This window comes from Ictidomys tridecemlineatus, chromosome 3 (assembly GCF_052094955.1).
Source record: "Ictidomys tridecemlineatus isolate mIctTri1 chromosome 3, mIctTri1.hap1, whole genome shotgun sequence".
Classification (NCBI taxonomy): Eukaryota; Metazoa; Chordata; class Mammalia; order Rodentia; family Sciuridae; genus Ictidomys; species Ictidomys tridecemlineatus.
In genome coordinates, this window is record NC_135479.1 from 85,874,815 (window position 1) to 87,028,247 (window position 1,153,433).

At 45.1% G+C, this 1,153,433-nt stretch overlaps 4 protein-coding genes, 3 long non-coding RNA genes and 1 pseudogene across 19 annotated transcripts; 4 read left to right on the forward strand and 4 right to left on the reverse strand.

Annotated features, from left to right (window-relative positions):
• Positions 1-5,295: 5,295 nt before the first annotated feature.
• Rbp1 (retinol binding protein 1) lies at positions 5,296-28,918 on the reverse strand. The gene is given in 5 exon segments (XM_005328021.5): positions 5,296-5,536; positions 7,421-7,522; positions 27,962-28,140; positions 28,577-28,678; positions 28,681-28,918. Coding segments are annotated over 5 exon segments (594 nt in total). The 5' UTR covers positions 28,838-28,918; the 3' UTR covers positions 5,296-5,482.
• On the reverse strand, positions 28,649-168,624 carry Nmnat3 (nicotinamide nucleotide adenylyltransferase 3). 12 transcript variants are annotated; one of them, XM_040269887.2, is made up of 5 exons: positions 168,309-168,616; positions 116,993-117,146; positions 68,289-68,472; positions 63,720-63,799; positions 28,649-28,946 (listed from the first exon to the last, which is right to left on the reverse strand). In XM_040269887.2, exons 2-5 carry the CDS (start codon positions 117,099-117,101, stop codon positions 28,891-28,893), a joined length of 429 nt encoding a protein of 142 aa, XP_040125821.1. In that variant the 5' UTR covers positions 117,102-117,146; positions 168,309-168,616; the 3' UTR covers positions 28,649-28,890. The 12 variants fall into 12 exon arrangements, with proteins under 12 accessions (XP_040125821.1, XP_077899540.1, XP_040125820.1 ...); XM_078043414.1 differs by lacking the exon at positions 28,649-28,946 and adding an exon at positions 36,720-36,903 and having other exon boundaries at positions 168,309-168,615; XM_040269886.2 differs by lacking the exon at positions 28,649-28,946 and adding an exon at positions 50,245-55,447 and having other exon boundaries at positions 168,309-168,617.
• On the forward strand, positions 88,306-93,808 carry LOC144376269 (uncharacterized). Its single transcript, XR_013436539.1, has 2 exons — positions 88,306-91,609; positions 92,016-93,808. It is a non-coding gene; the product is annotated as an uncharacterized LOC144376269 (long non-coding RNA).
• Positions 168,625-186,278: 17,654 nt separating the features above from the next.
• LOC144375850 (uncharacterized) lies at positions 186,279-257,786 on the forward strand. 2 transcript variants are annotated; one of them, XR_013435701.1, is made up of 3 exons: positions 186,284-186,394; positions 250,266-250,377; positions 257,694-257,786. It is a non-coding gene; the product is annotated as an uncharacterized LOC144375850 (long non-coding RNA). The 2 variants fall into 2 exon arrangements; XR_013435700.1 differs by lacking the exons at positions 250,266-250,377; positions 257,694-257,786 and adding an exon at positions 190,524-191,605 and having other exon boundaries at positions 186,279-186,394.
• A 139,117-nt stretch (positions 257,787-396,903) lies between these two features.
• Clstn2 (calsyntenin 2) lies at positions 396,904-970,711 on the forward strand. Its single transcript, XM_021728308.3, has 17 exons — positions 396,904-397,147; positions 620,867-620,989; positions 837,977-838,172; positions 838,857-839,065; positions 850,753-850,902; positions 871,826-872,011; positions 881,977-882,225; positions 888,667-888,788; positions 928,978-929,140; positions 942,083-942,249; positions 950,447-950,595; positions 952,588-952,805; positions 956,269-956,439; positions 956,937-957,082; positions 957,215-957,338; positions 958,071-958,255; positions 960,075-970,711. Exons 1-17 carry the CDS (start codon positions 397,033-397,035, stop codon positions 960,279-960,281), a joined length of 2,880 nt encoding a protein of 959 aa, XP_021583983.2. The 5' UTR covers positions 396,904-397,032; the 3' UTR covers positions 960,282-970,711.
• A 51,662-nt stretch (positions 970,712-1,022,373) lies between these two features.
• On the reverse strand, positions 1,022,374-1,090,143 carry LOC120884317 (uncharacterized). The gene is made up of 3 exons (XR_005726714.2): positions 1,090,015-1,090,143; positions 1,023,326-1,023,485; positions 1,022,374-1,023,087 (listed from the first exon to the last, which is right to left on the reverse strand). It is a non-coding gene; the product is annotated as an uncharacterized LOC120884317 (long non-coding RNA).
• Positions 1,051,840-1,074,788, forward strand: Trim42 (tripartite motif containing 42). The gene is made up of 5 exons (XM_005328024.3): positions 1,051,840-1,052,192; positions 1,055,731-1,056,428; positions 1,061,314-1,062,134; positions 1,064,955-1,065,179; positions 1,074,577-1,074,788. Exons 1-5 carry the CDS (start codon positions 1,051,840-1,051,842, stop codon positions 1,074,661-1,074,663), a joined length of 2,184 nt encoding a protein of 727 aa, XP_005328081.1. The 3' UTR covers positions 1,074,664-1,074,788.
• A 60,482-nt stretch (positions 1,090,144-1,150,625) lies between the features above and the next one.
• LOC101961351 (chromobox protein homolog 3 pseudogene) lies at positions 1,150,626-1,151,123 on the reverse strand (annotated as a pseudogene).
• Between the last annotated feature and the right edge of the window lie 2,310 nt (positions 1,151,124-1,153,433).

Sequence of the window (1,153,433 nt, forward strand, 5' to 3'; positions counted from 1 at the left end):
TGGCAGCCCCCTCTCTTCACCCTCATTCACATAGGGTATGAAAAGTCAGTGAGGGGCTCAGCTTAGCAAAGAATGAGGGAGGTGAGATGGTAAGACATCCCAGGCAAGATGTGGCTTTCAGAGTTCTTATTTGCAAACAGAATCCCCTGCCATTTAGGTAGAAAAGGAATTTGTTACAGAATCCCAGGGCTTCTTCAAATCTCTACAGAGTTGAGCTACAATCAGTCTATACAGCAGTACTACTCAGAGTCCACTGCCAGTGTAGACAGAGCCCGTGACACTCGACACCAGGACCTAGAAGTTCTGCCATGATGCCATTCCAAAGCCAGTTCTCCTGCTGCCACCATTTCCAGAGGATCATCAGATCCATACAGTGCACCTTCTGGACCCGGTTATCTCCCCAAATCTCTCTATGGAGCTCGTCAAAATGAGAGCACCGTGTTCGTGTTCTCACACCTGGAGCATGGTTGCAAGCTGGGAAGTGTGTTGTTCCTTCTATGAATACCTCAGAGAGGTGGAATTCCTAATGAAGGAAATTCCCCAAACACGAGGCAATTGTTTCCAAGACTGTGGGCAGCCACAACTGTGACTAGCCTTCACTAGAGGCATCTAAGACATAAGACAGAGTGAAGCCAGGGTGATTGTCAAGGGGAGATGGTGATAAGTGACAGGGGAGGGGTGATTGAAGAGGGATTTGTTAATGAGTACAGAATTATAGTTAGGAGGAATAAGTGCCAGTGTTCTATATAGCACAGTAGAGCAAATTTAATTAATAAGAACTTACTGTATATGTCAAAATATATAGAGGAGAGGATTTTGAATGTCCAGCATAAAGAAATGATAAAATTTCCAGGTGTTGGATATGCTAATTATCCCAATTGATCATGGTACATTATATTCCTATATTGAAATATTACACTGTTCCCCATAAATATGTATAATTATCATGTACAGATTTTAAAACATTGGAAGTCAAGTATTAGGAGTCCAACCAGGGCCTCCAAAGGGGCGTGCAGTGTTGGGGGTGGAAAACTCTCTGATCCAGGAATCATGTTCTCGAAGAGCTTTTCAACTTTTGATATTTCTCCAAAGGAAATTACATGTGGAGGTTGCAAAAGGACAGCGATGGTACTGGGTGAAGTTCATTCTCCATCTTTAAACTTGTGTGCCATGATTGGCTCAGCCTGCCTCAGGTACACCATGATTTCATACACTTTACAAACACTATAATTATCTTGGAACTAGCACTACTTCACCATATAATATTGTATTTCTGTGTGCCATTGAATTTGGTGTGGGGATGGAGAATGACATCATTGGTATGTGTCTGTCTTAGAGAAAATGGATTCAATTTTTACAAAGGGACAGCCATCCTATCCCGTCTTAAGTCTCTATGAGAAGAAAGTTATTCCTGTGATATGGATGAGTGGCAGGCTCTCTCCACCTTCTGTTGACCCAGGCCCGCAGGTCACCAACTCAGAGGTGATGGAGAAGTCCCTGGAAATGCAGGGTTATGAAAGCCCAAGATCTGCAGGTGGGGTTGCATGGGGTGGGGGATTGGTTCTGCCAATATTGTCATAGATAAGGGACATTTAGGAGAGTTGAGCAGAGTTTAATTGCAGTATTGAGTTGTTTAATTTGCACCTGTGAGGAGCGGTAGTGGTGTCCTAGTTAATTGAGACAGAGATTATAAATTAAGCCTTCCAGAAAGGTCCTGGGGGTCCACCTGGTCAGACGTCTCTTGTAGGAAGGTTTGAAGGCTGCCCAGAGGATGATGGTTTAGCGGTCTTGGGGGCTTAGAGCCTGAAATCTGCCCTCTCACTGTCCCTGCAGTTACAGGTCACCCTGTCTGTGCAGCAGAAATGCTAACAATGTGTATGTTGGGGGAGGGCGGGCAAAGAATCTGTACTTGGGTTTGTATCCCCAGATTTCTGTTCCTTCCTGGCTAGTTCTGAGCTTTGGTTCCTTCTTTTTTTTTTCTTTACCTTTTGGACAAAAAGTCATATTGATTCCAAAGAGTGCCTTCTGGATCCTTTTTGGTTGTTCAACTCACATATAAATGGGCTTGTTAAATGGTAGGTTCTATTCAAATCTCCTAGCAAGGAATATCTCTCTCTCTCCATCACCTACCTCCCTACATCTGCTCCAAGTTGGCCATAGGTAATCAGATTCATTTAATGCACACCCAAATGAGGAATTGTTAGCCTTGACTGACAGATGAATAAACTGAGGTGCAGCGAGGTGGCTCAACTTCTTCAACCTCTCAGGGCTAGGAGCTGGTGCCACTCACTCAACTGCTTCTCCTTTCCTGTGTTCAGGGGTGTCTGCCACTGCCCTGGGGTTGGCCTCAGCACCTCCCCATGTGAGTTATTGCACACGACAGTGCTGGTTTTTGAAAGTTAGAAGTTATGTGATGTAAATAGATCATAGTCTCACTTAGAGCATCTATTGAAATATTGGAAACCCCAGATCACAGGGCATGGTGGCACACACCTGTTATCCCAGGGATGCTGAGACAGGAGGATTTTCAAAGCCAGCTTCTGCATTTTTTTTTTTTTGGTACCAGGGATTGAACTCAGTGAGTGGCACTCCACCACTGAGCCACATTCCCAGCCCTATTTTGTATTTTATTTAGAGACAGGTTCTCACTGAGTTGCTTAGAGCCTTACTGTTGTTGAGGCTGTTTTTGTACTGGAGATCCTCCTGCCTGAGCCTCCTGTGCCACTGGATTACAGGTGTGTGCCACCAAGCCCTGCTCAGCCTCAGCCTCTTAGGGAGACCCTAAGCAACTTAGCAAGACCTTGGGCTAAGAATGTGACTGAGTGGTTAAGGGCCCCTGGGTTCAATCCTGAGTACAAAACAAAGTAAAACAACAAAAACAAAAACAAAACAACAACAACAAAAAAACAACAAACATCAATTCTGTGGTAGACCCAGGGAATTTTGAGATGTGGTGACAGGGGCACCAGGTGAACTACATCCCTTGTCAGTCCTGTTGAGTGTCACAACACTTCAGACATCCAGTGGACGGTTCTATTTGCAGTGCCCAGTTATCAGGCACTGTTAGAATCCAAAATACTTAATACACCCAACCCAGTGACCATGCCATCAAAGTGTGAGTCAAGTCGGGGGCTTGCAGCTGAGCTCTAAAAATGGAGCTGACATCAGAGACTTTGGCCTGGAGGTGAGAGGGGCTGGAGGGCTATAGAGAAGGCTGATTTTGGAGAAGGCCTTCCCAGGGTATTGGAGACAGCGCTGCAAAAATGAAAAGCAGCGTTCAAGCCAAAAGCCTGTCACAGAGGTTACAGGATCACACACGACGAGAGCCGATCCTCCCACTTTACGTCTATTTCTTTGGGAAGATTATTCTCATATGAGCTGAACTTTGAGTTAAATGTGATTGTCCTGTGCTAAGCTCCCACCTGGTATCCCTCCTTCTCTCTCTCATTCCTACTGAGAGAATGGCTGCCAGATGAATTCAGCTCAAAGGCCGATCAGGTCACTCTCCTGCTCAAAAACTTCCAGTGGCTCCCCACTGCTCCCCAAAATGTGTCCTTCTTTCCAAGCTATTTAATTAGAATGAGGCTGAGTCTCCCCATGGGACCAGTGGCTCTGAAGGTGGGACCCCAGCTCCTTCATGACATGCATGCACTCAGGCTACCAGGGCCAAACCTTGGAATCTTCCATCAGAACTTAACTGTTGGGCAAGGCATTTATGTGTTTGGAGTGGAGGTCTGATGGGGGTCTCAATACCTGGGACAGGACGGGATGGAAATTTGATTGCCCAACAGATATGGCACTCCGTCAGTGCCTGGCACATTATATGCCTTCATTAAATGTTGGTGTGATGAATGAATGGTTGGTACAAGAATCTCTGCAACATCAGGGGCAGAGACCAAGGCTACGGAGGTGTAGGGATCTCCAGGGTCTTAGGCAATTCTACGTTTTTTCATTTCCTTGGTCTAGGCTGGGGAAAATAACTTCTATGATAAATGTAGTCCCTGAGGCAGGGTTTCTCGGCCTTGTCTCTATGGACATTGTGGGCTGGATACTTCCATATTGTGGGGGAGTGTCTCTCCTGGGCACGGCAGGATGGTCAGCAACATCCCTGGCCTCTAAAAATAGATGCCATGGCACCTCCCCATCCCATGTCATGAAATCAAAGGTCTCCAGACACCACTATTCCCCAGAGTGGGGGGCAGGGCTGAATTACCCCCCTGGGTGAGAATCAGGTAGCTGTCCTCAATGCCAGCTACATATTAGAACCACTTAGGAACTCTTAAAAAAATAAAGATGCTGGAATTTTGAGATATGCATCTATAATTGGATTCTGGAAGTGACCTGAACAGGGCATTTTGAAAGCTCCTCAGGTGGTTCTAACCTGTAGCCAGGTCTGAGAGCCTGGTCTGGTGCTTGGCTGTCTGCAGGTTTTATATGCATCACAGGTTTCACAACTACCTGTGCAGCAGGTGAGGCAGGTTATTATTGTGGTTTTCTGGCTGGAGAAGTGAGATGCAGAGCGGCGTGGTGGTGTCCCATGAGTGGCAAACTTGGGATTTGAACTCAGCTCACGTGGCATAGGGCACAGCTGACCAGATTCTCAGGTGGATTCTCTTTTCACTTTGCTTTCCCTATCCGTGGTCTTCCTCCTCCTCCCTCCTTCAGTTCCCTGAATTGTCTTATGCAAAGCTCCAGCTAGTGATCATTTACACTTCAGTGAGAACACAAGGCTGCTCTCTGTCTTCTAGGGGGATTTGCAAGATCGGCCTCCTCTAAAACACTGGAAAGAAAAGCTTTATATCAGCCTATCAGTGGGCTGGGGAGGGTGAAATATGTGTTCACGACTCCTCTGAAATCAATTCCAATAGGTAGTTGCTTTTGATTAAGGTTTAATCTCATTCTAGATTTGGGGCTGACAATTCTGTCTAGTTCCATTTCATTCACAATGTTGTGGGCAGTGCAGTTGTGACATCATTCTGTCAGTAAGACCTCCTTGACTAGGTCCCCTGTTCCCAAGGTGGAGGGCATCCTCTGCTTCTGTGATCCTCACAATACCAGCTCTGGCTGGACATGGAATGTGGTGAGTACTTAGCTCACAGATGCTGGGATGTCAGGCCACGCATGCCCAGAGTCTAGCCTGTGTCCTGGGGATAACACACAGCATGCAATCCGACTGAATCTGCAGATGCATGTCTGAATGTCTCCCTTCTGCCTGGGGGAGGCATCAGGAACAGCTGACCTCAGAAACCCTGGAGGAAAGTGAGCAGTGGAATATGAAACTTCTACAAAACGATATCTCAGACAGAGATCACTTTATTGAAATGGCTTTGTTTGAAGAAAAGGAGAAAAGACAAAGTGAAGAGACAGACTCCGCTAACAGGTGCCTGGGAGTGGCTGGACACTTCTGTCCCACGCCGCACAGAGGCGGATCTGCCTCAGGTCCATGCTGCTCATTCCTTGAGACCAAAGTCGTCCGCTGGCCTCAGTGCACTTTCTTGAATACTTGCTTGCAGACCACGCCCTGCACTCTCATCTCCTGCAGCAGAAGCAGATGCTGTGGTTCACCAGAGTCATGTCAGAGCATCTAGGGGCAGGAGCTTTGAAAACACCCAGTGGCTGTTACTGTTCCCCATGACTTGATTTCATGAAATCCTTAGAAAGTCAACTGAACAGGGTCAGCAGAGATCAGTCTCTCCGACTCCTGTAGACAGAGGTGGCTGGGGGAATAGATGTGGATCAGAGTGGCCAATAGGCCCCGTTGATGCTTCCCCACCCTGCTATCCTGGAGAGCCAAAAAGCTTTGGAAGCTGTAGGCCTGAGCCCAGGACAGAGTCTGGGCCTGGGATTGGAAGGAACTGGGCACAGATATATGGCTCAGTAGGTTGCTGCAGAACGGGGCTGCAGTATGGTACCAGGATGCCAAACTTGAGCCCTAAGCTGGAGTTACCTGTGGAGGTTGGAAATGCCTGGATCTCACACTAGCCCAGTACACCAGTGTCTCAGTGAGTGGAGTTCTGGAATCACTCTTACTAAAAGCCTTCCGGGCGGTTCTAAAATGCAGCCATACCCTTCCCACAGGACCAGCCCCAGCCTCTGCTCAGCCTGTGTTGAGTGAGGCCAGGTGCAACCACAGTCCTATCGCCATGTCTTCCAAGTTTTTATGAAGGAGACTGGAAATCTGTGAATATTTGTAGGGCATCTCCTAATTTTTAAATGGCTGGCTGAAGAAGTCTGGAGCTCTTTGAGGGCTAGATGAAGCAGGCCTGTGGCCCCTAGTTTGCAACCTCTGGCATAGAGCCATGGCACTGTTGAGCTCAGAGGACAACGAAGGTCACTTCATCTACTCTTTTCTCTGCAGCCGAGGAAACAAAGGCCCAGGAGGAGACTGGCTCAAGGTGGGGTCTGGACTCTCTGCATTAGGCTGGCCACCTCCAAATGTAACCCCCTGTGCCTTTCCCCAGTGCTCACATTTCTCAAAGCTCTTGAAGACCAGAGATCTTTGCAGAACTCCTGTGTGTTCTTAGGCAAGAGAGGCTGAGGGAAGGAAGGAGCTACTCAAGGACACCTGGCGAGTGGCCTGGGATCAGAACCCAGGTCACCTGGACCACTCTCTGGGGTAGAGAAGTTACAAGAGGTCTTGGCTTGGGGATATGTGCCTTATGAACTCTCCAGGAGCCAAGGTCTCTGCTGTGGTTCTGTATATGCTTTTCCCAGAGGGTAGATAGAATGCAAGTGGCTTTGACCTGATGTCCCAGGGTAGAGGATAGGGTGGCTACAGTTTTTCCTGAGCTGGGAAAAGCTTTTCCTTCCCCTGTCATAGGCTTAGGTCATATCTTAGAGAAGCCTGGAGAATTTTCCTTGGCTACCAGTCACAAATATCCTCATCACCAGAATAGGAACCATATACCTATTTTTATTTAATTATTTTTGGTACTAAGGATTAAATCTAGGGGTCTTAACCACTGAGCCACAGCTCCAGCACTTTTTATTTTTTATTTGGAGACAGGCTCTTTCTAAGTTGCTTAGAAAGGGCCTCACTAATTTGCTGAGACTAGCCTTGATCTTGTGATCCTCCTTCCTCAGCCTCCCAAATCACTGGGATTACAGGTGTGTGCTATCCTGCCCGGCTCATATTCCTACTCTGAGATACTAGAAAGAGAGGGAAAGTGGGCTCATTGTTGATGATTAAAAGATGCATCTCCTCTTCTGCTTCCTCTGATGGGTGACTGGGTCACTACACCTTGAGAACTCACGGCCTGGTCTTTAAAATCACTTGAACCTTCTTTCCAGGGCCTTGGAATAGAAGCTTCAGAGCAGAACCAAGGCCCAGCCACGGTGGGTGCCTCTTTCCAAGATCCATCCAGACCTCCAGAGTGACAAAGGACCTCTGGGGCACACCTTTCTCCACCTAGGGACTTACCAGGTGCAGCTCATCACCCTCGATCCACTGGGTCCAGCCGCGTCCCTCCTTCTCGCCCTTCTGCACGCATTCGAGTTTGTCACCGTCCCAGTTCACCGTGGTCTGCCAAGCAAGAAGCAGAGTTGTCAGCTGTGAGCGTGCAGCCCCTGGGGAGTAGGGGAGGGGACAGCCCCCAACCTTGATAATGCAGGATGTGCTCAGGCCCATTTTCCTACAGAAAATTTGCAGCCCCATAGTCCCTGTCTACCACATGCTTTTATTAAAGTGTGCAAATCAGTTTTAAAATTTATGAAAACCTTCACAAATTTCATTTAAAAAGAATAATTAGGAGGGAAAATGTTGTTGGGTTGGGCTGTGATTGCAAGGATTGAGAATGGGGTTGAGGAGAGGGGCCTGAGCACAGACTGGTGAGGATTGTTTTCCTGCATCTTGCTGGCAGGGGGTGGACGTCTCAGAGAGTACCTTCCTGTCCCTTTATCATTTAATCCATCCACCCATGGTTTCAATCATTGCTAGGTTCTGGGACATCCAAAAAGACCTCACTTCTGCCCTCAAAGAGTCTTCATCTCCCAGGAGAATGATCTTAGGTCTAAATAGCCAGCTATAGGTACAGGTGGCAGCCAGTAGCCACCTGACTGCTCCACCAGGCCCTCTCTTGTGCTGGGTCTAACTCCTCCTGATTGTCCACCTGGAGTGTGGATTGGCATCTCGTTTTGACAGACACAGGGCTGACGACACCTCTCAGAGCCCACATCCTCCTTTGAGCCCTCTCTCCTCCCCTGAGTGCTGTGTGCCCTGCCGGGGGACAGAGCAGGCTGCAGGGAAGTCAAGTCTTAGCAAGCCCACCCAGGAACATGGGGTCAAAACAGTGTGGGAATTCAGAGGCGAGGCAGTCCTAGGTCCTGAGCATGGCTGTGAGCACCCGGCTTCCACTGGCCCCCATGTCCCAAGGCTAGGTACGTGAAGGTGCAGCGGGCATGCGTCCATCATGTTTGTGGCTTCTCACCCCCTTTTGAATAGCCTCCCCAATGGGGCAGCTCCTCATTGTGAGCCCTGCATTCCCAGTGCCATGAGGAGAACTCTATTCCTGCTCACCCTGTGGCTCTGAGCAAGTCCACTCCTGTTCTGGGCCCTGCATTCCCATCTGCCATGTGAGGTCAGTAACTCGCAAGCCCTGGCTGTTGAGAGCGAAAGTTCTAAGATTCTTGCCTGCCTACCTTACTCAGCTAAGGGTCAGGGAAGTTAGCAATGGCCTGATACAGATTTGGGAGAGAGAGGGAAATCTGGGAACTGAGTGGAGTGGGTGGGGGTACCTCCCTCCTGGAGGACCACCGCCCCTCCTCTCCTCACTGCCCACCCATGCCCACCAGCCTCCCTTCTGGACTTGCTGATCACTACCGCCCTCTGCTGTTGGGGTGAGGCCTGGGCTGAGATACACAGGAAGTAGGCAGGGGGAGCAAGGTGTGTTCCCCGGCTTTACATAGGCTTAAGAGTGACCTCTGCTCTTGGAACCTGTTCCCAGAGGGAGACAGGGCACAGAGAGAGCCGGGAGTAGCCAGGAGAGGTGGCTTCTCTCCCTGGTCCAGAGACTCACTCAGAGCCCATGTCTAGCCCCAGTGCAGCAAGGTCCCACCTCCAGGACAGAACAGTGTGGTCAATGTCCCATGAGACTGTCACAGCTAAAGGCTTAGGCCACAGACATGGCAAGAAGCCCACTCTCTGGGTGTCTTCTGTGCCAGGCCTGCGATGGGAAATGGAGACCCCAAATCAGTCCTCAACCTCAAGGAGTTCCTAAGAACATGGGATCCCCAGGCACGGATCTCCCAACCGTGTTTATTCAGAAATCCACTTGGCATATGAAAGCCCCTGACTCCCCCAGAGGAGCAAGAGGACTCACTTGTCCTCAGGATGATACACAATTTTCTTCCTCTTCCAGAAAGGCCTATGAGCAAATCCATACAGAAAAGATGCCCAAAGAAGAAAATGGTAATAAAATAAATACCTGTCATCTTGCTTCTTCAGAGATAATTGCTCTAACATTTTGGTGTATTTCCATCAAGTCTCTCTCTTTTTTTTTCCTCTATCAAAACACACACACACACACGTTTCTGTTTTTACAGAATTAGGTATGCATCATGTAGGGGTTTGTAGCCTCATTTCTTTGCTCAGTAGAGGCAATTTCCCATTTCAATGAATATTCTCCTTAAGCATTATTTTAATTGTTATGTAACATTCAGGAGATGACTACCTAATTTGCAAGGCCTAACATGAAGTGAAAATGAGGAACTCTTGCTCAAAAATGATTAAGATATTTAAAACAGCAACAGCAGAGCATTAAACTACGTGAGGCAGTCCCCGAAGGACTGCCCTGGAGACGGGCGCAGAAAGCTGTCCTCCCTGGCAGTAATTTATTGTCCATTCATACCATTATTTAACCGATTACAAATTCCTGGACATTTGGGTAATTTATAATTCTGTGCTACTGTAAATAAGATTTCCTTGCATACATAGTTTTGAACACATTGCTTTCTCAGAATATATGTCCGGAGGAGAAACTGTTGCATGGAAGAGTGTGCACACCTTTAAAGCTTTTGCTAAATATCCCCAACCTGATCCAGCAGGCTCACACCTGTTTACCCTCCAACACCAGTGTCACTGAACCCCCATGCAAGAGAGGCTCATTTCGGGTACAGCCAGCTTTTGCTCCTGGGCTACTGTCTCACCCTTTCGGGATCACTTGGCATCTTTTAACGGGGGCCATTTGGCTGTAAACAATAACAACACCTTAGCCCCAGCCAGTAACAGGCAGCAGAATATCAGGTGTCAGGAGAGATCAAGACGTGCAGGGAGCAGAAGCCTATTTGGGTGCTCAAAGCGCTTTTGAGAACACTACTCATCAGACCTCTTGGAGAGAAGGATCCCTATCACCTGACTCCATGTCAGTTGCCAAGGAAGCCCTTCCCCGGCCACAAGCCCCTCTTGACTGTGATCCTGGGTGAGCTGGACCCAGCACTGACTGTTTTTGTCTGTGTTGGATGTAAGGGGTGGCCGAGCTCAAGAGGTTATGTGACTTTATCCCAGTCACTCAGCAGAAGGAAAGAATTTGGCCTTGCGTGACTCAATGCACCCTTGTTTCCCAGCCCAGGACAAGACACCTGACAGAGAAGGGGGTTGAGGGGAGGGGCCGCTGAGGCCTGAGCTTTTCCCTTAAACATTCCAGAAAGTGTCTAGAAGGTGCTTAGCAGATACGTGCTAAAGCTTTTGAGGACTGCAGGAAAACAAATAAACAAACAAAAAAACTGTGAGCATGGTACTGAGATTCTGAGCAGGCCCTGGAGGGACACCTTTTGGATACTTTTGGTTCCGTCTAGGGACCTGGAAGCTCAGGGTCCTGGTCCCTGCACCCTCATTCCATAGTCCCTCAACCTATATAAGGTCGAGCCAGCTAAGAACATGTACCTTGGCATCTGCCAGAGCTGGATCTTGTTTGTGGCCATGTGGGATGACTCTAGGCAACTGGACTAACCTCTCTGAGCCTCAGGTCCTCGATGCAAGAAGGTTCAGAGGCCTACTGTGGTAGATGGTTCATGGGTGGCCCCTGCGAATCATATGATAGTCACATCCTGCACAGGGCTTGATGGCTGACTCACTCTGGCCACTGGGACATCAGCAGGCACGATGCCAACAGTGCTTTCATGAGCTTATGTGGTCCAGGAGCCTGTCCTCTTGGCATCCTGCCCTCCTGGAGCCCAGCTGCCATGCTTTGAGGTGATTAAGGCTCTTCTTCAGAGAAAGGCCATGTGCCAAAGTCCTGGAGGATGGAAGAATGTCCACTTGGAGGACAGCTGAGGTGCTCAGCTGAACACAGCCATGTGGAGCCAAGGAACTGACCAATTACCATGGAGCATTGCGAGACTCTATGGCAGTTTTCTCAAGCTATTAAGTTTTGGGGAAGTTTTTCACATTGTATCAGATAAATAAAATATGTACTTTATAAGTTTATTCTGAGGATTTGAGAAAATATACATAAGATGCCTAGGGCTGGCATACAGGAGGACTGAATGCAGGTGATCATGAACCTGTGCTTAGACAAGGACAGGGTTCACATGTCCAACATAAACAGTAACTAGAAAAAAAAGTTGTTGTTGTTGTTTTTTTTTTTTTTTAAAGAGTTGGATGTTGGTGAAGCAGTCAGTGATGGACATTGTGGATAAAGTTTTTTGATGCTCCTTTTCCTTCTGGGAGACCCAGATCCAAGAGGAGACCCTGTAGAGCCTGCCCGCTGAGCCAGCCCCGGGAGCCCACGGTGCCTGCTTCCCCTAAGTTCTAACTAGTTTTTTTTACATGGATACTCTACTTGGAACCTCCCACTGACATCTGGGATGACCCAGCAAGGTGGTTTCGTTCTCCTACTTTATTACCTGTGCTCACTTAAGAGTGGGAATGAATTTTTCTTTTAAGCTTTGTATCCTGTGGGAATAAACCAAGCGTTTCTCCGAGGATCAGATGGAGCCTAACTGGGCTGGTGTGTGACACTCAGTGGTAGAGTGCATGCTTAGCAGACTCCAGACCCTGGCTCCATCCCCAGCACAAAAAGGAAAAAAACCAACAAACAAAAAGCGAGTAAGCAAGCAGAGGGACCCTAAGAACAGAAAAGAGAAGCAGAAAATCAAGGAGGAAGAAAACCCTCAAAAACAACTGAAAGGGAAACATCTGGAAGGGGCCTGGTGAGGCAGGTGATTCACTTTCTTGTCAAACAAAATGTAAGTTCTTATAACAAGCTTCTCCAAGACCCAAGAGCTTCTTCGTGACCTTCCTCTGAGCTCGGCCGCAAGCCACGTTTGCCAGACCAGGAGCAGTCGGCCACCTGGGACCAGGTTTCAGACTTACCTGAACGCCTGATCTGAAAGGGGCTTTAAGAGGTCACTCCTGTTGGGTGCAGAGCAGGCTGAACTGTGTTGTCTGCAGGGCAGGCTGAACAGATGTTGGCTGCAAGATAGCCCACACACTCAAACCCCCCCCATCTGGTCCTTTATCACCTGTTTGTGTCAAGTCCCGCTCAAGGCTGAGCACTCAACCCCCCTTGGGCCAACAAGGCAGCTTGCAGACCCAGAGGCCCCATTAGATTTGGGCTATAAAAACTCCCTCCTGCCAGGCCCCCCTTTCTCTTGCTCTCTCTCTCTTGCTCTCTTTCTCTTGCTCTCTCTCTCTTGCTCTTTATCTTTCTTGCGTGTGCTCTCTGTCTCTTGCTCTCTCTCTCTTGCTCTTTATCTTTCTTGCGTGTGCTCTCTGTCTCTTGCTCTTGCTCTCTCTCTCTTGCTCTCTTTCTCTTGCTCTCTCTCTCTTGCTCTTTATCTTTCTTGCGTGTGCTCTCTGTCTCTTGCTCTTGCTCTCTCCCTGTTCATCTCTTCTCTTTTCTCTTTCCTTCCTTCTTTTCTCTTTGTTGCACTGCTGCAATAAAGATCTTTTGGTCACTCCGAGTGTTGTGGTCACTTTCCTTTCAACTCCATCCAGGTTCCTACATGGACCCCATCACTCGGGGTCCAGTGGGGGAATTTCAGGCAGGAATTTCATAGGTGGGGCAGATGCCTGTGGGTGTGGGAGGGACAGGGACTCTACTGCCTCCACCTCACCCCCAACCTGGGCTCTGGGACCCCACCTTAGAGATAAAGCCAGACCCATCCAAAGACATGGAGGGGGATGGCCACTGTCAACTTGGCTCCTCAGCAGAAATTCCCACGCAGAGACCACCGGAAAGAGCAGGTGGAGTGGGGCCCAGGATAGCTGCTTGTAAGCCAAGCCGGCCTCACTTTTCTATCAAGAACTCATAATGACCTCTATTTCTTGGACTGTGTCAGCAGCTTTCCGAGAGAGACGTGTGTGCCAACTGATGAATGAAGACAGCTTTGCACCACTATGATGGGGGGCTGTCATTTCAAAAGCCATTATCCAGCTCCCCAGCCACTTATAAACCCCAGCTGGCACGGCTGTACAGGGCCCAGTGACCCAGAACGGCTGAGTGACCCCATCCCGGGGATGGCTCCAGGCTCACAGGCCCAGTTCAGATGACTAGTACCGGTGGTGACAGACAATTCTCACTAAATGGAACCATCTCTTGGCAGTGACCTGGCATGACCTACAAATGGTGGGACTCAAACTTTGCTGTCAGGACACTTGTGACATTTATCAAAGCTCCACCATGCTCTTAAACACTCTCAAAGGGCAGATGATGGCGGATCACACTTGTCCACCAGCCCTATCCGGCCCTCTGCTCATGGATGTGTCACTGGAGGGTGGGACGGAGTCTTAGTGTCTCTGTGATTCCAGAGCGCATGGCGACTCTGTTAGCCAAGGCCAAAGACAGGATTGACCTAGCTCTGACTCCAAAGCCCATGTGCTCATGTGCTCGTTCTCTCTCTCTCTCTCTCTCTCTCTCTCTCTCTCTCTCTCTCTCATTTATTTATTTATTTATTTATTGGTACTGAGGATTGAACCCAGGGGTGCTTAGCCATTGAATTACATCCCCAGCCTTTTTAATTTTTATTTTGAGACAGGGGTCCTGCTAAGTTGCTGAGACTGACTTTGAACTTGCCATCCTCCTGCCTCGGCCTCCTGAGCTGCTGGGATTACAGGCATGAGCCACTGTACCCAGCAAAGGCCATATCTTTAGATTTGGGAGTAAAATTAAAAAACCAAACAGCAAGTGGACACTTCTTGTACATCCTGTGATGGCTAGAGACGCCAGTTGGCCCTTCCTCCTGGAATCTGACTTCAACATGTGGTTCTCCCTTTAGGACACGTATGTTCCTGGGAAAATGATGAGTGCAACATTTGGTGCTTTGTTAAATAAGCCGTAGGATGGGAAGGGCAGGGTGGGTGACAGGGAATGGGCCAATTGCCAGGGACTGTGCTGAGAGTTTTCCACAATCTTAAAGTGTCAGGGCTGAGAAACGACCAGCTCACCACCCAGGGAGCTGGGCTGTTACTGAACCCAGTTCTTTGCAGCCAAGTCCACAAGTTTCCTGTGAGACCAGGCCGGCAAGTGGACAGCGGGTGGCTCCTGTCCTCCTGGTCCATTCCTGGGGGCCAGCAATGACCTAAAATCAGCCCAGAGCCAGGGTACTATAAAAGCAGATTAAAACTAAATTAATAAGGCCTTAAAATGCAAATGAGTAATTAGAGACATAAAAGCTGTCAGAAGCAGCTACCAGGAACCAGGGTAGGCACCCAAGGCCTTTGTGGGCCTGGAAGAATGCGATTCCACCGTGAAGAACTTAGCAGCAAATGATAACATGATTCTTAGGAAAAATAAAATGGAAAAAAAAAAAAGTCCAGACTAATAATCTTGACGTGTTATTTTTTCCCTCAAACATTCCAGAGAGTGTCTAGAATCAACCTAATCTGTCAGAGTGCTCTGGGCCCCACAGAGGCCCAGTTTCTGGATGGGGAGGTGGGAAGCAGGACCGGAGAAGGTCACAGGCCTGTGGCACCTAGCCCTGCCTGGGGGGTCAGGGGAGGCTTCCTGATGGAAGCGAGAGCATCCCTGTCACCCCGGTCACCATAATGACATGTCTGGGGACGATGTGCCAGGCTGGGTATCAAGTATGGATCACATCAAGCTGATTCCTCAGGACTTCCTGGAGTAGGCATACCCTCCCCAGTTTACAGCTCTGCAGACCGAGGACCTCGCCATGAAGTAGGAAGATGAGCTTTGACTCTGAGGACACATCTGTGCCCTCAGCTACTGGGCTCTGCCGTTCCCTGATCTAAGCTGCCCCTTGGATAAGCAGTGGATTTTGCAGGATGGTCCCATACAAGGCAATGGCATCCAGCAGTCATGGGGTCTATACCTGCTGCACAGCAGCCTCAGGACTGAGGAGGGCGTGAGGCAAAGGGCTCAGACTATTGGAGCAGGGGACACCAGAAGGAGCTCCGGCAGGAGTGCCAGGTAGCCAGAGGGGCCAGAAGTTCAGGGCAGAGGCCCATCAGGCAAGGCTTCCTGGAGAAGGTGTGGCTAGAAGACCTGATGCCAGAAAAAGCCACAGAATTAGGTTTAGGAAGAAGAATAAGAAAGCAAAGGGACAAGAGGACCCCTCACAAAGGTACCAATATGGACAAAAGCAGGGAGCTGGCTGGACTGTCTCTTGGCATCACATTCTCCATGAAGCCAGACCCTGAACTTGCTGGGGAGATGGCTCAGAGCCTCCCTTCTTCCTCATTTCATGCCTGTGGCTCCAGCTGACCAAACCTGGGATCATGGAAAAATGCAGCTGCTTGCTTCTCTGGCCCTGGCCACCCAGGAACCAGGAATCAGCTGTTGTCAGTCCCCCAGCATGGGGTGGTGTGTGGGGGTGGGGTGGGGCTGGGGAATAGAAATAAGCGAGCGCCATGTTCTGCTAGAGAATGCTCCCAGGAGCTTGGGAGGCCTCAGCTTCTTTCATACAAGTTTCTGGTCTATTTTTTAAAATTTGATATTTCAAAGTGAAAAGAAATAAGTGTTGCTCAGAAGATAAAAAGATGCAATCTCAGTAACCAAGAAGAATGAGAAGGTCAGGATCTCTCAACAGAGGGCTCCTTGGGGTTTGGGGTCCTTCTGCTCACTGCAGGATACCAGCCACCAGAATTCATGGCAGAGAAAGAGCACAGTGCCATTTGTTGAGTAAATGGTGGGCAAAAAGAATTAGGGGCACGCCTCACTCCTCAGGCAACACACTTCTCCTGCTTTATGACAAAATATCCGAGGCACTGTGCTGAATTCTCTTCCCTAAACTGGCTTATAGAAATGGGTGGGCCAGGGAGTGATGTGGCAATTACTCCACTTCTTGGGGTCCCCTTTCCTTCACCTGCAAAATGGGGCTAGATCTGCCACTGAGCACAGCCATCAGAGGATATGGCAGAGGCTGCAGGGACCTGTGTCTGTGCAGGACACACACAGTATGGGCCGTGCCCCCCTCTGCTTGGCCGTGCCCCCCTCTGCTTGGCCTTGCCCAGCCTGTTCTCTGTGGCCATGGAGTGGCACACGTCCTTTTCCTGCTCTCTGTTCTCATGAGCCTCCTAGCTCTTCCCTTGGTGGCAGGATACCCTTCCCACATGTAACCACCCCCAGAATTTGTCTCCTGAGGATGGGTGGTACTGTACATTTTCCCACGTTATTCTCCATTTAATCCTTACCATGAAGCATGTATCCCTGCTTTATGATTATTTCCATTTTGACTAGTAGGGAGAGACCCAGAGAAGTGGCGGTGGTATTATTTGTCTCTAGAATATTTCCTACAGGCTCCTGTATTGAGGGATCAGTCCCCAGCTGGTGCATATTGAGAGATGGTAGAAACTTTAGAGTGGAGCCTATTGGAGGAGGTGGGTTACTGGGGGTATATTTTGTCCCTGGACTCTTCCTCCCTCCCTTCATGGCTACCACCAGGTAGCAGCTCTGCTCCGCCATGCACTCTCCGCCATGATGCTTTGTCTTGCCAAAGGCCCAAAGCAATGGGACCAAGTGACCAAGGACTGAAACTTTTGAAATCATGAACCAAAATAAATCTTTTCTCTTTTAAGTTGATTTTCTCAGGTATTTTTGTCACAGTGATGGAAAACTGACTAACAGAATTAGGCTGCAGACAAACACATGGGTACAGGAGGGCCTGGAACAGTTGCCTTCCTTGAATCTGGGTTCTCAGTCAGCAATGTGGCCTCCATTATGGGAAGAAGAGGATACAATTCAGACCTCACTCCCCTGTGTTTGACGATTCCATCCCAAAACATCGGTAGTGCATCAGGGGACGCTGCATTTGAGATATCAAAAATCTCAGAGAAAGTAATCCAGAGCACTGACCCTGTGCCATCTCTCCTTACAGACAATCTGAGGCCAGACTGCCTAGATTCCCATATTCTAGTTCCATCAGCTACCTGACCTGTCTGTCCTGCATCTCATTCTCTTCATATATAATATAGGAAGAATTTGGGCACCTTCACCATTGGAATTGTTGTGGGGATTAAAAGAATTAATGTACAGAAAATGCTTGGAATTCCTGGTGCAGGAGAAACACTCCACAAACATTAGCTATCATTAAGTGGGATTAAAGTGGATCTTGCAGGGAGACAGTCAATGACTACCCTTTATATTGTTCTGCTATTTTCACTTAACACTCATTTTAGCAAACACATTGGAAGCCCTGAAGATGCAAAAGTGTGAGCCCCTCCTGTCTGGAACCTCAGATGCATTAACCAGCTGCCCAGTGAACTTGAGCCAAAAGGTGGCAGAAGGCAGCGGTGGAAAGGAAATCGGGGTCAACGGAGGAGCCATCTGGGCTGGGTCTCTACCGATGGGCAATCATCCTCCCAGGGAAGTGAACAGAGATGCAAAGAGGCTGGCAGATGAAGGCATCTGCCAGTGGTGGGCTGGGACCAAGGATTTCAAAGTAGGAAGCCGGCTGGAGAGCCCACGGGCTCTGGCCTCCTACTGGGGAGCCTCTGGAGGTGTGGAGCAGGGAGCAGCGTGATCCGATTCCCTTTTTATTATGAGAAGGATGGGCTGAAGTGTTGATGGTGGACGGGAGATGGATGCGAAGATGCTGCAGTAATTAAGTGAAATAATCCACCGAAAGCGCTGAGCTTGGCACATGGTATGCACAAGAGATGTTAATTGTTATTATTATTGTTATTATTATTACAGGCAAGAGATCTTCCAAGCAGTGGGATGGGAAAGGAGGACAGAGATGTTCAGAAGCACAATCCATGGAACTTGTTGACTAATTGCCCATAAACACTTTCTTTTATCTTCACAGTGATGCATACATGGCTGTGGAGTGGTCTACAGAATTAAAAAGCCACAGTGTTTCTAACCACCCATGATGTTTTGGCATTTAGGAACACCAGCAGGAGAGAGTCTGTTCTACAAATCACAAAAAGCCAGGAGTCAGAAGTAGCTGAAGTCAAAACCTGAGGTAACGGCTACCCAGTGGCTTGGGAGGCTGAGGCAGGAGGATCACAAGTTCAAAGCCAGACACGGCAACTTAGTGAGGCCCTAAGCAACTCAGACCCTGTCTCTAGATTAAAAAATAAATTAATAAAAAAAAAGAGCTGGAAATGTGGCTCAGTGGTTATGCCACATTCCTGGTACCTAAAAAGAGTAAGTAAGTAAATAAATAAATAAAAGGGAGGGCATCTGGAGGATGACATAGACATACATACACACAGTCCTGGGACAGCATGGCCACACAGTAGGCCTGCAGGGTGGTTGGGCTTATGTGAGTTGTTGAGGATTACCATCACAGAGAGACACACAGATACCTTTGTCCAAAGAGATAAATGGGGTTTTTTGTTGTTTTTTCTTCTGAATGATTTTCCTGGAATATAATCCCGTAAGTGGGATCTCTGAGTCAAACAGTAAAATGATTTTCTGACTCACTGCACATTGCCAGACAGGTTTTTTTCCCCCCTCCTTTCTTTCTGAATGCAGGGCCAGTTTCACTCTAAGGCTGGTGAAGATGGGTTTTGGATACCCTGGGTTCCCTGGATTCTTACCTTCATGTCCATCTTGTTTGTTTCCTGGAGTAACCCCAGGTTGTCCTTGGACCCTCAGATCAGGAAAGAAAGAAGAAGGGGGATGGGAGGAGGAGGGGGGAAGTAAGGGAAGAGGATAAGGTAGGAAGGAAGGAAGGGAGGGAGGAAAGGAAGGAGGGAGGGAAGGAGGAGAGGAGGGATTAGTACTATCCCTATGTTGGTGGGAGCTGTTGCTCTAAGGCGCTCTAAGGCATTTGCATATTAAAGGAAATATCTAGAAAGTCTTTGGAGTATTTCACCAATATAAATATGCTCCAGTTGTGGAATTTCAGATTGCATGAGGGATACCTGGGGCTCCTGTTTGGAGGACAAGGGGCAGGTTGGTCTCTCTCTCTCTCTCTCTCTCTCTCTCTCTCTCTCTTATAAATTGAGCACAGTCCTTTCTCTCAGAGGAGTTTTCAATCAATTCCAAGTAAAAAATACCAATAAATCCTGAGCCTCAGTTCTGAGCCTGCAGCAGGATCCAGGCTACAGGCAGGGCTGCATTCCAGAGGGTGACCGCCATGGGGTCCATGGTCTGTCAGACAGGGGCACACACTCCCTCAAGCCCCCTTCTCTTCCAGCAGCCCTGGCAGAGGTTCAATGGCAAACATCTTCCAGATGCCTTCAGAGGCTTCTGGCCCCGCCCACCTCTTCTGGTTCTAGCCCTGTGGAGCCAGGGCCTGGGTTGACCACCAGGGCCCAGAAACCAGGAGGCTGGGCTGGTCAGAGGCCGAGCACTTGAGGCTCAGGCTGGAAAGTGCTTTAGCCACTGTCAGAACCACCTGTCTGGGACTCTAGGGGGCGCATGGCTGAAGGTTGAGGCCACTCCAACATTTACAGGACTTATACAAGACTGTTTCCCCGAGTCCTTATGCCTGCCTCCCTTGCTGGGCCAGGGAGGGGAGGAGGCTCTGTCCCAAGGGCAGAGGGCAGGCTCAGGCACCAGGGGCACTCCTCTCCCACCCCGCAGGGTCTTACACATGATGAATCAGAAACTGAACAGCCCAACCCTGTCTGACCTTCAGCAGCCAGCCACAGAACCGTGCTCCAAGCCCCCGAGCTCTCACTGCGCACCAGGCACCATGGGACAGCGTGGCATGTGTCTGGCACACTGACCTTTAGAGGTCAGCACCCTGCATGCTCCACTAGGACCATGCCACACCCATTACGACGTGGGTCTGGGTTCCCTAGAAGACAGGAGGGGCTCTGTCATTACCTTGACCATGGAGTATGGCAGACCAGCTGCTCTGTGACTACTAAGGTTAGGATAAGTGTTCCCCAAAGGCCCACGTGCCTTGGTCCCCAGACTGAGGTGCTAATGGAAAGTGGTGGAATTTTTAATAGGTGGGACCTACTTAAAAGTCTTCTCATCATATGAGGACATGCCCTTCAAGGGCACATTGGGACCCTAGCTCCTCCTCTTTCATTTCTGCTATGAAGTGAACAAACTTTCTCTTCCATGGGATCCTCATCACAGGCCCAGAAGCAACAGGACCAACAGACCATGGGCAGAAATCTACAACACTGTGAGCCAAAATAAACCTTTCCTCTTTTTAAGTTGATTATCTTAGGTATTTTTTTACAGCAATGGAAAGTTGACTGACACAGTGATTTCAGAGGCTAGATAGCTCATAAAGATGTTATATAATTCTTCCTTGTTTTTTTTTTTTTTTTAGATTTTCATTATAGGAACCTAGCTGCCATGTTGTGAGGAAGCCCAAGCAGCCAGTGGATAGTAAGCATGAATGAGCCATCTGGAAAGAGAATCCTCCAGCTTCTAGCTGACTGGGAATGCAGCAGGCACAAGCCATCCCCTCTGAGCCCTGCTCAAACTTGTGAACAAAGTAAATAACTTGTTTTAAGGCATTAAAATAATCTCAGGATGATTTGTTACACATCAATAAAAAACTGAAATAATTCATTACCACATCTAATCCTCATGACAATCCTTTAAATGGGTTCTACCATTGACTCCGCTTTACCAACGTGGACAGAGGGATCAGGGATAAAGTCCTTTCTCCAAGGAAACACAGCTAAACAGTGGGACCAGAATTCAAATCAAGGTCCAACTCAAAGCCAAAGCTCCTGACCGCTCTGTCACACCCTATCTACTCAGTTGCACAAACTCCACTTGGAACCTCCGGTGCAGCCTTCATAGGCTGCTGCAAGACTGATATTCACAGGTAGCCCTGCCACCTCCAAGGAGAGGGCTGCAGGGCTGCTCCTCTCCACTCCTCTTCATCCCTCAGAACCGGGCACCTTTAACCCCAGCACAAGATCAAGATAAGAACATCATAGGAATCTGGCATGGGCCCGCTGCTTCGCTGCTTCCTCCTTTTCCTTTCCTATAGATATCAAAAGCATGGTCTTCTAACCAACATTGGCAACAGCGGGGAGCCTGTCAGAAAGATAAGTGCTTAGGCCCAACCCAGAGCAGCCGGATTAGAAACTCTGGGATAGGGCATGGTCCAGCGAGAGAGAACTACTGTTTTAACTACTTATGAGGTTCCCTCAGATGCAAGTGATGGGAAACTAGCCCAAAGAGCTTACAGGGAATGAAATGGAAGGTACTGACTTAAGTGCATGGGAAGCCTAGAGTGGCATTAGGGTCAGGAACTCCTGTACCTCTCCAGTGTTACTTCCTTCTGTCTGTCTGTCTGTCTCTCCTGACCTCATCTTATTCTCTTCCTTCTGTTGGATTTCTCCATGCGGTCATGGAAGGCAGCAGAGAGGGGGCTTCGGAGAGTTTCAAGCTTACCTCATACCACTTTATCAATGTCCAAGGAAACAGAATTCATCTCTTTCCCGGGATCCCTAAATTAAGGAAAGGGTCCAGCTTGAGTCAAAGACACAATCATGTGACAGGCCATGGAATCCCGTGGCCACCTATCAGAAGGTGCTCGTCCCAAGAGAGGCAGTGCACTGTGATTTTCAGGCCCACCAGGACCTACATGGTGAGCAGGGGTTACTACCACCCAGAAAAGGAGGTGCTTCTCTTTGCAGGGGGCAGGGAAGCAATGTAGATCAGAAAATCAAGCCACTGTAGCTCTCTCATGAAGATCTGGCTATCCTATGTGAACAAGGCTTGGGATAGCAGAAGAGGCCCCACATCGGGGTGACTACGCAAGTCCTTTTCTCCTGTACTGTCTTCACGGTCCTCAGAATTTGCCTTCTGAGACAGGCAGGATAGCAATCATGGTGCCCATATTGCAGATGGGCAAACAGAGGCAGTCTGTCTAACTGGCCAAGGTTACCCTGGCTCCTAGGTAACAGAGGGGATTCAAAACCAGCTGTGCTGACTCCACCAGCACAGCTCCTCCTCGTCCCAGGCCCATGGTAGAGAGTTTTACAAAACACACGCATCAGAATCCTCCCCCTGCAGCAGCTGGCAGAGGAGCATGGAGCAAGAAGGCCCTGCCCCTCTCTGCGCCTTGATTTTCATCTGTGAAGTGGGTATGACGAATACTTGCAGAACAGCATTAGCTGTGGAGACCAAAGGAGAAAACGTACTAACAGCCCTTGTTGTAGGCCTGGGAAAGACTCGTGCGTGTTATTTTCCTTTCTTCCTGTCTAATAAGACTCCAAACCTAACAAACCAGCGTGATTTTTTGAAAGCTGCTTTGTGAATTTTACTTGGTTGCTTTAATTCTTCTTCTTCTTTTTTTTTTTTAATAATCCTCAAAAACATGCTGCTGACACCCGGTTTCAAAAGGTCGGAGAACTTTAAGCTAAGACATGAAAGAGGTCCTGTGTTTCCGTCCTGGAAGGGCCCCAGCCTGTTGCTCAGGCCTGATCAGGGCAGGGTCGGCTCTCAGAGGCTTCAAAATCCAAAGGAATTCTCAGCTCTGTAGCCTGGGAGTTGATTTTGCCATTAGCATTGTGTTTGTTAACGTAAGAACCAGAAGATCCCTTTAATGGGTCAAGAGCAGGATCAGAGGCTGGCAAGAGTTTAAACCAAAGTGGGAACAACAGCTCGGTGGATTTCACGTATTATCATGTATAATTAGATGGCAGGAGGCTGGGCAGAGGGATATAAGGTAGTCAGGGAGGGAGGGAAGGAAACACAAAGGGTAAAAGGGATTTTGAAAATCCTAATGCTAATATGGAAAGATGCCTAAGAAATATTTTGGGTAAAAAAAACAAATATGTGCAGAAAAGTGGATTGATCCTTCCTTCCTCCCTTCTTCCTCTCCCTCCCTCCCTCCCTCCCTCCCTCCTTTCTTCCTTCCATCCTTCTGGCTTTAGAGGAAGATATTGACCAGTATTGACTAGTTGACCAATCAATAGATAGCTTATGCATTTGAGGAGTTTCTGGATAGATCCACTAGGAACTATAACAGTGACGACTCCCAGGGCCTGGACTCTCTGGTGCTATTTGAATTTTTTTTCCCTTTTATAATAAAAACAAAGGAGGCCCCAGTCAGCAAGGGCTGGAAATGGAGGGCAGGCCTTGGGGAGGGGTCATCCTGAGTTCAAAGCTGGATGGGAAGGCGAGGCCTCAGCCAGAGGGAGGTTCCAGGCCCCAGTGAACAAAGCCGCTCCTCCAGGGAGACGCTGACCTGGTGTCCACCACCAGATGACAAATGGCCCTTCTGCCACCACCACACGGAGCCAGGCTCACGGCTATGATTCCTGGCGGAGGCTCAGTCTCTTCCCACAGAAGCCACTCACTCTGGAGGGAGTTGGGGACAAAGAGTGGAATGGCTTCAGAGGGACTGCCTCACCCAGGAGTGGGCTGAAGACCACCTTCCTACCCCAGCGCCCCCCCTCTCACCTTGCCAAACCCCTATAGGCTGTGTGTGACAAACGCTACCCGTGTCCTCCTGGGTCTGTGGACATTTTAATGAGAAGGACACCAGAGACAGGGAAGAGGCCCTGCCTGCTGGGCCCATGTCCACAGAAACCATGGCCCTGCTGCCCCGTGGAGGCCTGCAGGTTCTGAATAGCCAGACTGGGGAGGAAGCTGAGCCCTCAGGCTACACAGATCTGAAACCCTGGTCCTCCTGCTGGGGAGAGACTGCAGGGACATTTCAGGTGTGTCTGGGCACAGACTGCAATGTGCATTGGGTCAGACCAGTGGCCCAGGGTCCTCTACACCAAATGTTACAGTTTTTCCACTTTTCACAGAGGCTCAGGTGCAGAGAGACACAGAAAGATGCTTTCGTACTCTACAGCAGGGGTTTCGAGCATTAGCAGCCTCAAAACCTGACTCCTGGGGTTTCTAAGGCAGTGGCCAGGGGCCGGCCTTTCCATTACCAAGAGGCTGACTGTGCAGCTACTGCCTCTCCTTCCACTTTGGCCCAGCTCTAAGGGAACACACTGAGCCAGCAGTGACAAATGCCCCCTTGATCCTTCATTTCAGGTAACAAGGTGGGTAACCTGGAGAATGTCTATCAAAAAGGAGCAACTGTGACAGCGTCCTGGGGATCCACAACCTGCAGGGACAGACAGACAGATGCCTGGTGTTTTCTTCCTTTCTTTACTTTCTCTTTTTCTTTTCTTTCTTTCTTTTTTTTTTGTAAGAACAGCTAGAAATATGGATTTTTCTATGAAATCTTATAATCTCTGGCCATCTTTGGCAACTGGCTTTAAGGTTTTTTCCAACATTGTGCAGGCCCAGAACTACCCATCAGCAGGCTGGACTCCACCGCTGGCTGCTGCTCTGGAATATAGATAAGGTTCCCATGGAAAAGCCCTGATCCAGCCAGAGGGCCTCTGGTGCTCTGCAGAGGAATGTCAGCCTGGCCTGGTCTCACTCCACCAGGACCCCCCTCCTGCCTGTCAGGGTCACATCCAAGGCCCCTGTGGTCCTCAAGGATCTGCCCTCCCCATCATGCTCAGCCATCTCAAGTCTTTGCGGAATCCACCTCTCTCCTCTCCAAAACCCCCGGCACCCAGGCCCTCTGGGCTTGAGTGTGCATGGGTTTGCTCTGAAATGCTCTTCTCATGTCCTCCAATCTGCCCTGTTTCTTCCTTGTCCATCAAGGTCCTGCTCAGCTGTCACCTTCTTGGAACCTTCTCTGACACTGCTCCCCCACCCCTGGCCCTGTTGGTTCCATCACTGGGCTATTACTGCCCAGTGACGCCTCTGTCTTCTAGACTGGCCTGGACATCCAGGAAGTCTTGCTGCCTCTGTGTCCCTGAATCTGAGCTGGTGCAGGGCCTGGTGCAGGACAGGTCTGACATAACGTTTACCGGGGCACTGTTCTCTTGGCCTGGGTCTTCCTCTCATCCCGTCTGCCTGGCTACTTCCTGTCCATCCTTCAAGACTTGGCTCAGACTGGGAACTATCCCAGACCTCCCAGACTGCAGTGTTTCTCTGCCCCTGATCACCCTACGGTATGAGGGTACGAGTGGCTGCCTCAGTCTGTCCCCTCCCTTCTTCCCCCCAGGGCTCCATGAGGACAGGAATCATCTCACTGACACAGGGGCTGTGAATGAATGAAGAACGAGACTTCTGGAAGGTGCTGAGAACATACCCCTGGCTGCTGCTCTGGGTGCTGGGTTCTGAGTGCAGCACGGGGGCAGAACGCGGGGAAAGTAATTTTGACAATCACCTAACCCAGGACAGCTAGGGGCAGTCAGAGTCCACGGCCAAACTGGCCTCTGGGAAACCAGCTGTTCAAATACACAAGTCCAAGGCCCCACAGCTGCCCTAACTCCTCATCCTCCACCACCCCCAGTGTGCTCTTCATGGTGGTGCCAAGGTGCACAGCATCCAGCAGGCTGCCCAGAGAGAGGGGCTTCTCTGCACTGCTGGGGTCCAAGCAGAGGCCAAGCAGAGCAGAGGGCCAGGGCCACCCCACCTCCCAGGAGTTAATGGCGAGGTGAGAGAAGGCTGTCTACTTGGGAGTTTGCCCAGCTGCCAGGCCCACCTACCACACTGGATTGAGAAAAGCTGGCTACTCTCCCTTCCTGTGTGTCCCAAACCCTCCCTTCCTCCTCTGTAAGTGCAGAAGTGACCTCCTACAGATATTTGGGACCCTTTCCTCTGGATGACCACACTCCCTCGATGCTCATCATACATGTCCCTTTGTCACTGCTGAGCACATGTGTCAGGATTGTGGGTCTGTGTGCTCCTGGGCATCAGGATTGGCACATCTGCTGTCCTGCTCCTGGTGTGGTGACCACCTCGGGAGGGAAGCAGTGGCTAACTCAGATCCTTCCTCTGCCATTTAGGACCCTCCCCAAGGTGATAAAGCGGGATTGCAAAGGGTCCTGTGAGGAGGAAGTGAATGAATGCAAACTCTGAACAGTGTCTGGCACACAGCATGGGATGACCAATATTCACTAGGTGATCCATAAATGCTTCGTGTGTTCATGGATGATGGAGAGACTGAAGAGTGAAGATAACCAGCCGAGTACAGAAGGTGCATGCGGCATGGTAAGGACCCCAGAAAAGAGATGGAGATGTGTCCTGCTAGTTCCCCAAGAGTGAGGTGGGGACAATCACTGTCCTCATGGAGCACAGGTCCCTGCAGTAGATAGGATGCTGTCTGGGCAGTGACTAGAAATTGAGACCCTCTCTGAGCTCTCCTTCCTCGTTGGGAGCCTCTCTGGTGGACAAGAGGCCTTGAGACCTGAATCATAACATGACATTTCTTACAATAGCCTCTTCTTCCTGCAGTGGCCCCTTCAAGGATACTCCTTGCTCGCTACTCCCTCTTCCTACCATTCCAAACAGCAGACTGGGCACCAGTCCTGAGTGCCTGCTGAGGAGAAAGCATGGTGGGGTGACTTGTCCAGGCTGGGGCTCTTTAATACCAGACGTGGGCACCCCATCAATAGTGGTCCTACCAACTCAGCCGTTTTGTTCCTGCAAAGCCCATCAGCAGAGGGGCCTGGCAGAACACAGGCGTGTGGGCCACCCATCCGCAGGGTTCAGGTCCCCTGCTCTTAGTCTCCTCTTCTCTCTGAGCCTCAGTCATGGCATGAATATGAATTACTAAACCCTCCTTCTCAGGGCTGTGGTGTAAAATGGCAGGCCATATGCAAAACACAAAGCAGACCTAGCAGCAAGACCCTCAGCAAATGGTGGGAGGGGTGTGTGAGGGCCCCTGGATAGCACAAGTCAGTTCCTACCCACACAATGGAAACGCAAGTCAGTTCCCTACCCAGACAACGGAAGCAAGCCCGAGACTGGGAATACCCTGACCTCCCAGAAACCCCAGAAACAGAGAATGTTGTTGGAGGCCTGGGGATGACCTTCCGGAACTGCTGTGGCAGCACTAATTGGGGTCTCCTGGTCACAGCTTCCTATCCTTGGGAAGGAGAGGAGCAAGGCCTTCCCCATCCCCCACTGCCGCTTCCTCTGGCCTGGGCTGCAGGGGCACTGACCTGCCCAAAGGTTCAAAGGAAGCTCAGTAGGCAGAAAATGATAGGGTGGGTCAGGGGATGACCAAGGGCCAAGTCCCAGCTGGTATGACCCAGCCATCCCAAGGATGGGCAGATCTGGAGGCTTCCAGAGAGATCAAGGTGCCTGTTCCCTAGGGGACCTCACATGGGGGTGTACTGGAAGTTGGCGCTTCAGGGTGGTGTCCTGTATTGCTTCTTTCTTTCCCTTTTTTTTCCTCTAGCAGCCCCTAGTCTGCTAGGGGGCACAGGATGGACTTGGAACCCCAGGTCGCTGGTCCCTAGCCAGGGTCTCCTGGACCCTTCCTCTCTCCAGAGACTGTTCTTCACCTGTAAGAGGGGGAACTCCTGCTGCCCTCAGGGCTGTGGGGGAGCCTTGGTGAAGTCATGCGCCTAACATATCTGGCAAAGCGCCTGGACAGGGCAAATTCAGCAACCAAAGCCTGCATAACTAAACTGGCAGGTTTGGATGTGGTAGGGTGCTTGCTCACTGGGTGCTGCCTGCCCTGCGGGCTGGGAATGGGAAGATCCGCAGTCTTTCATAACACAAGGGCCTTTGCTCCTCTCTAAGATCAACTAGACTAGCCGGGGGGCCTTTGGTCAGATCTCCTGAGCAGGAGACACCCGGGACTCACGAATCCTCACCATGCACTTGCGGTCATCTATGCCCGTCAGGTCCTCCTCAAACTCCTTCCCAACCTCGAAGTCCATGATGTAGTTCCTAAAAGTGCTCAGTGTGCGGATGATCATGTGGTCGCCTTCCTGCACGATCTCTTTGTCTGGCTTCAGCAAGTTGGCGATTTTGCGCAAGGCCACATTGACATCTGAAAGGGGTGCGGAGACAGGGGAAGGGAGTTGGCAGGAAAACTCCAAAGAGAACCTTTCCCGGGGGAGGGAGCGCGACCCAGGAGCGGTTCCAGGAATGCAGTTGGGATTCCCCGCTGGCTTTGCGCTTTTTTCTCTTTTCCACTTGGCAACAAAGTTTTCTGCTCTCACACTAACCTTTAAAAAACAAAAACGAGCAAACCAAGGCCAGCTCTACTAATTAAATTATCCGCGTCCAGAGCCAACAAGCAGACGCTTGCCACCAATTAACCCTTGTAACCCCGGAGCCTCCGATTCGCATCCCGCCTGCCGCCCTCGCAAGCGCTGGTCGCGGTCGCCCTTCCTGGCGCCGGGGTGCACCGGGCGGCGGCTGCCCAGGCGGAGCAGGCGGGTGACGGCTTGCGGGACCCTGGGGACCGCCGGGGCAGCGCTTACCGAGCGCGCGCAGGTACTCCTCGAAATTCTCGTTGGCCAGCATCTTCCAGTACCCGTTGAAGTCGACTGGCATTTCGGGGAGTGGCGGGAGCGTCGGCCACGGAGCGGGCGGGAGCGGCTCTGGGCTGTGCCGGGGCAGCGGCAGCGGACGCGATCTGGGTGGTGGGCGGCCCGGAAATGCGCGCTCTCGGGGGGACAGGGTCTCCGCGGGGCGGCGACAGCTGGATTCCTAGCGCGCACAAAGCCCGCAGGAGGATCCATTGTAGCCGTCGCTCCTCCCCCTTGGCGGGGGCGGGGCGGGGCAGGTTGGAGGGTCAGATTTGTCCCTCGCCGCGGGCCACCTTCGTCTCAGACTTTCCATTCGCTTCCCCTGTATAGGAAGAGGAGGTGATGGGACTTGAGAGGTCCCTTTATTGGTCCCAACTTTTCGGTTCCTGAGGGATTCCTTTGAACGCCATGAACTTGTCACCCTCAGCGGCCACTTGAGGCCTGGGAATCAGACTCCTCAGGTTTGCTGGAGGGATTAGGGAAAGAGGCCACTTAACAGGCCTTTGTCTAAGGTTCCGCTCTGCCCCCCCCCCCCAATCCCCAGTGGGCTCGGCAGTAAGACTGGGGAGAAGGCTGGGGAACGCTCTCCAATCCTGCTGGAAAAATAAAAATCAAGTTTTATATTATTTGAAGTCCTTGGGGCTGATTCTGATGCACAATCAAGTTAGAGACCCACTACTTCATGCAAATGTAAGCAATTACCAATATACTGTTAATTTTGTCCTCTCTTTCACTTAATAGCTGCCAAGTACTCCCTTGAGTTCTGCACTTTGCTTTTTTCCCCCGCTTAATGTATTCGGGTTCCTATTCATCGCAGTGCATAAAGCATCCCCATGGTGGTGCAGGGTATTCTGTTGTTTACCCTGCCTGGCCCTCTTGACGGGCATTGATGTGGCTTCACTCTTAGAAGCAGTGTTACAATGGCGATCTTGGATCACGTCTTATTTGCCACCTGTGTGGGTATGTCATAGTGCTTTTAAAAGGGCTCTCTCTGCCACCAAGGAGATGACATAATCACATTGGTTGACTTTTTGACCCTCCATTAAAGACTGAATATCTCTTTTAAATTGCTTTTAGCACAAATGACAGCCTGGGTGACAGCAAGTACATTCTCTTCCTCTCTAGCAGCACCAGCACGTCCTCCCTACCCCCAAGCTCTTGTTAGTCTGGCTGCTCCAGGCAGAATCAGGAAAAGACACCCCTTCCTCAGGGTAGAGGCAGCTTCCTCCTGGGGAGTGGTGTGGATTCAGTCTCTCAGGCCTCGCTTGCTCTACACCAGGGTTTCTCAACCTCAGCACCATTGACCTTTTGGGACAGATAGCTCTTTGTTGGGTAGTGGGAACTGTTCTAATGTTACAGGGCTGGGGCCTTTTGGGAAACTGAGGCAGCATGTAGAAACCCCATACTTAACCCCCGATTCTTGTGATAGAGTCAGATTTCAGACACATCCCTCAGCCTCAAAGTAACAGGCATGAGTTTATTGAAGGGACAGGAAAAGGGAAAGGGGACACTCCCAAGGGAGAGTGGGTCCTGTCACTCAGAGAGAAGGACAATGTGCCTCTCCTGCGCTCCACTTTTATTGGGAATCCCAGAGAAGTTTCCAGAGTCCTGCCCAACCAGGGCAGAGAGCCTCGTGACATCAGATTTTTAAGTCCCCACTGCCATGACAATTCGGAGTCACTTTGACCCGTGCTGACAGGTTCTAATTGGATTTCTTAACCATACATTCTTAGAGATTTTTTTTGTTTAGGAGGAATTACCCTTATCTCTAGGAGTTTCAGGATCTGGTCTGTAGACAGAGTCACCAAAGTCTCCCCCTTCAGGGGAGCTTGGGTTCCTCTTATGGACATTATTTGGGGCCTGCACTTCTCCTGCAGATAACAGGTAGTGTGCTGAGGAATGTGACAGATCCTGTCCACTTAAGTCAGGCAAGGCTGCAGGTAATTTGCTTCTTGGGAAAGAGTCAGCACAGTGGGCCCATTTTATGGAATTATTCCCTAAGCTTGTGTCCCCACCACTCACATCTGTCTGTCCCCTATCACTATGTCTTGTGGGATGTTTAATAACATCCTTGGCCTTTAGTCACAAGATCCCAGTGGCACCCCACAAAGATGCCTTCAGATTGCAAATTTGAGGGTAGGGGAGGAAAATTGCCCTAGCCGAAGAATAGCATGGCTGTCCCTGCATTGGGCCCCTGTTGCCTTCCTCTCCTTTGAGGTCACCTCTTGGGGTTCTCAGAGGTTCACACAGACATTGGCTCTCCGGCTAGCCCAGAGCTCATCTTGACTGGGTGGCCGACGAAATCTGTCCCAGCCCTGCCCAACGTCAAGGTGGGAGAAGATGTCTCTGTGGTTCAGTTAGGGGAATGGGTGGGGCTGCTCCTGAATTGTCTAGGGCATTGAAACAGGGCCACCCACAGCCCTGGGCTTCCTTATCATCGTGACTCACTGGGATGGAGGATCAGCCAAAGGTTTAAACAGTGAACAAGCCCTTCCTTGGCCACCTACAACTAGTCTAAAGTCCTCTCCCCTGTTCTCTGGCACCATCCAGCCCAACCAACTGAGTTTCTCACCCTCCCCAACCTTCTCCCTTTGTCTTGTGTCTCCTGAGATGGTTTATGCCAAAACCCAGCACGGTGCCTGGTACACAAGGGTCGGAGTCAGTTCTGCCATGTCTGGAGAGGATCCTTTCGGTTGAGCAGAGGCCTGCTGCTCCTCCCACCTCCCTAGGCCTCCCTTGTCCATCCCAAAGAACCAAGATCTGGCCACTCCTCCTTCTTCTGACCACTTTGGACATCTGCTCACCTGACCTCTCTCTTCTGAGCCGGGCAGCACAACACTTAATGTGGTTGGTTTCCTTGGTCCCTCCTGTCTTTTTGTCTAGTCCCCTAAAGGTCAGTATCCTCGTCCTCTTCTGGGTCTCCTCCCACAGCCCCTGCTGGCTGTGAGTTTCTCGAAGCTGGGGGAAGGTGTCATGAGTAGGCTTCAGAGCCGGATGGCCTGGTTTGACTTTGCCTATGTCACTGTCTTGTGGAGCAGTCTTGAATAGATGACGTGGCCTCTTTGTGCCTCAGTCTCCGCCTCTGTAAGATGGACACACTTGAGTACCCACCTCTCAGTGTGATGAACTGCAAAGGAGAGGTGGGGCCCAGAGGCTGCTTCAGCTCTACTGCTGCTTGAGCCAGAGGAGCTTTGGAAGTGAAAGGCCAGGGTGCAGCAGGTCCACGCCCCGCTGCTGGGGCCTTAAGATCAGTCCAGTGGGTTGAAGTGGAATGTGCTTTGCGGAGGCATCTGGTACGATCAGGATCATCTTTTCTCTGCCAACTCCATCATGCTCAATTTAATTCGTGAATCAGGGCATATTTTGGAGTTTCTTTCTGCTGGAGCTGACATCACATGGGTTGTGTAAACCAGAAGAAGAGTAACTGAGTGGACAGAAATGAGACAAGGGGTCTGAGTGGGCTGGCGATCTTAGGGCTCAAATCTGTGAGGCTCTAACTGGACATTGAGGGCAGCCAGGATCAGAGAGGGAAGGTGGAGGAGATAGCGCAGGGGAAGGAGGGGACAGTTGGACAAGACGGAGGGCAGACTCGTTAATGATTGGAGGGGAAGGTAAACGTGCTAGGACACCTCTAAGTGAGCTTGCTTCATTCACTAGCCTTAAAGAAGGGTGGCGAAGATCCAGGGCCAATTCTTGGAGGCCCCAAGAGCTGCCAAGGCCACAGAACAGCCAGGCCAGTGACATTGTGTGTTCAGTGCAGCAGAATGGCACAGGGGCGATCCTGGGTTGGGGTGAGGAGGGAGAAGGGAAAAGGGAGGAGAGGAGAAATCTAAAGGGTCCCAGGTGGGCTCCTGGCTGGAGAGGGCTCAGGGGAGCTCCAGGCCCCCACTCCGAGGATAGGGAGGAAATGTGCCTTTTCATTCTTTACTGATCTGTCGACTCTGCAGGACTCCTCAGAGCACAGGGGACAGATTCACAAAATAATGGCTTGCTTCTTGCCTTGTGAGGTTGGTCCTCTGCCCATATGGTTGACAGGCCAAGTAGTGGCTGCAAGGTGCCCGGTTTGGGAGGCTGCTTGGCTTCCCAAGAGCCGTGAGATTGGAGCAGAGATCCTTGGGACAGGCCCTGAGGCTCCTCTCAGGATGCTGGCTTGAAAGGTCCCAGCCTCATCCCACCCTTTCTACCAGACCTCCTACACCGGGACCCTCACTTGGTGCCTGGTGCTCCTGCCTCATGCTGAGGAAGAAGGCTGTCCTCATCTGCGGGTGCTGGCTCTGGCCCCTCATCCCGGCCTCGCTTCTCAATGGCTTAGCTTCTTTGAGAGGCTTGTGGAATCTCCTCCTGTATTCAAACACGTCTCTGCAATCTCATTCCAGGGAATGACCCCGCTCCCATCTCCCAGCTGTCACCATGCCACCTGTAAGGTTAATGTCTGAAAAGATGTGTGTGGCCCAACAGAGCTGTTTTCCTGTGTCCACTGTGTTGGGGAGCCAGAGGGCTGGCCAAGAGGCCACTGGAGCTGAGGGACACTGAGGCCCACTGAGGAGGCTCTTCTGTCACAGGTTCATGAATGTTCAAACATGCAAATACACACCAGGTCTGCAGGTCTCAGAATCTTAAACACGCTCTGGGGGGTGGCTTGGGGATTGATTTCTGTGTGGAAAATGGTTCTGCAGGGTGACGGCTGTCTTCCATCTGATCCTTCAGCCAACCACACAATGGCTCCTGTGGATCATGACTCACACTGCAATGCAAGGGAAGGGCTTCTTCCTCTCCCTCTTTGTCTCTCCCTTCCTTCTCTTTTTCCTTTTTTCTTCTTCTTCCTTACCTCTTTCCCTTCCTCCTCATCTCCCCCAAATCCTCTGTCTTTCTTGGAAAAAAATGAAGCCTATATAAACACAAAGAAAACACTATATTAGACTACCACAGATCCACTTCCAGCTTCAACGACCATCAGCCATAGCCAACCTAGTTTCACTAACATCCCACCTACCACACCCTAATCTTTAAAAACTACTTTGGAGCAAATACCAGACACCATGCCTTTGCAAGATGTATTTTTAAAAGATAAGGACTTATGTTTTTAAGTTTTTTTTTTTTTTAAAAAAGGTGAATTATTATCCTACAGTTCTGGAGGTTTGAAGTCTGAGTGAGATGGCCCCATGGACTAAAATGAAGGTGTTGGCAGAACCGCATCCCCCCTGGAGGCCCTAGGAGAGAGCTCCTCTCTTGCAGTTCCTGTTTCTGGATGTCATTCATAGTTCCTGGCTCACAGCCACATCAGTCTGACCATTGCTTCCTTCTTCACACCTCTTTCCCTGACTCTCTTGTTGGTTTTATAATTACATGGTGTGATTACATTGTGCCACACAGATAATCCGGGATAATCCTCCATCTACAGATCTCTAATTTAATCACATCCGCAAAGTCCCTTTTGCTATGAAAGGTAGAACTGTGTTAGCTTTCTGTCACTATAAGAAAATGCCTCAGATAATTAACTTATAAAGAGGAAAGGATTATTTTGGCTCTAGTATTGGAGGTGCCAGTCCAAGATAAGGCAGATGAACAGGTAGAGCCATCGCTCTCACCTCTGGTGGGCGTGCCAGATGGGTATGGCAGGGAGCACAAGGTGGAGCCAACTGCTCTCCTAGGCATCAGCACAGGGAACAGGGAAAGGTCTGGGGGTCTCACTCTCTCCTTCAAGGGCACATCCCTGTGACCTAAGGGCCCCCCATAGCCCATCTCCTAAAGGTTTCCCCACTTCCCCTAACCACTACCCTGAGGACCAAGCTTTTAACCTATGGTCCTTGGTGGGACACTTATTCAAATCATAGCAGTAATAAATTTATAGGTCTTCAGACAGCACATGAACATCTTTGGGAGGACCATTATTTTGCCTACCACATCAAAGAACAAGGCAAAGCTGGGCACAGTGGTGCACGACTGTAATCCCAGAGGCTCCGAGCCCGAGGCAGGAGGATCGAAAGTTCAAAGCCAGCATCAGCAATTTAGTGAGGCTCTCAGCAACTTAGCAAGACCCAGTCTCAAAAATTTAAAAAGGGCTCGGAATATAGCTCAGTGGTTAAATACCCTTGGGTTCAGTTCTTGGTACCAAAAATCAAACACACACACACAAAACCAATAAAAATCTCTTTCCATTAACAAACATATGTAGCTCAAAGTATAAGCCAGACTTTGATGTGATCCCCAAATTTTCTCTCCCTGAATTTACCACTGTTTGGGCTGAAAGCCTAAAGAAACCCATTTTACTATGTTGTACTCTTCCTGCATTATCCAGAAAACTGGGCTTTTGTTGTGTTTGATATTCTGGTTCTTATTCCTCCTGCATCACGGAGAGAGTGGGTGGTGTTGTGGACTGAGAATTCACACTTGACCCCTGTTTAGTGATCTGCTTCTGGCTGTCTGGCGTGGTTGGTATTCTAAGGTAGTTCTGCAGCACTTTTGTGGGTGCCTCTGAGATGACCTTGTTGAGAACAGGTAATTGCATAGTAGCAGGTGGATAATACATTCTCTTTGTCTGACTGCTTCTGAGAGGTACTCATTTTTTTTTGGAAATATAACCACAGTATCATTATTGGGAAACATATATTAATTCCCTAATAACAAATAGGGGAATTGAGCAAGGGGCTCAATTATCTCATTTGAATTCAAACACACTGGTGATGTTTCTTTCATACGTCACCAGTGGCTGCCATATCTCTTTTGTGTTATGGTTTTTCTTTCCATTATAAGATGTAATTATCATTATCTACCCACACCTCTCCTTTTTTAGATAAATGATAAGATACCATATCTTTTTATAAATTTAATAAAACATCCTGGAGACTATTCCTCAGCAATACACAGGGAGCTTGTCCCTTCCCTTTTAGAGCTTTGCGGTACACCCTGAGTGCCCAGGCCACAGGAAATTGAACCAGCACCCAACTGATGGACACACAGGTTGCTCCCAGTCTCTTGTTGTAACAAAATGTGATGGGATGGAAGGGAGAATCTTTATACTTTTGCTAGTGTATCTTTGGGATAGATTCCTTGAAGTGGGATTTCTGTGTCAAAGTGTAAAAACTGATGCACTTTGGCTGAATAATTTATTGCTGCATTTCTCACCACAGGATTTTATCACTTCACGGACCGACAACCAACAACATGTGAAAATATGTGTTTTTTACCAGTCATGCCATCAGATTATGTGCTCAAACTCTTGGACTTCTGCTAGGTGAAAAAGGTGATCTCGCAGTGTTTTGCATTTGCATTTGAGAATATGTAAGTTGAGAATGAGTAAGTAATGTGGAGAATGAGCAGTCTCAGTGAGTCACTTCCTGCTTCCCTCTGTGTATGCAGATGACCATCATAATGGGGTAGAACTGCAGAGCACAAGCCTAACTTCTGAGCTTATTTAGTCAATTCACTCACAGTCTTTATTCCTGGATGCTGTGTCATGTGAATGTCTGCTAACTGTAACTTGCCACCAGAAGTGCTGTAGCAGGCTCAGGGGTCCAAGGAGGCCAAGATCTCCCTGGATCTGACACGTGGGGAGGTGGCCCTGTGGGCAGCCATATCCATCTACCATGTTGGTAGGCTCCCTGTGAATCACGCCTGATTTGGGGGAGGAGAGTCATTTTTCCCAGGCCATCCTACAATCTCAGCCACAGGCTGGTGTGCTGGACTCTCCTGGGTTGCCGCGGATGGCTGGGGCACCGTGGAAAGGGTGATAGAGCAGGTGGGAGTCAGCAGGATCCTGTCCACAGTGAGGACAGCATGGTTCAGTGGGCAGACCCTGGCCACTTGATGAGTCAACTGCTGATGGTCACGGCAGCTTTGTGAAGGACAGATGACCTTCCCCTTTACCCCAGCCCACCTCCTCGGTCTAACATCCTTCTGCAGAGATACCTGAGTCTGGACCTTCCAATCCTGTGGCCCCATAAACATCTATCATGTTTAAAGGGAATGAAGAATGAATGGATACTGTAGCATCTGACAGTTTTTGTGGAGCAGGTGTTGATTGAGGGTGGGTGTGATGGGTGGGGGTGGCAGCCACCCACCTGAGTTCCAACACTGTGCCAGGTCATGGCTCATGTCCTGATGGCCTCCTCTGGGGTGAAGATCTCATGGAGCAGTGGGACCAGGAGGATTTTGAACAGTTATGGATGCCTAACAGGATGGTCACCAGAGCATGGGTGCAGCTGACAGCATCTCTCACGGTAGCAGAGCCGGCAGGAAATCAGGAGCAGTCCGCCTCTGAGTTTCAGTCTTATTTCAGCCTGTAAATGGCCATTTCATCCAGTGAGAGATAAGGTAGATGAAAGACTGCAGAGTGTCATGATTCCTAGCCTCACCGTGTCATGGCATTGATGTGGGAATGGTTTTTTTGGTCAGAAGCAATTACTGAAGGAATATTTAAGCATGGTGTCAAGGAAAATTAGGTTATTCTAGAGTCAGTGAAAGGTGAGAAAAGGGTCAATATAATTTATCTGCATTCTGGTGGCCAGCCAGCCTCTATCCCTTGAGACAGGCTGGTAAAAGAACTGAAATGGGAGGTGGGGCAGGCAATCTGAGAAGCTGGGCAACCAGGGGCAGCCATTGCCAAGCTCGTTTTAGATAAAAGGTAGGTATAGGCGGACTGTTGGTCCACATGGCTGATGGTTTTGTGCAGAGGTTGTGTGTGGAGGGACCAGTGTTTTCCAACATTTTGGAAGGATGGTACTGAGGATTGAACTCAGGGATACTTGGCCACTGAGCCACAACCCCAGCCCTATTTTGTATTTTATTTAGAGACAGGGTCTCAAAGAGTTGCTTAGCACCTCACCGTTGCTGAGGCTGGCTTTGAACTTGTGATCCTCCTGCCTCAACCTCCCCAGTCACTGAGATTACAGGCGTGCGCCAATGCACGCTATCAGTAGCATTTTGGTTTTTGACTACTTATTTTAAGCAGTCTTAAGTACTTGGTGTACTTGACCTTAGAGGGTTTGAAACACCAGAATATTTACACATTTTGGGATATTACTTTAATGATGCTCTTAGAATGTGTTTTTGGCCAGTCATAAATTTGTAAGAGATATGAATCATCTATATTCATAGCTTTCCCTGCCTCGTCCCTTTTAAGTAAGATCATCGTTTTGTATTTTTTTTTTTGTCCTACACCTTCTTGTTAATCTGATTAAGGGTGCAAGGTGACCCTGTAAGGCTGACGTGGTGGACACCCAAAGAGCAGGCAGCTTTCCTTGGAAGGAGAATAATAGGAAGGGCTGAAAGGGGACTGAAGACCTATCTTGGAAAGAGTTAAGGACATTGCAAAGTAATTCCTCTGACCACGGATGGGTTTTTGCTGATTAGAGAACCTGGGTAAGATAAGACCCTATTGCGTTTTCGTTTGCAGAAGAGAATGAAGTTTGGAGAGGTTTAACGACTTTGTTCCATGTCACCTGGGTGGAGCATTAGAGCTGGGCACTGAGTCTGCGCCTGGCTCTGTCTGATCTCAGAGCCCAAGGTCTTAACCGCCTATTGTCTCAGGAATGAGGCAAAGGTCCATGGGGATCCTGGCCTGCGGATCTGATAAATAAGCCTGGAGAAGGGAATCCCAGGGAGAAAATAAGTCTCCCAAGTCGTCATCAATATGGAAGAAGAACTTGACTCCCCATGGGACGTGAAAGCACAGAGCATATATTCTAAGGAGAAAAAAATCCATAAACAGTTAAAGATTAATGTACCTTAGCAAGGCTCCAGCCAGGTTTAACAAGAACAAATCCTGCCAGGGCAATGTTTTTACGTTCTTGGGGCAGAATTAGACAACCAAGAGATGAAAGGGAAACAGCTGGTCAGACATACAATGATTTCCAGGAAGCACGCAGGGGTCCTCCGAGGCCTTCACAGATCAGGGCTCACACTGACCTATGACTGGGGCCCGGCCTTGGAGTGGCGAACCAGGGTCACCTGTCTGGGCTCAGCCTGCAAGCCTCGGTCTCTGACCTGTCTCCATAGAAGCAGCAGAGGGCGAACACATCCTTTAGACGGGTCACAGAGACCATCTGGATGTTCAGAGAGCTAAGAAACAGGCCAGAAGTGCATTGACTCTAGTGCAGAGCACACATCCCAAACTGCATTGCAATTATGTTTAATAAGACCCTGTCACCTGTGACCTTCCTTCCCATTCTACATGCCCACTGTCCCTGCAGTGCAGTGAGCAGAGCTGGGTTTTGGACTCACACTGGTTTTGAAGCCTAGGCCCACTGTTCCTTGTGATTGTGCATAAGTCACTTAATGTCTCTGAGCCACCCCCAGTGGGGCAGTTTTGAAGCCCCTGGCACACCTATCCTCAATAGACTCTCGTTTCCTGGTCTTCCTTGTCACTGGGGCCCTCAGCCAGATCCCTCAACATGTTTTCCAGACCTACCTCAACTTCCCATCTTTGTCTTCTGAACCATGGTCCTTTTGCTCCTCTGGCCAAAACACTCTCTCTCTCTCCACCTTCTCCTCCACACATCAAGGTCCCCCTGTTCCAATTTCACCACTATTTTTTTCTCTGAATTCTGACAGCCCTGGGCTTTCACAATCATGGGACTTGCATTCTTAGGAGGCCATACATCTTTCTCGAGTGTGCATGTTCATATTTACTCCAGTCCTCTTATAAGGCTGTCAATAGCAGTGACTTTCTTAAATTCCTTCTCTGTTCCTCCTGGTCAAGAGCTGGACACATAGCAACATGAGTTCAATGGACATTCATTGAGGGAAGTGGGGGAAGATTCAAAGCTGCAGGTTTATGGGTACTCTCAGTAAACCCTTACTGAGCACTTTCCAGGTCCCTGGAACTTGGTAAGATGCTAAGGACACTGCTGTGAGTGAGACACCATCCTAAGGAAGTTGAAGTCCAGTGGGGGACAGAAATGTGACAAGTAGAAGGTTGTACATGTGCAGGTCAAGATGATGTCTGAGCACAGGAACAAAGCATTGAAGAATGATTAGGCCTTCGCCTGAGTGTGGAGTAAGTTCTAAGACAGACGAGTTCATGCAAAATCACAGGGTGTGGGAAAGCTGACATCTTTGGGAAATAGCCAAACATGGCTCAGAGTGGCCAACGGAGGGACAGTGGGAGGCAGGAGGGATGGAGTGTCCTGACACCCTGGGAGAGGATGCTGAAGAATTGGGGAGACAAATGTGGCCAGGCCCTGGAGAGCCTTACAAATGGTAACAAGCTACTTGGACTCTCTCTGCAGAAAATAGGAGAGACACTAGAAAGTTTCAGGCACAGAAATTTCTCTCAGAGAAAGATGGCGGACCCTCCAACCTTCATCTCCCATAGAAACATCACTTTGAACGGTAGTTATCCACATACTGAACTATCTTCATGAGAGCTAAGGAAACCAAGCGAGAAAACACTATTCAGCATAGTAATAAGACACAATGAAGTAAGCAAGAAGCAAGGAGTTGATAATGTTGCCCCTCCTCAACCCCTAAGCAAGGTAGTGTGGAGAGAGACACCTTGTACTGGGGTAAGGAGAGGGAATTAAGTCCAGGTCTTAGGCTGGAATTTCAGCACCAGGCAGAACCCCATAGCCCTGGCCTGAGGCCAATGCACATTGATTGAAACTCTGGACCTGCATTAGCAGGTAGCCAAGGTGTTTTCTGCACCACTACTCCTCCAATCCTCAGCCGCACAACATAATACAAGATTCCATCTTCTGGGGGTAGGACAGAGAAGAAGCACAGGACTTTGTCTTGGATCTCAGGACTGTGCTGGTGAAGCCTAACACTTGGCAGATCTCAAGGGCTCCTATCTCCTGGCCAGTGCCTATGGACAGACCTCTGGACCTACTTGGGCTCCAGGCAACCTGTGACCTCACTCGCATGGATTTCTACTCCAGCTAGAATCATCTGTGGCTAACTGCAGCAATATGTGTCCCATGCATAGCACAGCAGGAGGAAGCCATAGTAGCATGGGTCTTGGTCCTGTCCATATGCTGTTCTGGCCTTTGTAGGTTGTGGGCTCTGGGCATGATCCAGCAATGTGGCCTTGGTAGCCATGGGACTACTTATGCCATCACCCCAGACATCCATGTAGCATGACACAGACAGTAATTTTCCACATTGCAGAAGAGAGAGGTTGCATTAAGTCATTATATAGAAGCCTGGGGGTAGGCCCTCCACAGTGAGGTCTCAAGTCAGACAACATTCCACAGCACCTGACCACAGGTTGATGATTATGGATGAGGGATTTGGGCCCATTCTGGCCCCAAGTGGAGGTTTGCAGGGCTGGATAACCCTTTTAAGGGAGTCCCATAGTTCATTCTGAACAACATACCAATTTGGGACAAACTTGGGCTTGGGTTACCCTTTAGTGCTGAAATAGTGACAAAACATCAGCCATAGACTTGTGGCAAACCTGGACTTAGGGTTCCACCTAGTGCTAAAATTTCTAAAGTGACCAAAGACTCAGAGAAAATAAGCAGTATGCTTAGAATCTCTGCACAAGAAAGTTGAAATATGTAACTAGTTCAATGCACAGGTGACCTGGTACTCCAATACATATCAAGAACTTTCAGGGAACAAGGACCTCACTTGATAGACAAAACAAGGTACCAGAAACTGACAATATGGCATCTGATATGTATGGACTCAAATAATTCAAAATGTCTATTATAATGAAATTCGAAAGAGCTTCAAGAAAACACAAACAATTCAGTAGTCTATCGCAGAAACTTAACAGATTGAAGTAACTTTTTTTTCCAGCTGAAAAGCATACTAATTGAAATTTAAAACATGATAGCAGTTATTAATAGCAGAAGTGATCCAACAAAAGAAAGCCAGGCTTACTTGAAAATACACATATGAGAACAAAGAAAAAAGAATGAGGATGAGTGAAAAAAGGTCACAGGAATTTGGGGACAACATTAAAAGCACATATTTTGGTTATAGGGTGTAAGAGGGACGTGAGAATGATAAAGGGGTAGAAAGTTTATTTTAAGAGGTTGTAACAGGAAACTTCCCAAACCCAGAGAAAGATATAAATACCTGTGTGTTGAAAGGTCAAAAGTCATTAGTCAGATTCAACTCAACCAAGTGTATGTACCCAAGATTATAATTGAGCTCTCAAAGGTTAAAGGCAAAGAAGTTTCTCAAAGCAGCAAGAAACTAACTAACTAAATAAATAACACATGAAAGGGTGTCCTAATTCACCTGACAGCAGACTTCCTAGCAGAAACCTTACAGGCCAAGAGGGAGTGGGATGAAGTTTTCACAGTGCTGAAGAAATAAAACTGCTAACCAAGAATATTATATCTAGCAATGCTATTCTTTAGAAATAAAGGAGATATCAAGACATTCCCAGACAAAAGTTGAGAGAATTTATCACCAGCTGACCTGTCTTCCAAGAAATGCTGAAAGCAGTACTTCAAACTGAAAGATATGCTAATAAGCAAGAAGAAAAAATTGGAAGGTAGAAAATCCACCGGTGAAAGTAATTATGCAGATGGCAAAAGTGGTGTGGAAACCATTAATATCTGTGTATGAAAGACTAAATAAACCAAAATAATTAAAAATAATAACTACATGAATATATGAAGAGATAGACAGGCCATATAGGGAGACGTCAAATGGGACAAAAAAAAAATTCCAAATGTGAGGAAGGATGAAGTGCACAGTATAGTCTTTCATTAGTGTTTGTTGCTCTCTTTTTGTTTTTGTTCCTTTCTCTATATTTACAATAGAGTGTCAAGTTGCTGTTACTTAAATGTAGCTTGTTTGCTGTGCCCTCCCCTGACTCAGGCAATGGCAAGGCCCTATTGAGGTGGATGGCGCAAGGCGTCCATCCTCTGGAGGAGCGCAGTATGTTTCTGGGAATGGACTGGTTTGTTTTTGTATTCCTTTAATAAGTCTAGTTGTGACTTCTCATATAACCATTAAGTATGAAGGAAAAAACATGACTTTCCCAATTAATGCAACTACTTCTAAAGAATGGATCTGCTTGCTCTAAATGCAATGATTCAGCTGTGGAGTGTAAATTGTTAATGTCTAATGAAAAACTCCCTGTATTCCTGTCAAGGAAGTTTTAGAAAAATTAAATTAAAATCTAGAGAAGAAAAATTAATGTTAAGAAGACAGATTAGTGCTTAGTACTGGGCAACTTGTTCTTGTTCCTGTGCACAATGGTTTGTGCTCTTACTCTTGTTTGATTAAAATTAATAACAAGTTAACCACTTGTCGTAACCATGGCACCGGATCCAGTCAGTAAGTCAAGAAAGAATAGTCAAGATATTGGCCAATAGTTTGAGACATTTCTAACTATTATTAAAAGTTAACTAAGCAGAAACAGCTCAAAGCAAAATTCGAACTGAAAGTACAAATGCTTGCTTATGCATAAGCCAAGACACATTCTTCTATTCTAATTGTAGCTACGTAATATTTTGTTTCTTTGAATAATGATTCCTGTTTTGTAACCACAAAGTACTGTGAGCCTGCCAAAATGAAAAGTATATATGATCAACTTCACAAGTAAAGATTGGGATCAGCACCTTCACTTTGGTGTGTGTGTTGATTCTCTACCCCCCTTTCGCCGACTCCTCACCATCCGTTCGTCTCCTGAGACCCCCTGTTGGAGCTAGACTCCGACACTTGTTATAATCAAAGAGTTTTTTGTAAGGTTAATGGTAACCATAAAGAAAAAAATTCTAGTATATATATCAAAAATAATAATCAAGGGATCGAAACACGACACTAGAGAAAAATCACATAAGCACAAGGAAGACAGGGAGAAATAAAAGAAGGTGAATACAAGTAGAAAAAACAAACTGGCATAAGAACTTACTTACCAATGATTTCCTTAAATGTAAATGGATTAAATTCTCCAATTTAAAGTTGCAAGAGTGACCAAATGGATAAAAAACAAGTCCCAGCTATGGGCTGCCTTTAAGACACTCACTTCACCTCTAACAACACATGTAGACTGAAAGTGAAGGAAGGAATAAGATATTCCATGCAAATGGAATCCAAAAAAAGCAGTAGTAGCCATACCTACATCAAATGAAATAGGCTTTAAATCAAAAACAATAAAAACAGATTAGGAAGGTTGTTATATAATAATAAAGGGGTCAATACAGCAAGAGGAAATTATAATTGTACACATTGTGCACCCAATACTGGAGCACCCAAATATATTAAGCAAATATGAAAAGACCTAAAAGGAGGGAGATTAGGGGCTTTAATACCCCACCTTTAGCAATGGATCTTCCAGTCAGAAGCTAACTCAGAAACAATAGAGATAAACCATAGCTTAGGTCAAATCGATGTCCACAGAACATTCCATCCAACAGCTTCAGAATGTAACTTCTCAAAAGCACATGAAACATTGTCTAGGAGAGATCATATGGGGAGCTTCAAAACAAGTTTCAATAGATTTTTTTTTAAATTGAAATAATAATGAGCATGTTTTCTGACCACAAGGTAATAAAATAGAAATCAATAGGAAGAAGAACTTTGGAAATGATACAAATACTTGGAAATAAAACAACTTACTCATGAACAACCAATGTAACAAGGAAGGAATCAAGGAGGCAATTTAAAAGTTTCTTGAAATAAATGAAGGTGGAGGCACAAGATGCCCAAACCTGTGGGATACAGCAAAAACGGTACTGAGAGGGGGAGTTTGTACCTATGAAGGCAGACATCAAAACACCAACAGTGCGTGACCCCCAAAGGAACTAGAAACAATCACAAATCAAGCCAAAATTAGCAGGAGGAAAGAAATCATAAAGATTAGAGCAGAAATAAATAGACACTAAAACATACAAAAAGATCAACAAAACCAAGGGCTGATTTTTTTTTGGAAAGATAAACAAAATTGACTTAGCTAGACTAAGAAAAATAGAGAGAAGGCTCAAGTAAACGAAATTAGAGACAAAAAAAGAAGGCAAATTACAACTGGCCTACAGAGACTCATGAGAGATTTTCATAAATAACCATATGTCAGAAAATTTGACAACTTAAAAGAAATGGACAAATTCCTAGATATGAACACCTCGCCAAGACTGAATCATGAAGGAATGTAAAACCCAAACAGACAAAATAATAAGTAATGAGATGGAATTGGTAATATCACCCTTCAAAGAAAAGCCCCAGCACCAGATGGAATGGTTTGGATGTGACGTGTCCCCCCAAAGCTTGAGAAGGTTAGAGGAGAAATGATTGAGAGCTTTAACTCCATCAGTGAATTGATCCCCTGATGGTGACTGAAGGCAGGTGGGGCGTGGCTGGAGGAGGTGGGTCACTGGGGCCGTGTCTTTGGGGTATATATTTTGAATCTGGTGAGTGGAGTCTCTCTCTGCTTCTGATCATCATGTGAACCACTTCCCTCCACCACACTCTCCTGCCATGATGTTCAGCCTCACATCCAGCGGGGAGGAATGGAGCCGGCCGTCTATGGACTGAGACCTCTGAAACGGTGAGCCCCCAACTAAACTTTTCCTCCTGTAACATTGTTCTTGACAGGTCTTTTAGTCACATCAGTGAAAAAGCTGACGAAAACAACTTGTCTATTAATTCTACTGAACACTTAAAGAAGAACGAATATCCATTCTTTTTTATTTATTTCAAATAATTGAAGAGGAGGGAATTCTTCCAAACTCATTCTACAAGACCACCATTACCCTGACACCAAAAGTAGACCAGGGTACAATAACAGCAGAAAAGCTATAGCCAATAACACTGATAGATGAAAAAATCCTGAACAACATACTACTCACCAACCAAATCCAACGGCACATTAAGAATCTCATTCACTATGGTCAAGTGGGGTTCATCCCAGGGATGAAGGAAGGTTCAACATGTGGAAATCAATACCCGTGATCCACCACGGCAGCAGAATGAAGGGTAAAACCAGAATGATCATCTCAATAGATGCATAAGACAATTTGGTAAAATTCAACATTCCCCCTTGATGGAACTTTGAAAAAACCACATAGAAGGGATGTCCCTCAACACAACGGAGGCCACATAACAGGTACACAGCTAGCCACACAGTGACTGGGGGAACATCTGGAACAAGGTAAGGCTGATGACTTTCAACACCTTTACTCAATATAGTAATTTGGAAACGAAGGGCATTCAAATTGGAAAGGAGGAAGTGGAATTGTTACTGTTTGCAGATAACATGATCTTATGAATAGAAAACCCCCAAAGACTCCACAGAAAAAAACTACTAGAACTAACAATGAATTCAGTGAAATTTCAGAATACAAAATCAATTCAGAAAAATCAGCAGCACTTCCTATATGGCAAGAGCTAATTTTATGGAAAAGAATGAAGATAGTAACCCAATTTGTAACAGCCCCCCCCAAATGCCTAGGAATAAATTTAATGAAGGAGGATAAAGATCGCTACAATGAAAACTATAAAACTTTCATGAAGGAAATTGAAGAGGCCACAAAAAAGGTGAAAGACATCCTGTGTTTGTGAATCAAAAAATCAATATTGTTAAAATGTCCATATCACCCCAAAGGATGTACAGATTAGTGCAATCCTTATCAAAATGCCAGTGACATTCTTCACAGAACTAGAAAAAGACGAGTTTGTGTGGAACCGCAAAACTCTGAATAGCCAAGCATCTTCAGCAAGAAGAAAAAGCAGGAGGCATTACATTACCCGACCTCAATAATCCCTGCAAAGCTGTGGTAATCGAGACAGCATGGTATTGGCATAAAATAGACACAGAGAGCAGTGGAAGAGAATAGCGAGCCTAGAAGTAAACCCAGGAACCTATATCCAACTGATTTTCAACAAAGATGCTAAGAACACACACATTGGGGAAAGGACATCCTCTTCAAAAAATGGTGCCGGGAAAGTTGGAGATACACATACAGAAGAAGAAACCAGACCACACCTCTCACCATTTGCAGAAGTAAACTCAAAATGAATTGAAGATTTTTAAACTATGAAACTGTTAGAATAAAACATAGGGGAAACACTTTAGGATGTGGAATGGACAAAGAATTTTCCTTTTTTTGGATGAGACCTCAAAGCCCAGGAAACAAAGACCTACAAAGCTTCTGCACAGCAAAGAAAACTATCTACAGAGTAAAGAAGCTACAGCTATGGAACAGAAGAAAATATTTGCAAACTATAACACTGACTGGGAGTTAATATCTAGAATAGGTAAGGAACTTGAACAACTCAAAGGCAAAATAACAAATAATCTAATTAAAAATGAGCACTAGACATTAAATAAACAGACATTCCCCAAAGAAGACATACAAATAGCCAAGAGACAAATGAAAACATGCTCAACATGACAAATCAGGGAAACACAAATCAAAACCTCAGCAGGATAGCACCTCACTCCAGTTAGTATGAATCAAAAAGAGAAGATCACAAGTGGCGGAGGGGATGTGGAGAAGGGGAGCCCTTACTCACCGTGAGTGGGAATGTAAATCAGGACAGCCATTAGAAAAATCAGTGTGGAATTTCCTCCCAAAGCTACAAATAGAACTACCATACGACCCAGCAGTCTCAATCCTGGACACACAAACAAACACACACACACATACGAAATGAAGTCAGTATGTTGAAGAGACATCTGCGCTCCCACGTTTATGACAGTAACAATAACAATAGCCAAGAAATGGGAATGACCTAAATGTCCATCAATAGATGAATGGGTAAAGAAACACGGAACATGGAAGACCATTCAGCCATGATATGGATGAAATCCTCTAATTTGTGGCAGTGTGGATGGAAGCGGAGATCATTATGTTAAGTGGAATAAGCCAGACACAGAAAGACAAGTACTGTATGATCTCACTCATATGGAATCTAGAAACGTCGTCGGTGTCACAGAAGTTGAGAGTAGGGTGGTGGTTACCGGAGGCTGGGAGAGTAGGTGGCAGGGATGGATGGGAAAGGGCAATCGAGGGGTACAAAGTTATGGTGAGATAAATCAGTACTACACAGTGCTGCAAAGTAGGTGACTATGGAGAATGATAATGTGTACTGTGTCATAAGATTAATGATATTTGCAGAAAGATAAAAGAAGGTTGGATGTTTTCCCCATAAAGAAATTATGTGTGGACATAGATAAGTTTACCTCAATTTGAACATTAAACATTGCATGATGTATAAGTGTGTCGAAATATCACACGGTGCACCATAAATGTGGGCAATTTCTTTGTGCCTATTAAAAACATTAAAAATTTTAAAATTTGAAAAGTTTTCAGGACAGAAGGGGAGAGAAATGCAGTCGTGGTGGCAAAGTGATGTGAGGGGGCTTTTGTGCCAGCCCCCCAGCCCAGGGGGATGCAGCACTCTGAGGGTGTGGTGGTGGGAAGTAGAGTGCTCTGCAGGCCAGATGTCATAAGGACTGTTTAATGTTGGCACAGGGTCTTCTTCTGTGCCACCATGCTCCTGTGCTACAGGGATGGGAGCAGGATGTGCAAACCCTCTGCCCGTCTGTCCATCCACAATCCACCATCTATCCATCCAACTTCCTGTATCTACACCTCCAAAGATCTCATCCCACCACCTACCTGCTCACCCATCTGCCCACTCACTCATCTCTACAGCACTTCCCACCCACCCAGTTGTCCTTCTGTCCATCCTTCCAACCATCCAGATATCTTCATTTTCAGATAGAGTTTTTCACTTCAAAGTATAACTAGGAACCATAAGCCATGTAGAAAAATGCTTGAGGCTGTGGTAGATCACAGTCGGGGTACCTCACTGGCTATGTGGGGTAGCATATGACCTTTGTTGAATTCACTCCTGCTCTCCCGGATGCAGGGCTCTCTCTTGAGCAGTCTGAGGATTGGGGCGGTGGCCTTACTGTCTCTATTAGCAGGGGCCCAGTGGATGTCTGTTAGTCATTGCTGTCACGGCAGAGGGCACCATGAGCCTGGCCACGTTTGTGGGAGCTGAGAGGATTTTCTGAGATCATTTCCATGGCTGGCCCAGGGTTACTACAGGTGTGAATGGGCTTGGCTGGCTATTCCAGGAAGACAGTATTTCTCTTCTGGATCACTGTCCCCATGGTCCCCGCTGTCCGACTGGTGTCCGACTTTCCAGGAGGTTCTCTTTCACTGCCTCACAGGGGGTGATTTAGGTTCCCCCTTCCCTTCCTCCTTCTCCACACCCTCCTGCTTTCTCCGCCCACCTCAACCTCCTTCCTAGGTTGCAAGCAACAGAAACTGATTATAGAGAACTTAAGAAATGAGAAAGTTTGTGGGAAGGATGATCAAGAGCTCACATAAGGGAAGGAAAACAGGGAAGACAAGTAAGGCTTTGAATGGGGGCGGGGTGATGGCTATCAGGACTGACCGACCCATTTTCAGTCTGTCCTGTTCCAGATTTAAATTCTAGGAGTGAGTGACCTCTGGAGGGAAGAAGAAGTCCATAAAAGGAGCTCAGGCTGCTGTAGGGGTGGGGAAGAGGATGCCAGGTCTCAGCCAGGCCACCCAGTGCCCAGCCACTGGGGCGCTTGGTCCAGACCCTGTGAAGCACCGAGCTGTTCTGATATAGCTCCTGTCCTCAGAGGGTGCACAGTCAGGCCAGCACTCAGCCGTGGAAGTAGGGCAGCCAGGGTGATGGGACGTGGTGGAGGGATACATGGACAGCTGGAGCAGTGAACAGAGGCTCTGTTACAGCTCAGGTCAGGGGGAGGTGGGTAGCCATTAGCAAAGAAAGGTCTTGGGACAAGGTGACATCTTGAGATGACAGGGAACTCCACACATCCAGCATCCATTTGTACAAATTTGCCATCCTTCTGCCAAGAAGCCTGTTGAGTTTGGGTCAAATTAGTGTTCCCAGGGATTTTGTGAATACTAAGACAAGCCCTGGGGCTGCCTGGGAGGATGGGGACGCCAGGCCAGTTCCACGCTGCTTGTCCTACATTCCACACAGAGGAAGGCCCTGGCTTCCCTGCAGAATTGGGCTGCCGGTCATGCCCGACAGGTCAACTGAGGCCCTTTGTTCTGCCCACCCCTGTAGAAGCCAGGCTCCTAGGCCCTCATTCCCTCAAACACATGTGAGGCAATGTCTGGGCAGATAGGGAGCTCCCTCCGCCACCTGCCAATCCGTCTGGCCCAGGAGCAGCTGTGGAGAGGAGAGGTGGCAGCAGGTGCCATCCTCGCCCCCTTACCCAAGGCCTCTCTTTCTTCCTCCAATGCACCTCGGCCTCCAGCATGTCCTCCTAGTCCACCCCCTCTAACAGCAGGAGGGCAGGGCACGTACACAGACCTCTAAGTTCTCTTGGTTTTGTGGCACTTACCCAGTGGGGGATGTGCCCACCCCTCCCTTCCTGGCTGCCTGTCCCTCCTCCTTATAGAAGCTTCACTGCCACAGGAACATGTGATCCTGCCCTGCCAGCCATGCCACGTGGACCAGGGTGGACAAGTCCATGCAGGGCCAGCAAGTGTCTTTGGGAACCTGGAATGGTGACAGAGAAGAGGGTGAAGGTGGAAGGTCACCTGGGCACAGGTGTTGAGGCTGCAGGAGGACATGCAGCAGCTGAGGAACACAGAGGCCAGCGGGGGGGGGGGGGGGAAAGGAGGGGGAGGGGCGGGGCCGAGAAGAAAGGACAAAGTCAGCTTTTTCCATTATTATGAACAAAATACAGAACAAGAACAACAAAGAGGAGGAAAAGTTTATTTTGGGTCCCTTTTTCAGGGCTTCAGTCCATGGCCGGCTGACGCCATTGCTCTTGGCCTGGGGTTAGGCAGAACATCATGGTGGAAGAAAAAGGAAGTAGCAAATCAGCTCAGGTCATGGCAATCAGGAAGTGAGGTAGGGGTGCTCCACTCTCCAGGGACAAAATATAAACCCCCAAGATATGCTCCAGTGTCCACCTCCTCCAGCCACACCTATATGTCACAGCTAGAGCCCAGTGAATCCCTATCAGTGGATTAAAAGGCACTGATGAGATCACACCTCTCATAATCTGATCATTTCACCTCTGAGCATTCTTGCATTGTTTCACACATGAGCTTTTGGGGGACACCTCACGTCTGAACCGTAAAAGAGAGATGGGGGAAGCTGGGGTGGGGACTTCTTTCTTTCCAATCTGACCCGAAGCCTGGACATCTACCGTGTCCTCTTGTTGTCCTTCATTGCTGCCATGATTACTAAACCTCCCCTCCGAACCCCCACCTTATTTCCTCTAAAAGAACTCTTCTTCATCAAAGAGACAAAAATACCCCCTTCTCTCAGGCACCCAGCAAACAGCAGGAACATTTGTCCGCAGATTGCTGGGCTTATTCGTGGCAAATGAGTTCCTGAAATTTTTCATCCTAGTTTATCTATTGCAATAAAGAGATGGATTTTGCTTTGACTTGTATCAGAGATAATGAAGACGGTTCACTGCAAAGGGAAAGGCAGCAAGCATTTCAGCAGCTCTGAGATTGTTTAAAAAAAATCCAATGTACTTAAAAAAAAAATCTACCATCTACATTTTGGTAACAACTATTAGAATAAAAAGTGCACTTACTGTTTGACCCAGCCATACCACCCCTAGGAATCTGTCCCACAAAAACACCGCTCGTAAAGGTTTATGCATAAGGGTGTTTATATTGCAGCATTGTTTGTAGCAGCAAAAAAAAAAATTAGAAAAGAATCTTGTAGATAAGAAGTCAAACTGCTCCTTTGAGTATTATGTCCCTCCTCTTATTAAGTATAAAGAGGGATTTTGTGCACAAATATGCTTCAAAAGCAGTGCTTTGCCAAGTTAAAGTTTTGTTTTGTTGTTTTGTTTTTTTAAATCACAGGCTTCTTCAAGCTATTGAGATGCTTGTTCAGATGCTATTTTATGAAATATTGGGTGCCCACTCTGAGCCAGGAGCTGTGCTTGGACATCAGTAGTTCTATTAGTGATGAGGAACAAGTGTCACAAAGGAGCAGGGGGAGCTGGGAGTACAGTGACTGCTTGGGGACCACTGCAGAGGTGTTGGGACTTCACTCAGAAGGCGAGCAGAGGAAGCTCAGAGGATTTTTAAGATTCACCTTTATTGAAGTATAACTTTATTGAAGTATAACACCACAAATGTCCCCATTTTATGTTAAAATGACTTTTGGTGATTATGAACTTTACGTATTGTGCGACCATCACCCCCATCTAGTTTCAGAACACTTCTATGAGTCCGGAAGCTCTCCCTGCTTCCCTGCCATCAGTCCTCTCCCCTCCCCTTAGACGGCCATTGCTTTCCACCTCTATGGTTCCGCTCCTGTAATTGGAACCATAGGTCCTACGTTCAGCTTGTCCACTTAGTGTGTTTCTGAGTGTCAACCGTGTTGTGGGGTCCCTAGTCCTTTTTAAAATGACTGAACAGTATCTGCTGCAGTTTGGATCTTGCATTTTCCCCAAAGGCACGTGTGCTGAGGAGTTTGTCCCCAGCCTGTGGCCCTGGGGACAGGTGATGGAGCCCCAGGTAGGAGGGGCCTAGTGGAAGGAAGGTGTCACAGAGGTGTGAGGGGGGGAGGGGGACCCAAGCCCTTCCTCCACCTGGCTCTGTCTTTGCTACCGTGAAGTGAGCAGCTTCCTCCACCTGCACTCCCCACCATAACGTTCTGCCTTGCCACAGCCCCAAAGCAAGGGGGCCAGGGGTGGGAACAGTGAGACTGTGAACCAAAGTCAGGCTCTGTCCTTGTAAGCTGGTTATCTCAGGTGTTTGCTATGGCAGTGGAGAGCTACCAGCGTTCCATCGAATGGATACAGCACACACACCTCCACTCACCTAACGCACATCGGAGTTCTTGCTGTATTGGGCTGTGATGCTGCTGCAGATTTGCACATGGTATGAGCAGACAGATGTTTTCAACTCTTTGGGGTAGATTCTGAGGAGGGAAATTGCTGGGCCAGTTTTAACCTTCCTAATAGGTACGAAGTCGTGGCTCATTCTGGTTCTGGTTTACATTCAAACCCTCGTGGTTAGTATGCTGAGCCTCTCTCCTGTGCTTGTTTGCCATTCATATATCATTCCTGGTGAAGAAGTGTCTGGTGTGGGGCTTCCGCCTTTGGTGACTTGCTGAGAGGACTCACAGACCCCAGAGGCAGTTATATGCATGCATGGTCATGGTTACCATGGAGAAGGGATGCACACCCAGCAGGTGGAGGCTCCAGGAGGAGTCCAGGGCAGGCTTCCACAGTCCTTGCTCCTGGGGTGGAGTCCCACAGAGCAGGTCTGGCTCTGGCTGTGAAATGCGGCCATGGTGCACAGCCCTGCCCAGGAAAGCCTGCTCAAGACGCAGAGTCTCCTGTCCCTTCATGGGCTGGTGGTGTATATAGGCACCACCTTCAGCCACACGACCAGCCTTGGTTACTGGAATTCCAAACTCCTAGAAGGCATTCACCACAAACGGCATTGTCTGTCCAGTGGTCCAGACAGGTGGTCAGCAGGCTTCAGTGCCCCAGGAAGACGAAGCCGCCTTGCCTGGTAAAGACTAGGCAGCTTTCCAAAAGCCAAGCTCTCAGATGCCAGACGAGCACCCGCCCGACCAGCAGACCCTTCCCAAAAAGCAATGTCAGGATGCTGGGCTCACCTGCATGTGTCTAGCCAATGCTTCTGAGAACTTTTTAATTTGTTCTTTTTAGATATACATGGCAGTAGAGTGCATTTGGCATATCATACATACATGGAGAATGACTTCCCGTTCTTGTGGGTGTACGTGATGTGGAGTTAAACTGGTCATGTATTCACATGAACACAGGAAAGTTATGTCCAATTTATTCCACTGTCTTTCCCATTCCTATGCCCCTCCCTGCCTTTCGTCCTCCTTTGTCTAATCCAATAAACTTCTATTCTTCCCTTCCCACCCCCTTATAGAGTGTTAGCATCCACATGTCAGAGAGATCATTCAGGCTTTGTATTTTTTGGAAATGGCTTATTTTGCTTGGCATAATAATCTCCAGTTCCATCCATTTACCATCAAATGCCATAATTTCAATCTTCTATATGGCTGAGTCATATTCCATTTATATACCACATTTTCTTTACCCATTTATTTGTTGAAGGGCCCCTAGATTTGTTCCAATAGCTTAGTTATTGTGAATTGGGTTGCTATAAATATTGATGTGGTCACGTCACTAAAGTATGCTGATTTTAAGTCCTTTGGGATATGCCAAGGAGTGGGATAACTATGTCAAATGGTGGTTCCATTCCAAGTTTTCTAAGGAATCTCTAGAACTGTTTTCCACAGTGGTTGCATAAATTTGCAGTCCCACCAGCAGTGTATGAATGTACCTTTCCCCACATCCTTGACAATACTTATTGTTATTTGTATTCTTGATAACTGCCATTCTGACTGGAGTGAGATGGAATCTCAGTGCAGTTTTTATGTGCATTTATCTAATTGCTAGTGATGTTGAACATTTTTTCATATATTTGTTGACTGATCGTGTTTCTTCTCTGTGAAGTTTCTGTTCAGTTCCTTTGCCCATTTATTAATTGGGTTTTAAGTTTTTTGAGTTCTTTATAGATCCTGGAGATTAATGCTTCATCTGAGGTGTAGGTGACATGATTTTCTCCCATTCTGTAGGCTCTCTCTTCATGTTCTTGTTTCCTTTGCTGTGAAGAAGCTTTTTAGTTTGATACCATCCCATTTATTGATTCTTGATTTTACTTCTTGCACTTTAGGAGTCTTGTTGAGGAAGTAAGTTCCTTAGCTGATGTGATGGAGATTTGGACCTCCTTTTTCTATTAGTAGGTGCAGACCTCATTTTAAATTGGATCATTCATCTTATTTTTGTTGTTGTTAGAGCTCTTTACATATTCAGGAGACAAATTACTAAACATGCATTTTGCAAATGTTCCCTCCTAGTCTGTCTTTTCCTTGTCTGAATGGTGCCTTCCAGAAGGAGTTTGAGTCGTGAGGTGATGTGACCAGATTTGCACACAGATCTTATGTGGAGAATGGATTGCAGGGCCAGAAGTGGGTTGGGGACTTCCATTAGGTCACTGCAGCAGCAGTAAGAGAAGATGGTGGTTGGGCTGGGAGGCCTTGTAGTAAGGGGCTATGGAAGGCAGTATTCACGGGCTGTTCAAGCACACCACGGACTTCCAACAGGCGCAAGGAAAGCCGCGCTCCTCAAATCTGTCCGTGGAACGCATCATCGGTGTCGTTTTTAATAGTGAAATTCCCATTCATTTGTGGGACTTTATGATAATGGAAAAACGGGAGACCAGATGAAATTGAGGGTCCCTTCTAGTCTATAGTGCCATGGACAATCCTTTTACTTTAACAGTACTAAACTGTTCTGAGGCTCATGTCTAGGTGAATTATTGTAGATTATGTATTAGTCACTTGTGTGTGTAGCTGTAATACCCAGTTTGGGTCTAAGAAAATAACTTCATGACTGAATTGAATTGCAGGGTGCCCTCTGCAAAAAAAAAAAAAAAAAAAAAAAAAGAAGAGCAGAAACATCGCTCCTATAGGAAGCAGGAAGATCAGGATAAGAAAATTCATATTCATGTATTAACCCAATTACCAAACGTACCTTGCAAATCCGGAGCACAATCAGTTTAAAATGGGATTTCACATCATCCTGTCCCAAGTGACACAGACAGGATTATAAATGAAAAATTCTTTCTCCAGGCAAGGATACGGCGCTCCTCTCATTTGGGCAGCAAATGCTATCACAGGAGAACCTTTATTTAAGACTGGAAATTCTATTTACCCAGGAGCCAAAACCTCTGTTTTTCTGTTCTTGCAAAATAAACAAAACAGTCTGGCAAACTAAATGCAAACAGAACCCGAGGGAATGGGAAGGAATGTGAAATCAGGTGTGCAGGTCAGAGTCAACGCAGTGCGCCAGGGCCACAGCCGCGATACATATTTTCCTTTCTATTAAAAAAAATAGAGAATACATGAATCAATAAGGCAAAGCAAGGTAAGAGAAATTAAGATGCATATATACATGTGTGCATGAATACATAGATATTTTAATAAAGGTTCGTTGTGTTTTTTACTTTAGAAAGAGACAATGGAAAGGCTCAGAAATTCATGCCTTACCTGGTGGAAGCCATATTATACAGATGTGGACCAGGGAGATGAGGACTTGTCTAGAAAGCCTGCTGGGTCTGGTACCTTGAGACTAGGGAGAGACTGGAAAGGGAGATGGTAGCAGGCAAGGTACCTGCTCTCAGGTGCACGATGGAATAACTGATGCTTTCTTGAGGAAGTGATGATGAAGCCTGCTCATCGTGGTACTTATGTTGCCTTCTCCTGCCTCGGGGCCTTTGTATAGGCTGTTCTTCCCGAAAGCCAGTCACCTCCATCACACCCAAGTCTTGGGAACACATCCTCCATGTCTCAAGTCCATTGTCACTTCCCTGCTGTCTACACCGTCATCGGGCAAATCCATTTCGTGGAGCCTGAACTGTGTATACTTTCAAAGGTCCTTTTCCAGAATAGTAGGTCTATAGTGGGACCCAAGAGTGTTTCTAACCAACACCTAGGGGGGTACAAACACTGGTCTAGACTACACTTTGAGTAGCAAATTTCTAGGCACTTAGGATATTAGGATATATCAACAAACAAAACAAAGACCCCCCCTGCCCGTGGGGAGTTGTCTATCTTGCTAGAAATGTGTGTAAAGACGCCTGGACAGGGTAAAAAAGAAATAAAGTCAGAAGTACTCAGAGTCTTAGAAAATGAGAGGTAGGAGAGAATTTAGAGGATATCCAATCAAACTCCCATTTTAAAGGTAGAGAAACAGACTTCCAGTGGAGAAGGGAGTTAGGCAGGTCACACTATTATGGCATCTTTTGGACAAGACTGTCTGATTCCTCTTCCCCTGAGTTCTGAGATCCTCGGGGACCTTCTCAAGAGCAGAGTCCAGTAGGGGAGGGAAGTCTGGGGGGGGGGGTCTTAAATGAGTGTCCTACCCTCATTTAGTTTAAAATTTAGTTTAAATTTTACCGATATTGATTTTCTGATATTGATTTCAGGATACAACACGAATATTGGGGTATCTTAGAGGAAGCATTAGCTTTTCCTGCCTGCCCTTTGTTTTCCTGCACCATTAAATCTGAAACAAAGCTGAGCCAGAGGAGAGCTATGCAGAAGCAAATTCCGAGTGCAGTCAGTGGTCAGCAGGTGTGGAGTAAAACCCCAAACCAATCAGGCCCCCCCAAAGCCCTTGCCAGACCTGGAGTGCAATGTCAGATCTGAACACACCAGAGGCCCCTGCTCCCTTTTGAGGCCACCTCAACAGAGGCACCGATCCAGTGCTTTGGATGAGAAAACTGTTTGCATGACCTTGAAAAGCGATCATTTCCTGTGCTCCCTGGACCCAGGACACAAACTTTCAAATTCATGTCATTCCAGTAGGAACAGTAGCAAATTTCTTGGAGTGACTAAAAAGAAGAGCAACAGCCGGCACACCAGGCATTAATAATATAACAAAGGGAGGAAAAAAATAAAGAGAAACTTTTCATTAGCACTTTTTGATGTCAGTTTATTATTTATCCCTTTGCCAATATTCCAACAGGTAAGCAGTCATAAAACATTCAAAAACATCTAAAACAGGCATCTGTTTTACCTCTGTTCCTTTTTAGAAACAGGGAAACCAGAAGCCCTGGCATTTGGAGAATAGCAGTGTTAAAAATACTTGCTGTATCAAAAATAATACTTGAGGATCGCGCCTTAGAAAGAGTTTACTTGAAATTTGAGGAAAGGCCCGCAGGCAGGTAGACAATGGTTTGTAAGGCAAGATGCAGTGGAAATCAGCAAATTTCCAAATGTCTGACTCCTCCGTTTAGTATTATTCTGTTTGAAACCAGGACATTGACAAGGCCCACTGTTCAGTAATTAGCATCCTGTCAAATCCCGCCAATCAAGACCAGCATGATGCACCTGGTCCTAGTTAAAAAATGCACGTGGGCAATTCTGCTCGGACCCTGGGGCGCACAGAATGGTATTCAGTGTGCGGAGAGCTAATTACCATGCAGGAGCTGAGAGGGTCTGCCTGATCCTCAGGACCTGCCCCATCATTTTAACTTCCTTGATAAGCGTCTGTCCTTGCTGTGGGGGCAGGTTATCTTGTCCTGGAGCAGGAGAATCAAGACTTCAGGGTAACATCACTGTAGAAATAAAACAAATGAAAAATGCCGACCCAAAGCAAAACCCAAAAGCAAACCAAAAACTGCACCGCCTTCTCCCCAGAGGCGCTGGGCGGAGGAGGGGTGGCTGAGTCCCTCCTAGCTCGTCTTTCCTTGGCCCTTCTGGGTGCCTGTGGCTTGCCAGGAACTGTCCTTGGTGTAGAGACCCTGGTCCCTGATGTAGGCGATGACAGGGTCAGGCAGCAGGTACTTGACGCTCTGCCCTTGGCTCAAGGCCCTCCTGACGTAGGTGGCGCTGATCTCGTTCTGCACGGGCTCCCTGGCCAGGTGAATGTTGTGCTGGTACCTCCGCAGGATGGGCGAGTCCAGGATGTACCCCTTGGGGTCGTGGCCCACCCGGCTCACGCACACCAAGCCAAACTTCTCCACTATTTCCTGGATGTGTGCGTCTTCCCAGAGGTTGGGGGTCTGGAAGGTCCTCAAGATGTCTGCCCCGCAGAGGAGTTTCAGCTGGGGCGCAGCTGTGAAAACAAGGGCGGGTCTCAGAGAGGCACCCAAGGCCGCCTCCTGGAAAGATAAGGAGATATTCTGCCGGGGACTGGCGCCCAGTGCTTTTCTTGGAAGGTATTGACAACTCAATGTTTCTGTGTTCCGCTTAAGAAAAAGCAGGCAGTGGCATCTGAAACTATTTCAGGGCATGTGGTTATAAGTGATGATTTCATCAATACAGCTTTTGTTAAATTTTGGCAAAATGCTAAATAATACAAACAGGATCCCCCCCACCCCCCAGTGCTATAATGAGTTTGTCTGTGATTGCAGGATCAGAGGCAGTCATGCTGTCCCCAGAATCCCCCTTTCTGAATCAGGGTAAGGGTTTTAAAGCTCTTGGACAAGTCACTGCCATATTTGGGATCCATGCCTGCCCTCCTGGTGTATTTATTAGGCACTAGGACTGGTACTTCTACGGAAAACATCATCATGAAGGTGAGGTATAGAGGCCCTTTGAATAACCAAAGAATCTTTAAGACCTTAGTTGGGGCCTTGTCATTTCCAGTATGACAAGTCTCAGAACTCAGGGTGGGTAAGTTCTGGGGACTTGTTCTATCATGCTGATTATGATGAGAAAATAACGCTTAACATTAATTAGGTGGTCAGTACCACATTGTTACTCAACACTATGTTATGATACCATGTGATCCTTGGAACAATTTTACGAGGTAGGCATTTTGTGCCCATTTTGCAGAAGAAGAGCCTAAGGCTCTGAGAGGCAAGTGAGGTCTTCAGCTAGTCCCAGAAGTCAGGAGTCAGGCAGCCTGCCTCCAGGTGGGGCATCTGTAACTGCAAGGCTCTGCCGCCGCCTGCTGGTGGGAATCTGTATGTGCATCCTAATTGGAGCACAGGGAACCAGCAGGGTTTTCCCACCCCCATTCATATTGTTGAAAAGGAAAAGCAAGGTCCATGCTAAAGCTTGTTGCAAGATCTCTGGTCCTTCCAGAAACCGGTCTCAGCTTCAGTATATGGAGAAGTCTGGGCTCCTGGAGGGCTGGTATCTTTATCACCATGTTGCCTTAGGAAGGAGGGGCTACGCTAGGAGTAAAGGGTGGGTTGGGGCTCCTCTGTAGTGGAACATTTGAAGGAATTTGGACATGTACCAGAGAGGAGGGTTTGCAAAGGAGTACTGGGCTGGCCATGGGTGGGGTGTGAGGGACAAATGGTGTCATGCAGAGGTCTGAGTCTGGCCTCAGTTGGGCACAGGCTGGTATGGTACCAAGACCTTCTCTGAGCCTCGGTTTCCCCAACCCTGAGACAACAGGCACAGGACTTGTTCAAAGAGCCAGATGTAGTTATAGAAACACACTTTCCATCCCCCCCCCAGTGGCATGCCATTGGTACAGTGAATGACATTCAAACCTTCCATCCTTCACGTGAGTGTGAATTCTTGGTGGCTTCACACCAACACTCTAGCGAAGACACCTTCGACCCCGATTCCAGCCCTGCCATTCAGAGGCTCATGTGATCTCTTAAAATGAGGCTGTGAGTAGTACTTACTTAGAGGATTATTTGAGAATTGAATAGGTCTATAAGTATAATGCACTTAGAAGAGGGGTTGGCACGGAGTAAGTGCTATTATGTGCTAACTGCCCATAATTAATCAATTAACTTATCCATGTACCTATTTATCTACCTGTCTACTCACCAAAATATCCATTCAGCACTTATGAATTATCTCCTAAATGCCTGGCCTTTTTAAACTAATAAAGTTGCATTTAAAATTCATTTAGTAACTCACACTTTTCACTAGTCTGGGTTGGTCTCATTGCTCACATTGTACATATGGACTTTCACTGTTCTACAGCTAATTTCTTATTATCCAACCACTGATCAGTGTTTGGTTTTTCAAGAGTTGTGTGGGTTCTGTGGCCTTCCTGTGGGTGGGTGCTAAATGATGTCCATTAAATTCCAGGGTCTCCTAGGGCTTGGGGCACATGCCCTCTGTTTCCACAGGTCAGAGAACAGAGAAGACACCCCCTTCTTCTCCCAGTGGTTTATGTGGGGGAAGTTTCCTCCTATTCGCTCTGTATTAGGTCCTGTTTGGTTTATTAACCATGATAGGAAGGGGAACTATTCACTCTGACCCTTGTCTAGAGGGGACAAGTACCCACACGTCCCCAGATCCCCATTAAGGCAGGTCTGTGAGGCCGGTGGTGCCTGTTATTCCGGGTGACATCATGCAGTGGATCAGTTCCTATGGTGACATAGGCCTCAGACCCCAATTCTGAGCTGTCTTGCCTTCAGGTCTCGCAATGGCATCCACGTATCCCTTTCACATCCCCTTACATCAGTGCTATAACATTTTTAGACTGGGTGACTCTGTCCAAGTCCAAAGTACACAATTCCAATGAGCAGTGTAAAGGCTTTCAATGTGGTTTGTCCTAACGGTGACCCAGTGACATGAACTGGGCATCTGTGGGCATTTTGGGGGAAGTGTGTTCTGCCTTTGAGTAGCTACAGGCTTGGCAAAGCAGAGGAAACCAAGATTTATAGGGGCACCCTGGGTTTGGATGTTAGATTCGCTGGCACTCTGGAAAAGCCACCTAGCCAGTCTCTCCAGCTGTGAAATGGAAACATGAGAACCATGACCACAGCTATGATGGAAATGAGAGATGGAGGAATGCAGCGTGAACATCCCACCTGGCACAGCCACTAATGATGATGTCCGTCACAGAACCCCACAGACACTGAGAAGCATGGGACCACTGGGTCCTAAACAGAGATGGTGCCAGGTCTAGGCATCTGAGGGGTGATACCCATGTTAACCATTCAGTGAAAAGTGTGTGCAGATTGAGCACCTGCTGATTAATGGAAAGGGACCCTCTGAGCATCACTGAGCGGGGCTCTGCCCCGGGAGCCAAGGGCAGGGACCACCTTCACAAAAGATAGACAGCCATACTCTAAAGGACGGGGGCCACTCCCAAGGGTCTCACCCAAGGAGCTCCTGGACACAGCAACCCACAAGACTCTGGGTGAGTCCAAGGAGGACAGCAAATCACAGAAGTGATGGGCAAAGCCAGGCTGAACTCATCACGGAATTTGCAATCCCAGGGTGTAACAACACACAGCAGAAGACAGCGCACAAGATGGTCCCTTAGAAATGTGTCACTCGTAACATACATGCCATGTCAGGGAAAGCCAAACAGAGGCTGAGAAAACTGCACCTTCTGGTTTTCAATCACTAACTTTCTCTTCTGATTACAAACATGAAATATGTGTTCCTCAGGGAACATATGGAAAATTTGTAAGTATGTAAAACAGAAAATAACAACAGCAACAATAAAAATCATTCTGCTTTCAACACAAACCACCAACATATTTGTGTATTTCCTTAAGTTCTTCTGTTGAGTTAGACGTGTAAGCAAATGTGAAAGCATATTCATTTTTTTATAGACTTGAGGTAATATCTATGGTATTGTATTCTGATTTTCCCTGCTTTCTTCCTAACGGTTTCTCCATATCATTGAAACCTTTTATGCAGATTCTTCATCCTATGTATACAGTATAATTTACTTACACATTCCTTTATATTTCAACAAGGAGGTTGCTTTTATTTTCTGCCATTGTAAAAACTGCTGTGCAAACATCTTTCTGTATACATCTTTGTCCCAATTTCTAATAGTCCCCTTAGCTGGATTCCTCAAAGGAGAAATTGTCAAGCAAAGGGCATAAAGAGTTTTTTTTTTTTTTAAGGAACTAATATATTTTGGTAAATTGAAAAGTCCACTTTTCACTCCATGAAAAGTTTCTTTTTGCACAGAATAGAACAAGACAAGCAGAATATAGGGTCTTAAAAGAGAGAAAGAGTTCAAATAGTACAGGGCCAGGTAGAGCCAGGTGGATCTGGGGAGAACATGGGGTGCGCTTTGGCAGAGGGAGAGCGCTCACATGAATGACAGCAGCTAGGGTGGTTTCACAGGGAAGGTGGCCTCAGGACTGAGCCTGCAGGACAGGGAGGGTTTCCACTGGGGATCCAAAAAGGGAAGGGGAAGAGGAACAGTCAGGGAAAGAGAGGAGACAGACTCTGGAAGTCTCTGCAGAGCAGGTGTGAGAGGGCTGGGTCTCCACGCCACCCTGACTGCTCTGCATGCTCTGCAGGCTGTGGCGTTCCGTGGGCACAGAGTGCCCCACACCGATGCCAATTCCTGCCTTGTGCCCTAGCCTGCCCTTCTGTCCTGAAATACCTCTGACCTCCAGAGCCTATGTGGCCTGTGGGTGGGACTCAGTCGTCACCTTCCTGACTCAAGCTTGGACTTTCTCCTTTACACCTGTCTCCAGCTCAGGGCAGGGGCTGGCACTGGCTGTCCCTGTTCTCAGTCTGAGCCCAGAGTCTGGCCCAGGTAAGTGCCGGGGAGCATATGTAGGAGGCACCAGAACTCCTTCTTAGATTCTTACTCTGGTGCAAAGTCCCCCAAACTGGCTGTAAAGTAAACCCCAAGTGCTTATTAAACATCCAGATTCCTGGGCCCCATTCCTACGCAGAAGGCCTGGGAATCAGTGTTTTTGAGCAGCCCTTAGGTGATTCTGCTGGGTGGGATCCATTGACCAGCATTCCTCTGTCAGGGCCTGGTGGCATTTCCAAGTCCTTTTAGACGTGTGTTCCCTTCCTGCTCGGGAGCATTGGGTCTGAGAAACACAAAAAGGCATTGGAAAAGAGTTCCAGGGTTAAAAAGTAGGGATGGCTCAGGGCATTTTCCCTTTCTTGATGAGTCACAATGCACATGGACGTAGTTAAGGTTCTGGAAAGTTCTGCATGGCTAAAACATCTGAGGTGCACCTCTCCTTGGCAGTGTGGAAGTGTGTCCCACCAACCCAAGTTGTAGACCCCATAATAGAAGACTGAGCAGATGGACAGGTGGAATCTCAGCCCAGTGGGGCCAGTGTCCCCTTGCACGTCACATCCTGTTCCCACCCCTGACCCCCACCACCATGTGGGGACCCTGCTTGCTTTCATAAGAAGGTCATGCCTGTGTCCATGGATACCAGGGCTGTGCGTCCCCTGATGTCACAGGCAGCAAGCCTCCATCAACCACCAGGAGGTGACAAGAGGTGAAACGTGGGGTCAGGGTTAGGGGATCATCCAAATTGACTATAAATTCCCTTAAAAATAGGTTTGAGTAACTGTGAGAAAGTGGTACTCTCTCTGTCCACATTTTAAATGACACAGTTTGAATTCAAAAAGGCTAAATAAGGCTTTTAAAAGAATCCCAGCGACACTCACCAGTGTATCCCTGTAATCCATGTCACAAGCACAGGTCACGGGGTAGGTAAACTCCTTTGGGCAGTAAATCCCAAATTAGCACAATAATTTATGGAGGAGAGGGGTGGCAGGTAGTTGAATCTGAGCTTTTGACCTTGACAGATTCACCCAACCAGGTGGGCAGCACATTCCTTGTCTGAGCTCAGAGGACTGGCCTCAAGTCCTCCGCAGCTGTGACACTATCAATGCTCACAGGGATCGCTGGCATCCCCCCTCCTGTGGAGAGAGAGTGAGCACCCACCTGTGGGTGCTGAGGGCTCCTGGCCAGGGTCCGAGCCTTCCATCGGGGGTGGAGATCTGAGCAGCTGGCTGTGATGGTGCCTGCAGCATAAACACAGGGGCTCAGGTATGTGGCCCTCCCGTCCCCAGAGCCACCCAGGGGTCTCAGAATTTAAGTCCCTGACCTGTTCCTATCCACCTTTATCTGTTCATCCTATAATATTTGTTGAGGGCACCCTGTGTGCCTGGCACTGTGCCAGGTGCTGGGACAGGAAGCAGATGCCATCTGGGTTGTCCCAGAGAGTCCCCTCCAAGACACCTCACTACTTTCTGTGCCATGTGGGTTCTTTCAACATTTCCTTCAATATTTCCCACTTTAAAAATACAGAGGTCAGTGCTGAGTGAAAGTGAAGGACCCCACCATTAGGGACAGAGCTGAGCACGTGGCTTCAAGTGGTAATGCCTGTGTCGTGGGCTTCTGTGAAAGTGAGGAGCTTACTCACACCAAACCCCGGCACATCCTAGCCCCCAGCTCGCTCTCTAGAGAGACCCTGCTCTTCGTATAAACCAGTGCTTTAAAATGCAGCAGGGTGATGACTGAGAGCCAGGGCTTGGAGTCAGATGGCGTGAGGGGAGTCACAGCTCCCCTGAGGCTGTGTGACCCTGGGAGAAGGATTCTGAGTCTTTGTGAATGGTTCTGCAAAGAGGAGGTGATGACAGTGCCCACCTGGAGATGAAGAGTTAATGGATGCACTGAGCATTCTGGAGAGGATTAGACTTGCACCCACTGGGCATGCTCAGCGTTTTAAACCATCTGTCTTCCTTAAGCCAGGCGGTACCTGCACCTTCTTCTCTTATGGAACACAGGAAATCACCGTACACACTTTCCTGCACGGACCCAATCTTCCCTCTTCTTATTTTTATGCCTTTGCTAGAGCCGCCTGTGGGAGGGGGCGGAGCCTGGTGGAAATGCACATGCTCTGCAGCCAGACCTTGTGGGTTCAAGTTCAAGTGCAAGCCAAGTGCTCCGAGAACCTGGACGAGTCACTGACACTTTCTGAGCCTCATTGACCTCATCTGTTAATTGATCGTGAAAGTTCACTCGGCCTCATCGGCAGCACATAAGACCACAGAGAAAGTGCTCTACCTTGCAAAGGCTGGGGAAGCGGCCCCTGCTGATTGGGACCAGGAGGAGGCGTGGCGGAACAGGAAAGCTTAGCTCATGCAGGACCTGCTCAGTAGAGTTCACCTGTTGTTACGGTAACACTCCTCAGTCTGTCATCCCACCAGACTGTGAATAAGGACCTCATTTCATTCACCTTCATATTCTTATTTCCTTAGAAAGTGCCCACTTGCAGACTCCTGAACTCAGGAGCCAGGGAAGGAGTGGGTACGTGGAGACATCTCACCCTGGCCCAAGGCCCTTCGACTGCTTCAGAGACTCGGCTGAGTCTCCCCAGGGCCTGGCTAGGCCGCTTCCATGGCTGTTTGGCCGCGTGGCTTGGAAAGCTTCCTCTCTGAAGGTGTGTCTCGGCTTGGTTTGCGCCCACTCTTCAGACTGAAGTAGGTTTGAGTCCCCCCTCCGCTTTCTGACTGTAGGACTTTGAGAATGTTGCTGGGCCTTCCAGAGCCTCCATCCCCCCATCTGTAAAATGGGGCTGAACCCAACCTCTCAGAGTTGCAGAGCTCTTAGAGCCATGTGCATGAGGGAGCCTGGCATCAGGCGGGGCCTTAAGGTAGTGACTGGCATCTCGTTTTACTTGTCTCTAAGCTCCTAGTTCAGGTTGTCTCTACTTTGAATCTTGGCTCTCTGGATCTTGTTGTTCAAATGATGACCTTCAGTACCAAGTGTGCTTTCCTTGTGGACTTCCTCTCTGTCTCTTGGGCCAGGGGGCCACTGCTGCTGCTGCTTGTCCTTGTGTGGCCAGCACTGGGCCTGTGACTTGACGCTGGCAGCATGCTCCCTGTGTCCCCAGCAGCCCCCTGATCTCCAAGGAAGCCCCTTCAGAGGGTGAGAATGGCAAGAGCAAAGACAGCTACCCCATGCTCCCAGCCGGCAGGTCACTGTCCTTAGAGATGGCCACGGCATGGCTTCCGAGTGGGGCCGACTGGAGCACCACCTCCTGCTGATTTGTGTGACTGTGACTAACTTAGCCTCTCAGTTTTCTCATCTGTGAAATGAGGACAACTTAAGATCATGCTTGGAATGGAAGGATAGCGGGTGATGAGCCACAGGAGCTGGCACCGTGAGACTCTCCTGCCCACAGCTCCCAGAGAAGGAAAGCTGCCAATGTCCTGAGGACACAAAAGTGGCCGCGATTTTAAAAATAAATAAATAAATAAATAAACAATCTGGGAAAAAGAAAAATAATCTTCAATAAGCTCCATGGGGAATTGATACCACTGTGAGATTCATCCTGATGTCATTTGCTACTGTGTCACTGTGGTATGGATCCATCGTGGACTCTACCAGAAGGGGACTCAATGGAGCAATGATGGGACCAGTTCCTGCCGTGCTGCCCACACCACCTGACTTGACCATTTTAACCAGATTTTCAACCTTTAAAAGATCTCCCATCATCTCTCCGTGAAAACTGTCATCTACATCATGATTCTCAACCACGGCAGCGCATAAATCATCCGGGACTCTGACCCACACTTAGAGTCCACCCCGGCAAACCCAAACCTCTGGGATGATGGTGAGCATTTTAAAAAAAAGTTTTCCAAGTGATCCCTGCAGCCAGGGTTTTTGACCACTGCCTTGAGTGGACCTCAGTTTAAATCAGAAGTGAGTTACATGCTCAGTGACCGAGTCTGGGGGACTCAACACTAGCCACACATTAGCATCACCAGGGAACTCTTCAAAAATTTCAGTACCCCGCCCCCAACCAGTGATATCACAGCCACCTAAATTTTTCCACGCTCCCCAGGTGGTTCCAATGTATAGCCAGCGGTGGAATACAGAATATAGTAAAAAAAAAAAAAAATAGAAAGAAAGAAAGAAAAAAAAAATATAAAGAGTATGTGCAGTAAAATTGTGGCTCACACTTGCATTTTGCAGCAGAAGCATGAGTGACATTAAATTACTCTTGGTCACTGCCTGTGTATCCATGAATGACAGACGGGCTCTGAGGAGAAGTCATGTCAGCCTCATGTTGAGGATGCAGAGAGGGGAGCTGGCATTATCCAGCGCCTCTCATAAACCAGGTTTTTGCTGCATCATCACAGAATCCTGTGTGGTAGATGATGTCACCCATTTTATTAGGTGAGGAATGGAGGCTCAGGGAGGAGGCCATGCCACTTACACCGAGTCATTCCACTGGTCAGTTTGGCTTCAAAGCCTGTGCCCTCCACAACCTGCCTCTCCCGGTGGCAGGGAAGGCAGATCCCTGCAGACTAAGTGATTTGTTGTGTCATCTATTGTCTTGCTTCTGTTCCCCTCTGTTAGCCTAGACAAATGAGACCGTGACTCATTCTAAAAGGATGATCCAGGTGCAAATTTATTCCTTGTGCAGTTTTCAATATATGAGCCTTTGCTTATCCCAAGGGGTGGTTAAAAAAAAAAGAGGATGAACACATCTTGACAAGTATTTCCTATTTGCTCTCCTTTCGGTTCAGCAGCAGCTTCTGAAGTGGCGCTGTAACTGGTGACTTGCTCCTAGCTGTTCTTCCCCAGCAGAAGGTGAAGTCATTGGAACCAGGACATGCAGTCTCCATGTTTACCTTTACTCAAAACTCGAACAGTTTCCTTCCAAGTGCCTCGGCAAATAAGTAAACAACCGAGGCTGAACACATTATGGACAGGGCTGCCAATGAGTTGACTTGGTCCATGTTCCTCCCATTCTGTGAAAATCCTGGTGCTTCCAAATAGAAGACCCCGCCTGCAGCCTGCAGTCCCTGACATGGAGCTGGCGGTGGTGACTGATGGTGACAGCCAGGGCAGACGAAACTGCCTGCTTCTCCCCTAAACACTCTGGTCCTGGGCTTGGAAGAGCTGTGTTACTTATGTTGAACACTAACAGCAATTTCAAAAGACAGACAGGAAAAAAATCTTGAGGAACTATTTCTAGATTCACGGTCTTTCTTTTTTTCTATTCTACATAAAAGTCTAGATTTAGAGAACCTAAGATTTGTGCAAGCAAAAAAGCTTATTGTATAGATTCAATTTCCAAGCCAGTGAATGACAAAAATAATCATAATGAAAGTTATTAGACTGTTCAAGGTCATGAGAGTTATTTATATTGAAAAAAAATCCTCATTAGGTTTTATTGTCCTCAGTTCACAGGTAAGAAATAGGTCTCAGAGAGGTTAAGTCACTTGATCAGAGTCACGTAGCAACTGAGTGATGGCCCAGGGCCTGATGCTACAGCTCTCCGACAGAAGATTGGGGGGTCTCTCCACAAGTACAAGTGTGCCTCCTGATGGACAGTGGCTTGGGGACCTCTCTGAAAAGGTGACTGTCGGTCTCTCTCACTGGAGATACTTCTCAGACCTTGGCTGAAGAGGTCTGAATGAAGCCCCATTCTGCTCCCCTTCCCTCCCTTCCCCCACGGACCCTGCAGGCCATGGCACAAGACGTGACCACCTTTACCTCAGCACCTTCACCGTCTCCATCCACTGTGGCTGCTCGCTCTCCCAGGGGTCCACCCGGATCCAGTCTGATGTCTGCAGGGCCAGCCGGGCCATGGCCACTCGGTGTTGAGAAGCCACCAAGTCCTTCTTCCCGTAGTCATCATTGACAGGTGAGATGATGCCCTGGGTCACCTGGTACATTCCTAGGCAGGAGAGAATCATGATGCTGCATGTCCAGACAGATGCTCGCCACCCTGTGGTGTGAGTCCAGGCAGGTGTTAAGACCTCTGCCTGCCCTGAGTGGGCACGACCCTGGCATGCTCTCCTTCATGGGCCAACGGCAAGGGCAAGGGTATCACCTCTGTGATCTGGCACCTCCTTGACAGTCTTCTACACCCCCCTGCAGTACTTTTATCGAGAGGAAGGCTGCAAGGGCGGAGCCTACAGAGCAACGGGCCCACAGAACCAGATACCAGAATATGCTGGAAGACTGGTGCAGGGGCCACGCCTGTAATCCCAGAGACTTGTGGGGCTGAGACTGGAGGATCGCAAGTTTGAGGCCAGCCTCGGCAAGTGACTGAGGACCTGTCTCAAAATAAAATTCAAAAGTGTTAAAAAGTTGGGGAAGGGGGCTGGGGATGTAGTTCAGAGGTCAAGTGCCCCTGGGTTCAATCCCCAGTGCAAGAAATAAAAATGTTTGAGGAACATCATGATGTCCCCTGTGGGGGACAATGGGTAAGTGTAGTTTCTTAGTCCAAATCGGGCACTGAGGCTGAAAGGTATAAGATGGGATGCAGCATGGAGCAAGGTTAGGGGATAGTTGGGTGGGCTGACTTCGGAGGATCCTGCCGTCAGTGGAAGGAGAGGCCTGTCTTGGAATAGCCATGGGCTGTGCTCATCTGCCACAGAAACTCCCCATAGATCTTGTGAACCTGCATGGGATCTGTGTGATGGGAGATAACTTTGATGTATTAAGCCCTTGACACTTGGCCTTTCTTCCGAAGCTGAGTCTACTTGATCTGGACAGTGTTACCTTTAGAGACATTCTCTATTTCTAGCTCAAGAGTCTCTGACATGTAAGAATACTGGATTTTATCATTTTATCCTCCCCCCGCAACTGTTGAAATAATGGTGCAATTTTTCTCCTTTGGTCAGTTAATATAGTGGATTGCACTGATTAATTTTCTAGTCTTAAAACTAACATTTGCATTTCTAGATAAACTGACATGGATGGCTTCACTTTGCTAGTTACTTTTGGGAAGGAAGACGGCTCTATAATTCTTTTTCTTACGGTCTGTTATGGTTTGGATGTGAGGTGTCCCCTCCTCTACCCCCCGCAACGCTCCTGAGTTAATGCAGAAGTGTTTGGAGGTAAAACGGGTGGACTCTGAGAGCTATAACCTAATCAACCCATCCGAGTTTGGGTTAACTGTCTGGTAAACGTAGGCAGGTGGGATGTGGCCGGAGGACGGTGGGTCAGTGGGGTGTGCCCTGGAAGTACGGACCTTCCTTGGGACCCCTTCCCCTTTCTCTCTCTTGGCTTCCTGGCTGCCATGTCCTGAGCAGCTTCCCTCTGGTAGGCCTCCTGCCATGGTGTGCTGCCTCATCTTGGTCTTAGAGCAATGGACTCAGACAATCATGAAATGAACCTCTGAAATAAAAATCAAAATAAAACTTTTCCTCCTCTAAATTCTTGTCAAGTATTTTGGTCACAGTGACACAAGGCTCACTAACAGAGAAACTGGTATTGGGGATAGGGGAGTCCTTGGGAAGGAAGATGGGTCTATAATTCTGTTACAATCCCTGACCATGTGGTTCAGAGGCATTTGGAACTGATTTTGGGGAAGAGTTTGGGAAAGTTTGGGGATGCAGAATAGATAAATCTTAGATTGCTGTGAGCAGAGCTTAATGGGAAATTCTGGTGGGAGCCCAGAAGACCAGAATTCTTATAGGAATGTGGACTATGCTCATGAGGGTTCAGAGGAAAATGAGGAATCTAGAGGGAACTGGACTAGAGGCTCTTCATGTGACACTCTGGCAAAGAACTTTTCTACATTTCCTATGTCCTGAGACTTTGCCTGATGCTGAATTTTAAAGCAGTGGGATAATTAATCTGGCGGAGGAAATTCCAAGGCAGCATAGCATTCAGTCAGTGGCATGAATTTTGATAGAAGCTTTTAGCCAAATTTACAGTGAGAATCAGGAGCGGAAAGCAGAGCTGAATAAAAACTTGCAGTTTGACCAAAAAAAGTGCATTTAAAATCGGGGGCAAGAAAGGTGTGACTGTTGAAGAGATGTTAGCCATGAAAGACATGCTAAGTACTTCACATAGAGGAAAAGAAGGCTTGAAGGCATCTCAGGAATTTGCAAGACCACACCCATCACAGGCTTAAGGATGTAGAAGGAAAAATTCCTTTGAGAAGAGATCCTGGTGATGCCCTGCTTGCATAAGGGGTTCTAGGAAATTTTTGACACTGTGCTCAGCCACCCAGGTACTGAGAGGGTGCTGCAGATGGCTAAGATGACAGGGGTCACCATGAGCTGGTGGCAGACCTTGGCATCATCCACGTGCTGCTGGTTCTGAGGGAATGAAGGAAGCTGAAGTTAAGCCACCATGGAGGATTCCACCAGGATTTTGAGGAAAGATCTGGGAGTGCCAGGCAAGGTGGAGCAGGGTCAGCATTTGTGCAGGTGGCCCTGAGAGGGTGATAAGTGGCCCTGTGAAGGTGGGGACGAAGCTGGAAGGAGACCCTAGAAATTAAAAGATGCCAGTAACATGGACTATCTGCTGAGAAAATCTGCTGGCTGCGGAGAGAACCAGACTAAGGGAGAGACCATGAGCACAGCAACTGGCAAGGCCAGAGCCTTCCCTAAGCTTCCAAAGCCCTTTGGAGAGAACATCTTCCCCCAGGTACCCAAGAGGCTATAGGTGGTGTTAAGGGACCTGTTTGCCTGCAGGTTTTCAGTCTGGTTTGGTCCTACCCCTTCTTTCTAAGCCCCTATTCTTCCCTTTTGGAATGATAATATTTACTCTGTGCCACTGTGTATTGGATATATGTAATTGCTTTTGATCTTTACAGAGGCTCACTGCCAAGAGTCTGCCTTGAGTCTCAGAAGACATTTTGAACTTGGATTTGGGGAGATTTTGCTAAGACTACGGGGTCTCCTGAAAAATCAACTAACTGCATTTTTCATTATGTGGTGGACATGAGCTTTTGGGGGCCAGGGGTGGAATGTTATGGTTTGGATACGAGGGGTCCTCCAAAATATCCTGGGTTAATATTACAGGAATGTTCAGAGGTGACATGGTTGGATTGTGAGAGCTGTAAACGAATCCGTCCATACTTGTCTGAAGGGCTGACCTTGCGGTGACTACAGGCTGGTGGGGCCAGGGCTGGAGGTGGTTGGTCAGTGTGGGGCTTGCACTGGCAAGGTGCACATTCCCTGTAGTCCCTTCCCTTTCTCTCTTTGTGATTCCCAGCTGCCATGTCCTGAGGCAGCTTCTCTCTGCACACTTTTCCTCCATGATATGCCGCCTCACCTTGGACCCAGAGCAATAAACTCGGCTGACCATAAACTAAACTCTGACACTGTGAACCACCTTAAAACTCTTCCTCCTCTGAGTTGTTCTTGTCAGATTATTTTGGTGACACCGAGTGACCCAAAGCTGGCTAACCCAATGTCCTGATGAGGTTTTGGTATCAAGGTGAAGTAAGACTCCTACAAAGGGTTGAGGAATTTTCTCTTTATACCCCAACAGGGCTCTTGTGGAGGACTGAAGTAACATTATTTTTTTTCTTTGCTGTTTGGTGGAGCTCACCAGTGAGGTCTGATGAGGCTTGAATTTAATTTGTGGGAACATCATTGACAATTGATTCGATTTCTTTAATGGTTAGAAGATGATTCAGATTTTCGTTTCTTCATTATAATTTTTGGCAACTAGGATTTTTCTAGAATTTCTGTCCACTACATCTAACATTTGAAATTTATTGGCGTAAGTTTCTTCATGCTGTTCTCTTATCTGTTCAATGTCTGGGCCATCTGTACGGATGGCTTTTTTTCATTCCGAAGGCTGCTTGCATCCCTTTCTTTTTCTTTGCACAGTATTACTGGAGGTTTGTTATTTTATTAGTCTTTTGAAAGAACCAACTGTTGGCATATTGATTTTTCTCTCCCGAATGCTTCTTTTCTGTGTTCCACCAAATTCTGTTCTTATTTTTATTAATTCTATCCTTCCACTCTCGTGTTGTTACTTTGCTGTTCTTTTTCTAACTTCTTGTGATATGTGCTCAGCTAATTAATGTGCAGTTTGTTCTATTTCCTAAAATACACAGTTCAGGCTTTAAGAATTTCCCTCTGAGCACATTTCTACTTGCATCTCAGAAGCTTTGATAGAGAGTGTTTTCATGACCGTTTGGTTCAAAATACTTTCTAGTTTTTACTATGATGTCTGATTTGATCTATGAGTTATTTGGAGATATCATTTTTTCATTACCAAACATATTGTGACATGTGGGTTATAGTTTTGGTATTGATTTCCAATTTAGTTTCACTCATAATCAGAGAACATACTCTAAATTGATTCAATCATTTGCGATGTGTTGACTCTTGCTTTATGTCCTAGTATTTGGTCAGTTTTGGCAAATGCTTCATGGGTGCTTGGAAAGATTTGTATTCTGTGATTATCTGGTATAATGATTTGACCTTTCAATTAAGATTACTCATTGTTTTGTTTATATCTATATTCTTACTGATTTTTTTGGTCCACCTGACCTGCTGTATTAATCCTGTTAGAAAATCTTTCACTTTCGATTTTTTCTATTTTTCCCTTTAGTTCTTTCAACTGTTGTTTGATATATATTATATCTATAATTCATATGTCTTATATCTGTATCTTTATGTGAATTGAGCTTCTTTATCTCTGATAAAATTATGGTTTTCTAAAATTCACTTATTTTTGTGATAATATAGCTTAACAGCTTTCTTTTGGTGAGTATATTTATGGTGTATTTTTTCCACCTTTCAATTTCAATGTCTATACTTCTGTTTAAGCAAGACTTTGTAAATAGCCCATGAAAACATTTTAATGGCAACTTTGACAATTTTTGACTTTTAACTGAAACATAGGTTTATTTATGTTTAATGTGAATGCTAATATTTGAGTTCAAAGGTACCATCTTATTTTATGTTTTTGTCACCATATTCTAGTTACTTTTCCTATGTTTGATTTTATTATTTCAATTTTTTTCTCTGAGGTTGTTTAGAAATTACATAATCTTACCACCAAAGTAAATAAAAACCTTTGTGTTATTAAGGAAAAAAAGCAAAGATAGCCTTTTCCTTAACAGCAAAAGACTAACTCCATTTACCACCCTCTTGTTACATGTATAATTTTTGCTGAGTCTTTATTCTATTAGATCTTGCTACTTTCTATTCTCTTTTATGCAACCAATGCTTATTTAATTTTTTTCATGTATTTACTATTTTCTCGACATTTTACTTCTTCCTGTATGAAAGACATTCCACCTGGGAATCTGGCAGAATTAATCTGTCTGGCAGAAATATACACTGTAGAATTTCCTTGAGCTAGTGTGGCTTTAGTCTTGACAGATATTTTCACTGGGTATAAAATAGTGAGTTTTGGGGCTGGGGATGTGGCTCAAGTGGTAGTGCGCTTGCCTGGCATGTGCGGGGTGCTGGGTTCGATCCTCAGCACAACATAAAAGATAAAATAAAGATGTTGTGAACACTGAAAACTAAAACATAAATATTAAAAAATTTTCTCACTTTCTCTCTCTGTCTTTCAAAAAAAAATAGTGGGTTGCAATAATTTTTTTTCTTCAGTGTTCTCAAGTTACTGTTCCATCATCTTTTATTGTTGATATTGAGAAGTCCTCTATAAGTCTACCATTTATGTGCAGGTAGTCTGTATTTGTTTTCATCTTTAAACATTGTCTACATATGAATTTCTTTTTATTTATCCTGATTTGGGATCTCTGGGTTTCTTAAATCTGTGGGTTACAGTTTTTTGTTAGATCTGAAAAATTTTTAGTTATTATCTATTTTAGCTTTTTTGCCACCATGACCAAAAGCCCTCACAAGAACAATTTTAGAGGAGGAAGAGTTTATTTGATGCTCATGGTTTTAGAGGTCTCAGTCCACAGACAGCTGGCTCCATTACTCTGGGACCAAGGTAAGCACAGCATCGTGGTAGAAGAGTGTGGTGGAAGAAAGGAACTTAGGATAGGACAAGCAGGAATCAGAGAAACTAAGGTCTCCTCACCACGGGCAAAATATACACCCCAAAGTCATGCCCCACTGACCCACCTCCTCCAGCCACACCCAACCTGCCTACAGTTACCACTCAGTTAATCCCTACCAGTGGACTACTGCACTGATCATGATTAAGTTAATGATTTCACAACCCAATCATTTCACCTTTGAATGTTGAGGTATTATCTAATAAAATACTCACGCTTTGGGAGACACATCTTGTCTAAACCATGGATCATCTCTTTCTTCCCTTTTCTTCCGGCCCTTTCACTGTATACATGGAGACTTCATGTCTCTTGCCCTCTCTTCTGTAATCATAAAATTTCTTTCTCTATGCTTCATTCTAAATAGTTTTCATTTCGTCTGTCTTCCAATTCATTCATTCTATGTTTTACTCTACTAATGTGATTCAAAGTCATTCATTGAACTTTTGAGTTTTCCAACCTATGAACATGTTATACCTCTCTCCATTTGTCTAGGTCTTCTTTGGTTTCTTTCATTGGCATCTTTTAATGTTTAGGACGGAAATTCTATGTATGCTTTGTTCAATTTATACCTAAGCGTTTTATTTTTTTAGATCAATTTTAAGTGGCATTGTTTTTAATTTTGGTTTTCACATGTTTTCTATTGGTATGTAAATATACATATATAAATATCAATATATATGTATATATATGTATATACACAGATACATATATTGATATTTGTGTATTGATCTTTATCTTGCAAGTGTAATCACTTTCCTACAATTTTCAGGGTTTTTTTGATAGATTCTTGAGATTTTTTACATAGACAATTCTGTCATAAGCAAATAAGATTTTTTTTCTTTTCCAATGTGCATACATTTTCATTTGGTTCCACTTATTAAAAAAAAAACAAAAACTCCTTTGCCATATTTTCTTTGAACCATGGATTTTTTATAAGTATGTTAATTTCCATGTGTTTTAATATTTTCCTGTTGTCTTTCTTTTGTCAATTCCAGTAAGATTCCATGGTGGTCAGAAACCATATTTTATATGACTTCAATTCTTTTAAGCTTGTTGAGATCAGTTCATATTTAGAATATGGCCTGTCTTGGTGAATGTGACATTGAGTGGTGAGTTCCATGAACGTCACTTTCAAGCCTGTGGTTAACTGTGTGGTCAGCCCCTCTGCATCCTGGCTGGTTTTCTATTTGTCATCATTGCTGCGAGTGGGATGTCCAAGTCCCCACCTATGACTGTGAATTGACTGTATGGCCTTGGAGCTCTGTTTTGCTTCATGTATTTTGAGACCCTGTTTTTTGGTATTTCTGTTTTAGAATGATTATGTCTTCTTAGGGGGCCTTCATTGAACTTTTGATCTTGTTTATTTTAGTCATTTCTAGAAGTTTGACTGGTTCTTCAACAAAATCTGTCAAGTCACTTTTTAGGTTTTTTCTTTAAATATAGGCATAACTGTTTCAAGATTTATATTGAATAATATTAGTTCCAGAGTCTGTACAGTTATTTTTTCTGTCTTTTATTTCTGTTAGTTCTTATTCCTATTGTTTTACTTTCTGTGCTTAGTTATCCTTGAATACTTGCTGGTCAATGCCTGCCACATCCTGATGGTCCCAGGTCCTCCTCTGAAAAGGCTTCATACTTGCTTTTGCAGGAACCTGGAATTTCTAGAAGCTTACAGATCTCGACTTGAACTTCTTGGGGTAATTCAGGCTGAAGGTCGCAAATCTGAGCAAGGGCTCATGTGCGGCCCTTCTTCAGAAGGATGTTTTCTCCTCTCTTTTTTTCTTTGATTGTTTAAACAATGGTACTAAGGTACCAAGGCTTCTCTCAAGTCCTCTAGGATTGGGGAAGGGGGTGAGTTAAGATCCTGTTCACCTTGGCCCAGAGTGTGTGGTTCCTTCAGGTTGAGCTTAATGTTGGGGAAGTCACCTACATGCTCCCTGCCTTTGGGTTCTGCCCTTCCTGACTTGAACAACCCTTGATTCAAAACGTAGGTGTGTATTTCAGGGCATTAGTGGCTCTGGTGCTTCAATAGCCCACTCACCTCTCTGATTACGAGTGATCTCCCATCTTTTCAGCTTTAACAATGAAGAATGAAAGATAGTCTACCCATCACTTCTTGTTTCAGAAGGAGAGTTGAAATCCAAAGAGTGTAGCTTTCCCCCCAGAGCTTGATGATCTCTGATACATTTTGCATTCCTGGCCATCCTGGCTGCCCGGGGCCCTCCTTCCTGCAAGTTGAAGTATCCACCACATCAAGGGGTGGCAGACCCCAGCGGAGAACAGGGAGGCAATGTTCACCTTTTGATTTCCAGAACTGGCTCCTAAAACTCATTTTAGAGGTAACACTGGCAAACGTTAGAGCTTTTATTTGCAAGAGAAATAAATAAGGCTTGTTGAGAGAGAAAAGGTGCAAGTTCCTTTAAAAAATCAGGAACCAGAGTCCAGGGACTTAGAGCACAAAGTTTCACCAAAATCCTGAGAGTATTAAGAAGAGGAGAATATGCTCACAGAAATGAAAAGCTCTTTCTGGGCTGAGGGTGGGGTGAGGTGAACTTGGCAGCAGGGTGGAGAAGAGTCTGGAAGAAAGGTTTGTGGTTCAGAGGGCTCACATTGGAGTCAGGCCTACTCCCTAGCCGCTGTCAGAGGTGGGGTTGGGCAGACATAGTTAAGAGGCCCAGTGAAGTATGCACACTGGGGAGCATGTGGGAGCATAGTTTGCTTCCTTCCTGGAGTTCTGAGAGGAGACCACCTTACATTGCTCTGGGACAATTCAGAGCAGCACCCGCAGCATAGAAATGGAGCTGTGGCAGGATGGGCAGAGGGTGCTGCAGAAAACAACCCATCCCCCACCTTCAGCAGGGCAACACAAGGATCCTGGAAAATTCCCAAGGCCCCTTGGGGAGTAGTGAAGGGGGTTAAGAATTAACAGTGGACATGGCTCCTAGGGAGAGGGGAGAGGGTACGGGGGGGGGGGGTGCAGCCCAAAGCCAGGGACCACAGCATTGGCAGTACCAGGCAGAGCCCAGGCACCAACCTAGACGACAGGGGGGTGGTGCTGTGGCCAGGAGAAGCCGAGGAGGCTTCAACAGCTGAGGCAGAGAGGACAAAGGCTAATGCCCGAGATTGAGGGCAGAGCCCTCAGCTGGGGGCAGTAGGGCCAGATGGCCCTTTTGGATGCCAGGAGGCTAACCCTTTCCAGGATGCTAAACTGCCCTGGAGGGGTAGGCAGGGACGATGAACTTGATTAATGACTGACCTGAAAGAGGCTCAGCCCAAAATAGAAGCCTTTTTGTGTGTGTGTGGAAACAGTGTCTTAAGAGAATGTCCAGTGTTAAGAACTCAGCTACATTCCTGCCTACCTGGGTCATCCAAGGGACATACAGACTACTTCTTTCTCTTTTCCCCTTTAAAAGGAACAGGGGCTGGGAGGACGAACTCCTGTTGGGCTGTGACTTTCTGGCGCCCTTTCTATACATTTGACCTTCACATTGATCTCTGTTTTACAGAAGGAAACAGGGTGGGGGGCTGGGCCCAGCCAGGCAGCTCTGCTGGGCATCCTGGATACCCAGGTGTCACCTGTGATGGTTCAGCTCATTCTGATGGCACAGGTCATGCACCGAGAAATCAATGCTTTTTTACAGCACCCAGGAGGGGAGAGTCAATAAAAATAACAACTTGAGCTAAAAATCCTTCTTATCCTCCAAATGGTCATGAGCACAGGCCTTTTCCCTTCAGATGCTCTTGGTCAGAATCGCAGTGTTGCCTTTCCTGTGACCCACCCTCGCTCCTTCTTTACCTGCAGGTACTTGTCCAGGGACCCTCTGCTGCCCGAGCCCACCTCCTCACAGCACTTGTATGATAGTGATCTGTCCCTCCTCTTTCCTAAAGACTGAGAGCTCCTTAAGGCCTCCGCCTTTTTCTTCCTGTCTGGGTAACATGCACCCTGATTAGTAAGGAGCCAAGCCACCCTTACCACGAGGTTACCCAAGCAGCGCCATGTTAAATGGCCAGATATCTGCTTTCTCAGCCAAAGCAAACTGTGATACCTGAGAATAGGCACAGCTGAGGGGAGGGAGAAGTACCATCTTTAAAACAAGAGGGTCACATTTGTCCCCCTACAATACCAGATCAGAGCTGTCTGCCTGGGGAACAGCTCATCTAGGAGAAGACATGGACATGGGTACACCTGGGGGTCGTGGGCCTAAGGCATGATCACATGGCCGTGAGGACCACCAGCCTTCACAGACACACCCAGAGCTTCTGGTTTGCCATCATGGCCCCGATGGGCAGGATGGGGAGACGGCTGCCGCAGCTGGGATGTAAATTCAGTGCTTCTCCTGAAGGTTCGTGCACTGGAAGCCTGGTTCCCAAGGTGCCATGTTAGGAGGTGGGGCTGTGAGAGGTATTTACGTCATCATCGGGGGCACCACTCCTGGAAGGGCCCAGTGCTGGCCTCATGGACTGAGTTAGTTCCAGCTGGCCTCTCCCAGCTCTGGCTTCCTGTCTTGCTATCTGATCTCTTGCCAGCATGAGGCCCTGGTCAGAGGCTGAACAAAGGGGGCTGTCTGATCTTGGGCTCCCAGCCACCCAAACTGTGAGATAACTACTGTCTTTTCTTTCTAACTACCCTGCTTCAGGCATTTTGGTATCACAACTTAAAATGGACTCAGACAACAGCCTGGGAAGAGACAGATTTCAGAAAGGTGCCCACCACAAGAGACAGAACTGAGCAACTACCAGGAGGAAAGGATCACGGGGGACACAGGGAAATGCAGGGAGCAGAAGAGACGTTTAATAATATTCCAATAATATTGTCAGAAATACTGCAGAGATGATATCCTGCGCATGAAACAGGAATGGGGTGTTTTATGAAGGAACAATCAGAAAACAGGAAGAAGCTCTTAGAGATGAAAAGACATGCACTCCATAATATCACCAAGTGCCTGCAGCATGTCAGGTGCAAGGCTGGACCCCAGGGTAACAGGTATAAGGGGATCACGTGCCAGAAAGAAGAGAGCATGGCTCCATCCAGGAGGTAGACAAATTTAATAGGAATTCCTGAAAGAGACCAGAAACAGAGGAAATCATCAAAGAAAAAAAGAAAAATATTTTTCCAGGGTAGGACACACATTTTCAGAATTGACAGTCCTCTGAATGCTCAGCACTTTGAATAAAATAAGGTCCACACAGTGGTAAGCCATTATAAAACTTCAGACCACCAAGTTTAAAGAGAAGATTCTACAAGTTTCTAGAAAGAAAACCAGAGGTCAAACGCACAGAATTGGAAAGCAGGGAAGCACTGAAATTCTCAACAGCAAGTCTAGGATCTAGAAGACGGTGGAGTCAAATGTTAATTTCCATCCTTGTATTCTATATTTGGCCAAACTACCAATTGATTAGAATAGGCATGGCAGACGTTTCTTCTACTAAGAAGACAGTAAGTAGTTTAGGATTGGTGAGCCACATACAGTCTTTCTTGCATATTCTTTTTTTTAATATTTATTTATTTTTTGTTGTAGTTGAACACAATACCTTTATTTTATTAATTTGTATATGGTGCTGAGGATCGAACCCAGGGCCTCGTACATGCTACTCGAGCATTCTACGGCTGAGCCACAAACCTAACCCCCTTGCATATTCTTAAACAACAACAACAACAACAACCAAACACTTTTAAAATGTAAAAAACCCTGTTAGCTCACAAAATGAATGACAATTGGCCATGGGCTATATTTGGCCTATAGGCTGTAGTTTACTGCTCTTGAGATCATGGGATAGAATTGTTTTCATATATGCAAAATCTTAGAAAGTTTACCTCTCATATAACTTTTGTCAGAAAGATGCTGGAGAATGCACTCCAGTAAAATGAGATGGTAAATCAAAAAAGTGGAAGGAAGGTCTGAAATCCAAGAAACAAAAGAGTTGTAAATCAGAAGTCAGGTCAAGGGGACCCTAAGGAATCAATGAAAAGAGGTCCCAGGTGACAGTGATATAGTGGGCGTAGAAAGCTGGCTGACGAGAGATCGGAGGGATAGGAGCAGAAACAACATGGGATGGACATTTCATCTGAGTCCCCTGTACAAAGAAGGGCTTTCGAGACCTTCTAGAAAATGTGCGACTCAATTAAGTGACAGGTGTAAGGACACAAGGGAACAAGTAAGGAAGCAATTATTAGTTCTAAAGTTACATAAGAGACAGGGAAACTCGGCAGTCTGTGCGATTTAGTTAACTCCATTTACGCTGACAAAAATGTAAGCGATAAACATTAGCAGAACCCAACATTGTGAGCTGATCAATTTGAGATGTGAAGTGTGAGCCCGACGGCAGAGATGTGACAGAGCTGGAGTCTCATTTTTCATGATTAGAAGCCAATGGATAATATCTAACTCTGAAAAGTCAGGAAGCAACAGTATGAGCTTGTTATTTAGAAATAGGGAGCTGAAGACCAGAGAAATAGCCAAAAGAGTCAAAAGTGATTGCTCTGTGAACCAGGAATCAGGGGTGGGGGACACAGAACCAACAAGAGTCCTGCACTCTAAGTCCTATACTAACTTAAATGTTAACAATGAATAAAATGAGTTCAGAAATCAATGTAAATGGTAAGGATCCAAATTTAATAAAACACATCTAGCAGGTTAATACTGTTTATATTTTGGTTAATTTTCTTTGCCTTATGTATATTATTCTCCACATAATGTAAATCTACCTACATATCTTCCTTTTAAAATTTGTTCTTTTTAATTACATATGACAGTAGAGTGTATTTTGGCATATCATACATATGTGGAGTATAACTTCCTGTTCTTGTGGTTGTACATGTTGTGGAGTTACACTGGTTGTGTATTCATATATGAACATAAGAGAGTTATGTCCGATTCATTATACTGTCTTTCCTATTCCCATTCCCCCCCCTACATCCTCCCACCACACCCCTCATCCAATCTAGTGAACTTCCACTCCTCTCACCACTCCTCCCACCACTCCCACCTGTTGTGAGTCAGCATCTGCATATCAGAGAGAACATTGGGCCTTTGGTTTTTTGGGATTGGCTTATTTCACTTAGCATGATAGCCTCTAGTTCCATCTATTTGCCAGCAAATGCCATAATTTCATTATTCTTTATGACTGAGTAATATTCCCTTGTGTATATTAGTCACATTCTCTTTATCCATTCATCTGTTGAAGGGCGCCTAGGTTGGTTCCATAGCTTAGCCTACTGTGAATTGAACTGCTATAAACATTGATGTGGCCGCATCACTGTAGTATGCTGATTTTAAATCCTTTGGGTATAAACCGAGGAGTGGGATAACTGGGTCAAATGGTGGTTCCATTCCAAGTTTTCTGAGAGATATCCATATTGCTTTCTTGAGTGGTTGCACCAATTTGCAGTCCTACTAGTAATGTATGAGTCTAACTTTCCCCCTACATCCTTGCTAACACTTATTGTTACTTGTATTCTTGATAATTGCCATTTTGACTGGAGTGAGATGAAATCTCAGTGTAGTTTTACTTTGCATTTCTCTAGTTGTTGAACATTTTTCATATATTTGTTGACCATTCATATTTCTTCTTCTGTAAAGTGTCTGTTCAGTTCCTTTGACCATTTATTGATTGGATTATTTATTTTTTGTTGTTAAGTTTTTTGAGTTCTTTATATATCCTGGAGATTAAAGCTGTATCTGAGGTGCAGGTGGCAATGATTTTCTCCCATTCTGTAAAGAACATAAAGAAGCTTTTCAGTTTGATATATCCCTTTTACTGATCCTTGATTCTACTTTTTGCCTTAGGAGTCTTGTTGAGGAAGTTTGTTCCTAAGCTAACACAATGGAGATTTGGACCTACTTTTTCTTCTAGTAGGTGCAAGGTTTCTGTTCTAATGCTCAGGTCCTTGATCCACTTAAGGTTGAGTTTTGTGCAGGGTGAGAGACAGGGGTCTAATTTAATTTTGTTACACATGGATTTTCAGTTTTCCCAGCACCATGTTGAAGAGACTGTTTTTTCTCCAATGTATATTTTTGGTGCCTTTGTCTAGTAAAAGATAACTGTATTTATGTGAGTTTGTCTCTGTGCGTTCTATTCTATACCACTGGTCTTCATGTCTGTTTTGGTGCCAATACCAAGCCATTTGTTACTATAGCTCTATTGTGATGCCTCCTGCTTCACTTTTCTTGCTGAGGATTGCTTTGGCTATTCTGGATCTCACATTTTTCCAAATGAATTTTATGACTGCTTTCTTTATTTCTATGAAGAACATCATTGGAACCTTAATAGGAATTGCATCAAATCTGTATAGCAGTTTTATTAATAATATATTTATATTAATTCTGTCTATCCAAGAACATGGGAGATCTTTCCATCCTCTAAAGTCTTTTAAAATTTCTTTCTTTGGTGTTCTGTAGTTTTTATTATAGAGGTCTTTCACCTCTTTTGTTAGATTGATTCCCAAATATTTTAGTTTCTTGGAGGCTATTGTGAATGGAATAGTTTTCCTAACTTCTATTTCAGTTGATTCATCACTGATGTATAAGAATGCAATTGATATATGGGTATTGATTTTATATCCTGCTATTGCTGAATTCATTTATGAGTTCTAGAAGTTTTTTGGTAGAATTTTTTTGGATCATCTAAATACAGAATCATGTCAGCAAATATGGATAGTTCGAAATCTTCTTTTCCTATTTGTATCTCTTTAATTTCTTTCATATGTCTAATTGTTCTGGGCTAGTGTTTCCAGGACTATGTTGAAAGAAATGGTGAAAGAGGGCATCCTTGTCTTGTTCCCGTTTTTAGAGGGAATACTTTCAATTTTTCTCCTTTTAGAATGATGCTGGTCTTGGGTTTAGCATAGGTAGCTTTTACAATGTTGATGTATGTTCCTACTATCCCTAGTTTTTCGTTTTGAACATGAATGAATCTGTATTTTGTCAAATGCTCTTTCTGTATCTATTGAGATAATCATATGATTCTTATCTTTAAGTCTATTGGTGTTTTGAATTATGTTTATTGATTTCTGTATGTTGAACTAACCCTGTATCTCTGGGATGAACCCCACTTGATTGTGGTGCACTATCTTTTTAATGTTATAAATCATCTTTAAGAGATTATATCATCAGCATTTTTCTTGGCCACTGGACCTTTTGAAAATATCATTTTAAATGATTACATAATAATGGAATGAATATATATATATATATATATATATATATATATTACTAGGATCAATATATACTGACCATCCTTAGATCTTAGTTGCAAGTTTTGGGTTGTTTTCAAAGACAAATTAATAGAAATGTTCAAATGGCTTGAAGATCTGGGAGAAGACTTGGCTACATTTTGTTAAAATGCTTTTCAGAAATTCTGAACAAGGGTAGAGACAGCTATCCGAAGGTGTGAGAGACCCGACCTCACTGCACACTGACCAGTACTGGGATCTACTCATTTCAAAAATCTTTGCTAATCTCTGAGAATGTATTTTTGTGTGTGTTTTAAAATTCACTTTTAAATTTGCTTAGGTGATTTTTTTAGCACTCATACTCACATTTCTTCTTTGGTAAAGTGTCTCCTCGCTTGCATTCCTTATCTATCTACCAGCACGTAGGAACTCTCCTTGACAAGAAGGTTCACAGCCTGACTGTTGGTCCCTCTGGCAACTGACTCACAGGCCTTCCCCGGCTCCAGTCTGGCATTGATTCTCTGTGTCTCCTCTTAACATTTTCGTCTCCTTATCTTGTTACTGAGTTTCATAGAATTTCTTGGAATAGCATTCTCTTTCTGTTTCATTGCTAGAAGTCGCCTCCCTATCTGTCTCCTCCGACCACTCATCTGGCATGTCACCGTCCCCAGGCTGCTCCTCCTGCACCTCTGCCTGTGCCATCCACTTTCCCTCAGTCTCACGGAGAACCAGAAACACAGACATTCTCTTTTCCTCCTTAAGTGGAAAGCCACCTGCTCTGAATCTGCAGACTGGCACCTCCTTTGGAACGGATGTCCCTTTTCATATGACCTGTGACTCTGGTTGTCCTCTTCTGGAAAGTTCTGTCTGCCCACCACTGGCTGCTGGGTAGGTCCCTGTTTCATAAAGGTAACCTCTGGGTCGATTATCTTTAGTATTTTGCTGAGTGAAATACATGAGGCAGGAAATCAATTGCCTTTTACCTCCAACTACTTAAATGTCTGTCTCACTTTCTCTTATTATATACATTTTCTCCCCATCTCCCCTGATTCTGTTTTTCTCTAATCATATGTTCATTTAATGTGTTTGTACTTCATGCTCCATGGTGCTAACTGGAGTCGGCGTCACACAGTGATGCTGTGTGATGACACAGCAGGAAGTTTCTGAACACCTACTTAGTCTTCCAGAACTATTTTCTCCAGTTAAATAAATAAGGGAAAATGTCCACCCATTGGTGTTTTCACTGGAAACCTGATCAATAAGTGGCTATTCCTACTTGGTCACACTTGGTTGAGTGTCTCAGGAGAAGGCGGAGCTGCTGCCCCCTGGTACCCTTCAGGTATCTGGCCAAGGTGAGACTCAGGGACATGTTCCTGGCCATTACTCTTGAGAATGGAATTTTTTTCCCACTATATTTCATCATACCTATTTGTTTCGGTACATAATACTACCACTGTTACATAGAAAACTGAGTACTTTGCTTGGTTTATCCTGCATCTAAGCTCCCTTACTCAACTTATTAATTCTAATAGTTTTCCCTTGGAGGGGGAGAGAGGAACATCACCTGCCAACAATGGAAACCAAGTCTCCTTTCTATAATTTGATGGATACCATTGGAAATCAGGGCAGTGAGCAGGCATTCTTTTCTATTTCTTTGCGACTGTGAGAATGCCTCTGGAGTGTTATGCCATTGTGCATCAGTCTAGGGAAAGATCCTTGCAGTTCTAATTTACTAGGAGTGCAAAAAAAAAAAAAATCCCTGAATAGGTATTGGATTTTATTGAATGACTTTTAAGTATGTATTGAGATGATGATTTAGGTTTCATAAAAATATATTGTCTTAGTAATGTGATATATTAATAGATATCTTTGTGGCAAATTGTCCTTGAATACCTGGGATAAATGCTACCTGGTCTTGTAGAATTATTCTTTTATTAGCAATTTGATAACCTACTACTTTATATGGGTATTTTGCATCCAAGATTATACTGTTAAACACTAGCTGTAATGCCACAATATCCTTATCCAATTTTCTTAGTGCTAGAAAATGGCTACGGTAGGTTGAATTATGGGTCCCAATTCCTCATTCTGCCATTATAGCATTACACAAAGCAGAGCATACTCCCCCAGCCCTTGACTTTGGGCGTGGTTAGAAGACCTGCGGGACCAGTGGGTATTAGCAGATGGGATATGAAGAGATGCAAAGCTTGCTTGGTGGGGCTTACAATCCTGAGCCTGTGTCGTCCCCATGAGAAGAACACGCAAGTGGTCACTGCCCTTCCTATTTCCCTGGACCCAGAGTGGGTGGGTAAGCCCCCTGTCCCAGCCACCCACAGACCTGTGATCAAGAAATAAACTGTTTCTTCTAGCATATCACTGATATGTTGAGGTTTGGTGCAGTTGAAGCTGACTGAGAAAATGCTTTAGCTGGAAACAACAAAAGTGCGTGTGGATAATATTGTTAAGACCCACACAATTACAATCAGGTAACTAACGTGAACAGCTCATGGCACGTAGCTGGTGACTCAGTCATTGTACTCCCTCCACTCCCTGACCTGGCAGGCTCAGCAGAAGAGAGGACTATGGTAGACTTGTTCTGCAAACATGGCCCCAGCATTATCTCACAGCCAAGGACTCTTGGAAAACCTGGCCACTCTTCCATGTGACTACTATACTCAGTGTCAGAAGTGGTAGGTGTGGATTCTGAGGCACTTCCAACTTAGGGTCTTGGGGTACTGTGTCTCAGAAGTCAAGTGCATGCTGGGAAATCCCAAAGTAGCCTACACAGAGAGACCCCAGAGTACAGATTAGAGTCTCCATACCCAACGTGACTTGCCAGACTTCAGTAAAGAAGTCTACAGAAGACCATTGCCTCCAGCCACCTGGTCACTCCCAGCCTTAGAGTTGTCTCAGCTGAGTCTTCAGACATCATGGAGCAGAGGTAATCTACCCCTACTGTGCTCTGTCCAGATTCCTGATCTGCTGAGTCTATGAGACTATCAAAATGTCAAGTTATACCACCATACGCTGTTTGTTATGCAGTCACAATAACTGAAACAGTAACAAAGATTCCAACATGTTGTGTGATTTTCCCATGGTTATGCTGTTACAGGGCAAGGATCCATCACAGAGCTGAGGCAGCAGCAGCCCACCTTTCAGTTCTTGCAATTACCCCAGAAAGATTTCAGACATGGTGCTCAGAGTAGTGGGCATGAATTATAGGGACAGGAAAAGGGGACACTCTCAAGGGACAGAATTGGTCTTTTAGAGAGGAGAAGGATGGCTCACTCCTCCTGTCCTCCAGTTTTATTGTGTTTCCAGAGCTTCACCCAGGGGTACCTCTTGACTTTTAACTGACAACAGGATGGCATTGGACTTTCAAGTCCCCACTGTGTGTGGTAAAGGTCCAGGGCAACTCTAGGTCCTGTTGGCCCGTGCTGACTGGTTTAACTGGAACTTGTTCTGACAGACCTTACAGGTAGGAAGAATTATCCTTATCTCCCTGAGTTCTGGAAGCTGGTCTGTGAAACGGTCACAAAATTCTGCCCCTTCAGGGTAACTTGTGTCCTTCTTATCATCATTTCAGGCCTGCGTTTCTCCCTCAGAGAGCAGGTTGTCTGTTTGCTGGAGAATGTAACAGATTCTGTTGACTTAAGCCAGGCAGGGTTGCAGGTAAATTCCTTTTAAAAAGAAAGCATGTGGGGCTCAGCAGAGTGAGCCTGGTTTATAGGATCATCTCTTTAACCTCATTTTCCTATCACTGATGTCTACCTGTGACTTACCAAAATGACCAGAAAATGGTGGGATGAGGATTGGAATCCAAGGCTGTCTGTGCTTTTGCTATTATCCTGATGGACCCAGACCAGGCCACTCTGGGGCATGATGGAGGAACTTCCCTCTCTGGAAATGGCCTGAGAAATGACACCACCTCCCCCAGCAAGACTGGTTTCAATAAATCGTTATTGCTGTTTAAAAATGCTAGCAGCCTCACAAACCATGAAGCCAAGACTTAATGGCATTCCAAACTGTAAAAACTTCATTATTTCCACGGAGAATGCCTTGGCGCGTTTATCAGTATTTTATTAAGAATTACCATGCATATTTAAAACAAAACTACACGTGTCAAAACCATTGAGAAAAGCATTAGGTAATGCTCAGACGTGGCTTCCCAGGAGCGCAGACAAGCCCTCATTCTCCCCGTCCCTGTGTAGACGTAGATCTGGGGCTTCTGCTGGGAGAAGCTCATTGTCCCTGTGGGTACAGTCACAGTCGGCCCCTACCCACTTATTGTATACCCTTTTGTCCATTTTCTTCCTCTTTTTTTTTTTTTTTGGTTGTGCTGGTTGAAAAGCACCTTGGGAAACAAGGCCTTGAAAGGCAAACTCTAAGACAGCTCAGGAGCAACTGTTGCAAGAGCTGCTGGGAATCAAGTAAACAAGGAAAGGCAAGCCTGGGTAATGGAGCAGGTGAAGAAAAAAAAAAAATTAAAAAAGCAAAAGCCCAGGATCTCAAATCTCAACCAAACAGATACAGCATGCTTTAAAAAAGAGATTATTGTGATTTAAATCGACTTTCAAGCTAAGCCTGGAAAAACATGGGGGTCTGGCCAGAAGCAGTTGAGCTTTGATGCCTTTTCTTTATTTTTACATCACATTCCAAGTATATTTAACAGTTTTGCCTTTTTTTTTTTTTCTCTTTAACCACAGAGCTCCTGGCCTGCTCAGTCCAAGTGAACTCCAGACAACCCATTTACTGTTCAGCTCTCCGCCCTGCTGGCCAGCAGTGCCCATCAATTTCGAAGGCCACTGCGTGTCTCCATCACAGAAGCCTGTGGTAGAGAGAAAAGCAGATCCAGGTGTCCTGCTGTCTTGAAGTAGAGGCCCCAGGCCCTCTGGAAGCACAGCTGGCCGCTGGAAGCCGGATGGTCTGTCTTCCCTGCCCAGTGCCCACGGTGCACTGCCCGCCATTTTCCTTCCTTCTGTCTGTGCAGTGAAAGATCCTTTCAATCAGCAAACTCTTCCTGCACTTTACGAAGCCCCCCGGCCCCCCTCTGGCCTCCAGAATTTACAGTGCCCAAGCTTGTCAGTGTGAGGTTTTTTTCTTCCTTTCATTTCCAAATGTCCTACTTTCTATGTGCGCAACTTCGTAAAAACTTAGCCAAGTAAACAACAAAGCATCAATATTGCAAAGAGTTTAAATTTCCCTCTGGGACTGGACAGAAAGGACTTTTGTTCTCTCTCTCTCCTGCTCTGTTCTCCATAATCATCTCTGGTCCCAGGCATTTGGCACTTGGGCTGGCAGTGCCTGTGTCTGGGTAGTGACAAAGCCCCTGGTCAGGTGGCTGCCTGCTTGGGGTCCTTCTGCTTTTCAGACATTAGAACCATTTTTTTTTCTTTTTTATGCCTCCAACTCCCAGCATTTAACTCCTGGCTGTGCACTGAACAAATGTATCCTTTCAGAGTGGGTGAGTTTTAAGAGGAACTCACCAGAACTCTATTTTTTCTTTATAAATTTATTCATTTATTCTAATTAGGTACATATGATAGCAGAATGCTTTTTGGTTCATTGTAGCCAATTGCAGCATGACTTTTCATTCCTCTGTACAAGATGTAGTGGCACACCATATGTACAGTACCAAGGTAATAATGTCCATCACATTCCACCATCTTTCCTGCCCCATGACTCCTTCACACCCCTCCCTTCCCTTTGCCCAATCAAAGTTTCTCCATTTTCCCCATGCCCCCCACCCATTATGGATCAGCATCCACTTATCAGAGAGCACATTTGGCCTTTGGTTTTTTGAGATTGGCTTACTTCACTTAGCATGATATTCTCCAACTCCATCCCTTTACCTGCAAATGCCATAATTTTATTCTCTTTTAATGCTGAGTAATATTTCATTATGCAAATACACCTCAGTTTCTTTATCCATTTACTTATTGAAGGGCATCTAGGTTGGTCCCACAGTTTAGCTATTGTGAATTGAGCTCCTATAAACATTGATGTGGCTGCACCACTATAGTATGCTGTTTTTAAGTCCTTTGGGTATAGACCAAGGTGTGGGATGGCTGGGTCAAATGGTGGTTCCATTCCAAGTTTTTTAAGGATCTCCATACTGCTTTCCAGATTGGTTGCACCAATTTGCAGTCCCACTAGCAGTGTATGAATGTGCCTTTCCCCCCACATCCTCATCAACACTTATTGTTGTTTGTATTCTTTATAACTGCCATTCTGACTGGCTTGAGATGAAATCTTGGAGTAGTTTTGATTTGCATTTCTCTAATTACTAGAGACTTTGAACATTTTTTCACATATTTGTTGACTGACTGTATCTCTCTTCTGAGAAGTGTCTGTTCAGCTCCTTAGCCCATTTATTGATTGGGCTGTTTGTTCTTTTGGTGTTAAGATTTATAAAGAACCCACCAGAACTCTAGATGCCGGTGTTGCTGGGATCCTCAGAAACGTATGACCTTTTCTTTGGGGACCTTAGACCTGGCGGGAACTTTCCACAGGATGAAAGGCAGGAGGGATGGAGTGGTGGGCATAACTGTAAACAGGCACTTCTGACTGGGTACAAGCCATGGGAGGTCTCATGGGGGAGCAGCTCAGGATGACGCCTTGGGCAACCTGTGTGTGGGGGATCTGTGAAAAGTGGCCTCGTTCCCTGGGCAATCTGTCACTTCAATTTCTCAAGAAGGGGGCTTGGGAGACTGGTAGGAACTTGAGAAATTTCAGTTCCTTTGCCTGTACAATGAGAATAAGTAATGCTACATATTTCAGAGGGCTGGTATGAGAATCAATGACTTAGGGTAGGGGACAGAGAGAAGTTCAGGTGTGGCCACGGTTGGAGAGCACACTGGAAATACCCCTGAGTCTGGGTCTACCTCCTCTACATGTACTCTAAACACAATTTCTCTTCCTTCTTTGTAAGGCAAGAGGAGATGTTCACTGATTCCATAGACAGCATTCCAACCAGGTAGTCCATCAGCACTGTAGGTTCAGAAATAAACATGGAGGGAGTCCTGCTCTCCTGGAGATGGGGGTCTTTAGCCACCCATGTTGGGCAGGGGCACAAAAGGGAAGCTTTGGGAGTCCAGAAAAGCTCTGAGCAGGTTTTTGGGAGGATGGTACATCTGAACAGCCGCCCTCACTGCAGAGGGCAAATGGTAACATAACACAGGTGAGGCCTCCTTCACCAAATCAATTCTTCCCACTGTAGTGTATTGAAAGGAGATTAAAAAAAGAATCTGCAGAACACGGAAGCTCAATGACTCCTTGATTCTGCACTAATATCCTTGCCCGTTTCTTGATACGTTTTCAATTTACCTTTGTGGCAATTTACACTGAAGGAAACTGTCCAGGATCAGTACCAGAGGATTCAATGAAATAGGTCATGGAGTTAAATGCTGTGGCAAAACACAGGGCTTAATTTTATAGATAAAATTTAAACTGCTTAGCTCCTTTTTTTTTTCATTATTCGTGTTAAGACTGATATTACACAGTGGCAGAGGGATGCTTCTAGAAACCAGGAAGTCATCTTCCTGATTCCATAAGCAACTGTGGGGATGGGGGTGGGCATGCGCTCTGGCCTTGCAGCTAATAGATATGGCCTTAGGGCCAAGACCTGAGTGGTCCACCTTCCACTCCCTCTCACCTGGCTGCTTGTGGACAGGACTCTTGCCTCTGCTGGTAGACAGAGCAGAGGACAACACTCCAACACGGGTTCTGTTGGAACTTCTCGAAGCCAGGTCAGCACTGAAGTCATTGCTAATAACACACATTCCTGGCAGCACAAGCTGCTCCCTAACATCGAGGCGTGGGAACTTGATCCCAGGTGATCTCTACACATTAGTGGAGAACCGCAGACTGATGGGAGCTGAAAAGACCACTTCCTTCCAGTCATCCGAGGTTAGTTCATTAACCCAGCTCCAGGCTCCAAAGTAAACAAGGACCACTTCTCTATAATAACCAAATTACCAATTTTATGAGTATGGAATAAAAGGATATGGGTTTCTTAGGTTGTAAATGTTTTATAGAGTTAATGCAATTTCATTTTTGAGGCTGGTTTCTAATAATACCCCTAATTTACATGTCTAATGTATTCCTTGGTCAATTCTGCTTATGGAAATTTAAGATGATCTTTTCCATGTGTAATGTAAGACATAATTTAAGCTAACCTAAAGCCGGCCGTTCTTACCAAGCACGTAAAAATTAGTCCCAACAGGGGATGCTTTTTTCAAAGTTTTATTTATTTATTTCTTCATTTCATGTGCTGTTTAGTGTTCCTCTAACTGTTCTGCATTATGGTCAACAGGGACCCTTCACCTCCTCCACAGAAAGAGGACCAAAGATGCTTGGGAAACACCAGAGTACACACAATGAGACAGATTTTTGCTGCAGACTATAGAGGCTCTGAGAGTCCAGAGCACATGGATGTATACAGCAGCTTTCCAAGAAGAGGAAAGAAATCCTAGGGTTTAACTAGCTCATTTGGCTTTCATGGATCATTCTTTGGAATAAGTGTTCAGAAAGCCATGCTTTGGGAAATATTTGGTGAACTCCATCTGCAGATTACATCATGGAATGAGAGTGCTTTCAATTGGTTGCACTATCCATGAGACTCTGGGAAATTATAACTGTGGGTGTGATAGGATCATTTGGGGGAATCTTCCTCAAATAGAAATCTCCACCCCTGTCATCCAGGTTTATATATAAATAGCAACCAGCATCTACCTGGTCATCTCCAACACTGCTACCATCAACTTCTGGTCATCATGCCTGGCCACCAGCCAGATCCTCATAACCACCATCCTGCCATAATGAACAAGACCAGTGGACACCATCACTGTGACCTTTGCCTCATTACCACCACCAGTGTCCCCATTGCCATTCCAATAACTCCAACACCATCACCACCACACTGACCCCAAGCCCGCTGCATCGTTACCACCATCACCGACGCTCCTACTGGTGCCGTCATCCTTCCCATGGCCAGATAAGGAGAGGAGGGGATATAGAAAATACAGTGTCATTATTCTAGGTTGTATGCAAAGTCTGGATGGTAAATACAATTGCAAGTATTTCCCCGAGTTACTATGGCATCCCAATAACCATTGAGTGGAACTAGGTGTGGTACTAGCAGAATCCTGAGGTCTGAAGTCTAGAGTCTAACAAGACCTTCAGTTCAAAGCAGGGATCTCCATCTCACGGGTTCAACCTGCCACACAGAGCTGCATACCAGCTAATCTCATAGGAGGACTCAGCCCCACTCTGCCTTCAGATATGTGGATGGTGTCCTTGAGCTTGCCCTTGTCCTTGTCCTAGCCACAGGGCAATCATAAACTTTAAAAGCAGCACAAAGTGAAGCTTGTGTCCCCTTTGAGCAGGTACCTTAGGGAGAGTCACAACAGACCAGCTCTGAACTTTCTCAACTATGTGCTCTTGTTGAGTGTGTGAGTCATCTTTTTGTTACTGTGACAAAGTACCTGAGGAAATCAACTTAAAGGAGGAAAGATTTATTTTAGTTCATGGTTTCTGATGCTTCAGTCCATAGATACTTGAATCACTTGGCCTGAATGCTTTGGGCCTTTGGAAAGATAGAACATCTTGGCCATGTAGCAGGGAAGAGAAATGAGGTGGTGGGGTGGAGAGAGATGGGGGTGGGGAAGGAGAGAGAAAAGATGGGGCTGGGAGCTAAATGTATCCTTTCAGGATATTACCCACAGTGTTATGTCTTGGATCCAAGTGTCTCTCAAAAGCTCATGTGTGAGACAATGCAAGAAGTTTCAGAGGAGAAATGATTGGGTTGTAAGAGTCTTAATTCAATCAGTGACTTAATCCCCTAACAGGGATTAATTGAGTGATAATTGAAGTGGTGGGGTGTGGCTGGAGGAGATAGGAATTGGGGGGGTGGCTTTGGGGTATATTTTGTATTGCAGAATGAATACATCTCTCTGCTTCCTGATCATCATGTGAGCTGTCTCCCTCTGCCACACTCTTCTGCCATGATATTCTGCCTCACCTTGAGCCCCAAGGAATGGAGCCAGCCTTCTATGGACTGAGACCCCTGAAACTGTGGGCCCTCAAATAAACTTTTCCTCCTCTATAGTTGTGCTGGTCGGGTCCTTTAGTCACAGCAGTGAGAAAGCTGATTAAAACCCCCAGTGACCTGCATCCATCCACTAGGTCTCACTTGCAGTCTCTGCTTGTAGTCCCACTAATCCATTCAGTTATGAGCCCATCAATGGTGGATCCACTGAGGAGATCAGAGCCTCATAATCTAATCACTCCCCAAACCCCTGCCTCTCTACAATGCTACAATAGAAACCAAGCTCTACACACGAGCCTCTGGGGGTGCGTTAGTCAACTTTTAATCACTGTGACCAAAATAGCCCATAAAACACTAAGAGGAAGAGTCTACTTTGGCTCTGAGTTTCAGAGGTCTCATCCATGATTGGCCAATATCACTGCTATGGGCTAGAGGTGGGGCAGAACATCCTGGCAGAGGGCAGGTCTCAGGAAGCCAATCACCTCGCGGCAGCCAGGAAGCAGAGAGAGGAGGAGCCTGGGTGGGGTGGGGTGGGGGGACGTAATCAGAGGCCCATTTCCTCCAGCAGGGCCTCACCTGCCTACAGTTACCATGCAGAACAGCAGACCTTCCAAAGTATTAATTCACTGATTAGGTGACAGCGTTCACGATCTAACCATTTGACCTTGGAACTTTCCTGCATTGTCTATCACATGAGCTTATTGAGGGACACCTCACATTCAAACCGTAAAACTGAGTGATTCCATATCCAAACCATAATAATTAAGTTTTCTGAAAGTTACATTTTATGTATACATTGATATATATATATCAATGTATACATAAAATGTGTATATATATATATATATACACACACACACACACACACACACACACACACACACATGTGTCTGTATGTATAATAAAGATGCTAATGAGTGTTATATGAGTGTTAACCAAGTCTCAGGAACTGTGCTAATGGTTTCACATATACCATATTGCTTTTTTTTTTTTTTTTTGGTACCCAGGATTGAATCCAGGAACCACTTAGCCATATCCCCAGTCCCCTTTTTTTAAAAAAATATTTTATCTTGAGAGAGAGAGTGTTGCTAAGATGCTTAGGGACTTGCTAAATTGCTGAGGCTGGCTTTGAACTTGGAATCCTCCTGCCTCAGCCTCCTGAACTGCTGGGATACAGGCGTGTGCCACCAGATTACATATACCATCTTCTTACTTCTTACAACTCTTGTGTGGAAGAACTGTATGGTCACCTCCACTTTTCTGATGAACAAATAGAGACATTCAATAAATAGCCCAGGGATCTAAAGCTGATTAGTTGTACAACTAGGATCTAAACCCAGGTAATCTGTTTCTAGGACTGTGATTTTATTCCAAATGCCATTGTGAGCTCACCGTCTGTGTCCTGTCTATGCACATATGCAGTGAGTAAATGTCAGCGGCACACACACCAGCCTGCATGGGCTGATTTTGGAGATGTTCAGGCTATAGTTGATTATGTGTGACTTGTTTCATGGGCTGATTTTTGAGTGTAGCACCAGAGGTCATGCCAGTCCACTGAATTCTATGGGGAGAAAAAGATGAAAGGCCAGGAGCGCAGAGTGGTACCTGGTGTCCTGGTGGAGTGACACCAGTCTATGAGCTAAGTTCTCCGTCATCCATGCCAGTAGGATGCAGTGGGTGGGCTGCGGTGTCAGGGGTGCTTCTTGTTATTCTATAGCATATCACATGCATCAAAGTCTTGAGTAAAATTCCTTGGGCTCTAATAGCTGGAAAGTTTTCCAAGCACCTGCACAGACAGCAAGAGTCAGTCACTCCAGACAGACCAGCGGTGACTCTGATGAGAGGGCAGAGGTGCCACCCTGTGATCCTCAATCCCTCATCCTCCTCTTGATCATTCATTCCTAAGTCATCTTGATAATAGACGTGATCGATTGCTTTGCAAATCCGAGTATTGTTAACTTTTTTTGGGGAGGGGAGTGCTCGGAATTGAACCCAGGGCCTTATGCATGTGAGGCAAGCACTTTACCAACTGGGCTATATCCCCCAGCATGAAAACATATGTATACTCTTCACAAATACAGACAGAAACTGAAAGAGAAAGAGAGAGAGAAAGAGACACTTCCTCAAATGGCACTAAGTCACTGCCGCAGTCTAAGGGTCCACAGTGGGTCCCGTTGTCAGGGATGCTCAGACTCTGCTGTCAGGGAGGTTGCTGGGCTGACCTTAAAGATGCCCTTCAGCTCTAAATTCCCACCGCCACCATCTCCCTCATCTTCTCACTCTTCTTTATCAGTGCCCGGGATGTGGAGGCTCTGTGCTATGAGGATAGGGTTGACATCCTTACAGTCTTAAAAGGCAGCTGCCAGGATTCCCCTAAAGTCTCTTCATTGGCCCCGTGTCTGCGGTCACTTCCAGGCAGGAGACACTGGACAGTAGCTCTGTGTCTCTGGCTTTGAGGTTGTTGCTTGTTTATGAATCTGGTGCTCATTTTAACTAGACCAAGTACCTCTTAGATTAAGATTTTTCATCTCTGAAATGGGGAAATAATACCAACCCCATGGATGTGTTCTAGAGAGTAAATAACATAATAAAAATATTTTGTGAAATCTAAGAAGCTATTCACATGTCACATCATTACTATCATTTTGTTTTCACATGACTAAAATTTTTGACTATAACAATTAACTGAACTATGTAGATGATGATTTCAACATAATTGGCTTCCTCTGTACTTCCTCCTATTTATTTAAACTTTTGATTTTATAGTAGTTTTAGACTTAGAAAAGTATGAGGTAGCACCAAGAACTCCCATATTACTTTTGCTCAGTCTTTGTCAATGTTAGCATCTTACACAATCATCTATACCAGGAAATCAGCATTAACACCATCCGCTGATCTAGGAGCTTCCTCCATATTGTCCCCACTGTCCCATGGTGCCATTTTTCTGGTATCCTCCGTCTCTGCCAGTCGGGGCAGCACCTAGGTCTTTCAGGATCTGGACACTGGGAAAGTCCTGGGTGGTGATTTGGAGACCACCCCTCAGCCTGGTTCCTTGAGGGTATCTCATGACTGATGAAGCTCACTCATCTTAGGTGAGATACTTCACAAGGACTGCTGGTCCCTTCCCAGTGCGCCACGGCAGAGGGCACAGGATGCTGATCTGTCTTGATTCTGGGGACGTTAACTTGGATGCTTGGGCGAGAGGGTGTCTGCCAGACTTCTCCACAGTGGTTACTGTGCTCCCCTGTGTGTCTATAATCAATAAGTACCTCGTTGGAAAACACCACGAGGAGATGTAAATAGCCCACTTCCCTTCCTACTTCTGCATCTAATTTTAGCATCCACCAATGACTCTGGTTTGCAAGGATCCTTACTGTGATGTTTGTGAAATGTGTGGTTTTCTATTTCCAACATTTCTTCTATAGTTTTAATTAGAATTCGAACACAAGGAAGAACTGCCTTTTCTCCTGCCTTTACTTATTCATTTATTTTTATCAATATGGACCGAGGTGTATTTTATTCTGTTCCACAGAGTTAATCCAATATTCTTATTTGTTAAGTGATCTCAGATTTGTCCAGTGGAAGTGCCTTTAAGTTGCCTTCTCTCTGTCCCCTGTTATGTATTCAGAATCCCCTTGCTTTCTGGAACCAGGGGATGTTCAGGGTTATCCTGTAATGTCTCAGTCCAGCTGCTAGGTCAATCATTTTTTCCAGGGACTCTGGTTTTTGCTATTGAAGAATGGCATTTAGAAGCCAAGGGGGTTGGTTATACCCATTGCCTCTGGATGTCGTGGTTTCTAGACCTTCTTAGAAGAGAGAGCTTAGAAATTATATACTGAAGTGGCACCCCCTTTCTCCACGGAAAAGCCCGCTTCACCATGGCTGATTTTAGGACTGTCAGCAAAAGAGTCTCTGCAAAAGAGTCCATTGTAGATAAACGTCGGATTTTCATGTTGCCGTTGTACTTGGCCACTGGCCGAGAAGATACCAGCACTCCAGGTGCTGGACACCCCCTTACTAGTTTTTCACAAAAGTATCCAGTATAGTACTTTGAAGAAATGTGCAAACAAGGCCTCTGGCCTTGAGCTGGGGCTTCATAGAGATGTCTACATTTTTAAGATAAGTTACAAATGAGCTCCATGGTAACAACTGGCAGGGGGAGGAAAGAAAGGGGAGAAGAAGCTCTCCCCTTCTCAGGTGTTGTCCTTGAAGAGTTAACTTGCCCAGAACAGTGAAAGAAAAAGCTTCTTTATGTGAACTTCTGCAGACTGTGAACTTCTGAGCCCCTCTCCTTACATGGTGGGTATAAAACTCTGAAACTCCCTGAACTCAGGGTTCAGGGAATTGATTGATTATAGCAAAGGCTATGCCCTCTGAACCTGGCTGCAGCCAAATAAAACTGTTTCCTGCTGTCTTCGGTGCCTTGCCTCAACTGTCCCTACAACAATACCTGTGTGTATAATTTTATATCCACGATACCTGCATCCATGCCTACCTACTTATCCATGCTAGCAATATGCCCACACATCTGTTTTTTTCTAGAATGATCCATCTACACATACATTAAAAACTATGTGTTCGTGCTAAAACCTCCAACTCCAATTCAACACCAAAGATTTCATTCTAGTTTTCTGTCTTTGAAATGTGTAATCACTTTCTGCGACAATAAGAAACTGGGCTCTATCATCCACAATACTTACTTGCTTGATCCTAGTATTTACCTAAGGTAGTTCCAAAAATATTCACCTACACCCCTGTGGAAAACCAATGCTAGCTGAAGAACTGCATTGATGTGTCCATTTCTGAGGTTCTGAGCCCTGCAGGACCTGTCTTCATGTGCTCTTGTTCCTGGGGTCAGCTCCTCCCTTCCTACTGCCTTTAGTGTGCTGATGCATTCCTTCACAATACAGCCAGCTTCTCTTACAACTGCTTGAGTTATATTTGGGTTCCTATTGAATCTCAGCAGGCTTTAATTATACGTTTAGTTTTTCCTGGCTTGGGGGTTCTCTGTTCTAAGAGTCAGTACTGTAGAAAGAGGCACACCGGGGAAGAGTCCCTCGGCTCACCCCGTCTTCTGCTCCTTTCCCATCCCCCATTCTTTACACTTCCCATATACCACTTCCAGCCGCCAATCTCATTAGTTTATAGAATCTATCCTTAAATGATTTTGTCCTTTTAAATTTATTTTCCCTATAATTATCAGTAACTCATAAATTTCCCCAAGGTCTGACTCTGTCTTGACAACCTCATCTTTAGGAATATTTATACAGACACATCTATTCAATTCGTTTTAATTAACGCCCTTTGTGCTGCTGGGAATTCGACTTCACAGAATGTCTGATCCGACTGGATCTTTTTGAATGCTCTTTGCGCGAGGTTTCTTTATGGTCTGCTTAGCGGAGGAGCCAAGCGCTGGTCCCCGACTCTGATCGTCGCTTCCCATTTGCAAGACAGAGATGGTTACCAGCCCTGGCATCTCAACCCTGGAGCTGTCTCCTTGGGGACCTGAGAGTTTGGCCTGACTGGCTGGTGCAGCAGCAGCAGCAGCCGAAGGCGACAGAGAGCACAGTCTGTCCAGGAGATGAGCAGCCTGTGGCAGATGACAGCCCTGGCTCTGAGCTCTCTGGGACCTAGGCTTTGCCAAACACTTGCAGAACATGTCACCTGTCCGGACCTCAGGTGTCCTTATTCCTGTAAAACGGGAACATCAACACTTATCTCACAGGGCTGTTTGGAGGACACAGCATGGAAGAGACCCCGTGGAGGGGGGTGTCCCTCCTCACTTCATCCTTACTCTAAGGCAGTCATGTGCCAATTTGTTAATGTTTTGGGTAACTGTGGCTTGATGGGCAGTTGTGAAAAGTAATACAGAACATCCCATGATCGCTTTACCTAGTTACTCTCACTGGGAACTTCTTGCAACATTGTACTTCTGTACATTGAGATTGATAAAATCCACTGATCCACTGATCTTATTAGATGTCATATAGTTTGTTTGTTTGGGTTTCAGGGATTAAACTCAGAGGCATTCGACCACTGAGCCACACCCCCAATCCTATTTTGTATTTTATTTAGAGACAGGGTCTCACTGAGTTGCTTAGTGCCTCACTGTTGCTGAGGCTGGCCTTGAACTTGAGATCCTCCTGCCTCAGCCTCCCAAGCTGCTGGGATTACAGGGGTGCACCACCACACCTGGCTAGATGTCACAGTTTTATATGCACTAACCTGAGTGTGTGTAATAGTTTTATGAAATTTATCACATCTCTGGTCTTCATGCACCCACTGGTCAACACTCCACCCCCACAGAAAATTGAGCTGCTCTTTTCTGTCTATTTCTCTTCCCTCCCATCTCCCAAGACCCATCCCTAACCCCAACGACCACAAGTCTGTTCTTGAATTATATAATTTTATTGTTTCAAGAATGTATGCTAAGTGGAATCATATCACATATCACCTTTTAGGATGGGCATTTTTGATTCAGCATGGTTCCCTAGAGATTCATCCACGTTGCTGCATGAATAGCTCATTTCCTTTTATTGCAGAGGAATAGTCTAGAGTATGGATATATTCATCCCTTGAAGGACATTTGGGTGGTTTCTGGGTTTTTGCTATTATGAAAGAAACTGTAACAAATATTAAAAACAAACTGTAAAAAAACATACTGGTTTTTGTGTGAATCTAAGTTTTCATTTCTCTAGGATGAGTAACTGGGATGCGATTGCCGGATCATGGTGGTTGCAGGTCTAGTCTTAGAAGAAGCTGCCCAACTTCTTCCCAGAGTAGTTGAGCCTTTTTACATTCTTACTGTCACTTACCAGTGATCCAGTTTCTGAGCATCTTTTCCAGCATTTGGTATTGTTGCAATGTTTTTATTTTAGCTACTTTGGTAGGTGTGTAGTAATGTATTACTGTGGCTTTTAAGCTTTTAATAGTGTTAAATATCTTTCATGTGCTTATTTATTATCCATATATCCTCTTCCATGAAATGTCATGTCTTATGCCCATTTCCTTGTTGGACTGATTGTGTTTTTATTATTGAGTTTTGGGAAAGTTCTTTATGTATTCTAGATTCTAATCTCTTCTTGGATGTGTGGTCAGCAACAATCCTTTTTAAAAATTTTATTAAATTTTTATTTGTTTTAATTAGTTGAACATGACAGTAGGATGCATTTATGCACTTTGATATATCATACATAGACGGGACATAATTTCTCATTTTTCCGAGTGTACATGTTGCAGAATCACATTGGTCATGTAGTCCCATATATGCATACAGTAATAATGTCTGTTTCATTCCTATCCCCACAGTCCCTCCCCTCTCTCCCCATCACTTCCCTCTACCTAATCTAATGTAACGCTATTCTTCCCTAGTGCCCCCACCCCCGGTTACTGTGAATTAGCATCTGCATATTAGAGAAAGCATCCGACCTTTGGTTTTGTGGGATTGGCTTATTTCGCTTACATGATATTATCCAATTCCAACCATTTACTAGCAAATGCCATAATTTCATTCTTCTTTAAAGCTGAGTTGTATTCCATTGAGTATATATACCACATTTTCTTTATCCATTCGTCTATTGAGGGACACCTAGGTTGGTTCCATGGTCTAGCTATTGTGAATTGAGCTGCTCTAAACATTGATGTGGCTGCATCACTGTAGTATGCTGATTTTAAGTCCTTTGGGTATAAACCAAGGAGTGGGATAGCTGGGTCAAATGGGGTTCCATTCCCAATTTTCTGAGGAATCTCCATACTGCTTTCCATATTGGTTGTACCAATTTGCAGTCCCACCAGCAATGTAGGAGTGTGCCTTTTCACCACATCCTCACCAACTGTTTTTAAGGAATAATGCCAGTGAAGCCCAAAGGGAGGGGCCTTGTGAGGTATCTGAGGACCTCGCTGTGAAGCACACACACCTGTCCAGTGCTGTTCCAACCCCACCCTGGTGCAGCCGGGTCTGGAGCTAGAATACCATGGCAACTGCCCCCCCCCACAGACCCTTTCAAAGTCTGCCTCAGTGAAGCCACATCTCAAGGCAGAAATGCAAAGACAGAAAAAAAGACAGTTTGTTATAAGGTCCAAAAAGCACCTCTGTTTGAAAGAATTTGGAATGTAACACTGTAACCTCAAATCCTTGAAGCTTCCCATGATAGGCAAAAACTTATCTCGGTTCAAAACAATTGCTGGAGTAATTCAGCATTCTTAAGCCTATCTTCTCCAGAAAAATCTTTTAAATTAGAAATGGGAAAATGAATATTTTTTTTTCAGGTCAAGCTGGAGCACTGTCCATGAATATATATTAAAATCACTCTATTTGATTAATAAGCGTCTGTGTGAGCCCAAGATTAAAGCAACATGCTGAGCTTATATAATATTTACTCACGCTCTCCTGGTATCTCCTGAAGCCCAGCAGACCCAGAACTGGGGCTGTGGCTGCCTTAAATGGAATTATTATAGCTTAATTTCCCCCCTTATCTCAGATTGTACTGCACCACCTTATCATGATGCATTTAATTCTCTCCATATGCACTGTGTAATAGAGAATTAAAATTAAAATCACAAGGGGAGCGGAAGTGCTGTGTATCATGCCGGACACCCATCAGACATTTTTATTTAACACAGAAAATTGCTGGTGTGAATGTTATTACAATAAATATGCTTTAATTTAAAATGCAAGTCACTGAGAGGAAAAAAAAAACTGGGAGCCATAAAATATGTTTCCCCTCCTCAAGGTTGTCCAAAGGGGAGGAAAAAAAAAGGGCAAGTCTCTGGACTGGGTTGTTATCTTTACGATGCAATTTAATCTGGGATGCCACAAGCATGTGGAGCAGGATTGTTAGGAAATAACATCATAAAGTATCAAGGAAGGGATAAAAGAAAACAGGAGAAACTGTTTTGTGGTTTTTCTATCTTCCATGCATAGATATGAGAATATTCTGTTAACCTGTCTGGTCATGGCTTTAAATCAGCCCTGGGTTTGGGCTTACTTAGGACACAAGAGAAGAGACCTAGCACACACTGGATCTATCGCATGGGCTGGACACTTTATGTACATCATCTCTTTTAAGCCTTAAAATAAACAACCCTGTAAGGTTAGAAGAGGTTATTCCTGTGCTGGAGGGGCAGAGTCAACCACTCAAGGTCATGCAGCTGGTAAGTTGGTTTGGCATCAAGGTCGACTGCAATGCCAGTGGGTTCTTTCTGTGACACCGTGGTCATAGGGAGGGGAGCCGTGTCCCCTCTGAAGTTCACCACCGTTCTGCATTATTTTCTTTTGATATGCAAGGGAGAACAGAAATAGGACCCAGGAGCAACTAAGTCAGAGCTGAGCGCGGCTGGGCAGCAAGCCAGGTCTGGGTGAGGTCTGGGTGAGGTAGGCTGTGTGTCATAGCCATGGCCTCCTAGGTCAGGACAGAGATCTGACCGACTGCAGATGTGTGCCCAGGTCTGCTCCACAAGACTGGAGAATCGGGGCTTTTTCCTTCTGGAGGGATCTGTTGCATCCATCATTGAAAAGCTTGGAGAATAAATTCTGGAGAGCTTAGTTTGGAACTCTGAATTTGACCCAGAGCAAAATCCAGGAAAAGAATCTGAAACTGACTGTCTCTAAGCACTTAGGAAAAGTGATGACTGCTCAGAGCAAGAATGGGTCACTTCCTTCCTTGGTAGTTTCCAGATGAGCAGGGCAGTAACAGCCGTGGCTGCAAAGCCTCATCCAGGCATTTGCCAAGGTCTCCCAAGATGACCTTGGCAAAGGGGTGGGAATGCACACAAGGTCACATTGCAGGCAGGTAGAGTTGTCCACTGCTGCATGACTATCCCTCCAAAGGTGACTCTCCCCTCTGGTGGAGAGTGCCGGAACACTCAGGATCAGCAGGTGCAAGCACTGGGTCAGGGTCGAGGCTATCTAGATCCAGGTTGCTGTGAGATCCCAGCAGCTGCTTTTCCAGAGGCTGAGGATCCCGTGCCAAGGCTCCTCCCATGGTCTAGGTTCTACCTAGTGGCACCTGATGGCTCACTTGGTTAAAGACTTTCAGTATGTGCCTTTCACCTGAAGTCCCCTCTCCTTGTCTGACATTGCAGACTCCAAGGTCAAGTTCTGGCCCCTTTTCTACTTCCTGTTGTTCCCCCTGAACTCTTGGCTGTCCCCAGCTCTGTGGTGGACTTGCACTTTCAGGAGGACTCACAAAGCCTGCTGTGCAGCAGGGGACAGTGTCTTTTGGACTAGACCTGAGTTCAGGTCCCAGAGCCCCCAGGTTAGCTGCTAAGTGACAATTCCCTATGCCTCCACGGCCCTGCGTGCCAAGGTGGGGATGGTACTCCTGACAGCCGAGCTGCGCTTGTACACAGACTCCTTCACTCCCTCCAGCCCACGTCACGCTCTCCTGTGTGCATCGCCGTTGTCCCTGGGCCTCAGGTATTCCTTCCTGGTCCAACGTGCCACCTGGTTCCATTTGAATCCAACCCTCTTGGGGAATAGAGGTGCCTCCTCTTTGTAAGATGCACCTGTACTCAGGCCTGCACACAGGGCAGGGTCCTCATCTCTGCTCCTTGGTTTTCAGAAGGCTCTGCCCTCCTCCGCCCTGGCTGTCACCTACACCTGGGCTCTTCCACAAGGAAGGCCCCCTCCCTGCATCTTCTCCTTCTTTACGAGGGCATCATCTACCAACCTTAAAAATATGGCCACTTTGGCTTTGAAATCTGGCACGTGATGTTCCTCTTCACCCCTCACCTGGCCACTGCCTGGGGTGATTTCCAAGCCCACATGGACCACCCACCAAAGGCCTCCGTTCCTGCCTTCTGGCCTCTCACAGTTCCTCCACTGTATCTTGAAGTTCCTTCCTGCATTGGACCTTGCAAGTCCTACGACTGCCCCAGAGTCTCGAATCTATCCCCAGGTCCTGAACACACTCTGTCTCCTCCCAGTCACATATTCTGCAACTTTGGATAAAACCATGTATCCACCCCCCTGAGGGCTCCCGCCCATGCATGACCCTCCCAGCCCATCTGCTCCCTCCTGCGCTTTATTTCTGGTCCACCTGAGATCCCAAGGTGAGTCCTTTTAAGGATCCTCAAAGCAGTCCCTAAAGCCACATCCCTCCTCACCTCCACCACTCTCAGGTAGCACACTGCCCCCCCGAGGTTGGACGCAGATTTCCTGTTTCTCTGAGGCTTCCGGGGAGAAGCCAAGAGCTGCTGGGAAAAGCCACCCTGGGGCTTGCAGCTCTGATCTCAGATGGACCAGCCACATGGACTGGTAGTGCCTGTACATAGGGCCACCCACAATATAACCAATATCTTCCCCCCTCAAGTCCCTGAGCTTCCCAGCAGCCCTCACAGTCAGCTGAGAATGGTGACGCTCACCTTGGAGGACCAGAGAAGCCTCCTCTCCCTGCTGCCAAATACCCCTTCCTAACACCCACCACTGTCCTGCCCACCTCCCCTCCAGGAGCAAGGGGCAGGAGCCCAGGCCGGTCCATCCACCCGAGCTGGGGCTCCCATCCTCTCACCATGGAGGCTGCGGACCTAGCAAGTGCAACCTGAATCTGCCGGGGAAGGTGCATGTTCTGTGGTCCACACACTGTGAATTTTTAAAAAATCTTTTAATGAGCCCATATTTAATATTTTAGGATTTTTTCTTTTGACTTTTTCTTTTGATAAAACTTCAGGAGAAGTTGCAAGAATAGTAAGAACAATTTTCTTATGGATATTTCACTGGGATTCTCTGAATGGAAATATTTTACCATGATGGCTTTATCCTTCTCCCTCTCTCTGCTCCCCTAACTCCACACACTTTTCTGACCCAGCTGAGGATGTTGCAGGTGCGATGTTCCTTTATTCCTAAATACTTAAGTATGTTTCCTTTGAACAAAAATCTTTCTTTGACATGACTTTAATAAAATAATCAAAATCAGGAGATTAACACCGACACAACACTATTATCTGACCTAACAGATCTAATTTATATTTTTGTCAATTCTCCCAATATTCCCCATTATGGCAATCAATCAATCAACTAATCAACGCATGGGCTGCACTTAGCTGTCACACCTCGTAGCTCTTCTTTCCTCTGGAATAGCTATTTTGTGTATCACGGCAGTGACATTTGTATAGGCCAATCATCCTGTAGAATGTCCCTGTCTTTAGAAACAAAGTATGACCCCTCTGGGAATGGCAGAGACGGGACAGCGAGCCCTTCCCAGTGGGTCACATCAGGGCGTGTGTGTTGTCCCTCTGTCCCAGGCTGTCGTGTTAGCTTTGACCATTTGGTTAGGATGGTGTGGGCCACGTTTCTCCAATGTGAAGTCAGTAAATCATGACTCCCCTTGGAATCAGTACGTCTAATTCTAGGAGTTATTTCGCAGCCATGTACATAGCTTGTCATCCCACGTCACCTAGCTTTAGGACCCACTAGTGATTCTGGTGTAAGTCAGATGGTTTTCAAGTGGTGATTTTCCAGCCCTCATCCCTTTAGCGCTGGAGTTCTACCTGGGGAGCGCTCTCCTTCTCCCCATTTGTTTGCTCACTTGATTGTTAAAATCGGCTACACTCTTACTGAAACTTAGTTCAGTGAGTCCTGCGTATCTACTTCATTATTTTCACGCTCAAACGGTCCCGGCTGTGGCTGGGGGAGACCTGCAGCTGGCCTCTGTGTCCTCTGACAGGTGACCATGCTTCAAGGGCTTCCCCAGTTTCTAGGACCACGAGATACTCCAAGTCTGTCTTCTACGCTCTCTCCCCACATCCAGCATCAACTAGTTTCCTAAGGAGCCCTTTTATGTGATAGTATTTTGAAATCCAAATTAGGATGCCAATTTATATAACTGCTACTGGGGTATAATTATCTCTCAGGAGACCAGGCTAAGATATAGATGTATGTGTGTCTGTATACACACCCAGCCCATTATCTATCTATTTATCTCTCTCTCTATCCTCTATCTAGTCTGTCTTAACCATCCACCCATCCACCCAGCCAGCTGCCTTTTCTATCCGACCTCTCCATGACTTCACACTGATACTACAGTTCCAGTCCCACACAGCAGGGCATGTCTCTTTCCTCTGTCCACATTTGTATTTCCCTTCTCCAACAACGAGAAACCCAATTTCCAAGATCCACAAGATATTTATTTACTGCTCAATTCTAGGATACACAGAAAATGATTTCAGAATGGCTAACCTCTCTGTCTGGGAAAAGAAACCTACTTCTTACATTGAAATATGTAATAAGTTTAATAATGTTTACCATAGAATATTTTGCTTTCCACGTTTGGCCATTGCAAGTGATGCGGCCATCAACAACCTTCCAAACATGGAAATCCGTGTTTCCAGTTTCTCTTGGGAGGTCAGGGGTGCCTTTTCCTGGCCTTGAAGAGGGCACGCCTGCTCCCCCTGTTCTCTTTGCTGTTGATGATGAACCATCTCTCTTTGTTCTTGCACACTGGACCTCACTTTATCCAGGTCCTGGTCACTCCCTAAAGGACTGTCTCCCAGTTCCTAAGTGGACAGTAAGCCTGGGGTCACTACCATTGCTGCAACGAGCCCCCTCCCAGACTCTACCAGCAACCCAGGCTGCTGAACCCCAGAGTCCTGCTTTTCCATCTGCCCCTAATTTGAACTCTATCCTCTAGCACCTGATGCTGGGGCTCTCTGACTTTTCTGTCTTCTATGACAGAAACTGTTCTCTGAGGTTCTCCTCTGGCTTCTCTGCAAGTTCTTCCTCCTTCCCAGGCAGCTTGCAAACATCTCTCTCCGTCCTGTCTTCCAAATCTGGCTCTTCTCCTGGACTCGGGGGGGGGGGGGGAGGCAACTCTCTCCCTCAGATTCACTCCATTACCAGATGAATCTTACCTTCTAATTACCTTCCCCTGGCAACATCTCTCTTCATTCCTGTAATCCCTGCCATGTTAAAAATATTGTTCAACTGCCTCCTAACTGGCTTCCCTTCATCTCCTGCCCAGTGTTGTGCTTGCCTGTGCAACAGAAAGAGCAAGATGTGAATGATCTCTGTATGGATAAAAACCAAGTCCTTACAAGTGCCTACAGGGCTCTCACGGTGTGCTTCTTTTCCTCTTCCGCTGCATCTATTGCAGCATTCCTCTTTGCTCCATGTTTTCTAATCATCACGACCCATGCATTCCTTGGTGGCCCTGCTATCCTCTGCCACAGGGCCTTTGCACATGCAATTTTTTGTGCCAAGACTGTTCCCTCCCTGCATCCCCTGACCCTGGCCAACTGCATCCTCTGACCCCGGCCAACCTCATGTTTAACTTAAGAAGTGCCTCATTCTCTAGCTCAGTCCTTAATGTTCTCAGAAATGCCTTCCCTAGACTCAGCCTACATCAAATTCTGATTTACTCTGTTCACCTGGATAGCATTAGGAATGTGCCCTTCGTGGTGCATGAAACCTTAATAATTTTTACCTCTGTGGGATTTGATTAGTGCCTGTTTTCCAGGAACGCTGGGCCACCTTCTGCTCCCATGTGTCCTTGCATCCAGCAAAGCACCCAGCACATCTCCATGCTTAAGAAGAGATCTGATGAATGACCCGAGGCAGGGTCGCCTGATGGTTATGGCATAGACAATGGGGGACCCTGGTCCTATCACTTGATCTCTCTGAGCCTTGGCCTCAACTTCCTCATCTGTAAAACTGAGTAACAGTATCTGCCTCATATGCTTATTGTAAAGTTTAAAACCAGTTCATGAAACACACTTAGAATATTCACTGGTGAGTGGAAAGGGTGGTGTAAACGTACGTTAAATACGTGAAATGAATAGGTGCTAACCAATTGTTGAAGGAGTATTAATTAAACTGACAAAATTTGATTTTAGAAAAGGAATACAAGTGGACTGTTGTTGAAATATAGGCCAATGGCCAGGTTATATTGATCGGGTATAACAAACCATCTAAAAAACATAAAACAGGGTTTAAATTAAATTCTGCTTCCATTAGAAAGTTCGTGAATGCATGTTGGAAAACAACCACTTACATCTGGGAATACATCCAACGCCCTGAGAGAGGTGCGGGCTGGACTTTCTCAGTGCATTCTGTGAACACTTTGGGTATGTCTGAAGCTCTGGGCGGGTCGTACATTGGGCTGAATCGTTTCTGACAAGGATCAGTCAAACAAGAATAAAAACCCCAAACGAACTTTTAAAAGCCACTGATGCCCATGACCCGGATTCCTCTGAGCCTCTGAGAATCTCCTGTGAGGGCCCAGGGAACCGCCAACCAGGGCAAGGATGCATCTAAGATGAGAGGCCCATACTTCAAAGTTCAGAAAACACAGGTGCCACTCCTTTGTACCAGCTTGTGTCTTTTTCTGGAACATTCTTCCAAGTGAAGGAGCATGACAAACAGCTGGTGCCACATTTTCCTCATCCAGCTCGTTACGACTTTGGTCATGGACAATCATCAAGGAGAGTCAACAGATGCGCGTGTCTTTTTCTCCGAGGTGTGCCTTCCTGCGACGAGGGGGTGCGTGGTCACAGGGCTGGAGACAGCAGAATGTTCTGAGGTGGCAGGGGGAGGGCTTCTAGCCGTTTTCAAGGGTTGGTTTCAAGACAGAAGGAGACAGGAAGGAAGGGCGTCTGCAGCTCCAAGGGCTGCTTGCAGCAAAGGGTTCAGAGCAAAAAGGGACTGAGATGTCAGTCAAGGAGGAAGAGGTCATTGAGTTCTCCTTAAAGGCACAAAGCCGATCGCCTGAGCTTGGTTTAATTTGATGCATATGCATGTGATGTAGAATTAAAACTGGGAGTTGTTGCAGTGAACACTCCAACAGAAGGGAGGATCGTTTTCTTCATGAATAAAAGGATGTCAGAGGCGCCAGGTTTTCCTTCTGTCTTCCAGATGAGCTGGGTCCATGCAGGGTAAAGGCTCTGGGCCAGAATTGGCCCTGCAGAGGCCACTGGTCAGCCAGGCCTCCTCTGCTGGCTATGGGAGGCTGTGGATGCCACGGGGGCCCTGAGCAGCCAGGGTGGACCCTGACCGTGCAGAGAAAGGGAGTTCACAGCACACCCCTCATGTGGCCAGAAAGTCCCTTGTCCCCAGCCCCATCTCCACCTGCTGGACGCCCTCCTGCCCATCTCCAGATTTTCCCCATTCTGCTTCCTCTCCCCAGAGTGACCTCGAAACTGTTCCCTTAACTAAGTCTTCTACCTTCTTCAAGCACTGTGTCACCTCCTCCAAAGAGCCTTCCCCAGCTGCCACGTGAGAGACAGATGTCCCTCCTTTGTGCCCAGCACCACGTCATTGCTTCCACCGTCTCTGTGCCCTGTGCTGTGCGCTGCGGGGCGAGGGCTGTGGTTGATCCACTCTTTTCCAGCCTCGGTGCCTGGCCTGGGGAGGATGCAGTAGGTAGGTACCTGTGGGTCGTGGGCAAGGCAGCACCCAATGGGCAGCATTCAAAGGGACTCCGTTCTGGACTTGAGAAATGACCAAGTGTTTCTGATAGAAAGGGGCACTCAAAATACAGGCAAGGGGGCGGCGGGGGTCGTACCTGACCAAGGTCTGTCCGTTAATAGCCTAAGGGACAGACATCAGGTATCAAGGATCCATATGATGAATTTTCTATGCATTCTGTAGTCCCATGACCTTTCGTGATCAAGAGGACTCTCCGAAACCTCCCTGGTCACAATGAGGCTGTTCATGTCGCTAAGGGGAGAACCAGCAGGCTCAACCTGGGGGATCTAAAGTCTCCAGGACAGAGCAGATGGAGCCGTCTGTGGAGCAAGGGGTACCGGCCAGCCCCTGAGGAACCTCACAAGGACAGCACCATGGAGCATGGAGCCAGGGGACACTGGGATAAGCCAAGCCAGGCAGGAAAAGCCATGAGTGGCCAGGAGTCGAGATGTTCATAAACGGTGAACACAGATATGTGGAGTCTTATACACCATCAGACAGGGGTTTACAACAGGCTCTTACATTCCATAGACCCAGTAGAAGCCACGTATGTCCCCAGCTGAAGGTAGCTTCAATAGCATCCTGGGCACTACTGTAAGATACACAGGGATGCTGCACCACGGGGCATACTGTGCCCCCGAGAAATAAAGTCACATTTTATTTTAACACAACAGCAATACCATTATTGACCTTAAAAAGTAATAATTCTTTTTTTAAACAATAGTTTTAAACAATAGTTCTTGAACAGCACATAAGATCCAAGTGGGCTTAAATTTACCTATATTTCCTAGGATATTATTTCAAAGTTGATTTGTTTGGATGGGATTCAAATAAGGTCCATGTGAAATGTTATGGGTTGGGTATGAGCTGTCCCCACAGAGCTCCTGCATTCATGCACGAATGTTCTGAGGGGAGGTGACTGGATTGCCACAGCTAGGACCTAATCAGTCCCTGACTGGGTGGTAACTGAGGCAGGGGGATGGACCTGGAGCCCTGAATAAACCAAGAGCCCCAGATAAACTTTCCCTCCTTTAAGTTGTTCTTGTCAGGTATTTTGGTCACAGTGATAAAAAGCTCACTAATACATGCAATGTTTCATTTATGTGTCTCTTAGGTCTCTGTTTACAGTTTCCAGTTCCTCCTTTTTTTTCTTGCTGTTTGTTAAAAGAATGGAGTCATTTGTTCTAAAGAGTTACATTTTATATATAACTAGAGCAACCTTGTAGAGTCATTGTATCTCTTTTTTTTTGAAGTTTGCTATTTTCATTGATGCATAATTGATATATACAACAAACTGCACAAATGGTAAATTTTGATGTACGTGTACACCCCGAAACCAACACAGAGATCCAGATAGCCAACTTATCCAACATCCCCGAGGTTCCCACTCACCCTCCCTATGCTGGCTCCCCTTCACCCCAACTCTGAATCTGTTTGCTATCCCTGTACATTAGTTTGCGTTTTCTTGAATTTCATATTCAAGAAACCTATCATGTATACTGTCTTTGGTCTGACTTCTCTCACGTGGCATGATTATCTTGAGATTCAGCTCTGAGATGGGTTGATTCCTTTTCATGACTGAGTACTATTCTGTTGTACAGATAAACCACAGTCTGCTTCTCTATTCACACGCTAGTGTTTCTAGTTGGGAGCTGTCATAGTTAAAGCTGTTCTGAACATTCACGCACAAGGTTTTGCATGAACATATTCTCTCATTTCTCTTGGTTAAATATCTTGGGGTGGAATGGCTGAATCACTAAGTAGATGTATATTTAACTTGTAAGATGCTGCAAAAGCTGTTTTCCACAGCCCGGCGCCAATTACAGTGCCAAGGGTAGTGTGAGGGTGGCAGCTCTCACATCCTTACCGTGCCCAGGCTTTAGGGAGCAGGGGCATGGCATCGTGGTCTTAATCTTTCATTCCCTCATGCTGTTGAAAACCTGTCCTGTGCTGATTGCCCTCCATATCTATTCTTTGGTAAAGAGTCTATAAGAACATTCACTATTTTGTTTGTTTTGTTATATTTCATTTTTAAATTGAGAGGTCCTTTTATATTCTGGATACCAGTCCCTTATCAAATCTCAGCTTTTCATCTTGTTAACTCTCTTAAATTTGATGAAGTCCAATTTACCATTTTTTTTCCTTTATGGATCACAAGACTTTCTCCTAGAAATTTTATAATTTTAGGTTTTACATTAAGGTTTATGATCCATTTAGAGTTATGTGTAGTGTAAGCTCTGAATTGATTTTTTTTTCACATGTGGAAATTCAGTTGGTCTATACCATTGAAAAGATGGTCCTTTTTCTACTGTGTTGCCCTTACACCTGAGTGAAAAATCAGCTGTCTACATTAGTGGGAGTCGCACTGGTACTTTATATTCTGGTCCCTTTATCTATTTAACTATCTTTATGCCCATGTGGCTTTAAAATTAGTCTTGAAATCAAATAATGTGAATTCTTCAACACTGTCCTTTTCAAAGTCATTTTAAATATCCTGGGTTCTTTCCATTTCTATGTCAATATTAGAATCAGTTGATCTACTTCTACTAAAAAGCCTATTCACATTGGCCGGATTATATTATTATATGGTGTGCGTATACAAACACGTAACAACAAATCCCATCATTTATGTACAACTATAATGCACTGATAAAAAACGTGGAAAAAATGTCTATTGAGATTAAGTTGAATCTATAGGTAATTCTGGAGAGAAATGAAATCTTATCATTGTCGAGTTTTCCAATCCACGGACAAAGTATCTCTCTCCATTTGAATTGGAACGTCTTTAATTTGTTTCACACTGTCATGCCATTTTTATGGTACAATCTTGCATACCTCTGTCAGGCTCATCGAAATATTTCTTTTTTATATTATTGCAAGTGGCATTATTTTTATTTCAAACTATAATTCTTTGTTATTAGCATACAGAAGTACCAATGATTTTTATATAATAAGTGTGTGTCCTTCTCATACTTACTAACTTCTAGTGGCCTTTTGGTAGATTTCTTAAGATTTTCTCTATAGATAATTATGTCAACTGTAAGTAGTTTCATTTTTCCATTCCAGTATGGATGTCTTTTATTTCTTTTTCTTCCCTTATTGTTTTGGCTAGGTCCACCAATCCGTGTTGAACAGAATAGTAAGAATGCACATTTTTATCTTGTTCCTGATATTAGGACATCGAGTATTAGTCTTTTGCTTGTAGTAAGATGTTAGTTGTAGATTTGGGGGATGGTGAAGGAAGGTTGTTTTCTATTGCTATTTTGCTGTGAGTTTTTTTTTTTTAAGTTATGGATTGATGTTGCCAGTTGACAACTGTCTTTCCGGTATATTTTATATATATATAATCTAGTAGATAATCATATGGCTTTTCTTTTTTAGCTTGTTAATATATTGAATTACATTGACTAACTTCTGAGCATTAAACTAACCTTGCACCTTTGAGATAATCCTAGTTGGTGATGAAATATTATCTTTTATATGCATTGCATTGTTGGATTAGTTTTAAAGTATTTTATTTAGGATTTTTGAATTTAAGTTCACAAGTTTATAATTATAAAATGAACTTCTTATTTCTGGTAATATTTTTTTTTCCTGAAATTTACTTTCCCTGGTATTACTATAGCCACTCCGGCTTTCTTTTAATTAGAGTTAGCACAGGGGAGGTTTCTATTCTTTTCCTTTTAACCTATCTCTGCTTTTATATTTAAAGTACTCTCCTTCTCCCCATCCCCTCCTTCCTTCTTTTATGTGGAACTGGGGACTGAACCCATAAAGTGTGATTCTTATACACACTCGCTCCTTACCTGCAGTCTCAGTTTCCACAGTTTCAGCTGCTCAAGGTCAACTGTGAGTCCGACAATATTAAATGGAAAATTCCAGAAATAAATAATTCATAATTCTTAAATAACATTTATTATAGTAGAGTTGTGGTTTTCCCACTTTGTTATTTATCTCTTACTATGCCTAATTTATAAATTAAACTCCGTCACAGCCGTGTGTATATGGAGGAAAGCAGAGTACATACAGCTGGCTGCTATCTGCAGTTCCAGGTGTCCACCGGCCGTCTGGGAGCATAGCCCTGTGGGTAAGGGTGGACTGCTGTTTATAGCTGAGCCTTGCTTATTTTATCCAATCTGACAATCTGCCACTTAATAAAAGTCATTAGACTATTTATATTTAATGTAACTATTGATACAGTCAGATTTAAGTCTCTCATTTGCTTTCTATTTGCTCCATCTGTGTCTTTTGACCCTTCTTCTTTGAGTGAACTGAGTATATTCTGATTCAAATATTTCCTTTGCATGTTTATTAACTCTGCTTGCTTTGCTATTTTAGGGTTTAACATGTACATCTTGAACTTATCAGCCTACCTTTAAGTGATATTATATCACTTTATGTATATAGTACATTTCCATTCTACGCCCCCCAGCCTGTTCACTCTGATTGATATATATTCTACATCTATATATGTTATAAACCCCATGGCATATTATAATTTTTGCTTAAATTGTCAATTATGTTTTTAAGGAAATTTAAATAAGAAAAAAATCTTACATGATACCATATGATAACCCATGTGTTGTGTCCTGCATTCCCTTTATAGGTCAATATTTCCATTTGGTATTATTTTCCTTCTTGCCTGAAGATTTTTTTTTCTTTTGTAGTGCAAGTTTTCTGGTGGTGAGTTCTTCCATCTTTTGTAAATGTAAAAATATCTTTTTCTGTTTTTGAAAGACATTTTTGCTGGATATAGAATGGATATAGAATTTTAGATGGTTAGTTTTTCTTTCAGTTCTGTAATGATGTAATTTCCCTAAATTCTTTTTTTGGTAAATTGAGTAGCAAGAAATCTGCTGTCATCCTTATGTTTGTCCTCTTGTGAATACTTTTAAGATTCTGTCCTATTCCTGGTTTTGAGAAATTTGATTATCACATGCTTTGCTAAAATTATCTTCTTTACATTTCCTGTCCTTGGGGTTTGATGAGCTACTTGGATCTGTGGGATGTTTTGTCAAATCTGGAAACATTTTCCATCATTATTTCTTCAAATATCTTTTCCCATTCTCTCTTTTTTCCTTTTGGGTTTCCAATGACAAATGTATAAAGCTGCTTGAAGTTACCTCATGTATCCGTGATATACTTTCTTTCTGTATTAAAATTCTTTTTCTCTCTGTATTCCCCTTTGGGTAGCTCCTTTTGTTATACTTTCAGGTTCACGTATCTGTTCTTCTACAGTGTCTAATCTGTCATTGCTCCTATCTAGTGTATTTTTCTTCTCACAAATTATATTCTTCACCTATAGAAGTTTGATTTGGGTCCTTTTTATGCAGTCCGTGTCTCAACTTAACTTGTGAACATATGGCACATAAGTGTTTTGATCTCTTTGCTGATTGTAACATCTGAGACCTCCCTTGTCAGTGCTGGTTTGGTTTCCATTGATTGATTTTTCTCCTCATTATGTGTGGATACAAATTTAAACTTTTTGTCACAGAATACCAAATTGTCCTTCAAAAATGTCTCCTTATTTATTCTATCACTAGCAGTGCCTGAGTGTGGCTGTTTTCCCCCAGTCCTGCTAGCACCAAATCCTGTCAGTCTTTGATATGATCCAGTCCCATAGGCTAAAACTATTGACAGACACAACCAATGTCCACAGGCACCAACTATCAGCCCAGTGACGGACAGTGGCAATTCTACGGTGGCCAGGCAGCCAGGGTAGCTGCCCTCATGGTGCCTTGAGGTATTGACCATAGTTTTATTTGCGTTTTCATTGATTACTAGTGACTTAGCGCATCTGTTCTCAAGCTTATTGGTATAAGCATTCTTCTTCGGGACACTGCCTACTAATGTCCACTGACCAGTTTCCACTGTATTGTTTGGATTTTTAAAAACTCCCTTCTTTGAGCTATTTATTTACTAAGAGTAGAGATCCACTTTCACTTTTTCAATAATAAAAAAATGTTTTTTGGTAAACAAAGCTATTTTCTTTACAATATATACTTGTACATGATTTCTTTCAAGAAATGATTTCATGTTACTCAAATACTCTTTCATATATTAAAGGTAAATAGGAATTGATTCTGGTATAAAAACAATGCCCTTAAAGGCAAAAGTTTTTGAACAAAGCAATCATACAAAACATTTATATACATAAACCTACATAAATCCATAATATGTAAATATTTTCATATCTATCTGATATCAATGTAAAAACGACATAATCTTTAGAAATAATCAAGCAGACTCTAAATGCCCTTTTAACTCCCTTAACAATGAAATGGAAAGTCAAGGAGAGGAAACGTTCCCAGATTATATATTTCCAGCTGATTAAATATTTCTTTCAATGTCATGCCATCTGTATTGAAAATACCCTACAGACAAGATTGTTAATTTGCGATAGTCTAAGATCTATTCTTCAAAAGGAGAAAATGTCACAGTCTTCATTAGGGAAGCTTCTGCCTTCCCACTGAAGAGTGGTAGGAGCTTTCAGAGGCGCACGCCGCCTATTCACCGGGCTGTGGAGGGGCGTGTTGGGAGCGCTGGGAAGAAGCCCCTGATAGAGGCACGGGTCCCATAAAGGGCCTGGTGTCTTTTTAGCATCAAGGACAATGTGAGGCGGGCGGGCAGGAGAGCGACCCCATCCAGGGACAAGACGTGCACACGTGTCACAGGCTAAGGGATGCCAGCCCTCTGTGTGTGACGGAGGGAATGCACGCCACAGTTATGTGATGAGTGAATCCGCTGAGCATTTCCACTGAGGGGGTGACGACAGCGACCCGCAAAGCCCCCCAAGGCTTCACCCACCCACCAGTTCTGTGGGACTCAGGGCCCCCTCACCAACCTGTTTGGTGCAGATGGTCTCTGGCCACCTCGAATAAACGCAGGTGCATGTAGGTGATGGGGTTGAAGGAGCCGCAGGCCAGGAGCACCACGGGGATTCGGCTCTTCATTTTTTCAGGCGTGTCTGCGCCCAATGCAGTGGCCACCCTGCTTTCCTGGAGACAAAAACTCACATCAGGAAGTTGGCACCAAGACAAAAGTCCAGGCCAGTGTTTCTAACCCGGCCTGCGCAGCCATCAGATCAGTAGCATTTAGGGACAGCTCACATGGGCCAGGAACCTAGGCCAAGTGTTATGTCAAGGTGCACATCTTCTGCCCAGTCCTTTCCAGAACTCCGAGTGGTGACTTACATGACCTTAGAAGCTGCTGGGCCAGAACTGGAACCCAGGCAGCCTGACTTGAGAGCCCACACTCTGCCCTTCACCCCATATGCCCTTCCTGGGTGCTGTGGGTCACCTTGAGGACAAGAGGAAGTCTACAAGGCTCCCAAATGTCAACTCTGATAGTCCAAAAGGAACTCAGCAGGCCCCGTAGTAGACAGACACTTTAGAGAAACTTTATTTTGAAATAATTTCAAACATAACGAAATTTGCCCCCAAGTTCCCCGGTGTTAACATTTTACCACACTTGCTTGATCATTCATTCTTACACACACACACACACACACTCACACTTACACACACACACTCACACACACACCCCTAATCTGTAAATATCTATAGTAACTTTTTCCTGAAATTTTTGAGGGTCATTTGTAAAAATAATACCCCTTTACCTTCAAGTTCTTCAGCATATGTTTTCTAAGGAGGAAGAAATTTTCTTACATAACTGCAGACCAATGACTGAAATCAGGAAATGCTCAAGGCAGCAGGACTACTGTCTAATCGACAGACCTTCTGATTTCACCTACTGTCTTTCATCTGGACGTGAGCACTACAGAGCCAGCTCTCACTCTGTTCTCCTACTCTTAGCACCAGGGTGAGGTTAGAGGAAGGAAGGAAGCCGCCTGGCCCAGGGCCCTGCCTCTCGGGCACCCTGTGAGCTGCAGGGGGAGTGAAGAGCTCCCTGGGAAGTAGGCCTTGGCCTGACTCCTGCTCCGCTACTCAGTGCCTGGGAGACCTGGGCAGAGCACAGCCCTCTCTGAAACTCAGTTTCTTCATCTGTAATATGGAGTCAGGGTTTGGATGTGAGGTGTCGCCCAAAAACTCACGTGTGAGGTAATGCCAGAAGGTTAGGGGAGGAAATGATTGGGTTGTAAGAGTCTTAACCTGTCAGTGAATTAATCCCCTGATACAGATTAACTGGATGGTAACTGAAGTGGTGGGGTGTGGCTGAGGGAGGTGGAATTGGGACGTGGCTTTGGGTCTATATTTGTATCTGGGAGGTGGAGTCTCTCTCTGCTTCCTGATCACTGTGATGTGAGCTGCTTCCCTCTGCCACCTCTCTTACCACGGCGTTCAGCTTCATCTGAAGCCCTGAGGAATGGAGCCGGCCGTCTATGGACTGAGACCACTGAAACCGTGAGCCCTCAAATAAACTCTTCCTCCTCTACAGTGGTGCTGGTCGGGTCCGTTAGTCACAGCTGTGAGAAAGCTGGCACAGCTGGGGATAGTATCACTCTGCCCCTGACAAGGGACAGGGAAGGCAAGGGAGAAGCCAGTGCACCTGTGGTGGGCAGCTCAGGGTGGTTCCTGATGTTCCCCACCTCCTGGTGTTCACTCGTAGCCCCTTCCCCTCCATCCTGGGTGGGTCTGGTGACTTCCTTCTAATGAACAGAGAGTGGCAAATGCATAGGGACGTCCTGCCTGAGGGAGGGTCACAAAGTCCTGGCTTCCCTCGGGCTCACCTCTCTAGCTCACTCTGAAGGACCCGGCTGCCAGGTGCCAGATGCCCCATGAAGGGGTCCACGGGGCTAGAAACCCAGGGAGATCTCTGGTGGCCAAAGCCAGGAGGAATCAGAATGACCAGCTGCTCTGTGTGGAGGTGGATCTTTGATGGTCAAGTTTTCAGGTGAGACTGCTGCCCTGTGGACACCTGATTCCAGGTCGGTAAGACCCTGAGCCAGAAGACTGGAGACCCACAGGGACTTGAGCGAAGCAGCAGCCAAAAATAAATAAATAAGCGAGTGGCAGGAAGACCAGCAGAGTAGCCGGGGAGCGGGGAGAACCGGGGAGGGAGGCGGTGAGGGGGAGGGGGGGGACGCCGTGGACTGAAATGGAGTAAATCAAATTCTATGCATGCATGAATATGTCAAAATGAACCCAGCGATTATGTATAATTATACTAGTCCAATAAAAAAGCTGAGATAATAAATCAAAATAAACAAATAAGCGTGCTGTTCCAAGCTGCCTATTTTGGGGTGATCTGTCATGCAGCCACAGAGGACGTGGCGGCCAGCAGATGGGAAGCATCCGCGCCTCTCTTATCCCTCCAGTCACAGGGACTTCGGCTATAAGCGTGCAGTTTTGGGGGAACCTGGAGAATTCTCCGTTGCTGGGAACTGGGATCCTCTTGACCTAAGGAATTGTTTTTTATTTTGAATTTACTAGTGAATTATGGTCAACGGTGGGGCTCATTTTGACATATTCATAAGTGACCCAAACATAATTGATTCCATTTTAATCTCTAGCACTTTCTCTCTCCATGCCCTGGTCCCCTTCCTCTACTCCACTGGTCATCCTTCTATTTATTTATTATTTTTCGGTGCAATTATGATTAATATAAAATTGGAATGCACTGTGATACATTCACACATGCACCCAGCAGAACTTGGTCAGCTTCACTCCCTGTTCTTTCCTTGCCCGTGCCCCTGGGTCCCCTGCTTCTACTCTCCTCATCTCTCTTCTGTTTTTGCAAGATCCTCTTTTATAATTAAAGGGAGAGGTTTTAATCTGGGTGCGTGGTGGACTTTCCCAGGCTTGTATCCACTGCTGCTTGCTTGCTGTTAACAGACCAGCAACAAAGGACTACCTGTCGTGGTTTCTTTGTGAGCCACCTGCTTTAAGCTGCCTTGAATGCTCTTTTATTTTTCTTCCAACCAGAACACCCCCAGCACACCCCCATCTCTTGACTCAACGCAGAAGATCACATTATTTACGACTTCAATCACTAGTACTGACTGCCTGCTAGGTGCTAGTATCAGAGATGCATTTGGCTTGAAGAACCCAAAGCCTAACCTCAGTGGCTTGAGCAAAGAGAGGTCCATTTGTTTCTCATGTGATAATAAGTCTAGAAGTAGACAGCTGATGGTATTGGATCATGGGCTCAATAATGACCTGCAGTTAGTTCTCTTGCTTCTTCCTCCTGGTCACAAGATCACTCCTTTAGCTACAGCCACCGTGAGTTCAATCAAGGCAAGCCACAGATCAAGGTGTTTCAGCCAGCTTTTCTGCTGATGTGACCAAAATACTTGACAAGAACAACTTTAGAGGAGCAAAAGTTTATTTGGGGGCTCACAGTTTCAGAGGTCTCAGTCCATAGATGGATGACTCCATAGCTTGGGGCCTAAGGTGAGGCAGAACATTATGGCGGAAAAGCAGCTCAGGACATGGCACCAGGAACCAGAGAGAGTGTTCCTCTCACCATGGACAAAACAGAAACCCAAAGGGCATGTCCGCAATGACCCAACTCCTCTGGTCACACCCTCCCTGCTTACAGCTACCACTTAGTTCACTCTATGAGGAGATTAATACACTGATTAAGACTCTTGTGACCTAATCATTTCACCTCTAAACTTTCTTGCATTGGCTCACACATGAGCTTTTGGGGGAACACCTGATATCAAGACCATAACAAGGGAGTTGTACTAGACCACTGTCCCTCTTAATCTGAACATAAGTGCTTTTGAGAACCACCTGTAGATTCTTCTTATTGGCTAGAACTAGGTCACATGGCCTCTCTAGCCCCAAGCGGGGGCTGGACAGGCATGTGTTTAGCCTCACAGCCTCTCCAGCAGCAAGCAGCAAGAAAGGGAAGCTGGGAATTGGGTTAACTGGTCTATAGCGGCCACCATAGAACTCAGGATGTGACTGTGCTCAGAGCACAGAGGCTGCTGGGACAGCTTGGGTCAGCTCGTCTCTGACTTCCCTTTAGTGAATCACATGCCACAATCTAGAAGGCACCTGCCCACGTGCTTCCTATCTACCTGAGAGGAAGTCCCGTGGGGTCAGGAGGCTCTTTGTCTCTGGATCTCAGCTCTGAGCACAGAGCATGGCCAGAGTAGGGCTCAGTGGAGTCAGAAACAGCACTGACCTGGCTGCACAGGGGACCCAGGTCCTGGAACCTTCAATCACTAGGTATTGACCCTGAGTACTTCCCCGTGTACAGAAAGGTTGTCGTGGATATATTTGGAGCTACAGTGTGAAGCTGAACATCTCTGAGCCAGGAGTAGTGCTGCCTCCCTACGCTCCCTCTGAGGTTGAGGAACACCCGCTCCTGCGTGCAAGGACAGGGGTCTACAAGCTGCCACTGGCTCCTTCCTGCGAGGTGGAGTGGTTTAATGCTATATTATTTGCAAGGTGCGCTGAGTTATTCACAAGGACAGCCTCGTGGAGACGAGTACTTAAGGAGATGGCTGTTTCTCCCAACTACTTTGAAGCCTCTCAAAATTCTATTTCATTTTGACAAAATATAAAATTTGGAGCCATTAAAACATGGAACTGCAGCATCTCGGGTAGCCTGGGGTTTTCATTCATTTTCCAAAGTTTCCAGAAATTGCAACTTAGAACATTTATTTAAATGGCAGCATCAATGGCAACGGGTGTGTTATTGAGAAGATCGGATGAGCCTCTCTCTTTGCTTGTTTTCCCTGCCGGGCCACACTGGGCCAACACTGCTTTTAACAGTGACTGTGCCCCGTCCAAGCCACGTCTTGGGCTGGAGGACGAGGCTCAGGGATAAGACTAGGGCACCTGAAGCATGTGCATCCTCCAACTTAGCGCCCTCCCCTCGAGCCCCAGAGAAAGGCCCTGATGGGTTGGGATGGACTCCCTCGGGGTCCAGCAGGGACAAACCAGGCTCTGATGTGAGAGCAGATCACCAGGCACAGGTGGCAAAAGAGCCTCACCTGCCTTGCCATCTCCTACTGTCTCGGGAGAAGAGTAAGTGGGGCAGACGTTTTGCTCTTGGGAAAAGGCTGCTCGTCAACAGTATTTAATGGAGGCCCGCAGAGTGGGTAATAAATGTTGCTGAGGACTTAACAAGTGGAGGAGGTGGCATGCAGCCTTCTCAGACTTTGTCATTAAACTGGAGCCAAGGCAGATTCCACCTCTGGCCTCCCACCTTTCAGCCGGCTCCACAGCATTTCATCCGGCTGCTCAAAGACAACCTGCTGCTTCGGCAAATGACACCACTTCAAAGGATGTCATTTGCTTCTGCAAATGTCTCTGTGACCTCCTGAAATGCCCTCCCCACCCCTGGTGATCCACATCCAAGGTTTTCTCCTTGGAATATTTACCCCATGTCTTCTCCCCGACGATGATGTAGCCAGAACACATTTGGCCATTTTCTTTTCTCATCAACCACAGAAACTGTATTCATTTTTTTCTCTGTGGCTGGCTCTTCCCCAAGGACAAGGCAGATCCTAGAGGGTGGTTCCTTATGCCCTTGGTCCCCTCAAGCCCTAGCAGTAGCACACCTGGGTGCTCAGGAGGTGTGTGGGAATCGAGTGTCCCCGCCAGATGGCTGTTTTCTCTTCAGTCACAGCCTGTGTCTTCCAGAGATATAGACTTTCTGACTCCTTAGGGACACTTAAGACCCCTCCAGTTTCAGGACTGCACCCGCTCAGATGGAGTTAAGGAGACCCTGCTCTGCTGTGCCTCTTCAAGGATGCTCTCTGCAGGGACCGGTGCCCCCTGCACACTGGGCCCGGCTCACTGCCCGCCCTGGGGAACGGAAGGCTGCCACTTTGCCAGCAGAGCCCAGACGGTGCCCTCCCAGAACCCCCTTCCCAGACACCATCCAGGGTCTGCACCACGGCCAGGCCTCTGGACAGGCCCATGGGACAATCACTCATTAAGTGTTCTGGGCATGGGGTACAACGGGAGGCGGAGCAGATGTGGCTCCTGATCTCAAGGAGCTTCCAGTCATCTGCAGGAGTGACAACCCATCACACACCAATCATGGTGGGCGGTGGGCAGGGGGTTCAGAGCTTAACACCTCGCTGCAAGAGGTCCACATCCTTGTCCTTGGAACCTGTGAATGTTATGCTACCTGGTATGATGGATTTTGCAGGTGTGACTAAAGGAAGGGTCTCGGATGGGGACGGTACCTGAATTCTCTGGTTTTATCACCAGGGTCTCTATAGGCGGGTGGCAGGAGGGTGAGATGGATGGAGGAACATGTGTGGATGGAGCGGGGTCACAGGAAGGAAGGCTCTGGGAAGGGCCACCCGGAAAGCAGTGCAGGTGGCCTCTAGGTGTGGCACAGCAAGGAAACGGTGTGTCCCCGGGGCCTCCAGAAGGGGTGTAGGCCCACCCACCTTCGCAGCACATTTCTGGCCTCCATGTGCTGTTCTCAGCCACCAAGCGCATGAGGACCTGTGGCTGCAGCATAGGAGATCCCCACGATGCCCTCTAGGGTGGGGTCTCAGGTGACCTTGGAGCGGGGCAGGGAGGGAGATAGAGCCAAGCTGGTGATGAGAACAGTGCTGCATGAGACTGGCCGGGAAAGGTGAGCAACCAAGGCCACGTGGCATCCTCAGGACAGCTGCAGCTGTCCAGGTCCCCTCCGCCCTGAGAAGATCAGGTGGGACCCAGCTTCCCCAGGGTGGCCTCTCTGCTGTTCCCATCTCCCCTGGCTTGCCAGGTAACGTGGCTGGCCAGAGCTCCACACGCACTGAATTCCAGCTCACCTGCACTCCCTGGCCCTTTTGTCACATGCCGTCACAGACACAGAGAAGGAGGCAGGCCGGGAAAGTGAGCTGCAGACGGTAATGTGCTAATGCTCCTGGCTTGGGAGGCAGTCAATTCACCTTTCCCTGCGGTGAGCGCCTGGCACCTGACCCAGGAAGGTGGCTGCAAACGCCCCTGTTTATTATGGACATAAAGCAGATGGCTTGGGGCAGAATGGAAATGGATTCTGCAAGCATCTTTCATTACCCAGACCTTTGGACCAGACTCCTCACCTTAAAGAAAACAAGAGACACGGTGTGTATTTGTGGGGTTGACGGCCACATTTTTCGGGACCCAGGGTGATCGTTTCCACCCGGGTGAGCATACCAGCTCCTCTGGGGCCATCAACCTTCACGAGAACCCCCGCACCGTTTCTTTTCAGCTGGGTTAGATTGGCCCCTGGTTGCTATGGGCACACCCGCGCTGCTGCTGAGAACAAAAGCCAAGCGAGCTATCTTTGTCGGTGTGCAGGTCCTTGCCCGCCAGCCCTGGGAGGAAACAAACATGCCAATTATGCACTTGTCCTAATTACGAGGCTCCCAGGGAAGCAGGCGGCTGGCTCTTCAGTTCTGAGAACTTTCGAAAGACTTGAAGGAGCACAAGGAACGGAAGGAGGTCCCGGGCCATCCCGCACTCGTGAGTCTGGGAATAATTTTGGTCGTGGCAATAAGTGGAGCTGAGCAACTGCCACTGGGCTTGCCGAGTGAGGAGCTTGGAACTCTCTAGAAAGTTGACACGCATCGAGCGTTGAAACTTCTTTTAACAAGCCTGGGAAGGATGGGGGTTTGGGTTGCAAGAGCCCTAATCAACTTCCCCCGGGGCCCTGTGAGCCACGTGGAAGATGGAGACAATGACCTTGACCCCTTTCACACAGGACTTGATCCACAGGGGCTTTTCCAGAAATTTCCCCTCCTTTCTCTTTCCTTTCATTGTGTTTAGAACAGAATTCACCATTCCTAACTTGCTTCTAGATGCTTGTGGTCTTGTCTGAAAAAGACCCCAATCATTACTTTTTCTAGGCACCTATCATCAAAACCTGGCAGCCCCTGGGCACATACTCTGGCTGACGGGCAGATCGCTCACACCACATTGCCCTGGAAGATGGCACCTGTCCCACTCGGTGGCAGCCCGGTCCAGCTCCAGCCACATCAACCATCAGCTCCAAACGTCAACTGTCCTGGCACAAATCAATATGGAGAAACCGAGGGACGGGGCAGGCTAAAGCCAGTCTGATAGAAATCACGTCTTCTGTGATAAGGAATCAATAGGCCCCCAATCACAGCTGACCGGCCACTGGGAACAAGGCAGGCAGAGGACAGGGTGGGAGGTGAGGGCGCCTGGGGACAATGGTAGGAAGGAAGGTGGCAGATAATTAAGAACACAACCTGCCCACTGCTGTGCCGGTGCCTCGGAGGTAGAGGGACAAATAAAACCGGCTCCTGATCACAGGAAGGTTATGATCTCACAGGAAGGACAACCCCTGGGCCCCCAGGCATGGCAGCCGGCTGGTACCTCCCAATATCCATTCTTCTTCCGCTTTAGTCACAGCATCCGTCTTACCTGGGCCTATTGCTACATCTCCCTGCCGCCTTGGCAGAGGGGTGAGACCATGAGACTTAGGGTCTGGCCAGTGATGTTTAAGCAGAAATCTTAGGTGTTCCTTCCCAGAACTCTCTTTGCAATAAAAACCATGCCTTTATCCTCATCTCTTCTCTACTCCTGCTGCCTGGAATGTGACAGCTAGACTATGACAGCTATATTGTTTGCCAAGAACAAGAACAAACTCAAGTGTGATAGAGAATAAAGTAAGAAATGCAGGAGCCTAAAAACCCTGAAGCTGCCGTACCAGCACTGGACCTCAGCTCCAGGTAGCTTTCACCTGGGGGAGAAATAATCCTCTAAGCCATTATTGTTTTCTATTTTCTCCAATACATGTAGCTCAACCTAATTCTAATAGTTATGTTTACTGAATGTTTGCTGAAACAGTTTCTAAAGAAACAAAAAAGTCTGTAAACTTTTGGAAGTTCTATTGCCTCAGTTAGATCTACTTCATACGCAGCAACTTAAATGCAGATTGTTTGAACGGGGAAAATACACTTAAGGGGAAAAAAATCTACCATAACTTAATTTTTTATATGAATTTTTCATGGGAAAAAAAAATCCTTACTCAGGAACCTGGAAAGCTGGAATGTGTAGCAGTGAATCTGCTTTTTCTGTAGATCACAAAACCCAGACGCTGTCCCATCTACATTCCCCCAAACACATCCATTATGGTGTGCCGAAGCACCCTGCTTCCAGTGGGCATTTGCCATATGGCTTGGCCGTTAAATGGTTTTCTGATACTTGACAAAAATGAAGCACAATCATTTTGCAAGGAACTTGTGTTCCTAGATGGGTCTTTTCCAAATAACAGCTGTGCTTCAAAATTGAGTTACTCAATTTGCAATTTGTGGACACAATACTCAGACATTTACAAGTGAGCAAAACCTCAAGTCACTTGGGCCATTTCCAAGCTTCAGAGTTTATGAAGTTTTTAGCAATGTTATGAATGTGCAGCTGTCGACAAACTCAAGCCAGCATCTCTGAACAACCAGACCCTGCGGGGACGTCCTACTTATCAGCAGGTCATGTGGTGTTGATGGCAAACCTATAGGAAAGAACACGAGAGAGAGAGAGAGAGAGAGAGAGAGAGAGAGAGAGAGAGACAGAGAGAGAGAGAGAGAGAGAGAGAGACAGAGAGACAGAGAGAGAGAGAGAGAGAGAGAGAGAGAGAGAGAGAGAGAGAGACTCAACCCATAGCCTACAGATGAAATCCCTATGGCTTCTCTCCACTCCTCACCTCACCTGTGTAGATGACACACACATCTGCAGCTCTGGTCTCCATCTTGCTTATGAGCACCTACAGGTCCAGAGACATCTACTTGATACCACTTGATAACAATGTAGATGGAATGGAATCAAAGCCAACAAATATTTTCTAATTGAGTGGCCTTGATTGACTGTATCAGTCAGGAGATGCTGGGTGAGCTGCAGTAACAAACAACCCCCAAATCTACAATAAAATTTTATTTCATGTTAGTATATACACTGTTTCATGATGACTAGAAGCTCTGCATTATGTCATCTCTGTCTTTCAACCTAGCACTCAAGATAATAGATCATTCACTACCTGGAAACGGCCACCATAGCAAGAAGAAGGTTCTGGGAGGCCCTTCACCAGCAGTTTTACACTTGGTTCCAAATTGGACATGGCGTTTCCATAGACTCCATCCCACTACAGCAAGCTAGAATGTACATTTCTACTCTGCTGAAGGTACAGAATCAGCAACATTTGGTGAATACCATGTGTTTACCATAGTCAGTGCATCCACCACCCTACATCTCAGCAACCCTTGAGGGAAATGGAGATAATCATACTCACCTCCAAGGATTGCCGTGTGGGTTACTGGGATCTACTCAAGAAGACCAACAAGGTGCTCTAGAAATATCAGTTTCCTCCTTTCCCCCCTTGTTCAATACATAACTTGCTATTTTCCAAATCTACTCTGGCTGTTGATATCCCCTTGTCTGAAAAACACTCCACCATTTTTCTAGTTGTTCAAGGTCAACATCTGCCAGTTGGCCATGACGTCTCCTCATCCTTCATCAACCCCTGCCCCTAGTATAGTGACCTTCAAGGACGACCAACATTCCTAGACCCACACCGCTGTAGGCGTTCAGTATCTTATTGGATTAATTACATTTTTTAAAAATTTCATATAAGACAAATTCTGGTTATTTTGGTCCTTCTCCCAGCAAAGGCAAAACAGTGAAGGAGCACAGACAGTTCTGAGAAGGCCATCTCTTAGAGATCTCAGGGTGGACAAGGCAGGACAGTGTCCCAATCCAGCCTGGACAGGGTCACTGGAGCCCATGCCAGTGTACAATGCTGTTCCCTGTTCTTTTCTTTTATTTTTTTTAAAGAGAGAGAGGAGAGAGAGAGAGAGAGAGAGAGAGAGAGAGAGAGAGAGAGAGAGAGAGAGAGAGAGAGAATTTTTAATATTTATTTTTCAGTTTTTGGTGGACACAACATCTTTATTTTATTTTTATGTGGTGCTGAGGATGGAACCCAGCGCCCCGCGCATGCCAGGTGAGCGTGTTACCGCTTGAGCCACATCCCCAGCCCCCAATCTGTTTTTAACATGCTAAGCATATTAACCAGTCCTGACGCCAGGCTTGATCACTCAAACTAATGTGGCGCATCGACTACTTCCCAGGCACCAAGCACAGTCCTGGCCCTTCTCCAGCCCTGTGATAAAGGCTGGGCTAACTTGTTCTCCACTAGGATTTGTCTGTCAGGCGACAGCCTTCATCTGGCCTCCTCTGCCCCTCCTCCTTGTTTCCCTCCACTGCCCACCTGGGTGCCATCTCCTCACCGAGTGGCGGTCACCTGGTGTTCTCTGTGTGGCTTTTAATTGTTCCTGCTTCCTGAGCCTCTGCTTGGGCCATTTCTGGAAGCCCCTCTTGCAGAACTTGCCCTGGTGGTCCTCCCAGAAGTCAGGGCTTCCCCTCTGACCTCTGAGAGGGGACCCGCTGTCTATTGGGGATTACTGAGACCCCACCCTTGCCTTGCCTTAATGCTGACTCCCCAAGAGCAAGATGCCAGGGGTCTAAGGCAGAAGGGAGGGACACTTGCCTCCTTTCTTCTTTGGGGGACAAGGTTAAGGTGAAAATTAGATCAAAATGGGAGCCGGGGATCCGCGGCCACAGCATGGCAGGGTCTAGGCCAGCACAGGAGGACGCCACCGAGGGAGAAAGAGCCCCAAATCAAAGCAGCAGAGCCCAGGCGTATGGCCTCACCCCCCACTTCTGGCTTTCAACATGGGCATGTCCTCGTTCCCCAGTTTGCTTTACCTGGAGTATTTCTGTCCCCCAGTTGGGGTGTCAGCTCCTCTCTGAATTTAAATTTTGTTCTCACCCCATAAATCAGGTCTCTGCTTTGGGTGGGCTGCCCCCTAGGACATCTTGACCCCCAATTCCCACCTTAGAAGCACCCTGGGATTCTCAGGCCTCCCCTGGCCGCTGCCCACGCCTAGCTCAGGGTCTGTGCCAGGGGCCCTGCTCCAGTCCAGCACTGGGTGAAAGGCCACATCTCATATGGGGAAAGCAGTCCTACGTCCACTACGACCCTCAGGGTTTCCCTGGGTGGCCCCACAATGCTGAAACAACTGTTGGTGACAGCAGGGCATGGCACTGTGGCACAAGACAGGCAGCCATCTGGGCTCCACCCCCCCCCAGCCTGTTAGTTCTCTCTCTGCAAAATCTTTGCTTTCCTCTCCCACCCTCCACAGTCCTTGGTCTGGGGCCCATTATTTCTCCACTGGGCCTGAATCTACTCTTGTCTCCTGTCTCTGCTCTCACCTCCCCTGATCCATCCCCTGCCCAGCTGCCCAAGGGGCCGTTCAATGTGTGCATCTGATTCTCTACTCAGTCCCCCTCCCAACCTTCTGCGTTCTGTACTGTGTGGCATCTCCTTAGCGTGACATCCGCAGTCACAATCTGCTTGTGACTTATTTTTCCAACCTCATGGTTCACCTTCCGACTCCTTCCTCGTGTCTGCTCCATCACATTGCTCTCCACCCAAACTGAGTGCTGGGCTCACTCCCACACTGTGATGTCAGCTAATGCACGTCTTGAAGTGCCCACCTCCTCCAGGAAGCCCTCCTCTGGTTGCCACACCTCCTTGGACCTTTCTCTCATATCTCATTACAGGGCACCTTGTCCACTGTCTGTCTCTTCTACTGAACAGTAAGCTTCTTGAGGGCAAAGGATGTGTTTTATACTCTGCATTCCCTGCTAATAGCCCTGGGTCTTGCTCAGAGTAGCTGTAAGACCGTGTGGAACAATCAAATGGTATGGATGAGTTTGAGACCAGGACAACGTCGAGGGGCAGTTCTCCATGGATCACTCCGTGTCTAAGCAGCAAGGCATTGACTATCTTTTCAAGAATATTTGTATAGTGAAGAGCAGCCTCGGAAAGTAGATAATGTCATCTTCTGTTGCAAAGGCAGGCGTAGCTACTCTCTGGTATAATGAGGTTAAGGTCTCTTTGGAGCAAATTATAGGGATGTTGTAGCCCTTTCTAAAATATTTGGGTTCCCTAAGCGTGGGGTTTATTTCCTGTAACAAAATGCACTGCATGTGAAGGTATGATTTCACTTCTTCACTTGACCCTTTGTTCTACAGCCTAGGAATGTGGCACGAGAAAACCTCAAATCTAACTATGGCTATGAGTAATGCAGTCCCTAGTCTCTGACTCAGGATCCTCATGTTTCCTTCCAGCATCTGTGAAAGTGGCATGGAAACTTGCTACCTTGCAAGTAGGATAAAGTCTCAGACCCTTAAAGTTCTTGCCAGACAGGAAAGTAAATTCTGAACCGATTCTGGTGGCGCAGGAAATACCACGGGGTGGGGGGCGGGGGTAGATCATTGAGAAGGATGTTGGAAAGATATTAGAGGCCGTGAGACCCTGACTACACTTTTTCCATGTATGTATATTCTTTTATTTTTGTCATAAAGACACTCAGGCACAAATGACCGTCCACACAACTGCAGCCGGATGTCCTTACATGGAAGCGTGGTTGCGGAACCCCCTTTCCTAGTGCAGCTAGCATGTGGGGGATGGAGGTGGAGGGCAGGGCAGGCTGCCTGGAGCTCTCTAGTGGAAAGGGTCAGTGAACTTCAGTGCAGGTGGTGGGCTCCAGTCAATAGAGTGGAGTCAGACAGGAGGGCCAGGGGCCCGGGGTCTGCTCAGGGGCCTGCCGGTACCTGAGTGGGTGGAAACAGGCTGATGATCTTGAAACATCTTGAACTCAGAAGATGAACCAGGCTGTTTTCTGGTTTTAAGGAAGAAAGATTCTGACAAAGGAGAAAGAAAAGTTTCCCAGGAAGGCCGTGTGACAGCTGTCCTTCCTATACACTATCAGTTTTGTCCCTATGTTCTCAAATCCCCTTAACACTTAATTTTTGGACCAGCCCTAAATCAGAATCTCAGAGTTCTAACTAAGTAGATGCCTTTGTTTTCTCTTGCTTGTTCATCCACTCGCACAAGAAAACCAGCTGCTGTTGCTACCAAGTTCCCCAAGGCCACAGGAGGGGGACCCCAGGGGATCTTCAAACACTGGAGAGAGGCAAACTTGGCCAGGCTCCCCTCAAAGGCAGGACAGACCAGAGAGGCTCAGAGAATCACAGCAGGGGGATGCAGACAATGGCCCGATGCTCAAAGGCAGGCTGAGAATTTCCCTGGGTACGACAGCCAAGTTCAGAGCCGTTCTCTCCAGTCACGCGTAATATAATTTCCTCTACAAATTATAAGCCGGGCAGCCCATCTTTCCCTTCTTCACTGGGCTAGGAGCAGACGGCCGTGGTGATGAGCAGATCTCTGCACATGTGGGCAGTGATCTGTGAAGTCAGAGCAGAGCTGATCCAGGTTTGGGGCTGTGAGTAATTCACATTTTAACAGAATCCCTCCGACATATAGCTAATGGTGTGCACCATCTCTATGGCGTTGGCTGGAAGTGAGGCCAGAATGGTGGGTAGTTCACAGGAATGACTGTAGCCTCTCTCTGGGTCTTGAACAGACAAACTTAATTTTGTTTCTTCCCTCAGTTATTGCTTGAAATTGGACTGGCGGGGCTGGCAGGACATGCCATGTCCATGTCCCCACCAACGCTAATGCAGAGGCTGCCGTTTCTCATGAACAGGAGACGTGTGCACATAAACAGTGACAGACGTGGGACATGGCTTCCATCCTTGGACTGAGGCTGCCTGTGCCTGAGCTTGGGGGAGGACCTCTGAGATGGAAAGAGTCGCAGGCTCTGTGGCTCCGAGCAAGTCCTCCAGGCCTCCACAGAGTGAGGATAACCCACAGCTGGGTGTTGTGAGGGTGAATTAAAGACACCGAGGACTCCACCCTTGCACCTCTCTGGAAGCGGGAGGGTACTTTCTGTTTTTGTGCCATTGAGGAGCAGGACCCATATGGGCTAACCCTGCGTCAAGACTCCTGTCCCTGCAAGAGCAAGACCAATGGAATCGCCACCGTCTGAGGGTGTCCAGCTGATTTCTGTCTTAGATGGGATGGGTTAAGAAGGCTGACGCGTGTCCCAGCAGCTACACACAACACCCCAGCGGATCCCGCACCAGGATCCCTCCCACAGAGCTCCTGACTCTGCTTATGGTATGCGGATTTGGAAACCAGCCAAGAGAGGTCACTGTGTATCGTGGCGCTACGTCTTGACGGATGGCTCTTCTGCGACACAGGGCAATCCATGCGTGTGCGGGCCACAGGCACAGGTTCTGTAGTTGGAGCAGAGAGGCTATGCAGAGGTTCAGGCAAGAGGGGGCTGACCCTGGGGTAACAGGCCAGCCCTGGGGCTTCAAGGTCAAGGATGGAGCCAGAATCCATCCCCCAGTCAGGCCAAAGGGATGGAAGGGCACCCCTTGGCCACAGAATGAGGTAAGTCCAGAGGAGACGGGTGGTGACATCTCACCTGGGTATGCTGGTCTCACAAAATCAGCGCAATAACAGTCTTAGTACAAAATAAGATGCAGGCTAAGGTGAAGTGATCTAAGGTGACTGATCTCCACGAGCAGATGTCACAGGGGGATGTGTGATGGCCAAGGAGAGCTCACGGGTCCTTCCTGTGGCTCAGGGACCCCCCCTTGGCTCCTGGCTAGCAGACCCCCCATGCTGACCTCTCAGGGACAGGGGCACAGATCCAGCAGGAAGTGCAGCACCACGCCCCCCATGGTGGCCCATCCCTTTGTGGTAACTGGTCATGGGTGACCTCATTGTGCTCAGTGAGTGACAAGAGGAGGGACCCGGAGGCCACTGGGGTAGATTCCCCAGCTGATGAGGAGCAGTGAGAGAATGGCCCTTTTCTGTGCTTCTCTGACCCTTCCTGCCTGCCCAGGACACTGTGGTGTAGGAATCTGACACTTGGGGCTGCCGCAGCCTTCCTGTGCCATGAGGGAAGGCCCACAGAACCACGGTAGCCTTGTACTATCTGTCCCTAACTCTCTTTACTGCTGAGACTACAACAGGTCAGGTGCTCAGTGACTTGGGGCCCGAGGCATCCAGAGAGACACGTCTAGGGTGGCCCCACCTCCTGCCTTCTAACAGAGGGCTCTGCTGTGGGCAGAAAGTGGTCCAGCATATGGACACGGGCACTCTCTGCCAGAAAACACACCTGATTAAAGAATAGGCAAAAGTCTCGGTAGCCACTGCTCTAAAGAAGACCGACAAGCCCTGGAGCCTGTGAAAAGATGCTCAGGTCAGGACTAAGGGAGGCAGATCAGATCCACAGCGAGAGACCTCCATCCCCCAGGAGGACGACCCCAGGAGAGACGAGAGAGCAGGTGTGGCGGAGATGTGGAGAACGGGAACCCTGGGCCTTGTTGGGAGGGACAAAAAAACGATGTGCTGCTGTAGAAGATGGCACTGAGGTTCCTCGAAAGATTAAAAGTAACATTTCCACGTGATCCACCAATCCCAGCTCTTAGTGCACACTCCACACAGTGGAATGCAGCCACAGAAACAGCTTTCTCTAGAGCCAAGTTCACAGCAGCGTTAGAATAAGAAACCAAAATGTGGACGAAACCCAACCTTCCATCGAAGGGTGGATGAATAAACAAAATGACTGGAACAATAAAAGGACATTGTGTGCATATAATGGAATATGATGCAGCCTGAAAAAGGAGGGAATTCTGACATATGCTACAAACGGATGGACCCTGAGGCCATGATGCTAAGTGAGATAAGGCAGTCACAAAGGGACATGTAACTGACTTCAGTTACGTGGGGGACCTTGAAGAGTCAGATTCATAGAGAACAGAAAGCTGAAGGCAGGCACTGGGCCCTGGGAGGAGGGAGGTGGCAGTTACTGTTCAATGCTTATGGATTTAAGTTTGCACAACAAAGTCAGTGTGCTACTGAACTGTGCTTAAAAATGGTTAAGATGGTGACCTCTATGTTATGTGTACTTTATGATTAAACATTTAAACCTAGCGCTCTCCTGTGGGAAGCCTTCTGACACCAGGCTCTTTTTCTCTGTGGTATCATGCACAGGCAATCACGTCTCAAAAGGATCCTGGGAGGGCAGAAATCCTTGGCTCAAGTCTTTGTTTTCTGTCCCATTAGGATTAGAGGCTGCTCCCGACGTCACTCCTACTCAGGGCATTTCCATTAAGTGAACCAAGAAATCCCCCTTTCATCACGGAGCCAATTTGAGCTGGTGTAACATTTCAACCCAGGTCAACCCAACCGATGGTATGCTTGGTCTGAAATACAAGCACACTGAAAATAAGGGAGGGACCCTAGAGACTGCTGGAGAACAAAGCAAAGAAATTCACAGATAAAAAAGGATGTTAATAAGACCGGCATCTGACCTCTTATTTGCAAAATTAGGTGTAAAAGACAATGAGAAAATGACTGCCTACTTCTGAAAGAAAATAAGCATTAAATTCTCTCTGGCTAGAGCACCAATTAGGTATAGGAACAGAAAAAATCCACTTTGCAGATCTGAAAGTTTGCCTCTCGGGCTCTCCTGGGTGTGTGGTGCTGGGGGCTGCACCCAGGATCCCATGCGTGCTAGGCAATGCTATACTGTGGAGCTCCACCCCAGCCCCTCAGACATTCTTTCTTGAGAAGTTCTTTGAGGATGTGTTCCAGCAGAACGAAGAAGGAAAACCAAAAGGTACAATATAAGGCCTCCATCCAAACCAAGAGATGGGCAGCTAGCATGAAAGTCGGAGGGGCGGGAAGGCAACCACCCAGGCAGAACACAACAATGTGGGCTCTAAGAAAACAGAACACTGGAGAGGCTCGGAGCACTGGGGACATGCGAACAGAATGCACCTCCCTTCTCAACAATAAGGACAATAACAACAATGGCGGCTAATCCAAGCAAAATAATGATGATGATGATGATGATAATAATAATAATAATAATAATAATAATAATAATAATAATAATAATAAAAACCCCCTGAGATAATAATAATAATAATAATAATAATAATAATAATAATAATAATAATAAAACCCCCCTGAGAGTGGCAGGGGCCAAAATGCATGTGAATTAAAATGAGACATAATTTTAAACCTGTGATGGAATGTAAGAAAGTTCATGTGACCCAGATACTGGGGTATTCCTTTATGTGATCCATGGCTATGTGGCCCAGGAGGGAGCATGCACAAGCCATAAGCCACACTTCCCATTCATGGTGCTTGATATTTGGAGCCAATCTTGCAAAAAGACATTCATTGTGAATAAGGAAGACAAAGGCACAGGCTCTATAAGGATAGCTACGGAGCAGAAGTGGGTGGAAGGAGAATGTTGGGAAGACGGGAAAAAACACCAATATGTTCCTCTTAACTCCAGGAGGGTCTAGATACTGATTAAAGTTGATGAACAAGAAATAGAATTGATTGTGAATAACAAATATGAGGAAATAATGTCTTAAAAGAGGACTTCATTTCTCCAATTGCTAGAGATGTCAAACACATTTTCATGTTTGTTGATTGACTGTATTTCTTCTTCTGTGAAGTGTCTGTTCAGTTCCTTAGCCCATTTATTGATAGGGTTATTTAGGGTTTTTTTGGCGGGGGGGGGGGTATTAAGTTTCTTGAGTTTTTTATATATCCTAGAGATTAATGCTTTATTGGAGGTGTGTGGGGTAAAGAATTTCTCCCAATCTGTAGGCTCTCTCCTCACGTATTAATTGTTGCCTTTGCTGAGAAACTTTTTAATTTGAATCTATCCCATTTATTAATTTTTGATTTTACTTCTTTTGCTTTAGGAGTCTTGTTAAGGAAGTCAGATCCTAGGCCGATGTGATGAAGGTTTGGATGGAGTTGGAGAATACCGTGTTAAGCAAAATAAGCCAATCCTACAAAACCAAAGGCCAAATGTTTTCTCCAATATGCGGATGCTAATTCACAATAAGGTGTGAGGGGGGGCACTAGGGAAGATTAGTGTCGCTTTAGTTTAGGTAGAGGGAAGTGAGGGGAGAGATAGGGAAGGGATATGGGGATAGAAAAGTTAGTAGAATGAAACAGACATTATTACTGTAGGGATATATGTGACTGCATGACCCATGTGATTCTGCAACACATACACTCAGAAAAATGAGGAATCATATCCCATCTGTGTATGATATTTTCAAAGTGCATAAATACATTCTACTGTCATGTATATAACTAATTAAAACAAATTAAAAAAAGAGAGAGGACTTCAAATCTGTTTTTTTTCATAAAATGAAATGAGAAGGCAGGCAGTTCAGGGCTGTAGCAGCAGCAGCTACGATCTCATCAGTAGCCTGGGATCCCTCTAGATTTTTTTTTTTTTTCCTAGCATTCTTAGAACATGCCTCCCATTTACCTTCAAGATTGCCTCACTGTCACAAGATAACCGTCACGGCTAGAGCCATCACATCTGTGTTCCAGGAGGGAAGAGGAAGAGTGGAGGAGGGCAGAAGAAGCCAACTGCTGAGTCAGCTCTCTCTGCAGTCTTCCTGCAGCCCCACCCAACAACCTCTGCTCACACCTCACCAGCCAGAATGCAGTGGGGCAAGGAAAACCATCTCAAGAAAAACTGAGAAGTGTAGTTCTTAGAGGATACATTGATTTTTTAAAAAAATAAATTGGGTTTGGCCAGATGTGGGGGCACATGCCTGTAATCCCAATTATTAAGGGAGGAAGGAGCTCAGTGGCATCCCTGGGTTCAGTTCTCAGCACCAAAAAAAAAAAAAAAAAAAAATGGAAGGAAGAGGAAAGGAAGGGTGCAGAGAGTACAAGAAGTGAGCCAAATCTTCGCTTTTCACAATGAGACTCAGTGGCATAAAATTTAGAGCTGTGCATTTAACCCTTCAAATAATTAAAACGTCCAAGTCCTGCCTTTGGGATGTAGGCAGGGGAAGGGTGGGTGGGGGCAGAGCTGTAATTTTTCATGAAAAGCCCTTCTGTGTTAATTGGTTTAAAAAAAAAAACATGTGTACATATTGCTTTGATTAAAAAGTCAGCAATAGTCTATTGTGTTGGGAAGCCAAGTGTCACTGCATTTCTGTACCCTTGGCAACCTGCTTCTGGGGAGACATTTGGGTGTATATTTTCAGTTCTGGTCACTGGCTTAGAAAAGTGACATAAATTGGCCATATTTGGGCTTGCTTTATTCACTTCTTGCAGTTGATTTGTTTTGCTTTAAATTCGAGCCCTTCTCAATCCAGGTGCCTTAGGGGAAGGCAGACTGGGGACCACACATCGCCCTGCCCAGGTGCAGCAGGCGCACCTGGGTGCTGCTCTGTATGTGATGAGGCCGGGGACACCTCCCTCCCTGGGCTCGCTGGGCCCTGGTGGCTGGCGGGTCCTCTGTTCAGGGAAGCGTGCTCTCCCCTGCCTCTCTGCACTCTGGATCGCTGTCCTCATGTCTCTATAATATATTAACAGGCAGAGACCAAAGGGAGTTCTGCTGAAATTGGCAGAAGTTTGGGCCATTTTGGACTAAATCCTAGAAGCCCATGATAATGCTGAGCACTGCAGTTTAATTTATGAGCGTGCAGGTCTGCTGTAAAATTGGGGGATGGAAGTAGAAGGCATTAGCATTTGCAAGAAAAGGGCAAGGCCAAGTCCAAGGCCCTTCTGAGGGAGGACTGGAGAGTTGGAGGGAGCAGCTGTCCTCTTCCCATTGAACCTGCGCACACTGACCCATCCTTGTATTCCAACATGGCTGACTGCCTGAGAGGCACACGCTTCCTGGGCCTTTTGCCCTTAATGTCGCCCACCACCCATCACTGTTTTTTTAACAAGAGCCGAACTCCTGTTCGCCCATCTGGGCAGACTTCAGAAGGAATGTCATGGTTTGGGCGTTGTTTTGATCTACACAGGGGGGAAGGTGGGATGAACCACTTCTCAACCTCCTTCGAGGTAGGACATGCAAACTACCCTACTGCCACACATTTCTAAATTAAAAAGAGGAGATGGGCACATTTCACCTGAACTTGCTGTAGCTCTGTGTGCAAGTTCATGCCATGTAGTTTCTGGGTTAAAGAGCTTGCCAACCGGAGACTTTCTGTCTGACCTTGGCTCTGCCACTTCACCAAATTGAAGCCAATTTGCAATGCACAGAGCAAAATAATTTGGACTTCCTTGTAAATGAAAATACATTCTTCCAAAGAGTTCAAGGGAAATATCATGGGTGCCCCCAAAGCAAGTTAAAATGCTGGGGAAAATAGGTTAAAAAAATCCTATCATAGTAGATTTAATAATGTCCCCCAAAGATACCAGGTTCCAACCCCCAGAAAATGTAATTATTATTTTATGTGGAGAAAAGGTCTTACAGATGAGAACAAGGTAGGGGTCTTGAGATGAGGGTGCTGCCTGTAATCACATGCATCCTTAAAAGGGGGAGATAGAGCAAGACAGGATACACACACAGAAAGCCACGAGCAGAGGGATATGCTGGCCTTGAGGACTGTGGTGGATGTGGCCACAAGCCAAGGAGTGCCAGCAGCCACCAGAGGCTGGGCCAGGCCAGGAACAGATTTCCCCTAGAACTTGGTTTCCAGATACTGAGTTCAAACTGTGAAAAAAATGAATTTTTGTTGTTTTAAACTGCCAAGTGTGTGACAGTTTTTTTAAAGCGGCCATAGGAAACTGATGTACCCATAGGGGTAAATGAGGAAGGGTTTCAGTTTATACAAAAGCTGTCCCTAACACTCCACGGTTCCTGGATGGTATTGGGTAGAATTCAATGTCCTGCCTCCAGTAGGCATAAAAGAGGGTGGTTGTCACATATGTGGGAGCCAGACCACTGCCCACTCCCAGCCCTGGGAAAGGTGCCTTCCCAGGGCAGAGGCTGAGGGCCTGGAAAACAAAACCAGTGTAATTCCTAAAGCCAACATCTGAACAGGTAAAGCATGAAAGGGGGCAGAGGAGGCGAGAGATTTGAGAAATTTTCTGTAAATTAACCATAGCGCTGCTATGTCTGTGTAGGGGTGTGTGTATGTGTGTGTGTGTGTGTGTGTGTGTGCGCGCGCGCACACAGCACATCTTCAAATAAATGCAGTGTAATTATTAATAAACACAGCCAGATGTCTGCAAGCATATGTTAGCAGGTGATTCTCTGCAGGTTTATCTGGAATAATGAAAAATTAGGAACCTGAAAGTCTACTAAAATAATAATGGCTAAATTCATGTAGTACTAGGCAACTGTTTAAAAGAGTGACATTATTTCTACATGTACTGATGTGGGAAGCTATTACTGAGTAAATACAGGGTGAAGAAATACAAATTGCATTGAGTATTATATTACTTAAGCCAAGCAATCTATATTACTGTTACACATGGTGTATATTTTCCTATATACTTATGAATTTGTTGGAGGTGTGCACATTTGACAGCAAGCTTTCAACTTCTAGGGGAAGGAGGAGGGTTCTGGGGATGGCAGCAGGAGTGGCCAGACTTGGGCTTTATTAGTACTATTTTATGCTGACCTGATTTTTCCCCTAAGCTCATATAGGAGTTCCTCCTTATCCACAGTTCTGCTTTTTGGTTTCAATTTCCCACAGTCAATCTTATCTGAAAATATTAAATGGAAAATTCCAGAAATAAACAATCTATAAGTTTTAAATCTCAAGCTCTTCTGAGTAGTGTGATGGAATCTTGTGCTATTCCACTCTATCTTAACCAGGACATGACTCATCCCTTTGTCCAGCACAGTATCCGTGCTGTACATGCTACCTGCCCATTCATCACTGAGCAGCCATCTATCTCAGTTATCTGGTTGACTGTAGTAGTATTACAATGCTTGTGCTCAGGTAACCCTTATTTAACTTAATAATGACTCCAGAGTGCAAAAGTAACGATGCTGGCAATTTGGGTATGCAAACGAGAATCTCTAAAGTGCCTCCTTCAAATGAAAAGGGGAAAGTTCTCAACTCAATAAGAAAATAAAATCCTACACTGAGGTCACCAAGATCTATAGTAAGAATGAATCTTCTCCATGAAGTCATGAAGAAGGGAAAATGAAATTTGTGCTAGTTTTGCTGTTGCCCCTCAAACTGCAGAAGCTAGGACCACAGAGTGTGACCGAGTGCTTGGTTAGGTGGGAAAGGCATTCAGTGACAGGGTTTGGCACTCTCTGAGGTTTCAGGCATCCATCCACTGGGGAGTCTCAGAACGCATCACCATCAGGGGAACCTCTGGTGCTATTTTTAGTCTTGAGAAAAAAAAGGCAGAAAGGCAATAAAACATGTTCTGAGAGCCTTGCCCAGCAGTGTCAGGAGAACAGTGGCACTCCTCGGGGACTGTGCGGCCAACAGTCTTGACCCTGCTGTGGCATCTTGAGGTCTCCTGCAGCCCCGCTAGTGCCCAGCGGCAGGAGGCAGAAAGCCTGGCATTTACACGGAGTTCTCTGGCACTGCTGCCACCATGTTCTCATTTAAAGGTATAAAAAAGACACAGTCAGTGGCCAAAGTCTCCAGCAGGTCTATCCTTGGTCTCTTCCAAGGCAGGGGGACAAAGTCACAGTTCACTCCCAGCAGTGTCACACAGAAGCCAAGGAGCTTCACACTGTGGCTCCTGAAATGTCCCACAATTCTACATGGCACTGTTTCTAAAGGTGGTGTCACCCCCCCATCCCAAGGGTGACGGTTTTCTCACTAGTGAGCACACAGTTCCTGCAGGGCTCAGCATTGTGAGTTGCTGGCCTGGAAAGGAAGCATTACTTCTTTGAAAAGGACTCTCCTATCCCCCTCCTAAGGGCACAGCGGAAGTCTCTGGTGCTCCCCCACAGGCACAGGAAGCCTGCCTGCCTGCCTGCCTGCCCAGGGGAAGGCCGGTGTGGATCACTACCCAAGCAGGCTGCCCGACAGCTCGCCCAGAGGGAGTGGGTACAGCCAGGGAAATACACAGGGACCACAGCAGCAGCTCAGGGGCTCTGACAAGACGCATGGGTGTGTCTCAAGACCCCTACGCAGAGATCCAATTTCTAGACAAGAAACTATCAGCCTAACTCTCTTTTGGATACATACAGGCAGGGGCAGGGGTCACTTCTATCTCAAACACACGCTATAGGAGCAAAGTGCTTTGAGAGAGACAAGTCCCTCTAAAAACTGCTTCCATGATGCTTCTTAGTGAAATTACTGCTTTCTGCTGAAAGGAACCAATCCCCTTTCTTCCCCATAACACAAAGTGTTTACTCTTCAAGGCGTGTTCCTTCAAGATTTGCTGCAAATCTGAAAAAGTCATGACACTGGACGATTGCTTTCTGCTAATTTCAGGAAGGCCTCTCCTCTTCTGTATTCAGAAGAAATTACCACAAGAACACACATTCTTGGGAGGAAGATTCTTTTTTTTAAGTAGCAGGAATGCTCTTTCTAGAAGGCTTATGCTTAATTGAAATATTTAACCTGTTTATTTGGTGCTTTCGCATAATATAACATCAGATCCAAAAATCCCACTTTACAGTTAAGAAAACTGAGGACCAGGGAGGTGACATTGCTTAACCGAGGTAACGAAGTAAGTTAACGAAGCTGGGATTGGAGCCCCGGGCTCCGACCCCTTGCCAGGGCTGGGATTTCTACCACACTGTGACGTTTAGGCTTAATCTAAAGTTCACATGGCATGCACCATTGCACGTAGCCCTGTACCAGGGCCAGTTGACACTAAGGGACAGCATGGCAGATGCATATGATCCTTTCTATGAAGAGAATAAATTCAGGGAATTCTAAGGCTAAAAAGGACCTGGAGGGATTCTGTACTTCATCTCCCCTCCTTGAGGCAGAAGCCAGACATCTCTCTGAGGGAGAAGGATCTATCTTATTTCTGAAACCTTTCAGGGACAATTTCACAGCTTCGCTTACAAAAGGGACTATCTGATTTCCCTTCAACAGGAGGATCCAAGAAACAACCAGAGAAAACTGACATGTAGTTTTTCAAATAAAAATAAGTAAATATAAGCCTCCTCACTGTGATACCTCCAAAGTGGTCATGTGAAGTAAGTTTCTGGTTTCATCCAAGATGAACCTTTCAAACTATAAAAGAAAAACATTCTTGGAAACGGAAAAGAGCTTGGAGTCCTCCCCGGAACCTCAGCTGTGGGTTGGCAGAAGGGGTAAGAACGTGAGCCACTCGGGCCTGGTCATATGAAAACCTGGACAGCAAGTCTGGCAGACAGACACCTGCCGAGCCAAAAGCACCTGGGCACGAAAACGAAGGGGCAGGAGACTGGGCAAGGGCGCCTGCCTGATGGTTTTCACTCTAAGTTTCGTAGGAAGCCCCCATTTTTTTTTTTACAGAGTGGTTCTGCATTAGGCCTCAGTTCCAGAAAGTGCATTTCCAAGTAATCTGAAGGGAAAAATAAGATAAAAACAAAATAGATTAAAAACTCCTCCAGTGATTCCACATATATTCATGCTCAATAATTCCAAAGCCAGAGGTTATCCTGAGAGGAGGAAGTCGGCCTAACATGCATGATATTAAGGGAGCGGAAGCTAATAATGTGTGGCCGTTTATCTGCAGACGATGCGGCTGACCCACCGCCAGTGGCTTTGAACAGCTTTTCCATCAGAAGTGCTGAGATTCCAGGCTCCTGAGAACCAGGGATGCAGCTCCAAGGCAGCTGTGGGATTAAGGTGGCCCACATTTGGGGTGCAGCCTAGGCTGCCTGTGATGGAGAGCAGAGTAAACCCCCAGGGTAGCCAAGCTCTGGGCAAGGACTTCAAATAGCTCTTTCTGCTGGTGCAAAGCAAGGCTTCTCTGGATGCCTCGGGCCTTCTCCCTCAGGTAGAGGGAGACTACACCCCTCTGTCCTCACCAAACAGAACACCTAGACCCTCTCCTTGCTGTGTGCAACCCTCACTTGCTATCCAGTTCAAGTCTGAAAGGGTCTCACCAAGAGCCCTGAAAGATCAGGCTGGGGTTGATTCTGGAAGGAAGGCTCCTGCCCTGGGGTCCACCCCATGCCAGCCAGTGCCCAAGCCCAGAATGGGGGTCCCAGGAGACTTAGCATATCCTAGAGGAGCCATGCCAGTCAAAAGCCAGAATCCATGAGGTGTGAGCCTCAAGGCACCCATACCCTGAGGGGGTCGTGGACCTAAAAAGCTCTGGTGGACCATCTGAGAAAAGCTGGAGAGTGAGTCTCTGAGCTGGATTATATGTCAGTATTACCCATTTAAGGGGACCATTGCTATTTGTTTTATACCCATTATTTCAATTCGATGCTGTGACTCTACCCCTGCAGAAACAAAAACTTGGGCACAGAGAAGTGAACCCGTGTGCTCAAGGTTGCACATCAAGGAGTCACCGGACCCCGTGAGGAGGGTCCTTGGCTGCTGCTGCCTCCCAGGATCAGGGTGTGAACTGGAAGCCTGTAAGTGGCAACAGCACTTCTCAGTTATGCCTGGACCTCAGAGGCCCTAGTGGGGGACTTGACTGTTCCAACTCCCGGGTTCCCGACTGCACAACGTTTAGGTAGAATAGCAAAACTCTCCAATGCAAATTAAATCCACTTTAATTTTGAAAGCAAAAATGAAGAGAGCCTTGCAAGTCTGTCTCCCTAGGAGACAGCACCAAGAGCCAATAAGCCACCATCCCTCCCCTCCCCGGAGAGCGGCTACGAGTCACCAGAGAACCGAAAGCAGGTGGCTTTTATGGTAACTCTAGAAGTTCAAAGTCAAATCCACTAAAGAAACATGGGAGCTTGATACACTTAACCAGAGACTTGCATTTACTTAAAAGAGGATTTTAAAAAGACTTAAAAGCACAAAATGAGTTTCATGAAAAGTCTCTTACTCCCACCTTATTGAAACAATGGGGTGCAAATGTTACGGGACAGAAATGGGCGGGGGTGTCAAGGAATCACTGCTTTGTAAATGATCTTACTGGTATTATTTTGACATTTTCTGTTCCTTCTATGTTTTATAAAAATCTTGTTTGGATTAAATGACTCCCAAGGGGTCATACTGCAAATAAAATAGAACTAGGATGTGTGTTTTTTGTTTTTAAATTTCAAGTGTAAAAAAAAAAAAAAATCTCACGTGACTCAATGTATCACGAAATAATAAAAATGGTGGTTTGTCAAAAACCTCATATTTCTAAAAAACCAGTTAAATTAAAAATAATACAAGTCAAACGTTGTTAAATGCTTAAGTGAGGGGAAGCCATTATTTTCCAATAGATCTTGTGTCTTGCGGGTCTTTCGTGACCATTTTCCTGAGTCAGAGTCTTGACAGCGAGCAGACAACCTGTGTTCTGGGACCCTCCCATGTCCACAGCCTCCCTTTGGCGTGGCCTCTCCTCAGCTCACTTCTGAAGGCCAATCTCTGGCCTCTCTGCCTGGGCACACACAGGGCACTCCTCAGTTGCTACCTCCTGACACCCAAGCTGCCACCATGCGCTGTCTCTGTGACATGGCCCCACACCCATGTTATCAACCTTGATGAGGGAACCTTGTAGGGAACATCCCTGAAGTCAACTCTTCCTCCTGCATCTGAGACCAACCCACCCCTTCTTAATGTTCCTGGTCTTCCGCCTGGCACACAGAAGGTGCTTGATAAATACTTGCTCAGTAAAGGGGACAAGTACCTTGGACCCCTTTTCCTTGGACATATGTGGCCTGGACCGCTGGCCTCCTTCCTTGCTGGAGCTCTCCTCTCCCCCTGGATGACCCACCCCCTCAGTGCCTCTGCACTGTCTCCTCCAGGTCCCTGGGAGTGACCAGTACCACCACCCAGCAAGTTGCTTGGGAGGTTGCTTTTCCTTCCAGCCCCTCCTGCTGCTCCATTTACCCATCACCAAGTCCTCTGCATTCCCTCCTAGACCTCTCTCCACCTCCCTCCGTCACTCCCTCTAACACCTGGGCCAGGCCCTGCCCTGCACCTCACACTGGGGCTGCTGTGTGCCGCTCCACTTTCTCTGTGCAGCTCTTCAGCTGGCTCAAGGTGAGCCTCTGCTGGTCTCTAAGCCTCAGGGGTTGGTCCCTCCACACCCCCCACTCTGCAGTGACTGTCCCCAAGGGCAGCACAGGCTCACCCTCACCAGGGCTGGAATGTGGACTGCAGGGCCACAGAGAAGTAAACGGTGAAGTGGAGAGTCGTGAAGGCCCTGTACGTGAACTTTGGTTCCAACTTAATATCTCAGGGAGGCAGAGCAGGACGTGGAGCTCTCACGAAGCCCATCCCTGAGGGAGGGCCCCCCACTTCAGCTTCGTCTAGAGAGGAAGTCACGTGAAGAAACACGAGAAGCAGCGCAAGGGCAGAATCACCTCGCTTTCTGTCCCCTGCCCGCCTCTCCACAAATCTGTGACAGTCTAGTTCTCCACCCATGCCTGGCAGGAGGACCAGGGAGGGGACAGCTCCCACCTCGAATCCTTCCAGAACATTCCATTCAGTTTTCAAAAACTGCTCTTTCACCCTCACAGTTCACCCATTTCTGCAATATTTAATCAAGTTATGCTACTCTGTTAACAAACAGAGCTGGCATTGACGCACAAGAAGCCCAATGATGGCTGCCACGTGTGGTCCACGAGGGGCAGGGGCAGGCGGGTGGGGCAGGGCACTCAGCTCCTTGCCTCCAGCCTCTGTGCCTAGCAAGGGCTGGGCTTAGGCAAAGTTCGTGGAATGGACACATGCCTCCCGCAGCCCAGCCCTGGCCCCACCTGAAGTCCCGGAGCCGAGCTGCCCCATGCCCTCCACATGCTACCTGTGCTCCTGACACACACCGTCAGCCACACATTTCAGCCCGGACCAACTGACAGCACCTTGGCGCAACTGCTGGTCCCGCCTCGTCACTCCACAGATCCACACGCTAGAGACAATCTCCGTGGCCTGGGCAGGGGCATGTGGTCCTGGTGCTGCCCTGTCTCCTCTCATATCCCTGGGTCTCCAGGAGCTGGTAGGTCACACAGCAGAGTCTTGGGTTGGGACAGCTCTGAGACCAGGATTTCTCTGGAATAGTGCCACTCGCTGCCGAGGTGGGTGACAGCCTTCACACAGGAGTCACTCTTGAGTCCCTCTTGCTTCCCCAGGACTAGGAGCATGACAGGGACCCCAATGAAGAGCTAAGCATTTGGCAACTAACCTGCAGGTGAAAACCAAGTCAATTCCAACCAGGGACTGACTGAAACCTGCCCTGATCCATGACCCAGGAACTGGCTCTGCCAGTATAACAAAGGTGGTGAAGGAGAGCCCACTGTCGCTCTGGGTGCCCCCTCACAGGCAGAGCCTGAGCTCCGTGGGCCGTCCGGGGGAGCCGGCTCCATGCAGGGCCACAGAGCAGGGGTGTAGGTGGGATAGGCCTGCTTCCTGGGCTCACAACTGAAAAATGAATAAGACTGACCTCCCTCTCCTGCCCTTCAGTGCTTCTAATAATACCACAAGAATAAGATACAATGCAGCAAAAACACTGTTGTCCTGATGATACTATAGTTGCAAAGAGAATATAAGACAGGCAAAACCACGAGGTTTCTTGGGCCGACCCTGCTTTTGACTTGAAAACTGCAGGCCTAGCTCGCCATCCATCCTTAGTTTAGATACAGACGGTCCTATATCTCAGCAGGCAGTGTAGAGCCTTATAGGATTTATTGTATCAATGACGATGTCATAACTGTGCTTTTTCAAAGCCAAACTTTAAAGTCCCTTCAAGTCCTTGGCTTCCATTAATGATCCCTCCACTCCACAGACATTAAATAGCATCTCCTGGGAGCTAGGCAGTGGGTCAGGAACCAGAGAGACCAGAGGGTAAGCCACATACATTCCTGCCATGCTGGTGGGGACAGGAGGGCACCCTGATGGTCACAACCCAGGGTGGTCAGCTGGTATGAACAGAATCAGGAGGAGAAGGGGTGCACTGAGGAGGTTGAAGGAGGGGCTCTCAGGAGGAAGTAACAAGGGTTCTGAGTTTTGAAAAGTGAATAGGAATCAAACAGGAGATAGGCTGGAAAAAGAACACCATTTGCTGGGAATGTGAGAGGCCGTCGGGGCACACTAGAGTTGCAGGAAGGGTGAGGGGCATGGGCCAGGTTGGCTAGATCCCTGTGCTCTAGGTGGACAAGGTGGAACTGGACCCTGATGGAGGGGGCTGGTGAGCCCCTGCATGGCTGACGCAGGGGAACAATCAATTCACAAGTGATTACCTGAGGGTCCCTGAACAGCTGAGCCGCTCTTGGGACGACTGCCTTTATTCACTGCTCCTGAGGCAACTGCAACTTAAAAGCCTCATTAGCAGGCAGCTCTCCCACCAACAGCTCCGCTGCCTTCCCTTCCGTAATGCCCTCTCTTTGAGGCCACAGCTACTTTGAATTGCAATCTAATTTCAAGAAGTGATAAACATATGCTCATGTTTCCATTTACAAGTTTTTGATTATCAGCCTGGCATTGTAGCTGCAAATTACCCATTTTCTATTATAATTATTTTTACTTCTCTAGATGAAGGTGGAGAAGAAGCACTTTTAAATTACTAAAGTGCCTGAGCCACAGAAGGAGGGAAGAAGCCAGGATCACCGCATCTTTAGCCTCTGGCAATAAAATAGCAAGAGTTTGCAAACGGCGATGCGAGTTTGGGCTGTGCTCACCATGATCCGTTTACCTAAAACCTGGCCCAGGTGACAGCAAGACAGGGAATAACTCAGATGCGGGCACAATTGCTGCTTCTAAGGGCTCTCTAAAAGAAGTTCCTTGAAAACTGCTTTAGGTGACAGGCAGGTACCCGGCACTTCTAGGCACCAGCTCTTGCCTTTTCTATTTCTAGGAGAAACTCTGAAAGGTGTGATTGACATCCCTCAGATGCACTGCAGTGCCAGGTCACACTGGGATCAGAGTTCAGCCACGCTCACTGCCATCGAGGAAGACAGGGCAGGACCAGGGCTGGTGGGCGCTGCCTGGGGATCATGGAGGGGAAGACAGACCTCCTTAATAGATGGGAGACAATGAATTCAGGTCACTGATTGAAGGGAAACGGATCCTACCAAGCAGAGTGGCAGACATATTGGCAGCTTAATGTCCCATTTAATTGGCATGTAACGTCAAGTGACAGAGTAGCATGCAAATGAGGACGTGACTGTGGCTTTGAAGGTGCTACTGGCAGCTTTTGTTCTGAAAGTGCCGTTTGGACAAACTGAACAGTGTTATTTCCGGAATGATTGGTTAGTCAAGAAATTGGGCCATTGTGCTGACCTCCAGGTCCCTGACATCTTCCATGTATGACTGTGCGTGGTCCTGGGGACGTGGAAGACATAGTCCCTGCATTTAAGGAACTCATTTTAGTGGCGGGGGGTGGGGGGCGAGTAAGATATGGAAAAAGCAAGTTGCTACTTAAATGTTCAAAACACCATCTGTGGAAAAACAAAAAAAACTGTAAAACTGTAGTTGCAGGAATTCCAAGTATTATCTTTTTCACATTCTGAATCCTCATGGGTGGCAATGATACACCAAAATCATAATAAATTGATAATAAAAGTAACCATTACAATAGATAAATTGTAAGTGTACTGGGTACTTTTTAGGCCTACTGACTCCTATTTTGGCAGTACGTGTGCCTACACCTACGCAGTCTTGGTGTTATCTTTAATTTGTGCACACGCCGTGCAGAGTTAGGACCATCTTATTTCTGAGAAGACTGAAGGTGGAGGCCAGGTCCAAGGGCACAGAGATAGGAAACACAGGGCAGGTAGGGGCTCCTGTGGGTCAGGGGCAATGCGCTGCCGTCTCACTTTCCACCTGAAGAGTCAGAGACAACAGGAGCCCGAGGGATCCAGACTGTTCCCAACTGAGCCCCAAGCTCTTTGGTATTCAAGATGGACTCCTTCGGGTTTTGGAAGGAGACAACAGACGTCATCAGCATATTAACCACCCTTTAGACATCGGCCATAGGCTCTGCCCTTGAGAGTACATGGTTCTTCTCGTGCATCTCGAGATCCTCACAGTAAGGAAGGGGACAGCAAGTTAGCTCTGACGGCACAGGGACCCCAGGGCATTCCACCTCCAATGGCAGGACAAGGGGCCTCCCAGGGGCCAGCCGAGGTGAGACCCAGGTGGGGGAGTGTGCAGTGGCCATGTTGGGAGTAGTGTCACAAGGTGTCCCACAGGATCATGTGCTGTAAGGGGTGTTGCTGGAGTCTGCCAGCTAGGGGTGTGAAGGATGGTGTGGGTGTCACATGAGGAGGCAGGTGTGCTGCAAGGGCAGACGATGCAGAGGCCATACTGTGTGTAAATCATGCCATGCAGTGTATACTAGGGTGTGCGCTGTGAGTGTCGTGAGGTGAGTGGACAGGTGGTGGGGCTGTGCTGAAGGCAGGGAAGACCCTGGGGTCCAGAGTGGTGCCTGTGGTCAATGGTATGGGATCCCCTCGAGAACCCCCAACCAGGCCTGAGAAGGCTCTTCTTGCTCACTGAACCTGCCCAACCCTGGGGACAGTAAGCTCACACCCCAGTGATCCCAGCCTCAGCATCCCCTGGGTTCAGGATGGCCAGTGAGGCATCAGGGTGGCATGTTTTGGGGTCTTGTGGTTGGAGGGACTTGGGAGGTGCCCCTCTCTGTGGCAGAGCCCTGAGGGCGCTGGCAGCTCACATCTAACACAGTCTCCCCAGGGCTCACTGCCCAAGTGAGCAGCCAGGAGCCAGCACAGGGGAGGGAAGGGAATGCCCTTGGCACCCCACCCCCCCTACGGGCCTAGCGCTGGGGCACCCAGACTCCCCGTCTTCTCTCCGGGCACAGCGCCCCTAAATAAGCACCCTTCCCTCCACTCTTGGCTCATCCCTCCCATCCCATGTTGGGGAGGAGCCATCCCAGCAAGACCCACTGGGCAGCTCCTTCTAGAACTCAGGCAGCAGGAGAAGTACTCATTTTGAACATTGGTATCAACACCCCCACCTGTATTATTGAAGATCTCCAGCATACAGCAAAAGGGAAAGAACTTGAACGTGAACACCTGGATGTCCATCCCCTAAATCTACAATTAATATTTTATGAGGTTTATTTGATCGGACATCTACCCTTCTATTCAATCACCAATCTAGATTTTCTTGACGCCTTTCAAAGACCAAGACAGCAGAGCACTCAGCCCTGCCCACCTCAGCAGGTGCATGCTGACCAGAGGTCAGCTTCGCTTTCTGTAAGGATTTGCTTAGCTTTCTTCCTGCCCCCCCCGACCCCGCCTCTGAACCCACAGTGCACTGTGCCACTCTCGAGCCCACCATTCAATGAAATTTCTTTTTGTAACTTTTTATTTTATTTATTTATTTTTTAGGTGGTGCTGAGGATCGAACCCAGGGCCTTGGCACGTGTGAGGCGAGTGCTCTACCGCTGAGCCACAACCCCAGCCCCATTCGATGAATTTTGACAAATGCAGGTGTCCATGTCACTCCAACCCCATCGACATCTGGAACATCGCCTTCACTGCTGAGCCCATCCCCCTTCCTGAAGCAACCACTATTTTAAGTCTTTCCATTACAGGCTGGTCCTGCCTGTTTTAGGTATAAATGGAATCACACATCACCATCGCCTGCATCAGGCTTCAGCCAGCATGGTCCGTATTGTTTCAGCATTCATCCATATTGATGCGTGAATCAACAGTGGCTTCTTTTCTGGGGGGTTTTCCATTATTTGGCGACACCACAGTTTATTCTCCTACTGACCAGTGACTTTATTTTGTAAGTACAGGTTGTCCTAATCAGGGTTATTGTGTAACACAAATTGCTCTTGCTTGCATTTAGACCTGTTTGTCTTATTGGCAGATTAGGTGTGCTCGGAGCTAGCACTACTCTCCTTAGTTCACGAGAGTGTATAAGAAACCAAAATAAGTGTATTTCATCACCTTTGCAATAGAAAAAGGATCAAGAAACACAATTTCAAGTGAGGCCTGGTGGCACACACCAGCTACTCAGGAGGCCGAAGCAGGAGGACTGCAAATTCAAAACCAGTCTCAGCAGCTTAGCAAGACCCTGACTCAAAATAAAAATTTTAGAAAGAGCTGGGAATGCAGCTCAGTGTTATGGTGTTTGCTTAGAATGTGTGAGGCCCTGGGTTCCATCCCCAGGACTTCAACAAAATCAAGACAATAAAAGCATAGTCCCAGAGTGGAGACTCCCCAAGTGTGATGGTTCCAGGTGAGAACTTAAAAAGTGTCAACAGGTAATACATTTGTGTTTATACTTATGTCCCATTCCTGGCCTGTTAAAATAGTTTTCCTACATGAATATGTGATTTGCTTTTCCAATAAATCTATTTACATGATAAACCCTTGATTAAAAAAAAATATATTAAACAAATAAATAGAGGGTTACAGCCAAGGGAGAATCATGAGGCGGCCTTGGGCAGATTCCTGGGGGGCGGGAACATTACCTGGAGCAGTGGTGTCAGTCCTGGCTGGGCATTAGCATGACCTGGGGAGCTCTGGCTCTCCTCTGCTGGGTCCCACACCCAGAGCCTTTCATGGATTTGGTCAAGATGCGTCCAGACATCAGTAGCTTTGGAAAGCTCCCTAGGTGATTCTAATGTGCAGTCTGGGGTGAAAAACCTGTTTTAGAAAGTAGCAGTTTTCAAAGACAAGCAGTATCAGCAACCCCAAGGCACTTGGTAGAAATGGAAATTCCTAGGTCCCGCTCCAGACCTCCTGGATGGGAAATCAGGATGGGGGGCCAGCAATAAGGCATAATAAGCCTTTGGGTGGTTCTGATGCTCTGCACATGGACTCGGTGTTTTAGGGGGTTAGTGAAACAAGCCCCCACCCCTACTTCTCCCTAGCTCCCAGGAAGTCTCTACCATAAGTGCCCTTTCACCCAAGGTCACTGCCACCCAGGGAAACCCCTCTCCTCCCTGGGGCACAGAGGGTCCGTGGGAGTGTCAGCTGGTGAGAAGCTGCTGGCCAATTACCAAAGGGATGACATCCTGGGGCCCACTGTGTCTTAACCTCAATTAATCCACATGCCAGTTAATCAGCCCTCAGAAAATCGAGTGTTGACTATAATCTTATTTTCGCCATGATTTTTGATTATCAGTGACCTCCTTCCACTCCATTACCCTTGTTAATTGAGAATTGACTATGCAGTTAAAATGAATGTTTCCTGCACTAACAGAGCTGTACCAGCTTCATCTTAAAGTCCCTTTCAGCTCAAAAAGTCTGATGCATCTGCAGATATATTGATCTGATTCAATTCATTTCCCCAAGAATTTATGAAATTACCACTAAGAGGTCATTGGTTATTCGTTTGTACTTCCAAAGGCTCACAGGAAAGGAATGGTTTTGCTTGGAGGATAATAACACTGTATTTAGAGAGTATCTTAATCCTGTATTTGGCAAAACCTGGCTTCTTGATTAGCAGTGATGTCTCTATTAAAAGATGCTCAGCACAGGCCGTGGGATTTGGCGACGTCCTTGGCAATACTGTTACCCTAGAGTTAGAGGAGACAAGGGAGAACAATTGCCCCAGGCTCTTCTTCACCAGCTGGCTATTTTGATAAGGGAGAGTACAAAGGAAGAGGGGGCTAACAGGAGATCGGGGAACCTGATTATCTGCTCCGATGCTATGTTTGAAAAATGAACTTTTCATGTAAAACCGTAGTGATTACAGAATTGGCCAAAAATAAAATATATAAATAAATAAGCCATGCTGGGGGATCTGCAGTGACAAATGTAATACCTATTAAGTAGTACACACCACGAGGAGATGTGTATCAAAATAACACGGTCCTTTTCCTGTATCGCAATAAAGCAAAGGAATTTTGCCCTTGGGGAGGGAAACTCACCCCCCATTTGTGGAAGGACAGTCACATGCGAAGAAAGCTTTCCATGACCAGGCAACAGAGGACATGGGGCAGCTGCTCCTTATTTACTGGATTCAGGGCTGGCCCTAGGTGGCTGGCAGATCCCCTGTGCACCCACGAGACCCGGAATCAGGTCTGCATCAGGTCTGGCCTTCTGATGTCCTTCCCAGCCTCCGTCCTCCTGGGCCTCTCCACTCTGTTCAAGTGACTTCTTAGGGGTTTTCTCCTGGAACCTAAGGCTGTGTCACAGGCATTCTGAGGCTCGGTGAATGCCTTAGAAAATAACAACTTCTTACTGTGAAAACTTATAATCATAGGGAAACAGACAACAGAAGGAACGTCCACCTAGAGGTCCCCAAAGGGTCATTCATGGGTTGCCATGTTTACTTCACCTCTTTTTGCCCAAAGTAAATACTTCAAAACTAAAGGAAGGTTCCTAAAACAAGTATGCTCTCTTACTTATCCACCATGTCATGATCACACCTGAAAAAATAAACAATTAACAAAAATTTCCCAGTATCCCTAACACCAGTCCAAATGTCAGCTTGAAAAGTAAAATGCAGAAATGGTTACGGTGACTGAGAGCAAATGACAGGTGTGAATGTCCCTTCAAAGTCCCTGAGAAGCAAGGGTGCCCCACCTGTTTCACCAAGGCTCCATCATCCCAGAGGTATAGGAGGACTGGAGGGTGTTCCTTGGTGGGGCCCTCCACCTAGGGACTTGGGGGGACCCACTACCATAGGCCACAGCACCCCCAAGTCCCCTGAGTCAGCAGTAAAGGAGGCCATCTCTCTCTTCCTCTCCTGGTGACCATCTTTGTCCAGGAGCTAGATCTGGAGCCAGATAAACCTAGTTTGTGGTCCTGCTCTGCCCTTGATGAGCTCTACGACCTTGAGCAACATATCTGACCTTGTGAAGCCTGTCTGCTCCTTTCAACACAGTGGGAAAAGACCTGCCATCAAGGGCAGTCCTGAAGATGGTCACAGAGCCCGAGCAGAGACTGGCCCAGGGTAAGCTCACTACAGTCCTACTCACACTGGGGGTGAGGGGTGAGTCATCCTTAAGGCCCGAGGGAGAGGGTCAAGCAAAAGCCAGTCAAGAGCCCACATCCTACAGGTTCCTAAGGCTACAATGAAGCATCACAGGTCAGCCCTGAGCTAGCTCTGGCCTCCTGTCCTACAAGATGGTGCTGTGGAGTGGGGAGTGCTGGGGACGTGGAGGAGGAAGACCTCATAGACTCTGGGAGTGGGGCATTCCCACAGGGGCCACCTGACACCCTGCTGGGCATCTGGCATATCCTGCTGACCTCCTACTATCCGAACTTCATCAGAGGCACCTACTTTGGTTTTTCAAAGACAATGGCCATCGACTACCCTCCCTCTACTCTATATTAATGACCCTACCTCCACTGTCCACCCCTGACATTACTGTTATGGAGCATCTTGGCTTTGCTGGTATCAGACATCATCTCCCTGACTCTAAATGCCGGTCTCCTGAGGCAGGTATGACCACTGCCCCTTAGAGGCATGGGGTTTTCCTGTGGCTCTTTTAACAAACCACCCCAAGCCTAGTGGTTTAAAACAACACACATCTCTTATTTTACTGTCCTGCCAAGTCACAAGTTCCAAAGGGACTGAAGGAGGACGTGGGCAGGGCTGCCCTCCTGTCTGCAGGTCTGGGGCAGAAGGCCTTTCTCGCCTTTTCCAGCTTCTCTGCCACTTGGCTTGTGGCCCCTGCCGTCCTCAGCCAGCCGAGGCCAGGGCCGTCTCTCTCATGCTGCTCCTCCTACTGGCCCTCCTGCCTCCCTCTTGAACTTAGAAGGACCCTTGTGATGAGAAGGGCCAGTCCAGGGGACCCAGCATCCTCTCCCTGTCCTCAGCTCAGCTCATGAGCAACCTCAACTTCATCTGCCACCATAAGTCTCCCATGCCACGTAACCTACCGTAGTCACGGGTCCCAGGAATTAGGATGTGGGCATTTTTGAAGGGCTACGATTCCACCTACCTTGGCAGGTAAGGAAGCAGAAGCTCAGAAAGGCAATCGAACTCATGGAGGCCACACAACCATTAGGTGGTACCAGGTCTGCTCCTGCTACCCTCTGTGTGGCCTCGGGCCAGTCACTTTACTCCTCTGGCCTCAGACTCCTCACCTATGAAATGCAAAGATGGTCTAAGAGCTAAGATCTCCTCCAGCAGCCAGTTCCCGACTAGGCTTCTGGGCCTCCCCCTAACTCTATGGATCAGAAGGCCCTGGCCCTCCTAAGCCCTCAGCTGGCCTGTCTCCCCTGCAGGCTCAAATACCAAAAAGGGGGAAATGCAGACTCGAGGGCACAGCTCAGACATCCTTCTCTCCCAGCTGGAATTTTCGGAGGCTTTTGTGCTAGGCACCATGGAGACATGGATTTTAGGGCCCTTTGATGACATCCCCCAAACCCCTGCAAGCACACCACACCCATCTAAATAAAGTCAAATGTCTTCCCCCAATCCCCAGCTTAGAGGGAAGGAAGGATCAAGGTTTCTTTGTACAACAAGGAAAAAAAAAAAAAAAAAACAAAGCAAGAAAATCAGACAGCAACCAGGGACATGAAGGCTGGTTTGTTGAGAGTTTTCAAAAAAAAAAGCCCCCTTCTCTTTCCTTGATGCACCTTTTATTTATTTATTTTTTTTAAGAAAGCACTTTTGTTACACCAATTTTCGAACATACACAAAAGCAGAGAGATAGGCGCAGTGAGCCTGTTCCTAACTCCCAGGCCTACCCTCTGGTTCAGGTACCGCATCACAGTCTGAAATTCAGATCTGGAGACCCGTGCTTGGCCACTGCGCTGGCCAGCCTCCCTTTGTTCTGCAAACTGCTCAGCCACTACTCCTCAGGATTCTGGCATAATCAAGATGCGCAGAGCACTTCAACTTCCTGGAAAAACTGATTGGTCCAGGGGTGGACACATTATCTCTATAGGACTAACGAGTCCCTGTTCAATCTGCACACTGGGCAAAAGAATGGAGCTGTGAACACCATAGAAGCCTGGAACTGCCATCGCAGCTGCCTTGGGGAATAAAGCCATCACAGTGGTAAGAAGAACTGGAAGACAGTAAAGGCCAGATTCCTCAGAGCACCTGGATCCAGCTGGGCCTGATACCCAAACACTTTTCTATAACAATAGGCGCATTCATAGCGTTTTCTTAACCCAGTTTGGGTGAAGTTTTTATTTCTTACAACAGAAAGAATCCTGAACATATGCCATCCAAGGATGCCTTTCTTTAAAGCGACAAGAACAGTCTTGCTTGTAGAGCTTAGAGTTTGGTCACTTTACTTTAACAGAATCAACCTATATTCCTTAAGGAATACAGTTCCTAATAGAAATGACCAAAGATACTTCCTCAGGAAGGGAACATTCCATGATGTTGGCTTTTTATCAGGACAGCAATTCACTAGTGATTTCACGGCCCACTGGTCAACCCCATCCACATTGTCCACCACAACAAAGCCTGCTGGTGGTAGTGTGGGGCAGGACAGGCTGCCAGGCAGCAGACCTGGGCTGGCCAGCAAGGCTGCAAACACTGGGCTCGGGGGTGGGCCTCCACCCAGTGCATGAAGGCCAGCGAGTCTCAGCAAGACCTTGGAGCAATAACTGCCACCAAGGGACACCGTGATGGATGACACTGGAGGAGGTAAAGGCCTCTCAGTCACCTGTACCTAGGCACCTCCCTGCTCCTCCTCCTCCACTGTCTCCACCTCTGCTATACAGGGTGGACACAGAGCTCTGTGCCGCACAGTGTGGAAATGCGCTGCAGTGGCCATGTCACTGACCTCTGGGAGCCCATGTGGACAGAGGAGACTGGGAAGAGCCATGCTGGGATGAGATGCAGGGTGCTGGGAAGAGCGTGCCCGTGACTGGCGTGGCCTCCCTGGTTACTCACTGACAGGAAAGAGGACATGCACAGGGTACTCGCTGCAGCACTGTCCATAGCGCCCACCCAGAAAACAGACTAAAAAGCCACAGTGACCACAGGATAGAACACGGCGTGTTCAGAGAGGGACAGAGAGCCCTCTGCGAAGGCAGTCCCTGCAGACGGATGACATGTGAAAACTGGAAGGTGCAGAAGGGTGGGTGTAGAAGACGGCGTTTTATATAAAAAGAGTGAAATCTAAAGAGACACGCAGACCATGAAGGAAGGACAACAAGACTCCAGGGAGCCTCTAGGGGGTGGGGTGGGGGCAGGGATGGAAGTTCTGGGAGGGACACTTTTGTTGTATATTTTTATTTTTTCTTAACTTTTATATCTTATAAATATATTTGCTAGTAGAAAGATTAGACGTTAAGCATAAACCCCTATGGACTTAAGGCAGCTCTCTGAGGCACGTTAGGGGCTGTGGCAAGATGCCTTTCCAACACTGTCACAGCTCTTCCTGTCACTCCCCTCCTGTCCACAAGCTCTTTTCACAGTGAGACAGTGACACGTCTCCTGTCCCTGTGAGGCTAGGCAGGCCACAGGAAAAGGTGGTGGAAGGGACACATGGCAGAGCACAGGCGGTGGCCCAGCTCCCGCAGGGTCCTCTTGGGATGTGTGTCCTCAGAGTCCCTCTGCCAGCCGTGAGGAGACCAGGCCATGTGACCAGACACTCCAGCCACCCTTCCAGCTGAGGCCCCAGCTGCAGCCGCAGAGCGGGGAAGCCTGGGAGGTGGCTCCAGTCCCAGCCACCCTCTAACTGCTCTTGGAGAGACACAGACGGTGCTGCCTGACTGCACCCTGCCACAACCAGAATCGTGACAGATGACGGCGAGGTGGTTGTCTGTTGTGAGACTTCTCGGTTTTGAGGGGTAGGCCTTCGTCTGTGTGCTTGACTGACCCTGGGTTTCCTAAGATGGCAGCTTCCTGACAAGCTGACGACGGTTCACCTGGGACTCAGAAACGACCTGACAGGGCAAGTGCTCACTGGCCCCGAGAAAGAAGGAACAGTCTAGAACACAGGAAGCATGCTGACTGTGGATGCATATGGGAGCCACAAGAAGAGTCACACACTGGCAGCCGGACACAGAGGCCGGGCTCCTGAGGGGAGGCGTGGTGCAGATGAGGATGCTGGAGGCGTCTACGTAGCAGCGATGGATAGTTCAAAGCCAGTATGTGGATGGAAACATCCAGGTGGGGTGCATGGAAAGAGGAGGCCAAGGGAAGCCTGTCCCCCCTGCAAATGCCAGCTGAGGAAGGGCAGCAGGAGAGGGGTCAGAGAAGGGACCACAAGGGAGGAGAGGAAAACCTAGGACAGGGGTTCCCCAGGTGGGCCTGGTCAGAGGCAGCAAATGCCACACAGACATCGGGGACAGAGAAGTCTTGCAAGATCTGGTGCTGTGGAGGTCACTGGGGACCCATAGCAGAGCAGTCACCCTGACGTGTAGAAAAATATCAAAATCTCAATGCATTCCCACGGATACAAGTGACTTCCACCAAACTTTTTAAGAGAGAAAAATAGCACATAATCTGGGGCTACCTGCTTCATCTTCTGGGCAATAAGAAACTGGGGGGGGGGGAAATGCAACGATAAAAAAAAGAAAGAGGTACAAACTCTGAACTAAATGACTATCACCTGCATGACACAGAGGTGGCTGGAAAGTCACAAGGTGATCAAAACAGCTGCCTCTTGAATTCCTTTTTTTGGGGGGGGGTGGTATGAAAGTGGCTTTTGTTATCCATTCCCAGCAAAGTCAGGGACAAACATGAAGGTTCAAGAGCAGGGAGAGTCCACAGGCTTCGGCTAGTGAGCCAGCCCTGACCCCTGGGGGCCATGGGGAGCTCTCTCTGAGGACAGGCAATGGCCCTGGTGGTGATTTCTGCCGTGTGCACAGGACACTGCATGGAATAGAAGGTCGGTCCTCTCAGTTTTCCTGGGATGCATCTCAGACCACGATTTAAAAGGGAAATCATGTCTCTGAAACATTAGAATCCTCCTGGACAAATCCTAAAATGCCCATAACTCAAAGCACATGAACTCCAGCCACTGACCCTATTGTACTTGCTACGTGAACACTTTTAAATCATCTCTTGGAGTGAAGCCTTTGTTCGTGGTGATGAGTGTACCAAGAGACTTCATAATAATCAACATATGGCGAGTGTTCAGGGAAGCTGCATGATGGCCTGAATTCCTGCTGCTATTCCTCCTTCATGCTTAGAAAAAAAAAAAAAAAAAAAAAAAAGCATACAATATGGATCAGGACCCACAAGCACAGGGTGAATTCAGTGGAAACATCAGCATGACCGTAACTCGTGCCTCAACTGTGATATTTTGATGGAGATATTTTGATGAAGAGCTTACTAAATCTTTAATTGGAGATGGAGTGTTCAGTATCAAGGCAATGACTACAAAACATTTATCACAGTGCCTAAAGCCATAACTACAGAAATTCTCTGCCATTCTCTGGCATTAGTGTCTGTGTAGTAAATCCAGTCCTAATATTAAAACAGGGCATGGGAGATATAATCACGGGTTGATGCAAATGAGGTCAAATGTTTTCTCCCGATGAAGTTTTCTTTTAAAATCGTCTCAATTTACTAAAGAAATAACAGGAGCTTTTATTAAATTATTAAATACCAGAGCTATGACGGAAGGGAAAACATTGCCAAGGTACAGATAAATCTCATTAAACACCCAGGCTCTCTCTTCAAGTGTTGGGTCTCCCAGCGGACAGCTACAGAGCACTAGTTTTGGCTACTTAAGTCCAAGATTGGGGTCTATTCTGATTCACTGGGGAAAAAGGATGGTAATATTTTTCTTAAAGTGGTCCCATAATTTTTTGGGGGGAAGGTTGGTATTATTTAAGGCAGTCTTCAACGTGGAGTTACCGGGTCTGTTCTTTAGCATGGAGTTATGAATGGGGTTGTCTTCTGTTTCGGCCTCTGGCAGTGCTCGTTGTTTACAGCAGATGCTTCCAGGGCTGTACCCTCTGCCTCAGGCCTCACTGTCTTGGAACCCGGTCAGCTTGGCTTCCAACTACCAGCATCTGCTTCTATTTGCCCTGGTGCTCTACCTGGAGACCAGAACCTAACAGAAGAACCCACCAACTAATTCCCCCTAAGGAACAATGCTCAACCCGGTGACTGACAGGATCAGGGTTGGAAAACCCAGCTCCGGGCCCTCTGAAAGGATAACTCTGGGAATTACCAGCAGGATGACACTCCAGTTCCCACACTGGAGTGTAATCTACTTGATGTAATCTACATAAAGTCTACTTGATGGCACGCTTGCTTGGCCAGCTCCTTACTTGTTGGTGCTTCCTGGAATCCACTCCAAATAAACCACTCAGACTCAAATCTTTGTCTCCAACAAAGACGTGTCCTGGCTCCCCCATGTTTGGCCAATGGAGCCACTTAGGACACTCTGTTGGCCAGACATTAGGCTTTGCCCAGCATTAGGCAGCAAAAGGTGTGTGCATATAGGGATGACTGGCAGAAACAACTGGAGTTGCCCCTGGTAACTGCTGATCTAGGATGTGTGTGTGGGCGGGGGGGGGGTGAGAACACAGGTGCTGAAATTTCATCAATGAGGTCCCTAAAGTGCAAACCAAATCCCCACCTCTTCCCGTGCCACTTCTGCCTTTCAGAAGGAGACAAGAAGGGCCAGTACCCTTCATCAACCAATAAAACCCTGAGGGTTGAGTCTACCGGACCAGGAACACAACTGTAGGAGTTTGGCCAGGGGATCCAGAATATAGCCCTGGACCACAGACAGGGAGGCAGGGAGCCCAGTCTACTTTAAAAGTTGCTGACAGATTTAATTCAGGGTGATGCTAGTAAGTGGTGACCTCAAAACTGAAAACAGCAGAAAGATCATTATTTATTTAACTTGGTTCATTTTAAGATTTTTTTTTTTAAAGAGAGAGAGAGAATTTTTTTTTAATATTCATTTTTTAGTTCTTGGCAGACACAACATCTTTGTTTGTATGTGGTGCTGAGGATCGAACCGGGCCACACGCATGCCAGGGGAGTGCGCTACCGCTTGAGCCACATCCCCAGCCCTCATTTTAAGATTTTTAAAAATATATCATAGGAATAATAAAGCCAAAAAACTTGACATAGTGAAAAAAAATGGTATCTATAATTCTACTGTTCGTCTACAAGTCTTGTCCCTTTGGAGGGCTCCCTGCAGACCATCTGCCTGGATGGATCCTTCCTGGCACTCTGTTCACTGTGCATGTGCTGCCAAGGTTTCCCGTGCTACCAACCTTCATGTTTCTAAGGGGCTGCATAATATTCCATTGACCTGGTGTTCTATAACTTCACGATCCTGCCGTTCTGTGCATTCAGACCACGTCTAAGTTTTCACCATTATCAGTAACGATGGAGACAGTATCTTTGTACCGTGCCTTTTCCACTTTTCAGATTATTTTCTTAAAGCAGAGTTGCAGAAGAAGCCAAGAGGTAGTGTGGCATTTCTGTGACACTGACAACAGGCAGCCCCTCTGCTTCTGTCATCTTCAATCCTTTGATTACTGACAAAATATCAAGCAGCTAACCGACACTAGCATCCTTTTCCTCACAAAGAAAGCAGTCAGAAAGATGGGGATCCGCATCCTAAAAGTTTCCCGGAAGGTGGCCAGACTTGAGGGCGGGGTGGATCCAAAGCAGAGCAGGCGTTGATACTAAGGATAGGGTTTGTTCAGTAAACACCTGTTTCTGATCTTTAAAATGAACATTCCAAAGTCAGTAATCATTTCCAGTTAAACTCCTCTGTACTCATTCATGTAACAGGCAGTTTTGTCCTAATGATCACCTGCTCACAGAGAAATTTCCAGCCTTCTGAGGCTTTGCTTCCCGTGATGTGGCGAATTCCCTTACCCACGCCGACACGGGCTCCCTCCCACCTGCCACTCACGGAGCCCCAATCCAGGCTAGCTCCATCACTTGTTTCCTCCTCATTCCCCTCTCCCCACCCGCCCCTGAGCTGCCTTGAGTGTGGTTAGGGGCCATTAGTCTGAACCTGCTGGTCAGCTGGCCTCCCCTCTCCCTCAGACACTGTGCCCAGACGGCAAGGACCAGAGTCTGGGCACCAAGCCCTGCAGTTCTGCTTCTAATATGCGAATTCTCTTCTGCAAGGCAGTTCCAGGCCCCTGCCTGGGCTCTCCCCTGCTTTCACACTCCATTTTTATAAGAGGAAGCAAGGGAGGGTGGGGGGCGCTGATGGAGGCGGAAGGCAGGAAGAAGGCTGGTCTAATTTAACACCATCTGAGGAGCTCTAAAAAGTTCCAGGTTGACTGATGGACACATTTACTCCTCAAAACCCTTTTCATAAATATCCACCACTTAACACGAGCTTTCAAGAGGCATAAATACCATCACTGGGTGTCAGCCTTTATGGAAGGGAGATTTCCAGAGCTCCCTCTTCTTTGCTCTGTGGCTAGAAGCCACATGATGACAATCCTATTAAAGCCGTGCCCTGGGAATACAGCCTTTACCCGCCGGTCTACACTGCAGCCGTGAACCCGCCCCATCAGGAGGGACACGGAGGCCTCCCCCATGTCGGAACGGCTCTGCTGGTCTCCTTCCTTTGCTCTGGGGAAGATGACAGCTAATCTCGCCTAATAAGGTCTACATCTAAGACCGATGGGGATGGAAGGTATATTTTATCAACAGCTCTGGCCAAACAAATAAAATAACTAAAAATATTCAGGATATACTAGGGAGAGAGAATGCTTCCGAGGGGTGTTTGGCTCCTGCCTTATTTAAGACAAGTCTTTTGGTGTTATTGTCTCCTGTTCTTAGTGGAACTGGTCGGGCCTGAGGGCAGGCATGGTGTCCCTCTGGAATCCCCTGGTTCCTCACCAGAGACTGTGCTAGGATGCCAGAGCTCTGCGCGGGGGGGGGGGGGCACTCAGCCATTGTGCCATAGCTGCATGCACATGGGTGGGTGGGCCCAACCTTCTGGACATCTGAGGTGGGCTATGCCCTTCTCTCCTCTCAGATGGGAGCCCGCAAGCCACTGGGTGAGCAAATCTATGCTGGGCCCTCAGGCTGTTGTGCTCAGAGGTATCAAAGGAAGAAGAAAGCAAATAGGCTTTCCAGTGAATTCTGTGGCTTGGGAGGGAGAGGGCTCTGGCATGAACCTTGAAAAATAGAGCTGGGAATGGGCAGGATGCCCATCTACTGCTGCCACCCAGGATGAGATGGGTGACAATGACAACTAGAGCGCCCAGCTGGATTCACCCGTGGAGGGACGCTGACCACCACAGAATATGTGACCCAGAGCAGTAGGATCCTTCTTCCGTTTGGCAGATAGAGCACAGTTGTTTTAAAAATACACCTTCTCATATATTTGTTGATTGATTGTATATCCTCTTCTGAGAAGTGTCTGTTAAGGTCCTTGGTCCATTTACTGATTAGATTATTATTATTATTTTTTTTAGTGCTTAGCTTTTTGAGCTCTTTATATACCCTAGAGATTAGTGCCCTATCTGATGTGTGAGGGGTAAAGATTTGCTCCCAAGATGTAGGCTCTCTATTCTATTCTTTTTCTGAGAAGAAACTTTTTAGTTTGAATCCATCCCATTTATTGATTCTTGGTTTTAATTCTTGTGCCAAAGAAGTCTTATTAAGAATGTTAGGGCCTAAATCAATCAAAAATACGGGGGGGAAAAAATGTTCATCATCGCTCACAATTAGAGAAATGCAAATCAAACTACTCTAATATTTCATCTCACTCCAGTCAGAATGGCAGCTATTATGAAGGCAAACAACAATAAGTGTTGGCGAGGATGTGGAGGAAAAGGTACACTCATATACTGCTGGTGGACTGCAGATGGTGCAGCCAACATGGAAAGCAGTATAGAGATTTCTAGGAAAATTGGGAATGGAATCACCATTTGACCCAGCTATCCCTTAATCAAAGGACTTAAAAATAGCACACTACAGGGACACAGCCACATCAATGTTTATAGCAGCACAACTCACAATAGCTAAATTGTGGAACCAACCTAGATGCCCTTCAATAGATGAATGGATTAAAAAAATGTGGCATATATACATAATGGAATTTTACTCAGCAATAAAAGAGAATAACATCACGGCATTTGCAGGTAAATGGATGGAGTTAGAGAAGATAATGCTAAGTGAAGTTAGCAAATCCCAAAAAACCAAATGCTGAATATTTTCTCTGATAATAAGGAGGCTGAATCATAGTGGGGTAGAAAGAAGGAGGATGGGAGGAATAGAAGAACTCTAGATAGGGCAGAGGACTCTAGAAAGGGAGGAGACAGGGGGTTAGAAATGATGGTGGAATGCGATGGACATTATTATCTGAAGTACAGGTATGAAGACATGAATTGGTGTGAATATACTTTGTAAACAACCAGAGATACGAAAAATTGTGCTCTATGTGTGTAATAAGAATTATAATGCATTCCACTGTCATATATAAATAAAAAATAATTACAAGGAAAAAATACACATTCTCAGTAGGATTACCCACAGCACAAAACACTGTTTACCAGAATTTTAGAAAATACACACAACAGTCTTTAAAGGCATGTGAATAAATGAATATGACTTTCCAATGGACACCTATGGGCTTGCTGAACCCATGTCCACACTGGCTGTCCCTGACCCACTTCCACACATAGTCGTGGCACCAGAGGCCCCTCCTTCACCGCAGCTGACCCGGTTTATGATGGGTCGCTGTGGATATTTATGTACTTAATTCTGTTTTCATTAAATCCATCTCATGATGTGTGTGGGCTTCACGAGGGTCAGGACTGTGTCCTCTTAACTGCTTATTCAAATCCCCAGGACACTGCCTGAAACATTTGTAGAAAAGAAGGAAGAAAGGAAGGAGGAGAGATCTGATGATGGGCCAGGCACAACACCAGGTGCAGGACCCCTGGATAGCTGTGGAAGTGCTCCCAGCTCTGCAGAGGAGGATTCGGGCAACTGGAGAGGGGCATGCAGCAGAGGTGCCCACAGTTACCTGGGAAGGCAGAGGAGCCGCCCTAGGAAGGCTTTCCTGCCACAGGCTGCAGCTGCCCAGGGACTATGGGTGGAGGGGCAGCTCTGGCCAGAGGCAGAGGCAGTGGGGAGCAGGAAGACGTCAGGCCTCCCCTGGGCAAGGGGTCAGGGAAGAGAGAGCACCCCTGTGAAGCCAGAGCAGACAGCTCAGGCTTGCAGAAGATGCTATCATCCTCATGCAAAGCACTCTTCATTCACAAACCCATCAGCTCCAGAGCTGATTTCCAGATTCACACTAGCAACTGTTGCCTTGCTCTTCTAGGGTTGGGGATGTAGCTCATTGGTGGAGCACTTGCATGAGGCCCTGGGTTCCATCCTCAGCATGCATGCACCCACCGACACACACACACAAAGAATCCTTTGCTATTTTAATTTCTAAACTGGCACATGGGTTATGTGCACGTGACAGAGGCAATAACGAGGGAATTGTGAGTCCAATGTGGTTTGTTCAACACCATCGTGTGGAACTGCAAGGCTAAAAGAGTGGGCAGGAGCTGCTGTCCTGAGGCCTGCCCTGTAAAATGGGATCTGTCCATCGTTACCAGGGAACTATGATAAACAATCACAGACAGACACTGGTCAGAACAAGCCACTTTATTTTAGAGCTTCGACAGCTCAAAGTGGTTTAACATAGATGCCTGGAAGATTTATCTAGATGATAAAATACCTGAACTTGAAAGGCACATAAATTATAATTTTCCAGGAATTTTTTTTTCCTTTTAAGATCTCACAGTCAAGTGCTTTAAGTAATGAATGAAACACACAAGAATTCACTGCATTTCATACAAACTGTCTGGTTATTGTTTCCAAAGTACCTTTGCTACCATATGATTCTGAGTCCCAAATTAGTGCCACACACCTATGTCTGTGGTTCCTCATTATACTGGTGATCATGAGGGAAATAATAAATATAATAAAAAATAACACCAGCTATTATAGACTCAGGGCTTGCCATACTGCCTGTGGGCACTGAGGTCAGAGCTTCATGTAGTTAACTTGCATAATGCTGAGTTAGGTTCAAAGAACCCCATTTTACAGATGCAAAAGCTTAGGTTTGGTGAGCTTCTGTGATGCATGGGAGGTGACAGCAGTAACATCATCTGACCACAAAGCTTCATGTTCATCACGAAGCTGCCACATGCATGAACATGCTTGGTCCTCAGCAAAACAACAACAACAACAACAACAAACAATAGTTATCTTTCTCGGGCTACAGGTTCCATTTTAAAAAACACATGTGTATATAGCAAAAAAGTTTGTCTCTGGGCTTATTTTCTTTTATTCATTCTTTTGTTCATGCAATTTTGGACATGATACTCTGCCAGGTACGGGGGGTTAAAAAATTGGTTTCCACAGAGATCCAGACAACCCCAGACAATTCCCATACCCATTTGGTTGGTGGAGCTCAGCACAGAGCAAAGGAAGGTAGCCCCCTGAAGGGGACCTGTATAGGGCCATGTGTTAAAGGCAACATTAAAAAAGACCATTTAGACTCTCTTCCAATCCTAGTTCTCCCCGCAACCACCACCACCTTGTGCTATTTTTCTGGCCTGAGTCTTCATAGGCTGGACCACTGAGGTTTGACAAAAGCTTCCCCCAGGCCCTTTATCATGCAGAACATCCCTCTCACATGGAGGCCTGTGCTTCTGGGGAAACCACCACTACACAAGATAATCCAACTACCCCTCTAATCACCCTGCCCAGTCCCCTAAGTCCCTGCCCTGCCCCCAACCCTCCTGCTGCTTAGTTCCACCCAGGATGTTAACCCAGAACAAGGCATAACAATAGCTGCAGCAGAGTAGTATCCTCCACAAGTCAGGCAGGCTCAGTGTATTTTAGGTATCCACACAATCTCCAGGATAATGCACTAAGGTAGGTGCTGTTATTAACTCCTATTTTAGTTCATACAGGGGAAGGAGAGGTCGAGAGTTAATGTTTCTTCAGAGACAATGATATGCCAAGCATCTGTTTAGCTCTCACTGTCCTCACACTTCAGGAGATAAGTGATAGCCCAGGGTCAGGGACAGAGTTGCCAGGTCTGTGACCACCAAGACTTGAGCTTCCCTTCTCTCTTTAACAGGGAGCTGTGGTCTTTGAGAGAAAACAGAGGGCTGCACCAGGGCTGCCATCTCTTCCTCTCCCTCCAACACCCTTTTGTTAACATCTGTCCTGTGGTTTTGATCACTCCCCACGAATGGTGCCAGGTTCCTCCCTGGACTGTGTTCCCCCCTCCATGGGCCTCCCAGTCGGTTTCCATGGAGCAAATCCTACCTCTATACCAACAGACCCATAGGAGACCCTGGGATTATTCAAGCCCATAAAACACACCAAGTGACTAACAGGTGAATCCTGAAGCCCAAAGGGGTCTCCCAAATTCATGGGGGTCTCAAAGTCTGAGGGTCCTCAGCAAGGGACCAGCAGAGTTGCTTTTCCTGGGGAGTCTTCTGACCAGGTGTAGATGGTGACACCAAGAGCTAAGAGTCACCAGTGATAGTCACGAAGCAACTGACACCTGATGGTAAAGTGTGAGCCCCAAGTCCCGGGACTCATGCAACTGGCAGTGCCCCAGGTGGGTCAGAGGGTCAGACCCCTAGCTCTGGGTATGATCAGGCTGGAACTGTCACTTTGTGGACAGTGCCTCTGTCTGATTTCTCAGAATCCTCAGAGCAAGGGAAGGTGGACACCAGTTATATGTTTGAAGAATGAATGGCTAAACCAGACCTCATCTTAGAGAGCAGGCTGCCTAAGAGATTCTACTGGAACCTCTCACTTGACAGAGGAGACCTTGAGTTGCAGTCCTAGAGAGCAACCAGAGTCCCTGCAGCACACCTCCACTTTGCTCTCCTGACTGCTCCCCTAGAAGGGCACCTTCATGTATACCCAGGGCTTTCATCTGCAGTAAGTAGGGACAGTCCCATTTACACAGGAAGAAGTCAAGGTTAAGGAGCATGCTTCCCCCACCCCCAGCTCTCTGCAGGCCAGTCCCTCTGACTCCCTTCCTCAAACAAGTCACACTCTCTCCCAACAAGACATGCCTGCTCCCTTGTTTTCCACCCTGGAACTCTGATTCCCATGAAAGTTTGGCTTCCAGCAGCCTCTGCAGTTGGGGCCCTGATAAACATTCTCCAGCACCCTGGAATTCTCCTTCCTGGCTCTTTTACACCTGTGTGTGTGTGTGTGTGTGTGTGTGTGTGTGTGTGTGTTATCTATTCGTGTAGGTCGCTCCCCTGCACGGCCCTTCACGCGGCCTGCACCACATTTGCCAGCCCATCACTGTGACCCCAGTACTTGGTCCAGTGGCAGGTGAGCACTGAGCAGCACACGAGGAAGATGAGTGGATATTATTTTACATAGTTGCGTGCACGCGTGCAGAAGGTGGTCTGCCAGCCGAGGTGGGAGTCAAACGGGTAACGGAGGGGGGTGGAGGCGCAGGTGGACGCAGCAGCGAGAACCGGCAGCTTGGGAAGCAGGGACGGAACTGTGCTGGGCTACAGGAATCCACAGCTCCGCCGCCACCTGGCGCCCAAGTCTCCGCCGCCAACGGGAGTCACGTGGGCCCAGGTGTCTCGCCGGGATCCAGGTCCTTGAGGGCGCCCACATTGGCATAGGCAGGCGGGCGGGGCCAGGGCCCCTGGCTCTTCTTACCTGCGAGTCGCGAGGCTCCGCAGTGGCACCCGCAGCGACAGGGACTGGGGATCTGTCGGGCTGAACTTGGGCCCGCGCTGGAGGACAGGTCGGTAGGGATCGCTCCTGGTGTCCCAACGCAGGGCCGCCTCGGGGCCCGTACTGTCCCGGGGCTGGGACCAACTGTCCTGGGCTAGCCCTCCCCGCCCCCACGCTGGGGGGGCGGGGTCTACGCGCACTTGACCTTGCGCTCCCTGAGCTCCCCGCTGTGGGCGGAGTGTGTACGCAGCTGCTGGGCCGCAGGCTCCCTCCCGGAGGGTGGCTCCTAGGGGACAAGGGCCCACCCGCCCCGCCCCTTACCCAAGCCACGCCCACTACCCCCACCCTCCCTCGTGCTCCTGCCCAGAATCCCAACCTGAGTTTTGCTTTTTATTTTCCTATATTTTGTATTCCATTTCTTTCTCATTTTCACTTTACTTTCTTTTTTTTTTTTAGGGCTGAATTACAAAGTATATCAAAGTATGCATGAGCACTTTTTACAAAATAAAATGATTGCCTGTAATGTGCTCCTAATGGAAGCAACAGGCCTCTCGCCCTTGCTTCTCACCCACAACCCTTTGTATCATTTCCTTCGTCGTTTAGTTCTTCTGGTGGTCACCCCTTGTCGCTAAAAAAAATAAGCTTACATAGCGATTTCTTGATTTATCTATTGACTTTCTGCCATGTTAGATGAGAATTTACTCTCTTACTGCGCCCCTGCTTCCTTCTCCTGACAAATTTACACCTCTCTTCCCCAGCCCTGCCCTCTGAGGGCTGAAACCTCAAACCAGGAGTGCATGAAGGTTTTCTGGGGCCTGAGCTTACACAATTGTGGGGGATGGAGAAGGGCAGTTTTAGGGAAAAAAAAAAAATACAGAGCTAGGACCAGCAAGGGAAAATTTATTTAGAATGAAAAAAAGAATTGACCTCAAAAGCCTGGGGCCTGGGAGATTCAGGTCCTAAGCCTCTCAGATCTCCTTAGGTAATATGGGTCTCTAATTTGCTTCCCTAATGCAGTCTGGCCTCTCTGCTCCCCACCCTCAAACCCTCCAAAACTCCTGGCACTCACAAGGGACTTGCTGCGAGGGTCTGGAAGGTCAAGACTCACCAGTTTCTGCCAATCGGATTCCTAAAGGAGTGAATTGGACTGTTCAAAAAAAAACAAAACATCAAGGATGATGTCAAGGTTTATATTCCTAACTACAATGCCAGGCCCTCACCTGAAGATGGGAAATACTTCTGGAAGCTCACTGTAGGTCCTGACTCTCTTGTCACCAGATCCTCAGAGTGTTCTCATGAGGTTAGTTGGGCAGGAACAGTGATCCCCCAGCACAGGGAGCACCAATCTATCACCCAGTAAGTACCCAGAGGAAGATGCTTCCCACTCAGGCTGAAGATGCAGTGCCCATGCCTTGTGGGTCCCTCTCTCCCACCTGATGAATTGGGGCAAGTCGCTTTACCTTTCCAATCCTCAGTTTCATTCACTGTTATTGAATCCTCCCCCGCAACTAGCTTTGGGGGAGAATTAAGTAGCTTAACATCTAAGTATACAAGCATAATAATCTTTGGTTCTTCTTTATTAAGTCAGTTTATATGTCCCAGCATGGCAGGAGCGCCATGAGAGCTTGGGCATTTCTAAGCATCTCTATATAGCCTGTGGCATGATGGATTGGTAGGAGCTCTCAGATTAAAATCAGAGGCCAGGTCATTATGAGTCAGGACCCTAGGCCAGGGAGGGAAAGACTGGGCAATGAGTCTCCATGAATCAAAGCTTTCTTTCCTGGGCTAGTGAAGACCAAAGCTTGCTCTAGAAGGGAGCCTGGCTTCCTGGGCAAGAGATAGTGACCACTTATTATAGGAGATAGGAACCTCATCTAACAGCCAAACTTTACCTAACCAGGGTGGGAGAGAGGCGGTGACTGAGAAATCTATTCTGGAGACACCTGGCTCCTAACTTTCAGAAGGGAAGATACCTACATGTGAGCAATGTTCTTTGCTTACAATCACAGGCAGCAACTGGATCCTAGGTATGATGGGTTTGGAATTTTTGGTCCTCTCCCTTATTAGTAAGTTTAATTTCTCCTGAATCCTATTTGCCTTTATACTTAAGGAAAGTGCCTAGGTGATGGCTCTGAGGAAGGAGAAGGACTTTATATAGAAGATGGGTGAGATCGAGTCCCCCAGAAGCAGATCTCAAGACAAGTAGTCACGTGCAAGTAATTTATTTGAGAGGTGCAGAAATCCCAAGAGGAGAATTGAAGTGTAACGCAGGACATGAAAGGAAGTCCAAAGAAAAAGGCATGGAAAAACCACCATAGTAATAGGTAGGCGCCTAATCCCATGGGAATGTTCTAGAAAGCAGTATAAAGAACACACCTTAACTTATCCCATCCAAGAAAAGTCTAAAGGAAGCAGGTCTCTAAGGGGGAAAACTGGAACTTACAGATTTGCTCATGATTTTGAATATTTATAATAGCTTATTTCTAGGCATAAAAAGGAGTTCAAGCTATAATATAACATTATCCTGAAGTCTCCTTGTGTCACTTAATGTCTCAGTGAGAGAACACTGGGCAGCAATCAGTGTGCAACTGGGAGTCACAGGTTTAAGCTGTGTTCTGAGAACCTTCTGGAAAATAGGCTCTTCTTGGGTGTGCGGTAATGTACTGTACTCTGGATATACCTCTGCCTTTAGATGCACCCATTCTAACCTTGACTTCTGAGCTCTCCCTCAGAAAGAGCAGGGTTTGCCTGGTTGGAAATAAAAAGTGAAAAAGGAAACTGGTGGGCTTTTAAAATGATCACTGGGCAAACTTCTCAATCACTGGGAGTACTTTGGAAGGTGGTGAACAGGCAATGCTCAAACCGAGTCTTTCTCCTACAGCAGGCCTCCACTACCATTGGACCAAAGTGACTTTTTCCAACATGAATTGGTTTGCAATACTTCCCCACTCAAAAGCCTCCAGTGGCTTCCACCATAATAAGCTTAAAAATCTCAAGTTGGCCCCATGGCTGGCTGGGCCCTCGTGTGTTTTGCCTTGACAAGTTCTCCCAGCATCACCTAGTCCTTACCTCTGTTCTAGATTTTACTGTCCTCCCTTGGATTCTGTTTTAGCCAGTTTTTCATTGCTGTGTTCAAAATACCTGACAAGAACAACTTAGAACAGGAAAGGTTTATTTTGACCCACAGTTTTAGGGGTTGAGTTCATGGTTGGCCAAGTCCCTTGCTCTGGGCCCCAGATGAGGCAGAACTTCATGATGGATGGCCCTGGAGGAGAAGCTGCTCCATTCCTGGTGGGCAAAGAGAGATGGAGGGAGAGGCAGCAGGGAAAATGCACCCTGCCAGGCATGTTCCCTGTGACCTACCTCTACCACCCACTTCTGAAACCCCACCTGCCAAAAACCATTTAAGCTAGGATGGACCAATTAGGGTTCACCTCTTATAATCCCATCATTTTACCTCTGGAAATTTCCTGCATTAATAGGCGCTCTGGAGGACACCTCATCTCCAAGCCATAACAGATGCCCTGGGCATTCTTGTACCCCAGAATTGTGTAGCTGTTGTCCCTCACTGACAGGACACATCCCCTCAGTCTCAAGGCAGCTTGCCCAGTTCATCAGCCTTCTGAAACTCCACCTGCCAAAAACCAAAGACGCACTCCCACACACCACCCCTTTTAGAGTACTTCTTATTTGTTATTGGAGTATATTTTTATTTATTGTCTGTCTCCCTCACTTAAGCGTAAGGTCCAAAGGAGCTGAGTCTTTCTAATATATTTTATTTCTGGATGTATCTCCACATCCAGATGAGTGCCGGGCTGCTGGTGGGTATTCAAAAAATATTTGTCGAATGAATGAAAAAAAAAAAAACAAGTGAAAGAACTGAATTGAGTGAATAAAAAAAAAAACAGTGAATACATAGATTAAAAGCATTCTAGGATGCAAGCTTTCAAGTAAGCTAGGCTGGATTCCTCACTCCGGAAAGAATTGTTAGAACACAGAAAAAGGCCAAAGGGAGTTTGTTTGGCTGGGCTGCATTATCTAAACCGATTCATAATTACAGGTTGAGTATTTGACTGAGAAATTTTGCTATTTTATATTTGACCCCGTGTCTGTGTTAAATATTTAAGTAAAGGTTAGCTTGAAAGGCTACACGCTTTTTTAAAAGTAGTAAAAAGAAAAAAGGTTCCCCTTGTCATTTTAATAATTCAGAATGGTGTTCCGTGGCTTCTGTTGGCATTCCAGAGCCCAAGATGGTAACTGGCTACCTGAAAAGGGAAGGCCTTGATCAAATATTTAAGATCTCACTTATTTTCATTGTCTGCATATTTTGTATTCCTGCTTCTCTCTCACTTTTTTAAAAAAATTTTATTTTACCCATTTTGCAGTCACACAATTCATACACACTAAAGTTAATAGAAATGTTTCATGGATTATTAAATGCAGCTAAGCAATGAGCTTTTGCTAGAACATAAGGCCAAACTGGGGCCACTTTGCTGTTCTAAGAAAATATTTTTTTTTCCTTGAATGTGTGGACTGAGTTTACAGAGGTCTCGTCCCTTTATGCTAAAGTTTTGCTGCAAAAGAGGCATTCAGATGGAAAATAAATGCCCTCTAAAAACATCTTTTACAATGGAGTAATTAAGAGGTCTTAGATCCAAGAACAGTTGAAATCATAGCAGTTTAAGTGGATCCTGGAAATGATGGCCAGAAGACTCTTTGCTAATGAAAACATTGCATTCTGGCGCTCAGTGGATTCTGATTGGCATCTACCTAGGCTTAATTGTCTAAGGAATGCCCTAGCAGCTGCACCCCAGTGCTTCCGTTGTCTTTCCTAATGGAGCTTTTACATCCCACTCTTGCCTCTAAAACCTGAATGCAGATCTTGATGTTCATTAGAGCCTATTTGGTACAAAAGGGCTTTCTGTAAGTGATCAGAATTTTAAAATTGTTCAGAACGGTCACACTTAAAGAATAAGCCATCATTTTTGTGATGAAGAGATTGTTACCCAAAGAGGTTAGAGGATTTTCTCAGGGTCTCACACAGCAAGCCAGTGATGGGGATGGACTATTAGGGTTTTATTCATCTGTTTGATACCATCAACAAACACAGTCTCTGCTCACCCCATAGAAGAGGCTTTATTAGTAGGATTGGACCCCAGAATGCACAGGAAGATTAGAGTTCAGGGCTTAGAAGGAGGCAGGAAGAAGGCAGCCGTGAAAAGCTAGAAAGCAAGAACCTGAGGAAGGAGCTCTTAGTAGAAATGGTCCAGTTGGGATGTCACTGCAGGGTACCAATCAGATCTTAGACATTCTTATGGTCATTAAGTCATGAATGACAGTCCTGGGAGAGGCCCTCTGATTGACCACGTTAGTTAGTACATACTCCCTTGGCTGTTCTGAGGAAGGTGCTGCCGACTTCTTTGAATTTCCTCACCTACTAAGACTCTCATAGTGGAAGAGAGGCCATCCCGAAAACAATGCTATTAAGAGGGAGACAGGGATGCAGAGAAGCCAGAGGATATTAAAATCCCCACAGGTGGATTCCTGGACAGTTCCAGGTAGCCATGAGAAGCAAATAGGAGCCTACATGGGATAACTAGGAAGGTTTTGCTTTACAAACACAGGAGATCCCTGTCCCTCTCCTTCTTTCTTTTGATCTAGACTGTGGATATAAGACCACGCAGCCATCTTGAGTCTATGAGGTAGCAAGCCTGATGTCCAGATCCATCTGCTAAGGATGAGTGGGTAAATAAAAGGAGCGCGATATGTTAAGTACATCACGGAGCTGCTGTACCAACTGCCTCTCCCCAGACTTCTTATGAGAAGAAAATTAAAATTTGATCTGACCACGTCGTCGTAGAGTATCAGAACACACAGTCTTGCACAATCCAATAATGCAAATTGGTTCTAGAGTGCTGTTCTTGCAATTCTCTATGCAGCACGGTTCCTGTTCTACTTACAAAGCCATGGTTTCTGTCTACAAGGACTCATCGACAAACTGGGGCTTTATTATACAGGGCTCTCCCGAGGAGCAACCAGTAAGATAATATACTGAGATCATAAGAAGGGGAATCTCTTATGGGGATCGGATCCCATGATTGTGGAAGGAGGGAAGTTTCACAGTGGTTCTGTCTTCTGCTAGCTGGAGAAACAGGAATGCAGGTGGTGTAATTTAGTCTGAGTCTGAAGGCCTGATGCCACAGTCTGGCTGGGCACAATTCAGGAGCCACTTGTCAAAAGAAACTAACTTTATTTTTAGAACTACACAAGCCAAACAAAACAGCTCCTCAGGAAAAAACCCTCAGAGCCCAACTGCCACCACCGGCTTCCCACAAGCCTCTCAACCTCCCCCAGTCCTCCTGCTCTTGAGGCCAATTGGCTGGGTCGTGTGGGCGGAGCCAAAGAAGTTCCCCAATGAGCAACTCCATGGTCTGAAAAGGCAGGGAAACAGCCCAATGAGCATCACCGCAGAGGAGCCAATCAGCTAGATGTTTCTGGGGCCGCTATGAGCTAATCATCAGCTGGCAGTCTGAAAGGGCAGGGAAGCAGCTCAATGAGCATCTCCAATGAGCGTCACCACAGAGGAGCCAATCAGCTAGATGTTGCTGGGGCAGCTGTGAGCCAATCATCAGCCGGCAGCTGGAAGTTTGCTGGCAGCTGGAAGTTTGCTGGCAGCTGGAAGTTTGCTGGGGCCCCTTTGGCTGTGGCTCTCAACAGCCTGAGATCAGGGCAGGGGTGAGATGGGAGCAGAGGGTTTGCTCGTGTGAGTTCTAGGGGCAGAGGCAGGAGAATGGGAAACCCTTTCATTGAGGTCAAAGATAGATGTCTCAGCTCAAGGAGGGAGGGAGAGTTTGCTTTCCCCTGCCATTTTGTTCTGTTCTAGCCCCTAACAGCTTGGATGATGCCTACTCAGATTGGCAGATCTTCTTCACTCTGTCTACTGATTCAAATGCTAATCTCTTCTGGAAACATCCTCATCTCACCCAGAAAAAAAAAAATTGTTTTACCAGCTATCTGGTCATCCTTCAGCCCTTTCATCATGAAGGTTAGAATGATATTCCTGACCAACGACAGAGCAAGAAGCTGATTGATGGAGAATTCTTAGCAGCCAAGGACAAACTGCAATGGCCAAGACACAGTTCAAAGGCCAGCTCTTGCTCAGGCCCTCACCCCTTCCTGCTGCCTCTTGGCCCTCTCCTCTTCCCTGTGCCTCCTTTTATCCTAGCAGTAATCCTTGCCAGATGCAGGGACTTCTCTAACAACCCATCGTGCACCTCCTCTTATCCATACTTCTCAAACAAGCACCCCATCCCCACCTTCTCTCCTCCCGGGAATCCTGAACCTAGAGCCTCTAGCTTCTCTGTCTTCACCTCTACTCTGAAGCTTGCTCATGTCTGGGAGCAAATCTTCATTTTATGGGGCCTGCATTGGACTGCCTTGGATGCTGGTGGCCACCTCCTTCAGAGAAACTTCTCCCTGGGCTCCTCCTGGTCTTCTCCTTCTGTCCTGGAGTGCACATTCTGTCTGTCCAGGACTGTGTGCCAAGACATTAGACCATACCCCAGCCAGTGGGAGGGACAGCCCTAGAAATGGAGCAGAGGGATGAAGACCCTAGAAGCTGTGGCATCCACCTGTTTTCAGAGCAGTGCCTGGTGGAACCAGGGAGGTGCTCTGTGGTGTAGGCAGATCCCTGGACTTTCTTTGATCTTCAGAAAAGGAGCAGGCAAGGGACAGGACCTGAACCAAAGAGTCCCTGGCGTGGGAGGAGCCTGCTCCTTCTTTCCTCCCTTGTACATCTGCAGGCCTCCCGGGCCCACATGACTCTCCAGGAAGCAGGTTCTGAGATGGATTTTGAGGCACAGAAAGTTCATAGGGAATAACATCTGGGAAGGGCAGAAGGGAAGCGCCCTGGGGCAGGGGAGCCCGCCGACCCGGACTGCTAAGAGCTGGCCAGGCCCCTTACCTCTACTTTATTTAATCATTGGCTGCCTCAGAAGACCATGACCTTGACTGTAAACAGAGGCAGATCCTAAGAAGATAGCAGCTGCAGATCGTCAGGAAACCATGTTCCTCCAGCACCACGAGTAACTCCTTCCTGAAAGCAGATCTAAGCAGTGAATCTCTGCGTGGACCGTGAGGCATGGGGGCACTCAGGTGTCCCCAGAGGATGAGCAGCTCTGTGCCACAGTTTCTGGCAGAGCGAGACAGGTTAGAGCTCTCTGTGTATCGAGGTCTTTCCCCCATATCCCAGATCCTAAAATTATAGCTAAAGGGAAGACTTCCCTGCTGAACACTTGCATGCCATGACAAGGGATGTGAGTGGTGGCCAGATCTCCTTCCTCCACCTGCTGGCTCTTCCCTGCCCTACTTGCCCACACCTCCTCTGCTTGCCGCTCAGGCTGCGGAGCACCAGCAATGCCGTGCTGAGTCCTCACTGGCAGAGTGTGGGGAAGAAGGAAGGAGTTACGCATGGAAAGAGCAAACTGGATGGAAACGTCATCAACAGAGCTGTCAGCTGAGTCACCAAGGGATGAGATGACCATCTCCATCCCCCCAGGGATTCTTTGCAAAAGCACTTGACCACTTCATATGGTGGCAGAGGCAGTGTCTGCTTCCTCTCCCGCCTGCTTCCCAGTGATGACAGCTACTCATTTCAGTCTGAGCCTGCAGCTGGAGGGTTAAGTCACCGTTTGCCCTGGAAGGCAGAGTTGTTAAAGGCACAGAGAGCACAGATTGTCTATAAAGGCCGTGTGGCTCTCTGACTCTCAGACCGCAAGGTGGTGATTGACTGCACTACCCCCAGTCTCCCTTCCGATCCATCTTTATTGCTTCATGCTGTGCCCAGATGGCATGTGAGCTTCCTGCCTCCAGTTGTGAACGCAGCTGGTGGGAGCTCTGTGCCCCTGGAAGGGAGGAGAGCGGGCCAAACGCTCCCTTCCACATGGTCCCATCATGTCTCAGAGCCACGCGCTAATTGGCCTGCAGATCCAGAGCCCGTGATGGGGACGGATTCTGACAGCCTGTCCCGTCAGGAGAGCATGCTGTGGAAGTACACCCCGGAGGAGGAGATAATTGTCCCAAGATCATTTTCAGAAAGGACAAGTGGAATCTCACACTAATGCTTTGGTGAAATGCCCTCCAGGATGGGGAACTAGGAAAGGCCCAGTAATGGCTTCTACATTTGCAGCTTTACATATATCAAGTCAGTCGGTGTAGATCAAGTCTCCCAGTGGTAACAAACAACCCCACACCCCAGCAGCTTAGGAAAAGAAAGGTCTAGTGCTTTCCCAGGTCACCTGTCCATCCTTCAACCCACATTTACACATGGATCTTCTTGGGGACGGTTTTAATCCAGGGTTTCTGCGGCTGTGACCAAAAGACCCGACGAGAACAATTTTAAAGGAGGAAAAGATTATTTGGGACTCAGAGGTCTCAGTTTCAGAGGTCTCAGTCCACAGATGACAGACTCCATTGTTCTGGGCAGAACATCGTGGGGGAAGGGACAAAATACATACCCTGAAGGCACTGTCCCCAAGGACCCACCTCCTCCAGCTGCACCCCACCTGCCTAAGGTTACCACTCAGTCAAGCCCTATCATGGGATTAATGCACCTTTTAGATGAAGGCTCTCATAGCCCGATCATGTCACCTCTCAACCTTCTCAAATTGTCTCACACAGGAGCATTTGGGGAACACCTGATACTAAACCCTACAGGGACCTTGCCTGTGGCAGAGAGAAGGGAGGGACAGGGAGAAGTGTGAGCTGGCTCCTTGTGTCATGTCCTCCCAAGTTGTTATTAAGTGAAACCCAGTCACATTCCACTTCTAGGTTCCACGGGCCGAGGATGTCTAGTGAGGTCACCTTTCTTGGAAAGTCGACCCCCAGGAAAGGCTAGCCTCCTGGGTTTCATTGTACTGAACCTCTCACATGTACAGTGGGGGAGCCAGGCAAGGAAGTTCAGGCAACCTGGTAAGCTTTCAGGCACGTGCCCACTCTGCACCTGCAGGACGAGCACAAGCTGGGCTGCTGCACAAGTAGCATGATTTAGTGGCTGAGGGCCTAAGGTCTAGTTTGATTTCTACATCTGCCTGTGTGACCTTGAGCAAATTGCCTAACCTCTCTGAACCTCTAAATAGGCATATAAATATCTCCCTATTAAGGATGTTGTGGAGATTCAACCAGATATCAGGCAGGTGCATATTACATGGGAGAAATTTTATCATGATAAAGCAGTTCATGCTGGCTAGGGACAATTTGAAAGATTTAAGGAAATAGAAAGAAAGAAATAATACCAAACTTTTCCTGGCCACCCAAAGACAGCCAGTGTTAAAATGTTGGCATATTTCCTTCCAAAGATGAAAGCGTGCTATTTTTAAAACAGTAGCTGTTTCTGCATCTGGGCAGAAGGACAAGGTGCCTTAATAGGCCTATTAGCTGTCCCACCCTTTGCTAGGCTGGATGGTAAGCATTGTTAAAAAAAAAAAAAGTTTTCTCAATTCTTTGCATGCTAATCAAACAAGTTTTTAAAGTTCTCTGTCAAAAGCAATGAGAAAGGGGGTTCCAGTGTTGGGGTTCCAGAAATTGGAAAAGAGACAGGCTGTGAGCCCAGTTGGGAAGTCTAAGGGATCTTGAGACAGAGATACTCAGGTGCTCAGGTGCGTAGGATGCACAGCGGCTGAAGAGTAGGCGACACAGCAAGACTAGTGGCATGCAAGGGACCGAAGGGTCTGAGAATGCTCTTGCGCATGCGCACGCGGAGAACAGGACACCCAGAGTGCCAGGGGTACCTGCCTCCTCAGTAAGAGGCGCCAGGCAGTGCCTGGGGCTTGGCAGGTCTTATCACTCCAAAGGCTGAAGCTGGATCTTCCGTTGGCAGCTTTTTCTGCCAATCCTGCAGCCCCCCACCCTTTTAATTTCAAACCTTGAGGCTCAAGTATTTCCCAAATAGCCTGATGTTGCTGGTGCCCTGCGGGGTGCGGGCGAGGGAGGCTTGTCCTGAGAGGGATGAAGTGGCTTAGGGAGAGGAGCCGGCGAGATGGAAAGGTGCTGAGATCTCTCAAGGGGATTAATAACCCCGCTAAGAGGGTTTGCAGAAAAATGGTGAGAAGCAGCTTCTAGAAAAAAAAAAAAAAATGAAATCCTTTTTCTCAGGGTGTCCTTGAAATCTCAAGGAGGAGGCTTTGGATTCCTTCCTTTTGGTGAGCTTTTTGGACTTGAGTTCTTATGTTTGGATATTCAAGAATTCTGTAAAATGATATGCATTAACTCTTAAAATATCATCATGAAAGATAATGATATTCTAGAGCTAATACATCCTAATTTGCAGAATATAAATAAATATATTTGTGTATGTATACATATACATTTAACGTTGTTGAAATCACACTGTCTACCTATTGTATATCCTGCTTTTATTCTCCTACAGCATTAAAAACGCTCCATAAACATCATTTGGGTTTTTTTTCCCCTCTTAATAGGCATGGCCGTCACCCTCCCGGGACATCCTCCTGCCGCCCACCTGCTTTGTTTCCTGAATTTCTGAGCCGGGGCTGAGCCGGGGGAGGGGCCGCCGACAAGGTCCTTGGGGGGCTCAATTATGGAAAACACGGACAGAGTCACGAGTGAGTGATCGTCGCCTCCCTCCTGCCTGTTACAGGGGACCATCAGGAAGATGCTTCCCGAGTGCAGGCCCAATTTTGTTATTTGCCGGGGTGGTTAATGAAAAGATGAAATTGGGGCCTGTGAGTGCAACATGTAGGCAGCACCATAATTAGCCCTTTGGAAGGTGAAGGATCCACTTTAAAATAAAAGAAAATAGCTTTACTCCCACAATGAAATGGCTGCAATTTTCCAGCTAATGCAGAACCTGCAGAATTTCTGTAATTATGTCCCCTAGGCCTTTTATCCACTGTAATTTCTTCCTTTCTTTCTCTGTCTTTTCCCCCTCTTTCTCTCTTTTTTACCCCTAAGTAAATTTCCTTCAGTAAAAGAAGGCTAAATAATATTATTTGCAAACAGAAAGACAAAGCTCTTATACACATGGTAAATGCATTTTGTTTTGAAAAATAAAAAAATAAAAGGCAAAATAATTAAGTTCTTAACCTGCTCAGCTGTTCTGTTAAAGTTCAGCCATACGTGTATCTGTGATACTTGGCAGTTTGTCTCTCTTTTTTTTTTTTTTTTTCTCCTTGTGGTAAAAGGAAAAGATGGCTCACTGTGAGGTGATTGACAGGTGCTACGGCATATCACAGGCCGGTTGTGGCAACAAGGTGGGTGGGGCCAGACAGTCTGGGCCATGCCCCAGACGGAATCTGATCTCTCTGTGCCCCATTCTCATCTGTCAAGTTCATAAAAATCCCCACTTTGCAGGCTGCTCCCAAGTGCAAGTACAGTGCTTGAAACATGGTCAGGGCTCAACAGTAGCTTTTATCCTGGGGCCATTGTTGGCCTGAGTTTCAAGAACTTTTTGACTTCTAGGAACTTCTGTTTCTAGAAATCTAGAAGATGGTCAGAGGGAGAATCTTTTGATAGTCTCAAAGCAGCACTTTGAGGAGTTTTGCAGAACAGTCTTCCAAGACCCATGCTATCATCCCTGTTTTATACCCGAGGAAGCAGAGATACAGAAACTTGCCCAGGTTGTGCATCTTTTAAGTCAAGCCAAGACTTAAATTCCACTGTGTCCAATTCTATTTCTCTGCTCATCTCTCTGTGCCTTTGCTCAAATCCTGTTATGTCTTGACGATGTACTGCTTTTTTTTTAATTTGTGAAATGGGCATGTAGTTTGTCAAAGTGGTCAAATGCCTACTGTTGGTTATCAGATCTGAACTTAAGCTCCAAAACTTCCTTTGCTTAGTTATGTGACTTTAGGCAAGAAATTTAACATCTCTGAGATAAATTTAAAAAAAAAAATAAAACAACCCACCTATCTCGTAGATGCATGTACTTAAAAGAGGTAGCATTTGTAAAGGCAGTGAGAATAGAGCCTCACATCTTGTGAGTGTCCAGTAAGAGAAGAGCTTTTCTGATGTCATCCACTATGCTTCTGTGACGAGGATTCATTGAGGTCACAGACACAAAGGGCTTTGTAAGTTGGGAAGCCTCAGATCCATATTGTCCCATATCACAGATTCTGTATCACTGGTCTCCATGCCCTCCTCACAGGGCCCCGTAAGCAGGGGTGACAGAATCACCCACGCGATGCTGATGCTCTCCACTCTGAACTGTTCCAGAATCAAGAGGACAGTTATCAGGTGCAAGTGTTTGCAGGAGGCTTTAGCAGCCTGCGTGAAGGCTTAAGCCACAGTCCCCCTTCCTGATTAGTTTTCCTACAGATTCTAGGCAAACAGAGTCCCTGTTCCCTCAGCACATAGAAGCCCTGGAGACCCGTCAGGGCGGCAGGAGGGGGAGCGGCTGATCTGTGATTAGAAATTCACTGCAGATCACCAGCCGGCAAATCGTGCCCTTCGGGAAGACTAAAAATTGACTGCAGTGTCAATTTACTGCCCCAGCTTGGGAAACCGTGCCCCTGATCTGGGGATAGAGAAGTCACTGTCTTTGTCAGATCTGAGGTGGGGGCGGGGCGGTGGTGGCAGGTCAGACCTTGTAGGATTGGAAGAAAGGCCTGTGGCAGTCCTTGGGAGATGGTACCCCCCTTCCCTTCCTCCCTCCTCCCTTTCTTCCTACAAATAATTCTTGAGTCCCAGTTGAGTCAGGTCCCAGTCCAGGCTACGAGCTTGAGGATCAATCTGAGCTGGCTCTTGTCTCAAGAGGTAAAAAGAAGTAAAGGACATGACAGGTGAGTGGGTGAGGGTGTCCAGGAAAGTGTTCTAGAGGAAATGACATCCACTAGAGGTTTTAGGAGTACTGGCCAGACAGGGGTGGGACTTAGAAGAGCTCCACAGGGGCCCAGAGACATATGCAGGGTACCGACCATTCAGCAGGGGTGGAGTGTGGAGCGGAAACATGCTAGAAGCCAGGCTTGTCATGTCAGCCACTGATGTCACATGTCCGATGGCCTCAAATTCTGGTCCTGCCATTTGCAGCTGAATAACTGTCTGCAGGTGTCCATGCAGAGAGTTTCTCAACCTGTCAGTGACATTACTCACACCTACCTCTTAGAGGTGACTCTCTAAGCCAGTGTCTGGCTCATGCCAACACCCATTCTTCTCCCCAGGTGTGATGATTGGAGAGATGTGGCACGGGAGACCATGCCAGCAACTGGCCAGAAATATATTTCCTCTTCTAGAACTATCTATTGCCAAACCCGTGAAAGTTCATACTGTTGCTGGAATCAGAACCCAGCAGTCTCCCAAGTTCTTTCTGCTGGGTATGGAGGTGCAGGGGACTCCTCTGTGTGTGTGCAGCCCGGGTGCAGCCAGCTCAGCAGTCAGTGTCATTTGGGGAGGCTCTGAGTGGAGGCCTTGGCCTTAGGGAGGATGCAGATATCTATACACTGATTGAATGCCGATGCACTTGGTTTTTATTTATATACTCTTGTCAGAGCAACACTCTTGGAAGGGGGAAACAGGGTGCACCCCAGCATCTGGCAGAACTGCACAGAGCTCAGTGGAGGTGAGTTGAATGAATGCATGAGCCATCTGCTCCTTCCCATTTTCTCTTTCTTTCAAGTAATGCCTTCCCTACCCCACACTGTAGGAACCCTCAAACCATGGGGCCTGGGGAGATTATCCTAGAAATAGCTCAGCCTGTTGCCCTCTAAATGTCCTGTTTCTACCCAGATAGTTGGTAGACTTGGCCAGATGTGCTAAGTGTGCTTCCTCTTTGAAGCAGGGGTGCTTTTCACATGTCAGAGGTTATTCTGTCGTGCCACAGAGGCCTGAGACAGACAGGCAATGGGTCAGAGGCTTCTTGGTGCCCTCACAGGTCACATCATGGGACAGCTATGGCTCCTAATATTCTGAAAGCCATCTTTACTTTCTGCTTCCAGCCAATTCATCCTCCTCCTCCAGGAAGCCTGCCCAGGACTCTTCTGCCGCCCTCCCTTTCTGCAGTGTGGGTTTCCAGACACTTACGTTGGTCCGTGTAATCTGGGAGGGAGTTGGCTCCTTGGCAGACAGCACGGGGATTCGGACCTCTCTGTTCTTGCCCAAAGGCCAAGTTCACGTGTTATTTTTACCCTCTCCATCAACCTCTTGTAAATTACTCCCAAGTCCGATTCTCAAAAGCATTGAACAAATGGCTTGGCTTTTGCTGATGCTTTCATAAGGAGATGGAGCAGGGACAGCATGTATTTTATATTAACCTTTTCTAGATATTCCCTTTAAAAAAATCCTTTTGGCAGCTGCTGTCCCCTCCCCTGAAGTCTCTGCTCTTTAACCTTCCCCTGCATGCTCTTCTCTCCCACTCCAGGGTCACCATGTCACACTATTCCAGGGACTGCATTCACTTCATAGCCCCAGCATCTGGTGTCCCCTGTCCACTGTGAGGCTACAGGAAGGTGGTGGCCCTGCTGTACTTTCTTCAAAAACCCAACACTAGCACACTGTCTCCAGGTGACCAAAGCTATACCAGGACATGCTGGCTGCCCCAACCCTGGGCCTAATGTCTTCCCACCTCAAGATGTTCCCAGCCGGGACCATGTACCACAGGCCAATACGAACCCTACCTCGCTGCACAGGAGCAGGACATCTGGAGGCCAAGCTCAGTGTCTGTGTTTCATAAACAAAAAGCAAACTGAGGCTCTGAGAGGTAAGTCACACTGCCAAGTTCACCCAGCTGCCCAGAGGCACCGCCTGCAATCCCTGTCCACAGGCCCGTGCTCTCCACCTGCCCACGAGGCTTGTCTTTCTATCTGGATCATGGAGTTAAAGATCGTGTTCTGTGCTCTTATTTTACTATTCGTTTGAGATTTTTCATAATGCCACACACTTAGTAGGGACTGAATAAAGAAATCCAGAAAGATCAAAACCTTTCAGACCATGAATGATATAACAGCATGGGCTCTATTTCTATTCCATGCAAGGCCGGAGCCTGGGGACTTAGGACACAGACCAGAGCACTGCATAATCTGTGTCCCCAGCCCAACTTCTCAACTGTTGTGACCAAGAGCACGGTGCATAGCCTCTCTGTACCTCAGTTTCCAAATCTGTAATTGGGAGGTAGTTACCTTATACAGTAGTTGTGATTAAATAGTAGATACAGACACTTAGAAGAGAGTCTGTATTTTAGTAAGTGTTGTATGTCAGTTATAGCTAAAAATATTGGGCATTCATTCTTCAGCTGGACGACTCTGACAGAGGTCAACAAAGGGAAAACAGCATCTGGGTTCTGTTCATTCAGAGGCTCAAGACCTGGACAAAATGATTTTAAGGGCATTTTTAACAACTTTGCTGATTAGTGAAAAAAAAAAAAGAAAAAAATTGATCGGCAGGCCAAATCCTTCCCATCTTGGCCCAGGTGTAGATTCAATTATAATGGCTTTGGCTGCCCCAGGAAGCACAGGCCATTCTCAGCCCTTGGGTGCATGCTAATTTGCATGCCTGCATTCAAGTAAAAAAAAAAAAAAATGGAACTAGTCAAAGCAATGTGTGATGGAAGAGAAAGGTATTCTCTTTGTCCTCTCCTGCCCCCTAACTGAGAAGCAGATTGCCTTCAAGGAATAAATGAATTCAGTCATCCATTACTATAGGGCACTCACTAAATAAAAATCCAGATCCCACGACCCAAAGCAGAGCAAATCCCATTGGCAAACTTGAGCTGCGCCAATAAGGAGGCCTGGACATTCAACTGTGCCAGAATTTTTGAAGTGAACGGATACAAAATGATACATTAGCTATGGAATTAAATACCCAGCTTCTACAAATGACTAGAAGAAATATTTCTCCTATGATCTCGTTCTCTCCATTCCCCCATTGCAGTTAATTCATATCTGGGAAGAAGCCCAAACAACCAGCCTTTCCGGGCTGGAGGATCCTTTCCCTCTGGGTGGGCTTCTCCACCCAGACCCATGCCACATTCTCTGTTTCTGGTATAAAAATAGCAAAAGTAATTATGATAGCTAAGAACAATGTGGGAATAAGTTCTAAGCTTAAAAAACATCTGTGATGTTCACCAGGCATAGTGGCACAAGGAGGCTTGGGAGGAGGCTGAGACAGGAGGGTCACGAGTTCAAAGGCAGCCTCAGCAATTTAGCGAGGCCCTAAGCAACTCAGTGAGACCTTGTCTCCAAATAAAATATATAAAAAAAGGGCTGAGGACATGATTCAGTTAAAGTGTCCCTGGATTCAATCCCTGGTACAAAAACAAAAAAGAAGGAAAGAAAAAAAATCTGTGATGATCATGCCACACTAGCCCTGCTCAGCCTCTAAGTGTGGGCTGATCCTCTCCAGGAAAGAACCCTACAGGACCATGCACCCAGTTCATTACAAGATTATGCACCATTTGTGCATTTACAGAGCTGCCCAAACCCAGAAATCCAAACCAAGAAAGCGTGGTGGAAACTCTTCAGGGTGTGTGTGAGGATTTTCCTTTCACTAAAGAGAAGCCAAGATATATGCATTTGCTAATACTCCTTACCAAGTCAACAGAGCTCGGCCCGATTTCCAACTGGGTAGCTCCACGGCCTTAATGGGCTGTAAGGGCGTCATTTTTGTTAATTTTGTAACCGACAATTTCTTCTCTGGCTTAAGCGGCCTGCAGACTGTGATTTGTTAGTTCTCATTAGAAGGGAAAAGGTGTAGTCCCGCACTCCACGGCTTTCATAAATCACATTTTCAGGTGGTTTTAGCATGCTAGAACATTTCTGAGCACAGGGCCTGACATGAATAATCCCGAGGCCGTGGATCTGTGCCGGGCAGCCTGCACTCGAAGCACTTCTACGATCCCATCTGTGATTCACCGAACATTCGTGCTGAGGCACAGACAAAGGTGAATTAGTTCCAGACAAAAATGCATCAATGCTCTATTGAATAGTCAATTATTAAACACATAATGGAATCCGTGGTTAGCAAGGCATGCTGAAGAGGTGCCATGTTTGCACAATTTCTAACAGGAAAGGAAGGCTGGCCCTGTACGTTTTGAAAAATGAAACAATTCAGTGGTATTGAAGGTAAACTTGGAAACAAATCTTTCCTTTCCTGGGGGGTGGGAAATTTCTTTACTCACATGTTCTTCCCTTAAATAGGCCTCAGGTGGTCCACTCCTGAAGCTCAAGGGCCAGCAATTGTGGAGAGAATGTAATGGGGTGAACTGTCCAGAGCGGTAGAATATCCAGTTGTTTTATGTTGGGGTTTGTTTTTGGCCTTTCTTCAACTTACATGTGAATACCGGGGTGCACGTGTCCTGAATGTGCATGGTGTGGCTTGTCTTCTAGCCCTGTGTCCTTGGCCTCAGTGTCTCCGATGGATGCCAAGCCCTGACTTCAAGGCACTGTTCTGTTCAGTGTAGGTGTGTATCTGCATCACCTCAGAGTGTCCTGGGGTGGAAGAAGCTCTTGGGTGGCTTGAATCCAAAGAGCCCCTCCCCGCCCTCATATCCCTAGCTGGGTGATTAGGATGATGCTTCCTTTAACCCTATCAGAAATCAGGCATGAGTTGTTCTGGGTTTTTCTGCTTGGGCATGTGTCTTGGGGTGAACCATCTTCCTTTTGTGATAAAATGAGTGGGTTAAATGAAAAAAAAAATAGGATGATTAAAAAAAAATCTTTGATTGCTCCGAAAAGCATTGAAATCAGATAACAAATTTGTGAGGCCCCCTGTGATTTGTGGCATAGTCTTAATTCACCTGGGGTGAAATAAATAAAGCTGGGATTTTTTTTTCTCTTATCATTACCTTTGCCTGAGCATGTTGATGCTTCTCCAGCCTCAGCAACTTCCTGGGTAGATGCCACCACTGTTCTGTCACCTTCACTCATTAGAAATTGAACCCAGTTTAAAGTTTCAATCTGAAACTCCATTCAGACCTCCTTGCCAACCTTCTTCCAGAGAAGTTCTATTGTTCTGGGCCCAAGTTTGAGGCAGAACATCGTGATGGCAGGACATGGTGGAGGAGTGCAGCTCTACTCAGGTGGCCAGGAAGCAGAGAGAGGGAAAGGGAAAGGGATCAAAGAGAAGATGAACCTTTCCAGGTCAGAAGCTCAGTGATCAACCTCCTTCAGCAACACCCTGTCTGTCTGTAGTCACACCCCATCTGCCTGCCTTTATCACCCAGTTAGATCACCTAGAACAGACTGATTAGGTTACAGTTCTCACAATGTAATCTTCTACCTCTGGACATTGCTGTGCTAACACAAGGAGACAGCTCATACCCAAACCCTAACCCACACCAATGGTACACATGGACTTTGGGGGCAGTATTCAACTTCCCCGTAGCTGAGGACTTATCCATAAAGAGGCTGTTCAGGCTTTCCTTCATTCCATTCCCCTAGTGCTCATTCCCAATCCCCTTTCAGGAGGAGAGAAGTTCTCTCTGGCGCCAGCTGTCGGCTGCATGTGGTAGTGAAGGTGGTGGTTTCTCTACCATATCCTCACGTTGTTTGTGTGAGCTGTTACAGCCAGCCTCCAAGCTTCAGAAAATCCTAAGAGAGATCCAGGCTGCAGCCTCTGTCTAGAATTTGCCCCAAACTTCAGGGAACACATGTAAAGCTTTTTCTAACAGATATGCTAACCTGATTGAATGCCGATGCACTTGGTTTTTATTTATATACTCTTGTTAGAGCAACACTCTTGGAAGGGGGAAACAGGGTGCAAGTGGCACCAACAGTAGAGGCACTGATGTGAGCCAAGGGTACTGAGCCACTTACAGGGAGATGAGGACTGCCCTCCCCTCTTACAACCTCCTTCAGCCTCCAGAAGCCTCATGGCCTTGGCAAGGGACTGGGATGCTTTTTTTCCATGGACGTGCCTTCTCCTTAGAACATTCTCCTCTCCCTTGATCAGGTAGAGAGAGAGGGTGGCCCAGGGCTGGAGGTACCAGGCCTGGTTCTGCTGTTTCCCCCTAAGTCTTAGGTGGAAAGTCTGGATGTTGAACTCAAATTGCTTTGGGTTTGCTTTCGAATATAGGATACAGGGTGACTCCATTTCCCTAGTCTTAGCTGAAAATTCTAGAACCACTGGAGAATTCTACATCAACACTTTTTTTTTAAAAAAACTAATATATAGGTTGATGTTTTTCCAACTTTGTTGGATCCTCACAAGCTCACATGATTCATAAAGGAAGAGCTTTTGAAATCTCTGATGTTTAAGGGACTTCTGCTTTTCAAAGTTGTGGACTTTAGTTGGAACCAAGGTTCCATGATATTTCCACCTTAGTTGGGAAGGTTGGTCAAAGGTAGCTGTACTTTCTGCACCTTTCTGCATCTGCCTGTGTGTCAGACACTGAGGGACAGTGACGGTGCAGCTCTAAGGAGGTTCCCAGAGGAGGATCCACGTGAGAGGGAGATCTCACACCTCAGGGCCAGGGGGGCAGGATCTCCAGTCAGGGAGGACGTGACTGATATTGCTTGCTGGTCCAAGAAATGGGGTGGGCAGAAAAGGATCTTTGTGAGGCTGAGTTTCAGAATGGGTCTGAGAGATGGCACTGAGGGGCCTGCCACATAGGGGACACCAGGAGACAGAGAAGGCACCATGGTGCACTATAGTAGAGAGATTGTCCACAGAATATGAGATATTCCACAATGTTTAGCCAAGCCCTGTCCAGGAGGGTCCTTCTGGTCTCAGCTGAATCTCCAGGCATGAACAGAAGGGCCTTTGCATCCAATTCATTCTTTCTCATGATACACGCTCTGGACTCTACGGGGGAGCTATTCTTAGCCCAAGCTTCGTAGCAAAGGCCAGACTGTATCTTTGTCACAAATCAGTCTCCAAATCCCAGTAACTTAGTACAACAAGAGTTCTTTTCTCCTTAGACAAAGTCTGGTATGGGTCAGCCTGAGCTGGCTTCCACCTGGTGGCTCAAGGTCCCAGACTTCCTCCATCTGGGTAATTCCATCGTCTTCCCACAAGTCCTCCAAGAGCTGCAGGGCAGACGGGAGCACTGGAGCAGATCTATTCCTGGGTCAACCTTGGATGTCATGAGCTCCAATTTCCTTAATGAACACTACATTTCTTCATAGAGACTTCCGGACGTTTGTCATGTCCAAGGGATATTCCATGTCCAAGGGACATTTCCATGTCCCCAGGAGATGACTGTAATGTACTTGCCCAATAATGTTACAATGAGTTAGGACTGAACTTGTCTGAACTGCACGAGGTGGTAAGGACACTGTGCATTTATAGAGCCCTTTTATTTTCCAAGAGCTTTCCAATTTATCATGCCATTTCACTCTTCCAACATTTTTCTGGGTCTTGTAGTCTGCTGCTCCTCTATACTGTTCAGCTGAAGGAGCCAAGCCACACCTCTACCTGCACAGGTGTAGCCAGCTCATTCAATGGCACCATGAAATGAGGGCGATGGAAGATGGATGGGACTCTCAGGTCCCTTTGGGATCTCCCTCTCATTCTCTCCCACTGCCTGTCTAGGCCTTGTGTCTCTTTCCCACCCGTCTGGAACCCCTTCCTCCTTGCTCACTCCCACTCAGGTCTTACGGAGACCAAGAACCCAATTTTAACGATAGGGAACTAGCACAGGTGAATTGCATCAAATACCAGATGGCTGGACCTAAGCAAAGTACATGGGTTCCAGTGGGGGTCGGGGGAGCTGAATGTACCTGTTCTTGAAATTTCAAAAAGATAACTTCGAAGGGTTCTTGAAAATGTGTTAGAACTGTCAGAAGAAAGAGAATTGACAGTTTCAATTGTTAAATACAACAGCTCTGTTTGGTACGAAACAACGTTAAAGTTGCATTTTTTTTTAAACAAAAGAAGAAAAATAGAAAATTTGAGTTAAACAGGGTGATTTGCACACATGCATTTTCCTTATTCTCTCCTGAGATTCCATTAAAATGGTAGAGATAAACATGGTATACATCTGCAGAGACAAAGAAGACAGTGGGTAAGAGAGAGCTGAACAATGGGGAGGAAGAAACGCAGGCGGTGGAGATGGCAGAGAGGCTCTGTCTGCAGCAGGGCCACCCATCTGCAGCAGGGCCACCAGTGAGCACCTGGGTGGTCCACAGCCAGAGGGGGTGGTTCAGGGACGGGAAGCCCAGGTACCTCCCAGGCAAGGATTGAGACAGCAGGTAAGATGCAAGTCTGCATAGGGAGCAGGAAGGCTCCAGACCTCCTTTTCTCTGGTCCTAGGAGGTGACTCTGAAGTAATTCCTCCAGGATGCTGTGACCTCAGGACACCCAGCACAGGGAGCTCTGGGGGATGCTGGTGAAAGAAGGATCAAGTCAAAGTCCACTGGTTGACTGGGAAGAGCCCAGCCCCTCTCCCTCCCGCCACTCCCACAAGAATGTGGGGGCCCAGCTTAACGTCATAACGAATTTTCCTGAATGATAACTAGAACACAGAAATAGGATAAAAAGAAAAAGGAAAAGGAAAAGAAAGAAGGAAGGACAGATGGAAGGAGAAAGAGAAAAGGAAGAAGGAAGGAAAATTATGGACTCCATCTATAGGTCTAAAGCTAACTAACGGGAGCGGCAGAGATAGAGAACAGACAAGATTGGTGGGAAATTATTGAAGAGATAATATAAATACATTTTCCAGAGCTGAAGAACTTAAGCTGCAGGTAGATAGAGAGGGCCTGCCGGGTGCTCAGCCCGGGGGATGAAAAACAACCCACACAGGCCAAGGATCCAGAGACCGTGCAAAGATCCGAAAGTGGGTAGAGGATATATCATATACAATGAATGGGAAGAATTGGCAGCAGACTTCTTCACAGCAACCCAGGAGGCTGGCGGGTAGAGCAATTCTTCAAAAATCCTTAAAGGAAAAAAATTTCCATTCTAGAATTCTCTGTATGGCCCAACCTTCAAGAAGAATAAAACGGTGACCTCTCAGGCACCCCTTAGGTAGGTACAAAACAGAGACATGGGATCTTGAGAGAGGGAACCGGGATTTGCAAGCTGGTGACAAAAAGTGACCTGAGATGACAGCTGTGCAGCTAGAAAATGACCTTCCAGACAGGGAGCAGAAGGTGGAGGGATCCAGGAGAGATGTTGCCAATAAAAAAAAAAAAAAAAAAAAAGAGGAGAGAGAAACTTAAAGATTTTTTCTTACACCTTTGACTCTAATAAGAACCGTTTTCCAACTGTGTCTGGGTTGAGCATGAATTAATGACTGATGCTGAGGAAAAGCCAGGGAACAGAAAAGGGAAGGCAATTTCAACCTCAGGAAAAATCAAAAACGTATTCAAGAAAATAAATGTAATTACAAGGTACTGTTTGTCTCAGCTTTGAGCAATGTTTTCACGGTCCTAGAAATGTAAACACTACAATGGTTCACCCAAAAATTGTGATGTGATGGAGACGAAAGGTCATATGTATGTGTGTGTGTGTGTGTGTGTGTGTGTGTGTGTGTGTATGTGTGTGTGTATTGGGTCACAGGAGTGAGAGAAGGCTCAGTTACCATCTTTCATGGTAGAAATTGCTAGATACTGTTTAACACACTTACACTTGAAGCACTAGCTGCCTTTTAAGCATCTTATTTAGAAAGACGGACATAAAAATCAGGAAAACATGGGCTGGGGCTGGGGCTCAGGGGCAGAGAACTTGCCTAGCATGTGTGAGGCACTGGGTTCAATTCTCAGCCCCTTGTATCAATAAATAAAATAAAGGTCCATTGACAACTAAATATATATATATATATATATATTAAAAATAAAGTCAGGAAAACATGCACCAGAGTTGGATTTATTTTTGCTCTGGGTTGGGGTGTGCATGAGAGTGGTCAAACAGGCTGGGTTGGAGGTTTTGGTGCAGAGGCTTCCACAATTTTGGGAATCCCCTAAGAAGAAGAATTTCCAAGTTAGGGAACAAACTTTGGTGCAGTTCATTCCAAGGAGGGGCTCTGCAGCTTGAACATAGATTGCTTCCTGGTGCAGCCCCCACCAAGGTCAGGAGACACTGTTCATCACTGTAAACCTTAGGGTGTTATTTATTGCTTCATGCTATGGACTAACACACCATGTGTATCATTTCATGTGCATTTAAGAACAAGAAAGAGCACACCGCTGACATGGGACTCAATGCCACTTCAACTGAACCCCTTCTAACCAGCCTTACGTAGCGCTATTGGGCAAAGGGATCTGCTGTGGCTCCTTGTCCCCCTCTTTGCATTGCTCAGCACATGCGGTCCTTTGTCTCCATTTGACAAGAGCTGAAGTGAATTTCTCAGAGTGCTTTGTGCTTGCCTGAGAGCCTTAATGCTAATAAGTTAAAAAAATATTGGTCTCCTTCGCTCTCCCTGTCCCATCCCCAAGGGTCAGTCATTTAGGGCCCCTTGAACACAGAGACAATTCACCTTGGTCCTAGCAACCATATCAGCTGATGGATGAGCAGTGGAAGACCTAATTTTCAGGAGAAAGCTTCTTTCTCTCTCTGTCTCTCTCTGTCTCTTTCTTTCCTTCCTCTTCCTTTCTTGTGACATTTGGGATTGAACACGAGTGCTTTACCACTGAGCTACATCCAAGCTCTTTTCTAATTTATTTATTTATTTATTTTATTTTGAGACAGGACCTCATTAAGTGGCTGAAGCTGGCCTCAAACTTGACATCCTCCTGCCTCAGATTCCTAGGTCACTGGGATTACAGGCGTGTGCCACCGAGTGTCAGGCTTTGGTTAGTACTTTAGATGCTCTATTTCAGGAGGCAGAGCTCAGACCAGAACTCAGGGTAGTGGGAAGAAAGGGGATTAAGATTGCTGCAAATTTTGGTAGGGCAGAGTCTCTCTTAAATAACTATAGCCGTCTCTCTTCTTGATCCCTTAAAATCACATAAAATAGAGACCATCGTTCTATCAAAGTGGTACAGCTGCATTGGATCATTCAGAATGCTCCAACCATATTCTGCAGACGTGTGGTGAAGGCCAGCTGGGCACCAGACAGAGCTCTGTGCTGGAGGGAGCCCACAAGAGGGCACTTGGCCCTGCCCTTAAAGAGTCCCTGGCCCAGGGTGCAGGCTAGCTTGGTCCAGATCAGCTCTGAAGCTGCTCCCACCTTCCAAAGCTAACTGGACTTTTTCGTGTGCCAAGCTCTGCTTCCAGAGCTGGGGATGTGGGTGTAGAAGAGACACAGTCCCTGCCTTCTGGCAGAGCACTGTCTTGCCGAGGTCCATGGAAGACAGAAGCGCAAGTTGTCCTTGCTTCTGAGAACACTCCGCCCACCTGTGAACAGGAAGCATACCTGTTTCAGTCTAGAGCTGGCCGGGATGACATTCAGGGCAGGTGAAGAAGAAAGTGATTTTAACTAGGGCACTTCTTGTAGATTGGGGTTTTGTCCTTTTTCTTTACCTGAAATGTATTAAATTTATGAGCAAATGAATAAAAAGCAAGGGCACAGATATTCGGTTATTAAAAACATATCATTGTTGAGTAAACAAACTTGAACTTGAAGTCACCACAGGTTTTTTAAAATTCCTAACATAAATGAAAGTTCATCTGTCTCATAGGAAAAGGGTTAAAATCCAAGTGGGCAAATAACACCATTTAATAACAGGCTATGAATCTGAGTAGGCAACTCCCCCAAAGAAGATATAAAGATGGCCAATGGATGCATGGGAAGAGGCTTAACATAATTATCAAAAAGGCAAACAAAGACCAAAACCACATGAGATCCCACTTGATACCCACTAGCATGGCTATACTAAAAAAAAGACAGATAATAAGTACTGGCAAAGATGTGGAGAGATTGGAACTTTCGCTCATTGCTGGTGGGAATGTAAAATGGCTCAGCTACCTTGGCAAATAGTCTATCAGTTACTGAAAACATTAAATATTGAGTTATGTAAAAACTGGAAATTCTTCTAAGTATATGCCTAAGAGAAGCAAAAACATATAGCTACACAAGAACTTATGTTTTAATGTTTACAGCTACATTATTCATGAAAGGTAAGAAGTGGAAGCAACCCACATGTTCATCAATGGGCCAATGGACAAACAAAAATGTGGTATATCCATGCCATGGAATATTATTTGGCCATAAAGAGAATGAAAGATGGATGACCCTTAAGCATGAAGAAATCTTGAAAGAAGCCAGTCACAAAAGATGAACCACAGTGTGGTTGCTATTTGTGTGAAATGTCCAGGAGGCAAATTTATAGAGATAGGTAGTAGATGAGTGGTTTCCTAGGGGAATGATTGGTGATGGGCACAGCGCTTCTTCCTGGGATGACACAATTGTTAGAAAATTGATTGTGGTTTTGGTTGTGCAGCTCTGATTATGCCAAAAACCACTGAATTTCATACTGTAAATGGGTGAATCGAGTGGCGTGTGCAGTTTGTTTCAGCTCTCCTAAAAAAAAAAAAAAAAAAATCCGAGCAGGGAATCAGCTAGTCTTTCCCACACACATTGGGAGTTCTTTCAGGGCAAATCTGGCATCTTCTGCTTCTTTGGTTTCCCATGAAAGTAAGCACAGTGCCAGGCCTCAAGAAGCCTGCCTGTTGATTGACTGGATAATTGAAAAATATCTCTTAAAATGGAAAGAGGCCACGATTCCCCCACCTGTCATTATCAACAGATGTGTGTGTGGGTGGGGGGACTGGGTTGGGGTGTTTGCTCCTCTCCAGTCCTTCTCACCCTGATAGGTGGGTGAGGCAGCAGCAGAGGCAGGAATGGATGGACCTCCATCTTTATTCCAGGTCAGCTGACTCCTGGCCCTCAGCTTGGGCTCTGGGACTCAGCTGCCTATCCATAAAAGAGGGGACAGGTGGTTAAGTCTCCGAGACAGCTTGCTTCCCTGGAGAAAAAAAAGGGATTCTGTCTGGGATCTGGTACACAAGCTTTGCCCCAAGATCTCAAGGTTCTAACTTCCCTCCTGTCCTGGGGAGTCCTTCTTCTGAGCCTCCCGTCTTTCCCCAGCAGAACTCTTGTGAGGGGGAGCACAGCCAGCTCCAGGCCTCCCCCCTAGGTGTGCAGATGGCCACTTTACTGGAGTCCAGGATGAGTCAGGGTGCCTGCTTTCCCTGTTACTTTTTAATCCCAACTTGACGTTTCACTTTCCCCCTGGGCCCGAGGAAGAAAAGGCAGAGCAGTGTGACTACAGTCGACAGAAGAAGATCAGCAGAAGGAGAAATAAGAGGAGGAGGAGGAGGAGGCAGAGGAAGAGGAATAGGAAAGAGCCCCAGGGACGGGGGCTGCAGCCCAGTAGGGCAGGCGTTCTGGCCACTCTGATGAGGGCTTTGAGGAAGGACAGGGGCCGTGACAGCCATAGGGTTGTGGACATCAGTTAGGTGGCCTCGGAGCCCATTTGGGTGGGTGGCATGACAGAAGCGACTTTGGAATCCTGACTGGCAGCAGGTCCCCATCTTTCTAGAATGGCACTCCTGCCCCCACCTGCGGTAGCCTCTGTGGGCAGACTCACTGGTCTCCACGGGGGTCTTATCTCCAGTGGTAACTCAGTATGGCAATGTCCCCATGAAATCATTATTATCCCACTTTACAGATGGCCCCGGAGATGGGCACTTCCTAACACTCTGCAGCGTCAGATGCATCTACCTATGAGGGCCCAGCCCTTTCCACCCATGATGCTCCTCTTCATGGACAAGAGTCTGGGCTTTTCCTCTCTTCACATCCCAGCTCACACTAGGCCACTACTTACAGATAAAGGCATTCAGCCAATATTTGCTGACATTTGAAGTTCGATCTGGGCTTGATTCTGCAGAGAGAAGGCTCCAAAAAATAATCACCTGGAGTATGTCCCTGAAGGTCTCCTTCACTGCTCCCCACAGAGCAGTGGGCACGGTAGGATGAACTTGCCTTTCATTTGGCTAATCTCACTTCACACTCCCAGGGGGAAAGAGGCTTTTAGAGCTTTAACATCAAACCAATACCATATTTCCAGATGATTCTCTTGAGCCAGTCTCTCCACTGCCATAGGCCTCCATCCCTGGGAGAATGGCCATTTGGCTGGGGTAGGATGGATTTCATGCCTGCTGACTCTCCGTGGCTACACCCTCTGGTAGCCATCATGGAGTCTCTGTCAAGATGCTTGTTAAAGACTATTTTTAAAAAAGTCCCATTTAGCATCGAAGAGATGCCAAATATGCAGTCTATAAAGAAAGACGGCAAATGATCACTTCCTCTTCCAATTTTGTCCGAGACCCGAAGCTGGAAGACTTACTGCAGAGTCTATTCTTGGACATTCACGACAGAAGTTTCTGTTTCTATTATTTTTTAAAAACGTCAATCAAAATGTAATGCAATCAGCTTTCTCGGGGAGTCTCTGGATAGTGTGTGAGCCAATGAGGCCAGAACACTGCCAACAGAATTGTCATGGTGGAGGAAAAGGCAGAATATTAAAGAATAAATGCATCCAAATAGATGAAACCAATACCTTCCCAAACACCATCTTCCAACAGTGTTTATGGGGCAGCTATGGTGTACTAATGGAGCCCCACAGGAAGTACGTTATGAGGGCCCTGGATAGTAACAGAAAACACTTCTGAAGCGTGAACACTGGGCCAGATGCTGTTTTAAGTGCTCTGCATATTTATATCATTTAATCCTTATAGCCACTCTAGTAGGTCAGTACTATTATTATGATCTCCATTTTACAACAGAGTAACTGTGTCTCAGAGAGTTTCAGTGACTTGCCTGTAGTCACAGAGTAGAACAGGAATTCAAAACTCAGGCATTTAGGCCCAAAGTGTGGCCTCTTAACCCCTCCCTTGACTGCCTTCTCAAATGCATGCTCAAGAAGGTCATGCGGGCAGGGTCCGGGGAAGCTGCCTGGAGGTGGTGGAAGAAGCTGGATTTGGCATTTGGAAGGGGGCCTCCTGCACCTCCTCTGGCTATTTCCCCATGTATGACTGAAAGGCGCCATGTATTTCTCATACTATTTTGGAGAACATACCAGGTTTCCCAGTACTTTTGCCTTGTGCTATGGATTGAATGTGTCTCCACATTTCCATATGTTGGAAATTTAATCCTCAATGCAACAGCATTGGGTGGTGAGGCCTAATAAGAAGAGATAGGTCTTGGGGGCTCTGCTCTCATGGATGGATTAGTTATAACCCAGGAGGGGTCCTGTAATAGAAGTGAAGTCAGCCTCCTTTGGTTCTCCTGGTCTCAGCCTTTCTCATTCTTCTAATATGGAATGGTGCAGCATGAAGTCCTCACTAGAAACTAGTCCTCTCAGATTTCCCAACCTCCAGACTTGTGAGCTCCCCAAAAGCTTCTGTCATGTGTATCATCCAGTCTTGGGTATTTTGTTATAGCAGCAGGGAGCGCACTAAGACTTCTTGTCTCACATCCACACTAGCTCCATGTAAGCAGGATCTGTGTCTTCATTATCTTTGTGCTTCTGACTCCCCCCCACTCCACACACACACCCCACACCCCACACACACACCCCACACCCCATGGACTGGCTCAGAATAAGAGCTCAGGAAACTTGGTCTGGATGGCACTGTTGACCTAAGGTAGAAAGAAGTGATGAGGAAATCTCAGGTTGGGCAGCCATATGAACAAAACGATGGCAGTAGGAGGGACTGGGGATCTGCAGAGGTCCTGGAGGGCTCATGGAGAGGCTAGGTCAGAGGGTCAAGAAGGTAGAGGCCTTGAATGCAAAGGAGGAACACAATCCACCAAAGTGGATTGTGACAAAGAGAGTTTAGGTCTGACCAGTTCAGGAAATCTTAGTGAACTTTGGGATCATGGGGAGCACTGGAAGATCACGGACCCCAACAAATGCAGACAAGAGCATTGGGAGGGTTTCTGATGTCTGCAAGGGGGCAGCTTAAATGGATTGCAGACGGTGGGTGGGGGGAGGTTCAGAGGAGGACTCAGAATCAGCTGATGGAGCTTCATCATACTGTGAGACAGGTGGCAAGCCCAGTGAGTGGTGTTGGGGACACACTCTCTCCCTCAGCCCTCTCTCCCTTTCCCTGGTGTTGCCACAGAAGGATTCCAGGGGCTCTGTTCAGCGTCACCAGTTGACTGCGTCCTGTTGGACACCATCAGCTCTACACAGCGTTTTTCATCACAGTTATCTTTCCCGCCTCAAGGGGTGAGTCTACAAGCCTCCATCTTTCCCCCAAGGCTGCAATTTCAGGCATTATTTTCCTCTCATGCAAGGAACTCGACTCTTTTATCCTACCCCATAATATAGGATTGGGAAAAAAAATAAGAATTGCTCCCTCTCAGCGAAATTGATGCAAATGCCAACTCTGATTTGAAAACAGCCCTGTCATTGGGAAGCCGAGTTTCTCCCTTATAAGCTATTCTTGAGTTCCCAAGAGAAGCAGAATAATCATTTATAAGAATAATAAAATCATTTTCTCAGTTTGACAGTACCTGCTTTCCAGCATAGATGGCTACGAAGCAGGTGCTGTTTCTTAGGACTGTGTTTTTCTAAAGAAATAATCTCTTTTAAGCACCGCCAAAAAATAAAAAAATAAAAATAAATAAAAAGTGCTGGTCATTTAGCACTAGAAGCTCCCCAGAATACCCTTAGCTAGTAACTCAAAGGTAGAAGTGAGGAAGTGATAGCTCCTGGTTGATTTTACACCCCTTATCTTTTCACCTTTGCACACTTAAGATTTTTTCCCCTAACCTAAATGTTCTCTTCTCTTCCTCAAATTCATTTTCATCTTCTGGCCTCTGATGGTTAATTTTGCATCAACTTGACTGGGCTAAAGGATGCCCAGATAGCATTATTTCTGGGTGTGTCTGTGTGGGCTTTTCCAAAAAAGATCAGCATTTCAATCAATAGGTTTAACAGGGAAGATTCTTCCTCTCCAGTGTAGGTATGCAAGATCCAATCTGTTGAAGGCTGGACCTGAACAAAAGGGCAAGGGGAAAGGCAAATTCTAATTCTTCTTGATCTGGGATATATGTCATCTCTTGTCTTTGGGTATCGGAGCTCTGAGTACTCAAACTTTTGTGCTGGGACTTACATCAGGTTCCCTCCCTGGTTCTCAGGCCTGTAGACTTGAGTTGAATTACATCACCTATTCTCCTGGTTCTCCAGTTTGCAGATGACAGATTGGAGGACTCCTTGTCCTTGTGTGACCCAATGTCCACAATTTATAAATACCACCCCATCTCCTATAGTTTCAGTTTCTCTGGAGAACCTTGACTAATGCACAGGCCTAGAACAACTGACATCTGTTTGCTGTGGATGTCCACAGATTTCTCCTCGTCTGCTGGAGACCTTATGAATTATAGTCTGAACCATTTGAATTATCTCTAGCAGATTCTTTGATGCTGCCCTTGGATTCTGTTAGTTTTCTCTTATCAAAGAGGAGGCCATTGGATGAGGGGTTAGTAGCCAACCAGACCTGGCTCTACTATTTACTGTTTTATATTCATTTCTCTGAGCCTCAGCTTCTGTATCTGTAAATGGGAATTATAATGATAACTTCCTCGGTTGCTGTATAAGAAAATAATTTGTATAAAGTTGTCATATGAGTAAGCTCTCAATTCATGGTATCTGTCATTATTATCTTATTCCTCCTCCTTCTGCTCCTCCTCCACATATCATCATCCCGTATATCTCTAAAGAAATAAAAGGTCTGAAGCACACATCAAATGTTCAATACAGGGTTAACTCATTCACCAGGCTCAGTAAGCACAGAACCTAAGGCCCATGATAATTTCAGGGACCCATAAAAATCATTATAATTGCTTTTAGGTTTAAAACTGAATCTAGCCTGTGAGTGGTGTTGGGGACACTCTCTCTCCCTCAGCCCCCCCTCCCTTCATAATAACATTCATAATTATAACAATGTAGTGATGAAATACAATTTTTATTTTATTTATGGAGAAGTTGGCCCACAAAGGCAAAAATTTCTACAGCTGGTCCATGAAAGTTATAAGGGGGATCTGGCTCAACAGGCCTTGGTTAGGGTCCACCTTTGGGGCTGCTATCAAGAGGACAATGTACTTCCAGAGGAGGAGGGTGTTGAAGCCTCAGGGCCCAGTGCAGGACTGGGTACCTGGCAGGAGCCGAGGAAATGTGAGTTATTCTTCAGAGACAGAAAAAAACCTCCTGTCTTCCCTAGCAATCCAAGATATGCCATGTGACTGAAAGGTTCTCAGAATTTTTATAGATTCCAGAAATGTTAGCATCAGTGATCTGGAGGAATAAAATCCAACAGAAGAGAAGAATCACTGTTTGGCAAATAGACTTTAGGCTTGAACAGCTTAGGAAATTTAAAACATCATTTCCTTGGGCAAGAGTGAATATTTGTACTAAGGTTAGAACCAGAATTCTCCAGAGGCTTTCATAAAGGGCTGCTTTAGAAACCGTGAGGGAGGCAGCCTACCTCCGAGTCTTCTCTGGCAGTTAGAGTCCACCAGCAGAGGCTACCACCCAACCCTCCCACTTGAACCTCCTTTTACTTTCCATGGGGAGGTCAGGGAGGGAGTTGAGGGAGAGAGAATGCAGGCCTGTATCCATCCACTGAGCCCTGGGATGCAGGCCCCAGAGGCCAGGGAGTCCTGCTACTCTCATAGATCCAAGAAGGATTTAGCAGTGGGCTCACTCATTAAGAGGCTTGATTTTGGGTGTCTTGGGAGAAATTTACCCACACTCATCAGGTACTTCGCATGGAGACTCTTAACCTTCCACACGTCCTTTGGTGGATCCTGTTAGCATTTCTGTCTACATCTGAGGAAGCTGAGGCAGAGTTCAGTGAAGTAACTTGCTCAAGGTCAAGTCTGTTAAGTGATGGAGCCAGGAGTAGCAGCCAGGCACTTTGTTCCAGAGATACCGCTAGCTCTCTGGTTCTCTTGCTGTATGCTCTCTTCTTCTGTTCTTTCCTTCTCCTTTGTGAGGACCGTGGGTGCCACCGTGGAGCTCCTCACAACCCTTGGTTTGTACCCAGCCCTCAACATCTGTCCACACAGGGCCACTCCTGTTTACCATTTATTTATTCATTTCTTCCCCCATCTCTGATCCCTACACTCATTCCTCCATCCTTCACCGTCTCCTATGCTTACAAGTTTTATAGAAAAGTTTAAATACTGTGAAAGTTGTCAAAATGGAGCTCCTGTGTCAAACCTGAGCAAATAAATAAAAAGGGTTTGGAGGAGATCACATGTGGGTGTATCGCTGATAACAAAAAGCATCACAAGAGACTTGACCAGAACCGCCGCCTTGTACAGAGACCAGTTTTAACCTCACACAAAAAAATTCTTCAGCAAGGACATCTGCCTAGTATGCCTGTCCAACCTTGGACTGAGACTACTCTTATTATCGATCTTTGTGGTGAAGGAAAATTGTTTCAAAACAACTTATGTAACCCTCCTCATTTTACCTTTAAAAACCCTTGTCTCCCTTCGCCTCCCTGAACACATCCATAATCTAGTATTGTGCACGCCTACTCCCAGAAGCAATGTTCATTCCTGATGAAATTCATTATCTTTCTCTATTTGTTATTTGGATTGACAATAGCCATGTCACCTTAGAACATCTCTGGAAAGGTTTTTTTTTTTTTTTTTTTTTTTTTGTGTGTGTGTGTGTGTGTGTGTGTGTGTGCACAAGCTTAGGTTCTAATTTATATAAAAGGTGTTGACCTATAAAATTCATTCTGGTTCTGACTTTTTCCATAATTTACTTAATTATCCTTCCAGTGACCTCCAAATTTAACTTCCTGTGATTAGAATTAATAACATTGTTGATAAACATCCTCCTATTGGTTCCCTTACAAAAACTATGCACAATCTCCTGGGATGCATAAATGCAAGTAGAATTGACAGATTATAGACATAAATAACCATTATTTTCCCAAGTCCTGCTATGTTGCTTTCCAAGACAGTTGTGCCAACTCAAACTTCCAGAAAGAGGCCACAGTGCTTTGAACTCTTCACATCCTCTCCTTGACAGCAAATCACTCACTTTTCCAATTTCTGCTTCTCTAATGGGTGTAAGCCACCACCTTATTCACGATGTAATTTGCATATATGGATTACTAGGTAGTAAGAAAATTAACTTATTATTCACTCAGCTTTCTACTTTCTGACTTGCTTATTCATATCCTTGTTTGTTTAAAAGAAATTGGGTTTCTCATCTTTCCTCAATGATTCAGAGTTTCTGATCCAGTCTAGAATAAAAATTAATTCATTATTGGCATTAGATACTGCAATATCTTCTTTCAGCCTGAAATTGATCTGTTAACTTTGTCTGCGGTGCTTCTTGTTAAACCCCATGACTATTATGTTGTGATGTTCATGATTTTTGAGGATTTTTTTTTTGTCTTATGGCTTTTGCATTTGAGGATTTGATTATAGGCATTCAAGTTTACTTTCTTCTATGAGTTTTATACTTTTACTTTCTGTGCTTAGGTTTTTATTCCATTTGGAATATTTCAGCGTAAAATAACCACCCAGCTTTCTTTTCCTTATAGCCAACAAATTCCTAACTCTGCTGACTAAACAACACTGTCTCATCTCTCTGTGGAAACGCCTTGATCTTCTTGTGTTCTTCTATATAAAGGGTACCATTGGTCAATTGGGTACCATTGGGCTACTTGGTAATATTGGTCTTCTTTGTTCCTATTCCAGTATCATTCTGTTATCACTCTTATGGCTTTATAGTAGCTTTTACTGTCCTAGAGTACATCTCTCGGCTCTTCCATTTTTATTGACTTAGCTATCTATGATTCTGTATTTTTCCTAGAATATTTTGCAATGGGTTTGTCAAGTTCTTACAAGAACAACTGCCATTTTGTTCGAATTGCATTGATTTTTTTTTATATTCAAATGGGGGATTTAACTTGTTTACAATATTAAAATGTCACTGAACATGGTGTACCTTTCATAGTACTCATGTTTTTATGTATAGATTAAAACGAATCATCATATAGATTTTGTTAGATTTGTAGAAACTTTACCTTTTTGGAAGTTTTGTTCTAGCTAATATCTTATTTTTGAAATTTATGTTCCATAATTGATGACTGTCTGTATGGCAGAATGCTATTAAATTTTGTGTGATTATCTGACATTTAGCATCCTGGCGAAATTCTCTTAAAGTTGTAATAGATGGCTGTAAATATTTTTTTTGTTTCTTCTGTGTGTATCTTGAAATCTATTTTATTTTAAAATTTATTCTTTTGCCTCTTTTTTTCCCCCCTTGGTCTTATGGCATAGTTGGGGATCTGAAGTGCCTGGTTAAATGGTGCTACAGACAGCAGAACTACTTTCTTTGTCCCAAAAGAGTAAGTCTCAAGGGAATCAACTCTTCATGCCTCTGTTGGAGTCCACAGCTAAAAGGTTATAGGACCACAATTTGCCTTTTCTTCCCTTAAGATTTATTCGCACTATGCTTGTGAAAAGTTTGCCATTTTTACTGGGAGAATGGAAATCATTTCATTCTTGATTTAAAAATATTGGCCTTCTTTACATCTAAGCAACACAGCACATTTACCAAGAAGACAAAAGGACACATTCCTTTCTGTTGAAACGGCCAGTGTGTCCAATCTTTCTGCTTGGCTTCTATTTGCTCCAGATTCTCCCTGTAAATTTGACTAAAGGCACCCAATAACACTCATGCCACTATCTGCGTGTTTTGCTGCCTTGAAATTTTCTCTACCAAATAAGTTAGCCCACCACATCTCATGGTTTGTGGGAAGCTGAGTTTATCAAAAGTCTCAGGGAATGAATAAAAGCACATCCAAATTCTTTGCCACACAGTAATAAGGATGGCCCCTAGTCTAAATGCTAACAGTCCTTATTTCTACCTGAAGTCTCATAAGCATAGCTTTTACTGTCTGTATTCCCACAGATTTCTGGTTTTATAAGTCTGCACAAGAATTGCCCATTAAGTTCCACTTACAGGATTGTAGGGTTCTTCTAGCCCAGTCCTCTGAATTTTCCCCAACTCCTTTTGCAAACCAACTGTAAATACTCTTCCTCATCGTCAGGCATATGGTAATGGCAAACATCACCCCACTTCTTGGAACCAATTTACTGTGCTAGTCAGCTTTCTATTGCTGTAAGAAAGGTGAGATAATCAAATTACAAAGAGAAAATGCTAATTTTGGCTCACAGTTTTGGAGGTTGTACTGTATGATATATTGTTGGTCTTATTGCTTTGGGTCTGAATATGTGGTGGGGCAAAACCTCATGGTTGGGAACAAAAAGAGAGAGGAAGAGACTGGGGTGCCACAGTCTTCATTTGAGAGCACAACTCAGTGGCTGGAAGACTTCCCAGTAGGACCCACATCTTAATGTTTCCACCAGTTCCCAGGAGCACCAAGCTGAGGACCATGCTTTGAACATATGGGTCTTGGTGGGGGGGAGTATTCCAGGTTCAAATTATAGCAGTAAGGAAAGTTTTCATTAATTCTCCCTCTTTCATTAGAACTCACACACTGGTTATACATGTAGTAATGCAGCTTCAACACAGTGGGTGGACATTCAACCAGAGGAATGAGTGAGGCACCCTGGATCCATGGAGGAGGGAATACAGGTGGCTGTGACCAGGGAGAGGAGCAGAGTGGCCTTGTAGAGTCAAGTTTTGGAACTGAGTCAAGTATGACATTGAAGGGTGAGTGGGAGGTTTGGAGCACACTTGGGTATATGGAGTTATGAGATTCCATCAAGGGCTTAGGTTTTTTCAAGTCTGGCAGAATCAGGTGTGAGTCAACTCCTCACTTATAAGCTGTAGACCATCAAGAAAGCAACTTAGGCCGGGTGCAGTGGTTCACGCCTATAATCCCAGCGGTTCGGGAGGCTGAGGCAGGAGGACCACAACAAAGCCAGCCTCAGCAAAGATGAAGTGTTAAACAATTCAGTGAGACCCTGTCTCTAAACAAAATACAAAATAGGGCTGGGGATGTAGCTCAGTGATTGAGTCCTCCTAGATTCAATCCCTGGTACAAAAAAAAAAAAAAATGAAAGCAGTTTAGCCTTGCTGAGGCTAAATAAATAAAGCAGAGTAGATAATTCTAACCATCTGAGTTTTTAAGTGAGATCAGAGGTGATATAAGTAATGCATTCAGTATATTCCCCTCCCCACCAACTCACACACACACACACACCACAGATGCATACCTGTGCACATACACATAGACATGCAGGCAGGCAATGGGAATAACTAGAGTTCAGATGGATCATCTGGTGAATAGATGATGGGACAACCATCTATGTACAAATCAGCAAGGTCCTAGTTGTGTTTTGGAGAACACACAGGCAGGGAGACGTGGCCTTAGCCACTGCCCTGGTGTGTTTAAAGAACAGACTGAGTCCATGCTGCCTCTTAACCCCCAGTGTGAGGCTCCAAGAGCAGACAGTGTGGTGGCAGGACCTGGTCTTGTCCTTCTGGTTATGCCTCCTAATGGCTCTCCCTGGAGAAGTCAGGAGTGGTTCTCAGGTGTACAGGGATTGTGACAATGTCCAACAACAAGGAGTCGTCCCTTGGCAGAGAATTCCCTTCTGAGTGAAGACCAGCATTTCTGTGCCTTGCCCAGGGAGTTACAGAGAGAGAGCCACACACTCTTGGTGTCTATCCTTAGGAAGGATTGCTCTCAGGTGGAGTTGGTGATCTCTAGATCTCCATTCTGAAACTCATCAGGATGCTGGTTAAAGACCCCGGGGTGGCCTTAGTTTTTGGCTCAAACCTGCTTCAGAGGAACCAGACCACATGGCACATACGATTATGTGTGGATTCAGGCTCTGATCACAATGGTCTGAGTTTAAAGTCCAGTGGTATCACGTAGGAGCTGGGTGAGCCTGGCCAAATCATTTAATTTCTCTGAAACTTGATTCCTTACTTGTATGTACCATACCTGTGTTATAGAATTGTCAAGGGAATCAAACGGAATCCTTTGCACATTTTTCTGGCACACGGAAAATGCTTAATAAGTGATACATACCTGGGTGGAAATGCTTGGTACAAAAGGTGGCACTTGAAAGAGGAACAGATGTTTGCTAGGCGGCTCTGCTGGGGGGCTTTTGGGTGGGAGGGAGCAGATGAACAAAGGCCCTGAGGCGTGAAATAGCCTGACATTTCAGGTCGCTTTAAGTGGTTTTGTTTGGCTGGGAACATAATGTAGGGGAGAGGAGAGACGCGTTGTTGGTGGCATGCACAGAGACAGTTAATTATAGACAGGCTTAGGTGGCTCTCTAATTGCTTTGTGTGCATCTCTGGCTATTTCCCTAACATCGGAACCTCCTCTTTGGTACTCTGCTTGATGGTCAGCCCAGGCCAGGCATCCATGAGAAGTGTCGCCCCTTCAGATCAGCGTAGTGAGCCAAGGCGGATAGGAAACTTCAGAGGTTTGGGGCTAGGAGACCTGAATCCTTGATCCTGAGACCCTCCAGCCAGCCCCCCCCCCCCCCCCCCGCCCTTCCCGACCAAAGCCCTCAGCTGCCTCTCTGCAGGATGCAGGCAGGTTGCAGTTTGGGACACCAGTGACCTTGCTACTTCTCCAGCCACTGGCTGCCAACGGGTCCTAAAGCCAATGAGACTTGTTTCCATTTTATTACAGCCGCATTTCACTCCTAGTAACAGTTCTGTGTCAGGTACAGCTAGATAAAGTAGAGTGCTGTGTGTGTCATTGGACAGGAATTTATTATAAGAATTAGAGTTTTCACAATGGTGGAAAGAGTCGGGAGGGGGAGGTCTGTGTTATGGGATGAATGATATCCTCCAAAATTCGTACCTTGATGTTTTATTCTCCAGTGCCTCAAAATAGGACTGTGTTTGCCGACAGCATCTTTAAAGAGGAAGATAAGCTTGAATGAAGTCACTGGCATAGGCCCGTCCCTAGAAAGCCCATAGGTTGAAGGTGTGCTCCCCCATGCAACAATGCCCAGGGGTGGGGCCTCTGGAAGTGATCGGATCATGAGGGCTCTGGCCTCATGGACAGATTAATCCATGGCTGGACTCATAGCTTCATAGGTGATTGGGGAGGTGGTAGGGTCTCATGGGGGGAAGTAGGTCACTGGGGTGTTCCCTGAAAGGTTTGATTTTGTCTTCTACCCCTTCTTCTCTCTGCTTCCCAGACACATGAAATGAGTAACTTGGCTCTACCATATGCTCCTCCCCATGATATTCTACTTCACCATGGGCCCGTGGCTATGAAGCCAAGTGACCCTGGACTGAAACCTCTGAAACCATGATCCGAAATAATCTTTCCTCCTTTTAAATTGATTTTCTCAGGTATTTTGTCACAGTAACAGAAACTGACTCATGCAGGTCCTGATCCAATATGACTGGTACCTTCATGAGAACAGTGTATTAGGACACAGACATGCACAGAGGAAGATCAAGCAAATCCAAAGTAGAGAAAGACAGTCATCTACAAGCCATAGTGTGAGGCCTGGGAAAATCTCAGGATTTTCTAGCCTCCAGAACTAGAAAATAAATTTCTGTTGTTTGAGTTACCCAATCCGTGGTATCTTATTATGGGAACTCTAACAGGCTAATGGGATCTGGAAAGGGAAGATGGCAAACCAGAAAGAGTCACTATCCATCCCTCTAAAGCCCTGTCATGGATGGACAAGATGGAGTTTGCAGAGAAAATTCTGAGAAGTCAGGTATGTCCAGCTGTAGAAAGGTGAAGGTAGAATTAATGGAAACGCACAGGGAAACCTGTGGCATACCTGTAGCTGCTACCTCCGTGGTATCCAAGCATCTGGTGGTGGGTCTGAGCCACTGTCGGTGATTAGGGATAGAAATTAGAACAAAGAGCCAGGCACACAGTAAGGGAGGACAGGCTGGGACTCATTGAGTACTTCTGCATCTTTCTCCATCTCTGACCTCAGACACCTTCAGGGAGAAATGGTTTCTGCCTTACCTCCACTTCCCACAACTCAAGCAAGTTCCACTTTCCACCAAGTGGAACTTGAAACCGTAGACAGAAGGGCGTTCTGGGAAACAAAGGTTAGAACTGGACCAAACAGCTATGAGAATGGTGCAGCTCACGAATGCTTTGAGATGGCTGGGGGGAAGAAAAAGGAAATCTAAGATATAACAAAATATAGGCCTATCAAAAACTATAAACCTCATCGTTTACACATGAATGGTTCTTAGAAGCCTTTTGAAAGGAAACCCATTTAATTTTGATCTTTTCCCAAATTTCTTTGGCCCCCCGAAGTCTCTTTCTCCTGGGGACGGTGATATCCATAGACTCAGAATGGATGTGGGAACCGCTACCAGGTGGAGCCTGCCAAGCAGGTGCCCACCTTCCTGCTCAACCTTCCTCTGGACCATGCCCCACCACCTAGACAGTAGTCCTCCCTCAGAGGACTGACTCTTCTGCATGAGAGTCCTCCTCTGTGTCCTCCTGCCAGCTCCTGTCCTGCTCCTGGGTCTGCATAGCACCAACCTGGAACATCCAGCTCTCCTCCTAGTCACCCCCTGTGGGCTGAATGGGACAGGGCTAAGGGGCATGAACCTCAGCACTGAGGTTGTGTGTGGGGATCCTCTGTGGAATCTTGCCTGCCTTTTCTGGCTGGCTGCCTTTCAGCAAGAGTCTGTTCCCCCAAAATGTCCCTTGGGTGACAGATTCACTTTTTAAGCCATTAAGGGTTGCCTTCTCTTTATCCCCACAATAGTGTCTCACTCACCCTCTTACACAGCACGATGCTCCTGTTATGGTTTGGATGTGAGGTGTCCCCCAAAATCTCACCTGTGAGACAATGCAAGAAGGTTCAGAGGACAAATGACCGGACTGTGAGAGTCTTCAGCTAATCAGTGAATCAATCCCTGATGGGACTAACCGAGTGGTAACTGGAGGCAGCTGGGGTGTGGCTAGAGGAAGTGGTTCATTGTGGGGCGTAACTATGGGGTATATATTTTGTATCTGGCAGTTGGAGATCTTTCTCCACTTCCTGATCATCATGTGAGCTGCTTCCCTCTGCCCCACTCTCTTCTGCCATGATGTTCAGCCTCACCTCAAGCCCCAAGGAATGGAGCCAGCCTTCTATGGACTAAGCCCTCTGGAACTATGAGCCCTCAAATGAACTTTTCCTCCACTACAATTGTTCTGGTTGGGATTTTGAGACATAGCAGTGAAAAAGCTGACTCAAAACAGCTCCCTTGAGCCAGACAGTGTGGAGCAGAGTTGATAGAGAGTCTCCTGGGTCCAGGAAGGGCCCCTGGGAAGGAAGCACAAACAAGCCTCCCACTGGACACGTGGGTCCAAAGTGCATGCCAGACGAAGCCTGTGGTTTTAGAAAGCAGGACAGGGATTATTATTTGGATAACACTTTAAACATCAGCCAGATGTTTCTAAATCTATTGCCTCAGGGTCCAGGCTATTGTGATGTTTGCACTCTGCCCTACCAGGTCCTGTGGATCTGAACAAATACGTTCTGGAGATGTATTTGAACAAATATACTGGAGATGCCAGAAATCCTGGCTGTCAGCCCAGACAGAGACCGAGCGGAGGTGGGCTCTGCACGTGTATCCAGGCTCCTGTTTTTTCTTTGTCAGTTCAAACATTCATCGAGGACTTTAAAGCTAAGTTTCCCCTAAATCCAACCAAGCCTTGGAATTGGAAAAATTAAAAAAAAAAAAAAAAGAAAAGACAGACATATTTCTGACAAGATTACAGCCTTTGGTTGGCTTGACAGGGCTTTAAATAGCTGTTATTGGGAAAGCGCTGAAGAGTCTAAAAAGAGTGCATTCCGGTTCTCGCCTCCTGCACCCCCCCACCCCCAGAGGTCAGTGGGCAGAAGAGCTATAATTATACTTCAAGTGGTTTTAATGACACAGGAGGGAATTCTGAAGACTGAGGCTGGAACAAAAGCAGGCGCCTATCTTCAGCTGGGCATGGTTCACAAATCTCCTAGCCTTTCTCCAGATAAAAACAGTCTTGAGAATTCCTGAGAGATGAGGTTCCCTGGAAGGGGGCCTGGAGATGGAAATAGATGAACTTATTTTAAACAGCTTGTATCCCTGGCCTTAAAGACCCACTTCTCCGCCCTTCAGCTCTGTGTAAACCAGGGCTTTGAAGACTGAAGTATTTGGGGGTGAGTTTTTCTATATTTATTGGAAGAAATTCTCCTGTGAATGAACATTCCTAATCTCTCTCCCGAGGAAGCAATGTCCTTAGAAAGTGCTGTGTTTGTGTGTGTGTGTGTGTGTGTGTGTGTGTGTGTGTGTGTGTGTTATTTGGGGAAGTGGCTAAGAGGTCACCTTAGCTAAAAACTGGCTTTCCCCAGCTTCCTGATATGGGAATGGCTAAAATGCTCTGGCCACTTGGGACTCCAGGGAAGCGCAGGTGGCAGAGAAGGAGAGCATCCAGAGGACTGGCTTTCTAGACTCTAAGGCCTCCCCCAGCTGCCGGTTCTGTCTAGAGCTGACTCAGGCCAAGTAGCTGCATTTCCCCCCAAGGACCAGCAGAGGGCGCATGGAATAGAAACCAATCCCCTCCAAGGGCCTCAGATGGGAGCCTCAACAATTCCCATTTGTTTCTCTGTTTTTGACACCAAAGGGACAGCCAAGGGCCCCTCCTTGAAGTTGTAGGTGGATTTATGCTCCTCAAACCACCAGAGACACTCAGAGTCCCCTTTGGGCACTGGGCTTCCCACAGAGGATGACAGTCTTAATGAAGGGTGTCCTGCTGCCTGGATCCTGAGTCCCACCCAAACCCCACGCATCGAAAGCCTTGGGAGAGTGGGAGCAGCTGCCCCCATAGCAGAGAACCCCAGTGCACTGTCACAACCTGACACCTGGGAAGCAATGTGGCCTCTCAAGGAGGAGGCTACTGGAATAGAAATATTTTCCCAGGACTAATTAGAACAGAGCCAGGTAGGAGAGACCTGGGCCCTGTCATCCTGGGAAGGATGACAACTTAGATAACTGGGTGGACTTTCTGGCTGGCAAGAGGGGGCTTAGCATGAGGAAGAGGCAGTGAAAACTTATAAGAGAGAGCTTTATTTTATTGTCACCCATTTCTTTTTTATTTGAGTTCTATTCCTTACCATAAAGTGTCTCAAGGACGCAGCTCCATGAGTCCCGACTGGGTAGACACCCATGTGGCATCACCTGGATCAGGATACTGGGCATTTCTGGCACCCCAGAAGTTTCCTTTATGCCAGTTCCTGGCTAGTGCCTACTGCCTCCGGATGATCACTGTTCTGACTCTTGTCCCCATGGGTCTGTTTTGCCTGTTGTTAAATTCATATCGTATGCTCACGTTTGTGTCTGTGCCAACTGTCCACTTTGTGTTGGACATTGATGAGTCATTCTTGATGCCAGATGGTATGTCATTGCACGGATATACGACAATTTGTTCATTTGTTCCTCTAGTAAGAATACTTCACTTTTTTATCGGTTTTGGGCTATTTACAAGTAAAGCTGCTAGGAGCATACATTCTTGTACAACTCTCTGTGAGGACAGATGTAGTCGCTTCTGTTGTGTATGTGTTGGGAAATGAAATCGCTGGTTGTAGGGCAGGTTTATGTTTAGCTCTAGTAGATAGATGCCACCTCACAGCTTTGTGGAGTGTTGAACCGACTCACATGGCTGCCAGCAGCGAGGGGAGCTACACTGGAGGGCTTTTCAGCCAGGATTGCCACTGCCTCACGTCTGGTTTGATTCCACGCTGCTTTGCTGGTTCTTCCTGCAGATGCCACTACCCCTGCCCTGGCCATGACTAGGTTTATGAACGCATGATTATCTTAGTAGGACTTTTGAGTGTAATCTGAGTTCAAGGCCAGGGTCAGTCCATGATCAAGGGATCAGTCTGTGGTCAAAGAAAGAGGGAGACCACCTTCCAAGTCGGATGGTGGTGCCTGGCGGCAGGCGCTCTTCACTTGCTACAATGCTAGTGTCTGTGATAATGGTGGAGGGATAACCTACTGAGCCTTAGCCTGGGTCACTGTCTCCTCCAACCTCACAATCACCTGTTATGGTAAATAACATTATTCCTGTTTGCAAATCAATGAAACCAAGTCCCAGGGAGGTTAGCCGGCCCACCCTAGGTGGAAGGGCTTGGATGCATGCCCTCCTCTAACTACCAAACCCACCGGTTTCTTTCCTTTTTTTTTTTTTTAACATTTACTTATCCTTTGAAAATATACACTGGTTACAATTTCAGAAGTATACAAATATAAAGAAGAGCATGCTGTCCTTCCAGCCCCTGATCCATTCTTTTCTTCTCCCCAGAGCCAACTACCATTACCAGCTTCCTGTGTGTGCTTCTGGAGAATGTCTGCTTCTACAAACACAGACACCCAGAACAGTTTCCCTGCTCGAGTAGGGTCCCACACCTTCCTTTCTTCATTTAACAAAACATGTCGGGTTGCTTTTCGCATTGGAATACACAATGACCTCGTTTTCAACAGCTGTACCAATTTATTTAAGCATTCCTATTTTGGTGGACATTTAGATCATTTCCAATTATTTGTCATCATGAACCATGCTGCCACAAATATCTGCACATATGCTACTTTACTCATGTCAACATATCTGCAGGGTGAGCTTCTAGAAGGGGGGATTGCTGAGCATACTTATTACGTTCCATAAATATTGCCAACCTCACCCTCCACATAGCAAAACCTGCAGGCCAACCTCCAAAAGTCCAGGAGACATCTGATCCCAGAGAACTTAAATCCTCATCTCCACCCCATTGGTGGACGGGCAGGATTGGCTCACTCTGTTTGCTGGATGGGATTGAAGGATCCTCTCCTCCCTACAGCAGGGCAGGTAGCTCCTGTGGAGGCTGCTGCTTCTCACCCACGTGGCTTTGCCCTTGAGGGTTGACTCCCAGGTGAGACGGGAAGAGCTGAAGACAGAAACAGCTTTCCCACCTTTGTCCATTGCATTTCACCTGTGCCAGTTTGAGGCTGGGGCTTCTGAGTGAGTGTGAGATGGCTATTTAATTATGAAATGATGACCATTTAGGAAAGACAAGTTCAAGAGGCTCTCAGAAGAGTGCCAAGTCCCTGGAGTGGGATTTCAGGCACTGTCTCTGGGGGCGAAGATCAGGGATAGGAGGGAAATGGGGCTTCTCTGCCACTGGAGCCTCACCTGTCACCTGCAGGTGTTTTCCTAGACTCTGGGTTTTGTTCCCTCCTTTTCTCTAAGCCTCTGAACAGGGCTGGCAGCAGGTGGGAGACACGCCTCCTCTTCCAGGACAAAAGGCTTCTGCCAACTGCCGTTTTCATTTACATTTTGTTGACTTATTAAAGTGAGATCCAAATGTTTCATTGCTCTCAATTGCATTTATTAATGGAGGCTAAAAGCTTCCAAGAGTGAAGCTTATTGGAACATATGGTCCACCTTCCACCTCTGAGAGCCTGGGGCCTAGGAACACAAGGAGGCAGGAGGCTGGGATTTTAGTAACCATTTTTTTTCCTGTTCTCCCCACCCCAAATAATCAAATAAAGATCTTACCTTCTTAGATTATGAGGGGAGACTAGCCGGTTTAAATATCGGGTGAGAAAAAAAAATCTAGGAGATGTATTCCAATAATATGAATAATGTCTGTGGCCATAGACACCAGAGGTGCAAATTCGCCTCATTCTCCAACTTTTTCTCCAACTTTGCCTTATTTCCAAATAGTTTTAACACTTGATCAGAGAAGGCTTATGGACACCCAGCTTTATTAAAGACCTCATCAGTACCCCCCTGGCTCACAGAGGAGGACACTGAGTCTCAGAGAGAGGAGCAAAATGGCAGGGGACCATGAGCAGCAGAAGAGCTCAAACTGGGGAGGTAAAGAGAGAGGGACCCTTATGGATGGGGGTCACCAGGAACCCTTCTGGGGAGGATGTGGGTTTGAACCTTGATTTGAAGAATGGATAGAATTTGGTCACCTGAAGAAATGAGGCAGGGACATCTGATGAACAAATGTCCCGAGAGAGGGCATATGTTTAATAGACGGTGAGCATGGGATTGTGAAGGAAAAGGGGGGGTGGGACCTGAAGTGGCACATGGAGGCTGGGACCTCAGGAGGTGGCGCTTAGATGTTTTGTACATTACCTTTGAGTGACCCTTGGGGCTTAGTGCTTGGAAGAGTGTTGGAACAGAAGTGGTGTTTCAGAGGGATGGTCTAGTCCTACCCGCGACCTACATGGGCAGTGGGAATGGGGTTCCCCTGGGTGGAATGGGCTGGTGAAATAAAATGGTGGAAAAAACAACCCACAGAAAGTAGTTTCAAAGAGGGGGCCAGCTGATCAGATGGATCAAGCCTCTAGACCAAGATGGAGCTTGCACCTGCTTTATTTATATCAGGAGACATCAAAGAGATTCTATAGAATGTTCTTCTCCAAAAAAGGTTCAAGTTGGGCTGTTCAGTTCCTAATGGGTTACACCCATCTCCAGAGCTAAACTCTGAGGAACCTTCTTAGCAGAGAGGAGGGAAAGGTCATATGCATTGGGCAATCTATTGCAGTTGGAGAGTCACGGGAAGGTCCCAGTGCCAGGCAGGCCACCTCTCCCTGACTATATGCTAGGAGAAGATCCTCATGTATTTCTCGGATGGCTTCCTGCAGTCTGGTAGCTCCGTGGGGTGTGGCTGTCACGTTGGCCTGCCCAGCATTCACCTGGTACTCCTTGTGTTGTTGATGGGCATTGGGACAAGGGCTGAAGATCCATGGAATAAGGCACCATGTCCTGATGGTGAGGGGCTCCTGGTCTCATGGGGGAGCTTTGGTCCATGGTGGGAACTGAGATCATCAGGGTGCAGAAGAAGGTCCCAGGTATGGAACGATGTAGGGTTCAGTCAGAATATTGTGGGAGGTGGGAGGAAAAACATGGGAGGAAAAGATGTTGTTAAGGAAGCCAGGACCCAGGGGGATGGTGGGATTTTGATGACCAAGTGGGGAGGAGCCAGCATTCATTGAATGCTCCCTGAGAGTCCCGTGAGCGGAGCTTCTCCATCTCTGCATTGTTAGCAGTTTGGGCTGGGTCATTCTCTTTTGTGGGGACAGAACCGTGCATCATAGGATGCTTAGAGCATTGTTAGGACCCTCTCTATTAGATGACAATAGCAGCACTCTTTTGTCATTAAATTAGATAACCAAAAATGTTTACAGAACACTGCCAAATGTCCCCAGGAGAGCCACTGCTCCCATTGAGAATCATTGCCCTAAGAAGCAAGAGTCCTAGAGTCCTCACTGAGTCCCAGGAAAATGGAGTCACTTCTCCTGGGTCCCTCAGCTGAAAATGATTGCAACCAGGTTTTAAACCCAAGCAGGGTGGGAGGACCTTCACCAGGGCGAGGCTGGATGAGTGGGGGAGGGAGTTTGAATTCCCAGCTAGGAGGGGGAAAAAATGACTGCTGAGTTGGGCGCTCTTGGGAGCCCATCCCCATCCGTGCTCTTAAAAGGGACTGGATGGCAAGGTGGCCCAGCCCAGCACAGTAGAATATTCAAAAACCAAAGAGGAAAATGTTTATTTTTTTTCCATAGAGCGAGGTTCCCAGGCTCAGGGGATCTGTTAGTGATACGTTGCACTATTTTAGAAGTGATTACCCAGCCTGCTCTGGATTAAAATGCATTTTGTAGTTTAAAAAATTCTCAAATCTAGAGATGATGTTTGCTTCTCTCCAAAGTCTAATTCAGGCCTCACCGTGCTACTATAAAAAAAAAATCTATTGATCTGTCAGTTTGTCTCACATTGGAATAAAATAAATTTATAAACTCCAACACCTGGTGGATCTGTTAAAGAACACATTTCTTCTCAGGGTGTCTTCCCTGCTTCGTTTAGCTGATCTCATGCGGCTTCTTAGTATTCAGTGATTTATTTAACCAATGTGATGTTGGGAATTTTAAAGCATTGAGTTTGGAGCTGGGCCATATAGATAAGAGAGAGCTTCTGCCCTCAAAGAGCTCGCAGTCCATGGTCAGTCAAAGGCAAGCTTGTGCATATCATGGAATGCTTCCAAGATCTTTGAAGTAGGGCAGGACTTAGGTCCATAAAGGGGTGCAAGGCATTCCAGGGAGTGGGCACAGCCTAAGCAAAAAGCCTAGAATCACAGCAGCTTGAAGTTTTAAAGAATTGCCTGCCCTTGAGCGTGACTGCAAAGAAGAACCCAGGTGAAGGCACAGCATGGAATTCAGGCCAGTTGTATCCCACGGGTCCTTCTTTCCATTCTGGCCTTTGTATCTGTTTTGTGGACACTCATGCCACCCTCCAGCATCTTACGTGTTTCAGGGGTCAATCCCCCTTCACAAGACTTCCTTCCTGTTCCCCCCCTCCATGGCTCTCGGGGGGCATGCCATCATTTTGGTAATAATTGAGCTTTTGTTAATAGGAGGCAGGAGCTCTGCTGATGCTTTGAGGTGTTTTGAGGGCAGGAGTGCTGTCTTATCATCCTGGATTCCTGCAGACCTCTAGGAAAGAGCTGGTCCTCCACAACCTTCCATTGTTCATTTCCCTTTGAATTTCAGAACGTGGACTTCAAGGCCTGGTGTCATTCATTCTGGACGAATTTGACTGCTCTTTCACCTCCTGCTCTGCTTGGCTTCATTTTCCATTCTTTCCTGCCCACTTCTTTTGTGAGTCCTTCTTGGTATCTCATTAGACCTTCTCTGCCTCTGTGCACCAGGGTGTCCCTGAGGTTATGATCTTGGATCTCTGATTTCCTCACTGTCTGCATGCTGCGTGGCTGAATTCCTACCCCATGGTTTTCTTTACCACCTACTTGCTGACAACCTTCAATCCAGCTGGAAGCTCTGCCTGTACCCGGACCTTTCTTTACCCAAACTGCCTCTGCCCCTGGGGACTCCACACAGAAGTCATCATCCTCACCACCCCAAACCCAAGCCTACTCTTCCTGCTCTGTATGCTGCAACCTGGTGAATGGCACCAACGTCGGCCATGGAGAACTTTAGACAACGTTCTAGAATTCCTTCTCCCTCCCTGGTCCCATCAGACATAAAGCCCAGTAGAGTCTCCCATCAAATTACTGATGGGAGTAATCTGATCCTTCCCTCCTCCATCTCTCTCCACTGTTACTCAGAAGACTTGCCCTTCACCGCCCTTCCTGTTTTAAAGGGAGTCCCACTATCTTTCTAAAGTTCAAGGCTGCCGCAGTCCGGCTGCAGCAGAATGGGGGGGGGGTGCCGAATAACTTGTGTACGTTGATACAGCAGGAGTAGGAGCCGTTTATTGTAGGACAAAAGAGCTATTTATACATTTTGCACAGCTTATCTTAATTAGCATAAACTAGATACATCAGTCAACTAATAAGGAATCTTCACACTTAATAGCTCACTTTTGTTACTTCTCAAACCACTCCCTCTGACATTTTGCCAGGCACCATCCAGACTTGTTTACAAACTCTAACATTTCTCTGGCAAAATACCACGTGTTATTTTGACTTGTCTACAGATCTTAACACAAGGCTGATCCTGCCATTCTTGTATTAAATTATTAAGGATTTAAGGATTGTTGAGAGCCACAGCCGAAGGGGCCCCAGCAAACTTCCAGCTGCCAGCACCCTTTCAGACTGCCAGCTGATGATTGGCTCACAGCGGCCCCAGCAACATCTAGCTGATTGGCTCCTCTGTGGTGATGCTCATTGGGGGACTTCTTTGGCTCCGCCCACACGACCCAGCCAATCGGCCTCAAGAGCAGGAGGATTGTGGGAGGTGGTGAGGCTTGTGTTTGTGGGAGAGGCTTGTGGGAAGCCAGTGGTGGCAGTTGGGCTCTGAGGGTTTTTCCTGAGGAGCTGTTTGGTTTGGCCTGTGTGGTTCTAAAAATAAAGTTCGTTTCTTTTGACAAGTGGCTCCTGAATTGTGCCCAGCCAGACTGCTGCAAAGGATAGTATTTAAAATCCTCAAGTGACATCTCAAGATACTTCCTCACTCCCACAAGTTAATGGATGGTAGAGACTCCAAAATAAAGGGGATCCGTAGTGTTTAGTGAATGAATGAAATGATTTTGATTCTTGTGGATGTGCTTTTGGCTTGGAGTTGGATGGTATAACTTCCCAGCCCGTGTCAGCGCAGGGCCTCTTGTTCAGATTAGCACTTCTGATGTGAGACCTCTCTCTGTGTTCTGACATTTCATTTTCTGTCCCAGAGAAGGTGAATTCCCTGTCTGACCATTAGGTCATTACCTAATGCTCTGCCTTATCACTCAAGGTATGTCCGGAATGAATTTTCTTCAAAGGGAAACTAGTCTTCTTTTATTAACAGGCTTTGTTCACACCATAAAAAGAGGACTTCGAGCTTGGTTTCTGGAGTATTTGTTAGAGAATCAGATGCCTAAGAGGTTTTTATTTGGTAGGAATAAATCTGTCTAACCTGGCGCTGCTTGCCGCACTATTTATTATTTTACTTGCAATACAATATCTTATGTGCTAATGCCTTGGTGATACAAAAGTGCTTTCTCATGAAGTATTTCATTTTTATTTTTTGATCTTGGGGAGGTTGGGATGGCAGGTGTGGCTATCTGAGACGAAGGACAGGATTTCAGTGAACTCCCAGCCCAGTGCTCGTTGACAACAGTCACAATGTCTTCTTTTGGAAAATGACCCTCTCCATAATACTGTAGTTTCCAAAGTAGTATCATGATTTTTTTTCCAGTCTATTTTATTTAAAGGAAAATGTGTCCCTTTATGTCTTTGATTTCTATATTAATCCAACACTGGTAAGATAACTGAATAGAACAGTAGCTAAGATTCTTTCTGTTCTAGCATTTTCTAAGGACTAACCAGAGAAAGAACTGCTGTGGACATTAGCATTCTAGCACCTTGGACAGTGCCCACTCTGCTCTCCCCCGCACCTTGATACTCCTCAGGTCTCTTGTCTTCAAATTCATAGCTGAGTTTCGATCAGGTAAGGTGGAAAAGTCCTAGAGATCTGTACAACAATGTGTTTATAGTTAACAATACTGTACCAAACAGTTAAAATTTTTGTTAAGAGGATAGAGTTCCTGGGACATTTTTGTTCTAGAATAAAAAAAATTCTTATCTGAGCACTTAAGGGTATTCTTGCTGTGTTTGGGGATCAAAAGTCCATTGCAGCCCAAAGATCCAGGACAGACAGCTGTGCTATCTGTATGGCCTTACACTTTAGGTGACAAAGCTGGTTCTCTTGGAGAGCTTCCAAAGCAAGGGTCAGGTTACACTGATGGTGGACATCTCTGGTCACGTGGACCTGAGTTCTCAGAGCTGTGAAACACAGACATCATCCTGCAACGATGAGAAAACCAGTGCTTGCTGTGATGGGGAAGGACTGCTTCTGATCACCGGGCCCTCACTCTCTTCGGCTTTGCATGCTGGATTCTACCCTGTACAGCTCTGGAAATCCTTCCCAGCCCCTCTGGGAAATCCTTCCTCCTTCAATTCAGAGTGAACTGCTCATGCTGATGGGATCCCACCCTGCTTTGTATGCATTTTGATGATGTCTCTGAGATAGAGGTAGTGGAGTGTAAGTCGAAACACCCGCTCTGCAGCTGGGCTGTGGAGTTTGAATCCTGACTCTGCCACTCACCAGCTAGGTGACCTCAGGACTGCGAGTTATCCCCACTTCTTTATCTATGGTGTGAGGATGTTGCTGTTGACGACACCCACCATGTGAAGCAGTTGTACTAGACTGCACAGTGTAAATGTCCTGTGACCAACATGACCGCTAGCGTAGCTTGGCCACGGTTAGAATTGCTTACCTTATCTTCACTGAGCATATAATCAGCTTTAGTATTTGTTGAGTTCCCAACTCTACATAATAGATACTCAATAGTTATGTGTTTATTGATTTTCATTGAATTAAAATTAATCAAGACATACAGGAAAAACCATATTGAATGAATCAACCAATCAATGAAGATTCTGTTACGTGCCCACCAAGACACTAGCCTGTGTGAAGATTTATAGGCCTTTGTAGAGTATAAATCATAGCACTCTCCATAATATAATATTGGTGTTTACTCTAATTATAATTAATAAATTCCTTTAAGTACCAAACTCAATAATCTAGCACAGAGCAGGATACTTAACAGACATTTTAACAAACATCTAGTGACTCAAATTTTTCTCCTGCATTTAAACAACAAGGATCAGTCTTCAAAAAACTTCAATTACCGAAATGTTATTAGGAATCTGTTCACTGGGGACAGGTAGTGACAGCTGAGCACACACTGTGTCATTTAAGAGCAGCCTGGAATATAGCCTTTAAAACCAGGTGCCTCCCTTTGAATTCATTTTAACTTCTTATTCAGAGACAATTATAGATTCCCAGGAAGTTGGGAAGGCAGTGGTCCTCTGTTCCCTTTACCCAGTTCTTCTCAATGACTGCATCTTATATAACCGTGGTACAGCATAAAACCAAAGAATTGACCTCATCTGTACAATGTGGGTATACAGTTCTTCCTCTTTATGTTCTAGCATATGTTCTAACCCTGCCTCTCTGTGAGAAAGTAGGGAAGGGGCTTTGGTGGAGACAGACCACAGGCCACCCTGAGCAAGCACTGGCCCAAGAGCCACTGGCAGGGATCCGCATCCACATGCGACCCCTAGAAGAGATGTAGCAAGGAACTTGCAAATCCTCTAGGCTCGCCACCAGCAGAGAAGCAGAAATACAGACATGGGAGAGGTCGGGAGCTTCCGACCTTGAGATTTATGTGCAGGATTTCCCAAACACGACTGGATTTGCTTTTCCACTTAATCAGAGATTACCGCTACCCCAGGAAATAACTCTTTGATGGATCCCCGATCCTAGGCTGGGCTCCGGGGCCTCCCACAGGGGCTCATAAATACAGTATTCCAAGGGTCCAATCCACATTTATGAGAAGGAACAGAGGGAGCACCAAGTGCGGCCGAGACACCCACCATGTAGCCTGTTTATGAAGCTGCAAATAACCCGCTTTACCGAGGTGTCGGCGATGGTATTTTACAGGGGTTTAGAACACCTCATAAAGGCCTTTTATTCAGCATGCTTAATTTTAAATAGGTCCTTAAATTGTAGGGCATCTAAATGCCAGTGTTCTTTGAATATTTATATGCTTTCTTCAAGGAGAAAAACAGCAGAAATGGCTAAGACAGAGGGAAGCAGACCCCAGCTACTTCAAAGGGAAAGGAATAGTGGGGGTCGTGGAAGGAGGGATCTCTCTTATTAGCAAGGCTAGGAGGAGCGATGGCCATTAAGGGCTCTCTGGCAGCTGTGTGCTGAGATGGCAGCAGACAGACCTCATGCTGCAAAGAACATGGGCAGGCTTCCCCACAGAATAGGCAGCAGACCTGGTCACTACGAAAGGGCTAGTGGGCAGCCGGGGCCTTGTGCGTGCCAGAGTTCTTCCGGAACTTAATTTGATCCTTGCTGCAATCAAATTAGAGAGAGGCTTTAATTACCATTCCAGAGAGAGCTGAAGTCAGGCTGGAGGTTAGGCACCGGACTCTTAAGACACGGGGGCTGGCATACAGGAAACCCAGAATCTAATTTGTTCACCCTTGTGGATTCACCCCACCCCCACAAGCTTCTTCACTGCAAAAGGAGGATGAGGAGAGAAGAAACACCCATGTCATGGGCAGATGAGATTATCCACATAAACACGACTCGCTGCCAGGTCTCTAGTATCAGCTCCATGTTAACCTTCACTGTTATTTTATTTATTTGGACTAATAAACAGAGAATTTACTGTGTGTTCTAGACACTCTTCCAGGCACTTAACAGATCTCAACTCGTTAATTAAGAAAAGCCCCAGGAAGTGGGATCATAATTGTCTTACAGATGAAGGGTGGAGGTACAGAGAGGTTGGCCAAGTCACCCAGGGATGCATAGCTACACCATGACAGGTTTGGGGCTCAACCGCAGGCCGTCTGGCTCCAGAGCTTCCGACGGGAACACTTTTTGGGCTTCCTCTGCTGCTGGGTGGTCTCTGGGATCTGTGTGGGTACTGACGGTCTACACGGTCCGCTGGGTCTAGTCCTGGGATCGCACAGGTGGGCCTGCTTCAGTGTCATAGTGGGGGAGTTATTTAGTGGGGGGGTCATAGCAGACCACTGGGCCCCACCCTGCAGTAGGATCCAGAGGACCTGGGTGAGATCTAAGAATGTGCATTTCTAATGGTCCCCAGGCGATGCTGGCCCTGCCTGGCTGGGAGCACACTTTGAATAGGACAGGTTTAGAGTGAGACCAGGCTCCACCTCTCCCACACCCAGCAGGACTGGCAGTAACAGCCTCCCTCAACTCTGCCCATCACGACATCACCAGGCTTCAGTGAAGTTGGGGTTTGCCTCCTTCTTGATGTTGGCTCTGATCCCCCAATTTCTCCTGCTCTTCTTTTCTTGACCCTCCAGGGATCCTATGGTTGCTGACACCCTATCCAGCTCAAAGTCACTTCATGGGCACATGAGCAGTGCCGACACCCAGGCCCTGTGTTCAGAATACACCCATGCTTGGGGGTTTAAGGTGTTGTGGTTGTTGTCTTGAAACTCATAATCACTGATCTTTGAATTTGTGTTTTGCAAGTTACGTTTGATAGGATGATGGCGCATGAGCTCAGGCTGAGCCTCAGCCCCCACATGGTGCCACCTCCTGCTGCCTCTCTTGGGTACGTTCTCAGCTGCCTGCTCTCCCTTACCCTAGTGTCCTGGGCCTCGTCTGGTCTCCCCACTTCTCACTCTTGTCCTGTACTGCTCAGGGGGATGCAGCAGGTTAGAGGAGGCCCAGGTCTGTGCCTGGGAAGATACAGGGATTGGGTAGTATCCGTGGCATCTCAGTGTGCAGCAGGGTGGAAGCCGCTCTCCCTGGGGGCCTGCAGGGAGACTTCATGCTTAATGTGGAAACTTGCAAGGGCCTCTCCTTCACCTTTCATCCAGGTGCCAGGCGTGTCCATGTGTGGAGACACAGTCCCCTGGGAGTGGCCTGCCTCTGTGAGTTGAGGCTACAAGTCTTGGGAAGAAGGTATGGTTGGTTTCCTAGCCAATGGCCAGGGCTGTGCATTTTCCTGTTGCTCTGAGATCTGCAAGTGACGTAGCTGCCCTGATGTGGCCCTCAACTGTGCCGTCCTGCCCTGTAGCTGTGGCTCTTGTGTCTTCTCCTACATTGCTCAGTGCTCATGTGGACACCCCTAGCAGGACATCCTCACACTGGATGCTGCCTCGGTGGTGTTTGTGACTGTGGTTAAGTTGTGCTCAGCCTGAAGGGTGCATATGACATTCTGATCTTCAAAGGAGGCAGAATACATGGTCAGCTGTGTGCCCAGAAGCCACCATCGGCCAGCCTCGGCCATAGGTGCTGTGTCAAATGAGGTTAGCGCGAATTTGGTTCAGGAAAACTGTCCAAGAGAAAATTGGTGATCTTTTGAGTATAAGTTCTGGAAACTTGAAAAGCACGTCAGGCATTGTGTGATGAGAGAAAGGGGCATCACTGGAAAGAAGGTAAGTTTAGCTTCCTGCCACCCTTTGCATTTACCAAGGCTTGGGCTGTCTTTGCCACCCATTACGAAGCTCATTTAAAGACTCTGGACTAGACACCTATACATGTGTCAAAACTCCTAACAAGTGTCAGGGATATGAGTCCTTTCTTGTTTTGTGCAGCACCCAGGCCAGTGGGAAGAATAGTATCTCAGGTATAGCATCTCAGGAGCTCTGCTAGGATTCTGCCTGGAGGATGGGTGGGGAGGGGGGGAGGGGGGAGGAGAGAGAGAGAGAGAGAGAGAGAGAGAGAGAGAGAGAGAGAGAGAGAGAGAGAAGGACTGACTCTCTTGGCAGGATGTACTATACAGGGGTCAGGACAGATCTCAGAGGAGAGAGGACAAGCAAATTGAATTCTGAGAGAGAAAGGTACAGCATTGAGACATCTAATCTCTATAAGCACTGAGTGGGAACAGAGACCACATTTCAAAATCTCAGCTCTGCTATTTATTAGCTGTGCATCAAAGGACAAATTAACTTTTCTAAACCTTGGTTTCTTCAACTGTAAAATGGGTACACTAAGCCTGATTTTGCAGCAATTTCATAACTGTTTTCGCTGTATGGTACCTAATGGGATGTCTCTGAGGGGTGGGGTGGAACAGCAAAGGCATTCCAGGTGGGGGGAGTGGCAGGTGCACAGGTGAACTGCTGGGAAGTGGCTGGGACTTGGTGAACCAGCTGCAGATGAGCAGCAGAGCAGAGTTGGAAGATGACTGAGCTCAAAGGGCGGGTGCTTTTGAAGTACCCTGTGGGACAGGGGTATCTTGGAGGGTGTGAAACAAAGGCATAGCAGAGCCGCATAAAGCACTGCTCCCAAGTGAGCTGACCCTGTCTCCCGATAGCCACAGTCGTGGAGGGAGGGTGCAGGGAGGGGAAGCTTTGCGTCTTTCCTCTCTGCTGCCACTGACCATGGGTGCCCCATTCATGGGGTGGCACATGGCTGTCCATCAGCACATCTCTGGAAGTTGCAAACAGCATCATTGACACATATGTCAGCAAGACCCTCTAAGGGAGCCATTCTGCTAGAAGTGAGCCAAGAACTGGCTCAGAGAGAGAAGTCAGGCCCGGTTCGCTCATTACGCCAACTTCAAAACAAACAGAGGATATGGGCTCAGCAAACGGCGTGGGGAAATATCAGCACCATAAACGGGAAGGCACAGAAGCCATATGTTGGCTGCTCTCCACCCACACAGCCCTCCAGACGAGCGCCCCCCCCCACCCGGGGCATCTGGGGATGATTGACAGGGAAGCGATCATCCAGATCAGACATGAACAGATGCTTCGAATCGACTCTGATGGCTGTGCGGGTGACCTCCACCTGCTGTCCATGCACCATGGGTGGTGGTGCCCGTGGCATCTTCTAGGCCAGGGGGGCAGCTACCCATCTCAGGGGAATTCGTGGTCCCCTCTCCTGGGAATCCTAGGATCTTGCAAGGGACAGCTCTGGGTTCAGAAGTGCTGCCCCTCGCTGGTGGGGTAGAAATTACGATCGCTTGTTCCTTCAGCAAATGTGTCCTAAGCACTCATCTGGCCTAGGCTACGTGTTCAGCCCAGGAAATGAGGACACATAAGACAGGTCCTCCAGGAATTCCCAATCTAGCGGGGAATTCCTTGGGGCGGGGGGCGGGTTGTCACAGCACTACATACAGCTGTCCATACCTAGGGCAGCCAGGAGGGGACATCTAAGCCAGCTTGAGAAAAAAAAACTTCCTGGAGGGTTTCCACATCTATGTGAAGCAGGAGAGAAGGTCATGCACTGTGAGCCAGGGGCATGTGTGATTGACAGGAGAGTATGAGAGGCCACTGGCCAGGGATTGACAAATGGTGGCTGCGGGGATCATGGTGGCCATGGAAGGGTGCTATGTGTAAAAGAAAGCAAAGGATGAGTAGCTAAGAGCAATGGAGTTGTCAGTGTTTTCCAACAGGTGCCCTGGTACCTACTACTACCTCTCCATAAGGAAGCTCCACCTGGCGCCCTGCTGCATCCCACAGTCCAAGAGCAGGTATAGTCAGTTCAATGCCACCTTGGTTGACTAAGGTGGCCTCTCAGCTCTGTTTCCTGACGTGTCTGTGTGTATTCCGACCCCGTCCCTTTGCTCAGGTGCCCCTGCTTCTCTTTCTCCTGGCGAGGTGGGAGTCAGTGGGGGAAAGGTGTAACTGCCAGGACCCATGTTGGGGGCTACGACCACAAACGTGATTAGCTATGGCTGCAGAGGCCACTGGAAGTCACGTGGCAGGAGAGAAACATCCTGAGTTCTCTCTTCCTTGTGCCTCCTGGTCAGCTGAGCCAGAAGCGGGCTGATCTGAGGACTTGGCAATGCAGCATGAGGTGTCAGCCCCTTCGTCCTGCAGAGCAGGGGATGAGCAAGCCATAGATCCATAGGAATGCAGGCCCAAGGCCAGCAGGGGGTGCTTCATGACACCACCCTCCCATCCCCAAGGCTGCTCACGCATGACAGGCCCTTCTAAGGCAGACTCATGTGGACCGATGGATACCCTGGTTCTCGTGCTCTGGGCTTTGTGTGCCATCTTTGGGGACCATGGAGTCCTGGAGTACAGCCTGAGCAGTCTGGTGGTGACTGAGGACACGGAGGATGACCTGGGGATCTTGCAAGGGACAGGTAAAGGGGGTAGGGCATTCAATGAGGACCTGCACATAGGCTCCAGGTCTCACCTCTGCCTCTGAGCTGCCTGCACCTCTCCCCGCTTTTCTGCCCCGTCAGCATTTTCTTACCTCTTCACAGTAATCATCATTGACAGCTATTGACTGGCAGTGACGGGGCAGAGAGCTGAAGGTGAGGACGTGAAGGGTTTCTTTATGCAGCAAAGACAGTGGTCAGTTCTTGTCCAGATCTCAAGCCTAACACTCCCTTACTGCCAACTTTCTCCCTTCAAAAGGGGACCCTTTGGAGCTCCAGGTAAAGATCACCTCCAGAAAGTCTTCCTTGATTGCTGCATCCCACAGTCCAATAGCAGGTATGGTCAGTTCAATGCCAAGACTAGCAGATCCTGAAGCAGAGCCTCTCCAAATAAGCAGGCGGTAGCATCAGCTGGAGGCCTTATGAAGCACAGATCCGGGGATCCCAATCCAGTATTTCTGACTCTGTGAGTCCAGGTGAGCCTGGAGGATTTGCGTTTCTAACATGTGTCCACTTCTGATCTGAAGTGACAGTCACAGCTTAGTGGGCCTAGGTCTATTTCTTCAGTGGCCCAATGAGATATTTTGGCAGAGAAGGGATTCTCTTTACCAAGAGCCTTTCTTAGTGCTTTGATAAAAGCAAGTGCTTAATAACTCATTGGTCCTACATGAACCGAAAACTTTTTGATTTTTTGTTGTTTTTTACTTATGAGCAAAGGGAACGGAATAGAGAGGATTTAAAGTTACTGGATTGAATTTTATAATGATCTCAAATGTTGAAATTTAACTATAGAATAGCTCTTTCTCCTTTAGGTAAATGAATCAGGATGTAAAATATTCTGAGCAATCCCTGCCATACATTAAATGCAACAGAAAGTGTTATTACTTTTATGGAGGCACTATAATTCTGCCGAACCCCTTGGCTTGCACAATCTCTGTTCCAAGACACAAGAGGAGAGAGAGCAAAGAGCACTAGAGGCTTTATGTTACCCAAGATTTTCTCTTTTGGGAGGGGGAATAAAATACACCTAGATTCAGCAGTTATCTTCTAAAGGGTTGATTATAGAGAGTTTTATTTTTTTCTTTATACTTCTACATGCTTTCCTAAGTTTCTTTTTTTTAACAATAATATTATTTAATTATGGAGTGTGGAAATTTTTTCTTTTTCTTTTTTTCACTTTCCTAGTTTTCTACTACAAACATGGATCATCACCATGATTAGCAGAAAGATGTTATTTACAAAACCCTGGGCATCTCCAACACAAGGTACATCAGACATCCACTGGGTACCCTCAATGGTTAAGAGTGCTGAGAAAGCTCTTCACCAGCCATGTGGGTGAGCTCCATCTGGGATAAGGAGTGGTTAATCACTCACTCATTCATTCTTTCACTTGGTTATTCACTTATTCACTTAAATATTAGTTGGGTCCTTAGCACCTGTTAGTCCTGTTCTTGGATTCAAAGGTTAAGAAGGCAGCATAGCAAACAGTTCAAGGCACGATGCTGGCATCTCCAAGACCTGGGGTCCAGCCCTATTTCTGCCACCTTCTGGCTGCTGCCTGGACAATTGACTTGCCTTCCGTGAGGGTCAGTGCCCTCATTTGTAAACGGGGATCATCACGCTTCCTTTATTACAGGGTCTTCATGAGGGTGCAAAGGAAAGCCCATGCCCAATACCTTGCCAGTACCTGCCAATTGGAGGCTGTTGTTCCTACAGTCATTGTTCCGAAATCTCGTTCCTATCACAGTGCTGAAGCATCAGCAGCAGACTCAGGACACCTATGTGGATGACTTTCTCACTCTGGTATACTAGGTATGATTCAAGATGGAGACCATGTGGTCTAGACGATAGAGCACTGACTCAGGGTGCCTTGGAAGTACCTAGAGTCTCACTTTGCCCTAATGGGACTTCTGTGTCACATTACTGGGCATGTAGAGTGACACAATGTGACCAACTGCCTCAGCTAATGGCTTTGCTTTGTGCTATGCATCAAAGCTGCTAAGTCAATTTGGCTGCTTTTGGAGTAAATTCCCCAGCCCCAACATCTTAGTCCACGTGATGCTGCTATAACAGGAGAGCACAGATGGAGTAATGAACAGAAATTTGTAATGAACTGAAATTGAGTTCTCATGATTCCGGAGGCTGGCAAATCCCAACATCTATCCAAGGCTTTCTTGCTGCACCATAACATGGTGGAGGGGAAAAGAAATGATGAGAGAGGAAATAAAAGGGGCCAAACTCATCCTTCCATAAGGAACCTGTTCCCATGGGAACATTAACATTCAAGATAGCTGAGCCCTCATGACTCAATCATTTCCCAACACCATTCCACTGGAGATTAAGCTTCCAACATGTGCTTCCTGGGGTACATGCTCAAACCACAGCAGTGGATGTCCACTGCACTTTGGAAAATCTTTCAGGAATGAGGTCTAAAGGAGTTGTTCTAACTTAGATCACATGGGACATCTCACACCTGCCATGGCAGCCATAAAGCTCCACGTGCTATATTAAGTGCATTGAGATGAAACAAGGCCTCCTAGGAGATGAGAGCTTCCACCTGCAACTGAGTGCTTCCATCCAGGGAGCACGATGCAGCCCTAGCACGAATGAAAACATCCTTCAACATTAATAATGTGATTAGAATCAATTAGACAATGATGGCAGGTGGAATGAAAAGTGGGGGCCCTGGGAACATGGGAGTCAATGGATCCTAGGAGGTTTGCTTGCTTCATGTTGGATGAGTTATTTTAGAGACAAAGCCACCATTTTTTCCCCCAAGGGAGATACCTGGTGTGTTTATTAATAGTTGTTGGTATTCTTCCCAAAGAGGAACCACCAGGGATAGGTGAAAACCCAACGTCTCTGCCAGCAAAGTGGGAGACCCAGTCTGTGGTCCCAGCTTCGGGATTGATCCACTGTGGGGTCTTGGAGAAGCCATTTAACCTTTCAATACTCAACATCTTCATATGTAAACTCAGAGTGATAATGTCATTCTCTCACAGAGATGCTGGGAACCTAATATTAGAGTGTATAGAGAAGTTGTTTAAGAGTGAGGGAGTGCTGTATGAAAGGCACTTTAATAATAAACATAAACATTTAGTAAAGATTCACTGATGGGCTATTTTTGCTGGAGAGTCTGGTCTGGGCCCTTTTTTCTTCCAGAAATAAAAATTTTCAGAGAGGTAGAACTTGGGTGGGTTTTTGTGGTTCATCGTTTTATTAAAAAGGCTCTTTTAAAAAATATACTACTTTTTTCAGATGGTCCCTATCGCTTTATTTATTTAGCCTTTAAGAGGCTGCCCTTTGCTATATATATTTTCTTTTTCATGATGGGAAGTTTCAAAGACATACAAAAGCAGAGAAAAAAAAACTATGACACACCTCCATTCACACTTCACCCAGCTTCAACAATTATCAGTATTTTCTATCCACTTTCTTCCCACCCCACTCCAGTTATTTGAGAATGAATTCTAGCTACTCTATCATTTCATCCCCCAAACCCTTCAGGTTATACCTCTTGTAAGAGAAGCTATCTTTAAAAAGCCATAGCTACAATATCATCATATAAAAATTAGCAATAGACCATAATTTTATGAAATAATCAATCTGCACTCAAAATAGTTCCTTAATTTTATCAAATCACCAGTCTGCATCCAAACTTCCCTGAATGTTTTATATATGTGCTTTTCACAGTTTGTTTGAATTAGGATATAATTAAGCTTCTTGTATTTTGATGGATTGATGTGTCATTCTTTGTTACCTATATATATATATATTTATCAGGAATTGAACCCAAGGGCACTTAACCCCTGAGCCACATCCTTAGCCCTTTTTATTTTTTTATTCTGGGTCAGGGTCTCACTAAGCTGTTTAGTTGTATTTAAACCTATAGGTTCTTCCTTCACGATTCTTTTGCTCCATCATATATTTTTGCTGGAGAGTCTGGTCTGGGCCATTTGTCCTGAAGAGGCCCTCATGCTTTGGATTTGCTAATTCGTGTGGTGTTGTTTTATAAGTTGCCTGTATTTCTTGCTTGTGTGTTTTTCTTAGCAAAACCACTTCTTTTGACGTGGGCGGGGGCCGGGGTACTGTGCAGGCACATCAGGGGGCATGTCGAGTTTGGTTGTCTCGTGCTGGCAGACGCTGATGCTCATTTTCTAGATTCATTAATTGATTGGGGCTGGCACGACGCTGAGACACCAGTACTGTGGTGCCGCCTCTGTTTATTCGCTAGAATACATCTATAAATAGATGGTTCTCTTCATCAACCCTGCCGTTACCCTAAGGGAGGGTTCCTTTTGGAAAAGGAGGATAAATGTTTGATTAGCTCCCCTCTTTTCACCAGTTTTGAAGATCATTCGTTGGTTAGTTTGTGCTTTACAATGGTGACTAGTTTATTTTTTGATTTTTTTTTATAAACTCGTGGACTTACACATATTCGTTATCTTTTAATCGATCTCATTCATTGTTGAAGCTCAAATCCCCTGCTTGGCCAGTGAGTTCGACTTTGAGTGTGCTTGTCGGACCTTTTGACATGGCCCTAGGAATCTTTGACATTTTCTTTGCTTTTCAAGTATGACAAAGTGTTCCAGAATTATCTTGTACGATTGATTCTTGTCTTCCAACATTTTTCTTAAAGGATTCCCGGTTTCATTATGTGGGAAAATAGGTATGGACATTGACTAACCCCTAGTTTTAGGCATTTTTAGTGGCCAGAGATAGGGAAAAAAATATATATATATATATGCATAAAGATTTAAGGTTATATACATTGTGAGCAAGTACGACTGCTACCAGTTTGGACTTAGGGCTATAGAACTGTACTTAACCTCATTGATCTTGCACTTATGTACCTTTTCTCGCTTACTGAAAACATCTTTCTTTCTGTCACCACATAATTATTCATGTGCTTTATTGCATGACATATATGCCCCAGTCTAAGAACAACAATAGAACCATCACACGAGCCCTATGATTTAAACATTAAACATGAGTTCAAGAATTTTTTGCAGCTCTTTTTGTCCTTAGGGCATATTCCACTAGGGATAAATGTAGAGTTAAATTACTGTATTTGAAAATTGCTTGGAATAATTCTGCCCTGTGTGATTATTCTACCCACTGAATACAGAGTTAGGTTCACCTACTTCCTTTAGCTTTTGATTCCTACAAATTACTTATGTAAAAATTTAATTTCATTTTATACTTATGTAAAAATATTTTCAGGGTTCCAAAATTAAATCAGCAAGGCAAGGTATATATAAAGAAGTCTAGCACTTATCTACTTTAATATAAGCAAATACGTTTTATGCATTTATAAGTCCTCCTTTTGTAGTTAGTTGGTGGCATATTACACATTTTTTTTTCTACCTGGCCTTTTGCACTTAATATATCCTGGAGATTCTTCTGTCATAGCATCCAGGCTTATTAATCTTCCTTTTTAAGTGCTGGTATTGTTTCTTGTAAATACTGCTATCCTGCTGAGTCTTTGTGTCTTGAAGAGAGGCTCTCCCAGCTTACAAAGGATGGTGTGTTAACGAAGAGTTAACAGGTTCTGAGTAATGGCTCAAAGAGCTCCACATAAGGAATGGGTCTGGTCTGACAGGTACCCTAACTGCTGATTTTTATTGTTCAATAAAAAATTAGTTGAATCAAACTGCTTCGGGATATTTCAGACATCTTGAAATTGATCAGAACAGGCATCACTTTGTTGGCATGAGAAACACCCAAGGCATTTGGTCCTTTTTGGCAAAGACAGAAGTGTCTGAAAATCATTACTTTGTGTTTTGGAGTTTCTCCTGGGAAAGTTGTAATTTCTGGAGGATCATGCAAGTTTAAGGATAAAGCATCATTTGGCAACATCCATTCTAGGGCTTTTTCTTCCATAGCAGGATTTTCGTTATCAATTGACTGATTCACCCACTCATGTGTTCACTAAACTTATAAAATAAACATTTCTCGAGAATCTACTATGTTCGGATGCCATGCTGGAAATTGGAACTGAGGGAATTTTCCTTCGTCCTCTGAGCCCATTATCACCTTTTCTCATCTTTTCAGAACCATTCTACACAACATGATCATTTTCAGCCCCCAAATGCCAAATTCTCCTTCCAAAGAGGCGTCTCAAACCCCAGGCAGGTGGTAAGAATGGGCCAGGGTTTTCACACACCTGTTAAGATGTAAGGAGAACACTGGGTGCTTCCATTCATGTGTCCTTAATTCACCCAGCTGAAAGCATTTGCTTATTTTTGGTAGTTAAATCTGGCACAGACTTGGGTCAGATACATCCAAGTAAATACTTAGATGTTTTGAAGAATGAAAGATTTTATGGATTAATAATGCAGTTGTGTGTGGCATGAAAATAATTGGTCCCTTTTCTGAATATAAACTCTTCTCTGGTTTCTCAGTGCTGGCAGGCTCTTTGGTATTTTCAGTATTTGGGACACAGTTTGCATTCTTTTCTGCAGAACCAACTCTTGTTTTCAATAAAGTTTGAATGGGTTAAGCAGAGTACCGCTGTGTAATGCTGTAGTTTTCTGCTTAAAACAATTTTCTTTTAAAGGCTTTTACAAATTGCTGTACACACACCTTCAGGCTGCGTCATTAAGCTACCTCTTGAGGTTACTGTGCACAAAGAAGATAATATAAGGAGTGAACCTCTGAAGGCGTGGACCAGCAGGAGGCACAGCACACTTAGGAGGGGTGAAAGGAAGGAGCCCTCAAAAGTGTCATACATATGCATGCATCTGCACGTACATTGACACACTCACATGCACACATTCTGATGCACACAGGCACACTCTGATCCATGCATGCACATGCACCACCCTCACATGCACATGCATATGCAGATGTACTAAGCCTACATGCATACTCGTGTACAATCTACCTACTCACATCTACACCCACACACGTTCACACAAACTGGGCCAGTGTTCATATACGCTTGTTCAGATGTAAGGAGAATATACAAACATTCGTGCTTATCTAAATACTCGGTGTTATGGTTTGGATATGAGGTATCTCCCTCTGTTAATGCAGAAATGTTCAGAGGTGATCTAACATTGGATTGACCCATAATAATTTGAAAGAACTGGCTGGGTGGTAGCTGTAGGCAGGTGTGGTGTGGCTGGAGGAAGCAGGGTGTGCCTTTGGGGTTTATATTTTGTACTGGGTCTTACTCTTCTCTCCTGGCATCCATAAGCAGAGCAGCTTTCCTTTTTTATCTGGAGGAAAAGCAGAACCATAATGTTCTGCTTCATCTCAGGCTCAGAGCAGTGGTGCGGGCAGATCACAGACTGAACCTCTGAAACCATGAGCTCAAAATCAACTCTTTCTCCTCAGTTGTTCTTGTCAGGATTTTGGTCACAGCAATGAAAAGCAGACTAACACACCCACGTAACTGCAAACATCTTCACTCTCATTATTCACCCCCTCACATCGACACCCTCACACTTATGCACGCTTATGCATAAACATGTATAAAAGACACACTCAGAAACAAATCTACACACACACAGGTTCAAGTTGACAAGTGCACTTTTGCCTTTCTTTGTTATTCAGAGGTTTGAAGTGATCGTTTATGATGGAAGCTCTTCTATTCCACCATTGCTACCCTCCTTGCTGTGTATAAAAACCAGATCAGACATGGAAAGCTGAATAGTCACCTATGGCTATTAATCTTGTCCTGGGTGTCCTAATAGGCAGCAGGTCTATTATGGTTCAAACCCAAGGGACTGTTTTTTTTTTTTTTTGCAGTAAATGTTATCCCCAGAACCAAAATCTAAACCTCGAGGAGTAAAGTTTTGCAATCTCTACTCCCTGGCTGGAGAAGGTAAAGCAGAAGGAAGCCCTGGGACTCTCCCAAGGCCTTCCAGGGAGGTCAAAGGTTGTTGAGCACAGCCCAAAAGGAAGGTGCCTTGAAACCATGACCACTAGTTTCAAGCTGAAGTGACTTGTTTGCTTGACACTCCCAGGCAAGGATGCTTGTTTTTAGTTTCTAAACATTCTCTACCATTAATGAATCCCTTAATCAAACTCCTTAATTGTGTCTTTCATTATCCAAAAATGACCCCTGGAATAAAGCTCCTTACATTGTTCAGAGGTAGTAGCTGTACATTTTGCATCTCATTTATCAAGACTTTCGTGAAGCAGTAATTGTGTTCATGTTTCATGAGCCAAGCATGTCCTGAAACTGCTGGCGATGTAATTGTTCTGAGTACTATTCCATTGCTGCCAGTCTGAGTGACAGCAAATGAAGCTGATTGTACAAGTGAGATTCTGCTTTCAGAGAGGAAATTAACAGTTTGCCTAATGCAGGTCCCTTCCCTGGAAAGACCAGATTTACATTTATGTTTTCCTCTGGACAACAAGGGCCTAAATTTAGACCCTCACATCCTGACATGTCCTGTGCAAGTTCACATCATGGAGGGCCTTGAGTTGTGGCCAAATCCAACCTGCCCCAGTCTGGGAAAAATCCCTTACCCTGAGCCTCTTTTTAACCTTTCCTTCCTAGGGGCTTTGGAGGAGCTGGGGATATGCAGTTGCTTTTTATCCAGGACACTTTCATGACTTTTGGTTTTCAGGTCTGCATTCGAGAAGTCTGGATATTACAACCCCATTCTACCAAGTTAAAAATCTGAACAAACAGAAAAATCAACACTTCTTCTCAGATATGTAAAGACATAAGCTTACAGGATCAAATGTTGACACCAAAATGGGAAAGACCCATAAGTAAATACGGGATCACAACTCCCCAGAGAAGAAAGCCAAGAGCAGCGACCTTCAAGGGAACCAGTCCAATGTAAGGAGACCTGAGACTTAACTGATGGGTTGCTGGAGGCTCAATGTGGACAAATCCAAGAGGACCCAGTTATGGGGGTGGGGAGGCTCTGACACTTCTGTGAGTTTCATCTTCTGGATCTCACAGTGAGTACTGGAGGAAAATCCCATCAGGTTTCTGGCAGAGAAAAAGAAAAGGAACCATTTTGAATAGAGCCACATTCTGTTCTTCTTAACAACAACAATACAACAAATTCCACAGGGATTTTTTCAAGAGACCCAAATTTCCTGGGATCCTACTGGAGTCAAACTGACATGGTAAATGGGAAACACCCTACTCCAGCCTCCTCTAGCCTTCCCTTCCCCAACTGTAGGCCCTCTAGCCTTCCATTTGGGAGAAGGTCAGTGTGCCAGTCCAGCCCCCTAGAGCCATCCTGTCCCACCAAAGGGAAGCTAAAGAGCATGTGAGGTCTATCCAAAAGACACAGATCTAGCCATAAAGCTACACAATGCTTCTTCTATCTAAAAACCTCACTAGCACATCACTAAAAGATTATTATTTTTCACCTGGTATATCAGGTGTAGCTTGTTGAGAGCCACAGCTGAAGGGGCCCCAGCAAACTTCCAGCTGCCAGCAAACTTCCAGCTGCCAGCTGATGATTGGCTCACAGCTGCCCCAGCAAACTTCTAGCTGCCAACTGATTGGCTCCTCATTGGTGATGCTCATTGGGCTGTTTCCCCGCCTTTTCAGACCACAGAGCTGCTCATTGGGGGACTTTTTTTTGGCTCTGCCCACACAACCCAGCCAATTGGCCTCAAGAGCAGGAGGAGTGGGGGAGGTGGAGAGGCTTGTGGGAAGCCGGTGGTGGCAATTGGGCTCTGAGGGTTTTTTCCTGAAGAGCTGTGTGGTGTGGTGTGTGTGTTCTAAAAATAAAGTTCGTTTCTTTTGACAAGTGGCTCCTGAATTGTGCCCAGCCAGACTGCGGCAATAGCTGTCAAGAAAAACATACATGACATACTAAAAGGAACAAGAACAATACAGTTTGAAGAGAGATGGTAAGCACTAAAACCAGACTGATATACGGCATGGATGTTGGAATTATCAGAAATTTAAAACAACTATGATTAATATGCTAAGGGTTTTCATGGATAGACAGTGTGCAAGAGAAGATGGGCATTTAAACAGAGAGATGGAGATTCTAAGGAAATATAAGAAGACTTGCTGAAGATCAAAAAGTGCTGTAGTGGAAATAATAAATTTCTGTGATGGTCTTATTAGTAGAATAAGACTGTACACAGCGGAGGAAGCAATCTCTGAGCCTGAAGCTATCTCAGAAGAAACTTCCAACACTAAAAAAGGACTGGGAGAGAGGGGAGAAATATAAGAGAATATTCAAGTATTTTGGGACAATTATCAATAGTATCCTATATGTAATGAGAATGTTAGAAGGGGAAGAAAAAGTAGAAATGTTGATACAGAAATGACATAATTTCCTCCAGTTAACATCAGACACCAAACCGTGGATCCTGGAAGCTCAAAAGCACACCAGAAAAATCCAGAAAAACTATGCCTAGGTATGTCATTTCCAAACTACAGAAAAATCAAAGATAAACCAAAAATCCCCAAGGAATTCAGAGCTGGGTGGAAACAACTTACCGATGAGCAAAGACAAGAATTACATCTGACTATGACTTATCCTCAGAAATCGTGTGAGCTGAATAATAGAAACAGAATAAAAGGGCAGTAGCTAGTCGCAGGTGGAGGGAGTGGGAAATGTGGAGATGTTTGTTGGACAAAGCTGTAGGTTGTAAGATGGATCGGCTGAAGGACTATAATCAAATATTGTGTTGTGCACTGGAAAATTGCAAAAGGGTTCTATCAGAGGTGCTCTTAAGCACAAAATATCAGGTTGCTTTCTCTCCAGAGTTCTTCCATGACTTTGGGGGTGCTCTTAGACACAAAAAAGAATAACTATGAGAGACGTGAATTTTCTTGATCATGGCTATCATTTTACCACCTTATATAAAGTTCATTTTGTACAGTTCAAATATGTACAATCAAAAAAGGCATCATGCAATTAAGAAGAGAGTGAGGTACTTTGTGTTAAAAGAGAGCAAGCCCACCAACCTAGAATCTTGAACCTGTGAAGGTATCCTTCAAAAGTTAAAAAGAAATTAAGATTTTCTCAGAGAAGCAAACATTGAAGTGATTTCCTTACATATATTTGGTCTGTTTGGAGTTCCTCTTTCTTTGTGATTCAGCTTTGGAAGGCTGTATGTTTCTAGGCTTTCACTCATTTCTTCTCCATTATCCAATTTGTTGATATATAATTGTTCAGATTAGTATTTGAGATCTTGTTTATTTCTGTGGCATAAGCTGCCATATCGTCGCTTTCATTCTGATTTTGTTTATTTGAAGCTTCTTTTGCTTTGTCTAGATAGGTCTAGATAAAGGTTTGTTAGTTTTATATATTGTTGTAAAAAACCCTCCAAGTTTTAGTTACATTGATTTTTCTATTGTTTTTCTCTTTTCTATTTGTTTATTTCTATTGTAATCTTTGATATTTCCTTCCTTCTGCTAATTTTAAGTTTAGTGTTTTATTTTTCTAGTTCTTGAAGTTTAAGTTTCTTTGAGATCTTTTATCTATTTTAATGTAGGTATTTATCACTATAAATTCCTTCTTAGTTCTGCTTTTGCCCCATCCCAAATATTTCAGTATATTGTGTTTTTATTTGCCTTTATATATTTTATGACTTATTTTTAAATTTCTTCTTTGATACATGAGTTATTTAGTAGTGTGTTATTTAATTTACACATAGTTGTGAATTTTCTGATTTTCTTTGTTATTGATTTCTAGTTTTATTCTATTGTGATTAGAAAAAATATTCAATATAATTTCATTCTTAAATTAGTTAAGACTTGTTTTGTTATATAATATGTGACCTACCCTGGAGAAAGTATCACGTACAATTGATAAAAATGTGCTGCTTTTGGATGGACTGTTCTGAATATGTCTATTAGATTTATTTGATCTGTAATGTTGCTCAAGTCTGCTGTTTCCTTATTGATTTTCAGACTGGATCTTCTGCCTGTTATTAAAACTGGGATAATGCTTTCTATATTTTCTTTTAGTTCCATAAATATTTGTTTTATATATCTTGGTGCTTTGATGTTGAGTGCATACATATTTATAATTGTTATATCTTCCTGATGAATTGATCCTTTTATCATTCTATAATGGCATGTAATATTTTTTAATCTCTTCATTATTATATGTGTGGCCTTACAAATAATGTTTCCTATAGAAAGCATTTGGTTGGCCCTTATTTTTTTTCCCATTCAATCACTTGGCATCTTTTCATTGAGGAGTTTAATAATTTAATTATTGACAGAATAGAACTTTCTATTGTCATTTTGTTAATTGTTTTCTGCCTTGTAGTTCTTTTGTTGCTCTTTTCTGTTATTTTCCTTTGTGTCTTATTGTTTTTTGGTAAGGAACGTGTTTTGATTCCTTTTTATTCTTCTATGTATAGGTATTTTTTTGTGGCTAACCTGAGGCTTATTATATTACACTTCTAATGGAATATTTTAAACTGACAGCAACTTTACTCCAATCATATACCAAAATCTTACATTTAATGTTCCTTATGACACAACTAATATCTTTTTCTATTGTGTCTTCATTGACTAATTTTGTAGTTGTTATTCTTAGTACTTTTGTCTTTTAGCTTTTATATTAAAATCAATAGTGATTTTCATATCATTAGTATTACTGTATTGTTTTTATCTATATATTTATAATTACCAGTGAGTTTTATAATTTAATATGCTTTCTTGACCTATTTAGTTCAACTTGAAGAACTTCCTTTAACATTTCATGAAAGGCAGGTCTTGTGGCAGTGAACACCCTCAACTTTGTTTGTCTTGAAAGGTCTTTATTTGTTTATAAAAGACAGTATTTCTTTGTTTATAAAAGATAGCTTTATTGAGGATAGTATTCTTAGGTGTCAGATTTTTCTTGAAGAACTCTGACTATACTATTCAACTGTTTTCTGCTCTGGAAAGTTCCTTCTGTGGAATCTACTGATAGTCTTGTGGATGGTCTTTGTGTGTGATGAATTGCTTTTCTCTTGTTCCCTTTAAAATTCTACCTTTGAGAATTCTGGAAAACATTTAAAGAATTGATACTAATCCTAATCAAACTAATTCAAAAAAATGAAAGATTAGGGAACAGTTCCAAATTTATTTTATAAGGACAGAATTACACATATACCAAAGCCATACCACACATATACCAAAGCCATACTACAAGAAAAGAAAACTACAGGCTAATATCCTTGATGAATATTGGTGCAGTCTTCTCCTTCTCCTTCTTTATGCCTGGGATTGTGCATGCTGAGCAGGTGCTATACTACTAGGTACATTCTTAGCCCTGGGAAAAACCTTCTTGACATCGATCTAGGCAATGCTTTCTTGGATATAACAGCACAGGTAACAAAAGCAAAAATGGACAAGCGGAACTATATTGATTTTAAAAGCTTCTACATAACAATAATCAATAGAGTAAAAAGGCCACCTACAGAATGGAAGAAAATATTTGCAAACCTTATATCTGATAAGCAGTCAGCCATCCCAAATATATAAGAACATCCTGCAACTTAATTCAAAACAACAACCTGGTTTAAAAATGGTTAAAGAACCTGAATAGACATTTCTCCAATGAAAGCATACAAATGACCAACGGGTAATTAAAAAGGTATTAAATATCATTAACCATCAGGGGAATTCAATTAAAAATGATAAGGGATCACCTCAAACCTGTTTGAAGAGCTATTATTATTATTATTATTATTTTTTAAAGGCAACAAGTGTGGGTGAAGATATAGAGAAATTGAAATACTTGTACACCCCAGGTAGAAATTTAAGATGGTATAGCCACTATGGAAAACAGAATGGAAGTTCCTCAAAAAATTAAAAACATAATTAACTATTATTTGTTCCAGCAAACACACTTCTTAATATATACCCTTGGAAATCAGGGCCTTAAAGATATCCATGTTCAGTTGATGTTATTCACAATAGCCAAGATATGGAAACAATGATCAAATATCCACCAAAGCAAGTGTGCATTGCAGGTAAATGGGTAAAGAAAATGTACTTACAGATATTCAATAGAATATTATTCAGCTTTATAAATCCTTCCACATAAAACCACATGCGTGAACTTTGAAGGACATTATGGTAAGTGGAACAAATTGGTCCAGAAGGAAAAATACTACACGATCACACATGTATGTGGTACTAAAATACCTCATGAAGACAGAATGAAATGGAAGTTACCAGGAGTTGGGGAAAGGAAGAAATGAGGAATTATTGTTCAATAAGTATACGGTTTCTACTATAAAATGTGTAAAATATAGAGGTCTGCTATACAGCATGGGGTTAATAGTTAACAATAATGAATTGTACATTTGAAAATTTAGGAGAGTGGATCTCAAGGAAAATGATCTTACCACTCAGACACAAATATACACACACATGCCCAAACACAAAGGAGGCAGAGGGGAAATTGTGAAAGGAATGTGTTTATTACTTTGATCATGGTGATGGTTTCAAGAGTGCATGCACTATGGTCAAGGCCATCGATTTATATACACTAAATATGTGAAGTTTTCATTAGAAAAGAAAAGAATTTAAAAACATACTCTTAGTCCAAAAAATGATTGAGGGAATTTCTTTCCAGAATATGTGTCTTGTAAGAAATGTCAGAAGAAAAGTTCTTTAGAGAGAAGCAAAGTTATGTAAGTCTGAAACTTGGATCTATATAAAGAAAGGAAGAACACTGGAGAAGAAATAAGTGGAGGCAAAATAAAAACTTCCATCTTTCTTATTCTTTTAACTGATTCATGTAAAACAGTTTATTCAAAATAATAGCGTCAGTGTATTTGGTTAAGTATAAGTGAAAGAATGTCATTAATGATACAAGAAATGGAAGATAGAAATTAGGATGATTTTGTTAATGTAAGTTACTCCCATGAAGCAGTATGGTTTTATTTGAGGGTAGACTTAGATCAGTTGTAAATGAATATTGCAAATTTCAGGAAAACAACTGAAGAAGAAGGAGAAGAAGAAGGAGAAGAAACACAAATGAAGTACTAAGAAAGGAGAGGAAATTGAATCATATAAATAGTTGATTAAAATTCCCAAAGGCAGAAAAAGTGTGAATAAAGAACAAGGGCAGGGGGCTCGGGTTGCGGCTCAGTGGTAGAGTGCATGCCTTGCACAACATGAGGCACTGGGTTCAAACCTCAGCACCACATAAAAATGAAATCAAGATATTGTGTCCAACTACAACTAAAAAAATAAATATAAAAAACGAACAAGGGCAACAAATATAGGCCTTATTAATCCAATTATCTCAGTAATCACTTTGAATGACAGTGGGCTAATTGCCTCAATTGAAAGAGATTGTTTGAGTGGATTAAAAACAATCCCCAACTAAATTTTTTCTATAAGAAATCCACTGGAAATATAAAAGCACATATAGATTATAAGCAAATGAATATGAAAAGACATACCATGGCATAGCTAACTAAAAGAAAGCAGGTATGGCATATAAAATTTAGACAGAAAAGACTTCAGAGAAAGGTTTGTTATCAGAGATAAAAAGGGTCCTACATGATGGTAAAGGGGTTGGTTCTCCAAGGAGATAACCACAATCCCTTACATGGGGGCTCCTAGCAGCACAGTGCCGAAGTGAGGCATAAGCTGATAGAACTGCAAAGAGGTATGAATGAACCCACTACTAGAGTTGAAAACTTGGACCCTTCTCTATCAAGTTTGTGCCTTTGCAGGAAGAAAATCAGCAAGGGCCCAGTTGAACTCAACAGCACCATCAACCAACGGGATATAATGGACATCTGTAGATTAATTCATTCAACAACAGAATCCACATTCTTTCCATTCCTCATGCTAGACCACGCTCAGGGCAATAAAGCATATGTTAAATTTTGGAAGAATAGAAATCATACAATATTTCCTTTCAGCCACCATGGAATTAAGCTGGAATCAAGAGCAATACCTAGAAAATATAAAATTACTTGTAGCTTAAAACAACACGCTTCTAGATAACATTAAGGTCAAAGAAAAATCATAATAGAAAATTAAAAATAAGTTGTATTAATTGAGAATAAAAATACAACTTATCCAAATTTGTGGGATGCAGTGGAAGCAATATTGAAGGGGGACTTAAGATATTGAAGACATAAATTAGAAAAGAAGAGAGATCAATAACCCAAGTTTTCATGTTAAGAAACTAGAGGGAAAAAAGAGAAAATCAAATCCAAAATATGTGGAAGAAAAATCATAAAAATGAGAGCAGAAACCAATGAAATTGAGAACAGAAAATCAAGAGGAAACCAACAAAACTGAAAGTCTATTCTAGGGAAAGATCAAAAAAAATTGATAGGGCTCTATAGAGACTAAGAAAAACAGAAAACAAAATTACTAATACCAGAAATGAAAGAGGGAACTACAAATCCCAGGGATAGTAAAAGAATAGCAAAGGGGTGCTATGTATAATTCCATGCCCAGAAATTCTTAGACAAAATGCACCAATTCTTCAAAGACACTATTTGCCAAAATTTACCCAATGAGATACAATCTGAATCTGTTAAAGAAATAGAATTAATAACTAATAACCTTCCCAAAGAGAAAGAACTCTGTCCAGACAATTTTGGTGAATTCTACCAATGTTTAAGAAAGAAAGTATAATAATTCTCTATGAGTTCTTTCAGAAGTTGGAAGCTCAGGGGAAATGTTTTCTAGCTCATTCTAGGAGACCAGCAATGTGCAAATAGTAAAGACATTACAAGAAAAGAAAAACAGAGACTAATAACCCTCACCATCACAGGTGCCAAAATCCCCAACAAAATATTGGCAAACCGAATCCGAAGATGTGTAAGAAGGATTAAATACTATAGCCACGTGGGATTTATCCTGGGTATTCAAGGATCACTCAAAATTTGAAAATTAATAAACATAATGCTAAAGAACGGGCTAAAGAAAAACATACAATTTTATCAGTAGAGTTTTTTTTTTTTTACAAAATTCAATATTCATTCATGATTAGTGAAGTAGGTACTAAAGGGTAACTTCTCTACAAGAAGCCTATAGCTAACATCACGCCCAATGGTGAGAAACTCTAGGCTTTCACACTGAGATCAGGAATAAGACAAGGAGGTCCCTTCACCATTGAACAGAGCCTGGCACTCAGGGTACCTCATCCTATAATAGGACAGTCACAGTGAACTCTCAAGTGTCCCGGTCACCGTTCTTCATATTCCTTGTCAAGATAGTACCCATGACAGAGCAGCATCTTGAGAAGAAAGAAGACTTTGGGGTCTCACTGACCCTGGCTCCCACACTACTACTTCACTTCCCTGAGCTCCAGACTCATTCCTGCAGACACGAGGATAATAAAGCCCCCTCCTGTTTGTCTGGTGGAAGATGAGGATGAGGCCTGACTTTGGTGCACCTGGCTGGTTCCTCCACACCTGTACATCATTTCTTTGCTCTCAGACTGGGCTTACCTGCGAAGCTGAACCTCACCAAGGTGTGGGTGTAGGGATTTTCACTCAACGGTACCCTGGAAACACAGGAAGTTAAAAAACACTCGTGCCTGAGTCTTTGCTACAGAGGTTCTGATGTAACTGGTTGTCTGTGGCCCAAGATCTGGATTTTTAAACTCTTGTTCGGTGTTTTTACTTTGAAGTCCATCCAAACAGCATTGGTTTACCAAAGTATGACAACTTTCCCCCGATGTGCTTTTCTCCAAGTTCTGAGTGAGGACCCTGGGAGCCTTAGCCCATGGGGATGTGTAAGGGCACTTCTGTGCTCTGATGAAGACCAGGAGACAAAGAAGAGGAGGTCATCCCTTCACACGCCCACCCCAGTCCCAAAGGCAGTCGCCTCTGCTGTTCCAGAAGGCCGGCCTTGGCTGAGGCATCTGAGCTGGTCTGATGCCCGACTCCCTACCCACGCTCACATTCCTCAGCTGTCACGGATTTATCTTCCTGGCAGCCTCAGCAGCCAGTTTTTCACAGGGTGCTGTTCCTGATGGGAGGCGCACACACCTCCATCCACCAGGGTACCTGTAGCCTTGTCACGTCTCCTCTTCTCAGCTGCCCAGCATCGGCCCTCCCTGGATAGAGGGGCACTACACCCCCTGTTTCTTCATTCCAGGCTTAACCATGATGTCTGCCTTTGGGTTGTGGAAGACCCAGCTAATTTAGGTCAAGTATCTGAAAGCTATGAAGTGACATGAGGCAGGATTTAATAAAATGACCTGGATGGAGACTGGCATGTGTGACAGGAGGTATCTTGGGTGGATGGGTGGGTGGGGTCTAGGGCAGCTTAAAATTAAAACAAGTCATTGGGCTGTGGCTGCAGCTCCACGGTAGCGCGCTTGCGTAGCACAAGTGAGACACTGGGTTCCATCCTCAGCATCACATGAAAAATAAATAAAACAAGTCATTGTCAGAAATCTGGGACAATTTTTGGCACTTCGAATTGGGTTGGTCACAGATGTTTAAACAAATCCTAGGTCTGAGCCTGAAATACAGGGACAGAGCATCTCAAAGTGCTGGTTCCTTCCCGACTTCCCAGCATGATCTCGGATCTGCCCACAGCAACCTATGCTGGGATCGGGATGTGGAGGGGGAGAAGGACATCCTGAGGGCTAGACACGTTACCTCACTTTACAATGAAAATTCTTCCCCCATTCTGAATCAGATTCTAAGTTTGGGTTTGTGTCAATCTTGGACATTTCAAACAGGTCATCCCAAATGGCTTTGGAATCCATGAGTGCAACATCCACAGTCCTACATGAGTGACAGAGTGTGCGACAGGTTCATCCTGATGTGTTCAGGGCCTGACCATAGCAGATACCTAAGTCAACATTTGGAGGAATCGTGGAGGGTACCCGAGACATGCCAGGACAGAGGTGCAATGGCAAGGTCTCTCGCTCAAGCAACTGATACTGGTTAGCAGGGCACTGGGCTGAAAATCAGCAAAACCCAACAAAGTCCATGCCTCCAGGCAGCTCCTAGCCCCGAGAGGGAGAAGGCAGAAGGCAAATTGTCCCAGACATCATCATATGGATACATTTTTCAAGGTGGGATGGAGAAAGGATATTAGGGAAGATCCTGGAATGAAGGATGAAGTGGGAATGACTTAGGCCAAAAGAGGAATTGGAATTTTCTTTGTCGAGGGGACAGTTTCTGTGAGGGTTGTGAGATGTCGAGACTGGATGGGTCCTGCAGGTTCCTTGTGTCCAGGCACAGACAGCGGAGGAGGAAGTTGGCGAGACAGGACTGGATGGCCTCAAAGGCCTCAGGTTGGGATCTGACCTGGAAGAGAGGTGTCATGGACAGCCAGCTCTGTCATCAGGACTTCTTGTGCAGGCTGCAGTGCTTGCTGTCACCCAGAGCCCTTCACTCATCTTGTACCCGAGGCTCGAGAGTCGGCTTGTGAGAAGCTCCCTCTCCCCATTGACTTAATCAATGTGAGGCTGCAAAATGAAATGAGTCGAAGCTGGTTAATTCCTCTTTCCCTCCATCTAGCGGACTGCCAGAAGAACCGCACACTCACGGTGAGTGGGGGGTGGATGGTGGACACCCTCCTGGACAGGGCTGAGAGCAATTCTCGAGGAAAGGGGCAGCAGGTACCCATTGCAGCCAGGGTTGGGTGCATCTTCCCGCCTCTCGCAGCACCTTCAGCCCCATCTTGAGGACCCTGGGAGCTGGTGAACGGGTGTGCATTTCATACTTCTTATCCCTGTCTCTCCAGGAGGGAGGAGCCTGTTCTCTTTGGCACCACAGTCAGGAGAGTACTGGCCAGGGAGGTATCACCCCTCAGGAGGGCTCCTTCTTTGATCCTGAGAAAGCCTCAGTATTCCTCAGGATCTGAGGTTCTCCAAGTGGGGTCTGGGGTTTCTAGCACATGACACACACTGGGGAGGCCCAACACCTCTGCCTGGCATGGGGAGCAGGAGCCATTTAATTTTGCAACCTCACATTTCTTAAGCCGATGGCTCTCTTCTTAACCTCCTGAGTTAAGACCTCGGTGGCCGGATGTACTTACTGTGCCTGTGCTGTCTCTGCCCAGTGATGGCAGTTTTCATTTTTGTGTGCCATGTTTTGATCAATTCGTTGTGCTTTTTTGGAGAAGTGCCATCCCGGGCTCTGTTGGAATGAATTCCATGGTTGATTATTGGTACCCGCCATGGCGGAGGGAGGGAAGAGGTTCATGTCTAATGGCTGTATCCTTGAATGGACAGTTTTGAAGGTCTCTTTCAGCTAAGGCATCAGTAAAACTCTACCTAAAACTTTCCCAGACTCATTCTTCTTCCCTTTCTTTCTCTCAGGAAGATTTATTTTTTAATTCCTATTCAATTCCATTGGCAGCTACAAAATATAGCTAGTTCCATTTTTGTTTTCATATATTACTGGACTTCAACGATATTATGCAAAGTCGTTACTTACCACATCCTCAGGTAGATAATAAACTCCTCCAGGGTAAGTCCTCTGCACCGTACATTCTCTAGAGGGCTTCCTACGCAGATGGCTGCCTGTTGAGGAGGATGTGGAGAGGCCTTGATTTGATTTAATTTTATCTGCCCATACAGGATTCGTTGTAAGTTCTTGGCACCCTCTTGGTTCTGGCCTGCAGACTTGATTTATAATTTAGACAATTATCATGGATGCTCTTGGTGCTCTGCCAAGATCTCCCCCATTTACCTACATAGGGGTCTTTGCAGCGGCAGCTCATTGGAGATATTTTTTTTGTGACATGGTCTCTCTTGATTCTTGAGATGACCCAGGAAGTTCAACACTTCTGAATCTTCTAGCTTGAACCTCCTAGGCAGCTCCTGTACACAAAGCTAGCTCCCCAATTTTTTATCAGACCTGAGGCTACCATAGTTATTTCTTTAAATAGGGTCACTGTTGTGCATTTACTGAGCATATTAGTGCTAAACATGGGGGAAAGAACTTCAAGTCAGGACTGTTGAGGGAAATGCAGGGTGTACAGTCATGGTGAGATCTGATCTGAGGTGTGGATAATCAGCAAAGCTCTGCTACGGGTTCCCTGGGAAGTGGTGGGGCAGGCTCTTGGGGCTGATTTCTGGGGGTGTAGATCCTTTTTTTGTCTCTCAAGGAATGTCCTAAGCTGGTTTTGTCTGCAGCCACACCCTCCTCGTCTACCCCTCTCTCTGCTGAGAAAGCCCCTGATTCAAAGAAATGGGACTGCCCAGTCCCCTCCATCAGAGGTGGATGGCCTACAGGAAGGGCCACCCGTGTCACTGTCTTGGAGCCTGTTGGGTCCACATGGCCCCACACTTTGACGTTTGCATTGCTGACAGTCCTCACATTCCCTGTGTGTCCCCCTGCTGTGGGCCCAGGAAAGAAGAATGCTACGGGAATGTGGGCAGACATATGACCCCCGCTCCCCTGCCTGAGGCCTGCAACAGCTGTGCCCCAATTAAGCATCCTGGTTCAGAGGAGGCCACTGACCCTGGGTTCTTCACCCAATAAGTCCAGTTCTTCAGGAATGCTGGGGATTTCACACAAGGCCCCATGGAGCTTTGGAGCTTTAGAGGCACACCCTGGCAGCATGGGGCGGGCACTGGGTGGCCACACACTCTGAGCCTCCAAGCCTGGGAGGGCAAATGACAGCTTCCCCTTCAGGTAAACTGTAGTAGGCTGGGAGTGAACTCTGTCATTCCATAGCCAGTCACCTTCTAGAGGGCTGTCATGATGAGGCCCTCTTAGTACTTACTTCTTTATACTCCGTGTCCAGAGGAACTTCCTCTCTAACCTGAGATGCCCTACAGTAAAGCTTACCAAACTATGACCCAATGGACCAAATGTGGCCCGCGACCCATCTTTGTATATAAAGTTTTATTGGAACACAACCAGGTCTGTTTCCTTGCATGCTGTCTGTGATGGCTTCAGGCTACGGCAGCAGAGCTGAGTGCTTGTAACATTTACTTTCTGGCCTTTAAAGCCTGAAATATTTCGTATCTGACTCTCTATAAAAAAAAAAGTTTGCTGAACATGGAAACCAACTTAGCACCAGATCCTATGTTGATACTTGAATAGGGAAGGGATTGATTTAGGGAGAGACTTAACCAAGAGCTTTCTCTCCTACCAGAAGCCCCTTCTGGGAAAATAGGAGCATATGGCAGAGGAAAAAAACCTTAGGCTGAATGTTCCTCCCAGAGAATTTCTGGTGGGCCCTGGTTGTTTAAGATGTACCCACATAAATAGGTTAGAAGCCAAAGATGTTTGAGAAAACCCATTCCTTCACCTCTTCTTGAAGATTCACAAAGAGGGCTTTGCGAAGTCCCTTGGGTAACAGACTTATTCACTTTGTTTAACAAAGTCTTTCTAAGGGAAATTGATTTCAGAAATTTCTTTCTTTTTTTTTTTTTAACGTATGCACCTCAAACATAACCCACAGAATCTAGAAACGGATTTGGGAAACTATAGTCTAAAAGGGAAAGTAAATTTCATGAAATGTAGGAATCATTTGTTCATTCCAGAGCACTCTCACTTAGTTCTGGAAGGGGCTGGCGAGACCCCTGGAGCAGCCTTCCTTGAACAAGGCAGCATCTGTGAGGGTTGCTCAGTCTGGGGTTCCAAGAGTTCTCTCTGTTTTCTCTTCAGTGGCTCCTGGCCAGTGAGTTGGGGAGAAAAACCAAACATTGGCGTTCTGGAGGATTAGGTTGGCTGGATGAGAGAAACCTGTACCAGAGGTCATTTGGGTCCCCCTGTTCCCGCTTCCCATGTACTCTCTTCTCAGCACCAGCCATGCATATAAAGCATGCCTCTACAGAATGCCCTTGGCATCTAGGCAAGGAGAAGTGCAGGCCTCATGAGGACAGAGAGACCCACTGGAGAGAATCCCAGAGACCAGCTGGAGCTGCGAGCCTACCCAGGCCTCTTGCCAATCTCTCTCTTATCTCACTCGCTGGCGTGAGTGGCTGGGAAATAGGGGGGACAAGGAGATGCCTCTCTCCCCGGTACCTCTGGTGGGAGTTGGGGTTGGACATTGCTCTTGTGGGCCAGGGCTCATTCACACAGAGAGATTGAGGGAAAGGCACCCCCTCTAGCGAGAGAGTTCATGAAGGCACAGGGGGTCTCTCAAGGAGCTTGGGAGGGACGAAGGGAGCCCCCACAATCTGGTGTCCTGGCGTTCCAACCCTGCTATGTGAGTTTCATCCTGGAGGCTTTTTCACATTCCTAGTCAGCAAAGGAAAAGCAAGACAGACCAGGCAGAAGTGGGCCAGTCATGAGAACATATGGAAACATGAGAACACGGGCCGGAAAAGGAATTCCGGGACAGTCCATCACTATGGGCTCAGACCTGGACACAGTGGAGATTAGAAAGAAGAGATGCATTTATGAGATGGAAAACGAGCCATTCTGGGAAGCCAAGTTAAACCCACTGAGAAAATGAGCAGAATGACTAACAAGTAATTAAAAAAAAATGAACAAAGCAGCCTGGAGAATCTTTTTTATCTGAATCAGAATAGCAAGGCTTTTCAAAGGGGAGATAATTGAAGGATGGCAGGGCTGGGGACGCTGGCCTATCCCAAACTGCTGGTGGGGATGAACACTGCTGCCACATTTCTATAGTTGCTACCCTTTGACCAGATGGTTTCATTTCTGGAAATCTGTCTAAGGGAATGATCCGACGCGGGGAAGAAAAAGCTTCATGAACAAAGAGGTTCAGGTCATGCGATTTACAGCATCAAAGTATCAGAAGGCTTCTCCATGCTCAATGACAGGGGAAGGGTGAATTAGATGAATACCTGCATCCAGTGGAGGATCTTATAGACTTTAAAAATCATGCTGGTAAAGATTTTCATACAGTTTTTGATACAGAATTAAAAGAAAAAGGAAAGTACACAAACATCTGGTTCACTTATATCTGTATACCATGTATCTATATGTCACCATGATAGATAACAAAATGTTTACAAAATACTTTTATGGACTGGGGATATAGCTTGTGGTAGGGCATTTGCTTAACATGCACAAGGCCCTGGGTTCAATCCCAGCACTGCAAAAATGGGGAAAAACATATTTGTAAATGGTTGGATTGTGAATAGTTTGTTTTTGCTTTTATGTATTTTTCAGATTTTTTGCTGTGATCATACATTATGTTTATCACCAGAATTGTTGAGCAGATTCAAGTGTTCAGAGAGGGGAAAGGATACAGCCCTGAATAATCCGATGCTTCCTGGAAGAGGTGAGAATCGAGAAAGGCCCCATTTAAAGTGACCAGTGCTGCCACATGAGGTGCACCTGGTGGGTGTGACTCTTCCCACTTGACAGCCAGGGAGCCAGAGTCCTGGGGTAAATATGTCACTCGAGCTTGTGCTGCCAGCTTTCGTAGTCAGGAGGAGAACCCAGCTCCCGATTCTGGGCACGTGGACTTTTCATTAGGCTCAGCTGCCTGGTGACCAGAGGAGCCCGTGGGCATCTGCTCATTATCTCTCAGCCCTCGTCCTCTGATTGCTTATCTGGAGTGACTGCAAAAGCGAGCCTGGGATGCCTGCCCCTGGCCAGGCTGGCTTGCTCCCTCTCCCACCGTGTCCCGGCAGACATTGCTCCAAATCACTGGGGCAGCTGCTCCGAGCTGGCATCTCTGCAGAGCCTGCGATTCTCAGGATCACGGAGACTAAATCCCCGGCAGTACGGGGGGACAGAGACACAGTATCTGCTCCACACAGCAGTGCCTCATGCAGGGGAGGATCTGCAGGCACAACTGCTATTTTTTTTTTTTTTTTGGAGCAAACACCTGATCAGATGTGCATTCTGGGTTATTTGAAGGTGTCCCAGAGAAAAACAGCAGCTAGGGCTGTGGCCAGGAAGCAAAATGTATCATCAAACAACCCACAGAAAAAGAGTGGGTCCCTTGAGGTGAAGCATAGGAACCGTGGTGTCAGACATACTTGGGGTTGAGTCCTGCCTCAGCCACCTCCAGCTGGGGTGTCCTTGCCGAGTCAACAAATCCTTCCGAGGCTTAATTTTCCTTACCTGTCAAATGGGCATGATGATACTGACTCCTCAGAGGGAGAATAAGCAGCATGAAAAATGATGTTCCATAAAGATTTGCTCCAACTCAAAAAGTGGTGACTTAATATTTCGACAAGTATCTACAATTTTACCATCAGATATAATTGGACAATATTTTATTTAATTTAAAATATATTCCCACTGAACGGTTCACCATGGGACGTGGAGGAGTAGTTTGGGACAACTGGAGCTATTTAAGAGTCTTCATGAAGCTCACGGTGGTGGCTCTTAGAAGGAGAGTGTTGCTAAGCAGAGGACAGGGCAAATGGGAAGATCAAGTGTTCCATGACCCTGAGCTTTTTCATCATCAAGAGAAAAGTGAAGAGATCAGGGTTGGGCCGTGCTCCAGGGCTGCACCCATTCCTATCCCCTGTCTCTGCTGCCTCTTTCCCCAGTTGTAGAGGCCCCTTGGCCTCCTTGACTCCTGTTCTTCTTCCAGATCTGCTCAGAACTTCTCTTCCTGCTCCACCCCTGCTTCTCCATACAGAAGTCACACGTCAATCAATACTCCCTTTCTCCCCTCTGCCTGCTCACCTGTCCCTCTGTCTCAGAGGCTGTGTAGCATAACAGCAAAAGCAGTGGCAGCCACAGAATCACACAGTTTCTGTCACATCAGTTCTGGGGCCAAGGGAAAGTGACACACAGCTCTGAGCATCAGTTTCCTCATATGAACCTGTGAATTGTACTGACCACCGTTACCAGCCCTGAGCACTTACTGTGTGCCAGGCATTCTGCAAAGAGCTATAAAGACATGATTTCCCTGCATTTCTATGTACGTGAGGTAGGCACTGGTGGGCTGGTAAATGGTAAATGTTTAACAACTGGCTCTCTCTCTCTCTCAAAAAAAAAAGCCAGCCAATGAGTAGTTTGCCAGTTCTGTGGTGTACATGTTTCCACCCACCATGGTTAATCCCAACTTTCTAACTTGACATCAGTGACCAAAGTGGGAGAGAGACGTGCACAGCAACTCCCACAGAAGCCAGCATCTAGCATACCTCTGGAACAAGGGAGGAAGATGCCATTGCTCTTAGTCTATGGGTGAGAAAACTGAGCCTCAGAGGCCTAAGTGACCTGACTGTCACCCAGAAGTGAGGGCAGAGCAGCACTCTCTCAGGCTAAGGACGTCTGCTTCACTCCACCATGGGACTCTTAGGAGGATCTTTATAACCAGGGTGCTCTTGACGTGGCCTGGTGCCTCGCAAATAGTGGAGGATCCCAATGGCGGCTGCTATTGAAATCATTGTCAATGATAATGTTACCAGGCTTGGAAACTTCAGTGGAGACTCTTGGACTGTTCCTTCCATCTCTGTACCTTCCTATAAGTGATTCAGATCTTTACTTATTTGCCTGATGAGGAGAGTATTGGAAAAAGTGTCTCCTCTATTAAATAATGACCTCTGTAGCAGCCAGAGGACAGTTTGTTATTTCACACTACTTTTACACAAAGTTTTAGAAACACATTCAGGAGGGTCCCATGTCCATTCGAAATGGAATGGTCAGTCATCCTGGGCTGGTCCTGTGGAGTGGAGAGGGAAGGGCAGAGCTCATGCTTCCTTGGTGGTTAGAAACAGAAGTTTCCAGGGAGTCTGTGTTTTTGCTCTTGGACACTGATAGAGAATGTTTCCCTCAATCCAAGAACAAGTCCGTGAAAGTGCCCCATACATGCTTGAAGTCCCAAATGCTTCGAAGTTAAGAATGCAGAGGACAATGAGAAGGAGAGGGTGGTGGATGTGGACTGAAGGTTCCGTTGGGAATCACTAGGGGAAAGGCTGAGGGAACCATGGTGTTCATGTATGGAGGGATGGGTGGAAGGATGTAGCTTCCTTCAGAGCCCTGGACCAGAAGTGGGGTTCATGATTTCCCCATGACAGGACCAGCACTTTTTCTCACATTTTCTCTGGGAGTAGCTTCTTCAGGGACATCAGTCTCAGCAATGGCGAAGACTTGGGAAGTCCAAGCAATGGTGGAAACAAAAAAGCGAACACCCCAATACTAACATTATGGATCATGTGCTTTTATCCTCCCAGACACACTATGACATAGTAGCTAATTTGTATCTCTGCTTCATGGTCCAGCAGACTAAGGCTTAGGAGGTTCAGCAACATGTTCAAGGCCAGGCTTTCTGCTAAGGGTTCACAAGTCTAATATCACATTGGATTCATCCATGTTGGTGGTGCTATTGGTTTTCCTTTTGACTTAAATGGACTCACAGAAGTTAAGTTGAACTACTCAGAGTCACAGAGCAAACCATGGAGGAGTGAATGGCCACTTCAGTGTCCTTAACTGCAGGTTGGCACTCATAATATTTACCCCATAAGCCTGCCTGGACAACCTGAGATTATTACCTGCCTGAGACCTGGCCTCTAGCCCGACTTCTGGAAGTATGCTGCCCAGCATTCCACCTGTGGCTTTGGGGAGAAAGGTAATTTCGTTTCTCAATATTAAAACTCCAAAAGCCATCGCATTGCTTACAGATAATACACAAATTCCTTCTCTCTCCTTCTCAGAGCATGTCACATGGGCAAGAAACTGTCATTTCTTGGTTGGTAGCATCATTCCAGCCTGGAGAGAGGAAAGTCAAACATTTCTCTGGCCTCTGGACTCTTTCACTTAACCCACCATGGATTATCCTAAACCTACAGTAGTCAAATTTCTGCACTGCCAGCCTGTGTTCCTAATGGCTGGTACCCAGGACTCTGGGGAGCTGGAAAAGTGAAGGCTTCTTTTAAGGAAAAGGGTGGACCCTCTTTTTATTGCTACCAACTTTATTTAGACCTTCATTAGCTCTTGTCCAGGGATGGCTACACCATTTGTAGCATTCAGGGAAAAACAAAAATGGTGGTGGTGGTGGTGGAGGAACTGGTTCCATAAGTAAAGAATTTCAAGAGTGGCAACAGAGATTTAAATCAAAGCGTGGGCCCTCCTAAGTGTGGGGCCCTGTGTCAGTATAGTCATATGATCATGAAACCACCCACTCTCATCTAGATTATGGCCATCGCCTCCTTGTTGGTTTCCCTGCCCTTCCTCTCAGGTGCCTCTCCAAGCCATTTTCCATGCTGCATCCACAGTGACTTTCCTTGATGGTTGTTCTATCTAAATCATGTCCTGAATCACCCCTAAGGGAGTGAAGGCCCATATGTACCTAGCAGGTGCTCTGGAATGTTTCCCTCCTGACCTAGGCTTCTCAACCTCCACACCATTGACACTTGGGCCAGGTCATTCTTTGCTGTGGGAGCAAGACACAGCATCTGTATTTGGCAGCATTCTTTGACCTCTACCTGCTAAAGCCAGTCGCAGCCTCAGCTCCTCACTTCCTCTGCAGCATGATACTAAACAATGTCTCCAGACATTGCCAAACGTCCCCTGGATGCAATACAGTAATACCCAGCTAAGAGCCACTGCTTTAGGTCCAGAGACACTGAGCAGGGGCAGAGCTCGTGCAATGCATGGGCAGTGCTGAGGAGGAAGCCACACACCACCTATCCCTCCAAGTCAGACTCTGGTTGGGTTTGGCTCAGTGGGGGCTGTGGGAGTGAGGTTCCTGACATTTCTTTCTAACTCTTTCATGAAACCTCAACATCCTCAGATAAAACCTCAATTCTGACTCAGGAACCTGTTTTACAAAACCAGTTTCAACTTTCAGCTCTTATCATTCTTGCAATATCTCAAAGGATTTTAGAGACTGCCCAGGCCAGGCCCATTGCCTATATTACAGATGAGGAAACTTAAGTCCCAAGAGGTGCCATGATCTGTTTAGTGCAGTGGACATCACTTGCTTTTGCTGGCCTAGTTTCCAGACCTCTCACATAAGGTAACATGGCTGTTATTTTCTCTGAGAGACCGCTCTAAACTTTCAAGTCATGTGGGTGGGCTTGAGCTTCTTGCTTTGTGGGTTATCACATGACCCTAAACTGGCCAATCAGAGTGGGACCTGGGATTTGTGCTGAAATTCTTAGGAACAGGGTCTCTCTTTTTTTCTGGAGTTGCTGAGTTGTTCAGAAGGAAGTCTGGAGATTTGGGGCCATTGTGCAGGAAGCCCAGTGAAAACAAGGGTTGTGTGGAGCCAGGCAGAACTGAGGGATGGAGCACTGGGGTCCTGCGGGCCTGGGTGAGCTCTGAGTCTGCCCAGGTCTGTATGTAGACCAGCTGTTGGCCATTTGCAGCTTTGTGAAACCATAAAGTCCTTCTTCTCTCAATCAACTTGGGGCTTATTTATAGTAAGGTGCTGCTCAAAAACGATTGTGCGGGAGCTTCAACATGGCCAGTCATATGCATGATGGCTCCAGGAATCGGCCTTTGCTCCTGGTGAGGATCACAAGAGATAGTGCCTAGTGGCATAGACTTACCATGCCACTGGGCGATTTCTTTACCACTCATTAATGCATTCGTAGGGAACACCCACCCAGAGACACAGCAAGGAACAGGCCTCATAAATCTTTTAAACTGACATGAAAGAAAGGCTTTGATTTTTCCAAATCCAGGGTAGAAAGGGTAGCTTCTCTGTTTCAAAAATGTTTATCTTTTAAGCATCTTCAGGCCTTGAGTTTATCAAGTGAGTCTTACTTTCGCCATTAAAACAAGCTGTTGAAAGCAGCCAGAATGGAGATGTGTTTCTCTTTCATTTTGCTACCCAACGACGCTTACTTAATGAGGTTCCTCCTTGGTAAGGCCAGATTCCTCCGGCCAGTGCTTTGGCCTTTGCATAATCTCATCTGGTTTTGGAGTGGCTTCCATCAGATGGGAGAGACAGGAAAATAAGTAGAAAATTATTCTACAGGGCTGTGTGTGGCGGGGGACTATGTGAAACCAGTGGTAGTGTGCCCAGGCCAATGTGGGGATCAAGAAAGACTTCCTGGATTGCACCCAATCTTCTCTTGATGGGCGTTCATATTTTCCAGTCTTCTGCTACTAAAAACAATGCCGCCACAAATAATTCGGGCATGCCTTATTTTGTTCAGTGTGTGTTCACGTGTGGGGTAGATTCCTAGAGGGGAAATTGCTGTTGGCATTTCCAGTTTTGTCGCTCACGGCTGATGGGCTTTCCATTACAGGTGTGCCAGCTCCTGCTCATCTGGAGCGCAGGTGTGCCCGCCTTCCTGCTCCCATCAGCAAAATGAGAGATGGAACTTTTTGATGTTTGCCAGTCCACTAGGCAAAAAAATGTCATTAGAATGTTCACTTTTTATTTAAAAAAAAAAAATATATATATATATATGGTATGCCAACTGCTATTTTAAGTGTTCCAGAACTATTTCTCTCCTTTTGGGGGCAAAGATCACTTGTTTTCGTCTTTTTTTTTCTGGGGGCTCATTAGATATTAGGATTAGCCCCCTGTCTGAACTGCAAATATTTTTATCACCTTATACTCTGTCTTTATTTATTTTTTAAATTTTATTAGAGCTTTATGGTTCTACATAATAGTTGGGTTCTTCTCAACAACTTATACATACATGGGAGTTGGTCTCTGTCCATGATCCCCCACCCCCAATTTTCTCTCCTTGTTCCCTCTTCTCCTCCCTCCCTCTCTTCTACTTGACTTCCTATTACATGTTTATTAATTTATATTTGATGGTCCTTTATATTATCCTATATATTCTTCCCCCTTTCCTTTATTTTATTCTAGCTTCTGAATAGGAGAAAAAAAATTCGACCTTTGAGTTTCTGAGTTTGGCTTAGTTCACTTAGCAAAACAGTCTTCATTTCCATCCATTTACCAGCAAATACCATAATTTCATTCTTTTTTATGGCTGAGTAAAACTCTATTGTGTTTATATACTACAATTCCTTAATCCACTCATCTATTGATAGCCATCAGAGTTGATTCCATAATTTAGCTATTGTGAATTATACTGTTGCAAACATTGAGGTGGCTGTATCACTATAATATGCCAATTTTAAATATTTTGGGAAAATACTGAAGAATGGAATAGTTGGGTCACATGGTGGTTCCATCTCTAGTTATTTGAGGAGTTTCTCTATTACTGTTTCCAGAATAGTTGTACTAGTCCACAGTGCCACCAACAATGTCCAGGTGTACCTTTTCCCCCCAAATCTTGCCAGCATTTATTGTTGTTTGTATTCTTGATCATTGCCATTCTGAATGCAGTGAGATGAAATCTTAGTTTAGTTTTGATTTGCATTGCCCTGGTTGCTAGAGATGTTGAACTTTTTTTTTTGTACTGGGAATTAAATCCCAGGCACTTAACCATTGAGCCATATCTCCAGCCCTTTTAAAGATTTTATTTAGAGACTGCTGAGTTGCTTAGATGTTTAGTTGTTTAGTTGTATAGGGCCTTGCTAAGTTGCTGAGGCTGGCTTTGAACTTGTGATCCTCCTGCCTCAGCCTCCTGAACACTTGGATTATAGGCATGCACGATCATGCCCGGCTGTTGAACATTTTTTCATATATTTGTTTATCATTTGTGTTTCTTCTTTTCCCCACCTGTCTTTATTCTTGATGAGCTCCTGGTGTCTTGTTGCCAACAGTACCCAGCAGGAGGTGGGCCATCCATGGTACCCAGCAGAGGTGGAGGGAGCCCTAACGTTTGGAGGTTGAAATTGAACGAAGAAATCGAGCAGGTAAATCCTTAGTAGGTTCCAAGAATTCCCCTGGAGAAAGCTGCCACATAACACTGCAGAGGCAGGCAGCCCTGGGGTTGTGCCTTGGTGGGGGCTGGGAAAGGAAAGCTGTGTTTATTCAGCCTCTTACAGAAAACTCCCCTTTCCAACACCCCTGGAGCCAAGTGAAACCGATATCCTTGAAATAGGCTGAGGCAAGCAGAGGTCATAGCCCCAAGCCCTGGGCCAGAAATAGCAGGACACAGTCTTCAGACAAATCTGGTGGGGGACAGTGTGCAGGCAAAACGGACTAGAGGCAGCTGGAGGTGCAGGTGGGTGGCAGGTGACTCATATGTTACCACTGCCAGCCCACATTTGTCACTGTTCACCATGAGCCAGGCCCTGGGGACACGAAGATCCTGCCTTCGAGGAATTCACAGACCAGATGAGTGAACAGATGATGTCAGAACTGTGTGACAGGAACTGTGGCAGAGACAGCAGGAGGAGGCCCGGAGCCCCAAAGAGCGTGGCACAGTCTGTCTGGAGAAGTCTAAGAAGACTTCCTGGGTGAAATGGCATCTGAGCATTTCACCCAGGAAGTCTTCTTAGACAGACAGGCAGTAGTTAGGAGTCAAAAAAGAGTGCACCAGGGACAACCAACAGGTGGAGGGGGGATGGAGGGTGAAGTCCTAGAGGGAGAGAAAAAAATTGTCCTTCACCCAGTGTAGCCAGAGGGCAGGTAGTGGGAGGGAGTTGATGGAAGAGGTAAGATGCACCACCCAGGGGATCTGGAGCAGATCTCGAAGGAGAGTGTGAGGGCAGAGATGGGGAAAAGGACTGAGAAATGTTGCACAAATAGCATCCAAAGAATTAGGTAGAATATGCTTGATTGTGGGGAGACAGGGATTTTGGAGTGAGAGACGAGTCTGTGACCTCTATTAAGTAATGACAAGTGGGGTAGAAGAAGCAGTAGATTTGGGGAAAAACTGGTGAATTCAATTTCACCACGTTGAGCCTGTGGGGTATCCCCACAGTAGCAGTTCGATCTCTGATTCTGAAGCTCTGTGGATCCTGGGGGTGAGGATGAGTCACTGGCAGGTTGGGGACTGAACGTACGGAGTCAATGGTGTTCACAGGGGTGGAGAATAGGAGCTGAGAAGTATACAGGACAAGGGGACCATGGGACTGGACACGGATTTTGGGTATTAAGAACTGGCCAAACATTATCAACCAGACGGAAGGAACAGGGAAGGAACCAGGGCAGGAGTGGTCAGCAGTGACCCCAGCTACAGGGAAGAGTCGTGGGGCCTGGGTTCAGCATAAATCTGCTCAGCTGGCCCTTGGAGCTCAGAGGGTCCACGTCAGGGAGAGAAGACCTGGTCACAGCCTGGGACGTGATCAGGGGACAAGAGCTGGCTTCTGGAATGTGCAAAGGTAGGTGGATGGCCAATTCAGAGCTCAGTCCCTGCCTGACCTGGTGGGAAGATGGAAGTGGCAGTGGGAGGTCCTACTTTCCCTCCTCCCATCGTCCTTTTCTCCTGCATCACAGACAGGACATCCTGGTTCTCCAGCTACTTCATTTATTCGTTAGGCAATGCTTGGAGAGAGCTCAGAAAAGTGACTTGCATGTTGTAAGAGCTCAGTAAATGGTAATTTTCCTTCATTTTTAATTTGTCATTTTGACTTGTGGTTGGCTGGCAGACCACCCTCTGGTGACCCCGATGGATGAGTCCTTTACTTCTATAATCCCTTCCTCTTGGGTGAGACAGAAGCTGTGACTTGCTTCTCACCTGGAGAATGTGGAAATGGGATGCCCTTGTAGGATTGCATAGCCAAGGTGTTGGGCTACACTCCTGCAGTCACGTGATACCTTACAAGGCTCTTCAAATGGGGGAGGGGGCAGCTCTACTGCTGGTTGTGAGGGTGCAAGTTTCCCTGAGGAACAGAGGCCCTCAGCCCTGCAAACAACAGGACCTGAATTCTGCACAATGGCATGAGCTCACTGGGGGACCCCAGTGCCAGAAAATAAGATAACCTGCTTGACAACTTTACTGCAGCCTGAGCACAGGGTTCAGCTCACCTGAGCCCAGATTACTGACTCACAAAACCTGAGATAATTGACATGCGTTTTAAGCTGCTCGAGTTGCAGTTACTCACTCAAGTTGTATAATTTGTTAAAATAGTAATAGAAAATGAGTGCATTGATATTCACTTAATTAATAAATGCATAATAAGTGAGCTTTACTGGTACAGTGTGAGGCACTGTGGGGTCACTAGATGCATGAGATACAGTCGTTATGTTCAAGGGCTTCCAGTGAGTTCCTAAAACAGTGAGTTCCCAAAGCATGAGTTGGTTTATGGGCAGCGAGGTCAGGAGGTCAGGAGGGACTTCCAGGAAGAGAGACAGCATGTGGCAAGATTCACAGGCTTAAAAGGGTTGGGGCATCCTGGTGGGTGAGAACTTCAATAGAGGACTGCGCGAGGTACCTAGCGTAGATGGGAATGGACCTCTGTCCCCCAAGGCCATGACAGCCACACAGGAGAGGCTGCAGAACTCTGAGCTGAGGAGAACTGCAGACAATAGATGTGCTGAGGGCAGGTGGACTGGTCTTCACCGCTGTGAGGGCCAATGTGACACGGATGCTCTTTTCCTGAGATGTCAGCTATCATCTCAGCTGTATCCGTGGAACCTTCTGGGCTGGAGGTGGTGCTTCTCAGCTTCAGGCTAAAATACTAACTATGGGTGTCCTCAGACCACCCTGCGGATAGGTTCTTCCTCCCAGAGCTGCGGTTGCAGCCCAGAATTCTGGGGTTTCTGATCCTTCTCAGTTGCTAGAGAAAATGCTCCTGCTGCAGAGGGGAGGGAGGCACCATTCAAAGAATCCTTCTAGAGGAGGTGGCACCAGGGCATCTCCCCACCAGCAGACACCAGCAGTACCTTCTTCTGTGAGTTCTGCCTTCTCCAGTCCACCAAACGGAAATTCAGGAACAAGGCAAGTTTTCCCAGATAGAACCACAGTGGAACTTGGGAATCCAGCTTTTCTTCTCCATCCAAAGCCTCTTGCTGCGAGGAAACACTGACTTCCAGGGTTTGAAGTCTTGCATACTTGATTTCCCCTGCAAGGAACATTCTACCTCTTCTCAGAACAGAGCTGGGGGGGGGGCAGCCAGCGTTTCCTGGTGAGCTCTTTACGGGAAGGAAGCGCTCTCTCCCAGGATCAGTGTCTTCCTCCCACCTCTCCTCCAAGGCAGCTGTGCAAGGTGGAGTCTGGTGGATCAGCTGACCCCGGGGTTGCGATCCCCAGGACCTGGGCTAATGGCCTCGGTGTTGCCAGCCCCCGAGAGTGACAGGATGTTGTCATTTTTGTTTGGAGGTCTCAGCACCAGGAGACTGGTTTCCCCTCCCATCTCAGCATGAGTCTTGGGAATCACACGCTCAGTGGCAGCTGTGTTGCTGTAGATGTGACAATAAATATCCAGAAAATTGAGTGCTTTCTGGTCTTCAATTTAAGAAGTCATTTGCTGGATGATGCTAACTAAGAACAGTCATTAAACTTGAGAAAGCGCTCCGTCTGCCTCATTCCTTAATTAAATGGAAGAAAGAAACAAAAACCAGGCTTTGTGATGCCCCAGGCTCTGCGTGGAAATGCCCTGGAGGGAGGAGGCTCAGGTGGAGGAGTCTGGCTGCAGCTGAGTGCCTGCGGGTGTGGGCTTGAGGATTCCTAGACCCGAATCCTGTCTCTTGGCCAGAATCCAAAGGCAGGGGGCAGGATGGCAATGGGAAAGTCGGGAAAGGCCCGAGAAATTGACTGTCACAGATTGAATTGTGACCCCTACATTCACCCATTGAAGGCCCTAACCTCCAGTACAGCTGTATTTGGACACAGGACCTTTTAAAGAGGTAATTACACTTAAAGGAGGCCATTATAACTGGTGTTCTTATAAGAAGGGAAAGGTTCACCAGGGATGCATACACACAGAAAAAAGACCGTGGAAGGACACAGGGAGAAGACAGCCATCTACAATCTGGAGAGACCTCAGGAGGAATCCAATCTTCAGACTCCTTAATCTCATGGCTTCCAGAAATGTGAAAAGTGCATTTCTGCTATTTAAGTGGCCCTGTCTGTTGTACAGCCTTTCCTCAGTGTCTGAGTGTGATTGGCTCTGGGACCCTCCTCCCCCATACCAAAACCCACGGATGTACAAGTCCCTTATGTAAAAGGCTGCAGTCTTTGCACGTAACCTACACACATTCTCGGGGATTCTTTCGATCATCCCTAGATTTCTTAAAATACTTAATACAGTGTAAGTGCTATGGCATGGTTGTTATGCAATATTGTTTAGGGAAAAATGACAAGAAAAAAATCTGTCCACATTCAATACAGACACGGCTTTCTTTTCAATTATTTTTAATGACATTTGACTGAATTCTTGGATGTGGAACCTGTGGATATGGAAGGTCTACTGTTCTTGGTTATGGCAGCCTGAGTGGTGACCATCCCCAGAGGTCAGAGAGGGCAGCGGGGCAGACAGGAGGGCAGCACTGAGAGGATCTGGCAGGTCCTAAAGGCTAAGACCAGTGAGGCTGCCCTCCCTTCACCATTTACCCAGAGGAGGATGGTGACAACTTAGGTCCCAGGGACCTATTTCAATGTCCTAATTATGTTTACTTATTTCTAATGCAGGTAGACTTAAGTTGATGAGGGTTGACTTCCCTCCCCTGCAGTAAGTCCTCACTAGGGTGGTCTCTACTGGGTACTTTTGCTTGGGAAGATACCCTTCCCATTCTGTAGGGAGTTAGGAAGGACCCAATGCAGGTGTCACCTGTGTAGAGAAACCTGGGGTCCCTCCCTTAAGCCAGTGTCCTTGGGCTAATGGGAGGGAAAGAAGGCTCTGGGGATCACCATTAGGCCAAAGGCTAAGAGAATGAGGGCTATGGAGCTTCCTAGACTGGCCATGAAGAGACAGGACTCAGTCCTATGGGGATACACCTAGAGGTCCCCTGCCTGTCTTCCTCAGGAGTCCTTGGAAGTGGTCGGCCACTGGAGGGTACAGGTTAGGGGTCTGCTATGGTGAGGCCCTGATCTGAACCCAAAGGTTCATGCATTGAAATTTAATACCAATTGAGAGGTACCAAGAGGGTGAAAACAGTCTGGCCATGGTGCTTAGAGGTGGGGCTTTTGGGAGGTGATTAAGATTAGATAAGGTCATCAGTGGGAAGCCTCCATGATGGAATATGGCGGCTTTTAAGGAGAAAGAGGAAGAGACCAGAGGACGTGAACTCAAGTGCTCTCTGTGTTCCACCCTGTAACACCCTGCTCCATCTTGGGGCTCTTCCAGCAAAAAGGTTGTCACCAGGTGTGGCCCTCTTCCACCTTAGATGAGAACGTGAGCCCAAATGAACTTTTTTTCTTTATAAGTTATCCAGCCTCAGATACTTCATTATAATTGAAAAGAGACTATTTCAAGGTCTTAATTATGTTTATTTATTTCTAGTGCAGGTAGACTTGAGAGTCTAAAGGAGTCCAAAGACCCTTGGGTTTCAAGAGCCTTGTGGAGCCTAGCAGTGTTTGCCCCATGGCTGGAGCATGGTCAAAGGAACTCTAACCATTACCTCAGCAGAAGCTTCTGGAGGTGACATGTCCGCTGGCAGTGGGCTGTTTGTGGCCAGTGTCTGATCTGAACTCCCCAACATTCCCAGGGCCTCTGCTTCTTCTTTCCTGACTCCCAGCTTTAAGGGAGCTGCCTAAAGACTCACCTTCTTACCTCTGCCTGCACCCAGGACAAGACCCCTCCATAGCCATGGTGGGAGAAAGGGAAGAGCATGAGACCAAATGCTCTGGGCTCATCCTGTAGTGTGGCATGGGCAAACAGCTGGCTCTCCTGGTTATATGAACCCATATATTTTTCTTGTTTTGACCAAAGTTGTTTGAGAATAGTTTCTACCAGCATCCTGACAAGTATCATGAATTGGGCATTTTCTTCATCTTGACTCCTTTTCAAAAATGAGGGTAATGCCATCCATTTCCAGATGTTGTGGGGTTAGGTCAGTAGCCAGTCCCCAGGGCAAGGAAGGAGCTCCAGGAGTGAGGTCAGGCTATGTGGCTGCATCGACAGAGCTGGGTTTCTGTTCTGCCCTTCCTGCTCAGCCTGGTCATCTCTCTGGTCTTTGAATTCAACATGGCACCCATTCTACTGGAGCCCAGTTGTTGTATCACAATGGCATCACACTGTCAGAGTGGGCAAGCAGGCAGCCAGTGCTGACCTCTGCCCTGTCTCCCTTCCCCAATCATGTCCCCTCACCACCTGGGGCCTCCCCAGCTTCCTGCACCCCAGGGAAGGACAGACACTCCTTTGCCTTATGCCTACTGCATCCCTGAAGACTTGATATTTGGATCTCTTTTTTTTCTAGTAGAGAATTGACAATTCCAGTGCATCTGAAAAGATTCAGTGTTCTCTTTCAAATTGTATTGAGTGAAAATTTGGTAGTCAATACTCCACGGGCCGAGGAACACAACACATTGCTTGTGGAGTCGTCATAAGTGAGTTTTGTGCTTGTCATAAATATACTTTTGGAAATGAAATAAAATTTTCAAAAAAAAAATTTTCAGAAACAATTGTTATGTGTTTGGTGGTGAAATGCCCTGGTGTCTGTACCTAACTTTCAAATAGTTTAGCCAAACCACTGGAGAGAGAGAGTGTGTGGCCCTATGTGATGAAATTAGGTGACAAAATCATGTTCCCAATACAGATGGGCTTTTCCAACACTATCTGTTTTATTTTCTTCAGGATTAACATTTACTAAATAACATTTCTGAATAACATTTTCTAAATATTGGGAGAAAGGGTAAAAGCCAGCTGCTGAAAAGAACACAAAGAACAGTGGGTAATATTCACTGTCAATAAACTCTCTAAGTCGGGCATACTTACGTTTTGGAACTCACATGTAATTTATTAGTTATTTCAGCTGTGTTGGTCAAGCCGTCTGGAATCTTTAATCAGGTGCTCAGGGTTCACGGTTTCAGTCCTGAGCAGCCTGCCCTGACCCAGTCCTGAGGAGCCTGCCCTGACCACTTCTCACGCCTGCTGTGTTTTGCCTCCTCGTACCCCTGATCATGACCTGACAGTTCATCCTCCCTTTTCTACCTCTTTCTTCCCCTTGCCTCTGAAGGTGGCTGCTTGGGAGAGCAGATCTGCTTCTCTAAGCTGACCACACGGTCTCTGCTGGCCTTGGATAAATCTCTCTCCTGGTGATAGAGATTCCCTTATTCCGTGGGGGCCTCTGATGCTCTGACAGAAATTGAACTAGAATTTATATAAATGAAACTAAGTTTCCCTGTGCTTATCTGTTATTGCAAAACATAAAAGCATGGGGTTTGATTTCCGCAAAGCTTAGAAAGTCTGTGTGGGATGAACTGTCTTAAAGTATAGGCCACGTGGCCTCCGTGAAATCCTTGGGGGTCCCCAGAGGCACCTCAAAGCAGTCAGCAGACAGCTTCACTGCAGCCGAAATGAGGCATGAGGGGAGGCCAAGGGGTTACCAGCCAGAGGACAGACGGCAGGCATATTAACAGATCACGGATCTGCAAAACAAACAGGGCTTTCCAACATGCACCCCTAAATCAAAGATCCCAAGTGTCGGTTCTCCCTGGTTCACAGATTGATTTGCAATCTGGCTATGTCTCACACAGGCAACTTCACATGGCCTGTTTCCAGGTGGGGAGAAGTAGGAATTTCATTACTGAAAAATCATGGAGGAGTCCCAAACGACACTGTGTGAAAGCTAGAGGGAAATGAATATCCTGCAGCACCTCCTTCTGCAGTTCCTAAGCCCAGTTAAGCCCTCTGACTTCCAAGAATCCTTCCCTCCACTCTCTACTGACCAGGAGACATTCTCAGGGCTCCTGGCTTCCACGGTCCCCTGCCACCATTCTCTGTGCCCTGCTCTGCATTGAGTGATCATTCTGTGATTTCCAGTGAACTGCTGGCTGTCCATGCCATGTCCTCACCTGGCATAATTTCAGGGGGTTCCATTCAAATAAAATATGATATTGGAAGAGAAAAGAAATGGGTTGAAGTTATAATGGTCAATGTGGCTGGTGAAGTGGGGTAGTCCTTGTCCTTGAGGAGAAACATCTTACTGCCTGCACATTGTGTACAATATCCAAATATTTTATACCACCAGTGGGGATCTCACATTGGTCGAGGGAATTACTTTATGCTATGGGGTGGATAAATGTTTCCCAAAGGCCCATTCCAGGCTTGGTCCCTGGAATAGTACTACTGGGAAGTGTTGGACATTTTAAGAGGCGGGGCCTCATGGGAGGTCTTTAGGTTGTTGGGAATGTGTCCTTAAGGGTGCTATTAGGACCCTGCCCTTTTCTTCTCTCTCTCTCTCTCTCTCTCTCTCTCTCTCTCTCTCTCTCTCTCTCTCTCTCTCCATCCCTGCCATGAAGGGAGAAGTTCTGCTCTGTCATGTGTTCCTGCCATGATGAGCTCCTTCAGGCCCAAAGCAGCGGGGTCAACCAGTCATGGACTGAAACTTCTGAAGCCATGAACCAAAAATAATCTTTTTTTTCTTTCTGTATAGATCATCTCAGGTATTTGTTCTAGTAGTAAAAAAATCTAACAAACTTCAGTATCTTTTCACCAATAAATTCAAGCTAAATTAGGTAAGGACAATCTTCAATGGGATCCCAGAAAGAGGACTATAATCTGTCAGGAGGTCAGAGCCTGGGACTACAGTGTTGCCTACTTCCTCCAGCACTGCCCTGGTTTGTGGTCCACTAGGTCCCCCTTATCAGAGCCCACCACCCTTCCAGAGGCAGATAACCTTGGATTGGGATAGCCTTATGGGATCCTCACCTGGAGTCATGCTGAAGATCATCCGTCTGCACAATTGGGCCCTGTGACATTTTGGGGGAGAAAGTATAAAAGTTGGTGGGAATGGAAACAGGTTCACCTAGTAGCTACATTTTGGAAGAATCCTTTCCCTGAGCAAGGATAGGGAGAGAATTCTTTCCCCTCCAGAGGCGTGTATATTACGGAAGTTCATTCTGATCTACTGGCACTAGTTCTAAACCCCTTTGTATCTGCCTTCAGGAGAGACTCCTGTTTTTTTTTTTTTTCCCCCCAGGGAAATGCCTGGAAAGACTCATGTCCCTGGTCCCCAGGAGTTTCTGGAAAGGCTGACTGTGACATTTCCTTTGTTAGGTGGTGTGCTAGTTTCTGTGACTGCTGTAACGAATGACCACAAACCCAGTAGCTTAGAACAGCATGAATCTATCCTGTCGCAGCCCCGAAGGCCAGGGATCTGAAATCAAGGTGGCACCAGGGTCACACTTCCTCTGGAGGCTGTCGGGGAGAATCCTTCCTTGCCCTTCCTAGCTTTGGGTGGATCTCCTTATCACTTGTCTCTGACTCCTTCTCTTCTGCATCTCCTCCTCTGTCTCCCTTACCAGGATGTATGTCCTTGCATTTAGAGATCACCCCATAACCCAGGATGAGCCCCTCAGAAGATCCTCATAACCTAATCATGTCTTTCGCCATGTAAGGTGACAATTTGATTTCTGGGGATTAAGACACAAATGTACCCTTTCTTTTGAGGACCCATCATTCTACCCACCCCATGTTGTTAGCTGCTGGAGGGGGTCTGTGTCTTACCATATTCTCCAAAAGTGAGCACAATTTTGGCAGGTAGGGATGCCCCCTTGATATGAGTGGGGTGGAGGGCCAGGTGCATGGAGGAAATGCACCCATGCAGAGGCCATGAATCTTAAGAGGCATCAGTGGGTTGGAAAAAAAGATGGCATAAATTCTGTTCCTGTCCCTGTTTCTGACAGAACAGCCTTCTCTCCTGGTTACAGGTTTTAAGACAAAACATGGAGTCTCTCAGAATCGTGCCTGAGCCAGACAGTTGTATTACATTCCATAAGTCATAAATATTTGGGAAGCAAAATCGATTCCTGCAGTAGTAGTGGAGGGATGGTAAGTGGAACGTTTGATTTTATTCTTTGGGTCCAGAATGTGCACTTTGGAACGCACTGTTTCTGCTGCTTTTCCCAGCAGGAGGACTGCTGTACTCTGAGTCAAGACAACTATCTGTGGCCACCTGAGGTGCATAGAAGACTTCCAAGGAGATGGGGCTTGATCTCCAGCTGAGGGACTTCTTGGGGTGGTAATAGGTAGGGGGCTCATGTGAGTTACTGGCCCTCTTGCCTCTTCAGTGATGAACCTTGGTGGGGATCCACCAGGATTGGACTCCATAAAACAGAAAGCTGGGGAAGTGGTGGGCTTGGTACTCTTGGATCAGATTCAGCCAATTCTGGTCCATCTGGGGAGGAACCAGAGGGTGAGGCAGGCTGGCAGGGGCTGACAGGCACAGAAATAATTCTCCTAAGGCTCACAAGCCAAAAAATAAAGTTTGACTCCTTCATTTGACCACCCTGGGTCTCTTCCATGCCCACAGTGGTGAACACAGTTGGGAGTGCTAAATTGAGTCTCCTCCTGTCCCCCATATTGAACTGCAACTCGGACTCTATCAAGGGTCTCTCCAGATTTGCCTCCGGCCTCCTGAGCCCTGCACAGGAGGCAGGACAGAAGTCCCCTGGCTGGAGTTTCCCCTCAGCCTATCTACAATCCTTTCTTCCCACAGAGGAGTTCGGAGTAGACTCTCACCATCTGCTTTTTCTACTTATTTTACTTTCCCCTTCTTTTTATCCACCAAGGGTGGGATTTCTACTTATGGTTCCTATTTAAAAGGGATTTCCCCATATGCCATGTCCTCCCCCTCCTTCCCTCCCACCATCATGGCTCACTGACTGCTGAGAAACACCATTTATGTAGAAGAAGGTGAAAAGCACAGAGTTTCATGTTTCCCAGATATTAACCCCATTTTTCTCATTTTCATCGTGATGTACGTAGAATTGCATCAAAAGTGATTTCTGTCCTTGAGGAGCTCATGTTTCCAATGGAAGGAAGGACTTGACACTTAAAAAAAAATAGAAAGAAAACAAATAAATGACAAACCTGCGTGGAAAATCAAGAAGGGCCAGTGGTTGTAAACAAGGAAGAAGGCAGAGCTCTGGACGGCCTTTTCCTCTGGGGGCAAGGGCCCTCCAGGCTGGAGTTGAGAGTTAAAAAAGATGGTCTTGGCTAAAGACTATAGCAAATATGTGCAATATGGAAACACAATAATCGAACTAGATATTGAAGTTTCATTGACATTCCATTGGCAAGAGGAATTACGTATTTATGTTCTTTGCATTAAACGCATTATTGCTGGTGCATATTTAATTATGCACTTGTTTGTCTTAGCAAAGATTCCAGTTTAGCCTGTATTTTCTCATGACTCAAAGTCTGAAGTCTCACCAGACTGACCTTAAGGGAAATATAAACAAGATCCTGACTTCCATGTACTGCAATCATTCTTGCTCGAGATGAGCGTTGGATCATCATAGCAACCTTGACTCTAGACCCCTAGCACCGCAGATTAGCTGGTCTGCAGTTAATTCAGTCAGTTACAAATTCTTCATAGGCAAGGGCTTAGCTTTTAATCTGATGCCGTATCCATCTCATGCAGTTTTGAGATGGTCCAGTGATTTTGCTTCCTTAAAGGTTGCACATAATTTGATTGATAACTCAAGAGCTCAAATGTTTTCAAAAGGGGGGGGGAAAGTCATTCCACAAATCAATTTCCTCAACTGTTCGATTTATACATATATATTTTTGTCATGAGTTCTCAATTTAACCACTGGAACTGGATCATTTTTTTAAAAAAAATCTATTCGAAGACCATAACAACTGAGAGGCCAAATATTCGTCTTAAAAGTAAATGTTAAAACAGACTTTTTATGTTTCTGACTATTTGCATTTATCTTAATAGTTTTTTCCTGACCAAAAGAGCAATGAATGCACATTGTAGAAAAAAAATCAACCATATTAAACAAACAGACAAACAATAAGTTGAAAATCCTTTAGAAATCACCATGAATAGATAACCACAATTGGCATTTTGGTATACACCCATCAGGCTTTTATTCCTGTTAATTTTAACCATGTATGTTCAAGCTTCTACATTTATTCACAAGTAGATTTATTTTAGCCTTACATTAAACAATTATCTATGTTACACAATTATCTATGCTTAAACATATATTTTATGAAAGTATCACATGTGCTTCACAATTGATTTAATTAGTTTCCTGTTGTTGGATATTTGAGTTATTCTATTATTCCAGCATTTTAAAATTTGCTAGGAAAAGGTAACAATCTCCCCAGGCCAGAGGCAAACCTGAGGAGACCTTGATAGAGTCCAAGTGGCAGTTCAATATGGGGGACAGGAGGAAACCCCAATTAGAGGTGACAATGAGATGACAACAAACATTTTTATACTTATCTGATTAATTTCTAAAAAAAAAATTCTTGAAGCAGAGTTGCTGAGTATTTGAATATTTTGAACAGTATTGATGGGTGCAAATCATAAAGGAAATCATGAGGGGCGAAGAGCATTAGCCTAGGCTGTACCCATACCCAGACTGGAATCTTTCCACATGCATTAGCCTAACTTGACATTATCCTTTGATAATGGTGTTTTGTTGACTTTAAAGAACGGATAGAAAGATTCAATAAGATCCTCTCTTTGTTTTCTGATGCTGTAACATAAGAGCACAGACTGGGTAATTTATAAAGAAAAGAAGTTAGTCAGCTCACAGTCCTGGAGGCTGGGAAATCTGAAGTCCTAGCTTCAACGTCTAGTGAGGGTTTTCATTCCACATGGTATGTGAGTAAAACATAAAAAAGAGAAAAGGCAGGTGAGCAGGTGCAAAGAAGGAAGCAGAAGGGAATTGGCTCAATTCTAAACAACTTATACTTGAGATAACAGACCCATTCCAGGGATAAGGACCTTAATCCATTCCTGAGGGCTCCACCCTCCTGACCCACTCATTTCTTGTTGGGTGCTGCCCCCAACCCTACTGCTTCTGACACATGAATTTGGGGGGACACCTTCAAACCATAGCAGATATCATGAACAAAATGTCTACTCCATTTCTGACTTAAGAAGTTAGCTGTGCTCGTACTAAGGCTACTTAACAAGTGACATGGGAGCATTTGTCCAAAAGACCCTGCGAAGGGACTTTAGACATCATGGAGGCTCATTCTCAGAGCTTCTTCTCTCTCTTGCCTCCTAACCCCTCATCCCAGAGGAGAGTTTGTTTCTCTGTCTCTAATTCTTGGAAGACTAAGACTTTCTCCTAAATTCCCCACCTCTCACGTGACAAGAAGGAACCAAGGGACACTTGGTTGTAAGATTCATAGCATCCTGCTCCCTGGAACTAAATCCCAACTTGTCCACTGGAAGCTTTGCCATCTTGGGGAGGTTAATTGAGTGTTCCATGCTGAGGTTCCCCATTTACAAAGCAGGAATGAAGAAGAACAGTCTCTAGAGGACAAGGAGAAGTTCATGTAGGTAAATCACTTAGTGCAATGCCTAGCACATACTTTGCACTCATTAAATGAGTGCTATTACCCCTCCCTAGCACCATTTCTGCCTCAGCCAGAGTAATTCTGCAAGAGTACCTATTTTTGATGGTCTCATTCCCTAAAGATTTCTCAGTGCCAGAACAGTGCCTGGCATGCAGCGGGCCCTCTGAAGGCATTTGTGGAACAAAGGAATGGTTCCCTGGACCTCTTCATCACCAAAACATGACTGTGGGTACTGTTTGTGGCCACTTGTTGTTGCTGTTGTTTTTCACTCCCGACAGAGCCGTTCTGGAGTTTGCCTCTAACTTCTTCCCCCATGGGAGAAAAGGCTACAGTTTCTTGGGCATAAATATTTAATGTGACTTTATCCGCAGAAACTCATTCCTTTAGTGCTTTTGGAGTGACTCCTGTGTCTGCACAATCTGGCAGGCACTTTCTCCATGCAACAAGTATTTATGGATCCAAATCATAAGGCACAGCGGCCCAGGCAGCTTGCTGGGTAGTATCCTGGGGAGAGCAATCTCCAGTCAGCAGACTCTTGGCTTTAGGAGAGCAGACACATACGGACACACACACAGCCCACACCCTCTGCCCTCAGCTAGGGTCCCAGTCTAGTGGGAGTTGTTTCTTGCTCAGAACCATGAGTGGTGAGAGGATTGATGAGAGAAGAGAGAAATTAGGGAAAGGGGAGGATGCTGAGCAATATCTCAGCTCCATAAACTTCACTGAGCATAAGCCACCCACCAGGCATGGGGCTGGATATCAGGGAAAAGATGGGAACAAGTGTTATGGTTTAGATGTGAGGTGTCCCCCCTCAAATCTCATGTGTGGAAGAAGTGTCTGTTTCTAAGGAATAGTGATGGAGCATGCTCATGGGTATCCCTGCAATGCCTGGCTCTTAAAGGAAGTGACCCTGGATTCCAAAATCATTTTTCTGCACCCCAAATAATTGGGATGGGTGGATTAAAACAAAAGCTGAATTGGAGCCATGTGATAATCATAAGTATGACTCCTGAAATCGAACTTGTGAATAGTTTACCTTATACCTGTGAATATTTTACCTTTATCTGCAAAAGGGATTTTGTTGATGTGATCAGGTGAAAGATCTCAATATGAGAAGATGATCCTGGATTTCATAGGGTTAAATCTCAATGTAATCACAAGGATCCTCATAAGACAGAAGTAGAGAGATCAATGTTTGAGCAAGCAAGGAGGATAGGGGCAGAGAGAACACGACTGGAAGATGACATTCTGCTGGTCTTGAAGACAGAGGAGGAGCTATGAGCTATAGGAAGCAGGGGATTCTAGAAACCAGGCAAAGCAAGGAACTGAGTACCCTCTTGGTCTCCAGAAGGAATGCAGCTCATCTAACTCCTTGATCTTAGGACTTCCATCATCCAGAACTATAAGGGAATAAATGTGCAAAGTTTAATTCACAAAGTTTGCAATGATTTGTTACAAAAGTAATAGAAAAACAGCAGAGAGGTCTTCTTGGAGGACCTTGGTATCACACTGACTGTTTCTCATATGCATCATACAAACCAATGCAGTTACATCTCATAGGTCATGAGGAGACTCCAAGGTTTTTGCACTTGAACTTTAGGAAAAGACTACCCAGGGTTCTGGATGGAAGTGGTAGGTCCAAGGGCAAGAAGCCTGGTGGTAAGGTCACCACTATACTTTGTGCATGGAGGTCCTAAGCCAAACCATAGGACTAGAGAAGACAGGATGAACACAGGAGGCATCCCAAAGTGGGATTAATAGGATTTATAAATCCATGGTTCAGAAGACATTGTTCTGTGGGGCAAAGGGGGTCCACCCACTGTGGAAGAAACAGGGAACCCATGGAGAAGACCTGGTTTGTGTTTGGCTGAAGGTGGCTTGAGTTTGTAGACCCTGAGGGACAGCCAAGTAAACAAGATGGGCAGAACACAGGAACATTCTGAAGCTCAAGGAAGAGGAGGGAGCTGGAGACTCAGGCTTGGGGGTTACAGAGTATTGGGCAATGGTCCACCATAAGGGGCAATTGGGGGTGGGGAGCAGGAGAGGTGAGGTGGAGCGCTCACCAGACTCTGGTGGCCCTGTCCTCGTGGTTAGGAATTCAAGCTTCAATCCCAGACCACTGGTGGTTAGGAACAATGCCTCTCTAGATGCTCACCAGAGGAAAGGGGAGCAAAGGCAGGAGACCAGCAAGGAGGTTGCTGCAGAAACTCAGGCCACAAGGACGCACCAGGGAGAAACCGTAGGAAATGCTACTTGGAATGGGCACAGGGATGCAGATAGACAGGAGGAGTAAATTTGAATGTTCTACAGCGCAGTAGGATGGCTGCGGTCGACAGCAGCCAATTGAATATTTCAAAGTAGCTACAAGAGAGGATTTCAAATGTTCTTAACATACTCAGAGAAATGATAAATGTCTGAGGTGACAGATGTGACAGTTACCCTGATCATTGCACTGCATATACGTATTAAAATGTCTCACTGTACTCAGTAAATGTGTATAATTGCTATGTATCAATTAGGAAGGGAGGGACGGAAGATGCACTGGTTTGGCTCCAGCCTCCAGATGGATGTTCCTCTGAAGTACCTGTTTAAACAGCCTCCGTCTGAGCACTGTGATTGACAAGTCTTACCTAAAGCTGGGCCAGCAGCCTCCACAAGCCTGGCGAGGATCATGCAGCGCCTGAGGCTTTCTGGGGCCCTAGGACCCAAGGAGCAGCCCACCTTTGACTCTTCTGTGTCTGGAGGTCTGTGTAGCTCCCTTGGGCTCCACCTCTGAAGATGGGTCAGTCACCCTGCTTTGCATCTTTTAGCTACAGGGGTCAGATGTAAGCTGAAGGGTCATTTCAGAGCCAACAGACATGCAAGGGGTAGGGTTTCTGTGACATGTCCTCTCTGGTTCATTATGAATGGTGAAGAAAAGAGGTGAGCTCAGGAGGGAAGGGGAGCCAGGGGATTTCTTCAGGAAAGGGCTGGGTCACCAGGTAGGGTAGCATGGGAGGGGCTTCTCAGTGGAGGCTGAATGAGAGAGGTCAATTGCAATCCTTAGAGTGATTGAAAGAAGCACATTTATTTTCCCCCAAAGCTACTTATTGGCTGGAAATACAGAGACTGAAAATTCTACAGGAAACACAGAGAATGCTGATGGGGGCTGGGAGGAACCAACTCTCAGTCCACTCCTAGCTCCTTCAACAACTCAGAGGCTCCTTCACTCCTCAGAGGCAGGTAGATTCTAAATGCATGTTAGAAACTGAAAGAAATCAAGGCAAGCCCTGCCACTGCTCTAAAGCATCCCGAGTGTGGTAGGGAAAAAGGAATAGAAGAGAAAAATGGCATGATGGGAGGTGCCACCAGAGGATGCTTTGAGCACGATTGTGGATGCCTAACCATCTGGGCATGGCCAGAAATAGCCTCCTTCAGGAGCTTATGGCTGTCCAAAATCTGGAAGATGCTTAAGAGTCAGACGGGCAGAGACTAGGAGAAAGAATGCCTTAGTTTTCTGGGCCTATGCAAGGCATTATCCCCGAACTCAGGGGGTTAGGCAACAGTGAACAATGACCTTCTCACAGCCTCTAGAATTCAGGAGGATCCTAGTCGGGGCCTCTCATTAGGTCGCAGTCAAGATGTGAGCTGGAGCTGCAGTTGTCTGGAAGGCTTGATTGGGGCAAGGATCTGCTTGCAGGTGGACTCAACTCGTGGCTATTGGCAGGAAGCCTCCTTTCCTTGCTTGTGGGCTTCTCCAGAGGGAGGCTCGAGAGTCCTCAGAATAGAGCAGCTGGCTCCCCTGGCCGATGATGGAAGAGGCAGAGAGGCAGAATCTGCGTGCCTTTTACGATCTGGTTTCAGAAACCACACACCCACTTCTGCAGTATCCTATTTGTTAGGAAAGTCCACCCTATTCAGTATGGGAGGGGACTGTCCAGGGCAGGAAGAGCAGGAGGTGGGGGCTCATTAGGGGTCATCTTGGAGGCTGGTTACCATGAAGATCCATCCATACCAGGGGAATAGCATAAGCAACGTCCCAGGGTTGAGACACTCACAGATTAGATGAGACACCAGCAGCGGTTTGCTTTGGGGAAAAAAGGTACGATCGATGGAGAGATAAGGCACCAGGGAAGGCCTTGGTACTTCTGAAGGAAATTGGACAGCACTTAGGTGATATGGAGGGCCGGTGGGGACCAGGGTGTGACGTGGAAGTATCATCCCGCCTGTCACACAGAGGAGTCAAGTTTGAGCCAGACGGATCAGCAAGGAGGCAACCACCGTCATCTGGTCACAGCAGCAGACATTCTCTGGAGACAACACGGAGCATGATACCCGTCACACACTTAAGAAGTGACAGGCCCTGGGAACTAATGAGTGTGGGATGGGGAGAGTTGAGGGAGGCTTCCTTCCCTTTAGTTGGACGTCTGGGTAGATGGAGGTGCCTTTAACTGAGACTGGGGTCCCAGAGAGGTTCAGGGTGGAGTGGAGGAAAGCATGGAGACGGTGAGTCTGTTTTGACCATGTGGATTCTGAAGAACCTTCTAGATTTTCCCTGCAGGAATTGTGAGGCTCAAGAGACTTCCCAATTAAAGATAAGAGCCGCCACCCCCCAAAAAGCACAAAAGTATAAAATTCTCATTTGGGGTCTAATTAAAGTGAGTCTTTTTAAAAAATATTTTTATTTTTTAGTTGCAGTTGGACACAATACCTTTATATTATTTATTTATTTTTATGTGGCGCTGAGGATCAAACCCACGGTCTCACACATGCTAGGCGAGCGAGTGATCTTGACTATAGTTTGGATCTTGCCCACTCAGAGGTGTGACCTATTCTAGGATGCAGGGAGGGATAGAGGTGGCCTTTATTGGACACCTACTATGTGTTCGGAACGGTCCTGGTTCTTCTTTTTTCACATCCATTACCTAATTTTTAAGACTCAAACAGCATTATCAAGAGCATATTAATGGCCAGACAGTCTCCTCACTATTTCATGTGTGTTAAACCATTTAATTCCTACAGTGAAACCACAAAGCAGCTACTAGAGATAAGGAAACAGAGTTCTCCCCGGGAACTAAGCAATTTCCCCGAGGCCTTGGAAGTGGGAGGCATTGCTGGTCGGGGTTTTGTGTTGTGTCCAAGGTCACACTGATATGAAGGACAGAGAGGATGTTGAGCTCTCTCCATCACATCTACTTAGATGTGATAAGTGGAGGTATGAGGAGGTAGCTTCCTGGGTGGCTCATAGTACCAAAAAAAAAAAAAATGGAGAATGAAGAAAAAAAACATGTGAACACAAAACCAGAGACACTGATAAAGCCCAGGGGCTCAGGGGTCGGGGAGTTTCCCATCCTCCTCTGAGTCTTTGCAAGCAGGAGCCTGGCACCTCTCCCTTCTTCCAGTCATTACACACCAGGGGTCAGGCAGAGGGGACCTTCTATGTACTAATGAAAGAAAGGAGAGTAGAAGGTCACCGCACTTCACACAAATTCAGTGATATGTGTAACTGCTACCTTCTCTGTGTAACAAACATTCCCAAACTCAGTGGCTTTAAACAACATTTACTCTCCCTCAGGTGCCTGTGAGCCAGTGAGTGGGGATAGGCTGATGGGCTGGGCTGGGCTGGGCTCTGCCGGATGTGGCTCTAGGCTGGGCACCACCTGGAGCAGTTTCCTGTCCCTCATCCTCCTTTCCCTCGTGGTCAGCCCAGGGCATGCTGGTCTCATGTGGTGGCGAAGCACAAGGGGTCACAACCAGCCACCCACGCACACTGTCGGTCTCTGTTTGTACCAAGGCTGGTGACACCCCATTGACCCAAGAAAGCTATGCAAGTTATGGACTGCCAGGGTCAAGACCTGGAGAAGCAATTTCACCCATCAGGAGGCCCTGGTGACACAAATGTAATACTACTATAGAGGAGTGAAGAATGGGGATGTGTACTTGTTGTGAAGGTGAGAGCACTTGGCAGGGACCCCCAGTGTGGCAGCGTATGCCTGCGATCCTAGTGATTCAGGAGACAGAGGCCAGAGGATCACAAGTTTGAGGCCAGCCTCTACAACTTAGTGAGACTATCTAATGATAAAAAAAAAATGGAAAGACTGGAAGATGGAAGATATAGCTAGGCACTGAGCACCCTGGGTTCCATGTTCCATCCCCAGTAGTGCCAAAAACTGTACCAGACAGGGGAAGGCTCCTCAGATCCGAGTTACTCACTTCCCACCTTCCCTTCATGAGTGCTTTACTCCTGAGTAGGGTTGGGGTGACAGGAGGATGGGGACACAGGGGAGCTGGCCGAGGCAGAGGAGCAAACAGGAGGTGATGGGCAGGGTGCTGTGGATGGGACTTGAGCTGGGGTTCCCAGTTGCCATGACAACGGAACAGTCTGCCTTCTTAGATGGAGAAACTGAGGCAGGCTTGATTAGGAACAGGTTTGGGGCCACCATCAGGGGCTTCCCGATGCCTCAGTGTAGGATCATCCCACAGAGTGAAATCAGGGGAGGTTGGTTGAGGGGCCAACTTTGAGAGCAGGCTGCTTCCTCCGGGCAGCTGCCCCTTTCCTTCAACAATGAGACTCATGTTTCCAGCCACAACAGCCCCAGATGGAGCACTCGGACACAAATTGAAAGGAGTTATTGGGCTTGGACCACAAATTCCTAATCTCTGCAAAGATCCCTGGGTCACATTAGGTGCCAAGAAAAGAGCCAGAAGAAGAAGAAGAAAACCAAATGGCGGGGAGACCGGGCCACTGGCACCCATAAACTGCAGTGCGTGATCTTGTGACGGCCTGAGTCCCTGGGCACAGTGACAGCGAACTTGCCAGCCCTCGGGACCCCTCCACTGCCTAACTGCACTGAAAACCATTTCTAACCACAACCCTTGGCCTGAGGACTTGGCCCAGGAAGGGAGAGAGGAAGGGTGAGCTGGGAGCAGACAGGGCCTGGCTTTGCCAGAGGACACGAGCTGTCTCAGATCTCCCGTGAAGCCAGGGAGGTATGGAGGTGTGGTGGGAGCTAGAGAGCTCATCCCCGTCAGAAAAGGGCAGTAGATATTTCTGGTGGGCTGCAGCCACATGGATATATGAGCTTGCCATTGCTGACGCTTCCAGCTTTTCAGAATACTCTGGCACTCTGCTTATTAAAGTAATTTTTAAAAGATTGCTAATAGGGGCTGGGGATGTGGCTCAGGTGGTAGCACGCTCGCCTTGCATGCGTGTGGCCCGGGTTCGATCCTCAGCACCACGTACAAACAAACATGTTGTGTCCGCCAAAAGCTAAAAAATAAATATTAAAAAAAAAATTTGAAGAACTTTAAAAAAAAAAAGATTGCTAATAGTACTAGCAAAAGAAAGCTGGTTTATGAGCCTAACTGGGCTCTTGGACCACAAATTCCTCATCTCTGCAAAGATTCCTGGATCACATTAGGTGCCAAGCCCAATAACTCCTTTCAAATTAGGTTTCCTCAAAAAACAGCTGCACAGATCCGGGGATGCTATGAGGTGGCTCTTGCTGTGATCCCTGGAGCCCCAGGAGCTTCCTTTGCTGGCCGCCTCTGATTTCAGAGATCATGCTTGATTTTGTTCATTCAACCAACACTCATTGAGCTGAGCTCAGCACTGCGGTTACAATGGTAATCAGGACAGACCTGGTCTGTGCCTTCAGAGGTGCCCGGTGTACCACAGGGCGTGCACAACAGGCACATAATCATGGGAATAAATACAGGCTTAGTCATGGACTCATTCAGAGAGTGAAGATCAGGAGGTGCAAGAGACGTGTAACAGAGGAAGTCAGATTTAACCTGGGAAAGTGCTCAAAGAAGACCTAGGAGAGCAGGGAGCCTTCTATGCCCTGGGGCAATGTGTGCAGGGCCACACAGACCTTGGAGCTTTTGAGGAACCCTGTGGAGGCTGCACAGCAGGAAGGCAGAGAGTTGGGAAGAGGTTCCGGAGAGAACTGCTTAACTATGGTCTGGGACCTCACTGTCCACATTGGGGAGTACTAGGGAGCATCTGACCTGCTCCTGTGTCAAAGCTTGCTCTGGTGCTGCCTACAGAGGAAGCAGAGTGTACGAAGGGAAACAGTGGGAACAGTCTAGAAGAGGGAGAGGGAGGATGGAGGATAGGCTGGGGGGGGTGGTGCAGGCAGTGTAGAGGAATAAAATAATAGAGAGTTATTCTTGGAAATGGAGCTAATCAGACACCTCATAAATGCACTTCCATGGAATACTACCACTGGGACAAGCCAAGAGTTACTTGCTGCTACTGGAAGCAAAGTCCCTGGTGAGGCTGGATCTGGGCAGAGGATAATCATTATCTCTTCAGTTCTCAACTGCTGAGGATCATTCCTGCTTCCTGCACTGACTCCTCTGGTCCCTGTACCCATAGCCTCAACAAACATGGCTTACTGTCTGCAGATTAACAAGATGAGGCACTTACCACCTCCTAGCCCTGGGCTGAGTCCGAGGTGGGGGGAACATAGCAGAGATTCTCCATGCAAGCCTCCTACCAGATTAGCTATAGCAGCTAGCTCATCAGGTGCTGGGTGCTCCATTCTGTCCTAAGTGCTTACCTATAGTTAACGTAGTTAACCAATTTCACGGGTTTAATTGTTATCCCTATTTTGCAGATGAGAAGACTGAGGCACACACAGGGAGGGTTAAGTCACTGTGTTAGGTTGCTTATGGAACAAATATCATTCTGGGAGATGAACCCAGTCTGTTCCTCAGTCTACATACTCAAACTCTACTCTGTGTGTGAACACGACATAGTGGTCTCTGACAGAGGGGTGTCAAGTGTACGCTTCATTCTGTGTATTGTGGAAGGCTCATGGAGCCGCTTTGCTTGCATTGTCCCCATCAGACTCAGCACTGCTGCTGGAGGACACGTCCATCTCAGTGTCTGGATGGCCTGTGGTGCTCTTTCCTGACTCCGGGTTCAAAGGAGCAGTGGTGGCTGCTGGTTCGACCAAGAGTCAGCCCTTGATTCAGGAAAGATCTGTATAAAGGGTGCCAAGAGTCCTGAGGTGGCCAGAAATGCAGGGCTGCTCCTCGAAGCGGGGTGTTGTGAACTGAGCCCTTCAGCAGCCACCCTGCAGGGCTTTGCCCGGAGGATAGAAACGCAATTGGTCCATAAATAGCCAGAGGCCAGCAGGGTGGATATGCAGAGTCTAGCAAGGAAGGTGGACAAGACAGCAGGTGACCAGGTGACACACAGGTAAACACAGAGACACCACAGCCCCACTTCCAGGCTGAGTTTCCATCTCACAATTGCCTCTGAACAGCAATGAATTTTGCTGATAAAGAGGCTTCCCAGGGAGGTTGTAAACGCCTCAGAAGGCATTTTCCTGATAAGGAGGCTATAGGGCAACTATGCTGCCCGAGAAGGTGACAGAGGCTGGCCAGTTGCTCTCAGTTTGCATTTCCAGGGAAGCTGGTGGAGGTGAATTCTGAGAAAGGGGGAAGAAACAGAGTTCCCTGCTGGCAGGCTTCCCGACAGAAGGGCCTGAGTTCTGTTATCTATGGGAGCAGAAATGGGTGAGCTGTATGGCTCAACTCCTTGGGGGACCCTAATTGCTATATTTTTTTTCTGGGCAGAAATTGATTTGACAAAGTCTGAGCATTTTGTCATTATATTTTGCTTCATCTTTCAGATTCTTAAATTTGAGCTGCGCATTCCTGCAAGCAAGTCCAGGGCAGTGATTTTTCTAAAGCATGTGTCAGGAAACTGGTCATATAGCATCACCTCTTTCCATTTTTAATCTCCCTCTCCCCCTGAAAATTTTCCAAGCTTAAATAAGTTTGGGGGCACTTGAGATGAGTCTCCAAGTCTCCAGGAGCTGGTACACAGTCCTCCATGTTGGAAATGTTTAACCATCACTTTCTAGTTAAGGGAGAGAAGCTATGGATTTTGTTTTTCAGCAAAAGTACCTTTAATGATTAAGCTATAGACATTTTTTCAGGCTCATTTCCTTTGTAATTGAGAAACTGGTGATTTGGAAGAGCCATGGAGGACCCCTACACAAAACTTACTGACCTGTTTCTGACTTCACTGGAGCATGCGGAGTTGACGTTGCCAAGGGCCAGTTTAGATTACACTGGAACAAACATGTCTGTCTACCTTTGCAGAAAGTGAGCTGATGGGGAGAGAGGCTTATGCTTTCTAGACAGTCATTATTAAGCCACTTAGAAACTGTATGCCTCCACTCTGCACAGAGTCAATTCCTTGCAAGTGCGCAGGACAAGAGCTCTGATTTCTCAAAACCGACTGCGCAACAGCATGGGGCTGGGTGTTTTCCTGCAGGTTATCTCATTTAATCCTCTTAACAACCCCCTGGGGAAGAGGGATATATTATTTATTTTAATTATGGAAAAAAATGAACTCTGGAGATTTAAAGTGACTAGGCAGGAGTGTCTTGTTGATGTTTGGAGACAGAGCTGAGTGCCCAGCCAGATTATTTCACAGTGCCTCCTATGAGATGGGAAATGAGTGTTTCCAAAGATGGGCCTCCACTGACCCTCCCTCAAGATGTGGATAGAGCACCCAGTGCTCCTGCCTCTGAACTATCATTCTGTGCATTGAAAACCCAGACATCAACTCAAATTGCTCAGTCATTTGTAACTATCTCTCAGAGAATGCACCCTAAGCTGCTCTCACTGGTAAGATAAACTTTCTTCTTCACCTTCTCCCAAATTACCCGCTTTCCATCAAAAGATCATCTTCTCTTGTGGTTTATTGACTGTTTTCTCGGTAGATAGTGGAGAATGAAGAAAATATTAAGCACCCCCCCTTCAGTTCTCTCTTCACTTATCACGTCCTAGAGATGAGTGGTGTACCTTTATATTTAGCATGCTATTATGGCTAATTATACTTCTGAATTAAAAGAGTTTGCTCAAATTAAATGGGAAATGATTAAGTTCAGCCCAGTCTGATTTTTCTAGTGAGATAGGAACCAAAAGAAAGCTAAATGTAGAAGCAGGATTTCCATAACTGGAGAGTTGCAAGAGCAGGTCTCAGGAAGGTAGGGGTGGAGGAGGGTGAAGCTGGCTTCTTTCACTAGGTAGCCCCTGGGGAGGAGCCAGCAGCTGCAAGCGCTGTCCTTGGTGCTGAAGCATCTTCCAGAGTGATTAGTGAATGGCTCAGAAACCACCTCGTGACTTAGCACCTTGGTTATGTTGGGTTCTTACTTCTCCTCTACAGTCACAGGGTTCCCCTTGGAAAAGGAAATCAGCTCAGTTTCTTATTGCACCACTCCAGTGCTCATTAGCATGTCTGAATGGGGAATTAAAGAGGTCTGGTTAATTCTGGGGTTCATGGAGCCCTTTTGGACCCATGAACTGTCTCTATACTTCCAATGTTAAGTCACAAGGTTTGGAAAGCATACCCCAGGCTAGGAGACACACCCTTTGGGACATGCTTTACTGAATTCTTTTCTCTCTCTCTCTCTCTCTCTCTCTCTCTCTCTCGTTTTTAGATGCAGAATACCTGAGTGAAAATCTTAAATGGATTCCTGAGATACATAACAGATTAAAATTTACTGAAGTAGAGTAAGTATCTGAAACTCTGGTCACATAGTCCTGTCCTGTCACACGGGATATCTCCCCAAGAGTCTATGTGGGTACCCTCAAGGATCATGGTGCAAGCTTGAAGTCACTAATTGTAGTCCAACCCTTTGCTGGCCCTTGACTTCTAGCTTGATTCCAGTTTATTAATGGAAAAGAATTTCAAGTTACCTGTTGCAACTAGCTTTCCCTGTCCCCTGTGCAGAGTCAGGAGGTGTGTTCCCCTAGCCCTGGGCTCCATGTCAGTCATTCCATTGGGTAATCATGTGTTTCCATCAGTGGACCAGAGGTCCTTGAGGGCCAGGAGCATGTGCCTGGAACATAGTAGGTACACAGCAAACACTAGAGGGTTTAGGTTTAATGGAACTTTCATACAGAAGACTTCCAACAGCTCCAGGGATGGGGAACTCATCCCAAATCGAGGTGGCCCATTCCACTTTAAGTCTACTGTGATACTAAGAGGTTCCTTCTTCATTTTAAGCCAAAAATATCCCTCTGTAGTTCCCACTTTCTAGGGCTTATATGTTTTCTATAATTGGATCTGCAAGTACTTAAGGGGAGATAGCACATCCATAGATCCTAGGGTTAATTTTATTCCTCATGGAATATCATATCTTCAGTCCTTTTACTTACCTGTTTTCTTCTGCACACAAAACAGTTTCCTGTATCCCTCTTAAGGTCTGGAGTTGGGTTATAAAATTTGTATAATCACTTCAAATTTATTCGTCTTAGCCCATTAAATTATTCTTTAGTTTCATCCTACTACTCTGGTTTGAACTGTGAGGTTTTCTCTTCTATACTTTCAGGATATTTTTCTATCTAATATTGGAGAATTTCTAAAGTAAAAAAAAACTAAGGAGGTGCCCTATAGCCTTTGGCCACTTCTTTGAGCAGAATGACTGACGGTGTGAAGCCAGTATTTCTTTTCTATGGGTCACCCTGGGCTAGCATTTAAAAGCCGGAGGGCAGAAAGCTTTGTCGGTTTTGTTCACAACTATATCCCCCAGCGCATAAGAGAGCTTTGACTAACTTAGGTTGTCAGTAAATATTTGTTGAATAACTGAAACAACTCAGACTAATACTGGCATTTATTGGGCTTAGATACAATGGAGGTACCAGACACATGTTGGAGGAGGGGCCTCTTGCTTCATTATTCAGGGCCAGATTCCCTCCCACCTGCTGTTCATGTCTGCAGACTGGGACAGCCATAATCTATTTCCAGTAAATGGTACCTAACAACACAGGAAAGTCAAATGGAGCCTGATGATAGGAGATAAAATGAGCTTCTATTGCTGATAAAAAGTACCAAGATGAGTTTATATTTGTTGAAGGTTCACTATGTGTTCAGCACTTTATGCGAATTACCACACTTAAATCTTACAACATTTCTATTATTTTAGAATGAAAATCACATAATTCTCAAGTCTACTGCCCATTTATAGGAAGGATCCCTTCAGTACCCACTCAAGTGCTGACCCTGGCCTTAGCTGAGTCATTGCTGGGTCTATGCCCAAGCAGAGCTTGGAAAAGAGTCACTGCCTTGGACAAAGAAGTTTGATGAGAGTGAGTACCATCAGAGACAGGGACCAGCTGAGAAACTGTTCTTAGTTATGGCTTTGGGGATAATGGGGTCACATGGCAAAAGATAATACATATCTACATATGTGTTTATTTGTCATAAATGTATATATTTAACAGTAAATGCAAAAAAGTATTTTTAAACTATTTCTTTTGTTTTGTTAGTACTAAGGATTGAACCCAGGGCCTTGTGCATGCTAGAAAGCACCCTATCATGAACAGCATCTCCAGCTGTTTTTATTTTATTTTGAGACAGGGTCACTGGGTGACCTCAAACTTGTGATCCTCCTGTCTCAGCCTCCCGAGTATCTGGGATCATAGGCATGTACCACCCTACCTCCATTAAAACTAGTTTTTAATAAATTACATTTTAATGCTCTGAAAGCCAGGGTTTTCTTTCTTCATTCCTTTTTTAAAAGTCAGTGATAATGAGATATAATTCAATAAAACAAAATTCACTCCTTTTAAGTGTCTAACTCAATGAATAGGGACAAAGGTTTAAGCATAACCACCAATGTGATTAACATATAGAAGAGTTCTGCCACCACCAAAGACCCAAGTGCCCCTTTTCATCCAATCCCTACTTCTTAGCACCAACCTCTGACAACCACCAATCTGACTTTATTCCTTTAATTCTGTATTCTTCTAAAATATCATACAAATGGAATCATACGACAGAGGCTGTTGTGCCTGACTTTTTTCATTAGCATAATGCTTGCCTGAGAGATCCACCCATGTTGTTGCATGTGATTCCTTCTTTTTTTTAATTTCTGTCTCTTCTATTTTCTGGAAGAGTTCATGTAACTGATGTTATTTCTTCGTAAAATGCTTTGTAAGATTCTCCAAGGAAGCCATCCAGGACAGAAAGGAATATTTAAAGATTCCAGTCATTCACTGGATATTTGGGACCTTTTACCATTGGGTGTAGGGTTGATGCTCCTTCCTTTCCTCCTCAGAATGGGTGGAGTAGCCCACATACCCCTGGGAGACTCTCCTGGCTGCTCCTGGGTGGGTTGGGGATCACAATATGCATGGGAGGAGCAGGAGCAGAGAGAAGGAGAGGGGTTCACCAATGGCTTGGGAAGAAGCTGCTGGGAAATGGCGTGCAGGACTTCCAGAGCAGAGCACAGGAACCAGGAACCCAGAAAAGCCTAGTCCTCTCCATAGCCCGTTCATTTGGGAGAAAATTACAGCATGGAAATCGCTTTGTTATTTGTTTGCTATTTCCACTCTCTTTAGAAGGAAAGACAAAGCAATCTCCAGAAAAAGAGGCTTCTCAGGAGATTTCCAGCTGTGTGTCTAGACCAAAGTGATTTTGACAGGCTGTAGATAAATTTGGAGTTGCCTGTAGAGCCTTGGTAAGGTGAAACTTCCAGATCCTGGAAGGAGTTCCTGATGCTACTGAAATTTTTCAGAATTTAACACCCTGGGATCTTCCCAATGGGAAAAGTACTGATTTTGTCATCTCTGGTCTCATATCCTAAGGAGAGAGCTCTCAGGCAAGTGTGCTGAACGTCCGGCCCCCGTGAGGGCTTCTGCCTGCTGAAGACTGAGAGGATGTGGGTTTTAAAGAGACCCTCCCACTTGAGTGGCACAACAACACATAATGCTGATGTAAACTAAGGCACCACCATCGCTGATATTCTGATGATAATGTGCTGCTGTTCCAGAAGGCTGGGACTTCTAAAAATCAACAAGGAGGGTTCTGGACAAAAGGAAAGGCAGACCATAGGGAATATGATGCAGAAGGCATTTGGGGGTGCCAGGACCCAGGGTCCTGAGAAGGTTTACCATGGAGTGACCTCATCCCCTGTCCCTCTACTCATCTGTCACCCTAGCAGTGCCCCAACAGTATCCTACCGTCAGCCTGCCACCCACCTCACCTTTCCAACTCCTCCGTTGCTTTCTGGTTTTCTTTTTGTTGTTGTTGTTGAGTTGGGGGAGAGGCTAAAACAATTTACCAACTCTTTTAACAAACACTCATGGACTCTCCCTATTTGCCAAACCCATGCTGAGCCAGGTGTTCCCTCCTGAGCTCCTCAAACATCACTAACTGGTACCTAAGGTCTGACCTCCTTGGGTTTCCCTTGCCTGGTTGGTGGGAAGCCTATTAATGATGAAAAGAAAAACACACTTCACACACAGTAGGATAGGTATTATTAAAAAACTCTCTTTGAAATGAGAAAATAATCAGTGATGGTGGCAATGTGGAGGATGTGAACTCTTGTGCATTACTGGTGTAAAATGGTGCCATTGCTGTGAAAAATGGTATAGTAGTTCCTCAAAAAAAAAAATAAAAAACAAAACAAAACATAGATTTAACATATGATTCAGCACTTTCAACTCTGGCTATATGTCCCCAAAAGTTGTATGCAAGGACTTAAACGATATTTGTCCACTCACATTGATAGCAGTATTATCCAATAGCCACAAAGCAGGAGCAATTCAGGTATACATCAATGTGTGGGTGAATAAACAAAATGTAGTTATATATACAACAAACTATTGCTCAGCCCCCCAAAGAAGGAAATTCTGATACATGCTACAACATGGACGGTCTATGCTAAGTGTGAAATAAGTCAGTCACAAAGGGGCAAAAATTGTATGATTCCACTAATCAGAGGTACCTGGTGTAGACACATTTATAGTCATAAAATATAATGGTCTGGGGGGAAGGGGAGGTGGGGAGTTTTTATTTAATGGGTGCAGAGTTTCAGTCAGTGAAGATGAAAATATCCTGAAGATGGATGATGGTAATGATTATAGAACAATGTAAGTACACTTAATGCCACTAAACTGTACACTTATTTGGTTAAAATAGTAAATTTCAAGTTAAGTATATTTTGTCACAATAAAAAAGTAATACACTCAATCATCTCTATCTACTTAACAGAATATGAGAGCAGAATGCCAAGCTACTTCCAGACACGAGGTGAGTTTTATGTCAGTTCTTGACTCTAAAGTACTGTCCATATATAAAGAACTAATGTGATTTTTCTGAAGAACAGGAAATCTTTGGTGGTTCGGAGGTCTAGGTTGTGGTTAATGGAAAAGCAAACAGACAGGTTTGTGCACTACAGGGGATTTCCTGGATTGCACAAGTAAAATGTGTAGTGGTGATCTTTTTTTTTCCCTTGCTCTGTCATTTATTGTCAGCTTCATTTTCTGCTAGGTTACCCTCATTTATGATGGTGGACACCACAAACCTCACATCTACACATCCTATTGTCCAGAGAGGTGTGGGGGGGCTCTCTTCTTTCAGCAACCAGAGGGTTTTTTTGTTTGTTTGTTTTTTCCAGGATTTTCTCTAATTGGGCCAACCTAGACTCCACTGATTGACTCAAGCCATTTGGGAACTAACATGCAGAAGGAATAAGGAGGCCAAGTTCACCCTCCTGTGGCTAGCCTCAAGTCAAATCTACATATGGAGGCTTAATTAGATGAGCCTTTTGTTCCTGGCAACCAAAAGATTCTGGAAGGACTTACACCCTTAACCATGGAGGTGGGGAGGGAAGAGGAAAAGGATGGGCATAAACAGAATTAGATTTTTATTAGGGGGAAAGAAAATTGAGGGATCGAGTTCCTTTGGATTCTTCACGTGGGTCAGATGGGCCTGGAATATCTTGTTACACCAGAAATCAAGGAAACATTTAGCCAACCAGAATGGGGTTTAAAGGACTTGGAAGAAAAATAATCTCCCACTGGCCTAACATGAAATAATTTGAGGATCAATAAGGGTAATAACTGAAGTGGATTAAAACATACCACAGTCATTCTAAAAAGGAAAGAAAGAAAAATTCTAATCAGTGACCCATGAAAGATAAGTCCAGAGACTTAAAGAAGGTTGTCCACTTTTTGCAGCTCATCTGAGTCTTTCTTGAATCTGGGCAGGTGCCTGTGTCCACCAACGGGAGAGGTTGGACTGAGGCTGTGTAACTTTTGAGGCTGAGACTCACAAGGTCTGAATATTTCACCACTCTCTCTAGCTGTCCTATCTCCTGTCCGAGGTGCCAGGAGACCGCCATGCTGTGAGGAAGCCCAATTCAGCCACGTGAGAGACAGCCACCTCCACAAACCCCCAAGCATCCCTGCCATTCCAGCTGAGGGGCCAGAAAAATGAGTGACAAAGCCATGGTGGAGGATCCAGGCCCAGCAGACACCACAGGAAGGAGAAGGGCTACTGAGCTGAGCCAGCTCAGATTGCAGAATTGTGAGGAATTAAAAAATTGTCTATTGCTTTAAGCTACTAAGTTTTGAGGTTGTTGGTTACCTAGCAATATGTTACTGAAGCCCTTGGGAACAGCCTCATGATTTAGTCATTATTTTGAAAATAAAGGGAAAGAATTTACCTTCCCTTTCATTTGGGAAAACCAAATAGGAGATAAGGGTAAATTTCTCTTATTTGATACATTCCAACAAATAAATGGAGAGAAAATGATGGAAATAAAATGTCAGAATTTTGCGACCCCTAATGAATTAATGGACTTTGGCATTAGACAGTAACTGCTAAAATCCCAACAGAGAGAAACCGGCATTTATGGTTTGTCTGTCTGAGACAGGATCTTGCCAAGTTATGCATGTTGCTCAGGCTGACCTCAAGCTGCTAATTCTCCTGCCTCCGTGGCCTGAGTAAATGGGACTACAGGTGCAAGACACCATGCCCAGCAAGATACATGTGGTTCTTGATAACAGAATATACCACCACCTCCCATGAAATTGTCTTGCCAAAAATAAGAGGAAAGAAAATCTGTATCTCATTATGCTATTTGATTTAATTAGCAATTTACAGGAAATGCAGAGAGCAGGAAAACATATTAATCTACACCAGATAGACACAATTAGAAAGATCCAGACCACAGTCAACTCTATAGCAAAATGACCCAGTTTCATTAATGATCTCAGGAGGGAAAAATGAAAGAGATGGATGAGGGAGTGGTTTTTAAAACATATCAATTATAATGTATGGAACTTGTTTGCATCCTAGTTCAAGTAAACATATGAAAATTTATGAGCTTCTTGATTCTTTAAACACAGATGAGATATTGGTAATATTAAAAAAAAAACATGTAGTCAGCCTTTTTATTGCTGGAACAAAAAGACCTGACAAGAACAATGTACATCAGGAAAGTTTTATTTTTGGTTCATGCTTTCAAAAGTTCAGTCCATGATGGGCCAACAACATTGCTAAGGGCCTGAGGTAAGATGGAGCATCATGGTGAAAAAAACATCATGGTGGCAGCTCAGGACATAGCACCAGGAGTGGGGGGATGGGGGGAGAGAAAGAGAGCATGCTCTGCTCACCAGGGATAAAATGTAAAACCCCAAAGTCATACCCCCAGTGACCTACCACGTTACCACCTGGTTAATCCATATCAGTGGATAAATACACGTGGGCTCTCATAATCTAAGAATTTCACCTGTGAAATTTCTTGCATTGTCTCACCACACGAGCTTTGCGGGGTACACTTCCTATCTAAACCACAACAAAGAATTATGGGGGTTTTTCTTAGGTGTGACAATGGAATTGTGGCTATGTTGCAAAAATATCCTAATATTTTAGAAATTAATAGTGAAGTGCTTATAGATACAGTGATAAGAAGCCTAGAGGTTTGCTTTCCAGTAATGTAGGTGGGGCAGGATTGACCATGAGCTGAAGATTGATGGGGTTGGGTGCTCATGCCTCAGTGTGTGTGTGTGTGTGGGGGGGTCATTATTCTGTCAACTTAAGCGCATGGTTTAAATTTCCTGCAATAACATATTTTTAAAATTCTGTAAACAGACACTAGTATGGCTGTATGTATAAACGTGGCTGTATAACCAATGTGATCCTGCAAATTGTACACGTGGAAAAATAAGAATTCGTTTCCCACTTGAATTAAATGTATGATATGTCAAGATCATTTTAATGTTTTGAACAACTATTAAAAATATTTTTTAAAAAAACTCCGTAAACAGCCCCACCCAGCTCTCACTGTCTTCTGAAAGACTTCTGCTCTCACAGAAGCAACCTGTCTCAAAGGTCTCACAAGCAGTCCACAGTGCTACTTTATTAATCTCTAATATGTGTTTCTGAGGTCACCAGACTGACGGTGAGAATGACAAGACAGAAAAATGTCTTTGTCTCCCCTGCCCCCACCTGTCCTGCAGGGACTTGAGCCTCTTCACATTCCTCCTGATTTCCTCTACATCTGTGTTACCTTCTCTTTTGAGGGGTGTGGACACAGGCCGCAACTGCTGTGCCTGTCCCCACTGGGCTGCCCACTGTTGCATCAGTCCCTGAGAAGAGCCCAGCTTCTGTACCCACAGACTGTCTTTCTCCATAACCACAGTGGACAGCCGTACCTCCCGCCCCAGCCAAAGCCTGGCATAGCCCTCATGTTTCTGGTACTTTTTACTCGCGGTGGGGCAGACATCCTAATAGTAGGTACCTGTTCCACCCACTGATGTGGCCTTGATTGTACACCGAATCTGCAGAGATGAGCCCAGGCCATCATGCCCAGGCTGAGTGACCAATCCCCTTGGCCACAGACAATTGGATTGAAGGAGGCCCCTTAGCTTACTCTGAGCCAAGAGTTTTCTTGGAAATGCAGGATTAAGAGAAAGAGTATGGCTAGAACTATACCAAATAACCTCAGCCCACCATCTAACCTACAGCTACAAGGGACAGGGTAGCAGATGTCTCCAGTTTCCTGAGAAATAGCACCACCCTTGTGCTGAGCAAAGCAGAAAAGAGAACTGAAGAGACAGTACTGCTATTTTTTTCCCATCCCTAGTTTAGACCTTTCTGGTCTTCAATTGCATCCTGAACTTCAGGTACTAATATCCTTCAATTCCCATTTCCTGTTAATCCAACCTCACTGAGTTCCTGTTATTTGCAACCAAAGAGTTCTAACAAATATTCTAGAACTCCTTTAATTTATATATTGCTTTACAAAAAAAGATTGGAAGTCCCTTTTGGCTAGGGTTCTGAGTGAGTTTGCTCCATAAAAAGACCAGACTCCAAATTAGATCTCAACCTTCCCATCCTGGCTGCCTGCCCTAAAACCACATGGGGCATGTTTTGGCCTGTCCTTCCCCTTGGGGGGACTGTTTCCCAGGCAGTTTCACGTCAACAGGCTCTCGCTGAGCACAGCACAATTGCACTCCTGACAAACTTGAAGGGAGTACCTTTTAGAATCAAGGTGTGGCGCTTACCAGCCATGTCTCCTAAATCCTATGGAAAATACCAATGCAGGAGCTGAGTCAGCCATTTCCTGCCCCCTCCTAGGGACCCGCATAGAGTAAGTGCTTACAACTGTGCTTAGAGACGGATTGATTGATTGATGGTTGAAAGACAGCTTCACATTTCCAATTCCACACGGCGGCAATTGTCTACTCTTATAAAACCTCCCTAGACATGATAAGAAGTTAAAGTAATTGCTTACATTGTTCAAATTACTTGGCTTAATTGCTTTTAAAAGCAAATAGAACTCCAAAAGAGAAGCATGTAAAAACTGAGTCTGTTCTCTAGCAGGATCCTCTGGTTAACAAGAAGACTGAGAGCAAACCAGAGCCCACATCCCTGACCCCAAAGTCATGGTAAAAAAAAAAAGGGAGGTGTCTGTTCTGGACCAAACTTTTGGTTGCTTAGTTTTTTGTTATGAAACTCAGTTCACAGAACACACTGGGCACATCTCTCCCCTAGACAACAATACTCAGGTTTGTGTTTTACCCATCCTGCTGTTCTGTTGTTTCTGGTCCTCATGAAAGCTCTCTGTCTTTCTCTTTAATGTTTAATCAACTGAAATAAATTAAATATCTCCACTGAGCAGGTGAAATATGGGGATTTCTTTAAAGGGGCAGGCATGCAAATCGGGAGAAGAATCTGGTAAATATATATGTGTGAGTCCAAGAATTCTCCATCTCAAGATGTGTCAGAGGAAAGATGTATTTAGGAACACATGAGAAAACTCCAATTACCTTCCTCAAATTGGACAGAGGGAGCTGAGGCGGACAGAAGACCGCCGCCTAGAAATCAGCCTTTACAGGCTTTCAACAATATAACTTCCTTGGAAGTATATTAAGGAAATAGGCGGAAGTTGTGAGAGTGCTGGGGATGGTAATGTTTTAGAGAAGCATTAGGGAGACAGGAGCAATTTGCAGGCTTTTCTGTGTTGTTTGAGTAACACCTCAGATTTTCTCTGCAAAATGATCAAAGACTAGACTCAGGTATGAAAGGCCCAACCACCCTAATCTTTAACAAAGACTCTGGGCTGGTGATAAAAGTTGCCATGGTTGGAAAATATCTGAGGGGGCCAGCCCCTGCCTGCTTCATCATCAAAGCTACTGCAGAGATGTTGAGCCGAGGAGGGAAGAGGACCATCTGATGATCATGGTCATCATTTTTCACTTAGAGAAGAGCCAGGCAAGGGGTCACCAGCCAGACTGTTGTTCACCTCAGCTAATGGGATGGCCGCAGCCAGACACAGAGGCTCCAGTGGGATGGTAACTTAGGATGGCCCTGGCAACATGCTGGTCCAGCTGGGGTGCCTGTCACTGTGGACCCTCCTGAAGACTAAAAGACATTGCCAGGGAGCTCAGGGTTTTGTGGGCTGATTCAGGTCTTTCTTCTTTCAGAATCGATGGGTGACTGACTCCCAAATAAGAACTCCTTCCTGAGAAAGACAGGGCTCCAACTTTGAATTTTGTAAGCTATAAGTTTCTGTCACTTAAATATTCAGGGTGTTCATGTGACTATTACACAAGGCTGATTGGATTGGGGGAAAAAATGAAATGATCTAAAGTGTTTGGCACAACCAACGCTTTTTGGTGTATATAGATGTTCAGTAAATGTGCTGTTAGCATTAACATTAGTGTACGTATGTAAGATTTTCTCTGGGAAGCTGACTATTAGTCAGGGAAACAGAAGGGACTCTAAATCTTTCAAATAAAGAAACTTACCACAGGGAACCTGTCATAATGGAAGATCTGAGAAGCCAAACCATGGATCAGTGGAGAATCGCAGATATTTGCAACAATGGAAAATGCTGTAGTTTTAGTGCTGGAGGAACAACAGGCGGAGAGCTCAGAAACCAGGTCATCAAACTGGATTTGGAAGCATGGTGGAAACTCTCCAGCAGGCTGTGGGACAATAAAGGAAGTGTGCCACTCCAGAGCTAGAATCACAGGAGAAAAGCAGTCATTGCTACTGTCCCTTCCTGAGACACCACTAGAGGCCATCAATGCAGGACAAGAAGATGTGCCCTGACTTCATTCTTCCCACTCTCCAGTCTCCAATTAATGTCTGCCATTGACTGAACCTCTTTGGGAGGATGCTCAAGAGGTCTTGGGAAATGTAGTTCTTCCCCCACAGAGTGGAGCAGGGATGGAGAAGGAAGAAATAGGAGAGCAAGAGCGCAAAGGGAATCATGTTTTACCAAAGCCAGGAAGCTCACTTCCTGGAATGCCCAGAAGTGATAGAGGTGGTCATTAGTTTTCCTAGACTTTTTGACCTTGGGCTTGTCCTTTGCCAAATATTCATGCTCATCTTGCTCCTTCAAGCTTGCTTCCAAAGAATTTTTTTTTTCTGTCTGAGGAGGTCACTAGTGGCAATAATATAAAGAGCTGCCTCTTAGAGAATTTTCATGTCATGGATATGAGCCAAGATGACAAGGTAGAGAAATGTTATGGTTTGGATATGAGGTGTCCCCCAGAAACTCATGTGTGAGACAATGCAAGAAGGTTTGGAGGAGAAGTGATTGGATTATAGCCTTAACCCAGTCAGTGAATCAATCCCTGATGTGATTAACTGAGTGGTAACTGGAGGCAGGTGGGTGTGGCTGGAAGAAATGGTTCACTGGGGGCGTGGTAAGGGGTATATATTTGTATCTGGAGAGTGGAGTCTCTCTCTCTCTGCTTCCTGATCATCAGGTGAGCTGCCTCCTTCTATCACACTCCTCTGCCATGATGTTCTGCCTCACCTTGAGCCCCCAAGGACTGGAGCCGGCCTTCTATGGACTAAGACCTCTGAAACTGGGAGACCCTGAATAAACTTTTCCTTCCCTAAAATTGTTCTGGTCAGATCTTTGAGTCACAGCAGTGAAGAAGCTGACAAAACAGGAAAGATGTTATAATGGTGACATTCCAATGTCATGAGCTTCAGACACAGGAAAATGTACTTATTTTAAACCCCAGATTCTGAGAATTACAAAATGTGAGCTGTTTATGTGGATGCTTTGATTTGTCATCATAATCGTGATGGTAGATGGGCTGGGTGGATGTCCCCCATTTTACAGGAAAGCACAGAGTGTCAAAGGCACTTGCTCAGTGTGGTAGAGCTATAATTGATAAAGATGGAAATAAAATCCAGTTTTCTCTAATTCTAACGCCAGTTATCTTCTCACTCAACATTGTGCCTTTCTCAATTCTGCCCAATTTAATCTATTTATCTAGACCTGCCTGGGTATCATTCTGTTTAGATAACTTTTGCTTTAGAGTATATCACCTTCCCTTCTATTTTTAATTTATGACAAAGTATATCACCGTCCCTTCTATTTTTCCTCCTCTTTGCTGCATTTTTCAACAATTTTCTTGGTACTTCTTGTATATTTTCTGGTTCAGAATAAACTTGGAATCTACTCACCAAATTCCAACATAAATCTGTTGGACTTTTGATTAGGACTACATTGAATAACAAGTATATCTTGGGAGCATGGTCATCTTTGCAATGTTGAATCTTAATATAACCACATGAAGTGTCATTCTATTTATTCAATTCTTTTGAAAATGTCCTTTGATAAAGTTTTAAGGCTTACTTCAAGTGGGTCTTGCATGGGTCGCCTTAGATTTATTCCTGGGTTTATTAGAGTTTTGGTTGCAGGCATGAATAAGGTATTTCCTCCCATGACATTTTGTAATTGGCTATTGCTGATGCAGAGAAAACTCTTGGTGGTTGTGTTCTATTGTATCCACTCTCCTTCGTAAACTCACCCATTGGTTTTAATGGCTCTCGAGTGCACTCTCCTGGGTCTTCCAGGTAGGGAGTCAGGTTGTCTGTCTTCCCTACCATATTTAAGCTGTTCTTCCTTTTGTGTTTTCATTCCTCCACAAACACTCTATAATTTATCTTATTGCTTTTATATTCTTCTTGAATTATAGTAACGTCTCTGCATTTTATTGCCTTTAGTAGATTGTCTGAGAGTAGAAATTGTCTTATTTATCTTTGCGCTATCTCTCTCTGTTCCCCCCAGACCTTGGCATATTACCTGGCATATAGTATATTCTAGATGCTCAATAAATATTTCTGCGGTAACCAGTCATGCCTGTTAGTGTAGCTGATTGTGTATATTAAATACAGACTAGATTATGTGGTAAGATAGCTTTTTTTTTTTCACTAACACATCTTAACCTGATTTCCTTGTATACCGCAGTTCTTACCAGGTCAATTAATAGGAATCACATTATTCTGAGCATGGAGGGAATCAGAGTACAGGAGGGAGCAAAGATGTCACATTCTTGGCTTTGAAATTAAAAATTCTAGCCCAGAATAAAAGCCAAATTTTGTAGTCCACTGAACTTTCACTCTTCTTCCCTCCCATCCCACCGAACAGACACACACACACACACACACACACACACACACACACGCCCTTGGACTAGACAAAGGTTCCACCATAAGGAAGGGGAGGAAATGTAGGGCTGCACCTGAGTCAGCAGGAAGAATCCCACCCCACACCTGGAGCTCTGTCTGGGTGGAGGCCATCACCGACCCCCTGGAAACCTACAATCTTGTGCACGAACACGGAGCCATGGTAGTTATCTTCTAAGATGCAGCAAAAAAAGGTTCACGCACCATTATCTGCCAGCAGGTCTCTTAGGTGCAATGACAGGTGTGACATCTCCCTCCTCCCCACCCCATTCCAATGCTCTGCTCTCCCTGGACCAGGACATTCCTAAGTCTTGACTCCTCAGGTTGTGGTGGTGGCCTAGAAAGCAAAGCTCTCCTCCCTTACCCTCACCTAGCCCTGGGGCAAAAGGGGCCTAGGAGGACCCTGCTGTGGCTCCCACACTGGTGGAGGCAGAGGTGGAACAATTACCTGTTTACAATGAATCCTTTGAAGGCAGAGATTGGCTGAGTCCATGGTGACTCTTCCTCTGCACGTGTCATCACCCCGATGGCCTGGCCAAGAGCCTGGTGCAGGAAGGATGTTCAGTAGCTATCTGTAGGTGGTTGCTCTGGAGATGGGGGAACACCTAGGACAGCAGGGTTAGAGAAGGGGTCTTCTTTTTCTTCTTTTCAGACCAGCCCTCCACCCACCACTTCCACCTATGAGGAACCAGCTCGGGAAGGAGGCTGCGGAGGGGCTGCTGCAGGGGCCTCCTGGGGAGACTGCAGCAGCAATAGTTCCAGCTCCTCACTCCAGTGAGCTCTTCAGCCCAATGGAGAAATGAACTTCAGGGAACAGGCTGGGGTTTCCATGCATGGAAGAACTTTAAATCTGGATTTGATGGCCCCGTGAGTTCCCTTGGAGTACACTGCCACATCAGACTCAGAAGCAGAGGAAATCCAGCGCAGTGTCACCTGGAGAAGTGAGTTGGACACTGTTAGGGAGCTCGTAGCTGAACAGCAGACCAGCTATGGAAACTGTAGAAAACCAGAGCGTGTCTCTAGCAGGAGGGCTCCAGGGATGCTAAGTCCAGCTTTATTCTTGTATTGCTGGGTCCCTGCTGGAGGCAGCTGTGACCTGTGTCCCCAACAGCTGTTCAGTGTCACCTCCAAGCGCTACTCTAGTCCTTTCACCCCTCCACCCCACCCCTAGGCCACAAGATAGCTATGGCCACCTGTCTTTTCTTCCCAAACCTGTGCAGCTCCGTGTTTATATCTGCAATGCTGCCTTCAGAGAGGGTTCCCCCTTTCCTGCAATGCCTGCACATGGGTTGGTAAACAGAAGACAGCTCGTAAACATTTGTTGAGTGACTGAATGTTACCCTCCCACTGCTGAGTCAAAACAAGGAGCTGGAAGATAAAACAGCCAATCTCCCCTCTCCTACTATAGCCCTTCTGCTGCGTGACTTGGGAGCTTCATTTGCAAGATTGGAGGAGTCATGGATCCTGCAAGGACCTGCATCATGCAGGAGCTTGCAGGAGCTTGGAGTTTTTCACAATATCAAAGTGCTCTTCTTTTTGAAATGTGCTTGACTGTCTCTGAGCTTGCTCTAGTTCCTAGGACTAGTTCCATAGCAAGGAACACAAATTAAGTGGCTAAACAACAGAAGTATCTTCTCTCTCAGAGAAGAAAGCCAAGAGTTTGAAATCAGGGTGTCACAGCGTTGTTGCTTTTTGAGGTCTCTGAGTCTTTTTTTGCCTCTGCCAGTCTGTGGTGGCTGCCAGTAGTCTTGGTGACCCTCAGCATGTAGACACAGATCCAATCTATACCTCTGTTGTCATATCAGGTTTTTCCTTTGGTCTCTATATGTCCTTTTCTCTATATTTTATAAAGTCACCGATCAGATTTAGGGCAACTCTAATTCAATATTATCTCATCTTAATCCTTACCTTAATTGCACCTGACAATATCTATTTCCAAAAAGGTCACATTGTGAGGTTCCAGATGGTCATAAATTTGGGGAGGAACTTGCTCAATCACTATGGGTCTGGAATCCCATTAACTGTATTTAATTCTCTGTTCCAGTCCATCTAGGCAAATACCTCTTAGTGATAACTAGGTTCTCAAACAACAGCTCCCACATCCTGCAAAAGAGCAGGAGGGGAAAGAGAGAAGTGACTATTGTCAAGAATCTGCATGTGCCCAGGTCCCATGAGGCTTTGCAGGGACTTCAGTTTATTTAAATCCATCACAACTCCATGAGATATTCCTGTCCTCATCTTCTTAAAGAGAAAAACAGGCCCAGGAGGATTAAGAGACTTTTCTGAGAAAAGGAATAAAAAAGAGATCTCATGCAAAAGCAGAGTAAGGGGATGGAGAGGGAGGGAGGAGAGCCTGGGGAAGTACTGGGAACCAAATCCACTGACTTATGCTATATCCATGTACAAACATACCACAGTGAATCCCACTCCTGTGTATCTAATTATAATGCACTAATTAAAAAGTAATAATAGGAGACCAGTAGAGTAGAGGAAGACAATCAGGGAGAGGAAGGAGAGGAGGTCCTAGGGAGTGAGATTGTACATGTGTAAATATGTTAGAATGAATCCCACTGTTGTGCATAAATATAAAAGACCAATAAAAACCATAAGAAAGGACTTTTCTGAGATTTTAAATTCCATGCTAGGGCTTAGGCCCAAGGTTTCCAACCCAGAGTTTATTCCTTATCATATCCACTATACCCCTGGGAACACGGGGCACTAGAGATACAATCGTGACAAAGGCTCTGTGGTACAGACCTTGTTTTGGTGGAGGAGATGGACAATACACAGCATGGGACTACGATAGGATGTATATGTCTCTGATGAGGTGACAGCCCCTAGGAAGAGTGGGAAGAGTGGTGACTGGCAAAGACTTCTCTGGAGAGAGAGATACTTGCCCTGAGATTCAGAGTGGAGTGAAAGTCAGCTATGGGAGCAGCCCAGGCTGGGAAAGTGGAGAGTACATAAGCCTTGAGGTGAGAGTGAGTTTAGAAAGTTAAAGACAAAACAATTCTGTGGGGCTGGGCCAAGTCAGGTGTTGGATGATGTGAGATCATAGAGGAGGTAGAGGCCAGATCAAGCCAGGCCTTGTGAGCAGGGATGGAGGATAACGGAAGCCCTGGAACGTGACCAGGTGTACAATGTGCTTTCAAGTGGACCCTTAGACTCTGCATCAGTACTGATTGTTTCCAACCACGGGGAGGCAGGAGACTGGTTGGGGGGTATGGTGAGCTGGCCGGGTGAGAAGGGGAGAAAGACGTGGGCCTGGGCTGGGATGGAGGGCTGTGGAGATGGATGGAGGGCTTGGAGTGAGGGAGTTTGGGGACCGAGTTAAGATGGAGGAAGGATGAGCTGGATTTGAAGCAAGAAGCAGGATGGGTTCTGTTTAGACTGACCAACCGGTAGAAGGAGGTTCTTCTTACTAAGAAGGGGTGTCTGGTAGATGCAAGAACTCGGTATGTGTGGGGTGTGTTCGGAGAGGGGAAGATATTCTGCCACTCTGCTTCCTTCCCCCTCCATCGCAGTTCACGTGGTAACATATTAACCACCACTAAACTCCCGGGGTGCAGGAGATCATCGTGTTGGTCATGAGCCCTTGTCAGTTACCTGAAACCCACCCAGGGCAGTCCAAGTCGGTGTTGGGTGGAGGTGAAGAAGAAGAATCCTGGAGGCTGGCACTGCTCTGGAGGGTGGTGTGAGGGAAACAGAGACACTGCTGGACAGGCACCGGGGTCTTCTGCAGACAGAAAAGCTCGAGGTGTGGAAGAGAGAGTCCAGGAGAGGGAAACTGAGATGGGGAGGGCAAACGTACACCCTGCTGGTGGCAGGAACAGGGTCTGAGCAACAGGGTCAGAAACTGGGACAGGAGGAGAGGGATGTCACTGGGCAGTGGGACAAGCAGTTAGATGATTGCTAAGAAGTAACACCAAGGCCAATAAAGAGGCAAGATGATGTTCTTTGGTATGGCACTAGCAAATGGCATGGTGCAGGTGTGGTGTTACCATGAGCCCCTCAGGGTGGCCCCTTCCCTGTCACTAAGCCCACCCTTCTGCAGAGAGGAGCTAATTAAGAGGTCCACCAAGGGGTCTGTGTCTTAAACCAGCTAGCCTGTGGTGCTTCTTCTCTTTCACTTCCTACACTCCTGAGGGATTTCAAGTTTAATAGATTCAGAAAATATTCATCTAAAAGGTGAAACTCAACTGCGCTGTACCAGGTGTCAGGCAGGAGCAGGGAAAGTGTCATCTGACACATATGAGTTCTGACATGCCCCTCCGATCACACCCCAGAGCTGCCAGGTCCCACTCCACTCGAGAACGGAGCCTGCTCGTCCCTATCCATGAGAATCTTCGGTTCATTAGAACATCTCACTCCCAGAGCCCAAGTTTTCTGTATCAAGCACTCTCGTAGACAATGTCTCCGTTTAAATGTAAATATTTAAAAATCATAATTCATTCTCTATTCCTAGAAGGATCTGAGGCAGCTTACCAATGAGTTAGGGGAGCTTAAGCAAAGATTTTAAAAGAGCTTGCAGACGGCACTTAAAAGAAAGGGAGAGGAAATCACATCAGGAAATCAGGAGAAGAGGAAATGAGTTCTAAATTTAGCTCAAAGCTCAGGCATCCCTAGGGTGGGGGGAAAGTGCACTCATTTGTTTAGTCTTGCGCACCTGAGAGAGGTGAGCTGCAGAGGTGAACATCTGGCAAAACACTGTGTCCTACTGTAGGAGGAAGTGCCTTGGTGACAGACACTAAGGCCAGGTGTGACACTGGGCAAGGCATTAAATTCTGTGAGCACAAAAACTCTCTGTGGTAAGCAGGGTGCATAGTAGGTACACTCCGGGTTCCTGGCCCATAATTCTAGGAGGAATGCGTCATGGGGACCTTGTGTAACAAAGAGACAATGTCATCTGATGCCATCTGGTCAAATCCGACTCTTCTCTGGCCTCCTGGCCAAAATCACTTGGAGGAACACATTTCTCAAAGAAAGGGACCACAGACACCTCTTGAGCTCCCTGCGAGTGGGAGCAGGAGTCCTCCTCTGCCCCAGACCGACTTCTCAGGTACTCAACGGCAGCTGGGAATCAGGTAACTTGGGCTGGTCTGCAGTTCCTAAAATTCGTGCCTTGGAGCAAAAAGCTGGCCACTGTGGCGGCTGCAGAAAACGCCTCCATTCCTTAGAAAACCCAAGCACGCTGCTGCACGACGCTGGCCAAGCTTCTGTCTGGACCATCTCGCCGCGCGCTGTGGAATCCTCCTCCTTCTGGTGCATTCAACGGGACCCGTGTCCTCAGGAGACCCCTTCCATCCTCTGCCCCAGGCCAGGGTTCTTGGAGTACAAACTAGATTGCAAAATCATTTCTGCTTGCTCACTTGTCATCCAAACTGCCCCTCCCCTGCCCTCAGCAAGACCTTGCTCCCTGCTGGGGACACCAGGAAAGGGAACAGAAACAAACTCTCAATAAGGTAACACTGATTATAATAAATAATGATGATGGTAGCAGCCAACAGGGACCGAGTGCTCAGAGTGTACCGAGCACTGTGCACGCTTGTCTCATTGAACACTTGAGGTGGCTCAATTATATCTGCATAGAGGGAAATTAAGGCTCAGAGAATGTCAGCAACTTTTCTAGGATCACACAGTGGATACCTGGGGGAAGAGGGAGTCAATTCGTGCCAAAAGTATTAACCACTTCTCTTATCAATGCAGTGGCTTCTCTTGGCTTTTCTGTTGGAATCATTCTATTTCAAAAGAGCTGGCAACTTTTGTCCTACAAAGGGATGCACTAATTATAAAAATTAGCTCTTAGTGGAAGAGGTGTTTTGAGTGAAGGAGTACCTCCTAGAGCCCCTTGGATGAGGTTATGGGTACTTAGTCTCTTGTGCCTCAATTTCCTTGTCTATAAAAGGATAGTAAGTGATTGGCATGCTTTAGCTGTTGTTGTTACTGTTATTAATAGGAGTAGTCGTAGTAAAGTAGGTCAGTTTAAGCACATTTTGTTGGCAGATGGCCAGGAAGATTGCAGAGAAGAGGTGAGCTCTTGCAGAGCTTGGAAGGGAGAAATGCTGTTCATCAGCTCATCAAGAGGGAGGAGGCCACCGCAGGTGTCGAAATGAACATGCGCACAAGCACGAGTTAACACTCAACCGTGTGTTCAAGCAGACAGACAGCACCGTCCCTGCCTGCCCTGGAAGACAGATCACCTGACAGACTGCTCCCGTGAACAGTCCATCCTCAGGCCCGTGGAATGACCATATGGAAGCAGCTCCCTTTCTCCTTCTTATGTAGGACATGCCACATTCACCCAGCGCCCAGTGACTCCAGCACAGGACTGCTGTGGAGTTACTGCGCCAGGGACCTTTCTATTTGATCTGTGGCTTTGGCCAGCCAGGCCTGAAGGCCCATGCAGCCAGTTCGGGGGTGTGGGGGGTGGGGAGCTGATTGGCAGATGAGCATGGCAGGAGGTCCAGTGTCCTCGCCCCTGGCTGTCCCCAATGCTGCAGCAGATGGCTTGTCTCCCCCAGCCCTTCAGAGACCGCCCTTCGCAATTACCACTCCACAGCTGCCATGCGCAAAGGTGAGTTTGGTGCCTCCAGCGTGCGCCTGAAAGATTATGTCACCCCCGCTGGCAGGAGAAAGCCGCCACACTTGGCGAGTTTAGCAAGATTAAATGTGTCAACAGTCAGTTTTGAATATGAAATAATGCAAATGTCTCCTTATTGCATCTGAGTTTTTTTTTTTTAAGTCAAGATTGGTCATGTTTTTTTTTTTTTTTTTTTTTCTGAAATGCTATAGACGGTGGATATGTTTAACTCGTTCGTTCAATACCATGAATGTATGCCGGGGGCGTCTGCGGTGCCAGGCAACTGTGAGACATCTGGAGTCAAACACAGTTAATCTCTTCCTCGTGGTACTTACGTTCCGCTAGGGCAAGACACACAGTAAATAATAAAGACCAAGACGACATCTACTACCTAGTATGACAGACTCTGAGAGATGTCACTGGAATAAAATAAAAAACAGCAGGGGAGAGGAAGATGGGGAGTCTGGGAGGAACACCGAGTGCTAAACAGGCCGTCAGATCTGACGGAGGCGGTGGGCTTGATGGATGTGCACGGGCGCCTCTTCACTCTGGTTGACAACCCACTCGGTAGGTAGGTAGGTCTGTGCAGGAGTGGCTGGAACTGTCCTGCTGTGCCTTGGGACAGAAGCTCTTGGGGGAAGACTGGAGAAACAAACCCCACCCCTGTCACCACCACCAAAGGTGACCAGCTGGGAAGAAGCGATGCGGAACATGGGACATTCAAAGCCAGAACCTGGTGAATCCAGGCAAATGGGGACAAGTGGTCATCGCAGCCTCACACCTGCACCTCAATAGTGAGCCATCAGGCCAACCGCTCAGAGAGGACTCTGGCTGGCCAAAGCTTCTCTTGCTTATCTTTCAACCCCACCCCCCACCCAGTGCCTCAGTTTAAATGCATTTCTCACCTGAAATTCAATCACCAGAGATTTCATCAAGTTCCAACAACTTGATTCTCTCTCTCTGCGGTGAATTTTATTGGGTCCTGGAGGGAAGGGAAATAAACACCAATTTCCAGCATGGTTTTGGAGGTCTCCAGGGAAATTGTGCTTGAAGACACCAAAGAACTGAGACACATGCCTCAAGTGAGCTTGGGAGATTCTGCAAGATGTCAACTATTAAGGCTCTTCTGGAAACACAGACAGGCAGGGCCCCATGGAATCCAGAGCTCCTCCAGCATTGATCCTGCCTTATTTAGTAGAGCGCTCCTGGTGCTGAGCACAGGCCCTCACCTATAGTAGGACACAAGTTCCTTCCTTGATGTTATCATCTTTTTTCAACTTGCGAAGAAGCAAACTTGGCAAACTCCATCACCCTTACCCGTTGGGTAAGGTTCCTTCTTCTAAGCTTCCAATTCAGTGAAGAGTCCCATCATCAGTGAGGCCAGACCTGTCTGACTCCTCCCTCCTTCTCCTGTAACCCACAACCCGGTAGACCTGCCCTCAGCCGTCTCACAAACCTGCCCTCTTGTTGTCCTCTCCATGTGCTAGTCCAAGCCCTCATCAGCTGGCCTTTGGATGACACCAAGTGTTGTCATCGGTCTCCCTATTTCCTCCCCAACCCTTTTTCAACGCCAACAGAGGAATCTTTTTAAAAAATACTCACTTGATTTCCTCCCTGTCTGCCTTGAAAAAAGACCTTCAGTGTTTTCCCATTCCTTGTTGGATAAAATCTAAGATCCTCCGCAGGGTATGCTGAGCCCCCCGGAATCCTGCCCGCACTTGCCTCTTTAGCCTGAGCCCCACCCTATTACCCCTCGCTAAATGCTGATTGCACTGTGTAACCTGATGGTTCTTCAAAGAGGTAGTCACCCATTTTACTCCTTCTAGAAGACCCTTCTCCTTTTTAATCTTATTTCAAGACCCAGCTGATGTCCCCTATAGGAGACCTGCCTGATCCCTCCAGTCAGAGCTGGGGTGCTGTCCTGGTTCTTGTCTGCTGATATTCACCAGCTTCCCTGACTTTCTGAACTTGTCCTTATATCATAGAGTTTGGAAATCTGGAAACGACATTACCCAGATTTATTTGCCAGCGCAGCATGGAGTGGTGTGTATCCTCTTCATACAGGGTCTGCTCAGAGGCAAGACAGGCAAAAAGCTCCAGTTTAAATTCTTTAAATGAGAGACCAGTGCCTGAGACTTGAAGGGCAAAGGGAACGTATAAATCATTATTTACTTCCCGGAATGATAGAGGGATGCACTGATAAATGGCACATGCCAGTGATTTTATTATTATTTTTTCACGTTCTGATTTCTTGAAAGACTGCATGTCTATTACCACAAAGTCCTTAGCTCGCTCATCAGTTTGGTAAGGAATGAACCTCTTGCAATAAATCCCTCCGTCTTGAAATGTGTAGAGTGGTTTCCATTCCCCTAACTCATATACGGATCCCTTGCTTCCCCAGATAGAATTAGTATGTATATATCCAGGACCTTGTCCAGGATCTAGCACTTAATAAGTACTAAAGAGTGTTGTTACAAAGTGAAATTGAATCATAAAAAGAAATGGAAACAGCATAGGTCGTTTTATGTCCCAAGGCTACCCAACGAGACATGAGTGTGGAACAAAACACAACAAAGACAGGAACAGGAGAGCCACGCGTTCTGGTTTATTTAGAGGTGCACATTTACTACCAATTATCTGGGATCTGGAGCCAGTTAACGTCTCTCAGTCTGTTTTCCAATCTGTAGAGTGGGGGGGGGGGGAATCGTGCTTTTCAGAGTGCTTATGAAAGTTGATAGTCAATAATCGTTGGTTTCCTTTCTCTTCCATGGAAGAGGAAACAGACGGTTTGAGATGTAAACAGCCTTAGAGATCACTCATGACCTCATCCCCTCATTTTGCAGATGAGGAAATGGAAGCCCAAAGAGGGTAAGTAACTGGTGTAAGATTGTATCGTTCTCAAAAGGTGGAGCAAGGGGTCATTCTTAAAAGACTGCAAGTGCAGTTCCTTCTAGACATGTCAATGATGATGATGACGATACGATTTCAGAAACGTAGAGATAGACCTCCCCTCATTCAAGGTCCCAAATGCAGGCAAGGCACCCCTTTCCCCTGCCAGATGTCCTGTGACGTGAATGTAGTGTGATTGAGAAATAAGCATGTGCTTGGCTACTGAGGTTTGTGGACTTTTGTCATGGCAACATGATCTGTTTCCTCATTGACACAGGTTGTGAACTGACTGGAGATCCAGGGCATTTGGCTGATGTGGGATACAACAATTCAGACTGAAATTAGGAGATGCCTGAGATTCTAACTTGCCAGAAACATCCATGCTTCAATGGAAACGGAGAAGTAGAGTGTGAGGTAGGCCTTTGGAGTTCTGGAATGTCAGGGCTGGGCTGGCTAGCACAGCCTCACTGGTCTCAAATACTATTTTTTTGCATCGGGTGTTAAACTGCACCTAGAACCAAGAACAATATCTGTGGCCCGTCTGGGTGGGGGTCCCTGTATCTGGCTCATGGGTTCCTGAAGCCACCTCCTCCTTCATGCTCTCCAACTGGCTCTGGATTGTTCGTGCATACCATCTCAGCATTCTGGTTTATTCAGGGGTGTAAATATGGGGGTTCCCCTCGAGAAGGAATAGATTTTAATCCACAGTGGACAAAGAAGCACAGAGATTCTGGCTAGACACAGTATATGCCATTTTCCTTTATGGACGTGCCAGCAACTTAGATGGAATTATTAATCACTCTGTGGCTCAGAAGGGAAATAAAATCTTTATCTAGAAAGAATTCACGATAAAAGTGATGGGGGCACCCCTGCTTGAAGGCCAGAGTAACTAGCTACACCTGGGGGCTACGGAGGGTTCACATAAATTTGAGAAGGGAAGATTTGAATGACCCCAAGAGAACAATTCAAGCCATTGAGATAAATTTCAAGGTGAGACATTGAGCTTGATGGGAAAGCAGACCTGGCAGAAGCTTCTGAAATGTGACAGAATAACGTGTGGAGTGGGGGCTGGAAGAGAAGTCGGGGAAACCAGGTAGGAACACGAGGGCCGAGTGAAGTCTAGGGTAGGCGGTGGCCACTCCTCCTGAGCACAAGTCCCAGCAAGGCAGGGGCTGGCCTTGCTCACGGCTCTATCCCAACATAGAGGACCGTTCCTAGAGCCCAGTCAGGCCTCCAGAGATAGTGGTTAAGTGAGTACTGTACACAGGATGCACCCTGATGGACTGCCTTTTCTCAGAGGGACAAAGGTAGGCAGGATGTAATTGGACAATGGATTCGTTTCTCTCTAAGTCTTTGGCTTTCTCTCTTGCTTTGGGGGACTGTTCCTGACAATTGCCGTTGAAGGCTAGAAACTTAGACATCTGAGCCAGGAACAAAGACACAGGAAAATAAAGAAAAGTACTAGGATCTGGCCAATACTACAAATCCTAGCCCTATGTTTGGTAGAGAAGGAAAGGGGCCAGTGTAAGAGGCAGGTTATGCATTTCAAAACCTAGCCTAGCAAGAGACAGAGAACTACCTACAGAGGGAGCTGGACCTCCAGATGGCCACCCCCTGCTGCAGGCGAGGAGGGGCAGAGAGCAAGACTGCAAAGAGGGGAGCAGCGAGGTTCTGGAGAAGAGCCCACAGCAGAAGCACAAATGGAAGCTTCAGTTCCCAGAATTCCTTCAGCAGAGTTAAAAAAAACCCAAAAAACCCCAAAAACAACAACAACAACGACAAAAAAAAAAAACAAAAAAACAAACAAACAACAACAAAAAAAAAAACAAGGAGGAAGAAAATGGCCCAGGTCTGAGCAGGGGGCAGAGCAGCAGCAAAGGAGGCCAAGGCTGGGAAGTGCCCAGGGATGCCCTGCCATCCCGAGAAAAGTGGGGACGTGAGAAGATCAGAACCATACACACTTGGCGCGGGCAGTGTGTATGGATCACAAGAGGGAAGGGCAGGGGACACTGATCGTGTGGGACAGCCCCAGGGTGATAGGAACATTATGCTTAAAGGGAAAGTGGGAATTCAGCTTTATAAATATAGGTCAGATGCAGAAAAGTTGGAACTTCAAGGGAAACTGTGTGGGATTGAAGCTGCACCCGGGCACGTGCCAGTCTTGTTGGGCAATTGTAGCAAGTCTGAAAGGATTTTTTTTCCCCCTATATCTTAACATTTGTTTTCTCTATCTCCTTTCCCCCAGATGTCACCAAGCGTCTGCTATGTACCGTGGCTGGCAACAGAAACTTGGGTCTGAGAACATATTGTTGCTGGGCTAAATTTGGTGGCTTTGGGGCTGGAGCTGGGATATTCTGGTAGATTCTATTGACTTTCACGCTCTTTGCAAAGCAGGGCCTTGGAATTGGAGAGACCCCATGCCCCTGTTGTCTCAGCAGCCACACCCTGGCCCACTGGGTGGACAATACAATACAGAGCAGCTGCTCCCAGGGAGACACTTGGGCTCCAGCTGGGAAGCTCTCCTGGCAAGTCTTGGGGGAACACAGATCTTAAGGGGTAGGGCTTGTGTTTCTTTGGATTTTAATTCACAAGAGGAAGGGAGCCCCAGCTTTGAACTTTGATTTCTACCTTGGAATGTAATAATGGAGAGGGTCCGCGTGGTGCTCAAGTTCAGGGTGTTTTTAAGTGACTGCTCTTGTGCCTCTTGGGGTATTTTTAAGCTATCGCATGGTGCTCCTGGAGCAGCCTCCTCTACTGAGCTATATTGGACAGCTTGGCTTGAAATCTGAGATGGGAAATACAAACAGGGTGAATTTTTGACCCAGGGCATGGAGGGGACTTAGAGTGACTTTACTGAATGACTTGTTTTGGCCATTTCAGAGACTTTTGGAGGTAACAGCTGAGGCTCCTGCCCCACAGCCCCCACAGGGAGGGTGGAGCTCCTCAGCTGGTCCCACCCCCAGAAAGGTCAGGCTTGCTCTGACACTTGCTCCTTGGCACTTAGAGGCTCAATTAGATAAGTAGACAGAACCTGGGTGGAATTCAGGCGGAACGCTAATCCCACCTGCCTCCTGTTTCCACAAAGAAGAGGCTTCTCCTTGTCAGCCATCTGCTCACTTCATTCTTTCCAAGGACAGCGGAGTGGCTAACACGCAGAAGGCCAGGTGTGTGGACTGGGAAGTGGAGTTGGAGACTGCGGTGACACTACTCACAGACAGCCAGTGAGCCTATAAGGGGCCTCTGTGAGTTCAAAAATGACATCCCATCTGGGCAGGCCCCGTGGCACCGGGGTTGGTAACTAGATGCACGTGTGCCAAAACAAATGTGCCTTTTGCTTTTGTAGGATGCTTGGGGAGTAGAGCTGGGCTAGGCTCCAGTTCTCACTCTTTCCCTTAAGGGAATGCTTCTGTGCAGGGCCCAAGCTGCACCGCCTCGCCTGCAGCCCTAGGTCCTCCCTCCCTCTCTGCACACCAGGGAAGCCCTCGGCAAGCCTGCCTTGGGGGTTCCACCTGACCTCTGTTCTCTGGGTCCAGGCTGAAAATGAAGCAAAGCACCCTGTTTTAGCCTACCTCATCCAGGGGCTCTTGTGCCTGGGGGTTATCAAGTAACTGACTGAACCAAGAGTAAAAACACCCTTGGGTCTCTGCTTAGCTAGCCACCAATGTGATGCCCTGTTTGCCAGAGCCTTAAAGGGTAAAAGGGGTTAAATGAAATAAATTCTACCCAAGTGCCTAACAATCATGATAATTGAGATTATCTGTTCCTTACATAACAACAACCTGAGGTCTTATTGCTAGTACAATCCCTTCCTTTTAAAGATAATTTTACATCATTGTTAAAGATTTTTACATTGGACCCTCTGTCCAAAATGAATGATATATAAACCCACGCTTTACTTCTTTGTTGGAGATAGGGTCTGGATATGTTGCCAGGCTGGTCTTGAACAGCTGGGCTCCAGCCATCGTCCTGCCTTGGCCTCCCACATAGTCAGGGCTACAGGTGTGTGCTCGCCTGCCCAGCTTAAGCCCACACCTGCATCCGTTAGAAGAATTTCTTTTGCCTCTCTCTAAACCCTCTTGCTGTCGCCCTGTCTGTAGCTGTGAAATCCAATCTGTATAACAGGGAACAGTCACAGACTCTTGGAGCCTTGTGAAGACAGAACTCTGAGAGGTGTGGGGGTGGGGTGTGCATGGAGCACAAGTAATTAAAGCGGAATTTAAGCCAGCACGTACTCCAGTAGTCAGGCCCAAGCCGGTTCCATGGAGGTATTTGCCTAAGGAATCATTAAGAAGGATTCTTTAAATGAGGACTTCATTAGGTGGACGATGGAAAGCACTGAGAAGGACAGAGCCCAGCCCATATCCAGAGAGGAGAAATCCACATGTCCTGGGTCATAGTTCCATATACTAGCGATAAAAGCCACATAGTAGGTTCTGATCACCAGGCTCAGGTCCAATAGGGGACTTTCAAGAACCAGTGTGCTCACCTGTATTTGTCCTTTTACAGGCAGTTACCTATGATTGAGAGCTGCCAGCCCTAGGAAGGCCACATTTTCCCTCCAGACACTCAGTGCCAAGCGCCTTGACTTCTATGCAAGTCCTCCATATTCGCCCTAAACGCAGCCTTGAAGAACTCCCTCATCTCCCCTGGGCTTTGCTGATCTGCATGCTTGGGTTTGATGCAAGAATGGCCACCAAGGATGCAGCATCTGCTTCTCTCCAAATGGAGTGCCCTTGTGCCAGGGTCAGCCCAGGACAAGGAGGTCCCCTGGGACACGGACTTTCAATGCTAATGCTGGGAAAGTTTGGGGCACACCAAGATGTGCTGGTCACCCTATGTGGTGCCCTGATTCTCTCGGATATTCTAGTGACTGCCTTCTCTGCACCTGATGGGAATCCTCCACCTCTTTGGACCTTCCCATCTTGCCCACCCGTTATGCTGCGTGATGGATCTTGGGTAGGAATAGCAGTTACGATAGATAATGAAATCAAACTCTTCCCTCCCTGTGTGTCCAGAGTCAATAAGAGAGAAAGCTTAGGGACACAGGTGCTCCCCATCATCTGCAAAGTCCTCCCTAAAGGTTAATTCTGGAAGTGGGTCTCTCCTTTCGCATCCACATTGTGCTTAGAAGTTCTGCTGTGTTTCTCTGGGTTAAAATAGCATCTCTGTTTCTTTTGGGCAGAATGGACATCTTTCTCATTTCAGGTTGATTCCATGCCAAACATGGAGACACTGGTCAGGGAGCTGGTCATTTCCTCAGTTTCTCTTGTTTTCATGGTGATTACATGGCTAGTGACCAGATCCTTAGGATATTTCAGCTAGCTATTCATTCATTCATTCATTCATTTATTTTTGTGTTTCAAATAGACTGGGCTGCTGCTATGGTACCACAGCCAGATGGAACCTTCCAGTGGTAATTATGTGACTCCAGAATGTAATTTATAGGATCTGTTGGCAGAGTCATGCGACAAGTCTGCACCCATGGGTCAGAGGTTAGGTGAAGTACTGATACCATCCACTCCAGGACAAAGGTAATCTGTTTGCAATTCCAAACTCATTAGTTCTTCATTTGTATTCAGTATGGCAAAGCCATTCATGAGAAACACATTTTTAAAACATCGTTACTATAAAATTTGCTAAGCTGGGTATAAACATTTTACCAGCAATACGTTCCAAAGAGTTGTTTTCTTTTTCTTTTTTAACGGAGACGTTACTGCCTAGCTGCCTGGCTCCTGGGTTGGGTCACTCATTAATAATGTCTCTACCTTGGACTGCAATGGGGCCGTCTCTGCCTGTCTCATGAATTAGGCTACAGTGAGGTTTTTATTCCCGTTGCTGCGGCAGTCAGCTGTGCCTCATCATTATGAAGCTTTCTTTTTTACTTTGTCTCATACCATCAAGTGTAATCAGAGGACGGGAGAGCCTATGTTCCTTGGAAGGAGATTTCAGGCACAAAAACATTTGGTTTACTGGTCTCAGAGGAGCTCTGTGTCTGTCACACCAGGGAGATTGCTCGGCACAAATGTTACTCAGACAACAGATACTCTTGAAGAAGGACCTTTCGAAGAGGAAGAACAGATTCATCTTTGGCTTTTAAACTCTTCAGTGTCCTAGAGTCTACATGGCTTTGACCCTTGACCTTTTCTCTTATAGTTTTCAAGTTAAAGCTTACAAATCAGAATTGTGTTTGCCTCTTCTGGGACACATTGGTTGCAAGTGGATGCCAGGTCCTATCACATGAGCAGTAGTGACTTATGTTCAGAGCAATTGAGGTTTTTCCAGATGAGGGGAGAATGGAGAGGGAACAACCCTTGTCCATTAGCTTCTTCTGAGTCTGAATCCTTGCTATATCTAGTGGTGTGACCTTAGGGAAGTTACTCAGCCTCTCTGCTTCACTTTTCTTCTTTTTACAATGGAGACAATGAAGCTTGCCTTGGAGACTCATTAAAGATTAAAAGGTGGACTATATAAAACTTTCAATTGTAGCTATTTACTAGTGTTATTACAATTTCAGCTGTTATTGAAGCTGCCACTTCTGAAGAGAGTCACAGAGAGTCTGCAGCAATATGTAGCAAGCAGAGGTGTTGGGCTGTGAGCAGGGGCATGAGCTATCTTCTGACTGAGTTGGTAAGAGGTCTAGGTCTCTGTTCTGGTTTATGGGGCAACCAGTGGTTCTTCCCTGATCACTCCAAATGAACTTTTCCTCACTCCATCCCTGGAGGAAGGGATGAGCCAATCATCCAGATAAGTATTAAAAGAAAAGATCACTTTGGGGAAGAACATAAGACTTTTAGAGAACATTTGGAAAGCAGTTACAGCCCCATAACAGCTAGCATTACACTTTGCCTGCAGTTTTTAGCAGGGCCTTTGGAGACCATGTTCCTTACATGCATATCCTTTGTGGGGTGGAAATGGAACAGGGTGTTCATGCTACCTCTGGGGTAGTGTGAGGGGGAGCACATACAGGGGCCTTGTGCTTGGCTATAATCACCAGTCCTCCATGGAGACTGGCTTCACCTTGGGAACCCCATGATAGATTGCAGCATGTGGCCCCAGAGCGAGGGCTTTGTTCTAGGGTGGGCTGAATCCTTTTTATAAAACGGTTTCTGTCCCCAGAACCTTAATGACCATGCCACCTCCCAGCCACCAATCCTGAGAGTTCACTCCTAGGTAAGTTGTTCAAACTTTCATGGAACCAATGTCCCTGCCTTCATGGAATAAAAAACTCATGATCTAATGGAGGAGACATGTGTGCCTCTGTCTAATTACCACAAGCATGGTAAATGCTCTGGGAGGGCGTGTTATATTAGGAAGAAATCTAACAAGGTCCTCAGGGATCAGAGAGTTCTCTTGAAAGACAAGTTTCTGAAGGAGAGGTGAAATTTTCCAAGTGAAAAGAGAGGGAAAGAGGGCAAGAGGGCTTAAAGAGAAGCAGTATATGCGAATTTCAGAAGGTAGAGAAAACCTGGCACATTGAAGTAGCTGGAAGTCATTGTCATAGTTGCAGGACAAGCGCCTGCTGTGGTCATGAGTGGGCAAGAAGCAAAGATGTACATGACCGGGAGAAAAGCGAGAGAGTGAGATCATGCATGACCTCGCAGAACACCGGAAGGACTCGCAGTTTATCCTGAAGACGACGAAGATCCACTGAATGATTTCATAAAGAGGATCCACAGGGTCAGATTTACAGAAGAGGAAGTTCATTCTGCAGTGTGGGGTGGAGATGCAGGGAAGACATGATGTCGGCCCTAATTAAGGAAGTGGCAGTGAGCATGGAGAGTGGAGGAGGAGAGCTTTAACAAGCTGAGAAAGATGAAGGAATGAAAAAACAAGGCCTCCATTCTGAGACTAAGCTGCTGAGAGGTTAACGGTAGAGAGGTCTTGCCTATTTGATATATTTTAGATACAATTCACTGGCAAAATACTCTTTTTATATATTTTCTTGGACATAGTGATTATTGTTATTTTCAAGTATTTAAAGAATGTGTCTGATAACGTCAATATTCGGCGTTGCATCTAATTATATTATTTAGAGTGACTGTTTTCCTCATGGATTTTGGTGATTTGGTCCAGTCTCCTGGTATGTCTGGTTTCATTTTTATTGAATTATGAACACTATATATGAATTATGAACACTATATGTAAGATGAAAACATCAGCTGTTTTACTTCTGCAGAGAGGAACAGAGGAATGAGTCATTGTCATCTTTTCCTCACCTCCTTCTCTTTTTGGTTTTGAACATTAAATGAGAATGAAAAAAAAAAAGTATAATATTGAGTTCAAGAACACTCTTGTTGGGTATGTCCTTGAGTCAAGTGTTGGGAACATAGGTGACAGACCTAACAAACAGAATACATATCCACAAAGACACACACAGACACAGAATGAAATATTTGCACCTGGCACGACTAAGTCTCTGTTTCCTCAACACGGAGCAGCATATTGGGGACCCCATGGCTGACAGCAGATGTTCAGATTCTAAAGATGCTAGAAGCTCCCCAGCCACGTCCTACATGCGCTCTAGCCACTTCCTGCGGCCCACGGTGTTCCTCCTCATGCTCAAACCTCTGGATCAGCCTCATGATGCTTCAGCCAGATGCAAGGTGTAAATCTCAGGGCTGGAAGGTGTGGGGGGACCCATGGGGCCTCCCCACACTCAGGATCTCTGCTAGTTGTGGCTGAGCAGCTTCATGTTGCCACAATTGGTCTCCCCATGTTGGAACCGGAAGGAGAGCAAGACTTTAGCCACATGCAGAAGCACTGCCTGAAAGAAAAGTGGCCCAGCACTGATCACAGTCACATCTTGGGATAAGAAGCTAGGTTGGGTTTAGTCTTGACTGACATAGTAAGCACCCCCTGATCTTGTGAAAGGCAAGTTTGTTCCTTGGAAACAGAGACAGGCAGTTTTCCTATCTCTCAGAGGGGGAACAGAGACACTGGCATGTCCCTTTATCTTCTCAAGGAGGGAACAGGGATATCAATATGTCCCCATCTCAGGGGCCAGTAAGCTGTCTCCTATCTCTCAGTGAGAGAACAGGGAGAGACCGGCACGTCTCCAGGCCAGCAGGTTTTAATCTCAGGCTACTTCCTATTTCTTGGGAATAAGAACAGTATTCATAAAGTGGGGGTGGGGCAAAGGAAGATGGCTGCAGTTATGCTAACACTGCCCACTCCACCTGGTGGGGTTCACACCGAAGGGCTGATGTAAACCTCAGGGCTGGAAGGTGTGTGGGGGACTCATGGGGCCTCCCCACACTCAGGATCTCAGCTAGTTGTGGCTGAGCAGCTTCATGTTGCCACAATTGGTCTCGCCATGTTGGAACCGGAAGGAGAGCAAGACTTCTTATAAACAAGCAGGAAACCACCTTGATTCAGTGGGGGATTTTTCTGGCTTGGGTTTTGTTTTATCCCTAAGGCATAGTGCTTTGGGGGTCTCAACTGAAAAGCTGGGGGTTCACCAGGGCCTGGTACACGGCAGGCCTCGCCTTCCAATTTTTGTCTCCTAACAATGACAATGACAGTCTTTACTCTCTTGGACACTGCTTTCCACTTGATTTCTCTGTACTTCGTCCAGCTTATAGCTTGGATGTTGTTGAATTGCATGATGAAATGCAATTGCCCTCAAAGGGAAATTGCATGTCATCTCTCTCTCTCTCTCTCTCTCTCTCTCTCTCTCTCTCTCTCTCTCTCTCTCCTTTTTCTCCAGTTTCTGGGGCTGCAAGTCCTGACTTCTTTGTAGCTTGAGTTGCCATATCTGTCTGTCCAAACCAGTGAGACACTGTGAGCTTTAGATCACTGCTTGTCACTTCTGGTTCTGGGAATGGACAACTGGGTCAAGGAGAGAACACCTTGTGGAATACAGGGCTCATCCCCACATGATTCCCTTTCCTGGGACCTTGGCCCCTCAAGTCTTAGACAGTTTGCTTGTTCTCTGGTGTCTTCAAACAGCCGCTTTTAGATTATTCTCCAGCTCTTACACTTTTTCTTAGCCGAGAGTTAGTCTGGTACCATTGACCAAGTGTAAGTCCAGGCTGAAGATTAATATATTTCTTAAGTGCATAAAAACTTGAAACTAGATTCAAATTCTTAGGAACTTACACAAACAAAAAGGCCAAACAGATGAATAAATTTAAGCTAATGTAACACATGTGATTGACACATTGTACCAATATGGTTCAACTTGTTAATCATGTGTTAAATTCAAAACAAAAACAGTCAAATTAAAATCATGGCTAACTTAATATGATTAATGATGCATTTAAATATGTGACTGTCTCCTAACTGCAGCTTGTTAAATGTGCTGTGTGATTCAGTGTCAGTTCTCTTTTCTTTCTAAATAACTTAAACTCTACTTCATAGCATGAGCCATGGCTTTTATTTGGCCTCCTGTCGCATCAACATTATATTTATGCATAGGATGAAAATATGCTCTTTTCTCTTTGTGTCAAGTGCTCTCAGCACTTAGAATGGTGTTCTTCGGCGCCAACTTGTGTTCACAGAGATGAACACAAAAACACAGGCCCTGAAATCTCACTGCCGTCCCCACATCCGGTGGCCATCTTGACATGTCAGGATGTGTTTAATGCTGATATTCTCGGATGATGGTTGAGAAGAAAACACAAATGAAGAAGTTCTTCCCTAAGGAGGCTTCCAAGACTCTATGAGAGAGGACCCCAGTAACTGAGATGGCTGGACGGTGGCACCTGGCAGGGTACAGTGGGTCTGCTTCAGTCCTAAATCTCCTACCTGTTTCTTCTCAACCTTGCCACTCCCACAACTGAGAAGAGCACCAGACCCAAGAATCCTTCCCTGAACTCTCCAGGATCCCCCGTGGACCTCTCCACCCACCTTCCCCTCCCCAGTCCTCAGCCTGCAATAGTGGCAGCTTCTCATTAAGGAGCAGGTGGTGACGCACCTGAGTTTCTCTCCTTGAGAGAACCTGAGGGACAGGAATCCCCAGTGAGACAGGTGCAGCCTGCACCCAGCATTCACCTTCTTCTTCAGTAGGTGTGTGGGAGAGAGTCTGCTCTGAAATGAAGTGTGCCTGCCCAGGCTCTTACACTAGTGCCCTAATCCTCGGTGCCTCGGGAAACCGGTGGTCTATGGAGGCAGGGTCTTTGAAGTCATGAAGTTAGAATGAGGACGTTGGGGTGGCTCTGAACCAATATGCCTGGTTATATGGACCTTATTGAGAAGGGGGAAACTGGACAGACCAATGGAGGGGGGAGGGAATGACAGGGACAACACAGCCATCCACACAAGCCAAGGAGAGAGGCCTGGGAAGAAACCAAACCTGCCAACATCTAGATCTTGGACTTCCAGCCTCCAGATCGGCACAAAAATAAATCTGTTGTTTCAGCCACTCAGTGTAGACGGGTACTCATGTTTAGCAGCCCTAGCAACTAAGGAGGGAGGAGGGGGAGGAAGGAGGGGAGAAGGGGACAAAGCAGAGGGAGGGGTGAGGAGAAGAGGGGCAAGGAAGAAGTCCAAGGAAAGTGCAAGAAGAGAGACACAGGCTCAGGGTCTGGCAAGCACGCAGGCGTGATCTTGGGGGTTGTGGGGTGCAGCGAGGCTGGGGAGGTGCCAGTATGGTTGCCTCCCACTCAGTGAGGTTCTGTGCCTTCAGAGAAGAAAAGGCACCGCCTGGAGGCTTTTATCCTTGGATCTGTTACACAACAGCAGCAAAGAGCCACAGACAACATTGCTTTTCCTGAGCTCCTGTGCTCCTGAGGACTGGGCTGATGATGGAGTGCAGCAGGCAGAATGAAACTGCTCCCAACCCACCCCAGAGCAGGAAGAAGCAGAGGGGTGGGAGAGGAGGAAAGCCCAACAGATGCAACCTGGGTGCCACTCAAAGTTAACACACACATGCCAACATTAAAGCAAGATTTCCACTGGAAGTCACTGTGAGATAGTAGAAAAGATATTGGATTTAAAGACACTTGAGTTTAAATCTCTTCTCTGTCACTTACTTATGTACCTCGGGTAAGACACCCAAAACTCTCGAACTCATGTTTCCCAAAAATGTAAAATGGAGACACTGACATCTGCTTCACTCCACTATTAGCAAATTGCATGAAGCGAGTATGGGGAAAGGGACTCAGCCTAGTGTCTTGCACATAGTGTCACCAGGTGGCACTTTTCCTTCAAGCAGAAATAAGCCTTTTCTTCCACGACCCAGGTGCAGGGTCCCTAATGTCCAGTGGTCACTTTCAATAAAACATCCCTGATGATGTCTTGAGTTTGAGTTTGATGGGAGTGAAGGTGGGGAGCCTGGGCTGGGGTACCCAGCTGTAGGGGTGAGCACAGGGAAGGGGATGAGGCTGAGGATCAAGGAGAAGTCTATAGAAACATGGAGGTCACTTCATCAAACCTAAAGGTGTATGCAGTAGACACCCCTCAGCAGGAGGACCCTGCAGCAATGTCACGGGGAGGGCTCACCTGGAGGCAGAGTGAGCAGAGGTGGCCCAGGTGTGTGCAGGGCAGCTGAAGGAGAGAGGCCTGGCTGAGCAGCCAAAGTGGGCTGGAGCAGAAAAGCCTGATAGGGGGGAGGACCTGAGCTGGTAGACCTGCTGTGCTCCTGGCCAGCTTCTGAGACCTGGCCACCAAGTGGAAAGTAGAAACCAAGGGAGCCAGAGGTACTCTGGGGAAAGCCTGGCACAGAGCCCGGGCTAAGTTTCTGTCTTGGTTACTGCTTCCACCAGAGAATGTCAAACACAGCTAACCCAAGGGAAAACCCAGTGTTGGCAAAAACACTAGAGATTTGGTGACTGTGGTTTTCCCTGCAGAAACAGTTAATAATATCTGTGGCGTGATGATGGACACCCATAGACATTCATTGACTTCTCTGATTGCCTCATTGCATCCGGGAGGCTGAAAGGCAAAGGCAGGAAAGCAAAGGTTGTGGGTTCCAAAGGTTTTTTTTTTTTTAATTTATTTTTTTAGGTGTAGATGGACACATCACAATGCCTTTATTTTTATGTGGTGCTGAGGATCGAACCCGGGTCCTACCCGTGCTAGGCAAGCACTCTACCCCTGAGCCACAATCCCAGCCCACGGGTTCCAAAGTTTTGAGCATCAGGCAGCCGACCAAGGGCAGGCTCTACAGCCTCCAACCTCCATGGGTGGCACAGCCTCTTGGATGAAGTGAGCATCATGGTGCTGCTCCTGTCCCTGTCTGAAGAAGACCCTGCAGCCTGTGATCAGCTGGAATTGTTTCCAATAGGGGCTTGTAGGTATGTGTGCTGGGGATGGCCAGTGGGAAGAAGAAGGAAGGAGAGATGCTTGTGATTTTCATGTGCTCCAATATCACAATGAGGGCCAGCTGCTTATTGAATATTAGATACATGTGCACTGAAGGGAGGAACAGTGAAAGTGGAGGTAAGAAAGCCAAGGGAGGGGAAAAGAGCTATTGCCAGACCAAACTGATGGGTACGTAGTGCCTACCGTGGACCATGCTTTCCCTAAATGCCTTTTCATTCTTTCATCATCCTTCTGAGGTAAGTATTTATTATCACCACCACTAGCAGCAAGATCATTACGATCACCACCATTTTAGAGATCAAGAAACAGAGGCACAGGAAAATGAAGCAATCTGCCTAAAATCTAGGGTTGCCAATAGAATACAGGGTGCTCGATTAAATCTGAATTTCAGATAGAAATGAATATTTTAGCATAAGTGGGTCTTAAATATGGCATGGGGATAATTGGAAAATTATTTGTTACTTATGTGAAATTCAAATTTAACTGGGTATCCTATATATAGTATACTCTTTATATATTACATATACAATTTTTGTTTCTAAATCTGGTAACTACACTAAAGTGACAAACTGAGCAAGGATTACAGCAAGTCTTTATACTCTTAAGCTACACTGCACATTTGAAATGTGCCCAGTGTTTTTGAGGGCTATATCTAAAAATGGCTTGACTCTTAGCCTGTTTCTTGGTCTATTTAAGCTTTCTACTTCTTTTTGAGTCAGTTTTCGTAATTAATGTTTTCTTAGAAAACTATCCATTTTGCATCTAGATTTTGAAAGTAATTGGCCTAGTCCATTGTGTTACACTTTTAAATCTTCTTAGTGTTTGTAATTTTACCATTTTAAAAATCATTCCTTACTGGCTTTTCTCCTGTCAAAGGCACACTCTTTTTATTGTCTTAAACTTTTTTGGAGGGACATTTTTTTTGTTTTTTTATTTATGACCACAGGCTTCTCTATTTCAATAATTCCTACTTTGTATTATTTATTCCCATTTCTTTTTGTTGTGTTCTGCATGTTTTTATCTTCTGGAATTGGATATTTAGTTCATCATTTAAAATCTTTCTGGTGTCTCAACCCAAATATGGCTATACATTTTCTACTGAATATCATTTGGGTGATTCTCATTGGTTTTAATATGTCATCTTCTCAATTTTTATTTTTAATTAAAACTATAGTTTTGACTTTTCTGCATTTCAGAGATTATTGAGAGTTGTCAAAATATCCATGTGAGTTTTCTATTTGTTTACTTTTTAAGGACAAAATTTTTCTTGACATTTTCTAATTTTAGTGTATGATTTCTATTTACTTTGTAAGTACTTGATATTCCCTTTGCCAGATATCTAGAAGTGTATGAAAAGAATGTGAATTTTTATCTGTTGATTGTGAAGGAACGTGTATGTGCATCAAGCTTATCAATTATTATCCAACTACCCCCTAGATTTACTTTACATTTATCTAAAGGACTTAAATATTTTTGAGAAAAGTGTATCTAGGAGTACTAGAATTGCTTTTTAAAAAATCTGTTTAATAATATTGAATATTTATTAAAAGAAAACAGTGTGTAAAACATACTTACAAATAGTCCCATACAGGACTCATTCTTAACTTAGGATATGGATTTGCCAGTTTATGGTGCATAAGGTTTTCTCTAGTGCAACTATGTAGCTGAGCTTTGTGCAAAAGAGAATTTGACTTTAGCAAATAGTTACATTTGAGAAAAATGTACTTAAACATATATATACATTTATATTTTAGTACATTCAGAGTAAGGAAAGAATAGGGTTTTCTTTCATGTAAGTTGCAAGAATTCCTGTTTTTTCTTTAGATAAAACTGTTTTAATATTGTATAGATAAGGAAAAAAAAAGTTTCAAAGACCTTTTTGTTTTGTTTTCAGTGAAATCCCTCTTCAATTATTTATTTATTCTGCTTGACAACTTTTTATTAATGTGGTTATGGATTTGATTTTCTTTTATATTTACTTCTGGTTGTGATTTTATACATTGTGAAGTTATGTTATTGGTGCATTTAGAGCTTTTTGACAGTCAGGGCATCCTTATGGATCTTATCTTTTATCATTCGAAAATATACATATTATTTTACAACAGCTTTAGGCCCAAATCCTCTTTCTATGCCATAAATATTGCTATCCATCCCCATTTTCTGTTTGTTCTCGCATCTCTCTTTTCAGACTTTGTTATTTTTAGATCTAAGCATAGGGCAGAACATTGGAATTTGTTTTTTCCCAGTCTCAGTCTTTGTTGTTTTGTCTTTAAAGTAGCTTTCTTGGGTGTAATTGATGTACAGTAAAATGCACATGTTTAAAGGCCACAAATGTACATCGGTGACAAATTACCACAGTGCTTGCTTTCACCATTGTCTAGTGGCTTTTTCATCATTATTTATAATAGGGATGTTAGATAGAGTTGCCTTTGTTGAAATAAAGGACGTGTTTGTATGTTTGTCCTTATCTTATGCTTTTTGTACTATTATATTGTTTCTGTATTTTTTCTCATGCAGTTTTGGTGCATTGAAAGGGTTTTATTTTATTACTCTTTTGGCCCCTGTTAACTTGGAAGCTTTTCTGGATGTTTCTGGGGTTTAGTGGGTCCATATATTTGGAAAAGTATATTCCAGCTCGTGCTTCTCTATCAGTACATTGACCATCCCAGTGTCCCAAGAGAGACATTTTAATGTGGTTTTCTTCAGCTCAATCCCAGTCACATACCCCACCCTGAAATGAAGGGTCTCGATACTTCCACGTCTTCACTTTGTTGGGCCCAACCCCCAGGCAACTCTTGGGGTTTGTTGACTCCCTCTGAAGTTTTGGTTTCTGGTTTTAAAAAATGTTCCTAGAATGTTCTCTTTTAGTCCCTCCTATTGCAGGTGTCAGTACCCTGACATTCCTCTATTCCAGTTTAGCCATAACTTTCACCTGGACAATCCTAACTCCTGGCCTGACCCTCAGTCATTCGGTCCCTCTAGCACCCACTCGTGTCTCCCTGTCACCTCTCCTGCCATCATTCCTGGGCCTTCATCACCACCTTGGTGACATTCTGTACCCTGACCTCTGAGGCCCCTGCCTTCCTGTCCTCCAGTGGCATTTTCTCAGACGTCACCCAAGCCGCCCACTCAAGTGCCCATCCCTCAGACTTTGTCATCCTCACCATTGCACTCTGTCGGCTACCATGATGTCACCCATGATCTTTCTCCCTGTTCCCCCACTGCTTTGCTCAGCTGCTCTCCAACCTGATGACACTGCTCTTCCTTGTCCGCCACCTCCCCATATAGGACCTACTTTCCCTCCTCATCCAGTGTGGATTCCAGGATCTGGAGTCTCTGCTGCAATTCCATTTAACTCACTTGCCTGTTCTTGCAGAGAACTGAGTAATGTCCCTGCCACCAACCCAAGCCCCCCTGGAATCTGTGAATGTGACCTAATTTGATAAGGTTATCTTTGCAGATGTCACCAATTTAAAGATCCAGAGATGTGGCCATCTGGATTAGGGTAGGCCCCAGTGTAATGACAAGTCCTTAGAACAGAAACACACACACACACACACACACACACACACACACACACGGACATACAGAGGAAAAGTCAATGTAAAGACAGAGGCAGAGACTGATGAGTCTGCAAGCCGAGGAACACACCAGAAACCAGTGGAGAGGCACGGAGTAGATTCCCTTTCAGAGCCTGGAGAAGGATCCGATGCTGCCGACACCTTGATTTCAGACCTCTGGCTTCATAACTATAAGAATAAACTTCTATTGTTTTAAATCACCCATTCTCAATGGCAATCCTAGGAAACCAATACTCTCCTGCCCATGTACTGAACCAGAAAAGGCTTAAACTACTTAAAACCAACTACTATTACTCCTTACCTCTACTCAGGTCCCAAGCATAGCTGGGGAAAATCCCTCCAAGCTCTTGGAATTCTGTGCATTCCAGAGTTTTCCCCTGCTTGGAGGCACGTGTCCCAGTCTCCATTGCTGGCTCACCCTCACCGATCAGCACTCAGGGCCCTGGGATCTGCTCTGTCTTCTCAGCCAGCACTCTGCCCCTAAGAGAGCTCACTTAGTTACAGGCTTCAAAAACAGGTACATTGGTGCTTTTCATTGTCCTTTCTCCATTTTTTAACTTGCTATTTGCAACTCCAGACTCATCTCTCTCACTTCTCCCCTTGGATGTCTAATTGACATTTCGATTTAACAGGAATAAACCGAAATCTGGATTTCCCATCTGACATATCTGCTTCTTATTGCAGTTGTTCACGTCTCAGTAAATTACCTCAAATTCATGAGAAATCCTTTCCCCTCTCAACATCTCCCATTTCAAACATGTCAGCTCGACCTCCAACATTTCTCCAGATGGAATTGCTTTCTGTATCTCAATTTCCAAAACTTCCATCCATATCACTTTCATCTTTCTCCAAGATGGTGACAATGTCCTCTTCATTGATCAGGAACTCCACCCCCTAGATCCTCCAGTATAAAATTAATCATGTCTCTATCCTGAGCTCCTTCCTACACACACACACACACACACACACATACACACACACACACATACATCCAGTCGTTTTCACTAATTTGGAGGGAAATCTAAACTCTGTACTATGGTCCCATGAGAACCTGCAAACTTGTAATGGTCAGAGTGTACTGTTAAAATAAATTTGCCCAGGGGAGGGGGATATAGCTCAGTTGGTAGAGTGGTTGTCTTGCATGCACAAAGCACAAAGCCCTGGGTTCAATTTCCAGCAGAAAGAAAGAAAGAGAGAGAGAGAGAGAGAGAGAGAGAGAGAGAGAGAGAGAGAGAGAAAGAAAGAAAGAAAATAAATTTGCCCAGTCACCAACAATGGCTCAAACCATGCAGATTTTTGTTTCTTGCTTACATAACAGCACTGAGGTTGGTAGATTGGCATCTTTGTTCTGCACATGCTCATTGAAAGATACAGGATGAGCATGTGGCTCCCATTCAAAGTATCCCTGGCAATCTTTTCCATTTCAACCTGCTGTAGGGGAAGACACTCAGGGAGGAATGCATATGGGTGTTTTGTTATGGGGAGAAATGAACGTCACTCCTGTTCACATTACGCTGGCTAGGCTGGTAAACACTTGGCTTCCAGGAGATCTGGGAAGTGCAGTCAAACTGTGTGCTCTGGAAGAAGAAGAAGAGCCTGGACTCCAGGGGGCCCATGCTGGTCTCTACCACACAGCTCTATGACAGTATCCTCCTGCACACCTGCTGTAGCTCTCTATGCCCAGCCATGGTGGTTGGTTTTCCCAATGACCTGAACACCCCAAGATCATTTCTTGTTCAGAGACCGAGTTTCTTCTGCCCAGCTGCCTCCTCCTTCCTGTCAATTCCCAACTGCCATGTCATACCTAACTCTGCGAAAGCAGCACCAACATGTCATCCCTCGCCTCATTAACACTCAAAACTTCTTCCTTATACTTGGTACCTGATTCTATGCTTTTGAAGGCCAGGGGCTCTGATGTGTCCACCACTATATCCTGGAATAATTTAGAGACATATTAAATATTTGCTTGACTTCTACTCTTTGAATATTACATCCTACCTTGAGATTTTTGTTTTGATTGTTATTTTAGTTATCCTTTTGAAACGGGAGTTTTGAGATGGAACTAGATTCTCTGCTTCACCAATTCCTTTCTGGGTTCTTGTCTTGCAAATTTGAAGAATAAAATCCGCAGACAATAGTATGGGAAGAGTGAATGGAGTAGAGTTTATTTAAGGAAAAAAGAAGAGATAGAACTCCTGTATTGCGGGAGGGGACCCAATAGCAGGAAAACCCATTCTGCTGTGCTAGCCTAGGGGCTTCTATGGTTTGGGGGGTATAAGCATTGAATGGAGTTGGCTGGAATATTCCCTGGGGAAGCCCCATGGTCTTGACAGACGAAGAAGACCTTAACTGGGGCCTATTTTCTTGATGGGCTCACTTGACTATTCTTATTCACATTCAGTAATTTTTTTTAGAAAGTATACTTGGGTTTCATACTTTAGGAGTCTGGTGGTCAAAAAAACTTTCTGCATGGGTATTTTATTAGAGTGAAACTCTCAGATCACAATTCTTTTCTCTAAAAACTAAATGCATTTTGTCCCATTGTCCTTGAGTTTCCAGAACTGCAGAAAAGAAATCTTTTATTGGTCTAATTGTATTGAAACTGGTCCTTTCTCTCTGTTTGGAAGTCTCTCCACAAATTTCGTCATCCTCAGTGTTCTGAAATTTCACCAGATATGAGGGTCTTGTCTTCTCTTTCTTCACTATTTCTTTCTGACACTCTCTGTGCCTTTTTAATTTGAAAATTGATCTTTCTTCAGCTCCAAGCTTTTCCTTCTTCTTCTTAAACTTTAGCTTCTCCTAGGTCTGTTCGTTGATCTCCAAAGCCTCTGCCTTCTATATATGACGTGTTCTGGGTCTGTACCCTGTCTCTCTTTTCATTTCTACTTGTTTTTAATTTTCTTTGTATTTTTTGCTTTTGTGTGGTGAAATAGTTCTTTCACGTGATGTTTTAGACGAATCATTCAGATCTTAGTTGAATGAATTCTATATATTTTTTTTCAATTCTGCAGCTGAATTTTTCAATTTTGATTTTTTTTAAAAAAACTTAAACTCCTGTTGTATAGATTTCTGCATTTTTATGGATCTTTATCTAGGTTTGTTGTTGTTGCTTGTTTCTGGATTCAAGTGCCCTTGTTAGGAAGGGGTCTGGCCCTGTGCTTGGTCTTCCTCCATGCTCCAGTGTCACCTGGCTTGTGGTCATTCATTTCCTCATGCCTGTCGGTGGCTCTGGCTTTCTCCAGCATGGCCAGGTCAGGCGGTCAGGATGATGGGTCTCTTGAGCGGTGGGGCATTGAAAAGCCAGAAGGAAGATCTGAAGGGCTGTGGTCTTAGGGCTGAGAACAGAGATGGAGGGGAGAGGTGGAAGCAACTTTCAGCGTGCCTCAGGGAACCAGAAGCTCAGCATATGGGGCCTGATTGGTGGTCAGATGTCACTGGATCCTAGGTCCTCCACTGGCAGAAGCATATCTCACAGAGCAGAAGCTGTCTACTGCCCTGGTCTGCCTGGGTCCCTTGTGGTCTGCAACCACAGGTGTGAGTGGTCTCCTCTTTAGGGTTCAGCACTAGGGCTACTCCCACCTCCATTCTTTTTCTTCTTTCATGTAGAATTACAGCAGCAGAGGGCATCAGAAATGTGGGCCAAGGCTGCCATCTTCTCAGAATTTCTTCCTGATGCTACTTAATATTTCAGTTGTCTGGTAACTATCACCCTCCAACTGAAGAGTGACCCCTGAATCCAGTCCCTGGGCTGACAAGACCAGTCTGCATCAAGGACCTGATAAGAACAAAGACCCTCAGGGACCACCACATTCACCTACCCCAGGGAAGTAAGGTAGGATAAGGGGGTAAAGCCAGAAATGGAAGGGGAAGATAGGCAACCTCCACTATTGACCACCTAGGGACACTGGTCAGAAAGGGCTGAGGCAGCTTCCTGTTTCGTGGGCTTTATCCTAGAAGAAACAGAGAAAAAATACTGGGGAAGGGACAGGACAACTGATTGTCCGGATAAGGTTAAATCAGAGGGACAGGAGAGGTTCTCATTCTTTAGGCCCACTCCCCAGGCCGGGGAACAGTCGGTGAGCAGCATTTTCTCTGAAGTGAATTTTCCTAGAGTCGTTACCTTGCTATCCTGCTAAAGTCCCACTTAGAAGGCACACATAGGAAATAGATTGGCTTGAGATTTGAGATCCAAATCTTGGCCATCTCTCCTCTCTTGAAACACAACTCACAGAGAGTTTTCTGGGTGCTGGACAGGATTGAGAAATGTAATGTACTTGGAGAGAAGATTTGAGTTCATCTGGGAAGAATAAATAGATTCTTCTTTCGTCTAAGACTTAGGCAGCCTCAAAAGCTTATCTGAGAAGAGAGCCAAATGCTTTTAAACTACAATGATAAAAATCAGAAGTTAAGGAACGACATTGGCAATAGAAAGTTGAAGGAGACCCAGATGATTTCTAGTCTGTCCGCAGAGGTCCTGCCGGTCTTGTGGTTCTGCAATGAGTGAACTTTGGAGTCTTCTGTCTCCTATGTGCCTGGATCTGCACTGTGAGCTGAGAATATGGAGATGTGCAAGGTGAGGGTCCTCTTCTCCAAGCCTCCCTAGTTGGGAAAGGGATGTAGGATGGGGCAAGGCAAGAAACAGAGAGAGTGAAGTAAGAATGAAATGGCATCCAGAGGGGAGAAGGAACACCCAGCCAAGCCAAGGCAGTCTGAGAGAGGGAGGTTAAGGAGTGTCTTCAGGGAGATGCTCTGAGCCTCCTGGAGAAGGGAGTTCTGCATATGGCCGCCATCTTCCCCATTGATCAGGGCCATGGGGATGAATAAGAGGAGATAGCAAAGGAAAGTAAGATCAGTGCCCTGAAGGCCCCTGTTCTAGCCCTCAGGAGAGAGCATTTTCCCTTGATAACCTAGGATAGTCCATGGCCTGAGAGAACCTCTGTTTTTATCTGCATCTAACCCATGATATCACTTATAGAGGCAAGAAAGCAACCCAGATGAAGCAAATCTGATCCTCCATTCCTAGTTCTACCCTCACCTTCTACAAAGAGGAACCTGGTTCCATCCTAAAACACCTTAGTTGGGCCAGAGGCCTACATGGGTGACCGGAAGTGGTGGGCCAGAAGACAAAGAGTATAAAAAGCCAGGTGCAACCAGCAGGCTGCAGGGCAGTAGCTGGCCAAGAATGGATGATAGAGCCAGGATTTCAGGAAGGGAAGCAGGTTGGAGCAGAGGCAGGGGTGTGTGCCAGGATGCCACATCACCTTAGAAGTCACGGCCGTGCAAATGACTGGGAGTGGGAAAAGAGGGCGGCAGGGTGGTGGGCTCTATGGCACTCCATCAAACACTCGGAAGGATGGGGAGGACCAAATCCCAGGTGTCCAGTGCTTTCCAAAGACGGATCTTTAAAAGTTCCTTAAACTTTTAAAAGCCACCCAAAAGACCCAGGATTTCCCAATAAGAATTTCCAAACCCGAGAAAATATTTCCGTACTTTGGAGCTTTTGAGAAATGACCTGGAAGAATCAGTCCATAGGTGAGAATCACTGACAGGGATCTCCTCCTCTGCCTTCTCCTCCCCCATCCACCCAATGCTTTACTGGAGTACAATCGGCATACAAAGAATGGCACATATTTAAAGATGAAACTTGGATAAGTTTTGCCATAGGTAACCATCACCTCCATCATCATGCTCTCTTGTAATCCCTCCCCATTCATCCATCTCTAGACGACCATTGCTGTTTCTGCCATCACACATTAGTTGACATTTCCTAGAGTTTCATATTAATAAAGTCATGCATTTTTTGTGTGGCCTCTCTTACTCAGCATAATTACTTTGAGGTTCTTCCACATCTTGTGTATTCATAGGATTTTGCATGTTATTGATGAGTAGTATTCCATTGTATGTGTCTCCACAGTGTTTTATCAATTTACCTGATAAGAGGGATTTGGGTCATTTCTAATTTGGGAGCAATAACAAATAAAGCTTCTCTGAACATCAAGTACAAGTGTGCCTATGCTTTCTTTTTCTCTTTGGGAAATATCTAGGAGCTGGATCATGTGGTAAGTGTAAATCTGACTTTTTAAGAAAGTTAATCAAAGCTGGGCACAACGGCTCATACCTGTAATCCCAGCATCTGGGAAGGCTGAGACAGGAGGATCAAAATTTTGAGGCTAGCTCCAGCAACTTAGTGGGGCCCTAAGCAGCTCAGTGATGCCCTGTTTCAAAATTTAAAAAAAAAATTATTTAAAAAAGGGAAGGGTACATGGCTCAATGGGTTAAGCACCCCTTGGTTTAATCCCTGGTACCAAAAAAAAAAAAAAAAAGAAAGAAAAAAGAAAAAGAAAGAAAGGAAGGAAGAAAAAGAAAAAGAGAAATGTTGTCACTATTGTCCTGTGTTCTTCCATTTGACATTCCCATCAGCAGTGTATGAGAACACTATTTCCTCATCAATTCTTGCTGTAGTGAGGATTTTTCATTTTCTCCATTTTAATAGGCATGTAATGGCATCTGATTGTATTTTTAATGTGCATTTTCCTAATGACAAATGATATTGAGTTCCTCTTCCTGTTTCTTTGTGATCTACCCATCTTCTTTGGTGAAGTGCCCATTAAAATTTTTGTCCATTTTAAAACATTGTGCTGCTTATTTTCTTCCTAAGGAATTTTAAGATTTGTTTATATATCGTAGATAAATGCTCTTTATGTAATTCGAATTTATTTTCTCCCAGCCTTTGGCTTTTTTTTTTCACTCTCTTACCAATATCAGCAGAAGCTTTTAATCTTAATATAGTCCAATTTATCAACATATTTCTTTTATGATGATACTTCTGATGTCAAAGGTAAGAAATATTTGCCTGGCCCAGGACGTAAGTCTTATTTTAAGTCATTTCTGGCATTCAAGTCCTGTCCAGAAATTAGAACTCTGATGCATTATTTAGAAAAAAATAATCTCAATTCTTTTGTTTTTATTTTCTTTGAAACCATTGCATTCCCTCTGTTTGGACAGCGGCTGGGGTGGTCACTCAGAGTTACGGCCTCTCAGAGGCTCTGGACATTCCAGGGTATCCAGGGACAGTGTTCTCTCAGGATGGTGGCAGTGGGGCCCTCATGGTCACTGGGCTTGCTTTCCTCCACTGTCCCCCTTCCCTGGTCATCAGGAAAGTAAATCTCATAGCAGGGGTGTGTCAAAGTCTGGTTTTGGCTTTTCCTGCCTTGGATTTTCCTGGTGGGCACTTCCTTCAGATTCCAGGAACACGAGGAGACCAAATGGGCTCCCCGCAATAGCTAGGCCCCCGAGAGTCCTCAGGAAGGAAAGCAGGCACCACCATCTGCAGAGAACATGCTCTGTGCACTAATCAGCTCCCAGAAACCTCTCCATGACGTGAAGACGAGCATAACTGTCCTTACTTCTCAGCGAGGGATACAGTCTTTGCGATGTGGCACAGTCTGTCCAAACTACCCTGAAATGAAGTGGCTGGGCTGGAGCTTGCACAGGTGTCATTTTAACCACAAGTCATTCAGACAGAGGGATATTTACTTAACAAGGGCATCCCTCAAAGGCATTCCTCTGGTCTCTGTAGCTGTGATTTTCCCTCTAGTCTCTGATTGGGACCATCCGGGAGCATGGAGATCACCTGTATCACCTACTTCCAGAAAATCTGGGTGAAGAACCTGGACTGTGGAGTCAGAAAACTGAATTCCAGCCTCACAACTTATCAACTGTGTGACCTTGAGCAAGCGTCTTGATGTCTCTGAGCTTCATTCTTCTTCTCAGATAGAAAATAGAAAAAAGAAAACAGATCTGGGCAGCCCTGCCGCTTACAGATATATCTGCCATAAAGCTGCCTAATATGGAAATGAGGGGCACAGACAGACACAGGGAGGAGCCAGGCCAAGCTGTAATTTGGCCACCCACCGGTTTGGAAATGGCAAAAATATCACCAATGGACAAGGACTGTGAGCCACTGATAGGAGTCCTTGCGCCGGAGAAAAGTTGAACTCAGAAGAGATTTTAAAAAGTAAATATTCCTACTCAAGGTGTTCATGTAAATAGAACTCCTAAAACCTAACAGAAACTCGAATGCTAAGAAAGATTGACAGTCGTGAGCTGAATCCACTCCAGATGAAATAAAAAGAACAGATAATGTGAAAATTACATATGTAAAGGTAGGTTTAGGATTCTCAAAGAGATAAAGAAATGGCATCACGAAGAAAAGAGAACTTTATGAAATTGGCAACAAATGAAACAGGATCCGTGGGTATTAAAAGAGAGCAAGTTGAAATGCTAGAAATGTAAACAGTCGAATATTAAAATAAAAATACAAGTGGAAGCAACTTTAGATGGGAAGTTGCTGAAGAAGGAGGGATCATTAACCGAAAGGCAGTGGACATAAATTCATTTGGAACACAGCACATGGGGAGACTTTGAAGTGGGTTAAATAGAATTTCCAGAAGGAAAGAATAAAGAAAATAATGGAGCAATTAAGTATTCATATTAAAAAGTAAAACCAGAAAACACAGATGTAAAGCTTTAGGCAACAGTTTCTTAGCTGTGACACCCAAAGCACAAGCAACAAAAGAAAAAAAAGAGATACATTTAAAAATCTTTGGGCTTTAAAGGACATCATTAAAAAATGAAAAGACATCCCATGGTGGAGGGGGGATTTTTGCTAATCATATAATTAAAAATTTGAATGTAGAATACACAAAGGGTTCCTACAACTCAATAACAGAAAGATAAATACCCCATTAAAAAATTGGCCAAGGATCTGAATAGACGTTTGTCCAAAGAAGATTTACAAATGTCCAAGAGGACATGAAAACATAGACAATGATATTAGCTACTAGGAAACTATGTTAGCCATCATCACCACACTGAAATATCCCTTCACACCCACTAGCATGGCTACAATAAGGACAGACAACGAAAAGTGTTGGTGAGAAGCCAGGGAAATTGGAGGTCTCATGCTCTGCAGGTGAGAAGTGGTTCAGCTACTTTGGAAAGAGCCCAGTAGTCCCTCCACAGACTAGATACAGAGCTCCATGTAGCCTAAAAAATCTATTTCTAGGTATATACCCAAGAAACACAGGTGCACATCCATGCACATGACCCGTACACTAATGCAAGTTTAGAGCATCTCTCAGAACAGCCCCGAATGGGGACAGTATGATTCTTTGCCAACTAACAAGTGAACAAATCATAGGTTCTGTGGCCACACAATGGAATATTATTGGGTAATAGAAAGGAATGAAGTTCTGACACATTCTATAGCTCAATGAGCCTTAAAAACATCATACTGAATGAAAGTAGGCAGTCATGAAACATCATGTACTGGGTGACTCCATTTATAAGAAGTGTCCATGTTTAAGGAAAATCCATAGAGATAGAAAGTAGGTTCAGGCTGCCTAGAGTAGGGTGCAGGGGCCAAGGAGAAATGAAGAGTGGCTGCTAATAGGTTTGGAATTTCTTTATGGGATGATGAAATATTCTAAAATTAATTGGGATCATGATTGCATACATCCATTAATATATTGAAAGCACTGATCTGTCTACTTTTGGGGTAAATTGTGTGGTATGTGAATAATATCTGTACTTTTTATTTAAGAGAATAAAAGCATAAACATCATGTAACAATTACTCTATGGCTTCCAAACCAGCTAATGAAAAAATGAAAATAATATATATTAAAAACCCCTATTAACTCAATAGAAAGCAAGAAAGGAAAAAAGAGAGAAATTAAACACAGCAATAAAGCAAGTACATTTAAAATTACCCACTAATAATTAAATCTAAATACATCAACATTCTTAAGTTTAAGATCATCTATGAAAGAGAGACAACAATAACTACTACCCCCGATATAAATAATAAAGATTAAGCTTTTTGTTCCTTAAAAGCATCCTTAGTACAAAGTCAAAGAGAACGTTTACAAATAAAGAGGTGGCCAAGCTGTAACTCTAAATACAAATCAAAAGAGAGAAAGCTTCGTGGCATTTCCCATATGAGAACATTGAATTTGATGGAGAGAGAATTATTAGAGTAAACAAGGGCCCTATGTATAGATCAAGGATTCCACCAAGAAAATATAACCATCCTGAGCATACAAGGCATGATATATTCATACAATAGAGAACATCAGAGCAATTAAAATGTATGCAATAGATCTTAAATGCATCAACATTGATAAATCTGAATAATGTATTATTGAGTGAAAAAGCAAGATGTATCTCAAAATATAAAGAATGACACTTTTATGTAACTATTATGTGAGTTCTGGAACATGGAACAATGTATATTGGATATGGATAAATACATATGCCATGATTTTATAATTTTATGACATATTTAAATAAATGCTTGGATCTCTCTTTCTGCTTCTTTGATATAGGAATTTCAGGGATCGAAGAAGGTGAGTTTTTACTCCCCATAGAATCTAAATCTGTAGTTTTCACCAATGCCTTCCGGGTGCTCACAACATCCCTGGTCTGCTGTTCTGTACATAGGATAAGAAGATAAATAAGATCTAGCCCCTGCTTTGAGGGGTCTCCCAGGCATGAGGGGTGACAGAGAGATGAAATGCAGAGAAAGCACACTTCTTCCTCCCTGTGGGCTTCCCGGAGGAGGTGCCTCCTACATTGGAGGAGGGTCTCTGCAGGCAAAGGTGGTGGGCGAGGTTGCCATGAACCGCAGCACCCAGCCTGACCAGCACAGGGCAGGGAGAACTGCACGAGGTTTGGTGTTTCTGATGTGGGCGTTGGGTTTCAGGTGCAGGTAGCAGAGGCCTGGGTGATACCTAGCCTGATGGATGGGCAGGGGCACATCACCAGGAATCACAGCACAATGCCAAAGAACTGGAGCTTGAACCTAGGAAAAGAGTGGAGGGTCCTTGGGGTTGGTAACAAGAGCATGGCCAGATCTGTGTCTTACCTACGACACACTCAGGTTTAGACCCAGGGTTGAGAAGCGATTTCAAGAGATCAGGAAGGTCTGATCTGAACCTGGGGCTGGAGAAATATGTAACATCAAGAGGGCTAAGGAGATGGCACCAGGAGATGGGGAACCTGGAGATACAGCCAGATTGGAGCTTGGGCAACTTGAGCAGGCGGGTGGTTGACAGGGTTCGGAGATGGCTAGGCAGAGGAGTGAAGAAAATCCTGGGTTCCTTTTCTGATGCTTCACAGTCCTGAAGGCCCCTGAGGAGCTGGGTTGGCCTCCTTCATTCTCATGGCTGCGGACTGTGTGCAATTTATTCGGGTTGGGGACAGAAAAGCACGGTGAGAAGTGATCTGTACGTTATTTCAGCTTGCAGCTTTTGGATATTTGCTTGTAATAATTATCTCGAATTCATGTTATCTACTTTATGACAAGGAACACGGGCACGGGGATCGCAGCGTGAAGTTAAGCATCGCTGAATTGTATTGAAATAAGAGGATTGCTAACGCGCGTCCCTGACATTTCGGCAGTATCGAATCTGATTCTGTCACATTTACAAGGTACCCTGAGCTGGGATCCAGAGGCGGTGTGTTATCGTCGCCTAACATGGTGTTCCTTAATTATCAGTGCTCACACTTCCTGCAGAGCAGATTGGAATCGCTAGAAATAGCACAAACTTGAAAATTAGCGTTTTTCTCTTAAATAATCAGGGTGCTATATTTATAGTTTTTTATGGGATTGGCATCTTAACGAAGGTAAACTAATTTCACACTCAAAGGTGAGGTCGTTTTCTCCACCCCCCCCCCCCACGTTTACTGTGTGATTATTCCCTTTTTCTGGAAGCTATTTTTTTTTTCAGTCTCTCAAAATTTCCGTAGCTTGCATAATTCTCTTCACTTTCCCCCCTCCCCAAAGGGGTGTTTCTGCACTTGGCTTGCCCTTGTGATCATTCACTATGTTGGCAAGAAGCCCCTGATCAAAGGGAAGGTTCTGCTTTCCTTTACAGTGACTCACCAGCTTGTGACATTGCAACACTTGATCACACGAATCGCACAACTTTTAAATTCTGATGAAAGCCCAAATGCCTGGTCTGGGTCACTGAATCCTAAATCCGATATCAACTACTGCCCATCAATTGGCAATTGGGTGGAAGAGGGAAAAAGAGGAGAAAGAAACTCAAACAAGGGCTAATAGATGGATAAAATTCTGCATGGTCCATGGCACAAAAAATGAGGCTTATAAAATCAGCATTCGGAGGTTCCCTCTCCATCTGGAGGTCCAGTCTTCCTCTGATTTTCCTACATCAGAGGCCCAGGATGCCTTCTGGGGAGCCCTATGCAGAAACCCAATATGGATCTCTATATAGATCCCTGCTCTAGAGCCTCCACCCCCACCACTCACACACTGTAACTGCGATCCCGCATTCGGGTCGATACTGCCCATCTTAAGAAGGCAAATTTTCAGAGCTAATTAATTCTCCATCATAAGTGCTTGGTGTATAGCATACTAGAGTTTCTCAGGGAATATGAAGAGGTGACGTGAGGAACTTTCAGAACCAGAGAGGGCAAGGTATTCTGGGGCTTGTCAGGCTCCCTGAGCTATAGACTTATCAAGCTACACCGTGCACAAGGCCAAGCCTGGAGATTGCAGCCGGGACTGTCAGCATCAGTCACAGAGACACTCACTCGTTGGACTTCCCTGGTAAGCTTTGCCATGAGTGATAGGTTCTTTTTGGCAAAGACATTGTAAACTTGAAGAAATGAGTATAAGTAATGCATCTTTGTTTTTTGGCAGTGCTGTAGCTGCACACAGAGCCTGACAGTTATGGGTGTTTGGTAACAGAAGGAAAGAGACAAGAGAAAGAAGTGGTAAAGGGAAAGAAGTGGAAGAAAGAGAGAGAGAGAGAGATTTAGAATTCTAGATTTTTAGGCTTAGGTAGGGCTGGGTGCCCATCTGAGAGGGCACTGAAATCGGTTCTCATCCAACATGGGATTTCTTTGCCTTTGAATCATGGAAACTTTCTTTTTCTGGTACCATTACCAGGTCTTCATGGTCAGATGTGGTCTCTTTGAAAGTGGTAAACATTGGAGGTGTTACTCGCTGGCCTATGATATAAAAGCTTTGCCCAGGGTATCATGACCCAGAAAGGAGCCTGCGGTGAATATTGACTGCTTTTGCCATCTGTCGTCATACCCTCTTCCCTCTAAAACTACTTCACTTCACTTTTGGAAGAGCACTCCTCTCCACTCTCAGGCTAGGTGCTGTGAGCAGCAGAAATTCTCCCTGGGACTCTGGGGGTAGACCTGTGCTCAGGCCTGGCCAGTTGTGGTATTGCACCCCCCCCAGGGACACTGTGAATGGCAGTGATGGCTGAGTGACCCAATTCCAATCTGGGACAGTAGAACACGACCTTGCCACTGGCTGGGACTCTTGAGAGAGAAGGCCAGCTCCAAACAGTCATAAGTGTTAAAAAAAAAAAAAAAAAAAAAGATGCCCAGAGACTTCTGGTACCAGGGAGTGAAGAGATTGGTGACTCTTCTGTTCAAAACAAGAACATTCAGCCCATGTTGTAAAAAACAACCATCCCCGAAGATCTGGAAATTGACCAGAAGCAACATATTGAGCAGTTTTTATTCTTGTAAAAACGGCTGAGCTTCAGGTAAGGATGGTGGGAGGGTACAGCCTTCTAGTCTGGGACTGCTCTTGTTCTCTCAGGGTGTGGTGGTGCATGAACACCAGCAGCTTACTCATAACTGTGAAAATATTTGCAAATCATGCAAAGGATTTTTTATCCAAAATATCTCAAGAACTCTTTCAATTCAATAAGACAAAAACGTGGAAAATAGCCAGAACATTTGAATAGAGATTTTTACCAAAGAATGTATGTGAATGATTAATACACACATAAAAAGGTGCTCAACATCACTGGTCACTAGGGAAAGGCAATTTTAAAGCACAATGAGATCTAATTGTACACCCACTAAAATGGCTATAATCAAAACAGCAAAGTCAGTGCTGAGGATGGTGTTGTTAAAGAGAAACCTTTTCATTGTGTTAGGGGAAAGGTAGATTGGTACACGTACTTTGTAAAACAGTTGGCATTTAAAAGAAAAAAAATTGAGCATGAACTTCTCATATGACCCCCAAATTCCATTTTTAGATATCAACCCAAGAGAAATGAAAATATATGTCTACACAAAGAAGACTTGTACACAAATTTTCATAGCAGCATTATTTATAATAGGCCAAAACAGAAACAATCTAAATGTACATCAGCTGGCGAATGGATAAGCCACATGTAGTTTATCCATCCAGTGAAAAATCATTTACCAGCAAAGATAAAGGACATTCTGATGCAAGTTATGACATGGATGAACCTTGAAAACGTATGCAAAGTGAAAGAAGCCAAACACCAAAGGTTTTTATATAATTCCATCTATAGAAAATGTTCTAACAGGAAAAATCTATTTCAACAGAAAGCGGATCAGTGACTGCCTGAAGCTGGGGGTGGGAGCAAGGATTGATTATTGACAGGCACAAGAAACTTTTGGAAGGAATAAGTTCTAAAGTTGCCTGATGGTAATGGTTGCACAACTCTATCAATTTATTAAAATCATCCTTTTGTACAGTTACAATGGGTGAATTTTATAGCATACAAATTACAAGCTAATAAAGCTGTCAAAAACATAATAGAGATGCCTGTCTTCACTAGTGGTCAGAGAGACATGTAAATTAAAGGATCCAAGAAATAAATTTGTTACCTACCAGATTTACAAAATATTAAAGAGTAAAATTATGAATCAACCCTAAATATGGATGAAAAACTAATAATGATTTTAGCTTTTTATAGATAAATATAGAAATAACTATTAAAATTAAAATATCTATATTCTCTGGCTGTGGAACCCTTCCTTGAAATGAAGACACTGCATTTAAGTATATATTTTAAAGGACTTTATTGCAGCATTGTATTGAATAGGAAAAATTTTGAAATCACCTAGAAATAAAAGGAATGTCCATTAATGTGGAATAAATAAATAGCAATGTACCCACAATATGGCTTCAGAGTTCAGTTACCTGTATTTCAAGGATGATGCAAGTTGGTACGGGGAAATTAGGTAGGTGCACAATCCTGCTGAAGCAGAAGGGTCTAGGCTGAGATTCTAGGGACAACCGGAGTTTCCAGGACACCAGCACAAACCTGGCCCACCAAGTTTTCCTGCACAATCAGCATTGGTAGTAGATTGTAATTATTGTTCTCAATGATTCGTTCCTCTTACTTGTAAGAGGATTATACTTCTCCACCCCACTCACATAAAGCTGGACCTCATGCTTTATTTTGACCAAAGAAATGGCAATGATGGTGATGTGTGTCAGCTCCAAAGAAAAGGTTTAATTTCCTTTGTAGTGTTCTGCTGCGTTTCCAATCTATTGCAATGATGATATGTCTTAGATAGGGGCTGTTCCTTCATCCCGGGCCCCAGAATGACAAAGACAGAGGAGAAGAGGCAAATCAAACCCAGAGCCTAAGTGTAACTTCAAGGAAAAAAAAATCATTCTTTGTTTTAACCATTAAATTTTTTAAAAGCAGCATCATCTCACAAAAGCTGACCAATAAAGCTGGAGAGTCATGAAGCTATAGCCTCAATTGCTGAATCCAAGATGCACTGCAGTATTTATGAACTAAAGCAGCAAATAATTGCCAAGTGCCCTGACTCTTGCTATCCATGAAGCTAGGCATGTCATGAGGATTCCTTGGACAGTCCCATACAGCAGCTTCTTTGACAGCAGCTGGGTCAAAGAAGCAACCAAAGCAAAATTCTTCTACATATCTGATTTCCAAATCTATCTCAGATACCTGTTCAGTATGAGGACTCATAGGTCCAGGGGAGGCAGGAGAGGTAGTCCTCCACACTCAAGAACACACATCTCAGCAAGGTTAGAATGCAGTTGCATGAGCTCATCTGCAATACCTGCCACTCATATCATCATTGAGGCTTTAAAAAGAGATTTGACCCTCATCACTCAAGTTGTGGTCTCCAGAAAGCATTTCACACTAGGAGAAGGTTATCAAAGACTAATGGGGCATGCCCAAAGAACACAGTTGTCAATCATAGGGGCTCTTATTGGCTAAAGTTGTGAGAAATTGAGTATTAAAATGAATGATAATTGCAAAAGGTTAAAATGTATAAAATGCATGCATGTGAATTTTAAGTATACTCAAATGATGTTAATGAAATAATGGATTAAGGCAATTGATTCCCAGGAGCACTGGGTGAAATGCTTTGGGGGAACTTCATAATGAATGGATAGGCTGCCATCACCTGCAGCACCAATCTCTCTATCACTGGAAGTAGGAAAACCAAATGTAGTATAACAGGAAGCCAAAAAAGCTGAATCTGAATTTTATCAAGCCTCTGGCTCCAACTGCTAGTTTCCAGGAAGTAATGGAGGTAGAGGAACATGTTAATTGACATCTTGAGGATGTGATTAGCTTTATTCAGAATGTGGTCAAATCCTTTGAGAAAATGAACAATTCTCTTAAAAAAAATAAAGGTAAGAGAAAAAGTCCTGTTTAAAAGGGGAAAAGAGCAAACTATTATGAATTAAAAGTGACCTAAGAGAAAGAAACATCAATCAAAACTTGAGGACCTTTTTTTAGAACCTGAATAAGTATACCAAGTAAAAAATTATTCTTTTAGAATTTTTAAAAAATGTCCCTACATTGAACAATAGGGAAAATCTGAATCTACAGTATTTTATGACATTAAATGATTGGTTATTTTCTAAGGAATGCTAGGTATTGTGATTACTTTAAACCCTTTATCTGTTAAAATGCATGGTGAAGTATTTATGGGCAAAATGCTATCTAAAGTTTGCTATAAAATACTCTAGCCTCCACCAAAAAGATAGGAAGAGAGCGAGAGGAAGAGAGAGGGAGGGGAGACAAGTATATTTGGATTTTGTTGTTATTGTTGCTGCTGCTACATGTAAGTAATTATCCCAAATTTAGTAGCTTAAAAGAACCATATATTTACTATTTTGCAGTTTTCTAAGTTGGAAATCTGACATGGGTCTCACTGGGCTAATACCAAGGCATTGGCAGGCCTGTGGCTGTGTTCTTTTCTGGGGAAGTCAGGGAGAATCCTTGCCTTATCTAGGTTTCTCAAGGTCCTAGTTCACAACCCTCTTCCTCCACCTTCATTGCCTCCCAGGGTCATTTCTTTGGTCATTCTTCCATAGTTAAAAATCAGGAAAAGTTCTCTGATTTTAAGGATTCACATGATTAGATTGGGCCCACCTGAGCAATTCAGGATAATCTACCCATATGAAAGTATTTAAATTTAAGCATATTTGCAAAATCCCCTTTGCCCTGTAATGTAACATATGCAAAGACAATTCAGAATTGGTCATCTCTATGGGAATGGTGGTGAGAGTACGGGTGGTGCAGAGATTATTCTGCTTATCACAGGAGAAATTAATGGGAAAAGATTTGTAAAATGTAAATATTGATAGTTGTTGAAGTTGGGTGATGGATACGTGTGAGTTCATTATATTTCACTCACTTCTTTTGTGTATGTATGAAAATCCCATAATAAAACCTACAAAGAATGAGTTAGGTCTATTGCAGCTGGCTGCACACAATTTATATGATGAATTATAAAATGGGAAAAGTAAACTTCAGAGAAGTATAAGTAATATAATTCTCATTTTATAAAACAAACAGTGACTTAAATTCTGTATATTTATTTGTTTGCCTGTTTATCCCTCCTTTTGATCTCATTTTTCTATGTATGATGGGGTGAACCTGGAGAAAACTAGGCAAGGCTTTAACATGTTGGTGATGTAAGATGTATGCATTGGAAGAGGGGAGAGGAAAACACAACCCAAAAAGAGTTCAACAGAAAATCACTTGAATTAAAAAGTGAACATAAAAGCCCATTTACTAAACATTTGCAAATGGAAATGTATAAATGTATATTTACATTTAGACATATCCGTTTGAACAGTGGCCCAGCTCTAGTTATCTCACGGTAGAAGGTATGCTGTGTGATTGAAATTTCTGTCCCTTCTATCTTATAGTTTGAAAATGATTTGCAATAGATACAATGGTTAAAAATAGAACCAAACCAAAAAAAACCATGAAAAATATAAAAATCACTTTAATTGCAAAGAGTGAAAAAAAATGCAAGTGAATATTCTAAATAATCCTAGCACCATGAGTGTAAATTGTGTCCCTGGTCCCTTTTCCTGTCTCACCCTCTCAGTAGAGATTCAACTAAAATATTGACACTGAAGATAATTCTGTGTGATTTAGAGGAAGGGGATAAGGTAGGATATCCCCAAGCTTTACACTTTGTTAGTAAATACAAGCAAGGAAAGATATATATTAAAAACTTTTTGAGCAAGTATTAAAATAATGCATAGAATAACTGTCAAATCAACAAAGGGAGAGAAAGGGGGAGATGAAAGAGAAATAATACACTCAAACCAGTAGGGGTGTTTTGGTTGGCTTTTCTGCTGTTGTGACCAAAAGACCTGACAAGAACAATTAGAGGACAAAAAGTTTATTGGGGTTGCTCATGGTTTCAGAGGTCTCAGTACATAGATGGCTGACACCCATGCTTGGTTGGGCCTGAGGTGAGGCAGAACAACATGGTGCAAGAGTGTGGTGGAGAAAGCAGCTCAGGGCTTGGAACCAGGAAGCACAGAGAGAGATCTCCACTGAGTAAGGACAAAATATAAACCACAAAGGCACTCGTGCCTCCAGGGACCTACCTGTTCCAATCACTCCCTACCTGCCTTCAGTTAACACTCAGCTAATCCTTATCAGAGGATTAACGCACTGAGTAGGTTAAGACTCTCGGAAACTGATCATGTCACCTCTAAACTTCCTTGCATTGTTCCACGCATGAGCTTTTAGGGGACACCTCCTATCTAAACAAGAAGAGGGTGGGAGATAAAGTTTAGGAAAGAGAAAAATATTAACATGAAAAATAATTTTTAAGATGTCAATAATCACGTGTTTTCAATTAACCTGTTAAAATACAGGGACTTAAAAATTTAGAAAATGTAAAATTCATTTATCTACTGTTTACAGGAGTCAAAAATAAATAAAATCAATGTAGAAAGGTTCAAATTAAAGGATGGAAACCACATGTTAGGAAAATATTAGCTGAGGATGGTGATTCTATTTTACAAAATAGAATTAAAGGGGCAAAACATTAAGACTCTGCATGATAAATGCTATACTTCATTGAGATGGAGTAAGTGTGACCTTGTACGACTAGTAATATGGCCCAGAAAGACAGGATTATGAGGAGAAATGGACACCCCCACCCTGGTGGCAGTTGTTAATACAGAGCTGTCCCACTGGTGTATTGAGAAGACAAAAATTAGTCCCTGTCTCTGGGACCCACGCAGAAAGACACAGATATAGGGCTAGGGTAGCTGGCAGTTATGGGGAGGGAGAGCCCATATAAGACTCAAATTTGACCTTTGCCTTGATTTCATTCTCCTCTGTTTCAGACAAAAACATCTGCCATCCTATAATCTAGGAAGGTCAGACTTTACGTCCAACTCAAAGCCAGTCCAGATTTTGAAATACCAATTGAAAACATTTGCTAACCAAATACATTTTTTTTTTGTCAAGTATATGTATGCTTTGGACCAGGGACTGGTGAGGAATGTTTTGTTCTGAAAATGGAAGATTGAAAAAAAAAAAACCCAAACAATATTAACATGAATGATGTTTTCAATGTGCTGTTAACAATCCCTGAGTGAAACCCAAATGCTAGAGCGATTCCTCAAGCTACAAACAGCTTTCTCACTTGGCGGAATGGTTTGCCACGGGGTGCCTTTGAGTAATGAGCTCCTGGGTGCATTCTCTGCCCTGCACCTGTTTCCAAGTTGCAGCCAGAGGCAGTTCTGGGGCATGGAATCCTTCCTAAGAAGGCGCTCCTAGCCAAATGGGCTTCCCTTCTTGTAATACTTTGGTAGCTGGAAACCAAACCACAGCCCAGGGGCAGGTGTGCACCAAGCTGCAACCTCCAGGTGGTGTCGGGGAGCCAGGGGGCCACTGCTGCTCCAGTTCCCACCCCTGAACTATAGAGTTTCAGGGTTATAAATCCAGTGCCTGAGCATTTGTGATAATGAAACTGGAGAGGGTTATGGTTTTAATGCCAATTGTGGTCAGCCATGCCAGGTCAAAGGGATAGGGGCTTTAGAGTCCACTGTGCGAAAAACATTCCAGGAAAAGTTGTGAGCTAGAGAGACTTTCGGCAGGATGGTTAAACTGCATAAACATCCTCGTTGTCATAAGGCTTAAAGTAAATGGATAATAAGAAAATAAAGACAAGACAAAGGACAGGAAAATCCCATAACCTTATATATAAACATAGAGTCATACCCTGAATCCATGAGTTCTGTATCTGTGGATTTAACCAAATGAGAATTAAAAATATTTTCCAAAAGAAAACGGCATGTGGACTGGATGTGTGCAGATTTTCTCTTAAAATTATTTCATGCATTTCCTAACGTTGGAATTAAACTCGTCTCCTGTTTCACTAGATGTACTTGTGCACCCATCTTTGCACGCACCTCTGACCATTGGCTTAGGATAAACCTTCTAAGTCAAGGGGACTGCACATTTGCCAGATTACCACACGTGGAGATTTACTTGATTCTATTCCCACCAAGTATAAGAATATCCAACTCCATTTCTCCCAATTCATGGCTGGACATTGGAGTGAGGGAGACCCTGGAGGGAGGGAGACCCTGCAGTGAGGGAGAGGCTGGAACACACATGAGATGGAAGGAAGGCCAGTTGCCAGGGGAGGCCACACTATGGGTTAAGAGGACAAACTCAAGTCTTGGCTTTGCCACTTGGCCAGCATTTGATCTTGGACAAGTCATTTTTATTCTCTGTGCCTTCATAGCCACATGTATGAAGTAGAATAACAATAAAACTTGTGCTTTGAGGTTATTTTAGTTAGCTTTCTCACTGCTGTGACCAAAAGACCTGACAAGAACAACTTGGAGGAGAAGTTTACTTTGGCTCACAGTTTCAGAGGTTCAGTCCATGGTCAGCCAACTCCAGAGCTCCGAGCCTGAGGTGAGGCCGAGCATCAAGGTAGAAGGGAAGGAAAAGCAACTAGACCATGGCAGCCAGGAAACAGAGGGAGCTCTGTAGACCAGGCATAAAATATAAAACCCCAGAGCATGTCCCAGTGACCTCTTTCCTCTAGCCACACCCTGTAGTCACTACCCAACTAATCCATCTCAGTGGATTAATCCACTGTTAGGTTAAAACTTTCATATGCTGATCATTTCACCTCTGAACATTCTTACGTTGTCTCATGCATGAGTTTTTGTGGACACTTCAGATCTAAACCACAATAGGGGTTGAGGTTATAATGAAGATCCAACGTGCTACTGTTTATAAAGCATTTAAAACCATATCTGGAAAAAATAACAAGAATAACAATATTTGTTAAATAAAGTAATCATAAACTAAGAATCCTAGGATCTTTGCCATATTAATTTAATCCTTGTGGCAGTCCTGTATGGTCCTCCCTTCAGAGATGTGGCCACTGCAGCTCAGGGGTCTATCAGGGAGGTTTTGTGCACCTCAAGCCCTTAAATCCCTAACTGCATCAGCACAGAATGACTTCCCAATGGCAAACCATGATGAAGGGAGGGAGATGTGGGGCTCAGTGAGGAGGCAAAGCAGCATTGAAGAAAGTCCTCGAAGACATTCAGGCCAAGGCTGGTGGGGAGAGAGAGCTGAGCCACTCTCCCTAAAGAGGGAACTGCAGATGAGTCCCAAACCCAAGGTCATATCCAAGGTTCATGGATGTGCTACAACAGGAGACTGGGTTCATGGAGGGCAGACGCCTGCGTTCTTCTCCAGCTTCTGAAGTAGCTTTTTGAGTACAAGTGAAACCCGATCCAAGTACATCTTCTCCAGGAACTTTGCCCTTACTAAGTGGGTGCTTAGTATTTGAATCAGGATTAAGAAGCCTCTTTTTCAAATGAGCAGCTTTTCCCAAAGCAGAATGACATGGCAGCCCTCATTCCTGTCTGAAGTCCCCTTCCCATCTGGGAAGCTGAGAAGTGTCACCTCCACACTGCAGGTGAGAATGACTATTCTGGGAAGTATTAGCAGGAGTGAGGAGGGAGGTGGGGCCAGGCCTGGCTCTGCACCACAGGAAGGACGAGCAGGCTCTTTTGAGGGACAGCGTCTCCACTGGGTTTCTCCCCCAGAGTTTGCACAGGTCACCCTGGCCCCTTACTTTACAGATACTCCAACCAATGCTGCAGACAGCACAGAGTGTGTGAGAAGTGGTGAATTCTTGTTTCCATTTTACTTTTTCTGTATGTGGTCTTATATTTTGTTTATATAAGAACATGAAGTGAGGACTAGCAATATGTAGTTGTTTATTGATTTTTATTCCATAATGAGGATATAATCTATTTTTTAAAATTCTGTTCTGAAGGATCTAGAAGAAAGTGGACTGGCCCCTATTCTTCACGTCACCTATTTTTTCTAACCATCCGTTTGCTAAACAGAATTGGGGCACCCCTGGCCTGTCCTCTTCTCTCCTAGGGACTCCCCCATCTGAAGCGTTCTTTTCTTGCACCCCATGTCTTCCATTCACCCACCAAAGGGCCATGGAATATGTGACTTTCGGGTTCTCTAAGCGGGAAGCCATGAACAAAGAGGAAATATGTCCTAATGCAAATGGTTTCCAAACTTCAGTATGCACCTGGGGTCCTTTAGTCGCAGGTTCCCCAAGTTCCCTCCCCGACTCTAGTTTCTAATTTAGTAGCTCGGCAGTAATCTGCATACCTTGCAAGTTCTCAGGTGGTGCTTATATGTCTGGTCTGGGAATCAAGCTTTGAAAACCATTGACCTAGAGCAGCCTACCTCCAGGTTCTCCCAGGAGCAACCGACACCTTAGTGTCGAGAAAAAGAAGGAAGTCCTAAGTATATCTAGGTGAGCACCTACTTATCCCCCAGCTATTCAGTCCATCATAAAGGTTATTCCTGATGGAGAAAAGACAGGACAAAAGGCCAAATAAAGAGGTGGAACATGCCAACAACAAGTGTTACCTTCCCATAAGTTCAGGGTATTTTCTCAGTATCCACTGCATGATACTTTGGACTTCCTACCTGCTATGTATGCATAAAATTCTATGTAGGCATTTTTCACCCTTTCTGTTCCATGTCTCATATCTCATGGTGAACTCACTGAGGACACAAGTGGAATTGATCACTCATTTATTCATCCATAAAAAGATTAACTGAACACTCACTCGAATTAGCTACTATATATCTGATATTGTGCCTCACCAACTTGCAATATAACAGAGGGGGCCTCAGGCCCTCAGGGGGCCTCTACCCTGAGGCTGGCACCACAGATGCCAAAAGCTCTGGATCTACATTATTACAATTTTGAATTAGAGGAAAAAAGACTTTAGACGTCCATTCCTCCCAATGCAGACTAGCATTTTTCTCCAGGACAACTCTTTCACTAAGAACAAGATAAAAAGCTGAACAAAATGTTTATTTACACAACAACTTGTAAAGCTGAGGCAGGAGTATCTCAAGTTCAAGACTGGCTTCAGCATCTTAGAAAGACCCTCAACAAAAACAAAGGACTGGGGAGATAGCTCAATGGTAAAGCATCCCCAGGTCCAATCCTCAGTACCCAAACCAAAAAACTTCAAACATTAAAAAACAAACAAACACAAAACACATATTTAAAAATAATTTTTTGAAGGTGTTGAAAAGCTACTAAGTTAGAAAAGGCTTCAGTGGCCAAGGTTATGGAGAAACAGGAATTCTAGAAAGGTAAGCCTGGTATCTGGCACTATTTTTCTCCTGGAAGTGTTTGCTCAGTTGAAAGACCAAATAGAGGCTAAGATGATCAGTAGAGCTTTAATAAGCCTCACAATGATGGATATAGGGACAAAAATATGAATTATGAACCCAAGATAGAGAAGAGGCCTCATAACCACTCAAGGTTTTTGCTTAGAACTCCTAAAAGTGTATACCCTGTGTATAAAGGTGTATAAAAATAGACCATCGTTCACAAAGATGTAAGCCCAGCTATGAATTATCTCACTTTCTCTTTAGGTTTAGGTAATCTGTGCCCCAGCTAAGTTTCTGGTAGAACAAAGACCAAATTATTTTTGAAGTAACATTGTTCAGGGCTTTAAATTATTTCTTCAATTATTCAAACATAATATCTGACATATGAAGAAATTAAGCTTAGAAAAAAAGACAAAACCAAAGTGAGTCATGATCCAAAAAATCATAATAGAAAATACCTATAAGGTATTCAGTTATTGTAGACCTTAAACTCATATTAGTACATTTTATAAAAATAAATAATTGTATCAGAGAACTGAAAAAAATATGTGAAAAAGTATTAAGTGGTAATTCTGGAACTGAGAATAGTGATCAAGAATTTAATAATTGATTTTAGCATTTGGTTATATCAGCCAAAAAAAAGAAAGAAAAGAAAGTTAGTGGAATAGAAGATACAGGTATGTCAGAAGAATATCACTAGAAATGAAGTGTGAAAATACACACAAACACGCACATTATTAAAAGGTCTAACAAAGTGCAAGTGGAATCCTGGGATGTGAATGGAGACATATGGAAGAGAAATTATCTCAGGTTCAAATTGAGAATTTTCAAAAGGGATGAAAAATACTAAAGTGATGGATTCGAGAAATGCTACAAACCTTAAATGAGATACACATAAAGAAAACCGCATTGAGGCACCTAAGAAACAAAAGACAAAATGGAAAATCTTCACAGCATCTGGAGAAATGGGAAAAGAAACGTTATCTTCCAGGAACAGTGCTTCTACCAATAGCTGACTTCTCCACAGACTTCTATTAAATCCAGGAGACAATGGACTAGCATCTTTAAGGTAACAAAAGAAAATAAAAGCAAATCTAGAATCCCATGTCCTGGCAAATAATCTTCAAAAATAAAGCCGAGAGGGGGAATTTTTAAGACAAATTGCAACTAAAGGAAATAATCACTATCAGAAGGGCTAAAGAGTCTACCAAAGGGAATGTTTTAAGATGGGATGAAAGTTATTCTGAACAAAAACTGGGAACTGAAGGAAGAAATGTAGACCAACAGGAATGGTAAATTTTTGGAATAACATCTGATTTCCTACTAACACTGTCACAGAGAACATCTATAAACCCTGAAAAAGTACAGCAGACAAACCCAGAGACCTGCAGGCAATAAATAGTAAACAAAAATAGGAAGATTGTGAAGTGTTGAAACCCAAAGAAACCAGAGAGAAGGGACTGGTATGGAACCCAAAGCATCACACACAGAGAAAAATAAAGAAAAATAAAATAAAGTAATAAATAACATTTGAGCTACCCAAGAGACAGAGTTTTGAGTCTAAACAAGTTGTTTGCTGAAACAAAAACCAGCATTTTTCTTCAGAGGACTGTAACAGATGGGGTACACCCATCTTAAATGTATGATTCAGTGAGTCTTCATATCATCTGATTCAAGTGTCCAGGGTACTGCTCAAAATGACTCAAGATATGAAGAAAAAAGAAATGTGACTCAGTCACAAGAGAAAAGACAAGTAACTGGTATCAGTGATGAGATGATATAGATATTAGCAGACAAAAATTGAATTAGCAGACAAAAACTAAAAAGAAGTCATTATAATTATGTTCAATGAAGTAAATGAAAATATGCTCTCAATAAATGAAGATATAGAAAAGAACTTATCAGAGAAGTAGAAACCATGAAAAGAATAAAACAGAAAATTTAGAGTTAAAAGTATATAGTATCTTATGTTAAACATTTACTGAATGGACTTAACCGCAGACTAGATATAATAGAGAGAACTGTGAACTTAAAGACAGCTTAATCAGAATTATTGAAGTTCTAAAGAACACATACAGATGTGCCTCAATTTTCTATAGTATTAAATCCAAATAAACCCATAATAAGTTGAAAATGCATTCAGTACACTTCAACATGCTGCACTTCATGAGTTAGCAACACAGTACAATAGCCAGTGTTTACCCCTGGGACTGTGTGTCTGACTGAGAGTTTCCCACTGCCCAACATTGCAAGAGAGCATCATGTCATAGACCATTAGCCTGGAAAAGATCAAAATTCAAAATTGGTGGTTATGGGCTCTACTAAGTGTGTTTTGCTTTTGCACCATTATGAAATTGAAAAATCATGAATCAAACTATCCTAAGTTGGAGACCATCTACATGTGGGTAAATATAAATGAATATTATGGCGTGGACTTATAATATGTAGAATTAAAGGAGAAGACAATGATATCACCAAAGCAGAAGGGGATAAATAAGTGTTTTAAAATCCTTTTGACTTTAGGAGTGACAGAAGTGCAAATTAATATTAGGCTAAAAGGAGTCATTAAATCATGTTAGAATCTTTGGAGCAATAATAAAAGAGAAGTGATCAAGCACAAGTCCCAAATGTCACCCTCTTGTATTTAAACAATAGCTGCAGCTGGAGAAAGGGATGGGCCAGGGTCTTATGGCCTGTTCTGAGTGGCAGGCATACTCTAGAGAAGAAAGAGAGCCAGTCCCTTTTGGACCAATTGGGTGGCATGGTGTATTATAAAACGTTTCCACTCTTAACTTTGGACCAGGCCATGTGACTTGTGTTAGCCAATAGAAAGAGGCAGAAGTGATAGTGTGCCATTTCTGAGCCTAGGCATCAAGAGAGTTGGTGCATTTGTAATCCTCTCTACCATTGATATGAGAACCTATTCAGCCCTATGACGGACACACAGAACCATCAAAGTAAACCAACTGCCCTAGCAGCAGGTCTAGGTATTTACCTAATTTACCTAAATTGGTTATTTGCAAATAACCAAATGGTCCCTGGAAAAGTGAGCAAGTCCACACAAGATGAACCCATGGCTGATCTTACTTATACAAGCAATTTAAATCTTATTTCTATAACTTTTGAAATTTGGGAATTATTGGTTGTGCAGCATTAGAACTGGAAAAAGAAGACATGACTAGCTGTAGTTTCTGCAAGAGAGACAGTCTGAACACAGTTACCGGAAGAGGGACAAATAACTGACTTCACAGGGCAAAAGCAACAAAGGCCCAATATCCTGAAGCAGGGTCTCTCTCTTCTGCCCTTGTTGCCATTTTAGATACAGAACCTGAAGGGGCAATGCTTATCACAGGAGTCACTCCCTAAGGATGGATTTCAGGAAGTGCTGAAGGAAAACAACCCAGCCTTCTTTGGCAGGCCAAAAGGGTGCATTTTATAGCCAGGCAGAGTTTTCCAGGGCTCCTAATATCACCATTTAGTCGGGGGTGAAAATGGGTAGTGGATGTGCTTTTAACAGAAGGGCAATAAATTGTTTGAGAAACGATTTGCTCTTCTTCCCACCAAGGAATCTCTCCTCTTAATGATCCTGTCAATAGTGTCTCTTACAAGAGATACACAGTAAGTGGCATTTCTCTGGAAGCTGATGGCCAGCCCTGAGAGCTAGATTTCTGGGAGCTGGCTGGGATTAACAAGACAGGCATAATCACAAATCCAGGGGGAAGTCTCCCATTTGAGCTGTGTAAATGTGTTATTTTTCCATAGCACTTTAGCCCTTTGTTTATTTCTCGATGATCTAGTATATTAGAGAAAAATGAGACAGGATTGCAGCAAAGAATACTTATGTCTAAAATAAGGATGGATTTCTTATTGTGATGGTTCTTAGGCTTGGCAAAGGGATTCTCTTAGGCATTTCTGTCCCCTGAAGCTCTGAGACATGGACTGATCTGGGCCTGGGGAAACGGGTTGGTCAGTTTGGTTTCATCTTTTCTGGAGGCAGAAAAAGAAAGATCAGAGAATCTAAGGTTCTAAAATTTCCTCTCTGACTCACACACCTGCTTTCTAGCCAAGGGCAATGTTTGACCTTCACTACTGGCTTCATTTGCCCCATGCTCTCTTCCCCTATTCTATTTGGGAGCCAGGGTAGTGCCATCAGGGAAAGAACATAGGTTTTGAGCTCAGACACCCAAATACTGAATGAGGGTAACCATGTTCTAGGCATTGTGCTGAGCACACAGGTTTGAGTGGTATCCCACCTTCATTCTAAAGTGGGAGAGAAAAACTAACAAATGAAGATAGATAAGGTGCTGTTGAGTTGGAATAAGTGGGAGAAACAAAACAGGGTCAGCCATTAAAAATTAAGGGGGGAAGAAGATTGTGCATTAGAGATAAAGTGGTCAGGGAAGGCCTTCTCCGGGAGGTAATATTTGTGTGGACACCTCTGGGGAGTGATGCAGAAACCGTGTAAAACTGGAGGAAAGGGCTAGTGCCAAGACCCCGAGGCTGGAATGCTCTGGGAATGTTTAATACACAGCAAGAAGTTCAATATGGCTGAGAGGAAGGAGCCAGATGGAGCGTGATCAGACATGAGCGCGGGGGTCCAGACATCTGGGGGCTTGTGGGACATGGAAGCATTTTGGATTCATTCTCAATGCTATGGGATTGGGAAAGCCTGGAATTGTTTTGAGCTGGGAAGTGACAAGATTTGCAAGGTTTCTAAGGGGCTACCCAGGCTGCTGTGTGATTGCTCCCAGTGGTCCACACAGGGCATGGTGGGGGAGGCCCTCCAGTCAGGAGGCTGTGGCAATCATCCAGGCAAGAGATGATGTTGGCTTGGGCCAGGGTGGTGGCAGTCAAGTGATGACTCATTTGGATACTGAGTCTGAATTCTGGCACTGTTTTTTCACAAATTGTGACCTTGGGCAAGTTGTTTAGCGTCTCTGAACTTCAATTTCTTCTTTTAAGAAAATCGAGGATGCACATGTTTCTTTGTAATCAATCGGTAAACTGTAAATTAGTGACTCTACAGCTCCCATTTTCTTTTCTGCATAGTGGTCCTCCTTGTCCTGCAAGGGAAGTCCTGCAACAAGTGTTTAAGCCTTGGGTGCAGAAGGGAGGATTATTCCCCCCCATCAGTTTGGGGTCCATGCAAGATCCCTCTGTTATCTTACTTACTTCACTTTTCTCCATTCCCTATTTCCATTTTCCCCTCCCTTTCATCTTCAACCCATCATTCCAAATTCTTCAATGTGTATCTTCTTGCAAATGGCATATTGTTGTCCTGTAAGCTTGCATTTTAAATTTATCTAAATGGTATCACATCGTATATGTCATTCTTTCTTATTTTCCTGAGCTGTGTTTTCCATATCGAGCCTGGTTACCAGGTAGGTAATTTGATCCATTGCTGCTAACTGCTAACTAGTACTACTCTACCAGTACTACCATGGTGAGCATCCAGCGTGATTTACCTAGACAGACAGCCTGCAACTTGAAACAGCTCAACATCTCCATTCTTGTGCCTCTTGGCCTGGCAGGGACATGTCTTGGGGTGTATACCTGAGAAGCAGAGCAGCAGGTCTAGGTATTTACCTAATTTGACTGAGTACCACCAGACTGCTTTGCAGAATGGCTACACCAATCCCGCAAGCAGCCAGTGGAAATTTCCATGCCCCCTCCTTCCCTCCAGCACATGGCATTATCCAGGTTTCCAGTTTTACCAGTCTAAATAAGTCCTAAGCTCTTTGTTTTTAATTAGCATTTCTTTGATTAGTGAAGAGTTTGAGCCTCTCTTCATATGCCTATTATCCCGTTGAGTTTCCTTTCTATAATTGTTAAATTATACCCTTTGAATATTTTTTTTAATTTGAGGTTGCTGTCTATTTTTTCTTTTGACTCCAAGAGTTTCTTATAGCTTCTAAGTAAATTCCTTGCTGATATTAAATGCCACGAATACATTCTTCCATTCTGTCATATGTTAACACTTTCCAAATGTCTTTCATTGAACTGAAAAATACTTAATTTTGATGGGATGGACCCAATCCATCTTCTGCCTTGTGGTTTGTGCTTTTAAGGTATTAATTGGAAGTGCTTCCCTACCTCTGTGTGGCATTACATGCTCTATCTTATTCTGATCACTTCATATGTTTACCTTATACATTTAGATCTTTCATCTGCTTGGAATACATTAATGTTAGGTTGGGGTACAGCTTTATTTTTTCTTGTGTTCCAGTTGTTCCAATAACGTTATTAAACTATATTTCCTTTTATTTGTGGTGCCATTTTATCATATAATAATGGGTCTGTCTTGGCTTTCCATTCTGTTCTATCGATCCGAATTCTTTTCATAGACTAATACGAAACTGTTTTTATTACTGTGGCTTCAGAGTATATTTTATTGTCTGATGAAGCAAGTTTGTCCTCTTTGTTCTTCTTTTTAAACGTTCAGCTATAGATTTTTGTGTCTTCCAGGGAAATAATTGAGGTCTGACTTTCACATGTCAAAAGGTAGACATGGTTTCAAGTTCATTAAACTGAGAACTTATGATCTTTCCATGTTGATGTCTCGCATTATATCACAATAATTTATACGAAAGCATAAAAACCTGTGAGTAGCTGAGACAACCTTAAAATGTAGCACATTTTTAATCACCCCAGAAATTTTTCTTTGTGGTCTCCTGTCGTTTTTCTGTTACTACTTCCATAGGTTGGGTTTGGCCTGATTTAAAACTTAATTTAAATGGAATTAGACATCTCATAATCCTTTAGATCTAGTCATTTTAAAAGTTTCTTCGCTGTTGTAAGCATTAGCCTTTCATTCCTTTTTGTTTTTGAGTAAATCCAGAATTTTTTGATGCTGTGTCCAAGGTCATTAGAAACATGATTTTTGAAGTCTTTGTGAACTTTGCTTCTTTTCTCTCTGGTTAATACCCAGGAAAAGGATGGCTGGGTCTTAGGATAGGGCTATATTTAATTTCATTGAGTACTGCTGAACCATTCTTCAAAATCACTACAGTAGTTATATTTTCCAGCAATCTCTAGAGTTCCAGTTGCTCCATCTACTCCCCAATATTTGTCTATATTTTAGGTGGGCACTATCCTTGTGGGTGTGAAAGATACCTCGATGTGGTTTTAATTTGATTTCCATAGTGACAATGGTATTGATCACCTGGACCTATGCTTAGTGGTTAGTCTTTTTGTAAGTGACTTTAGATCTTTTGTCCCTTTTTTATTGGCATACTTATGATCATTTCATGATTGACATAGGAGTGCTTAGCAGTCTCTCTTTCCTTCAACTATTGGATATGAGTCTTTCGTTCAATATAAAGAATTGACGAAGAAAATCATTAAACTCTTTTCTTAGGTAAAAATTCGATGTTTTGCTGTCAAATGTGATTATAGCTGTATGTTTCTCACCAATGCCTTATGTTAGATCCAGAAAGTTCCCTTCTGGGATAGGAAAAATAATGGCCTGCAAAAAAATAATATTCCATAGTTCCAGGACTCTGGAAATATATTAAATTACATGGCAAAGGGGAATTGTTTGCAGATTGATTTAAAGATGCTAATCACTGACCTTAAAATAACCGATTATCCTGGATTTTCTGGATGAGACCAAGTCGTCACAATGGTCCTTAAAAGTGGATGGAGGCAGAAGAAGAGTGTCCAAGATACAATGTCAGTAAAACTGATCAGTGAGGTCCAATGTCCCTGGCTGAATGTTGAAGATGGAGGAAGATGGCCTTGCACCAAGAACTGGGTGACCTTCAAAAGCTGAGAAGTACTAGGGAACGAATTCTCCTCTAGAGTTTCCAGAAAGTTCCCAGAGCCCTGCCAACACCTTGATCCTCATCCAAGGAGACCCATCCTGGACTTCTGACCTCCAGAACTGTAAGAATAAATTTATGTTGTTTTTAGCCATCAAGTTTGTGATTATTTGTATGGCAGTAATAAACGATTAATTGACCTTCAATTCCTCGTTAGTTGAGAACAGAAGTTGGGTTTTTTTTTTTTTAAGTAAGTGTTTTGTTGCTACTTTTCTTGACTGTGGGCTGTCACATTGTCTTGGTGGCTTCCGTGTCTCACAATTTTTGAATATGCCCAGAGAATTTCACCTTTCTGTGTATCTATAAAACATCAATTTAAAAAAAACAAAAACAATAAATAGATAGAAAGAAGACCAGTAGAATATAGGAGGGGGAATGGGAGAGGAAGGAGGGGAGGGAAAGAGGAAGTACTGGGGACTGAAATGGAGCAAATTATATCCCATGCATGTAAGATTTTGTCAAAATGAACCCCACTATTATGCACAACCATAATGCACTAATAAAAATGTTTTTTAAAAATGTTTTTAAAAATAAAGTGTTTTGTTGATATGTACAAAAGAACAGTAGAGATGGAGGTAAATACTTTTATTCCCCTGAAAGAGGTGTGGTCCTTTGGCTCAGACTGCTAGAGTGGGGGTGAATTCATTGAAAATACCAATGTGCTGGGTCTGGGGCCTTCTTGTATTTTTAATTGGTTTCACCACGAGTTTCAGATATCTTGAGGGCAGAATCAGGATTTCCTCTTCGATACCTTGTGGATCCAAGGCTCTGTTGTCTCTTTATACTTTATAGCTCAAATTTCTGGCCATGGGAGCATTCTATTGCTGCAGGGAGTCCATTGTGGGCTCTGTCCCCACCCTGTCTTCCTCTGCTTCAGGAGATTCTCTTTACTCTGCGGCCCTGTGATGTCCCAGAGCCGCTGCACTACACATCTACTTATGCTCAGGAGGATCTTAGGAACCCTGCTCTCTCCAGCAGACAGCCGTTCCTATGTAGGAAGGCCTAGAGAAACTCAAAGAAAACCCAGTTTACCAGCTTCCATGTAAAGGATAAAGAGCATTTATCAAGTTCCTTTAAGTTCCTCTTGGTAAATTGCTTGAAATTATATTGGCTTTATACAATAATTTGGGAAGAAATGATAGTCTTATAATATTAAGTTGTGCCATCTTTGACCTTGAATAGATCTCCCCTTATTCAGACTCACAATGTGTGCATCTTTATATATATGTGTGTGTGTGTGTGTGTGTGTGTGTGTGTGTGTGTGTGTATTTATGGTTTAAATGAGGTGTCTCCCAAAAGCTTACGTGTGAGACAATGCAAGAAGGTTTGGAGGAGAAATGATTGGGCTATAGCCTTAACCTAATCAGTGAGTCGATCCCTGATGGGATTAACTGAGTGGTAACTGGAGGCAGGTGGGGGTGTGGCTGGAGGAGGTGGGAATTGGGGCGTGGCTATGGGTTGTATATTTGTATCTGGAAAGTGGAGTCTCTCTCTGCTCTCTGATCACCATGTGAGCTGCTTCCCTCTGCCACACTCTTCCACCATGATGTTCTGCCTCACTTCAAGCCCCAAGGAATGGAGCCTGCTGTCTATGGACTACGACCTCTGAAACTGTGAGCCTCCAAATAAATTTTTCCTCCTCTAGTCAGGTCATTTAGTCACAGCCATGAAAAAAACGGACTAAAACATATATATGACTAAATCATAATATAGATGATTATGCATACACACACATATATGTATAAATTATATCATTTTGAAGATCTATTTTCTAGCTAGTTATTAGTGGTGTAAAAAAATGACACTCAATTTTGAGGTTGATTTTTAAAATCAGCAGCTTTTCCAAGCTGTCCTATTCTGCTTGGTTTTCCCAGGATTTATAGGCATATATTTATAATATTTCCAAATAGTGAGCATCTTATCTCTTTTCTCAAGTTCATTTATTCTCTCTCTCTTTTTTTTTTCTTTTCCAATTGGCCAGGACCCCTGTGTTCCTTTGATCTGCAGCATACAATCATTCCGAAACCACCTCACACTCGCCTGCCCTTGCTTCATGCCTTCCTGGCCACAGTAGAATTGAACTAGAAATGAATACCTGACCCAAGCTGGGCCTGTCGGATGCTCTCCACCAGGAGTTTAGAATTGTAATGCAGAATTGGTGGTCAGACTCTGCTAGGCAGGTGAATTGGAAGATATTATAAAGGTTGCATAGAAGCAGATATGTTTGGTCACTTGCACACGGGAGCAAGGAGAGAGAAGGAAGCCATGTAAAAGAAGGTGGTTTAAGAAAGGGTATCACAGAGAGAGGAAAGAGGGCAGAAGCAGAAGCACAGACATTCGTTCATTCCTAAGCTCATGAAAAGAAAAAAGGAAAGAAATAACAACGCGAATGGAAGATCAAAGGCCCAGGGAGAAGCATAGACCCTTGTATGCAGGGTCTTGCAGGGAGAAAAAAAGACAGGCAGACTGGAGACCAGACTCCACGGGGCTGTGTGGGACTCCCGAGATGCAGAGACAGAAAGGCTGCTTTGGCGCTAGGGGTCTGCAGGACGTGCTGGCTGAGCACCTCGGGAGGCCAACCTGCAATTTCTGCCTCAGCTTTGGTGAGATCATCTGCATCCTCCTACCAAAGCTCATTTTAAGCTCACTTGAGGGACTTTTCCACATTAGATGCTTGGGTCACTTCAGAGCTCCTCCACACTCCAGGTTCACAGGAACCAGACTGCACCTAGAAAGTTCAAAGACATCACAAACCTAACCATTCCTAATTGGAACTCTACACTGCTCCCTTCAGCACACACCTCATCCCTCCGTGAGCTCCAAGAAGTGTAGGACCAGCTTCGATTCCTCACTTTCCCTCAGCTCCTGCAAAAGCACGTCACTTGGTCAGTCATGCCTCTGACCTGCCCACATTTTTCCTTTTCTCATCTGTGTCCTGGTATAGCCACAGTTGTCTGTCTTTGGATCACTGAAGCCACTTCCTGACTGATCTTCCTGTTTTTGCTTTTGACCCCTCTCGACTATTCTTCATACAGTTGTCAGAAGGTTCTTTCAGAATTTTTGTTTCATAAAACAAAATTGTCCCTGTTTAGAAACCATTAAAAGTTTTCTATTCCCCTCTGCACAAAATCCAGTGTCCACTGCAGCCAATGAGACCCACACAACCTACACATATGCCCTCCCTTAGTCATTGGGCTCTGCCTCAATAGCTCATATTGACCTCAGGGCTCTTGCACATGCCAGGTTCTCTGTCTCAATATTTTCCATTAACGTTTTTTTTTTTTTAATTATTGGGTCTCACCTAAATGTTACTTCCTCAGGGAGAATGGAGGGACAATTTACTAGTGTGAGACCATCTAAGGTAAACATTGCTCCTCCGTCTTTTCTAGTTTGTCCTTGATGATTTCCTTCATAGTACTTATCCAGCTCATTTTACCCTATTTAACTACCTACTCCCTGTGTGTCCTTTGACCCCATTGCCTTTGTCTTTGACCTTTGACCCTGTTGCCTCTGACCTTTGTCCTTTGTCCTTTGACCCCATTGCCTCTGACCTTTGTCCTTTGTCCTTTGACCCCATTGCCTCTGACCTCCATGGAGGAGTGGCCATGTCTTGATCATACGATCTTCACGCAGTGCCTGACACAGAGACGTAGGACATAAATATTGATGGATGAATGAGGGAAAGGAGGGGAGAATGGAGGGAAGGGATGATGGAAGGAATGCTCCCTGAGACAGAAAATGGGAAAGGGAACGGGGATTGAATGGCAGTGACCAAAACAAGCCTGGCATTCCAGGAACACTGGTCCCACTTGAAACCAAGCACCTAATCCCCTACAGAAGTCAGCCTGGGAAAGGCTGGGCAGTGGAAGCAGTGGGCATAGAGAGCAGGACCGCTGGACAGAGGTCTGGAGACCTCCCTTCCTCCAGGGCCAGCTTTGGGTCTTCAGGTCTGCGCACATGCTCCGTCCATCCTTCTGGAAGGGCAGGCTGTAGAGTAGGCACCGAGGGTCTCGGGGTGCTCTCGCTCAGGGACAACTCTTAAGTGCTCCCCTTAGCTGGTCTGGGCTCAGGTCTGGTCATCTCTGAGGAATGCACTGCAGCGGGGAGACCTGAGCCATGTCCTCAGAGTCTGCTCCTGCTGGCTCCGTCCCTTGGGCTTCTCCTACTCCTCCCACTGAAGGCCGCAGAGTCTGATGTCACAGTTGATACTTTACAGAGTCAGTTTCTGGTTTCGGCCTTTTTAAAATGTAATTCAATTAGAGCAATTAGCAGCCTACATGTGAACATTTGAGTCCTTCATGAAGAAATAAAGCCCACATCTGGGTGGATATGGTCCTCTTTCTGGTATCTTGGCCACCAGGTGATTTCCCCTCATTCGAAAGCCCTTCCTCGTTTCCCAAGATAGAACCTGTGATCCTGGATGGCACAGCTCAAAGCCTGCCCCCCGGATGCCATCGGAGAACCCCTCAACTGTGAGGAGCCATCTCATCCTTGTGTGAATTCCCGGATCCCTTCCCGTCCATCTCCTGAGGCCACACACCAGCAAGGAAGGCGTATTTGGGTGGTGTGTCCACAGATGCCTCCTGTTTGGACAGACTGTCACCCCACAGACACAGGGAGAGTCTCTGGAGCTGTGGACACCAGTGTCCCATCTCTGCATGTCTTCTGTCCTCCATCAATGGAATGAGGATGGGCACCCAACCTAGCAGCCTCCATACCAACCCATTCTTTGCTTTGGGAACTTGGCTTCGGGCCTCAGAGGCATTGATTTGAAGGTGGTGTTTCAAGTTACGACTGGAGCCAGGCATTAGTGGGCAGCCACGGGACGTGTGCAGAAGAGTAAATGAGCCAAGGAGAGGGGGCGGGGTGAAAGACAGGCAGGGGGAGTGCCCTCTTGTCTCTGGTGCTGGCCCTTAGAGAACCCAGCTGCTGTCCCCACTCACAGGAGCCCCTTGAGTCATGACTGTGTTTTTCTAGGGAACATGTCCATAGCTTATATCTGTAGCTGTTGTTAGCACATTTGAATAGGTTTCTGCTGCATAAGGCCACAGAGAGTCTTCATCCAATTGCACATTTGTTGCCTAACAGTGCCCATCTCTAATCCCAGCAGCTCACAAGGCAAGGGCGGGAGGATCACAAGTTCAAAGCCAGCCTCAGCAACTTAGTGACGCTATAAGCCACCTAGTAAGAGAGACCCTGTCTCAAAATAAGAAAATAAAAAGGGCGGGGGATGTGGCTCAGTGGTTAAGTACTCTTGGGTTCAATTCCTGGTACCAAAAAAAAATTTTTAAAAATGCATATTTTGTAGTATAATGAATTATAGTTGCTATCTTTCCTCTGAGCTTTCCGCTTTTGAAAAGCAGAAATCTGATCCCACAACTTGTACCTTCACAGTGATTAATACAGTGTGATAGATTCAGTAGGGGCTCAATTACAATTTTCTCAGATAAACAGACTATTCAGGATGGAAAATATATTCAGATGACCTTATTTATACCATCTACAAAATAGACCCAAATGCAGTTATAACATTTTCCAAGAAACGATAATTAATCTTTAAAAAAAAAAGTGTTAAGCCTTCAAACAAAAGACACTTAAGGAACTTATCATTTTAATGCAAACTCACAGAAAGAACCATGTTCTGTAGGTAACTATTTTTGTCATTTCTCTGTCCAGAAACTCCGGTGGCTCCCATTGCCTGCGAGATTCCACCCAAAGTTTTGGACCTGGCCTGCGGGACCCGCCACCATGTGTCCCCCTTCCTCCCATCCCGGCTCCTCCTTCACACTCCTGTCAAATGAGACCACTGCTCATTCTGTTGGTCAGAAGTTGGATGATTTTTCTCAGACTTCTACAACCCAACCAAGCCCTTGGTTCATCTTTACCCTCAAAAATATTGACTGGTTCTTGGAGGCTGGTTGGGAATTTCATGCTGTTTTTCTGATGAATACCAATTCTACTTTCTCTTCTGAACTCCTTGAAGGAGTGACACAGGGGCAAGGGAGCGAGAGACATACAAATAACCAAGGGACAGAAGATGACTCAGGTCACAAATAAAACCAGTCCATCAACTATACACTCTCAGGAAACTCTCCTCAGGTCCTTATGATCCACCGGCATTGGACCAATTACTGAAGTTTTCCTTATTTTCCAGTATCTTTCCCGTGATTGTTGACATGGATGATAATTTTTTTCCCAATCCTTTAGGAATGGAGAGTGAACCACAGTTTCAAGTGGCCCTGCCCCACCACATTGAAGCTCATGACCCCATTCTGTAGAGAGATTCTGGGGCCCTCAATAAACAGCTTCAGGACTGTGAACACTGGAGGCCCACAAACTACAGCCTCTAGAGGCTGGCTGGAGAGTCTAGAAAGAGCTCTCTCTGCCCTGACTTCCATCTCCATTCCCCTCAGACCCCTGAGCTTAGGAATATTAGGGAGAGATTCCAGGTAGAGGCGCACAGGGTTAAATTCACAAATTGCATGTGAGTCTATTTCCTGGCAATTTTTCTGAAGCTGCCATTGTGGTCTTCCAACTCCACCTTTCCTCTCCTCCCAGGCCTGGAGAGGCAGCTGAGATTTGGCTGATTCTCCTACAAACCCTTTTAGATAGACCCCCAAATACCCCCGAGACACATTCATAATGAACTCTTTGGCACTTTTTTTTTTTTTTTAAGTAGATTCCTGCTGCTGATTCTGACTTTCAGAGTCAGGCTTGCTGAGGTGAGGGGGCCATCAGAGACAGGTGACAGTCAGGATCAGCACTGGCTTCTTCTGTATTCAGCATCTTAAAGCTGCTGGCAAAAATCCATACTGTGTGGCTTGAGCCTGCTGCCCAAGTCTCTTTGGGTCATAGAAAACTCTATAATATTCATTTTTCAGAAATCGAAGGTCTCCCTTCAGGTAACACATCAAGATTTACAGTACCTTGGACAAAATTAGGCATTGGATTAGGAATTCAATGCATGACAATCTATCTTCCTTCCGGAGGGATATTGTTGCACAAATCAGAAAATCATAGCCTGGCTGTATAATCAACAACATTTCATTCCAGAAAAGCATATTAGAGCTGGAGCGATAAGGCCTATTGAAGCTGTGGATGGCAGTTCTTGAAGTTTCTGAACAGCCGCACTTTCTAGAAGCCCTTGTGGCTTTACCAAGCACATTTGGGGATTTCAAGTCAGCTCTGTTCATTATAAAGGGTTGATACAGCCAGGGTCCTGGGGTTCATTTCATCGAGGGTCAGTTGTCCTCATTTTCAATTTCTAAAGATGCTCCATGGAATCTATTACATGTCAACAAGCGAACAAACAAAAATAAATCTGCTAACTTTACATCCAATTCTTGTTGTGCTCTTATTTTTTCAAATCCTCCCTAGGCAAGGGGCAGGGAGGAGGAGAAAGAAAGGAGGATATACCAGGGAGCAATATTGGCCAAATTATATTGTGATATTGTATGCATGGGTGACTATGTAACAACAAATCCCACTGTGAGGTATAACTAGAATGCACCAATTAAAAAATAAGAAAAAAAATTAAAAAATAATTGGAATCATGAAAACAAAAATGTAAATCAAGATAAAAAGAATTCTTCATGACAAGCAACACCTCGATACATGACATGTTTTCCATAACTGCTATTTATGGCACACCTACTGTTTGTCGAATACACTATACTTTACCTATTTTGACTAAGTTGCAACAACCCTGTAGGACCAGTATTAGTGCTCCTATCTCTGGGTTGAAAATGGGGGTTGGGAGAGATCCAGAAGGCTGTTCAAGATGGGGGGCACGGGGGCACAGCACAGGGTGGGGGCGTTTGGCTTTCTTCCACTTTCCATTCTCACTTTAACCTACTGCAGCTTGGTCTCCTCTTGCAAGGAGCTGCAGCATCAAAGGCACCATGGATCTTTATTGCTAAGCCCAGTGGAAAGTTTTCAGTCCTTACCTTAGCTGACCTCTGCAGCATTTACCATTGTCCCCTTGCCTTAGCCTGCACTGGCCCGTGCCTTTGGATTTCTTCCTCCATTTCCTCTGGATGCTCCTTCTGTCTCCTGTGGAGCTTTTCTCATCTCTTGTCATTTCTTAATGAGAATCTGTGCCAGGTCCTTTCCTTGTCTGACAGAGGTGCCCACCCCTGGATGATCTCAGGCACTCCTGTGACTGTGGTAGCCTTCTGCAGCTTCCCAACACCAGCCCTCTATCTCCAGCTCAGCCTTTTCTTCTCAGTCTTAGACTTGAAGCTCCCACCACCCAGGGGACCTCAATGCCCGGGATGCTCTGCAGGCATGTTAAGTTCACAGTGCCCTAAAGAGAACTTAGGACACAGCAGTCCTAAGGGACAAGGACTAGTCCTGTCATGCCTTCCACCACTGAGGGCCTCAGTCAGTGGGTCTCTGTGCAGCTGTATGGCTCAAGATGACCAACCTCCATCTACCTCTCTGGAAACTTCTAGAATGCACGTGTGCCTCTTCTCTGATCCTCCCCCCTTCTTGCTCTCCTGAGAACCTGATTCCCCACCAAGGACATGACTCCCTCAACAATCTTCACAGGTGGACAGCCTACTTTCAAGTAGACGTCCTCCTTGATGCTTCCCAACATTTTCTAACGATTCTAGACATGCTCCTTGCTGGACAGGCCTCCTTCCGAGTCTGTTTGACTTGTACATCATTCATTGGCTTATCCACCCCCCCCAGCTCTGCTGCCATTATATACTGTCCTCTTCCTTGCTCTTCTTCGGCTATGAGTCATCAAATATTTTAGTACCTAGCTCACAGTTTTCCTCTCCTGCACTCCTCTTGCCATCAATTTTGGTGACTTGGGCATTCACAGGGATGAGTCAGCCACCTTCCTGACCTTGCACTTCCCTAACTGTCTCACCTCCAGTGGCACCAGTTGTCCTTCCCAGTGGGCACCCCTGAGACCTTGTCATGAGTAACCACCGAACCCCGTGGCCTTGACTTTCAGCACTGCCAACTCTGACCCCTGCCAGCTTTCCAGCTTTGTTCCCTGGAGCGCCCTGACTCGGCCACTTCATGGGCTCACAAGGGGCCTGCCACATTTTCACCACAACTGCCTTCATTTCAAATGTCTGATGCATTACCATATTTTCTCTTTTGCATACAATCTTTCTTTTCTTTCCTTTAGTTGTACTTTTCTGGAAAAAAAAATATATATCTATATCTAATCCTGTCGATTGAAGCCAGATCCCCACCCATACTACACCTGCATCGAAGAGGATGATCACGACAGGAGACAAACATCAGGTCTCCTTTGAAATTTACCATCCCAGGTCTCCAGTATCCAGATCCCAAGATTCGGACAACAATTTCAGATTTCTCTGTTTTTCTCCAACTTCCAGCATCTTCTGACTCTCGGTTTTGGAATCTTGCTTCTTATTTCGTGGAGAACGTAGAAGCCATAAAAAGAAACCTGCCTCGGTTTCCCACCAGCATGTCCACCAACCTCTCGGCTTTTGTGTCCAAAGGCTCTGCGCCTTGTCACCATGGATGCGTTGACTCCTGAACCTCTCCAAGGCCGACCTTTCCAGCTGTGTCCTGGCTTCCTTAAGAGCTCTTTGCCCACAGTGTCCCCTCTCCTGTAACCTCAGCATCCTCTCCTGTGTTGCCTGGTTCTCATCTACCTAAAACATTCTATGCACTAATTATTCTCCCATCTGTAAGACAGACTCTTCCTTGACCCCCAAGGCCTCTCTAACTGGCCTATGTCATTATTCCTCTTTATAGAAATATGAAGAATAGAAACTCCTTGCCTCCACTTTCCTCACTCTCCATTTTCTGAGGCTGCCCTCAAAAGCTTTTTTTTTTTATCTCCACCACTTTTCTGATTCTGGTCTTGTTGAGATCAATAACCTTCACATTGCCAAATCCAATAACCTATTCTCAGGGCTTGTCTTAATCTCCCAGCAGCATTTCACTGTGAATCATTCCCTCTGTCCTGAAACCCTTTCTTCCCTTGACCTCCAGGACAGCGGGTGCACTTCTCTCCTGCAATCTGGATTTTGGTTCCTATTTGATTTGTATGTCTAATTCGCATCTCAGACTTAATAGTCCTTGTTGATTTCTACCAAACCCTGCGTCTGAATCCTGGCTTAGCCCCTTGTTCGTAGTGAGATATTGGGAAAAAATACCTATGTCTGTGCCTTGGTATGTTATTTATAAATGGAACATAATAATGTTACCTAGTTTATAGGATTGACAGAGGTAATAGCAGCAAAAGCATTGATCTTAAAGCCTGGTATATAGTAAGTGCTCAGTAAATGACACTTCTTCCTGTGTCCCTGCTCTATATCAGTGCCTCCTGGTGTAGTGTTCTCCATGCAGTGAATGGCATCCCCCAACCCCCCAAATCAGAACCTGATTCCTCCTTCCTTTGCACAACTTTCCACATATAGCCAAGAGCTCTCAAGTCAATCTTTTAAATATTTCTCAAGACTTTAAATATTTCTCAAGTCTGTTTAGTTCCCATACCTGCACCCCTGCTGAAGTCCACCTCTCGCCCACCTGTGGCTTCCTCCTGGTTCTCCATTCCTGTCCCCTCCCTGCAGCCAGTGATCAGTGCATTCCCTGGCCATATCACCCCACCCCCTGCAATTTCTCTTTCTGGGTCTCAGGAAAAAAAAAATCTAAATTCCTTAGCATTGCTATGTGCTACTCCTACTTAAACCTGAGCTGCCAGTCCCCAGATTTCCATTTTGAAGTGGCTGGGGCGGATTCCCCTGCTCTACGTGTGCTGGCTCCTCTTGCCACTGCTCACAACTTCTTTTGTGCTCCTGGTGAAGGCCCATTAAAATGATCTCTTTCCCACTGGGGCCCAGAGATTCTAGAGGGAAAGACCCAAGGCCCCAAATTCCTGGGAGAATACATTTTTAATTCCTTGTCCTCCTTAGAATACTCTCCAATTCCTTAATAGTTGTGCATGTAATTGAATGCAACAGACGTGTACTTACAAGTGTTCCTGGACATTAGGTTTTTTGACATTTGAAACAAAGCCGTGGGATTATATGGTATCTAAGATTCCTGCACATTCCAAAACGCCAGAACTTCCTGGTGTGGGGCTCTATGGGACCCGACAGTGACCTACCAGACTGATGAGTTATGGGGATCCTCTGAGACCATCCCTACCCAGTCAAAATAGTAGACAGTGGACTAACTGTATATGTTTCCATCCATTTGTTTAGGAACCATGCAGACACCGTATAAAAGGAAAGTTACTAAACTGTTTTCTTTGGGGAATGACTTTTCTACACCAGCTTTTTAGAACAATGGAGATGGCAAGATAGAACAATTAAATAGTGCTGGTCCCCAAGGCAATCTGCTCCAGCTTATGATCCCATTCCTGCCCCACCATGGCAAGCATCCGCTACAGTGACCCACCTCTCCCAGCCATGACCCACCTGTCCACAGTTACCACTCAGTTCATTCAAATGAGGATGGGCTGATGGGGTTACAACTCTCATACCAAATCGGAATATTCAAGCATTAGCACAGGATCTTTGGGGAGACATCTCATTTCCACATCACAGCCGTGGCCTATCAATTGCAGTGTGCCCACTCCTGAGTCTTTGTGCTGAACCAGTGACCTAAAGATGAGCAAGATGAGCAAGGTGCAGCTCTGGCCTAAGTGATCTCATTAGCTAGAGGAAGTGTTTTACTCAGCTTTTTCGCTGCTGTGACCAAAAGGACAAGGCCAGAACAACTGTAGAGGAGGAAAGGTTTATTTGGGGGCTCACAGTGTCAGAGGTTTAAGTCCATGGACAGCCCGACTCCATTCCTTGGGGTTCAAGGTGAGAGGCAGGACATTATGGTGGAAGAGTTAATTCCTGATCCCTTACCGCTCCAGTTACCAGTTAATTCCTATCAGGGAATTAATTCACTGATTGGTTTAAGACTCTCACACCCAAGCATTTCTCCTCTGAACCTTCTTGCGTTGTCTCACACGGGAACTTCTGAAGACACCTCACATCCAAACCACAATGGGAAGAAAGCAAGGACAGCAAGTGTGGCACATGATGTAACAAAGGGAAAAAGCCCAGGGGTGGGTGTGCAGAAGACAGACAGATAGTTTTTAAGATGAACTCTAAATAATGAGAATTAATTAGTCTGTGGGAAAAAAAGATAAAAGATGTGTTATGGTTTAGATCTTTCCCTCCAAAATTATGTGTTAAGAACATGATCCCCAAACCAGCAAGATTCAGAGGTAAAACTTGTAGAACTGATTTGATCATGAGGACGGTAACCTTATCAATGGGTAGATACATTTGATAGTTTAAAATTTTGAATAATCTATTAATTGCTAAATGTAGATAGGTGGGACCTAGCTGGAGAAAGTAGGCAACTGGGGTCATATCATTGGGGACTATATCTTGTCCCTGGCTTCTCTCCTCTGCAAGACCTTCATTCATGGTATTTATGCCTTGGAGTCAGTCCGCCATGGACTAAATCCTCTAAAAGCATGAGCCAAAATAAATCTTTCCTCCTCTAAGTTGATCATCAGGTATTTCGATCACAATGACAGATGTCTGACTAACACAAGGTTTTCAGGCATTAAGATCAGAGGGGGGAAAAAGGAAAAGCACATGTAAAAGTTCCAAGGCGTGAGAAAGGATGACAACAGAGACATTCCATTCATATGCATTTCTCTGAGGAATGGCAATAGAGTGTCGTGGGGGAGGTGATGAGAGACAAGTCAGGCCCATACCAGGAAGGCTTTTCCCAAATCAAGAAATTACCTGGTACATAAGAGCTTTCCTAGTTTGGAAACTCTAAGACACGCCAATGCTTGACAAATCTGTGGGGTCCAGGTAACCCCCAACAGAATGGATACTGCAGGATAACAAGAATACTGGAGAATTCTAAAAACCATCTCTACTTGTTCTGAAATACCCTGGTAACTAAGTGCTCTTGTTCCTTTTTCTTTTCAATTTTCTGAAAAAAAAAAAACATGTAGACACTCTGTGAGACCAGAGTTATTAAACCACCATGCTGAAGAGATTTTCTTGAATCCTGAAGGCAACAGGGAGGCATTGGAGTTTATTAAGCAAGGAAGTAACCTGGAATATGTAGCCTTTTAGGAAGGTCAAGTCGCAGGAACAGGGAGGAGGAGAATGCATTTAAGAGCAGGGATGGGAGTAAAGAAATTATCATGGCACCATATCATCTGCAAGGAGTGGACAAGCTATGATATCGTCACACTGCTGCAGACAGCCACAGCTGGGACCCAGATGGGATGGCAGAGGTGAGACATGCACGGGAGTCCTGAGAGCAGCCAGACTTCAGCCCTCCAGTCCTGCTGGGAGCTCTGCCCAGCCAGCCTCTTCAACTTCCTTCACCCTTCTTCCTGATACCCCCACTCTGGACCTTTAAACCAGACCAGCTCAACTTGCCCCAGATCCAAACTGCGCACCCTCCTTTCCTAACCCGCCTTCCTCCTGCTTGATCTCTTGCAGACATTGGCACGACATCCACTTAGCCTCCCATGGGAGAAGCCAGGCCTGGATTTGTTGCTCCACAGTTGCCCTTCTGATGCCCATCTTCTTCTTTATCAGGTTAGTTTCTACCTGCTTTTTAAAGTAAATAGTTACCCTCTCTGGGGGCCTTGTCTGGCTGCAGCCTGGATCCCAGGAACCTTCCTCTATGGTCTAGAAGCTTCTAGCTTCCCCTCTCATAGCATTCTTCTCTCTGTGCTAGAATTGTCCTTTCTTCACTCCTCTCTTCTGCTCTGGGATATCTGTTCCCACAAGGACAGAGATTCCCTTGGGTCTATTTCTGTGCACCACAGAACACAGGGACTGGCACAGACTTCATAGGCACTTAATATACATTTGTTGAAGAAATGAATGAAATGACCGGTGATGTGCACTGAAGTCTTCTCATAAGCCAGACCCTGTGTGTAAATAATCTCACCAATAATCTCACGGGCTCCTCACATCAGCTCTCTCCAGGATGTCCTGTTGTATGATCCCCCTTTGTAGATGGTGAGGCCAAGGTTTAGAAGTGTGATAGTGCCAGAATTTAATCCCAAACATATCCACTGTGAAGCTTGAGCTCTTTATCACACATGAAATCACCCAGTCAGACAATAAAGGGGGCTGGGTCCCCGGCCATTACCACAGTGGACCGTTGCCCTCTGGAGATGCAAGATGATGAGTCAAAGGGTCCTGGGGCTTTGCTTACTTGGCCACCAGTAGTCAGGGAAACCATTGCATTTCAACTCTCTCTTCTTTCCAGGCTGCATGTCTGCTGCCTGCTAGGACCAAGTTTTCTCAACTTTCCTCTGTTCTGCCTCTGAATTGGGCTTTTAAATTGCCCCAATATGGTTTGGATGTGAGGTGTCCCTCCAAAGCTTATGTGTGAGAAAATGCAGGAAGGTTTAGAGGAGAAACCATGGTGATGGAGTCTGAGTGGTAACCGAAGGCAGGTAGGGTATGGCTGGAGGAGGCGGGTCACTTGGGGCATGACTTTGGGTATGTAATTGTATCTGGCAAGTGGAGTCTCTCTGCTGGCTGATCACCTGTGAGCCACTTCCCTCCACCACACTCTCCCTCCGTGATGTTCTGCCTCACCCCCTGAGCCCCAAGGAATGGAACCGGTTGTCTATGGACCGAGACATTTGACATCGTGGGCCCCTAAATAAACTTTCCTCCTGCGAAGTTGTTCTTTTCAGGTCTTGTAGTCACAGCAGTGAAAGAGCTGACGAAAACAGCCCCTAACATGCCTCATGTCCTGGGTAAATACTGATAGTTTCACCTGCAGAAAGAAATCTGAAAGACTGAAACATCCCAAAGCCCACAACTGCCCTGAACTCAGCATTTGCCCAGCGCCTGGCTCATCCTCCTCTCTGGCTGGAGCCAGCCACCTAGCCTGACCCAGGGTGGGGGAGGGGTGGCTCTCCTCCATCCTAACTCAGGCTTGGGGCACAGCAAGGAGCTCTGCAAGTACTTACTGAATTCAATTGAGAACCATCCCATAGCCTGAGATCTGTGATTTGCTGCTCTTCCTGCTGGGGGATGTTCAGCCATTCCCAGAAGGGGGGTTTTGTGTCAGCCACCCACTGCTTCTACTGCCCAGAGTCCAGGTGGGGAAACACCCCATGAGACACAAAGATTAACCTATAAGAACAAATCATCACAATACCTTTTTTGTTCCTTTGGAAGGTATTTTCCCAGGCAGCGCTCTGTTAAGAAATAGGATTGAGTCCTGTTTATTTCTGCATCGGTGAATCAAATCTGTTTTTATAAGACGTGCGCATTCTGAAAATTTTTTTTTTTGCACGCGTGCACACAGATTCACATCTGAATGCATGGTAAATATTTTAAGGCTAAAGGGATTAAGTTCTCTTGGAGCTCAAGATTCCTTGGGGGTTTTGTGCACATGAGCCTAAGCAACTTTGCGATACTGAGCTATGATTCTCTCCTCAGTAGCTAATCAATTGTCTTCCCATTACCCCCACTGCAGACACTTGTCATTCAGTCTCCTTAATTTTAAATTTCTTCAGCTTTCCAACCCGAGGAAAGAGTCCCCACATATGTCACCTTTAGCCTCCTTTCAAGTGACCTGCATCCCATCTTTGTTAGGAAGAGGAAGAGGCCAGCTGCCACACTGCTCATTTGTGTACTAGTATTTGTTTCTAGGCTGCCAAGTGGCACCAGTCAAGCAGTGGACGTGAGGCCAGGCCAGGGCTCCACATTTGGGAGGGTGGAGAGCCTGGAGCTTGGTGAAATGCTCTCTACTGGACTTAGCCAGGCTGGCAAGGCCTAGAGAACTCTGCCAGGCCAGGCCAGGAGGTTCTGGGCAAATGGAGGAGTCTGGTGGCCTGCGGACTGAGTAACAGGATGGATTCCAAACTGCCTACCACCAAGGGTTCCTGTGCAGATAGCCAAATAAGATACATCCTCAAGCATGGCCAGCATCTGGCCAGTTTAATTCAGAGATCTCTGTCCAGGCTGCAGGAGCACAGATTGTCCATAGAATTCCCACATCCTTTTTTTTTCTTTATTTATTTCTTTTATTTCTTTTCTTTTCTTCTTCTTCTTTTTTTTTTTTTGAGTTATCAGTTTTTGCAGGATGTACCTCTGTGCCCTGTGCTATGAGAGATATTTGAGCCATGTTCCATTGGCCAGAATTACCAAATTCACTCCTTTTCAGAAAACCACTTGCATCTCCCTCAATGGTAATTCAATTTTTATTAGAAGTAAAAATTCTGCACTTCTCTCAAGCCCATTGCTCATTCATGGAAGCACATTTTCCACTTAAAAGTTTGGACAGACGTGAGATTGGGAGTTTTGTTTTCATTCCCCCTCTGGAAGAGGGCATCTCTGCTTGAGGAGGAGTAGAGGTGATCTTAGCAGGAGTCAGGTTGAGTCAGCTCAAGGTGGTTCTCCACGCCCCCCTCCATTCCTCTCCAGCCTCATCTCCTCGACCACCAGGAGAGCCCTCCACCTTCCTTCCAACCAATCCCATCTTGCTTGTGCAAATATCCCAGGTGGAAGGAAAACCGGGTTTCAGCCCAATGACAACAGCAAGTTTCTAAACCGTGTGCCACTTTGGAGATTTCCAGGTTTCTGTCGTTTCATTTCCCTAAAAGTGCATTTTGGAAAATTGATGAGATGCACATGGAGAGGTGGATACTAGGCCAGGAACTCGGTGCCACAGTATGTCTTCGACTGAAAACCAGTCTGTGGGGTGGAGACGAGGGTTGTGTTGACAAGAAGCCACACCCGATGTGCTTTGATGGCATCGCCGTGGCTGCCAGTGGAAGGCGACTGCTCTCCTTGGCATCTTAAGAGGCTACCTGTCTTGGACTCCAGTTGATCATTATTTTCCCACCATTTCTGTGTTGGTGGTTTGTTGTTGCTTCTCAAAGATCCCGTGGACAGTCCTGTCTGGGTGACAGCAACACAGAGCGCAGCTGTGAAAACAGGGGCAGGATCGGCTGCCCTTGGGAATGTCTCCCTCAGAAACTGAGAAGGCGGTGGCTAAATTGGGAACATGCCCACACTGGCTCCCTGACCCGAGGACGACAGAGTAGGCCTTGGAGAGGGTTGCTTTAGCATGGTTCGCACCCCCCATCTCCTGTGCAGCCGCCCACAGTTGTCTCAAACACCCTCAGAGATATATTTGGAAAAGAAATTTGTCCAAGCCCATCTGTCCTGTCTCGTGATCCCCCACGGTGACATCTATCCCCTGAGTTCTAGGGAAATGCTGTCTCCCAGTAAGAAACAGAGTCCCTCTGTCACCCTGTGCTGGCCCAAGAGGGGAGCACGGACTGCTGCCCAGGAGAATCAGAACCTGCTCGCTCCCTCAATAAGGCCAACCCGAGGCCCTGTGGTTGGCAGTTCAAGGAGGCACTGGTGAGGGAAGGGGCAGCTGAGCTTGGCACCCCTGATTCCTGTCTTCTGTGTTTGGCGTCCCCTTGGAAAGTACTGGCAAGTCACCGCTGCCATTGCCACAGTGGTCTCACAGAGCCATTCCCCTCCTAAATCCAAATGACTTGCAGCTCTTCACTGATTTCCCTGTGGGCAGTGCTGGCAATAGGCAGGAATACTTAACCAAGACTCCACTACAAGCTACTTGGATAGCATTAGGGAAATCAACAGGCAGGAGCTAGCGACAGCTCAGTCCGTTAACGTTAATGACCTCCTCTAGACAAAGGCCATCTCTCCCTACCACCTCTGGTCAGCATGTCCAAATCTCTCAAGCCCAGTCTTCCCCAGGGATGTCACTCCTCTTTGGTTCCACATCCTCCCTTCTAGTGCAGTGTCTGGTCAGGTGACCATTTGCTTCCAAAGCTGATGTCCTACAGCCTCCTTCTCAGGATACATGACCCAAATCCTCATTATCAAAGTCCAACAGAAGGTTCCCAGTCCCTGGTGTGTACACCAAGTAGAAGGAGTGAGGGAAGCAGATGAAGGGTAAATGAAAGCAACACTTTTTTTTTTTCTTTCTGGAAATAGTAAGAAGCAAGTAGTAGTGATAAGAAAAAGTGGTAAGATTGGGAATCTCCAGCAAATCTCTCCTCCCTTCCTTTGTGGTTGGCCAAATTATCTCATGCAATCCTCCTCCTATGAGTGCCTAGCTAAAGGATTGACGATCCTTGTTAAAAATAACTCACTTTCACAAGAGAGATGGCGTGTTTAATCGTTAATGATTCTTTAATGCCCTCCACTCTTTTGCCAACATATCTTTCCTCACACCGCCCCTCCGTGATGCAAAAACCTAGTGGGAAAGATCTTTGGGTCTTTTTGTGCAAAAAAGGCGATTGCTTAAAACACAGCACAGGCTAAAGCAACACGGTGACTAATAGTAGGTACTTGGATTCACACTGCACCAGGAGTCATGACCAGCAGGGACAGTTTTACGATTGCCCTGTGTGCCACCTGCAAACCTCGAATGGAGATAAGTTTAGAGCACAGAATAAGCAGCAACTGAACTTTTATAACTTATATTTTAGATACAATGGCATCCAATAAAATGTCTTGAGGGCCAACTGTGTGTCTGGCTTATGCTAGTCACTGATAATAAAGATGAAAAAGGCTTGGTCCCTATCCTCAAGGGGCCGAAGCTCCAGAGGTAAGCCTCTTCTGACTTCTGTCATGATCAGTTCTGCGCTTGGCCTTATTTACCATGTGTGTTTGCATTCATAGGAAATGTAACTTCCTGCCAGGCAAGGTGGTGCATTCCAGTAATCCCAGCAGCTCGGGAGGCTGAAGCAGGAGGATTGCAGGTTTGACGCCAGCCTCAGCAACTTAGTGAGGCTATAAGCAACCTAGTGAGACCCTGTCTCAGTATAAAAAATAAGGACTGAGGAGGTAGCTCAGTGATTAAGTATCCCTGAGTGGGTTCAATTCCTGTGAGGGAGGGAGGGAGGGAGGGAGAGAGGCTGGAGTTGTAGCTCGGTGGCAGAGTGCTTACCTAGCATATGTGAGGCACTGGGTTCGATCCTCAGCACCACATAAAAATAATCAAATAAAATAAAGGCATTCTGTTCATCTACAACTACAAAGAAGAAGAAGAAGAAGAAGAAGAAGAAGAAGAAGAAGAAGAAGAAGAAGGAGAAAAGAGGAGGAGGAGGAAGAAGAGGAAATAAAGAAGGAAAGGTAGGCAAATTCCTTGTGCCTATGTTAAATTTTATAAAAGCAGAGGGCTACCACAGTCCGTCCTTGTGTCTGCCTTGCTTTTCTTGCAGTTATGTGTGTGAGATTCACCCCCTGCTAGTCTGTTCACTTTCATTACTTTATTGTATTCCATTGAATGAAGACATCACAGTTGATTTAGCGCTTCTGCTGTGAATTGGCGCTTGGGGAGTTTCCAGTTTGGAAGTATTGCAAACCATGTAAACACTTTTGTGTCTTTTAAAAAAATTTTATTCGTCCTTTTTTGATATACATTACAGCAAAATGTATTTTGACATATTATACACACATGGACTATAACTGACTCTAACTAGGATCCTGTTCTTGTGCTTGAACATGATGTGGATTTTCACGGGTAGTGTATTCATGTGTGGACATAGGAAAGTCATGTCTGATGCATCTACTGTCTTTCCCATTCCCATCCCTCTCTCAACTTTTCATCATGTCAGCTTAAGAACCGCCGTCCTCAAAAAGACTCCTAAAGTGCAAGAATCAATAAATGGGATGGAATCAAACTAAAAAGCTTCTTGACAGCAAAGGAAACAATCAAGGATGTGAAGAGAGAGAGCTACAGAATGGGAGAAAATCTTTGCCACCTGCACTTCAGATAGAGCATTAACTCAGAAACCTTTGCACCAAAAATACAAATAACTCAGTAATACATGGTCAAAGGAACTGAATAGGGACTTCACTTTTGTGTCTTCTGACCCATGTGTTTAAACATGGGCTACTCTGATAAATATCTAAGAGTGGTACTGTTGGTGCACTGTTAAGTGGTATCTTAAATTTTAGTTAAGCACCAGATTGTTAAATAATTGTAGCAATTTCTTCTCCCACCAGTGGGTTAAAGTAACTTCCATTGTTTCAAATTCTCACCAATGTTTGATACAATCAGATCTTTAATTTGGGTCTTTCTTCATACTCTTCTAGTTTGCTGGGCTACTTGCTTCTCTGTGATTCCTATTACTTTAGCTTACAATATTTATTCATATTCTTTATGGTATTCTGTCTCAATTACTGCAGCTTTATAATAAATCCTGATATAAGGAAGGCAAGATTTCCAACTTTGTTCTGATGGTCATAAGTCTCATAAATTTGTAAGTATCTATGTATATTTAGGATACTAGAACCTTAGCCACTTAAATGTATTACAAATACCTTCTCCAAGAACTGGTTCTTATTTTTACTTTCTTATAGTCCTGGGAAAATGTGAATAGATTTTTAATTTAATGTAATAGCATTTATTAATCTTTTCCTTTTAGGGTTAATACTTATCCATTTTTTAAAACTCCCTTTCCACAAGATCCCAAAGGTATCATCCCATATCATTTTCTAAAGACTATAGTTTTCAGGCAGATTTTTCTTTAATGTACATAAAATTGGTGTGAGGCAGGGATCACAATTATTATTATGTAATTAGTCAAGCTTTAATTCTGTGAAGTTATCAAGAGATCTCAATTCATACATTCGATTTTGCATGTCTATCTCATCTTCCTTGGGTCCACAGATATTTTCTCTGTCCTCCCACGGGCACCCTCCTCCCACCCTCCTCCTACTTGAAGGCAAAGCCTCTCTTCCATGATGGAGACTGAAGTGTCATTTCTTTCTGGTCCCCAGCTACCCTTGCTGCCAAGTGTGACCATGTCATCAAGTCCTGCCCCAGAGAAAGTCCACGTGGAGGGTGGATTCTCCTTCTTGGAGACCCACGGAGCTCCTCCCCTCGGGGTTTTGTTTCTTCTTCTGAGTTCCAGGGATGCCCCATCTGGTCTGCTTCTCTACCTGCACCAGGGGCTGTGTCTCTTACTCAGCTCACTCCAGTTAGTTTTCTCCTTGATGGAGAGAAGTTCAGGTCTTCCGGGTCCTCTCTCAAAGACAACATTGCTCAGGCTAGGTTTCCCTTTATGGATATCGCTAGTCCTCCAGACATTATCATATAGGTATTATGTCCTCATCTATCTCCAATATATGCAATTGGCATCTTTCTTCATACTCTTCTAGTTTGCTGGGCTACTTGCTTCTCTGTGATTCCTATTACTTTAGCTTACAATATTTATTAATATCCTTTATGTTATTCTGTCTCAATTACTGCAGCTTTATAATAAATCCTGATATAAGGAAGGCAAGATTTCCAACCTTGTTCTGCAGAAGTGACTTGGCTTTCTTATTATTTAATATTTATGAGTACATTTTAGATAAACGTTAAAGCTTCACAAAAGAAACAAAGCACTCATTTTGTATTTTTTTATTGGGATTCCATTGAAGTGACACAGCATTTTTTTTGGAGATATGACAGTGTTACAATAAATAATACTTTTTATTTTTAAGGTCTTTTAAATGTTTTTTGATAATGTTTCATAATAACCTCTGTATAAGTGTTTTGTTAGAGGTGTTGCTAATTATTTCCTATTTTTGATGTTTGTATTTATAATTTTCCATCTTTAATTGTGGTTTGTATGTGTAAAGGCAAAAAATTTTTGTTTATTGTTTTTGTTTTAAATAATCTTGCCGAGGGGCTGGTTTTAGTGGCTCATGCCTGTAATCCAGTGACTCAGGAGGCTGAGGCAGGAAAATTTTAAGTTCAAAGCCTGTTTCAAAAACTTAAAAAGGCCCTAAGCAACTTAGAAAGACCATTTTTAAAAATCTTTTATTTATTTTACTATTTTTAAATACACGACAGCAGTGGAATGCATTACAATTCTTATTACATATATAAAGCACAATTTTTCATATCTCTGTATATAAAGTATGTTCACACCAATTCATGCCTTTATACATGTACTTTTTTGCATTACAATTCTTAATACACATATATACCACAATTTTCATATCTCTGTTTGTATATAAAGTATTTTGACACCCAATTCAAGTCTTCATACATGTACTTTGTATAATGATGTCCATCACATTTCACCGCCCTTGCTAATCCCCTGCCCCCTCCCTTCCCCTCTCACCCCTCTGTCCTATCTAAAATTCATCTATTCCTCCCATGCTCCCCCTTCCTACCCTACTATGAGTCAGCCTCCTTATATCAGAGAAAACATTCGGCATTTGGGGAGGGGGATTGGCTAACTTCACTTAGCATTATCTTCTCCAACACCATCTATTTACCTGCAAATGCCATGATTTTGTTCTTTTTTAATGCTAAGTAAAATTTCATTCTGTATATATGCCACATTTTTTTTTATCCATTCATCCACTGAAGGGCATCTAGGTTGGCTCCACAGTTTAGCTATTGTGAGCTGTGCTGCTATAAACATTAATGTGGCTGCGTCCCTATAGTATGTGAGACCATATTTTTATTAAAAAATAAATAAATAAAAATTTTAAAAAATGGCTGGGAATATGGCTCAGTGGTTGAGTTATCCTCAGGTTCAATACCTGGTGTAAAATAATAATAATAATAATAATAATAATAACAACAACAACAACTATTACTAAAGCTGAAGACTCATTGATTCTATCTAGCTATAGATGTTTTTTACTTTATATACATTTAGTCATACAATCTACAAGCAATAATTACTTGTTTCCCTTTCTTCCTAGTCCTCATACCTTCCTCTTTATTTCTTTTTTCTTTCTTCTATTTTTTTCCTAAATGCATGTTTACTAATCCTTCAATGCAAAAATCCTTCAATGCAAAAATCCTTCAATGAAAAACTGAACAAAAATGGTGATAGCAGCATCTTTGCCTTACTCCCAGTCACAGAAGGAAAAAGTTTCAAAATTAAATATGATATTTAACACAAGATTAATATTCTGTTATATATAATAAATAATGTAGATTTGTAAAAACACATTGAGATATATAGATATATATATGCAGATACACATGTTTTCTTTATATGAGAGTAAAGAATTTTCCATATATTCATAATTTTCTGAGACCTTAAAATCTTGAGCATAGATTGTATTTTTTTAATATTTATTTTTTAGTTTTCAGTGGACACAACATCTTTATTTTTTTTATTTTATGTGGTGCTGAGGATTGAACCCAGTGCCCCGTGCATGCCAGGCAAGCGCATTACCACTGGAGCCACATCCACAGCCCCTAGATTGTATTTTTTATTATTTCTTTAATTTGTTTTACATGAAAGTAGAATGCATTTATATACTTTGCTATATCATACATAGATGGGATATAATTTCTCATTTTTCTGAGTGTACATGTTGCAGAATCATATTGATCATGCAGTCCTATATATACATGAAGTAATAATGTCTGTTTCATTCTATTATCTTTCCTATCCCCACATCCCCTCCTCTCCCCTCCCATCACTTCCCTCTACCTAATCTAAGGTAACACTATTCTTCCCTAGTGCCCCCCACCTTATTATGAACTAGCATCCACATATTAGAGAAAACATTCAGCCTTTGGCTTTGTGAGATTGGCTTATTTCGCTTAGCATGACTGTTTGACTCTTGAAATTGAGAAGGGTTTGTTTGATGTACATAGATGCTCCATTGTTTGTGGCATAAATACTTATAATTGTTATGTCCTGCTTATATATATACTTCCCTTAAGAAGTATAAAATGTCCTTCTTTGTCTCTTCTGGTTAACTTTGGTTTGAAGTCTACTTTATCTGAGATGAGAATGGAAACCGCTGCTTGTTTACATAATCCATATGAGTGATAAGTTTTCCCCATCCTTTCACCTTCAGCCTGTGGATGTCTTTGCCCATGATATGAGTCTCTTGAAGACAGCACATTGTTGGGTCTTGTTTTCTTAATCCAATCTGCCAATATATATCTTTTGATTGATGAGCTTATGCCATTAACATTCAAGGTTATTATTAAGATATGATTTGTATTCCCTGTCATTTTGATTTATTTCTGGTTTTTGATTTGTCTTACTTTTTCATTTGGTTGAATGCCCCTTTAGTGTAGATCCTCCCTTTGCTGGTTTTCACTTTTTTTTTTCCAACTTCATCCTCATGGAATATTTTGTTGAGAATGCTCTGTAATGTAGGTTTTCTAGTTATGAATTATTTTAATTTTTGTTTACCATGGAAGGTTTTAATTTTATCTTCAAATTTGAAACTTAATTTTCCTGGATATAAAATTCTTAGTTGGCTTCCATTTTCTTTGAGCTTGAAATATATTATTCCAGGACGTCTTAGCTTTGAGGGTCTGATGAGATCTGAATGGTTCCCCCTATACGTAATTTGATTTTTTTTCTCTCACAGCCTTTAAGGTTTTGTCTTTATTTTCTGATTTAGTCATTCTATTATAATGTGTCTTGGTGTGAGTCTGCTGTAATTTTGTACATTTGGGGTCCTGTAAGCCTCTTGTATTTTATTTCCCATTTCATTCTTTAGGTTTGGGACATTTTCTACTATTATGTCATTGAAAAGATTGTACATTCCTTTGAGTTGTATCTCTGCTCCTTCATCTATTCCAATAATTCTTAAATTTGGTCTTTTCATATTAACCCATAATTCTTGGATGTTCTGTTCATGGTTTCTTACCATCTTCTCTGCATAGTCAATTCTCCTTTTAAGATTATATATTTGGTCTTTATTGTCTGAGGTTCTGTCTTCCAAGTGGTCTACTCTGTTGGTGATGATTTCTATTGAATTTATAAAATTGATTTATTGATTTCTTCATTTCAAGGATTTCAGTTTGTTTTTTTTAATCATCTCTAACTCTTTATTGAAGTGGTCTTTCATTTTCTGTATTTTTTCATTGATTTCACTCCTTATAATATCCTTTACTTCACAGATCAATTTAACTATGTACAATTTGAACTCCTCCTTGGACATTTCTTCTACTGTGTTATCAGTAGCTTCTGTTTTTGAAGCATCTGGGTTTGTTTGGGGCTCTTTATTCCCTTGTTTTTTTCATGTTGTTAGTGTGATTTCCCACCTAGAAGAATGATCTAAGGCAGCATAAATTCTTCTTGTAGACCTATAGTGTCCCTGAAGGATTCCAGCATTTTGTCTTTAATGGTGAGACCAATATCAACAGCTCTCAGTGTACACAATATGTAGCCTTAAAACTAATAGCTCCAAATAAGGCGTCTTTTGATTTCTTGGATTAAACCAACATGATGAGTTCAATCACTATTTATAGTACAAACAGAAAAATTTTTAAAACAGTTTACAATTTCAAATGGTGGTAAGAGAACAGAGGTAGTATAGTATGTGATATTCATGAGGGAAAAAGAGAGAAGCTAGAAGTAAAAATTCACAGGAAGAGTGGAAGAGGAGTTTACAGAGATTGGCTGTTGGTTGGAAAAAGTTGGAAAGAAAATAAACAAGAGAGAGGGAGAATACGAACAAAGAGAAAAAAATAAAGACATAAGAATGCAACAAAAATGTAGAACACCATTGATATATCATTGTTCTCCACACACTGATGCATAAAAAAATCCTGTTCCAAATATGGTAGAGAAATTAGTGAATTAAAAAATGAAATAAAATAATACAAATCTTGCTGGAAAGTCGAATTGTCTCTGTCAGGGTTCAACAGTTTCTCAGCCCTGTCTCTGACATCTCTTGGGATCACCAGATCCAGATCAGCCCTCAAAAATCCAGTCTCTGTCCCATGGATCTGGGCTTCAGATACCTCAGGCTCGGCCACACTGCAGTCCCAAGATCTCAATGCTGCTCCTATTGCAGAGAGACCACTAGGAAAACAATCATGCAAAGGAGCAACCCGGAGATGCAGCTGCAAGACAAGGGCCACCAGCACCACCTGGGGAAGACCCCAGGTTCCTCCAAACCCACAGACACCTCCACACTGGACCTGCAGGTCCCATCTGGAGTCCCTATACAGAGGCACTTATGGTGGTAAACCTGCTGGCACCCAAGCCCTAGGTCCTGGGTGGAGTCTCCAAATGGGAGCAGCCATGTGCAACCAAACCTGGAGTCTTCCTCTAAGCAGTCCTCTAGGCCATGGTAGCAGTGGTCTTGGTGGTGGTTGTTGGCAGCAGGTAGCGGGTCAGCAGATGCTGTGGCTGCAACTGCAGCTGTGGGGCAACGTCACCAGGCAATCTTGAGGGGTCAGCAGCAGTATCAGCTTCAGTTACATCCAAGACAATGGTGTCTTCTGTTGTAGCAACACCCAAAAAGAAGACCTCCAGATGACCGCAGGCTGGCAGTAGAAGAATCAGAGACAGCAGCAATGGTAGTAGCGGTGAAGGTGAAGAGGCAGATGATTGACAGGAGATTTCTGGTTCATTGGCAGAGTGTCAGAAGTAGAGTCAGAAGTAGCTTCCAAGGTAACTGAGGCAGCTGAGTCTGTGCCCAGAGAAGACACTTCCCGGCACAGCAGCAGCGTCTGCTTAGATTGGATTTTAAAGACATCTTTATGCACCTTCTAAATTAGCATTCCGTTTATTTCTTTAAATATGTTAATGAAGTGAATTACATTACTCTATTTTCTAAAACTAAATGAAACTTGGGTTTCTGAAACAAACGCTAATCTTTAATATCATTAGTTCAGCTTGGTAATGATTTTTGGTGGAGAGGAGTACTTTCGTGTAAGTTCATGAGTAAGTTTGTCTTGTAATTTTCTTTTTCTCTGTACTGTCCTTATCAGATTTGGTCATTGAGATCATATAAACTCAAAATGAATTTGGAGTTCTTTTTCTATTCTCTAGACATTTTCAGTGAGATTGAAATGATCGATTTCTTGAAATTTTATGAAAACATTTGGTGAAAGCCATCTGAACCTGGCATTTTCCATGAGGTAAGCCAAAATTACTGGATCAATTCTTTCATTGTGTCCAGTCAGTATTATTATATAATGTTTCATTATATCTGAATTTTGTGTATAATGTTTATACTGTGATTTTGTGTGTGAATTAGGAGAGTCTGATGAATATTCCCACCCACTTCACCTAGATTCACCAGTTGCTACACTCTTGCCACATTTCTGTTCTTCTACCTTGTTGGAATTCTCTTTCTCTTTCATTTCTCCATCTCTCTTTGCTTTTATCTCACACACACAAACACAAGCATAACTAAATCTACAAATACATTTTTTCCTGAACCATTCATTAGTTGTAGATACAATGATATTTCATCCTTAAACATTCATTCACTATGAATGGTTTTCCTCCTGCCATCTGACATTGATATAACTGCATTATCTAATACAGAGCCTCTATTTATATTTCCCCCACTGTCCTGATAGTGTCATAGATTTAAAATTTCATCCATGTATCAAGGCTCCAGGAAAATATTACCTGTTGTAATTTACATTTTTTCTTATTAGAATAATTCCCAAGCCCGCTAAAAAAATATTTTTTATAACACTGACAGTTTGAAGATGATTTTCAGACTTTTTGGAATTTATTTCATTAAGACTTTAAATTTTATCAGTATACATTATTGATAATAACCTTTTATTATCTTTTTATTGTCTACAGCATTTTTTGTTTTATATTCCTTTGATTCCTAATAGTACTTATGTGTGTTTTCTCTCTTTTTCCTCTGGATTAACATGACAGAGTTTTGCTTATTTCAAAGCACTAACTTTGGCTTTATTGATGTTTTAGATATTTCCTTCTTAGTTCAGTAATTTACCTTTCATCTTTGTCATTTCTTTTATTGTATTTACTTATAATTTCTTTTTATTGATTTCTCATAGTGAATGCTCAAATCATTAAGTGTAATTTTTTTTTCATTTTCTGATGCAAGCATCAAGACTAAATTTCCCTCTAAGCATAGGTTTTGCTCTAGGTAAATGGTTTGATATATAAAAGTTTTGTTCAGTTTCATAACTATAGTATGTTTTGTTCTTTGATTTATGAATCTTTTAGTTTTATATCTTAAAATTTCAAAACTATAAAAATTGAATAACATTTGTCCCCTATGTTTTTTTTGCTTTATAACAATCACATCATATGCAATTGCATGAAGTATATACAAGTCTTTGAACTGAATTGAGATTGTCTCTATTGCTTAAAGAAATGGGTATTATGTGTTTGAAAAGAATACATGTTCTAATTGTTGGGTGCATGGTGGTATAACTTCCTTTTATTCATCTTATTAAGTTTGCTATTCAAATCTTCTATTTGCTTATTTCTGGTCTACTTAATGTCAGTTGCTACAAGTTTATTAAAATTAGGTACTTATAAATATTAAATAATTCTACTTCTTTAGTTCTGTCAAATTTTTATGGGTTTGGGGTCTTGTTAAGAGACCAGAAGGTTAGAATTTCTTTTATTTTCCTTGTAAATATAAAATTTGATATTTATGTATTGATTTTTTTTTACCATCAAACCTATTTGGGTCTGTATTAGTATTGCTACTCTGGCCAGTACGGTGGCACATGTCTGTAATCCCAGCAGCTTAGGAAGCTGAGGAAGGAAGATTGTGAGTTTAAAGCCACCCTCAGAGAAAGGAGGCACTAAGAAACTCAGTGAGACCCTGTCTCTAAATAAAATACAAAATAGGGCTGGGGATGTGGCTCAGTGGCCAAGTGCACCTGAGTTCAATCCCCAGTACCCATCCCCCCGAAAATATATATGTATATCTATTCTAATTTTCTTTTGATTAGCTTGGCTTGGTATCTATTTATTCATCTTTTGAATTTCATCTGAGTCCTTATGTTTTGGATAGTATATTTAATTACATCTCTTAAAATCCTCATGCATATTTTTTTTGCAATCAATCTTCTGTCTTTCAAGAATAATTAAATTTACATTTTTAAAAAAATCCTGTTATTTACACCCTGTAATTATGTACTTTTTATTTATCCCAGTGTTTCTGCTTCTATTCTCATCGACTCTTTTCTGGCTGCCTTCGGATTGAATTGGTGCTAATGGTGTTTTTCGTCTTCTAATGTTACTTTCTTTTATTAAAGTTGTTTGGCAGTTATATCTTCTCTGTTGACTTTCTCAGTGGTTGCACTGCTATTTTAACATGCCTGCTTATCAAATTATAACAGATTCTAGTGACTCCTTCACCTGATTTTCATCCAAGAAGCTGGCCTGGAACCACGCTGGCTAAAGCTGCATATGGAAGGGCACTAGTGTTCTGCAAAGGGTGGCCTCTCCAGCCCCTCGTTCCAAAGCAGCCTGCAGCTTCCCACTGCATCTCCTGAGTTCTGGGGGCTGACAGCTCCCTGACTGTGCTGTCTCTTTGCAGAGGGTGAAGGCGAGCTGGCCCCACCAGCACTGTACTTCAGTGCTTCTCTGACAGACAGTGAGGCAAGCCTTTCCTTTCCGAGAATATTTGGATTTCAACCCTGGGAGAGATGAGAACCCTTCCTGGGGCACTCTGACCTCCCAAAAGATTGCCAGGTTCTGAACTGCTTTCCTCTGCCATGTTTTCCACCACGATGCTCTGTCTCACCTAAGGCCCAGAGCCATGGAGTTGGCCATCTGTGGGCTGAGACCTGTGGAACCATGAGCCCCAAATAAACTTTCCCACCTTTGCGTTGTTATTGTCAGGTATTTTGGTCACAGTGAAGCAAAAGCTCATAAACACTCGCCAATTTCATATTACTCCAGTTCTCTATTTATAATCGTTTATATTAAAATTTCCCCGTTGAAATCATTGTGGGATTACTATCTTCTGAAAACACCTGGACTAATATATTGCCTATAAAAATGTGTCATTGTTGTCCAATGTTTTAAATGAATCCATTCCCTCCAAAATGGACCTTGGTCTTGTTATTTTATATTGTAAATATTTATCTTTAAAGAGATATTTGTCAATACCTCTCTTCCTCATTTGCATTCATTTTATACTGCTGCTGTAAAAATTTATCAGAAATTTAGTGGATTAAAACAAAACAAATTTATTATTTTACAATGCTGTAAGTGAGAAATCCAAAAAGGGTTTCACTGGACCAAAACCAAGGTGTTGGAAGAGCAGCATTCATTTCTGAAATTCTAGGGGACAATTCATGTTTTTAACCCACTTTCCAGCTTCTAAGAAGTCCCCATATTCTTTGGTTAGTGGCTCTTTTTTGCCTTCTGCACAGTTAGCATGTTGGGCTAAATTTCACTCCTGGTACTGTCTTTCTGACCTCCTCTTCCATCTCTTTTTCACATGGAAGAACTCTTGTGATAACGTGGTGCCCAACCAGGTCCAGCATAATCTCCCTATTTCAAAATCAGGTGATTGGCAACCTTCATTCCACTTGAAAACTTGATTCTCCCTCGCCATGTAAAGTGGTACATTCCCAGGTCCCAAGGATTAAGAAGGGGACAACTTTGGGGGCATTATTTTGCCCACCATGTCACTCTGGCCATTCAGATTCCATCCCTTGTTCCTTTACAATTATTCTCACTGGGAATAAGAAAAGAAAGCCTCTCACTTTTTTTTTTTTGGTCATGAAAGTGACTTTATGTTATTTTCATTCTTGAAATAATTTTCATGGACCCAGAGCTCAAGTTGAAAGTGATCTTCTTTCAGCTCTTGGAGTTTGGTTTCCACTGTTACCATAGCAAAGTCATCATCAAGTCACTGTCAGTGACCTCCCTGGGTGCTTTTTAAGATCTTCTGTTTCTGTATAGGGTTCTGGGTTTTACATTGATGTATTTTAGTGGGGGCTTATCCTGTATTAAAATTTATTATTTATCCTGTATTGAAGTTATTAGAATATCTTTACTTGAGACTTGGCAACTCTCAATAATTCCAATGTAATCCCAGAATATATCTATTTTTATGTCATCTTTTTTATTTCTTTTCTTCTGGAATTCCAGTTATACTGGATCCCTCTCTACTATTTATGTCTTTTGATCTTTCTTTTATATTTTTGAATCTCATCATCTCTAGCCTGAATTTTGCAATTCCATGTTTGGGAATATGCTGCAGTACCAAATTTCTCAACTATGTGTGACCCTTGATTAATTTGTCTCTTTTTTCAATGATTATATTTTTATTTTAAAGTTTTTTCCTTCTAAAATCTATTTGGTTGTTCGTTATGGCCCCTCCTGCTGATATTTCCAAATTTCTCTTTTAATTTCTTTAGTTGCACTAAACAGAATTATTTATATTTTTGTGTCTTTAGATTCCAGTATTTGATGTTTAGTACACCTCTTTCTCTCTCTGTTGTTTCTACTGGTTCATACTCATGTACATGTATATAGTTTGAAAATTCATGCTGTTTCTCTCTGAACCTTTCTTGTGGGAGTTCTTTGAGGCCTATGTGAAGTTTCATTCCTCAATCCATACACTTTTTTTTGTTGTTGTTGTTACCTGTAAGTGCTAAAACCTTGGGACTTCAGTTGCAATTTTCTCTTGGATTTTCTTGGAATACAAAAACAGCATTGATTTATTTACAAATGCACGAAGGGGCTGGCTTGTGTTTGTGGGAACTCAAGAGAGACATGTTTTCCATCACCCAGGATAAGCTGTTCATACCTATGTGGGAGGTTTAATCTTCATTCACTCTCACTGTAAAGGTGTCTTTTAGGTGGAATGTAGACTTTATGTTATGTACCTTGTGTGCCAGGCAGAAATTATAGGTGAAATTCAAGGTCTACAGGTTGGCAAAGATCCCTCAAGACATAACCAGCCTTGGGGCGCACATGCTTCTTGTATTTCCTCATTTCACTCCATTTAGAATTTTGCAAAATCCTTGTTTTTTTATTAGGTCAGTAATGTGTTTAAAATTGCTCTATTTTGTCTATTACTCTAATCTGTTGTACTGTTGGAAATGGAAATGGAAATTCCCAGCTTGTACTTTATGTTTATCTGATGTCATGTATTTTGGTTTTCCAAAATATGGTTTTCATGATATGAGAATTTTTTTTCCTTTTTTATATTTTATTTTGAGATAAGATTGGTTAAATTGCTTAGGGCTTCACTAAGTTGCTGAGGCTGGCTTTGAACTTAGTATCCTCCAGCCTCAGCCTTCTGAGCCTCTGGGATAACAGGCAAGTGTCACCAAGTATGGTGAGAAATTCTATTGAACTGTTACATAATATTCTCTTGGATGACTATATTATAGCTGAAACTCATCTTCTGTTGAAACATATTTATATTTTTTCTATGTCCATAATTGTGAAAATGCTGCAATGAACATTCTTGTACATACGTTTTGCATGCATGTAAAATTTTTAAAAAGATGTGGGAAAAAATAAAAATATGTAAATAATAATTATGGCTAAATATCATGGTGGAATTTTGTCCCTCCAAAAATACACCTCAGGATTTGACCTTACTTGGAAATAGTCACTACAGATATATTTAGTTAGGATGAACTCATACTGATTGGTGTAGGGTGAGCTCCTAATCCATTATGGCTGTGTTCTTGTAAGAAGATGGCCCTGTGAAGGCCCAAACAAAGGGGAATGAGCCATGAAGATATAGGCAGAAGCTGGAGTTAAGCTGTCATAAGCCAAGGACCCTCCAGAGCTACCAGAAGCTTGAAGAGGCAAGGAAATCTCCTCTCAAATGTCCCAAGGAAATCTTGGGACAACCGACATCTTGATTTTGGACACTAGAACTGTGATAGAATTGATTTCTATTGTTCTCAGTCAGCTGGTGTGGTGTATCGTTATAGCATCTCTGTGAAACTAATACATTAGATCATAGAGTATGTGCATAACAAGTTTTAGTAAATTCTTTGTAAAGTCTCCTAAAGTGGTTGTACCTGATTTCCTCTGACCATGAGTGTTCCCTGTGCTCTTCATTGTCAACAATGGATGTTACTGTTAGACTTTTAAACGTTTCTGATTCAATGTGTAAAATGATAAATGTTGTCTTTAATTTCTATTTCCCTGATGACCTGTGATATTGAACATCTTTTTGTAGGCTTATTTGTCATTCAGATTTTTTATGGATTATAGTTCATAAATTTTCTGTATTTTCTTAATTGCTCACTTAATTTTTATTGAGTTTAGAAATTCCTCAGATTTCTGGGACCAATTCTTTGTTAGTTATAAGGGTTAAAAATATCAACCCTCAACTCATGACTTCACAATTCACTTTATTTTTGGTGACAGATGAGGAATACATTTTTTTTTTCTTTTCTTGGTGCTGGGGATTGAACCCAGGGCCTTGTGTGTGCAAGGAAAGCACTCTACCAACTGAGCTATATCCCTAAACCTGATAAAAACAAATTCTTAATTTCAATGTACTGGATATGTTAACACTCTGCTTCAAAATTTGTGCATTTTGTTTTGTGTTCAAGAAATTCTTTTCTATCTTTAAGTTATAAAAGTATTCTCCTAAAATGTCTTCTGAAATTCGTTATTTTGCATGTTTCAGATTAATTCTTCCTTCCATCTGGAATTCTTCCCTTACCATTAATTGAGTAGTCTGTCTTTTCCTCCATTGACTTGCAAGCACTCATTGTGTTTCTGTGATGTGTTGTTGTATTTCTCGACTCTCCATTCATCTCATTTCTCTATCTCTGGCTTCTGTGAAGCACACAGTCTTAAATACTATTGTTCATTTTCTCACTTTTGATGTTGCATGCTCAACTGAAAAATCTCTAGACTTTCATCTCTCCCAGATAAGCATTGAAAGCTATTATTTTTAAGAATCACTTTAGCTTCCTTCTGTGTTGATATGTAGTATTTTCAGTTCTCAGTGTTTTCTAATTTTTATTTTCACTTTCTTTTTGATCCATGAACCATTTATAAGCTTTCTCTCTAGTTCCAAATGTGAGCATTAAAAAACATGGTTTTTTTGCTGTAATTATATTTTAATAGAATGGTAATTATATATTGTCTACAAGATGTAAGATTCCTTGGTATTTGTTGCTACTACTTTGCAAATATCCAACTTATACTTAACAATTAAATTGTATCCTTTAATTGTCAATTGCTTCACTTAAATTTGTCCATTAGAGTAGAATTACTGATAGTCTTGTTCAGATTTTCTCTATTCTTACAAAACTTTAACAGTTTGACCTACAAATTGCAAAATGAAATACATTAATGTTTTTAATTGTGATTGTGTGTTTGAGTCTTTTGTACACTTTGTTTTATATATCTGAGATTAGGTTTTGAGTGTAAGCAAGATAAGAATTATTATATCTCCCTGGCAAATTAGGCACTTTACCTTTATGTAGTGCTCTTCACTGTATTTAGTAATACTTTCTTACTTAAATTCTATTTTATCTTGAAATATAAAAGCAACAGAACCTATCAATATGTGTGTAACATATAATACCAGATAAGTATAAATATGTACACACTCCTAAATATTATTAATTTCAAACTTTCTGTGTACTTATGTTTTAAGTGTGTCACTTGTAAACAGCATATGGCAGTTTTAACAATATACGTGGCTTTGGAATCTCTGTAGTATATAAATTTATTCCTATTCCATTTATTGATGGGGTATTTGGATTTATCATATCAGGCTTAAATCTGCCCTTCCTGTGCTTCTTTTTAAAATCCCTTTTTATTTTCGTCATTTATTGTATAGATCAAGTTTTCCTTCCTTGCTCCTTTTTTCTTCTTAATTTTTGGCAAGTTATTTGTTCTATATAGAATCTTCAACTGCTGATCTTTAAAATTTTCAACAAGAACATTAGCTCGAGCAAAGTCTACAGTTAATTCACATCTCTGTTCTCCTTTTCAACAAAGTGGTGAACCTAGAATATTTTAATTCTAATGACTCCACTCCAGTTTCCATGCTATTTTTGTGAACTATTTTGTTGTTATGTTTTTAACTACTCAATATTACTCTTTATCTTGACTGCTATTTTATCACATTGTCTAGCTCTTATGTAGATCTATAGCATATTTATTTTTCACTTTTACTTTTTCCATCTCAAGGTTTCCTTCCATGAGGTCCTGTTGGCTATAAACTAGCATCAGGTGTCTGAAAAAAAAGTCTTTATTTTGTATTCACTTTTGAATAACAGCTTGGTTGTTAAAGAACTTCTTAATTACAGACCTGTCTTAAACACTTTGAAGATATATGTAAATTGAATCAGTTTCTGTGAAGAGTTTAAAAGAGGCCCTAATCTTTGTTTGCAAAGTAGAAAGTTTCATATTTGTGTATATGAATTGTATTATATAAATCCTCAAAATCCTTAATCGCTGTTTGCGTAGCTGTTCTTTGAAAACACCCCCCCCCCACTTCCTAGGTAGCTGTAGTATTAAATCAACCTTTGAGCCAATTTTAAGGAAATATATTTAGTTTGAATTTTAGTAGTCTGATTTAAGAGTACTGATTCCCAAACTCTAAATCCAAAAAAAAAAAAAAAAAAGCTGGATATCTTTTACACTAAAGCCAGCTTCCAGTATTCAGTTACTCGTGGGCTAAAGCAGGAATGGAGTCACACTTGGCCATTTAGGCCCAGCGCTGGGTTGTTATGTCCTTCAATTCCTCCGCTGGCAAATACACGCCATTTATCAAGTGCCATCCACTCGACATGGCTTCTTGACATTCCCAGATGTTATAGAACATCATGAGAAGGTGATATAATGTACCCTGTCCCCTTTGGACGCATGATTCATGACACATAACCATGAGAACCTGAGGGAAAAAAACTTCTTAAATACTGAGAAATTGAAAGACATAAAATTTTAAAATTGCTTAGTTGAAATGGTTTCCTTGGAGCAGTCCAGCAGGTCAGCTAGTCATCTTTAAGACTGGAGGGTTCTGAAGAGCAGGCCTGGGCGGCCTCTTACTTTGAACTGGGGAGGAAAATGGATGCTTATCCCTTCATTTCCCTTTCACAGGGGCCTTCCCACTGGGGTGGGAAGGGATTTCCTGGCTCAGCTTAGTCAGCTCTGGGCATTTTAAACCTTGGTGTCTGCAAACTTATTGACCCTCACTATCTATCACTGTCAGGACTCAAGAGAAGTAGAAGCCAGTGATCTTGCTTCCATTTCCTCACATACAAATTGAAAGTGGTACCTGCCCTGCCTTCCCTTCCACGTGCTGTCTTACTTAACATGCCTCCCTCCACCAGTAAGACGTATTCAGCACCATGCTCAACCTACCTGCAAATACAAACTCTATAGACTTTTATAAGAACAATGCACATTTAAGTGGGTTTGCAGTGGAATGGGGAAAAGTCAAACAAGAGTGATGCAGAAAAAAATGCTCTGTTGAGAGAAGGTAAAGCATTCATTCATTCATTCATTCAACAAGCAACTCTCTATTAAGGACCTGTGCCAGGTGCATGAGTCTCTCTCCTATTCTACAGTTTACTTTCTATTGGGAGGACACTGGAAATCTTAGCAAGAAGAAAGGATCAGCAAGAGTGAGTCAGAGCATTGAAAGAGAGCAGGGGTATAGAAAGTGATAGGGTGGTGAAGAGGTGATGCTGAAGATGAGAGCTCACTGTCAGGTGATGAGGAGTGGGGAGTACCATCCCAGGAAGTGATTTAAGCCTAGGACAGAAAGAAGTTTGTATGTTCAAAGGCCCAAAGGCCAGTGGTCAAGGAACATGTTCAGAGAAGCAGGCAGGAGCAGGTTTTGAGTTAGACTACAAGGTCTTCAGTGTGATGGAAAGCCTTCTGAGAACTTTAAGATCAACACATTCTGGGGAGTTAGTAGAAGACTCTCCTTGGAGGTAGGACTGAGTAGGTTGGGTGGGGAGGAAAGAAGAAAGACTGTAGATAGGTGGCTTAATTTTGGGGACATCACAAGGTACCATAGCCTTATGTACTTAATTTCCTCACATTTCTGGAGAGTAGATGTTTGAGGTCGAAGCATCAGTGGCCTTGATTTTTTCTCTTTGGCTTATAGATGGCTGTTTTCTCCCTGTGCCTTTACACGGTCTTCCCTCTGTTAAATGTTGAGCGTGTTCAACTTTACTCTTCCTATGAGGACACAAGTTCTATCAGACTGAGATCCACTCTAATGGCCTCATTTTAATTTAAGTACCTCTTTAAAGACCTTATCTTCAAATGCAGCACATTGTAAAGTACTGAGAGTTAGAATTTCAACACATGAATTTTGGGGCAGGGGCACAGGAGCAGCCAATAATAGGGGCTATAGTGTGAGCAAAGGCTTATGGCTGAGTTGGCATGGTCCCTGTTGGTAAACAGTGAGGGAACCATCCTGGCTGGGCAGAAGACATATGTAACAGAGACACAGAAGTAAGGTGACCAGTGGACATGGAGGCCAGGCTGGTGAGGCTCTTGAGATCTGATTACAGAGATGTGACCATTCCTGGGGTGCCTTGGAGAAGAACTAGGAATGGATGGTTAATCTTCTGGTTACCTGAAAGCCACACATGGGAGGACTGGGTCAGGAATAGTTTAGGACATAGGCCTCGACTTCAACCCGTAGGGCTAGAAAAGAAAGAGGAAGGAACATCTCCCAGGAGGAACTGCCAATACTGATAGAATAAGAGGAGACAGGACACCACCTGGGAAACTGTTAATGAACCTGAGATAAGGATTGTCCTGCAAAACCTGTGCTGGGATGGCAGTCAGGGAGATCAGGGCAGCCCAGTGTGTCCCCAGCAGGCACTTCAGGGTGTCACCTCACGGTCAGACAGACCTCAGTTCAGCTCTCACCTCCTTCATTTGCAGGAGTGTACTTGAATCTCATTGAACAAGTCACTTAATCTCTTTAAGCCTTAATTTACTCATATGTCTAATGGGGGTAATAAATGAACTTTCTAGACTTTTAGAGGATTGAATGAGGGAATATGCATGATGCCTGGGTCATAATAGTTGCTCACTGAAGGGCAACTACATCCCACTTAGTGGATCAAAACCTTCAAAGCACAAAATGGATAGATTTAGGTGTTTATGACACAGGACACAGCCTGGTGCTTCCTGCAGCAGTACTGAAAAATAGAATTGGTGTGGCTGGTCCTGGTGTGTTTCCATATCGGACCACATTTTACTGGCATAGAAAACAGGGGCTACCGAATGAAGAATCAGGGAAAAGTCTAACTACAATTTGTGCAGCCCAGGTGAGAATCCATTGCAGCTACCAATGATTCTATTTATTGTGTCCCTACCACTCAGCAGGGAAGGATGTGGCTCTTTCCATTTCATTTAGCTCTAAAAGCAACTTTGCTTCTTTGCTCCCAGATTGTAGAGAAGGAACAGATTCAAACCAAGTAAGGAACTTTTTCAAGACATACATAATTGGAAAATACAAGAGCTGGGTTTGCATCCTTAGCCTATCTGATTCTAAAAGTGATCTTTTTCCACTAGGCCCTACTGCCTCCATTTCTTGGCCACGACAAGTCTCAACATTTGAGGTACAGATGGTACTAATTACACATGACTTATCAAAAACTACCTTCTTTTCCCAAGTCTGTGTTGCAGGAAACAAATGAGAAGAAAGATGTTCTAGTTAATCTTGATGCAATTGTAAACCATCCCCAAACCTTAATGGTGTAAACAACCACTCCATTACTCTCATGGATTGATTCTGTGGGTCACAAATTTGGAAATGGCTTGACTTTGTTCCAGAATGTCCAAGGCTTCATCTGGGAAGATCCAAACAGCTGGGAGGGAGGTGACTCCTCAGCCAGCAAAATGAGATTATCTGGAGATTCTGGGATGACTCAAATGTTGGACTTAGCTGGGGCTGTCAATCACACCTACAGGTAGCTTTTCCAGGTAGCTTATGATCTTTCCAACATAGCAGCCTTACATAGGTGTACTTTTCCATGGAATATCCAACCTTCAAATGTGAGCATCCTAGTCAACAGGGCAGAAGCTACATTGCCATAATGATCTATATGAGAAGTCACGGAGCCTCACTGCCTGAAGTCTATTGGTAGAAGCAACGTTCAGATTCAAGGTTGCTCAGATTCAAGGAGAAGAGAGATTCCATCTAGTAATGGGAGAATTGTCACTGAATGTTATTATAATAACCACCAGGGTATAAAGGTACAAGAAAAATACATGGAAGTGTTTAAGAAAAATGTCTTGCTGCAATTAATGACATGTTTGTTATTTTTCTTTCTTGCTGAGCTTAAAATACTCAGGCCCAAATAATGCTGAACATGAACTGGATTTGATTGTGAGCAAGCTTTCCTTGCTCCTTCCTTAACAGAAGGCCTCAACCTACGAAAGAGATAGCAAGTTCCTGCAGCAGCAGCCACATTTCTGTCCTAGCACCAAACTTCTGAGAGCAATGTTGAAAATTCTGTAACCTACCCAGTCATTTGGGGGTCATGATGACCCAGTGATAGCAGCAGAGATGATGAAGGGGAAGAACAAATGGATCCATTTGTTTAAAGATCAGCTTTTCAACCTTCCTTTTTAAAGTTAAGTGCTCTCAGTTGAATTAAATTTGGGTCATATGTAGAAAGTCTCAGTTTGATTTTTCTTTTTAAAAATAAGTTTCCATAAGTAGGTGTAATTTATTTATTTTCTTCATTTATCCAGCTTAAATTACTTAGGGGCTGTGTTTTGTTGCTCAATCGGGCATTAATGACCCATGTGAAAATGAAAGAGAATGGCTGTGTTTGCGTGAGGCCTGTTCATTAGATTCTATTGTCTAGAAAGGAGGAGTTATTTACTTATTAAAAACTATTGACCTAGATTAATTTCCTGGGTGTCATTATTATCTTGCAGGTGGGACCTTGGACTTGGAGCTTATAGTGACCAGTCCTAACATCATTATGATCTCTAGTTTTTTGAGCAAGACCTTTAAAGAAATGTGCCCCAAGAACAAGTCAAGAATAAACATAAGCAGTGCAGTTTCCAAAAATTTAGAGAATTCTATCACTGTGTTGGTGATAATTGTACATTTAAAGGGGCATTACTCAGAGGCTATGAAGGCTAAAAAATTTTTTAAAAATCAAATAACTTTAAGCTACCTTTTCTGATTTGAAAATACTTTTTGTTGTTTATCTGTTGCTTATCCTTTATGCCACTCCCCAAACCATCCTATATGGGAGAAAGACGGAGTCTGGCTGATGTGAATTGATGTTTTGCACAATTATGTGAAGATGGCTAAGTTCCTCAAACTTCACGGGCCAGTGGTCTGATTTTAATAAAATTGGGAAAAATAGCACCTGGTGTTGCAAGAATTAAAGGAGATATGGAATATATGACCCTTGTTGCCAAGTCTGGCATTAAGTAAATGGGAATCCTTTAACTTCTGGATTACTTGGTCTAATTTTTTGCATCTGGGTTGGGGGTGTAGCTCAGTGGTAGATGGTTGGCCTCCAATGCATGAAGCCCTGGGTTTAATCCCCAGTACTGCCAAAACAACAGCAGCAAAACACACACACAAAATCAAAACAAGCAAGCAAAACCCCCACCAATTTTCACGTATGCAATAGTGCAATAAAAACAGACAGCACAACAGTGCTCTACACAAATGATGTGGACCTGAAGCTCTTGTGTCATTCCTCAAGTGAACTAAATCAAGGTTGTGACTAGAATTTCAGAAACTTGTGAAATAAGATAAGAGGAGGACATTTTTACATTTATCAAACATTGGGCGCAACCGACTGTTTCATATACATTTTCTCCTTTTCTTCTTAATATGATGACCTTACCCATAAACGTCATACGACTTAGTCAATTGCTCCAAAACACAGTGGCTAAATGAAGTACTCATTCATTATTTCTCATGAGTCAGCTGGGCAGTTCTGATATGGACCAGAGTTGACTGATCTTGACTGGGTTTGCTTATGTGTTTTTGATGGGTTGCTGGGTCATAGGGCACTAACCAGGTTAGAATGGCCATGACTGGCCAGGACAGTTTGACTCCACGTGGTTTCTTACCCTCCTACAGGTTTGTTTTGTTTTGTTTCTTCTCATGGCAATAGCAGGAGTCCAGGAAAGAGAGGAAAACATACATGCTACTGTCCCCTGGGCCAAAGTGAATCATATTTTGCCAAGCTCTGAGCAGGAGGGCACTTCTACTGGAAATAGATGCATGAACAAATGGGGTCAGTAGGGCACTTTCACTGTTATAATAAGCATTTTTCTTCCTTAGGAATGTAGGCAAGGAGATGGAGGCTTGCAAAGTCATGCTATTGGTCAGGGGCCTGCCCCCGGTGTTTCTTTTTGCTGTCTTCTTTCCAGTGACCTCCTACTTGGAAATGTTTTCTAATCAGTTCTATCTCCCCAATCTTTCTCATGCATGAACTTGAAATTTCATGTAAAATACTTGGGATCAACCAAGTGATCTTAACAATACCAAGTATAATGACCTCATGGGACAGTGAAGGTAAATAGGTAAGGTAGGTCTTACTACTTAGAGAAAATCAAGACAGAACAGATATGTAGATGGATGTAGTTTAAATGGAAGGAAATGAGTTAACATTTATATTTATCCTCAGCATGCTGGCTTCGCTGATTTTGCCTGGGTCAGCTTGCACCTTTCTATGACACTCTTCCTGGAATTTGATACTCAAATCCAAGAAATGCCAGGTCTTGGTGTGTGGTGTTGGCCTGAGACGCTTCCTAATTTGTTGTTCCTAACAGGTGCTGATTTGTGCCTTAAAGAGGACCTGCAGTGAAGAGCACAGCCTGGTCAGAGCCCCATGCACTGTGAGGAATCAAAACTGTCCTCAAGCATCTCTTGGGTGATGGAAATGATAAGAGATTTGACTATCAAGTGCTCTGCCAGAGGGGTGCAGGAGGGATGAGTAACACAGGGCTGTTAATAGATTTTATGGCTTTGTTGAGTACCCCAAACTTTACTTGTTAATTATAAGATGTGGTTTAGTCACTGTTGCAATATGTACATTGTGTTAATTAATTTGTATAGGCTCATACCAAGAAACTTAAAGAATATGAAGGACAATAACTCTTACAAAGGGACTGTAATCACTTTACTAACTTTTCTTTCTCCCTCTTCAGGGAGAAAGGCTTTGAGGCCAGTGCCTCCAGTGTTCCCTGGAAGAGTGATACAACCTGTCTAGGTGTTCAGAAAATGTCTTGAATCAATGAATAAATAAATGATTTTGTTTGCTTCCATATTTCCCTACCTACTTTATTTCCAAAGTACTTCTTATGGACCTTGAATGGTGGCATGTATGGAAATAGGGTTGGGGTTTCTTCTGAACCATTGGTTAATGTTTATTAAGTACCTTTGGGATCCTTTAGTGTCCTATGTATGGTTGAGGATGTCCAGGTTGTGTATGGTTCCTGTGCTCAGGGATCTGACAGTTCTACCTAGCATGTGTTTTATAAGGCATGAGGTCAGGTGGTCTGCTTAGAGATCCAGAGTGACAACATAAAGTGGTAACTTCTTGCAGAGAAGTTTAAATGTGATCTGCACTGCAGACCCAAGTTTGTCTTTTCTGATTCAGCGAGTTCATCAGCTTCTGAGAACAACTGCTGCTCCTGCTTCTCCGAGATGGTACAGAGCCCGCAAGCTGCCACCCAGGTCCAAGGCGATGGACCCTGCAAGTCCAAGCAGCAGTTAAGTTTTTCGGTTCTGGTGTGCGGCTGGCGCCCTCCCCAGACCAGGCAGCGTAGAGCGTCCAGAGACCCAGCCAAGGGCAGGACCCGCAGCGACGACGCCGGGCCACTCCGCCCAGATGTCAATTCAAAAGGGATGGCAGGGCAGGGCCCCTGGACCCCTGGGCCTCTGCAGGCGACCCCCAGGCGCCAGGCAATCACTTTCTAGGGGAGCCCATCATTCCTGGCAGCAGCTGTTTGGAGAACCTGACTGGGGACGCCGAGCCAGAGGGCTCCGGGGAGTCGCCCACCAGAGTCTTTTGGGTGCTGACGGAGGCAGGAGAACGCGAGTGCCCCGCGTAGGGTCCGCGGGAGGAAAGTTGGGGGCCAAAGCCGCCAGGCTGGGAGCGCGGAACCCAGGGCCTGTGTCCGCGTCTCATGAATATGCACGAGCCACCTCCCTCCCTCCGTGACGTCACGGGCCGTCCCGGGGTGAGCGCCAGAGCCGCTCCGGGTCCGCGCCAGTGAGCGCGGCTGCTGCTGGCGAGCGAGCGGCGCGGCGGAGGGCACCGGAGGCCGAGCGCGGCGGCGGCGGCGGCGGCGGCGGCGGCGGCGGCGGCGGCGGCGCCTGAAGCGCACCCAGCGGGCACCGCGAGGCGGCCTGCGACGCGGCGGACACCGGGAGGCGAGAGCCGGCGCGGGCAGTAGGCGGCGGCGGCAGCTTGTTGGCGGCATCGGCGGCGAGGATGCTGCCTGGGAGGCTGTGCTGGGTGCCGCTCCTGCTGGCGCTGGGCGTGGGGAGCGGCAGCGGCAACGGCAGCAGCGGGGGCAGCCGGCGGCGCCGCCTCCTCGCGGCTAAAGGTGGGTGCTGGGGAAGTTTTCTCCTCTCCTAGCAGGGAGGCTGGGCAGGCTTGAGGGTGCAAACGGCGGGGACCCGGCTCACGCTGGATTTGCCCACGGTCCTTTACCGCAGCTTCTCCGGCTTCTGTGCGCCCGCAATTCCCGAAGTCAGCGCCCAATGCAGGGGACCAGGGAGGTTCCGCCCGCCCGCCCGCGGGCGCCGACCCCATCCCTGGGCGGGGTCCCGAGGCCAAGGAGCAGGCGAGGTCTGGGGAGTCCAGACAACTTTGGGGGCGGTCTGTGCCAGGGTGGGAGCGTCGCGGGCTCCTGCCCAGGGATGGCTTCAGCAGGGCGCTGGCGCTGCCGCGGGGAGAAGCAGGTGTCTGCTCCTGCCCCGGGGGGAAGATCAGCGGCGGTGTCTTTAAAGGAAGCTGAGCTGTGACTGGTCTCCGAGGTCGAGGATGGAGTGGAAACTTGGAGGCTCCAGGGAAGGCCCACCCGTGGCACTCCGCGTGGTCCCCCAGGGCGGCCCTGGCTCCCCTGGGAATGCGCGCCCTCCGGGTGGGCGGCAGAGTCCCGAAGAAGTGCGCAATGTGATGCTCCCCAGTTTCTCCGACTCTGCTAGGGCTCCCGAGGTCCGAGGCGCTGAATCTGGTACCCCTCCCTCGCTCATCCAGTTGTTCTGAAGATGTTGACCTCCCCACCTCTCCCGCCCGGAAGGAAGCTGGAGCCCGGTGAACGCCTGGAGATGTCAGGCGAGCCTGGGAGCTGACGAGCCCTGGACTTTGCTGCTTCGGAGCAGCGGGTAGGGGCGCCGGGAGGGCGGGTCTGAAACTGAAGGTCACGTGCTCGCAGGCAGTGTGGAGGCATCAGAAAAGCAGGGCCGCGTAAGGGTGGGTGCAGGTGGGCGCAGGGGAGGCTGTGGCAGACCCAGGCTAGAGCGCTCAGCTTAATGATAACTTGTTGATTCTCTGCGCTGTCGACGAGGGCGTGAGTTTGGTTTGCGGGCTGTGGCCAAATTTGCCGGTTGACAAAGAAGAGGGTACATGACCCTTTGGAATCTTGACTGGCGGTCACCTTAGGGCGGAGGGCTTTGCACCAGTTGGAAAAGAGGCTCTCTATTAGAGACAGCCAGATCTAGAGGCTGGCTTTGAACTGTAGTGTACCAGTGGCTCAGAGAAGGGAATGCGTATCAGGTGGATTTACTCTTGGCGGATGGAGAGATCCAGAGGCAGACGGTGCGTCTTGTCTGAGCTTTGGAAACTGTTTCTCCTATAACTTGAGAGTAATGAATTTGAAGATAGGAGAGTTTCTGTTTATTTGTAATCTTTAAATTTTTTTATGACATAATTTCAAAAAAAAAAGCTTATTAGCAGGCTCCCTATTTCTTTCTAACCCTCCCCCTCCGACTCTGTGCATCTTTGACAGTTTTTCTTCTGCAAAGACAAACTCATTCCGGAAAAAATGAAAGGTCTTAAACATAGGTAAAGGTGACACTGAGATGAAGGAATCAAGCTAAGAGACTGTTTCTGTGAAAACAAGAATAATAAAAGAAAGAACTTCCCAACCCTTTGCCTTGGTTCCTTAGTATAGATACTTTGTTAAGCAGGCAAATTACATTCCGAGGGGAAGATTTTTCTATTTCTTTGTACCAGAGCAAGTGACATATTTATAAGCAGATGTCTACAAACAGGGGAGGAGGTTCACAGCAAGTGAAAATCAGGGAAGAAGTCATTTGGGAAGAAAACCTGGTGTGCATAACACATTGCTGAGTTCTCATGTCAGGGTGGAAAGATGAGAGAGCGAGGAAGAGAAAAATAAGGCTATCAGTGATTCACTTTATGTGAATAATTATGTGCATTTTAACCAACATCCTTCATCTTCCCCACTTAGATCATATCCATTTCACGGTTAAAACCAGTCATTTGTCTTCCGAGTATAAAAAGTTTATAGATCCTCTGAAGTGAATCCCCCTTGTTTCCGCTTCTTTCCCCCTTACAACCACTGGGGGGCGGCAAAGAGCACCATTTGCTGCCCTTTTTTTGAGACAAATGTGTAATATTTGTTCACAGCAGAGACATTTATTATGACACTTTAGTTTGTATTTACAGGACCGACTTTCTTCATTACAATGCGCTTGCAGTTTATGTTTTCAAATCACATAATCTCTGAAGAACGTTTGAGTTTAATAAACACTATATGCTTTCGGTATGATATGCCCTGCCTCTGATTTTTTGCCATTTTTAAGCTTCATGTTGTTATTTCCATCACCAAAAAAAGAAAAGAATCAGGATGCATGTGAAGGAGATTGAACAAAAATATTCTCTTTCTTCTTCCATACAATTTTGTATCTATTGTGGGAGAAAATCGGGAGAGTGACAAGGAGCTGTCTGGCAGAGTTGATGTGCTCTCTGGACAATGTCTGGAAGTGTGTGCTCCCAGCTTCGTGCTGGTGTGGGATGCCTGTGTCTGTGGGGCGCAATATGCCTTCCTTGTTTCTTGTTGTAGGAGACCAAATAGCTAATCCCCAGGAACAGTGTGAGGTTTTCACAGAATCTCTGCACTTTCAGTGCAATTTCAGAAATCATATAGTGTCCGGGCAGTCACAACCCTTTCCCTCCACCCTTCTCTATCTTGTCTATCAAAAAAGAAAAACTCTTATTGGATTCCATGAAGAGACCAGATTACTTACCATGTGTTCTATGAAAGAAGCTGGGGAGGGATTTTGGACCCAGGGAGTCTCTGGGACAGAGAAAGACATGCATGTCTTGCCCAAGGGAAAGAAGACAGTACAATCTAGATATGCATGTGAAGGTTTGTGGTAAATCTGGCAAAATGTTGTGGGTCTCACCATCTCAAAGACCACTAGGTACACAGTCCCCTTTCAGTGCCCAGCTTCCAAGCATAGAAGTCACATGGGACAATCCTGAGTATAGATTTTCAGTGATTGGGGTGCTCACCTGTGTGCCCAGAGCCTGGACCAGGGCTCTGGAAGTTTCTGAGCAGATAGCTGAAGACCATCATTATTCCACCCCTACCTGTTTTGGAGGAGTTTTTGACCCACTAGCGAGATAAGATTTTTATATGGAAATTTTAAGCAAATGGCAAAAAGACAGAATTTGTCCAAAGTGTAATACTAACTGAGTGTTAGGAACATAGGCAAGAGACATGGGGCTGGGGAGAGAGAGCTTGCCAAAGTAGCCTTTGGTAATAGGAAAGGGAGAGCACAGAGCAGAATTCTAATAATAATAGTGCAGTTGTAATTGTAGCATTTGGAGCCCCTTTTTAGCATGTAAACAGGTGCTTTGCTAATCCCATTCATGGGCTGTCCTGAACTCTGACAGCACATGCACAGCCTGTCTTAGCCCATTTTACACATAAGAAAGCGAGTCTGAGAGAGGTCACATGACTTGCCAAGACCTTCAGCAAGAGAGTGTGGCTCTGGGGTCAGAATATAAAGGGTTGCCACACCCATGCCTTGTTTGCCAGAGGTTCTTCCCTTTGGATTTGAAAAACAAGTTTAGGGATCACCAGAAACTGAGCTGTTTGTGAGTCTGAATTACCCAGGAGACTTTCAGGGTCCAGGTTGCGGTATTAAAGGGGCTGCAGGTGAATGAGACGAGTGGGCCTCGCTTTCACCTGTGGAAACCTGGGTGCTTGCTCAGAGCAGTGGCCTCATCCTCCTTCCCACAGATTCAAAGCCTTTCTTGAATATTCCAGTCCGCACATGGTAGAACTTCCTGCAGGGGCAAAGATGGTATGGAATTGTGTGATGAATTTTCCTTAATCATCTTGAGCAAGTAGCAGGTGCCTCCTTGGGACATGACAGAGCTTTTTTCCCTGCCTGCAACAGAAATGCCAGAAAGCCTTCAGCAATATATCAGAGCATCTGTCAGAGTCATCCTGAATCACCCGTGGTTCCTGGACCAGATTGTGCTTCATCCTTGCCCTGAACCCTCTGGCCTTCTGGCTAGAAGGTCATCTTCCTCAGCTTCATTTCCATGGTTACTCAAGATGTGGCCAGACGTGGACTTGGCCATCCCTAGGAACCTTCCCCGGCTGGCCACCCAGGAAACATTAGCTGTCCCTCTGCCTGCCTGTGTTTCCTTGTCCAACTCCTGCGCTGCTGTTTTCTGAGCCCTGAGAGCTGGAGCATCATCCTGGCTCTTGCTGCGTGTCCAGGCCTGACCTTGAGACATGAGATGAGCAGTCAATGGTGTTTGGCTTAGTGAATGCACCTGTTTGTAATTCAGGGCATTATCATTTCTTATCCTAGGCATTTAAGACTTTTCTCCCCTCCTGTATGAAGTAAAATTTTGGCTTAATTGCTTGAGAAGTCTGAGTTGCAGTCCAGGCCCTATCCCTTGCCCATAGATATCTTGGGCAAGTTAGTTAACCCTTTTGAGGCTCAGTTTCCTCATCTGTAAAATAGAGGTACAGAAATCTACTTGCGAGTTTGTCAGAATAGTGCTTAGAAAGCACTTCGATTTATTTTGTGGTATACAAAAGGCATTAACTATTGGGAGGCTGAGGCAGGAGGATTGTGAGTTCACAGCCAGCTTCAGCAAAAGCGAGGTGCTAAGCAACTCAGTGAGGCCTTGTCTCTAAATAAAATACAAAATCGGGATGGGGATGTGGCTCAGTGGTTGAGTGCCCCTGAGTTCAATCCTTGGCCACCCCTCTGCCAAAAAAAGGGCACTAACTCTACAATGATTGTAATTACTGGTAGCTTAAACATGTGTCTAATGTAGGTGACTTGGTGAAATTCCCTGTTTCTAATCTCTTAGCAATTCAGCACCTCTGTTCATACTTTCTCCTGATTCAAACTCTGTTCCATTTCTCTACCTTTTGGTCTGTCTTCTTGCTCTTTCTCTCAGTGTGTGGATGTGCATGTGTGTGCAAATATCATATAAAAGTATAAATGCACGTGTACACATGTGTGCATAAAAGCCTCTTCTTCTTCTCTGATCTGTGAATACCTTTGAAGCCAGATCCCCCATTTATCACCTCAAACTTCCTGGAGCTTAATGCAGGGTCAGCACTGAGGAAGGATCAGCTGTTGTTGGCTATGTAAACAAATATACAAATGTAATTCCATGTGCAGACCAGGGTGTGAGAGGTTCTGGTCCCTTGGAGGAAGAGCTGATATTGTGTGATTTGGGGTGTAAAGAAATATTTCCTACCCAGTTAATGCTTTCCTCCCAACTCTGCTGTCCCAGAAAGTAGAGAAGCATTCTTTTTATGACCTTTATAGTGTTGCAATTATGCATGTTTATGTAGACAGGGATAATCCAAACTAGGACACCCAAATAAAAGACTGAGACAGATCATTTATTTTATCATTTGCTTTGTATCCCACCAATATTGGGCCCTGTGGAAATGGTTCCCTTGGAAAGTCAGATTTTGAGGATGGACTGTGGAGACGACTGAACTTGGGGAAGAGTGTCAAGCTGAAGACACTGGTGCTATTTTAGCACAAAGTATCACACTGCAAACTGTGGGGAAGAAACATGCAGAGGCAGGAGGGGGCAGTGGTCAGAGAGGAGTCAGGCTCATGAGCTCTGCTTGTTAGCCTTTCAGCCAATGGCTATTTTTTACTTCCTTCTATTCTCTCTGAGGGGAACAAAATATTAAAGTAAGTTCCAGATATCAAAGAGTTCACCCTCTGCCTATGGCAAACCTCACACATGACTGAACCCTTACAGAACTTAGTAGTTTATAGGAAAATGGTAGATCTTGCAGACCTCAAAAGGTCTTGTAAGAACGACATTGAAGGGGCTGGGGATATAGCTCAGTTGGTGGAGAGCATGCCTGGCATGCACAAGGCCCTGGGTTCAATCCCCAGCAACCTACAAACACACACACACACACACACACACACACACACACACACACACACACACGACATTGGCAAGGTAATGAGAGGTCCGGGGAGGCTTTGTGGAGGAAATGAAAGGAATCTTGATGGATGAGTAGGCACTGGGTGAGTAGCTGGCCATGGGGCAGGACTGGTGAATGCCAGATAGAGTGCCCATGATTGGCACACAGGTGCCAGTGAGGGAGACTCAGCCAGCATAGAATATATTCTGCATACAGACTCCAGAGCTAACGAAATGGCAAAAGTTATTGAAGGCATACCCTGTCTCGGGGAACCATTTTGAAGCACTTTCCATGTCAGTTGGTTTGGTCATCACACCAACTCTAAGGAGGCAAAGCTATTCCCCCATTCTTAAAGAAGAGGAAACTGCGGTCCCAACTCAATACCTCACAGCTCCAAGGTGGCAGAACTGCGGTGCCAAATGCGGAATACTGTTATCACATGGATCGCCCCCCTCACCAGGACTGACCTACCAGAGTGACTTGCTGTGTGCCTCGGGGAGACTCTGAGTGGATCAGAGAGGCTCGGTAGGCCCTGAGGGCATTGCCTCCCTGTCTGATAATATTTGTGTGAGTTTCATGTCAAAACTGCTGTGAGAGTCCATTTGTCGGGAAGCCTCACTGTCTGATTCACTCCTTGATTCAGAGTGAGCAGGGTCTGTCTCTTCCGGTGCAGGCATCTTGAAGTCCTCCCTGCTTCCTGTCATGCCTGGCCTCAAGCAGAGGAGGCAGCTGTCTGCACTGATGTGTTTGGAGGAGTGTCCTGTAGCAGAAGACTGCCCCAGCTGGCTGGCCTGTGTGTCCTTGGTTCTGTTATGGCTCTTCGTTTGGATCACACCTTGCCCTCTTCTGACTCTTTCTGAACCACGCAGGTCAATGGAGGATACCACACATATTTCCAAGTAGGTTAGACGGTTGGACACTGGAAGCTGAAGAGAGGATGCTGATGGGGGTGTCCAGAAAGGCAAAACAGGAAGAGGTTTTTCAGAAAGAGAAGCAGGTGTCTGATGGTGACAGTTAACTTGACTGTTCATCTTAGAGCAAGCGTTCATACATGTCAGTTGCATTTTTCACAAAGACTCATTTCACAGGTCTGTGAATGGACATCACAGGACCCACAACAGCCGAGCCAAGAATATATCAAGGGGTCAGACAGACACGATTGTAGCTGGTTGTAATCCAGGGCCAGGGCATGGGCATGACAAGCCAGGTAACTTCTTATATGAAGCTATTTGTCTCATTGCTTAGAATATTTTCTAATTCTTGGAGCAGATGTCTTATCTCTAATACACCTCCTCAGGACCTTGCTTGTCCCCAGCCCAGAGCACCCTCTGGTCCCATCCATCCTCCCCAGGGGCATCATTGGCCCCGACAAGAAATTTTTCTCCTTGTCCACTTTAAGCCCATTTTACCCACCTCAGGCTCACTCACTGCTCCTGTTGGGGTGCTCCAGGGTACGACGCCCAGCCCCCTGTATCCTAACTCTCATCACCCCTCTGAGAATCTGCTGCTTGTCTCTGTTTGGGCAAAAGGAATCCTCTAGCTTATTTATCTTTGTACATCCATCATCTCCTTTCCTTCATCATATATATCCACCTGATTCTATCAGGAAAGATCTAGAACTCTTCCTCTATGAACCCCAGTTCTGCCTGGCCTACAAGAAATTCCATTCACCATGAATTCCATCCTCACTAACCATTCAGGGATCTGAACTGGTCCCAGGATTATGGAGTTTCTCAAGCTTCCATCCTGCACAGGTTGCTCCTTGTTATGAGCATTGTTCAAACTGCATGGCTCTTTGAGGTCCTGGGATCCTATTTCCACAGGCTCTGAGGGTCTTCACTATTAGCACCTGGAGTTATAGTCTCTTGCCACAGTTCATCCTCATGGTCCCAGAGGTACTGTCACCAGTTCCTGTCCCTTCTCATAGTTTAGATGGGTCCCCCAGAGCCTCTCATTTCTTACACCTTCCCCTTTTCTCTATCATGACCTTAGTAAGGAGCTCCGTCATTCCCAGAGCAAAGGCCAGGATACAGGAGGTGTCTGCAGGGACCTTCTGTCTTTGCCCCGATGCTCAAACCCCTACTGGAGCAAGAATGCACAGGACCCTGCAGCCTTCTTAAAACTAGCCGCTGCATCCTGCTGACCACCCCCACAGAAGCTCCAGTGCTCTAAGATAGATTCCAAGCTTGCCAAGCTGGCATTAAAGATAGGTTTCACCCCCCGTCTTCCTCTCAGTGAGCATTCCAGAAATTTCCAAATGGTAAATGGCTTCATCTTTCAAGAATTTACTACGTGCCAAGCCCTGTTCTGAGTTCTCTCTAGGTGTCAACTCCTAGAACTCTGGTAGCCAAACAATAGGGTGTAAACCCTTACTGTGCCCACTTTTCAAGTGAGGAAACTGAGGCAAAGAAGGCTAAGCTACTTGTCCAGTTCGCCCAGCTAGTCAAACAGTAGAGCCAGGAATTGAATCCACAGTCTAGTTTCAGAGTCCCCTCTCTGATCTCGCCATGTGAAAGAGTTTTAAAATAACACCGATGCCTGAGCCCTGAGTGCTGTAGGGCAGGAGCCGGGATTTTGTGCCAAGCTCAATCTCTCTGATGTTCTTGAGGTTCAGGCAAGATGGAGAGATGCCCCCTGTGCTGTCCTGCTTCTCCTGATGTTGCTATTCCTGCGGGGAGAGGGACTTGTTCCTCTGTATTGCCCCCACCCCTTGTTTGTCTTCCCCTTCAGGTACTTTTTGCCTTCCTGTCTGCCCAGTGGACTAGGAGCCCCTGCAGTGGAATGTGTCCTGCTTTGGTCGCCTTTGTGCAACCAGTGCCCAGGACTGTCTGAGGTCCAGGATGGATGCTGGGTGCTAAGGAGGTGACTGTGTGTAAGGGTGCTGCCACTCACCCTGTAGGACGACTCTGCCCATGCATGTTTTTCTCCAGGTCCTGGCCAATTCCTGCCTTTGGTCACAGGGAGAAGCTACCCTTCTGGCCTTCCCCCTTTAGTGATCTGACTATCCACCCACACCCACTTGCAACATTCACTTTGTAGGGTCTAAAATGCTCAGTTCAACAGATGAATTAGGAGAATAGTAGCTGCATCAAAGTGTGTGAAGGAGGCAGGTTCTGCACGTGCCACTGGAATTGGCACCTGGAGAGGCTGCAGATGGTTCTCTGAGAATGCTCCATTGACTACAATTTTGACTTTTTCCTTTGGAATCAGTGCATTCAATTGTCATGCAAAAATTGTCAATTTTTTTAAAAAAAGCACATCATTTTTGTACTTCTGTCACTTTGTACGTTCATGATATCTATTATACTACGTGGTTAAATACATTTGCATCCTCAGTCAAATGTGACTAGGAAATCCTATGGAGTATTAAGGAAAAGCCAAGGTTCTCCCCCACCCCGCCAACCCCAGGGGCCTGGATCCACTGATTGGCTGTGAGGTTTAAGCAAATAACTCAGTCCCTCTGGATTGGGGCTTTTTTCACAAATAGGAAGGATCCCAGGGTATCTGCCTGCTTCCTTTTAGAAGTTTCCAAATGCACGATGCTGTGAACACCCTTTAAAGTTACGAAGTGCCTAACAAAATAAAGGGATTAGACTTAAGAAATTTGTTTGGAGACTTTGGGACCCCAACCCCCCAAACAAAACCTTCCATCTCTCTTTATACTGTCATGTAAATTTAGTTAATTATACTTTCTGAAGTTTGAACTGAGCACTGAGACCCTTCCCAGCTCTTTGATATACAGTCACACACTGGTGGTCATCCTGGTTATGCAACCAATGCAGCAGTTGCGGGCCCATAAATTTTCAGGAAGAACCAGTCAAAACTGTTAATATCATCAGGCTGATGTGTCGTTTTCCAATTTGCATGGATAACTGCATTGCAGCAAATTAATTAAAACAGATAAATGTTAATCCAGTGCATGTCTCCTTGTAATTAATGAAATATAACCATTACGGAGATGTTTGATTTATTATTTTAATTTATAAAATGCAGAATTCTCCCATAAAGTGAGATATAGTAATAGGCGAAGCTGACCCATATAGAGCATTAGGAAAAATAATCACATTTCTATAAATTAATCACTCTCTAAAAGGATATAGTTCATTAACACCCTGAACTGAAAGTGTTAGATGTAAATTAGATTAACCTTTTTAGTGACACTTCCATTTATATTGCGCATTCTCTTCAAACTCAAAGCACTTTACATATATTAATTCAATTAACCCTCCCCAGACCCTTGTTAAGTAAGTACATATATCAAAGTTGGAAGGGAGGAGACATGAAACCCTTCAAAAATATTGAAGTCCTGGTCTTAGGATGTATTATTTATGATTTCTTCTGCAGCAGTACACTTTATCTGGACTTATATAGCTTGAGAACATGGGTAGGTATTCACACTTTCTCTCTCAGGCTGCCAGGAAACATTTAACATTCCACTCCAGACCTGAAGCCAGAGACACTTCTGCCTGATGCTTAGACCCAATTCTGCTTTATTTAGTCAAGTGCATCCCAGCCATACTGGGCTGGGTGGGTGTAGGATATCTCTAAGCCAATGCAAGTGGCACAAAATTAGTGCTTGGGCATCCAGAGGGTCATCTTCCCCTTGGGATGGCTGCAGGGCCTGGAAGACAGACTGCAGCTCTTGAACAAGACCTCGGGATGCTAGTGGAAAAGAAAGCTTACCCTCTTCCCTGGGCTAATCCTCAGGACAGAGACTGCTGTTTCTTCTCCTCTGGGCTGGAGAGCATGGACCAGCAAGAGAAAGGACTCACTATTCATTTAGCCTAAGTCTGTTTCTCAAGGAATGTTTCCTAGCGAGGATCTGCTGTGGACTGTCACCGCATCTTCTATGGTGGCCATGCCTATTTGGAGTTCTTTCTGTCATTGCAGAGGCCTCCTGGGAATAGATATGCACATGTAACTGGAGGGAGTCTTGCATTATAAGTTCGTGAACCCTGAAGGGACAGACTGTTTCCCCAGCAGCAGAGGACATGTGTTTGGTGACCTCTTGGCCTACATTTTCACGTTTCCAACTCTTTCTTATCCTTCAAGTTCTCAAGCCCATAAGCACTCTTTTAGAGTATTTCACAGATGGGGCCCTTTTAGAATGCCCAGTGGTTCCTATAATAGCTGGTCTTGTAACTAATGGCGCCAGCCCTAACCAAGGTGATGGCTAACCCAAAGGAATGAATTGCTAATGGTGACAGGAGATTCAGTCTAGGAGAATAATTCTGGACTGCGGGGGATTCTTCTCCATGCCTCTGGAGTTAGCACATCACTTACTTTGGTCCTCTCAGTCAACCGACAAGGACAGATGAAGCTCCCAGAGTCCTAGCATCTCACTCCCTGTGCTCTCCAACACTTCTAGATCACTTGGCTGCCAACTGTTCCAGCTTCTCCCCTCTGCAGCCCTGCCTTTGACAGGTCAAGAGTCAGGGTTCGGAGCCAAGAGCTGAAAGACAAAGTTATCACTCAGGAAACACAGAGATGCTGGAGTTTGGGACAAAGTACTGCTTTTTGCAGTTCGTGGTATTTTAAGAATCTTCATTTTTTTTCTTTTTGGTATTTTTGTTTGTCCGTGGGAGTATGGGTTGTCATTTGGAGAAGAAAAGGAGGCTCAGATCATTCATAATCAGAGGAAGATGAATGTCACAACTAACTCCTAGACCCTACCTTCCCGGCTTTCTTTTCTGTGGTTGTCATTGTTGTTTTACAGACCAATTACTTTGGCTTTATTACACCAACTTCAGAAATGTCAAGACGGTTGTATTTTGCTTGATTGCCAATTTTAGAATTACATTTAAGACCCATCTAGTGATTTCTTCTTCTTTAATCGGAAGTCATCGATAAGGCATTTTTATTTTTATTGCACTCGTATCTTTTTGGACAACCCCCTGCCTCACTTCCACCCTAGTCTTCCAAAAAGTTAAATGCTCTCCTCACAAGAGGGACTCAAGTCAGGGACCAGTTGAGAATCTTTGCTAGAAGCTGTAGCTTTTCCTGGAGTTTGGCCTTCAGATATGTCCTACCACCACTCTGTCCCAAAGCCCATTAGAGGATAAGGTGAAGGATGCCAGAATCATTGCATCCACCTTCAGGACCCCTCTTGTACCCCCATTCCCTCACCATCCCCATGCCCCTTGCATGGTCTCTGCCTGCCCTTCAGCATGTCTCTCCTCCTGTTCCTCATGCCACTAATAGTGGCTTTTTGGAGATGGGGCTCTCTTGCTCCCTGGAGCCACTTCTTAAAATACTACTGATAATGATAAGAATCATCATTATTTAGCTTCACAATTGGTGTTTCCACAAACCAGTGGAAAACATGAGTAAAGCATCTTCAGATAATATTTCTACATGTATTGATCAGAGCCAGCCAATCCTGCCAGAGATGGGGGGGGGGCTTGCCATGAGCCACAGCTTCAAAATAAGTCACCTGTTCATACTTCCAACCAAATGATCTCCTGAATAGAAAAGTTGGAGCTGCCATTGATTTGGATCCGTCTACAAGACACTAGGGCCTCTGAGCTCTTCTCTCTTCATCTTATCAAGGAGGAAACATCTCTGACCTTCATGCAGACTCTGGTAATAAGACATGATAGATGATCTCACCTTGCAATGTTTGTTTTGAGAGAGGGCACTGCTCACCCGTAGTGAAGCATGCTCACAGGACAGCATTTTAGCTAGCATGGCAGACTGTCTGGGGCAGTGTGGGTGGACACGTGAAGCAGATGGGTCTCTGCTGTGGCACTCAAGTTGTGTTCAGGTAATAGCAGCGTCTGTGTCCCAGTTGTGTGGCCCCCTCCAGGAATGAGTGTGTGAGACACATCTTCTAGTATCTGAAAGCTGGCAGTGAGTGGTCACAGATCTGTAGGAAACAGGGCCTATGCTGCATGTCAGCTCCAGTGGGCCTTAGATTCTCATATGGGACAACCTGGTGCCTTTTCTGGGCAGATTCTGTGACAGCAGGAGGACATGTGCATTTCCATGTTCCCTCTCCTCTGGACTAAGGCCATTTCTGGGAACTTTGAGGCCTGCTGATCCCCAGTCCACCCACCTGAGTGTCTAGAGAGACACCTTTGAAGGGATAGAAAGGCTCTGTCATCCAAGGGGTACAGGTGCCTCCTTTGTGCAGCTGGCAGTACTCAGGTCCTGTTACAGAAGCCTCACCTGGACGTGGACATGGGGCATCCAGCCTGGTGTCTTCCCTTGTTGAACCTGGAGATGCCTGTTCTCCATCTCAACCGTGTCTGCTGAAGGAAGGGCTCCAGGGACCCTGTCCTCCCCATCAGGAGCACGGAGTGTACGTTCTCTTCAGTGTGTGGGCAGGTTCTGTCTCTTGTCTTTGGTGTCATGGCAGCGACTGTACCCCTGTGAATCTTGTCCCCCTGTTTTAGCCCCTCAGGACCTGGGGAGAGGGTGGAAGGCCAGCAAGGGCTCTGTGGGGGCCTCATTGCTCAGGGAGTACTTGGTGACATGGATTCTCCTTGCCTGCGACTGTGGTCCTATATGTCACCAGCCTGTGAAGGGTTCTTTTTCTTCCATCCCCAGCCCATAGAGAGGGTCTTCCAAACACCCACACCTGGCCACTCCCCTGAGCGGAATTCCTCTGTGTCACTTTTTGACTTTCAGAATTAACTCTGCCCGAGTTGGCTCATCTTAAAAGGTACTCAGTGCCCACCTGGGCTGGAAGGGAAGCTCTGCTGAGCACAGCCCATCCCAGAGCCTGGTGCCTGAGTGAGACCCCTCCATGTGCACCCTCCCCCTCCAGCTCACCTGCGCGGGACTCAGTTCCTGCTCATGGAACCCGCTGGTGCTCAGCGCTCTGCACGCCCTGCTCAGTCTGTGCTTCACCCTGCCTGGCTGCCTGGCCCCTCACACCTCTGGCACCTCTTCTGGGACTCCTCCTGGCTGACAGAGCCCCCCACTATGTAGCTCCCATGCAGACCTCCCCAGTGGCTCTTTCTGATTATATCATCATTGTCCACCTGCTTCCCCTTCACTTGACTATAACTTAGCATTCCTGTGTCCCCAAACACAGTCTAGCACAGAGTCGGTGAGTGGGTGGTAGAGAGAGCTCCCAGGAATCCAAATCTTTTCTGGGGATGATGTGGAGATGTGATAGAGGTTTTCCCTGATTGCTCTTTCTCCTCTGTGCCCTGGGATCCCCAGAGTCTTGAACCTCTGTGGCTGATGATTTAGAAGCGGTTTCCAGAGTGTGTATGTATCATTCTTGGATAATTAATGGAAGTTAACTTTGCCATCCGTGAAAACATGTAGTCAGGAGCTCCCCCTCTGCTCTGCAGCATCGGATACCCTCACTTCAGGACAATACTTCCATCACACCCTGGTGAGAGTCCAGTTGTAATCACCGGCCTGCTGCAGATGGGATGCTGTCCCTCATTGCTCTTCAAATCCTCCTTGTCCCCATCAGCATTCCGTTAAACCTCAGACTGTGCGAGTCTTAAGTGCAGAAAGCGTGCTCTGCTTTCTAAACAGTTTGCTAAAAATGATTTGCAATTTATGATATCAGATGCGTGTAGAGGCAAGATGAGATTTTTAATTGGGAAAGATTTGTCATCGATTCAAGTGGACAGCCACAGAGGATGAGACCTGTGGATTTCTGAGCGCACAGCTACAACAGCACCAGGATGCAGGAAGAGGGGCTGACTTCTGGCTGTGCTGAGGTTTCTGGTTTGTGTGTAGATATAGCAAATGGGACTCTTTCTGAAGTCAGAACATTTACTTCTGGATCTAAGGATGCACTGGCTTAGTTCTGAGCATTGAAGCTTTGACACTACTATGCCCAGACACCACCTTCTCAACCACCTGAAATCCAGAACTTCTGAGACTCCTCGGGAATGGTCCTGGGTATGGGCCATCGCTGCTGGGAGTTGGTAGCCCTGGGAGTTGGAGTTGATTCTGCCCCTGAAAATCCCTTTTTCCTAGGTCTAGGGTTTGTTTGTTTTTTTTTTTCTCTGAATCATGATGCTGTGACATGGGCTGGGTCAGGGCCCAGACATCTCTTTTGGTTTAGATAAAAAAAAAAAAAAAAAAAAAACTGGCTGTAGTATTTGTTGCAGTCAATTCTGCTTTTCCAGAGATAAAACATTGTTCTATTGATGGAAAATTCTCCCTTCATGTGCTCATTGATAATTTAGAAGGATTTTTGATTTTGTGTTGTATTGTTCTTCATCCCCAGGTATCTTTCTTTTTCCTCTTTGTTCACATACACTTGAGGTGCTGCTAAGAGAGAGGCTCCTTCAACAAAGAGAGTCTCAGTTACTTTGAGAAGAAAATGCATTTGAATATTTTTCTTTAATGGGGGATGGTATATCCCCTGAATACATGGCTTGGTGACCTTTGGTAGTTCTGTATTGTTTGACATGAAGTTGAGTTTATAAAAATTTCAGCCCAACGGTAAGTAACGTCGGGGCACTAAGGGATGTATGTATTTCTGAAATGAAAAGACCTGGTTGACATTCTGATTCGAGAATCAACATCATCTCTTATGCGTTACCATATTTTCAATTATAATGGACGATGAGCTGTGCATTTGGAAGTGGCTTTCCTGCAGGCTCCCGCGCAGACCCGATGTGTAATGAAGACAAGAACTTGGGTGGGAGGGGGAGTTCTCACACCCACCCTTGGGACTCGACTTACTACATGCTTCCTTCTCCCTGACTGTCTCCCTGCAACTCTGCCATCCACATTAAAGTAAATCCTTCAGGATTTTACTTTAGAAAAAAAGAATCTTTTTGCATTTTCAGGAAAATTGCATCCTGACTCCCCTTGAAATAGTGGAATCCCAGAAAGGAAAAATCATGGCAGTAAATGCCTAATATTGTATGAAATACCTCTGACAGTCAGAGGAAAGTACATCTAGCAAAAATTTGGGGGAGTAAGACTGTTGATCGGGGTATGATGCTTTTTTCATCTCTTTGGCATTTCAGGATAAATCCAGGCCTTTGCTACCTGGTTGTTTTCCATTTCCTTTTCTCATGCTCTGAGCAGAAAATGTCTTAAATGATGTTCCGTTCCCAGCATGGTTACTCTTCGTCACAGTTTAAGGTCAGGGTTACACTCGGGCAGCCCTAGGACACAGTGGATTTAGGGGGTGCTAGATTTTTCTTTCCTTTCCTTTCCTTTTTTTTACTAGGAGGTTCAGGAATATACCTCCTTGTCCAGAGGGTAGCTATGAAACCAGGTTAGAGATGGCCCCATATCCTCTCTATGGCCAGCTGAGGATGGGGAAGGCTGGCCATCTTTTCCACTCCACTAGGCAGAGCTGGAGGTGCAGAATGGGCTTGAGTTAGGTGGGACCTGCTTCTAGTGGCTTAGAAGGTGAAGCCTCCTTCTCAGAGAGGATGTGAGTTTCATCCTCTCTGGGATGCATTTTTTTCCCAGATTCAATCAAGTGCAAGTTACATGAACACAGCGGTAGCCACCGGGGTGCGTGGGGAAAACGTGTGGGCAGAGTGTGGGTGTAACAGATGCAATCAGTGCCCTGCCGGAGTCTCCTCTGCTTGGGCTGTTTTCATGCATGTCACCTGGCTCCTGTCACAAAAGCCTTTGCTGTTGGCTCTCACTGGATACTACAATCCTCTGTTTGCAAGTTGGGCAGGTCACAAGTTCCAGGGAATTAAATTCTTCTAGGAACTGTCCTTACTAATGGCTGACAGGAGTTGGCAGTCAGCATTCCAGCGACCTCTTCTCTGGGTGGCAGGACAACAGAGTTACTTCACCCACGCCTCCAGGGCTCCACATGAGGACTTGCTTCCACCCCTTCCTGGCTTCCTTGCCTCCTGAGTAGCTTCTCCTCCCCTTCTAGACTTTCCTGAGATCATTCCCAACTACCTGCACTCACATCTTTGTCTCAAGGCTGGATTTGGGGGGAACTCCAAAAAGGATCCATAAAGGAACAACCAAGAGAAGGGGTTTATGGAGAGTCCTTGCCGTGACTCCTCTGCAGTCAGTCCATCAGGATGGGAAGACTGGGACTCCTTTAGACATTGGATAAGATTTGGGGGACATCTGCAAGGCTTTGTGGGACATTTGGGGGGCAATCTGACCCCCTGAAAGGTGTCTCCTCACATGGATCTGTCAGTCCTCATTGGCAGCACACTGCCTTCCTTCACACCCATCTGAGGTTGGGAGACTTTGCTGGAAGAAATTTACTGTGGAGTGGTCTGCAGCTGTGGCAAATGGGTGGCCTGGTAGAGGTAGTGATTCTTCCCCTGGGCCCAGGGCTCTGGAGGCTTCTTGAGGGTGGGGTTGCCCCAGCTCCTTCCCTAAGCTCTGGGCTATGGCAAGCACCCACCTTCGGGCGGTGAAATGAGTTGAATTAGGCTGAATGCCTGCAGCCCACGTATTCCATGTGTCTGGGGGAACATCTGGCACCTCTGATCACAGCCAGATTTCTGAGTGTCTATTTTCAGCATTTTTCTCAGAACACCTCTAAGTGAATTTGCAAAGCAGTTACCTCTGTCATCAGCACCTCCTTATATGGAACAGCTGAGGGGACTAAATATCCCTCCCTAGATTCAGATCACATTGCCCACTCATCTCAATGACTGTGGTCATTCAGATATTTCGGGTAAGGCACTGAAAATCCAATTCATACAAATCCTGCCCTTTTTCCCAATGACCTGAAGCACGGAGTCATAGTCAGAGGAGCAGTTTGAAGCCCAACTCCAGCGGATGGGATTTAGTATTTTTAATTTTTTGACAGCCCAAATAACTTTGAGAGGTGAGTGTTATCAGCATATAGAGAATATGTAAATGGGCAATTGCAGGTACCAAGAACAACACCTGACTTACTTTAAATGTCCTCTTAATTCTGGCTGTCGAATGATGCATGGTGTGTGAATGGCACCTGGATCCTGATGATACCACTCCTGGGGGTGGGGTGGGGATCTTGGACAAATTGTACAACTCCTGCAAGACTCCAATTGTCATCTTTAAAATAGGTACAGTAAATCCTAGTTTAAGAAGATTCTGTAAAGATAAAGGATACAAATACTTGGACTAGAAGAGACTAGTGTTTTGGTTATCTATTGCTGCCTTAACAAGCTACCCCACAAGTTAGTGACATAAAACAGAAGCCCTTCATTATACTCATCGATCCTGTGGCTTAGGAATTTGAACTTGAGGAAGTGATCATAGCTCATCTCTGATCCATGATGTCTGTGGCCTTGGCTGTCTGGGGGTCGGGATCATCTGGAGGCTTCTTCAGGTGATCGGATACTTCAAGGGCTGGGCCTAGCAGGGGCTACTAGCCTGGGCAGGGCTTCCACATGTGCTTTGTCTTCCTGGCTGTATAAAGATCTCAGGATGGTCATACTTATTGTTTGGAAGCTCAGGGCTGCAGTGCACAGAGAGAAACTTCAAGGCTTCTTGTGGGCTCTACTAGGTCCCACGCTTAAATCATCTGCAGCGAGGCCCTTTGCGTCTCAAGTGTGTCTCTCCTGGCTGGTGACTTGCATTTCCTCTGTTACTCTTTGCTCTTGACCTTGGCTTCAGCTAGAGTTTTCTCTATGAAGGAAAGGTGGACCGAGGGCACTCATTTTCTGGGGAATGGGCCTCAAGTACACCTTATGATGTGGGCAGATCACACAGCGGGTACTCTAGAGGAAAGATGGGGTCACACCTAATGAGTGGAGGGAAGTGGAGTGTCAAGGGGATAAGACTTAGGGATAGTTATACAACTTCACTGACCTGTGTGCAGCCTTCCCTGCAGCTCACCCTTAGTGAGCTCTACCATGAACTAGCATGTTCTAGAGAACTAGCTCATGTCATCCTCAGGCTCTGTCAGGTGGGTCTTGTGACTTCTGCCTTTTGTTGTTGAGGAAACAGAGTCTGAGACCGCTTCAGTTAGTCCCAGGTAGTGGCACCAGAACTTGAACCCAGATCATCAAAGCCTGTGCTCTTTACCGGGGGCTCTGGTTTGCAGCACCCCCCTTGGTAACATGGTCACATATTTTATTCTCTATTGAAGTGTGGATGCACCATTACTCCAGAATACTTGCCCATGATTGTGCGTTCATCATTTCCCCAACTCCATTCTGCACAAATCGAGGGCAAGAACGCATCTCCGCCTCTTATGTTCCCCTCCTGTGTGACGTGAGACCCTGGGAAAGCAGGTTTGGGGCTTGACCATGCGGCCACCATCCTTTTCTGGCCCTAGCATAGCACTGGCTTGTGAGCCTAGCAGGTTGGGGTCCATGAGAACAGGGAAGGCCTTGCTGCCCATGTCTGATCTCCAAAGGAAATTTTTTCTAGTTTCTTGTTGAAGTGTTGATTTTGAAATTGATACGCAGAAGGTCTACCAAAGGGATGTCCCATTTTTGGAATGGACTCTTTTTTTTTCTTTTTCTTTTTCCTGTTTTCAGGTTCAAAGCAATAACCATGAAGCAAACAGAAAGATAACCCTCCAAAGAGTATTGTGAATTGCTCTGACAGGTTAAAGCTGCTGCTGCTGGGTAAGTGCAGAATTTACATGACAAAAACTCCCAGCACAAAGCTGATTGTCATTCACCAGTAATAGGATTCCCTGAAAAGCTAAAAAATCTTAATTAAAAAAATACATAATTTATTTTTGCTGGTAAGTGTCCCTTTGCCTCAGGAATGCTCAGGCTAGCATCTCTCTGTACAAACTTAGCCTTACCAAGCCATGTCCATCTCATAACCCCTTCCCACCTCCTCTTCCTGGGTTTGACAGGCTACTTGGAACTAGAAGGCTTCCGTGAGTGTTGTCTATTTGAAAGATAAGACTTTGCCCTCAAGATGATCTAAGTTTTGATAGGGAGATTAACAAGATGACAGAGTCAAAGCATTAAATGATGCTGCTGCGCAGGAGGGCAGCAGACACTGTGTGAGGCTGGAGTCTAGTTGGCAGGGGTGACGAAGGCGGGTGATGCCTGCCTGGGCATAAGGCCCTCCATGCCTTGGGACTGCCCAGCTCTCCCAGCCTCATTTCTGCCACGACAGGCACTTAGAGCTTTCGAAGGTACCAGGTGTTTTGTGGTTATTGTTCCTTCTCCAAGCAGCATCACTTCCTGCCCTTGCAGGACCTGCCTGGCATGTCCGAGATTGCCCCTGACCCTCAGCCTCCATCCCAGATCCTGGACATGCCTCAAATAGAGTTCATGCAATCCTTACTCTTTTTTGTTTTTAATTTGAAAATCCTGATTAGTCTACCAAATAGGGAAACCCTACAAAGGGGGCAGGGCTTGTGTCTTAATTCATCCCTTGCCCTGGCACCTGGTAACCATAAACTGGCTGAGTAGACAAAGGGACGGCTGAAATGATTCAGTGAGATGGCCTTGGAGCATGTGGGATGCTGAGAGCCTGTGAAATTGGAGAAGGTTCCAGAGAAGGGAAATGAGGAAGACCAAGGCCCAGCAGGTCTGCAGAGGGCATGTGTTATACTGAGCACCTATGAAGACCACCTGCTCACCAGGGCTCCCGCTGGAATGCCTGGGAGGATAGGGACCCCTTTAGAATGTTGGACCCTGTGGCCTTGAGCTGGTCGGGCTGTGATAGTGCAGCCAGCACCCCAGGCACCCAGAACCTCAGAACCACCACCTGTGTGTGTCCGTCCCTTGCTTTGTTTTCCTGCCCGGTGACTGTGTATGTGAAAGCAGCAATGGGAGCCCTTTTGTTTGCCGTTGATTCACATTGCAGATGAAGCCAGGTGCCTGGCTGCTTACTCTCCCTCAGGAGGAGAGCCTGGAGCTAACTCTCACTATTTGAAGTGTGGATGCACCATTACTCCAGAATACTTGCCCATAGTGTTGGATATTACTGGCCACCTTGACCTCTTGGCCCAGCTCCTCAGCCATGTAGTGCATTTGCTGCACCTCTGTCACTTATCCAGGAGGTGCTGAGTGACTTAGGTGTGCTTATTTTCTTCCCAGTTCTTGCTTGCTGATGTTCAAGTCTTCCCTTCCACTGCTCGGTGATAACTGTCCCCCTTTGGTCCAGGATGCATGTATATATAAAATATGGAAATCCATTGTAGAATGTGGTGGGGAGTCAATGAATAAAATAATAAACTTGATTTCTGTCCAGGGTGACATGATGAGCAGGAAAACGTGGCTGGCTATAATACAGTAGGTGGGTTGGGGGAGTGAGCACCGGGGAAGGGAGAATAATTAGGAACCTGCAGAGAATCACATCCAGCAGCCCTGTGCGCCTTCGAAGAGACTGGGACGTGTTTCCGTAGATTCAGGATTAGACAATAATGTTATGCAAAGAAAATATAATATGTCAGGAAAATAGATATGCCGGGAAGTATTATGCCATCAGATCCTGTCTCGAGAGGTCCACCATATCTCACCAATGCCAGGGTGACTGTTTTCCCTCAAATATTAGCATTTCTGAAATCAGGATGGGTCTGTTATGGGTGGTGCCCTAGATGTGATGGAATGGGGTAGATGATTACATCAGTTGTTTTCCTGCTTGCTGTCAGATCTGTTCCCACCCTTCTGATGCTCTGCTCTGTGTGGTGGGGAACTACGTCCCACTCAGAGGTCACAGAGGCCTGGCCAACTGGGGTGGATGCTGCTGTCCAGGTTCAGCTAAGCTGAGACACTGATGGAAGACCGGAGGGTGGAAGGAAGCCACAGCCCCGTTCCCTCTCTTCCTCTGCCCTGGGCCATCTCACAGTGGCTACCTCTCCTCCTCCGTTGCTCTGCCTCCTGGCACCATATCCTGCCCCTTCTGGGTCCTCTTCTGCAGGGGAGGTGCCAGGGTTCCAGTTCTGCCATGTGGCCTTCACTTCCTGGGCTGTGGTGACCCCGTTTGCTCCTTCTGTCCCTCTAGCCCTGGTGGCTTCCTCTCTTGCCATTTTTTTTGTCTTCCGGTTCTCCATTTCTTGGTTCATCAATGCTTTGTGTTGAACGTCCTCTTCCAAGTACCTAGAGAGTTCCTGGTTTTCCGATTGGGTCCTGATGGGCACAAAGAATGATCCATCACAAGAGGAAACAGAGATTGAGGGGATGTTATTTCTCTTCCTCAAATCTCTACCTTTTGCAGAATCTGGTCTAGTTAGAGTCTCCAGTGATTCCTTTGATGCTCTGAGGTAGTATCTCTTCGGCAAGTCCCTTACATCTTGGGTACTGAAGAGTTCCCGAGTCATCCCTCTGGTCCCCCCACCCGCCATTTTAATTCTGTTACTACCCCTGGCTTTCAATCGACCTCACTCTGCAGCAGGGAACTGCCTCCCAAGCTTCCAACACAGAACACCTCTGCCCTCAGTTCACATTATTTGGGTGATCCCTCAAACTTAAAATGCTCTCAATTAAGCTTGCCTTCTCTACCTCTGAGCCTTACCACCTCATTCTCCGGTGTCGCCTCTCTCCAGGGATGGAGCCTTATCCAACCTGAGATTCAGACTAGAAATAGCACAGGGAGTTATCCTGGGCTTCATTCTCCCTTGACCTCACCAATCCAGCTGGTTTCCAGACCCTGTCCTCAGTGGTACTTATAAATATTTCAAAACCCACTTTGGGGTGGGGAAGCCTCTTGTTTGATTTGTAACATTTTCCAAATTCTTTATTGTAAATGTTCCCAGGATACCAGTGTGATGTCCCTGACCATGGACTTGGGAAATGATGTGCATGACTGGTCCTCAGTGCACCCCAACACTAAACCCATCCTCTTAGTCTCTCCTGCTCTGTCTTACCCTAATTCAGACCCTGCCAATTCCCTCTTGGATGGTTGAGATATACTCTCACTTGCTTGCGCTCTCTTCCCTTTTCTAGGGAATCTTTCACCAGATCTGAGTGTGTCGGCCCCTAAAAGCTTGGGTAGTTTCCCATGGTTTTCAGGAGTACTGAAGATGGATTGCTCTTTGGGTTGATTCTGGAGAACACGGGCCATGACATTTCTCCACCTTGTGTGCCCCCCCCCCCCCGGGCTTACACTGGACTTATGCCTCTCAGGGACATGTGGAACATCTGTCCATGCAGCTGGCATTTGACACCCTTTCCTTCTGTCACTTAGTTATTAAAAGCATTTGGCCACTGCAGAAGGTTTGCTTGGTGGGCTGTGGTGGTGATCAGGAGAGAAGTTAGGGTTGACTCAACTTTACATTTGGGGACTGAGAACAGTGCTGGGGGCCTCTTGAGGTAAGGGAGCAGATTTCTTCAGTGTGTCAATCACGTAGAGATGCTGCAAAGACTCTTCTGAAATAAGTAATAGTCTATAGGGTCAAGACCTCAAGTAGATCTTGGAAAAAAATGAAGAATTTTCTTGGCTATAGGTTACAATAGAGAAAATGGAATCAAGTGCAGAGCAATTTGTTTGCAATTTCCTGGTCATTCTTTCTATTTCCTTCTAGAAATCACTCAGCAAAAAGTTGTCAAATCCCCTTCTTGGACATTGGAGGTACCAAGATAGCAGGTTGTGGTACAAACTCACAGGCTGTGAGTGACTGCAGACAACTCGTGTTTCTGTTTGTGGTTTACCCAGGGAAAGACACTTGAATTTAGTCCCAGCAGCTTAGTGTCTGGGTCTCATTTATCTTTTCATAAAATGGGACCAAAGTACCACTGACCCAATCACTCACCTTCCACCCTGGGCTGCTGTTTGTTGAAGACTTGATTAAAAGAAAAAGGAAAAGGTGATGTTTTAAGAACACAGGACAGAGTGTGATCATTTGCTTATGTTCTCATTTGTGCACCTGTGACCTGTGTGTGTGTGTGTGTGTGTGTGTGTGTGTGTGTGGTTCTCTACTCTTTCCTGGACACTCTGGCAGGCTGGAGTGGGAGTGGTGGGGGAGGCATGCTATTTTTTGCCTTCAGGGGCTTATTCTCAAAATATGAATAGCTGCAACAAAACATATGACAAAACTAGGTGACTGTGTGGCACCGATGAGTTGGTTCACTAGGTGGTTTCAAAGCAGAAAAAGGAATGTGGTTTCAGAGAGGCAGCTTGTAGAGAGAAGTTTCTCCCTTTTCCCAGATGCACGGATTAGAGCCAGGCAATCTGGCTCTTATCCTTACAAGGCCTTGCTTTTTCAAGGAACCAGAAAGATTAGAGGATTTCCTTGATTATTGTTATAGTTTTTAAAAAAATACGTTCTCATTGTAGAAAATTAAGGAAGTGCATTAAAAATGGGAACATGGTTTTAAAAATTCTGTTAAAAGATTAAAAATCAGCCATACCCACCATCACTCAGAGATAATCCTAAAGGTATTTTGGAGATTTTTTTTCTGTGCATATTTTTACATAATTTAGTTCATACCATATATGCAATTTACATCTTGGTGTTTTTCACATAACATTTCCACATAAGTATTTTTCCGGGTTATTAAAACTCTTCATAAGCCTTTCCTTTAATGGCTACATAATATTTCAATATGTGAGTGTACCATAATTTATTGGAGCAGTTCTTTTTTGTCAGATATATTAGTGATTTCCGTTTTTTTCACTATAAATAATCCTGCAGTGAAAGTTTTGTATCTCGTTTTATGCCCCTAGGATATAGTTCTAAAAGAAGTATCAAAGAATATGAACATTTTAAGTTCCTGATACATTTTGCCAAACTACTTTCCAAGAGGAATCCATGAGTTTATATGCATATTTATAACCTTTCAGAGCTTTCTCCACTACCATTTTCCCTAACAGGTATAATTAACATACAGTAAACTGCGCATATTTAAAGTGTACATTTTGATCATTTTTGATGGAGGTGTACAACCCTTGAAGCCATAATCACAGCCAAGGTAATGAGCAAATCTATCACCTTCCAAAATATCTCCATCTTCTTTCGTCATTCCGCCATATTGCCCTGCTTTCCCCCACGTTACTTCCCACTCCACGGGCAACCACTCTTCTGTTTTCTCTCACTATGGGTTAGTTTGCATTTCCAAGAATTTTATATAAATGCAATTACACAAAATGTTCCTCTTTTTGTCTGGCTTCTTTTACTCGCTGCAATTATATTTTGAGATTCATCTGTGGTTGCATGCATTCATACAGAGTTCCTTCCTTTTTCTTGACGAATAGTATTTCATTGTATGGAAGGCACCACAATTTGCTTATCCGTTCAGCTGATGGACACTTGGGTTGTTTCCAGGTTTTGCTATTCCAAATAAAGCTGCTATGACCACACGTGTGCAAGTCTTCCATAAATATCTGCCCTAATTTGTGTGAATACCTAGAAATAGAATGGATGGGTCCTGTGGTAGCTGTAGGTTTAACTAGCATTTTGTGTTACCAGTGATCCCCTTTAAGAATAAAACAGTGATGGATTATTATAACTATCATTTTAATTGGCTCATTAATGGTTCCTCATCAAAAATGAGAATGCTTTGAGGAGGATAGATACCCACCCACTTCCTGCCACTTTATACGTCAGTGAGAGTAATCAAGAGGGATACTGTGACACAGGGACTTCATCCTCTGTTCCTCACACAGGGTCTGTTGCCTTATCTCTGTCCCAGGCACCTCCAGACCCTCTCTGTTTTCCCCAGAAGAGCAGACTTGGGTCTTTCTAGTCTTGGGTCTGAGCATTCTTCTTGGATCCAACTTCCTTTTTCTTTACAATGAAATGTCCCTTTGACCTTTCTCTTGAAGGAGAAATGTTCTGGCCCTCCTCTGCGAGTCACATCACCTCCTTTTCTGTCTCTGTACCCAATTGATTTACTACTATGAAGAGTGGCATGGGTGCTGGTGGGTAGGAAAATGCGGACGGAGCTCACACATAACCCGTCTTGGAGGCCCTGCACCCTGGCACCTCCCTTATTTAGGACTGAGGCAGATGGCCAGGGATTGGTATTGTCTCTATAGTACACTTTCCTCTTTCTTCTCTGAGCCTTCTATTTGGAATCACATCACATTTTCCCTAAAGTTTCTGACATGTGTAATAAATCAGGGTAGTTTTTTTTTTCTTTGGATGCCAGTTTTGGGTCTGAAATTGCAGGCTCTCTAGAAGACCTATAAGGATGATAGCTGTAGTTTGTGCGGCTCTCAGTCTGGCTTGCAGGAGCTCTTCCTGGGCCACACCTTGCCTGGCCGCTGGACCAGGTGCTGCACAGGACCTTGCCCTTGACCCAATGCTGAACACAGTATTGCACATGGTAAGAGCTCAATAGATGACCTGGGTGGACAGGCACAGGAGTAGTGCAGGTGATCTGGATAGCATCCCCAGGGCAAGCTGGGAGTTGCTCTCCCATTCCCTACACTCACCTCACTGTAAGTCGGGGGTTCCCCATTTTTTTTTTATCTCACAGCACCCTTTGTGTCTTGGTACTCTTTTTAGAGTGCTCATAGGCTCCTCCTCAAACACCCAACCGATGATGATTAGATTTCCTAACATATTTTAATAAGTACCTATGTCCTAACAGGTTAAGCAGTGTAGATACTATAATGCCTCAGGATCAAGGTTAGACTGTCCTCCCTTCGTTCATCCCCGTGTTTACTGGGTACTGACTAAATTGGAGCCATGCAGGAAGCCCCCTCAAGGAACTTCTTGTCCAGTGGGTCAGCGGGATGTGTGATTGATCACAGTAGAAACCAACCAGGGCCATAATGGAGGTGCCTGCAACCCTCGTACGGCACATGAAGAATTCTCTGCATCTAAGAGAGAACATGGCAAGATAGGGTCAGTGTGGGGTTCTGATCCAACTGAGTCAGGGGAAGCTGTGGAGTGGAGGTGACGCCCTGACTTGGTCTAGGGAGGTGGGGGAAGAGCCTTAGTGAAGGGAGAAATCTTCCCTTGTGTCCAGGCACCCAGTATGCAGCCAGCCCACCTCCGAGGAGCTCAGGACCGGGCTGTGGAGTTGCATCAAAGATCTGCACGTGGGGAACTGTCCTACCTTCCAGAGGGAGTGAGACGATATCAGGCCCCAAAGGGCTGAGTCCTGTGTCTCCTCCCAGGAATTCAGGGCGGTGCAACCCCATCCCTATGCTGCAAGGATTTTTCTTCTCTCTTTCTTTTTTTTTTTTTTCACTTTTGTTTAAATAAGTGGAAACGGCATTTTGCCAGTGGCATACAATGCTGTTTCCAGGAGTTTTAATTTTACTTCCAGCCACGCATCTCTGGCCCGTGGCGGTTGCCTTACTTCTCTTCAGTGGGGGAATGACCTGTTTTGTCCTTCAGAACAGAGTTGACAAATACCATCTGATGGTTCTCCCAGGAACCCCCATTCATCTTGATGGCAGGCTTCAGACAACACCGCTGAGGTTGATATTTTCTACTTTGGGAGTTTTTTTTTTTTTTTCCCAGTGATTTCATTTAATGTGCTTTTTGATTTCTGTGCCACCTTCCCTTGGTCCCCAGAAAGTTTACACGGTGTCATTTGGTGGAGAAAATGCTTTTTCCGCAATCCCGTTCAAAGGCTGCTTAAAAGAATTAATCAAAGGCTCTGTCATTTGCCCACAAATGGTTGCAGGCGATGGTTCTGCAGGTGAAGGATTGGCATTGATTGATCCTTTGACAAGAGGCTGTGTCCACCCGCTTCCCTGCCTAAGTAGGCCAGGCAATCTCTCTCTCACCATCTTTGTGGTGGCCCCAGAGGGCACAGGAGGGGGAAATTGGTACTTCTGAGCAAGCCAGGGATCCTGAGCAGCTCTGCAGACAGAGCCCAGGAGGTTTGTCTCTATTCTCAGGATGCTTCCAGGTGTTCTGAGGGATTGGGACCCTTCACACCCAGGGCTTCTGAGTCATGGTCTTGGGGCGTCCACTCTGGTGAGCATGGAGGGGGAGACGAAGGGCAAATAGAAATGCCCTGTCAAGATGCAAAACAGTGTGGCTGTCTTTGTTATATGGTATCCAAATAACCGCTTGCACTTTCTCTGGGAACAGGGGGACAAACACATTCCTCTGTGAGGTCACCTGCCTCCGGGCTGGCTCAGCCCTCTAGAGAATCAGATATGGCACCAGACCCTAGCCCTGCTCCTCCTTCTTGCAGAGGGCTAGAACCCTCACAAAGCCTCCTGCTTCCTCCAGAAACTTCTGGCAGCCTTTGGGACCCCATCCCCAGTATGCTCCCCTCCCCGCCCCTTGCTAAGACACACCCCCCCTCAGGTGCCAGCCAGGAAATCCGTGCCCTTCTCCTCTACTTCTCCCCTCCAAAATCAGCTTGCTCTATCAGCCTGCTGGATGGCGATTCAGAGGTGAGTCCACCAAGGTAGTCGCGTTCCTCTGTTTGTTCCACTGACCAGTGGAACACAGGTAGGTGCTGGAAAAGCTGGGAGCAGGGCCAGGAAAAGGGACCTGCTAGTGAGAGGGATAAAATCGATGCCAGGGGCTCTTACTTACTGTGACCAAGTGGTAAAGACCTGAGCTTATCTGGGCCAGTGGCCACCCAAGTGGGTCTTACCTGTGAGTGGGAGTGGCATTGAATCTCCATGTCACCACCCTACCTGGGGTGACTGCAGTGGCTTCCTACTCTGTCTGCAGCTCCTGTTCTTTGCATAGTCCACTCTGCAGCCAGTGACGTCAGCCTCAAACTCTGATCTCCTGTGGCCATTCTCTTTTTTAAATCCCTCCGGTCATCAAGCCACATTAAGGATGTCTTCCCAGCTCCTGAACATGTCTCTGTGGTCCTTTTTGATCCAGCTCATACTCAGCTCATGGCCCCGTGGTTGGCTGTGCTTCCACACAGATGCCACCATGGCTGTCATCTCCTGCTCTAGGGGATGCCATTTCCTCCGCCTGGGAGGCTCTTGGTTCCCTCCCTGCCCCCCTCACCCAAATCATCAGTCTCTATTCAGGTTCGTATCCCTTCAGAAAGCCCTCCCTGGTGCTGCTGGTCAGGTCTGGAGCCCGTTAGCCTCTTCCTGAAGTCACTTGGCACCAAGGTGTCCCTTGAAGCACACACCATGCTGTGCTCTCATGGCCTGTTTGTCTGTCCCACTACAGCATGGGGAGAGCTGAAGTTAACTCTTGCAATCCTCAAGAAGCACCTAGAGTTTGTCGATGGACTGAATGAAGGGAGGGTGTTCAAAGTCAGGCCCGTGGCTACATCATTTTGGGGCCTTTGTGTGAAAAGTAGGCAGGACCCAAACCATCAGTTGAGGCATTGAGAAGGGTCACCAGAGGGAAGCAGGGAGTCATTACCCTATTGTGTTGCCAGGGTTCTCCTGGGAAACTGGAGTGTATATCAGAAAAGAAAAACATCTAGGGGAACAGATGTGTTTAAACACCTTGGGGACAGAGGAGCCTGCAGCTCATTAGGGATGCCAGGTAAATTGCTACCATCCCCACGTAGGGCCTGGCAGGGCGGGCCTCCCGGCTAGTGCTTCTGAACACCTGCCTCTGATCATGGCAGAAATCAGGGACAGGCAGGAAAGCCACAGGAATGATGTCTGAACGGGATGTATTCTGAGATCAGGAGAATAAGGGCCCATTTAGGGGAGACCTCCTGCCATCTTGCGTTCTTCCCTGACTGGCCAAACAGTGACCTACAAGGTAGCCTTGTCTTTTAAAATATGTACCCATTAGGACATGATTAATCCAATTGATTGTGACTCTAGCTTCCCTCCTGAGCATCAGGGTCAGGAAGAAGTTGTCAGGCAGCGGACACTGCCACCTTGCAGCGGACACTGCCACCTTCCAGCTGCCCCTTGGCAGCACCCAGGCTTATGAGAAAGGATGGCCAAGAAGTGGTCATGGTTATCGGCCACGTTTGTCCTGGAGGAACAAGTGGAGGGAATTTACATGCGGGATGCAGGCGGCTGCTGGAAGCACCCCCTATATCCCTAGGAGCCTCAGTGTGTTTGTTTCCAAGGCCAAGTTGCCTTTCTGCCTTCCCTCCTGCTCTGAGAAAAGCTGTTTTGCTCTTGTAAGTGGTTGCCAATTCATTCCTTTCCTGAAAATGAGCACTCCCAGTTTCCCAGGAGTAAAATATTCCAATTGTGTGCTGGGTGTTTTGAAGTCATAGCAAATAGCTGTTTAAAAGTGGTGAAACAGCTCCCTGTTTCTACACGTCTCCACGAATGTTTATGCATGGTGGTGTGCAGGCAGAAACTGCCCATGTGTCAGGAGGCCCGTGCAACAAGTGGCCCTGCCCGTTCTGTCTCAGGGAAGAGACCCCCCCCCCCAGGAGATGAGTCACACCTCTTAGATCTCCTACTTAGGTCTTCTGAAAGTGGAAGAGTGAGTGAAGGGTATTGGGAACGCTGAGGTATTTATAACACAAAATGTGTGGCCCTTGGCAAGTTATGTAACTTCCTCTTCTGAAAAATGGGCAGTAATTTTTAGTTGTTTGTGAAGATAAAATAAGGACATTACATTATATATCCTGTATTATATCATAAGGATGTTATATAATACCTATGTGGTGTGTGTGTGTGTGTGTGTGTGTGTGTACCAGCAAACATAGGTAAATATTTTGTACAATCAATAAGCTTAGCAATTGGTTATTTGTTCCAGAATTGGTTGAGAAACTCAAATGAGACTCTCCATTTCGATGACATATCTACCTCTTGAGCATTTAGAGTCCCTGAAAAAAATTAGCGCCACATAGAATCCATTCCAGTAAACTGGAATGAACTAGAATTTCACAGTTGTAAGGACTGGGTTCCCTTGGAACTGTGTATTAATACTAGTTAATGGAATTCTGGGGATAATTGAAGGATTATGTCCTTAAATCTGTTCTCTTCTGTGGTCTCCTTTGTAAGTCCCCTGAGTTTCAAGATATGTAATTGGTGGGGGACCTACATCCTAAACATCAGGAGCTTCATGATGCCATCTTCTGTCAGCCTCAGGAACCAATTTCTTTTTCTTAGGAGGAAACCAGAAGGTAACTTTTTCATGACTGCAATGGGCTGAATGTGTCCTCCAAAATTTATGTGTTAGAAACTTCTTAATTGTCAATGCAGCAATGTTGGGGGTGAGGCCTGTGGGAGTTCTGTATCATAACAGATTAATGCTTCTATCTAAAGGGCTGTGGGAATTGGTCCACTGACTTCTGTTCTTCTGCCATGTGAGGACACAGTGTCCATCCCATTCTTTGCTTTTCCTCCTTCTGCTATGTGAGAAAGTAGCAAGAAAGCCCTCACCGGGCACAAGATGTTACTGCCTTCATCTTGGACTTCCTAGTCTCCAGAACTGTGAGGCATAACTTTCTATTCTATATAAATTACCTGGTCTGTGGTATTCTGTTATAGTAGCATAAACAGGCTAAGCCAATGACTTTGTGTTCTGGTTAGTTTGGATCTTGAAGTATTCCAGAAATATAATATGTACAAGATATTGCTCCATAAAATAAGGGGAAAATATAAAAAGAAATTAAATATATTTTAAGAAACTCAAATAAAAGAATATTGACATTTTAATTTAAATTCATGTTGGTAAGTCCAGCAACCGCAAAAGACATAAACTCTTTTTATTTGTTCATAACTTTGAGCTATAAAAGACATCATTATTAACACCTTTTTCTCATATGGAAGCATAGCCTTCAAGTTTAAGAGCATAGAAAAGTAAAAAGAACATGCAGAGTGTTATTGACATCATGAAACGGTGTAGGATTTTCTAATATAACTCTTTTTTATTCCTCTATTTTCACATGCATTGTCTGAGGCTCTCAGCCAGCCTGTGAGTTGGGCAGAGAAAGCGTTATCCCCATTCACCAGAGCAGGATACAAGGCATAAAGGGCCAAATGACTTGCCCAAGATCACTAGCTAGTAAAGGCCAGGGCTGCTACCCAAAGCAAAGCTTCCTGCTGCCAAGTCCTGTTCTTTCTGCCATCCCAGAGACTCTTCCTCCTTCTGGCCCTCCACTGGGTCAGCTCCAATTCCTGGGAAGCCTGCATCTTCCTCCTAGTTGATCTCTCACCTCAGTCCATCTGACCTGTTCATCTTTTTTCTTTTTTTTTTTCAATGCAGTAGGCCTAGGTACCTTTCCTGTTCCTCTTCCTAGATGACTCTTCCTAGCATGTGTCCACAATCATGTCATTGCTAGTTGGAGAGTCTTTAGGGGCTTTCTGTTGCTGTCCACATAAATCATGGCCTCCTCCTTCTAACCCTCAGGGCCTCTCCACACCACCCCCATCTTTCTTCCCTGCCTCAGCCCATGGCCTATCTCAAAGCTCCAACCTCACTGCCTCTCTCCAGACCCTGCTTGGTGCCTGCGCCCATCTATGACACCTCCCACCTCCACTCTTAGAGGTGCCTGTGTGCCTCAGGGCCCTTTCAAATGAGACTTGCTCTCCAAAACCCATCATCACTTGCTCCCAACTCAGGTCTCTCTCCTCTCTTGAATTCTGGATCCCCTTGGACTCATCAATCATGGCATTGATGGACTCTCCTCTGGGACCCTCTAGACTGAGTTAGAGTCTGAAGGCAGGGGCTCTCAGATAGAGTGACGTACAGGAGAGGGCACCAGTTTTGGAGTCAGACCACCTGGGTTCAAGTGTCCCTGTTCCCCTTTTCACCCGCCAAGGGGACTTCAGCCATTCAGGAGGCCATTGCTGAAATCACCTGAGGGACTTATTAACCCAACTGTGTGCCTTCTGCTGTGAGAGGTGTTGACACGGTCTCTGCTGAGGTGTAGTCTGGGCATCAGAATTTTAAGTTCCCTAAACCATTCTAGTGAATAGCAGAGCCCGAGAGTCATTTGTTTCAATGGCCTGAGCAGTTAGGTTGAAACTGACTCCCCAAATAAAAATCTCTGTGGCTCAGGCACTTGGCACTGGATGGACTGGTGACTGGTGGGGCTGCTCTCCAGATGTTGCCAGTAAATAGTGGTCATTATGATTCTGATTTTTGTTTTATAACCTTCAGGGCACTTAACATTGTGTTCTAGACAGAGTAGGTGCTCAGAGCTTTGTTCTAAAACATGGAAGATAAGAAAATAAGTGTTTTTGTGATAGACGTGTGATCTGTCAATAACCCTGCCAAGGCTTGTGAAGATCCCCTGAGCTCATCCATGAAAGCCCTTAGCTGAAGGCCCAGGCGTCTCCTGAGTGTTCCTCTGTCCTGGGCCTCTGCACCATCTCAGCTTATCCCAAGTGGCCTGCAAACAGCTCTGTGTGGCTCTTCCTGAGCACAGCTGTACTGGGCCACAGTGGGCCCTCAGCCCCTGTGGATTCGTGCAGGATCCACCTGAGGCTGCCTTCTGCACTCCTGCTAGGAAGGAGCTGACTCGGCGCTGACGCTGTGGTTTCCAAGGGCAACTGTGACCTCTCTCAAGTCTCCAGTCGTGATGGGCCAGTGGCCAGGAGAGGATGCACACTTCAGAAATCACTCTTAAAATGGTAATGATGGAACTTAGCTTCCAGAAGGGCTGAGGAATGATGACGAGACCCATTGCACCCCTGCCCTCTGCCCCGTGTCACTGTGCTGCCTGATGTTATGTAGGCCCGAGAGTCCCTGTAAAATCTTGGGTAGGCAACACTGATTTTAATGGAGAATTTTTGCCTTGAGGAAATCAATCAAAAGAAAGATTATGGCTTAGAATTATCAGGCTTTCTTCTTTGCATTCATTTGCTCGTCTCAGAACTGAATAGCTATTAGTAGTCCTTGCTAATGCCAGAGAAAAGAAATGACCGCGGAAAGACATAGGGTCTTAGTACTGTTAAATGAAATGCTTATAGAATAAATAGTACCTCTGATTATGAGAGAGACTGAAGAGCCTGGGTGCTCTGCAGGGCTCGAGAGAAATGAGACGAGAGGCCTCATAAAATAGCAGTCAATTATTTTAAAGATGAGTTGGCATCTTTTAATTCCTCACCACATAATGAAATATCTATTTGAGCCTGAGGCTGTTGTATCATTTCTGATATATTCAACAAAATTTATCCAACAATCACTTATTGAGTGTTCCTCCATGCCAGGCCCTGGGCTCGGGACTGGAGGTCCCTGGGGAGTGGGCCACAGTGGCTGTCCTTGGGGAGGTCCAGTCTGCTGGGTAGAGATGTAGGGTAGTGGGCAGCACAGGCTTCCTGGAGGAGGTGTGGCCTGAGCCAGGCTTAGGGGTGGGGGAGGAGTTGTTAAACAGGGGAGGGGGCCTATGGAATGTACCACCCTCTAATGTAGCACTGGAGTCTCTGCCCACATGTGGCTGCAGGTACAGACCAGGTCAAGCCACAGTTATAGAGGCTGGAGAGACCAAGCCTCCATGATGCTCAGCCAGTGGAGTGCAGCCAGGAGGAAAAGAGACGCAGAAGCATTTCAGTCCTCTACCCTTAGGCAGGGGCTGCTCCTAGGAAATAATGATGTCATTATGAGCATCTCTTTGAGGATTTAAATCCTCTGTAAGTACCAGGTCTAGTGGAGGGGAAAGAGCAGGGGCGCGTGTCCATTCCTGTCACCTGTTGACAGCACTGCTCAGCTCCCTCGTTTTATTTTTTATTTATTTTTTTTCTGGTCAGTCAAATGAAGGTGATCCAAGGTATTCAGAGGCTTGTGAGGATTCTGTGAGATCATCTATGAAGGTCTTCAGCAGAAAGCCTACTGCATTGACAGCACCCGGTAAATTACAGTCAGTGACATGGACAGCACCATGATGGTTCCTGCTGTGAAGGGGCTGCTGATGGGGAAGCAATGCTAGCAAGAAGCCTGACGATGACAGGACCCCTGCTCCCCTCCCAGGCCCACAGATAGCTCTCGGTGTTCACTGAATGAATGGCCGCGTGAATGAATGAATGAATGAACGAATGAATGCCTGAATGCATAATCAGAACTGGCCCTTCATGACTTTTTGCCAGGAATTTTGTCTATACATCTGCCTGTGTTAGAAATTAATTGCTCCTTCAAATATAAAAAGGATTCCTACCGAGTTTTATGTATGAGTAATATGTTGGGTAATTGGGCTCTTGATTAGGCTGACAGGAAAGGAAACCAACACTTATCCAGTGCTCACTGTGAGCTAGGCTGTGAAGGCTTTCCTGACGGAAACTTGGGGTGAGACTGTGAAGCCAGGAGCCTTGGTCCAGACAGCTACACCTCCAGGCAGGCTCTGGAAGGGTGTTCTGCCATCAGTCCATCCCCTCGTTTCTGCTAGGTTCCCTTCATTGCAGAGGAGCCCAGTCTCTCCATGACTAGAGGGCTGTCAGGGGGATCATGTGGGGGAGAAGCAAGGCAGGCTCTCTGGTTTTCCCCAGCACTGAGTTCCAGCCACAGCCTTGTCAGTGGCTGGCTCAGGTTAGAATTTAGAAACCTGGCCAAGGACAGGAAGGCCTATCTCAGAGGATGGCTTTAAAAGGCAAGGTGTGCAGACAGAGTGGATGGGTGGGGGGGACGAGGACTTTCCCCATCACCTGGTCTGTAGTACCTGAGATTGGGTGTAGGGCATGGGGAGGCTAGGGACTTGGGGTTCTGGACCTTCTTGGAGAGGAAGAAGGGTACTTTGAGGAAGCTGGCATCACCCACTGTGGCAGGATTCTGGGAAGAAGGGGTGGGCCCATGGGCATGTCGGGTTGAAAGACATCACCCTGTGAAGTCTGGTCCTGGGACTTGGAGTAGAAGCTGCTGATTTACCCTTAACAACCCAGTCTTGTGCCTGTCCCACACTGCCACACCTGCACTTCTACTCCAGCTCCTGGTGCGTTGAATCTGAGAGAAAGCGATGTTCATATAAACCTGCTGGGGGACCTTGAAATGAAAAGGTAAGGCTGCAGGCTGTGGGGCCTCAAGATGACCCTGCCTGACCTGTGAAAAACAGTTAGGGAATGGGATCCAGGGGATGAGGAATAAAATCACTTTCCCCTGGACAGGATGTGTCCATACATCTTCAGCCATAACAACCTCTCTCTGGCCAGGCACAGTGACATACACCTGTAATCCCAGGAGCTCGGGAGGCTGAGGCAGGAGGATTGTGAGTTCAAAGCCAGCCTCAGCAACTTAGCGAGGCCCTGTGCAACTAAGTAAGACCCTGTCTCTAAATAAAATATTTTAAAAAGGCCTGGGGATGTAGCTCAGTGGTTAATTGCCCCTGGGTTCAATCCATGGTACAAAAAACAAACAGGGGCTGTGGCTGTGGCTTAGCAGTAGAGCGACTCCCCTACCACATGTGAGGCCCTAGGTTCGATCCTCAGCACTACATAAAAATAAATTAAATTAAATAAAAGTAAAAAGAAAAAAAAACCCAACAACACTTTCTGCACCCCTGTTTATATCAGAATATGGTCCAAGATATGCCATTGGTGGTTCTGCCCTGAGAGTGATATGCCAGGGCTACTGTGGACCACTTACCTCTGGTTTTCTAGAGGTCACCCTGTGACTTACCCAAAGCCCTGCCAAGGAGAGATGGGACATCTGTGGAAGGATGGCAGCCTTCTGCAGGGAGCTGCATGGATGGGATTTATGCCCTTGCTAAATGTTTTACAGTGTGTGGCGAACTGAGTAAATTGAAATTGGGCAGGGAGGTTTTTTACCAATTCATCAGTCCAAGTAAATCCCTGTTAAGAGGTAGAAATGAGCTCTTATGGGGATAATAGCCATAGGAAAACAAAGTACAATAATATTCTTCTCTATCCAAATGACATATAAAATCAATGGCTGGTTCCCTGCTAAAAAGCCTAATGCCCCGCACTAAAATTCACTGCAGGAGTTCAGGCCTGTGGGTGGGGGCATGCTGGCCACCCTGGGGCCCTGCACAGAGGTCCAGGATGCTCATTTTAGAGTGAGGAGGGTCTCCAGCTGAGTGGAGAGAGGTGTGGCCAAGATGGCAGAGCTCAGAGGAGAAGGCAAGATGGAGGGTGCCACCTACCTCACCCTGAGGGCCTCAAGAAGTCCCAGAGGAGCGGTGGGGGTCTCTTTTGCAGACAGGAAGCTGAGAGTCTGAGGAAGGAAGTCCATTCTGAGATGCCTCACAGCTGGTCAGAGATGGAGCCCGAGTGGTAACAGTGGGATGAGGATGGGGGACTGCAGGGCCTGGCTTGACCGTGCACCCTCTCAGGGAGTCACGTCATTCCCAGGCCCATTGTCTCCCTGTGTGTGGGCTGGTGTGGGTGCCCATGAAGTGAATACCCTTACTCCCAATATGAACTGCAAATATGAAGTAGGACAGAAGGTAGGGGTCATTTGACATATTCAGGACTAAGGGACTCATGGGCCAGGATTCTAAGAAAGGACCTGTGCTGTCTGACCCTTGGACAGGTGTAGAGATAGCAAAAGGCTTCAAGCTTTTAAAATCAGAGCTCCATGAAGAGAGGGACTGGGTCCTGGCCATACCTGTGTCCCAGCACGCCTGCTGGCTGGCAGAGTGGGCCTCAGAGAGTGATTTCTCCAAATGGAGGAAGGAGTGTACAACTTCCCCGTCACCTCTCTGCAGAGTGGGTGTTCAGGTGAGTTAGAATGGCCCCAGTGTTTTGCGTGGAGACCTTCTTCCCTCCTCCCTGGTGTCTGAGGAGATGACTGAATCAGGCCTCTGTCATTGCAACAGCTGCCTCAACATGACCACAGCCTCCCCTGAGCACAGATAGCATGGCGGCACCATGGTAAGAGTTTCTGACCCCTTACTTCACATAGTTCTCATGACAGTCATCAGGTTGGGACTAGCCCAGAAAGACTGAGGCTTATAGGTACCTTCATGGGGTCCATGAGAGTAATGGGAAGTTGCTGCTCCTGCCTGGGTGCAGAGAATAGGGAAACTGAGGCTCGGGGGACTTGAACAATTTGCTCATGGCTGCTCAGCCCATAGATAGTAGAGCAAGGGTTCAAATGTAAGCTGCCTAATGCCAAAGTCTCCACCTACTGGGCCCACCATGTGCCTAGCAAAGGACAGCTGGGTCAGAAGCAAGAGCAGTGGTCTCCAGTCCTGGCTCAGTATGCAGCTGGTACTGTGGCCTGGAACACATCATCTCACCTTTCCAAGCCTCTTGACCTGCATCTGTACTAGAAAGTGCTAAACATGCCAAGGTTTGATTCCCTGAATACCTGTGCACCTCTATGTGTGTGTGTGTGTGTATGTGTGTGTGTGTGTGTGTGTGTGTGTGTGTGTGAGAGAGAGAGAGAGAGAGAGAGAGAGAGAGAGAGAGAGAGAGAGAGAGAGAAACGCGCACCCATGTGCACACATCCACGTTTGCTGGCAAACTGGATACCTATAACCCTCCAAGGTAATCATACTTCCTAGAAGGCAAATGTTCAATCTGCTCCTTTAGAGACCTTCAGTAATGAAGTGCCTGCCTCTCCATCTGCCTCCTCTTCCTGCTTTAGCCAGTCGTCACCGGGGCTTGGGGTCTGGGGAGGACATCAGCCACTCTGCTTTGCAAATGGGAATCAGTAGGGGAAAAAAGACAAAAATCTCGAGTCCTGCAGGTGGCTCCTGGCAGTGCTAATGTGGGCTTTGCAGGTGAGAAGAGCACAGTGGGACTTCTGCTGTTTCCTCCAGGGTTCCTGGTCCCTAGCTGACCTCTTAAGCCCACCATATACTTTACGCCTCTGAGCCCCACAGGCAGGCAACCTGCAGATTTGGAAGGGTGAAAGAGGGGGTAAAGGAGAAGGGACAGGAACAGGGAGAAGGAAGTCCACAAAGAAGCAGCTCGTGGAGGCAGAAACATGAGCAGGGATACCGCTTGACTGCCCCACATCTACTGAGCCTCTGCCCTCTGTTCTTTTGTCCTCCCAGAATCACAGATTGCCTTGAGTAAAATGGCAACATTAGCCATACACTGTGTCAACTAGTGTGGACTTTAAACCTGTGTCTCTTTTTCTTTACCCATGAATCTCTGAGGAACCTTCTAGATTAAGTGTTTTGGCATCAGAATGACCGATTCTGTGCCAACATCATTCCAGTTCACATGCTTCGCAGCCTTTCCGAGGCCCTTCTTGCTTTGTGTTGACTTTGTGCCAGCTCTGGGTGGCCTGGAGGCTGGGGCTGGGGGTGGGGAATGCCATCCAGGCAGCCCAGGCACAGTAGGAAAGCTGCTGCCTGTGCGGAGCAGACTGCATCTGCTGCTGCATGTTGGCCGGGGCAGAGGTCAGCCCCATTATTTCTTATTGGTTCTCTGCTGAGAAAAATATAGCTACAGAATTGAGGCTATTTTCCCATGTTCTCTGCTCAGCATGTTCTTAATGTTTTCCTTGCTGGTCTGTTTCCGTGACACGTGGTGACATGGGAGGGAACTGATATTTCTCCTTTTAATAGTTGAAAGGGGCCAGCTCTGAGAAAGGACCCCCAAATAACAGCATCTGCTTCTAGGGAACCTTGTGTCAAGTACAGATACCAGAGAAATGGCTCGGGCAGGGGAGCAGGAGGAAGAAAAGGGACAATCTGTCTTAATAGAACCAGATGCAGAAGAAATCAGGGGATCCTCAACTCATCTCTTTAATAGTTCAAAAAAATGTTTGAGTCCAACCAAACCAAGCACCTGCTACTTCGAGGTGCTATGTTGGACCTTTGTCCCATCTTACTGATGACAAAATTCTTTTCTCATACTTATAAACCTGAAATGTTTCTATGGGGTGATGTCTCCATCCTCCCTGAAATCTCCCCAAAATATGCATGCATGGGGCAGAGGCAGGAGAATTGGCACGTGATGTTGGCACTTGCAGGTTTCAGTTCAGCTTAGTTGTATTGTCTTGCTGGAAAAGAACAAGAGAGTGATGGTGAAAACTTGGGAAACACAAAATGTCAGAGAAGGGTGGCCCTGGGTATCTCTGTGACTTAGCCAAGAGTAGCAACGAATATAGTCATGCTTGTGCAAATGCTGAACATGGAGCTATCTGCAGTGCATCATGACCACTCTGCTGGGAGGGTGATGGGCGGTATGCATGTGTATGTGTCTGCACGTGTGTGTGTGTGTGTGTGTGCACGCACGTGTGTCAGTGAATGAGATAAAGAGAAAAAGAAATAAATCTTTTTCTTTCAAAGCAGAAAGTCAATAGATAATACCTCTCAGGGACAACTGGGTGGAAACATAAGCATATTATTTATCAACATGGAGGAGGAGAGTATATGCAAAAAGAGTTAAAAATCAGTTGCCTCTCAGAAGTAGAAAATAGTACAGAGAAAAGATTCACAAGGACAACTGTTCTTTGTGAGGAGCCCTATTGAATGATCTGACTCTTTTAACCAGCTACATGGAAAAGACCTTTGATGAAAGGTATTCACCAATTTAATAAAAGGTGAAATTAAAAATGGACACTTATTACTTAGTGGATCCCTTTGTTATATCCTGGGGTACATGGCCCCATGCTGGAGGTAGAAAGCCTCGGGGACTCTGAGTGCCTGAACCCCTGAATTCTGAGGCTTGTGCACTGCCGGCTGCTGACCCTCCATGAAGGACCAGGGTGCCAGGCCTGTTGCAGTGACTGTGTGGTCTCCCCACCTTTGCACTTGTGCGTGCCTGCGTCGCAGAGCAGCAGAGCCCTTCAATTTGTCAGCTGTTTGTGGAGAGTGTCCAGGGTGAATGTAGGGCAATTCTCTTATTTATTTTTAACATTTCTTTGTTCACGGATCTCAAAATAACTTCCATCCATTTCTTGCCAAAGAAAAATAGATTCCTCTATGAGCTCCGGGGGCTTCTTGCTTGGTCCTGTGAGGACTTCTTTTTAATTTTCAATAATTGATATCCATTCCTTACCATGCTTTCTGCTGTTAACCACCACCACTATCATCTTCAGCGCTGCATATTTATGTTCCTAAATGAAAATGTTGGCTGCCCCCTCTCAAGCCCATTCCTTACCCCCTCGTGTTTCTTAGCTCCATAAACAGCATTTGCAGGCATCCATTTGCTCAGGCCATCTTGCAGTCATTTTTGACTCTTTTACTCTGCATCCCACCCTCCAGGAAATCCTGTGAATCCTACTTCTAAATGCATCCAGAATCCACCCACTTCTCTAGCTGTATGGTCACCACACTGGTCCAGGCTACCTTCACTTCTTACCAGGAATACTACACCAGCCTCCTCCAGCCTCCCTATTCCCACCTGGGCCCCTAAAGTCTGAAAATGCATATCTTAGAACTCTGATGGCTTCCTAGGGCCCTGGGAGCAGAATCGTTGGTCCTTGCAGTGATTGGCAACCTTCTGTGCGATGGGCCTGCGTCGGTGGCTTCCTTTGCCGCCATTCTGTTCCCACTCTTCCTTCTTCACCCTCACCAGTCTTCCTGCAGTTTTGGGCCTCTGTACTTGCAGTGTCTTGGGCCTCTGTACTTGCAGTGTCCTTCTAGATTCTTCCCCAAGGTGGCCACTCCTTCACTTCCTTTAGGTCTCTGCCTCAATGTAAGATCATTAGAAAACCCTCTAATGATGATATTATGGGAAATGAGACACCCTTTCTCTGTACACCGCTGCCTAGACCCTTCTTTTTATATTTCTTCATGGAATTTTGTATTTATCAACTATATTATACGTCTATTTTTTTTTTAAATTCTGTTCCCCTCAAGACTTTAATCTCCATGAGCGCATCTATCATTTTAATCCTCTGATGGATTTACAGTGTCACTACATAGTGGGCACAGAGTAGGCTTTTGTTAAATGTCCCCGTGAATGCACGGTGCAATTACTGTGAGCAGAGCCCTTCCAGGCAATACAGGTTACAGGGACTTTGGACCTGTGCCTGTATCAGATTTTTCACATCCATAGAGAGTTAGGTGACCACTGGGAGCGGCCACACTGTCTTCCAACAAAAGTTGTGGAGAGAGCCTATTGCCTTTTTAGTTCCCTCTTGGAACTCTGGTCTTGATGGCCGGAATAAATGGTGTGTGTTGTTGTAGGGTACGGGGCAGGCAGTTCTCTGCAGCTGGGAATTTTATGTATGGGTTTGACTGGGCAAATCAAAGCTATCTCTGCCAATGGGTCATCTGCACATATTTGGGTTTTACTGATGTGTCTCAGAGGCATCATCTCTTTTCTCTCACCTTTTTGGAAAATGTCATTCTTTCAACTGACTTTTTGAGAAGATTTAGCTATGCACATGGGAAGGAATTCAACCCCACTTCCAAATTGCCCTCTTTGTGAAAATGTGGTGATATTTAACAAATCCTTTAGAGCACCGCTGTGTTCTTAGCTCTGCTCAAGGCAGTGGAGAAGCAGGTGGAATATCAGCCCTGAGTTGAAACCTCTTCACAGGGGCAAGAGTGAACCATGAAACAGAGCACAAGTCTGCTGGGGTACCGGTGCCCTTTGAAAGTATGTGCGCTGGGTAACTTCCATCATTGCCTATACTTCAAGATGGCGTGCCAAACCTCCGTTACTTTGACTTTCTCCTTCTACAAATGGAATGCCAGACATTAATTAAATGTCAATGACTATTCCTGCCAGTTCAATTTTCTGGCTCTATCTAATTAGGATTAAATGGCGAGAGAGGTTAGGCAGACTAAATCAAAGAAACAAAGAAGAGTTCAGGCTTCCAAACTGGGTCCCTGCATTTGCTAAATCAATTTCAATTAGCTGCCTAAAGCCGTTTGGCTGCTTTGTGAAGCAAGATGTTTGCCTTTGCAGAGAGAATCTATGCTCTTCTCAGTTACCCACATTGACTTTGGGCCACCCCATGGCTCTGAGAGCCTGTATCCCCTCTGGGCTATGCTGCAAGGTTAGCGAGTGAACAGGTGTGCATCCACCTGGAGATTGGCAGGTGCACAAGGCAATTCTGTTTCCCAGGATGCTCCACCCTTCTCTGCCTTCTTCTGCTGATCAATATCTGTCCTCAGCATTCAAATGTGATTGGGTGGGGAAGCTGACATGATTTGTGTGTTCCCTTCTGTCTATTGGCAGAGCAAGGAAGAATAGACCTGGGAGATGAGCAGCTTGCTAATTCAGCCAATAATAATTTATTTGCTATTCGGAAGAAGCCAAATTCACTGTGGGCAGCTTTTCCTAACTGAACTAAGTGTTCATTAGCAAATTAAAATACGCTACAAATTGAACATCTTTAATCCCAAATCCTGGAGGCCCCCAAATCTGAAACTTTTTGAGTACTAATGTGGCACCCCAAGTAGCAAATTTGACATCATACAACTTTGTTTTATGCACAGAATTTTTCAAAATATTGTTTACGATTACCTTTATGCTATGTTTATAAAGTGAATGTGAAACATACATAAATTTCATGTTTAGGCTTGGCCCCATCCCCAAGATAACTCATTATGTGCATTCAAATATCCTGGAATGTGAAAAAATTCAAAATCTGAAACATTTCTGGTCCCAAAGAATTTGGAGAAAGGACACTCAACCTGCACTAATTTCTCTTTGTATGTTTGGTTTTGGTTGAACTTTTATATTTTCAGGTATTTTGTTATTAATTTGTTCATAGATTACTGATGTCTAAAGGAACTTAACATATGCTCAAGTTAACATATGCTTAACATATGCTCAAAATATTGGGGGAGTCTTTTGACATGGACTTTTAATATACTTTTGTTTGTGAATGGCAGCATATCATATTCATGTTAAAACATCTCAAAGTATTACAAAATGTTCACTGGTTCTTGCATGACTGTAATACCCTTGGTATTAAAATACTTCTGTGGGGCTTCATTTCTACTGACTAATAATTGTGGATGGATGCAGATGGTTTAGTCCCTTTAGCACCATGCAGAGAAGCTTCTTTATTTAGCACCTGCAACTTACAAACCTTCACAGATTAGAAAGCCCTGTGCCAGGGCAAAGGCTTGGGCACTGTGCCCCACACTGCTATTGGGGTTCAGAACTTCACTTCTTTGTGAGGAGAGGCCCATCTACAGTTTCACTGCATTGCAACCGAAAACCCTCCTGTGGAGAGTCCCCTCATGGCTGATGCCTCAGGCCAGCTTCTGTTGCGGCCTGGGAAAATAAATGGGCATACAACATGGGTATAATAGGCAAAAAATTCATTAAGGACTCAATAAAAACAGAACATAGATGTGAGTAAATAATAAGCGAGTTAAAGTTGATACTGGGCAGATTGTAGGTGTTTGTTCTCAAAATATATCTAAATATACACACAAACATGTTCACACATACCTGTATACACACATACACAAAACACATATGTCTATATACATATAAGCACACATACATATATATGCTCAGTATAACATACACCTGCACATTCTCAAGCATATACACACACATGTACAACCATGTACACACACATGCATGAACATTCAGGTATACAAACATACAGACGTATAGTCATGCATACACACATACACATGTACACAAATGCATATATGCACATACATGGCTGTTCATGAGGGCTCTCTAAAGAGACATACGCCAAAGCAATCACTGAATAGTAGAAACAAAGCAACAAATGAAAACCTCAAAGATTTCTTTTTTTCTATGCAAAGTCCACCGCTAATTTGGTAATTTTCCCCATATGTTACTGGGAGGATTTGGGGCTGGATTTGGCATGATCTATCCACAGAGGCTGATCAGTGCAACTTGCTTTTGTGCATGTTACTCACCTTTAATAAGCAGCGAGCCTTGGGGAAATCTGTTTATGAAAACAGCAAGTGAAGGAAAAAAAATGGGAAGGATGGTTTTTATCTGATTTAATATAATCTAACCACATTAAAATCTTAATTAGGAGTTTTAAGCTGTGGGTCTCATCTGCAGAAGTATGCCTGAAAGCACTCCTAAGAGAGGAGTATGCCTGTGCTTTCACTCACTGCCGTGACTGGTTCACGTATTCGTTCCAAGTCCTTGAAACCATCCCGTTTTAACCCACAGCCATGAGAATCCATGTGCCATTATATTATGAACTTCAGGGAGAGAGATTATTTCACATTTCTAAAGACTGCTTTTCATTGGATTTTATGAAATGGTATGTGTGAAGCCTGTTTTTTAATTAAATCTGTAAGTATCACATGATTTAAAGTTCTTGGTGCATCAAAATGTCACTTCTACTATGTTCTAGCAGTAAACTATGTGATAATTTAATATGTTGCTTTTAGCATATTTAAAAAGTCAACTTCCCAGATACTGTAGATGGCGTTTTGTTTTGTGTGAGGAGCTTCACACCCTGAGTGGGGCTTACCCAATCCATAGTATGTTATTAACTTTGTGTATTTGTCATAACATGAAATTAAAATCTAGCAGTCTCATTCATTCTAAAAATGAATGTAGCAATTGATTTTACTTCTTCATCATTTCGGTTTGGATTCAACCTCCTCAAATGGTCTTCCTTTATCATATTTCTTTGTTTCTTCCTTCCTTTGTTCCTTTCACTTCCATTTCCCTCCCCTCCCTCCCCCATCACTCCCCTCCCTCCCCCTCTCTCCCTTCCTTCTCCCCTCTCCCCTCCCCCCCATCTTTCCCCTCTCTCCCCCTCCCCTCCCTCCCTCTCTCCCCTCCCTCTCTCCCCTCCCTCTCTCCCCTCCCTCCCCCCTCTCTCCTCCCTCTCTCCCCTCCCTCCCCCCTCTCTCCCCTCCCTCTTCCTTTCTCCCCTCTCTGCCCCCTCTCTCCCCTCCCTCTCCTCCCTTCCTTCCTTCTTTCTTTCTGTTGATTTTGGTTCTCTCAGGGAACCAAAGGTAAAGCCTCTTGACATCAGCCCACAAACTGACCCATCTCCCCAGTCAGCCCAGTGAGGGGTTATTTTCAACAATGGCATTTGAAAGTGCTCATCACAGTGGGGTGGGGGAGAACTAGAGGGAGTGATGTAGGGGGATGTGTTGTAAAGGCAGTGGGGAGGAGCTGCTGCTAGTGTCCACTGCAGTGCCACCGCAGGGATTGGTCAACACTAATCCTCACTCAGAGCCTGGCTTCCTACTCCAGGAGCTGATTTCAGGATGGGCCATGGTCTTGGAGACTGCAGGTAGGCAGTGTTCCCCACACCAAGGAGTGCCATCAAAGGTACTGCCCCAAGAGGGAAAGAGATGCCTCTAGTTGCTCTGTCTGCTCCTGTTGTCCCTTCACCCAGTTCTTGTCTGGTTCAGTGGCCTCAGGCACTGAACTGCCCTCTGCTCACCATGCCACTGGGTCCTTCCCCTTCTTACCTGACTGGCTCTCTCAGCAGCACTGAACACTGAGCACAGGTGACGGCCCTTTCCTCCCCAGAACAGCCTTTTCCTAGCTCCTGGGGCACCAGCCCCTTCCTCTTGCTCCTCCTGCACCTGTCCTTCCTGATTGCTCTTCCTCTTTCCTGTTCCTCTCCTGGTTTTGTTGGCCTTTCCTGGGGCTCTGTCCTGGCTTTCATCCTAGCTTTCCTACATTGCCCCCTGGATACTACCTCCCAGTCCTGGAATGACATGTTTTAAGTGTCATCTATAAGATAAAAGTTTCCAAAGTCGATTCCTCATTGCAGCCGGAATTGCCAGCTCTCTGCCTGATCCTTCCGCTTGGACACCAGTTGGCTATCTCAGATTGTAACAGAACACTTGTTACCACCTTCCCTGTCCCCGATCCCCAGCAAATCTGTCCCTTTTCAAATCTGCACCACAGCTTCTCCAACCCAAAAACTTTTCTCTACCTAATGCATCCAAACCAGCACCAGGGCCATCCGCTTCAGCACCAGAATGTGTCCCAGCATGCCCAGTTCTCTCCATCCCTACTGCCCTAGTCACACACAAGTCAATGTTGCCTGTCACCTACTCCCACATCATCCACTGCGTGGCCTCCTGCTTCTGCCTTCTGTGCCCTCTCAATGGTTTGTCCTTCACAGGAAACTCTCCATGCAGCAGATTTTTAAGGCGAATAAGATCATATCATATCTTTGCTTCCCATGGTCCCCTGCCTAAAATCCAGATTTGACAGTGACCTGCAAGTGCAGAGAGGGGTAGACTGAGCCAAGCACTGAAGAGCTATCTAGGGAGTTGGCTGTTTCTAAATAAGAGCTAAGGAAAGGGTGCCTGGAAGAAAGTCACCTGCATCAGGGGTGAAAGCTCTTTGATCTGTGCTCCCTCACACAAACTCTCAGACGTCCCTCCCAGCTTTGTATCAGTCAATCATTTGAGGCATGGACCTTCTGGGCTGTTCTCTAGATTGAGTTTTCTAGCTGAGGGTCCATGGGCGTTCATATACTGAAACTCTGACATCATTCAAATGATGTGTGTGTGTGTGTGTGTGTGTGTGTGTGTGTGTGTGTGTCTGTGTGTGTGTGTGAGATTGTGTTTCTCTTCTCATGTGTGTTTGTCCTGGAAAGAGAGCCCACTATTTACATCAGTTTCTCAAAGTCATCTAGAGCTGTTTTCAAAAATACCCCATTTGAATATAGCAACTTAGGGTTAAATGAGGAAAGGAAGGTACTGGGATCCTAGAGGCTCTGAAGTTTCTTGGGGTCTGTGTGTAGGGCCTGACTGCCATGAGGCCTAGTTCTTGTCATCCACACTGTGATGGTAAGTGGTAGACTGTCCTGGGATGATGGGGCTGGTCCATATCTGTGCCATTCAATACAGCAGCTACAACATATGCACTCGAAATGTGCCTAGTGCAACCAAGGGGCCGAGTGTTTAAATTTCACTTACTTTTAATTAACTTAAATCCGAATGCCCCACGCATGGCTACTGGCTACCATATTGGATGCTGCAGATTTAAGCTTTGACGTCCAACTATAGCTGAGCAAAATTATTCCTGATGCTCTTTAGCACTCAGATCTTTCCAGCCTCCTTAGCCTCTCTCTTTTCAAGTCATCCTGACTTTGCGGATAGTCTGGATGTGTTTTCTTCTGTCGTGTTATTGAAGAAACAGTCATGTTTGCATGATTTGTCTGGGTTTCTGAGACTAGAACTAAAGTTTTATAGAGCAAGTTCCAGAGTGTATTAGAAATTCTAAACTATTACTTGCACATATTTTTGTTGTGAATAATTACTATAATTATTAATAATCACAGAGAAACCTTTTATTGCATGCCCTCTGTGGTACAAGGTACCATGCTCTGTCATCTTATTAACTTTCACCCCAGTAGCTTGCTCCTGGGCTCAGACAGGCTCAGTATGTTGGCCAATGTAAGAGGCAGAGCTGGGCTTCCCACCTCTATGTGCCTCTACTCCTGCAGCCAGTCCTCAACTCCATTTCTCTCCACCTGCCACAGAGACCATCATACTATAAGGAGGCTGCTTGTTCAATCAAAATCTGCTGCCCTCTTCTCATGGAGCACATTAGGTCAAAGGGATTTTTCAAAATGGCATCAAGCTACACAAAAGGTAATGTGTGATCCATCTGGAAGTCAAGGAGAGGGCAGAAGCACTGTTGCTAGGGAGTACTAAGTAGTACTAAGTAGTACTAAGTAGTAGTAGTATTAAGACCATATCTAGTATAGGGACTCTGGTTTTCCCTCTCCTTTAGTTCAGACTCTTCAGATCCTAAAGTAAAATTTCTCTGTTACTCTTGGTGGGGTCTCCCCAAGTCCTTTTTGGATTTGTAAATGAAATTGTGCATTCCCATTTTGCCTGATTGTGCTCAGCCATGCTAGTTGGCAGTTGAAATGCACGCATAAGGACATAAGGACATGGGTGAACACAGCTCCAGCACCAGGACCATGGAGCTGGGGTTGTTTGTACCATCCATTGCACACTTGAGGACTGGCTCTCGGGTGGGGTTCCTGGGCTGTATTTGAAATGTGGCAGAGATGTCTGAGAGACTGTCATGAAGGCTGGGTATCTGTAAGAGAAGATGCTTCTTGATCATCCCTAGCAACAGTGCTTCTGACTTCCAGATGGATCACACATTACCTTTTATCTAGCTTGATGCCATTTTTGAAAAATCCCTTGGACCTATGAAACCTAAGAGAAGCTACCTCAAGAATGAGTTCTTCTCTCTTTTGGAGAGTCTGGTCTTTCTAATAATCCCGCGAAGGCAACTGAAAGTATAACTCCTCTTTTCTTTCTCTTTAGACAGTTTGAAAAGATAATAAATAATGACTGTGCCTCGTGCTGGGACCCTGCAAACGTCAGTGTCAGGGTGCTTTGGCAGGATGTGTAAAATGGTTGTAATACATTCCTACCTTCACATTCAGGCATAGAAATTTGGCCAAAGGCACGAATATCAGGAATGGGCAAAACTTCTTGAAAATATTAATGGTGGCAGTGTCTGCCACAGGAAATCCTGGGTGGCAAATGGAACCATGGGAAATAAGCAAGTCAAAGAGCAGGGCTCAGAAGTCCCACCTTTCTCACCATCAGGATCTCTTTTTAAAAGCTGATGCCATCATTCATCACTGATTTTAAGCTTATATTTTAGAGATAAGAGAAATAGGAAGTAAAAATTAAAAGCACTTCTTCCAAATCATGTTTTGCCAATCAGCAAACAGCACAAGGACACTGCTGTTGGTGGTGGGATTTATTCACCTTGGGTGGTCCAGGGTGTCCAGGTCTCCTGCCTCTAGTGTCCTTGATCATCCCTATGAGAACTGTCAAGGTGCCAGGTGCACAAGTTCATTTGCATACTAAGGGCAACAGGTTAGCCTGCGGCTGCCTGGTGAGCTCAGGCCCTGAGCTGCAGGAACTGGAATAATTTTAATAGGTTGCTTTTGATTTTGTTCTAGAAAAATCTGTACCTCCTGTCTCCGCAGCTTCTGTTGTTACTGTACACTACAGTAAAAAGTGAGGAAGAAGAAAGAAGTTCTCATGGGGAATAAGGAAGGTCATCCTGGATTCTCAGAAAGGGCCAGATTCTGGGTTTAGCATCAGAAGCCAAGTGTTAGATATTTTCCAGCTTTTCTAGTTTTATGAGCTGAGTTTTCTTTACCTTCGTAGGCCCAATTAGATGTTCCTTTCATATTTCATGCACTAAAAACAAATAACAAAGAAACAAGAAAAAAACGATGCATTCACAAAGATAGGCAGTTTCCTGCTGGATACAACTTTCAAGTACTGTGTTGAGAGCCAGGCTCAGCATAATGAAGGGAACCCCCAAATATAGTGACCCCCTGGCCCATATCCCACAGCATTTGTGGAGCTTCAGACATGTAGCCAGTTCCCACTTAGCAAATGTTTATGGAGTTTATTATGAACTAGTTTCTCTGCTAGGTGGCAATACACAAGGATGAAGAAGAATTCACCTTTGCCCTTGAGATTGTCACTCTTCGCTGGGTGACTGAGAAGCAAACAGCATTCAGAGGCCATGTGCACACTGGGAAGGTCAACTGCCCTGATCTATGGGGTCAGGAAGACCTTCTGGAGAGGGAGGGTGTCAGTGTGGTAGGGAGGGAGGGGTGGAAGGGCATCTGAGCAGAGAAAGATGTAAGGAGACATTAGAGAACTTGATAGAACTCAAGCATCAGGGATCTAAATATTGCCCCAGAGCAAATAAAAGCCCTCTTCTGGCTGCCTGAATTTGGAAATTCTTGTATGAACAAATACTGTCAGGGGTCTGGGACTGATAAGACAGATGACTTTGCACAAATTGACTAAGTTCAAGGAGAAAAAGTGACAGATCTTACGGATGTGACGTGGACAGGAGTTCAACTCCTCCTGAGCAGGGGCAGGGAAAACTCTATCCCGGGACAGCCCCCTCTCATCTGCTCTAGAGCTTTGGGACACTCTGATTTGTGTTGTCCAGTCAATCTGCACAGCAGGCTTTGAGACAGGCTCTTCAAGAGCCAGCTCAGTTTCACAGGTACAGAGTGGTCATGTTGGATCCAGGATGGCCCCATCTTGTAGCTCCAATGTTGCAATCTCTGTCAGAGCCTCCTGCTCTGCCCACCTGTGCCTCAGGCTTGGTGTGGACCTCAAAGGGCACCTTTGCAACCATCTACAGCCCCACCTTACCCTATAGGGGCAGGGACCCCTCTTCCAGAGCCCACCACAGACCCTGACTTGCTTCCTCTTCGACTCACCTTCTCCCATGCTCTCAGTAGGCAGCTCTTCCTCCCAGTGACTTTCTGAGGCCTTCCACTCTGTCCCTTATGGCTTTCTGACTCCACTTGCAGAGAGCTACTGCCCTTATCTCTGTGTGGCCCGTCACCAGGATCTCCCACTCTCCCTCCCTCTGGGTATGACAAGGCCCTTCTCTTCATTCCTTTTGCCTGAAGTGAAGGCTGTCTTTCTTTGGCCCGACACAGGTGGCCAATTCCCCAACTTCTTAGCTCTGAAAGGGGATGTGAGCATCAGTCAACGTGATGTTTCCAACAGTTTTGCACAGACCTTACTACATCTGGGATGCTGACAGGTGACAGGCCCCTTCCCTGTCCTGCACTTGGCCAACTTCCCTACAAGGGACCACTTTGAGGCCTCTCCCACCCATCCTGCCAGTCATTGGGACTTCTGAATCCCCTCCTTTCTGAAAGACCCTTGGTAATAACAGTGTACTCCATGTGGAATAAAATGAGCGGATTTGAAAAGTGTAACGTGAATGCTTTAAAAATCTCACGTCACATACAAAATTAAAAATACCCTGGCCTTACCCCCTTTCTTTCTTGTTTTAAATTTTTATTTATTTATATTTTTATAAAATTACACGATTTCCAAGCCAGATAGCAAAACTATAAACGTGCTCATCCTGGAACTGGTAAACAGAAATAATCCCTTCTGTATTCACGTCCTGTGAATTCTTTGTTGCTGGTATTCATTGGAGGGCTCAAGTCATTTTGGTAGCCATTAGTCTGCTATTTTAACATCCACTGTTATTATAATTGGAAATCTTTTTTTATTCCCTATAACAATGTCATCCAAGTGTTCATTAAGGAGCATTGCTTGTCTTAAAAAATCGCACCTGAATGCCAATAAGCTTGGTCCAGAAGGTAGAGTCGATCGAACACCAAGAAAAAGGTCGGTCAGCTGCCATGATAAACTGCACCGGAGGGTAGATGGAAGGACCCGGTGGAAGAGCAAGAGCGATGCTGAGAAAAGGAAAAGCAGCTTTCAAAGCAAGTCTGCCAGGTAGCTTACAAATTTAGGTGCTCCGTGATTGGGCCTCTCATCGTATGTATTCCCGAATCTTGAAAAAGACCTTTTTAAAATTGTTTGACACCTTCAGAAATGCTTTCTTTACCTAAAATGCAATTGCTCTGCAAGATCTAAGAGGTCATTCAACAATCAGTTGCTTAGTGGAGAGGAAGAAGGCTCATGGCAGGGAGGCACAACGGAGAGGCCCTACCTGGGGTGTTGCTGCGAACAGGTAGATGTTGTATGACGCAGGTAGCTCAAGGAGACGCTGGACAGGATGGCCTTGGAGTTCCCACTGGGATGGCTCAACTAGCCATGCTTCCCCCAAGTGTGCCATGACTACCATTGTTGGTCCAATGACTTCAGAGGGTGCAGAGGTAAACTCATTATGTTAATTGCCATGCCTTTATTTCAGTGTTGTCTTAAAGCATTGTTAGCACATCGAACTCAAGAGATAAAGTTTCCTTTAAAAAATAAAACTATTCAAATGAACAGAATAGGTTTACTTAAAGGCACATTTAAAGGAAATCATAGTACAGGTGGCACATGGCTCTAGCAGAGATGACTGGAGTATTATGCAAATGATAGACCGTTGGAAGATGTTGGTTTTCACTGATTTAGGAAAATATAGTCCCTGTGTTGATGGAAATCCCGATGAGCACGTATTGTTCTTTTGGGACAATATATCACATAATTGGAAATAGTGTTATTTTATATGAGGCTAATTTCGGAAGCTAAAACAACCATATCTATTAAATGCTATTTTATTTGATTAATAAAAATGCTAGATTGTTTTAGGATTGAATAAATATAAAATGTTAATTGGATATAAAATGCTTATTTATGTGATCATGGGCATTGCCATAAAACTATAAGACAGTTATTACTGTTTAATATTGCTTTAATTAGAAGTGCTCTTCCAAAAGTTAGAAGACAATAAGCTTCTCCTTATAACAGCTCCTGAGGAACCAAGATGATGCTCCCATAGATCATCAGTCAAAATAGAAACAGGGCGATTTTCATTCTCCCAAAACCACGTAGGGTGAGGTGAAGTTGCAATTTCGCAGGCTGGTGTTTCAATCAGCCACTGTGGACTTGCTGAATTCAATGTAGTATGTATTGGATGTGCACCATGTGCCAGGCTCCATTAGGTCCATGGGGAAGTCAGCCAGGACTGGTTCAGGTGCAAGTGGTAGAAAAACCCTGACTCCACTGGCTGAAACAGGGTGTGTAGGTTCACACGTGAAGAGTCCAGGTGTGGGCCAGGCACAGGAGAGCACGCCCACAATCCCAGCTGCTCCGGAGGCTGAAGCAGGAGGATGGCGAGTTTAAAGCCAGCCTCAGCAACTTAGCAAGGTCCTAAGCAACTCAGTGAAACTCTATTTCTGAAGAAAATATTTTTTAAAAGGCTGGGGATGTGGCTCAGTGGTTCAGTGGTCCTGGGTTCAATCCCCAATACCAAAAAGGAAAAGAAAAAGTAAAGTCCAGGTGTGGGATTCTGCCATGGCGAGGAATCCAGGTGCTCAAGCAAATGTGATTCATCGCCTCTTCTGTCCATCTCAACTCTTCTTTCATCTTGAGATGTGGCAGCCCTTGACAACTTGCCGTCATCTACTCGATTTCAGGGCTCATAAAAAGAGGATATTATGTCAGCTTCGACATCAGTCTTAGAATTGAGTCTTCTCCACCAGGCTGTGACACCTGGGCTGGAGTGTGATCACCTGTGTGGACTGAAGGTGGAAGGAAGACAAGACACCTTCAGAGGAAAGGGAATGGATGATAAATGTGGTATTCCACAGATGCCCTGCCATAGCACGGTCAGTTGCTTGAGCAAGACTTTCAACAGGGGGACAAAGGTGCCGGGGGAGATTCGGAAGGGACGCAGAGGCATGGAGATTTGAGCAAAGATAAGGCATTTTAGAAACTTAAAATTGGAGATTGCTGGTGCACAGAATTCTAAGGAGGGGGAAGGGTAAGATTTAGTCCTGTTGGAATTTTCTGAGAACTAGGAGAATGCATCCTTGTATTTGACAGGTCTTCCTTCTTACCTCCTGAGACATGGCAGAACTGGGGATGGTGGATGAGGGACCTCAGCAGAAAGCTCAAAGACAGTATGTACAGAGGGCCAAGGTACCTGCTTTTGTGCAGCTCTCCCTGTGGTTGGAACAGGGAACTTCAGCCATTGATTCTACAAGTGCTTACTGAACACTTGTTTTGTGTCAGGCACTGTGCTGGGCTCATTAATCAAATCATACCTTGGATGCCCTTTATCTGGTGCTTTACTAAGCACCTCCCAGGCCCCACGTATCCAAGAGGAAGACCAACCCATAGGAACACGGTATCTGTCCTCAGGGGGAAAGATGCATGGTGGGGCAGGAACTTCACACAGGAGAAGGGGGGCTCCTGAAGATGCAGAAAAATTGGGGTGTAGAGGAGTAGACAGTCTGGGGAGAGGAAGGCTGTTCTCCTTTAAGCCTCCTTATCTCCTGCTCTTTGTTTCTCTCTCTATTCTTCTGCTTCCCTGGAGCAGACCAGGCTACACCTGAGAGATTTTTCAAAGGCACAGGGCACAGGACCACAAGTTCCTTATGATCCTCCTCTCCCATTGGCTCTGATGGCCTGTCTCAGGGTGCTCCTGAACTCTTTGAGGTTCTCTCCCTACATCCTTCAGGGATGGACAGTAGATTAATCACTTTATTTTCTCTCCTTTCATTCCTGCCACTCCTTCCAAGCCCACTTTCAATTTCTCTGTGAGAGAGGAGGGATGATTGGCTGGTGCTTGCGATCTTAATTGTGCCATGGTTTCTAGGGTGCATGTTATTTCCAAATTCTGGGACATAGGCCTTTTCTCTGTCTCTCTTATGCTGTCTTAAGGACACCTGGCCTGGCTTTTCCTCCTTCCCTCCTATTCCAAAAATACCTCTTGGTGTATTTAGGTCCAGCCCTCTTCTTCTTTGGTCTAGTGGTCTCTCTTTATCTTTCTGCTTCTACATGCAGAGGTTCTTGCACATGGTGATCTTGACATTTGGATTCAGGTGGCTCTAGGTTCATGAGGTGTGTACCTGTGCCCTGGCCCAGTGTGCACCATACACCTCTGATTGGGATACTGAGTGTCCCTTTTCTTCCCCTTAACCTGCTTATTCTTCTCCTGGGACCTGGAAGGTAGAGGAAGGGTGAGCAATGGCTGGTATCCAGCTAATTTGGGGGATGTGGCATCCAAACCTCACCTTAACTCCAAAGTGCCCTTTCTTGAAGGGTCTTTGCCCAAAGAGTACATGTCACCATCCCAAACCAAAACACAACAAAGAGAAACTCCTAAACTGTGTCTGCCTTTTCCTGCACGTTGGTCTGGTTAATTTATTAATGGAAATGCTCCAATCAGTGGACACAAGTATGGGCTTTCTGGACAATCATATATCCATTGAAATCCTAATTTAGTTGCAAATCAATCATGTGACTTTAAGCCAATTTGAGTCTCAGTTTCTCATCTATCAAATGGGGATAAAAATTTCGACTGCTTCGGTGGGGTTGGGAAAAATCAATGAAAGTGTGTGACCAGTGAGTGTTAATGACTGGATACTGCACAAATGAGACTTGTGACAGGTCCAGTGAATGAATGGTCCGGTCTTCAGAAGCTGCTTGCTATTGCCAGACCCACAGGACTCCTGTGGGAGGATCTTTACTGGGACATAGGTATGGTGTCCCAATGGAGCACTAACTTAGCCTAGCTCAGCCTTCGGGGATGATGGCTCTTCAGTTCTTTGTACCTGCCAGGTTAGGGGTGGAGAATCAAAGGGCACTCACACAGCTCTTCTTGTCAATCTTGTACTCCTCTACTGTGCCTGAACCAGCCTGTCTTGCATTTGGGCATTGTATCTTTCTGGACTGATGCATGTCTATCTCCAAGAAATGGTGGCCACATCTGTGACTTGGCTTAGCACCTGACAAAGACCTTTCCTTGCTTCATTCTCTTAGTCAGACTTCTGCATCAAAATCCCTCAATCTTATTACAACCTTGGTAAGTATTATACCCATTGAACAGATGAGGAAACAGAATAAATGATACCTTTCTCTAGATCTCCTAATTTCTAATCTTATGCTAAAGATCCACTGCCCTGAGCCACCACATATGGCCTTCTGTCTTCGTTATTCCCACATGGAGGTGATTTTGGGTGAGATTTTAATGCTTGTATTATTCTAAACCATCAGAAATATGGCCTGCAAGCAAAACCTTTCAGGATGCACAGTTCCCTGGAGAGATCTGCTCCTCTTTGCCTCTCCCTGGCTAGCCCCTGTCCCTACCTCTGCTCCTGTTCAGTGCTTATATGACTCTTACCCTGGGTGAATCTTTGCCTTGCATATTCCCTGTTGCTTAAATGAGCCTCTTGGATTGGAGAAGCTGATTAAGAAGTCAGCTCCATTTACTGCATGTGTGCTATGCTGCATATGCTGCCAGGCTTTGAACGTGCCATAAGGAATTATAAGCCATTTTCTTTGACACTGAGGTACTTACAAAGGAAAAATGGACACCCTCCTTTTGATTTCTTCTCTCCCTTAGAATCCTAGCATCCTTTCTAAAGGACTCAGGTCTTGGGCTCAAAATCCTTTTTTTTTTTTTTTTTTTGAACCAAAAGAAAGAGCCACGCATCGCTGGTTCTCAGCCTTTATCTGCCTGATGTTCTCTGGGTTCTGGTTCTGACCTGTGGTTCTAGCTTTGGGGAGCTCTGGGAACATTTGGAAAGTTGGATCCGCTGACCTTCAGCTCTGGGGGCTTCTTCAGCTGTCAGGCTAAGGTACTGCTTTCCACGAGCCTCCAGGGATGTGCCAGAAGAATCACATTTCTTTCCTGAGCTTTCAACACCCCGTTTTCTTTCAGGGACCCCCAAATCACCTCATCATCCATGAACGGAGCTATTTCTTTGGGAAACTGGTTCCCATTTCCAGCCTTCACACCTCATGGCAAAGCGTATTTCTCACCTGTCAAGTTAAATATGCTGTCGTCTCTCCTGACTTCCTCTTTCTTTCAAGAACCAAGCAGGCGGGGAGCCACGGCACTGTGGGGAGGCTCAGGGTCTTGTCAACCAGGGGGCCCCATGGGCGGCTGTCCCAGACTTGACATCCCTTTTCAGTCGCCGGCTCCCCTCTCTTCCCTGGCCTGGGATCCCTCCAGTTCTTCTTCTCCAAACTGTCTGCCATTCTGGGCATCCTGATGGAGCTTCTGTGTACAGAATGTGCCCACTGTTCCACACGCCTCGTTTCAAGGGACTGTGGAGGAGTTTGACATTTTAGCAGGTCTATTATGGATGTCTGCTGTGGCCAAGACAAGGAGAAGGGATTGTAGCGTTAAGTCAGCTGCACATCAATCTGCTCTCTGTGCTCAGATATGCAAGGGGGACGGAGAGCGTCCTGGCTGTGGGTCTCTGATCTGCGTGTGTGTACTAAGAAGAGCTTTTCATAGATGGAATTGTTTTGGAAATTGCCAACATCCAATTGCACTTATGTTCGAGACTTTTTTAAATAAGATCTTAGGGATACAGAATTGAACTAATCACAATTCTTTTCCTGATATAGTATTCTTATAAAATCTTAGTTATCATGATATACTCTTTTTTTAAACTCAATAAATAGCAAATTTTTGTGTACTCACAACTTCAAACTGAGAGTAGTGGATGACCAACGACTGTCTCCTTCTATGGCTCCTTCCACATTCCATCCATCACAGAGGTGACTGTGATCCTGAAGACTTCTTGTCTTCAAAAGGTTTTATCATGCATAATACTTCAACCCCCACTTATGTAGTTTGACTTGTCCTGAATGTTATAAAAAGCACTACTGGATATTGTTTTCTGGGACTTTGTTTCCAATCTGCTTTAAAATGTTACTGTGTGTACCTGTATAGTACTCTAGGGTGTGAAGTATCCATGCTCTGTTTCTCAGGCTGCTGCTGATGGGCCTTTGAATAGGGGCCCATAGGAATTTATAGGATAATGCTGAACTATTGTTCAAAACATTTGGATCATTTTACACTCCTCCTGGCAGTGTATAAAATATCTATGTTAAACTGCTTTCTTTCAAGCACCGAGTTTTGTCAGACTTCTTATTTTTCCAGTCGAATGAACGTACAATGAAATCTCATGGTCTTGGCTTTTCAGTCTCCTGATTTTCTTCAAAATAAAAGAAAAATAGGTGGAGGAGAGGGAAGGGAACAGGGGGAGGGACGAACAATAGGAAAGGGGAAGTAGTGGGGACTATGTTGGAGCAAATCATATTCTGTGCTTTCATAATTAAGTCAATATGAGTTCTAATGTTATGTATAACTAAAAAGCACTATTAAAAAGAAATAAAACTATCTTTAAAAAGATATCTTTTTCTTTCCCAAAGTCAGAAAGATATATACGTGTGTACACACGTTTCCCTCCCCCACAAGTACAGAGTTGATTTTTGTGAATGATATAAGCTGGAGATCTAATTGCAAGTTTTACACATGGAAAACCAACTTTTTCAACTCAAATCCATCTCCTGTACTGAGTATGTCATTTTTTTTCATGAGTTAAATCCTATGAGTATGAAACCTTCTCCTGGGCTTTCTATGCTGGTTTCTTGGTTGGTTTTTCCAGTCCTATCTAATAGCATTCCGTTCTAATCATTCTACATCTGCACTTAGTGTTTGAATCTTGGGTCAAGTTTCTCCACTCTATTCTTCTTCAGAAGTGGGATGACCCTGTTTTTGTCTGTTTCTCTTCAAATGTGCATTTAGAATCGATCTGTTGGGTCTGTTCAGAAAACTTATTTTAAATTCATCAGATTTTCCATCAGTTTGGAGAACGCTGAAATTTATCTAGTTATTCAGACCTCCTCTCCATGAATATGGTATACCTCTCCCTGAGTTGAAGATGTGGAGTTTATAGTCTTTGTAACGTCCTGCAATGTTAGGGCAGATCTCAAAAATAGTGCCAGTTTCCTTTCTCCTTGCTAGCTGAAGATGTTAGATTAGACAAAGCCTTCATGGACATATGACCTGACAAGAAAGTTTTCTTTCCTACTCCCTGGGAAGTCCTGAGAATGACGATGAAGTTGTGTCGTAGAGGATCTAGTGAAGTGTGTGTCCAGAACTATCCCGCAGTCGTCAGATCTGAAGTTCTGGAGGGAGATGAGGCTCCCTGGGCTGAAAAGTTACACAGACTTTGTAATCATGCACCCACCAACTTGGAGGCCCAGAGTGGGGACTCCAGCTGCCCAGCTCAGTTCCTTTTATTTACATTAGAGATATAGCACCTGCAGCATGCAGCTTCTGGACAGTTCCATGGAGCATGCAGTTCAGCCTCATGCTTACTGCAAGGCCGGAGCTCAGTCAGGAATGGCTCCCTTCCCTAAGCCTAGACCAAGCCAAGACCTTGATGACTTTCCTTCCAGCTTCAGAGGCTGATTGAATCCCTTCTTGCCAGTAGCCTCACCTGCCCTAGCCTGGACAAGAGTGGACTTAGAAGCTCATGGCCTCACTCGCTCAGCTGATTTCCTAACTTACATTCTAGTCACATGAAGAGACTACACGAGATTGAAATAGGTTTCTGGAAACCTTGAGGCCAAGTTTAAAATGAGATTACTTTCTGATAGGAAGAGCAGGAGTATCAGACCCTGCTTTCCTCTCCTGTCTGGACTTTATAATTTCTTTTTTTCCCACTTTGTTTCTAAATCCTTCAGTGATGCTATTAGGTCTGCCTATTCCCAAGGCCTCAACACCTGGGGGCAAACAATCATCTGGTGCCAGCCCTTTGGAGAGGTGCTGTCTGCAGACATCAGCCACTTGGGCAGCCTTTGTGGCAATGGCTGGAGGTGGCCTGACTCCTGGGAACCTGGAGATGAGAAACAAATCCAGCATCCTGAGCCTATCTGCTTTAGGCCCCAGGGTCGTTCCTTTACCTACATATTTTTAAAAGATGCATTGGAGCCTTGATGGTGACCCCTGCTTGTTTAGAAATAGGAAAGCTTCTCTGGGGTCTCAGATTTGCTTGGGAGGGGTGGATTAATTAAGACAGCACTCCTGATACATCCCAGTAAGCTCTGATACTATAGTTTACAACCATAGTTTCTCCAGACTGGAGGCAAACAATCTTTTTATTTAACTTCCATTAAGTATAGAAAAAAAGTGTAACCATTAGAGAAGATGTTGGCAAGCTTTATTCTCTATGCAAATTACATGTATGGAACATGTAAGTCCCAGATTTTTCCTCCTTTCCTTCTATGTTGTCACACAAATGAAAGAGATGCCTAAGGAGTGTTGGCAGTTGCTGATCATGGTGATGGGCACTTGTGTCATTATCTCCTGTAAGATTCACAGAGGGATGTTCAGTTCAATGTCTTGGGACTAGTGATGACTCCAGTACCACAACTTGTAGATGAGAGGTCTGAGTCTGGGTAATTACCATTTGGGTTCAACGAGGCAAGTATAAAGGGTTTCTCACATATAGTGGCAGAATTGTATTCAGTAGCCAGTTTATCCATCCCTTGATGCTTCAGGTTTGATAAAGAACCTTACTAGGCAGGTGCCCTTGAGGAAGATGTTTTGCTAATACTTTTTTTTAGAAGGTGGTTGTTCTGAGTTAATCAACATGTGGCATGTTAAGATGGGGGTCTGGCATACAGTATGCACTCATTAACTATTAATTATAATTGAACTAATATGTAGAAATCTTCACTGTCATTAGCTAATACGATGTTGAATAATAGGACATATATTGGAATGATTACCTGGTTTTATCCATAAATTGATCCAGAAGACAGGGATTGCCCAGATGAAGAGAGTCAGATGGGAGACTTCACAGAGTCAGGGCCCAGAGGAGTATTGTTCACCTTGCTCTCTGCAGATTGTCCCATCACAGGACATCACAGGAGTCGTTGTTGGACAATGGCAGCAAGAAGCGTCCCTAAGAGCAGAGCTATCTCCATGGATCTTGAGTTCTAGCAGGGGTATGTCTGCTGTAATTAGCAGCCTGGGTTTTACATCTTGCTTTCTTCTGGCCCACCTTATCTTTCTTTCTTCAATTTCCTATCCTGTGTCATTGCTCATTTTGCTCAGGAAAAAAGAAAACCCACCACATGAGTCTTCATTTTGAGCCAATTGAAATTAAACCCTGTCTCTCATTCTTCACAAAACTTAACTCAAAATGGATCAAGGACCTAAGCATTAGACCAGAGACTCTCTGCCTACTAGAAGAAAAAGTCAGCCCAAATCTCTATCATGTCAGTTTAGGAACATCCTAAAGCACAAGAATTAAAATCAAGAATCAATAAATGGGGTGGTATCAAACTAAAAAGCTTCTTCAAAGGAAACAATCAAGAATGTGAAGAGAGAGCCTACAGAATGGGAGAAAAATCTTTGCCACCTACACCTCAGATAGAGCACTAATCTCCAGGATATATAAAGACCTTAAAAATCCTATTACCAAAACCAACCAAACAAACAAACAAAACCAACCCAATCAACAAATGGGCTAAGGAACTGAACAGGTACTTCACAGAAAAAGAAATTGGTCAACAAAAATATGAAAAAAGTGTTTAACATCTCTAGTAATTAAAGAAGTACAAATTAAAACTAGACCAAGATTTCATCTCACTCCTGTCAGTAACAATAAATTTTGGCAAAGATGTGGGAAAATAGGTACAGTCATACATTGCTGGTGGGACTACAAATTGGTGCAACCACTCTGGAAATCATTATGGAGATTCCTCAGAAAACTTGGAATGGAACTGCCATTTGACCCAGTTATCCCACTGCTGAGCATATAACCAGAGCACTTAAAATATGGATACTATGGTAATGTGGCCACATCAATGTTTACAGCAGCTCAATTCATAATAGCTAAGCTATGGAACCAACCTAGGTGCCCTTCAATAGATGATTGGATAAAGAAAATGTGGTATATATACACAATGGAATATTACTCAGCCATAGAGAAAAATGAAATTATGGCATTTGTGGGTAAATGGATAGAACTAGAGACTGTAATGCTAAGTGAAATTAGCCAATCCCCGCAAACCAAAGGCTGAATGTCTTCTCTGATATGCAGATGCTAACACACAATAAGGAGAGAGTGGTGTGGGAAGAATAGACGTTCAATGGATTAGAGAAAGGGGAATGAACAGGGGTGGGAATGAGAAAGACAATAGAATGATCAGACATTACTTTTCTATGTTCATGTATGAATACATGACCAATGCAACTCCACATCACATACAAAATGACCTATGTAACACAACCAATGTAATTCCATATTACTCCACAAAAATGGGAAGGCATACTCCATGCATGTGTAAGATGTCAAAAGATACTCTATTGTCATCTATAACTAAAAAGAACAAATGAAAAAAGGAAGGTCAAATATGTACAGATAGATATAATAAATAATAAATATCTCTAAAATATGCAGAAAAAAGAACAGCGTTTACATATACAATAAGTGAGGAGGCTGAGGTTCAGCTCAGATCTATCTGAAGTCAAAACACAGTATAGCTCTCATCACTTGTACATGAGACCCTTTGGCCATTTCCCATATACCCCTGCTGTGCTTTTCTCTTTTTTGCCCCCATTTATTTTTCTCCCTGGCTTTAGTTTTGCTAAGCAGTAATCTTGTCTGCTGCTCTGTCAATCCCGTTTGTGACTTAATATGCCTGGTAAGTTCTTTTTTGTGGGGGGCAGTTACTGGGGATTGAACCCAGGGGTGCTTAACCACTGAGCCACATTTCTAGCTCTTTTTAATTTTATTATTATTATTTAAATTTGGAGACATTGTCTTGCTAAGTTGCTCAGGCTGCCTTTGAATTTGAGATCCTTTTACCTCAGCCTCTGGAGTTGTTGGGATTACAGGCGTTCGCCACTGTGCCCGGCTAATTACGCCTGATAAGTTCTTAGTGTGATACATTGCATATATTTCAGTTACAAAATGTCTTTTAAAACTTTTATCTAGTTTCCAATTTGTTATAAAATCTCCATCTTTTCATCCATTTGTTTTTTTTATACTTTATTATTTACATGTTAATGACATTTGCTCTAAAGTTGTTCCATCTTCTGACTTCAATATCTAGATTACACGTGGGTCTCTTTCTAGGATCTTTTGTCCCTGATTATTGGTCAAATTTTCCTGCCCTTTCACATGTCCAGTAATTTTTTTACTGTATGCTGGCCATTGCATATCAAATACTGCAGATGTGCTGATATTATATTCCACCAAAAGGGGTTCTGCCTTTCCTCTATTAGGCAGTTAGAATGAGAAAATTATTAATTAGACTCAATAAGAATACATACTCATATTGTGAACACCAATCATTGCTGATGCCTTCTTTGACGTTTCCATGATCAGGTTGCCTTCATTGCAATTTCTCTTATACCAATTAATTAAACAAGCATCTTCATTAATATACATGCCTATTGTTTATCCATAGAATTAAGATGAGAGAGAGAGAACTAATCATTTTGAAGGTGACTTTCTTAATATACAAGGATGACTAATCTGACCTTGGTTAGTATTCATGACAAGTGCCATCAGGAGAGCCTTCCATGGAAAATGCACAGGTGAGGGGTGGGAGAAGTCAGTGAAATCCACCCCTGGCATCTGGCATCTGTATCCAACAGGAAAACCTCATACAGAAATCCACTACCACCAGTCATTTGCAGGGGAATTAGGGAAGATAAATCTTCAGGAATATTTGGGAAATCATTCTTCAGGGAAACTTCCTGAGGCTGGAGCTTGTCCTGCTATTCACGGATTTCTACTGAGTCAATAACATAATGGGGTTTTTCATCACTAAGAGGAAAGACATGGAAACACTTCCTGAATTGGAAAAAGAGGAATATTGGTAGTCAAGAAGATCTGGTATCCTCTATTAGGCAGTTAGAGTGAGAAAATTATTAATTAGACTCAATAATGGAAGGCCATTAATGGAGGTAGAATCCAGTGTGAGAGGCTTCTTGTGATAATGTTTCTTGTTACCTTTGGCCATTTTACAATAAAATCCACTGCATTTTTTTTCTGAGCCTCTGTGATATTTATTGGGTGCTGGGCAAGATATAAAAATTCCAATCAAACTCTTCTCTACCCTATAGTTGGCACTGTTGTGACATTCTTTACACATTGACCGTGCAGTCTGCCTTTTTTATTGGTCAATTGGTACCAAAGTTTATGATTCATAAACAGGTGCTTTTACAAATGGTCTGGATCCCCAAAGGCCATTGCAAATGCTGGGGAGAATGGGGATCAGTGGACACTGCTGGATGTCATCATAACCAGGGAATAAAGGGAGCTTCACCTCAGCCCCAGGAATTTGTTGGTGAAGGAGCTGAGCCCTGTGGATTTAGGCTTGTGGATGGAGGAAGCTCATGGCAGGGTATCTCTGGGAGGACAGAGTTCCCTGATTTCTTGGCTATCAGGTGGTCCCCAACAAGAATAGCAGGCACGATCTCAGTCCTAAACCACATACCTGGACTGACTTATGTACTCCTCCATCCAAATTTAGGATTATTGGTTTCCCTGTGTTAAGGCCCTCCCAATTTTCTGTGGATCTATGATGATCTTGGCCTCTGTACATCTGTGGAGTGGATCTAGCCTATGAATACATTTCTTCAGACTGTTCCAAATAGTCCCACCAGTCCTTTGGTCTTCTCCCACTCTCTGCCCAGTGGGACCTGCACACAACACCCCATCTGCCTTTCTTGGTGTCTGTCTTTGGTCCCAGTAAGCCTTTCACTCAGTGGCCTAGTGCTGCCCTAAGCCAAGCATGTGGGAATAAGTAAAATAAAATTCCTGCTATCGAGTAGCTAATTCTACCCAAGGAGACAAATATTTCTCCATTTTCAGCACAATGGCCTGCATTTAATCAAGCACTAAATGCTTCTGCACGGACAGGTGTTGGAGAATGTTAGATGAGAGATGCTAATGTTGTTTGAAGTAGAAGAAGAAGATTTTGACCTGGGACCTTCTGTCCACTTCTGGACTTTAGCTAGTGTTATCATCAACTGGCAAGGTGGGCAGCAACCACCCACATGTAAATATGAGGTGATCCAGAGAGTTGTAGAAAGGCACCAACCCACATGCAGCAGAATGGTGACAGCCATAGATCTCTCAGGTTGACAGTTCAGTCTGAACACCATTGTGTATTTGATCTATCTCAGCTCATTCATACTGCTGTAATATTAGCAGAATCACACTTCAGAAGCCAGAGATGGTGCGTTGATATTCGGCGTGACATACACATGCTCATTGAAACACAGCTCCCAATTCAGGCTCTGTAGTTTCCAGTGAAGTTTGCATAGATCCCTGGGTGTTAACAAGAATGTGATATCTATGAACAGATGAAGAAGCTGACCTATGGCTTTAAACCAAATTAGACATTTGTGTGTGTGAGAGAGATAACTTTGTTTTATTCTTTTGGGAAAAAAAATTAAATCGCAAGAAAAACACTTTGGCCTGCAGATTTCATAATAATTTTTCTCCCACAAATCTAAAATAATCTTGTGAAAAATTCAAAGCCTAGATTTTGAAACACCCACCAGTATGTGAATCCTCTAGCAGGGAAGCCTTTCCTTAGTCCCTATGCAAATGCCCATGGAAGGCACTGGTCTCCACAGCCTCTTGGAGATCCCTGAGAACCCCTGAAGGCCCCTTGGATTCCACTCTGGAAGCCTGTATGGTGCTCCACTGCACATTCCCCAAGTCACTTCTCCCCTAAATAAGTCCCACAGTAGGCTGGTGTTTTATAACCAAGTATGTCCCCACTACCTCCTACCAGCTGTTGTGATACTTAATGCCTCATTTACTTTCCGTGCCTCAGTTTCCCCATTCACCAATCGAGGCCATTCCTCACCAACTCTCACCAGTTGGTAACTCTGGTAAGAGCTGAGAGGAATGAGTATGTGAAAGTCATGTATTTTGTTTTTCAAACTAGTGTCTGGCATATTATTGGGAGTTCATAAATAATAGCTCTATCCACAGGGATTACCGTGAAATGAGTACAGCATTCATCCCAGCTGTAGAAATTAAGGAGTTGCCAAAAAAAAAAAAGGAAAAAAACCTCAGCAATTAAGATAAATTATATATAATATGGTATTTTAGAAAATCAAGATTAATGCAAAAATTTATGGTGAAACAAATATCCAAATTCTTTTCCATCTTTTTTATTGGTGTGTTATACATAGGAGCAGGATTCATTGTTACATATTCGAATGTTATGGTTTGGACGTGAGGTGTCCCTCAAAAGCTCACGTGTGAGACAATGCAAGAAGGTTCAGAGGAGGGATGTTTGGGTTCCGAAAGTCTTAACCCACTCAGTGAATTAATCCCCTGATGGGGATTAAAGGAGTGGTAACTGGATTGGCAGGGTGTGGCTGGAGGAGGTGGGAATTGGGGTGTGTCTTTGGGAAAGTGGAGTCTCTCTCTGCTCTCTGATCACTATGTGACCTGCTTCCCTCTGCGACGTTTTCCCACCATGATGTTCTCTCTCACCTCAAGTCCGGAGTAATGGAGCGGGCCTTCTATGGATTCAGACCTCTGAAACCGTGAAGCCCCCAAATCAACGTTTCTTCTGTAAAATTGTTCTGGTCAGATCTTTTTAGTCATAGCAGCGAAAAAGCTGACTAAAACATTGTACATACACACAATAGGACAATATAGGACAATTTGCTCACTATCATTCCTCACTATTTAAAATATTAAAATTTTATTTCAACACAAAATCTGGGTTACTGATTTTCTTTTTGCTTCAGGCTCCAATGTGGCACTGGCAGGAATGAGGAACCTTACAGCCATGATGATTGTTGCTACTTTATTCCTATTTGTCCCTCCTAGAAGACCCTCTTCCTCTCTCACCCATAAGCAATAGCACTCAGACATCCATGGGTGTGTCTAGGAGCAGACAAGTTCAATACCGCCTTAAGCCCAGGTGGAGGCTGATTGGCTGGTGTGGAGTCGGGGACAGGGGAGCAGGAGAGCCAGGTGTGGGGGGCAGCTGGTGTAGTACACAGCCTGAGAGGTACCAGCAGGCGTGGGGGTTGCCAGCCAGCCCTGCAATCTGATCTTGGGGGTGGGACAGCCTGCTCCCTTCCCCCAACCCTTACCTGTTTCATTTTGAGTTTATGATAATCCAGTTGTGGGAATGCAGTGGAGTCCCATGGGATAGGAATTTTACTCGTTCACCTACTGTTATTTTGAAGAGGAAAGAAAGAACAGCTAAAATACTGCTGGGGATCCCAGCTCCTGTTCTACCACAAACGAGTGGACCCCAGTGTCAGCAAGAGAAGGGCTGGGTCTGGCCCTCCTATCACTGGGTCCAGGTTCCTATAGACTTACCATGGTACACAGGGAATGCTGAGTGTGTCCTCCTGTTCGATGCTTATATGCAACTGGTGAGTCTTTGGGACCCAATGATTCCCTGAGCAAGGCACCCACTTCCTTTAACTTTGGAAAGAAGAACTAGTGACCTCATCCAGTGGTGGAAGAGAGATGGGGGTTGGCTCTGTATGTACCTTCTGGAAAATACAAGGGATTTCCTGGAGATAGTGTGCCCATCTGTGATTGTTACAGTGTGTTCTTATGTAGAGCTTAGACTTTGGGTAAGATGCCTGTTTGCTAGTTTCAGTCTCGTTCATCCATCACTCACTTAAGTGCCAATAGTTACTGAAGAAAGGGCAGATATTGTGCTAGGTGCAGGGATGTCAAGCTGGTGAGTTCCCATCCCAGCTTTGGAAGTTCATGTTCCACATAGTAATGGCCAATTCCAGCACTGGGTGAGTAGTAGCAATGGGGGCGTGGTTCCATGGGGTGATGGCTTCTCTTCTTTCCCACATCTTTGAGTTTCTCCCTTGAGTGCCTCATGCTTTTTGGATGGAATAGAAGTGAGCTGTCTGGAGTTATAGCCTAGGTCTCTCCAGGGACGGGCACAGCCTGGTGTATGAAGCAGGTTCAAGAAGGTGGGAGCCACACTGCTTGTGGAAGGCCAAGGAGGCCAGGCAGGAAGCAGGTGACCCCTCTTGTGATGGAGGAGGGACCCTCAGGGCCCAGTGTCCTCCATTTGGCCAGCTCTTCAAAGCACCTGCTGCCAGGATCAAAGCCAGGACTGTGCCTTCATCAGGGCTTCCAGAGTTTCAGAGTTAACAGAATTTTCCTAATGATATGAACAATCAGAGGATTACAATTTGGCTGCAGGAGGCCATCAGAGAGTAGGTAGTGTTGTTTGCCCAGCACATGCTTTCAGTTATGGTGACGAGGGAGCTGGTGGTGCATGTGCCCGGCTTTGGCTTGATCGTTTGAGGCCACAGTCTCTATTTTGCTAAAACATTAGAGGAAAATGGACAATACAACCAGTCACCCCAGAAATTGATCCAAATGGCATTTGTTTTGCAGATTTCCCCAAATATTTAGCTGTTTGACTCACATAGACTTTTTTAACGTAATCTTTTTTTTTGGCATCGTACAGACATAAGCCTTGTTGACTTCATTTTTGCTTCAATGTAAATGTTTTCCTTTGCTAATATTGAACTAATGTGCAGTGTGACAGATAGCGGAATAAATAAGAAGTGTGAGGTGGACCTCTGTTCAAAATGTTTTGCTGTGACATTGACGAAAGTTTCGTCTCCTCTCCATGTTTGTAAGAGGGATATTTCCTGTCCATTGTACTTATCTAGCCAAGTTATTTTCTGTTCTCTCCTGAAGTCCCATTTTCTAATTATGAGTGTTGATTTTTAAAACTGACCTTGGTAAGTCATTGCTTGCTTTGTATAGATTTTTTTATTTATTGTTTTTTATTGTGCATGTAATTCATATGCATAATGCAAAGAAAACAGATAGATCAGATAGGCAGAAACAGAAAAGAATTTTAAATCACCAATAATCCCATTGCCTAGAAATAATGAATGTGAACATTTTGTTTGCTGTTTATCTGCTGATACATTTATTTTCCATTCATTCAGCAAATATTTATTGAATTTCTATTTTGTGCTCAGTACATGAAATCATCCTATACATACTCTCTGCTGCCTGCCTATTTCTCCCAGTGTACATCTTTCCACATCAATAAATGTGTGTTTACATTATCTTTTAAAATGTTTTTCAAGAGTCAAGTCTTACTGACAGACCTTGCTGTTAGTTTTAGGATTCTGTCGTACGTTTTTGTTGTTACAAACACTGCTGCAACAGAAATCCTTGTAAATATGTATTTGCTTGCTTATTTGACTAGTTTGGAAAGATTTGTTTATGTTTTTATTTCAAAGCTACCACAGAAGATATAGGATGCACTTATATCCTGTCTGTAGAAATGCATCATTACTTGTGAGTGGCTAGTGATGAAATTACTGTCTCAGGCATGGGTTTTGTGGGTACTGTGTTCCTACCCAGAAGTGCTTCTTGAGGTTTCAGGTTGGTTGTCCCTTCTGTTTCAATGTAATTGTGACTTTAGGAGAGAGTCTTTCCCGACCCTCCCTCTGACTAGGTTTGTATTATTGCTGCCATCCCAACCCCTCCAACAATGCCTCCTTTGGTCCTATGAAGGTCCCTGAGCACGGGGGACCTGTCTTTTGGTCTCACTACTGTCTTTCCAACCAATTAACATCATGCTGAGATATTGCCCATAACTATTTGTCGAATGAGTAAAAGTAACTGTCTAGGGTTGGAAACCTATGCTTTTCTTTGATTTTAACTTCTATTTGGTGGGGAGATTTCTGTGCCCTGCTGCTAATTAGGGAGGCCTTGGCTTACTCTTTGTTTTGGTATGGATACTGTTTATGTTTTAAGCAAGATGAGAACATATTGATTGACATTACTAAAAACTCCAGAGGTGGTACCAGTTGCAGGCACGGCTAGAGCTGTATGCTCAGTAAAGTTCCAGAAATCCATCTCTGCATTTGTATAACTGGCTCTCCTCTAGGCCAACCTCAGTGCCTGGCAGGCAGGCCTCAGTGCTGAGGGGGTGGCCTGCCTTTGTACCAGCCTGACATCTTGCTCTTCCCTGACAATTCCATCGGACATTCCAGAGAGGATGCAGAAGGGCCAGAGGAGGGCCATGGGCCCTTCCTTCCTGCTGTGCCTAATAAGGTGGAGCCCCCTGGGCACTGGGTTCCACGGGCACCCAATGAAAGAAGAGAAAGAGACCATTGATTGCTTCCCATGTTCACTGCACTCTGGGATTGTAGTGAGGGCTTCAGCTGGCCAGGCCTCTGTCGATGTTCCCTGTAAAAATTTTTGAGAAGTCACATTGCCTTTACTGTTGTGAACAGCCAATGGAATAATACATGTGGAAGACTTTGGCAATCATAAGACAAATAGGAAAAAGAAAGCTCTTTATCTCTACTCCATGGGACTGGATGAGTGGCCTGTGTGTTCTGGTAGTTCCAGTGGGCTCCAGCTAGTGGGGTGGTGTCTGAGGCTGGCAGAAGCCCAGTTCCCACCTGCACAGGGCATTTCACCATGGTGTGATATGGTCAGGGTGGGTGTTAGCTGACATTGGCAGCCAGGCTGCTTCCACAGTCCCTTCTGGACAGACCCAGGGACCTGCCCTGAGGGCTGTGGGCTCAAGCCACCATGCTGTTAACCTGGCAGCTTGTTAGGGAGCAATATCCCCAGGAGTCCACAATCTGCCTATTGGCCTTTTGTCTGCGTGATGACAAGCGTGATGATGTTAGGGTTGATTTTGTAATTGATCCTGTGCTGATGTTTGCTGGGCTTAAGGAGGAGTGTCAGCAGGGCTGAGGAGCTACTGGCAGTGGGCAAGGAGAGATAGCTGTCCTCTGCTCCCAGGACATGCAGTCTTTACCTGCACACCGCCAACTCCTCCAGCCTCATGCTCTCTGTGCTGTGTCACTCTGCTCAGTCACTCTGGATCTGAGGAGCTCTTTCTCTGTAAAGCTACCCCAGTTGAGCCTTTTCAAATGAGATAACACACAGATGGTACCTGACCCAGGGCTTAGTATATTGTGTGTTTATGTACTGGGCATCTGTCCCTGGTCTTTGTCCCTACAGGGCTGTTTGGATCTTGTGCCTGAAGGCAACTCTGGTTGTTCCTAAGTGCTTTGACCACTGGGCCCTTTTCCTAGTACTGTCACCTTGCATCAGAGATGTGCTGAGTTCATGCGGGGGACAGTGGTGTGAAGTGTCTGGAGAGTGGCATTGAAGTGCTGAGACCAGGGTCTTGGTGACAGGCAGTGGGTATGGAGTGAGAGTGGGGCTGGGGAGAAGGAACCCAGCTCTTGGTTACAGAATGTTCCTAGAGATGAGTGGAAGGCTGTGCATAGAACCCTCTAGAGGGAAGGCTTAGGGACAGACCTGATTGGAGAACACCTGGAGGCATATAGGGAACTCTGAAGAGGGCAAAGGTGATGGTGGCAGGAGACTGACAAGCTGGGAACTTCCAGGGTGAGGAGCAGGGGACGATGGGGGCAGAGCCCTGGCCTGGGTGCTCCTTGCATCCGTTTTCTTTCCACCATGCAGTACCGTGCCCGTCCAGAGGGGGCGCTCAAAAAGCATTTGGCAAAGAATTGCCAAGTGAAGGGAGGAAAGCAGGAAGAAGAGGAAGAGCAATCAGGTCCCGAAGTCTATGTGGGAATGGGGGGAGGGGGAGGAAGAAGGAGAAATGAATAAACTGCATCTCCATTATCAGTAAGGACGCTCTCCCTGCAAGTAGCAGAAGACAAGAAAAGCATGTATTTACTTCCCAGGATGAGCTATCTGGAGCTTGGGGAGAGCTCTTAGTATTTCTTCTTCCCTTTGACTCATCACATTACTTGCTGTCCCCTATCATCTCAGGGTTGCAACAGCTCCAGAAAACACATCTGTGCTGCGGTGCAGTGGGGGAAGGGGAAGCTGGAAGGAGGGGGAGGAACTGTGACATCTGTCCATATTTTCCAGAAAGCAGCAGCTTCCCAGACTCCCCAGTAGGCTTCTGTTTCCAAACCACTGGAGAAAAGACAAAGCCTCGACTCATGACCACTCCCAGTTTGCAAGGAAGGAGAATCGCTGGCTCCTGTAGCCTCTGTAGAAGGGCTGTCCTGCAAGAAGGGTTGGAAATGGGTGTGGCTTGAGCTGATGCCTAGGTGACAGAAAGGGAGGACAGGAGGCAGGGAGGGCTTTGGAGGGGAATTGAGTCCCAAATGCCAACGTGCATCTGAATAGAAACAGCACTGGTGTTGGAATTGCAGCCTGGAGGGGAGGTTGGACCTAGAGACATGGGGTGGCTATTGCAACCATGGGGTGACAGCAGCCATGGGGAAAGAGTGCTGTTTTAGTCCAGGCTGCAGGAGGAGGAGAGGGGAACTGTCAGCCCAGTAGAGGTCCCCAAGGGGAGGGCCCATCAATGGATGAGTGAGCCAAGGAGCAACCCGAGGAGGAATCTCCTCAGGAGAGCCTCACCCACTGGGAAGGGTGTGATGGGGTCCTGGATCCAGCAGGAAAACCAGGTCCCCCAAGCACATGTTTATCATGTCCCTCTGTAGCCAGGGGTCAACCCAGGTGTGCTTTAAAGTGAGTCTTGCTGGTATCAATGAATCTAGATGGGTAAGGGGAAGTCTAGAAGGACCTGCAGCTCTGGAGACCAGGCTAGGGACAGAAGCCCAGGCTGCAGTGCGTGAGGGGGAAGCTGAAAGCAGCAGCTGGGCCTGAGAGAGGCCATGCTGCCTCTCCAGCTCTTTGTTGTGGCTCCCAGGGATCTTCAGGTTGTCTCTGAGGGTGTGGGAATTGAAAGCAGTGCACGGAGACGTGGAGACATGTGGGTGATGTTGGAAACAAGCCTGTTGAGTGCCAAATATTGAAATATCCCCTCGCTGAGGTTTTGCAACCCAAAGATATAAACTGCATATACGATCACAGCACGGTACATTATAGACAAGCCCATGCTCAGGTCTCAAGTTTTAATTTAAGAAAATTTAATTGCAAAACACTAAAAATAATCAGAAACATAAATAGCAGAGCAGGCCTGTCAAAAATCACCAAAGTCATAACAGGAAGGAGTTGAAGATTCTGTAGAAAATGTAACAGTTGAACAAATAAGCTGACTCTTCCAGACGTCACCAGCCTGAGCTAGAGGTGGGGGCAGGTTTCACACATGGCTTGAATGCCCAAATTGCTGCAGCCTGAGTCTTCTTCCAGATGAGTGATTGGCACTCAGCTCTGGACCACAACATCTTCCCCAGTACTTCTGCAGCTCCTCAGAGGTGCCGACCCCTCCTTATATCACCTGTTCCAATCACCTGGTGCCAGTTCTTTTTTGTACTCCTCCTGCTTGATCCAGCTGCCATTGTGATCCTGGGTGCTCCTGGTTCCATGCCACAGCTGAGACCTCCAGTCTACTGATGCCCCATCTATCCCTCACTGTCCAGTAGGGCTGAAACTGGCCAGCACTGCCTGCAGTGAGGTGGTGCTGAGAGTTACTGAACTTTGCCCAGGCCACACTTGAGGAGATACTTGCACAGGTAGGAAGCAGATGGCCATTTAGGGATCCAGGGGCTATGGAGTAATGTTGAGAGCCTGGATGGGGAGGATGTGATTTTAAATAGGGTGGTCTCATGAGAGCATGACCTCCAATAAAGACCTGAAGGAGCTTATGGACAGAGTCAGGTGGACAAGCATCTAATGCATGAAACAGCAATGCCAAGCCTGCAGCTTGTGTGTCTGAGGAACCCTGAGAAGACCAGCATGGCTAGGGCAGAGTAAGGGATGGGGAGAGGAGGAGGAGGGGTGAGCCAGGTGTTATGGTTTAACTGTGAGGGTCTCCCAAAAGCTATTGGTGAGATAATGCAAAAGCTCTCAGAGGTGAAATAATCCCATTATGAGAGGTGTGAACTAATCAACAGATTAATCTACTGATGTGCTTAAGCAGGCAGACTCTATGGGCAAGTGGGGTGTGACTAGAAGAGATAGTTCACTGAGGCCTTTGGGGTTTCCATTTTGTTCCTGGTGAACAGAACTTTCTGAGTTCTGATTACCATGTCCTGAGCTACTTTCCTCCACCATGCCCTCTGTCCCTATGTCCTGCCTCACCTTGGGCCCAGAGCAACGAAGTTGGCTGTCTAAAGACTGAGACCTCTGAAACCGTGAGCCCCAAATAAACTTTTCCTCCTCCACATTGTTTTGTCAGGTCTTTTGGTCACAGTGGCACAAAAGTCGACTAACACACCAGGCATCAGGGGATGAGGTGGGGGTGAATTGTGCAAGGACTTTGGATTTTACTCTGTATGTGTGGTTGGTGGTGGTGAGTGGTTGTCATCATGGGATTCTGAGTAGAGGAGTGATTTCACGTGACTTAGAGGGGAAGTGCGCCTGTTGCCAGCTAGGCAGGAGTTGTGAGGGGTCTGCTGTCGTGCTAGTAGGTTAGCCTGACACAGGTGCTGGTGGAGACCCGGGATTCCTGGTCAGACACCAGAACTTTATTACTCATGGCACAGAGGTCAACTTGAACCCCTTATTCACATCATTCCTCTTTCTCCAGAAGTCCCATGGGGCCAATTTTAGAGCATCTGAGGAACTCCCAGCTTAGGAAGTCCTCAACTTCATAAAGGGTTTTTTTAGCAAATCTGTCAAAACTTCAGCTTGGAGTGAGACCACATCTTTATTATCCTGTTAGGGAAGCAGCCTCCTCTGTGGCAAGGAAGGACACCTTGCCTCTGTGTCTTTCAGGGCTCTTTATATATAAACTTCCTCAAAAAGGTGGCCCAACTGTCACAAGACGTGTAGAAATGCCATGGAGACCTGCACCAGCGTGGCCGTGACTGTAAGCTGGGAGGAGGTGGAAAGTAGGGAGATGGACCAGGAGGCTGTGCGGTCACCCTGGAAAGATGGTGGTATTGGACAAGGATCATAGTGTGGGCCATGAGAGAATTAAACCCAACTTCCAGGTGCATGCAAAGGTGAAGTCAACAGGGTTCTTTTTCTAGATCTCATGAGGGGTGTGAGGGAAGACAGGGGCAAGGAGACACTCAGGTTTGTGTCTGAGCAATGGAAGGATGGGATTTCCATCAGCCCAGCTGGGGAACAGGACAGGAGGACCAGGGTTGGTAAGAAGATAGTAGTTATGGTCATGATGTTTGATTTACCTGTCAATCAGTGACTCAGAAGCAAGACTGTGGAAATTGGGCCAGAGGCCCTTTGATCAGATCAGTCCACCTGAAGCAGCTGCAGGCACTATTGTGGTCATGACCATTTTTGTCAGGGAGGGTCCACAGAAGCACTCTGTCAGCTGTTGCTGTATATTCTCACCACTGGTCCTCTCAGACTTTCTCTTTGAGCTCCCCAGTGCAGACCTGCTCAGCAACCTTGCCCAGCGTCTCTGCCTGATATGGCCCTCTGGGCACAGAGTTAAGGACACATCACAGCCCATGAGGGTCCCCTGCACATAGGGGTAGCCAGATCACTCATCTGCAGGTTTAAAGACAGAGAACTGAAGCAGGTGTAGAAGCAGAGAGGGCTCCTGACCAAGAGGGATTGTGTGGAGACTTGGAGGAGATGAGGCTTGGACTTTCCAAGGTGTTAGAATCTGTAGACTACTGGAGTGAAGGAGGTTGGCAAGAAATGAGTAGGGGCTGGGCCTGGCCTTGATATCCCTCAACACACAGGCCAGCAGACCAGTGATCTCCATACTATAACCCAAGACCCACTGATTGGTTATACACTCTGTTTAATGGGATACAACCCACATTATTTTAAAAATGGGACTGTATGGATTGAGATAGGATAGGATAAGATAGGATAGGTTGGGGGGCAGGAGAGACTAGAGTATCTGGGAGCACTGAGTATAGCAAGGGCACTCTTGTGGAAGCTGTCTTTTAGTTAAGTGCCTGTGTTATGTCTTGGCCCTGTGTCATTGTGGCTATCTGTGGATCCTGCTGCATGTTTGGAATCCCCTAATAGTATGATCTCAGCTGATGGCATACATGCTGATTGGACACCTCAGCCCTTCATCTGGGCAAGTAGCCTCCAGACAGGACAGCCTCCCATGTACACCCTTGGCCGATGCAGAGGTCATTGTTTCTCTGTGCTGTGGAACGGGAAGCTTGGGCGGTGCTAGTGAGCCACTGAGGATTTGCAGGTAAGGGTTGGATAGACATGGCTGTGGAGAGAGGATGGTCTGGGAAAGGTGGGGCCCAGGTACCTGTTACTGACCTTCTGGGAGAACTGACCATGTGGCTCTAACATCTGTCCTCTCGGCAGAGTTCTTCAAGTGGCCTGACCTGGGCCAACTTCCCCTCCACCTCCCAGGGGCACATGTAGAGCTGAGCATGCAGCAGAGCCCAGACGTGCTGGAGGCAGTGTGCAGGGTGGGCTCTTTTGGGTGGAGTGAGTTCTTCCCAGCATGCCAAGGGAGGTGGCGATTTAGAGGTAAAACCTAGGAAAGAGATGTGGGGTGTGGTGCTCATCCTTAGAGCCTCCCGCACAAGCGAGGGCAGGCACAGGTGTGATTCAGGCTTTCCCTTCTCCCTGCAGGTGATGTAGATGAGTGTTCCAAAGGGGGACATTTTGCCAGGGCCTGGGAGCTGCTTTATTGCCTCCTGCTGGGATATTTATGAGCACATGGCTTATGGCAGAGTCTGTTTTTCCTAAATAACTCTGCCAGAGGAAGGAGATATCATCATGGTGCCTGGGTAGACCAGATTAAGTACAGTCTATTTTTGCTGGTTTTGTCTTTTAAAGAAGGAGGCAGTAGAGTGGGGTGCTCTTTAAGGCTGAAAAGTGCATCTAAAATTATAAAGTCTAACTAGAGAGCACCCCTTTTCCTCCATATATATTTTTTTTTTAATGAAAACAGGCCTTCCTTCTGCCACCCCATCATGGCGGTCAGACAACTGGCTGTGGCTCCTGCATGTGAGTCTGGAAGATGCTTTTCCACTGGCATGATGCTTCCGGGCACAGTGATGCATCGCCAGGTGAAAACCCACTTACCGTTGTAACATGACATTCTGTAGATGAGTCCTCAGGTCTGAGGGGAAACATTTTGCCAATACTCTGGGAACATAATTTTTCTAGCTGTCCTTGCTGATGGGAGTCCCTCCTGTGTGTAGGGGACTGGCTGTAATAAGTAACCCGTACAGAAGTTGTCTGGGCATGAGCCTGCAGTCTGCACTCTGGGTAGAACACTGGCTGAAGGCTCAGAGACTTGGGGTGCATTGGTGGCTCTCTGGGGAGGAGATGGGGAAAAGGCAGAGGGCAGTCTGTGGGTTGGCTCAGGGTCCAGGCTGAGCTCCCAGTTATTGTGCATGAAGTCTTGAGGGACCATTGATGTGAGGTGTTCTTCATCAGCTGAGGAAGACCCTTGGTGTGTAAATAGTAGCGCTTTCCATCTGGGAGGGTCTTAGAACCTTGTTTCTTTCATCTTCTTTGTGCTTTTCCTCAAATCATGCCAGATAAGGAGACAACCTAAGTAGAAACTATGAGCTAGCTCGGAAATGTAACTTCAGGACAGGCCCCTGCTACCTACCTTATCTGCTTCCAGCTGGATTTCTGCTTTAGGCCCTGCAGGACCCCCAGCCCCAGCTACAATACATACTCTGGGTTAGATGTACAAGGCAGGGCCTGCCACTCAGTAGGGACTAGATTCTGATCAGTGATAACTGTGGATGCTCTTCAACTGACAACAGAGTTATGTCCTAGTAACCCATTGTAAATTAAAGCATCTTAAGTTAAAAATGAATTTCAACTACCGAGTATCACTGCACACTGCAGAGTATTGGTTGTGCACCCTCGATTGCTACCTGGGAGCTGTGGCTTGCTGCTCTGCCCTGCCTGGAAATGGAGTATTGATAACCTAGGAAAAGATCCAACTTTAAGGTTTGAAGCATGGTTTCTACTGAATGTGTATGATTTTTGTACCATCATAAAGTCAAAAAATCATCAATTGAAACCCAGTGGAAATTGAGGATGGGGTTGGGTAGCAGGAACCTGTCCCAAAGTTATGTTTCAATAGCTAGCACACAATTTCACAAGACAGGATTCCTTAAAAGTGCATCTCAATCACAGTTTCAAATTCCTTCCCTCCATCCCCTGTGCGCAAGTGTGTGCTTCCAGGCACACACACACACACACACACACACACACACACACACACACACACCCTATTGATTCTGTTTCTCTGAAAAACCCAGACTAATACAGATGGCATAATCAGGTCTTTTAAAGAGGTGTTTGTCAGATATATTCCCAGGCAAAGCAATTTGAACCCCATCCTGATTTTGGCAGGAACCACTGAAGAATTTAAAGCAGAGGAGGTACATGATGGGATTTATGTTTTAGACAGATTCTGGGAAAGGTCAAATGATGTGTGTGGGGAGACTGAGAGCAGGGGATTGGTGTATTTATCCAAGTGGGAATTGATGGATTTGTGGCAGCTGTGGGGATGGAGGGGGTTCCACGTGGGGAAATATGTAGGTAGAAGAGCCTCAGGGAACCAGGACCCAATGTGTGAAGGATGCAGGAGGGAGTCAGTTCCTGGATCAGGTTGCCTGATGGTGTGAAAGCCAGGGAAAGCAGGTCAGAGAGGGCGGTGAGTTTTCTGCAGGGCATGTCATGTCTTGAAGGAGCTGCCCAGGAGCACAGATTTGGAAGACGGGAACAATTGATGTGTGTGTGGAGGGGATCATTGAAACCCTGTGGAGTGTGCAGAACTCGTCTGTGTTTTCACAGAGCACATCTCCCGTGGGACAGCCATCGGGAGTGCCTTCCCAGCATGCACTCCTGCTGAGGTCTGTCACCCAAGAACCCACAGACAGAGTAGACTGGTAATGCCGAGAAGGGAACATTCAGCACCTGTCACCAGAACTCAGCAGAAGTGTTAAATACCATCTGGTGCCAGCCAAGAAAAACAAATAAAGACTGTGAAAAGACCCAGTACTAAAGGGGAGAGGCTTTTTGCTTATGCAAGAGGGGGTTTTTCCATAGGTGCTGGAGGAACGTGACACACCCAGGTGCACGTGCGCACGTTCTTAGGTAAAAGGGACATACACCCGCACACGTGCACCATGTATCTCATTTTAGCTTCAAAATCCCTCTCTTTCCACCCCCCCCGCAACAAATGCCTTATCACCAGTGACAGATGAGGAGAGTAAGGAAACTGCCTGCAGCAGGCTTAGTGTGCTGCTCAGGGTGGGCAGCAGCTCGGTCCCTGTGCCTACCCTTTGGGTGTAGGGTGCATATCATCCTGGGAAGGCAGACCCCAAACCAGACAGGCTCTGGGCTTTCTGCCCTGGCCAGCAGCAGCTTCTCCTCCTCCTCCAGACTGACCAGGCTGAAGACAGGATTCTGACACCGGCTTATAAATGCATCTGTCTGGGTACATTATCTAAATTGTTATGGATCACCCTGGGTAATGGCAAAAGTAAAAACCGCTGTTAGCTCAGTGAATAAATCCTTGGTGTTGATCAATCATTGCATGGTGTAGACTCTTTTAATAGGCACAATTTACACGAAGCCTTGGCAGACTGTTCCGTCTACTAATTGCAGTTGGAAAACGGATGCTGATCTCTGCTGTGCCGTAAAAATGTAAACTATAAATGACTTAAACGCTAGCACGCTCCCTTCTCCACCCGGTGCTCATTCCACCTAGTATTTAGATACAAATCGGAGAAAAAACTACTCCCCTGCGAGACAATAACTTTGATGATGTGAAGCTTGATGCTTCTCCCATCTGATGCCCTAAATGCTTTCCAGAGCCGTGGCTTCCCAGGTCTCCATCCACAGGAGAGGCATCGTGGTGAGCTACCTAGAGGAGCCCCAGACTCCTGAGCGCCATGATGCGATCGCACTGTCTTTAAGTACCCTGAGTTACTGCCCCGGTGCGCACTCCTACTCTTCCAGGCAAACAGGATCTGGAGCTTCTAGGGAGGCCAGATCCAGCATGGAGCCCTGAGAGAAGTGGATTCCAATAGCATGTGTGCACCTGTAGGGAGAAGTGGATTCCAATAGCATGTGTGCACCTGTAGCAGGCACTTGGATAAGGCCAGGTCAACACAGGTGCAGCCCTGCCCACCCAGGCTTGCTTCACCCTATACCCAGCTCTCAGACACCAGCGAGTCCCGTCCTGTAGGAAGCTTGTCCTGTCAAGTGGAGGGCTCTGGGATGTACCGGACATTATAATACCATTCGGGTGGGTTGTATAAGAATGTGTCTCTGTAGGCTGGGGTTTGTTTTCAATTAATGCTCTTGGGACCATTAAAGAAGCACATGTGCCTGTTTCGCAATGATATGAGGGAAGTCCTCTCAGCTCCAACATTCTTACTCCTCACATGCCATTGTCCCTGAAATTCCACCCATAAGAAGTACATTTATTTGAGGTTTAATGCAAAAGGACCCCTGTTAAATTCCAGATGAGAGGGATGCCCCACAAGTCTTTCTCCATTGTTAATAGCTTTGTTCAGATTAGGGTGTGGAGTCCTGGGATATTGAAAGTGAGATGATGGTACCCAGCACACTTTGGGAATACAAAGCCCAGAGTGGACATGTAACCTGCCCAGCCAGGCAGCCCGTGGACAGCTCTTCTGGCAAGATGCCACCTAGAAAGGTACGAGAGGAACGTGACACACTCAAGCAATTTTGATGGGAGAAAAAAGAATATTGGAAACTTTGGGTCCAGCCTGGGGGGACAGGTCACTGGCAGTGGTGGGATGTCCTAGGGAACTCTGACCGAGATGAGAGAAGCACAGAGGTTCTGGAACCCCAAGATTCTCTACCAGTGGCCCCTCACTCTCCCAGGGGACTCCAGATGAAGCCTGGCAGCTTGCTGGGGTAAGGGGGAGAAGCATAGGCCACAGAAGGCTTGAGACATCCTGTGGCCAGATAAGAGTCCCTGAGAGAACTGTTTCTCCTATATAAACAATATGCTGTCCCTGTCTCCTCGACCTGTGGCCCATGGCTTGCCTGCTGTCTGAGAGCTCCTGTGCCATGCAAATACAAGGGACGGGGAAGAGGCGGCTTCTGTGGACTGGTCCACTTTTGTGAGCAGGTGGCTTGCTTTCCCTGGGCCGATGGAATATTCTGTTTGGGGACTAGTAGCAAAAAGGGCTCCAAGTTATTTTTATGTGAGATTTTTTAAAAGTAAGTCTAGTGATTAGTCATGGCCAAATTGAGGAGCATCATTTAAAATTGTGATTGATTTTCTTGGCTATTTTACATATTTTATAACGCCCCCAAATGTTTACGAAGTTCATTTCGTCCTGTACTCTGGCCTGTTGGATGGTCTCAGAGCTGAACTCTGCAGCATCTGTTCCCGGAGGACTGTCGGTTGGACAGACAGAAAGAGAAAGCCTTGAAATAGGTTCATGAGGAGGTACCAGAAAGGGTCTCTAGAAAAGAATGGTGAGCCCTGTGCTAGCTGACCAGAAGGGGCAAAAGGACATCTCCTGCAGAGAGATGAATAGAGAGTTCCAGATGGATAGCACTGGGGGTAAATATAAGCATCCTGGGGCGGAAACAGAGACTAGGAGACATGGAGCAGGGGCAGGTGAGTCTGCACTGTGAGCTGGGCAGGGCTGTTGGGTAAGGGTTCTCGCGGGCCACTCTGGAGGTGATGGCAGTATCGGGGTCCATTAAGCAGGGGGTGGCTTCAGTCAGAAGGACTCATAGCACCACTGTGTGGAAAGTGGGGTGGAAGTGTGGGTGGGTACAGCAATGCTGGTGAGACCTGTAGAATCTTAGGAAGGGTCATCCTCAGTGTGATGCCGGGCTGGCCCTATGAGGCTAGGTCATGGACCTCTCCAGGCAGGCCCAGAACTGGCCTTTCTGAACAGACGCATGGGATGGAGCCCCTTCCTTGGGCAGAGCTCTCAATAGCCCTCTCTGACCTCTGCACGTAGGAAAGATGCTGGGCAGGTGAGGAAAGTGAGGTCATATGAGGAAGAAGAGGTTCAGCTGTCCCTAGAGCCCACTCCTCCCCACTGGGAGACATGTTCCAGAGGATCCTCCTCCTGGGCCCCTGGTCCTTCCACCTTGACTCCTGATCATACTACTCCCTCGAGTTCAGTGGGTCAGATTCTTGGGGGTCTCACTCCATGGGGAAGGGGAGCCAGGCCCAGGACATGGAGAGGAGAGGTTGTCCTGCAGGTGGGGTCCCCTCAGGATGGGGTCCACTAGGAAGGTGGCTGCTGCTATAGCCAGGTGAGTTAGGGGGGGTGGGCATAATGAGGGGAGGGACAAGCCAACTTCACCAGTGCAACCTCATGACCACTGCCAGGTGCACCATGGCGGAGGAGCCTGGGGTCTCGTTGTGGGGGTCTTTTGCTTCTGTCTCAATCATGGTCCAAACAGGGAACCTGAATGTGGGGAGTAGACAGAGAATGCAATGATTCAGAATGAGAAAAACTGCCATGCAAAGCCACCGAGAGCAAGTGGGGACCCCTCCAACCCAGGAAGCATGTTTTTGTTTTTGTTTTTTGTTTTTTGTTTTTTGTTTTTTGGAGAGAGAGAGAGAGAGAGAGAGAGAGAGAGAGAGAGAGAGAGAGAGAGAGAGAGAGAGAGAGAATTTTTTAAAAAATATTTATTTTTTAGTTTTCGGCGGACACAACATCTTTGTTGGTATGTGGTGCTGAGGATCGAACCCGGGCCGCATGCATGCCAGGCGAGCGCGCTACCCCTTGAGCCACATCCCCAGCCCTGGAAGCATGTTTTTTCTTGGGTCTTAACAGATAGATGTTGGGTCCTGGATAGCCATGGCTCTTTCTCAGCCTGTTTCCCCATTTGTAAAAAAAAAAAAAAAAAAAAAAAAACCAGAAAGCAGACCCAGTGATCCTGCAGGGGTGAAGCCACCCTGAGTCCCTGACTTGCACTCTCACTCCCTCAGCAGGGCCCAGGCAGAGGAGGCCCCTGGGGCAGCTCTTGCTGCTAAAGCTGAGTCTGCTGCCCCAGGAGGAGCTCCCCCTGGCTCCAGGTGCCTCTGTGGCAGCTCAAAGCTCCCTGAAGACTCCTTGTTTACCAGGAGCGTCTCCCTCAATGCCCTGTGTCTCTTCCCACCTTCCCTGCCCTGCTCATCTGGGGCACTGCTGCCTCTCAGGAAAAGGAAGGCTCTCAGCCTGGACTCACTAAACCTCAGCCCCTGTAGGTCTTGGTGTCACCTTCCTCACTCTCTACAGCCCAAGGGGACCTCCAGGGAGCCAGCAGGAGGTTCAATGTTGAGGCCAGACTGCCTATCTTTGCCCCCGGTTCTGCTAACTCCAGAACATAATGTCTCAGGCTGTATTCTGCTGCTATGACGGAATACCACGAGCAAGGTAATTTATAAAGAGTAGATGTTTGCTTAATTCAGGGTTGCAGAGGTTGGAAAGTCCCAGAGCATAAGACCAGCATCGGGTGGAGGCCTTGGCTGTGTCATAACATGGCAGAGGGCACCACCTGGCTAGGCAGAGCAGGCGTAGCTGCTCAGGTCTCTCTTCCTCTTCTTATAAAGTCACAAGTCCCATTCAGGGCCTTACCCTAAAGGCCTCTCTAATCCAAGTCACCTCCCAAAGGCCCTGCTCACAAATACCATCAGCACATGAATCTGGAAATTACAATTTCATCCCAAGAAATCTGAGGGACACGTGTCCACTTTAGCACCTAGCCAACCTGGGCTCCAGCCTCATCTACAAAGTGAGGATAAGTAATGATCTGCTTCAGAGAATGGTGAGGCTTCAGGGAGGGAGGATGCCTGGGAAGGCTCACCACCCCGGAGGTACCAGCCACATCCTGGTTGTTACTACCAAGATGGTAATGGCATGAAGCACGGTGGTAGGAGTGCACCGCAGTGGGCGGTCCCACGGCACAGGGACATTTTTATCTGTGTGTGTTCCTTTCACACATGTGCAGCCTGGGCAGTGGGCTGCCCGTCTTTAGGAGCCCTGGACTGACCCACAGGAAAGACCCCTCTGGATGTCCTTTTCCTTGTGAAGTGAGGTTGTTCTTTCCCTGGGTGACATTGAAGGTGTTCAATGGGTTTGGCACAGCCCTCAGCCCCTGAGGGGAGGATCCTCACTAACAGCCTTCCTGTGGCTCTGAATTTGGCTGGGCAGAGCTCTCTACAACCGCTCCTTGTCAGAACAGGGCAGTCCATCTTGAGTCTCACTGTGGTCCTGCTGGTGAAGAGACATGAACTATGATTTAGAGAGTTCTGGGCTCCAATTTCAGCTCATAGCCTCAAGACAGTCACTTGGACTCTCGGTTTTGTCATCCATATAATGAGGATGGAAATCCCAATCTGTAAGATCATCTTAGTACCCAAGACATCGGCACACAAGCACCTGGCACATATTTGGTGCTCACTAAGTACTGCCATTTTTGTTAAATGAATGTACCCAATGCCAAGAACTCCACCCTTTCAGGATCAACCTTGGGATTGTGCAATTATTTTAACTACAATAAGAATCATCAAGCTGGAAAAAGCCATAGTTGATTTTGGACATTGTTTTTTCTTGCGAGGGATGGTACCAGGGATTTAACTCAGAGTCACTCGACCATGAGCCACATCCCCAGCCCTTTTTTGTATTTTATTTAGAGACAGGGTCTCACTGAGTTGCTTAGGGCCTTGCCATTGCTGAAGCTGGCTTTGAACTCTTGATCCTCCTGCCTCAAACTCCCCAGCTGCTAAGATTACAGGCATGTGCCACCTTTCCCGCCCTGGGCATATTTTCATTTTCCAAATGGTAAGGCCCTGGGGGAGCTGGTAATTTGTTTAAGTTCTCTCCGGTCAGGAAACTTGCTGATTCTTTAGTTGATTTTCTTTAGCTTTCAATATTTTGGTTTGTAAAGAGGAACTTTGAAAGTGACTTTTTGTCTCTCAAGTACGTTGGTTTCTGTTTAGAGCTTGGGTACATTAGAAATTTGCTCGGCAAGACTTTATTCCTGGCTATGCTGACCCACACCAAAGGTGTGTACATCTAGCAGAAGGCCTTAAAAACACTCACAAATGTGGTGGAAGTATAGGCTAGTGTCTCACTGACATTGTTCAGGAGCACGAGTCTGGAGAAACTGGGTTTGAATCCTGGAGCTGCTCTTTATTGAGCTCTGAGACCTTCAGCAAGTTATATACCCTGTCTGAGCCTCAGCCTTCCCATCTGTAGAAATGAAACAACAGAACAAACTAAAAAAAAAAATACTGGCCCAAACTTATAAGGCATTTGCAGTAATTAATGTTGCAATTGGTTGTTTCTGACATCCCAGGGGTTATTCTTGATGGATAGATGGTGTGGAAGGTTTGCATCAGGAATAATGCAGGAGGAAGAGAAGAGAGAGGTGGAGCATCTGATGAGAGATACAAGGAGGATTCATAAGATGTTTCGGGTGTGACAGATACTGAGGTCCCCTCCAAAATCTGCAGTCATATCTGTCTTGCTGGCTGTCCTCTCTGAGGCTAGATTTGCTTTATGGGCATAAAGACAGAACTCAGTCTTGCTTCAAGATGGGAGGGAATGGGGACTGAGACACTGATGGGGGCCAGGTAAGGAAAGGATGCTTGGCCCTGGGCTGGTTGCTGTGGAAACCAGGAAGCTTGGTGTGTGTCGAGGATCCGTGGTTGCTGTGCCTAATAGTGAAATTGGTCCCTTGTGTCCTTCCCTCTAGGAGGCCCAGTGACTGCTGGATGCTAGAGATAGGGCTGAGAGGAGCATTGGTGAGTCCTTCTGCTCACTGGGATCTCCCCTCACCCCTCCCTCCCTCCCGTGGGGCAGGAGTCCATGAAGTTCCTGACCCCACTCTCAGGGTATTGATGAGTTCTGTTTGATGAATTCGGGCCTCAGCACTCCAGTATTCTTGACATGAGGATCTATTGCTATGGAAAACATAGGAGTTGGGGACTATTAAAGTGTTTTCTGAAGTCAGGCCGTGGGCTGTAGATTTATAGGGAAGGGTTTTGTGAGGGGGGAAAGTGCCCAGAGCATAAAAGCCGACCATACCCAATATCCTTCCCAGACAGAAATGATATTTCAGTAGGTAAAATAAATAGTATATGGAAGTGCTTGCAAATACATCACCCCACTCCGTCTGTGCTGTGTGGGGTGTGTATGGGCTGAATGTGTCCCAAGGCTCGGGAAGTGGAAAAATCTAAATGGACAAGAACATTTGCCTTCATAGAAGGGCCATCTTTTCTCTGCTCCCTTGCTGTCACCGAATGCCGTGGGCTTGAGGAATGGAGCTGTTCCTGTTCCTTGTTGGATGGTCACAGGCAGGGACAGGAAAGGAGGTGGTGGACACTATTCTTTAGAAGTCCTCCCCCGCAGGGCCCTGATACCCCACTGCGAGGGGACCCCACAGGGCTGGTGGGCTGGGGTGACGCTTTCTGTAGGCAAGGTCCCCCTTCTCCACTAGCTCACTCTTTCAAGGTCACGAGTGTCAGATCCAAGAGCTAACTTCTAGATTTATAGACCAAGGTGTCCAGAGAGGATGCTGTAACTTGTCTCAGGGCTGGCCACCTTCCTCCCACCTTCCGGGGCAGCCCAGGCTTCTGAGCCCAAGGTGTAAGAGAGACTCAGAAGCTGTGTCACACAGCCACTGTGGGCTGATCACCTCTCCCTGGGGAATTACAGCCTGTAGAATCCCAGCCGAGATTCAAGGCCAGCTGCAAGACTTCCCTTCAAGCTGCCTAGCTCAGTGACTTTGCAAGGCAGTAGCAGCCAGGGACAAGAAAAGGCTTAACCTTGAGACTCTGTCCTGGGTTCAGTAGCGTCTTCTCCCAGTTCCCCAGCGCAGAACCCCAGCAGGTAGCCTAGTGTGGAAAGGGGGTCTTTATGGATGTAACTAGTTGGGATGAGGTCATACTGGATGAAGAGGCCCGAAGTCTAATGACTGGTGTCTCTTTAAAAGGAGAAAGTGCATGCCTGTAATCCCAGCAGCTCGGGAGGCTGAAGAAGAAGGATTGTGAGTTCAAAGCCAGCCTCAGCAACTTTGAGAGGCCCTAAGCAATTCAGTGAGACCCTGTCTCAAAATATGTTTTTAAAAAGGGCTGGGGAAAAAGAAAAAGGAAATAAATAAAATAAAATAAAAAGGGCTGGGGATGTGGCTCAGTGGATAAGGTCCACCCCTGGGTTCAATCCCCGGCACAAAAAAAAAGTCACAGGGATAAGACTATGTGAAGGTAGAGGCATCTCCAAGCCAAGAAAACCAGGAGCCCCAGGAAAAGGCATGGCAAGATGCTCCCCTAGCACCTTCAGAGGGAGCGTGGCTCCACCACATCCTGATTGCAGACCCCTGTCCCCCAGAACTGTTGGAGAATAAATTCCTGTTGTTGCAAAACACTCATTTGTGATGGTTTTTACTGTAGCCCGGGCATATTAGAGCAGACTGCTTGGTTGGGTTTGCCGGCCCCAATCCATATGGGGGCACCTTCCCAAGAACCTGGTGTCCAGTCTGGAGCCTGCACATGGGTGAACACTGTGGCTGTTCAAGCCTCCAGAGCCAAGGGTTCTCCATGGGAAAGGAGTTGCTGCAGCTCATGTTTTTGCTAACAAGACCTGGGCTGTGGGAATTTTGCCTCCGCAGAGATAATTATCCCAGAAGGGAGGAGAAGGAGGGGACATGGCAGATAGCAGCTCACCCGGTGGTCAGGGTAGGAGTCATGGCATGTCACCCGACTAGAATCACAGGTTTGCCACTGACTGGCTGGTTAATCCTCCAGCCAGTTGCTTTCACTCTCTGAGCTGAAATGTGAAATTGTTGCATCACCCTTCACAGTGTGTGTAGGAAGTGAGGATTGTGCTTGGGTCGGCACAGGCGTGGGCGGTAAAAGCTACTATGATCCAAGAGGCCTTCCCAAAGTCTCAGAGTCTACTCTCAACCATGATGATCATCCCCAGGACTCCTTGGTTTCCTGGCACAGGATGGGGACAGCAAGTGGAAGTGTGCACTGGCCTGTCCACTCCCAGCAGGTATGAGAAGAGGAACATTGGGACCTGTGGGCAGCCCCTGCAGGCCTGGTGACCCCTCTTCTCAGGTGCTGGAGCCTCCTCTGCACAAGGACAGCTGTCTTTAGCTTCATGTAGACTCCCAAACCCCAAGGTACCTCCCTGAGGAGGCCATGAGCATTGACCCCAGGGCTGTGGGTGGAGGTGCAGGGCTCCGAGAGGGGAAGGCGGGCTCCTGTGTTGAGATGTAGCCCTGCACAGGTACAGTGTGCCGTGTCCTCCCAAGATCATCTCCATGTTCCAAAGACAAAGACAGAAAGAGAAATCTGGGGTAGAGATTTGTGTGAGGGAAGTCAAGAACAGGAGTGCCAGCCTCAGCAGAGAGGCCGGGCAGATGCCCGCGGAGTATGAATGGGGGGACGGAGGGTCCTCCACATCCCCTTGGCCAGGATGTCCTGCATGTCCTCCATGAGTGTATCTCCCAGGTTTTCTCATCCCAGAGCAGCCACCACTGGGAGATGCAGGCGAGAGTGATATTCTGTTAACATGGAAGTCAGAGGACAAGATCAGGGAGAGCCAGGCTGATGGGTAACCCCTGGACTTTGACTGCAAACTGACCCTCAGTCCTGTGTTCCTGCTGGCAGTGCAGGGGTGCTCAGCCACTGGGTAGCTCAGCAGGAGACCTGGGGTGCGTGCCTGATAGGGAAGGGTGGGACCTGGGTTGCCTCTTTGAGGGGGGCTGGTGGCTTGTGGGGCGTTGGCTAAGGGGAAGAGTTTAAGGATGTTCCAAATGGGGGCTGCTGTCTGGGCAGCTGTAATGAACTCCCAATCGGTGAGTAGTGACACTTGAGGACACATCGGAGCCTTTGTCCTATAATCGCACCATGGGTCGGGTGGGGTCACTTCTGGTCCATACTGATGTTTTGTCTTAAAATCACCTACTTCCTCGTTTCTCTGCCTGCCCCCCAAATTGTCATAGGATCCAGGTTCTGAGAATCCAATACATTTTTCAAAATCTCTCTCAGGGTCTCTGGAGTGAAAATAAGGGCTGTCTGGAATAAATGGATGATTTTTGAAAAGAAATTCTATTCTTTTTGATATTTTCTCTTACTTTTTTATATTTTAAGAGGAGCAAAAAAAAAATGATGAGTTTTGTGACTAAAAGTCTGGGATACATATGGTATGTATGTGATCTTAAGTTAACATTTAAATTTAGATCGCTAAAGGATATGGGGTATGGGGGGGGGATCAGAGCAACCCATAGGGACGTCTGGCCCGAGTCTGCAAGGTCTGGGTCCTACAGGTGAATTTTCAGGGTTTGAAATTTTGAGCTCATTTTTTTTTTATGCACAATGAAGCCTTTACAACAATCTCTCCAAAACTCTTTGGCTGAATGGATAACGATTTTGGTGAGGGGATCTGGGCTTGGGGAAACCTATATATAAAAAGTGCACAGAAGCACAGCACACAGAGATGAGTGATGCTAAAATTGCTGCTGTCTAAAATGTTACAAATTTTCTGTTGTTTTTCCCCCCCAGGTTTGCGAGTTTGAGGGTATTGTTATCTCCTGTGTTGGCATCATGATTTCCCCTCAGATCCCTCTAGGATTACTTTGAATTTCTACTCTCCATGTGCTGATCCCGCTGCGTCCAGGGGTTAGCCAAACACAGAGATCTCCAAAGACCCCAGTCAGAGACATCGTGGAATTTCAGAGTTGCCAGAACGAAGCAGATGTCCTCAGAGGCTGAGTTCAAAAGAGCCAAAGCTATTTCCGAGAGGTCACGGTTTCAGCTGGTCCTCTTAGCATTTCACCTTGGCCCCACATTTTCTGTCTTTTGTTCAGTGATAAAGCTCAGTCAGTGCCGGCTGCTGCATTTTCCAGCAGGGACAGCAGGCTGGGGGATGGCCACAGGAGCTCAGAGAAGGAACTTCCTGTCCTGTCTGGAGGGCTTGCTGAGGGCTAGGTACCGTGCACTTCATGTGTCCCACCATCCTTGGCAGCCCTCGTATGAGATGTGTGACATTTTACCCACTATGACAGGGACATGAAGAGTCCCCAATAGTATCCCTCTAGTGTGAGGTAGAATCCACTCCCCAGGATGGCTAGGCCCAAAGCTCCTACTCTTTCTTTTTTCATTGACTCTTCCCAAGCTGGATCAATGATGAGCTAGCTGCATCTCAGGAGGTGAAGAAGTGGGCAGAGACATATGGATTATGGGGGTGGCTCACCCCAGTGGCCCTCATTTTTCCTGTTTTTTAAATAAGTTCAGGGACCTACTCTAAGCTACCCAATAAATAGTAGAAGAAAGACCCAGAGAAAATTGGGGTGTGGAGGACTTGTGGTCCCCTGGGTCTTTACATAGAGGAATCAGCCCCAGAGTACACAGAGCCACTCAGGTACGTGACCCTCAGAACTTTACTACAGCTCTCTGCCGTTCCATGCCAAGAAAAATGGTTCCCTCACTTGGTTGGGGATAATGGAACTGAAATCAAAATTCCTTAACATCCTTTTGGAAATGTTAATTAAAAAATGCCTTCCCTGCCCCACAACATTTTAACTAAGTGACCAAAATGGCAGATCCTTTGTATCTTCCGCCTTGAATTCCCTTTGGTGGGACACATTATTAAAGTCAAGAGAAATGGCGTACTGGCTCTGAGGCATAAATTAGGCTGAGGGACAGAGGAGCCCCAGACAAATGGGTCCTTTGTTTCTTGGCCCTTTTCATGGGGGCCCTGCAGATGGGAGATGCCCCTGACTCCACACTCCCTCTTCTTGCATCTGTGGCCCAAGGAACGTCTTGACCATGCTAGGCCCTAAGAATCCATGCACAGTGCTGTTTTTCAGGGATCTTAAATAAACAGAGCTGAAAGACTGGCAGCAGCATTCTTAGAAGCCAGTGTGGGATGGGCTCTGTTTCTGTTGGTCATATTATCACCAAAGGGCACTCATGTGGAGCACGTGAAGGGAAGAGCCTTGGCTATCCCAGTCATTGTGACCACTTGAAAGTCTTTCAGGGAAGTGACCCTCACTACCTGCACTCTTGGTGTCCAAACATTGGAGATTAATAGGGTTGTGTAAATGTTCTGAGACAGGGCTGGTATCCTTGGGTAGCCAAATTCTTGCTGCCTTGCTGCCTAACTCTCAGAAACTAAGTAGATTCTGATAATTAAGTAGCCTATGTTTTGGGAGACACATCCACATTTTCTTCTTCCCACCTGTCTGGGTTTGAATATGGAGGAATATTTGTAGTTTTCTTATTCCAGGCATTTGTTGACATCAGGGACTGCAGGCAGGCGTTGGAAGTTGGTGTATGGAGAGAACACAGACTAAGAAGGTTTTAGTTAGAGCTAGGCTTGCTGCTATGTCTCAGTTGGATGGGGCTCTCAGAAGCTAGCTGTGCGGTGGAGTCAGGCAGCAGGAAGTTTGCACAAGTTGAGGTGATTCTGTCTCCAAGAGCTCTGCAGTATGCTTAAATTAGCCTGTCCAAAGTCAGACAGTTAGTCCAACCCAAAGACGGGATGCAGAAGAGGCTGTGTGCCCTTAGCCACTGCATGATTGACTGTGTGACCTTGGGAAAGTCCTTCCCCTTTTTTTGGACCTCAGGGCCCTTGTAGAAATGGGGAGATCATACTCCAGGATGCCAAACCACTGACCATTCCTAATGCTCTGTACCACTGGGGACACTGTGACAAGCTGTTCTGTACCCAAGTCAAACACAAGCTGAAGTGGGACCACCCAGGAAGATGCTAGCCCTGGAAATATTGCATAGACCGGCCATGAAAATTCTATCTGTGCAAAAGGAATCACTTGCTGGAGTGAGTGGGCCTATAAATTTACTCATGAGAAAAAAATAATTTATTAAAAATATATTTCACAGGTAGCCTTTTTTACAGGTCTGCCTGCTCTCTTTTGCATCCATGAAGACTAGATTCTAGGGCCATTAGCTATTTTTACCAGGTGGTCAAAAGCTGGTACAGTGATGCAGAGATGTGTGCACCCCTCCCTGCCAGCTGGGCGTCTGACATCCGGTAGGATCTGCAGCAGCTCCTAGCTGCACAGTCACTGCTAGCTGTCTGCATGACCTTGGGCAAATCCCTCAGTCTCGCTGCCCCTCCAGTTTCCACTTACAGGATGGCAATTGAGGGTAACAAAATACCCCTCTGGGTTTGTTGGTGAGAAATGAGTTGGTGTGTGAGCAAAGTGAAAAGTGCTGTAGGGACGGCAGAGGCAGCCGGGCCCTTGGGATAGAGCAAGGACATTGGAGTGAGAGAGTCCCTGTTGAATCTGGCTGCACCAGTTGTCAGGTGATGAGCCAGCGTGAGCCCCTCACCTTCCTGAGCCCCAGCTTTCTTATTTTTAAAGTTGGAATATGATACGTACCTCAGAGAGTTGTTTCAATATTAAAAAAAAAAAAAGAAATAGGACAGGCATACGGTGGATCCCACATAAACACGACAATATGTGCTGAGACAGCTTGAGGACAGTAATACTGCACAGTCCTCCTGTGCAGACTGATGGGTCATTGCATGGTGACAGGATCAAACTAACTCATCAGGAACATGCAGGAATTTGTTTCTGTGCCCCTCAAAACAACAAGTTCACAACGATAGCATGTTTATTGAACATCCATCGTGTGCCAAGAGCTGGCCTCAGAGATGAGAGCACCTTCTTCTTCTACTATGCCTTGCTTTTGATGTCAAGAATGGCTTTTTTCCATTTCAACGGTGCATTTAGCTAACTGTCTCCTCCAGAGGCCATTAGCACATTTTCAATATGTGTGCAAAACACCTGATAGTTGAACTTGGGAGCAGAGAAGTAAACACAAATACCACTATCATCCTGCACTCAATACCATTCCCATCAGTGAAACAGGCGGCCATCAGTTAAATAAATAAATCAATGGACTAGAAAAAGAAGAAAGGCAGACATTCTTCAGGATTCTCAGGCTCTCCAATGGACTGGGAAATATAGGAAATTATTTTTATGTGCTAAGTAATCTGTGTGTGTGTGTGTGTGTGTGTGTGTGTGTGTGTGTGTGTGTACGCGCACATGCATAGGTAACAATATACATTTTATTTTTTCTGGGGAGATGATCTATATTGCTCTGCACGTTCTTAAAGGAATCAGGATCAGAAGGTTGCAGTGCCTAAGCTACTGAGCCATTAGTCTTGTTTAGACAGAAGGAGGTTGGAATAATTAGCTTTACCATAACGTGTTGGTGAAGATGTCCCTTGTTTAACAGCTTGAAAGGATGCAGGCTTTCAAGACTTCACCGGTAAGCACTTTCAATTACTGTTGAGTAAATTTGCATTTTGTAAATGTTATCAAATGTATATGATTCCATATTAGAAACATTTCTAGGTTCTGACAGAAAGCATAAAACCAGTGCATAGGGGTTAACACCGACAATCCCAAGTCGACAATCCCAAGTCAACTCTGTCTTTGTTTTGGAGATAGCTTTGCAGTGCTTAGAAATTTATAAGTCATTTTTCTTGGTGATGGCCTGAGGCAACTGCATAAGCTGCAGTCATATGCAGAGTGAAGAGAGGGTGTGTGGGGCCACGGAGGGGGAGGACAGTGCTATGGAGGGGCATCCAGTGGGAATTCTTGATTCCAGAACAGGGATGTCACATCCTATAAGAGAAAGAGGGACTAAAAATCACAGAATCCACAGGAGCTGAGAATGCCAAGTTGGAATCAAAGTTTGACATGGGGTTTGTTCTCTCCCTGTGCTGTTCCTCGCAGTTGGTCCTCGCCCTGAGACAGGCATTCCACGTGGGCAGCCCACCCCCTTAAGAGCTCAAAGCAGCAGCCTTCTTCCTTCTCCTTTATCAGATCCTCTCCTTCAGCTGGATCCAGCCTCTGAAGGTGCAGAGAGTGAGGAGCAGGGAGGAATCAAGAGTTTTGGGTGTTTGCTATCCATTTATATCAATCAACCTTTTCCCTCCACCCTCTTCATTCTATAGTGTGAGATAGAGACAGGAAATCAAATAGACCCAGATTTCAGTGCAAATTTCTCATCATAAAATGAAGATCATAATGCCTACTTCACAGGGTGGCCAAAAGACATATTAATTATGTACATCTCAGGGTTCATAGTGGATCCATAATAAAATTTATCATTGAAGCATTATTATTCCATTCCGGGCAAGAAGTGGTCTACACACAGATCCTTTTTGAGTCCTGTTCTTGATGGCTCTCTTGTGCCCCTAGTGGCCAGTATAGGGATTTCTGAGAGCCTCCTTTACCTGGTTTAGGGGATGATTGACACTCTTAATTTTGTCTTCTGCTTAATTATACAATTTGAAGCTTTTCTGAAATAAACATCTTTATTTAGGAGTTTTAAATCCTGGCCAGCTGGGATACGATCCCAAGGGCTTATACATTAGGTAAGAAATACTTGCTGAATCGCTGCTTCCTTAGGAATTCCGATCCATTCCAAGGCTGGAAGAGAACTTGAGATCCCAGTGGTCCCTTATCAAGGGGATTGCTAAGTATTTGATGGCCCATGAGTTGGAATGACTTCTTCATGGTGCTTTGTGTAAGGCCTATGGGGCAATAGGATATAGGTAGCTGCAGTTGCCTATGGGATTGTCTTCCTTTCTATCCCGTCTCTAGTTCATTCTTGATATGGCGGCCAGTGTGAACTCAGAAAGCCAACAGAGCACCATAGAGTACTGGAGAGTCAACTTTGGGTCCAGGACTTGGATCCCAGTTCTATATCTGCTAGCTGCGGGAGCTTGTAGATGTTATTGAACTTCTGTCCATAACTCCATCCAAGATCATGACAGTATCCATGTCACAGGGATGTTATGCAGATTAGATGAGAAGATGCTATAAGCCTCAGACAGTACCTGCTTTGTGGGTGTGCTTGGTGATATTAGCAATTATTGCTATTTTGTTCTGCCTAAAAGACTTCATGAAGACCAGAAGCTTTACTGTAGACTTTGAGACCCTGCAAGATCTGCCCTCTGCTCACCCCATCAACCACATGCTGAGCTCCTGGCTTGTGGTCCAATCAGATTCTTTTTCTTTTTATTCCTGGAAATTATCACTCAAAGATGGCTCTTTTCCACCTGATGTGTTTTCTTCCCAGCTCACCTCTCCAGTTGCTTGGGTGACATTTGCTGTGTCGACATCTTGGAGAGGCCTGCTCTGACCACCGGCACTGCAGGCTTAGGGCCTGTTGCCATCCACACACACCATAGCCTCCTCTTTGACTTCATGGTATTTATCACCCCTCTCATGGTACATTGTGTCTTTATTTAAGAAAAAACTCTTTCTACCAGTAATCTGTGATCTCTGTGAGGACAGGGACAGTGTTCATTTCCCTGCACTTCCTGTTTCCCAGTACCTGGCCTGAGATCTCACACCACCCGGATGATGGATACTGTTTGTTGAGTGAGTGGTTGAGCACTTTTGTTCCAAAACACAAGCTATCAAATGCATTCTACTTACATACTGTCTCCATTTTAAGAATTTTTTCCATTCCTTTAACTAAAAACAATGAAATCCAACCTCCAAATCCTTAGAGTGATTTATGCTGCTTTTAATTAAGGTACGCTCTGAGACAGTGTGGCTCAAGCCCAGAAGAACCCCATGGCCTTGGCAGGTGTGTGCCCTGAAGAATCAGATGGCATTGTTCATCTACCTTTTCTAGCTGATACTTTGGTTTGAAGTAAGTGGGAAGTAATGATATCCCGGGGTACTGTCTCAGCCTGCAGATATGCAAGTAGAAAAGCCCCAAATCTGAGCACAACTTGGGACATCTGGGAGCATTTGGATTTTGTTTTAAGATTTCATCTTTCTTCCAAATTGTGCATGAAATGAATGTGATATCAATATCCAAATCAAAAGCATCCCATTATATGCTCTGGCCACCCCCCTTATTCTGACTGCATGGGTGGGATGCTAGATGTTTTATAGGACAATGAGCATCGGATAAAATGCAAGCATCTGCATTTATCAGAATGTCACCACTCTTAGCATGTTGCTATTAATTTCTGACCTACATTTTAGATTATAGTTATTTAGAAGGGTAGTATATTTAGCCTAATCCTTGAATGTTTCATACACTGTTAGATGTAAAAAGCAATAACTTTTTTTTTTTATTAAAACACATGTGATAATTATAAAGAAAGTGTAAAATACAGGAATGTATAAAGAACACAAAAATCTTGCATAATACCTACACCCTGAGATAATTGCAGTTTGCATTTTTGAAGCATATAATTTTAGTTTTTTCTCTTGCGTTATGCATATAACTGTATTTACGGACCCAATTGGAATCCTACAGTGAGTGTATGCTATATTGTAGCATCCTTTTTTGAAGACTCAATGCATCAAGAGTACTTTTTCATATTCTGAATTATTATTTTCAACTTCTAAAAAATTTTAAGCCTGGAAAGTTTTGAAAATATATGAGAGCTGGACATGGTGGTGCATGCCTGTAATCTCAGTGGCTTGGGAGGCTGAGCCAAGCCTCAGTAACTTAGTGAGGCCCTAAGCAACTTAGCAAGACTGTGTCTTTAAATAAAATATTAAAAAGGACTGGGTCTGTGGCTCAGTGGTTAAGCGCCCCTGGATTCAATCCTTGGTACCAATGGATGGATGGATGGATGGATGGATGGAATGATAGATAGGAAACAGAACGTCATAACAACTCTTTGTGTACCCATAATCTAGGTTCCACACTTTTGATTCATTTATCACTCTCTTGCCTGCCTTGGAGCTATTTGGAAGCAATTCTCAACATCATATCACTTTCATGAATATGTAAGTCTGAATTTCTAAAAAATAAGGACCTCTTATTAAATACATACCCACAATGTCATTACATCTCACCTAAAAAAAAATCCCCTACTCTCATAAACATTTAGTCACTGTTCAATTTTCACCAGTTGGCTTATAAAAGGTTTTGTTTTTATTGTTTGTTTGAATCAGGATGCAAATAAAACCCATAAATTACAATTGGCTGATATGTCTCTTAAGTGTATTTTAATGGAAAGTCTCCCTGCATGCTTTTTTCTTATGGCAGTTTATCTGCTAATTTGCAATGTCTAATTCTCCACCATCTGCAAATGCATCCCTGCAGCGTAGTCTAGCAGGCTCCTCTCTCCTCTGTATTTCCATTGCATTTATAAGTATTGCCTAGAACTCTTGCTAGGTGCTGATTAGAACTTTTAGCAAGATGACTTCATGTCTGATATCGCAGATTTCCACCCGATAGTATGTGATATCTAATGGTCTTTATATTGTGACACTGGCAGTCATCAATGATTATTGTCTGATTCATCATTTCATTGGGGGTTGCAGAATACTGATTTTCCAATTGTATCATCCCTCTGCTCTTAGTTAAACTAATTCCAGTAAAATAAACTTCTCTTCATTAACCATGTGGTTGTCAGTTTTTGAAACAAGGTTATGGTTCTTTCTTTAATCTTTCTGCCTCAAAGGTAACTAATGTGTGTTTTGTGAACTAATAGATTTTAGCATGTTTGATGTGTTTTAATCCATGTAAGTTAATACCGTCATTCAGGATCAAATTGCCTCATCTTTGTTTGGTGGAAGCTTCTTCAGGCTGGTACCTGTGTTGGCTGAGACATAATTCCATAGTTTTTGTTTTAATGACATCCTTGCTTTCAATGGCAAGATAGTCTAGGCCCATTTTGTTCATCGTCCGTCCTAGACCTAAAACTAGCTATTTCTTTTTTTCTTTGTACCAGAGAATGAACCCAGGGGTGCTTAACCACTGAGCCACATCCCCAGCCCTTTTAATTTTTTTTTTTTTGAGACAGGGTCTCACTAAGTTGCTTAGGGTCTTGCTAATTTTCTGAAGCTGGTCTTGAATTTGTAATCCTTCTGCCCTAGCCTCCTAAACTACTGGGATTACAGGCATGCACCCACCATGCCTGGTGAACTAGCTATTTTCTAAGGAGTCTTTCTTTCTTTTATTAGAAAAATTTTTTTTTCCTCTGTTTTGGTTTTTGGATATTAGAGGTGTTCATTGCTAGTGGAATATTCATTGTTTCTAGTCTTTTCCTTGGATGTAGATAGGAAAGATGGATTAGGTTAAACTATATGAAATGACATGCTATTAAAATGGTCCAATGTTGGCTATTTCACATAGTTAGACTTACTTTTAAGAGAAAGCCCATTTTGAGTTTCCAGTGATAGATCCTAATGAATTCATCTGTATTCAATTTCATCAATCCTGACGGTGTGCGCCACTTATCCCCTGACATCTGGTGGTGATTGTTCCTACTTGTTGCTTTTCTGCTCTTAAGGGCTGTTCTTCATTTGGAGCCTCATCCATCCATCCATCCATCCATCCATTCATTCATCCAGGAGTTGTTTAGGAGTTCCTCCTTGGCTTTGACCTTATTATATCTTTTTCCTGGATATTTTCTGATTTTTTTCTATTGTAAACGTGGTTGTGATGAACATAGTTGCCTACAAAGTTTGGTTTTAAGTCTTTAAATATTTCCTTTGATTATTTATTTATTTGATAAATTCCTAGAATGTGGAAATTCAGGGTGAGGGTCCCTTTTAAGGCTTCAATTCAATTTTTTTTTTCCAAAATGCTCTCCTTCCCCGCTTCCAATGCTGGTTCACTGTTAGCTTTTTTGGAGGAATTCTGTCTTTCTCACCACCAGAATGTTTCCAGAATGTTTCCCATTGGTCTGTGCTTCCTTCACCTGCACGTTAACACTTATATCATCAATGCTAAAAATTTTAAAAAGCAGGAGGAAATGTTTGAATATAAATTAGAGTTTTAATTTTATTTCGTAACCATGCCTGACATTCCTGAAGCAAATTCAGATTTAGGTCCTTTCTTAACAACACTATTGAATTCTTCCCTAGGGCAATACCCTGGTGTCTGTCCCCTGTCAGTTAGGTAATTTGTAGGACTAGAAACAATTTGAAAGCTTCCATTCCAGGTTCTGGGTGGGAAATCCTGTGTCATGTATGTAAAGTAAATATATATAGTGTGTATATATGTAGTATATACATGTATTCTACAAGGAATTTAACCTACTAAAAGTATAAACAGATGCATTAAGCAATACCAACCAGATCTCAACTTACATCTTCCTCCTCCTCCTCCTTCTTCTTCTTCTTGGTATTGGGGATTGAAACCAGGAGTTCTTAACCACTGAGCCATATCCCCAGCCCCTTTTATATTTTATTTTTGAGTCAAGGTCTCGCTGAGTTGCTTAGGGCCTCACCAAGTTGCTGAAGCTGGCTTTGAACACTCTGTCCTCCTGCCTCAGCCTCCTGAGAGCTGCTGGGATTATAGGTGTGAGCCAGCATGCCTGGCTATATCAACTTGTAAGTGTCAGAAATATTGGACAGATCAGATGCGGTGGTGCACACCTATAATCTCAGAGGCTTGGCAGGCTGAGGCAGGAGGATCCCAAGTTCAAAGCCAGCCTCAGCAATCTATCAAAGCCCTAAACAACTTAGTGAGACCTTGTCTCAAAATAAAATGTGAAAAGGGCTGGGGAAGTGGCTTAATGGCTAAGTGCCCCTGGGGTTCAATCCCTGGTATCAAAACAAAACAAAAGTTCGACGATACCAAAATTATTTTGAGTTAGATAGATCTGATCTCTCCTTCTCTTATTTTAAACTATTTTAAGAAATTGAGGCCCTACTATTAAATTTCATGTCAAACAGTAGAATTCATAATCCATCTTCTGTGGCCAGGCATTGCACAAGGTGACTCAGGCAGTTTATGATGTTGCTTGCTGAGCTGCTAAAGCTACCATGTACTGAAGGCACCGGGTCTGGTTCTCACATAGTTTGCACATTGCCATTCTCTGTGGCTGCTTCCCCACCCCCACCACCCCGCATCATCTATTTTGGTGTCTGTCTGAAGTAATGGCCCCTCCATATGGCTGAGGCAATTCTCACCCTGAAACAGACGGCACCACTCGATCCACGTGCTCTTTAGTTCCTCTTTGCAATTTATCAGAGAAACACATCGCTAAAATCTTACTCAATACTTCTAGGGTGCTAACGGGAAAAAAAAATAGGGAATATTTTCAGGAGCCATCCTATGCATTCCATAGGTTACATACAGTCAGATTGGGGCTGGGGGTGTAGCTCTGGAGTAGAGAGCTCAGCATGCGTGAATCCCTGGGTTCAGTCACCAGCACGTGTACACGTGTGTGTGTGTGTCCACGTGCACAAACACACACACACACTCTTTCTCTCTCTCTCTCTCTCTCTGTATATACTCATATATACATATATATCCATTTATATATTTGATAAAATGAAAATATAAGGTATATGTAATTAATGTTATTATTTAGGTGTGAGGCGTCCCCCAAAAGCTCATGTGTGAGATGGTGCAAGAAAGTTTGGAGGTGAAATGATTGGGTATGAAAGCCTTACCCTAATCCATGCACTAACCCCTTCTTGGGGATTAACTTGGCGGTGACTGTAGGCAGGCAGGGTATGGCTGGAGGAGGGGGATCATTGAGAGGCATGCTTGGGGGTAATATTTTTTTCTTGGTGAGTGGAGCTCTCTCTGCTTCCTGGTGCCATGTCCTGAGCCACTTTCCTTTACCACAATCTTCTGCCATGATGTTCTGCCCACCTTGGACCCCAAAGAATGGAGTAGGCTATGTATGGACTGAGACTGCTGACAGATAATGTGAGCCCCCAAATTAGCCCCCAAGTAAACATTTCCTCCCCTAATTGTTCTGGCCAGGTCTTTTGGTCACAGAAGTGAAAAAACTGACTACAAGGCTTATATATTTATTTGTATATAAATACATACACACCTATATTTATGTATAAGTAAATAAGTGTACACACACACACTCATATATATTTGGCTCTGAGGATTTAACTCTATGTTCTCTGCCACTGAGTTTATAACTCCCTCCCCAATCCGAGTGTGTATGTGTGTGTGTGTGTGTGTGTGTGTGTGTGTGTGTGTGTACCCATAACAGATCTGTATTTTAACAGAATGGTTACAAGGTGTGTTTATAGACAGAAGTGGATTTTCATGGCCTTTCCCTGCAAGGTGGAAAGAATGTCAGTGGCCAGTGTCCCTCATGGGCACCTGCTGGTGATCTTAGCAGCCCACCTCATCCTGATTCTACCAAGGGTCTAAATATTTTGTTCAGTGCTGGTAGCTTTTACCAGGGGTAAAAAGGAAGTTCAAGGAGCTAAGCAACTTGAGATTAAGGAAAACGGAACATTTCTTACTTGGTTTGAATCGGATGGCAAGAGCCAAAGAATCAAGTTGTGGCTCCGGAGGCTGTCGGCACTGCAGTGCGAGTGACGGCCCCTCTGAGGGGGAGGGAGCATTTGTCACCATCACAGGGTGAGGTATGTGGGTCTGGCTGTCAGGCGGACCCAGCAGTGAATCCGTCATGTCTGGTATGACGTGAGGACAAGGAGAGAAAATGGGGCTTTGACATCCAACTCGTGTGGCCGTCAGCAGTGATAAATGAAGGAAATAAGCGCCCTCCAAATCAGGCACCCGAGTGGAGAGGAGGCTCGGTAATAAAGACCAGCCTCTTCCCCGGGTGCCGGCGAGCCCTCCCCTACGGTGTATCCTTCCCATTCATCACAGTCCATCCCGAGAGCCGTGGAAACATGGAACTCTTCATTTTTATCGTCTCGAGACATACGAGCTATGGTCCCGACTTTAATTAACTGACTTTGAAGCACGTTTATTTAGAGTCGCTTCCTAAAGCCATGTGAGTAGTCACTGAGAGGGGCACTTGGCCACCTCTGGCCAGCTCATAGCTGAGAGCCTACCTCCTGCACCAGTGACCATTTTTGGGTCACACACACTGGTTTTTACTTTTCAGGGAACAGAGAGGTGAGCAGAAGAGGCCTCCAGAGGCCCTGTACGCTCTGTGTCCAGGCAGCTGGGGTAACAGGAGATCTCAGGCTGCCTTAGAAAAGACATTTACAGAGAGAGTCCCAGAGAAGTGCAGGTCACTTCCCTCTCACATTATGAAGGGCCCTTGGTAAGGAGGCGGGGATCTGGGCCTCAGCAGAAGTTTCGCCACAGAGAATCCATGGTTCCCAGGCCCTTTCTCCCCCTCCCAACCCTTAACATCCTGCACAAACTCCCCGTAGTCCCTCAACTCCTCTTCCTTTCAAGCTTTGCATGGGCTACTTCTTCTGCCTGAAATGCATTTTCCCTGCCCTCAGGACTTCACCCGCTCCTGGGCATCTTTGAAGCACATCTGTTTCATTTCAGAACCTCAGCATTGGGGCTGGGGATGTGGCTCAGGCAGTAGCGCACTCGCCTGGCATGCGTGCAGCCTGGGTTCGATCCTCAGCACCACATACAAACAAAGATGTTGTGTCTGCCGAGAACTGAAAAATAAATATTGAAATTCTCTCTCTCTCTCTCTCTCTCTCTCTCTCTCTTTAAAAATTTTTTTTTTTAAAAAAAGAACCTCAGCATTGCTTCTTCTCTAAACCCCCCAGGCTAGGACCTGCACAGAGGCAGGGGCCTTACCTATTTGGACCTCCACTCTGTCTGCTACATCCTCCACAATAGCTCATGGAAGTCGGTGAGGCTAACTTTGTTGGAGGTAAAGGGGGCTGATCTGCTTTCAGCTGGTAGGATCCCTCTCCCCTGTTCCTTCCACACTCCACCTTGTGTGGTTGTATATTATAATATATAAAATTCTTAGTTATATATCAGCTTTATTGAGATAGAATTCACATGCCGTACAATTTGACCACTTTTTTTTTCTTTTGAGGGTCTTGAACCAGGTCCTTGCCCATGCTAGGCAAGCAGTCTGAGCTACATCCTCAGCCCAGCTCAACCACTTAAGGAGTCTTCAGTGGTTTCTAGTACATTTGCAAGAGTTGTGCAACATTTTCATCCATGAAAGCCTATCTACAGTAGCAGTCAATCCACAAAATAGATTTCAATTTTTATTCTTGGAAAACAAAAAAAGGATCAGAATTTCATTACACATTAGTAACCTCTCTTTCTGCATTCCTTGTTCCCCATCACAAGTCTCCTTTCTACCTCTGTGTGTTTTTCTCCTTTGCATATTTCACACAAATGGAATCATATGCCAAGTGCCTTGCCTTTTTATTCAGCCTGGTGCTGTCTAGGCTCACCATGTGGTAATGCTGTAGTGTGTATCAGTCTTCATTCCTTCATTGCCAAGTAATATTCCATTGTATGGACATACCACCTGTTATTTCTCCATTTGTTAATGGATCCTAACCCTAATTCTTAAAGATATCCCTGGTGTCAACATCCTTCCACGGCTCTTCCCGGCTCACCTCTTGGGCAGAGTTATTCAATCTTCCTTCCTCTGCTCATCAAAAGAGTATGACATTATGAGAAGGCACTTGCCTTCCTTTCTGTGTCCCTGCATCGTGGGGTCCCTTATCTTCAGCTGTCCCTTTTGGGTGACTTCTGAACATCTGTTTATCATTTGTATTATCATTTATGTTGAGATATTTATAAAACAAAGGAAGAAGGTAAGAAATATTTAACAAACATTTAGGTTGCCAAAATTGTATTATATTTCCTTCAAGTCACTCCTCACTTTAACGATAACCAAAGGAATCGAAACTTTTTATAGATTTATGTCCCCTTGGATCATCAAACTTTGTCACCATCCCTCCTCTTCTCTTCCCCTTCATCTTCTGTGGGAAACACCAGCCTTCTAGTTAATTTTGTAGATCTTTACAGATACATACATGCAATAATGAGAAATATCAGTAGTATCATTTTAGATATATTTGATGCTTCCTATAATTTATGCCACAACATACATATGGCTCTGCAGTTTTCTGTTTCATTCATCTGCATGTCTCAACTATCCATGTTGATATATAAATCTAGTCCTTTTTTCTATCCGCATATAATATTCAACACATCCCTCAAAAGTATAAGGACTTACAGAAGACCAAACAGAACTAAAAGAATAAAGCTAGAGGCATCACAGTACTTGGCCTCAAAACATACTACAAAACAATAATAACCTAAACAGCATGGCATTGGCTTAAAAATGGATATACAGAGCAAACGAACAGAGCAGAACCCAGAAATAAATCTGCATGTTTACAGCCAACTAATTTTCAACAAAGACAGTAAGAACATACATTGGAGAAAGGACAGTCTCTTCAAAAAACGATCCTGGGAAAATTGGATATCCAGGTGCAGAAGAATAAACCTGCACCTTGTTTCTCACCATTTAAATATCAACTTCAAAAAATTGATCAAAGATGTAAATGTAAGGTCCCAAACTATGAAATGTCTAGAAGAAAGCAGAAGAAATTCTTCAGGACTTTTGGATAGGCAAAGATTTCTTTTTTATTTATATATATTTTTTCTTTTTATGGCCTCAAAAAAAAAAAAGCCACAAAGTCAAAAAATGGATAGATGGGACTAAAGTCAAATAAAAAAGCTTCTCTACCTGAGCTGTTTACTTACATAACATTTTCTTATATAACATTTTGTAACTCTCTTCTAATGTAAATTAATTTAAGGAAAGTGTTTGTCACCCACTGTAAGTGGGAAATGTTGACGCTTCACCTTAAATAATGAAACCAGGAAGTAGCGAAGTGTGTGGCTATGAACAATAAAACAGGAAGTATGAAGAAATGACCAGGATATTGTTCCCATGGTAACCGAGGGGAGAAGGCAGAGGAAGGAGCATGGCTAAGGACCGTGATCAAAGGGGCTGTAAATTTACCTCAGATGCCATCATTATTTATTTAAATGGAAAGCTGGGATTTCTTGCCTTAAGACTGATAAAAGAAAACTTTAAAAATGCGTGACTGTTAAGATTAAGCCCTAACCATCAGCTTGAACACCCTGAAGCAGGGAGTCTGCAGGCTGCAGGCCAGTGACCAGGGGCGACCTGTGGTCAGGCTGTGCCGTGCTGCACACAGGATGACCCTCTGAGACAATGGTCCTGCTACCAGTAACAGCAGCTAGCCCCCTACTCCTGGTGCCCCAGGAACCAGGCTCTGCTCTGTGTTGTAAATGTCCTAACTTGGTCTTCTCGGTGGCCTGTTGGGCGGCTATGTTTATTACCATTCCTGCTTTACAAATAGGGAAACAGAGGCAAAGAGAGGCTGAATGGATTGCCTAGGCTCACTGTCTCAATGGCAAAAGGTGCGACTTATGCAGTCGAGGGGGAGAGAGAAAAAAATGTCTGTGTGCCTCTGCCTTTGTCAATGCTTTATTCACTCAAATCACTCAATGCAATTTCACCCTATAGGTTCTTAATCAAGAAAATGACAATCCTTAATGCTGGGCACTGCAATAGACATCATCAATTCACAGCAAACAATTCTAGATTAATTAATTCACAGCAAACAATTCTAGATTAATTAATTCACAGCAAACAATTCTAGATTAATTGTAAGCACTGTAAGCACACTTGAGCATGGCAGGATTGTGACGACAGACATTCCCTCTGCGTGCTAAGTTCAAGTGTCAGATCAAAAGTCTCAGGCCTTAGGCTCTAAGTCCAGCAGATGCACACTCACTCAGACCATAGTGATCGGGTCAGGAACCAAGGCAGGCTTCTCCTAGGGTGGAGCTGACAGCCAGTTTAGGAGAGGGTCAAAGGGAGAAGTTGCAGGTCTCACCAGGGTCAAGACATGGCTGTAGAGTTTGAGAGCAGTGAGGAAGATGCAAGGATCAAGCAGACGATGAAAAGTGTTGGGGTGTCATCAGGCTCTCAGTGTGAGGGCATCATTGTCGGCTGGCTGAATGTCTGATCCTTTGCTCCATTATTCATACCAAATTTGGGGGCTTTTGACCCTGCTTTCAATCCTTATTAGCTGCCACCGGGTCTCCCTGGGATTAAAACATCTGGTCTGGGGGCCCCCGCCCTGATCTTTTCTCCTTTCCCCCTTATGGGAGGAGGATAGCCTGCCAGAGGCTTCACTCCGAGCTTGTCATGGTGGGGAGAAGTGACTTGTTTGTGTCTAAGGGCCACACTGGAGGGCTCCTGAGGTGTGCCTGGTGAGCCTGCAGGCTTCAAACTGGAGTTTTAAAATGGAGTTGCTTAGGCTCAGGCCCAAGGCCCTCCACACACACACACACACACATAGCTAGTGAGCAGAAGAGCCGGTGTCATGTGCCGAGCCTTCCTCTGGAGGCCTTAGGGCCAGCCAGGCAGGGATCCAGCACCCTCCGTGCTCACAGATAGAGGCTCTAGCTCTCCAGCTGCCCCAGGGAGCGCCTCAGGCCCACTGCACTCAGAGGGGAAGACCAGACCCCCTCCTGGCCAGGCCTGAGCTCTCCCACTCCTGTTCCCCAGTCCCACCTGCTTCGCTACTTCCTTTCCTCCTGCTGTGACCGGCTGTGCTGCTCTCTCTGGCCCTAGGGAGCACTGCTGGTGCCAGTCCTTGCCCCCTGGAGACTGTCCCTTGGGGAAGCCCATGTTGGAACCATCGAAGGGACCTGGAAGCTAGGAGTGAGGAGTTAATTCTGTCTGAGGTGGGGAGGCCTCTCCTCCGCCTTGACCAGCAGCCCTTCAGAGGGCCAGGCCAAGAGGTGTCAATGACCTCCCACTCCCATCCCCTTTGGGGGGCCTGACTGACTTCTTTGTCTTCCTGAAGGCTGTTGCCAAGGAAATCCAGGAATTTAACAGTAAAATCAAGAACACCATCTTTTAAGGTGAGTTTTCTAATCCCAGGTGCAGAAAATCAATGTGTGATAAACAGCTTTCACCTCCCTGCTGAAACCATTAGTTATAATCTCCAGGTTAGAAATATTATTCCCAGAATAAAGGAACAGACCGGCTGTTGATTAAATGTGTATTTGAGATACACATTTTGCCTGGACTCAGTCTTTATTTCATAAACCCCTTTGCCTAGGACCTCCCCCACAGGGAGGATCCTGCAGCGGAGGGAGGTCCAGACCAGGTATCCAAGGGATGGGGACAGAGGTGCCTGAGTTGGATCACAGTCTCTCTGGCTCAAAAGCTCTCTTTCTACCACATTGCTCCCTGACTACCACTCACGAAGTCCCAGTGACTGGACAGAACTTGATAAGGTCGTGGGACGTAGAGGAGGTGACCTCTGGCCCTGCAAAAGGTTACTCGGTTTATTTTAGCTAAAGAGCACAGAAGCTTACTATTCCCCTTTGGTCCCTCCAGGCGCCTTTAGCTTGTTTATTCTGATTTGCACCCTGTTATTGTATAGATGTGGTGTCCTCCCAAAGCTCACGCGATGCAATGCAAAGTTTGGAGAAGAAATGGTTGGGCTAAAGCCTTCACTTGATCAGTGAATTAATCCTTGATGGGATTAATTGAGTGGTGGCTCGGGCAGGTGGGGTGTGGCTGGGGGAAGTGGCTCATCGGGGGGCGTGGCTATGGGGGTATCACTTTGTATCTGGTGAGTGGAGACTCTCTCTGCTTTCCCATCACCACATGAGCTGCTTTTCTCTGCCACACTTTTCTGCCATCATGTCCTGCCTCACCTCACGCCCTGAGGAGGGGAGCCAGCTGTCTATGGACTGAGATCTCTGAAATCGTGAGCACTCAAATAAACTTTTTTCTTCTCTACAGTTGTTCTGGTTGGGTCCTTTTGTCACAGCAGCGTAAAAGCTGACTAAAACACACCGTTGAGCTCAGCCTTGACAGACTACTGCGTTAGAGCTCACTCACCTTCTTACTCTGGCTGGATTTGACCAAAGGAAGCACTGGATTAGGTTCCAGAGCCTCTGTTTCTTCACTGGTAAAATGGGCATAACTACGGTCCATTTTGCCATTTGCAGAGTTTCAAGGATTCCGTAAGTTAACCTGTAGGAATTGCTTAGGTGTCTGGCTCTAACTCTCAACCTGTCAATTATTATTTTTTCAACACCATATTAGATGGCTTTGGGTCATTCCCTGGGGCTGTTTCTTGCCTATTTGCTGTGGACAACATCTCTCCACACCTGCTGTGCGGGTTTGCAGGAATCGGCCTCCTAGAGGGAGATGGAAGAGAGTTTGAGGTCAGGGATATTTACTGGGTTAAGCCATCTTGAATTGCCATCAATACAGCAGAGGTTCAAAGTTTGGGGAAAAGTAAGGAACACCAATAAGAGGTAGGAATTATTCAGGGCTTGCAAAACAGAAGCCATTAGCAACCACAGGCTGAATGGGAGGAAGGGGCTAGGGGAGGTACCAGGGGCTAGGGGAGGTACCAGCGGCTGAACCTGGGCTTGCTGAGGGCTATAGCTTGGAAGAGGGGCTCAGGAGCTGTGTCCTCTGTAGAAGAACAGAGGCTCAGTCTCCAGGGCCCAGGAGTGAAGGACAGTGGAAATGGGTCTGGAGGGGCAAAAGGGGAATGACTAGCTTCTGTGCTCTTGGTTAAGACAGAGGAATTCTTCTGCTGCTGAGAGGGTGCCTCCTGGATATTCTTCTTGTTATTGTTGGGGTTTTGAAGGCCAAGCAGGATTGAACAGAGATGCAAAAACTCATAACAATCAGAACAAAGAAAGAGACCTAGCACTGAGGTAACCATTACAAAAACACTCACAGAGGTCAGCCTGGAGGCTGTCAGAATTCTATAGCCCCCAAAGTTCCCTGGCTGGGCTCTGAGGCCATCTGCCTCTCTTCTGCCCCCCTCTCTTCTGCCCACCCTCAGGGTCTCCCACAGGTCCAAGGGAACAGGAAACAAGGCCTTCAATACCCATTCAAAGCCCAGGCCCTGCTGATGGTGTGAACAGCTTCAAGGTCTTTGGTAGAACTGGGGTTTAAACAGCAAATTACATCAGGGAGAAGCTGTTGGGAGAAGCCATCAATCTTGTGGCATGTGCAATTTGCACAAGTTTGCAGACCTTCAGGACTTTTTCTGATGAATGAGAAACAATCAGACTTGGATGAAATATCAGGGAGTTTTATGGAGCCCATTAAAATCAAAGTCGAAACCCTTCCTGCCTTCAGTCCGTTCCTGATCCATCCTCCGCGTGGCCGCTGTGCATCTTCCTAACAGTCCTGTCACCGTGGATCACACCCCACCGTGCCCTTAGCAGGCTGCAAGGTGTCTGGATCAGGGGTTGCTCACACCCCTGTTTCTTCATGTGTTACCCCAGGTTCTTCCCTGTCCCTGGGGACCATAGAACAGGAGCCTGACTGCACCTGGGATCCCCTGGGTGGGGGGGCCTCAAATAATATTCAAGCCTAGGTCTTACCTTTTACATCAGTACTGGTGAGGACTGGACCATAGCCCAACCCCTCCAAGTGATCTGAATGTGCCCCTGGGCATGCACATCAGGGCCTTCTTAAACTGGAGCAGAATACCCTGAAGGACTCGGGAATCACCATCACTGAGTCCCAGCCCCTAAGTTGCTGTTGCAGTAGAGCTGGGCTGCAGCCTGGGAATGTGCATGTCTAACACCTTCCCAAAGGATGCTCATGCTGCTGGTCTGGGACCACAGTTCGTGAAGCCTTGCCTTGGTGGATCCAGAGACTCCAAGAGTCTAGAAGACTTGCTTGAGGTCAGAGGTCCTCAGTGGGCGGACAGTTGAAGTCTGTGGATTCTTCAGTCCTGGCTGGGCGAGGCTGCGCAGAGGGACATTTCTTTCAAGTATTTCTGGTATTAATTATTAAGGGCCAACCCATGCTTTCCACCCCCATTATAGGTTTATTCTCACAAGCCTGCCACCACCAAGGGGTGAGGTTTGAAATGCACCTGGAGTGTTGGTCTCCCCTTGGCAAACCAACTCTGTTCAGCTGGTTGGTGTGAGAAGACTCATTGCTTTCTTGAGCCCTGGAGCCCAACAAAGTTGGGTTCTAAGCGTGCTTATCAATTCACCAGCTGTGTAGCTTTGGGCATGTTATTTAACCTCTCTGAGCCTTTTTTTTTTCTTCTCTGGCAGCCCCACATTTATACCGTGAGGATTTCAAGAGGCTTAAATAGCATATTTTGGGTGTGAATAGAGCCTGTTGCTTCTCCTGCCCCTGTGCAGAGCTGAGTGAGCCTGCCAAGAGAAAGCACAGCTGACCATCATGGGCTTGAGAGGCTGAGCACAGGCCTCTGCCATGGTGGACTCCGGTGCATCCACTTGGGTTCCCTACCACCCCAGGGTGCTGGGAGGGCGGGGCCTGGATGCAAACATCCTCCCACCCAGGAGGCACCCCTCGCAGCCAGCAGCTCCTGCCATCCCCTGAGCCCTGGGTGGGAGGTAATTTCACGCCCCTGGCTCTCTGCACCCTGGTGATGGATGTGTGTAAGTGACCTTGGCCCCTCCAGCCACAGCGGGCACAGGGGATGATGTAATTGAATTTGTATACACCGTAAATTTTATTAGAGGAAAGCAATCTAGTTCCAGTTCTGGTTCTCTGGAGTTACTGGATTGTGTCTGAGGATATACTCTCCGGTCAGCTGAGTGGGGGCAGAGGTCAGGGCCACAGTTACTCTCTCACTAGCTTTCATCAAGCGTGATAAACAAAAGGGTGCAGCGAGTCCCAAGGGCACCAGATGCCTCCAGCTGGGCTGGAGAAGGGTAGTGTGCAGAGCTGTGCTCAGGGAGCAGTGAGCTGGGCTGTCTCTCTTACTGGATGCCACTGCCCATCTTCCTCACACCCTCATCTCCCTCCTCTCTCTCTCTCTTTCCATCCTCTCTTCCTTTCCATGATTCTGCCTTCATTCCTGCCCCTCTGAGCTGTGGTGCACTGGGGAAGCTGCTAGCTCACCTCCTTGGACCTCAGTTTCCTAATCTGTGAAATGGAGCTGACAGTCCATTTCAGAGTCCACGCAGGCTGGAAGGAGATGGACATCTGGAGGGCTCCCCCAGTAATGGTGACTTGGCACAGGAAAGGAGCCCTTGCCCCTATCTATAGGTACATGTCAACTAACATCCTGTCTGAGTTAGTTTCAGGCTCAACATGGGTACCACTGTCAGTCCTCAGGTGGCTGTGGACTGGCTAGGAAATCTCAGCATGCACAAACTTCTGTCTCTCATAGGACAAGGTGGTGAATAACCAGGGACCAGGGGCTGGTGTGACCAGTAGTACCGTGGAACTCATTGGAGGGAGAGGTCCTCGGAGACTCATAAGATCAGGGAGGGCTTCCTGGAGGCAGCGAGGTTGAGCTGGGTCTTCAGGTTGAGCAGAGCTAGGGAGGCTGAGCAGACCAAGGGGGCCAGGCACTTATTGTCACCAAAAGCTTGGTCCCTGTCCCCAGAGCCAATAAATGCCAATTTAATGATGAGGACATGGTTTTGAGAAAAAAAAAAAAAAAGAAATTTTATTGCTTTGCTAGCAAAGGAGAACACAGGGGACTCCCATTCCCCAGACTGTCAGGAGGGACAGGGAGCTTTTAAAGGAACGTCAAGGGTTACACTCCAGGTGTGCTCTGGTAGGGAGTCCCAGAATGCCCTGATGGCAGGTGAGGATTCACTTGTTAGGCTGGGAGATACTCTTTTCCCAGATCCTCAGCAGGCATCTCCTTCCTGTAGGTGGATTCCTTCAAGGGCAATTAACTAGGAGAAGAAAAGATAACACTGTCTCCCTAATCTTGTTAGGGCGAGGGGAGGAGAGAGAGAGAGAGAGAGAGAGAGAGAGAGAGAGAAGCATTATTTAAAAAAAAAAAAAAAAAGCCTTAAAGCAATGAGAGCTATATTCAAAAGTCAGGGACCACTGTTACATTATGGATAGCTTTCCAGGGCTCAGAACTTTATATTGGCAAAGAATCCTTATCTTAACCCTAACCCTAGGCATTCTAATCTCTCTTTAGTAGATGCTAATAGAACAGAGCACCATAAAAGAAGGTGATTTGTTCAAGGCCATGCAGCTATAAGTAAGGTGGGGAGGACTTTCAAACCCATATCTCTCTGACCTCACTAATCTAGCCCTGGCCATTGAACACACCCTCTGGTTCACCACTTCTACTAGAGGCCGTTACCTGTACACGTGAGGAGACAAAATTCATACGTGTTGAATAATCCATAGAAAGCACATGGGTTTGTCTGTAGGAAAAACCACTGCTCATAAGTTTGAGTGTGTGTGTGTGTGTGTGTGTGTGTGTGTGTGTGTGAATGTGGGAACTTATTAGAGGAGGTTGATTTATGGAACACTCTCTTGTGCAATTAAGAGTCTATTGAGGCTGGGAAGGGTGGTACACACCTGTAGTACCAGTGGTTTGGGAGGCTGAGTCAGGAGTTCAAAGCCCACCTCAGCAACTTGGTGAGGCCCTAAGCAACTCAGTAAGACTCTCTCTCCAAATGAGAGAGAGAGAGAGAGAGAGAGAGAGAGAGAGAGAGAGAGAGAGAGAGAGAGAGAAAGAGCGAGCTGGGGATGTGGCTCAGTGGTCAAGCACCCCTAGGTTTCAATCCCCAGTAACAAAAAGGAAAAAAAAGTCTATTGACTGTGACTGGCTGCTTATCAAGGGTGACCCTGTTTAGGGTGGGGAAAGGCAAGTTCAGGAGAAAAACGTAAAGCTGATGTCGCAAGAGGCATTACTTCCATGCCTTTGCCACAGAGGCAGCCCTTTCTCATGGGGGTAGCAGGGACAGGTTTACCCCAAATTTGATTTCCACCCAACTTCTCAGAAATGTTGTCTATTTCTGGAACACACCTGAGAGATGCCTGTAGGCTTATGTACTATTGTTTCTGAACCGACAGAAGAAAAAACAAAATGGACTTTGATTTGGTTGAAGGTTTTCTGTTTTATTAATGTTGGGCTTCCCCCTAGATAGGAAGGCGGCTCAGTGATGTGGAAAGCTTCCATTTCTATCTCTTTTTTCCCCCCTCAGAATTTCATTCCCTTTCATTACCTGCTACTTCCTATCTAAGACTTCCCCCGAGATGGATGGCAGTGTCCAGAAACCATTTTCCTATTCAGCTTATGTTGTTTGCTTAAACCCTAGCATTGGGGGGGGGGGTCTCCCTGGAGGAAACCTGGGATTTTCACCTGATTCTGAGCCCCTGCCACACACCAAACAAGTCGTGCTGATCTTTCCAGGTGGCAGTGCTAAGCAGGCCTTTGGAGGTAGGAGAGGACGAGACGTGTGTTTTTTTGGAGGGAGCTTGGTGGTGGAAGCGGTGCTGAGATTCCAGAGCCACATGACTGTGTCTAAATCCACTTTTGTCATTGCTGGCTGGGAGACCGCAGACGTGTGAAACAGCCTCCCTGAGCCTTGGTTTCTGTTCATGCCACAAGGAAACAGCAATGCCGGCCTGCCAGAGCTGTGGTAGGAGTTCCAGCGGGGATGGAATGAAGGCCCCCAGCCCAATACCTCGCACGGAGTAGGTGTTCTCTCGTCTTCTGTCTCCTTGAACAAGCAAGCCCCACCACGTGCTATGGTTAGCTCTGCTCTTGGAAAGGTGGCAACTGGTAGGAGGAAGCGTCTCGTTTTTTGGAGCCCAGTGAATCTGTCTCTCAGTCTGCTCAGTGTCTAAAGTCGTCTTTGGCACAATGAGGCAAAAAAGAAGAAAGAAGCAGGGCCCCAGCTCAAAGTATCGCAGCATCTAAATAGGAGCATAAGATGCCTCTGTGACCTAGTCAGGTCCCTGGCCAGCTGTGTCTACCAAGGGTGATATGCACAGGGGCATGTGTCACTGATGCAGAGAGAAGGTTCAGGAACGAACTGGAGACTGCTGAGGGCTTTGGGTTGTGTATGTGTGGGGAAGGGGACATGTTTGTTCACTAGGGAGGCCGGGCCACATGGGGGATGTCATTTCAGGGCATCAGAAGAGTATCAAACAGATGCTAGTACGAGTGGCTAGAGGAAGCCATTGTGGCTGCCTGATTTGGGAAGTCATGTGGTATTATTCTGTAATGTAGCTTCAGCATCGCTAGCACCGTGCCTGGTATATAGTAGTTGCTGACTGATGGCTTCGTGAATGGTTAGAAAACCAAAACTCAGCCCAGGCCTTGCCTCCTCCAGGAAACCTGACCTAACCCTCCTCCCAGCTCCCACCCTAGCTCAGATCACCCCCAGTCCTAGTATCTCTATGCCTCCTGGGTTGGCCTTGACTATTTCTGGTCTGACTCCATATCCTCAGCCAGAATGGGGCTCATGGCTTATGGAAATATGGGCTAAGTACCCAAGGACATGCACTGGAAGAATAGGGTGTCCATCCTGGAAGGAAACTGAAAGAGAGACAAGAGAGAGAAAGAGAGTTTGCAAACTGAGAAGGTTTGCAAAACTTAGAGGTCCTTCAGGGCTGCAGAAGGGACAAATGACATTGTAACTGTGGGCACCTGTTGCTGTGCACTACAACCGAACTAAGCTGACAGTAAGTCATATTTGGAGAAATCCAGGCTACATAGTAACAAAATATTTGAGGAAAAAAAATATGAATACTGTTTTGTAGCATAGAGCAACCCTGGGTTCCTAGGAGAGTGCCTTGGAAATGGTTTAGTGAAATGCTGTCATTTTGTAGACATTGAAAGCATGACTCCAATGCCCAAGGTCACAAGGCTTGAAAGAAGAGAGCAGGGTGGAGCTTAGGATCCTGACCCTTGAGTCCCCCTTGTTGAAGCGCCCTGCTCTGTGCTAGAGCTCCTCCTGACTTGAGGGATTACTCATGCCTTCCCCACTCCACAGCTGCAACAGCAGTTTCTCTAGGACATGCTGACCTACTCTTCTGTGTTCTAGGCACTTGACCTATATCAGCTCATGTGCATGAGCTCAGCATCATTACCAGTATTCATAGATGAAGAAACTGAGGTCCAATTCAGTGGCATGGGTCATCCAAAGCCACTAAGCTGTAACTGGTGGAGCTGAGACTTGGGCCCACCACTCCTGACCCCTGAGTTAACACCATTTGGGGGACACCCTGTTGTAAACAATCACTGGAGCCACACACCCCAGGCAACCACTGCTGGGAACATTTCCAGCAGCAACTGCTTCATATCAGACACAGCAAGCTGGAAAGAAATGGGCCCTTTTCATGGGCCTGGCCCTCCCCCACCTTTGCTGACAGTAGCGATGGCCTTTCACCTTAGATCCCTCTGGTCACTGATGCCACCAAACTGAATTTCTTAGCATGGAAATATTATATCCCAGCGACTGATTTTTTTTTTTTTGTGTGCGTAGTATTTCTGGAAAAGCTAATCGCCTCATTAGTCATATTTACATTCTGTTTTAATTGCATCCTTGAGAGCCAATGCATTACATTTTTCTCCTGTGTTGTAGTTCTCACTTTAACAACCTCTTCACAAAGCAAGAGGCAAGATCAGAGCACATGGAGGGACCTTGCCTTCTTTAAAATATGCCACCTCCCCCAAATGGGGGGGGGCTCAATCACCACTGTGGCTATACGCTAATTATCAGATACAAAATATGGATCACAACTCATTATCAGGATCTGACCTTAATTCGAAGTCATAGATTCCTGTAAACTAGGTTAACGTTACTGGAGAAGTAGAGATTTAAGTGGGAACTCGAGAACTCTGGTAACGAGCCAGAATGGATGCTCGTATTTCTGACAAATGGCAGGAAGGGCAAGAGAGAATTTTCCTAGGCTTCTGTCTGGTGAAATTCTCCACAGCTCACCCTGTGCAAGTCCTTATTAGTGGGACCTAGATGATGAAAAGTTCATTTCCTTAGCATCCTGGAATTTATCCTGGAAATTAAGATGACTGCCTCCGTTTATCAAAGTCTCAAAAACTAAACCCTATATGCCTGCTGTCTCCCGAGGAGCTCTGAACCAGGGGAAGGCAAAGACGATGAATGGATGAATCGACTAAGCCAAACACGGTCCTTGCCCTCAAGGGGCCAAACTGAGCCTATGGAAATGAGATGTGGTCCCAGATTCCAGCAGTGAGTGCTGGAATCCCATGTGGGTAGCTCGGGTGAAAGCCTCAAGGGAGGCTCTGTCTGTCGTGCCCATCCTCCACACATTGGAACTGGGCTTCCATCAGAAAGTGGAACCTCATTAGGATTTCATGAATGAGAAGGGAGGAAGCATCGCGGGTGGAGGAAATGGCGGGAGCGATGTTGAGAGGGACATACAGACATGCATCCAGTTTGGGGAATTAGGGGACAGTAATAAGGTTTGCATCTCTAGCAAGAGTCCTCATGGTGACATCTGGAGCTGGCAAAGTCCAGGAAGGAGGTGCTAACTCTGGAAAGTCTTTGCACAGCTTTATTTTCCTTGGGAGAAGTGGTCTCTCTCTCTCTCTTGTTAGCTACTCCAAAAGGCCAGTTATTCCTCTCCAAGTTTGGACCCACGGTTTTGGGGAGCAGCTTGTGCAAGCTGGGCATCGGAGAACAGAGGGAGGGATTCGGAAATATCAGTTTGGGGCTGGAGATGTGGCTCAAGCCGTAATGCGCTTGCCTGGCATGCACAGGGCGCTAGGTTCGATCCTCAGCACCACACAAACATAAAATAAAGATGTTGTGTCCACCGAAAAACTGAAAAATAAATATTAAAAAAAAGAAATAACAGTTAAGGACCCCTGTGGGGGGGCCTTGAAGGTCAGGGTTACCCATGGAGATGCTGTTTGGGAGTTGACCCACAAGGCCAGCGGGGTAGGGTGAGGGACAATGTGGAGGCAAGAGAGAGCTTGCCATCAGAGGTGCTGCGAAAGGCACAGGTAGAGGGGGGGCTGCTGGGTTTCCAAGAGAAGGAGTGAGCCAGGACCAGGGGAGGCAGCTGCCAGGAAGGAGAGAAAGAGCAGCCTGGAGAAGCTGAGGAGGATGGGGAAAATGGTCCAGCGCCTTATTAGGAAAGAGGAAGCAGGATAACAAGGAGGCAGCGGGGTGTGATGGCGAGTGTGGGCTCTGGTCCGGACTCCCTGGGTTCCAACCCCAGCTCGGTTGCTTCCTGTCTCTGCACCTCGGGACAACATACCTGGCTTTCCTGTGCCTCAGTTTTCTAGCTGTCATACTTTCTTCTGCCTCCAGGTTTGGAGGGGAGGAGAATGAAGTGAGCAAATACACACAAAGGACCTTGTAGAGTCTATATAAGTCCTTACTGGAAATCAAATAGCTTTGATTTCCAAATGGCTGATAGTCCAAGGACCTAAGTCTTTTTTTTTATGTCTGCACTGCTGTCCCCCAGGGCCTGAAAACTGTTTAGAATACAATAGTCACTCTATTAAATATATGCTCAGGTGCTGTGCAGGGAATGGGGACCCAGGCCGGCTCATGATCCAGACAGAAATGGTCAAGGGAGCTATGTGGAGAGGGTCCCAGGGGAACCATGGACCCCACCAGGCCTCTCCCCAGGCCTATGTATCAAGGCCTTGCCAAAGCTCCTCTGAGGATGACCCTTTCTAAGACACTTGGAAACAGTTGACAGACTTGCTCTTTGGCACTGTGTCACCCCCATCCCATCTCTTGCTGCCTCCCAGAATCCTCAACTTTTTTCTTTGCCAGATCTCAATGAGAGGAACTCATTTATTAAGAAAACAAAATGTCCAAAGGAATGATTTTTCAATAGCAAAAAAATTAGAGAGACAGTCATGTAGAAAGAGCTCATTCAAGATGCAAATGCTTTTTCTCAATGATGGGGTTGAGAGTAACACCCTGACACACAGGTTCTAGAGGAGCTGAGGTCACACTCTAGATCTGCCACTGACCAGCCCTGTGGCCTTTGGTGAATTCTCAACTGCTCTCAGCTTCCTCACAAGGCCTAGTTTCCTGGGCTATTAGCAGAATAGAAGAGCATGTTTATAAATAGTTCAGCAGGGTTCCTGGTGTTAAGGAAGAATCCAGTAAAGGCTTGCCATCATTCTTTCTTACATCGTTATGCCTCATTTGTACCCATCGCCTGGCCCCAAGGGAATAATATGTGTCCTCAGCAGTGAGGGTTGGTGTGGGTGTGCAGTCACCAGGAGAAGGGAGGGTGCATTGGGGGTGGGCTCAGGGAGGAAGATGGCCCGTGACCATGATCAGGGCTGTCCCACTGCCAACTGCCAGGTGTTAAAGAGCTGCTCAAGGCTTTTTTTTTTCTTTTTTCTTTTTTTTATTGTTGGTTGTTCAAAACATTACATAGTTCTTGATATATCATATTTCACACTTTGATTCAAGTGGGTTATGAACTCCCATTTTACCCCGTATACAGATTGCAGAATCACATCAGTTACACTTCCATTGATTTACATATTGACATACTCATGTCTGTTGAATTCTGCTGCCTTTCCTATCCTCTACTATCCCCCCTCCCCTCCCCTCCCCTCTTCTCTCTCTACCCCCTCTACTGTAATTCATTCCTCCCCTTTGTATTATTTTTCCCTTTCCCCTCACTTCCTCTTGTATGTAATTTTGTATAACACTGAGGGTCTCCTTCCATTTCCATGCAATTTCCCTTCTCTCTCCCTTTCCCTCCCACCTCTCATCCTTGTTTAATGTTGGTCTTCTTCTCATGCTCTTCTTAGTTACTCTGTTCTTAGTTACTCTCCTTATATCAAAGCAGACATTTGGCATTTGTTTTTTAGGGCTTGGCTAGCTTCACTTAGCATAATCTGCTCTAATACCAATACTTTTCAAGCTATTTCAGGAAATAGAAAAAGAGGGAGAACTGCTCAAGGCTTTTTACCCATGAATTCCACAAGGGCAAGGGCAGCCTTGACTTTCCTAGGCACAGGGAATGCATAGATTCCAGAAAAAGCCCTGGCCTCAGGGCAGTTCTAGCTCTGCCACTCTCTGGCTGTCCAAGCCTTCTGGGCCTGGGGCATGGGAGGGCCAAATGGGATGATAGAGGGGCACCATGGGAACCAGTGGAAGCCTGACTAGAGGAGGTGCTATGTGTCTGTCTGTCAGAGCGACCCCTAGTGTCTAGGCCCCTCACCAACAGGCTGGCTTGATGTGGGATCTGCAGGAATGGCATGTGATGACTTAGTGGATAACCGGTGTCAATCACAGTGGTGGGCGACACTGGGAAGCATCTGGGTTTGTTCCCATCGGTGCTCTTGGAGATCTGTTTCCTGACTGTTCTGTTCTTGTCACTCATTCGTCATTTCCTGGCCACCTCTTTGGGCCAGGTCCTGTGCCAAGCTGAGGGACACTGGAGAAGGAGGAATGGTCCCTGTCCTCAGACAGCTGGCAGCAGGAGAGGGGGACAAAGGGGTAGACACCATAAGCAGAGGTGGCATCAGTGCTGTGGCAGAGGGTAGCCCTGAGCAGGGGGCAGCAGGAGGACACAAAGCCCACTCAGCCTGGAGTGGGAGAAGCCAGAGTCTCTGAGGTTTATTCAGATTTCTCCTAATCTTCCAGGACTCTAGCCTTCTCGATTCCCAGGGAAATACTAATGTTGCTCATTTTCTCCAAGTGAGCCTTTCTGGATCACATTCTGTTTTGCCACCAATACGGCAGGCACTTACTTAAATGGATGCATAAGGACACATTTCCTTTATCTGGAGCATTAGTTGGTTGCTAACACAGGGGCGCCAATCCGTTCAGGCCCCACGCTCTCTAACTCTGTGTTAATGAGAAGGAAAGCTAAATCAAACAGCCCAGTGCTGCAAAATCTCAATTTGTTCTCCTGCTTTCGCTGTCCCTGGCTTTCCAGGTAGGAGACTGCTCCAGGCTGCCCTGGGGAATTCCAGGGGTGAGGACAGTGCACGAGAAGCTGGTTTGCACTGTACCCTACCATCCCTGCTCCTTTATGGGTTTTCCAGAACTGGAGATGTGATTCTTGCATGGGCCTCGCTGTTTCTTCCCACAGTGCCTTGTGTGAGCAGTTCTTTCTGCCTCGAACTCCTGATGCTCCTATGCAACTTCTTCAATACTTGGCTAAAAGGTCCATTCTTCCAAGTGCCCTGCGAGCCTGTGCTTACCTTACCCAGCATTAATGACATGTATTTAAAATGATTGTTCCCATAGGAGCCTCCCTTACAGACTGGAATTCCCGCCTTCTAGCAGTCTCCAAGCCATAGGAATTGCTACCCAATTGTTATTATTGTCATTGCTTATTGTTATTGCTAGTGGTAGTGATGAAGGCATGTGGAGAAGGAATTTCCGGTGAGGGTTCAGCATGAGCCATAGTGACATGAGTCAGGCAGGCAGAGAAAGGCCAGGGGAAGGTGAGCTTGTGCCTTGGAGCCCCAGGTCCAGTTTACACACTATAGGACCTGATGATGTCAGTCCTCCCTGGATACAGGGGCAGCCTCCTCCAAGAGGCACTTCTGTGTGGTTCCAATTGGTCAATCTCCATAAGTCTCAGTTTGCAAGAAAAAGAACTGTACTTTGAGTGTTCTACAGGCAGCTCACCTGCCCCTATGAGGGTATACACTGAGGTATTCTATGATCTCTCTAAGCTGCTCAAATACAATTATAAAGGACACACAGGCATGATGTGGGTCTTAAGTGTGAAGACAAATCAAGCCCTGCTACTTTCTCCTGTGGCCACTGAAGGATCATTTAATCTATGACTTCGTTCCACGTGAGCAGATTTCAGGAAAACAAATAATAAATATCTGTAACCACGGCTCTGAGGGCCTCTCTGGCCTTGCTGGTCACTCTGGTGGGCTGCAGCCTGCATGGCTTGGCTTTTTATCTTCCCTTGTCCCAACCCCCTGCCCCGATCTGGCCAGCCACTCTTCCTAAGCACATAAGTTAAGGAGGTTGGAAAACTTGGGTTCTTGTTCCAATTCTGCTGTGTGACCTTGACTGAATCACTTCTCTCTTTCCTTGTCTGAAACCAGGGTTTTCACATGTTTTTGTACCAGGGACCTGTAGCAATCTGGTGAAGTATATAAGCCTCTTCTCAGAATAATGTTTTTTTTTAAATTCAGTAAAATAAGAGATTGTATTATAAAAGAAATTATATTGAAATAGTTCTCAAAATATTTGAAAATCTTGTGATTCACTTGCTCACTTATTAACACATGAAGTGACAAGCCCCAGCTGTGGGTGGACTACCTATCCTAACTCTGAAGTGTGATGAATGTCGATATTTTGATATGTCTGGGGACAACCTTAAGTGCCGTGTAGATATCTCTGATTTCTATGGGTCACAAAAATCTCAAGGCCACAGTGAACGTTGCAATCTGTTGCCAACATGCAGCAATGAAGGAAATCCCACGTTCCTGTGAGGTTGAAGGTGTGTTTCCCATTCTCAGTTTTAGTACTGTCCCTGAAATCTACCCAGGAATCCTGGACTACATGTTGTCACTGGGCCTTTCCCAGCCCTGACAAATTAATGACGTCTACTTTGACAAGGAGACTGTCATCTCCCAGCTAGAAACCAGAGGCTAAAAGGAAGGAGGAGTGAGCCCTGGCCCCAGCCTGTACTCTTAGAGCACCTGCCATCCTAACGCTTACATGTGTCCCCAGGGCTCACAGTCTCACAGTCACACTGCAGAGCAGGTGAAATCACCCTTCATCTTAGGGAACAAGAAGCAGTCATGAAAAGAATGTGCAAAAAAATTCATCTCAGAGTTAAAGGTGTAAACAGTGATTTGAAATCCTGGCCAAACCCAGAGGGGTCCATCACGAAACCAGCCCTTTCGCTGCCCATCTGAAACAGGAGGGGCCAAATCTCCACCACATCCTCCTGCAATATCTTGTCACCCTTCTGTAATAGGGACCGTCCTCCACCACGAACCCTGATCTGAGGGAAGCTTCTGAACCTTTCTGAGCCTCAGTTTCTTTATCTGTTTAAGGAGCTGATAAAGACTTCTGCTAATTCAGAGGACTTCATGACACAATTATGGATGTCACCCCTGGAACAGTATGGCCAATTGGCTCCCTCTGGACACATCTAACTGTGACCTCTGGTTGTGCACCTGGAGGGCTTGTATTCAGCCTCTGCCAGGGCCCTTGCTGGTCCACTCTGGTCCTGGTATGGAAGATGCGACAGTGGCCACTGGCCAGCATTCACCCTGCTCAGTGAACAAGTCCAAACAGGCAGCAGAGCGAGTCTTGGAAGTGCTGTCTCAGTTAGACTGAGTGAGCACCTGTGTGTGCTGTTTTAATCTGGCCTCTAGCTCCTGAAACTTCTTCTAAAACACAAATCACTTTTCTTCCCAGACTGAGAAAAGGCCGCTAATGGTTGTGTCAAGCCTTAAGAAAGATCTTAGGGAGTATCTTGCAAAAGATTTTGACTCTTGTTTCCTTTTTTCTGCTTTCATTGCTAACTGCCCCTAAAAGTATATGCTGGTGCCTCCCCCTCACCCCGTTAGCTTCAAGTTCTTGTCCTCTCCAAAGTGGAGTGCCTTCCCCGACTATGGTTAAGGATCCTCTTCTAGCACTTACAGTTAAAATCAGCGCAACATCAAAACCTCGTCACTTGGAAAGAAAAAGTATATAGCTTTCTTAAGTGACTTTAGGGTACAAGTGAAAATTAAAACCATAATTACAAACTATTAAGAGAGCCAATGTTATAGACCAAGATTTATGGGATGTGAACAAAGCTGTACTAGAAGCCCATCCATAGCCTTAAATGTTTTCATTATCAATAAGAAAGAATTAAAATAAATAAAACGGTCAACATAGAAGTTAGGAAAAAAGAGAAATCTGAGGAGAATACTAAAGAAATAAGCCATAAAATAGTAAAAATTAATGTGTTAGAAAATAGAAAAGCATTAGGATTTATAAGTGAGTATAAAACTGATTCTTAAAGAAACTCATAAAAGGACCATGCTCATCTTAGAAATCATCAAGAAAATAAGAATGGAAACGTAAGGTACACAAGAAAGCGAACACTTGAACAAGGTGCGGTTTTAAGGAGGGTGAGCAGAAGGTCTTCCCTTTCTGCCTCCCATTGGGAGGCTACAGAGCTTCCGCCAGGGTGTTCTCCCTACTCCCTGATACCCCAAATCCCGTTCACAGGCACCAAACCTTTTGCTCCACAATAAGAGGCCTAAGAAGCAAATGGCTTTAATGGAAGTGTGACTGATTTCCAGGTGATGCTTCCTGGGAGAAAGATATAAAGGAAGGGGATTTGAGTTGGAGGCACCAAACCATATATATATATATATATATATATATATATATTTTTTGGCAGAAATGTTTCAGAAAAGAATCAGCACAGACTGGGGGCTGATGCTTGCCAGGTCACTCTGTGCCTTTTACAGCTTTGCTACCTTTGAGGGCTCAGAGTGGGGAATCTCTTCTAAGCCTCCTTACATAGTAAACAAAAGCAGTGTGTTGCGGGCTCACGTTATCTGTGACCACTCGGACTTCCAGATCTCCATCGAAAGCGTCAGCTTCCTTGACCTCAAACACTCCCAGATGTTTGGGAGTCAGAAAAAGACGGAAAGTTGGTACACTACATTGCTGCCCTTCCTTTTTCTGTGGCAATCACCCCAGACCTGCTGTCTCTGGCACTTCTATCATTCATGTCTCCTTGTCAAGGAGTTTGGTCATTTATCATGGGTGCATTTTAATCAGAGCAAGAGATGCTTAAAGTGGTTCTCATCAATCTTGAGGGAGGAGAGGTTTGACCTCTGACCCTCCCCCACCCCCAGTGGGTGTGACTCCCATGATGGATTAGGCAAGGTACTGTGGAGGGAGGGTCTTCCCCATTCAAAGAGGGGTACGGTGAAGTCACGCAAGCTCTCCAGCCTCCACCTCCTCTTCGCCAGGATGTGGACATTGTGACCTACTTGTCAGGGCCATTCTGGCAATGATATGCATAAAGCTCTGAATGCAAGAAGTACGTGGTCAGGGCTGAAGAGGTTTTGGTTTCTTGGATCTTGCCCATTTTCTTTTTTAATAACAGTTATTACTATAATTTTCTGAAATTATAAAGCTCTTGTTCAGTGACCCAGCTCTGTCCCTAGGGCAATTCCTAGCCTTCATCTGCTCCCCACATTTTCCTAGGCAGATAATTGCACCCTGGTATCTGCAGTTCCATGTTCATGCACTCCAGCTCCTGGGAAGGGACACCAGACTGAACACCTACTGTGTGCTGAGCATCTTCATGAACAATCTCATTTAAACCTCAAAGTCCAGGAAAGGAGACATCATGCCTCTATTTTTGAAAAGAGAAGATAGAGTTTCAGAAAGGCTAAAATATGTCCCAGACAGCTACAGTAAGCAGGTACAGTCAGGATGTCAATTTGAGTGTGTCTGATGACACATTCTGCTGCCTTCCTAAGAAGGACTGAATAATAATAACTTGCATTAAGGAACTTCTGGTCACTAGGGAGGCTCTGCCATCCAGGAAGGAGCTGTGTTGGGACAGTGCTGGGCCTCTCTGTGTGAGGCTCTGACGGCCCTACTCCATGCACCATGCTGAACTCTGTGGATGCAGCCCTGTTATTCTAGGACTCCCAAGTCCAGGGTGGTGTCCAACAGTTAAATCCAGGTGGTCCTTGGGTGATGGTTAAAGGGCAGCAAAGAGAGGTGGTCCAGAGCAGGGCCAGACTCAGGGTTCATTTAGGAAGAGGCAGACTTGGTCCTGGGCATCTACTGACATTGAGACACCAGATTAATGGCAGGAAGAGAATAGACCCTCTCTCCATGGACACATTGCATCCAGATGGAAGATGGCTCAGAAGTTTGGTGGAAAAAGCCCCAAGTTACTGCTTTTAAATTCTAAATTACCACTTTTTTTTGGCTCTAGGAATCCAGACAATTCACTTAACCACTTTGGACCTTGAAATCTTTATATATAAATAAAACCAAGGAACCCAATTGGAGTTATCAAAAGGCCCAGACGAACTGACATCTGAAGTCTGGAAGTTCCTGGCACAGTGCTCGGCCCACAGTAGACTACCTGAGACCCCACATGGGCTGTTGTCCCCCAGCCCGGGGCTTTTCCTCCTTCCTTCCATCCAGATGGACTTACGGGAGCCCTAGGTACGTGCATTTGTGAAGCACTTGGTGGTAATGTGCTCTGCTTCTCTGTCCACTTAGGAACAACACATAGGTTGAGCTGAAATCTACCTTGTGACAGTTTGATTCCTGGGCAGGCATTAGCCGCAGCATTGACTTTTAGAGAAATCCTGATGAGATTTCCAGTTCCTAATAGAGTGTGGTGCCTGAAGGTATCACTAATTCCTGATGTGAGGCTGGTTCCTCGCATCAATTTTTCTCTTCAGCAAAAAAATAAAAAAGACAACTGTCATGCGTGGAGCCTCAACCATGGACCCAGCACAGGGAATTCACAAGTGCATGTTTGTAAAGCCCCCTAGAGATTAAGAACCCGCTTCTCACATCACTCCTCCTGGTTCTGATTTCATTTTTGCTACTTCAAGCACCTGGCTTAGCCACTCTGTGCTCTTGGGTGATAATAGACTCTCTCTCTCTGATAGGGTATTTGGAGACATGTTCTCCTGCTACACTGTGCAAGCATTCACTTACATTTCACTCCCCATCCCTGTTTAAACCCACATCTTGCAGACAAGGAAACTAAGGCTTGCGAAATGTCAGTCAGAGAATCTTCTTCTTCGGAGAGAAAAATTCAAGCTTCAATCCAGCTTGAGATCCAATTTCAGATCTCAGGGTTATTCTATCCTCCCTTTTAACTCAGGCCAGCCCTTTGCCTTGTGAATACAGGGCCTTCCTGCTCAGTACACTTCACCCAACCAACCCCGACTGGAAGTATGTGACCAGTACCTACTAACTGAGCAAGCACCCATTTTAACTTGGCTGTGGAGAGCATCTTGGGTGCACCATGACATTGAGACACCAGATTAATGGCAGGAGGAGAATGGACCTCTCCCATGTGTAGACTGCCGAGATGTTGTGACTCCTTGGAAAGCAGAGCCCCTGCTAGTGGTGAGATCAGAGTGCAGTCCCAAAAGTCTCACGGGCAGAGACCAAGGTGGGTGCCAGTTGGTTGTATGAGAAGTGAACTATGAGCATCCCAGCACTGAATGACAAGCTCCATATGAGAAGGGTGGCTTTCAGCTCCTTATGCGTTATATCCTTTAATTCCTACATCTATTTTAGCAAGGTATTTCCATTGCCCATTTGCTATAAGAAAGCTGAGGTCAGAGAATTCACATCTTGTCTTACAGAACATGCTGCCAAAGGCACATTTTAAACTTGGGTTTCCTGGACCCTGGGTCTGTGCTTTCCCTCCATCCATGCTTATTCCCCCCATGAGGTGCCGAAGTCTGGTTGGGCACAATTCAGGAGCCACTTGTCAAAAGAAACTAACTTTATTTTTAGAACTACACACGCCAAACAAAACAGCTCCTCAGGATAAAACCCTCAGAGCCCAACTGCCACCACCGGCTTCCCACAAGTCTCTCACCCACACCAACCTCACCACCTCCCACAATCCTCCTACTCTTGAGGCCGATTGGCTGGGTCGCATGGGCGGAGCCAAAGAAGTCCTCCAATGAGCAGCTCCATGGTCTGAAAGGGCAGGGAAACAGCCCAATGAACATCACCACAGAGGAGCCAATCAGCTAGATGTTGTTGGGGCCGCTGTGAGCCAATCATCAGCCGGCAGCTGGAAGTTTGCTGGCAGCTGGAAGTTTGCTGGGGCCCCTTTGGCTGTGGCTCTCAACAATGAGGATAGGACTGCAGGGCTGACAGTGGACCAGAATAGGGCTCTGGCAGGGAATTAGGGGATTGGGGTCAAGTTCATGATCCCAGTAAGGTGGGAGAGCAAGGTTCTGTGGGAAGACACCTCAGCCTGACAGAGAAGGCTTATCAAAAGCAAGCTGGATGGCTGTGGGTCTTCAGGAGTGTCTTATCCAATGCACACAGAGGCCATGATGGCAAAGGCTTCCCTGGACCTGGCTATCACTCCCGCTGTCCGAGAGCCTGGCAGCTCGGTGGTGCTCACTGTCTTTATTTCCTGAAGTCTTATTGCTCCTAGTCACTTACATTTGGTTTCCACTTCAATGCTAAAGCTGTTGCCTTTACCCACATTAAGTCAGGGATCTCATGTTTTAGGAAGGGGAATGGAGAGTGGTCTTGAAATTCTGATGGAAGGTCTAGACTTTCTTTCCAGAGAAATATACTTCTTCACTAGTGTTTCATGTCAGCACTTACACAAGTGCCGTTAAGATCTCTCCCACCACCTCGGGGAATTCTGTTGACCTGGTTATAAGCCTTCTATTAAACTAATGGGTTGAACCCTGATCTATGAGCATCTTGGACAAAAATCAATGGAAACGAACAATTCTATGTACATTAACAAGCAAACACAGAAATAGATAAAACATCTCACAGTAAGCTTAACAAGCAATGTGCAGAAGCTCTAAGAAGAAAACTTCAAAATCCCATTGGAGGACAAAGAAAGCTGGGAATAAGTAGAAAGAGTATATTCTTGGATGCTAATATTTTAACATTTGACAATGTTAATGCTCCCATGATTAACCATTAAATCCTAAGCAATATCAAGCAAGACAATAATCCAAAATAATTTGATTCATTGGGTAGAAAGAATTTCAAAAATGATTCAAGAGTTCACTAGGCACAGGGCTCAGCAATCTGCAGCTTGCTCAAATCCAACCCAATAAAAATTTTTTTTTGTCAATAAAATTTTATTAGCACACAGTCACACTCATTTGGTTACATACAGTTTGTGGCTGCTTGTCTTCCACAAAGTCTTGGTTGAGTAGTTACTACTGAGACCACACAGCTCCAAAAGTCTAAAATATTTACTACATATCCCTTGAAGAAAAATTTGTAGGCCTCCGATGTAGAAAATTAAACCTGTGAGAATATCTTTGAAAACTTGAGAAAAGGAGATTGATGTGGGCAAATTTCAAAATGTTTCCTAAGTACACAATACTTAAATCAGTTTTGTATTGTCACTGGAGTAGAAGAATAGTTTATTGTAACATAAAGGTTGGTCCAAATATTGGAAGAATTCATACCTAGTATATGATAACTTCACATTTCAAATAAGCAGGTAAAGATGGATTACTCAATCAACTATGTTGATATTAAGGAAAAGGAAAAAAAATCAACACTTTCCTCATGATTTCCATAAAAGTAATTCTAGATAACTACAATTTTTAATAATAATAAATAAAATCATGAAAAGTTAGAAAGAAACAAGTGTTACAAAGAAAAGAAGGTTGATGTATTTCACTGTGAGAAGAATTGTAAAGCTTACCCAGCTAATTTTCTACACAAAAACAGACAAAGAGAGAATCATGACAAAGTATCTGCCTCATGGATGATGAAGAGATAATATGTAAAGAGTGCTGAAAAATCAATGAGAACATAATAAAACAATCAAGCAGAAAATAATCAACAGAGGGTAACAACCAGCAGTTTATCTGCACACACTAAGGAAATGAAAAATATTGGATAAATATATCAAAGTGCTTAATTGTCTTTTGATGAAAGAAATGTAAATTAAGACATCTATTATAAATCTGTATTTACCTGCCAGATTAGCAGATTGACAAAGACTTAAAAAGTGTTAAGGGTAATTAGAAGCAGATATTCTCATACCTGGTTTGAGAGAAAACTTGCGATCTTGTCAGAAGGCAATTTGAAAACATTTGTGAATGTTGTAAATTCATTCACAGTTTGACCCAGCATGGCCATGGTTAGAAGTGTATCCTACCAGCATGCTCAAACACAGAAAGCTATGTGGAAAAGAGATTAATTGCACATTGTTCTTGTTAGTAAAGTAACCAGAAACAACCTACAGACCCACGGTGGACTTCATTACGTCAGTATCACTCAAAACTGAGCAATGTACCGATTGCACTTAAAGGAAAAAGAAACTCAGAAATCCTTCCTTTTGAATGTAATTATTTTTATTGTCTAATATATGCAATTATTGACTAAGTATGAGTCTCATGAGCTTATAGTTCTGAAAAATCAATAAACAAAAAGCAAATGTATTAATTATATATAAATAAAACAAATACAAATAAATTCCAAATAGAATGTTAATTTTGTAAGATGCATGGTGTGTTCTACTGAAACTAAGGGGTGGATATTGGGTTGACACAGGGGTTATATAGACACAGATCAATTTTATTCATAAAGTCTATAGTTTTTAGTTCAGTAATGCTGGTGGAGAGAAGGGCTGTTTACAGAAATAGACTTTTAAATTATATTAATATACTCAGGCTTTGCTTGTTAGTTCAAGATTTTCAGATCCATGATTAATCAAAATCTTCAAAAGCCAGTTTTAATGAGCTATCATTGATAATTCTGTGAAGCTACCCGGTTTATTTGAAGATAAGGTTTGCATTGTGGCTTATTGAAATGTGAGTTAAATAGTATTTAATCTAATTATGCCTGGAACTGAGGGCAGAGGCATCCTTTCCCGGTTGCTGGGCTCATTGCTAATGGACCAAGGCACCTTATCCAGGCTCAGAGTGCTGGAAAGGTTGTTTGAGTTCCACTTTTCGCTTATTCTGGCCCGAGGACTCAATTTCTCTTCTCATTTTTCTCTTTTCAAATTACTTGCAAACCTCTGTCTCCACAGACTGCAGTGAGATCATGTGATCTTCATTCACCCTGACTCTGAGACACAAAGCAAGGTCGAAGTGTCAGGCGGTTCTTGGTTAAAAGACAACCATCTGGGTCACCTGAAACTTGCCTTTTACCTATGTACTGGTGACGTGTCATCGAAATGATGATGCACAACCAGCAAAGGCTTAAGTTTCCAATTGCTCTGTTTACTAGGAAATTTAAAATTACAGAGAAGGAGTAGGAAGGAGGAGGAAGAAGTCCCCCCAACTCTTTGGCCACCTGGGCTACCCAGGGTGTTGTTGAAAATGCTCCTGAACTTGAACTTGGGATAATGTAAGTGCAAATCTGGGTTCAGTAACTTACTCACCAGCTGACTGGTGAGTAGGGGCTTGCAGGACAGTGAGAGCCAGAGCTGGTGTGGTGGGCAACTGGGCCCTCAGCTCAGGATGGACCACCCCTTCTGCCAGGCCTCGTTGACCCTTCTTCCTCATTCATGATGCTTTGTAGCCACCTGCCCCTGCAAAGCCTCTTCCTGTGGCCCAGGAACATGGTGGGGTAGGGGTTGTGGCAGGTGCACAGGGGCTCTCCTTAGAGTAGGAAGACCTAAGCCCAGGATGGTTAAGTCGATTTTTGGCAGGGAGCATTTAAAATCCTCACATCAGATGTTTTCATGCACTTCCGTGCCGAGAAGTGCAAAGGGCGCTGGGTTTAACTGTGGTTATTTACAACCAAAAGAAAGTGGCTGGCAGTTCGCAGGAAGCCAAGGGTTTTATTTCTCGCTCCTGTTTTCCATTTCTCTGATTTATGGTCCTTGAGGTTGGCAGAACTGGCCTGAAAAGATCTGGACTCTGTCCACTCAGGCTCTGCCCCACAGAAAGCAGGCCTTGCTCCGGATGGCCTGAGGGCAGCCTAGAGACCCACACCTGGTCCTGCTGCCTGGGGGCCAGCCCACCAGCGTGTCCTCCTCCATTTCTGGCCCTGGGCACAGCAGCACCATAGTGCTTGGCAGAAAAACTGAGTTCAAAGCTCTGACTCGCTGCTGTTTGTTTTTTTCCTTTCTCCATCTACCACTTGACACCTGATTTTCCTTAGGTAAAAACGTTTATTTTACAGAAATTTCTCACTTCTGCTACTCCCCCTTTTCTTGATTCTTCAGTAGCACTTTCATGTCTGGGACATTTCTTCATGAAATTATCTGCCACCATGGGGGAGGTGGACAGACAGCCATTTCAGGGTGTCCCTTGACCTGGCTGTTGACCATAGCTGCCCCCCAGTCTGGGAAAGACTTTGACAATATGGTGGGAAGGGCAGTTGTCTTAGCTCATGGGAGCTACTTAGTAAATTTCTGAGCATATGAGATAAGGGATGCCCATTGCCTGAACTGTCCACAGAAGTGCATTACTGGCTTCCTGCCCAAATTGGACCCTTAAACTGAGTTTAATAGAGGTGTAATAATAACAGTAATACTCAGTAACACTTAATGCATTTGAACATACACTCAGTACCAATTTCTTTTAATGTTCATGATAACCTTATAAAGGATATACTATTATTATTTCCAAACAATAGTAGAGACACAAAAATATTATCAATTTACATCAGGTCGCACAGCTCATTGGTTGCAGAAATGGGATGCAAACGTGGTTCCAGTGGACTTGGGAGCCTGGACTTGGAAACATGATGAGATGTGGTCCTTTTTCAGATCATCCAGGTCCCCTTGGCCATGAAAGACTCTTCCTGGCCATGCAAGCATCTGGCCACTCCTCCCCACTCCAGAATACCTTCCATGGCTTCCCCTGTCCGGGCTCACTCTCTCTGAACCTCCTACCTCGAGCACTCACTTGTCCAAATTGCTTCCTGATGCTTTTGATGGACATAGGTCTTGTCCCCTCTGCCCCTTCCTGTGTTTTCTGGATCCTGAAGTAGGAGCCTGGCCTTCAACTCGTGATGTTCCAATCTTGTCTACAAAAATGGCCTCAGGAGTAATCCCCAACGATGGCTATTGGCTCCTCCCTTTTAAAATCAGCCTTACCAGGTGTTATCAATTTTATTAGCCTTTTCAAAGAACCTGCTACTGGCTTTTTGTGCTCTTTCTAAATTACATTTATTATTTCTACTAACTGCTTTAAGCTTGTTGGTTTTCTCTCTTCCACTTTCCTTGACTTGAGTTTGCTCTTTTCCCATTTAGGAAGATGGATATTTGGCTCATTGATATTTCTCCTTTTATAAGGCTATGCATTTTCCTCAAAATACTGCTTCAGCTGCATCCTGTGTCTTTTAAAAATCATCAAACTGCTGATATTTTCCTACTCGCACTATGATTTCTTGTTTGACTCCTGGTGATTCAGAGGTGTGTTTTTGAACTTTTAACACATGGGGGACTTTTCAGGTTTATTGTTGAATTATTGACTTCCCTTTATATAGCAGTACTCTCAATTCTCAGAAGAATGCCCTCTCATTTATCACTGTCACCCTGTGATAGAGACTCACTCCCATCATGGCAGGCCCTTACACTGTCCTTGCTGGATGGTGCCAGTTTCTCCATCTTGTAGTTGAAGAAATTGAGATGGAAGGCTTCTCCTGGTGTCCAGCTCTTCCTCTGCAGGAGTAGTTATTGTACAGCTGGTGAGAAGGGCAGTGGGCTTCGACCCAGCACTTCTTGGTTCCTGAGCTCATCTCTTGCCATCACCTCACTTCGTGATGCAGCCCTGGGAACATGAACAAACTGGAGTCCTAGTGTTGGTGGAGGGCAGGGAGGGGTCACATCATCATCACTCACATAGGTACCCACTTCTCCTGCCCCTCTTTACCTCTCCAGTACCTGCTGTGTGCTCATTACAAAACAAAACTGTGATAACACTTAACATGAGATTTATACTGTTAACAATTAACGTGTGCAATACAATGCTGTTAATTATAGACTCAGTGTAGTTCAGTGGATCTCTAGAACTTAATTGACTTATGTTCCTGGAACTTTATTCATGTTGATTGGGGACTTTTTATCTTCCCCTCTTTCCAACCCAACAATTCTGCCTTCTGCTTGTAAGTCTGGCTCTTTTAGATACCTCGTGTAAGTGGAATCATGCAAGAGTTGTCCTGTTTCTGGCTTATTTTTAACTCTTGGCATGATGTCTTCAAGGTCCATCCATGTTGTTTCATGTGCCAGGATTCCCTTCTCTTTTAAGATTGAAAAATATTCCACTGTAGGTATATACTTAGCTCCATTTTGAGCCTTCTCTTTCCTAGCAGTATATTGCCAATGGCTGACTCCTCCTTTGTTCTCCGCCAGGCTAACCCCACCTCTGTCCCCACTCGGATCTCTTCAAAGCCATTGAGGGCTGACATTTTTTTTTTATTTTTTAATCATAGGGCTCTTATATACTTTCTTGACCCACCCATCCACTGGGGGACATCTACTAAGTTCCACATCACCTTTGTGCACATATTCACTCATTAAAAGCCTCCTCTTACATTTATTGGATGAGTTTTAACAAACTCCAGCCTCTGATCACCCACTCTCCTTGATTCAATCACCCACAGCAAGAAGCAGTTCTCCTGTAGTTACAACATGAAAGAGAGAGAGAGAGAGAAAGTTGTAAAAATGCAAAAATAGCTCAGAGGGAAGGGTCTGCCTTGGGATGTGAGTGACATGTCATTTGAGCCATGATGGGTGTCAATGCCAGCCTCCTACACTCTAGCTGATGGAGAGTCCTATTGGCAAGTAGCACCTTGATGGTTCCTATCATAAAACAAGCCCAGGTGGGTGGCTCATCCTTAGCAAATATTAAGGAGAATAATGAAGATTCTGGTCATTCTTTGGCTAAAGCTTTTCATTATTATGTTGTCCCACAGCCTGTTTTGCTCTGCACTCCTGGAGGTAATCTCTGGGCTGTCAAATTACCCAAGGCAGCTGGAGAGGGAATTTGCTTCTGCACATGTCCTTTCAAGATCATCAATAAATAATAAAAACTTCGGGTTTTTTTTTTTTAGAACTTTCTGTTTTATAATGAGTTCATTTGAGCTTGAAATAGCATGAGGATATGTTCTATTAGGAGAAAGGGAAAGAAGTTGTGGTCTGGGTATTCTAAGTGTTAGAAAGCTAACCTGCCAGGTATCAGTTCCTCCCAAGTCTTTAAAAGGTGGTGTTGAATGCTGAATTGATTTACACTGAGTCGATAATTAACATTATAGATATTCAGGTGAATGAATGGGTTGAATGCTGGAAAGAGCTTGCAGACAGTGACCCAGCAGCTGGTCTGTTCCTAGGGAAGATGGCCTTTCATGCCCTTTGGTCTTCACACACTCTATATGAGCTGGGTGGGCAGTTTAGATGGTGATATTTACTCATAGAGTGTATGGGGGGGTGGAGTGAAGGGAATGTTTTTATTAAAATAACATTGTTACTCATGCAAACAATAAAAAAAGCTCATTCTAGATAAGAACAGTTCAATAAAAAGAAAAGAAAGAAAAAGAACCCTATTGCAATGTTGGCATTTACAGACAACCACTTTAACTTTCTTGAGTATATATTTTTTTCAGACTTTTCATAGGGAAAATATATTTGTACAGAAATGAATAATACTGTATACATTTTTGAAAATCTTATATTTTCAGGTAACTATGTATCGCAGACCTATTCCGTGTCAATAAATATTCTGCTACATTGTGTTAATGGCTGCTTTCTATTTCCTTATATGAATGTACCATAATTTATTTAACCAATATTGTATCGTTGGGTTTTTTTGTTGTTATTTTGCTGTAATAAACAGTACTAACCTCCCAAATAAGTTGATTGAAATTGCTTAAGAGAGTTCCACTAGCATGGAACCCAAAATGTCCTCACGTGATTTGAAGGTGAGGGCTCCATGTCTTCCATTTTCCATAAAAGACTCAAAATCCTGGAAGTGCACTCCCAGGCCTGGCTGTGGCTGTGCATGTCCTGAGCAAGCGTGACTTCCTGATAGTACCTAATACACTACATCAAAATCATCACCACTTTTTCTGCCTTCCCTTGGACTGGGAAGCTGCTTAAGTTCAGGATTCTTCTATTTCTTTGTCACTCCACATACAGTAGGTGCAGAATAGGAGCTCAGTAAACATTTCTCCATGCATGCATTTAATAAATATCTATGGAGTACCTGGGTGCGGGCACTTTTCCAGATGCCACTGTGAACGAGGCAGCTCTGCATCCCCACTCTCATGGAGCCTAGTTGGAGCTAGTCTTCCTGGTCAGTGGCTCCTTTCTCCTCATCAGTATTTTCTCATCCCCCAAGGCCCAGCTTCTCTCTGAAGTCTTCCCTGACCACCCTGGATCACTCTGTTCCGCTGGGAACTCCACAGCAGTAAATGTCTGAGTGATTTATTTGGTGCTTAGCCTTCACAGTGTGAATTATTTTCCATATTTTTATAGCTCTCTGTGGCCTCTCTGGCTTGACTCCGGACACCTGGCAGGGTGAGAACACCCTGAAAATGGAGACCACAGTTCTGCATTCTTGAGTTCACATCTCCAAACACTGCTTGGCACAGAGGAATGATGCTTGGCCCATGTGACCAGGCCCAGCTACACACTTAGGCTTTGTGGTTGCTGCTATCTCCATCTTTTTTTAGTCTGGAAAATGCTTGGATTACATTTTTCCCCACTCTGAATTTACAAAGACCAGTGGCTCTAAGATGAGTGAAGAACACTCAATTTTTCTCAAAAAAGTAGAAAGCACATCGAATTTCTTAGAAGCAAACTTAAGCAAAAAAAATCAAACCAAACAAACCCCATTCTGGTGGTCAGTGATGCCCAAGAGAGCCTCATCATGGGCCCAAAGCCCTTGGAGGTATCCATAGCTAGACCTGGATTCCTGGACTTAGCTCCATTCTGAGCCTTCTCCTTCCTAGCAGTATATTGCCAATGGCTGACTCCTCCTTTGTTCTCCGCCAGGCTAACCCCACCTCTGTCCCCACTAGGATCTCTTCCAAGCCATTGAGGGCTGACATTTTTTTTTATTTTTTAATCATAGGGCTCTTATATACATAGTAGGATTCTCAGTCTTTTTGTCCTACACCTGCTCAAAATTCTTTCCTTAAGGCAAGGTTTTTAAAGCGTCTAAAAGCTGTCGGTGTTTCTATTACTCCAGTTATTTCTGTTTCTGTTGGCACAGAATGTCTTTGCAAATGTAAGAGAAGTGGGATACACCCTTTTCTCAGAGGGCTCTGCCAGTGCCAGTACATTGGTGAGATTTGCCTGCAAAACCCCACCATGCCTTCCGGGGAGGGGTTTTGCCTTCCTTCCTTTCATTTGGGGGTGGTTGAAAACGCTTAGACCTAGAATACTCTTTGGTCGGTTGCCCACAAAGCTATGTGGCAGGAGAAATCAGCTGTGTGAATCTGCTGGGGTTGTTGGTGAAATTTCTCTGCCAAGGTATGAGAAGATTAATGTTGGACCACAGGGTGGAGGGAGAGAAGGGCAGATGGAAGGTGCATCAGGGATCACCATGTGCGCTAATGTCATTTGAGATCTCCATCCAGACAACTTGAGCTCAAGCCTTGAGACCCACAGAACAACCCCCTGCCCCCGACTCTTTTGTATGGTATTGGGGACTAAACTCAGGCCTTGACCATACTAGGTAAGTGCTCTATCACTGATGAGCTGGACCCTCAGCCCCTACCTCTTCCTCTTTAAAAATCCATGTTAGGAGATGCTTGTAGCAGCTCTCCTACGATCAGCTCTAATTCTTACCTTTGCACGTGTACGTGGCCTATTTCCTTGAGCTGGTAAGTATGGAAGCACTAGACTAACTTCTGCTGGTGATTGGTTGGTTAAATTGGATTTTAGAAACTGCAACTGCTCAATGCACAGTATCTGGTCACTGTGCTGCAGAGGAGGTGGCCAGGGAAGAATGGTGACCTGTGTTTTTGCAAGTCTGGAAACCAAAGTGGGAAATAACACGTGATTGGGAGCATAACAAAATTAAGGTGGCTCTTGGGAGCTTCGGAGAATGAGTCCATTGTCTCTAGCGGGAGGCCTCAATGACTGATAGGTAGAAAGCTGTGCCCCAGCCTGGAATTATGCTCACACACAAAAGAGGGCGAGAGTGACAGCGTGATGATCTATTAGAGCTGTCTGGAGGGCTAATGGTAAGCTTTCCCACTGCTAGTGGTCTATAAAAAGAGGAAAAGAAAGGGAAATGGTGCAGGGGAAAATCAATAGGATTAACAGAGTCATGGTAATAAATGCAATCATTTATTTCTGGGATAGTTTTTATTGAACTGGTTTTGAACTTGATTTTTTTTTCTTTTTAGTTTATAAATTGGAAAGAATGAGATTGTGGGGGTGGGAATCCAACTTCTGATAGACACGGCAGCCATGTTGGGTTAACAAAAGCTACAGTTCTGAAAGTCTGTGAAAAGGAAAACTGAGAAATGAGCATCTATCCATAAAGAGAAGACCTGGCAATGCTAGGGGATAGAGTGGCATTTTTAAAATTATTTTTTAAGTTGGAAAGCCCTGTGTTTGAATCCTGGTTCTACTAGTTATAAGCTCCATGACCACTGGACAATTTCTTCCTCTGTGAAACAGGATCTTCCTAGCCAGGAGGTTATGAGGTTCCAACCGCATCATACATACATGGAAATATGTAACATGGGGCCTGGTTAAAAAAAATAGCTACTCATGAAACCCTGGCTCTGATTGGCTGCTGTCACCATTATCTTGCATCACTACAGTCTCCCAGCTAAATGACTTCTCAAAGACCAAGGAAGATTTGTGCTGTGTTTGTGGCCTTGTCAACTTGTAGATTAATAATAATCATGTAGTATCAACATTTTAGGAGATTTCTTTCTACTCTAAGAAATGCAGAAAGTTATTCCAAATGATGACAAGCTCTAGAAATACCCAGGTAGATGTGAGAGGGTCACACATCATGAACACTGTGGAAAAGAATGCTAGGGTTAATGGGAAGGACAAATAAAATCCTACCTTTATTGACTGATTTTTATCTTAAATAAGTTTTAAGTCATTTTTTTAGAAGTTAGAAACAATTCTGAGAACTAATCGATTGCACTTCATGTTTTGTTTTTTAAATGGTTTAAGCTTTTAAAACTTATATGCATAAGTTATATGCTTTTTAATCTTCTATGCATAAGTTTGATTATTTGACCTGGAAAAATTAACATGTATAAACTTTGAGGAAGATGGGCTTTATACATTTTTTTCTGTAATTTAGTGATGTACGACATTTTACCAACACCTCACAGAATTTCTTGAATTTACCAGCAGCAAAATATACATTCTGATCTACTACAGCTAATGCCTAAGACAGCCCCATTGTGAACCTGAAGTTCTCTCAGGCATCCTTAGCTAGACCTGGATTCCTGCTCCTAAGACCATCCTGAGTTTTTTCCTTCCTAGCAGGTCTCTGCCAATGCTGTTTTTTTTTTCCTTACTGAGATTGAGAACAAAATATTCCATGTAGACTCAAGTTGTGTAGTTGTGAACCAGTGTGCACTCCTCAGCCCCTGAGCTTCTTGATGCCTCCTGGCAGATTGAGGATCCTGGCACCTTCCTCTTCTCCTTCCCTCCACAACCCAGTGAGAACCCTTCTTCTGGGCTCTGACAGCAGTTGGGCCACTGGCCATCACCCCAGGTAGATCACTGTACTGTGCTTATCTTTTCACTAGTCTTTGGATCTTAAAGTAAACTCCAAACTTGAAAAATCTGGGTTCTTTCCATCTCACAATCTCCAGAACCTTAGTTAGTAGGTGTGGCTGAAACATTGCATGTTCATGGAGAAGGTTGTTTAGATTCATGAAAGATGGTACTCAGGTGTCCCTCTTCCGGGCCTTCCTGGGAGCCATGGTGGGTCTCAGTCTTATGTAATCATGATTATAATTGGGTTCATGTTCATCCCAACCCAACCTTCCTTCTATGATCTCTTTCATCCAGAGGAGGCTCTCAGCCCACCACCCCTGCAGTCCCTGAGCATCTGCTCCTGCTCAATGGAGTATGTGCTCTGTCCAAGGTGCTGCCGGCTTCCTAGGCTTCTATAGCCAGAGTTCTTGCCGTGTCTGACCTCTCCCATCAGTGAGGACTCCAGGAAGCCATTTTTCAAGACAGCGCTCTTACAGGACATTGACAAAGCTAGAAGGGTGGAGACTTCAACCCCACTTTTCCCATTTATCAGCTCTGGGATACCCAATCCTCTGAGCCTCCTGTTCCTCATCTCTTTAATAGGAATAAAGATAGGTATCTTGGGTTTCCAAAAGCACAGATTTTATTCGGGGACTTTGGAAACCTGTTGGTGGTGAGTCTCTAAGGTGGCGGGGATGGAGGCTAGCCAACTTCCACAGCGTGTGCAGTAATATAGTGATGTGACAGGTACGCTGCTGCTTTGTGGAATAGGGGTCTTCCAGAGACAGGAAGGTGCTTCTGTTGATGACAGGACGGGACCAAAGGTGAAGATGTGGGAGGAAGTGATGTCTCCCTGCAAGAAAATGGGCTTTCCGTGGAGGAAGTTTTGTACGGTGATGGAAAATTTGTCAATGTGGATTTTTTTTCCCCTCCTTAGGACAAATCCCTTACAAATGTCAAGTCACTACTAAAAATGAACAATGAAGAAAAGACAGAGAATACAAAAGTATTGAAAACACTGGGAAGTTTCATTTGTTCCTTTGTGTTGAAAGATTAATTTCTCAGTGCCAAGGTTGATGCTTCTCCTCTTTTGCATGTTTGTCATTAGTATTCTGTGTGAAAAGTTAAACACCTGAAACGGATAAAGATTACCTGCCAATGCTTTCTCCATGAATCAGATTGAAAATGCAAACTGTGACGTTCAGCAGAGACATTTATTTTATTTAGTAGGGAAACAGGAGAGGAAATGGCTGGGTATCTGGGCTGCAGCCTCAGGCGCTGGTAGGTGACACTGGCATATTCCTCCCCTTTTCTCCTGTCCCCACCCCCACTCACATCCTCCACTTCCTGCTACTTCTCACCTTCCACTTCCTTTTGACAGGCTGTACCCCGATCCTGTGCCACCCCTTCTGAATTCCCCAAAGCATCTGTCTGGAGCTGGAGGTAGAGCGCCGCTCCTTCGGATTGACTGAATTTAGCCTTCATTCTACTCTGGAGACCAGAGAGCGCTTGAGGTTAAATTACCAAGTTTTGCCACTTAATAGCAGTTTGACTTTCAGCAAGTTGCTAAACCGTTCTGGATCTAGCTTACCTATTTATTACTACTTTTATATAAGATGCAGCTCTAAGTTATCTATTGGCGGATTCCTTGGAGCAACCATAACACCTTCATTGTTCTCCACCCTCCACTTGCCTGGAGTTAATGTCAAGCAGGGCATCTCTCTCCAGCTGTTTGGAGACAACAGGTCTATTAGGAGGGATTCAGTGACTCAGACACCTCAATGGAACAGCAGGAGAGGAACAGGTACAGCTCCGACTCACAGCAGGTGGATGCCCACCCATAGGCAGCACCACTGTTGAGAGCATTGCTCTGTGCCCCGGGCAGGGGAATTTTGCAGGAATGAAATCCATTCTGCTCTGCTCTGCTCTGCAATCATTTTCCCAGTTATCTGACTGCTCTCTCAGCTCCTCTCTGGTGGTGCTTCTCTGGTGACCGGCAGCTTTTGCTTTCTGTTTCTAGAGCTCTGAGGGCCACATCCGGAAGTTTGGCCTGGGGAGGGGGGATGGTGGAAATGTGCATTGCTTTTTGTACTGGGGCTTTGCCTATGGAGAAGCTGAGAGTAGGCCATCCTTCTGGTTTGCTTTGCAGGTGACAGGCAGTAGAGGCTGCCCAGTGCATCCTTGAAATGGGCCTATCTCCGTGGTGCCTCATTTCTGGGATCAGAATGAATTGGGTCCACCCTGCAGTTCATAGTCTTTATCCCCTGATTCCTGTTTACTCTGCAAACCTCTGACTGTGGTCTAATCCTCCCCGCACCCTGCTTAAGCAGAGGAGTTGCTTTTTAGTTCCTCTCATACCCCACTCATGTGACTGCCTTCAAGCCTTCTTCTACCCTGTCCCCTTTCTGGAGTTGCCTGGCTACTCTACTGTACCCCTTCAGATACTTTAGCCCAATCCATGAACTTTCTATCATCCACCATCATTTCCTACTTATTAGTCACTCTGAGGCTTGACCTGTGCCCACAGCTATGTTAGGGGCTGGGAATGAAGTAGTGATAGTCCCTGGCTGCAGCAAACTCCCAGTGTGGCTATATCTTTCATGTATTCCTCATCTTTGTCCCATAGTAAGCACAGATATCATCATCCAGGTGCATGCAGAAAATACCTGCATGGGGCTAGGGATATAGCCCAGTTAACAGAGTGCTTGCCTCACATGCACAAGATCATGGGTTCAATCCCCAGCACCACCAACAAAACAAAACAAAACAAAAACCCTGCATGTTCTAAATGGTACAGCATGGACAACAACCTCATTTCTACCCTAGAGCCTTTACACATGGACTTCCTCTGCCTATAAGTCTCCCCTTCCCCTGGCCCCCCTCAGACTAACTCCATTAGGTCTTAGCTGAAATGTTAACTTCCTATGGAAGCTTTTCAATTACTGGGCACTACATAGGGTCATTTTTATTAAGCACTGTGTCTTCTTGTGGCTTTCCGTCAGAATTTCTGACATTTTTACTGATTTGCTTATATGATAATTTGAACATTTTACGTCTCCCTGTCTCCCTCTCAGGATCATAGGCTCTGTGGTTTAGTGTTCTCTAAAGGGCGCAGTACTTCATGCCCAGTATCTGGCACAGTGCAGGTCTACTCCATATTGATTAATTTGTATCAATCAATGGATGGACATCTGGATGAATGAATGCATGGGTTAATGGATGATTGGATGACAGAGTGATTGACAGGACAAAACCTGGCCATCCCAAGCAACTTCTGGCTCTTCAGAGCCATCCAGAAGTTTACCATGGACCTTCTTTTCCTCCCAATTTCTGGCCCATTCTTTGCCCTTCCAGTCTTCCTTCACCCTGGGTCCCTTGCTCAGGGGGGCTGGCTCCTCCAGAGGCAGAGTGGAGAGCCTGTGCTGGACTCGATGAGCTGTGTTTGCAGCTCAGGCTTTCCTGTCCACAGGCTTGCAGCCCAGCCGTGCTGGGGAGTCTCCTCCAGCCCACAGAGGCTATACAGTTCCAGCCTTAGCCCAGCCTGAGCGACATCTGTGGACAGGACACAGCCAGAGACAATAAATGGAATCGAGAACATCAGAATCAAGTATCCTAAGCTCAGAAATCTTTTTCTGAGGTCTTTTCTTTCTTTTTTTTAAGTGGTTAACTTTGATCCGGTGCCTCCTTTCAGTGAGCATCAAAGGTGGACCCGATACTTACATTTTTGATGTGACCCACAAACCAGAGATCAGTTGGAGCCATTCTTCATTGCTTTTGGAAGAATCTTACCGAAGAGAAGTAATAGGTTCTCTTGATCTGGGAATGTAGACATTTCGTGATGCTGTATGTGACCCCAGAAGAACAGGAGGTCACATCCCAGTGAATCAGCACGTCAGGGCTCTCTCTGCCTTTCTTGTGGCAAATTGGATGTATGTGCTTCTCACATCTGCCCTCCTGAGAGGCACTGACACAGACTCGTAGCATCAGAACCCTGTGCTGATGATCAAAAGGCAGCAAGCTATGTACGCAGGGTCCAGAGGGGAGATGTGGCTGTATTAAGGGAATGTGAACAGTATCCTTTCTCGCCAAGGGAAGTGGACGGAGTCCTGGGCAAGGAATGGAGATATGAGGTTCCTATTCAGCAAAGCCCTTAACCACCTGTGTGAGCCCCGGCAAGTCCTTTAATATCTTTGCAGTTTCACTAAGGTGAGGAGTAAGGGCGTTTATGGGTATATGTGCATCGATAGGTATTACAGCTGCCTGACAAAAATCTAATTTCCTACAGTAGCTAAGGGTCTGCTGCAGTCTGTCAGAAGTCAAGTCGACAGACAACTGCAACAGAATGTGCTGCTGTTTTTTAGTGGTTATTTTACCCAATTCACAGGCTGATGGAGACAGTATTGGAGGTTTTTTCAGATGCACTGCATGGTGCAAGACATACTGATGGAGGATATCAACTATGGCTGAACTCCAGCAAATTCCAGAATTACGAATTCTGAGAGTTTGAGGGCATCCTAAAGGCATTTCTTGAGCAGACACTGGAATACCTTTTCCAGCCTTTGAACAAGTATTTTCTACTTCTGCTTACCCACATGTAATAACAGGGAATCGGCAGCCTCCTAAGGAATCCTGCTCACTCTCAATTGGGACTTGACCAATGTGTGTGTGTGTGTGTGTGTGTGTGTGTGCGCGCACGCGCACATGTGCATGTGTGTGAGCATGAAGGTGCGTGCATGTACATGAGTTTGTGTGTATGGTTATGCATGCGGTGTATGCACAGGGTGCCTGATTCATGAGTGCCTTGCCAGTGTGTGTGAGGGGCTGGGGGTGTCAATCTCCCATCATTTACCTCTTCCACATTTCCACAGAGAAATAGACTTTCCTGGAATGTTCAGATACTAGGTATTCTTGTAGTTTTCCTCTACTGGAACAGTAGATTGAGGGTGGATTTTGTTTGCAGTTATATGCATTATTCATCCAGGGTCTCCACGGACATTTCATTTCCTGCCTTAGGAAAGAAATCAACCAAGAGATAAGTATCATTGCTGTTGTGTTTTTGCACTTAAAGCAAGTTGGTGGGCTGCCACATTTTGTCTTCATCTGCACATTTGTTCTCTTTTCTGTCACCAACTGGAAAGCCTCGTTGACTCACGATGGCCCTCTGCTTGACCAGCCATAGCCCCGCGTACTTTTCTCATCACATACACGGAAACAAAGCTATTGGTATAAGCTGATATTTGAACACACCAGGGGCATGGTTCCAAGTGCTCTCAGTCCTGTCCTGGGGACCATCCCCACCCAGAAGCAGGGAGGAAACTTGCTTTGTCTAAATACACAACTGATTGCCTGGGGCAAGGTGCTGGATTTCATCGGGTGCAACTCAGACATCATCTTTATACATCCCGGCTGGGCACCATCTCCTCTTTGCCCCTCCTTCTGGTATGGTTCTCAGGAGCTTAGCCAAGGCTGGCTGAATCCAGGCTCAATAGAACTAAGACTGCACAGCTTGGCCTTGCAGACTCTCTGCTATGTGTAGCCTTGGAGAGTTTGCAACTGTGATCCTCTGTGTGACGCAAAGATGTGGTCACCAGATCCCATGCTTTAGCTCTTTGTGCGTTTTCTTGGTCTCTGTTGCATGGAACCAGCTAAAGTTCAGGTCTCTTGGAGTAATTCCTGGACACTCCTGCCAGAATGGTATTGCCTCATTACCATACTCAGCCACCTAAAAAATCTTGAGTCTTTTCTTTCCATCTAATTCATAAGAGCATCACAATAGAGGCTTCTGACTACCTTGTGGACATTTGGATGCATATGGCAATGACAGAGATGATAAAGGGCAATCCTCTGGTATGGCAATGCCAACAATTTAAGTGTGCTACTTCTGAAGTACAATCTTGCAAAGAATGTTGAGGCTGTGCCTGTGTTCAGTGACATTGAGCGCTGGTATTGATTAGCAATGTCTGCTGTGGGATTGGAGTCTCAGAGGGATGGCACATACCCTGTAGGCTCTGGACCTGGACTTCATCACTTTCAATCCTACATATCACACCTACCACGGACAAAGTCTCAGGAAAGTTACTTCAACTCTTTCTTGCCTCAGTATCTTCAACTATAAAATGAGGATATTGATAATCTCAATCTCATAAAGCTTTTTTTGGTAGATTGAATCGTCTAATACATGTATAGTGTTTAGAATGATGTTTGGCATAGAATATGTGCCACATAAATATTTGCTGTTATTACGATTATTAATACATACCTCTTCAATCCAATGAAAATCATTAATAAGTTCATTTTAGGTCCTTAAGCTTCCACTTTAATTTCCAAGTGCATATGAATCATCTCTTCAGGATGATTTGTACAGCTTTCCTGGTATCACTGTACACCTCTCAGACTTGTGGTTTGGAATCTATGCTTTCTGGGTGCTTCAAAACTAGGGCTTTCAGCTCATCTGCAGGCCTGGCTTTCATTGCCTGTTACATTACAGTTGTCTTGGACAGATCCTGGTGCCACGGTGAAGTAGACATTGCATATCACATACATTCTAAGAACTTCTAATCATCATCTCAGCTATTCTTTGCAACAGCCTTTTGAGATTGCCACTACGATCATTCCTGTTTTACCCACAAGAACACCAAAGTTTGGAGAGATTAAATACTTTGCTTGAGATTCCTCAGTCCAGCATATAGCAGAGCCTTAATCTGAACCCGGTCATAACCTACATGGAAAGGTGATTTGAACACTTTTTGTCCTGCAGAGAGGATTTTAAAAATGAAAGGAGGAGGGTCACAGCTGACATGCGAGACAAGACTGTGGAGCTGAAGGGGAGGTTTGGCTCAGAATCCAATGTCTTAAGACCAAGCAGACCAGAATTAGGACATGTAAGGATGGAGGTAAAAAGAAGACCCTGTTTTTGGACTAAGTTTTCCCAGTAGTCAAAGAAGGATTACTGAGATTAGGACAGAATCCAAGTAGAGCTATTAGCCAAAGATCCAGCACTTGAACTGATTAAAAGCTAACATAAGAATTATGTTCATGCTTTACCTTGAATCTGTATTTCTAAGGTCCTAGGTGCATTTAGATCAACCCCTGACTTTTTAGCTGCTTCTCGGTGTCCTGCATTGAAAGAGTCCAGTTTTTACCTTTGAGCATCTTTATCCATCCTTCTGGTCAACCAGGTATCCACCAACCCTTCATCCACCCGGCCATCCCTGAGCTAGATTCTTGTATTGTTTATAAGCAGACGAGTCAAATAGATGCCCTGTTCTGAGGAATGTACTTTCAACATAAAGTCAGAAAAATAAAATAAAATAAACACATTGGAGTATAAAAGTAAGGCTGATAGATAATTAATAATTTCTAAGGAGTCCCCAAAGTAAATACCTAACTCAGCCTGAGATGGGAGAGGAATATTGCTGAGGGCCTCTCAGAGGGCATGAGTTTTTAGTTAACCAGGTAAAGTAAGTTGTCTGTAGCTTAGCAAGGAGTTGAAGAGCAGAGTGTAGGGCAGAGGAAGCAGCCTGGGTCAAGGCAGGGAGAGATGGTAGTGACTAGAACATTCCAGATACTTCAAAATGTTGTCAGAGTGAGTTGCCAGGGCAGCAGCACCGCCGGGTAAGACCGGGTCACATCCCTGAGGGTCTCAAGAGCAGGCCAAGGAAGGAAGACTTCAGGGAGTTTGAAGCTGCTCATTTCTGCAGCCTGGACAAAGGCTGGAAGCAAGAGGGTCTCCCTCCATTGTGTCGTGACGTTGATAACACACTGGATTCTTTGTGGCAGTTGTTCTTTCTCCCTTAGAAAACTAGATGCAAACACAAACACTTGGTTAAAATAAGATTTAGCACACTTTTATCACAGAAGAGATGGTGCTGTCATAAAAGTCCCCGTCCCATAGGCAACATTTTCTATTAACAGTGGAAGATTTAACAGATGTCCATTATCTGAGAATGGGATTTGTTCTGATAATGGTCAGACAATGAGTTCCAGACACAGTTTGTAATCCAGAGGCGCCTTTATTCCTGTGCAAGGCACATAAATCAAGGCGGACTTTTATGTGGCACCTGGACACACCATAACTTGTTAGGAAAGGTATTATTATTATTATTATTTTTGCAAGTCTTGTATTTTCAATCTAGAAATCAGCTGAGCCACAATCTCCAACCCCCACCCCATTCCACATTTATGGCCACCATGTTTACACTGACATTTAAGGTCATTTGAACTGACCTTCACAGCATTGGAACTGTAGAAAAGTCAAGAAGGCTGCTCTTGGCCGCAGCTGTCAGTACCAACTTCGTCCTCTCTTATAAGTCTCCCAATCCAAAGTCCTTCTGCCCATCATCTCTGAGGGTCCTGGGACATCTTCAACTCGGGGATGACTGGACCTGCACGATGGATGTGGTGATGCTGTGCATCCTCCTAGGGCTCTCTGGTCCCTCTGGGAGGGACCTGCATGGCTTCCATTGGGATATCTGTGGCAAAACCTGCCAACAGGAATTCTGGGTAGTTGTCCTCATCTCCTAGTTTGTCAGTCTTTTTATCTATTTCCCCAAATCCTGAAGATGCAGCAGCTTAGGGGCCACTCATGGAAGACACAACTCAACTCAGGTTCACTCGGCTGATGGAGCTCTGGTCTCACATTGCCACTCTTAACCTCGTGGACTACTTGCTCAGATCCCTTGGGATTCATTCTGACTCGGGGCTTGTTTTCCTGTGTGTGACCTTGTGAACCTTCCAGAAATCAAGGTTGTTCTTCTGCTCTGTCAGAGACATTGGCCAGGGTTGAGACTTGCCCTTGGATGGTGTGGCTTCTGATGGCTCTAATTGAACACCTGAGAAGGCTCCACCTTAGGGGAGAACTTCAAGTCTGTGTCCGTGCCCTGGCTTCCCCCCAGCAGGGCACTGTCCCCAGGGCGGCCTTTCTATCTGTCCTTTGGAGGAAGCAACCTATTAGTTTAGCCAGCTCCAAGGCATTGAAGCAGTATTCTCAAGGTGTCACCTCCTGATGGTCTTCCTTTCCAACTTCTCTTTATATTGATGAATCTATTGATTAATCTATCCCATCCAGGATTAGTGAGAAAAAAAATGCATTACCATTGGATTAACAAGTGTGGGCCAAGTTCTTACTGGTGTCTAGCCTATGTCGGGTGGATCCGTGATGGAGTCATGGGTCACCTGTGCTCTCTCTGGAAGCTAAGCCCTGTTGCAGATGCAATAGGAGATATATTCTAATCCACAGAAAATAATGAAGGGCAGGGAATTCTAATGGGGGGAATGGGCCATGGCAGCCAGGAATGGCTTCCTGGAGGAAGAGAGGCTGAATGTGATCCCTGAAAGAGAGGGAAACCTTAGTCGAGTTCTTTTGAAGCAGGAGATCAAGACTCAAAGTGGGCTGTACATAATCTGCACAAGAAAGACAGGAAAGGGGTAGCATGGTCTAGGGGTGAGACAGCTCTATGGTATAAACCAGGGACCCTCAAATTCCAATTTGGGAAGAGAGAACCACCCCATCCTAGGGGTAGGAAGCAATGAATACGGTAACAGGCAGGAGAATTCTGAGAAATGAGAAGCTTCTCATAGTGTGGGGCACTCTGTGTGGCTCAGTCACCATCTGTGTCACCTTGGGTCAGGCACTGGACTCCCAGAGTCAGCCCCCATTTCTGATGTTATATATGGAAGCCTGACCCTGACCCCTGAAGCCTTCCTGTTGTGCACAAACACCGTGCACCATGCCCCGGGGACTGTCCAGTACTCGATCCACATGGGACCCCTCCCTGGGCAGAAGGTGGACAACACGGTGGGGCTGGGGAGGATGAGGCTGTGCTCAGGGCCAGGATGCCAGAGTCCAGGGCTCATGGGCCTATCCTGAGTGATAGGGGAACTGAACAGATGCTCGTGAACCTTAAAAAACTGGGGAAAATTCAGAGACAGAAAACAGTTATCTTCCTGGAAAACTGTACCTCAGCTGGTCTCATCAGGCCACTGACTTCCAAGGAACCATGCCGGGGAACAGGCCTCCACCTTGTTAACCCTCTGGCTAGGGCCCAGCTTTCGTTGGGAGAAGGGATTCCTAGAAAACATGGAAACCTGCTGGGGACAACCTGTGACAGTCGGAGAAGCCAAGAGCATTTCATTACCAAAGTACATTTCCAGTTGGAGACATTTTGAAAATGTTCATGGCGCCTGGCTGTAACTTCTCTATGGAATTGGTTTTTGAAATCAACCAAGAAATGAAAAACATTCCCTTATGTTTGGATGAAATGCCAGAGGCAAGGGCCACCCACGACTCTAGATTCTCTGTGGCTCCTCTGCAAAGTCCAAAGCCACAGAAACAAGCCCCAAAGAACAGTGTCCCATTAGGGATTCCGTAGACAGTGCGCTTCAGTTACACTGTGTTTTCAAGTTCTGCTATGAATAGGAAGAGTGGCCTCCTGGGTTCACCTTCATTACCCCGCCACACAATATTGCAATTGCATTTGCTCTATTTTCCTCCATTCGTCTTGGTAGTCTCAGTCCCACAGTCAGTGCCCATGTAGTGGGTGCTCAGTCAGTGTTTGTTGAATAAGCAAGAATGCTCTATGGAATGGAACGACCATTTGACCCAGTTATCTCACTCCTCGTTTTATACCCACAGGACTTAAAATCAGAATACTAGAGTGATGCAGTCACATCAGTGTTCATAGCAGCTCAATTCACAATAGCTAAACTGTGGAACCAACCTAGGTGTCCTTCAACAGATGAATGGATAAAGAAAATGTATATACACTCAATGGACTATTACTCAGCTTTAAAGAAGAATGAAACTATGATATTTGCCAGTAAATGGATGAAGTTGGAGACTATCATGCTAAGCGAAATACGCCAATCCCTTCCTTCCTTCCTTCCTTCCTTCCTTCCTTCCTTCCTTCCTTCCTTCCTTCCTTCCTTCCTTCCTTCCTTCCTTTCTTTCTTTCTTTCTTTCTTTCTTTCTTTTTTGTGGTGCTGGGGATTGAACCCAGGGCCTTGTGCATGCAAGGCAAACACTCTCCCAACTGAGCTATATCCCCAGCCCCAAATAAGCCAATCCCACAAAACCAAAGGTCAAATGTTTTCTCTAATATGTGGATGCTAATTCACAATGGGGGGCACTAGGGAAGAATCCTGTTACCTTAGATTAGGCAGAGGGAAGTGATAGAGGGGGAGGGGAGGTGATGTGGGGATAGGAAAGAGTAGAATGAAGCACACATTATTACTGTATGTATATAGATGACTGCGTGACCGATCTGATTCTGTAACATGAACACTCAGAAAAATGAGAAATTATATCCCATCTATGTGTGACATATCAGAGTGCATAAATGCATTCTACTGTCATGTATAACTAATTAAAACAAATAAAAGATTAACGACAACAACAACAAAAAAGGATGCCCTAACTCAAGTCTGGCTGTGGCTGGAAATCATCCAGGGGACTTGTAAAGACAGCGTGTCCTGGGCTCCCTGCCCCCCAGCCTCTGGGCTCAGCAGCACCACTGAAGTCTACCAGAGAGGTTTCCACAGGAGGCTTTAGACTCTGGATCCTTGATGAGGTCTTGGGGTTCCCAAGACCCTGGAGTATGCCACTCAAGCCTCCTGGCCCATTTGAGAAGCTCAGAGCTAGGATGCTGTCTTCCTGTTTGCTGGGCAGAGGGCTTCTCCCGTCATCTTGGGGGGGGGACCCACTTGTAGGCCTGCTACGTGGTCCTGCCAGGAACAGGGAACTTCTTTATGAGAGGGTTGTGTGGTTTGAGTCCCCACCAAAACCCACCTGGAGGCTTGGTCCCCAGTGCAGCAGTGTGGGGAGGAGGGCCTGGGGGGGGGGGTGTTAGATCATGGGAGGAGCCCTTCTCCATGGGTTAGTCTTTCTCTCCAGAATGGGTTTGCTATCCCAGAAGTTTAGCCCTTTTCTCCTTTGCATGCACCTGTTTCCCCCTCTGATTTCCACAGTGGGTTGAAACAGCACAAGGCCCTCAACAGAAGCTGAGCAGATCCCAGCACCGGGTTTTTGGAGTTCCCAACCTACAGAACCACGAGCCAAAGTAAACCACTTTTTCCTAATAAATTACCCAGTCTCCGGTATTTTGTTACAGTAATAGGTAAACAGACTTAAGGAAGACACAGATGTCTCCATTCTGCTCTGAGACCTGGGCATGTGACACCCATGCCTCCTGGCAGGAAGCTGGTACTCATTCCACATGTGCTTGGTGTTTACACATGTCCCCTCACCCCCACAGGAACCTCAGAGGGAAGAGGTGTTGTTTTTCTCCTGGGGAATCAAGGCTTAGAGAGGTTGGGGGTCTTGCCTAAGGGGCAGAGCTGGGAGGCAGAGCAGGTGCCCCACTGCACCCCCACACACACCGCCAGGCTGCATTCAGGCACTGCAGTATGCCCTGGGCTGATGAGTCTGGGAAATTGTCAGATGAAGTGACATGGCAGAGAGCCATGATCTGGGAGTCAGATGATCAGTGTGCATTTCCTGCTTTCTAGCCACATGCCTGTGGCCTCACAAAGTGAAGGAGTTACAGGATCAGGAAGGTTCCAAGTGCTTCCACCGTCAGCCACAGCCACATGGAGAAAGGATGGAGCGGCCTTCTGAGGAGCTTCTCCCGTCCTGCCTCCACAGTGTGTCTCAGTGGTCCCTGGGGGCTGTGGGGGCTGTGTGTGGGGGGTTGAGTTGCTCTTCCTGCCACTGTGGTCCTATTCTCTGAGCAGACCTGGCCAGTAGGCCAAAGACCAGGAATCAGAGGTGGTTATCTGGACTCTTCTGGAGGCTGCCAGGCCCCTGCTGTTCCCCAGTGTGTGCACGCCACCTGGGCTCCTGGGAGGAGGCCGGCTCTTCATTACTTGAGGTGTTCACGTGGGACCAGAAGTTGGCCCTTTTCTCCTCTGCATGCGCCCGTTTCCCCCTCTGATTCCCACAATGGGTGGAAACAGCACAAGGCCCTCGGCAGCTCACAGGCTCTAGACCCCTGTGGCCACCTGTCTCCCAGCCACAGCACTGTAGCTCTGGTCTTCCTGGGGTAGAGGCTGAGGTGCTTCCTACTGTGGTCACTCCCCAGACTCTTTCTTCACAGAAAGATTTAATTAGAGCTCATTAAAGAAATCTGAGTCTATTTAAAGACAAGTGATAGTTGTAGTCATAGTAAAGGCGCCAGGTTACCCAGCCTGGAGGTGTACTCCACACCCACCTTGGCCTGAAGGTGTCTTTGCCACCTTCCTCTGTCCCTGTTCAGTCCTCTCTTACCTCTTTCCTCACACGTACCCTGACCCCTTTCTTCCTCCTTCCTTCTCATTCTTAAGACAGAGTCTGGCTCCCTCTAGTCCCCTCAGGTCCTTGTATTTCCCATTCTTGAGTATTGAACCTCAATGTCGCCCAATGTCAATGACTGTGGGTTGGCAGATAGTGGGGTGGGCTTGGCCTCAGTGTCCACTGCTCTTCATAGGCCTCAAGGGGGACAGGGAGGGAGCCATAGTGGTCTCCCACTCTAACTGGCCCCTGGGCAAGTATTTCCCAGCAAGCACTGTGCACGGGGTGAGCATGCTTATTTATAACTGAATTTTTATTTCATTGTGTATTAAATAAAATGCACATGATTAGGATGTCACACCTAATATTCTCTGATTAAAGCAATTATATCTTAAGGATAAACCAATGAAGTAAGTTCATTCATAATCAAGTAAACAGTAAAAACAAGGAGAAAATTATATATATATATAGTTGAGGCATGGCAAGAACCCTTGAAGGTAGTGGGGGGGCTCACAGGCATGCTGGAACGCGGCCCCAGGGGATCTAAAATAGAAAATCTAATGCCTGAAATGATGCATTTTCTTCTGAAACCAGCTCATCTCTTCCATGTAAGAAATCAACAATCCCTCTCATTAACAGATCTTCGATTTGATTTTTTTAAATCACTAAGATTCTTATTTTAAGAGAGTGACCATCTCTCAGTCCCCAATGCCAAGGTAAAGCAGAAGCACATGCTGCCAGAGTTTGGCTGTCAGGCCTTCCCTCTGCTAACGGATCTTCTTCCCAATCCAGTGGACAGGGGAGTGGGGCATGCTTGACCTTGTCTAAGGTCACAGACTCAGGAAGGGGCAGAGCCAAGCTTCAAACCCAAGACGGTCTGAACTTCAGAGACAATGCCCTTTCGCTCATTTTCCTGGAGGAGCTGTAAGTCTCTTCAACTCTACCAAGTCTATGACTTGAATTAAGAGTATTTTAATTTCTTTCCATGCCCTTTGAAAAATAAAATTGACCTTATATTTTCCCGAGGCCAGTTGATTCTTTTAACTCTCCTGGGCATTTTAATTAACATCAATTCCATGTATTCAAGGAAATGAATTTTTATTTCAAATGGTTCGGAAGCCTCTGAAGGGAAGAAAGGAAAAAAAAAATATTAGCAAATAAAATGTTCGGCGTTCAAAACTTTTCTAATTTCAACATGCAACCTCATAAGTGCCTAAATTAAGCAGCCTGAGCGCCATGCAATATTAAAACTGTGTCCTTTAGTCTGCCACAGCGACGGCAGCAAATGCTAAGAAAATGCACACAAAAGTCCCTCCCAGGATCTGTGCCCCCAAGTTGGACTGTCGAGGAGGCTTCCTTTAATGTGGAAATTGGCAATTTTCTGAGGTCTCTTGAACATTCTGTCTTCTCCTTCGCGGCAAACTAAATTCCCAAGAGCGATGTTGTACTTCAACAGTCGCATTGTAGCTGGGGCTTCGAAGTCATTGCCAGAACCAGCCTCTCAATGCCCCTTTGAGGTCTTCAAGTGCCTTAAATAAAGACTGAGACTGATTATAAAACCTTCAGCAGACTTTTAATGAATGTAGGAGGATTTCACCTTAGGAGAGGTAGCCAGGATCCCTAACCCTACGAGAGATTTTTATGAGCTAATTTTCCCTTTGCCCTTCTGATTAATGCCTGGTCTCCCTCCCAATACCAAACCATATTAAGGTTCCCATATTAAGGGTGTCTGGGGGTTCACAGCAGTATTGGTGGAGACAATATTAATAGAATATTAGTATAAACTTGCAACATTGACTTTTGTTTGGAAAGTTCTCCAGGAATGACTACCATGTGGGGAGAATGGTCTCTGAAAAGGTCAAGTGGATGCGTACCTATTTGGATATTCCAGATTGCTCAACTTTATTCCTTGAAGCCCTCAAGCCAAACATCCAAAACTGAAAATGATTAGCTATTAAATATCTCAGGTTAACAGAGACATTTTCTATGGATGTTTAATACAAGACAACCCAGTGCTGTTAATAGAGACCTGGAGAAACCGGCTGACTATTTATCATTATTCCATTTCTTCTAATGCCAACTCATGGAGATTGAGTAGCATGCATTTCCTATCTCACGTGATAATTAGCATCGGGCCTGGGCGTGACTACTAATACGATGCCACGTCAGTTACAAATACCTCCAGTTCTCCTAAAGTGTGTGGAGAGGATGGCTGTGTCCTGATCCTAAGCATCTATCACACTGTGCTCAACTTTCTGCACACAATGGAAGAGGAAGAGTGAGTGCCGATGAACACCTGGGGGCTCAGGCCCACGTCAGTGACAAACATCCGTGTCCCTTTTGTGCTATGTGTTTTCCAGGACAGTGGCAGCCTCTCCAAACCCTGTAAATTAGCTTTCGGACTTGAGAGTAATTGAGTTTGAGCCCCCCGCCCCCCGCCCTGCTGGGAGTGGGCTCTTGTTTCTCATGGCTGCCCAGTTGTGTCAAGCTACTCTCCAAGGAGAGAGAGCAAAAGGGGGAGAAGAGGATATATAAGGACACTGGATGATGATTTAGTCAGCTTCTTGGAAGAACGAAAGTACCTTTCTCAGAGAAAAGATTTTAAGGGAAGGTAATTTGATTTTACCAAACGACGGCAGAGCCTAGTTTCAGGGTTCTCCGCTTCATCATTTCCATGCCTGCTTGCTCCACAATCTCATCCCCTCCTCCGTCCCCAGTGACCAGTGGTTTCATGCTGTCCCCAGCTCCCCAAGCAGCTCAGGACATAACTAACACTCCTTTTAGCTTCTTTCCTTTTCCTTCTCAAGCCACTGTTAGCTAATGAAAAAATCCTGTTCAGCTAGGAAGTTTCTTTGGAAGGTTGCTGATTATTCAATTGACGTCAATGGCTTGCACTCCATCACATCTCCCAGGAGAACTGGTGACGTGCCAGAGGATGCAGGATGTCACTGGAAGGGATGGAAGTCTGATGGTAGACTTTGTGAAACTGGTGGTAGGATGCTGGAGCAAGCCTTGGGCAAGAGAATGTCCCTTCTGTTCTGCACTTCAGTTGGAAAACTGGTCCCAATTCCCATGGCTGCTTCTTGGGATGGTTGGGTAGGGCTAGACTCAGGACCCTATCAACTAAGCACATTAGCTGGCCACATGCTCTGGTGTAGATGGAAATCCATTCAGGTCTCCTTTGAACATTAGCTCAAAGCTAGATGTGGCCCATAGTGGAAGCTCAGTCATTGTCCCAGGCTCTTGATTCAGAATTGGTTTCCTCCTGTTACACAAGGAGTCTGTGGTCTCTTAGATGTGAAGTGAGAGATGTGAAGTGAAAGAGGTAAGAGGAGAGGTGGAACCATAGTATGATGGGAATTCTCTTCTTACAATGGCACTAATCCTGAGGGGCCAGTTCCTGGTAAACTGGTGCTTGCTGGATGCAGTCCAACTCTTTTCTCTAATTCAATTTCTTTCTCTATTGCAAGAGTGAGAGTTCAGACCAATGGAGCCCTTAGACTTCTCCCAACTCCAATGTTGGGCACAACACTGGCGGGGCACAATTCAGGAGCCACTTGTCAAAAGAAACAAACTTTATTTTTAGAACCACACAGGCCAAACCAAACAGCTCCTCAGGAAAAACCCTCAGAGCCCAACTGCCACCACCGGCTTCCCACAAGCCTCTCCCACAAAACACAAGCCTCACCACCTCCCATAATCCTCCTGCTCTTGAGGCCGATTGGCTGGGTCATGTGGGTGGAGCCAAAGAAGTCCCCCAATGAGCTTCACCGCAGAGGAGCCAATCAGCTAGATGTTGCTGGGGCCGCTGTGAGCCAATCATCAGCTGGCAGTCTGAATGTTTGCTAGCAGCTGGAAGTTTGCTGGGGCCCCTTCGGCTGTGGCTTTCAACATCTACCCCTCTGTTTAAACAACAAGCATGTGGCTTAGGGACCGTGCCTGCCTTAGGTTTCCAATAGTACAAACACATAGGACTGTTGCTTCAGATGAGTGGATGCTTTTGAGTATCTCTAATGTGCCCAGGCCTCTACATATATTTTTTAATAGAATAACAATTATATTATTATCTTCACTTTATACATGAAGATAATGTGTCCCAGGGGATTTGGGTGACTCATCCAAGAGGACAGAGTGGAAGTGCTCAAGCCAGGGCACAGGGCTGGCTGCCTCCAAGGTCAACGTCCCCTCCTCTCTCCACCTTCCCTTTAAACTGGAGGGCTACAGTGGCCCTCTGATTCGCACTTTGCTTCTTTGCCGAAGCATCCCTGGCTTGACTTAGGAGCTGCTGTTTCTCTTGGGATCACCATCAACCAATACTCACAATAGCTCACGTTCTTCAGACCTTACTGTGTTCTCTTGAGCAGTTTATAATTAAATCGAGCAGATAAAACACAGTAGTACATCACAATTAGGTAAAACTATATAAATTATTCAGATGGATACATAGTTTTATATTAAGCCTTATTGATTCCACTCCTTGTGCTTTCAAATTTTAGAGAGAGAGAGAGAAAAAAAAAAGATGAGCTCATACACATCCCCCTCTTCCCAATTAGCCTCAGTCTGAGTGCAATCACAGGAATGGAAGGTGCTGGTGTTAACATCTACAGATGGGATCCATTGAATAATTTGTGTAGTTGTACATTTTTATTGTCACAGGTGGTTGAGGTTTTCAGGAAGTGATTTAAGATCAGGAGATAAAGAATGTAATTATTTCCCTCAAAATGCAAATGGGCAGGTTTGATTACCCTGGATGTGAGTCCTCATATTTTTGTTCTCCATCTCAAATACAATGAAACTTTATTTCCCGCTATTCCTCGCAGAGAAATGAATTTCCTAAATGCTTAGCACAATGCAGTGATATAAGGCATTGGAGGGAATATTCCTGAAAACAGCATTGGGGAGATAATATAACCTGAATAAATTTGTCTGTTCAGCATACTGGCCAATAATGGTGAGAATATAGAGCGAGGAAGCAGGAACCCAGGAGACATTTTATTTTGTATAAGTATGAGAGCTAATCAGAAGTTTCGAGACCACTATAAAGCAAACCACATTAAGTATCTCGGCTCAGGTGGAAATCTGCTTCTGCACACTGTGGATACCTACTTCTGCAAACTCCTGTCATTTTTACTACTACTCCGGGCCTTCCACAATCCAAGTTGTTATTTTCTACTCAACTTCTGTGAAGATGGTACAATCTGCAAAGTTAGAATAAGCCTTTTCCACACCATTAAATTTTAACATTTCACATTTCCAAGTATTTGGCTACTAACACAGCATTACTTTTAATGAGAAATCTCAAAGCTGATTTCTCGCCAGCTGTCACTGTTGAATTGTTTGACGTTAAATCCTTCAGCAAGACTAAGGGAGAGGGAGAAAGAGCAATAAAGTGACATTAATGACTTAATCAAAATATGTTTGTTTGGAAATGTATAGACACTGCATATTTACTATTTTGAAGGCAGTGATTTTTTTTCCTGGAGATTTTATTAATTCTTCTTGCTTTAGAGGCAATTACTAAAACTGATTGTAATTCTCCTTGAATATAGTTCACTGTTTTATAATAGACATGAAGTCCCTTGTCTTCCTCCCATCTGGCTTCCAAATATCTTATTCTGTGGGCCCTGAATTACAGATCTAGAGCCTTTGTGCTCCTAAAATATTATTATTAGTATTATTCTCTGTGAAAACAATTAAGAATTTGAGTCCCCTCCCAGGAATAGAGGGGAAAAGGAAAAATCCACTGGACTGTCTTGTCAGACAGAACAGAACAGACTCTCCAGCCAGGTCATAAATCCAGGACCCTACGGAGGCCGGACTTAAAGGTGAGATCATACATGGGTACTTGAGATGGTGAGAGTCACGTGTCGGGGCAGAGTACCTAGTGATGGATATGAGTTGGCTGTTTTTCTGCTGCAGAATTGATGCCACACTGAGAAGAAGAACACAGAACCTGTTGGCTCACATATGGCCCAGACGATCTTACTCCATTGCAACAGCTTCTTCTGGGATAAGGAATGGTGTTTGGCTTTTAAGGGCCTCTTCCAGAAGTCACACTGTATTAGTTTTCTAGGGTTGCTATAATAAATTACTATGAGCTGGGAGAGGGGGGCATGGGGGCTTCAAACAGGAATTAATTCCCTCAGGGTTCTGGAGAGCCAGAGTGTGGAATCCACATGTTGACAGGGCTGGGATTCCCTGCAGGCTGCAAGGGACAATCCTTCCTTGGGATCATATCTCCAGACTTTGCCTCCATCTGTGCACAGTCATCTCTTATCCTATGAGGACACTTGTGATCAGATTGAATGCCCACCCGGATTACCAGGGTGAGCTCCTTTCTTAAGAGGTTTCTTAAGAACCTTAAGTACATCCTCAAGGACCCTTTTTCTAAATAAGGCCATGTTCCTAGGGTCCTAGATATAAAGGTGTCTTTCCGGGAGCCACTATTCAACCGAGTGCTGCTTCTTCTCATTGACAAGCTGCCTCTACCCGCACAGGAAAGTGAGAAGATGCATTTTGAGTTGGCTGTTTTTTTTTTCTGCTGCAGAATTCCTCACCATGTAATGCTGCAGGTTCGACAAGAGCTGGCAGAGCAGATAAAATCAATTTGCCAACTCTGAAGGAAATGGCTGCCACAAGCTGAAGGGCTAAGATGAACACAGGGTTCAATGGTGGATTGAGGAGACTGGGTCAGTGTCTGTGGATCAGGCTGTGGGTCACCCTGTCAGGAGATGCTGCTGAGATTGTAGCACACTGCCCTTGTGACCTAATTTTTCTGGCAATGGAAAGTCATAGCTTCCAGAAACCCATTTAAGGGCTGGCAAGGCTGGTTTACTGGCCATCTTCTGTCTCCTTCTCCTTCCTTCTGAGTGGGCACTTGGTATGTCTCTCCTCCAGCCTATCATAGACACACTTGCTCTAAAATCCCACAGGACCATCTTTTGTAAATTGCATTTCTTTCTTCTTGTTGTTTTAGCCATCTGACTCATTATGGGAAGTCTAGTGCTCTCTTTTATCACACACACACACCCTTCTTATCCTTTGCTATGGACTCACTCCCTTCTTGACTTGAAACTGGTCTTTCCCTTCCCCTCCCCCTGCAACCCTACTATGTGGAGTGTGCCTGCTCCCAACCCCTTGGCTATCTGGAGTCTATACCCAGGTATTATAATTGCCATCTGCGTCCCTAAGCAATGCCACCCCCCTTCTACTCCATTTGTTAACACCATTGCAGTGATTAAGGCGGATACCTTTTTCTTAAGCAAAGGAAAATGATTTAAAATGTTGCTTTCAATATTCACTTTTCAACTCTAAAGATAGAAGGGAAGGCTGGAAATGATGAGATTCTCTTATGTTCCCTTCAAAACATGACCTTGTGATAGAAAAAATATAAATTCACAGTCACTGAAAAGCTTTGCTTTTCTTTTTCCTTCTTAAATGTGCTTCTGATTAGCCAGCCTCCCACACAGCATGCTAAGGATTCAGCCCTGTCTGTGAATGGAGGGTTATGCTATGTCTATGCCCAGTGCAGGAGGGCTGTGAGGCTCCTGTTCATGACAGGAGAGCATCGTCAGCCATGAGGGTTGCTATGGTGGCAAGATATGATAAAGCCTTAAGTGAGACTATCTTCTGGTCCCCAAACCCAGTGTGAGAGTACAGTCACCTGTCTACTCTCATCTTGTGCCCCTGGTGCTCCTAGAGAGGAGGCCCAGGCTGTCTTTACTGGTAGCTTTTGTGATGCCCCTTGTGGTCAGGATGTATCACTGCAGGTCCCTGTGGAAGGCTAAGGGAAAGGTGAAGTTAGACAAAGGGCCACTGGGGCTCAGGAGTCAAACCTGGCTTCACTAATGACGTCGAAGACTTTAAATACTCTGTCAATTTTCATTTGTAAACTTGAGTTGATAATATCTGCTTTGTTATTAGAATTTTTATAAGAATCAAATGAGGCCATATTCCTGGTACAGGCACTCATTCACTAAGTATGGGTTCCTGTCCACTCCTGCCTGCCCAACTCCTCCCCTGCCAAAAGACTGTGCTACTATATGCTGGCCACATACTTACCTTTGTTTGATGCTTTATCAAACAGACACCAAACAGTAGTGCTAACATTAATATTGAGCATCACTGCATGTGCTAAGCTAGTGCTCTGTGCTAGTGTCCACCATTTTTAAAAATACATATATATTAAAACTACAACTAAAAAAGTATACGTGTGTGTGTGTGTAATTAGTTGTAGTTGCACACAATACCTTTATTTTATTTATTTATTTTTATGTGGTACTGAGGACTGAACCCAGTACCTCACATGTGCTAGGTGAGCGCTCTACCATGGAGCCCCAGCCCCAGCCTCAATATCTACCTTTTTTTTTACAGTATACAAACTTTTAGCATAAAATTAAGAGTTTTATATGCATCTTATGGGAATTTGGTAAGAGCTGAGCCATTGAAAGTGGCCAACTCTTCCAGAACCATCTCATACTCAAATTTCATGTATAGCTGCATCTTTCACTTCTTTCTCCCAGCTCCCTTCTTTGCATGAGGCATAATGGTTGCATATGGTTTTGACCCTGTGTATTAGTCAGAACAGGACTATGCACTTACATTGCATACACACAAACCCCCAAATATCATGATGCAGTAAAAGTTGGAGCTTTCGCAAAGCTTGATGAGCATTGTTGGCTTTCTGGAACAGTGGTCTCCTGGTGCAGGATTCAGGAATCTGGGCTGTTCTATCATGTAGCTATGCCACCTACAACATGTAGCCAAAGAAGGGGACAGAATAATGTAAAAGACACAACTGCTTTAAACTATGGTGGCCCCAAAGTGAACTACTCAGTCCTGCTCATATTCCAGTGGCCAGAAGTAGTCATATGGCTTCAACTCAGTTGCAAGGGAGCCTGGGGCATGGAGGAGAGCATGTGGATGTTTGGTGACCATGAACTGTCTCTGCCATGTGGGTCTGCAAAGTCTTTCACATCCAGTAACCATAGGTCCCTGGTGACTTCTCTGAGAGTTTCTTAGTTCAAATTTTTGATGGAACAATTTTGGGTGGGGGTTCTCATTTCAAACTAGACCATACTTGTCATATAGAAGTTGCTGGCTTCCTATAAACAATTGTCTGCTCTCTGGCTAATCATCTGTGACTAGGACGGTTATAGCCACATGCCCTGCTGCCTCCTTGGAAGGGAGCTGAGTTAGGAAGATGTTCTCTAAGAAGATGTTGTGGATGGAGCTGACCTTCTCAAATGGAAATCAACCAATGGGCTTAGCATGATCTAAGGAACCAATTAGGACCAGCAGTCTATGATCTGGGATGAAGAAACCTATTGTCCTCAGGCATCATTTCTGTCAACCAAAATCTCATGGTCATTGCTTTGGTTCCCCATGGTGACTGACCAGGCCATTTCAGGCCTTAGAAAGCAGGGCTGGGGACAGATAAAGGAACATATTGTGTAGAGAAGCTTGCTTCTGGCTCCAAATAGAAGCTTCAAAGTCTTATTGTGTCTTGTCTAGCAAGATTTTCCTTACGCAGGAGGTAATTTTCTTGTATAGACAACAAAAATTCAACTGAAGATCTTTATGTTCCCACGATCCAGATAGTTGCTTTATTATTTCACATTCTTAACTGCATTGATATTAATGGGTGGGGAAGAGAAATCCAAGCTCCTTCCAGTTGATGATGGAAGTATTTCTGGCAGAAAATTCCAATTGGGGTATCTAGAATATCACTTGAAAAGGTAGAAGAGTCACAAAAGCACCAGTAGTTGAAAGAGCATTGAAGTCAGAAAGGTTGGGATCTAGTAGCCCAGGTTCAAAACTTATTGTGTGATACATCATTCACCCAACCCCTCTGACTCTCAGTTTCCCCATCTATCAAACAGAAATATTAATATCTATTTTTATTGTGAGAATTTTTAAAAAATATGTGAAAATCATGTAGCTCATTGCCTGCGGGAGAATAGCTACTCAATGCAGCAGCTAGCCCTGTTTTATTAGTTTCTTCAGGGCAGACCTGTCCTGGGTTGGCCATGCTTAGGTACCCAGGTGTCAGTCACAGCACGGTCTGTGGGGTTGTAGCTACAGGATGGAACACATAGCAATATCTTCTTTAGACAAGATATTGGTCTGTACCTTCAGCCAAGCCAGGGATAGTGAACCTCTGTCTTGCTATCTGCTATGATTTAGATAAGAGTACCCCAAAAATCCAGGTGGGAGAGGCAGGATTCCCAGCTCATGGCACTAACAGGAGATGGTGAAGCCCCTCAGAGGTGGGGCCTAGCGGGAGGTATTTAGCTCATTGGGGATATATTTTTGAAGGGGATAGTAGAACTCCAGCACTGCCTTCTTCCTCTCCTTCCCTTCCCAGCTATAAAATAAGTGATTTTGCTTTGCCACATGCTCTGGCCATGACTTACTGCCTCTGCCCCTCCCAAAAGATCTAAAAGCAATAGTCTGCTCAATCATAGTCCAGAAGCTCCAAAACTGTGAGCCAAAGCAAACCTTTTCTCTTCCTAAGACGGTTATGTCAGGTACTTGTGATAGCAACAGAAAGCCATGCTTCTTCACCCGGCCTTCTGTACTCTGCTGAGAACAGAATGGGTGTGGCTCAGCTACCCTCCCGTGGGTGGAGAAGTGACTGTACCCTCCACGATGTGCTTTCAGGGGAGACAGGACACTTTTATCTACCTCCCACACCTGCCATGCTACCTCCAATTCTATCCTCACAGGCTTTTGTGACTTCATTTAGAGATCATACATTTATCTTTCCATTAGCAGCACAGATAAAGGAGTTACACACCTATGTATTTTTCACTATTCTTTCAAAGACGTCATTTTAGCTGAGATCTCAGAATTCTGGCCACAATATATTAAAATGAGTTGAAACTGGCTCGTATGCTCAGCCATGTTTAGATTGTCAAAGGTAAAACACAAAGTAGATTTCTGGGAGATACACACACACACACACGTATATGTTTATGCGTGTGTGTTTGTTTGTGTGTGTGTGTGTGTGTGTGTGTGTGTGTGTGTATTTCCTTTGTTTTCCTGGCCTTACTGAAGTCCTAGGGAATCACGTCTCATGTGACAGGCATTTATAGAGCACCTACTGTGTACCCAGTCCCAGTTGGGCTTTCAAGGACTAGTTGGGGAAAGAAGATAAACACATGAAGAGAGAATTCATAGCACAAGGACCGTACACTGATGGAGAACAATATCTGCCCGTAATTGAAAAGCGATGGTATTCTGATCTCCAGAGAAGTGGGACATGATTGATGGAGAAAGCAGAAGGAACGGGGAAAGCTGATTAGAACTTTAACTTCACCTTGTTCTTATCAGGGAACAAGGAGACACCTGTTCACATTAAAAGCGGGCCAATTTCGCTTAGAAAGGAAGGAATCGCACAGCTTTAATCAAATATTGCCAAGTGGTCCGATTTCCTATCATGCGGTTAGTGAGGATATCTCCCCCTGCTGACTCGGACTGTGATAAGGGTCTTCTGGCACACTTCAAAGGATGACCTGGATTTTTCCAAAGACAGCCCTTTCCACCTGCCCTCCTCATCACCGAGCAGCAAACTCAGGCCAGGAGAAAGAGACCAACCCTCTGAAGTGTACCACCCACGCTTGGAAGATCATTGTTCTTCTTTAAGCAAGAACTAACTACCAGCAGCAGAAGTTTTAACTCTGTTCTCAGTACAAATGACAGGAAAATCTAGAACTCTCTCTTTGCTGCCACCCAAGCAATGTCAGCTGAGAGGGGCTCCTACTTTTCTCACCTCCCACCCCCAGGCTCACCAACTACCAGTAGGATGGAGTTCTCTGGGCTGACTCTACAGCTATGGTAACTATGCAAAATATAATAATTCCAACCCATGCCTGGTACCCATGATTTACCCCAGAGACTTTAACTGTTCATAATTAAAGGAAAAAAAAAATGAATACCATGTGGGATAAAAACAGACTATTGCTGAGAAAACAGGCAACAGTTCAATTCCTGGTGGCGACGTAGAAAGAATCTTATTCAAGGGTGAGGATTGGAAAAAACCCAAAACGTTCATGTCTTGCAGTGTCTCCGGGTAATAGCAATTAGGAATTACTTAAGTTCCAAGTTTGTCATCCAGGGACTAATTTTCAAACATTGATCCTTTAAAGGTGTCTCATCTTTAAATACTCTGTTTACTTTGACTTCAGCTGTGTTGCTCAAGTTGCTGGTGATGGGCAGTCACATGCCTGATCATGGCCAAGCTTAGGACAGACCCAGATTGAACTTTGAGGCTTTCACTGTGGCTCATGCCCAGGGGCAAATGCTGTGCTTGAAAGGAGGCTTCATATCCTAGCCCATCCCCAAACTCTCACCTTGAACAACAGAAGGGCCTGTCCCAACACACATCTTGTTCATTTTTGTGTAACTAGTAACTAGACCTCAGTCTCTGTTCTGCTGTTGTGGGCTGCAGACCTTCATGTAACGATGGCATATGTACCTTTCTCCCCAGCTACTCAGCTTTGTATCCTCTCCCCTCTTTGGAGTACAGAAAGCAGGTTGTCTGCCCAGTCCTACACCCTGGGCATCTATCTATATCAGGCAAATTTCTTAGTCATTTTCTGGGCAAATATCTGTTAAGCATTTAATGTGTGCCAGGCTCCTGCTAGGATGCAAGTGTGTTAGCTGGGAATGTGAGGTTGGGTGGGCTGCTCTTCCATCACCCCTGGGGCATCCTGTGCCCAAATTTCTAGAGACTGTAAGATGAAGCAGGCCTCAGAGACATGTGGCATCAAATATCCTGTGTGCAGGACAAGCTGCATAGCCTCAGGGACTTGCTTTTCCCCAGTTACTTGGCATTTGTCCCATACCCTGAGAGACACCATGGATTGGTGTGCTGCTTGGCAGCACATATGGGCCCACTTGGATCAAAAGTGAGGCTCAGTCACCTAAGAGGAGGTGGGGTCTGAGTCTACTCTCCTCGTGTGGAAGCCACCCACAGGCAATCTGTGGGGCCCACGGTAAGGGTGAGGTCTGATTTTAACTCTGAAACATGGTAACTTCCATTGGAAAGATAGATGTTGTCCCCATCTTTTCCGATCTCCCTGAATGCGGCAGGCTTTTGAGGTTGTCTTGTATCATGAGAGCAGTCTTTAAAGATCCAGTCTTTGACTTTCTGTTTCCCTTTACAAATACCTATTCCAGATCCACAAGTTCTCAGACTAACTGGTAAAGAGGGTCCATTTCTGTTCTGGAGAGAAGCTGGCCTAAGCAACACACATCCTTCTTAACATATGTTTCCCTGACAGCCAGTTGCAGGAAACCTCTGAACAGCCCACCTGTTAGATTTCTCCAAGGAGAGGACAGACTTGACGGGAAGGCCTTTCTTCCCACTGGCAAGTGAGCATAGCATTATGTCTGGGTCCTTAGCCTGGACCCTGCAGGCCAGGCACCCAACTGCTTCTGCCTTTCCAAAGGGTGGCCTCTGGGACACACAGGGCAGAGCCGGATGTGGGGTCTCTGGTCCCCCAGCATCCCATGAACTCATGCCCGTCCTGTGCTCTGGGGGTGGTTACTGTCCCCAGCACTGCATTGTCCATTTCTGCGTGAAATTCTAGACAGTGGACCTTTTTCCAGGGTAATGCAAAGGAGGTAGGAAGGTCAATGGTGTCTCCCCAAACCATCATACCAAGGAAGGACAGTGTGCAGGGCTTGGTTCATTAATCACAATTTTCACAGAAGGAAGGCCGCTTGCAAAGTAAATCTTCATAAAAGCAAGATAGCAAAATTTCCTGGTAGGTTTTCAGAATTGTTATGAAAACTATAATTAAAATATGAAAGCATGTTAATTTTATCTTATAGAATTTAGCAAAAAAAATCATAATTGCTCCTATGCTCTACTTAGGCTAACTCAAATGTTGGGTATGTTTCCCCAGCAACAGTGATCAGCAGCGAGGGGAATATTTGAGTGGGAACTCATCTTACAAGTGATCAATTAAGGACAGAACAAGTTGCATTTTTGTTTTTTTACAAATTTGGGGGACTAAAGATTCTTTTTAAGAAGACCACCAATCTATTGAATTCTTTTGCTGAATGCTGAAACTGCTGGAAAAAAAAATGCAAGTAGGTAGAAGGAGAGGTCCCTACACTCGATCTCTGCAGAGCTCACAGGGAACTTCCCCAACAGTGTAACCCTGAGTGATGGCATATGCTTGGGAGCCCCTTTGCCCTGCCCTGGCTCCCTGCTGTCTTTATCAAGGAGATTCTGTCCTCTGGGCTCTTTGACTCTCCACCCACTCTTCAGATTGCTCCCCACCTTCCCCCCAATGCAAGAAGGCGACTCTTCCCAAATCTACTCTCCTCCTGTCTTTATTTGGCCATGTTGCAGGAGCAGATGTGGTTTTCCTGTTGCTCTTAGACACTCAGAATAGCTCTCAGGAAGAGTGTTTCAGGGTGAGTCCTCAGGAGAGGGGTTTCCTGCTGTCCTATCCCCCAGATGAGTGCAGACTTACCTGGTCCTTTTAACACAGCATCTACTGAATCAGACAAAGTTGACAGTCATGTTCTGAGTACAACTGTATCTCAACTGTGGGAGCAGAAGGAAACAGCCCTGCGTGTCTCATTAGCCAGGGGTTTCCCATTCATGTGGCGCCGGTGAAGTTCACAGCAGAGCCGGGCGCAGGAGTCACGTTGTTCTCTAAGGCTGCTCCTTCATTACCGCAAGAAAAATGCATTCACCATTCTATTGGGGGATTAACGGGAATTATTTTGTCCTCTTCAGTTTTTTTTTTTTTTTAAATTCTCACAAGGCTGCAGGGACATTAGTGTCCACCTCCCAATTGGATAGCTAAGAAAAAGCTTAGAGACTTCTCGGAGGCAGCCAGTGGCCAACAGAGGTCGATCAGGGCCAAGTGCATTGTTCTTATCATTCTGTTGAAACAATGAAGGTTGACAATGGACCCCTCAAAAAAGATGGCCTGCTATGCCCCAGGCATTGTGTGTCCCTCTCCCATTCATAGATACTATAGAGATTAAGTTTTCAGACAACAGCCTCTTCTTCTGAAATTTTAATGTCTACTCTTTTAATAATTATGCAAATGTAGGTGGAACCACACTATATCATCCAGATCTGAAGCTGACACTGGCCATTGTAAACATTCCATCATAACCGGTTTGGGGAAAATGGAGTGTGTTTGGCATAACATATGCTTGCTCTTTAGATGATTGGGCCTCAGGACTTAATAGCGTGCTGTGTGCAAATATGTACGTAGAAGTCAAAGTCCCTGTCATGCTTTATCAAGCCATACGGAAAGCCCCCTTGATGGATTCCTGGCACGAGTGAAACCTGGGAAGCCCACCCTGGAGGTAGTGGGGCTGAACCCACCCTCCCTGCATGACTCCAGCCTTCCTCCTCCAGGTACTTCCTTCTCCTATCCCTCTGCAGCTCTGGGTCCCATCTCTTCTGATAAGGACCATGCATCTAATACACTCACAAGTTTCCGCTTTGAACAGTCACTATAGAAGATGAGCCCCCAAAGAATAGCCCTTCCACCAAAGGGAAAGAAAGGAATCAGCAGTTGCTGTGCTCTGCTAGGTGCCAGGCACAGGGAGAGATCCCTCTACACCCTCTTGTCCAGGGGGCAGCTCTATGGGTATCAGGGTCCCTTTTAAAGGTGGAGAACAGGTGACCCTAAGGCATCAGGTATCTTGCTCAAGCTAGACAGCTATGACATGGTGGAGTTTATTTTTGGACACACACACTGGGGTGGGCAGAACTCCAATGGTGGATTCCCAGGTGCTGTGGTTTGTGGCTTAGGGAGTTAGCGCTGGGCATTGGGGTTTTTCTTGGATCTTAGCAAGTTATCCATAGCAAGTTTGTCTCTCTTACCCAAAGATAAAAAAGATACCATCCTAACCATTGCTCCTTATCTAGTCTTTGGTTACTGAGCTGAGGATAGTACTCACTACCTGCTCTCCAGAAATCCACGTTGTTACCATGGGCCACCACATTCGGCCCTGGCAGGGCCACAAGTCTTAGCCACAGGCTGTCTTCAGTGTCTGTGAAGCTCCCTGGGAAAGTCTGAGATGTAAGCTGGAGGGAGATTTCCCTGGACCTGTGCTGTAAGCAGGAGTATCTCTCTTACCTGATTGGAGGTGTAACTGGGTAGAAGAAGATGGAGAGTCTCCTTCCCCATTGGGTCTAGCAATGGGTGGGATAAGAGGCATGCATTGTTTGAATGAATAGACTGCTTCTTGGTCTTTCCCAGGATGTTATGGGGATGAGGAAGCCCCCATAGTGTCTCTACACTGAGCTCTGCAGAGAGCTTTAGAAGAGCTTCCAGAATTCTTTGGGGACTGAAGAAGTGCCCTGACTTGGTTCAAGGTCCACTATTTCCAATAGCAGAATCTGAAGGCAGTACTGAGATGGGATCAAAGGATCGGCCCAGGGCCCAGGCCAGGAGGATCTGGGTCTGGAATGATCTAGTCAGGAGCTGGGCTCCAGTTCCAGCTTTGCAACCCACACCCATGTAGCCTACAGAAATTCTCGCTCCTCTCTGGGGCACATTTTCATCAGCAATGAAGGAAAAGAAATTTGCTAGAGGCTCTCAGTCATACTTCCCACTTGGTCCTCCCAGGTCCACCATCCTCAAAGTTATTTCTGCCATTATTTTATTAATAGTCTTTACTTTAAAGAGCTGGCCATTTCTACCCATATCAACACTTGTGTTAAAAATCTGCAAATATTGGAACCGTTCTACCTTACTATTCAGGTTTCACATTGAAATTTCTCAATTCTTTTATTTTCGAAGTTCATGACTAATTAGAAGGGTCAGGGGCTTCTTTGAACTTTTTAATCAGAATGAATTTCTTGATTTCCAAATGAATGTTCAAATGACCCAAACCTTCTTTACAGAGCTGCCTACTCCCTGATCATTAACACAGGAAATTCCAAAGATCTGGCCTGGGCCCCTTTGTGAGGGAAACGTCATATCCTATTTGAACAGCAGTATTTTGGTACAGCACCATGGGGCATCATGTTATTGAATTAAGAAATTAATTTCTACACTTCCGTAGAGAGGGTAGAACTTTGAATCGAGAGGTCAGGACTTTTCACTTTGCTGTTCCTGCGATAGCTCTTTCATTTGTTCCTTATTATTAGAGAAAAATCAAAAAGCCAACTGTGGATGTTCTCAAATAATTCCCCCGGAGGTCACAATATGTTGCTGCAAACTTTGGGATCGTTATTATCATTATCCCTATTGTAGATCAAGGAGAGCCGAGGCTTCCCAAGGTCCAAGGCCTCGCAGGCATGCAGGGAGAGAGGCCCAGGCTTTCTGACTCTCAGTCCTGACCTCTCTGCTGCATCTCAACCTCTGGGTGACTCATAGATGTCACCTGGGTGCCCTGCCTCCCGGCAGATGGCAGGACTATAGGAGGTGGAGGTGGAGTGTGGGGGCCATAACAGCTCCCAAATCAGGTGAGGATTCCAGTTGGGACCCAGGAAAGAAATGCAGGCAGCTAGATTCCAGAGCCATGTCCAGTTTCCAGATTGTGGAAACAGAACCCTCAGGGTGGGTCGTCCATATTGGGCTCCTAGAGGTGTCCTGGGCTCCTCATTCCTGCTCTCCCCTTTGTTCTCAGGGGAAGAGGATGCACCTTCAAGAATGTCCAAGCCCATCTCCTGAGCTTTTTTTGTTCTTGAGATGGCTGTTGATCCAAGGATGGGGAATGATACTCTTGTGGGCCATATGCAATTGTATGACAATGTTCATCTCCTCTGGCCAGAATCAGAGAGCACCATCTGTGTCAAAGAGCTCACGGCCGTGGGCTCCAAGTGTTTCCATCTTTGTTACCTAAATCAGAGAGGTGATCTCTCCAACAGAAGAGCCACCAAGACAAGCCACCTGGGGAGATGTCTTCAACAAAGCAACCTTGAGACATACCCTGAAGCCACGTGCTAGAGGAACAGGGTCCCTGTTCTCATCTTAGTAAAGTACCCCATTGCCACAGAGGAGGCCTCCTCGGCCCTCCTTGAGGTCATCCTTCTTATCTGGGACCCAGATCTCCTTTCTTCCTGTCCCACTTCCTGATTCAACAGCATATCACTCTCTAAGACCTTGCTTTGTATCTACCCCATGTGTTCCTGAAACCCACAGGAGGAGAAAAATGGCCTATCCCTTCATGAAATAAAAAAAAAATATATGTGTTTGGAGAGCCAGAGTGTCACCATCATCACAGACTGAGTGCCATACTGCATCTAGAGCCACTGTGCCACAACCTTTCTCTGTACCATCTCATCTAATCCTGGGAACTTCCCCGGGAGGAGCACCCACGCTATAGATGGGGAAACTGAGGCAGGCGGAGTACAAGGGACTTGTTCAAGGCCGCACAGCTAGAGGGCTGCAGACTGAGCTTCAAACCCAATGTCTGAACCCTGGCCTGTGCTCTAACCTTCTTACATTACAAAAGAATGTGGCTCCTGTGCAGGTGCCAAGAGTCACTGCGACAGCTCCGTTGAAAAACCCAGTGGAAGAAATGAAAGGAATGAACGGAAGAATGTGGATGAATCCAGTGTTTTTCTTCAAGAGAGGGTTTGCATTTATTTGTTTCCTGCTTCAGAAGAGAAAGGGTCATCTTGATGGAATTTTCTTTTCTGTTCCTTCCTTGAGCGGGTGAGGTGGGAAAGAGCATCCTTGAACCACTTATCTTCTAAGAGATCTCAGGAGCGCTGTTATTTTTGGAACTTATTTTGCTTTTGAAATCACAGATGAAGTGAGATTACAGAGAAGAGGAGCAAATATTAAAAGTGTTTTTCATACCACTCCAAATAATTACTTTTCTCCTAAATTTCCGGGAATAGCACACACATGTTTTTAAAGCTTGCAGCCACCCAGAGCCTTCTCAGCCACCCAAGTGCGCCTTCATGGGGACCTCTCGATGAGCCACTGGTGAGGGTACAGACATCACTTGCAGATGGCTAAACGCAGCACCATTATTTCCTTCCTGAAATTGTCCCACGTGAATGGACACGAAGGCTGGGATCACTCTCACCTCTGGCCTCTCCTGGTTGCAGACAGTCCAGGAGAAATGCAAAAGGAAGGACCTGCGCTGAGACTGTGCCCCTGACCTGCTAAGCACCGCCATGGTGTGAGGAAGAACAGTTGGTTGGTCTGTCTTCAGACCTCTAGGCAATCTGGCTCGTTAGCCCCAGGACACAGTAAACTTGAAGATATCTCTCTGCTCTGCAAACAGACTTTGGAGACAGACACAGGAAAACACACCATAAACATCCCTTTGCAGCTGATTTTCACTTAACCAAACTGAAGTGCAAACGCTTATTACAGAAAATGGCTCCTCATTTGTTTGTGCTAATTTCCTGGAAAGGCTCTAAGAAGTCCAAACCATTCTTCTGCCTCCAGTTGGAGCGGGTTCCTGCTGGCTAGTGGGGAACAGGGGAACAATTGTTGAATGTTCCTTTTTTTTTTTTTTCTTTGAGTCAATGGCTTAAAATTGACTGTGGTTGGAATTTTCACACCATGGAAATCAGCCCACACTGTAAATTGAGGTTTCTGCCCCCTCCCTGAGCCAGTTTACTCACATCAGTGTGACCAACTGCTGTTGACTTGAGAGCATCCAACAGCAACCCAAACTGGCCAGCCATAGAGCGCCTGCAGAAGGGGAGCAGACCCCAGCTCGCACTCTCGATAGCTCTCCGGTCTTCCCTCGAGCTTTAGTATGAGAACTGCATTCAAATAATCAGTCAGGGGCTGTCACTAGATGTTCACCAGAGCTCCCTCTTCAGGGTTGTGCCCCTCCCATCACCCTGCTGGGGCACCTCTCCCCTCCTGTCCTGGTCTGGGCACAGGCCATGCTACTTTCTTCTTGCCCTGTGTTCATACCATTCACTCTGATAGGAAATGGAGCTGTGAGGTTTCCGGGCTAAGTCACACAATCCCATGGCTCTTGTATTCAACTTTGCAAATCTTCCTAGGAAGCATCTCACTTCGTATTAACCCTCCCAGTTAAGTTGAGTGTGATCATTTCTATTCCACAGGCAAGGAAACCAAGGCAGGCCCAGGCAATGTCATCATCATGAAATGCAGAGGGTGATAGGGCTGTGAGGCTGAGCAAAACGATTCATTTTAAATCTTCAGATAAATGAAGCAAGTGTGTGTGTGTGTGTGTGTGTGTTTGTGTGTGTGTTTGTGTGTGGTGTTTTGTGGATATGAATATGTGCTACAGCGTGTGGGAAGTTTTTTTGTTTATGACAATGGGAAGCCACCAGCTCCATGAGAGAGTTGTTAGGTCAGGCTCTAGGTGCACACAGGGATGGCACGCTCTGGGGTCTGTGTGGCCTACGGTAACTCACAAATGGCCTCTGAATAGACATGCACAGTTACAACCACTCGTATGCTCCAGAGGTCTCCTCTCCAGCAAGATCTTGGGGTCCCCTCACCTGCCTCAGGAGTCCCCCCCCCCCTCAGCTTTCTGAGTGACTCACTGTCTCCAGAATATGCTCGTGCACAGCTGCAGTGCTTCATCTGTTTTGGGTCCTCACTGAGGATGCTCCCGGTACCAGTCCTCACCCAGAGCTGCCCTGATGGGCTCTGCTGTCTGTCTGTCTTGACCCTCTTCTCGAAGCATCTGGATTTATCTTGGGTCTGCCCTTTGTCTCCATCACTGACCTGTAGCCTCTAGGGCAACAGATGTGGGAGGCTAGTTCCTGAAGCTGCATCCCCTCGTCCAAACTACTCAGTACAAAGGGGTGGTCTCAGAGGGACGATGACTCTCACAGGAAGATCCAGCCGGCTGCTGTCAGCCCTGGGTATTCAAATGAGCCCTTTCCCGTGAAGGACGCTCACAGCGAACGCAGCCCTGCAGCTCCATGAACCCAAGGACATACATTCTTAGAGACAGGATATACTACCTCTGTCATATCTATTCCTGGTTCCTGACACACAGTAGATGTGTCTTCTAAATATTTATTGGAGGAAGAGAAAGAAAGAATGAATAACAAGAGCAGCGATTTGTCTCCATCCAGCTGTTTGTTTTCCCCCACCCTCTGCCCCCACCCTCCATCATAGCCTGGTCTAGGCTCTCTCATGCCTGACACTAGCCATGGTTGGGAGCCTCTTGGTGATAGCCGCCTCCATCTCCCTTCTCCTGTCCACTTCTAACTTACACCTCAATCCTCTCCATCTCCTGCAGAGGATGTCTCCCTTCATGATAACAAGGTCTTTTCTTTGCCCAACACTTCTTCACGTACGGTGTACTTTCCAACGATTTTGAGTTTTTGCTGGAAGGAAGCACGGGCTCATCTTACATCAAGGAACCTGGGGCTGCAAGAGGGTTGCAGGACTTACTAAATCACAGGCTGTAGGTGAGACGTGGGTCTGAGAGCTGCGCCTCCCTCTTCGTCTCCTAAACCTGTTTCTTCTCATTCTGCCTTTGCCTCTCGGATTAATGGGGAGCACATTTCCTTCAAGCAGACATAGATGTTCCTCTGTGTGTGTACACTCCAAGGCGTAAGATCTGAAATGCAAAGTATTGCCTGTCCTCTGCTTGGTGCACGTGTGTGCTGTACAGGGATCTTATATCTCCTGCTGTCCTTGTCCTCTCCTCTGGCTCATCAGGGCTGGAAAGAGGCCCCCCGACCCATCTTTACTGGCAGAGGCTGAGCAGACATTGCCCTGTGCAGGACAGCAGAAAAGGCCCCACTTCTGATTAGAGCTTCTCCCCAAACCAGCCTGTCCCCCTCTCACCCCTGCCCTTCCAGGTCAAAAGCCTCCTGGCTCAAAAGCTTTTGTATCTGGAATTCTTCTCAAATGAAATCCACCAGAACTAGGTCCTTGTCAGTCATCAAGATATCACACCTCAAGGATGGGTTGAAGCGTTAAGGAAGACTTGACTGAGAAATTGTCCCCATTACATTGTTGTTCCTCAAAAGAAACCTGCCAGAGGCTCCGATTGTTCAGGAAATGAAAAAATGGCTCCCCAGGATTGATGGGAAATCTTGTAGAGGTGCTGGCTGAAACCATACCCGAGCGGGCTCAGCTGTCATGTGGAGGTGACCTAGAAGCAGAAGTCTCCCTGGAAACTCACAGGAATGTAGGCCCAGTGCTTTGCTGGAAATGAGAGCCTGCATTGGGTTTCCTAGGGCAGGAGCAGGTTCTGGGTTCAGTGGGCAGAATGTTGGTGCAGTGTGGCACAGGGAAGGGGAGCTGCCTGCCCTTCCTGCCTCTCCCTGACCTGACCAACCTTGGTCCACTGGTGGGGTAGCCAGCATGGGGGAATCTAGCATCTTCCAGCCTCGTCAAATGCATCTGCCTTCCCACGTTTCCATTCATCTGCTTATCCCTGCTCTATTATTCACTTATCTTCAGATAAACTTAAAAAAAAAACACTTAGTGAAATTTATCTTAAAAGAAACTTTACATTTTGACTGCAAGTAGAAAGTGAATAAATCTCTTGCTTTAAATCTGTAAAAGTAAATATGGTATTTACTTCTCAAAAGTAGTAGTATTAAATTCTGGTGAGACGCTGTTGTCTCTAAGCCAGAAGGTATAAAGCCAGGTTATAAGACATATCTGCCTTCTCCCTCAGAAATAAGCAATGACTATGAACTGAAAGGGGGCTGTCTTTCTGCCCCCTGAGAAGGGCCAAGACCAGGGTAATACGAGTGAAGGACCTCACCAGCTCACAGTGAGAGTCTCCTTACATATTTCCCCTGGGCACCTGGCTTGCCTTACCTGGTCGGAGCCCTCTGTGAGCAGGTGCCCTTCATCACACTTCATCACCAGGTCTCTATCCTACCTACATTCATCACCAGAGCACCAGCCTCCTTGGCAAACCTTCCAACCATCTGCCCAATCAGAAGAGAGCTTGCACAGGTATGCTTGTGCTCAGGCAGCCGCAGGATGGCCCAGCACCTTCTAAGTGCTTGCACCCCTCAAGCCTAGTAGATCCCACTGCAAAGTGCAATGAGTAGTTTTACCCCACCTTCCAGGTCTAGGTTCCAGATCATTCCATTTTGTCCTGTTAGGAACCTGGATTCTATGTGTTTGGCTAGTCTTCAGGAATCTTGATTCTACACTCTTGACGGTCCCACTTCTTTCCAACTTACAGTTGTAGACTGTATGCACCATGCTGCTTCCTGGGCTGAAAATTCCAGCCCCATCCTCTCTGCTTCCCATTCCCCCAAAGCTCTGCCTAGATGTCCCCATCTCTCCGTGAGTGTTTCCCCACCCACCCCATGATGAAGAAAGACCTCTCCTCTGCCTGTTGTGGTGGCCTCTCTGCAGCCTATGACCTCTTGGGAGTTGGGGATGTGTCTTGCGTGCTCAGTGCCCCATGCAGGCAGCCAGCATCCTGGCCGAGTGGCTCAGGACTGGGGTCAGAGTCCAGGGCTGTGTGCACTCCCTGCACCATTAGACCTCTAAGCTAAGTTTCCCCTGAAACAGAGCTAACAGCATCTCCTGTCAGCAGGCAGATCCCTGCACCTGGACTCAGCCTGTGACATGCTCCCACAACCACCAGCTCCAGTGGCACGGAGCCAGGCAAGGCAGTGGGTGGGCCTGTGGGTGGGCTCAGGGAGGGGCAGAAGAGGTCAATTTTCTATAAACAATACTTACCATCATCTGTTCCTTTTCTTTCTCATGGGAATTTTAGTATCAATTGCTTGGGTCCATGTCTTTCAGTTTCTCAAAGACTTTTCCGATCCACAAACTTTTAGACTTACCTGAGCCACTTTGGACCTGGGCAGAGTAGTTGGGCTTATGATGCAAATGCAAAAACCAGGGAAGTGAAGTGACTTCCAAGTTCATAAGGGGAACACGTTGCAGTCAGCCCTGGGGCTGGAGTCTCGAAGCTGGATTCCTTGTTCCTTGCATTTGGTCCCTTTCTCTCTAAGTAATCTTGTCATCATGTGCCTTAATGCTAATTACTTCCTTCTTAGGCTATCTTACGGGCCAAATTGCGTCCCCGCAAAATATGTATTTTGAAGTCCTAACCCCCAGTATCTAAAAGCATGGCTGTGCTTTAAAGATACGACCTCTAGGGCGATAATATGGCAAAATGAGGCCATTTGGATGGGCTCTACTCCAACATCACTGGCACTTTGTAAGGAGAAGATATTAGGCATAGACACACACAGAGGGAAGCCTTTGGGGTCCCAGTGAGAAGGCGGCTTCTACAAGTAAAAGAGAGAGACCTCGGGGTGGGGGGGAAAGCAACCCTGCTGTCACTTTGACCTTAGGCTTTTAGACTCCAGAACTGTGAGAATGTAAATTTCTCTGTGGTGTGAGTTACCAGTTCATATAGGTTATATGTTGTAACTGGAAGACCAAAAAATATGTGGGATATCTGAGCAAGGGGCATGATGGGGAATTTCGCAATTCAGAGAGAACTGCAGCTTCGTGATTTGGTCTCACTGTGGGGACTCTGAGATATGTCAAAATGAAGGACATTGGCAGTGCTGAGGTTTGGGGCAGAAACTGAGTTTTCTTTCCTAATAACCATGAGTGGCAAAAAATGGGCTTGGTTCACCGGGGATCCTCAGGGACCCCCACCTGGAAGATGGAGTCAGGTAAAAGACCAAGGGGTAGCAGGGCTCGTTGAGTTCTGTTGGGGAACTTGATTGGATGGAAGGGCACGTGGTTGAATTTCAGATAACTCCTGGGTTTGAATTATAGATCCTGGGTAAGCTACTTAATCACTTCTGGACTCCGTGTTCTCATCCCTAAAATACAGGTGATGCACTCTGTACTGAGGCAGAAATGGGAATGTAGCGTCTGGAATGGAGAGTGGCTCCCTAAGTGGTGGTTGTCACCATTATTATCACTTCATTTATTAACAGTTGGTTTGATGTCGTCCTTGTACTCCCGGGACACAGAGTGGGAATGGCAGGGCTGAAGATGGGGAGGAAGCTCCAGAGACCTGAAAACCAGCAGAACAGGCTGGTGGGAGCCAAGGAGGGCATAAAGGGGAGAGAGAGAGAGACAGAGAGCAAGATTAGCTCCCCACTAGCTAAGGGCCTGAAGGGTCACAGTGCCTGCCCAAAAAGTAGGGGTGCATGTGTCACAGCTCAAAGTCATAACATCTAATGATCACACTTCTTCCACTCTCAACTGCCTGTTTCTCCAAAGGCCTTTTCCTGAACTAGAAGCAGAAAGACTGTATGACTCCATGGCCCCCCACTCAGCAGAATTCCAGAACATTCATCCCAAGGGCAATTGGTAGTTAGCAATGAGCACTTGTGTGTTCTCAGCCCTGCACTGAATACTGAGAAGTGGGAGGAATGGGAAGCCTTAGTTCCTGCCTTACTCCTGCTAGGCTGATAAACATCCAAGAAATTAAGTCAAGTAATGGTGTAAACCCCATCCCCTAGTACATGTTCAGTAAATGCAAGCCATTAATTAGAGCACAGTTAATTGCTAGAATGCATGGAAAGCAGAAAGGTACTTTAGTGTCCCCGAGGAAGCAGTGACTTGGGAGTTTCTGGACTTGGGTTGGAAATGTCAACTCCTACTTAGGTGCCCAGTAGTGGCTCCCTAATCCTTGAATGGGTGTCACAGGGCTTCTTCACAAGGCTATGAGGTGTTCCGAGTGGGAGTGCCATCTGCCTTCGGGGCTGGAGAATTCCTCCATGTAGAGGACTGTCCCATGCATTTTAGGTCACCTAAAATGCCCTGGCCACTAAACACCCTGGCAGTGAGCTTCACATATATTTCCAGTGCCCCTTAAGCATTTTGAAATCACTCGCCAGTTGAAAATCAAGACAGAGCATTCTACCAGTGGGGGTACCCAGTGGCAAACAGGTTATGGTAACTGAGTAAGTTTGAGGAGAGTTTAATAAAGGGACTAAGGAAACCCTAAGAAATAAGGCAGCATCTCAGGACTGGTAACAGTGAGCTGTTACTACCTCTGGGACAGAGATGAAAATGTGATGGGGAGAGGCTCCAGGAACCCCAACACAGATAGGGCTCTCAAGGGGACAGTGGCTTTCCACAGATGGATGCAGCCAGCATGGGTGCACCACAGGAAGAGAGTTGGGGCATATATGCCAGTCTCCCTAGGATTCCCAGAGGGTCAAACCCAATCAGAAATAAGAGACCAAGAGGCCTTCTCATGCAGGCAGATAGGTCAGCTTCCAGGCCCAGAGCCCAGGAGTGCAGAGTTGAAAGAGAAACTATAGGGGCTGAGAGAAGGCCCAACAGACACCTTGACATGGGCAGCTTGGATTCAGATGACAGCAGGCCCTCTCTCCCTAGGGAGAGCCCTTGCAGGGTGCAGAGGTGAGGAAGGCAGAAGGAGCAAGAGGAGTTTAAGAATAGGCTAAACAAGACCTCAGACACCCCCCAGAAGTAAGGGCCACAAGGGGATGAGCCCCACCTCCCTCTCCAAGTCCCCATCCTCAGGTTTTTACATGTGAAAGTATTACTTCAGGGGGCTTGTTCTGACATTGGGGAAAGAAGACACAAGGTGTGGCTCAGATACTGTTCAGAGAGGGCTCAGAGAAAGGAAGCATGTCACTTATCATTGAGATCATCCACAGCAGGGTGACATCCATCTGTGCAGACAAGGCCTGGGCATCCCTGACAAGGACAGCACCCCAATATAAAGCATGGGGAAGCTCTGGCTTTGTCTTACTCCCCCTCCTGAGAAAACCAGTCTCACTAAATCTGAATCAGTAGGCAGTAGGGAACAAGTGTCATTTGAAGTGGACACAGTAATAGCTACAGAGAGAGTAAACAAGACAGTGATGGGGAGGATCCTTAATTACAGTTTTGATCCAATCAGGGGCCAGAGAAGCCACACCATGGTTCTCTACCCTGTTGTTGGTCAGCTGGACATTTCTCACGCGGCCCTTAGAAAGCACTTAGGTTGACCATGGTCCCACCTTCCATGGGTACACAGCAGCTTTAGTGCACCTTGGGCAGGATGGATGCCTCTCCCTGTGGCATGAGCTTGTCAATGCGCGTCCTTCATGGCACGAATCTATTAGCCATGCGGGTCTGGCATTTATGAGAAGGCAAGCCTGGATAGCCCCGCTCAGCTTCAAAGCCAGCAAAATGCAGCAAATGGATGTGAGAGGAAGAGCCTTTGGTGCACCACAGAAGCTCAACGGCGAGGGGTGGTGATCACAGCTAATGGAGTCACGTTAGCTGAATCATGAGCTCCTGATTCCCAATATAACTATTTTATTAGATAATAAAGAATGTCTTTACTCCCAAGAAATAGATTCCTAGAAAATCCCCATGAAGAAACCTCTCGAGCACTCTGCTCTGTACTACATTAGCTCCCCTAATGGGCTGGAAAGGTGGTAGTAATGGCGCAGGGAAAGGGTGCACCAGTTGGGGTCACATGGGAAGAGCATCTGCTAGGGTGGAAAGGCAGTGGGCAGGCTGCCACTGGTATATACTCTGCTTGTCATTCATCTTTTTGTGTCCTTTTCAGACATTTAAAAACATAAAGCCATTTTTAGCTCATAAGATGTACAAAAACATGGCAGGGGATAGATGCGGCCATTGGGCCCAAGTTTGCTGGCCTTGTCTTGGAGCCTCGAAGAGGCAGTCTTTCAGGAGTGTCTTGGTCTGCTCGTGTGGTTATAAAGAAATACTTGAGAGTAAGAATTGTATAAATAATAGGAATGCCTTCCTCATGGTTAGGCTCAAGATCAAGGTGCTGGCAGATCTGGTGTCTGGTGATGGCTGCTTCCAAAACGGTACCTCATTGCTGCACCCTCTGAAGGAGATGAAGCCGTGTCCTCACAAGGTGGAGGAGTGGAAAGGAGGAAGGGAATCACTAGTTCCTCCAGCCCTTCATGAGGTGCTAATCCCATCTCTGAGGGCAGAAGCCCCGTGGCCTAACCTGTTCCCACAGCCCCCACCCCTTTCAGTGATAAGTTTCAAGATGGATTTTGGAAGGACACATGCATCTAATGCATATCCTCAGCCCTGCAGATGGGGTGCAGCTGAAGGAGCCCCATGGTGGAGGTCAGCCTCTCAGATTGTCCATCTTCCCAAGGGCCTTCTACATGCAAAACACTATATGTTCTAGGAGGTAGCTCAGAGGGCACAGGAAATGGGGATCCCTGTGACTGTTCACCTCACATTCTATGGTTATTTTAGTCAGCTCACACGGCCAAAACACAGCGCCATAGATGGGGTGGCTGCAATGATAGGAATTCATTTTCTCTTAGGTCTGGAGGCTGGGAGTCCAAGATGGTCAGGTTTCTGGTGAGGCCACACTTCCTGGCGGGCAACACAATTCAGTCCAGAGCATCAAGAAGGATATAAGCAGAACAGTAGGATCTACAGAGGAAAGTGTATGGGGAAGAGAAAGCTCTGCTCCCCCTTGCTTCAAAATCTGCTCTGACCTATTCTAGGCTGTATGACCTTGGATAGTTTCCTTAACTCCACTGAGTCTCAGTTGTCTTATCTAGAAAATGAGGGTCATCTTCAAGGGCAGGTAAGGGTGTGCAGCCCAGGGCCACAGTAGAAGACATTCAAAAAACAGAAGCAGATGCCACCACCGTCATCCTAAGTAATCATGTAGTGGTGGCAGAGTTAGTGGTGGTGCATTAATGACAGTAGCAGTCTTCTCAGCCTCCGACATCAGAGTTGAACTCCCAAACCAGCCACGGAGTCATGCCTGTGCCAAAGGTACCGATTATGGGCAGCACTGGAAGGCTCATTGGAGTCATCAAGTCTCAAGTCTTTATTTCCCTAATGAAGAAAATAAAACCTACAGAGAGATGGCTTTGCTCAAAGTCACACAGCGAGTGTTGGAGTTCCTCTTATTCCCAGCCTCAGACACGTCTCACCTCTCTGCTCCTGTGCTAATCACTTTTTTCACTGTGGTCCTCAGAAAAGAAGAAGGGCCCTTAGATTGGCATATATCCCAGTGTCTTCACCTGAACACCTCTTGGTCTTGACACATACCTGATGTCAAACCTTGGGAAAATTACCTAACCTCTTGAGTGTGCTAATACTTGTAACATACTTAGATTCTGGAAAACAGTACATGCTTATAATTGTTTATTAAATAAAATAGATGCTATGAAAAAATAAACTACTCAGAGAGCTACCAGGAATGGCTGGCTAGTTCTTCAAGGTGGTTGGGTGGTGGTGTGGTGCCTCTGAGGAGTGTTGCTTGAGCTGAGATCTGAATGCTGAGATGCCAGCTGGGAAAAGATGTTGGTGACAGCATCTTGGGCAGAGGGACTACACATGCAAAGACATTGGATGGGAACCCATTTGATTTATTGAAGGACAGGGACCTAGCATAGCTGCTCAGGGACTGGGGATGGGCAGGCAATGAGATGCAGAGGAAAGTAGGGCCAGATCAAGGGCAACTTCAGAAGAGTTAATTTTTTTTTTCTAGTGCCACCATTAAGCAAGCTCAGGGTTTGGGGCAGTGTGGTGGAGGGGTTGGCCTCTGAGGGGCAGTGATGAAGGCAAAGACAGCAGTTGCTTCCTTCTGCAGGGGAACAGGCATGGGATGGTGGTCACCCACACAAGAGAAAATGTAGTGCAAGGTGGAGCGAAGTAGATGAACTTGTGAACATTTTGAAGGTAGAGCTTAGGCCTCGATGATGAATGAGATGTTAGGAGAGGAATCAAGGATGACTCCCTGGCTTGGGGATTTGCTGAGTGATAACGGTGCCAAGAGCTGGGATAGGGAAGACTGGGCAAGGAGCTGGTTCAGGGGAGCTAAGCTGGAGTCCCAGTTGGAGCATGTTGAAATTCCCTTGGGACATCCAAGTGGAGGTGCCAGGCTGATACCTCTGTCTTCAAATCTAAAGCATAGAGGAAACCTCAGCTCTGGCAATGAAATGGTGGATGGATATGCAGAGGTCTAGGGTGGGGTGCACTAGGTAAAGATGTGTGAAGTTCAGCGGAGAGTGAGTGCAGATGAGAAGAGGGATGGGGACAAGGTCCTTGGGTGGCATCAAGTCTAGGGAAGAAGAACCAACAAGGAGAAGGGGCTTCGGTCATGGAACAGAGAGAACCCCAGGCAAGTGCCATGACACAGAAGCAAAGAGAAGGTAGAGTCTTAAGAAGGCCAGGGTGGCGCTCTCAGGAGTCGGTGAGCCCAGCTGGGGTGGGTGGAGGGATGGAGGAAGGAGAACAAGGTGGGACCATGGGCATTGCCAAGGCCATTGGAGATGCTGCAGAACAAACATGTGAGGAGAACAAGATGGCGGCTGGAGGGGAAGGGGAATTACAGGGTGGGAGTGTTTCAGAGCATCAGTGTTGAAGATTGCTTACATGTGACGAAGTTGACTATTCAGAAAAAAGAAGGACATTATGGGGCAGAGCCCCTAGGCATGAATGAGTAGAGGGCTCTGCCTCAGGAGCAGGGAGGGTTCTACCAGATGCCAGTGGGGTGGAGAATATGAAGGAGATTGTCAGCCATAGAGGCCTGGGAAAGAAATGTGAGTTTCTTCAGTGATTGACATGTAGCTTTGGGGTCCCTGGGGGGTGGGTGGAGATTGTGGGGTTGAGAAGGTCAAGGAACTGGGAAGAGCCCATTCCCATGCACTGGGAACCATTCACCAAAATGAAGACAGCAGAGCCAGTATGGTGGCATTCAGAGTCCCAGCTACTCGGGAGGCTGAGGCAGGGGAATGATCTGAGATAAGGAGTTTGAGACCAGCCTGAGAGACGTGGTGAGACCCCCCATCTCAAAAGCCAAACAAATAAATAACAAGGTCACAGAAAAATGAAGATGGCAGAAGGGATGCAGGCAAGAAAGGGAGCAGGTTTGGAGTCACTGATGAACGGAGGGTGGGAGGTGACTGGGGGACTGGCAGGTGGCAGCAGCAAGTGGGTCCACTTCAAGAGCTGGGGTTCCTGGGTGAGGAAGGCAGGGAACGGGTTTGGAAGTAGCCTCAGGGACCCAGGAAGACACCTTCCAATCTCCAGGTCCCCGACTATGGAAAATTAGCCTGTACCTCCAGGGGGCCTGTAAACTAGGGTAACAGTCCATCCACATGGTAGAACTGCCATGGGGAGCAGCTGAGGTATCCCTGAAATTGGGGCTGGTGAATGAGGAGGTCTCAATACACGTCAGGTTTAATCATGATGACTAATATCCTACCCTTTGGGTCAAGTGTGTCACAGAAAGAAAGATGCTGAACGTCACAGGTCTGAGGGCAGGGGATACACACACACAGGTGACTGGGCAGAAGGCAGAGGTGGAGGCAGGGCTAAGAACCAGGTGCCCTGGAAGTCAGGGGAGAGGGCTACAGGGCTCTCAGGCCCTTGTTAAGCTCCGTTTCATGGTCTCTGACCCTTATGGACAGGCTGATCCCAAGGGCTGGAGGAGTGCAGGGTGGAACGAGAATAGGACCGGCCTTGCAGGGGTGCGGGGGACATGAAATGAGTTATTTGTTAAGCAACAAGAACAGTGCTGGGGACACATGAAGGGTTATATGTGTCCTGTTATTTTTTCTTTGTAATTTATGAGCTTAATAATAATAATATGTAAATGGGCCAGGGAGGATGTTGTGAAACAAAACTGACCATACCATACTAACTTATAAATCCAAGCACCATAACCACTTTAATGAAAATATCAATTATAAAAACAAAGCCTTCAGAGTTGACCAGGCCTTAGAATTAGGAGGCAAGCCCTCACATCCTGATAGGGCTCTTTGCTTTACTGAATAATGGACTTGTTGCAGGGATTCTTAACCTCTGGCTTTGGAACTGCCTGGAAATCTAGGAAACTGCTTATGAAAACAAGCATATGTGTAATCTATGCAAATGTTTATGATAGCAAGTTTGCATAATTTATGCAGATGTCTATGAAAACATGCAGTTGTATCATTTTCTAGGGCTGAGCTTTCATCAGGTTTCCTAAGAGATCCATGTCCCTGAAATAGGTTAAGAGACATTAACTCCTCCCAGTGAAAATAATTCCGTCTGCATGAAGGAATAGTAATGCATCAAAGTAAATTTGCCATCAGAGTAACTTTTGGGCAAGAGAAGAAAGAGCCAATGAGACAGTCCCAGCCTCTGTGGGCCTAATTCTGCTCTGTGGCAGATTCCACAAGTAACAAAACAACACATTCAATATGATTGCTGCTCCCAAAGATGGTACCTGACGTCACCCTGGTAGGAAATAGGGCACCTCCAAATCAGATAGTTTCAGGTCATCCTTTTTTTTTTTTAACTTCCACATATGAAAGAGAACCTGAGAACATGTGATATATCCAACTTTCCGTGTATGGCTTTGTTTTGCCTAACATGTAGAAGAGGGATAGCAGGCATGGGAGGGATGTTGGTGGAGGGAGCAGGGTCAACGTAGGAGTATGCCTGCATGGGAAGGTCACGGTGGATCCCATTAATTTGTGCAACTGGTAAGTGTTAATAATTAAAACAAAGAAAAAACATAATTGAGGTCACAAAAAACAAATTAGGTAGTTTGAGGAGAAGTTTATAAGGGGTTATTTAGGAAAGTGTGGACAGGGTTTTGTAGACTACAAAAGAGAGCATGATACTCTGGAGCTAGTTATGGTGGGACACAGGGATGGGATTGTTACAGAACCTAAAAGTAAGGATGGGAGAGGAGTGTAGCCTTCCATTTGGTGGAGGGAATCCATCATGTTGCAGTGACCTTATGGGGAGAGATTGGGAGTGTTAATACCACAGCCTTTCTCTTTTTTTAATATTTATTTTTTAGGTGTAGATGGACACAATATTTTATTTTAATGTGGTGCCAAAGATCGAACCCAGTGAACCCAGTTCCTCACGTGGGCTAGGCCAGTGCTCTACCACTGAGCAACAATCCCAGCCCCAACAGCCTTTCTTCTCCCTTCCTGCATCCCTGAAACATTCCCCACTTGGAAGCCAGTTGGAAAGCCTAGAAGCAGAGCTCTTTGGTATGGTCCACATGGCCTCTGGGGCACAGATCTGAGTGAAGAATCTGGAGGAGCAAATGCATGATGTCCAGCTCAGAGACTGGGAAGGGGGTAAGGCTGAGCAGATCATGTGAGATTCATCTAGGGGACCACCAGAGGTCGACATGGTGTGTTGTTAAATTCATCTCAGCAGGAAAGAGTAGAGGGTGTGCCACAGTGAGGAGGTGGAGAGTGAGAACATGCCCAAAACCCTTTTACTCCTGAGCTCCTGGAAACCCAGAAGTCATCTCGGTTTCTCCCAGTGTTTAAGAGAGCTGAGCCCACTTTGGGGTGTTTAATAGGTGATTGTGACGTTGAGTTGATTCCTATCACTTCTTTATTTAACTTTATTTTGAACTTATTATAGACTCATAAGAAGCTACAGAACAGCACAGAGAAGACTGGTGTCGTCCTATGGTGTCATGAAAACAAAATCGGGCACAGTATGAAGAATGTCTGGCACCCGGGCACCCTCCTCTGAGCAATCTCCATTGTGTGCAAAACAGGTCAAAACTCTGAACAAAGTACTCTGGGGTCAGATGGACTGAGTTCAAACCCAGGTCCTTTTACTAAAATTACCCGAGATGACCTTGGATGGAGTGTGAATCATTTTGGCCTTAGATTTTCAACGAGGAATCTGCCTACTCCATGGGGAAGGGTGGAGATTCAGTGACACAGTGTATATAATGTCTAGTGCAAAGTACAGGCTCAGTAATTGATGTTTCCATTATTAGATGGCAGGTTAAAGATACAGACCACATCTTCTTTCTATCTCTGCACCATCTAGCCGGTTGCTGGTTCAGACAAGGTGCTTAGTAAATTGTTGATAAATGGATGAATGCATGAGGGATAGGATCTTCAATGAGCCTGTGTTCTTGAATCCCTAATCGGGAACCGGATCAGCTGGTTCCAGGGTGTTGGAGCTTGGAGCTGCCAGGAGCCCGTCCTCCTGGGGCTGCATTCATCACCACTGACTCCCTCATACCCACACGGAGAAGTGATTCATCGCTGAGCCCCTTATCACGTGGAAGAGGCCCGCTCTCCAGTCCCCCCGCACGTAAATACAACCAGGACCCCATTCATCAAAGGGACACAGCCTTCTCCTGGTAAACTAAGCTGCCTAATGTACAGTGAACTTGAATTCCACCTACAGCATACTGAGCATCTAGGCCATGCTCCTGGATGGATACTGAACTTGGCCCGCTGACATTCAGGAGATAAAACTTCTACAGTGTTACAACACGACTGTCTTTGACAACGGTTTCCAAACTAGGGAGAGGGTGAGGGCCAGAAAGAGGCGATAGAGCCTGAACTTTAGTCAGAGAGATCCAGTTAAGCTCTCTTCCACCTTGTCCTTGTGAACTTGGAAATGTCACACTACCTCATGAGCCTCGGCTTCCTCCTCTGCCTCATGGGCGTGGCAATCAGGAACTCTCAGAGCTGTGGTGAGAAGCATGGTGTTTTCTGGGTCCTCTGAGATCACACAGCAGTAAGGCTATTATGCATCTCCTGGGTAACTTGTACCCAACGGTATTTTAGGGGAGACTCCAAGGGAGCCTTCTCTGATGCTCAGAGTAGGTATTACATGCACATTCCAGGAGTGTCCTGCCCAAGGAATCAGAGCTTAGGGAAAGTTATGCCCTTAGGAAAAGTTACCCAGGCTACAGTGAAAGATCAGATAGGATTTTCTCATTCATTTTTTTATAAGTTATAGGTCTTTTAAATTTTTATCTGTTTTAATTCGTTATACATGACAGTAGCTTGCACTTATGCACTTGGATATATTATACACAGAGGGATATAATTGCTCATTTTTCTGAGTGCACATGTTGCAGAATCCCATTGGTTATGTAGTCACACAGATACATAGAGTAATAATGTCTGTTTCATTCTACTAACTTTTCTATCCCCAGATCCCTTCCCCACCCCTCCCATCACTTCCCTCTACCTAATCTAAGGTAGCACTATTCTTCCCTAGTCATCCCACCCCTCTCTGCCCCTTTATTGTGAATTAGTATCCACATATTAGAGAAAACATTCGGCCTTTGGTTTTGTGGGATTGGCCTATTTCGTTTAGCATGATATTTTCCAACTCCAACCATTTACTGGCAAATGCCATAATTTCACTCTTCATTAAAAGTAATAGTCCATTGAGTATATATACCACATTTTCTTTATCCATTTACCTATTGAGGGACACCTCGTTTGGTCCCATAGACTAGCTATTGTGAAGCAAGCTTCTATAAATATTGATGTGGCTGCATCACTATAGTATGCTGATTTTAAGTCCTTTGTGTATAAACCAAGGAGTGGGATAGCTGAGTCAAATGGTGGTTCCATTCCCAATTTTCTGAGGAATCTCCATACTGCTTTTCCATAGTGGTTGCACCAATTTGCAGTCCCACCAGCAATGTATGAGTGTACCTTTTCCCCCACATCCTCACCAACACTTATTGTTGCCTGTATTCTTGATGATTGCCATTCTGACTGGAGTGAGATAAAATCTTAGAGAGTAGTTTTGATTTGCATTTCTCTAATTGCTAGAGATGTTGAACACTTTTTCATATGTTTGTTGATCAATTGTATTCCTTCTTCTGTGAAGTGTCTGTTCTGTTCCTTAGCCCATTTATTGACTGGGTTATTTGTTTTTTTGGGGTGTTAAGTTTTTTGAGTTTTTTATATATCCTAGAGATTAATGCTTTATCGGAGGTGCATGTGGTAAAGATTTTCTCCCAATCTGTAGTCTCTCATTCATTTTTTAAATAAGCATTTATAGTGATAAAACAGATGCCACTAAATTGGGTAAAGATGCAAATAGAAAAAAAAATCCCTGCTCTTTAGAGACTCATGTTCTTCTTATGGCAAAGAAGATAGGAAACGAGTTTCAAGTGCAGCAATTTAGCTGAGTGCCCAGGAATATGGGGGGACCCTGATCCAGCCTGAGGAGTCCTGCAGGCTTTCTCAGGGGAAGAGGGAGCTGGCTGTGTTTTTCTATGTGTAGGTTCCCAAGTTATATTTTTCATCTTTTAAAACTTATTACTTTAGAAGTTTTGACAGTTGCAGTTTTGTGGCCCAGTTCAAAACAATGTTTGAAACATGTGTTCCACTGGCTTTGGTCATGATGGTCCTTTTACACCATAGCTCCCAGTCCCTGAGCCGTTAACTCTGCTACTCTTGAAGTGGATTGAACTGAGCTCCTTCCTCTTAGCCCTCGTCCTTACTATCACCAGAAGAGCGCATCAGGGCTGTGCTTTCTTAGTGGTTACAGAAGGAAGGTGTTCTTCCCACTGCCTTAATACATGCAGGACAGCTGAGTCCTCATATTTCCACTGGGTCACAATCACTTTGTCCCTCCAACTTGATCTTTCTGTGCCATGGCAACTCGGCGTACTGGAGGAGAATCCCGAGGGCAGCAGGACTGTCCTTCTTTGGCAGCAAATCCATTTTATACCTTCTAGTTGGGCAATTTATTAGACCCTATTCTGGCCTTTCAAGTTCTTTTTCTTTTTTTTCTTTTTTTTTTCAGGTTCCTAAGAGTGAGTTTCTTCAATGATTTTTTAGAAAAATATAATGATTATATTAGGTCATTTTTTGGTTAAGCCAGTTTTTTTTCTTTTATGTCTTTATTTGTTGCATCTGTAGAATATACTCTCTATTTTTGCGTTCTTCTGGGACCCGAGTCATGTGTATTTTGAATGTTTGTGATGTTCTGTATCGATCGTCTTCTCCTTGGTAATTGTTTTCTTTCCTTTTCTTCTTTGTTCTGGGAGCAGTTGTCAAGATTGTGGTTCACACCTGGAATAAATATCCATAGCCTCTTGGAGGCAAGAGAAAGCCTGATCACTTCTCAGATTCCTTCTTTTCTTCCTCTCCCTCTCTCCCCTCTTCCTTCCTTTATTTCTTGTGATACTGGGTGCCAGAACCTCATACATGCTAGGCAAGTGCTCTAGCACTGATTACACCCCCCCCCCAGGCCTTGTAAAATTCTATTTTGAGACAGGGTCTAAGTTGCCCAGGCTGGCCTCAAAACACATGATCCTCCTGCCTCAGCCTCCAGAGTAGCTGGGATTATATGTGTGCGCGCTGGCTCTCAGTCTCACTTCTGCTTGACCTCCACTACTTCCAGTGTGGTCTAGGATCCTGCTGCTTCTTCAAAATGGCAGTGGTGTGAGATGAAGTGGGACAGACAAGCCATGGATGAATCATGAGGGGTCTGTGCCTGTGGGTGATGGGAGCCATCCAGAGCATTCAGCGGGCATGACACAGACAGTTCATGTTTTAAGAAGCTCACTCTGGAAACCACATAGGAGATAGATATTGGATTGGAGGGAAAGAGAGGTAGGAATGCCAGCACAGAGAGGAACCTAAAACTGCCCTACAATTGACCAGTATCTTGTCTGAGCTGGCTGGCAGATGGGGAATTAATGTAGACACAAGCCGCACCATTTAAAACATCGAAGACTAAATACATCATTGCAGCTATACTTGTGTGTGATTTAAAAGCAAGTGATACAACACCCCCAAAGTAATAAGCTCCTCTCAGAGATGAATTAGGATTCAGTCTGGCAATTACATTAAGGTTTCTGATAGATAGCTCACATGGAGAACTGCAATTATGATACATATCGCTATTCTGCATGGCGGGCTCACATAACTCATCATGTTGGTTTGAAGTTTAACAAGAGAGAAAGAATGTAAAAGAGTCCTCACTTTAAGGGGAAATGCCTTCCTCTGATTTCTATGATTTTACCGATAGCACTTAAATAATTAACTCCTTTTTTCTGTGTTGGAAGGTGAATAATAAGTAGATCCAGATATACCTACCTTCCTTCTTATTTTCTCAAGCTGATAACAGGTAACTTCACTTTGAAGGCATAAATCTTCTAAAACTACTTTGTAAACCAACATCATGTCCCTAGGCAGGAAAAGAAGAGGAAATTATTTTCCTGCACTACAAACGCAGAGGAGAGAAAGGGTGGAGCAGGACAAAGCTCCTGGGCCTTGGGCTTTGGTGGGACCCATTTCTAAGTCCCTGCTGCGCTACTTTCTAGATGTGGGGAGTTACTTTGTGTGTCTGAGACTCAGTTTTCTGCCTGAAAGTTGAAAATTCTGAGGGTGTCAGGAGGATTCTGTGAAATAACACGTGAAAATGTAGCACAAAGTAGGTGATTCCAGGAAGCGAATTATTTTTAGACATGTTTTTATTTCTTAAAGTTGAAATGCATTGTCCACAGCAAGGCCCATCCAAAACAGTTTTTAAAGGAGCAACTCAACTAACATCCACGGCTAGAAAATGATCACTGGCTTATAATCATGACTGTGTCCTTCTTGAGATGGCAAAAATCTATCCCTCAGTCCATCCTGGAGACCATGTATATGTAAGATACTGTATTGAAAGTGTTCTCAATGTCTTTGGGAAGTGTCTTCATCTTGGAGGGTTTTTAAATGGAGAAGGGTGTGCTTTTAAAATGTTCGCTCCATGGAGCAGGCGTTTATCTGCTGCGTTTGGATTCACTGAGGTCTGATTCTTCACTGAGTCATGGAGAAGGTTCTGATGCAAACCCAGGCTACTTGTGTTTTATCACCAAGGGCTCTCCGGGAGACCAGGAGACAGCTGGCACTTGGTAAACGTATTACAAGGGACTGGGGTGAAGGCATGCCTGAGGTTGTGTTTTGGGAAGGCCCAGGGCCCTCCCAGAGCTTCTGAAGGCTGACTCTAGGAGGATGGCAGAGGTAGGTCAGCCAGGAACCTGCCTTCATTGCCAGGTTCAAAGACATTCACAGATGTTGCTGGAGGCCAAGCCTGTTACACAGTACTGGTAAAGCTTGGGATGCAGGAGCAAGGAGATCCACATAAGACACTCCATGCAGGACAGGACATCTGGGATGTTCTCTCTGATAATGAAAGTATACTGCCTATCCTTCTTAACAGAATAGCTGCAAACCCCCTTGCTGGCAATAGGACATGTTTAACTTTTTATTTGGATCTGGAGGTCATCACATCTTGGTTGGGGGCATCTTCTCCTCCCCACCCATGGTCTTTGGGTAACAGGTTGTAGTTATAGTCGAATGAGCAATTGACTTGAAATTAGAGTTAATCTCATCTGGCTGAGAGTCCAGATGCCATCATTTACTTGTAGGACCTCTAAGAAATAATTCTACTTCCTCTGAATCATTTTCTCATTTATCAATGTATTCTATAATGGTGACCTTCACCTGCCCCATCCCACCTCATCTAACCTTGTTTATACAGTTATATCCTGAGCTGGGCATGTCCCTTCTGGACATAGGATAAATCTTTCCATTTGTTTTGCAGAGTTCTCTGCTGCCTGAGTCTGTCCATCTCTTGTCTGGCTGGCTCTCTGCTCTCACTGGAATCAGACAAAGCAACTCCTCTATAAATCAGGGCTGCTCCCCAGCCCCCCGCCCTCCACCCAACTGGTTTCTTGGAAGAAGCGACCATGCACCAGAATCATAAGGCCAACTAAGTGGTCTGGAAAGCTAAATTATGACATTCCCTGTAAAATAATGTTTCCATAGAAACCCAGCCTGTGCCAAAGAGGAGAAAGCTTGGATTTTTAATCAGCCCCTTTGGGCTGAGGGACTTCTCATTTGGGTACCAGCTTAGAAGATAGCTTGACACTTGCTGAGCATCCTCATTACAGATTTCTCCCAACACAATCCAGAAGCCACCAGGCAATACAGGATAGAGAGCTGGGCTCGGGGAGGGAGGGACAGGTGGAGGCAGCAGCTGTCACTTAGTGCCAAAGATGAATGAGCTGTCATTTTACCAATCCATCATGGAGCATCATATTCATCAAAGCTTTCAAATGCATTCAGGGACCCCCACCCCTACACAATGGCTTGTGGAGAATTTCCCAAGTTGGCTTGCAAAAAGATGACCGGAAGGTGAGCATAAGAACATTTCAGAATGAAGAACACATTGGAATTCCACCAAAGGATGTGGTTTACTTCGCAATGGGTGCAAGAAAGGTTTAGATGGTGGTGGTTTTGGTTTTTTGTTTGTTTGTTTGTTTTTCTGTTTGTTGTGGTGCTGGGGATCAAACCCAAGGCCTTGTGCATGCAAGGCAAGCACTCTACCAATTGAGCTGAATCCCCAGCCTTTAGATGGTGTTTTTAAGAGGCTGTTCCCCACAGTAGTCCAGGATGATGTTTAATAGGATTAGATATATTGGAATATTCTGGATACCACAATCTTCTCATGGGGTTATAGAGTGCACACTTACATATCAAAAGCTCAGAGCAAAGATTGCTCTTTAATTTTGTTGCATGTAATGCTTCTCAAATGTAGTGATTCTGGAACCCTTTGGATGTCCCTAACAGCATCCCGCCCTCTGTCATGTACGGCCCACATGACACCACAAGTCACTGCTGCTCTGTTTATATTCTCACAGAAAAAAAGTAACTTGAATAGGAGGAAGTCATGAGCATCCAGGAAAAGCAGCTGAAGTAGGAGCACAGATAACAGAGCCATAGGGACAACCGGTGGCACTGGCTTCGATGCTGAAAGTAGAACCAGAGCCAATCAGCACACACAAGCGTGCACGGGACAGCTCCATCTGGCTGTTCTGATAGAGAGATTAATCTGGTGGAAATGTTGAATGATGCCGAAGTTGGAGAATATGTCTCATACAATTTTTTTCAGGGTGCCTTTGGTGGGTGAGTCTCTTCCTGTCTGGACTCCCTCCAGTTTAAGTAACTGACCTAAGCTCTAATTTCTGAAATCTTGTAACCCCCAACTGTTATATTTCTGCGACTCATCTTGAATGCAGTGGTGAATGCAGATATATGCTTAGGAGATTTAGATCTCTATCTTGGAGCATTAATATGAGTAAGTCATTATTTATCTTAGACTTAAGAAGATTTGAAGGTTTTAGATCCAGGAAGGCTGCGTGAGGTCACTTTCCTTCTTAATGAGCGGCTGTTTCAGAGCTTATTAAATAGAGCGAGGCTGATTATTGTCTCTCAGCTACAGCTTCCCTGGAATGATTTGGATGGATAACAATGTTCTGATAATTAAAAAATATAGATCATTCTTATTCATCCTGCCTCAACAGGATCTTGGATTCCTATTGAAGACAAGAGGCAGATCTGTCCCTTGTTTCTTGCTATGTTTGTAGTTGGCACTGATATGGTATTATGATAAAAAAGAATACACTTTGAAATTAGGTAAAATTAACTCTCTAATAGCTGTGCCCTAGAGGAAGTGACAACCCTTTTTAGGACATCAAGCTTTATATCTATAAAATGGGGACAATGATAGTTACCTTCGAGGTATTGTCCTATGAATTAAGCAAGATGACAGACAGTACTGGGCTGATTTTATTGTCACTGCTGTTATTGTTATTTGGTCCTTACCTATGTCCCCTGACTTCACCCCCATGGGAGCATGAATGAAAGTATGACGAAAGCCGGGCACAGTGGTACACATCTGTAATTCCAGAGGCTCGGGATGCTCAGACAGGAGAATCACAAGTTCAAAGCCAGCCTCAGCAATTTAGTGAGGCACTAAGCAGCTAAGCAACTCAGTGAGACCCTGTCTCTAAATAAAATACAAAAAAAGGGCTGGGGGGCTGGGGCTGTAGCTCAGTGGTAGAACACTTGCCTTGCACATGTGAGGCACTGGGTTCGATCCTCAGCACCACATAAAAAATAAATAAATAAAAATAAAGATTTCACTCTCCCCTCCAAAATACCAAAGAAACAAAAACCAAAAAAAAACCCAAAACAAAACAGGGCTGGGCTCAGTGATTGAGTACTCTTGAGTGCAATCTCGGGGAGACTTGAGCGGGAATCCTGACTGTATTTGTCAACCACCCGTGTGACTTCAGGACCTCAGGCTTTTTCAGTCTTGGGCTTCTTCATCTGAAACCAACAATGATGCTCAACTTTCCTGTAGAATTGTGAGAATCAAGTAGGAAAACTTGTAGACCCTTCTGAGCACAGTCCTGGCAGGGAGCAATGAATGAAAGCCATTCTTACTCTGGGTTAGGGGGAGGGGATATTGTGGATGGTTCAGGCAGAGGCAGCTGAGTTTAAGTTCAGGAAGAGTGGGTGGCAGAGAGAACGGCAGATCCCTGGAGAAGTAGCTCTTTTAGTCACAGCAGCAGAAAAGCTGACAGAAATTGGTAATGTCATGGTTTAGATGTCATGTTCCCCCCAAAGGTGTCCCCTGCTCTCGTGTGAGATAATTCGAGAAGGTTTGGAGGAGAAATGAATGGATCATAGCTTTAACCTAATCAGTGAATTAATCCCTGATGAGATTAACGAGTGGTAACTGGAGGCAGATGGGGTGTGGCTGGAGGAGATGGGCATTGGGGACGTGGTTATGGGGTATATAGAGAGTGGAGTTTCTCTCTGCTTTTTTTTTTTTTAGTTCCTTTTTTATTGGTTGTTCAAAACGTTACAAAGCTCATGACATATCATCTTTCATACATTTGATTCAAGTAGGTTATGAACTCCCATTTTTACCCCAAATACAAGTTGCAGAATCACATCGGTTACACATCCACATTTTTCCATAATGCCATATTAGTGACTGTTGTATTCTGCTACCTTTCCTATCCCCTACTATCCCCCCTCCCCTCCCCTCCCATCTTCCCTCTCTACCCCATCAGCTGTTGTTCAATTCTCTCCCTTGTTTTTTTCCCCTTTCCCCTCACCATCTTTTATATGTAATTCTGTGTAACAATGAGGGTCTCCTTCCATTTCCATACAGATTCCCTTCTCTCTCCCTTTCCCTCCCACCACCCGTCTCTGTTTAATATTAGTCTTTTCCTCATGCTCTTCCTCCCTGCTCTGTTCTTAGTTACTCTCCTAATATCAAAGAAGACATTTGGCATTTGTTTTTTAAGGATTGGCTACCTTCACTTAGCATAATCTGCTCTAATGCCATCCATTTCCCTGCAAATTCCATGATTTTGTCATTTTTTAGTGCTGCGTAATACCCCATTGTGTATAAATGCCACATTTTTTTATCCATTCATCTATTGAAGGGCTTCTAGGTTGATTCCAGAGTCTAGCTATTGTGAATTGTGCTGCTATGATCATTGATGTGGCAGTATCCCTATAATATGGTCTTTTAAGGTACTCAGGGAATAGTCCGAGAAGGGCGATAGCTGGGTCAAATGGTGGTTCCATTCCCAGCTTTCCAAGGAATCTCCATACTGCTTTACATATTGGCAGCACCAATTTGCAGTCCCACCAACAATGAACAAGTGTACCCTTTTCCCCACATCCTCGCCAGCACTTATTGTTGTTTGACTTCCTAATGGCTGCCAATCTTACTGGAGTGAGATGGTATCTTAGGGTGGTTTTGATTTGCATTTCTCTGACTGCTAGAGATGGTGAGCATTTTTTCATGTACTTATTGATTGATTGTATGTCCTCCTCTGAGAAGTGTCTGTTCATGTTCTTGGCCCATTTGTTGATTGGGTTATTTGTTGTCTTATTGTCTAATTTTTTGAGTTCTTTGTATACTCTGGATATTAGGGCTCTATCTGAAGTGTGAGGAGTAAAGATTTGTTCCCAGGATGTAGGTTACCTATTTACCTCTCTTATTGTTTCTCTTGCTGAGAAAAAACTTTTTAGTTTAAGTAAGTCCCATTTGTTGATTCTTGTTATTAACTCTTGTGCTATGGGTGTCCTATTAAGGAATTTGGAGCCCGACCCCACAGTATGTAGGTTGTAGCCAACTTTTTCTTCTATCAGGCGCAGTCTCTGATTTGATATCTAGCTCCTTGATCCATTTAGAGTTAACTTTTGTGCATGGTGAGAGAAAGGGATTCAGTTTCATTTTGTTGCATATGGATTTCCAGTTTTCCCAGCACCATTTGTTGAAGATGCTATCCTTCTCCATTGCATGCTTTTAGCCCCTTTATCAAATATAAGATAGTTGTAATTTTGTGGATTGGTCTCTGTGTCCTCTATTCCGTACCATTGGTCCACCCGCCTGTTTTGGTACCAGTACCATGTGAGCTGCTTCCCTCCACTATGCTCTTCTGCCATGATGTCCTGCCTCACCTTCAGCCCCAAGGAATGGAGCCTGCTGTCTATGGACTGAGACCTCTGAGATTGTGAGCCCTTAAATAAACCTTTCCTCCTCTACAGTTTTTTCTGGTCTGGTCTTTTAGTCACAGCAATGAAAAAGCTGACTAAAATAGTAGCTTAAGTCAGTTTATAAATGCAATAGTTAAAAACTGTGGGGTTATTTGATAGTTTGGTTAACTTTTATCATAATCACGGCCTGCTGTCTTTACATTGAAAGTAGAAGATGTACTTATTCAATGCACACAATTAACAATCAGCCACGTGCTGGGACCTGGGCTTGGGAGTAGAGATACCTTGGTCTAAGAGAGCACCATTGATGAGAAGTGCCTCTGTGATCAGGAACAAAAATAATTCCATCCTCCTCCTGTCCTGGCCTCAGCGGGGCTCAAGAGCCCAATGATATGAAATCACTTAGGCAAGGGACTGAGGACCTTTGCAAATATCAGATTATTGGAATTCCCATATTAGTGTCCATAGCACCTTGACTCTAGTTAATTGCCCATGATTTTCTTCCTGGAAGGTCCTCACCTCCACCAGGTTCTCCACTTCCATCTTTCTAACCTCTTTATGAGCACAGCTCAAGGGTCACCTCCTCCAGGAAGACTTCTTGGACCACAGACTAGATTTGGTACCTGTTCTCTGGAACCCACCATTCTTGCTCTATGCTTCCTTCCCTACAGTTTGGCTCAGTATCCTCTGACTGTGAATGTCTTCCTCTTACACCATAAGATCTTGATATCAGAAATCATACGGCCCAGGAATTGTAATGTTAGGGGTAGAAATGATGTGATTTTTTTTGTGTGTGTGTGTTACATCACATACTTGCAAACCACAAAAAAAGCAATAATAGTAACTGTTGCAACAACTATGCTAATATTTACATAATGCTTTGCAGCTTACAAAGCTCTCTCAGCCTTTCCTAAGTTATTTCTCACCGAGCCCCATGAGTCAACTGATATCAGTAGATAAGACACGGCTTCCCAACTCCTGTGTCTTCCAGAGGAAGAAGAGGAAGCAATGTCCAAATGGTTGAGTGGTGCAGGTTTGAGCAGTGTCAGGGTGGAACTCAAATCCATGTCTGTGTGATTCCGAATCCTTCTGCCATTTCTATTACAAAAGGCCTTTAGTTGGCTTATTTACTTGTTTAATAGAAAAGAAGGACACACATGAAAATATACCTCAGAGTGGCTGGTGTAAGTGAGGGGATGCTTTAGAGTCTCCTTGTTCAGAACACACCTCCCCTGAATTATTTACCCCTGCCTAATTTTCTGAGACTTGGCATCCCTCCATATGTACAAAAATTTAAAAAATTGAATGATCCATCTGGGGTGAGGCTGCAAATATTCAAAATGGCAGATAGTACATTTCTCCAGACATGTAAGTGCTTAGCGGCAGGACAAAGCACCTTGCCAAAGGAGACGGGAACAGGTCAAAACGGAAACAAACCTTGTTGTCTCCATGGTTCTGCTGTCCAGGGATCCTTTTCTGTGCCGGTTCACCAGTCTGGTTTTTACTAGGGTCAACAAGGTGGGAGCACCATCAGCCACCAGGCCAGGGCTCAAGGAGGAGCACCCTTCCTGGGTCAGAGCCCACGTGAGGTTAGGTTTGAGGTAGCAAGTCAAGGCAGGAGTGTTTAGGTCAGGGCTGAGTGAAGCCAGGTTGATAGGGGGACCTCACTCTAAACCTCAAATCAGAAGGATGAACTCACCAAGAATTAGAGGACGTGTCAACACGTTATTCTGCTGGTGAACCAGCCCTGAAAGGGCAGAACTCCCTGTGAATGGCTCTCTGGGTCATTTCCCATGCCTGTACTGCTCCCTCCTCTCACCAAGATCCTCCTCTATCCTGGTTGAGTCAGCACTTGCAGAAAAGATGGTGGAAAGTGAAAAATCGGAAGTTACAGAGGGTGTGCCTCTTTCTGGCTTTGAGTGATTTTCGTCATAATGGCCCCAAGTCCAAGTGCATTTGAACTTGTCCTCTCTCCAAAGAGAGCTCTGTGGAGTAGTGGAGAGAGCACTGCAAGATCTAGGTCTAATGACAGCTCCGTCACTTACAACTAGTGTGGGGACAGAATGAGGAAGAACTTCTCTGCACTTGCGCTTCCTTTTGGAGAAATGCGAACACACACCTCTCTGGCAGTGTGGTCAGGTGCTGGCCACATAATAGGTGCTCAGATCATGGCATGTGGCAGCTCTCTGGCCATGAAGCAGAGCAATGCATATCACAGTAGAGGGAGCTTGTGTTGTAGATGACCAGGGCCCAGCATCACGTCTCAGCTCAGTTCCTTACCACCCTTCAACTCAGACCAACTACTGAGCACCGGCAGGGATCACAGGAAGCAATGATATTATTATTATGATTTTGTACCAGGGGTTGAACCCAGGGGTACTCTTAGCCACAGAGCCATATCCCCAGCCCTTTAAAAAATTTTATTTAGAGACAGGGTCTCCCTGAGTTGTTTGGGGCCTCACTAAGTTACTGAGGCTGACTTTGAACTCACAATCCACCTGCCTCAGCCCCCTGAACTGCTGGGATTACAGGTGTGCACCACCAGGCCCAGATGCAATATATTTTTTAATCCACAAAATTGAAGTCAGAACATTTGCCCTCCCTTTCTCTTAGGGATTTTGTGAGGTCAAGAGACTTCCAGCTCCTGAGCTGATTTTCTACCTCTGCAATGAGAGAGGCTGGGCCTTTGGCCTGAGGGATGGGGAAAGAGATCATCAGAATTTCACCAGCTGGGTTGCACCTTGGACATCCTCACCATCCCTTGCCCGGCAGCTTTAAAGAAAACTTATGCCCCCCAACCAGGGTGGAGCTGTGCTTTGTCTAGGGTGCATCCTGGGTATCTGGATTTTTCCAAGTTCCCCACGTAATTTAAATGTGTAGCCAGGGTTGAAAACTATTGCTTTAGAAGAAAGCAGATCGAAAGAAATATATGTGGCAGCCCATATTTAACCAGCTCTGACTCTATCAGTGTGTATTGAGTGTCTGCTTTTAAGGCGAGTTCATTACTCGGTGTAATTGCAGCCGCTCAAATTCTCATTGGGCTGGATTGAATTAGACATGCTCTTGGCTCATGTTGAAGTCAGCAGAACCACACTCTCCTCTTGCCCAGTGACTTGTCCTGAATGATCATGGTAGGTCATGCCTGGTCTGGCCACTGGCCAGGTCCTTATTTCAGCTCTGTATCTGAAACTTAGCCCAGATGAAGGTCAATTCTTCATCTCTGGCTGGCATTTACTAGAGCCTACAGATGCTCTCCAACTTCAGGTACATCAATATTGCCCAAAGGGCTTATTAACATGCAGGATTCTGAGCATCATCCCAGTGGTTTTTGATTCAGTGTTTGAGGTAGAGCCAAGAATCTATTTCTAACAAGTTTCCAGGTGATGTTGATGTTGCTGGTCCAGGGACCACAGTTTGAGAACCTCTGGTCTAAACAGCCTACATCCTTTTTATCATTTATCTCTCATCTCCCCAAACTGCTGGTGTAGCACGACTGTTGCTGTTTCAGAGAACTCAGTGAAGTAGCTTATTATTTTGTTTTATTCTTCTCCCAATTAATTTTTTTAAGTTTTTAGGTGGCAAGATCAGAATTTTAGCGCGGGACTGCCCAGTAGCATAGCCCCTTTCTATGTGCTACTTAGCCTCTTCTGAGGTCACTATTTGGCTCCTGCCATATTCTCAGCCCTGTTCCAGGCACCACTGAGTGACAAGTGATCTCACTCAAATTCACTTCAAACCTCTTTTGTGGTCTCCATCAGGAAGGATGCTCAGAGACATAGATACACAGTAGAGTTTGCTACTAAGCAAATGTGTTCCTTCCCGACATCACCTTTTGGGTCAGTTAAGGTGGAGACGGTGGGGGCTTCGAGGTCAGGAAAGGCTTCGTATGTGGCGTGGGACTTTAAGGGCATGGCTGGAGCTCAGAAAGGGGCATTCTTGGTTCTATCTCTGCCTTGATGGCTCTCGAACAGAGCAAGGCTGAGAGGAGGTGGGGAGTCTCTACTTCTGATTAGTGGCCACTCCCTGGACATGAATTCTCATCCCTACTGGGATAGGCTCCTGGATTCTAGGCACCTACCAGCTTAGTGCCTTGATGAATTGGAGGCTGTCATCAGCATTCTTGGGACCGGGGACCAGGTTGGAGCTGCTCAGGGGAAGACACAATGAGGAGTGGCAGGCACAGCTCATTGGAGGAACTGTTTTAGAGGAAGAATTGCTGAAGCCTGTCTTAGGAGAATAATGGCAATAATAACAAGCAAGAAGACCCCTGACCTGGCCAGTGCAGGGGACAGCCACTCACAGAAGCCCCCACTGAACTCTGAGGTGACTGCCAGGTGAGGGGCACTCAGTTCCAGGAGTCAAGCCAGTCAGTCCAGCAGCGTCTGTTGCCCAGAAACCTGGCCTCAAACCCTGTACAGACCACAGCATGCCTCTGCACACAGGGCTGGGCCTGTGTGCATGCTCTTGGCTTGGTTCTCACTAACCAAAGATAAGAAGCCTGTGTCCTCTCACTGCCCAGACCCCTGTCACAAAGGATCTTTGCTAGACTCCTGGAAGGACTTCCCTAGAAGGCTCCCTTCTGTCTACCCCAGAAGAGGTCTTGTCCTGAGTAACTTCCTACTTTGTCTCCCTCAGTTAATTCAGAAATAACAATAAAAGAGAGAGGAGCCTTTCTTTCTTTCCTTCCTTCCTTCCTTCCTTCCTTCCTTCCTTCCTTCCTTCCTTCCTTCCTTCCTTCCTTCCTTCCTTCCTTCCTTCCTTCCTTCCTTCCTTCCTTCCTTCCTTCCTTCCTTCCTTTCTTTCTTTCTTTCTTTCTTTCTTTCTTTCTTTCTTTCTTTCTTTCTTTCTTGGGATTAAACTCAGGGGCACTCAGCCACTGAGCCACATCCCCAGCCCTATTTTGTACTTGATTTAGAGACAGGGTCTCACTGAGTTGCTTAGCATCTTGCTTTAGCCGCTGGGATTACAGGTGTGCGCCACGGCCGGCGCCCAGCTAGATAAGAACCTTTTTAACAGAATAAAATGAGACAAGGACCCCAGGTTCCAAAGCCCTGTTCATAAACGTTGGGGTTTGGGATACCTTACTTTATTCTTCCTGGCCTTGGCTACTTATTGGCCACATCAATAGCATCATTTATGACTTGCAAGAGGAGCTCAGTAGGCTAGTGGGGACATTCTTTAGTAAATCTTGGCATTCAGATGTGTGTTTGCAAAATCCTTTCCTCGTGTGGCTTCCTCTGTGGCGACTCAGGTCAGGACTCGTGGTTCATTGTTACTATTCATCAGGAATAATGGTGGTAGCTGCTCAGGACAAGGGATGCCCAGAAGAGGGAGCAATTAGGTGCAGAAATGCTACTTGTAGAGGGACCCTGAACCTGAGCCAAGTCTCAGAGGACCACAGGGTTGTTTGGGCTGCCCAGGCTGAAGTGGGTCTCACTGAAAAGTCTTCCCCCAAGGGGTGTGAGGGAGTAGAGCATCCTTGTCTAATGCTGAGCTGAGCAGACCTGGACCCATCTATTCCACCCCACCTGCTGCCATAGACTCTCACCAGCTGGGCACATGTCAAGAATGACCACATTTTGCATGTGGCTTTGTAATAGCTGTTCTTCTTGCTTTCAAATCCCCTTTCATGTGAAGAGAATTATCTTTCTTTGTCTGTGGGCCTGTGCTCCTGCTCAAGTAGTGACTGTCCTAATGCTGTTGGGCCCTTCTGTGATCTGGAAAGAAGCTCTAAGAAGAAGGAGGTAGAATCTTGATCCTGAGTTAGCCCATGGCGATCTAAAGGCAGAAGCTCTTTATCTCTTTGAACCTCAGTTTCCCCAGCTTTACCCCTTCACCCCGGCAGGAGTGTCGGGCTGCGATGTTGACAGGTGTGCAGAGCATCCAGCACAGGGCCTGGCACACAGAGTACAAGCTGCAACTGCAGCAGCTGTTATGATGATTATGCTCATCACTGAGAAAATATATAATCATCAAATATATGAATACAGATAGTTCCGCCAGGAAAGTCCAATTCTTTCTTGGAATTCCCTTCCCTTCTCTTTCACTTTAAGTCTTACTGAATCTTCCTGTAGGCTGAGTGAAGAGAATTTTCTAGAGCCCCTGGGATTCATGCTCACTGCATTTTACCCCATTTGTATTAGTCAGTGTACCCCAGGGAAACAACCAAACGGATATGTATATATCCTGTTAGCACGTGTGTGTGTATGTGTACGTGTGTGTATGTGTAATTTACTATGGAAATTGGCTCACATGACCATAAAAACCCACAAGTCTCACATTCTTACAATCTGCCATCTGCCAATTGGAGAACCAGGAAAGCTATTGATAGAATTCAGTCCAAGCCAAAAGGCTCAAGAACCAGAGGAGTGGATGGTTAACTTCAGTGGACCCGAAGCCCTGAGGCCTGGGTGTGTGTGTGTGTGTGTGTGTGTGTGTGTGTGTGTGTGTGTGCACATCCCAGTCTGAGTCCAAAGGCCCAAGAACCAGAAGCACCCATGTCCATGCACCTCAAAGAGAGAGAGAATAAATTTTCCCCCTTTCCTGCCTTTTTTATTCTATCCAGTTGCTCTACAGATTGCATGATGTCCGTCCCCAGCATTGAGGGTGGATCTTGCTGTCTCCATCTACTGATTCAAATCCTAATTGACTCCAGAAACACCCTCACAGACAACACCCAGCAGCCAGGGCTTCCCAGCCATCTTAGCATCACTTGGCCCAGGCAAGCCGACACATGTGAAATGAACCATCACCCCCATTCTGTCAGTTTTAAAGAAATGTTTCTGGGCCCACCTACAGGCAATCGAGAACTTTCCTAATTATTTGTGTCGGAATCAGGAGGCTCTGATAACAAATAAATTTTTGCCTGAAGTCTTTGAAAGGAGTGAGCAGAAAGTCAGACGTGTTGTGGCTCCCGCCTTCTTGGCTTGGCCAAGGCATGTGGCGGGTGCAGTGCTAATTAGCATGTTGTATGTCCTCTCCCCCACAAAGGGCCTTTGAGCTGTCTGTCAGCTTCCGCTAAGTAGGTACTAAACAGTGTTAAGGCAATGATATCGTGACTGACAACTTAATAGACGTCTCTTTAAGCTGAACGTGCTCCCCTAGTGCTCCAGCCAGATAAAATTAGCAGAAGCTGTCAAGATCCTCCTTCTCAGGCTGAGGCTGGGGGTGGGAGGCATGCCAGAGAGCTGTGCTGGCGAGCCTCCTGAATGACATGAAAAGCATCAAATGGAGTGAAGCTGAAGACCAGGGGTTGGAACTTTGTCAACAGGGATCTCCACGGTTAGGCCCATGCCAGGTAAAAATCATGAATGGTGGAGACAAATGGGACTCCTATTAGAGTGAGTGGGCCTCGCAATGAGGGTTGTTATTACAATGAGTCTCCCTAGGAAGGTTGCGTGCTTATGCTGATTATATTGGAAGGATTCAAATATCGATTTTTAGAAAATGCCAAATCAGTGATGGTCCCATTGGCCAGATCGGGCCCAAAGTGCTATCTGTTCTAGAATGTATTGAGGCTGGGGTCCTCTCTACATCCCTGTCCCCTTCCTCCATTCATTTGAAATCCAGGTCACCCTAGACCATTTTTTGGTCACTCAGCAAGGTGCCTCTGCACCTTTGTACATGACATTTCTTCTGCCTGCAACAATCTTTGGGGATCTTGATGGTGTATTGTCTTTGGAGAGTCATTCCAACTCATAGTTCCTGTGAAAGAGGTTGACTCCTGTGATGTTTCTTCAAGAAGACAATTTCCTGCCCCTGCACCCTTGCCACCCTTTGTCCACTGCCTGAGTCTCTTTTATCAGCTTGGAGTTGTTTAGTTATGAGGCTATTCACCAGACAGTGATTGCTTTTAGTTAGATAAGATAAGATCTTTACCAAACCCTCTGTAATCTGGCCTCTAGCACAGTACCCACCACACGGTGTCACCTAGGTACACTTATTCAGTGACTATAGGCCGCTCTCAGTAGGAAGCAGAGCAGGTGGAAAGAATTCAAGATGTGCTGCCAGAGAGCCCAGACTTCAAATTCTTTTCCTGGCCCTCAAGAGGACATCTTCAGTGTCTCCAAGCTTAATATCTCCCCAAGTGTGGAGATTCCTAAAGGAATAGAGTTTGCTGGAGAAATGAATCTCATGGGTCAGATACTCTGGCCAGCACACGTGGGCCCATAGTTTCTCAAGACCCCAAATGGGTTCAGCACCCCTCAATGTTTGGAGGAGGTGTACAGGCTTCCAGAGGCTACTTAGAAGAAACTTTTCTCAGCAGACATTGGCATGTGGTAGCAATGCCATTTCATTACCAAAACCCAAGCTCATACACAGACAACACCCTGTCCCAAACTGCCCCAGTCCATAGCCTGAAGATCCTGGTGGCCAATTCCAACACATCACCTGCTTCTTCTGCATTTTCTGTAGCTTAACAAGTTCTAGGCAAGACCCCAGAGTTTCTCTCAAGCAAAGGAGGGTTCAAAGAATATCATTCCTGAAGCCAGCAGAATTATCTTTCTGACATGTCTTAACCTTGTGGGACAGATGGCATTACAGAACACTCTGTCCAATGAAAACCACTGCCCATGAGTGAGATGGTCCAGCCTCCGGGATGACCCAGCCTCCGGGATGGCCTGCCATTTCAAAACCTGTTCCCATAACATGTTTTCTAAGAGTCAGTTGGACAGACCTGGACATGAGATGACAAATGCTCACAGCCCAGGCTCTGGGAACATCCTAACCCAGGATGCCCTGAGCCTAGCTGTCACCTTCTGCTGAGGTATCATTTCCTGTGGATCCTGCTGGTTTTGAAAGCTTGCTGTAAAATATGTATGAGGGGACTCAGACTCCACTACCGATCTGAAAATCAACAAAACTGGAAAGAAGTGGAATTTAAGATGTTCGGCTAAGCATATCATAACTCACAGTAGCTGGGGTGCCCTCTGGTTGCTGAACACACAATAAAGGAGGAAGGATTTGACTATCACTAAAGATGCAGCATGCAGCACGGGTGGGTTTTATTAGGAGAAGGATATTATAGCAATAGCAAAAGCTCAGCAAAAGGCTAGATAATAAAGAGCTCGGACGAAGTGAGAGGGGGTGGCAGCAGCCAGGGAAATGAACGGAAAGTGTCGGGTGGAGTGGGCAGTGCTGTGGAGATGGACAGAAGCCCTTCTCTCCTCATTGGCTACTCAAGGCCTCGCTAAAGACGGCAGGCAGGCCATTCAGAGGAAGCTTCATCAGGGGAAAGGAAACCTTGGGAGAAATTGTGTGGCACTTAAAAAAGTGGCCAAAATTACCCAGTAAACACTTCACTAGTGATGCATGCAGGAGAATGACTTCATCCAAAAGGGTAGTTGTGCTGGGAATAGAATTTTCATGTTCTGAGATGGACCAGCAAGGGAGACCTTTCTGGTCAGTTGGGATATTTGTCCAGTGTTTTAGTCAGCTTTTTTGTTGCTGTGACTAAAAGATCTGACCAGAAGAATTTTAGTTGAGGAAAAGTATATTTTACATCCCACAGTTTCAGAGGTCTTAGTCCATAGAAGGCTGGCTCCATTCATCAGGGCTGGAGGTGAAGCACAACATCATGGCAGAGTGTGTGGCAGAGGGAAGCTGCTCACATGATGATCAGAAAGAAGAGAGGCTCCACTGGCCAAATACAAATGTATACCCCAAAGTCACATCCCCCATCTGGCACCTCCTCCAGTTACCACTCAGTCACTATCAGGGGATTAATTCATTGATTGGGTTAAGGCCCTCACAATTGGGTTAAGGCCCTCACAAACCAGTTGTTTCTTCTCTGAACCTTCTTGCATTGTCTCACCTGTGAGCTTTTGGGGGATACCTCCCGTCCAAACCATAACAGTCCAGAATGTGAGACTCATCACCATCCCCCAATCCTCCCCTTCCCCCTGCGTCACCTCCTCCCATCCCTACAAACAAAGGGACACCTGGGAATGCAGCCCTGTTTACAGAGCAAGTCCACAGGCATCTGTGCGTGTGTTTGTCAACATTTACCTCGTGCCTGTCCATGCCAAGCTCTGTTTCCAGGGCTGGAGATACAGAGACAACGTGAGCACCTGGCGCCAGGAAACAAACATGCTGATTCCCAATCTGTTGAGTGATGCAGTGAGTGGAGGGATGGAGGGATCGATGGATGGATGGATGCAGGAACAGAGGTCACAGACAGATAGGTGGAAAGAGAAGTGCAGCAAGACTATGGGACCCAGGGAGTGGATTGCTCGGCCCCTGAAGTCAGGGAGAACATCTTAGGGGAAGATGCATGGACCCCGAGAGTAAGCTTTCAGAGGCGGTCTTCCTTCCTTATGCCTACCATGCACCTAGCCTCCAGGTCCACATGCAGGCTCCAACCTTGAGGGAACCCTTGTTCCTAGGAATGAATTGGTACCTGCTGGACTCTTGGGCCACCTGCCTAGAGTTTGCCTCTGGCTCACTGACTTGATCTGTTGCTGGTCATTCTGGATAATCTAATCCAGCTCTTGGCCAGAGACTCAGTCATGGTATCAGCCTCTGATGCCTGTGACTGACCCCCTACTCCCATGGACAAGACAGAATCCCCCACATGTCAAGTGAGTAACGTGTTCACTGTTCAGATTCACCCTGTGTTAGTAGCTGCCTGGTTCATTCTTGAAAGTAAATCCAGGGGAAGTTAACATAGCTCATAAAGAGATCTGCAGTAAAAACAAAGGAGTTGGAAAGGGCAGGGTTAAAGATGGAGAGGAGGGTCCACCACAGTGATCATGAGATTGTTACTCAACCACCTCTGAAGGACCCCAGGGCTGCCTGGAACCTTCTGTGGACCTTAGAGGATCCTCTTATTTGAGCTGAGTGCCAAAAGGAAAAGACATGGAGTATTGCTACCGGCCACCAAGGAGAGCTTAGAGAATGTGGGCTCGCTGGAGAGATAGTGGTAGACCTCTCCTTTCCCCACAAAGCTTTTAATCGCTAACAACTTTGAGTGGGATTTATTGAAGCCATTCTTTGGGTTCCACCTCTTCTGTGCTCCAAGTCATTACTTACTGTGGTGAGTTTGGATGTTTGAGACGGCCCTGCCTGGCATATCCCCTATCATGGCACTTTATAAATGTTCATGCTGATTAGAACTTTTATTTTTCATAATGACTCACTAATGTAATGATAATGCAAGTAATAGTCCATATCTAATGGCTTCTAGTCCAAGGGATGAGGGAATTCATTTAATGTATTTAGTGCCAAACTCCTAAAAGAAAACTATTTAAGCTGCTGTATCCACTTATGCATTTTTATGAATCTCTGGGCAATAATAGAGAATGGCTGCTCTGGAAAGTTGGGAGAAAGGGAACAGGCTTGGGTCACTTATGATAGCATTTTGATTGTCTACAATATTGTTGGTTTCCCTACACAGAGCTGCTAAGAAACTGCAGGTTCTAGTCCAACTCCAGGATGAGGAGGCTAAGGGGCTTTTGCAAAACTTGGCCTGTTCCAGAATCAGTGGCCCTGGGCCAGCAGACTCCTAGGTGGCCTACTAGCAGGTCATAGGTACAGCTGGCTGCTAGGGAAAGGGGGGTTATGGTGGGGGAGGGGACAGAGTGTTACCCTTCGAGCCAGAGAGGAGAGCCCAGGAGCATTCTAAGCAAAGTTAAAAGACTGGGATCTCCTCTGCATAGAGTCTGACTGGGCAACATGGAAACACCTACAAGACTACCCTGCACCCATCAGCCTCTTATTTTTCTGAGCTCTTTACCCCCATTGAAGCTCCAGGGCATCCTGGGCTTCTCTGAGACTGTCACTGAGATTCATCACACCTGTCCTCTCCCTGTGCCTTTCCCGCTTCCTTCCCTTGTCCCCCACAGGCATTCCTCCTGAATAAGACTTTGCACATTAAATCCCTAGGGTCTGCCCCCTAGGAAGCCCAACATGCTGCAGCATGGCACAGTTCACAGCATATAGCTGAGGTGCCCCCCCTACACCTTAGAGAACATTAGTGACAACAGAAGAAAGGAAGCAGCAAAGCTGGGTGGACAGTTGATCTAATTTACATGTACGTGCTCCTTGCATACCATTCTTGGAAATTGCTCCTTTCCTTATGGTGATGTCACTGACCTTAGATGTTCATGGTGAGAGGTCTGTGCCAGCCCCAGGCCTCTCCACGTGGCTGTCATGGGGCTGTTCCACAGGGCGTGCTTGATGAACTCTTGTGCAACACACACACATATGTGTATGTATGTATGTGAGCAATGGTTGGACAGATGAGAGAGAAGGAAGGAGTGTAGGTGGATTCCTAGGTTTTTGACCTTCCTCTGCTTCACTTTCATGCAAGATTATCATGCAAGATCCAGCTGAGGTCTGGCTCCATCTCTTCACATCCTGCAAAGATGAATTCATCATTGACCTCCCCTTCCTCTGGAGTCCCCATGAAACTTCATCTGTTACATTAACTATTAATGTATCATTACTAATAATTAATGCACTTATTAACTCAGATATTCCTAAACAACATGGAGGAAAGAATCCTGGTCTAATACCCTTGGGAGCTTCTCCAGGTGGAAGCTGCCTTTGTCTCCCTTATACCACCCAGTGGATTACCTTTTAGAGCTCTTTTTCAAATGGATAGCGCACCCGACTCTGTCTTTCCCGGGCAATCCTCTCTTCACAGAACACCTACTGCTCTCCCTCTCATTTGTAGACCTCAGCTCACCTGCCACTTTGAAAAGCCCCTCTGACACTCTCAATTAGGTCTCTTCCCCTTGACATATAGCCATATAGGATTCTGTCTTTCTCCTTCTTAGCACTTATCCTAATTATAATTATTAGTATAATTACTTAGCATAATTAGGGTGGTGATTAGTGTAATTACTAGTGCTGTACCTCTAATACCTAGCATAGCCATACACCCACACACACACCCACACACACATATACACATATGCAGGCATACACACAAGCTACTTATTAAATATATGTTGAATGACATTATTCTTTGTGGACCCCACTGTGCATGCGGATATTGGTGTTCGCATCCTGGGTCCTGCCTTGTTGGGGGTGGAAGCCATTTTGAAACGTTTTCCAGTTGGGATGAAGTTACTGCTGCCCTCAACCACCCAGCTCAGGATTGAGCAGGAAGTTCCCAAAATTCTGCCTTCCCGGTAGTTCCCTTCCCTTGTGCTGTTGGAAACCCCATTTTACCTAACCTGTGCTCTGTGGAATTGGAGATAATCGGCATACCCAAGACATAAATGCTTCATAGTCTCAGAGACACTTAAGGAACCTCCTATGTACAAGCCACACAGACAGGCTCTGAAGTCCAGGTCTGCCCCTGAATGCACTAAACTCAGCCCAGATATTACAAAAAGGAAGCCAGATTTATCTGTGACTATAGCTGTGTTGGCTGTGGAGCTTGGGTACCTGCCTGGTTTCCGTGGCATCCTGAAGAGCTGTTTAATGAGATGTTGGATCATGTGCCAGGGTATTTATGTGAACCTTATAGAGGAAGGGTTGAGGTCTCATGTTCCACTGTTGAGGGAGGGGGTCCTGGCACTTCCCCCCGATGGTTCCTCTCAGCTCTCTTCTGTAGAATGTGGAGACAGGGGCTGCTTTAGAGGACATAGGGTCCAAGAACAGGTACACTCATTGTCAAAGAGAAAATCTAAGGCTTCCAGGCAGCTAAAATTTTTAACCCTCCAAAAAAAGCATGAGCATACTTTCCCTTTGACTGTGTAGCACTCCAAGCCTGGAGTACCCTCCCTGTGTTGGGAATCTGTCCAGCAGACACGCAGAGCAGGCTGCCTGTCAGGTGCTGGGGTAGGCTCTCACCACTGTTCCCCACTGACATGGGCAGCCAGTGGTATGGAAAGGGTTGTGAGGGCTGGGTGCACAAGTTTGTATGTTGTGGGGGTGTTGGAAAAGAAAGCAAGAGACAGGCGAATCAAAGAGGCCACTCTCAAAATGGTCACCTTGCCCCTGATTCCTTCTGAGAGCATCATCTCTCCTGAGGGACTTCTAGAATTCCACTTGGACAAAAAGAGAATTTTGTCATGGAGAATGTCTCAGCTGATCCACTATCAATACCTTGGAGATCATGGGAAGGGGACAACTGGCCTTCCATGTGATGGAAGCCATGCAGGTGAGAAGACTTGTAGGAAGAGGGCTTCCAGAAAGAGCCAGCTGAGCCAGGAAAAGGCTCTCCAAGAAGAGGGTCGTGGTGGAGAGGAGCTTCTCTGACCTTCCTGACAGCCCTGATGGTTGCTATTTCATTCACTGGCTCAGCATATATTTATTGGTGCCTACCATGGGCCAGGCACTGTCAGAGCTCTAGGGAAAACAGATGAGGCAGCTGTTCTCAGGGCTTCCAATCTGTAGGGTCAAGATGGGTAATTAAAAAAGAAAGACTTTCAAAAGGTAATTTCAGGTATGATCAGTGCAATAAAAAAGAACAAAGATGTTATCAGGTGAGTTGTGGGAGTTGCAGAGAAAGACTTCAGATGGGGTCTTTAGGAAGGAGTTCCTGGAGGTCTGAACAGAGGGGGTTGATGAGGGAATGTTGGTCATGTAACTAGGGGGAAACATGTGAGAAATAGCTAGTGCACATACCCCACAGCAGGGATGAGCTTGGTGAATTTGGGGACTAAAAAGGAAATTAGCATGACTTGTCCAAGGTGGTGAGGGCTGAGTCAGGAGTGGTTCTGGGAGACCATGAGAAGAAGTTTGAACTTTAGTCTAAGTCTTTTCTCTAACCTTGAGAAAGTCCAAAGCAAATACTGCTCTGGCCTGCTTTATGACCAGACTTCTTTTTTGAGACTGTCACTCTGGAAGCTCTGTGGAAAGGGATTGCAGGAGATAAGCCTGAAGAGATGGAGGCAAATTAGGGGATTCTTGCACAGGTGAAGGTGGGAGAAGCTATTGGCTGAGATGGGATGTTGGCAGGTGGGCAGAAGAGAAGTTCCACGTTCTGTGTTGGAATCCAAAACTGGCACCTGTGTCCAAGTTGTCAGCAAGAGGTCAAGAGTGTCCTGAATGCTTCAATAGGAATGATTAAATTACATATGGCCAGGGTTTCATCTTTAAGGAAAGAGCAGATAGCTCAGACTCCAAAGCGGGTTGAGCATCCTTGCCTTCCTCTCTTCCCAAAGTCAGGGATCTAGGATATCTTGAGCATGTATAAGAAGGTCTATTTTCTTGGTGCCTTGGAAAATCTAGATGATAACATCCAATGACCACCATGAGAACATGACTTCAATCCAGTGAAGTACACACTTCCTGGATGCCCATTCTTAGTGGCTTTCACCATCAGTAATGCCCTACAGTCCCAGAACAACCTAAGTCATGAGATCCCCAAATTCCAAGACAGTCATGAGAGTTCACTACCTTGAGATCATAATATATCTCCAAAACCATCTCTAATCTATGTGCGCCCAAGATATAAGGCTAAGAAGCTAACTCTATGTCTTTAGCTATGCTTTATATCTCTGTTTTTTTTTTCTGTTTTTCTCTCATTTTCCTTAAGACAGATTTATTCCCCGTCTTCTAGGGGACAATCTTGTTGATCTAGTTGTTGTCCTACTTTCTCAGTGTAGATACTTAATTTGAGTATGTAATGTTCTTCACATCCCCACCACACTATCCACCACTTATTCTAAGAGAGCAACGGCGAATAAGTTTGTTCTTAAGTGCTACCTCTTATTGATTAGCAGAAACTGCCAGAAATATAGTGTTGGGAAAGAGTCTGAGATCATTTCCAAGCTCCGTGGGATTGATTATTCATGTCTGCCATGGGTACGATAAGAAGACAGTTCCCGTGAGGTGAGCTTGTTACAAGATGCTTTCATTACATTTTACTCTAAGTCAATCACTCTTAGACATTTCCGGGAATTTGCTTCTTTTCTGCTTCATTGCTTATGCCTGGACCAGGGTATTGCACAATATAGTTTCCCAGTAAGTATTTATGGAATGTGGAAATGTTATTCGGCAATAATTTTTAAAGTTAATTTTAAGGGGAATGAGGGCATGGCCAAGCACTCTTTGTCAGGCCTGAGAAAGTGTCTCACAGACTATGACTATGGGGAGTGAATGAGGATCCCAACCACCAGGTAGTGAAATGACTTGGCCCTGAGGCTATGCCTACCAAGATTGTTCCCAGCCAATGACTGAGGGTGGGGTTACTCAGGATCACTAAGGCAGGCTAGTTTCCAGGAGACATGAGGCTCCTCTGGCGATAAACTTTGACTTCAGGGTGTTGATTGCATGACAATCTAAGAAGCCTTCACCCAGGCCTGCCTCCCTTTCTCTTCCACTGGAGTTATGCTTCCATCAAGGTCTGACCTCCTCACCAGCCTTGTTTTCTGTTACACGGCATTTCTCTAATAAAGTGTTTGCTTGTTTGATCTCATCTTGGTGTCTGCCTGGTGGAGAACCTGGACTAATGCACCCTGCCAACATCAGAGGCAGAAGGGCTCTCTTGACCCTACGTGATGCCATCTGGGCACCAGGGAGGTCTCACCCCTGCCCTTTGTAGAGGATACAGTGTGAAGTAGATGGGGTTGTTGGAAGTGCTCGATGGAGGGAGGCATAACTCCTTAGATATCCTTTTTCTTTTAAGATGTGAGGAAAAATACATTGAGAATTAACCTTTAACCGTTTTTATAAATATTTTATAAATATTAGTGAAGCAGTCAATGGCATGGCACTCACTTAAACTCAATATAATGAGCCCTACAGGATTAATCCCATTTGCTGTTCCATGTTCATAACAATCTTTGAGATTCTCCCAGTCCTAAGCCACCTTTTATGGTTGGTACATTATTGCAGATAATCTGCATGTCTTGTTCTCCACTTCAAATGTCTGACGACAATCTAATTTCAGACTCAGGAATTCCTCCTCCTTCTGGAACCTTCTCAGTTTTAGGGAATTCTTCTCCTTTCATGTTGGACTGTTTATCATCTACCAGTTTCCCTTTTTTCTCCTCTGTCCATCTGTCCTCTTCATTGTCTTTTTCCTGGATTTCTTCTGGTCTAATTATCCCCAGAAATGTTGATGTATATTCAATCCAAAATTTTCTTGATCCATCAAAAGTTATTCCGAAATAAACATGTCCAGACCAGTAATCTTGATGAATGTGATTTATAACTGGGGGAGAAATCACTCTCTCTGAGGGGTTGCCAGGTCACTGACATAAGCAGTAAGAGCTTATTCATTCACTGATGATCCTTTGACCCACATGTGTGGAGCTGGAGCACCCACCACGTGCCAGGCCCCAGGATTGATACTTTCAGGAGCAAGGGTCTCCGTCATCAATTTTGGGAAGGATGCCTCAGGCCTTGAGAGTCTCTTCCAGCTGGCAAACACCTGTTCTATTTACCTCTGTGAGAAATTGACACCTTCAACACCTTTAAAATTGCTAAGCTCGTGATTTCTCTTTTGAGACATAGTGATTGCCCCTCAAACGCTCTAAAAATTCAGAGTCCAAATTTATTTCAGAAATTCATCACGATGCTTTTAACCTTCGATGCCTTGTACAAGGGGTGATTTATGAAGTTTGTTTCTTTTTATGGTGGTTCCTCCAACCAGGTGGCAAGAGATATACCGACGGTGGTTTCAGATGCTTATTCTCCCGACAGTATTCACCCTGGATCCCATAACGAGGAAGAGGCTCTTCTGTCTCTTCCCAGAAGCAACTGGCTCCATCAGCTGGACAGTACCTTAGCAATGCTTGTGCAAACCACTCAGTCTGCCGGTTGCCTTTCCTTCACAACCGGAACCAGAAAGAGAACTGATCTGGTCCCTGCATTGATCCACTTCCCAGAGCTAATCTGAATCTTCAGAACCATCTGAATCTCATCTTAATGATTTTAGATAGCTTTTCCTCTCTCTACTCTGCCCCACTTCCGTCCCCCTCTGTCCACCCAATTCACAGTCTTGCTCATTCTTCTTATTTGAGTGGTTTGTACCATCTTTCAAGCCACCCACCAAGCTATATATCCAACTTATTTTTGTCTCAGAACATTTGGACATTCTTAATATTATTGATAATACCCAAAGCATGTATTTCTGAGGATTATACTTATTGTTGTTGATTGAATTTGTAATTAAAACTTTAAAAATTAATGTGTATGCATATATTTATTAATTCAGTTAAATATAATAATCATAAACCCATAACTTAAAGGTAAGAGTAACAAACATTAAATATAACCATAGTGGGGCTGGGGATGTGGCTCAAGCGGTAACGCGCTCGCCTGGCATGCGCGGGGCACTGGGTTTGATCCTCAGCACCACATAAAAATAAAATAAAGATGTTGTGTCCACCGAAAACTGAAAAATAAATATTAAAAATTCTTTCTGTCTCTTAAAAATAATAACTATAGTATCAAAAATTCAGAAATAATGGGGAGTGGGGAGCATGCCATTGTTCCACATTTTTGTAACTGTCATTAACGTCTGGCTTAATGGAAGACAGCTGGCTTTCCATTTCTACTTTTGCATTCAATCTGTTCCGGCGTCACAGTCCTCTGGGAAACTCCTCCAGAGAGAATAAAAGTAAACAGAGCGAATTGTGTCTTAGTACTTTTATGAAAATAGTTTTGATCTTCTGAATCACTGAAAGGGTCTGGGGGAGCCCCCAAGGATGCCTGGCTACATTTTGAGAATGTCGTGCTAGGTTGGGGACACAGAGATAAAAAGACACAGCATCTTTACCCTCCATCTGGTAGTGGGAAGACACAAAAAGGATATTTACAGTCCAACATGGTCCTTGCTATGCTAGAGATAATCAGGGGGCTGTGGAAGAACAAGGACCCAATCCAATCCCAGGTGTGTATTGGAGGGGAAGGAGTGAGGGAGGGTCAGAGTCCCTGGCTCAGTTTGTGTCTAAGCTGAGCAGAACAGAGCAGGCAGAAGTATACTTGAGTAGGAAAACGGATCCTTCTTATCTGATACACAGTGCTGAGCTAGACCCTGGATTATGGCTGTTGTGGCTGTGTTTTAGTGGGGTGGTAGGGAAGGAAGTAGGCTCTTCTTTATTTTTCTTTCCTGCCTGTCCTCCGCCTGATGTTCCCTTCTTCCCAGGAAGGAAGGAAAGCTGGGGAGATGCATATAACAGTTGATGTAAATAAGAAGGGGAAAGTGGCCTGCCAGTGCTTTCTTTCTGAAGCATGGAGAAGCAGGCTAGCGTTTTGCAGGGAATGTAGTGTAAACCAGATAATTGCCATCCATCGTCGCGAACATCTTGGGATCTAAGGCATGAAATGGAGTTCGCAATAAAAATGTATCACACACATTTGCTACCTTCTAGAACAAAGCGGATAGCATATGTCACAAAGGTTTTATTTATTGATTTGCCAGTACAGAAGGGAAAATACAGCGATTCCACTGGGGGTAAGAGGAATGTATACCATTCCATTGTATCGTCTCACTCAATTTGAGCACAACATTTCCAAAGGCACTTTAGAGGGTGTAATGATTAATTTGTGATATCTCAGCTAACTAGCCAGTTATTTAATCAAACATTACTACAGATATTGCTACTGGAGTTGGTTATTTTTTTAATATGTGGTTAACATTTACTATCAGTTAATGTTAAGAAGATTACTTTCAGTAACATGGGAGGCCTTGTGAAATCAGGTGAAGGATTTTAATAGCCCAAACTGAGTTTTTCTAGATTTTTTTTTTCTTTTAGGAAACCTGGCTTTGAACTGTAGCTAACTCCTGTCTGAGTTTTCAGCTGCAGGTCTACCCTAGATTTCAGTTTGATAGCCCCCTCACTTGCATGATGTATAAGCCAATTCCTTGAAATCTTGCTTTCTCTTACATGTACACACACACATGCATGCATGCACACATGCACACACACACACACACACACACACACACACACACACATACATGGACATAGGCACAGTGATACAGAATGTGAGTATATCCTGTGCATGTGTTCACAACATAGCCTTAGACATAGGCATAGAGATACCCAGCTATGTTATAGCCTACGGTTCCTGTTTCTCTGGAGAATCCTGACAGTTGTCCAGATGACATCTCTCTTGCCTCCATTGTCCCCTTGTGCCTTACCAAACACTTGGCCCACAGGAAATAGAAGTGAAGGCCTGCTGCTGCCTGGTCTGTGGCTGGGGATAGAGTGACCACTGGCATGGGAGTCCCGGTTCTTCTTCAAAAGGCCATGAACATGCATGAGTTCTTTTAAGCTGTCTGACCCTCTGTTCCCTCCTCCACGAAGTGGGGCTAATGCCACTGTCTCAGGGGTGCTCGTGAGGATTGAGTGAGGTGGTGACGATAAAGCTTGGCACATAGTCAGGTCCCCAGGAGTGGCAGCTCTAGCTGGGCCACAGTCCCCTGGGCTGACGGTGGCAATTGCAGAAAGAGGTTTAGGCAATTACCTTCAGCGGCATAAATTCCAAAGTTAAGTTCAGAGCTGGTTTTAGGGGTTAAAGATGTTTAAAATGCAGTGAAGTATGAGATATTGAAGTAATAACAATCTTGAGGAATTATAGATATAACAATTTAATGCACACTTCAGACCCATAACTTTTGTTGTGTAGTTAAGACATTCTGTGTGGGAAAATGACTTGACTCCAGCGACTGAATGGGAGGACTAGACACTGGCTGATTCTCCCCCGCAATTTCTGGTCTGATGATATTTTCCTGAATGGCTCTCAGTCTTCTTTTTAGAGTTAATCTGGTTCTTTCAGTTTGGAGGGAGTGAGCCTGGGGCTCTGTGAGGTCTTTGACCTGACAATAGGTTAGTTGGTCCATGGGCATGTCTGCTGGAGGTATCCTAGGTCCCGTGTGGATCTTGATCCCAGCCTGCATATGCAGAGGTTCAGAATGACCCTTTGCCTGGGACCTGTGAGCGGCTAGTCACCATGGGGTCAGCTCTGACTTAGGATCTCATTTTATCCTCCTCCCTGCAAAACCAGTGGGATCGGCATTGCTTCCATTTTATATAACAGAGTGGGGCTCTGGGAAGGTAGAAAGACTTGACTGGGACATCCTTCTTGTCCCCAGTGTTAGGACTTTGGAAGGAAGCCCATGCCCCTTGTGCCCAACCTCGGGGTTTGTCTTAAGGGGAGCTTTGGCCAGTTGACTTTATCCTATGACTTATGTAAAAACAACTTGAAACCTCACTTTTGTCAGACCACATGGTTCCCTGGGACACTATTCCTGATCCTCATGCCTCTACCAATGGGGATACTGGCATATGGTTCGTCCCCCAGGCTGGAAAAATGGAGCTAAGGACTTTGAAAGTCCTCACACTCTCAACAGTTATTTGTGGATGGAAAGGGATACATGGAAGGGAAGAAGAAAATGGGATTGTTGGATAGATCGGTGGATGGAAATAAAGGAGAAAAGGAAGGAGGGAGGAAGGAACAGAGGGAGGGAAAGGAAAGCGTTCTGTACACAGTGAAAGAGCCTATTGAGCAGCCAAAGATTAATGATTTGGTCATCTTTTCCACAAATTTCTTTTTGGCAGAATTAGAACAATGCAAATACGCCTCATCTTCTGTGAATTTTTGTGCATTTGAGTCAAACACATGGATTTTATCTTTAAAGCACTCTGATTGATACCCACAGCAAGCTGCATACATGACCTCTAATTCAGCAATGGTGTCACTCTTTCTGTTTGGGCAATGTGAGCTCCTTACTCATTGGACTCCAAGCATTGCTGATTGCTTCAGGTATTGGAGGTACCAGGAAGACAGAGATGCACTCACCTCAGTGTCTTTCCATGTGCCTGGCGCTGTCTGTGAGCTATGGTCATTCTCACGACTGGACTGCTGTCTCCACTCAAGGAAGCATATAGTTCTGTGAGGAAGAGGGATGAGGACAGAGCTAATGGCAATGCAATGAGCCTGTGGGTGAGGGTGGAGACAGAGGTACAGAAGAGGGCACCTGGGGAGGTGGGGCTAGAGCTACACCCAAAAGGATGGACAGGCAGAGTCTGGGGTAGGTTGAAAGGAGAGGGATAGGGGCGCAGTGAGGGAGCTCAGGGCCTGGGGTCGCCTCATCTATCCCCTAGGAGAGCTGTTGAAGAATTCAGGCTAGAAAATCCAGGAACAGATTTGCCTAGACAGGGATCCCATCCCCCTTGCACTCTGAAACAGGGATTAAAACTACCTTAAAATATGAGATTGTAATTACCAGAAATCATTTTATTGCGAAAAGGGATATCCACCCAAATGAGCACAAATAAAAATAAAATTCCAATTGGTGAGACAACTGTTGAAAGGCTTCAGGAGAAAAAAAAAAAAAAGAAAGGCTTCAGGAGATAACCTCATATACCCCATGGTGGGCTGATGAGTCCACCCAGGGTGAGCAGGGGCTGGGGCTGGGGAGCTGGAGTGGAGGTCCTGCCACTATGTTTTCAGCAGCTGCCAGGGATGCAGTTCTTCTTTCTGCATGTCCACTCCCAAATCCTGCATCTTCTGACAGATTGACATTTTTCTCATTTTAAAGGCTTTCTAGCTCTTCCCTAGACTTTGAGTGATCATGGCATGAATGCTTGCTCCAGCTCTTTAAAAGCTGGTATCTCAAGATCCAAAATTCCTATCACCAAACCAACTTCTGATCTAGTCAACAAATAATTAAGCTCATCCCACCCCACCCTTCAATTTTCTCAAGGATCCAAAATCCACCCTGGCCTCAGCAGCTCTTCCAGGGGATCAGGGTAAGTTGGGCGTGGCCAGGAAAAGATCTGCTTGACCACTGGAATAATCAATCGGTTACTAAAGTGTCCTTAACTCACTAAAGCATTTTGAAATCAGTAAAGCATATTTTTTTTTCCTCAGAGCTTATTTTTACCCAAGTAGCAATATTGGAGTTCTGAGGATTTAGGAGCTAGCAGTGGCCAGAAGAATGAACTTCAGGATGAAAGCAAAAAGAGGCAAAGGGTAAACCACCAGCCATGAGGTTCTGCTGCTTGCATCCGGCATTAACACACTTTTTCAGGGTGGAAGCAAAGAGAAGAGAGGCGAGGAGCTCTCCTGAGATGTGCCTCTGTGCTCTAGTTAGAGGCTCATTGGGTGGCAAGACCTAATTTCTCCGTAAATGGAGCAGAAATATCACACCAGTGTTCCCTCTGCATGAGTGCAGAGACACGCATTTTCCAGACACTGAAATATCATGGAGAAGAAGCAAGACAGAGGCAAGAAGCAGTCCTCAAGGGGCATAGTACGACAGAGCTCAACCTCAAGAAAGGGTGTGTGACAAAAAGGAGCATTGCCTTGTGAAGAACTGACGGGGGATCAGTTCTGAAATTCCATCTAAATAGAGCAAAGCATGAACCCCCTGACCTCAGTGCATTGGAACAAAAAGGCAAAACATATTTGTTCAGGGAAGGAGGAATCAGCACAGGGGGTGACTGAGTAAGAAATAACAGCCAGCCACAAGTATCAACACCAACTGCTTCTTTATGGATAAGACACAGCTCTGCAGAATCCCGTGAAGCCAAAAACTAAGTAGCTTCTGGAAGATTCTGCACATGCCCATAAGCCCTGCTCGGGTGATGTGGGTGCTGCCTATCCATCAGCCTTGCGCTGGCCTTGCCCCCTCCAACATTGTTCTCCAGTCAAACCTAACTACCCACATTTTCCCCATAGCACATCAGCAGCTTCACCTTTGGGTCTTTGCTGGTCCACACTCCTCTGCCTGGAACCTGATGCATCCTTTGTATTTGCTTGATTCTTACTGCTCACGGCGGAGGAGCTGCTTCCTCCTGGAGGTAAACCTGCATTACCAAGGATGGAGTATGCTTCTGCTCTCTTTTTCCATAGCACTCTGCACCCCTCTTCTTACCTCCCTCTTGCCCTACTGGTTATCATGGATCCCCCTCTAGTATAACAGGACAGAATTCACTCTTGCTTCACACTCATTGAGGTATAATTTATACACTGTGAGATTCACTCTTTCTAGGAGTGCAGTTGGATCAGTTGTGATAAATGCACATGCACAGGAATAAACACACCACAGTCAAGGTATAGAATAGGTCCCTCATCCCACAAAGTTCCCTCATGACTCTTTGCAATCAAATGCTACCCTCATGGCTACTGATCTTTCCCTATATTTTTGCATTTACTACAATGTCACGTAAATGGCACCAAATCACATTCAGTCCTGTATGTCTTATTTGAATGCTTTAGAGATCCATCCATTTTTTTAAATGTGGATCAGCCATGGATCTCTTTTTATTTTGGAGTAGTATCCATTAGCTGGATCTACTGCAGTTTGCTTATGCACTCAAACTTGATGGCTATTCTAATCTCCAGTTTGACACTATTCTGAATTAAGGCCCTTTGATCATTTATATAGAAGTCTTTTGTGTAGTTTATGCTTTCATTTCTCATGGATCCATCGTAGGAATGGAATTTACCAGTCATTCTGTAAAAAACACAAAACCAAAAAACTATGAGGCTGTTTTCCAAAGTGACTGTAGTATTTTGCATTCCTACTAGCAATGCATGACAGTTCCAGTTGCTTTGTCCAAACTTGGAATTATTGACCTTGCTAGCCATTCACATGGTCATGTGGTGATATCCCTCGGTGGCTTTCCTGTGCATGTCCCTCCTGATCCCTGTTGAGTGTCTCTTCACGTTCCTGCTTGCTGCTCATATATTTGTTTTGGCAACAGATTTGTTCGATTTTTGCTCATTTTAAAAATGTAATTGTTCATTATTCAATTTAAAGAGTTATTTATATATTTTGGATGCAGGTCTTTTATGAGATATTTTACAAATATTTTCTCTCAGTTTATGGCTTTTAAGTTATTTCTATTAAACATGTTTTTCAAAGAATACCATTTCACAATTTTTAAAACATTTGACATTTTCAATTTGTCTTTCGTCATTCATTTTTTTTTTTTGGTCCCCTTTAATAAGTCTTTGCCCACCCAAAACCACTAAAGTTTTGTTTTTTGCTTTCTTTCAAAGGCTAAAAGTAAAGTCTAGCTCCTACATTTAGGGATTCTGATCCTTTTAGAGATAATTTTGTGAATGATGCACGGTAGAGTGGAAGTTGTTTTTCTTCTCTTCTTTCCCCTGCCTTTCCCCCCAGCAGCATTTAATGAAAGGGCGATCCTTCTTCCCATTGAAGTGTTATGACACCTTTGTCAGAAATGAATTGACTGCATCCATGTCTATTTATGACTAGACTTCATTATTTAATGCCAATCTCTATGTCCATCTTTCTCTCAATTTCACACTATCTTGATTGGGGTGGCTTTGAGATGCCTTAAAAATCAGGTAAAGTTCCAACTTTGTTCTTCTTTTCCAAAATTATTTTGACTATGTTAGGCCTTTTTCATTTTTTATATAAATATTAGAATTAGATTCTCTTTTTTAAAAAGTCCTTCTGGCATTTTGATAGGAGTTGTCTTGAATCTGTGGATCAATTTTTGGAAAAATTCACTTCTTAATTATATTGAATCTGCCAAATCATGAACACTGTCTATCACTCCTCTAAGACCCATTCAGTTTTTTTACATGCATTTCGTGAAAGTTGTTACAAATCTTTCATGACTTTTGATGCTACTATAATATTTTTATATATAAATTTTCAATTGTTTATTGCTAATACATTGAAATGCCATCGGTGTTTAACACATTGACTCTCTATCCTATGACCTTCCTAAATGCTCTTATTAGTTCTAATGGCATATTTATTGTATAGAATTTTTATGTTCTCTATGGATGAAGTCAATCTTTCTGTTTGATTTCCAAACTGATTTTTTTTCTTCTTGTTTTATTGCACTAGTTAGAACTTCCAGTGTGATGTAAATAGAAGTAGAGAGAGTGGGCAGCCTTGAATTCTTCCTTCTCTTAGGGGAAAAGTATTCCGTCTTTGAACATTAAGCATGCCATTTGCTGTCAGTATTTGTACAATTCTTTATCAGGTTGAAGTCACTCCCTCTGTTCCTCACATTTAATTAGAAATGGTTAGGGAATTTTGTCAAATGCCTTTTTCAAGGACTTTTTCTCCCCCATTTGACTTCAGGGCTTAGGATATTTTCTATATATTTGAGGGCTTTCATGAATATCTGTTGCATGAGTGAAGCTGGACTAAATATCTCAGAGAGTAGAAGGCCACACTTTAGCTACCCAGGAGCATGAAACAGACGAGGGGGGCATCAGAGTTTTGCAATGCCTGCTCCGAACTGAGGTCCTGCATCTGTCCATATTTATCTCATGCAATTTTCACAGGAGTTTTGAGAAAGACGTATCTCCATTTTACAAAAAAGATTGAGAGGGGGATGGGAATAGGGAAGACAGTAGCATGAATTGGACATCACTTTCCTGTGTTTGTAAATGACTACACCACCAGAGAACTCCACATCATGCACAACCCCAAGAATAAGATTTTAATTAAAATCAGTTTTACTCCTTGTATGTATAATATGTCAAGGTACACTCTGCTGTCATGGGTATCTCAAAAGAGCAAATAAAAAAATGTCATCAAAAAAGAATGAGTAATAGGATGATTTCAAAACTAAAACATGGTTGGGGAAGTCCTTTGTTTTACTCCTCAATTATAAATAAGAGAGCAATTATTAAAGTCAGAAAATGAAAAGATATACAAAGGGGGCTCCTTTCAAATAGATTGTTTACACATCAAAATGTGAATCTTTGTAAACCTTGATAAAACAAGAGTCCACCCAAGTCTGAGGGAAGTAGGAAGTTGGGAACATTTGGGAACATTTATACCCCTTCAAGTTGTTGTGATGATTAATGAATATATGTGTGTAATCTGTAATAGGCACCCAAGGAACTGTAGCAGTGAAAAGTCAAGGGAGGTATCCCATGATAGCAAGAAATCAACCCAATCCCTCTGATGAGCTTTAGAGTTGGTCCATATATTACCTCTGTCCAGAGATAGGAAGGAAGTCAGCCATAAAAGGGTAGAGAATGGGAGTCCAGCACGAGATGGGTGACAGGAGGGCCCTCTGAACAATGTCATCATCCCTGTTTTACAGTGGAGGGAACTCTGAGGGCCTGCCTAACTCACCTAAGCCAGGACTGAGACCAAGAATAGTGACCCTAGATTCCATTGCCTGCCCTGAGCCAAGTGACACAATGCAGCTGAAACCCTGGGTGAGCTCCTGGCGTATGCTTTGTACACATTTCTAATGAATAGGCCCCTTGGTTTAATTAAGGGGAAAAAAAGAGATTAATTGATTCTCACAACAGCTGCAAATTATTTACATTGCATTTGTGTTGATGGCTAATAAAAGAGTAAAGGAGTGTGGGGACATCCCAGGGTGGCTGTAATTCTTCCAGGGTTCATAATGAAGCACCAGTTTCAATGCCAAAATGCAAGAATGGATGAGCCTGCTGCCCCACGCACACCTGCAGCGGGCAGAGCTGCTCTCCATCCTGGGCTTGGTTCAAGCAATAGAAAGGGATCTCAGGAGCCAAGACCTGAGACTGGCTAGGCATATGTCCCTGCCCCACAGATTGCCTCCCAGTTAGTTTGTGATTGCTGGGAAGGGATAAGGAAGAGGAAAATGGTGGTCCCTCCAATCCTGGGACAGCTGTTCAGTGGCCTTTTGAAGGATGTTGGGTTGAGAAGGTGCAGGGGACTCTGTGCAGAGCTGTTCTAAGTTATATAAGGTCTTGCTTTGCAAGTCATTGAAAAATTCATAATGAAATACATATAGTATGTGTATTGCACATATATCATAATACACGTGGGTGTGTGTGCATGGGTGTGTCTGGGATATCATAAAATTTGAAAAGAGATTTTTGGTCTTCCCACTTAATAATTACTGACCACATGGCTGTCCTGGGAAAGTCACACCTCAAGGCGTTAATTTCTTCATGGGCTTTACAGTGATCATGCTATGTCTCAGGGTGCTCTGGGGAGTATTACTTTGAAACTGTGAAGAGGGAGTGAAAGTTGGCATTGGTATAATGATTATCCTAGGTCTCCCTCTAACCTGTTATTTTGTTTTTAAATCATTTATCTTGTGCTTCTGTGAGGCTATGTGGGGACTGAATAAAGAGAGAAGAGTCTCAGTTGAATTACCAGATGCAGGTTTTCAGATCATTCCTAAGGCAAGTGTGGAGGGTAGACTAGGTGGACCTAGAATTTTCTACTGTGAGACCACTCACAAGGCTACTGCAATGATCCAGATGGCATTTGACTCAGATGAAACATACGAAGGAGACAGAATAGACAGACATTGGATGTGGAACAGATAAGAGGCCTACATAGGCGTATCATACCAAATCCTGGCGAAAGTCTAATTTCCATTCTCTATCCATCATTAGCAACTATTGACTATAAGCATATTATACTCATTTTCTAGGGTTCCATACAAAGTACCCCAAGCTGATTATCTTAGAGTAACAGAATTTATTGTCCTGCTCTTCTTCAGGCAGGAAGTCTAAAATCAAGGTGTTGCAGGACCGCGCTCCCTGGGAAGGTGCTAGAGGAAGTTATAGTCCAGGTTCCTCTCCCAGCTCCCAGAAGGTCCCTGGCCTGTGGCAGCATAGCTCCTGTCCTCCTGGCATTCCCCCTTGTGGGTGTCTGTCTCTGCATCAAAATTTCCCCTTTTGATAATGACACCAGTCATGTTGGATCAGGCCCTAACTAGGGCACTCATTTTAGCTTGACCAGCTCTATAAAGACCTGTGTCCAAATATGGGTACTGAGGATTAGGATGCCAACCTTTCTTTCTGGAGGTAGACAAAATTCAACCTTTAATGTTAGATATTTCAGTGTATTACTTATTCATCAGATAATGCATCGTTTAGCTCATCAATTTATTGAAGAATAACTTAAGTTGCTAGATAACTTAAGCCGTTTAGATAGTCTTTAGATGGTCAGAAAATACTAAAATGTTTGTTACATCATTACATACATATTGGTACTTATACATATGTATATATTATGTATATGTGCATGTCAATAGCTCTTCAGGTTGGGTCCAGTTAGGTTGACGTCAGAAATTCCAGCATACACAGCCACAACCTGTCAGTTTGTTGATTGATAATGGATTCTGAAACATCTATTAACAGAGAGTGGAATTTGAAAATTTAAATTTTGTATCAATTCTTAATAATCTGTACACTGGGCATTGAGAAATCGAAACAATGGGATTTGATGTGTCAGAAGGTCCATAGTCTTAGAGATGAAAATGTTTGAGTCTTGGTACTGCTGTTTAGCTTAGAGGTAGCTGGGGTGAACTGTGAAAGTCCTCTGTGCATGCTTGAAGCTTCTCTGGGTATCCAGTGGTCTAACATGGTCCTCCTGGGGTTGTTGGATGGGAACCTGTAGTTGGGAAAATGTGCAATATGAATATTATTATGGGCTAATTGTTCACATGATGATCTTCTTGCTTTGTTCTGTTTTTCTCCATTTGTTCTCTAGTTAATAAGCATAAGCCATGGATCGAGACCTCTTATCACGGAGTCATAACTGAGAACAATGACACAGTCATTTTGGATCCACCACTGGTAGCCCTGGATAAAGATGCACCAGTTCCTTTTGCAGGTAAGATGATGGTTTTGTATGTTGCACTTGACTTGCTTTGGAGATGTGTTGTGAAACCTCTGAGAAGCCAGGCTAAGGCCTTATAGCTATGGTTACATTCTGTGTGTGTCCTAGATCAGCCCAAGGTGTCAATGCCGTGTGCCTCTTCTCACTTCTTGTATGAATTCTGTATCTCTTTGCGGTTCCCCCCATCATATTGCCACGAAGGCAAAAAGCTCTTTCTTCATAATGGTAAGTTGCTGAAGTAGCCCCTGAAGTCGGAGTTAAACTAGTAACGTTGTTAAGAACATTTTTATCTTACTAACCCATAGACATGGTAAAATATGTGTCATGCTGTCACCACAACTCATGGATCAAGGATAAGTTGAGAATTGTCGCTTATTACCCTGGCAAGAGAAAAAGGTAAAGAAAAAGGATGAGGAAATATTTGCTAAGGGTAGGACAAGATCAGGCCCTTGAACTTAAATATGTATGTGGCTCTTGGAGGAGGAATCAGAAGGAAAAAAAAGTTTCCCTCTTTATCTTGTGGCTAGAGAGCTTTCCAACTATTATCAAGACTACTATAGCTCCCTTCTGACCCCCTGCAAGCATGGGGTCCCAGGACGGGTACGTGCAGGGTATCACTATTTCACATGTTTCTACAGATTTGGGCAAAGACAAGGAGATGGGGGATGGGTAGAAGGGATTGGACAAAGAATTTCTGAAGATCCCTGCTTTGTGAGTAATATTGTTAACATTTTATAACTGTCAGAAGAAAGACAGGAAATTTAATGAAAGTATTCAAAATTTCCAGAAGATTGCTTTATGATGGATGGGTGCCAGGCAGAGGTTTTCACCATGATGAAGTCTATTTTTTCTGACAGTTTGTCTGCTTCACTATGAGCCACTTGGGCAAGAAAAAAGTGGGCTCTTTTGCACTTTTAAAAGATAAGTTTTGGGCAGGCCCCTTTTTCATTATGGAACATTATAAAGTAAGGAGGGGTGGGGTAGGTTCCAGTCAGCATTATGTGAAGATAAACCCAAAAGCATCCTTGAAGACAAAAGGAAGACACTCTAGACTCTCAGAGGCTCTATCTTACTTCCATGGGGGTTTAGAATCCGGGTACTTTAAAACATCTTCCAGATATCCTTCAACCAATCACCTATGCAATCTTTTCCACTAAAGAGGAGGCTTCTTCCCCAAACCTTCTGGGCCAGCCTCAGGATACTCCAACTTGTCCTTTCTTGGAGATAACTAATAGGTATTGGGATTAATCATCAATTCTTAGCAACCCTTGGAAAGGAGATTTTTAAACAAATATTATTCAAAATGTTTGGGTCATAGAAATGTCTGTGCATTTAAAAACCAGTCAAGACATTTAGAAATTGGAAGATTTAACATTAAAAAATGAGGATTCCAATTTATCTTGGTTAATTGGATCTGAAATACAGAGCTGAATTGTGGCTTCCTCCACATCACATGCCCATTGCAGCAATGCCCCTGTCTCAAAGCTCCTGTGGAGAGGCCTTTCAACCATTCAGCTCATTCAGCTTTTATCAAGTGTGTGACTCCTTGGAACATAACGGAGTAAACTAAAGGGAAGTAAACTGATGACATTAAGTCATTTCGGTGTAATGAGGCTAACACTATAAAAGATGAGGGATGTGTCTGACTATTCATTATGTCAACCCTTAATGCTCTCATCCAATTCCGAGCAGAGAAGCTGAAGTCTACAGTAGTTATAAGCTCTCTGATGTACAAACCAGAGTAGAGCAATAAAATTTTCAAGAAAATATGATATTTAAAATCTTATGTTTACAAAAGATTATTTAACTTTCTGAGTTGTAGGGCTAAAGGACAATTAAGTTCTACCTGAAAGTTCACCAAAGGATTTGTTAAATCAGAAGCCCATCAAACATGAATTTGTATTCTGACCATTGGATATGCCCACAGTTTTTCGGATTCATCTTGAAACCGAGGTTCATTCCTAAGCCAAGCCCTGAGTAGTTATTTCCAACTAAAGACAATTTCTGTACTCCAGGTATTATTTGCAGCTACCCTAAAAAAAAAAATCTAGCTTAATGCATCAAAATGTAATCTTCTGAGTTTGTAAGAATAAAAAATAAAGGTGCTTTCTAGAATGGTCAAAGCTATTTTTCTCAATGTTATTTATGATAAGCTCCAGGACAGGACACAGGCACTAGCCATCCATCCATCCATGCTGCAAGCATTTATTTTAAAACATTTATCTTAAAAAGAAAATACTGGAGATTTATTTCAGATCTCTATCATTCTCATAAAATTGAAAAATTCATATCTGTCGGCTCTATCACTCCTCCAAGTCAACAGAAGCTTTTAGTCTCCCCCCACACACTCCCCACCCTTATCAGCCACTCATGCATCGAGGGGCAGTTTTCTTCCACTTTCCCTAGGGTCTTCATTTTCAATTTAGCCCATGAGGTGAGCCATAAGCTTTGTGGAAGACAGTAGCCTCTATCATTTTTGCTCTGTCTTGTTTCTCTTATCCATTCCTCCTCTTTAAAAACTTATTTTTGGCACAAAAAAATCTTACATATATATTCTGCTGTAATCTCATTTACAATCATCTGCAATGGCTAATGATAATCGCAGATGATTGTCATTTAAATAAAAGTTGTCATTGCATTGTGCACATAGTGCAAAATGCAGGGATATCAAACAGCCTTTATATCGCCTGCTCGTGACATAATAAGCATTGAATATAGAAAATGTGAAAAATGTAGTGAAACACACACAAAAAAGCAAAGGCATTAACAGTTCAGTGTATTTCCTTTCAGTCACTTTTCTACTTTTTTAAAAATTATGATCCCATCTCATAGTACATTAAAATTTCATATTAACATTATTTAGTTAAATAACACTAATAATACCATGTACCAAATGAAATAAAACAATTAAATCAACCAGTTTAATAATATTAATACTTGCCCTATTTTTCCCACTAAAATAAAGGGAATATATCATTTTATTAAATATTCTTCTGCAGCTATTTAAAATGGCTATGTGAGTTTTAACTTAATGAGTAATTCTAAGGCTTACCATTCTCTAGCTGATGGGAAATTTGTCTGCTTTCATTTCTTTGTTATGGCAACATGTGCCCAGATCTCAGATTCTGTCATTTGGATAGATTTTTTTCATGATTGGAATGAATTGGCCAAGCGTTTTAAAGTTGCTGAAATGTGTTCAATTGCTCTCCTGAAAAGTGTGAGTCTTCGATCTTATTACACCCATATGAGTCCTTGTTCCCTGAATCACATAGGAGTCATTTTGATGGTATGATTTAGGGATGGTACGGCAGAGTAGCCTCCCTGTCATTATCTGTCAAATAATACAGGCTTTCCAACATTGTTGGATGGAATTTAAAGCCTGTCTATGACACGGGTTGCGATGATTCAAACGTGGAAATTTGACAACTTTGAGTTTCATTTTCCAGACCCTCCTCCCTGCTTATGTCACTGAGGAGACCCCTGACTCATATTGAGGCTGCTGCATAACTTGCCCAGTATCCCAGAGCAGACCAGCGTGGGCTGGAATGGGTTCCCTGTCCCCTCTGATACTGCCTTTTGATCCCTGCCCCACCTGAACAGGAAAACCTCCCTCAAATTTCAGTGGAGTCTCAATTCTCAGCCCAGAGTGTGAGCTCCATAGACTTGACCTTCTTAGAGAATCAGATACAGAAAAATCCTTGAGTAATAATGGAAATCCTGTCCACTGCATGGCAAAAAAATGATAATGAAAGCCAAGCTGGGCACACCGTGAACTTATTAATTTCTACACGTGCCCCCACTGAGGCCTGTTAGGATACTGTGGAGACTTTTAAATTTGAAGGGAATTAGATTGCCTTTCAGAGATAATAGAACTGCTCATTTGTCTACATTGGGCCGGTCTGGACTTGTCTTTTGTAAGGACAGGGCTGCAGAGAATGATCAGGCATAATTGGCTGGCTTCTCAGGCTGGGTGAGTCTCTGAAGGCTGCCCAGACAATTGCCTCAGACATGATTTGGCCTGGTTTGATTAGCTGGTTAGTGCTGGTTACAGTAGGAACGGCTCTTTCTTCCATAGTTAACTCTACTGTCTACCTGCCCTGCTCTCTTTGGGTGGGCCTGCCTGGGGGCCTTGTTCCTACCTCAGACCCTACAGATGCCTAATGGCAGAGACCCACCCAGGGCTCCAGGTAGCCATGATGTGTCATGGTGAGAGGGAAAGCCCTAGGTTTTAACTCTTTTTTAAAAATTTAATTCTGTCGTTTTATTAAGTCGACAGAAAATGTTATACATTTTTATTATGTTCAATATGGTATTTTGAAGCATAGGGGCATATACTGTGGAATGGATTAATCTAGCTAATTGGCAGATGCATTACCTCGCACAGTTATCGTTTCTGTATGTTTGCATGTAAAATCCACTCTCTTTACATTTTTCTAAGAATGCAATGCATCAGGGTTAACGATCACCTTGCTGTCTAATAGAGTTCTTGAAATGTGTTCCTCCTCACTAACTGCCATTATATATTCTCCTCCCTCGGCACCCTGGATTCTACCACTGTGCCTCTGTACTTCTATAAGATCCACCTTTTTATATTCCACATGAGTGAGGTCATGTATCATTTGTCTTTCTGTGCTGGGTATTTTCACATACCAGACCCAGATTATTTTACATTTCTGCTCTGTCTCTTACTAGCTTTGCCATCTCAGATAAGTCACCAAACTCCTCTAAGGGAGGAATTCAAAAATGGGAGGCAATCAGAGTACCTACTCCTGGGATTGATATGTGGATTAAATAAGATATTATTGCAAAGAGCCTAGAGTCCTCTCTGGCAGCCAGAAGATACACAGTGACTCGCAGTTCTGATAGTCATAGCAATGGTAATAATGAGAATCATCAGAGCAATTGTGATTCTTGTTATTATCAATAAGCCACAAGTGTTTGCTTCATTTTCATTGTAATCAGTGGCACAATTATAATCTGTGATGATGATGCTAAAGAAAGAAGAAAAGTAATTTTGGAGTGTTTCTAAGTCTTAAGATAGTCATACGCTTGTAGCATTAAGCTAAATTTCCTTGGTATTTAGTTATGTGATGGTGCAGGGACAATCAGTTAAATGATGTAGGAGAAAGTAGTTTAAAAATTGTGTGCAACTCTACAAATAAATATTAGTTAGTTGCAATGAATTTCATTACATTCTACCTGTAATCCATCCTTGCGGAGTACTCTATTACTTGTGAAATACATTTTCAGACTGTCACAAACCATGTGCCTTTTGATTATAAACACATGAAAACACACACATACACACACACACACACACACACACACACACACACACACACACACGATGCTTTCCAACTTTGAAACAGGGAGGTCAGCTATCACCAGCCTGATTTGCAAATAAGGACATTGAGACCGAGGTACATTTTGTGAACTCTGCAAGGTCACCTCCTCAGCATGGGTCAGCCCTGCCATCCATTCCAGACTCTCAGCCTCTAGTGTTGGCCTCTGTCTTCTCTGCTAGGGATCCAGTGTGGGTGACATATGTCATTGGCATAGGGGATTGACCTGGTACCCAGACGATAGGAAAGCCAGCTGAATGCTACGTCCTTCCCCTTTGAGTTCTCTTTCCATCTTTCTGATTGTGTCCAAGAGAAAGATGCAGCTTTGGAGGGCCGAGACATCGTCGGCACCTGCTGATCTCTCAAGAGCAGGCTCTATCACAGAACCTTCTATAGGCAACAACACAACTAGAGTCTGAATGACATTTTACGTTATTTATTTATTTATTTATTTATTTATTTAAGATAGAGTGAGAGAGAGGAGAGAGAGAGAATTTTTAATATTTATTTTTTAGTTCTTGGTGGACACAACATCTTTGTTGGTATGTGGTGCTGAGGATCGAACCCGGGCCGCACACATGTCAGGCGAGCGCGCTACCGCTTGAGCCACATCCCCAGCCCCATTTTACGTTATTTAGTTTACTTTTATTTAAGGCAGATATTGCTGGTTATTCCTTTCAGGCATTTCTTATTAAATAAAGTCATATGACTTTTAAAACATTTCAATTTGAAGGAAAAAAATGTGTGCAAATAAATATGTAGTAGTTTATGGCAGCAGCAAAAAACCAGGAAAGGAGTCTGTGAGTGAGTACTAAGTAGGACAGGGTGGAACAACCTATCTGAGGGTGAGCTCCATCATCCAGTGCCCTCAGGCCCACCTGCAGGGACCCAGCTCTTCAGTCTCTCCTGCACTGTGGCTCTCCCAGCTCCAGCCTGAGCAGCAGAGAAGTCACCTCTATCAGCCTTTGCATCAGAGCTAGTTGGTGTGGGGATCGTCAAGGAGGCTGGAGATCAGCTCTGCTCTCTGTGCAGTCACTTGGCCTCAACCCAGGTCAATCCTTAGCCTTCGCTGCAGACAGTCATGTTCAGACCTGCCTGAAACCCTCAGCCTGGGATGCTACCCCAGGCCCACAGAGCTGGAATCAAGAATAAGTCAGGAAAAACACGAACTAATATCTGTTCATGCAAACACGTGTGAAAATCACTGAAACAGAAAAAAAAAAAAAAGAGTAAGCCAGAATTCACCCATTCCCCTACAGTTTTCTCTTTACACCTAAATACACACCTTTAATTAATGTGGATCATGGTATATAGGGTGCCAAGTCTTTGTCTTCTCACTGTCTACAGATATTTTCTAAACTTAATAAAGCATGTTCAAAACTGCCGAAGACCAGCTTTAAATCTATGGCACAGAAATATACCATAATTTATTTAACCAGTCCACTATTTCTAGACCTTTAAGTTATTATACATAATTTTCCTTTTTTTAAAAAAAAAAAAAAAAGAATTCTTCCACGGTCAGCTTTGACTGAAAGGCCTTCCTTCGGTAAGCCTAGGAGTAGGAATTTTATTTTTGTGGTTTAGTTCATAGACAGTGACTCCAAACAGATGTGTTCTTCTTTCAGTGACAGACTGAGACTGTGCCCCCGAATGTTCTTGCTGATGAGATCCACCATGGCCAATTTCATGGCAGCTGGTGGGGTTCAGATTAGACAGAAGAGTAACGAGGGAGCGCATACAGTTGGCCACCTGTCCCCATGTCCCAAACTCTGGGCCTCCCTGCCTGTGAGCAGGTCTCCACCCTAACTAGGGGACTCTGATCCAAGGGCTTCTGCTTGTAGCAAGAGGTGACCTAGGAGCTCTCGGGGAGCAGAGCTGACATTGCTTTAGAGCTGAGGACAATTGAGGGGGCAGAGGACAGCAGCCAGTGAGTCACCCGGAAGACTGGTGAAGTTGGTGCTTGTGACCCCTGGAGAGAGGACACTGGAAGGTCATCTGCAGCCCCCAGGAGCAGCAAGGCCCTGGTGACGGCCATTCCCCTGGCCTGATTCTGTTGGCGCTGGAGGGGTCACCGGGCAGACTGGGGGAGGGAGCCCTGACCCAGCGTCACTCTGGAATGAAAAGGATCGATTGGGCACTGTGGCTTTGGTCTCTTTCTCCTGCCAGTCTGACAGCCTCCAGCCAGTGATTGACATGGGGTTAAGGGGCACTCCTGGGGACCTCCCCGCCACTCCACTCCTTCCCTTCACACTTTATATTCCTCTCTCCTCTCAGCTGAAGGCCAAGTGGCTCAGGAGGCCGATCTCTGCTCCCCTGGTGTGGTCTGGACCATTCACACAGTCCTTGGGCCCAGAAGCCTAGAGTGCTTGCCTTGCTGATAAGGGAACAAGACATGACCCCTGCATGGAGATCATGGGTGGCCCCTTTCTATGGGAGGCAGGTGATGGCTGGAGGGAGAGTGAGAAGCTCCCAGATCCAGGAATTTGGGGACTTTGTCCTTCTCGTCTCCTCTCATCTGTCACAGATCTTTCCAAATCTTTCCTCTCGTGAACTCTCATCCTCTTTCCTTCCTCCCCAGTCGTTGGCTCACAGAGACCCTGAAGCTTCCCGTCCACGCAGACTCTGCCACTGAGCTGCTTTAGATTTTGTTTTGTTCTTCATTCTCTTGAAGTTCAAGGCCATGTGTGGTTTGGCCAAGTGGCAGCTCAGCCTTGGGGAGTTTGGGAGGGCTCGTCTCACCTGGAAGACTCTGCCTGCACTTCTCCATTGTGGGCACCACCTGGGCCCCGGGGCTCTCCATGGGGCCCGGGTGAAGAGAGCTTGTTGGCAGCAGCTGCAGACCCTGTGCAGTCTGCTCACACCAAGCCCCTCCTGTTCCGAGTGGCAGAGGTGGCCTCTGAGGAAAGGAAGGCAGAGGAGGAAAGCTGAAGGAGTATTCTCCCAGGGGGACCTGGAGGAGGGACTCAGAGAAGAGCATGGTGGACCCACAAGGGCCTTGGCTCCATAGTCTCAGTGGCAGTAGGAGAAGAGGAAGAAGAGGAAGTGGGGACTGCCACAGTAATCCACCAGGGGCCCTGACCCAGGGCCCAGGACTTTCTCAGTGAGCAGTCTCCAGGTGGGTCCTGCACTAGGTAAAACTCATGTTCAAGGGATAACCAGTGGATATTTGTAGACCTTCTCCATCACTAAGGCCGGAGAGGAAGGGGCATTCAGGGAGGCAGCCACCTTAGTTTGCTTGGGATTAAGGGGTTTCATGGGATGTAAAGCTTTCAGTGCTAAAACTCAGAAGGTCGTGAGAGATGTGGAGTCCGGGTGTAGAATGCTTGGGCTCTGGCACTAGGAGATAGTTCGAGAGAAGCCCATGAATATAGGAATGTCACGTTTGCTGGAACCCCAAGTTAAGGACAATACTCTACTAAAACAAGATGAAAAGTGGACAATGAAATAAAAGATAATAGCCAGACTTCTGCCAGCCCATATGGTGGCTGGGCAAATTGGAAACAGGTGCTCCTTCTTACAGATGGACACTGTCCCACGCCAGAGCGCACAGCTTGGCAAGTGGAGAAAGAGGTGGTTTTCATTCCCCACTTGTCCCCTCAGTCCTCCATCCTCGGATCAGAGACAAACTTGCATAATGCAGCTCCGAAAATTTGCTAACGTTTATTGTTACTCCACACAAGACACTGTGTTACAAACACTGAATCATTGAATTTTTACAACAGTCCTCTAAAACAGGCATTATCATTATCTCTACTTTATAGAAGGAGAGACTGAGGTTAAACCTGATCATATAGTTTGCTGAAAACACCATTGTAATGAAGTTGTAATTCCAACCCAGATGTCTCAGTTAAGTATGGCTGTGCCATCGTCACACCAAAACTTAGGAGCATAGCAAACGGCGGCCATTAATTCTCTCTCATTAGTCCACCTACTGATGGGGCAGCTGCGCTGATGCGAGCTGGGCTCAGCTGATCATCGCTGGCTACCAGCAGCCCGTGTGTGGGCTGCAGGCTGGTTGATTTAGGGCGGCCTTGGCTTGGGTGACACTGTATTCTTCTCGTAAGCTAGTGTGATGTCCCTATCATGATTGCTGAGAAGCCAAAAAGTAAAGAAATGTGCAGGCAGTTTTGCAAGCGGCTGCTGTAACGAGTTTGTTACTGACCCCCTGTGAGAGCAATATCTCGAAAGCACTCCCAGGGTTGGTATGGTAAAGAGCATGGTGGGATGACACTGGGGTCACTGGCGCAATCGTTCTACCCAGTCTGCCTGTGGGCTACAAGAATTCACATTCCTCCTCATGCAAACAATGCTTCTCATTACCCTGGGATCCCAGGAGGTTGCAACCAATCCTGGTGTGGAGTTTGCAACCCAGAATTTTGTGATGTTCGTGAAGGTTGTATACAGTGAGTCTTGATTCAGAGACCTGTGAAAATTAAAAAAAAAAAAAGTCATCTTCCCATACAGACTGATCAGGAGAAGGAAAAATTCAACTAACCCCTTTCATTCAAAGAGGAGAAGCATGAGAAGCATACAGCAAGCACTAGCAATGTTGAGATTCTGCTGGGAAACGTTGTCAGGTCCCCCTCCTTTCGAGGATGTTTGTGCCCCCCAGGGCGAGTGGACATTATCCATTATTCTCTGATGCTCCCTGTGACCCAGTCCTCTTTTGTGGTCTTTTAATTCTGCTTCCTCACAAGCCTGGGGGATTCAAGGGGAGTTGACATCCCACTCTTGCAGCCAGGATCCTGGACTCAGTCGTTGGGGAAAATCTCAATTTTTGTCCCATGTCAGTGTCCAGGACTCTGTCTAGCCTCAGTGAAAGAGGTGGCCACACCCAGAACACTAAAATCAGGGCTCCTTAGACAAGAAATCAGGAAAAACAAGAAAACACTTTTCTTGTTGTTGTTGGGAAAACAATTCAGAAGATCCAAGCTGGAAGATCCCAGAATATCCAGGCTCCAAATCTATAATGTACCAAATCTATAATGTAAGAATGATACCCAACACATTTAGAATGTTTTCTCTTTCATTGCTCATGCTGGGCAAATTCCAAGCCACGTGACCCAGACCCCTCTCTCCCTAAGCCCAAGTTGTGGGGACTGCAAATGAGGCTTCCATGATACGTGAAAATCACAGTTATGGATGCTGGATCAGCAGAGGGAGGGAAGGCAACTGGTCCTAGAGAGAAGACCTGTCTACAGGGGAGAGAGTGTAAGTGGTCCCTGTCCCATATCCTTAGTTCCCAAGTGGTCCCCGTGTCCTGGTGATCCTGCAGACCCATGAAGTCATCCTCATTCATAATTTATGCCTCCGGATGTCCTCTCCTGAGATGACCATGCCTTTGTTCCTACAATCCAAGGAGGTCTAGTGAAAAACACCTGTTGGCATGGTTACCGGATGCAGGGGGCCTGGGTACCATCTGAGCTACTGGAAAATAAAGGTGCTGAGAGAACAGGTAAGTGGGCCCTAAAAAGAATGAACTGAGAATTTGAAAACATTTAGGAAATCCTCTTGAAACATCCTGACTGGTAATCACAGCAAAATGAAGGATGATTGAAAAATCAGCACCCACTCGCGGTAATTGGACCATGTGATGGCCAAGCTTAGACAAGTTAATACCAATTCGGATCCCTTCTCCAGAAGCAGTGGCTATGGCCTGCAGCAGTGACCATGCTGAAATTGAAGCCCACCGCAAACATTAATTAGGAGCACGAACTTATAAGGTCAGTGATTCTACTTTAATAGGAATTGGGGGCTGATGAACGCAAGTCCTAAATGTCTTAGGCTTGTTTGAGATCCCGAATCATAGGACAGGAGTCTGAGCAGGCATTTATGGGGCCCTGTGCTTGGCAGAGTGCTCAGGGTGAGATCGCTGAATACCTTGGCGTGAGTTCAGAGCTCGATTTTATTATCTTGTAGCTGCCTGTAATCACAGACGAGGCATCAAAGGCCAGCTGTCCCCCATGAACCTTGACAGTCTATATAAACTAATTACTTTTTTATGAGCTATCCTTTCAGAGGTTTGGAGAGAGGGCCTGTTAAGCCAAATTCAATATGATCCACAAACTTTAAAAATTATTATTATTTATCTAAGTTCCAGTTGAGCTCCACGGCAAATGACATCCCTTGCAATGGTTGGCTTGGGTGGCCCTGGACGTCATTAAAATACGATACTTTGCATCTTTTAATGGGAAGGTGAGTCCCGTGATGGCAGAGCTTCTTTATGCTCATTAATAATATCAAAGGCATATTTTTGAAGCGCAGAAAGAGAAGAACAAAACAACCCTGGGCATGAGCAGGGTGTGGGCAACAAGGCCAGGAACTTTGCAGTCTATGCTCCTCAGTCCAGAGCACCTCTGGCACTTTCCCTTCTAGTATGACTCTCTTGAATGTGGCGAGCCACCAGATATAAACTCACTGCAGTGTGTCCCTCCTGGGGCCATTCCTCCCTGCTCTCTGGGGCCACCAGCTGTGAGGCCTACTGTACTGACCCGCCTCCCTGTGATGAGGCTCCACACCAGGTCACTTGCAATGGGAGGACCACACCATTGGGAAGTGTCCTGCTTCTGCATCTGCCACCTGGTTGTCACTGACTGCACCATTGTGCCCAAAGGTCCACCAAAAGGCTGGCCTGCCTCTGGGTCAACCCACCTGACCTCTCCCCTCTCCCCAGCCAGGAGAAAAAGGCCTCGCCCTTCTCCTGGTCTACGCTTGCTCAAGGGCTCCACGGACAACCCCTGTCAGGACAGGTGCTCTCTCGTTTTCCTATGGAGTCCTTCCTTTCCAGAGCTGGGTGGGGGCTCCCAGGTTCTAAGAACGGGTGCTGTGTTCAAATTCAGGCTCAAGTCGCAGCAGCCAGCCGATTCTAACTTCTGTATCTCCGTCTCGTCTCTTTTTTCCATGTTTTCATTTGTGCATGATAATTCTGCACAGAGGTGGGTTTGCTGGATGTTCACATGTGCACATATATCACGATACCATTGGTCCATAGTGTTCCCCCGTAGTTCCCTTTTTCTCCCCCTCCTCCCTCCCCTGGTCCTTTTTCTCTACTTTTCTCCCTCAGATTGTCATGAGAATTCCCGCCACCCCTACCCCCCCACACACACTTTTCTTTTCCTTTTTCCTCTGTAGCTTCCATATATGAGAGAAAATAGGAACCTGGACTTTGTGAGTTTGGGATGTGGCTCGGTTGTTAAGTGCCTCTGGGTTTAATCCCCAGTACAAAACACACACACACACCACATACACACACACACACCCCACATGCACACATGCACACACACCCCACACATGACACACACACATACCCCACATGTACACACATACAACCACACACACACACACACACCACACACACACACCCCACATGCACACACATACAACCACACCCCCCACACACACACACCACATACACACACACCCCACATGCACACCCATACAACCACACACACACACCACACACACACACCACACACACACCCCACATGCACACATGCACACACACCCCACATGCACACACATACAACCACACACACACACCACACACACACACCATAGGCACACATGCACATACACCCCACATGCACACACATACAACCACACACACATACACCACACATACACACACACCACACACACCACACACACACACCCCACACACACCCCACACCTGCACACATGCACACACACCACACATACACACACACACACACACACACACACATACTTAATTTTCTTTACCCATTTATCTAACAATAGCCATGTAGGCTGATTTCATAATTTAACTATTGTGACACATACACACCACACAGACACACACACATACCACATACACACAAACACACACACACACACACACACACACACACAATTGTCTTTACCCATTCATCTACTGATAGCCATGTAGGTTGATTCCATAATTTAGCTATTGTGAACTGTGCTGCTACAAACACGGAAATACATGTATTACTATAGTATGGTTTTAATTCTTTAAAGTATCTATCTCCTAAGTATGTATCCTGCTCACCACCTGGTTTCCATTGTGTGCAAACTTCCCCCCCCACCACCCCACGTCATGTTCAGATTTATGAGTAGAATATCTGAACTGGGAATATGTGAACCTGATTGACAAAGAGGGTCCTGAGTCACACGCTACCCAGTGTGTGCAGCTGGATAGCAGAGGAGTGGCACTTCAGCCCCAGGACTTGGCCCTGCCCTGACACATGTGAAGTGGATTCTTGCCCCCAGTGCTGTCCTCGTGGCTCTTGACTACTGCGGTGCTAGCACTTGCCACTTGACACATCAAGCTACAATTGTGTGCTCCTGAGCCTCTCTTCTCCCTGGTCTGGAGCAGGAGTGTTCCTAGGACTGAACACGAAGTAAGTGTTCAGTTAGTGCTCGCTGACTGAGTGAATGAATGACTTAAGGTTAACATACTACAAGCTCAAGCTGACCTATCATTTTCTCTCACTTCCTTTGACATACTTGCTCCTGGGCTCAACCCCAGGTTCTACAGCCCTTTCAAGGCAGTGTATTTAATTGTCTATTCTTCATACCACGGTGGGTTTGTTTATCCCTATGTCCTAGCAAATCATCTAGGTTAGAAGTCCTCAGTGAGTTTGTGCTGATGTGACTTAGAAAGGCCTGAGCGGTGCATACACTACTCCTAACAGCTCAGGAGTAGGGCTGGGCAACGTGGGAGCTCTAGGAGGTCTCGTCCATGCTCCTTATGTTGCGACCTGCAGGGGCCAACGCTGATTCCTGGTGGCCCTCTGGGGTAGGTGGGAGCAATGTCACTTATGCTTAAAGTAGCCAATGAAAGAAGAGACTTTGCTAAAGGAAATCTGGAAGGGCTGTGATGTACCAAGAATGGCTGCTACATAGCCATTCTTTGGTTTTCTAAAAAATTAAATTCTTTAAGTTTAGGTAATTGTATATTTACATGCAGTTATAAGAAGTAATACAGAGAGACTTCTATCTCATTTCCTTCAGTGGTAACATCTTAAGAAGCTAGAGCCCAGGATCACAGCCAGGAAACTGACATTGATTACCTTGGCATCACCACAGGGCCTGCATGTTATCCTTCTAAGCTTCACCATCTTCCTACCTACTATCTTCTTAATCCCTGGCTCCCTCTTATTTGTTCTCCATAATTTACTCATTTCAAGTGTGTTACAGAATAGACTCACACTGTAAGCAACCTTTTAGAACTGGCTCCTTTTTTTCTCACTAACATCACTCTGGAAATTCATCGGGGCTGTTGCTTATGTGAATTTTATTCATCACACTTCTTTTTTATTGCTGAGCAGTATTCCACAGCATAGATGTACCACAGTTTGTTTAACCATCCATCTATTGAAGGACATCTGAGTGGTTTCCATTTGGAGTTTCAGTGCATAAAACTGCTATAAACATTCTGGTACAAGTTTTTGTGCAAACATAAGTCTTCATTTCTCTAGGATAAATAACAGGAGTATAATTGTTGTGATGTATGATAGTTGCATACATACATAGTGTTGTTGTTGTTGTTGTTTTTTTAAGAAACTGCTAAACTTTTTTCCATAGTGGCTGTACCCTTTTATTTTCCCATTAACAATGTATAAGTGACACAGTTTTTCTGCACCCTCACCAGCATTTGATGGTGTCACTATGTCTGTTGTAGTCATTCAGATGTGTGACGTGTTATTATGGTTTTCATTTGTCCTAGTGGCTAATGAAGTTGGATGTATTTTCCTGTGCTCGCTTGCCATGTGTCCATACTCTTCCATCAAATGTCTCCTGTCTTTTGTTCTAATTGCACTGGGTTTGGGTTTTTTGTTTGTTTTAAAAATATTCTTATCACTGGGTATCAAGAGTTCTTACGTATTCTCAATACTTGTCTTTTATCAGATTTCTGATTGTAAGTATTTCTCCCTTTCTGAAGTTTGTCTTTTCACCTCCCCAACAGCCTATTGCTCAGAGAAAACATTTTTTATTTTGATGAAGTCCAGTTCTATGGATCACACTTTTGGTGTCAAATCTATGAACTCTGCCTAGTGTTACATTCTGAAAATTCTTTCCTATCCCCCCCCAAACATTTCTATGGTTTTACGCTTCATATTTAAGTGTAGAATCCATTTTGAGTTAATTTTTTTATCAGTATCAGGTAAGACACTTAAATGGAGACTACTTTCTCTCTCCCTCTCTATTTCTCTCTTCCTCTCTTTCCTTTCTGCTTATAGATGTCAAATTGGATAAATGGATTACTTCCAAATTATTTTTCTTTTGTAAAATTTTTTTAATTATTCCAGTTCCTTTCCAATGAAATTTTAGAATAATTTTATATATAGCTCCCCCAAATCCTTCTAGTATTTTAGTAAGAACTGAGTTAAATGTGTACTATACAATTTGAGGATAATTACCATCTTTACCTTTTTGAGTCTTCCAATCCATGAACTTGGTATATCTCTCTATTTATTTAGATTTGCACTGAGTTTTTCATTAGTGTTATGTCATTTTAAACACATATTTGTGCATGTTTCTTTTAAGATTCATACCCAAGTATTTAAATTTTTCAATAGCTATAAAAATAGTATATTTGCAGTTTTGTGGTTTATGTGTTTCATTTCTAGAATGTAAAATTGTTTTTATCTTTATGTTTTCATATTTTTATCATGCATCCTTTTTGTATTCAATAGCACTAGGAGGTATTTTTTGGTACATTACTTAGGATTTTCTATAATCAAGTTATCTGCATTTAGGACAGTTTTATTTCTTCTTATCTGATCTGTTGGGGTTTGTGTCCCTTTATTGACTTACTTCACTGACTAGAACTTCCAATATGATACTGAGTAAAAGTGATGAGAAAAGGTAATTTTGCCTTGTACTTGGTCTCATGGGAAAGCATTTAGTCTTTCACTACTAGGTATGCTAACCTGTAGAGTTTTAATAGATGCTCTATTTCAAATTGAGGCACTTTTTCTCCTCTCTTGTTTTCTATTAGGTTAGTTGGTATTATTATTATTATTATTATTATTATTATAAATGGTTCTTTGATTTTATCAAATACATTTTCCCTGTATCCATCAATATGAATGTTATTGTTCTTCTTTGGTTTGTTAATATGGTGATAACGTTGGTTGATTTTCAAACATCCAAACAACCCTGCATCTCTAGAATAAATTTAATTTAGTAATAGTGTAGAATTATCTTTATACACTGCTGAATTCTATTTGCTGACATTTTATTCAGAATTTATTTACCCAAATTCATGAGTGCTGTAGTCTGTAATGTGGTATGCTGGTTATTATTGTCATTTGTATCAGCGTTGTTCCATTTTATGTATTAGGGTAATACCACTTCACCAAATGCATTGAAAATAGTCCCTTCTCTTTTATAAAAAAAAAATTGTGTGGAATTGGTGTTAACCGTTCTTTAAATATTTGGTAGAATTCTTCAGTGAAATTTTCCGCAAATCACTTTGGGAAGTTTTAAAAATATGAATACAATTTTATTAGTATCTATAGGATGCTTCAAATGATCTATTTCATACTGTGTGAATTGTAGTAGGTTGTGATTATCCAGGGATCAGTCCACTTTGTCTAAGTTGACAGATTTATTGTAGAAAATTGATTTTGGTGATCTTTTGGTATCTGTAGGCTCTGTGGTACTTTCTGCTAGTTCACTCCAAATATTATCATCTGTTTTCTCCCTTTGTTGCTAGGCTCATTAGAAATTTTTAAATTTTATTTACAAAGAAATAGCTCCTTATTTCATTGATTATCATTTTATTGATTTATCATTGAGTATCCATTATTTAAAAGTTTTTACTTCATTGATTCTTTGCTCTTATCTGTATTTTTTTTTATTGATTCTACTTGTTTGGGTTTATTGTGCTCTTCTTTAAGATAGACTTGAGGTGGGAGCTTAGATTATTTATTTTCATCATTTCCTCTTTTTCAATGCATACATTTAATGTCATAAAAATTGATCTCAGAACAACTTTATCTATCTGTCCTGCAAATTTTGATCGGTTGTGTTTTTATTTAGTTCAATGTATTGGTCATGTTCGTTTAGACTTCCTCTGTGACTCATGAAGTTGGAAGTGTATTGCAAAGTGTCTGAATGTATGGATATGTTCATGTTATCCTTCTGTTATTGATTTCTAGTTTCATTCTCTTTTGGTCATGGAGTATACTTTGTATGACTTCAATTTGTGAACTTGGTATGGGTTATCTTTGGACATGTTCTGTGGGCACTTGAAAAGATTGCATGTGTGCTGTGTCAATTAGATCCTGTTGGCAGATAATGCTGTTGAGATTTTTTTTATGTCTAGATGACTTTCTGTCTAGTTCTATGAATTGTTGAGGGAGGATGTTGAAGTCTTCAAATATTGCAAACTTGTTTATTTCCCCTTTTAACTCATCTTTTTGCTTCACATATTTTGCAACACTCTATTTAATGCAAACACATAATGACTGCTATGTCTTCTTGATGGATTGACCCTTTAATAATAATATATAGTGTCACCTTCTGTCTCCAGTGATTTTCTTTAACATAAACTTTGTTTATCTGACATTAACATAGCCATTCTCTTTTCCTTGAAATAATGTTTGCCTTATATATCTTACATATCTTTTCCATTATTTTATTTTCAATATTCGAAGTAGATTTCTCATAAATATTCTATTTGATCCTTTTTTTTTGGTCTATTCTGCTAACTTTCACCTATTACTTGTTACATTTGTAATATTAAATTGAATGTAATTGGGGATATGGTAGGAATTTGCTCTGCCATTTTACTTATTGGTGTGTGTCTCTGGGTGTGTTATTTTGTGTATCTCTGTTTTCTTTTCTCTGGCTTCCTGTCATTTGTTTGACTTGTTTTAGAACTCCATTTTGATCTAAATGTAGTGTTTTGAATTTTTATTTTTTTTATAGTCTGTTAGTAGTTATTTCAAGTACTATATATGCACAATTTACCTCACTCCACTTGTATTGCCATTTGACCAAAATTATGCATAGAAAACTTACCTCTCATTACAGTCCTTTCCCCTTTTTTTTAATTTATAATAGAATTCTTTCAAAGATCAGTTCTACACATGTTGAGAGCCGTATCCGTATAATATTTTTCCTTCCACTGTCAAATATAATTTAGAACACTCCAGAGGAGAAAGAAATCCTATTGTGTTTACCCATAGTTTTGCTTATCTTGTTCTTTCCCCTTTACTGATGTTCCAATTCCCTTCTTTGAGAGTTTCTCTCTGTTTTGAAAACTTCCTATACTCCTTCTTTCAGAGTAGGTCTGCTGGTGGCAATTTTCGAAGTTTCCCTTCATCTGAGAATATTTTGATTTTCTCTTCATTTCTGAAGGATATTTTTGCTGAGTATAGAATCGCAGGTTGCTGGGACTTTTTTTTTTTTTTTTTTTACTTTCAGCATTTGAAAAACATTCTTCCCTTCCTCCTGGCACACTTCATCTCTGATGAGAGATTCACTGTCATTCTAACTGCATTCCCCAGTAGGCGAGGTGTTATTCGGGCTGATCTAAATGTTTTTCAGTGTCTTTCATTTTCAGACACTTAATTATAATGTCCTGGTGTGGTGTGGGCTTCTTTGAAGATACCCTGGTTTCGTGTTTATGTAACTTCTTGAATCTATAGGTTTGGGTCTTTCGCCAAATAGGAGGAGCTTTTAACCATCATTTATTTGGAGTACCATTTTTCAGCTCTAATCTGTTTCCTCTCCTTCTGGATGCCAATGGCAACAATGTTGGATCTTTTGTGATAAGTCCCATAGGCTCCTGAGCTTCTGTTGTTTGTTTGTTTTGAAGTCTGTTTTCCTTCTGTTGTTCAGAGTGAGTCTTTCTGTTTTTCTCTGTTCCATGCACTGGTTCTTTTCTTCATTCTGTTGACCAACCCATTCACTGAGTTTTTATGTAGTTCATGTCACTTTTTTAGTTCTGAAATTTCTATTTGACTCTTCTTTATATTTTCTGGTTTGTAACTGGGATTTTCTGATTCTATGCTTGGGATTTCTACTTTTTCTTTAGATTCATTAGTGTTTATAATTGACTAGTCAAGCATTTTTATCATAGTTGATTTAAAAATCTTTGTTAATCCTAGTCCATTGGGGTCCCATAGATAAGGAGACTCGTAAACAGTAGATGTTTATTTCTCACCATCTGGGAGGTTGGTGAGATCAGGGCATTGGCAGATGTGTCTGATGTGGATCCACTTCCGATTCAGAGAAGGCTCCTTTCTTACTGTGTTCCCGGCAGAAAGGATACGGAGGCTCTCGGAGGTCCCTTGGACCAGGGCATCAATCTCCTTCAGGAGGCTCTTCCCTTAGGCCTGATCATCGCCCATGTCTCAACCTGCAAACGCAGTTGCACTGGGAGTAGGTTTCTCCGTACAAATGGAGCCTAGACATCCCATCTGAAGAGAGTGGATAGTTGTCTGTGATCTGTAGGGTGGCACCTAGAGATTATTTTCATTCAGTTTGAGATCTTCCTGGTTCTTGGCACAATGAGTGATTTTCTACCCAAATGAGAGTAATTTTGTATCATGCTCTGAGGCTCTGAATTGTTTTCAAAACTGTTTCAGTTGACTTTTTCTGTCATTTGCTTTGGCAAGGGAAGGGGACAGTTGCTATCTCCTTACTGCCCGCCGGAGGTAGGATTCTGGCTTCTCTACTTAGCCTTCATTGATACTGGGGGGCAAGGTGGGTGGGTGGGGTCTCTTTATTAGTTCTGAGCGGTGATCTCCATCAACTCCATAGTGGCTCAGTTATGGGCAATATTGAAAGTCCTAATTTTCCACTAAGCTTTTTCCTGACACCACTCCAGGGCAGAGGGGAGCAGAGAGCCTCGTTCTTGTCTGGTGAGGATGAACATCCGGGCTCCCCATGACACTATAGGGGGTCTTCGTTGTTGGTCTTGGAGAATGAAAGTCCTTCCTCCTTGCTTGACCTTCTCTTATACCACCCCAGCTACGTGTGGGGCACCTCACTTTGGCTTCATGAAAATGGAAGTCTAGGCCCCCTACACTGTCTTGGCCAGCACAGGTAGAGGTGAGACCACGTTTCCTTACCTTGTGGTTGAGCAGGGTGGATACTTGAAAGTTTTCTGTCCTGAGTGACTGCTAATGTCCAAGTCCTGTGGCTCGAGAGCCCAACCTTTCCTCTTCTGTGCATCAGCTGGCATTTCTAAGTTGCTGTCTCCTTCAGCTCCAGGTTCAAGATACATGAGATTAAAAGAAAAAGAAATCCCAGGGAACTCACCACTAAGCCATTCCTTAGGTCCCCAGGACCCTGGCTGGTCTAGCTTCTTGTGTCCAATTCCCAGAGTCTTCTTAAATTTGTTTTATAGATATACCCAGAGTTTTTAGTTGGTCTGAGTATAAAAAATTATTGGAGCTAATATTTTTCATCCACAAGGGTAAGCCTAAGGCTGCCAGATGGGATCGTTTTCCCAAAGAAGCCAGAAATCCAGGAATTTTTTGCTATTGTTGTTGAATTTCCAATTGTTTTTAAAAAGTCTTTAATTCAGGTTTATCTGTCAAGCTCTGAGTGTACACTCCATAAAAGAAACACCACCACTGGCTGAATTTGATCTCATCCACTGGCTTGTGACATCTGGTTGATGCTGTGGTGGCACTGTGGGTCTACACCGGGAGGTTGGCAAACATCCAGGAAGTTTGTCCTGTTGCCACACTTGTTCAGTCTTGCAGAATTGCTGGTGTGTGCTGCCTGCGAACCGTTGTGGTGAATGGGACGGTCGGGGATCTCTCACTCTGGGGTCATATGAGCAAGCCAACAAAGCACCCTCTTGTAGTGGGTGTCATGGTGGAGACGAGGTTTTGAATGGAGATCTGACTCTGTGGACAGCTCCTAACAGGTCATTTTCCCGACGGTTAGTCATAGGTGACTTTCCACCTGGAGGCAGGTGCCCTGGCTCCAACGATGGCCGAGAGGGACAGAACAGGTGCCTCTTAGCTACATCCGGTTCTGACATCCAGTCATTCTGTCTTAGCTGCTGGTCATTGTCAGAGGCAGCAGAGCTTTTACAAATCGCATGGTAGAGGGAAAAAAATCCCGGGGCATATTGCTAAAGGCCAAGGAGACCAGAGGGCTAAGACCAGATGGAGGTTTATGGCATGAATTGTCCTTGCCTCGCATCCTAGAGATGAGAGCAAAAGGCTGGGACACTTGGCTTAGGGCACACTTGCCTGATCAAACAAGGGTTGCTAAAAGGGGCTTGAAGGAATGGGAACCACTCACCATTTCTAGGGGATAAAGGAGGCTTTCATTTGAGACTTGTTGGTCATCCGAGTGAGAACAAGATAACGAGTCCTGCCTTGGAAAATGCATATGTGATTTCAAGTCCCCTGGAATCTCAGCCAACCTAGTTATACAAAGAAGGGGTACAAAATTAGAGGGGTAGCCAGCAGGGAAAGCTGTTTCTACGTTCATCTATTGTACAGTTTTGAGCTTCTGCACACAGTTTTCATGGTGAAGCCACATTTTGAAAGCCCAGGAATTGACTTTTCTGTTTATATTCATATAACACAGTGTGATCACAATGGCAACGTGGTTGATGAGTTACTTTTAAAAAAAATATTATTTCTCTTCTCCTCTTACACCAGGCCTTTACCATCTCCAAACCTTGAAATCTTCAGAGGCATTGGGCAACTTCACATTTTTTTATGAGTTTCAGCAATAAAAGCAGTTGAGTTACTCAGCTAGGAGAAAGATGATAAATACTAATTGAATTTTACTTTGCAGAATTCTGCAGCTGGAGATAAGGAAGCTTAAATACACGACAAAAACAAACAAATAGCTCCTAGTTTGTTTTCCTGCATGGGTAAATACAACCCCTCCTGGCCTGCGAGCTCTCTTTCCTTCCTCCAAATGTGCAAAGGCCACCGTCTCAGCTTGCCACTGCCAAGGAAGCTGTCCCCACTATGAAATGATTGTTCAGTGGCATTTACAGCAGATTGCAGAGAGGAGAAAGGGCTTGCGGGGTATAGACAGACTCAACCCTGGAATCAGGCTCTTTCATCTCATTAAAGTAATAGCTACTGCCAGGCTCCTGTGGGCCAGGCATTGTACTCAGGGGCTAATATGTGTAATATCTCACATACATTCATCAAGCACAAGAACTTGTAATGATGGCAGTATTTTTGTTTGTTTGTTTTAAGGTTAAGGAAATTTTATCCTCAGAAAGGTTGTGGGATGTGCTGAAATGACAGGTGAATATTGGAGCCACAATTTACATAGATTGGCATCGTTCCTTGTTCAGATCCCTAGTTGTCAACTTGGGGTGACTTCACCCCTCACAAGACCTTCCACAATGCCCAGATACATTTCTTAATTGTCTTAATGGTGGTTGCTATAGCTTCTAGTGGGTGATGACCAAGGATACTCAAAATGTCCTACAATAGACAGACTAGCTCCCCACACCAAAGAATTATCTGGCCCAAAATGTCAACTGGGTTGAGGTTGAGAAAGCCTGGTCTAAGAAGCAGGATGGCTGTATCCATATCTGGTCTGCTCCTTGCTCAGAACATATTCCTTGGCAAATTACTTCCTCTCTGGGAACCTCTGTTTTCTCATGTGTAAAACAAGGGTCTCTATTGACCAGGTGATCACTAAGGTACCTTTGGCCTTTATACCCTCTCAATCCTGGGAAATTTTAGAATTTGACTTGTGGCTCTCAAAGCATTCTTCAAAATCCCTATGAATTGGGCTGATGCTTTCAAATAAAAGTAGAGGAAACTTTTTGGAAGGCATGAGATATATGGACTCACTTTATATATTCTTCAGCAGAACAAAAAAGTCTTTACATCATATTGCATCTGGTCTTAGTAGTTGTATTGATTTTGGCTTCTTACCGTAATTAAGGTACTTACTCTGAACCAGACAATGACTGTCTCCATGGGCTGCCCCAGGGGGGTACTTCATGGTGTGTTGGAGCCTTTGGGGAAGGTAACTGAGCTGAGAGTCAGACGAAGACAGTGTGTGGCCATGACACTGGGTCGTAACCATGCAGATTCTGAAAAACACAGAGGAGACCTCATGAGCCTTACCATGGCGTCAGCCTAGCTGGCCAGTGAAAAAAACATGCCTCAAATCCCCCAAATCATTCCTTAGTAATATGCACCTCAGAGGTACACACAGCTGAACCCACGCATTTAGGAACACATTAGATCTTTCAATCACTACATCTGATTGTTTGATGAAGTTTCAACTCTGTCCTGGGTTTTACAGTTGTGGAGAAAAGACCTTCCGTGTAGACAGGATTCCTTGCTAGTGCTACTGGGAAGATCAGTGTAAGAAAAGCAGGAGTTTGCTTGATGTTATGGTCTAAGCTTGTATTAGACAATGCAGGAATGATCAGAAGTGAAATGACTAAATTACGAGAGCTGTAACTTTTATCAGTGGATAAGGTTAGCCATTTGATGGTTAAATAATTTGAATGGATTACTGGGTGGTAACTGTAAGCAGGTAAGCAAGTTGGTCACTGGGGGATTATTATATTTTGTCCCTGGCTCCTCACTCTCTGTCTATCTATCTGCCTATCTGTCTACCTACCTACCTGCCTATCTCTGCTACCTGGCTGAGATAAACTGAACAGTTCTCCTCCGCCATACCCTTCCACCCTGGTGTTCTGCCGCCTCTTGAGCTTGGAGCAGTGAACTGGGCTGACCGTGGACTGAACCTCGGAAACCTTAAGCTCAAATTCAACTTTTCTTTCTCAAAGTTGTTCATGTCAGGTATTTTGGTCACAAGGATGAAAAGCTGACCAAGACCTTTGACTTTTAGAGAAGGTAAAGGCATTTGATAAAGTAAATTGGTAGGTTAGATGCTCAACGTTGTATGAGTCATGGGGTAGAATGGTGATGTGGGTGTAGTCAGTTCTTGCCTTGAAGGATCTGGCCACCTCTTCAAGGGGAGGCATATCAGAGGTGGGTTGGGAGGGAAGTGACCTGGGGATGGCCCCACCATTGCTATGAGACAGGCCTGAGTAGCAGGACTGAGAGCTTTTAGCAGGCTGGTCACTTATGTACCTTCAGGGATGAGCAAGTGCCAGACACACAAAGACCCAGGAACATTGCTCAGCACAAGAGACCCAGGTGACTGGCTCTCCCAGTTCCACTTACGCCATACCAAGGCCTTGCCGTGCCCTGCACTGCCCCCTGCTGGGAACTCCTGAAAGCGGGAGCCCTGACCCCATCCCAGTAGCTTCCAGGCTGAGCACAAGGAATCCCCAGAAGGGATGGCCTCCAAGGCACTACCTTGGGTTTCAGGGACAAAAACTCCTTGAGGGATGAGGTTTCACAGATGACAGGGGACCTGCAAAATGAGGGAGAAAGAAGTGAGAGGGAGACTTCAGGAGCAGGGGACAAAGTCGCGGTGCTTTTTTCCTGGTGAGAATGAGCAACTTTGGGGTGTCTAAACACCTACATGAGTTTTTTCTTGCAGCATAACAAAAAAGTCACAGATTTAGTGGCTTAACATAACACTGCCTATTCTCCCACAGTTTTGGAGTATCACAAGACTGATCACAGGGTGGCTGGCTCCCGTGTTTAGGGATTCGCCAGGCTGAAGTCAGGGTGTGGCTCAGTTGCCTTCTCTTATCAGCTCGGGTCCTTTCCTAGGTCCATGGGTTGCTGTGAAGTCTAGTCCCTGACATAGTGTTCGAGGTCCCAACTTCATTGCTGCCTGTCAACCAGCAGAGGTTTCAGCTCCTAAAAGCTTTGTAAAGCTAATAGCAAAGAGTATATGCCAGCCCTTCACATCGATTATCTCATTTAACTCTTTAAACCAGGGGTCAAAAAACTTGTTCTTAAAAATCCAATAGTAGATATTTCAGGCTTTGCAGATTGAGAGGTTAGGCAAGGCTATTGTATAAGTACCTATGTAACCATTTGAAATGTAAAAACCACCCTTAGCCTGAAGGCTGTTTAAAAATATATAGCTAGCTGAATTTAGCCCCTGAGCCGCAGTTTGCTGATCCCCTGTTCTGAATATCCTATTAGGCCTAAGCTGATAGTATCCTTGCTTTAGAGATGAATAAAGTGAAACATGGGACCTTCGGATTGCTTGCTGGACTCTCAGCACCTAGCCTGGCTCTAATCTGATTCCCAGGTCTAATTCTCCAAGGCTGAATGCAGGGCTGCCCTTACCAGCTATCCAGATGTTGACTCCCTCTTTTTATTTCTAGTCCGCACAAAGACAGCAGGACCGGAAAATAGAACATCACAGTCTAACTGTTGCAGACAGTGATCCTGAGCTAGATGTTCTGTGAGCCCCGCTCTCCTCACCTTCTAAGTGGGCTGAGTATTATCCTAGACTTCTGGGTACGGTACTACTCTGCCCTGATGTGGGGTGGGCAGGATGACTGGGGCAATCCTGGGGAGAATAAAAAAGAAGATGTGGTCCATGGACAGGTTTTCTCCATCAGACTACCCCTTCAACTAATCTTTGATCATTATCCTTGTCTGGACATCAGAATGCCCTGGGGAGCTTTCTAAAAATCATATTCTTTGGAATTCCTCCATGGAGAAATTGGATCCAGTAGGTCTGGAGTGAATGTGGGAAGCAGAATTGATTTGAGATATTCTAGGCGATTCTGATCAGGGCAAACCCCAGAAGATCTTGTCTGCTGGTGAGAATCTGCTAGGGTGCCAATTAAGCTTGGAGCAGCCCAGGCCCCTTCCCAGGTAGCTATCATCTTCAGGGATGGGGGGACACACAGGAAGTCTTCTATTTCAATCTCCTCCTGCCCCGGAAGCCCCACACATGGCTTAGAGATCAGTCACAGCCTGGTAGGTACTGTGGCCAGCTAGACCACCAACAAGTACCCCAGGTAAATCTGATGTTCTCCAAAGTTTGGGATCCCACTAGCATGAACAAACTCAATGCACCTGGCCATCAGGTGGACTCCATAGAGTTTGCTTCAAGCAATCACTTAATTAGACTTTAATGACATTTAATCCAAATCAGACAGTGGGTGTTAGAAATTGAAAAGGTCTTTTAAATTTAGCAGCACCAAACCCAAACACTGCGCACAGATAGAGTTCCGATCCTTGCTGGAGAGTGTTATTTATGCCAAGATGGGAGCAGCTGGTGGCTATGTTTCTAGATTCTTCCTAGGAGGCCATTCGTCCAGGCTGCAAGGTGGATCAGCTCAGAGGAACCTGAGGAAAGCCAAGATTCCTTCCGTCCTTGACTGTGGCATGGTGCTGGAGTGGGTACACGTTTTTAAAATCACAGTCCCGTTAAAATGTGATGAGAAATATGGTACCTAGGCCCCGGGAAAATGCCTGGAAATTTTTACATAAGATCCAGGGGATTTATGGAGGCCCTGAACCATTCTAAGAACCTCAACCTTAGACTTCGGATAATGACCTCAAAATGTAGCAGGAAGCCGGGAGAGGGAGAGAGAGAGAGAGAGGCTGTGCTGAAAGGCAGAGTTAGCACGCCTGTCGGTGGTCACCCAGCCGTGCGGCATTTCCAAGTTCATTTCTAAATCTGTGAAATGGCTGAGCTAATACCATGCTCTTTATATCTACAAGATAGTTGTGGAAAAACAAAATATATCATGGATGTAAAAGCATCCAGATGTGTTAACAAGGCCATTCCGGCATTCAAGATCCTGTTATTAGGTTAAAATTTTTTTTCTGATTCTAAGGCATCTGAGCTTTCCCTGGATCTCAGTAAGAAAGACATTGTGCATATATAATCAAACATTAAAAAATACATTAAAGACCGAACATTTCTCAACAATCCAACTGAATTTAACAAACAATATGGACTACTCTGCTGACAGCTCTGCCCTCTACCTCTCCTTCTTTAGGTCTTAGATCAGGCATCATCTACTCACCTAAGCCTGTCCTTTCCTCCTCTTTTCCATCACAAGAGGTGCATCACTCAATATGTACCTCTATAGGACCCTGACAGCATGACCTTGGAACTGCTTGCTCACCGAGGTATCTCCTTTCCCAATCGTTAAGGCTTGGAAATTAGGTGTCTCCCTAAAGCTCATGTGTGAGACAATATGGGAAAGTTTAGAGGTAAAATGATTGAGTTATGAGATTTTTAATCTATTTGGTGCATTAATCCCCTGATTGGATTAACTGGGTGATAACCCTAGGCTGGTGGGTGTGGCTGGAAGAGGTGGGGATGTGCCTTTACCATTTATATTTTGTCCTTATTGAGTGGAGCATTCTCTCTCTCTCTCTCTCTCTCTCTCTCTCTCTCTCTCTCTCTCTCTCTCTCTCTCTCTCTCTCCCCTTCCTGGTGCCATATCCTGAGCTGCTTTCCTCCACCAGGCTCTACACCCATGCTCTGTACCACTCCGGGAACAGAGCAAAGGAATCAACCATCTATGAACTGAGACCTCTGAAACTATGAGTGCCCCCGCAAACAAACTTTCTCTCCTCTAATGGTTCTTGTCAGGTTTTTGGTCACAGCAGTGAAAAAGATGACAGAATCACTGATTGTGAGGGTCCTGAAGTTAGGGAGAGTGACCTCCTGACCCCCAGGTCCCCAATTCTGGCCTACAGCAAAATTGACAGTTTAAGTGAAAAGCCAAATCAGTGAACATACAGCCCTGCACTGTGGCTTGAGATGACTATAACCAAAGCCCTCCCCTCACTGGACAGACAGCCACCAGCCCACCCAGCTGGATTGCCACAGTGTCCTCCTGAGTGGCCTTTCTGATTCTGCTCCTGTCCCCAACCATTTATCCGCCACACAGGAAGCAGAGAAATCCTACTGGAATACGAGTCAGATCATGTCACTCCTCTGCTCAGGGGACAGATGGGAGGGACTCACACAGGAGCCTCTGGTGTTTAAAGACTGGTGTGGTCTTTTGTTCACTTGGGGACAACAGAGAAGGCTTCAGTGTGGGTGACAAGTCTTTGTCCCCTGGAAGATGACTGGGCCCAGGGGCTGCCTTCAAAAGAAAAGGAAAGGCAGGAGCGAGGACACCAGGGGAGGTGACAGTCTGCTTGTTCGGCACACAGGCCTCACGCGGGGCAAGCAGGGCTACAGGAACCAAAGAGTAAAAGTGCAAAACTGCGGGGGACATTTGCTACCAGCGCACATGCATCCTCAGTGGGGGCAGGAGGTATTGAGTGGCAGGACAGGAAGGAAAGCCCCGGAAACCCCGGCCTGTCTTGGTCATGAAGAGAGTCATTTTGAACACTTGATACATTTTCATGATGCAAAAGACTAACTACTTATTTTTAAAATATTTATTGGGCACCTACTGTGTGCTAAACTTTGTTCTAAAAACTTAGGAAAGTGAGCCAAAAAGTGTTCCTTGGGTGGACCCGGTGGCATATACCTGCAATCCCAGCTGCCTGGGAGGCAGAGGCAGGAGGATCGAAAGTTTGAGGCCAGATCAGGCAACTTAGCGAGACTCTGAATCAAATTTTTTTAAATAGAAAAAAAGGATGTGGTTCAATGGTAGAGAACCCCTGAGTTCAATCCCCAGTACTAGGGGGAAAAAGTATGGGAAAGACATAGAAGATAAACAACAGCTGTAGCAAGTAAATTGATGACAGTGGGTTAGATAAAAATTGAAAGGGGGATAAGACTTGGAGAACTGGAGCAGGGAGGGGGAGAAGGAGAGTTCAGAATGCAGAGATGGCATTAGGGAAAGACCCGGAGGCAATGGGGACGTGCCCTGAGCCCCCTGGGTGGAACGTTTCTGGAGAGGGGAACGACTAGGGCAGAGACCCAACTGTTCAGGGAGGAGCCGGGTGACGGAGACGTGTTGCCACAGTGCAGATGGAGTAGAGCTGTGGGCAAACTCAGAACTTTGACTCTTCCTCTGGGAGAAGTGGGAGCCACTGCAGAGGTTTGAGCTGAGGAATGACATGATTGGCTCATATTCTGATAGGACTTTCCCACTTCTTTTGTGGAGGACAATTGTAGGAGTCAGGTGCAGAATCAGGCACCAAAGCAATCCAGCTGAGAGTGCTGGTGGCTTCTGTCATCCGATAGGAAGTAGTGGGCTTGCTGAAGGAACATTCTGCAGGAAGGACTTCCTGATGTCTGAGGTGTGAAAACAACACGGGGTGGGGGGGCTGATCTGCCCCTTAGGTTTTGGACCTAATCTGGAAGGAGAGAGTTTCCAGGGCCTGGATTGGAGGAAGACACTGCTGGCAAAGTGGCTGGGAAGGCGACGGAGCATTCCTTCTAGAATGTTCCATTGGCTGAGTCTTCTGAGCTCCAAGTGGAGATGTGAAGGAACAACTGGATAGCTAATTCTGGAGTCTGGGAGAAAGGTGTGACACATGAATACATTAGGATTGTTGGGACACAGCTAGTCTTTTAAGCCAAGGAACATTAATGAATGAAGATGTCCAAGGGGAGAAGTGGGAGAAGCCAAGGAGACTAAGAAGACATGGCCAGTGTGTTAGGAGGGAACCGAGAGAGCAGGGGACTGGATCAGCAGGAAGACAGTGTAGAAGGAGCACCTGGGGGCTAGGCAGTGACTGCCAGGCCGAGTCCTCTTTATCCTGGGTGCATAGCTGGGCTACAAAAGTCAGGTGCATCCATGTGCCTGGGTCCTGAGAGTGTGACGTGGTGACTGTGATGTGTGCAGCCCCAGACCTGGCCAATAAAATCTCCAGCCCTCTTGGAGCAGCAGAGAATCCAATGGGATCCTCTGGTTGGGAGGATCTGCTTCCTAAATGGTGACCTGCAGCGGTGGTCAAATTAGTAGACTCAAACCCCTGCGATTTTGTCTCTGTGGCAGTTAGCATACTCTGACAAAGATAAGGAATCATCAAATGACCCGGACTGAGTGAGCAAGCATCATGGGATGCAGCAGCTTGGAGGTCATTGGTGACCTTGAAATAGTGGCTTCATTGAATGAAATTCTGAACAGAGTTGGTTCAATAGAAAAATGAGAGGAAAGAAGAAGGTGACCGTGAATTGGGTCCCACTCTCTGAGAAGTATGACTGCCAGGGAGAAGGGGGAATTGGACAGGCGATGGAGAGGTGTGAGTTTTGCTTGTTGGCATTTGTTGAAGACAGAGATGCGTGCCTGCTCCATGCCACGCGTTGGTGGAAACGTCAGCTCTTTTCCAGAGACGGTGGTGCAATTTGGCACGCGGCTGCCTCTGCGGCACACCTGGGATGGTTATTTGTTTCCGCCTGAATGGCAAATTATATCATTTGGAAAGGCCCCCTGGTGCCTGATTGATTTGTTAGGGAGCTTGACAGCCTTAATGGACTCTTCTGACAAGACAATGGCTTCTCCTGGCTTTGCTTGTTTTGGAGAGATTCCAGGATGGTAATGAAGGATTTTATGCACAAAGACGGAGGAAGAAAGGAAGAGGGAGGATGTGAAGATTTTAGTTAAGGTAGGACCTGGAGCATGGAGAGAAAATAAACCTCAAGGATCTGTCTTATTGACAGAGGCTAGAGAAATGTTCTTCAGGGTCTGGGTGAGACCTAGCCCTAGGATCCCCCCAAGAGGAGACATCCTCTTACATTGAATCTCCCTGGAATTCCCCTTTCCTCCTGTTCCCCACATTCCAAGCAGAAGCTCCTTTGGGATTCAGCGTGGCATGTCAGGAAGGCTGGTCCATCATTCCTGCTTCACCACTTCCTATCTCTGTCATCCTAAGTTGCTTAACTTTTCAAATCTCTAATGTCTCTCTCTGGAATATCAAATTGGAGGCATCTGAAATAGCGTTGAGGCAGGGAAGGTGGTCACAGGTGGCCGTTGTCATTTGGAAGATCAGGAAGCCGCAAGGCCTGCAGGCAGGCAGGGTGCTGTCAGGAGCTCTCTGGCCTCCTGCAGCCCCCTCCCCTTCTGAGCCCTGTCTCAGCATCTGCAAAGTGAGGGTGATGGTGACCACTGCCTCGGGCTTCAGGGAAGTGTGCATGAATGAACCCGAGTGAAATGCTCAGTGTCTACCGCATGATGACTTCTCAGCGGGATTAGAATCATCGGCATGCATGTGTGGTTTTGTGTTCATCTGCACCAGCTGGTTTACTATCAAGGACAAAACTTGGGTGGGGTAGGATCTGTAATGAAAGATGAGATTGGGGTTCTCACCTTGCCACTGCAGACACACCTGAGCATCTCTTCCTGGGGGAACAGGGATGCTGAGGGTAACGACCCATCAGAAGCCACCGTAGGTCCTTGCAATTGCCTAAGGTCTGATTCCCCCTGGTTATTGCCCAAAGTGGTACCATGAGGGTCAGACCTGCGGACATGTCCGCCATTTTGTTTGCATGGTGACACTGGGAAGAGACTGGCATTCCCACATCACAATAATTGGTAGTCTTCGAGCATTATTGACCTGCTCATGCTTCTTAGAAAACTGAAAATCCTTTTTCTTTGAAAGGTAGTAGAGAAAATCAGGAAGGAGAAGGGAGGTAGGGACACAGTAGGAGACAGAGGCATGTGAGAAAAGGGCAAGCATTTCCTGGAAGTAGTGGGCCTTGTTCCTCCCATGATAAGGTAAACCTTACTATTTGCATCTTAAAAACATCAGAGAGGTTAAGAAACTTTTCCAAGATCATACCGCATGCAAAAGGGTTTTCTAGGATCTGATGCCCAAATCCTATGGTTTTATTTCTTTATCATCATACCTGTATGTGTACCTACCTATCAATGGAGTTGAGTCCTCAATGCTGGATGGGAGACATATTCAACAGAGGCAGCGGGTCTGATGTTGTCCATGAAGCATGCACAGTGAAGACAAGAAAGCAATCTGATGTGAAGATGTGGTAAGTGTTCTGTGAGCCACTCCCGGAAGCAGGAGTTTAGAGAAAGGCAGTTTCCAGGTGCTGCATGGGACGAGAGGTGAGAACATCAAGGCTCCGTTAAACTAGGACTGGAAAGCAGATAGGGCGAGCAAAGCCACAGGGCGCAGGAAAAGGGGGAGGAGGACTGGGGGCTGGGGTGCAGTTGCTGCAGGACCTGTCTCCCTACACAGCCATAACTGTGTGCATGCTCCCAATTATAGATCTTGGCTGGTCAATGAGCCCATTATTCTAAATATCACCTCCGGCTGCTCCATGACGATCACCAGCCTGCTGTGTTCAGGCAACACGTCAGAGACTAGAGCCAGGGGTGGAAAGTCCAGATCACTGCCCTAAGGACCTTTTACTCTCTGGTCAGTGCAACCGCCAAGCCTCACAAACCTCCAGGCCACATGCCCCTCCCCTAGAGTGGAGGGAGCTCACAGGAGCAGCATCCTCACATGGGCAGAGCAGGAGCTGGCATGGTGTTCCTGGGGGCCCGGGAATCCGTCTTCCCCATCTGCAAAGAGAGCATACCAGGATGCAGAGGAGCAAGGGCTTTTATTACAGGTCTAACCTTGAATCCACTCCTATTTAAAAAATTAAAAAGAAATCATTCACTAACTTCAGAACATTTGCTTTTATTTAGTAACACATTTCTGCTCGTGGAAATAGGCTGCTGAGATTCGGAGCTGTAAACAACTCCAAATTAGTCTGTTCCTGAGAGCAGGAAGGCATATTATCTGGTAATGGAGTCAGGGGAGTTCAGAGAGCCGAGGAGAAGCCAGACACTGAGAGCCTCTGCACCTTACTAGTGCAGACCTGGTCTCAGAAGGAGGCAGAACCATGGAAAGGGGACAGTCCCCAAGATGGGGGGCTAGCCCTGCAGAGACTCAGCTTGGCCTCCCTGGGTTGGGGGCAGAGGCTGAGGGAGAGTGGCAGGGCAGGGATTTGGCAAAGTGGTCCTAGAGGACCTGATCAAGGAATTGCAGCCTGAGCCAGCAGGAATGAGCTCAGCCTGCTCACGGAGAGCCTGGCTGCCTTCATGCCCGTCTGCTCTTATCATATATGAGGGCTCCTGACGCGGGAAAGCCAAACACTGCTCTTATCTCCCAGACCTGAATGAGCTCCCCAAACCAGCTCTTGGAGGCTTCCTCTTTTAAATAATGAAGTATCTGATAAATCTGCCAGGTGCATTCAGAGCAGCTGAGGAGAGAGGCGGAGACCAGGTTTAAAACCTCCCAGCCAAGCTGCCCTGGGAGGCATTTGTACTTGCCCTGTAAGAGTCTTTGGTTAGGGAGAGTCGGAGGGGAGTTTATTGTTGTCTGTGGTTTCTCCCCACTTGGAGCAGTGAATCCTCAGGGGCTCGGGCACCTGGGTTCCTGCATTGGCAGCTATGGGATCCACAACAGTGCCCTGGCACCTGCCACATCCGGGGATTCCCACTCTCAGGAGGGTCAGATGAAGCCATTGGCATTGGTTCCCTTGTACCCATCCAGGTGTCCTGAAGCCCAGAGCCCTGAAGGGTGACTTGGTGGCCAGGGAGATACTGAGTCCCTCCTTCTCCCTCAGAAGGGACCCCACTGTTGCCTGTCCCAGTTCCAACCTCCCAGGTGCCTTTTGTACCCAAGGAACTCACAGACTGCAATGAGAAGGGCTCTGAGAGGTGGCCCATGAGGGGCTTCTCAGGAGTGTTTGTGCTTCACAGAGATAGTGCCAGGGAAAGAGCATCCCAGAGCCACCTTGGGAACCTAAATCAGGAACATCCCCTCTCTAAAATGCCAGTCCTGTAATTGGTAAGAGAAAGGTGTGGGTTCACCGTTTCCTTCTAGCACAGTGTTTTCAGTCTTTAATGCAGAACTTCAGACATCAGACAAAAACACCCTCTGACCTTTAACTTGAGCTACTTAACTTGACCTACCCCTTTTGTCTTCCGGGTGTCTTTTGGTGAGGATAAGAGTCACAATGGAATGACAACGCCTTCCCAAGGCATTAGAGAAGGGGATGTTGGGGAACATGCTTCCCAAAGTCAGAAGTTCAAAACACCTGCGAGGGTAGATGGAGATGGTGGTTTTTTTCAATAACCCTGACCAGTAGGAACAGGGTGGAGGGGAGCCCCCGTGTTTGGGGGAACCCTCCTGCACTCGTCTTAATGCACTTGTTTGAGGGGTGCATAGGGTGGATCCCTAGGAGTGGAATCACAGGGACAAATGTAGACAGTACTAACTAATTTGTGGTGCCCCAGTGCAGGGCTGGTTCCTCCAAACAGAGTGTCTGGCCAGCAGTTAAGAAAAGAACCGCTTGCCAACTCGATGAGCAATGCTGTGGCCACGTTTTATCTTGCATTATATTGGTGACCGGGGAGGGTGAACATTCCAAAATTGTGGTGGGTATTTGTAAATCCCATATTCGTGTATTCTTATAATTAAAGTGATTATTGCTTCTCTATGAACATATGAAAGTGTCTAACTTCCTCTTTTCCATGGTAACTCCATGGCCTGCTGCGTTTCTGGACAAAATGTGTTATTTCTCTTTTGTACTTTTAATTCTTGATGGTGTCACTTTGGAAATAAATTTTAAATTATATTAGTCTAATCTGTGGATGTTTTCTTTTGTGTGTTTTCTCCTTCTTTTTTAACCTTTTATTCTAAACAAAATGGAAAAGGTTCTCCACCCCAAAATCCCAACAATGTTAATACAAGTTTTTTTTCCCCACTATGCTCATTTATGAATTGACTCTTTAATCTCTTGAAATTTCTTTTAATGTCATCAGATTAGAGATGAGGTTCCAATTCAATATCCTTTTTATAAAAAAAATAGTTTACTAATGGTCTCAAAATAAGTTTTACTAACCCTCAAAATTTCATAAATTTCACTGGATTTTATTTTTCACTGATCTTTCCTTTTGTAGAAGACCAAGAGATCTTTTAATCCTACAATAAGTTTCCCTTTTATTTTAGGCAAGGGAAAATTGCTACACCTTTGTCTACCAATTCTGTTCCCAGGGAGTTGCAGATAAAGCTCAGGCTCCATCCTCAGCCCGTGCACTGTGCTCTGGGGCTGCTGTTTGTTGCTTTGACATTTTCCTGCCTTCTCTGACATCTTTTCGTTATAGTTTTTGCATGGATGACTTAGTTTTTCAGTTGGTTTTCCCTTTCTGTGCACTACCAATGCAGATTTTCATTCTGAGTCTGCATTTGGGGGTTCTGTTGCAATCTCTTTTATTTCACCATCTTTTGGGGTTCTGTCTGTTGGGTTTTCATAGGACCTGTCTTTTAACCCAGCTCTGTGACTTCAAGTGAGTCGTGAGACTTCTCTGTATTTCTCAGGGGTACTGGAGAGAATAAAATGAATCGATGCTCATGGAGTGCTATAACTGTGCCTGCCACGTGGGAAGGGGCTCAGTCAATCTATTAGTATTAATGCCCTTCTGCACCACCACTCTCTCACAGTCTGAAAAGATAGTGTATAGAAATGGAAGTTCCTAGCTTGAAATGCCCTCACCCCATGTCCCCTGACATCTGTCCACTCATAGGAACCATTTATTTGGACAAAAAGGTGTCACTACCTTCTACTTCACACCCATATTGCTTTCAGATTTGAAACCTGGGGATTCTAAGCATCTATAGAATCCCAGGAAGTGCTGTGTGCGTTGTGGTGGCCCTCAGGAGGGGGGTGGAGAATATATGGACCAGCATTCTGGATGCTCAAATCAGGTTTTGCTCAGTAGAAAAAAAAAAAAAAGACATCCCTATTTGGGTGGTGCTGAATTTGCATTTCTGGATTTGGAAGAAGACAGGGAATTTGAATGGACTCTGACCCCTGATACTTTCAGGTCAGCAGGTTCGCTTCCTTCTGGCCACTTAGCTTTGGTGGCCTTGGATGGATTTATTTTCATTTTCATTTTATGGATGAGAGAGAGCCCTCTCCTCTCAATTCTGGATTTCAGGGCTTTTGGAGATACTCTCAATGTGCCCAGGGAGCTCTGTCAGCTGCTGCTAGTCAGGGTCTTTTGGGAGCCAGATGTAGATCCCTGTTGAAGTGCAGCCCTGTCCGCACAGCTGCCTGAGCCTGCAGCTCCCCAGGCTGAGGCACAGGGCATCCTATTATTTGGTGATGGAGAAGATCCACCACCTGTAACCTCTTCTGTCCCATAGGCTGGCAGCTGGGTTCTGGCTCATTGAAAGGGAGTGAACTCAGTTCCAGAGGTGGCAGGAGAGGGATTTCCAGCGATGAAAATTGGAAGTGTCTCCTCCTCTCTATGTTCACATTACTTACTTAATGGAGTTTGGCAAGCACAGGTTCAAGGACTTTTCTATGCACATCCTGGCCGTCCAGGTGTCCATGCATTCACTTCCCTATTCATCCTTACTGAGCTCTGGCCAGGCACTGATGCTGGGGATTCACCAGCAAACAAGACAGCATCTTCCCGGTTTCTTCTGAGAAAATTTTGTCTGCATGTCTTCTTCCTCTCTCAGGATCATCACGTGCATCCCCACACCTGTGTAATGACTCTGGCAGGTGCCTCCCACTGTTCTCATTGCACAAATGAAGAAGGGAGGCACAAGGGACTTTCTGTCTGTGGTGGTAAAGACCCTCTTCTTGTCTGACTTCAAGGCCCTCAGCTCACACCCAATCTCACATCCTAGGAATGATCCGAATGTTGGTATCCTGAAGCAGAACCATGGAGTTCAACTTGAGAGAAGTGGTGAAAGCTGGAGCAAACTGCACATCTGGTTGTTGCAGAAAACATCTGGAAGTCGTCCATGCTCTCTGGCAGGTGTTTGGCGTCGTGAGCCTTCATGCTGCACACCCTGAAATAAAGAGGTGTTCCCAACTGGGGCACAGATTCCCAAACTCTGAGAGCAGTTTTCAGGTTTTTATCTTGAAATCCTCCTAGAAACCATGTGTCCTTGCCTGACTGAGGTCATGGGATTCAAGGAAACATCCAGGTTCTTCTGGTGGGCTGAGGGCAAGCCACGCTGGCCTGACCAGGTGTACCACTCCCGAGGAGGAAGGCTCCTCTCCTGGATGTTCCACCGTGGGTGGATCTTGGTGGCCCTGTCACAGTGGGTGTGAAGGAGGAGGGTCTTCACAGAAACCTACTTGCAGCTGTTGAGTTGTTGGGATTTGGGGCAGGGATGGGGTGGTGACAAGGGTCTCGATGGCCATAAAGTTGAGGATAACAACATTTGCTCAGCGTTCTTGGAAGCTTGGAGTCTTCTGTTTATAATATCATCTCTCCTTCCCCTCCAAGAGCACTCCATCAACAGAACCCAGAGAATCTGCTCATTATACTAATGTGAGCCTGGTTTTTTAAGAGGTCTTAGGGATTTGGGGTTGATGGTGGAGTGGTGGTGTCTCATCCCATGAACAGACAGAGCCAGGCACCCGTGGAAGGTCAGTGTGCTAGAACAGAAGGAGCAAGGAATTGGCTGCCAGAAGGCTTGGGACCACATCCCAGTGAGCTCCCCACCAGTGTGGCTTTGGTACATCCTTTCCTTTCCTGGCCTCCGTTTCCTCCTCAGGAGTCAAACTCTTCAGATTGGATTATTTTAAAGAAACTTCTAGCTTTATTATTGAAAATTCATTTCAGGGTGAGCTATTGGCAGAGATGAGTAATCAGTTCTCAATAATCCATGACCAAGAGACATAAGGAGAGGTCCCAGGCCACATAAGATGTGCTCAGCAACACACCACACACACACACACACACACACACACACACACACACACACCACGGTGCCTAGGCGCATGTATGTTCAATACTAAAATGGAATTGAATCACAATACACATTTAGTTACTTGAATGGAACCATATTTGGACAGTGGGACATCTTCAGTATGACCTGCCCCTCACCCTATTTACCATCTCTTCCTCAGCTCTTCAAAGTCAACTCTAATCTCCAGTCGATTCATAAAATATGGGGAAAAGGAAGGGGCGGAGAGGAAAAAGAAAGAGTTAAATCCTCATGAGTTAAAGAGGATCTCAGGGTTTTGGGTTGTTTGTCTTTTTGTTTTGTTTTAGTGTCATTTTGACTGGCACTTGGTTTTCATGCTCAGCTTTCCCGCTGACTTTGGACTCTAACTGTGCATAGATTCCCCTGCCTCGTCTGTGTCAGACATCCGATGAAGAAACTCAGGCCTAGGGATCAGGAAATCCGCCAAACACCACAGATCTAATGAGGCGCCAGAGTGAAGCAGCTTTGCCCAGTGCTGGCTGCCCTGGCTCCAAGGTGGGCTGCTGCATTCCTCAGGAACACAGTGGGCGCTGGCCTCGAGTGTCCCCTGATGGGCAGCCATTTACCCCAGGCTTTCTCATGCATTAGGTTCATCATTTCTAGCAGAGAATTACCTTCTGGATTTGGTTTGGCTCAGTCCAGTGGTAAAATGAGTTTGCAGACTTAGGGGAGCCGGTGACTGATGACAGAAAAGCAGCCATCAGTGTCCTTCCCGAGAATGGAAAATCAGTTCGGGATTAACATTTTTCATTTGCCACAGGTAATCCACAAGGCCATCAATCTGCATATAGGGAGTGATGAGTTGATGCTATTGTGCTTCTTTGAATTCAGGACTGTGTGCATGTGAGTAGAACACAATGGTGGTCAGAGCCCTCCCCAACCTCCAGCCAGGCAGCTCCTTCAACCCACTTACGCAGCACCATGAATCTCTCTGTGCTTCTTTCTGCTCTTTGGTGCTTTTAAGCTGAAATAAATAAGCAAATATATATTTTTTCTTTTGTTGTTCCAGGGATTGAACTCAGGGACACGCAACCACTGCGCCCCATCCCCAGCCCTATTTTGTATTTTATTTAGAGTCAGGGTCTCACTGAATTGCTTAGTGCCTCACTTTTGCTGAAGCTGGCTTTGAACTCGCGACCCTCCTGCCTCAGCCTTCTGAACCACTGCAATATAGGCATGTGCCACCATGCCCAGTGAAATCTACACTCTGACATGATCCACAGGGCCCAGTCTTGTCCACGTTCTGCCTGTATCTAGCTTTTTCTTTCACTTACCTCCAGAAGCCAGAACAAACTTTCTTGATTTTCTCTAGCAGGCTGTGCTCTTGTTGACCCTACACCTTGCCACATATTGTCCCTGAAGCCTGGACTACTCATCCCCTACTTAAGACCCAATGGGCCTTGTCCCTCAGGCTCTGAGACTTCTACCCAGACCCCCTTCCTGGGCTATGGGTTCCCCCACTGTCCCTTTCAAACTCTGTTGTATTGCTGACCCTCACCAAGAGCTCCTGGAGGGAACTCATCTCTTCCCCTCTCCACCGTTGCTGTGCAGCATCAAGAGTTGCCTGATGCATATTGGTGAATGGACAAAACAATTTTCAAGCAATTAAACTTCAAATAGCCTCATAGCCATCAACCCTTTTCCTTTCATTTTTAATAATAGATGTAATATATAAATATGTTATTCTTCTTAAAAAAAAAAAAAAGAAAGAGAAACATCGCAGATGAAGCTGAACACTCCTCTTAGTAGCGTTTGCAGTCTCCAGATTTCCCCTGTATTGGGTGTCGTTTCCCGTGTGTGTGCAGCTGCATGTTGTATTCCTGTGTCCACATGTCATTCAAATCTCTCTCTGCAGCTTGCTTTTTAAAAATTTACAGCATGCTGTAAACTTGGTCCTGTGTTAGCACCCATCGCTCTAATTCATTCTTTTTAGAGGCTGTCAAGATTTCAGAGTGTGGATGGAACAGTTTATTTAGTTACTCCCCTATTGTCTATCAATATTTAAGTACACTGTGATCCTGGCATCTTCAAGAGAGAAGAGACAGGAAGTCCTCTGAGCCTGGAGTTTCTCCTGTGGAGCAACCCGTGCAGAAGTCCCTGGTCCTGCTTCTATACAGGAGAAAAGACACTCACTGCCAGAGAAGGAAACTCCAATTGTGACATTCGGTTACACTTTAAACCATCATCTTCTCCATTTCAATTGCCACTCTTCTTTTTTCGTCCTATCCTCTGGAACCCCTTCTACTAATTATTCCTCCTCCACATTCAACAGGGATTGTTAAGACTCTCACTAATCATTCTTCTTACTCCTTCACCAATTCCTTTGGGATTTGGTTTCTAAACCCCGTTAACATCAGTGACCTTCACAGAGGCACCAGAGTGTGGAAGATTTTCTCTTAAAGGGCTGCTCTTAGGATGAGATGATGGAGTGTGGTACCCAGATGTGGCCTTAATTGTCCTGGGTATTTTGGGTTATCATCTCCCTCACTGTAGTCCCTGTTCTTCTAGTAACATTATCACATTATCCATCATCTGTAAAGTTTATGCCTCAAGGAAAAAGGACCAGTAGTTGTGGACCATACTAGAAACGGGTCCTGGATGTCCTGGGGAAGGAACTTTCCTATGGAGACCCAGGCTTCAGCAGGGGTTGGAGAGCAATAGGAGGATACTGAGGCCAATCAAAGGGGCCAGGGAACATCATCCCTCCACCGGACCATTTGCTTGGTATGAGCTGTGGGGGAAGCAAGTCCTAAGGAAGTTAGGGACTCAGCCCTGCCTGCCAATTCTTACCAAAGACAGCTGCACCTGGCCCCACAGGACTGAGCAGGGATGTCAAGCCACGGCTGCCCAGAATGCAGAGCAGGAGGCCAAGCTGAAGAGCAGCCACTGGCTCCAAGCCCTCTGCTCTCTGCTGTGCACAGGAGATGCCTTGTTCTGCCACTTCATGCACCTGCTGTAGCTGTGACCTGGTGATGTGGAGTGCAGGACCTCCGGATGGACCTCACTGTCTTGCATAGGAGGTCAGCGTGTCCTCGTGTATTGGCCTCAGCTAGACCGGGGCTCCAGCTCCACCCTGCCATGCATATCAATCAACACACTTTGATTGCAAGCAACAGAAACAGACCCGGGCAACTAAAGCAGAAGATTTGCTGGAAGGATGAGAGAGCAGAGGGAGCTTACCAGTGGCATAGGAGGTTGAAGACTCAGATTTCATTTCAATCCTGGAGCCAATTCATTCAAAATTCAGTGATCTGAAAAGTCCAATTGGCCTGGCAGTTTGGTTTATAGTTCTAATCTAAAATAAGAGGCGATGAGTGAGGCATCTCCATGGCAACCATGGTAGCTCTGTCTTAGATAAGGTTATCTAAGCCTCAGTTTCCTTATCTACATATATTTCTGAAGGATGAATATGTCTACCCAGAAGAGGTGTTCAGTATTCTTCAGCTTTAAGATGTCGCGGGGACCAGAGCCAGAGCTGGCATTACCTCTGAGTAGCCTCTGTATGCCACTAACCAGCTTGTCTGACTTCTTCCTAATACCTCCTCACTGCTCACAGACCTTCAGTGAAGAACCTCCTAATGATTTAAATAGTATCTTCAAGGCACACTTCCAGAGATCTAGGGAAAATTCCCACCCCAAGTGATTACTCACATGGCAGACAGCTTTGAGAACGGAGAGCCTGGTGGAAGGGTAGAAATTCAATAACTGCATAATTTAATGAAAGCCATCTTTCTTGACTGTCTAAAGGCCTATCTGTTTCTTACTCCTTGGAAAAGCACAGATACCATATATTTCTGAAGTCTTTATACAATGCAATAACATTAGACTATTTATTATGTGTACGTTCATCAGAATGTATCAAATTTTTATCAAGCAACCAAAATAACTAATGCGATTTGTGCGTTGTGATGTAAATCTAGGGCGAGGGGATGAATATTTTAGCAACTGCACTTAGTCCCCGCAATGACAGACAACTTGATCCCTGGTCAAAATAGAAGGCAAAAAGGTTTGGTCTGTTGCCTTTACTCTTTTGAGGGGCTGATAGCTTTTAGGAACAGAAATAGTCTGTGGTTTTGCAGTTTTCTTCCTCTCCTTGCCTTGTCCTTTTCTCCTGGTTCATCCTCTTTGCCTCCATCCTTTGCTTCTCTGCCTTTCTTCTCTCCTCCTCTGTCTCCCCTTCTTCTGCCTTAAATGTCAATACCAAACCGTCCCTGCACCTCAAGACCCCCCCATTACAGGGTTATTTTTTAGAATAAAGCAATTTCCTAGGTCAAAAGTAAAAAGCACCTACAATAGGGGGGGAAGGTAACTTGTTAGTTGGGAATCCTTTAAGTGTGGGCATTTATCTGTCCATTTTCTCCATGGAAGTTATCTCTCTTAAGAGTGTAGCAGAGGTTTTAGAGAAAGAAACATTGGATAGGAAGTCAGAAAGGGATGGGAATCCCTGCTTGGCTTTTGACTAGCTGTGTAACCTTGGAAAAACCCGAGGCTCCTCGTGCATTAAAGGATTTCATGCAAAGTCATTCATACAGCAAACATTTGGTAAATTGAGTCCCATGAAACAGTCATAATCAGGCACGAGTAATTTAACCTCTCTGTGCCCTGGTTTCCTTGTCTTTTAGATCAGAGGACTGGTGCCTCTTTTTGAACTGCACTGTTGTAAGGATTAAATATGCTCATTTATATAGAAAGCTTAAAAAACAGCGTATAGCATGCAGTAAGTACTGCATAAATATTACCCAATATAAAGTGTGAATTTTGTCGGGAAAATGGAAAACCCTCTTGAGTATTTCAAACAGGAAGGGATTTAATAGAGGGACTTAGAGGATCATACAGCCTAGTATGATGAAGGAACATACACCCTAGTGTTTGGGAGGTTGGGAACTATAGCCCCAGTGTGGATGGTTCTCAGGAGGAAGCTCAGATGCCTGTGCCCCCCCCCCTTCATACCATCTGCCTTCTGCTGGGAGCCTGGGTGGGTGCCTCTTGTTGCTACAGGAACAATAAGGGTGCAGCCTCTCCTTTCCTTCACGCTTCTCCTGCTGTTACTCTTATGAACTCCAGAAAAAGATGCTGGTCAGAGTCTAGGAGATCCAGTTCTCAGGCCTTGTGGCCCTGTGACTCAGGGGAAGTCACAGAAGAGAGAAGATGGTGCTGGGTTGCCCAAACCCTCAGGCAGAGCGGGGTCTAACCCAGGGCTGGTGGGAAGGTGGGATTTACAGTGCACAACCAGGCGGTAAAGTTCAAGTTCCCTGTGGACACTAGATTTGGGTGGTAATGGAAGTGAAGTGGGAAGAATATGCCCAGCAGATCCAGGGCCAGGCAGGAAAACCTGGAAACGGAATGACGATGAGGTAAAGGAGGCCCCACAGATGATGCAGCTCATGGGAGAATTTCTGATAAGCCAGGCTCTGTTATGAATGTTGCTCGTATACTACTCATTAAATCCTCACAACCCCCCCCACACACAACCCCCCCTACACACACACAACCCCCCCCACACACACACACATACACACATACAGTAAGCACTGCACTGTGCACATTTTCCAAGTGAGAAAACCCTAGCCAGAGAAGTAACTTCCCCAAGTCACACTGCTGGTAAATGATCAAGCTAGGATTTACTTAATCCCAGTGCTGGGACTCCCGGGGTGCAGTTTCTTAATTGCCACATTCTTGTGCGTGGCCAGGACGCTCAGACTGTGGCCTGCTGACTCACCCTGGGAACTGGCTTTGGCCAAGCTGTCCTGACACATGCTCCAGCCTCATCTCTGCATCCTTACAGAAGAGGTTGTTTGTTTAGAGCATGGGATCTTATTTCACTCTTCTAGAGGCAATTGATGTGCCATGGTTAGGATCTTCTCTCCTATTAGGAAGAATTGGACAAGGTAACCAAGCAATTATGCTCATGGCTGGCTGTTCCTGAACTGCTGCTCCCTGCCCTGGGAACAGACTTCTCTCATTAGATCTCTCTCATCAACCCACAGTGGTACCACCTCAGAAGTCTTCTGAGGTCCAGGAGCCTGGTTATCATTCAACAGTCCCCAGAAAAGAAAAGATTCATTAATTACTATATGTATATTGCAAAACCAGGAAAAACACATTTAACAAAGCCATCCTCCTCTTAGACTGTGATTAGGATCTTTTTTGTGCTTTTTCCAGATCTGGGAGAAGTAGGAATGGTGGTAGTCTCAAGCAGGGGGCTGTGGCCCTAGATTTGTGGCTAGATGACACCCGTCTTGTCACCTCCAGTTTCTCCCAGTCAGCTGCTTTTAGGGCGGGCAGGGCATATTTGCCTTAGAAAGCCACAGCACAGTTGTTGGGCAAGAAAATGAAACTATTAAAGAAATGTCAAGCGCAGAGGAAGCTTAGATCTGATGACACGAAACTCGAAGTTCCCTACAGCAGAAAGGAAGAAACCAAACCAAATGCCCCTCAGCCAAGAAGCTCATTAGCAACCAGTGTGGTCTGAAATGAAGGGGATGCTCCCCAAAACTTTCGATGGATGACTCCCTGTTCATGGAGTGATTGATCCATCTGCCCCAGGGGGGCAGTCTTACCAAGAAGAGGATGCTGGAGTCATTTTCCAAGAACTCACCCAGGGGCTGGCATTCAGGAAGTTAAAGCAAAACTAAATAAATGTTGATGGGAAAATGTAACAGTTGTCATTCTTAAAACACAGTGTTTTTATGTTGTTACATCCCTGTCAGCAGAAATTGCCCAATTCTTGTCAGAAATAACCATCCCAGTATCAGGAGCCAAACTCTCCTGAGTCACTGAATTTGCTGTTCTGAGTGTCATTTTTTTTTTTTCTATACTATGCAGGCAAAGATGAAGCCTCCCCTGTCCCCTTAGTTGTAAAGCTGTTAGGGGTCTTGGGTGTTGCTCCCAAAGCAACCCAGGCATTAAGAAGCCTTTGATCTCTAACTGCATCCTTCTTGAGTTGGAATGATCCATCCCTGGGCCAAATAGGAAGTAGCAGTGAGTTACGACAGCAGGGCATCAATCAAAACGGCCTCTGGGACTGTAGAACGGTGGAGGTCCTGCTCTCCCTGAAAGCAGAACCCAGCCAATGGGTGGCTGTGTGGGAATGTTGACCCCTATCACTAGATATTTGGAATTTTTTCAAAAGGAACCTGAGTTGGTATGTCAATCCTCTTGATGAGCAACAACTAATTCAGAGTTGCTAAAACACAGAGTCGATCAAGCAAGCGTGTCTTTGGGCCAGTTTCGCTCCCAGGAACTTTCTTCCCAAGAACCCTTCCAGGTGGGTAGAAGCTTTATAAAATAAAACCCTGTGAAACCTGGAACAAAGAGAGCATTTGGAACAGGACTTACTGAGCAAAATGATAACTTGGGGTTGTTTTTAATAACAGAGTGTGTGCCATCCCAGGGGAGGAAAGAATATAGAAACAACCTCAGGTATTCAGTCTCGAGAGACAGGATTAAAGGGTGCAGCCATTTGAACCGTTTCAGTGAATGACATGGGAAGAGGTGGCTCAGAGAGGGCACAGGGAAAGGCAACCCAGACAGAGAAGAACCCTGCCTGACAGCGTTGGGTTTGCACACATGGTTATAGTAGGCACCACATGGAACAGAACTGTTTTTGTTGTGATTGCTTTTTCAGTAGAGTTTAAGAATGGTAATGTTTTAATTCAGTTAATGCATCAACTCCAACCATGCCCTGGCCCACTTGGTAGCACTGCAGCGACCCTGCTACATGAACTGCAGGAATAATGGACATTTGGGTGCCCAATGCATTAGCCTGGAGAGTGGGGTGCACGGCCTTTCTAAGGAATAGGGAAGGAGGGCAGAGAGGGCCCGCATGCGCAGCGGAGGACTTTATAGAGTTTCTCATCAAAGACCTTCTGTGACCCACCTTCCCAGGAGCGCGCAGGGGACCTCTGGGCTCACACATTAGCTGTGCACGAGTGAGTTTTAATTAAAGCCCAGGGCTTTAAGAGCTCCAGATTTCCCGCAGGTAACCTTTCAAGCCACAGTGCCTTAATTCAGAGAATCCGAAGCTTCTTAAGAAAACAAGGTGGCGTTTTATCTGGGAGTGATCTTGTTTCCAGAGTTCTTTTTCTTGATGTATTTTTTAATATTTTAGGGTTTACTGCTCACCAGTCACAGTGAGCCCCACCTTGGAGTCCTGGAGGCTGGTAAACGCAGTGGTGGGGCTGCCCCCTGTGGTGCCCAGCCCTTCTGCACAGCCCAGGGAGGGGGGTGGTCAGTTCTGGCAGGGGGCTGCAGGGCTTCATGCACATCCCTTGTGGGAAGGTGCATCCTAGAGCGGGTGCACTCTGGGAAGCCCTGCTTCTTCCACGATCCCCTGTTGGTATGGGGACCTTGCTGTGTGTGCCGTGTCAGGTGGCAAGACACAGCATAGTCACTGTCATGTATACCGATTCCACATCACTCCAGTCTCAGGGGCAGTGGGCACTGTCATTGTCTCCATTTTGTGGGTGGGAGATGTGGAAGAAGAAAGGGCACAGTTTACATTTGTAGTGGCTGAAAGTGGCAGAGCCCGGCTTCCCATCCCTGTTGTCCAGCTCGGGATGCTGCGCTCCAAACGTCTGTGTCACCCTGCCTTTCATGCTTTCCCTGAAGTTTGCAAGATAAGAGCTAAATGCAAACAATCAGACGCATCTGTTCAGCAGGAACACCTCTGCGCTGTCACCTGTTGCTGGATTCCCCAGAAAACTGACCACAGCGCCCCCTGGTGGACATGCGCACCTTCCTGGTGGCATCTTCTAAAGCTCCTAAGGTTGCACTGCCTATGTCAGTCAGCATGATGAGGTATCTGGCCACGAGCCTGGAACACTGGAGCAGGCAGGGAATGTAAGAGCCCAAGGAAAACAGAATTGTGGGCATTATCAGAGCCACTAGTGGAATTTGGACTGTCTTCTTCCCACCTGAGCCCCATGGTTAATTTACAGACAGTTCCTGCTTTGGGCCTTAAATTCATCTAAATGTTCTTCAGCTTTGAAACCAGGCATCCCTGTCTGGGCAGCATTGCAAGCACCCCTCCCATGACTATTGTTATTAACTCCATAACTCATGAAGAAGATTCTGGATGCATTCAGAGGCAAACATGCCAAGAGACATTTCCATTCAATTCAATTCAAATGTCTTCAAGTGCCCTGAGCTCAGCATCCATGAACAGAATTGGCAACTCCTTCCACGATGTTTTCCATAGGATTGAAAATCCAAAAGCCAATGCCGAGTATCATCTTGTGTGGATCTGCAAGGGAGACAGGGCCGTTCCCATCCAGAGGAGAGAAGGACAGGGAAAACTGCAGACGGATCTGTGTTCCAGGAAGGCTGTATCCTCAGACCCTCCACCAGATGGGGGTTTAAATATTATTTTCTGATTAATAAAGGTGGCCACTGGGGCCAGGAAATTAGAATATAAACTTTGTTCCTAGATCTGAGGACCCCAGGAGTACACTGTGAGGCGATCGGATTGAGAGAGGGTGGAGAGTGAGGGACAGGTGGGAAGTTAGCCAGGCCAGCGCTGGACATGAGCTCATCTTACTGAGACTCACTTTAAATACACAACCAATCAAGGCTGAGATCAGGGGCCGGCTGTGCCATGTTCTTCCTGTCATGTGTACCGATGTTGGGATTTTACCAGCTACTGAAACACATTGCAAATTACTGTAAGCCATAAGTTAATAATGCTTTTGAGTGTTCCTGTACCAAAAACGTGATAAATGCTCCGAAAGAAACAGTCATGATCACTCTCCTGAAGGCCTCTGACCTTAATTCTCAGTGGTTACTCCAGATACTCCTTAGAATGTGTCAGAAGCAAAGAACTAACCTCCCACCAGAATGTGGGGAAATGCGTGAGACTATTACAATCTGGAGGATGGGAGCAGGATGGGCTGGATTTGGAAGTCACTGAGTACCTCATTCTAATTCCCAAGGACTCTGGGGCTTCTGGTGACACCCACATTCTGCATTCTGCATTATTGGATGACTGTGCTGAAGATTGGCTGCTGCCAATGATGGGATTCTTGTATCTCTGGGAACACTGGCCAGCACACTTCTGCAAGACTAGGGCATCCAGGACTGTAACCCCAGCAACTTGACATCACCAGTGCCCCAGAGTTGATCCAACATGAAAAGGCCGCCTCACATGTGCTCCTCAAACACACTGAGGCTAATGGGGGCACTAGAAGTGAGACAAATGATTATACAGAAAATAAGCCATATGCCTGCCTGACTAGTGAGTTTTCTCCTTATAAAAAAAATTTTTTTTCATATATTTGTTGATCAAGTGTATATCTTCTTCTGAGAAATGTCTGTTCAGCTCCCTAGCCCATTTATTGATTGGGTTGTATGTTTTTTTGGTGTTAAGTTTTTTGAGTTCTTTGTATATCCTGGAGATTCGTGCTCTATCTCACCTGTGAGTGGCAAAAATTTGCTCCCAAAATATAGGCTGTCTGTTTACCTCATTTATGGTTTCTTTTGCTGAGAAGAAGCTTTTTAGTTTGAGGCCATCCTATTTATTAATTCTTGATTTTATTTTTTGCACTTTAGGAGTCTTGTTAAGGTAGCCAGGGCCTAATCCAACACGATGAAGATTGGGCCTACTTTTTCTTCTATTAGGCACAGGGTCTCTGGTCTAACTCCTAGGTCCTTGATCCACTTTGAGTTGAGTTTTTTGCATGGTGAGAGAAAGGAGTTTAGTTTCATTTTGCTGCATATGGATTTTCAGTTCTCCCAGCACCATTCGTTGAAGAGGCTATCTTTTCTCCAATGTATGTTTTTGGTGCCTTTGTCTAGTATGAGATAACTGTATTTGTGTGGGTTTATCTCGTGTCTTCTCTTCTGTACCATTGGTCTACATGTCTATTTTTGTGCCAATCTAATGACATTTTTGTTACTATAGCTTTGTAGTGTAGTTTAAGGTCTGGTATTGTGATGCCTCCTGCTTCACTCTTCTTGCTAAGGATTGCTTTGGCTATTCTGGGCCTCTTATTTTTCCAACATCTCTAGTAATTAGAGCAATGCAAATCAAAACTCTTCTAAGATTTCATCTTACTCCTGTCAGAATGGCAGTTATCAAGAATATAGTCAACAATAAATGTTAGTGAGGATGTGGTGAAAAAGGCACACTCATACATTGCTGGTGGGACTACAAATCGGTACAACCAATCTGGAAAACAGTATGGAGATTCCTTAGAAAACTTGGAATGGAACTACCATTTGACCCAGCTATCCCACTCCTCGGTCTATACCCAAAGGACTTAAAATCAGCATACTATAGTAATGCAGCCACATCAATGTTCATAGCAGCTTAATTCACAATAGCTAAACTGTGGAACTAACCTAAGTGCCCTTCAATAGATGAATAGATAAACTGTGATTGAGATTTATATATATATATGAACACACACATACACACACAATGGAATATTATGCAGCATTAAAAGAGAATAAAACTATGGCATTTGTAGGTAAATGGATGGAATTGGAGAATATCATGCTAAGCGAAGTAAGCCAATCCCCAAAAAATTAAAGTCCAAATGTTCTCTCTGATAACTGGATGCTGATCCATAATGGGGAGTGAGGAGGCATGGGGGAAAATGAAGAAAATTTGATTGGGCAAAGGGGAGGGAAGGTAGGGAGGGTTCATTGGGGCAGGAAAGATGGTAGAATGAGATGAACATCATTACCCTCGGTACATGTATGATTGTATATATGATGTGAGGCTACATTGCACACAAACATAGAAATGAAAAGCTGTGCTGCAATTGTGCACAATGAATCAAAATGCATTCTGCTGTCATATATGCCTAATTAAAATAAATAAATATTTTTTAAAGTTATTATGTATTGCTCAAAAACCAATGTTTTGAAAAAACAACAAATATATAATTAGACCATTGCATATCAAAGACCAAGATTAGGAGGAAAACTCAGACAACTCACCATTAATTCTGATATGTCTATCTTCACTCCAAAGTAGACCATTCACAGTGAGTGGACAAGACAAGTCCTGGGAGGGGCTCAGTCTCCCCTGGTTATTTATCTCACTTAATACAAATGTTCCTAGACTTAGCCACGGAAATAACATTTGTGATTATGAGGTAGAGCTTTCATATTTCTTGAGTGAGCAGTGCTATATCTCCAATGCTCTGTCTCTACCCATTATTTTTATGAGAGAAAGCGTTAGTCCAATTAGTGGTTCTAGCTCAAGTTAGTGGTTCTAGTCAAATTAGTAGTTCAAAGCATTCTATTATTGAGGTACATTTTGCATCTCTATGAGGATCTAACAGGTATTAGGGATGCAACACTAAACTAGCAGGAACCAGCAAGCAGATCAGAGCAGACACTTGGTATTTGGGCACTTGGCATCAGACATGAAGCACCAGTCAAGTCCTCACAGAATTGGAGGCCCTGACTTCTGGGGACCACCTGACTTTCCCAGGCACAGTCAGGAGTCTCTCTGGAAGCTCATGGACAAGGACCCTGTAGGAGCAATCTGCTGCTGGAGCAAACCCCCACACTCAGCTAGGAATGAAGCTCAAGGGACCCAACTAGAAAAAGGATCTAGTGCAAGCAGAGTAACCCAGTACAGAGGTATCAGAGAGACAGGTCAGCACTCATTTATCCAAAACTCAAAAAGCTGGGAACAGAGATACCTGATGCCCAACTCATTTGGTAGAAAAATTATTTATCTCACTTAATACAAATGTTCCTAGGTTTAGCCACGGAAATAACATTTGTGATTACGAGGTAGGGCCTTCAACTCTGCAGGGGGTGCCACATTATATAAATAGCATGTACCAAATCGCCTTGCTTAATTCCAAAAATATCCGAATCGTGGAGCACAGCTGGCCTCAATAATTTTGGATACATAAATGTAGACCAGGAATAGAAATAATGGAAGCTAACACTTCTATGTCAGGCCTTGCACCTAAATGCCTTACTGCTACCTTTCCTAAAGTTTATTATTTTCTTTTTTAATGGGCACATAAAATCACACATATTTCTGGGCTACCATGTGATGCTTTTGATTCGTGTATAGATCATGTGATGTTTAAATCAGGGCTAACATATCAAATATTATTCATTTCTTTGTGAGAAAAAAATAACCACATTCAGAATTTTTCTTTGAAGTATCCAGCACTATCAGTCCCTATAGTCACCTTACTGTGTGATAAAACACCAGAATTTCTTTCTCCTATTAGCTAACAACTTAATACCTGTTGACCAAACTTTCCTATCTTTCCTGCCCACTACTCTCCCCAGCTTCTGGTAACCATTATTTTTCTTCTAAACTATTCTTTAATCCTTGTTATATAACTGCGAGAACTGAATGCTGTCATTTTTAACTGTTTTGTGCATATGGGGAAACTGAGACCCAGAGAAACAAAATGTGTTCAAAGCAGACACAGTAAGTGACCAAGTGGAGAAGTGAACCCTAACTCAGAAGTCTGCCTTCTTACACCACTGTCCTCGGCTGGGTTGAGATACTGTTGGCCAGAAGATGTCCTATCACTGCCACCAAACAGCCCTGTCCTCCTGGGCCACAGCGGACATCTTTCCTAGACCCAGCAACAGGGCCCCCTGTTTGTCTCACTCCACCTGCATGGAGAAAACAAAGGGAAAGTCCTCTGTGAGAGTGTGCCTACGTTACGGCACGACCCTACTAACAGCAGTTGCTGGCACCTGAACCCCAGTAGTGGCTGCTCTTCCTCAAGGCAGGGGTGGGCTTGGCCAAGTCTTGCTGACAGGGACTCCCTAAAAAGCACAGCAGCTGCTCCAGAGCCTGGGCCAGCCTCCTGCAGGGTCTGGGGCCTGTGGCGTTGCCAGTCTTTGGAAGAGTGCTGGTGCTGACTCTGTGCCCCTTGACAGATGCATTTCCGGTTTCCAGAGAGGGGTCCTAGGACCCCTTTTTGCACCTGGCTTTGTACCACGCCAACATCCACTTTCCTCCGCAGGTTTGCTCCCTCCTGACTGTTGCAGTGCTGGGGAGAAGACGCTGGGTCACACTCAGAATGAAGAAAGCTTGCACGCCCTCCTTCCTGGGCCTCCGTCTTCTGTGCTTAAACAAATGCTTTTAATTTCCTGTTTGAAAGCCATAGCAATTACTTGGTGGCTTCAAAGGCCTTCATCTTCTCCCCACCCCCCCACCCCACATCCTGCACCCTGTTCCTGTGGCTGCTCTAGTCCAAATGCTAAAGTGTTCAGTGTTGACTTTTTTCATAAAGAATCACATGTAACTAAGTGAAGGTCAAATGGAGTATTGCCGGTGAATCTTATTCTTGGTGAAGCTTCCCACCGAAGCATGTTTTATCCTCGGAAGTGTGTGTGATTCCTCATGGAAGCAGACATTCCATAGTGCATCCATGAGCCCTGTGGAATGGGGGTGTCAGAGAGGTGATTAAGTTTGTGCCTTTACTAAAATTTGTGCTTACGTGAGTTTGGGATTTGTGTATTTACTTATCCACCCCTTTCTGGAAGCCATGTAGTGGATCAGTTACCAACCTGGGCTTTGGAGTCACGTACTCTGTGGTCAATCCCCTCCTATTAGCAAGACCTTGGGCAAGTTGTTCAACCATTATTAATACTCAGTTTTCTTCACCTATAGGAGGAGTTTGGACTGGAAATTTGTTCTCAGGATCATTTTGAGAATTAAATAAGATAACATCCAATAAAAGTTTAGCACACTTACTGTAACTCTAAGACATTATTCTTTTTGAATAATTTGACCAGCATTTAGTGACTTCCTCTCGTGAATCAGGCACTGCCCTGGGCAGTGGAGACACAGGAGGGGATGTAGTGGGCAGCCTATCCTTATGTTCATGTTTATGCAGCTTCTTAGACCAAGCAGATCAGAGTCCAGAAAGTGAGACTTGTCAGGACTTCACAAGAGAATGAGGCCTCTTGATCATATTAGCTGCAAAATTCCCAATAGCCTCTTTATGATCAGTAATGATAACCATATACTTGTACTTAGAATAAACCTCGAGATCTAGCAAATGCCATGTGAACCATCCCATGCCCCAGGGCTGAGCTGTCCTAAGCAACTCTTTAGTAACTTTGATTAATCCAGCATTTCCCTTACATACGTGACCACAAATCCTTGTTTGCTAATTCCTATTAGACTCTCAAAGACCTATGCTTTGAGAATCACAAAAGAAAACACTGAGCTAGAGACTAGTGAATAGGTAAGTACAGGCTACAGTGAGAAAAGCAGGTAGTCTATACCCGGGCCAAGTAGTCCAAGGGAAGGGCAGCCCTCAAAAGGGCTTTCTCTGCTCTGGAGGGCAGGGAGGTTTGCTGGCAGGTGCCAGCCAACCCTCCTCATATCTACCCTGGGCCTACCCCAGGTTTCTCTGCCTCTGGGCAAATTCAGTAAAAACTTTCAAGGACACTCAATCCCAGTTCATCTGAGTCAGCATCCCCCCAGCTGAGGGGCACGGGATCACCCACCATCAATCAGATCACTCAGGGCCAAACCTCCTCCACCCTTCACTCACCTGCTGCTTGGTGGCAGGGTCTTGCCATCCCTGCAAAGAAGAGCTCCTCTTCTCACTCATCTGCCTTCCCAGGCAATGGTCAGAGAGACACCCTCTTCCATCCATCAGACCAGGCTGCTGCCACGTCCCTCCCCCCGAGGAGTCTTTTCTGCAGAGATATGGAAGGCAAGATTTGAATGCTAACTGCTAAATTCCCATCTTCATGTGGAGAATTCCATAAATCTCTGACTGTTGTTTGCTTTCTTTGGAGTAAACTCTTAATTGATTTCTAAAGATTGCTGTTTGCAAATTAAATTACTCTTCCCTTCTAGGTTATATAAAGAAACATCCGCCAGTCACCTCTCCTGGGCCCACGACTCCTCCTCAGGCTCCTGGACTGTGATTATATTACTGCCATTGGGCTCTTTCCATTCAACTAAAGCTACATGAATTGTTTCTCTTGCTTGTTTAATTGCCCATGTCTTATTACAGAGACAATTTATTGTTTTAGTGCAGCATAAAGTACAAATATTTCATGCAAGATGAATATGGCCACTGACATTTTTATGTCCTTCTCAAATTCACACATACAAAAATCATGCTGGAAACTTTTCAGAACATTTGTGGCCAATAACCACAAAGTGTCAGAACCTCCATAAGTTCATTGTTTAAAAAAAAAAAAAAAGGAAAGGCTCTAAATAAGATTTCCTTCCATAAAATTGCTAGGGAATTTGTTGGGTGACATTGACATATTGAGAGTGAACCGTTGATACACAAGAACCCGGATGAATATCTAGAGGTTTATACTGAGGCGACAAAACCAATCCCAAGAGGTTATGAACTGCATGTTTCCATTTAGGTAACATTTTTGAAGCTGGAGATGATAAGCAGGGCATAGAAACACATACCTGTAATCCCAGCTACTCCAGAGGCTGAAGCAGGAGGATTGCAAGTTTGAGGGTGGGCCTGGGGCAACTTAGTAAGACCCTGAATGGAAATAAAATTAAAAGGGGTGGGGATTTAGATCAGTGGTAGAGCACTTGCCTAGCATGTGCGAGGAGGCCCTGGTTCAATCCTTGATACGAGAGAGAGAGAGAGAGAGAGAGAGAGAGAGAGACTCTGTGTTGTTTCTTACAACTTCATGTGACTATACACATAATTATCACAGCATAATTCATTTAATAATAGATAAGATTAATTTAAGAAGCACAAGGATAGGGTAGATCAGAGGCTGAATCAATGGGTAGACAGGTGATAAAGGTGGATATATGGGTAAGCATTATAGAATTCTTCCAACTTTCCTCTGTATTTGAATATTTCCATAACAAAATATTGGGAAAACATCTTGGCAACGTGAGCAGAGCCTAATGGGGAACCAATATAGGACAGGACTTTGCCTGCTCAGTGTTGGAGATTGGAGCTGACCCTTCAGCCCCTGGCATGGAGCAGAAAGAGCAGGTGCCCATTCTGTACATAAGGGAGGAGGAGGAGCCTGAGATGGGAGACCAGGAGCTGGGAGTGCGAGGGCTTCTCACTGGTCCTCCCAGCAGCCAGAGAGGAAGCTGAGTTCATCACACAGACTGCTGGGTGGATTTGCCAGAGCCTATCTGCACCCATTGGGATAGCACCAGGCAGGAGCCACCAGCCCCTCTGCCAGGATTTGATGGAGAAGCCCCAGCGAGGTACATTCATCAATGTAAAATAGAGGTGCTGAGTTCCAAGTGTGTCTCCACAGTGGCCACGCAGATGCTTCACTGTCACAGTCATGAAATCCAGCAACTGTCCTCCAGCCCCTCAGCGTCTCTGTTCCAGCCTGGTCACTCAGAGGCTGGAGCTGCTGAGGGGTCTAGATGCTGCATCTCCACTCCCAGAGACACACAGAGCCAGGCTCCCTCTAGACCGTCTCTCCTCCCCCTCCTCCGCCCATCCACGTCTCTGAGCTTCAGTTCTCAACCATGTCTTTCTTTTGACCGAACAAAAACCAAATTGATGCTCCTCACATGGCCAATCAAGAGAGCAGAAGCCACTTGGGCAGGTAAGGAAGTAAGTACTCTCCTGGGTGAAGGACTGTGGGGCTGCCCTGCTCCCACCCCACCGTCTCCACGGAGTCCCTGGGCCTCCTTTAGAGCCAGTTCTGCAGTCTTCCCCCCCTCCACCAGACACTCTCTCACAGAGGCAGATGGAGCTTCTGCTCTCTGAAATGTAAAGTGTTCACAAGGAAGCTTCCTCCCTGACCCTTGGAGAGCAGACGGAGCCTTCAGTGGGCTAGCATGTCTCCCCTGTCTGCCATGATTGCCACTCAGAGAAGATCATGAAGCGGTAGCCCAATCTATTTTTGTTTTTGCTTTTGATGTACAGCTATTATAGAATTTCTAACACCATGTTGAAATTATCCTTTTTCTATTTTTTCTTCTCTAATAGCCTGTGATCAGTTTGAGGCATGTGTCTGATTTATCCCCTGACAACCAGGGTAAGGCTTGATTTATATTTAGCCAGTGAATGACTGGGATGGATGCATGGATGGATGGATGGATGGATGGACGGACGAATGGATGGATGGATGGACGGAAGGATGCATGAATGGGTGGATGGATGGATGGATAGATCGATAGATGGATGGACGGATGGATGGATGAATGGGTGGATGAATGGGTGGATAGATGGATGGATGGATGGATGGATGGATGGATGGATGGATGGATGGATGGATGGATGGATGAATGGGTGGATGAATGGATGGATGGACGGACGGATGCATAAATGGGTGGATGGATGGATGGATGGATGGATGGATGGATGGATGGATGGATGGATACTAGTGAAATATCAGACCTCAGAAGCAGGGTCAAGAGGTAGTTTGGGCATGGACTTCTGATGTATGGAACATTACATGTTGACTATAGTGACATGAGGTGAATGTACTCCTTAAAAAGATCTTACACAACCATGTAGTGTGGCTGAGTAGCCGCACAAGAGCAAAGGGATATGTTGGGTATTTTAGACCAACCTAAAATGAGCTCAGAAAATGGATCTAGTGCAGTGCCTAAAGCAAACAGTAAATACAGCCTGTGGTATTGGAATGCTTATGTGAACCCCTAACCCCCCCCCCGCCCATATTTGTACATTGAAACTAAATCCCTAGTGTGTTGGCCATGGGAGGCCGGGCCTTTAGGAGGTGGCTAGATTATGAGGCCAGAGTAGGATTAGTGTCTTATTCTACAAAGGCCCCAGAAAAACACTTGCCCCTCTGCCATGTGAGGACACAGCAAGAACCTGTCCATTATGGTGAGCTCTGGCTCTCCGCTCACCATGGACTTGCTGGCACTTTGACACGGGATATCCCAGGCTCCATGACTGAGAGAAATCAATTTTCATTGTTTATAAGGCTCTCAGCTTATCTTATTGGTGACTGCCACCCAAATGGACTAAGACCTAGACATTTTAGAGACCACCTTGAGACATCATGTACACCCTAGAGAGGATGCCAAGCTGGTGGTATCTGTCACAGGGCATCCCTCCCAAGCCATCCTGGTGAATCATGGCTTCTTGAGGGGGGGGTCTTAGAAACACTATGAAGACGAGACCCTCAGAGGTTCTCAGGAGATTTCATTGGCAAAAGAGGTCAGCCTAAAATTCTAGAAGGCAGTGATGTGTCTCAAACGTGGCTTATAAAGGGGGAAATAATTCTCCCATTTAAAAAAAAAAATAAGTCAACCACTTCTCTACCCTGAACCATTTGTAGACCCTCCCAAGCAGACCTTTCTATTACCATGACAACTGTGACCCACGTAGGAGATCATTTCTAAGAAGCGACAGAGAGCTCAGCTTCTCCGGGGACCTCTCACGCCTCACGATGTCACCCAGAATCCTTCCTGTCTAAAGAACACGTCCTCTCTCTCTCCTTCCTAGTTCCAGAGCTAGCAGTATCCTCCCCATCGTCTGTGACAGGAATTCCACAAATTTATAAATCCCAACCCTCTGAGTTAAAAATGCCTACATTTGCTCTCATCACAAAAAGGGGATTGAAAAAAGCTTGAAGATTTTTTTTTTTTTTTAAATGGAGACTGACTCATGAGAAGCAAATTATTCACCACAAAAATACCTTTCCCGGGAAAACACACAAGGGGAGATAAATTCAGGTCAAGGCAAGTTTAAAATACCCACTGACTGTGCCCTTAAACTAGTTCACCCCGTTTAGCTCCTCTCAGAAAAGTACTCTGCACTGAGGTATGCAGAAAAGATCTGGAACTGGTCCCCAGTTCAAATCTCTCCTCCACAATCTCTCTCAGCTCCACTGTCTCTTTTCAATGTTCATCTTTCCCAAGTAAAATTGGAATCCATTCTAGAAGGCTGAACTGTAAGATCATTTGGGTAGGAACTGTGACATTTTAGCTCGTTTTTGAATTTTTCAACACCTAACATAATGCCTGGTATATGATAGTCATTTGGATGGTTTTGCCCAGTGGAAGGCTGCCGATCTGTCTCAGCTATTTAGGGTAGTGGTTAGAGAGGAGACTTGACTTTCTCTGTTCAAAACCCCACATCTGCAACTTTTTAACTGTGTGGCCTTCAGCAAGTTCATTGTACCTAAGTTTCCTCATTGGAAAAAACGAGGAGATAATGGAACTGGATTATTGTCACTGGATATTATTGGATGACTGTGAAGACTGAACAAACGAATGTATTTTAAATGTTTAGAACAGTGCTTAGAGCACAGCTATACCTTAATAGGACATCAGACTCTAGTTTTCTAGACAGTGGTATCTCTTGGATAATGGAAGCCTGTAGATAAACTTCAAAGAAAAACAACTATGGGTTCCAATCCCATTCCACACCTAACTCATGTTATAAGCTTAGTCAGGTTTACTTGACCTAGGTATCAGATCTAGCCACCAAGCTACTGGAAGCATACATGACAGTGAACCTCAGGCCACTCTCACTCTTCTCCCTCCCTTCTCATAGTGCCTTTCCCTTCCCATTTAGGATTCCCCTCCTCTGCCCGGGTCTTCCCGGGGTCCTCCTGGATCCTCTGCTCTTCCTTCTTTACGCAATCCCTTGCGTGATCTCATTCCTGCATAGCTTGGATCAGAGGCTGGAGTTCCAAATCCTACCTCCCACCCAGAGCTCCCTGCTAAGTTCCAGCCCCATGTACCCACCACCTCCTCAACCTCTCCACTGGTCTGTTCTCTTCCCCAGACACACATAGTCAACATGTCCAAGGCTGAACCCATCACCTCGGCTCCAATCCAGAGCCTCGTCCTGCATCTGATAACCTCACTAAGCAGTGCCAACACCCACTCAGCGACTCAACGCATTTGGGTATCTTCTTTAAACTCCTCACCACTGACATCTCAATGCTCCCCAGACTTGATGGGTTCTCCCTCTACCGTTGTTCTTTTGAATACCGACTGCCTTACCTTAACAGGTTTAGTTCAGGACACCAGCTCTCTCCTAGGTGACTTTCACAGTTTTCCAGGTGGCCTCCCTTGTCTCTCCCTGCCTCCTCTCAGCCTCCCCCATTTTCTATAGTGAAACTTTTTAAAAGTTTCTCTAGATTTTTAAAAGAGAAATAGAGGCATAATGTTGCCAAAGTTTAAAAGGCTTCAGTGTAACCCTTTGCCCTAAGAATTGGCACAGCTCCTTCAGAGGCTGGAAATCTAATCTCACCCCAGCCTCCTCCTCACCAGATTCATGTTTGGCTCCTCACTTCATTGCTTCAACTTCTCTCCATTCTTCCTATCTCTGACCTTGACCCCTTGGTCCTTCTTGGGGGATTTGGTCACATTTACATCCTCCAAACCTTGAAGTCAAGTTGCAGAAGAGACTTGGAAGCTGCTTCTGCCCGCCCTGCCCTGATCAGTGTGGGGTGCTTCCCCCAGGCTCACATGGCGCCCCGTGGCTGTCTCCATCCCATCAGGCACTGCTCAGATTAGCTGTCTGTTTACAACTTCATTCCCCCAGGAGCTCTGAACTCCTTGAGAACAGGGACGCTTCGTCAACCACCCTATATTTTCCTACCTGCCATATAGTAGCCGTTCAGTGAAGAATGAATAAAAAGTAATTGACATTAGTTGACATTTCTTTATATGCTACTGAGCCCATCTACCAAGAATATGATATGGACGGGAAAATATCCTCCCCGTCATAAAAAGTCTGCTGCTCTTCTTTCTACATCCTGTTGGAACTTTGGCGATGTTCATTCCCAGATGCCTAGAATCCCCAGCTTTCCTATCCTTACTGACATATCCAGCATCCAGGCGGCTAAAGGATACCCATTTAGCTTAAAGAGTCCTTCCATAGCTGGTCTTCCAGAGGGGAATAATCTGTCCCCTAGAAGAGGGAGTGGCCAACGGTGACCTGAGGGCCAAATTCAGCTCTCCACCTGTTTTTATCAATAAAGTTCTGTTGGAAACAGCCATACTTCCTCAATTACATACTGTTTAAGGCTTCTGCTGCGCCACGGTGGCAGAGTTAAGCAGTCATGACAGCATTCTTATGGCTTGCAAAGGCTGAAACATTTACTCTCTGTCCCTAATGATGAAAAGTTGCAGACACCTGCTCTGGGGTTTATCCGAGAGCACAGAGGCCCCACCTGGCTCTGAGCTGAGATTCAAATATGCAAAGCATCATGCCAGGAAGGGGCATAGTCTCAAATTCAATTTCCAAGGCTAAAAGGCATTTCTAATACCTTCTCTTTGATAATGCTTCATGTTGTTCTAAGTACTTTAGGATCCATTAAGGGAAAGACCTTTAAATAGAAATGCCACCGCTCCTGGCTGAGGTCTCTCCTGCAGCACCGCAGACCACTCTCTGAGTTGCCAGGCCCTTGAGGACATCTCCCGGCCTGCGCCTCCATCTGACTCACTACTTACCAACTGTGTGAACATGATCCAGTTAGGACATTTCAGTGGTCCGGGCCTCAGTTTCCTCCCCCATAAAATGTGGTTCATGGGATTAAAGAGCCAACTACCAAGTCATCTGGAGAGAGACGGCTCACAGAAAGCTCTTATCAAATTTAACTTATTTAAAATGCTTCATAGCTGTCAGCTGGGTGGGTTTTGTTTGACTTGTGCTAGAAATTCCAAGATCTGGATTTGGGGTTCCCTCTCACAGCTAAATTCCTAAAAGCTGCTTTCCTTCATATGATTCTTCTGCACAGAATCTTGTGTGGATCTCAGTGCCTACATGAAAAGATTTAAATGGGGCTTCATCCGTTTTACCCATTCTGATGTCACTCAGCTATAAAATAGGAATGATAATATATACCTTTCAAGATGGTTGGGAAGATTAACTACAATATAATACATGCTTTTCTTATACACAGTAGTCTCAAATTCCTTTTCTCCTTCATACTTTTAGGACATGGCTTTTGGCATACACACTTGGGCACGATGAACTGATGGTGGGGGGTGCATTGCCCAAGAGAGCACAATTGCCAAAGATTGACCTCTGAGGGCCACATGGAGGGCCCTGACAGTTCCTGTACCCTCCCATTTCCATGAAGACTTTCCAAATCAGCAGCCCTCTAAGTGGAAGGGTGGTGGTGGAGAAGAGCTTCAATGCTCCTGGGTATGGAAGCAGATCATCTGTCTGGGGAGAAATTTAGATGTGTGCTTGGTGATACAATGTTAATTGATGAGCCAGGGCCTAAGTTCTGTCCAAGTTGTGCAGTTCTGGGGACCACTGTGTGTATGGGTGACTATAACCAATCTTATTTTCTATGGCTAATAGAGATTCTGGCCTTCCGTTCTCTGGCAGGGAGCCCTTGCGGGCTACCTTGTGGGCCATCAGGCTCCAAAACTATTTTGCAGGTGACACTGAGAGACCAGAATGGAAGCTTCAGAGGACATCCAGGACTCCTAAGCTCTCTCTTACAGTGCCTTCCCAAACTTGGGGTAGAAGCGTGACTTGTCTTTATCTAAGGTTTAAACTCTGCTTTGAGCTAAGCGATTTAAGAAGATGAGGGCATTTTGGTGGGAGGAAAGGAACAAAAGAATCAATTCCTTGAGAAAAGCCACAGATATGGAGAGGCAGCCACAATGAAGAGCAGGGTATGTACAAGACTGGAGGAGTTCAAAGGGGTGGTTGTGAATGGTGACCATGCCAGATGGTGTCAGGGTAAACCAAGAGTCACAGGCTCCTAGAGCTGCCTCTACCTGCAACCTCTCTGTGCTCCTGAATGAGTGCCAGCCCCATTCTGAGGCTCAGCTTCAATTCCATGACATCTGGGGTTTGCATTTGATGGTATCTAAGGGTATTTCTACGTACCTGAAGTATCTGTGTCCCTTGGGATAGGAGCCCTATAATTTTAATTTATTTCTAATCTATCAACACTTAAAATAACATCTACTTTGAACTTTTAAAAAATGTTTTAATAAAAATATTATCTTTTTTAAGCATTAATAGAGCCCTAAGAGTTGTAACTCCTAATATTTTGAACTTTAAGAATGTTACTCTGCTGTCTTCTGAAATGTGTTACTTTTTCTCTTCCCTTTTTATTTCATGTTGGACCATTTCTATTTCTGTCTTCAAGTTCATCACCTCGTCTCCTGCAGTGTCTACTCTGGTGTTAATCCCATCCACTACATTTAATCTCAATTTTCTTAGTTCAACTCTAGAAGTCATATGTATAATTGATATATGTATATTACATATATGTATACATAAAATTTCCCAAGTCTTTTCTTTATCTCCTTGTGCTTTCTTTTCTCTTTCTTCTTGAACATATGGAATATATTGATTGTGCTGTACTTGAATGTTCTTGTCTGCTCATTCTATCATCTGGGTCACTTCTGGGTCTGCTTCTATTGACAGGTTTTTTTCCTCCTCGTTATGGGTCATGTTTCCCTGCTCCTTTGCATGCCAGGTATTTTATTTTATTGGATTCTCAACATGGTGAATTTTATATTGTTGGGTTGCTACATGATTCTTGTTTTGTATCCCTTTAAATACATGGGGAATTTCTTCCCAAAATCTTTTTAATTATTCGCAATCAGTTTGAACTTTTCAGATTTGCTTGTAAATATCGTTAGGTTGGGAGCCAGATCAACTGTTTCCCAGGGATAATTGAATAATAAGGCAATTCTTCATGCATCACATATTACCAGGGTTTTCTTCTCTGGTTTGTGGGACTATTCCTAGCCCTGTGTGAGCTTCAGGGATTTTTCTACTTGCTCATTTTCATCAGTTCTTTCCTCAGCCCTGGTAGTGTTCTTATGAGCATTCTCTAATCAAAACCTGAGGGGAATCCTCTGGAGATCTCCAGAGGGTTCTCTCTCACTCAGCTCTATCTCCTTTCTCTCTGATACTCTACCCCACAAATCATAAAATTTTAACTGCCTTGACCTTTATGAATTTCAGACTCTGACTTCTTAACCCAGCATATCTGCTGAATTCTGTTTAGATGCTCTCTCTCTCTGTGCTGGTAGCCCTAAAACTGGCCAGGCAGTTAGGGAAGGAATAAGGTGCCCTCATTTGCCCTGTGCTTTCTGTTATACAATATTTGAAAACCATTGTTCAGTACATGCCCCCCAGAGTCCTGGATTTTTAAAGCAAAAAGTTCCTGTTATGTCATCATAGCATGAAGCATGAGTCCTATAGATACTGTTTTTAATGCTTGTTCCATAGATGCTGAAACTGAAGCACAGAGATAAATTATACCTGCTCATTCTATCATCTGAATGTCCCAACCTCACACAGTTAACAATTAGCCAATGATTTGAAGTCATGTTCTCAAACTTTAGGTGCTATCATCTCAAAAGCATTTCCGCGAATCTAATAAAATCTATGAGAATTGGGTATTTCCAAATTAGAAAGGAAGTCCACCCATGTTTGCATGTAAACCTATTCTGTATTCTAAGGGACAAGCCCAGTCTGCTTGTTTATGTGCTCCGAGTTAAACATGGATGTTTTTCAAAGCATCAGTGCTGCACTTGGACCCTCTCTCAGATCTGAGGACAAAAGACTTTTCTCTTGACACGTTAGGGCCACAGGGTAGATTTTTTTCTGAACCTCCAGTTGTGACAGGTACTAGTATTGAATAGAAAATAATCTGAACTTTCAATGCTATCTGGAAAATTTCTGTTTTCAGAGCACAAGCCATTTACCCAACAGTGTAAAGAGATTATGGTTCACTGTCTATGCTGAATTATGCATGGTTTTGAGCTAGGTAAAGTTCTCTATGTTCTATTTTAGGGACATTTCCTGCATACAGAAAGCAGGAAAAGAAAATTCTATACTATCCATAAGCAACTATTTTCCATATATTTTATTCTAGCATAAGGGAGTAAGCCTGAACCGCATCTGTTTTTCTTGCAACTCATTTTATAACTGGTAATCAGAGGTTTCTCTTCATTCTCATAAGTGGAATTTTTCCTTCGTGTTCCAAGACAAAATAATGGAAGCTAATTTGGCCCCAATTTTAAAGCATCTATTGAGGTATACTCATTATGACATCTTTTTAGAATTAGACTGACTAATCCTGCTTAAAACACGAGGAGTGTTTGCTGTTAGGCACTATGCCTTCTCAGAACATCATGTCAAAACCATTTTAATTTGAGTTAGGGGTGATTTTTGAAATGTCAGCTCTAAAAGGAAGATTTCAGGAATGCCTCAGAGCCTGCAGTTCAGCTACAAAGAAACTGGTGATGCGTTGAAATAATAGAACGATTAAGGCAAGGAGGGATTTGAATTCCAGAGTTCTAATTCGGCATTCATGGTATAAAATACAATGGATGTGGGTCTAAAAGAAAAGTTAGATTGTCCAACTCAATTGAAGGCATTCATTTAGGAGGGAAAATCAAACTGACACATGGAAAGAATGTTTCTGAACATTTCTCAAATGTACTCTGCACCTCATCATCTACCTAGCACAGTTTGCCACATTTGAGTTACAGGAAAGCCTCAAAATACCTCAGCATCCCTGGTATTTGCTGAGAAGATGGGACAAGGTAGGTGGTGGCATGAAAAGCAAATGAGATGGCTTCACAATTTTTAGGCAGACCAGAAGTGTAACTCATGTTTCTTTAGGGGCTCAGGATAGGCAGACACATGCACACGTGAGTACATACATGTATAGCTACATACACATATTACACATAGGAGCTCTATTTCTTGAATCTCTAATGCCATCAATTGTGATATACACCATTGTATTATGTACCCTTAGGGAAGTTAAAAGACTCCCAGCTAACCTTTGACACGCTGCCTTTTTAATATTTTGAATTTCTGTTTTATACTTGTAAAATTAAAAAAATAGATAACATTATTGCTTTATACATAGTTAGATGGTAATGTAGTATAGGCAAAATTAAATGACTGATGTGTTTCCAAATGCACTTCATAATCAGAGGTTTATCAACTCCAATGCAGACTTGTCCCAGCCCCAGTTTTGCCACACAGTATCATCCTCTGAGCCATGAAGAGTGTTGCTAATGCAGTGTTTCCCAAAAAGTGCTGCATTATTGTGTCCAGGACTTTCATTGAGTGCTAAAAACCATTCTTTGAATTTTGATATGAATGCACTGACAATGACAACTGTATCATGGCGACACAGCCTGTCTAGAGATAGTGAGATGCCACTGATTGTAAGATATAGCCTGACATCATTTTTGTAACAATTTTTTTATATTTATTTTTAACGGACGCATAAAACGGTGTGTGTGTTTGTGAGTAGCATATAAGGTGTCAGCACAGGCATATAATGTGTAATGCTAAATCAGGGTAAACATGTCTGTCTTCTCAAACACTGTTTCTCTATGGTGAAAACTTTCAAAATCCTTTCTTCTAGGTGTTGAAATGGACAGCACATTATTGGTATCTGTAGTTACCCAATGGTGTAGTCCCATACCAGGACTTCTTGCTCCTGTCTAGGCGTAGTTAATACCTACCGGTCAACCTTTCACCATGGCTCTCTCCCTCCTTCTCTTCCAAGACTCTAATTTAAAAAAAAAAAATGGTTCTCAACTTGTACAAGACAAACTCTGTTAGATGTTGAGTGAGGGAGACCATGCAGTATAGTCTTTCTGTGTCTGACTTCTTTCACTTAATATAATGACCTCCAGTTCCATCCATGTTGCTAGAATAGCATGCCATCACCCCTTTATGGCCAGGTAGTATTCCATTGTTTATTTGTACCACATTTTCTTTTGATGATGTTTCCATTTATTGGCTATAATAGTGCTACAAAAAAACAAGGGAGTAGATGATTCTTCAACATACTAACTTCATTTCCTTTGGGTATATACCCATTAATGAGATTGCAGAATTTTATGGTAGTTCTAATTTTAATTTTTTTTGAGGAACCTCCATGTTGCTTTTCATAATACCTATATCACTTTACATTGTCACCAACAATATGTAAAATTCCCTATTTTCCACATCCTTGCCAGTATTTGTTATCTTTTGTCTTTTTGAAAAAAACAAAAAACAAAAAAAAAACCAAAAATGCCATTCTAACCGAAGTGGAATGACATTTCATGGTGGTTTTGAAATGCATTTGTCTGATGATTAGCGACACTGAGCATTTCTCATATACCTGTCGGCTATTTATGTATCTTTTCTTTTGAGAAATATCTGTGTAAGTTTATTGCCGATTTTAAAATCGGATTACTTGTAGGATTTTGTTTTTCCTGTTGAGGTGTTTGAATTTTTCATGGATTGGAGATTAGCCCTTTCTCAGAGATATAGCTAGTAAATATTTTTCTCCCATCCTATAGGTTATCTCTTCACCCTATGGATTGTCTCCTTTGCTGTGCAGAAGCTTTCTAGTTTGATGTCATCACATTTGTCCATTTTTGTTGTGGATGCCTATGCTTTTAGGGTCTTACCATAGAAATTCTTGCTTGTTCCAATGTCCTGATGTGTTTTCCTCTAGCAGTTGCAGTTTCAGGTCTCATATTTAAATCTCTAATATATCTTGAGTTGCTTTTAATATATAGTGAGCGCTAGGGATTCCCTTGCATTCTTCTACATGTGCATATTCAATTTTATTAGCATCCTTTATTGAAGAGACGGTCCCTTTCCCAAGATGGTTCTTTACATCTTTGTTGAATATTGATCTGCTGCAGATGGTATCAATGATGATAAAGAATGAAAAATGTGCATTTTAGAAGAGTTAAAATGATATATGGGTTTGTGTGAATGCACATCTTTGTATCTATATACATTCATGAATATTTATAACTATCATTATGTATACACATATATATGTGCATGCATGTATAGGAAAAGATAGAGACATTTAAGGGAAAAGAAAATTTTGTCTTATAGAATCTCAGAGAGTAGGATAATAGGATAATCTTTCTATCTGCCCTAGGCTCAGGCATTCCATCTGGGTGCTTATGTCTGGCCTTGGCATTTCCTGAAGCCCTAGCCCCAGCCTTGCCCATAGAGCTCTACCTTAATTGCAACTGGATGTCTTGATCTTTTGTGGTAGTTCTTACTGAGCAAGTTATCAAAATAAAATGAGCATGAGAGATTGCATGTCATTGTGGAAAGAGAATTAGACTTGGAAACAGGGAGATTTAAACCCCCTCCAAACTACCTAGTATAAGATTTGAGCTTCTCCCCCAACCTGAGAGAACATGGGCAAGTGACATATTCCCTGAACCTCCTTTTCTCATGTGAAAATGACCATGCAATAATAATACTACGTACACAGGTGTTCTGAGAGGGTTTATGAGATGGCATTTATACAGAGGTAACTCATTATGCACATGAATTATGCTCATATTGCCCATGTGCAGCCATGCTTCCCATGAGCCAAGAGGCAGGGACTCTACTAACAGTAGATGACCCTTCACCTTGCTCTTAAGCAGCAGAATAGAGAGTTAGGGAGGGAGCAAAACTGGAACAAGCCAGCTTTAAGAGACTGAAGCAATGATGACTGACCAGGAGGTAAGGGGGACTCTGGTACTGGGGTCAAAAACAAAGCCAAAGTTTTAAGTGGCAATACACTGTCCATGAGAGAATTGTCCTCTTCTAGAATGAGATGCTACCCATCATCTAGCAGGTTAAGAGCAGATAAAATGATGTGTGTTCTCCTCCCATCAGCTTTTAATGTACTGAGATTCTAGGATACAAGAGGTTGTAATTATTGACAAAGTGACAACACATGAAAAATGAAATTAACTTTGAAATTGTGATTTGTTGTTATAGCTCTATGTCTTCTCTTCTCAATATTAGTGACAATATATAAACATTTAAAAAGAAAATGGAAAGCAGAAAGATATAAATGGGGAAGGAAAGAAAAGAAAAAAAAAGAGAAAGAATACTAAGAGTGCTATCTCACGGAGTGACTCACACCCATTGAGTCAAATTGTGCCTGCTTATGCCCACCACCTGTGGTCAGCATGACAGGTAGTTTTCACCTCTCCTGTAATTTTCATTCAATTGCTAGTGACTGCTGGGAATGCTCTGGTGACCAATATTCTATAGCTATGTTCATGTTCAATAAGCAAGTGTGTGAAAACACATGACTACTTGCCATGGATAAAGAAAAAAAGAGTTGACTCCATGTTTCACGAATCCACTGACTTCCATCTGTGATCCAGGCCACTAGTCAAGATCTGAATGTGGAGAGCCACTGTGTAAGAGCTAGCTAAGGAGGGAGCTGAGCCTGCACTGTGCTCCACTCTTGATACCCATGTCCTATACTTGTTCCTAGGCATCTTTCTCTGATTTTGCTTTCCCAGAGTCATTTAGTATAAGTGATCAGTACACCATTGATACACTAATAAGTTTTGATTGGGTACTCATCATGGACCAGAGCTGGTGCTGGAATCTGGGGATATATTGGTAAACATGGCACATGGAGCCCATAGAGTCTGGCTGTCAAGAAAGAAAACAGGCCTTCAACAAGCCCATATGTTCTTTATTATAGTCGCATCATGGGCTATGGAGGTCCTAAACAGCACAGTGTGAATACATAAAAATGAGAATAACCTGGCCTGATCCAATCCAGTGAAGGTTTCCTTGAGAAAGACTCATGGACACCAGGTTAACATTTTAAATGATCCTCAGTACTTCGCACCAGTACTTCTGTCTCACATTTCAAATGTGAGACAGAAAGCACATTTGAAAGCACCTTTAAAAAAAACTAGAAAAGGTGGCCCCTACATCTACCACGGGCTAGCTTCTGAAGGTATTTTTTAGAGAACTGTTGTGGAGGCCTGGCATGCTCCATCCAGAGCTTCCATTCTCTACATGCGGCCTCCCAGAGAAGTTGATGCTTTCTAACACAAGACAGACACACAGCTTCACCCCAGCTGATTGCACTTGGCTGGAGATGATGGCATTTTTATGGACCTCCAGGGTTTTGACACTCAGCCACTGACTTCCCGTGGGGATAGTTAACAAGCAGCAAGAACTCATGGGACTCTGAACTTGATGGGAGGACACGACTCCCATTCCCCAGGCTGCCTGTGTCTGGCACTCACAGAGGCACTGGGGCCTGACGGTGTCCTCCCTGCCAAACTGCCTGCAGAGGAAAAAGCGCTCCTTCCCCAAATGCTTCTCTCCGAGGAACACTGCAGCCCTACAGCCCTCCCTGGATGAAAGACCTGAGCTCACCCTTGCTGTCCCTCATTTGGGACTCACATACAAACCTCCATCTACCCCGCCACGTCATTGTACTCTCTATGCATTTCTCTTTATCAGCGCTCACTCTCGTCCCTCCTGCCTTACACACTGTTGAACTCTGATTCTTGCTAGGCCTCTGCAACTCCTAAGCTTTTCTGCTTCCTGAAACTCCAAATCATGTGTTTGCTAATCGTGAGTCCCATTTTCCAAACAGTATCCAGGGTCAAAGGGCTCCTCAAGTGTCATAGTGCACCTCTCCATTGTGGTAGAGGGCAGCACGTGGTTAACGGACCCCACACAGGAGGTGTGTGCAATCGATCCAGGACATAATGGGTAGAGATAAAAGGTGCTTGGGTTTTCTCCTCCCAGGCTGGGCTATTAGTTCTCACTCTCCAAGGGCTATACTTGGCCCTACATGGGTCATGAAGGGGTCTTGGTGTCTGGAGACATCAGGGTAATGTTTCTTTCCTTTTCCCATGGTTTAGCAGATGAAGGGAGGTTTAGGAGAACACAGGTAGAGGAGAGGGAGGACCATGGTATGTATACAGGCACATGCATAATTCCAAAGGAACATATGCTGTGTGGGGCCTTGTTATTCCCCATGTGGCTGCCAGGACGTAGCAAAAGCATTGCATTTGGGCCTGAGCACTGAGAGCCACCAGGAATGGTCATGCTGCCTGTGCACAGGGCTCCACCAGGAGCACTGAGGATGTGGACTCGGTCCATACGGGGAGAGGGAAGGGAGTCAGTTTTCATTGTCGTGACAGATGCCAGACAAAAACAACTTAAAGGAGGAAAGATATATCTGGGGTCCCTTTCAGAGGTCTCAATCCAAGGTCAGCTGGCTGCATTTTTTAGACCTAAGTTGAGGCAGAGCATTGTTTGAGTTAGGTCTTGGTTGCTGTAACCAAAATACTAAACAAGAACAACTTACAAGGAGGGAATTTTTATTTTGAGCTCAGGGTTTCAGAGGTTCAGTCCAAGGTCGGCCAACTCCATCACTCTGGGCCCAAGTGAGGCAGAGCATCATGGCAGAGGAAAGCTGCTCACCCTGCAGTAGCTGAGAAGCAGAGGGAGAGGGAGGGAGGAGCCCAGGAGACAATCAAATCGCCCCAAGGGCAGGCTCCCAGAGGCCTGCCTCCTCCAGCACCCACCTGCCTACAGTTACCACCCAGTTGGTCCATTCAAATTATTAATCCATCCCATGGATCAACCCACTAACTAGGTGAGAGCTGTCACGATTTAATCACTTCACCTCTGAACTCTCCTGCATTCACATAGGAGCTTCTGAGGGACATGTCCTACCCAAACTGCAACAAGCGTCATGATGGAAGAGCCTGGTGGAGGAAAGCTGCTCACTTCGTGCCTTCCAGGAAGCAGACAAGGAAGGGGAAGAAGGGACCAGGGACATGAGATAGTCCACAAAGGCATGCCCTCAAGAACCCACTCTTAATAAGGCCTCACCTCCCACAGCCTCCCCAACCTCCCAGAGGTATATTCAGGTACGAGTAGATGAATTCATTGTTGACCTCAGAGCCCTCATGGTCAAATCAGTTCCCCAAAGCCCCACCTCTGAACATTGCTGCATTGGAAAAAAAAAAAAAAAAACAAGTCTTTATCCCATGAGTCTTTGGCAAACGCTTCTTATCCAAACCAAAACGGAAGAATAGAGCCTTGCTTCTCAAAGTATGGCCCAAGGACCAGCAGCATCAGCATCATCTAGAAGTTGGTTCTACAGGCAAGAGCTGAGGTGATCAGAGATTACATTCTAGCCTCATCTCTAGGTGACCCACGAGCTTGTTAATCTTTGAGAAGCCCATGCTTACAGTTTATTTCCTTTCATTGGACAGGTAAACAAAAAAAGATCTGGAGAGAGACCATGTCAGGGCTGGACTATAGCCAGGTCTGGTTATGCAGGGTACACCTGCCCAGCCTGTGGCTCCTATCCTTTCAGGAGCTAGCTCTCTTAGAAATGCAGAGGACTAGTAGGTGAGAAGACTGCTTATGTTGACTGCTGAGGGAAGAAGTGCTTGCCTCTGAACTCAGTCATGGCCAAGAGAAGCAGAGTTGTGAGGCCAGGATTGCAGAGTAATTCCCAGGGTCTTCCCGATATTCCTGCAACTGAATGTGCCCCTCATACTACACCACCTGACTGATGTGGCTGATTGGTGGAATGATGGGTGCAGAGAGGGGCACCCTGTCAGGGGATGGCTTCTGTGGTGTGATAGTTAGCAGGAGGGAGTTAGTTTAGTGTAAAGCCAAACTCAGATCACTGGCATCAGGACATTATGCTACATGAGAACAGCCTGACCCCCTCCAAGAAGCGGCATCTCCCCCTTTATCTCCGTCATTCCATACCTAACTGCCTGATCATAATATTTCTGGGAAGGATGCTTGTGTTAGGCTGCATGCATGCATGCATACACATGTGCACACACATGTTCACAAAGCACCAGGCCTCAGGTCCTGTGTCTGGCTCATCTCTGCAGCCCCAGCCCTGAAGCTCATACCTGGCACATAATAGCTTCTTAATAAAAGTTTATTAATGCAAACTCAGGAGTAAGACAGTGGCCCGTCTACAAGACCAAGGCCTCACATATTCAAAGGAAAGGCCAGTCCCATCTGACCCCTGCTCAAACAGATTTCCTTTTATACTTGTGTTTCCATTTTCTAGGTCTGCAGTTCCAGTTTGAAGTTTATTGTAATTTGTTCTCTGTAACACTTGCTCCTACAGAATGTTAATCTTATCACGTAGATAGCTTAGTCAATTTTCAAATGTCGGGATTTGAAAACACTGTAACATGTCTTTGCTGTGGACTTCTCACACCTTTGCTGATCCTCTGCAGGAAGCCGGGGCTGTGCAGGTAGTGCCCCGGGTCTCCCTCACCCCCACCACAGAGCCGCTTCTTTAGAGCATTTTGGTTTCTCAGAAGACACTTTGAGAGACCTTGATCTTGCTGTTGTGGTATGCATATCATTTATCTCTGAACCCAAGAACCCTGCTGTGTTCGAGGACTGATGGTGGGTTTTATGCTTGTCTGTTATTCCCCAAGGCTGAGGACTTAGTAGGTATTCAAGGAATGTCTACTGCATGAAGGAGTAGATGAAAGTATTCCTATAAGAAAGTCAGGCAGACATAAGCTCCAGGGTGAAACAAGTTCAATTTCATTTTCATTCAATGCAGTGAGCATGTTCCAGGAACTGCTGCTGCACCAGCACTGTCTTAGGCATGGTGAACCCAGAAATGAAGAAAACTCAGTTCAATTCCTGAGAAGCAGCAAAGGTTGAAGGAAAGCCTGGCATTTCAATACCGAAACTGCCCAGCTATAAGTGGAACAGATGATGGATGTACAGCCTCGGAGTTTGCAAAGAAAAAGGAGTGTTTCATTCTTAACCTAGATGATGACTAAAATAGGTTTGTGGAAAGGTGACAGGGAGTTTACCAGGTTTGCAAGGAGAGGGGAGAGTCATCTAGGGAGAGAGTACTGTGTGGTCCAGGGCTTGGAGGTATAAATGCATCTCCATGTCCCAGCGACCATTAACTTCCAGAAAAGAGAATACGGAGACTGGGAAATAGAGTCAAGATGTCCCCAGTCAGGATGGGCACTTTCTTCTCTTCTCCGGGGTCTGATGGAGCTCTGCAGAGCAAGCTCTTGCTGTGATTGGAATCTCCAACTTCAGAGATTCTTGGTGGCTTTGGACAGTGGCCCCACCCTTTCTGAGCTCCTACTTTGTTCCTCTTCTCCCAATAGTGAAACAGAACCGTTTTGAGTGTATCCGCTGCTCTAATACCAATGGCTGGTGGCATCCACTTGGAACATATGTGTCACTGATTTTCTTGTTTGTTAAAATTTTTCTTATTATGCAGTACAGATATGTGTAGGTTTTTTTTTTAAAGCTTGCACTCAATAAACTGTGAATCTGTGACTGTAAATAAGACAACTTGTAAAAATGCGTTTACGTTGATACTTCGAACTAAAAATTTATTTTGCTTTTACTTTAGCTTATTTATGAGCCAGGGACAACACTGATGGAGAAGCTGTTTCCACACTAATAACACTAAAATAGATTTAGATGCATATCAGATGGAAGCTGAGTATCATTTTTAATTATGATGAAGGTGACGCTTTTGTTATTTTCCCCACGAGAGCCATGAATTTTGACTCTGCGTGAATGTTAATTGAATACATCTCCAGCCCCTTCAATCAAAGGGTATTCCTGATAAATAATTGTGGTTCCTAGTGGGCAGTTGCCATGGGGGCAGTTTTTACTGCCAGGAGGAACACGGAAACCTCTAGAGACCTTGCTGCTCCCTTGCCTGAGTGAACCAGGTGAGAAGATCAGATGCATGCAGATTTGATGCCTGACAGTGTCCCTTGCTAGCTGTGCCTGCTTTTCATCTTTCCCAGCCAGAGTTTCCTCACCTGTACAATGGGCACGATGCCATCCTCAAAGGATGAGGATTTCATGAAACAGTGTCATGAAGTGTACTGGAAAATGCCCAGCACAAAGCAAATGCTATTAATTGCTATCTGTTGGCATTTTATTGAAGACTTAATGCAAATGGAAAACCTCAACCTAATAAATTAGTCTACGAGGTGCGAGCAGAGTGATAAGAGAACATCTGGGCAGGTAGGAGGCAAATCTGGAGAAATTCTAGAAGGGAATGTCTGGCTCCTTAGCAGCTGTGGGGGGTGGTGGGAAGGGTTGCTTCTATTCCAGGTCATCCTTGCCTGCTTCTGAGTAAGGGCTATGAATTCAGATGGACTTGGGCTCTAATCCTAGAGTTATAAAAAGGTGATTAATTATTCTATTATCAGTTATTGTGAGGATTCTTAATTATGAATGAAGGCATCATTGGGATTCTGGGTGCCAAATACCTGGGGGCCATGGTAATGGACTAATACCTAAAACACAGAATGAGGGATGCATATACCCTGACAGGCTTGTGAAGTTTCCTTTTCCAATTAAGGATGGATGCCATTGAAATGTGGGTTTTCCACTCAGAAATGTGAACTAAATTTCATGAAAGGGCTTTGCCATGGGCCTTGGGGTCTCCACTTAGCTGTCAGTACAGTCCTACAAGGCTCTAATTTTTAAACCTGTTTCTCCTTGATAGTTCTCCTGAGAACCCAGCCAAATACCAGCAGCAATTAGGACCTAGTTTTCACCGGAATGACCAACTTGGCCAGTTTTCTTAGGATTTCCCCAGTTGTAGCACTGAAAATCCTGCATCATGCCAGGAAAACAGGGCAGGTGATCCTCCTGCCTGTCCCCCTATAGGTGAGAGGTGATCTTTATTATAGAGACCACAACAGCCTTTGCATTAAGCCACCTTTACTTGAAGTCTAAAAAAAAAATCTTCTAACTGCCATATTAGATAGAATTCTTTCATCTATAATACAAGCTCAAGAGCAAGGAACACCTGAATCTCTAAGGTAAAACCAATGGAGTGACTTATTTCCCTGGCTGCAATCCTAACCTGCTGACAGTTTGAGACCTGCCTGTTGGTTCCTCTAGTGGGAAAAGCAGGCAGCTGAGTGGGTGGGGCGAGAAGGGCCACCCACAGCAATGCCACCTCTAGTCATCACAACCTCCCCAGAGAAAGCCTTTGCCCTTCTGGGGCAAGAGGTGAAGGCATAGAACATCTCTAGCACCCTGGAAGCCTCCTTCTGCCCCATGGTGGTTAACAAATATCCCCCAGGAAAACTTCCTGCCTATGCCTTCCTCCTTCCTGACTTACAGCTTTTCAACATGGGGATTCCTAGGCCACACCCACAGGGGTCTGATGCAAAGAGGCTGCAAAGGACCAGGCAGCAGGATTCCTTAAATGCTCCCTTAGGAGATGCTAACATTGCCACCAGGGTGGAGGTCACTTCTCTACTCAAGCAAAATGCAAGAACCATAGGAGATTCTGGATGCTGATCAGAGCTCAGACCTGCTACCTCCTGGGCATCTTAGAGCGGGGATTAATGGGCATGTGGAAAGGAAACTTCGAAGACCCACAGGTGAGTATCAGAGGGGAGATGAGGGGCAATGTGGGAGACGTTGCTGTGTCCATTCCATGGGCAGAGCACAGCGTTGGTTTTGACATGAGACACAACAGTGGGGTAGAGGTTAGGCCCAAGTTATGGTTGAAAAGTGCAAGCACAAGCCAGCCACCCTGCTCAGAGACCTGTGAGGAAGTGTCGTCCCTGGGAAATAAGGAGCCCTCGTCTGAGTCTTGCAGACCGCAGGATCTACAGAGTGATAGCAGCCTCCAGCCCTGGATGAGAAGGTAACTGCAGGGGGGAGCCTAGGGAGCATCCTCCAATGGCCCATGGGTAGCAGGCCACAGTAGGGAGACTGGGGCTGGGATGCATTGAATGGACATGCTCACGAGAGACTCCATCTGAGAACTTGCAGAATAGGCCCCTGAGAAGATATCCACCGGCAGTCAGGAGAGGGGCAGCGGAAATCCTGCAGGTGTGAAGATGAGGCTGAAGGACTGGTTAGTTAAGAACAGGTCCACAGGAGTGAGGCCCCATGACAAGATTCACCTGTTCCTTCTGGTGCAGGACTGGCACATGAATGAAGGGTCTTGGTAGAATTCCTCCCATTGAGTCTTTCCATAATATATTTGAAAGATTATTTTATTATAAAAAATTTATCTACACACAAGAGATAGACGGAACTACAGTCTACAAATGTGAAGGTCAGGTTTCAACCTTGGGTCACCTATTAATTAACTATGTAAACCTGGACAAGTCACACTGCTTCATTGGGACCCCAATTATCCAATTTTAAAATCAGGAAGTGGATGAGATGATTTCTGGGGGACCGCTCAGCACTGACATAGGAGTGCCTAATTTTGAGCTCTGTGACTTAGTAGAGAGAGATACCACGCAGGGAAGGGGATCCCTAGGACCTGGGGCTCTTTGCTTTTAGTCACAGTCCCCTCCCTCCCACCCTGTTTCTCCAAAGTGGCTCCCCGAGATGCCAGGCAGCTTGGTCCAAGTCACATCCTACGTCCATAAGCGGTTACTCTAACAAATAAGACCTGGAGAAAGACTGTCCTGTCCCGAAAGTTATTTCCCTGTTCAAACAACATCAGCCGAGAATCTGAGCCTGGCTCAAGATAAATCCACAGGGATAGACGCTCTGGCTAGGGCAATTGCCTTGTAGCTCACATAAGAACATTTAGTCGGTTTGCACAGTGGAGAGTGGAAGAAGCCTGACAGAGCAGCAATTTGGGCCTGTGCTCTACAGAAGATTGATCTGTACCATGTTGCTTTGGGGAAATGGCCTCTTTGGAGGAAATGGCCATGGGGGGTGGGGTGTCAAGGAATATGTTTTCTGGTCTAACAAACAACCTTCCCTAAGGGACTATCTGCAAACGCTTCCATATTGGCCACCTACAGTGATCCAGGCACAGTGTAGGCACTTTTACCTAACCTAATCCTCTTACCAATCCTATAGCATTATTATCTCCATTTTGCAGATGAGAAAATCGAGATTTGGGGTGACTTACAAAGAAAGAGTGTCAATATGTACTCCAGATTATCGGATAGGAAAACTTGTTTTCTTTCCTCTATTACATGCTAAGTTTGAGCTAGCTCATTTCACTTACCATTCTTGGAAACTACTATCCCTCATGGTTCTCACCCAAGAGACCTTGGTACTATAGGAAGTGAGAGGTGTCAGAGAGGGGTTTGGAAAGGCATTAGGTGAGGTCAGTGGCCTAAGAGCTTTGCCCAGGAGGGCACCAGTTGGAGAAATCCAGCCTGGTTTGTGCCCTGTGGCTGGCACAGAGGGACAAAAAACACAAGCAGTGTGACCTTGGGGTGCAAGGCAAGAGTCTCATCCATGGAAGACATGATAAAGACCTCTTTTCTAGAGACACATGCTTAATATTTTATCCAAATGTGGGATTCATTTGTGCTATGGAGCCATAAAGCCCAGGTTTACAGACAAGACACTAGGAAGACAACCATTGTTCAGCAACCAGATGTTTGGTGCCAGCAATGTGTCTTGAGGGATCCTGTGCTCACTCAACACAAGTTCAGTGGCATTCGCTCTGTGCTGAGCATGGTACCAAGGTCAGGGAAACTGAGGAGCGAGCCAAACCCTGGGCCCACCTTACAGGAGCTGGAACACCTTCAGAGCCCTCCAAAGAATAGGCCCTCCCCTCCTGGTGGGACGGGGCTGGATGATCTGAGAGTAAGCTGGAGACCATTTCCATGTCAGACAGTCACAGCTGAGAGTCACAACTGTTTGGCTGTGCTTCCTTTGGGGATTGGAACTAATGTCTCATGAAGATTTCATAGGGGAAAAATGAGAACAATCCATTTCAATTACTTTTTAGAAGTCACATTTACATAATCATTTGATGTAATGCTCTTTGTGATGGGCTTCCCCGGGGTGTCAGAGCCACTGTCCCTGCAAGAGTCTCAGCCCTGGAGGAGCTACCAGACGTTTCTCCACAAGGGGAGAGTCGGGCTGCAGTCAGCTGCCACTGGATGGGCTCTTGGCCAGGTCTAATTAGACCAAATGGGTGTGGAAACCCACGGGTGGGGGAGAGAAAGGAAAACATTCTCTTTCACTAATCACTCTTTTTTCCAAACTTCAGAGTAAAGCAGTAAAATTAAAATCCATTGTGATAATATAGTCTTTATTACTGTGAAATGTAGTTTTAGGCAGACCTTAATTCAGAACTGGCTTTTTTTTTTGATGGAAAAGAATATTGCTTTCTGGGTGACCTTTAATAAATCCAGAATTGACAATATGGAATTGTAAAGGATTTCTTAAGCAGCTGAATTCTCAGCAAAGCCTTTACCCCACTGACTGGTTCTCTATGTGGCAGATGGGTCCAGGCTGTGACATTTGTGCCAAGCATATGTTGGCTGTGTGCATGAGGGGAATTGTGAGTGCCTGGTCCCCTCTGTGGATGCTCTGAGGCCATATCTTCCTTGGTTGACTTTCTCTAAGACTAACCTTGCAGACTTGTAGGTACTGTTTGTGCAAGGTAGGAAGGGACAATCCAGAAAGTGACTTTGTGGTTCTCCATACTAAAATTGGTCATGTCTTTAGGGGCAGAGCAATCATTGAGTTTGCCATTTGTAAAAAAAAAAAAAAATTAACGAAATAAGTATCTTCTATTAGAAAATTGCTGTGTTCTGAAAGATGTATTCAGCATCTGTTTCTGTACTTTGGTAATTTGCCTAGGTATTAAATGAATGTTTTGTGACTAAGAATCTGAAGAGCTAATTTGCTTTCCTGAAATCTTTGGCAGTAAGAGCTAAAACTGTTTCATGAAGATTGGAGACAATATCATAGTCTTGCCTGGTGATTGACACCAAGTTCCTTGATGGGTGGCAGGAGAAAAGGAAAACCTTTATGAAGGGCAGATGCTTGAGTCCTTCCATCCTTCCTTCTTCCAATGGTTACTCAGCACCTTCTTGGAGTCAAGCTCTGTGCTCTGGGCTATTAATACTACATTAGGATGTAACAGGAAAAAAAAACCAAAAAAGTGCTTTGGCCTTCACAGGGCTCTGTCAGTGAAGAAAAGAAATATGGGAACAGACAGTGGAAAAGAATGGTCTAAGTACTCTGAGGACGTTGGGCAGCAGCTCAGAAAGAAGACAGGAAGCTACAGTGAGAGGCAGGGCGGAGATCATACGGAGCCAGGAGACATGATGGAGCTCTTCAGCCTCCACCCATTTAACCAAAAATAGGAATGGTGGAGGCCATGCTGCTGTGGGTCTGTGGAGGCTAGGGAGACCAGTGAGTTCACATCTGTCCCCACTGAGTTACCTTTCTGCCAGCCACACATGTGCATTTTGGGCTAGACTATGATATTGGAAGACGGTGGATGCACATGTCCATTGATCATGGGATTGAGCTGGCCACTGTAGTCCAGGCACACCGGGCAGCAGACAATGGAAGCCCTATCAATGGCCCAGGCAGACCATTGGAGTACAAGAGATAAATTCTAGATTTCAAAGTTAGGGTTGCAAAACCAGAGTCCATTAATCCTGGTCATGGGCAGTAGGAGCAAGGTGGGGGCTGGTCAAGGTCAGCACATGCGCCCTGCCTCGTCACTCCAGCTCTGTGGCTCACAGTGGGCACCACAGGAGAGTCTCCAGCTGTTGTCAGCTCCCCTCAAGTCTGTGCACCATGCATGGGGTACCAGAGGGATGTGACGTTTCCTAATTAGAGTTGGCAGCCGTTCTATGTGTTTATGATGTTACATAATCAAATTTGTATAATTGCTCTTTATAACTCACTTGAAAAATACAAAGTGGCACAAAGCGGGCCAAGGAAGTGTAAGTGGGGGCCCTGACACATCGTGTTCCAACCTTTCCTGACGCTACAGAAGTGTGTGTTGGGAGGGAAGAGCGAGAAAGGAGCCACGGAAGAGTGGTTTCCTGATCTGCCAGTATCGGTGCTGGGACAGAACTGGGCCTTATAGAAACCTGAGTTTAATTCTTTTAATGGAAAAGACATAGAAGTTCAAGATCCAGGAGACAGAGACCCACCAAAGTGTTTGGATCTCCGTTGTTACCCATGCAGATAGAGAACGATCCAGATTCGACTGGAGTTGTTCTTCTGTTTGTTTGTTTAGTTTTAGTTTTCTAGTGCTGAGGATTGAACCCAGGGCTGCTTTACCACATCCCCAGTCCTTTTTATGTTTTCATTTTGAGACAGGAACTTGCAAAGTTGCTGAGGCTAGCCTTGAACTTGTGTTCCTCCAGCCTCAGCCTCCCAATTTGCTGGCTGAGAAGACATCTGAAAGCACAGGTAGCTTTTAGGAGCAACAGTGAGCTGCAGAAAGGCAGACAGTAGGGACTTAATCATTTTTAAACAAATGAATTTATTCATGAAACTAAGTTCCATGTTCACCAGAACAGTTAGAAAAGCCCATAAAAGATCAGTAACTTTAAAGGCAAATATGCTCCATGATAAGTAAAGCCTTATAAATAAGCATATTGTCCATAAATAGCCCCTCGTGCATAGCACACAGGGAGAAGACTCTGGGGATCACTTTAGAGATTAAAAAAGGTTTAGCAAGAGAAAAATATTTCAGTAAAAACTGGGAAACGGTGACCCGGTAGACAAGGCATGATCAACAGTAACGCAACCTGCATGTGTAATGAGGAAGTCTTGTATTTGCAGAGCAAGAATGACTCGAGAAAGTGACGGAAGGGATTTACAATAGATCATCCATGTCTTGATGGCATCCTCTTGCACCTTACAGAAAAGAAAATTAAAACCGCTGATAGTTTCGCTAGCACGGAGTGGCAGGCACTGTTAGTCCTCTGGCCTGTTTCTTTCCAGGTGTGTGTGTGTGTGTGTGTGTGTGTGTGTGTGTGTGTGTGTGTGTGTCTGCTGAGGGATCACATGCCATGTGCAAAATTATTTTTTTATGTACAATATTGAAGAATACTGATGTCATTAAAATGTCTTGAAAATGTGTTTTTAAATGGCTGCAAACTGCACTGACATATAGATATGTCATCATTTAATTAACAGTTCTGCTGCTGGGCTCTTGGTGATTTCCAAACCTTTGCTAGTGTAAACATAAATATTAAAACTGCTGCAGGGAACAAGGGAATGCAGATAGCCCTTTGACACACCAATTTCATTTGCTTTGGATATTATGTCCAGAAGAAGAACTGCTGGATTATATCATAGTTATATTTTTAATTTTTTTAAAGCACCTTAATAACATTTTCCAAAATGACTGTGCTAATTTAACATCCCCACTCATCTGTGTAAGCATTTCCTTTCTCCCACATCCTTTTCAACACTTATCTTTCATCTTTTTGTTAAAAATTCATCCTAACAACTTTGAGGTGATACTACATTGTGGCTTTAATTTGCATTTCCCTGTTGACTAGTGATGCTGAACAATTTTTTTGTGTACCTAACAACTCTTGGTAATGTCTGTCTGAATCTTTTGCTCACTTTCTAATCAGGCTACTTTTTTCTTGCTATTGAGTTGAGTTCCTTATATATTTTGGATATTAACCTCTTACCAGATGGATGGTTGGCAGAGATTTTTCTGCCATTCTTTGTCTTTTCACTTTTTTAATTGTTGCCATTGCTCTACCGAAATCTTTTAGTTTGATGTAAGCCTATCTGTCTGTCTGTTTTTGTCATCTAGGCTTTCAAGATTATATCCAGATAAGGCATTGCCCAGACCAACATCATGCAGATATTTTTCTCTATGTTTTCTCCTAGAAGTTTTATAGTTTTGGATTCAATATTTAAGTCTCTGATCCAGTTTGAGTTAATTCTTGTACATAATGTAAAATATACACTATATAAGATATACTTATTTTGTATGTTGTTTAAAATAAAAATCTAATTTCATTCTTGGAGCTGGGGCCTATCTCAGTGGTTGAACATTTGCCCAGCATGTATGAGGCCCTGGGTTGGATCCCCAGCACCACAAAAGCAAAACAGAATACCAATTTCATTGTTTTGCATCTGGATATCTAGTTTTCCCAGCATTATTTATTAAAGAGATCATCTTTTCTACATTATTTGTTCTTGGCACTTTTGTCAAAAAAAAATTGACCATAATTGTGTGGATTTATTTCTGGGTGTTTCTAGTCCTGTTCCACTGGTTGACATTTCTGGTTTTAGAATTGTTCTATGAAATCAGGGCACACTGTTCTCAAGATTTGTTCTTTTGTTCAAGATTACTTTGGCTGGCTATAAATTTATGGATTGTTGCATTCATTTTCTGTGAATGGCATTGAAATTTGATAAGAGTTTCATTGAATCTGTAGGTTGCTTTGAGTAGCGTGGACATTTTTACAATCCTTCCAATCCATGGACATGGGATATCTTTCCATTTATTTGTGTTTAATTTCTTTTGCCCATGTGGTATTAGTCAGAATACCTTTTACCTCCTTGCAACATTATTAACAATAGCCAAGAAATGGAAACAACCTAAGTGTCCACTACTAGATGGAAGGATAAAGAAAACATGATATATCCATACACACATACACTGTGGAACATGGCTCAGTCTTTAAAAATGGGGAAATCTTGTCATATCTGAAAACATGAATGAATCTGGAGGACATTATGCTAAATGAAGTAAGCCAAAAAAAATACCACATGATCTCACTTACATGTGAAATCTAATCAAGTTGAATTCACAGTAGAGAGTGGAACAGTGGTCCCCAGAGCCTGGATGATGGAATGGAGAGGAATGGGGAGTTGTTGATCAAAGGGTACAAAATATCAAATAGACAAGAGGAATAGATTTTCCTGTCTATTGCAGGTGACTATAGTAAATAATAGTGTATTGCATGTTCCAGAATAACAGTAAATTTCCAGTATCTCATAAAAACATGATAGATGAGTGGGGTGATGAATATGTTAATTAGCTTGGTTATTCATGCCACTGGTATACATAGATCAAAACCTCACAGTATACATCAAAAATGTACACAGTCATGATGTGTCAATCAAAAACAATAATAACAAATTTTTGAAATTTTAAAAATGGTACAGATGATCACTTTGGGCACATCATTGTTGCAAAATGGTCACTTTTAGGCCAAAATATAAGTCTCCATTTCATATTCTTTCCTTAAAATGAAGTTGCAGTAGACAAATAACTGGGTCAAAGGATATAAACATTTTTAACGTTCTTCACATATATTCATTTCAGTTTTTCCCACTGGACATTCCCACTGTGTTCAAATTTCCTCTTTATCTCAAAATTCTGCCAATACCATATATTCTTCTCTCTAGATAGATAGATAGATATTCAGATACACCCGCACACACATACACATATATTTTGATTTCTGTTTTGGTGACAAATCTCTCTCATTATGTTATTCTTTTATTATCGATTGAGTACTTTTCCCAATGCTTAATAATGTTTTAAATTTCCCCTTTTTACACATTCTCTCGTCTCAGCTTTCTCCGTCTCCTTTATTGTGCTAAGCTCCCTTTAGTAGTTATTTAAACAGACCTTGAGATTATGAAAAGAAGGCCCTTTGTGGAAACTTCCATCTACCAATTTGCTAATTCCAGATGGGCATTGACTTTCTCATAGACATATGTAGCTGAAATTACTTTAATACTTTGTGCTTAGGTCAAATATTTATACATGGGTTTTTTATTTGACAGCTAATCCATGGCCCAGCTTTGGGAAGGCATTATTTCCTCCATGTGTCCATAGATTATGAATGAGGTCATTTCCAATTTCATTTGTCTTTTCCTTTTTCTTCTTCTTTCCCTTTTGAGTCAAATCCTTGGAAGAGCTTTACGTGCATCACAATAAGAAGTAGAAGTTATGTTTCTGGTGGGAGCTTTGTCAATTCCCATTGGGGACTGTGATATGTATTCTGCTCAAAGCTAAAGCGAGGGTGAATTTTTACTTGTGGTTAAATTCCATTATTTCTTTCTTGTTCATCTTCCCTCACCCTTTTAATGTCTTTTGTGGAAACTTCCACCTTAATATCTTTGAACCATTTTCTATGGGGTGCAAGACCTCTGGGTTTTAAAAATGTGTTGGAAATTTCCAACTTTCTGACACTTGCCAAATGATTGCTAGAAATCATAAAGCTCTTTGATGACAAAAAGGACCGAAGAAGGGATTTATGCACATTTGTTAAACCTTTTCACAATACCTAGTCCCACTGATGCACATCATGATTTGCACAGGACATCATGACTGTTTAGGAGGAGACATATAGGTGTGTCCTTGATCTCCGCACCTTGGTATCTGTACCATGCTTTTGACTCACACATTGCGGCCAATCCATTTATTAATTTATCTTGTATTAGCCTCCATGTAGTTTTATGGCTTATCTTAGCTACCAAAATGTTTTTAGATCTTGGTCAACCAGTTAACATTGATATGGAGAGGTATTTCTAAGTCCGTGATACAGCCAGGCTAATTAGTATGCTGCTTATATAGCCTTAGAGTCACCCTCTTCTGTCTGATGAGCGTGGTGGCCTCAGTTTCTCCATTTATAAAAAGAAGGTCATAGTAAAAACTTTGCAGGGCTCTGTGTTTATGTTATATTCGTATGAATCTTTTTTTTTTATTTTTGTGGCTGGAAGTGATCCAATAGAGTATGAAAAACTGTATAATATAAAAGCAAGAGGGGCCAATTGTTGGGGAAAGGCAAATGACTGGCCCTTGAGAAGATAAAGAGGCATCTTTCCACATCACAGGACACCAGTCAGCATGGTCATGGGGCCTCCCATAGAATATTCACCTGCTCAGCACATGTGTGGGAGAAGAGATGCTTTATCTTTGGCTTGGTGAGGATAGAAGAGAGAACAGGTGTGAAAGCATTAAGGATGTCTCTCCTTACATCCTTCTTCACCTCACAAATCAGTTTAACTATGAACATTCTAAACTCCCTTCTCAGATATTTCTTCCACTGTCTGTGGATGGATTCTGTTATTGGAGTCTCTTGGTTTGCTGGGGGTGATTCATTCCCTTGCCTTTTCCTGTTTATTAATGTGTGTGCCTATCTAACACTGTGGATCTGAGGCAGTAGAATTTCTACCCTGTGGACTGATAGTGTCCCTGAAGGTTTCCTCGCAGTTTAGGGACAAACAAACAACCAAACACCAGTGCAAACCATATGCAGCATTAACCCAAATAGTTCCTGCTATGATGTCTACAGTGTTCATTGTTACAATAAACAGATGTGATGTGATCAGTTATTGCCCAAGTAAATCAAATTATTTTCATGATTCATTATGAACTCTCCCAGGTTAAAAGTGGATTTGAAGAAGCAATCTTGGTGGTGGAGATTGAAAAGGTGGTAAGATGAGTGGATGGGACCTCTCTGGGGTCCCCAGATGCTGTGGTGAGAGAAGGCAGCTTGGGGTGTGCATTAGGAAGGCGGTGTGGCTATCAGGGAAGGCAGGATCTTCGGTATGACCAGGAGAAGAGAGAGCCGGGACAGGTTGAGAGTGAAGGGTTAGGGTGAGGAAGAGCAGGACATAGGGTGCTCACAGCATGTTGGCATCTCCAGTAACAAGTATGCTGAGGAAAAGAGTAAGCCAGGAGCTGACCTCTGCAGAGAAGTGGAGAGGTCACCAGGACATTCATCCATCGATGACAACCACAGGGTAGATGGTGAGCTGTGCCATCCAGAAGGGTGAACTTGAAAGGAGCCAGGATATTGGAAGAAGGAAGGAAAACAAAGGGTTTGGAATGACCTGAGGTCCTTTCCAGAAATAAATTAATTAATAACAAATGAAACTCCACAAAGAAGACTGATATGGAAGTAGTGTCCTCAGAGGATAGCATAGCTTAGAGAAACAGAAGAAATGAAGAAAAGCATTGGTAAAGCCTTGTGGCAGAGGCGAGAGTGATAAATGCAGGAGAATAGGAGCTTGGCTCAGGGCAGGAGGTGTGTGGAACCCACCAGTGGGGATTACTATGGGTGGTAAGAGTTGACACGGGAAGTTTGGGTGGGGTTGCTCCAGGTGGGTTATGGGCAGCCAGCTGGAAGGTGGGGAGCGCCTAGTCCCTGGATCACCCTCATGGGGCTCAGAGTTGCTCCCTCAGGCACATTGTGGGGAACCACTGCCCCAAAATCAGAAGCCCAGGCCTCTATAGACTCGTCTCTTAATAATTTTCAGTTAGCCAGATTGAATCAGATAGATACACTGTGTATGGCTAACTACTACTTATAGCAGAGAATTGATGCTCAAAAAATTCTTACAGCTCTTCCCTTTTAGGCTACAGCTAAACAAAAGTCACCTTTGTCTGGTGACTTAGAACAAACGACTCAATCTAAATACCATTTTGATAAAATTGGCTGCTTTTTAAAAAAATCACATACATTCCTATTCATATGAACGGCTCATTGATAATTTCAGGAAAGAGAAATATCCCTGAAAGAAAGTTTAAATCTGAACCCTGATAGTCAAAGAACATCTGAAGCTATTGTCCTAGAAGCTTTCGCTACAGTGGCCATGCTGCTTGCTTTCTGTAATTCGAAATCATATACAGCCCTGCTCACTTCTAGTGGATTCCATATTTGCCATTTTTACTATTTGATAACACGAATTTGTGACCCTGATATTAGAACCTGCGGTCCTTTCACAATCACCCATGGACATGTGCCGAGCAGTGAGAACTTTGAGTTGTCTGATGTTCCTGTCTCCAGCTGGGATCAAGCCAGGTGATGCTTTGCCTTCTGGTCTCAGTTCTCATCATGAGAGCAAGTGTCCTTTTTATTGCCTGATGACTGCCCAATGCTTTGCACCATTCTGGTTTTTGTTGGTGATTGCACTGTTTAAAATGGGCCCCAAGCATTGTGCTGAAATGCAGTCCCATGTCCCAAAGCACAGGCAGGCTGTGACTCGCTCTCACCTTCTGGAGAAAAGCATGTTAGCTGAGCTTCATGAGGGCTTGAGTGATAGGGTGCTGTTGCCCTGAGTTCAGTGTTAACACACTGATGATATGCATTGAAACAAAGTTACCTGTAAACAGAAACACACGTGATAAATAACACAGTGATATCAAACAAGGTCCGTCATGATCAGTTGACCAGTGCTGTGAGTGGTGTCTGAACCCAGTTTTCCCCTAGGACCCTTGGTTCTATATTTGCGAGGTCAGCATTTGCATTAACTCCATAGAGTATAAGTACTACAAATAATAAAGAATTGGTTGTAGTTGGTGATGGTTTCCTTCCATTGCCATCAGAGATCATCTCAAGCCTCTTTGATAGTGACCCTGGAGCATGGGACAGAGAGAGGAGTGAGACTTGGTCAGTAGTATTTTTAGGGCCACTAAAACATGATGAAAAAAGTGTTCAGAGAGGCCCCTGCCCTCAAGGACTTCATGATCTTATATCAACACCTTCCCCTCATTCCTACAGATGGTTGGGTGTTGGCTGGCCAGTGGGCATCTTAGTCCATTACTAATATTATTATATAAAGCAGGTCACAGAGGACAGATCTCTTGCCTGAATTCACTGGGCACATGGAAGAACCGGGAAGTGGGTCCATCCCATAAACCTTCCGACAGCCAGGCCCTTGATCATTCATCATGGTTGGAGAGACTCACGCAGAAACAAAGATGGCTGCAATCTGTAGGTGCTTTCCCAGGGACTGAGGGAGAGCCCTGTCTCCTTTATAAAGGCTTCCAAAAGAGACAAAGGACAGAGACTGACTTTTCAGCAGAGGAGAAAAGGCTTAGAGACTCTGGGCACTACCCAGGCTCCCTGGGATCAGAGTTCTAAACCACAGCTGTGGGAGGTCCTCAGAGGCCACGTGAGGCCAGCTTCCAAGAAAACAAGATTTTTTATCAAAAAAACAGTCATCACTCTGGTGGCTTAGACCCATCCGGTGTGATTAAGTGTGGTTTGAATGTGCTTTCCGTTGGTGTTGACTTTTAAAAGTGATTCTCCTGCTGCCACTATGAAATAAAAACCAGTTTTATCTGGAAGAAAAATAAAACCATCAGGGCTTTGAGTTTTCTTAGGTAACGGCTAGATTTTCATCATTCTTCACACTCCCACGTAGAGCTCCTGAAGAGGGGAGTTTGTAAGTCAGCAAGAAAGTTACACATCAAAGAGATGTTAGGGCTGGAGGTTGAGAAAAAATTGTGCCAGTCTGAGTCGCCCTCCTGTGATCTAAATGTTAGATTCAGAAAGCGTCCCTGCCCTGGGAAAGCACCGATTTAGGGTTCTTGGGCCCCTTGCTAGGTAGTTGTAGCCAGAACAGGCCATCAACTCTACCTGTACTTCCCCAAGCCAGGTGTTGGGGCAAATGCCTTTAATCCCAGTGATTTAGAATATGGAGGCAGGAGGGGTACAAGTTCAGGATCAGCCCAAGCAGCATAGAAAGACCCTGTCTCAAAATAAACTCAAAAGGCTGCAGATGTAGCTCTAGGAGAGTGCTTGATTGACAGGCGTGAGGCTACATTGCCACATCCAGCCCCCTGTGGCAGACTAGACCCATGGTGGTGGTTTTGTGGGTGTTCTTTGCAATCTTTCAGTGGTGCTCCTGATGCTGGTAGTAGCTCAACACCAGAAATAGAGGGGCTGGGTCACTGGGGGTGACCGAGTCCATTTTAGTCTCTTCATATTCTCTGCTGCTCCTGCCACGGTCCTGTGATCACCCTGATGGGCGAGGGAATGCAGAGACAGGGTGCTCCCCAAGAAGAAGCACCTAAGTTCTTCATCATGTCAATGCATCAAATCAATACAGAAGAATAAATAGGCCCAACATGAAGAGGACCACATGGTCAATCCCACAGTAGCAGCAAGTTACAAAATGACAACAGGAAACTTGGATTCACATTAGGAGAGAGCGGTTGGGGTATGGAGGAATGTTTTGCCGAAGGGCCACATCATGCGTGCCTAGAGGACAGTCGCCATCCTCTGCTACTAGGGAGCAATTCACACACGCTCCATTGGTATCCTGTTTACACATCTATTCTTAAAGCTCATCATGAGTTTTAAGTAGGTCGTTACCGAAGAAAGGAAAAACGTGCCTGGGTTTCTACTGGTTTGTTTTGGTTTCATTAATTTTTGTTGATGCCAGGCATTAAAGCTCAGACAAATTAGAATGGCACTAATGGTCACAAAGTAGGATCTTGATTAGTCTCACAAGCTATCGTCCTTTACAGTACGTTTACACAGACCCAATCCACAGACCCACTGGTTTTTCTCCTTGGCTATGAGCATGCCCGATTATTTGTCTGTAGTTATTTGACAGATGTGAAGAGAGCTTTGGCATTTCACGTGCCAACTCTGATTGTTAGTTATTATCTGGAACGTGGTGCTGGAAAGAAGGCCAAGGCTGAGATCCGCTAGGCAGGGGACCCCATCCATTAGCAATGTCTGCCAGAAGGGCACCTGGAGAGGACTGGGACACCTGAGACCTGTGTTTTTCTTCCCTGGATTAGAGCTGCAAGATTTGGAAACCAGATATAGCTGGGTGGATGGAGAATGGACCATCAGTGTGAGAGCATCTTCCTGTCTCTCCCATCACATTGGTCCATCCTCTCCATCCTCCAAGAGTTAGGGTTAGGGTTTAGGTGGATGTCAATCGTGCAGCTGAAGCCTCATATATTTCCCTTGAGAAGGAGGATAAAGAGAAGCAGCTCACCATCACCACCAACTCCCCACCTTACCCGCTCTTTGCTCCTTTAGGAGCAAACACAGATAACAGAGACATGGGAGAGAGACAGGCTATGCAATACTGTTCCCTGAGGTGTCTCTGACGGAGAATGGCTCAGTCCTGGACTGACACTCTCCACCGCAGATTCCAATTCCCAGGTCCAATGCCAAAGCTCTGGGATTCAGGGCAAGATGCAAGTCCACAAGAAAGGCCCAGGCCTTCAGAGATGGAAAGGGCCACCCAGCAGAGGCCCAGCCCAGGAACATGCAGGGGAAGGAACAGGAGAGGTGTACATGCATGTGTCCCTTTTATGCATCGTCCATTTAGGGTCAAGTGCCCCACGTTGTCCGCTGGGGATGCAGGGATGACTAAAGCTGGCTTCTCCCCCTGAGGAATTTCAAGACGATCTGGAACCTGAATAATGAGAGACACGTGCACTTTATAGTGTTGTGGTGCTGTGATAGATCTGATGGGCAGGTGGGTTCAGCCTCCATGGGGCACTTTAGAGAATGGTACCTCTTCTGAGAAGTCGCCACCTGCAGGCAGATGCCTATCAAACAGACAAGTCATGGTGCAAATTAGGAAAAGGGGTTCCAGTCTCCCTGGCCAACTCAGCATCCAGCCATGGTTGGCCATTTGAGAGCTTCCAGGTGCCCTTGTGCGGTATGTAACCTGCACCGCTGCAAATGGCATCCCAGTGGCACAGGGCTGGAAGCACCTGGCCCCCGTCCTGGCTTTGATGCTGGCTAATAATGTTCAACCATCTTGATTTCTCAGACTCTCTTCCTATCTGCGCAGCATAGAAACCATAGAGTCACCTTCCTGGGTTGTTTTAAGCAGCGATCCGATGAGATAATGTGTGTAATGTTGCTCTGAGCTCAGAAGGCTCCACAGAGATGTTAAATACGGCTATTCAATAGACATTTGTCCATTGATTAATTGATCAGGGAAATCTTTAATAAATCTGCTGGAGGGTAAACATTCCATAGCGCCTCTTCTGCTACTTGCTTCTCTCTCAGCCTCTCTCTAACACACACACACACACACACACACACACACACACACACACACACCCCTCTCTTCCACCATCAGCCCTGCCAACTCACCACCTTACCCGCTCTTTGTTGACACACCCTGGTTTTCAGGGTTTTAGGCAAGAGGTGGGTTCTCCAGGGACACCCCATAGGACCCAATTGTGTCTCTGGGGCCATACTTTGCTTACTTTCTTACAGACACAATTTTTTTTTTTTTAAAGAAGACACAGAGAACAAACAGTCAAGAAGTGTTTGTCCCCAATAGCTTTATTGGAAAGCATTATGGGGCCAAATGAACCGAGCTGAACGTCATTTGCATTAATTAAATTGACCATAAACCCAGCTTAATGTTTCATTTCACCTTTCTCCCGGCACAACGGTGCCTCGGTGTTTTGGAACTAAGCTACACACCCCCTGGCAGGGGTGGCTGAGAGATCAGCGACAATCGATGTTTGTAATCAAAGAAGATTAAACTTCATATTAATTAACAGAAATCTAATGGTCAACACTGATTTGGGCCAGATTAGCTCAAGCCTGTGGTGTTCTGGCAGACCCGGAGAAAATCAAACGGTGGTCCCTTCTGGAAGAAAAGGCTTTTGTTACTGTTGAGTTAAGCTTCATGAGTACATAGACCCAGTTCTTGAACCAATGGGCAATCGCAAGTTTTGTAGGAAATTAGGACTGTGTGAAATATAGCTTCCAACCTGTACCCCTGTGGTGCTTCTGGGTCCAGGGTTTAAAGTTGAAGAGAAACTTTTTCTCTGTTTCAAATCCCAGCTGTGTGATCCCAACCAAGTTACTTAACCTCTCCGAGTCTTAGTTTTCTCGTGTGTAAAGTGGTGATCATAACTGTACATATCTAAGAGATTTGGTGAGAATTTGTTGAGGTCTGAAGTGGCGGAGACAGAAACAGGAAGGAAATACAAACCAGTTAATTGAGCTACTTATTGCTGGATTCCCTTCTTTACAAATAGGAGTGCATTAAGCCTCACGGCCAACATATGAGGGGAATGTTCTCAAGTTCCTTCTTCTGGGTGAACATGCCAAGGAAACTAGAAGGGCACATACTAGAGCTGCCCCAATTCCCTAGTGAGTGAGCTACCCAAGGGCTAACTACGTCACTGCTGGGTTCTGCTCATTGGTTGTCTTGCTCGCTCATGTGTAAGAAAGAGCTCCTGACACAGGTGAGGACAAGGACACGTGGGCCAGGGGTGTATAAGAGCCCAGGCTGGAGTGGGCTCACACCCACATGCACCTGACCCCAGAGCTGGGGGCTGCCCTACTGTGCCCTGAGCCAGTTGCTGGGAGCATCCAGGACAGGGAGGAGACTAAATGGGAGAAGGCAGCCGTCCATTTGGTAGGCCACCTTTGTGACAAAATGAGATCAGGTTCCTGGTGGTGACGTCCTTGCAATCTGGTTGGGCAGACAGAATTCACAAGCTGAGAATGAAAGGCCACATGGGATCTCCTCTCCAGCCATGTCCCTGAACAAATGATTCAGACATCAGACCACTAAAGGACCTGCACCCTCTCCTACAAGACCCCGTGAGTGTATACAGGACGACAGTGATGGCCGGGCCAGGGGATAGTGACCCACCTTGGGGGTCTGTGGATCTACAACTGGAAAGTCTGGTCCTGGTGAAAACAAGAGCCCAGGGACACTCAGTATTCCCAGATGATTTTATTACAGCCTACAGAATGGCCAGAGCTTCACTGTTTCTTCAAGGCACATAGACGACCAGCTGGTTGCTGAGAGTGGAATCCAGCACCCACAATCCCGATCAGTGTGCAGCCTGCAGGGGAGGGCTCGCTCCTCCTCCCCATTATTCCTCCCCGACAGACCCGGGAAGTTGCTGCACTTGACCTCTCATCCAAGCAGGGAGACGCTTAGCAACGCAGGATAGTCTTGCCACAAATTCCAGAGGAATCCCTCCCTAAAGGGATCACGCCAGATGACACTTCCACAGTGTCCTTTCTGGGGAGCAGAATAACCACTTTGCCCTGGCTCACCAGACAGCTGATGGCTCGGTGCATCATTGTCCCCAATCACGTCCATTTAGTGTGCCTGCGTCCCGTGATCATTTATCCCCAGGTCCCGCAGAGGTCACCTCTGCTCACCAAGGTGCCAGCTTATGTAGAGCAGGGTTATTGGGTGGGCTTTTGTTTGCCCACATCCCCTCCAGGATGATGAGTTTTTTTTTTTTCAATGAAAGTGTCTTAATCCATTCAGGCTGCTGTAACAAAATGCCTCGGCCTGGGTACTTCACAAGCAGCAGAAATGTGTCTCTCATGGTTCTAGCGTCTGAGAAGTTCAAGGTCAAGACCAGCAAATGTCTGGTGTGGGCCTGTTCCTCACGGATGGTGCCTACTCTGTCCTCATGTGGTGGAAGAGGTAAAGGAACCAACAGGTACCCCCCAGGACTCTGTTAGAAGGGCACTAATCCCTTTATGCAGGGCTTCCCCCCCATGACCTCATCATCCTCCTCAGAGGTCGCACTTTCTGATACCATCTCTTTTGGAGATTAGGTTTTAACATGAATTTTTAGGGGAACACAAATGTTCAGACCCTCGCCCAAGGTTGATGTGTTCATGAGCACCTGAAGCTACTTCCTGGGCCTGATTAATTTTAAAAAAGAAGGAAAGATTGTGAAATTCAAACTACACATCCCTGAAATAATGCGCTCAAATGTGTGTAAGCTCTCGGATGAGACAAAAGCTTGTTGACTTAAGCCAGTGAGCACAGCTTCCAGAACACAAGTACCAAGAGAGGCCAACTCCGGAATCCTCTTTCCTTCCTCTTTCTGCTGGGTTGTGATAGTAGCAATATTTAGAGCAGCCCCCAGGGCTCACCCTCCGCCTTCGGCCATTCTAGAACCAGTGGGTGGGATGCAGGAGAGAGGCTGAGCCTGGAGCAAGGGTGAGCTTCCCTATTTTTCTTGCTCACATCTAGATTCCTAAAAGGCTCTCGAGTAACATGGGGCAAGAAAACACATAGTTGTTGAAGGAGTTGAATCTGGGCCCCAAATTGATCCCAGACTGGCTAAGTGACCTCGGGGCAGTCACAGAGTGTTGCTTTTTTTGACATGAGACAGAGTGGCAATGTAATCAATGGGTGCATGGCATGAAGGATGGCAGCAATTCATACTGGTGGGGTAAATTTGGAGAGGAGAGTTTCCCTCCTCTCCAAATTTACCCCACCAGTATGGGAAAGGAGAGTGTCGGACACAGCAGCCTGTCAATAAGGCTATAATAATTGGAATGCCCACGTCCGCTCTTGTGGTCAGTTATCTGTCATTTCATTATGTCAGTTACTGAAGGAGAATATCATAAATTGTCCAGGGAAGGCTGTGGTCGGTGGTGTCCCTCTGGGTCTTGACTCACAGTTGAGGAAAGTTGTCCGCACACCATGAGTCAGTTCCCACTCCCATGTCTTCCTGGACCGACTCCCGGTCATTGCAATATGATGAGATGCAGGCAAAGAAGCACCCAAGACGAGGGAGCTTCTTCTTCATGTTTTGAGAGCAAACGTCCTGAAGGTGAATGGGCCTTTGAAATCAGACTCACCATCTTTGGATTCCTGCTGGTTAGGAGAGAGGGGAAAGAGACTCCCTCCCCTCTTCTTAAGAACATGGACCACTCACCCATGTACTCATGTGATGTTCAGTGAATTCGCATGACACTCTTACAGCTGAGGAAATCAATGCTTCATAGGTACATGTGACCCCAGGATGACTCCAACAGTCATATTTCATACCACATATGCACAGGGATATAACAAAGTGGGGAGGACACCTGGGTACAAACTGTGCCCCGTGCCCTGGGCCAGTTGCTGGGAGCATCCAGGACAGGGATTAACCACCATATCAGAGTTCGGGGGCCTGGGATAATGTCGGTGCCTGCACTGGGTGCTGGTGTCTGATTGTCCTTTCCTCAACCCCAGCGAGGGCCTCCACAGAAAACCTGCAATCCCTCAGGGACTCACCACTGTTGACTCCCAGCAGTGGGCATCTGAGCACTGGATGAGCCTTGGACAGGTGTTCAGTGATAGGATATCTTTTGGAGCTGACCATTCACATGGCTAAAATGGGCCTCCTCGACCATGTGGATATTTTGGAGTTTTGGTTCAATCACAGGAGGACACGGGACTAGGGCAGCTCAGCAGCCCCCAGAAGGTGTTGGATGGGTGAACTCACCACCAGCATCTTGACCATCCTCAAATAGCTCAGCCTCATCGGGGCTCCAGGGCAGGGCCAGGAGGAGCCCGCCTACCACATCACACCCTGGGAGATGTCTCTTGGCCCTTCCCATGTGTCCCTTGTGGGTGGGTTATAATGCACCATACACCCACTAAGGACAAGCCACATCTTTAACCCAACATAAGGAGCTTCAGAGTCACAGAGGGCTCAGGCGTGGCTCCTCCTGAGAGCCTGGGCAGAGTTCTGAGTGAGGGCAACTTAGACCCCAGACCCCTGCACCTGTGAGAGAAGCAGGAACAGCCCCCCAGAGTCCAGCTGAAGCGCCCCAGCTCTGTTCATGCAGCTCATCCTGACAGTCATTATTCGTGGGAATTGGAGCTGTTAGGACTTACAGACCTGCCAAGCGTGAGCCAGTATCTTCAGAGACTAGGAGCAGAAAAGAAAGGCAGAAGCACCTGTCATCGCCTGTGGCGAAGAGCCTGGGTGTTCAGGGAACTGGGGGGAGTTGACATCTGTTGTGTCCAGACAGGACAGACTCTTCAGGCATGGGGTGTGCCAGCTCTGGGGATGACGGCAGAGTGACCAGTCTCCAAGCGCTACAGTAAGTAGCATGTTATGCGGGAGCTGGGTGTTGACCTTCACTGGGAGATCTGAGCCCAAGAGGCACTGGTCTCCTCACATCTGAAGAGAGAAGCGAGGTTGTCAAGTGTGAGCAAGTCACAGAATCCGAAGCGTAAAGCAGAAGGCAAGGTGGGCCGAGACACGGGGGTCAGAATTTAATACGGATCCAGGGGAGAGTTCATACTGCTTCTATGTGTCCATCATGGAGGCAGAGTTGGAAGAGGCAGGCCCCTCAGCTCTGGCCTCCAGTGGCCAGCCTCAGTACCCTCTGGCCAGCCTCAGTACCCTCTGAGTCCCCTTCTTTCTCTTGAAGCAAAGACTTGGGTGCAGGTCGGGTACAGGGAGGAGATGCTAGGAAACTCACATGTGGGGTGGAGAAGGAAAGCAAAGAGCCAGTCAGTGGTGCAGGAATGAACTGCAGCTTTCTGGAACCTTCTGAGGTGTAGTCAAGGTGGCCGACCTACCTGCTCTACCCAGACTGACCCAGTTTATCTCTGTACGTCCCACTTCCTGGGACTCCCCTCACCAACTGGTACGGTTGGTCACTGGTATGTTGTGGAAGGCTCATGGTAGCACGGGGAAGTCGGGGATTTGGTGTGGCTTCTGAGGTTGGGCACTTCTGGGTGGTCATCTCCACATGCTACTCTGGCATGGGGGAAGAGAAGCAGGGAGATGCAGGCCACTGGGGTAAGAAGACAGGCACATTTTGTGTCATTGCATATGAACTCAGATGGGACCAAGAGGATATGGCAATGTCTGTGAAGGAGACCTGGATTCTTCAGGTGCTTGGTGCATGCTAAACCATTTCATTGTCCCTTGAACTCTGCAAGGTAGGGATGAGTCAAGTCGCTTCCCCAAGGTCACTGGCTTTGTTTCCCTGGGGAGCCGTGTCCAGCCTAAACCCCAGGCTCCTTGCTCTTCGCAGCTGCTGTTGATCCTCCAGCAATCTCTGCATCTGGCCCCAGACAGATTCTTTCTGAATGGATCTGCAGACAACTGCTACAAAGGGATTCTATTGAAAGCCATCCTAGAATTTAGATAGTAATAGCTCACCTTGAAAAATAACAAGGTTAAGGCTGAAGAATGTTCTATTCGATTCTGCTGTAATTAAGAGAACTTTTCTGCATTGCATGCTGCATAATTGAATTATACCACCGATTAATTTTTTTAAATAATTATTTGTGGATTTGTTCCCCCTACCGGTGCACTTTAAAGAAAAAAAATAATGTACTTTGCCACTTAATAAAGCAGATAGATGTTGAGGGGGAGACAGAGCTGGAGAGATTGTTTGTGTGGGAGTTCCATCATTGCTATTGATCGTACGGCCCTATTATTCACCTCAAAGACACTGCAATTAATAGGAATGGAAATGCAGGGATATTCGTGTTCCGTGAGGCTTTATTGAGAGAGGAAATAAACAATACATGTAGACGAGTCATAATTCTTTGTTGGCCATGACAACTGTGCTTTCAGACAATGGATTAGCCTGCATCTTAACCAGGCAGCCCAGGCCCTCCCCACCAGATCTGGAAGACATTCACCCTCCAGACCAGGAACTGGGGCCCAGGAATGTCCTACTACAAATCCAGCTTCCCACTGGCCTGTGGAGTCCTGCAGAGAGAAGGCTGTGGGCAGGGCCAGGGCCATCCCAGAGGGCCCATCCCCAAGTCCCTTCCTGACTTGCTGTTCCAGGCTGATGTCTCTAAATTGGATTAGGGTACATCACAGATCCTGAGACAATGGAAGGCTGAAGAGTGAGGTGACAGAAGGGGCAGCCCCAGCCGAGACCAGGGTGCTATTCTGCAAGGTGCGTGGTCCTCACCCACCTTGCCCCTGCCTCTTCTCTGCCCACCTTTCTGGACACCTCTGGCTCTTCTGCCTGGTGCACAAGACCCTGGGCAGATTCCTGTGGCTCCCATCACAACTCTGGCTGCTCCCTTTCCTACAGAGCCTTTTGTCTCCATTTGCCAAGCCAGCCACTGTCACCCTTCAGACTCAGCCTACTACTGCCTCTGGTTCACCCCCAGCTGCCTCCTCTCAGAGTCCAGCTTTCACAGCAGCATCTCCATCAGACTATGAGCTGTTCAAAGAACAATGTGTCTCTTCATTACCCCATTCCTTACCCCAGGGACCGGTAGGGATGGTGGCATGGGGCAGTGCCAGCAACTTTCCGGTGACTGGAGAGGAGCGATGTGAACTTATCTGTGAGCATTCATGGGGACTTATATGATGTTGCCCTGAAGATTTTTTTTTAACTGAAGCATAATTTACATGCAGTAAGATGCACTAATCCTCCAGGAACAGAGGATGGCATATATATATATATATATATATATATATATATATATATATATATATATATATGTAGTTATTAAACAGATGAAATTATAGAACATTCCCAGCACCCCAGAGAGCTTCCTCTTGCTCATTCCAACCCCTCCACCGTGCTGCCCACCTCCAGGGCACCCACAGTAGGCTATTCTTTTGATGGCCGCCACCCTAGGTCAGCCTTGCCTGCCTCTTCTAGGACTCTCTGTAATGGAATCATGCAGCTGAAATGCTGTGTCTGGCTTCTTTCCTTCCACTCCGTGGAGTTCTGCGTGTTCAGAGCATGTCCTCTGTGGGACTCCCCTGTGCCCCATTCCGATGTCTTCCGAGGAGCCCTGACAGAGAGACAAGCCCAGGGCTTAGGTGGAGCTCTCCTGATTGCAGAGGACTCAATGGTTCAGCAGCAGAGCTTGGGTGTCTGGTGGGGATGAGTTCAGCATGGGTAACCTGGCTCCTGCTGAAAACCATGGCTCATTTTCATGAGCTGATGCAGCCAAAGGCCTTGGTTTGTTGAGGAAAAGCAGCCTGGTTGCACCCCCAGGGTGGGGTATATGAGCCAGGAGATGAATAGAGGAGAAACCACCTGTTGGTGGTGGGATGGGGGGGGGGCAGCTGAGCCCTGGAATCCCCTGGCTTGCTCCACGTCAAGGCTCTGCTATGACCCATCTTCTTCATCTCTGCAATAATGCAGCTAGCTCTGTCTCTGCTCAGACCCCACAGGGAGTTACTGGGAAAGCAGGTGATTTACCTGCAGTGGTCTGAGCATATCAAGATCAGTGACCTGCCATTCATCCCTTGCATTCCTGACACCTGTCAGATGCTTAGTGCCCAGGTGTGTGCTTAGTAAAGTTACTACCAAATAAACAAAGGAAGGAAAAATGGGCTAACAGTCTTATCTGTGCTCCTTCAAAACACCCTTATCTGAGATGAAGGTTGCCTCCTGATCACAGGGTCCTGGGAGATATACACCCCGCCAGCGCCCTCTTGGTTTCTTGGTCTGTTCCAGGGGTGAGTATGACCTTGCAGGAGCACAGAAGGCCACCACCTGGGACTCATGCAGTCCCCAGATTACTCCACTCTCTGTTCTATCTGTTCCTGAGCCTGGGGCTGTACTCTGTCACCTCTGTGCCTGCAGTCCCAGCACAGGGCCCAGGCCAGACCAGGGCAGCTCCCACTGAAATATGCATTAATAAATAAAGGAAAATGTTAGGCAAGAAAAAAAGAAATCTTCAAAACAGGTTATGTGTTGAAATCCCTGAATCTTATCTGAAGATACATATGTGAAAAGAAATAGATATCACCCTTTCAATGTCCATGTTCACTGGCCCTGCCCTGGTCCATAATGAGATGCTGACTCTACCGTTTGGGGTCTTGGGTCTTTTGGGGTGGAATCCTGGTAATGAGTGAACTGGAGAAGCTGAGAAGAAAGTCTGCCTGGGTTTATTTGCATTGAAAAAAGGCATAAAATTACTGCTGGAAACGGGGAGGAGATATCTATACAGAAGGTTCAAGAAAAAGGAAGGGGAAGCAAGAGGCGGGGGGCCGGTTGGAAGAGAATTTTAAGAGAAGTGTGAGAAAAGTAATTGGGAAGCAGCTGCCATGCCTGTGAGGACCGAGGAAGATAAAGAGAATGAGCAGGATGCTCTGCTCTGCATTATGGATGATTTCCCCTTTGGGCAGATCCTGAGAGCTCACATACACGTGAATTTCTCTCAGTTGTTTGGGGTGTAGAGCTGGAGCTTCCTCCATGAAACAAGGTGGAGTCCTGGGGCAGGCTGGCTTTGCAGAGACCTCGTGTGCAATGGCCAGTGGCCGATGAGGTTTATGGGCATTGGGGACTGGGAGACCAGGGCCGTTTCCAGAGAACTAGACTATTTTGTTCTTAGGCAAGTACCCCACCGCTGAGCTACACCTGCCACTTAGAACTTTTGAGAAGTTGTGTGCAAGAGACCTATTGCAACCTGCATTGGGGTCAGTCCGAGCTGGTGATGACTTTGGTATTCTGAACGTGATCTGAGATGAGAAATAACTTTTATCTAAAGCCAATTCTGATAGAGTCTTCGCAAGGTGCTGCAATGAGGAGAACTTTGAGGTAGGTTTCAGGCTTAGTAAGAAAGAATGGTATGATTGACATATGAGCTATGTCTGTTCTGGATGCTGCAGAGAGCAGAGTGACCAGGGTTGAGTGTCTCTGAGCTTCTCTTCAGGGGTCAAGGTCTAAGTGTGGCCCATGTATGTTCACGTGTGTGGCAGACAGCCTCACAGGGGGTAGCATGATGTGTCCTTAAATCCCGAAACTGCATTCATGGGGCACTGGAATACAATATGAACAAATGCTCTTTAATTTAATGAATATTAAAGGACAGTCTTCCTGACCTCAGCGAATTCACGAACTTTGAGGAACTTTCCAAAAATGAAAAAAACAAAAACAAAAACAAACACTTCACTGTGATCCCACAGCCTTGGGGCAGGGGTGCCAGGTAGCTTCTCATCTGTGATGGGTAATGGCTCAGAGTTCTGTACTCGCTGTAAATTGCCTGCATCTCTTAATCTAGAAACATGTGGAGGGGGAAAATATGAAACCACTCCTAGTCATCTCATTATGGAAATCTGGGAGGTGTTTCCCGATTCTCTCTCATTCATAGTCTCATTGAGACCTTCATGGAAAATCAGATCTTAGATTCTAAAAGCTTGATTGTCTATTCCTCAACCCTCTGCTGAATAGAAGCAGCAACTTTGATCAGGATGGGGGCAGAGCATCCTAGAGGGAGCCCTCCGATCGTGAATAGGAATGAAACTACAAAAGAGCGAGAGGGGTGCCTGAGACCGCATGAGCCCAAAGCAGACATGAAACCAGCAGGAGCCAGCCCTGGGGGTGACACCAGCCCTGCTCAGCTATTGACCCTTCAGGCCCAGGCTGCTGGCTCAGATTAGTTGCCTGATCCAACAAGGACTGGATATGGGGGCAGAGACATATTGTGGAGCAGCCTGACCTTCGGCCATGCTAATGCCAAGGAAACAAAACTTTAGTAGTGGGATTATTGGGGACTTGAGGCACACCAGCCAGTCAAAGTGTTGAGTAGGGTAAACTGGTCCCTCCAACCACACCACACAGATGCTGCTCTGCTTAGATCATGAGCCGATTCTGAATGGGTCATCCCCACAAGACAGCCTGGCTCCATATCCTGGAGTGTCCCCTCTGGCTGGGGGACCAGAGAGTGTCTATGGTCCATAGAACCATGGCCTCCCATCCCTGCAGGCAGCCACCACATGTCACAGCAAAATTCTGGCGAGACAGACTTCTTATTCTCCAACCAGCTGGAAGTCAGCGCTTCCTACAGAATCTCCCCAGTGAACAACATTGGCAGTTCATTCAGTTTTTAAAAACACCCTATAGACAAAAAGAAATGTGTGTGTTTCTTCTGTTTGCTTCAGTGCCAGCATTCTCTCCTTTCCCACACCCATCACCTGTGTGTGATCTTCTTGCCAGATGTTGTATCCTCTGTGCACCAAGAACCTCAGCTCACAGCTTGGCATGGAAATTTGCCAAAGGTCCAGAGCAGGTAATCAGGGAAACCGAGTTTGGCAATGATGTCTGAGTTCAAAAACGACTCAGGTTTCTGTCACTGTGCTGATGTCCAGTGTGTGGATCACTTTAACCTTTCTGGGGTCTTCTGGACTTTTGCCATTTTGCCCATCCGGGCCAAGGCGAACAAGGGAACAGATTCCTTTGCATGGCAAAAGAGCCTCCAAGCTCCTATTTGCAGAGGGAGAGCAAGGTTCACTCCTCAAAATGGCTTTCTCCATTAGACCCAAGCCTCCCCGGCAGTGACATATAAGGGGCTGCACAGTGGACCCAGTGATGAGGGACAGTCCCTACACCCTGGGGATCGGAGTTCCTATTTTCTTATGGCAAGCAGAGGTTTGCCCCTTTGCCCTTTTCATTAAAATATAAGAAGAGGAAATTTTGCATAATACAGAATCTTCTAAAGATGAATACAGCAAATATGGCCTTTTGCTATCCAGCTTAAATAAATAAATAAGCAAATAAGCAAATGCCACTCAAATGAGACTTACGTACCCTTAGACCAAGTTTCCGGAGTATGTCTCTGCTGGAGTTGGGTGTTCCCTGCTTCCACACACAGGCCCCCGTCTTTCTGAAAAGCAGAGTCTTTGAGCTTTTTGAGGTCACACGCCTGTGTGTGCACATCCTGGCACACCCGTGCAGTCGCCTTGGTGCCCCAGCTGTGTGCAGAGAGTGGGCGATGTATGCTTCACGTTCAGCCCATCTGGTTCAGCTTGCAAGACAAGGCTGTGGGGTCCCTGGGACTGGTGGCATTACCACCATATGGAGGAGGAATGTGGACTTCGAGAGGGGTTAGGAGGTGGGCAGAAGGTCATTCAGTGGTGGTCAAGTCAGACTCACAGCCCGGGAGCCCCCTCCAGGCCCTCTGTGGTATCCTTGCCAGGTCTCAGGCTCTGGCTCCCACATGCCGGGAGTTGTTGAGTTCTGGGCAAAGACAGATGAGTCCTAAGGGAAATCCTTTCCTCCTTGGGCTGAAAATATCAAGTCTCAGTTGGAATTTGTTTTTTTCCAATTTATTTAATGCATTTTCTTTTCCTCTTAACTTCTCCCATTAATTGATAGTGCTCCCTGCCCAATCCGTTTCTCTGATTGCTTGTCCCTGTAAAGCTGAGGCCCCAGAACTGGGTGGGTGGCATCTTAAGTTATGACTTGTTTAGGAAATTGATATTGGCATTTTCTGCATGACTTGCCTTTCCTCAGTGAGCTACTCTGCTCTGATTCTCGTTGAAAGCGCCAACTGTAAAGAAGATACCGGCTAATTAAAAACGGGAAACTGCTAAATTTCACCTTGAGCAGCTCGCGTGTGCTTTTGGCAGGAATTGGTGCAATTATTGATCAACTAAAAATTGTCATCCGAAAGAGCAGCATTTTTTAAAAGAAAGCAACAAGATATTTATTATTGAAATAAGCCTTTTTTTTTTTTTTTTTTTTTTTTGCCAAAGATGCAGCAATGACAAATGAAAGCCAGGTATGTTTTTGTCAAAATGAAGAATTATGTGTACTTTAAAATTGAAAAGCTGCCGGATTTTTTAATGAAGGTAGAAATTGGGCTTCTAATTTATTGTTGGGCACCATGCTAGACCCCCCCCACAATAATTACTTGTCAAATTGAACTAAAATTGAAAAGATGTCAAAACATCACCCCCCCTTAGCTTAACTAGTCTTTAAGGTAAAACCGCAGATTGCAGAACTGTCCTGTGTGCAGGATATTGATGGAGTCCTAAAGAAAATGTAACTGATTCTCTTAGGAAAGTCACATTATTCACAAACAGCAGGGCCCGGGGGAGGAGGGCCCTTGAGTCAGGGCTCCCAATGTCACTGTGGATTTCCTACAGTGCCACTCTTCAGAGCCACTCCACAGGGCTGCACCCTGCCCTGGGTGCCTGTATTCTGTGGTACAAAATGCTCCAACAGCACAAATCCTTCCTCAACTTCATTGCAAGCCCCTGACTGCAAGGGGCTCCATTCAAAGGTTTTGACAACAACAATCTGCCCAGGTCAACCTCAACCTGCCCAGGCCAACTGCAATCTGCCCAGGCCAAGAGCAACATGCCCAGGTCAACCCACTCATTCTGCCACCAGAGGCAGAGGGATGGGCAGGGCTGGGACCCACACCAGAGCCAAGAGTCAGAAGGGCTTTGTCCCTCCCCAGCCCTCCCTCCTTTGTAGCTCCCTGCACTAGCCTGCCATCTGCCTCGCCCCCGAGAAAGCTAACTTGAGGCCATGCTTGCAAGTGGGTTCCTTCCAAGACACAGGATTGAGAGGCTGGGTGGGGTTTAGCACAGGAGCAGCAGAAGTCTGCATGAGGCATGTTCTCAAGTTGGTCACTACTGCAGGCGGCTGGGGCTCTGTTTCTCTGGGCCCTTCTGAGAGCTACACAACTTTCTGAGAATGTTCTCTGTGCTATCCAATTTTATGCCCACTGGTCACGCATAACTAGAGGCTCCTTGATTGAGTTTATGTTGATTGATTTTAATTCTTCAGATAGCTATATGTGCTGCTGATACATATCACACTAGACTGGTGACGCAGAAAGAGGGCCTCTTATCCACCAGCATCAGCTCCTGTTGCTTTGTGAGGTGTTATGACTTCTGAGGGAGAGTTCTGGGGGTGCAACTGAAGCAGGACCGGATGGGTCACTCCTGTGTAAAAAAGTTGTTCCATGAAGGGAGGAGGAGTCGGCTCAGCTTCCCATGAGACGTAGATGCTGGGAAATGATAGGAGCTGGAGGAGCAGCAGGGGGTTCTGGAGGAGATAGGGTGGGCCCTGGACCAGAGGGCTGAGCAGGCTCTGTAAGAGTGGAGGTGAGGGGTGGTTTTCCAAGGCATGAGTGAGCAGCAGCCAGGGCATAGGAGCAAACGCAATCCTGAAAGGTGTATTGACAGGCTGGAATGAGCAGCCAGCCTGGGTAGAAGGTGGGACAGTGGTTGGCCCAATCCACAGAGCAGATAATGAAAGGCCTCACCAATCCAGCTCAGGAGTCGGTATCAGCTATCAGAAATAGAATACAATAGTGAGCAAAGGTTTCTGATAACGCGAAATGATAAGATCTTTCTGGCTACCTGATTTGGGGAGATTTTGTCGGATTTGTTAAAGGATGCCTTAACAGCTTAAAAAATCCTAGATAATAAAATATTACTCAGCAATATAAAGCAGTAAATCGTTGATACAGAGAGACGCGGGTAGATCTCAAAATCATTTTACTGAGTGAAAGCAGACAGACCCAAAAAATTATGAGACATTCTTGTATGATTCCATTTACAGGTAATGGAAAACACAAGGTCATACCTGGAGACAGAATGCAGATTGGTGGTTGCCTGGGAATGGGAGTGGGGGGCATGGGTTGTAAAAGGGCACGAGGAAGCTTACAAGGGCAAAGGAAATGCTAGTTATCTGGACCATAGTGAGGATTTCACAGCATGTGCACTCGCACATCTGGTCAACATGGGTCCTTTGAATATGTACAGTTTCTTGTACTTCAATTATACCTTATTAAAGTTGTGTGGGGAGAGAGTTGTCCACTTAATGTAAAAGAACATTTTCATAATAATGGAACTTTAGAAAGCATAATTTAATTTCCTAAGGAAATTTCCTAATATAGTAATAATAATAGTAATATATATACACACACTCACACACACATACACACACACACACACACACACATATTTCTCTCAAGCAGCACAGTATAAATTCCATTTAATAAATTCTAAACAGAGGCTCAGAGATGTTTCCTGGCTCACTCAAGACCACACAGCCTGTGAATAATGGGCAGAGCTATAATTCAAAGTGATCCTCTAAATCCTTGTGCCACTTTGTCTGTGCCCGTCAAACTCATTTCTCTGCCTTCAAACGTGACCCAGTGCTCAGGATGAATTGATGAGCCAAATAAAATTTCAAAACCTTAGTGGCCTCAGTCTCTCCTCTTTCACCATGGGTCTGGGCTAGGAAAGGACTCTGCCCGTGGTTATCAAGGTGATTTTGGTTGGAATACTTCACTCCCCCACTGCTGTTCCCTGCTGTCAATCAACCAGGCACAGTCTTAGTTTGAAAAGCAGCCCTAAGAGACTGCTGACCCAGGAAGGTCACGAGTGGGTGTGGCAACTTACCTTCTGATGTGCAGTGGTCTTTGCATCTTTGAATGTTTAATTTGTCACATAAATAAAATATAAAAGTAAAAAAAAAATTAGTCAAGTAATATAGAAGAGGAAGAAAAAGGTGGAAGGAAAGAGGAAGAGAAGAAGAGGCATGCCTGACACTAGGGCCTCTGCTGGGTTTAGTGTGCAAAAAAAAAAAAAAAAAAATACCCCTGATGGAGATCTTTGGTTCCCCTCGTATTTTAGCAGAATTCAGACTCCCGAGCACAAGACATAATTTCTGAGGTTTGTCTATTGATTTGCGGAAATGCTGATCGATTGTTTTGATTTTCCTTCTTCTCACCCTGCCCCAGTTAGTATCCCCTGCTTCCCACCAGCACCGCTGACTAATTGCCTCTTACGATGTTATCATCTCTGCCCAGGAAGGTCCCATTAACACCTTCCAAGGGATTTATATGAAAATGACCGTGAACCAGGCCTGGACACTAATGACTTAATCTATAAGTGGGGAGCATCCAGCTGATGCTGAGTGGCCTGTGGCAGCTACCACAGCCCCCTTGGTAAGTTGGATCCTTTCTTTCCAGCTTGGATACAAACCTCCCGGTCCTGTCTTCTAGGTTACCTCTTCAGACACCCTCAGAACCTCTAGGCCTGCTCCTCCCCTGGGTCAGCTGCTGCTGCCCTGCTGCTGCCCTAAGCCCACTGTGCTGAAACTCTCTGGGTCTCCATTAGCTGCTCCTGAGTGGGTACCATAGCCATTCCCCTTTGGGTCCACAGGACCCCATAGGGACTTAAGTAGCCCTGGTACAGCTGTTGGCATCACTGTGTACCAGGGACAGTTCCAAGGGTTCCGTCTGCCTCTGATCCTTTAATCTTCAGAACTCTATGAGACAAGCATTTGCACCATTATATGAGGAAACTGAGGCACAGCACAGTTCAGTTACTTGTCCAAGGTCAACCCTTCTAGAAGTGGAGATGCTGGGATTCAAACCTAGCCAGCGTGGTTCTGAGCCAGAATGCATAGTTTTCTGACATCCATTCAGCTGCATTTTTAGAAATTAGATTCTTTTCAGTTTATCTCTTGCAGGCAGCTGGTCAAAAACTGAAGTTGAAGGGGAGCTGACCACAACCTAAGGCCACAGTGTGATTTGGTCTACAGCACAACGCTGGTGGCACTTTGGACCTGTCAGGCCTGTCCAGAGCTCCTCTTCCTTTTCAGGGTCGAGGCCGATCGCTGAAACAAACCTTTACACACTTCCTTCTATAACAGACCGTGGCTGACACACCCTGGGAAAATTAATGATTGCTGCATGAGGGAAGGAATGGATGTCTTCATGCCCCCAAAGACACACTGTAGAGGGCAGGGGCTGAGCGGTGGCTGCCTTTCTAAACTTACAGCTCAGCCAACTTGATTGTGAACTAAAACGATGACCCTGTCACTCATCTGGTAGACATGTTTCTTAAATACCAGATGAGGCTTGAACCCCAAAACATAAGATCCTATCAGGATCCTCATATATATTAAATGATGACCAATTTTCATATATTCCTGCAAAGTCGTGTTTTCAGATTGGAGACAGAGCTTGCAGCGCATGTAAAATAGTCTCAGAAGTCTCTCTGACCAGTCTGCTAGGCGCCAAACAGCTATTTTTAAGACTTTTAAGGGCTGGGGATATAGCTCAGTTGGTGGAGTGCTTGCCTTGCATGCACAAGGCCCTGGGTTCAATCCCCAACACCACACACACACACACACACACACACACACACACACACACAAAGACTTTTAAAATAGACTTTATGTAAAAGGTAGAGAAAGAATCTTGCTCATAGGCACCTGGAAAGATCTTCATTATCTCATTGAATTTTTAAAAGGATGATTCTGGAATTGCTTTGGAGCACCCAAGTTTATGAGGCCTTAGAGCCTGACTTGGAATGGGATTTTGTAGTCACTTAGGAAAGTGCTCCCATGAGTCTAATGCTGTGCTCAGCCCTGGGTTGGGTGAACTGGGATAACCGCTTGCTTGCTGGAGAGATAAGAGCCCTGCCTTCAGGGAGCTTCCCATTCATGGCGAGGCAGGAACACAGAAGAGGGAGCCTGCAAAAGTGAGAAGTGAGCCGGTGAAATTCACCATCTACAGAGGAAACGTGATCACCATGTAACCAGCAGGTGACTGAGAAGGAAGGGGTTCCTAGTCGTGATCCTCCAGAGTCCTGTTCACCTTGCACTTTGGAGTGTGGAGTGGGTAATTCTTGCACTTCCTCTGCTGACCTCAACCCCCTTTGACCTTTGCCTTTTGACCCCACCTGGTACTTCATGCCAATAGAAGCTGTCAGAAGACATCACCCTGACCTTTCATTCTTCAGTGGAAGAGTGTCCTCCTGCCTCCCAAGGTTGACCCTGCACTTTATCTGCAAGTCTCTTTCATGCCCCTCTCTACAAGAGCCAACTACCTAATATTCAAGAAAAAAAAATATTTTTCATATTCTTCTTTTATCTTCAGCTACATCCAAAGCCTCCACCACCCGCCCTGGCCAAACATCACTCATTTCTCTGCATTCATTTCCTTATCAAAGTTAAGTCAATGAATCCACATAAAGCACTAGACAAAACCTGGCCCTGCTTTGGTTCACTGTGTGTGAGCTGTTATCAATCTCCCACAGTCACCTGCGCTCCTGGCTCCCCCACACCGCTCCTCACCCCCCTCCAGTCTGCACTCCCTCCCTAACGTGCAGCTGAAATTGCTTTTGTCAAGGTCACCAGTAAACGACACAAAGCTAAATCAGATAAATGCTCCCCCATCTACTCCCCGCTGGACCTCTCACATCACTCAACCACGACGCTGACCGCCCCTTCCGTGGGAAGCCCGTTTCTTTCTCAGACTCCATGAGGTCATTGTCTTTCTGGAACTTTCTTCTCAGTCGACTTGGCTCCCTCTTCTTCTATCAGGCAGACTCATATCAAAGATTCTCTTCTTTATCATTTTTACCCTTCATCAAAAGTGTTCCTCTGCCCCATCCATTCGCCAGCATCTACACCTGCTCCACAACAGAACTCCCATGAAGGCCAGAGGCTGGTTTTCCTCTCCCTCCTTGACATCTCAACTCCACTGTCTCAAGGGCCTGGACCCAAGGTCAAGAGTGGAGCTGTGCCCTCCTCCTACTTCAAGTGTTTGTCCTCAGTTTTCCCCATCTAAAAAGATGAGCTTCAACCACTCTGACATAGATCATCTTTGATTTCTCCCCGCCTGTCCACATTACCATGCTCTTCATCTGGCTGCAACTTCCAAGTATATCTCAAACCTGTGCATCCTTCCCACCTCCACGGCCATGGGGTCTCCTGCCTGGGAGCCTCGGGAGGCTTCTCCAAAGTCTCCTGCTGCCATCTTGCCCTTCCTGTTCACCTGGCTAACCATGTCATTAATATGTTTCTCTTCTATCTGACCCACTAAAACAGAGCTCTCCATGAGCAGGAACATGACTTGCCCTGAACCTCACTGTGTCCTGAGTGACTTGAGGGGTGATGGACATGCATGGAGAGACCTCAGCCATTAAACCAGTTGACACCCCTACCCATAGCCCCAGCATTCATGTCTATACCCCAGCATTTCCAGCTGCCTATTGAAATTACTGCCTGAAGGAAAAAATTGTAGAGGATGCAGAATCAAAAGACATGGATGGAAATCTACTTTCCAAGTGACAATTAAGCAACTTCCCCCACCTCTCTCAGGTTCAGTTTTATCATTTGCCAAATGAGAGTAAGAATAACAATATCCCCCGTGGGGTTCCTGGGAGAACTATCCAGGATAACATGTGTGCCTGTGCTTTAAAAATCCAGGGGAACTTTTCAAGCGGTCGTTCATGACTGAAGAAACCACAGCTTTTGACTTGGGGAGACTGTGAAAGTGGTTTTAGTCGTTTAGAAAACAACAAAGTTGAATCTCTGGTTGGTGGTTTCCTTGGAGTCACCCGTGTCCTGGATGCCCAGGCAGTTAGAAAACTGTCCCCGTGGGCTTAGTGTAGACTTGAGATAAAAGCTATCAGAGCACAGAATCCAAATGGCACAGGGGTAAGGGAGTCCAACAAAGAGCATGGAGTTGAGCTTGACTTCTCTTCCCTCTTCCTCCTTAACAGCAGCCTTCCGGTGGATTGGTATAAGCTGTGTCTTCAGGGAGAGAAAATAATTAGGGTTTCCTGAAATTGATGGACTTTGAAGAGGTACTTGAAGGTGGCTCATTGGGTTAAGTAGGCATAATCCTGCCATAGATGGAGAGATGGCAGCTGTGAAAGAAGAGAGAGGGAATCTCCTCTGCTCTCATTTCCTTGGGCAAAGCAACTTACATGGTCATCCCTAAAATAAGGGGTCAGGAAAGTTCTCCTGTTCCAGGTGTCAAGGAGCCATTCTGGTGACTGTCACTGGAGTAGATGGGAAAACTCTGGTGCACACCCTGTGACTTTCAGTTGGAAGCTGATCTTATCACCCTACACACTGACCTTGGTGAAGGGCCACACACAACTCCAGATCCAGAACCCAGAGGTTTCCATCCCAGTTCCACCACTACCTGGGCGTGAACAAGTTACTAGACCTCCTCTCTCTACCTGGATTTCTCACTTATAAAATAATGCTAATATAGCAGGGTCCAACGAAATGCTGAGGCTCTGGAAGAGTGTCTCGGTCCTTGTAAGTGCTCAGTGGAGTGTCGTCTGTAACCCCTCCAGGGAAACCTTAAGTTCCTTAAGGAGCCTGCTCTGCCCACACCTCCAAGGTGTGAGAGCAGGGCTAGACTCAGGGAAGCATTCATTCCTGCAGGACAGGAGCTCTTTCCCATGTGAGGTCAGGAGATCCTCTCTGCAAAGGTGACATTGGAACCGAAAATTGAGCATGGGGGAGGTGCCCCCCCCCCTTAAGGTTATATTTTGATCAAGCAGAGAGAGGGAACAGGAAGTGCAAAGACAATGAGGCTTAGATGAGCTTGACTTATTCATGGAACAGGAAGAAAGGCTTTCTGGTGGTTACGGTGGGGAAAGACTCAATCCTGGGTCCGGCTTCAGCGCATGCTGTTTCTCCCCACCCCCTCCAGTACCAGAATGGCTCAAAACCTTGCTGCGCAAAGCACTGTACAGGTCCCCAGGCACTTTGACTCTAATTTCTCATGATAGTATTTATAGGTAGCTCTTGTCATTATCATTTTTAGCCAATGAGCAAACAGGAAATCCATGAGGCCGGGCGGCCAGATTCGGTCACCGCTCTCCCCACAGTGTGTTATGTGCCAAACCCCTGCCATGGGGAGCACTCGATTTCTCTCTCAGCCCTTGCTTCTTCCATCTTGTTAGCTGGGGCTGCTATAACAAAGTAGCATAGACCAAATGGTTTATAAACAACTGAATTTATTTCTCCCAGTCCTGGAGGCTGGGTATCTGAGATCAGGGTGGCAGCATGGTCCAGTTCTACGAAGGACTCAGTATTCAAGCTGCAGACAGCTGTCTTCTCGGTATATCCACCCGTGGCAGGAAGAGGGCATGAGAACTCTGGGGCATCTCCATAAGAGTTCTACCCTCATGACACTTTACCTCCAAAAGTCCACAATACCTAAATATTGTCACATTGAAGGTTAGGATTTCAACACAAATTTGGACAAGGTCACAAAGGTCATAATTTTTCCCTCTCACTAAAATTTTCTAGCCATACCTGCTTTTATACATATTATTTTGTCAATATTCTGGGGAAAATTTATACCTTGAATTTATATATTCATTTTATTATTAAGTGAGGATGACCGTATTATTGTATTTTCCTGTGCTTATTGGCTATTCATACTTCATCTGTAATTCATATATTTCTTTGCCCATTTCTTTTTGTTAAGAGAGTAAACTCTTCCTTATGGCTTTGATATCATTTTTGTATTTGGGGGTTTTAGTCTTTTATCCTTCACATTCTTTTATCCACCTATATTATGCCCCCTTCGTTTTTACAATTTATCTTTCCACCTTATTGATCATCGTTTTCCCTTCCCGGGAAGGTTTCTGCCTCTTACTTCAAAACTCTTAAAAATATTTACCCACGTTTTCATTCAATATTTATGTACTTGTGTTATTTGCATATCAATCTTTGGTCTCCCTGAAAATCACGTTCACTTAGAAAGTGATGTAAAGACGGAGATTCATTTTCTCCCTGAAGAATTCCACAAGAGCCCTGGCTCCTCTGTCAAATGGTTCTCTCTGCCCTGTCTCCCTGTGATTTACACAGCGGTCTTTGCATCTGGATTTATTTACGAATTCTCCATGTAGTCTCCTGGCTAATTTGTCTTTTCTTTCACCTACAACCTACAATTTCTTTTTAAGTGTCTTAGGATCCAAAAGGCAATTTCCTTTCCCTGTGCTTTCTGTTCTAGTTGTCTGAAGTCCTTCCAGATTTATTCCTGAGCAGGATCTTTAGAATCACTGTGACATCCTTTCAGAAAGTCCATAGAGATGGGGTACGGAGATTTAAAATGTTGATAGATGCTGGTAAATTGCCCACTAGGAAGCTGAACTAATTTATAATCTCATAATTCCCTCACGCTGCTGCTCAAATCAGACATTGTCACACTTTACCTCAATTGCCATAGCAGTAAATGACACTCCATTGTCATTTCAATTTGCATTTCTTTGATTATACCAAGGTTGAGTATGTTTTCAGATGTTTATAGCTCACCTGTTACTGGTTTTTTTGTGGATTGCCTTGTTCATTTTCTTTCCCACTTTAATCCGTACACTCATCGTTTTTCCTACCCATCAGTAAGATTTCTTCCCAATTAACGACACCAATGCTTTGCCCATAATATAGAATGCAAATATTTTAACATAGTTCCTTTTGTTTTCCTTATAGAAAATTTTGAATTTTTATGTTGTGTCTGACCCATAATAGGAGCTTCATAAATATTAATTGAATATAGAATTAATAAAATCCAAACTATCAACTTTCTTTTATGCTTTCTACCTCTGATCCTCTCTCCCATGAGGGCTTCTTTTTTTATTTATAATCATATACATCACATTCACTTTTCCATTAGTTCCTCATAACTTCTCTGTTGCATAGAGAGAAAAGGTAAAAGGTTATTTACAAATTTAGAGCCCCAAGTCCAGGAGGGACAATAGGAACAAGCAGAGGCTGGGCCAGCAGGAGCATCTAGACCCACACTGCAGGTAACCTTGGGTCCACTCTACCGGATGGATGGTTGAGCAGAGAGCTGGACACACAGATAGGCTCTGGACTTCCTGAGCTATTCCAGAGTGTGCCTGAGCTCCTTCAGCTGAAATTTGGACCCTCTGCCTGCTGCTTAGTAAGGAACTCACTGGACAATATTTAAAGTGATTAACTTCTTACAAAGTCTTCAACTAATTAAGAAACATTTGAACACAATTGCATCTTTTCATTTGCCAAGTACGTTCGGCCAGTATGGTGTTCAGTCAGCCAGTTCCGTCCTTCAAGAGCTCTCTGCATTGACTCTGAGTATTGATCTTGCAGAGGAAGCACGTGACCACTCTGGGTGTTGGAGGTCACAGAATCTCATGCCCACTGCTTGGAAACAAATGCAAAGGACTTTGGGAAAGATAGCCACCTCCAGCAACAAAATCATAGCTCATATAGATAACTATGATACTTATAATTGCATGTGTTAATAGGTCTTCCTTTTCAGGAGAGTTTTACCAACAAAATTCACTTGGTTCCCAGCATGAGTTTGTGAAATAATCAGTACATATAGTAGGGGGTAGCAAGCTTACTTTTCTGTAAAGGGTCAGATAAAAATTACTTCAGCCTTTACAGACCAAGAGGCAAAAATTGAATAACTATTTTCCTGAAAGACTAGAGTTTTTGTTTTAAATTTTACCAATCTTAGGTCACAGGTGATGTAAAAAATGAGCTTAAGGATGAATTTGCCTGCAGGTGGTAGTTTTGCTAACCCTGCTAGGTAGCATTGTGACTAGTTAGCAGATGGTAAAACTGAGGCTCATGGAGGCTGTTATTCCGTATGAATTACCATCTGTTAGCATATAGGACAACATGTAGGACTTTCGGTTTCCATTATAATGACACTACCTAATATTCATTCATCAAATATTCATTCATCAGTAACTTACTAAGCTTCTGCTGAGTCTCAGGTCTCATGCTGAGAGGTGGAATGATGCAAAGAACAATTCTTTGATTTAGAGAGACCTAGACACAATTTCTGGCCCTGCTATTTACATTCTGAATGACCTCAGTCAAGTCACAAAATTGATTTTCTTTATCTGTAAAATAGGCTAATACAGTTCATCCATCAAAATACATGTAATGCCAGGTGCACACCTGATATCCCTGCAACTCTGGAGGCTGAAACAGGAGGCTCACATGTTCAAGGTCAGCTCCAGCAACATAGCGAGAATTTCAGCAATTTAGAGAGCCTGTGTCTCAAAAAAAAATTTTTTTAAATTTTAAAAAGGGCCAGGGATGTGGCTCTGTGGTAAAGTGTCCCATTGTTAAATCAGGCTAAGTGGACCAAAAACAAACAAACAAAACATAAAATATCTCATTGGACTAATGCAAACGCTTAAGGAAATAATCTGTATAACTAATCTATATAATGTCCTTAAAAATGCCAGGAAGAGTGTTCTTTAAGTGAACAGAAACAGGAAGAAGAATGGCAATGACTGTCATTTACATTGGCTCTGAACTATCAAGGAGCTCACAGTCTAGAGACAGAGAGCATGGAGCTGCAGGACACGGTGATAAGAAATGCTGAGGATGCATAAGGGCCACACGAGAGGTGAGCAGGGAGAAGCAGCTTGGAGTTGGAGGAGAAGGGGTGGTGCAGGAGCAGGCTGTGCGGTGCAGGAAACCGGGCTGCTAAGACCTCTGGCTTGGAGCCCTCCTACCCCACACAGGGAGGCCATGGTCATGGCCAGGCTTCCTGGATGAGGAAGTTGAAGCCCGGAGATAACTTGCCCAGGGTCACACAAGGAGCCTCAATCAGCTCTCTATCTATTCACAAAACCTTCATTTAGCGTATGAAGGGCAATGCACCTCCTCAGAAAGCTCATTGTCCAGTGTAGCAGCAAATGGGGCCACGGGTGCAGAGAGGAACACACAGGAAGCAGAACATAAGGCCCAACCTAGAGAAAAGGGCAAGGGAGTTGCACATGTGGGGTGGAGGGGCACACATGGGTATATATCAGTGGTGCATGTAAGTTTTATATTTATGTCTAGGAATATATCAATGCATATCAATTATACATTAATATATTGATAAATAGGAATCTAGTTCTTGATGCAAATGTGGACAAAGATTATATATAATATAATTATACACACACACACACACGTACACATTATATAATAAATTCTGTTCAGTTTATTAAAGCACTCTTCTTAGTTGGAATGTGCACATACTCTAAGCATGTACCTGAACACCTATTCACAGAGATAATTCACATTCAATACCGCTGTGATGATGAGTTTGCATTAAGTGCAACCCTTGCTCATCAGGGAAGTGGTGAAACCTAGAGCCAGGTGCAGGGAGTATGTTTGGGGGCTCATCCTGTCCTGATCCCCTTCTTTGTCCTCTCGGGTCACTGACCTGAATTCATTGGCTTCACTCTGCATCACCAAGGATGCTGCTTGTATAAGGCTGGATTTGTAGACATCTCAGGCTCTGTGTTGCCCACTGCCCCAGGTTCACACTTAGCCTGGTTTTAAGGTTTCTGTCATGCCAGTGAGTTTCTCTGACTTGGTTTGGGTGGACGTGTGCAGTTCTAGACCTTCATGCAAGTTATGCAAAAGTGTACTCTGGTGCTCTCAGTAAAAATTCTCTTTTTCCTCTCCTGCTAATATTTTTATTGAATGTTTGGGAGAATGCCACGTGCAAAGATAGTTTTGTATGCAGCCTTGACTTTGATGGAAAGCAACAACTTCCAAATTGTAAATAATCTGAAAATGCTTCCTCTTGTTGCTCAGAAAACTACAGCTGTTGGCTTCCGCCCTGGGAGCTTGTGCCCAGAACGCAATCTTTCTCCACCCAAGCCCACACCTGTGCAGGATTTGTTATTGAATTATCTCCAGGGGTAGGGATGCCAAAAATCACAGTTTAATAAATAACACAAGGGATCTTTTTGCATAATAATGTATGGGAACCCAGGCCTGATGCAGGAGTGGGCAGAGATTAGGCCTTCAGTGACTAATTATGATTGGGAGTTTCATGGGCCTTGCTGAACCTTTGATGCTCATTAACACCCTTCAACAAAACCTCTCCTGGGGTCCACACTTCCACCTGCCTCCTGTCTTTCCTTCCTTTCTTCCTCCCCTCCTTCCTATCTTCTTCCTTCCTTCCTTCCTTCCTTCCTTCCTTCCTTCCTTCCTTCCTTCCTTCCTTCCTTCCTTCCTTCCTTCCTCTCTTCCTCCTTACCTTCCTTCCTTCCTACATTCCTGCTTTCCTGCCTTCCTTCCTTCTCCATTTACTAAATCTTCCTGGGTGCTAAGCCTTCTCTTTGGCATTAAGAGTGCAGAAATGAAAAGTACCTGGCCTTCCCTCCGAGAGTTGGCACTGGGCAACAGACAAAGGTGATACCTGAATATAACACTAGAGGATAGTGAATTGCAGAGCCAGCATAGAGGGCCAGGGGCTCCGAGGTGGCTGCCCCAAGAAGATGTCTTAGAGATGCATCTGAGGGTGAGTAGGAGCAAGGCAGGCCCAGGAAGAGCTGAGGCGTGTCCTAGAACAGCGTCTCAAGCTCCTTGATCTCAGGACCTCTTTATATACTCTTAAAAATTACCTGCGAGCTGGATGTGATGGCTCATGCCTTAGCAACTTAGTGAGGCCCTAAGCAACTTAGTGAGACCCTGTCTCAAAATAAACAAGGACTGGGGACACAGCTCAGTGACAAAATGCCCCTGGTTCAATCCCCAGTACCAAAAATAAAAAATAAAATATTATATGTATATAGACATATATATGTATATGCATACATATACACACATATATATATGTACATCTATCTATATCTATATATATATATATATATATGAGGCCCACAAAGAACTTATTTGTTATACTTTTATGTTAGGATTCTGCAGAGAAGCCAGTAGGGTGTGTGTGTGTGTGTGTGTGTGTGTGTGTGTGTGCGTCTGTGTACATATACACACAAACCTATTGGTATATACATATATCTACATACAGAGACTTATTATGAGGATTTGACTCATGCAATTATGGAGGCTCAGAATCCCACTATCTGCCATCTGCAAGCTGGAGACCCAGAAACACCAGTGGGTAATTCCTGTCTGCATCCAAAGGCCTGAGAACCAGAGTACTGATGGTATCAATCCCAGTCCAAGGATACAAGACCAACAGGCAGGAAGCCAAAGGCAAATTCTTTCCTCCCCCACATTTTCCTCCTGTTCAGGCCCTCAACAGACTAGACAGTGGCCACTCACCCTGGAGAGAGCAATCTACCTTATGAGTCTGCCCATTCTTCTCAGGCAAAAGCACCCTCCCAGCCAGACCTAGAAATAATGTTTAATCTGGGCACCCTGTAGCCCTGTCAAGTGGACACATAAAATTAGCTGCCATGAAGTTTCATCTATCAGTTCTTAACCTTATCAGAAATCAAAGCAATATATACAAAATATTTAAAATATTTATTCATTTAAAAGTTAATCATTGGGGCTGGGGATGTGGCTCAAGTGGTAGCATGCTCGCCTGGCATGCTTGCGGCCCAGGTTCAATCCTCAGCACCACATACAAACAAAGATGTTGTGTCTGCCGAAAACTAAAAAATAAATATTAAAAAAATTCTCTCTCTCTCTCTCTCTCTCTCTCTCTCTCTCTCTCTCTCTCTCTCTCTCTCCAAAAAAAAAGTTAATCATAGCCAACCCATTATATGTTAACACAAATAAAATCTTTTGTCAAAAAATTAGTATATTTTCTAAACCAAAGCAAATCTAATGAAAATTGTATTGCTTTCCATATTCTAAATCTCTTAAATGCCTAACTCAACAGGAGACAACAGAATTCTTATTTCTGATTTTCATTTGCTCTAATGCAGTATTATATCTATTATGATTTTTGTAAAATTTCACTGTACATTTTTTTAGAAATGAGTAAAAAACACAAATAACATCTTCATGTAATTATGAAAATCGTTTTGACTTCATCAGTCTTTCCCCTAAAAGGGTTGTGTGTGTATACATATACACACAAACCTATTGGTATATACATATATCTACATACAGAAACTTATGATGGGGAATTGGGGTTCCTGGATTATGCTTTGAGAATTTCTATCAGAGACAAGAAGCTCAAGGATTCGTAATTGGGTAACTTGCCCAGCTTTGAGCATCTGTTGTGTGGACAGGAAGCCCAGGTTCTCTTCCTGGAGGCCATGAGTCTGTCAAGCAGAAGGTCCCACTGTGCCCCCTGCCCAGCTACCTACTGGGCAAATGGGAAATGTACAAGAGAAACTTCAGGGCAGAAGTGGAATTTCTCCAAACCTCACAACATCTTTTTAAAGAGACTTTACTATTAGAGTGCAGAGCTTTGTGCAAGAAGTTCAGGCCTCTATTGAAAGAAAATATGATTTTTTAAAGGTAAATAGGAAAGCACTCTCTGCATGGTTTGAACTTTGTCACAGGTAATGTGGTTTCCGTGCTGTTATGTAGAACAATATTAACATTGATTGGATGAAACCCCCTCTAAGCCCGCATCTTCATATTGGGAACATGGTGATCATTTGAAGCTTGGTTAGATTTTGCTAGTTTTTGTTGTTTTATTTAAAAAAGAAAAGAAAAAGAAATCCCAGAACACTGATTCCATTATTGCAAGGCTGGGTGGGCTGTCAGAGGGGCCCCGATGTTGGGGACCACTTGTTAAATGTGCTGACATACAGGGGCCATATTTATGAGTTACGTAATTGAATAAAGATGGGTTTATAGATGGGAGAAAAAAAGAACGAGAGCGGAAATGGTGAATAACTGTGTTCATTTGCCTCCCTTGGGATCGGGCTTGTTTTCTGCTTCCTTGCTATTAATGAAAAGAAATCCAATTTGTTCTACATGGTGAGATTTGTAATTTAGATGCTTATTAATTCTGGGTTCGCGTAGGAGCTCTTTGAAAAATATGGTCTTCAAAGCATTCGCTCTCAAAGGCCAGTAAACCTTGGCTGAAAACAAGCCAAACATGTGTGGCTAAAATGTTTTCTGTGTTTAACACAAGTTTATTGAGTACCTGCCATGGGCAAACCCCTGATCTAGATGTTGGAATGGTTGGAGGCATAGAAAGATCTCCTCCCTGTGACCCACTGCGGACCTGGAGACCGAGCAGAGAGAAGACTGTGCCTCTGTCCTAGGCCAGGTGCTGGGGGTGGGGATGGGGAAGGGCGACTTGTAACAAGGACTGGAATGGGCTCAGTGTGGGGCAGGGTGGGCTTGGGCTTTATGATGAGGGCCAAAGATGGGTCAGGCCAAAGGCAAGTCAGCCCTGGAGTTGGTGCAGGTCTGCGATCTCCCAGCCATTGCTGGGTTCTCAGGCTCTGTCCAGCTGGGTCATACCCACAGGAGGAAACCGGATCCTGATCACTGATGTGCTGGATTCACTCAGCTCACATTTCTTAAGTGTTTTATTCTGTGCCCAGCACAGCTGTAGGCTTATAGAACCAGAGAAGACTGGTCCCATTCAGGGACCTGCACCTTCTCGCTCTCCTGTGTGCCCAACAGGATGTCTGTCGGTGAGGCCAGTACAGTCCCAGGAGTGCTCCCTCCCTCCAGGACAAAGTCAGCCTCCAGTTCCTGCTCTGTCGCTACCCAACTTGGGATCTTGGACAAGTCATTGGTTTCTCAGGACAGTTCTTCATCTGCTAAACAGGGCTAATGTCGAAATCATGCTTCCACGTTTATTCCAAATGCAATTCCAATAACTTTCTCCAAACATGGAGGTCTCTAGAGTTTGCACAACACTTTTACTTCCGAAATTTAGAATTTCTGGAAGAATTGAGAAATGCAATGTCTAAATCAGCTCTGGGCTGTATGAATGGAGCCCTTCCTAACTGGAGTTTGTATGGTGATCGCTTGAGTCCATTTACAGGATACTCAGCACAGGGAGGACGTTTCTCAGGGTGAACTTCCCCAGATGAAGTTCACATAGAACAAAGGAGGTGATGATGGTTTTTAGAAATGTCTGTAAAATGTGTTAGAACAAACTTAAACCTGAAGGGAACATTCAGGGGCCCACTTTGACCCTCAGCCATTGGACCTGGCTCCAATGACTCAGGGGCCCTTGGGGAGTCAGGCTCTGCCCCTAGGAGAAGTCAGCCAGCTATACCAATAATCCTGCTCTGGACTTTAACGGAGCCACTGTTTACTGGAAATGTCCTGTGGCTTTGACACTTTGAGAATCGGAGTAGAAAGATGAAGTGCATAGCAGTACCACTTATTCTCTGCGACATTAAGCGAGTCACTTCTTTCCCAGAGCCGCTTTGTCTTTGAAATGGTGATCAGAAAATCCACTTGTTAGGGTGGTTGAACAGATTAAATGAGACAATATGTATAACACTCAGACAGGGATGTGTGTGACCCAGGCGGCTGTCTCAGACATTTCACAGTAGGAGATGAAACGCTTCCTCACTGAAACCACACAGAACTTCATTCCTTTGAATTCGCTGGTAGCCGTGGCTAACCGGAGCCCAACGAGTTCCCTTCCTCATCACTGATACTCTGAAATGCTGGGGTTCGGTTCCAAGTGGAGTCTTTGCTGGTGGCACAGCTCTGAATCCCTGGGTCTTAGCTGAGCCACCATAACCAGATACAGTCTCTTAACCACAAGGATATATTCCAAGAAACGCCTCATTAGGCGATCGTGTCATCTGCAAGCATCAGGAAGCATACTTGCACAAACCCAGGTGTAGGCCCGACGGCACACCTAGGCTATGTGGAATGCATGTGTGTGTTCAGGGCGGTGTGCTCCATCTCCACAATGGGCAAAGCAGCACGAGATTAAACCAAGTGCAAGAGAAAGTCACAAGGTCCAGAGGCGCAGTAAACATATGCAGCTTGACGCTGTGGCTGGAGTAGCACAGCATGCTGTTTTACAGAATTTCTTTTATGTGAGTAGAAGAATACACTCTAAAATCCTGATTAAAAAGTACACACTACAGTAAAACAGTGCCATACAGTCCCATAGCTATTGACTGTCATTATCAGATATTATGGACTGTGTATGCACCCATTGCTCTGCCTGTCATTTTATTAGTGATTGGGTTTCATTTTGACATGACTACACATGCAGCTTTTCCCTATCTGTCCCAGGTCTTCCCCTTCTCCTCCCTTCCCCTCCAACTCTCCCTTCTTCTCTTCTTCCCCTACTCTGCTTTCTTCCTGTATTCATTTATAATTTTTTGTGTGTGGTGCTAGGGATTAAAACCCAAAGCCTTGTGCATGCAAGGCAAGCACTCCACCAACTGAGCTATGTCCCCAGCCCAATAATTTTTTTTTTAATTCATGCTTTATAGATACACATGCAGCTATGCTCTTATACGCCTGGAAGCACAGCATCATCACAAACTCATGAAGGATGCTCTGACTTTGATGGTATAATGGCTGTGATGTCACCAGGTGATGTGAATTCTTCTGCACCACCATGGCCTCAGGAGAAGACATCACGCATGCAATCCACAGCTGATGGACACAGCACTATGTGCACATGACCATACAATAAATCCCATCTCAGGACCCCACCCTTGTGATCTGAATCTACTCACCCCTGGAAATCCTAGTTTCCAGATACCATCACACCTATATACTGAGGCCTAGAATATATACTAGGGCCTCAGTATATATTCAGTCCATCATGCCCCATGGGAACTTTGAATATGGCTCCCCAGGGCTGAGGTTGGAGGGAGGGAGGGAGGGAGGGAGGAGGCGTCTTTTCTCTTTGGACCAGGGCATGAGGGTAAGGGTGTACCGTGGAAAGATAACTGGCTTTGGATCCAGGCTGACGTAAGTCCTAACCATAATCCTACCACTTTCTATGTTGTCTTAGGCAAATTGTTTGGCCTCTCTGTTTCCACTAGTAGAAAAATCTGGCGATTATTCTTCCCTTATCAAAGTAAAATAACCTAGAGCAATTGTCCAGCACTGGGCCTGTCATGGAGAGGTGAACTAGGCACACTAGTCTGCTTCTCCCTGGAAGATAAAATCAGGCTGGCTGTCTCACACACACACACACACACACACACACACACACACACCACAGTATGGTGCTCTCTCTCCTGCTTCCTCCTGGATATACTCAGTCACCGTATACACTGGGGTCAAAAAGGGCTCCATTCATACAGCCTGGAAATACTCCTTCTCAACCAGGAGCCGATTTAGAAATTCCATTTCTCAATACTTCCAGAAATCAGAGACAGGTTCCTTGAAACTCTATTACCTTAGAGGGGGTCTGTTAAAGCCCTTCAGTTGCTGTGTCTATGGTGTGGTGGGCTTGAAGGCTTTTCTGGTCCCCACCTCCACATGCAAAGATGTGTTCCCTTACCTCATCCCCAGCCAGGACATTCCCACTGTGGAGGAGAGGGAGCATGTCCAGGCTGGAGGACGAGGTCACCGGGGCCCTTAGGAGCCAGCCGGGCTCCTCATCTCCAAGCACAGGTCACATGTTCACAGGACCAGGGAAGAATGTGGGAGGCCCTGGAGAGTTCCACCCTGCCTCAGACAGGCAGGTTCCTGAAAAATATGTCAGCAGAGCAAATACTCCCAATATTTTGTTGAGCAAAAAACAGCAGGACATGGGTTTGTGTACACAATCCAATCACCAATGTGTTTCGTATTTTCAAAGCACGTGGAACAAAGCCCAGCAAGTCAGACACCAAACATGGATGGATCCGTTTCTAATTTTGTCTTTAGACTTTTCTGTCTTTCCAAGGATTTTTGCAGTGCACATATGTCACACTCATCATCAGGGTGGGAGTAGTATTTTGGAATGTCCACCTGTTTCAGAACGGACCGTGTCTACTAGGCATCCCCACCCTCATGCAGTACCCCCTGGACTCCCATGGAAGGTTCTAGACCTTTCTGCACATATGCAGATGCTGTGCTCCTTTGGGTCCTCCAGATTGCCCTTTCCACAGGTGCTCATAGCACGCGTTCTGGGGGCCTTCTTCCCTCCCCAGGACCTCTGCTGTGTTGGCGTGACCACGATGGTTCAGGACAGGTTTGGGCACATGGGGACTTGGAATCCATGATTCACACACCATGAAGAGTCACTGTGCTGGCTGCTTCCCTATTACAGACACTGTCTGCCACCTCTCTCTGTAGAAGAAGCAATGCTTCCCCACAGGGCCACAGTTCTAGGAGGACAGCTCATGGCTTAGGGAAGAGCTCAGTTTTCACAACCACCTGATTCTGGCTGCACCACTCTGGGAGTGATGTTGGCCAAGTGAACCTGGTCAAGTTCTGAGTCCTGGGTTCCACCTCTCGAAATGAATATGTAGGACTTGAAAGATAGAGAAAAATAATGTGATAAGAACAGCACCCGCCCCAAGGTAGCCTGTCACCTCCCGTCCTTCGAAGCTTGTCACACCCAGTCCACACCATGTATCTCAGGCACAAAATCCTATCCCTGTTCTGAGGCTTTGGCCTCAGCACCCACATATGATACAGCTTTTCTGGGGAATGTATGTCTCTGACACTGAAGTGGCTTCCTGCTTACATAAGTTAGTTAATTTCATCACACTAGAGATCTGGTGATCTGGGACCCATTCCTGTTTTTATCTCTTTATTCCTTATTCTCTTTTCTCCCTGTTGCTTCTGCAAGAAAAGCTCTGAGTAATTCCGAGCTCATTGCCCTTAGGCCTTTCCCTAAATCTTCTCTAAGTAGTTCCCCACTGCAAACCCTGCAGATCCAGGGCCTGCCCCTCTCCCGCCCTCCTGGGAACCCTTGGCCCCTGATTTCTGTCCCTTTTCTCAGGGACATACAATGTCCCATGTCCATGTCTCTAAGCAAACCCAAAGAGCTGATCTGATAAGGCCTATTTCTCTCGGGATTTGGCATAAGGTATATGGCATATAGTGAATGCTCAAAAATCTCAGGGAGTTTGGAGGCCCTGCTTTGCTAGTCCTGCCATGAGTCTGTGCCTCCCTTGTTGAGGACATGGCCTCTACTGAGTGTCTCTTAAATATTGTAGGACTGGATTTTTTCCAACATATTTTTAGTGGTCCACTATAGTTGTATATACTGATGGGATTTCTTATTCGTTCATGCACACAATACACAACATAACAACATAATTTGGCCAACATCACTTCCCGGTACTTCCTCTCTCCCTCCCCTGCTCCCACTCCTTGGTCTATTTCCTCTACTGATTTCCCTTTGATTTTTTAGGAGATCCACCCCCACTTTCTTTTTTTCCTTTTTCCTCTCTGGCTTTCACATAAGAGAGAAAACATACAATGCTTAACCTTCTGAGTGTGACTTATTTCACTTAACATAATCGTCTCTAGTTCCCTTCATTTTCTTGCAAATGACATAATTTTATCTTTCTTTAGGGCTGAATAAAACTCCATTGTGGTGTGTGTGTGTATATATCACATTTATCTGTTTATCACTTGATGGACACCTAGGCTGGTTCCATAGTTTGGCTGATGTGAATTGTGCTGCTGTAAACATGGATATGCATGTATCATGTAGTATGACTTTAATTCTTTAGGATAAATACCAGGTAAAGGTATACCTATATCATATACTGGTTCCATGCCTAGGCTTTTGAGGAACCTCCATGCTGATTTCCACAGTGGTTGCACTAATTTACAATCCCACCAACAGTGTGAAAGTGCTCCTTTGCCTCCACATCCTCTCCAGCATTTATTTTTACCCATATTCTTGATGACTGCCTTTCTGACTGGTGTGAGATGAAATCCCAGTGTAGGTTGGATTTGCATTTTGCTAATTGCTAAAGATATTGAGCATTCTTTCATATGTATTGGCCATTTGTATTTCTTCTTTTGAGAAGTGTCTGTTGAATTCATTTGCTCATTTATTAATTGGGCTATTTGACATTTTGGTGTAAAGTTTTTGTTTTTGTTTTTGTTTTTGTTTTGAATTCTTTATAGATTCTGGATATTAATCCTCTGTGAGAAGAGGAGCTAGCAAAGTTTTTTCCCCCATTCTGTAGATTCTCTCTTCACATTCCTAATTGTTTCTTGTGCTGTGCAGAAGCTTTTTAATTTGATGCTATCCCATTCATTAACTCTTGGCATTATTGCCTGAGCTTTAGGTGTCCTGTGAGAAAGTCATTTACTGGCCCTAAAAGCTGGAGTTGCATTTTCTTCTAGGAGTTGTATAGGTTCTGGTCTAATTCCTAGGTTTCTGATCCATTTTGAGTTGATTTTGGAGCAGGATGAGAGACAAAATAGTCTAGTTTCATTCTCTACATAAACATAACCAATTTTCTGAGCACCATTTGTTTTAAAAGGCTGTTGTTTCTCCAATGCATGCTCTTGGCACCTTTGTCAAGGATCAGATGACTGTAGATGTGTGCATTTGTCTTTGTCTTCTATTCTGTACATTAGTCTATGTGTCTGTTTTTATGCCAGTGCCATGTAGTTTTTGTTACTATAGCTCTGGAGTGTAACTTAAAGTCAGGTATTGTGATGCTTCCAGAGTTGCTTTTCTTGGTTTTGAATTGCGTTGGCTATTCTGGGTCTTCTGTTCTTCAAAATGAAGTTTAGGTCTTTTTTCTAGTTCTGTGAAGAATGTCATTGGTATTTTGATGGGGACTGCATTGAATCTCCACATTGCTTTTGGTAGTGTGGCCATTTTAACAATATTAATTCTTCCTATCCATGAACATGGGAGACCTTTCCATCTTCTGAGGTCTTCTTCATTTTTTTCTTTAACATTTAATGTTTTTTATTGTAGGGGTCTTTAAGATCCTTTCTTAGATTTACTCCTAATTTTTGTTTTGTTTTGTTTTGCTTTCTTGTGACTATTGTAAATGAGATGGTTTTCCTGATTTCTTTCTCAGCAGATGTATTTCATATAGGAAAGCTATTGGTTTTTGTATGTTGATTGGCTTCGTAGCCTAACTGGCCAATTGTTTCTTCCTTTAACCCTTCCTTAGCATTCCCTGTATTTATCTTGTTGAAGTAAACTTCTCTAAAATGATTAGACCCTAGTTTGTGAATTTTCCACTTCTTCTGTCATTCACGTGAGCTGAGGAATCTGAGATATTCCTACTTTTCCCTCTTCTGGTTTATTAAGAAAGAGCAAAGCCAGATCTACTAGAGCACCAGGACACATTTCAATGTTTTCACTTAACAATGAGAATTGTGCAGTGAAGTCTTCCCCTGCCATCTGCCAGGGCACCTCTTTAATATGACCTTGAGTAACTCATAACCTAGCTCCCTTAGGACATTGCCCAAATCCTCTCTACCTAGCTTCCTGATTTAAAAAAAAAAAAAAAAAAAAAAAACCCTGCACACAGGGCCCTCTCCCAGCCCTGCAGTCTCAACAGAAGCTATTCTCCAGTGGGAAGGATGAACCCATGACTGAACTTTGAACCTGTCAACTCCATCTCTGACCTTTTGGGAAAGTGTGCTCCCAGCGGCCAGTGACCTTGGTATTGGCTCTTGGCAACCACAGAAGGCTCCAGATCCCTCCCTTATGGGACACTGATCTATCAGTGTCAACTCAGGAGCCAGACAGAATGAGTACAGGCTTCAGGGCAGAGGGCCTCAGATCTCCAGGCCAGTTTGACTCCATGTGAGGTGCTGGGACCCAGGGTAGATGCACACTGCCAACTCAGCAAGGGTCACTCAGTCCCAAGGAAGGTAAGATATGGGTGTAGGCCAGCGGCATTGCCGGCACCAGGACACTCTCCGTAAATGATCCCAACCGCTACAAATGCTCTGCAGTGCCTTTGGGCACACCCTTTCCTCTCTCATGAATAAATGTGTGGTGTTTCTGGAGGCTTCTATGTCTCCTTTGGGACAGACTACCTAGTTAATTCTAGCAAGCACATTTCGAAGTGAATGAGTGCAATTCCAAAGCATTGTGCAAGGCATTAAAATCAGATTAGTTGGCCTTTCCCAAGAGAACTGGTGAATTTTTCAAAACCACCCCTGCTCATTTCTCAGCCAGCTGGAGTGCTGCGTGTTCCGTGTTGACAGAAACCTCTCATCACGCGATGCCAAATTATTAAACAATGTTTAACATTTCAGAAGCGCAGTCTTCACTCCGGTTTTATGCGAAACCATCTAGTATTCTCAGAAAACTGACGTTCACTGACACGTTAGAATCCCTCCCACCCTCCCCCATCCCTCTGCTGCCCTTAAGGGCAGCTGCACTGTAGATTCCAGGGCAAGTTCTCCAGTACGAGTCCTTTCCTAATGGACTGACCTGAAGCCTCTGCAGGGCAGGTGAGTTGAATCCTGATTCAGCATCTTACTAGCTCCGCCGTCTTGGAGCCTTGGTTTCATTCATCACCCATTCATTCATTTGTTTGTTGGACAAATATTTATTGAGCACCTGCTGTGTGCTTGGCTCCCTTTTATCTGGTCCCTGCTCTCAAAGAACTTACAGTCAGGAGGGAGGGTCAGACATTAAGCTATTAAGGTCAGACATTAAGTTATTAGTTCAATAACTAATAATTTGAATTACTATCTTGACGAGTGAGACAAATAGAAGCATGGACTAGGAGTCTTGGCCCACCTGGGATCTCAGAGAAGGTTTGAGAAACTGAGAATTGAGTAGGAGGAGGGACAGGAAGGCATGAATACACCTGGGACCGGCCTGAGGTGGCCAGATGCTGGGAAGACATCTGGTGCACATGCCGAGCCCAGCCCAGAAGGGGCCCCAGGTGAGGCAGGTAGATGAGACAGGCCTGGCCAGCACCCATCAGCACAGGGACGGCCCTGGACAGTAGATTCTGGGGCTTTCTGACAATAGCAGAGGGAGAGAAAGACACCAGGAGTCTGAAGAGGACAAGGTGGCAGGTGCCCCAGAGGGCTCTGGGAGAGGAGGAGTGGAGGCCACTCTTAAAATGACCTACCTCACAGTACCACGGAGGGCTGGTTCTGTTCCAAACAGGTCACTGGTGGTGACATAGCAAGCAGGTCAAGAGGGAGGGTCAAGGGATTCCAGCAGACCTGTGGGGTACACCAGGGTCCCTTGGTGACCAAGGCAGTTGGGCAAGAGCCTCAGTTGTGGCTAAAGAGCCAGGCAGCCCCAAAGGCCACCTCCAGATGCCTTAGCAGTGGCTGAGTCTTTCCTGAGCCTTCTCCTTCCCTGTGCTGTGGAGCCTCAGAGTCCTGAACATGTGTCTCCTGCCTTGGTGCTGGGCCCTGCCCTCCTTTTCTCAGGCGAGGGTTCTGCCCTCTCCCTCCTCCCTGTGCTGGACATACAAACACAGTCCCGACGCTCACAGGACAAAAGCCTGTGAGGTTGTCTGGATGGCATTTCTCACCATTGCTTTGTGTTGCCTGGTCCCTGTCTGCCCGGTCCTCTCTACCTCACCCCTCTCTATATCAGGTCTGGTCTTGAGCTTCAAGTCTTCCTTTTCTCCCTCGCCTGCTCCTGCCTCTTATTGTAATTAGGTCCCCCTTCCCTTAATGCCACTGCTGCAGAAGTTCATCTATGAACATCTGTCCCCTGGGCTCCTGACGCAATCTACCAACTTTTCTCCCTGTCTTCTGCCTGGTCCCATCTCACCTACACTCAGTGCAGTAGCCAGAGAAGTATTTAGGAACCATCACTCTGGCTGGTCATTCTAAAGCCTTCAGTGGACCTCGGCTAGGATTCTTTTCCCTAGACTTTTCTGGTTTGTTCTAATCCGATCCATCCCATTCCTCTTCCCGCCACCCCATCCCATTCAATGTGAAATAAATCTAATACAAGAAAGTGCTTAGAACCACACCTGGTACAGAGCAAGTGCTAAATAAATATTGACTGTCACTGGCCACTGTCTTACATATTAATACTTTCTAACTTTCATTCATTTCCTTATTCATGAGCTCAATGAATATTGGCTGTGCACCAAATACAAAACAGTCCTCTGTGTTAGGTGCTTTGGATTCAAGGGGATAAAAAAAAAAAAAAAAAAAAAAAAAAAGGATGTTGGCTCTGCCTTCCTGGAGATTCCAGATTGAAGTAGCAGGCTCTGCAAAGGTCCTGTGGGGCACACGCAGCATGGCTGGTCAGAGACTGGAGCCAGGCCAGTGCTGCAGAACAGAGGGAGGAGGGAATAGATCAGCAAATGTGGCCAGGAGTCAATGGAATCTTTATTTTAAAGTAGTATGAAGCTGTCCACTCCAGGCTAATATCACCAGATCTGCCCAGCCCCAAAGAGGAAATATAAAAAAAAAAACTAATAAATGCTGTTTGAATGAAGAGATGCCAGCTGGGTGTGTCAATTAATAATTAACAACCACAGCAACACTGAGATCTATGAATATGACATTTAAGGCGCTATTCTAAAGGTTTCATTTGTGATAAACCCCATAATCCTCATGACAACCCAGGGAGGTGAGTGCTAATTGAATTATCCTCATTCTCTGGAAGAGGAAAGTGAGACCCAGGGAAGCAGGACACTCGCCCACCACCCCCATGGTGAGTTCAGCCAGGATTTCCACCCTGGCACCCAGCCCCAAGTTCTGGGCTCTGGGTAGAGAGAGGGATGCACCCAGGAACAAACTTCTGCAAAGGAACCTCCAGGAAATGAGTTTCCTTGTCTCCAGAGGCATCACTAATTATGCAGATTGTTCCAGTTCCTTCTCTACATGTGTGGCGTCAGTCAGTGTTGTTCCATTCTCATTAGAGTCACCTAATTAGAGGTAATCCAATTAGCTGGGTTCTGCAGCCTCTGGCTCCTCCCGCCTGGCAGCGCTTTCCCGTGTACAGTGACTGTCTCCCCCTATGCTTGGAAGCAATGCAGATGTTAATTTTCACTGAGAGGACCAAGAGTTTCATGGATCTCCCCCAGGAAGAGCTGGGGTCTCTTCTAGGTCTCCTCCAGGTGGCTGGTGACCATTCAATCTGTGCTAGTGTTGCTATCAAGCAATTGGTTTCAGATCTCTAGGTGGACTTCACGTTACAAATCAGAATCCCCAATGCACAACACAAGCTTCTCCCTCCCTCTTGGAATGCATGGTACACAGCACAACCGACCTTCCCCGGCACCTGACCTTGACCCACGCCACCATCAGTACATTTTTTTTTCCTCTTTATTTTTTCTTTCTGGAGTCCTCCCACCACTGCCCAGGAAATAAGCAAGCTGTCTTGACAGCTGAGGTTATCACTTCCAGTTTTACAACTCTTTCCGGAAACTCTGAATCGTGAGCTCCTCTGAAGTAATTGCTCTGCATTAGAACATGCCAGAAAAGTCTAATAATGAGAGATAGGCAAGCCGGACACCTCAGGGTCCCTCCTGTCTTCTTGTTAGCATCCTGGGAGTCAGGATAAGCTGGCATGCTGCGGTCAACAGTGAAGTAAGCTCTGTAAAAACCACAATGAAAGGGGAATTAATTGGGGTCAAGGAAAAACATGGGGAGGTTTAGGGGAAGACAATTTGGTTTTAGAGGCTGGCTGAGGACAAGGGATAGAAATTTGCATTTGTTTTGAAAATTGAGAGCAAACCCTATGGAGAGCCATGATGCTGTTGACAATTGGATTATTCTTTAGCTTAGCTCCCAAGGTCTCTGCCCTAATCCTAGGCAATTCCTATTTTACATTGCTGGTGCATTTGTTAATTCTTTTTGAACATAAAGGAAACACTTTAAAGCAGCAATGGAAGGATCCTTGTGTGTGTGGGGGGGGGGAAGATTGAGGCAATTATGTGCCACACTGTAGCATTGTGGTCCTAGATGGTGGGACAGTAAAGATGGATAAATTAGGCACCACCCACAAAACCCTCAAAACTCCAACTCCAGCAGAAAAGCCAGAAAAACTATGACAGTTACAGGACCCTCTGCACCCCAGGTGCCCCATATTTCATGATGCTTAATCTTCCTGAAAAACCCTGCAAATTAAGGACTTCAGCCCCTTTTCTAGGTAAGGAAACTGAGGCTGTGGCAGGCCAGGGTGACAGGGCAAGGGTTTTCTGACTCCAAAGTCTGTTGCTCTTTCCACTCCCCGCATAGCCTCCGGGCCCTGGCAGGGATCCAAAAGGGTTCTTCCCCTCCTTCCTACCTGGGGAACGACTTCACAAAAGGTTCCACAGACGCGATGGCATTCCAGTGGAGCACTGCGTCCTATTGAATTATATGACAAATTACTGCTGAGTGAGGGGAGAGCAGAGGAGGCCCAAGAGTGCCTAGAGGAGATGGCAGCTGCGGTCAGCGCTCTGGAAGGAGCACAGACGGGTTCTAAAGTTGTAGCAAAGGGGCATCGTGATTCCAGGAGTGAGGCGACTCCGAGATTGACAGCAAAGCTTTTACAGCTTTCAAGTGCATCTGTATCCGCTCCGCAGAAGCTATTTCTAGACTCGCGAAGTGAAGTGTGTCATTGGTAAAAAGTCTAGACAACATAATGGCTTTGCGACACAAAGCACAGCGCGCCGGTCTCCAATCCACAGCCCTACTCCTGCCTGTTGCTTCCCTCGCCATCGGTTCTCAGGCCTTGGAGGAGGTGACAGCTGTCAGTTGGAGAAGGTTAGGGGCTGATCAAAGTGCAAAGGAGAGTAGGGTCCACCTTGCCCTTTTACCCACCCACTTGGCCATGGGGCCATGGGGCCAAGGGAGCAGAACAGGTGGACAGGTGGTTCAAGGAAAGGGTGTGCTTTGGGCCACTGGGATACCTGGCTGCACTGGAATACCACCTGCCCAAGGGTGCTACCTGGAGGGTGCACTTGGGCAGGTGGTTCCTTGATGTTTCCCACCTACCCCTGCGTCATGGACTCTCACAACCATCCTGTGAGGTTCCTTTTCATTTTTTTCTTCATTTTCTATTTGAGAAATTAACTAGCCAACCTCTTAGGAAAGAAGTGGGTAATGATGAAGTCTCACAAATTTTATTCAAAGCCTCATTCTCTTTAGCATCCATGGGAGACCCCAAGTTCCCTGGTGTTCAGGCCCCCTTCCCCAGTGCCCTGGAGATGCTCCTGTGATCCTGGTTTGAAGACCAAGGTCCCTGGCCTACGGAAGATGTCAGGTTACCCCTTGGAACAAACGCAGAGCCACGTTTGCATTTGGTGTTTTTCGAACCTCCTGCTCGTCCCACCCTGAGACTCCTGGATAAGAGTTGCTCATTGTCAAGGCCTCTCCCCCTGGGCCACCTCATAGGACTGCTCCCTGCCACCCCTGTGACTCTATGCAGTATCAACAGATGTGTTTTGATGAAACAGGTCAACATTAAAACATAAAATCGAACAAACAAAAAAAAGGGACTTTTGCATAAGAATGTAGAGAAAACCCAGAATCTCAAGGAACTGGGGCAGAGCCATCATGAAGCCTCCCCACTGGCCAGAGCTCCCTCTCCCCACCCATGTCCTTTGCTCCAGGCCCATTTTGGCACTGTGCCCCTAGCCCAGCCCCAGGGGCACTGGAAGCACACATCATCAGAGAGAGCTAGCCCCGAGGGAGCCCAGGGCTGAAGTAAGCCTCTGTGACCTCAGCTAGATGAGAGCGTTAGATCACTCTCCAGCCTCTGCCAAGGAAATTATCAGGATGGCCTGAAAGTTGTCCATGCTTGCTGGCAAGGGCCGGGACAAGTCGGGCGGAAGCACAGCGGTGCTGAGAAGGGCAGGAAGGGGACCAGGGTATGTCCCCCACCGGCGTTCCTGGAGTCCACCCCAGAACCGCACCCACCAGAAGCAAAAGCTGTGGATCCATCCTGCACTCGGGAAACAACAGGAAACTCTTGACACAGACTCTTCCAGAAACCCAGCTCTGCACAGCACCTGGGATCTCCCGGCCAATCACCAATCCTGCGATGAAGAAAGGCGTATGGAGAAAGGGGGTTGCTTAGAAGACATCACGTCAGGCCTAATTAATAACTCCAGGGCTCCTCCGATTGAAAGCCTCACAGGCCAATCCTTGTTAATTGGATTTGATTGTATTTGCTATTTTAATTAGTAAGCAAATTATGAAAATGTTTATTTGTTTATGTGGATGCGATTATCCTCACACTGCTGGGGCCTTTTGCCCTACCACATGTGCCCAGTGTGAGACCCTCCGTGCGTGGCCCCTCACTCAGGTTATGAAACTGATTTGCAATGAACAAAGGGAGATTCACAGATTCAAGTGTCCCCAGGAGGCACCCCTGAGTGGCTTTTTCCTTGAGTATAGGGGCTTCTCCTATCCATATCCCATCCGGTGCCTTTGCTGAGTAAAATCCCTAAGCTGTGATGGTGTCTTTTAGCAAGATCAGAGCCCACCTCTTACCCACCTCTTACAGTGCTGGAGCATGCTCATAGAGGTCCAAGGTCAGGGGTAGAGGGCTGGGAGATAGAAAACAGTGTGTCTTGCAAGATGATTTGTTATATGGGGGCATGGGCAGGGGAGGCAGGGGAGGCAGGGTGCTTGGTATCAGGAGGGGCTTCCAGAGAGGACACCTGTGTCCAGGTTCTGGTCCTGGGGAAACTAGAAATCTTTAGACTCATCTAGTAAACACTGGCTGAGTGCCAACTGTGTACAGGCTCAGTGCTAAGTGCCAAGGCTGTGGAAATAAATGAAACCCAACCACATTCTCCAAAGCCCAGCTGGGGGGACAGATCAACCTCTAATGACAATTGGGTGTGTGCAGTGACCTGAAGGAAGCTGCCACACACAAAGTCAGAGATCCTTGAGGGAGGAACCCCCAATCTCAAGTCCTGAGGGAGAACCAAGGTCATTATCAGTTCCAACAATGTCAGCTGTTTGAGCTTGAGGAAGCTTCCATTTATTTCAGAGAATGGTGGTCACCAGCTCGGCTGTGCACACTCTGTGAAGACATCACCCCTTTTGCCTGGGGCTCTTCTTCAGGCCACACCATCTTCTCAGTCTCTCTTGATGTCTTTGTCACTTGTTCTGCCTCTCAGATGCCCAGCATTTTAACCAACAGCTAATTCTATCAGGACATTAACTCCTGAAGGCCAGGGACAGTGTCTCCGATCCCTCAGATCAGTGCAGGTCACAAACAAGTGCTCAGCACACATCATCGGTGGGTGGACGTGATCGACAGGGGCTCTCCCCTTTCCTGGAGCGGTGGTGATGTGTGATCAGAAGCCGTAATTGCCTTGGAAGCGAATGATATTCTGATCTGTCACTGTGTTTGTGAAGTTAATATTTCACTTCCCATAGTTAGTGGAGGCATTGCTAAATTGTTATATCACTCAGCTTCTGAAGAGACACCTCACGGTAATAATATCATCAAACCACTCCAAGTTTTAAACTCACGGGGAATGCAAAAAAAAGCCTTCTGTGAAGGAAGGCAGGGTAGACTGTCAGGATGCTGATGGGAAAATTGTCTCACGTATGAGACGATTCCGGGAAGTCTAGAAAATAAGTCCTTGGTGTTAGACAGAGTCATAATAAAGGGAATTATTAAAGGTATTTCCATTTGAGGGTTTCTGTGAATTCCCTGATTAGTGAATCCTGTGGGAACAACGATTCTTTATAATAAAGCTGAACTTCAAAATAATCTAGCAAAGAAAACAATCCCTTGGATACCAAAGAAGTGTCAGGTAGACCAGATGGCACCATTAAAAAAAAAAAACAGGGTTTGTTTGTTTGTTTGTTTGTTTGTGCCAGGAATTGAACCCAGGAGTGCTTAACCACTGAGCCACATCCCCAGCCCTTTTTATGTTTTATTTTGAGACAGAGTCTTGCCAAGTCACTTAGGGCCTCACTAAGTTCTCGAGGCTGGCTTTTAACTCATGATCCTCCTCTCTCAGTCTCCTGAGTCACTGGGATTACAGGCATTCCCCACTGCACCCAGCTATAAACAGGATTTTTGCTTCTTGCATTCTACTTTGTTTGAAAGTGCAAGTGGCAGAAGTCCTGGGGACAACAAGTTGTGTCACGTGGTCAGAAGTCACAGCTCTCTGTGCAACTTCAGCTACAATGACCAGGGAAGGAAGTGGTGAGATTTAGTGGACAGATACTCCTGCTAGCAGCCTCCCAGCCATGTCCATCTCCCCCTAGGAGATCACTGACTCAGTTCCAGTCCATGTAGAGGAGGCGTCTTCTGGAAAAGTCTATACTACCCAGCGGCCACAGGTCCCCAATTCCAGTATCAGACCTGGCAGTGACCAGATGTGCCAAGAGTCACCAACCTCCTCAGACTTGGTGCTCCTCACATGCAAAGCAGAAAATGTCTTTGTTCAGTACTATTTAGGCTCAAATGAGAGTGTATATGAAAAATCTTGGGAACATTTATCTTCAAATACTGTAAGGGGTTGCTACTGTTTCTGAGTCAATGTATAATTGTTAGACAAAGGAGTCAAGGTTGAAATTCATATTAAAGATGCAACTGTGTCCTCCCTCACATGTAGCTGCTACCTCTATGTAGTAGCTCCTTGGAAAGACTCTCCGCACATCTTTTGGTTTTGTAACTCTTATGATAGAAGCTTCTAAGACTGCACCGCTGTTGGTTTTGACAGGATGGGATATGAATTGCTGCTACATGGAAGTTAGGAGCAGCGTGGGTGGATGAGCAGGCTGTGTGTCCTGTCTGTAGTGCCCTCCAGAGCTGTGCCACTGGTTCATGACCTTGTGTCCGGGTATACTGCAGGGCACCTCCCTGTGGGGAGTAGCTATTACTATTCCATCTTAGATGAAGACCACCAGGTAGAGAGAAATTAGGTGACCTGTACAAAGTAGCCTTCATTGTAAGGGAGGACACCACAAGGCCTGGCCCCAGAGGCCATGATCTTAACACCAGCCCTGCACCAGCTCTGGGACAGTCCCCCAGGAATGGCGTCACCCTGGTAGTCATGAAGACATGGGGTCCAGTGACCAGCCAAGGGGCCATGAACCCTGGAAAAAGCTAAGGGATGAATTTCAAGGGCTTTGAAGACAAGAGAGGGATAACAGAGACAAGACAAAAGGCTCAGGAGCTGGGTTTTCAAAGAAAAGGTAGTGGCTGGAGGCTGGGCTTAGGCAGAGGTCTGTTCTGAGAACCTTGCAAAAGCAGATCCCCTGTAGAAGAGTCTATTATCAGGATCCCCTCAGATCTCAGGTGGTGACTTGGTATTAGTGATTAATTGTGAAAACTTTGCTTCTGTGGAAAGGGAATTTTTCTCTGTTGAATAGCAGACCTTGGCATGAATGTGTCCCGCTGCTGGAGTTCCGGGGACGTACTGTAATGCAAGAAAGGACCCGGAAACCCAAAGTCTCTCTCAGAGCTCCCAGTTCCTGCTGAGGCCCTTGGGTCTATCTTTTAATAAACACATACTTAGTGCCTACTCTGTACTTGTCTTGCATTAAACGTTGAGGAGGAATCTTAGAAAGAGTAGAAGGTATGAAGTTTAAAATAATTTCAACAAAACAGCCTGTGTGAGTTCGTGGGGGACGACGTTGGTTTAATGTATTCTGCTTCCCTACAAGGAAGATGAATTGGGAAATTTCTGTATATTATTTTAAGAGCCTATATGTCAGAGCAATTAAGAGTTTGGACTTAGGAGTTAAATTATCCTTGGATTTTACACTGTTTACTAACTATATTACCTTGGGCAAGTTAATTAGTCTCTTAAGGCTGTTTCTTCATCAGTAAAATGAGGATAATAATAGTCTTAGATCAATTAGGATTCTTTCCGAGTCTAAGAGTGATTCCAACTTACCCTGAAGTAAATGACTTGCTTCACACCACAAGATGCTCAGAGGCAGGTGGGCAGACCCAGGAGCTCTGTGCCAGCACCAGGGACCCTGTTCCTCTTCCCTCTGCTCTTGTTCTCAGCGCAGGTACATGCAAAGGGAAGTGGCCCTGAGGTCACAAGGGGACCGCCAGTGACACTTGAGTCCATATGCCTCTATTCTTCTCAGCACAAGGGAGTGAGAGAATCAACTCCCCAAAGACAACACAGGTGTCCCCGCACTTAGTCCATCTGGGTCCTGGTCTCCTCCCATCCGAGTGACGGTGGCCAGGGGAATGGCTGGCACTACTTACTTCTTCAGTAACTAGGCTGCCCCCGTGGGGTTCGGGATGGGCGGGTTGTAGAACAAATTAAGAGATAATTGGGAAGTGAGAGAGGAAGCAGGTACTGGGAAGAAAGCCAGTGACAGCATCCTCTACACATGCCAAGGGAACATTTTGTCACCAACAGAGAGGTGACACCCTCCAAGTCCCCAGCATGTGCCCGAGCATGGTTGTAGATCACTCTAATAATAAGCGAAGGTACAAGCCCTTCTAGGAATTTCTATCCGTCTCTGTTTCATATAATCATCGCTCTGCTCTTTGGAAAAGTGCCCCAAGCTAGCATTCTGCTGACACTTTGGAGAAGTGGCAACTCGGTCACCTCCGAGAAAGGGCAGCTCTCAGAACTGCAAACTCTTCTCTGCTACTTTATGGCTTTTCTATTTTATCTCAAGTGCAATCCCAACAGCCTCTGAACACTGCGTTCAGTGTCCTAAACAAATGTCCTTGTCCCGCCGCGAGATGCATCCGCATGTGAAGTGTCATCGTGGAGGGTGAAGTGTGCTCAGGTCTGACTGCAGGCAGCCATGCATGGCGCCTTTCCTCGGCTCAGCTGCTCTGAGAGCTCTCTGGCAAGGATCCCTTCAGGAACCCTGCGGTATATGCCAGCATGAGCCCCAAGGACCCCCAAACTCCCTGCAGAGGAGGCCTGTGGCCAGGGCAGCTGCCCACCTGGAGGTACCACAGACTCTGGGCACTGGAGTCCTTACCAGGGTTCACCCCCATTTGCAGTTTCCAGGTAGGGAACCAGGAAACTGTGTAAGGGAGAAGGCAAGCAGGAGGCTCATGGGGTTCCCCAGCCCACACCATCCCTGGAAGTTATGGGATTACTCTCCATGAGCAGAGTTCTGGGAGATATATTTTTCCATTCCTGCTATATGAATGTCCAATACCGATGGATGGTCCAGTGCCCTCCCGGCTCACAACTTCCCTGGGAGTCCGGGCTCCCAGGTCAAGAGGGCCATGACATTGCAGACTTGTCTAGTTCAGGAGTAGCATTTGCAGCAGAGTGGCCTCTTCCTATTCCCCTTCCTGCTGCTGTCACAGAATACCTGAGACAGGAAAGTTATAAACAAGGGAAGTTGATTGGGTTCATGGTTCTGCAAGCTGGGAAGTCCAAGATCGAGGAGCCATCTCGTGAGGAATCACAGGGCAAAAGGCACCACCCACATGTGTGCAAGACAGAAGGAGCTGGGCCCCCATTTTGTAACTAACCCATGGCCTTAAGCCACTCAAGAAGTGGTACCTACCCCTATGTTCTCGTTGCCTTTTAAATGTCCCACCTCTCAGTCCACCCTGTTACCATGGTGAGTTCCAACAAGAGTTTTGGGGGGACATTCAGATCTTACTGGACCCCAAATACTGTCTAGTTTAAGGGCAGATGGAGGGACCTCTCTGTTACCTTCTGTGGCCCCATCTCTGCAGACTCCATACCTTCAGGGGAAAGGATGCCCTAGGACCATTCTTGGGGCCGAGCGTTAGTCACAGCTAAGTTCCAGAAAAGACGTTTTTCTGTGAAAGGAACAAGAGGGAGGGAGAAGAAGAGGTGTCGCCCAGCCTGGGTCACACTGCGCTGGTCCCCATCACGATGCCTCGCCCAGAATTGGAGGTGACCAGGCAGCAACATCCAGACCTGAACCCTCAGCGGGGACCAACAGTGAATGTCCTATGAGCTGTTGCAGAGTCACTGGATCAATACATGCCAAGCCCCTATCCCCCTAGCACGAATGTGATACATTTCCGTTTAAAGAGCTCGGAGTCCAGTGGAGGAGACAGGAGGGGTCACAGCCAGGTGTGATGCAAAGTGAGGTGCCAAGTGGGGACCATCTTGTGAGATTGGAGTACAGAGGAGGAGCCCCAACCCATGCCCCGGGGAAGCTGTGGGTCGGGGAAATGCGTAGCACAGATGGCGATGAACTGAGTCTTTCAAAATGAGCCCTTTGTGATTGTTTCTTGTCAAACCTTAAAAATACATTAGCAAAAAGATTTCCCCAAATGCAGCTTGTGAAGGAGACGGAGGGTGTAAAAGAGGAGGGATGGTATATCTCAGACTCACACATCCATCAGGATGCTATCACTCACGGAATCCCTGAGACCTGGTTGTGAAGCCTCCCAGGGATTTCTGAGTTCCAAAGTTCTAATGGAATCAGTGAATCAAAAAATAAATTCCCTGTTTGCAAAACAGCATCCCCGCCATGCAAAATCTTGTTTCTATCTTTTTTTTTCTATCTAAGCAGAAGCTTCTCACCCCTCTGAAAACCATGTACATTATCGGAATTAAAATCTAAGGGAGAAATAAAAAGCGCATCTCATGCTGGGTTGATTTTCTCTAATGATCTGATCCATGCTCCCTTTTTGGGTGGGAAGTTATTACAGCCATAAATATTTGTAATTCTCTTCGTTGATGTATTATATTTGTTAACAGCGCCACAGGGGTAGATGCTGCACTTGAGAAAGTAAGATCATTGAATAGTGGCTACTAAAGAGAGAAAGCCAAGAAGGGGCGGGGCTTTTCCCACAGTGGGTGGAGCTTGTTCCCCTCAGTGGGCGGGGCTTGTCTCCCCCCCCCCCCCCCCCCGCAGTGGGCTTCCTGGGTTCCAACAGGCTGTAGAGGAGGAAGTTCTGATCATTGGTCATGGAACCCGGGTTCTACTTCAGCCTCAAAGATCATATTCTTGGTACCCTCCACTTCTCTACTCAACCAGGCTCTAGACCCACAAACATGGATCCAAATCCCAGTTCTGTGATTTTGGGGTAAGTCGAATCACTTATCTGATGTTCAGTCTTTTCATTTGTTTAATGAGGGGAATTACTGTTCAATTAAAAATGAAAGTTTAATAGACTTCATAAATGTTAGCCATTATTATGATATGTATTGGTTTTACTTTATCAGTTAAAATACTTTCTGCTGCAATTAACAAAAAAAATTCTGACTCAAGTAGAAGAAACAACTTGGGCGATATATATATATTTTTTTATTTAGTAAGAAGTCTGACAGGAGGACAGCATCAGGAATCAGGATGAGTTGAATCAGCAGCTCAGTCACATCCCAAGAATCTAGGTTCCTGTGTTGATGTCTGTCCCAAGACTAATCCTTTACTTTGGTTCCTAAAATGGCTACAATACTTCCTCCCATCACAGCCTCACCCAACAATGTTCAAAGGCCATGCCCCAAAGCAGATTGCTCATGATGTAAATAGATTAAGAACTTCTCTCAAAGATGAGTAAACCTGTGAGGGGAAGTCCCATAAAATCATCTCCCACACTTCTTCAAATAAAGCTCAAAAGTGTGGACATGGGACTATACTGCCATGTCTCTTCAAACCATTGAAAAAGAACTAGGCGCACACTAGGCCTACACCAAAGTATCACTATGAACCAAAGCAGTTGATGGCAAGCTCAGTTATTAAAAAATTGTCGTTCTTAGCAATATTTATTCTTTATGTAGAAAGCTATGCACTGTAGTGTAATTTCTAAAAGAAAGAAAAGGAGGTAGCTTAATTGTTTAATAATGGAAGAATGGCTGAATAATCAATGGCACCCTCTTCAACTTCTACAGTATTAAAAATAACTTTAAGTGTCTTGTAAAATTGTTACTGTGTAATACTCGGTGGGTAATAGGATAGATGCAGATACGACACATTATTTCCACCAAGGAAAGCAACTACATGAACAAAATAAAATCATGGGTAAAGTGAAAATCTGCCCAAAGGAAAGTAGACCAAAATGTTGACAGTCATTTTTCTAGGATTGGGGAGGCCTGGTCAATTGGCTTTCCTTTCCTTTTCTGGCGATATTCCAAAATTTCTACAGTTTACATGTTTACTCCTCTTAACAGGGAGAAAACAATTTTGAAAAATAATGGTGCTTAGCCTGACCGTAGAGAATGCCTTCCTGGCATGGACCTACATGTATATTTATATCTATTCTATTCTATCCAAATCAATGGGAAGAGGCAGCCCGGACTGTGTGTGAAAGTCCCTGCATCTCATGCATTTTAAACAGAGTTATTGAAACAAGTGGGAGATGAGGGAGAAGACCTCTCTGCCCCGAGAACAGGTTATATAAACTAGAAGTGATATTGTGGAGATGGCAACCACAGAAATGCAGTGGAGGGGGCTCTTCTGAGACTACAAATGTGTTGCAAAAAAAAAAAAAAAAACTTATGATTTGGGAAACCACAGTTAATATCTGTGACAAATTAAGGAGGATTGACATGCATCCTTATCAGGAGAAGATTTATTTTGATTACAAAGAGATTAAAGAGCTTAAGATGGCTCCAAACCCAGAAGTTAGGTAAGGTGTGTCGGCGAGGGTTCCTTGGAGCTGGCAGAGGGCCAGCCTGCTGTGTACATGGAGGATGAGTTTACTCCATCACAGGTGGGCTCAAGGACACCCCTGACACCTTGCCTTGAACAAGGAGCCAAGCTTTTAAGAAGGCAAATGTATTCTTTCCCTCTTCGCAGTTCTGCCCCTCAACTGTTAGAGAAAACAATACCGGGAAGAAGGGTCAGAATCCCAGCCTCCATAACTCAGATCTAAATTTTCCTCTGCTGCCTGGTACTGGATCTGAAATACCACCATTACAGCTTTATTCTCTGGAGGCTTCCATAGTTCCTAACTTCTTAACTGTCCCCAAACAACACTTTCTTATCAGGAATAAATCTTGGGGCTGCCGTGAGCAGCTTTTCGTGAATCGGCAGTTGACTCCCAACAGGGAAGGCTCTCCTAGAGCAACTGGGGAGGTAGGGAGAGGAAGGAACCCCCAAAAGCCAAGTTCTTCTCATCCCTGGAGTGTCCTGTGCCTAAAGCTTCCAGAAATGATTGTTCCCACTAATTTGTGCAAACATCCGAGGTCGTGAACTACCTAATTCTTCCATGAGATCAAGGAATAAGGAACCTAAAATGGGTTGGGACTTTTTCATACATGATTTTATTTCATTACACCAGTTTTTCCTGATTTGCAGAAGAAAATTAGTCGTGATTCGTTCAGGGATTCAGAAGTTCACATGTTAGTACATGGTGGTTATGAGATGCAAGCAGATGGTTTATTTCTCCAGTTAAAATTCCTCCCAATGATCCAAGAACTGGAGAGATAGGATTCTCCAAAAGCAACCACCCTTTCTCCCCTCTGTCTGAATAGAACCTGCCCTGGCGTCAGTCACGGTCCTGAATGTCGTGGCATTATGCCAATGGTAGGAACCCGGGGAATACAAGCTGAGGAGCGATGTCTTTCTTTTTGCTCCAGCACTTTCAGTCAGGGCTCTTAGTGACCTGTGCAATTTGGTGACACATTTTCCCAAAGCGCCTGCTGTAAATGTACTACTTGGCTTTAGACGTCTCTTTTCAGAGTGAAAGGTCGATTTCCTGGATGTAAAATATTTTATACTTGACCTTTTATCCATCATCACTAAGATTAATGCAAACTGTTTGCCTTGAAAAACCCTAAAAATGCAGTCCAGTAAGATTTTCCATTGCACAAGGAGAAAAAAAGTGACACCTCATTAAAGCGATCATGTATGTTGCTGTGGAAAACAGGTCATATCATTAAAAGAATTCCAGAAAGCACATGGAAGAGAGAGAAGCCCGGCTTGCTCTCTCTCTCTCTCTCTCTCTCTCTCTCTCTCTCTCTCTCTCTCTCTCTCACACACACACACACACACACACACACACACACACACACACACTTTCCCAGTCACACGGGATGAACCAAAGCTAATTCTTGTGGGAGAAAAATTGAGAATCTTTACAGTTGAAGCCAAGCTTACTGGTACCCAATCGAAATCTGAGGCTCAGCCAGACACTATGGTAACAAATGCTCTTATTGTTCTTCACAACACGGTCATTATCCTGCACTCCAGAAGGACAATAACGGGAAGCATAACTCCAAACACTTACAACCTGCCCCCGTTGCCCTAGCAACTGCTGTTGATGAAGCACCTCTGTTTAGGAGAGGGACCCAGAGCCCTCTCATAGATAGACAGAATCCACGTCCTGCCAGACTCAGGTTTGGCATGTAGGTCTCCCGAGGACTGTTCACAGACCTTCCTACAGCTGTCCTCTTACTTCAGGGAAGGGAGTTACGGGAAGACTCTTGACATGCAACTTGGTGTACTCAAGAGCGTGCTGTGCAAATCCTGGCTGGGTAATCCTGGGCAAGTCACTTCCCTGCCTGGACCTCAAACTCCTCATCTATCAAGTGAGTGCAGCTTGCAAAACCTGCCTCCTGATGTTCTGTGAGCATTGGTTGAAATGAGTATCTGCCACTCAAAAAATATTTCCTTGTCCCTCATCCCTAAAATACTGTGGCATCTGGTGAGTTTGGTGTAATGGGATATTTTCCAACTAGTTTTCAGACATCTTTAGCCACTGGTACATTGGTTTAACGAAACAGAACTTAGAAACCCAACTTGTAAACTAATTAAGAGCTGAGCTGTGGGGTGGGAGACCTGATGTCTCAGGACCTTGAGCCACTTGCCTTCCATTGTCACATGCAAAGCCCCTCAGAAGCATGTGGGAATCCCAGGGAGATGCTCCAACAGTTGTTAGGGGCAATCACTTTGACTTCTTCCACCCACACTGGCCTCACTACTGGTTGAACTTGTCCAGAAAGGAGCTGGTGACCTTGACCATCCAGAAGGGAGCTGGTGACCTTGACCGTCCAGAAGGGAGCTGGTGACCATGACCAATGCCAGTCTAGGAAGTTCCTGGAAGTGGACCAGGGAGACATATTCCCTGGCATCTTGGAAAGTGAACAACTCTCTGTCTGTGCACCTGCCCCACAGTTCCAGAGAAGGGCAACACACCAAGATCAGCAGCACAGGGACGGTCTCCTGCAGCCTGCCTCACCCTCCTTGTGGGAGTGCACAGAGCTTCCCACCCCCAGAGACCTCTCCCCTGGGTGTCCTCTTCACTGTGTTATGCAATAACCCGATTGCAATCAGTCAGTGGGTATTTTCCCGTGCTTCTCGCTCCTCTTTTTCCCTAATTTTGCTTAAGCTAGAGGCCCTGCAGGAGCTCCGCGTGCTCATGATAGAACAGCGAGGGTCCCTCCTGGTAGAGTTCTTCATACCTTTGGTGGGTGGGGAGGCTTCCTCAAAGCACCAGATGTGGAGAATCCTGATGAGAAGCAGTTGGACAGACAGAAGATGACTGTGGATTCTGGAGACAAAGTCTAGATTCAATCCTGTTTCTGTCATTGAGTCCTGTTGGCCAAGTTACTTACATTCTCCTCATATGTAAAATAAATTCTTTTCTGATAGGGTCATTATGATCATTTAATGAATTAATACATGGAAACGTTTTGGAGCCACCTTGGCATGTAGTATGTGCTCAATGAACTTCTCAGTGTTTCCTAGTGAAGTGAGTTGACGAGGGATTTTCAAAAGGGTGCTAGACCAGGAGTCAGGATCTGAATTCTAGCCTTGATTCCTACATCAGTTGGATGCCTGACTTTAGTTACCTTCTTTTGGGGGGGCCTCACTTCCCCCTCATGTTATCATCAATGGGTTGAAATAGTCACCTATATAGTTTCCTCTCTCTTTTATATGTGACTTATGACTTTATGCTTGATGAGACAGAAACGGCTGATTCTGGGATCTGCCACTCAGTCTCCTGGTTGGCACCTCCTCACCATATCTGTTTTCCTGGGCTATGTACTAGATATTCACAGAGCAATCCCTTCTCTGGGTGAAAGGATCAAAACTCAGCTTATACATACACATGACAGGCACCTTAAATTAAAAAATGAATTCAGCTCAACCTCATAAAAAAAAAATCTAACGTCTTCCTCTGATTTTATAAGCACTCTGGGTCATCTTTACAGGGTTAGCCTCCACTTTCTGATTGATGGACTCTCATCTGGCTTCCTGTAGTCATGGCAGGACCCCAGCAAAACCAGCATGGGGAAATCTGTGGCGGGGTGCCACTAAAATATAAATGTCCCTTCATTTCTAATGGATGCTGACGAATGCAACTTACAACATTGTTTCTACCATAAAATATTCAATGGAAGTCATTTAATGGTACTCAAGATGAAGAGCCAAGCTGGTACTTTTGCCCCCTGTTCAGGGAAGAATGTCCTGAGAACCCACCCTGACCCCCAGATGCTAGTAGGATGTGATGGCAGCATCTTGGTTATGGATGGCTGGAGGTGGCTTTCTCAATGTCCTATTATGGTGGCTCCCCCAGGGGAATGACTTGGCAGAGAGTCAAGCCTTTGAGCAGATCTTTGGCTTCTCCTTGGAAAGAAGGGGCCAGAGGAGCTGCTGCTTCTCCTGACTTTGATATAGGGAGGACACCCCCAGTGTCCTATTTGGCCTATAGATAATCAGTAGCAGATAGCTTTGTGTCCCATGTCATGCCCCCTTTGCCCACTTGATTTTAGCACAATCCTGGTGGACAGATTAATGCATGCCCCGGGGCATCTCCACATCCACAGAAGCCTTCTCGACCCACACTCAGGTACTTCGGAGTGTGTGGGAAGGTGACGCTCCTCAGGCAACTCCTAACTGATGGATGGAGGGTGGTCAGTAACTGTCTCAGCAGCTGGCCTTTGGGAGGGACAGCTTTGAGGTGCATTGTATGTTTCTTCAAAGGAGCATTGTATGTTTCTTCACTGCACGATTGGCTCCAGTTTGTCCACATCAATGACCAGCCCAACGCCTCACCTTCCAGTGGTTCCCTGTCCTTGCTTTCCTTGAGGCTTCCCAAGGTGGTGTCCCAAGTCAGTCACCTGGCCCAGGCCCTTTTCTCAGGCTCTGCAGGGAAACCAGATGCAAGCTCGCAACACGGGGAGGATATTCGGAGGGCAAGTGAGTTTTGGACACTTGGGGCCTGACATAAAGGCCCAGTGGAGCTGGGGTGTAGCTTCAAGGTCCAGCACTTGCCCAGCATGCTCAAGGCCCCTCGTTCCATCTCCAGTACCATGAAAACAACCAACTGGCTCTAAGGTTCAGATTTCAGTCGTCCTTGTTCTCACCACATCTTCCTAGACCCTCAAGGTCAGGCAAGAGTGAAGGGTGGCATAGGCTGGGCCCTGTACAAGTCACCTCACCCTGGGGTTGAATGTTTGCTCTGCTCACCAGGTCACACCCTCACGCTACAACTACCAAAATAATTGTCTTTTTCTTAACACACTAATACTGGCCATGTTCCAGACCACATGGCTTCAGGTTGGCATTCACACAAAAAATTACCTTTTTTCCAGGCACAGAAGGGCATCTTTTTTTGTTGTTGTTTTTTAAGGTTTCTTAAAGATTTTTTAAATTGTTTTTAATTTGGTTTTCAGAGATACATGACAGTAGAGTGTATTTTGACGCATTATACATATATGGAGTGTAACTTATTCTAATTAAGATCCTATTCTTGTGGTTAGACACGATGTAAAGTTATATAACAGCTGTGGTCCTCAGTCACTTGGGCTTCTGCTTTATATCTGACTATTTATCCATAAGCCCTACCAGTATAATAAAATAATAGGTCTTTCACCCATGCCCCATGTGACCTTTTTGTTTCTGCATCTATCCTGGGCTGATACTGACTCATTCACTCACTCTTTCCCCAAAAGATAAGCCTGTGTTCTTCAGTGTTTAGTCTTCAGGTTTCCACTAATTATAGTTCACCTCCAAGCTCACTTGTGTTTCTTTCCTCCAAATCACAACAGTGCTTATAGGGATAGACTCTTTGCTTCTTTATTTGTGGGTTTATTTTTAGATCATCATCCAGTGCTTTCTAGGAACATGCTTCTCTCTGGGTCTGCAAACACGACTTTATCCAGTCCCTGTGCTGGTGGGGGGAACAAAATGAGCAGAGAGACAAAGACAGCATGGTGACAGAGGGAAGCCCTTGGGGTGTGGAGGGCTCCAGAGCGGAGGCAGGCTCCCTCCCTCCTCCATGTCAACCTCATGGCAGCAGTGACAGGTTATTACAGGCGCTGTCCTAACACAGAAGGTGGGGGGGTCAGGGGAGTAGAAGAGACAAGGAGATGAGAAACATACAAAGGATGCTGAGCTGTTCAGTGTTGCTGCAGGATAAAATCAGAGTCAGGGGAAAGAGCACCAGGAGGCTAGTGGGAAGGGTGACAGGGCCCTGTCCTAGAGGAGAAGCCCATTAAGAGTCACCAACTCAGCCCCCCAGGGAGTGGGGAGTCATGCGAGGACTTCAGTAAGGAATTTGCTCTTGATTTTATTTTGCAAATAGTAGAAATGCAATGAAGAGATTTTTTTTTTCAAGTTCTGTGTGTGTTTCTCTGTGGAAAGCAGTGGGTTTTCTTGGGTTTAGATGAGCACTTGATCTTAAGGAATGGGTGAGAAATGTTGTGGAAGAAGGCTTGGACTTCCAAACATGGAAGATGTGCAGAGTCAATGAAGGAGTTCAGAGGCAGGGATTGCCTCTGTTGACCCCCATCCCCTTCTCAGATTGGATGCTGGGTTTTCTCTTCTGCACATCTCTGGGGGGGAGGGGTTTCGATGGTCTTTTCTGGTGAGAAGATCTAGGAGAAGCTTCCCTTTGCCCGTCCGCTGGAGACAAGCACAGGTAGGAGAGAAGGTGCCACGGACATCCGTGGCTCTGGGTGGGGGGAGGTCCAACCCTGGTGTTCACCTCCGGATCTTAGAAGGACTTTGTCAAATTTTAGGGAGGCTCAGCTGAGCAGAAAGAGATTGGGTTTTGTTTTCTTAGCGACCTTTATTCAAAGCCAAGTTCATCCGAGCTTAGGCAAGTTATCAAAATTCTCTGAACCTTAAATCTTCTCAGGGGAGCTCATGATCCTTTTCTTATTGGGCTCTTATGACAATTAAAGGAGACAAGATAGCGGGAGGCACCTGGCACAGCCCACGGGGCTGGGTGTGGGATCTGTCCCCTCTGCCTGTCTCTCTCTTGGACGTCCCTATCCACCTTCCTTCTGCACATGCGCAGCTCCACGCCAAGGCTCATCGGCATGTCTCCCGCCCGCTTCTCCCTGCAGGTGAGTCCACTTCCATCAGTGGGCTTTCTGAACCAGATCATTGATTAGCCACTCCCTTTGTCAATGATTTACCATGTGGCTTTGGGCAAGTCTCATCCCCTCTCTGGGCCTCAGGATGTCTATCTCTGAAATCAATGGCTGGACCAAATCTCCTCTGGGAGTCCTTTCAGACCTAACATTGAAGGAGACCATGAACTCCTGACCCCCACCATTCAGAATATAAAGCCCAAACTTCTCAGCACGACGTTGGCACCCTGCCCAGTCTCCGCCCCATGGTCTAACTACAATGCCACCCCCACCCCACCACTCTGGATTCTCTCCCCTGCCATCCAGCCCCCGCCCTTCTCGTCCCTGTGGGACTCTCTGTGCCACCTTGGACCCCAGCCACCCTAAGCATCATCCTCATTCATCTCCAATGCCATCACAGTACTGGGCAGGGTGGAGACAGATGATATTTTTTAATTATTACTTTGGAAATTTCAACCTATAACCAAAGATGTGGTTGTGAGTTAATTAGACCAGGACAGACTTTGTTAGGGCTGAAACACAGATTCCAGGAATATAGCATCTCTGCATTTAGCCTGCTATTCAGGCTGTCAAGAGAAGATCAGGTAAAGAATAGAAAAATGTAAAACAATAAATTACCCATGGATCTTATGTCTGGATGGTTTTGTCACTTTGATCAAGGAGAGGTCACTGGGACTATGGACAGACTCACAGAAAAAGACTAGGGATAGGAGCCTCACTTCAACTTCACCTTAACTCTCCATGGGACATTAAGTATAGCTGCTTTACTTCCTCAGTTTCCTCATCTGCAAAATAAAAATGCTCCTGCTCCTGGGAGAAGGCTACATGCTGATAGAGACACTGCCCACCAAGGTGCACTGGGAGGAGCACCCAGCTGCTGTCCCAGGGGAGGAGCAGGATCATGAAGTCATTGCTTACCATCTGTTACAGAAAAGCTTCCTAGAGTGAGCAGAAACCCTCAGCCCCTTCAGCCTCTGTGAGATGGCTCATCCCATGGATGCGAGCTGGATCTAGGCAGGAAGCTCAGAAGCATTGAAATACAGCACAGCCTGGTGGCTTCATTTGTCAGTGGCCACCAGAACATTTCTATTGTGTGTCACCTGCACCCACAGCAGCATTCCCTCAAGACCTGCTCTGTGCTGGCCAGGGCTAGACTGTGCAGGCTCCAATGGAAGTACGGGTCCCCACCCTGGAGCCCTTCAGAACCACACAGGAGGCCCCGGATGAGAAGCATTGCAATACGTTCTACTGAGTACCGAGGGGCTTTCCGAATGAGGAGGGTAAATAAATGGCAGGAATAAAGGCAGCTTCACAGAGAAGGGAGCCTTTAAGAGGAGCCTTGAGGGATGGCTGGGGTGTGTGCTGAGGAGGGTGGGGGAGTCAGAAAGCCCAGGTCAGATGAGCCTCCGAGGCTGGACTGTGTCCACAGGCAGAAGTTGGAGAAAACATGTGGGAATCAACCAGCAAGCAGACTGAAGTCCGAGTGGGTAGTCTGAAATCTGATTCTGGATATCGACCTTTTATCTTTCCCAGAAGCTCAGGAGGGTGTTGTCATTGTTACCAATGATGGAGCCCTGAGCAGGTGGATGCAGGGTCTGAATCTCCAGGGCAGGTGGTCACATGCTGGAGGGTCTAAGTTGCCATGGAAGAATAGCCAAGCTGCTTCTCCAAAGCATGACCAGCTCCTGACCTTGACCACTTATTCTTTTGGCTGTTTCCCTGCTGGGGACGGAACAGCCTGGGAATCTGCACTGGCTAATCAGGGGAAGTCCTGCTGAGTCTCTTGCTCTGTGGGTAGTAAGTTGTATCCTTGTCTTGATTAAAAGCCAAGCATGGGACAGACCTTGGAGCCTGCCTCTAGCTCCCCCAGGACCTTTGGAACTGGTGACCCATTTGGTGGCAAGAAATGAAGTCAAAACCCAAGATCGTTCGTCATTGAAGGATCCTGTGCCATTAGGATGGTAGTAGTTAAAGACATGAAGCCTTTGGGTTGACTTTCAATTCTTAAAAAGAGATTGTGGGAGGCAGCAGGTGGAAAGGAGTTGCTGCAGAGACAGGAGCTGTGTGCACTTGTTCAGAAGACAAAAGGACAAAAGGAAAGCCTCCTTAAGATTTGGACTGGCTTTTCTCTGACCTAAGTCAAAGGGCTCAGTGGCACCCTGGGACCCTCGGCCCCACCAAGCCTGGATCTGCAGCACACTAAGGAACAGAAGCCTCAGTCTGGTTGCACCTGGGTTGAGACATCCACCATCTCAAAGATGGTTAAGGACAGGATAAATCAGAGTGGAAACCTCGGAGACTGCACTCCTCTCTGATTGCCGTTAGTTGTAATAAAGACAGAAGGGAGGCTACCATTACTTAAAAAGAACTTTTCAGATGGCTGCTGCTCCCACATGCTGATATTAATTCAATCATACACCTATAATTTGGGATTCATGTGCATAAAGAAGTCAAGTTCTCCACAAGGAGCAGAAAAATCGGACTAACCCAAGGCTTGAGTGTGTGTGTGTGTGTGTGTGTGTGTGTGTGTGTGTGTGTGTGTGGTGGGAGGTGTGAGAGGACAGCTCCTCAGGGAACTGGGGGCTCCGGGCCACACCAGAGTCTAAGTTAACCTAGTCTTTCACAGTGTCCTTTTGGGGCTTCAGAAGTAATTGGAGAACTAGGTTGAAGGAGCCCACTATTGCTCTTTTGAGCATCAGTGAATCTGTCAACAAACAGCTAGTTTGGGGCTTGCACACTGGTGAATGGGGTCATTGATGGCTGAGTTCATGATGACCCCTAATAGCTACCGCTGGGTGGGGTGGGGGCCAGTGAGGTGCTTTAAACATCTTATCTCATGGATTTCTTATAACAGCCACAGAGAATTGATATGTATGTCTCCCTTTTCCAGAGGTGGAAACCAGCTCACACAGCAGAGTGTGCTAGAAATAGGGTTTGCTCTGGTGGAGCTCAGAACAAGGGGGGCCATGAGGCTGGACCTCAGCTGGAGAGGAACCATGAAGGTCTTGAGAGCCATTCTGGGGGGTGGGGGGCGCAGGTTCAGGCCTCCTCCTTTCTAGTTTGTCAGGCTCTGCTTGTGCACCAGCCCCCCTCAGTGGCCCATAGAGGTCCAGCAAGCCTGTGGCATGGCAGGGCTCCTGACTGCTCAGCACCAAGATTTTGTGGCCCTGTGTGGCGCAGAGCCCCCCAGCACCCAGCTTCCATGAGCCTATCAAAGGCAGCGCAGATTCGCCAAGATTTTGTTGAAAATCAACTGCTTCCGAGTAGCCAAAGCTGAAGTCCAGTGTGAGCTCTACTGCAGGGGACTGTCTGCCAGAGGCTTTTATTGTCTACATTTCCTGGACAGTGGGCTACAGGGGCTGCTGAGGACCCCGTAGTCACCACAAACCAAACTATACAGCTTCACAAGTGGTCACTAGCATGGTGCTCATTTTATAGACAGCAGATCCATTGGCCAGCAGCACCCGGGCTGGGGCTGGCGTGGAAACACAGGCACTCTGGCTGCAAAGCCTGGGCTCTGAACCCCAAATTCTTGAAAACGCAGATTTCTAGGCTTTTCCTCCAGAGCTTCTAATTCAATGAATCTGAGGTGGAGTTCAGGGGTCTGGATTTAAGAGAACCTGTGGCAACTCTGATGCAGAGGGCCATGACTGCAGGCCTCAGGGAAGCAGAAGTGGCCTGGTTTTCCTCCCCCTTTCCTACAGTCCTCTGCGTAATGGATCCCAATCTGTATCCAGTCAGTGAGAGGTGCCCTTGCAGAAATGTCAGACACGTATTTCTGGGGATCTTATTTGTGGGGACCCTATGAGGTTGATAGCTGTGCAAAGACTGGTGCCCCTGTTGCACTGGCCTGCACACTGGTCCCAGGGGACCTTCCCTGTCTGAGAACAGGGGAACACAACCTTGGAGAAGAGAAAGGAAATGTGGACCATCCTTGCTCCAGGCCTGAAGGTGGTCTGTGTACAGATGCTGTGCCCTCCCTGTCCCCCTTGGCCTGGCCGGTTGCTACCCTAATTTAACAGGCATGGAGCTTGTTGGCTTCTTCCAAACAGACAGTGGGGCGGGCTTTATGAGCTCTTTTCTAACAAGGTAGGGGGCAGAGATGAGGGCTCTGGCCACCAGACACAGACCCACATATGCTGCTCTATTAGGAGAAAATGTGTCACACTACGCAGTGGCTCATCACAGCAAAGCTGCCATGTATCCACGGGCGTGACCGACAGCCACACCATCTGCTCTTTTGAGCTCGAGGTGGAGAGTCCAGCTTTGAACAGGGCCTCTGGAACTTTGGTACCTTGTCTGTACCAAAGCAGCTGGACAGAAAGATCATAGGATGTTTCTCCCTAGTGGATTGTTTACGCTCTCTTTTAAAAAAAAAAATTTATTGTAGTTGTAGATGGACAGAGTGCCTTTATTTTATTTGTTTAAAGATTAAACCCAGTGCCTCACACATGCCAGACGAGCCCTCTGCCCCAGCCCTGTTTATGCTTTTTTGAAATCCCAGGAGTCTAGCCCTCGTAGTGTTCTACAGAGAAGACAAAAGGCAACTAACCGGCTGTGGTGTTCTTTCTCTTTCTCTCCCTCCCTCATCACCTTTCTCCAAGGAAAAGGTATTAAGAAGAGCAGAAGAGGCCCTCTGGAATTACAGTGAGATTTGAGAAGAGTAATTACAGGGATTTAATTTGCTAATCAATTGCCCTTAGCATCTTCAAGCTGGAAGGGACAGCCCATCTCTGTGGTTTGCCAGTCTGAATATGCCTCCGCATCACCTGGGAACCTTAAAACGAAAACAATTCCTAGTCACAAACTAGATCTACTGAGTGATAGCCCTGGGGCTGGGACCTCAGGATCTTCACATCCAGCCTTGCTCTGTGCTTCCTGGGAGCCACAGGGACCTTGAAACAGAGGCTTAGACGTCTTGGTATACCTAGAGCCACATAGACCAGGCAGATATTCAAAGAGTGCAAAAGCAGTTAGTTACACATTACGTAGTTAATGGATGCTATCCTAGTGACTCGGAGTGGTTACTCCTAGGCCCACCTGGCCTTGAACTCTCACCTGGTCCAAGCAACAATGCTGCATTATGCAGAGGAAAGAGCCCAAATGTTAGAGTTGAACTTGGATGTGTAGATGCTGCTACACCATAGATGACTAAGTGGTGTATGATTTGGGAAAGGCACAAATATCCTGCAGGACCTCAGTTTTCTTTCCTGAAAATGGGGGCAGTTGGATCTGTTGTGCAGGATTTCTGTGAGGTGGAAAGAGAGGGTGTTTTTGCAGTGAGAGGCAGTGTCATGGTGGAACAGGCCTGGGCTCTTCTCCATGCCTCCCCTCTGCTGAGTATCCTTCATAATCTTATTTAAACTAGTTCTTGCCTAGCGATGTTCACCTGGAACATGCATTTTTACCTTGGCCCAGGCCAATTCATGAGGTGTGCCTGACTTTCAGAGGTTTTAAGGTATTTCTCATGTCTATTTCGCTTTCTCCTTCTTTTAGCCAGCCTTTGTGTTGCTGTGACCAACATACCTGACCAGAACAAACAATTCAGAGGAGGAAAAGTGTATTTGGGCTCACAGCTTCAGAGGTTCCGTCCATGGTTGGTGGACTCCATTGCTGTGGGCCCAGGTGAGGCAGAGGAAGACAGCTCAGGAGTTAGCATCCAGGAAGCAGAGAGAGAGGCGATGCTCATCAGGGGCAAAATATAAACTCCAAAGGCGTGCCACCAGTGGCCTGCTCCTTCCAGCCACACCTTGCCTGCCTATGGTTACCAACAAATTCATCCACATCACTGGATTAATCCACCAATTAGGTTTAGGCTCTTATAACCTAATCATTTCTGAGCATTTTTGCATTATCTCATAGATGAGCTTTTGGGGGATACCTCATATCTAAACCCTAACACCCTTGAATGTGGAACATGGTAGTAATATATGCTAGACAGAGTGAACAGCCAGAGAATGGAGAAGGTTTTAAATCTTGCTGAAGGATGTTCTCGTAGAGCCACTTGAAATAAGCCACTAAGGACAGAATAACTCTGTGTTGGGCTAAAAAAATAATATATTTATTATATATGGTATATTATGTTATATATATAATATATACCTATATGCATACAGAATGATTATAAACATGAAAAGATGACAATAAACTTTAGTAATGGTAGTTTTGCCTAGTAGACAAAATTATGGATGATTTTCGTGTCTTTTTGTTGTCTAAAAAAAAAGTTTATTTTAAAAAAATAGTTTTAAATTTACATAGAAACTTGAAATGATACTACTAGAATTCCCAAAAATCCTACTCCAAGTTTACCCTATGATTAATCATATTACTATACCACATTTGATACAATTAAATAACTAGTATTGATACATTATTCTTAGTTGTTAAACCAATGTTCCTCTTTGATTCAGAATCTCATCCAGGACACTATATTGTATGTCATCACCGTGTCTCCTGAGGTCCCCCTTCTTGGCTGTGATAGTTTCTTAGACTTTCCTTGTTTTCTATAAATTTGGCAACTTCAGAGAGGAACTGATCAGATATTTTGAAGAATGTTCCTCCAGCCAGGCACAGTGGCCTATAATCTCAGCAACTCGTGAGGTTGAGGCAGGAGGATCATAAGTTTGAAGCCACTCTGGACACCTTGGCAAGACTTTCCTTCAAAATAAAAAAATTAAAAGGGCTGGGGATGTAGCTCAGTTATTATGTGCCCCTGGGTTCCATCAATAAGGAAGGGAGGAAGGAAGGAAGGGAGGGAGGAAGGGAAGGATCTTCAACTGAGACTTGCCTCATGTTTTCCTCCTGATAAAAACTGAAACTCACGGTCTGGGGATGAAGATAGCAGAGGTCAAGTGCCATTTTCGTTAGGCCACCTCAAGCCATGGTAGACGTCCACCTTGATCACCTCGCTGAGGTAGTTCTTGTCAGTTGTCAGTTACTTTCCCCTGCCTTTTCCATAGGATACTCTATTTTTTCTTTATTGTTCCATATTATCTGAAGGAAGGAAAAAAAGCTTTTTTCATTTTGGAAAAAAAATTGACAAAGTCTCGCAAGATTTCTGTGTGTCTTTGGATGATGTTGGCATGGGCTTCACCGCAACTGCGCACACACGCTGCCCCAGAAGTCTCTGCTGGGAATCTGTCTGGACACTTGCTTTGGTTCCCACTGAGCGCCTCTGACCAGGGACCCCATGCTGCCTGGCTGGCAGGGGGTGCATCCTCCTGGGTCACTTTTGCCACCTCTGAGCAGGTCCATAAATCAGCTCCGGCTCTATCCTCACTGTAGAAATGAAGGGGACTTTCAGCCACACTCTCTCCTTACTGCTGAAGGGAAACAGGGAATAAATCTTGCTGAAGGATGTTCTTGAAGAGTTTGGAGGACAGTCTGCTTGGCACCTCCTCTACTCAAAACACCCAGCACCCAGCACAGGGCCAGGCACACTGAGTTCAATTATTAGAGGGCTAAACATGTGAATAGCCATCCTCAATGGCTTCTTGACATAGAAATAAATGAGTGACACATGGAAAGTTGATAGCTCTTACTACAGAATCAGCTTCCTGTCCACCTGCACCAAACACTGTCTTTAAATTCACTATCTATCTATAAATATAAATATATAAATGTGTGTGTGTTTTCTCCAAAAGAAGAGTTCTCCAGAGTATCTAAGAGCAGGTGGCTAATTGTTCTGCTTTAGAGAGTCTGTCACAGAAGGCAGGATCAGAGGGGGAGTTGGGGGCTGGGCACAGTCTGCAGATGCTGCTTCACTTATTCAACACCAGAAAGAGAAGAAAAGGAGTCTTCCATCATAGCTTGTCATAGCTCGGTCTTCCTGGCCCAGGTGACATTCCTCTGTGAAATGGAACAGTCTTAGCAAATGATCCAGCTCCAAGTGTTTTCGGTCCTCTGAAGGAGAGTTTCTGAACTTCAACACTGCTGACATTGTGGATTTGGGGGCTTTTTGTTGTGGGGGCATCCTGTCATTGCAGGATGGTTGATGTATCCCTGACCCCTAGCCGCTAGATGACAGTTTCATAATTCCCCCAAGCTGTGGCAATCAAATATGTCTCCAAACGCTGCCAAATTTTCCTTGGGGGACAAAATCACCCTCAGTTGAGAAGCACTGTTCTAAAGGGTTGCGTATCTTTCCAGGTCCTGTTGAGTGAATCAGACCTCCACTTCTGTCACATGCTAGTTTCTGATTCGGGACTGGACCATAGGGACACTTCCTGCCTGTGTAGGACAGACACCTTGCTAACTGTTGCCTACACAAGTGGCCACAGCACTCCTGTTCCACTTATCTACTCCTGTGTGACTAAGCATCCCTGTTATGGTTTAGATGTGAGGTGTCCCCCAAAAGCTCATGTGCAAGACAATGCAAACTTCACAGAGGTGAAATGATTGGGTTACAAGAGCCTTAACCCAGTCAGTGCATTAATCCCCTGGTAGCGATTAACTTGATGGTAACCATAGCATGTAACTGGAGATGTGCCTTTGGGGGTTTACATTTCGTCTATGATGCGGAGAGCTCTCTCACTCTCTCTGCTTCCTGGCACCCTGTCCTGAGCCACTTCCCTCCACCACCCTCTTCCACCATGATGTTCTACCTCCCCCTGGCGCCCAGAGCAATGGAGCCAGCTGTCTATGGATTGAGACCTCAGAAACTGTGAGGACCAAATAAAGTTTTCCTCCTCTAAAATGGTTCTTGTCATGTTTTTGGTCACAGCAGCAAAAAAGCTAACTAAAACAACCCCAAACTTACTGAGGCAAAGCAGCCAGTATTTCTGCATTCTGCAGATTAGAAGGACCATAACTGGGATGGCTTGTCCCTGTGTCCAATTGTCTGTCACCCTCTCTAGAAATAGCTGAGTTGGTAGAGAGCTTGCCTCACATGCACAAGGCCCTGAGTTAAATTCCCAGCACCCGAAAGAAAGAAAGAGAGAGAGAGAGAGAGAGAGAGAGAGAGAGAGAGAGAGAGAGAGAAAGAGAAAGAAAGAAAGAAAGAAAGAAAGAAAGAAAGAAAGAAAGAAAGAAAGAAAGAAAGAAAGAAAGAAAGAAAGAAAGAAAGAAAGAAAGAAAGAAAGAAATACAGCAAGGCTGGGAACTGGTACCTGGGAGGTAGAGTCACCTAGAGCTCTCGTCACTCCAGGTCTGGCCGTTGACTCTGGTGTCATCTGAGCTAAGCTGGGGCTGTGTCCAGAACATGTACTCATGGCCTCTCCCTATGATCTGGGCTTCTCCACAGCAAGGCCGCCCCCTGACCCTCTGACGCTTCCAAGGACCTCAGGGCTCCCAAGGCAGATGTCACAAGAGAGCCATATGGGAACTGCTCTGCCTTTTATGATCACGCCCATGGATTCTACTATAGTCCAAGCCCTCCCAGTGGAAAGAGGGTCAAATCTACCTGTGCAAACACATCCTGCACATGGGCCAAGATGTGTGGCCGTGACATCTGCCCCAGCTCCCTCCCTAACAGTATCTTTCCTACCCGACCCCAAGGCCCTGCTCTCTTGGGCTCTCTGCTCTGCTTCCAGGCACCACAGAGGGTGCCCCATCAAGCCTTGAGAGATTACATTGAGAATCACCCTCCAGCTCTGCTAGAACAGGATGGTGCTGGCATTTGGTTGGGTGGGTTCCCTCTGGATATCCTCAGTGGCTCTGATGACCTTTTCATTTTCACATCTAGAGATCCTAGGAATGGCTACCTCCATCTCACACTAGGAAAGCCCATGGCAACATTGGTTACCGTGAGGTTAGCACAACCAAGATTTGTGGTGCTAGTACACTCGAAAGAATGTCACCCATAAATCTGCACCTTTGAATGATTATCTCAGAGAGGCAACTTTTGTCTTCCAGGATCTATCAATGCAGTGGACCTACTGGGTAGGCTTAAAAAAAATCTTTGCCAAATAAATGTTTCTGATCTCAGTAACTGGCATTTATTTTATGGTACCCAATAGGATCTCAAGTAAAGGCTTGTGAGATTTTTCTTGAGCCTGGAAGTTCTAAGCAAAAGATAATTTGTATAAGAACTTGGACTCATCTCTCAGATGCACATGATTATTTTGCTAACTTGAAAGAATTCTGGCTGATTGGACCAAACTCAGCTGAGATGGAGTCCATGTCTTCTCTACCCATACTTTATTGTTGTTGGGTCCAGAACTTTCCTACACATGGTATCTTGGAAAAAGGGAGGAGACCAAGCATGACTGCACAAGAGCATATTAAGCTTCTGCTCGCATCATGTCCAATAATATGCCAGTAGCCCAGACAGGTCACCTTCCCAGTCCAAGGTCAAGTTGCATGCTGGGAGTCTCTACCCAGGAGCAAGGGAAGGGTCATGAATATTTCTTGAACAATATATTCTTTCTGGCTTCTAGACCTTTGCAATGCCTTCTCCTCTACCTGAAAGACCTTCTCCTCTATCTGAAAGACCTTCTCCTTGGATGTCAAACTACCCTGCACCCTAATTCCTCATCCTCTGAGATTCAAGCCAGTGGCCAAATCCTCTGATCTCTCTTCCCTGATAACTCACTTAAGCTTTTTCTCTCCTCTGGGTCACATAAGAGTCCACACAGATGGACCCTGTTACGCTGCTCAAAATGAATTGATCTGTCTGTACCTGCCTCATCCTTCCATGTATTTGGAATCCTATTTTATGCACCATTACTTCTGCAGCATGCGGCATAGAGCTCACAGGATGTGAAGAGCAGATACAAGCTGCGCTGGACCTCCCGAGTGAGGGGATCAGGTCCTCCCTACTCGGACAGCTCTGGGGCAGCACAGATAGAAGGGGGCTTTGGCACTTCCAAGTGGGCTGGCCATTTGGAATGAATCATGTGAGCTGTCTGGGCACAATGACTGTGTCCAACAAATGCCATCTGCTTTGGGGGCATCGTCGAGACTGGGACATGAGTGTGAACCACGTGGCTTAGGCTGTGCTCTGGGTGGTATCAGATCCTCATTTGCCCTTTTGGTTTGCAGCCTCACTTTTCTGCCTTATGTAAGGAGAAAACCTGCTTTGCTGACAGTTTACTCCCCAAGAGTAATTTTTGGACCCACAACAGGGAGGCACTGGGAGGGTGGAGACTCTCATGCAGGATCTGTCGCTGATATTCATGTATGGATTTTGTGGTGAGATGGGTTGGGCCAGGCGGCAAACAGATCCCGCATGTGCTCAACTGCAGGAGCTTGTCAGATGTCACTCAGCTCTGTTTGGATTTTTCCAGAGTCAGGAAGAAGGCTGGAGGGGACAGACTTGCTGGCTGCTTTCAACCCACCACTCTCCAGTTTCTTCAGAATGGGACTGGAAATGGGAATGTGTATGTCTGCCAGGCAGCACTTTAAATTTGCAGCTGCTCCTCATTTAAAGGAATCCAGAATGAATGATCATTCGGAAGGCAACCCTATTATCTGCATTTCCTGGTTCAATATGGTTCTCTTAGATATAATAGCCCATCTCAGCTCACTGAAACCACACATGGCTTCGCAGGCTGGGTTGCCATCCATAGAAGCGAGTGGAGAGGTTCAGAAGTCTCTTCCAAATCAATACACAGAATGTAAGCGATGTGGTGAGGTGGCAGAACACCAAACCCTGCTCTCTCTTCTTGGGCCATCTCTAATTTTCCCATGCCTGCAAATATTCAGATGACTCTTGTCATTTCAAAGGTGTTTATTCTGTGCCAGTAGAATTAGTTGTAAAATTCATGAGCTATCAAACCATTTTTCAAATTTAGAATTTTATATAATGACGCAAATTATTTGGGTATTTTTCATGTAGGGAAGTTACAGAAGGACTACAGGGTGCTAGAATAAGAATATATGTCCCAGCGGCTCGGGAGGTTGAGGCAGGAAGATTGCAAATTCAAAGCCAGCCTTGGCAACTTAGTGAGGCCCTAAGCAACTCAGTGAGACCCTGTCTCTGAATAAAATACAAGAAAAAAAAGGGGACTGGGGATGTGGCTCAGTGGTTGAGTATCCTTGGGTTCCATCCCTGGTACCAAAAAAAAAAAAAAAAAAAAAGAATGTAAGAGGTAGGTAAGAGTGGGTGGCACTGGTACCGCCATCTCATTTTTCGGTGACCCAAGCTCCAGTTCTTCCCACTCCAGATACCACACTCTTGTTCTGTGCCCCAACTTCCCTTGTTTCCAGTTCTGGCTGCTCAGAGCTGCCAGGAATTAGACCCTACCAGCACAAATAATTTGAACAGAGCAGATCAAATTGTGGGACTGAATTGAGAGAATGAAGAAATAAGTAAGTTTAGTAATGGAAGTCAAATACTCAGAACAGACCATTATTAATCCTTCTTTATCCAAAATTGGGGCTGAAAAGTTCCTGTGTGGAGCCCGCCTCCCTCTGTCCCCAGTGACTCTTGGACAATGGCTTTATCTCTCAACAACTCATGCTGTTCCCCTAAAACATAGGAGATAATCATGACCTTGAAGGTGACTGCGAGGATTGTGGGTAATGGACAGAGGTGTGCATCACTTTGTAGATGATCCAGACATTGGAAAAATGGCTGATATGGGGACCTTGCACCTACCAACCTTCTTCCCCTCCCTAAGCTGATAGCATGAGCTTTCCCGAACTAGCACCTAAGGCCACCGTGTTTTTCTTTTCTTCTAACAAAGAGATAGTAAACACTGGAAAAAATATCTTTTCTCATCTTTACTTTTCACAACTTCTCTCTCCTGGGAAGGATTCCACAGCTCAGCTGAAGTTTGGTTTTATTTTCTTAAAAGGGGCCCAGATTCTGTTTTCTCCCGAGAATCCTACACATTTTGAACAGAACTGTTTTTCCTGATGGTTTTCTCACAAAACACACTAACCAAAACTCTGACTGAATCAAAAACAAGAACAAAAATTTATTTCGTTCTTGAACTTTTCCTTGTTAAACAAGAAATGATTAAACAAGGTCATTCCTAGGGATGCAGAGTCTAAGAGAATTGAAGGCCCCAAGCAGGATTTTCAGGACTGCTGAACTTGAGTCTCCTGTGGTTTGGGGCAATGACTGTTTTCAAGGTGATGGTCCAAAGTGCACCATCCTCCTGGGCTCCAGTCATCCTTCTGGAAGCCTCAACCAGAGAGTGAGCAAAGGTGAGTCACCTGGTGTGGATTTGACAACTCCCCGTGATTCTGCAGATTGGGGGAGTGGCTACCCGCAACTCATCGCTGTGTTGCAGAAGTGCTTTTCCTTCTTGCTGAGCATGGCGGGAGCTCTGTGTGGATAAGGCCTCCGTGGATCGCTTTCCTTCCAGACGCAACAGAGAAGGAGCAATCGTAGCAAATGCACTCTTATGATCTCCAGGCATCCTTTCATCTTACTCTCAGGGATTGTTGTTAGTAGGTCAATTGCGTGTTCTTGTTTTCACATGAATTTTCATCAAATACTCACAGGTCTACTGAATATCTACTCAAGTACCCTATCCTGAATTGCCTCTTCAGGAGGGGAAAAAAAAAAGGATAGAGATGGAAGCTTTGAAGAATTTATATGTGAAAACTCTTTATTGTTTTTGACTAAGAAGGGAAAATAGATTTGGGAATCCAAGCGCAGAGTCCAGTCAATTAATTCTGGCAGCCTGGAGAGCAGAGTTAAGAAAGATTCTGAGGCTTGTTATTGGATCAGGAGGAAGAATGCTCTGATGAATTAACATTGGTTCTCACCTGGGTAGAAAGAAAGCCTGATGGCTCAGGTGTTGTGTCCTGGCTGTGTCTCCTGGACTTGCAACGCTGATGAGTTGCGGTCAAGTTCGAGAGCTTTGACTCTCAGTCTTCTCTCACCGCTGGAATGGCAGTGATCAAGGTGAATTGTGGCTCTACATTTTTTGATTTTCACCTTTCCAGTAGAAACCTTTCGGGGGGCAATGTCTCTTTGCAGGGTTCTTCCTGCCCAGGGGAGTCCAAGCCACCCTAAAACGTACCATCTCAGAAAATCAATCAGCAACCAAGCATAAACTCAGAAATAGATTTATAGAATGGGAAGCCCCTAATAGATCTAGTCCACTTGGGTTCCAGAATGAACTAGACAAAGGGAAAATGGCTTTGGTGATTTATTTAAGGGGGTGCATCAAAGGCAGGGATAAGGTTTCAAGGGCAGAGTCTTGCAGTCAGCAGGTTGATTGACATCTTGGCAGATCACACCCATCTCAGGTGCTGTGTAGGCCACGGCAAAGCCAAAAAGAGATTCACATTGTCCCTGGGCAGTTGACCAGAGGAAATGTCCACTGGCCATTCCCAGACACCAGATGTCTCTGTTCATGAGACTTCCATGTTCAGTGACCCACATGCAACTCATAAATGGCTCCTAACAGAAACCAAAAGTTTCAGTCTAGTTTCACTAGGTTGGATGGGCTGAACTTGATAGTTTCATTTCTCTGTGTACTGTCTCCCCCAAAAAACGTTTTTAAACTTAAAACACCCGTTTCAAGTTCAAGGGGATTTCTCCTGCTCTAATTTAGGGTCGATTAGCAAAGACTACCTTGGATTGTCTCGCATTCTCCTTTCTGTCTTGGTACCAAGGTCAGGGCCCTCTGCCCCTACACCCATATGGGTACCACTCAATTGGCCTCAGAAAGGATCTGCTGTCCATCCCAGGCAACTTGGCATGAGTTCCACTGTTTTTCTTCTCTCTGAGAAATTGTTTAGAAATTTTCTGAGGATCAAATGTCTTTCCTCTGATATATGAAGGTAGCACTCAGTAGCAGGTGAGGAGGCATAATTTCATACGAGAGCTCTATATTATGTTCCAAGTCATGCCACATATATAACACCCTAATCTACCTAAGGCCTGGTGCCATCCTGGCTGCCCTACCCCTGTGCTGGTGGAAATCCCCTCAATGGTTCCATATATTGACGACGCGTGCCCATGTGCCCACACACAGGTGCATTCTGCATAGCTCAGCCACCCTCTCCCCTACCCTCCCAGACCCTTCATTCTGGCACACATAGGGTCCCAGGGATTTTTGTCAAGTCTGGCTGTCCATCATTACTGTGATCGACTGTTTTCCTCATTTGACACCCCGGGTGTGTTTGCTCCTTGTCGTTGAGTCAGGATCCAATTACTTGTAGATTGTGCAGATGGAATGTAGTGTAGGCAAAAAGCCCATGTTCCTTTTGTAAAATGGAAATCTTTTTGCAACAGGAATAATTCACGTATTTATTCAAGAAACGGCCGTTAGTGACTTTCTCTACAGCACATAGATTCTCCAAGGAAATTCTAGCTGGCATCCCAGTGGGGGCCCAGTGTATGGCTGCAGGAGTGAGTCCTGAGGGTGTGGAATGGCCAGACCTGAAATCCGTGGATCTGCAAAGTTTTTAAAACGCTTGCTCAGACATTTGGAAGGACTCATGTTTGAATCTAATTGCAAGGTGACAGGACCCCAGAATCAATGCAACAAATATCTATTTATCTTTTGCTCTTTTCTACCTTACGGAAGTTCAGACTTCCTTCTCTAACAAGATTTGAAAATGTATGCCGTTGGAAGTGAGTATTCATGCTTTCCCATCACTGCACTCATGATTGACTTCTGGACAGAGGACAACCACCTAGCATCATGGTATCTCTCCTCAAGACCTCTCGGACTTTCCTGCCTCTCATCCTGTTGACATCTCTCATGGACTGAAGGAATCCTTTGAATGACAGTATTTGAAACTTTGTCTGAAGTCCAAGAAGAAGAGTCAGGAATTGGGTGGAGGCTGAGGGCCAAAGAACCTCTTTTTTTCTATTCAGTGCACCCTGCACTCCCAGGGGAAAGGAGCTAGCTGTGACAACAAGCCCTCCTGCCTCACCTTGGTGGCAGGCTAGGGTCTGGATGGGCAGAATGAGGGATAATAACTTTGAACAGCTGAAAGGAGAATACGACTGAAAACTAAGTCTTTCCTAAGTGATGCCAAGAACATGACTTGCCAGAAAACCACTCTAATCCCAGAAGATAATAACTTCTGGAGGATTTCCATTCATGCAAAATGAACTTGCCAATGCAGAAATGTATTATGTAGAGACGAAAGGCCAGTTATCAATTTCTACTTCCCACACAAAGCTTTGCCGTGGCCATGAGAGCCCTGCAGGCCTCTTGAGAGTCCTGAAGAGTTGGAGATTAGGTGTTTCAGATGAAGAAAATCAGGAATAAAGTGGTCAAAGTCTAACTTGGTGTTTCAACAAGTCCCGGGCCCCCAGTGCCACCCTCCCACACCACCCTTTGTATATACTCACACTCTTTCTTCTCCCAGACCTGTGGACCCCCCGCAGCTGCAGATGTTCTCAGCTCACAAACTGGAATTGGTGCTGGAGAAAGCATGCTCAGACTCCTGCGGGTGCAGAGAGGGCGGCCAGTAGCAAGGACAGGATGGAGCAATGCCATCAGGGAAGATGTTCCCAAGAAGGGGACAACCAGCTATGTCATGAAGTATCATGGAAAGTGGACAGAAGAGCTGGTCAAAATAAAATTCTCAAAATATGTGTGTTTGAGCATGCGTGTGTGTGAATGGCAGACAGCACCTTCCATAACTTTTTTTCCTAAGAGAGGCAGCAGGATGAAAAAATCAGTAAAAGAAGAAAACATGAGAATCGGAATTTTCTGAAATACAAAGGAATGCAGAGGAGAAAGAGCTTAGGTGACAGCGAAGCTGGGTGACCTTGCAAGGCAATAAAAATGCAACTCTTTCTGTTCTTTCCTACCAGCTCTTCTCTTTGTCAGAACTCTAGGTTTGGGGTTTACCTTAGCAAACAGGACCTGATCAATAGTAAATATGAAATCAAAAGTAGTCAGTCCCCTTGGAACAGGGGTAGGAAGCCATTTCTGTAAGGCCCACACTATAAATATTTTCAACTCTGTGGGCCCTAAGGTGTGTCTTGGTTCAGCCACTGCAGGGCAAACTCAGCCCTGGACAATATTAAAATGTGGCTGTGTTTAAATAAAACTTTACTACAGATGCAGGTGGTTGGCTGGATTTGGCCTGCAGGCTGGAGTCCTGACCACTGTCCTACCCTGGCCTTAAGGGGACATATAATCATGTTTTTAATTTATTTCTGAGTTATGATTTTTTTTTCTTAGTAGATTTAAAACAAAATGAACAGCGAATACAAAGGTATGAGAACGTGAAATTCCACACTGTATTTGGGAAACTAAAAGCAAGTAAAAATATTTGGGGTAAAAACCAGGTTAGATTTCCCATAGGGAGAGGGTCAAAGCCACCATCTTTTTACCTGCAGGAGTAGGTGTACCTGCATAACACACCTGGGCGGGAGAGTGAGCAAGACCCCAGGGAGGAAGCTGAGAGGATCGAGCTGATGTTTCTAAAGCTTGGTGTTCCTGCTTCAAACACAAGGATAATAACCGGACCTGTCAGGTGGTGCCATGACAGTTGAGAGGTGACTCATTTTCCAGTACTCAGGAAATGATAGCCTTCACTTACCAAATCATCCTTCCTGTTCCTTAGCAGAGGGGAAGGGAGGTGCCAGGGTTGCTACAGAGGGAAGGAGACCTACTGGTAGAGCCCAAGCTGCTGCAGTCTTGCAGGAATGACTTCACACGAGTCACGCATAGTAGTAGGCGGGAATCCATCTGAATAAAATAGAGAAATAAATGAACACTGCAGGTGCTGAGTACCCTGGACCATCTCCAAAGAGAACAGAGCGCCGTCCTTACAGAACTGTTTTGTTTTTTTTTTAACAAGGTTTGAGTTCCTTTGTCCTTGTTCTAGTCTCATGTATCCCCTGAAGTGGTTAATTATCCCTTGGTCTGTCCCTTAGTGCATTTTGTACATGTGGGTTGTGATGACCTGGTCACACAGGGATGGTTGTGACGTGGTCTGGAACCAGTAGTTCCCTTAAGGGATTAACTATGGCTGAGGGTCAGTCTGACATACCAGGCCCCATGTTCCTGAAGCTTGTCTGCTTGATTTCAAGTGACATTTTTCTTAGGGAGCTATGCTCATCTATGGGTTAGGAAAGGTTGGCCATTTTGTTCCCCATTTCCTGGATGTGTGCCTGTCTGATAAGACTCCTCGTGACTCCTGGATTTCCTTCATGCATAGGCCAACGTCTGCCCTTCATTGTCCTTTCCAGCTCCACCTGTTCATGGCTGCCTCACCTACCGTGACTCCGTAGTCACTTGTTGGAAAAGCTGAGGTTATAGGACCACAGTCCTAGGTCCTTCACACTTTGACCTAAAACAACCCCATCTTTTCCTCTATGACCAGAAGCATGGTTTTCCTGGAATTCCCTTTAAGAATCCCCTCCCCCACTACTCTAGAAGCAATTTATAAACACCAAAGATTCTGGAAACAATTACCTTGTAAACAAGGACACAGTGAGTAAACTTAGAGAAAGCTGCTTGGCTGAGCAGCCACATTTCTGTTTCCAACAATGGATGTGCTAATGAACCAGGATTCCTACCTAGTCATTAAAGCCTCAAAGATTCCCTAAGAAATATAGTGGCCCCTTTCACTGATGCCCATGTCAGCGCTGTCTGGTGCTCATACAGAGCTGCTTTATAAAATGATACCTATTATTGGATTTTTTTTTCCTAATTAGGACCAGTTGTCTCCTTTGGAACAGGAGAATTTACCTTATTACCCAAGCTCCCAGCATCTTCTGCCAGGCCCCATCTTCTCAGGATGCAGTGTCTGGCTTACTGGAGTTGCCAGTAATATCCACCCCAGTTAGCAACTCTAAAGCTTACTCAGAAGGCCATGATAAAATATTAATAAATAATGATAATATTTACTCTAGGCCATTTATGCATTTTCTTTTTCATTTCTAAATAGTCGTACCCAGAGAGTAATGTTAAAAGCTCCATGGTGCTGTCTCGGCCTGGATTTAACCAAGCAGACTGCTTTGTGACCTGAGCCGAGGGACAGCCCTAACATACGGAGGTCATATCTGACTGCAGACATGTGGCCCTACAAGAGTGGACCTAAGGAAGATCTGAAGGTTGAGCCTTCTGGAAAAGGCTCAGCCTGGGGAATTGGCCTCCTTATTCAGGCCTCACACCATTGAACACTCAGGAATGAGCTGGCTTATTTTGCAATGGCTCCTTGTGTTTGGAAAGTAAGTAGACACATAGCCTTCATCTTCAGAAGAGGGGTAGAGGAGGTCAAGCTTCCTTAAAAAAAGACCCTCCAGAAAATGGAAATGGAACTTCTCACACCTGACCGTGCCCTTTCTCCATGTGACCCTATCAGCCACATTTGTATGGCTCAGGGTGGAACTTGGAGACACCCAAGGACACTCTACCTGCATCTGGGAATAGGTCTCCTGTTTGTGTTCCCAGCTTTGTAAGATACTGGTTTTTGTTTGTTTGTTTGTTTTGTGGTCAGAACCACTCTGGGCTGGGAATATAGCTCAGTTGACAGAGTACTTGCCTTGCATGCATAAGACCCTGGCTTCAATTCCCAGCACCACAAAAAAAATAAATAAAAAGTAAAAAACACTTTATGCAGCAGCTCAGGAGACTGAGACAGGAAGATCACAAATTCAAAGCCAGCCTCAGCAATTTAGTGAGGCCCTAAGCAACTCAGTGAGACCTTGTCTCTCAATAAAATACAAAATAGGGCTGGGGATGTGGCTCAGTGGTTGAGTGCCCCTGAGTTCAATCCCCAGGACCAAAAACAAAGAAAGATACTCTATGTCCTTATTTTTTTAACTTTGTTAAAATGAATTTATTCAGATAATCAAATAAAACTAATAAATCATATATGGTAGGAAGAATAATACCCTCCCATTGCATCCTAATTCCAAAGGCCTGTGAATATGTTCAGCTTTTTAAACTGACCCTTAATATTGCACATATTTATAAGATGCAATGTGATGTTTTGATTCATGCATACATTGGGTGATGATCCACAGGGTAATTAGCATATCTATCTCCTTAAACTTTTATCACTTCTTTACTGTAAGTTGTAAGAAAGCTCTATACTCATTGTCAGTTTGTGGTACCTTTCTGCCGAACATTCCCATCCTCTTATGATAACCATGTGAACTTGATTTCTGTGTCATTCCATTTGCAATTGTACCCATCTTGAATGCTCAGGCATATAGTTGATTTTGGGTCCACCTTGACAAATTGTCTACAGCTCCAGATGGCACTGTTGGTGAGAGGGTTCCCTGCCCATCCCACTGTCCTCTCTGACTCTCCTCTGACTTCTAAGACACCTGGATGAACCTCTTCTAACCCAAGCAACCCCAGCCTGGGTGGAAGCTACAGGCACATCGGAGTTCCCACAGGGAGCCAGAGAGCCTGGAGTAGGCTTGGCCCATGGCTGGTAGAAATCAAGCACATCAAAATTACCCTTTTATTCTCTTCTGTACATGAAAGAATTGAAAAGAAATTTGGTTTTCTCGCTGCTTCTCCTTATGTTTCTATCACTGTCTCCATGGAGGCCAGGTCAATATTCACCTGTACAAGGCAGCACTTGTGCTGGTTGACAGGCCCTGTTCAGAGCATGAGCCAACTCTTCCACACCATCCCTTGCTCCATCCTGTACCACTCTCTGACAGGTGTCTGGAGAAGAAGAAACTGGGTCCCCTACCTGGGGAGATGTAGACTTGGTTGAGGCAGGAGCCACTCACTGTGTTATCAGAAGACCAGATAAGCTATTGTGTAAGCCCAGGGTCTTTTACTATCAAGTGGTGAATGGATATGAGAATTCCATTTCTTAAAATGACACTTTTTGTTTAACAAAAAAGCCTTCGGTGCCTGTTATTCATCCAGATCCAGGTGCACAGATGTGGGGACTGACCACAGTCACCACAATCTGGAACGTTCCCCTCACCTCCTACCGAGAAGAACATCTCTCTAGAAGTCTAGCTGTAGATGGAAAGTGGGTTGTGCCCCCCTGTGGAGCATGGTGGATTGGAATCTCAGGGGCCTGCATCCACTCTCTCAGGGAAGCCAGTTGGGCTGGCACAGGCCTCCACCAAGGATGCATGTGGCATCCTGAATGCTCAGGCATATATTCTCAGAGCCCAGAAGGTCCTGGCAAAAGTTCTGAAGGGCCTACAGGCAGCAGGATCTCATATAAGCACAGAGCTTCAGAGTTTCTTGAGTCCAGTCCTGGAGAAGGGGGCACGGAAGTCCCTAGACACAAAATCACTCTACCTCCCTCAGATATGAGAAGTCCAGATTGCCCTACCCCAGAGCCTGGAGAGGGGAGAAACACTTGTACCTGTGCCTCCTACAGACAGAGGGAAAACCCACCAGCACCTCGTGGAGCAGGGTGAGGCCTCAGCTAGGAGGCTGCTGTACATGAATTTCCCCTCCCCTGCTGGAGATCAGAGTTCCTGCTGCTCTGCTCAGATGTCTCCTCCAGAAAGCCTTCCCTGCCTCTGCCTGGGCTGGGTGTCCCAGAAACATGCCAACTCAGCTTGGGGGCTTTTATTTGAAACCAGGAAGGGTCCATCATCATCTATGGTGAAGCCCTGCCTACTTGAATCTCTGCACAGAGCCAAAGGGACCCAAGAAATTGTTCTAGATGGATATTATTCTTGTTTTCACTTTAACACCTGCCTTGTTGACCCAAGATAGCCCGTGATGCTGGGAGAGAAGGCGAGGGGACACTGAGCCCAAGCAGGGATGCTGCTTGCAAGGGGTGAGCTGAGCTGATCTTCAGCATCTCCTGCTTTCTCAGAGTGCCTATAGAATGAGGTTGAGGAGCAGGGATATTTGGAATCCACATTGTCTCATGCAGAGCACAAAGGACTTAGTTTGGGAGCAGCTGGACACCACCATTTGCAGCATGACCGAGGGTGCCAGGGAGCTCTGGAGACCCAGGCTTCTGCAGCTGAGCCCGTTACATCCGGTGCTGAGCTGATCAGTCTCAACAACTTAATACTTAGGAGAAAATGATGTGTTTCTGAGTTACATGGCAGAACTGCTGACTCTTTTATGGGTTCTGACAGCCTCAAGCCAATAGCCAAGGGGTAAGTGTGAAGTGCCCTGGCAAGAATGTCTCTCCCTGTTAGATCATGAGCCGAGCTGACGCGGAGGGAGGTCGCTCATGCCACGTCCTCGGGGTTAAGCTGTCTTTGATCCCCTGTCAGAGCTGACTGCTGGCGAGTGCCCACTGGGCAGGATAAGGCTCCTCACACTGTGTGACAGAGATGGCCCAGTGACAGGGCTCTGCCTGGAATTCTGTGAAGCCTGGCTTTCTGGTCTACCAGACTCTCAGGGAGACATGCCGTACCCCTCCCCCCATCTCTCCTTGGGGAAATTGTCTGGAAGCTTCCTAGCTTCAGGGAGCAGTTAGAGCTCCAAGAGGTGGCTCTAGGCTGAGGTCAGCAACCTGTCTGTGCCTCGTTCCCAGCATGTGGTTAAATAGCTGGTGACCTTGGGAGAGACTCTGAACTGTCCTTTTTTGGAAAAAAAAAATGTTTTTCAGCCAGAAAATGTTTCATGCATAAAGTGCCTCAAATACCTACCTTGCTATAATATTAGTATTTAAAGATCATTCCCTTAATGAATTTGAAAGCACTTAGAAAAACATAAGACATTATCAAAGGCAAAGTATTAGAAACTCCTTTCAGCCATGGAAATGTAATTTGCGACCATGACCCTTTCTTGGGTGATGTCTTGCATATTTGAATGTCTGCACAGAGCCGGAAGGGACCCAAGAGATTACTCTAGATTAATACAATTCTCCTTCTCATCCCTGGAAGCTCATCGCCACCACCTGGGAGCTTTTATAGAAGTCAATCCTCTACTGGCCCCCTCCACCCCATCACTTCAAATCCCCGACTCCTGTAGTTTGGTCCCGTTAGTCTGGATTGAGGTAACAGCATGGGTGGATTCATTTGCCCCAGATGGTGAGGATCTGGGGAGGACAGGGCTGATTGGTTGAGTCTTTTGTTTGATAGGTAATGATACCATGGAGGTCAGACAGAGGCAGGGAGACCAAGGTGCATGGGATAAACAGGAGTGCAGAGGCCACAGCCAAATCACCCTCCCAGGAAGGTTCAGCATCCAAATCCTTTTCTGACATCCAGACACCTCCACCAAGAGCAAAGAACCTGTCCTCCAAAAGGGTCACCTGGGAGTCTGCAATCACCCCTCCACCTACCCACAACTTTTCCACTAGGAATCATCACCAGACTCAGCAGACGGCAGTTGGTCGGCTCGAATTTGTAGAAATGTGAAGACTTTGGCTCCCCATCTAGACTTGGAGCTCCTGAGGGAGGACTTAGTCTCCTCATCATTGCATCCCCTGATAGAGGAAATCAAACCAGAAAAGAAACTTTGAGTGGTTGGGTGAGTGAATGAACGAAGAAAAACATTTGAAGTGCTTTCAGTACAAGGCTTCCATTTAAACCATGTCTGTCACATAATGAGATCATTTCTATGCGTAACTGCCCTAAATTTTAATTGAGTCAGCATACAAATAATTTTGATAGTTAGCCAAGGCTGCACTGATGCTAAACATTATGTGTACTCGCAATAAGAAAGAAAAAAGGAAAAAGGAGTGGGGCTTTGGATTCTCTGCCTGACTCTCAACCAACCATCTCTGGCGTTAATTGTTTATAATAACTTAATGACATAATTACGCCCATGTAGGTTCTCCAGAGCCAGGAAAATGCAGAAGCATCTCAAGTCTGTTGGACTAAATAAGTTTAAAGGGAGGCAGGCTCCACTTGGAATGAGGAGGGTGAGCTTGGTCACAATATATGTCCTTTGATGCGCTCACCAGACTTATCTTTAAAGAGGGTGATATATCTGTGTTTCTGAGTCATGACAGCAAAGCGGTGACATCACATTTTCACTTCCAGACCTGTCCCCTTGATCAGAGTTACTCACTAATGGCAACGTGCAGTGAAGGCCGGCTCTCTGCAGCATTGAACTCTGAATATTATTTCTCCTTGATTTCCTCAACTCCCACCCTGGGAACACATTTATAATTTAGGCACAGGTACTAAATTTAGGCACAGGTTATCCAAGTGAGAGTGCTCCCCTCCTCCTGTGACCCTGGCTTGATTCTTTCCTTCATTTCCTCATTCACTTGTTCATTGGCAGATACATCCTGGGACCTGGTGCAAGCAGGGACCTTAAGAAAGGCCTCTGGTTTCACGCATGACATTCAGGGCAGGGAGGCTCATGTGGGTGAGGAATGACACACAGAAGCAAATAAGTCAGAAAGTGACTAAATAAATGGAAAAATCTGCACCATGCTAAGCTAGTGTGATGGTCAGTACCTGGGGAAGGCAAGACCCTGGCAAATTAGCAAGACTCTATCTCAGGATAAAAATAAATAAATAAAATGGACTGCGGATAGCATGCTGCTGGGCTCAATTTCCAGTATCAAAAAATAAAATAAAAATTTAAATTAAAAAAAAAGATATGTACCAAGTTGTATTTATCCCTGGAATCAAAGTTTGGGTTAACCTCCAATGAGCGATATAATATGCTATCTTGTTAGAAAGCACAAAATTAGAAAGGGGAAAAAAAAACTACATGATCATATCAATAAAAATAGGAAAATCTTGGGGAAAAATTCAAGACCCACTCGGGGATTCTTTAACCTGTCAAAGGACATTAATCTATAGCTGACATCATACTCAATGGGGAAAGAGGAGGAACTTTCTCCATAAGGTGGAACAAAGCAAGGATAGCCCTCCCCACACCTTCCATTTGACATTTAACTGGTGTTTCCAGCCAGGGAAATAAGACTGGAAGAGGAGGAGGGGGAGGGGAAGGGGGAGGGGGGGAGGAGGAGGAGGAGGAGGAGGAGGAGGAGATAAGGAAGAGAAAATATTAAAGACATTCTTATTGAGAAGGAAGGATGAAATTGTACATTTTTTTACTAGAGATGAAAAATCTGAAAGTGAAATTAAGAAAACAATTGCATTAAAATAGTATCAAAAATAGTATAAAGATGAGGAATAAATTCAACAAAAGATGTATAAAATTTTTGCACTGAAAACTATAAAATCACTGCTTAGAAAAAATAGGAAACATCTAAGGAAATAGAGAATGCTCCTTCTTCAAGGAGTAGAAGATTTGGTGTTATTATAATAGCAGGTCTCTGCAAAATCATGTACAGATTCAGTGAAATCCTTACCAAAACCCAACAGAGTTGTTTTGGAAAAAATGACATACTGATTTTGGAAAGGCAGCAACAATTTTGAGAAGGAAGAAAAAAGTTGAGACTTCAACTCTGATTTCAAAACGTACTATGAATCTGCAGTAATCAGAACTGTGGGATACCAGTGTAAAGATAAAAATACAGATAAATTGAACAGAATTACGAGAAAAAGGATAACCCTTATCCTTGTGTTCAAGTGATTTTTCAACATAAATGCCAAGTTAAGTCAATGGGCACAGGGTAGTTCTGATAGCAAATGATGTGAGAATAATTGTATATTAATCATCATAAACTATGAATTAAGACCCTTAGCTCACAAGAGACACATAAAGCAACTCAAAGTAGATCATTAGTTAACTTAAATGGAAAAGGTAAGACTATGTAAAACTTCTAGACAGTCCTAAGAGACAGTCTTCATGATCTTGGCCTCAGCCAGGGATTCTTAGATTTAAGATCAAAAATATTCTTAGATATGACATATAAGAAATTGATAGAGCAGACATCATCCAAATTACAAACTTCTTTTGCTTCAAAAGACACCATTAAGCACATGAAAAGATAAACCGCAGACCTGCAGATATCTGCAAGCTACACATCTGATATGAATGGAGGATAAAGAATCCTTACAACTCGAGAGTAAGAGAATAAACAACCCAGTTTTTAAAAATGGGCCAAATATTTGAACAAACATTTCTCCCAAAAAGATACGCAAATGTCAAATAATCTTCTGAAAGGTCCTCAACACCAGTAGTCATTATAGAAATGCAAATTAAAACCACAGCAAGCTAATCACTTCAGGCTCCCGGGAATGGATATTATAATGGGGGTGGGGGGGCAGGGGGACAGGCAAAAGAGGGTGTTAACAAGGATGTGAGGAAGCTGTGACTTTTGTACATTACATGGTAGATTGAAGTGAGGAGAATAAAATCAATCACTGTAGAACAGTTTTCGAAAGCGTTGAACATAAACCTGCCATATGATCCAGAAATTCCATCCCTGGATATGTAAGAGGTGGGAAAATATATGTCTACATACAGACTTGCACAGGACTATTAAGAAGAGCATTTTTTTATAATAGCCTAAAAGTGAAAACAACCCAACTGATGAATGGATAAACAAAGTATCCATAGGATGGAACATTCCTTACCAATAAAAAGGAATGGATTCCTCACACACTATACACTGGAGAAATGAGGACCGATCAGAGGCAGGAATCCTGATGGGGAGCTTGGGCTTCACGCTCCCAGCTCCATGCCCTCGGCTGACCCGAACCTCCCTGGGTCTTCGCATCTGCACATGGAGAGGGCCAGTCTACGGGACCCCAGCACTATCCCTGTGCCTCGCACATGGTCACTGTGCTCCATGTGTGTTCCATCAGTGACTATCCCTCAATGTCCTTCCTGGCTGTACTTTCCCTGAGTCCTGTTCTGGACCAATCATCAATCAATCAATCATGTTTTTCAGAGTCTGTCATCTCATCCGGTGTGGCCAGTTCTAAGGAGAGCTCGCTTACTTTTGGTGTGGAGCAGGCCACCTTGAGCATCGGGCACACTCACCCAGAGTTCCTTGAGAAGGCCTTCGGTGGGGACCCGTGGAACCTGGACATCTGAGTGGCGTTGGCCTGTCTTTCTGACCTAAATGCCCAGAGTAGAGGTCTGGGGTTGGTGGGTTCTTCCCTAAGGTATCAATGGGCCCCATCTCCATCCTCTCTTGAGAACAGGAGTTTGGGAGAAACCAAGTTACCCTGGAAACTGCCTGAGGTCACCTAGAATTCTACCTTTCCTACTGACCCTCTAATGAGTACCTTAAAACTTGTACATGCGGCCTGTGCTTGTTTTGAAGGCCGGTTAAGACGCAGCTTTGAGGAACAAGGCTGTCTGTGTCCAGGGAGCCAGAAGTGGGAGATGAGGGCCAGGGGGGGAGCCAGCAGCTTCTGACAGCATCTGGGAAAAGAGATCAGGGGCGTCTGATCTCTGGAGGAGGGGTAAGGATGCAGGCAGAGGGACAGGACAGAGACAGAGGCTTTGGAAGGGCATACACGAGGTCCTCAATTCATCTTTCCTAAGGTCACTTACCTTTGAGGAAAACGTGGCTTACAACCAGAGTGGAATTTATTTATTTATTCAATGAACATTGTTTGAGGGCCCCCTATTGTCCAGGACCTATGGTGGGTATGTCCAGAACTCTGGATGAGTATGTCCAATGCCCAAGGTGGCCTGCTCCACACTATGTCACAATGATGAACAAAGGAGACAAAGGTCCTGCTGTTACAGAATTTACAATCCCGCGAGAGAGGCAGAGAGTACCGGCATGGTGCGGTGCCCAGGGAGCCCAGGGCTGAAGGAGGAGGATCACTTACTCCAAATGTGAGGACTCCCAGGAACCTCCTCCTGGAGGAATCATCAGGAAAACAAAAGGGAGGAGCCTGTGCCAGGCAGAGAAAAGACCCTGGGCAGGGACAGCTCTCGGAAGAGAAGGGATTCACCATGAACACACCCATGCAGGGATCCATGATTGCACACTGCCCCCTTCTGTAGGGTGGACACGGAGGTGGGGATGCTTGAGTTCCTGGGGCGAGGGCAGCCCCAGCTCTGAGGCAGCAGCTTTGAACTAAGCAGGGAATGGTGTGCTGGGGGAGGATACAGCCCATCTTAAAGACATTCTTCAAAGAAACCCCCTGCAGAGTCCCCAAAGCAAAGAGTTCTTAGTATCTTCAGAACTGGTGGTGACCTAGGGAGTTTCAGAAATCAATCAATCAATAAATACATGGTCTTCTTTGCAGAGCCCTCTATCTGTCATCACCTAGGGTCCCGCCCACAGCGCAGGGAGGACACTGGGGCTGGGTTGACCCCTCTTTAGTAAGATTATGTGGGGGAACCTGGAGGCCTGAGAGGGGAAGGAAGGGACTGACCCAAGGCCTTGCAGATGGCAGAGCCAGAACCAGGGACTTCATCATCTGCCCCCTAGGGCTGCTCTTCTCATGTGTTCTCTCAGCGCTCACCCAGGGCCTGCAGCTCGCCAAGTTCTGTTCAAGGCCTGGTGATTTGGAGACAGATGGGGCAGACAGAGCTGCACATTTGAAACAGAATTTTTCTTCTTGTTTATGATTCACAAACAGCTCCGAGAGCCTGGGAAATGTCTAAAGAGAAAAGAAGATGCAGTTCCACAGTCTGGGTCTAGAGGAGGGGGCCTACTTGAGGACCACACCCGGGACACCTCCTCTCTGTGATTCTTAAAGGGAAGCTGCCACTCACTGAGCCAGAAGGCTCCCTCTGGGTGCACAGCCACTGGTACTAGCTGGCCAAGGACAAGCTGACAAGCTGGGAGTGCAAGAGACAGGGTGCCCTGGCTGTGCCAACCTATCTTGGGGTCCTCTGGTGTCAGTGAGGCACATGCACAGGCTTCCCTGATTGTGCTGACCCATGGAATGTGTGGTCATTGTCCCCATCACCCATCCACTTCCAGAAGCTATTGAGTAGGACTCTCGGTGAAGGAGCCTTGCTGGGCCCACCGATTCACTTTCTGGGTTTGAGGGGAAGGCCCTACGTGTGTGTAGACGGCAGCCCCAGTCTGGAGTCTCCTGCTTTGTCTCTCCTGGAACCAATCTCCAGCCACTGCAGGAAGGAATAGGAGACAGGGTTTGTTCTGCCTCACGTGAGCATTTAAGAAAGTAGGCATCAAATATTTACAAAGAAAAGCGAGTGAGTCAAAACCAAACACTTAAACTGCATGGGTCCTGGGCAGACCCTGCCCGTCCCCTGGGGCTGACTTGGACAGTGCTGAGGACCTCAGCAGTAAGGACTTTGCATTGTCATTAGCTCACACTCACTTTTCCTCTCCCTCTCTCCTCCCCCACAGTGAGTGCCACCAGCCCTGCATCTGAGCCTCTTGTCTCTGGAATCACCTTTACCCTCTGCACTGGCTCAGACCCTGACTTCCCGGGGCAGCGGTGGGGTGGGGGGGGGCGGGGGGCGGCTGCAGAGCCCCCAACTGGGAGTGGTCAGGTCTTTCTCTTTAACTCCAACACAGCTGGTTCCTATCCCAGATTTGTCCTTGCACTTGGGATCTCTCATCAGTGTTTGGATTTTTCCCTTCCCTGCCTCAGAGTCAAGCTGGTGACAGGAAAAGATTGAAGGTGCCAATGACCTGAGTGCTGGGAGGGAGACAGGTGCTCTCACAGGTCCACCCAGAGAAGACGCAGCACTGGGTGTGACCTGGGCCAGGTCTGCTGGACAGAAGGACTAGCCAAACTCAGGCGGACTCGGAGGAGGCTTGCTGTGGCCAGCTAGCATGGGCCTAGTGGTCAAGAACTGAGCCCACCCCCTGCCCCAGATCCCACCCTTCCACCCCAGGCTGGGTGGCCCACAGCTACCCTGAGGAGTGACTTAGGCACCAGCAGAGCAGGGAACTCACCAAAAGGAGAGAAGTTCACCCACAGGAAATGTACATGCAACTTTAGAATTAGAAAACCTTAGCCATTTGACTTCCACCATCTCCTGAGTTTTGTGTTACTTGTTTATATTTTAAATTACGAAGATCCTGGGGCTCCATAGTTTTAAATACACAAGGTCCCTAAAGTTCTTGTTCTAGTCCCGGGTCTTCTGAGGTACTGGTTATGGCTGGAGACTTTTCTGAGCCTTGATTTCTTCATTTGTAACATCAGGATGGTAGAGGCTGCCTCGAGGGGCTGTTTGAGTAGTTAGTACAGGTTTGGAGTAGAGTGAGGCTCAAGAATACAGTGTCTGACTCAGGAGGAGACAGGCATGGCCTGTGCTGTGTCATTGGGGAGGAAGAGGGGTACAGACTTCCCCTCCAGACCCAAGATCTGGAAGGATATGGGGAGCTTCCTGGTGATTGCTTTTAGAAAACCAAATCAAAGAAATCCTAATTAAGGCAGATTATTACCCAAGTTGGAGGAGAGATGGGCCACACCAGTGAGAAGTAAGAGAAACAGTGGTCCCTCAGTAACCATGCACTCTGCATCTGCAAATTAACCAACAGCAGGTAGAAAATGTGAGGGAAAAGACTGTAGCTGCACTGAACACGTTTGAGCTTTTCCTTGTCATTATTCCTTCAATAATGCAGTATATTTACATAGCGTTTAGATCACAGTAGGCATTATAAGCAATCTGAAAATGATCTGAAGTATACTGGAGCATGCGTGTAGATTGAATGCAAAAACAACACCCTTTTATGATAAAGGACTTGAATATTCACCTATTTTGGTGTCTGCTGAGGGTCCAGGAACCCACTCCCCAGAACATCAAAAGATGGACCACACATTCCTACACTTGCTCAGCCCACCTTTAATGAACACCTGAAATGAGCCAGTCTTGAGCTCTGGAAGCATGGAGGAGGGATACCTAACCTGGCCTTGGATGGCAGTGGTCATGACACGGCCGTTCTAGATATTAAAGGCTATTAAAGAGTGGTATGTCTGCTGGGCTACATTGGCCCTCGGAGCCCTCCCCATCCTTTCCTCCTTGCTCTGTGCCCTGGGAAGAGGACACCATCAGCAGGCTTCCCTCCTGTGCTTGCAGTTGGTTCAGCCAATGGAGCCAGGCAGGAGCTTGGGGGAAAGGAGAGCAATGCCATCTCAACATTGCCCTGCACCCTGGACATGCCCTTGACCAAGAGCCAGATGTCCTGTTAGGTGGTTCCCTCATCACAGCCTCTGGTTTCAGGTCTCTGAAACTGCCAGTCACCTACCCGGGCCTTAGGGTGATGGCTGTCCTGCCTATCCCCTGTGCTTTCTCTCCACTGAAGCCTCTCCCTCACTTGTCCTGTGACCTCCTGGGCCAGGGAGGCTGTACCAGGTAGAGACAGAAGGAGGTATAGACCCATCTGGACTTGGGCCTGCCAGGCCTTCACACAGGGGCTGGTGAAGGGTTAGGTTGAAGAAGCAAGAAAGGCCCAAGATGGTGCTGAGCCCTCTTCTTGCAGAACTTTCATAGCCTGCTGTTATTCACCTGATGTGGAAACTTCAGAATTATTTTTATAGCTCATCATTCATGTTTTGGGGGTAGGCTTTAACATGGAAGTAGTTAGAAAGACAAGCAAGTGCCTGGTTGGCCGGCCCCCTCTCAGCACCTCATGGAGGTATCTTAGCTCATTATTTCCTCTCCTCTTCTGGGATAATGTGGGGTCTTGAGGGGAGGGCTTGCTGGCCCTTCTTAGTCATAGTGTCCACTTCCTGTAGATGTAATAGCTGACTGGAGCCTGGTTGCACTGTTGCCCGGCAACACCTGCCACCACATGTGTCAATGAAGAGGAAGAATTAGCAAAGCCATGGGTTGAATCCTAGGCTCTTCTTATTACTTAATTGCCATGCATCATAAGTCCACACTGAGAAAGTGGGAAGGAGTCTGTCAGAATGGGGTCCTCATAGGAAACTTCGGAGTTATTTTTATAGTATCATTCATGGTTTTGGGTAAGAGCTTCCTGCCTTAACATTGCAAATTAAACCAAGGGTCAGCATAAGCCACCGTGCTGATTTGGCACATTCTGCACATGGACAGATCCCCTCTTCGACAGAGCACTTTCTCTTTTCTTGGCCCAGAAATGAAATCTGATCAGTTGACACTTCTGGCTCCAATTGCCTATTATGCTTTTTTAAAAATAATAATAATAAAAAAATAAAATAGCTTAAAAAATGTTAATTGACATTCAACACCTAAAACTCAGGAGATTTTACTTAAAAGTTTGGAAAACAACCACAGAAATCTGAAGATCTGCCAATATGGCCCCTCATTTCCTGCTTGGCCACATCAGTTGAACCTAATTGATGCCCCATGCACTTTGGCCCTGTTTCCATAGATGGTACTTATGACCCCGGCATGGTAGCTTTGTGGCAGAGCAGACAATAGACCTGCAAGTTATTTCTGGGGATCACTTCAAGTTACAGATGTGTGATTACTGGGTATCAAGATGTGAAAGTATGTCTTTGTTCCCTCCCATGGGGTTATGAAGTTAGGACTTCCCTCAGCATCCCCACTTCAGGGCAGGTTGACCTCCACAGAAACGTGCTCTGTTTATGATGGTTACAGGGAGAGGATGCTGAGCGGACTGTCTGACGGGGCTCCAGGGGTCCAGAGCAGCCCTTATCAGCAGCTGTGGGTTTGAATGCGCAGCTGGGGCCGTCCACACTGCTCTCCATTGAGACCTGGTATTAGAACTCGTGGGAGCGCCCTGGGTGATTCTCCTGTGCAGCCAAGGTAGAGAGAGAGAGAGAGAATTTTTTAATAGAGAGAGAGAGAGAGAGAGAGAGAGAATTTTTTAAAATTTATTTTTTAGTTCTCAGCGGACACAACATCTTTGTTGGTATGTGGTGCTGAGGATCGAACCCGGGCCGCACACATGCCAGGCGAGCGCGCTACCGCTTGAGCCACATCCCCAGTCCCAGGAGGCTGGTCTTCTTAAGGTCAGTGATCCTTAGATGGAAGTGCAATCCAGGATCAAAAGCTCGTGCTCTGCCTGCCCCACAGGAATGAGGCCTAGTGTTCAGCCTGTGTCCTTCACCCAGCACGGTGTCCTGAGTGTGGCAGGGGTGTGCGTGCGTGCACAGGGGACAGAGGGAACTGTCAAGCTGACGGATGCCGACCTGGCAGTTCTGGAACGTAGCTGCTGCGTCAGGTCTGAAGGAGGAGGAGGGAGGGCCTGGACCCAATGCCACGGGACTGAGAGAACGTTATTGAGTCAGCAGGCCTCACCCAGGTGGCCTGGGTTTGAGCACAGTGAGAAGTTCACAGCGGCACAGAAGCAGCCATTCAGGCCTGCAGAAGAACCAACACTCATTTCAAGGTTGAGTTGGCTTCTGGGAGCTGAGCAGCTTTTCCCAGTGCTCAGCTCCCTGCAGGGGTCATGCCTGCCTGACCCAGGAGCATGCTGGATTTCCACCATCAGAATCCCAGTGCACACCCTGACCCCGGCCAAACCACACCCTCTACACCCACTTCCGGCCACTTGGTTGGGGCAGCACAGTGACTCCAGGTAACACCCATCTGAAGGCTTGTGATGTCCACAAAGTTTGTGTCTCATAAAAATTGGAACACCTGCTAAGTAGAGACGACCCTCTTTTTGTCTTTCTGGCAAACACTTTCTGCAGGAATTTTCTCACTCTCTAGAGGTGACATATTTCACTGGCAATGCTCCTGGTTTCTAAAGGAACAAGAAATCCAGGAGAGGCACCTCTGGGAGTCCCCACAGGCACCTCCTCGGGAGGCAGGAACCTGAGAAACCTTGGGGAGGGCAGGGGTGCAGGGCCACACATAGGTCGGTCTTGAAGATAAGGGGCCATTATTAGTCTGGAACACAGGGTTCTGCAAGGGTTCTGCAGGAAAGCTACAGAGGACTAAGAAGAAGACTTGCCCAGCAGGAGCATAGAAAGTCGAGAGATGGACAGGGCTTGGGAGACACGGAACCACCATATGCTAAGGTCTGGCCATGTGCCAGACATTTTATACATAAGCCACTTTCCAAGGCCACACCCATCTTTGACATACCTGGGACCCCTGCACTAGGACCATCTACCCACAACCCTCAGGCTGTTCCTGACCGGGGTGCTATAAACTATAGAGCATGTAATGTTGTGCAATTCTCAGAGTGTCTCATGAACTTATAGAGACATCCCATAAGCTCTGGGGTTCCATTGGGTCCCCCCAAATTCATACATTGAACTCTTAAACCCAAGGACCCCAGAATGTGACCTTATTTATTTTGCCATTGGGTTGTTTCAGATGTGTCCATAAAAACACCAGAGAGATTTGGACACAGACATGCACACAGGGAAGAACAGGAGAAGAAGAGTACAGAGATCGGGGTGAGGCTCGAAATCTACCAGAAGCTGGGAGAGGGATCCAGAGCAGGTTCTTCCCCACAGCCTTAGAAGGAACCCACCCTGCCAATCCCTCCATCTTAGCTTCTAGCTTCCAGAACTACAAGATAATATATTTCTGATATTTAACCTACCTGGCTTGTGATATTTTGTCACAGTAGCCTAGTAAAATAATGCACACCTCATTCCTATCTTTCATCAGGTTGCCAAATGATTACCCTGGAGCCTTCCTAAAATCAGTCCCCAAGCCCTGCCCCGATCCAGTTGGCCACCTATGCTGGGGCCCCTTGAGTCCTGGTCTAGGCTCAGATCAGAATCTTAGCACCATACCTCATGCAGCCCTTGCTAAAGAAACCTGAGAGGGAAATGAAACCCTGACAGTCAGGGGATAGATTGCTATTCGGGAGATTATAGGGGCATGGATTCACTAGCTCCAGTGTTTCCTAGCAAACTATTTATGGTAAACATATTAAAAAAAATAGGTCACCAGGGAGCCTCCCATTAAACAGTGGTACTGCCAGTAAATGACCCTGCTATCTGGCATTGACCCTAATCCTAGGACACACCTGCAGTGTCCACCTGTCCTCCCCGGACAGAGCTGTTGTTATATGCTGATGCTTCATGCTGGGCGTGGATGGACAGACCAAGCCAATAACTCCTGCGTAACAACAGGACTTGTAACTGGGGAGTCTGAGGACCACTTGTAAGGACCTGTGATGAATGGGAAGAAGGCTGGATCCCAAACTGACAGGTCCCAGGGCTGGAGGGAGAAACAGGAGCACTGTGGACATTGCTCTGCCTGGAATCCTCCCTTGGACACTCTCGCCTTGCCCTGGCTGCCAAGCTCCTCCGTTTCTAGGATGAAATCCACGCTCTTTAGACCATCTCCTCGGGGCATCTCTGGCGTGACCTCTTCCTCCCTATTGACCTTGCCTCTTCTCTGTAAAGTCATTCTGCTCTGTGACTTGCTGGCTGCTTATAGGTCTTCCTAGCACAGTGTGCTGTCCTCTCGCTTCCCAGACTTCATCTGTGTTATTTCTCAGGAGCACATCCCCCCAACACTGGGAGTCTCCTCCTTACACGGGCCCTCTCTGCATTCTACCTGAGATGGGATAGGTGTCCCTTGTCCACTCCCAAAGTGCATGGCATGTCCTGCTTTCACAGTGTGGCACCAGGAAGGTCATTTCCTTCTTAGACTCTGCCTCTTCTACTTGATCCTCTCCCTGGCAGGGACCGTCTCTTATACTTTGCTTCCATCCCCAGAGCCTAGCACTGAATATTTCTGAATGAGTGAATTAGTGGATAAAAGGAGGTGAACAGCCTTCAGCCATTTGCATCACAGTGTGAATTATTTATTCCTTTTAAAAAATATATAAGAACAAATTTGGAGGCAGAAAGAGTGAAGAACTAGGTGGAGAAGGGCAGGGAGACCCTTGAGAATGCATTTTGCTGACTTAATTATTTAATGTCATTAACTGTGATGCATTAAAAATCCCCCTGTATTCTTGAGATTCTGATCTTGAGGCAAGCGAGGGGGAGGTGAATCTGAAGGGCACGCTCAGAACACAGGTGGCTCCGTCCCTGTGCCAGTGAGATGGCATGTGGCCATCTTTCCTAAGTGGACCCTAATGTGAAGCTCTACAAGATGATTGTTTCAAGAACAGGTGATCTTGGGGACACTGGTTCTCTGGGAAACTTACAATACAGGTTAGCATATTAAAGACTGAAAAGCCTTGCAATTAACCTCTTTTAAACTTAGCATTTTCCAAAGGTCTGTAGCCATTAAAGGAACAATAACTGTGCATATATCCATGAAGAATCAGCAACACTCATTGCTGGCAAGGTCGTGGGGAGAAAGGTATACTTGTACCTTTTTGGTAGGACTGCAAATTGGTACAACCACTCTGGAAATCAGTATGGGGATTCCTCAGAAGATGAGGAATGTAGTCACCATATGACCTGGCTATCCCATGTCTTGGCATTTATCCACAAAACTAAGATCAGCATACTATAGTGATCCATGTATACCAATGTGTATAGCAGCACAATTCACAATAGTCAAGTGATGGAAACAGGCTGGGTGCCTGTGCACAGATGAGTGAACAAAGAAAATGTTTCTCTCTCTCTCTCTCTCTCTCTCTCTCTCTCTATATATATATATATATATATATATATATATATATATATATATAATTATACACACACACTCACAATCACGCAATGGAGCTTCATTTGGCCATAAAGAAAAATGAAATTATTTGCATTTACTTGCAAAGGGATAGAACTGGAAAAACATCATACTACGTGAAAAATGCCAGAATCAGAAAGTCAAGGGTCAAATATTTTCTCTTATATGTGGATGTTAGAACAAAATAAAAAATTAAAAAAGGTGAGGATCTTGTGAAGATAGAATAAAGAATAGTAAAGTAGAGGAAGAGGATCAGGGGAGGGAGGAGGAATGGAAAGGGGAGGAATTATGGAATGAAATGAACCAAATTATGCTATGTGCAGGTCTGACTATATCACAATGAATTGTGCTTTTCTATATGACTATAATGTACCAATTTTAAAAAGGCAATCAATCAATAAATTAAAGACTGTAGAGGAAGGGGCTGGGGGAGGAAGGAGGGCAGGGAAAGTGGAAGTACTGGAGATTGAAATGGAGCAAAATGATGTTATACGCATTTACGGTTCTGTCCAAATGAACCCCACAATTATGCGTCACTGTAATGCATTAATAGAACATAAAAAGCATCAGCAACACATACACTGGCAAACATGGTTCAGGTCCCATTTCAGCATTAGCAATCGGAGAGCTAATCACACTGTGACTGTGAGGACTGTTCCTTCCTCTTGGGGGAAGGTTTGCTCAGCACTTAGGGAAAAATGACCTCTTCCCTCTGCTGCTCCTTAAGTGACCACCAGACACAAAAAAACATGCCCAATGTTAACAACTCCATTTCTAAATGGAAAAATGATCAGATTTCTGCTTCACTGAACCCCACAAAAGGTCCATTCTGAGTGCTTCTGTGTGACGAGCTGTCCGCCAGGTTGAGCAGGAGAAGGAGCACATCTCTCTCTGCCGTCCCTTGGTTCAGGGCTGCCCATCCAGATGGAGGGGGTGGCTCTTACAGCCAAGAGCTCTCTAAGTGCAAAGGGTGCAGGCGATCAGCACTGCTGGCTCAGGAGCGAGGAGGCTCTATTTTAGGGCCAAGTAACAACCACGCTGACCTACATAAGGTCACATGTGAGCGCTGAGAGTTGGAAACTTGGGAAGGTGGAAATGTCTGTGGAGAGCAAGATGGAGTCAATCTTCCAGTCACAGGAGGGAAGGGGGTCAGAGTGAACCGGCTGGGGACACCCTGAGAGCACTGGAGTGCTAATGTGGGCCGTTGACCCTTTCTGGAGGCCCCCTGAGAGATTGGACACCACACGGCCCTCAGTCTTTCCCAGTTCTGGCCACACAGGCTCCCAACACTTCTCTCCAACTTCTCTGCAGATTCCTGCTGCAGGCCTCTCCCCTGGGTCTGGAAAGGGCTCTCCCCTTCTAACTCTTCTTGTCCCAGCCTCTTTGCTACCCCCCAACCCCTGCTCCTTTGCAGAAAGTTCCTGCTACATGACAGCCCCCTCCATCTACTGGACACCTCAGAATGTGCCCCAAACCCTTCCATCCACTTTCCTGTCACAGACCCTTATGTTCTGTCCCTTTCTCACTGTTTAGTTCGGTGGCCTTAAATCCTGAAGCAGAAGCCAGATAGATCAACCCGTGTGCTCCATGCCATAAGCCCTCCCAGCCCACTTCCTCTTCCTCTTCTTACTCCTCTCTTCTTCCACTTCCTTTTCCTCCTCTTCTCGATCAGTCCAAATACTTCTATATTTACACCCCAACTCAAGTTCCATGTCCTGTCTGATGTGACTTTGCAAAGTAATCCCAGATAGGTCTGACCAATAAACATTGAGAGGGATATAGACTTCCTCTCTATTAGTGTTAGGGTTTGGATATGAGGTGTCCCCAGAAAGCTCACATATGAGACAGTGCAGGAATGTTCAGAGGTGAAATGAGAGATGTATCCTAATCAGTGGATTAATCCAATTTTTTGGATTAATCCATTTTAATGGGTTAATACTTTGAATGCATTGATGGGTGTTAACTGTGGGCAGGTAGGACATGGCTGGAGGCAGTGGGCCCCATTATCACTGGCTCCTTGCATTCAAGATTTCTCTGCTTCCTGGCTATCATGAACTGAGTGGCTTTCCTTCCGCCATGATGTTCTAGGGACCCAGAGCTATGGAGTCAGCTGACCAATAACTAAACCTCTGAAACTATGAGCCAAAATAAATTTTTGCTCTAAGTTATTCTTGTCAGTTCTTTTGATCACAGTGATGAAAAGTTCACTAACATAGTTAGCTAATATTTTTGAGCTTTTGAATTTTTCTGCCCTAATGATCCTTTCTATAGTTTGGTTATTTGCTATTTTATTAATTTCTATTTTGGGATTGCTCTTTGAAAACATTAAAAAAAATTACTAAACCTTTGCTGAAGATGAAAAGTTAAAAAGGAAGAATATGATCTAATTCTTGTATTATCTGTAACAGGAATGAAAAAAGAGAAAAATCAAATGCTAAATGATGCATTTTAAATGAATTATGGAAATACATTTGAAAATTTAAATGACATAAGCAAATTTCATTTTAATCAAACTATGTCAATTTTTCAAAATGTATCAAATTGATACAAGAAGAAGTAGAAAACTTAAATAATCCTATACTCTTAAATATATGAAATGAGCAATTTTTCATAGGTAGATAGATATCTTCTTTCTGGACTTGGAAGATTCCTGATAGTGCTCAGCTTCATCTTGCATCAAAAAAAAAAAAAGTATGTGTATCTCCATACTGCCTGGTTGTCGTTGGTCTTCTGATCCTCATCAGCACCCTGGTGAGGATGGGCCAAGGAAAGCACAGACAATCTTCCCCAGTTACCACCTCTGACCCCTCCAGCCCAGCTGCCATTTTTCGGGAATCCCAGACTCACACATTCCTCAGCCTTTCCTTTCGTCCTCCCATCCGGGATCCACTGTGGCAGCTCTGAACCTTCCTGCCTGGACTCTGTGATGGACTGTGTCTTCAGGCTCTGTTCCTTGTTACCCACCAAACATAGCTAAGGTGCTGAAGAAAACCAGGTGGTCTCACTGAAGTGGGCGCCATGTTTTTTGTCTGGTCACTTAAAGGAGCTAGAATGGGGTGGGGCACACACTGGAGGAGAGAGTTCAAAAGGAAAACACAAATGTCCTGCTCCCTGACCCTTGGAGGTCTCTACCCTTGGAGGACTTCTGCCTGGGGTCCCCTGATCATGGGAGGACAGCCATGACGGGTTGTGCACCAGTGGGGACCAGCTGGTCTGGAGAGGCTGTGACAGTCTGTTCTCATGGACACTCACGTGCCTTGTGGCCTAATGACCTGTCTTCTATTCTATTTTGTTTTATGGCCTGATTACCCTACTTTTATAGTTTGTAGATTATATTCTTTTAGTATTCGCTTTGTTCTTTTGTGCCTTATATTTTAATTGTTCTCCGCTGACTTGGAGCTTAATGACCGACTCCCTTTTATCTCTTTTTTTACTTTGTATCCATGGTTTATATTTTATCTAGTTCTTTCATCACGTTCAACTTTTATTTTGAGCTTTATTTTTACCGTGTTCGTTTTTATTCTAGCCTCGTTCTTCGCCTTTTCTGCTGTTTTAAGTGATTTTTGTCTTGATTCATCTTTTTTTGTTGTTGTTGATAGCACGCTGCTGCTTTTAGTGTCTTTGACGCTTTTTAATTACAAAACAGAAAGTCAGGCAGAGTCTTGAGGGACCCTGTGCTGCGGTCTGGCCAGCATCTTGGAAACATCCTGCGTGGAAGGCAGAGCAAGCCATGCACGCTTACGCCAGGCAGCCATCGTGCTGGAAGGATACAGACACATACCAAAGGGACCAAGTGTGCTATGGGAGGCCAGGCCCCATAAGACACAGAGAACCCCCATCCACAGTGTGATCTCCTCTGTCTCCGTCCAGCCTCCTCTCTGCCCTTGAACTTCATGATCTCTCTTTAAAGGGTCAGGGCTGCTCTCCCAAGGTCTTGCCTAAACACAAGCTCATCGGTGTGCATCCTGATCCAGAACCCACCACCGTCCAGCTGGCTTGGTCCCTGTCAGCCAGGTCCCTGAGAGCCTGACTGGGCTGGTCAGCTCTGCTCATGTTTCAAGTTCAACCCTCACTCCCCCCACCTTCCATTCCCTGTAGCTGGTGGGATGCCAGAGAGGGGCACTGATGGGATCAGTTGTAAGCTGGTTGTAGACTACCCGTGGCTGGTTCCTAATTAAGGGCAGTGACGGACAGGGAAGGAAGCTGTGTATGTGCTCCCTTCCAGATGATTCTGCAGCAGCATCGTGACCTCCTCCCAAAGATCCCCCTCCCTTCTGCACTGTCCCTCTATCTCCTTCCACTTTAAAAGTAATAGTCACACAATCCAGTCCACAGCCAGTCAGGATGCCGAGTCCTCTTCCTGCAGGGCAACTGTCCATGAATTTCGTTGTAGGGACAAGGGTGTTTTTCACACGGTGTGGGGTTGAGTCTCTGCCAGAAACTGGGTTCTCAATCCAGCGCCTTATCCGACTGTGCAATCCCAGTGGTCAGTTGGCCAGCAGGATGGCCCTGAAAGGAGCCACCAGGCTAACTGGAGCCTTCTCCTGAGACCCCCTGTAAGGAGGCAGAATGGTAAGACCACCAGCTGGATGGAATGGTTCCTTCCTCAATGCGGCTTGACGGGGTCTGAGGGCAGGCAGGAGCTATGTCCTTGCCACCTGTCCACTCCTGCCCCAGGGCTGCTCCTTCTTCCCCAGCAGGTCCGAACAGGAGTAGGCTGGAGCTCAGTGATCTCCAACTGACCTCCAGATACTCCGGGCTTATTCTGGATAGCACACAGTAGATGCTCAGTGAAAATTAATGAGTGAACTGTGAAGCCATCTGACCCCATAATGGAGCTTTTCGAAAGATGGAGCACTCTGCCGGCCCCAGGAAGGGCAGAACTCAAGACTCGGGGACCTCCACCTGCCTGCTTTTTGTTGGAGCCCTACCTACTAGGGACCTGAGACCTAGGTCACCTCACTGGCACTAGGATCCTGTAGTTTATCTGAACTCAGCTGTGGAGAAAACAACATAGAGTTTGTGCACAACCTATAGGAAGGGCTTCTTTTTAAAGACTTCTCTTTAAAGGGTCAGAGCTGTTGGCTCTTTAAGGACCCAGAAGGAGTCTGCACATGGGAATGAGACAGGCTGGGTCACTTACTGGCTGTGCAACCTGAGGTGAGTCCTGTAACTTCTCTGAGCTTCAGTTTATTTTTCTCTAACTAGCAATCAGCAGCGTACCCAGAATTCAGTGAGCTGATGTTTCTGAGATGCCACATCTGGCGCTAGATGTGTGGTAGATGTTCATTGCACCCCCTTTTCTCTCTCCTTTCCTCCCTTCCTACAGCAACCAGTGTGACTTAGATCACAGCCTCAGCCCGCCTGCTGCTCACTGGCACATGCTGCAGGACGGCGGGAGGCTTCTGCTGTTCTCCACTGTGAGCATCAGCTCAGCTGCGGGCTTCCCCAGAGATACCCCATTCTGCTCCTTTCAGTCTTGCTGCGTGGTGAGAGAGGTGCTAATTAAAAACCCCAAAGAGCCCCTACGTTCTGGGGAAGGAAGAGGCAAAAATGTGTGGCTTTCCTCTTGTTGCTGCTGGGTGTCTGTCTGTCAGCGGGAGCTCAGACCATCCTATCCGGCAGGCAGGTGCCTTTGGCTTCTCTGCCACCGTCTCCTGTGCCAGCCTGACCAGAGATGGGAAGCCACCTCGGGACCCTCCTGAGCATGGTGTTCCCCCAGAGTGTCATAGGAGAGTCACAGTCGCTGTGGAGGTGGCCTGGGAGGGAGGAGGGCACGTTGGCTCATGAGAGCCAAATCTCATGGGCTGAGATTTCCCATAGATCACAGGACAATCACCCACTAAGGTCTTCCACCTAGGGCTTCCAGCCCCCTCCCCAGCGATGGGAAGACTTGCTCCATCTCCGGGGAGGTTGACATCAAGGGGTGGGGTGTTGCATTTACACTGGAAAAGTGAGGCCGGGAGGTTGTACTTTTAAGTAAAATAGCAAAACAGCAAGAACTTGAAAATGTTTGTACCCAGTATATCTTCACTTTCAGAGCTCATCAACATTCTATCAATATTAAAAAAAAATCACGTGAAACTGTTCATCTCGGTGCTATACGCGGTTGTTTAAAATAGGAAACAATCTACATTTCAACCATTTGGATACAGGTTAAATAGATCAGCTACATCCACAGAATGGAATATCATGCAACCATCAAAATGACGCAACGCACGCAAGGAGACTTTATTAAGCTAAGAAAATGCTCTTATATTATTAGATAAAAATACAGTATGCAGAATTGTAACATAAGGCAACATCTGTTTTGGATAATTTACTGAAAGAAGATTGGAGGTAAACATGTCTAGAATTTATGGTTGAGTGTACCCTGAAAGTAGGATTACCATTCCTTTTGGCCTTTTTACATCATATTTCTAAATTTTGTCTCCTTGGAAAAGCCAGGAGGCCTTGCCAGCATCAGCCTTGACTATAGTCCCTAATGGAGGGGGAGACAGAGCCTCTGCTGTTTCCTGAGAAAAGCAAATAATGTGTCCACGTGTGATCCCAGAAGGTTGGACCAGGTGTAAATTGGAATGCTTATCAGATTGGCTCCTCGAGGGAGACACACAAAATGAAATAATAACAGGCTTATTTACAGCCCTTTTATTGAAGTACTGTGAATTTCTTTCTTTAATTCCACATTTCTTCTAAGTTTTGGAAACAGTAACAAGGAGTATTTTCATTTCTCCTTGAGAAAATCTGGCCAGAAATTTAAAGCCCTTGTAAATACCTTCAGCAAACTCTGGGGGTCCTTTCCCACTGACCCCAGCCCCACAGAGCATGTGGTGCCCGTGGACCCCACATCTGTGGCCAGTCCTGATGCTCATCCCTCCCCCACTCAGCAGGCAGGCCCTGAGCCACGGCTGCTGGAGGCCCACCTGCTCCCTCCAAGGCCCTGGGGCCCAGGGGGCCGTGGCGTGCGATCCATGGTGGACCACGGGTCAGACCCAGGCGAAGCTGAAGGGCAGCTGGGGACAGGGCACCTTCAGGGGTTGTAGCTCAGGAATCGGATGCCAAGTCTGATCCTGCAGTGGTGTCTGGGGTTTGCTGGGGCTGCTAACAAGCACTGGGAACCAGGGCGCTTAACACCGCCAAGTTCATGGTCTCCGATCTGCTCTGGAGGCCAGATGCCTGAGATCAGCATGAAGGCCACAGGGCCAAGCCCCTCCTGATGGCTCCAGGGGAGGGCCTTCCCTGTCTGTCTGAGAGCAGGGGGCTGCTGCCATTCCTTGGCTTGGCAAGGTGTTACTTCATTACTTCTGTCAATCATCTATCTGTCACCTGTGTGACTTCCCATCCTCTTCCTTCTGTGCCTGTCTCTCTGTGCCCAAATTTCCCCTTTTTATAAGAACACAGGCCACCCTGGTAGTTAGAACCCACCCTGAATGACCTCAGTTTGACCTCTAGAAAGACCCTGTTAATGAATAAGCTCACATTTTGAAGCTGGGGGTTCCACGTGTCTTATGGTTGATTGTATCCCGGAAGTAGGATTACCTACTTGTTCAACTTTCTTTTTTTTATATATATTTTTTATTGGTTGTTCAAGACATTACAAAGCTCATGCTATATCATCTTTCATACATTTGACTCAATTGGGTTATGAACTCCCATTTTTACCCCAAATACAAATTGCAGAATCACATTGGTTACACACTCACATTTTTACATAATGGCATATTAGTGACTGTTGTATTCTGCTACCTTTCCTATCCCCTACTATCCCCCCTCCCCTCCCCTCCCATCATCCCTCTCTACCTCATCTGCTGTTGTTCAATTCTATCCCTTGTTTCCCCCCCTTTTCCCTCACATCCTCTTCTATGTAATTTTGTGTAACATTGAGGGTCTCCTACCATTTTCATATGCTTTCCCTTCTCTCTCCCTTTCTCTCCCCCCACTCGTCTTTGTTTAATATTAATCTTTTCCTCTTGCTCTTCCTCCCTGTTCTGTTCTTAGTTGCTCTCTTTATATCAAAGAAGATATTTGGCATTTGTTTTTTAAGGATTGGCTAGCTTCGCTTAGCATAATCTGCTCTAATGCCATCCATTTCCCTGCAAATTCTATGATTTTTTCATTTTTTATTGCTGCGTAGAACTCTATTGTGTATAGATGCCACATTTTTTTTATCCACTCATCTATTGAAGGGCATCTAGGTTGGTTCCACAGTCTAGCTATTGTGAATTGTGCCACTATGATCATTGATGTGGCAGTATCCCTATAGTACGCTCTTTTAAGATCCTCAGGGAATAGTCTGAGGAGGGCGATATCTGGGTCAAATGGTGGATCCATTCCCAGCTTTCCCAGGTATCTCCATACTGCTTTCCAAATTGGCCTTACCAATTTGCAATCCCACCAGCAGTGTACAAGTGTACCCTTTTCCCCATATCCTCGCCAACACTTGTTGTTGTTTGACTTCATAATGGCTGCCAATCTTACTGGAGTGAGATGGTATCTTAGGGTAGTTTTGATTTGCATTTCTCTGACTGCTAGAGATGGTAAGCATTTTTTCATGTACTTGTTGATTGATTGTATATCCTCCTCTGTGAAGTGTCTGTTCAGGTCCTTGGCCCATTTGTTGATTTGGTTATTTGTTATCTTATTGTTTAATTTTTTGAGTTCTTTGTATATTCTGGATATTAGGGCTTTATCTGAAGTGTGAGGGGTAAAAATTTGTTCCCAGGAGGTAGGCTCCCTATTTACCTTATTGTTTCTCTTGCTGAGAAAAAACTTTTTAGTTTAAGTAAGTACCATTTATTTATTCTTGTTATTAACTCTTGGGCTATGGGCGTCCTATTAAGGAATTTGGAGCCCGACCCCACAGTTTGTAGATCATAGCCAACTTTTTCTTCTATCAGACACAGTGTCTCTGATTTGATATCAAGCTCCTTGATCCATTTTGAGTTAACTTTTGTGCAAGGCGAGAGAAAGGGATTCAGTTTCATTTTGTTGCATATGGATTTCCAATTTTCCCAGCACCACTTGTTGAAGATGCTACCCTTCCTCCATTGCATACTTTTAGCCCCTTTATCAAATATAAGAAAGTTGTAATTTTGTGGATTTGTCTCTGTGTCCTCTATTCTGTACCATTGGTCCACCTGCCTGTTTTGGTACCATTACCATGCTGTTTTTATTACTATTTCTTTGTAGTATAGTTTGAACTCTGGTATCGCTATACTCCAGATTCATACTTCCTGCTTAGAATTGCTTTTGCTATTCTGGGTCTTTCGTTTTTCCATATGAATTTCATGATTGCTTTATCCATTTCTACAAGAAATGCCGTTGGGATTTTAATTGGCATCGCATTAAACCTGTAGAGAACCTTGGGTAATATCGCCATTTTGATGATGTTACTTCTGCCTATCCATGAACAGGGTACATTTTTCTATCTTCTAAGATCTTCTTCTCTTTCTCTCTTTAGGGTTCTGTAGTTTTCATTGTATAAATCTTTCATCTCTTTTGTTAGGTTGATTCCCAAGTATTTTATTTTCTTTGAGGATATTGTGAGTGGAGTGGTTTTCCTCATTTCCATTTCAGAAGTTTTGTTGCTGATATACAGGAATGCTTTTGATTTATGAATGTTGATTTTATATCCTGCCACTTTGCTGAATTCATTTATTAACTCTAGCAGTTTCTTTGTAGACCCTTTTGGGTCTGTTAAATATATTATCATGTCATCCGCAAATAGTGATAATTTAAGTTCTTCTTTTCCTATTTTTATGCCTTTAATTTCTTTTGTCTGTCTAATTGCTATGGCTAGTATTTCAAGAACTAAATTGAATAGAAGTGGTGATAGAGGGCATCCCTGTCTTGTTCCAGATTTTAGAGGGATGCCTTCAGTTTTTCTCCATTTAGTATGATGCTAGCCTTAGGTTTAGCATATATAGCTTTTACAATGTTGAGGTAAGTTCCTGTTATCCCTAGTTTTTCTAGTGTTTTGAACATAAAGGGATGCTGTACTTTGTCAAATGCTTTTTCTGCATCTATCGAGATGATCATATGGTTCTTGTCTTTAAGTCTATTGATGTGGTGAATAGTATTTATTGATTTCCGTATATTGAACTAGCCTTGCATCCCAGGGATGAATCCTACTTGATCATGGTGCACAATTTTTTTAATATACTTTTGTATTTGATTCACCAGTATTTTATTGATAATTTTTGCATCTAGGTTCATTAGAGATATTGGTCTGTAGTTTTCTTTCTTTGAAGTGTCTTTGTCTGGTTTTGGGATCAGGGTGATGTTGGCCTCACAGAATGAATTTGGAAAAGCTCCTTCTTTTTCTATTTCTTGAAATAGCTTGAAAAGTATTGGTAATATTTCTTCTTTGAAGGTTTTGTAAAACTCCGCTGTATATCTGGTCCAGGGCTTTTTTTGGATGGTAGTCTTTTGATGGCTTCTTCAATTTCTTCCTTTGTTATTGGTCTGTTTAAATTGTGTGTGTCTTCCTGACTCAATTTGGGCAGATCGTATGACTTAAGAAATTTATTGATATCTTCACTATCTTCTATTTTATTGGAATATAGGGTTTCAAAATACTTTCTAATTATCTTCTGTATTTCTGTAGTGTCTGTTGTGATATTGCCTTTTTCATCCCATATGTTAGTAATTTGAGTTCTCTCTCTTCTTCTCTTCGTTAGCATGGCTAAGGGCCTGTCGATCTTATTTATTTTTTCAAAGAACCAACTATTAGTTTTTTCAATTTTTTCAATGTTTTTTTTTGTTTCAATTTCGTTGATTTCTGCTCTAATTTTAATTATTTTTTGTCTTCTACTATATTTGCTGTTGTTTTGCTCTTCCTTTTCTAGGTTTTTGAGGTGTAGTGTGAGTTCATTTATTTGTTGTTTTTTTCTTTTTTTGAGGAAAGAACTCCAAGAAATGAATTTCCCTCTTAAAACTGCTTTCATTGTGTCCCATAGATTCTGATATGTTGTGTCTGTATTGTTATTTGTCTCTATGAATTTTTTTTATCTCCTCCTTTATGTCTTCTGTAACCCATTGATCATTCAGTAACATATTGTTCATTTTCCATGTGATGTAGGATTTTTCCTTCCTTCTTTTATCATTGATTTCCAGTTTCATTCCATTATGATCAGATATGGTACATGGTATTATCTCCACGCCTTTATATTTACTAAGAGTTGCCCTATGGCATAATATATGGTCTATCTTTGAGTAGGATCCATGTGCTGCTGAGAAGAATGTGTATCCACTTGATGATGGTTTATATATTCTATATATGTCGCTTAAGTCTAGGTTATTGCTTGTGCTATTGAGTTCAATAGTTTCTTTATTCAGCTTTTGTCTAGAGGATCTGTCTAATGGTGAGAGCGGTGTGTTGAAGTCACCCATAATTATTGTGTTGTAGTCGATTTGACTCTTGAACTTGAGGAGAGTTTGTTTTATGAACGTTGCAGCTCCATTGTTTGGTGCATACCAATTGATAATTGTTATGTCTTGTTGGTGGATGGTTCCTTTTAACAGAATATAGTGTCCTTCTTCATCCCTTTTGATTAACTTAGGTTTGAAGTTGATTTTATTCGATATGAGTATGGCCATTCGTGCTTGCTTCCGAGGGCCATGTGAGTGATATGATTTTTCCCAACCTTTTAACTTCAGCCTGTGTATGTCTTTTTCTATCATATGAGTCTCCTGAAGGCAGCATATTGTTGTATTTGTTTTTTTGATCCAGGTTACTAGCCTATGTCTCTTGATTGGTGAGTTTAGGCCATTAACATTTAAGGTTACAATTGAAATATGATTTGTACTTCCAGTCATGTTTATATATTTATTTATTTTAGTTTGGCTAGTTTTTACTTTTTGGTTATTTTCCTCCCCTTTTACTGAGATACCTCCTGCTGTTAGTTTGGGGCACTATTTTTCAATTCCTCTTCTTGTAGTATTTTGCTCAAAATGCTTTGCAGTGCTGGTTTTCTGGCTGTGAATTCTTTTAGCTTTTGTTAATCATGAAAGATTTTAATTTCATTGTCAAATCTGAAGCTTAATTTTGCTGGATACAGTATTCTTGGTTGGAATCCATTATTTTTCAGCATTTGAAATACATTGTTCCAGGATCTTCTCACTTTCAAAGTCTGTGATGAAAAATCAGTCATTAACCTAATTGGTTTACCCCTGAATGTAATCTGCCTCCTTTCTCTCATAGCTTTTAATATTCTCTCCTTCTTCTGTATGTTGGCTATCTTCATAATTATATGTCTTGGAGTTGGTCTATTATGGTTTTGAGTGTTTGGGATCCTGTTAGGCTTCCAGGATTTGGCAATCCATTTCATCTTTCATCTCTGGGAAGTTTTCTAGAATTATTTCATTTAATAGGTTGTCCATTCCTTTGGTTTGATTCTCTATGCATTCTTCTATCCCGATGACTTTCAAATTTGGTTTTTTTATGACATCCCATATCTCTTGAATAGATTGCTCGTGGGATTTAAGCATCTTTTCTGTGTTGACTATATTCTTTTCAAGTTGATAAATTTTGTCTTCATTATCTGATGTTCTGACTTCTACTTGATCTAGTCTATTTGTAATATTCTCGTTTGAGTTTTTAATTTGGTTTATAATTTCCTGCATTTCTAGTATTACTGTTTGATTTTTTTTTAAGATCTCTATCTCCTGGTAAAGCTCGTTCTTTGCCATTTGTATTTGTTTGTTTGATTCATTTTCAAAATATACTTTTATTGCTTGGATTTGCTGTCTCATTCTCTAATATTCCTTTCCATCTGAGTTAGGTATGCCTTGAGTTCTTTCCCTATCCCTGTTTCTGATGCTTCTAGGTCCTCCTGTAGATTTAAGTTGTACTGCATTGTTTGTACTCCTTTTTTCCCTTGTTTTTTCATGTTATTCATGCTACTTTCCAGCTCTATTTGATTGCTGTGTTTCTGCTCTCTTCTATAAATTTGTTTTGGTTTTTTATATCTCTGTTGTCTCTCCTTTGTCTTGGTAGACTATGCTTGCTAAAGTGGATTCCGCTGGGAAGGAATTCTGATGGCCGAGCTCCAGTGACATCACCTCTCTGCTATGGCGGGCCCCAGGCTCCTTACTGGGGTGTCCGAATGGATGGGTGGGACTGGACTGACTCTGGTTGGTTTCAGCTCCCGGACGCCGGCAGCCGGGAGGTCTCCAGCTGCCCAGTTGCACTGGCAGCCGGTGGGTGATTGGTCGCTGGCGGGCAGGCGGACTCCAGCTGCCCAGTTGCGCGGACAGCAGGTGGGCTGTTGCTTGCGGGCGGGTGATCTCTAGCCACCCAGTCGCAGGGGCAATGGGCCAGCTGTCCCGGGCAGGCAGGTGGTCCCCAGCTGCCCAGTCGCGTGGGCAGCTGGCAAGCGATTGGTCACCAGCGGGCGTGCGGATTCCAGCTGCTCAATCGCAGGGGCAATGGGCCGGCTGTCACTGGTGGGCGGGCGATCTCTAGCCGCCTCGTCATGCAGTCGGTTGCTGGCGGGCAGGCGGTCTCCAGCTGCCCAGTTGCACGGGTAGCCGGCAGGCGATTGGTTGCCCGCGGGCATGCGGTCTCCAGCTGCTCAGTCGCAGGGGCAATGGGCTGGCTGTCACTGGTGGACGGGCAATCTCTAGCCGCCCAGTCGCAGGGGCAATGGGCCGGCTGTTGCTGGTGGGCGGGCAATCTCTAGCTGCCCAGTCAAGCAGTCAGTTGCCAGCGGGGGGCAGACTCCAGCCGCAAAGTCCCGCGGACAGCGGGTGGAATTTCACCACGGTGTGCGTTCTCTAGCCGCCCAGTCGCAAGGGCCTGGCCTCTAGTCCCCTGGTTTCTCCTGCTAGTCCTGGTTTCTCCTGCTAGACCAGATTTTCCCTGAGTGATGCCTCTCGGCAGTTCAAATTGTACTCTGGGCCTGCCATTTGTTGGGCGTGGAGGGTGGCTATTGAGAATCCCCTCGGCACTCTATTGTTTTGATTTTTTCCGCTTGCCTCTCCCCCCGCGCTGGCAATACAGGTTTCGTTTTCCCCGCTGATGAGAGGGGGAGTTGAAGGTCGGGTGTCTCTAGTTTTCCCTGAGTCTTTATGCAGGCTTTCTCTGATAATCCCTCCCCCGGAGAGCCTAGGAGAGATTTTATGCGAATTCCCCGGCTGTATGGGAGATGAGCTGAGTAACACGCACCTGTTTTATTGTTGCAATCTGTCGGAGAGTGGTGGTGGTTACTTCAGCTCTCCAAGATGGTGGCCGCTGGTTTCCTTGGTGGAATTTCCATTGTGGGGAATAAAACTGTCCCGCTTCCTTCCCTGTCTGAAATCCCGAACTCAGCCCTGGGCTCCGTGAGTGCTCAGGCAGCAGGATTCCACAGAATCTGCAGCAATCTCCCTGCTTGCTGGTTGCTTCTCGGCAGCTCCCTGCCGTCTCTAGCCGCCAGGCTGGCTGCACGGATCAGTCAGCCCGGATCTCTGGTCGCACAGTTGGCTCGTGTATGAGACTCAATTACCGGACCTTGGTGCTGGAAATCCTTCCTCTAGGTTTTGGTGCACCCCCATTTTGCTGTAAGTTCCTAACAAGATAGTTTTTTTTCATTCTAACTCGTTATTCACCCACGCAGTGGCGTGGTACATGGGGTGTGATGCACTCTATTCAAGGCCATCTTGGGAATGAACTACTTGTTCAACTTTCAACCATCACCAAGGCTGATCCCATTATCGTGTAGCCTTGGACACCACATAACTTCTCTGCACCTCAGCCAGCCACCTTCTAATATGCTAAGTGCCAGGAAGCAAGATGTCTTCAAAGAACACACTGTGGGCAGATGAGAGCACCTTGAATTGAAAGTGTGATATGACCAGATCCACTGCAGTTCTTTTCATGCCATTGATCCCCTCACGGTGTTCAGATCCACCCATCTTTTCCTCAAGAGGGTTTTCATACTCTCCTGCCTCAGGGCCTGTGCACTTCCTATTTTTTCCTACCAGGAATGCACTATCGACCCTTCCAACTCCCCAACTTGAATCAAGAATTTCTTCTCATTCTTTACTTATCCTCTATCTCCTCCCCTAACACAATTTAAAATCTTGTACCTATTCCAGGTCATGGCCCAGAATACAGGAACCATATCACTTTCAGAATATTCTCTCTTTCTCTCTCTCTCTCTCTCTCTCTCTCTCTCTCTCTCTTTTCAATTGTGGTGCTGGGGATTGAACCCAGGGCCTTGTGCATGTGAGGCAAGTACTCTACAAACTGAGCTATAGCCCCAGCCCTTCATTTTCATTCTCCATGGGCTACTCCATTACTCTCTCAGATTCTGCACCGAGAAGGTGCTGGGGTCATATCATGGATGTGTAATGGATGGAAGTCGGAACTATTTCCCTGGATATGTTGGTCCATGATCCTGAGGGAAGCTGATTGTGCTGGGAAAATGGAGAGTTCATACCCTTTGCTTTCAATGGAGTGGCTGAGACCAATGTGACTTGTCGGGAAGTCAGCTCACATCCATGGAAGTTGAAATCCAAGATCAGGATGCCAGCCGGGTCAGGTTCTGGTGAGGGCTCTTTTCCTGCGATGCAGGCTGCTGATTTCTTGCTGTGTCCTCACTTGAAGAAAGAGCAATCAAGCTTCCTCCAGCCTCTTCCATGAGGACATTAGTCCCCTCAGTGAGGGCCTAGTCACTTACCAATGGCCCCCTCCTAATCCATCACAGTGGGGATTCAGTTTGCATAAGCATTGGGGGGCACCTATATTCAGGCCCTAGAAATCACCCTGCAATAACTTCTTTCCAAGATGTGAGGTCACACAAAGAGGAAACACCAGAGCTGATCTTTGCACAAACTCCAAGCATATACACATATGCTCTTTGGAATGATATAAGGCAATTCTATTCCCTCTGGAGGGGAAATGAAAAAAATCCAACACTAAAGTTTAGGGGATTATCTGGTATGTGACAGTCAGGTGACCAGGAAATGAATTCCTCTGCTCAGGGATGCTCTGTACGTCACCTCTAGCTCCCCTTCCTCAAGAGATGTCATCTTGAAGGACAGGGTGAAATCCTCATTCTTTGCTCCTCTGCGGTGTCTTCTGTATAACTGGCACTCATTAATTATTCTGAATATCTTGTGCACGAGGGTGATTGTGAGAAGAACGAGTGGCAAAGGTATAAGCAGTTGAATTTCAAGCTTGTCATGGAAGTTCTGGGCCAAATACTCTTTGCCAAGGATGAAAAACCACTGCTGATAAATCAATACAGAAGCATGTAATGCAGACTCCCCGATCAATAAAAACAGAGGAAATTCTGAGGCATTACCCAAAAGGACTGCATCAATTTCATAGTTCTGGGATATGCAGAATTGGGGATCTCACTAGGGAATAGTATCATCATGTGACCTTCCCTGCTGGAGGCCAGGGAATTAAACCCTCTTGGGTCCTCGACAAATACAGAGAGAGGGGGAGGAATTCCACTTCTCTTCCCACTTCTACGCAGCTTTAAAAATGAACTGAACGCACAGATGCTTTGCACAGAAGGTTAAGCGGTAGCCTAAGAGTGTTTCCTATGCGGCGAGATAGATCAGGAAGCTGTAATTTCACTTGCATGGGTCCAGGGGGGAAATGGAGCATCCTATTAGCATCGCGTGTCCATGCGAATCACAATAAGCAAATTAGAGCCGGAGCAAAGCACCTATAATACAAATATCCTTGTGCCGCGGAGGAAAATGTCAAAGCAGAGTCTGGCTCTGCTGGAAATGGGTTACATTTAGAAGACATTAGCTTCTGACATCCAGGGCTTGGGTAATTTACAGCTCTTTCAAGTTATTTACTGTAAACTTTGAAGTGGCCAACCTTTTACATTTGCATTGGCTTTCTGTTGCTAGGAAGAAAAAAAAAAAGAAAGAAAAGGTACATAAAAAGGAAATGAGAGCGTTGTTAGGAGTCCGTTAGCTGATAGGCCAGCACCCAAGTGCTTACCCCTGTGTGGCAATAACCTGTCCATCATGGCTCTGGGCCCAGGGAGCAAGCGTGACCTGGCCATTTCATTCTTGTTCCAGCTGACTTTTTTTTTTTTTTTTCGGAAAACAATGGTTTTATTTTGTTCCAAAATTAGAAGAGAAGGCTGGAAGCTAGAATCTTAATTATTGCCCCTAGCCTTTTCTGCAGGAACCTAAAATTGATTTTCAAATCTCTCTCCTGAGTTTGACTTTAGAGAGTGGTGACTGGAAATGGGAGAGCAGTGTCTGAGACTGGGCTCTCTGAAGATCACGTGGCTTTGACAAGCCGAGTGCCTGGGAATGTTCCTGTGTAGGGGTGCAGGGTGCCTAGCTGCTGTGGCCATGCCCTGCGCAAGGAGGCTCTGCAGAAGAGTCTTATCAGCCTTGACCTTGATCTCAGGCACATAGTTCCTGGGAACAGAAGAGCTCTCCTGCTAGACAACCGCAATGTTTCACCAGCTTCACTACTTCCAGAGCTGCCCGCTTAACAGTAACTTTAAACAATGAACTTTCTTGAGAGCTACACAAAGCTCCTGACATTGCACCTTGCAACTGCAAGCTACAACTGAGGAAAAAAAGCTACTTGAATGTTTCTAGTTCTATAATTGTCTGAGTACAAAGAATAATGCTTGCATAGTCTTTAGCCTGATAATGAGATGTATATAAATAAAGATTGCTGGCTAGCTCTTCAGGTCTGCTTCTCCATCAGAGAGCAGTGCCCCACCTGATCCCAGCTATTTTATCTTCAAAATCTGCATTTTGAGTCTTTTATTTTCTAATTCCCCCTAGCCAGAACCTTCTAGATTGGCCACACTGGTAATAGTCAGTTAAATCAGCATGTCTTCTGTGGGGGTTTGTGGGCTGTATTGGTGACAAGGAAATGAAGAATTCTCCAGCCACCTCAACTGAGCTGTCCTGGCCTTGATGACAGGGGTCACCAGACCCCTGAATGAGGAAGACTACTCTTTCCCACTCACCCGGGTGAGGATGGAAGCCAGAGTCACACCTGACAGGCAGCAGACCTCAGAACTTTTGTTTGAAATTATGAAACTGTCCCCTGAGAGGCTGATTTATTAGCTCCAGGAATTGATGGAACAGTAAAAGAGTCCATATACTTCTGTAATATCGATCGGGCTTCCATTTCTCTTTCTTCTGCAGCTCAAAATATGGATTTTTCCTGACACTTGCCTTAACTTGAATTAAACATGTAAAATATGTCTCTGCCCCTTTGAGGTTCCCCAGCCTGAACATCTGGGAACCTTAGTACACAGCGTGTGGCGTATGGGTGAGACTTGTCAACTTGTGGAAATAGGAAGCCTCAAGTACCCACAGCTGTTCATTGATGTCGGCTCCACTGGAGGAAGAGGCAGCTGATGCAGAGGGTGAGCCACAGAGCCAGAGAAACAAGAGGCCAACGCTGGAGGGACAGTGGGCACGTCTTCCACTGCCCTGTGCCTCATTTGAGCCATCTGTCTCTGGGGACAAGCCCCCGCAGTGGGATTGGTGGTGGATAGAGATCATGGAGTGTGCTCAGAGACTGGCCATGAACTTGGGGAGGACTCAGCCTTGTGTCCAGCAGTGCCACTGAGGTGAAAGAAGCCAGCCAGCAACCCGAGCTCAGGGGTGGCATCACACATGAAAGGGGCCCTGTGACCTGGGGACCCCCAGAGATGGCTCACTACACAAGGCCATCTAAACCGGGGAGGAGACAGACCTTGAGATGGGGCTGGGTACAGCGTGGGTGCTTGGCCAGTGGCAATGGGAGAGGAAGCAGGATCTTCTAGACTCAGGGTGGGAACCCGCCCTATGGCTCCTCCTGCGTGATGTCAAAACCAGAAGAACTCAAGACTCAGTCTCCCCTTGACGGTGTCACCCTGAGGTCGGCAGCTGCTACCGTGCACTTGCCCGGGCCAGCTTTTTACAAAGAGCTCTATTTCTTTGTCTTGCTCATTTTTTAACTTCTGCATACCCAGTGGTAGAATCCACTATGATTCCCACCCTGTGGACGAGGGAGAGGCTGCAGAAGTGAATGCACTTCCTCTGGCCCAGGTCACACAGTCAGTAAGTTTGGAGCTGGTCCCTCCAGCCAAGTCACTCTGGTTCCAAAGACTCTGGTCCTGACCATTGCGCAGCACTCCCTCCGACTTCATGAAGACTTAGTTTCTTTGACACCCAATGAACATACCCTGAGCATCTGGGTGAAGTCAGGCCTAAAGTGAGGTGGGAAGGTCAGGGAGATCCAAACTGCAGTCTTGCCTCAGAGAACTCTCAGGAGAAAAAAACATGCGTGACACAATTGGCAGGGGAAGGACAAGAGGCATGGGGTATGGTGGAGCATTTCAGCTGGAGGTAAGGAGGTGGCCCCATTTCAGATGGAGATGCAAGGGCAGGCTCCTTGGTGTGGGTCATGCTTAAACTGGGTTTTGAAGTTTGTGTAGGAGTTCTCCTGGTAGATATAAAGGTGAATTCTCTGCTAACGGAGCAAGAACTGGTGGGATGACTGATTTGTTTTGGAAACAAGGTCAAGAGATGATGCTTACTACCTGAGAAGCTTACAAAGCTTTCTGTTTTCACAGATTTTTTTTTTCTGGGAGTGGGTAACAGGGATTGAACTCAGGGGCACTCAACCACTGAGCCACATCCCCAGCCCTATTTTTTTGTACTTTATTTAGAGACAGGGTCTCACTGAATTGCTTAGCACCTCACTTTTGCTGATGCTGGATTTGAACTTGAGCACCTCCTGCCTCAGCCTCCCGAGCTGCTGGGATTACACGCATGGGCCACCATGCCCAGCTGTTCCCATAGATTCTCACCTGCAGATAAACTGCCAAAGCCTGCTTCTCATGCTGTTTTTTTTTTTTTTTCTTAACATGCAACTAAAAAATCTTGCTCACTTCTTGCCAGCTAGCTTCCTCATGGTTAGCCTTCAATCAGCAATTCCAAGACAGAGCTTTTCTCAGCCTGAAGTGACCTTCATCAAGCAGGTTCAGAGTTACCAGATCAATCTGACCCATATTCTTGGAGTGTTAATTCCACTCCAAGATGCAAGAGAAGTTTCACGCTGAAAACCATTTAGTCACGTTGATAGAGTAAATTACAAAATCTGCACAGCTCACCAAGTAAGAGCTTCACTCACTGAGAAGCGTCACAATTGATGTGGGTCACATTTGAGCATCTTGGTTTCTTCTCCATCATTGGGACACAATGCAACGGCTGAGTGAGCCTAAGACTCAGCTTTCCTGTTTGTGGCCAGCTAAACACTTAATGCACAGCCTTTCTTGGGAGGGACCTGGGTCCCCCCCTCCACTGTGCAATCCGGCCGGCTCCGGCTCTTGGCCCCTCACACACCTCCTGCAATGGCTGAAATCAAACAGTAGTTAATGTCTTGCTTGAAATTAAAGTAATGGAAGACATGGCCGTCAGAAACCCACAAGGAGACGCATCAAGTCATAAAACCGTAATATGTGAAATCGCGGCAGCAAGAAATCACTGGTGTTGTGAAGGCAGAAAACAAATATCCACTGGGTTTTTAATTAACTGCCTCTAAATAATGAAAATGAGCAAATTAGGTTACTTTTAGGAGCAAAATGCCATTGTAATTTGAATATTTCTATTGATGGGGGAAAATAGTGCCTTTGATGGAGAGGTATGGATCGGGGGCTGCGCTCTGGCCCCTCCTGGGAACCTTGCCCTGTTTAGCCTGTGTCTGTTCAGACCCTGGGGAACAAGCATCTGAGGTTATTTTTGCCTCTGGGCTTATGGGAAGGAAGTAGAAAGGAAAAACAAGACACAGAGGCTTCTGACAGCCTCAATGCTCCTGTAGTAATTATTATTCTACTGCTGAAAGAACACTTGTGGTTAAGAGGTAGACTCTCAAGTCAGGGCGATCTGAATTCAAATTGTGGCTTATGATTACTCCATGACATTGGGCAAGTTTCTTAACCTCTCTGTGCTTTGTCTTTTTATCTGGATGATGGAAGAAAGCTTGGTACTCATACAAAGCGTTGCTTTAAAGTCTTTGGCACAGTTCCTGGCCCCTAAAAAGTGTCCGAGAACTATTAAACGGAGGGAACAGGCATCTTGCCCTGTTCCTGATCTTAGGAAGGAAAGATTTAATATTTCACTGTTAGGATGATGCAAACTATAGGTTTTTCTTGTATGTCTTTGATCAATTTGAACAAGCCCCCCTTCTATTGCTAGTTTATTGGAAGGTTTCATTATGTACGGCTGTTGAATTTTGCCAAATTCTTTTTTGCATCTATTCAACTCATTTTTATTTTTCTCCTGTAGCCTGTTAAGATGGTGGATTATAGGGACTGAATCTTGCATTCTTGGCATAAATTCTACTAAGCCATGATCCTTTTTATAGAATTGGATTAAATCTGCTAAGATACATTGTTGAGGATGCTTGCAACTATGTTCACAGACAGAGGTCTCTGTCTTTGCTTATAATGTCCAAGCCCATTTTGCTATGAGGGTAATGCTGGCCTCTTAGAAATTTTTTTTTCTTTTTTTTGGTACCAGAGATTAAACCCAGGAGCCCTTAACCACTGAGCCACATCCCCAGCCCTTTTTAAAGTTATTTTATTTAGAGGCAGGGTCTCACTGAGTTACTTAGGGCCTCACTATGTTGCTGAGGCTGGCTTTGAACTTGTGATCCTCCTTCCTCAGCCTCCTGAGCCACTGGGATTACAGGTGTGTACCACCATACCCAGCTTAGATTTTTTTTTTTGAGAGAGAGAGAGAGAGGGAGAGAGAGAGAGAGAGAGAGAGAGAGAGAGAGAGAGAAGTTTTTAATATTTATTTTTTAGTTTTCCGTGGACACAACATCTTTATTTTATTTTTATGTGGTGCTGAGGATCAAACCCAGTGCCCCGCACATGCCAGGTGAGCGCATTACCACTTGAGCCACATCCCCAGCCTGAGAAAGAATTTTTAAAAAGCATTCCTTTCTCCTGTATTTTCTAAAAACAAATCCCTTGTAATTGGTGTCTTTCCCATTTGGTCATATGATAGAATTCATTAATGAACCATATAGGCCTGTGGTGCAAAGCTGTGTGTCTGTGTATGCTACCAGCCTTTCAAGTGTTATATAATATTCAAATTCTTTTATATGATTTAAATACAAAAATAGGGTGTTTTTAAAAAATCTACTTATCTTGGGCCTACTTTGCTCTTTTTCTAGCTTCTTGATTTTAGATTGTTCATTCTTCATAACCTGCTTATAAAGCTATATGTTTCTCTCTAAGCACAGAGTTCACGGCATCCAACAAATTTCGATGGGTGGTATCTGTGTTATCTTCAATTCCAATTATTTTCTAATTTCCCTTTTGATTTTTCTTCCATCCGTGTATTGATGTGTATCATTTAATTTCTAACTATCTGGGGTTTCTCTAGGTCTCTTGTTAAATGTGGATTTCTGCTTTATCTCTCCCGTGGCCAGAGAACACACTACATTTTCAGGACTTCTTCGTAGCAGGTGGTCAGAATGAATGAGACCTGAGGTTGAGTGTGCTCTGTGATTGAACAGGACCTTCTCCACATGTCAGCTGAGTGTGGAGGAGAGTGGTGTTGAGAGTATCAGTGACTTCATGGATTTGACCTTTGTCTCTTGCTCAATTCGTTACTGAAAGAGAGGCATCACAATTCTCCTGTTATGACTGCGGGATTCTCCATCTCTCCCTTGAACTCTGTCCATTTTTGCTGTATGTGTTCTGAGCAAACAAATAATTTACTTAACATGCTCATTTGAGAATTCAAATACCTGAGTTTTCTCCAGGTTGGCTTCTGTTGTCTTTTTTTCTTAATAAGGGGTCCCACTGGGGGGGGGGGTCTTCATATTGCCAAGGAAGCTGGGACTGTATCCTGGACACTTTGAACATGATGTTGAGAAGACTGGCATGTTATATTCCTTCAAAAAGTGGGTTGGCCTTTTCTTCCAACAGGCCATGAACTCAACTATATTTAAGCTATAGCTTTCTCCACCCACCTTGGGCACCGGTTCCCATCCTATTCCCAGGACATTCCACCTGCCCAGCTTGTAGGGTGTAGGCTGCTCCTTCCTCTTTGAGAGTTGCCTCTGACACTCTAGCAACCAAGACATATGTTACCCCTCCTGAAGGCTTCCTATCAAAGTTTTGGCCCCTGCACCCCAGGGCTGCAGCCATCCTCAGGACAAAGGTTTGAACCAAAAAACTCACCCCAGCTGAGAACTTCCTACAGGATTCATCTCCTCTCCCAGATCTGCCTATTTTAAATCACTCTCCAGAGCACTTAGACGTTTTGCAGGGTAGGTGGGCATTTTTCCAGTTCTCTGGTGCTATGGTGAGAGGGTGGTGTCTTAGGAGTTCACTCTTCTAGATCAGAGACAGAACTCCCCAAGTCCCTCTTCTTGCCTTTAGACCCCCCCACCCCCATATCATTTAAACATGCATAGTACATATTTTGTGTGAATGTCAATCATTCTTGTTAGAAATAGTGCAACCAGAACACCATCAGAATGACTTGATATGCAATATAGACTTATTTTATAAAATTATTGTTTTATCATTACAAATAAACCTAACAGCACTTAAAAGTGATTTTAGAATCTCAAAAGTTTCTCTGTTAAGAATTACCCAGTTTCAATTCTGGTGAATTCTATCGCTAGGATCCTATTGCAGAAAGATTTCTGCTTAGCTGATCGTCGAAGCCACTTCTCGGCACATACAACTCATTTCTACAAGTGACCAATATGCTATTATTTTAATATTCATGGTTATTACATTTAAAAAAATATCTTCGTGTCCTACACCAATACGGTCCCAGCGATCATGAAGAGGCAATGCTAATTTGAGGCCTGACAATGAGCAGTTTGGAAAATGGAGTTAAATGTGACTTCTCCATCTGGAGCAGGTCAAATGGGCTGTCATTTTAAGAGGGAGCATTATTCTAAATATTAGCAATTATGCCAGGAAAATAAAATTCAGCAAAAAAAAAAAGCAGAATAATTCTATAGCGATTTTGGAAGGCATCTTTTCTGCTTTTCATTTATTCTGGGTGGGAACATTAGCCTTGAATGATGTCCGCTATTAATTGTGTAGAGCTGCTCAATCTTACAGCAACATCATTTAAACCACAGGCGTAATTGTGTGTTTTCTAGTAGCCACATTATATCAGTAAAAAGTATCAGGTAAAATCGATTTTCGTAAGATAGGTTACTTAACCCAAAATAGCCCAAAATTATCATGTCAACATATTATCGAATAAAAAATAAATTCTACTCTTCATTTTAAAAGTCTTTCAAATCCATTGTGTCTTTGACACTTAGACTTCACTTCAGTCCGAGTCTCAACTTGGACTCTAAATTTTCGTCAGAAAGGCTTGATCCATATTTAGATTTCCTACTGTTTATAATTGAAAAAAAATTTTTTTTTGATCACACGCACAAACATCCTTGAAAGTTTTCCAGTAGATGAGCTGAGTATCTGTTCTTAAATATAAATTGTAAAGAATAAAAAGTAAGCAAAATGGAAGAGCTATCTCCTTGGTCAGCGAGGCCCGGGTCAAGGGTTGGAGAGCCACCCTATGGGAGCAAGGACCTCAGTGGGGCAGAGTGCAGGTGGCCTTTGCAGGAAGACTTCCTGGGCTGAGTCCCCTGAGGATGAGCATCACAGATAAGGAAGTGGAGGACAAAATGTCGTATTTTCATTTTAATTAGTTGGGGACAAACAAGGCCTCGAGGTCACTTCTGGCTGGGTCAACCTTGTGGTCCCACATCAGACCTGGGTTTGGACACAGGGAAAGTGGACGGGAAGAGATTCCAAAGACTTCACTTCAGGCAAGATTCCCACCCATTCTGTCTGCATCCCAAATCTTCCTCTGGTGGACTGAGGAGGCCGTGAGAGTCGGCCCTGTACCTTGAGAGGGACACAGCATGCATTCACCTCAAATGGCTTGAATTATCTGGCCCTGTGTAGGCTTCTGAAACCCAGCTGGGACTCAGTCTAGGCTTCTGGGAACCTCTGCACCTGCTAAGGTCACCCTACCCTGCCCTGCAGGAGGCAGATGCTTATGAAAATCCTGTAGGTGGAGAAATTGAACAGCAGTGAAGGGCCATTATATGAGTAGGGGACCTTTCTGCAAAGGTGTGTCGCCATTTGTCACTTTCCTAAAGGACAGGTCCCAGTTCACTGGGATTCCTTCCAGTAATGATCCTGGTGCGAGGCTGGCTTACCTGTCGCCTAAGAGCTGTGGGGGAAAAAGAGGAGGCTCCCTACCCTAACATGGCAGGCCCCCATTCTGGCTTGACAGTGGGAAAGCTACTTATCCCCACTTTGTGATTAGCTTTCAGACTGTGACTTTTGAGGTGCTTAGGGTTTAAAGCACTCTCTCAGCAAATATTTAAATTGCATCTATTACAAACTCAGGCTCCATCCTATTCCATGTGGCTGCCTTGGTCCCTCCCTCCTCCGTGCATTTCATAGCATCTGACTAGATTTGTGGGCTCCTTAGGACCAACCAGGCAGGCAGCATTAGCCTGGGGACGGATCACCTGGGCACAGGCACAAGGGTAGACTAGAAGTGCCTGTCCTGTTCTATAGCTATTTTCTGCTGTCTTTTGCATAAAACTTTTGCGAGAATGAAATTATGTAGCTCTGCACAAATGATGGACCCCAGCTCCTGCTGTAGTAAATTGTCAGTTAAAAAAAAATAAATCAAAATATTCTGTTCTGATTATATTGTGGTTAAAACAGGAGAAAGACAGTTGTATTCCCATTAAGCAGATGGGGAAATGGAGGTCTGGAGACGTTCTTTCTCAAGATTACAAAGATGGTGAGTGGAGAGTGAGACTCTGGATCCAGGTTTACCTGACTTTGGTCTCTGAGCTGCCCCACCTGCTGTATCTTGGAACAGAAGCACTGAAATGCCATCCCAGACACACAGGACTGGGTTCACGCAGGGTTTTAGCAAAGTTGTTGAGGCTGAAGCTCCTTTTTTCTTGGAGCTACTGGTTTCCTCTGTGGTGGCTCCATGATACCAAGCAACTGACTCTGGAAGTATTTATAAGAAAAGATTCACTCATCATTTCTGTTCTCCCAACACCCAGCAAATACACCTGTTCCAGACTTTGCAGCATGTCCTGGCCCTCCCACCTCCTTCTATCTGCAAAGACAGAGCTGACTTCTGCTTCATCGGGGTCTCCCTCACTAGCCAAGCAGGTCAGCACATTAGAGATGGAGGCTGTTCCCACTGTAACCCTAAGTGCCTGGCTCAGTGCAGATGACATTTAGTAAATGTGTGCCGCAGTCTGGCTGGGCACAGAATCACGAGCCACCACACACCTTGTAGATTCAAACAGCAACTCTTTATTCCCGAACTCACACCGGCCTCTACACATGTTCTGGGGAAATCCAAGTTCTGCCCGCAAAATTCACCTACTTCACCAGGCTTTGAATCCCAAAATACTTTCTGAATTCCACGAGAACTCAACAGGAACTCAGGCAGCAGGATACGCCCTATTCCCAGCAGGAATAACCTTAAACCTGGAACCGCCCTAAACCCAGATTGTCCTAAACCGGGAATGCCCTAAACCCTGCAGGATACACCCTAAACCTGGATCCACCCTGGTCCTTGAGCAGGGTCACCTTTCTCAAACATACATTCAATGTCACAGTGAATGTCCAAGGCAAGTCCATTTCCACGAGTCCTTCCTCTAAGCAACATGGGGTACGCTGGCAAGGAAATTTCGATGCGTCATTCCTACTTGGCAATGGCCCTCAGCAAATGTGAACCTCCATGATTGCTACAAACTAACACTATGATCCAGTTGCTTCTTACTATATTCGTTATGTCCAGGGAAGGCTCGCTGAGTACATGAGTACTGTGTGCTTTTCACCTGAGTCCCTCAATTCCAGAACCACTGTCCACTGAGCAGACCAAATGACCCCTGAATACCTGCTCTTTCTCTGCTTGACCTGGTTATGATGGGCTGAGCCACGGGGACCTCCCCACACTTCTCAGCATATATATATAAGTTGCTACATCATTTATTTGTTCAATAAATATTGCCGAATGAGGAATAACGCCTTGTCTTTTGTTCAGAAACACATAACCATGCTAGGTTAATCTTCCAGAAAGAAGGGGATTTTGATCTCAGCACAGAGCTTTGGGAGAATGACTTTTAAAAGAATGTTTTATTTGACTCAATTTTAAGTAGACAAAAAATGATAAATGGTGACCCCCCCCATCCCCACCCACTTTGACTTCTAATGGGAATGGAGGTAAGGTGACAATAAGCATAGGACCTTGTGGGCCAGAAGACAGCCTGTATTATAATTGTAATAATAAAAAGCCCAGAGACCTTTCTACTTCCCAAAGCACTTCCACATTAAATGTCTCACTGTAGCTTCAGGGCACTTTCTGGATTAAACATGGTCAGTGTCCCTAGCTGTAATGGAAAGGAACTTGGGAGCCACCCAAGGTCATAGACCTAAGAAAAGCTGAGATAGGACTCAATGCAAGAAGAATCCCCGAATCTTCCCGACACCCAGACCTCTGATCGACACCCAGACCTCTGATCATCACCCAAAGTGACAATCTAGCAACCTTTTTATTGTAGTTTTCTGCTTCTGAAGACTTTAAGTTCAATCTGAAGTGGGTGAGTTTAGCTGATTGTTTTAAGAGTAGATTTATTTTCTAATTTGATATTCTGAGCAGGATTACCTTTGGACATGATCAGCATTTGTCCTTTCCCATTTTAGGATAATTAAAGTGACAACGGATGACTCTATGGACAGCTGTACAGCCTGCCCCAAACCCTTGCTCTTCTGCCCGGCCCTCCAGGGGGGCCGTCAGTGTTGACTGTGTGCCGAGCACACATTGGGGGTGGGGGGAACGTAGAGTGTGCAGGCCCAGAGCAGATGCCTCCAACTTGATCTGGAGGGACCTCCCAGCCTGGAGGAGAAGATCCCAGAGACCCACGCTCCTTCTTCAAACCTGAGAGCGTGGCCCCAGCCAGGTGTTTTCTCCAAAAAAATAACTTCAAGCTTTTGGTGCAGAGTGAAAACATCTTAGTATTGATATTATAGTCTTTTTAATTTTTGTGGACACCTCCCTCCACTAAGCTTCTTGGGGATCCCAGGTATCCACCAATTGCAACTTGAACAACTATTGTCCAGCAACCTCACAGTGACCCAGTGCTAAGTGGCATTAAAAAACAAAGAGGATCTGGCTTCAGCCTTTGAAGATGGTTCCTTACTATCCAAGTGACCTTCGATGATCCACTTCAACTTCCTAAGACTCAGTTTCCTCATCTAGAAAATGAAGAACACAATCTGTTGCTCAAGAGCATTCCAGCAGCCAGGCAAGGTGGTGCATACCTGTAATCCCAGTGGCTCGGGAGACTGAGGCAGGAAGATCTCGAGTTCAAAGCCAGCCTCAGCAAAAGCAAGGCAATTCAGTGAGACCCTGTCTCTAAATAAAATACAAAATAGGGTTGGGGATGTGGCTCAGTGGTAGAGAGCCCCTGAGTTCCATCCCCGGTACCCTCTTCCCACAAAAAAAAAAGCATGCAAGCATAGAAACACAATACGTTCTGAATTCAGATGTTTCCCTCTGAATCCTGGTGAAGCCAGGCTCAGCCTCTGTAGGCCACACCAGTTACAAGGTGACACACAGAGGCCCAGCAGCCTTTCTCCCCTCTCAACCCCTTGCCAGCCTGAGGCACCTGCTCTGTTGTGCATGCTCCTCACAGTACTCCCAGCACACAAGCCCCACCCAAGCAAGCTTGTTGGAGAGCAAGATTCTGATAGTGATATTTTTATCTGGAGACTGTTTGGTCTGATTTTTCTTGTTATAAGTACACCATCTTCCCACTGAAGTTCTCTATCAGTGATGACCAATTCCAGCAATGGCTCACAAAACATCAAGACAGCCAGGTGTGAGTCTCGGACGCAGAGAACTGCAGTTTTAAATATCTCTCTTCCTAGGACTCCGTCTCAGGAATTTCCTTCCACCTTTTTTTCTCTTTCTCAACTTGTGGTGATATTTTAAATTTCCTATTAAGTGTAGATCTAAGTAAAGACAAATTAAAAGTTTAAAGTATTAGTCTGCATTTTAGGATTTATCTTGATATTTTGCAATTCCAGTTTTCGATATAAATAGAAGCATTTAACTGGTGTGCTGAATCACCAGAATGGTAGAATTTGCATTTTCTAGTTCAGGTATGCATCCATATTTAATTCATATCCACGTAAAGGCTCAACAAACAGACTTTGCAGTTTTTATTTCACCTCTTGGGATGTGCACTTTCTACCAGCTCTTTCTGCTTTGGCTCATGGGTGCAGGCAAAGAAAAGCAGAGAGAAGCAGCTCTCTGTTCTCGCCCTTCCCCTTGCTGATATCATTTTCAGCAAGGATACGACGGTTCCCGAAGATCCTGCTCTCCGAACACCGCTGCCATCTTCTCACACTCCAAACAATTGTGGTTCAAATTGAAAGCACAGCCCATAAGGCTGCCAGCTTCCCACTCAGGCGACGAGGTCCCATGCCCACCTGTTCTGGCTCAGAGTCCTGAGTGTCATGGTCCATCCTGTGCCCCCGGAGCATCCTGAGTCAAAGTGGGGCAGCAGGACCCAGTGGGCACGCACACTGCCCATCTCTTCTCATGACGTGCTCCATTGTCCCCTAAGACTTCGTTCACAAACTCAAGGTCAAAGGTAAAAATTATGGTCAGGCGTGGGGGTGCACACCTGTAATCCCAGCCACTCAGGAGGCTGAAGCAGGAGGATCACAAGTTCAAAGCCAATCTCAGCAACCTAGCGAGACCCTAAGCAACTCAAGCAAGACCGTGTCTCAAAATATTTATTTTTTTTTAAAAAGGGCTGGGGATGTGACTCAGTGGTTAAGCACCTCTGGGTTCAATCCCTGGTACCAATAAATAAATAAAAGATAAAATTATGAAGAATTTCAAGACCAGCAACAGAGATTGAAAGCAAGCTCAGAACCCTTCTGAGCCCTGAGTTGTGTGGCTCTCAGGTCACATGCCCATGAAGCTGACCCTGCCCCAGGAGCTTCCACTCCTGCCACACTGGACCCTGCAGTCTCTGGGACCTCAGCAAAATGCCTTCCTTCTGGAGATTCCTAAGCCCAGCTCCCTGGGGCCAGAGCCCCTCCCACTTCCTCTTCCAATGGTCTCAGCCCCGCCCTCACATCCTTTAACAAGGGGCATCCCTCCTGACCAGGCCAGGGCTCCTAACAGCACACTGTTCTCCCTCACCACAAGGGTCCCCGACCATCACTGTCCCCTTAGGTAGGTGGCTATTTCAGAGCCTGTTTCCCTCCCCGACTGGGCTTGCTAGAAGCTTGTGGCCAGGGCTGGCTCTGGTTCTGTTCATCCCTGCTTCACCGGTGTCTGGCACTTAGTTCCTAATAAATATTGATTAAGTGTGTTAGTAGGGTTTTTTTTGTCACTGTGACAAATACCTGAGGCAAGCAACTTAAGAGGAGGAAAGATTTATCTTGGCTCAAGGTTTCAGAGGATCCAATCCATGGTCCACTGGCTCCATGGCTTTAGGCTTGAGCAGAGGCAAAACATCATGGCGGAAGGGTGTGGAGTAAGAAAGCTGTCAGCTTATGGCAGCCAGAAACCAGAGAGGGAGAGAGACAGGAGAGAGAGGGAGAAAGCTGGGAGGGAAGGGACCAGAGATACTACCCTGTCAGGGCACACCTACAGTGACCTTCTGCCTCCCACCATGCTATCACCTGTGGTTTCTACCACCTCCCATGAGTCCATTTGGCTCTCAGTGGGTTCATCCACTGATGAGGTCAGAGCCCTAGGGATGGAGCACCACCTCTGGATGTTACTGGGGACCAAGCTTTGGACACATGACCTTTGGGGGACATTCAGGATCCAAACCTTAACATTAAGCGAACGAATGATTTAACAACTGCAGTCTTTTGCAAAAGGCGCACAGTGTCAGAAGAAGAGGCTAAATAAACCAGGGTAACTTGAATTCTAGATTTTTCGTTCAAAAGGGATGAAATCTTATTTCAGTCTGAGCTGGGGACAGCTAAGCCACTATTGCATGGCCTTGCCTGCCTGTCTGTAGGTAAGGAGTGGAATATTTTAAGGTACCCGTGTCATTTGTCTTTGGGTCTCCAGGCCTAGTGTCTCCAGGCCAAGTAAAGGGTCTGGGACTTCATTACCTCTCAGGGGGAAAAAAGTTCTATCAGCTTGTACTGAGGCTAAGCTCAATGGAACTATGTGACCCTGGCGTTTATGTGTCCTTGTGTTGTATCTCCTCTGCCATCTCCTCTTTTCTCCTCTCCCTCCCTGTTCCCCTTTCTCTTGTTAAGGATTGCTGAGTCTTGAGAACTACTTTGGTTGTGATCAGATGTTTTCAACAGAAAAATTACTCTCATCTATTTTTGGTTTAACTTGGCTCTTGAAAGAGAAATGGTCTGATTAGCCTTATAATCATGACGCTGGTTGGACACTCCACAGAATGCCCTAGAACCAGTTTGGGTACACGGGTAACATTTTCACATTGGCATTGATCTTGGGATAGAATCACAAGGCAGGCATTTTAGAGGTTCATCCTTTCAACTCCAGCAAACTCAGAGCAGAAATTAAACTTGAGATCAGATGAAACCTATCATCCTGCCCTGAAGACGGCAGAACTAGACTCTTCAAAATACCCAGTGCTCCTGAGCCTGAGCCGTGGCAGCGAATGGAACCAGCGCTCTTGCAAGGACCTGGTCCATGACCTGTCTCTCTTGTCCATGATTCTACAACTGTATTTAAGAAATAGCCAGGAGGGGAGGTAGTAAAAAATAGGTATTAGTAATGAAATGGAAGGTTGAAGAAATAATAATAATAATAAAAATAAAGCCTAAAGGTAAGATTGTTATTGATTGAACATCTTAGAAAACATTGTTAGTAAGAGATCAGGGCACCCCTCCTGTATGTAAAACAGGGGATTTCTTTCCTGAGCAAGGCTTAAATAGGAATGCAGAATGTTCCTAGAAACATCCCCCAGGAGTCCACTTAGAGGTCATGGGGCTGTTTGGATATTCTATGTGGTGCACATATCCAAAGCACAGCCACACCTTAGCCCTGTGACCTTGGCCAAGTAACTAACCTTCCTGAGCCTCTTCCTCCCTCCTTCTAATTTGCATAAGTTTGTGTAAAACACCTGCCTGGCAGGTTTGTTATGAAAGTCAAATGAGATAATGTAGATAGAAATACAAAGCTCATTGGCTGAAGCAGGCAAGCAATCACATTACCCACTTGCCTCTGCGTCAGTGTTTATAAACAGCTGTGCCAGCCTGGACTAGGGAGAGATAAGCAGGTGCCTGAGTCACACCAGGGAAGGCCTCCTGGTGTATCCTGGGTGTAACTGAGGCAATGTCAGACCAAGGACATAGCATCTCAAGAGCAGATCCCTCTTCCCCAACACCATCTCCTGGAACATCTTACAGGTGAGCCAGATGAGACCCAGAGAAGCAATGTGAGCTGACTTATGCCTACCAGTTAGCAAGTGGTGAATCTGGAATTTGAATCCAGTTCTCTCAACTCTGGGCCTGTTTTACTCCCCAGTAGCCTCTGTCCTGCCCACATAATGCTCACATGCCCCTTTGCTCTAAGAATGGTCTCTGTTTATACATGTGTGCACATCATTTCTCTGAAAAGCCCATGAGTGCTCTCAGCGCTGGAGGAGAATGTGTCTTGAATATTCAGCATATTGCAAGGCATTAGCTACAGGGCTTGCTTGCTCGTTGGGGTTCAAGGCGTAAATAACCACCAATGGAGAAAAAAAGAGATATCCTCATGTCCTTCGAGTTTTAATGTAGAGAAACAGTTATGGGAAACATTAACACAGCGGAAGGGGTGAGATGCATTAATTTTACAACGTGTTTTGCTCTTTAAGAAGTTAGCTCTTTGGGCTCCATGGGGAATCTTGAACTCACATAGACGCATCCCACTGTTTGAAAAGAGGAAATAGCCATTCCAAGTGGCTCCCGAGTCTCCACTGGGAAGGGTGGGTGGAAACACATCATGGAGAGGTGGGGAGGTGAGAATCTGACTGCAGCAATGTGGGGTGTTTAAACCAGGAATAAAAAGAAGAGAACAACACTGCTCAGAGTTAAGTGAGCAAATGGATCAATGGATCCAGATAAAACACAGATTCTGGTTCAGGTCTGGGTGGGACTCGGGATTCTGTAATTCTGTAATTCTTTTTTTTTTTTTTTTTGGTACCTGGGATTGAACCCAGGGTGCTTTACCTCTTGAGTCACATCCCCAGCCCTTTTTATTTTTTATTTGAAGACAAGGTCTCACTAAGTTGCTTAGAACCTTGCTAAGTTGCTGAGGCTAGCCTCCAACTTGCCATCCTCCTGCCTCAGCCTCCTGAGTCATTGGGCTCACAGGCATGCCTGAATTCTGTATTTCTAATAAGCTCCACACAGTGCTGCTGCTTCTGGTTCATACACCACACTTTCAAGCACGGAGGATGTTGTCATGGGGCCAAAGATTGAGAGAAGTGGTGGTGTTTTATTCCTTTCCTCTACAGTCAGTGTGTCTTTTGATTGTGGGCAAGTTCCTTAATGCCAGACAGGACTAAAGGCAAGTGGGAAACACGCTGGGAAAACTGGGGAAATCAGCCAACTCCTCCCCACCCCCAGCACAATGACCATTTTATTATTATTATTATTATTATTATTATTATTATTATTATTATTATTATTATTATATCAGGGTTCACCTGATGATGTTTCCTTGCATTAAACATTTTCATTTTACTCTCCCTGAAATGAACACATGGCTCTGGGTCCCTGGAGACCAGTCATCCTGGTTGGGGAATCCTATGTGTGGAGTCAATGGCATCGATGTTTTGGGTTAATGGATCTGGTCCGGCAGAGGCTCTGTCTGCAGTCTGGCCGTTCCCAGGATGCCTACTCACCATCTGGTCTCCTCCCACAGGGGAAATCTGTGCCTTCAAGATCCATGGCCAGGAGCTGCCCTTTGAGGCCGTGGTGCTCAACAAGACATCTGGGGAGGGCCGCCTCCGAGCCAAGAGCCCCATTGACTGTGAGCTGCAGAAGGAGTACACGTTCATCATCCAGGCCTACGACTGCGGTGCCGGGCCCCGGGAGACGGCCTGGAAGAAGTCACACAAGTGAGTGGCACCACCACGTCCCGCCCTGTCCCTCTGGCCTCCATTCACTCCATTCAGGGCCGCCTGCTCCTTAGATCTGCTTATACACAGGTAGCACCAGGCCACTGCCCTGCTCATCTGCTCCGCAGTTCCCCAGCCCCTGCAGGCATTTGCACAAGCTGCTTCCTGGTCCAGGGCCACTCTACCTGCTCTCCTCCATTGGAAGGTACACCTAGGCCACCTTCAGGATGGAGCTCAGAGTCACTTCTTCCAGAAAGTGTTCCCCAAGGCGACCCCTGCCTGCACAACTGGTCAGGGCTCTCCTCTGGGTTTCTGCAGTGCACAGTCCTCTCCCATCCTGGGGGCTCCTCTGTTCTATCCCTTATGGAGGTCCAGTCGGTACTGCCCAAGGGGTGAGGGAATGGATGAAAGGGGCAAGAAAGGGGAGAAGAGGAAGAGGAAGCCCTTTGGCTGCAATTGGGTAACAGAGAAGGACAAAGAACAGCGAGGAGTCTGGGGTGTTTTCATCAAGGTGAGGACAGAGGGTCCCCTGGGGGAGGACAGAAGACTCAGCCATGAATGGCCACCTTGCTTCTGTTGCTCTGTCCACTTTGGCTTCAGCTGAGTCAGTGCCCCCAGGGAGGGACGGGAGGACGGTGTGATTCTCTCCGACCACCAGCCCTTTTTTCCAATGTGCCGCCCCAGGGCCGTGGTCCATATCCAGGTGAAGGATGTCAACGAGTTTGCTCCCACCTTCAAAGAGCCCGCCTACAAGGCCATTGTGACGGAGGGCAAGATCTATGACAGCATCCTGCAGGTGGAGGCCATCGACGAGGACTGCTCCCCCCAGTACAGCCAGATCTGCAACTACGAAATTGTCACGACAGATGTGCCTTTTGCCATTGACAGAAATGGTGAGTTTCCTGGGACGACCCCCGTAGGGTCAGGGAAACAAATCCACCACCCCCTACTCTGCAGGCTAGCGGGACCCTGAATATAAACCTGGCACTGATGCTTCCCTGAGATCCTCCATGTTAGGTTTTGTGACCCAGAACTCAGGCCTGCACTGAAAGAAATGAGCCTTACACAAACCGCAGTCCTTCCAAGTGGAGAATCAACCCTTGAAAAACCTCAGAAACCTGCTCACTGAATAGTCTGTAGAACTCAGTGTCACATATGGACACTGAAGAGCGTCCGTTTCCTGGTAGAACTTTCCAATCATCACTCAGATGTCAGATGTGCCACCAGGTGGCCATGAGGTTCCTATTTGACAAGTTGTGACCTGATTCCCCCACCACAACCTGCTCCTTGTAAAAGAGAAACTGGGGATTTGAACCACCTCCCAAGCCAGAGATCCATTCCAGATTCCTTAAAGCTCTTGCCAGTATCTGTTTTGAGAAATTCAACCCCAATGGGAACTTCAATCCCAGACTGAACTGAAAACATTCCCATAAAGACATTTGGATATTTCTCCATAATCTTTAATACGAAACTCATAGTAATGCAAACAACACAGCCAGACGCCTGAGCAACTCAGCCCACTTTGGCTATGATTTTCAATACTTTGATTATAAGCAAACGGGAATATTTGACAAGTTTATTATTTAATTATTGGCGTGAATGTGTGGGTGTCTGCATATTATTTCTGTTTCAAATAACACTTATGTACCACACAAAGATGCAGAAGTTGCAAGATTTGAACTTCACACACTCTATTTGCTTACTGACTTCTAGGAATGGTGATGGACACTTGGAATAAAGACAGAGTGGAACTCGAAACAGAGGAGAAAAACATGAAGCAGTTGTTTTATATTTTGGTGTGTGTGTATGTGGGGGGGACAGGCCACAGGGAGTAGTTCTAACAAGCTCTACTAATTAAACCTTTCGTCTTAGTCTTTTACCAAATATTTCCTCCTTTACTTCCTAATGCACTGATCTTGTGCCCTGGACCAATAGGCTGACCACAGGGAGCTTACCATCTAGTGAAAAAAAAAAACTTGGAAATTGGGGGCATCAAGGCTGAAATTCATGCACAAACCATGCCATGAACCAGAGTTAGGCAAAAACTTAGCCATGCGTCTCTTGGTTACCGATGTCTAGAGAGGAATGCTATCAGTCACCTGCTTACAAGTCTCAACATCAAGGCCTGGGAGAAACTCACTGTCAGGCAGAACCTGCCACCTGAGAACCAGAGCAGATTCCACAGGAGATGCCAGCTGTGTTACGCTTTGGGTTGCTGTGACCAAAGCCTGGTAAGAATAATTTTAGAGGAGGAAAAGTTTATTTGGCACCCACGGTTTCAGAGGTCTCTGTTCATAGTGGGTTGACACCATTGGTCTTGGCCAAAGGTAAGGCAGAACACCATGACAGAAGGGTGTGAGGAGGAAGGCAGCTCAGGAGGTGACATCGTCAAATCTTGCATTGTCTCACTCATGGGGCACACCTCATGTCTAAACCATAACAGAAGCCAAGAAGATGCCCTCATTTCTGACCTTCCTCCCCTGAGAAATCTCAGCAGAGACAATCCATGCTTCTTTGTGGGGTTGTGAGGCTTCATTAAGTTATTTCAGTCGACGATGATTTGTCTTGGAAGACAAAATAATATTCAGAAGACAGAAAAAAATAGTATTGAGATAGCTCCCTTACAAAAGGCTAAAAGTCATAGGAATGACAGCTGCACATCTGGACATCACCAGATGCTAATGGTCCAGGGCACAAGATCAGTGCATAAGGAATAAAAGGAGGAAATAGTTGGTGCGGGACTAAGAAGAAAGGTTTAATTAGTAGAGCTTGTTAGAACTGCTCCCGGTGGCCTGTCCCCATCACACACACACACATGCACACCAAAATATAAAACAACCACTTCATGTTTTTCTCCTCTGGGCTTCTGTCCCCTGGGATCACTTGTGCAGTCTCTCCCTGTGAAAGCTTGGGAATCTGACAGATCGATGGTGAACAGCAAGATCAGACAAGAGCAGGTATCTGTGATCAGTGGTCAAGCTCCACTTGGCCTCCTGCCCTTATTCTGGAGAACCAGAGTCCAATGAGAGATGAGATGCAAATTCTTTCATCTGAGGGTAAACTGCCCCGGTCATGAAGATAATTACTCACCTTGATGAGCCATTTTGCTAACATATGCCAATTTATTTCCCTGGCTGTCTCATTAAAAGTGAGTAATGGGCCTTTGCCAGGCCTCTGCCTCCAACTTTGGTTTACCGCATAAGATAAAGGGGAGAGGGTGGGCACTCCCGGGGAGCGTGGGCCCCCAACATTGGGGTTTACAAAAGCAGATTTCCAAGTAATGAAGGCAGGACCTCGGGGCAGACACAGAAGCAGCATGCCTTCTAATGAGCTTCCCAGTTGGCCCTTCTCCATCTCTTCCTTAGATGACCTTTCTCAGCTCCTTGAAGAAGTTCTTTGCTTCCATGCATATCAGGGAAAGTGCTGTTGAATTTCGGGTCCTCTCATTCAGGCCTAGACTTTCCACACCCTTTACCCGCTGGCTTCAGGTGGATGAATCCTGATCCCTTCAACCTGCCAGGCTCTTAGCATTAGTGGAAAACAAGGGAGGCAGGGCAGCAAGAAAGACAGAAGATCCTATGTGGAGTCAGCCTGACCTGTCTATAACTGGAGACTCAGCCCGTTCCAACTAGAGGCCCTCAGCCTCCCTCCCTTTGAATTCCTCCCCTGAGAAATCTCAGCAGAGACAATCCCTGCCTCTTTGTGGGGGTTGTGAGGCTTCAAATAGAGGCAGTCGATGGGGATGATGTTTGTAGGGTCCTTGCTATAAATTGAGTGCTCAGTCATGACGCCATGATTATTATATATCTTCCTGCATGATTGGGAGGTGAGATTTATTCACTCCCCATGGATTTCTGGACCGAGATTACAATCATGTAACTGAGTTGAGATATTGTCACAGTCTTGAAAGATTCATTTCAGATGGCATACAGGCCCCCGTTGGTTGGCACTTGGCCAGTCTCTCTGAGATAGGCAGAACCTGGATCTCTGTTTCCATTGGACAAATGGAAAACCTGAGTCCTAGAGTGTAAAGAACTCTAGCTAATACCTCGTCACACTGGTAGCAGAGTTGGGGCTGGAACCCAAGTCCCCTGAGTGTTTGTCCCCAGGCCTTCTTACAAAATTACTGACCCTCAATGATAATGGACAGAACTGTGTGGTGGTAGTGGTGTTTAAGTTCATGAACACAAAGGGTGGAATGAGGTCAGCAAGATGGCAGACTAGGATAGCCCAGCTTCATTCCCTCCACAAAGAATGAGTGGGACACCTATCTGTAAATAGCAATAGTTCTAGGAGAACTCAGGAGTCCATTGAAGAAGTAAAGCAACACACTAGGAAAAAATTGAGAATAACCACATACCCCAAAATGGACAGGAACAAGAGTTTCATTTTACCTGTATCATCCCATCCCCCAGGCCAGCTGGAGCATGGAGAGGGTACTTCCCAGGTCATGAGTTCCTCTCACAGAGCAAAGGGGGATAGGTGAACAACCAGCTTCCCCAGCCTCTCAGGACCCTCCCCAAATGACCCACTTGAGTGTCACACTAATCACTGGGTAGAGCAGCATGGCTTTGCTGTCTGGAGATAGCTAGAAACAAATTATTTGGGCAAGGGCTATCGCAATCAGCAAGGTGGCAGGGGCCATCATGGCCCTGGTGGTCTGCTTTATGTAGGAGCCTAGTAGCTTCCCTGTTGATCACCTCAAAAGCTCTGTAGCCACCTCACACCCCCTATAGCTTTCCTGGCCAAGGACCTCATGGTGTTTGCCACTGTGGACCTCAGCAGTCTGCTCTGCAGAGGTAGCTTTTGCCACGAAGGCAAACAGCAACCAGCAGAACTGCACAGATCCTCTCTGCTTCTGCCATCAAGGACCCAGAGTTTTTCACTTTTGTAATTTCCAGTTGCTTAAGCCACCACCTCCTTTCTTCCTCTCTCAGAGTTAACTCTGCTGCCATGAGAACCCAACCCAGACAACAGCATAGCTACTGGGTGTATCCAAAAATGTCCTGTGTCCCCACGGCAGATACAGACCTCACCACCATATTTGCTGTACCTATGTCTGATCCCTTAGCCATGTGCCTGCAAGCAGCTAGCCTCAACTCTTATTGCTGTGTCTCACAGCTAAGCATGTGCCTGCAGGTGGCCTATGCAGCCATGTGCTTGCTTGCCACTTGTCCTGGTCCCTGTGGCTGTATACATGTAAGCAACCTGCCCTCTCATCACCTGCCCCCACCACCATGCATACATACACAGCTGGCCACTGCAGTAATGCATATGCCCACTGTTAGCTCTGCTTCCTGCAGATATACATCTTCATGGAGCCACCATTCCCTATCATGGACACCCATTGGCTTTTGTGCCTGCAGCTGGTCCTAGCAGATACACACATGCACACGAGACCCATCACTCCATCATGTGCCACTAATACCACGTTGGTTGCATGAAACAAACATGATTCATGAAATCTCATGCATCCAAACTGCTAGTTGGAGTCTGCAGTTGTGCACATAGCAACTGGCCTAATCCTGTTGTTGCTGCCCATCACCAAGTGGTCGCCTGAAGCTGGTCCCCACATGTCCACTTTTAGCCTTAACTCCTATACCTTTGAACATGTACACTACCAGTACCCATATGCCCACAATTAGCCCTGCTCAAGCCTTGCCATCATGCACATACCTGCACTCAGATACACACACACATCACTGACCTCATAGTCACACCCCCTCTATACACACACACACACACACACACACACACACACACACACACACATTATTAATCCCTTGTCACTCTATCTAGGGACACTATTGAGAATACCAACAGCCCTCTCAGTCATCATAGACTCCCATGGTCCTTGACACATGAAGGACAAGGTTGTTACTGATATTGCAGATCACAGCTTCCTGAGCCAATAAGACACTGTGATTCTCCTTTCAAACCTGGAGCCTCCACACACTATGCACTAGGCACTAAACTTTAGGCACAGTGTTACAGTGCTCCCATTGTTTCCTCTCAACCCACTCAGGTGAAGGTCTTTCCTTGCTCTACTCAAGAATACAAGAATAATGAAGGATCAGGAAAAAATGGTACCATCAAGGGAACACAGTAAACTGCCCATGACCAACACCAACAAACAGAGGAGCTACTGATTCCTAAAGTTATTTGAACTGATTGAATTAAAGAAGCTCAGTATGCTACAAAAAAAATACAGATAAGCAATTTCATTAAATCAGGAAAATAATACAAAAACTAAGCAAGAATTTCAACCAAAAGACAGAAAACTAAAAAGAATCAGATTTTGAAGCTGAAGAATACAATAATTGAGTTAAAAATTCAATAGAGATTTTTCAACAGCAGACTCAATCAAACTAAAGAAAGAATAAACAAACTCAAAAATAGGTTATTCAAAATTGTCAAGTCAGAATACAAAAAAAGAAAATAAGAATGGAAAGAAATGAAAAAAAAAGCCTACAGGATTTATGAAACAGCATCAAAAGAGTTAGAGTTTGCATTATGAAGAATTTAGCTGGAAAAGGGAGAAAGTGGTAAAATGCTTTACTTACAGAAATAGTGTATAAAAAATACCCAAAGTTTTGGCAATATATGGATATTCAGGTACGTGAATCTCAAAAACCTCTTTAGCTAACTCAAAGAAGTTGACTCCACCAAGATACATTATAATCAAAGGGTCAAATGCTGGGAATATAGATCAGTGATAGAGTGCATATTTAACATACATGAGACCCTGGGTTTAGTCCCCAGCTACAACAAATAAATAAAACAATTAATAAAGAATTTTGAAAGCAGCAAGAGAAAAGCATATCATACATGGGATCCTTAGTAAAGCCATCAATGGATTCATCAGCAGAGACCTTACAAACCAGAGGAAAATGGACTGATACGTTCAAAGTGACAAGACAAAAACACTACCAAGCAAGAATACATTACCTGAAAAAAAAACTGTCCTTTAAAAATGACACAGAGATAAAGACTTTTTCAGACAAAAATTGAGATAGTCCATCACTACTAGACCTGTCTTACAAGAAATACTAAAGGGAATTCTTCAAGCTAAAACAAAGGAGGCTGATTAATATGGAAACATGAAAACATATGAAAGTGCAAAGCTCACCAGTAAAGAAAAGTATGCATCAAATTTAGAATATTCTAATTCAGCAATGGTGGTATATAAACCACTTCAAAATCTATTTTAAATATCAAAATACAAAAGTATTAAGAATGATTATATCCAAAATAACTTGTTAATGGATGCACAAGGTAGAGGCATACAAACCATGACACCCAAAACACACAATTAAGAGGGGAAATGTTTAGCATTTTTAATGTATATTTAAGTTATCAGCATACAATAGACTGATTCAACTAAAGACTGATTCAACTTTTATGTAAGCCCCATGTTAACCACAAAGCAAACACCTGTAATAGGTACATTAAAGAGAAAGAGAAAGGAATCAAAACATACCACTACATAAAATCATCCAATCACAAAGAAAGAGTGAAAGAAAGGAATCAAGGATTGGAACAATAAATATCATCAAAGTGTCCAAACTATCCAAAGCAATGCTATCCCTATCAAAATTGCAGTAAAAGCCTTCACAATTGTTAGAAAAAGCAATCCTAAGATTTCTATACAACCACAAAAGACCCTGGACAATGATAGCAATCTTAAGCAAGAAGAGCAAAGTTAGAGCCATCACACTTCCTGATTTCAAACTGTATTATAAAACTATCATCATCAAAGCAGCATGTTGCTGTCATAGAAATCAGAACAGAGAACCCAGGAAACAATAAACTTGCACATATATAGCTAGCCAATTTTTGATAAAGGTATCAAGAATATGCAATGGTCAAAGGATAGACTTGTAAATAAATGGTGCTAGGAAAACCTGGATAAAAAAGGAAAGAAGGAAGGAAGGAAGGAAGGAAGGAAGGAAGGAAGGAAGGAAGGAAGGAAGGAAGGAAGGAAGGAAGGAAGGAATTGTACTCTTACTCTATACGAAATCAATTCAAATGAATTAAAGATTTAAACATAAGTCCTATGATCTTAAAGTTCCTAGAATAAAACCTAGAAACGTTCCATAACATTGGTCTTGGCAATCATTTTTACCAATCATTTTGACATGAATAGGACAGGCAACAAAAGCAAACATAAAAATGTGGAACTCTATCAAACTAAAAAATTTTGCACTGCAAAAGAAAAAAAAATCTAACAAAATAAAAGACAACCTACAGAACAGAGAGAATATTTCTAAGCCATATACACAATAAGTTATCCAAAATAGACAAGACAGATACAACTCAACAGCAGAATAGCGATCTAATTAAAAAAGGATAAAAAAAAAAACCTGAATGGATGTTTTTCCAAGGAAGAAATAAAATGGCCAATGGGTACAACAAGAGATGTTCAATGTCATTAGTCATCAGTGAAACACAGATCAAAGCCTCGGTGAGATATCCCCTCAGCATGATTAGGATGGTTCTTAACAAACATCAACCCCGCAAGCCCTGAAGAGGAGATGTATGCATGAGTTGGTGGGCTGTCAAACTGGTCCAGCCACTGGAAACCAATATGGAAGTTCCTCAGCACATTCACAACAGAGCTACCATTTAATCCAGCAATCACACTCCTGAGCATATAACCACAGGAAACAAAATTACTGTCTTAAAGACGTTCCCATAATATTACAACTTAATTCACTTCAGCCCAGACATAGAAACATCCAAAATGTCCATTGATGGATAAATGGATATAAAAAAAATGTGGGATACACACACACACACACACACACACACACACACACACACACATACAATATTATTCAGCCCTAAAAAGAGAAGGAAACCATGTCATTTGTGACAACCTGAATGAATAGACAGTAGAATGGTGCTTACCAGGGACTTGGGGGTGGGATAAAAGGGACGACATTGGCTAAAGGCTGCAAATATGCCATTAGAAGATGATTAAATGCTTGGGACCTAACGTAGAGCATGGTTGCAGATCCTCATCCATAAAATGGGACTAAGTCCTGCACCTGATGCTGTTGCTACCTCAACTAATGCGCACACCGGTGCTGGCTGGGATGTCTGGCTAAGCCACTGGCTGGAGCATGATAGGGCCTGACAGGAGAGGATGCCCAGGGACCAGGTGGCAGATGCTCTACTTCTCAAGCCAGTGTTTGCTCTCAGTTGGGCTCTTTGTCAGAAGACTGCCCCTGGGAGTCCTGGGACTCTGCGGTTTCTGAGCAGAGTGTGTCCTCAAATCTGTTTATTCTTTAAGTCAGTGAAAATGCTTCTTTGCCACCTGAGTAGAATAGCAATGCAAGCCCTGTGTGGGGAACTTGGAACGCACAGAGGAGGGTGGAGAGGAAGTTCGTCACCATCCTCCTGCCAAAGAGAACCACTGACAACAGTTTCCCATATTCCCAGTACTTTTCTATGATATGGAAATAAAATGAAGAGCCCACTATCCTTGCTTATTTTTGTCTTCTGATTTTCACTTAAAATCTGATGGCAGGTACTTTCCCATCCTTACAGATATTTAATAATCACTATCTCAGTGCCTAACAAAGCTCCATCTTAGGTGTAGAAGACTCTCACACTCTGCTACCTATCAGACCATTATTCAATATGTAAGTAACACTGAGATGAACATATATGCACTTCTATCTGCAGTTTTATCAATTTTCCCAGGATCTGTTTTTAGATGAGGGAGTCCATGTAGAAAGATAAGAGCAATTTCAAAGTGATAGGCTTGGGTTACCAAAGAGCTTTCCAGAAGGGGCATTCCCATTTTAACTCCACTGGAAGGAAGACAAAGTGCTTCTCTCTCTCTCTCTCTCTCTCTCTCTCTCTCTCTCTCTCTCTCTCTCTCTCAGTACTCAGTACAGGGGATTGAACCCAGGGGCATTGAACCACTGAGCCACATCCCCAACCCCTATTATATTTTATTTAAAGACAGGGTCTCACTGAGTTGTCCAGGGCCTTGCTAAGTTGCTGAGGCTGGTTTTAAACTTGCAATCCTCCTGCCTCAGCCTCCTGAGCCTCTAGGATTACAGATGTGCAACACTTCTCTCTTTATTCCCCCACCCACTTGCCCTGAGAGTAAAAGCAACCTTCATTAATATCTAAGTCTGGGACTAATCGTTCTCTAAGGATTTGCTTGCCAGGTACCTTTGGACCTGGAGAAACAAGCCCAGGTACTGCATCTCCCCTGAGTTTCCTGTGAGCTCAGGTCTCCTGAGAAGAGGACAGTCAGTAGGAAAATTCATCCAAATGTTAGGGAAACACACACAATTGCAACAGAAGCCAAGTGGAGGGCGTATTCTGTGCTTTCAAAAGATCTTAGTTGTGCGTCTGAGCCAAAGGTGACCTCCTCCCACACAGGGATGGGCCTCAAGACTGTGCCCTTATTTTTGAGCTAATGCTTCAAATTCTTGTGCTTTGAAACCCATTTTTTTCCCATGCATGAAGTTAGTCCTGGCAGAGAAAGTCAATTAGTTTCTCAGACAGTTTCATTAAGACTTGTTACAGAAGTGGAGTCGAGACAAATTGAGTCAAGGATTCGGCTTGTGTGTTTATTTTTCCACCACAATCAATAGTGTTTGGTCTGCTTAATGTCACATCGACTGGGGACCCCGAGCCTTCCTCTTCTAAGAGAACCGTTTAACTTTAAGGAGAGAGAAACTTTAAAACTTTCTGTTCCAAATTCCATCTGATGTTGTGGAAACAGACTTTTCTGGTGGTTATATGAAAGTGCTTCCCCCCGAACAGAACCCTCCCCTGTGATGACAGTAACCACACAAGCCAGTTTGTTAACAGAACCTATCAGGAGTGTTACCAACCAAATACTGAGTGGTCCAAGGCCTGTGCAGGCTCTCAGGACTGAGAAGAAAAATAAACATTTCAGGGGAAATGAAGGCAATTTTGAATGCCAGATAAAAAGCCAGAAACCCATCAGATCCATTTTTGATTCACAGATTTTGTTTAATGAATTTATTAAATTAAATGCTCCTTCAAATCAATAGATGCAGTTGCATTTTTAGAAACAGTCCGGAGCAGATGAATCATTCTAATTCTTGGTTCAGTGTAACAATGACTTTGTCTTCCCCTCCTTGACATTAGCCCCCCCCCAGCTCCCCAGCCTCATGGTCCCCGCAGGTGCAAGACCAGCCTGTGACCCAGCCCTGAGCACTCTCAATGTCATTGGGTGATTGATGGATCAGCTTTTCCAGTCTTTAAACATTATTTTACTTTTCTAATTTTTCAACCTTTTTTGTTTGTTCTTTTTAGATACACCTGACAATAAGAGTGGATTTTGATATATTAGAGCTAGATGGAGTAGAACTTATTCTAATCAAGATCCCATTCTTGTGGTTGTGCATGATGTGGAGTTTCACTGATGGTGTATTCATACATGAACATAGGAAAGTTATGTCAGATTTCTTCTTATTCAATATTTTTTTGTCTTAATTCCATGTTGTCTCAATTCATGTGAATAATATACATCCATCAGAATGGAAGAAACTCAGGTAACTTTCCTATGGTTTTAATAAGACACAAAAATCTACCTTAGTCAGCCTTTTTTTTTTTTTTTTGATGATTTGTTCATTGGTCTGTTCTTTTAATTTCCATTTTCTTAATTTCACTTCTCATAAAAGATGAGGATAACATTTCATGTCTAATTCGCTGTCAACTTCACCATCAAAAAATAAATAGAACAAAATATTTTTAAAGCAGGAATGAAAGAAATTAGGCTCACCAAAGGAAGACTTTCATCTCTTGGAATTAAAAACTTTAAAGTGTTAAATGAGCTTTGGGTCGTTATTTGTTCTTTGGAATGAAAATTGTACTCCTGCAGAAATAGTCAATTAAAATTTTGCTCATTAATTAGCAAATATTTATTTATGAATCATATTGTCAATCCCACAGGAACAAAAAACACACAAATGACTCCCAAAAAAATTGTTTGGTCTCTCTCTCTCTCTCTCATAAAAGAAAAATGTCTTCTTCCTCAGGGCAAAGAATCTGTTATTCTGTGTAGCTTTCAGAAGGGAGGTCACACTTTTTTATTGATTTTGCTTCCTATTTGGTAGCAAAATAATGTGAGAAGAGGCAGCGAACATTCCTGGCGACAAGCCCAGATGTTCAGAAATATGTGTCAGGACATTTTCTGAATTCCATCTTTTTCCCAGAAATTTCATGGCAGATGGGCTCCCTCTGCCCTAGGTCAGAGATGCAGCCACGTGCGTACCTGCACTGTGGGAGGGAGCTCTGAAGGCAACTCATTTCTTACAAACCCAGGCCAGTGGATTCCAGATGTGTGCTCAGAATTCCTCAGCAGCCCCACTGCATGGAGAGGTGGCTCCAGCCAGGGGTTCCTGGGAATCTACCACCACAGCATCAGCAGGCCACTGGTGGGAGCTCCTGTCTGGCCCCTATTTTTACAAAGAGGTGGGGAAAAGGCTGGTATTGTTCTTATGAAGGTTGAAGGAATGGAGAAGGGATTTGGAAGAGTGCAGTGTGGTTAACTTGCCCTGAAATTATTTTGATCTTCATTCTTCAGGCAACATCAGGAACACTGAGAAGCTCAGCTATGACAAGCAACGCCAGTATGAGATCCTGGTGACAGCGTATGACTGTGGACAGAAGCCTGCTGCTCAGGACACCCTGGTGCAGGTGGACGTGAAGCCAGTTTGCAAGCCTGGCTGGCAAGGTGGGCCTGGTTTCATCAGTCCTGTTACCTGAAGGCATCTTAGCCTGGTATAAAGGGCCTACCATCTGTGTCCCCGAATCATTATAACACAATGGAAAGGATGTTTTAAATGTGATTGTTTTGCTGCAAGAAATAGTTTGTTTTCACACTTCTTAGATGATTTATTATTTTACCAGCTGAGAATCTCAGAGGAAACTTGTCTAAGGTCGGTGCTCCCTTTCTCAAACCTGATGACATTTCCAAAATAATAGTCATTGTCCCACAGCGCTGACGAGGAATTGCCAGTGAGCCCACCTACTTGATCCCGGGGTGCTCAGCTGGGCTGGTGCACCTTAGATTTCTACCCCTGATGGATACCTTGGGAAGGTCGCCATGTTGCTTGCACTCAGATCATGGGTGGGGGATGCAGGTGACAGCCTCTGAGTAGGTGGGTTTCTAAAAGGTTGACTCAGGGAATGGAGAAGCAATGGCTTTTGATGAAGTGGGTTTTTGTGTCAATGTAGATCTTTTAGGGACAAAGACAGAGCAGGTATTCCAATTACCCTTAGGCCGTGGGCTCTGTCACTGACCTTAGGGTATGAAAAGAAGGCAAGGCCAACTGCTTAGGGGCATCTTGCAGAGAACTGGGCAGCTCATGGTGTTAGGTTGGGCACTGTCGACCAAAGGAGGCAGATTAAAAGCAGCTGAACAAGGCTTTATTGAGCTTCGCTCCTGGGTGAGACCCTGCAGTCCAACAGAACGGGTTTAGGGGAGTCACACCCAGGCTCAGCTGGACTGGAATTTTATTGGGCTTAGGGCAGGAAGGAAGGGCTTGGGACAGGAAAGGGAGGTTTTTAGGGTCCCTTGTCCTCCTAGGGCTGGTGGGGGGATCTTGCTGAGCTCCATGTCCTTCCAGGACTAGTCAGGAGACCCCGCTGATTGACAGGAGGTTATCACTGCTTGTCTGGGCACCTGATTGGCTGTTCTTTCACACGCACGGGTTACCTGGTGCTTTGTTCCCTGAATCACCTCAAAAGGACCTAACACACGGAATAATGATAACTCCCTTGGTGATGGGCCTGGTGCCTGAGCAGGGAGGTCAGTGTCCATCTCTGTGTCCCTGTGTGGGTGCTTGAAGGGACATCTCTTCACGTGTTGGTGATGCTCCAGGCTTTTGTGTCTTCCTGGATGTGTCTTTAGGCCTCTGGCCCCTTTTATATTCTTTCTTTTTTAGGCAGACCATGGCCAGATCACCCTGTAGGTCCCTGGTTAGATTTCCAGTGGCTGCCTCTTAGGCATTCATTCCCAGTCCCTTTTCTCAGGGCCACGTGGGTCAGGTACAGCACAAGACACCTGAACCTCAGCTGCCTGGGTTCCAGCACAGTGAGGCAAGCCTGGAATCCCAGCAACTCAGAAGGATTGCAAGTACAAGGCCAATCTCGGCCATTTAGGGAGACCCTGTCTCTAAATTAGAAAAATAAAAAGGATTGGGGATGTGGCTGAGTGGTGGAGTGCCCCAGGTCCCATCTCCAGTACCAGAAAGAGAAGGAAGGGAGGGAGGGAGAGAGAAAAGGAGGGAGGGAAGGAAGGGGAGGGGAGGGAAGGGGAGGGGAGGGGAAAGGGTCACTGAATGAGTGAACAAAAAGCTATCTAAGTAAAGAACTCATCTTGTTTTATTTTTACATAAGGATCAGCAGTAAAGGCCTGGCCTTTCAAGAGAAAACTCTAGAAAGAATCTATACATTTCCAAAGGGTGGAATGTGCTCACAGTGGGATTTTAAATAGGAAAGGCAAAAAGCAAAGCCATATCTGGAGAATGATCCTGATGTTTTTTTGGTCTTTGACAAATGAGGCGCCCACGGATTTGGGATTCCTTGTTTATACCTATATTTAAATGTAATCTTTACAGAGTGTGTACTTGCTAAACCTATGCAAATGTAATGTTAAGTCTACGCAAAGAAAATCTTGGCCACGATGTCCAATTCTGTGTGAGAAACGTGCTGAGCGCCCACCCTGCAGTGCCCAGTGTGGTCAGCAGCTCCTGGAGATCCAGGGTTATGCCGTGGGGGTTTTGTCTCCAGGGCTCAGCACAGGACCAGGCACAGCATGGGCACGTGCAGTGCAGAGCAGATGAATGAATGGGCAGTAAAACCTTGGTGGAAAAATGTACCTTTTCCTGCCCAGGAGGCTGAGGCAGGAGGATCGTGAGTTCAAAGCCAGCCTTGGCTATTTAGCGATGCATGCACTTGGTCATGGACAGGCTCTCCAGGGATTCTGACCTGTGTAGCAGTGGTCACGGTGCCTCCCTGCCTTAGGGGAGCTAGCCCCCCTCCAGCACCCTCATGAACTCTTCTGCTTGGGCAGCCTTTACATCAACCTCCCATCCTGGGCCTATTACCTGCACCCTAAAGGGCTGCACTCTCAGAAGTGCACTCTTCTCCAAGAAAGAACTGACCACAGCTGGTCCCAGCCCTGTGTCTCCTGCCTGGCCCCTTCTCCCAGCTTCATAGGAGTAAACTGGGACAGTGTGTCCAACTGGTTTTTTGCTACCCTCAGGTAAAGCAGGCTGCCCTGCCTGTGAGAGGGAGTCAGGCGCCCCAGTCAGGTGTGCCTGGGGTAGACGAGGCTCCTGCTAAGTCACCTCAACTGGATGTCTCTGTCCCCTTGTACCATCCATCTCCTGCCACCTGGAGGAAATAGAGCAGGCCCCAGGGGTCAGCTGGCTTCATGCTGCCCCTTTCAAAAGTCAGATTAATTATTGATCAGGAAAACCCAAGAGCTGGCTTAGGTTTTACTCCATGAAAGACATTGATTTCAAATTGTAGGGTGATGAGCACAGTAAGGTGCCCTGATTTGCTTAGGGAAATAGAATTGTCAGGGTCTAGAAAATGGAACTGTGTCTGTCAGGGGATGGGACAGCCGTGGTGCTCCTGCAGGCTGATACCCAGAGCCCTGCCAGAGAGAGAGCCTGAAGAAGAGCTGCTTGTCATCCCTCTGCTTTCCTGTTAGGTATCTGAGATTCCACCAGCACAGAACTGATGTTTCATTTTAACAGATAATCCCCACTTAAAATGTAAATGCCTCTTGCTGTCCTGGTGCGTTAAGCCAGAGGCTGGCAAAGCGCAGCACACAGACAAATCTAGTCAACTCCCTGTTTTTGTATAACTGTGAGCTAAAAGAGAGTAGACCTTTTAAATGATTGAAAAAAAATCAAAAGAGGAATAATGCATGCACTTGAACTTGAATAATAAGAAATTCAAGTCTCAGTGTTCATAAGGTTCCCTGGAACAGAGCCACGTGCCTTCCTTTACAGATTGCTTACGGTGCCGTGCAACAGAGAAGCCGAGTGGCCATGGCAGAGACCTCATGGCTCTCAAAGCCTAAATATTCATCTTGGGACCCTTTACAGAAAAGTTTTCTGACCACTACATGAAGCTCTTGATTGACACCTTAGTAAGAAGTAGTTTATTGGATGACATAGCGCAGCCTAGAAGCCTGTGACATCAAATGCACATATTTGAACAGAGACAAAGGAGTTATCTCTAGATAATGAAAGCAAGGTTCCCTGCACAGAGGACAGGAGCAACCTGTGAGAGCAGCATTTCTAGTCCATTCCACTGTTAAGAGGAAGTTAGGCTAAAGAGACTAAGTGATGGCCCCAAAGCTCAAGCTGATAAATGACAAGGATGCAAGTCAAATTCTTCTCTGTCCATCACTCTGGGACAGAAGACCGGAGAGGGGCTTGGGAGTTTCTAAGGGGCACATTACCAGCTTTGTAAAAAGCTGTGCCAGAATAACTGTTTTGAGACCTGTGACTGTCCTTAGGCCATGCATTTAACCCCTCGTTGCTCCATCTATAAAGTGGTGCTGAGACTGGCCTCCGGGGGAAGCCAGAGCTCAAGGCAACATCGTCCAGGAAGCAGCAACTGGAGCCCAGGATTCCGCTCCTGTCTCTGCTCCAACCAGTGCACATGTCCTTGATTAAGCTGGTCTGGCAGCTCATTCAAAAATCAACCCATGCCTCCAGTCTGTCCAAACCTGAACCAAGAGTTATCTCATTATCTCATGGGCCAGAGGAAACAAGGTGAACCCAAGGCTTGGGTGGTAAGCCTAAGACACAAAGATGATGTCCCCAACTGTGGCTCCTTACACTAGAGGAGGAAATCTCTACTTTCCCTTCAAATATAATTTAGTCTGAAAAATCACCCCCAACAACCCTTCCATTCAGGCTCTATTTGAGGGTCTCCAGGGGCTCGGATCCTGCATCCTGCAGCCTCAGCCCCCTGTCTTCCTCACGCTCTCCTTTACTCCGAGGCCTCCCCTCTGGTTCCCTGTGACTCCCTGGTCTTCATTCAGGATCCCATTTCCCAAGCAAATGCCCCGAGCCCTGCCCCGGGGAAAGCATGGAGCCCTGGAAGGTGAGGGGGTGCAGGGGCCAGGTAGAGATCTGTGGTGTTGTGGCTGGGCTCCAACCTTCGCTCTATCATGATCTGGCCAGAGACTTGGCCAAAGCCATTTCTCTGGCTGAGCTTTGGTCTCCCCGACAGAGAATTAAGAATCGTACTCTTTGGACAAAACCATTTTGTGGGATTGTTAAGACCAAAAAGGGTTCTAGTGTAGAAGAACTTGGCAGAATTTTTTAAATCATTATCAAGATTTTAATCACTCTGGCAATAGTCATAGCAGTATGACAATTGTCCCCATTGTCATAATGCAAGGGTGACAGTGGAGACAATAGGTGCTGCCATAGAAATGAACATGCAGGGGCACACGCGGGAAATGCATAGAACTGCACAGGCTGTGCGGCTTGAGATTGGGGCCCAAGGGAGGTGGTGGGGTAGGGTGGAACAGTCCTGGGGGACGAAGCAGGAACCCAGGTTCTGGTCCAGCTTGGCTCCACTGCTCGCTGCAAACTTGGCAAACTTATTCAGTCTGGCTTCAGCTTCCTTCAATGTAAACATAAAAATGTCTTCTTGTGGGGCTTGGAGGGAAGCCTGCCGGGGGAGTGCCCTGTACAGAACCACACTTGGTGGCCCTAAGTGAATGGCAGCGCTTTTTTTTTTTTTAAGTCTCTTTTATTTCAACTTTAAAACTCACAGTAGAGCACTTTGCCATAAGCCGGCATGGAGACCTGAACTCCGCTGGCTGCAGTAGGGTGACCCTGAGCTCTGGTTTGCTCAAGGCCACCAGGGGAGTAGGCTGGCACAGGCCTCCAGGGACACTCCTCTGTGTACAACGACCTGTTTTGACATCCCTGACATAGCCGGTCATTAAGGTAGAACAGATGCCTTGTACAGGATGCTGATTTACCTCCTGGATGGTATCTCAGTGTGCTTAAAGACCTGCCGTGGAAAAGTGCCCATGTTAAGCCTGCTTCCTCCTGTCTCTCCTGTGCCTGGAGAGAAATGGGCCCTGGAGGATACCTGGGTCTAATTTCAGCCCCAAGTAGGAGCAAGGTGGGGGCAGACTGCACTGGACCCAAATAGTACTTAATAATAATAATAATAATAATAATAATTATTATTATTATTATTATTATTATTATTACTGCTGTCTGAGCATTTACTATTTGTCAGGCCCCATCTCAGAGTTTTGCACTCACCTGTTTGCACATCTTCTTTACTCTCTGCCTCACCCTGGAAGTTACTACTTTCCCATTTTACAGATGAGGATGCTGAGGTTAACCTTCTTGCCACACACCTGGTAATATCCGGGCTGGTCCCCTCTGTCTGCAGACATAGCACTCCTGCCCACAGTGCATCTCAGAGCAAAGGCGAGCTATCGCCATTTTTCAAGAGCATCGGAAGGAAGCTGTTTCAAGGGAAATTCTTCACTTAGAACCCTTGCCCATGTTGTAAAGAAAATTTGTAATTGAACAAGGCAGCTTTGGGACATCGTGGCTTTCAGTATGGTGGGGACCTGCTTTCATCCAGGAGAGCAGGGCATCCATCTCTCAGCCTTCTTAGATGACCTCTTGGGGACCCCAAGGGGACAAGGCTTGCCCAAGAAAACGCAGATTTGGAGAGAAGGACCATGGCTAGAATCAGCTCCCCTAATGAGAACTGCAGACTCTATTCATCTCTCTGTGCTACATCTCATCTCTCAGAGCCACACAGTCAGCCAACTCCATCATCCACTGACAGCTCTTTTAAGTGCGTGTCTCTTACAAATGAACCAAACAGATGCTTCTCGAAAGAAGAAATAAAAATGGCCAACCAATCCATGAAGAAATGTTCAACATCTTTAGCAATTAGGGAAATGCAAACCAAAACTACGCTGAGTTTTCATTTCATTCCAGTTAGAATGGCAGCTATCAGGAGCACAAACAATAATAAATGCAGGAGAGGATGCGGAGAGAAAGGAACACTTCTACATTGTTGGTGGGATCGTAAGTTAGTATAACCACTATGGAAATCAGTATGGAGGTTCCCCAAAAGGCTAGAAATGGAGCCACCATAGACCCAGCTAGACCATTCAGTACTAATACTAAAGAATGAAAGTCATCACACCCCAGAGACACACACATACCCATGTTCAAAGCCGCACAATTCACAATAGCCAAATTGTGGAACCAGCCCAGGTTGGTTCATCCAGTGGATGAATGGACAGAGAAAATGTGATATTTAGATACAACGGAGTTTTATTCAGTCATAAAGAAGAAAGAAATGATGTCATTTGCAGGAAAATAGATGGAACTTGAGAGCATTATGTTATGTGAAATAAGCCAAATTCAGAAAGCTAAGGGCCATTTTTTCCCCAAATATGTGGAGGCTAGAGAGGAGAAAGGAAAAAGAAAAGGTGGGGGTGGGTAACTCAGAAAAATTGAAGGGAAATAGTAGGGTGGAGGAACAGGACCAGGGGGAGGAGAGAGGGAAGAAAAAGGGGAAATATTGGGGGACGATATTGACCACATTATGTCGATATGTCATGTGCTTGTAGGAATATTGACTATGAATCCCACTATTATGTGCCCTTATAATGCACCAAGAAAACATGGAAAAAAAATATTTGCAGCCTCAGGATGTCTTTCTGTAGGGAGTCTGCAGAGGTCAGGGCTTCAGAGTGTTGGCCTGACATCAGAAAGACCTGGGTTCAAATCCAGGCTCCACTAGACCTTGGCTTAGGGATACTGGACAAGTCACTCAGTCTCCAATGTGGCATCTGCAAAATGAGGCCAATAACAATATGTGTCCTGGGGACCTTCAGGGGCAGAACTGTGCCTGGCATGTGGGAAAGAAGAAAAACTAAAGCTAACAATGAAGGAAATGAGTGAGGAAGAGAATGCGGAGAAGCAACTGGCCACCTCTCCAGGCATGTGCTGGCTGTGTGACTTTGGGCACGTCACGTGACGTCTCTGTGGTGACAAGAGCCTCCTGCTCATCCATTCCTCAGATGGATGCCATGTGGGTTGATAGCCATATAAGAGGCCCAGAAAAGAGTCTAGTGAGTGGAGGCTTCTTCTCTGCTCTGCATCATCAAGTGACCAGCAGTCCCAGACAGCTGGGGTGCCAATGTCATCTACAGAATGACTGAACTTGGACTCTACTGGTGAGCAGGCCCCACACATGTACCTTTATCGACTGGGCACATTGTCCTAGTCTCAAATGGGCAGAACTGCCCCCTTCTCCCCATATCCATGTCACATGACTCTTGGTAGAAGGAAGGTCAGGGTGGAGAGTTAGGAGTTATCTGTGGTCATCCTGGGAGCCCTGATTCACATGTCATTGTTGAGAATGGGACACATGACATTGTTGACATGGGGCCCACAGAGTGCCAGATGAGGAGGTAGAGCCCAACTCCACCTCAAACAAACATGCAGAGGAGCAGCCATGGTCCTGGCCCCGACAGGAAGCTCCCAGCCTTCTTTTAACTCAATGTCCTTCCTCCGGAGCCTGCACTACACCAGGCCAGTGTGGGGATCCTGGGCCCAGTGAGCTGCAGGGTGGGTGAGGGCAGGCAAGTAAAGGGGTCACCCCAACACAGGGCCTTTGGGGCAGGTACCAGGCAAGCCCCAGTGGAGAGGTCAGATACCAGGCAAGCCTGGCCCGTGTCCAGGGGAGGTGACCAGCATTAGAAAGGCTTCCCAGAGAATCTGCAGGGAGCTAGGGTCTAAAGGTGAATGCAATCAGCCAAATGCCCTGTGATGAGAAGGAAGAGCTCCCAGGAGGGTGTGTGTTCCCCTACTGCACCTGCTGGGGGTCTTTGTGCATCCACTCTGCTCAGCGCCTCTTGCTTTATGATTAGCAGGAGACAGAAGTTACAGTTGCAGAGGGGAGTTTAAGAAAAAGTTGTTTGTTTCCCTGTTAGTGTGCATGAGCAATTCACTGAGGCTTTTGATGTGGACAGTGGATGAGATAGAAAGAGCCTTCTAGAGAGATGTTGTGAAGCAAAAGGTATAATAAAGTTCTCCTGGTCTAAAGGGACAAGAATCCTCCCAGTGTGGAGGATTCTTTATGACAGACTTGTCATAGTCTGTTTTGTGTTGCTACAACAGAATACCTGAGGCTGGATAAGTCCAAAGGCAGAAAAGTCCAAAGGCAATGTGCCAATATTTAACTGATGTCTGCTGAGGGGTTCACACTGCATCTCAACACAGAAGAGAAGTGAGCAGTGTGTGTGCAAAAGAAGCACAGGGGAGACTGAGCTGTGTTATGACAACTCACTCTTGCTGTAACTAAGCCATCCCAGGGAGACCTAACTCACTCCCTCAAGGCCTAACCCAGTCTCTCAAGAAAAACATTCCTAGAATGATGCCCCATGACCTAATCACCTCCCCTTAAGCCCCACCTCTTAAAGTCCCACGGTCTTTTAACACCATTACATTGGGACTACAGTTTCAACACGCAAATCCTGGGGGACAAACCATATCTAAACCATGTCCCATCTTTCCATGGCACCCAGTCAACCTCTATCCCTGTAGCCTAGAGGCCTTCAGAATATCCACCTGTCTAGAACCTCGAAGAGCTCGTACATTCTGAGAATTCATTGCTGATCACATGGTTGGTGGAGTTTCAGAGTCAGTTTTTAGAGTAAAACCTTGCTGTCAACCACGGTTTAAGACGAGCTGATTGTCTGGTCCATCTTAGCTTCCCAATGAGGCCTCTATTGGAGGCCTGAGACCAGAAGGGCTTTAATTTTCCTTTGCATTTATCTGGCTCTGGCCTCAGACTCTGCACCCCGGGGTCTCTACATCCAGCCTCCCACAGGCAGAACCCATGAGGAGCAGGGCCCTGCCCACCTGCTGGGAGCCCTCATTAAGGACACCCTCACATGCACTGAATCTCCCAGCTTCCTGGGCTTCCTGGACAGCAGCCCTCTTCCCAGGCTGCCTGCCTGGAAGCAAATGTTGACGGTAGGCTGTCCCCTTGCGCAGACTCCAGATTCCTGCTCCTCCTCTCTCAGCCTCCAGGGATCATATGCCCATGCCACCAAATGCCAAAGCACTCCATGTGTGAGACCGGGACTCACGCCTGCCAACAGGGCCTCCTGTGACAAAGGGAAGAGGCCACCTCCCTGCCCAGGCAGACTAGACTGCTCCAAGTGAGATTTGCAAGCTCTGCATTCTGGAGAAAAAGGCAATAAGTGGCGTTCGGGTCACCGCAGCTTTTTTTTTTTTTTATGTAAACATCTTTTTCTTAATTACAAAGAGTTTATGTTCATTTGAAAATAATATATATTTTAGAATAATAATCACAATAAAAATTCCCCATAATCTAATAATGCAGTATTTTCAATAATGTAGTATAGTTTTTCCCCTTTATTCAGTCATTTGAACATTGTCTTCTTTTTCTACTTAACTCTGTGTCCTGTGCTTCTCCCCACATAACAAGCCTCCCACCCACTTCACTGCAGCATTATATTCCCCTACAGATCTGAAGACATCTCTGTATTCAGATGTGCTCGGCCACGTCCCTGTGGTTGGATCGGGCTGTGAGCTGTTAGTCACCAGAATGGTTCCAGTTTTCTTTATAATGCATTGACTATCCTGCAGATGTCTTTGAATTTCAACTTCCTTTCTCAAGGTACATATATGCAGTCAAAAACCTCAGATATTTTAAAGATACCTTTTGCCCCCACCCCAGCAGCATAGGGGAGGTGCCTCTCCCACCTCCCCCCAACAAAAGGTCTCAATGCATTCAGCTGACTCAGGAGTTTGTACCGTATTTTCTCTTGATGAGAATCTGGTTCCAACTTCACAACATTGTTCAGTGAGAAGGGAAAGTCCAGCACACTGCACTCTAGTACCACCTAGAGTCAGGGTCCTATTGTCTTGAAGTAAATAAATGAATTTTCAAAGTATCTACCCCTGCTAGATTAAAGAGATTTACGTAACTAGAGTATGAAAAATTATGCATGCCTCATCTTTTCCAGAAGAGTGAAAATATGTGCATAAAAACTGTCCTCTTGGATTGTAAATGCTATTCAAAGCCGTAAAAGTAAAGATTCTTAAAGAACAGCTGCTCCATCTTTAATGGATAATACATTTGTCCCAGGATAAGAAAATTGCCTGGGAAATGCTCACGTTTATTGGACCTAGTGGAAGGCATTTCTATAAATTCAAGAGAAAGTAGCCCAGTTGGTGGAGTGAGCCAAGACCCCCTTGGGAGACTTCTTCTTCAGACGGGCTGTTCTATGCTGCCTGGTTGCTGCACCTTCCCGGCATCCATCCTGCCAGACATGTTCTGTTTGACAGCTGAGCATCTTCAGGGGTGATCAGAAATTAGTGGGAAGACAGGCTGGCTTCAGAACACCATAGCGTTCATTTCAGCCTTGGTTGTTGACCCAACTGTCCCCCAGAGGGCTTGGAGCAAGGATGTAAGGAAGGAGAGGGTTGTTACAGGCTTTGAAGAGGTGGCACCTGACATCAACAAGCTCAAAGATTTGTTGGGGGAACCCACATGTTCACACTGGCTTGAGAGAAGTACACAGAACAAAATGGCCCCCCTCCCTACACATGGAAGGACAGAGACTTCCAGGTTGGGGTGCAGAATCTCAGCTGTCTGAGCCAGGTTGGCTGGTAAAGCAGAATTTGCACCAGGGCCATGGGCAGACCTGAGGGCCCCAGAGAATGGGTATGGAGAGTGAACCCCAAACCCAGCTCAGCAGAACAGCAATCGCCTCTTGAGTTCAGAAGGGCTAGGGCTAGCAGAGGAACCCACAGGAAATGCAAAGAGAAAAAAGTCCATCAGCGCGAGAGGCCAGGAATCCTGAGCCCCAGAACTGGGCACAAGCAGCCTTCCTAATGCACGTTTGTCAACCTTCTTCAATATTTAGTGAGAACCTACTCGGTTCCAGGACTTGCTCTAAGAACAGTTCCTGCTCTTGTAGAGCTTGTGATTGGAGGTGAGGTTGACAGTTGCAGACAATCACAGAAATAAATGAATAGTTAAAAAACACAGTGGCAGACAGACGATGCTAGGAAAGGGTGGGCAGAGTTAAATGGTGCAGACTGGCTCAAGGTTAGCTTCAATCACATTCCTTGATCACCTGGAAATCAGTGTGCATGGGGTGCAGAGCACACCAGCTGGGTTTAAAACTCAAGAGAGGCTCAGCAAGGGAGTTTGTTTTGTTTTGTTTTCTTTTACCATCTTACCCCTTTGAGCCTCAGAGTTTGTGTGGTCAGGCTAAAGAGAGACTCTCAACCCCAGCATGGTTCTCTCCTCTGGTCCCTTATGAGGGATTTTTCCACCAGCCCACATCAGGATGCACAGGGTCAAGTGCACGGGCTCTGAAGTATTGCCTTCTCTATTTGAAGGCTTTAGAAATAGGTTTTAGGGAATAACTTTGATAGGGTACTATGTAAAGCAATGCTTCTCGAATTACCTATTAGAAAAGGAACACAGTCTTTCGCAATCAGTCATGAACCAATACATTCTTCTAGAAGAAAAAATGAAATGAGAAGCAAGGACCTGCAAGATATAAGCCTAATATTTCATCGTTATTACATTTAACAGATATGAAATTACTATTGAATTGTTACTACAGGATCCAGATGCTGACTCTCGATTTCTGGACTTACCCCGTGGCAGAGTGGTAACAGGTGGTCAAGGGGCCAGGCCCGTCTGGTCTGTGGACCTCACTGAGGAGCAGGGCTCTGGCGCTTGCTCTTGCCCGCACCCCATAGAACTGGGGAGGCACAAATCATCGCCCCTGTTCAATCTGCCCCAAGCCATTTTTACATGTTGGCCTGGAAGTCAGGTGACAAGTGCGACCCTGCCGTCGTCTGGGTCAGACACAGGGCTCTGCTCAAGTGGAGGAACCAGGGATCCTGGCGTGCACCTGGAACAAAATTAAATCCCTTCTGTTATCAGGAAACTAGAGCAAACTCCAAACAAGGCAAAAATTGGAGGACAAATTTCAGGTTATTTCCTGTGACATTTATTGAGAGTATCTAGGGGGACTCAAAGGGTCCAAACTCCCTGGGGACTTGAAAGATTGGAGCCATTAGTAAAAGTGGTTGCCATACACAATGACCCTCAGACCATCACACTCAGGCTGGAGTGTGTGTGTGTGTGTGTGTGTGTGTGTGTGTGTGAGTGATCTGTGTATCTAAGGTCACACACACACACACACACACACACACACACCATCCATAGCCTGAATTTCTCTCATTTTGAAGCCTGGCAGTGTGGCATTTGAAGCTGGCCAGGGGCAATAATGGGTGATAGATAAGAAAGGTGTACCACCCCGTGTGGACAGCAGCCAGGACCCCCTACCTTTAGCGGCCATGACGGGTGTGTGTACCATGTGGATGTGCACACGGGCACACATGCATGTTCTGATTTTCATCCACCTGATCGTGCACTCATTTCATCATGGCTCACAGAGCCATAGAGATCCTGCATCAGCCCAAGAATGGGAGGGACATCAATAAATAAGGAAATGGCTCTCAGGAGCAGGAGGGCAGGGTGGAGTGCAGCAGAATCTTCACCAGGGTGACCCTGAGACAGCCTCCTCTCCAGACTCACCCGTGAGATGCAGAGGAGGAGAAGGAGCAGCCACAGGAAGAGCAGGTCTGTGCGCTAGGCAAGGGATCAGATCAGCAAGAGCCCCGGGCTAGAGGTTTAACCAAGGCTACAGACACAGACCTATTTATCCCCCACCTTTTTTTCTTTTGTAATTAATTATCTCCTCTTAGTAGAAATTAAAAGGTAATAAAATGTTGGTAAAATAAAATATAGTAAATGGAAAAGGGTCAGTAATAAAGGAAGAGAGGGATTCCTTATACTTGTAATTGAGTTCAGAGAGTCTGCGCCGGTTCCTTTTGAAATGGTGCCTGTGTGTAATTGTTTTTAATTGGAAGAGAGAAAGCCAAATAATTTAATGCTCAAAATGTATGTGCCCATTATGTGTCAGGCCCAGGGCTAAGTGGTTTGCATTTATTATCTCATAGAAACCCTGTAAACAACTCTGAAATAACTGTTCACGTAAATAAACCCAGACAGAGAAGGAAATGACCCGCCCACGTGCCCACAGCACCCGACTGCAAGTGACAGAGCTGGGACTCACACCCAGGTCTGAGGCCAAAGCCCTGGTTCCTTGGAGTTATACTCCAGCTGCTCCAAAGCTGGAGCTGTGAGCTGTCCCCGCTTTGCAGATGAAGAAACTGAGGCACCAGAGGTTCAGGAGTGACTTGCTTGCTACAGCAGCTATGGCAGGGTCTGCACCCAGGAGTCTACATGTCACCTTGGCCCTACCCAAAGTTGGGCTTGGCTCTGAGGACTTCATCCCAAGGCGTAAGCAGGCAGATCGCAGGGGTCAGAGTTCACCCCTGCCTCCCACTAAGGCCTTAGGAGAGTGTTGTGAGCACACCCAAGAATCCACCGCCGGGCCACCCCCTGCTGTCCTTGTCATGGGGACCCAAAATTCACAGCTCCGTTCTGGTATCACCCCACTACAGGTGCCAAGTGTCACGTGCATCTCCCTGTCTGGCCTGTGCCAGGCTGCTGGGTTGTGCAAGCCTGGGGTGGGGGCTGGGGAGACCAGTCACATCACTGTCCACCTGAGTGTCACCACTTGAAGTTGTCACAGTCACGAGGCCCTGTGGAGACATCCTGGGTTTTTCATCTGCCCTTTGATTTTCTGATGCTTGGACCTCTGGGGCCTGCTTGACCCCAGGAGTGACTGTCCCCTGAGTGCTAGCTGATTCTCAGGGTCAATGATGAACAGCTGTTCCCCTTTCAAAGATAAGCCACCCAATCCAGAGCCCACAGTCCATGCCACATCCTCATCAGGATCTCACACCACTGCTGGCCACCATTCACCTGCCCAGGTCACCCCAGGGCCAGGTGTCAGGTGACTAGGGATAGCTCCTGTGGCCTAGAGCCTCTGACATCATTGGAACTAGCCAATCCCAGCCTGTCCATCCACCTCCCCTGTTCCTTCCCGTGGAAACCACAGTAAAGCCTTGGCGTCCCCCCATCTCTTTCTCCCTCCTGGCTGACCCTGGTGCTCTCCTGGGTGGCCACTCCCGGTACAGCGTGTCCCCTTCCTAGGACATCTGTGAGTGTAACCATCTCTTTAATGGCAGTTGCGTCCTGATCTGTTGACCTTATCCTATTTAATCAAAAGCATGATAAAACCTTTTTGTAAACAAATATCCAGGTCACTTCCTCCAGAAGCCCCCTCTGAGTGCCCTGGTCAGCTTAAATCACCCCTTCCTCTGCTCCCCGGAGCGGGATTTTTTTTTTTTTTTGTGGCAGCCTAAAAGCTTGCTGTGTACCTACCACTGCACTGAGTGAACTCAAAAAGTTACGGGCAATGACTTCTCTGCCTCTCATGGCAGGCTCTGCCCAGCACATAGTAGGTTCTCAGTAAATCCATGGCCTCTGAAATAAAGATAAGGACCATACAACAACGATGATATCCATGGCAACAATAGCCATCTGTCCTTCATGCTTTGCCTACCTCGTCTCCAATTCCCAGAGCAACTAGAACTCTGCAAAGTAGATCTGGGTTGTCCCATTCTGTAGACGAGGGAAACGAAGCTCAGAGAAGTCCAGTCATTTATCCAAGACCACACAGCCAAGAGCCAGGAGTGCAAACCTGAATCTGTCTGGCTGCAGAGTTAACCCTCTTGAAACAAATTGAGCAGAACTGAAGTTCATATCCTTTTGCATGACCCTGTCAGGGGTGACACCCGCCACAGATTGATCAGGGGCTGGCTATCAGGAGCATCTAAGTGTTCTGAAAATGAACAGCAGGTTCTAACTCAGTTGTTGAGTGACTATCTCAAAGCAGTCAGAAAGACCTAGGCATGGCTGTTATCTGGCCCTGAGATGACATCAAACCTCTGACCCGGCATTCACCCTCCGACCTCTGCTTCAGTCTGCAGCCCACCTTGACCCATCCGGCCTCAGACGTCCGGGAAGGCCAGTAGAGACCATGGTATCACAGAGCCAAGGGACCACCTCAGCATCTCCTCGTGGGAAGGCAAGGCCACCCGTCCCTTAGAGAAAGTCTTGGGAAGTGCCAGATACTCAGGCCTACACAGCCTGGTTAGAATATCAGCCGCCTGCACAGTCCCTGTGCAGGGGACCCCTTTGCCATCCCTCCCACTGCCCAGCACCCAGGGATCCAGCCACTCACCTCGTGTGGATCCCCTAGAAAACCTAAGGCTTCTTCAGCTGCTGCAGGCCCCTGGCCATGCACCCAGGCAGGGAGGGTAGAATGGGAACCGCAGACCTGAGCGTCTTGGATTGCAGGAGCCCCGTGCCTTCAGAAGGCCTGACGAGCCTAGTTTGCCTCTAGGCCTCTTGTATGGAAGTTCCAAGTGGTTAATATTTTCCTGATAAGAAAACATGTGTTCCCCGAATTCAGCAGGAGTCATAATAAAATCATCATGTTTCTAAATCCTTAATCCACAACGAAAGGAGTTTAAATCCCGACGGCATTCCCAGTGTTAGCTTTTTCAGGAATACTTACGGGGTAATTTAGGCCTGATTATTAAAACAGCAGGCCGTCTGCTTCCTCTCTGTTCACTTAAGAAAAAAATTGAACCACAATTCATAAACGAGTCTCCAGGCCCTTTATAAATTGGAAAGATTTTCTTTCTAAGCAGAATATAGCTCAGAGATGTTTGGGATGCCTGCAGGTCAAGAAGCAGGATGGTCCTTCCTGGAGCCCGTCTCTGGGTTGGGCCCTTAGTCTACATTGTTTCCTTTAAGACTTCCCACCAGCCAGGTTTGGTGGTACGCGCCTATAATCCCAGCAGCTCAGGAGGCTGAGGCAGGAGGATTGCAAGTTCGAGGCCAGCCTCAGCAACTTAGTGAGGCCTCTAAGCAACTTAAGACCCTGTCTCAAAAAAAAAAAAAATAAAAAAAAAAAAAAATAAAAAGACTGGGGGTATGACTCCATGGTTAAGCACCCCTGGGTTCAATCCCAGGTACAAAACAAAAACAAAAACAAAAAAAACCCCACCAGCCCAGAAGTAAAAATAATGTCCCAAATCCACAGATGAGACTATCAGTTGGCAGTGGCCTTGCCAAGTCCACCTGATCACATCAGGAGAGAGGAGATTCAAGTTCCAAGCTCTCCAGTCCTCAGTGTGAAGCGAACCCCCAGCCCCCACTGACTGCCCTCAAGGCCAGGCGTGCAGAGACCAGCAGCCCAGCCCCCACTCCTGCCCGCCTTTGCCAACATCAGGATCATCTCTTTTTAAAAATCAGCATAAAGGGCTGGGGATGTGGCTCAAACGGTAGTGCGCTCGCCTGGCATGTGTGCAGCCCAGGTTCGATCCTCAGCACCACATACCAACAAAGATGTTGTGTCCGCCGAAAACTAAAAAATAAATATTAAAAAAAAAATCAGCAAAAAACGAGTATTCAAAAATAAACTTGTAAAAATTAAAACTTGTTCTCAGGTCTGACAACCCCCCCCTCCCCCACCACTGCTGGAAGGTCTGTTGTAAGAAGGCCCAGTGGCCTCCGGCAAGTCCCACCAGCCCCCAGCCCTGCCATCATTGTGCAGTTCAGATGCCGCTGCCCACCGCCTACTCTCCAGGAATCCAGGAGGAAGAGGGAGGTAATTGGCAAAGGCTGGATTTGATGGTTTACCCTCTTCTCTCTTAATCCCCACCCCAGCTCCTTCTGGAAAAGTGGAAGGCGTTTGTGGGAACTCTCTCCTCCCCAGGACGCAGTGCTCACCAAGCCTGGTCCATTTCTGTTACTATGTAGCCGCAATTCTGCCTGCTCCTCAGAACCCTCCAGAACACGCCTCCTGAGGCCCACAAAGCCTCTGGCCTTGTGATGTTCCTTAAGCTCTCCTGTACCTGATTCCTCCCAGGCAGGAGTGGCCCGAGGGTGGAAACACTCCCCACTCCTCCAGAAGGAGACTTGAGGTGGATTTTCTCAGCAGTGACAACCACCTAAGAGAAGTGGGGGACCCTGGAGAAGGGGGTGCCTCACACCAAGCCTCAGACAGGAATCCACTTTCTCCACTTTGTAATTAACATCTCTAAAGAAAGGGAGAGTCCCACCTGGGAGAGAGGAGAGAGGGCAGGAGCACAGGCTTCCCCTTCAACATTGAGTTCTTATTATTGAGAAGCAGATTCCTCCCCCATCAGTTTGGGAACAACTAATTGCCTTGCCGAAACTCAGAGAACCAAGCAGGTACTGTGGTGCTGTGAGGGTGGGTCGTTCCAGAGAATCTGCCAACAGGGCCTGGATTCTGCTTGTGGCCCAAGAAGAACTGTGGCTCAGGAAGATTCGGAGTCTGGGGCTCCCCAGATCCACCTGGCAACTATTCCCTGAACTCTGATGTCGATGTGGAGGCTCAACCAAACCACACAACCCCTGATTTAAAAGGTTCACGGTTCCTAAGGGGAGGAACCATTCATTCACACTCTCCTCACCAGACAGTGAGGGCAGGTTCCGTGCCAGGCACCGCGGGGCACGGTGGGCATTCAGAGCCACATGAAGCTTGGGGTGAAATGCTTCAGTCTAGTGTTAAGGAGGCTGTGGGGGCACAGAGGAGGGCATCCACCTAGACTGGAGACCTCCGTAAAGGCTGCGTGCCGGGAGGTGGCAAATGGGAAGGAGATAGGAAGGAAGTCCTTGAAGCAGCAGCAGTGTGACCACACCACTGTGGCATGACAGCTTTGCTATGCTTTGGATATGAGGTGTCCCCCCAAAGCCCCTGCGTTAATGCAGGGAAACTCAGGGGTAAAAGATTGGATTACGAGAGCTGTAACCTCATGGGTCCATCTGAGCTTGAGTGGACAGGGTGGTCACTGCAGGCAGGTGGGGTGCGGCTGGAGGAGTGGGTCCCTGGGGGCATCTTCCCGGCAGCCCCTTCCCATTGCTTCTCTGCTCCCTGGCCTCGGTGGAAGGGACGGCCTCCCTCCACCTCGCCCTTCTGCCATGATGCTCTTAGACCCAGAGCAATGGAGTCGCCCGACCTGGGACTGAACCTCTGATGCTATGAGCCAAAACAAACTTTTCCTCCTCTCAACCCCTTCTGTCGGGTACTTAGGTCACAGTGGCAGAAGACAGACCAACACATCCTAGGGCACTACATGCCTGGCGAGCGTGGACCTCTCACCATGCCGTGACATTCACGTGTGCCCGATAAGAAGCCCCTTGTTTGCTCTAGAGGTTCAGCCTGAGGATTGAACCTGGGGCCTGTGGAGCATGGGCTGTAGTGACTCCAGGATCTCCTCCTCTAGAGGGTGATGGCACGCGGCCCCTGGGCCCACAGGCAGGCGTGTCCTCCCTCATTCACGCGCAGTTCCTCTCGCCCATACGCCCCTCAGTGTAAATCCCTGGGGATGAACCCCTGACTGCTCATGGCATGCTAGAGAAACCCGGAAGGGTGCTAAGGGCTACACCCAGATTGCAGTCAAGCGGAACATGGCGAGGTTGTGGCCCAGAGAGGCATCGCCCCCTTCCTTACTGGGACCCTACTATGCTCAGAGCCCTACTATGTGCCAAATACACATTGTCACACACTATCCTCACCATGACCCTGAGAGGTCAGTGCTAGGGTCCTTATTTTACCAAGGACATTTCTGAGACTTGGGACCCTCCAGTGATCTGCTCCAAGGACATTGTGACATTACAGAGTCAAGCCACCTTCCTGGCTGCCTCAGCTTGTAGCCTGCTTTCCTGAGACCTCCAGGCCACAGGCATCCTTGGCATTTGGGCGTCAGCTCAGCTGGGAGCTCTGGATCCAAAGGAGCCCCTCTCTGCCCTGTCCCACAGCCCCGGCTCCTCTCTGACGGGACAGCACAGGCTTCTTCACCACCTGCTCCTCCCCTGGCTCCTGACCTGTTCACTCCCCTTACCTTGGTGCCCCAGAGCCTGGCACACGGAAATCCCACACACGCGGCTGCTGAAAGAATGAAGCCAAGTGGCCCTTCCCTCAGCCCAGTCTTATCACCATGATGGTGACCAGTATCCCACTGGGGACTTATACGGATGCTAGTGGCTGCAGATGAAACACCAGAGTCTCACAAATACAGGACTTCATGGGCTTCTCATGGGTGAGAGCAAGACATTTTGTAGATTTTCATTTCTACCCAAGCCAAAGGGTACCGTCTAATCAGATCCTATGTGACCAACATTTGGGACTTGCAAATGGATAGCACCCCTTCCTCCACGATTCCTCTCACTCACTCACACAAGTGTGGCTGAGGACGGTTGCACAGCCTCTCAGACAGTGTCCTTGCAGCATGCGGGATGCTCAAGGTTGTCAGCAGACACCTATTATCAGTCTCTGCCAGCATCACCTCCAATGGGCTCTGACTTCGACTCGATGCTACAATGTATCAGTCACTTTCAGTGTGAGCTCACGCTTCCTGTTTATTTGTGTTGATTGCTCCGTTCACTTGTGGCACCATTTTGGTTGTGATTTTTTTTTCTCTCTCCAATGCTTTATCGTCTCCCAATTATTTTTTCACTTTAAAGCAATGATAAGATCATTGGCCGTCCTTCAGCAAGTCACAGTCCCGAATGCTAGAGAATCCTTGCCCCCTGCCTCACGATCTCCTACAATCCTGGAGTGACCATGTCCTCTTTCGCTTTGAAACAAGACATAGGCATTCTTAAAAATCACCATGTGAGGGCAAAATAGGGTGAGAGGCACAGAACTCACAAATGTCACCAGTGACATATAAAAGAGTCAAAAAGAAAGCGTGAGCACAGTTTTATACAATACTGCATGAGTATGGCACTTGACCTTGAACAGACTTTGCTGGTGGGAGTGGACCCGTGCACACCTGCCATTACAACTTCCCATTTGGGGCTGGGGATGTGGCTCAAGCGGTAGCACGCTCACCTGGCATGTGTGGGGCGCTGGGTTCCATCCTCAGCACCACATAAAAATAAAATAAAGATGTTGTGTCCACCAAAAACTAAAAATAAATATTTAAAAATTCTCTCTCTCTCTTAAAAAAAAAAAACAACTTCCCACCTGTTTCTGAGATTCTCCTTCTGCCTCTTCACAATGTCACCCCAGCTGCACCCCTTCCCACATCCCTCCCACCACCAATGTCAGATCTCTTCAAGGTCCGATGTCATATCTGGCATAGTGCCTGTGTAAAAAGGTGGTCATGTTTTTTCTCTCTCCCTTTTTGATGCATCCCAAGGTGTCGTTTTTGAGTGTGATGGCTCCTTCTGTTTTTCCCATGTCACATGGTGAAGTAGGAAGCTGGCTGTGTTTGTGGTGTGCATGGTTGTGTGTGTGTGTGTGTGTGTGTGTGTGTGTGTGTGTGTTCTATTTCTCTGTGGCTCCGTTCAGCTGGGTGCAATTTTCTATATTCGCCTGATATTTCTCAGGGGGCAGACGTTGCATCACCAAATGTGAAATTCCCATTATCTTCAGACGGCTTCTCAATATGTTGGTTGAGACAATTCATTTATTGGAACAGATTCGCATCTTCCAAACAAGTGTTTCAGCAAGACTCGCCATACCTGATTGACTTTTCATCCTGCTTCTGTTTATTCAGACTGGACCAAAAGGATCGAGTACCAGCCTGGCTCGGGGAGCGTGCCCTTGTTCCCCAGCATCCACCTGGAGACGTGTGACGGTGCCGTGTCCTCCCTCCAGGTCACCACGGAGCTGCAGACCAATTACATTGGCAAGGGCTGTGACCGGGAGACCTATTCTGAGAAATCTCTTCAGAAACTCTGTGGTAGGTTTTCCCCCCTGGGAATTTATTAAATTGATCGTGTGTTTAAATGATATATGCAAACAAAGGCCTATGTTATTAAACTAGAAAATTCTCAGCCTACCCTCGCGCCATCCATATTTGTAGCTCATAGATGGATCTTTGCTTTGGTGGAGGATCAGAAGGGCATCTCTTTTGGCATCTGACGCAACTGATTCAGGCTCTACTTGCCAGTTGTGTGGCCTCGGACAAGTAGCCTGGCAAAGCCTCTGTTCTTGATTAGGAAGACAGAGATGAAATGGCCCAATGTGTTTCAAAGCCCCTGGTGCAGAGTGTAAGGACACCCAGGCTCTCTTGCTCTGCTGGTTTATAGAGGGCCAGTAAGAACCAGTGGTATCAAGAACCTGGGCAGGGCATGGCTCTCTCCATAGGGCCAGCTACATGATTTGGAAGACCCAGTGCAAATGAAGACACAGACCCTTGTTCAAAGATGATTAAGAATTTTCAACAGCAAAGCATTAAACCAGGTGCATAAACTAAGCAATGGCTCAGGTCCCCTGCCCATCAAACTAGGCCCTGCCCAGCAGAGAGGAGCTTTGGGTGGGCTGAGGTGGGCTAATGGAGATATCCACATATGGCCAAGAGAGGACTTGCGGTCAGTGGGCTGAGAGAGGGAGCTACAAGAAAGGAGGTAGGCCTGCAGCTGGGAAACCAGACTAATGAGGGGTTTCTGTGAAAGGAGGAAGCCTAGCTTTGTAGTTTTGTAACTTTGTAGCCTAGTAGTACACACATCTACTGTGTGCACTCTGCCAGACTCTCCATGTGCATTTTCTTAATTTAGTTCCCATCTTCTCTTTGGGGAGAATGTCTTTCACTCAGCTTTAGAGATGAAAAAATTGAGGCCCCAGAATGTGAGAATGACTCGTTCAAGTTCACACAGGTAGCAAGTAGCACGATTTGAAGGTAGGTCTGTCTGGATGGTGGGGTCTTTAGCTCTGCATCCATCACGGCCAACCCTGGAGCCAGAACATAACTCTCCAGTGAGCCTGGGGGAGGAGAGGATGAGCACCCCTGAGGTGCGGACAGTCAGACTGTTCATGGGTTGGTGGGCCCCCTCACCCCGCCCCTACCTGCAGTTCATTGGGTCCTTGTTCTTTCCAAGAAAATCCAGGGCCTAGTCTTGGACTTTTACACCACTCTGTGGGAGCTGGGAAAGGCTTGCTCCCACACAGGGCCCGTGTTAGGAGGGGTTAGCACCTCTTCAAGAGGAAAGGGTGGCTCTGGAACACCCAGTGTAGCTGCCACTCCCCAGGAGCCCCCCACTACTAGGGGGGACAGTTTTCCTTCTTTGACATTGCAGGAACACACACACACACACACACACACACACACACACACACACATCTTTACCTCAACTCTTCTGCCCAAAGAGCCAAGTGCAAATTTTAGAACTGAAATACATCCTGCTTGGGCATCACCATGTCCCTTCCTCATGTCACCAGGCTGGAAGGGAAGGCGAGTGGGAATGTAGACCCCTCTGGAACAACACAGGGTTGGGGGACACTTCAACTCCAGTGTTCCCAACCACTCTGGCAATATGCAGGAAACTGGCCCCAGCCTCTCCTTCCCTCTGTGTGTGCAGAAGCCATCAAAGTGACATGTTGCTTTGAACCAATGTCCCATTTGACTCCCCGTGTACCTGGATTATCAGTCAACTGGACCTTGAGGCTCCCTGGGTTGGAGTCATTTCCTCAACTCCTCCAGGCGAGAAGGAGATGATGGAATCTGTTGCTAAAGACCAGAGGGGCCCAAGGGCAGAATTGATTTCGAACATTGCTGGCAAGAGATGGGAGATATGGAGGGCGAGAAGGAGGAACTTCAGAGCAAACCTGTACGCGGTGTGTTAACACAGCTTCTTCCATCTGGGCTGCCAGTGTCACCGTGCAGGAGGGCAGGATACCTGGGCCAAGCAGGCGCTCCCCACAAGTGCAGCTTCATCTGATGCTGGGAACTGCCTTTGAATGACAGAGGTCTATCTCTCTCTGGTGACCTTACCCCTGGCACTGCCCACCACACATATGGGAAACTGTCCCAGTAACCTGGGTGGCCAGACCAATCCTGCCTCCCATCAGAAGTTTGACTCTTTTTTTTTTTTTTTTTTTTGGTACTGGGAATTGAACTCATGGGCACTAAGCCACTGAGCCACATCCCCAGCCCTATTTTGTATTTTTATTTAGAGACAGTGTCTCACTGAGTTGCTTAGCACCTCGCTTTTGCTGAGGCTGGCTTTGAACTCATGATCCTTCTGCCTCGGCCTCCAGAGCTGCTGGGATTACAGGCGTGCACCACCGTGCCTGACAGAAGCCTGACTCTTGATTGCACTGGGGGAGAGTTCAGGGAAAAGATCAAAAGCAAAGGCTGTCTCTGAACTCCAAGGAGGATACAGGCTGGATCCCTCCTGAGACCCCGGTTGGGCAGCAGTCCCTGTCTAGTGGAGGTCAAAATGAGCTCTGGGGTAAGCTCTGTGTGTTTTCAGTGGGCCAGAGATAGGCTTCTTGCTGTGCTTCCCAACTAGAGAGCTGCCAGGTCACTTCAAATCTGTGCATTGGTGCAGCTTTCATTCTACAATCTTTATTGACTTTGGAGGGAAACAGGGAGACCAATTAGGATATTATTGCCATAGCCTAAGCAAGAGTTAATGAGTTCTGAACCAGGGGAGTGGCTACGGGGATGAATCTAAGACAGGTTTAAGAGGCAAAATCAGCAAGATCCAATGATTGATTAGCTGCCAGGACTGAGCAAGAAGGAATCTAAGCAGGCCCTGTGTGAGCCTCTAACTGGATGAGGGTGCTGCCCACCGCCCTCTGCAGAGGCCTAGCCAACTATGCTTCCCCACTGGTCCTCGTGGAAGTCTGGCCCTTGCCCACCTGCCTCCTCCTCCTGCAGCATCAGCTCCACGAGGGGTAGTGAGATGTTCCCGTTTAAGGGGAAGCCAGCGGCAGCCAACATCAGGCCTGCTGTCAGAAGTACCTGAGCAGAGGCAGCAGCACTTGAAAAACACCAGATGTCAGGCGTGCTGCTCCCTGAGATGTGTTAATGGAGACACTTCCCTTCTGTCTTGGACAAAAGCTCTGGAAGGCCCTGAAACGGTGTTCCCTATGTGAGGCAGTCTTAGCCTCACAATGTTCCGCCACCCTGGCTTTACTCAGAGCAAGGCTTCTAGAAGAAGTTGGCCAACCATTTACACTATTTTCAAATTCAGGGATTCAGGTGAGGGACCCCCTGCCTCAGTACCAGACTTTCCAGAGGCAAACTTGAGCGTGAACTTGAAGATGAATTGAATGTAGAAGCCATTAGCGAGACCTCTGGGATGAATTAAGTTTGGCATTAACAACAGCTCACGGACAGCCCACTTCAGTGACCCCATGTCACTACTTATTTCAGAAAATAGAAAAGGACTTTGTGATGCTTATACCCAGGGTAGCACAGAGGTCAGGGGCTGTCCCTCGAGGGGACCGCTGGACTCCTGGCAGCTGGCCAGTACCTACTGCATACAATGACAGGGACAGCTGCTTTGTTTGCAAGTCAAGAATTCCCAGGACAGGTCCTGCTGAAAGAAAGGCTGCAGACTGGGAACATGCTATTCAAATCAACTCTTCATATGTTGGAGCAGCGCAGGTGACCAGACCTGTCAGTCTTAGGACTGGGACACTTTTGAGCCCAGAGATATTCATGGAGGATTCATTCATTCATTCATTCATATATTTATTAATCCCACAAATATTTGTTATCCCTACAAATGCTGTGCTAATTCTTGAAATAATACAGTTATTAATACAACTACCTAAAAATTCAGTCTCCTGGGGAAGACAGGTATGTTTAAAAGTTACAAGGCAGTTCTCTGGGAGCTATGAAAGTCCCTGGTTTCCTACTACATACACCTTTCAGCTTAACAGAAATTGTTCTCATCAAGAATCAGCACTAGAAACTTTAGTACGCTCAGAATAGCTCAGCTCCAAGAAGAAGCCATCAGGGGTTTCTCCAAGACAAGGAGAACTGGGGAACAGCAGTTGGGAATCAGATTAAATCCCTAATCACACATCGCAAAGAGTGGCGCACACTGACTCCTGAATGATGGTGGTGAGCAGTGGCCTCTGATTTCCTGGGGGTCATTGAAGCAGCTCCCATATCACTTGCAGTGTCTGTAGTGGCCTTGTCCAAGCTGATAGGTAGATATCCATGGCCTAGCCCCATGGCTGGCCACACCTCATCCAAAGCCCAGCTGGCTTCACTTAGAAATCCAGGTTTCTCTTCCAAGTCCCTGGAAGGACCCATCTTGTCTAGGATTCTAGAGGTCGAACAGGTCAGCTTTTCATTACCTTGTCAGATGTTTTCAGAATATCTTAAAAGGACAACTTACAGAAGGAAAAGTTTAATCTGGGCTCATGATTCCAGAGGTTCGGTCTGTGATGAGCTGAGTCCATTGCTCTGGGCCCAAGATAAAGCAGCACGTCATGGGGAAGGGCGTGGGGAGGAAAGCTGCCCAGGACAAGGTGTTACAGAGGAGATTTGTATTAGAACCAAGGTGGTCATGGGGATCCCTCCCTGAATTCTTGGCGTCATGCAGGGAATGACGTTAAGCAAGTTGCATCAAGTGTGGACAGAAGTTTATTTAAAAAGATGGAAAGGAAGGCACCCAGGACAGAAAACGGATGGGTCACTTTAAGCTAGGACTACATGGCCCTTACCAAGTTAGGATTTTGAACATTAGGATCTCTTTGTTCTTGTTTCATTTCCCTTGATTGTTTATTACTTTTGAATAGTTCTCAGCAAACTTTCTTTGTGAGTGTCCTGATGTAGTCGCAAAGGGTGATCGGGTGGTTGACATACTTTTGGTGATAAGAGAGGAGACTGATGCATGGTAGTGTGATAGGATCTTGAAACAAGTTTCTTAAAGGGAAGCCATTAACTGTGGTGGGGGGAGGTTTTGACATATGAGGCCCCACCTTCTGGGTGCTTGGCTGACTGATAAAGTTTCTTATGATTTTTAAGGAAAGATTCTTTTGAGAAATTGTAATTACATATGGCTTGGGGAAGGTTAGGCATTTCACTTTGATTTCTCCAGATGCCTGTTTGCCCAAAAGGATTCCCTATGGTTCGTGACTCATAGATTTCACTTCATAATATCTTTTTATAAGTTACTGCTTTAACCTGTCTTTCCCCTGCCCACCTGCTCATGACCGACTAACCTACCTAACAATGGCAGCCAGAAGCAGAGAGTGGCAGGGAAGGGCCCTAGAGAAGGGGCACCCTTCCAGGGCACACTCCCAGGGTCTCACCTCCTCCCGTCCCACCCACCTGCCTACAGTGACCAGCCAGTCAGTCCATTCAAAGTAGGATGGACAGCTCTCATAATCCAATCATTGACCCCAAACATTCTTGCATTAACACAGAACTTTGGGATGACGCCTCGTATCTGAACCATAACATAGAATGATATCTAACTGTAGACTCAATGGGGTGTCAGTTCCTACAGACATCAGGAAGAAGTCCTCCATGTCTGGCTCTCAGGTACCCAGGTCGGGAAATGGAATCATAACTGTTGGTTTCCGTTATTTACATGAATTGTGAGTCAGGCAAGGACAGGTTTTCCTGCAGTAACAAATGGCCTCGCAGTCTCACTGTCTTAAAATGACAAAGGTTTATCTTTCCTATCCCATGTCCTTGGATTGGCTGAGACTCTGTTCCATGTGGTTTCCCACCTGGACCCAGGTTAATGAAACAGCTGGTACCTAGAACACTGTTCATGTCCATGCAGATGTAAAAATAGGTGAACCATGCCTGTCTCTTGGGGCTTCTGCCTTGATATGACATATATCACCTGCACTCACGTTTCAGTCCTATGGCTGAGCTGAAATCCGGGGTCAGAGAGTGTGTTGCATACAGATGTGTTCCCCCGCTAGACAGCCCTGGTGGTCCGTCAGACACCTGTAGAGTTCCTCCCTGGTGTCCCCTGAGACTCTCTTCCACTTGACTGGACCACCCACTGGACCACCTCGGTGAACCTGGAGGGAGATCATATCACCCCCTGGGAATTTTGCAAATATGGAAACTGAGGCCCAAAGAAGGGAAAATGACTGAACCAAGATCACATAGCAACACTGCTGGCTAGGGGCACTTTCTAGAAAGGGAAAGGCTTACTGGGTCCCTGGAGGTAGAATCCCTGGTCTGGCTCATGGATGCCCTTGACGCAGCTTGAGCATGATGTCAGCATTTATTGAAATGACATGAGGTCTGTATGGTGCAGCCACCATGCTCGCTTGTGTCTTGTCCAGAATACTGCACAGAATGGTTCCTTGTTCATAGTGGCTCATCTCCCTAAAGCCCTCGCACTTCCATCACCCCCCTCCAACTTCCTGTGGTAGACCCAGAGGACTCTGTGCCCATCACCCTTGTGACAGGCCCACTTTGAAGTGCCAGGAATGCTGTCTGCTCACACCAAGGACACCCAGAGCAGAATGCAAACCCATAAACTAGATTCAGAAACTGACCACCATCCCCTGGCCCTATTTTAATTCTTATACCATAGTGTGCCTCTTTTACCCCTATCTCAGAGTGGCTTCCCCAACTCCGAATGGCCCAGGGAGCTGGCATCAGACCTCACCTCTGGAGGATTCCAAAGGAACATCTTAAATGCACTCTGGTGTTAAGATGATGTGCATCATCACTGCTAGTGAGATATCCACTATGCACCCTGTTCTGCTCTCCGTGGGATCCTGTGGGGAGAAGAGACAGAAGAACTCGGGAGAAAGTAAATCTTTCTCTGTTTGTTTAAGTGCACCAAGAGATGAAAGGCAATCTGTTACATTTGTGGAAGTTTGTACCATCTGGTTAAACACGGCTTCATGCTCTCTGCAGGCAACATCTACAAGACAGAGAGGGTGGCCTGTCACTCCCCCTCCACAGGGAAGACAGGGATTCCACATCAATGTCCTTGCCAGGATACATGTTGTCCTCAATAAGCCTCTCTGTGGCATCAGCCACCTGTGTGAGCGGGAGGGTCCTGTGGCACAGGGCTATGCTGTGCAGGCCAACCAGATGGCCCCATGGACACCGAAGTGTGGTAGAAAGACCCTTGCCCGTGTTTCTGAGCGCTGCACCTGCCCCCAGCCAGCAGTGCTGCTGTGCGATCTTGGTTCAGTCATTTTCCCTTCTTTGGGGCTCAGTGTCCATATTTGCAAAATTCCCAGGTGGTTACACGATCTTCCTCCAGGTTCACTGAGGTGGTCCAGTGGGGAGCCTGGGCTTTGGAGCTAACCATGCTGATGGAGCCCCTCACTAGCTGAGTGCAGTCCTGGGCTTGCTCAGCCTGGGGCTTCTTATCTGTAAACAGGACTCCTGGTAGTATTCACTACAGACAGGTAACTAAGAAGGACCATGTAAAGTACTTAACTAAATCAGGTCTGACGCCACTCAGTGCCATCAAAAAAAAATGCAAGGAAAATAACAATTTCATAACTGCAAAAACAATAAAAAGTAAAGTCTTGTAAATCAGCTACATGTATAGAATGTCACCATCCAGGGCTTGGGTTATTCTATCACCAAACTTTCTTTCACGTCACCCCAAACCAGTCCTGAATTTTCAACTGATCCCTCCCCTAGTCTGAGGTGCCAAGTGCAGTGTGAATTCTACAGGGACAGCAGAGCCAAAAGAAGGACCTCATGTGGGGGCGTTTCAAGTCCTGCTGAGCCCTCCTCCAGACCCCCAGTGTGGAGTCCTGGCTGCTGCGTGGATGGCAGAGCCAGCCTCCATCAGCACCATGTGCTCATCTGTGCCCTGGGCTGTACCCCACTGTGTGGCATCCTTGGCCTGAGCTAGCTGTAGGGAGCCCTGAGCAGTCAGCCCACATCTCCATGGCCACCCCAAACTTCAGGAACCAACAGACACGATGTGTTCCCCAGTCACTAGCTGTCTTCATACTGGAAATCCTGATGTCAAACTGATGTCAGGTCATCTGAACATCGGGTGACTATCCAGAGCATCTCATGGGGGCACCAGGTGGGAAGGTGGGCAGTCAGGAGTAACTGAGGGCTACTATGCCTCTGAGACAGGATAAGCGAGACCCCTGGGTAATACCCATGTAGATGGTGTCCCTACTGCCCACACTTCCCTTGCTGAGCACAAATCAGGCATCTCCCGCCTTCTCAGACTCAGCAGTTCAGAGCATCTGGGCTCCCAGGAGGCAGATTTTGCACATAGAGCAGCCTTCCAAGGCTATGAGCGGGTGATCTGCTCCTAGCCTGCAGGGAAGCTGGCTCTGCTGAACCTTTTAAAGAAGTCTTCTGGTTCCAATATGGCACCTTCCTGAGGGTTTTCAGGGGCCATCTTAACTGTGGGAGATTGTCTGTGATAGCTGACCTCGAAACCCACACCTAGGTGAGACGAGGCTCTGCTGTACAGAAGTCAAAACTCCATGATGCTGACCAGCAGCAGGTGCCCACAGTCAGCTTTCATCCAAGTTTATGACTGACCGCAGTGTGGTGCTGGGTGGCAGCCCCTACACTCTGGGCCTTAGACGCCCCAGTTCTTATTAGTTGAACACAGCAAGGAGCTCCTGGCCTCCGTCTTCCCTGAGTGGCTGAGGCCCTGCCTCTGTATGGACAGAAGGATGCAGAGCACTCTGCATCTGAGCCTTTTGGGAAACTGAGTGGGGCTCCACCCAGGGGGACAGTCCCCTCTTCTCCCCCAGTGCAGCCTCGCCCTCTTACCTCAGCCCTCACTCCACTGAGCTGACCTGTGATTCTCACTGAAAGCTCATCTTTCCACTATTTGTCACTGCTCGGCTTATGTCCCCTTGCCGCAGTCTGGCTGGGCACAAAATCACGAGCCACTCAAGCAGGAACAAACTTCATTTCCAAAACTCCCACGAATGCTCCTCACGTGGCCTTCTCCTGGGGCACACCACACCAACAGGAGATCCCTCCTCCGGAAATCCCTCCTACGGCACTTCCCCAACCAATGGGAACTCTCTGGGAGTCCCGGGAGAGCTCCAAAGTAGCAGGCTGAGGAGGACAGCAGGGGTCTAATCTCCAATTGAATGCACATCTTAACATAATCTTTATCATCTCAATGGCTTGCTAGCATCACCTTTCAACCAAAAATGCCATGCGTCATTCCTACTTGGCTATGGCTCTCAGCATCCCCTGGCCTCAGCCCGGAATACTAGTGGTGGCAGAAATAATAGTGGAGCTGGTGATAAAGTCATAGCTGACACTCACCATGTGGCGAGCATGCTGCTCCAAGCTCTGGTGCATTATCTCATCCAGTCCCCAAACACAATGGGGAGAGGAAAGATAGAGGCAGAGAGGTCAGGTGACTTGCTCTCTGTCACAGAGTTGGCACATCATGCTGCCAAGTGTCAAATTCAAGCTTTACTGGCTTCAGAGCTCATGTTTTCAACCACTGTACCATTTGACCTCAATGAGTGATAATAATAATAATAAAAAAGCATACTGAGAATAAAGGGGTTCACACTGCTTCTCAGGGGATCAGGCCCTGGAACTCTCCCCAGTCACAGTGTGGATCATGCTGGGTCAATGTGTGGGCTCTGAGCTCCTGTAGGTCAGGGACTGTGTCTGATGCACCTTTGAGCCACCAGCACCTAACTATGTTTCTTGGCACATAGTTAGTGCTCAAGAAACAGCAGATGGGTTAATGGATGGATGGATGGATGGATGGATGGATGGATGGATGGATGGTTGGATTGCACCCCACCTGGCCACTGCCATCACTTACGTCTGATGCCAAAGTGACTGCTACCTCCCCAGGGATGGGGATGGCCTTGGACATTTCTGTTCCCAAGTCACCGAGCTCAGGTCTAGGCACAGACCTGACCCAGGAGCAGAAAAACAGAAGGTGAAGCTGCCCAACCCCTGAGGACTGACCCTTTGTGCTTTCTGTCCACCCCACCCCCCACCCCGCCCTGCAGGAGCCTCCTCGGGCATCATTGACCTCCTACCGTCCCCCAGTGCTGCCACCAACTGGACAGCAGGACTGCTGGTGGACAGCAGTGAGATGATCTTCAAGTTTGACGGCAGGCAGGGTGCCAAGATCCCAGATGGGATTGTGCCCAAGAACCTGACGGACCAGTTCACCATCACCATGTGGATGAAGCACGGCCCCAGCCCTGGCGTGAGAGCCGAGAAGGAGACCATCCTCTGCAACTCAGACAAAACCGGTGGGTCACTCTAGCCCAGCCCAGTGTCTGGGCACAGACGTGGTCATGGGGGAAGGGAGAAGAGTGTGGGATGGGGCCCTGGGAATGCATTCTGGTTTTCTGGCTGTGGTTTACTGGGATTGGGGTGAACTGGGAGTAGGAAAGGGGAGAAGGTACAGGTACACCAGGAATGCAAAGCTGGAACCAGTGGTCTCCCAACTGGGTTCCTCAGAACTCCAGCATCCCCAGAGGTGCCTTAGGGTGGCTCTGCGTGAGGTCAGGGAGGAATCCTCATCGTGACTTCAAACAAGAAGCTCCACCTTTAGTACCTAAAGACTCCCAAAGGACTTCTTTTGAATAAAAGGGTCCTGCAACTTAAAGTAGTCATTTGAAAATCACTGGCACTGATAATAATGGTAGCTCACATTTCTTAGGCATTTAGGAAGCTTCACCTGAGCAAGACAGGTCACAGGTTGGTGGTTAAAATCACTCTGCCTCTTAGTAGCTATGTGACCTCAGGCAAGTGGTTAAGCCTCTCTGTGCCTCGTTTTCCCAGTCTATCTAATGGGCATTACAGTGTCACCTCCCTTGTAGGGTTTGTATGAGGGTTAAGTAAATTAATACACATGGAGTGCTTAGAACAGTGGCTGGCACACAGGACTTGTGATTGGCGTTGGCTCTTACTAGTTAAACCGTTTCTGACTCCTTTTCATAATTTTATATAAATTTTATAATAGCACTATTGCTTTTCCCATCTGAATGATAAGTACACATCCCTGAGAAGTTCAGCAGCTTGTCCCAGATAGTCACACAGCAAGCAAGCATCAGTAATGGAATGACAGCTTAGACCCAACCAAAGCCATGGCCCATGCTCTCGTCACTAAAGTCCCCATGCACACACACATGTACGCACAGGTACACACAGGCACAGATATTCTGAGATCTTATGCAAAATATATTACTCTGTCTTTACTGATAATTACCGCTTCCCATTCAAATGCAACTTTTGTTCAAATGCCCCAAATAAGTAAAAACCATGTCGGATGTAACAGTAAGAAGACAACATAGAAAAATGGCCAGCACACAGCCTCTACTTTTGGACAGCTTAAGTTCCACCCCTTCAGGTTTAACCTTTGAGGAGTTGCTAATCTCTCTGAGCCTCAGTGTTTTTAGTCAGCTTTTGAGTCACTGTGACCAAATACCTGACAAGGACAACTTAGAGAAAGAAAAGTTAGAGGTTCACGGCTTCAGAGATCCAGTCCATGGTTGGCTGACTCCGTAGCTCTGGACCAGAGATGAGACAGAACATCATGTAAAAGGGTGCAGTGAAAAAAGCAGCTCAGGAGTGACCCACCTCCTCCAGCCACACCCCATCTGCCTGTAATTCCCACCCAGTTCATCTGTACCAGTGGATTAATCCACTGATTAGGTTATATCTCTCTTCACCTCTGAAAATTCTTGCATTGACTCACACATAAGTTTGGGGAGACATCTCATGTCTAACTGTAACACTCAGTCTCCCCGCATGTAAAATGGGAAAAACAAACATGAAGAATGAAATCACTCTGCAGCCCCAGAAATATAATTAATGCCTCTTTGTTTACCTGGGGTTGCTAATGATGGTTACTATTGTTATTATGACTACTTCTGGATTTTTTTCCACTTTATGCTGCTACAAGAACCTCCATATTCCCTGTTTCCGTTGATCTTTACAGCCAAGTTAATGCATTTTCTGGATGTAGAAAGTGACAGGGAGTGGTCTGTGATTTCCCCTCATCACAAAACAAGCCTACGTGGGTGGGGTCAGTGCCAACATCAGGTTTGCTCTGGGACGTGCATGCAGGAAGGATTCCACAGATCTGTGTGAGATAGCGCTGAGATCTGGGACCAGGTTTAGTGGCCTGGCCCTCGCAGGACCTGGTGGTTCACTGCCATCTTGGTCCTAGATCCCAAACCACAGTGAAGTGGCAGCCTAGGATTGTGTAGACAGACGTAGAGCAGCTGAGCTTTGGTCAGTGGCCACACATATCATGGTTGAGATGTATCAGGTAACCCTGGGAGGCAGAGGAGACAGATGTAGATATTTCTGCTCAGAGAGGGAGCAACTGGAATCTGGAAGGTTGAGTGATGGGACTTGGATGCTGCTGCCAATATCCAAGAACAGCAGGCTTGGACTTGGGAACTCTTAGCCCATGCCCAAGGGCAGACAAGTGCACCACAGGCACGAGAGAGAGAGACAGAGAGAGAGAGAGAGAGAGAGAGAGAGAGAGAGAGAGAGAGAGAGAGAAATTTTTTAATATTTGTTTTTTAGTTTTCGGTGGACACAACATCTTTATTTTATTTTTTTTAATGTGGTGCTGAGGATCGAACCCAGCGCCCCGCACATGCCAGGCGAGAATGCTACCACTTGAGCCACATCCCCAGCCCATCTCTTTAGAATAAATTATTGCACTTGTAAAAATATGTAGTTGCCAGGGTCCCACCCTAGGTCCATTCATCAGAATCTCAGGAGATGCTATTGGGCAGCCAAGACTGGAAACTCTGCATCATTAGACAATGATGCCTCGGGTCATCAAAACAGTCTGCCAACAGGAGAGTCAGCATCCCAATCGCCAAGACCTGGTGCTTTGCAACTTTTAGTAGAAAACCATACTTTACAAGCTCAAGATTGGCACAGAGACAATGGGAACACTTTTTTTTTTAACTTCTGCCTTTTAAAAGAAATTCTATAGATATATCTTTATCCTGAATAAAAATTAAAATATTTGCACTAAATTAAAGCCTGATTAGGGCTTTTGCATATCAGAAAATTTCCCAGCTGTAAATGTTTATAGCAGAAGACAGAAAAGTATAAAGATATACAAACCACAAAACGCTAATACTCTGATAACACGAAGTACATTTCGTTAAAAACCTCTTTATTTCTCTCTACATGTACAATGTCCTTACCTTTTTAATCTATTTTTATAATACATGTGATACTATTATCTGTTTGCTTTATATAACTCTATTCAGATCACTTCTCTATGTGATAGAATATTCCTTTCAGAATGAATTCCATGGCAGTTTTAAGACTCTGTCACGTGGATTTATAATACTTCATTTCTCTGGCTCCCTTTTGTTGGGTATTTAGATTTTTCCTCTCAAATGCAAATAAAACAATCCTGTAGAGAGCATTCTACTATATAACTTTTGGACATTTCTGATGATTTCCTGACCAGAAGTTGAATTACTAAATCAAAGAATATAAATATTAAGAACGCTATTAATGTAAATTGTTGAATTGCCCTTCATGAAAATTGCATTAATTTCTGTTTGGTACAATCAGTAAAACTTATTAATGCTGGCCCACTATGAAGGAATTTATAAATAGTTGCACAACAGAATTGATTAGTCAGCAAAGGCTAATTGCAGGAAAATGTTGGGTGTTGGGGCGGCAACAACTGTTATCACTACCAACAAACAGCATTCCCAGTGGCCGGCTCTCTCTTATCAGTTTTCCTTGTGCGTTTGTCTAGTCACAGGTGGGCCTGGAGGGCAGGGAAGCTCTGTTTCTTCCAGACATTCTCAGACCAGGCATCCTTCCACCCTCTGAAGCTGCCAAGCTCAGCCACAGATCAGAGAGCCAGATTAGAGATGAGGCAAAAGGGTTTTATTGACCAGGACAGAAGATCACTCTTGACCTCCCAGAACTTGGTCCCACTGCCCCACCTAACCCTGGGGAGGCTGTGAATGTGTTTAACTGTGTGTTGAGGTGCAAAGAGAACAGGGTCAGGTGAACACACAGCAGTGTCTGCACATGGGGCACTGTGTCTGCTGCAGCCTGGGTTGGCCCTCACCTCTCTCTGCCCTGTGTGGGGGTCCCCTTCCACTGCCCTTCATGAGCTCAGCTGGGGCCCTGTCTCCCTAATCCCCTCCTACCCACCCTCCTGCTCCTGCTGCTGGGATCCCCTCCTCCTGGCCTGCAATCCTCTTGCTCCCCCTGAGGTCAGCAGAAAAAAAAATGAATGAAAAGTGGCCACTTGCAGAGCTAGCCACTTCCCTCCGGAGCTTTCCGAAAGAGAGAGGGCCAACCTGACCCAGCAGCCTCAGGTGAGAATGGCAGAGGTATCAACCTGGTAGAGGGCTGGGATGGTCCCCACTACCTACTGGAAAAGGGAGGGGTGTGCCCACACCCCCAGCATGACCAGAAGACCTCTCAGAAAGATTCAGATGTTCTTCTATGATAAGGAGGTGGGAACCTCCCTCCAGCCTCCTGTGGGCTGAGCTGCAGACCCTGTTCAGATGTGTGTTGACTCCAGGAGTCCAGAGAAGCGAGGCAGATGGAGGGAGCTGACCCCACAGAGAGAAGTCTGTTTCTTCATTCTTCCTGATCCACCTCCTCGCCCCCAGACTCCAAATAAAAAAACTGAAGGCAAAGTTTCTCTCTGCCTGCACTTTCCTGACAATTTATTAACAGAAACTACAGAAAAATCAGTTATATAGTGCAAAGGGAGACAAGCATGGTTTTGAAGATGCCCCATAACTAGGCCAGAGGGTTTGGCCAATCAGAGGCTCAGAGTGGTCACCCGGCCCCGGCCTGGGCCAGCGCTGCCTTGCTGGGTGACCGACCATCCTCTTCCCTGCCGTCCCCCGGGTTGCATTCTGGAGAACAGCGATGTTTGTGTGCCAACAGTGTCCGACACTATTTTGCCGCGTTGCCGTGGTCGCGAGGCCGGGTAATGATCTCTGTGATAACAAAGTCATTGAGCGTCTGTTCCAGGCAGATGCTTTACACACATTTCCTCACTGTGTCAATTAAGATGCTTTCAGTTCCAAGGAGTGGGAAGCCCACAGGAAACTGATATCAGACGTCTGAGAAAAGCAAACAAATGCAGGGAACGGGAGGTTCTTTTTTTTTAATTATTATTTTTTTTTTTAGTTGTAGGTGGACACAATACCTTTACTTATTTATTTATTTTATGTGGCGCTGAGACTTGAACCCAGTGCCTCCCACATGCTAGGCAGGCACTCTGCCACTGAGCTGCAGCCCCAGCCTGGGAGAGTCTTATAACTGAAGACACCCAGCACTGGGCTGGCTTCATAAAGACACCCCAAAGGTAAAGTGTGATGGAGGTGTCTTTGAGTCTCTCAGATCTGTGCCCATGTATGTATCAATTCCATGTACATAAACAGGGCTGCCCATCCCCGAGGTGAGCATGGCAGTTCCAGGGGCAAAGGGTGAGCCTCTTCTACTCAGGTTCTACCAGGCTGCCCAGGAAAATAGTCATCCCTAGCCTAGACCCAGCCCCCCCCCCCTTAGTGGTCCCCAGCAGAAGCTCTGTGGCCAGGAGAATGGCCTCCATGGCTGAACTTGGGCACACCTCCTGAGCATGAATGTCACAGAGGGGTTTCTTGCAGCTAAATGTTAGGACAGAGCCAGTGAGGATTCATCCCTGGGACTGGGATTGGTGTTGATTCTCTCACCCAAACTCCACAGGTGAGGACTATTTAGGATGCATAGAAATTCGTCAAAAGGCCACAGTCTTAGGCTACCTTAGGACAGTCCAGCAAACCCATCATGATACAGTTAAGGAGAGGAGGTTCTGAGAGGCTCCACCCTAAGTCTCTATCTCTAGGGTCCCGCTCTTTCCACTGCACATGGCTACCTGCTCATCCACTCAACATTTATGATACATGAACCTTCTGTTAAGTTTCTCTGTGTACTACCACATAGGCGAATGTGAGTTCTCTGAGCACCTGTCCAAGAATAGCCCTCTTCTGACACCTGGTAGTATCTTGTGGCCACAGGCATCACGGCCAGATTGATATGAGAGTTCCTAAGCAGGAGAATGAACTTTTACATGGAGGAGGAAAAGGTCCCATTGGTTGATTGCTGAGTGTGGGAGTGGGGGTTCTTGGCTTTGAAGAGTCACAGAATTTCATCTAAATGCTGGAAAATCAATTTGTCCCCTCCTCCTAGCAGCTAAAAGCCAGGGAGCTCCTCTTAACCTAGATTAAAGCCACCCAGGAGAACGTGCTCTGTGGTCACTATATCAAGTCTGATGAAATAAAACAAACTCCAGGAGAAACCAACTAGGCTAAGGTCCAGACATGATTGGCAGGAGCTCCCTTAACCCTCCAGGAAGTGTTTGTCACCAAAAAAAAAAAAAAAAAAAAAAAAGAATTTGTCAATCCAAGGAATTTTTGCCCTGGTTCTGATGCAGTGTCTGAGTATAAGTCAGGGTTTGAAGGCCAGATGGCTTCCAGCAGCAGTTTCAAGGTGGACTCTCCTGAGTCTTCCATTTGTCAGCACCACCATGGATGTTCCAGAATGTTCCTGGGGACCCTTGGGGACCCAGGAAACTGGAGGGCCCCTGTCCTTGGTCTTGGAGCTGTGCTTGGTCTTGGGGTGGCGGAGGCTTCTCCGTGGAGCCTGGCACAGCGACCCTCTCACTCCCACACCCTCCTTCTGGCTTTCAGAGATGAACCGGCATCACTACGCGCTCTACGTGCACAACTGCCGCCTCGTCTTCCTCCTGCGGAAGGACTTCGACCAGGCCGACACCTTTCGCCCTGCCGAGTTCCACTGGAAGCTGGACCAGGTCAGCCCAGGGGACGGCCCTGCGCTCACGGGGCCGGTAGGGGTTCGCTCCCGCGCTGATGGCAGCAGGTGGTGACTTCCAGGTTGTGGTCACTTGCTGGGTTTTGGAAAAATCAGCCTCAGGAGGCATATGGCATCCCAGAGTCATGATGGATGGAAACTGTCCCTTGATGCCCATTACAGGGGGAGGCCCACTTCCCAGCCGGGACACTGCGGGCTGGGTGCGCTGCCCACCCTTTGCCAGTGTTGAGCGCTGGAAATTGGCCTCTCCTGATCCCCGGGTCTGGCTTATGATGGTGATTAGCACGTTTTCTGCATCATAAATGCTCCTTTGGTGGCTCTGCCACCTCCTTTGCATGACAATGCCACTTGCTTTGGTGACAGGAGGTTGAGAACTGGGACCTGAGGGCTTTGAAGCCAACAGTGACTCAGAGCACCCTGAGCCGTTCGCGTGGCCTTTTCTGAAAGGAAAATCCGACTGCTCCAAGGCCTCAGGACTTTTGATGGCCAAGGCCACAGAGCCACGCTTGTCAAAGGCAGATCAAGTGTCAGGCTTGAATCCAGGGCTTTGAAGTGTGTATCCAAGGGCTGAGCAGCAAGCCCAGAGTTGGCCTTTGCTTAGATTCTGATGGGGAATGAGGAGAGTGTGCATATTAAATTATTGAGAGGGAGACTGCCCTTAGCCAGCCATGGGGAGTGTAAAGTGGTTGATGCTTAAGGAAGCAGATGGAATGACACTCATCTTATGACCCTTACTTCCAGGGGCCTCAGCCTCTTGTTTTGCCTTTATTCTGCCCTACCCTTATCCTGAGATGGATGCTTCTGGGACCCTCAGTCTTCTTTTCCTCCTCCAAAGCCTATTGTGTATACTACCTGCCTCACCTTGTCTAGGGTGGAATGATTCCGTGTCCTGTCCCTCCTCTTTTCTTATTGCTACATTTCTACCCCGTCCTCTTCCTAAATCCCTAGGCCCCATTAGGACTGATCTCTGAAAGAACTTATTAACACTGAGATGTAAGTGGTTGCTATCCCCTTGCATCTCCACAGAAATATGCATACATACTCTTTAAAATAAACCCCAGGGAATCCCCACTGGTGGGTTCCAGGCAGTGTGACAAGATCAAGGCTTCCACACTTAGGAGAAAGAAGTGTGGGTGAGTTTGTTGGCAAGTGCCTAACCCTCTCCTAGTAACTCCCATGCTGCTGGATTCCAGGACTCCTGGAAGATGGCATCTGGATTAGTGTGTGTTCCTCTGTGTTTGGAATTCTGGGTCTTGACGTAGTTTATATGATTTCTCAGCAACCTCTCAGCTATGTCCTAACTTGCCAGATGGCTTTTATGGGATGTTTTAAAATATATAATACAAATTGAAGTGAATTAAAATAAATTCCATATTGCAAGGTTTTCTATTTTTTTTTTTAATAAGAACACTGCCATGCTAGTGGAGATAATTATAGATACCCTGTGGCGCTTTCTGAAATGGGCTTGAGAAGAACGGATAGAGAAATAAAATAAAGTTGAGGGGTTTGAAATTAAAATTAGGCAAGGAGGGAATTCTGGTTGCACAGATAAATATATAGTGAATCTATCGATTCTGAAATCTGTTCCTAAAGTGGTAGGTTTGGGGCGGGGGCAAGGCCCACGGATCACCTCCAGATTGCCTTGATTTCACTGACACCATGTGTTGGTGCCTGGGAGGGGCCCCTCTCTGCTCTGCTGCAGGCCTTCCTGTGCACTGGGAGCCAGGAGACCCAGGTTCAGTGACCCCAGGCCACCACCCCCCCCAACCATGGCCGGCCCCTTCCCTTTCCTTATGTTACGCAGCTCCTTTGGTGAGTGGGGTAATTTAAGATTCAAAACATGCTGAGTTCTCAGATGTTTTAAATTTATGGATCAGAATTATCACTGAAATGCAAAATGTTTGTAGTCTTCGGGCAACCCCATAAAATTGTCGAATCTTGGCTTTGCTCAAGTTCTGTCTTCCTCCTTGACTTAGTTTGCACGGTCTGCTATAACAAAGTACCCCAGACTGGATTTTTTAAACAATAAAAATTAATTTTGAGCCAGTGATGAAGGCCGGGAAGTCCAATATCAAGGTGCCTACCAATTCAGCGTAGCTCACAGAGGACCTCCTTCACACTGTGTCCTCATATGGGAAAGAAAGAGAGACAGAGAGAGAGTTCTTGCATCTGAGGTTAGCAACCAGCTATATCAAATTACGGTCCCATGCACAAAGCCTTGGGTTTGATCCCCAGCACCACAAGAAAAAAAAAATTACAGTCCCTCCCAGATGGCCTCCCTTAATCTCAATTGCCCCCTAAAGGTCCTGTATCCAAAAATATTGGATTAAGTATTTCAAAATGTGAATTTGGGACAAATACAATTCAGTTCCCAGTATTTCCATAATAAAGAAATTAATATTCATAAATTTTATTTTAAATTTAGTTTATTTGTTCTTTTATTTATACATGACAGGAGTTTATTTTGACTTATTTATACAAACATGGAGTATGTCTTATTCCAATTCGGATCCCAGTCTTGTGGATGTTCATGATGGGGAGATTTATGGTGGTGATTTCTTATATGTGCATAGGAAAGTCATGTTAGACTCATTCCACTGTCTTTCCTAGACCAGAAACCCTGCACCCACCAGAAGAAAATGTAGGCCCAACACCCCATCATGTCAGCTTAGGAACCGGCTTCCCCAACAAGATTCCTAAAGTGCAAGAAGTAATATTCAAAAATTTTAGAGATTACCTATTGATCGATGCCCCAGGTCACCTGGACAGTTGGCTTCCCTCTGAAGGGGACCCAGTGAAGAGCTGCTTGCAGTCCAGTGATAGCCACGAACCAGCCCACAGATTCCTCTTTCTCCTTACGGAGCTCCCTGTGTTAGGGGACAGGGAGATGTGAGCAGTGGGAACCTGAGGTTAAGAGAATGATTCTGTAAGCCGGGCCCGCTGTGCCGACCCTCGAATGCTCTCTTTTCCAGGAAGCAATTTACCTGCAGCTCTGTCTGGCCTAAGTGGACAGGATCTGTCACATTCCTCTGCACACTACCTGTTATCTGCAGGAGAGATGCAGGCCCAAAACCATGTCCACAGAAGAACCCAAGCTCCCCTGAAGGGGGGAGACTTGACTAGACCAGATCCTGAAACTCAGGGAAATAAGGATAATTCCTCCTAACCATAAAATCTGTAAGACTCTATGGTTAAGAATCCAGTTAGAACTGGTCAGCATGGGCCGCGGTGACCTAGAGTTGTCATGGCAGTGGGAACTTGGAAGTCTGATGTCACCCAGCTGTCAGTCAAAAATCAAGAGAGAGACCTGAGCAAGACTCTCTGGAAACTTCTCCAGGATCCCCAGTAAAACTGGAGGGCAGGCCAGGCACAGAGTCCCTCTCCTCTCTGAGAGGACTCTCTCTCCCTTGAGAGTATCTCTTTTCCTATTCCTTCTATAAAATCATGCCTGTTTCTTTGAGCAACATGTCTAAAACCTTTCTGATTTGATCACAAGAACCAGGGTTTGAAGGGGGTGCCTTCATGCTGCCTCAGTTTCCAGCCCTGCGCACAATGTTCATGCCCAGTAAGTGCTTGAGTATCAATGAATGGATGTTGAGCTCCAAAGAAGGGAGAGAGGAAGTGGGGCAGGGAGTCAGGGGAAGAGGGGGAAGGAGAGAAAAAAAAAAAAAAACATCTAGAGATGTTTTAAAACACCTCCTGCTGATTAATTGATCTTTTGATTCATTTGATTGAGCATTTTAATATTCTAAAATTCTGTCATTTTTCACTCTCTGGCTCTCTCATGTTGTTTATCTTTGATCTGGATATCTTATTTCAAAGATTCAGCTGTGTTTGCTAGCAGCGGGTCTCAGCCTTCACTAGAAAGGACTCAAGCTGGCCTAATACTGTGTGTATTTAAACCCCGGGTCCGCCTTGGACATTCCGGAGGCTGCATCCTGTTCTAACGCAGCTCCCTGAGTTCTTTACTGAGCAGTCTATCCTGATTGCAAGCTATGAGCCAGGCTCTGTGCTGGGAACTCAGGATCAGCAGATAAAATAGGAGCATCTGCCTTCTACAAGTGTCCTTCTAGATCAAACTGGATCAAACCAATACATTAACAGGTAATTGACAGTCTGGTGCAGTCGGTAGGGGCAAAGGGCAGAGGGCAGGGAGCCAGATGTTGGAGCCCATGCAGGAGCACAGATATGGATCTGGAGATAAGAGAAAGCCTCCCGGTGGGGACAGCCGGCCGTAGTGGAGAGCTTCATGGTGCCCGGCTAGGTGGCCAAGATGGCGGACAGTGGGCAGGAGGGCTGTCTGCAGGTGGGCATAGGGGGGAACTTTGGTGAAAGTCAGGACCCAAATGCAAAGGAGCAGATGGGAATTAAATCACCAGTGGCTTTTTATACCATGTTATTGAGTTGTTTCTTTATCCTCCTAGAAATGGGCCAGAATCCAAGCATCTGTTATTCAATAGAAGACTGAGAATATTAGGGATGCACAAATGTGGAGAAGGCTAGTCTGACAGTCATCCCATAGATCAAGTTTCAGCAAATATAACTCAGGCCAGGCCATTCAATGGGGCCAGTGACAGGGGCCAGGGAAGCAGAATCTGCCTCCTGTCTCCACACCCAGGCCAGGAGACCCAGCTCAGAAGAAGAGGTTGGAGTAGGTGGGTCCTCACAGGCATTGAAGCCAGGGCACGGTGTACAGGACGGTTTCCACAGAGCTCTTCTGCAGTGTGCCTGGTGAGTGCCGCAGCTGTCACAGAAGCCACTGTGTGCTCTCGATCCCGTTGCCCCACACCTTTTGCCAAGGTGCATGGACAGCCAGGGAAGTCCATTACCATCTGCTCCAGGAAATGCCTCTGACATCCAGTGCATCTCGCTAATGTGACCATAAGGACAGGGAGAATGTTATTTTAATGGGATTTTTACTTATGATCTGCTAATGCACATCCCTTGAGCCTGCAATTAGCTACATGAAAACCCATTCAAAAGCCACGGAGAACACCCAACGGCCCCACCCACAGGAAAGGTATGTTACCTTGCAGTCCCTCCTGGCTTTAACGTATCTGGATATGGTTGAACTCAGTGCTGCTAACTCTGATCACCTTCCCTTTGACCTGTTGGTGCTGGGATGAAAACCCACTGACGTTGTATTGCATTTCCCACTTGGTGCATGATACCAGTTTAAGTGACAGCCTCCATTGACCAGTGAGAGCAGAGGTGCACCCAGAAGGAAAAAAAGAATCTCAGAAAAATTGCGATGATTACAAGATACAGAAGTGAAATTCATTTGGTTGACCTTTGTCCTGTCTGTGCCAGAATATGTATTAGGCACCAGGAATAGAGAGAAGACAGGCAGGACTCCACGCTGGGGAAGCTCACAGCCCTGCCTAGCGACACCCAGTCCAGGTACCCTGGGAATGTTCTCCTACAGGAGTCCTAGACTCTAACAATTGTGGACTTCTGGGAGAAGCAGTGAGGACCTTGGGCCAGGAGGAGGCAGAGATACCTGGCAGAGTGAATTAAAGGTTGAGCTTCCACATAGTTTCAATCCACACTCCAGAAGTTAGAAGTCTGGTTATCATGTAAAACATCCCAATTTTTAATATTTTCTCATTTTTAAAAAGAATGCATGGTGTACATGCACAATGGAATATCACTCAGTCTTAAAGAAGAGTGAAATTATGGCATCTGCAGGTAAATGGATGGAGCTGGAGAATATCATGCTAAATGAAATAAGCCCAAGGCCAAATGTTTTCTCTGATATGTGGATGCTAATTCACAATAAGTGGGGGAGTGCTAGGGAAGAATAGAGGTACTTTGTATTAGACAGAGGGGAAAAGTGAAGGGGAGAGGGAGTATAGGGGTAGGAAGGATAGAGAGAGAATTGGACATTATTACCCTATGTGCATACATGACTACATGACCAGTGGGATTCTACATCATGTACAACCAGACAAATGAGAAGTCATACTCCACTTATGCCTGATGTGTCAAAGTGCATTCTCCTGTCATGTAGAACTAATTAGAATAAATTTTTTAAAATGTGTATTATCAGACATAACCAAATATTTTGCAGTCCACCATTAGTTTGAGATGATCGATCAAAAAAAAAATTTCTTTGGAGACAAGGCAACCACACCCTCGTTTGTCTGAGGAGTTTGGATCTTCTTAAATGAAGCACACTTGACTCTGTTTATGGTTCCCATTCTTCTGGCTCACCTCTGTGTCCCCTGCAGAGAAGACTGGACTCCCTGGACCCGGGAGCATGCCTAGTCCTCAGCAGCCCCTCACCGTGTCCAGAGGGAAGGGGCCGGCATGCAGGTGTGGTGTGAGGGTCTCCTCACCCCAGGCCCTGGAGTTGAAGGTGGTCTCGTTCCTCCCTCATCACAGAGACGGGACTCGAGCACGCTCGTCTGGGGCCATCAAGCCCACTCTGCATCCACAGGATTCTAAAGCTCCTGGAAGAAGATAAAAGCGCCTGGATCCTTTGTTCTTGCTGAAGGGAGGGAGTTAGAATGAGGCCCCATCAGGTGACTTGCATCTGCTCATTCCGCCACATGGGGAGTCAAATAGGTTAGTTCAATCATTATCACAGCCAAGTGCCAAGGACTTAATTAGAGAATGGCCAGTCCAGGCCAGACCAGTCGTCTTAATGAGCAAAATAATTGGGCACTGTCAGCACTCTGACCCTGCTGTTGAAGACCAACTCTTGGACACGCTGGCCGGGCTTCTCCTAATGCAATGTAACCCCCTACGCAGCGTCCCTGCCCACTCACTGTCTTAAGGTGGACCTACTTTCCCATAGGGACCCAAGTACTAAACAGAGGCAGAGGAATACCCAGAACCTCTCTTGTCTCTCAACCAGGTAGAATCCCAAGTGACCCTTTCTGAGACGCCAAAATGGCAGGGTTATTTGGGGTCAATAACATACAGTGACTCTCACTTGCATCTCCAAAGAGAACTTAGATTGTTGACTTCTTTATAATATACACTGGGTCCCTAACAAGCCCTCTCGTCCTCCCAGAGCCCCCCGCTCCCTGCCTCTTTGTATCTCCCAGGGAGCTTCTAGACCTTTGGGAAGAGGTGGCTTCTGTGGACCCCACTCTGGGACCTCTCAGGTCAGGCCTGTGCAGCGTGGATGATCTGCTCTCTGGAAATGCAACAGATGACATGCTTAGCCTGTTCATTCTGTTTACTTTGAGAGATGGTGACAACCTGCGGCACCCACGGCTGCAGCCCACTGCCTGGGTCAGGTTCCTGTCACCTCCAAGTCCTTCTCATGCAGCCATTCATCATGCCCAGACTCCCTGGTGCACAGCTGCCCCGGTGACCTCTGTGCCTTGCCACCTCACCTGTAGCAGACAGAATAATGGCACTTGAAGAGGTCCACCCCCTGATCGCCTTATCTATCAAACAGGGTTATCACCCCTGTGATTGGTTAAGGACCTTGACATGGAGAGATTCATCTGGATGGTTCTAATGGGCTCCAGCTGTCTTTTATAAGAGAGGAGGCAGCAGGAAGGTTCGAGCCAGAGAACCAGATGTGAACATGGAAGCAGAGACCCTGGTGATGAGATGAGGGATGGGAGCCAGGGGTCGAGAAACATGGCAACTCTTGAAACTGGAACAGGAGGGAAATAGATTCTCCCCTAAAGCCTCCAGAGGGGATACAGCCCTGCCCCACCTTGAGTTGAATCCAGTGACACTCATTTCAGTCTTTCGGAACTCACAAACTGTAAGATAATAAATCGGTGTTGTTTTAGGCCACAAAATTCGTGGTCATTTGTTACAGCAGCAACAGGAAACTAATACATCACTCAGGAGCCACAGGGAGGCTGGGGCTCATGAATCAAGCCGTGTCTCATCTCTCATACCTTACTGAAGTGATCCTGGGCCAGGCTTTCCCAACAGGCCCATAGACTCCTCTGTACCTGTTTGTAGGATGCCCCAGGCACAGCTCTCCAGCCAGCCCCTCTCCTTTAAGGAACACCAATGACTTCTGCTATGTCCCTGTGCTGGCCTCTCCTCCTTCCCCAACTGACTCTCCCACTGTACCTCTCTTCATTCCTGGAGTCATCTCCCAAATAAGCCCCAGTTCTAGTTACCCCTGGAGCACAAGTAAAGTTCCAGATCACAGGTGCACAGTCAGCAATAGGTATGGCCACGAAGACTGGCAAGAAGGGAGATTTGTGTTGAACTCCAGAGGCAGAAGCAGAACTGAAAGGGGGATGTCACCAAGAGACCAGACAGAAGGGAATAAAGCAAAGTAAGGGCAGTTAATGAAGTGTCGTGAGGGTTGACCATGGTTCGTGGAGCTCTTTACAAACCTGACCAAAGGAAAAACCCAAGGTGGGGGTCCTTCCATTTCCATTCTCTTGTGGTCATGGTCTCCACCAACCCTCTGAAGGCCCATGACCTTGTGTGTTGGTACAACCTAGGCCAGTTGCTTGATGAGCTGGTTTGCAGGGTTTTCTTGGATTTCCAGTATAATTTAAAGATACTTCTAGAAGTTTTCTTTAGAAGAGCCTGTGCTTCATGGAGAATTCAGACTCTTGGTGAGCATGGGGCCACAGGAGGCATTCTGTGCTCTGCCCCGTCCCTACGGACTCCCACTCTCTCCCTGAGTCTGTTATATTTCATCATCCAAAAGATGCTCACTATTCTATACCTTCCTCCCTTAGTTGGCAGACCTGTCTCTGGTCTCTCTCACCCCGATGAGCACCTGCTCACAATTCCTTTCACTCCTGTGAAAACATTATTTGTGTTTTAGCCTGTACATCTGCCCAGAGGCGAGGAGACCATGTTTTCAGTAGATATCCCTTAATACATATTTAAAATAAGCGTTAAAAAAGAAGGAAATAATGATAACATTAAAAAGAATGTAAAGAATGTGGTTTCAATGTTAAAAGAAAAAACAGTGTCAACACAATTGAAAATGCTCAGTGAATCAAACAACATTTTCAATAATGAATTAGGATGCCGGAGCCTCGGATCCTGACGGAGGCAGCATGGGTTTGCTACGTTGGTGGCACTTCTTGGTTTCTTTGGGGAATGGGTACCAGTGGAGGGGAGGAAGATGGTTCCTTGGCATGGAACCCAAATGTTTGCTTTTGTTATATGCAAGACATTGTTCTCTGTCTCTTCCACAATGTGGAAAGACAAGAAATAGGGAAATATGGAATTCTAATGTAAAATGGCGATTCTAACACTCACCCTCCTTCCTTAGGAGACATGAAGTGGTCACCGTGAAACCCCTTAAATAGAATTACTTCAGTTCTTACTTTGTGTTGGGCCCTTCCTTTTAATTCTAACACGAATCTTGTAGTTTAGACATCATACCCAGGCTGGGGTTGAAGAGCAAGAGGCACAGCAAGGGGCCTCCTGCTGCTCTCACCTGACAGATGGATGGACCTTGAATAATGACTTCAAGATGTGCATCCTCCAAGAAAGTGAAAGGCACCATTCTTGACATGGGAGAATTTACGCCCATAGTTCATACCAAGATGAAAAGAGTGAGCCAGTGCTGGTGTCTGAGGGTTTCGAAGTAGGGGTGGATGGCCATCCAGAAATAGATTGCAATTTCAATCCATCAGGAGTCATGTTTTAGCATTTTTGAAGCAACCATCAGCATGCTCCTGAGGCAGGGTTATCAGACAACCATTCATCCCATAAAACAAGAGAAGATGGTGGAGTTGACTTCCCAGGGAAGACCACTCCTTTGAGGAAGTCTTGAAAAGCAATAACCCTGGAGGCCCAGCGGTGAAATTAATTTGTTCTACCTTCCCTGCTTCCTCCCAATCTCCTACGAGTCATCTGTTTCCATCCTTAATGTCTAAACATGCAAATATTGCTGCACTTACTGCTCATTAGTTTAGCTAAAGGAAATGCCCTTTAATTATGCTTCTAAATAATGAACCTCCTCCATCACCTTGACAATCAGCGCATATTTAGAAGGAAGCCAGGCCTCATTATGAAGCAGCCACCGCATCCTTTGGTTACTTAGAAGATGGTAGCTTTCTTGAGGCAATAGAAAAAGGAGTCCAAAGACAAACAAGCCCTGTGATTCCATTAACTCCTTGTGGCCTTAGGTGCAAGAATGGCAAACAATTAGTAACAGACCACCCGTGCCAAGAGGAAAAAGGAGATTAGCATTCTTAAGAGGCTACGGCATTCCAGTTCCCAAACTCTTGATTCACGTGCATTAGGACGAAGCCTCGAAGTTCCTTGTAAAGTCAGATCTTAATTCCATTTTATAAATACTGAAATGGAGACTCTGAAAATTTAAGTAATTTTCTCATGGGGCTGAACTAAGTCCCTCGTTCTCCAAAGCTCGCTGTTGGTTTCCATGTTTTGTCTTGTTGAGAAGATTTGCAGAGCTTGGCAGAGACTGGGTCTCCACCAAGCCTTCGCCATATTTCATTTGTTGATCTAGCAAAAACTCACAGAAATGGCTTGCAACCGTACAATTCCCAATAGCGCAGGCAGACTGTGAACTTGTCTGCCCAGCTTGGGAGAATGATGTACACTCGGTCATGAGCAGGCAAGTCTTTTCCAGTATCTGACCAGTCAATTATCTGTTCATCTTTCAAAACCACACTCAAGAGTCACGTTCTGGATAGACTCTCCTATAGCTTCACCTTCAAAAGAGAGTTAACCTCCCCTCCATGGGGGGAAGGGGCAGAGAAGAATTGAATCGCGGCCTTTTCCACGTTTTATAACATGTATTTTTTTTCCCACTACACTGGAATGTCACATCTTATTTGCTGACTTAATTCTTTAACACAAATGTGATCAATAAAGGCTTCTTCATTTTTTGAAAAATTTCAGAATGGCACCATCTGATCTTCAACACTGTGGTTCCTAAACGCTGAGCCCTAGACCTCCAGGTGCCAGCTTGGCTAATAAGTGTGGTCTGAGGAATGGGGTGGGGGCGCAGGGGAGAAAGCTCCCAGAGAAACCCAGGATGTCCTTTCAACAACAGGGTATAGGAATGAACCTCAAAAATATTTTGCTAAATGGAGGAACCTAGGCATAGAGATTGTATATTGTAGAACTTCATTTCCATGAAATGTTTATAAAAGGCAATTTCATAGAAACAGAAGGCATCACTGATGCCTAGGGCTTGGTCAGAGTGGAAATGAACTGCAGATGGGCACAGGCATCTTCGGTGATGAAAATGTTCTGAAACTGGATGGTGGTGACGAGCACACAACTCTATAAATCTAAAGACCACTGAATTGTGCACTTACAATGAGTGGATTTTATGATGTGTGAATCATACCTCCGTGAAAACTTTTAAAATAAGATTTGAAAAAAGAGAGAAAGGAAGACTAAGAGGAAAGCAGACATACCAGACACATTCTTTGAGCTGGAGATTTTAGAGACATTGATTGAGCGATGTCAGAGCTGCCAGAATTTGAGAGGGTTGGTTACTACTAGAAAGGATGGAGAGGTGGGAAGGGGGCCAAAACTCTGAGTATAAACTCCCCTAAAGCTCCTTAAGCTCTTTTCTGCCCCCAGAACTCCTTACTCATGGGGGAACACAGTAAAAAACCATTATCAAGATGCACAGAAAAACTGAGTAGATATTTTATCCACTATGTACTGCAAGAGACGCATTTCAGAATTCCTTAAAGTAAGAAGGGCTAGGGAAACATCTAGCATTTTCAAATGCCAAAGAAAGCTGCATCTTACAAGTAAAGACTACATACCAGGATTAAAGGACTGGCCCAGTACTAAGGGTAAACCCAACATGCCCTTATGAAATAATCCAGGTTTCTTGAGTACAAGGTGGTCATCTGGTAATTTAACAAAAATCAACATTCTTAGAGCACAATAACAGAACCCAGAGTTTCTACTATGTATTACCCACAGCATCCACTGTGTCATGGAAACTATAAGACCTGTGACGAAATAGAAAAACACGAACAAAGGTCCAGGGTAAAAATCATTTAAGAGAAACAGACCCTGAGATGGCCAGATAGGTCAGAATCAACAGAAAATAACTTCAAAGAAGCTACTATCAGTATGTTTTAAAAGTAAAGATTGTCACAATAAATGAAGGGAAGAACAGAGGTATGGAAACTACACATATATGTAAAACCTAGAGTGAGAAATACAACATTTAAGGTAAAAGGATGGATTTATAAGACAGGAGCATAGAAGAGGAAAAGCTGAAAAAAGAGAAATTGAATGAGGCACAAAAGAATTAATTGAACCAGGGGTGGTGAAAATTTTTCTAACTATGGTTCAGGATAGCACCTCAAAGACTGAATAAGACCAGCAAGCTCACGTTGAATAAAAGCAAAGAAAACCAGACCTAATTCCATATGGGAGAAGAACAATATAAATAACAATCAATATTTTCCTAAAAACTTTGAAACCAAAAGACAAAGGAAGAGCAAAGAAAGTCTGCAAGTAGAAAGGGAAGGATCAAGAAGCATTGGAAGGCTGGGGTTGTGGCTCAGTGGTAGCGTGCTCGCCTAGCATGCATGAGGCACTGTGTTCGATCCTCAGCACCACATAAAGGTAAAATGAAGATATTGTGTCCATCTAAACTAAATAATAATAATAAATAAATATTTAAAAAGAAGCATTGGAAATGGTAAAAATGTGAGTAAATATAAAAGAGAAACTTTACTTCCCTCTTAGTATCTTTAAGTGACCGTGACTATGAACAATGATTATAACAGTGAATTATAGAGAATATCATATAATGAATAGAGACGTAACAGAACAATAGAACAAACAGAATGAATGCTGCAGCTGTTAAGTAGGTTATAAGGATGCAAGGTTCATAGGTTTTATGGAAAGTGTTAAAATGTTGACTATAGATACACTGTGATGAGATCAAGATACACTTAAGGAAAGCCTTCTTGAAGTGAGAAGTTGGGAGGTGGAGGGGTGTTCAGTGTTGTAGTCAGCTTTCTCAAAGCTGTGGCCAAAAACCTGACAAGAATGATTTTAAGAGAAGAAAGTTTACTTGTTGCTCAGGGTTTCAGAGGTCTCAGTCCCTAGACTCCATAACTCTGGACGGAAGGTGAGGCACAGCATCAAGGTAGGAGAGTGTGGAGGAGGAAAGAGCTCGGGACATGGCACCAGGAATCACAGAGAGACCTCCAGCCCACCAAGAAGAAAATATATACTCCAAAGGCATACCTCCAGGAACCCACCTCCTCCAGCCACACCCTATCTTCCTATAGATACTACCCATTTAACCCCTTTAGAGGATTAATGCCCTGGTTAGGTTAAAACTCACATAATCCAATTATTTCACCTCCAAACTTTCTTGCACTGTCTCCCATGTGAACTTTTGGGCAGCACCTCATATCTAAACCAGAATACTCTGGCAAAAATCCAGGCTCAGGAGGGTAGGTTTCAGGAAGCAGATATACCAAAAGATAAAGGTGGTGACAGTGGCAAAGAATTGTTTCTGGTGAATGGGCCCCAGATAGCAAAGTAGAAGTTGAACCTGGGATTTTTGAGACGATGCTGAACCATTGTCTAGAAATGGAAAGCTCTGGAGGTGGCATGAATAATGGAAGTCCCATCCTCACCTCCAAACTCTAAACTGGAAGTTAGGCCCACTATTTAAGAATGTACAGCTATTTCCTCGCTGTGAAACAGGATTCTAGACAACCTAGAGAGAAAATTTGAGATTGGGATCCAGGAGAGTAAGCCAGACCACTAAATGGAGGTAACTTTAAGGAACTTGGAGAGTGACCTAGGACTATGGAACACCTGCTCCCCTGCATGCAATGACAACCTTATCTCCTTATGGACCCATGCTAAAGCCCCAAGAGGAATAGAGGATGACCTGGGGTGGGAAGATGTCCTTTCCCCCTTTAGGAACAGCATGATCATAGTGCATGATGGTCACGGGAGTGAATCCAGAGAAGAGGTCTGCAGAGGTGATGGCTTTAGCCATAAATTAGAGGTTTGTAGGGGAGTTTATAAGCCATATCCATAAATTGGAGAATTCACAAAGATCTCAGAAATTATCCCTCATTTGCACTAAGAGTTTCTTGCATTTACTTGGACTCCTCATCACCCACCGCTGTGTGTGTTTTGACCATTTTCCTATCAAGAGCCAAACCAGCTTCTGAGCACAGCCCTGTGAGGCTGTTCAATTTCCTTATGATAGTCTAAGCTAATTAAAGATATGGGCATAGTTTGGCCTTCCAGAGAGAAGCCAGTGTGGTTCCAACTGTGCCCTGATTCCAGTGTGCAAAGAGGAAGACAGAACAGAGCTAGACAGTAGAATGAATCTGATATAGTCCTATGTACATGTATGAATACACCACGGTGAAGCCCACGATCACGTCCATCCACAAACAGCTAATTGAAAAAAATAATAACTATGGGTAAATGACAGAAAGGTCCGTAGAGTAGAGGGAAGGGACCAGAGTGTTGGGTGGGGGGAGAGGAGAAGAAGGGGAAGTACTGGACATAGAATTAGAGCAAGTTATATTCCATGCTTTTATAATTATGTCAAAATAGATTCTATTGTCATTTATAAACAAAAAAGAACAAAAAAGAATAGTTCTAGAACCATCCCTGTTAAGTGCCTGGAGCCATATGCTTGTCTTTTCTCTGGTGATGGCTCCCTCTCCCAAGGGGACGGCATAACCTCTGCCTCCTTGCCTTTGCATGAAACGCCAGGTTCTGAGCTCTGTGTGTTCTGTTTAGTCAGCTCCGGAAACTGAGAACTTGGTCTCAGCCTCATACTGGGGTCTGCTTCCATTAAGAGGGCCCACATACTTTTCCCTCAAATGCAACTTTGTCAAAAGGTTTTATTACAGTCAAAAACATTCGGGACTGTGTGTGGTAATAGCTATGTGAATTAAAAGCCAAGACAGACTTTTATACCCACATAGACTCAGACACAAAGTCAACTGGTAATTGGAGTAAGAATGTGAATTGGAACTTGAACTACTTGAAGAACTATCTGATATCATCCACTGATTTTTTTTCCATCTCTAAACATGAATGAAATGAGCCAAGAGTAAAAATACACCTTCAGATTTATCCCAGAATACTAAAAATATCCCTCTGCCATATCTAGCAAAAGTATGTCACATTGGCAACCAAAAAAAAGAAGGAGAAGCATCCTTCAGGGGGGCCAAGCACGGAGCTCAGCTGCGTTGACATCTGCCCACTGAGTCACACACCCTTGCTGTTACTTACTGCTCAACAATCTTGAAAAGGATCAAACTTAAAACAAACAAATCTGTATTTTAGGGACAAACATTCATTAAGGAGCAGTGAACACGTGTGAAAGCTTTCAAATCTCTCAGCTCTGGGTCTGCACCTCAGCTCCGAGCCTTATCTGTGTGAACTTGGGTGAATCACTTCACCCTTCTGAACCTTGGTGTCCTCATCTGTAATATAATTATAAGCACCTCATGGGTGGCTGTGAGGATTAAATGACCTAATAAATGTAAAAAGAAAAACAAGTTAATGGGGTAGAGATAGCAGTACATTTAACCCATGGAGTTTTTTGTTGAACCAGCTTGGTTACATATCCACACACATGCATGATGGAGAGAGAAATGATAGATAAACGAATGAAATAGGGAGATGAATGATTGAAAGATAGAAGAGAGGTAATATTAGATGATGGATGGGTAGATAGACAAACAGACATATTGGGTAGGTCCCCTAGATGGAGTAGTCACTTTTGTCTGTTGAATTGATTGCTCACTGAATAATGAGCATCTACACTTATCTCCATATGGACCTTATGGACCGATGCTAAAGCCCCAAGAGGACTAGAGGATGACCTGGGGTGTTCTACACTGTTGCAGACACTGACCAGCTGCAAGCAGGGCATATACTGGTGTGGACTATGACAGGTTTCTGCTCCCATAATCCAGATTGTGGTCTTTAAATACCATTTGCACTAAAAGAAGAAAAAAAAAGTAACTGATTCTGATTGGGGGCAAATAATGAAGATGGTGAGCCAAGATCCAGTTGCCTGTTTGCAGGAAATGCTGGGGCGGGGCAGAGGCGCCTCTTGGGCTGCACATGAGTGTGCAAGTCATGAAATCCAGGCTGATCAACTCTACTGGCCAAATGTCCCGGGTTGTCCAACAGAAGAAGTATAAGGAAAAGAGAATGATAGAGGAAAAATATGTAGATTTAAAAAGACTTCTTCAATGTAATGAGTTTCTAAGGGGCAACACTGAGCTCTAGTGACAAGGGATGGATTTAAGTAACAAAACTGTAGAGAAGTGCAGACTACAGAGAGTGGGACCTTTATGGGAAGGGGGCTTTACGGTGGGAGAGGGCATAGATAGCAGCTTTTGAGTAGCTGATGGGTGGCTCTTCTTGTCCTGGGTGTGGCCTTAAGGACAGCCACTTCAGAGTACTCTAGTAAGTCCCGCACTTATTTTCTGTGGTTCTCTGAATCTTGCTGTATTTTGCAGTAGAAAATAAATAGAAGAAGCAGAGTGTGTTGAGAGTTCCTGTGTGCCGGAGGCTATGCAAGACACTGTAAGAACCAAAGAGCTCAAAAAATTCTAGACCAGAAGCTTAGTTTAGTGGGAGAGAAAGAGGACTACAAAGTCATAATCAAGGCTAGAAGGGAGGGAAATACAGAAGCCTGGCTGGGAAAGATCACCTGATCTGGGGACAGCAGGGACCGGACCTAACCGCAGGCCGGCCCATTCTAAGGACACAGGATGGATTGACCCTATCTTGCTGTGAAAGAGCACAGGCCCGTGGCGGGAGGCAAGCAGATCAGCCAGAGCAGGCTGGGCCCCTTGCTGTACACTCACATCTTCACTTAGTGTCCCCGCTCATGCCTGCCAAGCATCTTTGCCCCATTATTCAGATGTGAGGCAGCTGTGGCTTGGAGAGGTAGCAGATCTGGGGTCCCTAAGAGGTGGGCAGCCCCAGTCAGCTCTTAGAGAAGTTGACAACAGAAAAGCACAATTTCTAAAAATTTTAAGACTCATTTTTATGAAATAGAGTACAAGGGTGATTTTTATTTTTCTTGGTGCTTTAATGAGAATGCCAAGTTTTGGCAAAGGTACATTATGAATAGGCTGCCAGAGGCAGGTATAAATTGACACAGGTTGCCAGGGGGCATTCAGAGGCATGCAGTCCCTTTCCTAGGGGACAGGTAAGGTTTTATATTCAAACTGCCCTGGAAAAGTAAAGTTGGTAGCACATGTGGTGTACCTGCAGAAAACAAAGAAAATGTGTAAAAGCGAAAGCCTGGAGTTCATATGTCACCAAGACAGTCCTTTGTTTGTGGGAATTTAGGAATATTATCAGACCCCCTAAGTCCCCCTGGCCTTATCTATAAATGAGTATAAATGAGTCATGTAAGCATTAGATAAGGTGCATAAAGTTTCTGATTTGTGCTAGATGATTACGGTTTTACCTTGTTTTGCCCCATACTGGAGATCAGAGTCTTGGCTTGATCCATTCCAACCTGTCCAGGAAGATTCTAGAATTCAGGGCGTCATGAAAATACGAATGCTTGGTTGTGAATGGCAGCCTGGTTTGATGAAGCACCTGGGTTCTGGAGTCTGACTTCCTGGCTCTGAATCCCAGTTCTGCCCCTGCTCACTGCTCAGCCCAAGATCACCATGTCTCAGTGTCTCCACCTGTAACATAGCATTAGCCTGCAGGCTTAGGAGGGTTGTACGCATTCCTGTAGCTGCACCTTGAGCAGGTTTTCTGCATTGAAGAGCCAATGAGGAGACTTCCCCCAAGTGTCCAGCACGGTGGTTCCCGCCAGTCTGGCTGGAGTCACGGCTGCTCACACCTCCTGATGACTGCTCTGGAGATTTGAGTTTCTGCATTGAGATCCTCCATACCATTGCACAGGTTCTGGCCTGTGCTTTAGTGCTGATTTAGCACAATCTGAAGCTATCAGAGGTTCCTCTCTCTCAAGACTGCTCCCTTCTACTTAACCTGTGTTCTCAAGGACACAACCGCCTGGTCCCCTATGGATGGGGCACAGGGGCTCTGTACTCCTCACTGCATTTCTACACCCATCTCACCTTCACAGAGATGAGAAGGGGCTTTTAAGTCTTCCTACCAGAATCATGACACCCCACTATGCCTGTGTGTGATGCTCATCCCCAGAAGCAGCAGCCAACAGACTACACTGTAGAATCCTTGCCACCCAGACTAGGGGCTTCCCACTGATTCTCATTCCAGAAACCTGAGGTTGGGTTGAGATGGCTGAGAAGGCGCCCTTCCTGTGGCCAGGACCAGCTGAGAACGTGGCACGTCCCTGAGGAATATGCTTTAAGCAGGCTTATGACTTCCAGAGCAGGTTTCTTTGACTTCCCACCTTCCAACCATGGGCAGTCTGTTCATCCAGAGGCATCGCAGCTGCAGGTTGACCCTGTCATCTGCTCAGTAACTGGGGACAGACCCCACAGTGTGTAAAGTTCCTGCCACCCAGCCTGCCCGCCTGGGATGGCCATGTAGGCTCACACAGGGGGACGTCCTTAGTACATTTTATTGCTTGGGGCTGCTCCATTCTGCATTTAAAAAAGCTTATCTAAGGAGACAGAGGCAGGACATTGAAAGCCTGCTCATTTAATAAGATTTTACACGGTCTTGACCCCCTGGAAGTCATTTGTCCCTAATACACTTAAAGCTTTTTATCTGTGGAGTGAAGCACAATTGGTCACTTAATTTTTTTTGAAAAGCGTAATACATCACCACCGGATTCAAGTGTCAATTTTTCTTTCCATGTCTCCGTGGGTCTTTCCAGCTTGGTGCCCCCTCCATCCATCTGTTTATTCCACTGCCTTGCCTTGAAAAGATTCTAGAAACATCCCGAGGGCGATAACTTGCCTAGGCACATTTCCTGGGTCCCCAAGTCACCCCTACCCTGGGTTTACTTACAGGGGAGTTAATCAGAGCTAATGTCACTAACGATTAAACATTTCAGGGACCTCAATTCATTAATTTAGGGGATATTAATATATCATCAGTGACACTGAGGGAGAGATATTAGAAATACATGATTGGACTTTTAAATTTTATTAATTATCTGTTGGTTTTAATGAGAAAAAGTGTTAACTTGCCCCTTACAACATGATTTCACTGCTATGAAATGACTACAAACTTATTTTGTTTGTTTAGATAAAAGTTGATTTGAAGAAAAACGTAAAGAAAATGACAGCAGAACAGGCTTGTGAATCTGCTCATTTATTTCACAAATGCTTCCTTCGAGTGCCTGCCATCTGATGGGTGGTTCTGAAGCCCGGGAATAAACACAATGTGCAGACAAAAATCCCTGGACCTCCAAAGCCTCGAACAGGTCCCCTAGGAAAGGAGTTATCCAAATAGTCAGGGAACACATGGAAAGGTGCCCGACTTCATTAGACATCTGGGAATTAATTTAAATCCATAATGAGCTAAACTAAACATCCACAGGAATGACTAAAAAGACAGAAAAAGGAAAAGAGACAATACCCCGACTTGGCAGGCATGTAGAGCCACTGGAAGTCGGTATACTGCTTGGGGGTATGTGAACTGGTACAGCCACTTGGTAAAGCTCTTGGACAATATGTGTAAAGTCGTCCGGGCCATTTCCTTCCTAGATGTCTACACTGCAGAAACACACACACACACACACACACACACACACACACACACACACACACCTTCACTAGAAGACATGCACAATAATCAAGAAGTGACTAGGTCTCAGAAAATGCTCTTTGAATGCATTAAAGTCTATTCTCTAGCATTGTATGAAGAGGCAAGCCAGACATGGCCCCTGTCCTGGGGGAGAGTGGATTTTTGCCATGGATCACACGTTGTTTTTTTTTGTTTTTGTTTTTTTTCTGAGTGTATACTGTGTTCTGAATTTCATGACAGATCCTAGGAAAATAGGACTATATCCAAGATGGTCTCATCCTCTTAGGAAAACCATCACTTAGCTCAGCAACCAGAAACCTAGGCCTCTTGCACTTGGCTGAAGGAAATCTGGTTAAGTCAATATGGACAACCCCAGGTTACTTCTGTATGGTATATATAAGTAGGTAGTCTCCACAGGAAGAGGAATTTTTCTGTCTTATTTCCTGCTTTATCCCTTTGGAAAATAGCAGACTTTATAGTAGGGGCTTGGTACGCATATGGAGGATGGTGAGTGGGTGACTGGACGCGTGGGTGGGTGGGAATGAATGCAGGTGGCAAAGCTTGGGAGTCTGCAGACAGCTGTCCCCATGGGAGGCAGGGGCTTCCCACCGAGAGTCTGACAAACCCTACTTCTCTCTGCCAAAGAAGCTCTCCAAAAGTTTGAATTATTACAACCAACCATAGACTTTTTTTTTTAAACTTAAGACATAGATTAATATTTCAAGAGAACAAGGTTCTAATTTACAACCAAGACCTTTGGTTTAATCAGCCCAAGGAAATAAGAAGAAGCCTGTGAACATCATCGCTTTGCTGGTGTTTTTCCGTGGCCCTTGTGGCTGGGTTTACCTCTTTGGCCTTTAATTATTCCATTCTCTCCCACGGCTTTATCTTCTGACACTTTGGAATGGAAATGTGATTTGCCATTCAGAGGTTTCAGCAAAAATCACGTTCAAGTCAGCAATTTGAGAGTCTGATAAAGGAACCGAGGGTGGTGAGGAGGCTTGGAAAAAGAACGTTTTTCAAGTGTTTTTAATTAAATCCGTGTTATTATTTCGGATGGTGGGGAATCATTTACATGCATTCCAGGGTTTGTTTGGGATCTCAGGTGTGCTGTTCCTGGAAAGGTAGCATTAGTCATGCAACCTCAGAGCAAGTTTCTTCCTTAGTCAAATATTTTGTGAGCAGCACCTACTGGGTACAGCTCTTTTATAGAAGGCATTAAGCTAGGTTCTGTAGGGGTCAAAGACATACTTGGCAAAACTCCTGGCCTATCACATCAGCAATGGATAGCATTATCCGGTCATAATATAAGAGAAGCGGGAAGAGGAGGAGCAAGAACACAGACATCACTGACTCTCCCTAGGCCAGGATCTCCACAGGTGCTTGGCCTGCGTGAGCTCCTAATCATTGCTCAGTCTATGAAGAAGAATCACCTGAGGCTCAGAGAGTTCAACCAACTTGTCGTAAGCCACACAGCTCCTTAACTGGTCTCTCTAAAAACCTGCTCTTACTGGAGTATACCTGCACATTAACCTTTCAAACTACATTGAAGGATGTGATCAGAACCAGCACTTGTTAGATTAATAAAGAATGTTGAGGACAATGGTTTCGACACTACAGAAGGCCCTCTTTTGAGGACCTGCAGAGAGATTTCTGCCCAGACTCCATACAAGAAAGAGCTCTGTTCCTCTCTAACAAGTTCTCCTTTCATTTTATGGATATGATAAAATGCTGTGATCCATCAAGTTTCCTCTTTGCATCGGCTGCTGTAAAGCTTAGAACCAACTGTCTGTCCTCTCTGCTAAGGAAGGCAGACGCGCACTTAGGGCACAAACCACAAGCCGTCTTCTTTTGGTTGTTAGATTTTGCTGTACTGGGGATCGGATCAAAGGACTCTGCCACGGAGCTATCTCCCCTGCTCTGCAAGGGTTCTTCTTAATTTTGCGTCTTGTTCTGAGTTGCCAGAAAGCAAAGCCTAACACAGAAGTTGATGAGTTTCTCCTCTGCGGTTAGCAGTATAAGCCCAGGAGATGAGAGCGAGGAAAGGGAGTGAGACACGGAGCGGGGGCAATACCACAGAGGGTGCATTGTCCAGCAGGATACTGCTGTTAGCCTCTTCCAATGCAGTTATCTACTCATCGTCTTATGTGAGGGCAGAAATGAGGAAGAGTCCGTCTACTGGCACCTGTCTCCTGTTAGCCCCAGGTTTGCCCCCGGAGCCTTATCTCCCCTGCACATCTGGATCTTGGTGGATGGGCCTGAGTTCTGCCAAGCCTCATTGGGAAGTTCACCCCAGGCAGCAGCTGGGTGGATCTTGTGGAATTATTTGCAACCTGGGGACATGCCCAAAGCCTATCTCCTCAAATGTCACCAAGACCTGAGGTGGCCCAGCAGAGTGTCCAAAACATCCCTATCCGGGGATCCTTTTCACATCCTCAATTTCCTGATTTAAAAAAAAAAAATGTGTTGGTTTTTATCTTCATAAGCCACACTTGATCTGTTTTGGATGAGTCGAGACACAAACAAAATACAGCAGGTATTTGTTGTCTGCTCATCTAATCTCTGGAAAAAGAGTTGTACCCTCATGGCACCCCTTATTTTTGATCCCCCGGAGTGCTCCCAGAGAGGGGCAAAAGTCAGTACTTGAGGACAAATTATCCTAACCACTGGCTGTTGTCACTGCCTCACTAATGACAAGGTAGCCTTGAACTCGCCGTCTGGGGCCAAGTCCAGACTTTTGCTTCTTGAAATATTTCCTTGCAGATTTGGTTACATGCGTCACCAGAAGCCCCCAAGATTGTACAAGGACAGCCTGTTTTTAGAATCCCCGACACTGAGCCTTCTTCTGGCATGATGGGCACATGATGAATGTTTCACCCACAAAATTAAATAATTGGCGATGACAGTGTCCGAAACTTTGTGCCCAGTACCTGCCTGGCTTCCTTTGTTTACCCTTGACACAGTTCAATTCCTACCAATGTCAGTGCAGCAGAGTTATGTGATCCCATGAGGAAACCTGATTTATATAGTTATGGATCTTGTTAAAACACACACATGCACACGCGCGCGCACACACACACACACACACACACATGCATGCACGCACACATGCGTATCCGAGTCTGGAAAAGCATGCAGCCCCATCAACCCAAGGTCAAGCCCTTGAAAAAGCCTTTGGCCTCCCCAGAAGCTCCTCTTCCTCCTGATTCCCTTAGTCTCAAGGTCCCCTCTTCAACTGCGTGACTCACAGCCCCATCTACCAACTGCAACAAAAACAAGGTACCTTTCTGAAACTCAGCCGTGAGGTGGCCTTTAATTACCTAATGTCTTCAAGGTCCCTAATGTGTAATTAGTTTGATTGGACCTTGTAATTAAATGGTCAGCCAAGGACGTGGGAGGGTGCCTTTGCAGGAGCTTTCTTTTCTTTCTTTTTCTGGGCTGAGAACTGCAGCCTAGGAAACAAAGGCCCACCTGGGTGCCCAAGCTGCCTCTGACCTGGGATCTGGGGGGCCTCTGGAGATAATGAGGCTGGTCTTTGTGCAGGGCAGCTCTGCTCATGTGCAAAATTGCCCGTGCTGGAGGTGATGGGGGGTAAGGTCACCTCCATCCTCAACTGTTTCTCTCTGAGTGTCTTAATTGGCATGCTCAGTGCCTAATGTTGCACCTCTTGCTATAGATGGGGTTCACTTAAGCCCTTCTTAAGAAGGCAAAGGCTCTCAGGCAGGGAGAAGGCAAGTTGGAAATCAGGGCTCTCGTGGGGAGGTCAGAGAAGCCCAGATCAGCCATGGACATGGTGTCCCGTATGGGAGCTCGGGGATTCCAAGTCACCTCATGAGCCCCAGGGATTCTGGACATCAGTGTCTCCCTGCCTGTCCAGGTCTTGTAATTCATAGCCATTTCTTCTAATTGGGTTTGGGGGCCTGATCCCCAAATCAGCCTTGCAGGTAATTTTTCAAGGGCTCAGAAAATATTTGGGAATTAAAACCACAAACCAAGTAATGGATAAAATAGACACCTCCATATGACCCCAGAAGAAAAGCACATTTAGAAATGAGAAATATACTCAGAATATCTGTGAGGGGAAATAAACTTTCTAATAGATGTGAGCCAATCCTGCCATCAAACCAAAGCCAACCACCAGTCAAGATTCTAAAAGAAGGATTATAGAGGAGGAGGGGAAATTAGGAAAAGTGAGTGTTGGACATGTTTTCTCTCGGTGACTCTGTTTTTTTGTTGTCATTTGGGGGGTGGGATTTGGGGCCCGCATTTGATGATTGGGTTTTTTTTTTGGGGGGGTATTTTTGTTTGTTTTTCATATTTGCTCCATATGTTGGAGAAATCAGCCAAGGAGGAAATATCACCTAAAATTCACTAGAGTTGGGGGCCCTGACCCCCCACCCCACCCCAAAATTTCCCTCTGATACAACCACTGCACTTTTACAGGACTTTTTTTTTTTTAATTTCCTTTTGTGAAATACAGGTAACATTCGCCCACTCCTCCTCCCGGGGAGACGGAGAAGAAAGTGGGATAATTTTTGCGGAGCACTTTGAAAATAATAAAAGTATTATTTCATTAATGGAAAACGATGAGTGTTGCTGCCACTAATGAAGGTTGTTAAGAATCTATTATTAATACAAATTAATGTTAAATCTGATGAGGAATGAAGTCGGTATAAATAAATAAGATCTAAATTAATAGGTATAGAGGCACTAATTACAATGATTGAGTACCAGGCTGGCTTTTTCTCTGATTTCTGGCAGAGGGGCGAGGGGAGGAACCCCCACACTGTTTAATGGGTGACGCTGGCTGTGAAGAGGGCAGCTCTTTCAGGCCAATCACCTTGAGCCCCAGTCAGTCCCCCCACACCCGGCTCTTCTCTCTCTCTGTCCCCTGCACAGCCCCCCCCCCCGCCCCCAGTTTGTCAGTAATACCATATTGGAAATCTCCTTGCTTCCTGCTTAGGCTAAGGGAATCCAGTCCTAATAGGGATCTTTTCAGGAGCAGTATAAGTCAGTCAAATGCTCTTTGGAGGCCACTGGGTTCATGGCCTCTGGAGGAGGACACACACCCAGTGCCCGTGTTCCAACAGATACCCAGGTTTGGCTCTTCTGTGCCTGGCCTGAAGGCTGGGTGCAGAGAGGACACCCCTACCTAGTCCTTAAGGATTGCATGGATTATTACTCAGGTTCCTCATCTCCTCTCCCAAGACCCTCCCTCCACCTTCCTCCCCCAGGGTCCCTTTCCACTGGACCTCACCCTGCGCAGGCACATTTCAGATTCACATCGGATGAAATGATTGTTCTTTTTCTTTCCTGAGTCAACATACCACAGTGGTTAGAGCAGAGCAGAGCGTCTCAAGCTCTCACACCCTGCACATCACCTGCAGATCCTGGATTTAGAGGGTCTGAGGTGGGGGCTGAACTTCTGCATGTGACCAACTCCCTGCCCACGCCCTGCCCTGGCCACTGGCCCATGTGGTGCCACTGGGGACAGCCCCACAGAAGGCCACACAGGGTCTCAGTGGGGCTCCAGACGCAAGCTGCTGTGCCATGGGTCAAGTCACCAAATGCTCTGAGCTTCAGTTTATCTGTGAAATGAAGAAAATAGCAGTACTCCTTCCAAGAGGTGTGCTCCATGGCCCCATTCCCACCCCCAAAAGAGCTCCAGCAAAACAGCCTTCCATAACCTCTCCTCCCCCTCCTTGGCCTCCCCTTGCCAGACATATCCATAGTATCCCTAGGAACCTCAGGCTTAAAGATCTACACTCTGCAACGCAGTCTTGAGTCGGAGCATCTCTGCCACTTCTGCCAGATCATAAGAGAGAGACTTTTCAGGGCGGTGCTAGGGCTGCAGCCTCCCTGGGCTATCTCTGTATGGAGCAAGATGCCTAGTGCCAGGCAGGCTTCACAGATATTTAGCGATTATTTAGATGGACAGATGAATGGGGTTTACAAACCCTTTATTATTATTATTACTTAACATGGGATCCTCCTTGTAAAAGTGCAATTTCCTGAACACAGCTCACAGATTACTATTATCATCATGTGAGATTCAAAGAATTTTCCTTCTTCCTACCAAACAAGGTGGCTCCCCACTCCTGCAGCCTCTTTTTCTGTTGTGTTGAGTGATGAGATTGAATGCTGTGCATCGCCACTGAGCGCTATTATGTCCCTAGCCCTGCACTGGGGGCCACAGAGGCAACAAAAGAAAGTCAAGCAGGGTCCTGGACTCTGAGACCTTCTCAGTCTCACTCAAAACGTAGAACAATCTGGTCCCTGGACAGTGGAGCTGGGATGGACGCTACATGAATGAGCCTCATGTCATGCATCACAGTGAATGCTGAAGGCCATTTGTCTGCCCATTTTTCTGACATCCACAACCAGACTGAAGCTTGGCACCAGCCCTGCTCTGCCTGTGATTGGCAGTCTGCAGCCTATGCTGAGTGTCCCTCAGAGCCTGGATGCAGAGGTCCACCTTCTCTCCAAAGCCAGAGAGACTTGGTGCTTGGCATGTTTTTGTTTGTAGATTTGTTTTGTTTTGGTTTGGTTTGGTTTGGGAGGGAGAGATTGCTCCATTTGAACCAGTTCCCACAGCTTTTGCATGGGACCAAAACCCAGGTGTGAAAATCCCCCTTGGCAAATATCCATAATATCCGCTGAAGCCTGGGCTTAAGATCTTGGATATTCTAATGGATTTTAAGCTGCAATCATTCCCCAAAGATTCCCGCAAATTCCCCAAAGCTAATGGCCTCACTTGGTTCAGCATAAGTACCCAATTTCTTTGCTGTAGAATCCGGAGCAGAGGCAACTTTGGCAAGCCTTCCCTGGAGAGGCCCCTGTGAAATGCAAATCAGACTCTCCAGGGAACTCACTCTGCTAGGGGAGCCAGGGAGCAGGGGATCAAGACTTGGCTGGAATGGCTCTTCTGCTCAGGGCACTGCCCAGTGCCCACTGACAAACTTGAACTCAAACCCACCAAAGCAAGATCTGTTGAGGATGGGCATGTGGGGAAGGGTCTGTGTTGGGGATTCAAGATGCCATTATACACACACACTCTTTTCTGCTGCCTCCAAAGCAGGCAGACATCCTCCCTCTCCACCTATAGCTCAGGAAGTCCCTGGTCCCCTGGAGTTTTGAGATGCAAGATGTGCTTTTGTTTATTTCTCGCCCCAACACATGCAGTGTCTTTGAAAGTAGAAACACTTAACCAATTCCATTCAAGACCCAGCTCACTTGGGGTTGGGGTGGGGTGAGAATTTATTCTTTAAATTATTCAGGGGAGGCTTTTTTTTTTTTTGCTAGCACTAAGATATGAGATCTGTCAACTAAATTATAATTATATTTCTCTACAGTTATCCACTGAGATTCCTTTTTTTTTTTTATAACTTGCAAGTATTCCATACCTGTTCGCTTAGAGACAAGCTGTATTTATGGACAGCCAGATTCAATATTCAGAGTGGCAGCATGAAAAATTAATCTTCTTCAAATATGTTACTGAACAGTTAGCTGCATCTCCACAGCCGATTTGTTTAATACGCTCTTCTAAGAACTTAAAAGTAGCTCTTCGCTACTTTTTGAAACCCAGGCTTGAGGACAGGAAATAGGAGTCCTGGGCTCTAGCCCTGCTGCTGACAAGCTGTCTTTCCTGGAGCAAGTCACTGTCCCTCTTTGGGACACAGACAAGCTGATCCAGCCCTCTGGAGACCCTCCCCACCTGCGCTCCTGCAGCTGCCCACAGACACGGGCTTTCTGGGGGTGCAGAGTCACTTGTAACCACTCTGTGCTGTTTATTTGTCCAGGAGAGAATGAAAGAAAAAAAACTGAGCAAGGAAAGAAACATTTTTGTACCACAACATTCTCTCCTTCATCCCCTAGCTGATCCTTGTGTCCCTGCCAAGTCCCTAAGAACTGAGAGACATAGTAGAAGATCCCACCTCCCTCTGCTCTCTCTCCTGGCCTGAGAGCCCCTGGCAGGTCCCATGTCTCCTTTACATGAAATGAGTCCTTCCTCACCTCCCTCCTCCTGGGGCTGCCCGGGACCCCAGGACCTTAAGCTCACCCCTCATTTTCCTTCTGAGAAGGCCATTTGGCACTTGGGACCCAGGATTCCTTGTTGCTGAAAGACTGTGTCCCCAGTAACAGACTAAGAGCCTCATGGGGGTCAGGAGCTTTGTAGGTGACTAATGTCCATCCATATGGACATCTTCTTTCTACTTTGTACAATCGGCACTTATTGAGAACCTACCTCATACCCGGAGATACCGTGGTAGATATGGTCCTTGTCCTTGTGGGTCTTGGGGTCAATGGATGGGCTGACCAGTAGAACAACCATTGGCCATGTGTGACTGTCGGGCATTTGAAATGTCAGAATTAGGAAGTGCTACAGGCATAAAATATACAATGGGTTACAAAGACTATGAAAAAGCAATGTAAAAATGTTTAATAATTTTTAAAATTGATTATAGGTTGAAATGATAAATGGAGGTACTGGGTTAAAGTCTTGGATTAAAATTAATGTCACCTGTTTGTTTTTACTTTTTTAATTTGGGGACAGGAAGATGGAGAATTCCACACGTGTCTTGTGAATTGTAAGGGACAGTCACAGGGAGACAGGGAGGATGGTGAGAAAGGCGCAGATGAAGCGGTCCAGTTGGGGCTCTTCCTGGACGGGGCTGGAGGACAGGACTGCAGAGGGCTCATGCGGGAACAGGGAAAGTCCTGTAGGACCATGAACCCAGGAACGAACCAGAGCAACACCTAACCTTTTTAAAGTCAGTATGTCAAGCAGTGCTGCAGGTGTTTTATGTGTGTTAACACCGTTCATCCCCACCACCCCATGGGGCAGTTACGTTTCTTATCATCTCCATTCTATAGGTGAAGGAATGGAGGCACAGAGAGGGAATGCAATTTGCCTGTGTTCACACAGCTGGCCAGTAATTCAATCAGAACTTGAACCTGAGAGGTCTGGCTCCAGAGCCTCAGTGGGGACCTGTCCTGAAGCTCCTCTCCTGAGTCAGAAGGGGCACCCCCACAGGTCTGGGGCAGTGCAGAGCCTAGACCGAAAGGAAAGAGGGATGCTGGTGGCCACAGGAGTGGTAGAGGGAAGAGTTGTCACTTTGTGGGCACCTGCTCTTAGGTCCTCTGCCCCATACTGCAAGCCCTCCCTCCCTCTGTGCTCCTGGTCCCTCTGCCTTGCACACTCTTACCCGCAGGTCCCTTCAGCCTCCCCTTTCCATCACCACCCCCTCCCAACCTCCATAATGTGGTCCAGCCTCCCCAGTATGGGCTCCTACAGTACCTTGTACCCTCACCCTGAGAATTTCTTAGAGACGTAATATAGACTTATTTATGTTCCTAGTTTATTCCACCAGGGAAGGAACTATCTCTACTTTTGCTCATTTTATATACTCAACACCTAGCATATTGCTACCTTGTGATTGGTACCAACCAATATCTCTATTGAATCAATGATCAAATCTGTTCCTACAAGACAGGTCTTCTACTCATTTTATAGATGAATAAAACTGTGCTCGGCAAGCTTCAGAAACTAGCCCCAGGTCCCCTTCCCAGGTAAGCCAGTAGCAAAGCTGAAACTTCCCCTCAGGTGACTTGCTGCAAACCCAGGGCATTCCCACTGCCTCTCATGCCAGGAGGAGCCAGAACCCCCAGGAGGTGTATCCAAGCCGGAGGCTAGGGAGGAGACCCCACTGCCTCTCCTAGCCAGATTGTCCCTGGGACTCACGGGTGCCTGATGCTGTGCATCCTCTGTGCCTCCTCCCACTCCAGGCCCTGGTCTTTCATCCAGAACCCACTGCATCTGGCAGGGCTTCTCAACCCAAACTTTTTTGTTCTTTTTTGGACACACAACACAGGAGAATTTGCTAGAATTCTGTGTGTTTGGCTCAGATATGGCCCAATCATAAAGACCATGGTCCGGTCTTTTCCCAGATGGACCCTTCTGTCCCCCTTTTCTGGAGCAACCAGTCCCAGAGTTGCTAGCTCTCCCAATAAGCATTCAGTCTGTCAATAAATGCTAAGTATCAAGAGGCTGCTATGTCCCTTGCAGGGTACCATGAGAAACTCAGTCTTCCCTTGCAGAGGGAGGCCCCATGGGTAAGACTCCACCTCACCCACTCTGTCCTAAAACAAAGAACTCACTTTGAAGACCTTTCTGTCTGGGGCTTGTGATCTGCCTGGTCTCTGCATAGTTGGTTGCACTCGGGGTGGAAACACCGGAGGAAAAATGTTCCCTTTCCTAATTGTCAAATTTAAGACGTGTTTCCTGACCTGTTAAAATATTGAACTCGCTCAGTACATGGGCGCTTACAACCTTCAACAGGCAGACTGTGCGTCTGCGCCTCCTCGGAATCTGTGCCCCAGGGCCCTGACAGTTGTCATCCAGCTCAGGAAATTCATGAGGAAATATCCCCAGGTGAATTCTGTCGCTCACTCGTCCTGGAAGCAAAAGCCTGGGAGGAGGAGGAGAGCATGGCGGGCGAAGAGAGGCGTTTTACTTGGGGGATGAGAGGAGTCCTAGAGGAGCCAGGCCGGGGACACCTCGGGTGGGCGGGGCCAATGTGTGGCAAACAAGGTGCTAGAAGGTGGCAGGGGACTGGCTAGGGTCTTTCCATTTAGTTCACTGTTAACACTCCCAGTGCCCAGGAAGTGCCTGAGGCATCGTGGGACAATGATAAATGCATTGAGAGAGGAGAGAGCCGCATAAATTTCACAGCACGCATCTTCCTGGGATATTTTTTTTTTATTCCAGATAATAGTCCTAGGTGCCTTGTAGGAGAACAGCATGGGTACAAAAATTGAATAGATGGCCCACTCTGTCCCCCACCCTGCCATGTGACATTGTCCAGACAGAGGTCAGGTCGTGAGGCTTGGCCACACCAGAACCCTCTCGAGGGCTAGTTGGAGCACAGCTTGCCAATTTCTACACTGCCGTTTCTGACCTTGGCGTGTCTGGGGCGGGACTGGGGAATCTGAGTTCCTGACAAGTTCCTGGGAGGTGCTGATGCCTCTGCTCCAGGGACCACACTTTGAGAAGCACTTGGGGGAGGGAGGGATCCTGATGAACTGTGTTCAACGAGGCTTTTCCAGAGAGTTTTTGACAATGAACCTCTTTGTGCATCAGCAAGACGGTATCTTACAGAATCCCAGTTGGGAAAGGAAACCTGAAGGAGTCCGAGGAGAACATATCCCTGGGCGGTGATGAAGGAGGTCCTGGTGTCCCCTGGCTGGGGTGTTCCTCTGCCTCTGTCCTGCCCTGGAGAATGAGATGGCATTGGCGGTGCATAACCCCAGGCTTCACTGAGAACAGATTTTTCACAATGAAACCTCTAACCTCTGACTCCTCCCAACACAGCCAACCCTGCCTCCAGGGGGCCCTGAAGGCTTAGTGGACCAGCCTCAAGCTAGGTCGGGGAGGAGCTCTGAATTTGGGAAGAGAATGTTTGCCTGGGACTTTTTTAATACATGAAAATGGTGATTAGAAGTTTTGGGGGATCTGCCATGGGTGTCATGGAAGGGGGCGGTCAGGACACTGCGTGAGGGGCACTGCTATCAGTAAATAAACTAGCTGGTCCCTCAGAAATCCGAGCAGGGAGCCTGGCACCTCACCACTGCCTGATAGAGGACTGGTGAGCTTTCTCTCCCCCAGGAGTTAAAATCCTGGCCATTAGGAAATCCTGGGTTTAGAGGCTCCAAGCCTAACTCCGGATCGTTTGGGGGACTCCCCCAAATTTCAAATGGGGGTGGTCCTTTTGACTCAGGCCACCTTTTGTGCTTCCGAGGCAGAAGCCCTGAGTCAACAGGCACTTTTTGACAGGAGGCCCCTGTGGGTGCTTCTGAATACCGTGGTCACTTTCCAGGGAAGCACACTGCCCTCTCTGTAGCTGGCTAAAGTGCCAGCCAGCGACCTCCTGGCAAGATCTCAAATAGATTCGCAAATAGAAGCGGCATCCTTGCCTCAGCAGGAGGCTGATCTTGGCGCTAACCAAAGCCTCATGTTTCTACAGTTCCAAAACAGTGGTCTGAGCCAAATGGCCCTGTACGTGGGCAGGGAGACCTGGTTTGCAAGGATTCTTGGGTGAAATAGCGCTCCATTTCGTGAGATGAACTTCAGTGCTGACCTACTCTTCAAATCCCTTCTGTGGAGCAGGGGCTCCCGTAGCTCCATTATCCATCGCCACCTGAATGCAATACACAATAAGTCCATTGAAGTCAAAAATCATTCTCTAGAATCCAAGGCATTAAAACAGAATAGCATTTCTTCCCAAAGCACAGAAGGTTTCTCTCAAGCGTGGCACCTTCCAGGGTGTTTGCTGGTATTTATCATCTGTCTTCTGTAGAATCTGTGTCTCTTAACTTTATCAGTTTTTTTTCCATATAAATGCTCTATACGCTCATCTATCTTCCAATCCACTATTTCTGTTTCCAGCTTTCCCATCTATGATTAACTTATTTTGTAGATTAATTTTTGTTTCAATAACTATGTGTCACATCCCGGGGTTTTTTTTGTTTGGTTTCTTTGTAGCCTCTGCTTTCTTCCATTTCCTTTCCAATTGTTTCATTTTTCTGTATTTCCTGTTACATGAACTTGATCATTTGTCATGTCTCCTTCCCCCCTCCCAAACTCAAAGGACTGTTCCTTCTTTGCTTTGTGATTTTCTGCTGAGCTCATCTCTGAGAGGAGCTGGCTGGCACATGCCCCAAGTTATGGGCATCTCTCCATCCAGAGGCTTTGGATGATGCCTTTGCCAAGAGCCCTATGGATTTCGCGGGTGCATTTCTAGGTTAATTTCTGTACCCAAGGTGTTTGCAGAATGTCAGCTGTGTGCATTTGATCTGATGCCTATGCACAAAGCAGCCTTTGGGGACAAAATGTGTGGCTGCATCCCTCTGCTAGGGGTGGTGTTTGTCCTGGGACCCAGGCTTCAGGTGGTCCCCTCAGAGCACAGGCTTCATGCCAACATCCCAGGTGGAGTCCTCTCCGGGCAGAGAACCTGGGTGTCCATTCTTGTCTCCTCCAGGGCTTTGAAACCTCCTCTGATGGAGTGGTTCAGCCCTGCAGCAGACTTTGGTATCAACTCCCAGGTGCAACTTTTGTTCTTTTGTGTTTGATACCCAAAGAGTACTCTTCCTAGCTCTCTTATCTTTGTTCCTTCTGTCACTGTAGCTGTTGTATTTCACCTAGCATCTCAGCACATTTGCAAAAGGAAAGCCCAAACATATGCACTCAACATTATAGATGCCTTAGCCCCATGGGTAAACACGATGATCGTTATTCTCATTTCACAAATGCGGCAGCAAAGGATTAGAAAATTAAATTATTTCCCCAACATCCAGAACATGATTCCCCAGAAATTCATGAAGAAGGTGTGATACCCAATCCATTACCCCAGACTTGGCCTGCAACAAATCCTCCCCCCCCCCCGCCTGTTCTTCTGCTGCACCTGACCCTGTGGCTGGCTCAAACCCAGGGTGGCCAGTCCCTAGCAGGCTGCTTGCTCTATCTGACCCACCCCAGACCAAAGCTCTCTGCTCTTTCCGCTGCCTTCTACCTTGCAACAGCCTGTTCCAGATACACTGACCATCAAGCTCTCTGTCCATGTCTTTGCTTCCTCTAGTGTGCCCAGGGTTGTGACTTAGATGACAGATCATGTGGGGAGCAATTGCTGAGGCAAGAACACCGTGGAAGGAACAAGCAAGGCTGGTGGAGGTTGAGCTCACCTGGGGGCACCAGGAACTTGAAGTGCCTACAAAACTCCAGCTGAGATTTTTCAGGCACGAGGCAACACACAAGCCCATGACTCAGGAGATGAGTCTCGGCTCTGGGTCCTGACTTGGCAGTGTTGTGAAACTGAGCCACTGGTTGTGTGTGAAATGAAAAGACAAGGGGTTGGAGATTTAGCTCAGTGTCAGAGTGCTTGCCTAGCACGTGCAATGCCCTGGGTTCGGTTCTCAGCCCTGGGGAAAAAAAAAAAAAGATTAAAAAAGACTAAAAAAGACATTACAATGATCTTGACATATCATATATCATACATTTGATTCAAATGGGGTATGAATTCTTATTTTTCCCACGTGTACAAATTGCAGGATCACATTGGTTATACAGCCACGTTTATACATACTGCCATACTAGTGTCTGTTGTATTCTGCTGCCTTTCCTATCCCCTTCCTATCCCCCCTCTTCTCCCCTCCCCATCCATCATCTCTCTCTCTATCCCATCTACTGTAATTCATTAATCTCTCTCTCTTTTTTTTTTGAACAACTAATTAAAAAAAAGTAAAAAAAAAAAAAAGACTAAAAAAAAAAAAAACAAGGTAACAGAGAAGACAAGAGGCCAGACGTGGAAGCCTGTGGTAGCTTGTGTGTTACTTTTCACTCTCCACAAGTTGTAAGTTCCTTGAGATAAGACACCATGTCACTGGGGATGGTGGCTCATGCCTATGATCCCAGCAGTTTGGGAGGCTGAGGCAGGAGGATTGCAAGCTTGAGGCCAGTCTCAGCCACTTAGTGAGGCCCTCAGCAGCTTAGTGAAGCTCTTTCTCAAAATAAAATATAAAAAGGGCTGGGGCTGGGGCTGGGGTTGTGGTTCAGTGGTAAAGCACTTGCCTAGCACATGTGAGGCCCTGGGTTTGATCCTCAGCACCACATATAAATAAATAAAAAATAAAGGTATTGTGTCCAAGTACAACTAAAAATTACATTTAAAAAAAGTGCCGGAGATGTGGCTTAGGGGTGAAGCACCCCTGGGTTCAATCCTTGGTACAACCCCCCCACCCAGAAAAAAAAAACATGAAGAAACCAAGTTATTTCCCTTTATTTTTGGAAAGTGCCTAGGACAGAAATGATTCTCCTACTTTATACACTTGGGACAAGGACTGAATGGTATAAAGAATAATATGAAGAGCTGCTTCAGATTTGAAAAGTGCGTCCAAGGTTGATTGTTATTTCGACTCCCATCCCCTCCTCCCACCAACAACCTCTGGGCCTTCTTTGTCTGCAAAATAAAAGCAAATCTTATCCTCAGCCTTCAGTCCCAAGCCCTAGAGCCATACCTCAACTCCTCACTTCCCCTAACACAGCCCCCCAGCTCTGCATCTTTTTGCTCCTTCCCATCCTCCGGGTGGGTTAGACACCCTCCTCCTCCACATGGTTAACCCAGCACTTTGCACAGATCCATGACAGCTGTGAATCAGTCTGCTCTCAGCCTTTTTGGTGATTCCATGACTGAATCGGAAGCTCCATACAGGCAAGTGCTGTATCTGTGGTTGCTCATAAATAGGACAAGCGTTTAGCAAACGACTACAGGAGGTATGGAGAAGGAGTGAGTCTCTGTATTCCCCCTGACAATAGAAAAGACGAATGAAGAAAGGAAAAAAGAGGTTTCTGCTTCATTTGCTTGGAATGTAATTCCTAATGAAATCTTAACAGTGCTCTGATATTCGCTCTAAATTCCCCCTTCTCCCAGCTGGAAAGCATCGTTCCATTCCCGAGGACCTCACAGTGCTTCATACCTGGCTTGCAACACTTATCTCCATTCCCATTGATTTGAATATTTTGTGAACTCAATACACCATGTCCTCCAGTAGATTGAAAATCTTAAAGGCAAAGGACATATCTCATAAACTCTGCATCCCTTGCAGCCCCTAGTAGACATAGTGATTGATTCATGATAATTGGTAGGTGAACATGTCCCATGTTGAACAGCCATGTTCAAAAATAACTGATTAACAGGGGAAACCGAGTCAGGACTCCCCATCTGGCCCTGTGTCAGGCACGTGGATCAGCCTTTCAGCATCTGCAAAGAGGATTTTTTTTTTTTGGTCTTTTTTATCTTTTCATGTCATGAGCAGCTTCCCTGGCCCCTGATGGCTTGGAATGAATATCAGCCCGCTCCTAATTCCGACCTCCTTCGACTCTGTCCCTACTATCTTTCCTGGACATTTGTGTCTGGATTTGTGACTCACTCACTAGCTGGACAGCAGCTACAGCCACCTTCAATGGAAACATTTGCAGATGTTCTGAGAGTAAAGTTTTCTGAGCATCATCTAAGGGGATGGTGGCATTGACGTGCTTGATGTCAGCTGGCTTCACCAGTGAGTGCCTCACAAGCACTTAGGAATTCAAGTTCTTCTCTCCCCCTAGGAAAGGTCACTTTGCCTAATTTCCTTCTGTCTTGGTTGAACATTGACACATTTGTTTTTGTTGCCTTCTGGCTCGATCATTTTTCAATTATAGTTTGTCCCCATAGTTCTAGCAGAGGGTCAATGCAGGTCTCTTCTTGATCATAGATCCACATTTATGAAACCCTAATTAGGCACTTCCTTTAGCTGCTAATACAGATTACTTGGTGGGATAAATCTACAGACCATAAGCTCAGTAGGAACTAAAAGACTGTTAGGAGGCCCAATTAGGAGCTCACCAGGCAGCTCCCAATCATTTTCTGACCTCTGAATTTGGACTCAGGTTGTTCCTCTCATCCAGAATCCCTCTCTTTTCATTTTGAAGAATGTAAATATTGCCATCTTTTGCAGCCCATATTAAAAGGAGATAAGATGTATCCGTTTTCAAATTTCAAATTCTGATTTTCTTTCCTTCTTGCTTTTACTTTTTAGTACTTAAAGTGGCAAGGAGACAAATGCACATCCTCATATTCTGTGGATAGGAATATAAATAGTTACAATATTTTGCAAGGAAAAAAAAAGTTGACAATATGTATCAAGAACCTTAAAAATAGCCCCAATCTTTGACCCAGAAATTCCGTTTCCAGGCATCTTTCCTAAGGATCTCATCAGAAATGCAAACAAATATTTATTCATAAGAAATTAATTACAGCACCATTTGTCAGAGTGGATATAAAATTAGCATCTGATACTAAAGGAGGAGTTAAGTATATTATAGTATTTCCATATCATATAGCCATTTGAAATGAAGTCTGTGAAGGTATTTTCATGCCGATGTTAAGGGGTACATGTGAACTTTCAAACTGTCATACAGTGTGATTTAAATAGACCTCCCCCCGGGCTGGGGCTGGGGCTCAGTGGTAGAGCGCTTTCCTAGCATGTGTGAGGCACATAAAATAAGGTCCATCAACAACTGAAAAATATTTTTTAAAAAAATATACCTTCCCCAACTGTTGCTTCGCAGGATGTTTATGGGAGTGCTCTAGGTAGAAAAGTTCATTTTCCAACGAGGCTGAAGTTATCACAGGCATGCACTTTGAGGCTGCTGGGAGCCTTGGGTATGCTACTGGGAAGGGGAAAGCCACTCCACCCACCCAAAAGTGGCTCAGCTCAGCACACAGGGTCATTCTTTTAATGCAGGACACCACGGCAGCTGCTCACCAGTGGAGCACGATTCAAAAAGCTGGAAGAAAAACACTGAGGAAAAAAATTGTAATAATGAGAAGGATTACTAGTGCTGTGATAATAGGAAATTACTCATATTGTCTCTTCCTGGGAATTTTTTTGGTATTGTCTTATAAAAGGGCTAAGTGTTGTGAAATTAACGAAAACCAGAGAGACCTTCTCCATCCAGCTACTGGAGACCGGGGCACTGTAGAGTCAGGTGCAACACAGAGGCAACCTGCCAGTCTCCCGAAGATTGGCACCACCTTGGGGGTGACAATGGGCCCAGGACTGGGGAACCCTCAATACTGCCTGTTGGCTTGTACCTCCTGCAGGTTGCAGGATATGATCAGGAGCACCTCACTGTCACGTGGACTTCCAGATGCCTCTGGGGACCTCCCCAGGATGTGAACCATAGTTTGTCCTCAATTGCCAACCCCACACCCAGGCCGCATTGGGCTTCTTGGATTACATCTTCATTCAAATATTCTTAGTTCCCCAATCTTCCACCAGCCTAGACAGACTTCCCTTTGTGCCACCCCTACAACCCAAGATCACCTCTCCCTGGTCACATGCCCAGCCCAAGATTCCTGTACCAAATCAGGGTCTGGCCCAGGACATCCTGGAGAAGAGGAGTGTCACCTGAGTCAGGGCTTCTCACTTAGTGTCACAAGACTTCAGAGTGACGCTTCTGGACCCTCCCAAAGCCTCCTAAAATATTCATCAGGCTTTATCAGGCTAATGGGCTTCAAAAGGAGTAATTTTCTGAGACATGAGACAGGACAATATAAAAAGAACATTAAGGGAAAAATTCTTATTCCAAAATGAAAGGAATAGATCATTTAGCATCCCTATTGGTGTTATCTATTCATGAGAAACAGCACATTTAATCCACAGTGGGATGTAGGGAGGGCTTTGAGCCTCACCTTAGGGTCACCTTCATGTGGAACTCATCTATCTCCCCTGCCACAGACGGCAGGGGCGATGGAGACCAGGGGATGCAGACAAGATGTATCAGAGGAGGACTTTGTGGGGTGCAGAGGGAGAATGGCAGAGTCCAGCATGACTCCAAGGCACAAGGAAGGCAGAGGGAGGAGAGTGACACGTCCCCGAGTCCTGCGGCCTTCACACTTCCTGTCTCCTTCCCAGGATGTACTAGTCTTGGCTTTGATTTTGGATGATGCTCTAAGACTTCAGGCTCTTGAGGTCAGGAATTATAACTGCAGCCCACTCTCCCACATTTCTACCAAGCCAATAAAACCAGTCCCCCAGCCTGAGACCAAGAGTCTCCAGTGCCGCAGGCTGTCAGGATTTATGTGACAGTGCCCTGCCCCGAATCCAGGCCAGGAGGGTCCAATAGAGATCCTGCCTTCTTGGGTGCGCCAGGGTAGGGACAGCTGAGTGCGCTGGGAAGACTCTCCCCATCAAATTTGATTTTGCTGGAGTTGAAAGGGCCAATGGATGACAGCAGCTTCTCGGGCAAGCCCTTCAACCAACACTGAGGTTCCAGGTCTTGCAGTTCTTCCTCTTTCTGTATTCATTGCCTCTCTGTTCATTTGATTTCCATTTCTGTGGCAAAAAACCTGTGAAGAACAACTTACAGGGAGGAGAGGTTAAATTTGGCTCAAGTTTCAGAGGTTTCAGTCCAGGGTGACTTGACCCTGTCTGGGGAAAGGCAGAACATCCTGGTGAGGAGCCTGTGGTGGAAGCAACTGCTCACCTCAGGGCAGTGAGCAAGAAAAGAAAGGGCTGGGGTCCCTTCCACAGCATGCCTCAGGTGACCTACTTCCTCCAGCTAGCCCCCACCTCCTCCAGTTCCCACCATCTCCCAAAAGTACCACCAGCTGGGGACCATTCCTTTAATATCTGAGGCTTTGTGGGGGTGGACAAACCCTGGCGTCTCTCACTCCCTTCTAATTCCTCATTCTTTCTTCATCTTTCCTTTTCTGGTACCCCTCTCTCCTCTCCTTTATCTTCATCTTTATTTATGCATTCAATTTAGCACCTTTTTTTTTTTAAGAATCCCATCTATCCCCAAACTTAGACAAATGATTCCAACTGAACTTTTTCTCTACTAAAGAAATAAGAGAAATTTTATTCAAAGCAATTTATGCTGACGCCCCTACCTGTCCATCAAAAATCTGTCAGCCTAGGTAGCTGGTCATGATGTGACCAAGATTACCTGCCTTTAGTCAAATGAAATTAGTCTTCTGTATCTGCAGGTTCTGTGTGCACAGATTCTACGACCAGCAGAGGATCAAAGCTGTTTGAAAAAAATTGCATCTGTATTGAACAAGAACAGATGTTCTTGCTTGTCATTATTCCCTAAACAACACAGCATGACAGCTATTTATAGACCCTTTACATTGTATCGGGTATTATGAGTAATCTAAAAATGAGTTTCACTATGGAGGAGGATGTGTGGGGACCATATTTAAGTACTTGTTACGGTTTGGATATGAGATGTCCCGCAAAAGCTCACATGTGAGACAATGCAAGAAGGTTTCGATGTGAAATGATTGAAATATTAAAGTCTTAACCTAATGAGTGAATTAATCCCCAGTTATGGATTAACTGAGCGGTAACTGAAGGCAGGTAGGGTATGGCTGGAGGAGGTGGGCATTGGGGTATATAGTCTGTATCTGGCAAAGGGAGTCTTTCTCTGCTTCCTAATCATTGTGTGAGCTGCTTCCCTCAGCCACACTCTTCCACCATGATGTTTGACCTCACCTCACACCCTGAGAAACGGAGCTGGCTATCTATGGACTGAGACATCTGAAACCATGAGCCTCAAATAAAGTTTTCCTCCTCTACAATTGTTCTTGTCAGTCTTCTAGACACAGCAGCAACCAAGCTGACTAAACTAGCACTGCATCATTTTATATAAGGAATTTGAGCCTCTGCAGATTTGGGTCCTGGCAGGGCACCTTGGAGCCAATCTCTGAGAAAATTGAAGGGCCACTCTACTCACCTGAGGATTGGGTTCTCAGGTGTTCCTCTTCTCACTGTGTCTGACAATGAGTTTCTGTAACCTCAAGTGTATGTCAACCACCATGTTCCTTGGATTTTTGGCAATAACAATTGTTGACTCAGAAATGTCTTCCTCACCTTTCACAATTAGGATAAAGGAGGCTGTTTGATGTTGAGCTGCATATTTGATTTTAACTCTTGTCTTTCTTATTTTTTTTCCTCTTCATTAGATTTGTGACAAAGAGTGGCATTACTATGTCATCAATGTGGAGTTTCCTGTGGTTACGCTGTACATGGATGGAGCCACATATGAGCCCTACCTTGTGACCAACGACTGGCCCATTCACCCGTCTCACATAGCCATGCAACTTACTGTCGGTGCTTGTTGGCAAGGTAACGCCAAGTGGAGTCCTTCTCCTGACTATGTTTGTATCCAGTCTATGAAAGATGCTAATGGAAAAGCAAGTGGTATAAGAGTTAGTCAGAAAAAAAAATGTTCTGCTACCCCTGACTGATAAAATAGGTCTTATGAAACCTAAGTTTTAATCCAGACACTAAAGCTGTGTAATCAGGAAGCACTTGGCTTGAGACTCGATTTTGATTTTAGATTAACATGGGCAGTTACCTCTGAGTGGCTAATGCCATATATTCTCCTGGAATCTTATCTAGTTCCAAACTAAGGCTGCATAGAGCAAAGGCTAAATGTAGAATCTTCTATTGAAATTGCCAATTGTCTCCCTTTATCCCCACACAAGTGGCCCAAGTCCCCAACCCTCTGTCCAAGGGGACTTATGAATGCCCAGGGCTGTGGGGAGTGAGTTGTCCACAGATCATAAGACCATGGAGGTCATTCTCAAAGTCAGCTCAGCCCTAGCCCCTCCCTGGTGGGCCCTCTGTTCCCTCCTCATTTCCTCAGCTGTGCCTCTAGTCCCCAATTCGGGATGTGGAAGCTGGAAAGCCAGCCCTCTGTGCATGCACACAGATAACTTTGCCTTTCACTAGATCTGCTGGAGTCTTTGCCTGTGCTGTCTCAAGGACTAAGGATTCTCGTGAGATAGCAGAGGGGAAGGAGGGTGCTCCCAAAGAAACAGATCAGCACTGTGAGATATGACCCGGCCTTGTGGCAAAGGATTCTGTGAAAATTCCCAAGATCTGTGACTTCAGACATTCACTGTGGGAGGATGAGGAGGGAGGTGGGATATCATACAGCTGTCCCCTACTCTCCCCAGGGGACTGTTCCAGAACTTCATGCAGAGCATCTGCTGGTGCTCAAGTCCACCTAACCCATCAAGTCCCATCGTCCCAGATAAATGTGGGGCTCGTATAAAAACAAATCGGGTGAGTTCTGGGCTGCTCTGTGAAGCAGGAGTTGGAAAGAGGTTCACATAGTACAGCCTGGGAGCACTTTGGAGGCCAGATCCAGGAAGGAGATGAAGCTAAAGAGGGAGAGGAGAGAAGGTAGTTTGAGCATAAGTCACCTACTCAATCTGACATGCATCACCTGGTGGTGACATGTTCAATAGAACTCAGGGATGAGAGTTTGTTCAATATGTGGTTTCCCAGGATACCAGGAAAGGGAACAATATCACCAGGCAGGCTTCCATGGAACTAAATGGTATAGCAAGGCACTAAATTAGATGGTGCATAGAAATCATCAACCACTGACACAGCTGTGCTAGAGCAATGGCCCTTGGTCTTGGTGCGGCTCAATGCTCCAGCTGGGATACTACTGTAGCTACCAGTGAACATAGCCAGGAGAATGCCCAGAAGAAAAGAGGGCCCTAGGCATGTCCCTCATGAACCTTACCATGATGCTCCCTATAGGCCCTCAAAGACCACATCTGGATCCCTGTCATCCTAGCCTGCCACAGAAACCTGTCCCCACCTCTGCAAAGCCAGCTACAACCACCACTTCCTAGTCATTTATCTGCTCCTCTGAGTGGGGGTCTTGTCCCACCAAATAAAAAGTGATTTTATAAATAATTGAGATAATTGTTGAATCAGTTACAATAGGCTAAGTTGTGCTGCAGTGATAAGCAAGCCCCAATTCTCAATTAATTAAAATAATTCTAACTTCATAGCCACTGCAAATAAATAGGGATCTTCTCTTCTCTGCTCTATCCTCAGAGCAGGATCCAAGCAGACAGAGCAGTCATGTTGCTGGATACCTAAAAAGAGGAAAATAAAACATAGCAAGTCGTAGAAAAGTTTTTAATGCTTCCAATTATCAGTGATCCCAATCATTTTTGTATTCCTGTTTTGTTTTATTGGCTAAAGCAAGTCACAGCTAACTTTCACAGGGCAGGGAAGTGACAGTGATGATATATCTGGAAGAAATTAGGAACAAATAATTTTGATAAGCACGGCAGTGTATCCACCTGGTCGACAAGTATTTATTTGACTCTCTTTCTCATGTAAGAATGCACCTACTCTTTCCTAAGACAGACCCAACGTCTCACCAGCTACTGTCTCCAGTTTTAACGTCCAGGCTGCCTGAGTGATTCCTGGTAATCTATCCAAGTGACGTGCAGAGGAGGTCTATAGCAAGCCAATATATGTCTTCACTTGATCAGGAGACCTATAAACCAATAGAACAAATTATTTACCACTGCCATGGCCACCACACCTTCCCCTCAACACACACACACACACACATACACTGGAATGAGGCTTAGTGAAATGAGCACTTCCACTAAGAAGAAGAGATTTGGAGAAACACAGCAGTGTTGGTCCATAGCAGTTCTAAAGTCCTTTTTGGCAAATGTGGTGAAGATGGAGAATATTCTTCATGGCCCTGGACACCATTCACTGAGAGATGATTCCTTTTCCAGTATTGGCACAGGCAACATCTCAAGAGGATATAGTCACTCTATAAATACCTAATATAATACATGTTTACAATTTATTTAAAATTCATGCCACAAAAGTGTTTGAAACATGACAACCAAATATACATTTATTTTTAAAGAATATGGTAGAAAGAATGCATGCTGGGTGTTCAAATATTTCTGGTCCTCTTTCCAGATATATGCTGGAACCATTCTTACTTGGAGTCAGGTGTGGCCACGTATCTTGCTTTGGCTGCTGAACTGTGAATGAAAGAAGGGCCTTATGTCATTTCCTGGTGGAAAACTTCAGAGCCAGTGTTACAAGGTGGCCCTTTAAACACGTGGGTGTATCCGCTCCTCTGACAAAGTGTTACTAGTCCCAATGAATAAACAAGTGAACCGAAGCTCTGAGAAGGAAAGAAATTGACCCAAAGCCACCCAGTCAAACTTCCCCACCCTGGTCATATCACATACTCACATGTGCGTGTGCTCTTGATGCTGTGGCTCATGGTCCCCTCTTGATAGTTGATCATTTTGTCTATGTAATTATGTGTCTGGGAGGAGCTGAGGGCCGATGTGCATTGATATAAATGCTGTAAACCCTTTACCTTTGGAAACAGGGACAGCCTTGTAATCAAAACAACATGGGAACTTGCATTGCTGGATCCTCCTCTAAGGTTCCCTGCAGTGAAAAAGGATTCAGCCTTTGGAGTCAGAAAGAAAACTGACTTTAACTCAAATTCCATATCTGCCACTTGCTAGCTATGTGGACACTGCAGGATCCTTAACTTCTATGAGCTTCTATGTTCTAATCTATAGAATAAGAGTACAAGCTGCCTCACACAGTTATCGTAAGGCCTAGATGTGGGACACACGGTGTATGCTTGCTGTGTACTATTTAATGCACAGATTTAAAATTATCTCCTGGTCTCTTCTCCACTCCCTTTTCTATTCCTTTCATCAAGACCCCACATTGCAGACCTGGCACGTCTGAGCCGTGGTCCCGCCTTCCTGTCTTCCTGCCTGTCCTGACTTTCCTCCTGCCCACAGGACTAAGGCTTACACACAGCTCTGCCCTCTCAGCTCCATCCATGACCCAGAAGCAAAGCCAGGGACATTGCAGAATAGCCAGTCAGAAGACAAATGTCGGAAGACAGGGGTTGAAGTGGGCAGGGATCCTGTCAGGCCGTCTTTTGGGTCATGGAGACTTGGATATTTTCTCTGAGAAGAAGAACGACACATTAGTAAATTAAGATCCTTACAAACCTTTAAAATTGGAAAACTGTGTTTTATGTGGGGAGTAAGTTCAGAGGGAAAGGAAGGGAGGTGACAGAAAGGAAGGCTGGCACAGGCACACTCAGGGTTGCCTGTCACCTAGGTGGACCAGAGGAAGTGGAGAAGAGGCAGGGAAAGGGTTGAAACTCAAGCCTGGGACACCACGCTGCCCGGATACGGAGTCTCCACTCCCATAAATGCTTATGGCCTTCTTGGAGCCATATTTTTTCTAGAATGGAAACAATAAGGATCTTTCAGCAGGACACAGTGCTGTGAACTTAATGGCCTCCGATGTGGTCCTCATCTCCGCGTGTTTCCAAGCCTTCTGCCCTCTACTTATGTACTCCGTGGGCACTTCTAATTGCCTTTGGTCCTGCAATTATGGGGAGCTTTTCAGGTGCTTTTGAGGTTGGCAAGGAAACTGGTTCTCATTTGTAAAGTTTCCAATCAGGGTTTAACAATAGAAAATGATAGGAATAGAAAATGATGTAAGAGCAGCTCCTTGGTGGCTGTCCTGAGCCCTGGCCCCAGCGCCGTGGCTGGGCAGTGTTCGCAGTCCCAATTAGCCCACCGTCTCCTGTTAGCAAATTTGAAAGACAATGCAATCAGTGAAACTTCATTTTCATCAGTATTTTTCTAGTAATTAAAAAAAAAGTGAGATACCATTTACACTTAAGAAATGCCGCCAAAGAGGCCGAGAACATGGAGCTTCTCATAACAATAGGAAATGGCTTTCCAAGTCAGAATAGACCTTGAGCATCACAAAACAGCTTTCCTTCCTCTGCCCGGCTGACACACACCACCTTGCCATCATCTCTGTGTTCAGAGTGCCATGGTACTCTCAGGATGGAGCCAGACCCTTTCATGAACCATCTCATTCTATCCTAATTCAGATACTGTTGGCTCTCTACGAATACCAGGGTCCTTGTTTCTCTATGGGTTATAAATGAGCCTGTTTTCTGTTCTTCTAATAAAATAGCTGAGGCTGGGTACTTTATAAAGAAAGGAGATTTATTTAGCTCACAGTTCAGGAAGCTGAAAAGCCAAACAGCATCGTGCTGGCTCTGGTGAAGGTGGCTGTAGCCATGTCACCTCAGGGTAGATGTCATCACAGTGGAGGATCAAGTGCAGGTGGGCAGGATCACATGGCAAGAGAGAAAGGAGCTAGTCACAAGACCACTCACTTAAGCCCTCCCCCTCTTAAAGCTCCTACCACATCTCAGTATTGCCACTTGGGGTCCACACTTCCATCCCAGGAACCTGTGAAGGGAAAACTCAAACCATAGCAGAGCACAGCAGATCATTCAAAGGACCACCATCCTTTTCCTTATATTTCTAAGGACAACAATTTGAATTCTACTCATAAAAAATAAACATCATATACTCACCCGTGCTTGGTCCCTGGACCTCACACTGGGGCCTAACCACCCACGTGCTGCAACACAGCTGTGCTAGGAAGTCAGCAAGGCTGTCCATCAGGCCAGACCAGGAGCCCCAGGGGCTCTGGGAGGTGCCACAGCCTGGGGCACTGCAGGGCACCTCTGCCCAGTCTGTCCCGGGAGCAGCTCTGTTTTACCGACTCCGTGTGGGACGTCTGGCAGGAGCTCTTTAACTGAAATGGCTAAATGTGCTTGAAGAAGCACTGTTCCTGGCACACATTCAGGAAGTCACTGTCCTGCTCCTTGACCGATCCCCATCCGTTCTTGGTGGATCTCATCATTGACGTTCCCTCCCTGGGGCTCTATCCCTTGTGACTGCCTCACCCTGCCTCTGCCAGGGTCTTTCCCCCAGGGTTCAGGACACTGGCCTTCCTAGAATGTCCAGCCCTGCCCACTCCTGATGATGTCACCCGCTGATCTTGGACGAGGAAAGCGTCCTATTCTTGTTAGATCCTACCCCCTCAAGGCAGAGGATATAGAAAAGGGGATGTTTCTACAAATTAAAGGTTGTCAAGAAACAGAACCTCACTGCAGCTTGGGGAAGAGCCTCAGCAAAGAATAGAAATAGTTCAAAAGGGATTTTAAAAAAAGGTAGTAATTGCCCCTGGGAGTTGTAGTAATCAGTAGCATATGATCTTCTGATCCAGGGGAATTGGAGCCATATGTGGCCCTGGGATTTGCTACACATTCTCAGATCATTTTTCTTCCAGACACTGGTTCAGACACTTGGAGTACATGCCTTCACTTAATAAGCTTGGTCTAATTTAGTACAAATTTCTCTTAATAAAGTCTGTGTTGAAATTATCTCGCATCCCTAGGGTCTCTGCTGTTGGAAGCTGGGCATGTACTGGCACAGTCTGCCCTGCATTCAGACGGCGCTTCCTGAGGAGGGCTTCAGAAAGCTCCGGTCCCCCAGGACACCCTTTCCATGCAGAGGTCAAGGTCAGGCCATTTGGGAAATAGCACACACCATTCTGAGTCATGACGCACCTTAGCTTATTACATGTGCTCAAAAAGGCCGAGGCAGGAGGATCCCAAGTTCAAGGCCAGTCTGGGCAACTTAGTGAGACCCTGTCTCAACACACAGTTTAAAAAAGGCAGAGGGATGAGGGTAGAGTGTTTGCCTAGCGTGCACAAGGCCCTGGTTTCCAACCCCAGGACTGGAAAGAAAGAAACCGGAAATAAAGAAAAAAAAGGAAGGAAGGAAGAGAGAGAGAGGGTGGGGTGGATACAGGGAGGGATGTGTGGAGGGAGGAAGGAAGGAGGGGAGAAGGGAGAGACGTAGATGGGCCAGAAGGATTCTCATAAAGCACTTCAGTAAAGCCACCTGATTCACATTATTTAGCTCATATTTCTCCAAGTTATTTTGCAATGGAACTCACTCTGTCCAATGGTGTTCTGTTCTTAGGGCACCCTACGTTTTTAATGCAGATCTCCATCCCCTTCTCAGCGAAGTTTCCAGAGAGTCGAGGTTTGTTCTCACAGATCCTCAGCTCCACCCACTTCCTTGACTCCAAGATCTAGAAAAACTAGATAGCGTTTTCTAAATCTCGTTCTATTTTTAAGACTGTTTTGACAAAGGTGTATGGTTCATTCTCTCTCTCTCTCTCTCTCTCTCTCTCTCTCTCTCTCACACACACACACACACACACACACACACACTCAAATAACAGGGTGTCTCAATTTAGCCGTATTAGAAAAATTTGTTCTAAGGCTTGGTGTCACTTTGACAGGGGTGGGGAGGGGGTCATTTGTTTTGAAGACACAGATGGAATCAGGTTTAAAGTTCAGTGAATCGTGTCTAAAATCCCAGTATAACTGAATGAGAAGTCTCACTTTGCATGATGCTCTGAAGATTGCATTAATGACAAAATTTGATGGCAATCTTAAGGCAAAGCCTACCATTGCAAAGTCTCTAAGGGATCCATGGCAGGAGGGAGGAAGAGACCACTGAAAGGAAAGACAGGAAACCTCCATGACACCCTTCATCTGGGAGTTCCTTGGCATCTGCCATCACTGTACCCAGCCGCCCCGACTAAGTTGTTGGCATGTACCATGCCCCATGCTGAGCCGTTGGCACGGGCTCTTCTTTGGACCTCCCTAGGACACTATGCATAGGCATAACTGTGCCTTAATTTTGCATATGAAGAAACAGGCTGAGAGAAGATAAATGCCTTCTCAAAGTCACCTGTGGTCTAGATTGGAAGGCATATCTGTACCACTGAACCCTCATCCTGAGAGAGGTAGGTGGTGCAGAAAGATCCCCATAAAGCATTTCAATAAAGCAACCTGCTTGACCCCCTTTCATTATTGATACAGCCACGTCCATATTTATAGCAGCTTGATTCACAATAGCTAAACTATGGAACCAACCTAGGTGTCCTTCAACGTATGAATGGATAAAGAAAATATGGTATATATATTCAATGGAATATTACTCAGCATTAAAGAAGAATGAAATTACTGCATTTGCCGGAAAATAGAGGAAGTTGGAGATTATCATGCTAAGCAAAATAAGCCAATCCCCAAAAAACTCAAAGGCTGAATGTTTTCTCTAATATGTGGATGTTAATTCAATAAGTGTGTATGTTGCGGGGTGCGGGGCTAGAGAAGAATAGAGTTACCTTAGATTAGGTGAAAAGAGGGGAGGGAAGGGGATGTGAGGGTAGGAAGTATAGTAGAACGAAACAGACATTATTACTTTATGTATATGACTGCATGACCAACGTGATTCTACAACATAGACACTCAGAAAAATGAGAAATTATATCCCATCTATGAATGATATATCAAAGTGCATAAATGCAATCTACTGTCATGTATAACTAACAGGTAAAAATATAATCTCAAAAAAAAATAATGAAAGGGTCAAGAAAGCCTGCTGAGAGTGTGTCATGGCCAGCCAGGATGACAGATCCTGTTTCTCTGCAAGTCACCTGCAACCTGCAGCCATGTGCATACCCCCAGGATGGTGTGAACAGAGTTTCAGAGCTGCAGCAGATGGGGTCTCTGACACACTTCACTTAGTCTTGGCATTCCATGGGTGTCTCATCACTGAAATGAGGAAATAAAAGAAAGCAAGATTTCAGACAGTCTTGCCATTTGCATTGCTCAAAATGGATAGCCAATCATCCATGAAATTGTGTTCATCGAGGGCCTTCCCCAGCCACCCCACCCCACCCCCGCCTTTGCACAGAGCATCATGCAACTCAGGCAAGAGAGAACCTGCCCCTGGCTCATTCCTGTGAGTTTCTTAGCCTAATCGCTGTGGCAGTGACAGCAGGAAAGACCAGGAGCACCCTGAACACATTTTGCTCAGGGGGAAGATTTACTGCATTCACACGACGTAGAATATTTACTTCAAATTAGGCTTCAAGGAGAGTGACCATTCCTGATTCCGAAGCTGACATCACAGTGAGCGGGTCACTCCTCCAGATGAAGGCAAGCTGTGGTGGGGGTTGGGGGATGGGTGTGGAGCTCTCCATTCCTAATGCAGGCTCTGGCTCAGAATAAGACAGGCTCCATCAAATCATGTTTGCCAAATACAGCCGTCCCTCAGTATCTGCAGGAGATTGGATCCTGGACCACCTGCTGATACCAAAATTCAGAGATGCTCAAATCCCTTATATAAAGCATTTGAATAAGACCAATCCACATCCTCCTCTGAATATTTCAGATCACCTCGAGATTACTTCTAATACCTAATATAATGTAAATGCTAGGTAATAATTTCCATACTGTAATGGTTAGGGAATGATAACAAGAGCCTGTACGTGTCTATTACAGACACATTTTTAAACTATTTTCAATCTGCGGATGTGAAACCCGAGGACACAGGGAGCCTACTGAATCCACTGTTGTTTTTCAAGATGACTGTTTCCTGGCAAACTGACACTTGCCACTGGGTGTCTCTGGAAAAGCCATGTGGAGTCCACAGAGCCCAGCATAATTGGGCATTCTCCCCCAGCCTCCCTCTGAGAAATCCTCCCTGCATCTCTCCAGCAACATCTCATTATCTGATTCGTAGGACAAAGACCAGGGAGCAAGTAAGACCCAAGTTAGCAGCTTGGCTTCACTCATTTCTGGCCTGTGGGGCCTTGGACAAGTTATAGAACTTTGTAAACCTTGTTTATAAAAGGAGATGTTAACTGCAGCAGGAAGATTCTCCTTCACAAGAAGAAAATGGCTTTCCCCACATCCATGATTTTTTCATTTCAAGCCCTTATTCCAAGTGAGTGGGGGGAGATTTAGCCTCCAATGACTTAGACTTTTCCCCTTTTCTCTGAGTCCTGGATGATGGCAGAAGATAGATGGTGCTAGGGTGTTGAGGGGCCCTGGTTACCTTTCCATACAGGTGTCCACTGAAAGGGTGCTCACCTCTTTTGGTCATCAGTCATGATGGCCCTTCAGGACTGTGTCCTGGTATTTCCTTGCCTTACTTGGGGGTGCACATCAATATTTCCCTGCATCTCATGATCTTTCTCAAAATCCATCTGTGGTCCATTGTCCTAGCCGGCCAGGCCAGCAGCCAGCATCCCACATCCTACCTCCCGAGCCACTTCAAGGACCTTCACTCTGAACCTCAGACACTGTATCCCCCCACCTCCTCCTGCCACCCTCCTCCCCACCTCACCTGGAAGACCTATTCCCAGGTCTTCTCTGCCCTCCTGAGGCTTTGGGAAACAGCATTTGGGAAAAGACTCAGCTTCAGCCTCTTCCCGTGATCCCCCAGGGAGCAAGTCGAGAGATGTGTTAAAATGGAAGTGAGATGGGAGAAATGTCACAGAAAAAAAAAAATGAAGCACAGAAGCAAAGATCTCCAAGATAGTAACCCCCACTTAAGGATTAAATAAAATAGCACATGGAATAAAATAGCTTATTAAAGAATCCTCCGTGATTCAAGGACCTAATAAATGGTACCTATTTTTCTCCCTCGGACCTATTAATACAGACAGTTTGTCTATATAACTTGTTTGGAAATTAATCATGCACTGTTCAGTATGTTTGCTCTGCTGGCAATTGAATCTTTTATTTTTGTTTGATTTTGTCAGGGTCTGTACTCTATTCTCCTATCTAGTGCAAGTTCCTGTAGAGTGTGGTCCACACTCTAGGTTAGACCTATAGCAAGCACTTTAAAAACGGGTACAGATCTGGGCTCAGGAATCCAAAACCACATTTTGCAAACACTTACAGAAGGTTGTTTGTGGGAACAAAAAAATTTGAGTTATTTTATTTTATTAAAATGATTCATGACCTTGTTTACTCTAAATGTTAACAGAGGAGAGACGTGACCTAGGTGGTCACCCTAGACATTAAAAATTTTAATGTATCTATTATTTTTTTTAAAAAATTCTACATCATGGTCACTACTGGGTACAAATATATTTCAGACTTTCACCTGGTCTCCTGTGGCAAAATGCTAATTGAATTGATTTCCTGGAGCCCTATCACTAAAAATAAATAGAGTGCAAGATCTGGATTCTTGAGTCGAAAATGCAGAACATGAATATGTTTTTCTGAGAGAAAACAGTGTGTAGGAAAGTGCTGTGGTATCTGGGAGAGTCACAGAGGTTAGCCCTTGAGGAGGGCCAGAGGCAGGGTCACGGCTGGTTTTTCTCAGACTCACTCTGGACTGGGCTGGTGGCCCCACCGGGACACATTATTTTGTGCTGGGCGTGGGTGGGTGGCCACCTGCTTCCTGCAGCGTGGTCTTAGCCTCTTACTTCAACACTCTAGGCCTACATTTGCTCAGCTGTGACTATAGAAGGAGGACCTACTTCCCAGGGGCTTCGTGAGGATCCAGTGAGAGGATATGTGCACAGGATCTCTCGTAGTAATGGGTACATAGTTCACATCCATTAAACGATGGCTGTTGGATCTGCTGCTCCAGGGCAGGGCAGGGAAGACTGTCTCCATGCCCCGAAGGGTGGCCGCTGCACCAGAGACTCCCTCCAATCTGCAGGTTGGCAAAACACATCCCTCTGCTGGGCAGGAGCATGCTAATGTCTCAGAGGAGCCCTTTATCTGGGGGGCTTTTAGGATCTAAAACAAAAGTCTCCAATTGATTTCTCCATAGTCATGAGCTATCTCAGTCCATCCCTCCAAGCCAAAATCTACTCGGAATTCCCTGAGAAGTAAAAATTTCAAAAGGGACCTCGCATTTCCAAAGTACAGAGCCTTTGGGTGGCAGGGAGCATCACTGTGAGTCAAGATGGTTTAACCCTTAAATATAGAAGAGTGGCCCCCCGCAGCTGAGGATATCCCAAAGCACAGCAGCGAGGGCATCTGTTGAGATCTGATCCATCCTGCCATGACTCTCCTGGCTCTGTTCTCTCCCCCACCACATGCCTTGGCAAGAAGCTGTGGCAGCCCTTCGCCTTCCATCTTGACCTGAACATCTGGGGGAAAGGCAACAGGAGTTGCTTAAAAACTTTCTGGAGAGAAGAAAACCAAAAGCTTTTTTTTTTTTTAATAATCTGCAAGCCAACATCCCTCTTGATCCTTGCCTAAATTTGGCCCCATGTTTACTTCTGAGCCAGTTCCTCTGACTTATTAAATGCACTGGGTCCCAAGTCCACCCTGAATCAGTCACTGGAGCTCAGGGATGGCATATTGTATTAGCTTAAATGAAGTAGAGTCCACCCCTAGAGATTGAGTCAACCCCCTACCCCTCAGGGCTGCTCAGCAGGAGGGACAGAGTGAGACAGATGCCGCTTTACTGGTATTCACCTCACTGTCACCTTCAGTTAAGCAGGCAATTATAGAGTGTCTGTTGTGTGCCAGGCAGGGTACAGGCTGCCAGGAGGACACCAAGAGGCCAAGTGTTGTTGCGAAGGATAAACGAGCCCGCTTATGCAAAGTGCCTGGTGTAGCCCTCAGCCCCTGAGATTCCTCGGTATTGTCTTCATTAAAATGAATAATGCATGCGTGATCCTTGCTATCCAGGAGAGAGAGAGACTTAAACTAATAAATTAGAGCAGCGTGCAAAGAGGAAGCCTGCGGGCAGCATCAAGGGGAGAGATCCCACAGGAGTATGCAAAAAACCCAACCAAGTACAGTCCCGGGCTCTTAACCTTGGCTTCACATCTGATTCACTAAGGAGCTACTCGACTCCCCGCTCCAAGTTAAGTCGGAACCCCTGGGTGTCAGGGGAAGCACAGGGCATCTGTTTATCTTTTTAAAGATCCCCCAGATAATTAAACCGAGGTGCTAAACCACAGTTTTAGGCTCCAGAAGACAGAAAACACAGAAATAGAGCATCCTCTAACAATGCCAGGTCGCGGGGGGATATGTTAACATCAACTGTCCCCTTGGGTTCCAAGGCTCAGGGCAGAAAGCACAGGGAGACCCTGAGCAAGGAGAGGGCATGAAGGACTGGGGACTCAGGGAAGGTTTCAGAGAACAGCAGGGGACAGGGAGCCTAAGGGACCTCAATAAACTGTGAGATTTGCCTAAGCAGAGCTACCGGAGGCGGGCGGGGTCTCTGTGTAAAGAGGAACAGGTGTAAGTGCAGGTAAGTGGGCAAACCCAGAAGGTGTTATCAGTGAGTAGCCAACAGGAAGGAACCCCACCTCGTGACCTCTATTATCAATAGGGAAATAAATCACACACACACACACACACACACACACACACACACACACACAGAGATGAATCACAGAGTTTGCTTTCCCTCTCAGGCTTATGGGACTCACAGTCAATGTAACCCTGGCTCCATAGCCAGTTGGTGTCTTGACAGGGTCACTGGTACCCAGCCTCCACAGGGCAAATGATGGAGCCTCTGTTTCTTTCAGGGGGAGAAGTCGCCAAACCCCGGTTTGCGCAGTTCTTCCACGGCAGCCTGGCCAGCCTCACCATCCGCCCTGGCAAGATGGAAAGTCAGAAGGTGATTTCCTGCTTGCAGGCCTGCAAGGAAGGGCTGGATATTAACTCCTTAGAGAGCCTCGGGCAAGGAATAAAGGTAAGAAAGGAGCCCAGTGTCACCCCATGGAGATGTTGATTTATGAGGCTAAGGCTGCCCCACATCCCGGTAGGCCAGGAACGAGTTTATTTCTTGCACAGAAATGGTGCCACTGCAGAGTGGGGGAGGTCTGTGGCTGTGACTTCCAAGAGGGACTGACTTCTGCTGCCATATCCTGAAACTCTTGAGATCCAGTCCTCGTGGACCATCGGCCCACGCCCTACAGTCAGCACGTGCATCAGGTCTGCCTGGAGGAAGTGATTCGAGTCTGTGGGTTGATCGTTTGCTTTGCTGTTCATTCGCCTAAAAGAACTGAAGCCGCATGCAAGAATACGTCTCAGGCAGTGTAGGAAAAATAAATACACCCCCCAAAGGATCGAAAAATAAGTAAATAATCAGGACCCAGAGCGATACATGAGAAAGGAAAGGGAAAACAGAGGGGGCAGAATTGGGGGTCATTGGGTCCGCACAGGTCATACTCCCAGCAATCCCTGGTCATCAAAAGGAATGTGAACAGGTTCACTATTTTTATTGCCCGTGTGAAACATAAATATTCAAGTGATCTGAGAGAATCAAAGCTATGTTCTGAGAAAAAGAGTCTCCTGAAGGGAGCAGGGAAGGATGTGACCAGCTATGGCGTTATTTTCTGCCTCACCCGGACTTAAAGAGCTCCTGCTGCCAGTGGGTCCCTTGGGTGCTAAATAAGTGGCAGAGACAATATCATCGGAGCCCCTGCTCCATCAACATGGCCCCCAGTCTGGGAAGGCAGAGGCAGTCTCTCAGCTCTTCTCAGGAAGTCAGGGTGGCCCAATCTCTGTCTCCTGGGGACAATGATGGCTACCCAGAGCCCTAGAAGCTGTGACAGTTCCCCTCCTTGGTCGTTTTCCAAGGGAGTGATTCTACAGAGAGGTTTCCCAGGTGCTGCCCATCTTTACCCAGCTGTGTCCTACTGTCCCACCCTGGGCCTGCCTGCCCTGAACAACAGAGTGACTGAGGACCTCCCTCTGCAGGGGGCCTACTGCCTATGACCTGCACACTGGGCAACTCTGGAAGGACTGTGGTCATCAAGCCTTCCATGGACACTTGTATTTGCTCTGAGCTGTGAACTCAGATACCAAAATTAATGTCCCCAGCTTCCTGTCTGCAGGGGCCATTTGTAATGGAGCTTGATGACTTCTTCAATGATGGGGAGCCCTGGAATTCACCAGCCTCCCTCTGCCGGCCACTGTTTGTTCTAAATGCTTTATGGTTATTATTTCTGAGAATTTCCCCTTGACAGAGAGGACCATGAATATTTTTCATTTTTCACAGTAGGAACTGAGGACTGAAAGAGAAAGATCCCTAAGATTGGAGAATTAATGATAGGCAGAGCCAGAATTGGAACCCAGGGAATCCTGATCCCAGACTCTGGACTCTGGGTAAATGGCAGTCAGAGAAGCCTCCCCAGGGAAGGCAAGGCCAGAGCAGAATGTGCAAGGAAGGGCAGGTAGGAACCAACCTGGAGAAGAGCAGGAGGCAGGCGAGAGGACTGTCCTTCCAAGATCCTGAGCGGTGCCAGGGCAGGCGCCTGAGGAACATCACAGGGAGCACTGGAAAACTTTAAGGCCAACACTAAGGTGCCCAGATTGCAGTGGACAACCGGGGGAAAGTGGGACCAGAGAAGTAGACAGAGGCCACGTCTTTGTTTAGGTGTTTACAATTATTTTTTCTATTAGCAACTGGGAGCCATTGAAGGGCCACACAAGGGAGCATGATCTTGGTGACTGTGGGGTTTAAGGGTTCACCCATGAGACTGGGTCAGAGGAGAAATATGGAAGGAGTACAGGAAGCATCATAAAGCAAGATTCACTTTCCAGATCACTGTTTAACACGGCTGGCACACAAGCTCATGTGCATGTGCACGTGTGTGTGCGCGCACACACACACACACACACTCTTCGGCTAATCACCTGTTTTCGGACGAAGCTCACAAGGTGACCTCATATTGGAAAGGCCAGTCTTGACCCCACCATATGTGTTATTTTCTTAGGGTTTTGTTAACCAGTGATGCAGAGATCATTCTCCAAATCTCCTCTCTTTTTATCTGATTCTGGATTTACCCCCTGCCTCTGAGTGCATCTTCTCTGCTCTGAGCCACCACATGAAGCCACAGTTGCAGAGTTCCAGGCTCTTCCAAGCAAATAAACCAAAGATGCTGGACTTAAAATCCATGCATCTTTTAGAATGGTGAATTAAGAAACAGAGGAGTCTTGGCCTTTTGAAAAGCAGAAACGTTGCAATAAGTGGCATCAAATGGGGGGTGGGGTTGCCTGGCTTTTCAGGATGCCAGCGGTTCTTAACCAAATCACTGCAAATGATCCTTTTCCATCCCCTGGGCACGTCTGGTGAGAACTAGAGCACTGTGTAAGAAGTTAATAAGACAATTTATGGAGCGCCACTGGGGGCGATTTTACGTTCATTATCCCCACTCTTCAAAACAGATTAAATATTATGACCTCATTTCAAAAATAAGGGGACTGAGGCTCAGGGACTTGTCCAAGATAAATCCACACTCTTTTCCTCTGCACCGGCAACTCAGATTAGAAGATGATCTTGAAAATTATTAAAACTAACTTCCTTCCTTCCCTGCATTTATCCCTCACATCATTTCTGAATAATGGCCCTTATTTTATTTGCTGGTTACTGGCCTCCTCCTGCTTCTCCAAACAGAAGAATTGAAGCCCTCCTGTGATTAAGAAAATTCCCTGCCTGCTCCTAGGGCTGGACACAGGTCCCTCTCTTTTCTTCCTCTGGATCATGCACATTTCTGAGTATTTCTCCGGCTGTCTCAAGTCTTTGGTTGTGGTGGTTGTGGTCTTCCATCCAGGCGAGATGCTGTGGAATAGCCACATTCCTGAAGAAGACCCTGTTCTGATTTTCACAGAGCAGTCCTCCATCACTGTCATCTTTACAGTGTGAAAGAGCAAGGATTTTAGAGTAAGGCATACCTGGGTTCAAGTCACACCACCAATATTTGTTATCAGGGTGACTCGACAAGATTTAATCCCTTCATGCAGACCCTGCATGTATAAAATTGACTTAATATTAATCTTTTAGCTATAAAAATTGAATAGAAGAATATATATGTACATATACATACATACACACACAAGTACATACACACACATCAGCAAACCTAAGCAGGTCTCAAAAAATCACAGGTCCCTTTGTCTGGTCCAGCCCACAGCGAATGGTAGATAGCAGGCGTCTAGGGGAAGTCAAGATGCCTACAGAATCCAGAAACAAGCAGAAACCTCACTGAGGGCCCATCCTGCTTGGTGGCTAGAGAAACCAGCTGAGCCTCTAGGCAAGGTGACCATTCTGGAAGGGCCACCTCTCTGTCCCTAGGCCATCTCTGGGCTCACTGTGGCCCTAACACAACTTCCCAATGGAGAACAAACACTGCCATGCTTTGCTGAAGCCCCAAGGATACCACCATCCCCTGCCCCTGGGCGATGCCAGTGTGAACAGAGACCCACTCACAGAGCAGAGAATTGTGTAGCTGGAAAAATTCAAGAAACTACTCCCTGGAGGGTTTTATTGATCTTACAAGAACTCTCGGTGGCTAGGGCAATGCAACTTCATTCTCTGTGACATTCTGGCAGGCAGAACAGGGTGTCAACTAGCACATCCCTCTGGGAGAAGCTCCTGCTTTTCCTGTCCAGCCCTCATGCTAGGCTGAGAGCAGGCATTTTTGCAAGCCTCATGGTCCCTCTCTTGCTTGTCATGGGATGGACACTGTGGCAATGCTAAGGAAAAATCAGCAGACCCTTCCCTTGAGGTGCTCACAGCGTGCTGCAGGATGCAGACAGACAGACAGACAGCAATAGCACCAGACTCTGCTATAGTAAAAGGCAAGGTGGGGGAGAAGGGCAGAAAGCCATTTGAAATCATAAATGATATTTTTAGAAGAATGAACTTGAATTTTCTCAAATCTGAAACAGGTGACTTGAGAAACATCTAAGATTTAATTACAACTCACCAGCGTGTGGCGGCTCAGGGGCTGAACACCCTACGCTGCCGGTGAAGCATCTGTGGCTAGAGACACAGCAACGCAGAGCTGATTGCCATGTGCCTAGCACACAGGGGCAGTGCTTGCGGCCAGAAGCACAGTCATAGAGACCCTTTAAGGGACAAAATAGAGTGGGACCATGGGGAAGGAAGAGCAGAGAAGACAAGGGGTGGCCCCACGAGCAAAGGTTTGGCACAGACAGAAATGCCATGTGATCAGAGCTATTGTAGGCCAGACACCTTGAATGTGCTAGAAACTTTACACCAGTCCAGCATTCTGGGCTGGTAAAAGATATGAAGCAAAAGACTGAAGTAAAAGATCTATGCTTCCAAAGGTCTGAAGCACAAAATGCTCCAAATCCAAAACTTGTTGAGCACTCATGTGACGTCCAGAGCAGAAAATTCCCCACATAATCTCATGTGACAATCCAGTCGAAACACAAGTGCATGAAAAACGTTGTGTGAAATTCCCTTCAGACTATGCATCAGGGGTGTCTATGAAACATCAATGAACTTCATGTTTAGACTTGAGTCTCATCCCCAAGATATCTCATTATATAGATCCAAGTACTCCAAAATCTGAAACACTTAGTCCCAAGTGAGTCCTCTATATGGGTTAAACCATTGTGGTCATGTCCTCAAAATCTCAATGGCTTAACACTTAAATTTTTTTTTCTCTTATACTTAGTCAGGGAGGTCACTGAAGTGTCCCGCAAGGCAAGGCATCTCCCCGCCTAGGCCCAGAGCACCACACCCCACCTCCTGGGTCCATCTTTTTGTGGATTTAAGGGAAAATCAGTGTCTTGTTGGCTAGGTGTGGTCACATGACCCTGGCAAGGACTGATAATGAGTTCCAATGAAAAGCCAAGTCAATGGAAAGTCCCTTTGGGGATTGGCAGGGGTGACGCTGTGTGAAATGTGGGCCCAGGAGCTCTTTACTTGTTCATCCAACAGCGCTCTCAGAACACTGGGGCTAGGTTCTGGGATTCAGGAGAAGAGTCAGGGTCTCTGGGCTCAGCAGCCCCATGTCACGATACTAGTGTAATAAGTGTACGACCATTTTGTAAGTGCCACGGAAGGAAGGGACCAAAGCCCAGTGGAACCTCAGTGAGAGAGCCCAGAAGCCTCAAGGAGTGGGGAATGAGAAGACACACCCCTGATAGAAAGGGATGAACATGGAGCTGTTGGCCGGGACACTAAGAAAGAGACTGACATGTTCAATGTCACCAGTAGTGCTCATGACACATCCATCTCTCGTTGGGGTGCACATACACAATGGTGTGCCCTCATGATGTCAAGTCAGATCTGGAAAAGGTGAATATAGTCTGATTTTCCCTTAAATCCACAAAAAGATGGACTCGGCCTCCTTCGTGGTAAGAGCCATACAAAATAAAACTACACTGACATGGCATTTGTCATCTACCAGATTAATGAAAATCCAAGTCTAACAACAGGCCGTGTGGCCAAGGTGCTGAGAAAAGAGGTGTTGTCACTCACTGTTGGAAGGAGTGCACACTGACTCGACCCAGCAATGGGGAACTTGGTAATGTTGATCAAAGTTAAGTGTAGGTGCTCATTGACCTAGTCATCAAAAAATTTAACACCAAAAAACAAACAACCCCAATGAATACATTGCAAATGACGGAAATAAATACCTCTCAAAAGAAGAAATACCCATGACCAACAAATACTTGAGAAGATGCTCAACATCATTAACAAGTAGGGAAATGCAGATCCAATTGACACTGAAATTTCATCTGACTCCAGTTAGAATGGCAGTCATTAAGAACACAAGCAATAATAAGTGCTGGGGAGGGTGTGGAGGAATAGGAACATTTTTACACTGTTGGGGGCAGATTGTAAAGTAGTGCAACCACTGTGGAAATCAGTATGGAGGTTGCTCAGGAGACTAGGCATGGAACCACCATTTGACTCAGCTATGCTAGTCCTCGGAATTTATCCTGAAGAATTAAAGACAGCACACTGTGGCGAGATATGCACACCCATGTTTATAGAAGCACAATTCACAATAGCTAAACTATAGCACCAGCCCAGGTATCTGTCAATGGGAGGATAGATGAAGAAACCGTGATACATATATACATATATATACACATACACATATGATGTTTTATTCAGACACAAAAGAAAAAATTAAACTATGTCATTTTCAGAAAAATGAGTTGAACTTAAGAACATTATGTTAGGTGAAATAAGTCAAACTCAGAAAATCCAGGGTCGTATGTTTTCTCTTCTATATGAAAACTAGGGAGGAAAAGGGAAAGAAGATGGTGCATCTCATGAAAATCAAAGGGAGGTCAGTAAAGTAGAGGAAGGGAACCAGGTACAGAGGGGAGGGAAGGGACAGGGAACTACTAGGGAATGACATTGGCCAAATTATATTTTAATATCATGTGCATGTACAAAATTGTAACAACAAACCCACCATTGTATATAATTGTAATGCACCAATTATAAATATGAGAAAAAAATCACAGTTATCTATAAAAAATAGTACACATCTTATAAAAAGGAATCATGAAGCTGTTCATGTACTAAAACAGAAACATCCAAGAGATAAAAGTTAAGTGAGAAACACAAAGTATGATACATCATGTTATATGCTACCTTTGATATAAGAAAGGCAAAGGCGAAAATCTGTGTTCAATGATAATATATAAGAGTGCTTAAGTATAACTGTCAGGATAGGTTAGGTATGCTTCAGTAACAAATGACTTAACATCTTAGAAGCTTATACAATACAATTTTTACTACTTGTGCTTCATACGCACTGCAGATTGGCTGTGTCTCTAATACATACCACCTTCACTGTGAGACTAGGCCCATGGACCAGGAACTAAAGGAATTTTGCAAGTTTTATGGCAGAGAGAAAGAGACATGATAAACCATGGATTGGCTATGAAACCTTCCATCTCAGTGTGAACCAAGTGATATTTCTGCTCACATGTCACTGAGCAAGCAAGCCACACGAGCACTCCTGAGTGCAGCGGGGCAAAAATGTGTATCCTGTGGGGAAGGGTACCATCAATCACCGGGTTAATAGGATGGACATGTGTAGGCCTCTCTCTGGGAGAGGAATCAACTAACTCTGCCCAAGATTGCAATTTACTACTGAGAAATTAATATAAGAGTGCTTACCTGTGGGATCAGATTGTGGAAACTGGATGGATGAGGCATAGGAAAAAGACCTATATTTTTCACTTAACTTATATGTACATTTGAACAGAGTGAGTATACGATATACTCAGAAGTATATATGTTAAGTCAGGTACCTATGTAAAAATGTATCCATCCCCCCTTACCTGTGGCATGACCCCTTGAGCCTTGGGTATATAATCTGAATCCACAGAATGTTCTTTCCGTCCTATTGACAATAATTCCAAATAATACTTACTCAGTGGATCAGAATCAGTAACTCACAGAAATACAAAGGCAGCTCTCCATGTTCCCTTTGAAGAAGAGTAACTACTCAGGGGGCCTGGGAAGGAGCGAGGATCTGGATGTAACTCAAGGCCCCAGGCCACTCAATGAGGGACGCTTGGGTCTCCACCACGTGTGGGACTCCAGAGGCTGGATAGATGAGAAACCCACACATAAAACTTGTGGGAAACCTTGAGGTCTGGAAGAGAAGGAAAGCAGTTAACTGGAAAATGAGCCCTAAGTTTAGACGCTAAGAAAATGTATGCTGGGTCATGAGTGGAGTGCAGGATGGACTGGGGAGCCGTTCAAGGCCAGAGACAAGAACAGCAGGAGGAGGCAACACCCAAGTTGGGGCAATCAAGGGCTAGAAGTTGCTGGACTAGACCACCCAGGAGTCTGGGCCAGGCTTCTGACTGGGTTTTCAGAATTCCATCCTGTGGCTCAGGCTGACCTTACTGGGAGTTTACAGTCCCTAGAGAGAACTCGGGAGGAGGTTCCCAAAGCCCAGCAGGGAGTAGCAGGAGCTGCTCTGCAGCTCAGGAGGTTGAAAGCAGCCATTTGTGCACACGCTTCACTTGCAGATGCTCTGAGGATGCCTATGGGGACCTCATGGCCTTTTCATGGCATTGGAGAGCTTCCAGGGGACTCTGCCTATGGCTGACCACTCTCTCCCGTGACCCCCCCCCCCTACACTTCTGTCTTCCAGTATCACTTCAACCCCTCGCAGTCCATCCTGGTGATGGAAGGGGACGACATTGGGAACGTCAACCGCGCCCTCCAGAAGGTGTCCTACATCAACTCCAGGCAGTTCCCGACGGCAGGCGTGCGGCGCCTCAGAGTGTCCTCCAAAGTCCAGTAAGTGGACGCCAGTCTGTCTAGGACCCTAACCATCCTGGAGGTAGCAGGGATGTTGCTTTGGGAACATTCCCTTGTGAAACAGGATTTTGCAGTTCTTCATGTCTCTGCTCTCGCTGGGAGGCTGCTGCGATGGATCTGGTCTTCCTCGTGCTTTCTTAAGGAAAACACTGTTTCTCCAGCTTGCACCCACCTCTCTGTGCTTCATTCTGCATCTAGTCTGAGGCCTGGGTGGATGGCTTCCTATAAATTGTCAAAAGACGGGGTTTGAAGTGGTCTGACTTGAAGACACACTGCCTGCCCTGGTACATGGTAGGCATTTGGCAAAGACTTATTAAATTGAATTAAACGAATCAACCCAGCCTCCCAGAATTCCTGAATACTGTAGGTAAAGCCAGAGGAAGAAAGGGCATGGTTCTTGTCCCCAGGGAGATGAGTTAAGTTAACAAAACGAGACTGGTACTGCAATCTTTGGATAGCACACTTATGGCCCATCAAATCACTTCCCAGCCAGAGCAGCTACCTGGGAGGGCCATTAGGAAGAAGGCCCCAGAGAGACTCCCGGGAATGGAGTCTCCAGGCACCTAGAGTAGAACGACTCAGAGATGAACAATGGGGAAAGATGGCCTATTGATGACTGCATTGCTGGGGCCTGGGAAGGAGGAGTTACACTCAGGAGGCAATGGAAGGGTCATTCCTACCCCTGGAGGCCTGGGGGTCGGGTGGGCACCTCCAAGTCAGTTCCACATTGGAGCAAAGAAAGGGCTGAGACCGGCCAGTGAGCAGCTCTGAGAACAGGCTTCCAGAAACGGCCAGGGGAGAGGAACTTTTATGCCTCTGTGGCCCAAAGACCCAGCAAGAACAATTTTCAAAGAGGAAACATATATTTGGCAGTGGTCTCAGTCCATAGATGGCAGATTCCATTGCTCTTGACCCAAAGTGAGGCAGAACATCACGGTGGAAGGGTGCGGAGAGTAAAGCAGTTCAGGATATGGCAGAAATAAACAAAACATAAACCCCAAAGGCATGGCCCAGTGACCTACCTCCTCCAACCACATCCCACATGCCTGTAGGTACCACCCCGTTAATCCCTGTCAGTGGATCCACCCAGATGGCCCTTCCCTTGGGGACCTTCCCAATGCATGCAAGATTTTGGCTGCCTCCAGGGGTATCATTTGACCCAGGGTTCGCCATTGGAGCCAATATTTTGCCTTGATGACATTGGGGAATACCAGTGACACCAGGGCCACCCTGAGGTCTAATGAAAGAGACAGACCCACTAAACTTTCCTGATCCCAAACCATGAGGCAGGTTCTGGGCAGCCTTTTTCTAGAGGCTTCTAGATTCTTAATTCCAGGACGATTATATTTATCCTCATTATATAGATGAAGAGACTGGGGTTCACAGCCGTGGAACACCCTATTCAGTCTCCCAGCCTAAGAGTGGCAGAGTCGGGCTGTGGACCCCCCATCTGTCAAACTTCCCAGTCTTTACTCTGTGGTCATGCCACTGAGCCTCTCAGATACTTTTGTGGCAATGCATCAGGAGAAAGGAGCCACAGCGGTCTGTCCCCACCCCTGGGAGAGGCGCACTTGTGTAATCTCCCAGAGAAATCTAACACACACCCTGCAGCAGGAGACGTTAGCTCTGGGCTCTCATGCAATAAGTTGGCTGCAACCAACCAGTGAGACGACAATTTGCTTCTAAATACTAATGCAATTAATATAGCAGTTGCTATCTAGTTAATGTTGCCATTGATTACTTTGTTAAAGGATAATGAAAGCTTTAATAGTTCCTTGTGGATTGCATGGAAAACACCCATTCCTCCCAGGAGCCAACCATTGAAATCCCTACATTGCTGGTAGTTGGGACTATAATGTAGCTTTGAAGCTCTGTCGATCTCCTCCGAGACTCCGGCAGCTCGCCCACAGCTCTGGAGCGGACGGTTGGACCGTTTACTTGTCAGCGCTGTGACTGAAGCTGTCTTTCCAGGTGCTTTGGGGAAGACGTGTGCATCAGCATCCCTGATGTGGATGCTTATGTGATGGTCCTGCAGGCCATCGAGCCCCAGATCACCCTCCAGGGCACAGATCGCTTCTGGAGACCTGCCTCCCAGTTTGAAAGCTCCAGAGGAGTGATCCTCTTCCCCGACATCAAGATCGTGAGCACCTTCGCCAAGGCTGAGGCTCCTGGGGACGTGAAAAGCACAGGTACAGGTGCCTATGGGGTTGTGGGGAAGGTGCGCCTTCATTTCTTGTAGCCATATAAAATCCTGCTTCAGCCATATAAAATCCTGCTTCAGGACAACAGTGCCGTTCACCATGGTGGGGCAGTGCACAGGAGCAAAACAAACAGTGCTGGGAAAAACGCCAAATGAACTATGGGGGGTGGGAGGGATAGGTGGACTGGAGAATAATGGCCCCACTCACACGAGCACCATCGATGCTAAATAATAAGTCAAAAAAGTAGGATCACACAATATCTCCACTTAGCAAAGTGTCAACTATGTAAGAAGAAAAACAAGAAAGGCCAGGCTCCATGGCACATACCTGTAACCCCAGCAATTCAGGAGGCTGAGGCAGGAGGATCTCAAATTCGAGGCCAGCCTCAGCAACTTAGCAAGACCCTCAGCCATGTACAGAGACCCTGTTTCAAAATACAAACAAAAAGGGCTGGGGATGTCGCTCCATGGTAGAGAGTACCTTGGTTCAATCCCCTGTACCAATAAGAAAGAAAGAAACACCAAAAAGAAGAGACTGCCTAAGAGTGAGTGATATTCTTCGAGATGCACGAGGAGAGTCAATTTGTTTTGCTTCCCTTCACTTTTCTGAAACTGCAAAAAAAAAAAAAATAGGGCAAGCATTATTCTGATGAGCATCAGAAAAAAAGCTAAAGATGCACAAGGAACAAAATATTATTTTATTAATATAAATGCAGTAGAAGTTAGAAGTCACTCAGCAACATGGCTCTAAACTCTCCAGAAGGTTCCATTCTTGGGAGGTTTGCTCAGGCAAAGAGTAAATTATCTGTCAGGGAGAAAGACTTCGTTGCACTGAGAGCTACTGTGTGTGCAGGCAGGGAACCGGGGGAAGGAAGGAGGTAGTGAAAGCAGGAGAGGGGAAGAGACTTCCTTCTGTTACCAGAGGGGCCCAGGGTTCTAGGGAAAGCATCTGTTTGAGATCTGTTCTTTCTGCTTCTTCCAAGAGAACACTTTCAACCCTCCTCTCTCCCTCCAAAAGCCACTACTAATGATGTGTTGGTGCCAGTAGGCCTGAGTCCCTGCAGAACTGCTTCTATAATAATCCTAATTATCCACTGCCTTCAACCACACCAGTCCCTAGCGAATGGGGTGCTCAAGAGGCAGCCCTTCTGAGCTCATAAAAATAGACAATGCTTCACCACCGGTCTGGGCAGGGTGGCTTCCCAGTTATGTGCCAAGGTGCATTAGGTCGTATGAACATCCCTCTCTCCACTGCCTTCATTGGTGGCTAAAATCAGCCAGCCAGCCAAAGGAAGGCCTGCTGACCTCAGTGGCTGCAGCCCAAGAGCATCTGGATTTGCTGCATCTGACACTGACACCCAGGCAGCACGGGGAAAGCAATTATCTGGGTGCACATTTCACCTTCTATTTATGACAGGTGCATGCAGAGCACACGGCCAAGTGCCCGAGAACTATTATTAGTACTTCAAAATTTTTACTCTTATTGTTGTTGGGAATAATCATGATTATAGGTGTCTTAAATAAGCAGGCTGATGGCACTTGCTGTGGAGCCTCAGAAACTGGCCCTAGTGTCCTCTTCTGCCCTCACTGACTCACTCTTTATGTGATCTCAGTGCCAAGGACAGGAACTCCCTCCCGACACACACACACTGTTAGTTCACACCTCTGCTCTCCTCTCTGCCTGGAAGGTCGTTCCCTTCCTCAGCCCCATTATTGCTGGCAAACATCTCTGCCTACCACCCCACCTCTGTCCTCCACCACCCTGAGCCCCAGGCTGGACCAGTCTCCGGCTCTGGACATTGCAGACTGCTGGACCTTCCCTTTAGCACCCAACATTTCCAGCTCTTGGAGGTGATGATCTGTCTATTAAACTAGATCAGGAGCTCCCTGAGGGCTCAGCTCAGGGAGATTCACCTGAACCCAGTGGCCCCTTCAACACAATGGAATCAAGGGAACTGCGGATGGATGACACCAGCAACAGAGAGCACAGGAAATGGCAGTGAGGACCCTTGCCTACCTCCCTACCTAGCGCTGGGGCTGTCACACAGGGAAGGAGGAGTCGGAAGGATCTAACTCCCCTCCCATGAGCTGCAAAGAAGCAGAAAAACTGTTGAGAAGCCATTTGACACTATTGTTAATGTTCGACTTGTCTCCAGTGGATGTCATTGGGCTTTCAGATCTTGCTAACGTCTCGTGAAACCACTGTGGTTGACGAATAGTTAAAAAGTAAATCTATAGAAATTATTTATAATAACATACATATAGTGAGAACAAAACTCTTTTAGACATATTGAAAAAATCAATCAAAATAAAAATTCTTTCAAAATAATTATCCTTTGCGAATCCCTGTTTTTAAGTTTCTATTTTCATGAATGTTTCATAAGACACAATATATAGCTAGCCTGCTTTGGGGATGAAGAAATATACTTATTCAAATGGACTCGGTTCACAAATCTTTCAAGAGCAGTTGAAGACCAAGCGCTCAGGGCTTACAAGTTTCCCAACTGGGATCGGAAGAACATGGTGTCTAGCTCGGTTCTCCCCCTGAGTCTCTATAACCTGGAGCAGCTCCACCCTGTGACCTTGCACTTCCCCATTGGTGAGATGAGGATAACACTAGTACCCCCTTCATGCCTATTAGGGTTGCGCTGGCATAGTTCCTAGCACAGATCACCCTCCATAAATACCAGTCACCTTTATCTGAAGATGAGATTTTAATTTAGAACTTCCAAGCAATGTCCACCATTCAAATACTCAGGTGTTCCTCTGAGAAACTTGGAGTCATAAAATCAGGCAGGGGCCACCAGACTGAACAACTGATTAACCCACTAATTATTAACAAATTATCAATTAATTATTGGTTATATTGTGCTGACTTAATTGATTATGAATCAATAATCCAGCTCCATTTGAACCATGCCTAGTAACAACTGTTCCATGGCAGCTTCTGCATCAGACATGGGGGATCCAGTCAGGTACTTCTGCCCTTGAGAACCTCAGAGCCTGGTGGGGGAGACGGACACACACAATGGCCACATGACGAAGCTGTGAGGTCAGGGTGCCAGGCCACTTAGCTCTCCCCTAATTGAGGGCTGTGGCTAATGGAGGCCCTAGCCTGAGCAGGACACTATTTTCAATACTCCCAAGACCCTAGCTCTCTCCAGGGACAAGGAAACTGAGTGCCGGGGAGTTTATCTAACATTTTTACAGCTTCTGGGAGGTAGAGCTGCTTTCCAGTTTCCATCTTTTGACTATCATATTCACACCGTTCCCACTAATTCATGCCACCCAGCCTCAGCGCCACCTGACAGGTGCGCGACGGGGCTGGTATTTGGGATTGCACAGCCTCGTCTCCCGACCCAGCCCAGGTGCAAACAGAAGAGAGATGAGGAGCAAGGGCTGCCGTCCCAGCAGTCCTCATGCCTGTGTCCCCCACCCGCACCTTCCCACAGCTCCCAAATCGGCAGTCCTAGAAGAAATGCTTCACAACTTAGACTTCTGTGACATTCTGGTGCTTGGAGGGGACTTGGACCCTCGGCAGGAGTGCTTGGAGCTCAGCCACAGTGAGCTGCACCAGCGACACCTGGATGCCACCAACTCCACTGCAGGCTATTCTATCTATGGTAAGGTCCTGCTCAGCACCGCCCAGCCCAGGGGTCCTCTCTGCACCACCTTGACAGAGGCCCGGGTGTGGCGGCACCTGTAGGCAGCCCTGGGGCCAGCTAGAGACCCTGGATATCAGGGGCACGGTGTCTAGACTCTCCTTTGGAGAGCTACTCCAGCATCTAGGAGTATGGTCCCCCATCCCAACTTCTGGCAAAATCTGTAGAAACCAGCAGGAAACTTCTCCTATAATGTTGGATCCCAATGTTATGGCAATATTTGGGAGACTGAGGCCCAAACATTCCAGTAGAAACCAGTCTATGTGGAAACGCTCAGTCAGTTGCATTGGTCCCTTGGAACTTCTGCTCTGCACATTGTCTACCCCTCACATCTGGACCTCTTAGCCCTGATGGATTCACAAGACCCACGAGTTCCAGCAGCCCCAGCCTGTCTCCCCCTTCTCCTCTTCCTCCTCTTTCTTTTGCTTCCTGATGACGAGTGCGGTCTCTTGGCACAGGTGTGGGCTCCATGAGCCGCTACGAGCAGGTTCTGCGTCACATCCGCTACCGCAACTGGCACCCGACTTCCCTGGACACCCGGCGGTTCCGGATCAAGTGCTCAGAGCTCAATGGGCGCTACACGAGCAACGAGTTCAACTTGGAGGTGAGGACAGACACCCTGCGTGGTCGGGGAAGCCCTGAGTCACCTGTTCAGTCCCTCGTGCTTTCAGGAGAACTATGACAATCGGCCCACCTGCCACTCCTGGTGACTGTCACCCCTTCTTGCTCTTCCCAGGTCAGTGTCCTCCACGAAGTCAGAGCCTCAGACAAGGAGCATGTCAACCACCTTATTGTGCAGCCTCCCTTCCTCCAGTCTGTCCATCACCCCGAGTCCCACAGCAGCATCCAGCGCAGTTCAGGTAGGACACCTAAGAGGAGGGACCTCAGGATGCGGGGTGGTCACTGTGACTCAAGATTGTCCACTAAACAGTTAGGTGGCAGCAGCTGTAGGCACTCAGAACTGTGGAGAGGCATCCTGCTGTGGAGAAGATATGGGTCCTTCCTGGGAGGACCCGGCTGCCCTGGGGATCCAGTCAAGTAAGCGAGACATTACGCACAATACATAGTAGCCGAGGTTGCTACAAAATTAAACCAGTACCTTCAGGTCTAGCTCTGGATGAAGCTTTGCCTGAAGCCCTTACATGCACTCTCACACAGATAGCTTACATACATACACACACACACCATATTGTAAAGTCTCCTGTCCATACCACTGTGGAGCACTTACCATAGTGTGTCATCTGGGGCCATTTGTGTCTCTCCCTTCTAAACTTTAGAGTACCTGGGTCTCAGTGAGGGCTCTTTTGTAATCAGAAGGGAGAAGCCTGAGGTAGAAGAGAGCTAGCATTTATTGAACACCTACTCTGTGCCTCTGCAGAAACTCACATATTCTTTGCAATGACCCACAGACAGGAACTATTGACTCTGCTACATAGAGGATGAAAGTATAGCCCAGACAGGGTCAGGGGCTGACCTAGAGTTCTGGGGTGGAAGTGCATTTTAACCCAAGCATGGATGCTTGGTTCATGCTCCATCGCAGAATGCGCTAGGCCTTTGTTCATCCTGTCACGTGGGTTCCTTCCTCCTTGCAGTGGTCCCGAGCATCGCCACAGTGGTCATCATCATCTCCGTGTGCATGCTAGTGTTTGTGGTGGCCATGGGCGTGTACCGAGTGCGGATTGCCCACCAGCACTTCATGCAGGAGACCGAGGCTGCCAAGGAGGCCGAGATGGACTGGGACGACTCTGCACTGACCATCACGGTCAACCCCATGGAGGTGAGACTCCCGTTGGGCTGGGAACTCCGGGTTGGGTGCTTCTCTCTCCAGCCACTCAATTATTCCTGTGCTCAGAGTCTATCCCTTCATCCAGCTGTCTATCCACCAGGTCTTCCTGTCTTGGCTTCTCCCTCCCTCTCGACCTGATCAGACTGTATTTTGCCACCAGTTATATTCTCTGATTAAAAATGTGGGAATTGTTCTCACACCACAATTGGAACCAGAAATCTGTTAAGGCAAGGAACCACATGGTGTCTATTCCTTGCCTCTCCCGTGGTTCAGCGCTGACTAACACTTTGGGACTTGGTATTAAATCCTTGATTAACTGACAGTGCGAGTTACCCGGCTTTGCTCCAGAGTGGCTGCAGAGTTCAGAATAGGCTAAAAAATACAACAGCGAACCTGCCATTTATTAAGCTCCCCGTTATGCCAGACCCTGTATGTGGGGCTCCATATTCAGCACCCCGTGAAGTAGGGTCACCATCCTCAGCTACCAAGATGGGAAACATGAGAGAAGAGAAATAGAGTGCTCGAGTTCCCAGGACTGGCATTCAAACTGTCTTGTCATATTCTAAAGTTCATTTCGCTTCAGTCAGTGGGCAGCTCCCAAATCTGTCCATGATTGTGCAAGACCCCTGCTCTGCACAACTACCAAGGAAAGCTACCTACTCGTGCCCTTTGCCCTTGGGTGCTGAGCTTAGGGAAGTAGGGGACAATCAGGAAGAGTCATGGGAAATAACAAAGTGGTCATTCCAGCCTTGTCCCCAGTTTTGCCCTCTGCCCAGTTTTGGTCTCATGCTCTGATTTCAGAGCCACCATGCCATTGTGGCTCTGTTTCTCTAAGCACCTGCTGTGGGAACAGTGCTGAGCCCACCTCGGTGGGGACTCCAGAACACCATCCTCCGAGCGCTGAGCCTCAGATGTGGAAATGAAGTGCAGCCTGAGGACCAGGGAGCGGGGGCGAACCTGGAGATGTCGGTGCCCAGTGAGGTTGAGTAGGAAGAGCCCTGGGGGCTGGAGTGTGCAGGGAAGAGCAGTGCTTGAGGAGGCTGCCCAAGGGAGGCCTTGAGGAACAGGTAGGATTTGGGGGAACCAAAGTAGAAGAGAGACATTCTAGAGAGAGGCTGTAGCCAAGCAAGGAGACACCTCTTCTATGATCTAGTTCACCAGCTCAAAATGAATCTAGAAACAAGATTTTGCTGCAATCACCAAAAAGATAGAGGGTGGGAGGGAAGGAGGGAGGGAGGGAGGGAAGGTGGGGGGAGACTGGGACTGGAAAGGTGGGGTACAATTTGAGGACACAAGCCAAGGGGTGAGTGCAGGCATGGGGAGTTAAGACCTGGTCTTTGTTCTTTCCAAAGTAATGTTTCTGAGGCTCAGCACACCTGAGTCTCGGCTTAGAAGGTCTTCTGCTCCCACCGACATCATATTTCATCCTAGAAAGGGGTGCAAGATTAAATGCTGCACGCTCATGGAGAAGCAAAGTTGCAAAGCTCCATTTAGACTGGCTTTGGAAATGCCAGACAAGTCCTGGCCTGACAGGTTCAGTCCCCACTGGATGGTACTCCTCTACATTAACGCTGACCTGCAGTTCATGTCTGGAATTGGCTGATCTTCAGGCCCTTTTGTCTCCCCTAATTTCTCTTCATCAAAAGACCTCCTTCCCAGAAAGCCTTTCTTCAGTTCCCAGGAGTTAGCTTGAAGAGAAGGGAGTCCCCAGGGACCCTCCATGTTTCCTTAACCGACTAAGAAAGGTAAGCTCCCAAATTGCCTCTGTTGGGCCCCTGGTGAGTGTCTTCTTTCCCTCTGTGACATCCAGAAACACGAAGAACCAGGCCACGGGGAAGAGGAGAGCGAGGGAGAGGAGGAGGAGGAGGAGGAAGCAGAGGAAGATGTGAGCTCCAGCAGCAGCGACTCTGACGACAGCGAAGAGGAGGAGGAGGAGGGGATGGGCAGAGGCAGGCACGAGCGGAGTGGCGCCAGGCAAGCCCAGCTAGAGTGGGATGACTCCACCCTCCCCTACTAGTGTCCCAGGCCTGCTCCCAGCCCGCGTGTCCCTTTTGTAAAGCCCGACCCAGTGTATGCCCGAGTCTATCACGCTCGCCGCCGATTTCGATGACAGGTCTGAGTGGCCTTCTCCGGCTTTCTAGAACCTGCCCCACGTGCCTTGGGCATTGATTGTGTCCAAGCAAAGGGCAGCTCCGAGAAGCCCAATGTCACCACCAGTGCAGACTTCAGGGTGGACGTTGTCCTGTAGTCCCCACGTCTCCTGCCCTGGGCTCACCCGGCTCCCTGCCAGCCAAGCCTCAGAGTTCTGAACAGCTCGCTCCTTTCTGCAGGAGAGAAGGTCCACCCTGGTGTCACTCCCTCCCCCAGGCTCAGTGTCCCCAAGGCCGTTGGGGTCCAACTCACTGTGCACACACCTGACTAAGTGTCTCTGTCCACCCACACCAGCAGGTCCTCCCTGTGCCGACTCTCCAAGGTTCCTCTGCGCAGGGAGGGTGGCAGGACTTCACATAACTAAGGTCCTAGGGCTCAGCACTTGAAAGAAAGCCCCTTGTTGATGAAGAATTGAGTTTATAGGGAAAGGGACACCCCCTACCCACTCACACACACACAGTCCCCAGCCTGAAGATCCTTTCCTTTTGCTTCTTTCTGAGGCCACTTGAGCTTCTATGACAAGTCCAAAACCAAGAGCTGGTCTCTGACCACAAGCAGAGCCTGTCCCCAGTTGAAGGGGCCAGCCTACCAGGGGACAGCTGAGATCAGTGTGGCTGCCCTGCCTGGCTGCCCATCACTCCAAACCACCATGCTCAGGGAGCATTCCACCCGGACCCCACCCCCCAATGCCACAGTAAGGGAGGAAGGATGGCTGATGGACAGACAGATGGGGCTTCATGGCAGACAGTCGTGGGAGACAAGGTGGGTGTGGCTGGACTCCCTGGCCCAAGCGCAGCCCCCAGGTTGGCAAGGCTCCCTCCTCCGAGTCTTGTGGTCCCTTATCTCCTATGTCACAGGTTTTCCTTTTGAGAGCGTACACCCCTCTCCGATAGATGAGAAAATGTGTGAACGGCAGCCGTCCTAGGTGACAGTTTGGAAATTCAACTACTAGGGATTAGAAAGATATTTGCAATGATAGAGACTGTTTTTTCTTCTCATAAAAGAAGGTCTAGGGGACAAATCTATCCAAAATCCTAATTTCTTTTTCTTTCTTCTTCTTTTTTTTTTAAATAAGAAAGTCTTTTCCATTGCCACTCTATTGTGGACACATCGTGAGGAAAATTGTTGCTATAGTAACCAGGGGGTGATCTTTGTGACCAAATGAATACCAGGCAGGAACTAAGGCTATTACAAGACTTCCACGAGGCTCTGAGGACATGTTTGCCTCAAATGTCTCGGGTACCTCTTTGTCCTCAGTGTGTTCGAGCTGTCCCCTCTTCTCACCCCACCCCGAGCCCCTTCCCGTGTTGGTTTGGCACAGGTGCAGAGTGGATACCTTTAATTAATCCCCTTGTCATCCAAACACAGAGCTTAAGTAGAGGGGACCACAGCCAATGGCCTCTAATCCAGCCTCCACCCAGCGAGAGTCCATGGAAAGTCTCTGCAACTCTTTGAATGGCGACAAGTACTTTATACAGCTTTTTCTCCTGAAGGGCTTTTTAAATTTTTGGCGTCCCTCCTCCTCCTTCACACCTCACAATAACTCTGTGAAATATTTGAGACGCCTGTTGTTAGACACATTTTCATGATGAGGATACCAAGGCTCAGAGATTCAGTGTCTTGCTCAAAGCCATTCAGTGGTATAGAAAAGACTGGATGCCTCACCCTCCACTTCACTTCCAGGATTCTAATGACTTCCCACCATGCACCTCGCAGGCATCCCGAGCACCTACTATGTGCAGGCAATCTACCAGGAGCTCTGGGGAAATGCTGAAGTGCCCTCCTCTCAGAGCACCTGACAGTTGAGGAAGGGACAAACAGGCCCAGAAGCTAATCGAGACATATGAAGAGGGAGGGGGGCAGGAGAAATCACAGGAAAAAGAGGGACGTGTTTGCAAACACAGCCAGGGCTCTTAATTTTCCCCTTCTTGGGAAAAACACTAGAAGAAGCTTGAGTTTTGATATTCATTGTGAAGAAATAGATGCATCTCCCGCGTGAATTATTCCAATTAAACTCCCCTCGGTTGTTTTATCCCCCCAAAATCATGCCTGCCCAACTGCAGGGGAAAATTCATAGGACTGGTTAGGCCCCACAATACCATTATTTAAATAAAAAAGAAATTCTTCAAACAGGTATTTAGGAACTACTGAATTCTCCCAAAGGAACGGCAATGAAAGGAACACTTTATATGTATAAAGCCAATCCTTTCTGAATTAGCTTTTCATTGCCAATGTTTCAATCTCGGGTTTCTGGGAGCACTTTTCTTCCTGCTCTGTCTTTGCAGTTTGGTTGGGTGGGAAGGTGTTCCTCAAGGCCTCTGGCTGTCTCTTACAGCCACATTACTTATTCATGGTTGGATGAGCTGTTTGGAGTACCGAGCAATCTCTATATGTTTTCAGGGAGTTGGCAGAGAGCAGATGAAAGTGGCACTTAGCTAGGACAGCAAAGATGTGTCATTTGAGGAGCCATTTGGTGACCAGATTCATTTACAGAGAATCAGTAGTGACCGCAAACCAAAGCCCTTTCCTTCAACTTTTGCTACAGAAGGTCATTCTACATGCTGGCTCCAAAAAATGAGGCACTGCAATGACAGTGCCTGGCCAACAGGAGTCCCCCTGTTCCCCATACTTACTCAGGACCACAGGTGAGAACCAAGTGGGAGTGGCTATATAAAAGCCGCAGAAGCTTCAGGAGGCTTCCAATGAATGGTGGGTAATATAATTTGCCCTCCACCGAGATTTTCTGACCATAAATGAAAAATGTCATTTTTCAGCCTGGCACTTTCCGGCCCCCTTACACTAGCATTTTTGGAATCAAAAGTCTCAGATGACCTAGATACACTGTGACCTCTCAATCAGACAGCTATAGCCCAGGAAAGTGCAGACTCCTCCCCACAAAGACTCACTGACTGGTTTGACCACTTTGCAGCCCAATATTGCCCTCCAAGTAGACAACACCGTCTGGGGAACAGAGCTTGAAAATAAATAGTCTGAGACTTCTCAGGTGACTCAGGTTGCAGGAAAGAGGAGAAAGTGGAGGCAGAGACTGGAAAAGACCAGTAGAGAATGAGTTGCCCCAGCGGAGTAAAGCAATCGTCTAGGTAGTGAATTGTCTTAAGGAATACGAAGCATATATTATAACAGATTTAATCAAATTGTGTATGGCTGACCAAAGGCCAAATTCATCTAGTTGCCCTAAATGTGATTTCTGTGGGATCTCTTTTCATTACCACTTTTTTTGAATTTAGTCAATTGTTCTGTCATGTAGCATTTAGACCAAATACCTCTGCATTTAACAAGGGCTGTCCCTTATGGACGTGGATACCCCAGGAGTAAGGTCCTGCTGGGAACAATATTCCCTGTTCCTGTATGCCAGGGCTCAGCAAACTTCACCTGGAAAGATCCACATAGTCAGGCTTTTAGTTTTATAAGACATATGGTTTCTATGGAGAGTGCTCAGCTCTGCCTTGTAGCTTCAAAGCAGCCATAGACCATATGTAAACAAATGAGTGTTCAAATAAAACTTTATTTATGGACATCAAAAGAGTAGACAATTTGAATGTATATAAATTTTACATGACTTGATTTTTTTTCTTTTACTCTTTTGATTATGATGTTCATTCACTCAAAAATACAGAAACCTTTCTTAGCCCACAAGCCATACAAAACTAACTGCCAATCAGATCTGGTCCCGAGGCTGTAGTTTACTGACGCCTATGGACATGCATGGAAAACAGGCTTCTATTTCCCAGGCAAAAGTAAACTCCTTACCCCCAGCTTCCCTCCCTATTGGCCTTTGCTCCAAAATCAGGAAAACTTTGTTGTCCTTCATTTTAAGCTGTTTTAGAAATTCATGTTCTGAAAGTAAACAAAAACAAAACACACTTGCTATTTTTGTACTGACAAACCCATACACTTATTCCTAAGAGTTGAAGGCCTTGGATCCAGGAACAGACTCATCACTGAGCTCTAACTCCAGAGACCAGTGTTGATTCCCAGGGCTCAGCACCTTCCCGGGACGGCTCAGCCCTACTGATTTCTAAGCAGGACTGTTCATTATCTCAGACTGATTGTCACTTCAGCCCCGCTCATGTCTTTGCTCTAAAAATGATCCTGAAGACATGTGACTGCTTGAATCAATAGCAACATAATCAGCAGAAAGTCCAACCCAGCACACTTCAAAATTAGCAATCTTCTTGGTTCTATGACTTGATATTAGCAAGAAGAAGAAAATGAACATTTTTTCCTTAATCATCTCTTCACTTAAATTAACCAAATTGGTTTTACCAAAAAAAAAAAAAAAGTAAGAGGTAAATCTAATTCTTTTATATGCCAGTAAAAAAGTAAATGATGTTCACATAAAATCATTTTCCGGCCTCTGGGGGATCCCCAAAGCCTCCTGCGAAGTATCCTGGCAGCTATGATGGTACACGATCCTCTATCTGCATCAGACATTTATCGAGGCTGACAAGCCAAAGCCCTTGGCACAATTTAATTTTCATGTAACCGCTTTCTGTGGTCCAGCCGTAGGCAAAGGAAATGAGCAATGAAAGTTTTGAAGTCGACTCCAGCACCCTCGTTTCCCTATCTTTATTTGCTTTACTTTATAAATTTATTCTCTATCTGCTCTCTAGATCTTGCTTTCGTTTTTTCCTTTTGGCTCCAACTGGAAAAAAAGAGAGTTGGCTTGACAAGCACTATGGGTTAGGAGGTGAGCTTCACTCTGTCCCAGGGAGACAAAAAGAGACAGAAGTTACCTCCGCCAGCACCCCAGAAAGGAATCTGACACTTCCTGTGTGCAGTCAGCAGACAGATGGGAGCCTGCCTTGGCAGCCACATTCTATGCAATTGGAAAATGTGGGTACCAGGCCCTGTGCCAGGGATGGGCAAAGAGGCGAATGAGACAGGACCCTTGCCCATGAGGGTCTCCTGGTCTCATGAGCTGTTGGGATGTTTCCCTGGACAAGCTTGAGAAGCTGTGGGTGAGCAGTCAGGACTGTCAGGGGCAGATGGGTGGGGTCAGGGTGGTGGGGTGACTTGCTTTGGCAGTTTTCCACCCTAAGTCAGATGGTAGGTGTGATTCTGTCAACACCTTGCTGAGGCAGACTGAGGAGATGTCTAGGGGAGTGGGCATGGTTTCCCTAAACATTCCTCAATTGTTTCTGAGCCTGACTCTGTTCACTTAGAGAAGAAGGCCAGTCACGGTACCTACTGGGCAGAAATAACATGGCTGAGAGCTGAGATTCCATGAAACTAAACCACAGGAAGCCCTTAGGTAAGAATAGCAGCCAGGAGGCCTTGCCAGTTGGGAAGGCTGATCCTGGTAAACGGGCTATCATTAGTCAAGGCCCAAAGGCTTGATCTGCCTGGCGTAAGAGCCCCCTGAGGCCCAAATCCAGAGCTGAGAAGCAAAGGAGGCTCCACTCAGGAGGACCTGGGAGTGCACACTGCATGCTATGGAGCTGTGGTTCTTAATATTTGGCCTCTGCACCAGCAGCAGCATCACCTGGAAACCAGTAAGAAATGCCAATTTCCAAGCCCCACCCCCAGGCCTACTGAGTCAGAATCTCTGGAGGTGAGCTCAGCAATCTATGCATGAAAGACCTCTTTGACTCTGCTGCATGCAAAACCTGGAGAACCACTGGTGGAGAGGTTGAAGAGAATGGTTTATGCTGGCTTTATCAGGAGCTGCTTTTATGATTTATCAAGGTAAAACAGTCAATTGCTAGTGCAGTGATAGGCGAGGGCTATAGACCTTACCCAGGGCCGCTGGACTGCAGTGGTTTCTGGACACACTGGTCCTAGTTCCATTTACCTTCCTCCCCCGAGGCACAAGACAATTCCTGCCCTGTGCCCCTGCTATCCTAGAGAGAGACACAGCCCAGGAGAGACTACTGTGAAGCCATCCACCCACGAAAGACCAAGTTCCTGTCCAATGAGCGGCCTCTTCTAGGGCCATATTTTATAAGGAAAGAGTGAAACTGCAGCAATGAGTTTAGAACGCTGGGGGCGCCACTTGGCTCATAGCCCATATGCTGGTGGAGCACCCAGGGCCTGGCAGAGGGTGAACGGGTCATTCAAGGACAGGTTACGGCAGCACTGTCCCTCCGTCATGGCCTGGGGTGTGCAGCATCACAATTCAAACACTAAATTGGATGGGGAATGGATAGCTCTTCTTGGAAGGGCAGTAAATCACTGTACTAAAAGTAAAAACCAAAACCCCAAAACAAACCTGCAGTCTTATTAACTCTGTCTAGACCCTGTAATTCCTAAGGCCTGGTGAGGCAGCAGGTTCCACCAAGGCCCTTTGCCTGACCTACGAGAGGCCTCAGGTCTGCTGATCAAACTCTGTGGAACTCCTGCTTACTAGTCACTGGCACCTCAGTGTGGCACTGAGTCTGTCCAGGACCCAGAGGAGGAGCCAACTGGGCAGGAGACCCGGGAGGACTAGCATCTGCTATTGATTCCTTCAGACCCTGACTCTGCCTGCTCAGAGGCACAGTCCGATCTTCTCAGTAGTCTCACCAAGTCTCCCCATTTCCCAGCCCAGCCTGGGAATAGATCTTCTGATTAAATGTCAGTGGGAAAGCATGGCAGAAGCTGTACAGGGGAGTCTGCATAGTCTGGCCTGAGTGAATTCTCTGAGGACACATTGCTCCCCAAGACTTAAGGGGACTGTATGTGTTTCCTTATTCTAGTCCTTTATCACCAAAGCCTCTTATGAGACAAAATGACAAATAAGGGTTGGGTAGTTCTGAAGGCAGGGTGGGCCCTGTTCTCATGGCAGGTCTAGACTCGTGTCAGGCCAGGTAGGAAAGGGAGGCATCATGGCCTAAGGGCAAAAGCCCTGGCCCAGCCTGGACACCTGGAAGAGTGGGGGGCAGTGGGTGTGCATTGAAAGGCTGGGCCACATTGAGATGTACAAGGAGGCAACACCAGCCACCTGCTGTTACACCTGCAGGACAGTGCAGAGCCTCATCCCAGTGTCAGGTGGGGGTCTCCTGGCTCCCGCTTGGAGCAGTGCTCCCATTCTGAGGAGCAGAGAAGGGAGAGTGCCTCTGGATCACTAAAGTGACACCTCCCCAGAGGCAGGACCCCGCCCCAGGACAACTTCCAGTTGAATGAATGGAACCATAGCCCTCCCTTCCCAGGTACCTGATAGGAACCCTGGAAAACAAGATCACGCAAGGCTAGTATGGATTCCCAACTCTTACCACCTCTGAGTGTCACCTCCTTAAGGCAAAAGGACTACCCAGTCTATCGCAGCACCCTGGGTGCCAAGCACCGTGCCTGGCTCATGGTAGGGGCTCCACAAATGTTGGGTTGAATGGCATCCCAGAGATCATGTGACCTCAAAGATTGGGCTTGGTTTGAAAAATTAAGATGCCCCAGGGGAGAAAGACCCTTCCATCCTGTCTCTTAATTTTTAAGTCAAGGTCCTTTATAAAATCAGATAAAAGCAGAAAGGAAGTTCCGATGACAATGCTCTCGCACTCCAAATGGAAGAGCAGGAGTGAGCTTTGCTAAATGACCCTTCCTGGCTATAACCAGTGTAGGAAGCCCTATGCGAAGAGCAGGGGTAGATGGCCCCACCTGCTCCATCCTGTGGATCAAGGGAAGCATTCTCACTGAGGAGAGAAAGATCTGATTGGTTAATGACCCCCGCCCTATGCCTCTCTCCACTCCCTTTTATCAGATATACTGCAGAGGAAATTCATCAACATGAAGCTCAATTCCCAATAGTCTAATGAAAAGAGGGCAACAGATGAGAGAAGAGCCAGAACACAGACGGTGTGTATTAATCACAGGCAACAGACACGCGTTGGCTTTAATGTCTGTTTGCTTTTATCTTGAAATGAAAATGCATCTCAGTTACCTGGACCCTTTCCACTGAGCATCTCGGAAAAGAAATGGCACACATGAGTGTACGCAGGCACGCACGCGCGCACACACACACACACACACAGAATTCTTTTCCCCAGCAGAAAGAATTGTCAGAGAAATAAGCCCAGAGATTTTTGTCTATTTGCACTACCCATGTCTCAGCTATGGACCCCAGAAACTCTGTGGGAAAGAAAGGGACAGGAAGGGACAAGGAAGTAGCATCTACCACCTGAAAGGATTCCTTGGGTTCACAGAGATGAGGGGTTCACCTGTGCCCGTGGGTCACAGATAGGAGTATAACGCATGCATCAATCTTTAGAGGCAAAAGTTCAGATGTGGCACCACGCACCCCCAGCTCCCTCATATGACTACACAGGAGCTGATGGATTCTGGATTGGGAAGAGTTCTCCTGTTCCCAGATACCTGTCAGGTGGTGGAACTAGGAACAAGTTTTGCAGGAGGTGAGGGTAGATTTGGGAAGATCATTCCAAAAGTAAGAAAAGGGATATGGAGAGAGGAGATAACTCAGAGTTGGGGAGTAACCCAAAGGTGGATTGGAGAGGACCAATCCGTCACCCAGGAAGCCAGAGCATTGCTCTGTACCTAAAGTTAAATTCAAGTTTCAAAGACATTGCGGCTAAGCCTGGTCATGTGAGGCTCAATTGATGTCAGAGCTGTTGGAGGGTGATCTCAGTTCTGAATTGAACTACCCCTGCTGGGTCAATCCACTTGGTTGCTTCAAGCCTGACCTCAGTGGCTTCTAGAAACAGGATTGTGGATGCCCTGAGCTGGACAGGCTTGGCAGGAGATTGAAGATACCAGTCGGTGAGTCTAGAAAAGAAACTGTATGTGGAAGATGGTTGTTCTCAAGGGAATCTATAGATATTAGAGCTGGGTTTGTTATGTTATAAGCATGGACATTGTAGTTTTGGTAAGGAGAAGAGTCAGAGTGACTTGGTGGGGAATTAGTTGAGGAAGTTAGAGTAACAAATATCAAATATGAGAGATAGGCAGGCTAAGGAGAGTTGGTAATGGGTGTGTGTATATATATATGTGCATAAACATATATACATGTCATATACACATCCACAATACCAAAGGAAGGTGTCAAATGAGCTCAACGGTACCAACACATTTCAAATTATGTTACGTGTCTTTTTAATTGCTGTTTACTCTCAGCCCTCAAAACACTGGCAATGGTGCCTGGCACATAGTAGGAGTTCAGTAAGCATTTGGAAATGAAAGGTCTAGCCTATCACTACTTGGTGGAGTCATAGAGGTATCCTTGAATCCCAAACTGAATGAGCCACAGAGCAGCAGGCCAGCCACATCCCCGCCCCCCTTGGCTGAGGAGAAGCTATTGTGAATTCGCAGGTCTCCTCTGGCTCTCTGGTAGTGAATCATAGTGGGTTTGTACACACCTTGGACCACATGGGAATAACGCCATCATGTTAGGTGTGGGAGGGGCTCTGGGACTCCCCTCCCACTGTGTCCGCCATTTCCTTCGGCCAGTCTGAATTGTCCAGGCTGGTTTCCTCTCAGCCCCTTCCTCCTCCCATCTCTGGAGATGCCACCACCGTTTAGAAGCGTCCTATTAGAAGCCTGTTCAATCCCAGCTGCTCAACCAAAGTGCAAAGGGGAAGGAAGGTCTGGCTGGAGCCCCAGGGCTGTCCACACAGCGGAGGCAAGAAGAGCAGTCACCTTCCTCCCACAGACACCTTCAGTCACTGTTCCTGGCCAGGCAGTTCCTGCCAGCCTGGCTGGAGTGTCCCCGAGGTTGACTTCACTCCAGGGAAGGGCCAGCGTGTGCCTGATGCGTGTCAGACCCTGGATTCCCTGGCCGCCTCAGAGAATGGATCTTTTTAGTTTAGAAAATGTGTTTGTTTGCTAAATACATTATCTTGTGTGTGTATGAGTGTGGTACGAAGGAAACCTTGGAATATGTCACCGGGATTGTATGAACTTAGAGAAAGTTGAGTTTAATTTCAGAAGAGCTCACTGTCCCCTCTGTTGACAAGGGTGACCAGCCAAGGGGGTCAGAGAAACTGCCCTTCCCGTCCCCACCCCTCCCTGGCTAGTGGAGCTGCTGGACTCGATTCAAACCCATGCAGAGTGAGAGGTGCCGAGCGCCCCGTGTGTACATAACGAGGAAGCAAATAGGAGCCATCGCAGGGATCTCTCGGGCTTCTTCCCATGACTGTGCTCTTACCCATGTTTGAGTCACAAACTTTAAATTTCTAACAGTTACGATTCTTGCAGTTTCTGAGTAATTTGTTAAATGCCTATTCAACACAGACAGATATTTATTTTCAGCCTTGGCTTGTAAACGCCTACAAACTGATTCATGTTGGTGGTCATTACGACACTTCTGTGAATTGGTGAATAAATATGATTTTAGAATTTCACAGTAAAGGTGACTTCTGAGAGTTTTTATTGTTCAGACTGTTTGATGAGGTGAGACACCAAGAACTGGTTCATCTGGGTTGCTGTTCTCTTGGGTTCTATGTTAAATCCGTGCTTGGGCAAGAGAGACAGGTAGCATGTGACAGTGGTGACAAGGTAAATAGGCTCTCGTCAGGCCTTGGTCCGGGCACTCTGCTACACCCAGAGCGGGACCAATGGAGACCAGTACAACGACAATCCTAATAACATGGTGTATTTATTGAGCACCTACATGTTACTGGAGTTCTGGGTACCATCTTAATCTGCACAGTAGGTCATTCTTACCACTAGCCATGAAAAACATTGAACCTGGAGGAGTCAGGGGCACGGCCCAGGGCAAATGGATTGACCACAGCACTACTTCCTCCTACTCCTCCATGCTGACCTGTGCTTGCACCTAAATGCCACCCAGAGCCACCTTGACCCTGAAGCCCACAGAAGTGGGCTCCTCTCACCATCCAGAGCCAGGGAATAGCCAGAGTGCTTCTGGAGGATTCTGCATGTTGCAGTTCCTGCAGCCTCTCTCCTGCTTCATACTGAGCCAACTCAAGGGCTAAGCCCCCATTTCTTGGAAAATTTGGAATGGAACCACCATTTGACCCAGCTGCATGTCACAACAGGCATGTTTGCTTGGCAAGCTCCTGTTGGCACCCCTCCCCGACCTGTGCCCTCTGCCTGCCCTCATACCTTCCTCTCACTCATTTCTCTCCACCTTTCTCAGATGGATATTAAAAAACAAATTTTTTCCTTGTCACTTGGAAGAGAGCTCCATCATCTTCTCCTCACTTCCTGGTCTTTGAAAACCCATGTCCCTCCTTCTACCCCAAGTAGTGGGTCTGATCTTCTCCCTGAGATACAGGTCATTCTTGCACCACAAGGACTTTTTTCTGCTCCATGTTAAGACAATCTGTTTAGCATGCTCAACTGGATTTTTCTTTTACATCAGAGAATCAAGAAGCCTTAGAAGGCTTGGTGTGTTCTGTGATTCTTCTGTGCTTCACCTTGCTGTGCACCCATGTACATGTATACACACACACACACACACACACACACACACACACACACACACATGCACCAAGCATCAATCCTTGGGCTTTCCCTCCCTCTGACAAAAGAGCTATATTATTTAACCTGAAAAAAAACCTGGTTTATGTAGTTTGAACACAGTGCTTCATATTAGGCTGACCTGACAGAGGTTTCATGGCAAAAACTTACAAAGAATACCAAAAACAAATGTTGAAGCCATGGATAAAATTTCTGGGCAGAAGTTTCACAGCAATCATACCTGTGTTCATGCTCCTGGGATGTAGCAAGGGCTCAGAAAGCATTTATCAAGCTAAACTGAATTAAACCACCAATCTGAGGTCCTCAATGACCTACCTCCTCCCCATAAGCTTTCATCCAATTGCCCAGCATGAATCCCAGGGCCTGGTCTTCCCAAAGCACATGGTAAACATTCCCATCTCCATGCTTTTGCTCCTTGACCTTGAATACCCCCTCCTGGCATGCCTTAGACCATGGGAATGATGGGCCCACTGTAGAGATGCAGGACAACTTATCAGAGGGGCCATTCTTGATTGCCCAGTGCAATGGGATCCTGCTGTCCTCTGTACCCCTAGAGAGTGTTCTGCCTTATTATTAAGTTCCCTAAGTGATTAAGGTGGGAAAACAGGATACAGGACATATTGTTCTAAGATAAACTCAAATACCTGCACAGGTGAGGCAAGCAGGGGTAGTAAGCCCAGCTGCCTGGCTGGGGATGAGGGTGAAAAGAAAATACATGCCAAGTCCAGAGGGGAAGCCTTTCCATCCCAGGGCAAGGATGGTGGCCCCTTATTGCCAGATCTTCTGATTCTAAGAAAAATCAGAAACATGGATTTTCAGAATGGCAGCTATTATGAATACAAACAACAATAAGCATTGCCGAAAATGTGTGTTGGGGGGGGGGGGGAGGCACACTCATACATTGCTAGTGGGATTGCAAATTTGGTGCAGCCAATATGGAAAGAAGTATGGAGATTTCTTGGAAAATTGGGAATGGGACCACCATTTGATCCAGCTATCCCCCTCCTCAGTCTATATCCAAAGGACTTAAAAACAGCATACTACAGGGACACAGCCACATCAATGTTTATAGCAGCACTATTCACAATAGCTAAACTATGGAACCAACCTTGATGCCCTTCAGTGAATGAATGGATAAAGAAAGTGTGGCATGTACATATACACAATGGAATATTACTCAGAAACATAGGTTTTCATGTGAAATCTACCAGATTTTAAATTTAGGCAACTGATTCACATTTTTAAAACAAATTCTGTGTTGTCCAAATAAAATGGATTGGCAGGCTGAATTCAATACCCAGACAACTGGTTCTAGAGTACATTCATGTGGACCAGGTGAGTCTGACTAATCAAAAAGCAAAACGACCCAACTCTTCCATTGGGGTTACTAGGTCTTGGATGTGATGGGTTCTCTCACATGCCACTAGAGAGTGGCAGAAGGAACAAGATGAAGAAAGCAAAGATTAGCCATGTGAGCATCTGGGGAGTAACCAAGGTGGAGAGGTCTCTGGGCAGTAACATCTGGCAAATGGTTAACCATCACCTTTGAAGGAAGGGGCAGGTCTAATTTGTAATAATCACTGATCCTGTGGCTGATTTTAAGCTACCAACCTGAAGTCATTGAACTCAAGAGTTGGGAAGGGATGCTAACAATTGGCTTTGTGAGCCAGCTCTAGCATACATCAGACCACACACCTCTGGCACACACCCGTGACCACCGCTCACAGGTCAGACATCGAGAAAAAGCCAGCGCACCTTTAACCATGGATAGAGGAGACACGGGACTGCCATCTTCCTAAGGACTTGGCCTAGTGCAGGAAGCCTCTTGACCCACATCAGAACTCCTTCCCACACTAGGCGAAGAAGGCTGCTGCTTCCATTTCTGGCTCTAGCTCTTGCACACTGACTTGAGCTGGGACTGCCGGCTACATGAAGCCAGGCTTGGTCACTGAGGACCCAGGGTGTGAGTGGAGGAGCCAGAACAGAGAGGCAGAGCACAGTCTGGCTGTGCTCAGGAAGGCACAAGGAGCCCTGGCGGAAGGAGGGTCGGGAGGCAGCCAGGCTGCCTCTCTCCATCTCCAACCACACAGCCACCTCTGGCTCCTTGAGATGGAGACATGAGACACAGCCAGGAGACGTGGAGCAGGAGGAGGAGATGGGAGGTACTGCTCCAAGGGAAGGGGAATTTCCAGTACCAGGTCCCAGGCTAAGGGACAGAGGTTCTCAGAAGAGACTGGACTTTCAGTGTTTCCATTTGTTCTCCTTTTGGGATCTTTGATGAACTTTAAAATCTTCTCCAGAATCAGCACAGCCTTATCTAAGGCCAGGCTTGACAGGAGGGAGGGCAGTTGAGTGGACCATCCGTCCTGTAGAGAAGCCACCTGCTTTCATGAGCAGTTCCTTGGTGGCAAGCTGAACACATCTAAGCCTTTGTTTTGGATCTTATAACCCAAAGAGAAGAGCTGACATGTGGCTGGGCCTCACCATGGCAAGGTTAGGACTTACTGACATGACATATATATATGTCATATGTAATATATACAATATATGCATAATGAGTACATAGAATCAAATTTATAATTCTATACTTACATGTTATATATGTACTTATTAGGGCTTGCTAAAGGGATTAATATGTATCATTACCTATTAAATATATTAATTATATTTTATATAACATTCTAAAAGTATATTTTATATTAAATATAATGTTATAATAAATTGTAATGTGTTTTATTATATAATTACATATTTATATCATTATCTATAATATGTATTAATAACCTTAGCAAAACCTAATAGGTACAAATACATAATTGTGTATTACATATTATGTAATTATCATTATATATTATACAATTATAAAATATATATTAGTTATAATTATATATTATGTAATTATGATTATATATTGTGTAATTATAGAACTACAACTGTTACCTAATTATAGTTATCCATTATATATTATTGATCACATAATTACACATTGAATACTATTAATATGCTAATATTAACATATTATTAGTATGCATAGTTTATTAGGCATTGATTCTGTAACTCTCATGTTGTCCCCCTCTTTTATCTTTGCTGATTCTGTCTGACGAGCTCCAGGACTGGGAGAGATCATGGTTACTGGCACCTCTCAGTGTGTCTCTAGAAAGGAAGGGGCTCTTCTGCAACACCAGTTCAAAGTCCTGGATACGCATGGTCTTGGCCAGCCTTGTGGCACGCATGTCCCCCATGGCGAGCCCTCCTTTCCCCCACCAGGAGCACATATTTACAAAGGGGGAGGAGCGTTCCTCAGAGAAGACACAGAGAAGCTTCACCAGAGGAGGGCATGGCGAGATATGAGATATAACTCCCCGTGCCGGCAGCTTCAATTCAAGAGGTCCTTGAGCCTGGTGTCTTCATTTATGCTGCATGGAGTGCATATTCCATGTTGTTCCCACTATTCTTTTTAAAGTTTCTCTGATAAAATTCTGTTCTTGAAAATGATGGGCTGTACAGGTATCTTTTACTCCAGGAGTTTTCAGAACGATTACTAGGAACCATCTAGAAACTAGGGAAGACTGTTTCTCAAACTAATCTGATTACAGAGCCTTTTACTTTGTTCAACATCCTTGGGACAAGGGTCCACTCCAAACTCCTCTCTTGGGGCCAAGATGCAGGGTTCTTTCCTTTGTTAGTACCTCATCCAGGTGAACCACCTGAACCAGCAATTATCATCTATCCATCATGACCAGGATGAAGACAAGCTCCATTTCCTTCAGGCCTTTCTGCTCTGAGAGCCCCCCACTCCCCGACTTTGCCTCACAGTCTCCATCTGTCTGCTTGCACAGACAAATGTTCAGATCATTCAATCAGCCCATTCCAAAGCAAGGAGAATTATGGAACCAGGAGCATACAGGTTCACTGACAGGGTGCCAAAGCACGTGTGATGGCAGCCATGATTGGCGCTGGTCAGCAGAGTATTGGCACCAGGGATGGCACACCAAGTGCCCAGCCACAGAAGGGAAGCAGCCAAAGATGAAGGGCCCAACATTGCATTCCAATGAAGGGGTACACAGCAGTCCTGGGAGGTGCCTGCTCTCTCCCTCTCTAGGAGCTCCTCATAGTGTAGCTTAAATCTCAGGTCAAGCCCACCAAACCGTGACCAGAGCAAGTTAGCAAAGTAAACCAAGGTACAAACCTTCCAAAAAGCCTCTCTGTGTCATTTTAGAGACCTTAAAAGATAGACAAATGGACCAAGGTTTGGAAATTTTTTTCCATTTGGTCATCAAAATCATTATTAATCTGTGTGTTTTGTTAAGCACTAATGAGGTGCCAGGTAGTGTGCTGTGCCTTATTTACACGATTTAATTGTCACCTCACAAAAATGTTCCTAGAGGTGCACATGTATACCTCCACTCACACACGAGGAGATGAAACACAGACTAAGTAAATTATCAGGGGCTTCGTGATGCCAGGGTGCACTGTCACCCAGCTTCATCCAGCTTAGACTGGTGATTTTAAGTCACACAGCTCCTCAAGACAGCCTGCTGCAGGTCATGCAGACACAAGTGTCTACATCCTGTGAGTTCCCACTGTTGGAGCGATACGATAGAGCTTCTGGGAAACCTTGAAGAGGGAAGGTCTAGGTGCTGACATCCATCCCATCTCAGAGATTGGCATACATGCCTATATGTTTCCTCAGTGCCCTTGCTGGACCCAGGTCCTGCAGCTAGGGCTCCATTGTCTGTGAGCATGGCCCTCTGATTTTGCCCAGAGCCCACATCCGTTCTCTCCTCCCTGAACATCAGGACAGTGGCCCTGGAAACTCTCTAACTATAAACTGAGCCTCTCCCAAGGCTCCACCTCCACCCTATCTACCTCCGATCAAATCATCACCAACTTTAACAGTCATTCAGCATTTGTACAATCAGATCACAGCTGCTGCTGTTTCATACATTCATGTGTACACACATGTGTACCTGCAAATGAACAATGTGCACATCTACCTATCTGTGCCTTCTATCTTCACAGGTTCCTTGGGAAGACCACTTACTGGTCATTCCATCACATTATGGGACAATCTCCCTGAGCTTTCACATCCTCATCCATAAAATTGTGGTCATGGTACCTTTCTTAAAGGACTTTTGTGATAATTAAATGAGATCATCTCTGTCAAGGTCCAGCCCTTTAGGCCCTCACTAAATAATAACTGTCACCATGACTATTCCAACACCCCCTAGCGATAAATAAGTGGGTCACACCCTTATCCACTCAGACCTTCCTTGTATTCAGTGAGTGAGTGCATTCATTCATTCATTCAGTGATGCTAGGTTCCAGCCTGGATGAAATTCTCCAAAATTCAGAGTGAGTCTGCTCTTGACCTCCTCAATGCAGACTTAGTTTTTTTTTTTCTTCTTCCAGAAAGGTCAAGGGCAGGAAGATGTACAAAGATTTGTTGAGTATTTATTGAGATTAGGACTTCACAGGTATTTTCCAATTTAATCCTTCCAATAACCTCATGTGGAAAGTCTTGTCACTCTTATTTTATAAATGAAGAAACCAAGTCTAAAGACACTATGTCTCCTGTCCAAGGTCACACGGCTGATGAGAAGCAGAGCCAAGAATCCTCCATGGATGTATATTCTGAATACTGTGCTGCTTGTACCACTGAGCCAGAGGTGTGCCACACCACTAGGGACCAGTCAGCCTTGAAGAGTAAAATGTCACTTTTGAAAAAATGGAGTGTGTGCAGGTATCGGAGCCCAGTGACGATCATCGTTTTCCCTTTTAGCACCTTGGGCTAAAACACACCAGATAGGAACTGAAAAGCTCTAGTTAGACAACTGGAGTTCCAAAAATAAAGTGAGTGTTAAAAAAAACAATGTGAGCCAGGGAGAGACTGTCAACCAGCAGAGAAGAAAATTATGTGAAAATACTCACTTAGAATCACGGACAAAAGGGTCTCCTCTCTTGGAACAGGAACAGGGTAACCCAGTCCCCAAGGTTTCTGTCGATCTCATGTCTTCAAACAAACCTACACTGATCCTGAAGACACAGAGCAACCTGGAGCCTTCAGTCATTGATCTCTTCCTTGCCCAAGGACATTCTTAGAACCCCTTCCTCAGCGCCTCTTCTGAACCTGCTGAGCACCAGGGATGCCCTAGCACCAGCACCCAGCCCTCCCTGGATTCACAGTCTCTGGGAGAAGATGGATGATGGTTACATAATCTTATAAGTAAGCGTTTAAGTGCACTTAGGACCAGCACTACAAAGGAAGAACATCTAGGACAATGAACATCTGTATTCGGGTGAAATCCCATATCAAGAAGGCCAAATTTCCTTTAAGAAACAACGGGCAAGTTGAGGGTAGGGGGTGGAGGGGTGAGTTTTCAAATGTTCTTAGCTGCAGATGAGAAAGACATCCTTAGCTACTCTATTTGTGAAGGAATATGAGACAGCTCACAGAGTCATTGGGAGAGTAGAGAAAGTGAGTTTCTAGAAACACTTCCAACAGCCCCCTTTCCAGCAGAAGTAAAAACGGGGCATGCGTACTGATGAGGGCTGATCATCTGGAAGGATCTTTGCCTTTTTTCTATTTCTTCCTCTAAGGCTTCCATGCCAGACTCTCCCTGTGATTCCCCCAATCTCAGCAGGGATGACCCACCAGAGCAAGCATCAGTGCACGTGAAGAAGGCATAGCCATCCTCACACATGGGCTCCGATTTCATCACTCAAGTGTGGGCTGCTAACCCCTGCCTCCCATCCAAGACAGCCCCATGATCTCGAGATCATGGCATTAACGAGCTGGATACCACCTACTTCCAACAGACACACGCCTACCACGCTTGCCCGTATGAGATCCCGCAATCCAGACCTCATCCACATGTCCATCAGACTCAGCTAGGCAAGGGGTGGGGACAGTGACAAGCGACCAGCGGGAGCAGGCTGCTTTCTGGAAAATGTAGCTGTTGATCTTCAACATAGGTGATGGGCAGCCACACGCCTCCTCTGACAAGACGGTGTTTAAAAATTGGAAACTGCATTGGGGTATTTTCCCTCTGTTAATAAATGAAAAAGTGACTTCTCACTTTATAAAAATACACCCGCTCTCTCACTTGGTAGGAGAGCACTTTGATGGAAAAAGCCCTCTGTGCAATCTCCCACTCTCAACGGGAGCTGGAACGCTTTCATGAAAGCCCACTTCTAATGCGTCGGGACTCAAACACAACTTGAAGCCCTGTCCCCAGTCGAAGATGCATCCCACTCGGAGACGGTGTCCCACAGCAGGGCAGGACAGACTTTTCTCACTGGTATTAATCTCTGTTGGTGAGTTTCATAGACGGGCAATCTGTGTGTGTGCGTGTCCAGCATGTTTGGACAAGTTTTGCTGCCAAATTTTCTCAACTCATTCAAGCAAGGGGGGGGAAAAAAAGCAAACATCAAAGTAAATATCATGTCTAGACCCAAGGATAAAGGTGGTGTCGATGAGTGTGTCTCTCTGGGTGCACTGAAGAATAAATACTTCCAGCTGAGAAAATAAACTTAAGGTAACAGTTTCAGAACTGTGTGCTGCCTAGAGTTGAACCCCCCACCCAAATTCTCCTAGTGTTGGAGGAGTGCGTTCATCCTGCAGTGTCAGCCCATCTGAAAGCAACCTGGGATTTTGCAAGAAGGACCCCAGGAGGATTGGATCTGTTTGCAGTGAAAATCTTAACCCAAGACAGATGGCTTTAAATGCATTCTTCCCCTGACATAAATGTCCCCTGGGAAGAGCTCAGGCATGCTAGCCTAGAGGAGATTCCCTCCTGAGTGAGAGGTGAGGTGTGAAGGGGCAGCCCAAGGAGGTCCCACCCAGGAAAATGTCACAATTTATATGCATGTTGTGTGGCTAAAGGCTTTACATGTTCTGGGATAAAAATTATTTCTCTCAAACTTAATTTGTTTTAGGTAGAATTGTGTACCTTAAAAACATCCTCCATATCACAAAAGTTTGATTTCCAGAACACTTATTTTGACTAATTTAACAGGGACAGACAGAAGAAAGGTGGAAAGGAAGGAGGGAAGGAAGAAGGGAAGGAAGGAGGGAGGAACAGGTGGAGGGAAGAAGGGAAGTGGCAGGAGCAGAGTCATGCACCTTCCTCAGTTCCCTTATAGATGAAATTGACTATCAGATTGGGAGTTTTATCTCAAAAACAGTAGAAAATACTGTAAATTTTTGTCAATTTCATTATAAAAAAAATTATAGTAAACACACACACATAGAGAGAGAGAGAGAGAGTTGAAGTTAAATTAACCACTCCAAAGAAATTCTCAGTTAAAAACTAACTCAACAGATTGTTACATAATCAAAGTGATAATTTCTTTAAAATTACTTCATTCTGCACAGTGTGTGTGTGTGTGTGTGTGTGTGTGTGTGTGTGTGTGTGTGTGATAGTCAGGAGGTACAGTTAGCTAACACTTGAAATATTCTGAACAGCAATCCACACTCCAGAGAGGCCTGCTTAAACTCTTCAGATATCATTATCAAAATCTATTTGAGAGGTTTGTTTACCAACTGAGAAAAATCAGAAATAGTATTTTTTTTCAGAACCCAACAGAAAAACTGACAAACGAAACAAATAATTCACAGAAGAGGAAACTTGGACACACACACACACACACACACACACACACACAACACACATAAAGATATCCTCAAATTCATTAGTAATTGCAGCAATGAAAATGTAAACCAAAATCAGACATCAAGGACCCATCAGATTGTCAAAACTTGGAGAGCTGGGTAGCACCCTTGGGGGTGGAGCCTAGAGCCTCTGCAGCTGGTGGGAACACAGACTGGGACAGCCATTCATGGAGCAGCCATGACTGTGGCCTTCTGAACAGCCCCATAGAAGCTTTCTCAGAAGCACGTGATAAATGGGCATGTATTTTTTGCAGTATCTTTGACAGTACTGAGGGGTTGGAGTCATCTGGGAAAACTGATGATACATAGCTATGGTAGGACAGGAAGCAGAGACAAGAAGAAAGAAACCAGTACAATTCTTTATGCTTTCCAGCCCTGTCACCTCGTTCTGGACTCAGGAACTCATTTCTCCCACTCCCGCAAGTGCTGGCCAGTAATGGCTCTCAGTTGCATCTCCCTCTGAATATTTCTCTGAGTCAAAGCAAGATCCTTCATGGCTTCATCCTTCCAACACAGCCCATGGCTAATAACTGGTTGATGCCTTGAAGCTAGCTAGATTCCTTCCCTGAAGTCAGGGCCACCTAGCTGGGACATCCCAGTTCCAGAGCCCACTGTGAGGTCCCCATGATCTGCAGCACCAGTCAACCCCTCTCTGCCCAGGCCTCTCTCCTCCCTTCATCCTGAGTGTTGATTCTGAAACACAAAGGGGTCCCTAAAGGTCTTCATACTAATTGCTGTTTCAGGGTCTGTTTCCTTGAAACCCCAACACACAGCAACATGGGAAGACCATGTGAGGATGCTGACCTGCATCCAATCAATGGGTGATGGGTAAAGAATCAGAGGACTCTTCCCAGGAAGTTTCTAAAGGCTGAGCTGGGAATGGTCAGCCTCAGTTTCATGCACATTTCATGGCTAGAACACTGTCCCCAGGACGGCCCACTGGGTACTGCTGGCCGAGAAGATGGAAGATGGAATCTCTAATCCAATAATATTGCTGGTTGTGCTTATTGTTAAGACCCAAATCAACCACATGGCAGAGACAACTAGCTCTTCACCATAGTATAAAGAATAAAAAAATTAAGCAACAGAAGGAAATCTTTAACCTAATAGTATTACTATACATTAACAAAAGATGCACATAAATTATACCTGTTTTCAAGAACATATACATATAAAATAACCTACATGAACACACTGATGGATGGCCTGTGTGAGGGAAAGGGTCCTTGAACAGAGACCAGAGATGATAACCTGACATGACCCTAAGGATTCATTAAATAAACCCTCTTGTACCTGATGTCCAAACTGGTACTAAAAAGAGAATAATTTTAATTGATGAAATGATGGGTGATTCAGAGTATGTAGTTGTCTACAGACATGTCAAAGATCTTTATGACCCTTGTATTATAAATGGGTAAGAATGCAAACACAGAGAGGCTTTTAGATGGAGACAGGAGAATAGAGCAGGTCACTTTCCTGGCTACTCAGTGCAATAAAACCAAGAAAGCAGACAGACAGCTTCTCAGCAAGGTGGGTTAAAAAAAAAAAGGATGGGGGAACTTTATTGGAACATAATATTAGACACTCAAAACACAACAGGAACTCGGGAATTTGGCCATAATAAAATAAGGAAGAAATCTCCAGTGCCACAGTCATGGCCACAGTTGGAGACCTAGAGAGATCCCTCTGGGAACACAGTGGGGGGATAAGGGAATTAAAGGAACCCACATTCTTAGAAGGACTGAGGTGCATCTGGGTACAGAGAGTTTAAGATCAAAGGCACTGCTCACCTAAACTCAAAGTTGCATTGTACAATATCCTTGTATGGGGAAGAAACTGCTTCTCTCCCAGTGGTGTGCAGAGGACAAAGGAAGGAATCATTTTGCAAATGTGGCCCGGGCACGGCAGCCGAGGGAGCCAATTCCTGGCAAACCCATCTGGCCCAAAATCAAGGCCTGGCAAACCCACAATGCATGATGTAGAGTGTGCCTAAGTGACCAGGAGAAAGCCAAAGGTGGAGAGGGGTTTACATGGGGGGAATAATGGTTGTGGAAATCCACCTGACTCTCCCTCTCCCCCTCCAATCCTGCTGCCTGCAGGACCCACTGGGAGAGATGTGCCTGGCCTGGAATTTGAAAAGCCTGGAGCAAGAAAGATTGAGTTTTGAGACTGAACCAGAGACCAGGAAATTTGGGGTCCATAATTGACCTCGTGGATTAAGAATTGGCTCCTCCACCACATGAGTAGAACCCAGGGAAGATTCCTGAGATGCAGTCTTAACAACAGGTGCTAGCAATTGCTGGGCCCTGAAGGTGTGCTGACTTAAAACCTCCAGACATATTGGCATCCAGCTAGGAACCTGGGCCTCACTGAGGCTACCCCCTTCCTCCAGGAGTCCTGCCTACTGGAGTGCCTCTCTCACTCTAGCAACCCCACCCTGAGGGTGGAGCAAGCATCATACTCCAGACAACCCCACCTAACTGCGAAGAAGGGAAGCTGAGAATCTTCTGAACTCCAATGGAAACAATTCTTGAAGTTTTCATCAAGATCATTTTTTTCCTTTTCTCTTTTCTCTGCTTAATTGTGACCTTAATGGACATTAATATATATCCATATTTTTTTCCTTTTCTTGTTTCTAGAATTTTTAAAATAAGTTATTTTTCATGGATCAATTTTTTTGAGGACTAGGAAGTTTGATTAGAATATTTCAGTTTTGTTTTGCATTTTTTTAACTTTTTAAAATTTTTACATTATATATATATTATATCTCACTTAACTGTTTCCCTTGAATCTCTTTTTCTCTTTTCTTCTGTTTACAGCCAATCTCTATTGTCCTTTCACTCTTCCTTTAATTTTTACTTCTATACTCTCTCCTCCTCCCTCATAATCATCACCTCCTAGATCACTTCTGTTCTTTCCCTGTCCACCATTTGAAATTGTAAGCCCTTTTGCAAACCTGCTATTTTTATTTTTGATAATGACTGGTCATACCATTTCTGTTTATTGTGATAACATTGTAGATGTCATAGCAGGAACTATTTGGTTTAATGCGATGTATTGTTTGCATTGGTTGTTGTTATTATCTGTCTCACTCTAAATGGTGAGGTACTGGAAATCTTCAGGCACACTGTAAATCCGCAGGTTAGAAACTCTACTGCCTCAGATCCACACTATTAGAGGGTAGACAGACAAACAACATGAAAAAGCATGGGAGCAAATCACCCCAAACAAAACAGGATACTTCAATAATTGAACCCATCAATAACATAGTGGAAGAAAAGTCAGAGAAGGAGTTTAGAATGTACATAATTAGACTAATCTGTGAGGTAAATGATGATATAAGAAGTGATATCAAAGAGAATATATGGGTACTGAAAGACCACTTCAATAAAGAGAGATTCTGGGGAAAAAATAAGCAAAAAAATCCTTGAAATGAATGAATCAATAAACCAAATTAAAAATTCAGTGGAAAGCCTCACCAAACAGACTAGACCACTTGGAAGACAGAGTTTCAGGCAATGAAGACAAAATATATTATCTTGAAAATAAAGTTGATCATGGAGAAAATACATTAAGAGACCATGAGTAGAACTTCCAAGAGCTATGGGATAACATGAAAAGACAAAATTTAAATTTCATTGGGATAGATAAAAGCTTGGGAATGCAGACCAGAGGAATGCATAATCTTTTTGATGAAATAACATCAGAAAATTTCTCAAACCTAAAGAATTAAATGGAAAAATCAGATACAGGAGGCTTATAGGACTCCGAATATATAAAATTATAACAGACTAACATCAAGTCACATTATTGTGAAAATGACCAACATGCAGAATAAGGATAGAATTTTAAAGGCTTCCAGAGAAAAATAAAGTCTCATTTAGAGGGAAGCCAGTTTGGATCACAATTTCTCAACCCAGACCCTCAAAGCTAGGAGGTCCTGGAATAATATACACCAAGCTCTGAAAGAAAATGGATGCCAGCCAAGAATACTACACCCAGCAAAATTAAGCTTCAGAATTGATGATGAAATTTAAAAATCTTACTTGATAAACAAAAGTTAAAAGAATTCACAACAAAAAAAAAGCCTGCTCTCTAAACACTCAATAAAATATTTCATGAAGAAGAAATAAAAAATAAAAATGAAAACCAGCAAAGGGAGGAGCTACACTAGAAGAATAGTCAATCAAAGGAGACACTAATTCCAATTTAAAACTAGAAATAAATTTAAACGACAGAAAATGAAAATCATATCTCAATAATAACAATGAATGTAAATGGCCTAAACTCATCAATCAAAAGACACATATGGACAGAATGGAATAAAAAACAAGACCCAACAATATGCTGTTTCCAAGATACCACCTCACAGGTAAAGACAAACAGACTGAAGGCACAAGGATTGGGGGGGGGGTCATTCATGTGGATCTTGTAAGCAAGCAGGGGTTTCTATCCTCATATCAGAAAAGTGGTCTTAAAGCAAAAGTTAATCAAAAGGGACAAAGAAGGACATTTCATACCACTTAAGTGAATTAAACATGAATAAGACATAACAATTATATTATTTATATATATATATATATATATATATATATATATATATATATATATATCCCAAAATGGATCATTAAGTACATCAAACAAACTTGTCTCATCTTCAAGAATCAAATAGACCGCAACACAATAATACAGGGTGACTTTAACACACCTCTCACACCACTGGATAGATCCTCCAAGCAAAAAATAAAGAAGCTATAGAACTAAAAACTCCAATGAATAATTTATACTTAACAGACATATATAGAATATTTCATCCAACTATCAGATCATAGTGGAATAAAATTACAAATCAACAATAAAATAAAGAATAGAAGCTACTCTAACATGTGGAAACTAAATAATATGCTACTGAATGACCAATGAATAGTAGAAGAAATCAGGGATGAAATAAAAAAAATACTTAGAGGTAAATGAGAAAAGTAATACGACATATAGAAATATCTGGGACACTATGAAGGCAGTACTAAGAGGAAAGTTCATTGCATTAAGCTCATTCATTAAAAGAATAGAAAGTCAATAAATAAATAACCTAACATTATATATCAAAGCCCTGGGGGGGGGGAATCAACACCAAAAAGTAGAAAACAGGAAATAAATAAAATCAGAGCTGAAATCAATGAAATTGAAACAAAAGAAACAATCCAAAAAATTGACAAAACTAAAAATTAGTTCTTTGAAAAAAATAAATAAAATTGATAAACCCCTAGCCAAGCTAATGAAGAGAGAGAAAAAACTCAAATTACTGAAATTCACAATGAAAAAGGAAAGATCACAATGGACACTACAGAAATGCAAATGATAGTCAGAAACTATTTTGAAAATTTATATTCTAATAAAATAGAAAATCTTGAAGACATTGACAAATTTCTAGAGATAAATGACCTACCCAAAGGGAACCAGGAGGACATAAAAGATTGAAACAGATCAATATCAGAAAATGAAATTTAAGGCACCATCAAGCCTACCAACAATGAAAAGCCCAGGACAAAATGAATTCTCTGCCAAGTCCTACCAGACCTTCAAAGAAGTATTAATGCCACTCTTCCTCAATTTTTTCCATGAAATAGGAAAGGAAGGAACCCTTTAAAACTCATTCTATGAAGCTATGATACCAAAATCAGATGAAGACACATCAAGGAAAGAAAATTTCAGAGCAATGTCCCTGATGAATGTAGAAACAAAAATTTTTAAAATACTGGCAAATCATGTACAAAAATATATTAAAAAGATAGTGCACCATGATCAAGTGGGGTTTATTCCAAGGATGCAAGGTTGTCTCAACATATGTAAATGTAATTCACCACATGAATAGACTTAAAGAAAAGAGTCACATTATTATCTCAATAGATGCAGAAAAAGCATTGATAAAATATAGCATCCATTCATGTTCAAAACACTAGAAAAACTTGGAATAGTAGGAACATATCTCAACTTTGTAAAAGCTATCTATACTAAACCCAAGGCCAACATCATTCTAAATGGGGAAAAATTGAAGGCATTCCCTCTAGAAACTGTAACAAGACAGGGATGCCATTTTAAACCACTTCTATTCAACAATAGTCCTTGAAAAACTCAAGCCAGAGCAATTAAACAGAAGAAAGAAATTAGAGGGCTACAAATAGGAAACAAGAATTCAGTCTATCCCTGTTTGCTGATGACATGAGTCTATATTTAGAAGAGAAAAAAAAAACTCCACCAGAAAACTTCTAGAAATCATGAATAAATTCAACAAAGTAGCAGGATATAAAATTAACACCCATAAATCAACTGCATTCCTGTCCATCAGTGATAAATCAACTGAAAGAGAAACTCGGAAAACTATCCATTCACAATAGCCTCAAAAAAAATACTTGGGAATCAATCTAACAAATTTACAATTTACAATGAAAATACAGAATCCTGAAGGAAGAAATTGAGGAAACCTTAGAAGATGGAAGATCTCCCATGTTCTTGGATTGGCAGAATTAATACTGTCAAAATGGTCATACTACCAAAAGCACATACAGATTTAATGCAATCTCTATTAAGGTCCAAAGGCATACTTCATAGAAATAGAAAAAGCAATCATTAAACTCATTTGTAAATATAAGAGGCCCAGAATAGCCAAAGCAATTCTTAGCAAGAAAAGTGAAGCAGGAAGCATCACAATACCAGACCTTAAACTATACTACAGGGCTATAGTAACAAAAATGGCATGGTATTGGTACCAAAAAGGACATGAAGACCAATGGAACAGAATAGAAGGCACAGAGACAAAACCACATAAGTACGGTTATGTCATACTAGACAAAGGTGCCATAAATATTCATTGGAGAAAAGATAACCTCTTTAACAAACAGTGCTGAAAAAACTGGAAATCCATATGTAACAAAATGAAATTGAACCCCCATCTCTCACCCTGCATAAAACTCAAATCAAAGTGGATCAAGGACCTAGGCATTAGACCACAGACCCTGCACCTACTAGAAGCAGGCCCAATTAGTAGACCCAAATCTCCATCGTGTTGGCTTAGGAACTGAATTCCTCAACAAGACTCATAAAGCACAAGAAGTAAAATCAAGAATCAATAAATAGGATAGTCTCAAACTAAAAAACTTCTTCATAGCAAAGAAAACAATCAAGAATAAGAAGAGAGCCTATAGAATGGGAGAAAATCTTTGCCACCTGCACCTCAGATACAGCATTATTCTTCAGGATATATAAAGAACTGAAAAAAAAAACCTTAACACCAAAATAAATAAATAAACAAATCAATAAATGGGCAAAAGGACTGAACAGACACTTCACAGAAGAAGAAATATGATCAGTCAACAAATATATGAAAAAATGTTCAACATCACAAGCAATTAAAGAAAAGCAAATTAAAACTACACCAAGATTTCCTCTCAATCCAGTCAGGATGGCAATTATCAAGAATACAAATAAGAATAAATGTTGACGAGGATGTGGGGGAAAAGGTACATTCATGCATTGCTGGTAGAACTGCAAAAATTGGTGCAACCACTCTGGAAAGCAGTATGGAGATTCCTCAGAAAACTTGGAATGGAATCACCAATTTGATCCAGTTATCCCACTCCTTGGCATATACCCAAAGGATTTAAAATCAGTATATTATATTGATGCAGCCACATCAGTGTTCACAGCAGCTCAATTCATAATTGCTAAGCTATGGGACAAACCTAGGAGCTCTTCAACAGATGAATGGATAAAGAAAATGTGGTACATATACACAATGAATATTACTCAACCATAGAGAAGAATGAAATTATGGCATTTGCAGATAAATCCATGGAACTGGAGAATATCATGTTAAGTGAAATAAGTCAATCCCAAGAAACCAAAGGCCAAAAGTTCTCTCTGATATGCAGATGCTGACTCAAAATAGATAGGTAGGCAAGGGAGAGGGAGGAGTACAGGTTTACCAGATTGGACAGGGGGAGTAGGGGAATGGGAGTCGGGGGTAGGAATGGGAAAGACAGTAGAATGAATCAGACACAACTTTTCCATGTTCATATATGAACACATGACCACTGTAACTCCACATCATGTACAACCACAATAGAAAGTATATAAATACATTCCACTGTCATGTACAACTATAAAGAACAAACAAAAAAATAAAGAAAAAGAAGAATGCAAGCACAGTAACCTACTTCCTTCTGGAAAGGCCTCGAGTTGGGCTGCCTCTGTGAACCCCCAACTACCGTTATACTGCCCAGGCTTCCAACTAGAGGACTAGGCCTTAGATCTTTGGTTCTGTCCTGGGGTGACAGAACCATTCAAGGCTCAGCTAGGTCTACAGATAGAGCAGGGACATTCTTGTTTGGAAGCACAAGTTGTATAACTGTTTTTGTGACCACTGTACTTTTAGCAGAATTCAGTTTAGACTTTGTTTTTATTGATATTTCTGCAAAAAAAAAAAAACTGTAGAGGACAGAAAAATGGCTCCACCAGCCTCTAATTGCCAGACACAACTAGTTAAGGACCCAAATCAGCCACATGGCAGAGATAAGTGGATTGGCTTATTTCACTTAGCATGATATTCTCCAGTTCCATCGATTTATCTGTAAATGCCATAATTTCATTATTCTTTATGGTTGAGTAATATTCATTGTGTATATGGACCACATTTTCTTTATCCATTCATCTGTTGAAGAGCTCCTAGTTTTGTTCTATAGCTTAGCAATTGTTAATTGAGCTGCTATGAACATTGATGTGGCTGCATCAATATAATATGCAGATTTTAACTCTTTATCAAACCTTCCTCTTTCTTCTTCCTGGCAAGCAGGTCCCAGTGTGTGGTCCTGGGAACAGTATTCTCGCCATGGAATGTGCATGGAAGAGAGGCTGGCCTTTCCCAGCTCAGCCCTTAGAATCTTCCTGGGAACAGTCCTCTGGTTCTTTCCCCACCACCCACTGGATCAGCATGTGAGCTTGGAATCTTCTGGAAAGGTGATAGAGCCTGACCTTGGAACCCTTAAGGAGAGCTGCCTGCAGACCAGGAACACTTGGGTTGGGTTTACGAGAGCAAGTTCAAAAGGAATCAAAATATCGGACAAGGCTGGAGACCCGACATTTCATCGAGTAGCCCTTGGATCTATGTGCTGGGGCCTTTAGCATTTCCTTTGTTACATCTGTTAACATCCACCTGCTTCTACCCCACAAATTTGCCAAAAGAGTTTGGTAAAATATAATCAAAGTTTCTTTTGCAGGGCAGGAGTCCAAATACTCCAGTATCAAATATGGAAGATTATGAGAATAGAGGTGGGAAACGCTCTGACACAGCCCTCTTCAAAGGAGAAAAAAGAGAAAAGGTGGCCAATTATAAATTACACTTAATAGGACTCACATACAGGTCAGGAATATATGCTCATGATAAATGTTTAATTGCATGAGAACCTTCATTTTGCCTCCTGTAAGCTCCCAAGTTAACTCTGCTAATTGCCTGCTCCGCATCCACGCCCACTTTCTAGCTTACCACTCAGTCTCCAGTTGCCTTTGCAAACAAATGTGGCCACTAAACTCAGTTCTGGCCAGTGAGAGGTAGGCGGAACAATGAACCCTGGTTTTATATACAATTATCATGCACTAATTAAGATAATAATAATAATAGAAAAGAAATAAGTAGCATAGAGCAAGTGGATGGGGGAGGGAGGAGGAGAGAGGGACGTGAAAGGAGAATGAGATTGATCAAGTTATGTGGTATGTGTGTACAAATATGGCACAATGAATTCCAATTATTATGTATGATTATAATGCACCATTAAACAGACAAAAAAAAAAAGATGTAGGAGGGAACACCCTGAAAGAAGATGCTGTTGTCTGAATTTAAAAGCAAAACTTTGTGGCCCCTCCCCTTCCTGGAACATGGAGGAGATGATTTGGAGAGTAGTGGCCACTTGGGAACAAAAAGGCACCAAGCCTCAGGAAGAAGGTCTGCACCTTGGGGTGAACAAAATGGAGAGGGGAAGACGGCTTGATACTTTACTGAGCCACTGTGACAGCCTGTTCTCCCTACTACCCATCAGACCCCACCTTCCACTTAACTGTTGAACAAATATTAGTTGCTTTACTATTATTTGCAGAAAAATGGATTCTTGGTACCATATTAATCTTTCTGCACACTTTCAAATATAAGGATTTGCTTTTTGTAAAAAAAAAAAAAGAGCTGTGAACTTAGTGCTCTATAATTCATACACGTGTCCTAGAATTTAAATTAATAATTTTAAAATGACCATTAGAGATTGTAAGTGAAGAGAGACAAAGAGAAATAGATTGATAAGGGTTTCTCCTGAAGAGCCAATATAAATTTGTAATTGAACATCTAAAACCCCATCTGGAGAAAAAAAAAATGATTCTTAAAAAATTTCTTTAGAAAAGTCTGCTTGAGAAATAAATGTGTCTGACAAGAAAAAAAGAAATATATGTGAGTGTTTGTTAAAAAAAGATCAACTTCAAGATAAATTTAAAAAATCAAGAAAGAGGTATCATTATAATTAAACTGTTTAATTAATGATTTTACTTTTAAATATGATCTTTCCATGAGAAAGAAACTTCTGTGAAAACTGGAAACCTTCTAAAATTATGCTAAGGTATAAAAATAAGAGCTTAAAATATATAAGAATATGAGAAATTCTTCTAGGGTTAAAAATTCTTTAAAAATGAAGAAAAAAGTGTCACTTTCAATCATGCCTATGAAAGAGTAAATTCCAAGCCAAGAAAAAAAATTAAAAAACACCCTGTTCCTTGACTTTTCTTTTAAGAAAATAAATCTTATATATCAGGCTTTATTTTATCTAAACAATTGGTAATTCCAGATTTGGAAACTTTTTATTGAATGCTTTTAGTTTGAAAGAAATAAAATTTGTATTGCATGATAAAACTAGGAAATTAAACAATTCATAGTCTAGTAATTTCCTTATAAACTGGAATGAGAAAAAAATATCTATTGGTAAATGAAGTTTTTGTTGCAACTCAACTCTTTAAAAAGAACTATGGTCTTTATCTCTTTATTCTTTGTGCAGTTACTACAGAAAGCAAGGAAAGAAATATATCATGACATATTTTAATTCTGCCAACACTAGGTTTTATAGCAAATGCAGAGTAGCTGAAAGTTTTTATGACTGTGATTTCTAAAAATTTCCTATACTTATTTTCATATAAAAACAATAATAAAAAACAGTTTAGTTATTCTTAATTATACTTATATTGGAAAATACAGAAATGTAATTCAATGTGGTATTATAACTAACATGGCGAATATCTCAAAATCCAAATATTAGGTTGAAAATAAGCAAATTGCTTCTAATGATGTCAAACTTTGGAAATTTATGTAGATGCATTTCCATGCTTACTTTATTTAGATAATTTTCAAGAAAAAATATTTTAGTAATATATTATTAATATTAATTGTAAGGTACCTTATTGTTAATTTATTGATATTCTCTCAAAATGAGATATGTCCCACCCACCAGGTACAGATGTGTTCTTCCATGCAGTTAGATGTGAGTGCATAATGAGGCCTGGCCATGGGGCTGGGGATGGAACTGTCCCTTCTGAGACATTGTAGAGTCAGGATGGGACACAGCATCTGCTAAGGGAAGCCAAGTGTTCCAGATGATGCAACTTTAAGATGGTGGACCTTCTGTCAGCCTGGATCCCTGAGTAACCACGTGGAACACAACTCCAACGACCCATGGTAGATATGAACGGTGAGTGGGAAACTTTTGTTGTGTCAAACTAAAGAGAATCATTCTGGCTAATTAACTGAGATAATGAATATATATTTTTTTCATATAAATAGAGTTCATCACAAAACTAGGATAGAACTTAGATAATAACAGTAAACACACATGCGTATGAAAAAGCTCAGTTTACATTTCAAGCTACAGGGATTAGAGAGTTACAGGATAATTTTAGGCAAAATCTCAATATTTTGTACATGAATATACTCTGTACTAATTGTCTGTACCAGATACTGAAAATCCTACAGTTTTGTGTTTCTTCAAGTTCCTCTGAGAAAAAAAATAAAAAGAAAGAAAATAGGATTTCACTTCAAATTACTAGCATAATAGCAGACAATGCCAACATGGGGAATTATCTGGAAGTGTCGATGGTAAACATGCCATTATGGGGCCTCACCAGCTCTGAAGCCTGCCTGGAGAGCTCTGTCTGATCTTTCCTGCTCTAAGACCATGCTCAAACTCAGGAGCCCCCTGGAGACCCACGCTGCCCTCCACTCTGACCTCAGCTTCTCAGACTCGTTCTGCATACTCCCCCTCCTTCGCCATCCATAGGTCTTTCAGGGTTGGTCCCAACTCTTTTACCCACACTGTCTCCTGTGGAGAGGTCATCCTTGTCTGTGGCTTTACTGGCTTCTGATCCTCCTCCATCATGGCAGACCTGGCCACAGCACTGTGGACGCACCTGGTGCCCCTGGGATACCTCCATTCACGCATCCTGCAGGAACCACAAGCAGTTCTTCCTCCAATAAACCTGCTCCTCTTCCTCTGTCCTATCAGCCCCACACTTACCCCATTCCTGTCCAGCTCAACTTCCATTCGGTGGTCTTTCTCATTGTGAATCTCGCCTATGTTTTTCAATACCTGCCCATCAACTGGAGACAGTCCCCTTGGCATGGCCCTCCAAGTCCTCTGTGATCTTGTCCCTGGTTTTCTATTAGCTTCGGTCCTCTCCACTGCTCTCCCTGGCATCTGAGTTCCAGCGATCCTGAGCCCCTTCTAGGTCCCTGGAACTGAGTGCCCTCTCCTCTGGACCCCTGTTCCTGCCGGGCCCTGCATCTGAAGTGCCCTTCTCCTGTTCATCAGGCTAAACAGTAAACATCTTTCAGCTCTCACCTTGGGAACTACATCCCCAAAGAACCTCACTGTCCTCTGGGAACGTCTCAGCTTGTGCCTGGCATGTGGGTCGTGCTCAGTACTACAGGGTTTTCTCGTGCTGTCTCTTTATTCTAGGCCTCTGTGTCTCCCTAAGCCACTGCACCCCGTCTCACTTGATTCCTTTGTGAACCAGAAGTCCTTTCTTGTCCCAAGGGCTACAGCACCAGGACTGAGTGATTATTCTGCCTCGGGTTCTGGGGCTCCATCATCAAACCTGAAGGGCAGCCTGCTCCCCACAGCGAGCACATGTCCCAGGGCGTTGGTTTTATGGGATCTTGTTCTAGATTGTTGTTGTTTATTTTTTTGTTCTTTTTTTTTAACCTTTTAAAAAAATTTTGCATTACAATCCTTATTACACATATAGAGCACTAGTTTTCATATTTTAATATCTCTCCAGTAAGATTGGCAGCCATAATGAAGTCAAACAACAACAAGTGCTGGCAAAGATGTGGGGAAAAGGGTACACTTGTACATTGCTGGTGGGACTGCAAATTGGTGTGGCCAATTTGGAAAGCAGTATGGAGATACCTGGGAAAGCTGGGAATGGAACCACCATTTGACCCAGCTATTCCCCTTCTCGGTCTATTCCCTAAAGACCTAAAAAGAGCATGCTACAGGGACACTGCTACATCGATGTTCATAGCAGCACAATTCACAATAGCTAGATTGTGGAACCAACCTAGATGCCCTTCAATAGATGAATGGATAAAAAAAAAATGTGGCATTATACACAATGGAGTATTACTCTGCATTAAAAAATGACAAAATCATGGAATTTGCAGGGAAATGGATGGCATTAGAGCAGATTATGCTAAGTGAAGCTAGCCAATCCCTAAAAAACAAATGCCAAATGTCTTCTTTGATATAAGGAGAGCAACTAAGAACAGAGTAGGGAGGAAGAGCATGAGAAGAAGATTAACATTAAACAGGGACGAGAGGTGGGAGGGAAAGGGAGAGAGAAGGATAATTGCAGGGAAATGGAAGGAGACCCTCATTGTTATACAAAAGTACATATAAGAGGAAGTGAGGGGAAAGGGAAATAATACAAGGGGAAGAAATGAATTACAGTAGATGGGATAGAGAGAGAAGATGGGAGGGGAGATAGTAGAGGATAGGAAAGGCAGCAGAATACAACAGACACTAGTATGGCAATATGTAAATCAATGGAAGTGTAACCGATGTGATTCTGCAATCTGTATTTGGGGTAAAAATGGGAGTTCATAACCCACTTGAATCAAATGTGTGAAATATGATATGTCGAGAGCTTTGTAATGTTTTGAACAACCAACAATAAAAATTAAAAAATATATTTTAATATCTCTGTACATACAGTATGTTCACAACAACTTATGCCATTATACATGTACTCTATTTTTTTTTCATTACAATTCTTAATACACATATATACCGCAATTTTGTTTTTAGGACTTTGCTTTTTAAAAAAAAAAAAAAAAAAAGCTGTGTTAATTTCACAGCAATATTGAATGGAAGGTTTAGATTTTCTAGAAACCCCCTCCCTAACAAAGACGTGGCCTTTGTTATCGTCAATTTCCTTCAGCACAGGGACACGTTTGTCACAACTGGTGAAGCCACATTGACACGTCATAATTATCCAGAGTCCATGGTTTACTTTGGGGTTCACTTTTTATTAACACCTATTAAGTGGTGGTATTAATGAAGTTCCAGGTGATGTTCCCACACAAGCTCACACACATGCATGATCCTGTCCACTCTCCCAGGGCCCTGGCCAATCCTTTAGAAATCACTATTGCACTTTCAGGTCAATGATTTTTTTTAACTTCTACATATGAGAGAGAACACACAGTGTTTGTCTTTCTATGTCTGGATTATTGCATTTAATATAAATGGCTACTGGTTCCAACCATTTTGCTGCAAATAGCAGTATTTCATTTCTCTTCATGGCTGAATAGTACTCCATTGTATATATATATACCACATCTTCTTTCTCCACTCACCCCTTGATAGACACGCAGGCTGGTTCCATATCACTCATAGTGTTGTGCACTCTATGGGTTTAGACAAATGTACAGTGAGTGACATGGTCCAACAATACAGAATTCATACAGAATATTTTCATTCCCTGAAAAGTCCCCTGAACTCCACCCATCAATTCCTCCTCCCATCAGTCCCTGATAACCATTCATCCTTGTGTTGCCTTCTTAGTTCTGCCTTTTCCGGATTGTCTACAATTGGAATCATATGGGATGTAGCCTTCCTGACTGGTTTCCTCTGCTTAGTAAAATGCATTTAGGTTTCCTCCTCATCTTTTCATGGTTTGTTAGCTCATTTCTTTTTAGCACTAGGTAATAACACATCACCTGGGTGCACCATCGAGATCCATTCACTTACTGGAGGGCACCTTGATTGCTTCCAGGTTTGAGCAATTATAAATAAAACTGCTGTAAACACCGGTGTGCAGGTTCTGTGTGGACATAACTTCTAATTTCTCTAGGTAAATACCAACAAGCAGGATTGCTAGATCACATGATAAGACGATGTTGAGTTTTAGTAGGAAAACACTGAAACTTTGCTTCTCGTGTGCACAGCCAGCAAAGAGCCCCATCTGGAGGCGCCTACAAGACACTGGGAAAAGGGCGGCCTCTTCAAAAACGGTCCTGGGAACACGGACTCTCCCTACGCGGAGGACTAAAACTTGACGCTGTTTCTCCCCTGTACAAAAATCAACTCAATATGGATGAAAGCCCTAAACATAAAAGCTGCAACTACGAAACCTGGGAGCACGCTTCAGGACATTGAATGGATCAGAATACTTTATATGACCCCAAAGCACAGGCAACAAATGCACAAATAGACAAATGGGTCTTCGTTGAACTACAAATCCTCTGCACAGCAACCGAAACCATCAGCAGAGCGAGGTGTCCCCCCCACAGTGGGGAGACCACACTGGCAAGCTTCTCATCTGACAATAATAATGCCCAGAATATACACAAAACTCAAAAATAATAACAACGTAAAGATAGGCATGTGATATGAATAGGATAGGATAGGATGGACCTTAAGGACAATGCTCTCAAGGACGTCAGCACTGAGGGACAGCCCTGCATTACTCCCCTGAGATGAGGTGTCTGAAATACGCAAACTCTGGGAGGAGACAGTGGCAGGTGCCCGGGCAGGGGAAGGACCATTGAGAGCCTCCATTCAATAGGTTTGAAACCTCAGCTGTGCAGCTCTAAAAATCTGCTGTGTATCATCGTGTCTGTAGCTCATTGTAGTCTTGTATATTTAAAATTTTTGTTACAAGGGTAGACCTCATGCTAACTGTTCTTATGACCATAAAAAAAAAATCAAGGGATGCTGGGTAAATAAAATGTGGCATATACATAAAGTGGAATATAAATGAGCCCTAAAAGAAGAATTAGAGTCGTCCTCTCTTACCCACCGTTTCTCTGTCTCCCGTGTCAGTTACCACTGTCCCAGATTCACGTTTAATCTGAAAATTAATACAGAATTATATTTACTGTGTAAATTAAATATGAGCATATTTAATATGTAATGTTCACAGGTAAAATTCTCCAAGGAAGAATCATAAGTTAAAAAGAAAAGCGCCTCACCTCTGTGAGCAGATGGTTTCCTGAGGCTGGAGAGATGGAAATGAACCATCACCTGTCCTGCAGGCCCCCGGTGCACCACCCTGCCCTGTGGATGGTTCGAAGGCTTGTTCATTTGGAGACTGAACTCTCCTGTTCAGGCATAGACATCTCCAGCTCTCCCAGAGCCACTCAGGACAGGGGACACTCAGCAGGGAGGCTCAGCTCACTTGGTCTCCACTGTGTATTTTCCTATTGGCCCCCTAAGTTGGAGGCAGGGGCTTATTCACCCTCCTGCTTTGGGAGTTTAGTAAACTGTTAAAGGTCTTTTTCTCGTCGGCCCATTTCAATGGACCCCGAGGGACTGGAATGTCTTGCCTGAAATGGTACTTGCCAAAGGCAGCCTACTCGGCTGGCTGACTTCCTTGAAGGTTCATGTGCTGCTGCCAATTGCCCCCACCCAAGTGGGGATCAGAACCCACGTTGGAGCCCAACCTCCACCAGGGGACCGGACTCCGGTCCCAGCCAGAAATTAATGTTCATGTGGAAGGTGCAACTGTTGGGAGGATGTCAGCCTGCACACCAAGGGCGCCTCGAGTGGTGATTTCTCTCTCTGTGCTGTATTTTTATGGTTAATCCCTTCAACTACATATGAGGTTGTTCTATGCTCGACCCTATTTTGCAGATGTGAATACTGAGGCCCAGATGGATTTAATGGTGTGCCCAAGGGCAAGCAGCTGGTAATATTAAAACAGACCTTGCTTTCAACTCTGTCTCCTTAATTGTAAAATAGTAGTGATTATAGCAACGTTGATTGATCACACACCTTTGGGGGATCCAGACCCTGTGCAGGGAAATGGGAGTCAAAAATGAGAAAAAAATGTTTTCTCCACTTCCTTTAATGAGCTGTTGGGGAGAAATGTGGGACAGAGACAGATGTTTGAAGAAGGGATTTGTGATAGTCAAAACAAGCACAATGTGTGTTCCCAGGTAAGAAAACTGAGGTTCAGAGAGGTTAAAAGACCAAAGCGGGTCACAAAGCAGAGCCCAAGTCTGAATGCAGACCTGCAGATCTGCCACTTCCATGTGCTCCTCAGCACCTGACACTACCTCTTCTGGAATACAGCCATCACACATCTGAGGGAGCCCCATGCAGGACCGGGAACCAGAGAAAATTCCAGACTTCGTGGGAGGTTTTGAGTCCTGTGCCCCTGCTTCTCTTTCTCCTCCTGCCCAACCACAGCTGCTTCACCTTACCAGGCTCAAGATTCATTGCTGTTGGTGTCCAGGCCTGAGCTCAGCCCTCCAGGGACCACACTAGAGGAGCTGGGTGACTCAGGGCCTCCACTCTAAATTCCTATTAAGCACTCTAGATTTAATAGCTGCTATTAATACAAATTATGCTTCATTAAGCATGAAGCTAAGGAGAACACGGCTCTGAGGCTCCAGTTCAATATGGGCTGAAGGACAAACAGAACAGCTATTTTTAATGCTGGCAATGTCAGTGGGGAGAAAGCAGCCTGACACTGCATGTGCCTGGCGCTGCTGCTGCAAATTGAGTTTTCCGCTTTCTCAAATAAACAGCCCTCCTTTTCGGCTCACAGCGCATGAGACAGGTGAACATTTCCCATCCTTGAGGAATGAGAGCGCCCAGAACATTTTTTCCTTCCCCAAACTTCTTCCTACAAAACCTGAGAAGGTGCAGGGAGGGAAATGCTATTGGTGGGTCCGCTAGCAGGAGGCTCTGTTAGAAATCTTGCTGAAGATCCTGCTCCCCACCTCTGGGAAGCCTCTGGCTCTCATGGACCAGGGGCTCGCACTCCTTGCCAAGCAGCCTGGGCTGTTACCTAGTGGGCGTTCATGGATGTGTTGTATCCACAGGCAGCTCAAGAGTAGGCAACACTTACAACCGGGAAGTTCTGCTAGAATAGGAGTCAGCAAACATTTTCTATGACAACCCCGAAAGTACATACTGCAGGCTCTGTGGGCCTTTGATCTCTGTAGTGACTATTCAACTCTCACTATAACATAAAAATCACTCAGCCATAGATTACACATCAAGGAATGTGCATAACTTCCTTCCAATAAAACTTTATTGATAAAAACTGGGTGAGGGCCACATTTAGCTTACTGGCCATTAACTCCCATTCTGTCTGATTCAAATTTTTGCCTCAACATAGCCGTTTCTGCAATGGGTGTACCCTTAGTCTTTTAGGAACGTCGTTATAAACTATAACTGTTTACTCACTAAGTTGTGACATTGGCCGTTTCTTAAAAAAAAAAAAATTCTCAGTATGAGATCTCAGTGCAGGTTCACGCCGTTGCTGTGTCTGGACTGGTTGACTTTACTTATGAGCCCCACTGTGCTGAACCAAGTCTGTGTCACGGTCATGGGGGTTCAACTTGCAATTCATGTTTTTATAGAAAAGAGTTTGCATATTTTAATCTGGTAGATAAATATGTTAGTCATCTTTTCATTGCTGTGACCAAAATACCTGACAAGAATAACTTAGAGGAGGAAAAGTTTATTTGGGGCTCACAGTTCCAAAAGTTCAGTCCATAAACAGCTGATTCTGTAGCTCTGAGGCTGAGGTGAAGCATAACATGGTGGAAGGGTGTGGTGAGGGAGAGCTGCTCAGCTCAGGGCGGCCAGGAAGCAGAGAGACAGCAAGGAGACAGGAGGACGAGACATAGTCCCAAGGGCACAGACCCAGTGACCTACAACCTCCAGCCTGCAGTTACCACCTTTCAAATTATTAATCCACCAAGTGGATTAATCCACAAATTGTGTTACAGGACTCATAATCTAATCATTTTACCTATGAGCATTCCTACATTTGATAACCTATGAACTTGGGGTGAGAACACCTCATATCCCAGGCATAACAAAGATCATTTTTATCTTATTTTTTTCCAAGAATTTGACAATGAGCATGATAAGTTCTGCTGATGGAACAGGCACTCATCCCCTGAAATAGTCTAAACATTTGCTCAGCTAATGTTCACTCCCGCCTCCACTGAAGAAGTCCCTCATCCTTAAGTGTGATGTGATTGGATATTCAAGGTCACTGGTTTTGCACCACAAGTACATTTGAGTAAGATGGTAAAGCTCCTTCTAAGAGCAGGAACAAGTTTTGCATAATCCATGAATAAAAGATGTTTTTCAGCTGGGTGTGGTGCGTGCCTACAATCTCAGCAGCTCAGGAGACTGAGGCAGGAGGATCATGAGTTCAAAGCCAGCCTCAGCATAAGCAAGACACAAAGCACCTCAGTGAGACCTTGTCTCTAAATAAAAAACAAAATAGGGCTGGAGATGTGGATCAGGGGTCAAAGTGCCCCTGAGTTCAATCCCTGTTACACACAAAAAAAATGTTTTTTTAAAAGAATATCTCAATAAGGTGGCTAAGGAAAAAGAGGGAAAGATACAGGGAAAAAATTGCCAAAGTTGTTTGCTACAGGGCAATAAAACTTAGGGCAAGCGGGGAGAGGGATTATTTATTACTAAACAAGAACAAGTTAGCAGGTAACTTCCCAGTGCCTGGGCTCTACTACCTGGTAAAGAGCAAGGCAAAACATTCTGGTGGATAATTAGTTCTTGTTGAGGCTGTTAACAATTGAAAGGTCAGTGCCTGCAGGTTTGCCTGAAGTCATTTCTCTTTACAGTCCTCTGAGGGCCACACAACAACCATGGGAGTGATCTAGAGGTCACACATGAAAGTCAGTGTCCTGGATTCAAGTCCTGGGAACTTAGGAACACAGACCTGTGGACACTCACTGATGTGGCCACTGGTGCAAATGAACCAAGTGGTTGTTGCGTCCTGATGCCTGAATTGTTCCACCTGCTGGCAGGGGATGAACGGAGATAGACTGTGTGACAAAACATGGCACAGCTCATTCCCCGTGTGTGGCTCTCAAGGACAGGCTTAGGCTGAATTTCCACAGCCCTGCTATGTTCCTTGACCATTCGGCCACCAGGGAGGAGTGAATATGTCCAAATGTTAAGAAGAGCCATCAAGAGCAGTTACTGAACTTAGTAGGTCTAGCAGAATGTCACTGAAGCAAATAAGACAACACCCCAAAACTTTCACAAAGATGCAAATGATAAAAGCTATTTTCTAGGCTCACTGGCACACACCTGCAATCCCAGTAATGGGGAGGCTGAGGCAGGAAGATTGAAAGTTCAATGCCAACCTTGGCAACTTATCACGATCCTCAGCAACTGAGTGAGATCCTGAGATCTGACTCAAACTAAAAATAAAAAGGGCTGGGATGTGGCTCAGGGGTAAAGTGCCCCTGGGTTTAATCTCCAGCACCAATATTTTTTTTACTATTCTTAATGGCACAATATCTTCCTTTAATGCCCATGAATTCTGTCCTTTCCTCTTTATGTGACATCCTTTAGAGGGGATTAATGTGCACACCTAAATTATGAACCCCCCTTGACTGCCATACACAGGCAAAGTGAAATGTATCCAGAATCATCTTACAATGTGCATACAGAAGGCTCAGCCCTCCCACACCCAGGACAGATATGAGACAGACTTCAGAAAGCCTTCCTGACTCTCAGGGCTTGTGGGAGTCTTAAGTGTCTTCTACGGAGCACACTAGAGAGACCAGGGGCTGGTCAGCTTTTATTGCAAAGGGTCAGAGGGTGAGCATCCTGGGCTTCAGGCCATAGGGAGTCTGCTGTAACTACTGGACTCTGGCCTGAAAGCAGCAATGGACAGGATGTCAACAAATGAATGTGGCTGAGCTCCAATCACTATAAGAACAGGCAGCACTGTGATTCTACAAGCTGTATACGGGGTAAAAATGGGAGTTCATAACCCACTTGAATCAAAATGTGAAATATGATATATCAAGAACTATGTAATGTTTTGAACAACCAACAATAAAAAAAAATAAAAATTAAAAAAAAAAAGAACAGGCAGCAGCAGAATTTCGCCATGGGCTTGGGGAGTCTGCTTTAGGCTAGAGCAGGGTGGGCAAATAGGGCCCCACTCCCCATTGTTCTATAGCCCTGAGACGCCCTCTCCCTACTGCTCCCTAACCCTCATAGGACTTATAGCTTAAAGCTAAGTTAACTATTGGTTACCACTGCTGCCTCTGCTGTGAGCTCCCTCATTTACACACAATTAACACAGTAGTTCCCTCTCCCTGGCAGCAGTGAGGAACCGCCCACAACCACAACTCCCTAAGTGGGCGAGGGAATGCAGTGGCTGAGAGACAACATCTGCTGCAGAAGACAGAATGTTACAGATTCCAGGTCAACTCACTGAAGGAGGAGTAACCCATAACTGGTGGCTTCAAAGGGCACCAACTTAGATGATGGGTCAAGGACACCAGGCACCATCTGGTGCGTGTTCCTGGTGCTCACAGACAAGTTTGAGGGTTGACAGAGGAGTCCTTGGCCAGCCCCAAATCAGGCCAGCAGCCAACGTGGACATGAAGGAAGAAGTGGTCAGAGGCCAACATGGCGCCCGAGCAGCAGCCAGGAGCTGAAGAGCTATAAAGCTGGACCATCCTCATGCGTGGCCTGGGGACAATGACATGACAACTCCAGCCAGAAGTGACAGGCCAGAGCCCCTTTCTTCTTGAACAGCAGCTGACCAGGAGCTATAGACACCTGGCAATGCAGTTCCATGGCCCTAGTAGAATACCCCCAAGGAAAAAAATGGAAAGAAAAAGAATATAAACATATATATTATCCCTTTGGAAGAAGAGGGGAAAATGGTCCTGAAAAAGAAAAACTACCAAAGAAAGGCTTTGAAACGACCCATCTCTTCTCTGAAACTGGTCCAGCCAGCCCAGACAACGAATAAACAGTTGCAATTAAAGTCAAATGTGTAATTGATGGGTCAAGGACACCAGGCACCACCTGGTGCGTGCTCCTGGTGCTCACAGACAAGTTTGGGGGTTGACAGAGGAGTCCTTGGCCAGCCCCAAATCAGGCCAGCACTTATCTGTACCCCATGCCACCATGGGAGATAGAGAGAAGACCCTCCCCTCACCCTCTCACGGCCCTCTCCACAGAGGATCTGCATGCACAGAGGTTCCTTCAGCGGGCAAAGAAGCTGGGTGTGTCAAGGGGTTTACGCCCACCCATGCTGTTTCCAAGTGTGAACTCACACTCCAGCTCATCCAAGTGAGAAGTAACCAAGATTTACTTCACACAACAGAAACTCATTGCTCTGGAGATTGGTTCTGAAGAGGACGTGGAAAGTTGACCTGGGCTACAAAATCTGCTGAGACAGTCACCTGCCAAATGCTCAGAAGCTGAATATGCAGGTCACCCTTTTGAGGGTGACTTCTGAGCATAAAGTCAAATATGCATCTTGTGAGGGTGTTGAAGACACATTACTGTTTTGAGGTTCACGTATCCAGAAGGGTCAGGAGAGGTGGGCTCCTCCTTCCTTCAAGCCAGGGAAACTCTGTTTATCTCCTTTAGTCTGAGTTTAGTCCTTCATGCATTACATGATGCACATCCCATAATTTAAAACAAGAATGGGACTTGGATCAAAATAGTATTCTAAGTACATCACTTGAAGCCCATTTTCCTTCAGTCTGAGCACATAGAAATGACAGATGAAATATGAGGACAAACTGTAAGGTCATAGCCAAGTTCAAAACCAAGATGACGGTGTCTGCAGATATAAAATGGAAGAAAGATCCACAGTGATGAGTAGAGACAGAACCAGCTGTCCTGCTAAGCTCTCCGTTAGCCTGGGAGATGTCTCCAGTTTTATTCTCGCAGCATAGGTAGAAAGTGTACGTGTTGAACACCAGGTGAGGGACCCACGTTCAAAGCTTCTAAGGAAAATTTTCTTCTAAAAAGAAAAGTATTTGTGGGGGAAAAGGCTTTTACTTTCAGCCTACATCTCCCTCTCCCCTGGGCTGCTGCTGTGTAGTAGAACACCTGAAGCCGAGACCACCCATGAGAGTGTGCAGGAAGAGGAGAGAAACCGACCTGGAGTCCTCAGTGGACCCTGGAACACCAAGCCCCTCCAGTGTAAAGTAAATGATAATGTCATCATGAGTCATCCATGGTTGGTTGGGTTCCTTCCCCCTTACCTGAAGCCAAATGCATCCTGACTGAACTGTGTGTGTGTAGACAAGGTGAGCCAAGTCCTCCTTCTTAAGACGAGTCTATGAACCAAACTTCCAAAACACACGAAGAAATCAAATGCAGGGAGAAAAAACAAAATAGGCTGATAAATAATCAAACACGAATGCTCTTCAGATAACAGTAAGGATCATGGACAGCCTGGCAATGACATCAATGACGATGACTAGGAACTTCAGTGAGACTATCGATAAAAGGGTCAGAAGTCAGGAGTCAAAATCAGGCAGGAATTAAAATCACAGTAAGCCATTGAAAAACCAACTCAAAATCCTGAAAATTAAACACAGGGTTAAGGAAATAGACTGGATAGGGGAAGTGTGCTCATCACTGGTTGACTAGGAAGAAATGCCTACGAGAGAGAAAAGAGCAGAAAGAGCAGTTAAGAGATGTGGAAAGCAATGGGAAAGCAAGATCTGTGGAGAGGAAAGCAGAACACTTTCCAGGATTTAAGAGGGACTCAAGTTCTCACATTAAAAGTTTGCTGTGAGCCCACAAAAAAAATAAACAAAAATTAATCCCCAATTCAATATGTCATGGTGAAAAAGATACAGGGAACAATCTTAAAGTATCCAGACCCCCCCTGACCAAAAAAAAAAAAAAGAAGAAGATGGCTAACTATGTGAGACGAGGCTCAAAGCTCCATCCCATCTGTGATTTCCTATCCCTTACCTCACTCCATCCCCCAGTTTCTTCAGTATTCAAAACCCTGTCCCCTCCTCATCTCAAATTTTATAACCTTACTCCCCTCAACCCATCCATCTCCACCTCGGCCATTCTCCCTCCAAAATACCATCCATTGTTCCTCTATTTACACTTCTATCATTTTTTCAAATAGAATTGTGGTGCCTTTCAATTCTGTGTATGACACAAATCAGAGAAATTCATTAACCAACACTAGTATATGGCCGTGAAGCCAGAATTCCTAAAAATGCATGTAATACAGCCTTTCATATCTAACTAAGATCACATGCTTGATGGGAGGAGATTCCAAGTAGCCAAGGCAAAAAGGAAAATGTAGTCATGTATTCAGTGCTGTATTTATATTCTCGTAGCAGAGAGTGTACCTGTTAGTGAGGAGAAGAAAGTTTTTGATGTAAGAAAGAGAGATGGGATCTTGTTGCAGGTTCTCTTTTGTTTCAATCCTCAAAACCATTTCTATGGCTCCAGAGCAGGACAGGCAAGGATCTGGAAATCCAAATCTCTCATGGCCTGCTTGGGCATTTGAAGGACTCAGGCTGGAAAACAGTGACATTTAATTCAACTATGTGGCTTCTCCCACCAACTAAGACGCAGTTGGTGAAGGTAGACAATTTACCCAAATGTGAATCATTACAAATACATATTGGATGTGAAATTCTTGTGAAATTCTTCGCAAACAATGTGGTCTTTGTGTTGTTTAAAACATGTTCTTCATTTCCATTATTTTTTTTCTATTTTATCTATTTTTGAGCCTTTTAAAGATAACGAGCCAATTCCTCTAAGGGCATATCAGTTTTATTTAACCAGAAATCTTATATCTATTAAAGAAAACAAGGCAGGAAAAGATGCCTTGAAGAATGTAGAAATTACATAACAGACCAAAGCTGTCTGATTTTACGATACTCTATACAACTATTTAAGCACATATGTCATTAGATGAAACAGGAATAAAACAAGCTTGATTGAAGGTTTCTCAAATGTGACAACAAACCTAAAAATTATACGACTTTTCCACAAATAAAGTGTTACATTGAAAGAAACATTTCTAAAACTATCAATAATTTTAAAAAAGTAAATTGAGAGCAGCCATGCTAGAGCGAAGACTGAATTACCATTTAATTATCTCTACAAACAATGACATTACAAAATTACTGACATATGAAAAGGCAATCAAAAGTGTGCAGTTGTAAATGTCGTAGGGGAAGGGGGATGTAGCTCAGCGGAAAAGCGCTTGCCTAGAATACATGAAACCCTGGGTTTAATCTCCAGCCTGAAATAAAGAAAGAAAAAAGGGCTTAGTGAGAAAAGCTCAGACCAGAAACTTCCCTGTTTATTAGATGAGGGTGCTGAAGGCAAGAGTTGCTCCATATCCCCACACCTGATGAAATGGCCAGAGCCAGAAGTTGCATCCCTAGCCCTTCAACCCAGTTCCCTGACCTTGACCCTACAAAGCCACCTACTGCTGCATGGGGGACACAGCTCAGATTTTGAGCACTAGTGGTAAGATGCTCACCTTGCTCTGTGACTTGCTCTTCCACACACCTGTGCCTCTCTAGGTAGCTACTTTTCCCATTTCAAGCTTGTAACATGCAAATCAAAACTTTCTGTCCTTTTGCCAAGTATTACCAATAGATCTGTGGTCAGGTAAATTTTTATTCACTGAATCTGAAGTTTTAGCTTTTGATTTCAGCTATTTTATCTTGAACCCTGAGGCCAGTACTGATTAATGAAGTTGTTCCAAGCAGGAGCAAATACCAGCCTTTTGCTTGAAAACTATTTTGCTAAGGCTGAAGTCTAAAAGACAGCCACTTCCCATTTTCCTCGTTCCCTGTAGGTTTACTGGGTTGTATTTCAGACACAACTTCTATGGAACACAGATCCCCAAATGTCGTATAGCTAAACATGACCCAGATGACCATTTCTGCAGATGCCAGTCCTTCTGGATGAGACCCAGCATTGCATTGTTGGTGGCCAAGGGACTACCCATTCAATCCATCCCCCCTAACCCCCAGCAACTGAACATGGAAAGAGAGTCATTGTCCTATTGGAGAAAGAAAAAGGAGGTAGGTACAAATTTGTTGCCTAGGAGACCTAGGGCCACTCCCTTCATGGTGAGGATCAACACCAAGGAGAATCCTTGATACCTGAAAACAGGTTAGTTAATGTGAAGAAAGTAACTGGGACCACTTCAGACCTAAGTGAAGGTTTGTTGGGATGGAGTACCCCTTTTAGGCACTACCTCAGTCTGTTCAACACAACACAATAACTGCAAATTTGGGGACTTGGACTTGAAGTACCCTTTAGTGTTGAAACAGTAACAATACACCAATTCAATTCATCCAACTATACCCCAAGAATATTATAATCAAACTCTCTAAGGTTAAAGACAAGAAGAAGTTTCTTAAAACAGCAAGAGAAAAAGAAACAACACATAAGGGTGTTCAATTTACCTTCCAGCAGACTTTCCCTCAAAAACCTGACATGTAACGAGAGAGTGGGATGAGATTTTCACAGTGTAAAAGGAAGCAGGGGTGCGGGGGACAACCAAGGTTAACATACCCAGCAAAGCTATCCTTTAGAAATGAAGAAGAAATGAAGACATTCCCAGATAAAACTGAAAGAATTCGTCATGGCCAGACTTTATCTACTAAAAATGCAAAAGGGAGTCCTTTAAATGGAAGGGAAGAGACACTGATGAGTAAGAAGAAAATATTAAAAAGGATAGAACATACTGGTAAACTTAACCATGTGGACAAATGCAGTATGCTCTAATATTATCAATATGGCAAATAAACCATTCATATCATTAGTATAAAAACAAAATATTAACTATAATAACTACATGAATGTGTAGGGAAGTAATACAGAAAAAGATATAAAATCCTACATAAAATATTCAAAATGTAGGCAGGAATAGAATACAGGTGTAGAGATTTTTTATTAGCATTTTGCCTCTTTCCTCCTTGGTTTTATTCCCGTATTCATGATCAATGTCAAGAGGCTATTATTTCAAAATAATTTGTTAAAATCAAAAGGTATTTGTATTGAGACTCATGGTAATTCTGAAGCAATACTCTTGGAAGTTAAAAGTTGTCTTCTAGACAAACCAAAAATAATAATCAAGGAATCAAAATACACTACAAAGGAAAAACTACTTAACCCCAAGGAAGATGATAAAAAAGGTAGAAAGAAAGAAACTACAATAATATGTTTTTTTAAAAGCAACAAAATGGGAATAGCAAGGCCTTATTCTGTCATAAATAGAATAAATTCTACAATTAAAGGACACAGAGTGAATGGATACTTAAAAATAATCCACCATATGCTACTTGCAAGAAACTTACTTCACCTCTAAGGACATGCACAGACAGAAAGCAAATGTATTGTCACTGTTTGCAGATGACATGATTTTATATATACAAAGCCTCCAAAGACTCCATCAAAGAAAAAGGTAGTAGAACTAGTAGAGAAATTAAGCAAAGGTACAAGGAAAAAAATCAATAGCTTTCTATATACCAATAGCAAATTATCTGAAAAAAAAGAAATCAATAAAGTAATCCCATTTACTATAACTACAAATATTAAAAACCTAAGAAAAACATTTAACCAATGAGATAAAATTTCTCTCCAATGAAAACTACATAATATTGAAGAAAAAAACTGAGAAACCGCCCCCCCACCCGGGCCAAAAATCAAAGGTATACAATGTTCATGGCATAAAAGAATTAATATTGGGCTGGGGATGTGGCTCAAGCAGTAGCGCGCTCACCTGGCATGCGTGTGGCCCAGGTTCAATCCTCAGCACCACATACAAACAAAGATGTTGTGTCTGCCGAAAACTAAAAAATAAATATTAATTCTCTCTCTCTCTCTTTCTCTCTCTCTCTCTTAAAAAAAAAGAATCAATATTATAAAAATGTCCATACTATACAAAGTCATCTACAATTTCAGTGCAATCCTTATCAAAATACCAATAACATTCTTTATAGAATTGGGGGGTGGGGAATCCAAAAGTTTATATGGAACCAAAGAAAGAGTCAAAGCCATTTTGAAAAAATAGCAAAAAAAGAAAGCATTACACTCTTCAAGATATACTATAAACCTACAGTAATAAAAACAGAATTGTATTAATCTAAGAACAGACAGAGACCAAAGAAGCAGAAATAGAACCTGCATGGCATCAGAAAGTACAGAGAGCTCAACTCACCAGGGACAAAATATAAACCCCAAAGGCACACACCCCTGATCTACCTCCTACCACAACCTACCTGCCTAGAGTTATTGCCTATTGTACTAATGGATTAATCCACTAATTCATGCTCTCACCTTAAAGATAAATGTCTAAAGAGATAGCGATGTTTACCTGATTTAAACATCACATACTGTATACATGTATAAAAACACTACATAGTACTCCATAAATAGAAACAGTTTTGTGTTTTATGTTTTATTTATTAAAATAAATCTAAATTAAAAAATAAAGTAAATAAAAAGAAGCCCAGCCCCATCTGCCAAAACAGCCACACACATGATGAATCAGTAATGTGATACTGTACACAGTCACGTACATTACCAATCAAGATGGTTTAGAGTAGCATGTCATGCACTAATATGATACAATACATCAGCTCTTTGAATTGGGCTTGTGGGAAATTCCTTTTTTTGTTTCTTGGTCTTCCACTAAGAGAAAACTGAGTAGACCAGATGCTGCAACCTTGTGAACCAAATCTGACCTGCAGTGGGCTCAGTTAGACCTCGACAAAACTTTTATTAATTTTAAAACCATTCAACAATAAAGACTAGGATATTTCATGTTTAGGCTCACTTTTAAATTCAGATTTCCCCCTCTTTTGTACAAAGTCAAGGGAGCCGACCACAGGGAAGCTAGTTCCCCCTTGGCAAACCTGGCTGGAGCTGGAACTGCTGGTTTCTTTAGACAGGTCATACTGCCCCCACCTCTGTTCCCCACACCCTCTGTTTGCCTGATGGTCTGCTCCCCAGATCTCTCCCTCTATTATAGTACCTGCCTGGCCCCAAAGAAATTTGGGTTTGTGATCCTTCATGACAGAACAAGTACCACCAAGCAGGCAGAAGGCTAGCCAAGAGGAAACCAGATGAATGGAATCTCGCCTCTCTAAGGGCCTCCTGTGAAATCCAGTGCTCACTGGCTGGGTGACTTCTGACAAGTTCTATCACTTTCAGGAGCCTCACTTTTCTCCTGGGTAAAATGGGGCTAATGGTATATGGATCCTGCAGGATGTTTATGAGGATTAAACTGTATAATGTTTGCACAGCACCTGGTAGCCATTATTATGATTAGTTTATTCAGACATAAGCCATACTCCATTTTGTTAAGATGGGCCTAAAGCCAGCTGGGGCCTCAAAGGGATCAGAAACACACCATGAATGCCACTTCATTGTGCAATGTGTGCATTATATAGTCTGAGAACACATTTTTAGATCTCTCATTAATTTCTCAGAACAATCTTGGGAGACTGCAATTGTTATTACCCGTATTTAATAGGTGAAGTTGTTGAGGCTCAAGAGAGCCCCATTTCCTCTACTATTCAGAATACATCTTTATGTCACAGCACTTGCCAAATGCATTGTAATAATTGTCTTTGTCTATGTCTGCTTTCCTTCCTAGGCTGTGAAATCCTGAAAATTGAAGTATCACGGAAAACGAGCTACCTAGCCCTGAGAATCAGCAAGTGACCACAGTGAGTCAGGAACAGCTTCCAGAATACCATTCTCTCCCCTTCACAGTAACACTGATGTGTTTCCTTTCACTTCCTCCAACTGCAGTGGGGCCCATTGATACTTCTTCAGATTGGAGTGAGGATTTACACCTGCACACTCAAATGCAGATCCCAGGTTATTGATGGGGGCTCCAGTAGAAAGAAATATGCATCCCTCATAGCTGCTAAGGAAAAGGTGCCTTCTTCTGAGCTGCAGACCCTGTGGCCCAGGCTGCTCCTCTTTCTTCATAATACTCCACCGGGTGTCCTAGCCCAAGCCCTCAAGCACTCTGCAATAATGTGGGAGCTCAAAACCAAAGCAACAGCAAACACTGCAATGAGCTTAAAGTTAGGTTTATTGAAGTCTAATTATATGCAAAAAGTGAGCCATTTTAAAGTAGACACTTTGACGATTCTTGACAAATTGTGGACAATCTTGCAACCACCAAACTCAGGTATAGGAAATTTTCATCATCACCAAAGTTCCCATTGGTGCCCATCCCAACTTCCTGGCTTTAGGCAGTGGCCCCTCTGCATCCTGTCACTATAGTTTGGCTTTTTCTAGAATGTCATAAAATGAAAGCACAGAGTAAATGGTCTTCCATCTCCGGCTTTTTTCACTTAACATGATGACTTTAAGATTCACCTGCATTGTTGCATGTATTATTAGGTCATTCCTTTTTATTGCTCAGTAGTATTGTATTGCACAAATATACCCACTTTTACTTCACCTTCACCTATTAATGAACATATTTGTTGCTTCCCGCTTTTGTCTATGTTGGATAAAGCTTCTATGAATTTCCATGTACAAATCTCTAGATGGAATACATTTTCATTTCTCTAGAGTACATGTCTAGAGTCAGAATGGCTGGGCCATGTGATAGGTCTATGTTTGACTCTAGAGGAAACCACTAAACTATTTTCCAAAGCCACTGCTCAATTTTTCTCCCCCACAAGCAATTCACAAGGGTACCAGGTGCTCCATGTTCTCTCTTCAAAATCTGCCCTTGCTAATGTGGTGTCTCCCTGAGGTTTTAATTTGAATTTCCATTGTGACAAATGATGCTAAGTGTCTTTTAATATGTTTACAGAAGAAAAATGGGGGGAGTGGATTTTTAAGTCTCAATTCTAAGTATTGAGAAAGGTTTCTAAAAATATATTTTGCCTACAAGACTTTTATCCAATACATGGTTGACAAATATTTTGTTTCAGTTTGAAGTTTGCATTTTCATTTTAACAGTCTTCCAAAGGCTAAAAGGTTTTGGCTTTCATTAAATCCAATTTCTCAAGGTTTTTGCTTTTTATAGTTTCTGCTTTTTTATCTAAGAATTTTTTGCCTAAGTCAAGATCATAAAGATTTTCTGCTATATTTACTAGTATAGGTTTTAAGGATTTAGTTTTTATATTAAAGCAAGATCTACTAGGATTAATTTCTGTATATGACATGAGGTTGGGAACAAGGTTCATTATTTCCCATATGAACAGCTGATCAATTCAGCTCTGTTTGTTGAAAATATTAACCCTTCTACATTGAATTATCATAGCACTTTTGTTGAAAAATCAATTGAGCATTATGCCTGGGTCTATTTCTGGACATTTTATTCCATTGAGTTATATGTCTCTCCTTATGCTTAGCAAGTGTGGAAAACAGGTACTGAAGGTTTTCTGCTATCCTTCTTTCTTGATTAAATGGATTTCTGTATGCCATGTTCTTATAGAATCACTTTCTGAATTTCAACCAAAAGTCGGTTAGGATTTTGATTGGAAATGCACTGGATCTAAAGATAAATTTTAGGAGACATCTTAGCAATATTAAGTTGATATCATAGCAATTTTAAGTCTTCAAATTCATTCAGACAGTATATTACTCCATTTTAAACCCTTTAAATTTTTTCCCAGCAATGATTTTTCATTATACTGAAAACACATTCAGTATATACAGATTTTAGGTATGTTTTTTAAAAATTTCCCTGAATATTTTTAAATTTCCCTAAATAACTTTATACTGTTGATGCTATTTTAGATGACATTTTTAACTTTTATTCTGAAGATTTTGTGCTAGGGTATAGAAATACAATTAATTTTTTGATATTGATTTCGTGTTTTGTAATTCCATAAAATCATTTAGCAGTTCTAACAACTTTTTGTAGCTTTATTAAGAGATAATTATGTCATCTTTCAAGATGGTTTTAATTCTTTTCAATCTACCTGCCTGATTGGTTTTTTTGTTTGTTTTGTCTGTTTGTTTGTTGTTCTGTTTTTTCCTGCTTTATTACACTGGCCATGACTTCCAGTACAATGTTAAATAAAATGGTGCAGGAGTGGCTAGGCTTCCCTTATCTCCATACTTAGGAGGAAATAATTCAATCTTTTACCACTGATTATGATGTTATCTGCAGGATTTTCATAAATGCTGTATCAGATTGAGGAAATTCTATTTTATTCCTTGTTTTTATCAAAGAAGTACTATTAAATTTTGTCAAATGCCTTTCTGCATGTTTTTACATGAATAAATATTTTGTGCTAATCTGCTACTGTGATGTATTATTTTGATAGATTTTCAAATAATCAAGACAACCTTCTGCTTTATCCCAAACTAAATAAGATCCATATGTCAGTAAGACAATGGTTCAACATTGTGGTTTACACATACCCTTCTTCTCAGTTTTCTGACAAAGATCAGAAAGAATACAAAAGACAATGACATGGGTGAATCACAGACAGAGAACCTGAAATTGCTCGTGAGTATGTGAAGAAATTTTCAACCTCACTGGTAATCAGAGAACTGTGCATTAAACTAAGAAAACACCATGTTTTACCTAGTCATCACAACAGCCACAAGCTTCAGGCTGCTTGCTTTCCAGGGGACAAAGAAGAGCTGATACCAAGATAGGACACTCAATTATTGACAGAAATTAAACAATTACTATCTAGTGCCTGGCTGGGAAAGGAGCAAATTGTTGCGTATTTAAAGTCAGTTTGGCTGGTATGAGTGACAGGAAGCAGTCCCCTGCTCTGTTACATATCTGGAAAAAAACTCCTACACAAGCCCAAAGACAAGAAGAAAAGTGCAAGAATGTTTACCACTGTGTTGTCTGTGATAGCAAGAGAAGAAAACAACCTAGCTTTCCCGCTCTCTGGAAAAATGATTGTGGCATTTACCTATAATGGAATAATATCCTGGAGAAGGAATAAAAATGGATTTCAGTTTTATATAGAAACATGGATCTATCTATAAAATAGACTGAGCAGAAAAAGTAAACAACAATATGAAGACTCTAGCACAGAACCATTTGTTTAAATTAAAACACATACCACATTGTATATATTTTAAGAATAGACTTATCTGAATAAACATGTGGAAGGTGATTTGAAAGGACATGCATAAAATATTCTAGAATGAGCTTCTATGGGGGGAGGTCACTGGAGTGGACTTGTGAAATAAATTAAAACAAATTGAAATAAAATAAACGAAAAAAAGAGCCCTCACACCAAATAAAGGATGATAATGTGCTTTTAGCTGAAGTATATGATTAAATAATCCTGGATGCCTACATTTTTAATTCTTTTTTTTTTTAAGTTTTCAATTTGAAATGAAATTTCAACCACTGAGACAGACCAGTGGGGGACACACTTGGGCTCCCAGGTGCTTCCGTGGAGTTCTGCCAAAGACCAGAAAAAAAGAGAAGCTGTGCCTTTAACCAGACCCAAAGCTACAAACTGTAAAACTCTCCAGTCTGGGTGATTTCTTGAACTGGACTGACCCCAGGACATGCTCAGACCTATTTCTTCAAGTGTGTGATTTTGTGGCTTCTGCTGATGATTAAATCCCAATGTCTACTGAACTGAAAGGGACTTTAAAAATCCAGGCATCTCAGAATCCTCTCATTTTCAGTCCCTCCAATATAAAGACGACTCTCTCTGCACCTGCAAGAGAAAAGGCCCGTCCTGGGGTCCCCTGAAGGAGGCAGAGTCCGGGTCACCCTCTCTTCTGCAGGGCTGGTGCAATGAGGTGCCTCACCTGAGTCAAATCACAATCGAGAGCGAAAGCAAGCAAAGCAGACATGCTGCTTTTTAAATTAACTCCACATGGCAAGATACTGGGCTCCAGTTTGGGTGGGTAACTTGCCAGCATCAACTCTTCTCTGTCCCATCAAAAGGAAAGCTGCCAACTGCCTGTATCTGTCAAGATCTCTGGGAACCGTGGCAAAGGCAGAGAAATTAATTGCTGGATCTCCTTTCCCTCTCCCTCCCTTGCCCCCTTTCTCTCTCTCTCTCCTTTGTCAGCCAGCATTTCATTATTGTGACCAAAACACCTGCAAGAACAACTTCAAGGAAGGGAAGTTTCTTTTGGTTGATGGTTTCCAGATCTCAGTCCATGGTCAGACGACTCCCTTGTTCTAGGCCTGTGTTGGCAGAAACTCAGGGCAGAAGGGCGGGGCAGAGGGAAACAGGGGTTTGGGGTGAAGCATTCCAGGGCTTGCTCCAGCAGCCTGCTTCCTCCAGCTAGGCCCACCTCCCGTGGTCGTTAGCTATTGACAGATTAAGAGATTGACCCACAGATGAGGCCAGGTCCCTCAAGATCCAGTTATTGCCTAAAATCCCTGCCTTTGAATCTTGCTGCACTGGGGACCCTGCTTTCCACATGAGATTTTGGGGGGACCTTCCACATCAAAACCATCTCTCTCCCCATCTGTCAATCTATCTCGGTGACAAGGAGATGACTTGATGACTTGATGAGCAGATGACTCTGTAATGATTCTCTGCAGAGAATGAAAAATCAAATGAACAAAGAATGAATGAATGAGAGTGGAAGGAAAGAGGATATGTTATTTACTCACATACTTCATTTCATACTCCGTCTTTGTCATTTACTTCAGTGCTCAGTTAAACACCTCTGCAGACTCAAATAATATCTTGCCTTTGGCAAATAGTAAGTACGTTTATAAACAATACTTCACAGCATTTGGGCTTATTACTATTTAATATGAATTTCTGGTACTATGCTTAAAAGGCAATTTATTAATCTCAAAAAGAACGATGAGTCGTGCAATCCGATGTCATACCCATGCCAGCTGTGGCTCCCATCTGGGTCGTTGAAGTGGATCTGCTTTGTCTTGCCTGGTTTTTTCCCTTCCACATACTCACCACAGGGACACACTTGCTCCTTGCTCTGGTGAGAAAGTGACTATTAGCCCTGAGAGGCCCTTGGAGGCTGCCCTCTCTTCCTCCCATCTACCTCTGAACACCTCATTGTGTAGCTGGCACAAGATCTGAGTGAGATTAACCTCTTACCTCCATTGTGATTTGGGACCCCAAAGTTTTTGAAGAAAACCCCCTTCTCCTCTCCGGAGTAATTTGTCCAATTAGATTAAAATTCAGGACGTCCAGCTGTTTGGGAAAGGAGAAGCTCTCCTGCTCTGAATGGAGAATGGAGTAGTACGTGGCTGTGAAGCCCCCAAATTCCAAGTCAAGTCACTCTGACAATGCAGTAGACCCACAACACAACTGTGAGAGTAGGAGCAAATGTGACTCCATATTGTTTTATGACTTCATCCTGTAAAACAATCATGCCAAGTAGAAGAGTCATGACTAAAGCAATATGTTCTTTTCCTTTTGCTATAGAAACCTTTAAGAACATGGAACTACCTAATGGGACATTGTTTCTGTAACTAGGGTAACGGGGCTCTGTTTCTGTAACTGGGGTGACTGGGCTAACTGTGATTGGTTAGGCTTCCCTCCGCTTGATTGCACTGTCCTGCTTCTGTAACCTGACTTGTTTGCATTGGCTAGACTCCCTGAACATCCTTTTTGCAGTTTTCAGGCTTATAAGGAGTGCCCTTGCAATTGTTCGGGGCTGATCAGGGGAACAGCTTTATGTTCTGGTCAGCCAACACTGGTGTGCTTCAATAAAGGCTTGATTCCATTATATGTGAGTGATCTGGAAGTCAGTTTATGAAACCCTGGGACGAAGCTTTAACTATAACACAACAAAGCAGAAAGGACATCAGAGAAGCGGAGCCAGAGCCCCCGTCAGATTCTCCTGAAGGCCTGACTCTCTACCCCTAGGCACTTTAGCTGTGTCAGCTATTTGTTGTGACCAGTTTGCTCTTTTCCTTTCCTTCCCTTGGAAACCAAGTGCATTCTTAGCTTCCTGTCCTCACAGTGCTGAAGATACCCCGGGAGCTGGAGGGGAGCCACTTATTTCACAGAATCCTTTTTCCCACTTGCTTACCCAGCATGTCGTCTCCTCTTCAGGAGCCGCCTTTGCTCATTTGTGACACAGACCAGCTAATAGGGAGCGACTTTTCCCTTCTAAACCCATCTTCCTCATTTCCAGTATCTCTTCCTCACTGGTGACCCGATATAAAGACTTAATGTGGATATAATTTGGCTATGGGACCCTCTTGTTCTTCTTCTAACAGATGGTGCTAAAGGAAAGGGGCTGAGAGCGTCACATCCTCAATCACTGGCCACCAAACCCTGAGACAGCAGAAACAGGCGGTGGCAAAGCCTTGCCAGTAGCAATTATGGAAATGGAGCCCTGTAGGTGGGCCTGTCTGTGGAGGAGGCTAAGGAGACTGACCCCAAAGCTGACTACAGCAGCTCACCAGTCTTGTGTCTAAAGACTTCTGCTGCCACCACATCGCAAAGACAGAGTCCCTTCCTGGTTGCCATCATGACTTTCCATTACTGCTACTCCAAGAGCCCCAGTCCCAGCACCAGAGGCCTCAATAACCTTGCCTTCCTCCACCCTTAGCACACCCAATGCTTCATTTCCTTATGCCTGTCCTTGTTCTTCTGGCCTCTGCTGAGTCCTCTTGTCTCATGCCTCTCCATTTCTAAATTCCACCTGTCCTCCACGGCCCTACTCCTGAGTGACACATGTTTAGGAAAAAGACATGAGCTTTGACATCAGACTGACCCTGGTCTAAATTCTATGTAAGACAGTCATGATGATGGAAAGAGGCTGCATTTTTCTGGATCAAATGTACCAAAAACTCAGAACCTGCTTTTGTTCAGCCACCTGTTCTTGCTTCTACACCCTCCTCCACAGGATTCTGTATCTCAGGAAAAACATCCTGAAGGGACATCATCATATGTGCTGCCATCAGCAGAAAGGTGGCCCCACTTCCACTCTACTCCAGGAAGGCAGGCTGAGCCACGTGGGGGCTGCTTTTGCCTGAGCAGAAGGTGACCATAAGCCAAGTCATCCAGGAGGCTTTCTCTCTAGAACTCAATTCTCCAAAGGGAAAAAAGGTAACCACAAAGGAAAACACCCTGAAAATAGGAGAAAAGGAATTTATAACACCAAGAACAGAGTTTCTCTTTTTAGCATGTCACCTAGGACTTTTCTGAGTGAAGCAATTTCTGGACAGCTAGGACCCTAACCTTTACATACAAGCCCACAGGACTTAAGAGAGTGGGGAAAGAAAGATCAAGGTGGGTTGGCAGATTGGGCCTTACTGCTCTAAGACGAGACCACCAGCCTCTACTGCTTATTTCCTCCTTGACCATCTAAGTCCCAAGCTTATCCCTTAGAAGACCCCAAGACCTTCAGAGCAACCATTGGCCTTTTGGCAAAAAAAAAAAAAACTTTTAAAAACATAATTCTCATATGAATTTAATTTATATTAAAAAATAAATTTAATTGGGAATGAAACCACCATTTGACCCAGCTATCCCTCTCCTCGGTCTATACCCAAAGGATTTAAAAACAGCTCACTATAGGGACACAGCCACATCAAAGTGTATAGCAGCACAATTCACAATAGCTAAACTGTGGAGCCAACCTAGATGCCCTTCAGTATGAATGGATAAAAAAAAATGTGGCATATATACACAATGGAATATTACTCAGCAGTAAAAGAGAATAAAATCATGGCATTTGCAGGTAAATGGATGAAGTTGGAGAAGATAATGCTAAATGAAGTTAGCCAATCCCCCAAAAAATAAATGCCAAATGTTTTCTCTGATACAAGGAGAATGATTCATAGTGGGGTAGAGAGGGAGAACCCGGGAGGAATAGATGAATTCTACATAGGGCAGAGGGGTGGGAGGGAAAGGGAGGGGGCAAGGGATTAGCAAGGATGGTGGAATGTGATGGGCATCATTATCCAAAGTACATGTATGAAGACATGAATTGGTGTCTACATACTTTATATACAACCAGAGATATGAAAAATTGTGTTGTATATATGTAATAAAAATTGTAATGCATTCCACTGTCATTTATTTTTTTAAAAAATCAATAAAAATTAATTTAATTTACAAAAAGAAAATGAAAAACAAAGACCTTCCAGTCCAGTGATTCTGTAGGCAGGATTCCAAAGGACAAGCGCCCTAAGAGTTCATGGGTCTACTTCAGTTTTTATCTTTGATGAATTTGCTCCAATACTTCCTCTAGCTGACAGTGAGATCCTGCATCCCCTGGGACAGAGGTTTCCCAGGAAGATCTTGTACTCAGCCACTGCATCTTACCCACATCCACTGCTGTCCAGTCTGTGCCAGGCTCTCTCCCCTCATCACCACCAGATCACTGCCCTGACACAACTTCACTGTTCTGTATTTGCCCCTAAATATGTGCAAAAATAATAATGAATATTTCATGATTAACAATTTTGTTTGCCCTTTTAGAATTCCGAAGAGCTTCGGGGGAGCCACAGCCAGACCTAGTCTGTTAATAAAAGATGCCCACCGAAATCTGTGCTGAGGTCTCTTTTCTCTATCAGTTTTGCTACACAAGCAGAGGCACACCAGTACCTTTGGAGGTAGAGGTGTTTCTCTTCAAGTTACAATGACAAAGGTGGCATCTCTCGCACTGAAGCCATTAGCAAGGAGCTTACTCAACATTTGGCCCCCTTACCCTACCCACCTCCTTCCTTGGATCAGCTGTTCAGATTCAGATAGAAAGGTAAGGTAATGTGAAACAATCATTTCTGTCTCTGTCAAAGGACTGAATTGACACTTTGTTGGCAGCCTTCAGAGCACTTCACACTTCTCTGGAAGATGTTGAAAGCAATTTATAGTTTCTCAGCACATATAATAAATAGGTTCTCAAAACAATATCTCTCAAAATTGCCAACAGTATCCAGGCTGATGGAGATAGTATTTTTCCTCTGTTGGTTCCCCCTGGGAGATATTACCAAATAATTATAAAGACTATAAAGATTGAGGTAGCAGTTCAGTGACCATAAATCACTGATTTTCTGTGACAGACTTATCATTGCCCAAAAAATATGTCCCAGAAAGGACAAAGTCCTAGGATCATATTACCTCTCCCGACCTGGTTTTCTATTCAGAAGTTCAAAAATGCTTGGTCAGACCAGGAGGGGTGGATATCTGGAGTCTTTGCCTCCAACCATCCATCAGCATTATGCTAATAACTTTTCCACTTCTTCCTCTGGAATCGCCTCCCTCCATAGTCCTGGTACGCTGGGTCCATGTTCAGCCCATGCCCAGCTCCAAGGTGAACGTGTAAGGTGAGTTTAAGCCAATCAGCACGTTGCATCCTCATGGATTGATTCAAAGATGTTCTCTTGACTCAACCAGAGCCAACAAGATGTGATAAGATGCTGTAAGGCTACTGGGAGGAAAACAGGGGTCTTCATTGAAACCTGAAGGAGGACAGAGTATATGCCTGCTGCTACAGGGAACCTGACCTGAGACCATGGCCAAGACAGCCACAGAGAGAAACTTGGTTTTGAGAACACTGAGCCCTTAGATTCAGCTGTTCCTGAAACCATCTGTAACCCTGGACTCTTTAATTATATAAGCCAATTTTTTTTCTCTTGCTTAAGCAAGTTTTTATTAAGTATTCTTTTACTTCAAAACAAAACCCAAAACCATGAATACCCCACTATGTACCTTGATTTTAGGTTTGAAAAACACTCAATGAAGGTGAAAGTGATGGGACAATGATTGCCTGTTTTCATATCCCCTAGGGTATCTAGCATCTTGGGTACATGATAGCTTCCCAAGAAAGCATATGTGTGTTTCACTAATTGAATGAATGTACACAGACAGAAAGTTAAGAATATCTGGGAACCCTGGATTTTAAAGCAATGATCACTGAAATTAGGATCTCTAGGGTAAATATACAACTGCTGAGCAATCAAAGGAATAGAACTCACTAAATACTGAGTCAAAGGTTAAAATTCCTGGAGCAAGATGGCGCTCACTGACTGAGCTCTTGGTCAGGTCCCCTGTTTCCCTGAAACAGGGAACAACTAAACATGAGGAAAGTCCCCTTCTCACTGACTCCCATTTGAGATGCACTGATGGAACAGGAAACAATCAGATTCAGAGCTTCTGAGTGTCTCCCATCACAGAAGGTTGTGCAGGTGTAGACTGAAGGGGCAGCCTCCATTTATAGAAGAAGCTCATGAAGGTCCATGGCAGCCTCCGACTGACATGAGCAAATCAGACATCCTGGAAACTGTGAAAACTCTTTTCAGATCTAGAAGACCCAGAACTCCAAGAACAAAGCATCTTCATAAGACCCCCAAAGTAAGGAAGAACTGGGATCTGAGCAGGAAGGGCTTCACAAAATGGTTTTGTTCTCATCCACTGTGGCTGGTGTTTTCCCTCTCAGCACCTTACTCCTGGAGACCAGGCCTCTTGCACATCTTATTGGCCAGAGACTACTTTTTATAAAAGATTTGGGAATTAGTGTGAGTAAAGGAACACTAAGAATAGAAAACCAAAGAAAAAGAGAGATGTGTGGAATGAGGCCAGTGGTGAAATTTCCCAGGCACTGACAAGTCAATCCCAAAACCTCCTTGCTATTATTTAGGTGTGAGGGGACAGGCTCATGTGTGAGATGATGCAGGAAAGTTTTAACAGGTGAAATAACTGGGTTATGAGAATCTTCATCTAATCAGTGTTTTAATCCCCTAATAGGAATTAACTGGTGAATGTAGGCAAGTAGGGTGTGGCTAGAGGAAGTGGGGCATTGAGGCGTGCCTCTGGGGTACACATTTAGTCCCTGAAGAGTCTCTCCCTCTGCTTTCTGCGTGCCATGTTTCCAGCTGCTTTTCTTAGCCAAACATTTCCACCATGATGTTCTAACTCACCTGGCATCCCAAGGAATGGATCTGGTTGTCTATGAACTGAGACCTCTGGAACTGTGAGCCCCAAAATAAACTTCCCCTCCTTTAACATTGTTCTTCTTCAATATTTTCAGTCACAGAGGCATAAAAGCTGACTAAAACATTTCTTTTTTTTTGAACAAAGTATGAGATTCCACTGCCACAGTTGTATTCTTTCAATCTTCTGGATTTTTATCATTAAAATACAAATCTCTTTGAAGACAAACTAGTTGAGACATTAACATTAACTTTAGTCATTTGGTTCTCTGTGTGAAAGCTCTGTGACTACAGAGGAAAATGTGAAAACTTAAGAATGCAGACACACCAAGAAAATGAGGAAATGAGACTCCACTGAGAGGGACTTACATTTGGACAAGTGGTACATGGAGGGGCAGATCATAGACTTGGGTCAAAAAGACCTGGATTCCAGTCTTGATTCCCCCACCTACTGTTATCCTGGCTAATTCCTTAACATCTTGGAAATTCACCCATTTTCTCCATGAAGTGAGAATAAATACCTACATCCATGACCTTGAGCATTGAATGCTCTCTGTCTTGAATATGCACATGCTCCTTGCCATTCACCTGGCTAACTCCTGTTACTACAGGACTGGGATTTCTGGGAAGCTGAGGTAGCACAAGACCCTCTCCCCTGACACACACACTTCAAACCTCAATTCTTACACAACAAGTCAGAAAGATTTCAGACAAGTCGCTCAGTAACAGGCATGAGTTTATTTGAAGGGATAGAAAAGAGGAAAGAGGGACATTCTCAAAGTAGAGAGTGGGGCCTTCTCACGAAGAGAGGGACAGCACGCCTCTCTTGCTTTCCAGTTTTATCAGGGGTCCCAGAGAAGTTTCCAGAGTGTCTTCCCAGGTCCCCTTCTTGAGTTTTGACTGACAGCAGAGTGACATCAGACTTTCAAGTCCTGACTGCCATGATAATTCTAGGTCCCTTTGGCCCATGTTGACTGGTTTTAATTGGAACCTGTTCTTACAGAATTTGTGGTTGGAGGCACTTATCTTTATCTCCCTGAGTTCTGGGATCTGGTCTGTGTAAGGGTCACAAAAATTCACCCCCTACCTTTAGAATAAATCATGTTCTTTCTATCAGCATTTCGGGGCCTGCATTTCACCTGAAGATAACAGGTAGTTTGCTGAGGAATGTGACATATCCTATCATCTTAAGCCAGTCAGAGCTGCAGGTAAATTGGGAATCAGCACCCATTTTATAGAATGCTTCCCTTAACTTTATGCTCCCACTGTTCATGTCTGTATGTCCCCTACCACCATGAAGCTATCTCCATGTCACTTCCTTCAAACGACTGGATTGGGGAGGTTCCCCTCATCTGGGTCCCAAAGAATCCACCTTCATAGAGCAGAAGCTGCATCAATTGTCCCTCTTCATGTTCTGTGCTGGGACTTCTTCCTGTCTCCACCAAAGTAAGAGAGCTTTAAGATACGTTAGTAAGCACCCTGTGCGGAAGAAATTTTCTCTTGCCTATTTTTGCCTATATTTCCATCTATTCCTTCTGCTCCTTCTACTTTAGTGTGCATTATAATAAACAAAGTTATTGGGTGTGGGGGAAGCACTCAGGATATCATGCAGTGCTTTCTCAGTGCTTTGAAACCTTGAAAAAACAAAGAGAGACCTGAAGGGCTCTCACCTGGCAGAGACAGCAACAGCTGGGTGTCAGTGGGCCAAGGCAGAGCAAGGACACTCAGCAGGAGGCTCTCCATAGACCATGCAGGGAAGAGCGCAGACAGGGCTGAGAGGGAGAGGGGGCAGCCACATCACTTCTGTTTTTCTCAAACCAGCCTCCTCACCTGGAAGGGAAGTTTGAAAGGACATAAGATGGAATTGAGATGCTGTTATTAGGTAAGTTGAATGTAAGGTCAAAAGCATGGCATGGGGGTAGAAGCAGTCACTTTACAACGATTAAGGCTGCAAACCAGGAGGTAATGCAATCGTGAACCATTAGGAATCAAGGAACCAGGCAGCAACATTTGTAAAGTAAAACCACAGGAAGTGGAAGAGAACCTGACCAAAAATGTAAAAGTAATAAAAGGTTTTAATGTTCCTTTTTAGCTCTCCAACAGATAAAGCATATGAAAATAAGGAAGGAGATAAAGTGTGTAAACAATGTAATAAAAATTATGTTTTCCTAGGTTGCTATGGTGCATTTACAAAAATTACCGTCTTTGTAGGCATAGATTCCAAGAAGCTGTTATAATACAAACCACATTCTGAGACTGCAATATAATAAGACAATAAATAAGTAGCAAACAGAAGCACAGAAAAGCCAAGCACTTGAAAAAGGGGGAAAAAAACATCTTTCCTACTTAGCTATTGGGTCAAAAATAATAGATACATTGCAATCGTTAAATATCTAAAAATTAAAACAATAACATTGCATGTTAGAACTGGAATACATCAAAATTATGCCCAGAGGAAAATTCTTATCCTCAGACATTTATATTACTAACCACAAGAGCATTCAAAATAGAAAATTAAAAAAGGGAAACAATTTAAGAGAAACGTTCAAGGAAACTATAAACTCAAAAAATAATGAATCAGTAATGAACAAATAATAGAATAAACTAATTTTAGAGCAGATATTTTTGTAGCAAAAAAAAATCAATACAACCAATAGAACATTAGTCAGCTAATCAAGAATAAGAGAGAAAGCATAAAATTGTAAAATTAGGAATAATTGTAAATCAGGAATAAAGGGAAATAACAAATGCATGGAAATCCTAAGACACAAAAGAAAACACATTGCCCGACAATGTTAGTAGACTTGAAAATATGAATAAAACGTATGGTTTTCAAAGGAAAAATATAAAATAACAAAACTGAAAAAATAAGAGAGAAGAAATCATGGCGGAAAATGTGATATCAAAAGCTACCCTCTCTACATCTCCCATCCACCCAAAATACCAGGGCTAGGTGATTTTACAAATGAATTCCAGCATATATTTGAGAGGAAGATAATCCTAATATTTTTAAAAAAAAATATGGCCCCAAAGAAGACCTAAAGAAAGAGACAAATTCCCCTATCACTAGACAAATGAAGTCACTGGCTTACATTTTAAAAAGAGCACCTGGGACAGGAGACAGTGTTTTTGCCACAATCAGAAAATACAGTGTCCTACTCTCATGCCTGCAATTGTGGTCTTCTTCTGTAACGGTCCTTGTCCAATGCCAATTCAGTAATGAGGACTTGGTGTTGAGAAAAAGGAAAAAGGTGGTTTATTGCTTTGCTAGCAGAGCAGAAACACAGGGGACTTCTGTCTCAAAGGCTGTGATTCTGCCCATCAGCAGGAACAGGGGGCTTTTAAAGAGGTGACCATGTGTTCCCTGTCTGGGTTGTAATTCACTTGTTAATTTGGGAGAGTCGTTTCTGAGATCTTTTAGTACCATCTCCAAAGTCTGGGTTACTTCTTTCCACTGGTAGGTTTGTACTCAGGGACAGATAACTCTTCCTAGGATGGAGAAGAAAGGCAATCTTCCTTCCCCTGAGATTAAGGAGGCGGGGGTGGAGATTAGGGAGAAGCAGGGAGAGAGGATGAGAAAGAATCGTGTCCTTTTTAAAAATAAGTTGCAATGGCAGAGCAGCAATGGCTATACTCAAAGCATAAAGTGGACCACTGTTATAGCTGGGTCATTAAAGCCAAGCTTAAGACACTTTAGAAAATTGAAACCTTGAAGGGTGTGTTCCTGACCACAGCGCACAATGGAATTAAATTAGAAAAACACACACATACACGCACATATATTATATATGCACATATACACATATATACATACATATTACATATTATAAATTAAATAATGCATTTCTAATAACTCTTCGGCCCAAAAAGAAATCACAGGAACAATTAGAAATATTTAAAAGTAAAATAAAAATAAGATGTAACACCAATATTAATGGGATACAGCTAAAGAAGTTATTATTTGGAAATTTATAGTTTCCAATGTTCAAATTAGAAATGAAAAAAAGCTACAAAAAGAATAATCTAAGTTCCCACCATAAAAAGCTAGAAAATAATAAGCAAACTAAGCTAGATGCTGAAGCAAGTAAAAGGAAAGATACAATAAAAATAAAAATAGAAACCATTAAAAAATAGATAACATATAATAGAGGAAATCAACAAAACTGAGTTGGTTTAGAAAATATTCATAAATTTTAAAACCCCTAGTAAGACCTAACAAAGAAAAAAAGAAAAAGTTTACAATACCAGAAATGCAAGTAGGAAAATCAATATAGGTCTTATAAACTTTTAAAAATAAGAGAATATTATGAATAAATATGTCAATATATTGAGCAAGTTAGAAAAAAACAAATGAATTCCTTTGAATACATAACATGGCACAACTGACAAGAGTTAATATAAAATATGAATAGCCCTATAACTATTCTCATTTAATTTGTAATAAAAAATTTTCCTACAAAGAAAACTCAAAGGATAGATGATTTCACTAGTGATTTAAAAAAGACATATCATTTGATTGCCTTAATAGAAACAGAAAATTATCTGACAAGATTCAATATCCATTCATAATTTTAAAACTAGGAACAGAAGGAACTTATGAAATTAATATATGAAAAACAAGGCAAAGTTGTCCAGTGTTCAACACCAGACTCCCAGGAGTCCTAGCCTATGCAATAAGGAATGAAGATAGATGTTCATAAAAATTGAAAAGGAATAAGTAAAATGTTTATGTACAGTTGACATGACTGAAATTTTCATGAAAAATAAATGAATTTAGCAAGATCATAGCAGAAAAGTTCAATGCACAAAACAGTAAATATTGGAAAATGAAACAAAAATGTCAACTATAATACAGTCAGTAAACATAATTTAATAATAAATTTAATATAAGGTGGGCAATACTACTGTCATTTTAATGGCTCCATTATTTTAGTAAAAATAATGGGATCCAGAAGCTGCAGAGGCCAAGGGGTAGAACTTAACTGTCAGAGCCAAGGTTGGTGTAGTTAATGGCCTGGGAAACTGAGATGTCATGGCTATCAGAATGTTTTGACTCCCCTGGACTTTGGCAGTGGCTAACTGATCACAGCATCTTCAGGAATAAGTTGACAGCCTACTAAAAAAAACCATTCCATCTATAAACTGGATATACTCTAAATCTGGCAAGAATAAGCTTGGTGAATTGCTCTCCTCCTTGAAAGCAAGATTGGGCCTCTCTTGGAAGGTCCCCATTAATGTAAATATTTGCACAAGTCTTAACCCAGAAGGACTTGTGGTCATTTACTAGGTTTGCTTTGCCCTGGCAGGAAAACAGGTGGAACTTTCAGGATTAGTAGTCATGAGCCCTTCATTGAAGTTAGTAACGCAACCCTGTTGACACAGCATTTAATACTGAGGCATGTGGAGACCTGGTGACAAGTAGGTGGGGCCTGGGAATATCTCAAAGTATGTCCAGTGGACCTACAAACACCCTGTGGTTACTTCCCCATTTCCAGCACAGCACACTCAGCAACTGGCAGAAGCCCCACACTGACCTCCTGAACTACAGAGGGGTGACTATCACGGTCAAGGGAGGTAAGTGGAGCTTCTGGAACTTCCTTGCTCTGCCCAAATAATTATTCCAAAAGAAACCTTGCACCCTACCAGGAGTCACAGAGACCTCAATACAAGAGTGCTAATCCCTTTATCATTCTCACTTAACTCCTTTGTTTGGCCTATAAAGCAAACAACTGGATCTCAGAAAATGAAAATGGATTATTTTTAAAAAACTTGATCAGGTGGTGCTCCAAATATAGTATGCTTTTAATGGAGCAAATCAGTGCAGCCCTTGGCAACTGCAGGCAATTATTGATTTGGCAATGTTCTCTCTTGCCCTCCCTCTTGCCTTCAGAGGTCATTTGCTCTCATGTTAGGGACAACAATACACCTATCCTCTCTTTCCTCAAGGCTATTTTAACTCTTGTTTTCTGTCACAATCTTGCCATAGGGACTTAATCATCTTACCATTCTATAAAACACTGCACAGATCCACTATACAAGTGACAAATCATGCTGATTGGACCTGGTAGAGAGGAAGAGGAAAACATCTATTACTCATTTGCTAGTGGATAAGAAATGATGGTGGAAAAGCTCAGGAACCAGCACACTTTCTAGGGACCTAATGGTCTGAGATTTTGTTGGGATATTCCCTCCAATAAAAATTGTTTCTGCTCCTTGCTTTGCCTACCAGGGAAGAAGAGATCCAATGCTTGATAAGCCTCTTGGATTTTGAAGGCAATTATATATGACATTTGAGTTGCTGCACTGAACTATTTATTAAGTAACCCACATGACCCCAGTTTGACAGAACAAATGAAGGCTTTTTAGCAAGTCCAGTGAAGTTCAAGTTATTCTGTCACTTAGATCATGTACCCCAGCAAATACAGTGCTACTTGGAGCAACTGAGACAAATAGGGACACTAAATAAAGGCTATGATATTCTCCCAGAGGATCATAACATAAGATCCGGGGGGTTGGTAGCAAAGCCCATGAGCACTCCATGCAATTAACTGTTCGGCTTCTTCACAGACAACTTTTAAGCTTATGGCCCCAGAGAGATGGAGTACCTACCTGTGAAACAACAAATAACCAGAAATGAGCTGCTCTTCATGAAATTGGTGGCACCTGATCCAGGCTTGTGAAGTGCTCCATCATGTAGTAAAATGGTATATAGACAAGATCTATATTTAGCAGGTCCTATGGATGCAAGTCAATCACAGGAGCAAATAATTGAGATGCTTGTGTCACCTCCCCTCAGCTCAAAGCTTCAGGATTATGGAAAATTATTATGACCAGTTGATAAAGAATAAAAACTTAGTTCTGGTTTGCAGATGGGACTGCACAATATACTAGCACAAACAGACGATGGGCTACTGCAGAATTTCACCCCAACCAGAACTATCCCCGAAGATAGTAATGAAGGAAGACCAAGAGGTACTCAGGCCATCGAGAAGAACTTTATATTATCTATTTTGTCTGTAAAAGATTGCTAGAAATTCCAGCCTACAGTGATTCATAGACAGTGGATGATGGTTTGGCGATGGGATCAGAGTTTAGAAAGCAAAAGAGTGGATGGGGGTCAGGGAATGGGCACGCATGGACAGCTCAATGTGGAGCCCAAATTGTGAATGCCTGCATCCTATCAGACTCACTCAGAGGCCATTGTTACAATGAAGTGGACAAATAAAATCTGTTGATGTCAGTCGACCTCTTTCCACAGCCACTTCAGGGCTTGTGCAAGAGGCACGGTCACAGGAATGGAGGCTGCACGGGAGATCACAAAGGAGCTCCCTGCAACCAGCCTCATTTGTCTCCCACCTTGCCTGTGACCTGCCCACAGCAGAGATCAATGTGAAAGCCTCATGTGGTGCCGTTTCCTGGACAACAGTTGAGTCGCATGGGGGCAGACTGAGGGCAGTGGACCCCTTCCATTGAAAAGGGCAACAATTTGTCCTGACTGAAGCAGACCCTTCTACTGCACAGGGACAAGCCTACGCTGCCCACAGCTGTCTGTGAATGTACAAAAGGCTTATTCACTCTCTTCTTGTCCCTCATGACACTGCTTCTGACCAAATAACTCATTTTCACAGCCAAAGAAATACGATGGTGGTGTGTGCTCGTGGAATTGCATCTCGTCTTACAACATCCCCCAATCCCTCAAAGCACACAGATTGATGGACTCAGAGAAGGACCTGTTGAAGATTCGATGTGGAGCCAATTCAGAAACAGTCTCTTGCAAAGTTAGGGGCTATCCTAAAGGATGCTGTTGAACCCATATCCAAAAAATGATACCATTTCCCCCAAACTAGTGTCCATGGGTCTGGGTACTAGATGGGGAAATGGGCAGAGCCTCTGTCTTTATTACTCACAATAATCCACTTAAAGTATTTATACTCCCTGTCTGTGTACTTTGGGGCTCTATTAGTAATAAAGTCTTAGATGCCAGGAGAAAAATCTTGCCACTGGACAACAGAACAACATTTTTTTCTGACTAAAGTCAAAATTGAGATTGGTGGTGTTGGCCTCTGCATGCTAGTAGTCCAATAGGCAAAGAAGTGAATTACTCTTTTGCCTGAGATGATTAGTCCCAACTCTCCAGGGGAAGTTGGGTGGCTGCTGGGAATGTACATATCTACCACAGAAACTTCTACTCAATAAATACAGGCCTTGAGAGCTGGTGAGGACTTAGATTATTTAAGTCAATAATGTCGACCAGTTATTATTAAGCAAACTCAGGAGTGTCATAGAATATGTCTAGATAATAGGACCGATGTTCCCTTTCCTATAATTAACACAAGAGAACCCTGTGGTTTGGGGTGTAACTTGCAGCCAATACAAAATAAACATGTATTTTTTTAACTTGATTCAATCAAGAAACTACTTATTTTCCTACATAACTCAAAAAACCTTTGATTGCAAGTTAAACATGTGGATATGTCACAGGAAATGATATAGCTTGCCAGCTGGGAGTATGAAAATTGGTTGGTCAATAAAAAACAATTAAAATGATTTCATAAAAAGAAAGCAATATTTCAAAGAACATGGTCCCCGGCCAAGGAATATATGCCCAAGTGAGTCTATGTTTCCTGAGGCTTTACCACATATTAGCTCAAGAGTTTCCCAGCAGCTAGAGAGCTCCCAAATCAAATTGAGAGAGGCTTCCCCAGGCAGAAGCTCCCCTTCAGCCCAGGAGTACAGGGAAAGGCTGGAGCCCAGGGGTTGCAGGAGTGTTCCCGGCTGTACCAGAGCCTGAACAGATGACCACCGTGGTCCATTCCAGGCCTGCTGGTGTCAGTACTTTCTTGGGGTCCTCTCCTCCCCTCTTACACAACTGCCCACAAAGTGTTCTAACCACTAATAAGAAGCAGCCTGTGCTATGCCAAAAAGGCAGTAGGTCGTGGTCAGGAAGTCTAAGAAACACTTTGACTTCAGAAAAGCTTCTAGAAAGACCTTTCCTTATCCCAAACAAAATGTCCTATTCCTCTGTTTTCTTTACCATGGGCTTATTACATCTGAATGGCAGTCTCTGGAAAACCATAATAGTCATTTTAATCACATGCAAGACATAGGGGACTCACCAGCAGCTCATTTATATGTAAAAATGACCCATAAAGTAGATACTGTTATCGCTATTCTCCCTATTTCACAGATGAGCAAACAGCAACTTTGGGAAAATTGATTCATGCAACGCTACATAGCTAATTAGTAACCACACTCACTGAAACTTCACCCAGCCTAAGGGAATCAAAAGCCACACCAGTGTACCCTAAAACTGCACTCCAGCTGCATTTGCAGGGTTCTACCTCTGCACAATAGTGTAGGTCACTATAAATTAGCACCTATGAAACTAGGCACTGAATAAGGTGCTACATAGATAAAGTCCATTTGATTCCCACTACCATCCAACAAGATAAATATGGTTATTTCCATTTTACAGAAGAGAAAACCAAGGCATGGGGGGCTTAAGTGCTTTCCCAACATAGGATAGTTCTCAGAGGCAGAAGCAGGATTCTCACCAGATGTGGCCAACTCCCTGATTTCCTTAACCTTCACCAAATTACCCTGAGCTATTTGTCACTCTAGGACATGTGAAGGTTACTTACAGTGCAGTAATTCATGCATCAAGGAATGAAATATTCCCCAAGAAAATTAGGCAGTTGCAGACGACAGTCACTACAGAAGAAATACTGCTGCAAACTCGGTGCAATCCTGTGCTTTTGATAATTCTCTTAAGGGAAGACACATTGTGTTAGTTTATCATTTTAAATAAATTCTCAACGAGCTATTTACCTGTCAGTCTGCGTCTGTGGGAATTGTTTTCGTAACATCAGATAAATGAGCAATTAGAGAGTTTAAAAGCCTCTAAAATGTGGTGGTGCTTGTAAACCTGAATTCCCAGGGATGGTAAATGTCACATCAAATGTCTTTGGTACACACTTCCTGTCTACCCTTCATTTCCACAACTGTATCCTGGCACTCTTTACCCTAATCTGAGGATCTTCCCCTGCCCTCCCCCCCGGCAGGATACAATGGGAAAACCAGGGACCTAGAGCATAAGATTCTAGACCCAGCTGTCCTTAGGTGACCTTGACCGAGTTCATATTTTTCTCAGTTATTTTGCTAATAAAATGAGAAGGTTAAAACGAGATCATTTTTGAGAGCACTTCAACTTCTAACATTTTATGGCTTTACAAATCTTTACTTTAACTATGTGTAGCTTTGTTCTTTAAAATTTCCTACTCAGGATCCTAAACCAAGACAAGTTTAGCCCTCAGTAAATATTAGTTACCATCATCATTGTCATCCTTGATGAAGTAGGTAAGCCTATGTAACCAAAACCCAGCAAAACCAGCAGGATCTAAACTTCTGTCATTAGAGGCTCATTTCTCTGCTTTTCAGGGGGTTTAAACATATTTCAAACAAGAGGAGTGCTTTAAGACAATGGGTTATTTTTTATATGAAATCCATTATTGAACATCTGTATGTAAATCACAGAAGTGAATTTTTGTGACTGAACCAGGAGATGGGGTAGGCAAGTGGGCAGGAAAATCTAAGTGCCTCCACTTCACATCTCCTTGCTGCTCACGTGGGCCCCAAGAGGCTGCCTCTAAAATCCAGGATTCCTTAGAAGACCATTTAAAACTTGTTAATTTAAGCCAAAACCAGCTCAAACTCTTGAAGGACTGAAGAGCCAGCAGGGATCAAGATGAGTGTTTGGGAATGGAGAAGGGAGGGGTGGGTGCAGGCGAGGCCCCTCCAGGAGGAAGAGAAAAGAAAGAAACCAACCTTCATGGGGGGATCATCTATCCACAGGGTATTTTGCTAGACTCTTTAAATGTGCAATAAGAGGAAAGTATTTAAATCATACCCATCCGAAGACACCTGATAGCCAGGCCTTAGCTTTCTGAAGCATCTCCTTGTGCACCACATCCATCCTCCTTCTCTGCATAGGATGCTGCCCCCAAAGGCTCTCTGCTCTCTCCTGTCTCAGTCTCCATGAGGACCACAGCCCTGGCCTTCTAATGACTCCTCCACTCCATTTATAATGTATCCTCAAACTAACCACCCAAATCACCCTTCCCCAAGTTGGATCACGTCTCTACTCCACCCAGAAACTGCAATGGCTTCCCATTTGGCTCAGAGTAAAACACAATGCCTTTCACAGGCCTCTGGGACCACAGGGTCTGAGCCCTATGCTCACACACTATTGTGCCCCCTCATTCTCTTCTTGACTCCACCCAGCCAGCTTTCTGCTGGGGTACCCCAAGCTTACTGCCACCTCAGTGCCGTTGTATGTTGGCCCCCACTGCCTGGGTGCTTCTCCTGGTTATCCTACTCTTGCTTCCTCAACTCTTCACTCCAGTGTCTCCTTCTCAAGGAGGCCTCCTCTGACTCCCCTGTTTAAGGTCCCTCCCACCCACCTGGCCCTTCAATCTGTCTTCCTCTTGTGTGAGTTCATATGTTAAGGTACCCCCAGCTCCTCAGAATGAGACTTTACTTGGGAATAGAGTTATTGCCCATGTCATCAATTGAGGTTTCATTGAAGTGGGTGTCCTTATAAAAAGAAGCATTTGGAAATACTGGGGAAAGATATTGATCAAATCATATCATTATATTTTGTGCAAATCACACCACTGTGTATGACTATATTGCACCTATAGAAAATGTAGGGTGAAATAAAGTAGGGGTGGGATGCTAAGACAGACTTCCACACAGGGCCAGGAGTGCACTGCAGCTGGGGGCCACAAGCCATAAATGCCAGAAGCCAGGAGTGGAGCTTGGGACAAAGCCTTCCCCAAGTCTCAGAGGAAGCACTCCCTGCGGACACCTTGATCTCAGACTTCAGTCCCCAGAACCGGGGGATACATTCCTGCTTCTGGTGCCTCCCAGTCTCTGGTTGTCTGCTACAGCAGCCTTAGCAGACACACATTTCCCCAGCTCTGCTCTTCCCATTTTCAGTGGAATATTCTATCGTCCTACATATGCTGGAAAAGACATTCATTTCAATGTCTATTACCTCTCTCCCCTTTTTGGTAACCAGGTCTACTTTGTTCACTGATGTATAAGATAGTAAGCATTAAATGAATGCTTTTGAATGGATGGATGGATGGATGAATTGACTTCCTTTCCTCCATGTTCTCAAGAAACCATCATAAGATCCTACCTTAACCCTTTATGCCTTAATTTTTAGACTTGCTTTTCCATAACTTCTCCACCTTGCACATTACTATATTCCAACCTCTAGAGGCAGAGAGAGCAAGTTGGTTTGCCCCTTAAGATGGGAAGTGGGTGACCCAAGAAAGTGCGGTTATATCTGTGTTGCACATATCGAATTCTCCTAATAGCCCTGTGAACTAAATGTTATCATCCCATTTGATGGATGAGGATACTGAGCTCCTAGAAGTCAAGCAATATACCCATAGCATCCTATGCATAAATATGCAGACCTTAGCATGGCAGCTTCTTAGGGGCAAGAGTGACGTCTTTGCCTATGTATTATAAGCTCCCTGGCCAGGTGGGGCACCAGGCCAGGCACTCCACAAACACTGCTGAACTCACTCTTAGGTCACCCTGGGCATGAGGCAAATCTGGACTGGAACACAGCCTGACCCCACAGCCCACACTCTGGCCATACAGCTCGCAGGCCTGCAGAACACAGTCACATCACAGCTTTCTCTCATATATGCCAAGACTTTCAGCAGCCTCACCTCCCTGCCATTCCCCAAAACACCATCCCACTCCTCCAAACCCAGGTCACCCAAGATGACCACCTGATGGGCACCCACGTATATACAAATATGCATGTGTAGGGTTCTGTATTTTTTTTAATGGAGTCCCATGTACATATGTGCATTTTGCAATTTGGCTCTAGAAGATTCTCTCAAATGGCCACATGGTAAGAAAGGTCCACACTTTATTCAACTATATGCCCTCATTAGATATTCAGTTTACTTTCAGGGTTTTTTTTCTTTTTTTGTTAATGTAGCTACACTAAGCAATCTTATAGAGATGATATGTATACATAGGTTACTTGGATTTTCTAAACAGCAGTAAAGAAAAGAGTGTACTAATCCCCACAAACTTACTGCCCAGTTTCAGCAGTTATCAACTCTTGGCTAATTGCTTTTATCCAGTCCTCCACTCATTTCCCCATAGGGCAGATTATTTTGGAGAAAACATAAAACAAAATGTTTTATAATTTCATCTATAACTTTGTTTGTATCCCTAAGGTTGGGGATTCTTTTCAATAACATAGCCACAGTACATTACACAGCTTGAGCCTCCTAATCCAAAAATCCAAAATCCAAGATATTAATCTAAAACTTTTGGAGCATCAATGTGATGCCACAAATGGAAACTCCCACATAAAATGGTTTAAAATATCAAATAAAATTATCTTCAGACAATGTGCATAAGATATTTTGTGAAGCATAAGTGAATTTTATGTCTATATTTGGGTCTCATCTCCAAGATATCTCACTATGTTTATGCAAATATGTTAACATTTTTTTTTATAAAGACTGCTAAATACTTCTGATACCAAACATCCTGGATAAGGAATACTCAGCCTGTATTATCTAAAAAATAAGCAATAATTTTTTCCTATCTTACAGTCTTTAGTTTTGAGATTAGCTCAATTGAATCATAATATTTTGCAGATTGTGCAAATCAAGATCTAAATAAGATTCATGCATTATAATTGGTTAGGAGGCCTGTTATCTTGGAGGTCTCTCTTACTGTATAAATTCCCCCCTTCACATCTCTCTGTTCCTCCTCTCTCCTCCTCACTCCTCCTCTCCCTCACTTTCTGCCCATATCTTTGTCGAAGAAATCAGGTCATTTGTCACATTGGTCCTATTCCATTTCCACAGTCTGAATTCTGGGAATTGTATCGTCACAGTATCATTTAACATATCCCTCTGTCCCTGATGATTGGTGCTTAGATCCAGAAGCTTGATCAGAGGCAGGTTAGACTTTTCTGCAAAAATGTTTTACCAGCAGGGGGCGCAGAATGTCTCCTTGTCTCCCACTGCTGCTGGTAGCAGGCCCTGGTAACCAAGGCCAGATTCATCCTTTCAGTAGAAGTCACAAAAGGGTCATTTTTTAGTTCTGTCCTTCTTCGTTTATCAACTGGAATATTTCTAAAAGGAGAAAATTCCCCTTATCAACTCATTCATTATCCTAAGGCACAATACAAAAAAGTCTGGATACACCATCCTTTCCTTTTAGTTGCTAAGTTTCAAAATGATTTGTTTTCTATTATCCTCTGAATGAGGGTTGTTGGGAGTTTTGTGTTGTTTCAGTTATCTTTATGAACTCAGTTTTTTTATATAGCTATTAACTCATATTATTTTTATAGATTAATGGGTCTCTGTGACATTTCCATGTATGTACATGTCATGCTTTGTTCACAAATATGAACGGAGAATTAATAAAACTCACTCTTTTTCTCTATGGAAAAATGACCTTGAATTGACTTTCCAGCTCTGTTCTCCTGGAAACTAATAAAGGTGGAAAGTCAGCCATGTTGCTAGGCAACATTGCCTATGGTAAAAATGACCTCTGGTAATTAAACTAATGTGATTCCGGAGGACCGTGAACAAACTATAAATACCCAGTGGCCATTCATAGTTTGAGCTTCTCTGAGTACAGTGTGTTTTTGCAACTGAACTTGTCCCTTTCAAGGACTCCTGGAAGCTATTTCAATGAGATGAATGGATAAAGAAAATGTGGTATATATACACAACAGAATATTATTCAGTCATGAAAAGAATGATGTCCTATCATTTGCCGTGGAATTCATGGAATGGAGGACATTATGTTAAGAGAAACAATTCAGACACATAAAGACAAATATTGCACGGTCTGTCATATGTGTGTGTGGGTGTGTGTGTGATATTTTATTAGTTTGACTAAAAGTAGCCTGAAGACAGAATAGTGATTGCTAGAGGTCAGGGAGGGCAGGACTGGGGAGGACAGAGGGAGGTCGTGTAAGGGCTATCAAAACACAGTCAGAAGGAATTTTTTTTTAGTTTTTTATAGCACAGTAGGGTGACTATAGTTCAAAATAACCAATTATGTGTTTTATGAATGACTAAGAAGGGTCAAGGGCTCCAAACCCAAAGTAACGATAAGAAGATGGAAACTTGAAGCTGGGCACGGTGGCACTACATATATATTTATAATTTTTCTGCTCATGTTTATAGCACCTGAGTATTTTTGTTGGTTTTGGTCTTTGTTTTGTTCTCTAATATAAATTAGGTCTTTTATATTGTGTAACTCTTTTTATTTGTACATATAAAGGCTAATGTGTTTTTTTTTTGTATGTTGGTTTTGTAACATGATACTTTACTAAACTTTGATATTGTTTATACTGCTTTTTAAATTAATTACTTTGAATGGAAATATATCATCTACAAATAGAGATGATCTCAGCTTTTTTTAAACTACTTCATGAGGTAAGTTCGACATACAAAAAGGTGAGGTGCACATACTTGTATGTAGAACTCGATGAATTTGGGAATAAGTGTTCAGGGGTGGAAACATCATCCCAAGCTGTGCTATAAGCATAACCACCACCTGCAAAAGTTCTCCTGATTTATTATTTATTATTTTTATTGTAGAAAAACACAATACCTACTCTCTTGGCATATGTTAAGTATGAAATACAGCATTCTTAATTACAGACACTAGGCATCATAATGCCTGTGCTTATATACTTTAATATGTAATAAAGGCAGCATCTCAAACTGGTGAGAAAAAAGATAGAGTATTTCTATGTTGGGTTAGTATTTCTATGTTAGTTGCCGGCTGATGATTGGCTCACAGTGGCCCCAGCAAAGGCTAGCCTTATGTTAAAAAGAAAAGAGAGAGAGATGGAAGTATTCCTCGTTCCATAGGCTCATCCATCTTGTATAAGTGAAACTCTACACCATTTAACTAAATTCTGTTCTCTTCTTTCCCCAGACCCTAGCAACCTCCATTCCACTCTCTCTTTTATTAGTTTGACTATTTTAGGTTCATTCCATAAATGATGCCATGTACAATTTGTTCTTTTCACTTAGCATAATGTCCTCCAGATTAATTCATATTGTTATATATGGAAGAATTTCCTGCTTTTGTAAGGTAGGATGTTAGGGTCTGTAAACAAGTCAAGATGGTGCCTGGCATTTTGCCAGAGGGAGTGGTTTGTGAAGTAACGTCAGCGAGCCATTAAGTGTGGAGATTCCTTATTGGTTGACTGTTGTATCGAGTTTATGTTAATTAAGATAAGCTGTGTGGAATGTATATATACCCCTCCTGTCCTACAATAAACGGCTCCCACTCCTGCTGTATCAATGTTCACAAGTTGTTCCTCACCCCCTGGTTAGTTTGTTGCAGCCGGACTGCGGCAGAAGGATAATATTCCTCCGTGTGTGTGTGTGTGTGTGTGTGTGTGTGTGTGTGTGTGTGTATGTGATGTTTTCTTTATCCATTTATCCAATGGTGGACAGTTACACTTCTTCCATGTCTCATGAATGATGCTACAGTGAACATGGAAATGCAGACATCTCTTTGAGATCCTAATTTGAATTCTTTTGAAACACCCCTAAAAGTGGGATTGTGGGGTCATACAATAGTTCTGTTTCTAATTATCTGAAGAAACCATGTTATTTCCATAGTGGCAGCAACTATTTGCATTACTGCCAACAGTGTGCAAGTATTCCTTTTTCTCCACATCCTGATGACAGTGGTTACCTCCTGGGTATTTTATAATAGCCATCCTGAAAGGTGGAAGGCAGTGTTTAAATGTGAGCTTGATTTTCATTTTCCTGGTGATCAGTGATATTGGAAACCCTTTCATGTGGTGTAAGCCATTTGTACATATTCTTTGAAGAAATGTGAATTCTGCTCTTTCTGCCCATTTTTAGTCATGTTATGGGGTGTTTTTGCTATTGAGTTGGAGCAGTTCTTTACATATTTTGGATATAACCCATTAATCACAGATATGGTTCACAATTATTTTCTCACATTCTGTAGTCTGCCTTATTCTGTTGATAGTTTCCTTTGACTGTGTAGATGTTTAGTTTGTTGTAGTCCTGCTTGTGAATTTTCCTATTTTACTCTTTTGGCCTGTGCTTTCTCTTTTTCTTTCCAATTTGCATTTCTTTAACCCTATTTTCTCTTATTCAGGTCTATTGACTATTATTTCCAGTTCCAGGTTAAACAGTAAGTGGATGCTAAGTAAACATCATTGTCTGTTACTGGACATTTGCTGGAAAGCCTCTAGTAGTTTCTAATATTAAACTGATCTTGAGATTGAATAATTTATATTTTATCATTTTAGGAAAGTAATCATGAATTCCTATTTTGAGTGTTTTTAACATTAATGGCTATATTGTGTTAACTGTTTTCTCTGCACATAAAGATTATGATTCAATAGACTCAAAGATAAAAATCATATGATCATCTCAATAGATGCAGAGAAAGCATTTGACAAAATATAGCACCCTTTCATGTTCAAAACACTAGAAAAACTAAGGATATCAGGAACATACCTCAACATTATAAAGGCTATCTATGCTAAGCTCCTGGCCAACATCATTCTAAATGGAGAAAACCTGAAAGCATTCCCTGTAAAAACTGGAACAAGACAGGGATATCCTCTTTCACCACTTATATTTAACATAGTTCTTGAAACTCTAGCCAGAGCAATCACACAGACGAAAGAAATTAAAGGGATACAGATAGGTAAAGAAGAACTCAAATTATCACTATTTGCAGGTGATGATTCTATACCTAGAAGACCCAAAAAACATTCTACCAGAAATCTTCTAAAACTAATAAATGAATTCAGCAAAGTAGCTGGATTTAAATAAAATCAACACCCATAAATCAAAGGCATTTCTGTATGTCAGTGACAAATCCTCGGAAAGGGAAACCAGGAAAACCACCCCATTTACAATAGCCTCAAAAAAATAAAATACTTGGGAATAAAATTAATGAAAGAGGTAAAAGACCTCTACAATGAAAACTACAACATGCTAAAGAAAGAAATTAAAGAAGATTTTAGAAGATGGAAAGATCTACCTTGCTCTTGCATAGGCAGAATTAATATTATCAAAATGACCATACTACCAAAAGCACTATACAGATTTAATGCATTTCCAATCAAAATCCCAATGGCATTCTTTATAGAAATAGAAAAAGCAATCGTGAAATTCATCTGGAAAAATAAGAGACCCAGAATAGCCAAAGCAATCCTTAACAAGAAGAATGAAGCTGGTGGCATAAGTTTTTCAGAACTTAAACTATACGGCAGAGCAATAGTAACAAAAACAGCATAGTATTGGCAACAAAATACACCTGTAGACCAATGGTACAGAATAGAGGACACAGAGACTAACCCACATAACTACAGTTAATATGAAGACTCTAGTTATTGAGCCAACTTGTGTTTTTGGAATAAATGACAACTAGTTAGTTGTATTATTTTCATGAAGTATGATCACAGACTGTTGAATATTTTATTAAGAGATCTGCATTGGAGTTGCATTAAATGAGATTGGCTCTACTTTTCCTTTTTTCAGGCAATTTTTGAAAGTTTAGGTATTGTAACTTCATTTTGCTATGCAAAAGAATTAGGAAGCTCTCCTTCATTTTATGCTGTCTATAATTGTTCATGCCACATGAGATTCTGTAATCTCTCAAGGCTTTTTCAATTCTTCTGTAAGAAGTCATTTGAACATGGTGCTTATGTGAGGGAACTCTTCCATTATTTTCTCTACTTACCCTATGAAAGTGGATTTATTTAGATTTTCTGTTATTATTAGGTTCAATCTGGTAAGTTTAAAATTGCATTTTTCTAAAAAATTGTCTATTGCATATAGATTTTTAAATTAATTTGCATAGTTGTGTGCAGTAGCTCAACACAATTTTTATTTATTTATTTATTGGTACTGGGGATAGACACCAGGGGTACTTTACCACTAACCTACATCCCCAGCCCTTTTTATTTTTTATTTTGGACAGGGTCTTGCTAAGTTGCTCAGGGCCTCTCCAATTGCTGAGGATGGTCTTAAACTTTCAATTCTCCTGCCTTGGCCTCTGGAGAGGCCGGGATTACAGGTTTGCACATTGCACCTGACCCTCAATATAATTTTTAAATTCTTACCCTCTTAATGATTACTTCTTTGTAATTTTGTTTTGCTTTTGCTTTTTTTTTATTTAGATGTATTTTTAACTTACAGATGACAAAAATTGTACATATCTTGGGATACCATATGATGTTTGGCTACATACATATATTGTGTGATGTTTAAACTAATTAAACATTTTGATCTCAATGATTTATCATCTCATTATGGTAAAACCTTCAAATTCCTTTCTTCTTCTAGATTTTAAAAAATAAACAGTATCATTATCTATACCCAATGTTACACAAGAACATCTTACTTCTATCTAATTGCAACTTAATACCCATTGACTGACAGCCCCCAATCCTTTCCCCACCCTCTACTGTCCCCAGTCCCCCTCTCAACTTCTGTGAGATCCACATTTTCTCTGTTTTACATGAGAGTGGGACCATGAGGCCCTTGTCCTCCCGTAGCTGCTCACTTCTCTTCATCTAATGATCTCTAGTTGTACCCATATTTTCATGAATGACAGAATTTCCTTGTTTTGTAGCTCAACAGTATCTAATATTAATAAGTACTAATAGTATAGTGAACATGTGCCACATTTTCTTTATTAATTCATCAACTGGTTGACAGTTTGTTTCCATTTCTTGGCAATTGTGCTGTGCCATAAACAAGAGGTTGCAGATGTCTCTTCAATATATTGATTGGACTGCTGGGTCATATGGTAGTTCTATTTTTTATTTTTTCAGGGCCCTCCATACTGTTTTCCCTAATGCCTAAATTTACATTCCCACGACCCTCTTGTCAGCACTTATCTTTTTTCTTTCTTTCCTTTTTTTGGGGGAAGGAAGGGGAATACCAGAGATTGAACCCAGAAGCACTTAACCACTGAGCCACATTCCCAGCCCTTTTTCTATTTTATTTAGAGACAGGGTCTCACTGAGTTGCTTAGGACCTCACTAAGTTGCTGAGGCTGGCTTTGAACCTGTGATCCTCCTGCCTCAGCCTCCTCAGCTTCTGAGATCACAGGTATGCATCACTGCTCCCAAAGCATCTTATTCCTTTTTGATGACATCTGCCCTTACTAGATTGAAGTCTATCCCATTGCAGTTTTGACTTGCATTTCCCTCATGATTACTGGTATTTAGCCTTTTTTGTTTTTTGTTATTGAGATTTTGGAATTTTTATATAATATGAATATTAACCCTTGTCAGAAGTATAGTTTGCAAATATTTTCTCCCATTTTGTAGGTGTCTCTTCACTCTGTTGCTTCTTCCCTTTGTGGTGGAGAGCTCATTAGTTTGATGTAATCCCATTTTTCTATTTATGCTTTTGGTTCCTGTAATTTTGGGAGTCTTATCCAAAAGATCTTTTTCCATTCTAACGTCCTGAAGAATTTAATCCATTTGGAGTTGATTTTTGTTTAGTTTCATTCTTCTGCATGTGAATAGCCTGTTTTCCCAGCACCATGCATTGAAGAAACTGACCTTTCCCCACTGCATGAGCTTGTCATTTTTGTCAAAGTTCAGCTGGCCTATAGATGAGTGGGTTTACAGCTCTATAATCTACAGCTCTATAATCTAGGCTCTATTATCTGTCCCATTGTCCTTTGTGTCTGTTGTAAGGCCAACATCATATGTGTTTATCACTAGAGCTTGGCATTATATTTAGAAGCCAGGTGGTATAATGTCTCCTGCTTTATTCCTTTTGTTCAAGATTGTCTTGACTATTTAGGGGCTTTTGTGTTTCCATGCAATTCTTATTCTCTTTCTCTTTCTGTGAAGAATATCATGAGTATTTTCTTGGGGACTGAATTAAATCTGTAGACAACTTTGAGTAATGTGGACATTTTAACAATACTGATTCTTCTAATCCATTAACATAGGATATCTTTTAATTTTTTGTCTTCTACAATTTCTTTCATCAGTGTTTTATAGTTCTTACTACACATATTTTCACCTCTGTTTAAATTTATTCCTAGGTGTTTTTTTAATATTTTTAAATTGTAGGTGAATGCAATTTCTTATTTTTTATTTATATGTAGTGCTGACAATGGAACCCAGAGTCTCACACATGCTAGGTGAGCACTCTATGTTGAGCCCAGCCCCAACTTCTCCTAGATGTATTAATTTTGTAGCAATAGCAGTGGAGTTGCTTTCTTAATTTCTAGTTCAGATCAGTTTCTATAGTGTACAGAAATGCTACAGATTTTTGTATACTCATTTTGTGTCTTGCAACTTTCCTGAATTTGTTTGTTAGTCATAATAGTTTCTTGATGGGGTCTTTGGATTTTATTACGTATGAGATTGTGTCTTCTGGAAACAGTGACAATTTGACTTGCTGTTTTCCAATTTTTTTGTAATTTAATTTTTTCATTTGTTCTAAATTAGTTGTACATGACAGCAGAATGCATTTCAACTATTTTCCAATTTTGATGCCCCTTATTTCTTTCTCTTTCCTGATTGCTTGGGCTACAACCTCCAGTATAATATTGAATAAAAGTGGTGAAAGTGGGCATCCTTGTCTTATTCCAGATCTTATAGAAAAAGCTTTCAGCTTTTCCTCCTTCAGTATGGTATTAGCTGTTGGCTTATTACACAGGCTTTTGTTGCATTGAGATGTATTTCTTCTAGAACTAATTTCTACAGGTTTTATCATGATATGATATTAAATTTTACAAAATTACCTTTCTGCATCTACTGAAACAATCATATGGTTTTTGTCCTCCATTCTGTTGACATGGTATATCATGTTTATTTATTTGTGTATGTTGAACCATTGTTGCATGTCAGGAGTCCACTTGATCATAGTGAATAATCTTTTTAATGGATTCAAATTGATAGTATTTTTTGACAATCTTTGCATCTATGTTCATCAAGAATGTTGGCATGCAGTTTAGTGTGTGTGTGTGTGTGTGTGTGTGTTCTTGTCTGATTTTGATATCAAGGTATACTGACCTTTAGAATGAATTTAGAAGAATTCCCTCTTCTCCAATATTTTGAAATGATTTAGGAAGAATTGGTAAAACCCAAAGGAAAAGTCATCAGGTCCTAGACTTTCCTTTGATGGGAGATCTTTTTTAAAAAATATTTATTTTTAGCTTTAGGTGGACACAATATCTTTATTTTATTTTTTTTACATGGTGCTGAGAACTGAACCCAGTGCCCCACATATGCCAGGCGAGTGCTCCAACTTGAGCCACAACCCCAGCCTCTGATGGGAGATCTTTTTTATTGATTCAACTTTATTATTCATTAATGGTCTGTTTAGTTTTTCTTTTTCTTCATGGTTCAATTTTGGTAAGATGTATAAGTCCAGAAATTTGCCCATTTCTTCTAGGTTATCAAAATTTTTTGCAAACAGTTTTTCAAAATAATACCTTAATGATATTTCTGTGATGTCCATTATAATTTCTTAGTCTCCATTTCTGATTTTATTTGAGTCTTCTCTTAGTCTGGCTAAGGGTTCATCAAGTTTGCCTTTTCAAAGAACCAGCTCTTCATTTCATTGATCTTTCATGATTTAATTATTTCACTTATTTCTGTGCTGAGCTTTATCAGTTGCCTCTGTCAATTCTGATTTGGTTTGGTTTGATTTTCCTAGTTCCTTAGATGCTGTGATAGGTTGTTAATTTGAGGTCCTACTTTTTAATATAGGTTTTAATTGCTATAAACTTCTTTCTTGGTATTGTTTTGCTGTACTCCACAGGTTTTTGATGTTGGGTTTCCATTTTTATTCCTTTAAAACCTTTTAAGTCCTGTTCTTCATTTCTTCTTTGATCCATTTGTTGCTTAAAATTTGTTTAATTTCCATGTATTTGTATAATTTCCTAAGTTTTTTATTATTGCTTTCTTCTTTTTTATTTTTAATTTTGTATATTTGCATTTTTCCTGTTTTTTCCTATTACATATATCAGGTTTTTGTCAGTGTAATTCATTTATTGTTGAAGAATCACCTCTTATGTTTATCTATGTTATTTTTCTTTTCTTGCTCATTAAATTTGACTTTAGTTCACTTTATTTTGCTTTTAAAAATTGTTCACTTTATCTGTTCACTTTGCTTTGAGTTGGAACTTTAACTCACTTTCATGTTTATTGATAAAGAGTTACACACTTTTCTTTGAAAACTGCCTCAACTATAAACAATAAGTTGAATGCCATATTTTTAAAATTTTAATTCAATATTTATATTGGCATTTTACTTTCATCTAATGTTATTTAATGCATATTTATTTTTTAAGTTCTCATGAGAAGGATCTTTGGGGTTTGTTTTCTAGCATTAATATCTATTCCTTGGAATTTATTAGATTTTATTTACCAAATATACATAATTTTCACAAATGGCCTATGCACATTTGATAAGATTGTATATTGTTTATAAGGATCCAGAATTATTCATTATGTTGATTATGTCTACAGTTTTACAATTTTTACATAATTGATTTCTTTTACTAAAGAGCTGTATTGAAGTCCTCTGATATTAATATGATCTTATGTCTTCCTTCATCTCCTGTTTTTGCATTATTGAAGCATTGCTTCAGGTTAGTAGATGCCTAAGTAAACTGATAGATCTTCATTGTAAATCTTGTTTATTATTATAAATGTCCCACTTTGTCTATTTCAAATTCTTTTTTTTTCTGAATTCCACCTTATCCAATAAGATTGCACCCACTGTTTTCTTTTTGTTTGTATTTCCTAGTGTATATTTTCTGAATTGCTAAATTTTAGGAGCGTCTTGCATTTGAATTTTACTTTGCTAGCCAGATATTTTTATAGATGATTAAATGTATCTACATTTTATCACTATGTCTGCTTTTGGTTTTATCATACTGTTTTTTGTTATAGTTCTATCTTTATTATAAAGACTATATTCAAATTGTATATGTGTTCTTTTACTTTTGTTCTCTTTTTGGAATATCTTTTTTGCATTCAATAAGCTATTTGTTTCCAATACTTATCATACTAGACTAAAAATCATGGCAAATTCTAGGCTACACTTCATATTGAGAAAATCTTATTCTTCTCCTTAAATCTGGTCTGGTGTTAATGATTTCTTGATCAATAGAATGCAGGAGAAATTGTGTTGTAAGATGTCAATAATAGGTCATAGGATGCCTCACAGTTTTTACCCAGTTCTCATGAATGATTCTCCATGGGAGTTTGATCTTCCATACAAGAAGACTGATTACTTGAGACCATCAAACTTAAATGACAATGACAGTCTTAGCTGAATGCAATCTTTGAATGAACCCTGCCAAGGCTTCAGAGAGATGAACAAAGCCAACTTGGATGTTTCTGGTTAGGAGATTTATCATTTTCAGATTTTTTAGAGAAATCTCTAACTAAACATTGGCCAACCACTAAATTAATGGTGTACAGACTTAAGTAGCCACATCAAAAAAGAACATTTGATAAGTTTGTGTATTATTTATCAGATCTTACATAATTAATTCAGAAAAGTCACTAAACAACAACTATAAGCAGCAACAATAATTAACCCTGAGGAGTGTGAAGAATCTGAATTCCAGAATTGTCACATTATGTTATTTGAAATGTCCAGCTTACAACAACAGCAACAAAAATCACAAGACATGCAAAGGAGAAGGAGGAGGAGAGACAAAGAAGAAAGAAAAAAATGTAACCTATGAATAGAGAAAAAAACAATCAGCAGAAACTCCCTGAAGTTTAGACATTGTATTTTTTTCATTTTTTTAACTATAAGGAAGGATTACAATTAGCAACTTTAAATAACTTTAAATAAGTTAAACAGAAAAAGGAAATTATCCACAAAGAACTAAATTAAGCATGGGAACAATGTGAAAATATGAGTAAAGAGACAGAAATTATAAAAAGCAATCAAAAAGAAATTCAGAACTACCGAAGTGCAATAACTACAGAACATCATTAAGTATACAGGTATAAAATGAGTCTAAAAGCAAAGAATCAGGAGAATGGGGAAAAAAGAATATGTGAAGAAACAATTACTGAAAATTTCCCAAAACTGATGAAAAACATTCATCTGCCTATCAATGAAGCTCATCAAATTCCAATGATAAACTCAAATCATCATCAAACTATTGAAAGATGAACAAAATGATAAAAATTTAAAATAAGTAATAGAAAAGTGTATTTCTCTCATTAAGAATTGACTCACAGTCAAAAATTCTTAATAAGGTCAACAACAAATTTTTCCTCAGGAATAATGGAAACCAGAAGGCAGTGCAATGATAAATTCAAAAGAAAACAACCATCAATCAAGATTTTCATACCCATTAAAACTATCCTTGAGAAATTGTGGCATTCCAAAATAAACAAAACCTGAAAGTTAATTGTTAGCATATATACCCTACAAAAGGTAATGGGTTCTTCAGGCTGAAATGAGAGGACACAACACAGTAAATTAAATATATATATAAAGAAATTAAGAACACTTGTAATTATATAAAGTAATTATGTGATATAAAGAAAAGTATAAGTATATTTTTGCTTATAACCTTTCTTCCTATCTGGTTTGAAAGATAACTGCATAATTCAATAACTATCAGTCTATGTTGATGGTTATATACGATACAAAGATATAATTTGTGATGATAATAGCATACAGGAAAGGAAAGTGGACTATATGGAAGCAAGGTTTTTACACATCCATTGAAGTCAGTAGGTGTTTTTCAGAATCACATTGTTAGAATTGTAACCTACAGAGTAATCACTAATAAAATAATTATATGCATATTAAAAGAAGCAGCAAGAAACTTTAATGGCACATTAGAAAGTACTTAAATAGGAAAAGAAGGGATTAGGAGAGGAATTGATAAACAAAAAGGATTTTTAACAAATAATAAACAGAAAAATGGTAGACTCAAATTCTACTGGCAACTTCATTAAATGTGACTAAATTAAACTCTCAAAGACAGATATTGGAGAATTCATTTTTATTTTTTTAAGATCCAACTGACCATAGTGAAATAAAATTAAAAATTAATAAAATAAGGAAAATTTGAAAATTAACAAATATGTGGAAATTAAACAAATCCTTCAAATAGCCAGTCACAGAAGAAATCACAAGGGAAATTAGAAAATAGTGTGATATGAATGGAAATGAAAACATAACATATCAAACTATCTCAGGAGGCTGAGGCAGGAGGATCTCAAGTTGCTGTAGCAACTTGGTGAGCCCCTAAGTACCTTAGCAGGACCCTGTCTCAAAATAAAAAATAAATATAATAGTATATAGAAACAAAATAGAGAAAAATCAGCAGACCAAAACTATTACTTGAAAAGATCAACAAAATTAAGAAACATCTAGCTAGAGATACCATGAAATAAGAAAGAAAAGAAATGACTAAAATCAAAAATGAAAGAGAAGTCACTACCAATCTTATTGAAATAAAAAGGATTATTTAAAGATTCTATGAATAACAGTATGCTAACAAATTTAATAAACTAAATAAAATGAAAAATCTTAGACATAAACTACCAAGGCTAACTTAAGGGAAAATGAAAAATCCTAATAGGCCTATTAAGAGTTCTATAATAATCAAAATATTTCACACAAGAAAGAGCTCAGACTAGAGGTTTCAGTAGTGAATCCTACTAAGTCTTTAAAAAACTTAATACCAATCACAAAGTCTTCCAGAAACAGAAGAGGAATCCCTTGCTAAGTCATCCTACATGTGTTATCTTAATACCAAGACTAGACAATGATATTACAAGAAAAGAAAACCACGTATGATATTCTTTATGAACATAGGTTAAAAATTCCTCAACAAAACACTGTCGGTTCATCTTGTATTGCTATGACAAAACATCTGAGGCTGGGTAATATATAAAGCAAAGAAATTTTGATTTGTGAATCTCGTGGCTAGTGGGACCCAATACCATGATACCTGGCTGCATCACAAACAAGGCAAAGAAGTAGAAAGGAAACCAGTCACATAAAGAAGGAGCCAAGCATCTAGGTGGTCTCATTTAATAACAACCTACTCTTGCAGTGCTAATTTTGTCCCACGACAGCTAGAACTTCCACAAGACAGCATTAATCTACTCATACCCCCATGGCCTAATTACCTCCCACCATATACAGTTCCCAACCTAATTACCTCCCAACTCTTAAAGTTCCCAAATCACTACCCCACTGCCACACGGAGGATCAGGCTTCCAGTATGGGAAGCTTCAATATGGGAAGCAAGCCATATTGAAATCACAGCACAAATCAAATGCAATAAATAAAAAACTGCATGATGGCCCAGTGGGGTTGGTGTTTGTTAGGAGTGCAGGATTACTCAACACCTGAAAATCAGACAATGTAATGCACCATGTTGAAAGAAAAAAGGACAAAATCCATGTAACACCTGTGGAAAAAGAGCATCCAATAAAATTCAGTGCCCTGTCATGGAAAAAGAGAAGAAATATCCCCTCAACAAGCTAGAAATGGAGCAAGCACTTCCTGCACCAGATAAAGGACCTCTGTGAATAACCCACCCAGCATACTAGGGGTGGAAAAAAACAGAGGTTTTGTCTTAGGATTTGAAACTACACAAGGATGTCCACTCTCACCACTACTTTGAATGTTGGATACACACACACACACACACACACACACACACGCACACACACACACACAAGAAGGATTTATAGTGATTAATGAGTTCAGTAAGGTTGCAGGACACAAGGTCAATATAAAAAAATCAATTGTTACTATGCACTAACAATGCACAATTCAAAATTAAGAAAACAATTCTTGCACTATTAAAAACTATTTTAAAAAATGAAAAGACAACCCACAAGACAAAGAAAATAACTGCAAAACATGTATCTGGTTAGCATCTAGTGTTCTGATTATAGAAAGAGCTCTTACAACTCAAAAAAAAAAGGCAACTTGATTTTAAAAATGGATAAAGAAGACATTTCTCCAAAGACATACAGATGGCCAAAAGGCATATGAAAAGATTTTCAATGTTATTAGCCATCAGAGAATTTCAAATCTAAACCAGACTGAGTTCTCACCTCATACGTGTCATGACGGCGATCATGCAGGGTGGGGGACAATAATAAGTTTGAGTAAAGATATGGAGAATTGTACCCTTCCTATATTGCTGGTGGAAATGTAAATTTGTGCAGCCACTTTGGAAAACAATTTGGCATTTCCACAAAAATGTAGAAATGTGATCATGTGATCCAACAACTCCATTCATTCCTAAATACATAAACCCAGAGAACTGAAAGCATATGTTCATGCAAAAATGGGTATACAAATGCTCACAGCAACTTGTTCATAACAGCCAAAAATAGGAAACGATGCAGATGTCCATCATCTGGTAATGGATAAACAATATTATTCAGCCATCAAAAAAAGTGAAACACTCATACATGCTACAACATGAACGAACACAAGAAACAGACACAAAAACCACATTATTATCTTATTCCATTTATATGAAATGTCCAGAATGGGAAAATACATAAAGATAGAAAGTGGACTGTTTGCTAAAGGCTGGAGGTGATGAAAAAAAAAATTTAATTAGATAATGGTGATAGTTATACAATTCAATGAATACACTGAAAACTACTGAATCATTCACTTAACGATGGTGGATTTAATGGTAAGCAAATTATATTTCAATAAAAAAGTTATTAAAAAAAATAAGAGGGGGGCCTTCTAGAAATCAGTGTTGAAAATTCGCCATACCTAGGAATGACATTCAAACTCTGTGCCTCCAGAATGGAGAGCAATAGTGATAAAACTGAGTTTGGGCAGACACATGGGGAAGATGTCTTTCTCCTGTTGCTGGTATTGGCATACACTGGCTCTCCATTTGACAAGCAATTTAGCAATAGCTTTCAGAAGAGGTAAAGCCCTGGCCCTGTGATCCAGGATTTTCACCTGTAAAAATCTAAACTCAATTGGGGGCTAGCACAATCAGCCCTCAGCGGAAGTTCTTTCCTGTTACAAAGGTGATAATCATAGGGAGAGAGAAATGAATTCACATGCAATGAACTAGTGCAGCCACATCTGGCTCTCTCTTCTGCTTCTATTTGGAAAGATAATAAGACAATGTTCATACTTATAGTGTGATATGACCTGGAAGTTTCTGCTCCCTTAAAGAGGAAAGTAAAATTCTCCCCTAATATATAAGCTCTTATTCCACGGCTCCTAAGTAGCTACTACCAACCCAGTTAATGATTCCATGTACATTTCTAGCCTTTTGAGAAAAGGGATATATTGGGATGGTGTGGGGGGCAGCCTGTGCCTTAGGCAAACCCCCAAAAAGCTGGAAAAAAGAAAAAAACAAGAAATATCCTGAGTGTCTTATGAATGTCACCTCATGAAAACGAGCAGTGGCTGTGTGGCAACTGACAGGATCAATGACTTCTGGAAGAGGTGCCCAAGGGAATCTGTATCTATTGGTTTTTTCAGTCTTTCCCCAAACAGTGATGTCTCTTTAAGTATGACTTGCTATTAATTGCAAACACTGTGTTCTGCTTTTCAAATAGACTTCTATTAAAGGAGAAAATGCCCAAGAAGAGGAAAATCATGTCAATCTGCTTTTCCAAATCATGATACCCTGGCCTCACCACTAAAGAAGACATACCTGAAGCAGGAAAAGCACCGAGCAAGGAGAAACAGCTTCTAAAATCTGCCCCGTAACCTGAAAGGTGACAAGTGACAGCTAAGCCTCCGGGATGCTTATTGCATCACCATGCTCTGGAGCTGGTCCAGGGGAAGCACAGAAGTGTCTGTCAACCCACCTACCACCCTCCCCCAGTGTCCCTGCTCCCTGCCCTGCATGGTGAGATATGGTGGGGAGCAGGGATTGTGACATAAGCAAATGCCCCCAGCTGTTAGATGTGGATGCCAGCCCATGAGCTTCCTGTAGGGACACCACCTGTGAAGGTCCCATCAATAGCCAGCTTCTCGCAACCCCCAAATTGACTACCTCACGAGAGGACCGGGACCTTGCATCGTAGAACGGACAGGAGGATTCTGGTAGAGGAGGTGTCAGGGTCCCTGGGGACCCGGTGGCCACCATGGCGGAAATCGTAGACACCGCTATGTGCGTTTGCTCCCCGTGTTGCACATGGCAGAGGTGTTGTCCCCGGCTGTGCTCCTGCCTGTGCTGCAAGTTCATCTTCACCTCGGAGCGGAACTGCACCTGCTTCCCCTGCCCCTACAAGGACGAGCGGAATTGCCAGTTCTGCCACTGCACCTGCGCTGAGAACCCCAACTGCCACTGGTGCTGCTGCTCCTGGGCCAATGACCCCAACTGTAAGTGCTGCTGCACGGCCACCGGCAACATCAAGTGCTACTACTATGAGAGCCGCTGCTGCCGCAACGCCACCGTCACTTTCCACAAAGGTCGCCTCAAGAGCATTCGCACCTCGTAAGTGCTGGCACCCATGTGGGTTCCCACTGGCTCAGGAAAACAGGGGACCTCACACCAGTGGAGGGGTGCCCAGGACAGACCAGTGTTTCCCTGAGTCCATTTCTAAGTCTGGAAAGAGAGGAGCAAGAATTCTGTAGTAAATCAGTGTATCCTAAACAGCCACTAACCAAGTGACACTGAGATCCAAATCCAAGCTCTGTTAACCATGCAAATGGGTGCTGGCCCTCTGAGCCCCACTCCCTCTACTGTACAGAATCCTCATAGCTAAGGCTGAGTGTGTGAGCAACCGCCAGCCACTGCCTGTGTGACCCCCCTAACCTTTCCCTGTGCCTCTGAACCCTGAGGAAAGGGAATCTCAGAGAGGTGGAGTTGCCTAGGATCACACAATTAGTAGGATGCAGAGTCAGGATTTGAACCCAGAGCCTACTATCTGCACTTTAAAGTGCCATACAGCAAAATGGAGACAGTGACACCTGTCATGTCGTGGTGGTAGGAGGACTAATGTATGTGCTTTGTCGTCTCTTATGTGACAGTCAAATATGAACTGCTGTTCCTCTTCCTTGTAAGCACTTTTGATATTTGCAACATATTTGGAAAAGTAAGAACTTCTATGGGCCACTTTTGACCCCAGGAACCTAGATAAGAATCTCAGATGCTTCTATATGGTTTTCTTCAAGGAGGCAAGTTCATAGTTCAGTGACACGATTAGGAGGGACAGAACACTGGGAGGCAGATTCTAAGGCTTTCAAGGCTGGAAAAGCAATATTCTGTGTGCAAAGCTTTTGTGAATCTGGGGGAAGAATATGATTCGTTATATATTTCAGCACTTAGTAGATGCTCAATAAATGTTACTCTTCACCAGGGCCTTCTCATGATATTTGCATGAATAGAGAATCTAGAGATTCTGCATGCAATCCAGGAATTCTAAGGTGTGGACAGTAATGTGCATGCTCCTGTCTTCTCTCTCAATTGCCCAGCCTTGGAGAGTCCCTGAGCCCATTTCAAATGGAGAGGGATGAAATTGGTGCTTTGGGAAGATGCCTTAGGCATCAGTAGCTCCCAAATTTTGCTGTAAATTGATTGAAATCACCTGGGGATCTTTAAAAACTATCCATGCCTGGTCCCCACCCTAAATATTCTGATTGTATTAATCTGGGATGTGACTGGGGCATCCAAAGCAACATAGCCTGCTTGGCAAATGCTCTTCAGGTAATTTCAAGGTGCCCAATGGCCTGGAGGGGGCGAGGGGGACGCTGGGAGACTTGCCAGCCAGGTGAGACAGAGAGAACCAGGTGCAAAGAGAACTGGCCTGGGTTGGGGAGAGGCAGGGGATCTATGCAGAGAGCAGAGGCAGGAGGGTTCAGCAAGAAGTCAGGATGCTGGGCTTGGGGATTTATTTTGACATGGAAGCATGGTCCCTGAATGCCCATTCCACACCTGAATCTTTGGGAGGGTGGGCAAGAGGCTATCAGGTGCCAGGGGCCTGGGGCGCTTGTGTTCCATCTCCCAAGGCTCCTCTCCCAGCTTCTGACGCCTGCTCAGCTGGCCATCCCACCTTATTCTGATTTCCTCTCCCCCTGGCCTCTCTTTCTCCCTTCCTTTTCCATCTCTGCTGCAGCTCTCTGGGCCACTGACACCTGTCCCCTAGCCTGGACACACTCTTTCCTCTCACAACCCTTCCCTTCTTCCCTCCCTCCCTCTTTCTGACTTCTTACGCAGTTCCCCTGTGCGTCCTACCCCGCTTCTCAGAGTCCTATGTTTTTATTAAGTGAAAAAGGCTATCTGCTCCCCCATGTATGACTGGCCTGTCCCTAGGGGCCCACACAGGAGGCTTCGGGGCAGAGAGGAAAAAGAACTGAGGTCAGTGGGCCCCTAGGCTGGACCCAGCTTCCCAGTGCTCAGGGATGAAGCTCCAGGTGCCCGAGCCTGCAGAAGTGAGCGGCTCTCAGTCTCTCCAGGCTGCTTGGCAAATGCTCTGATTGCCTGGGCTCCCAGACCCAGGCCCCTGGCCAGGGAAGACAGAGACACAGAGAAGGTGAGAAGGTAAGAGCAAAGGAAGCCCAGCTAGCTAGGGTCCAGACCAAACATTCTGTGAACAGAGAAAAGACACAGACAGTCAGAAAGGGTGTCGCTGTCCCCACCTCCGTTCCCATAGCCAAATCACTTATTTTCATTAACTGCTTTTGCTCTGACTGTAACTTAAGCCTGTGCACTTGAATTTACAAGGACGTTATCCCTCCTTTTGTAGTTCTTATAATTAAATATATGAACTTGAGATGTTAGACAAAGAACCTTTACATGCACAACAGTAGACGTGCATGCTTTCCTAGACCTGACTCTAGTTCCTTCTCTACTGTGTACATTAGGGGGTGGTTGCAGAGGGGAGTCACTGTAGAAGCTTACTATCCGCCAGCACTTAAGCACCTCATATAGATTCCCTCTTTTAGACTTCCTGACAACCTCATGAAGGAAGTAACATTGTGGGCTTCAATTATAAAGAAGGAAACAGAGGATGAGATTTTCAGAAACCCTTGTCAAATGTGCAGCTCTGAAGTGGTGCCCCATCTGAAGTGCCCCAGGAGCCCAGGCCCTGATCCTCCAGAGTCAGACCATAGGGGTTCTAGGCCTGGCCCAGGTATTGACCTCCTGGTGTCATGAGAAGGACACTTAGTCACCCTCCCCTGTGTCCCATCCTACATACAATAATAGTGACAATGTCAGTGCCCCCCAGACAGAGCATAAGTGTACACCTGTAACTGGCAAGATCGGATTCACTGACTCATTGCAACAGGTGAGAACACATCTCCTGGGCCAGTGTACGTTATCTTGGTAAGAAAGCATCAGTAAGTTATAATAGGATTTGGACTCTTCTTAGGATATGGAGGTAATTTTTCTATTGGTTATCTTAATAAATCTTATCTAGAAGGTGGGAAGAACAGAGTGAGCCTAGAGCTGTAATTGAGGGGAAAAAAAAAAGCAGCACTCGTTCCCATTAATTCTGATAAGAGGATGCTGGGTCATTTTTGTGGTTTGGACACTGTTCTTGTCTGAGTTCCAGCCTGAGGAAGTGGTCTTGCTTCTGCCCTAATCTCTCACAGTCACACATGGGCCCTGTCTGATGCTGGTGTTCTGGGATAGTACCAATGTCCAGCAGAATGCCAAGGCCTATCTGTCAGTGCCAGGCCAGTGTCCTGCTTTTTCCTTGCTCAAAAAATAACCGCAAGTAATTGGAGTGCTACAGTCCTACGAGGATTGCTCTAGGTCCTTACAGGTGTTAAATTCAAATTTAATCCTCTCAAGAAACTCAGTGGCCTGGGTACCAACTTCATGAAGTAACAGACAGGGAGAGGTTACTTTCTTACCTGAGGTCACCCAGACAAAAGGGGTGGAGGCAGGCTTGGAAACCAGGCTTCCTGCAGGAGCCCATGTCCTCCCTACCCCCCTCAGCTGCTGCCCAGCAACAGAACTGGCAGAGGTTGAGAAATGGAGCCAGCTCTTGAGCCTGTCTCCTGAAGCCCTGTGTGTCTCCTTTCAGGTCCAAGACTGCCCTGCGGGTGGGGAGCAGCGACCCACAGTTGGATGAGGTGAGGTCATTACCAGCTAGCAGTCACCTGGTGGATCACCTCACCTGCCCCATGTGCAACCGGCTGCGCCTGCACTCGTTCATGCTGCCCTGCAACCACAGCCTGTGCGAGAAGTGCCTGCGGCACCTGCAGAAACACGCCGAGGTCACGGAGAACTTCTTCATCCTCATCTGCCCGGTGTGCAACCGCTCGCACTGCATGCCCTACAGCCACAAGATGCAGCTGCCTGAGAACTACCTGCGCGGGCGCCTCACCAAGCGCTACATGCAGGAGCATGGCTACCTCCGGTGGCGCTTTGACCGCTCCTCGGGACCCATCAACTGCCAGGTATGCCGCAGCCGCCGCATCGCCTACAAGCGCTGCACCACCTGCCGCCTCAACTTATGCAACGACTGTCTCAAGGCCTTCCACGCGGACGTGGCCATGCAGGACCACGTCTTCGTGGACACCAGCCCTGAGGACCAGGATGAGAAGATCTGCATCCACCACCCGTCCAGCCGCATCAATGAGTACTGCCGCAACGACAATGAGCTGCTCTGCACCTTCTGCAAGATCGCTTTCCACAATGGCCACGACACCATCAGCCTCATAGACGCCTGCTCCGAGAGGGCCGCCGCCCTCTTCAGTGCCATCGCCAAGTTCAAAGCAGGTGTTGCTTCACTTCTCACCCCCTCCTAATTCAGGGCCTGATGGGAAGGTGGCTTGGGGCCATCCGTTAGAGAGAGCCTGGTCTCCACCTCGTGGAGGGATCCAGACCTGGGAAACCCAAGCTCCCTGCAAGTCCGGGTGTCGACACCTGACAGCTTCCACCAGCCACAGCCTCACTGCGGCTCGGTTTCCTCATCTATAAAATGGGATTAGCCTAGTAATTCCCTCACTGGGTTGCTGTGAGGATTAAATATGCTTTTTTATAAGCATACCCAAAAAAAATCTACCTGGCATAGGGCATAACAATTCTATAATCTTGGTTATGATCTTTATGTCCTTTTGGCCTGCCTCATTTTCCCAAGAAAAATGAAGAATATGATCATATAGTGTCCTGAAGCTCTGTAACCCTTTTCAAGGTGTTTTGTCAGTGAACTTGGATTTCTATCCCCCCCTCCCCTTAGTCTGCAAAAGGGAAATAAATAAGCTAATGCTGAGAATCAGTTCAATTTTAAAATTCTCCTCCTCCCATGAACTTTTCCCCAGAGTTGCAGACAGCAAAGTAAATGAACTGATAACTAAGACATAATTATGGGGAAACTCAAAAATAGCCAAGAACATTCTAGTCAATGCCTTGTCTTTTCTGAGTATGGCTGTTCATAGTTGTTTATATTGGCTAATAGAATTTAGTTGTGGTCTCTCTAAGGAAAACTGACCTTGGCTTCTATCATGGAAACAAGTACAATAATAGTTCATAAAGTCCTGTAAAGTGCCCCATAATTTCTGGCTATATCTCCATCTGGTTAGGTATGAGGAATCTGGGCATCCTCTTTTCCTCCAGGAACAGAAGGCAGATGTGCGTAAGCCTTGGGAACATGTCATGTCCCATCTCAATCATCCAACAATACAGGGCATCAAAATCCTCTCCATTGATAAGACAACTGTGCTTCAAGGAAATAATCGACACGAGGCAGCTAATAAGAGGCAGACCCCATAGATCTGACTCCATTATCCACATTAATGCCACAGCACTCATTTGACAACCCACTCTGTGTTGAACAGTGGCCATGATCTAAAATCTAACCTAACTTCTGTAGTCTGTTTCCTTAAGGAGTGGCCTACTGGCAGTGACCAGGGGCACCAGATCATGCCAGCCCCTTCCCTTTGCCATGTACTTTGCTGCCCACTGCAACAACATGCCCAAACACAAGGGAGGGGGTGGCTTTGCCCTGAGCACACAGAAAGGTCCCACTAGGTATTAAGGGGAGTTGGAGACAGATTTTGTTCCTGTTCTTGTCGCCCAGGATCTCTCAGCAGCCTGGATAGTTCAGGAGTGACATGATTTTCTCAAATGACACACACTGGGAACATAACTGACACTGTCTTCAGCTTGGGAACCTCCAACAGGAGAGTCTTATGTTAAAGAAAGCCTGCAGGAGGCCCATTGCTCAGAAAAATGGTTGGCTCCTAAAAGGTTTTCTTGAGGTGGGACTCATTGCCTGCCCAAACCAGGACTTGACCAGATTCTTTGGGGTCTCAATATGGGGAAGGAACTTCTGCCTACAGTCTCTGTGGCTCCCATGCAGCTGTAGGTAACCTGGGTCCTTAACACAGGATAGTCAACACTAAGATAGTTTTCTTGGAATCTAGAACACCTGAAAGTCAGACAGCCAAGTTCAATTCAAGGTTGAGGGACAATACCAGCACAAATTCAAGGAAGCCCAGAAACTGAGAAGGTGGCAGGGCTGATAGGTAAATTAGATATCAGATATAGATAAATAATTTAATCTGTTCATCAATGCTGAAGGAACAAAAGCAACATTTTGGAATCAGAGTTTGAACTTGTTCTTGACCACTGGGCTCACATATAGGGAGTACCATAAATCTGCATTTTTGAACACATCTCCAGGTTATTCAAAAGCAGGTGACTTGAGCACATTTGTTTAAAAAAAAAAATTCTGGGCCCTACAGAGAAGATCCAGTTCAAGAGTTTCACTAACAACTTATGCCCTTGTCCGTCCCAATAGGCTGAGCAACAGGGATAATTTTAAAGCTCCCCATTGTGTTGTAATATGCATTTGAGATTGAGAACCACTGCACTGAGGAAGCTCAAAAATTTAGTTCCTTGCTACTCAAAGTGTGGGGACCAGCAACACAGGCATCACCCAGGCTTGTTAGTAATGCAAGATCCCAGCTTGAACCCAGGCCTATTGCATTAAAATCTGTATTTAAAGCAAGAGCCCCAGGAGATTCCCTGGAATAGATTCCAAATCTAGCTGGAAACTGCCTCACCAGGATTTCTGGGCCCCAACTTAGGCCAATTGATTCAGAATATCAGCAAGTAAGGTGAGAGTACAGTGTTTTTAAAGCCCCCAGGGTGATTCTGGTGCTCAGAGAAAGCTGATAACAGGTGCAATTAAGAACATAGCCAGGTGTGGTGGTGTAATCCCAGTAGCTCAGGAGGCTGAGGCAGGAGGATTGGGAGTTCAAAGCCAGCCTCAGCAACTTAGCAAAGCCCTAAGAAACTTAGCAAGACCCTGTCTCTAAATAAAATGTTTTTAAAAATGGCTGGGCATGTGGCTCAGTTGTTGAGCGCTGATGGGTTCAATCTCTGATTACCACCCCACCACACACACACACACAAAAACATAGTCTTTGGGACCAAAAAAGTAGAATTCAGGACAGGATCCAGTTTCTCCTATTTACTTGCCACATGACTCTGGGCAGTCACTTAACCCCTCTGAACCTTAGTTTCCTCATCTATAAATGGGAATAATAGCTTACTGTATAGGAAGATCCATGTAATATATGATAATATATGGATCTGGTCCATAATATGTATAATATATGTTAATACATGGATCTGGTCCATAATAAATGTTTAATAAATAGTAGTTAGTTTTCAGTGTTGCCTGAAAAAGACCTTGATTTGCCTTTTCTCTAATTCCAGCTCTTGCTAAGCCATCATATTTGTAAGGTTTGGGTCTATATGGGGTCTATTGATAGAAGAATTTGTTCTATATGGGGTCTATATGAAGGATGAATTTGTTCTTCTTCAAGTGTGACAACAAACCCTGTCTTTCTGTTCTTCTCTCCTGGTGCTGCCTCTTCTTGCTCATTTAAGACATTTTTATACTCCCTCCAGACTTTGCTCTAATCAACTTAACTAATTCCCAATAAAGCCAGAAATTTCCTACCAAAGTATCATTAGCAAAGGATTGCTATTGACTAGTGAAAGAAAATAATGCATAACATAGAATTTCAGATACCACAAGTCACAGTAGGCTTGCATTTGGGGAGTTCAAGGAGCACTTTGAAGCCCCTGATGAAATTAGATGAAATTAGACCCCAGGATTTTCCCTTCAGCCTAATCTGCATGGCCTCATGTAAGGGAGAAGGTGGGAAGAGCTGGGGGCTTTGGGGAATAGGCCAGAAAGTGACATTGCTGACATTTGCCCCAGAGATATTACAAAGGTATTACAAGCACTTTTGACCACCTCTCCCTTACTGCTCATGGTGGCAACTGTGGTCCCTGTTCTCATGCTCCAGTGGAACCCTATGTTTTCTGTTACTCCAATGCACACCATTGTTACAATGGCCACTATTCACAGAAGCCCAGCTTCCTGTGGACCAAGGATGATGTTAAGAGCCAAGCAAAATAAATCCAGTAATCCTCACTATTAAATAAAATTTGATGAGGATTATATACCCATTCCGTGTAGCAGTGGCCTTCTATGTGGAGAATCTTACCTATCATAGAGACCCCTATGCCTACAACCCTCTAAAATCAACAAATATTTTCATCTCAAAGGTTGGAGATGGGCCTCATGCTCACTCTCCCATGCATCCTCCTATCGCAGTACCGTCAGGTGTATGAAGAGAGGTGCCCTCTCCTATTCACACCTGTATCTCTTGTGCCTAAAAAGACAGTATGTAGCAGGGCTCCTAATGTCTGTTGACTGAATAACTAGGTGAACTTAAGATCCAAATGCCACATAAGAAGGTCCAGGGTGAATTTGTTCTCCTTCAAGTGTGACAATAGACCCTGTCTTGAAAACGAATGGGGAAAAGGCAAGAAAGGGAACATAGCTGAATCTCGAGAGAGAAAAAGGGTGTGTAAGAGAGCTAGCTGTCTCCATGGAGGAAAACTGTGGCTAATTTCCTGCTGTTGTTTGGTTTTGGATTCCTGGTGAATGAGACTAGGCAGCATTTACAAATAGTCATCAGATAACAAATCCCACCAGTATGTATAATTATAATGCACCTAAATAGATGAAAAAATAATAATACCAAGCAGTTATCAGAACTTTCATCTCCTGCCACTGCAAAAGCTTAGATTTCCTGCAGGGAAAGAGAAGGCCCAGTAACTTTGTGCCTTCACCTCATCTCCAGTCCAACCTGCAACCAAGTGGAATCTGGTAGAAACTAACATGGGGGGTGGCCTTGAGCTTGTAATCTCAGCTTCAAGGTCACAGGGATCACCTTGACCAGAGAAGGTGCCCGGAGAGGGTGGTTGTGCTTGAGGGAAGAACTAGAGGAGGAGGCCAGGAGGAGGGAGCTTTCCTTCTTGAATTTTCAAGAAGAGAAGCTCCTGTTTCAGCCCAGCCACAAGTGACTCCCTTCTCGCTCCCTCAGTCCTTGAAGCCCAGGGTGTTTGCCGCAGCCTGCTGTGGCTGAGCCATCTGGGGAGAGGAGCTTTTTTATTTTATTTTATTTTATTTTTGTAGTTGTAGATGGACAGAATGCCTTTATTTTATTTCTTTTTATGTGGTGCTGAGGATAGAGCCCAGGGCCTCATACATACTAGGCAAGCGCTCTGCCGCTGAGCTCCAGCCCCAGTCCATGGGCAGAGGAACATTTTAACAGAAACTAACTTGGTTGTTTTGCAGTCCGATATGAAATTGATAATGACCTCATGGAGTTCAACATTTTAAAAAACAGTTTTAAATCTGACAAGGAGGCAAAGCGGAAAGAGATCAGAAATGGGTTTCTCAAGCTGCGCAGCATTCTTCACGAAAAGGAGAAGAACATCATGGAGCAGATAGAGAATCTAGAAGTGTCCAGGCAGAAGGAGATTGAGAAATATGTGTACGTCACGACCATGAAAGTGAACGAAATGGATGGCCTCATAGCCTACTCCAAGGAGGCCCTCAAGGAGACAGGCCAGGTAGCCTTTCTGCAGTCGGCCAAGATCCTGGTGGACCAGATCGAGGATGGCATCCAGAGCACCTTCAGGCCTGACCCCCATCTACGGCTGCACTCCTTGCACTGCATGCCCTTGGACTTTGCTGAGCTCTCCAGCGCCATGCACCAGCTCTTCCCCACAGGACCCAAGAAGGTATGCTCCTCAGGCGATTCTCTGCCCTCCCCCTACCCCATGCACTCTGAAATGATGATTGCCAGGAAGGTCACATTTAGTACCCACAGCTTTGGCAACCAGCAGATATACCAGCGAAGCTCCTCCTTACTGTCCTTCAACACTGCTTCAGAGAAGGCCAAGGGGGGTCCTGAGGTCTGTGGGAGAGCCCAGTCTGCTGCTCCCGCCAAAACCACAGATGGCCTCTACACTTACTGGAGTGCCACGGCCGACAACCAGGCCCCTCAGAACAGCAGCAGCTTCCACAACTGGTACTCGTTCAATGACGCCTCTGTGAAGACCCCAGGCCCCATCATTATCTACCAGACCCTGGTGTATCCAAGAGCTGCCAAGGTAAGAAATGGGGAGGGATAGGGCACAGGAGGGAAGTGGGTAGTTGGGAAAGGGTGTCCATACCATTCTGACCTCTAGGATCTGGTCAACCCTCTCTGCTTCTTTGGGCTGTGTGGTCAGCCCATTCAAAAATAGGAAGTTCCTGAAATCTTCCAAGGTTGGCTTAAACCAAACCGTGTATTTAGCTCATAGTCACAAATGCATTGGAAAGCCCCACTCCCCTGTAAAGATGGCCCCTGTATTGAAAGAGATCCCAAGTTGGGACCAAAGGAGTTTGAAGAGACTGCTTGAAGAGTGAAACATTTCCCAAAGGAAAGGTGCAGAAACAAGTCAGAAACCCAGGTTCCATTACCTGTCTACCCTGGATTCTTCCAAATTGCTACCTTCCCCCAAGAAAATAGCCAGACTCATCATGATTTGGAACAACTGGAGCATCATCCCCAACAGAATTAAAACTCATATCTCCTGAGATACTTTTTGTTTAGTGAGGGGAAAGGTGGAGAGTGGGGTCTTTCATGGTTCTCCACAACTTTCATGATCTGACCTCAAGAGACATGACTCCCCTTTGACCTTCCTGACCTGACATGGACAAATATTCAATCCAGCTGAACCTAAAGTGAATTGCTTATGAAATACTTTATTAAAATTCAAAGAGGCAAAAAAGAAAACATGTAGCCTGATTTCCCATTAGAGTGTGTCTTGCCTCTTTTTCAGGGTCCCTGCAGGGCTACCTCCCTCACCAGCCTATGGCCTGCTTCCATGTGGCAGAGCCCATCTTTTGTCCCCATAATCTAGGAATACCCCTAAGTACGATTAGTATCCTCAAAGTCTAAACTAGTGTTTCTCAAACATTAATTTGCTCCTGGAGATCTTGCTAAAATGCAGATTCTCTTTCAGTGGGGCCTGAAACTGTGCTTCTCAAAAACTTGTAAGTGTTGCCAATGCTGCTATCTACAGACTGCACTTAGGAAGGTCTAAAAATAAGAAAACAAAGGTCAGAAACAAGGCAAACTTATCTCCCATTCTCCTGAAGTGTCATCCTCTATGATTGGTGTCTATTATAACTGACACTTAGAATGACCATTCAGTGTGAGGTAGAACATGTCCTCCCAGATGCTATAAGAAAGCATCCCTGATTTTCCTATAAGAGGTGCACATAACTTAGCAGCTAAATTGCATATCCAAATGGTACTAAATCAGCAAGGCCTACACTGTGGGTGACATCAGCTCATGGATGGCAGTAAGTCTCATCTCCAAGTCCACTCAGACTTCTTTGGGAGTTAGCAGGATCACGCTGTAACGAAAAGGGGCTGGGGGACTGCTCTCTATGTGGGCTTGGGATAGTAACCCCATGCCACCTATCAGTCCTCCCAGAATGAACATAGGAGAGGGCCTACCCAGAACAAGCAGTCAAGTCACTGACAATCAAGAGGGGACACTACTGCCAGACAGTGATATTTGATGTAAAAATTTCACTGATCCCTATTAGAATTGTGGGATGGAGCTCACGTGTGAATCATGGTGCTCCACCCTGTAAAAGATAAACTCTGTATTGACGACTCTCTCAAATGTTTAAGATTCTGGCATAGAAAATACTCTTGTAAATTGTTAATATGTTTTGTAAAAACCCTAGAGATTTTTAAACTCAACTTTATTTCCTGAAATTCCTTTCTAAGAAATGATTAAAAATTCAAATGAAGATTCATGTCCAAATGTGTTCATTGCAGTATTTATTATTAGAGTATAAAATTAGAAACAACCTAAATGTTCAGCTGTAGAAGGAGTCAATTATTTATGGAGCAGTTTTTAAAGACGGTGCTTTGCTGAATATTTAATGATCAAGAAAATATATAAAATACAATAAGTGAGAGAAAGAAGGAATCAATACAACATAATCTAAATTAAAAGTATTTGCATATTTGTGTGTATTCCAATATTAGAAAAATATAACAGTGAACTAACTGGATTGCAGGATTATGAGCATTACTTATTTTTTTCCCTTCTACTTTTTCTGTATTTTCCAGTTACAATAAGTATGTTTGTTTTGATAGTCAGAAAAAATTATGTTAATTTTTATTAAGTTTTATAACTTCATTTGTAAAATTTGTATACCTGTAAAATGGTAAATTTTCTCTCATAACATTAAAATTTTAAGCATTAGATATCTGCTTTGAAAATACATTTATTATAAGATACTGTAATCCCAGATACCATCTGCTAATTGAGACTTGTTAATATATATCTCTTCCCAGGAGTTGATATTTTGTGTTTTGAATATGATCATGGATTCACCATTATTGGATAAGTCATTTCACCACTCTGGATAGTTCCTTGGGTATAATATAGGGATTGGGATAGTTAAGCTCTTTATCTTAAAGGATTCTGTGGTTCCACTGAAATTTGCTAAATGTATCCATTCTGGGTCTACAAAATGGGATAATACAGTCCATCTTCCTGGAGTTGTGAGGATTACGTGAATCAAGGATGGTAATGCCTGACACGGAATTTGATGCATAGCAGGTGTTCAGTAAATAGTAGCTGCTTTTGTTAGTGGTGCCTAAAGGATAATTGTCAACTCCATGTTGACTGACAATAAAACCCCAGAGTAGCATTTTTCTGTTTCTGAAGGCCATCACAAGCACCAAGCCAGGCTCATCCAAGCCTGTGGCACAGGGTCTAATACAAAGCCCTCAGCAGCTACAGGGGCTGGGGTTAGTTGCCCCACAGATTGTTAACAGTATAAATCTTTATGGGAAAGAAGGCTGAGTGGTGTGGACCAGTACAGCTAGCACCACATGGACATGTTCATTTCTCCCATAGGTTTACTGGACGTGCCCAACAGAAGACGTGGACTCTTTTGAGATGGAATTCTATGAACTCGTCACTACCCCTCCTAACAATGTGCGGACAGAACTCTGTGGACAAATTCGGGACATAATGCAGCAGAATATAGAACTACACAATCTAACGCCCAACACGGAATATCTGTTCAAAGTGAGAGCCATCAATGACAATGGTCCTGGACAGTGGAGTGACATCTGTAAGGTACCGTGCACACTGTTTCTCGGATAGATTGTCTTGATGGCCTCTGGATGTGGCTCTGTTAGAATGGTTATGAGATCACAGAACCCAGAAGAACTCTCCCTCTAAGCTCAAGAAATCTGTAACTCACAGCAGTAAATGGGGCTACTGGCCTCACCCAGACTTTGCAAATGGGGCTGAGAATTTTAAGTTCTGCTTTATTCATAAACCATTTGTTCCAGGTCTGGCATCAGGAAGCAGAAATTCAAAGGAAAATAAGGCATAACTCCAGCCTCCAAGGTGCTCAGGATATATCTAGTAAATGAATAATTGTTGTGTGAGAAAAATAATAATTGAAGTATAAGAAAAATTAAAATGGAGTGCTGTCCCTAAGCAAAGATAGAATGCTAAATTGAACAAATATAAATACAGGACACCCAGGTAAATTTGAATTTCTCACAAAACCATAGATAAATTTTTTAGTATAAGTTTGTCCCATATAAATTTTAAGACCATTCATACTAAAAATAATCATTTTTTGTTTATCTGAAAGCTAAGAGTAGCCATTAAGCCCGTCAAGTAGGTCCCGCCCTCAAAAAAAGTGCCAGATTGCTACTATCTGCTTTATGATGCAAAGCTGATTCTTCTTTATATCCCCAGGGGACACACACTTATAATTTTATTGATATTAAAAGGAGAAAGACAAGGCAAAAAATATCAAGACTGCCTAGAGCTATCTTGCTGGAGAGCCATGATGGTATTCTTTGGAATCGGACTTTAGCTTGTGTCTTAATCAGAAATTCTTTAGAAGGAAAAAGGGCAAGTCCATTCATTTCAGCTTTTACAAACAGGAAACTGATGCCGTAGAAAAGGAAGTCTCATGAGACCCCTGCCAGTATATACCTCTGAACTGATTCCCAAGGGGACTGGAAAGTCATCAATTCCCTTCCTGAATTCTCTTTCCCTCTGCCTCTCCTTGCCTCCTACTTATCTCTGCTTCTCTCTGAATCTGTACCATTTTTGCCTAGCCCTTAATTTCTGCTTCCCTAAATTTTTCTTGAATGTGATTTGGGACAATCTTGGTCCAACCTCTGTGTGATCTCAACTCCAGGGCCAGAGAGCATCTCCCGGGCCCCACTCTGTCTCCTTGGTCAGATGTTTGAGGAAATGCATCTGATTGGTTGCTGCCTCTAGGCATGGGGGAAACAGGAAGTATGGCAAGGCAGGCTTTGCTCTTGGTAGCAACTGGCATCATGCATGGCTTCCGGAGCCCAGCACCCACATACACATCACCCCAACTCCAAGATCAGACACTTGCATGGGAGGGAGATGAGAGAGCCCGCCTGGTCCTTCCACCCCTGCAGCTGGCCATAGCCCTGCCCAGTAATTGGCTCCCCCTTATCCTTGGTACCCTTCTCTTCAGAGCATGGAATGCCCCATAGCTGATGCCACATTTTGCGATGTGTCCTCTTCACTATGGATTTTTTTCCTTTAATATCTCTGCCTTCTCAGAGTTTTTAAGAATCCCTCCATATCTTGCCCATAAAGAGCATTTGGTGCTGTCATGACATTTTTTAAAAATGCATCTTCTGTCATTTCTAGGTGCTAGGAATAGAGGGGCAGTGGGACAGGAGCATGTCCTCCATACGCCATCTCACCCTTCTGGGTCTTTCTTAGGCGGTTACTTTGTGGCTCCTCTGAAACTACCGAACTCCTTGAGAACAAAATTCACAGCTAATCCATCTTTCTATTTCCCACGATGCTTACCACAGCAGTTTGCATCTAGCAGTTCTTAATGGTTATTGAGTGAATACATGAGTGAAAATGTGGCCAAACAAATGAATATATGAATGAATGTCTACATTAAAAGTGAAGAAGTAAATTGATAAATAAAATTAATAATTACAAAGTACCATAAGATGCCCGAAAGCTAAATGTTTTATATAATCAGTCGAGGAATAACATTCCCCTGAAATTGTGTTTATGCAATTTAATTTACCCTCCCCCATAAGAGAAGGAAATGCATTTCAGTCCCTTTGCTTTTTAACACAATATCTAAATGAGTGGAGTCCTAATTAATGAGGTTTTCTGGAAGCTTCATTTTTATCTGACTCGAGGAGCTGCAATATAGATTTTCCCTTTGGCAGTCATCTTCCTCCCTTCTTGGTGGTGATATTAGCATTCCGGGGGAAACACTGGTTTCCTTAACATTTGTCATGATTTGCATAAGTAAAGGCTTCAGAAGCAAATGAAAATAAGATGGTGTGTTTGAATGACATTTACAAAGCTTCATAAAAGTAATGACTTTAGCTCTTTCCTATAAAATCGAAAATTTTTCCTTTGGCATCAGGACGATGCAGGTATTCCTGAAAGGTTTCATTTAAATGCTGCAAAGAGGAAGCAGACTCATTTCTGATCCAAAATGCAATATTTCCATCCATATGCACTTTTGTAAAAGAAGCAAAATAACACCTTTTATATTTGATTTGCATAGTCTAAGACTTTTTGATTTTTTTAAGAGGTTTTCTTTGGAGTATAGGGCATGCAATGGGAAGATTAACCTTAAGACTTTCGTTAAAGGTCCCAATTAAAGGTCAACTCTGCATAAGACTCTGTAGACTCATTATCCCCAATCATCCAAACCACTTAGCATGGAGGGATTTACTGCTCCATTCTACAGATGAGGAAAATGAGACTCAGGAAAGGAAAACATCCAGCCTCCTAAAAGATCAAGGATGGACTGACTTGGAACCTGAGTCTGTATCCAAAGCCAGAGCCTTTGTCCACCTATGCCATAAACAGATACAACAAGGTTTGGGGCAGGGTGGGCTCACCCCTGGGGACATACTCCAGAAGAATGTTGTCAAAGTCAACAGCAGGGAAGGCCAAAGTTTTATTTATATGAGAGCTAGAAGATACATGGGAAAGAGCATTAGGCTGGGGCTCATGTATCTGGGTGCAAGTCCCAAGTACAGTAGGTCGTACATTCCATGGAGACAGGCACCATGCTGGTCTCACTCAATCTTCTTTGCCCATGTCGCCAGTGGACAGCTTCTAACATCAAAGAGCCTCACTGTCAACTTTGAAGGGTAGAGAAACACCTTCTCAGAGAAGTCATGCATTCTTTGGCCTCAGTTTCACTCCAGATCTTCCTCCAGTCCTGTGCACACCTGCTGACCACCATTCACACTTTTGTGAACACACTGTCTCACTTGACTGGCTCCTGCTCATGTCAAGCCTCAGCTAACTTCCATGAAGTCTTCCCATGACAAAATCAAACTGTGCATCAGTGTATTGGTTTTCTATTGCTGCCATATACAAATGATATATGACCTTACAGTTGTGAAGATAGAAGTCCAAAACGGTCTCCCCGGGTAAAATGAAAGCATCAGCAATGCTACATTCCTCCTGGAGAGTCTAAGGAGGAATCCATTTCCTCCCCTTTACCAGTCTCTAGGGGCCACCTGCACCCCTTGGCTCATGGTCTCTTTCTGCATCTCCAAAGCCAGCAGCATGAGAAGGACTCAGAGTCCTTCTCATGTTGCATCCCTATGGCTCTCCGCCACCTCCACCTAACACCTGAAGAAGCCTTGCAATGACCTGATCCACCTGATGGCCCAAGAGGATCTCCCCACCTGGAGACCCACTGCCTAGCAACCTTAATTCCCCTTTGCTACCTAATATAGTGTATTCAAAGGTTCTAGGATTAGGACAGGGACATCTGTGAGATTACTCTCCTACCACAATCTGTAAACTGAGTTCCTAGATGACACCAAATTTGGAGGTAAAACTTCAAGGCCAACAAAAGTCTCAAATTGGTGCTTTCCAGGTCTTTCCCTATAGCTCTTCAGGAAATGCAGCCACCCCTGTTCCCACCCAGCATCTCAAAGCCCTTCTCAGTCTGTCAACTGGGCATGTCGGGTGCTCAGGAGGTAGTCCTTGGGTCTCTGCATGCTGCTGCTCCTGTTGGAGCCACGGCCTCAGAACAGGGGTTCCTGGCCATTGGGCCTCCCCCTCCAGCTCTTCCTCTTTCCCTGCTGCAGACTGTCTCCCCAGGTTGAGCCACTCACTGTCAAGGGTTGAGGCTGGAGGACAATCTGAGTGACTACCACCATTCTACACTCTAAAAACTACCCCACAGCCACCCACATGGTCACTGTGGGTCTGAAATGATACCTACATCCTTTGCACTCCCTATCTCCTTAGAATTTATTGTTTTCTAAAGAGCCTCTGACACATGTCAGTCAAACTTTACTGGTCCCTCCCTACCTGCCCTGCAGAGACATTTGAACCCTGCAGCGCATATAAGCATATAACTTAAGCTCAGTCAAGCTGGACCTGAGTTTTATTTCATCTCATACACAAAGGGTTTAATTAATAATAGACGTCAGTTCATGATCAATTAACACTGGTCTATGCAAGGTGCTTTTCTTATTTACATATTCCTTTTTGTGACATCTGTCGTTTTATGTGTGTCTTTTTGTTTTTATGTGTTCTTGCATGAGGCATATTGTGTTTTAATGTGTTACTGATTTCCAGAAATAGCAGGTAGAGTGTCGAATATCTTGCTTTGTTTCTTTCCCTCTTTTTTCTCTTAATACTGTGTTTTTATGATCCATCCCTGTCCTCATGGCCATCTTGTCCCTTATTTTTTTATTCTAATTTTTTGTTTGTTCTAATTAGTTATACATGACAGTAGAATGCATTTTGACACACTGTACAAAAATGGGGTACAAATTCTCCTTCCTCTGACTGAACAAGGTATAGTCACCCAGGGAGTATAATCATACATGTATATAGGGTAATAATGTCTGTCTCATTCTATAGTCTTTCCCATCCCCACATCCCTTCCCCTCCCCTCTGCACAATCTAAAGCTCCTTCATTCTTCCTTACCCACCCACCCTCATTATGGATTAGCATCCACTTCTTTGAGGGGTTTGGCTTATTTCACTTAGCATGATATTCTCTAGAGCCATCAATTGACCTGCAAATGCTATAATTTCATTATTCCTTAAGGCTGAGTAATATTCTATGGGTATATATACCACAATTTCTTTATCCATTCATCCGTTGAAGGGCATCTAGGTTGGTTCCATAGTTAAGCTATTTGTGAATTGAGCTGCTATAAATATTGATGTGTCCCTTATTTTTGATGTGTGTCATCTACTCATCCAGGATGGACGCCCAGGTGACCACCAGTAATGCTACAGTGAGCAGCCTTACCTGGGACACCTTGAGGGTGGCATTGGACAGAAAAACATCCCTGAGTTATCATATGAATTTCCTAGGGCTCCCATAACAACAGGCTTCAGACTGGGTTGCTGAAACAGAAATTTACACACAGTGTCAACAGGGCTGCTTCCTCCTGAGGGTAGGACTTCAACATAAGAATTTTGGAGGGACCATTTAGCCCATGTCAGAATATTCAATGAGTGAAACTGCCACATCATAGACAGTGGGGTATTTAATTTGCCCACATTCATGAATACTTCCATGAGGAACAGATGAGGCCCCATGACTTAAGCCCCACCCACATTCAGTGAGATCTAGCTTTCTACTCTTTTGCTAACCCAATTGTTATAAAGTGGTATCTCCTTAATGTTTTAAATTTCATCTCATAGGTAAGTTTTCAGGATTCCCTCTTCAGTGAATAGTCTGTGAATATCCCTTGCCAGTTTTTCTACTGTATTTTCCTTTCCCAAGTGATTTGCAGGATGTCCCTTACATATGCTAGACAATGGCTTTAGACATTGCTAATACACTATCCCCTTTTGGCATTTGTCTATTTCCTTTGGTCATAGTGTACTTCATCAAACAGCAGAAATCTTCAACTTTCATATAATCAAAGTCAATTATTTTTTTTCCTTATGGTTTGACCTTTTGAAGTTTTGTTTTAAAAGTCTTTCCCTTAGATCCAAAAGGTAATCTTCTATATATTCTTTTATTAAATTTGCTGTTTCACATTTCAAATTTAGTTCTTTAATCCATACAGACTTCAACTTTGAATGCAATGCTAAGTAGAAAGTTCTTGTTTTTCCATCTGGTGAGCCAGTTTCCCCAAAACCACCTAAAAAGCAATCTTTTCTCTGAGTCTAAAACCAAGGTGCCACTTTAACCTTACATTAAGTCCCCTTAAGTCTCTATTATGTCCTGTTCATCTATGGACTGTTCTTATGTCAATGTCTGTTATGGTTTGGATGTGAGGTGTCCCCCAAAAGCTCACATGTGAGACAATGCAAGAAGGTTTGGAGGAGAAGTGATAGGGTTATAGCCTTGACCTAATTAGTGAATTAATCCCTGAAGGGGTTAACTGAGTGGTAAGTGGGGGCAGGTGGGGTGTGGCTGGATGAAGTGGTTCATTGGGGACGTGGCTATGGGGTATATATTTTGTATCTGGGGAGTGGAGACTCTCTGCTTTCTGATCACCCTGCAAGCTGCTTCCCTGTGCCACACTCTTCCACCATGATGTTCAGCCTCACCTGGAGCCCAGACCAATGGAGTTGGCATTCTATGAACTAAGACCTCTGAAACTATGAGCCCCCAAATAAACTTTACCTCCTCTATAGCTGTTCTGGCTGGATCCTTTTAGTCACAGCAGAAAAAAAAAAAAAAAAAAAAAAAAAAAAAAAAAAAAAGCTGACTAAAAAAAAAGCCACACTGTTTTATTGTTTTTTAACTTCAGCTTTGTACCTTATCTTGATGAACTTGAACTACTCAGTTAAGTATCTCCATTACCCTTCTTTCTTTTTTATGATCTATTTAGATAATCATAGAGCTCTATTCTTTTACAGAAGTTTTGGAGTAAGTAAATTTAATCCATTAAAAAAACACTCCAGATAGAATTTGACTAGGAAGACACTGAGTCGGTAATTAAGAGAAAATTAATATTGATATTTTTGAAGAATATCTGGACATTTATTCAAACTATCTTATATGGGCTTTGCTAGGGTTGTTTTTTTTTCCCTGTAGCAGTACTATGTATTCCTGGGTAAACCATACAGTTTAGAAAGCTAACATGCAACATAAAAACTATAGTTCACTATTGTATTGTATACTGGAAATTTGCTAAAAGTTTAGGTGCTCTGATCACACACACAAAAGGAATCATTATATGAGGTGACACATATTTTAATCTGCTTGATTTTTATAATTATATTTCACTATCTATATTCATATCAAAACATCATGCTGCATACCTTAAATGTATCCAATAAAAATAAATAAAACTGTTTACAAACTTTGTTCATATTATAAATGTTGTTTTCTATTTCATTATTTTTCTAATGGATTTCTGGTTTGGAATTAAGACTGTTGCTGTCTGTTGACTAATCTTGATTTGAGAAATCTTTAAAAATTTTATATTAACATTCTGAGAATCTAACCTGTTGATTCTTTTTTCCCCAAACATTTGATCATATCATCTATAAATTATGGTGTTTTTTATCTCTTGCCTTACAAAATTTAAACCTGTATTTCTTTTTCTTTCCTAATAGCTTTGGTGAGTGCCTTGAGTCATACATAAAATGGAAGCAGAGATAGCAGGTCTCTTTGTCATATTCCTCATCTTTAAGTTACTTCAATGAATTATTGTTTTTGATTTTGTGGTATGTAAACCTTAATAAGTTAAGGAAATTTTCTTCTAAGTTTCTGAGAACATGTGCATAGTGAAACATTCATTTTTTGTGTGTTACATGAGACAGTTTTTCTCCTTTAGGCCTTTTTTCATAGCATAAATTAAAATGACTGATTTATTTTTTATTTTATTTTTATTGTTGTGGTTGACTGAGATTAAACCTAGGCCCTTGTAGAGGCTAAGCATACATTCCACCATTGAGCTATAATCTAACCTTCAATGAAGGATTTTTCTGATGCTAAATTCTACTTGCATTCATGGAATAGACCCTACATGATCACCATGTGTCATTTTTAATATACTACTTCAATAACTACTTCAGTTAGCTCCCTTTTAATTTAGATTATTACATCTGTAATAATAAATGAACTGGGTTTATAATTTTTTGCTTGTATTATTTATCTGATTCTAGAATCAGTATTTCAGTGACTTAATAAAAGAAGCTGTGAAGCTTTTGCTCTTCTCCTATTTTTTAAAGCAGCTCTATCTTACAAGTTTGGTAGGATTCATTTGGAAAGCAATATGAGCCCAATGCATTTGGGACAAGGGAGGGGACGTCAAGTATAATCTCAATGACTTATTCCAATTTCTGTCTTTCTGCTTCTATCTTCTGTTTATCTGGTCCCCTTGTTCACAGACACACCTCAGCTCTCCCTGTCCTATTCTCATGCCACACACAATCTGTCTTTGTCTATCTTGACTATTGTATGAGGCAAAAGTTCAAATCCTCCTTTTCCATAAGAGTCAGATCCTAGCTGCTCGTACCATGTGACCCTTTCCTTATTGCCCTGATGGTTCTGTGTGCATATCTTACCTTACTTTTTTTTTTCAAAGTTATTTTATGCATTATTTCCATTTTTACCCAGCCATAGATAATGTCATGTATATAACATGACCTTTACCTCCCTTTGTTTTCTCTAAAACCAAAAATAAATTTTATAAAAGTAGAGAGCATAATGCTAGTAGGTATCTAATTTATTTTTGCCCTTTTCCTTTGTAAACAAATATAGAAAGGTAAAAGCTTTGTACATGAAGACTCTGTGCTTAGTATAAATGTTCCTCTTCACCATGTACATCCCACCCTACCCCACCTGTCCCACAAGCCCTCATTCCAGGCAGAGCGCTTTACCCAGTGAAATCTTTCCTCCCAGGGTCTTAACCTGACTCCCTAAATGTGTATTCAGTGAGTGAGGATCAGGAAGGAATGAGACTGCTGCCAGACTGGAGAGGCAGAGAAACCACCACCTTTTAAAGGCAAGGCATGGAGTCACATCTAAGCAGTCAGGGAGATTTCTAGGAGAGTCCTGCTTAGCACTCACACCCAGTGCAACCTTTTCTAAGAAATATCTCTTTACCATCACCAGTGTTGGGACTATGGAGTTGAAAAACAGTCATTTCTCCCATCCCCCAGTCACGGTGCTTTCACTCTGGTAAGAAAATCAAACATATCAGCAAGTTCCAGGGGCCAGTAGAAGATGCCGGGGCTACTCTAGGGTGAGCCCACCTAGGGTATAGCCCCAACACCCACCTTCAAGGCACTTATGTGAGCTGCCTTGAAGGAAGCAGGACCTGGTCTGTGGAATCTCGGCCCCAGCACACTGTGAAAGCTATCTGGTCCTCTGAGCCTGGGTTTCTTAGTCTCTGAACTGGGGCTGACAGCACGTGCTCTTGAGGAGGACCTGAGGGTTTCAGAGCTGTGTGTGCAGTGTCTGGCATGGTAAGGCTGGGCTCATTGGAGCTGCTGTTCCTCCACAGCTGGTGCCAAGGCTGTCTGCTTCTCCCTGCAGGTGGTGACACCCGACGGGCGTGGGAAGACGCGAGCTAAGTGGGGCCTGCTGAAGAACATCCAGTCTGCCCTTCAGAAGCGCTTCTGAGTCCTGCAGAAACCCTCCGAGATGTGCCACAGAAGAGACATATATATATCACACATGGAGATGTATTTTTCTCACCATTTTCTTTGAGGAGGTGGCGGATGAATGTCCCCAGTGCCTCTGAGCTTTCCAACAGAAGTCTTCTAAGAGCTAATAAAAGGACATGCCTGACCTCATAGCTGGCTGTTTGTTCATTATGATGAAACTAAGATTTCAAAACAGGCAGCAAGTCATCTGGTCTCCCTCGGCTCAGGGGCAACCCTGAGCCCCAGATGGGAGGTGCTGTGTGTGCAACAAGAGCTAAGCCCCTGGGTAACAAAAAGAACATCATCTATGGTGGTATTATGATTTTGGTTAGGTGTCCCCTTCAAAAGCTCATGTGTGAGACAATGCAAGAAAGTTTAGAGGAGGAACAATTGGGTTCTAAGAGGTTTAACCTAATCTGTGTATAAATCTCCTGACAAGGATTAAGTTGGTGGTAACTGAAGGCTGGCAGGATGTGGCTGAAGGAGGTGAGTCACTGGGGCTGTGGGTTTATACTTTGTCCTTGATGAGAAGAGCTTTTTCTCTGCTTCTTCACATTCCCAGTTGCTTTCCTCCACCACACTCTTCTGCCATGACATCCTGCCTCCCCTGCAGTCAACAGCAATGGAGTCAGCCATCTATGGACTGAGAACTCTGAACCCAGAAGCTCCCAGATAAACTTCTCCTCCTCTAATTGTGCTTGGCAGGTCTTTGGGGCAGAGCAGCAGGAAAAGCTGACTAGAACAGGTGGGGACGCCTGGGTGGGCATTCTTAAGCTGGCTCGACCAGCTATGGGGAAGTCACCGATTGAAGGGGAACTTATCACCTCACCTTGCAATCTATTTCAATATTAAGCAGCCAGCATAGTGAGAATTCTCTTCTTAATTATTAAGCTTTAACGTGTCTTTCCATGACTGTCACCCCAGGGTCTGAGGCCTGGCTCTGGACTAGAGAAGGAGAGTTATCCCTCTTTTCTCACTCCTTCTGTGCCCCACAGCAAAGGAGAAGCAGCACAATGGCTGGCTTTATTACAGTATTGCAAGAATGGACACCCCAGAGAGCTTTGTTATGATCCTATTACTGTAAATGATGGCTTGAATCCACCATCAAATTTGGTATTACCATATAATCATTTCTGTAAAAAGCTTCAGAATCATCATTAGCATGGAAAGCAAATTAAATGACATGCCAGTGGGGATTTTACCACTGATAAGCTAAAATGAAATTAAACTTAAAAAAAATGTTTAACTGTATGAATATTGCATTATAATGATCACACCTCCTCATGGCACCAACAACGACTGGGCCATCATTTCATAAGCCACAGAACCCTGATCTTGCTTCTCTTGAGAACAGTAAACTTGCCTTCAGAGACCACAAGAGCTGAATTCTCTGCCAAGACCCTTACCCAGGACTGAGCCACTCTACCAAAAACAAGATGGGTCTCCAGACAGCACAAAGATTCCTGGCATGTGGTTTGGACTAGGATTCCAATGGAAACACATACACACCCACACCCAGAATCTTCCTCAAAGTACAATCACATATGTGGATATAAGTACATATGTGGGTATGCTAAACATAACCAGGAGATTCTAAGTCCATGTTTATACCATGTTGTATACATATCCCACCATGCTGGGCCATAATCTCTCTACCTAGCTACATATTTCAATTTCCCCAGCAGCTTTTCTTTAGAGAAGATCTATGGTCGTAGTAACACATGATTAGTAGCGAGTCTACTTGGGAACATCTCACAGTGCAATAGAACAGTTGCTAGTTCAATTAATAGTGGGGGTTTGCACCTCTCTCTCTCTTTTTTTAATCCATCGTAGATTCATTCTTTTGTTGAGTACATCTGTAATGAGACCTGGGATTGTGGGGTCACAGCAATGAATTAAACAGACACAGTCCCTGTCCTGTGGGCTTACTTATAATAAGTGGGACAGATCAAGTAAGTAAAGGTTCAAACACAGAGATAACTGGAAATGGAGAGAAGTGCTGGGAGGGAAAGGGACAAGACAACCCAGAAGGAGGTGTCAGCAGAGGGCTCCCCAAAAACATAAAACTTAAGCCAATTCCTCCAGAATGAGAAGGAGCCAGGATATATTCCAAGTGATGTTTCTGTTGTGTAGCCAAGGCTGGGTTAGTTAGGGTTAGTCATGTTAGGGTTAGTCAAGGCCAGAGACACTCTGATTCAGTGTATAGTCTCACCATCATAAACATCAGCTTGTGAGCATGCAGGCCCTCATGTAACCTGTTGGCAGTGTGCCTTGTTTGACCTGCATATAAAAATTGACTATGGAAAATACTTGGGGCTAAATGGGAGCCAAAAATGGACTGGCTGATGACTAAAGCTGAAGGTGGAGGCCGGATGCTGTTGCCACCTCTGAATAAAGCATGTCTACTACCCTTAACGGTGTCTTGCATCTTCTTCCACCTGCTGGGATCCCAAAGCTGCTTCCTGGGTCTGAGCCCTGCATGACACACTCTCACCCCTACCTAGGGTTGGAGGAAAGAAAGAGGGAGGGGTTATCAGAGGCAGAAGCTCAGACAGAGAGGCTCTGAGCTGGGACTTAGATCTCTAAATGGGGGTCACTGCCTGGCTAATGCGGGTGTATCTGAGGCCTTCCCAGGGGCTGGTTCTAAGAATGCAAGGAAAACTGCCAAGAGCTGAGCTGCATGGTGAGGCCACACGGGATGGTGTGCAACCACAGAGGACTTGGCTTCTCCCCTCCCGGGCTTTCTCTGATGTCTCCTAGTAGTGGGGCCCAGTAGAGCCAGGGGCAAAGGAAGAATGCCCTCGGTCACAGTCCAGCCCCACACAGCCTGAGAGCAGCTCTGAGACTCTTAGTCAACAGCTTCATAATCAGCACGATTATGCAAGGTTGGGCCTCCAAGGACAGCCCTGGGCTGGACACACAGAGCAGGACATGAACACAGTTGTCAGTGGACGTGACTGTGATGTTCTAGAACACTAATGAAAGTGAGGGCCCTGAACTTAGCTGGGCTCTGCAGGGTAGACCAGAAAGGCATAAAGCTACTTCCTGTCTTAAGGTTGCTTCTTAACCATAAAATAACCACCAGAGCCAGGTACAGCGGTGCACACCTCTACTCTCAGCAACTCTGGAGGCTGAGGCAGGAGGGTGGCAAGTTTGAGGCCAGCCTGGGCAACTCAGTGAGACTCTGTCTTGAAAAAAACTGTTTTGAAGAGTGGATATACTGCTCAGTGGTAGAGTATTTGCCTAACGTGTGCAAGACCCTGGGTTCAATCCCCAGTGCTGCAAAATAAATAACAAATGTAAATAAAATACAAGAATAACAAAACAGCAAATCCGCACTTGAATACGTGACTTTGTTTTTAGTCTCAAACTCAGATGAGCATTGCCATCATCTATGAAGCTTTTAAAAATACTAAGGCCCAGACTCCACCTCTGGGCCCCTAATCAGGTTCGGCAGGACAGGGGCCTGGAGGGGGGGTTCTAAATGTTTCTGAGTGATTCTGACAACCAGCACTGAACCAACCCAACAAGCACCCTGGTGGCCAAAAGATAGCTCCTGGCAGTGTTCAGACCAAGTTAGGTTTGAAGACTGAGCAGGAATTGGATAAGGAGAAGGCCAGGGTGGGCTGCCAGTGAGCACAGGGCATCTTGAAAAGGACAGAGAGAACCAGGGGCAGGAATGCTCAGGAAATGCTCACTAACTGAGTGGTTAGATTCTTAGCATCCACCATGTCCAGTGCTCCCCTCTTTTTGTTTTGAGGGCTTTTGAGAAGCAAGGTGTGTGGGGAAACGTTGGTTTATTTTTTAAAATGGTTTATTGTTTAAACCATTGCTAACATCTCCAGCTGCTCCCCTTCAAGATGAACCCGTAGATGAATCTCAGATTCCACCCCACGCGTGTCTAACAGGTACCAAGAGAAATGCATGCATTTAATCTGAGCCCTAGGAAGAAAGAGAGGGGGAGCCCAGAGCCAGGCAGGAGGTACACAAGAGGCAAAAAGTCAACGCAGCTCCCAAGGTGGATGAACATGGCCGCCCACAGCCATGGCTTCTGGGACAGCCATCAGCAGCACTGGGCCCCTCTCCCCAGGGGGGAACACAAGCTCAGACTCACACACACACACACACACACACACACACATGCACAGATGCACCATACACACACACACACACACACACACACACACACACACACACACCACTGACAGGCCACCCACACTGCACCCCAGACATGCCTGCAGGCCCTGTCCTTGTCCACTATGACGTCTGCACAGATGAGCAGAGGGGGAGGGGACAGCCACTGTGGTGTAAGCAGAAGGAGGGGGTATTTTTCTGGTTTTTCCAAATGTTCTGCAAAGCCATTTTGGCTGAGAATATGGTCTGGTTGCCAGTGAACAACCAGAAGGATTGGGTTGTACAGAAGTTCTCAGAAAAACCAACATGTTCCAAGGCAAATAACTGACTAAATCTAAGGGGGAAACACAAATTGGAGAGATGCCCACAGGGTGTGTGTTACTGAAGAGCTAAACCCGGCCCAGAGGCTTGAACTGTTTACACCAAGTTGTAGAAGTTAACAAAATAGGTTCACAACAGAGCTTCTCAGATTCTGTGCATCTGGGCCTGGCTTCATTTCCATTCCTTTGATTCCACCAGGAGCTATAATTTCTAAATTTTCCTTCAGGAAAAAAAAATAATTTAGCTCAGAAATAATGCTTTCTATATAAAACTGTGGCTGTCTCAGGGCTTAATTCTTTGATTTTTTTTTCTTCCAAGAAAACCATAATAAGAGAGTCTTTCATCTTAATAAAGCCAGACATGGGAAGTTTCTCTCTGAGCACAAAGCAGACAGCAAATTTACTCAATAAAAATTGACCAAGTGCTGCATGAGCCAGGCCCTTGGCATGTAGAGAAATAAAGAAATTCTGCCCTCTGTGGGCTTCCACACAGGGAGTGGTAAGGAAAATTCAAGTCTTACCTATGCAGGCTTTGGAGTCTGGGCCAAGCTTCAAGGAGGAGTGGAGCTTTCTTGGCTCATGAAAATTGAAGAGAATTCAGGAAGTAGGGAAACAGGGCTTGGGCATATTGGGTAGAGAGCCAGCCTCTAGGGGCCAGGCTTACATGTCAGATGCATGAATGAGAAGTCCAGAGGGGCACTGGGAGCCAGATTGCAGGGGTCAGTGAGAAACAGATTTAGAGTTTATCTTGTGGCTCTTGAGGATCATATATAGACTGCTGAGCTGAGAAAAAATAATAGTAGTGAGTATAAAAGCGGTAGCTGACAGCTATATTCCTGGCACATAACCAAGCATTTTATATATATATATATATTGGCTTATTTGATTTTCCCAATAACTCTATGAGGTAAGCACTATTGTGTCCATCTTACTGATGAAGAAAGTGAGGCACAGAGAAGCTAAGTAACTAGCCCAAGATCACATGGCTTATAGATGGCACAGAGAGGTTGAAATGGAATGCAGACCTTGATCCGTGATGGGTGAGGTTCCATCCTGCCTCCACACTGGGCCCTGTTTCAGAGCTAGTCTAGAGAATGAAGCTAAAAAGCAGATGCTCAGGAGAGAGGTGGAAGGGGACCTGACCATGTTCCTGCTTCTGCACCAGAATACACCACTGCCCTCTCGAATCCTCCTTTGTGTCTCACACTGGTTGGAGCAGGGGTTCGGCCATGGGCAAAATGCTTTCTCTTCACCCTTATTATTAGTAGACTGGGGATCTCCTCAGCTTGAAACTGCCTTCCTTGGCAGCACCTGACCATGCCAGGCACGGTGATGATGCTGGGGGACATCAAGGGAAGGAAGACATTGTCCTACCCGGGAGCAAAGCCAGGGCCGCCTCCTCTACCAGAACTCTGCCCCACCTGCATGCTGTGGCCTTTTTTGCATGATTTCTGGTTTTTCCAGACAAGCCCCTCCTTATCTTTGCAATATTTCCTCACCTCAGTTGTGGGCTTTGCTGTCCACTCCACTGTAACCACCATTAAAGAAGGGCCACCAAGTCTGCAAATTGGTGCAGCCAATATGGAAAGCAGTATGGAGATTCCTTGGAAATCTGGGAATGGAACCAGCATTTGACCCAGCTATCCCTCTCCTCTGTATATACCCAAAGGACTTAAAAACAGCATACTACAGGGACACAGCCACATCAATGTTTATAGCAGCACAATTCACAATAGCTAAACTGTGGAACCAACTTAGATGCCCTTCAGTAGATGAATGGATAATGAAAATATGGCATCTATACACAATGGAAGACTGTTCAGCATTAAAAGAGAAAATCATGGCATTTTCAGGTAAATGGATGGAGTTGGAGAATATAATGCTAAGTGAAGTTAGCCAATCTCAAAAAACTAAATGCCAAATGTTTTCTCTGATATCAGGAGGCTGATTCAAAATGGGGTTGTGGGGGGAGCATGGAAGGATTAGACGAACTCTAGATAGGGCAGAGGGGTTGGTTGGGAAGGAAAGGGGAAGAGGGATAGGAAAGACCATGGAATGAGATGGACATCATTACCCTAAGTACATGTATGTAGACACAAATTGGTGTGAATATACTTTGTATACAACCAGAGATACAAAAAACTGTGCTCTATATGTGTAATATGAATTGTAATGCATTCTGCTGTCATATATAACAAATTAGAAAAAAAAGAAGGACCACCAAGGTCCAAAGTTGGCATGTGGTGCCTCTGACCAAAGTACTAGTTTCCCAGTTTAAAATGAGCCACATATCTGGTGTGGGTAAAAATGAACAGCTATGTTTTAGAGCAATAAGAGTGTCACCTTCTCCTGGGACAAGCCCAGTACCTCCCTGTGTGAAAGGTGAGAATGTACCTGTTGGGTAGAAGGACCTCACTTCTGCCCTCGCCTGGAAGAAGCAGGTGTTCACAAGGAACTGATGTCAACTACAAAAACTTGGTCTTCCTTCCTGCCTCCCCAGGAAAGTGGCTGATGGGAAGGGGAAGTCCTGGATGCATCTGCAGGATCCCAGGGGGACACCTAACTTGTAGGACTTTTTCAAGGTTCCTGCACTCTCTTGACCTGAGGCTTCATTCTGTGAAAGGACAGGAACAGTCATGAGTCCCACATGGGTACACAAGGAGGACCTATCCCCAAAGCACAGTGCCTCAGAGTGGCGGGTGCCCTATAAGGACAATGGTTCCATTAATAACCCATGCATGGCCATCACTCAGCACACCTGAGTATGACCTGCCTCTGTCAAGGCAGAGGTGTCAGGGCAGAGGCCAGCTCAGGGACTCTCTTTGAGACTCTGGGGAAATGACTGGTCCTGGAGGAAAGAACATCCAACAAGACTTTGTGCAGGATTTCAGCGAAGTCAGGAAGCCCTTCATTCTACCTTCTGCTGCTCCAGGGTCCAGGGGCTCCGGGACCAGAGGCCCTGCCTTCAGGAGAACTTGCCCCATCTCTGAGCTCATTAGTTTCCATGCAGACCAGAGTGAGCTGGGCTCTTTGCATGTTTTCCCAGGACAGCCGGGAGGCCTATCACTGTCTTCATCAAGAACAGCTTCCCGAGCTCTCCTGCCCCCTGGGAACCCAAAATCCAGGCTTCAGAGCACCTGAAGAGCTCCAGCAATCAGCCTGCACACCAGGCACCGGGCACAGATGGAAACTGACACCTCTTTGCCCACCTATGAGCTTGTTTTTCAAAGGCAGGAAGAAGCCACTGTGGCAATGAACAAATACAAAGTCACTAAAAGCGCAAGCATCAGCCTGTGGGAACACCAGGAATATGTTGACATTTAAGGAGATTCTGAGTCTTGACAGGGTCAAAAATCCCTGCTGAGGTCCAGCGGCCCTCTCCCTGACCCTTGTGCAGGGTGGGCATCCCTGACGGAGGGTTGCCTAGGCAATGCCTGAGCAGCACGCCTCCGTCGCAACTGATGTAATTAAAACCGAAACCTTTCAGAGCAAGGTTTAAATAGAAGCGAATCATGCCACATCCAGGGGTCCCTTTACTTAACTCCTACAAATGAATCCCATCTCTAGAGATCCTGGGTCACCGTCTCTGCTCCTAGCCACTTGGCCAGTTTTCCATACCTTGACTCTCATACACAAAGAGAAAGGTTTGGGTTTAGTTTGTTTTTGATGCTTTTTCCTTTATCTTACCCTCTGAAAGACACAGACACTGAAGTTACATTTTTCAAATTCCTTTGTTAGATTTTCAAATTTAGGGAGCCTGTGCTTCAGTTTGTTCCCACACTGCTACTCCACCAAAATGGTAAGATAAAACTGTTTTTGATGGACTGCAAATGAAAACTTTTAACAATAGTAATAAGCAAGAGTTTGAGTAAATGAACTTCTCTGCAAGCCCTCGCCTTCATATCTATGTGTTCCTCTTCTAGTTATAAGACTGCTCTTCTCTAAGACTGCACTTCTTCCATACCCTCTCCTCCTCTTCCTCCTTAAGCTTCCAAGGGCTTCTGTCTTGATTTAAAGAAAAAAAAGAAAGAAAGTGATTACGTTTGTCATTTCTTTTTCTCCTTCCTCCATAAACAATTGATCACCAGGATTACCGCAATTCAGAAAACTCTATTTCTGCAGACACAGCAATTACAAGGTCATCCCTCCCTGAAAGAGAACAGTTCCAGGTCCTACCCAGCCCACTTTCTCCCTCCCTGCAGATACCAAGATCTAAAGATTCTCCAATCCCTTATGCAAATTGTGTAGTATTTGCATATAAACTCCCATAACTTTTATCCACCTCTAGATTATCACACCTATACATTTACATCTAGTGTAAATGCTATATAAATGGATGTTACATTGTATATTTTAAAAAATGACAAGAAGAAACTATCTATGCATGTTCAGTACAAATGCACTTTTTCCTAATATTTTCAATCCACGGTTGGTTGAATCTTGAGACGCAGAGACTGTGGATACAGAAGGCCAATTCTATTTGTATAATGTCAGATCCAGAACACCAACATCTGCACTTTAAGCTCCTTGGTGGTGGGATTATTATTAAATCTTTTTCTGTCTCTTTATGCTTTTCCTCTTCTTTCAGAAGAGAATATATTCATTTGATAATTAGAAAGGAAATGAGTTGAACACATTTTCAAGTTCTTACAATATAACAGTATGATTCAACTAGCAAAGATGCAAAATGGATGCTTGGACATTACCTTTTGTTACCATTACATATAAGGGGATATGATCCATAGTGCATATTCCATATTCAGGGACTCAGGATGTGATCAGCCTAGGGTTCTCCCTTTCTGCTAGGCAGCTGCTCCTGGTTTAGATGTCCGTCCTTGTCCCCACCTTCATGTTAATTTGGCTCAGGGGATGTGAAACAGCTACTGATGCTGAGGCAGAGCCTGCATCCTGGGGACTCCTGGGACTGGTCTCTCTCTTGACCTTAAGATGTCCTTTCAATCTTTTACCATCAGTCAGTGTGACAACAAATTTAAAGGGAGGAGAGGCAGAGAGGGAGCAACTGGCCTGCTTTTCCTGCCTTTTATCTTTTCAACTCTAAATCAGAATGTTTTCATGGGCTTTTTCACCTCTGTGACTAAAGGATCTAAGCCAAACAACTGGAAAAGAGGAAAGGTTTATTCAGAGGCTCAGGGTTTCAGAGGTCTCAGTAATAGTAGGCCAGCTCCATTCTTCAGGGCTCGAGGTGAGGCCAACATCATGGTGGAAGAGTGTGACAGAGGGAACCAGCTCGCATGGTGATCAGGAAGCACAGTCTCCAATCTCCAGATATCCGTGGCTATATCCCCCATAGCCACAGCCCCAAGGAACCACGTCCTCCAGCCACACGCCACCTAACTTAATCCCTTCAGGGATTAATTCACTAATTAGGTTGAGGCTATAACCCAATCATTTCTCCTCCAAACCATCTTGCATTGTCTCACACGTGAGCTTTTGAGGGACACCACATCTAAACCATAACACAGACCTACCACTGGGACTTTCCATTTTTACACTAGAATTGCCAATCTACAAAAATTAAAGAGTGATAATGTTGCCTGCAATAGTGGGTGTAAAGAAATGTTATCTGCAAGTATTATATTGAGTCTGAATTTATCCATGAAAAATAAAAATTGACACAATCTGTGTTAGAGTTTATTGCTAATCCAACAATCCTACTTTTAGGAACATATTCTATGGTAATAAAACAAGTGTAGAAAGATATATACCAGGGATGCTTATCACAAAGAGGAATAGGATCTTAAATATTAAATGAGTTAAATTACTTTAAAGTACTATAAGGTCATCATCCCAAGAAATGAGAGAAGTGCATATGTGTTGGTATCCTCTGATCAGTATCAAATTGGGGAAGCAGATAAATAGAGAATTATAGCATCATTCTACAGAAAAGGACTTTTCCTTTGGTTGGAAAGCCCTTAGACCAGCTAAAGCCCCAAGCTGAGAACAAAAGGTGATGCATAGACAACCATCCTAAAGAGAATCCCTAGACACACCCAGGCAGGATTTGCTGAAATTTAGCAAAACCAATCCAGTGACTGCTACCCCATCCCACTCATCCATGAGAAGAGGAGTCATTCCAGCAGAGTGCATTGAACCCAAGTAGAATCCTCTCCTCCCCTCCGTGGTGATAGAGGGAAAGGAGCGCCCCCTCCAGGTAGGAAGAAGAAAATCACTTGAAGACATGGAGATGGTTGGAAACTGAATTGCAGAAGTTGAATACCATCTCTGTGACTGTGGTAAACTAGATTTCTACTGAGCAACTATTCCCTCCCATCAGCCATCTCCAAGGGAATGTTCTTTCCCATTTCATTGATGTTGGGCTTGCTCGTGACTCTCATCTGGTTAGTGAGATATTAGCAGACAAGGTGCAAGCACAAGTTTAAAGTGTGCACGCATGTTTAGGTCATGTCTGTCATCTCCTTGGTGTTGCTTCCCCAATATAGCTGATTCTCCTTCCCCTTGGTCCAAAGGGAATACGCATAAAGTAAATATGAGCCCAATCAACCAGGAGTCAAGACTAACTGGGACCACAGCTTGTAGCCATGCTGCCAGGCAGGCCAGGTGGCATCAGCTGAGCTGCAGCTCCATGGTGGTGAGAGTAACTACTTAATGCTGCAGGCGCAGAGTTTGGGGTGGTTTGTGGAAAAGCATTATTGCAGCAATGGCTATTCCATGTGACAGTGAGAGTTCTTCAAACACCCTGACAATTTCCTCTGAGAGTTTGTGACACAGTAAGTCTAGGGAACTCATAATTGATTTCTACTGGAACAATCACAAGCACAGAGCTGGGTAAAATGCTATTATGGTTTGGACCTTAATGTTCCCTAAAGTCTCATGTGTTAAAGGCTTGGTCCCTAGTGCAGAAATGCTCTGAGATGGGTATCTTGGAAATGACTGGATAATAGGGCTCAGATGGCACCAGTGGATTAATCCACTGGTGAGTTCATAGCTTCTTGCTTTACTGGAAGATTGTGGAAACTGTCAGAGATGGGACATGGGTGGAGAAAGCAGGTCACTGGGCGCATGCCTGGAAGGATCTATCTTAGCCCTGCCCCACCCAGCCCCTACTTCCTCACCACCATGAGTTTAACAGCTGGCTCCACCATGCCCTTCCGCCATGATGCTCTGCCTCACACAGGTCCACAGCAATGAGTCCAGCCAACCAAGGAATAAAATCTCTGAAACCATGAGCCAAATAAATCTTTCTTCCTTGACATTATTTTTCTCAGGTATTTTGTCACAGTAACAAAACACAAGTGCCCATAATTTCTGGACAAAGAGAGAAAAGACAATTGGACAGGCTGCACTGCCACCATTTGGGGCAAGGATATGTGAGATTTGTCAAGTGGATGCTACAATCTGACTATTCTGAGACCCCCACATGAAGAGAAGGTCAAGAAAGTTACTGAGGCTCTGGGATGAGGCACCATCATGAAATTGAATCCTGCAGCCCTAAACTCAGCAGTAGAGACGGATTGTGCCTCCTCCTCTGCTTAGTTCCCTTGGCTCCAACGGTATGGCTCTTCCTCAGCAAATTTCCCTTTAAATGTTCACCCAGTGGCAATGAGATATTTTTATAGCTTTTTATTTAATATCCCCCTGAGAATTCTCTTTTGCTTTTACAGAGTACTATCAAGAAATAAAGGCAACAAAAACTATCTTAATTGTTCAAGCAGATTCAGATATTGAAGGAATCCCAACCTTGGAGGGTAGAGAACTGGACCCAGGAGTCAAAAGATGGGATTCTTGTCCAGTCAGTGGCTGAGAGCAACTGTGTGACCTTAAACAAGTCCCTCAACCTCTCTGGGCTTTATTTTCCTTCAAAGCAGATATTCCGTAGGAGATGCCCCAAGTTTCCTACATACCAGGACATGGTTTGTTGTAGCAGAACCATGAGCCAGGCTGGTAATCAGAATCTTAGTGTCCTAGGTCTTCCTACTCCACCAAGGGCACTAACATCCCAAGAAAACCATCTTTGAGCATCTTTTTCCTTAACAAGAAGCAAGTAGGTCATGTCTTCCTACCTCCCAGGTTTTAACATGGGTTTATATTTTCTCTAATGCAATGTAACACCACCACAAAACACAACAGCTGAACCCACCATTTATTTTGCTCTTGATTATGCAGGTCAAGAACTTGGGGAAGTCACTTCATCTGAACCTGTGTGGCAAGGGCTGGACCTCTGGACTGCAGGATCCAGATCTGGCACCTCATCCCAGGGCATCCCAGCTCTCTTGGCAGTCTGTTATGATTTAGATGTGAGATTCCCCCAAAAGGTCCTGTGGGAGACGATGCAAGGAGGTTCAGAGGTGAAATGATTCAATTATGAGAACCTTCACCTTCACCTAAACAGTGCTTTAATCCACTGACACAGATCAACTGAGTGGTAACCGTAGGCAGGTGGGGTGTAGCTGGAGGGGGTGGGTCACTAGGGGTGTGCCTTGGGGTTTATATTTTGTCCCCAGTTCCTGAAGCCCTCTCTGCTTCCAGATTGCTGTGTCCTGAGCTGCTTTCCCCTCCACACACTTTCCCCATGATTTCTGCTTCATCTTGGGCCTACAGCAATGGAGTTGGCCATCTATGGACTGAGACCTCCGAAACCATGAACTTTTCCTACTCTAAAATTGTTCTTGTCGGGTCTTTTGGTCACAGTGGCAAAAAAAAAAAAAAAAGAGGCCAACTACAACAGCTTCTCTCAGCAGGGCCTCTAGGAGTAGACTGACCATATGGGGGCCTGCCATCCAAGGGGCAGACAGAAAGCAGAAGCTTCCAGTCAATAAGGGCTCCTCTGTTCATCAAAGCAGTCACCGCCCATCCAGATTGGAGGATGCAGAGTCAACGCCACCTTTCAGGAGTGGCGAGGTCCCACTGAGAAGAGCCTATGGGACGGCCAATACTGTCAAGGCCATTTTGGGAAAAGAGAATCTCTCACATATTGTTTGTGATAGATGCAGAAACTCTTTGAAATCTCCACTAAGTGCCATTTTGATCCTCAGTTTGATTTTCCATTTTTAATCTACTCTGGCTAGCAAGATTTTGAGATAAGCAAAATTGAAACCCATACAACAGTTTCCTGCACGTTATCTGTCCTTTAGATTAATTGCAATTAAGGATCCAAGGTAATTCCTTCAATAGGAGAAGGCAGAGCTCTTAGAGATGAAATTGGTCCATTAGTAACAACATGATAGATTTTGACCTAGGAAGTAACAACCCCAAAATCAACGCTACAAGGCAATAAATGTGTTTCTCTCTCAGTCCATCACAGGTTGGCTGAGACTGCTGTTCTGAGACACAGGGTGACAAAGCATAGACCATCTGTAGCTTTGCTGGGTATCATGGCAAAGGCAGGGAGCAGCCAATTGTATACCAACTGCACACCAACTTTTAAAGGCACTTGCCCAGAAGTGAGCCAGTTCCCCCAGGCTCCCACACAAGACACATGGTACACTTGGTCTCAAATGGGGCAGGTGTATGCAATCCCACCACACCTGACGGAGGAGACATCCTGAAATATTAGAGGACTGTATTCCTACCAACCAGAGTGGGGTTGGCTTTTTCATGATACTGCTCAAGGTCAACGCACAAGCACCTTCATAAAGATGCAGAGAGGAAAGCACATGCCCCACTGCTATATTCTACTATCCCAATATGCTCTAATGGTTTCTGCTACTATTGTTGGGTTTTGGGGTTTGGGAGTTTGGAATTTTTTTTGCCAAGCTTTCCTTTATGTTCCATGCATGACATTTCTCAGAGTAGTGACAGTGGTGGAAATGCCAATCCTGCCTGAGGAGTCCTAGAGAACAAAGTGATCCCAAGGGAAAATTCCCAATAGTCTCCACCCACCAAGTGAATCTGCATCCCCTAGTGCAAGCCCTTGCCTTCAATGTGGTGTGTGCCCAAGGGTCTGCACACAGGGTAGACAGCAGGACTCGTGCTGCCTGGGCTCAAGACCACCACTCTCTTGTGAGTGACCTTGAACCATGTGCTTAACTTCTTTAAGCCTGAGGTTCTCAGCTGCAAAATGAATATACTATTTGCCTTCTGCAGCTGTTGTGAGAGCCAAAAGAGATAACGTTTATACAGCACTTAGAACCATGCCCAGAAAATTTTAAATGGCTGTTCATGCTGATGCTGGTGGAATAATCTGGCCCAACTCTGTGAGCCCATGACCCGGGTTCAACCTGTGGTTGATCTGATGGCTGTGCTCCTGTAGCCAGACCCTCAGTGCTCACCTAGGATGGCATAGCAATAAGTATTATGCGCATGAAATTTAAAGAGACATAAAAAGCAGAGCCCTTACATTTAATTGACATGAAATGAGATAGTTTTGTGCTGAGTACAAGGAGATAGTTACACTTCCTACCCCAAAAATCTTCCTACTAAACTGCCTAGATGGCTGATATTTTATCATTAGAAAGTCATTCCTTTGTCTTCACCACTGCCTTGTCTATGTAATTCATAAATGTTGATGGAGTGTATGGGGGACTCACGGAAAGGACTTAACAGGCTCTTCTAACAACACTTCTATGAAAAGGACTAGAATCTTCTCCCAAAAAACTCAGCAGAAGTGGCTAAAATTCAACCACATGTGATGATATTTAAAATTCTTACTAAAATGGGTTTTTTTCAATGGCACCATTGACAGTCGGCCCCTCCAATCCAGACTCTCAGTTACTGCCAGAGACATTATCCTGCCTTGCCCTGTTTTTGTAGCATTTGCTCCCAGAAAGACACTGGCGCCCCCGCGTGGATGGGGGCTGCCACCACCCGGCCAGGGCCGCCCCCAGCTCCCTGGCTCCACCCACCTCCCCAGGCCTCCCACAGTCTCGCCTGCCCCCAAGCCTCCTGTTCCTTACCAGTCACCCTCAGAGGCTCAGTCCCCTGCCGGCATCACAGGGAACGGCCACCATAGTGGTGAAGGGGGGACTCTCTCTCCCTCAGCACTCTCACGTGACTCCTGAGGGACCAATGATCACAGCACTTCTTCCTCCCAGACCCAAGCATGGGCATGTGACCCAGGCACAGCCAATCAGAGGACTGCTTTCCTTGGGCCACGTGATCCAGATGAGCCCAATCGAAGCCTTTCCTCCTGGCTTTCCTAAGTGAAGGGAACCTGTCTGGTCTTTGGGGCCTCCTTGCTCCAGGATGTGAAGTTAAGCAGAAAAGGAGTTAGAATGGAGGGAAGGAGAGAGGGAGGGAATGGCAGCCCTCGCTTCACCCCCTGATCCAGCCAAACCTAAGGTGGGGTTAATTTTAAAATAATTTAAAATATACCCACAAATCAATCATTTGAAGCTCCTCCCTTCTAATGGAGAGGCTGATTCCCCTTCCCTCCATGTGGACTAGATTTAATGAGCAGGATGTGGTAGAAATTAGAGTGGGACTTTTGGGGGGGTAGGTCCTTAAGGCTTTGCAGCACCTGTCTTGTTCTCTCTCGGATGACTTCTTGTGGGAGGACTTTCAGGCAGCCCTGCCCAAGGGGCCACGTGCTCCTGCCCATAGCCTTGGCAGGGACACCCTCCCTCCAAGTACAATCTCCACCCCTGGTCAAGCCTTCAGATGCCACAGGTCTAAGGACTTATCTGCAACCGCCTGAGAGACCCTAAACCACTACCATCCAGCTAAACCCCAGAAAGACCCTAAGCTAGTACCACCAAGCAGTTCTCAAATCTTAACCCTCAGAAATAAGGAGATAACAAATGTTGTTTTGAATCACAAAGTGTTGGGGCAATTTATTTGTCAACATTAAATAGCAAATACACCTGAAGTAATTCCAAGTTTGTACTGGAACAGTCTGTATTTTTTTTCTTAAACTGAAGTTTCTATCTTTAACATCTATAATTTCCTTGAATACCACCCTTCCTTCCCTCTCCAACTTCTTCATTTGGCTCTGACCCTCTGAACTCTCAGATCCCTACTCAGGATCTGCCTCTGGAAAAGCTCCATCTGCTTCTTCTCAGCCGCTACTCCTTTGCATGTTGGGCAAAAGTCCCTTCTCTGAATCCTCAAGACCTCCAGAGCCTTCTTCCACTCAGTGCAGCCATAGTCATTGACATGGGTCTCCCATCTAGCCTCTGGACCCCTGAGGACAGGGATCATGTCTTGTCATCACTGACCATTGCATCCCCATGACCAGGAAGAGTTTACACATGTCAACACCCTTGGTTCATGCAATAGATCGTGTTGTTGCCCTCACTTGAGCCAACCTCACCATCAGTGTAGACAGCTCACTCCAGTTTGTCCAGGACTCTCCCAGTTGTTGCACTGAAAATCCTTCATCCCAAAAACCCCTTTTCCTGGGTAAATTCAGGTGGTTGGTCACCCTGCAGTGTCAGTTACACCCAGCCCCCAGCTCCTACTGGGAGAGCTGGTGCCATGAGCCCACGTCAGCAGCCTTCTCCAGACATTGTCTCTGGCTAGTGGAAGCTGCCTCCCTCACTTGCTGGGAGACTACAACACCACCCAGGGGACCAATGGCTGAGTGATACAGGAGCACAGAGAACAGCTGTCACTTAGGATCTCTTGTAGGTGACTGTCAGTGGCAGGGGCTGGAACCATGAGACTTGAGTCACCTGAATGTCTAAGACGGCTCAGTCACATGACTGGCAGTTAAGGCTGGCAGGTGGCAACCATAGCACCTGCACAGGTCCTCTTCCTGTGATGGTGGCAGCCAGGCTCTGAGAGAGGTGTCCCAAGAGCAAGCTTTCCAATAGGCGCTGGAGAAGCAGCGAGGCTTCTGCTCCTAGAAAATGGCCTTGGGCACCACAGACTGCCTCCTCCTGCATCCTGTGGGTCAAGGCCAGCCCACACTCATGGTGGGAAGGTCAGGAGTCACAGCTGACTGAGCATCATCTTTGGAAATCAGCTTCTGCAGCAGTGGGATCCAGGAAGGATGGGAAGAGGAAGATCAGCTCTCACCAAGTGCCTGTCCTGGGCCAAGCCCCTCAGAAACGTCACCCTGAAGTCCTCACCACAATCCCATTTAGGTGTTTCTGCTCGTCATTTCAAAGAAAAGTCAACAGGGGTTCAGAGGGATGCCTGCTTATGCAAGGTCATAAGACCATAAAGTGGCCAGACCTGAACTCAGGTCTGTGGCCCAGCTCAGATCAGTCCAGGCTGCAGAGCTTCCCGGAGCAGCCACTTCCTGGCCGTTCCGCCTCAAGCAGCTACAGACTCCACATGCTGATAATCCCCCTCCTCTTTCCACTGGGACAAGTTGCCCTTTCACTGGAAAGGGAAATGACTTCCAGCTCCATCCAGCAAATTCCCTGTCTCCCTGCTCTGCCCTTGGAGACAGTGAGGCCCAGCCATCCATCACTAAGGCCTGCTTGCCAGCTCCTTTGCTGCTGTATGGGCTCACAGCCCTGGGGCCTGCAGGAGCAGATGCAGCCAGAGCTGCCTCCTTTCCCCTGCAGCTCCGAGACCCCGGTGCTCTGCAGATCTCCCGGCCAGCTGTGCAGACTGGCTTAGCTAAGGTTCCCTGGCTTTTATAGACAGGAGTGAAAGCTGGATCATTAAGCCTGAATCTTCTGAAATCCCAAAGATTCATAGTCCAATCTAAAATCTGCAGTGGGTGAGGGGGAATGTACATATGGTCTGGCCCCTGGGGTTCAGAGCCTGTAACTGGACATCTGAGGAGCTGAGAAGGCCAAGGTTAACTCCAAAGGACCCAGAAGCCGAAGACCAGGACAGGCCACAGCTCTGTTGAGGACTTGCGTGGAACCAGACACAGATCAGGGCCTGCAGGCCCAAGATGTGATAATTCTGCCCCTAGTAAAGGCCACCATCTAACCAGGAGCTGAATAATCATGTCCCCAGAGGAGGTCAAAGCAAGATGGACAGTGGGTTTGAAATGTCCCCACTCCGTTCCTGCCTTATAGACAAAGCCTGAAATATGGATGAGGGCCAGATTCCTCTGCACAGAAGTGACCTCCATTGTAAATACCACAATACTGAGGGTTTGACTTACTAAGGTGGCCCTCCTCAGATGGAGACCATGGAGCCTGCACCGGGACTGAATGTTCTCCCTGGAGACCTGAAGGATGAGCACCTCCAAGCAGTGTCCCCATCGCCCATGGGGAAGGTCCCATCGGTCCTGGTACCAGGAATCACTGTTTTTCCCAGAGTTAGGGCACTGATGTCCCTGTGTCTTGCCAACCCTGAGGGCCTGGGGGAGGAAGCTCACCTCTTCCCAGCCTCTCTCTCCCCAGAGCACAGAGCACCCTCCTCATGACTGAAGCAAGTGTGAGTCTTCCCATTATCCCTCCTTTATATTAGAACTAAACTGTTTTAGCTCACTTTCTGCATCTGTTTGATGAGAGGCTGAGCTAAATAAAAGCTCCTCCCAGGTCTTCAATCTGTGGTTTTCATGTCAGAGCAGTGGGGTGAAGTTAGGTGGATCCATCCGTAGACGATTACCTATTGCTTTACCTATTGCTTTTTATTATTATTATTATTAGCGCTATCTCTGCTGCTTTCAATCCCAGGAGTCACTATGCTATCACCGCTAGTGGTTTCCACCCCTGATCTGCCACTGTGTCACCTTGGGCGTGTGACTTAACTCTTCTGAGGCTCTGTCTCCGCCCATGAAAATGGGGATGAAGTTCACTGACTCAATATCATTATGAAGATCAAATGAGATAACGTCTGCCAAGCACCTGGCTCGGAGTGTACTCAGGAGATACTCGGCACATGTAAATTGTCCTCTGGTTCCTCCAACAGGCCCTGCTCAGGAGAAAATCCCTCGGGAAATGCCCAGCCTCACCTGCCCAGCCACTTGGGTAGGGAGTGAAGTTTCTCCTGTCCCAGCCCTGTCCTTGCAGAGGTGGCCTTCAACCTGTGAGAGCTGACAGTGCCCATCTCTTCCAACTCTGCGTCCAGGAATCTCATGCTGGCAGCCTGCCCTCGGCCACGGTGGGCACATCACATAACAGGTATCAGCGGATGCCTCAAATCAAAGATGGCTCCCCAGCACATCCTGGCTGGCAGGCTACACTGCTCCTCCATCGCCACCCACCCTGGCCCCTCAGAGCCCACGCAAACAGGAGTCAGGACATTGCAGGGAGCGATGGTCTGAAAGCACAACTTCCCTCCATAACAGCTTTGCAACAAGTTCCCCCGGGCCACTCAGAGGCCCCCTGGTAGCCAGCTGCCATTGATTTCCCACAAGAGGGGAAAGCAACATAAAGAGCACGTGCTGAGAGGGCGGCCAGTCCTTTACACCATCAGGAGAACCCAATTGAACAAAAAGCTTTTGGCCAGGACAGGATAATAGAGACAGTTTCTGAAATAAAACCACTGTGCAAAGGGTCCTCTGTACATGTACATGGATAAACTTGTGGCATTTTTCCCCCTTCTCTTTGTGAACTCCAAACAAAACAAACAATGTTTCTCAGAAAAATTTTAAAAACAGATACATTATATATAAGTAAATCTCCCTTCCAATATTAAAGACCACAGTTTGTGCCTCAGAATAACAATAATAATAATATTAACACATACATACCTATAGCCCTTACCATCTGTCAGGCCCTTGTAAGCACTTTATAAATGTGTTATTAAATTCTCACAGTAATTCTCTGAGATATGCACTAGCATTATCCCCATTTTATAGATGAAACAACTGAGGCAAAGAGTGAGGCCAGATTGACAAGCTTTGACATGGCAGCCCTCAACAGGCCTTCAGGGGTGCCGAGAGCTGCTTGCATCTCACCCCTCCCATTTGTTCCTATTCCGTGACCACCTTCTCTACCCAGATCATCCTCTCCTTCCTCAGTCTGATAGACTCCCGTTCCCCCTCAACCCTGCATTCTCAAAGGTCTGCAAGAGGGTTGCTTTTTCTCTAGCTCTCTGTCCTTCTCCTCTCCCCACTTCCTGGAAAGACATTAATATCATGATGTCCACTAAAGTACTGCTGGGCAGTGCGTGAATACGAGGAAGAGAAACTCTTGCTCATCTTGCAGAGCTTCTTGGAAGGCACTGAAGGATGCCTTGGGCTCCAGGTTCATCAGCATGACCCTGGAGGAGAGGGTGGAAATTCAGAACAGACTATGGTTGCCCTTCAACTCCCACCATCCCCAACTCAGGAGACTGCTCTGTGACTCACTGAGAAGAGTAGGGGGACATTTTGCATTGACACCCCAAAATCTCAGTGTAGACTCTCCAGCTAAGGCAATGACTCACAGGTATGGTGCTCAGAGCTGAGAGGTTACGGGACAAATTAAACAGCACGGCAGGAAAGTCGAGAGTGTATTCAAGTATTATTTATGTCAAATGGGAAATATGGAGGAACAAAGATTAAAAAAAGAACATCGAGCTTTCAAATCCAGCCAAACGTTGATTTTTTTTTTACATGAATAGGGAGATTAATCTAAAAGAAAAGGAAAATGGAAAAACTAATATGTGATCGTGACTGAAAGCTCTATTTTAAATCCTGAGCCATAAGTCGAGAAAAATAGAAATGAATAACCCCATGTAGGCTTCTAGCTGATGACTCTACTATTTTCATGAAATTAGTGGTGTCACATAAGAATCAGATTTTCGAACAATGACATTAAAACTGTGTGGGACTGTTCTTTTCTTATTTTCTTTACAGAAAATGTTACTCCTTGTCACCTTTTTCTTCCCATTCACAAATGCAATATTCTCTCATCTGAAAGAAAAACCTTAAGTCCTGTTTAAGCTTTTCTGGTTCCCTTCCAGGCCCAAGTCTTCATTTATATATATATCTCCACCATGTTTGCTGTGTCACTAGGACCGTAGTGTATATGGTATCCTGTGGTTCAGGGTCTTAGAAAATCTCTGTCAATACATACAAATCGACAGAGGTTGGGTTCCATTCCATAAAGCGATGTGCTCATTCCCTAATGTACAACAGGGAGATGATTTCCAATTTTCAACTAATACAAACTATCGAAATGAATCCTGAACATATGTGTGCTCATTTAAGTATTGCCGAAGGGCAGACTCCTAGAAATGGAATTGCTAGGTCCAACGGTATGCTAGAGTGGAAACTGACAAATTCCTTTCCCGTGACGAGTTAGCAGTGAATCTCACACTAATGATGAATATGAATTATGGAATTTATAAGGTAATTTGAGAAGAAATGCCATATTTTAAAGAGTGTCTCTTCTCATTAGAAACATGGTATGTCTATCTGTCACCCACACTTCTGATTCTAATGGTTACTCAAAACTACCCATTTTATTTCATTTTTTCTTGCAGTATTGTATTAAGTTATTTCTTTTTTTTTTTCTCCCTGTGCTGAGGATTGAACCCAGGGCCTCTGCGTGCTAAGCAAGCACTCTACCACTGAGCCACAACCCAGCACATGACTGTTCACCTTCTCTAGGCAGCCTCCACTCACCCCTCACCTCGCTGCCTACAGGCAGAACTCAACCCAGTACACAGACATCCACATGCTCACATCCTCCTTTGTGAAAGTAGCTTTTGTGACCGCCATTTTGAATACATATCATGTGCCAGGGACTGGGCTACACAAGCTATTTACACTCATGATATCCTTGGATTCCCTTATCTTAGCTCTGGAGAAGTTGCTATCATCCTCATCTTGCCAATGAGAAACCAGGTTCAGAGAAGCAGGGTGGTGATCCTGGGTCCACACAACAGGTACACTGAGGAGCTGAAATGGATTCTAACCCCCATCTGTTGGCACAAGACAATACTTCACACACCCATTGAGCTCCAGCACCTTCTTAAGGATGGGAACTTACCTCATCATCATCTCTTCATGCCTTCTTCTAGCACAGTCTATGATATATCTCGGATCCTGGGTCTACATCACTCTTAATATGAAGATCAGCTTGGAAAGGTTCTAGACAGTTTCCAATCCTTGGACAAAGTTCATCAGGTCTCCTGTGACCTGTGATGTAAGGAAGATGCTTCTAATAATGCTATAGGATTGAAGTTTCAAAAATGAACAATAAAAAAAAAATCTGGTAGAAGGATGTATCAGATACCTCATGTGCCTCATATCACATCCTCTTTGCCTATGTTTCTATTCTACCCATTGTGAAGCCACCAACTGCAAGGAAATGTTAAGTAGACAGCCCTTGGATGCCTAGCTCATCTCTCAGTTTCTCTGCTCCTCCACCCAAGCTTCTCCACCCTCCACCTATGAAATGCTCATGGCAACATGCTCAACCTCTGTATTTGTCAGTTTTGCATTACTATAATGACATACCTGAGATAATTAACTTACAAACAGAAAAATTTTGTTCTGACTCATAGTTTTGGAGGTTCTCGTCCAAGATTGGATGAACCCATTGCTTTGGGCCTCTAATGGAGGTTCCAGGAGGTCATGAAGTGGAGCATGTAGTGACACAAACTGCTCACTCAGGCAGCAAATGAAAGAGGAAGCAACCAAGGCCCCACAATTCTCTTTAAGAGTAAGCCCCCAGTGACCTAAGGACCTCCACTGGGTTCCAACTCCTAATGGTGACACCACCACCCAACCGCTGTACCCCATGAACCACACTTTTAATGCATGGATCTTTGGGGACATTCAGCATCCAAACAATACTTAGCTAGTCAGAAGCATGAGCAAGCGTAGGGGCAAAGGCTGGTAACACCTCAAGTAATTCCTCCCTCTCCCCTAGCTCAAGGTGGACCATTCTGAGGCACATCCTAGACAATGCCACAGAAGGTCCACACAGAGTTAAATGGCGGTAGCAGCCCATGACACGTCTTTGGATCAGCTCTCTCACCTTCTGTTTTACTTCTCTTGAGCCTCAGTCCCATTCCCCAGAATCACTTACCAAGGAAAATGAAGCATTAGTCCCTCCAGCATCGGGGGCTGTAGCAGATGACATCACTAAAAATCCAGTGTCTGCTGATCTAATGTCAATAAAGCCTGTGCCAAGCCCATTCGAGATCGGTCACTTTTTCACTTAACTTTTTGTCCCTAATCTCTGGCCTTGCCTCCTCCCACTGATGGGAGGAAAGAAAACTAAAGGACAAAGAACAAGTCACGGATTGTGGTCATTGATCATAGGGGAAAGAAGCATTAGATCATCTCATAATGCATCTCACTAATGGTAAGGAGCACTCAACTGCAGTCTCTGACTTGTGGCTGGGCCCTCGGCAGGTCATGTCATGTCAATCAGTTCTGCTCTCAATAAGATGAAAAAAAAATTTTTTTCCCTAAAACAGCGTAGACTTCCCATTTTTTCACAAATTCAGAATTCTCTCCCCAGTTACCAAGAACCATGGATACCTTGTGTATCTAGGGGGAAGAGATGGGGGAACCCAAGACAAAGGGACCAGCCACTGAGACGACTGTGACTTCATCACACCTTACTTCATTTAACATTCACAGCCACCTGAATTCTTCACTCCCTTTTATGAGATTAGAGAGTTCAAGGAACACCCTCAAGTAACACCCTCAGCTGGGGAATGGCAGCACCAGATCTTGGACTCAAGTTTCCCTGCACCTGACTCCCTTTGATACCCCCATTCAAGACCACTGCAAACAACAATAGAATGTGTGGTTAGCATTCAGAGATTCCTGTGGGGTGCATCTCGCCTCCTGTGTTGGTTGATTTAGGGTGTTCTTCACTGGATGGAGGCTTACTCAATGGGGAAAGCATTATTTATCCCCAGTACATCAAGAGACATCGAACCCATTCCTCTTCTGCTGAAAGACAACTCGGCTGCTTTCCCTCCAGTCACACCTGGGCTGCCCAAGTGTGTCTGTGAAGGAGTTTCCTCGGGAGATTGGCATGTGAGCCCCACAACCAGCTTTCTGGTTCTCTGGCTTGAGGACAGCCCAATCCTGGGACTTCTCAGCCTCCATTAATTGAGCAAGCTTCCAGGAGCCCACGTATGAGAATTCTCTCCTGAGCTCAAATACTAACTTATAATTCCTACTTTTAAAAAGAAAGGAAGGAAGGAAGAAAGGAAGGAAGGAAGGAAGGAAGGGAGGGAGGGAGGGAGGGAGGAGGGAGGGAGGGAGGGAGGGAGAAAAGGAAAAGAAAAGAAGAAAAGACGCTGGCAGTCTCTCCTCTGCGGAGGCTGTAGCCGGGGACATCTCCCTGCTTTTCCAGCCTCTGCATTTCTTGGATCATGCTCCTTTCTTCCATTTTCAAAACCAACATCTTCTGACTGATTCTGCTTCTATCATGTGGCTTTATTCTCTTCTGTCAGTAGCCAAGTCTCCTTGCTTCCTCACATGAGGACATTTGTTGATGACATTTAGGAGCCACCTGGATAATCCAAGTTATCTTCCTATCTCCAGATCCTTCATGTAAGCCGACCTTCAAAGACCCTTTTTTCCATATGAGCATCACGGGTTCCAGGCCTGGACATCTGAGGCCCATTATTTAGCCCATGGCAGGCTGGTTTAGAGATATTCTGCATGACTTTCTGAAGCCAGGTGTAGCCCAAGTTCAGAGCCACTCTAGAAAAGCAACGCAGAAAGCTACTAAATAATCAAAAGTTACAGCCTGGGCTGTCACAAGCAGAGACTTTAGAGCTGTGGAAAGAAGACCAACTCAGGACACATTCATGAAACACATCAGCCAAATGCCAAGACCTCCTGAAGCCTTCGCCTGCCCTGCGGCCTCTGCCTGCTCTCCCCGGGTGCCCACTTCCAGTCCTCTCCTCCTTCCTCCACATCAGCTGATTCTCAGGAGAAAAGGAGACCAGCAACTTACTCTCCCGAGGCTTTGCAGTCTCAGCTTCATTTCCACAGTAGTTGGGAAGCTCTATTCCCCTGTAGAAGAGAAGATTGGGAGAGAGACTAGGATCCCGACTCCCACACAGGGGACCAAGGAGGCCCTTTTACTTTTTCCCTCATCAGCGTCAGAGATTTCCTTCCCGAGGAAATGCATTTCCATGGTTGGCATCTTGGGCCGAGTGAAGACTCGCCTTCCCTCCTCCATCTCTAACTGCTCTGACACTTGCTGTGATTGCTAAGCTCACCACTCATCTGGGACCCCAGCTGCAGGAGTGGCAGCTACAGACAGGCAGGATGCACAGAGTGGGTGAAAAGCAGGGTCCTCAAGACGTTGCTGTCCAAACCCAAAAGCTGGATTCTCCCTGCCATCCCTGTCTCTGACTCTGCCTTTCAAGAGCCCTTCGGTGACCTTCTGCCTGCCTACTGGCCTCACGAGCTAGGGACATAGAGGGACCAGCCAAAGCTGGCCCAGGCCCCTGCCCTTTCCAGGTTCCCATCCTCCTCCCAGATGCCTCTCCACTGATCTCTTGCTAGTTTTGACAGGTCGTGGAGGATGTTGAAAAACTGAAAAACATTTTAAACTCAAAGGAAATAAGAACTAATGGTGACATTTAGGGTTCTATAACAGGCCAAGGAGGGAGATATTGGGGAGCAGGGAAGTCTTCCAGGCAACCTTGAAATAGTCCCCAATGGACAGTGGTCCCTTCTTTGCACATGCTTTGCTGGACCAGTACATGCTCTGCTGCATCAGGCTTTGCTTGGTCGTTAATGAAGGGCAATTTGAGGAATTCACCTCAATCCAAGGTTCCAAGATGCATGCATCTGGCCATCCCCCAGGCTGCTGCTCCTCCAGCCATGCTGCAGGGCCCCTGACCCTTCAAGAGTCATATTTGATTCAGTGCAGCTCTGACCCCAGTATCTGCTTTGGACACTGCTCCCTTTGGGTGGGGATCCAGGACAGCAGCTTGGGTTTTTCACTTCCCTAGAGCTCAGCCAGGACTCATCTGGAAACTCGAGCACGTTACTCAGTCTTCCTGAGCCTTACTCTTCCCCATATGGAAAATGGAAATAACACCTTGCAGGGTTGTTGGGAAGCCTAAATGAAGCATATATGTAAAACGCATAGAGCACAGTGACTACTATATATGAGGCATTCAATAAACGCTCCCGTTATTAATGTTATTTTGAATAATAACAATACAAATTCACGCTGCTAGTTTATAGATTATGACCTAAAGTCATAATCTATAGCTATCTGAGAACAAGAATAATGACCCTCACACTCTTCCTTTTTATGTTTTGCTATTAAACATCTCCCAGCCCTTTGAATATGGAGCAATATGTTTTACTATGTCTTCAACATCCATAAATATCTACTGAGTTCTCGCTGTGAGCAGGAAACACCACAAGTGTAAGGAATGGTGCTTAATCCCAAGGGAATCGCCACTTCAGTGAGGATCCAGAAACAACAGGTACAGAAAAAGTTATCTTTTTTCAATGCCCATGTGTCAGACAGCTTCCAGAATGTGGAGAAGGTCTCTGTCCAGAGGAGGAGATGGACAATAGTCCTCTTTGAGAGCTGGTCCTTGAAGAAAGATAAGACATGGACATGTAGGGAAGAGTAAAGAGGCATCCTACACCAAGAACTTGGTGCCAAGAGTGCTGGAGAAGGCATGATAGGAATTTAGATTGGGTAGCCAGACTTGGTGGGGCAAATTTCTAATCCCAGTGTCTCTGGAGGCTGAGGCAGGAGGATCACAAGTTCAAAGTCAACCTCAACAACTTAGCGAGGCCCTAAGCAACTTAGTGAGACTCTGTCTCAAAATAAAAATAAAAAGGGTTGGGGATGTGGCTCAGTGGTTAAGGGCCCCTGAGTCTACTCCCTCTTACCAAAAAAAAAAAAAAAAAAAATAGAACTTAGATTGAGGACATTTATTTGTCCCCAGCTTTTTGTGACAGTCACCAAGATGGTGCACAGATGCAGAACTCTCAGTGACTCTGCAGTTCTGTGAATGGGCTCAGCAGTGAGCTGTGTGGGAAGTTCAGCCTGCAAGTTTCCCACCGGTTTGTGAAAAACTGTCCCTAGGAACACACTGGGCCCCTTTAGCCGGCCGAGGGAAGGAGCAGACTTGGAATTTTGCTTTCTGAAACAGATTTTTCTCAAATTAGCTACGGTAGTGTTGCTAATCCCCTTGTTAGGAGATGAGACCAGGCTGCACTGAGACCAGAGCCTGACAGTTACCTTGAAGGAGGCTGGATTCACCTCCTTCAAGTTCCAAGCAATGCAGCCTTCTCAGCCAGCTCTGAGGTCCTTGGCTGGAACAATGGCGCCACCTGCTGGCCACTAGGGTCTCTGTTTGGAAGGGTCTCCTTTCCATTTCCTCAAAGGCAATAGGAGGTAAACTCCTCCCTGAAGTGCAGGCTGGTGGATCCCTGGGTTGCAGGTCCCCTGGATTCTCTCAGCCACAGTCCGTAGGAATTGCCTGGGTACAGGCAAGGACTGCCCTGCTCCTTACTCATTCATTCCACATGGATTTACCATTTGCCTCGATGGACCAGACAGTATGCTTAGGGCTGAAGACATAAAACCGTTAAAGGGCCAGCCCCTGCCTTCTCTACACAACCAAGAGATAAAGACAAGACCTGCCACCATCCCCTGCACAGACCATGTGGCCCTTTCCAGGTCAGCAGAACCTGCCTTGCCACCCACATCTCTCTCACCCTGATAGATGTGCCCCTCTGCCCGCCCCACTCCTGCTGCTCCTTACAAACCCTCACCGGGTCCTGCACCTTTTCTTGGAGGAAACGCCTTCCTTGCACCTCAAGATGCTTCTCCTGGAGGCTCCAGGCAGGGAGGGCTTGTCTGGTGATGTTGGAGAAAATGACTTCTAATAGCAGATACCGACGTGAGCAGCTACAAATGTTGGTGACACCTACAGGTGGACAAACAGAGATGGACCTGGGGAGAACAGAAGCTGCAGCCCCTGGAGCAGAGAGAGGAGAGAGCCTTTTACAAACCCCTCACCCCCGTCACCCAGAGGCCAGAAGAGGGGCTGGGAATAGCGAGAGGATTTGCATTGAACAGCTTGTAGCATGAGCAGATGGGAAGGCTGCATGTTTTACCCTGTGCTCTGGTTTGAATATTTGTCCCCAGCTCATGCTGACATTTAGTTACCCTTGTAATAGTATTAGGAAGTGGGCTCTGCCCTCTTGGGTGGGGCTTGTGCAGTCATAAAAGAATGGCCTCCTCTGGACCTTCCCCCTTCCAACCATGGAATGAACAACAGGGCAGGAAGGCTCTCAGCAGATGTGGCCCCTTCATCCTGCACTTCCCGCCTTAGGAACTGCAAGCCAATCATTGCTGTCCCTTATAAATTACCTGGTCTGTGATGTTCTGATATAGCAGCACAAAATGGGCTGAGACACCCTCAAACACAAAAGAAAGAGGAAAAGAGGAAGAGAGGGAAATCCTGGAGATGGTGAGAGGTGAGGGACTCCATGAGGTGTGGAGTGAGTGGAAACGTCCCTGGATGTGGTGACTGTAAGAGAATTTAAGGGGGCCCATGTCTAATTTAAACTTAGACTATCTGCATGGGTATATGGAAAGCTCCAAATTCTCAGGAAGGCTGCAACATTCACTTTAATGGAAACATTGTGTGGTTAGAGTTTCTGTTAGGGTCAGGGCATTACCCAATGAAAGGACTGTGTCTCTGTGCCTGCACAGTATGGAGAATGTGAGCCTCAAGGAGACCATGGGCACAGAAGACCCCTGGAAATTCACAACCCTCTGGGGGATGGCTGTTGCCTTATGCAAGGCTCTGAACAGGGCTCTAAGCCAATTGGGTCACTGGAGCCAGGAATCCCAGCCGATCTCTGATCCATTCTTGGCTCCCTATTTTCTTTCTCATTACGGACCCTTCGTCTTGGTCATTGTCCCTCCATTTTCTCCTTGGGAACCTGATTTTTTGTTTTTGTTTTTGTTTTTGTTTTTATGAGATAGTCTCAGTGTGTTAGCTAGACTAGTTGGCTAGCCTTGATCTCCTGGGCTCCAGTAATCCTCTCAACTTAGCCTCCTGAGTAGCTGGGACTAGGGGTGCACACCACATGCCCAGCTCAGCCTGGTTGGGAGATGTGTCTCTACATGAGAGGAACAGTGTGTTATGAAATGAAGACGTTAGAGGTGGTAATATGTGAATGCCAAGTCCCAACTCCCCTTCTTCCTCTCCATATTATGACCTTTGTAAGTTGTTTGGCCTCTCTGAGCCTCAATCCCACATCTGTAAGATGTGTAGAAAGAATGTCTTTGAGGATCAGCAACTCCATCCATGAGATTTTAAGTTCCCAGTCTTTAACAAATATTATCTAGTTTGGGATTTTTTGGTTGTTGTTGTTGTTTGGTTGGTTGGTTTGGTTTGGTTTGGTGGGGGGATGTTTGTTTGGGTTTATTTTTTATTTTACTGATTTACTGTTCCCGGCCTCCATGCCCACCCCTACCAGTGCTGGAGATGAAGCCCAGGGCCTTGTCCATGCTAAGCAAGCATTCTACCACTGAGCTACACCCACAGCCCTAGATATTACCTAGTGAGGAGCAGGTCCAAGAAGAGGAGAAGGAATCAGTAGGGGGATCAGCTCCCAAGACTCACTCAATAGCACAACCTCTGAGAAGGAAGTGACAGGTGTCTGGGATTGACACCTGGCCACAGCACCACATTATCAGAAATACATGTTCTCTGTCCTCCATAAGCCTCTTGTCATCTGTAGGTATTTTTCAGACTTCATTGTCAGTGAGTGCCAGCGGAGCGGGAGTCTCTGAGATCATTAGCCATCTGTGGATTGAATCTGGACTCTCATTACAAACACAATGGACACCTCCTGGATCATCTGCCTCCTGAGCTTGCTTTCTCCCTACCCACAGACTGCAGCAGAAGTTCCATAGGATAGCGTGGCCCATCCCTGTTTCCCATGGACCTGTCCAGGGTAAGGCCCTGCCTTCGGGATAGGGAAGGAAGTCAGACTCTCTCTGGCTGGATGCTCTGCCCAGCATGCAAATTTGGTAGCAGTGACCACAATCTATGATGAGAACCGGGAAGTAGAGAAGGCCAGGCCACAGCAAGGCAGGAGAACACAGAGAAAAAGGAGGGTAATTGACAGAGTCACGGGCTCCCTGGCTTGGAGCCTCACTCCAGGCGCCTCTGGTCCTGCTGCCTGCCTTCATCTCCAAGGCTGGACTCGAACACATCCTGAGAGTCTTCCCAGCGGTCCTTCTTCACTTCAAGCAGATGGAGTGGAATTTCCAGCGCCGACATGAAGAAGAGGCCCAACCAACATGCAAACCCGAGGCTACCTCTGGAGCTGGAGCGGTGGAAGGACAAGGATGGCGAGTGCCTGTCTCCCGTGGTGAGGAACAAACTGCCCCCCAGCTCTGCCATCTGGGGAAACGTACCCCGGCATCGCACACCTCGGGAGCCCCGGTAGCCGCCCCCCTGGAGGGCAACTGCACCCGGGCGCAGCAAAGCACTTGACTATTTAATGTGCTGCTTGTAAAGATTTCCTTCCACAAAGAGAACCTTCCCTATGATAGGAGCAAAATGAAAAAGGAGCCATTCATTCCACATGAAAAACAGGGACTTTAGAAAAGGGAAACGGTGTCCATCAGGCTGAGTCACCAGCGGTGATTAAAGTCCCAGACTGTTCGCCTTGGTGCCAGCACCGTGGACTCTCAGCCCAACGTGGAGCCTGCCCACCTCGGGACGTCTGAGGCACCCGGCCCTGGATGTGATGCCAACATGCTGTTATCGTACAATTCTTATCAGTCAAGTTCAAGCAAATTTGGGTCTTTATTCAAGGAACAGTCACAACACCTCACTCCACAGCTTAACTCAAAACGAGGCTTCGCTAATCAGGGAGAGGAAGTCGGGCTGGAGCCCATCACCATTGCTCTTCCCAGGGCCTGATGGATGGCTTATGGGAGAGAAGCCAGAGCCTCTGGGAAAATCCAGTTTCTCTTCCCAGTCCGCTGAGGCTGCTGTGACCAGCGGTGGACCCCTGTTGCTGTTTCCATCCAAACAATAACCGAGTCCCCCGGGGCTCGGGGCCAGACATGTAAATGATATGTGGTCTGTGCACACAAGGAATTCACCAGTCCCTGCAGGATGACTGTCCGGCAAAGGGACAGTTATTATATTAACCAGAGGCTGCGGGTGCAAAGAGAGGCCGGGGTGTGGGAGAAGGCTGCTGGGTGGTGTTGCTGTCTCCAGGGATGAGCAGAAGTCAGTCCTCAGAGGAGGGAAAGACCTCCCAGGACTAGAGAACAGCATGGGTCCCAGGACAGGCAGGGACTCTGCTTCCAGAGACAGCTCTGGTCCCACTGATGGGACAACTAAGGAGAAGGTCAGAAGGGGAGATTGGCCCAATGCTCAGATGAACTGAAGGGAGTGGTCAGGAGACGTCCTGGCTCAATACCCATCAACTGTGTCCTTTCTGTGGCAGGTGCCACCACTGACCCTAATCTGGGGCCTCCGCTGAGCTCAGACGAAGCCAGACCACCCTTTCAGAGGAAGGTGGGACTTCTTCCTGAAGTCCATTCCTTCCTTCTCTTCCTTCAATATTTGTCAGCAATCCCTCTTGGCTCTGCCTTCAGAATAAACCCCATACCTGCCCATGCCTAGTCCAGGTCATTGTCATCCCTTGTGTGGACAACTGCCACAGAGGGACATTTTATTCCATTATTAATCAGATCACAATGTTGTACTCAACCCCCTCCAGAAAACTTTTTCCCATTTAGAATAAAATCCGGCGCCTTCCCATGACTTACAGGTGCTTGTCTGGGTAGGGCCCCAGCCAGGCTCTCCAGTCTCACTTTGAACCACCCCATCCACACTCTGCAAGTCACTGTTCTTTCTGTGCCCATTTGCCCAGTGCTTCCTTCTGTCTGGAATGTGCTTCTCACTGGACATTACTGCCCCAACAAACCAACACGATGTCCAGCTCACTGTCTTCGTGGACCAGCGGGCTGTCCTCATGGACTTGATACTATCTCCTTATGGCTTCCTCTCCCATCCCTGCCAGATGGTGGGCCCCCTAGGAGGAGTGACCCGGGACTCTGCCTCCTCATGACTGTATTCCTATAGCAGGGTCCATCCCACAAAGTGTGCTGGAGGCACCTCTGCTGAATGAGCATGTATCAGTGTACTTGACAATAGCCCTCAAAGCTTTGGACACTGCGGACACCACGGCCCCTAGAATTTTCCAGGCCAGGACAGTGCCGGCCTTCTGGGGGCTGCTGTGATACCAGGGTGGGGAATGACGCATCCCCAGATCTCCCAGGCAATGGGACTGAAGGCCCACTTGCCTGGTAAGGCTCTGTGACAGAGCACTCAGACTCCTGCCACCTGCTAGTCACGCCACTGCGTAACTCTGCTGTGTTCATCAGGGTTCTCCAGAGAAACGGATCCGTAAGATGTCTGTGCACACACACAGAAAGATTCTGATTCATAAGGGGCCGGCTCACGTGATTGCATAGATTGCCACTCAATAAAGGAAGAGAGTGTCACTTCACAGTGCACCGGTGGCTGGAATTCTGTCTTCCACCTGGAGGACCCAGAGCAAATAGCTTCAGGGAGCACCTACCTGGGAGTAGCCCATCAAACAACTGCAATTCCAACTCCACATCAGTTCCTCAGGACCAAGGGATGTGACCTGCATTTTACAGGACAAAAGCCACACCTGCTAAAGTATATAGAGCACTTGCTACATGCAAGACCCTGCCCCCTGTATTTTGCATGCATCCCAGGGCCATTTAGAATGAAGCTGCTGGTGTTTTCTAGGTGACTCTTTTGTACAGTTGGGTTGATTGATTGTCTTCTTAATATTGGTGTTGGTTTATGTTTTATGACAGGTGTTGTTTGTCCATTTGTGTTGTCCTTTCTGTGATGGAACACAGCCTTATTTATTGACTGTGGCTATAGCTTCCTGAGAATAATGTCCAGGATGCTCCAAAAGTAAAATCTTTGAGTGGGAACAGGTTGGTTGCTTTGAAAAGATAGGACTTTCTCTGGAATATGCAATCTTCACGATTCTTGTTAGCTGAAAAGTTCCTTCATTTGCTGTGATCATTGGATCTCACCATCAGCCACAGCAGGAGGCTTTGATGAGTGAGGAATCCTCTAAACAGGACCTATTGTTGTGAAGCAATTCGAGGAAGACGATCAAACTTTTCTACTAGTGTTTACTGGAAATCCCACCCACCTCACTCATCTTAATCACCCACACCCTCACATCATGTGTATCCACTGAGCATCTACTACGTGTGCGATATCACAGAGGGAAGAAAACATGATCCCTAACTTCACATCTTATATTTTAGTAGGAATACTGACATTAAACAGATGCATACACTGAAGCTTCCACTGCAATTGAGGAACTCATCAGGGAGAAAACTCCCATGTGCTTCTTCATCCAGAGCTATTTACTGAGCACTGAGATTGGCAAACTCTGTCTTAGACACTTACAGGCAATGTTCCATGACAAAATCTGGGAGGTAAGAGACGAACCCTCCCCCCAGGGAGATGTTTTTAGGAGTTCACCTGGCAGAGAAGATACTAGAAGAGCCAGAGAGTCCAAGGAATATTACGGAGGGGCCCAGGGGAAAAGAGAAGGGAGCTGAGGGGCCAGGGGCCATCAGGACTCAGGGAGGACCCAGAAGCAGGGCCAGAGCTCTCCAGGCTGTGGTAGGGTCCACTAAGAACTGTCACTTCTGGGCTGGAGTTGTGGCTCAGTGGTACAGCGCTCACCTAGCATGCGTGAAGCACTGGGTTCTAGCCTCAATACCACATAATATTGAATAAATAAAATAAAGGTATTGTGTCTATTTATAACTTAAAAAATTATATAAAAGAAGAAGGAAAAAGAATTGTCATTCATCCTAAGGGTGGGGAAAGCTTCCAGCTGACTTTAAGCTGAGGCAAAAGTGTCACCATTAACACTGCATAATACTGTATTCACCTTACCAAGATTCTAGATCCTACCAAAGTTCCTTACATCATCCAACAAAGACACTGTCAAGCAAGTTCACATTTGAGGCACAGTAGGTGCTTCGGTGCCTTTCAATGTGATTTTTTTTACTTTTCTTCCTGTTCAAGTTCTATTCATATTTCCACATGCAGCCTGGCCATTGATTCCTTTGTAAAGCCATCAGACTTTCCCAGGCCTCGACAGCAACTGATACTCACCTCCAGACAGCAGTAGGTTCAGAGTGAGGGCCAGGGTGGCCACCAAACTCTTAGCCACCCGGGGAAAGCAAGGAAATCCTGGAGAGTGAGAGTATAGAAACTTTTAGAGCAATTGCACAGAATGACTATTGAATCTAATAATAAAATAAGGAGCTTGGATTTTGTGTGTCTTTTCATTTTGTATTTCCATGACTCATTTTTATGCATTGATCCATAATAGATTGCAATTTATTAAAAACGGGGCCATCACTTCCCAATGGGTGACTTAAGAATCCTGTTGAGAGTGTCTCCTGCCAAAGATTTCTCTCTCTACTGCTTCCTCTCTCTTCCTACCTTCCTGACTACTGCAAACTCACTACTGCCCATCACACACACAATGACCTTGCAGGAAAAGCGATCCCTAGCTTTCCTTCTCTTTTTTGTTACAAATGAGCTAACTGAAGTGAAGAGAGGTAAAGCAACATGGCCTGTATTAGTTTCCTATTGCTGCTGTAACAAAGTATCCTAGACTTAATGGCTTAAAACTCCACAGCATCATCTTATAGTTTTAGAGCTCAGAGAGACTCAAAAGGCTCAATGTGTTAAGATCAAAGTGTGGGCAGGACCATACACCTCCAGAAGCTCCAGGGGAGAATGCATTTCTTTGCCCTTTCTGGGTTCTAGAGGTTTCCTGCATCCCATGGCTCACAGCCCCTTCCTATATCTTGAAAGCCAGCAGTGTAGCCATGTAGCATCCTCTGCCTCTCTCTTTGTTTTCCCTCTCTCTTTTTGTCTCTCTCTCTCTCTCTCTCTCTCTCTCTCTCTCTCTCTCTCTCTCTCTCTCTCTCTCTCTCTCTCTCCTCTCTCTCTCTCTCCTTCCATTATCACGTCACCTTCTCTGGCTCTGCCTCCCTCTTATAAGGACCTTTATGTTTGCAATGAATGTACTTGAATAATTCTCATCTCAAGATTTTTAACTTGATCACATCAGCAGAGTCCCTTTTACCAAGTAATGTGGCATATTCAAAGGCTCCAGGAATTAGGACATGGATATCTCTGTAGGGCCATTATTCTGTCTACCATAATGATCAAGATCACCCAGCTACTAGGGCAAACCCAGGTCTTTCCCTAAGAACTCCTGTGTTTTGTTTTGTTTTTTCCCCAATTCTGCCTTCTATTACACATGCACATTAGTGTAAAAAAAAAATACTTTGTTTGAAAGCATTAGAAAACAGCACACTATAGCATGTATGGAAAAATAATTTACGCAGTCACCCCCTCTTCCCTTGGCTGTGCAGACATCAGAGTCACCTGCAGACCACCATGCAGACATGAGGAGCTGCCCCCACTTAAGCTGTTACCCACAGACAGAGAGCCAGGAGTGCAGCCGAAGCTGTGGCCCAGGAAGACCTGGGATAGAACAGCTGGAGAGCACGCCCGCATGTCTCAGGAGAGGAATTTCTCCAGCAAGGACAATGCTCCCTGGCAGTGTTGTCTTTTCATTCCCAGGCAGATAGATAAATAGATACGTGATGCTTATTAGCAAGAAAAATAACCTGCACAGAGTTTCTCCAGCAAGTCATTAAGATAATCCAGCAGCAGCAATCTACTGCTAGCCCCCAGCCATTCCTCATGATAAACTCTTCTAAACCAACACAGAAGCCCTCAAGAGCTTCTTCAGGGATGTCTTGGTTGATGATATTACCAGCGTCCTCTGTGTGAGGGTTGTTAAATCAGCGTCGCCCCTACCCATCCATGCCAGCTCGTCCCGCCTTGGGCCCCGAGACTCAAGGCTCCCCTCTGCAAGGACTGCAGAGCTGTCAGCCCTGTGGTGTGTGGGAGGTAGGGGTCAGGGCCTCAACAGGAGCAGATGCATGGTGCCTCCTGTCCTCAAGGGCAAAGGTGCAGAGGCAGATGGGCCCCAGGCAGGGCCCACCTGACAAGGGAGAGCAGCCATCCTAACTCCTGAGAAACTCTTCAGGAATCTGGAATTTCAGCCTGTGCAATCCAAAGCATTTAGGGGGCCCAGGAAGCAGCATCAACCCCTCCCTCAGCGTTCATCTTCAGCACCCCACTCACCTGTCTTCTTATGTTGGGTTGTTTATATCTGTGAATCTTTCCTTGTCTGCATGGCTGCCATCTGTGAGTGCTCAGATTGTCCAAGGGAACCACATCTCAGCAACATCACTGAGGTCTTAGGCACACACATACCCATTCACTGAGAGCACACAGGCCAGTGTGAGGACTCCAGTCCTCCAAGCTATGTGTGTACAGGGACAGCAGCAATGGACTGCACTTGGCATGAACCTGCCATGGCGTAAACCACTGGCCATGTGCACACTCAGGAGAGGGACCCACAGGCTCTCTGGCTCCCTGCATGCAGCTGCCCCTGTTCTGACTGGATCCTCTCACCCACCCGTTGCTCTTGGAGATGCACTGCTCTCCCAGCATCCTGCTGCTGACCCCAGACCTGACTTCTTTGCCTGAACCAAGGGGAGAGGGACAGGTAGGGACCTTGGAGTGTGCACCCCACACCAGCAGAGACGCAGCACACACAGCCCCATCCTGCCCACCAGCTTCAACAGGGCTCCCCAAGCAGAAATGTGGCTGCCCGGCACAGCTATTCAAACGGAACAGTGTATGAGCTCACTGGGTTTTTTACCTAAGAAAGAAGCACAGTTAATTTTTTTTTTTCAGAAAGGCACCTCATGTTCTAGCTTGATCATCTGTGTTGCCCACTTTTCCAGTGTGACAGAGTCCTGGAGAATTTGGTACTTCTTTGTGCCCCTAGCAACCAGCATGTGATATGCTCTTACGCTGAATGATTGATTGGAGAATAAGAAAGGAAAAATGAGAAGAAGGAAACAAGGGAGGGAAGGAACAATATGGAGATGGATGGAGGGATGGATAGATGGACTAATCAGTTTCCTATGTTGGTTAGACACAGAAGCTCTTTTTAATTTTTTTTTAATTGTAGTTGGACACAACACTTTTATTTTATTTATTTATTTTTACGTGCTGCTGAGGATCGAACCCAGGGCCTGCACATGCTAGGCAAGCGCTCTACTGCTGAGCCACAACCCCAGCCCCTGGACACAGAAACTCTTCCTGTTCTCCCTTACCCCTCTGTTTTGACCATTTCTGGTCACCTTCCACACTGTCCTCCTCTCTCCTGTCTCTCACATGTCCTCTGGGTTATCCCCAAAGCCATGCACACCTTCTGGAGTGAGCCACCATTGGAACCCATATACTGTCTTTCCACAGCTTTACCTGAGCCTCTACCCTCTTCCCACCTCTCTCCCAGGCTGAAGGAGCCCAGCCCTGGGAGCTGAACCCCTGGCCAGAGGGCATCCCAGAGGCTACTGTGCAATGTGACAGTATTCACCTGTCTTCCTGGGCAGCAGGGTGCCCTAGCAGGATCTCACTGCTGCCACCTCCCTTCTGGAAGAGCTCCCTCTTCTACCCAGCCCTGTCTCTCCAAGCTCTACTGTAGGTTCAGCTTCTTTTTTCTTTGAGAAGATTTTTCCCCCCTGCTATTCTTAGTGCCTAGTTCTAGGAGGTTTCCTGTGTGGCCCTTACTCCAGGGAACGCTGAGCATTCTCAAAGCTCCAAGATGCTGACTCCAAAATGAATCCCCTCAGGAGGCTCCCGTAGAGACTCAACCATGTGAAGGTGGGGAACATACATTTTGAGCCTAACATTGTTCTGTGCCCTGGGGAGCTGCTGCAGACAAATGGGTCCCTGTTTTCATAGAACTTCCAATTCAGTGGGAGGAGGGAGTAATGAATCATGAAACCTGCTCCGTTCTTCAGGACAGACAGGAGCTAAGGAGGGGTTAAGAGGATGGGTTGGTGGTAGAAGCCATTTCACTCAGGTGGCCTCTCTGCAGATGATTTAGACTTGAGTGATGAGAAGGAGCACCCACCAATGGAGGCAGATGAGGGAAGAATGGGCTTGGAGAGTTGGGGGAACAGTCAGAGGCTAGTGTGGATGGAACTGCATGAGTAAGGAGAAGCGTGGACAGAAGGGAGCTCAGGAAGGTGGACAAGGACCTGATCAAACACTTAAGATTAATGATCACCCTACCATGCTGGTCAGCTTGCCATCACTGTGACAAAACACCTGAGATAAACACCTTAATGGAAGAAAGATCAATTTTCGTTCACAATTTCAGAGATGTAGGTCCATGGTCACTTGGACCAGCTGCTTTGGACCTGTAGCAAGGAAGAGTGTCAGAGCAGGATCATGTGGTGGAGCGAAACTGCTCACCTCATGGCAACCAGGAAGCACACAGAGAGACAAGGAGCTGGTTCCAACATCCCCTCAAGGGCACGCCTCTCCATTCCTTAGCTTCCTCTGACTAGGCCCCATTTTCTAAAGGCTCCTCCACCTTCCAACACAACCACCCACCCGCTGGGGACCAAGCCTTCAACACAGGAGCCTTTGTGGGGGAGGGGGTTGAGATCCAAATCAAATCACCTATGTTGAGGACTTACTGTGTGTCAAGTTCTCTAGTCATCATAACAACAATTAAATCCCAGATGAAGGTGATCAACCCATTTGAGCAGACAGGGATGGTACTGGCATGTTTTGAGCTCTCTGAGGGACACGCTGGGCAGAACCCTTCATGTACAATATCTCTTTAACTCCTCGTGATAATGCTCTGTGTTGCAGCATTCTCATTGCCCCTGTTGTCCAGGTGAGAACACACAGACTTGGAGCATTTAGATGACTTGTTCCATGTCCAACCCCTGAAAATCAGATCACATCGACTGTAGATTACCTGCCGAGGGCACGTGGGCGTTCCCTGTACCCGTCACCACTCTCTGGCGCCTTGCCCTGCGGTCTACCTGGATGTTGGATGCTGGAAAAATCGAGGGCATCATTTCTGCCGGAGGAAAGTTTCTGGGGACATGTAAGGGATTTTCCTTTCATCTTGGCTCTTCCTGGGGCCCTGGGCAGGAAGCTGTTGGAAGGCCAGAGGAGCCCGTGTGTGGGAGGCTCAGGGTCCCTGGGGGGGGGGGAGGGGTGACAGCCTTAGACCTCCCCCAAAAGTGGACTTGGCCCACACTTCGTCTCCAGAGACCAGTTCCATCTGCTGCCGCCACCGGTAAAACTTCTACTGCATTTGAAGAATATTCTGCCTCTGAACTGAACCTCCTGAGAAAAATATTTCCATTTTTCTCTGTCGTAGCCCAGACCAAGCCCAATCGACTTTAAAACGATTTGCCTCCCAGAACTCTCCCAGGCCTCCCCAGCAGCCCTCGGGCCAATAGATCATTTGAAATGTTTCTATAACATAAAAACCCGATCCTTTATAGCAGGCAATCAGCTATCTTAAAATAATTACCCATAACTAAAGAGAAACTAAAGTAACATCAGATGAAATCTGATTAATGGACGGTAAGAACTGGCATCTTTAAGTAATTCCTTAAAATAAATTTCAGTGGAATAATCTCTCCATGAAGATATTTCTTTAGGGACTTAAGATAAATAGACTTTTTTTTCCCAAAAAAAAAAACCCTCATAACTAAATTACATAGCATTTTTAGGAGCTTTCTGGTTATTTTTCCTAAGTAGAGAATTTTCTATGTGCTTCTATTTTCCCTCAAGGCCATCACAGATAGAGAATAAAAATTTCACTTTCTCCCTGCAATTATGTAGCTGTATTATTTTTTTTGTAATAGGCTTACAAAGAACAAGCTTCCCCAATGCAATTCTCCAGCTGAAGTTTACAGGGTCGGAATTGAAAGACAAATCCTCTTTGCTTCCTCCTGGACTTCTTTTGAAAAGGTCAGTGTTAATGACAATTCAGAAAACTCAATTTATCTTCAGATGCCAAGGTTTTGAAGATACATTCAGATGGAAATTTGGAGATGAGTGAAATGAGGTGGGGGGGGTGGGGGGGGCCGGAGAGACCCAATTCTCACCCCAGCTTTGGGCCGCACTGGTCTCCTCGTGTGTTGTTGGGCTTATAACATCATAAAACAGAATGGGTGGGTCTGTGAAGATGGAGCACCTGGGGAGAGGTCTTGCCCAGCTAAAGAGAAAGGGCGGGGGAAGAGCAAAGAGCCCTCCAGGGGAAGAAAATGGAGTGGTGTTGGTCAGTACGAGAGAACAGAACATGCAGACACCAGGAGAAGAAACTGAAGATCCAGCTACAGCAAGTGGCCTTGTACAAGAAGAGGGGTCTTCCCACCCCTGGGACCAGAATGAAGGAGCAAAACTGGGAGAGGTGCAGGGAGTTTGGGAAGGTGGGGAAAGAGCCCCCTCTGGAAGGAAAAGAGGGGCAGACTTCAAATGGTCTTCTGAGAGGTACAGAGAGCACTTCCAGGAGACAGGTTCTTCTCACAGAGCTGAGCACCTAACTGGGGTCTAGACCATGAGTTTCTGGTGGCCCGTCAGCAAAACAGAGTGACTGACAGCCCAGCAGCATAGGCAGCAGAGCAGAGATGGTGGACCCCAGAGGGATCCAGGTGGAGGGAATTCACTGTATGGGTGACACTGAAGGGCAGATTTAGTAGAGGGAGGGAAGATGTTGGCAAGAGAGAGAGGGAAGTGATGGGTCCCCAGGTCAGGAGTAGACTGGGAAGGAGGGAAGGAAATTAAAAAAGACAGAAGGATCAAAGGATTGGAAGTCAAGGTGGACAAGGAGCAGATGTGGTGGGGGACAAGGAGCTGTAGGAAGAGACAAGCATAGTCTGAGTATAACCACAGTCCAAGGCACAGAGAGGAGGAGAGCCAAGTGACAACAGGGCATGACCCTGAGAGTGACATGAGAGGAGACTGCGGCATTCTTGAATTGTGAAATCAAGACTCTGAAGGGCAGAGCAAGGATCTGACTGCCAGGAGGATGCTGAAGTCCCCAAGAACAACAACAGGACCTTTCCAGAGAGAAGATTCTGCCCATTGAAATAATCAAGACTTGGTTCCTCCTGGAGAGTCTGAGCAGGGCCCTGTTCCGTGACCCTCTCCTGGCTTCAGGTGGCTGCCTGCAAGCCCTGGCGTTCCTTGTCTTGTGGACGGGTCACCACCCTCTGCCCCCATCTCCGCGGCATGTTCTCCCTGGGTCTGAGTCTGTATCTTTTCTTCTTCTTACATGGACTTTAATCATATGGATGAGAGACCACCCCATCCAGCATGACCTCATCGTGATTCATGACATCTGCAAAGACCCTACTCCAAGTGAGGTCACCTTCCGATACCAGGGGTGTCTTCGGACTTCAGAACATTATGTGCAGGGATGTCATTCGGCCCCTACCACAGGCCCACCTGGCCACTGCTGTGTTTTTTACACCTGTCTAGTGGCCTGTCACCACCGCAGTACTGTTCCCTCTCCCAACCCTTTCAGGACACAGTTCTAGTACCTGGAAGCCTCACCACCTCGTGTCCACATCCTGCCACACCTCTGTGCAGACACCCTTCACAGAACCCTCCTCCCCTGCACTCTGAGCGCCCAGCCTTCCTGGCTGATCCCTGGCCCCCTGCCAAACTGTGAAGTCAAGACCATCCACGAAAACACGGAGAGCACCATTGACTTGACCTGGGTCTTTGATGAGTGACAGGCACAGAGACAGCCGAGATGCTGAAGGTGAAGGAGCAAGAGGCTGGCTGAAGTAGCCCAGGCCAGCCACCCGTCACCCACAGCACTGCATCCCCAGCGCTCCATCACGAACCAGTGGGGCCCTTCGATGAGACCAAGACCACACTCTATCTTAGGAAAGAGACCCCAGCCACAAAGAGCTTTCCTCCCCCATCTCCCACCCTCCTAGGAAGGAGCAAGAGGTGGTTTGGGGAGGAAGCTGGGGGTGGTGAGAAGAGCAATTCAGAGGAGAAACTAATGGTGCCCCTAGGTCCACACGGTTCCTGTACTGCAAAGGGCTCAGAGCTGGAGAAGCGTTATCTCAAAGTAAGTTCTGAATTTTAGTGACTGCTCAGGAGTAAATATTGCAACTATTAAGATGAGACAAATATCATGTGCCAAAAAAGTAAACAAGGACCTAAGAGGGACAAGAAAAGCCATGGAACCGCATAGTGACATCATTCAAGAATGGTCCACCGAACAGGTCTGATGGGACACTGATGGAAAAGAATAAATACATCTACATACTTGCCTCTCCCAAGTGCCTTGTAGGGTTCCAATCATTTTGTGTGGTTGAAAGAAGAAGCTAGCGCAAGAGATACGAATATAAATATAAACCCCAGACAACATCAAAACGAAGGATGAATTAAATAGAAGTGATCCGAGAGACAGCACTCATAAATTTGGGGTTCACGGGGTCATACGCTGGCAAAAAGCCAGACTGCAAATATGCCTCTGAGTTTCCTGGCAGCCAAAGGAAGACGATCAATTACGGACCAAATCTGTCCACAAAAAAAAAAAAAAAAAAAAATCAAGCAGAGGAGCTTCTTGGTTGAAACAATGCCTTTCTCATATTCAAGCCCTCCATTTTTCACGCTGTTCTTCAAACAGGGCCTGCTGATTTAGTGGACAATATCCTCACCAACAAGCTACGATAAATATTGTAGAGAGTTTCACCCATCAGTTTCTTACCCCATCCATTAAAAGAAGCAGAAAGCAGGGCAGAAAAAGCACATTTGTGGCAAGTTAACACCATCTGGTACAAGTAGTAGCTCCCCACTGTCAGGCCTGATAGGTTTTTTCCCCGTTTGGGTTGGGGGACCATTAGAATGGGACTCACACACCCAGAGAAGGGGGCAACAGGGGCCGAAGGAAGGGTGCTGTGCAAGCAATAGGGTCACTATTTTTCATCATCCACCTTCCCTAGGAAAGAAAATCCATCCATCACTCATGGAGCAAATGCTGGCAGGAGAGGCCCAAGCGGCTCAGGTGCAGAAGCAATCTCAGACCTTCCAGGACACTGACCCACAAGGCATCATAGAGAACAAACACACTGCCTTTCTGAAACACATTTCTAAATTTTTTTCTCTCTCTCTCTTTTTTTTTTTTCTTTTTCTGGGTTTCTGGATTCACCGAACACAATTAGGAGCTCCTTCGTGTTAATTGCGACTGCGGTTGAACACTGAAGCTGAATGATGTTAGCAAATAGGGTGACATTCCATCCAGATTGAACATGCGCACCCTGAAAGAGTGGGTTTCAGAACTATCACTATTCTTACAGGGAACTGATTTGGATGTACAAGTATACGGTTATTCAAATAACTTTCAAACATAACGGAGCTTAGAGAAAAAAATGCCATTTTCTACCTCAGCAGAGCATGTAATGGTTTGTCACTACATGTAAAGTTTTAATTTGTACAAAGACACAATATGTCTTCCTGGAGGCCTCCGTCTCTGAGAGCCAGGCTGGGCTGTCTGGGCCTCCTTTGTCCTCTTACGTCTCCGTCTACAAGTTCTAGGAACCGATGTCTGGGTAGAAGAGGGTGTGTTGTCACCAGCTGGGCTGCTTGCAACTCCCACAAAACCGAAAGGAAGGTTGAAGGGGGTCTCTCTGGAAGGACAGTCCCAACCAGCAGAGCATGACCTTGGGTGGGAACCGAGCTGATCAGACAGAGAGAGGGACACCTGGGGGCAGGTAGGTACATAAGGGCATCCACAAGGCCAAGACACAGCAGAGCCTGAGGGCAGATGTGTTAGGGACCCTTAGTGGGGTCATATGTGGGGAGGGTCCTGGATGCACCCAAGGGCCAGAAAATGGGGCCAGAGCATTGGGCAGGTCCCTCCTTATGTGTGCTCCAAAGAAGTCAGCTTTTCTTTCTCCTGAAGATGAAGGAAGACAGGCCCATGAAGGCTTTGAACTAGGTACTGACACCAACCATCAGAGGGCCCGGATGAGTATGTCCAGGGAGAAATCCCACCTCCACCTCCAAAGCAGCAGCCACACCCAGACACCCCATTTGACATTTGTTCATTTGTTTCAGGTGTGTGCCTTCCTCCACACTGGGATGTCAGCCACCAGAGGATTGGGAACATGTTTTCTGAGTCCCCGGAGGGCCCTGGCCCCGTGGTTCATGCTTCCTGGATAAGCAGTCCCCCTGTGCTCTTTGCACGCGTGGCCTGGGCCCCCCTCAGCCTTGCTGGAGGTTTTGGCTGGTCTGTTCCCTTCTCTGGCTTCACTACTTTAACCTGGAAATTTCTCACAGAGCCAATGCCCTCATCGTACACAGGAAGAAGCCTCTTCCCTCCAGTGCCCCCGCCAGACACACAGAGTCAGGGTGCGTGGCTGTGCAACAGGCCAGGCCGGATCTCAGCCCCACCAGAGCCCTCTAGCTGGCGCCCACTCAGCCAAGCCCGTTCCTCCAGGTCCACACCTCTAGAATGGCGCTCCTTGTCTCCTCCCCCTCGGCGACTAGTGCCGTGTCAAAGCCATGAGAGCACACAGACATCCGATGAATGATTGCTCCAAGTCCCTCAAGCCAACACAGATGGGATGCTCTTGGGGGCGGAAATGTGCTTTATTTGTGGTTTGGATGTGAGTTTATGTGTACATTTAAAAAAAAATGGTCAGGGAGGATACAGAGCAAACTGTTAGGAGAGGTCATCCTGGGGAAGAGAGTTTTATTTCATTTTGTGGTTGTTTTTTATAACAAGCATGTGTTACTTTTAAAATGCAATATTTTAAGCTAAAAAAAAATCCTTCAAAGCTCAACTCAGGGCCCAACTCCTCACATTCCCAGATCCCAAACCTTCTGTCCTTTCCTATCTCTGAACTCCTGCTGGGCAGAACAGACCCCCAAGCCCAGTCCATTGCTACATCCGGCCTGATGCCACCCGTCCATCCATCTCTCCATGAACAGAAAGGGAACCAAGATCTTCCTGGTTGGCTCTGAACCAGCCCCATGGCTGAGGGGCCTAGGTGCTCAGTGTCCCCAATTATAAAGAGAGCCCCAAGATGCTGGTTAAGAAAGAACCAAGCGGCCCTGCTGCCTGTCCCCACTCTCCCTGATACAAGATGAGAAGGCCAAAGGAGGCCATGGGTCGGGGAGGGCGTGTTGGTGAGAAGGCTGTGGGAAGGGAGGTGAGTGTCCCTGTCTAGCCTGGGCCAGGTGAGGAGGACTCTTGGAGCCCCACTCAGAGAGGCGGAGGGTGCTGCAGAAAGGGAGCCTGGACACCCCTCTGCAGCAGGGTGCTTGCTGAGTTCTAGAAATCTCCATCCTGCCCCAAGACTGCTGCTGCGGTGAGGAACATCGAGGAAGCTGGACAAGGGTTGCCTGACATTTTCAGGAGACAGGCGGTCATTTCCTGGACCTCACCAATTCTGAAGACAGGACCCTGAGCAGAGCAGCCCAGCTCCCTCCATAGAGTTTGGAGGGCCAAGGGTGGACCTCCCAGAGGCCAAAGTGGCCAGTAGAAAGAGAGCGTGTGATGGGCAGGAGCTGGGGAAAGGCCAAGAGGCCACGCAGGGAGGCACAGCAGGAGGAGGCCAGGAGTGCAGAGAAGACCCCCTTCCCCAGGGTCTTCTGAAAGCCCACCCAGGCGCCTCCGATGAGTGACACCTTCCTGCCTGACACCAGAGACCATTACAACCAGCCCCTGAGCCCAAAGGTGACCATGACAGCAGCTCCCATAGCTGTGGGAGCTGACTTTGGTGAATGGACTTTGGCCCTTTCTTTCTAACTCACCCCCTCCTGCCTACCCCCAGAAGATTCCCAAGATAAACAGAGAATGAAGGAAGACCTAGGCCCAGGCCCACCCTGAGCTGGGGAGGGAGGAGCTTTGCACAGGAGAGAGGCCCGGAGCTGTCATTCAACTGGAAAGGAACTTCTGCTCACTGAATGGGAGACTCGACTGTCACATGACCACTTCATGGCCAAAGGGACCACAAAACGACAGGCTGTGCCTGAGCCGACATCAAGGGAAGGGGAAAGGAAAACATCGGAGCATTCCAAAGGCTGCAGTTGGAGAGAAATTTTTAAAATTTTTCACTCCAGAGAGCTCTGAGATCCAGTTGCAGGTAAGTCTGTGCATCTCCAAGAAGTTGCCATCTCTTTACAGGAAGGAATTGCACAACCTCGGTCCATGGCATTACCCCACCCATCATGGGGAGCCTGGAAACACCTAATAAATCTGCATGAGCCAGTGGGTGCTAGTCTGATGCAGGAAGCTCACTACCCAGACAGCCTCCCCCTCATCTGGAAACCCTGACCTCAGCGGGAAGGAAAAAAAAAAAGAAAAAACTTGAACTTTTTTAACTAGAAGACCTTGCTCTTTACTATGGCAATGTGCGTATCCACTCTGTGCAGGGCGATGAAATACGTAACTTATTCCAGTGCATACCTGCCATGCATTCCTATCATTAGAACCTTTTTTTTTTTTTAATATGTGATACAGAGGATTGAACCCAAGGCCTCAAACATGTAAAACCAAGTGCTTTACCACTGAGTCACAACCCCAGTCCCAGAACTACACCAAGTTTTTAAAAGGCTTCTCTATTAAATTGATAACCATAGTATGACTTTGATTTATAAAATGTAAAATTCTCTTAACATTAACAATATTCTTTACCACGGGCTATCATTTCTTAATCTCAGAAGAACACCAATTGCATTAGAACTTCTCTAGCTCTTACAAAATTGTCTGTAATTTTATTAGTTTATTACTTCTATCATCAATATTTTCATATTCTCTTGCAATGATATTAGGCTGCCTAAGATAGGAACCACCATGCCTGTGATGAAAGGCCTAAAGTTAAATCCAATTTAATGTGGTGTCATGGCACCTGGTAAAACCCAGAGGTTCTCAAATGGCCTAATCACAAATACTTTCATAATAAGGTCCCCAAGGAAAGCAGCAGAGTTCTGACTTATCCCCAAGTAATTGTTCTGAATCCCTGCCCCCTGCAGAATTATTATATAACTCAATCACATTCTTCTCATGTGTGAACCAAGGAAAGCACTTCATCTCTTGAAACTACAAATTTCACTTCCCAAAGTTCTATGTTTCCACTCTTGCAAATTGCAACCTCTATAAATATGTTATCAATCTAATTTTTCCATTACCAACTGTTGCATATTTGGCTAACCCTAGTACCCTAGTGTAAGGAAAACAAAAGGAGACACAGAGACATGCAGGAAAGGGAAAGAAAAAGTGGCTGCCCCTTCAAGTAGCCAAATTTATTTATCACAAAAGTTATATTAGGAGGTTAGTACCATGACTATATTATTTAGTATTCCTTTAATCCCAGGTGTTAGATAACTTAGATTAAAGTCCAGGCTGATTAAGACACAGAGCCCCTTTCTCTAAGGACATTACCATAGAAACTAGATACTGCACCTGAATAGTTATCTTACCAGCTTCAAGGAGAAACTGCTGGGCATTCCAAGGGCGGAAGACAGAGCACCTGTTACTCTCCAGGAGTTTGCTCACCAGAGGAATACTTCCCTGTATGTTTCTACAGTCAGAATACCTACAAGTTATATTCCCAGGAGCTGTGTGCCTGAGATGAAGGTTGAAACTGATAAGACTCCAATGCAGAGTTTCCTCATAAAAGACATTACTGTAGCAGCCAGGCATCCTGTGACTTTGCACAGGAGTTTCTCAGAAGCTAGACATTCCGTGTCTTTGCACAGAAACTTCCTAGCAGCCAGGCATTCTGTGTCTTCGCACAGAAACTTCCTAGTCGCCAAGCATGCCACAATCACAAAGTTTATCAGAGACTTCAATCCCAAATACAGAACCCCTACATCCTGTCAACATGAATTTTTTTTTATTTTTTTATTTTTTTTATTGGTTGTTCAAAACCTTACAAAGCTCTTGACATATCATACTTCGAACAATAGTTTCAAGTGAGTTATGAACTCCCATTTTTACCCCAAATACAGATTGCAGAATCACATAGGTTACACATTCACATTTTTACATAATGCCATACTAGTGACTGATGTATTCTGCTACCTTTCCTATCCTCTACTATCCCCCTCCCCCCATCTTCTCTTTCTATCCCATCTACTGTAATTCATTTCTCTCCTTATTTTTTCTTCCAATTCCCCTCACAACCTCTTTTATGTAGTTTTTTATAACAATGAGGGTCTCTTTCCATTTCCATGCAATTCCCCTTTTCTCTCTCTTTCCCTCCCATCTCGTGCCTCTGTTTAATGTCAATCTTTTCTTCCTGCTCTTCCTCCCTACTCTATTCGTAGTTGCTCTCATTATATCAAAGAAGACATTTGGAGAACCTTTTTTTTTTGGTTGTTCACAACATTACAAAGCTCTTGACATATCATATTTCATACATTAGATTCAAGTGGGTTATGAACTCCCATTTTTACCCCAAATACAGATTGCAGAATCACATCGGTTACACATCCACATTTCTACATAATGCCATATTAATGACTGTTGTATTCTGCTACCTTTCCTATCCTCGACTATCCCCCCTCCCCTCCCCTCCCATCTTCTCTCTCTACCCCATCTACTGTAATTCATTTCTCTCCTTGTTTTTTTTTCCCATTCCCCTCAAGACCTCTTATATGTAATTTTGTATAACAATGAGGGTCTCCTTCCATTTCCATGCACTTTCCCTTTTCTCTCCCTTTCCCTCCCATCTCATGTCTCTGTTTAATGTTATTCTTTTCCTCCTGTTCTTCCTCCCTGCTCTGTTCTTAATTGCTCTCCTTATATCAAAGAAGACATTTGGCATTTGTTTTTTAGGAATTGGCTAGCGTCACTTAGCATAATCTGATCTAATGCCATCCATTTCCCTGCAAATTCCATGATTTTGTTATTTTTTAGTGCTGCATAATACTCCATTATGTATAAATGCCACATTTTTTTTTTATCCATTCATCTATTGAAGGGCATCTGGGTTGGTTCCACAGTCTAGCTATTGTGAATTGTGCTGCTATGAACATCGATGTGGCAGTATCCTTGTAGTATGCTCTTTTAAGGTCTTCAGGGAATAGTCCAAGAAGGGGAATAGCAGGGTCAAATGGTGGTTCCATTCCCAGCTTTCCCAGGAATCTCCATACTGCTTTCCAAATTGGCTGCACCAATTTGCAGTCCCACCAGCAATGTAGAAGAGTACCCTTTTCCCCACATCCTCGCCAGCACTTGTTGTTGTTTGACTTCATAATGGCTGCCAATCTTACTGGAGTGAGATGGTATCTTAGGGTGGTTTTGATTTGCATTTCTCTGACTGCTAGAGATGGTGAGCATTTTTTCATGTACTTGTTGATTGATTGTATGTCCTCCTCTGAGAAGTGTCTGTTCAGGTCCTTGGCCCATTTGTTGATTGAGTTATTTGTTATCTTATTGTCTAATTTTTTGAGTTCTTTGTATACTCTGGATATTAGGGCTCTATCTGAAGTGTGAGGAGTAAAAATTTGTTCCCATGATGTAGGCTCCCTATTTACCTCTCTTATTGTTTCTCTTGCTGAGAAAACAATCCATGGGGCGGATCCATGGGGCAGGGGGAGGGGGGTGGTCAGGGCAGATATCCCTGAAAACTAGAGGTCCAATATAAAGTAGAGGAGAGAGAACTGGAGGGAACCCCCAGCTGGAGAAGCAACATGCAGAAAAGGTAGGAAAAAACTTGGGAACCTTCCAAACCCAGGTTGCAACCCCTACACCCACAGTACAAGACACTTAGGAGGAAAAAAAATACACCAAAAACCAAACTGCACTTTAGAAGTTCATTGAAGGCTACAGTATGCACCAGTGATCTCTTTGTTTTGGAGGAACCACTAATATTCCCTAATTCCCCTTCCATGCAGTGTCTGTGGACAGGAGACTACTCTCTAGCACTTTCCCTGACCAGTCTGGGCATCCAACAGCTCATCTGAGGAGGCAGCATTGATGGATGTGACACAGTTTTCCTTTATTGCATGACCCAATCTATCATAAGACATTTTATAAATTAGTATTCTTAAATTCCCATCGTATGTCAGTGTTCTTTGATTCATATAATATAGGTCTGATTGCAATGGATCATTGCAATAATTTATGGCCCAGATAACTAACTTGTCGACCCTAGCACCAAAGCGTATAAGTCACCAAGCCCTTTTCTGAGTGACATGGATAGTTCCTAAATGATTCAGGTAATTTAATAGCAGGGGACTAATTCAGAGCATGAGACTATGGAAAATCCAAGCTTCAAGTGGGAAAATCACTCTTCTCCTTAAAATCTCCCAAAGGATGGTCAATGCCCTTTAACCCACACACTCCATTTCCAGAAATTTAACCTAAATGAAATAAGTAGTTTAAAATTAAGAAATGGCTTTAAGAATGCCTCTTGTAGTAGAGTTTATAGTGGAAAATGTTAGAAGCACCCTAGATGTTGAACAAGAAGAAATAATTGGTTAATGTAATGAGTCATCAATTAAATGTATATAATAGACATGAATAAAAATGATTCCAAGAATCCAATGGCTCTAAACCAGGAAATACTTTACCTCCAGTGGAACATTCAGCAATATTTGGGGGCATTTTTTATTGTCCATACCTGGGGGATGGAAATCTACTGGACTTTAGTGGGTAGAGATCAGGGGCGCCACCATGCATCCTATAATGCTCCGGACAATTCCTCACAACAAATAATTAGCTGGTACAAAATGTCAATAGTTCTAAGATGAGAAAACTTGATATAATTTGATGCAACATAAACAAGCTGTTTTATTGGTATAAGTGGACTGCCAGAATGGAAAATCATATCCATGCTATCTACAGCTTCAACTATTAAAAGTTCACATGCTTGTGAACCAGGACTATGGTGGGGGTGGGATATGTAAAAAGATGGCCGCTGTGTTGTTATGGGGGTGGAATTCTATAATTCTCTTAAATCAGTTTATTATTTTTTTCAAAGCAGTTTTACAACAGACAAAAATGAAAAAAAAATACTTTGTAGCAAATTAGTGATGTCAGAAAAAAAGGAAATAGATAAGAAATGAAAGGAGAATGAAAAATATATGTTTCAGAAACAAAACAGGTGTTCTAAGCAATGGTTCACCAATCAGTGTGAAATTCAGATTCCTTTGTAGAGATGTTTAAACCACAATGCATCCTCTCACTATGAAATGACACTTTTATTTCTCAAATGTTCCCTATATGATCTTAGTTAAGCCATTCTAGTTTTATTATACTTCGCATTTTTAAGGTATATATATTTTTCTTATTTTACCTCAACCAGTTTGTTGCTTATTATGTACATTCCAAGTGTGTATCTTTGAAACAACATAGGGTTGGATGTTGCTTTCTTATCCAGTCTGATAATCTCTGCCTTTTAAACAATATGCTTGGTCTGTTTACATTTAATGTAATTCTTATTTTCTATTTATTTTCTCTGCTCTTTTTTTTTCCTGTTGTTTCTCCTTTTGCCTTGGTTAATCCAGCATTTTTAAACTACATTCTGTTTCCTCTATTGCCTTTTAACTATAACTTTGTTTACATGTTGTGGTTACTCTCATAATTAAAATATACATCGTTATCATAGTCTGCCTGAATTAACATCACATCACTTCCTGTATAATAAAAAAAATGTAAAACATTTCATTCTATTTACATTCCCTCCTTCCCTTTGTACTATTATTGTCTATTTTACTTCTACATATATTTAAAATTCCTGACATATTATTGTCACTCTTGCTATAAACAGTCAATTGACTTTAAGGAATAGAGAAAATAAAGAAAAATAATATTTTCTGTTTACCATATGGATTGGCTTTCTTTCTTTTCTTTCCCCCACCCCCAGTACTGGGTATTGAACCCAGAAGTGCTCTACCACGTAGCTACATCCCTAACCCTGTATTTATTTATTTATTTTATTTTGAGACAAGGACTTACTAAGTTGCCCAGTTTGGCCTCAAACTCATGATCCTCCTGCCTCAAACTTGTGATTCCATATAGCTGGTATTACAGGAATTTGTCACCATGCCCAGCCTTCATTCCTTTCCATAAATCTGAATTTTCATCTTCTATCATTTCCCTTTCACATTTTTTAATTTGTTCTAATTAGTTATATATGACAGCAGAATGCATTTGGACTCATGGTACACAAATGGAGTACCACTTTTCATTTCTGTGGTTGTGCACAAGGTAGAGTCACACCATTCGTGCAATCATACCCATACGTAGGGTAAGAATGCCCGTCTCATTCCACCATCTTTCCCACCCCCATACCTCTTCCCTTTCCCCTTCCTTCCCTCCCCTCTGCCCATTCCAAAGTTCTTCCATTCTTCCCTTGACCAACTCTCCCATTATGGATCAGCATCCATTTATCAGAGAAAACATTTGACGTTTGGTTTTTTTGGGGTTCCCTTTAGCATGTCTTATAGCAAAAGTATACTGTTAACAAATATTCTCATCTTGTGTTCATCGAAAAATGTTTTATTTCACCTTAATTTTTTACCAATTATTTATTACAAAAGTTTTCAAATATGCAGGAAAATTGAAAGAATTTCACACCACATATTCACTACTAAGATTCTACAATTCACCTTATTTCTATACGAGCAAGCTGCAGACATAAGTACATTTTTACCATAAATATTTTAGCATTTATATCAAAACTACAATTCATATTTATGCATATTTTTTCTTTTGAGATAAAATTTACATACAGGGAAATGCATAAATCTTAGTTATACCACTTTATGACATCTGACATGTACATAATGCAGCCCAAAACTTTTTCAAGATCTAGAACATTACCATTACCCCAGAAATTTTCTTTATGTCCTTTTCCAGTAAATCCCTGCCCACCTCCCACTGAGACCATAACTGTTGTTTTCTTCTACCATAGATTTATTTTTAGTGCTTACTAATTCATATAAATGGGATTATACAGTATGGGCTCTTTTTTGAGGTTTATTATGGATGCATGTATTAATGATGCATTCATTCTATTTCTGAGTAGTATTTAATTATTTCCTATGTGTTTGCTACTCGTCTTCTCTGTTTATCATTCCTCTGCTCCTCCTCTCCTGGTTTCCTTTGAATTAAATAACTTTTAGAATTCTTCATTGGATTTTTAATGATGCCTCCATGCATTGTATATTTTCGTTGTTGCTATAGGGAGCACAATGTACCTGCTTAATTTTTTTACTGTCTACTTAGAGGTAATATGCTATCATTTCATGTAAAATGTAGACATCTTGCATATTACAGGTCCATTTATCTCTGTGACAAGCAGAATCTTAAAGATGCCTCCTAAAGATTCCTATCTCCTGGTTCTTCAGTCAACACTCATCTAACTACGGTGGTGGGGGGAAATCTGCACATGTAATTGAAGTCCCCAAACTCTTCACTTTAAGAAAAAGAGTTTATCCAGGTGGAATTGACCCAATCAGATGCTTCTTTTAAAAGCTGAGTGTTCTGCAGCTCATAGCAGAGGAGAAAGTTATTGAAGTACAAAGGGAATTTCAAGTGCCCCTGCTGGCTTTAAGACGGAGGGGACCAGACGCCAAGGAATGTGGGAAGTCTTTAAAAATAGAGCAGCCCTTGGCTGACAGCCAGCAAAGAACCAGAGACCTCAACTGATGCCTGCAAAGAACTGAATTTCACCAACAAACCGAAGAAGCTTAGAAAACGGTTCCTCCCCTGAGCCTCCAAATACAACCCCAGCCCAGTCAATCCCTTGACTTTGAACTTGTTCAACCACAGGCAGAGAATCTAGCTTAACCGTGCCGTACTTCTAACTAAAAACGACAAGATCATAAATTCGAGACGTTTTAAGCCCTAACATCTGTAGTAATTAGTTATACAGCAATAGAAAACAACAAATAGACTCATTCTCCATCCTCTACTCTATAGATTTGCATACATATTATGTTAGTATATATGAAAAGCCCTACAAGATCTTGTTATAATTTTGACTTGAAGGCTCATAACTATTTTTCACTCAAGAAGAAAATAGGGTTTTATACTTTACTTACCCACACATTCAACATTCAGGTCCTCTTCGCTTCTTCTTGAATACTGGAGTCTCCATCTAGTACAGTTATCTTCAGCCTAAAGAAATCCCTTTAGCAGTTTGTATAGTGCAGGCTTAGTGTCCATTCCTTCCTTAGGCTTTCCGTGTGTGTGTGTGTGTGTTATAATCTGAAAATGCCTTTATTTTTGCCTCCACTCATGAAAGATATTTTGGATGGACACAGAATCCTGTTATGATCCTTTTTTTCTAATGTTTTTAAGGTTTGTTCAGCTGATTTCTGGTCTCCTGGTTTTCGGAGGGGAAGTCAGTGCTCCTCTGGAGCATTGTTACTCTGTGGGTCCTGCATCATATCTCTCCACATGCCTTCTAGATTTTTCCTTCAGCACTTTGTCCATGTCGTGCCAGGATGTGGTTTTTCCTTGTCATTATCTTGCCTAGAGTGTTTTTAGCTTCCTGGCTTTGTAGGTTGTTTGTTTTATCAACTTCAGAAAATCTCCAGCCCGCATTTCTTCAAGGAATTCTTCTGCCCCATTCTGTCTCCTCTCCTTAGAAATAACAATTTGTGTGCCTTTTATAGCACTTGGTCACTTAGTCGCTGTTTATCTTCTTCCCAGTTTTTTTCCGCCCTGGGCTTCTGTTTAGACTCCTTTTATTGCACGCCTTCATTTTTAATGCTTCTGTTTCAGTTGCATGTCTAACTGGCTCTTTCATCTAGTGAAATATTTTTAGGATATATATTTTGATGTTAGAATTTCCACCTGGTTTCTTTTGTAATTATCATATCTTTTCCGAAATGAAATGTCCCTGTCTTTGTTTTTCCTTTTAGTACCGGGGATTGAACTCAGAGGCACTCGACCACTGAGCCACATCCCCAGCCCTATTCTGTATTTTATTTAGAGACTGCTTAGTACTCACTGAGCTGCTTAGTACTTTGCTTTCTGAAGAGGCTGGCTTTGAACACACCATCCTCCTGCCTCAGCCTCCTGAGTGTGAATATCCTCATCTTTTAACTCATTACACTCATCTTCTCCTGTTCATTTTGACTGATCTTTCTTTTTGTGTGTGTGATTTCCCTTCTCCTGCTTCTTCCTTTGTCCCCTAATTTTTATTATATGTTGAATAATGTTTATAAAATAACAATAGGAACCATATGAAATGCATGCTTTAGTTAGGCAGTTAGGATAAAGTCCATCTCAGCTGAAACTAACAGGATGGGCTACAGAGCTTCTTTAATCCCTCTATTGGGATCTTGAAATGTAAGCACTAATACTCTATGGAAATCTCTCTTTGCTTTTCATTCCAGATCTTTCAGGGCATCCTGAGTGGTCCCATCGATTTCATCAGAAGTTGTATTGGGTGAATGTTTGGGTACGTCTTCTCTGTAAATATCTGTCTTCAAATACATAGGCATCTCCCTAAATTGCAAGACGGGTAGCTGACTGAATTGTGGAATCATAAGACTGGACAACGGATAACATGATACCATGGGACCTCCATATTTCACATCCAGAAAATTACAAAACTACAAAATCGAGAGACCACAGGACTTCAAGATCACAAGATTTCTAAACTGCAAGACTCTGTGATCACAAGATTTCTTTCTGCTTTCCCACCCTGCTCCCCATCTCTGGTTATTCCACAAATTTTCTACATGAGAGAATTACTGAGAAGAGTTGATTATTTTTCTTTACAATTAAGGTTCCTCCAGATTCAAATCCAAATGCCAGCCATACACTTGTCAAAACTGTAGCAGTACAGAATGGGAGAAAATGTTTACCACTTGCATCTCAGATACAGCATTTATCTCCTGGATATACCAAGAACTCAAAACACTTAACATCAGAAAAATAAATAATCCAATCAATAAATAAATGGACATGTCACAGAAGAAGAAATCCAAATGGTCAAAAAATATATGAAAAATGTTCAACATCACCAGCAATTAGAGAAATGCAAATAAAAACTACACTGAGATTTCATCTCACTCCAGTCAGAATGGCAGTTATCAACACAGTAAGTGTTGGCAAAGATGTGGGGGAAAAGGTACGCTCATACATTGTTGGTGCCACTGCAAATTGGTGCAACCACTCTGAAAAGCAGTATGGAGATTTCTTAGAAATCTTGGAATGGAGTTACCATTTGAACCAGCTATCCCACTCCTTGGTTTATACCCAAAGGACATAAAATCATCATACTACAATGATGCCATCACATCAATGTTTATAGTGGCACAATTCACAATAGCTAAGCTATGGAACCAACCTAGGTGCCCTTCAATAAATGAATGGATAAAGAAAATGTGGTACTTACACACAACGGAATATTACTCAGTCATAAAGAAGAATGAAATTATGGCATTTGCTGGCAAGTGGATGGAACCGGAGGTTATTTTGCTAAGTGAAATAAACCAGTTCCAAAAAAATAAAGGCTTAATGTTCTCTCTGATATGTGGATGCTAACACACAACAAGGAGGGTGGAAAGGGAAGAATAGAAGTTCATTGGATTAGGGCTGAGGTTGTGGCTCAGAGGTAGAGTGCTGCCCTGACATGTGTGAGGCACTGGATTTGATTTGATTCTCAGCACCACAAATAAATGCATTAAATAAAATAAAGGTCCATCAACAACTAAAAATATATTTAAAATAAATTTTAAAAAGAAGTTCATTGGAGGGCTGGGAATGTGGCTCAAGCAGTGGCGCGCTCACCTAGCATGCATGAGGCCCGGGTTTGATCCTCAGCACCACATACAAATAAAAATGTTGTGTCTGCCGAAAACTAAAAAAAAATAAATATTAAAAATAAAAGAAGTTCATTGGATTAGACAAAAGGGGATGGGGGAAGGGAGGAGAATATGAATAAGAAAGACAGTGGAATGACTTGGACATAACTTTTCTATGCTCATTTATGAATACATGACCAGTGTAACTCCACATCATACACTACCACAAGAATGGGATCAAAATGGGAATGGGTTGCACTCCATGTATGTACAATACCTCAAAATATGCCCTGCTGTCACCAGGTACGGTGGCACACGCCTGTAATCCCAGAGGCTCTGGAGGTTGAGGCAGGAGGATCTCCAGTACAAAGCCAGACTCAACATGGTGAGGCTCTAAGCAACTCAGTGAGACCCTGTCCCTAAATAAAATATAAAATAGGGCTGGGGATGTGGCTCAGTGGTCGAGTGCCCCCGAGTTAAGTCCCCAGTACCAATAAATAAATAAGCCCTAATGTCATGTATATCTAAAAACAACAAATAAAAATAGATAGATAAGTAGATAGATAGACAAAAACTGTGGCAGTTCTCCTCACCCCAGCCAAAACTCTGGTCTCACTTCTTTCCCATAATATCCTTAACTGGCCCCAGATAGGAAAGTTTCCTCAATCCCTTGCCCATCCGGAAAGAACAGATTGCTCTTGCCATTTAAATTTTTTTCCTATTTCTTTGCACCTTCAGCTTTTTGAGATGGATGCTTCTGAGCTTATCCAGAGATTTCTTTTCCACAGTGAGGTGGATTGCTTTCATCTTTCGCCTTTCCAGTACAAGGCAAAACTCTCCACCCTAATTTTTTTCTGAAATATGTCGTATACCACCTTTCCCATCTTTTCTTTCCCACTGCCAAGAACACTTTCTGAAATCAGTCTTAGGAGAGAGCTCTCAGGTTGAGCCGATCATGTGTAGCTGACACCCCCTTGGAAACTCCAGGGCCCAAATAATGGTGGGACGGTCATTTCCTGAGAAGCCACTTGTCCTCAGGATGCCAAATGCTCAGGCCACCCTCCCCTCAGAGCCTCTCTGGAGTCTGTGATGCAATCATTTTACTTCTTGTAAGATTAACTATATCACTGGCCTCAATCAATAGGCTCTCTGTATTTCTTCTACTGCTAAATTTATCTCTTTCACTTTTTTGAAGAAAACTCTCGAATCCCAATATATGACATAATATAAAAGGTTCTTATTCACACTCCTGGTTATGGTTTGGATGTGAGGTGTCCCCCAGAAGCTCACGTCTGAGACAATGCAAGGAGGTTTAGAGGAGAAATGACTGGGAAATAGCCTTAACCTAGTCAGTGAACTAATCCCTGATGGGATTAACTGAGTGGTAGCTGGAGGCAGGTGGGGTGCGGCTGGAGGAAGTGGTTCATTGGGGCATGGCTATATATTTATATCTGGTGAGTAGAGTCTCTCTCTGCTTCCTGATCACCATGCCAGCGGCTTCCCTCTGCCACACTCTTCGCCATGATGTTCAGCCTCACCTGGAGCCCCAAGGAATGGGCTTGGCTGTCAATGGACTGATACCTCTGAAACTGTGAGCCCTCAAATAAACTTCCTCCTCTACAGTTGTTGTGATTGGGTCTTTTAGTCACAGCAGTGAAAAAGCTGACTAAAAACTCCCAATTCACTGTAGGAAAAGGGTTGATTCAGATGCAAAGCATGTACCCCCACGCCTCACTCCATTCCCTCCCAACACTGGTGGTCCCTGGCCTGTCGTGAGTCACTGCCACAGGAACTGCCTGGATCTGAAGTCTGGCTCGGCCACTTATAGGCCATGTGACCTTGCCTGGCTTCTTAACCTATTTTCTTCTTAACATCAGTTTTCTCATCTTCCAAATGAGGATTAAATAATGAGTCCTATCCCTTGAGTCATCCTGGGGATTGAATGGGTTGCTATTTGCAGGAGGTCTTGCTTGGCTGGGGCTACACTAATCGCTTCCCATCCGTTTTCTCATTTAAACTCACAAAAACCCTTGGAGGTGCACACGGTTATAATCCCTGTTTAGCTGATACGAATCCAGGTTAGACAGGTGAAGTTACTTGTCCAATGTCATAAAACTAATATACGAAAGTACTGAGACTCAAACCCAAGTTTGACCAGACCAAAGCTTTTAGCCATTCTGCAAATGATCGCCAGAATGCCAGAGCTGTAGAAATGACGGACTCACAGACCCAAACCCAGACCTACGGACAACTTCTCTGGGGCAGAGCCTAGGAATCTATGTGGGCCTGAGATGGCTCGTGTTAGTACAGTCTGGGAGACGTCACGTCAACTCTATCCAACAGCCCCCTCACCCTCTGTTCAAACACCGAGTGCTACATGTCAGGTCCTGGAAGACCAGCCAGATACACGTAATTCTGAAAAATGTTGTAGTTCTATTTATAGCACTAAGCATGGGCATTTGGGGAGCACTGAGAGGCATATCGTGCTGTCAGCATGTCAAGGGTTTTCTTTCAACTTGTAAATGGACAGAATCAACAGGCTTTATTTCTCTTGCACAAAACTCAAGGATATGTATGTTCACTCCCAGGAGACACACACTGCAAATGCATCATAGGAAAGAAGGATTTGATGTAGGCAAAATTTATGCAAGTGGTCCCTCTGTGTCGAGAAAGCACACTTGTTTGTGTTTTAATGTTTCTATCATATAATACCAAGGCGGGGGACGTACCCTTCCCAGTGTTTTAAATGCAATAAGACAGTCGCGATTAGATGTCAAAAGCAAAGCTCCCCAAATGAGGTAGCAGCTTTTTAATTGCATCTCACTGGTGATCCAGAATTTCTACCCCAGGAAAGTAATAAGAACAGGGCCAACCCCTCCCTGCTTTGGCTTAACCTACGGCTGTCCTCGTGTGCTGGCATAAATCCAGAAGACACCAGGCACCCACTCTGTCACCCACTCTGAAGACCGATGGCAAACCCATACATAGCACTTACTGCACACCAGCCCTGTTCTAAGGGCTTCACAGGTAACTCACTGATCTTTTCAATGACACTATGAGGTGGGTGCAGTGGTCTGAATTTTGTATGAGTCCCCCAGATTTCATATTGAATCTTAAACCCCAAGGTGACAGTATTGAGAGAAAGAGCCTTTGAAAGGTGACAAATCAATGATGAATGAGATGAGTGGCATTATAAAGAAGACCCCAGAGAGCTGTTCCCCATGGGAGGTTAAAGGGAGAAGACAGGCCTTCACCAGCCAATGAATGTGCCCTGGACTTGGAATCCCCAACCTCCACCACTGTGCAGAGCAACTTGATGCTGTTTGATCCACTGATACTATTTTGTTCCAGAAGCCCCAATGGACTAAGACACCAGGTGTGAGGTTAAGTACAGACAAGGATATGGAGACATAGATTAAGTGACAATGTCACCACTACTAAGTGGCAGAGCTGGGAGTGGAGCCTGGGCTGAATGAGTCCGAGTCACTTCTCTGGGTCCCCCACTAACTGGGCAGTGTGAGTATGAGCGGTTATGAGGCGCCACTGCAGGTTGTCGGTGCCTGCCCCTTGGGATCCTCAGACTTCTGTCTCATGGCAATCCCAAGGATCAGGATGTGCCACGTGGCCAGAGAGGGAAGCCCAAAGACCCACGCTGAGAGGTAAATGATGCACTAGGAGGTGAAACATTTGCTATTTAGCAATAGTGAAGGAAGAAAGCTGAAGGCATATCAAAGATTTGGAGTTGAGGGAGGCTGGAGGGAAGGTCTTCCCAGGTCTCCCGGGTCATTCCACCCAGGTGCCCATCTACTCGGAAAACAGCCAGGCTGATGCCAGGTTTGCATGGCTGCCTTTATGGAATTCTTTGAGTTCAATTAACTGAATTCCATTTACGGAGCGTCTACCATGTTTTAGGAACTGTTTGATGTCCTATGAATACCAAAGTGAACGTAGCCCTCGGGGAACTCAGAATCCAGCAGGGGAAGTAGACAGGGTGATGGATGCCATGTGTTTGTAGAAGCCAAATACTGAGAATTCATCACATTTCCATGAACAGAGCATGTTATGGAAATCTGTCCCCCAAAAGCTCACATAAGACCATGCAAGGGCTGGGAATGTGGCTCAAGCGGTAGCGCGCTCGCCTGGCATGGGTGCAGCCCGGGTTCGATCCTCAGCACCACATGCCAGCGAAGATGTTGTGTCCACCGAGAATAAACAATAAAACATTAAGAATTCTCTCTCTCTCTCTCTCTCCTCTCTCACTCTCTCTTTAAAAAAAAAAAAAAAAAAGACCATTCCAGAAGGTTCAGAGGAGAAATGATCAGGTTGAGGGAGCCTTAACCTAACCAGTGAATTAATGCCCTGACAGCAATTCACTGAGTGGTAACCGAAGTGGTAGGTGGGCTGGAGGAGGTGGGAACTGGGGCGTGGCTTGGGGTATATATTTGTATCTGGAGAGTGGAATCTCTCTCTGCTTCCTGATCATCATGTGAGCTGCTTCCCTCCACCACACTCTTCCACCCTGATGTTCAGCCTCACCCTGGGCCCTGAGGAAAGGAGCCAGCCTTCTGTGGACTAAGGCCCCTAAAACCATGAGCCCTCAAATAAACTTTTCCTCCTCTAAAATTGTTCCAATCAGATCTTGTAGTCACAGCAGAAAAAAAAAAACTGATTAAAACAGAGCATCAAGGAAGTTTGGATCATCCATGGAGCACCAAGCAGCTGTAATGAGGATCTGGATATTCTTATAAACAGGTGTGGAAAGAGCTTCAGGATGCACAGAGCAGAAGTAAAAGCAAGGTATAGCAGCAAGTATGTTACCTGAGACGTAAAAATGGAGGAAACTAGAGTATATGTTAATATGCATTGTGTGAACACAAAGACACCCCAAAAAGACACTGAGAACACTAACAGTGCTTCTTGTGGTTGGTGTTGGGGTTCAGGGAAGTCTGACTGGGGCTAGAGGTGGAAGAGTCTTCCCTGTTACATATGCTATTTTTTTATTTTATCTTTATATTTATTTTTTTAATTTTATTTTTATTTTATTTTGGTAGTATTTATTTTATTTTGGAACTTAGAACTGTTTTCAAACTTAAATTAATATCTGGGATGACTGGCAATAAAAACCATGTCAGTATTATACACGCCATCACACTCCGGTGCTGAGTCCCTGCAATGTGACAATAAACAGTGGTGAGGAGAAACAGTGGGTGCCCAGGAGCCTCCCTTCCCCTGGGTGAGATCTGACCCCCACCGGCCTGACACCCAGAGTGACCTCATGAGCAATGACGTCACACCAGCTCCCTCAAGCCCATCCCTGCAACCCCAGCCTCCTGCCCCATCAAGAGCGTAAGAGCATGATTTCAAAGCAAACCCTTAGTGCCCACTGGACTCTCAGAGGCAGGGGTGGGCTCTGAAGGCATACCCAACTAAATGTTTGTGCTTCTTGCCTCTTTCCTCTTTAATTACAGCATAATTTGCATTTATATGATTTCATTCCGCCATTGGGTTGTGGGGAGCGTTGATGACTGACATTCCATAATGTCCCCTCCTAGCCGGAGAGCCGGGAGGGCAGCCTGCATCTCCAATAAAACCCTTTCCAATTAAACAGTTCATTGGACATGTCGTGGTTTGAGGTTCTCGTTATCCTCGGATGTGCACATCTCACGGATATTTCCTTACACCCATCATCATAATAAGGTTTTAGCACAGATGACACTCGGAAAATTATGCTCCCCCACTGAGTGACTGTAATGACATTGACTTAAAAATGGGTCTCCTTAGATTTGCATGAGAAGCAGAGCATCTTTGTCTAATTGGACTGCTCTGGGCTTTGCTCTCCCAGGTCTTTTGTCTAAATGGTATCAGATGCTTCGCATGATGAAACATGCCAAAGACGTTGACAAAATACTGTGGGACCATTAACAGGGTACAGCTCCGAGGGGGAAAAGGCACGTCCAGTCAACACTCCAGCAGGCGCTCCGGGCTCCAGATGGTGTGGCTCCCCTGGCTGGTACAGTCCACCTGGTCAGCAGGGTTCACCTGATGGCTCACCTGATTGAAATATAAGGTCACCCTTCAAAGTCCCGGTAGGCAGTGTAAGTCTCGCCCAGCTGAGATGATTGCAAACACATTGCCTGTTCCGAAGCCGCAACCCACTCTGCTGCCAGGTACCCACCCAGAGCATTGATCCAAACACATCACTGTAGCTCAAAGCTCCGGGGAAAGCAGTATAGTTACTTGAAAATACCAAAGACTTCAAGCAAGATGGGTTGAGGTAGAATTCTGGCTTCATGCTATTATGGTGTAGATGCGAGGTGTCCCCCAAAAGACTCAAGTGTGAGACAATGCAAGAAAGCTAGAAGTGACATGATTGGTCATGACAGCCTTAACCCCTAACCTTTGGCAGCATGTCAGCAAGAGAGGACAAAAATCTTGTCTTGTTCCTACCAGACATAACAATACTTAGCACAGCACGGAGCACACAGTAGGGCCTCAGCTGTAGTTACCACTGGGAAATATGATGACTGATACATTTTTATTTCTTTTCTCAATTCTCTTGTGTGCTTTCCAATTTTTTATTTGTCGTTTTGTTTTTATTGTTTGGCACATTTAATGTTCTCACAAAATAATACTCATAGCTATTTTTAAAAGTTTAAGAATCTTTTTTATCACTGATTCTGTGGCTATACTGTGATCAAAGAAAAAAAAATAAGTGCCACAGAGACCTGTGTTTGTCACCTTTTCGTTGCTGTGACAAAATACCTGACAAAAAATAAATTGAAGAAAACAAAGATTTATTTTGACATTTCAGTCCGTGGTCAGCTGACTGCAGCACTTTGGGGCCTGTGGTGAGGCAGAAAGGTCATTGGCAAAAGGCTGTGATGGAGGAAAGCTGCCCACGTCATGGCATCCAGGAAGCAGAGGAAGAGAGGAAAGGCTGAGGACACTATATAGTCCCCAAGGCCACACCCCCAGTGACCCACCTTTTTCCAACCAGGTTCCACCTCCTACAATTTCTGCCACCTCCCAATAATCCATTCAGCTATGAATCATCTGTGGTTTAATCCATTGATGAGACTGATGCTTTCATGATCCAATTATTTCTCAAAAGCCCACTTCTGAACATCGCTGCACTGGGGACCAAGCCTTCAACACGTGAGCCTTTGGGGCACATTCCAAATCCAAGCTCTAACAAGACCTCTTCAATAGTGGCTGCCCACATCCTGTGCATTTAGAGACAACTAACATACCTATATTCTGTCCCCCATGCCCATCGCATACCACTCCCCACTAATCTACCAATGTGAACTTGAAGTTCACCAACCCCAGAAACCACCCAAGACCTCCCACTTCATCCCTGAACCACGCTCTGCCTGGCTCGCCATTTTTCAGTGGGGACCCCTTCCCTTCCCCACACTGCATGCCATGTTCTTGGCATTGATTTTGATTTTGACTTAGACACTGGTCTCTGATTGTTTCTACCCTAGACCACTGCAAGAAGCCCCCTCCCAGTACTGGTGCCTCAGTTGGCACTCTGATCCTTGCGGGATAGGGTGCGAGGTAATCTATAGATGACATTGTGACAAGTGGCTTCAGCCAGGCTGTGTGGGACCCTAAATAATAAGCTGCTTGGTTAAAAAAAATGAATATAGCTTTCCCTAGACTTCCTCCTCCAAACACTCATTATGGCTCTTCTTTAAGTTCAAGATCTCATCACGGATTACAGCAAGAAGTAGTTACCTTGAGAGAGACCCCCAGGTGGGAATGAGATGTTCATGAGGTTCAGACAGATGTGTCCAATGCTCTATGGTCCACCAACCCTGAGGCCACCCCTCTCCCTGGACTAAATGGTACTTCGGTTACTTTAAATTAGGATAAAATGAAAGTGTTCATAGGTAATAGAAACTGGCCAAAGGGTTTCACATGTTTTTGTTGTTGTTGTTTAATTTGTGCAAATGAAAAATTTGAGGAATGTCTTACTATTACCTGCATTCTACCCAAATGTTTCCCTAAATCACAGAATGTTCCCTGATCTGAAAATCCTTGACCCCAGATCTGACATTCCTCTCTCAGTGACAGAAGCCAGAGGCAAAGGAGTTGCCTGCAATTTATAGCTTAATCCCCTTCGGCCCAGGCAAACTCTCAGGACAAGGGGGGAGAGAATTGAATGTAGTGACCTTCTATATCACTTTGGCTGGGCAAAACTTGGGTTCAAAGCAAACCTCAGTTACAATTTCCTTTTGCCTTATTTGGGCGTCAAAGAAACAAATGCCTCTAATTTATTTATTACTGTCTGGAGAGCAAAAATTCTAAGTTTGTAGCAAAAGCCAAATACAAACTCCTTTTGATAGACACCACATACATATCAAAAGATTAAATAAACAGAATTGCTAAACCAAGGGATTTTTAACTCCCTCCCCAGTGCAATTATGTAGCAAACTTTCTCAGCCAGGGTGCAGTGGTATTGGCCTATCCTACTTAAGAACAGGGAGTCTTAAACTATTAATGCTATTCTCATAAGAAAGAAAAATCATTATCTGGCTATGTCAGGGGATTCAAATCCCACTCAGGAACTCAACTAAAAAAAACTTTTATATAAGACTAATAATATCACTCTCCTACCACTGGTACCAAATGCCGCATGCACCTTAGCAGACATCATATATTAGGCAAAAAGCTCATATTTTCAAAGTATCTGGGAGCAAATAGCACACCATGGTATGTTCCAGAAACAATAAGTAATTTGCTCATGGATCAGAGAGGAAATCACTTTGAGCCCTTTTTCATAGAAATCCAGACCTTCTATTTCTCCATGGCACCTTCAACTCCGGTTCTCAGTCATCAGCATGACTTGTTCTCTAATTCACTACTCAGGGACGTGAATGAAGCCACTCAGCTGTTGGGCAGTGTACTCCAGTGCCCTGGCAACATCTCTAAAGGCATGATGTCCTGCCAAGGAAATCTAGGGCCAGCCTAAATAGAGTAAGCCCACCTCAACCCTCCCTCCCACTGCTCACAAATGAAAAGTGAGGCAAAATACAAAAAGAAAATATGTGTATACTCTAAAAAATTAACACCTGTAGACGGATTAGGAAACGGAGGCAAATCTAACAACAACAACAAAAAAAAAAAACTGATCCATTTCAAGGAGTGAGTTTCCTATTTTTTTTTCTCTTTTATTTTCTGATTTTGACCCAACAATGAACCACTGCAGAGCTATGCAGCAGACAGGAATCTGAAAATACTGAGAAAATCAGAGCAGAGGCCCTAGGGAAGAGGTCCCTGGGAGGTAAATAATATGGAAAAATCCTAGAGTGGAGACAGTGATCCCTTACTTTGGCCACAAGTTCCAACATCACCCCTCAGCACCAATTCAATGCAGGATAACAGAGATGTCAAAACATCTGAACTGCACTAGTATCCACTGCCCACATCTCCAAGTGGCACGTGCATGGAACAGATTCAAAAACAGCATAATAAAGGCTTTGCAAGCTCGGCTTACCTTGGAACCGCTGCCTGCAAATGGCAAGAGACAACTTGCACTTTAAACCTAATCGGGTGGATTGGCCACTACTAACATCAACATTCTCCAGAAAATTTAATGAGACTTGAATATTTATGACATAATGTTCAAAATGTCCAGGATATGATAAAAAAAAAAGATCCAGGATCATGTGACCAATTCTCAGTGGAAAATATATTCCATAAAAGCCAACTGTGAGATGATCCAGCTATTGGAATAATCAATACTTTAAAAAGATATCGTGACCATGTTCCATGAGATCAAGGTAAACACTCTTAAAACCAATAAATATACAGATAGTCTCAGCAGAAAAATAAAAACCATTTCAAGGTATAAATTTTACAACTAAATAAAAGAAAATATGAACATGATGTAAAATTAAAAATTCACTGAACAGGCTCAATGAAATGGAGATAAAGAAGAAAGAATCAGCAAACTTGAAAACATCAATAGAAATTATTTGATATAAGCAAAGAAGATTGAACATTTAAAGAATGGATATAGCCTCAGGAATATATCAACAATACCAAAAGTTCTGATGCTTGTGACATTGGAGTACCAAAATTAGAAGAGAAAGAGATTGTCCAAAAATTTTTGCAGAACTAATGACCAAAAAACTTTTCAAATATTGCAAAAGATAGGAGAATGAACCTCTATGAATGGCACAGGATGTTCCATGTGACGACTCAATAAATAATATCAACTGCAGAGGATATTCTTCAAAATATGTTCAAGATGCAATGTTTTGGAGATACCAATCACCCTAATGTGTTATCATAGAGCATTATGAAGTGGCCATGGTGGCAGAGAGGACAGCTTTACATGGTCTCAACAATAAGGGCCTCCCCTTACCAAGCCTATTACTATTAGCTATTACTATTGCCAAGGGTCTAAAGGCCAATAGCAAAGTCCAGCCATGATTCCTTGATATGGTACAGTCAGTCCCCTAGGTGGACTAGCCAGCCACCTATTAGGCAAACTGATTGTATTGCGTCCATTTCATCATGGAAAAGGAAACTCACTGGATCAGGTATATATTTTGGAGATGAATTTTTCTTCTCTAACTGTGCTTCTTTGGGTACTGCCATCCATGGAAATGCAAAATGCCATATCAACATCAAGCCATCCTACACTTATTATCTCTGATCAAGAAACTCATTTCATAGCAAAAGAAGTGTATCTGTGGGCTGACGTCCACGGTACTGCAAGCTCCATCTCTCTAAAACAGTAGGACTGAGAGAAGGATGGAGTGGTCTGCTGAAAATTTTAGTTCCAGGAGCAGATGGCAGACAACACCATGAAAGGGTGGGGCTCTGTCACAGGATGCAGTGTACAGTGTGCATCGGAGACTAACATATGGTGCTCTTTCCTCCTCAGCCAGAATACATGGATTCAGAAATCCAAGGGTGGAGGGGAGATTAGCTCTTTTCACTACTATACCTAAAATACAGTAGCATAAGTTTTCATTCCTCTGAATTTTGCAGGTGTGAAAGGTCTTCATCACCCAGAGCACAGGAATACTTCCACTACTGAATAATGGTTTTATTTGTTAAGGGCCAGGCTATATGGGCAATGACCAAACAGACTCCATTTTACCCTGAGACTCCATATCATATAAGAAATGCTTCTCCCATGGGAAAGCCCCACCTCTGTACCCACTATGTTAGCATAGCATACTTGGCAACACAAAATGGCAATTCTTACACAATGTAAAATTATTCTCTTTGGTTCCCATTTTTCTAGGACAACATACCCTGTCAAAGATTGATTGTCTAGATGTTAGTAACCATTCTCTAACTTGTATTCAACTAGGGTCATTTTGATCCACTTCCTTTCTGCTGGCCTGCTGCTATGTCAACTTGGAAAGTCCCATAAGAAATACCAAGGTACCCATTACCTGGTCTCACTAACTGCCCAGTCCAGCTTCTGTACCTGCTTACTTGCAGCTAGGTCAACTCAGATGTGGTTTTTGCCTTTAAAGACCCTGAAATGCTCAGGCTCAGAGCTGTTCCTTGCAGAGACAGTTATGGGTCCTGCGGGGGACAGTCGCCAGCCAGCCAGCTAAATAAAGACTCTCCAATTCAGACAAAATGAACTTAGTATGTTTTCCAAGTGGTCTGCCCCACAACACATGGAATTGGAAGTTGAGACAAGTCACATGGTCATTTGGTTTTCCTCAAACCACTGGGGAAAAAAAAAGGTGGAATAACCATGCCCTGTGGAATCAGTGAGCTTGAGTATGTGGGGGAAATCAGGCTCCTGCCACTCAGTGACAAAGAAGACTATGTCTAAAACACAGGCACCTCTGTTGTAGACCACCATTTAACAGTATTATGTCCAACAGTGAAAGTTAATGGAAAGACTAACAACAACAACAACAATAATCACCAAAGATTCAGGACCTTCAGGAATGAAGGTTTCTCTCCACCAGAGAAAGAACACGTCAGTAGCTTAGTTTTCCTAAGGGCAAAGGAAACATGGATAGTAAAAGAAAGAAGTTATAAATAAATATCAGCTGTAGCCTGGTGACCAGTTATAGAAACATGGATTGTAGCAGGTGTGCATGTTTTTTCTTTCTTATTACACATTACATTGTGTGTGTGTGTGTGCGCGCGCGTGCGCACGCGCACGTGTGTTCTTTCTCTGTCCTTCTTATTATTATTATTTTTGCAAATATTGGTCAAGATGGTTGATTTGACAACTTAGTTTTAAAATAGATGATTCAAAGAAGATTGTGTCTGAATTGGATTGGCTGAATACATTAGAATTGTCTTCCAATGTTTGCTAAAATTTTATATCTCTTCATGTTCAAAAGAGGAAGAGAGACTCTTTGTTTATACAAAGCATAATTGAATCTTTTCAGGTGAGTGTTCATAGCAACTTTACTAACAATAGCAGAAAAGCCAGCAACTGCCCAAATACACATCAAATGTAAATAGGTAAAAAATAATGTGGCATTTCCATACAATAAATTATTACTTGATAATTCAAGGAACAGCCAGGAACTTCTACTTCAAAAAGATGGACTTGATGAGATTTTTTTTTCCTATTGCTCTAAGTACGACTATAAAGTCCATATATTATATATATAATAAAAATGAGAAGACTTTGAAAAGTATAAAAGAAGAAGAAGAAGAAGAAAAACTAGCTGGAGAACTTAGCATCCATGATGTCATCTATGGTGTTAGAGGAGATTTAGTGGAATATCAGGAGTTTTGTCACCACCCAACAGAGTTATATAAGTGAAACAAAGATGGTCTTTCTATATGACCCCTAGATTGTTTACTTCTTGACATCAGAGGTTCATTAGCTCAAAAGTTCAGTATTATCAAACTTATATGTTTGCAAATCCTACTGTTTTAAAGCTCAGATTAGCCTCTCAGCCAGTTGCATCCTGTCTACTTTACTAGGTATAGATAAGATAAACCCTTAGCAGAAATAAAGTCCTCAAGCCAGTGCTACCCTTCACAGTTCTCCAAACCAGAGATTCCCCAAAAGATCACCTAGCTATATGAGTCCTCTCTGCCCTCTTCCCAGGAGTTCCTTCCTCTTTCCCTTTCTGAGTAGTGACCACTGCAATATAGCCTCCATAGAGTGTCAGGCTATGAGGGACTTCTCCTGTGTGCAAGCTTATAAAAACATCATCCAACATATAAAGAACTCAAAAAACTTAACACCAAAAAAATAAAAAACCCAGTCTAAGGAAATGGGCTAAGGAAATGAGCAGACATGTCATAGAAGAAGAAATACAAATGGTCAAAAAATATACAAAAAAAATGTTCAACATCTCTAGCAGCTAGAGAAATGCACATGAAGACTACACTGAGATTCCATCTCACTCCAGTCAGAATGGCAATCATCAAGAATACAAACAACAATAAATGTTGACAAGGTTGTGGGGGGAAAGTCACATTCATACATTGCTGGTGGGACTGCAAATTGGTGCAACCACTCTGGAAAGCAGTATGGAGATATCTCAGAAAACCTAGAATGGAACCACCATTTGACCCATCTATACTACTTCTCAGTTTATACCCAAAGGACTTAAAATCAGCACACTACGGTGATGCAGCCACGTCAATATATATAGCAGTTCAATTCACAATAGCTAAACTATGGACCCAACCTAAATACCCTTCAACAGATGAATGGATAAAGAAAATGTGGTATATATACACAATGGAATATTACTTAGCCTTAAAGAAGAATGAAATTATGGCATTTACAGGTAAATGGATGGAACTAGAGAATATCATGCTAAGTGAAATAAGTCAATCCCAAAAAACCAAAAGCCAAATATTCTCTGATAAGCAGATGCTGATCCATAGTGGGGGGGGATAGGGAAAAATGAAGGAACTTTGGTTTGTGTAGAGGGGAGTTAGAGGAGGGGTGGGGCTGCAGGGATAGGAAGGATGGAAGAATGAGACAGACACTATTACCCTAAATATATGAGTGATTACACTACTGGAGTGACTCTGCAGAGGAATGAGAAGTTGTGCTCCCTTTGTGTACACTATGTCAACATGCAATCTATTGTCATGTATAATGAATTAGAGCCAATAAATAAAATAAAATAAAACTTAGGGGGAAAAATGGAAAATTTTGGCTAAGACATAAACACATGAAAAAAGAACCAAATGAAATTTTAGAACTGAAAATTACAATAATTGAAATTAAAAACAATCAGTGGATAGTCTTAATAGCAGTATGAAGAGAACATTAGTAAATGGAAAGACAGATCAATATAAGATAAACTATAGAATTACACAGGGGAAAAATAGAATGAAAAATAAATGAACAGGACCCCAGGGACCAAGGGAACTATAACAAGATCTAACATTCATGTCCCAGAATGAGAGAAGAAATTGGGCAGGGCTGAAAAAGTACTCAAAGAAGCAATGAATGAAAATTTTAACTCATGAAATAGTGAAAGAGAAATAAATTATCTTCTCCAGAAATAAAAGAGGGGTTAATGCTTTCCAATTCACTCTACAATGCTAGGATTGCCCGAATTCTGACAAAGGGCAAAAACAAAACAGAACAGAAAAAGAAAATTACAGGTCAAAATCTATAATAAACATACACATGAAAATCCTAAGTATTGCTTTGGCTATTCTGGGTCTTTTACTTTTCCAAATGAATTTCATGATTGCTTTTTCTATTTCAATGAAGAATGCCATTGGAACTTTAATATGGGTTGCATTAAAGCTGTATAGAGCTTTTGGTAGTATGGACATTTTGACAACATTAATTCTGCCCATTTAAGAGCATGGGAGATCTTTTCATCTTCTAAGGCCTTCTTCAGTGTCTTTCTTTAGTGCTCTGTAGTTTCCATTGTAGACGTCTTTCACCTCTTTTGTTAGATTCACAAGTTTTGTTTTGTTTTGTAGGCTATTGTGAAGGGGTGGTTTTCCTAATTTCTCTTTCAGTGGAATCATCACTGATGTATAGAAATGCATTTGATTTATGGGTATTGATTTTTACATCCTGCTATTTTGCTGAATTCGTTTATTGGTTTTAGAAGTTTTCTGGTATAATATTTTGAATCTTCTAAACTTAGACCATGTCATCGGCAAATAGTAGTAGTTTGAGTTATTCTTTTCCAAAAGAATAACTCTTTGTATCTCTTTAATTTCTTTCATCTGTCTAATTGTTCTGGCTAGAGTTTCAAGGACTATGTTGAATAGAAGTGGTGAAAGAGGGCATCCCTGTCTTGTTCCATTTTTTAGAGGGAATGCTTTCATTAGCAAGCATAATCCTGCAAAATATTTTTTAAAAATTATTTGCCATGACAAAAATTGGTATTATTTCAGGGATTCAAGTCTGCCTCAGTACTCAAAAATCAATGTAATAAAATTTAGATGTAATATTGTATTGTGTTATTTGTCAAGAAACCTGCCTTATCTGAGATAAGACTCTGCCTCCCACTTTATGCCATGTTAGAATGGCTCCAAAATATGCTAGAACTGAGCTCAATTAGAGTTGTGTTCAAAAGATCAAATAAACAGGGAATATAATACATAACTAATTAAAGGTTTAAGATCATAAAAATCATTTTCTTGGTTCATAACAATCACACAAACTTTTTTTTGCTCTGTTTCTTCAATTTTATAAATCTTATAAATTTTACTACTGTTGCCTGTTAGTGCAACAGTAGTAAAATTTATAAGAGGCACTGCATCTAATAAAACAACTTGTGTTCATTTGGGATAATAAGACATACAGATATGATGCTGATTTCTAGTCCTGATACTGACCCAATGAAGTGAAAGGGGTAACTGTAAAATTATAGATACTGAAGTGATCTATAACTACTTTAACTACTGTATGCTGTAACTACTACTGTAACTACTGTAACTACTACTTTAAAACTGGGAAACTGGCCTGCTGGGTGTTTAAAACCAAAAACTTGGAAACCAAAGTCAAAGAAGTAAAAGGGCCATGGAAAGAGCAGCCAACATTTTGGTCCTTGCCCTCTAAGGGCAGCTGGGCCCCAGAGAATGATGGAATCCCTCTCTGGACTCTGCAACTCAGCTGAGTCACCCTATCTGCTGATCAGGGAGATGGAGAGGACCCTAGAGAACAAGAAGCCAACCAGTGCACATTCTGCAAAGAGAGAGTCATTGGAGAGGGAAATGCCCCTGATGCTTGCAAGAGAAGCCACATATGGTCAGCCCTGACCCATCCTGGCAGATGGCACCACTGGTAAAGGAAAGCTAAAAAGTCAGGAGGCTTCACAAACGTCCCCAATAGTGATCTCTGAGGAATCTCAGCTGACTCTTTTTTTTTTTTTTTATAAATAACAAATATTTATTGTCTCAGCTGACTCTTAAGAGTAGATAGGAAAAATGCCAGTTTTGACCAACTTGGTCCTAAATACCTGGCAGGAGAGTACAGCCTAAGCCAAGTCCTACACGGACATTTAAAAGGAAAATTGTGGTTTTATTTTTGTTTTTTTAATGTAACTTAACATGTACACTTGTGTCAGCCCTACCAAAAGTAAGTAAAGCTGGACGCTATAGAGGAAGGGTTCTTGGGTGGGAGTGCCTAATAATGATGAACATGAAGGACTCTAGAGTTGCAAGTTCATCCTGAGTTAATTTGAGCCTTATCTCATAGACTTAAAAATCTAGCTAAACTCCTACATTGATAAACTTGATCTGTTTTCCACTGATATCATTATGAGTTACTGTTTTCATGGTTTTCAGAGACCAGGCTGAAATGCCAATTGCTTTTGTGCTAATTGTTTACAAAAAATAAATAAATAAAATAATGCTTGGCTGTCTTGTTTACTGTTGTCTTGCATGATCCCTGCCCTATGTGATCCTTGTCTCCAGTTACCTGCCATCTGCCACTGTGGACCTCTGGACTGCTCTGGTGCTGAATACTCTTACCTTTAAGTGTTCATGCCCCACCTGATAGAGAACTTTGCCTTCTTTCAGCAAGAAGCAGCTTGGAGATCTCATCACCCATTTTTCCATGGAAATGAAATGTAGACATTGACAGTGGGAAAAAAAATATGCTTTGAATGTAGCCCTTATTGCTCTGCCACTGCAACTTATTTTTTAAATGGACATGTTTCTTTCTCTTCCTCTCCTTCTGCTCCTCCCTAATGTCCCCCTCCCTAATCTCAGGGGAAATAGAATTATCTTTCTTTCCCATTTTAGGCAGATTTATCTATCCTTGAGTACACTCCCACCATAGGAATGAAGTCACCCAGACTTTAGAGATGGTGCCAGAAGATCTCAGAAATTACTATCTTCCAACTTAACAAGTAAATTACAACTCCAGCAGAGAACACATGGGATGTAGCCTTTGAGTCACCTCATTAAAAGCCCCCTGTTCCTGCTGATGGGAAGAATCACAACCTTTGGAACAGGAGTCCTCTGTGTTTCTCCTTTGCTAACAAAGCAATAAACCTTCTTTTTCCTTTTTCTCAAAAAAAGAAAAAAAATGTAATCCACCATTTGTCAGACTAAAGAAAAAAAATCACACGATCATATAAACTGATGCCAAGGATGCATTTGACATAATTCAATATCTGTTAACAGCAACATTTTTTCATTTGTTCTTTTAGTTATACAAGACAGTAAAATTGATTTTGACACATGTATACAAGCACAGAATATATCTTATTCTAATTAGGATCTCATTTTTGTGGATGTACATGGTGTTGAGATTGACTGTGATATATTCATATGTGTACAAAGGAAAGTCATGTCAGACTCATTCTGCTGTCCTGTTCCTATCCTCCTCCCTTTCCTTTGTTGCCCTTTGTCCAATCCACTGAACTTCTATTCTTTGTGCCTCCTGCCCCATTGTGTGTTAGCATCCACATATCAGAGAGAACATTCGACCTTTGGTTTTTTGGAGATTGGCCTATTTCATTTGGTGTGATAGTCACCAGACCTGTTTATCCATTTACCACAAATGTCACTAATATTTTTAAAAAAAACTTTCAGAAAAGAATAGAGACCATTCTTATCTTGATAAGAAACACCTGAAACCTACAGTTAGCATCATACTTCACCAGGCAAGACTGGATGTTCTCTTCCTAAGATTCAGAGCAATGCAAGTTTCATACTTCTGTCACTCGTATTCAACACGTGCTGGCTATTCCAGCCAATGCAATAAGACAAGAAAAAAAAAAGACATATGGTCACAAATGAAGAACTACAACTCTCTATATTCACAGAAAGAAAGATTATTGATGTTAAACATCCCAAATAATCTTTTTAAATGGAATATAAAACTGTTTATTGATCACTGTCCACCAGTATTTACAATAAATAAACCATATACAGTTGTATAACATTCTGATTACAATAAAAATTACTTTTCCTGGATTCTGCTCAAATACTAAAAACTCAAATATTGGAAATATTGAGTCTACATGTAAGGAATGAGTTGGGATAAAGGGGAAAAAATGCAGGTCAATGATTTGGATTAGAGAAGTTTGTTGACTTGTTTATACAGCAAGTCCTAAACAGTCAACTTCTCTGACCATTTGGCTAGGTTTCCCTGAGCCAAGTCTTAGATATTCCATTAATCATGCCCATTCAGTCAAATTGCACACAGAGTTCAACTTTTTATAAAGGAATGCTCACTGGAAAAATCTTTAAAAGTCCATCTAACTAAGTCATGCTTAAAACAATTTAAAACATAGCAGTATTTGTCTAGCTTCCTCATCTGGATTGGAGATTGTTTTATAAATAAACCTTTTTATATAACTAGATGTAAATATAGATTTTGATATGGCTGCTTTAAATTAAACAATTTAAACTTTCCAATTAACTACAGGATCAACTATTTAATTTAAGTGTTATAGCTTCAGGAAATTTTTTAATTTAACTTACGTGATTTATTTCTTAGTTTGCTCAGAATGATGGCATCACACACACTCACATCACACATCACACACATCACACACACACACACACACACACACAAACATACATATATAGCATGCAATCATTATTGAGCTTCATCTTCTGGACAGGAATTCTATGTTAGCCTCTTTTCATAATAAGCAATTATCATGTCTCTTTTGCCAGCACCAAGCCTACCTCCTCTGGTTCTTTCCATCTATCTCATGAGAGTAAGTTCTCCTCTGCTGTCTGTGGCCCCCCTTCTTGCAAGGCTTCTTGATTCATCTGCATCTCTTTTCTTTTATTTGCTAGCATCTAATTCACTGCCCGATATTTTCTTTTTGTGCCATCTTTTTCTTTACCAGCTTTTGGAGAACTAAGAAATGTTTCCCTTAACTCGGGGCAATCAATTTTTTTAAGTTCCTAAGCATTATCAGCATCTGTAAATCATTTTTTCTTCAGGAGATACACCATCTTCCCATTCACTTATGTTGGTCCAGTAATTTTTCCCCCACAGATTCTTCAGTCTCTGCCTCTTCAACTTTTTTTCTCTTTCTATTCTATTTAGTCTCATTTTTTTCAATGTTGTTGTATTGGAGGGCATTTTTATTGCAGATTGAAGAGCACTGATTCACTGCCTACAAGAAGCTCTGGGTCACAGAACTGTAGTATCTCCCCCAAATAATCCTTTAAAAAAGAAAAGACTCCTGGAACTAATAAATAAGTTCATCAAAGTGGCAGGATACGAGTTAAACACATAAAAATCAAATGTATTTTTATACATAAGCAATGAATAAATGGATACCAAAAGTACAAATACAATACTAAAAAATATACTTAGGTATGAATCTAACAACACATGTATAGTAGTTTATGCTGAAAACTAAACAGTAGTGAGGAAAGAAATCAAAGATCTAAATAAATAATGTTCAACATAGTAAAGAAGTCAGTTTGCCCAAATTGATATAGAATTAGTGCAACTCCTATAAAAATCCTGACAAGATTTTTTTGTATAGACAAGATAACTAAAAAATATATATGGAAAGTCATAAAAAACACAAGAGTGAAAAGATAATTTCGAAAAAGAGAAAAAGAAAGTAGAGAAAAAATCAGTCTATTTGATTTAGTGATTTATTATATATCCACAGTATTCAAGACCATGTGTTATTCACACAGGAACAGACACATACATCATAGAACAGAATTAGAATTCAAAAATGGAGCAATACAAATATTTGAAAATATCTGATTTTTGATGGAAATACAAAAGCAATTCAATGGAGACAGAATGATCATTTTGACAAATGAATATTGTAGTAATTGGATATCCATAAGCAAAGGCATACAAACAAAAATCCTTAACCTAAGTTTCATAACTTTATACTAAAATTAATTCAAAATGTATCAGGATGGTCTTAAATGGAAAGCATGAAACTATAAACCTTTTAAATTAGACAAAGAGTTCTTATATGTAACAGCAGAAAGTGTAACACAGAAAGGAAAAAGTTGGTTTAGTGGACTTCCACAAAATTAAAAACTTTTGCTCTGTGAAAGACTCTGTTAAGAGAAGGAAAAGAAGAAGAAGCAATAGTCTGGGAGGAAATATTTGAAAGCCATAGGTCCAACAAAGAACTACCACCTATTATATATAAAGACCATTCAAAACTTCACAGGAAAAAATAAATCCAAATAGAAAATGGGCAAAAGACATGAAAGGACATTCACTTAAGAGGCTATAAAGATGAAATAAGCACCTAAGAAGATGTTCAACATCATTAGTCGCTAGAGAAATGCAAATGAAAACCACAGTGAAATACCACTACAGATCTATTACAATGGCTAAAATTTAAAAATAGTGATTCTTGGCCACTGTCTGCATGGGGAGGGAGTAGGCAACCCTCAGAGGTGTGGACCAGCTGGAAACAAAAGCTAGACAGGCAGTAGTAAGAAATAAAGCAAAAAAACCAGAAAATTATTTTCTGAAGCAGGGGTTTCTGATGAGTCTGATCCTAAGAAAGGGAAAAAGCCTACGAATGCTTTATTTATAGTGAAACACACCAAAGGAATTTATAGTGAGGAGGAGTTCTTCAAGGTAAATAAGAAGAGAGAAGCTGGGGGAGGTTGGCCAGGCTGGAGACACCACTTACGCTTGCACAGTAACTCTTTCTCCTCCAGGCAGATGGATCACAGGGCTAGTCAAGGCACTGGTATCTCTTCAGGGAATTGCATTTGAACCTAGGGTTGTCTGAGCCAGTAAATTCCACCGCATCACATAATTCTTCCTGAGCAAAAGGTCTACCAAAGCAATGGAGCGATTCAGGTGAAATTGTGCCAAGAGATCTCCAAAGGGACTTTCTCTGCTTCAGAGTTGGCTCAAACATGCCCACAGTGACAACAGCAAACACTGTCAAGGATGTGGAGAAACTGGATCGCTCCTGCATTGCTGGTGGAAATGTAAAATGGTATAGCCATTCTGGAAAACAATGTGACAGTTTCTTTAAAAAAAAAAATGCAACTACCATATGATGCAGCAATTGCACTCCTGGGCATTTATCCCAGAAAAATGAAATCTATCACAAAAAAAACATATAAATGAATGTTTGTAACATCTTTTTTATAACATCCAAACACTGGAAACAACCAGAAGTCTTTCAATGAGTAACTGGGTAGACAAACTATGACACATCCATACCATGAAATATTATTCAGCAATAAAAAGCAATGAATTATTGATAAAAGCAACAAGTTGAATGGATTTTCTGAAAAAGTAAAATAAAGACATGTCCAAAGGGCATATACTGTAGCATAAATCATCCTATTAATGTACGACTCTTGGGACTGGGGTTGTGGCTCAATGGTGAAGCGCTCACCTAGCATGAGTGGGGCATTGAGTTCAATCCTCAGCACCACATAA

Bases quoted from the DNA above. Each gene is read 5' to 3' on its own strand.
- Nmnat3 (XM_005328022.5), bottom strand. From the start codon at position 117,101: ATGAAGAGCCGAATCCCCGTGGTGCTCCTGGCCTGCGGCTCCTTCAAC. The intron at 68,473-116,992 runs GTTGGTGAGGGG...TCTCCTGCCTAG, and splicing joins AGACCATCTGCACCAAACAG to GAATGTACCAGGTGACCCAG. The intron at 58,188-63,719 runs GTGGGTGCTCAC...TTGTTTTCACAG, and splicing joins GGAGCCCTCAGCACCCACAG to CTGCGCCCCAGCTGAAACTC.
- Clstn2 (XM_021728308.3), top strand. From the start codon at position 397,033: ATGCTGCCTGGGAGGCTGTGCTGGGTGCCGCTCCTGCTGGCGCTGGGC. The intron at 888,789-928,977 runs GTCAGCCCAGGG...CCTCTTCATTAG, and splicing joins TCCACTGGAAGCTGGACCAG to ATTTGTGACAAAGAGTGGCA. The intron at 942,250-950,446 runs GTAAGAAAGGAG...TCTGTCTTCCAG, and splicing joins GCCTCGGGCAAGGAATAAAG to TATCACTTCAACCCCTCGCA.
- Trim42 (XM_005328024.3), top strand. From the start codon at position 1,051,840: ATGGCGGAAATCGTAGACACCGCTATGTGCGTTTGCTCCCCGTGTTGC. The intron at 1,062,135-1,064,954 runs GTAAGAAATGGG...TTTCTCCCATAG, and splicing joins TGTATCCAAGAGCTGCCAAG to GTTTACTGGACGTGCCCAAC. The intron at 1,065,180-1,074,576 runs GTACCGTGCACA...TTCTCCCTGCAG, and splicing joins AGTGGAGTGACATCTGTAAG to GTGGTGACACCCGACGGGCG.